The sequence below is a fragment of the Staurois parvus genome, unplaced genomic scaffold, assembly GCF_062004578.1.
Source record: "Staurois parvus isolate SC_StPar_1 unplaced genomic scaffold, SC_StPar_1.0 ptg000458l, whole genome shotgun sequence".
Classification (NCBI taxonomy): Eukaryota; Metazoa; Chordata; class Amphibia; order Anura; family Ranidae; genus Staurois; species Staurois parvus.
Genome location: NW_028318254.1, coordinates 2,219,292 through 3,372,724, shown reverse-complemented (window position 1 = coordinate 3,372,724; position 1,153,433 = coordinate 2,219,292). Strand labels below are relative to the sequence as shown.

The following is a 1,153,433-nucleotide window of genomic DNA, read 5'->3' as shown; positions in this document are numbered from 1 at the left end:
GCATTCAAGATATACAGAATTTAAAGGACAGATAAGTTAAGGGTCCATTCACATCAGAGGATGCACGCAATGCTCTCTATACAGCTCACCTATTGGTATGCATTGTGTAGGGGCAGTGCAATGAGTTGTTTCCTTTTTCTTTTTTTTTTTACTTTATTGAAATGTCACAAAATTACATTTCATTCAGCGCTATTTGTTGTTGCTTGTTGGGATGCATTATAGCACCTTATAATGCATTGTGAAAAAAATGCAACCTGTCCTACTTTTTCCAGCACTGACATATGACATAAGGCCTTGTCTGTGTGTTGGGGCAGAGCTGGGAAATGTTGCCTTGTTTCCCAGGAACTGGTATGAATGAGCCCTATGTGAAAAGTAAATGTAGAACCCTCTAGTTTAGGTAGGATATTTGTGTTTAGTCTGGGAGTGAGTCAGTGAGTACACTTCAGCGTAGGCTGGGTGGCTCTACAGGTCAGGGCTTCTGGAGCCCTCCCACCCTTCTCGAAACTGCTGGTACTAGAAGAGGGGCAGAGGAGGGGAGGATGCCTGGATTTGCATGTTTGAGGGAACCTGCCCGATCCCCAGGCAGGAGGCCTTGCATAGTGGCTAGGACAACCCTTAAAACTGGGAGAGCCTGATCAGCAGGTGTTAGAGTTGGGTGGAAGATGGAGTGAGAAAGGTGCTGTTGGTGTGAAGTCTGGGAGGGGGCCTAAGAGGAGGGAGTCCCGCCTACAGTCTGCTGCTGGACAGAAGGACCACCACTGTCCCCCAGTCTACTTAGGCAAGACAGCATGTCGCAGGGAAGGAGCCAGCCCAGCAAAAGGCCTGAAAGCAGCTTCAACCCATTAAGCTACAGGAACAGGACAGTGTGAGTACTTCTACACCCCCTGGGCCAAAGAAGGGAGATGGCAGTCAGGTGCAATACCCAACTAGTTCTCCCTGGAACTACTAAATTTGTACATCTCTGAAACCCTTGCTCAGGCACACTCTCAAGACAGCTGGATGGATGAGAAGATTTTTATCTGGGATCTGAGGAGGTTCACTAAGGGGATCAAGTGCTCCTTGCAAAGACTGTGTGCTGCTGATTTTTGTCCTTTTTGCTAAGACGTCCTCTAAACTTGTACAGTTCCATTGGGCATCCCATATACCCCTAGACCCCATCCAAGTTAAATCCCCAAATAAAACAATAAAAACTAAGCTCAAGGACTGTTTTACTGACTTTGGATGAAAGTGTGGAAAATACATGTTGCCTGGCTGTGCAGAGCCTACGGGGGCCCAAAAACTCAGCTGCCCTCAAGAGGGTAGTGCTACATAAATGTTTTATTCTCCAGAACAGGGGTATCCAAACTATAGCCCATTGGCCACATTCATCCCACTCTAAGATTTATATCCCATTATTTGTGTCATGCATTTCTATGGTGCAGGCAGGCCATCCACCAGCACCATAAAAACCAATTACACTGACACAAGCCATCATTCATCGCTTTGGTGCTGGTGGCTGACCCAACCGCACCATGGAAATGTATGAAGCTGATGCAGGGCAGCCCCAGCATTTTAAAGAGGACTTGGCTTGTCTTCTCTCCACCCAGACCTGATCTGCCACCCGCCCTGTGCCATAAACACTATGATGAAGATTGTAAGGTAGGCCAGGAGGACTGAGGACACTGATGTAAAGTGGGGCTCTTATGTGCAAGGTGGTCTCTAATCTGAAGTGGGGCTCTGATGTGCAAAGGAGTTTCTAATTTAAAGGGGGGCTCTGATGTGCAAGGGGGTCTTTGATTTGAAGGGGGCTCTGATGTGCAAGGGGGGACTCTGCTTTGAAGAGGGCTCTGTGTGCCCCTGTATTTTCCAACTATATAGTTAAACTGTAAGGAAAGACAGCTGAAGTCCAAGAAAGAATCAGGAAGACAAAAATACATTATATCTCTCTGTATCCCATTTTCTTGTTTACTAGCTTGAAGTTGAGAATATTGCTTATTCTACTCCGGGGACATTGCACAAGACCCATTTTGGCAGATTGGACTAGGCAGTAACACAGCCCAAGGGTACGCAGAAATCAGACAATAAACTAGAGAAGAGGACAAAGCCAGCCAAGTGAGGATGATGCCAAAGGACTGGATAAGAACGGTTGTAGCTCCACCAGACGTTATTGCTATGGGTAGCCAGACCCCAACATCAAAACCAGGGCAACATCAGGGGTCACTGAGAAATCAGGGCAAGTTTGAAAAGGGTTAATATAGGAACACAGTGGCACCTAACACAGTGTGGATCAAGCAGCCCTTTAGGATGATGAGTTTTTGTTGCATTTTTACCATGCTAAAATTGCAATCCTTTTAACTCCTACGGGACTCTTCACACCACTGCTCTGTGGGTGCGGTGTATTTTGAAAAGTCCTGCATGCTGCATCTTTGGTGCAGTTTTCAAAACTGCACCAAAAATGCAGATCCCTGTTGAAATGATTAGAAAATCCATCAAAAACACACCGGCTTTGCATTTTTGGTGTGTGTTTTGAGTCACGTGTCCATGTTTTACAGGTGCATGCCAGGTGACAGTCACCCAGGAAACGAGCCAGAAAACGTGCCAAAACGCATAAGTACTTTTACTGCCTTTTTACAAAAGAACAACGTGAAAGCAGCCTTGGGGCCCTTTCACACTGATGTATTTTTGCTGCATCTTTAACTTTTTTTATTTCTAAAAATGCAAGAAAAATGTCCTGCATACTGCATCTTTTGTGCGCTTCTCAAAACGTCACCAAAACGCAGCTTGCCATTGAATTAATGGAGCACAAGTCAAAAACGCATAAAATATGCAACACATTTTGGTGCTTTTTTGAGTCACATGTTCATGTTTCATAGGTGCATGCCAATCAGAAAAGGTACCGGAAACGCACTGGAAACGGATCAAAAAGGCATATGCATTTTTAGAGCGTTTTCATACCCTCCCTGGCGGTATTCCCGAGTGTAGCTCGGGGTAAATTTTCAGTACCACAAGCGGTAACCCCGAGCTACACTCGGGAATACCATGCGGCGCTGCTCTGCGATCCCTCGGTCACTTACTTTGTCCTGTGCTCCCGCGATGTCCCTCCTGCAGTGTCCCCGGAAATGTAATCCGGCGGATGCCGGCATCTGTCTTCTGGGTTCCATCCCCTGCGAGCGTCGGGACGTATGGGGGACGGAACAGCGGGAAATTTGAAAATGACAAAAAGTGACATTCACTAAAATCACATAGTAAAACGTTACTGTATCAAACCATTTCACATCCTGTGCCCTGCCTGCATTTTTATTGTTCTTTCTGCCTGGATACTGAGAAATGTCCATGGCGTCCAAAAAGCGTCCCTTTAGGACAAAAGCTGTTTTAGACCAGCTAGAGAACAGCAAAAAAATCAGAACCACTTGCAGAATTGAGTGATAATGATTCGTGGGGAAATTCGTCATCAGACACTGAAAACAATTTTGCGACTTTGCTCAGTGATGTGCAAACTTGGCCCTATATTTAAAATTTCAGTGTTTTTGGTTTGATTTTATTATTGAATTAAATTTATTATTATATTATTTTTTTTATGATTATTTATTAAATTATAATTTATGATTTCGTGTTTCAAGTTTTATCATACCCGGGATGTTTACTAGACTCTTTTTCGGACAGATTTCAGTGAGTTATTCCTAAGAATTACAGCCTACAATATAAAACGCCAAATTTCCATGCAAAATAACGGTACCGCTTTCAGCACCAAAAATCTGAAACAATCATACCGCTAGGGAGGTTAAAAGAACAGTGTGAAAGCACTCTTAGGCTCCATGCATACTAGCATTTTTTTTTTAAACCCAAAAATGGATAAAAATTGATGATCGTAGCGTTTTTTAGTAGCATTTTAGTAGTGTTCAGAAGCGTGTAGGAGCATTGGCATTTTTTTATCATTTTTACAGTACATGTAGAGGGAAAAAAAAGCTAGAAAAAAGCTGTTAGGAGCGTTTTAGTAGTGTTTAGCAGTGTTTAGGAGCGGTTAGCGTTTTTTCTGCTGGAACAAAGCTACAAAAAACATTTTTTTTTCTGCTCCTAAATGCTGAAGCTTAAAAACGCTAATAACCTAAAGTAGTGTGCATGGACACATAGGATAATACTATTTAGCTTCTAGGAGCAGAAAAAAATATGCTGATAATAGCTTCTAGGAACTTAAAAAAACGCTAGTGTGCATGGAGCCTTAATAGGAGATCAGACCAGGTGCTGACACCCTCTGACAGTGACCATGCCCCACCAGGAGCAATGCATGACTGAGCCCTGGTTCACACTGATGTGGTGCGGAATTTGCAACATCTTCAGTGCGAATTCCGCACCGCATCAGAATCGCACCCCGTTCATGCGAACTGCTGTGGATGTGTATGTTAAGTTAACAACACCCCGAAAGCGGTCTGCAAAACACGGTGTGATGTGCAAAATCGGATCTCATAGGTGTGAACACCCACACGATCCGATTCTAGTGCGGACCCAAAAAAAGGTCCTGCACCTTTTTGGTGCGGGTCCGGTGCGATTAGAGCCATACAAAATGTATGGCTCCAATCGCAACTCACATAAATTACATGTGATTTGCACAGGAATGCAGTACAGTTCCTGTGCAAATCACATGCGATCTACCACACCGCATATACTGTATGTGAACCCAGGCTTAGAGCATAAACGGAATGCTGATGCACCCGGGCAATGAAGGAAACCACAACAATGACAAGCACTGGCTGAACAGAGCAGAATCGCACCTAATGCATGTTATATGATTTTTTAAAAAATCTAAAACTATAAGAGAAATATGTTTTCTGAGACCTGCAGGGGTGTAAATATTAATATTAATTACAATTTCTTCTCCTTTGTGTTTTCTCTTATCTGGATTCATTGATTTAATTGGCTTCATTTTTTCCATCTTTCTTTTGTGCCTGAAAAAAATTGAAAAAATTGAAAATTAGCAAGAAAACATGCTGGAACAACCGAAGCAACCTCCTGCAATGACTGATTATATTGGAATTGTCAATGTATGGATAATAAATGAGACACGGTGATGCGGTGGGATGATGTAATGTTCTGGGAAAGGGGGGGGTGTTATAATAACAAGTTCCTCATTGCGTTACCCCTTTACCGATGACCTTAAATCCTGTTGGCTTTTGCAGCGTGATGCTAAGCGCCCACTCTGGGAATTCCTAGGAGAAGTCTTTAGCGGATGTACTTAGAAGGTGTTTAATTGCAGCTGCCAAATCAGGGAGAGAAGCTTTAGATTGTATCAACTCCGCAGAGGATTGGTACCCGCTTCAAGGTCGCGTCCCTCTCTTACATAAATAGCAGTGTGCGTTGTATGGAAAGTTTGCTTCTGTATACAACGTACACTCCATAGGCCTCACACCTTTACATGTCTCCGACGTCTCATGTCATTTCATAGGTGTCCATGTGACAACAGCCAAATCAGTCTGCCAAAGCCATATTCATGAAATCTATTATTATTATTATACAGGATTTATATAGCGCCAACAGTTTGCTCAGCGCTGTACAATATAACGGGAGACAATACAGCAACAATACAGTTCAATACAAGAGGGATTTGAGGGCCCTGCTCCTTGGAGCTTACAATCTAGGAGGGAGAAGCTAGTGGTACAAAAAGGTAGTAACTGTGGGGGATGGACTGGTTAGAAGAGTAGAAGATTCCAGTATTAGCTGAGGGCAGGATAGGCTTCCCTGAAGAGATAGGTTTTCAGAGATCGCCTAAAAGTGAGCAGAGTAGGCGATAGTCTGATAAATTGGGGTCGAGAATTCCAGAGGATGGGGAAGCTCTGGAGAAGTCCTGGAGACGAGCATGGGAGGAGGAGACAAGGGAGCTAGAGAGTAGGAGGTTTTGCGAGGAGCGGAGAGTGCGGTTTGGGTGATATTTAGAGACAAGATCGTTGATGTAATTTGGGGCAGAGTTATAAATGGTTTTATACGTTATTGTTAGTGTTTTTAATTTTATCCGTTTGGCAACGGGAAGCTAGTGGAGGGATTGGCAGAGAGGAGTAGAGGACACTGAGTGGAGGGATTGGCAGAGAGGGGTGGAGGACACTGAGTGGATGGATTGGCAGAGAGGGAAGGCAGATACAGAACGGTTAGTAAGGTGGATGAGTCTTGCAGCAGCATTCTTGATAGACTGAAGAGGGGATAGTCTGCGATGAGGTAGGCCAATGAGGAGGGAGTTACAATAGTCAAGGCGAGATATAACAAGGGAGTGAATAAGTTGCTTAGTAGTTTCCGTGGTTAGGAACGGGCGTATCTTGGAGATGTTGCAGAGGTGTAGTCTACAAGATTTGGACAGCGATTGGATTTGGGGGTGAAAGGACAGATAGGAGTCTAGGATTACACCTAGTACCCTGGCATGAGGGAAGGGACTGATGATTGTGTAATTGATCCTGAAGGAGAAGTCGGGGGGGGGGGGGCGCGGGCTGGAGGGAATACTAAGAGCTCAGTTTTGGAAAGATTGAGTTTGAGGAAGTGGAGTGACATCCATGCCGATATGTCACATAGTAGGTTAGTAATGTGAGTGGAGACTGAAGGGGTGAGGTGAGGGGTAGATTTGCGTGTCATCAGCATAGAGATGGTACTTAAAGCCATGGGAGTTTATCAAGTGACCAAGGGAGGAGGTGTAGATGGAGAAGAGAAGGGGTCCAAGGACAGAACCTTGAGGGACCCCTACAGAAAGAGGGAGTGAAGAGGAGGAGGCAGGGTTATAGGTAATGCTGAAGGAGCGCTGCGATAGGTAGGAGGAGAACCAGGAGAGAGCAGAGTCTCTGAGGCCAAGAGAGTGGAGTTTTTTGAGGAGGAGCGGATGGTCAACCGTAGGGGCGGACTGACAACTCATGGGGCCCCCGGGCAATAGGGGATCATGGGGCCCCTGTGTCCTTGCCCAAACTCAAAAAAGCCTATGAAAAAGGTACCAGGGGCATCTTATTGGGCCCCCTACTGACCCCGGGCCCCCGGGCAGTGCCCGGGTTTCCAAATGGTCAGTCCGCCCCTGGTCAACCGTATCAAAAGCCGCAGAGAGGTCAAGTAGTAAGAGTACGGAGTTTTAGCAGTAAAGGGTCAAGAAGGTTGTTGTCGGTGAGGTAGGAGCTCAGGCGATTGCAGACTAAGCGTTCTAGGAGTTTAGAGGTAAGTGGCAGCAGGGAGATGGGTCTTAGGTTGTTCAGGTTGGTGGGGTCCAGGGAGGGCTTTTTAAGTATGGGAGTGATGTGCGCATGCTTTAGAGGGATGTTTGGTTCATCTGGGTCCCTACATTTTGTTAATTCTTCTTTTCCTTATATAATTCCAAACGCCAACCTTCCCTTCAGTTTTGCACAGTTGTACAGGCTCCTCTCCTGGACTGAAATTGTGCACTCTGATGTCATTGCACACTGTGAGCTTCTCACAATGTGCATTAGAAGTTGCAGCATGTCAGAGCCTGGCTGAAGGGCATTACGAACAAATGGCAACTACTCCAACCCATAACTGGCCTTTGCAGCAAGGAGCACATGGAGGAGAGATGAATGTTGAAAAGCAACAAACAAAAATTCCCAGCTCACTTACCAGCCAGCCTGCAACAAACCAAAATGAACCCTGCCTAACAGTTCACATTAAACCCAAGGGGTTTAGTTTGCACACAATTGCAAATACAGTGCCTTGAAAAAGTATTCATACCCTTTGAAATTTTCCACATTTTGTTATGTTACAACCAAAAATGTAAATGCATTTTATTGGGATTTGATGTGATAGACCAACACAAAGTGACACATAATTGTGAAGTGGAAGGCAAATGATAAATGGTTTTCAAAATTGTTTACCAATAAATATCTGAAAAGTGTGGTTGCATTTGTATTCAGTCCCCTTTACTGTGATACCCCTAACTAAAATTTAGTGGAACCAATTGCCTTCAGATATCACCTATTTAGTAAATAGAGCCCACCTGTGTGTAATGTAATCTCAGTATAAATACAGCTGTTCTGTGAAGCCCTCAGAAGTTTGTTAGAGAACATCAGTGAACAAACAGCATCATGAAGGCTAAGGAATACACCAGACAGGTCAGGGATAAAGCTGTGGAGAAATTTAAAGCAGGGTTAGATTATAAATCCATCATTCGAAAATGGAAAAAAGTATGGCACAACTGCAAACCTACCAAGACATGGCCATCCACCTAAACTGACAGGTCAGGCAAGGAGAGCATTAATTAGAGAAGCATCCAAGAGGCCCATGGTAACTCTGAAGTGGGGTGGGCGGGGTGAAACACGTCAAAGGGTGTGGCCGGAGCGACATCTGAGTCCATCTTCATACTAGATTCCACGTGCAGTTAGAGCTTTTCTACACTACACTTGCGAGACCGGATACTATTGTGGATATTGCTCCCCCTTCATACTGGTGAGGTGACTATTGAGTTCCAGCTTGGAACAGCACCACCACACTACACATATCAATTTTCACACCTTTTACCAGATTTTCAATTGGATTAGGTCTGAACTTTGACTGGGCCGTTCTGTTTTTGTAGCTACTGACTTATTTTTTCACAGAGTGACTGGAACTCCACTTTAAGAGGAGTACTGAGACATGTTGCTGTGATGTATTCAGGAAGCTCTGTAGAGCACCCTATCGGCCCTTCCCACCAGCCACAACCTGCCTGCATTACATAGAGAAGCACAGAGACCAAGTGATGACCTCACCAGGTCTAAAATAAGATATGTAATGAAAAGGAAAAGGTTTTATTAAAAAATGTAATTTGCATGTTGATGAGGGATGAATTGAGGAACCAGGGAAAGCAAAATATAAGCAGATTAAACATCAACTTTAATGAGTCTCCTTTTTTTGCTTCATCCTTTGGTCACATCAGCTAAAAAGGAATTGGTTTTGCTACTCAACATGCAATATGTAGAACCTAGAATCCATATAATAATAGCAAGATAGATACATACAGAAGTAGCCTAAAAGTGAGTGGGCAAAGGGAAGGGGGGAGGGGGGGGCAATGAATTTGGAATGCAGCTTCCCCATTGCACAGTATATAGCTGTATGTAGTGTATACATAGATCTATAATTTTGTACTTTATGCAATGGTTTGTACATAGCCCGGGGAGGATTTGATAATCTATTATCTAATGCAGTCATGCAAGCCATCTTTAATTTTGTTGAAAAACAGCAGCAAGAGAAATTTTCCATCTCAGTGACATCAGACAATCTTAATGGGTTGGCTGCATTCTGATTCACAGAACGGTGTTTTGTATTGTTTTCAGGTGACAGGCAGGGGCATATTTACCGCCAGGCAAGCAAGGCGTTTACCTTGGGTAGCATTTTATAAGGGGGGTGCCGCCCCCCCCGGAAGAAGGGACTCACGTGGTAGGTGACAGAAGATGGGAACAGTCAAGGCACTGCTTGATCTCCACCATGGGATCTGAGAGAGGCTGCGGCTACTGGAGGGTGTAGGTAGAGGCCAACTCTCATTACCGCACATGGGTGACACTGGGGATGGCTAGCTGCTTTTTCTCTCTCTCTCTCCCCTTCTTTTTTCTCTAATTTGAGGGGGAGCACCCGATTTTTGTGTTGCCTGGGGCAGCACAAAAACAAAATACACCACTGGTGACAGGTACACTTAACACTGTATATTGCTTGTAGCTGTGATTCACCAGGGGAAGCTGTGCTGCTGGGTCACTGCTGGGAGGAGGGAACCGGGTGAACAGAGCTACTTAGTGACTGCTGGAAAGGGAAGCTGGACGACTTCTGGGTAGGTGGAGCAGGGTTATCTCAGCTAGTGAAATTAAAGTACTCTTTGCTTTACATTTTGAGGATGAATTTTTCCACAGTGCCTACAGTTACTGAGTTCAGTGAGGGTTCGTTTAAAGCTGAACTCTAGGAATTCAGCCCTTTTGAGAAATGTTCTGTATTACTCAGGGTTAACTGATACTTTATTCAAAAAATTAAGTCCTACTAGATCACTTCATGCTGGCCCCTTTTGCAGGTATAGCTATGTAAAACATTAAAAATAAATGCTTATCATCATATGGATTGTGATCCTTTCATGCTTGACCTACTATTACTGCCACATTGGCCCCTGCATGGGCCCATACTGTCATTTTATACTAAATGAACCTGTTTCATTTGCAATTTCAGTGTTACATTTTAAGGTTGTTCTTTATTGAGCTAATTCTGTACAAGAATTTTTTCAATAAAGCTCTTTTGGTACACGAAATATAAGTGCTTATACTGTGTAAAAGCCAATAATACACTGTCTCACCCTCCTTTGCACAAGCTCAGTTTCTCTCTATTGTTCAGCAATGTGCCAAAAATGTAGGGACTGATCTGCTCACAGCTTAAAGATTTACTGCTGCTCTGGGGCTCTGGGCTTCAGCAAAATGGAAGCCTCCGGTAAGAAGAAACAGGAACAATGCTGGAGGCAATTTACAGCACACACTAATTTTGGTAGCATCATTATTAATGTGGAATGTGTGTTACTTTCCACATGGAAGAAAAATATATTTGAAATTTATTTTTAAAATAATCTTCCCAAATATATTGACATATATTTGAAATGTTACAATTTTGTCCATATTCAATATATTTTAAAATATATTTGAATATATATACAGTTGTGTTCAAAATAATAGCAGTCAGACATCACTAACCTGATCAATCACTGTTTTTGGTAGAAATGATATTTCTACATGGCAAATAATTTACTAGCAGGTGTAGTAGAGTAATAGAAATCCAACAGACCCAACAGTCATGACATGCATGCTGCTGATTCTGTGTAATTGAATCACTAATTGAAAGGGGCATGTTCAAAATAATAGCAGTGTGGAGTTCTATTAGTGAGGTCATTCATTCTTTGAAAAACAGGTGGCAATTATTGCCCTTATTTAAGGAAGGAAGGCAGCAAATGTTGTACATGCTGGTTACAGTGGATTTCTCTCTGAAATTCTGAGGAAAATGGGTCGTTCCAGACATTGTTCAGAAGAACAGCATACCTTGATTAAAAAGTTGATTGGAGAGGGGAAAACATATAAAGAAGTGCAGAAAATGATCGGCTGCTCAGCTAAAATGATCGCAAATGCTTTAAAATGGCAACCAAAACCCGAAAGACGTGGAAGAAAGCGAAAAACTACCATTCGAATGGATAGAAGAAAAGCCAAAATGGCAAGGACTCAGCCAACAATCAGCTCCAGGAAGATCAAAGAAGGTCTAAAGTTACCTGTGAGGACTGTTACAATTAGAAGACGCCTATGTGAAGCCAAGCTATCTGCAAGAAGCCCCCGCAAAGTCCCACTGTTGAAAAAAAGACATGTGCTGAAGAGGTTACAATTTGCCAAAGAGCACATTGACTGGCCTAAAGAGAAATGGCGCAACATTTTGTGGACTGATGAAAGTAAGATTGTTCTTTTTAGGTCCGGTGGCCGGAGACAGTTTGTCAGACAACCCCCAAACACTGAATTCAAGCCACAGTACACTGTGAAGACAGTGAAGCATGGTGGTGCAAGCATCATGATATGGGGATGTTTCTCATACTACGGTGTTGGGCCTATTTATCGCATACCAGGGATCATGGATCAGTTTGAATACATCAGAATACTTGAAGAGGCCATGCTGCCTTATGCTGAAGAGAAAATGCCCTTGAAATGGGTGTTCCAACAAGACAACGACCCCAAACACACCAGTAAACGTGCAACATCTTGGTTCCAGACCAACAAGATTGACGTTATGGAGTGGCCAGCCCAATCCCCGGATCTTAATCCAATAGAAAACTTGTGGGGTGACATCAAAAATGCAGTTTCTCAGGCAAAACCAAGAAATAGAGAAGAACTGTGGAATGTAGTCCAATCATCCTGGGCTGGAATACCTGTTCACAGGTGCCAGAAGTTGGTTGACACCATGCAACACAGATGTACAGCAGTTCTCAGAAACAGTGCTTATACAACGAAATATTCATTAAGTGTTTCAAAGGAAAGCAAAATCTTCAAACATTTTTCAGTTTATATAGTGAATGTTTGAGTTTGTAAAGAAGAATACAAACACTGCTATTTTTTTGAACAGTCTAATATTCACTTTTCTTAAATTTTTTTGGAGGAACAACACAAATTTGATATATTTTTCTTCATGTTTTGATTTGGAATAGAATGTGTAGTGTTCCCAATGCATTTGTGTGTATGGAAATAAAAGCTATTAGAAGGATTTTGAGCTTTATTCACTTTTTTCAGCACACTGCTATTATTTTGAACACAACTAGTATATATATATACACACTGCATGTTGAAATGTGTTTTTATTACGTAATATATGAAAAATATTTTTTTTTAAATACATTTCAAATATATTGTATTTCTTTAAAAATACAAATCTACATTTTTGGAATGCATTTACAAATATATGTAAAAATATATGTTAACATGACTTTTTTATATGTTAAAAAAAATCTGAAGAATATATTTTAAAAATATCCATAATAGGAAGCGTATCCAAACAGTGCTTATATCGTCAAGAAAGCTCCAGATAGACGAAGTCCATATGACATCTATCAGAAAGTGACCCCTTTATCTGATAATAACTGCACTGCCAGTCTTCTGAAAATTATAGTGCTTTTTTTCCCCACTACTATTCCTTTATATTGGCTTTTGAAAATTACAAATTCAGCAATTTAGAAATTGGATGAAAGGTTTAGCCCTGTAAAACACTTTTTGATTGATAATTAGGGTATTTTATATACAACTATATAGATCAGACCAAAATGAGAGACAAATGAGGAAGAAGGAGGGACAGAGGGACTTTGTTCCAAATCAGGGACAGTCCCTTGAAATCAGGGACAGTTGGGAGCTATGAAAATATACCTTTTTACAAAAAATAATAAATGCACATTTTTTTGCAGGTAAAAAAAAAGTGCATGTATTATTTTTTTTTGCAGGAGCCTGTAAAGCCTATCAGCGATCAGCAGGTCTCCTGCAGACCTGCCATTATATCTGCTTGCCCCCTTGGGATGTACAGGCAAGCAGATATACTGACAGGAAGATTCAATGAACTATCACGGCGCTTCACAGCACTGTGGTAGTTCATTGAGAACTACAAGCCGACAGCCACAAAGGCTGTTGGGACTTGTAGTTCATTCATTCACAGAACTCTGTGAATAAATGACGCGGCTGTGTGGGTGGAGCCCCGCATGGCTGCATTGATTTAAAAAACTGACATCTAGTATGGGGAACTTCTCGTACAGCTGTCACAGGGAGGGGAGGATCAGGCACCGGCTGCAGCATTGGGAACATGTTTCACCCTAAAAAACAGGTGAAACATGTAACATGTTCCCAAAGGTGAACTTATCCTTTAAAATAGCCAGGGACTCATTAGCAGCCATTAACTCTTGAGGCAATTAACATTTTGGTGAGAAGTATGTAATGCGCAATCCCTTACTTTACCTTTCAGCTAAAATTCCCACTCTTTCCTGCCAAAAAAAAAGAGCTCACCCCCTCCCAAATCTTTGTCCCCCAGCACAAATCCTTTTTTCCCTCTCAAGAACAAATATTCTCCTCCCAGCACAAATCTCCATTTCCCTTCCTCAGCACAAATCCAACTCCACCCCCCAAATCCCCACCTCCCCTCAATTCCCCTTCCCAACATAAATACTCTTCCCCCAATCAGCCCTTCCACCCCTAAATCCTCCTTCCTAGCACAACCCTCATTCCAGTACAAATCCTGCCCCTACCAATTCCTCTCTCTGAGTCCCTCCCAATACACTCCCTTCCAAATTAACCCCCCCCCCCCAGCAAAAATTCTGCGGGCACAATTCCCCCAATCCCCCTTCTAGCACAAATCCTTTCTCCACCTTTAGCACAAATCTTCTTTGACAACCCTCCAAATAACTCCTCCCAGCACAACTCCTCATCCCGGTACAAATCCCCCCAGCACAAATCCTCCTTACCCCAAATCCCCCCTCAACACAAATCCTCTCCCTACTTCTAGCACAAATTTTAACCTCTCTCATCCCAGCACAAACCTTTCTTCTCCCTCTTCAAATCCCCCCAGCACAAATCCTCCTTCCCCTAGTCCCATCTCCTAGCACAAATCCTCTTTGCATTTCTAGCATAACCATCCTAAATTTGGCAGACCTTCCTAAGATTTGAACAAAATCCCATTGTCCCGCAAATCTGGGCTGAGTGCCAGAGCCAGATGCCAGGATAAGTTATGGCACATGGCTCCACTCACCTGCCTGGCAGGGGTGTGCTAGGGTGGGCACCCAGGACACATGCCCAACATCTTTTGTGGGGTGCCCGGGGTCCCAGACGCCATGATGGCAGCTAGCATTTTTTTTAGGGGGGGTCGGAGAATATGTGCTGGGGGGGTGCTTTCTGAGCGGAGAGGACTTGTGCTAGAAAGGGGGGGTTGGAGGAGGTCAGACTTTAAATCCGCCCCCCGCCCCCCTTTTAGCACAAGTTCTCTCCCCTCCCAAAGCACCCCTCAGTGCATATCCTCCCCTTGCAGTCACTGTTTTCTCCTCTCCAGTTACTGTTCCCCCCTTCCCAGTTGCTGCATTCTCCCAATTTGTACAGACCTCAGATCAGGGCAGGATCTGCACAGTGGTGTCCATCCTCCCTGGCTTCTCCTCTGCCAAGTACATGACATCGTCAGAGCCGGGAAGGAGGTGGTCTGCAGTATGTGAGTCCGCTCTGCAGTGAGTGAATTTACAGGAAGCTAGCGGGGAGAAATGCCGGCTGCCATAGAGGGGGGTGAGCATGTGGGGCAAGAGGTGCGAGGTTGCGGCGTCAGGTACCCGCGCTAGTGTGCCCACATAAAAGTGCCCACATTAGAAGGGTTAGTGGAGCTGAGTAATGGGATTTAGACTGCACGTGCAATTTAAATCAAACCCCAGGACAGTCCTGGCGAATCCGGGACAGTTGGGAGTGTAGCACGCCCCCTTAAGGGTTACTCAGTAATTTTTAGGTTTACTATCGATCTGGACCTCTTTCTGAAAGCCCAACCTCTACTGACACCTCTGAACTCTAGTGACCACAATAAGCCACAACTGTAAAATGGACTCACACACAAGGTAGCATAAACCAATAGGAAGTTTATATTAGTATTGAATGTAACTTGGTCAAAAAGAACAGAATAACCTGGGTATACGCAGCAAAGATAAAAACTCTTGTCAATTTTAGGTAAAAGTATCAGCATTCACAGTGAAATACCCATAACTGTTAGTAGGCCTGCTTTCAGAAATAATCCAATGCCTCCAATCTGAAGAGACTATTGAATCCCCAGTGAGCGGAGCGGCTATCAAATAGGTAAGCTCACTGTGGGTCCTCAGAACTAGACGACGGGGATTAAATGTGAAGTAATCAGAGCTCTCATTTATAATTGATCAATGTACCTTTAAGAATATTAAAAATAGTCTTCTGCGTGCATGTTGGGGCCCAGTTGGAATGAAGTTGAAATAGGGTGTAGATAATAGTTCCTCAAAATGGTAGCACAGAAATAGCGAAGAAGATAAGAGGGATTTACACTTTTTCTTCTCCTGGTAGTGAATTAGTGTAGGGTCCCCTTTAAGGCACTAAATAATAGGGCAGACTTGAAGCGGTGAAAGGTAATAAATGTCTTTGGGCAAGGATAACTCTCTCTGACCGTCAAAGGCCGAGGGCAACAGTACTAGGGATCCTGCTCTTTTCTGGGAAAGGGAGCTTGTTATTTCAGTTGCCACTGCTATGTTCTGACATGTATTTGTATGTGCTGCAATCAGCTTGTATAATGCAACAGTGATGTAGAAGTTTCCCAAGAGGGGTGGCTGGGAGGACTAGGCCGCAACTTGAAGCAACTATATGTAATATTCACAACTATATGCAAGTGGATAGCTGGTGTGTTGAAACTAATGAAACTTGATTAGTGGATACTTGGAACTCTCTCACCTGATCAATATGGCTCAGAAGCTTGTAGCAGTCCAGCTTCTTCGGCAGATGAGGCCCCCACACAGACTTTTCAGTTCCAGTCCGGCATCTCGCCTTGTCTCCTGCTAACAGATAGGCTCGCTGGGATAACGTGGCAGGGCGGGTGATCAGCAGGTTCTTTCCTCTCCTTCTTTCTCTCCAACTCCGGCTCCGTGGCCCAGTTCAGCATATCAGCCATCAGCACACTTCTTCCTCTTTTCTCCGCTCTACTTTTCTCCTCCCCCAGTCTCCTGGGCTTTGATATTTTTATACCCACACCCGCACACTACCTGTCCTTGGAAACGCTGTCCCTGAGCGCCCTGCTCACCATTCAAGTCCTGCTGTTCAGCATACAAGTTCCAGAGGGCTGTTCTGCCAATGTGAATGAACCTGAATGGCAGTCCAACTCCATCCAATGTCCATTTTAAAGTACTGCATCTAACACTATTTCAATGGGTCACAGGAGGTATACCTGAAACTCCTCCTCTCAGAATCTCTGTAGTTCAGAAGGCTGGCTCTGTGAAATGTGTGACACAGCAGAGCCTACTCACAAGACATAGTGACCATGAGTCACAGAATCCAAGAAAGTAAATGTGTAGGATCTTCACAAAGTTTACAAATTTCAAGATCATTCAGATTAATAGGAGTAGGCTAGAAATGATTGAAATACAAAGTGGAGATTAATATGAATATGATTTTACATTTTTACCATAGACACTCTTTGATTCTCTTTGCACTTTGAATCTTTGTGTGCAATAATTGTAAAAATCCTGAAGCTGATCATTTTCATCGATGTCAGGACCACAAGGCTGCTTCTGTCTTCTGCAAGTGAATACATGGTATTTCTGAATGTGCATCTGAAATTTGTGTGACCAGAGCACCAGGTGATATAAAATTAGAGGCAGAAAACGACTTCTGCATATATATTGTGATTTCTAAATTTAGATTTTGCTCTAGAATGGTAAAGTATACCCCCTTCAGTCCATTTCTGAAAACAGATTCCTGCAAATTCTTACTGTGCTTTATCCAATCAGTAATCAGCTTCCGGAATCATGCAATGCGATGGCCGATAAAATCTGATTTTTGATTGGCTGATAAAAGAATCTCTGCAGTGCTCATCCTGTGAGAAGCAATCTGCCATCCTCTGTGTATACATTATTCAGCAGATATGAATCGGATGTAACACTATATATGGCTATAATCGTGATATCAACGTTAATAACAGTTTGTGGGACGTCAGCTGTCATTCACAATAATTACCCGTCTGATCGGCCTATTTTGCGTCCTGTGTGGTCGCTCTGTCAGCTCGGATCTGGCGATCATTTGAATGTGAAAGAGACAGACACTCCTTTGAATGCTAAATAGCTTCCTACTAGATGGAAAACTTTGAAGCAGAGAAGGGGAGTTTTGGGATTGTGCGATCAATCGGGGAGATATTGAACCGTAACTGCTTTTTCCTAAATGTTGATCCTCCGACAAGTAGTTCAGTGTAATAGGCGTTAGGGCTCTGTTTACTGTCTGATCCGCAACATGATTCACTGTGACATTATCGAGTAGGTGCCTGTTTGGAAGGGATTTTCTTAATACACATTTCCTGTGAGGGTGATTACCAGGCCGAATGCTAATTACTGATGAAGAAAAACTCAGAATCCCAAATTCATGCTGGAAATGGTGGATCGGCCATGAAGGTTTGAGCGTGGGATTGAAGCGTTTCATGAGGTAGTCTTACAGGGTGTGGAGTCTCCTGTTTTGGTGGAGTCTTACAGGGTGGTGGAGTCTTATGGGGTGGGAAAGTTACATACAAAAGTGGAGTCTCATAGCATGGCAGACTCTCCAGGCGAAGTAGAGTCTTACAGGGCAGTGAAGTGTCATAGGGTGGTGGAGTCTTGCAGGGAGGTAGAGTCTCAGGGGGAAGCAGAGTCTAAGGTGGAAGTGGAGTCTCATGGGATGGTGGAGTCTCACAGGTTGATGGAGTATTTTGGGGGGCAGAGTGACACAAGGCAGTAAAGTCTCATAATGTGGTAGGCTCCTAAGGCTCGCAGGGTGGTGAAGTCTCACTGGGTGGTTGAGCCTCATAGGGAGTTGGAGTGTCACAGGGCCGTGGAGTGTCATTAGGAGGCAGAGTCTCACAGGATCATGGAGTCTCAGGAGAAGGAATCTCACAGGGCAGTGGAGTCTTACGGGGTTGCAGAGTCTTACTGGGTAGTGCAGTCTCGTGGGGAGGTAGAGTCGCATGGTGTGGCAGAGTCTGACAGAGCAATTAAATCTGACAGGTCATAGGACCTGTTAACAGCCTTAGATTTTTTTTCAATGTGAAAAATCTCACTCCGACCTAAACACTCACCCAAACCTGAACCCTTACCCTTCTCTAAGCCCTTACCCAAACCTGAACCCTCAAACCTGACCTAAACCCTCCACAAAACTGAAACCCTGACCTTAATTCTCATGTAAACCTTCACCCAAACCTAAACCCTCAACCTGAACTAAGCCCTCACACAAACCTGAACCCTTACCCTGCTCTAAACCCTCACCCAAACCTGAGAACTCACTCAAACCCGAACCCTCAAACGTGACCTAAACCCTATACCAAACTGAAACCCTGACCCAAACCTAAACCCTCAACCTGAATTAAGCCCTCACACAAACCTGAACCCTTACCCTGCTCTAAACCCTCACCCAAACCTAAGACCTCACTCAAACCTGAACTCTCAAACCTGACCTAAACACGCTACCAAATCACAAATCTCACCCTGACCTTAATCCTCATCTCACATAAACCCTCACCCAAACCTGAACCCTCAACCTGACCTAAACCCTCACACAAACCTGAACCCTCTCCTTGATCTGAACCTTCATCCAACCTAAACCCTCACACTGACCTAAATGCTCACCCTAACCTGGACCTTTCAAACAGTCTTGTTAATACAGACCACTGCAATGTGAGGTTGGGTTGCCACATTTTTTTTGGTAGAAAAATGTATTGTATGTAGCGCTACCCTTGTGAGCATCGCTTGTATTTTTGCCCTGGTTTCCCCTTACTTCGTCCCGCAGCCAGGCACAGTGTTTTTCTTCGGCCAAATACACACACTTCTACTCGTTGTCTTCAATGACCAGTCAAGGGGATATGTTTTTTGAGTTTTATTGTGGAACTGGGAATAGGGATGGGGAATTGTAGTAGTATACTCCAAATTAGAACTATTCAAACTGAGGACATCTGAGCTTAGCTCTTAGTTGAGCAATCTTAAAATCTTGACTGACAGTAGACAGCAGACATCTTTTTAAAGTGTAGTAGCAAGTAGTTTCAGGAGTGAGCAAAGTCCCTTTAACAGTAGCAACACTTGGGCAGGCTCTTCAGAACACTAGCCAGTGTTCCCTTTCCTTTTCAGACCCACGCTGACTAGCAAGCACCAGAGAGGCAGCAATCACACAGAGTCCCCAAGACCCCTCAGTGTCTGTACTTACAAGTCCAAAGACAGAATGGTTGCCTCTTTCCAATCTTCCAAGCGACTCTTTCTCCAGTTATGCCAGACAATCTCTGGCAGACAGCTCCCCGCAGTCAGCGTACTGTAGGACCAGGGTCACTCTTTATAACTTCAGGTCCTCAGGTCGACCCATCTGAGGCCACATGGTAGCCACTGCCAGGTGAGGCAGCCTGCCTCTAGTCTGGCTTGGTGCAATCCACTCCAGGGAAAGACACCAAACCCATGTGCTCACAAAACATAAATACCACTCCCAGCATGTCTTGGAGCCACCATCCTCAGCAATTGGCCAGGGCTGTATTCATATTCATGCTGTTTATCTGTCTAGCTCCTACTCATGTTCTGGAAGGCTCTCACTGCTTTCTGAAGGCGGGCAGAACTCAGACAAACTGAACAGCCCCAGATCATTATGAGCAGACCTGACCAAACAATCACAGCACTCTGAAACACAGCTATACTATTCTAACTATACAAATCCTAGCACCTGACTAAGAGAGTGCTACATGTAAAATATTTCCAAACAAAAATCAGCTACAAACCATAACCCATGGGGGAGACTATACAGAGCATAAAACGTATGAGACTTGCGTTTTATTATTACTTTCTCTCAGGGCTTTTTTTTCTCAGAGAATAGGTGCAGGAACTTCTCCTTTGAGTCACCCCTTGTCTCTTCCCCCTACCCACCTCCAAGCATCATTCCCTTGGTTCCACCCCTACCCACCTCCTAGCGGCACCCCTTTTAGAGAATAATCAAGTATTATTTTGGGGTGCTAAGTAATGTGTATGGGATTTGTTAATGATAACAAGAAAGGCAGTAAAATAGATCCCCTGCAGCCAGCAACAAAAGACCCCCCCAGCAACAATTGATCCACCTACAGCAATAACCCCCCCAGCAACAGTGGACCCCCACAACACTAGACCCCCCTAGCAACAGTGGACCCACAACAATAGACATACCCCCCCGGGAACAATAAGTCCCCCCAGCATCAATGAGCCAACTGTAACAAAATACCCCCCCAGCAACAATAGACCTATGACAGCAGACCTCGCAGCCAGCATCAATAAACCCCCTCCCTCAACAGTCGATCCTTCTCAGCAACAATTGACCCCCCAGCAACATAATACCCATCCCCAGCAACAACAGATCCTCCACCAGCAACAGTAGACCTCGCCAGCAGCAATAGCCCAAGAAAAAATAGATCCCTCCAGCGATAGTAAATCCCCCAGCAGCAGGCATCAATCTCTGCAGCACACCCCAGCACCCTCTGTCATTGCATACTTTCAGTGCTGGAGGTGCCTGAACTGTGTTCCCCCTCGTTCCCGCTGAAAAAAACCCTTGCTTTCCCTAGTGTGATAGTAAACAAGAAGTTTGCAGCTGATTTACAAAACCAATTCATTTCCAGAAGACCTGTGCCACTGCTAAAAAAACAGTATTCTTCGTTTTTTCTTTGTGGTAAGGCTCAGTTTCAGTGGCCATAGCGTCTGCGCCCAGTTTCCCCACCCAACGCCATTAACAGGCTAATAAGAGCAGCAGGAATGGTGAACAGCGGAGTTTATGTTAAACTGACATTCTTAGGGCATAGAAATAACTAGAGTGCATGTCGACCACATTTGGTGCTCAAGAGTAAAACACTTTCTCAGCTCAAGAATCCATTCTTGAAACACATCAGCTGCCATTATATAACTTGTATGAGGGCTGCCCAGCGACACCACTACACCGACACAATTTAGTGTATTCTTACCAGGCTCAACAGTCACTTATCCTGTCCGCCATCGCTTTCACACCTTCCTTGTGGCGTGAATAAAAGTGCTACTGAGAAATAAAAAAGATGGAAAGAGCTGTTAAGGCTGGCTGTGAATGACTGTGTTAAATATTATCTGCAAACATAAATGACCTATGGGGGGCTCATTAACTCCGTCACACCTGGCAACTTTACCCCAAGCTATGGTCACAGGTGTTGGAACTGTGATAAATATTTCTTTGTGTTTTTATTGTTTTCGAAATATATTTATATTGCTTTTCATTACAAGTAGATCCTTCCTTGAGCTCTTTTTCCTTTTGTATTATGAGAAAATATGGGCCAAAATATACAAATCGTTCATTTTTGGTATCTCCGTCTATGTTGTATGATAACTTATTGTGCTTCTTAAAAACAGTAACGGGAAGAACTATCTCACAGTTAAAACTGATCAGATGGTAGGAGAGTGACTACAGAAACAACCTTTATTTACTTAACCACATGTAGCAACCTCCTAGTTAGCCAGGGGGAGCTAGCTAATTATTTTTTGTTAGGAGGCTGAATAGCAGTCAGGAGAAATTACCAGAAGGGTCAAATTTAGGTCAGGGCTCAGAGGCTCTGCAGATCAGTTCCCTGATACCTCCCCCTGATCTAGAGACTTGGAGAAGTCTCTAGAACTCAGTGGGGGAGTGAGGAGGAGCTGGTTTGCACTCTCAGGGGATCTCGGCCAATCCCCACGCAGGAGGCTTGGCATGGGGTCAGGACAGCCCTTAAGAGTGGCTGAGCCTTCCCAGTAGCAGGAGAGTTGATGTGCCATCCTGAAGGAGTTGGACAGCCCGTACAACCTCTATAGGGTTCAGGTATGACCTCATGCTACCAGTAGTGACACTGACCCTAGCCAAATGCAATACTAGTGAAAAACAGTCAGAAAAGATGAGTAGGGAAAAAAATGTCAGTGGTCTCCACCAGTAAAACAGTTCCTATTTTTTGGTCCGACTCATTGTTGCCCATCTAGTGCACACGTTGATAATTTAATTAACACCAAAACATCTGAAACTGATTAATAACTTCCTCTGCTACTTAAATGACCAGATAAATACCCCAGGAGTGTCATTGACTTGATGCTATACCCTGATTAAAAGTGTTCCTTTCATTTTTTTGAGCAGTTTAAATACACTCTTTATTAGGCACACCTGTTCAATTGTTTAAAACACAAATTGCTAATCAGCCAATCACATGGCAGCAACTCAATGTATTTAGGCATCCAGACGTGGTGAAGTTCAAACTGAGCATCAGAATGGGGAAGAAAGGGGATTTAAGTGACTTTGAACGTGGCATGGTTTTTGATGCCAGACGGGCTGGTCTGAGTATTTTGAAAACTGCTGGTCTACTGGGATAGCACAACCATCTCTAGGGTTTACAGAGAACGGTGACAAAAAGATAAAATATCCAGTGAGTGGCAGTTGTGTGTACGAAAATGCCTTGTTGATATCAGAGGTCAGAAGAGAATGGGTAGACTGGTTCGAGATGATAGAAAGGCAACAGTAACTCAAATAACCACTCGTTACAACCAAGGTATGCAGAATACCATCTCCGAATGCACAGCACGTCGAACCTTGAAGCAGATGGGCTACAGCAGCAGAAGACCACACTGGATGCCACTCCTGTCAGCTAAGAACAGGAAATGGAGGTTGCAATTCACACAGGCTCACCAAAATTAGAAAATAGAAGTTTGCAAAAATGTTGCCTGGTCTGATGAGTCTTGATTTCAGCTGCGACATTCAGATGGTAGGGTCAGGTGGTGGTGGTGTAATGGTGTGGGGGATATTTTCTTGGCACACTTTGGGTCCCTTAGTACCAACTGAACATCACTTAAATGCCACAACGTACCTGAGTATTGTTGCTGACCATGTCCATCCCTTTATGACTCCAGTGTCCCCATCTTCTGATGGCTCCTTCCAGCAGTATAATGCACCATGTCACAAAGCTCAAATCATCTCAAACTGGTTTCTTGAACATGACAATGGGTTCACTGTACTCCAATGGTCTCCACAATCACCAGATCTCAATCCAATAGAGCACCTCACCTTTGGGATGTGTAACGGGATATTTGCATCATCGATGTGCAGCAGACAAATCTGCAGCAACTGCGTTATGCTGTCAATATGGACCAAAATCTCTGGAGGAATGTTTCCAACACCTTGTTGAATCTATGCCTTGAAGAATAAGCACACTGACAGGCTATCACGATAGCAGCACCACAGAACAGATATAAAGTGCATCGGCATTATGTGATATCTTTATTAAAACTTTGAACCTAAGAAACTTGGAGTGCCTCTCCAGACAAACATCCTTCAGCTCCTGTGACACCTATTCATGAGTGGGTGCAAATGTTTTACTGGAAAGGAAGAAACACCCCCGCACACTAACCCAGCCCAAAAGGAAAATCAACAAGCTGGCATCAGTCTGAGTCGACCCAAGCCACGCCCTTGATGCATTTTGCCCAGCCCACATGACTTAATCATGATCTCCATAATTAAGCCTTGTGGGCAGGGTGAAATGCATCAAGGGCGTAGCTTGAGTAGAGTCCGGCTGAAGTCATCTTGTTAATTCACCATATGGGCCAGGTTGGTGTGCGGCTGAATTTTCTCCTTTACAGTATATGGCCCTCTTGTCCTGACTTGCAAGCACATTACCTTTAAATAGCCCTCCCTTTGATCAGAAAACTCACATGGGATACACTCCTCTAGTTAGATAAATATATGTGCATGTGCAAATGTCTATTTGACATTAATAAGCAATATTAGCAGATGTCCTTGGAATCCTATATCCATCAAATAGAAATCAAATCATAGAGTTTACCAAATGCTATTCAGTTTGATGGGTATCAACAATATATTCATATTATTCCCACACAGCAGTATCATGGATCATAATTCAAGTAGAAATATATCATATCATACTAACTCTTCAAGAACATAGTGTACTGTCTCCAAATAGTAGCCAGACATATGTATTAGTATATCTCATCAGCCTCATCAACTTTATATTTGCCTTTGCTTATGATCATAATAGTAACCCTGTTTAACCGCTCAGACATGGACCTCCAACATCACTGGGGCCATGTAGAATGGTATCTCCATCTACAATGCCAGTGGAGTAGACTAAGCCCTTGCTGCAGAAAACAAATCGAGCCAACATAACCCAGCCCCACACCAAAGAACATCCTTCATCACTCCACTCCTCCCCAGAAGCCATCGGCAAGATGCCCATACCAACAAAGGAGAAAAACACAAAATACAAATCATACAGTATATGTGTGGACATGCTCCATGTTGAGACCCATTGGGAGATCATACTGTTCAAATTATAGATCTAGTAGGTCTCACCAAGTTGTCTGTGTCCTGAATCTGCATTCCCTATTATAGCTTCAATCCCGAATAGCCAAAGACCTCCTGGACCATTCCCATGTACATGTCTGGAGACCTAAAGATTAGTAACCCCTTTCAAATATCTTTCTTTTATGTTCCCCAAGCCAAACTCTAAGGAGATGAGAGGCATGGCCACCATAAAATAACCTATATAGGAAAATGAACACATACACTTTAAATTGTGCCCTTCAGTTAATAAACTGTATGATAGTGTGGATCCTCCACAGCTTTTTTAAAGATGTCACATATATTGACACGATCCACTCTATATCTATAGCTAACCCTTGGATCCAAAAAAGGACCAAAGGCCTTATTTTTTTGGCTTGCTCTCTAGAGCAGCTAATGGCAATCAGACACCTCAGATTCCATGATATCCTATAAATGACTGCAGGTCTACCAGATAGACATTTACTCAGAACAGGTTCTTCTTTCAAAATGTTCCATTTTTACTCAAAGTTCTTTTGATATAGAACACCATGTTGTTGAGTTTAGTGCAAAATCTGATCTACTTTCTGTCCTGTGTTCCATCATCCTCTTCTTTTATATTACTGAAATCCTCTAACTCGTCATACTTCTGCTTGTATTTTCTATATACTTCTTCAATCCAACCTTTCTCATATGCTTTGTCTTTGGATTTGTTCTTTAAAATTGCACTTTGTTCCTTGCATCTACTTTAGTCTGCAGAACTGTGCTAGAGGTACATAATGTATCCATGGGGGGGTGATGTCCACTAATTGCATGAAAATAACAGTTGCTGATGTAGACTTAAAATGGCTTCTCAAAGCAATTATCCCTTCCTCCTCAAAAGACAACTCTAAATCTAAAATGACTAATCTAGTGGCATCCTCAACATATAGCACTGCAATTTCGAAAGGATTATCTTGACAGTAATCAAAAGGTTTAGATAGAATTTCATTAAAACCTACCCAGAGTATTATTATGTCATCTATTCTGCGTGCATAGTGAACCAGGTTATCCCAAATAGATTATTAATCCAAATATGGCACTGCATACCCCCTAAAGAGGGGCATACCTGACTCCCATAGCTAAACCCCCAATCTGTCTATAATACTGAAACATGTGAAATAGTTATGGCACATAATAAATTCAATAGTGGTCGAGATGGAAGTGGTCTGTTTATAATATATATTGGTCTTTTTAACAAAAAACTATTGTTAGATATTGTTAAATTCAGAAGTGTACAGTGAGGATACATCCAATGAAACCCATTTATACCCACTTACGTATATTGTGACAGAATTGCAAGCATGTGGCCGAGTCTTTAATAATACAGAGCAATTGTATTACAAGAAAGTGTGAACAATGGTCTGTATAACATCCCAAATTACTCATCAGGCTATGAATCCCAACTGTTATGGGTCTTCCTGGAGGGTTCTCTGCTTCTTTGTGCACATTGGAAATAAGATAAAAATGTGATGTCAAGGGAAACAATCTAAACAGAAATTTATATTCCTACCTATTAATTACTTCCCCCATACGTGTCTAGTCTAATAGAGATTTCAAAACTCCCTTGTTTTGTAAGACAGAATTCAGTCTATCACATCTCCAAGGAGTTTTCTGGCTTCTATCAAGTATGTTTCCCTATGTTGAAAAACTAGCCCTCCTTGCTAGTCTATCTACACCTGCATTTTCCATGAGGCCCTGCAAAGCCATTTTTCCTTAGGTCAAATATTGCATTTGATGTTACCCTTCCTTTTACAAATCTGTATGAATGCTGAATAAATAACTTGATAGAAAGTGGAGATAAAATTGCCCATCTGCCCAGTGTGAATAAAGTATTGATTCAGGCCTGAAGTTGCTGTTCATATTTACCATCATATATCTCTGTCAACCAGGGGCAGACCAACAACTCATGGGGCCACCGGGCAATAGGGTCCACACTCAAAAAAAGCCTATAAAAAGGTACCAGGGGCATTTCATGGGGCCCCCTACTGACCCCGGGCCCCATGAGTTCTCGAATGGTCAGTCCGCCCCTGCTGGCAACTCCCCATTGTGAACTTTATACAACAAGACCTTGACATCATCTTTTTTTTTTTTAATCTTTTTCATTCATAGTAAACCTTTAACAATAAATGTATTCAGAAAAATAAACTTATACTGAGTTATAGGGCCATTTCCACTTCAATAAAGCTAGAGACCTTAGGTTGCCTTTTCTGGAGGCAATTCACCCCTAAAAAAGGTAACTGAGGTGATTGTTTTGGTCTGGCTCCCAAAGCTAAGGCTGAACGAGAGAAATCTAGAAAGATTCTATCCTATTCATGCTAAATATTGTGGATGGATCTCCCCTGCTGGCTTTTGCTATCTGCCAATCGCTGCTGTCAGAATACCCTAACAGTGACTGCACCTGAGTGGCTGCTGTCACTGTTTGACTAAGAATTTTCTGCCCGGTTCCATTGACTTTCAGATTGAAGTATGGCAGTGCAAACAGGATCACCCACTGTTGGAATTTTGGCCAGTTCAGTAGGAAATGGAATTAGAGTTGTGTATGACCAGCATACCTGTCCTTACATCCTTCTTGATGACTAGCAATGACTGACCTAGACTTATTGCTAGTCTCAATCTATTGATACCCAATACATCAGGTAGAACCCGCCACGGGAAAAGTGTGACTACATTGGCACCATAGACAGACCCAACTTCTGGTCCCCCAGTCTATGTGAATCCCCTCTCTCATAGGGAGCTTATAGTGTAGGTGTCATGCTTGCCATCAATAGCTGAGGATTGAGAAGAATTAGACATGAGTTGGATGCCAATTTAAAGTTTTGCTAGAACTTTGTAAAAGTTACACTATAATGCCTATAAAGTATTGGGATGCCTGCCTTTATACGCACATGGACTTTAATGGCATCCCAGTCTTAGTCCGGAGGGTTCAATATTGAGTTGGTCCTATAAAAGCTTCGACTCTTCAGGGAAGGCTGTCCACAAGGTTGAGGAGTGTGTCTATGGGAATGTTTGACCATTTTTCCAAAAGCCCATTTGTGAGGTCAGGCACTGATGTCGGATGAGAAGGCCTGGCTCGCAGTCCCCGCTCTAATTCATCCCAAAGGTGTTCTATCGGGTTGGGGTCAGGATTCTGTGCTGGCCAATCAAGTTCCTCCACCCCAAACTCACTCATCCATGTATTCATGGACCTTGCTTTGTGCACCGATTCGCAGTCACGTTGGAACAGGAAGGATCCATCCCAAAATCATTCCCACAAAGTTGAATGCATGAAATTGTTCAAAATGTCTTGGTATGCTGCCACCTTAAGTGTTCCTGTCAATGGAACTAAGGGGCTAAGCCCAACCCTTGAAAATCAACCCCACACCATAATCCCCCCTCCACCAAACTTTACACTTGGCACAATGCAGTCAGGCAAATACCGTTCTTCTGGCAACCGCCAAACCCAGACACATCCATCGAATTGCCAGACAGGGAAGCGCGATTCATCACTCCAGAGAACAAATCTCCACTGCTCTAGAGTCCAGTGGCGTATGCTTCATACCACTGCACCCGTCACTTTGCACTGCACTTGGTGATGTAATGCTTGGATGTAGCTGCTCGCCATGGAAACCCATTCCATGAATCTCTCTACGCACTGTTGTTGTGCTAATTTGAAGGCCACAAAAAGTTTGGAGTTCTTTAGCCATTGGCAACCTCTGCGCACTGTGCACTTCAGCATGCGCTGACCCCGCTCTGTCATTTTACGTGGCCTACCACTTCTCAGATAAGTTGCTGATGTTCCCAGTTGCTTACACTTTGTTATAATACCACTAATAGTTGACCGTAGAATGTTTAGTAGCAAGGAAATTTCACAGATGGACTTATTGCACAGGTGGCAACCTATCATGATACCACGCTTGAATTCACTGAACTCCTGAGAGCGACCCATTCTTTCACAAATGTTGGTAGATGCAGTCTGCATGCCTAGGTGATTGATTTTATACACCTGTGGCCATGGAGGTGATTGGAAAACCTGAATCCAATGATTTGGAGGGGCGTCTCAATACTTTTGGCAATACAGTGTATATAGAACAGTTCATTGGATAGGCATGCTTCAATTTAAAGTGGAGTTCCAGCTGAAAAAAAAAAATCAGCAGCTACAAAATCTGTAGCTGCTGACTTTTAAAATACAGACACTTACCTGTCCCAAGGTCCAGCGGTGTCCTCTATGGCTGGTTTCTTCTCTCCCCGGAGCCGGCATCTTCAGTGTGGGCACCCTGCTGTGACAGCTTGCGGCTCCACAGCCGGGTGCCCACTGCGCATGTGCGAGAAGCTCTGCACTTTGTGAATGGCCCCCTAGTCTTCTGGGACCTGTCATGTGTCCCAGAAGACTATGGGAAGAGAGGGGGGGAGGACAACTTCTGTTTCCGATAGCCTAGGTGATCGCAGCAGGAGTGGGTATCTGTCAAATTCGAGTACCCGCTCCCCAAAGGTGCCAATCCTAATGGGGAGCGGGGGACAAAGGCTTAAAGCAGAACTTCCCATTTTGGGTGGAGCTACACTTTAAGTCGATGGCACAGTCCTTCAGAACCTCCTTAGTCTCTAGCAGGGCAGTTCCTTCACTACATGCATAAAAGTGGCCACCCGCCCAAGTCTATAACTGGCTTATGAAGCAAGGACACATAAACAGGCATCACATAGTGAAAAAAAAAGGGGGAGAGAACAATGTTCTTGGACAACTTGCCAGCCAGCGTGCTACATGCTGGGGTCCAGTGCACTCCTTTGCCTTTAGGAGGGGTGGCTCCCTCAGGTCCACCTGCCCTTGATCTATCCATTAAATGCATGTGCCTCTACTATGGGGACTCATAAATTTTAGAGTTAGGACCACAGATGATCAGGGTGCCGTGTCGTGGCTCTGTGGCTTACGTATGTATTTGCAAATGTGTGCTAACTAAACCCCTGTTATAAACGCATACTGTTAGACAGGTTAATTCGGTTGTTAGCAAGCTGGCTGGCAAGTTGTCCAAGAACATTGTTCTCTCCCCCTTTTTTTCACTATGTGATGTCTGTTTATGTGTCCTTGCTTCATAAGCCAGTTATAGACTTGGGCGGGTGGCCACTTTTATGCATGTTTGAGTTTTTGGTACGTGGGTGCACTAGGGCCCTGGTTGCCATTGTGCTACATGCTGGGGTCCAGTGCACTCCTTTGCCTTTAAGAGGGGTGGCTCCCTCAGGTCCACCTGCCCTTGATCTATCCATTAAATGCATGTGCCTCTACTATGGGGACTCATAAATTTTAGAGTTAGGACCACAGATGATCAGGGTGCCGTGTCGTGGCTCTGTGGCTTACGTATGTATTTGCAAATGTGTGCTAACTAAACCCCTGTTATAAACGCATACTGTTAGACAGGTTAATTCGGTTGTTAGCAAGCTGGCTGGCAAGTTGTCCAAGAACATTGTTCTCTCCCCCTTTTTTTCAGTTCCTTCACTACCCCTACTACTTTCATAGGGCAGTACCACCTCTTCAGGTATTCCCCAGCTGGAGAATACGTCTTGCTAGAAAAGTCACATTTTTGAAGCTGGGCCCCAGGAAATTCCCACGGGCCTACACAGCCAGAGGCTGTTACTTCTTCTTCTTGGACTACAGCACCTCTTCCCTACATACCCACACCACTACCCATATAAAGCCTGTAGGGGTGCCACCTAATGGACAGACAAGGGAATATTCTTCACATTCCTACATACTCACCAGGTGATGGCCCTTATCCCTTCCTATTTGGCAATATGCTATTCTGTTATCACTATGCCTTTGTCATCTATGAACTTTCACTGGTGTCTCCTTACTCATATTCCACGTATTTCTGTTTTTTTTTGCATTACTATATTTATTTTTTATAATGTTGATTCTTTGCCCACATGCCCCATGAAAACTTTATTGCCAAGCTCTCTGTTTCTCTTGATGTTTGTCTTGTATTTTTCTTTTCAATAAGTTATTATTCAAGGAATTTTGCAAAGTACAAAGATAAAAACATTATCAAACAAGTGTCAAAAGATGGATGCACCCTCAAGTATGGTCAGGGGCCAGTTGTCTCAGTCAAGTTACATATAGCCAAAAAAAGAACCAATCCTGACCGGCTGGCCTGGATAAATAGAGCTGTAGCTTACTAAGGGTGTAATGCTCAAGATTTGTGATTACCCAGTTACAATGGACAGAATCAAGTCATGACTGTAGAAGTGTGTGTTATTAAACTGCACATCAAGTGTTGTTCTGGCTATACTGAAAGGTGTGGGTGCTATAATGTCAGGTAATGTTCCCAGTACCTTAAGTAGCGGTGCCTTGCACCCAAATATATGTTAGGTCGGGAAAGGCTCCCCCCTTTGCCATCCATATGAAAATTGTCACGGTCATAAGGAAAATATGAAAAGAAGAAAGTAGTGGGAAGAAAGGAAAAAAGAGACAAAGAATGATGGAGACAGATCCCCTCGACCCAGACATCCAACCCCCAGGGCACCCCGGTTACTAGGGAGCTTGAAAGTATTTGATACAGGGATTCCACACTTTATCAAAACTCTCTTGTTTGTCCCTGAGGATACGTGTCAATTTTTCATTATTCATAATCCAGGATATTTTGTGTTTGACCAACGGAACATTAACCACAGGTAATTTCCATGCTCACGCTATGGTAATTTTAGCTGCTAGAAGAATGAAGAAAATGAGGGTTCAGAGATATTTGGGGATCTCATCCGATGGCTCAGTGAACAACCCTTGTTTTGACGCCTTGTCTTGTATGTTTGTATTTTCTCTGTTCCAACTAGTTTTTCTACCTCTTGTCCCCTCCCTGTTGTTTTCTCTACTATGAATATTACTTTTTCTTTTTGAAATTATCAGATTTCTCTGACTTCTTACTAATGAGATCTGTCTCAAGCATAACCATTTGCTTTTTTTTACTCTTATTTGATTCCCCCAAATGTGGACAGTCTAAAGACAGTGTAAAGGATGAGAGCGCCACAAGTCTATAACTAGTCCAGTATAGATTGTTTAAACTAGATAAAAGATCAGTAGGTAAAGCCCATACTGTCATCATTCTAATATTTGATCATTTGTTCTCAATATCCAGTACTTCCTGCTAATACCACCAGAACAAGCCCTGATGAAAGACAGGTTATGAGCCCCAAAATAATTTGATTTTACTTACTGATCTTTTCTTTAGATTTATAAATCAATTTAAAACATAAAACCTTGTGGTGCACTCATTTATACTTTCTTTGGATTCCTCTGGGGACCCATGGGGTGTCTAGTATTGTAGATTACGGCGCTCCACCAGCACTCATATTGTGCTAAATTTGAGTAAATCAGAGTATTGCATTAGAGTTGTTGGTAAGTTTGCCATTTCTTTGTTGATTATAATTTCTCTCCATTTTCTTGAGAGTAAAATCCATCCATGTATTTGTATTTTCTTGTGAACAGTGAAACCATGTTTGCTGTAAATGTTCATCCCAAAAAATTACGGGGCTTAGTAATTCTCCTACCCTGTGGTACACATTTAACTTCCAAATATTTACGTAACATAATTGCTTCCCACCACTGCGTCATTTCCTTCTCTACAAGCTTTCTCAATTTATAAAAAATAAATGTCATAGATTTACATCTTCCTTGTTCTTCTTAGTCATAGGATGATCAGCTACATTCAAATGTACAAAGGAATCAACACTTGTATTAAAACCTTTTGAAAATCAGATTCTCCTATTAATCCTTTCTTCTATAGAAAGAATCACTGATGTCTTCAATATTGTATCCAATCTCGAACACCTGATTAATAGATTCTTTATCGCAGTGTCTCCCAGACCCCACTCAGCAACCAGCAGACCCAGCCATTAAATAAAATAAAATAGATTGAAACTGTCAGCACCTGAGTGGTGAAGGAATACAATCCTGCTGTTAAAGTACTTCCATCCAGATTTCATTCAAATGTTCCCATAAGAATAGACAATAATATCCATGGCCTTGAAGCTCTAATCAGACTGGGAAATCCTTGCACAACACTGCAGAACAGATAAAAATCACGTAAGCATTGTGTGAAATCTTTAACAAAACTAATATTGCCTATGGATTTTAAAAAGACATTTGAACATATGTACTATATATCTTACTCTAATTTGAGAGGTGTATCTTATGGGTGTTTGGTGCTTGAAAAAGTCAACACTGGAGACCAAATATAACCCACTGAATTTATTTATTAAAACTTAAGTAACCCAATAGACATCAAAAACTAACAAGCCTTATAAAGACTTACACGTAGCTATGAGTATGAGCCAAAAAGCGTTACTTTCTGAAGTGAACTGTGGATTATGTATGGACTCCAGCATTTACTTTTCCAAACATCAAGTGGATGGGGCTAACAGGAGCCTAGCTGGTTGACTTACATTTGCTGCATGGTGATAACAGCCAGGAGGTTGAGCTAAGCTCATTTGCTTAGTGAGACACACAAATGTTTGGTTAAAAAAAAAAAATTGAGGGCTATTTAGTGGTAATGTTTGTGCAAGTTCGGTAGCTGTGAGGAAGATGGTTCACCATCAAAATGTGTAAACCAGGAAGCAGCTGGACATTTTCTTTATCCAGTGGATACAGTGGGTTTCTCCTTGGATGGATTTTATGTTACATGCATTTTAACCAAGAACATCATTTCCTAACAAATCTTTTGGAGATGATATTACACAATGCTGATGCTCTTTCTATCTGTTCTGTAGAGTTGGTTAAAGTGCTACAGGCTTTTGATATCATTGTATATTCTCAGGGGAACCCTCATATGAACTCTGGTTGAAAGAACTTTAATAGCAAGATTGTAGCCCTTCCCTGTGTTCGAGTGCAGCATTTTATATTTGTTTATATTCTGCATATTTGGCAGCCTTCACCCAAAGCAAGGCATAGCCATATTTACAGATCATCCTGCAAGAAAATCTGTAAAAAATTGGCTGATCTGCCAGCCGTCTGGCCTGAAGGAAAGATTGTCCAAATTGGCTTGTTAGGCTGAAATGTGACTTATGACATCAGCCCCTGGTTCACCCTGGGTCACTGATCTTCATTGTATGTCTGGTGGTCATCAAAACATCATCTCTTCTCTGTTCATGGTGTGATCGAGATTGTTCAGCTATCCCAACAGGATGCTGGACTAGTTGGGTGTAGGACCTCTGACCTCTGACATATGGCCTTTTGGTAAGGTTCTCCCCCTCCCATGGGGTCTCCCTTCAGGGGAGCCCCACCTAATATTTGGGTAGGCCTTGCTTTGGTAGAAAGAGATCTGCCTGGTTTTGGCTGGGTGGACAGCGAAGAACTCCATTCCCTGTCAGGAGCTTTGTGCCCTGGGCGATCAGGGCCAGGGTCCTTTATCTACAGAGGAGTACCATGTCTACACACTGTGGGCTTTTTTGTGTGCTTCACTATTATACGTTCACTTAAGTTTTGAGTGTACTCACTGCACCATATAGCTTAAACAAAAGGAAAAAAAAAAACTGAAAACTGGATGTTTGACCACTTTTGGGTTCATTCCCAGATTGGTAGATTTATTATCATCAACTCTGCACAATGGGGCCCCATTCACACTTAAAGATTTGGAATCGTGGGCAGAATCGGTGTGATCACACTAAAATTGCGGCATTACATGCAATGTGTATTTGGGTTCAGTTAATTCTTAATGGCACCCCAAATGTAGTGTGATTTTACTGTGATTCTCACTTGACAAGACATAAAAGTCATGACAAATCGTGTTTTTAAAAATGTAGCTGGCTGAGGGCCACAATTTGGTCCCTGAGCTTCTCTTCCGCAATAAATGCACATAGGGCAGCCTATTCACATGAATGGCCTGCCCTATGTGCGACATGCGGAAATGCTCAAAAAATCAGGAGCAGGAACACATGTTCCAGCTACTCAAACTCTGAAAGGAGCCTGAAGCTCATCACAACGACAACGTGATACAGTTTACATGACACTTTTATACCTATTTATACATAGCACTTCTTGTGATAATTATCTAATTGCCTTTTAATTTGATTAACATCTACAGAAATACAATTTGCAAGTGATATTTTTACACTTGATCAACAGGATGTACACATCACTGTCTTTGTGGTTAGCTATATTTTACAGAAAATCAAAAATAAATCAAAGAACAAGAAAGTAACAGGTTCCTTAAACTACGGTACATAGAACAAATTATGTCATTTTTCTAGCCTATAGAATTTTTTTTGCATCCTAACACCTAAGAGCCCTTTCCACACCAGAGGTGTTTTATGACATTTTCCCACAGAGATCTATCATAGGACTGTGTTTATCTCAGCAGTCTTTCTGTGTATTTAACACAGCAGTCTTTCCCATACAGAGCACACTGTCAGAGTAGCAGAGACGTTATAGCAGTGGTTCTTAACCTTTATTGAGTCAATGACCCATTTATGAATCTGATCAAAGCTTTGAACCCCTCCCCAGACATATTCACATAAACACAACTTTGTGTGCAATGAATACTGTATATGTACTTTATTTTATTGAAAATTGATTATCATTGAAAGTCAAAGAAAAGTAAAATAAAATCCCAAATTTTGTGTTGTCCCCAGAAAAGTAACAAAGGGGAAACCTTTCCCTGGATACACTAGTTCTTGTGACTTGGGGGTCCCCAAGGGATTCCCTTTATTTGCAGGAATTTTCTCTCTCTTCCTGTTTGGCTATGGGACAGGAAGTGAGAGGAAATCTCCTCAATGGGATACAGATGGTGAAAATACACTGAGATGACCCTCCCTTACTCTATCCAAAATTAAAAAAAAGAATTGCCTACAGTTCTACTTAAAATCTACTACTACTACCACAGCTTAGTACTACTCTTAGAAATTGAGAATTAGCATTTCTTATTATGGAGTGGCACAAGATGGCGGTTGTGCAGAGAACAATGATACAACTTTATATGGTAAACCAGGGCCAAGAACAAGTCAAGAGATGCTTAGCAGTTAGCACTATAATTAGTGGCAGAGTGTGTTTTCCTTAATTTCTTTCAATGGGAAACATTGATTGGAGCAAAGGGGAGATCTATATAGTGAATGTAAATGTTAATTTTTATATGGCCCTCACAGAACCCCTTAAACCCCTAAGCGGTCCATGGACCCCAGTTTAAGAACCCCTGCTTTACAGGGAGTCTTCCTAAAGCTGGTCATATACTGATAAAACCGGATGAAGGAGTCCTCCCTTCCCAGACATTGCATTCTGACAGCAGCTCCTGCCATGGTCAGAATAAACTAATCAGCGGCTACAGCCACCGATCTATGGACAATTTTCCAACTTGTCTACTCGACAGAAGTCAATTAAATAATCAACTTATGTCAAGTGGGGGAGCTGTCCCATTGGAATTCATCTAGTCCACCAGAAATTTTGATCAGTGTATGACCAGCTTTTGGGTATTAAACCCAAAAGAAAACATTTATATTGCAGCTTAACAGTTCTTAGATGTGATGGCTACATTCGTTTCCATTTTTAGGCTTTTTTCTTCTTTCATCAGGTGAATTAACAAGCAGATCTACTGTTTTTCAGACGTTCAGGCTGCAGAATGTATCAGTTTACATGGATGAGACAAATATTTACCATTGACAGGGGTGAGTAAAATGATCAGCTTTTATTTTGTAATGTAAAACATCTATCCCAAAAGGAAACAAACTGTTTACTTTAACTGATTATAAAGTGTTATCTGGAGTTTGGCTTCAATTTGTTGTCAAATCTGCTAATACATGTAACACTCCCATCTCCCCAGACTGAAAATGCTGCTGTCTACTATGTCCCATGCTGATTCCTCCAAAGTGGTGTCTCACTAACATCTGAGGTGTGTTACTGGCCAGACCATCAGGTGAAAACAGAGGGAAAAAATCCAAAGAAAAGAAACCCAATGCAGCCAACTCATCTAATGATTAGTAAGCTGCAGTATAATACATTTTTGGGTTTGAGTTTATTACTGCTTTAACCAGCTTTAACCCCTCCTTTAAAAGTGTGTCTTCTACAGGGAAAATCCTCTTGCAGGCAGTCTGTGTCATGCTTACCCCCAACACAGATGATCTGGCGCTATAGCTGGATTTTGTGTTTTTCACCTATAGCAGCCCCCTTTCCCATAAGGCAAATAGGCCTAGTGGTACTCGGTTGCTTCCAAGACTTAAACACAATGCTATAGGCAGGTGCGAACTGAACACAGCAAACAGGTACTTGTGGCTTGCAGACAGGCAGAGAGGTTCAATGACAGTCCAAGTACAAGGCAGGAAAGGTTCAGAATAGCCAGGGTCAAGTCCATAGTCAAAAGGTATGCAGAGTTCTCAAAGGTAGTGGATATCTGATGCAAGGTTGTCAACGAGGGAATCAAAACTAGCAGAGCAGAGCAAACAAACAGGGAGCTTGGAGCACGTGTTATCACAAGCATGAGACTGCAGGCTTGGCTGGCTTAAATCAGTGTTGGCCTCCACCTAGAGACTGGCCACATCAATCACCTTGTAGATGGACAAACAGACAGAAAGGGAGAATGTATCACAACCAAAATCAGGATGCTGGAATGAGACCAGCAGCTGTGATGGAGCAGGAGCGCTACACACTCCTGATAGTCTGACATGATGGCATCACCCAAATAACAGTCCCAGTGACACGCCAATTTCTGTTTTATTGTGGCTCTTTTTCTAGGAACAAAGCAACCTCCCTGTAAGTATAAGATGGAACATAGCACCACCACTATGTCTACTAATAAATTCCTTAAAGTTAACCTTTCACTAACTTTGCAGTCTACATGAATCAATTCCCGACATGTTACAATATACAGCAATAGTATAACTTAAAAAAAAAAACAGTTTTCTTGAGCTCCAGTCAGTGACTTTGTCTAGGCTGAGATGACATTAGTCTGCTGCAGGCAGGAATAAGCATTCCCTCAGTCTATTCTCCTCCAGTGATCAGACTGAAACATTGTAACTTTGTAGCAGATCATATTAGGTGAGAGACATCAGCAGTGGCTAATCTGAATCAGGCATTAAGGAACATAGCCTGTGCAGAACTGGCTCTAGGATATATATGACTATGTCTTCTCTGAGTCGGCATCTCAGTTTAGGAAGTAGATGTTGACCCTGGGTGATGCCTGAACAAAGGTGGCTCCATTCTTCTGAAGAGAAATGCAGAAAGGGTTTTGTTAGTGGGGAGTACTGTGATCTATGTGAGAGGTAATAATTACTTGGATGTGCTACAATGACCCATTACTGAGCATCCCGCACTTCACATGAAAAAATATAGCTGATGTCAGGTCTACTTTAATAGCATGGACCAAATAAAGCATTAGCATGCATAATAGCAGCAGGATAATGATGACCCCGAGAGGCAATAAATACCTGGGAGTGTTACACGGACGCGTTATTGAACATGCTGCACTTAACATAAAACAATATATCGGATGACAGGTCCACTTTGACAATATACCATATAAATTATTATCTTCTTCCACTGCACCAACTAGGTTATAGATGTCGTACCACTTTTATCAGTTAATATAGATGTTAAAATACATCTGAACAATTTATGTTTGCTCTCTGTTTTGTGAAGTGGTGGAAATCTCTAGCTTGGCATACTCCAATCCACCAACCATACACGGGAGACCGTCCAGTTTAAGGTGTTCTGGTGGCTCTTTGGCACTCTGCAAATATTTGCTCTGCGATGAATAATAAATGATTTAGAGAACAGCTCCCCCCACCCCGCTCTCCTGGCTGTATTTCCATCCTCGCTCTGCCGACCATTTCTTAATAAAGCCAATAAACCAGGAGAGGTGAGCTGCCATTCATCATATTAATGGATATACAAAAGGTCAGGAATAATGACCAGCCTGCACCGTTCTCTCAGCACGATTCGCCATTGTCACGCCGCTACTATTGTATCTCGTGAAGTCATTTCAGAGCTGCTATCTCTGTACGTGGATGTGTGTTATGCGATTCCTGATTAATGGCGCTGAGATTCACATGCTGGAGAGCGTTAATTAATTGGCAATTTTCTCTCCAGCAATGAATTCTAGCCTGGTGTGTATTTAAATAACATAGTGTACAGATCAGTAAAGGGAATAAACATTGATACAAAGTAGTAGGGATGAAATGTCCACACTTGGGAAACAGGGGTGCAGTTGGGATTCTGGGGAGGCACATGAAGCTCCTATTGACCTTGCAATGGGCAGTCTGGAACGGAAATACTTAGAAATCCACTATGCCCACACTCTTTTTACAATTCTGTGCAAGCCATTTCATAGGGTCACATGTTCATAGTTAATAATCTTTAACATGATAATGTCATTTCAATCTTCACTTCCAATCTTTTTAAGTCTGAAGCTTATAGGATGACAACACTCTGTTCCTATCTCCCATTTGTGCTCCAGCGTTGTCATCCTACACACAAGCTTCAATTGTAGACTAAAGTGTCCGTTTCAACACACATTATGCAGGAATGGTTTACCGTTGTTACCATCAGGAAACCCACCCTGAGAAATACCATGCAGCCATGAAGTGAATGTAGACAAGAACGGTCTTCAAAGAGCATGCAAATGATCAACAGCACTAAGATGCAACCATGGGTGAAAATTGGATGAAGCAGGATTTTATGAGAAAAAAAAAACAAAAAACATATACAAGGCAGCTGCTTATGATGCATAGTGCATAGTGAAAACTAAATGTCATCTAGTTAGGGTGTACATGTATTTTATATCTAATCTCATTTTTCAGAATCTCTGAGGTGATAAAGTGAGGAATCCAGCACGCCAATCACACAGATTTGGAATTTTCAGCAGTGTCCTTCGTCTTGCTCAGAGATGCAGGATATGAATGTGGGAATGATCTGACAAAGGCCCAGACTACCCTTTGTGCACTTTAGAGATGAAGGAAGATTGACTCCATCTACACAATAGTTTGAGCCATTTCTAGATATTGGCAAGTCTACTTGGGTTGGTTTAGTTTGTGTTTGGGAATTTTTTTTATCTCTAGCATAGACCCTCCGTGTCATCACTGGTTAGCATGGGCTACTTTAAAGCCTGGTCTTCTTCAAAAATCCCCCACAACAAAGTATGGATCTCACTGTTTGGCACTGACAGATAAGAGCCCTGAAGTTTGCCCCACTGGTGATGACAGAATCCATAAGATGTACCCAGGTCAGTGCCAGAACAGTGACAGGATGCAGCAATGTTCAAGAAAGCATAAAAGAAGTGACAGAAACCAGACTGTTCAACTGATGGCCTGCTTGCCCTGAGCAGAAGTTCTTTTTGCTTCTTGGTGACATCAGAGACATACTCAGTTGTGTCCAATAGATAGCATAGATACATCCAGGAAACTGTAGTACTATACAGAAGAGAATGACACCAGCCTGTAAGACGGGGAGCATGTCCGATTACGCCATGTGCACTAGGGGTACCCTGCCCGAAGGCATACTCATCAATGCATGGGACTAGGCAGGAATTGCGGTCATGTGTACAGTCTAACATTAAGGCAGCCTTCTGACTCAGACATGAGCTCCCACTGCATGTAGTAATGAAGCCAAGTTTCTTTATGAAGTGTTGTCCCATACTTCTACACACAATGACTTGTATGTGTTCCATTCAGAGTGATAGTCAGAGCCCACCACCTCCACCAGTCAGCGTACCTGTTACCTCACTCCTAGTAACAGAATGAGATCCCCTGGACACATAGCACAGATCTCACGCATGTCCTGAATTAACTCTTCGTCTTCTGTAACATACCACTAGGCTGAGGGTCTCCATAAAGTTGGTCTGGAGGAGGGAGCCAAAATAGCAACCCCTTTGCTACCGGAGGCTACCTCACCTTACCCAAATACCACTCCTCAACTGGTTGCCTTAATTTTTCCTTCCCCATTGAATCGAGTATATTTCACTCAAATGGTGAAATTTTACCAAACTCTCCCAATTTTAGCTAAGCAAAACTGGACTTTTGACTTACCTGTAAAATCCATTTCCTGGAGTACATCACAGAACACAGCTTAATTATTCCTTACTAACAGGGTTATGCAACCACCTACAGGTAAAAGGATACTGGCAAAAAGAACAAAAAGATAGTTAGTCCCCACCTATATAACCTTTCCCATACTGGATGGTCTTCAGTTTTGAAGCAAGCCATACACCCAAAACAGAGGGGATGGATCTCTATGCCCACTGATGTACAAGAAATGGATTTTACAAGTAAGTCAAAATCCATTTTTTTTTTAATCGTACATCATGGTGCATAGAGAAACTTAAATATTCCTTACTAACAGGGATGTCCTAAATCACTACTCATGAGGGGAGAGACACAACAACCACCAATAGTCCCAACAGAAATCTCATACAACAGCCTGCAAATCACTGCGACCAAAGGTCCCAGCTTTAACATCCACCTGTAAAATCTTGCCCTTCTTTTTAAACCATAAGCATGAGAGACAAGCTGACAAATCCAATGGGAAATAGTAAATTTGGAAGTGGCTTGACCCATTTGGCTCTTTGGCAAGGACAAATAATGTCTGATTGCCTGACTGCACCCATTCAGATACATCCTGATAGCCTGAACCACATCTAAGGTGTGGAGAGCCTGGTCCCCTGGTGATGCCACAGGACCCACTTTTCTCAACAGGGGTCCAGTCTTTACCCTTAATGGTGAGTTGTGCCCCAGAGGGCCTTCATGGACTCAATCTCCCAACTGGAGTTCACTGCACTGGACCTGTATAGCACCCTACCTGAAAACACTTTTGCTTTTCTACTGCACAGAACTCCACATATGCAGGGTCCAGTGCCGATCCGCAACATTACAGGCCATCTCCAAATCTTGGGTACCATTTTTTTGGGTGAGGATAGCCATAGGAATGGATGTTTATACCAACCAGTCTGGTTTTGTTGTGCAGGGAATCACAAAGCAGTGACCATCACCTTTAGACACTGGCAAAAAAACTGAGGACCTTGGGTCTGGGAGGGGTTATAGGAGGCAACTTACTGTCTTTTTGCCAGTGTTCATTTGCCTGTAGGTGGCATATAAACTTGCTAGTGAGAAATAATTAACCGGCTCTGTGTCTCATGAAGTACAATAAAGAAAACTTAATTTTGCTAATCCGTTGTGTATTGTGAGGCATTTTTTATGTGGTGGTTGCTCTTTGAGTTATCTGAGGGTTTTATAAATAAAGACATTGTGGTCTTTGTTCTCATGTTATTTTGGGGCCCAGTAGATCTGCAGCTCTGAAATCAGGAAGAAATATCGGGTTAGGGTGGCGTACTGATTGTGTTTTTGTCAGGGGGGAGAGCAGCTAGTGCAGCCGGCATAATATTCTCCTCTCAAAATTCTCTGCGGTTCACGCTCTGAGGCTTCAGATGTAACATCAGCCTGTTTCTCCTCTCAGGTACGGAATCAGTATTCGATCGCAGTGCCACATTGACAGAGTAATTTACCGGTGCAATTGAGATTATTCCAACACACCAAACTTCTATTCCGCTGCAGCTACAGACGGCGGCCTCTCCACCTCTTCCTTCTGAAATTTTTACATAAGCCCAACTAATCCCTGGACGGAATAGAAATGTAGGAGACAGAGAACAATAGAAATTGTAGCATATGTATACGGCGGGTGCTCCAGGGCCAGGGGCCGAAGTCTGTAGATAGATGGTAGATATACTGCATGCTGACAGGGAAGAATATCACATTCACATTTATACAGCGCCCATTTACCACAGGGACAAACATTTTATGTTTGCCAAACACAGGGCAATTTTCTGGTTGAAACTTAAAATGATCCCTAAACATAACTTGATTTTTTTAGAAACAAATGTTTCTGAACTGCTAAGGCCCCATTTATAAATAAGGCTGCATTCACATTACAGTAGCGCATGAACTCATGAAAAAACATGCGACAAATGCTACAAAATGCACAGCTAAAAGATGCACAAATCTCACATAGTAACTTGATCTTCTTTGCTGCGTTTGTTACATGTAGGGCAGCCCATTAAAATGAATGGGCTGCGCTATGCGTGAAGTGTCTCAATGTGCACAAAAAAATGCACATATGTGCAATACCTGAAGTTGCACAATACAGTGTGGCTAGAGGCTGAAAAACGATCGAAAAATGTATAAAAATGCGCATCCTGTTTTTCTTTTTTCCCTAGTAACTAGCTTTTCATTGGCTAGAAATAATGTAAAAAACCTCAAGCCTTAGATACTCACAAAATGCTCAAAAACAACTGTACAAATGTTCAGAAAAAGCTTGTATATGACAAAATACAATCAGCTAAAGTGTGAATGCGGCCTAAAACTGGTGTAAAATGTATCATGCTGGAACATCATTTACATTTAAAGACATTGGAGCTTGTTAACTGTGTATTATATGTAGCTAGATGTAGCCAGGTGCCAGCTATATCATTATGCCTTTCAGGGGCATTTACAGATGAGACTATGATTAACCCTTTCCCCCCTAATTCCTGGGACTGCTACATCCCTTCAAGTTAGCAGAGCGGATCCAGTTCTTCTGACAGCAGAGGATCTTGCAACCTGTAGTCCTATAGCCAATACATACTGTATTTCTGAGAGCTGGGGAACCAAAAGGTTGCTGGGAGAGCAGATATATATTCTACAGCAAGGATCTTGGTGTGGGATTCAGAGCTGAACACAGAGGGACTGCCGTTCTCCTGCAGAGACAAATTGTTTGCATACTTCTGTGGGATTCTGCACATCAGCACCGCACAGCAGTGACACCGATCACCACTCAGTCAGCACATCAGCTTCTCTACCAGTATTCACTAATATTTATGGTCCCCACCATTGCTAGCAGAAGACAAAAGACACCACCATATCATAAACTTGAAATAAGAACTCCAGGATAAGAAAAAAACAAAAATCACCCATTAGTACACCCCCCTACACAAAACACTAAACAGTTATTACAATTTTGAAAATCCTTACCATTTAGGAAAAAAGTCTAATTTAATTTTCATGACCTCTTCTCTGTAATTCAATTCTTACAAAAAGGAAACCAAAGAGAATTAACAGTTTCATTTGAAAATGAATAGGCTATTTAAAGCAACTACTGGGTGAATCAGAAGATGGATGACATATTTAGAGAAGGTAGGAAATCAGCAACAAGGACATGTAAAGAGGTTTTTGCCCAGAGTTCTGCTTTAAACATCACAGGACTTAAATTGCAATCAGCAGTTAAAGGACCTCTTCTCTTATAAGGCCATTATTATTCCAGTTAGGATACTTATATCTATTTATGTCGTATACTTATACATAATTCTTTGCATCCACCATTGCAGCGCCAGTGGCCTAGAGGGAGCTGATAAGTCAACAAACCTTTTCTTCCCCCTATGTTGGTGTTGCAGTTTAATAGTTGAAGCTTGCTACTCATGACTGTATAATTTATTAAACGTTGCTAACTGATTATTCCTATTTTACAAGTGTTATATTTTTATGTGTTAACTGGGGTTGTATATCCTAAACCCATTATTCTTGTGGTCCACTTTTTTGAAACAAGACTAATATAGAGGTATTACTAAAGAATTGTGTCTTTTGCATTATTATCCTTTACTGTTGAAATATGTCTGCACCCAGAGTGTCAGAGGTGTCGGGAGGCTGGCAGGGTCAGGGCAACCACAGGGGAAAAGCATTATCAAGCGGTCCCTGCAGGGGTATCGCTACATATACATTTTTAAAAGTTTATGCATCATTTGTGATAGTCTAGTAACATGTGGGTAAAGACTGAGCAGGCACTTGAAATCAACAAATAATTCAACATTGTTAGTTATATAGATTTTCCAGGATGGCAAACTCATCAGCAAAATAATCATGTTTTGATTCAGTAGGGGAACTCTCAGCCAGGCCAGCCACAGATCTTTCATTGCATCTGTCAAATATCTAATCGTTTTGAGAAATATTGGAGCTTTTCCTACCTAAGATGACAATTCACTCAGAAATTTCTCCATGAGGTTCAGCTTGCAGGTGTTGGTCAATCCTGATGACACAGTGTGACAACCTGCCAGAAAGAAGCAATTTTCTTCACAGTATTGAGTGAGGAAGGCCAGTTATTACTGAGGCTAGGTATGGACAACTGAATGTTGGGGACCCTGGAGGGTGGGTACAAGATGGACAGTGAAAGCCCAGAGACCCAAAGGGTGAGCAGAGGGCGGACAGTGGCAGAATAGAGAGAACAGAAGGTGGTCACTGGATGGTCAGAGATCTCAACAATGTAGTGAGAAGGTGGGCAGAGGATGGACAGTGAAACGCGGATGACTCCAAAATGCAGGCAGGGTGTTTTAAGGTGAAAGGCCAGAAACCATAGAAGTCAGGCAGAGCATGGATAGTGAAAGGCCAGAGATCTTGTAAGCTGAACAGAACGTGCACAGTGGAAGGAAAAAGATTTAATAGAGTGTGAAGAGAATAAACAGTGGAAGGCAGGAGACCTTGTCAGAGGCTGGAAAGTGGAAAGCAGGAGACACCAATGGCCTGGCAGTAGGTGGACAGTGGCAGACCATAGATCTTGGAAGCTGGGAAGAATGTGCACAATGGAAGATTGGAGACTCCAGAGGGTGTGCAGAGGGTGGACAGTGGAAGCCCGGGATGGATAATGACCATGGCTAGAAATGACACAGGGCGGGCAAGAGTGAGAAAGTGTCAAGGCTGGTGACCCCAGAAACTGGGTGCACAGTGATTGGGAGTTTGTAAATAAGACTCGCTTTCATGCTAGTCATACAGGGACCCTATTAAAGTGGTCTCATATGATATTTTGGCCTTTCTAATGGATAACTTGGATTCTGACAATTTTGCCTGTTTATGAAGCTATTCTGGCCAGTTTTTGATCAAATTTCAATGACAGTGACCCGATGACATCTATTTGGCAAACATTTAAAGACCTCTTGTCTTTTTTTTATCTGTAGATGCTTTATGGCACTCTACGTCTGCCTATTATTTTCAGAAAGAAGTTTTCTTGAGTTGGGATTATATCAGGCTTTCACCATTCTGTCTACCAATTTTTTTCTACTCTTCTACAAAACAGTAAAAAATTCAGAAATTAAACCAATTTTAGCAGAAAAACAGGAGGAAAATCAATAATTCTGCTTTTCTTTATATTTTATACAAATTACAGTAGCTGGACACAGCATGTGCAGCCAATGGGGGTAATGTCCTGTGAGCAGCACTGGTGTAACAGGATTTACAACCTTGTACTAGAGGTTGGGATTGTTCGCTTCACTGAAATCGAATTGGGAAAATTTCAACATTTTGAGAATCTGCTAAATGCATTGGAATTAATGGTAAAATATTAAGATGGTATTCTGTCATTTTAAAGGTTTACAATGACTCCCAACAGTTACAGAAAATCATTTTAACTATCTTGGACCTATTTTTATGTAAAAAATTTCCCCTCCATAGTCAGGCACAGTTAAATATTGGGGGAGCTAACCCTCCCTCATTGTTTATTGACAGAACCACAAAGCAAAGGTAAATTTAAGCTTAAGCTAATTAAAATGAAGCTAATTAAATCATCAGAACTGCATGACCTAAGGAGAGGCTAATTACTTGCATAAATTTCAGGAAAGACCAAATTGCTTTTTTTGGCTAAATCAAGTTTGGAAAAATGACCCATTCATCCTTAACTCTTAGTTCCCAGCATGCATTTCTGTAGCAACCGTTTTCTTCTCATACATGGTCAGAAAGTCTGTGACATATGGTGGTCCTGCAATCATTTTCATGGGTTATGTCAAGCAATAAATAGATTTGCCCTATCAGCATGCTGTCCTCTTTATCCGATATCTGGGAATTCTGCGGCTATGTCCCAGCCGTCAGTGACTTGGTAGTGAGTGGTGTGCCGGCAGTTATTATTACTCCCCAGGATGGCTTTACAGCTGCCGTTCCTTGTCTGGTAATCCTGTTCTATAATTGTACCTCTAAGCTGCCATTATTGGTTAAGCCCGTTAGTTACAGCCTGCAGACTCCGACACAGCGAGAAGATTGAACAGAGCGAGAATGCTGAATTAATGTGATGGGGCATTAAGTGAGTCACTGGACATTGCCCACTGCCCCTCCTCTGGTGCCCAATTGCACTGGATGGACACACCAGCCTTTATCCATAGTCAGTGGTTTCGTATTAGGGCTCTGGTGTGGGCAATGCGTTATATGTGAGCATGGCGGCCTGGATTGGATGGCTCAGCTAGCGACTCTATATATACGCTCTGCAGTCTGGAGAATTAGAACCACTAGGCTCTCTCTGCCGCGAGCTCAGCCTATAATAGGGTATTAATTGTTTGCACTGGGAAGTCAGGGGTAAATAAACAGCCAGAGGAATCAATAATCAGCCAGGTCAGATGAACTTATTTATCGCTCTAGCAGCTGCCGGCAGCAGCCACATAATAGATGTATATGGAGTATTAAAGAGGTTTATTACGTCCTCTGCATGCTGCAGCGAGCTTATTCTGTGTGCGCTGCAGAGCTGCCAGCGGCGTCGCCTCTCCAGCGGGGAGGGGGGGGGGCAACCTCTGTCTGCAGAGCTGACAATGCGATCCCCTCACCGGGGGACACGCAGCACATCTGATCCAGGAAGAGATACAGACACAACACACATACCAGCACAGACAAGGCCACAGGCCGGCTGGAAGGGTTCCAGCTTTTCCTCCATTGCAACATCTATGTGTGTGAGAAGGACAAATTCACATATTTATCGCCAATTCCAGGACAAGAAGCAGCTGTTGTTGTTTGTGCTTCTCACATCGTATGAAAGTCAGGAGATCACTGAATGAGATAGCTCAGATTGGTATTTACAACAATATATATTCAATTACTCTACACAGTTCAGTACCTGACAACCTCACCATCTATGGACACTCATAGACACCTGATCACCCTCCGGCGCCACTCTCGGCCACCCTGTACATAAACATGGCTGCTCAGCTCAGTCCAACATTCAGATTTGTTGCTATAGAGAGGAAAGGGATGAGCTGCTCTGGCGGATACTGTGGGGTGGGGGGTGGCAGCTGTTTCTTGGATCGAGTGTTGGTCAGTATGGCTTCCTCAGACATCAAAGGCCAGTTCAAGGGATTGCCATATTGTCTATGGGTATCTATGACAGATCAATAGTTCTGAGCACTGGGTCAGATCTAAAGTGCTGGCATAGGATAGGGTAGTGTTAGGCGGCTTAGTGTAGCTTTAAGGGTTAGTGATTTAATTAGGTTTAAGGGATTAATAAAGATATTTATGGTTTTCAGGTGAAAACCCGATGAAAAGGTTAAGAATTAGGGTTAGGGTCAGGTTAAGAGCTCACACTATGGAAATTATTTATTTAAAAAATGCTGTATGAGTGCCATAAGCATTTGCACAACCATCAAAAATATTCTCTATATTTTGTATATTTCCTATGATCATCAGCTCCATCTGGTGGCCATAATGCCATATTTTCCTGAAATATCTCAAACAGGAAATCACTGCAATTTGGTCACTAGATGGAGTTGGTGATCATGGGAAATATACATATTAGACAAAATACAGGGACTAATTGTGATGGGTGTGTGAATACTTGTGACATTTCTGCAGCATTGTTTTTTAAATAAAACCATGCAATATGATCTGTCCTAAATACAAATCTATCTCAGAACCCATGGGAGGCCCTGCTACACAGACCAGCCTCTGACCTCTCTAAAGGAGAAAGGAAGTTGGCAGATTTCTTCTTCACTTCTTTGCACCCTTCTTTTCTGTGTCTCTCATACGCTTTTTCTCCTTTTTTACCTGTCTCACCATAAACACTACGTTTGTACATGCTGACAGCTCCTTTTCTCTCCCTTTCAGTTGACTGTTATCCTGTTCTCACACACTGGATCAGTTTTTATGTTTATTGTTCTTATTGGCAACTCATAGTGCTCTTATCTTTATTATACTGCCTTGGTTCAGCATTTCTGTATTGTTCCAGTTATTCTGGTTCACGGCAATGGTATGTAAGCTACTTCTATACCTTTGCCTGTAATGCTCTCTAGTTTCCTTAAATCAGTAAATATTTTTGTAACATATAATAGACCCCTGCATTAAGGCACACCGTGTTGAGGTGGCCTATTTATTCTGTGTAAGGTGCCAGCACACCTTGCGGTACTAAACATTTGGACTTGAGCAGACACAGCCCACAGTGCAAAGATGTGAAGAGGCCCTTAAAGCAGAACTAAGTCCATCTATTTAATGGTTTCAAGAAACAGTTACATTCCCGGCATGCCAGGAATGCCAGCTGTCACATTTGCTTGAGCTGTCAACCAAACTGTCAAACCATCAAATGGTGTGTGCAGGGGCGGACTGACAACTCATGGGGCCCCTGGGCAATAGGGGATCATGGGGCCCGTCTCCTTGCCCAAACGCAAAAAAGCCTATGAAAAAGGTACCAGGGGCATCTCATGGGGCCCCCTACTGACCCCGGGCCCTCGGGCAGTGCCCGAGTTTCCAAATGGTCAGTCCGCCCCTGGGTGTGTGTCATAACTGATCACGTGTGCAGCATGGTGGTAACTGCAGGTCAATAGAGGCTAAGATGGCAGCTTCTTTGGCTCAAAAAGGATGGGAGAGTTTAGTTCCACTTTAAGGTTATAGTGGAACTAAACCCTCCAATACTTTACATCTAAGGAAGCTGCCATCTTAGCCTCTGTTGACCTGCAATTACCATGGTGCTGCACACATAGTTACATAGTTTGTCTGGCTGAAAAAAGTCCATCCAGTTCAACCAAAAAAAAAAAGAAAAGTTATAATCCTATACCCACAGTTGATCCAGAGGAAGGCAAAAAACCCAGAAAAACACGATCCAATTTGCTCCTGCAGGGGATCAAATTCCTTCCTGATCCCCCGAGAGGCAATCAGATATTCCCTGGATCAACTTTACCTATAAATGTTTGTATCCAGTGTGGGAACTAATATCAAATGGTAGAGTTTTTTCAGCACACAGCCACTCGCTTTATTCCTTTTTAAAGGCCTTTTAGCCCAATTTTATTTAAAAGAAAGTTCAATATAACAGGTTTCCCACGCAGGGGTATCCACCATCAATACAAACAAAATATTCAGCCTCCTGGCTCTCTTTATCAGACCTGCTGGTTAGCAGTACTTCTATTTAAATATAAAAACGGAAGAACTTCCTGCGATAAGAATGGGGCCCTATTCACAAAGCTGTTGACACAAACCTCCTTACCAAAATGAGTGAATATACATATATATGCAAGTGCAGCGCTATCCCTAAACTTACTAAATATATTTATACCGTGTAAACTAACTGTTCAAAATATCATAGTGCTCTAAATAAAACACAAAAGTGCTAAATCTCTGTGCAAAATGTGCAATTAAAAAATTCATACAATCCATGTGCTGTCAACTAAAGATAAAGTGCAATTAGTGTCAATCACTAACAAAAATCACTGCACACATCTGTAATAAAAATATAATCCATACGGAAAAAAGTGTCCAAATCCGACATAAAAAACTCTCAGATCTTCATGCATGTGCTCACACGTGTCCACACTGTGTGAATCCAAACAAATAGCTGTAGTGGCCCCTCACCTCCTTGCCAAGACCCCACAGGGTCAGCTCGCTTTAAACCAGGACACCACTCTGATGACTCACCAGGTCCTCCCCCGCCTCTTACACTCTATCAGTAATCTCCTCCTCGGTTCATATATGGACAAAAGAACTCATATAGTGTAATACTGTTTATTCTTCAGATATAGGTACAGAAAAAATTGCCCACTCACATTTAGTTTCTTCTCCTTACACGCCTTCAATACCCCATGCTATGAATCTCCTGCATGGGTATTAGATACAGGGATTTCAAATATGGCCGCCACGCCGGAAATGATGTCACCGCGCTCCCAGAATCCTCCTTGCGTTCTATTTAAATAGGTCTCCCAGACCACTGGCTAGTCCCAGCACACAGCGTTGGACCCATTGAATGCACACAGCGTTCTTCCAAAATATGGCTTTTTGCACACAGCTATCAGCCCCTTGCACACAGCTATCAGCCCCTTGCTGCTCTGGCTTCCACCTCTCCTAGGTGGAGCCCTCCTGACTCCTGGGCAATGACCTCCTGTCTGCCAGGGTGGAGCTCAGAATCATGGTTTGGTCTCTACAAAATGCCTGCACACACCTGTGCAATCAGTGTGCTGGCTGCTTTCAAAACATGGACCCAGGATTGGAGATTTCATTCCTCCCAAATCACTTAGAAATCTCAAGGCCACAGGTCCCAAAACAGGCTTTACAAACCAAAGAGGAAAACTCTTGAGGGAGTCTATTCCACATTTTCACAGATCTTACTGTGAAGAAACCTTTCCATATCTGGAGATTAAATTTCTTTTCCTCCAGACATAAAGAGTGCCCCCTTGTCCTCTGTGATGACCTCAGGGTGAATAGCTCTACACCGAGTTCACTATATGAACCACTGATGTATTCAGGGGTGGACTGACCATTTGGAAACTCGGGCACTGCCCGAGGGCCGGGGTCAGTAGTGGGCCCCATGAGATGCCCCTGGTACCTTTTTCATAGGCTTTTTTGAGTTTGGGCAAGGACACAGGGACCCCATGATCCCCTATTGCCCGGGGGCCCCATGAGTTGTCAGTCTGCCCCTGGATGTATTTATACATGTTGATCATACCCCCCCTTAACTTGTTGCCAACCGCAGATAGCTGAATGATGGCTGCACTGCGGCCGGCCAGTTCTGAGTGGACGTCATATGACGTCCCCCCAGAACGCGCTCTCCTGCGCGCCCCAGGGGGCGCGCACCCGGCGATCTCCGTGATCGCTGTGTCCTACGGACACAGCTGATCACGTGATGTGGTAAAAGGCCAATCACAGCGGCCTTTTACCACCTGATAAGCGGTGTCCAATGACACGCTGATCAGAGGGAAATGCAAGTGCCAGTTCTCGGCTGCACTTTCCTCACGCTGTCAGATCGTGAGGAAAGTACTGCCGAGAACCGGCAGTTGTCAGAGCGGGGATCGGCACCGATCATCAGGGCACTGATGATCAGTGCCCTGATGATCGGTGCCCAGCAGTGCCACCCGCAAGTTCCGCCCACCTGTGCCCTGCAGTGCGCCCACTAGCTCCGCCCACCTGTGCCCAGCAGATCACCCACCTGTGCCCAGCAGTGCACCCACCTGTGCCCAGCAGTGCACCCACCTGTGCCACTCTGCAATTTCACACACCTGTGCCCAGAAGTGCCACCTACCTGTGCCCAGCAGTGCCACCCACCGGTGCCCACCCACCTGTGCCCACCAGTGCCACCCACCTGTGCCCACCCACCAGTGCTGCCCACCAGTGCCACCCACCAGTGCAGCCCAGCAGTGCTGCCACTCAGTGCCACCAGTCAGTGCCCAGCGGTTGTGCCAGTCAGTGCCCAGCAGTGATGCCAGTCAGTGCCGTCTATCAGTACCCATCATCAGTGGCACCTATCAGTGCCGCCTATCAGTGCTGCATATTAGTGCCGCCTATCCGTGACACCTCATTAGTGCTGTCTATCAGTGCCGCCTATTCGTGCCACCTCATTAGTACTGCCTATCAGTGCCCTTTAGTGCTGCCTATCAGTGCCCATCAGTGCCGCCTATCAGTGCCCATCAGTGCTGCCTCATCAACGCACATCAGTGAAGGAGAAAAATTACCTGTTTGAAAAATTTTATAATAGAAACAAAGAAACTTTTTTTTTTTTTCAAATTTTTGGCAATTTTTTATTTATAGCGCAAAAAGTAAAGCGCCCAGTGGCGATTAAATACCACCAAAAGAAAGCTCTATTTGTGAGAAAAAAATGATCAAAATTTCATATGGGTACAATGTTGCATGACCGCGCAATTGTCAATCAAAGTGCGGCAGCGCTGAAAGCTGAAAATTGGCCTGGTAAATAAGGGGGTATAAGTGCCTGGTAGGCAAGTGGTTAATCTCCTCTTCTCAAGAGAGAATAAATTCAGTTCCTCTAATCTTTCCTCATAGCTGAGCTCCTCCATGCCTCGTATCAGTTTGGTTGCCTTTCTCTGTACTTTCTCCAATTCCCCAATGTTCTTTTTGTGAGTTGGTTCCCAAAATTGAACTGCATATTCCAGATGAGGTGTTACTAATGATTTGTACATGATCAGTTATGCCACCAACCATTTGATGGTTTGACAGTTGAGGGCAAAAGCAAATGTGACAGTTATTCCTGAAATTTAACTATTTTGGGAAACAGTTAAATCGATGGGTTTAGTTCCAACTATTGGTGCTATATAAATCCTGTATAATAATGGTTCCATTAAAATGTTGGGGGAGGTTATCACCGGTAATGTTTCAGGGCTGCACAAGACCCTTTTATCAAAGTGACCCTGAAAATGTCAGTTGTGTTTGGTTATGCAGGTAATGCCTTGTCTGCTTGCTATATTGCTGCTGTGGCAAAGCCTCCATGCAGTGCATCCAGCCTCTGATCTTAGGCCTTTGTGGTGGTATATACTGTATGAATTCTGATACACAGCTTATCATTGAAGACATTATTTTAGATGATAGTCATGTAATCAGTGTTCAAGCAGGGACGGGTTAAGTGACAGCAGGGTGCTCTAGCATTGGGAACACTATAAAGTGTACTTATTTTTTCTTTGTAGCCACACACCAATCAGCACCAGTGATAGGAACTAAGGTGCCAAATTAATGTGTCTGTGCTCCTCCACCGCCATTTTACACCTATACCGTGATAAGTGCAGTGCTAAAAGGGGCATTACACTTCTGAAATATGTGTGTGTTTTATATACTTCTTGTTAATTAAGGCAGTGATATTCTAAGGAAAGTTTGGTTCAGAATTTTCCAGGTAGTAGAGAGACCTAAGCACCCCATCATTCTCTGTGATAACCAGTCACCAGTTGGAAATACGTTAGTCCAAATAATTTATATGAAAGATATGAAACATACCATAAGGGCAAAAAGGTGTAAACCCCCTTCCAAAAAATAGATTTAAGGAGTATGCAGTGAAGGGAAGGGTACTGTTAATACTACACCATACTAAGACATTTTAGATCATTGTGCTTGTTGGAATACAGTTGTCATGTATTTTGTTCAACAGCTACATCAGCATTCAGTAGAGATATATTCTTCAACCGGTAGATGGCAGTGTTTATAAGTTTATAGCTGCTTCTATGATTCTATGACTTTTCTCTAAAATGAAGTTTCCTGTTTCCTGGTTGCAGTGAAGGAGAAATGCACATGTGGACTGTGCACTGTCTGTTCTGTAGGGCTATATATAAAATTTCTAACAGTGTGTTTCTAACATTGTGGTAACAGTTTGGGGAAGACCTTTATCTGTTCCAGCGTGACTGTGCCCCTGTGTACAAAGCTATCTGTATAAAGACATGGCTTAACCACTTTGGTGTGAAGAAACTTGAGTGACCTGTAAAGAGCTCTGATCTCAGCCTTACTGAGCGCTTTTGGAATGAAATGAACTCTAATGGTGAGCCAGGTCCTCTCATCCAAAATCAGTACCTGACCTCACAAATGGGCACAAAAACACACTCCAAAATCTTGTGGAAAGCCTTCCCAGAATAGTGAAGGATGTGAAGGTGTTCACAAATATTTAGTCATATAGTGTAGCTCAGAATGCTCAGCAGGCTAGAATTTACAAAATTCTTTGAGGCAGAAATCACCTTCTAATAATCACAGCATGTTTACATATATCCAGTGAAGTGACTGGCCACTGGTGATACACAGAGATGAAATAAATCCTCCTACATTAGTTGTACCTGTTTATCTGGAGTCTTTTCTTTTCATCCGTTCAAAGTCTGGAATTTATAAAGCTTGTCTGAGCTATTAAAAAACCGGGAGTGGAGAGCTAAATTACAGACATACAGACCTCAGTGAAGAGAGCTCTGAGAGCTGCTTGGACACGCCACACACAGGAACAGAGCTGAGGCTGTCAATTACAGGCTCTATGTTGAAGGTCCCTCCCTGTCACCTTTTTTCTGTTGGTGTCAGGAAAACTTGTCAGAAGAGGAAGGAGGCAACAGACAGAAATTACACTTAAGCAGGCCATACTTTAAGCAGTGTTCTTTCCTGCAACCATGGGTTGCAGGAAAGAAAATTGCTTGATTCCCCCATCAACGCATTCAGTGTTCATCGGGGAATCCCTCCCGCTGAGCTTTTGTATTCTGACAGTTGGAGATTTCCCAGCCATCAGTATACAGTACAACCAACTTGCCCATACATGAATCAAAATTTGTAAAAACAAAATTAGCCTAAAAACTTAAATTAGCCCAGCAAAGGTGACAAGCGTGACGAGACTTTCCCTTTTCTGTCAGTTTTTACTTAATGGCCAGCTCCAGGAAACTATAGCCACACTCCAAAGGTTAAAGTATATGTAAACCCTTACAATGTAATATACTCCACTGAGTTTAAAATAGAAATGAAAGGCAAAACATGTGTGTATAGATATAAAAAACATTATAAATATAAGTGATCACATTCCCTCCGTTCTCGGCTGCATAAAGATCTTAGAGAGGTGGGGGAGGAGAAGCAGCAGTACACTAATCTTCCCAGTGATAGACTCTGCAGAGGAGGCATGTCAAGAGAAATCTAATCATTGGAGGAGAGCACACTGAGTTCCCAGCACAGTTAGAACACTGACCATGGTGTGTTCTGCTTAGTGTGGTCAGTTTTTAATAGAAAAGCGGAGGGACTGCAGGAACACTAGGGATTTCAAACAAAGGAAGCAATACAAAGAAAATAGGATACTTTTTCCGACAAGTACATGGTACAGCAGGCACATATAAATGTGAAATGTTGGGTTTACATATTCTTTAACTGCACAGTTTTTCTATGGGAGAGAAGAAGCATCTATACTTACCTAATCCTCCGCTCCTCCAGCAGCTGGTGCTCCCCCATGCTCCAGTGGTGGTCTGTCCCTTGGCTATGGACACTGTACTGGTCTTGATGATTTCAAGGCCTTAGACCTGTGGGACATGGGGGAGAAGACACAGTAGGGACTGTTTTAGTAACGGGAAGGAGCAGAGGATCGGGTCAGCAAATCTGCTTTTCTGAGTCCCCTAGATCTGAATAAGCAATGAACTTTTGCAGTATGGGCTCAGCCCCACTGCAAGGGATAACTGTATAGTTTCCTGGAGTTGGGCATTAAATTTCTTCTTTTCTGTGTTTGGGGCTATCTTCCCCAGCCAGTACTGATGCATTTTCTTAGAGTGTACTGACTGCCCTTCATTGTCTGTCTGTTCCTGCATTTTGGGTCCTTCTGTTCCTTCCTCATATTCTTCCAGTTTTTCTTCCTATATTAGCTCTGATTTCTGATCCCACTCGTCTCTCTTTGTATTCTGTTGCTCCCGGTTATTGCTTTGTTTATTCCCACCTGTCAGCTGTCCAGATCAGTTCTTTTTTTTCTATGTATTAATTCATTTATTAAACTTTTTTCCTTACAAAACCACAGCAAAATAACATTTACATCCAAAATACAACCATTCCCCTAAAATTTTGCAATGCCACCTCAAACCCCCCTAATAATATACCCTGGTCCATATAGCTCTTCCCTTCTCTTTTCTACTTTCCATTCTATACCTATGATCTTTCTCCTCAATCCTCACTTCCAACTCCTTTTTCTTACTATTCTTCCTTTCCCTCCAGCCTTTCTTTTCCCTTCTCCTTATTCATGCTATTGCCTTACAGATCATTCCCTTTATTCTCCTACTTCAAATCAGATCCCTGGGCCTCTCATTACTTCAATATATTTTCCAGATGCCTTGAAGTCATACCATCTTCCCCAATCCTTTCTAAATTTGGTCATATTACCTTTGTTTATATGGTATAGTTCCTCCATCCTATTTATATATTCCACCCTGTCTAACCAGTCGCTAATTGTTGGGGGCTCCTGTGACCACCAAAATTTTGGAATAAGCCCTTTAGCCACTCTGATTAGGTGGTATAATATACTGTTTTTATACTGCTTCACTGTCCAGATCAGTTCTAAACCTTTTTACCCCAGAAGAACCCCTAAAATAATTTTCAGGGCTCAGGGAACCCTTACTAAAACCAGTTAATCAGGGGTCAATGGGGAAAATCAGTAGTCAGTAGCAATAATGCCCCCCCCCTGTACAGTGGTGCTCAAAATGCCACCCTTACAGACAGCTAAAAAGATTATTAGTGTCATGCTCATGTAAGTGACATTGGCTTTGTAACTATATAGGAACCATCACATGAGAGGTCAATCAGTCACAGGTCACAGAACCCCCACCAACCTCTGGAGGAACCCTGGTTAAGAATGTAAATAGTATCTTTTCAATGCTCCCTCATACCCACTAGTAAAAATTAAACACCCAAATCAAGAAAAAAATGTCCACATATAAGTCCAAAATGTATAGAGTCAAAATAAAATAAAATAAAATAAATGTCCAAAAAAAATATTAATGCTTTCCAATAATTAGTGCTTTTCAGACGTTTTAAGAAACAGTCCCCTTTGCCGAATTCCAATCCAGGACCTCAAATTCAGAATACCTCAAAAAAATAAAACTCAATATAGTGTATTATCATTACAATAAAGAAAAACACTCGTGAAGACTAAAAGTGATTCCTCCAGGGCTATCACCCGTGGTGAAGACTAAAAGTGATTCCTCCAGGGCTATCACCCGTGGTGAACAACACTCCAAAAGTGATAAAGTGCAGCACTCCACACTAGTGTTACCATCCAAATGGGCTAATACCATTACCCTCTAAGAAAATATATAGTGTCATCTCTCTTGTGAGAATAAAAACTATTACCCTCTTGCAATGTAGGCCAAGCAAAATTCCTTCCAAACAGACCAGAGTTTACCCTCTTCAGAGGCTTCTATTTTCTCCCAATCCTTCTTCCCAGTTCCTCAAACAGGGGGGCAGATAGTACACAACTCAGTGAAGTATATATAAAAGGATTCACAATTTATTACAATCTTACATTGAAAACGCCAACGTCCATCCTCTCTCACAGTCCATAACTATGAATTCCAGTGTTCAAGATGGCCGTGCCGCTACTTCCGGTTTGAAATCGTATAGACGTGACATTAGGTTCCCTTCTTCCAAGTAGACCACCCCCCATCAGTGCCTCCAGGCAACTAGACCAGTCATAGCCCCCGAACCTCCATAAATGAGATCCTTTGTAAATCCCTCAGGTGCTGTGTATTCTCCCCTCTCCACAACCTCTCATAGGTGAAAACAGCCTGTCGATTCCGAGAACGGACGTTTAAAGTGCCCGCCCCCAACACACCGGCAAAGGGGACTGTTTCTTAAAACGTCTGAAAAGCACTAATTATTGGAAAGCATTAATATTTTTTTTGGACATTTATTTTATTTTATTTTATTTTGACTCTATACATTTTGGACTTATATGTGGACATTTTTTTCTTGATTTGGGTGTTTAATTTTTACTAGTGGGTATGAGGGAGCATTGAAAAGATACTATTTATATTGTGTTTGCACTTTCAAGGGTGAGAGTGATACTTTTCATGAGGGAAATTTAGAGTCTGTATATATATACCTGGTTAAGAATGGTTCCACTAGAAGCTGCAATTGTACCTTTTACTTTATACATTTATAAACTGTAACCCAGTAACTCCCCTATCCTTCTAATAGGGATCGTACGATATCGCTGTGACATCATCACTCACATTTGGACAGTCAACATATCTCCATCGTGTACCCGGAGCAGATCTAGCACTGCAGGGAGCCCCCACCACCACCCGTTCCCCCCTGCAGAGAGCAAAATGTGTTTATCTCAATGCAGACACCATCAAGCCTTTTGTGTAATCACAAAACTCTTTAGCAGGCTGTAATATTCTTATAAAAGGCAGCAGGGGGTATATTACAGTTGTGGCTTCCTCGAGGTATAAACTCATGTGCTGGATAAAATGCCATTTATTTATATGAGACATCTGGATTAGCCTGATATATGGCCAGCGGTGAAATGCTGAGTAGAGGAAGAATGGGGGGGGGGGAGGGGTGAATGGCGTTATCAGCCACTTAGAGATGTGAATAAATGGCCAGATTGCCTCTTCGTCTTCTCTCTGTTCTCCTCCATTCTCCCCAATGTCTCTATTACAATAAGTGAGATATCAGTAACAAAAAACATATCTTCACATTCCACTTATCATCCAGACACTGTATACAATATCTTCCCATTCCATTTATCATTACACTTCATATATAATATCTTCATAATTCACTTATCACCCACACACCATATGTAATATCTTCATATTTAATATATCATTGATCACCATACGTCTATAATATCTTCATATGCTGATGATCATCTGAACACCATATATAATATTGTCATACTCCACTGACCATTCTGACATCATATAAAATATCTTCACTTTCCATTTATTTTCAAACACCATTATAATATCTTCATATTCTGCTGATCATACGGATGGCATATATAATATTGTCATATTACACTTATAATCTGGATATCATATATAAAATCTTCATATTCTGCTGATCATATGGATGGCATATACACTGCTCAAAAATATTAAAGGAACACTTTGAAAACACATCAGATCTCAATGGGGAAAATATCATGCTGGATATCTATACTGATATGGACTGGGTAATGTGTTAGGAATGTAAGAATGCCACATTGTTTGATGGAAATTAAAATTATGAACATAAAGAGGACTGAATTCAAAGACACTCCAAAAATCAAAGTGAAAAAATGATGCAGCAGGCTAGTCCATTTTGCTGAAATTTCATTGCAGCAACTCAAAATGGTCCTCAGTAGTTTGTATGGACCCCACGTGCTTGTATGCATGCCTGACAACATCTGGGCATGCTCCTGAGATGACGGATGGTGTCTTGGGGTATTTCCTCCCAGATCTGGACCAGGGCATCACTGAGCTCCTGGACAGTCTGAGGTGCAACTTGGCGGCGTCGGATAGACCGAAACAGGAAATCACAGAGGTGTTCTATTGGATTTAGGTCAGGCGAGCGTGGGGGCCATTCAATGGTATCAATTCCTTCATACTCCATTAACTGCTTGCATACTCTCGCCACATGCAGCCGGGCATTGTCGTGCATCAGGAGGAACCCAGGACCCACTGCACCAGCGTAGGGTCTGACAATGGGTCCAAGGACTTCATCCCAATACCTAATGGCAGTCAGGGTGCCATTGTCTAGCCTGTAGAGGTCTGTGCGTCCCTCCATGGATATGCCTCCCCAGACCATCACTGACCCACCACCAAAATGGTCATGCTGAATAAAGTTACAGGCAGCATAATGTTCTCCACGGCTTCTCCAGACCCTTTCATGTCTGTCACATGTGCTCAGGGTGAACCTGCTCTCATTTGTGAAAAGCACAGGGCACCAGTGGTGGACCTGCTAATTCTGGTGTTTAATGGCAAATGCCATTCGAGCTCTATGGTGGCGGGCAGTGAGCACAGGGCCCACTAGAGGACGTCAAGCCCTCAGGTTACCCTCATGAAATTTGTTTCCGATTCTTTGGTCAGAGACATTCACACCTGTAGCCTGCTGAAGATCATTTTGTAGGGCTCTGGCAGTGCTCATGCTGTTCTTCCTTGCACATAGGAGAAGATACCAGTCCTGCTAATGGGTTAAGGACCTTCTACAGCCCTGTCCAGTTCTCGTAGAAAAACTGCCTGTCTCCTGGAATATCCTCCATGCTCTTGAGACTGTGCTGGGAGACACAACAAAGCTTCTGGCAATGGCACGTATTGATGTGTCATCCTGGAGGAGTTGGAGTGCCTGTTGCAACCTCTGTAGGGTCCAGGTATCGTCTCATGCTACCAGTAGTGATACTGACCCTAGCCAAATGCAAAACTAGTGAAAAACAGTCAGAAAAAATGAGTAGGGAGAAAAATGTCAGTGGCAAGGCTGGGGATTCCCCCTATAGCAGTGATGGCGAACCCGTGGCACGCGTGCCACAGCCGGCATGCCGAGCCTTATCTGTGGGCACGCCAGGAGAATCCAGCGGCGCGCTGTCTTCCCGGCTGTAGTGTGCGTGACAGCTGGGTCCCAAGTGCGCATGCACAAGAAGCAGTGCTCTTTGTGAATGGTAAGGCAGTACCTGGGACACATGACAGATCCCAGAAGCCGCCGGACCAATCACAAAGTGCAGCGCTTCTCACGCATGCGCACTGGGCATCCGGCTGTCCGACGAGCGCCCACACTGCAGAAGCCGGGAAGACAGCGCGCGGCTGGATAAAGGAACAGGTAAGATAAAAAAAAAACTCTGCGGAAGTAAGAGCGGGTACCTGTCAAATTCAGGTACCCGCTCCCCCTCCCTCCCCAAAGGTCAGCAGTCATCTCTGTACTGTCCGCAGTCTCTGGTCATCCCTGTGCTGTCCGCAGTCTCTGGTCATCCCTGTACTGTGTCCGCAGTCTCTGGTCATCTCCTGTACTGTGTCCGCAGTCTCTGGTCATCTCCTGTACTGTGTCCGCAGTCTCTGGTCATCTCCTGTACTGTGTCCGCAGTCTCTGGTCATCTCCTGTACTGTGTCCGCAGTCTCTGGTCATCCCTGTACTGTGTCCGCAGTCTCTGGTCATCCCTGTACTGTCCGCAGTCTCTGGTCATCCCTGTACTGTCCGCAGTCACTGGTCATCCCTGTACTGTGTCCGCAGTCTCTGGTCATCCCTGTACTGTCCGCAGTCTCTGGTCATCTCCTGTACTTTCCGCAGTCTCTGGTCATCCCTGTACTGTCCGCAGTCACTGGTCATCCCTGTACTGTGTCCGCAGTCTCTGGTCATCTCCTGTACTGTGTCCGCAGTCTATGGTCATCCCTGTACTGTGCGCAGTCTCTGGTCATCCCTGTACTGTGTCCGCAGTCTCTGGTCATCCCTGTACTGTCCGCAGTCTCTGGTCATCTCCTGTACTGTCCGCAGTCTCTGGTCATCTCCTGTACTGTTCGCAGTCTCTGGTCATCTCCTGTACTGTGTCCGCAGTCTCTGGTCATCCCTGTACTGTGTCCGCAGTCTCTGGTCATCTCCTGTACTGTGTCCGCAGTCTCTGGTCATCCGTGTACTGTCCGCAGTCTCTGGTAATCTCCTGTACTGTGTCCGCAGTCTCTGGTCATCCCTGTACTGTGTCCGCAGTCTCTGGTCATCCCTGTACTGTCCGCAGTCTCTGGTCATCCCTGTACTGTGTCTGCAGTCTCTGGTCATCCCTGTACTGTGTCTGCAGTCTCTGGTCATCCCTGTACTGTGTCTGCAGTCTCTGGTCATCCCTGTACTGTGTCTGCAGTCTCTGGTCATCCCTGTACTGTGTCTGCAGTCTCTGGTCATCCCTGTACTGTGTCCGCAGTCTCTGGTCATCCCTGTACTGTGTCCGCAGTCTCTGGTCATCCCTGTACTGTGTCCGCAGTCTCTGGTCATCCCTGTACTGTCCGCAGTCTCTGGTCATCTCCTGTACTGTCCGCAGTCTCTGGTAATCTCCTGTACTGTGTCCGCAGTCTCTGGTCATCCCTGTACTGTGTCCGCAGTCTCTGGTCATCCCTGTACTGTCCGCAGTCTCTGGTCATCCCTGTACTGTGTCTGCAGTCTCTGGTCATCCCTGTACTGTGTCTGCAGTCTCTGGTCATCCCTGTACTGTGTCTGCAGTCTCTGGTCATCCCTGTACTGTCCGCAGTCTCTGGTCATCTCCTGTACTGTGTCCGCAGTCTCTGGTCATCTCCTGTACTGTGTCCGCAGTCTCTGGTCATCTCCTGTACTGTGTCCGCAGTCTCTGGTCATCTCCTGTACTGTGTCCGCAGTCTCTGGTCATCCCTGTACTGTCCGCAGTCTCTGGTCATCCCTGTACTGTCCGCAGTCTCTGGTCATCCCTGTACTGTGTCTGCAGTCTCTGGTCATCCCTGTACTGTGTCCGCAGTCTCTGGTCATCCCTGTACTGTCCGCAGTCTCTGGTCATCCCTGTACTGTCCGCAGTCTCTGGTCATCTCCTGTACTGTGTCCGCAGTCTCTGGTCATCCCTGTACTGTGCCCGCAGTCTCTGGTCATCCCTGTACTGTGTCCGCAGTCTCTGGTCATCCCTGTACTGTGTCCGCAGTCTCTGGTCATCCCTGTACTGTCCGCAGTCTCTGGTCATCCCTGTACTGTCCGCAGTCTCTGGTCATCCCTGTACTGTGTCCGCAGTCTCTGGTCATCCCTGTATTGTGTCCGCAGTCTCTGGTCATCCCTGTACTGTGTCCGCAGTCTCTGGTCATCCCTGTACTGTGTCCGCAGTCTCTGGTCATCCCTGTACTGTGTCCGCAGTCTCTGGTCATCCCTGTACTGTTAATTAGTTTGCACTACTGTACGAGTTGTTTTTTCTAAACCAAAAGCTCGATATTCAGGTTTCATTGCAGTATTGGCACTTTGAAAGAAATAAGTTGGTTTTGGGTTGCAGTTTGGGCACTCGGGCTCAAAAAGGTTCGCCATCACTGCCCTATAGCATTGGATGCAGGACTCCACCAGGGCTGCTCCAGTCCTCCCAGTATTTATGTTGTCTTCATCCACCTAATGGGCACACCTCCCAAGGGATTGGCTGCAGCACAAAACATATTCATGCTATCCATTTGCCTCACTCAACCTCCTATGTTCCAGAAGTCTTCATAAGCCTAGGGAAAGCAAAAAAACAGCCAGCAAAATCCAGAACAGCCAAAATAAATCAACAGCTGATCCAATGGTTACAAAAAAGAACAAAATTTAGCCAACATCCTAGCGGCCTATGTAGGAGGGTGCTACACATAAATAATATCCTCATATTCTTCTGATCATCCGGACACCAAATATAATATATGCATGTTCTGCTAATCATTTGGATACGATATATAATATCTTCATATAACATTTATCATCCGATTCTGTTTAAGGGGCTCAGCTCCATCTTTTATCCATATAGTAAACAATGGGGGAGATTTGCTAAAACTAGAACACTCATAATCTGGTGCAGCTGTACATGGTAGCCAATCAGCTTCTAACTTCAGCTTGTTCTACCAAGCTTTGGCAGTAAAACCTGGAAGCTGATTGGTTTCTATGCAGAATTGCACCAGATTTTTCACACTCCAGTTTTTAATAAATAACCCCCAATGAGTAATTGGAATGCCACCTTATTATTGTCACAATGTCACATTATTATTTACAGTGTTACATGATAATATTAATAAGAAATATGGTTTAGCTGGATGGAAGTAGTTCTGTCATTTATAGTCTGGTATAATAAGACGTTATAGAGAAAATAATGAATAAATACCCACTATAGGAAGTTAGGTTACTAAAGGAAAGTACAGTGTATTCCGGAACTGAATATGTTGAGTTTTTGTTGCAGTTTTTATTTAGGGGTTTAGGTACAGGGAAGGGGGGGGGGGGGTTAGCATTTCACCGTACAAGACAAGGTGAATGAAAAAGCAGCTTAGAGCATTTGCACAAGGCATTTGACTTGCTTCTGAATCTGATGCCCTTATACAGTATAAAAAGTCACAATCAAGAAAAAAAGTTCCAATGTTTCCACTACCCATTCATTTTTAAAAAAAGGTTCTGATGTCATGTGACAATCCATGGTGCCTCTTTGGGGAATAGAGATTGGTGATGGGAAGCTACAGTGTTGGCCATGTAAATGGTCTTGTTGACGACCTTCACATGGTGATATCATGACATGGTTTTAGGACTTTATTAGGGCACCATGATAAACACTTCCAACAGCCAATGGGCAGCATACACATCAGCACGAAGTGATGTGGGCACTGCAAGGAGGACTGCTCCATACTACAGACCAGACAAAAGAAGAATTGTGACCCAGCATGCCATGTGACCATGATTTTAGGTAAATAATTGGGGCTCAGTTGTTTTCTATTTTTTGGCACTGTGTTGAAAATGTAGAGGCCGATCTGCTCACAGTCTAAAGATTTACTGCTGCTTAGGGGCTCTGGGCTTCATTAAAATGGCAGCCTCCAGCAAGAAGAAGCAGGAACAATGCTGGAGGAAATTTACACCACACACTATTTTGGTAGCATAATTATTAATATAGAATGTATTAAGTTTGTATCAAGTTGTTATGGGTAAAGCCACCCCAACTTACTGGTTGAACAATGTAGGAGCAGCAGCCAAACTATGAGGTTGTCCCCCTGCTGTCTCCTCCTGTCAGCAAATTGCTGACCCTGCTCAGTCCCAATCAAAGTCTTGCTTTCAGCAGATTACAGAAAACAGATATAAGATAGACTCAGCTACTTAAAATTTTGCTTTTAAAAATACACTTAATCATTTTTAATGAACATATTACTACTTTAATTGGTACTTTTTATATTTGCCTGGAGTTTACCTTAAATAATCCGTGATGCAATTTATGTCTTAGAAAAAACTTTGTTTTGTAAGATGCTCATTAGAAACATCTTAATCTTTCACATTTACTTTCCTTGTTTGTGATTAAAAGTTTTCCTCCTAATTGACTTCAAAATCTTTAATTCTTATATAACATAATTATATGTCAGTAAAGTTCCATGTGATCACAGTGGCGTAATAAATTAAATTAAATTCCAGTAATGCAAACCTTTATCATCCGAGCCTTCCATAAGGGTGAAGCATGTCTAGAATGCAACATACAAATTATATAGAGGTGTGAATGTCACACATCACACAGTGCTAAATATGAATGATATTTGTCATATAATAATGTAAAACATTTTAAAATATATTTCACATTATTATAATATATTATATGGCATTATCAGACTATCATATTGTAAATTATGTTGTATTCTGCTCACAAAAAAATGTTGTACTTATATGCAGGCAATTTTTTGTGTATACGTGGAAATTCATGCCATCATTTTTTATATACAACGTTCACATTTTTATATTTTTACATATTTGTAATTGTCTTGTAGCTTTGATGAAAGGGAAGTGTATCCCTCCCCCTTCTCCAAAATGCATTGGCTGTCTTGTGAACCATTAAAGTGGTTGTAAACCTTTACATATACCCAGCAGAGTGACTGGTGTCAGGTGACACACAGAGATGACACAAATCCTCCTTCATATGTTGTACCTGTTTATCTACAGCCATCTCTCCTCTACATTCATTAAAAAGTGAAGAATCTACACAGCTTGTCTGAGTTTTCAGAAAAAAGGGGAAGGAGAGATGAAATTACACTCTGCAGAGCTCAGTGAGGGGATGTTAGGGATCCGGGTATGACCAGAAATGTGTGGACTGACACAGGGAAACGCAGACTTCAGGTATAGTGTGAATAAGACAATTTATTAAGACTAAACAAAACATAAACACAGTGCAAGACTAAACAAAAACACAGTGCAAACAAACCAACCCAAACCTCCAACAGATAACAATAGAAACAATACTAAGCGTAGTCGGGCAGGCCGGGTCGGTAGCAAACTGGCAGGCAGGGCACAAGGAGCAGGCGGAAGAGTAGTCAGGAATAGCCGAGGTCAGGATAGGCGGAGTTCATGCAGAGTCAGGGATCGAAGCAGAATCTGGATCAGGCAGAAAGCAGACAGGATGCAGGTACAGGGGCCCATGGGAAACATACACCAAGGCCCTGACCATAGGCCTGGCCATTCCTTAAATACACCTGTTGTAATCAGCTTCAGGTGATGGCTCATTGCAGGAGTGAGCCTCTGGTTGCTGAAAGCACCCGCTGGCCAGCCCTGGTACTGCAGCCCACAAGGCAGGTGAATCCCACCACCACTGGCAAGTCCATTCCTGACAGGGGAGCTCTGAGAGCTGATTGGACAGAAGAGACACATCCTCACTTTACAAAACACACAGGGACAGAGCTGTATGCTGGAGATCCCTCCCTTGTCACCTTTTTACTCTTGGTGTCAGGAAAATGTGTCAGAAGTGACTCATACAGACAGCAGAGGAGCAAAGCAGCAGACAGAAGAGGCACTTAGTGCTCTGGATTGAGACAAGTACACACTAAAGAGGGATTTGGACTGGTGCCTCTTATTTTGGTTTAAGCTCTAAATAATGTTTCTGGGTGCCCATGAGAAAGTAGCCCTGGTTGTATGTGAGCCGCCTAACCTGTGAACATTTGGAATGATGGTCATCCTTCCCCTTACTATTCTGTAGCAATAATTAATGAGGTCCCAGCACCTCATGGATTTATTCCTTTTAATCTTTTAACTAATCACCTATTGCTGAACATTTAAAAAAAATCAAAGCAACCAGTGCAAATTAAAAATGTTTAACCACAAAGCACAACAGTTATTACCTTATATATGCAGCCGCTCTGTGGGCGGGCCTTAATGCAGAGTGACTGCGCATATGTGGGCCTGTTAAAACAACTTACTGTGCTGACAGCACACTCCCTGCACGCTCGCAGCATGGTAGCCGGTGGGGATCTGTAAGCTCCCGATACATAATCAATCACACGACCCGAATGCTGGCCTCTGCTTCCCGGCTGTTAGTATTCTGAAAGGGCCGGGAGGTGGTCGGTGCCAAGGGGTTAAAGTGTAAAGTCTAATTTTTTTTTATCCTAATGCATTAAGGTAAAAAAAAAAAAACATTACCTGTCCTACCCACCCCATGACTTACCTGGCTCTGTCACCGCTCCAGTGCTGTCTCCGCTGTAGCACCGCTCCCCTCACTTCCTGCTTTCACAGGAGACACTAGGCCAGAGGACCTATAGGCTCCTGCTGCTGTCAGACTCCTGGGAGGAGTGATCTGGGGCGTGGCTTACTGGCAATGTGTGTGTCTATGGACACCTACAGCCTGTCTCAGGAGTGCACATTCACAGGTGTCTCCTTAGCACCCAGCTTGCTGAGGAGGCAACTGGAGGAAAGAGAAGATGACAGAGTCACTGGAGGACTGCCAGAAGAGCAGAAAAGTGACCATTTTGTGCGATATCATTTCACAGAGTAGGTACGTGTAGCACTACCCTCTTAGGAGTCGCTAGAAGATTTGGGTCCACCTATAGTCCTGCACAGCCTGACATCACACATCTTCACAAAAGCTTGCATCCAGAGTTATAAATCAGTCCTCGAGCTTTGGCTTTGTTGCTTTATTTAGGGGATTTTGAACTGGGATAGGGTTAGGGGTGTACAGGACGCCCATGGGTACTGATAAACTGAGGACAACTTCCTGGAACTATTTACAAGCCTTCTGTGCAGCGCAGTCTCTGATGGTGAGCTAGCCAGCATCTCCTTAGTGTACCACTCCAGACCCTAGATTAACTACTCCTCTTCACCTAGCAGTCCGGAGGTATCCCTAAACAGGGGATCCAGCTCCTGTCACTTTAAGAGTTGAACAGTCACTGGTAGGTGGCTAATCTGGTCTCCCACCAGAGTGCTCCTTCCCCTATCCACCCAGGGGGTGTAGGTGTACTCACTCAGATCCTCTCCTGTATCACTTGTGGGTTGGTGGCTGCTACCAGGCCTATTAGCTGGGCCTTCCCTGCTATATATGCGGTCCTCTCTCAAGTGAGCTCTGAGTTTTCCCCCTTTCCAGCTCTAGGCCTGCGGGTAGGCCCCATCCCACTGAGCCTTCTTTCAGCCTCCTTCCTTCAGACTCACATCTTCCACCCGAACTCTCCCTCCAACTGTCCTGCCACTGAGCAGGCTCCAACACTCTTAAGGGTGTCCCTCCCCTTGCCAACCTCTTGTTGGGGATTGGCTAGGATCCCTCAAAAGTGCAACAAACCACTCCTCAGATCCACCCACTGCCTTTAGGGTCTTCCTCCAAAAGCCCTAGAGCAGGAGAAAATTCCAGAGGGGCTGGCCTTCTGAGCCTTTCAGCCTGGACCACAATTTGACCATTATCTGGCTATTACACCTGGGCTGCTACTCAGCCCCTGTCTAACCTTTGGAGTCTAGCTCCCCCTAGCTGAACTAGGAGGGTGCTACATAAGTATGACCTCTTTTTTATTTAAAAACACTTTACACAATTCAATAATCATTCCTATCCCAAAGATGTTAGATACTGAAATATATTTTTCCATTTTTCTAAATCCTCTGCAAAGTCTATCCCTCCCATTCTTGGAATACAGAGAGATCAGGATTTAGAGAAGGAATTTCTCAATTCAGGTGATCACAAAGGTGAAAGAACTGAAAAAAGTGAATTATTTCAGAACAAATCTGGTCTCTTAAACTATGAAGTTGTCAGAATAAATCCCCTGTGTACCTGTCAGAACTCCATTCCTCTCTGACTTTATAACATTCCTCTAAAATTCTGTCGCTTTGGCTGCGCGCTCTCTTATCGCCAATCAGCGGGTAATAATTTGCTCCCTAAACATTTGTATTAATGATGGCAATATGAGCCATCCGGGCACACATCACACATTAAACTCGTCTTTCTGATCTAATTAGAGGCTCGTATCTAATAAAAGGATCAGTAAATCCGTCAACGGCACAGCCAGGGCCCGGGATGACTCTGGATGAGTTTGGGAAGCCGGCGGTGGAGAGATGACATAGTTATGAAAGGATGATGAATATTTAATAAATATGTAAATAAAAAGAAATGGTGAAAACACATATTATTCAATTTTCTTTATAAAAGATGAACTGAGGATCATTCAGGGTAAATATATTCACACAACAATCACAATATTCTTAGAGCCCATTTACAGTAGTTCTTTGCAGTGCGTTATGTTGCGCATTTACATGCATTGCATTAGGGCAGCCAAATGAAATAAATGGGCTTCCAATGTACATTAACATGCTGAAAATCAGATTTGAGTCTTTTTATAATGCAATGTACTACAGTGTGTTGGGGCATGCTGCAATGCAAGTGCTTTGAAAATAAATGGTAAAGTAACCCAACAACACATGTTACAATCATGATGTACCAGGACGCAGACGTCTAAATCAGCCCTTAATATTGGCTAATGAATCTGTTTTCAGTATATTACATTTATTCATTTATTTATTACAGTTACTTATGAAGTGCCATCAATTTACACAGTGCTTAATGCAGGCCATAGACGGGTCGAAAATCGGCCAATTTTTCGGGCAAAAAAAAAAAAAATTGGCCGATCTTCGCACCTTTAGTGGGTTAATTGGTCGGCCATTTTTTGGGGTTTTGGCACATTTTTTTTAAAGTTGGAAAAAAATCGGACGATTTTGCCGATCGGCCAATTTTCCAGGCAATGATGGGCAAATCGGCCGATCGTTTTACCGATAAAAAAATCTGTGCATGGGCCGTGACCTGCAAGAAGAAAAAAAAGGAAGAAGAAAAAAGAAGAAGCAGAAAAAAAAGAAGAAGCAGAAAAAAGAAGAAAAAGAAGAAGAAAAAAAGAAAAAGAAGTAAAAGAAGAATTCCAGTCCGCTATTATATTTTATATGAAAAGTATTGCGGTTGCAACAATGTATCTATTTGTATCCGAATAAAACCATCTGTATCCGAAATGGATACAAATGGATACATTATTGCAACTGCAATACTTTTTCATGTCAAATATAATAGCGGAGCTGTCTGCAAGGGACAGAAGTAATCGAATGCAGGGCCGTAGATGGGCCGAAAATCGTCAGTTTTTTTTACCATTGGTGGTAACGTCGGCCTATTGAACGACCAATTTTTTTTTTTTTTTAAAACGGACGGTTTTCGACCCGTCTATGGCCTGCATTACTTACACTATATTGCCGAAGGTATTGGGACACCCCTCCAAATCATTGGATTCAGGTGTTCCAATCACCTCCATGGCCACAGGTGTATAAAATCGAGCACCTAGGCATGCAGACTGCTTCCACAAATGTTTTTGAAAGAATGGGTTGCTCTCAGGACCTCAGTGAATTCAAGTGTGATATCATAATAGGCAGGGCTGGTGCTTCCACTAGGCAAACTAGGCAGCCGCCTAGGGTACACTGCCACTTAGGGGCACTTGGACGCAGCACGGGCCAGCACTCTCTCTGTGTGGGATGCAGCTATATCTTGAATGATCCTCCAGCTGAGAGGAGGGGTGCCAGAGGGGAGGAAGAAAGGACAGAGGAAGATGCCTGGTGTCTGGGGCCAGAGTTGCAGCTGAGCTGCCGCACCTTCCAGTGTTCCTCTCAGACTTAGTCCCTTACTGCACGCCAGATGGTGGCTGCTGATCACTTTTGGAGTTCCAACCCTTCTCTTCCCATTCATCAGTGGAGTCGGAGCTGCACCTGTGGAGGATTTTAATGTCTGACTCCGATGTCTCATGTCTGTGTGAGTATGACCCGGCCATCCATCACATGTGCAATATGTCAGTGAGTGATGACATCATCACGATCCCACACCCTGCTCTTCTAGTGCCTGCTGATCTGAGTTAGTGTTGGCGGTGGTGTGTTGTGTCGGATCTGTCACTGTGTGGGATCGCTCAGTTCAGGTGTTCTCTATGTGTATGTTGGCTGGGCTGCCTGCTGTCACAACTGTTTATCTCCCCCCACTGCAATTCCAGCCTGAGATCTGTCAGAGTGTGCATCCATCCTCCTCCACTCACTGCAACTGTCACCCTGCCACTGCCAGCCAGAGATACAGTCTGTCCATGACACTGATTTTTTCTTTAACATTGGTGCTGGTGGCAACTTATGACACTTATTTTTGCAAATTAAAAGAAACTTAGCAGTTTCATGTTTTGGTGATTTTTTTTCTGCTGTTTTAAAATGTATTTATTTAGTTATCTTTTTTCTTGGGGGGGGGGCACATGTAGCTGGTCTTGCCTAGGGCACAAAATAGTCTAGCACAGGCCCTGGTGATAGGTTGCCACCTGTGCAATAAGTCTATCCATGACATTTCCTTGGTACTAAATATTCCACGCTCAACTGTTAGTGATATTATAACAAAGTGGAAGCAACTGGGAACAACAGCAACTCAGCCACGAAGTGGTAGGCCATGTAAAAAAGACAGAGCGGGGTCAGCGCATGCTAAAGCACATAGTGTTCAGAAGTTGCCAACCGTCTGCAGAGTCAATAGCTAAAGACCTCCAAACTTTGTGTGGCCTTCAGATTAGCACAGCAATAGTGTGTAGAGAGCTTCATGGAATGGGTTTCCATGACCGAGCAGCTGCATCCAAGCCTTACATCACCATGTGCAATGCAAAGCACCAGATGCAGTGGTGTAAAGCACACCGCCACTGGACTCTAGAGCAGTGGAGATGTGTTCTCTGGAGTGACGAATCACGCTTCTCTGTCTGGCAATCCGATGGAAGTGTCTGGGTTTGGTGGTTGCCAGAATGGTACTTGCCTGACTGCATTGTACCAAGTGTAAAGTTTTGTGGAGGAAGGATAATGGTGTGGGGTTGTTTCAGAGGATGGGCATGGCCTCTTAGTTCCAGTGAAGGGAACTCATAAGGCGTCAGCATACCAAGACATTTTGAACAATTTCATGCTCCCAACTATTTAGGAACATGACTGCGCACCAGTACAAAAAGTAAGGTCCTTAAAGACCTGGATGAGCGAGTTTGGTGTGGAGGAACTTGACTGGCCTGCACAGAGTCCTGAACTTAACCTGATAGAACACCTTTGGGATGAATTAGAGCGGAGACTGCGAGCCAGGCCTTCTCGTCCGACATCAGTGCCTGACCTCACAAATGTGCTTCTGGAAGAATGGTCAAACATTCCCATAGACACACTCCTAAACCTTGTGGACAGCCTTCCCAGAAGAGTTGAAGCTGTTATAGCTGCAAAGGGCGGGCCAACTCAATATTGAACCCTACGGACTAAGACTGAGATGCCATTAAAGTTCATGTGCGTGTAAAGACAGGCCGACCAATACTTTTGGCAATATAATGTATACATATACACTCACCGGTCACTGTATTAGGTACACCTGTTCAATTGCTTGGTAACACCGATTGCTTATCAGCCAATCACATGGCAGCAACTCAATGCATTTCGATCTAGACATGGTAAAGATGACTTGCTGAAGTTCAAACGGAGCATCATAATGGTGAAGAAAGGGGATTTAAGTGACTATGAACATGGTTGTTGGTGCTAGACAGACTGGTCTGAGTATTTCAAAAACTGCACAACAATCTCTAGTGTTTACAGAGAATACTTAGAAAAAAAGAAAATATTCAGTGAGCGGCAGTTGTGTGCACGAAAATGCCTTGTTGATGTCAGAGGAGATTGGGAAGACTGGTTTGAGATGACAGAAAGAGAACAGTTCTTGGCACACTTTGTGCCCCTTAGTACCAACTGAGCATCTTTTAAACACCACAGTCTACCTGAGTATTGTTGCTGCCCATGTCCATCCCTTTATGACTACAGTGTACTCATCTTCTGATGGCTCCTTCCAGCAGGATAATGCACCATGTCACAAAGCTCAAATCATCTCAAACTGGTTTCTGAAACATGACAATGTGCTTACTGTACTCCAGTGGCCTCCACAGTCACCAGATCTCAATCCAATAGAGCACCTTTGGGATGTGCTGGAGATTCGCATCATGGATGTGCAGCTGACAAATCTGCAGCAACTGCGTGATGCTATCTTGCCAATATGGATCAAAATCGATGAGAAATGTTTCCAACACCTATGCCACAAACAATTAAAATAGTTCTGAAGGCAAAAGAGGGTCCAACCCGGTACTAGCAAGGTGCACCTAATAAAGTGGCTGGTGAGACATGCTGGTAGATAGATTGACCCTCTAATGTATGTGTATGAGGGAGGGATCATAGATTGTAAACCCCTTGACTGAATATATAATGTATGTTAAAGAATATGTTCACCTCAAAAAAAAGTAATAAATGCACACCTGTTTGCAGGTAAAAAAAATGTGCATTTATTTTTTTTTTCTACTTAGAGCCTGTAAAGCATTGCACCCAAAATCAGTAGATCATGGGTGCCATGTAGGACTCTGGCAGACCTGTAAATGTAATGTCTCCTCGTACATTATACAGACATGCAGATACGCACTGACAGGTAGAGATAAACATTGAGAAAATCAACTATGGCATTGCTCAACAGCGGTGTGGATGTTCATTGAGAATTACAAGCCGACAGATGCAAAAGCTGTCAGCACTTCTAGTTTCCCATTCACAGAACTCTGTGAATGAATGACGAGGACGGATGGGCACATTTAAAAAAAAATAATCACAGCTAATGGGGTAGAGGATCCCCGCTAGCTGTCACTAGATGCAGAGGAGTGGGTGGTGTCTGCAGGAGTGGGAACATGTTACATGAGAAGGAGAGAAGTGCCTCTAAGTCAGTGTTTCTCAACTCCAGTCCTCATGGACCCCCAACAGGTCATGTTTTCAGGATTTCCATTATTTTGCACAGGTGATTTGATCAGTTTCACTGCCTTAGTAATTACCACAGCTGTTTCATCTGAGGGAAATCCTGAAAACATGACCTGTTGGGGGTCCATGAGGACTGGAGTTGAGAAACACTGCTCTAAGTGCAATATGTCACTTTATTAAAGAATATGTGTAGGAACACTCACATAGATAGGATTAATATGGGCATAAAAACCATGGTAAACGGTAGGGTGATCATCAGGGTGAAGAGCCGTCGTCTGCTGCGGTGTGGAGCGGTCAGCTTGCCGCTGGAGCCGAGTAGTAGCAGGAGGAGAGCAGCGGTGAGGCCGGCCGGCGTGCACGTCCTCCCTCTGAGCTTGGTGGAACGGACGCTGGAACGCAGCGGCGGTGTGGCCGTGATGACGTCAGATACCCAGGGTGCACTGTGACGTGTTTCGGAGCATGCTTTGACCTTGGAAGGCGGAAGTGCACTCCTTTCTCAAGCAGGGGGAGATGGAGATGCAAGGGTGGATTTATGAGGAGCAAGGGGCCAATTAATCAATTAACTAGTTAATTAATGTAAGAAATACATCAATGGAAAGAGTACATCAATGGAAAAAGTAATTTGCCACTGTCACAGGGTGAAAAGATGGGGGGAAAAAAAGGGAATTAAAAAGAAAAAAATATTGTGGGATGTAGTGGAAAAATGTATAGAAATTAAAAAATAATAATAAAATATAAATAAATGATAAATAAATAAAATAATGAAAATGGAAAAATGAGAAAATTGGAAGAAATTGGGGATGTGGGGAAAAAAAAAGGATGCAAATTGAAAATTAAAGGATAAAAAATTAATTATGAAGAATAGAAGTTATAAAACGAGGAATTAGACATCAACACTATAATATAAATACCACTTTTAACCCACGCAATCACCATTTTTATTCCAAACTGAGATTTTTTTTTTGTACGTTTTTATAATTTTACATTCAACATCCAATTTTTATTAATATCATTATTTTTTATTTTTAAAACTTCTATTCTTCATATTTAATTTTTTATCCTTTAATCTTCGATTTGCATCCTTACTTAATTCTTTCTCTTTTTTTTTTTCTCAATCCGATTTCATCTATATTGATCTGTAGACATGCTGCCCTTATTTCCTATCATCGTTTATGTATATGTATATATATATGTGTAACTCTTGCATGTATGTATATATGTACACGTATATTATGAATTATTGGTATTGTTATTTGTATGTAACATAATGTTTATATCAATGCCACTATAATTGTCACCATCACAATATTAATTGATTCAGTATTATTCATCACTATTCTTCATACTAGGATACTCAACCATATCTCACCTGTTGCAATTACGCTGTCATACCACTGTATATGTGTATCATCTATTCACCACTGTTACCCATCTTGATATGTCAATGTTGCAGGGTGACCCCCATATTCCAAACTATTTTAATTTTATTTTTATAATTTTTTTTTATTTAAATTTAATTTTAATTAATTTTTTTTATCCATAATTTTTTCACCTTTTTATACTTTCTATAATTTACATCCATCATCCAATTTTTATTATTAACATTATTTTTATTTTAATTTTTATAACTTCTATTCTTCATAATTAATTTTTTATCCTTTAATTTTCGATTTGCATCCTTATAAAAAATTTTTTTTTTTTCCTCACATCCCCAATTTCTTCCAATTTTCTCATTTTTCCATTTTCATTATTTTATTTATTTATCATTTATTTATTTATCTTTTTATTATTATTTTTTCATTTCTATACATTTTTCCACTACATCCCACAATCTTTTTTTCTTGTTAATTCCCTTTTTTTTCCCCATCTTTTCACCCTGTGACAGTGGCAAATTACTTTTTCCATTGATGTACTCTTTCCATTGATGTATTTCTTCCATTAATTAACTAGTTAATTGATTAATTGGCCCCTTGCTCCTCATAAATCCACCCTCGCATCTCCACCTCCCCCTGCTTGAGAAAGTAGCGCACTTCCGCCTTCCACGGCCAGCGCATGCTCCGAAACGCGTCTCAGTACACCCTGGGTATCTGATGTGATCACAGCCATGCCGCCGCTGTGTTCCAGCATACGTTCCACCAAGCTCAGAGGGAGGACGTGCACACCGGCCGGCCTCACCGCTGCTCTCCTCCTGCTACCACGTGGCTCCAGCGGCAAGCTGACCACTCCACACAGCAGCAGATGACGGCTCTTCACCCTGATGATCACCCTACCGTTTACCATGGTTTTTATGCCCATATTAATCCTATCTATGTGAGTGTTCCTACACATATTCTTTAATAAAGTGACATATTGCACTTAGAGGCGCTTCTCTCCTCTCATCCACAGAGTCTGCTACAGCCTATTTAGAAGCTTTGCCCTCAGTGCTACACGGACCACCATTACCCCTTACTATATTACCAAGGACTCTTAGCAGTTATTGCGCTGATACACCCCCCTCATTCCTTCTTACATGTTGCACGCTAAAAATGGGTGGAACACGTAACATGTTCCCAAAGGTGAACTTATCCTTTAAGTACTGCGTAAATTAATAATGGTATAACACTTGTAACTAGAAAAGCTACAATTTCTGGGGAAATTGTGTGAAGTGTTCTTGCCTCCAGCTTTATATTGTGAGAATCACAAGACCCAGACCTACATTTTGATGCATAGTATGTCTCTGAAAAATTAAAAATGAAGGCACAGTCGCAGTTTAGAAATTGCCCTTCTAATTTGAGGTGGCTAGAGTGGAGTTTCAATGAATGTCAATGGGCGGCGTGAGTTGCAAACAAATGGTCATATTGTGAAAACTATCAGGACTATGGCTTAGCTGTGGACATTTTTAGTGGCAGCAGGGATAGCTGAACGTTGTGATATAAGATTTGTGTAGGTGGGCTTGAAAATGAGGGAGTGATGGCAGTTTAGAAATCATGTCCTGATTTTTCAGCTCACACTCTAGTTTTGAACATTCCGCCATTCATTCCTATGGGACCAATTTCACCACATAAACGCCGATATTTCGTGAACCATTCGGCGAAATGTTCCACAAAGTAATAGCACACCAATCGGGAACAATCCGCACGTTTCGGTATGTTACTGTCTATGTAGTGTAAAAACTGGGAGGAGTTAGGGTGGTAAATTTGGCTATAATAATAAGAATATATATGTGAGATAACAGTAAGTGGTCTTGCCATGCAAGAACACTTAATAAGTAAAGCAGCTAAAACACGATTAGACCTTCTGAGGTCCACCCCTCCACCATCTTGTGCCTTGCTCCATGCCATAGGCCACCTCATGACATTCTCAGCCATAGACCTTTTAATCCTGAAGAAGGAATGTCCACAAAATAGTTGTTTTTTACTGCACTTTACTGGTGTTGTTCAAGGAATGGCAAGACAGTCACATCGCTAGGACATTCCAGAGTCACTTGACATATACAGTCAGTCACATAAGGTGGATGGTCCACAGTAGTCCCAAGTGAAAGCAGTTCCTCACAATCATCTCCTTACAGTCTCTCCTCAGCTCAGGGTCATCAGTACTACAGGACTGTGTTCTCTGTAGACACCTCCTAGCTGGTTACAAATCTCCCGGGACTCTCCAGGGAAGCAGCCTCCCTGGCCCCCACCTCCTAAAGGGACAGAATGACTACAGCTTGCTCCTCTTGCATACAGGTCCATTCCACCTGGTATGCTCACAGGTGTGGGGTGTTTGGCTCCCATGCCTCAAGTCTGTGTGTGTCCCTCCGCACCTAACTTATATGTGGGTGCTTTCTCACCCATGACACCACTGTGGGAGGGCTGTACCTACAAGGGAGCTAACACCTGGTGTTGCTAACTGCATATGCCTACAAGAGCATCAAAAATGGGCTTTTCACAATTCAGCACAAACACAGTACAGCAATGAGAACAGTTTCATAGGATTTAAAAGGGGAATAATATTCATGTGCCTATCACTTGCAGTGTAGGAATGGCCCCAATGCAAGGGAGTAAATGTGTTATCCCCAGAGTTCAGCTTTAACCTTTTTGAGTGAGCATAGATCTATGTTTAACCCAAGCATACTGGTGACGGACTCACTACCTCTGCTGGAAGTCTGTTCCAAGCAAGTTAAGGGGAGGAAAGGGCAATGTGGGAAATGAGAGGCTACATAAAAATAATAAGGCAAACAATTGTCTTCAGCAAATGTTATCCTGTCCTTCTCATAACCCGCCGGTGGAAGACCTATTATCTGTGTGGCTTGTGGTAGTTAGTCCCATTCATCTGGACTTGTTCGGTAATGTTAAAGACATTTCATAGGTTATCCGAGCCACTTCTTCAATTCTAATGAATGAGTGGAACATCCATATTATCTGCGTGTCAGGAATTGTGCGTATTGCTCGGCGGTGAACAGACTGACAGCCCTGCAGAGAGACGAAGGCTGGGCCCCGCCGGATCTGCCTGGTCACGGCTCTGGCAATAAGTCTCTGGGCTTCCGTCCTCTGATAATATGTTAATTGCTAATTGCTGATTCTTATCTGCTCTGCGCTCGTTAGGGCGTCAGACCCGTGGCACGACTGGTGCTCGGCGCACACGCAGCCACATTCATTAGCTGAGGGTTAGCCTCTGACCCGCAGGATTGCAAACAATATCTGATTAGGGAAGGAAGCGCTTATACCGACTCGGCGGTTGCGTTTGCAGACCTTTATTTTCACTGGGAATATTTGCACTTTTTTTTCCTTGCTGCTGACAGAGGAGTTAAGTTGTCCTTCATGAACCAGAGGCAGTTTTGCTGCTGCAGCAGAACTACAAGGCCCAGTGGACCCTGGCTTCTGATTTGGGCTTGTTTGTAAGGACTCGGATACACCTGAGATTTTTAATTTGCTAACCTACATGAAATAAATTATTATTATACAGGATTTATATAGCGCCAACAGTTTGCTCAGCGCTTTACAATATAAAGGGAGACAATACAGTAACAATACAGTTCAATACAAGAGGGATAGGAGGGCCCTGCTCCTTGGAGCTTACAATCTAAGAGGGAGGGCTAGTGGTACAAAAGCTAGTAATTGTGGGGGATGGACTGGTAGGAGGAATAGAAGATTCCATTATTAGCTGGGGACAGGATAGGCTTCCCTGAAGAGATTTTCAGAGATCGCCTAAAAATAAGCAGAGTAGGCAATAGTCTGATAAATTGGGGTAGAGAGTTCCAGAGGATGGGGGAAGCTCTGGAGAAGTCCTGGAGACAAGCATGGGAGGAGGAGACAAGGGAGCTAGAGAGTAGGAGGTTGTGGGAGGAAGTGAGAGAACGGTCTGGGTGATATTTGGAGACAAGATTGGTGATGTAATTTTGGGAAGAGTTATAAATGGCTTTATACAGTTGTGACCAAAATTATTCAACCCCCACTGAAATTGAGTGTTTTGGCCAGTTTGACATTGCTTTTGATCATTCAGTCATCTTGCTTACATTTACATTAAAGAGGCACTTGTAGGTCAGACAAATATAACATAACAGTTATAATGAAATAACCACAAATGTCTTTTCTGTGCTCACAGCATTATCAGTTTTATTCAACCCCCAAGTGACATTCAATCTTAGTACTTAGTACAGCATCCTTTTACAGTTATAACAGCTTTTAAACGTGAAGCATAGCTTGACACAAGTGTCTTGCAGCGATCTACGGGTATCTTCGCCCATTCTTCATGGGCAAAGGCCTCCAGTTCAGTCACATTCTTAGGCTTGCGCACTGCAACTGCTTTCTTTAAGTCCCACCAGAGGTTCTCAATCGGATTTAAGTCTGGTGACTGCGATGGCCACTCCAAAATGTTCCAGCCTTTCCTCTGCAACCATGCTCTAGTGGACTTGGAGGTATGCTTGGGATCATTGTCCTGTTGAAAGGTCCAACGTCTCCCAAGCCTCAGGTGTGTGACGGACTGCATCACGTTTCCATCCAATATCTCCTGGTACTGAAGAGAATTCATGGTACCTTGCACACGCTGAAGCTTCCCTGTACCTGCAGAAGCAAAACAGCCCCAAAGCATGATTGACCCTCCACCATGCTTCACAGTAGGCAAGGTGTTCTTTTCATCATAGGCCTTGTTCTTCCTCCTCCAAACATAGCGTTGATCCATGGGCCCAAACAGTTCTAATTTTGTTTCATCAGTCCACAGAACACTATCCCACAACTTTTGTGGTTTGTCCACATGGCTTTTGGCATACTGCAGTCGACTCTTCTTATTCTTTGGAGACAGCAAGGGGGTACGCCTGGGAGTTCTGGCACGGAGGCCTTCATTACGCAGTGTGCGTCTTATTGTCTGGGCTGAAACTTCTGTACCCACATCTGACAAATCTTTTCTCAGTTCCTCAGCAGTCACACGGGGACTTCTCTCCACTCTACGCTTCAGGTAGCGCACAGCAGTCGAAGTCAGCATCTTCTTTCTGCCACGACCAGGTAGCGTTTCAACAGTGCCCTTTGCCTTGAATTTGCGAATGATGCTTCCTAAGGTGTCTCTTGGTATGTTTAACATCTTTGCAATCTTCTTATAGCCATTGCCCTTCCTGTGAAGAGAAATCACCTCTTCTCTTGTCTTCCTGGACCATTCTCTTGCCTTCACCATGTTTGTAACCACACCAGTAAATGTCTAGAAGGAGCTGAGTATCACAGTCATTTTAAAGCTGCCTAATTGGTGCTTATTATGCTTGATTGCTGCTCGGTGACATCCACAGGTGTTTTCAATACCTGATGGAAAGCACCTGTATGAACCTCTGTTCTTCAGAGTGGTAGTCTTTAAGGGGTTGAATAATTGTGGCAATGAAGAAACCACATAAGAACCATTTACTACTGTATTACATAAACAATTGATGTCATTTTAGTTGCATTTGGGTAGTTACAACGTCCTTGTAGGATTTGATTCTGAATACAATTCCAAATGTACACTATAGTCCCTAAACCCCTTTACAGCATTGGGGGTTGAATAATTTTGGTCACAACTGTATGTTATTGTTAATGTTTTCAATTTTATCCATTGGGCAATGGGAAGCCAGTGGAGGGATTGGCAGAGGGGGGCAGATACAGAACAGTTAGTAAGGTGGATGAGTCTGGCAGCAGCATTCATGATAGACTGAAGAGGGGATAGCCTGCGATGAGGTCGGCCAATGAGGAGGGAGTTACAATAGTCAAGGCGAGAGATAACCAGGGAGTGAATAAAGTTGCTTAATGGTTTATTATATTTAAACTCAAGAACAAAAATGTAATGTACTGCAGCTTGCTGGTCCTTGAATGTGGTGGCTGCATTACTGCACAATCAAGCCAGCTCCTTTATTCCAATATTATAGATTGTAAGCTCCATGAGCAGGTCCCTCCTATTCCTTCTGTATTGGACTATGTTGTAACTGTACTGTCTCCCTTTATATTGTACAGGGCTGCACAAACTGTTGAAGCTGTATAATAAAAATAATAATAGTAATAATAAAAAATAATAATTATAAGACAGAAAACATCCACAGCATAACTAGACGAAAGAAGATGTTAACGCGTTTCAAGTTGCTGTACACTTAAACATACCAATTGTGCGGTTATCTTCTGAATTTCCTACGCAGTATTGAGGTGACGAGCCGAACCATCACCTGGACTGATTTGCGGTAGACTAACCAGGAGCCAACCTGGAGCGGTATAACACTTCACATATACTGGTGGCGGCATTAGTTTTCTTTTTTGGGCTAAGAACATTTTATGCAAGTATAGAAATATACTTGTTGGCCCTTCCAGATATTCTTGAAACTTTCTGTATACTGAACTCAGATCTCTGCCAATGTTATCAGCTTTTTCAGCTACCTTCTGTTAACTGCAAAACAATTTACCTAGATGTTATATAGTGTATACAGTATATGGGGGGTGCAATCCAAATCAGCAGAGCAGGCTAAGACAACAACATTCACACATGGAAAATATATTTTAAAAATATTCTTCCCAAATATATTGCCATATATTTGAAATGCTACAATTTTGGCCATATTCAATATATTTCAATAAAAAAAATATATATACAGTTGTGCTCAAAAGTTTACATACCCTGGCAGAAATTGTGAAATTATGGCATTGATATTGAAAATATGACTGATCATGCCAAAAAAATACTCTTTTATTGAAGGATGCTGATCATATGAAGCCATGTATTATCAAATAGTCGTTTGGCTCCTTTTTAAATCATAATGATAACAGAAATCACCCAAATGGCCCGGATCAAAAGTTTACATACCCTGGAATGTTTGCAAGGTGTCACACACGGGTTAAAATGCCAAATAGAGAATAGCATTCATGATAGACTGAAGAGGGGATAACCTGCGATGAGGTAGGCCAATGAGGAGGGAGTTACAATAGTCAAGGCGAGATATAACCAGGGAGTGAATAAAGTTGCTTAATGGTTTATTATATTTAAACTCAAGAACAAAAATGTAATGTACTGCAGCTTGCTGGTCCTTGAATGTGGTGGCTGCATTACTGCACAATAAAGCCAGCTCCTTTATTCCAATATTATAGATTGTAAGCTCCATGAGCATAAATAAATCAATATGTAAATTCAACGTGTATCAAGCTGTGTATACAGTGAAATTGTATAAAACTATATGTCTATATATCTATCTATCTATCTATCTATCTATATATATATATATATATATATATATATACACACACACTAAAGTCCCAATAATTGTGCATACATATGGAAGTTCCAAAAATAAGTGAAAGTTCCAAAAAAATCCCAAAGAAACCATCATCCACATCCAATGTGAATACTAAGTGATACAGTAGTAAATCTCTTTATCCATAGCAATTCTCTCTGCGTAGCTCCAATTAATGCTCCCCCTCCAGAGCCCCATTCACCACAGATAGTTGACCACCTAGAATGGTAGGTCATCGCATAAGATGTTGCAGCGCTCTCCTGCAGAAATGTTGGCTGTCTTTGTGGTCTTGACACCTCTATACGCTGAGCTGATGGCAGACTCCATCGTGGAAACACTTCTAGATCAATCGTTTGCGACAAAACTCCTCCAATTCCTACTCAGAAGGGCTTAATAGCGCTACACTTGTCCTCTGAGTAGGAATTGCTTTGTGCTGGGATTTAAAGTGCCATACACATGGTTTTTATGAAAGTGCAATTGTAAGTGTTTTTTACCTAATAAATACGGTGTTACACTATGGAAGTTTCTCTTTGATGTGTTTAGGGTGGTGGAGGAGTACTGTGGATGTTCTGGAAGAGTTTTGTTGCAAATGATTGGACTAGAGGTGTTTCCACTATGGAGTCTGTCATCAGGGTATAGAGGTGTCAAGACCACAAAGACGGCCAATTTTCCTGCAGGAGAGCGCTGCAACATCTTATGCGATATTTGACCAACCATTCCGGGTTGTAAATTATCTGCGGTGAGTGGGGCTCTGGAGGGGGAGCACTAATTGGAGCACTTCGCAGAGAGAATTGCTATGGATAAGAAGATTTACTACTGTATCACTTAATATTCACATTGGATGTGGATGGGGGTCTGTTTGGGATTTTTTTGGAACTTTCACTTTTTTTGGAACTTTCATATGTTTGCACAATTATTGGGACTTGAATATATATATATAGTTTTATACAATTTCACTGTATACACAGTTTGATGGCATTGTATATGTGCTATTTTTAGCACTATTGTCGTTTAAGCACGTTGAATTAACATATTGGTTTATTTATGATTTAGTCACTGGAGAGGAGGGATATAATTGTCAGCCCACATGGCATTGTAGTATATGCACATATGTAGGGATCTTTTATGTAGTAGGGAGTTCATTTATTTATTTAAAGTATTTTTTGGTAGAGGCAGTGCAGCAATTTTTATGTTTCAACTCAATAAAAGCCTATGTGTCCACAAACACATAGGTTTTTACCAGAGTTTAGGAGTAGCAGAGATTAGGGGCAGTTAAACGTTCCATTCCTGAACGCAGGAGAATCGCGTTCAGGAGAGGAATGTTTTGGCCAAAAAAATGCGAAACGTGGAAAAACACATGTAAACACAGCTAAACACTACTGTATGCCCATTTAGCGCTTGGGCGTTTATTGATGTCACTGGAAAATACTCTGGCCAATCAATTGATTGAACATCCAATCACTAAACATGGTTAAACATGGTTCCGCATTTACATGTGTTTTTGCCACGTTTAGAGAAATGCCCGCGGCGATAAAAGAAGAAAAGAATTAGCGAAGGGCAGGCATGACTAGGCCCAGAGTGGGAAGGAAGACGTGTGAGGGTTAATGATTGTTTAGAGTTGGTAAAGGATAGATGGGGGATCTGGTTGGTAGAGGAGAGTGTAGGTGGGGTCTCCTGCACTTTAGGGTGGGGTGTTCTGGGGAGGGGCGTCAGTTGGGAGCTGGACGTGGGAGAGAGAGCTTAGGAGAGTCAGGCACTGCCCGAGGTCAGTAGGGGGCCCCACGAGATCCCCCGGGTACCCTTTTTTGTAGGCTTTTTGTTTTTTGGCAGGGACACAGGGGATCCATGATCCCTTATTGCCCGGGGGCCCCATGGGTTGTCGGTCCGCCCCTGCCTCCTGCACACTGCTATGCATGGCTTTGCATGGCAGGGCCATGCGAGGGACGGGTAGGCCTGCTGCCTCCAGGGGGAGGGCCTGGCTGCAGAGCCGGGTCTCTGCTTTTCTGCAGGACCCGGGCTCATCATAGTTAGTTGGGCGGGAGCGCCCATGTGCTGGGAGGCCTGCGCCTCGGGAGAGCTTTCCCCCGGTCTCCCCGCAAGCCCCAGGGCTCGGCTCCACGATGGGAGCCCCACTTGGGACCCTCCTGCCCCCGCTGGCAGGGCGCTCTCCTGCCTCTACTCCCGGGGAGGCCGGCGGAGTTCGGGGGGCGGGGTCACTCATGGACGAAGCCCCGCCCCCCGCCCGCACGGCAGTGAGGACGGGATGACAGCGGCTCCTCCGCTGACAAGGCACCTGTCAGGGAGGGTGCCCGGCGGGGGGAGATGTCCTGCTGCTGCCGGGCTGCCTGGTGCTGCGGCCGGCAGGCCCCCTGGCAGCATGGAGCAGCGGCTCCATTAACAAAAAACAAAAAAAATTTTCGTCAGGTGCAGCGCTAGGCGGAGGGCTGGCAAGTGCCCAGGGTCGTCCGGGAGTGTGGCTGGAGCTGGGCGGCAGACCTGCGGGACCCGTGGCTCCTGGGACTGGGAGGCCATCCAGTCATCGAGCGGAGGAGGACCAATCGGAGGGCGAGCTGTCGGAACCCGATCCGGGGGCGACAGCTGGCCGCTCGGCGCCGGTGGATTTTGGACGCGCGGCTGCTGGGACGTCTCCTGGGCAGCCTGGTGAGTTACCGTTTTTTTTTTTTGGGTCTGCTCTCTTCTTTTCAGCTGCTCTCCGGGACCTGTTGGGGGGCGGGCTTCTGCGGTGTCGGGGGGCGGCGTCATCTCGTTGGGTATTGGTGCGGGGGTCTGCGATTTGCGGTCCGGCTGGGGACTTGTTGCGGCGCTTTGCACTGGGCGGTAGTGGGGGCGCTGGGCCTGCTTCTGTGTGATTCCCGCCTGCAGGTGGGGATGTTTGCGGGGGCCTAGGGCAGGATAATGGGGACGCACAGGGCCTGGTGTTTCTGCTTCTCCGGGTTAGGGTCAGGGGTGGTTACGGCGGTGTCCGGTGCTCTGGGCTTAGCGGCCCCATCCACGGTTTTGGGTGAGGGTGCGGGGGGTGCCAGAGCCGGACGGTTTCGCAGTGTGCGTGTGGTTCGAGGGCACGTTGGTGCGCATTGACATTCGGATGTACGAGAGTAGATTGGGTGAGGTGTGTATGTCGAGATCTTCACGCTCTTGATCTTGGAGCGGCAGCCTGTCGATGGGTCGAGGGTTGACGAGGGCAGGCGGGAGGACGCAGAGAAGTGGCGTTCTTTTCGTTTTACCCCGCGTGCTTTTGCTAATTGGTTGCAGGCTTTCGCGTGTGTGGCCAGTGTCATTGGGGAAACGGCCCCTGAGCATTGCTCGGCGCTTTTCTGTTCCCTTGACGCTATTAGCAAGGCTCACTGGGTTTAGGGGGGATCGCAGGGCTACGGTGCGATGAACAGTTTCGGCAGCGTAGGGTGGTTCACCCGTAGTGGCGCTGGGACCGTAAGGTCCGTGGCCTTTGGATGCGGCTTATGACTCCGCAAGGCCCTCTGGTCTGTTTTCGGGGTGGGCTGATGGTTCGTTCTCCCCGGTACAATCGGCCTCAAAGCGTAGGGGTTCTGCTGGTGGTTCCATTGGGGTGCTTGTCGTTTCGGAGGGTCCGGCCGTTTTAAGCACAAATATTCCGGGTGCGGTGACACCCATTCTTTGTGGTGCTGTTTCAAGCGGGGTAGAGGCCTTTCCGAAGAGCATGCGGGTATAAAGGATGACGCCAGGGAGGGTGAAAAGGATGCGGCCGTTCCTAAATAGATACCCTGATCAGGCACCCGCCGTACTGCTGTCGGCAAGGTTTGTTCGGAGGGTTTCCGCATCCCGTGTACTTTGACTTCGATTCCTCCTCTTAGCGCGGAACTCACGGTTGGCCTTGCAGTATGCAGAGGTGGTTTCGGATAAGTTGCATAAGGAAGTGGGGTTAGACCGCATGGGCGGCCCGTTTTCTTTTTCTCTCATGGGGGGTTGTGCCCAAAAAGGAGCCTCATGCGTTTCGGTTAATTCCTCACCTGTCCTTCCTGACAGTGGGGTCAGTGACCGACGCCATCGATACAGAGTCGGGTGCGGTGTATTATACGTCGTTCGAGGCGGCAGTTTTCTGGGTTCGTCGGTATGGGCGCGGTGCGCTCCTGGCGTAATGGGATGTTGAGTCAGCGTTTCGGCTGTGGTGGGTACATCCGGACGGTCTTCGTGTCTTGGGTTGTCGTTGGGAGGGCTCGTTTTCCGTTGTGAAGTGCCTTCCCATGGGGTGTTTTATATCCTGCGCTTTGTTCGAGAAGTTCAGTTCGTGCAGGATGTCTCGGGGGTGACTGCGGTCATCCATTATTTAGATGATTTTCTTTGTGTGAGTCCGCCAGCTTCCGGGGTATGTACAGTTTTTGCTGGCCACTTTGCAACACATTGCACAACGTTTCGTTATTCCGCTGGCGTTGGACAAGACGGAGGGCCCGGCTTCGGTGATTACTTTCCTGGGCATTGTTTGGATTCAGCAGCTGTGGAGTGCCGGCTGCCTGAGGACAAGCTGTTGGCCTTACAAGTTGAGATTCGTGGGGTGCTGGGCAAGCGTAAGTTTCAGCTGCGGGCCTGGCAGTCGTTGTTGGGCAAAGCTTACCTTCGCTTACCGTATACTGCCGATGGGTTGGGTGTTCTGCCGCTGGTTGGCGACGGTGGGGGTACCTCCCCTTTTACATTTTATTCGCTTGACTTGGGAGCATCGGGCGGACTTGCAGATTTGGCTCACCTTTTTGGATTCCTTCAACAGGCGAGCTCTGTGGATGTCTGGCCCTCGGAGCTATTTTGACCTGGATTTGTTCCCGGATGCGGCGGCTTCAGTGGGATATGGGGTCTTTTGCAGGGGTCGGTGGCATGCGGCTCCGTGGCCTGCTTCCTGGCGGGAGGTGGGGGGTTTTTTCTTCGTATCTTGGTGCTGTTGGTATTTTTTCCGGTGGTGCTGGCGGTTGCAGTGTGGGGGGAGGATTTTCGGAAGTAAGGGTTCATTTTCGGTGTAACATTTTGGGGGTGGTTCAGGTCGTCAATTGGGTCTCAGCTTCTTCGCGGCCGGTGGTTGGCCTGCTTCGCCATTTCATGTGGCGTTGCCTGCGGCTGATCATTTTTCTTTGTGCTGTGCGGCTCCCTGGGGTTGAGCACACTCTGGCTGTCGCTTTGTCTCATTTTCAGTGGGACACATTCCGAGGGTTGGCGCTGGGGGAGGAGCACCGCGGGGTTCCTTGTCCCGACTGGCTGTGGGATTTTGCCTTGGGGTCGTTTCAGGCTGGATCCAGTAGTCGGTGAGTGAGGCGACATGGTCTGCATACTCGACTTAAATGGTGTGGGACCCATCGTTGGTATGGTGTGCCCAGGAACATTCCAGTTAACCGAGGTTTAACTGGAAGGTGGTGGTGCTGCACTGCGGACAGTATGGTTGTCTCCGAGCTGGTTTGTTGCGGCTGGAGGCCTAGTGGAATATGGTTGTCCGCAGGTGCATTTTGACTGGTGGGAGTGGTGGACCTGCTGCAGCGGGTCAATATTGATCCGTGGGGGCCTGAGTTGGGTTTCGCTGTGTTGTAATTTTGGCATGGAAATTAGAGCGGGGGGTGTCGGCTGCTGTGTTGGATTGTCGGTTGGCTGGTTTGGCCTTCTTCTTAAGTTGCGGGGGTGTCGGGGTTTTCCAAAAGTCTTTTTGGGTTCGACAGGCCCTTCGGGGTACCCGTAGGGCTCATCGCTGAAGGGATTCACGGCGTCCGGTGTCCGTTGAGTTGTTAGGGTCTTGGTTTGTGCACCTGCGGTCTGTGTGTCTTTCGGGCTTCGAGGTGTTTGTTTCGGGCGGCCTTTGCGGTGGCCTTTTTGGGGCATTGCGTTTTGGTGAGATCGGTAGTCCGTCTCAATCAGTTATTGGGGGAGTTATTGGGGGGTGAGGTCGTGTGCTGGGTTTACTGGGGTGGAGGTGCTCGTCCATCGGTCTGGCACAGACCGATTGGGGCGTGGTGCATGGGTGCGGTTTTTTGCTCTTCCAGCATCTCATGTGTGCCCGGTGGGTGCGGTGCCAGATTTTCTATCCTATCATCCGGTGAGGCAGGGGTCCTTTTTTCCAGCGCACTGAGGGGTCCTCTTATTTCACTTTCACTTTGTGTCAGTTTTCTGACGGTGTTTAACGGCGGCTGGTTGGATGCGTCCTTGTGTGCTTCGCATTTGCTTTGGATGGGGGCTGCTACGGAAGCTGCCGGGTGGGGTTTGTTGGATATGGGTCACACGTATTGGTAGGTGGGATTCACGGAGATTTCGACTGTGCGTTCGTCCGCATCTGTTGGGGGACTGGTGGGGTCTCGTGTTCTGTTGTCATGGCCTGGTGGGAGTGTCGGTCCTGTCTGGGTGATGTATTGTCCTGGGGGCTGAATGGGTGTGCCGGGTATGTTGTGGGGTCGTGTGCTGCAGGAGGGGCAGCGTTTGAATCGACGGGATGGCCCACTGGATGTCCTGGTGCTTCCTGCGGGTGGCAACGATCTGAAGGTCGACAAGGAGGTGGGGCGCTTCTTTATCCGTAATGGGGGGCTGGTGGTCCGGCATCTGGAGCTGGAGGTGGATACTTGGAGGTATCTTTGGAGTGCTGGGGTACATCTGAATGCGGATGGATCGGATTTATGGTCTCTGGGTCTACAGGATGGAGTTCGGAGGGGTTTGTTTGTGGTGTGGCACGCATGGGTAAGGGCTCACCCAACGTGCTGTGGCGGTGGTTGGTCTTTGGAGGCGGTTCTTATCTTGGAGGTACAAAATGGTGTGGGACCCATCGTTGGTATGGTGTGCCCGGGAACATTCCCAGTTAACCGAGGTTTAACTGGAAGGTGGTGGTGCTGCACTGCGGACGGTATGGTTGTCTCCGAGCTGGTTGGTTGCGGCTGGAGGCCTAGTGGAATATGGTTGTCCGCAGGTGCATTTCGGATCGTTTTGGGGGTGCCTTCAAAGACCAACAACAACTCTTTATGTTTTCTGTTATAAGGAATGGTTGATGTGTTTAAACTTAATTTGTTAATAAAAGGCCGTGCTGGCCATTTTACTCCAAAAATTGGTGTTGTGTTTTCTGTAAGTATAGTAAGTAAAGGGGATTGGTATGGAAGGGTAACGGTGGTGTAGTGGGGTCTGGATGAACATATCTCGGGTGCACTAGTCATGGTTTTCTGCTGCCTGGAGAGCTTAACTAGGGGAGTTCATGTGTGCATGAAGTCTAACATTCTTGAAATACCAGCTGTAGAGCCATGAGAACCATGTGCTGGCTCAAGCTCACCTCTTCTAGGTTCCTTATCTTCTCTCAAAGTCGTCCCCCAGCCAATGACTGAAACGTAGATAGTGGATCATGATGGAAAAGCTGTATAGCAGAAAGAACGTGTATCAAGAGACTGCAGATCCACCTAGAAATAAATGTGAGAGCTTTCTGCATTTAGCTATATAAAATGCAGATTAAGGTGGAGTGAGCAAATCTTCTCATTGCTTGTAACATTGTTTAGGACTGGATCAGGCAACAATCTTATCGCTGTGGATATCGATAATAAATCCGATTTTACATTTGTTCTGATCATTATAGTTTTCCTCAAAGATAAGCAGCCATATCCACCTGCACCAGACGGACCTTCCTCCTCCTCTCTCCGTTCAGAAAAACATGTGAGCTCAGAAGATCCAGCTGTGCAGGTTTATGGACTACAGTGCTGCGTCGACAGGTTCATTCTCTGGGCAGCTGTTTCTTGGCAGCATATTCCCATTAAAGTAACAGGAAGGGAAGCTCTGGTGGACACAACACCGCGGTCTCTGTTGCGATCTTCTGCCTTGACCTTCTCACTGAAAAGAAGAATTGGACTCATCAATACTCATTAAAGTAGAGACAAGACGGTCTTTGTTTTAAGAATCGATCTCATATACTGCAAACCCATCTAGCGCCTTTGTTCCCATTAGCTCTTACGGCCGTTCGCATCACAGCCCGAACATTTATATATTAACAGCAGTCAAAAAATGTGATCGCCTATCTGTCCGTGATTGCGGGTGCGGCCTGATTACAGCTCTCCAATATTTGGCGCTGATTGCCTCCGACAGCTAACCATCACCTTTAAAGCAATGCTTGTAACAACTGTAATTTTTTTCTGACTCATTGCAATCATTTATTATTATTTATTTTCCATCTGGAGAGCGGCATGGCCGTGTCTGTTTTCCAGCAAAAGTGACATGTTTAATTGGGTCACCGACGAGGGCGCCTGTCAGACGCTTTTTATTTTATTCCCTGAAAGCAGAAATGCCATTAGGCTGGATTGGATATTTTCATGGTAAATTGATACAGTACAAGGTGAAGTGAAATTGTTCCCACTTACCAGTGAACGATGGGGTGACCTCGGATCGGCGTCCCCGCTATGGAGAGAGAGAGTCCTACTTACTGGTGAATAATGGGGTGACCTCAGATCCAGTGTCCCCGGTACAGCAAGAGAGAAACAACAAAATTCTGCATTTATTCAGAGGGCATGTTGATGGGGTGACCTGGGATCCAATGTTCCCACTACAGAAGAGAAAGGGGTCTATTTGTAAAGGACACAGTTCCACATTTATTCATGGAGAATGTTGATTGGTTGACCTTAGATCCAGCATCTCTGCTATGAAAAGAGAAGACAGATCTATTTATAAAGGATACAGTTCCACATATTCACGGAGAATGTTGGTAGGGTGACCTGGGATCCGGTGTCCCCACTACAGAAGAGAAAAAGGCCTATTTATAAAGGACGCAAATCCACATTTATTCCTGGGAAATGTTGATGGGGTGACCTGGGATCTGGTGTCCTCAATACAGAAAAGAAAGGAGCCTATTGATAAAGGACACAGTTCTGCATTTATTTATAGGGAACGTTGATGGGGTGACCTGGGATCCATTGCTCCCACTACAGAAGAGAAAGGGGCCTATTTATAAATGACGCAGTTCTATTCCTGGGGAATGTTTATTGGGTGACCTTAGATATTTCTTCTCTTTTTGTAGCACAGATGCTGGATCTATTTATAAAGGATGCAGTTCCACATATTCATGGGGTGATTGTAGCCGTATTAGTGCACTTGCAACAGAAACAATTGAGTACTGACGTGACACTTTTTTTATATTTGCACTAACATACAATTTTGAGGACAAGCTTTCGGGGTATGTCCCCTTCTTCAAAAGTCCAGGCAGTACTCCTACACAAAGTTTAAGCAGAATGTTAGAAGAAATGTTGGAAGGGGAGGGAAAAAAAAAACAAAAACAAAAAAAACAGAAAGAAACACACAAACAAATGTACACAGCAATGGTTATAAGACTAGGATTAGACTAGAGATGAGACACAGCAAAAGCAAAGATTGGGGGGGGACAACACTCACAGAGGGGGTCATAAAACTGTTGGATAATGAGTGAGGAATCCCATGACCAAGTTAAGGCTGTTATCTCTTATATCAAATAGAATTATTCTTAGTTCAAAAGTTTTCCTTTCCTGAATAGTTTTGAAGTTTCCTTTAAGAACAAAAATATTGAGGTCTTCCATAGTGTGGCCTGATTGTGCAAAATGGTGTCCGACAGGTGTGCAAAAGTCATCTTCTTTATGTTCCTTGATGGTATGTCTGTGCAAATTCATCCTTGTTTGCAACTATATATTCATGGAGAATGTTGGTAGGGTGACCTGAGATCCGGTGACCCCACTATAGAATAGATAAAGGCCTATTTATAAAGGATGCAGTTTCACGTTTAGTCCTGGGAAATGTTGATGGGGTGACCTGGGATCTGGTGTCCTTAACACAGAAAAGAAAGGAGCCTATTTATAAAGGACACAGTTCTGCAGTTATTTATAGGGAATGTTGATGGGGTGACCTGGGATACAGTATCCCCACTACAGAAGAGAAAGTGGCCTATTTATAAATGATGCAGTTCTGCATTTATTCCTGGGGAATGTTTATTAGGTGACCTTAGATCCAGCATCTGTGCTACAAAAAGAGAAGACAGATCTATTTATAAAGGATGCAGTTTCACATATTCATGGAGAATGTTGGTAGGGTTACCTTGGATCCGGTGTCCCCACTATAGAAGAGAAAAAGGCCTATTTATTAATGATGCAGTTCCACATTTATTCCTGGGAAATGCTGATGGGGTGACCTGGCACCCAGTGTCCCCACTACAGAAAAGAAAGGGGCCTATTTAGAAAGAAAGCAGTTCTGCATTTATTTCTGGGGAATGTTGATGGGGTAACCTGAGATCAGCTGTTCTCAATACAGAAAAGAAAGGGGCCTATTTATAAAGGACACAGTTCTTCATTTATTCCTGGGGAACCTTGATGGGGTGACCTGGGATCCATTATCCCCACTACAGAAGAGAAAGGGGACTATTTATAAAGGATGCAGTTCCTTGTATATATATGGGGAATGTTGATATGATGACCTGGTACCCAGTGCCCCAACTACAAAAGAGAAAGGGGACTATTTATAAAAAGCACATTTCAGCAAAAATCATTGGGAAGGTTGATTGGGTGACCTGGGATCCGGTGTCCTCAATACAGAAAAGAAAGGGTCCTATTTATAAAGGACACATTTCAGCAAAAATCATGGGGAAGGTTGATTGGGTGACCTGGGATCCAGTGTCCTCAATACAGAAAAGAAAGGGGCCTATTTATAAAGGACACATTTCAGCAAAAATCATGGGGAAGGTTGATTAGGTAACCTGGGATCCGGTGTCCCCAATACAGAAGAGAAAGAGGCCTATTTATAAGGGCACAGTTCTGCATGATGGGATGACCTGGGATCCAACGCACCCCGTAACAAACAGAGAGAGAGAAGCCTATTTATAAAGGATGCAATTCCACATTTATTCATAGGGAATGTTGGTGGAGTGACCTGGGATCTCATGTCCTCAATACAAAAGAGAAAGGGGCCTATTTATAAAGGACACAGTTCTGCATTTATTCATTATTATTATTATTATACAGTATTTATATAGCGCTAAAAGGTTTGCTCAGCGCCGTACATTATAGTGGGGGACAGAACATGAGACAGTAACAAAACAAAACATGAGGGATTCAAGGGTCCTGCTCTTTCGAGCTTACAATCTAGGAGGGAGGGGATAGTGGTACAGGAGGAAGTGGCTGTGGGGGATGGAGTGGTAGGAGGAGTGGAGGAGATCGGCTGTTAGGTGAGGGCGGGGTAGGCTTTCCTGAAGAGATGGGTTTTCAGGGTGCGCCTAAAGGTGAGGAGGGTAGGTGACAGTCTGATGGATTGGGATAGTGAGTTCCAGAGGATGGGGGAAGTCCTGGAGAAGTCCTGCAGTTGGGCGTGGGAGGTGGAGACTAGGGAGCAAGAAAGTAGGAGGTCTTGTGAGGAGTGAAGATTACGGGTAGGGTGGTATTTGGGTATCAGGTCAGTGAGGTAGTTTGGGGCAGCATTATGAATGGCTTTGTATGTCTGTGTTAGTAGTTTGAATTTAATGCATTGGGCAATCGGGAGCCAGTGGAGGGAATGACAGAGGGGGGTGGCAGAAGCGGAGCGATTGGTAAGGTGGATGAGTCTAGCCGCTGAGTTCAGGAAAAACTGAAGTGGGGATAGTCTGCGATGAGGTAGACCGGAGAGAAGGGAGTTGCAGTAGTCCAGACGTGAGATAATAAGGGAGTGAATGAGTTGTTTAGTAGTGTCTGGGGTTAGGAACGAACGTATTTTGGAGATATTGCGGAGGTGGAGCCTGCATGAGTTTGCCAACGATTGGAAATGGGGTTGGAAGGACAGGTTTGAGTCTAGAGTGACACCTAGGACTTTGGCTTGTGGGGTGGGACTGATGGTGGCATTGTTGGTCGTGATGGAGAGGGTGGGGGGGGGCACGGGCTGGGGGGAAAATCAAGAGCTTGGTTTTGGAAAGGTTCAATTTGAGGAAATGGAGCGACATCCAGTCTGATATGTCGTTCAGTAGGTGGGTGATACGGGCGGAGACCGAAGGGTGAGGCGAGGGGTGGAGAGGTAAATTTGCGTGTCATCGGCATAGAGGTGATAGTTGAAGCCGTGGGAGTGTATCAGTTTGCCGAGGGAGGAGGTGTAGATGGAGAAGAGAAGGGGCCCGAGGACCGAGCCTTGGGGACCCCAACAGAGAGGGGGAGAGAGGGGAGGTGGCAACGTTATAGGTAACGCTGAAGGAGCATTGGGATAGATAGGAGGAGAGCCAGGAGAGAGCGGAGTCTCTGATGCCGAGGGAGTGTAGTTTGTTAAGCTGGAGGGGGTGGTCGACTGTGTCGAAGGCCGCAGAAAGGTCGAGGAGTAAGAGGACTGAGTAGTGGCCATTAGCTTTGGCGGTTAGCAGGTCATTAGTGATTTTGAGTAGGGTGGTTTCGGTGGAGTGTAGGGGACAGAAGCCAGACTGTAGTGGATCGAGGAGGTTGTTGTCAGTGAGGTGGGCACTTAGGGGATTGTAGACTATTCGCTCAAGGAGCTTGGAAGTAAATGGCAGCAGGGAGATGGGTCTAAGGTTGTTCAGGTCGGTGGGGTCCAGGGAGGGTTTTTTGAGTATGGAGGTGATGTGCGTGTGCTTTAGGGGGGAGGGGAATGCGCCAGTAGAGAGGGAGAGATTGAAGATGTGGGTGAGGGAGCGTAGGATGGAGGAGGAGGGTGACCGGAGGAGTTGTGTGGGGACAGGGTCAAGGGGTGAGGTGGGCTTCTGAGTAGACCTTGGTGACCTCCTCAGTGGTAGCAAGGCTGAAGGAGCGGAGTGTTGGGGAGGTTATATGCGGGACGTTAGGTGTGGTGGGGGGTAGGGAATGTTGACTGGGTGACCTTAGATCTGGCATTTCTGCTACAAAACGAGAAGACAGATCTATTTATAAAGGATGCAGTTCCACATATTCACGGAGAATGTTGGTAGGGTGACCTGGGATCCTGCAGTTCCACATTTATTTATAGGGAATATTGATGGCTAAACTTGGATCCGGCCTCCCAGCTACAGACAAAGAGGGAGGCCTGTTTATAAAGGACACAGTTCCTCATTTATTCATGGGGAATAATGATGGCGTGACCTGACACCCTGTGTACCCATCAAAAAGGAAGAGAGACCTATTTGCCTTTGGATGCAGTTCAGTATTTATTCATGGCGAATGTTGATGGGGTGAGCTGAATTCCAGGTTTCTCATTACAAAACAGAGAGAAAGACGCCTTGTATAAAAAACGCAGTTCTGCATTTATTTTATGTCGAATGTTGATATTGTGACCTGGGATCTTGTGTTCCCACTACAGAGGGAGAGGGGCCTATTTATAAAGGTTGCAGTTCAGTATTTATTTATAGCCATTTTAGGACCAGGAATTTTCTGACACTTTTTGTTTACTTGCAAAATCAGGGGTTTTTTTGCTAGAAAACTACTTAGAACCCCCAAACATTATACATGTTTTTTAAGGCAGAGGCCCTTAGGAATTAAATGGTGTGTGTTACAATTTTATATGTCACAGTGTATTTGTGCAGCGGTTTTTCAAACACAATTTTTTTAAATAAATACACTTTTTTTAATTTAATGCACATACACACAACATAATACCCAATTGTTTAGTAAAATTTAAAAGATGTTAAGCAGAGTAAATACATACCAAATATGTTACACTTTAAAACTGCACACAGCACGGCAACAAACTACTTAAATATATCCATAGGCAACGTTTTAAAAGCCTTTGCAGGTTACCACTTTAGATTTACATAAGAGTGCTGGTGCTAGAATCACTGCCTACGGTCTGACGTTCTCAGGTATTTGGGAATGACTCATGTGTTTGCCTTTGCGTACAAGCACGGGGGGTGCTTTAAATTTTTTTATTTATCACTTTTTATTTTTTTGTTAGAAATATACTTTGTGATAGCAATAGCCAGTGACAGGTACTCTTTATGAAGAGTTTGGGGTTTATTAGACCCTATGGGGTTTATTTACTAAAGCTGGAGAGTCCAAAATCAGACTCACTTCTGCAAAGAAACCAATCAGCTTCCAGGTTTCATTGCCAAAGCTTCATTGAACAAGCTGAGGTTAGAAGCTGATTGGTTTCTATGCAGAAGGGAGTCTGATTTTGGACTCTCCAGCTTTAGTAAATAAACCCCTAGCTGTCTTTTCTCCCCTTAAAAACATCTGGTCACACCAACATCAGTGTGATCAGATACTTTACAAATGTAAAATACCGCCGTTTACATCTGGGTAAACCGGAAGTGATGAATGCTCATCACTTCCGGTTTCCTATAACATAGAGGTGATCAGAGCCATTCCGGTCTCTGACTACCTCTACGGTCAGCCGACGGAACTTACTGCTGGTCGCTTGATGGCTGTGGTAGTTCATTGATTCTTCCTATATGGGTAGAAAGCTTACACTGACAGTCTTAAGGAGACCTGTATGGCATCAGCGATCTGCTGATCACTGGTGTAGTGCTTTCCAAGCTTCAAAAACAAAAATATTAAAATGCACATTTTTATCTAAATTTTTATTTTTTTATTAAAAAATTTGCATTTATTATATTTGTTACATATATCTTTTAAATGCACTTCACAATAAAGGTTCATCAGTGCAATTTTATTCTGTGTGCATTCTTCTATGTGCTTCTTGCAAGAAAACTTGTGTTCTCCCTATACTCCTGCACTCACCAGAGAATACTGGCCCTGTGCTTTTCAGCATATGAGTCAATGACACTTTTGGTTATCACCCTCCCAGGTATTGCCAGTGGTTGTCAGCCTCTCTGTACTCCTGCTCTTCCTCTGATTCTAAATTCAGTCCTCCTGGAATCTTGAAACACTCAAACAGACAATAGAGGAACAAGAGGAGGAGCCGTCATAATGTAGTATAACTTTATTTATTAAGAGAAATTGCCATTGCACTTACAAAAGTGAGAAGTAAAATCGCATGTAAACCGCCTCGGCGTGCGCCGATCACCGAAAGTCCCGCCCAACATGATTTGTTTAACCAATCAGCACCCTCAGTCACAGGGGCTGCTCTTGAGGACACTAATTGGTTACTGTCTGTACTGGCCCCCCTAAACTTTTATGTAGCTGCAGAAGAGTGAAGGTGAATGCTATAGAGTGTAACTTGGGTCTACGGCTGATGACATCGCATCCAAGATGGCAGTCTCAGGGCTTTTGAATGTCTAAACAGAGGAGGCTTTTACAGAGAAATGACATGCATAAAACATATCTAATGCACATATACTGCTCAAAAAAATGAAAGGAACACATATCATGCTGGATATCTATACTGATATGGACTGGGTAATGTGTTAGGAATGTAAAGATGGCCCATCGTTTGATGGAAATGAAAATTATCAACCTTCAGAGGACTGAATTCAAAAACACCCCAAAAATCAAAGTGAAAAAATGATGCAGCAGGCTAGTCCATTTTGCTGAAATTTCATTGCAGCAACTCAAAATGGTCCTCAGTAGTTTGTATGGCCCCCACGTGCTTGTATGCGTGCCTGACAACGTCTGGGCATGCTCCTGAGATGACGGATGGGGGTTTATTTACTAAAGGTGGAGAGTCCAAAATCAGACTCACTTCTGCATAGAAACCAATCAGCTTCCAGGTTTCATTGCCAAAGCTTCATTGAACAAGCTGAGGTTAGAAGCTGATTGGTTTCTATGCAGAAGGGAGTCTGATTTTGGACTCTCCAGCTTTAGTAAATAAACCCCATGGTGTCTTGGGGTATTTCCTCCCAGATCTAGACCAGGGCATCACTGAGCTCCTGGACAGTCTGAGGTGCAACCTGGTGGCGTCGGATAGACATAAACATGATATCCCAGAGGTGTTTTATTTGATTTAGGTCAGGCAAGTGAGGGGGCCATTCAATGGTATCAACTCCTTCATCCTCCAGGAACAGCCTGCATACTCTCGCCACATGAGGCCGGGCATTGTCGTGCACCAGAAGGAACCCAGGACCACTGCACCAGCGTAGGGTCTGACAATGGGTCCAAGGATATGCCTCCCCAGACCATCACTGACCCACCAACAAATTGGTCATGCTGAACGATGTTACAGGCAGCATAACGTTCTCCATGGCTTCTCCAGACCCCTTCAGGTCTGTCACATGTGCTCAGGGTGAACCTGCTCTCATCTGTGAAAAGCACAGGGCACCAGTGGTGGACCTGAAAATTTTGGTGCTCAATGGCAAATTCCAATAGAGCTCTATGGTGCAGGAGCAGTGAGTACAGGGGCCACTAGAGGATAACAGGCCCTCAGGACACACTCATGAAGTTTGTTTCTGATTGACATTCATACCAGTGGCCTGCTGGAGGTCATTTTGTAGGGCCCTGGCAGTGCTCATCCTGTTCCTCCTTGAACAAAGGAGCAGATACCGGTCCTACTGATGGGCCAAAGACCTTCTATGGCCCTGCCCAGCTCTCCTAGAATAACTGCCTGTCTCCTGGAATCTCCTCCATGCTCTTGAGACTGTGCTGGGAGACACAGAAAATCTTCTGGCAATGGCAGGCATTGATGTGCCATCCTGGAGAGGTTGGACTACCTGTGCAACCTCTGTAGCATCCAGGTATCTCCTTCAGATAGCAGTAGTGACACTGAACTTAGCCAATTGCAAAACTAGTAAAAAATAGTCGGAAAAGATGATTAGGGAAAAAGGTCAGTGGCCTCAACCTGTAAAACCATTCCTGTTTTGTGGGTCATCTCATTGTTGCCCATCTAGTGCGCCTATTAATTTCATTAACACCAAAGCAACTGAAACAGATTAACAACCCCCTCTGCTACTTAACTGACCAGATCAATATCCCAGGAGTTTAATTGACTTGATACTATACTCTCATAAAAAGTGTTCCTTTAATTTTTTTGAGCAGTGTATATTCTTATGGGATGTGTGTCATTGAAATAGTACTGTGACAGAGTTTCTCTAAGAAGAGAATAAAAATGGTAGCTCTGTATTTCTCCAATGGCAGTTCTCCTTTATCCATGCACCTCTCTTGGAGGCACTAAGGCATTGTGACTTTTTCCACCCTTTGTTATCATGGTCCTGTTCTCATCCCCCATGCATAGCTCCTGGAATTCAGATATCATTTCTGAGTGGAGATCATTATTCAGTAGCCTCCATATTGGACATATTCGGTACAGACACTGGACGCAATTTATTAGAGTCTGTTTCAGTCCTCAGCAGCTTATAGATAATGAATGATACTGTTCCATTGTCCTGCCTAATGTCAGTTATATCATCCAACAGTATGAATTTGTCTTCTGGCCCCTGAGGGGGTTCCAGGGTCCAGCTACCAATGATGTCATTGTGGAAGAATGTCAAGATTGTTCGAACTATCCCTTACTTATATTTTGTTTGAAGGAATCTAATACTCTAAACAAAAACGAATTGTGCAAATCTTCCACCAGCAGTGGCAGATGGGCCGACATTGCCTACACAGCATACAATCTGAATGGGGGATGGAAGGTTCCAAGGGCATCATGAGGGAGGGTATATGGGAAACCAAATAGGGATTGAGATGACCTTTCCACTGCAGGTCGTTTGGGCCTTTCTATAGATTTCCACACTTCAGTCATGACTGGTGAAATCACATACTGCTTGTAGGGATTGATTCAAGTGATTTCAGCTAAATTGATTTTCCAGCAAATTTACTGATTTCCCGTTATTTATATTTTAAAAATTTTCGTGAAAAAAATAAAAAAATGATGAGGCTAATAAGATGCTGTTTTTTGACACAAGAATACATCCAGGATAGGCAAAAGCAGCTTCTTAAACCTTAGAAGACAGTTAGAAGCCATAGCACCCTGCTATTTATTATTATTATTATTATACAGTATTTATATAGCGCCAACGGTTTGCTCACCGCTGTACATTATAGTGGGAGACAGTACACGAGACAGTACAGTAACAATACAATACATGTGGGGGTCGAGGGCCCTGCTCCTTGGAGCTTACAATCTAGGAGGGAGGGGAAAGTGGTACAGGAGGAAATAGCTGTGGGGGATGGAGTGGTGGGAAGAGCGGAGGAGATCAGCAATTAGGTGAGGGTGGGGTAGGCTTCTCTGAAAAGATGGGTTTTCAGGGTGCGCCTAAAAGTGGGGAGGGAAGGTGACACTCTGATGGATTGGGGTAGTGAGTTCCAGAGGATGAGGGAAGCCCTGGAGAAGTCCTGGAGACGGGCATGGGAGGAGGAGACCAGGGAACTGGAGAGTAGGAGGTCTTGTGAGGAGCGGAGAGTGTGTTTTGGGTGGTAGATGGATATCAGGTCGGTGATGTAGTTTGGGGCAGTGTTATGAACAGCTTTGTACATCAATGTTAATATTTTGAATTTTATGCGTTATGCAAACGGAAGCCAGTGGAGGGATTGGCAGAGGGGGGTAGCGGATACGGAGCGATTGGTAAGGTGGATGAGTCTGGCCGCAGAATTCAGGATAGACTGAAGCGGGGATAGCCTGTGTTGGGGTAGGACGGCGAGGAGGGAGTTACAGTAGTCAAGTCAGGAGATGATAAGGGAGTGAATGAGTTGCTTTGTAGTTTCTGGAGTTAGGAAAGTGCGTATTTTGGAGATGTTGCGGAGGTGGAGTCTGCATGAATTTGTCAGCGATTGGATCAGGGGCTGGAAGGACAGATTGGAGTCTAGAATGACACCTAGTACTCTGGCTTGCGGGGTGGGGCCAATGGTGGCGTTGTTGGCTGTAATGGAGAGGTCGGGGGGGGGGCGCGGGCTGGGGGGAAAACTAGGAGCTCGGTTTTCGCAAGGTTTAATTTGAGGAAGTGGAGTGACATCCAGTCTGATATGTCGTTCAGAAGGCTAGTGATTCTGGCAGAGACTGAAAGAGTGAGGCGAGGGGTAGAGAGATTGATTTGAGTGTCATCGGCATAGAGCTGGTAGTTGAAGCCGTGGGAGTGTATCAGTTGACCAAGGGAAGAGGTGTAGACGGAGAAGAGAAGGAGCCCGAGGACAGAGCTTTGGGGGACCCCAACAGAGAGGGGGAGTGAGGGGGAGGTGGCAGCGTTATAGATAACACTGAAGGAGTGTTGAGATAGATAGGAAGAGAGCCAGGAGAGAGCGGAGTCTCTGAGACCAAAAGAGTATAGTTTTTTGAGGAGGAGGGGGTGGTCGACCGTGTCAAAAGCCGTGGAGAGGTCGAGGAGTAGTAGCACTGAGTAGTGGACATTGGCTTTCGCGGTTAGCAGGTCGTTGGTTAGTTTGAGTAGGGCGGTTTTGGTAGAGTGTAGGGGACGGAAGCCAGATTGTAGGGGATAAAGGAGGTTGTTCTCGGTGAGGTGGGAGCTTAGGCTATTGTAGGCTAAGAGCTCAAGGAGTTTGGATGAAAATGGCAACAGGGAGATGGTTCTAAGGTTGTTTAGGTCGGTGGGATCCAGGGAGGGTTTTTTAAATATGTGCGTGTGCTTCAGGGGGGAGGGGAATGTGCCAGTAGAGAGGGAGAGATTAAAGATGTGAGTGAGGGAGCGTAGGATGAAGGAGGAGGGTAATCGTAGGAGTTGTGTGGGGACAGGGTCAAGGGGGCAGGTGGTAAGGCAAGCTTCGGAGAAGAGCTTAGTGACCTCTTCAGTGGTAGCAGGGTCAAAGGAGTGGAGTGTTGAGGGGGTATTAGTGTGAAGAATGTTGGGTGGGGTGGAGGTCTGGACAGTGGCGAGGTCAGAGGAGAGGAATGTTGAGGGGGTTTTCGTATGAGGGATGCTAGGTGGGGCGGAAGTCTAAACAGTGGTGATGTCCCTGCGAATTGCGTTGATCTTGCTTTGGAAGTGGTTAGCAATCTCGTGGGCGGTGAGTGAGGTACTGGGTGGAGGTGGGGGCGGAAAGAGCAGAGAGTTGAAGGTGGAGAAGAGCCGGCGAGGGCTGGAGGAGAGGGTATTGATGAGGGTTACAAAGTAGGCTTGCTTGGCAGCGTGGAGGGAGGAAGTGTAGGTGAGGATGGCGGATTTATATCGGGTGAACGCTTGTTGGGAACTGGTTTTGCACCATAGTCGCTCTAGCGCCTGAATGCGTCGCTTGAGGTTTATGGTATGGTCATTCTACCAGGGTTGAAGCAGTCGGGGTCTAATGTTTCGTGTGGTTAGGGGTGTTAAGGAGTCAAGAGCGGATGACAGCGAGTTGTTATAGACAGTAGTGGCGAGATCAGGGCAGGACAGGGGAAGGATACTGTCAAAAAGTTGGTCAGCTGCAGAGTGGAAGGGGGTAGGGTCCAGGTTGCGGAGGTTTCGTCTGGTGATGGTTTGACGTTTGGAGGGGTAGGTGTAAGAGGATGAGGAGACGGAGAAGGTGATGAGGTTGTGGTCAGAGAGGGGGAAAGGGGTGTTTGTGAGGTTGTGGGGGGTGCAGAAATGAGAGAAAACAAGGTCCAGAGTGTTCCCGTTGGAGTGGGTGGAGGACTGTATGCACTGTGCAAGTGCAAAAGAAGAGGTTAGGTGGAGGAGTTGGGATGTGGCCGGGCTATTGATGTTGGTAGGGATGTTGAAGTCTCCAAGGATGATGGTGGGCAGCTCGGAGGAGAGAAAGAAGGGTAACCAGGCGGAGAGGTCGTCAAGGAAGCGGGATACGGGTCCAGGGGGCCGATAGATTACTGTGATCATCAGAGGGATTGGAGAGAATAGTCGGATGCAGTGGGCCTGATAAAGGATAAGTTAGGGTGGAACATGTAACATGTTCCCATAGCTGCAGCAGCACCCGCTGCCCCCCCCCCCCCCTCTCTCTGACAGATAGTACTCGGAGTAGTTTCCCCCTACTATCTGTCAGATTTTAAAACAGCGCAGCCGCATCACTCATTCACTGAGTTCTGTGAATGAGTGCCTACAAGTCCCAACAGCCTTAGCAGCTGTTGGTATGTAATTTTCAATGAACTACCACGGTGCTGTGGAGCGCCGCAGTAGTACATTGAAGCTTTCTGTCATCTGCTTGACCATACATCCCATACATCCCGTACAGCAAGTAGACATTCTGACAGGTCTGCAGGAGATCTACTGATTGCTGGTACAATGCTTTCGAGGCTCCCCTGGACAAAAATAATAAATGCACATTTTTTTACCTGCAAAAAAAATGTGCATTTATTATTTTTGCCCAAAAGGTGAACTTATCCTTTAAATTTGAAAATATATTTTACTGTTTGTATTTTCTTTATGTAAAAAAAAAACAATAAAATAAAGTGGTCAATGAAGGCTAAATTTGTGGCAAAAGAACAGATCCAGGATAGGTAAAAGGAGATTCCTTAAATCCTAGGAGACTTTTAGAGGCCATTGCACTCTGGTATTTACATTTTTTTCACTGTCTATATATTCTTTCTGTGAAAAAAAAAAGACCTAAAATAATGAGACTAATGAGAGGCTAATTTTCTGGCAAGAGTACAGCTTAGGAGACAGAGGCCATTGTACCCTTATTTTTGCTTTTCTTTCTTTTTTTTTCCTCCATCTATATTCTCTTTCTATGACATAAACAAAAACCTAAAATAATGAGGCTAACGAGAGGCTATATTTTATTGGCACAAGAACTGGTCCAGGATAGGTGAAGAGCTTCGTTAAACCTAGGAGCCATCCTAAGAGCCATTTAGAGTCAATTGCACTTTGTTATTTACATTTTTTTCTTTTTCTTTTTTTTTTTTCACTGTCGTATTTGTTTTCTGTGAGAGAAAAAAGCTAAAATAATGAAGCTAATGATTGGTTAATTTTTCAGCACAGGTAGAGGACCAGGATCAATGAAAGGAGCTTCCTTCAACCTTAGGAGACAGTTGGAGGCCATTGTAACCTGCTTCTTCCTTTTTTTTTCACTGTCTAGATTTTCTTTTTGTGAAAAAAATTAAATAATGAGACTAATGAGAGGCTGTATTTTATTGGCACAAGAACTGGTCCAGGACAGGTGAAAAGAGCACATATAAACCTCAGAGACATTTACAGGCAATTGCACCTTGGTATTCACATTTATTTATTTATTTTTCTCACTGTCGTATTTTCTTTCTGTGAAAGAAAATAAAAACTAAAATAATCAGGCTAATTTCTCAGCACAAGGTGAGGACCAGGATAAGTGAAAGGTGCTTCCTTAAACTTTAGGAGACAGTTAGAGGTCATTGTATCTAGTTATTTTATTTTATTATTTTCACTATTGTATTTTATTTCTGTGAAAAAAAACTGAGGTTAATGAAGGGCTAATATTTCAGCAAAAGAACAGATAAGAGATAGGTGAAAGAAGGTAGGGGATAGGTGAAGACAGCATTTTTTTTCACTGTCTATATTTTCTTCCTGTGAAAAAAATAAAATAATGAGGCTAATAAGATGCTGTTTTTGTCACAAGATGTCCAGGAAGGTGAAAGCAACTTACTTAAATCTTAGAAGATAGTTAGAAACCATAGCACTCTGCTATTTAAATATTTATTTTTTTCACTGTCTGTATTTTTTTCTGTAAAAAAACAATAAAATAATCAGGCTAATGGAGGGATAATCTTTCAGCAAAAGAACAGATCCAGGACAGGTAAAAGAAGCTTCCTTAAATCCTAGGAGACGTTTAGAGGCCACTGCTCCCTGTTATTTACAATTTTTTCACGGTCTGTATCTTCTTTCTCTGAAACAATTTAGAGGCAATTGCATCCTGTTATTTACATTTTTTTCTCCACTGTCGTATTTTCTTTCTGTGCCAAAAAAACTAAAATAATGAAGCTAATAATATGTTAATTTCCCAGCACAAGGACAGGTCCAGGATAAATGAAAGGAGCTTCCTTAAACCTTAGGAAACAGAGGCCATTGCACCTTGGTATTTTATTTTTTGTTGTATTTTTCTTTTTTTCACTGTTAAACTAATGAGGCTAAGGCTACTTTCACACTGCTCCAGTGCAAAAATGCGGTAAAATGCATATATACATTTTTGCTTGCATTTTTGCCACTTTTCTGGTGTATTTTTCACCTGTGAAAATAGGAAATCTGACTTATAAAATGCACCACGAATGCGTTTTTGATGCAGTTTTGATGCATTTTCCATTCATTTCAATAAGGAAGTGTATTTTTGGTGCATTTTTTCATTGCACCAAAAATAAAGCAAGCGGGATTTTACAAAATGCATGCAACTGATCAGTGTGAATAGTTCCATAGGATTTCAAGGTTATGTGTTTTTCTTTCGCTTTTTTAAACTCAAAAATGGAAGAAGAATGGATCATTGTGAAAGCAGGCTAATGATCTTTCTGCAAAATAACAGATAAGGGATACGTGAAAGAAGGTAAGGGATAAGAAAGGAAATGTTTTCGTTTTCTTTTCTTTCATCTGTGAAAAAAATAAACTAATGAGGCCAAAGAGGGACTCATTTTTCAGATGCAAAAATATGTCCAGGATAGGTGAAAGAAACCTCATTAAAACTCTTAGAAGTCAAAACCTCCAAGAAACACCACTGCATTTGCTGAAATCTCCTGATTTTTGCAGACATTTTGGGCAAATGAATATTCTTAGATTCCCTTCTCCTTATAGGCTGGTAAAACCAGTTAAAGTGCTGCTGGTGAGGCAGTGGATGGAGCTACAAGGGGCCCTGTGAGTACTGAGATGATTGTTAGAGGTGGTCTGTGAAAAAATGGCACCATAGCAAAGAGGACGTGCACAAACAGCAGATAGGACCTGAAGCAGCAATGAGTTTCTGAATTTTCAATTCCTCGTCCAGTGCCTCTGCATTCTACATCCACCGTTGGAGACAGAGTATGGTGAAATAAGGCTTGTGCAGGACAAGTGCTGTGATCGCTCTCCCTACAGGTATAGGCCATTCTGTAGGTGATAGAGGACCCAGGCACTTGACTCACAGCCCCATCATCCCTCACACCCTGGGAAATATTATGATTGTGAAATGGATTGGCTGATTTCCATAAGATGAAAATGTTTGTATGGTTTTCTTTAGGTCTGCATGTTGCCTGTCTTGATGGAAAACAGTTCAGGAGTCCCCCGCCTGGACCATTTCTCTCGGTCGGACGCCGCCGTGTGTTTTTTGTTTGTGTAATTGGCAGGAATATCTCACCGTAGGCCAGGAAAGGACTTAACAGATTCATCACTTCTCCTGTGGATTAACTGTTTTGCATCTACAGTGCTGCTCAAGTTCCATTCCCCACTCTAGGGGCCATCATCCCGTTTTCCTGTATACTTCCCATTGTACAAATGTTATTATATTACATAACACTGTAATTCTGTGTTAGAAACATAGACAGGTGATGTCAGAAAAAAGACCAAGTGGTCCATTGAGTCTGCCCTTTTCTTTATTTATATTTTCTAATTTATATACATTTTTGTATTTTTTTTTTGTTTATTTTTTTTGTTTTTTTGTAAACTTTTGTGTCTGATTAGATCTGTTTGTCGCAAGCATGTTAACCCTCTACCATAGTACAAGGTTAACATGCTTGTACCATTCTCTCTGGGGCGAAATGTTTTTGTTGTCATTCTCCACCGACGAAACATTTCTTTTTTAAGGAAGTTTGAAATCTTTGCTCATTAGTGAAAGTAAGAATTTTGTGCTGGTGTTGTCTCATTTTAATCAACATTGATACTGTCTAGAGAATTTGCTAACTCACGCTTGACTCAGACATGAAGTCTTCCAGTAAACACTCCTGTGTAGTGCAAATTTAATAAACTTTCACAAGCTGTAATTAGTAGATCATCAACCTTTGCAAACACAAAAAAAAGGGACTTAAAGCGATATTAAACCCAAATGCAAACATTTATTATATTGCAGCTTACCAATTCTTAGACATGATGGCCGCATTAGATTTCCTTCATAGGCTTGCTTTCTTCTATTTTCATTTTGTGATCCAGCCAGTAAGTGTGTTGTTTTTCAAGAGAACAAGCTCTCTTGTAGTTAAAGGGATGAGACAGTTCATTTAACACTGACTGGGGTGCTTACAATGATCAGATTTTATTAATTTATGTACAGTAAAACCTTTATCCCAAAAGGAAAAAAAACTATTTGATGATTATCAAGTATTGGCTAGAGTTTAGCTTCAATTTGTTAGTGTGTATAAATCTGCTAGTACTTCTAACACTTCCCTCCCCACAGACTGACAGTGCTGCCATCCAAATGTGCCCCCTGTGCTCATTCATCCTGAGCAGAGGCACTCTAATACAGGATGTATGTTACTGCCCAGATCACCAGAGGGGGGAAAGCCTAAAATAAAACAAAACTAACGCAGCCACCACATCTAATGACTGGTAAGATGCAATATATATTTGGTTTTGGATTTAATACCACTTTAACCTCTTCGCCCGGCCGCATGCAAATGTGTGGCCTCCCGGCGTCTGGGCCTTAAAGCTGAGCGGCCGCACATTTGCGTGCAATTAAGAAACACATATGCGCTGAGAGCGTGCGCCCTGCACGCTCCCAGCACACGTGTCCGGTACTCACAGAAAGGTCCCGATCTCCTCTTTCGAAATGGACCTTTCCCGATCATGTGACCACCATGACAGCGAATCACGGCGGTCACATGACCCTAAAACCCCACCCCGCCTCCCAGCTTCTGAAACCCTTAAAGTGCTGGGAGGCACCGGCGCCAAGGGGTTAAAGGTAAAGCGCAGTCAGATCTGAAAATGAATCAGTGGGTCATGTACTCATGGATGGCCAACAATGGAATGTGTGTATCAAATGAACTCTGATGTGTGGTTTCTGTTCTACTAGGTGCAGATGAACTACATTGGGCAGCTATTCCAGTGCAGTCCTACCACAAGACAAGGTGAAATGCTTTGTCTCCTACCTGGCTGGTTCATTTCAATAAAGTTTATTTAAAAAATGCGGTGCACTGTACTCACCAGTGGATACTTTCTACCATTGGTGTGAACCAGACCTTAAGGCCCAACTAATCAACACAGCAATCTCTAACACTTTCCAGTAGCATGACAATAGTTTTTAGCAGTGCATGCCAGAAGTCTCTAGAAGTTCATTGTAACTTTGCATCTGTCTTTTGCAATACAGTACAAGTTTCTAGCAGTCACATGTGACATTCCAGCAGCCCCTAGCAGTCTCTTGTACCATGGCAACAGTCTATCAGTTTGTTGTAGCACAGCAGCAGTCTTTAGTAGTAAGTACCAATCTTGAGTAGCCTCCTATACCCTGACAACAGCCTCTAATAGTCTACTATATCTAGGCAGCAGTCTATAGCAGTATCTTGTAATGGGTCAACAGTCTCTAACAGTCATTTATAAAATGGTACCAGTCTTAACTGATGAGTATAACTTGACATCAGTCTACAGAACAGCGTTTCTCATGCCACCCTTTAAAAGTATGCAAAATCTCAAGGCACCCCTGATGTAAAGATTACTTACCCTCTATTGGAATCCTGAGCCTGGGACGATGCCCACAACCACCATGATGAAATTTACATCACATCAGAAGCCCCTATTTGCATCAGAGGTCACCCTCTACATCAAAGCCCCCTATCATGTTACAGTACCATCCCATTATGTCATAGCCCTCCAGATCATGTCTGAGTCCCCCACATCACATCAGAGTCTCCCAATCATGTTAGAGTCCCTCATCACATCTGCATTCCCCCCATCACATCATAGTCCCCCCATCACATCAAAGTTCCCCCATCATGTCATAGTCCCCCTCCAATCACATTAGCAGCAACCCCTCATCATAGAAGCCTCACATCACATCAGAAGCCCCTTGCCACCAGAGGTCAGATATATATTAGTGTCCTCCCATCACAGAGTCCCCTCTTCCCATCAGAGCCCTACCTTACTACAGCAGCACAGCAGAAGGCAGGAGGTGAAGAAGGTCTGGATGGAGGTGCACTCCATCCTTTCCTAAAGTGAGTGCCCCACCTCCATGGTGCCATGTCACGGTGTGGTTAGGACACTGTGCAACCTGGCCGCAGAGCTTCATTAGTTTTTATGGAGCTAGTGACCATCCCGCACCATGCCAGTGCATAATGTTGGTCCAGGGCAAGCTAAATCCCATGGTAACACCTCTACAGGGAAACCCAAATGGCACTGTGGTATAGAAATGATGCTATAAAAGTCTCATATTGAATGGCAGCGGTCCCTAGTAGCCTTCTGCAACTTGGTGAGTTTCCTGTCACTTGGTAGCAGTCTCTCTGACACTGACAGTCTCTGCATCTCTATTTTAGCATGGACATTTTATGTAACATTTTGACTCTTTTTACCATTGCTAACAAAGGCAGTCTTCTGTAACATTGCACTGGTAAATGTAGGTTATGTGTGCCTGTGGCATGCAATGATAAATACTACCCCAACCTCTTGGGATGCAGCCAATACTACCGCCATTTGTCCATCTCATCCGGGAAGGTGCCACCACACTGCTTAGGGGTATCATTAGATGTCACAGGTGTGCCCTGTTGGGGGTATGGGGGGGGGGTTCTATGCTCCTGACATTGTTCAATGATGAGGACTCCAGACCCACCAGCGGCTGACAGGTCCCTGTATCTGTTCCTAGTTCTGGGGGTGGAAGTCAGCTGTCTCCTTTGGATCCAGGGTTAATTATTCAGCAGAGCTCAGGAAGCAGCTGGCATGATCATCCAGACATGCAGTAGACACGAATGGCGTGTAACATGCTGTATCGGAGGACGCCTCTGCAATTAGCGTGGTGCTGAAGACACAGGGAGAGCGCAGCAACCTGCATTTCATATCACCACAATATTTCACCTCGGTAACAGGGAGCCGGACCAGATTGCTTCATTTTTCACATATTACAAGTCAAGCGCAAGACACGGTGGGACTGCGCAACAAAAAAAGACACAAATTATTCATCGGACTGCAGAGAAAACAGGAAATATTACCCGTCGTGTGTGCGGGGAACTGTGGATGACATGATATCACTTGTGTGTGGAATGTTGCTTTGACCTTTAACCTAGCAGAGAACCATTGGGGGGGGGGGCTCTTCTGCTATATGTTTGGGGTGTCTCTTGTGTTGTGAAGAAGGGTAGAGTGAGCCCAAATTATTTCCATATCATATGTTGATTGTTATATAGTTAGTCTGGCTGAAAAAAGACAAAAGTCTGAAATCCAATCAAGGACTGAACCAGGGAAAAAAATAGTAAAAAAAAAAAAAATAATGTAATAAAAAAATAGAAATATTTGAAAAAAATAAATATTAAGTTATTTTTATTTATTTTTTTTACATACTGTCACCAGTCAGTGTCCCTGATCACTGCCACACCAGTTATATAATCACGCTGTACTAGACTGGTGACAATATGTAAGAAAAAAAAACAATTGTGATTTTTTTTTTTAACTTCTACATTTTCCCAAAAATTGTAACAAAAGCTTACAACCTCCAAAAACTCACCATGCCTCCTACTAAATACCTGTCTATTTTCCAAAAGTGGGTAATTTGGGGGGAAATGGGATTGGCCGTCAGTACATTGATTGATCAGTTGTCAGATATATTTACCATGGTTTGTGGACTCTATAACTTTCCTACAGACTAAATAATGTACATTAATTTGGGGCATTTTCACCAAAGAAATGTAGCAGAATACATTTTGACTTAAATTTATGAAAACATTTTATTTACTTGCAAAATTTTATAACAAAAACAAAGAAAAAGGAGTTTTTTTTCAAAAGTGTCAGGTTTTTGTGTTTATTTAGCAAAAAATAAAAAACTCAGTGGTGATTAAATACCATCAAAAGAACGCTCTATTTGTGTGAAATTTGTTTATGGGTACAGTGTTGCATGACCGTGCAATTGTCATTCAAAGTGCGGCAACACTGAAAGCTGAAAATTGGCCTGGGCCAATTTTTTGGATGCCAATATTCCCTCCCAGTCTAAGTCTTGGGAGCAGCTCTCACCTTGGAAAATTAGCTCTCTTAAAGTTGAGCAGTTTTATTTTTCCTGTATGTGCTTGATGTGTACAGCAAACAATAAATGAAATCATGTTATGGTCACTGCTACCCAGATGTTCTTTTATATGGACATTTGTAATAAACTCTGCATTGTTTTAGATTATCAGGTCTAGCAGCATCATTCCTAGTTGGGGCCTCTATGAACTGTACCATAAAATTGTCCTGTAGTAGGTTTATAAAATTTTGCCTTTTAACTGTTCCTACAGTACCATTACTCCAGTCAATTTCCAGGTAGTTAAAATCCCCCATTGTTATCACTGTCCCAGCCCTTTCAGTCTGTGCAAGGAGCTGAGTCTCCACCTCCTCATTAACACTGGGAGGCCTATAACAAACTCCAATGAATACATTTGTAGCACCCACCCCCATATACAGTTCCACCCATAATACTTCAGCCTCATCACACTCTCCATCAACTAGGTCCTCTTTCACACTTGCTCTGTGATCACTTCACACATAGAGACAGACACCACCATCTTTCCTATTTACCCTGTCTCTCTGAAAGAGAACATAGCCAGGAATATTAAAAGCCCAGTCATGTGAATAATGAAGCCAAGATTCAACAATACCAATTAAATCATAGTTCTCTTCTCTGCAACAAAGCTTCCAACTCACCTATTTTGCTTGGCAGACTTCTGGCATTGGTGAACAAACACTTTAATCCATTGACACCTAGTGCACACGTTTTGCATATTTTTTATTTTCATACAAATTGTACCAATTCCACTGGTTGTTTGTAACATGGGAACCTTCTTCTCATCTGCCATAGCCCTCCCCCCATCTTTCCCCATTCCACCCACCAAGGACTTACCCCTGTCTGATCTGTCTGCCAAATTATAATATAATTCTCCCTACCCCCTCGATCCTAGTTTAAATACTCCTCCAGCCTCCCCATAAACCTCTCCCCCAGCACAGCAGACCCCCTTCCATTTAGGTGCAGACCATCTCTAGCACATAGATTGCACTCCAATGAAAAGTCAGCCCAGTGCTCTAGAAACCCAAATCCTTCCCTCTTACACCAGGTCTTTAGCCATGCATTTAGTAATTATTATTATTAAACAGGATTTATATAGTGCCAATAGTTTGCTCAGCGTTTTACATTACAATGGGAGACAGTACACGAGACAGTACAGTAACAATACGACTCAATACATGAGAGGTTCGAGGGACCTGCCCCTTGGAGCTTACAATCTAGGAGGGAGGGGATAGTGGTACAGGAGGAAATAACTGTGGGGGATGGAGTGGTAGGAAGAGTGGAGGAGTTCAGTAATTAGCCGAGGGCGGGGTAGGCTTCCCTGAAGAGATAGGTTTTCAGGGTGCGCCTAAAGGTGAGGAGAGTAGGTGATAGTCTGATGGATTGGGGTAGGGAGTTCCAGGGGATGGGGGAAGCCCTGGAGAAGTCCTGGAGGCAGGCATGGGAGGAGGAGACCAAGGAACTAGAGAGTAGGAGGTCTTGTGAGGAGCGGAGAGTACGTTTTGGGTGGTATTTGGATACCAGATCGGCAATGTAGTTTGGGGCAGTATTATGAACAGCTTTGTATGGCAATGTTAGCATTTTGAATTTTATCTGTTGGGCAATCGGAAGCCAGTGGAGTGATTGGCAGAGGGGGGTGGCGGATACGGAGTGGTTTGTGAGGTGGATGAGTCTGGCCGCAGCATTCAAGATGGACTGAAGCGGGGATAGCCTGTGGTGAGATAAGCCAATGAGGAGGGAGTTACAGTAGTCAAGTCGTGAAATAATAAGGGAGTGATAATTAGTTCTCTAATTCCCCCTGTCTTTCCTGAGTTGTGCATGGCACAGGTAATATTTCAGAGAATATCACCTTGGAGGTCCTTCCCTTCAACCTGAAGCCTAGTTCTTTAAATTGATTCTTATAGAGCCTCCACCTTTCATGGATTCTGTCATTGGTTCTAACATGGACCAAGACAGCTAGGTCATGCCCAGCCCTCCCAGTAATTTATCAACCTGGTCCACGACATGCCGAGCCCTGGCACCAGGGAGACAGCAAACCATTCGGTTGAGGTGATCCTGGCAACAAATTTTTATATCAGTCCTTCTGATTATAGAATCCCCTACAACCACCAACTGTCTAGGCCTTCCTGCACTACCCTCACCACCCCTCCCAGATGGACTGCCCTCCTGGCTGTTAGGGATAGCAGTGACATCCAGGGCTGCCACCCCTGACCTTGCCACCCCCACATCTTCAACCAACTTGGAAACTCTGGGTGCACAAACCCAGGGCCAGCCTTCCTTTTCTGTGAGCCCCTACCACTCTCTCTCATTACAGTAACCCATCTTCCTACCTGATAATCCTGATTAGCCCCTCCAGCCTCCAAATCAATCCCATTAGCTACCTTCTCAGAGAGCAGAACACCCCTTTCAAGGTTGTCGGTTCTGCCCAGTGTTGCAACTTGCTCCTCCAGATCTCTAACGTGAGCTTCCAGTAGGGCAACCCGCTCATATCTGTCACAGCGGTATCCATCCTGAAGTTGTTGCTCCATTGCTGCATACATGCGGCACACTGTGCACTGCACAAAACCTTCACCCTGCTAGCACACATATCCCAGTTACAATATTAATATTACTAATAGGAATTGTCAGTTGTCACTTACAGGTTAGTAGACTCCTGTTATAATCTTCTGTTTTCAATTCTGTTTTTTTAACTCCACTTAATCAAATGTCAACTTTGCCAAACGACCAGAAAGCAATATACAGGCAAGCTCAGAATGAGCTCTACAGAAAGTTATATAGTACCTGTAGCATCTGTGACCAATTACCCTGTCCCCTTAATTAGCAGACTGAAGGAAGACAAGGAAAGGAAGAAAAAAATGCTATTTAAAATGCTATATGTTGAAAGAAGAGGAAATGGACCTCAAAGGGCAAATCCTCTGCTCATCAGACAATTCAAGCAATTTTACCTACAGAGACATTTACTATCATAGAACATACTTTTTTCTGGCCTCCGTCATGTGTACCCAAATGTTAGTGTCCCCTCATCCTGGGACTAGTCTCCATACATGAAGCAGACTGGGATAAGGATCCTTGTTCTGAAAAATCTCCAATGAGATTCGACAATGACAGTCACATGGCTTTAAATATCCTTATCCTTGTGTTAAAGTTTTGAGAATTGGGCCTATAAGTTTGTAAAGCAACAAGTGGGCGATTTCACAGAACCTGAGCAACAAAAACAGCAATTTACCTGTCACCAAAATTTAATCTAAATTCATTTCTAATTTTTTCATGTGAAATGCAGGTGAAATCAATGAAAATAAGACTTTTAAAGCTGGGAGATGAATTTGACATCCCAGTGCTGTGTGAGGTGGATTTGTTTATAAATAAAGGATAAATGTGTAGCACTACCCCCTTAGGGGTTGCTGATGAATATGGGTCCCCCTATAGTCATTTAGCATTTCCTACACAAATTTTCATCCGCAGACAGAAATCGTCCTTGAGCATTGGTTTTGTTATTTATTGAGAGGATTAGAACTTGGATAGGGTAAGGGGTGTATAATATCCCCAAGGGACCTGATATCTGAGGACAACTTTCTGAACTATTCACAGCTTCTTTTCTCTGAAACAGTTTCTATTGAAAAGCTAGCCAGTAGCTCCTAGTTGTACCACCCCAGACCCTAGATGAATTCCTCTTCACCCAGCAATGTGGAGACTTTCTTTCTGAGCAGGGGATCTGGCTCCTGTTTCCCCAATTAAGGTGCACAGTCACTAGCAGAAGGCTAATCTGGTTTCCCACCAGAGAGCGCCTTCCCCTATCTGCCCAGGGGTGCAGGTGTACTCACTCAGATCATCTCTTGTACCGCTTGTGGGTTGGCTGCTGCTACCAGGCCTATCAGCTGGGCTGCTCCTTTCTTGGCATGCAGGTGGTCCTCGCTCAGTAGGCCAGTGAGTCCCAAGCTTTCCTCCTTTCCAGCTCCAGGCTCTCAGGCAAGGCCCATCCCACTAGGCCTCCTTTCAGCCTTCCTCCTTCAGCTTCACAGCTTCCTGCCCCACACTCTTCTCCCACCACGCACACCTGCTACTGAGCAGGCTCTTACACTTTTAAGGGAGTCCCGGCCCCTTGCCAAGCCTCCTGTTGGGGATTAGCTGAGGTCCCTCAAGAGTGCAACCAACAACTCCTCTGATCCACCCACAGCCTCCAAGGCCCTTTTCCGAAAGCCTCAGAGCAGGGGGAAATTACAGAGGGGCTGGACTGCAGAGTCTCTCAGTCCTGACCAGAATTTGAACCCTCTGGCTATCTCAGCTGAGCTGCTAACCAGCTCCTCTCTAACCATTAGGTTCTAGCTCCCCCTAGCTAAACTAGGAGGGTGCTACAAATGTTTAAGGAGAAGTAGGGCCAAAGCTATATTGGCCCTACTTCACCAATGGACCACAGGAGTGCACTTAGTTCTGCACTCTTGTGACCCCTTTTCAGCCATTTCAGATGTCACAAAGCCAGTCCAGGCTCTGCAGGGATCCCAACAATAATGTTGGCATCCACTCAGATGCCTGACCGAATGCCACTAACAGCCTGAGCCTGCCACTCCCACCCCTCCACAGCCTGGAGCTCCAGTAGCATTGGAGAAGCAGAGAGCCAGTGACTGTCTCTGCATTTGCAAACTGAATACCGAGAACTGAGAGATCAGTGGTCTTTGATGGTTCAGTTCTCCATTTTAGAGGTGGCAAGGACGGATGTGGTGTTATATTAGCTTTAGCCTTTTCTGGCATGGTTGTTTTCAACATGGAGCTTTTGGAAACAAACATGTATACCAGTATGTAAGGACACACAACATGACACCTACATGACACCTACCTCCAACTCTTAAAGCCCAACTCCAACCAAAGAGCGGGGAGGAGTTACATCTGTCAGGTTCAGGGGAAACATTCCCTAATAATGGCCATACACACTTCAATAATTGATGGCTTTACTTTCCAATTAATCTCTCCAGAATTACTGATCTATAGCCTACAACCCATTCAATCGATATGCCATACATAGGGAATTGGGTTTCAATCTATAGTTTGAGGATACAAGGACAAGTTACTGATTGCTTCTCTGGTTTCACCATGCAATCTCATAAACTGATCAATTGAAATACGATTCATGAGCAATGCATCTCAGTGCTGCCAGTTGATGTAAAATTATTATAATTTACTGCCTTGGCTGATCGACTTAACTTAATGTCAAAGAAAATAGAAGGGATAGGAAGCTGTGCATAGTAAATTGTTTGCCAAGTTGATCAAATTGCACATTGGATAATAGAATCGCAGTATATATGGCCACCATAATAGGGACACATATGGGACTAAAAGTCAAAATCTACAATTCCTTTCACTCTTTCAAACCCGAGTTAAATGTTTTGAGTGGAGCTACCCCCAGTTCACACTGCTGCAACTTTTTGTGCAATTTGCTGTGACTTGTGACACTACATCGATATTACATTGCGACACAGAAAGTCGCATGACAAGTCACAACACATTCATTTCTTAATCGCTGCAACTCAAGTTTCAGCATAAGGAGACTTCCCGCACTACTTTTCTGCATTTCTGGTGTGTCTTGAGTGTCATAGACTGCAATGGTAAAAGCACAAAAGTCACAAGGAGTCCTATCTTTATCTTAAATATTCAACTTTGGCTGTGACATGATCTGACTTCAGAGGGTTTTTGTAATCCATTCCCAGTCCATTTTCTGCTGTGTCACACACTGTATTGTGTTGATTGGCCAAAGTCACATAAACACCAAAGTCGCTTGAAGTTACATCAAGTTGCAAAGTCGCACTGGAAGTTGCACGGCTTTTGGGTTGCAGCATATGAACTGAGCCTTAGGCTTTATTATGACTGAAGAATTAACCTGACCCAACATACATCTTTGCGATTTGGTACACCACAGTAATGTGTAACATGCGTTGACATGTTGCGGTGCTGTTCATATTTAATGGCAGCCCAATGCTCTAAGGCAAGGCAACCCCAACAAACATACAATGAGCTCACCACGACACATAGTAACGCACTACTGTGCGTTGTGGTGCGCTGCATTGGAAAAAATGCTGCAGATCCATTTTTTGGTCTGTTCCCCTGCATTGCCAGCCCATTCTCTGTGGACGGAGCCGTCGCTTTGTGTGCTCTCATGTTCTCTCAGGGAATTTCTGTGGTTTTATCCTTTGACTTTTCAATGAGAATTTCAAGTTCTTATTATGTTACATTTCCCACTTTAATCATTCTTCCTAATGTGACACAAAATCACAATAGAACACAAATCATTTCTCTCCGGCTGCTTTTCAAAGGATGCAAATCCGCCAGGGTAAGTGTGAACGCGAACAGAAATCAATAGCCGCAGAGAAAAATAAAAACACTTTTATCAATAAGACTCCTTCTACTCTGCATTCGCCGCTTCCAATTAACCCTCTCGGCAGCATCATGGTTGCTCACTTCTTGTAGGCTGAATTAAGGTGAACGCAATGAGACGCGCTCTCCGCGGCTTCCATAATGTTATCATAACTTGACGAGCACACAGGTTAGTTCTCTGTGGCCTGAAGGGAGATATTGGCGGAGTGATGGGGATGTGAGACTCCGTTGACCCTTCAAATCAGGCGTTTTCAATCTGCACTCTGTACAAGTCTGGGGAGTTTAGCGGGTTAGAAGGTCCTATTAGACCTGATGGAACATTGAAAGCGTCTGGATAATATCACGCAGGGCTGAAAACTGTTCCAGCCACATGTTTGGGGTTCTGTTTTCCCTGGGGGTGTCCGAGGAAAATGCAGCCGTCTGTGAAATTCAGAATCCTGTGTATGGAACGATACGGCAATGTGAAGAGCCAACAGCAATGTAACATGGAAACTGAATTCATTCAAGTAGATGGAAAGCCTAAAGTCTTGTATATTTATTAACCTCTTGCTGCCCTCATAATGCATATGTGCGGCTGCAAAGTGAGTGGGCTTTAACGCCCATATGCCGCACATACAGGTCTATGGACGGGCAAGGTTTTTGTGCTGAGAGCACACTCACTGCATGCTCCCCGAACAGTGACTGAGCTATCGTAGACAGCCCTTGGCCCGACATGTGACTAATGTGACAGCCAGGAAGGGGAGAATGTCACCAGCACACCGAGACTCACCAATATGGGTACAAAGGTTTTAATGAACGATCACATGTGACATGCCTGATGAAGGGGTCCTGCGAGACTCCAAAATGTTGCCTTGCTGTAAGAATCTGATCGTTCATTAAAACTTTTGGACCCATATTGGTGATCCTCGGTGTGCTGGTGACATCCTACCTTGCTGATTCTGTTCAGTTCCAGCCAACAGTCGTTGCAGCACCCACTTATACATACAGCCATTTTAACACAGGAACGTGTGCGTTTGGATTGTACACGTGTAACGTGACAACCAATGACAGTGGTAAAGGAAAAACCAAATCACAGCACACCAACAAAGCTTGAGTGTGAAACTAATGAAAGCAGCTTCAGCCCAGCTTTATTGAGGCCACATCCAAACGTGTTTCGTCCCGCTCATCTAAATGACTAAGCTCTGCAGGCAGGGTGAACCGTGTCATAGGGTATGACCTTAATGGAGCTGGGCTGAAGCTGCTTTCATTAATTTCATACTCAAGTTTTGTTGGTGCTCGGCAATTTGGTTTTTCCTTTTCCTCTGAGTGTGTACATTGAGCCAGGACGTGTTCTTATCACACTAGCATTATTTTGTGTGAGTCACTGGAGCTATGGATAGGAACCTGCAGCAGCATCTGACGTTTTCTTAGTTTATAGCCAATCACAGTGGTCATGTGATATGAAAGTTCGCCCCCCCATTTAAGACCCATTTAAAGGGATGCCAGGACTGGGCAGGAAGAGTTTATTTGGAGCAGGGATGGGTTATAATCCCTGTCAGCTTATTTTTTGCTGTCTGTGTTCCCATTAGGAGATGTCACTTTACTTCCTCTTCTTCTACTTCCGCAGATGCAACAGGAAGTGAGAGAAATCCCGTCTTACAAAGTTATCACAATAAAGGGTGTCCACACTGGGAAATTGTTGGGAAAATCAGTACTCACAATGTCACAGGATCCTCGGATGCCTCCTTCCAGTATCCCATGAACACTCTTCATTGAGGGAGAGGTGAATGCTTACAAGGCCAGCGGACAGCCAGACTCCTACTAACTTCCACCAGGCACTCTTCAGTGAGCTCTCCAGACCAGGTCCTTAGATGAAAATCTCTTAATTAGCTCTAAAAGAGGATTTTTGAAATAGGCCCACCCAGCTATGCCACAGCTGGGACCTCAATGAACTTGCAACAGCTCCAGCAATCTGCCCAAAGGGGCAGAGCCCTTCCAACTGGGGACTCCTACTGCTGGGCTAGACCCAGGACTTAGAATAGGGCTGCTATAGGCCTCACACTATTTATGTGTTCTTCAGACACATACTGGGCACACCTCCCCGGGGATTGGTTGCAGCACAATAAATATTCATGCTGCTTATTTGCTTTGCTTAACCTCTTATGTTCCAAAAGTCTCCAGAGGACAGGGGAAAGCAATCAAACCTGCAGTCTTTGAAACCCAGAACAGGCAAAAGAAATCAACTGCTCCAATGATGACAGTGGAGCCAAAAAGAACTAAATTTACCCAACATAGCAACTCATCTAGGAGGTGCTACAACTGAAAAAAATGCGAGATGTTTTGTGAATGGTTTGGATGATGAGCAATCGACCCACAGTTATCTCAGTCCCCTTAGGACTGTAAATTTCAGTGCCACAAGTTCAGTGCTTGCAGCTCTGTAAAGGTTTTAAACAATGAAGCAGCCAGACATGGGACAGAAATGCATTAGGCCTCTTTCACAGACAGCAGTAAAAACAACAAGTTAAGCCATGGTTTTACTGGCCCCTGATCACCCACCTACAGCTTACCATACATCTGGCAGGGGCTGCTGAAAATTCAACACAACATGTTGCAAACTTGTTGATTCAAGTCAATGGGGCTGCATGTTGCAAATCAGTGTATTCAAGTCAATGGGGCTGACAATTTGCCCACTTAAGTCACTGGGGCCATGGTGCGACCGTGAGCCAAACCATTGCAGCGTATTAGTTCCATTTAAAAAAATGTTTTTAAATTGTTGTCAAAAACCTGGAAAAGACTGCACTCTGAAAAGCACTCCACCATGGATGGCTTTTCAGAGAATTAACAAGTTCCTGTTATAGGGTGACAACACTGTCCCTGTCTCCTAATTCTTTGTCATATTGCTCTCCCTACAAGGTCACAGCAAGAGCGTCCTGAGGAAGCCTTGAGACAACCATGTCAGGGTCAGATCTTGCCTTTTTATGAACTTTACTAATCTATATCTCATACCAGCCAAGCAAACCACCTTTCGATTTAACTGTGATAAATCCAACCATGGCAGCAACCCATCTTTACAAACGATTCATGCGGGCTCTTAGTCAACATTCATTTAATTACATGGCATGTGGGATTCTGTTGTATCTCACATGGCACTCACACCGTATTGATAACATACTTCTTTTCAGGTGGACTATGATTCATGGCATACTATTTACCTGCCACAGCTGGACTGATGCACTTAGTTAATGTCAGACATCTATGGACACTTTGGTCTTTTCTACTTCATGGGATACTGAGTGCAATATATATTTGCGCAGACACGGCCAGCACATTTCAGCATTTTCTTCTATCCTTTGTGTCTATACTCAATCAAGTGGATGTTTATTTGTCAATTGCCATTCCTGCAAAGACTTAACTGGAATGCACAAATGGACACAGTCACTGCCAGTGGATACTATTTAGCTACTATCAGATCTCTATGGACACAGATATTTTTTAACTCTACACTGTACTTCTCCACTACTTCTATAGTGCTTCACACATTTGTGTAGAAATGGCCAGCAGATTACTGTTGGTTCATTTTTATGGAAAAATCATTCATGTTCAAATACATCTTTAGCCAATGAACTGCCTGTATATACACTGGCAATGAGCTGCTATCCATGCAAAACCATTGAGATAAAGCAACATATTTTTTTTTCACTGGCAGAAATATAATTTGGGTATGTATTTTAATGTTAAGAGGAATACTGTGTGCAAATATAGCACTACCCCTTTGGGGACTGCTGATGAATTTGGGTCCCCCTGTAGTCCCGCCTTTCAGCATTTTCCACACAAGCTTCATCCAGAGACAGAAATCAGTCTTTGAGTGTTTTGTTATTTTATTGAGGGGATTGGATAGGTTAAGGGGTGTATAGGATACCCAAGGGAACCGATATCTGAGGGCCACTTCGTGAACTATGCACAGCTCCTCTCCTTTGATGTGTCGGAGTGCTAGCCAACATCTCCTAGTTGTACCACCCCAGACCCTAGATGAACGCCTTTTACCCCAGAAATCTGGAGACCTTCTTCCTGAGTAGGGGATCTGGCTCCTGTCCCTTTAAATAGGTAACAGTCACTAGTAGGGGGCTAATGTGGTTTCCCAACAGAGTGCTCCTTCCCCTATCTGCCCAGGGGGTGCAGGTGTACCCAGTCAGATCCTCTCCTGTACCGCTTGCTAGTAGGTTGCTGCTACCAGGCCTATCAGCTGGGCTGCTCCTTCCCTGCCATACAGATGGTCCTCTCTTAGGGGGGCCAGAGAGTCCCAATTTTTGTTCCTTTCCAGCTCCAGGCTTGCAGGCAGCCCTCCACCTCCTACAGCCTCAGATCTTCCTCCAACTCATTTGTTCTCCCACCACCACTGTCCTCCCATGGGGAGGAGAGTCGGCCGGAGTAGACAGGGAGGGGATCTCCCGCTGTCACACAGCTTGGAGCTGAAATGCCAGCTGATGTCAAACAAGGTCCCGCCTCCTGGACCAGCTCCTATGATAGATATCACACTGGTCCAATTTCTCAGCATTGGACCAGTGTGCTGTCCATCATAGGATCTGATCCAGGAGGCAGGACCTTGTTTGACAGTGGCCGGTGCAGCATAAAGACTCCGGCATCGCAGCTCCAAATGGTGATAGATCTCCTCTCTGTCTGCTCCGACTGGCTCTCCTCCCCATTCAAACTGGGCTCAGATGCACTGTCATCTTCCCCACAGTTTTGTTTTAATGAATGAGCACTTTTCCGTTTGTGAGTGCCTTATAGTTTTTGTTTAATGCTCTTTTTGAACTGGGTTCTTTATTTTTCACAGCTTGAGGGCCCATTCACACTATGAACCACACAGGAAGTTCTGTACCATGTGATCCAGTTCGGGCAAATGCACTGCAATTCTGACCTGCATTTGGGATGTCCTGAACTTTGTATTAACACCCACTGCAGATCACAGGGCACTGCATTTGGAATGCAGTGTGGGAAACATGCACTGAACACGGGTTTCCCACACCGTGCCCAAAACTACCGCTGAGAGAGTGCCTTGTTCCACTATTCTAGGTTGCATAGGACTGCTTCACAGTTTTAGGGTCTTTCACACTAGTATGCAGTGTGAAAGACCCTGATAAAGGACCGCATTCCAGTTGCACTGCCCTTATTGGGGGGGGGGCTGACACCATATTTTACCACACCAGGTGACACCAACCCTAGTGACACTACTGGTAGCAGGTGATTGGCTGCTCTGGGCAACGGTGACACTTAGACTGGCAGATCCTCCACAACACCCATCCCAGCAATAGGGCTCCAATCTGCAGTGTATGGGGGCACAGAAGGCCAGCTGAGGCTGCTCAATGCAGAGGAAGGTGTCCAGTGATCACTTCTAATCACCAACCAATAACAATGAACCTATAGGAGATCTACTGATCTGGTACTATGCATGCTGAAATGTATTTATGTATTAGTTTTTTATATTTACTGCTTTGCAATGTGTGCAGATCATTGCTTTACCCTACAGGACACTGCCAGTAGGTTACCCTATAGGATGCGCCCAGGTCACCATGACAACCAGAAACCATGTCCTGGTCACCAGGCCCCCACTGGCCCATCCACTGCTGGTGCCAGGTGTGAGCAACTCCCACCACCCGGGCACATAGATCCTTTTCTGATGCCCTCACACCTTCCGTCGCCAGAGGGTGCTGATCACATCCCTTCCCTATACAGGCCAGGAACCTTTATCACTATCTGGTCACATGATACCAGCTTTCCTCCATGTGTGAGCATGCTCCCAACTACTGAGAGGCACGTCAAATATCATGGTATGGGAGATTATATTGGGGGAAAAGGGGTATCCTGTGGTGTCATTTTGGGGCATATACCATGTGGTGTCAGATGGTGTGGGGGATTTCTTGTGACATGGAGATGGGTGTTCTGAGGTGTTTGGGGGGTTGCAGAACTGTATCCTGCGGTGTGACGAGGGAGGGGGGTTGGGTGCTATCCTGTGTTGTCGCAGAGCGGTATTCGCAGGTGTCAGGGGGGTGGGGTGAGGTATCCTGTGGTGTAATGTGATGTCGGGGGGGGCAGAGGGGAGTTATGTGGTGCCACTGAAGTTCAAGGGGCTATCCTGTGGTGTCACAGAGGAGGGGGGTTTCCTGTGGTGTTGGTAGGTCCGTACATGTGGAGGAGTATCCTGTGATGTCAGTGTGGTGCAGAGGGGTATCTTGTGGTGTTAGGGTGGTGCAGAGGAGTGCCATATGGTGTTAGGGGGGGCAGAGGAGTGCCCTATGGTGTTAGGGGGGACAGAGGAGTGACCTGTGGTGTCAGGGGGGTGTGCAGGAATGCCCTGTGGTGTCAGGGGTGTGTGCAGGAGTGCCCTGTGGTGTTGCAGGGGTGCAGAGGGGTATTTTATCAGGGAGATGAGCAGAGTCCAGCCCACACAGCTCTCCATACACCACAACATACACCAAAAAACCCAGCTCCAATAACCCTAAGTGTCAAATCCCCACACCCCGAGAGCCCCCAGATACCACCCAGTGAGAAAGCCATCCCACCCAGTAGCATGCCCGGCTCCAGTCCCCTCCATGTGCAAATCCAAGATCTGCCACTGCCGTCGCCAAAAAGAGAGCCTTGCTAGTAAAAAAAAAATTGGTTCCTAACTTTTTTTAGCTAGCTCCTAGATTCAAAGCAAATTTGTCAAGCCCTGATATATAACGGTTTGCACTGCGCATGCATGAACAATGACGACTTCACTGTACTAATTGGTGGGGGCACTAGATATAGTTGAGTGAGCATGTGTACTGTGTGGGCGTCACATTCAAAATGACCGAGCGAGTAGAGCAACGAGTCTGCATCAAATTTTGGGTTAAGCTAGAATATTCCTCCATGGAATCTATTTGGATGATTCAACAGGACTTCGGGGACAATGCACCAAGTGCAGTGCAAGTAAAGTGTGGCTTCAAAGGTGATCGAGAATCTGTTGAAATCTGCTGAAAGTGATCCACATTCTGGAAGGCCTGCAGCAACCACAATGCCTGAGAATGTTCAACATGTATGACCTGCAATCAAAAAAGATCTTGGACTGGCAGTGGGAGAACTAGAAGCTGATCTGGAGATTCCAAAAATTACTGTGTCTGAGAACTTGACGCAGGATCTCGGCATGAAACCTGTTTTCACCAAATTCAATCTGCCACTTCTGCTACCAGATCAGAAGGAACACTGTGTTGCAGATGCTAATGATTTGAATAAACCCACTACTGATGAACCAGATTTCCTCAGGAGATTAATAACCAAAGATGAATTGTGGGTCTTTGGCTATGATCCGGAAACGCTAGGAGAACTGTGTGAGGGCCCAAGATGTCTACTTTGAAGGGGACTGAGACGTTATTGTCATATGTATATTGTTTCTTGCTTCTTCAATAAATGTCTCTATTTTTAATGTTACATGGCTGGATATTTTCCAGACAGACCGTGTGTGTGTGTATACAATGTGGTAGCAAAAAGTTTCGAGACTAGTTTTGTAAAATGCCAACAGCACAAGGCTGCATGCACAGTCCCAGGGAGCACCGACCTTCATAAGTCAGTGTGCCAAAAGACATCGTCCTGTATACATTGGAGCTGTGCAACTGGTGCTGTTCTGACCACGTGCGTTACCACGTCTATTTGATCACAGACTGCTAGTTAGAACAAAGGACAAACATGAAATTCTGCGTGAAACCCATACAACTAAGTTTCGTCACCGGTAACAATCCTCGATATGAAGGACAAGCCATTCACGGCACGCTGACGGAATTCTTGGCAAACTTTGATGTGGTGTTCCTTCTGCTCCTGGGTCAACAGCCTGGGGACGAACTTGGCAGCAACACCGCGCATGTTGAAATCACACGTGAGGATTGCCTGGACTGTTCCTTATGACACATTGACAATGGCAGCAATGTTGTGGATTGTTCTCCGACAATCATCACGCACAAGTTGCCGAATGGTTTTGACATTTTCGGGGGTTGAGCTAGTTGAAGGTCTTCCTGATCTGTTGTTGTCTTCCAGTGATGTTCTTCCGCACTTGAAGCACACATGCCACTCAAAACACCTCAAACCACTCAAGGTCAATGTTCCCTGTGACTGTGCTGGAAACCTTGTTCTGCCATCTGTTGGTGTGTTACAAAACTAGTCTTGAAACTTTCTGATACCACCTCATATAATGTATATATATTGGTGATCTCACAATATGAAAGAGGAACATCACCCTTTTTATGAAAATTAAAATTTCCAATTCAATGCTGGAGTCCTGCGTTGTCCTGCTAGCATAAAAACGTTCCCCCTGTATGGCTCCTCTCCAGTGCTTCCATTTTGAATTGAGTTTGGGCGCACACACAGGCACACTGAGGGGGCGTTTACCAGATCTTTGGGACCACATCTCCTGTGCGTACATTGAAATGCTGCGGGCCCTGCCAGTGAACTGACGAAGACCCTGTAGTGTTTCTGTGCATGTGCAAGATTTTGTGACATGCTTCCTAAGATGTGTGGCACAGACATCCCAGGAGGCATTTCATTGGATCTCACACGTGCACCGAAATGCAGCTAGGGCTCCTGGAGAGACCTGCACAGTGTCTGCGCATGTGCGTCTGGGTACATCAGACATGAGGATATAAATGTAAGGAAAAAAAAAGGAGGCGGGAGAGAGGACGTTAACAGGGGTGAAGGTCCACTTTAAGATTTCAATCCCTTTTTTTACGTCCTTGGGGTATTTCTATAGCTCGTTCTCATTTGCATAATTGTTACTAATAAAGGTGGAATTATTTCTTTATTGTATTTTTGTTGCGCCCTTATTTGCTCAGATCTCAATTATACTCATTACTGGTAAAATTACATCTACAGTGCCTTAATCAACCATCACAAAGGAGCTGTAAGTCATTTATGTGAAGAGCACTGAAGTGCAGAAAATCACAGGGCTTATTTACACAAAGTATCAATTCCACAGCAGCCAATCAGAGTCCACCATGTACTGCTCCCAGTCCATTGATATGAATTTTGATTGGTTGGTTAGGGTTACTGCACTTTTTCAGGTAATTTCTGCTCTTTGTGCTGCCTTGGGGAATGAGGCATAACAATACCATTTGCATTCTAAAGGTATTACTTTTGATAATGTTCACTGGTGAGATGTCAAGAGGATAGCACATCCTTTGTGTTGCCCTCATAGAGGAGAAATCCATATAACAAATAATATATTCAGAATACCCAAGACTCCCAAGGTGGGCATCTACAGAGCTAGGAACCATGGTGAAGAGGTCTTCCTGGTGGTGTTCCTAAAATGTTTAAGGTCCTCATTCACACCTGTGCAATTTGTTGTGCTTTGGCTGTTGTGCGACAATGCATGACAAGAGGAATCCCATTTTTATCTAGGGGCCTTCTAACCCCTATGCAACAAGCTTCCATGCAACTTGGGAAAAGATGCTGGTACTTCTTTTGGTGCAGTTTTGGCCCTGTAGACTTCAAAGAGTGTGTATAAGAGACTCCACCTATAATTAAAATATCACGTTTAGTGTGTCTGAGCCTTTTAAAATGAATAACAATGTACAAAGCGTAGTAATCAGTCTTTGTTTTAAAGCAATGAAAGGTGAAATTTGTTTGCTGTGATATACAGGATCATTAAATAATCCAGACATGGCTGATTGATACGCTGACCGGTGAGCAGACCTCCCCTCAAGGTAAATCTCCATCAGACAAGGGGGTGACTTCTCTCAAGGGTTAAACAGCAAGATCTTACAGACCTGCCATGGATCACCATGTCTAATGCTGTGTTTCCCTCCGGGGATTCATGATCAATTATCCTCACAGTGAAAATACAAATATCAATATGCTTTTCTGTTCTGCTTTATTTATCCCCGAGAACACAGCCCCAAATTCCACTTCAAAACTCAATTTATACAAATCGAGTTCAAACAACCAGGCACCGCACAAATTGCAATTTATTATCATTAATTCTCATGAAGTCTGAATGAAATAACATATAATACACAGTCATAATGTTAAATTATAGTGGTTGATTGCCGCGGTACAAACACAATCAGGTTTATTGAATAAGGTGAAGACTAATGTGTTCAGTTCAATAAGCCAAACAATCAGAATTCGTCTCCTTCTGTACTGACTGCCTGGAGCCATGAATGTGGTAGGTGTTTGGGAAGGTAGCACTGCCATGATTGCTGACCTGATATATAAAGGACATTTGTTGGGTTTACACATATTGCAAAGATGGCTTTATTGCTTGCCTGCAAGGAGAATGAGGTAATTGGTGGTGAAGGGCAGAAATGGGCACCTGTTGCCTAATCCGGGTTTACACTGCTCTCCCTATGAGGTCTTAGCAAAGAGCACCTCCATAGATGGGACACCGCAGTTGAGTCTAAGAGACATTTGAAGACCAAAGTGACATAGAGAAGCATCTGTAACAGGTAAATGACTATACCTCCCAGTGACATAATTAGACTGCTCTGCAGTCCAATTATTGACGTATACCACTGACATAACACTGCAAATCTTATGTTATTCCACCACCCAGGGTACCCACACAGGGAACCAGGTGACTCTCCAGGGAAATACCTCCTTGCCCACCTCCTGTCATCTACACATCCCCTCTCAAGACACATGAACCTGTGGAGTCAGTAGTGGAACCCTAAACCCTGTTTTTAATTCTTGAGATGTGGCCACCATCCTCATATCTGTGAAATCTACCTATGTCTGCACCTTCCATACAGACACACGTTAGTTGTACTCGACCATCCTGAGATTGCTGAACCACTTTACACACTGACACCACCCACCCCCTGTGATGATACCCCAACCAAATATTTTGGCTGCACCCTTTACAAAGCTCCTTTCTACCCTAGGCACCTACTCTACCCCCATAGACATAGACACATCAAGTGTTTGATGGAATCATTAAACATGTGGCAAGGACCATGGTTCAACACCTGTGTCGATGTTCATATGAAACCCTTTGAATGTTGCAGAACCATGTTACAAGTATAATTACTACTGAAAGTTGTTTTAAAGTCTAGGGAGGAGGGTGCAAAAAAAAAAATCTGCACTGGATGTCAAATACAATGGGCACCATACCACTGCATCCAGGTTTGTTCCTCTCCAGTATGGTTTGCCTGGATTGGTAGGCTGTCCCTGGGGTGGTGAACAATCTCCAAGAGGAGATGGAGGGGTTTGTTGAGCACTTGGCTATCAAAATGTGCCCAGAAGAGCACAAATTCCACCAAACTCTAACACCTATAGGTCTTGTAATTATTAGAAGTGGCTCCCTGGCATAGGGGGATACCCAGGAAGATAACAGTACCCCTCCCTCTTGTCCCTCTGCTCATGGTTGAGGTGGAGCAATGATGACTTTTGCTCTTTTTGATGACTGCCGGATTGCTTCATCCCACAGCTCTTGCATACACAACTGCTGTTTGCCATACTTCCAGAATTTCTCCCATAATCTGAATCACTGGGGATGGATTGTGCGAACCACAGAGGGTCACCATGGGTTTCTATGAACACTCAATAGCAGAATGTTCAATCCTTTTCTGCGACTTCCCACTACATTAGATAAGTCTAGCGTGCTCCACAAACAAAACACATTGCTTGCACTATGGGAAATGTGAACACTCAGCTTCCTCATGACATGTGTACTATGCGTCACACACTACAGAAGATACGAAATTAGGGATAACCACTGGTAACATTTTTTATGAGTATTACTTTTATTACGTCTGGAAACTCTACAGATGGCGCTCCATCTGGACTAAACATCTGCAGCACATTACACCACTGACAAAATTTGGGTCTTGATGTATTTTATATTTTTATTCATTCAACATTAGGAAAGATTGGCAATCCCACTTAACTGTATATTGGGAATTTCTTTAGAAATCAAAAAAATTATGTTTGTCAGGTTGAGACACGTGAATGGCACTTCATCACCGCGTGGTAAGCCGATTACACAAGCAGCCATTATTCAGACACAGGGGAACAACAAGTAAAGGAGGAAGACCTGGATGAACTCCGAATCTCCCTTGGCAAATGACAGCAGCCGACAGGAAAGCAGGGACATTGGACAAGTACACATTCTGTCATGTGTTGCATTTAGTTTATTGTTGAGAGTTTTGCAGTACTCCCGATAAATGGATTTCTACGGACGTTACCGTCGGACGTGAAACTTTTATGCAGGAGCTAGGACAAGAAAAACACATTCAGAGAGCTGCTCTTCCAGCTTGTGACAAAATTCAGAGAATCGGGATGAGTGTGTCATTGTGCCAGGGGTCCCCTGTGTGTGCAGACGCGTTCAGTAACCCCTTCAGGACAGGAGCGGCAAGATGCCATTGGAAGTGCACACCGAGGTTCCTGTCCAGGATTTGTCCAGTTTGTGTTTCTCAAAGCTGGCAGATGCTGGTGTGGTTTCCATGGTGATGTGACCCAAGAAAAGAATTGGGGTTTTGTGGCTGACTTCCCCCCTGGGCTGCCACAGAGGGCCATTGTTCAGCCTGCACTGGCATCCCTTCCAGCTTGCTGATGTTGGGAGGAGATGAGAGATGGGCGCTCGGATTAGACTCTGTGTCCTTCTTCCTTTGCAGCATCTGATGTCATTGTCATAGAATGTCACTAACACTCCACTGACAGCCCCCTCCAGTGATTGCAATCTGCGCTGGCCATGACTAGAGGGCAGACCCAGAGGATTATGGGTCCTGGTACTACATGCCCAACGTGACCTGAAAGCCCAGTGTATGTATTAGCATACTGACATTTCACTCTTCACAGTGCTTTGATAGAATCAGAAACTCGTTGGGAAGAAGGGTGGTCATTATACTTCTGAATATCTCCCAAAGCATTCCATGTCCACTCCGTACAGCCTTATAGATAACAATCATTAACTATCACTATGGATTGCTAAAGAAAAAAGAAGCAGTATGTTACAAGTTTGTGAAAAATAAATTGTGTGATGAGGAAGTACCGATAAAACTGGAACATTTTACAACACAAGATGATTGTCAAGGGAATTTCTCATCTGTGGTCTATTATTTTCTTCTGTTCCCTTTTTTTATATGTTTAGGAAATTTAGTGTTACTGCTCTATAATTACTCGCTCATTTGTAGTGATAGGATCGTTTTTTTTATAGAATTGTAAAGGAAACCTTTTTTTAGTTTTGAATGGAGTAGGGGAGCGTTAAGACTCCCTCCCCCATCAAATCTGTATTGCTGGCAGGAAAAGGGGTATGATTAGATGCCAACCAAAGTCCATCAGGAGTGAACATACTGTGACGTTTGGGGGTTGTTTAAATGTAGCACTCACCAGTTAGTCTAGTCCATGCCAGATATGCCTTTTGAGGGCTTGTTGGCCCACTCTTATTAAAACAAAAGATCACAGCAGTCAGTTTCCCTTAGGGGGTTTCCACCATCAACACAAAATACAGTAATGTTCAACCTCCTGCTGCTCAGGCCTCGTGCCTCAGTCTCCTGACCATCTAACACAACATCCCAGTGCTCGTGCACAAATGCTGAACCTCCATATTGGGCCTATGTCTGCCCTGTCCCAGACAGCACTGTGCAGACATGCACACCTCTGGCTGCTCCCTTGCAACCACATGGACCTCTCGGGAGGGTGGAGGCCAGAACCTTAGTTCTGGTTACCCTAAGAAGGCAGCACAGACTTGTAACATCAGTGTACTGGATGTCTCCAAAACCTGTTCCAGACTGCCTTTTAACACAGTGACAGGGTACCGCACTGTCACAATATATATAGGTATATAGGTGTAGTGATGTATTTAGGTTTTGTGCTGCCCTAGGCAACACAAAAATTGGCGCAGCCCCCCCCCCCCCCACAGAAAGAGCCTGACATTGACCAAAAACACCCCTGCCCTCCACTCGATTCTTCCACTACCATTGCCCCCTATACACCAGCCACCATCCCCCATGGTGAGAGAAAGACACTCAGCTTCACAGCTCTGGACATCCCCAGGATCGAGAGTCGTGCTGTGCATACACCGTATCTCTCGGAACCTACCAGGTCCCCATGCCGCGTGTGTCCCTTCTTCCAAGGGGCTGTGCTGCTCCCCCCCCTGAAAAATCCCGCCCTAGGCAAATGCCTTGTTTGCTTGTGGTAAATACACCACTGTATAGGTGATGATTACAACTGAACATAAAGTGATGGAAAATCCAAAATGTGGAGTTGATACCAGAACAGAAATGGAGAAAAACTCTCCCAATGAGGACACATGTACTGGTGGCAGGGATTTTCCTCCATGTTGTATCTCCAGGATAGGATGTCAATAGATATCTCCACAAAAGGACATATAGTAGATAGCAAACAAAAAAAAAAGCAACAGAGTTTGTAACTACTCCCTACTCTATCCAATATTTAAAGCCTAAGTTTAGTCAATACTTAAAGAAAAAAATAATAAAGATCACAATGGACAGCACCTACAGTCAATGCAAAGGATTTTTTTGTGCTGCTGGCTGCAGTTTTAGTTGCACTCCAAAGTCCTCTCCCCCCTAACATCCCCACCCCTGCAGTCATAAGGGTCTATGAGCAGCCATACTGTGAAAAAAGTACCAGGCTGGAAGTGAGCGAATATAGGAATCTTATCATAAACGCTGCGGTGCCAACAACGTAAAGAATTGAGCTCTGTCATTTCAAAGCCATTGTTTCTCATTTTTAGAGAGTCTTTAATGACTGGCATAGTACCACTGGATTGGCATAAGGCCAATGTGGTTCTAATATTTAAAAAAAGGTCAAAATCTTTAACAAGTAATTATAGACCTGTTAAACTTCTATAGTTGGGAAGATACTGGAGAGCAGGGGCGGACTGACCATTTGGAAACTTGGGCACTGTCCGAGGGCCCGGGGTCAGTAGGGGGCCCCATGAGATACCCCTGGTACCTTTTTCATAGGCTTTTTTGAGCATGGGCAAGGATACAGGGGCCCCATGATCTCCTATTGCCCGGGGGCCCCATGAGTTGTCAGTCCGCCCCTGCTGGAGAGTTTAATAAAAGACCACATGGATGAGTTCTTGCTGGAAAAATATATTTTAAGCAACAGACAGCATGGATACATGAAAGACAGAAGTTGTCAAACAAATCTGATTTCATTTTATGAGGAGGTGAGCAAAACCGTGGACAGAGGGGTGGCGGTGGATGTGGTATACTTGGATTTTGTCCAGACTAACTATGTAACATAGACCTGGTACCTATTTCATAGGCTTTTTTGAGCATGGGCAAGGATACAGGGGCCCCATGATCCCCAATTGCCCAGGGGCCCCATGAGTTGTCAGTCCGCCCCTGCTGGAGAGTTTAATAAAAGACCACATGGATGAGTTCTTGTTGGAAAAAAATATTTTCAGCAACAAACAGCATGGGTACACGAAAGACAGAAGTTGTCAAACAAATTTGATTTAATTTTATGAGGAGGTGAGCAAAACCGTGGACAGAGGGGTGGCGGTGGATGTGGTATACTTGGATTTTGTCCAGACTAACTATGTAACATAGACTGTAATCAATGTTTTTTGGCAGGGGCATTTTTTGGCTGGAAAAAAAACCCAGAACTAGTGGATTTCTAGTGGAGTTTTTTAGCTATAAAAACACTCTAAGGCTGAAAAACGTGGCAAAATGCGGTAAATCACGGCAAAGCAGTGTTTTTGGACTTTTTTTTAGCAAAAATAACCTGCTAAAAAATGTAAACGCAAAAAAAGTGGCAAAACGCCTCTAAATGCTAATGCAAAAACACAAAAAAATGCTGAAAAACTCATGTTTTTTAATGTGACTATACACAGCTACTGTTACCAAAGTCATTAAAACGCCCCGTGTGTATGGAGCCTCGTCATACCTTCATTTAGCAGCTCAGAAGTTTCCAAAACTTTTCCTGTTAGAGAAACTTCTTTTCCTCCTCTGAGTCTGATTAATTCCCCTGAGAAAGCTTATAATCATCATCTGGTGAGTCTGGGCTGGGTGTTTGCTCCTCCATACCCGTGAGGCAGGCAAGACTGGGAAGAAAGGACACCTCTCTGTCTGTGGGACGATTACAGCGCAGATCAGGGACACGGCAAACTCTGCTTCTATGCATGGTGAATAAAGCAAGCCATGCATCACACTGACTCCATTAATGTCATACGAGATGTCAGAGATTTGCTCTCTCCTTCATTAGTGTCGCCGTCTGATGGCAAGATCCTGTTTGTCAAAATTTCTGCCTTCTGCAGTTGTGTTTCAGGTAGATTGGTGGGCAATGGTTCATATCTGATTACTGCACATGTCAGTGTCACATAGAACTGGGGAGGCACCAGAAGCTTCTCTGCTTGGGGGAGATTCAATTTCCTTATGAGAAATAGAGAGACCTGTTCTAACACAACATATTAATGCTCTGTATATACAACAGAAGTGAAACGTGTCAGTGCATACATCAGAGAAGTAAGCTTCATACACACCAGCCCTGTATGTAGAAGGGTTGTAGCATGTACAGTATATGATGTGTCACCTTCCTCTGAGACCTCTCCTGACCGGGTCAATAGGCTGGCAGCACTTTATCAAGCAACACTTCCTAATCTATGCTCTGTTGATTGTAGTACTCCTCTTGCATTTGACATTCTTCCAAAATAAAATAATTTACTCACTAGGGTGGGTTAGCGTACAAGTCTGAACACCTAATATGCGTGTAATGGTATATAAATCCTATATAACAATATAATAATATTCCTTTACATAACATTGTGCCTTCTTATTATAAACATTTTATTCTTACATTGTTAAAAGGAATTTTACCCTCCCAATTTTTTCCCCATACTTACTATTGGTAAACATTGTCTACTGTAATTGCATACTTTACAAGCCCACCAGATCCTGCACTGCCCTCCTCTCACCTCCTGATCTCCTCAAACATTTCCTGCCCAGTGCCGCCATCTGCTTTTTGTCATGGGGAGCCAGCTGTCTCTTCTTGATTCTATTTCCAACCCTCTGATGACACAGCGTCAGAAATCTGGCTCTGTGTCTTTTTACAAACCATTCTATGAATGAAGGATGGTAATGCCTCCTAGGATACTGATGTTTACATATTCCATGGAGCATTATTTTTCTTCCAATCATATGTAGCGCTACCCTCGAATGGGGTTCTGGTAATAGCTGGTTCTTCCCTGATAGTACAGATAGCTGCCCACCACCTCCAGCACCAGTCCACATACTCTGGCTCAAAAAACTCAGTCTAGGGGGTGGCTTTTTGAAATGTATTTCTTGAAAAACTGTAAAAGGAGAGGGGATGGGGCATGGGATACTCCAAGGGATATTCAAAAACAGCAATGAGTGGACAATATTCTCCCTAGTTTTCTACAGAACACAGACAAACAAACAGCTATTTCTTCAGGATAACAAAAGGCAGGAATCTGCAACAAAGTTTGTTAAAGTCCTTGCAATGTACATAGATAACCCAAAGGGGAATGTTTTTTTCTTAACAAAAGTGGAGTACCTCTTTAAATACATTTTAAAACATAAAACCATCACATATCCTGGGATTCTGCAAGAGGAGACTCCTTCCCCATTCCCATAGACCCGGCCCAGATCTTGCTCTAGCACTGTGACTGTTTACATACTATTCTATCAAGTGTAACACCCTCCTAGCGTTGGATGCTAGGTTTAGATTTTGGCTCCTTCTCTAGTCAAGGGAGCAGTGACTGACTGTTTTTGTTTGTTCAGGGTTTCACAGGCTGGGAGTTTGCTTCCCTCTGCCTCTGGCAGAAGCTTCCAGAAAATGGGGAGGGAGATTCAGATGACTAGCCTGAATATTTATCGTGGCTCAGCCAATCCCTGGAGAGGAGTGTTCACCAGGTGGCTGGGGAGGTGATAAATAGTCCAAGACCCTGGAGAGATTGTTCCATCTCCCAAGGAGGGTTTTAAAGCCCTGAGGTGGCCCATGGACTGTGTAGTTGTCAGGGCCGAGGGCTTTGATGTATCTTCTTAGAAACTGGCTGTGGGATTTCACCACAAGGGATCGGGTCTAAAGAAGGATTGTCGCCGTCAGTGGACTTTGTCCAGAGGAAGCTGAAAGGTGCGCAGGACTTGTGAGTAATGACCCTGAATTGGTTCCTGATGATTGTGTGCTTTTGGGATATACGTTTCAGAAGTTTCTTGGACTGAATCATCTCTCACAGGGTCCCAGAGAACTGGCTGTTCCCCTTTCCTTAGCAGAATCCTGGAGAGTGAACCTAGAGGAAAGTAACCTGTTACTCTGCAGCATTCTGGAAATCACACTGGGTACCAATAGCTGTGCAGTGGAGCAAGGTGGCCAGATACCAGGGATAATTGCCTTATGGTCTACAGTTGTGAAGTCTTAGATTGTTCGAATTATTGCTCCCACAGTTTATTTGTTCACACCAAGCTGCTTGCCTATTGCAGATTCAGTCTTCCCAGCCTGGTGCAGGTCTACAATTTTGTTTCTGGTGTCCTTCGACAGCTCTTTGGTCTTCACCATAGTGGAGTTTGGAGTGTGACTGTTTGAGGTTGTGGACAGGTGTCTTTTATACTGATAACAAGTTCAAACAGGTGTCATTGATACAGGTAATGAGTGCAGGACAGAGGAGCCTCTTAAAGAAGGTACAGGTCTGTGAGAGCCAGAAATCTTGCTTGTTTGTAGGTGACCAAATACTTATTTTCCACCATAATTTGCAAATAAATTCTTTCCAAATCAGCCAATGTGATTGTCTGGATTAGTTTTCTCATTTTGTCTCTCATAGTTGAGGTCTACCTATGATGCCAATTACAGGCCTCTCTCATCTTTGTAAGTGGGAGAACTTGCACAATTGGTGGCTGACTAAATACTTTTTTGCCCCACTGTATATCTTAGTGCAAACCAGTGCAGTGTTTCTTAGTGAGCCAATCACACAAACAGGAAATTACATTTCTGAGGGGGGGAGGGGGGCATTCTGTACACCATCTTCCACCTTACAGGGCTGCAGACTGAAAAGGAAAGACCTTTTTTAATATCATTCAATTACATAACGACTGTGTTGCTATTGTATACGCTATATTATTTTTTTTTTATTTGCTATTTTTTTCCACACAAAAGTCGATGTACCCTTTAAAAAATTATTAGCTTTGTTTAAAATGTAGTGAAAAGATCACAATTCTGTAAAATTTGATTTTAGATTAAAGGTTTGCTTTTAAATTGAACTTTACGTAAATGACTAGATTTTGTATTTCTGTCTATGAATTTCTGAGATTTACTGTACACAGTGCAGCCCTGTGGCAGGCCAGGAGACCTGATTTTTCTCTGCTGCAGTTAAGTAACACTTATAGGTCTTGTCCCTCTTCCAGTCTGTGATTGGACAGTGAGAGCATCAGATTGTGGAGCCTGTCTCTCTTTCATTATGGAGCTCACCTCTTTTGCTCTGCTCTCTCCTGCTATCATCATGTTCCTTCAATGAAGCACAAGGAACTGGTTTCTTGTGCTACTTCTCCCTCCCCCAGTCTGAGCTCTGCTATACAGGGATTGCAAGATGTACTTACACTGACTGTATTTAAACATATATTTTGGTGATATAGTAATGACTACATAGTTTCAATAAGAAAATAGCATATAACAAGACACCCACCACCTCCTCTTCCCTGTCCATCCCTATCAAATGTCATTCTATAAATACCGCTGATGAATAGCAAATATCTGCATTCATTACACTCCATAGCTTGTTAATAGTGTATCCAGTGCTACATGTCTGATCTGCTACAGCAATTTTGCATACAGATTTCCCAACATAAATATTACTCCTGTCAGTTAATCACCCAGTTGGATCATCTGTGATCAAAGCAGCATCACTGTACATGCACCAGACAAGATATGTATTGATGATATATCACCCATAGCAAGCTGTATGGTAATATCACAAATGACATCTCTATCTCTCGTTCTCTGATCAACAACAATTAGTGACTCCGGAGCCAAAAGAGTTGCTGTGAGATTGCTTTTGCCTCCACTATAAATAGAAAAATAAAGACGTTTACTTAACCCCTTGACGCCGATCGCACGCAAATATGTGGCCTCTCGGTATCTGGGCCTTGACACCAAGCGGCCACATATTTGTGTGCAATTAAAAAATACATATGTAACACATACATACGCCCTGCGCGCTCCCAGCACATATGTCCGCTACTCCCGGAAAGGTCCCAATCTCCCCTTTCGATCAGAACCTTTTCCGATCATGTGACCGCTGTGACAGCGAATCACAGCGGTCTCATGACCCTAAAACCCTGCCCTGCCTCCCGACTTCTGAAACTCTTAAAGGGAGGCACCGGCACCAAGAGGTTAACCACTTGCCCTTCCTGACCAGGCCATTTTTTGCGGTACAGCGCTGCGTTACTTTAACTGACAATTGCGCGGTCATGCAACGCTGCGCCCAAACTAAATTTACGTCCTTTTTTCCCCACGAATAGCGCTTTCTTTCAGTGGTATATGATCGCCTGTACGTTTTTTATTTTTTGAAAAAAAAAGACCAACAATTTTGAGAAAAAACAATATTTTTGACTTTTTGCTATTAAACATGTCCAGTATAAAAAATAAAATTTCATCATAAATTTAGGCCAAAATTTATTCTGTTACATGTCTTTGCTAAGAAAAATCCCAATACGTGTAAATTAATTGGTTTACGTGAAAATTATAGCGTTTACAAATGGCAGTATATATACTGGGCTTTTTTTGTTACTAGTAATGGCAGCGATCAGCGACTTATAATGGGACTGCGGCAGGCATTTTGACACTGGGGGAAACTGACTTGGTGTCACGGACATCCTCAGTGACACCAATACAGTGATCAGTGCTAATAAAAAGCACTGACACTGTACTAATGGCACTGGGCAGGAAGGGGTTAACATCTGGGGCAATCAAAGGGTTATCTGTGTGCTGTGTGTCGTTTTACGATATGTTCTGTGCAGGGGCGGACTGACAACTCATGGGGCCCCCGGGCAATAGGGGATCATGGGGCCCCTGTGTCCTTGCCCAAACTCAAAAAAGCCTATGAAAAAGGTACCTGGGGCATCTCATGGGGCCCCTTACTGACCCCGGGCCCTCGGGCAGTGCCCGACTTTCCAAATGGTCAGTCCGCCCCTGGTTCTGTGTGTGTGCTTTACTGTAAGTACACTGCTTTGTATGGCTGTGCTGTGCACAGCCATGCAAAGCAGTGTGCAGGAGCTGACAGGGAGGAGAACTCTTTTGTTTACAAACAATTATCGCCCCCTTTGGAGTTCCTCAACAATCACTGGGCGCCGGCGAGTAATCACCGGCCGGGACCCGGTGATTGACAAACATGGCTGCTAATGGAAACGTGGGTAAGGCGCGCCCCCCTACTCTGAGATGCAAAATCACGTATATATTTTGCGCACAGCTGTCACCCTGTACCAGTATTTCTGCTAAAGCGGTTAGTATAGCACCCTCCTAGACAGGTGCTAGGTTAGGAAAGTAGGAGACTTTTTTATTCTCCCAAGAAAATATATTTCAGACCCATCTTTCTTGGTACTGTTGTTTAATTGATGATTTGATCTTTGTGTGGACCAGCCCTGTCCTGGAGATGGAGAAATTTGTTCTGTACTTATATAAAAATCGATTGAACCTGGAGTTCACATATCATTTTCATAGGGAGAGTATAGACTATTTGGGTCTGACTCTTACAGGATGCAAGGAGAGTGGTAATGTTACCACCAGAACTTATAGGAAACAATGTTCTGGTAATTCTTTGTTGCTTGCATCCAGCTGCCATCCTTTGCAGACAATCAAAGCACTACCCATAGGTGAAATTGTCAGAGCAAGAAGAAATTGGATTGGATTGGAAATTGGATCCCAATTGGATTTTCTCAAGGAATGTAGGACTGTTTCTGAGAAATGAAGGGAGCGAGGATATAGTGAATAGCTGATAGATCAAGGAAAAAAGCAGCTATGAAGAGGGATCAAGACAATTTAATCCATAGATCATTAGGTCAATGTAGAACGCGAAGATCTAAACTGAATAACAAGATTCATTTTGTTACCACATACTCTATGCAGTATAACCAGATTGTAGGTATTAGTAAACGCTGCTCATCGATCCTGTATGCAGATAAAACTTTATATGACATTGTGAAACTAGCTTGTAATTTTTCCAGCAGGAAAGCTCCCGCACTAGGTACTATGTTATCACCTAGTTTAGTTAAAGTGGAGTTCCAACTGAAAAAAAAAAATAGGCAGCAGCTACAAAAACTGTAGCTGCTGACTTTTAAAATACAGCCACTTACCTGTCCCTTGGTCCAGCGGTGTCCCCACCACGGCTGGTTTCACCGTCTTCCCTCCCTGGCGCCAGCATCTTCAGTGTGGGCACCCGGCTGTGACAGCTTGCAAAGATGGCAGCCGCTCTATCCGGACTGCTGGAGCGCACGCTGTCCATGGACTGGAAGTGACGTGAGCATGGAGCGTCACTTCCGGTCTGTGGACAGCGTGCACTCCACCATCTTTGACATCTCTTCTAAAGCTACCCCTGCAGCTGCTGGCCGGCACAGCAGCTCCACTGCTTTGAGGAAATGCCCTGCAATTGACGGATTACTTATGAGCCTGTTTATACTGCTACACTAAGCATTTTTAATCGCTTTTATTAAAAATTGATCTAGGAATACTGCACTTAGAAGCGCCTTCCTGTTTCATCTTCTGCTGAAATTTGCTGAAGCTGATGGGGGGGATCTATCTTTGCATATCTGGTCTGAAGAGTTCACCGGAGATATGTTTAGCTGATACTGGAAGGAGGAATTCAACTATCAATAGACATTTGTGAGCAGGGGCGGACTGACCATTTGCAAACTCGGGCACTACCCGAGGGCCCGGGGTCAGTAGGGGGCCCCATGAGATGCCCCTGGTACCTTTTTCATAGGCTTTTTTGAGTTTGGACAAGGACACAGGCGCCATGATCCCCTATTGCCCGGGGGCCCCATGAGTTCTCCCCTGTTTGTGAGTACAGAGCGGTGTGTGAGGTCCCAGTGATTATGCGCTGCTGCTATCCCTTTTATATCAAAGTCAGCCTGTACTAAAAGTGGACATTGTTCATGGTGTCCCTGTGCAGCTCAGCCCATCATTTGCTTCTGCAAGAACTGTGCTAATAATCTGCAGGAGGAAGATAGGTGTCCTCAAGTTGCTACTTAAAGCGGAGCTCCAGTCTCCTAAACAATTTTTTGATAAACGCACCCCTGTGATTCTTAGTACTTGTACTATATTATTTGGTTATTGGCATAACTGTCCTCATACTTGTTACTTGTAAATCTGTAATCTCTTACTTGATCTAGGAAGAAAGCAGAATGTGGGTATCTGAAACCTGCTCCTGTGTACTTCTGGGATTTAATGCAGCTGGCTACCCAGCATGCACCTCCCGATCTCACGCCTGCGCAGTAATGACACTGTCTGGCGCACTTTGCTGATTACAGGTTGTCATAGCAATGGCGGCATTGGCGGAAGTTCCCACCCTGTTGTTATAGCAACCTGTCAATCAACAGAGAACCCGGAATCTCATGATCGTACCCACATTAGATGTCCGAAGACTCCTGGAAATGGGTGAAATAGATATCCCAGGAGTCAACGGGCTGGGCAAATGACGTAGTCACCTAGATGGCCGCAACCAGAAGTAGTTAGGGAAGACTATTTAAAAAAAGGTAGTTTCTCTACAAATTTCACCATTTAAATATAAAAAAGTAAATCACTATGGGTGTACATTACAATGGGGTAATGATGAAAAATGAGTGGAACTCTGGTTTAAACTTACTGGAGAATCGCGCGGTTAACCTACCCCCATCCAAGTTCAATTTTTCAATAAAGCATCAAAAAGGATACCCCTAAACTAATAATTGAGCCAGAAGAGTGTCAGAGACTGTGTGCCTGGCTGCTAATGCACCCATTGAGAAAAACACCTTGTGACCTATACAGCAGGCCCTTTCGGGGGTGAGCGCTACATTAGGTTGATTGACCATTCAGATAATATACCTCATGGCCACATGATAATTATCATATATGTATATCCAAGCTTTCATCTGATCTCCTTGTAATAGTGTGTGCTAGAAGCCACTGTACCATCTGTACTGTCTGTGCTACATCATTTTATACCACCATTGGAGAGCTCAGGAATCCACCTCAGCCTGGGTCGCTGGATACCCTACCCACTTCACCAGTCATGCTGACTGTATCAGGAAAAGTGGACTATGCGGTGGGTCGCTGGATACCCTACCCGCTTCACCAGTCATGCTGACTGCATCAGGAAAAGTGGACTATGCGGTGGGTCGCTGGATACCCTACTCGCTTCACCAGTCATGCTGACTGCATCAGGAGAAGTGGACTATGCGGTGGGTCGCTGGATACCCTACCCGCTTCACCAGTCATGCTGACTGCATCAGGAAAAGTGAACTATGCGGTGGGTCGCTGGATACCCTACTTGCTTCACCAGTCATGCTGACTGCATCAGGAAAAGTGGACTATGCGGTGGGTCGTTGGATACTCTACCTGCTTCACCAGTCATGCTGACTGCATCAGGAAAAGTGGACTATGGTGTGGGTTGCTGGATACCCTACCCGCTTCACCAGTCATTCTGACTGCATCAGGAAAAGTGGACTATGGTGTGGGTTGCTGGATACCCTACCCACTTCACCAGTCATTCTGACTGCATCAAGAAAAGTGGACTATGCAGTGGGTTGCTGGATACCCTACCCGCTTCACCAGTCATTCTGACTGCATCAGGAAAAGTGGACCATGCAGTGACAGGTTTAAAATAAGATTAAATATTTGCATGCAGAGTACAGGAGAAGCTTTATGTTTACAGAGTCCAATTTATTTTTTATGAAGAAAACAAATTCTAATTAATGCATTTCAGAGATCAGAAAGTCATAAGTGTAAAATGTATGATGAAGCATAAATACATATTCATTATCCTTAAAGGATAACTTCACTTTCGTTAAAAAAATTAATAAGCCAAATTTTTGGCATCCCCTGCAATAGAAATTTCATGTTGGTGAAGGGTTACCCACTTCTAAAAAGATACAGAGCCTGCAAATTTCCTCATCAGAACACTGAGATTTCAACAGGTGGGTATAATGAACACAGACCCTCCCTTCCAGGAATCTATCTGCAAAGGACATGGTGATTATTTCTTCAAAACAGAAAAAATTAGAACTCTGCAACAAAGCTTTGTAAAAACCCTTGCAATGTTCATAGATAAACCAGAGAGGATTGTTTTTATGCAACAACAGTGAAGTTAGGCTAAGTTCACACATCTGCAGGTGGGGAATGCGCAAAAAATCACATGTGTTCCCGATCCAAAAAGAAACATACTGCACTTTAGCAGAAGTGTAGGGTCAGCGACTTTTTCCCAACATTTCTGGGGGTAAGGCAGCCTATTGAAATAAATGGGCTAGCTACACACAGAACGCAGTCCTACAAAGATCTAGACGGAGCCTTACACTTTAAAGAAAATGTGAAGCAGCATCCTTACAATAAAAAATCAGCTAAAATGACCATTTGTCAGTCAGCACCATAACAATTGTTTACAAAACAATTATTAAATGGAAGTAAAAATTAAATGAAAATAACACTCGGTTTTAAGGTAGAACTAAACTCTGCAACTGATTTATTTTTTAATAAATGGGCCCCTGGGAGCTTAATGTACTACTACACATTGCATGATAGAACATGAGAGAACATTATGGCAGATGTACCCAGCCAACAAAGCCCTCTAGCGCTAGGCTGGCAGTGCTCTAAGCTGTCACCGGCGCTTCCATCTTATCCCAGTCTTCCTTCTGGGTCCGGTCTATATGGCTGCTCAAATGTCTAGGCCTGCGATGACATCGTTCACATGCATGTGCATGAAAATCACATCATCACAGCACAGAGGAGGTGCCATAAATGTACACTGAGCTGCGCATGCACAGCTTAGTGGTGCCACAGCTGGAGAGGAAGTCAAGGGAAACAAGGTTTCTCTCTGTTTTCTTGAGCTTAATGCAGGCCATACATGGGTCGAATTCCGAACGATTTTTCATCCGAAAATCGAAAACGTTGTTCACTCAGTAATCCGATGGTGCCATCAATGATTTGGAAAATCGGCCGACCAAGTTATAAAGTTCACCCCATATAAGGCCGGCCATACATTGAGTCAAAAATTGGTCGTTTTTCAACATGCCCGATCACGAAAATCGGCCGGTGCCAATGAGCCACTATCAGAGCGAAAATCGGCCGATTATTCTTAGGTTCGATCTTCGGACGAAAAATCGGTCAAATTTCGACCCATGTATAGCTGGCATAAGAGCAGCGCTCTGGTTGGCTATGCTGCATCCAGGTGACCCATGGCAGCCATCTTGGGTCAGCAGAGCCTTTAATAAGTCCCTACGCCCGGATTTTGGCATGCATTTGCAAAGTGACTAGATAGGGAGAGAGAACCCGTCTATCAGGGAAAGTGACTAGTGGCAAGGACTCGCCATTCGGCAAGGAAGTCTCCCTTTTGGGACCCGACTGACCAGGCCGCACTTCGCCCTCTAAGCAGACGCTGTTGGCATATCTTCTCTTGTTGTATCTTGGCATTTGAACTGAACTGTGAGTGTTTCTATAGCGGTGCTCTCTCACCTAGGGTGTTTGTAGTTGGGCATTTTCTTCAATACAAGTTCCACATATTATTGCAAGCAGACTCTGTGTCTTTACTACCGCTGCACCACACTGCACCTCCCCACATGTTAACAGGCAGGAGAAGCATTCATGACAGTGATTATGATTTTTATCAGCATGTTTTTATTTTTTGGGTTCAATTCCACCCTAAAACAAAGTCAGTCTTGGACAGCACAAAATCCATGGGGCTCTATTCTGTACATAATGTGTGTGTGACAACACCCAGAAAATATCAGAAATTGTAATTAACCACTTGCCCTCCAGAGGATTTACCCCCCCCCCCCCCTTCCTGACCAGGTCATGTTTGCCTTACGGTGCTACATTACCTTAACTGACAATTGCGCAGTCATGCAACGTTGCACCCAAATTAAATTTAAGTCCTTTTTTTTCCCCACGAATAGAGCTTTATTTCAATGGTATTTGATCACCTGTGCGCTTTTTCTTTTTGTGCTATAAAAAAAACCATTATTTTTTACTTTTTGCTATTAAACATGTTCAATAAAAAAATGTAAAAAAATCTAATTTCTTCATATATTTAGGCCAAAATGTATTCTGCTCCATGTCTTTACTAAAAAAAAATCCCAATACGTGCAAATTAATTGGTTTACGTAAAAGTTATAGCGTTTACAAATGGCGGTATACAGTATATACTGGGATTTTTTTTTTTTGCTAGTAATGGCGGCAATCAGCGACTTATAGCAAGACTGCGGCGGGCATTCTGACACTGGGGGGAACTGACTTGGTGTCACTTACATTCCCAGTGACACCAATACAGTGATCAGTGCTAATAAAAACCACTGACACTGTACTAATGGCACTGGGCAGGAAGGGGTTAACATGGGGGTGATCAAAGGGTTAACTGTGTGCTGTTTTACTGCAAGCTGGGTGTGTGCTTCACCTTAACCACACTGCTTTGTATGGCTGTGTGCATGAGCTGACAGGGGAGAGAACTGTATTGTTTACTTAGTTCTCTTAGTTCTCTCCCTCCATCGATAATGCAGATATACTGCTATAGGGTGGCAGAGGTGCGCAAAATCATATATATATCCGTGATTTTGCACTCCCGGGTAGGGGGGCGCACGAGAGCAGCACGTGCAGGGGTGGACTGACAACTCATGGGGCCCCCGGGCAATAGGGGATCATGGGGCCCCTGTGTCTTTGCCCAAACTCAAAAAAGCCTATGGAAAAGGTACCAGGGGCATCTCATGGGGCCCCCTACTGACCCCGGGCCCTCGGGGAGTGCCCGAGTTTCCAAATGGTCAGTGCGCTCCTGAGCACATGTGCGCCCTTCCTGCGCCGCTATTCATGGCCTTGGCTGTCAATCACCGGGTGTCCACGAGTAATCATCAGCCAGGATTGACAGCCAAGGCCACGAATAGTGGCGCCCCCTGCCCGCAAATGCAAAATCACGGATATATATGTGATTTTGCAAACCCCTGCTGCCCTGTAGCAGTATATCTGCTATAGGCCGGTGGGAAAGCAGTTAAAGACAAGCCCCCTCAATCCCCCTGCCATGGTATCCCCACTGTTCACTTCCATGGGTACTACCCTTCGACAACCCTGTGCTTTTCAATGTGCTGCTGTGACACATACCAACATGAAAAACAACAGATTTCTGGAGAAGGACTGATATGGCGTACGGGAGGCGTACAACTCACCACTACTGGGAGCCTCGGAGCCGCTCGGCAGCGTTGATAAAACCGTTATTATTTTTATTGATTTATACAGTGCTATCATCTCCTGCGGTGCTGTGCAAATTAATAGATAAAGCCAGGGAGGGTAGTACAGTAATACAAAACACAGCACGTTCCTGTTATACGCTCATACAGTTGTAGAACACATTGGAGCAATAAAAAGAAACCATGGGATGATGATGATTGGGGTGGCAGGGACTGCATGGAACTGTCTTACCAATCCGGAGAGGATTTCTATTTTCTATGTAAAAATGTCAAGAAAACCAAAATGTGTTTCAATTCTGGTCACTTTATATGATAGGCCAGAATAGATTTTGCCTTTAGCTATACTTTAATGCATATGTGCTAACTGTTCCACATTTGCCAGGACAAGCCCACATTTTGGACCTCAGTCCTGATGATGGCCATGGGCCTGGACCTGGGCTATGTCTTGGAATCACAGCGTCAGCCTTACTTAAATTACTGTGCATGCAGGAGCTCAATAAGGCATTTATTACAGTGATTGGAGGCCGGGAGCGTGCGTTCCACACAAAATTAGAGGCAGGGTTTAGGCGGGCCACTCTGGTAAGTAGATCTGGGTGATACGCCTGTTCACTGGGTGGATATGAAGAGGTCTGTGGGCACGGTTAACTGTGCCCAATTGTGTGACCACATTTTTTTTTAAAAGATGTAAAAATAAAAATGACGGTACTTTTCTATGATTACTTTAACCACTTGTCCTCCTGAGGATTTACCCCCCTTCCTGACCAGGCCATTTTTTGTGTTACGGCGCTGCATTACTGACAATTGTGCAGTCATGCAAAGCTGCACGCAAATTAAATTTACGTCTTTTTTTCCCACAAATTGAGCTTTCTTTCGGGGATATTTGATCACCTGTGCATTTTTTTTTTGCACTATAAAAAAATAAAAGACTGAAATTTTTTAGAAAAAAAATATATTTATGACTTTTTGATATTAAACATGTCCAGTAAAAAAATGTTAAATCAAATTTCATCATAAATTTAAACCAAGATGTATTCTGCTACATGTCTTTGCTTAAAAAAAATCTAAATACATGTAAATTAATTGGTTTCTGTGAAAGTTATAGCATTTACAAATGGCAGTATTTATACTGGGATTCTTTTTCTTTTTTTTTTTACTAGTAATGGCGGCGATCAGCTACTTATAGTGGGACTGCAGCAGACATTCTGACACTGAGAGGAACTGGCTTGGTGTCACTTACATCACCAGTGACACCAATACAGTGATTTGTGCTAAAAAAAAAGCACTGACACTGTACTAATGGCACTGGGCAGGAAGGGGTTAACATGAGGGGTGATTAAAGGGTTAACTGAGTGCAGGGAGTGTTTTACTAGGGGGCTGTGTCAGTGTACATTACTGCAATCACATTGCTCTGGATGGCTTCCACTACCACTGCCCCCCATACACTAGCCACCTTCCCCAATGGCGAGAGAGAGAAAGACATTCACTTTCACAGCTCCGGACATCCCCAGGAACAAGAATCGGGCTGTGCATACACCGTCATGAAACCCGCAGTCTCTTTTGGAACCCACCTGCTCCCCATGCCGCATGTGTCCTTTCTTCCATCCCTTCTTCCAAGGGGCAGTGCTGCCCCCCCTGAAAAATGCTGCCCTAGGCAAATGCCTTGTTTGCCTTGTGGTAAATACACCCCTGTGTATACGTGATTTTGCGCACCTGTGCCGTCCTGTAGCAGTATTTCTGCTATAGGGTGGACGGGAAGTGGTTAATGGCAGTTACAAATGTATTGTGCATACAAAATGAATAACAGGCGCATGGTGTATTGTCTTTAACATGGAGCCTGTTTTTAAATTGTAAGATGTGAGTTACTACTTATCTTTTTATTAAATACTTTCACAGTACACAGAGGCGCTGAGTTTCTTTGTTTTCCACAAACGTATTGTGACCCTATGTTAGTTACTCTCCAAGCACCCATCCAGCTCACTCTGGTGACCCACTAATATCAGGTATCAGTACACTCCTAAGCAGCCTATGTATTGGATCAATGGATAGAAAGCTGCCTCAGCCTAGGCTACTTCCAGGCCATGTGCTGACACATTTCTCCCCACTCAGAGGGCTTAGTCATAGAGGTTCTATGACTAAGCCCTGTGGGTGAGATGAAATGCGTCATAGGGCATGGCCTAGGAGGAGCCTAGCCTGAGGCTGCTTTCCATCTATTGATCCAATACATAGGCTGCTTAGAGTGTGGAATCTCCGAGTCCCACTAGTTACAAATGTATATTGGAATGTTTCAGGAGCTTGTAGATCAGGGGGCCCGAGGGCCTTATGTGGCCCTTTGCTTGCCTTTATTTGGCCCTTGATGCACTATTCCTACCATTGATACGAGGCACTATTCCTTACTCTGACACCAAAGATGAAGCACTATTCCTCCCACTGACACCAACAATTGGGTACTATTCCTCCCACTGACACCAGAGATGGGGAATTAATTCTCCCATTGACACCAATGATGGGGCACTATTCCTCCCACTAACACCAATGATGTCATTTTTTTACTGCCACTGACAGCCAAGCCTATGGCATTGTCTACTCCCACCGATGCCAGGGAATTTTCTACTCCCACTGGCCAAAGTCCAGCCCCCCTAAATTTTGAAGGGTAGTAAATGGACCCTTTGTTTCAAAAGTTTGGAGTAGATAATAAAATTATTTTCCTTGATGGAGACATTAGTCTGCCCCACCTGACTTCCTGCTTCCGGGAATCTTCTTTTAGGGCGGGTAATGTACTAAGGAAGAAAATGCGCGGCTTTGCAGCAGTTGCAAAGAGAGGGCAAAGTATCACAAGAGGGACATTATACAGACATTACTGGACAGTGATCATTGCTGGTTTATTGTAACAAGTAATAGAAGAGCAATGTGCCTCCTCGGTGGAAAATAATCCAACCTTTTCAGTTCATGTCCCTTCCAGGCAGGTTTACTAAAAGACTTTTCCATATTAATATCCTGCAAAAGCCTTTCTACTGAAGGAGGCCAATTATTACGATGAAGAAACCTCGCCCGTCTAATCAGACGGTCTTCAGCCATAGACGACCTTTACCTTTCTGAAAAACATTGAACAGCGTTGGGAAAATCACCAACCAATTGTTTTAGAAAGTCCTTGGTGCCTCTCATTCTGTAGATACATTTAAGCCCACATCCACACTAAGGTAGCGCATGAAAGCACAGAAATCACGTGATTTAACACACATTCCTTGTCAATGGCACCTGAAACTTACCAAGCAAAAAGCACATGTGCAAAACCATGCAAAGCCTGAAGCTCAAAAAGGTGCATGGGCTTCTTTGCTGTGTTTGTCACATGTATGGCAGCACATTGAAATGAATGGGCTACACTATGTGAGAAGTGCAACAATGCTCAAAAACATGCAAATGCGCAATGCCCAATGATGCGCTACCCTAGTTCCAATGGAGGCTTAAGCATATCTCAAAGGAAAAAAAATATGCAGCACCTCTTTGCAATACATTCACACTTCAATGTTTATCCATTTAAAGACCCTGCAAATACAGAAGAATACCCGTTGGCCTGCTAGAAATGCACTCTGCTCCTAAGTCCTGTTGTGGGCTGACAACAAACCCCATTTTTATGGACTGAGAGGTGTCATCCCTGCCCAAAGTCTTTTGCTAAACTGCTCAACCACTCCCAATCTCAGATTTCTACAATATAAAAGCTATATATTCCACAGTCCAAGATAAGAACTGGGGGGGGGGGGGGATTAGCATGGTAAGCTCTGAATTTCTAACAAGATAAGCAGATTTAATTTTTTTGCACGTGTTGAATAAATACAGCTTTCTATGGTAAATTTAAAGTGAATGTAAAGGATAAAATTTTATTTTTTAAAAATACCCAACATGTCATACTTACATGCCCTGTGAAATAGTTTTGCACAGAGCAGCCTCAATGCTCTTCTTCTTTGGTCCCCCACCAGAGCTCCATGCGTGCTTGCTCCGGAGCTGTACTCTGTGTGTCCATTGACACACAGAGTGCAGAACAGCCCTATCCCCTGTTCCCTTCTTATTGGCTGTGATCAACAGCAGTGGGAGCCAATGGCTCCCCCTGCTGTCTCTGAGCCAATGAGGACGGAGAAAGCCAAGAGAACCTCTGTTCTCTTGCACAGTGCTGGATCAAGATCGTGCTCAGGTAAGTATAAAGGGGGCTGTCAGGGGAGCTGCACACAGTTTTTTGCCTTAATGCAGAGAATGACAGTAAACCTTCAGAATCAAAAGAGAACAAGTAAGAGAAGATCATTGTTAAACCTCTTTCATGCAGACAGAAAGAGAATGGAAACAAAAGCGGTTTATTTGCATTATTGAAAAAAAAAAAGAAAACTCAGCCAAAAGCAAAAACACAATCATGCTGTGGCAAGATCAACCCCTGAACACCTCAAAGCTGCTGTTCTGCTGCCCTCCAAAAAGCAATTCACTGCAGATCGCTTTTTAGAAGGGGGGTGGTAGAAACTGCCACCTGTATAAAAGAGCAAAGGAGTGGTCTGAATTACAGGAAATTACTACACAGAGGAAATGATTCACACTGGATTACTGCACAGATTTAGAACAAAACCACAAAGCACTCCAAGAATCAGGAATACACAGGCCTCTTGCATTTTGACAATATTTGGTTATCATGGATTATAGAGTTGATTAAACTGGGATTTAATATTTCTTTATAACTGTTATTTATTGATACACCAGATTCCAAATGAGTAGGAACAGCAGCACAGTGGCTAAATGGTTAGCATGTCCGCCCACATGCCCCCCCCCCCATGCCTGTATGGGCCTCCCCCAGGCACCCCAGCGCCCCTCCCCCTAATCCCCAAAAACACACTGGTAGGCCAATTGGCTCCTGTCCAAATTCACCCCAGTATATGAATGTGAGTTAGGGACCTTAGATTGTACACCCCTTGAAGGTTAGGGACTGATGGGAATGTACAATATATGTATGCAAATAAATTGACAGCATTATAGAAGTACCTGAAATAAATAATTTAAACTCAGCTCTCCCCATAGATGAAGGGCACCCTGCGCAATTGCTACACCAGACTCGCAATGGGATTGATGTACCAAAACTGTAGAGTGCAAAATCTGGAGCAGCTGTTCATGGTAGCCAATCAGCTTCTATATTCAGCTTGTTCAATTAAGCTTTGGCAATAAAACCTGGAAGCTGATTGGTTTCTATGCAGAGCTGCATCAGATTTTAGTAAATCAACCCCAATGCATTACATCTAAGGATATCGCCGGAGCTCGGAGCTGCCATATTCCATGTAGCAGGATGCCTGCTATTTTACATCAATCTATGATAAGACTAGGTGGCACCCTAAGTCAACTACAAGAGCAGGGGGATGAGATTGAGAATTTCCAGTATAGATGTAGTACTGTGACTGCAAAGAAGATCAATTAGAATTGTTCTGACAATGTAAAACAAACTTAGATTGACAGGAGAAGGTCCTTTCTATTACAATGAAATTACAATTGTCAATGTATCAATATTTGATAACACTACAATTCTCATTTCATGGCACGTTATTCTGAGTTATTTGAAAGGGTGAGTAGCCCTAATGGAGTCATTTCCGTCCACATGGGGCCCAACTGCTCATTCCTCCTCCCGTAATTGTCCGGTTAATTGAAGTAATCCCGTTATGAAGCAGTATTTGCTCTGTCAGTCAGAATGAAGATTGATAAGTGTTATTGATCATCCGCGCCACTAATCTTCTCCATAGTGTGGCCTCATGTTTGTATTTCCCAGCAGGCCACGGACTGGAGATTTCTTTGCTTCTGAATTCATCTCCAAACCCCAAACTCATCATTGCCTCCCCTCACCCAATATTGGAGAGACAAATCACTATTTGGTGACAGCAGCACAATAACCAAATACAAATGAAACAGCAAATCACATATTCTACATCCCGCAGGTGGAAGTACACTGAATGCACACACATTTACAGGAAGGTCGTCAGAGGGTAGCAGAGGGGTCCACCCCATTTATCTCCAGAAATGTTCTTTTAATTTGGACCTGTCAGTAACTTTACAAGCCTGCATTCCTGACATATCACAATAAACAGCAACATTTTTCAGAAATGATCGACCTTTTATTATTAAAGAGCCATCTGACTTTGTCTAGGCTGAGATGATGTTATCAGTCATCTGCAGGTAGGAAGAAGCATTTCTTCAGTCTCCTGTTCCCTAGTGATCACTCAGACAGTATATTGTAACCTTGTAGCAAATCACAACTGCAGCGGAGACTAATCTGTGTCAGACCTCTATGACTAAGCCCTGGAGGTGGGGAAAAACACATCAGTGGAGGTGGCTGGGAAGGAGTTGAGGCCGTTCCATGCTATCGGGCTATTGGGAGTGCAGTGCTTACACACATTAGTAACTTCTGGATGAGTACTGGTCAGGGGCGAACTGACAACTCATGGGGCCCCGGGCAATAGGGGATCATGGGGCCCCTGTTTCCTTGCCCAAACTCAAAAAAGCATATGAAAAAGGTACCAGGGGCATCTCATGGGGGCCCATACTGACCCCGGGCCCTCGGGCAGTGCCCGGGTTTCCAAATGGTCAGTCCGCCCCTGGTACTGGTTTGGTTCTCCTCTGGTGCACCTGTACTTCAGCAGTTTGAACTACTGTCAAGTGCCCATTGAGGGAATCCCAGCTGTGTGGGAGCCACCTTGCCTTAGCTGTTGAGCTTCTTTGAAGTGTTCCTTTATCTGTCTGCATGGTTATGTTTGAAAGTTCCTAGCACCCCTTTGAACACAGCCAGGGACTGCCCAGGCACCAAGATTTACTTGACTATGTATCTCTGAGCTGGTATCTCTGTCCAAGAAGTAGATAGTGACCTTGGTTGATGCCTAAACAAAGATACCTTCATCCTTCTGGAGAGAAAAGTAGATTAAGACGGGGAGTACTATGATCTGAGAGGTGATAAATACCTGGAAGTGTTACACTGGCATATTACTGAGCATGCTGGACGTCACAGGAAAAATATATAAAATTATGACTTTTGTTGAATTGGAAGGATGTTATCAATTACATTTCTTCTTCTACATTTTTATTGATAAAATACATCTGATTAGATTAAATCCCAGACCCAAGCACTGGGGTCCTTGGTTTGGCTCCTGGACAAGATACTGTCTGCATGGAGTTTGCATGCATGTTGTGTGCTCTGGTTTCCTTCAACACTCCAAAGACATGCTAGCATTTTAATTGGCTCCTGCATAAATTGGCCCTAGTATGTGTATGAATTTATGTGAGATAGGGGCCTTAGATTAGCTCCTCAAGGGCGGGGACTAATGTGAATGATGTTGGAAGTATATAAATGTCTGTAATAAATACATGCAATTAAAACTGTCTTATCAAGTTTGTCAGAGGGGCTATTGGCCAAGGAGGACATCCACCAGTGGGCCCTATATTTTCTCTTCTTCAGGAAGAATTCTCACTAATTGTCTCATCACTCTCTGACCCATATTAAGCATCTCTCCATTCCCCAGCCCGACCATCACATCCAAATCTCAGCCCAACCTCCAGCGCTGCCATTTGTTCCCGTCTAGTTTGCTTCTCATTTTCATCTCGTTCAGAAGCCGGCACATTAATATCATCACGTTCCATCTTCTGATCCGAGTATTTACTGTACTGGCACAGAATATCTTCTCACTGCAGCTGCACAGACAGAAATAGGAACATCCCAACCCAACTATTAATTAGAATGAATTATAATTCCCTTGTAATGATTCCACGTTTATGGGAAGCACGTTAGTTCATCCGATTAAACCCTTGCCAGGTTTTCGAGAGAAGAAACACAAGAAAATGAAGAGAGGTTTTTTTTTCACGCTGCTAGCGTTGGCTACGGATTAGCGTTTAAGAGTCGTATTCCAAACAGGCCCTCCGGACTCATGTTTAGGGGCGACAAGCGGATGTCGCAGTTATCGCACCACAAATGTTTAACAATCCTGAAAAGTTCCTCAAGTGTTGGAGATAAGGATGTGATCACCAGAGGGCACTGAGGGCCAGACGTCACTTCTCCACCACATGATAACCGCCGTCTATTTATCAGCTTCCTCCGTGTAGAAGAAACTCGACTCCATTGCATATTTCCATACTGTGCTCTGTAGATACCCAACGTTCCTCCTTAGTGTGTGACTTTATACCCTCAGATTACATTGAGTATATGACTGAACTATATTTAAGTACTCTCCAATGACACTTACCATTTATTACAGACAATATTGCGTGCTTAAAGCTGAACTCCAGGTATGGAATTTATTACTACAGCTTGGACCATTGTAGGTATACATATTGCGTACATGTAGGACCACCATGGAAGTGGAGAATCACTGTAGTAGTCACCGCTACTCCAGTGATCACTGCTGTCTTCCAGGTCCCATGCCAAGTGACTGCCCTGCTGCTTAGTAACCACAACAGGTCGCTTGCTCAGCAAGGTTGAAATTCACAAAAAAGCCTTGCATTATTCTCAATGATTGGACGAGGTGGACAGATAGGATGGTGACGTCACAGTCTCCATCTCTTCCAATCATACCAAGCCTTGTACAGTTCTGTGAATGACCCCCATGCTGACAAAGTGACCCACTGAAGTTACTATGCAGCAGGGAGGCCACTTAACATGGGACCCAGATGACCACAGTAATCACTGTAGTTGCAGAGATTAATACCATCATTCTCAGCTTCCATGGCAGTTGAAGTGGTTGTAAACCTCAGTCATAAAATATGAACAAAGCATATCCCTCTATAGTGTGTACTTGTCTCAATCCAGAGCACTGAGTGTCATTTCTTTCTGCTGCTTCGTTCCTCTGCTATCAGCATGAATCACTTATATCAAGATTTCCTGACACCAAGAGAAAAATGGTGACGGGAGGGACCTCCAGCAGATTGACAGCCTCAGCTCTGTTCCTGTGTGTTGTGTGAAGGGGGGGGGGGTGTCTCTTCCCTCCAATCAGCTCTCACATGTCTCCTCACTAAGCTCTGCAGAGGGAAACTTCAGCTCTCGCCCCTTTTTCTGAGCTTTCAGGCAAGCTGTAGAAATTCAGCACTTTGAACGGATATAGAGAAGAGAAGACTACAGATAAACAGGTATAACTTATGTAGGAGAATTTGTTTCACCTCTGTGTATCACCTGAGGACAGTCAATTCACTAGGTATGTGTGAGGGTTTACAACATTAAGATACAGTCGTAACTTATGATCGTTATCAATCGCATCTCTGGCTCCACAATATAATTTCATAATCTGGTCAATCAAAATACGATCATGTTCACTTCTGTAAATCAATGAAAACAATTTGTTGCCTTGGCTGATGCACTCAGTTTGAATGAATCTGATCTAAATCAAATCTAAAACAATCAAAGGGTTATAAGATTGCTTGCAAATGCGATTGTTTTGATCGAATCACACATTGTTTGGATAATAAAATTGAAGCATGTATGGCCATCATTACATTGCTCCAAGCTGGTCCAAAAAAATTCATACCTTGAGTTCAGCTTTAAGTGAAACTCAACAGGAAGTCTAACTTTGGCATGGACTTGGGGTTTGATTTCTCTGCCAGATTTTACTTGCGGCCTGTTGGAAAGATGATGCTCTTTACTTGTCCTGGTGACCACACAGGAAGGGAGGAAAAATCTCCCCAACTGGGGCACAGACCAAAGTGCAAGTGTGTTAGTGAGCTCACCCTTACCATTAACCTCTTCCCATTTGGCCATAGTCTATAGACAGCAGACGGTAAGCTTTGCCGATGCGGGCCAACTTACCGGTACCTGTACATTGGCTGTTCCTGCACGGCTCACATATCACGCACCCAGGAGCCCGATGATCAGTATATTGCCCGAACACAGCGGTAATGTGTCCAATCACAGCAATCACATAGTAAACACTAGAAAGTGAAACTAAAGATCGCTTCTCTCTGCTCTCACACTGAGCGATCCTGCAGCCTGTTAGTGTACAGCAGCCTGTCAGACTGCTTGTACACCTACAGACTGCAGTGCCAGACAGCCAGCCAGTGTCACTGATTAATGCCTCTGTGTCACTGATCACTGCCCCGGAGTAGGGACAATAAATAATGCAGCCAGCCCCTGTCACCTGTCCTAGTGCGCACAAATACACCGCCACACACCATACCAGTGTCCTGATCACCAACATACCAGCACCCTGATCACCAGCATACCCAAAACCAACTCCCTGATCACCGCTATACCCCATACCAGCACCCTGATCACCACCATATTCCATACCAGCACCCTGATCACTACCATACCCAAAACCAGCATCTTGATCACCACCATACCCCATACCAGTGTCCTGATCATCACCATACCCAAAACCAACTCCCTGATCACCAAAATACCCCATACCAACTCCCTGATCACCACCATACCCCATACCAACACCTTGATCACCACCATATGCCATACCAGCACCCTGATCACCACCATACCCAAAACCAGCATCTTGACCACCGCCATACCCCATACCAGCGTCCTGATCACCGCCATACCCAATACCAACATTCTGAGAACTGCCATAGCCCATACCAGCATCTTGATCACCGCCATACCCCATACCAGTGTCCTGATCACTGCCATACCCAATATCAACATTCTGAGAACTGCCATGCCCCATACCAGCATCCTGATCACCGTCATACCAGTGTCCTGATCACCACCATACTCCATACCAGTGTTCTGATCACCGCCATACCCCATTCCAGTGTTCTGATCACCGCCATACCCCATACCAGTGTTCTGATCACCGCCATACCCCATACCAGTGTTCTGATCACCGCCATACCCCATACCAGTGTTCTGATCACTGCCATACCCAATTCCAGCATCCTGATCACCGACATACCCCATACCAGCATCCTGATGACTGCCAGACCCCATTCCAGCATCTTGATCACCACCATACCCCATACCAGCATCCTGATGACCGCCATACCTCATGCTAATGTCCTGATCACTGCCATACATCATACCAGTATCCTGCATTTTAGGGTCTCAACTGAATTTTCATATATATATCCCATAGTTTGTAGACTCTATAGCTTTCACACAGACTAAATAATATGCATTCTTTTGGGTTATTTTTACCCCCAAAATGTAGTAGAATACATTTTGGCCTACATTTATAAAGAAACATTTTTTATTTGCAAAATTTTATAACAAAAACTAAGCAAAAAATTATTTTTTTTTCAAAATGTTCAGTCTTTTTTCATTTATATAGCAAAAAATAAAAAAACCCAGTGGTGATCAAATACCACAAAAAGTAAGCTCTATTTATCTAAAAAAAATGGTAAAAGTTTAATATGAGTACAGTGTTGCGTGACTGAGTAATGGTCACGCAACGTGTGATAGTGCTGAAAGCTGAAAATTGGCCTGGACTGGAAGGGGGTGAAAGCTTCCGGACCTGAAGTGGTTAATTGGTTTGTGTGAAAGTTAAAGCATCTACAAACGTTTGTATATTTACTGGAATTTTTATCTATTTTTTTTTCTACACTAATAATGGCAGCAATCAGTGGGACTGTTATTGTGCAGTGGGCAATCTGACACTAACTGATGCTGGGTGGGAACTGACCAAATGACAATTACATCTCCATTGACACTATTACAGCGATCAATGCTAAATATACACTGTCACTATATGAATGACACTGGCTTGGAAGGGGTTAACATTTAGGGGCAGTCAGTGGGTTAACTGCGTGCCTAACAATCTTTACTGTGTGTAAAGAGTGCCGTTTTAATGTGTTGAGTTTTACTCCCTGCTTTGCAGGGAGAAAAAAAACAGCACCTTGCTGCTGTGTGTAGAGAGCCCTGTGTTGCTGTGTGCTCAGCTGATCAGTGGGTTTGGCCATAAATCAATGGCCGAACCCGCAGATCAGCATGTACTGTAGCGGATGCCCCCTACCTGGAAGAGCTGGATCATATACATGTACCTGATCCAGAGCAGTAGGGCCGCCCTGACGCAGTATATCTGCAGTAGACGGTTGGGAAGTAGTTAATATACACTAAATGTAATTTTTTTTTTACCAAAGACATGTAGCAGAATAGATAGTGGCCTACATTTATGAAGATGTTTTATTTTGTAAACTTTTTTATTGGATATGTTTTATGGCAAAAAGTACAAAATATTGTTTTTTTTTCAAGATTTTGGCTCTCTTTTCATTTATATCATAAAAAATTTAAAAAAAAAACCCAGTGGTGATCATTTACCACCAAAAGAAAGCTGTTTGTGTAAAAAAAATGACAATAAATTTTGAATACAGATTTGCATGACCGTGCAATTACCAGTTAAAGTAACGCAGTGCTGAATAGCAAAAAAATGGCGTGGTCATGAAGGGGGTAAAACCTTCCAGAGCTTAAGAGGTTAAAGATAAATTTCCATTTTAATAGCGCTTGTGAATGTTTAACTTCCCTAGTGGTTAATGCAAACAGATACAATGCGACTTCCGCCTTGGTGCTACGGAGCTGACTCACCAGATCTTCTGACCTCAAGTCACAATGATCAATGTTATCACTTGATCCATCAAAACTGATGCAACTTTCAAAATGACATAGTGTGCAGCACAGCATCTAAGCGGCACCACCAACAAAACGCCACCGACAAGTATCAGACCTCTAGTCTCCATCCCACACGATTTGTCCTAATGGATATTATCAGAGATCCCTCATTTTGATCAAGTTTTATTTTTTTATGTGTTTTAATAAACTATAGCTCAGACATTATCGCACTATAAAACAATTTTCTTTTCATGATAACATTGACCATTGTTCCAGTGGAGTGACTTGAGGTCACAGAATTTATTGAGTCATCTGTGTAGCACCGAGGTAGAAGTCACATTGTATCTATTCACAGTTCTCACTGGGGAAGTTTTTTCATCTCAAGCTCTACAGACCTAGAAATTCTACGATTGCAATATCCTTTATATCATCTTTTTATGTTACCAACTCATTTAAGTTTATATTAAAGGGTTAGTTCATCCTTATGAAATAACTGCCTATGGAGAACAAACTGAGGAGCTCTGACTGAGGTTGGATGATGGCTTTGCTATAGGTGTATTTACAGTCCATTTACATACTTCCTAAAGCCTGGCCCAAAAACTCGCAGAAATGGCATAATCCCATCCTGCCTTGTTGCTAGGACGTTGCTAAGACACTCCCAGCTGTTACTGCTCACCCCCACCATCACAGGAGCAAGCTCTCAAAACCTTACACATGTGTGGTCTACAGCATTGCTGGGCTCAGAGCTCCTGCAACGGGGGAGAAGGAGCGCATGCAAGGGGATTTGAAGCGACTGATAGTGTCTTAGAAGCATTCCAGCAACAAGACAGGGGGATGCCATCTCTGGGAGGTACATAATTGGCCTACACCTATAACAAGGACATTTTTTAACTTTCTTTTATCAGCATAGGCAGTTTTTTGTTAAGGGTGAACAAACCCTTTAAAATGGTAGCAAAGCCACTTCTTTGATTTTTACCTATAGGTAAGCGTTATTATAGGCTTACTATAAGTACAGTAAATGTTTCCTAAACGTGAACCGTTTAGGAGATATTTACTTTTTCAGCAGTCGGTGATGTCACTGGTGCATGCGTTCTGAAGAAATGGCATACCTGTTCTGTTCCTTCAGAGCTCATTCATATGGCTGAAACCTGTGAACCCGGAAGGAAGACGGGGTGAAGATGGAAGCGCCATGACCTGTGACAGCAGGCTGCTGGAGGGCTTTCGTTTCAGGTACATCTGTCATAATGTGCTAGTATACAATGCATACTAGCACATTATGACTAAAACCACCCATTTTTTTTCTTCTTCTTAGGTGTGGTTTACTACCGTTTAAGGACTTTATCTGTTTTCATTAACAAGGACTGCTGGTTGGTTGCTTTGAGCAGTTTCACTTTTAGTCCTATGACAAGACTGTTGTGCTAACTAAAGCCTTGTTTTTAACACATACTGTTAGACAGGTTAATTCGGTTTGTTTGCAGGCTGGTTGGCAGGCTGAGCTGGGAATTTTTCTCTTTTGTTGTTTGACAACATGTGCTCCTTGCTGTGAAGGCCAGTTATAGACTGGGGCAAAAGCCATTTTTTGTACTGTTGATTTGTTGGTCGAGGGGGCGCACTGGACACCTTAGCTGCCATTGTGCTACATGCTGGGTGTCCAGTGCTCTCCTATACCAAGGAATGGGCTCCCTCAGGTCCACCTTCCCTTGATCTATCCATTAAATACATGTGCCTCTTCTATAGAGGCTCTCAAAATTTGTAGAGTTAGGAACTACAGAATATCGGGGTGCCGTGAAGAGGCTTTGTAGCTTACGCATGTATTTGCAAATGTGCAGGCTGGTTGGCAAGCTGAGCTGGAAATTTTTCTCTTTTGTTATTTGACATGCGTCGACCTTCCATGTGCTCCTTGCTGTGAAGGCCAGTTACAGACTGGGGCAGTGGCCATTTTTTGTACCATGACAAAACTACCTGTAAGTCTTTCCTTCAATGCCTTGGAAACTCCCCTGAGCATGGGCTCCAGAACACTGTTATAGCGTGTCTGTGCTTGCCACCCATGATGAACCCATTGAACTGTCCCAGTGTTAGGCTGTGCACCCATGATGAACCCAATGAACTGTCCCAGTGCTGGGCTGCGCACCCATGATGAACCCAATGAACTGTCCCAGTGTTGGGCTGTGCACCCATGATGAACCCAATGAACTGTCCCAGTGTTGGGCTGTGCACCCATGATGAACCCAATGAACTGTCCCAGTGCTGGGCTGCGCACCCATGATGAACCCAATGAACTGTCCCAGTGTTAGGCTGTGCACCCATGATGAACCCAATGAACTGTCCCAGTGTTAGGCTGTGCACCCATGATGAACCCAATGAACTGTCCCAGTGCTAGGCTGTGCACCCATGATGAACCCAATGAACTGTCCCAGTGCTAGGCTGTGCACCCATGATGAACCCAATGAACTGTCCCAGTGCTAGGCTGTGCACCCATGATGAACCCAATGAACTGTCCCAGTGCTAGGCTGTGCACCCATGATGAACCCAATTAACTGTCCCAGTGCTAGGCTGTGCACCCATGATGAACCCAATGAACTGTCCCAGTGCTAGGCTGTGCTCACATTCTACTCACTGTGCAGCTGCTGGTGTATAAATCTTATTCTGTCCTCATATGAAGACTGAAAAGCCTCCAGTGAGCTTGAGGCAGCATCAGACTCTACAGAGAATTGTCACTCTCTAATTGATTCAAGGGGCTGTTTGGTCATATCTAGGAAAATATCTTATAGTAAAATCTGCTTTGGCCATAGATTTGTTTCTCCTCCGGACCATCGTGATCAGTAAGTAGAAGATGATGGTGCAAAACGTACTGGATTCATATGTTCATGCTGTCACCCACTGTACCTAGTATTTATGTTTGTTTTTAATTTAAAAGGGTTAATTCACCTTTTCAGAATAAACAAGAAGGTGAACCAACACCTCATAGCCCCCACCCCCTAAGGTCTCAGCTGTACTTACCTCCATGGGTGATGGGCTGTCTTTACTGGGGCAGCAGTCTGGAGATTTGAAATCTACTGTCTTCTTCCCCTTTCCCCAGGCCTTCCGGGACAGATCAGAGTGGTTTTCTGTTCTGGCGCAGACTTCTCTGATCTGTCCTGGAATCCCTGCAAAAAGAAGGAAAAGAATGGGAATGTCAAATACCTGGATCAGTGCATTGGCTGGGTGGACACTGACAGCTCATTATACTTAAAGGTAGGCACAATGGTGGAAACATTGGATACGGGAGCAGCAAGGATTGGTCTATCCGCTTGAAATTTCACATACATTTGAATTCCACCATACTTCCCTGTCTTCAGCCCTCTACACCCATGTGCAGGAGCTTTTGTCATATAAGTACAATGGTGATTAGGCGGGAAGAGGCTTTAGTGAGGAAGTCGCAAAGTTAGTTCACCAATTTCTTTCTGAAAAGGTCAGGGAACTGGAGCAGAGCAGTTAGCAGACTGCTGCTAAACAGTATACACACTTCATTGCACATTATCTCTTACACACCTGCAATAAATCAGTATTGCTGCTTATAATATTAGAATGTCTTGTGTGAAATAAAGGTAGTCGGCTTTAAGACTACAGATAGCAATAACAAATTGGTACCTGAAGGTATTTCATCTCACCCCTTCCTAAAGCAACTCACAGATAGTGCAATTTTCTTTCCTGCAACCACAGGGCTATTGTGTTTTGCCGGAATGGAGTCTTCCCTGCCGGCAGAACACAATGATCACTTCTGGTGGCTATAACCACTGGCAGTAATCACATGCAAAAATCCAACAGGCTGGTTGTACTGAAGTCGATTGATGGATCAGTTTCAGTACAACCTGACCATAGATGACCAGTTAAGATTTGATCCATCTATGGCTGGCTTAAGCTGTCAATACACTGAGCAAATTTTGCTTAGTGGGTGGCCCTGTTAACCCTCTGCTCCCCGACATCCTTTGACTGAGTCATGTGGGAAATTTGTTGGCCAAACAGTGGCTGAATCCAATCAACTGCAGCTGCTGTTCAGGTATTCTGATTGCTGCCACAATTGATCAATGCATGCTGGAGGAATATAGCCTGGATGGGGGAATCTGTTAGATTGTTAGAAATCCAATACTGTATCACCAGCTTTACTCTTTGCTTGGCAAGAAATAGATAGATAGAATAGCAGTGGTAGATTGGACTCTTTATTACAGTCCATAAACAGGACTGCATGATCCTTAAGGCAAGGTTCACATCTATGCACATGTGGTTGATGTCTTTTGCATTTTTTCGTATGTGTTTGATGCTAGGAGGAGGTGTTTGTTGTCATGCAGGAAAACACACCAAAAATGCACGTAAATGCATTTTTCACGTGTGTTTGATGCAATTCCAATGAATTCTATGGAGCTAAAAATGCAACGTGCTGATTGGTTGCAGTGGTGCTGCACAGGCAGGTTGTGTTTCAGACATTTTAGTAAATAAGGTGTAGTCATCAGCGGGTGGGCCCATCCATTAACTGTCACCCCATTCCGTTGCATTCATCGCTGCAGGATGGCGTTTTGTCATTCACTGTCTCTTTTCCATCATTTCTGGTGTCTCTGTTTCCATCCATCTTTTCTATTGTTCTCTCTCGTTAGTTTAATCTGCTAGTAAAGTATGAAAGTCAGATAAGCCGGACGTTGGTGGTTTATTGTGCGATAGATCAGTAGATGCGGCTCTTGCAGATCTTGGCGCTCATAAAGCAGCGGTCTGGCTCATTGCGAATATGCAATTATTGTTACAAATTATCTGAGACTCTTTATCTGTTATCTCCCTCCGATGCTTCATTGTACAGTCATGTTTCTCGTCTTATACGAGTTTTATTCTTGCCATACAATATATTATCCCCCTTATCGCCACACTGCTGCCAACGCCACGCAGCACGCCGCTAATTCCACAAACCGATCCATTCCCCGGCGATGAAAGAGGCTGAACGGATTCCTCATAATAATAAAACAGCGGGTTTGACGGTTTACCATCCGCCGCTCCGCCGGCACCTCGTCCTTTGTCTGCGGTGCAATACAATGAGGATGTCGAAGTTTGGAGCTCTGTCACTCGAATGTTCCATTATTCCGTGACCCTGCGCGAACCTTCCACACCGGCGCCATCCTTTTACGGATTAGTTATCTTATAATGGAGGATGGGGGGGGACAGTAATCATACAAATATAATGGAGGATTATGAGTCAGTAAATGGACTGGAGGATTCCAGAACTGATATTACACAACAGCACAGAGGGGCCCAGATTTGTCAGACAGGGGCCCCTCTTTAGTTATAGCACAGTACTTCTCCTGCAACTTGATTGGGCGATGTTCCCTGGGGGCGTGATTTGGAGTGATTTAAAGGGGTTGCTGGAGTAATGATCGGCGGGTGAGAAGCTCATGTGCTGAGTAATCACAGGACCTTGGATGGTCACCTATTGAATTAGGTGATGTCAAGCTGAATTGTACAGGATCCCTCATGCTTTATATTGTGAACCTTAAGCAACCAAAAAGAAATGTTTTTTTTCCTTTTCTCAGAATTACAGTGGAGAGCGCCATATTTGATACAGATCAGCCCCCTGCTGCAGCCTCTCACCATGCAAAATTGCAGTCTGATCGCTGGGTGAGAGGAGATTGAGGAAATGCTTTCTCCTGCCTGCAGTAGAGTAAGGACATCTTCTCAGACAAAGTCACTGATTGGAGCTCACAGATGGCTTTTTAAATTAAAAGCTGAAGCTTTTCCACAAAAGGACACTGAATATTGTGACATATCAGGAATCTGTTCATGCAAACTTGTAAAGTTACTGACAGGCCCACTTAAAGTGGTTCTAAAGGTAGACGGTTTTTTAACTTCATGCATGAAGGTGAAAAACCTTCTGGGTGCAGTTCACCCCCACATTCCCCCTAATACTCATCTGAGCCCCATCTAGATCCAGTGATGTGCACGAGAGCCTCAGATGTCCCAGGATCTCTCTCCTCATTGGCTGAGACAATTTTACTCTATTCTTTTCTATTCTGTTTTATTCCATTCTTGTCAAAAATTCTAATTTCAGAAGACTGCTATATTCTAACACTTAAGCTGGCCATACAATTTAGAATTTTCTGTACAATTTCCTGTTGATTTACCTTAAACTATGTAGTGCAAGGGCCTGCCTACATATATACAATTCGAAAGTGTTGTTTAGGTTTGACCTCATATCATGTGGTTTTTGGTACATCTAAAGGAAAAGTAAAACTTTGTAAAATGTATGGCCAGTCTAATAAATATAGTCTTTGAAGGAAATCAGCAATATTCAGCAACATGTTTATAGTTCTAATTTGTTTTTTAATTTGATTTTGAATTTGATTTTAGTTCGTTTTTTAATTTGATTCGAATCGATTTGAATTTTGGACCTAATTTTGTTTTGTTTATTTTGGATTCTTTTAAATTCCTTACTATTGTAATTTGGAAATTCAGATACATCTGCATATCCGAATAACGAAAATGTCGTCTGAATTTCGATTTGGAATGAAACGAACTAGACATGTCTAAAAGTGAATATTTGTCACAGAATTCAGAGAAGTAAGTGTGTGGAGATCTTCACAAAGTAAGTTTACAGGCTTCAAGATCATTCAGATTCAGATAGGAGTAGGCTAGAAATAATTGGAATGCAATGTGGAAATGAATATATGATTTTACATTTTTCATAGATATGCGTAAATGAAAGGTGGAATGTATCACACAGCTGAACCTTCTTATTGTGTCAGTGGTGGTGTGTGGATTGCCCCCTCGGCACATATGGACGGGGGGTGAGAGTCGGTGCCCTGCGCTCAGCTAATGATGAAAAGTAAAGCACAGTTGCTGCTTTTTGCTGTGTCTTCATGACTTTGTTCCAACATCCCCGGGGACTGTGTTGTGTGCCGCAGCCTGTGACAATCATATCCCAAAAAGCGTCTCTATTATCATCTGTAAAATGTTTTTTGGAAACAGATTTTTTGTTGGTGTCGTGTGTAAAAATGAGCGTGATTACTGCGTGCACGCAGAGTGCGTCCCAAGGGGTCCAGCGGAGTGATGGGGGGGGTTTGATCAGACTTTAACCTTTTTCCTGCCAACTTACAACTTGCAGTCACATCAGACTTCACAATAAAACCTCTTACCCCCTCGGTCCCTGCAGGAACCTAGTATGTACAGTCTTGAGGGAAGACTTTAATAACATGAAAGGAGTAAATAGTGTTCAGGGGATTCGTATACATCCCAATCTCTGAAAATTAAACTTTTGTCCGAAAATCGATTCGTAACAAAAAGCACATGCCTAATTGCAAACCTGATGGACCGCTTGGTCTTTTTCTGCTGTCACTCTTCTGTTTCTATATGAGCATCCCCGGTACACATCCATGCAGAAGGCTGGTAAGTGGCTTTGCTGCGGCTCAACTGACAGATATACAGCCATAGTCTCTTCACAGTCATGACAACTGCTGTGCTATAAGATTTCCTGGGAAGAAAGCAATTGACACAAAGTGCAGCAGCTAGGGGGGCAGAGCACAAAGTGACAAACTCAAATACAGCTCTCCAATTGCACAATGCACTGGAAGGAGCAAGACACTAATGTCAGCCACCCAGCACAGAGCCCAGCTTTCCAGCACAGAATCTGCCACCCAGAACAAAATCTGCCACCCTGCACAAAGCCCAGCCTCCCAGCACAGAGCCCAGCTTTCTAGCACAGAATCTGCCACCCAGAACAGAGCCCAGCCTCCCAGCACAGAATCTGCTACCCAGAACAAAATCTGCCACCCTGCACAGAGCCCAGCCTCCCAGCACAGAGCCCAGCTTTCTAGCACAGAATCTGCCACCCAGAACAGAATCTGCCACCCAGCACAGGACCCAGCCTCCCAGCACAGAATCTGCCACCCAGAACAGAATCTTTCACCCAGCACAGAGTCTGCCACCCAGCACAGAGCCCAGCCTCCCAGCACAGAGCCCTTCCTCTCAACACAGAGCCCAGCCTTCCAGCACAGAATCTGCCACCCAGCACAGAGCCCAGCCTCCCAGCACAGAATATGCCACCCAGCACAGAGTCCAGCCTCCCAGTGAAGAGCCCAGCCTCCCAGCACAGAATCTGCCACCCAGAACAGAATCTGCCACCCAGCACAGAGTCCAGCCTCCCAGCACAGAATCTGCCACCCAGCACAGAATCTGCCACCCAGCACAGAATCCAGTCTACCAGTGCAGAGCCCAGCCTCCCAGCACAGAATCTGCCATCCAGCACAGCGCCCAGCCTCCCAGCACAGAGTCCAGCCTCCCAGCACAGAATCTGACCACCTAGCACAGAGCCCATTCTCCCAGCACAGAGCCCATTCTCCCAGCACAGAGCCCAGCCTCCCAGCACAGAGCCCAGCCTCCCAGCACAGGGTCCAGCCTCCCAGCACAGAATCTGACCACCCAGCACAGAGTCCTTCCTCCCAGCACAGAGTCCAGCCACCCAGCACAGAGTCCGGCCTCCCAGCACAGAATCCGACCACCCAGCAAAGTGTCCAGCCACCCGGCACAGAGTCCAGCCACCCAGCACAGAGTCCTTCCTCCCAGCACAGAGTCCAGCCTCCCAGCACAGAATCTGACCACCCAGCACAGTGTCCAGCCACCCGGCACAGAGTCCAGCCAACCGGCACAGAGCCCAGCCACCCAGCACAAAGTCCAACCACCCAGCACAGAGTCTAACCACCCGGCAGAGTCAGCCACCCGACACAGAGTCCAGCCTCCCAGCATAGAGTCAGGCCACCTGTCACAAAGTCTGGAAACCCAGCACAGAGTTCAGCCACCAAGTCCAGAGCCCTATCATACAGAAAAGAACCAGCAAACACAAATGCTCCTGCACTTGGGGTTGGACTCAATGCAGGCTACAACCACATTAAGAATGTCCTGGAACATGCACACCTTGCTGCCCTCAAATAGACCGGGGGATCCAAATATACTGAATGAGGAAAGAAAAAACAGAGAGTGCACAGGCCTAGTGCATTACCATAAAAAATGTTTAATAAAAAATAAAGTAGGTGTTGTACTCACAAACAACAATATAGTCAAGGCACATCATAAAGAACAGCTGGGTCAACACCGTGCTGAGTAACAGTCCGCAATAGGGAGTGTATACATCCAATAGGCTGACGCGTTTCGAGGACTTGCCTCTTCCTCAGAGTCTCACCATCAGGCACAGATTCAGACTGCTTGATACAGAGTCTGGCAACCCATCACAGGGTCTGAACACCCGGCACAGAATCTGATAACTCAGCACACAGTCTGGCCACATGGCACAAAGCCCAACCTCCTAGCAGAGAATTTGACCACAGGGCACAGAGTCTGACCACCCAGCACAAAATCCAGCCACCCAACACAAAGTCTAGGCACCCAACACAGAATTTGGCCACCCAGCACACAGTCTGACCACCCAGCACAAAGTCCGGTCACTCAGCAAAGAGTCTGATCAAACAGCACAGTTTCCAGCCATCCAACATAGAGTCCTGCACAAAGTCTGACCATCCTGTACAAAGTCCAGTCATCTGGCCCAGAGTCTGACTGCCTAGCACAGAGTCCCACTACATGCAATAAGTCTGGTCACCAGGCCCAAAATCCAACTGCCCAGCACACAGCCTCTCTGTCCAGCACGGAGGACAAAGTGACAAACTGCAATATGGCCCTCCTGACAGGGATGAGATGGTTGATGGTTGCCCAGGTTTTCCCTCAATTTGTCCCACAGCCAGGTACACATGCACTTGTGCGCGTTGTCTGCAAGAACCAGTCTAGGGGATGTTTGTTTTTGGATTTTATTGTACAACTTGGGATAGGGGATTTAGTAGGATGCTCCAAAATTAGAACTATTCACAACTGAGGACATCTAGCTGATCTCTTAGTTGAGCACTTGTGAAGTCACTTGTGAAGTCTTGACTGATGGTAGATAGCAGATATCTCTTTAACCATTTCAATACCGGGCAATTTTACACCTTCCTGCCCAGGCCAGTTTTCAGGTTTCAGCGCTCTCACACTTTGAATGACAATTGCACGGTCATACAACATTGTACCCAAACTAAAATTTTATCATTTTCTTCACACAACTAGAGCTTTCTTTTGGTGGTATTTAATCACCGCTGGGGTTTTTATTTTTTGCTAAATTAACAAAAAAGTCCGAAAATGTTGAAAAAAAACAAGTTTTTCTTTGTTTCTGTTATAAAAGTTTGCAAATAAATAATAGTTCTTCATAAATTTAGGCCAAGATGTATTCTGCTACATGTCTTTGGTGAAAATAACCCAAATTAAGATGTATTTTTTAGTTTGTAGGAAAGTTATAGAGTTCACAAACTATGGGATATATCTGAATATTGATCAGTCCTGAAGTACTGACAGCCAATCTAATTTCTTGAGATCCAAGAATGTCAGAATAGTACAGATATCCCCCAAATGACCACTTTTTGCAAAGTAGACAGTCCAACGTACTTCATAAGAGGCATGGCAAGTTTTTTGAAGTTGTATTTTTTTTGTCATAAGTTTTCAGGAAAATGAAAAAAATAAAAAAAATTATTTTCACTATTTGTTTTTTACATACTTTCACCAGTGCAGTATAGCGTCATCATATAACTGGCATGGCGGTGAACAGGGACATTGACTGGTGACAGTGTGAAAAAAAAAATATATATATATATATATTTTTTTTTTTATTAAATTTTTTTTCTTTTTTTTAAGATTTGTTTTTCATATTTCACTATGTCCAAAGTAGTACAATGTTACCATAGTAACATTGTACTACTTTGGGGAAGTTATCAGTATTTTTTTTTTTTTTTTTTTTTTTTACACACATTTTGTTTCAAGCAAAGAATTACTTTGCTATAAGCAAGCATTTACCTGAATGACATTGATTCATTCAGGGGTTTTTTTTGTTTTTTTTTGTGCTTAGCTGTGATTTGGCCACAGCTAATCACATGACATGTGCATGTGATTATCTGTGACCACTAGTATACAATGGTTGGCATGAATGAAGCCATCCATTGTATGCAACTGTCATGTGACCTGCTGTGATAGGTCACATGGTGCCAGCAACGGGGGCCGGTACTCAGATCTGTCATCGGCCGTGTACCAGATCGCGCCGCTGCACGGCTCTGCAAGTGCGCGAACTGCGCATGTGCGGGAGGACGCCATATGGCGGCCTCCAGGAAAGCTAATACATTTTTACGGAGATAGGACGGGCGTCAAATGGTTAAAGTTTAGTAACAAGTATTCGTGGAGTGAGCAACGTCCCTTCAGCAGCAATGGCTAGTCAAGCTCTTCAGAACACTAGCCAGTGTTCCCTTTCCTTTTCAGACCCACACAGACTATCAGGCACCAGAGGGGTAGCAAGCCCACAAAGTCCCCAAAATCTCTCAGTGTCTGTACTCACAAGTCCAAGGACAGAATGGTTGCCTCCTTCCAATCTGCCAAGTGACACCCAGCATAGAGTCTGACCATCCAGCACAGAGATGGACCACATGACATATAGTTGCTGACGCCCCTCTTACCTGGGGATACAAAAGGATTGTTAGCCAGAAGAAAATCTGCATGCTGTCTTTATTTCTAGACATTTTAGGCATAACCTGAACTCCAGGCAAATATAAATGCCACAAATGAATGCAGTTCTTTAATACAACATCATTAAATGTGTTTTTGAAACGAAAGCAGTGTGGGCGCCAGAATTTGACTTGATATCAACCTGTTGCAAACCATGTACAGCAGAGCTGAGACTGGGGGACAGAGAAGCAGCACAAGGAGTGATTCAGATGTGCTGCAGTGCAAGGCCCTCGCCGATAGTAGGAGAGAGAAGAGTGACAAAAAGGTGAGCTCATCAGCTTCCAGCTAGAGTGAGGTGTCAAACTGGTGGCCCTCCAGCTGTTGCAAAACTAAAAGTCCCATCATGCCTCTGCCTTTGGGAGTCATGCTTGTAACTGTCAATCTTGCAATGCCTCCTGGGACTTGTAGTTTGGCAACAGCTGGAGTGCCGCCAGTTTCACACCGTTATCTAGACTATCTCCGAAAAAAGGTGAAATTTCTCCTTTAAAGTGCCATCTGTAAGAAACTCCTTCACTCCTATTATTCTGTGATTGGCTGCCTTGTCTACTGTTCTGGGGGATCACAAAACTGTAATAAGAAGAGAAGCTGTAAAATGCGCACAGTAAACCTTAATATTTTTCCAGAGTGAACTTGGCTGGGAGCTACAAAGCCTCCTCCGATTTGGAAGTGGTTACATTGGGAGCTGCCGCCGCGTGTCGCGTTGCTCAATTCCCGCCTCAGACTCCTAATTACATCGCTGATCATTCTCCATCCCGCAGACACAATCTCCATTGTCCCAAACATTGTGATAAATGTATATTTTAATGTATTTATTGTTAACCGATCGATCTGTGAAAAAAGAATCTATTGACTCCGTTTTATGAAGGTCTTTACGGTCTTTCTGCTCCATTAACATAAATGAAAAGCTCTCGGTGGTGTTTGTGCATGTTATTAATGGCTGTCTCTCTGCAAATAAAAAGCAGTACAGCTCCACGATCTATATTAATAAAGCACGGGGTGAGACATACACGACTGCTCAGAATTAAAGTCTATGTAAACCCTGACAATGAACTTCTCTTAATCACTCCCTTTTGTCTGTTAAATTTATCACTGAATGTGTTTTATTATGTTTGTTCAATAAGTGGAAAAACATGTCTGTTGATCCTGCCAGAAATCTTGTGAGCTCTTGTTAATCACACAGGTTCTGAGGCTGATTTAATGCAGATAAGGTACCAAGTAAGTTCTGTTACTGCCTTAATCAGCCACAGAACCTGTGTAATTCAGATGTGTTCGGTTTTAAAGAGATGACATGGCAACCCTACCCCCGACCCCCCCCCCCCCCGGCCTGGGTCCTTCCCTCCAAGCCTGGAACTCTTACCACTGATCCCAGGATCCTTTACTGTCGTTGCAGGGCCCTTTATTACAGTCCTGCAGGGGATCCCTTTTTCAGGAGGGGGGGTAGTGTGACAGAAGAAGGGGACACTGTGACAGAGAGGCAGTGGGACAGGAGTGGGACAGTATGGGGGGGGGGGGCAGTGTCACAGGAGGAGAGCAGTACAAGGGGGGGGGAGTGACAGGAGGGGGGCAGTATTGGGGGGCAGTGTGACAGGAGGGGGACAGTATGATAGGAAGGGGGGTGTGATAAGGGGAGGCAATATGACAGGAGGAGGGCAGTATTGGGGGGGGGGGAGTGTGACTGGGGGGGGCAGTGTGATGGGGGAGGCAGAGTGTCAGGAGGGGGTCAGAATGGGGGGGGACAGTGCGACAGGAGGAGGGCAGTATGAGGGGGGCAGTGTGAAAGCAGTGGGGCAGTATGACATGAGGGGGGGCGTTCTGATGGGGGAGAGGCAGTGTGACAGGAGGAGAGCAGTATGGGGGGGGGGGGCGGAGTGTCAGGAGGGGATCAGTATGAGGGGGTCAGTGTGACAGGAGGGGGGCGGTGTGATGGGGGGAGGCAGTATGACAGGAGGGGGGCGGCGTGATGGGGGGAGGCAGTATGACAGGAGGAGGGCAGTATAAGGGGGGCAGTATGAGGGGGCAGTGTGATAGGAGGGGGGGCAGTGTGACAGGGGGAGGCAGTATGATGGGGGGGCAGTGTAACAGAGGGAGGCACTGTGACAGAAGGGGGGCAGTATGAGGGGGGACAGTGTGACAGGGGGAGGCAGTATGAGGGGGAACAATGTGACAGGAGGGGGCAGTATGAGGGGGGGCAGTGTAACAGAGGGAGGCACTGTGACAAGAGGGAGGCAGTGTGACAGGAGGGGGCAGTATGAGGGGGGACAGTGTGACAGGAGGGGGCAGTATGAGGGGGAACAGTGTGACAGGAGGGGGCAGTATAAGAGGGGGCAGTGTGATAGGAGGGGGGGCAGTGTGACAGGGGGGGGCAGTGTAACAGAGGGAGGCACTGTGACAGGAGGGGGCAGTATGAGGGGGGGCAGTGCAACAGAGGGAGGCACTGTGACAGGAGGAGGCAGTATGAGGGGGGACAGTGTGACAGGAGGGGGCAGTATGAGGGGGGACAGTGTGACGGGGGGCTGTGTGATAGAGGGGGGCACTGTGACAGGAAGGGGAGGCATTGTGACAGGAGGGGACGGTATGAGGGGGGCAGTATAACCACAGGATACCTGGATACACTATTCTGGCAATTGGACTCAGGAATCTGCAATGGCAGACAATGTACAGGCTACCAGGAGGCAGCGGCCGGGGGGGGGGGGGGGCAGGAAGAATTTCTCCTACCTTACCCAGCAGCAGGAGAAGCCTCAAGACAAGAAGCGGGAGCCGGAGTCAGGGGGCGGAGCTGACTGCTTGTCCATTGTGAACATCACATCTTGGCTCATGGCTGTCAGAAACAGGCTGCAGGCTGGATAGGAGGAACAGCAAGGTGGCACATAGAAGAATCGATCTTCTCCATTTTTTTTCTCCTGGGCTTTCAGCGGCTCCAGGAGCCAAGAGGAAACCGGAGGGGATCGCTTCTTTTATATGCCGCCCTGCCACCCCTCCTATCCAGATGTACACAAGTGTTTTAGGGGAGCCTCACGGGCCCCCTGTAGCATGGGGCTAGGTCGCAAATGTGACTCCTGTGACCCCTATAGTTACGCCACTGATACAATTCAATCCAAGGGGGTTCGGAGGTGTTCTGTAGTCCTGTCCTAGTTTGACAACATTGCATCCCCATACAGCAGTGTTTCTCAACTCCAGTCCTCATGGACCCCCAACAGGTTATGTTTTCAGGATTTCCCTCAGATGAAACAGCTGTGGTAATTACTAAGGCAGTGAAACTGATCAAATCACCTGTGCAAAATAATGGAAATCCTGAAAACATGACCTGTTGGGGGTCCATGAGGACTGGAATTGAGAAACACTGCCATACAGTAAGTGAGTGAGCGTTGTCATCCTGAGACAAGAAGTCATACTTACCAGCATTAAAGTTTCGGTCCCTCGGACACAGTTAACCCTGACCACTGTCTACCTCAGCCCCACCTAGTGACCCCGCCCACCTAATGGGGTGGTCCGCCCAAGCCCTGTCTCTAGTTGAGTGGGGGCGGCCTGCTCATAGCCCCTGCTTCCTGTAAAGAATGCCTTATTATTAAGTGACTGCATATGCACAGGGACGCAAATAACGGTGACACTGCGATCTGTCCCAGTGATCACCGGGTCTATCCTAGGACAGTTGTTGCATCACCAGATAGAAATAAAGGGAAAAAAGCCTGAAACAAAGACATGCATCCACCACATCTATAGACTAATAAGCTGCAATATATTACTATTTGGTTTTTGGCTTTATGATACACTTTAATGAGCACCTGTCACCCATACAAAGCAGTGATTGATCTTCTCCGGGGTAGCACCCTCCTAGTGTAGTGTAGGCTGCTAGGTACATTTATCTCTCAGAGGAGCAGGGGTTGAGTGTTTAGAGCTGCTCAGTGTTTCATAGACTGCTGCCTTGTTGCTTCACCCTGTCTACTAGAGGATTGTAGGGTCATAGAGGGGGAAAAGAATAGGGCATGCACCCTTGATATTTATGGATCTCATGCCAATCCCTGGGGAGATGTGCCCAGTAAGTGGAGAGAGAGACCATAAATAGCCTGACTTCTGAACAGGAGGGTGCAGTGTTCCTGGGTCTAGCCCTGCAAGAGGAGACCCCTGTGAGGGTGTTTTTGACCCCTTTTTCAGGGTCCTAGAGTAAGCTTTGAGGAAGTCACCAAGGTCCCAGCTAGGCCTAACTGAGGGAACTATTTGCAGATCTGTGTCCAGGGATCAAGCTGGGTCTGGAGAAGCTCAATGGAGGGAGACAGGAAGAGGTTGGTGGGGAAGAGCCCAGCTGTCCTATGGTGCTGTGAGTCTATATCTCCCTCATTAGAAAGAACCTGGTGGATATCAGCAGGGGGCAACCGATGATCCTGTGGCTATGTGAGTAGATGACCCCAGTGCTAAAGGAATGTGACTGTGTGTAGTCATTAACTCTGGAAGGAGTAGAGCTCACCAACAGCACAAGAGATCCTATGGGACATTCAGCAGTTTGTACAGTGCAGCCAGAAGAGTCCTCGGGGTATCCAGTTCTACAGTTTTGGGGTATCTCATGCTCCCCCTCCCTATTCCAGTTCATTGTTCCCAATAAAAACCGTAAAGAGAAGAAAAAAGAGCCAGTGTAAGAATGAAAAAAATGCTGTGTGCCTGGCTGTGTGTGCTCTAAGTGGGGAAATAGAACTGCATTCACCAGCTGCTCCTATGGAGGTGCGCTACACCAGGAATCCAGATATTGTGGACTATACCAGTATTTCACTAGGCCAGCCTATCAGGTCCTTAGAGACCTTCAGCATCACTCCAGCAGAAGGTTTGGTGTTCCCAGGGTTTGGCTGTGCCTTTGATTCATGGATGGAAGGTGTCTCTGAAGCACAGAACGTGTTGTGTTGTATAAACTAGATTGTATGGAGCACAGTATAACATGTTCATCCTGCTGAGTTTATTCCTCTATGGCTATGCATATGTCCAGAGGCTGCACAGAATCATGTGTCCAGAGGCTGCAGATCCAATTAGAGGCATAGTGAAACCCTGTTAAATATGTCTGCCATTTAATATTTGAAGCTCAGTGGTGGATAGAACGAGTGCCTGGACTGCATGGCATGGTCTGGAGCTGCCTGTAAAGAGGGGGGAGGTATGGCTTCCTCTACGATGCAAGGGAGGCAATAATTAAAGGAACAGAAAAGCAGAACAAGTGGAAGTAGGCTTTACACTTTCTGAACAATTTCCTTTCGGAGAGGAATTATCTTATTTTATCTGTAACATGGCACTAAGTCTTCTCATTCCTTTTACAGGTGTCCTTCCAGCAAAGAACCCATCTTCACTTTAATCGTGTTCTGCCTTCACAAAGGCTCCCGCATGAGCTGTTCAAACATTCCTCCATCTGTTCACCTTCTCGCAACAACATTCTCAAGTCTGGTCTGATTTCCGAAGTCAGTTAGAACAGTCAGGAATCCTGCAGGCGATGATATATGAGAAGGCAACACTGGGTCCCATACAGGACCCAGGGACCCCTTTTGGTAGATGGTAGAGGGGCCACTTTCAGAGTCTACTTCTACATTTTTTACATTTAAATATTTTATTAAATTTTCAGAATATCAAATTTATACAAACAAACCATAAACAAATAAACACATAAAACTACCACAGATTTGATTGTCATAATATAGATTGTTTAACCAAAAGTCCTTAACATTCCCCCCTCCACATTTTTTACAATCTTACTTTTTTTTAATTTTTTACGATCTTACTTTTTTATTGCTTTCATCTATTTACTCATCTGTCTCTATCTACACACGTTTTCCAATTCCTTCCTTCCTTCCCTCCCTCCCTCCTTCCTTCCTTCCTTCCTTCCTTCCTTCCCTCCTTCCTTCCTTCCTTCCCTCTTTCCTTCCTTCCCTCCTTCCTCCCTTCCTTCCTCCCTTCCTTCCTTCCTTCTTTCCTTCCTTTCCTCCTTCCTTCCTTCCCTCCTTCCTTCCTCCCTCCCTTCCTCCCTTCCTCCCTCCCTTCCTTCCTTCCTTCCTTCCTTCCTCCCTCCCTCCCTCCCTCCCTCCCTTCCTCCCTTCCCTCCCTTCCTCCCTTCCCTCCCTTCCCTCCTTCCTTCCTTTCCTACTTCCTTCCTTCCTTCCCTCCTCCTTTCCTCCCTTCCTCCCTTCCTTCCTTCCTTCCTTCCTTCCCTCCTCCCTTCCTCCCTTCCCTCCTTCCTTCCCTCCTTCCTTCCTCCCTCCCTCCCTCCCTTCCTTCCTTCCTTCCTTCCTTCCTTCCTCCCTCCCTTCCTCCCTTCCTTCCTTCCTTCCTTCCTTCCTTCCTTCCTTCCTTCCTTCCTTCCTTCCTTCCTTCCTTCCCTCCTTCCTTCCTCCCTTTCTTCCGTCCCTCCCTTTCTTCCGTCCCTCCTTCCTTCCATCCCTCCTTCCTTCCTTCCTTCCTTAAGCTTTTGTACTGCACAATCTGTCTTTTCTTTTCTATCTAGTCTATCCAGTAAGTACAATATTTCTATCTATCTATCTATCTATCTATCTATCTATTGATTCCTTTTTTTCCTATTTCTTTCTTTCTTGCTTTCTTTTCTTCCATTTTAGCTATCTAGTATTAATGTACTACACATCCTTTCTATCAGTGCCTAAAATATGACACTGACAGAATTCCTATTAATGAAATCTAAGAAGTGAGTTTGTGTTAATCCTGTCCTGTCAGGCTGATTTGAAATTTCAGCCACTGAGCAGGTTATCACATAGGTTTCTTTGTATGCATACTGCATATACTGAGATATCCAGGAAAAATTAATTATTTTTTAAGGGCATAAAAACTCCACACATTCAGCTCAGTGTCGTTTTTGTTTATTCCATAAACGGTTGAACTTTCCTGATGGCTTAATGTATGGTGACATTTTTATCTCCTATCCATGGTGTTGGTGGGGAAGGGGGGAGTCTATCTGCAGTTTGTGCTCTGAGCGTCTGATGTTTGTGTGGCGCCTGCGAGCGCAGTTATGTGTTTGTTAGCATTAGCAATCCTATTTAAGTGGAGTTCATTACTGATGATTATTATAAAGACGCCTCATAAAGTGGGCTTTTATTTGCCATTTAAACATGAAATGCCAGCGATAACCTGGATATTTATTAACTCGCTCCATCGTTGTTTAATTAAAGTTTTAGCACATATTTAGGTATGTTTTTCCGTCCGGCTAAGCGCAGATTATGACTCTTTTCAGCGGCGTTATTATTTACTTTCCATATGATTATTTTATTGTCTGCTCGATTGGCGTGTGTGCACATTCGTGGCGGTTTAATTTGTTTACGGCCAGAGGCCAGACATTAGCGCACGCACTCCATGCCCACAGGCGGCTGTCCGTTTGATGATTCAGGTTTGCAGGTTTGGTACAAGTAAGGCGCTTTTAATTAAAAAAGAAGAGTGTCAGGGCGACCGTCTCCATGATAGACTCGCAGACTGCTAGAGATGAAATGATGAAACTCGCTCCTGCCTCTCAATCAATAGCCGTTATATTTTATTAATTAGTGCAGTCTGCAGCACCGCAGTAGCCGCCCCTTCCTTTGTACATTGCTGGTGGAGCCGATGCCTTCAACCTACCTGCACAAACACCGTCACCGCTGTGCATACCGCCACCATTAACCCCCATTTCATAGAAGCCTCTGCCACAGCTCTGCAGCCAACAGAGGGGTATGTTTAAAGATTGATGATTTGACCAGCAAATATTGCTCCAAATTGTAAAAGATTAACATGGAAAATTCTAATGTTTAAAGGAATGAAAAACATTAACATATGGTGAGGTTAAGAAAAAACTAAAATATCAAGAGAAGAAATAGTTTGAAAATACCATTTCCAGCAAAAACATGGCAAATTATAAACAACACCAAAAGAGTGTAAATGCAGCTCACAACTGTCATTTTATTGTACCCCAAACTCCTCTGTCCCTCTATGACACCCCAGTCCCCTTCTCCCCTCCACTGTACCTTGGTACTCCATCTGTCCCTCTTTTGTACCCCAATTCTCCTTCTGTGCCTTTACTGTAACCAGTCCCCCCTCTGCTCCTCTAATGTACCCCATTCCATCTTCTCTCCCTCTATTGTATCCCAATCCTACTTCTGTGTCTCTTTTATACGACAATTCCCCTCTGTCCCTCTATTGTACCCTAAACTCCTCTGTCCCTTCATGGCATCCCAATCTCCTCTATCCCTCTATGGTACCCCAATCCCCTCTGCCCCTCTATGGTACCCCAATCCCCTCCATCCCTCCTCTATTGTACCTCAATGCTCCTTCCGTCCCTCTTTTGTACACCCGTTGTCTTTCTGTCCTTCCACTGTACCCCATTCTCCCCTCTTTCCCTCTATTGTATGCCAATACTCCCTCTGTCTGTCTTTTGTACCCAAATTCTCTTTATTTGCCTTTATTGTACCCCAATTGCCCCTCTGTTCTTCTAATTTATCTCAATCCCCCCTCTGCCCATCGATTGTATCCCAACCCCCCCCCCCTCTGTCCCTCTATTATACCCCATTCCCACTCTGTCCTACTATTGTACCCCAATCCTCCTTCTGTCCCTTTTTTGTACCTAGTCCCCCCTCTGTCCCTCTATTGTGCCCCAGTCCTCCTTCTATGCTTCTATTGTACCATAATCCCCTCTCTCTCCCTCTAATGTACCCCAATTCTTCCTCATTCCCTTTAAAATACCCCAACACCCCTCTATAATGCCCCAATCTCCCCCTTGTCCCTCTATTGTTCCCCCAATACCCCCTTTACCTATTAATTGCACCCTCACCCTCTAGCGTACCCCTCTGTCCTTCTGTTGTATGCCAGTTCCCTCTTCTGTCACTCTATGGTACCCCAATTCCCCCTCTGTCCTTCTATTGTATGTCATTCCTCCACTGTCCCTCTGTTGTACCCCAATGCCTTTTCTATTCCTCTGTGGTACCCCAATTCTCCCTCTGTCCCTCTCTTAAATCCCAATAATCCCGCCTGTCCATTTATTATACCCTAATCCTCCCACTGTTCCTCTTTTGTACCCCAATTCTCCTTCTATCCTTCTATTTTACCCCAATCCCCCTCTGTCCCTCTATTAAACCCTAATCCCCCCTTTGTCTCTCTAATAAAACCTAATTCCCCTCTGTTCCACTATTGTTCCTTAGTAGCCTTTTACTTTACCCCAATCCCTCCTCTGTGACTCCATTGTACCCTATTCCCCTTTCTTTCTGTTTTACCCCAATCCTCCTATTTTTCTCTATATCACTCAAATCCTCTCTTTGCCCCCCTATTGTACTGTATTGTACTGTACTGTAATCCCCTTTCTAGCCCTTTATTTTACTTAGTGTATCAACACCCTGGTGCAGTGACTTTCCAATCATCCCTCTGTCCTTCTTTCCTATCCCCAATCCCCCCCTGTCTCTCTGTTATATCCCAACCCCCCTGTGTGACTAGGGGGGCACTAGAGTGTAAGTTCCTCTGGTGCAAAGTGATATGGTTCCATTTTATTTATACCAGATTGCAGCCTGTGTTGGCACCATATGACTATGGTAAATAATGCAATAATGGAACTTTTTTTGTTATGTTAGCAGTATCTTGTTGAAGTAATTTTTATTTTGCCTTTTTAAAACCATGTTTCCCATGTTGGCCGTGTTTGGTGTCAATAAACACACAAAAAACATCTTATGAGAAGATTGGTTTTCTGTCTGTAGTAATGGAGATATGCCCCAATGTGACAGTGTTATGTTATTTGAATTTAATTTTTGTGCTGAATGCTGTCCCTCTTCCCATCACAGATAGACATCAGATCATGTGACAAAAACTTTATGTCAAGAAATGACAGCTGTGTGTACATAGCGATTTATAAAGGGAAAATCAGCCAGGATGTGATGGATCTGTGCCTGCTGGCTATTCAGAATCCTATTTTATCTTCCATCGGTTTAGATGAACAGAGGATCCGGTCTGACTGGTTGGCATCAATTTACATAAATGTATGCTTTGCCCATAACTTTGACATTTATTACTGCTAGAAACATCAAAACCAGAAGATGCCCCCTGTATGCATCTGTTGTAAACCCTTATACTGTATATACACTTAGGGAAGTAACAGGCGATACACAGAGATGAAACAAATCCTCCTACATAGGTTGTACGTTTATCTGCAATATTCTCTTCTCTACAGCCATTCAAAGTGCAGAATATATACTGCTTATCTGAGCTTTCAGAAAAGTGGGGGGGGGGGCTGAAATTGTACTCTGCAGAGCTCAGTGAGGAGAACTGAGAGCTAATTGGAGGTAAGAGATACACCCCCCTTTAAACAGTAAACAGGAACAGAGCTGAGGCTGTCAATCACATGGTGTGTGCTGAAGCTCCCTCCCTGTCACCTTTTTTCGCATGGTGTCAGGAAAACCTGTCAGAAGTGACTCATGCAGATAGCAGAGGAAGGAGGCAGCAGATATAAATGGCACTTAAAGTGATGCTAAAGCTTTGTTGTTTTTTTCTATAAAATAACAAACATGTCTTATACTTATCTGCTCTGTGCAGTAGTTTTGCACACAGCTGCCCTGATGCTCTTCTTTTTGGGTCCCCTGCCAGCGTTCTGGCTCCTCCCCCTCGTGCAGTGCCCCCAGAGAAAGCTGCTTGTCTTGGAGGCACCACTGCATGCTCGCATAAGACACATAGAACCGCAGCTCGCCCCTCCCCCCACTCTCTTCTCATTGGCTCACTAGCCGTGATTGACAGCAGGGGGAGCCAAGGGGCTCCCGCTGTTGTCTCAATCAATGAGGAGGGAGAGTCCCCATACAGCCAAGGATATTGTGCATATCGCTAAATCGGAGGGAGCTCAAGTAAGGATTGGGGGGGCTGGGGGGGCACTGCACACAGAAGGTTAGAATTAACATGAAGGGTGAATTTAAACTGACTTGTGCTAAAATGCATGATGAATGGATGTACATATTTATGCATTTTAGTTGCATTTTAAAGCGCGTTGACCTGCATTCATCTGCATTTTAGTGCACTTGCAAAATGCAAGTGAACGCATATAGACACATAATAAACAATTGTTTGTTATGTGTTCTGTTCACACTGCAATGCTACGTTGACTTGTGTTGCCTTAAAATGCAATATGTATGTATCTTAATGCAATGCAAAGCAACGTATTTAGGCATAGGGATAGTGTTAGGATGGGATAGGGTAAGTGTTGGGAGTTAGGGTTGGAGAATTAGAGTTAATGTTGGCGGCTGGGATTTCGGGTTAGTTTTGGGGAATTAGGGATAGTGTTAGGTATAGTACTGGGGGTTAACATTAGTGTTGGGTCAGTTAGGGTCAGTGTGGAGAGTTAGGATTAGTGTTGGGGATTTAGGGTTAGTGCCGGGGATTAGGGTAAGTGTTGGGAGGGGTTAGTATTGGGGTAAGGGATAGTGCTGAGTGTTAGTGTTGAGGGTTAGGATTACTTTTGAGGCTTAGGGTTAGTGCCGGGAGGGGTTGCTATTGGGGTAAATGTTGAGAGTTAGTGCTGATGAATTAGGGTTAGTGCCAGGGATTAGGGCAAGTGTTCAGAGGGGTTAGTATTGGGGTAAGGGTTAACGCTGAGTGTTAATGTCTAGGATTACGTTTGAGGTTTAGGGTTAGTGCCAGGAGGGGTTGCTGTTGGGGTAAGAGTTAGTGTTGAGAGTTAGTGCTGATGAATTAGGGTTAGTGCCAGGGATTAGGGTAAGTGTTGGGAGGGGTTAGTATTGGGGTAAGGGTTAGTTTTGAGTGTTAGTGTTGAGGATTAGGATTACGTTTAAGGTTTAGGGTTAGTGCCGGGAGGGGTTTCTGTTGGGGTAAGTGTTAGTGTTGAGAGTTAGTGCTGATGAATTAGGGTTAGTGCTGGGGATTAGGGTAAGTGTTGGGAGGGGTTAATATTGGGGTAAGGGTTGGTTCTGAGTTTTAGTGTTGAGGATTAGGTTTGAGGTTTAGGGTTAGTGCCAGGACGGGTTGCTGTTGGGGTAAGAGTTAGTGTTGAGAGTTAGTGCTGATGAATTAGGGTTAGTGCCAGGGATTAGGGTAAGTGTTGGGAGGGGTTAGTATTGGGGTAAGGGTTAGTTTTGAGTGTTAGTGTTGAGGATTAGGATTACGTTTAAGGTTTAGGGTTAGTGCCGGGAGGGGTTTCTGTTGGGGTAAGTGTTAGTGTTGAGAGTTAGTGCTGATGAATTAGGGTTAGTGCTGGGGATTAGGGTAAGTGTTGGGAGGGGTTAATATTGGGGTAAGGGTTGGTTCTGAGTTTTAGTGTTGAGGATTAGGTTTGAGGTTTAGGGTTAGTGCCAGGAGGGGTTGCTGTTGGGGTAAGAGTTAGTGTTGAGAGTTAGTGCTGATGAATTAGGGTTAGTGCCAGGGATTAGGGTAAGTGTTGGGAGGGGTTAGTATTGGGGTAAGGGTTAGTTTTGAGTGTTAGTGTTGAGGATTAGGATTACGTTTAAGGTTTAGGGTTAGTGCCGGGAGGGGTTTCTGTTGGGGTAAGTGTTAGTGTTGAGAGTTAGTGCTGATGAATTAGGGTTAGTGCTGGGGATTAGGGTAAGTGTTGGGAGGGGTTAATATTGGGGTAAGGGTTGGTTCTGAGTTTTAGTGTTGAGGATTAGGTTTGAGGTTTAGGGTTAGTGCCAGGAGGGGTTGCTGTTGGGGTAAGAGTTAGTGTTGAGAGTTAGTGCTGATGAATTAGGGTTAGTGCTGGGAATTAGGGTAAGTGTTGGGAGGGGTTAGTATTGGGGTAAGGGTTAGTTTTGAGTGTTAGTGTTGAGGATTAGGATTACGTTTGAGGCTTAGGGTTAGTGCCGGGAGGGGTTTCTGTTGGGGTAAGTGCTAGTGTTGAGAGTTAGTGCTGATGAATTAGGGTTAGTGTTGGGGATTAGGGTAAGTGTTGGAGGTAAGGGATAGTGTAGGAGGGGTTAGTTTTAGGAGAAAAGGTTAGTGTTGAGTGTTAGTGCTAAAGGTTAAGTTACTGTTACGGATTAGAGTTACTGATGGGAGTAGTTATTGTTGGGGGCAAGGGTTATTTTTGAGGTTCAGGGGTAGGCTTGAGAGTGGATAGGGAGAGTGCTGGGGGTTAGGGTTAATATTGGAAGTTAGGGGTTGTGCTAGGGGTTAAAGTTAGAGTTGGGGAATTAGGGTTCATGTTGCAGAATTAGACATAATGTTGGGGTTAGGAGTAGTGTTAAGGGTTAGGGTTTGTAATGAAGGTTGAAGTTAGTGTTAAGGATTTGGTGTTAGGGATTAGGTAAAGTGTTGGGTTTAGGGATAGTGTTGGGAGCAGTTATGGATAGCATTGGTGGTTAAAGTTCATATTAGTGTTGGAAGATATTAAAGTTAGTGTTGGGGGTTAAGTTTATTGTTTGGGATGATTAGGGCTAGTGCTATGTGGTGGGGTTAGAGCTGGGAGTGTAGGAGTAGTATAGGGAGATTCATGTTGGGGGAGAGGTTAATGTTGGGGAAGGGGTTAAGGGGATTGGTGTTCACATTGGGATTAAGAATTAGGATTAGGATTAAGAGTTAGTGTTGAGGAGTGAGTGTTTGGGTATTAGTGTTAAAAGGGAGTGTTGGGTTAGGGTTAATGTTGGGGAGAAAGAATAAAGTTAGTGTTAGGTGAAGGATTGGGTTAACATTGGAGAAAGGATTAGGGTTAGTGCTAATAGAGGGGTTAGAGTTAGTTTTGGGGGAAGAGTTGCTCCTGTGATATTTGTCCTTTTATGTCCTAAATTGTGTAACTGTTGCCTCTGCCAGGCCATAAAGCCATTGGGAGCTGAGATGGAAGCTGACAAAGAATCTTTTCTTTAGTAAAACCATTCTGTGAAATTCTCCTTCGCTGAGAAGAATGTGGCGGAGGGTAAAGTGTTGCTGCGGCAGTGTACAGAGATGGACGATTCAAGGACGATCTGCGCTGTTCTGAGGTTGTTCTGAGGTTCACACAATCAGCTTCTCCCTCTGTCCTTGCAGGATTTGTATCTCCGCTTGTTTAAAGGGTTTGATTTGTACCTCTCTCTATATGCATGAAGTATAATATCTGTGTATTACAGCTAATAGGAGACCCTGACACTTACTCATATTCTCCCACTGCTCTCCCATTGTATTGGCCAGCAAGGGCACATATTTGAAGTCTTAGCTAGCATGCAAGAAATGACGAGAATTTAATGTGAAGAAGAATTACACTTCATTTACAGTTCATTTCAAAATTGAATGTTTATTCTGTAAATAAATAGGCTAAATGTACCTTGCAAGATCTTCCTGGAGTTTTAGATTTAGCACCCATTCCACCCAAAATTGTTATTTCTTTCACAGATATAAAGATCCACCATCATCAGATGTCTCTTGGGCATTCTGGTGGTGGCATTTCTGTGCATATTACACTAGCAGCAGACCCTAGAATAGTTGGTGAGTATGCCTTCATGGGGGCACTGCATGCTGGTTGTATTGTACTATTACTCATGTGGGTTTAGTTTCCCTCGTGGCCGGAGGCTAAACTATTTTACAGAGCCTCACATACAGAAGGATAGCATCCTTTCACCTACCAGTGACACCTGTCCTGGCACTGCTACAGAGTCATCTTGAGGGGAATAGTGTTGAACGCTGATTTCTCTCTACCAGCTCTTCTCACACTTTACGGTTTGTTATGTTCAGCCTGAAGGCAAAGAGGAGAGCCATCACACTTACTCTGCGAGGCCTCGCACACTGTGGTTCCAGGCCAAGTCACTAGGAGGGTTTCGTTCTGCAGAAGGTCCTATGATAGGGACCAAACCACTCGGTAGGATGCGGGACCATCCTACCTATGGAACCTCTGTCACTGGCTTCCTCTCCTAAAATGGCTTCTCCTCCTTCCTATTACTTTATATTCTTCACCACTCAAAAGTTTAAGTAAAGGTTGACACTTCATTCCCAGTGTACATATATACTCACTGGCCACTTTATTAGGTATACCTGGCTAGTACCAGGTTGGATCCCCTTTTCCCTTCAGAACTGCCTTAATTCATCATAACATTCCTCAGATATTTTGGTCCATATTGACATGATAGCATCACACAGTTGCTGCAGATTTGTCAGCTGCACTTCCATTTTGCGAATCTTCTGTTCCACCACATCCCAAAGGTGCTCTATTGGATTGGGATCTGGAGACTGTGGAGGCCACTGGAGTACAGTAAGCTCATTGTCATGTTCCAGAAACCAGTTTGAGATGATTTGAGTTTTATGACATGGTGCATTATCCTGCTGGAAGGAGCCATCAGAAAATGAGTACACTCTAGTCATAAAGGGATGGACATGGTCAGCAACAATATTCAGGTAGGCCGTGGTATTTTAATGATGTTCAGTTGGTACTAAGGGGCCCAAAGTGTGCCAAGAAAATATCCCCCCACACCATTACACCACCACCACTACCAGACTGAACTGTTCATACAAGGCAGGATGGATCCATGCTTTCATGTGGTGTACGCCAAATTCTTACCATACCACCTGAATATCTTGGCTGAAATCAAGACTCATCAGACCAGGTAATGTTTTGCCTGTCTTCTATTATCCAAGTTTTGTGAGCCTGTGCGAATTGTAGGCTCAATTTCCTGTTCTTAGCTGACAGGAGTGGCACCCGGAGTGGTCATCTGCTGGTGTTCGGTGTGTTGTGCGTTCAGAGATGGTATTCTGCATAACTTGGTTATAACCAGTGGTTATTTGAGTTACTGTTGCCTTTTTATCTTCATCATTTTCACCCACACAACTGCCACTCACTGAATATTTTCTCTTTTTTGGACCATTCTCTGTAAACCTTGGAGATAGTTGTGCATGAAAATCTCAGTAGATCAGCAGTTTTTTAAATACTCAGACCAGCCTATCTGGCACCAACAACCACGCCATATTCAAAGTGCCCTTTTTTCCCCATTCTGATGCTCGGTTTGAAGTACAGCAAGTTGTCTTCACAACGTCTAGATGCCTAAATGCATTGAATTGCTGCCATGTGATTGGTTGATTTGTAATTTTTGTTACCAAGCAATTGAACAGGTGTACCTAATAGCTAGGCTGGTGAGTATACATTATAGAAGCACATGTTTTCTTCATCAAGAAAATGAAACCAGACGTTGTCACCTAACCTGAGCTTCTTTTTCTGAAGGATATCACTTGTATATACCGTTCCTTAGTTGTTAATCACAGAACTGTGCAAAATCCTCTAGAAATATGGCAATGTCCATTCCCTATTTTAAGTGCCATGGCTTGCGTGCATTTACCTTTTGGTCTGTTTGCTTCCCAACAAGTGGATACTAAGGATTCAGTCCATTATCTCATATCAGGGTCCCGCTATGGGGTAACCTCACTCTTGGTGCAATGACTACATCTCTACATTTATGGTCTCACTCCCGACTCCCAACAATGTACAAGGTCCAACCTCCTCCTGCATATATCACATCTCAATGGGAAGTTGCACATGTAAGGGGAAGACACCACCGCACACCATTAACCCCCAGGTTACTAAACATTAACCCATTTGTGCCATGTGCCATAACATTTAGGCCTATAAGGAGGGTACCTACAGTATTTGGCTGGATAAGTGTTCTATATCAGGTTTACTGAATAAGCTCTGGTTTCTTCTAAGGAAGTTTTCTTAAACTTGGAAACAGTCTTTAACATTCTCTTGTGGCTTGGAATCAGTAAACTGTCTCTTGTAACAGGGCAGCAGGTTCCAACAGTTTTTTGCAATATGTAACCTCCCTATAATACTGTATAGACTTTTGTAGGGCATTCTTCTCTAACTTGGCAACAGACTTTAGCAGTGTTGTAGCTTTAAAGCAGAAAACAGTCGATTGTAACAGGGCAACATTTTCTAACATTGTCTTGCAATGTGTCTCCCTGTAGCATCACAGTCTCTTGTAAGGCAGCCTTCTTTAACTTGGCAACAGTTTTTAGCAGTCTCTCCTAACCTAGCAGGTGACAGTCTCTTGCAACAGTGCAGCAGTCCCTAACAGTCTCTTGGTATATTCATCTCTTTGTAACATTACAGTTTCTTCTAAGACAGTCTTTTGTAACTTGGCAAATGTCTTTAGCAGTCACTTGTAGCTTGAACGCAGAAAACAGTCTACCGTAACAGGGCAGCAGGTTCTAACAGTGTCTTGCAATATGTGTCTTTCTGTAGTATCACAGTATCTTGTAAGGCAGCCTTCTTTTACTTAGCACCTGTCTTCAGCAGTCTCTGCTAACATGAAAGCAGTTAAGAGTCTCCTGTAAGAGAGCAGCAGTTCCCAATAGTCTCTTGTAATATGCACCTCTCTGTAACATTACAGTCCCGTCTAAGAGAGTCTTCTACAACATGGTAAAAACCTTTCACAGTCTCTTGTAGTTTGAAAGCTGGAAACTGTCTATTGTAACAGGCGAGAAATTTCTAGTGGTAATTTTCAATATACATCTCTCTGTGGCATCACAGTCTCTTGTAAGTGCAGCTGTTCCCAGAAGTCTCATGCAATATGCATCTCTCTTTGTCGTGGAAATCTCTTGTAAGTAACTTATCTCTTCTGTATCTCTTCTGTAACTTGGCAGCAGTCTTCAGAAATCTTCTCTAATGTGGGAGCGGTAAGCGCCTGACATGGCATGACAGTCTTTTGTAAGGGGAGGAAATCTTTTGTAACTTGGAAAATGACTTTAGCAGTCTCCTCTAATCTGGAAGCAGGTAACAGTGCACCAGTTTCTAACAATCTCTTGCAATATACATTTCTCTTTAGCATTACAGTGTCTTGAAAGGCAGTCTCCTGTAATCTGGCAACAGTTTATAGCAGTTTATTCACACCTGGAAGCAGGCAACAGTCTTTTGTAACAGGGCAGCAGTTTCTTGTGATATGCATGCCTCTGTATGACAATCTTTTTAGTTTTTGGCAGATCTCTTCAGCAGTCTCTTCTAACCTGGATGCAGGTAACAGTCTCTTGTAAGAGATTAGACATTTGTAACATAATAATGCATCTCTCTCTAAAATAACAGTTTCTTGTGCCATGCAATGGTCTCTATGGTAGGATTGTGGGTAGGTACTATAGACAGGTATGCATGGTTGTTATCTGTTTACGTAAATAGACCCCTGCAGGTCCCTGCTGGAATAGTGACAACTGACTGCTGCAGATGACACGGTGTTTATGGGATTATAAAGCGGTGTTTCGGCATTGTCTTGTTGCTTGATGAATAGTCGGGTTATTAGTGAATACGGAGAGAAGACAGACGGTGCGGCAATGCAGAGTGTACGTTATAGTGCACTGGAGAATCACACTTTGTAAGAAATGACAATGTGTCACGTACGGGAGTTTAATACTTTTCTCCCGGATAAAACCCGTCACTGTCAGCGCTCCGCGTCCTCCTGAGCCGCGCGTCAGTGATTTATTACATTGTACTAAAGAGCGATAGAACTCAGTGACAGGGCGACACGGCTCGGTGATTTCTGGGGGCGATCCGGAGGGCGATCTGCAGGCCGTACCCCCCGATCTAACGCGCCACTGCAGCCGGATTAACCCCACCTGTGCCACGGCAAGCCAAAGCCAATGCGTTGCCATAGAAACAGAGTGTCAGGGTGGGGTGGCAGCCTGGATGCGTCTCTCTGAAGATCAGATCCCCTCCCTGAACAATTAATTCATCATCAGTTAAATTTTAATGCCAAACAATGATATACACTGAGTGGAGGCGCCAGGCTGCTGAGGTTTTATCTGTGCTGCCTGCCTTACAACACGCTGCCCCACGGGGCTTGTTCTAAAGATGCTCTGCATGCATAATGCGCGGCACGTCCACAATCCACAGCCAGGTTACAGACAGACAATCCAGCAAGTGAGAAAATCTTCCTCAGCTTCTCCAGCATGCCCCCATCCTGATCCTGCTCTGTACGCTGCGTCTTCAATTTCTGCAGGAGGTAGACACCTTGTATCTGATCCACGGTCTATAATACCTCATCCACGGTCTATAATACCTGATGTGTATTTATATAAAGAAGAGTGCCAGAAGAAACAATGGTGGTTATATTCTAAAACTGCAAAATCTGTTGCAGCTCTGCATAGAAACCAATCAGCTTCCAGGTTTTATTGTCAAAGCCTGATTGAACAAGCTGAAGCTAGAAGCTGATTGGCTCCCATGCACAGATGCAACAAATATGCTCATTCTCGGGACTGTCCATCAGAGATCTCCCAAAGGCTGAAAGGTCCTCCAAACGTGAGCAGAAATGGATAACAGACTATAAAGGCAGAAGGAAGCGCTCCCAAGTATACCTGGGGTCTGAAGATCGAGTGATCCTTGTACCAAAGAAAGTCATCCTATACTGCAAGAAAAATAGTTCCAATGTTTATTGATCACTGGTGAATGTAACAAATGGGCGCAGAGTTCCACTCCACAAACAGGCTGAAGCTGTACATCCTTGCCGAAAAAGGCTAAAGACATACCCAACTTGATGGCCAAACAATCTGGGAACCGACATTGCCAAAGAGGGGTTAGGGGATTTGATAAAGAATTTGGCCTCCTTTTTGTTCTCTCCGGCTTCAGACACCTCTGTCCGGCCGGGCGCTTACATCACTTCCAAAGAACGACTTTCTGTGACGTCACATCCGGTTCCTGTACTTCTGCAGCATGGCCATTTTGTTGGTGAGATTTGGTTGTTTTCACTCCCCCCTCTTTGGCACTGGCAGTTCCCAGATAGTTTAGCCATCCAGTTGGGTGTGTCTTTAGCCTTTTTGGGAAAAGATGTACAGCTTCAGCCTGTTTGTGGAGTGGAACTCTGCGCCCATTTGTTACATTCACCAGTGATCAATAAACATTGGAACTATTTTTCTTGCAGTGTAGGATGACAAATCTCCCGCTATGTATCATCTGTACCTGATCCATGGCCTATAATACCTGATGTATATTTTTAGATAGGAGATTACTTGAAGAAACAATGTATCACCAGTACCCAGGGGCGGACTGAAAACTCATGGGGCCCCCGGGCAGTAGAAAATAATGGGGCCCCTGTGTCCTAACCCACACTCAAACCACACCAAAAAAAGCCTATGAAAGGTACCAGGGGCATCTCATGGGGCCCCCTACTGACCCCGGGCCCTCAGGCAGTGCCCTAGTGGCTAAATGGTCAGTCCGCCCCTGCCAGTACCTGATCCTTGACCTGTAATACCTTATCTATGATCTATAATATAGGGGAGTGAACGAGGCAAACAGACTCTGCACTCTGCAAAGGGCGGGAGCAGCCACTCCAGAGCTTAGTAAATGAGGGGACGTTCTGCTGACTTCAATTATCCAATCATGTGCAAGCAAAAATGCAGTTTTTTTATTCTTCCTGCATGTGATTGGGTATCCTTTTCAAAGTGAAGCTTCACCTCATTTACTAAGCACTGGAGCAAATACTTATTTTACACCATAATTTGCAGATAAATTCTTTCCAAATCAGCCAATGTGATTGTCTGGATTTTTTTTCTCATTTTGTCTCTCATAGTTGAGGTCTACCTATGATGCCAGTTACAGGCCTGTCTCATCTTTTTAAGTGGGAGAACTTGCACAATTGGTGGCTGACTAAATACTTTTTTGCCCCACCGTATATTGCTCTGTTAAAGCAGTACCACACTCAAAGGTCAATTGAAGAATTAAGGAGTTTTGAGGAGCTCAGTCTTGAAAGAGACAATTTAGTGGTGTGAACAAAGACAAAGGCAGAAGTGAGACAAAGGCAGAAGCACAGCTCCATGAATCCAGATCTTATCACTCTGTATCTACTAGACCAGGCATGTCCAAAGTCCGGCCCGCGGGCCATTTACGGCCCGGTGGTCGGTTTAATACGGCCCTCCAACAGCCCTCCCTGCTCTGTGTAATGTGGCCCTCCCACGACCCTCCCTTCTATGGCAGACAGTCTTCTGCTTGAGAGCAGAGGGCAGTGCGCATGCCTGACTGCGGCGCGTTCTCCCTGGTCTGTGTAAATGCGGCTGTCACACGCCCCTCCCTTCTGTGGCAGACAGTCTTCTGCTTGAGAGCAGTGCGCATGCGTGACTGTGCCGCACTGGGAGCGACAGAAGGCGGTGACGTCAGGGCCGGGCTTCCAGCGTGAAGTGTGTTTCTCTTCCCCTCCCGGCTGCCGAGCAGAGACTTCAGCTCCAGCTACCTTTTTCACCCTTCACATTAGTGCAGGTAATTTTTTTTTTTTATTTATTTTCAATACATTGTGAAAACTCAGCTGTCAGTTGATCTTAATGTTATGAAATGAAAAGTATGTCGTTTGCAATTAACTTGGCATAAAATAATTTATTTGCATTTAATTGTAATGGTTCAAAGAATGTTCGGAAAAATGTTTGGCCCTCCACCATGTTCACTTCATCCAATCTGGCCTTCTTTGAAAAAAGTTTGGACACCCCTGTACTAGACGCTCCTCAAGATCTTCCAAATCCACACAATCAAGGTCTTCTACACTCAGTCAACAACTAATAAAGGCCCGTGCAGATGCTGAAGCTTCTAAAATTCAGGCAGCTTTCACCCAAAGGAAAGCAGAAATGGAGGCTCAGGCTGCAGAAATAGAGGCTCAGGCCACACAAATGAAAGCAGAAATGGAGGCTCAGGCCATACATAAGAAAGCAGAAATGGAGGCTCAGGCCGCAGAAATGGAGGCTCAGGCCGTTCATAAGAAAGCAGAAATGGAGGCTCAGGCCATACATTAGAAAGCAGAAATGGAGGCTCAGGCTGCAGAAATGGAGGCTCAGGCCGCACAAATGAAAACAGAAATGGAGGCTCAGGCCGTACATAAGAAAGCACAAATGGAGGCTCAGGCCACAGAAATGAGGGCTCAGGCCGCATAAATGGAGGCTCAGGCCGCACATCAGAAAGCAGAGAAAGAAGCTTTAATTTTTTAAAGTATAACGTATCCCTTAAATTATAGGAGCATGTAGAAGAAACATTGTATCACCTATACCTGACCCTGACCTGCAAATTCATGTATAGAAGAGTGCAGAAGGAAACAATATATTGCCTATACCTAATCCATGATCTAAAAGAGCAGTTGCATTTTCATGTGTAGGAAAGTGCAGGAGGAAGCAATATATTACTGTGTACCTGATCTATGATCTCTAATACCTATATATTTATGAATATAACTATATACTGTATATATATTCCAGCAATTACATATATATTCCAATATTCCTGAAATTGGAGAGGTTAATGAGCTGGCTTGCTCTGATGAGGCTATTTCCCTGAAACAAGGCTCCCGGTTGGTGGGAACCCAATGGTACAGGCTTGGAGTGGTTGTAAAGGTAATATGTTTTTTGTACCTTAATGCATTCTCTGCATTAAGGTATATAATATTTAATATCAGCTCCCTCCCTGCCCCCCTACATACTCACCTGACTCCAATCTCTGTCCAGCTCTGTGCATGTCTGCAGCAGCTCTTCTCCCCTCTACCTGCTCTCACAGGCTTGACTGAGAGCAGCAGAAACCATTGGCTCCTGATGCTGTCAGTAAAAACCTGTGAGCAGAGAGCTGGGGAAGGGGGGGGGGGCAAGCCAGGCTGTGTGTCTGAATAGATGCAAACAGCCCGTCTCAGATTCGAGCATGCACGTGTGTCCCTATAGCAAGCGGCTTCCTATGGGGGCACTTGGCAGGGGGGAGGAACTAGGAGCGTCGTCAGGGGACCCCAGAAGAGGAGGATTGGGGGTGCTCTGTGTAAAACCATTGCACAGGGCAGGTAACATGTTTATTATTTTAATGAAAAAAATGTACAGTTTCAGATCACTTTTTGTACACTACAAGTGCCAAACTAAGGGGTGAAGAGGTCCAAAATAACTTTCATTGTTTATAAAAATACACACAGTACATTAAATGGGCTCAATAAAGTAGATTACAAGTATACAAGTAGATCTGCAGCTTGCTGCTTAATGAGAATTCAGCCAGGCAGATTGCACCAGTAATAAAAGCTTGCCAAAATGAAACAATTAATGCCAGTGTACCAGCATAAATTGCTGCAGAAAATGGGCTATATATATTTATAGGAGAGTGCAGGAAGAAGCATCGCCCTGGACCTGGTCCATCCTCTGTAAGAAAGGCTGCATATCCATTGTAAAGTTTCTCATATGCAGATTTTGCAAGTTAACAGCATTTCCTGCTGCAGGCTGACAACATTAGACCTCTGCCTTGCTATGAGCAGAAGTGTTGTCATTCTGTAGGGAGTGCTCCCTCAGGGGATCATAGGGATGCTTGTCTGAGACAGGCAGCCCAATAGCCAGCTGAAGAGCTGAAGGATCTTTCATAGCAGCCAAGCAACAGTAGGTACTATTCCCATATGGAAGAAAAATATATTTGAAATATATTTTAAAAATATTCTTCCCAAATACTACAATTTTGGCCATATTCAATATATTTCAAAATATATTTCAATAAATATAGTAAATATATATATAGCATGTTGAAATGCGTTTTTATTGCAAAATATATGAAAAAATATTTTTAAACATACATTTCAAATATACTGTATGTCTTTAAAAATACATTTTTGGAATGCATTTACAAATATATGTAAAAATATATGTTAAAATTACTTATTTATATGTTTAGAAAAATCTGAAGAATATGTTTAAAATATTTAAAAAATATATTCTCCAGATTTTTTTAACATATAAAAAAGTAATTTTAACATATATTTTTAGATATATTTGTAAATGCTTTCCAAAAATGTAGATTTGTATTTTAAAGACACAGTATATTTGAAATTTATTTTCGTAATAAAAATGCACTTCAACATGCAATATATATATATATATATATATTTAATTTTTTTTGTATTTATTGAAATATATTGAATATGGCCAAAATTGTAGCATTTCAAATATATGTCAATTTATTTGGGAAGAATATTTTTAAAATGTATTTCAAATATATTTTTTTTCCATGTGGGTAAGTCCCTGCCCCCAGGTTTTGGCAAGCATTTTGTGACCTGGATAGGTGAGGGAAAGAGCACCTGTCTGTCAGAGAAAGTGATAGGGGCAATGAGAGATTCCTGATGAGAACAGACAGGCTAAGGACTCGCCATCCTACATTGGAGGCCTCCTCATTGAGACCGGACTGGGCAGGCTGCATTCCGCCCTGTGAAACAGACGCTGTCAGTGCATCTGAACCTGCTGTGTTCTCAAGTCACACAGAACTGTGAGTGTTTTCTGGCATGGCACTCTCCCACTGGGCAGTTTGTTGAGTTGACCATTTCATTTAATACATGTTCTTGTTCCTTTTTTGAAACAGCATTATTCATTTTGAGGCTCCTCTCACACTTGAGTGACACCTGAGTGATGCTGCAGCACTCCTATTTTGGATGTTTTTGTGGAGAATTTTTGGAGCGGCACTAGTCATTTTTAATGAGCTTCCCTCTACTCCAAAAACATGTCAAAGTAGCTCATGTACCAAATTTTGGCTCTGAGCCAGGAGTGTTTGGCGTTGCATGTTTTGCCATGATTTACGTGCGTTTTATTACACAACTGTTACGGTAAAATCACACCACGTTTGGGGTGCCATTAAGAAATAATGGCACCACAAGCGTGTTGTACGTTTTGCTGCAATTCCAGAATCGCAGGCAGAATCATGTGATTCCGCTCATGATTCCAGTACGCTCAGGTGTGACCAGGTGCGGACTGACAACTCATGGGGCCCCCGGGCAATAGGGGATCATGGGGCCCCTGTGTCCTTGCCCAAACTCAAAAAAGCATATGAAAAAGGTACCAGGGGCATCTCATGGGGCCCCCTAATGACCCCGGGCCCTCGGGCAGTGCCCGAGTTTCCAAATGGTCAGTCCGCCCCTGAGTGTGACCTAAACCAGGGTTGCTCCAGACCCCAGACTATTTATGCTCTCCTCCAGCCACCTACTGGGCACAGCTCCCCAGGGATTAGCTGAAGCACAATAAATACACAGGCTGCCTATTTGACTTTCCCAGCCCTCTTTGTTCTGGAAGGCTCTAGAATGCAGAGAGGAGCAATCAAATCTGCAGCCTATGAAATTGAGAACAGTTCAAAGAAATCAATAGCTTCTCCAATGACTACAGAGGAGCCAAAAACCAAATTTGTCGAGCATCCTATACTAGGAAGGCGCTACACCTGTGTCTGATTGAGACTACAAGTCACCAATTCAGCACACATTACACAGTTCACTATTGTCACCATCAGGAAACCCACCCTGAGAAATGCATTGCAGCCAATGCTGGAGTACGAGGAAACATGAATTGGCTGAAAAGAGGCTACAGGATATCAACAGCACTGAGATGTAACAAAGGATGATAAAAAGGTGAAAAATATTTATTGAAGGCAATTGTTTATGATACACAGTGCATACAGCAAACAAAATGTTGCCCAGTTTAGGTGTAATTCCACGAACATGGGTAATGTATAGTACTTGAAGAGTTGAGATTTCTTGTAATGAGAAGTTTGCACTGGACCTGAAATAAGACTTTCCCGATCTCTTGGATATTGTCAGTAATTTTATTGGAGGCAGTTATGGCCGCCAGTCAAGTGAGGTAACACAGTGTGACAGGCCAGCAGTCAGGAATCCGAGTGTTATGTCAATGGTGTTCCATTTCTTCTTCCACCATGATGTCACGTAGCTACACACTTTGGCGGAGATTGGACATTAATATTTGATGAGCTGCGGGTAACACAGAGAGGGCTGCGGTGAGGTGCCTCTACCCCATGTTGATAAAGCAGATACAATTTAGCGCTTTGCAGCACAAGAATCATTAGAAACTTTATTTTCTATTACACCTCGCCTGGATTTATCACACGCAGCAAAGTTAGCGAGCGGCTGGTAAACTGCAGACGAGATTAAATTGGCTGTTAATTATAGAAGTTCTAAAGACCCCGGGCTGTGCACGATGCTCGTTCTCTCATTTAGAGTTTTTTTATTCCATTTTTTTTCCTCTTCAGTGTTTGCAGCCAGCAGATAAGAAGCTGGAGAGGAGTCCTCCATCGCTGAGCCTGCAATCAAAGGACCAACCTGTCACCCTCTGCCCTCTAAACTGGGAAAATGGGGGATGCTAGAGGCTTGCTAGGGTACACAATGTTATATTCATTATTTCAATCAATTTCTGGGGTACAGAATGAAAGAAACATAAATTCAGTCGATAGAAAGATATGTTAATATACGTTTACAAACAAAAGCTAATCATTGGATAATTCCATTTAAATGTATCTAATAAAATCATTATTGCTCTACTGTACTTATTGCCTGCTGTAACACTTACTGCACTCCATTCCTACACATGCCTTCAAACCCTCTGCACTCTTCTTTTGCACATTCTGCTGCTATAGTTTGCACACTTTTCTCTTGCACACTACCTGCTGGCATACCATCAGCATTCTATTCTTACACTTACTACCTGTCACAATATCCTCCACACTTTTTCTGCACTAATTGCCCACCTTCATACCCTCCACATTCCTCCTGCACATACTGAACACAGTTATAGCCTCCATACTCTACTCCTGTACATATTGCCCACCTTCATACCCTCCACATTCCTCCTGCGCATACTGAACACAGTTATATCCTCCACACTTTTTCTGCACTAATTGCCCACCTTCATACCCGCCACATTCCTCCTGCACATACTGAACACAGTTATAGCCTCCATACTCTACTCCTGCACATATTGCCCACCTTCATGCCCTCCACATTTCTCCTGCACATACTGAACAAAGTTATATCCTCCATATTCTACTCCTGCACATATTGCCCACCTTCATACCCTCTACATTCCTCCTGCGTATACTGAACACAGTTATAGCCTCCATACTCTACTCCTGCACATACTGCCCACCTTCATACCTTCCACATTCCTCTTGCGCATATTGAACACAGTCATATCCTCCATACTCTACTCCTACACATACTGCCCACCTTCTTATCCTCCACATTCCTCCTGCGTATACTGAACACAGTTATATCCTCCATACTCTACTCCTGCACATACTGCCCACCTTCATACCTTCCACATTCCTCCTGCGCATACTGAACACAGTTATAGCCTCCATACTTTACTCCTGCACATACTGCCCACCTTCATACCCTCCACATTCCTCCTGCACATACTGAACACAGTTATATTCTCCATACTCTACTCCTGCACATACTGCCCACCTTTATACCTTCCACATTCCTCCTGCACATACTGAACACAGTTATAGCCTCCATACTCTACTCCTGCACATACTGCCCACCTTCATACCCTCCACATTCCTCTTGCACATACTGAACACAGGTATATTCTCCATACTCCACTCCTGCACATACTGCCCACCTTCATACCCTTCACATTCCTCTTGCACATACTGAACACAGTTATATTCTCCATACTCCACTCTTGCACATATTGCCCACCTTGATACCCTCCACATTCCTCTTGCACATAATTAACACTATTGTACCCTCTACACTCCTTTCCTACACATATTGGCTGCCATCATAACCTCATCACTCTTCTCCTTTACAACTGCCTACAAGCAATCCCTCTGCACTCTTCGCAGCCTGTTGATAACCACCCCCCAACTTTCCTGCACACATTGCCCACCTTCATACCCTCTACATTCCTCCTGCACATAATGGACACTGTTTTACAATCCAAACTCCTCTCCTGCACAAACTGTCATCCATCATACCCCCACACTCCTCTACTGAACATGTTGGTTTCCATTATACCCTCCACATCCCTGTGCTGCACATGCCATCGTACCCTCCTCACTCCTCTCCTGCATATACTACCATGTGTCATACTCTCCATGCTCCTCTCCTCTACAACTTATCAACTGGCACACTCTTCACTCTCCTCAACTGCAATTATACTCTATGCCTGCCGTCATACCCTCCGCACTCCACCATTGCACTTACTGCTTGGTGACATTCTCCATATTCTGCTCCTGCAAAAAACTGTCCACAGCTGTACCCTCCACACTCCTCTTCTTTACATACTACCAGCTGTCATACCCTCTGGATAAAAAGCACTAACTCTCCAGCATCTCAAAAGGGGTCAATGCCAGGAAGAAGCCAGGGAATCCAATATGTTGATAGCCTATGGACAAATTCTTAGTGATGCAGCCCTCCTCAGACTGGGAAATCATCAAAACTGGAAAAGAAGCACACAGGTGGCGCAGACACCTAGTGCATTATCCAAGGTTTATTTGAAAAGTAAAAAGAGAAAAAAACATACTCACAAAATGAAGTACATAAAAAAGCCTAAACGCCACAAGGATGGCCCACAATGAAGGCAGAGTGTCTGACTGATGGTATGGTCAGCCTGCTGACGCGTTTCTGGAATGTATCCATTCCTCAGAGCTGAAACTATTTCAGAGAGAAAGTTCTCCCTCTCTGTAACCCCAGAAACCTGAAGCAACAAGGATTTTGTCACTTCTGGTTTCTGCTGTTTGTTCACCTGGCAATTAGCAGCCAGGAAAACAACCGGTCAGACCGATCTGTGTCTGATTGGATACAATGGTAGTCAGAAGAGAGATCCAGCATCTAATATATCCCAGAGCTCTCCATAAAGAGGTCCTATCACGATCCTTGCTTTAACAAGGGATTTTACTTCCACCTGGTAGTACTAGGGTTGTTGGTTTGAATCCCAACCACAGCACCACCTGCCTGGAGTTTGCATGTTCTCCCTGTGCCTGCGTGGGTTTCCTCCGGGTACTCCAGTTTTCTCCCACACTCCAAAGACATGTTGGTAGGTGAATTGGATCCTGTCTAAATTGGCCCTAGTATGTGTATGTATGAATGTAAGTTAAGGACTTTAGATTCTACGCCCCTTAAGGGTTAGGAACTGATGTGAATGTACAACATATATGTAAACGCTGCATAAATTGACAGCACTATATAAGTACCTGTAATAAATAATAATTTTGTTCATCCCTTGAAAATCAATAAAGTTGATCAAAAAATTAAACACAGTGTAAAAAAAAGTTTTAAAATAAAATAAATAATAATAAATAAAAACATAAAGCGGACTCCCCACGCTTATATATGATCATGCGGTGATGGCACCACACTTGTGAGGTATTGTCGCGAACGTCAGAGTGAGAGCAATAATTTTAGCTCCAAACATTCTGTAACTCTAAATCTGTAACCTGCAAAGGCTTTTAACGCATCATCTATCGAGATTTTCAGGTACCATAGTTTGGCACCGTTCCATGGGCATACACAATTTTAAAACGGAGCATATTAGGTATCTATTTACTCACCGTAACATCATTTATATTTTATCAAAAAATAGGTATATAGTGTTTGTGTGAAATACAATTCATTAAAGTGTATTTTTTCCAAAAAAATAGTTTTGAAAAATACCTCTGTGCAAATATTGTGTGAGATAAAGAATTGCAATACCCACCATTTTATTCTCTACGGCCTCTGATAAAAAATATATATATAATGTTTGGGAGTTCTAAGTAATTTTCTTGCGAAAAATAATGATATTTGTATTTTCTCCTGAATCCAGATCCAGTATATTTATATCTGATGGTTAGGGACACATGTGCATGCAGAAACTTAAGCAGAGGTATACTGGAGAAGATGTATATATTGCTCAGACAGCTCACATTCTGGATAAGCAGTACAGGGTCATAGTAAGCAGTAAGGGTGGAGTCACAGCAGGCAGTGCAAGGTCATAGTTTGCAGTAAAGCCTCGTACACATATTCAGTCCTTAGACTGGCTTCTGTTGGAAGGACAGCTGTACACTGGTTCCTGCTGAACAGGCCGACATTCAGACCGCAGGTACCTAGCTTAGGGGTGACAGCTCAGAACTATAGTCAGCAGTAAGGATGGCCATACACACTTAAGCCTGCCATACATACTCTGCTCAAAAAATTAAAGGAACACTTTAAAAATACATCAGATCTCAATGGGGAAAAATATCATGCTGGATATCTATATTGATATGGACTGGGTAATGTGTTAGGAATGTAAGGATGCCCCAACATTTGATGGAAATGAATATTATCAACCTACAGAGGAGTGAATTCAAAGACACCCCGAAAATCAAAGTGAAAAAAATGATGCAGCAGGCTAGTCCTTTTTGCTGAAATTGCTTTGCAGCAACTCAAAATGGTGCTCAGTGGTTCGTATGGCCCCCACATGCTTGTATACATGCCTGACAACATTGGGGCATGCTCCTGATGAGATGGTGTCATGACGTATTTCATCCCAAATCTAGACTAGGGCATCACTGAGCTCCTGGACAGTCTGAGGTGCAACCTAGCGGCGTTGGATGGACCGAAACATGACATGCCAGATATGTGTTCTATTAGATTTAGGTCAGGCAAGCAGGGGGGCATTCAATGGTATCAATTCCCTCATCCTCCAGGAGGAACCCAGGACCCACTGCACCAGTGTCTGACAATGGGTCCAAGGATTTCATTCCAATACCTAACGACAGTTAGGGTGCCGTTGTCTTACCTGTAGAGGTCTGTGCGTCACTCCATGGATATGTCTCCCCAGACCATCACTGACCCACCACCAAAACAGTCATGCTGAACGATGTTACAGGCAGCATAACGTTCTCCACGTCTTCTCCAGACCCTTTGACGTCTGTCACATGTGCTCAGGGTGAACCTGCTCTCATCTTTGAAAAGCACAGGGCTCCAGAGGCAGACCTGCCAATTCTGGTTCTCAGTGGCAAATGCCAATAGTGCTCTATGGTACCGGGCCCACTAGAGGACGTCGGGCCCTCAGGCCACCCTTATGAAATCTGTTTCTGATTGTTTGGTCAGAAACATTCACACCAGTGGCCTGCTGGAGGCCATTTTGTAGGGCTCTGGCGGTGCTCATGCTGTTCCTCCTTGCACAAAGGAGCAGATACCGGTCCTGCTGATGGGTTAAGGACCTTCTACGGCCCTGTTCAGCTCTCTTAGAGTAACCGCCTGTCTCCTGGAATCTCCTCCATGCTCCTTAGACTGTGCTGGGAGACACAGCAAACCTTCTGGCAATGGCACGTATTGATGTGCCATCCTGGAGGAGTTGGACTGCCTTTGCAACCTCTGTAGGGTCCAGGTATCGCCTCATGCTACCAGTAGTGACACTGAACTTAGCCAAATGCAAAACTAGTGAAAAACAGTCAGAAAAGATGAGTAGAAAAAAAAAGTCAGTGGCCTCCACCAGTAAAACCATTACAGTTTTTGGGGTAATCTCATTGTTGCCCATCTAGTGCACCTGTTTTTAATTTCATTAACACCAAAGCAGCTGAAACTTATTAACAACCCCCTCTGCTACTTAATTGACCCGATCAATATCCCAGGAGTTTAATTGACTTAATGCTATACTCTGACCAAAAAGTGTTCCTTTGATTTTTTTGAGCAGTGTAGTTCAGCAGGTTCAGCAGGGACTGGCCAAGATTCGATCCATATATGGGCAGGCTGATTTTACCCAAGTTGATCTATCGATCGACTTGGGTCAATCAGCCTGTCGGATTTTTCTGCATGTGATTACTGCCAGTGACTATAGCTGCTAGCAGTAATCATTGTATTCTGCTGTCCGGGAAGACTTCCTACACCCCCCCATTCCTCGCTGCCGGAATACAATAGCACTGTGGGAGGCATTTCTCCATCAACACTGACTTTTGATGGGGGGAATTGAGTGATCTTCTTTCTATCCACCTGTGGTCTATGGCTTGCCTTAGACCGTGTGGATGGATATATCTCCTGCTGAGCCTATTGTATTATGAAAACTGGCACCCCCGGCTGTCAGAATACTGACTGGATGCAGCTGCTATTTGGCCAACAATCTTCTGCCCAGCTCCTTCAATTTTTTTATTAAATGCTCTTGGGTAGATGGAGGCTGATAGGGCCACCAACTAAGTAAGTTTTGGCTGGTTCATTAGGAAAGAACCAGACAAAATTAGAACACTGCCTGGCTGGTTTAAGGCCACATTCAGGGTTGTAGTCAGCAGCCAGGAAACAGAGGGTGATAGTAAGAAGTAAGGTTGGAGTCAGGGCAGGCAGCATGGGTTCATAGTTAGCAGTCAGGGAAGGCAACACAGAGTCATAGCAGTCAGGGCAGGCAACACAGGACCATAGTCAGCAGTCAGGGCAGGCAACACAGGACCATAGTTAGCAGTCAGGGCAGGCAGCACAGGGTCATAGTTAACAGACAAAGCAGGCATCACAGGGTCATAGTTAGCAGTCAGGGTGGGCAACACAGGGTCATAGTTAGCAGTCAGGGCAGGCAGCACAGGGTCATAGTTAAAGGCAGGGAAAACAAAGTCTCCTAGATTGTAAGCTCGAAAGAGCAGGGCCCTCGAATCCCTCGTGTATTGTATTGTTACTGTCTTGTCTCATGTTCTGCCCCCCTTGCTACTGTACAGCGCTGAGCATACCCTTTGGCGCTATATAAATACTGTATAACAATAATAGCAGTCAGGGCAGACAGCATAGGATCATTATTAGTAATCAGGGCAGGCTGCACAGGGTCATAGTTAAAGGCAGGGAAAACAAAGTCATAACAGGCAGCACAGATTTGTAGTTAGTAGTCAAAGTGGGCAACACAGGACCATAGTAGTCAGGGTGGGCAACACGGGGTCATAGTAGTCCGGGCAGGCAGCATAAGGTCATAATTAGCAGTCCGGGAAAACAGCACAAGTTTGAAGTTGGCAGACAGAATGTGGAGGCAGGCCACTCTGTTCTGTAGTTTGTAGACAAGCCAAAATGTCAGGGCAGGGAGCTTAGAATCAGTAAAAACATCAGAAACAAGCCGGGGGGTAAAGGTTATGATGGGTCATACATTGAAACTTGGGAACACCTGAGTAGCTGAAGACCATCCAATAAAGTCCTCCGTGCCCATATTTTAGTGTGTTAAACAGTGTGCACTTTCTCATATTTCTCCACCCTGGAAGCATCACTTGAGGTCCATATGAGGTCAAAGAGGCTGAGTAAGGGGGACACTTACAGTAGATATATGAACTCCTCAATGCCCTATCTTTGATATTTCACCTATGTTCTATGCGGCACCATATCCCACACCATGCTTGGCGATACTAAAGCTGGTGGAACTCATTCTATTCTGGCTTGGAAGAAAAATACAAAGAAAAAAGAAGATGAAGAGGAGGAGAAGGTATATGTCATATTGATACTAAAAGAGAAGATGGTGCCAGCTACATACATGAAATCTAAGGTACTTCAACCACTGCCAGGCTGCTATGGGGAGTAAATCATGAGCAGGGGTGGACTGACAACTCGTGGGGCCCCCGGGCAATAGGGGATCATGGGGCCCCTGTGTCCTTGCCCAAACTCAAAAAAGCCTATGAAAAAGGTACCAGGGGCATCTCACGGGGCCCCCTACTGACCCCGAGCCCTCGGGCAGTGCCAGAGTCTCCAAATGTTCAGTCCGCCCCTGATCATGAGGCACTATTGCAGGATTCAAGCATCACTCATTTGTGTGAATTTTTTTCCGGCTCCTAAGAGACCCCAAGTAAGAGGACTTATAGACTTCCCCTGTTGTGTGTTTTGTTACTTGATCCATAACAGCAACCATCCCCATTCCTGACTCTGCAGGATCTCAAATTTACCTAGCCATTACAAACAATGCAGTTCCACTCCCAGTAAATCCTAATTATAATTTGCTCTCAGCTGCTATGAGATTTACGTAAGCTTATAATATGGATGACTTTCATTTAGAAAGTGCTTGGCTGTCTCCTGATTAAGGTTAGGTTGACACCCCTGTGCATCAGTGCGGGCCATGATTTGCGTGGGCACAATATCCCATTCATGTGAATGGGCTGCCGTGCCCTGTGACACACAGTAAATAACTCCCTGCACTATTTTTGAAATCGCAGCCTGCACAGGAACCAAGGTTCTCATTACAAGTGCGATTTCCAGTGCAGGCAGCGTGCCATTAGGATTATTGGCAACTGCATTTCTCTGTGTGGGTGTTTGTGGCTGCCTTTATTTGTGCGGGTCCCACATTGGCACCACCAGCACAGATGTGAACCTAGCCTTATTGCTTTGTGAGTCAGGCCTCCCAATGTACATACATGTTCAAAGTCAGAGGGTTTTGAAGCTGTTGGATTGGAATGACAACCACGTAGGCAGGATCAATTGGCCACTTTGCCACTAGGTGGCTCTGTACAGTAGGTAGTGACACTAGATGTTAGGCCCCTTTTAGGTAGAGCCCTACCACAGTGGTGTCAGGGGTGAGTCAGCACCCATATATAAGCTAGGTGGGGAGGGACACACACAGACTTGAGGCATGGGAGCTAAACACCACAAACCTGTGAGCATGTAATCAACACACACACAGGCACTGGACAGGGCAGGGGGCCAGGTGAAGTGAGCCTGTATGTAGAAGGAGTTGGCTGTAGTCATTCTGCCCCTTAAGGAGGTGGAAGCTAGGGCAGTTTGCATAAAGCCATTTAGGCCAGGTTGGAGATCCCTGTATGAAGCTGCTTCCCTGGAGTGTTCCAAGGAGAGGTGTCCTCAAGTAGGAGGTGTCTGCAAAGAGTGATGACTGTTGAGGTGGTACATGTGCTTTCACCTGACTACTGCAGACTGTCCACTATATGTGATTGACTGTGTAATGTCAAGTGACTCCAGGAATGTATGCCCTAGTAAAGTGACTGTTCTGTAACTCCCTGAACAACACCATTAAAGTGCAGTGAATCTATTTGTAGCACCCTCTAGTTTAGGTAAGATTTTTGTCTGTGAGTCAGAGGCTGGCTAGAAGCCTGGGATGAGCCAGCCTGGGAGTGAGGCAGTGAGCTTGCCTCAGGGCAGTCTGGGAGGCTCTACAGGTCAGAGAATCTGGAGCCCTCCCACCTTTCTGGAAAGCTCTGGCACATTCTAGCGGAGGAGGGGAGGAGGCCTGGATTTTCATGTTTAAGGGAACCTGGCCAATCCCCAGGCAGGAGGCCTGGCATGGTGGCTAGGACAATCCTTAAATGTGAGAGCCTGAGCAGCAAGTTAGTTGGAGTCGGGTGGAAGAAGGAGTGAAGGAAGGTGTTGGTGTGTGAATCCCATGAGGGCGCCCTGGCAGAAGGCGGAGGGACCTACAGGCTAAAGCTGGATGGAAGGATCTCCACAGACCTACAGTCTACTAGGAAGGACAGCCTCTCACCAGGGAAGGAGTCAGCCTAGCGTAAGGCCTGAAAGCAGCTGCAACTTATCAAGCTACAGGAAAAGGACAGTGTGAGTACTTCTACACCTCCTGCCCCAAAGAAGGGAGAAGGCAGTCAGTGCTTCTTACTAAAACTTGCTGATTTTTTTGTTCATTTTTGCTAAGAAATTGTGCGGACATTCCTTCTTAGGGATATAAAGGTCTATGGCTAGGAATGCCATGAAGGGGCCTATGGCAAGGAGCTGGGTAGAGGATAGTGGAGATGTTGGCCTCAGCAGTTGGGAACGTGTTTTAGCAGGACTTGGAGTGGGGGTAGGGTCTTGTTCTTGGACGCCAAAATCAGCCAACCAGCTAGGTCACCAAAATTTTAAGAAGGAGGTTCAAAATGGTGGCATCCATATTCCTTTCACAGGTTTCCTTTAATCTGGCAATGTTCAGTAAGTTCTGTGATATCTGACAGGAGGAGGGGTTTGCATTGCACAGAGAGGAGAACTTTGTCCTGGATTTCCCTTCTTGGTGGTGGTAGGTGGGGGACAGTGGTCCTCGTGATAATTCAGGCCCATATTCCACCATGGCTGCCAGGTCTGTGCAAGATGTGGCTGCCTTTGAAGTCGTCGATAATCTTATTCGCAGATTTGTATGCTATTAATTCAGGAAAGGGACACTTAGCTAATAATTCACGGCTGTAAAACTGCAGCAATGAAACTCATCTTTACCCCTAATACACAAGATAAATTTCCCTAAGTGAAAACCTGCTCAGGCTGGAGATTAATGGCGATAAGAGTGCAAGTGAACGGCACGCCGGGCACACCACATTACGGCGAGAAAATAATGAATTTATAAATGAGAGTAAGATGTTTATGTAAGATATTTATGTGTATACAAGCACAGCACCATCGCATTCCACCATATTGGGATCCAATACTCATACGTTGTTATAGCCGGCCCAGCTCACGGTATATATATTGGAAAACCTGTTAGATATTAAATCTGAATCCCAGCTTTCCTTTCAGTCTTGCAGAGTTGTACAGAATCATCTCCTGTAATGAAATAGTTTCATCTGATTTCACTGCACACTGTGAGCTTCTCACAATGTAAATTAGAAGTTGCAGCAAGTCAGATAAAGCCCGCCTCATTTCCTGGCTGGGGAACGTCCAGTATCATCTAGTTCAGGGGTCTCCAAACTTTCTAAACAAAGGGCCAGTGTACTGTCCTTCAGTCTTTAAGGGGGCCAATGGGAATGCAAAATGTCCCAGCATCAGTGGGAGTAAACAATCCCCTATCATTGTGTGACAGTGGGAGGAATCGTGCCTCACTATTGGTGTCATTGGGAGGTATTGTGCCCCATCATTGGTGTCATTAGACCCCATTGTTGGAGTCATTGGGAGGAACTCTGCCCCATCATTTATGTCATTGAGTGGAGTTTGCCTCACAGTTGGTGTCATTAGGAGGAATTATGTCTTTTATTGGTGTCAGTGAATTAAATAGTGTCCCAAGGGCCAGATAAAAGCAAGCAAAGGGCCGCAGATTGGAGACTACTGATCTAGTTCATTCCTCCCCAGCCTGACTGACCCTGGCCCACCCCTTTTATTCATTGGATTTCAGTGCTTTCAATCATGGAGACTGAACATCACATGTGGATGTCACCTAGGAGGGTCTGCATGCAAAAGCAGTCTTCCACTCCTCCAGACTGACTCCCACCAGTCATAGCATTTTGATATTTAGTATCTCCTCTTTTTTCTTCTTTTTTTCATTCTGATACACTGTGAGCATGAAACACGTGAGCCAAAATCCAGACCCTCTGCACATCCCCCCATGATGTGTCCCTGATGCACTTTGTGTCCTCACTGCTATGACCCTCTGATTGTTCTGGAGTTTTGAAATAAAAGTCTTAGTTTATTGAAAGTCTGAATTCTCTAGAGCAGCGGTTCTCAACCTGGGGGTCGCGACCCCTTTGGGGGTCGAACGACACTTTCCCAGGGGTCGCCTAAGACCATCGGAAAACACATATTTCCGATGGCCTTAGGAACCGAGACACCGCTCCTTGATCCGTCTGCAGGTGTGGGCGGGATGACATGCCGTCCCTGTCATCTGGACACACCCCCGGGATCAATCCTTCCTCGTCGGTGATTGGCTGCCGGAACTGTAGCTCAAGAGAGGCACACAGGCGGCCAATCACCGGCGAGGAGGTGGAGCTTGGAAAGGAGGAGCCGAGCGGCACCGCGAAGCACGAGCGAGTGAAGAGGAGGAAAGCGGCCGGAGAAGGAAGCCATCTGACCGGTAAGTGTTTGTACCATGGGAGAGGGAGGGAGCGAGCGAGCCCAGGCTGGAGCAGGGGTCAGCAAGGTAAGTATCATTGGTGTCAGTGGGAGGAATAGTGCCCAATCATTGGTGTCACTATTACCAATGATGGGGCACTATTCCTCCCCCCACTGACACCAACGATGGGGCACTATTCCTCCCACTGACACCAACGATGGGGCACTATTCCTCCCACTGACACCAACGATGGGGCACTATTCCTCCTACTGACACCAACGATGGGGCACTATTCCTCCCACTGACACCAACGATGGGGCACTATACTTCCCTCTGATACCAACGATGGGGCACTATTCCTCCCACTGACACCAATGTTGGGGCACTATTGCTCCCCCTGATGCCAACGATGGGGCACTATTCCTCCCACTGACACCAATGATGGGGGCACTATTCCTCCCACTGATACCAATGATGGGGCACTATTCCTCCCACTAACACCAATGATGGGGCACTATTCCTCCCACTGACACCAATAATGGGGCCGTATTCCCCCCACTGACACCAATGATGGGGCACTATTCCCCCCACTGACACCTATGATGGGGCACTATTCCTACCACTGGCACCAATGATGGGGCACTATTCCTACCACTGACACCAATGATGGGGCACTATTCCTACCACTGATACCAATGATGGGGCACTATTCCTCCCATTGACATCAGTGATGGGGCACTATTCCTCCCACTGACACCAATGATGAGGCACTATTCCTCCCACTGACACCAATGATGGGGCACTATTCCTCCCACTGCAAAATTACAGTTATGAAGTAGCAACGAAAATAATTTTATGGTTGGGGGTCACCACAATATGAGGAACTGTATTAAGGGGTCGCGGCATTAGAAAGGTTGAGAACCACTGCTCTAGAGGCAGAATGTACAATTATTGTCTATTTTCATCTTCTTCATTCCCCGGAATAAAAGGCAGTGTTGTGTAAGGTTGGCATTCCAGTGATTTTATATTGATTTTCAAGGATTTTTTTAAATATGATCCTTACATGCTTCTGTTCTGTAGCTGCTGAGATACGAAGGTCATCCCAGAACACTCTCTTAAATGTTTCACAATGCCTTTATTACTATAAAACTAGCAGCTTCCATGTTGTATGATAAATTCTGAACCCTTAAAGTGGTTGTAGACCCTTACATATACCTAGTGATAGGTAGATAGCGCCTCAGGTGATACAGAGCAGAGAAGAAACAAATCCTCCTACATATGTTGTACCTGTTTATCTGTAACAATTTCTTCTCTACATCTGTTTAAAGTGCAGAATTTACACAGCTTTTCTGAGTTTCCTGAGACGGGGGTGGGGATCTGATGTCACACTGCACAGCTCAGGGAGGAGAGCTGTGTGTAATCTGAGACCTACCTGAGTGAAGGGAATGGACACCCCCCCCTACTCAGTTTCATAGGGAAACATGCACAGCTGAGGCGGTCAATCACAGGCTATGTGCTGGAACTTCCATCCCCTGCTCCCCTAGAGCCCATAGACCTAATGCATACTGTAAGTTTTTAACATGGCTATTAGGGGCATCTGGCAATTTTTTTCCCTGCCTCTAAATGACCCTGCACATTAGCCTATATGTCCATGTACACAGAGGCGTTTAACCCCATTGTGCTGGCGCCGCTTGACCCTTTTAATGTTTTTTAGATGCCAGGATGTGGAGAGGAGTTTGTGATCATGTGACTCCATGACTGGCTGTCACAATGGTCACATGATTGAAAAGCTGCAGATCACAAGTAGAGATCAGGAGCTTTCCAGTAGGCACCAGTAACTGTGCCGGGAACGCACACGGTGCACACTATCAGCACAGTTCTGTTTTTTATGGGAATGCATATCTGCGTTAAGGCTCACCTGCCGAGAGGCCGCGTGTATGCATGCGGCCAGCAGCAAGGAGTTAAGGAAGTTTAGATGCTATATGCTAGTATATGTTTGAATAAACATTTGTACAAAAATTCTCAGTATATTCAATGACTTGACAAATTTAATTAAAATCTACTTAAAAATTTTGTCTTCTTGTAATTTAGAATGAATGGACATTCCCAAAAAAGCCACATACACTGTTAGAAATCAAAAATATTCCATTCTGCTCCTTTAAATTTTCTTATCGCTGCAGTCAAAAACAAACGTCAGAGAGGAGAGGTGAGTGTAATCTGAAACCCGAGTGGAAGGAATGGACACCCCCCCCTACACAATTTCATAGAGAAACGTGCACAGCTGAGGCGTTCAATCACAGGCTGTGTGCTGGAGCTCCCCTCCCCTGCGATTTAATATTACAAAACTAGCAGCCTCAGTGTTGTATGATAAATTCTGAACCCTTAAAGTGGTTGTAAACCCTTACATATACCTAGTGACTAGCCTCAGGTGATATAGAGCAGAGATTAAACAAATCCTTCTACATATTTTATACCTGTTTATCTGCAAAATCTCTTAAACGCCTGTTTAATGTGCAGAATTTACACAGCATTTTTGAGTTTCCTGAGGCATGGGGTGAGGATCTGATGTCACACTGCACAGAATAGGAAGGAGAGCAGAGTGTAATCTGAGACCTGAGTGGAGGGAATGGACACACACACCCCTCTTCTACACAGTTTCATATGGAACCGTGCATAGCTGAGGCGGTCAATCATAGGCTGTGTGCTGGAGCTCCCCTCCCCTGGATGGCCAGCTTTAGTTGCTAAGGATGCAGTTATAAGTGTAGGTAACCTAGGGACAATGTTGGGGATGTCTGTAATTTGACTGCAGGCTCAGTGTTGCCCTCTTAGGAATGCAATGAGCCAATTACAGGAGAAAGAGGATACTGCAAAATACTATTGCCATGGCTACAAGAAAAAGAAATTGGATTTTTTTTTTTGCAGTTTCTATAATATCAGAACTTGCAACAAATCAAAATGGAAAGGTGATGTTTCCATCAGCTACATCAAAATTACAAAACGACTTGAGTAACAATGTTAACATAACTGATTCAGGAGGACAGTGATGATACTGATCACAGACATACTCCTGTTCTATCATCTTATCCGGCCTCAGATGAAGTTTGTGTTTTCTTTCTTCCTCCAGAATCTTCCCCGCTGCTGGGATTTGAGGAATGTTGGAGTGTCAGGTAAGCCGGTGTGCGTATAAATTAGATATTACATTTTCTTTCCTCGTCGCACTCTGGGTATTTATTCTGATATTTCGTAAATAAATATTTCATATGTCTTGGGGCAAATTAAAAAGGTCTTGTTAGCTGCATGTAGAATGGCGTTATCATTTGTCTCTGTGTGAATCCTGTGCGTGTCCAGAGCCTAGAAACATACAGATCTTCTATTAACGTGCAGAGCCATCTCCAGGGAGCGGCGCGGGCTTAATGTGCGTTTCGTCGCTGCCGATGAAAATTCAGGTCTGGAGAAATGACAGAAGGTCAGAGGTTAGGAAGGATTCTCATGCAGAGAGGAATTATAAAGGAAGATCTGTCACCATGTCCAGATATAGAGCCTCTGAAAAATTAAACATAAAGTGTATGTCAGCTCCAACAATACATTGCTCTTCTTTGCTCCCCTTTGGGCTCTTAAATATACAACTGAAAGTGTTTTATTATATCTGTTCAACAAGTGCAAAAAAATAGCTGTTCATCCAGCCAGAAATCTTGCGTGTTGTCTGCTTCTGGATTGTTATCAGTTAGCATTGTTCCCTGCTATCTCGGTGGACTGCAAAACACCTCCCCCTATTGTGAACAGAGAGGAAGGTGTTAGATCCGAACACAGTATATTGTCGTCATAAAGCAGACCATAGATGGATCGAATCTCAGCCAGGTCAGCAGAGCCTGGCCGAGATTCAATCCATCTATGAGCAGGCTGGTTATACTGAAGACAATCCAGCGATCGACTTCAGTACAACCAACCTGTCAGATTTTTTAATGCAATCACTGCCTTCGGCTATAGTCACCAGAAGTGATCATTGTGTTCTACCTGTGGGGAAGGCTCTGTGCCAGCAGAACACAATAGCACTGCGGGAGGTATGCCCCCATTAATACTGATTGTGTTGATTGGAGAATCGAGCATTTATTTTTCCTTCCACCTGTGTTGGAAGGAAGAAAATTGTATAACCTATCGACTGCTTAACACAGTGCTTCTCAAATAGTGGGGCGCCCCCCCCAGGGGGGGCGTGAGGCTCCGCCAAGGGGGGCGCGGCGCGGTGCCGCCGCCGCCGCCCCCCCTTTCGACAGAAGGGACACTAAGTACAGCGGCGGGCAGAGGGCTGCTGTCTCTTACCTGGCTCCCACGATGATCCATCCAGGAAGCGCTGCTCCTTCCGTCACTCCGGCCACTCCCTCACTCCTGCCGCTCGGCTCCGCCTCCTCACCGGTGATTGGCCACCAGAACTGTAGCTCAGGAAAGGTACACAGGCGGCCAATCACGGACGAGGAGGCGGAGCCGAGCGGACCTGCGAAAATCGAGTGAGGGAAAAGCCGGTAAGTGTGCAGTGCAGAGATGCTGCTGCAAAAATACTATTTACAGTCGCGCGGGGGGGGGGCAAAATGTTTTCTTCTTCCTAGGGGGGGCATGACAGAAAATAATTGAGAAGCACTGGCTTAACACATCCTGTCTAGGGTGAAAACACTGCTCAGTACGGTTGTCACCCTAGGGCGAAGTATGTTGGGGCTCATCTCAATCACTTGTGTGGCAGCCCTTGCTTCTGGACTGTTATCAGTTAACACTGTACCCTGCTTTCCTGGTGTACTACAAAACACCTCCCCTTATTATGGAGCAAAGAGGGAGCTGTTAGTTACTAACACAGTGTTATGTAGTCCTAACACACTCCCTGTCCTAGGGTGACAACCCTGCTCAGTATGGTTGTCATCCCAGGACAGCAAGTAAGTTAGGGCTCATTCACATGTGCAGAAGCCCATGCTTCTGGACTGTTATCAGTTGGCAATGTTCCCTGCTATCTCTCTGTACTACAAACACCTCCCGTATTATGGAGTAGAGAAGGAGGTGTTCATTACTGACGCAGTGTTATGTTGTCCTAACGCTCCTTGTCCTAGGGTGACAACATTGCTCAGTACGGTTGTCACCCTAGGATTGGAAGTACATTAGGCTTGTTCACATGTACGGCAGCCCTTGCCACCCCTCTGAAAAGCATTCCATAGTGGTTTCATTTTCAAAGGCGTTTGACAGCCGGGGAGGAAGTGATATATTGCCACCTCACAGCCTGATTTGTAAATCCTGCACTACTGCATTGCATGCAGTTCGTGGGCTTGTTGCTCTGCAACCCCATAGACTTGCTTGGCTCACGTCGGTGGCAGTTACAAATGTGACATGCTGTTTAATTTTTGCTGTGGCATGTGTACAGTTCTAAGAAGCTGCTGAGGTGGGTGGCCAGGGGGCAGTAAAACCAAGGTTCGACTGCCTAATTTTACTGAACCCCCCGGTCGCATATGTAAATGAAACTGTAGTGGCAGAATTACCAGTTTAAAATAAAGGGAAAAAAAGTGTGAAAAAGAAAACGCATGCAACTACAACATCTAAGGGCTGGTAAGCTGCAATACTATCAATTTTTGTTGCTAGTCTTGGATATGTTTAAAAATACAACAGATGTAGAGGTAATCCCTGATGGGATGACATTTAGATAAACAATTGCCAGTTTTTAAATACATTCATTGATTTAGTCTCTTTTTTCCTCCTTTGTCAAATCTCAGTGCTGCTGATCTCTTGCAGCCGCTTCCTGTCTTCATGAACTCCAGTGATGGCTGCATGACATGAAGGGCGGGTTTCCTTGATAGTGACAACAGTGAACCATGTCTGCATATTATCCGTGGAAATGGCCACTTGTAGTTTCCATGGGAAGCCCATGTGATAGGGTGACAATGCAGGAGCACAATTCAGAGACAGGAACAGAGTTGTCACCTTAAAACAGGAAGTGTCTGAACGAGGACTTCCATGGCAGGATCACCTGGGATTAATTTAATGAATGCTAAAAATTTTAAAAAGATTGGCAATGACTAGTAAAATGGCATCAACATATTAAAGTGATTGTAAATGGTCATTTTTTTAAGTAAAATAACAAACCTGTTATACTCACCTGCTCTGTGTAATGGGTTTGCATAGAGCAGCCTCGATCCTCCTCTTCTCAGGTCCCCCAACGCCATTCCTGGCTCCTTTCCCCTCTGAGTGCTGCCACAGCAAGCTTCTTGCTATGGCAACAATAGCGTGTGCTCGCACCTGGGCCGGTTTTGTGTGTCCATTGACACACAGAGTGCTGCTCAGCCTCACCGCCAATCCCTCCTCACTGGCTATGATTGACGGCGGCAGCAGCAGCCAATGGCTTCCACTGCTGTGTCTGAGCCAATGAGAAGGAGAGCTGCTGCTCTCATACACATCACTGGATCAAGATATATCGAGTATAAGGGGGGGGGAGCTACCTGCATACTGAAGGTTTTTACCTGAATACAGAGAATGCATTAAAGTACAAAAAAAAAAAAACCTTCAGCCTTTAGAACCACTTTAAACCACTTGCCCTCCAGAAGACATCCTCAGCAGCCAATAGCAGCCCGTGCGCGCCCCCTGCCTGAAAATGCAAAATCATGCATATTTATGTGATTTCGCACAGCACAGCCACCCTGTAGCAGTACATCTGCTATGTGGCAGCGGGAAAGCGGTTAAAGTGGAACTAAAAGGCAAAACTTTTTCCAGTTCGGATAGAGTCATGTTTTTTGACATTTGTGTCCCATTGGGAAATTTCCCTTCTTTTCCTGTCCTATAGCCTAAACAGGAAGTAAGAGAAAATCCCCCCAAAGTCAGAAAATCTTTGGGTGTTACAGAACTAGTCGGAACCATTGAAAGATTTACCTGCTGTTCCTGTTCTGGTGACAACCCAACATTTGGGATTTTCTTTCTCTTTCACTCTTGGTGATAATGGTAAACAGGACAAATAGAGAGGGGGAATCTCTTTAATGGGGACACAGACAGCAATAAAATCTGTCAGGGGCTCTAGCCCCTCTCCACTATGCCCGAAACTAAAAAACGTTTTGCCTTTAGTTACAATTGAATGATTCAATGTGATCTTTAGTCATTGGGTTTACATCTACTCTAAGAGATGAATGTGGTGATATAGGGGCTTTCAGTGTATGTTCTCATGAAAGTTTGATTTTATTTTCTCTGTTCAGCAGGTAGGGTAGAGCTGGGAATGTCTACAATTCATCCCTTTAATTACTGAACACATCTGAATTCTGCAGGTCATGTGACTGATGAAAACTGGGTACAGCACTGACTGAATCGAACCAACCTCGGATTATGTCCCTAATTAAAGGCAAGAACTGGCAGCCCTGGGGATACCCGCCTGTCACATCGGATTGAAGCGGAGCTTTTCCTGTGGAGTCAGGAACATAGGGGGGCATTTCCAGATGACGCCAACCCACCGCTCACTTCTGCAGATTGTAATCAAAGTGCCACTTTTAATGAGGACTCATGTCATTATATAAGTGAAAAATTCCTTTCCCGATGGGATGAGCCCTAAGGACCCGCAGATCTCCATATTAACGAAATTAAAAGGACAATATTGGATGAAGAAGGGTACACAAAGTAGAAAATAATCACTGAGGGTAGTCATTGGAGGAATCATCACTATTTAATACAAACACTGAAAATACCCGCTGTCCTTTCATACATCAGATTAGTTGCAGTTGCCAAAAAGCATTCGCTGTATTCTCTGACCAATCTTCTACTTCACACCAGCTGCAATTTTTATCAGGCTGTCAAAGGAAGCATATGTAATAATGTACTGGGTAATGGCAAGAGGGAGGAAGCAGAGAACTGGAGTGAGGAATCCAACTTCCAGCCAGCACTGACAGTCTAAAGCTGGCCATGTAGTATGTGATCTTGGGAGATTAGCTCAGGAGTAGTAGCAATTTTATTCTGCCACTCCTTACTTTGTTTTATGGCTTGTTGACCCACTTTGGTTAAAAATGAAAGTAAACTTTCAACAGGAAACTTGTCCACGGAGGGGTTTCCATCATCAAAACAAGTGATGGCCAAGCCACCTGGCTTCCTCCTCAGCAACACCACTGCTCTTTTCACTGGTCCCTGGCATTGGGCTCTCCTGGCTCACTGAGCCTGTAGTTACAGCACCCTAGTGCACAGCCTCGTCCCCTGGTCTCTCAATACAGGATCTCCTGGCACCCCAGGCTTTCTCACTCTCCAGATTCTCTTGGTCCCCAGGACTCTCATAGTCATCTCAGCTATCCCTGTCCTCCAGACTCTTAGCTGTATCAACTCTCCTAATCATATTGTATGGATAAGGAATTTCTCCTCCAGCACTGTTGTCACTGTCAGTGTTGTCACTTGAGTGAGGCACTTCTCCTAACAGGAGTCCACACCTGTTCCCTGACAGGAGTGCGCCTGTCTCCTGGATGGATCCCACACCTGTCTGCTGGATGGAGTCCACACCTGCCTGCTGGGTGGATCCCACACTTATCTCCTGGATGGATCCCACACCTGTCTCTTGGATGGAGTCCACACCTGCCTGTTGTGTGGATCCCACACTTATCTCCTGGATGGATCCCACACCTGTATCCTGGATGAAGCCCACACCTGTCTCCTAGATGGATCCCACACCTGTCTCTTGGATGGAGCCCACACCTGTCTCTTGGATGGAGTCCACACCTGCCTGCTGTGTGGATCCCACACTTATCTCCTGGATGGATCCCACACCTGTATCCTGGATGGAGCCCACACCTGTATCCTGGATGAAGCCCACACCTGTCTCCTGGATGGATCCCACACCTGTCTCTTGGATGGAGCCCACACCTGTCTCTTGGACAGATCCCACACCTGTCTGCTGGACAGATCCCACACCTGTCTGCTGGACAGAGCCCTCACCTGTCTGCTCTATGGAGTCCACACCTGTCTGCTGTATGGAGCCCACACCTGTCTGCTGGATGGAGCCCACACCTGTCTGCTGGATGGAGCCCACACCTGTCTGCTGGATGGAGCCCACACCTGTCTGCTGAATGGAGCCCACACCTGTCTCTTGGATGGAGCCCATACTAGAGGAAGCCTTGAGTTATGGCCAGGCCTCTCTTATCACAAGTGTGCATACCTGTATACTCACACAGCCTGCAGGTCTCCAGTAAGACCTAGACTGGGGATTGGAGGCTTCTTCCCACTCAAAACTCTTTGAAGCCTCCAGGTTCCAGACCTTAATCCAGGATTACAAAACCCCCCAAAAAATGAAAACCCAATCTTCTGCACTCAAATACAACACTCTGGAGCCCATCAAGCTGTATTTTTAAGAACCCTTTGTATCTTTAAGAACCTGTGGCAGGGCCTAGCACTGTTACAAGCAGTAAATGTTTGAAGGAACATTTGTACAAAATTATCAGTCCATTTGATGACTTGACAAATGTCCAAAATTTTCCATCTTGCTCCTTCAAATTTTCTAACCTGCTCATTTTTGTTCAAGTATGTTTGTATTGTGCTCCTTGAAACAACCACACTGTCTTTTTCGAGAGCAGCCTGTATTTCTTCTGAGGTTACCTGTGGGGTTTTCTTTGTATTCCAAACAATTCTTCTGGCAGTTGTGACTGTAATCTTTCGTGGTCTATCAGACCTTGGCTTGGTATTAAGAAATATCCGAATTTTCCACGTGATTGAATAGTACTAACTGGCATATTGAAGACTTTGGACATGTTTTTATATCCTTTTCCATCTTTATAAAGTTCCATTACCGTGTTACGCAGGTCTTTTGACAGTTATTTTCTGCTCCACATGGCACAGTATCTAGCCTGCTCGGTGTATCCATATAAAAGCTAACAAATTCATTAATTGTTTATATACAGACACTAATTGCAATTTAAAAAGCCACAGATGTGGGAAATTAACCTTTAATTGCCATTTTAATCTGTGTGTGTCACCAAGGCCAAACATTCCAGGATGTAGAAACTGTTGATCAGGATCATTTGGGTGATTTCTATTATCATTATGATTTAAAAAGGAGCCAAACAACTATTTGATAATAAATGGCTTCATATGACCACTATCCTTAAATAAAAGTCAGGTTTTTGGCATGATCAGTCATATTTTCAATATGAATGCCAACATTTCACAATTTCTGCCAGGGTAACAGGCAAACTTTTGAGCACAACTGCATGTGGTTAAATGAGATGTGAATACCTTTAATTCTAAGTAGGCTTTCCTATAGTATATACCTTTTCTCATTGGAAATTCTCAATTCTCTCCATTTTTCCCTTCCACTCATTCTCCCCAGAGATGAAGATGACCCCCTTATCCTGATGCAGTCACTTATTTCCAGGAAAGGCACTCTGACATCTAAACTTTCCACGTTAAACTTGTTATAAACTGGAGAAGGAGGCTGCGGAATCCGGCAGTACGATAAAACGCAGTCATTTGGCCGACCTTTAGATTCAGTTTTCTGGGGTGTGTAAGTGGCGTTTTTTCCAGCTGAAGCCATCGATCAGACGTTTCATCCTGCAGCCGCGGCTGTGATTTCAGTCTTGCACAGGTCAATGCTGCGGAGTGACACCGGGCCGGGAATTCAATCTTAGATTCATTGGTTCTATCAGTGATACATTGCGGCACACTTCTGCCTGTTTATACAGCGTTAGCAGAGAGTCAGTGCAATGCCCCGGAACGCACACAGCGCGCACACAACACTCATCCATCAGGACCGCGAGGTACGGGGCTCAGATGGCAGATTTAATGAAAGACGCAGCGCTCTCCTGCCAAGCCGAGCGTCTCTGCCCAGAACTATAAAGACCCAGCGAGTGGCTCTCTCCAAACTTTTGCTGACCTGCAGAGCCGTATGAGAAGACGACTGCGCAGACCCCCATCCTGCCCGCATTGCCGCTTCTCCACCAACGTTTTTACTGTCATATCCATCCAGATAATCTGCTTGAATGTCACACGCTGATTTACAACTTCGCTACACCTGCACGGTCCTCCACACACCTCTAATGCGCCAGAAGCATCAACCCAAAGGATTCAAATTGGCTTTTTATGGCCCTTTTACTTTTTCCCTGTGTCCATCCATTTGAAAGTGGACCTGTAATCACAGTTTGTTCATGTTAAAGCAGTATTACACCCCAAACCAAAAAGCTTACATATCATTAGATGTGGTGGCTGCATTAGTTTTCTTTTTTTGATGCTTTTTCCCCTCGGTTTTCACCTGGTGATCTGGCCAGTAGCACACCTCAAGAATTAGAGCGCCTCTGCTCAGGATGAAGGAGCACAGGAGGCAGATTTGGACATCAGCATTGTCAGTCTGGGAGGGGGGCTGTTAGATGTACTAGCAGATATAGATACACTAACAAACTGAAACCTAACTCCAGCTAGCACTTTATAAGCAGTTAAAGCAAACTGTTTTTTGTCCTTTTGAGATAAAGGTTTTACTCAAATAAATAAAAGCTGATTATTGTAAGCACCCCTGTTAATGGTAAATGGTTTGTTTCTACTTGCTTACTGTTACAATCGCAGGACAGCGTGTTCTGTTGAAAAAAACAGACCTACTAGCAGGATTACCAGGTGAAAATAAAGGAAAGAAAGCCTACAAAATAAAATGAATGGAACCACCACATATGATCTAAGAATTGGTAAGGTGCAACGTAATAATTATTTTATTTTGAGTTTAGACTCTTTTCGCACTGCTGCAACTCCATTGTCATGCAATTTCCAGTGCAACTTGCTTGGGACTTTCATGCCACTTGAGGAGTCTATGGTACTCAAGTCGCATCAAAGTAGTGCAGGAATGTTTTGAAAAGCCATTGTGATTTGAGTTGCATTGATTGGAGCGGTTGCACTTGAAATAAATGGGTTTTCATTTGTCATGGGACTGTATGCAAAGTCGAAGGAGTGTGCACCGGGGCTTAAAGCCAAGGGTAACAAAATAACTGACAGACTTAGCCCTACCCTGACTTCTCTGTGCATAGTTGTTGCTCCAAAGAGGCTCAGGGACCAAATTTTGGCCCCAAGCCAAGAGCGATTTTACACTCATGTTTTGCTGTGAAATGTGCACTGTATTGCCAAAGGTATTGGGACGCCTGCCTTTACACACACATGAACTTTGATGGCATCCCAGTCTTAGTCCGTAGGGTTCAATATTGAGTTGGCCCGCCCTTTGCAGCTATAACAGCTTCAACTCTTCAGGGAAGGCTGTCCACAAGGTTTAGGAGTGTGTCTATGGGAATGTTTGACCATTCTTGCAGAAGCTCATTTGTGAGGTCAGGCACTGATGTCGGACGAGAAGGCCTGGCTTGCAGTCTCCGCTCTAATTCATCCCAAAGATGTTCTATTGGGTTGACTCTGTGCAGGCCAGTCAAGTTCCTCCACCCCAAACTCACTCATCCATGTCTTTATGGACCTTGCTTTGTGCACTGGTGCTCAATCATGTTGGAACAGGAAGGGGCCATCCCCAAACTGTTCCCACAAAGTTGGGAGCATGAAATTGTCCAAAACGTCTTGGTATGCTGACGCCTTAAGAGTTCCCTTCACTGGAACTAAGGGGCCAAGCCCAACCCCTAAAAAACAACCCCACACCATAATCCCCCCTCCACCAAATTTTACACTTGGCACAATGCAGTCAGGCAAGTACCATTCTCCTGACAACCTCCAAACCCAGACACATCCATCGGACTGCCAAACAGAGAAGTATGATTGGTCTGCATCCAACACTTTGCATTGCACTTGGTGATGTAAGGCTTGGATGCAGCTGCTCGGCCATGGAAACCCATTCCATGAAACTCCCTACACACTGTTCTTATGCTAATCTGAAGGCCACAGGAAGTTTGGAGCTCTTTAGCTATTGACTCTGCAGACAGTTGGTGACTTCTGCACACTGTGTGCTTCAGCATGCGCTGACCCCCCTCTGTCATTTTACGTGGCCTACCACTTGGTGGCTGAGTTTCTGTTGTTCCCAGTTGCTTCCACTTTGTTATAATACCACTAACAGTTGATCGTGGAAAATTTCATAACAAGGAAATTTCATGGATGGACTTATTGCACAGGTGGCAACCTATCACGGGACCACGATTGAATTCACTGAGCTCCTGAGAGCGACCCATTCTTTCACAAATGTTTGTAGAAGCAGTCTGCATGTCTAGGTCCTTGATTTTATACACCTGTGGCCATGGAGGTGATTGGAACACCTGAATCCAATGATTTGTTAGGATGTGTTAATACTTTTAGCAATATAGTATATTCATTCAAATCTGTAAAGCTACAGACAGGTCCACTTTAGGATTTTTAATTGTATGAGACCACAATCTGATCTATAGCTAAAAAAAGCAAACCTGTCACATGTCTAAAATTCTCAGACTGCCCGGTTTTGTGACAATGGAGAGATGGGAAGAAGTTTGACACTAATAAACCTGGACAAATACAGATGAGTCTCCATACTGGGCTGCATCTGGGAAATCTAAACAGTAGTAAGACTTTAGAATGTGCGCTCAGCTGCTGGCTGTCATAAATTGGTGTCTGGCAAATAATCTGCTCTGACAAAGGGGAGGAAGGATATATCATATTACATACTTTCTGACTCCAATGTAGCAGTTTTATTCTAAATCTCCGCGCTCAGGATGCATTTGACAGCTCCAAGCTGGGGACTTCACCGGGCCCTATTGGTGTCTGCATTTTACTTTTTAGGTCCCTTCCACTACATTAAAGTGGCTGTAAACCTCTCAAATGAAAAATGAACAAAGCATACCTTTCTATAGTGTGCACCTGCCTCTGTTCAAAACACTTATTTCTGTCTCCTCTGTCCTTCCTCTGCTATCTGAATGAGTCACTTCTGACAGTCTATCTATGCAGACACCAAACAATCATAGAGGCAGCTCTACCCCCCTCCAACACACAGCAGATAATTGACAGGCTCAGCTGTGCATGTTCCCCTATGAGGCTGTGTGGAGAAGTTTGCCTCCTTTCCCTCAACTCAGGTCTCAGGTTACACTCAGCTTTCCTCTTTGTGCTGTGCTGTGCAGTGTGTGACATCAGATCCCCGCCTTCTGCCTTCTGGAGATGAGAAATGCTGTGTAAATTCTGTACTATGATGGGCTGTATAGAATTGACAGCTACAGATGAACAGGTACAACTTATATAGGAGGATTTGTTTCATCTTTATGTATCATCTGAGGTTAGTCACTTCCATGGTTATATGTAAGTGTTTACAACCAATTTAAGGCTGGATTCACACTTCTGCATTGTGGTAACGCACATAACGTGTGTTACTGTGATATGATGTAATTGATTTTGAATGGTACCCCAACACACCTACATTATAGCGCGTCACAGGCCAACGCATGCTAGTGCATTGTGGTGCATTGCTGTACATAAAAGGGTCATGTGTAATTTCATTTTGAAAGGAATGCCCTAAATCACAGTACATTAAAGTGCAACATAACACATGTTAATACACTGCAATAGGGTAAGTGGGCCCTACACATTTCATGGGTTTACTGGAGCTGCCCTCTAGACGGATATTAACCGCAGAACTACTGCTACAGGGCTGCAGGGCTGCGCAAAATCATGTGTATATATATATGTGATTTTGCATTCCTAGGTAGAGGGGGAACACGCACACACTGCCTTACCTGTGCCGCCATTGGAGGCTACAGCTGTTTATCACCAGGTCCCGGCTGGAGATTCTCCGCTGGCATCCGGCGATCACCGAGGAACATTGACAGGGGAGAGGTCTGTATGTAAACAATACAGATCTCTCCCCTGTCAGCACCAGAATGCTACTTTGTATTGCTATGCATAGCAGAACATTACAAAGCAGCATGCTTACACAGTAAAACGCACACAGTTAACTCTTTGCCCCAGATGTTAACCCCTTCCTGCCCAGTGTCATTAGTACAGTGTCAGTGCTTTTTATTAGCACTGATCACTGTATTAGTGTCACTAGAGATGTCAGTGGTAGTTAGTCAGTCCCCCCCCCCAGTGTCAGAATAACTGCCGCAGTCCCGCTATAAGTCTCTGATCGCCGCCATTACTAGTATTAAAAAAAAAAAAATCCCATTATCTATAGGGCTATTTGTAAACGCTATAACTTTCACATAAACCAATTAATTTGCATGGATTGGGATTTTTATTAGCAAAGACATGTCTCAGAATACATTTTGGCCTAAATTTATTACAAAATTCGATTTTTTAAAGTTTTTTACTGGATATGTTTAATAGCAAAATGTCAAAAATATTGTGTTTTTTTTCAAAATTGTCTGTCTTTTTTGTTTAAAGCACAAAAAATTTAAAATGCAGAGGCGATCAAATACCAGCAAAAGAAAGCTCTATTTATGGGAAAAAAAGGACATAAATTGCATTTGGGTGCGGTGTTGCATGACAGCGCAATTGTCAGTTAAAGTAACGCAGTGCCATATCGCAAAAAATGGCCTGGTCAGCAAGGGGGGTAAATCCTCTAAAGGGCAAGTGGTTAATAAAGACAAAAGTAAATGCAGTTGTGTATTCTTTTTAAAATAATTAAATGAACCCAAAATGTGTTTTGATTTTAGCCTCCCTGCCATCTCTTTCTTAGCAGCACGCTGGAAGAGTGAGCAGCCCATCTGGTGTGCTGACAGGAGGAGAGATCAGAGGGATGACTTATCAGTATGTTGTTGCTTCCTTATTGTCCAGTTAGCAGGCTGCAGACAGGGGAGGTAACACCACAGTATTCCTTCATGTTAACAGATACAGTGTTGTCTAAAGGAGGTGTACAAATCCCGGCGATGGCTGGATAGAAGTAAATCATTCCCATTCTATGTATTTAGCTGTTTAAATTGGAGCTCAACAGATTTAAGGGCTCATTCACACAAAGAGATCTTCATTTGACAGGCAGTGAAGAGGGAGTTGCATTGCCCCCTCACCCCCTTGAACCCCACATCCATGTTCTGTGCATGTTTCCCACACCGCATTCAAAACACATTGCAGTTGTGGTGTCAATGTTAAGTACCATGTGATCAGGTTGCAGCGTGTTTCCAAAAGTAGTGCATACACTATGTCTGGTGCGGTGCAGTAGGATTTGAGTCCATTTAAAATGAATGGGATCAAATTGCACTGCACTGAACTGGATGTGATTGCACAGGAATGTGCATCCTGTTCCTGTGAGATTCCTAGTGTGATCAAACCCTAAAACCGCAAGGTTTTATCGCCCCCCGAATTGCTAGTGTGAACTAGCTAGTCACTGGTGTGAAGGAGCCCTATTATTGCTATAGCAATCTGTAGCAAAATATTTTTTTAAATCTCTTCATTGTTTGTAGAAATAAATGTTACATTTCCTATGCTTAAAAAGCAATATTGCTGGGACACAAACAGCGGCTGAAATTGCCGGCTTCCTTCCAAAGATGTTCGCTGCCTAGCAGTCTCAGAATTAACTCCTTTCTAAATTACTGATCAGGAACAAGTGAGCTAAAAACTCATTCTGACTTCACTTGCTGCATGCTTCTTCCTATCCAGAGGCCCAAAAAGAGTTGAGGCCAGAGGCAGCCAGGTACCTGATATTTTTTGGAATGACCTCAGCCAACAGCAGCCTCCTCAATACAGATCTCAATTTATTGTTTCTCTTTCCACATTTTCCAAATAGAAATGAGCTGACTGGCTGTCTTCATTCTGCTGAAAGCCTGGACAGATAACATGAGACAAATCTGTATCATCTCCCTGATTAATTGCCAACATGCTGGAAAAACTCCCCATAGGATCATTTTACTGGGAGGGCCAATCCTTGTCTGGCAAGGTTCTTTCAATTGCATACATTGTTATGACCTCTCAGGAGTAAGGTGATACATTGTCATTGAGTGTTGGGAGAGGGTGGAGCTTTCTTTTTAATGCATTGTCATTGTGTGTTGTGAGGTGGGTGGAGCTTCCTCCTTGATACATTGAGTGTTGAGAGGTGGATGGATCTTCTCTCTTGATAAATTGTAGATGTATGTTGGGAGGTGGATGGACCTTCCCTCTTTATACATTGTAGATGTGTGTTGGGAAGTGGGCTGAGATTCCACCTTGATACATTGTCATTTTATGTTGGGAGGTGGACAGAGCTTCTTCCTTGATACATTGAGTGTTGTAAGGTGGATGGATCTTCCCACCTGATACATTGTAGATGTGTGTTGGGAGGTGGGGTGAGATTCCATCTTGATACATTGTCATTTTTTGTTGGGACGTGGGCAGAGCTTCTGTCTTGATACATTGAGTGTTGAGAAGTGGATGGATCTTCCCACTTGATACATTGTAGATGTATGTTGGGAGGCGGGGTGAGATTCCATCTTGATACATTGTCATTTTATGTTGGGAGGTTGGCAGAGCTTCTTCCTTGGTAAATTGAGTGTTGGGAGGTGGATCGATCTTCCCTCTTGATACATTGTAGATGTATGTTGGGAGGTGGGGTGAGATTCCATCTTGATACATTGTCATTTTATGTTGGGAGGTGGGCAGAGCTTCCTTCTTGATACATTGACTCTGTCTTTATTGACGCTTTTACATTATTGTCAATGAATAGGAGTTCTATGTTCACCCAATGGGGGCAGTATTTGAGTGCTGCCTTTTTTCTTAAAGGGGGCTTCCAGATTGTTAGGCCCCCCCCTGCTTTCAGACCCCCCACAGCCACTGAGCCAGGGTTGTGGGTAAGAGGCCCTTGTCCTCATCAATATGGGGACAAGGTGCATAGCCAGTGCCATGCCTATTGAGGACATATAACTCGGTGCGGTTCCGAGGAGCATGCTCCTGTCCTTCCTTTCCTGACCTGCCAGGCTGCATGCTTGGATAAGGGTCTGGTGTGCAGTTTTGAGGGGCTCTCACATTTATTTTTTGTGCTGGTCTCCCACTAAATTTTATATCAGACCCTTATCTAGGATCATTTTCCTTTGGGATTAATAAAGTATTCTGAATCTGAAGGATAGATATAGATGAATAGAATCCCCAGCTGTTATGTTTACAAGCAGAATGACGCAGCTGTGAGCGAGACTGCTGGGATAAAGTCTGCTGTGGATATTTGAGGGGGCCCTGATGTCGTTTTTTTTTTTGTTTTTATTTTTTTGTGTGGGTCGCCCACTGAAATCTTTCTCAGCCCCTCATCTAGGACAAGAGTCTGATACAGATGAATAGAATCCCCAGCTGCTATGTTTACAAACAGAATGAAGCAGCCAGGAGCTGTCATTTTGCCAGCAAAATAAACAGACTTTTCCCTTTTGTAAATGTCAGTATTGCTGCAGTAGGTTGTATACATTGCGCAGATCCGCCACTTCATGGGCAGGGTCAGGGCATCCCCAGGCAGGTTATTGCATTTGTGTTGCTTCACTCCAACCATTAATAAATCGCCGCTCCCTGCCAAACTGAATATTTGAAAGATTTATTGTTTGATTTGGTCCATGTACTCCAGATTGTTTGGCACCCAAACTTTAGTCCCAATCCCAGGTATGTTCAGCATCATGGGGACAGTATTTTGGAGCCCCCTTATTCCTAAAGGGGATTCCAGCTTCTTTTAAGGCCCCCTGCTTGCAGATCCCCACAACCAACGAGCCAGGGTTGTGTGCAAGAGGCCCTTGTTCTAATTACCATTGGGACAAGAATACATAGCCAGTACCCGGCCTATTGAGGGCATATGACCTGGCATGGTTCAGGGGAGCACATGCTCGTCCCTCCTTTCCTGGCCTGCCAGGCTGCATGCTTGGATAAGGTACGTCCAGCTCATCAATACTGCTACAGGGTGGCATGGGTGCGCAAAATCACCTGTATATATGCATGATCTTGCAGTTCTGGGTAGGGGCGAGCATGTGCCTACCTGCACCGCTATTCGCAACCTTGGCTGATTCCCCGCCAGAACCCGGCAATCTCCAACGGAGGAAAGACCTGTATGCAAACAAAACAGATCTCTCCCCTGTCAGCTCCTGCACACTGCTTTGTATGGCTCTGCATAGCAGAGCTATACAAAGAAGTGTGCTTAAAGTGAAATACACACACAGCCTATATTGTAAAATAGCCCACAGTTAACCCTTTGATTGCCCCACATGTTAACCCCTTCCTGCCCAGTGCCATTAGTACAGTGTTAGTGCTTTGTATTAGCACTGATCACTGTATTGGTGGCACTGGGGATGTCAGTGACACCAAGTCAGTCCCCCCCAGTGGCAGAATGGCCACTGCAGTCCCGCTATAAGTTGCTGATCGCCACCATTACTAGTAAAAAAAAAAAAAGAATTCCAGTATCTATACCGCCATTTGTAAATGCTATAACTTTCACATAAACCAATTAATTTACACGTATTGAGTTTTTTTTAGCAGACATTGAGCAGAATACATATTGGTGTGTAAACAATACAGATCTCTCCCCTGTCAGCACCAGAATGCTACTTTGTATTGCTCTGCTCTGCATAGCAATACAAAGCAGCATGCTTACACAGTAAAACACACACAGCACAGTTAATAAAACAGCACACAGTTATCCCTTTGATCGCCCCAGATGTTAACCCCTTCCTGCCCAGTGCCATTAGTACAGTGTCAGTGCTTTTTATTAGCACTGACACTGTATTAGTGTCACTGGAGATGTCAGTGGTAGTTAGCTAGTTCCCCCCAGTGTCAGAATGCCCGACGCAGTCCCGCTACAAGTCGCTGATCGCCGCCATTACTATTAACAAAAAAAAAAATTCCAGTATGTATACCACCGTGTGTAGGCGCTATAACTTTCATGTAAACCAATTAATTTACGTATTGAGATTTTTTTTTTATAGCAAAGACATGGAGCAGAATACATTTTGGCCTAAATTTATTCCAAAATTTGATTTTTGACATTTTTTACTGGACATGTTTAATAGCAAAAAGTCAAAAATATTTTTTTTCTCAAAATTTATAGCGCAAAAAAATAAGAAACCACACAGGGGATCAAATACCACCGAAAGAAAGCTCAATTTGTGGGAGAGTAAGGATGTAAATTTTATTTGGGTGCAGCGTTGCATGACCGTGCAATTGTCAGTTAAAGTAACGCAGTGCCGTATCGCCAATAATAGCCTGGTCAGGAAGGGGGGGGGGGGTAAATCCTCTTGAGGGCAAGTGTCTAATACACATGTTAATGCTTAAAAAAAATTCAGAGACACCTACAAGTTATGTGTACACCACTGCAGCTTCTGGGTTCCTGCATGCTGCTTCCCCCAACTTCATCCCCAACCTGCTCAGCCAGTAAAGAAAAATCACATGATCTCTTTCGTTTGAACTACATGTCCCATCAGACACTGCGCCAAGCAGTTTAACCACTTCCCGACCGACCGTTGCATATAAACGGCCGGACAGTGGCAGTACAGGGTCGGGTGGCCGTTTATGAACGGCCTCCCCGCACCCTGCTTGTGCGCGCTCCCTGGGAGCGCGCAGCACCGTGATCCGGTGCCCGCTGTGTCCTCCAGACACAGTGAAACACTGATCGTCGGACGGGACCTCTGTACGAGGTCCCGATCATGTGATCACTGATTGGCCAATCAGTGATCACATGCAAAGTAGTAAGCAAGATGTCACTTGTGACATCATTGCTTACTACGTGTGAAATCTGTGAATGATCACAGAGGTCACATGGTACAAGGCTATTCACAACAGCCTTGTACCATGTGACAAGCTGTGACCAATCACAGCTCACTCTGTATTTCTCAATGAGTGCAGGAATGCACACAGAGAGAAAGAGAAATGATTGCTTTTACATCCTATATGGGTGTAAAAGCAATCATTGTAAAAAAAAAAAAAAAAAAATCTTCATCACCCTCCACAAGTAGTACAGTGTCACCATGGTGACACTGTACTGCTAGGGTGACAGTATGTAAAAAAAAAAAAAAAAATAATAATAATAATATAAAAAAATAAAATAAAAATGTAAAAAAAAATGTTTAAAAATTATAATTTTTGGTTATAAACTAATTTGTTTTTGTTTTTTTTTTACTAAAAAGATAACGAAATACATTTTGGCAAAGATTTATGATGAAATATTATTTATTTGCAAAATTTTATAAAAAAAACACTTTTGTTCAAAATTTTTGGACTTTTTCATTTACATAGCAAAAAAAATAAAAATCCCAGCAGTGAATAAATACCACCAAAATAAAGCTTTATCTGTCGCAAAAAAATGGTAAAAAATTAATTTGGGTACAGTGTTGCATGACTGCGCAATTGTCATTCAAAGTGTGATAGCGCTGAAAGCTGAAAATTGCCCTGGTCAGGAAGGGGGTAAAAGTGTCCGGTCTGGAAGTGGTTAAGTACCTGAATTTGATTTGGCATTAGCCTTTTGCGGATCTGTACAGCAGAGCTCAGACTGGGGTTTTATAGAGGACCAAACTAAATAGGTGAAGAGTTGAATTACACATGTCAGTCATCCGAGGTGCAAAAGGGTTTGTAATTCTGCCTAGCCACCTGCATGGGTCACACAGCTCCACCAGACAGCAAGGAGGCTGACACCTCTTTCTCTGCCTGAGTTAAGGAATACAGAGGTGTCACCTCTCCACCTGCAGTCTTCTGATTGGACAATATGGAAGCAGCAACATGCTGATAGATCATCACCTCTTCTCTGTTTGCTCTCCCTCCTGTTATGTGCATTCAGCACAACTAGTGGGCTCCTAGTGCTGCCCCTCCCCTTCCCAGTCTGATTGCTGCTATTGGTGAGAAGTCATCAGCTGATACCAGGACAGATTTCAGGTACTTATACTAGCTGTATGTAAAAATGATCATGTTCAAAGGAACAGGCAACTGCTTTAAAATGGTATTAAACCCAAAAATGTAATATGTATATTGCAGCTTACCAATCATTAGATGTGGTGGCTGCATTAGTTTTTATTTTTCCCCTCTGTTTTTGCCTGATGATCTGACCAGTAACTCACCTCCTGTATATTATTATAGAGTGCCTTCACTCTGGATGAAGGAGCACATGGGGCAGATTTGGACAGTGGTAATATCAGCCTGTGGGGGGAGGGGAAGTAGATGTACTAGCAGATTTTTTTTCCTTTAGGGATAAAAGTTTAACATAAATGAAAGCTGATAATTGTAAGAACCAGGGTCAGTAGTAAATGGTTTGTCTCAACCCTCTAATTCAGGGGTAGGCAACCTTACAGAGGTGAAGATCTACCTGGACAACATGGGAGAAGTCAAAGATCACCGGGCCCAGTGTTGGCCAGTGTCACCTCCTCACACATGATTTAAACCTCTAATTCCTGTACTATCATGTCGCAATCTCAGGCATTGCACAGCAATCATGGGTTTAAATCAGATGGTGGGAGGCAACATATCGCTGACCCACCTAGGGTTGCCAACCTATCCCTTTAAAACCAAACACATATGAATTACGCAGGTTCTGAGGATAATTTCATGCAGATAAGGCACGAAGCAATTTTAATTACCACCTTAATTAGCCGCAGAACCTGTGTAATTAATATGTATTCAGTTTTAAAGGGATGAGGTGGCAACCCTAGACTCACCACCAGTCAAACACACTCAGATCACCTTTCAGAGGAGCAGCAGTGCCTGCTGCACTTGTGAATGAGCCCTTAATTGCATTTGGCAGCAGCACCTTTAGGGCTTGTTCACACGTAAAGTTGGGGGTGTTGTGGTAAAACCCTGCAGTTGAGACACGGTTTTACCACCCCCGATGCCTATCCCCTTTAGCTGCCGAGGCTGCAGCCAAAGGTGTACATATGTTGCAGCAGGAATTAACCACTTGACAACTGGGCTATAACCGAATGACGGCTACAGCGTGGTTGTCCAGTTCTGGGAGGGCATCATATGACGTCCTCCCAGGATGCTCCCTCCTTCGCACATCCAGTGATCTCCATGATCGCTGTGTCCTATGGACACAGCTCATCACGCGATGTGGTAAAAGGCGAATCACAGCGGCCTTTTACCACGTGTTCAGCTGTGTCCAATGAAACAGCAGATCACCGGGTAAATGCAGTTGCCGATTTTTGGCTGCACCTTATACTGCAACAGTGTGAGGAAAGTACTGCCGATAACCGGCCATTGTCAGAAAACAGATTGGTATTGATCATCAGGGAACTGATGATTAGTGCCCACCAGTGCCACCCACAAGTGCCGAGCAGTGCCACCCACAAGTGCCGAGCAGTGCCACCCATCTGTGCCCATCAGTGCCTAGCAGTACCACCCACCTGTGCCCATCAGTGCCCCCCATCAGTGCCCAGCAGTGCCGTCAGTCAGTGCCCATCAGTGCTTCCTATTAGTGCCCATCATTGATGCATATCAGTGTCTCATCATCAGTGCCGCCTATCAGTGCCCATCATTGCTGCCTATTCGTGCCACCTCATCAGTGCCAGCTATCAATGCCCATCAGTGCTGCCTGTCAGTGTCCATCAGTGCTGCCTATCAGTGCAGCCTCATCAATGCGTATCAGTGAAGGAGAAAAATTACCCTTATGCAAAATTTTATAATAGAAACAAAGAAAAACTTTTTTTTAACTTTTTTGCTATTTTTTTGTTTATAGCTCAAAAAATAAAACATGCAGTGAAGATTAAATACCACCAAAAGAAAGCTCTATTTGTGTGAAAAAAAATTATACAAATTTCATTTGGGTGTTGCATGACTGCGCAATTGTCATGCAAAGTGCGACAGCACTGAAAGCTGAAAATCGGCCTGGGCAGGAAGGGGGTATAAGTGCTTAGTAGGCAAGTGGTTAAACCTCCTGTTGCTTTTGGTGGGTGACACTCTGCAAGCACCCTGCAACTGCAGGCTCCTGAGGGCTCCTGCAAGCTGTACAGCACAAGGTTGCAGAGCGGCCTCATTCACTTGAACGGGTCATGCTTGGCATGTGCTACACCCACCAACCATGATAGGGCGTATAACTCAGCTGCAGCTGCGACATGTGTACACCCCCTGGCCACTGCAGCTAAAGGTGGGGGGGGGGGGACACTCTTAACTGTGAGGTTTTACTACCCCCCAAATTGCAAATGTAAATGAACCCTTACCAGGGGCGGACTGACAACTCATGGGGTCCCCGGGCAATAGGGGTTCATGGGGCCCCTGTGTCCTTGCCCAAACTCAAAAAAGCCTATGAAAAAGGTACCAAGGGCATCTCATGGGGCCCCCTACTGACCCCGGGCCCTCGGGCAGTGCCCGAGTTTCCAAATGGTCAGTCCGCCCCTGACCCTTACTGTTCTGAACCCCCTATCAGGCTGCTTTTACACCAATGTGCGGTGGTTTACCTACACCACGGGTGCAGCGCAGTGCATCTGCAACTTTCCTGGGTTAGCTGCTCTTTGCCAAAGACTTCTGTATATATCCTGCAGGTGTGCTGCACTTTCTGCGCTAAATCTTCTAGAGTTTTGGTGCACTTTAAGAAAATGCACCAAATCCACAGGATATAATAAAATTTTATGGCCAAGCACAGCAAACCCGCAGGAAAGCTGGAGGTACACTGCACTGCACCCGTGGTGTGGGTACACTTTACAAGCAGTCCCTCTGCATTGCACTCTGTTTGATGCTCTGGGATGGCGGGCCAGCAAGCACAGACTGCGATCTACTATTAAGCTGGCCGTGATCTACTGGTTGCTGCGCCCTTCTAACTGCTACATCCGCAGTACAATTTGTTCTGTTGAAAACCATCAGACTTACTGGCCGGATCACCAAGTGACAAGGAAAAAAGCCTAAAACAGGAAACGAATGCAGCCACGACATCTAAGAATCAGTGAGCTGCAATCTAATAAATGTTTAATAATGATGTGTATTGATTTCTGCCCTGAGCTCACTGTGGCGGATTCCATATTCCATGCAACAGGCTAGCTGCAAACCAATCTTTTCTGGAAAAAAGCAGAATGCCAACCCTAGGAGCATTCTGGAAAATCTGGATTACACACGGAGTACAGTTGCCATGGTTGCAAGGAAGAGATTTCAGGGTTGTTTTTGCATCTTTTATACATCATTGTGAGCCGCAGATTAAAGTTTGAAAAAAAAAGATTGTACTAACGTTTTAAACGGTTAGTGTAGCAGTTGCAGGTGATATCAGCGATTCTTTCCCAAGAAAAGCCGGAGTTTTCCTTTCATGAAACTTGTTTATGTCTGCGTGCTTTCCCCCGGCAGATAGCGGCTGACATTACACTTTAATCACCTGCAGAGGAGCTCCGACTCCCTCCAAGTCTCATTCTGTGCGGGAGACACGAGTCATGTGATGCGCGGAAATGCGAATCCTGGAGGGTTTATCGCGGCTGAATTAAGCGATGGCGTGACGCAGTCGTGTGCTGCTGGAGGATGACAGGAAGAGGGAAAGGATACAAATAATGATCAGGATTCCTTCATAGGGAGAAGATCTGCGGTGACCCATAGCAATGGAGGGAAGAATGATTGCAGCATATATCACTGCGCTTCATAGGAGAGGGAATACATTAACCACTTCCAGTCCGGACACTTTCACCCCCTTCCCCCCCAGGCCAATTTTCAGCTTTCAGCACTGTCACACTTTGAATGACAATTGCGCGGTCATGCAACACTGTACCCATATGAATTTATTAGCATTTTTTTGAGACAGATAAAACTTTATTTTGGTGCTATTTATTCACCACTGGGGTTTTTATTTTTTTTTTTTTGCTATATAAATGAAAAAGTCCAAACATTTTGAAAAAAAGTGTTTTTCTTCTAAAATTTTGTAAATAAATAATCTTTCTTCATAAATCTTGGCCAAAATTTATTGGTTATCTTTTTAGTAAAAAAAAAATAACCCAAATTAGTTTATAACCCAAAATTATAATTTTTCTAAATATTCTTTTCTTTGTATTATTATTTTTGGTTTTTTTAACATACTGATACCCTAGCAGTACAGAGTCACCATAGTGATACTGTACTACTTCTGGAGGGTGATGAAGATTTTTTTTTCACTGATTGTCACATGGTGCAGGGATGTTGTGAATAGCCTTGTACCATGTGATCTCTGTGATCATTCACAACTTTCACTAGTAGTAAGCAGTGATGTCAGAGTGACATCTTGCTTACTACTTTTCATGTGATCACTGATTGGCCAATCAGTGATCACATGATCGGGACCTCACAAAGAGGTCCCGTACAGTGATCACGCACACAGCCTATGAATGCAGGCGCAGTTTATGAATAGCAACCTGCTCCTGCACTGCTCCCGTCTGGCCGTTTATGTACACGGGCTGGAGGGGAAATGGTTAATGCTGAACTCCTGCCTCGCCTTCATAATTGCACAGTTGTACCGGCTCATCTCCTGGACTGAAATGACCAATTCAATGCATACTGTGGGCTGCTCACAATGTGCATTGGAAGCTGCAGCAAGTCAGACAGAGCTCTCCCTTTTTCCCAGCTGGAGGATCTCCAGCCATTCCTCCCCAGCCTGACTGTTCCTGGCCTGCCCCTTTCATTCATTGGGTTTCAGTTCTGTCATTCATGGAGGCTCAGCATCACAAGTGGGTTTGATTTAGGGCAGTCTGCATGTCTGCATGCAAATACAGCCTGCTTAGGAATGCCCCCCCCCCCCCCGACTGAAATCCACCCATCAAGGTATTTTGATATTTACATAACTCCTCCCAAGAACCAGTGCACCGCTTGTATCAGGGCTGAGGGCTCCTGATAGGAGTACTGAAGCAGGGTGCTGTGGTGGTTTCAGGAAGCTATGTACAGCACCTGTCGGCCCTTCCCAACAGCCACGACCTGAATGCATTGCATAGAGAAGCACAGAGACCAAGTGATGACATCTCTGTGTGTACAATAAGGCATGTAATAGAAGCAAAAAAGTTTTATTAAAAAATATCATTAGCATATTGATGAGGAAGGAGGGGGGACAAGAGAAGGAAATATAAGCTGAGTAAACTTCAGCTTTAAGTTTTTGTTACAGAAAAAAAAGAGTGCTAAAAGTATAGGAAACAAAGTGTTTCTAAAGACATATGTTTTTACCTTTGGAACATGTTACATGTTTCACCCGCCGCCCCCCCTCCCCCTGACAGATAGTATGTAGGAATTTCTCCCCGTACTATCTGTCACATTTGAAAACAGCGTGGCCGTGCGGGGCTCCGCCCACAGAGCTGCGTCACTCATTCGGAGTTCTGTGAATGAATGCCTACAAGTCCCATAGCGGCTGTCGGCTTGTAGTTTTCAGTGACCTACCACCGCACTGTGGAGCCCTGTGGTAGGTCATGGAGGCTTCCTGTCAGAATATCTGCTTGACTGTACATCCCGTACATCTCGTACATCCCGTACATCCCATACATCCCGTATATCTTGTATATCCCGTACATCTCGTACATCCCGTACATCGCGTACATCTTGTATATCCCGTACATCCCGTACATCTCGTACATCCCGTACATCTCGTACATCTCTTATATTCCGTACATCTCGTACATCCCATACATCCCATATATCCCGTACATCTCGTACATCTCTTATATCCCGTACATCTCGTACATCCCGTACATCTCGTACATCTCTTATATCCCGTACATCTCGTACATCCCATACATCCCATATATCCCGTACATCTCGTACATCTCTTATATCCCGTACATCTCGTACATCTCTTATATCCCGTACATCTCGTACATCTCTTATATCCCGTACATCTCGTAAATCTCTTATATCCTGTACATCCCGTACAACTCGTACATCTCTTATATCCCGTACATCCCGTACATCTCGTACATCCCATATATCCCGTACATCCTGTATATCCCGTACATCTCGTACATCCCATATATCTTGTATATCCCGTACATCGCGTACATCTTGTATATCCTGTACATCCCGTACATCTTGTATATCCCATACATCTCGTACATCTTGTATATCTCGTACATCCCGTACATCTCGTACATCTTGTATATCCCATACATCCCATACATCTCATACATCCCGTACACCTTGTATATCCCATACATCCCATACATATCGTACATACCGTACATCACGTACATCTCATACATCCCGTACATATTGTATATCCTGTGCATCTCATACATCTCGTACATCCGCTACATCTCGTAAATCCCGTACATCCCATACATCTCTTACATCCTGTACATCCCATACATCCTGTACAGCAAGTAAATATTCTGACAGGTCTGCAGGAGACCTGCATGGCATCAGTGATCTACTGATCGCTGGTGCAATGGTTTCCAGGCTCCCCTGGACAAAAATAATAAATACATTTTTTTTACCTGCAAAAAAATTTGCATTTATTATTTTTGTCCAAAAGGTGAACTTCTCCTTTAATGTAAATATAAATAAACAGCGCAAATTTAGATTGTTAATCACTCATATAATAAATAAAATAAAATAGGTGCATAGATTAATAGTGCTTATCCTTACTCTTAAACAAAACACCCAAAAGTCCATGTGCTGAAAACACAATTAAATTGTTGAAATAAAAGTGTGAACTTCTTTTCTTCAATCTTTCTTTAAAAATACTTCCACCTTCCACCCGTGCACAAACCAACATCAAATACACTCACCAGAACTTGGTGAGTGAAAAACCTTTAAGGAATTTTAGGGATCCTAAACCCTCTTTGGTGCCACGCTAGGGAAAATCTTCACCATCCGAATAGACTCCACCATTCAACCAAAAGGAAAAAAACTCACATAGCATAATATTGTCACACAATAGTAACTTTTTCAAACGGAGATTAAGGCCACTCACATGTTAAACACTTGATAAAGGCATGTTTATTATATATAATAGGCTTCAGTTCCAGCAAGTATACAAACTTTTCCTTCTAGGGCTCTCACATCCACAATAGAACAAAGCCAGGACTCCTCTTAGACCAAACAGTGAACCAAGATGGCCGCTGGAACGCACCGCTCAGCGTGCGTTCCACTCACCGGAAATGACGTCAGGCGCTCGGAGTGTGGACCGGAAATGCGTCAACGCGTTTCGCCCCTCCCATCGGGCGTTATCAAGACCTCAAGGGGGACCCAGAAGAGGAGGCTCTGTGCAATAGTATTACATAAAGCAGGTAAATATAACACGTTTGTTATTTTAGTAAAATAAAAGCTGAGCCTTTACAATCACTTTAGAACAATGGAATACAAAGCACTTCTCTCTAGTGTGGATCAGCAGTTTCTATCGGGTTGGGTCACACTGGTGGTATGCTGTATGCTTGTTCCAGGCCTGTAGCTTAGCACTGAAGTCAGAGAATCAGTATACAGCCAGGTAACTAGCATTTTCATGCCAGACCATCAGGTTAGCTATCTATGGCCACCCTATTTCCTAACAACAAATGAGATATCAGACAGGTGTCATATGGTCCTTAGCTCCGCCTCCATGCTCCCAGCATAGTGACTTCCTCCTGCCCCCTGTAGGTTGCCCCCATGGTCAATTAATGCAATGCAAGCCTCTCTTCTCTTCATTACAGAACATTGTCACTTTTATTTTTTCCACACTCTTATTTAATAATGGGGAAAGCTGAAAAATCATTTCACAGATGTACATTTTATGAGATTCTTTTTAATATGATTTTACATAATTTAATTTTAAGTGCTTTAAGTGTAACAAGATAATGAATAACTCTAGAAGCGGATGTGAATGTGGAGCAGACACATTACATGTTTCGGGTCCTGGAAAGCAGAGACCTGTGATGATGTGTACCTCTGGAGTCATGCATGGCCCAATGCTGCCACCAGCCACCCCCAACCCACTATTTATTATTAAACTTGCAGTGCCACCACGTGCAGTGCTCATTTAGGGCTAGGGGGCCACAAAAAGCAGTTTTACTTACCTGATCGTCTGGTCCTGTAGGCTCTCTCTTCGCTGTAAGAACATTACCTGCAGCCTCTTCTCCTCTATGCTCCAGCGATTGAATGCCCCTGAATACATTGGATGTAAGGATGCTGGGGGACAGTCCACCACCTCCAAAGTGTAGGGGAGTAAAGGAGGGGAGCTGGGTGCCGGGAAGAGGAAGATCAGGTAATTAAAAGTAATTTTTTTGCCCCCCTCCCCCAAACTTAAACAAGCATTTAACCATTCACAGCAGAGACAGTTTCACTGCAGGGGAAAATGTTTCCTTTCCCCAGAGATGACCAGCACGGGCCAATCACGGTACAATGTAATATCTGCTCTATGCTGCCAGCGAGCTGGAAAATCTGCCCGTTGACTAGGCTGAAAAAATGTGGCAAATCTTCAGCTCTCCATTAGTAATAAAGCGCATCCCCTAAAGAGCTACCAGGGGACAGGATAATTTGGCTGGTTGGTAAGTTGAGCTGGGAATTTTTCTCTGTTGTTGTTTGACATTGGTCCCATTTTCCCCTTAGAGCACACACAGCCAGGCACACAGTATTTCATGCACTCTTCCACTGGCTCCAAAGAACAGTCTAAGGGTATATTTTTGAGTTTTTATTGGGAACAATGAACTTGGATAGGGAGCATGGGATTTCCTGGTAAACTGTAGAACTGAATAACTTGAGGACTCCTCACTTCCAGCTGCACTGCACAAAACAAAATCTATGCCAGTGGTGACCTGTACTGCTTCCAGAGTTACAAGCTACACAGAGTCACTACTCTGGGATGGCAGGGGTCATTTACTTATGCCACAGGATCATCAGTCGCCTTCTGCCAATATCCACCAGACTCTTCCTAGTGAGGGAGATGTAGACTCACACCACCATAGGACAGCTGGACTCTCTCCCACCAACTTCTTCCTGGCTTACTCCATTGAGCTTCTCCAGATCTAACTTGATCCCCAAACTTTAATGGTTCCCCGAGCAGAGCCTAGCTGGGACCTCGGTATCTTCCTAAAAACTTCTAAAGTCCTGCACCAGGAGAGAAGACTGCACACAGGTCTCCTCTTGCAGGACTGGATCCAGGAACACTGCACCTTGCTGCTCAGGCCTCAGTTGATTTATAGGCATTCTCACCGCCTACTGGGCACACCTCCCTAGGGACTGGCAGGAGATCCATAAATATTCAGGCTGCATGTCCTGTTCTTCTTCCCTCTCCTCTAGAAGGAGAAGCAACAGAGCAGCAGCGTGTGAAACGCTTTCAGTAGCGGCTCTAATTAATCAGTCCCTGCTCCTCTGATTACAGTGGAGCCAAACTAAATTTATTTAGCAGCATGCTCTACACTAGGAGGGTGCTGCATCAACAACATGTCTGTCAAACTGGTCTTTCATCTTCTTGTAGATAGTGTTGCTTAGCCGAACAAGTCGGAATTTGGCAAAAACCCAAGCAAGTCTGAACACCATTGGAGTACCTCAATACCGGAATTTGGGTGGGCTGTACTCATCATGCTAGGAAAAGGAGGGAGATGGGTGATAAAGAAGCAAATATTGCCAAGAACCATACAAATCTGCAATCATAATGTATAAAAAACATAATAAGTCCATCAAATGTCCATGAAGTGAACTGTATGTAGGCACCAGTGGCAGCACCCTCCAGAGTGAAGCTGACACTCTGTTAGCTGTATGAAAAAGACCTGGTCTGATGAAGAAGCAGAAGCTTTGAAATGCATTACCGCCCCTTTTACGGAATGACGTCTCCTTGGTGTCATCACTTCACCATCTTTGTGTTCCACGCTGGTTCGTTCGGCTGCTTGCCGCTGCTCCTGTTTGGGACTTGGACAAAGCAAACCATCAGCCGGATCACCCTGAGGACCTTCCAAATAGTTTTACATGCCTATTATACCTATAGTGAGTTTTCAATTTGCTTTATTTTAATAAATGGAACTGTCTCATACTGCGCTTAATCTGTACGCATCACGCTTTCACTGCTGAATGGCAGGTTCTCTGCTGCAACAATACCACTCGTAACCCCAGGTGACATCATTGACCAAATTTCCCGGATATAAATTTTGATTAGTGCAGCCTTGAATCTGTTATTTACTGGCGGGAGTGTTGTGTGAACTGATCATAATGTTGGGCGATCATCGTGATTGCTGTGGAGTAAGGCCCCTTTCATATGACTGCTCTAATCAGGTCTGCCTGTCAGTTTTCATTTGGACCTGATCGGACAGTCCATTCATCTCTACCTCCAATCTGATCTGGTCCACTAAAAATAAGTGGAAGAGGATCCGTTCTCCTCCATGTAGGCAGATCAGAGGTGGTCAGGTGTAAACAGACAGCCAGTCCGTTTACACCCTGCCGCCCATAGAGCAAAGCAGGCTCGGTCTGTGTTTGCTCTGCAGAAACTGAATGGACATGGATGTGTCATCCACCCACTCTGCTCTGATCAGCAGGAGATCCGTGAGCTGATCCCCTGCTGACCGCAACGGAATCTGTCTGAAAGAGGCCCTACTCGCTGGATGCTGTGATTGGCACTGGATTTATATTTCAGGACATTAATAACCTTTTATTTTAAAAGCCAGTAAGTACCTGTTTGTGTTTCATTCTAATAAAAGACTTCTACTGTAATTAGGTTTTTGTGTTTTTTCTTTTAACTCTTTGTGGAAATGGGAAAGATATTTATGTATTTCTGCATTCATTCCCATGGGAGGGGGCGATATCTGGTCACCCCCCTATTATGATGGGGGCTTTCACACTCCCCCCATAAGCCCTGCTCTGTTAACCGCTTCCCATCTGCCCTATTGCAGAAATACTGCTACAGGGCGGCACGGGTGCGCAAAATCATGCGAGCCGCGTACGCCCCCTACTCGTGCCACCATTCATGGCTGTGGCTGTCAGTCATCAGGTCCCAGCCAGTGATTACTCGCTGGCACCCGGTGATTTCTGATTTTCGACAATCTCTGATGGGGAGGAGAACTGTTTTGTTTACTAGCAGTCCTCCTCCCTGTCACTTGGGCACACTACACAGCACAGCATCCACTACACAGCACAGTCATCCAAAGCAGTGTGCTTACAGTGAAGCACACAGACATGCCCCCCTAGTAAAACACTCCCAACACACAGTTAACCCTTTAATTGCCCCTTATGTTAACCCCTTCCTGTCCAGTGCCATTAGTGCAGTGTCAGTGATTTTTGTTGCACTGATCACTGTATTGGTGTCACTGGGGATGTTAGTGATACAAAGTCAGTTCCTCCCCAGTGTCAGAATGCCCGCCGCAGTTGCTGATCGCCGCCATTACTGGTGACAAAAAAACATCAAGTATCTATACCGCCATTTGTAACCGTTATAACTTTCAAGTAAACCAATTCATTTACACGTATTGGGATTTTTGTTAGCAAAGACATATAGCAGAATACACGTTGGCGTAAATTTATGATGAAATGTGATTTTTAACATTTTTATACTGGACATGTTTAATAAAAAGTCAAAAATATTGTTTTTTTTCCTCAAAATGGTCAGCCTTTTTGTTTTCATAGCGCAAAAAAAACGCACAGGTGATAAAAGACCACAGAAAGAAAGCTCAATTAGTGGGAAAAAAGAACGTAAATTTAATTTGGGTGCAGCATTGCATGACCGCGCATTTGTCAGTTAAATTACTTGAGCGCCATATTGCAAAAAATGGCCTGGTCAGGGAGGGGGGGAAATCCTCTGGAGGGCAAGTTATGTGAGGCAAATAAAGGTGTCCTCAGCATTGGGACAAGGGTACTTTTGCAATCCTTTGCCAGCCCCCCTTACAAAGTTCTCCCCCAATGCTAAAAATAATGTGGACCCCCCAGTGCTGATAGGCAGGGGGAGAAGGGGTTCACACTCTCTGTCCTCCTATTTCTGGGCACCCAGGCTGTGTGACTGAATAATGGTCTGATTGGAATATTACAATGACTGTAAAGGTGTATCTTTTTAAATAGCAAACAAGTTATACTTACCTGCTCTGTGTAATGGTTTTGCACAGAGCAGCCCTGATCCTTCCCTTCTGGGGTCCCTTGCCAGCACTCCTGGCTCCTCCTGCCTTCTGAGTACCCCCCCCCCCCACCAGCAAGCTTGGGAGGGAATACTTGTGTGTTCTCAATCCCGAGCCACACTGTGTGTGTCTATTGAAACAGTCAGTGCGGCTTTGCCCTGCCCCCTGCTCCCTTGTCACTGGATTAGATTGACAGCAGCGGGAGCCAATGAGTCCAGTGAGAAAGGAGAAACAGAGGAGCGCCTCTGCTCTCTGGCACAGGGCTAGATTGAGATCAGGCTCAGGTAAGTATTTGGGGGGGAGCTGCATCCAAAAGATTTTTTACATTAAGCCCTCATTCACACCAGTTTGACTTGCCATACGATTTGCCAGTTCCAAATCGCATGACAACTCGCACCCTATTGTCGGCAATGGAAACGTTCAAATCGATGTGACTCCGACTTCCTACTTTGCAGTGCCGCACCGTTTTGAAAACAAAAAGATTCTGCACAATTTTTTGCGAATTCAGGTGCAACTTGCATAGACATCTGTGCATGAAGTCACATAGATGCCAGCCAAGTCGCAACTGAAATCGCACTGACCTGTGACTTTAAAATCATTTGACTTCAAGTGAAGTTGCGCGATTTCAAATTCGGATTCAGTGTGCACCGCAGCTGATGCAGAGAATGCATTAAGATAAAAAAACCTTTAGCCCCGACAACCACTTTAGGTGGAACTCCCACACTGTTTCGTTTTTTTTTTCAATTTGAAATTACTATGCACAGCTGTTGGGGGTTTTCTATATAATTTTGGTGGCAATACTTTGCCGAATTACAGACCAGCCTTGTACTGGTTTATAATTTATCAATGTAAATAGACCCCTGCTGACTTTAAAGAGCTGTGAACATAATTATATGTGCATAATTACCGCTCTCACATATAATTAGGCATGTGCCGCTTTTTGTAGTGCATTTTTTGCACTGAATTCAGTGCAGCCGCACACCGCAGATGTTTGGTTCTGGCTTTTCAGAACTGAATCTGCAATTTTCGGGGAGAATGTAACGTTTTTTCCCCAAACATAAAGCCCTACCTATAGCTCTGCACCTTTGTATATACATTAAATAACCCGCACAATGTCAGGCTGGGAGCTGGGATGTGGGGATAGCCCTGCAGTCTGGCTGTCACCTTCTTACCACTTATTATCGCAGATATCCAGCGTGAGATCATGTATCACTCACATAGACGCAGCCGCCATTTCCCCGTCCGCCGTCCCTCTCTGCACACAGAAACGGAACATCTTCAAAAGAGAGACTTCAGCGAAAGCTTCAAGATGTTTCGCTGCACATCAAGACCAGCAAAGCCGAGAGAAAACGCTTCAGTCTCAGCCCTTCAGGGGAATAAATCACATCAAAATTCTGAATTCTTACGCACTTTCATCACCGTGTAATACAAAGTCACTCCTGGGGCTGGGGGTGCCACCATCAAAAGACTATGCAGCAAAATAATCCTTTAAGAGGAAGATGAGAGCAACAAATCCCCCGATGTCCCTGCTTCACCTCTGCCGTGGCGTTCTTCCACTGGACATCACATCCCTGAGACCATCCAACAGCCAAACGCCACTGGAACTCGAGGTCTCTCTATGGCGGCTCATATGGCAGCTGTGGCCATTGTTCCAGTATTTCCACCTGTTTATAAAGCTGCTCTGAACTGGATTTATATTGGACCTGTCATGAATGCGACATTAAACCCAAAACCTAAAATGCAGTACATTACAGCCTACCGATTAGATGTGGTGACTGCATTAGTTTTCTCTTTAGTCTTTTCCCCTCTGATTTCAGCTGGTTATCCGGCCAGTAACATACCTCCTGTATTAAAGTGCCTCCATTCTGGAAGAGGCACCATTGTGCAGCAGTATTTTCAGTCTGGGGGGAGGGGAGTGTTAGATTTACTAGCAGATGTAGATAAACTAAAAAACTGGGAAAAAAACTCAAACTTAGGCTGGCCCTACACTATACAATTGTCTGTCCAATTTCTGCCCAATTACCTTTAGATTTACCTTCAGCTATGTAGTGCAAAAGCCTGCCTAATTGGATACAAGTGAAAGTGTTGTTAGGTTTAACCTCATATTATATGTTTTTTGGTAAATCTAAACCAAAAATCTCAAGAAAATTGAATAATGTATGGCCAGCCTAATACCTTTTAAGCAGTTGCTGCAACAATATTTTTCCTTTTGGGTTAAAGGTTTTACATAAATAAATCAATAAATGTTGATTATTGTCAGCACCCCTGTCAGTGGTAAATGGGTTATCTCAACCCTCTAAATGTTACATCTACAGGACAGACATAAGCAGGCCATTATGCGATTTTCATGCCTTCCACCATGGGAATCCCACCTCATCCCTTTAAAAGGAAACACATATGAATGACACAGGTTGTGTGGCTAATTGAATGCAGATAAGGCACAATTTTAATTATAATTACCACTTTCGGGCTCTTTCACATGGATGTTTCGATCTGGTCTGTCTGCCCGTTTTTCAGGCGGATCCGTTCGGAACCTCTATTCTCCTCTATAGAGCAGCGGGTGTAAATGGACATGTGTCCATTTACACCCACCAACATCCAATCTGACCCACAAAAAAGGGACTGATAGCCATCCAATTCCCCTTCGGTCCGTCGGATTGGGTCGGATGGAAACAGACATGTGGTCCATTTTCATGCGACCACCCATTGAGGAGAGTGAGCTGCTCTGTGTCCACTGTGCAGCAGTGGAGGGGACACAGACCTGTCATCCACTTGCTCAGCGGGGATCAGCAGAGAGATCCCCTGCTGAGCAAGCAGATCTGCTAAATCAGACACAGTACCTGTGTAATTAATATGCGTTCGGAATGAGGTGGCAACTCTACTCCCACATAGCTATTGTTTTCTTCCGCAAGGGATCCTTTGTGGCTGGCAGAACACAATGATTACTGCTAGCGACTATAGCCACCGGCAGTAATCACATGCAAAAAAAATCTGGCAGACTTGTATCCACGTTGATCGATTGATCAGCATGGGTACAACCAGCCTGCAAAAAGATGGATTGAATCTGGGCTGGTCCCTGCTGAACTGGACAATATCCATCTGTGGCCAACTTTAATGGCAGGATCACCAGGTGAAAATAAAAGAAAGAAAGCCTACAAAAGAAAATGAATGCAACCACCACATCTAAGATTTGGTAATCTGCAATATAATAAATGTTTGCTTTTGAGCTTAATACTACTTTAAAGTGTTACTAAACCCAGGACCCTGCATTCACTATATCTGGTCTCCCCGGACCCTGCATTCACTATATCCGGTCTCCCACAGTACACAGAACATGGAAATGCAATTATTGTAGTAAATATAAACTGCTAAATACCTTTTCTCATCAGCAGTATATAGCAGTCTCGTGACTTCAGCAGAGCACTGGTTAAAGCTTGTAGGAGGAGTTTTCTTTCTGCTCTAGGAGGATGCAAAATCCCTGACCTCTCTCTGGACAGTGCTGATTGGCCCTGTGCTGATCACATGCACTCTCCCAAGAAACAAAAACACCTCTCTAGCAATACACACTAAGCCGAGCATGTGCAGAAGGGCTACAGGTTCAGTCTGTCTTATCAGCGTGGGCATTTGAACAAGAGGAGGGGCAGAGAAGTTATCATCAAACAGCCTTTAGCTTTTTTACACAATGCAGAGGATTAACCCCTTAGGTTCTACAGTGAGTATAACAAGCATTCTTTGCTGCATATACAGACTGATCTTACTGTTGTGGGGTTAGTAACACTTTAAATACACCCTTTCTATGGTGCAGTCGGACCATCAACATCACCATATGACATTATCAACCTACATTATATAGAACTTATTTTCCACCACGCCTAGGTCTCTGGCTACTGGGATCATCAGTGGGGAGGGGGGTTCACATTATTAGAGACTGCAGAGATTCTGCAATGAAGGAAGAGGATCCATACGGTGTAACTAATGTGGCCGCCTTCAAATACATGAAAATACAAAAAATAAGGTTTATAAAACACGTGCCGACAAGATCATTCATATTGTAGAAAATCTTGATTACACGTCAAGCTAAACATGGTGGACCTCTGCAGGTAAAATGTGACTTCATAGTAATGAGAGGCATCCGCACCATGACAGCTGAGAGCTCCCTGAACCCAAGGTGGTGCCCAGCTCTTGGGACTGTCCTGGCTGAGCTGAGGGTGACACTTCTCGACAATGCTGTGCCATGTTGCCAAGTCTCACCTCCATCCTAGCAAGCTCCGCCCTTTTATTACAGAACTGCCACGGGAGTATACATTTCTGCCTCCCATAATTTGGTAGTTTATTTCAAGCAGAACTAATAAATAGAAATAACATGATACAAATAATATATAATATTTGTAATATTTATACAAATAAATAGAAATAACATGATACAAATAATATATAATATTTGTAATATTTATACAAATAAATAGAAATAACATGATACAAATAATATATAATATTTGTAATATTTATACAAATAAATAGAAATAACATGATACAAATAATTAGCCCATTGAGAGATAAAATAACAAAACCAGCATTTACAGCAACGCTCAGCTTCAATCCAGAGACCTATTTTCTGCCAATAGATGTCCTCTGTCTGATAGCTAGCATCATTCAACCAACTTCCTTTGAGCCCAGGTGATCTTGGCGCCACCTCAGTCTGTGACTGGACAATGAAAAGAGAAGTATCACAGTGATGAGCTCATCTCTCTGTCACTCTGCTCTCTCCTACTATTAATATGCTTCTTGTCTGAACATGAACGGATTGGCTCCTCATGCTACTTCTTCCTCTCACACTCCATCCCTGCTGTACAGAACATGCAAGGGGCTCATACCAGGTCAAAGTACATACACTGCTTGTATTTACAAAAATTACATTAAATTATATATTATTGATTACAGATCTGTAATAATGTGTAATAATGTGTGTATTTTATATACCCTTTGAGTTCTGGTTTAAGGAATTTACATTTGAAAGTGTTACTAAACCCTGGGCCATGCATTCATTATATCCGGTATCCCACACTACACACAACATGGAAATGCAATTCTTTTAGTAAATATAAACTGCTAAATACCTTTTCTCATCAGTAGTTGGAGCAGTCTTGTAACTTCTATCAGTGTCCAGCTTAGCACTGGTTAATCTTGTAGGAGTTTCCATTCTCCTCTGACTGTCCTATGAGGCTGCATGACCCCTGACCTTGAGTGTCTGGACAGTGCTGATTGTCTCTGTGCTGATCACATGCACCCTCCCACAGAAAAAAATTTTCTCTAGCAATATATACTAAACTGAGCATGTGCAGAGTGACTCCTAGAGCTCTATACTTTCAACAGATGGAATGCGGACAGTGAAAAAAGGGGAGGCGCAGAGAAGACAGGATATAAAATCCTTTTTACACAATATGGAGAATTACCCCCCTTAGGTTCCACTGTGAGTATAACAAGCTTGATTTACTGCACATCAATCTTACTGTTAATCTTGTAGGAGGAGTTTTAATTCTCCTCTGTCCTGTGAGGCTGCATGACCCCTGACCATTTGTTTGGACAGTGCTGATTGGCCCTGTGCTGATCACATGCACTCTCCCAAATAAAAAAAAATCTCTAGCAATATGTACTAAACTGAGCATGTGCAGAGTGACTGCTAGAGCTCTGTACTGTCAGCAGATGAAATGGGGACAGTGGAAAAAGGGGAGGCGCAGAGAAGACAGGATCAAACAGCCTTTTGACACAGTGCAGAGAATTAACCCCTTAGGTTCCACAGTGAGTATAACAAGCATGCTTTGCTGCATATACAGACTGATCTTACTGTTGTGGGTTTAGTAATACTTTAAGTTAGCAACATTCATCATTCAAGTGACCATTTATTAGGCATTTACAAACAGCTGTAAAGTGTACTGCTTAGTGCTAATATCCCCCATTTGCCCCTATTTATTTATTGATGTATGCTGAGTTTAGTTGAGCTTATAACACACAACCCTTGTATACTGCAGGGAATATATCCATTTAAAACCGCTGTGTGTAAAAGATCCTGTTCCCCCCCAGGCTGTTATTGCAGTTGTAGGTGGAGTTTGCTTGGGGGCTCTATCTACACTACTTTAATATCTCTGGGGGTCTCCAGTCCAGGAGTACATATTTGTTTATTTAGCATTCTACAGCAAAGTCTATAAAAGAATAAAGGCTGCTTCACGCTATGACGTGCTGGGGTACAACAAACAGGTTGCATCAGATAGCCCAATGAAAATGATAGGCTGTGAGCACCAAACACACAAACATTTAGTGCACGCTGCATTTTATTTTTTGCAGCACAGGTGCATCGTTCCCTCCATCACAAGCTCAGTCTGTGGGCAATACTGCGAACACCTGACTGTGACCGAACAACACCCAATACAGTCTCCAGGAGAGTGCAAATAAATGGTATCCATATATTAGCAAAGTACAATGTGATGCAAATTCACTAAAGCTGAGAGCACATCGCAGAGGCCATTGGTGGCCCATTCTGACCATACAGCCCTCACAGGCATAGTCCAGGGACCACAACAGCCGTTCTGAGCCTATAGCCCTCACAGGCATAGTCCAGGGACCACAACAGCCGTTCTGAGCTTACAGCCCTCACAAGCATAGTCCAGGGACCACAACAGCCGTTCTGAGCCTATAGCCCTCACAGGCAAAGTCCAGGGACCACAACAGATGTTCTGAGCTTACAGCCCTCACAGGCATAGACCAGGGACCACCAACAGCCCGTTCTGAGCTTTCAGCCCTCGCAGGCATAATCTAGGGATCACCAACAGCCCATTCTGAGAGCTTTCAGCCCTCACAGGCATAATCTAGGGACCACCAACAGCCCGTTCTGAGTTTACGGCCCTCATAGGCATAGTCCAGGGACCACCAACAGCCCATTCTGAGCTTACGGCCCTCACAGGCATAGTCCAGGGACCACCAACAGCCCATTCTGAGCTTACAGCCCTCACAGGCTTAGTCCAGGGACCACCAATAGCCCGTTCTGAGCTTATGGCCCATTCCGAGCTTACAGCCCTGGCAGGCATAGTCCAGGGACCACAACAGCCATTCTGAGATTACAGCCCTCACAGGCATAGTCCAGGGACCACAACAGCCATTCCGAGTTTACAGCCCTCACAGGCATAGTCCAAGGACCACAAAAGCCATTCTGAGCTTACAGCCCTCACAGGCATAGTCCAGGAACCACAACAGCTCATTCTGAGCTTACAACCCTCACAGGCATAGTCCAGGGACCACCATCAGCCCGTTCTGAGCTTACGGCCCTGACAGGCATAGTCAAGGGACCACCAACAGCCTGTTCTGAGCTTACAGCCCTCACAGGCATAGTCCAGGGACCACCAACAGCCCGTTGTGAGATTACAGCCCTCACAGGCATAGTCCAGGGACCACCAACAGCCCGTTCTGAGATTACAGCAGTCGCAGTCCAAGAGCCACTGGCAGCCAGCTCTGAGGCTAAAGCCCTCAAAGACACAGTTCAGGGGCAACTGACAGCACATTCTGAGCCCTCACAGGTAAAGTCCAGGAATTTTATTAAAATGAATTTTGGACCTGACATGTGAAGGTATAGTTGGCATCAAATCAGTGTGAACACAGTGAGCATTTACCTTCAGCTCCAGTGTGAGAATGTTAAACACAGATCATCTGCTAAGATAAAGAATTGTCATTTCTTGTTTGTTGTTCTTTCTGTTCCTGTTGTTATTATCTGATTATACAAACAATATTTTTGTTGTCAAATGCTAAGTGGAAGAATTTAAAAAAAAAATAATTTGTGAAATAGCTTAACACAGTAGTGATCAACTTCTATGATAAAGGGGACCCAAAGTGTGGCCCCTGACATCATCAAATGGCTGCACATAATATTCAGTGAATGTAAAGCAATGTTACTGCAGGGAATGCAGACAAATCACAGGAGAAGGTTAGTGACGGCAGACATGCTGCAGGAGATGGTCAGAGACTGGGAACATGCTATGGAAGTTGTTGGAGACTGGGGGATATGCTTCAGGGCACAGTCATAGACTGGAAAAAGGTTACATGAGACTGCTAGAGATCACTGCTACTACAGACCTTTTACAAATCAGTGCTTCCACATGTATGCTCCCTGCAGCCCACTTAAAATTTCTTGTGCCACATTTGATATTTCTCTCAGCAAGATCCATTATAAAAGATCAGAGGAACAAAAACATAAAAACAGAAAAGGAATGGACCGCACAGAATACCATTGTGGGGAAGAGACAAACCGAATCATTTAACCAATAGAAGCCAGACTAATAAATAGTTTTCCTCCAATGACCCGATTCAGCATGATTTCTGCAGGGGCTGCGAGAGCCACGCAATGTGTGCCAATGGGTGACATGCTGCCCCTAAGCCTTGTATTGGGCTCCGGAGCAGGGGCGGACTGACAACTCATGGGGCCCCCGGGCAATAGGGGATCATGGGGCCCCTGTGTCTTTGCCCAAACTCATAAAAGCCTATGAAAAAGGTACCAGGGGCATCTCATGGGGCCCTCTACTGACCCTGGGCCCTCGGGCAGTGCCTGAGTTTCCAAATTGTCAGTCCGCCCCTGCTCCGGAGGTATAACAGTCTCCTCTCAGTCAGTATATATGTCTTGGACTGGACATTCCTCAGAATACATTATTCTTGTTTAGTTATCAGTCAGTGTATGTTTGGTTTCTGCTCTGTGTGTCAGTGTTGATGAATGCTGTATGTCAGTATTTGGTGTTTTCTCTGTATGAGTGTTAGTGTTGGTGTATGCTCTGTGTCAGTGTATGCTCTGTGTATTAGTGGTGGTTATGCTCTGTGTATTAGTGGTGGTTATGCTCTGTGTATTAGTGGTGGTTATGCTCTGTGTGTTAATATTGGTGCATGCTCTATGTGTCAGTGTTGATGCATGCTCTATGTGTCAGTGTTGATGCATGCTCTATGTGTCAGTGTTGATGCATGCTCTGTGTCAGTGTTGATGCATGCTCTGTGTCAGTGTTGATGTATACTCTGTCTCAGTGTTGATGTATGCTCTATGTGTCAGTGTTGATGTATGCTCCCTGTGTCAGTGTTGATGTATGCTCTATGTGTCAGTGTTGATGTATGCTCCCTGTGTCAGTGTTGATGTATGCTCTGTGTCAGTGTTGATGTATACTCTATGTGTCAGTGTTGATGTATACTCTTTGTGTCAGTGTTGATGCATGCTCTGTGTCAGTGTTGATGTATGCTTTATGTGTCAGTGTTGATGTATGCTCTATGTGTCAGTGTTGATGCATTCTCTGTGTCAGTGTTGATGTATGCTCTGTGTGTCAGTGTTGATGTATGCTCTGTGTGTCAGTGTTGATGTATGCTCTGTGTCAGTGTTGATGTATGCTCTGTGTGTCAGTGTTGATGTATGCTCTGTGTGTCAGTGTTGATGTATACTTTGTGTCAGTGTTGATGTATGCTCTATGTCTCAGTGTTGATGCGTGCTCTGTGTCAGTGTTGATGCGTGCTCTGTGTCAGTGTTGATGTGTGCTCTGTGTCAGTGTTGATGCATGCTCTATGTGTCAGTGTTGATGCGTGCTCTGTGTCAGTGTTGATGCATGCTCTATGTGTCAGTGTTGATGCATGCTCTGTGTCAGTGTTGATGCATGCTGTATGTGTCAGTGTTGATGCATGCTCTGTGTCAGTGTTGATGCATGCTCTGTGTCAGTGTTGATGCATGCTCTATGTGTCAGTGTTGATGCATGCTCTGTGTCAGTGTTGATGCATGCTCTGTGTCAGTGTTGATGCATGCTCTATGTGTCAGTGTTGATGCATGCTCTGTGTCAGTGTTGATGCATGCTCTATGTGTCAGTGTTGATGCATGCTCTATGTGTCAGTGTTGATGTAAGCTCTGTGTCAGTGTTGATGCATGCTGTGTGTCAGTGTTGATGCATTCTCTATGTGGCAGTGTTGATGTATTCTCTGTGTCAATGTTGATGTATGCTCTATGTGTCAGTGTTGATATATACTCTGTGTCACTGCTGGTGTTTGTTCTGTATCAGTGTTGATGTTTGTTCCGGTTTAGTGTCGATCACTGTTGATGTATATGCTTTGTGTCAGTGTTGAGGTATGCTCTTTGTGTCAGTGTTGAGGTATACTGTTTGTGTCAGTGTTGAGGTATACTCTATGTGTCAGTGTTGAGGTATACTCTTTGTGTCAGTGTTGATGTATGCTCTATGTGTCAGTGTTGATGTATGCTCTATGTGTCAGTGTTGATGTATGCTCTATGTGTCAGTTTTGAGGTATGCTGTTTGTGTCAGTGTTGATGTATGCTCTATGTGTCAGTGTTGAGGTATACTCTATGTGTCAGTGTTGATGTATGCTCTATGTGTCAGTGTTGAGGTATACTCTATGTGTCAGTGTTGATGTATGCTCTATGTGTCAGTGTTGAGGTATGCTGTTTGTGTCAGTGTTGATGTATGCTCTATGTGTCAGTGTTGAGGTATACTCTTTGTGTCAGTGTTAATGTATGCTCTATGTGTCAGTGTTGAGGTATACTCTTTGTGTCAGTGTTGGTGCATGCACTGAATCAGTCAGTGCTACACCTGCAGGTTGGTACCCTCTTCTCTCAGCTGTCACTCTGCTCCTGCTGTGGCCAATAGGAGTGCAGGGGGCGTGGCCGCTGCAGTTGAGGCAGGCAGTGCTGTGATCACATCCATTCTCATCTTCTGCAGCCTCTGCTGGATTATCCGGATCTCTGGCTGTCTGCTGCTCCTGGACATGTTGCTGCACCCGTTCTCCTGGCTCATCCTCAGTGCCATGGCTGCCCTGTGCCTCCTGCAAGGTAGGGAGACCCCCAGCTGCCCCTGCCAGGGGAGTTCTGCTCTGCATGGGGCGATTGCAAGCTCTGCAGCCCACTGTGTCTGCTGTTTACTGTGCTACCTGGAAAGCGGGAGTGTGGGGGGGGGGAGTGGGCACCCCCCCCCCCCCAGTTCTGCAGAACCCTCTTCCCTCCAGCATGTGAGGGGGGCTGGGTAGGGGAGGGGTGATGGCACACATTGACACCCCCTCCTCCCGTGTACTTATTGGTTTTGCTTTCCAGGCTGTGAAGGGTTAAGTGAAGTCTCTGATCAGGTGATCTGTTCTCTGCCCCTGCCGGCACACGACGGGTTAACAGCCTGGCACTCCGCAGTGCCATCATCCTGCCCCGATCTGTGGAGCAGAGGGCGCTACGAACGGGTTAAAGGTCCAGGCTGCTGATGAAAGCCCCCCTTGTACTGAGCTCTGGGGGGGGAGCAGAGTACACACATCGCCCGACAATGACACCTACCTGAGCTGAACCCCAACCGATCGGCTGTGTGCCGGGCTCAGGGAAACCTGTTGTGTTCACAGACCTCTCCTCTGTATACAATGTATCCACCTATCCTTCCTATATACACAATGTATCCTCCCCATATACCCCCGCCATGTATCCTCCCCATATACCCCCACCATGTATCCTCCCCATATACCCCATGTATCCTCCCCATATACACCTACCATGTATCCTCCCCATATACACCATGTATCCTCCCCATATACACCATGTATCCTCCCCATATACACCATGTATCCTCCCCATATACCCCCGCCATGTATCCTCCCCATGTACCCCCACCATGTATCCTCCCCATATACCCCCACCATGTATCCTCCCCATATACCCCCACCATGTATCCTCCCCATATACACCATGTATCCTCCCCATATACCCCCGCCATGTACCCTCCCCATATACCCCCGCCATGTATCCTCCCCATATACCCCCGCCATGTATCCTCCCCATATACACCATGTATCCTCCCCATATACCCCCACCATGTATCCTCCCCATATACACCATGTATCCTCCCCATATACACCCACCATGTATCCTCCCCATATACACCATGTATCCTCCCCATATACACCATGTATCCTTCCCATATACCCCCGCCATGTATCCTCCCCATATACCCCCGCCATGTATCCTCCCCATATACCACTGCCATGTATCCTCCCCATATACCCCATGTATCCTCCCCATATACACCCGCCATGTATCCTCCCCATATACACCCGCCATGTATCCTCCCCATATACCCCCGCCATGTATCCTCCCCATATACCCCCGCCATGTATCCTCCCCATATACCCCCTCCATGTATCCTCCCCATATACCCCCGGCATGTATCCTCCCCATATACCCCCGCCATGTATCCTCGCCATATACCCCTGCCATGTATCCTCCCCATATACCCCATGTATCCTCCCCATATACCCCCGCCATGTATCCTCCCCATATACACCCGCCATGTATCCTCCCCATATACCCCCGCCATGTATCCTCCCCATATACACCCGCCATGTATCCTCCCCATATACACCCGCCATGTATCCTCCCCATATACCCCATGTATCCTCCCCATATACCCCCACCATGTATCCTCCCCATATACACCCGCCATGTATCCTCCCCATATACCCCCGCCATGTATCCTTCCCATATACCCCCGCCATGTATACTCCCCATATACCCCCGTCATGTATCCTCCCCATATACACCCGCCGTGTATCCTCCCCATATACCCCCCCGTGTATCCTCCCCATCTACACCACGTATCCTCCCCATATACACCACGTATAGTCCCCATACACACCTACCATGTATCCTCCCCATATACACCTACCATGTATCCTCCCTATACGCACCTACCATGTATCCTCCCCATACGCACCTACCATGTATCCTCCCCATACGCACCTACCATGTATCCTCCCCATATGCACCTACCATGTATCCTCCCCATATGCACCTACCATGTATCCTCCCCATATACACCTACTGTGTATCCTCCCCATATACACCATGTATCCTCCCCATATACACCATGTATCCTCTCCATATACACCCACCATGTATCCTCCCCATACACACCCACCATGTATCCTCCCCATACACACCCACCATGTATCCTCCCCATACACACCCACCATGTATCCTCCCCATACACACCTACCATGTATCCTCCCCATATACACCTACCATGTATCCTCCCCATATACACCTACCATGTATCCTCCCCATATACACCATGTATCCTTCCCATATACACCTACTGTGTATCCTCCCCATATACACAATGTATCCTCTCCATATACACCCACCATGTATCCTCCCCATATACACCTACCATGTATCCTCCCCATATACACCACGTATCCTCCCCATTTACACCACGTATTCTCCCCATATACACCATGTATCCTCCCCATATACACAATGTATGCTCCCCATATACACCATGTATCCTCCCCATATACACCTACCCAGGGGCAGACTGACAACTCATGGGGCCCCCAGGCAATTGGAAATAATGGGGCCCCTGTGTCCTTGCCCAAACACCTATGAAAAAGGTACCAGGGGCATCTCATGGGGCCCCCTACTGACCCCGGGCAGTGCCCGAGTTTCCAAATGGTCAGTCCGCCCATGCACCTACCGTGTATCCTCCCCATATACACCATGTATCATCCCCATATACACCATGTATCCTCCCCATATACACCTACCATGTATCCTCCCCATATACACCTACCAAGTATCCTCCCCATATACACCATGTATCCTCCCCATATACACCCACTGTGTATCCTCCCCATATACACCTACCGTGTATCCTTCCAATATACACCCGCCATGTATCCTCCCCATATGCACCATGTATCCTCCCCATATACACCTACCATGTATCCTCCTCATATACACCTACCACGTATCCTCCCCATATACACCTACCGCGTATCCTCACCATATACACCTACCGCGTATCCATCCCATATACACCTACCGCGTGTCCATTCATATACACCTACCGCGTATCCTCCCCATATACACCTACTGCGTATCCTCCTCATATACACCTACCATGTATCCTCCCCATATACACCATGTATCCTCCCCATATACACCCACTGTGTATCCTCCCCATATACACCTACCGTGTATCCTTCCAATATACACCCGCCATGTATCCTCCCCATATGCACCATGTATCCTCCCCATATACACCTACCATGTATCCTCCTCATATACACCTACCACGTATCCTCCCCATATACACCTACCGCGTATCCTCACCATATACACCTACCGCGTATCCATCCCATATACACCTACCGCGTGTCCATTCATATACACCTACCGCGTATCCTCCCCATATACACCTACTGCGTATCCTCCTCATATACACCTACCGCGTATCCTCCCCATATACACCTACTGCGTATCCTCCTCATATACACCTGCCGTGTATCCTCCCCATATACACCTACCGCGTATCCATCCATATACACCTACCATCTATCCTCCCCATACACATCTACCACGTATCCTCCCCCATATACACCTACCATGTATCCTCCCCATATACACCTACCGCGTATCCTCCCCATTTACACCTGCCGTGTATCCTCCCCATATACACCTACCGCCTATCCTCCCCATACACATCTACCACATATCCTCCCCCATATACACCTACCACGTATCCATCCATATATACCTGCCACCTATCCTCCCCATATACACATACCACATATCCTCCCCGTGTTCACCTGCCACCTATCCTCCCCGTGTACACCTGCCATGTATCCTCCTCGTGTACACCTTTCTCCTATCCTCCCCGTGTACACCTGCCACCTATCCATCCCATATACACCTGCCACCTATCCTCCCCATATACACCTACCACGTATCCTCCCCATATACACCTACCACCTATCAATCCCATATACAACCAACACGTATCCATCCTATATACACCTACCACATATCCCATATACACCTACCATGTATCCTTCCCATATACACCTAACATGTATCCATCCCATATACACCTACCATGTATCCTTCCCATATAAACCTACCATGTATACTTCCCATATAAACCTACCATGTATCCTCATTTACACCTACCATGTATCGTCCCATATACACCACGTATCCTCCCCATATACACCTACCATGTATCCTTCCCATATAAACCTACCATGTATCCTTCTCATATACACCTACCACGTATCCTTCCCATATACACCTACCACCTATCCTTCCCATATACAGCTACCATGTATCCATCCCATATACACCTAGCACGTATCCTTCCCATATACACCTACCATGTATCCTTCCCATATACACCTACCACCTATCCTTCCCATATACACCTACCATGTATCCATCCCATATACACCTAGCATGTATCCTTCCCATATAAACCTACCATGTATCCTTCTCATATACACCTACCATGTATCCCAGATACACCTACCATGTATCCTTCCCATATACACCTACCACCTATCCATCCCATACACACCTAGCATGTATCCTCCCCATATATACCTACAATGTATCCTTCCCATATACATCTACCACGCATCCTTCCCATATACACTTACCACCTATCCTCTCCATATACACCTACCACCTATCTTTCCCATACACACCTACCACCTATCCATCCCATACACACCTACCACCTATCCTTTCCATATACACCTACCACGTATCCTCCCCTTATACACCTACCACTTATCCTCCCCATATACACCTACCACGTATCCTCCCCATATACACCTACCACGTATCATCCACATATACACCTACCACGTATCCTCCCCATATACACCTACCACCTATCCTCCCCATACACACCACGTATCCTCCCCATACACACCTACAACGTATCCTCCCCATATACACATACCACCTATCCATGCCATACACACCTACCTTGTATCCTTCCCATATACACCTACCACCTATCCATCCCATATACACCTACCACCTATCCATCCCATATACACCTACCACGTATCCTCCCCATATACACGTACCACCAATCCATACCATACACACCTACCATGTATCCTCCCCATATACACCTACCATGTATCCTCCCCATATACACTTACCACCTATCCATCCCATACACACCTACCACGTATCCTCCCCATACACACATACCACCAATCCATACCATACACACCTACCACGTATCCTCCCCATATACACATACCACCTATCCATCCCATATACACCTACCACCTATCCATCCCATGTACACCTACCACGTATCCTCCCCATATACACCTACCACCTATTCAGCCCATGTACACCTACCAGCTATCCATCCCATGTACACCTACCACCTATCCATCCCATATACACCATGTATCCTCCCCATATACACCTATCAAGTATCCGATACACAGAATGTATGCATCCCATATACACCTACAATTATCTCTCTGATATAGCTATACAATGTACCTCTCCAACTCTCATACACTGTATCCCCCCTCCGGTGTACTAATACATTGTATTCATCTGATATACACATCTATCCGTAGTCTGTCCGATTATCTCCACAGCCTGGAGATCGCTCAGATCTGGCAAGTTGCCATTGATGTGATTGGCAGAAGTTTGAGCAGAGGGTACACCCCATCAATTAGCAGTTATATGTTCTATACTTTTATGACACCCCCCCCCCCCCCTTCCCCAACCCCTCCTCCCTGTTATCTCCCTTCCTCCCTACCACCACCACCTTCCCAAGCATCACCCCCCACCCTGGACATCCTTCTACCCCCCTCAAACCCTACTCCAGCCATCCCTTCATACCCTCACCCCCTACTCCAGCCATCCCTTCATACCCTCACCCCCTACTCCAGCCATCCCTTCATGCCCCTCACCCCCTACTCCAGCCATCCCTTCATGCCCCTCACCCCCTACTCCAGCCATCCCTTCATGCCCCTCACCCCCTACTCCAGCCATCCCTTCATGCCCCTCACCCTCTACCTTGGACATCACTCCATCCACTTCATCCCCTACTCCAATCATCCTTTCATTTCCTTCAACCCTCTAACCCAGGCATCCCTCTACCCCCTCACCCTCCTCTACCCCAGACATCCCTCCATCCCCCTACCCCGGGAAGTACTCTATCATCATTCCACAGGTACCCTTCCACCCACCTTACCCCCCCCCCCCCCCCCCAGGCATCCCTCCATTCTCCTGACCCCCCTATACCATAGGCATCCCTCCACCCCCTCACCTCCCAAGCATCCCTCCTTCCCCTCTCCCCCCAGGCATCCCTCCTCCCCCCTTACCTTCCAGGCACCCCTCCATCCTCCTGACCCCCTACCCTGGGTATTGTTCCTCTGGGTCCCAGCCCCCCACCCAGAATCTGCCTCTTATTATTCGCCCCTCGTCCGTGTTCCCCTCACTGGCTCATTACACATCGATCGCTGTTCACACTCCGGGCTCGGATGTCTGTACATTGTGTATTGGCGCAGAATAAGCACAGCTGTGAGTCGGGGAGCCGATGGTGGTGTCGGTGGGGTCGGGTGGCCCAGACCTCCCTCCTCCAACAGTTGTCCAACTAGAGCAGCCAATCAGCAACCTCCTCTCCCTGATCTCCGCTCCGCGCTATGGATGGGCTGTGCGGAGCTCCGCGCGGATCCAGGAGAACCTGTCATGTCCGGGCTCACCCGATCATCATCAGACTGAACATGTGACCTGTCATGTTCACCTTCTTATTTATCTTCATTCAGTGTCAGAGGTCACCTGAAAGCTGACAAGGGTCTGACGTCACACTGCACACTCGGAGGCTGGGAGACAGTGTGACGTCAGGAGGGGAGCTTATCACTCCTTCTGTTTTATGGGTCCTGCTTTGAAACAAATGGAAACACATTAAAATGCACATCAACATGTGATGGCATGTATCTGAACACACATCGGGACACGTGACACGACACACATGATGCACGCGACACATGGACACCAGGGGTGGACTGACAACTCATGGGGCTCCAGGGCAATAGGGGATCATGGGGCCCCTGTGTCCTTGCCCAAACTTAAAAAAGCCTATGAAAAAGGTACCAGGGGCATCTCATGGGGCCCCCTGCTGACCCCGGGCCCTCGGGCAGTGCCCGAGTTTCCAAATGGTCAGTCCGCCCCTGATGGACACAAAGCATAAACGCATATTTAGACATGTGAACACGCATCATGATACATGAACACGTAGATGTGTGTGGATGGACATTAACATGCTAAGTACATTGAAATGTGCATTAAAACAAATACATGGCAATACACATCCACATGCAATCAGATTTTTTTAACTCATTTCCCAGGAAACAGCATCAGACTAAAATAAAGAGACCCCAAAACAGGAAAGGGGGGCTCATCGCTAGACCCTCCCCCCCCCCCCACACTCAGGCTGAAGGGTCGGCCCCAGGTAGAGTACAAAGGGGACAAATGCAGAATTCTCATCATTTCTCATTCCTTTATCCACCCCATCATGACTGGTTCTCTTTCTCAGTGGTTTGTAAATGATAGTCTGTTGGAGGACCCCAGCCAGTGGATGCGGCTCCAGCTCTCTGATTGGATGGAGGGGTGTGGCCTGACCATCAGATGATGTGCCTGGAGTTAGAATTTCCTGCATCCCTTGTCTTATGTCACTCCATCAGGAACTTTGTATGATGTCTGGTCTGCCATCCCTATCCGTGCCGTGCCATGGGTGGAGCCTAATAAATAAGTGGGGGTTGGTCACACATTTCTGCAGTAGCCAATAACAGGCCAAGTTTTCCAGATTCCTTCACACAGATGAAATCCTCAGCGCTCTGATTTTACACTGTTACAGATTATCCTGTCTACGCACGTACCTGGAAGTCTGGAAATCCTGTCCTACCAGGAATCGGCTACCTCTTCTAGACTATGGCACCATGCTAGCAGGTGCAAAATCTTTGCCGACCCCTCCCCCATGCGGGACCCCTCTGCTCATAGAACATATTTTGCTGACCTGACTGTAAAAAGTTGTCATCACGTGTGTATAATCTCATATAGTAAAAGGGAATGATTACTTCTGATGGGGAAATATTTCAGTGACTATACAGGGAAGAGCTGCCCCCTTTCCCTCTGCTGCCTCTAGACATCAGCCTACTCTGCCTAATGGTAAGTCAGGGCCTTCTGGTTTAGAAGTTATAGACTGACATGTGGATGAGAGTTAAGCTGGCCATACACTATACAATCTGATTGTAGACTCTCTGCACAAGTGGAAATCAAGTCAAAAATACTTTCCTCTGTTCCAACAGTCCAATGCCTTCAAGGTCCCTCACCCACTCCGACATCTTCTTCCAGGTGTCGGTCTTTGGCCATCTTGATTGGCTAGCATGGGATGACATCACTCCCACACATGTGCAGGAATGCAGTCAACACCCCACGCAGGCATTGTGCCGGGGTGTAAACTGTGCTGCGCTTTGCTGTTCATTGTATATTATGCAGAGGATTGTGGACAGGCAGGGCTATCACATAAGAGACATTTCCTGCATATTCACATTTCTTTTCAACTTTAGTTCTGCTTTAAAGCTGGCTATACACTATACAATCAGATTGTATTATCTCTGTACAATCTCCTTTTGATCTGATAAATCTATGTAATATAAGAACAGACCTAAATAATGCATTGCATTTAGATCCAGAAGGCAGGCCTTTGCACTACATAGTTGACCGGTCCTTGCAGTGTTCTGTCAGGGATAATAAGGAACCAATGGGAATTGTTCACCGCCTGTGTCTGAGCAGGTGAGCTAACCTGAAATCTCAATTTAACCGCTGCCAATCAGATCACGGAAGGGCACTATAGATGGCACATTGAACACATGTGCACTGGGTGGGAGTGCATTAGCAGGATGGTTACAAGCTGAGTTTTGACTCTACAATGCTTTATCTGTGGGGACTCCCTCCCAGGGCAATGCTGTTACAGAATGTGTGTGCAGCATAGGGTGTAATGTGACCCCTGCAGGCTGCTACGGTGGCCATGCAAGGTGAATATTGCACTACATGCCCTGACCTGTTCAAGTGTCACTTCAAGGGCTGCACACTTGTTCCAGGACAGCGAGTCACCAAGTAGTGAAGTTGCAGGATGAAGATGACGTACAAAGCTTACAGCAGCTCCAAAATTTCTATTCTCACAGGTTACCAGTAAATGTCATCCCTCCCGCTAGCTATGAAAGAGTCTGCACTCTCTGTAGTAAGCGCTTTGCCCCGTGTATGCCATCAGGTAATGCAGTTCCATACATGCCAACTGTCCAGGATTTGGAAGGACAGCCCCACGTTTTGTCCCTCTGTCCCACTGATGCCGAGATCACAGCATTCACCTTGCTTGAGTTACTGCACATGCAGAGTAATTCAAGAAAGTTCATTGTGGGGAATGAGGCAACAAATGGGTGGCCGCTGCATATTTAGAGGTGGGGTCTGGGTGGGACCAGCTTTGAAAGCAGGTATGGTGGGCATTTCATGTGTATTTAGAGGCGGGGTCTGGGTGGGACTAACAATGAAAGCAGGTATGGTGGGCATTTCATGTGTATTTAGAGGCGGGGTCTGGGTGGGACTAACAATGAATGCAGGTATGGTGGGTATTTCATGGGTATTTAGAGGTGGGGTCTGGGTGGGACCATTGTAGAAAGCAGGTATGTTGGGCATTTCATGTGTACTTAGAGGCGGGGTCTGAGTGGGACCAACGTGGACAGCTGGTATGGTGGGCATTTCATGCGTATTTAGAGGCAGGGTCTGGGTGAGACCAGTTTGGAATGCAAGTATGGTGGGCATTTCATGTGTATTTAGACGTGGGGTTTGGGTGGAATCAACGTGGAAAGCTGGTATGGTGGGCATTTCATGCATATTTAGAGGTGGGGTCTGGGTGGGACCAACGTGGAAAGCTGGTATAGTGGGCATTTCATGTGTATTTAGAGGCAGGGTCTGGGTGGAACCAACGTGGAAAGCTTGTATGGTGGGCATTTCATGTGTATTTAGAGGTGGGGGCTGGGTGGGACCAATGTGGAAAGCAGGTATGGTGGGCATTTCATGTGTATTTAGATATAAGGTCTGGGTCGGACTAATTAATAAAGCTGGAGTGATGGGCTGTTCCAGGATATTTGGAGGTGGGAACTTGGTGGGACCAACCTGTAAAGTGGGCATGGTGGACATTTTCCCTAATTTAAGGGGAAGATCTGGTTGAGACAACCCACAAAGCTGGAGTGATATGCGGATTAGGGGTGGAATCTGGATGGGACCAGCCTATAAAGTGTGCTTGGTTTGGGTATGCCCACCCGGAAAGTTGGCAGAGTGGGGTTACCAGTGTCCTGGATTCAGGACTGTAATGTTAGTAAGTATGCAGCTCTGTACCAGTCCAGTGCAAGTGAGGACACACCTTGCCAACATATGAATTGCTCAGCTTCGGATCACATTCAGTCAGAGGCAGGGGCAGACTGACCATTCAGACACTCGGGCACTGCCTGAGGGCCCGGGGTCAGTAGGGGGCCCCATGAGATGCCCCTGGTACCTTTCTTAGGCTTTTTTGGGAGTAGTTTGAGTGTGGGCAAGGACACAGGGGCCCCATGATCCCCTATTGTTCATGGGCCCCATGAGTTGTCAGTCTGCCCCTGGTCAGAGGTTCACCGACAGAGCATGAACACCGAGCTCTGCTGGTCATAGGTGACATTGTAATATGTCCTCCGACCACCAGTGTCCAGGTGAGACAGGTCCTCTTTATTGTGTGCCCTGCGTCATTTCTCAGACTGAGGTTGCTGCTGAGACTGTGATCCCTGTACATCGTACTTTGTATTTACTTTGTTACATTGTTTGGTTGAATAACAACACATTTCCATCAAATTCAATGAATGGCTTCTAGATGAAGAAGAGTACCTGTCACCCCAATGGATGCAAGCTGTCCAGCCTGGGCAGAGCATTGTTGGCGAGCTGTTGGTGACGCATCACATCTCACAGCAAATCAAATGCTTTGTTGAGTGGATGGCGCTGTTCCTGGTCTGGCGTTATGGGTGGAGTCATCAATGTGTCTAGACGGCCTATTAAAGTTCTCAATGAAAGCTTCATAGTATAATCATTGAGACAGCGCATACAGCAAGCTTTACTCTCAGCAACCAATCAGAATTTATCTTTCAAATTTATCAAGAAATCCGATTTGTCATTCTTTGAAATGATCTCACATCTACTCCCCTCTTCTTAGTAACAGTCTACTAACATCAGTGCTGAGAAAAAGGACTGTCCCTTGAAGTCAAGGATCTTTATTGAAGAAAGATTATTCTGGGTCTTTGAGGGCCCCCATCCTCCATTGAGGGCCCCTGTATCACAACTACTGTATGTGTATTTCTCCCCAGTCACCAGATTTGGCTATTTGGATTTCAGTTGTCAGAATACGAAGGAGATTGGTGGCTGAGGCACTACAGACAGTTCTTATTGCGGCATCATTGATGCGTCTAGTCTACAGTCTAAAGCTAACCACACACATTATATTCTGATTGTACACTCGATTTAAGACCCACCAAAAAAGTAGTGCAAGGGCCTGCCTGACTATATACAAACTGATTGTTAGACTAGTTAGATCCTCATATTACATCGTTTTGGTAAATCTAAGGTTGGTTGTACAAAGATTGTATGATGAGATTGTAATGTGTAATGATCCTTAAGCTGGCCATACATTATACAATTTTCTTATTCAATTTCCTTTAGATTTACCTTATGTAGTGCAAGGGCCTGGCTGATTGCATACAAATCCAAAGTGTTTAGGTTTCACCTCATTTTATATGATTTCAAGAAATCTAAAGGAAACTTTTACAATAAAATTGTATAATGTATGACCAGCCTTAGACTGCAGATTGTGCAATCACTTTAAGACTAGGTTCACACCTATGCAGGTTGTGTTTGAGCCATTTCTGCATTGCGTTTTGCTCTTGCGTTTTTGCCACGTTTTGGATGCATTTTGCATGTTTTTTTTTAATTTTTTAAAAATTTTCTTGTTGCCAGGCAGATTTAAACAGCAAAACACATCAAAAACACGGCAAAAACACATAAAAAACGCAACACATGCTTTTCTGCAGCATTTCCATTGAAGTCTATAGGACCAAAAAGGCAACTTTTTGCGTTCAAAAAAGTCCCTGACCCTTTCCAAAAAACGCACCGGGTGAAAACGCTCATATGTGAACCTATCCCATAGGAAATCATGGTAAATGGATTGTTCTGCATTTCTGCAAAACGCTGCGGAAAACGCTTAGGTGTGAACCTCGGGTTAGATCTATCAACAAATATGTAGTGCACAGGCCTGTCTGATTGGTTACAAATTGATTGGATAGTTTAGGTAGGTCCTTATATTACCTAGATTTGGTAGAGCTAAAGTTGATGCGGGGCTCTGCACTACATACTTGTGGGCAGATCTAAAGGAGATTGTGCAATCTGATTGCACAGTGTATTGGCAGCCTAAAGCTGTCCATAGACTGTTTGAATCTCGGCCGGTTGAGCAGGGACTGCCTAAGATTCAAACCATCTATGGGCAGGCTGATTGTACCCAATTCGATGGTTGTACAACTTGGGTACAACCAGCCTGTCGGATTTTGCATGCTACAGCCACTAGCAATAAACGCTGCTTTCTTGGCAGTGATGGCTCCCCCCCTCCCACATCCCAGTTCCCCCTCGCCGGGAGAACACAATAGATCCACGGGAGGGATTCCCCCATCAACACGGATGATGGGGGAACTAAGTGAAAGAAAATCGCATCATCTATGGCCGGCTTTAGGCACACAGCCCCCCGATGTTTTCAGACGTGACGCACAGACATAAACCTGCAATTCAGTTTATTCCACAAGCTCTATCTGTTGCCCCCGGAATGACATTTTGTCGGAGATGACCTCAGGGCTGGATTCTGATTAATATTCTCCTCTGGATCTCTGGCGACTCCCGTCAAATCTTCTCCCGTTTAATGGCTCGTTTGGCTGATTTGTTTGGGTTTTATCGTTGAGTTTTCTCTTGGCTCAGCAAAGCTTGTAAAATGTCCGTTCAGCCGGCCATTAAAAAACACTAATTATCAGACGGCTTCTGCTAAATGAGGGTCGTAGCTGGAGAACTGAATGCAGCAGCCAATCATGTAGCAGCTTTCATTTGTGTTTTTTACTCCACATGCAGGAAAAGGGATGTCTGATTGGTTGGTGTGGATTGGTATATCATTGCTTTCTGCTGTATTGGGGGACGCTGGTCAGTTTGGGGATTTGGGGATTCTGGCACAATGGAGATTGGCATCCACAGCATTTCCTGCCCTTTTATGTTCCCTGCCTTAAATACTATCACTGACCATACACTATGCAATCTGATTGTACAATCTCATTTAAGCTAGGTTCATACCTATGCAGGTTGTGTTTGAGGTGTTTCTGCATTGCATTTTGGCACCTGCGTTTTTTACGCATTTTGTGGGTTTATTTGATTTTCTTTCAATTTTTCTTGTTGCTAGGCAGATTTAAAATGCAAAATGCATCAACAATGCATAAAAAAATGCCCTACATGTGTTTCTGCATCATTTCCATTGAAGTCTATAGAACCAAAAACGCAACTTTTTGCGTTCAAAAAAGTCCCTGACCCTTTCCAAAATACGCACCGGGTGAAAACGTGGAGATGTGAACATGTCCCATAGGAAATCATGGTAAATGGAATGTACTGTGTTTCTGCAAATGCTGCGGAAAACGCTTAGGTGTGAACCTGTAGCTAGATCTGCAAAGAACTATATAGTGCAAGAGCCTGACAGATTGGATGCATATTGATTAAATAGCACAGGTAAGGCCTCATATTACATAGTGTGCGTGAATTGTAAAAAGATTGTATGGTCAGATTGTAACGTTCATGGTGACCATTATGGTGCCCATACAAAAGATGGAAAATTGTTTGAACATCTGTTATCGGGACAGTTTGTTCATTTTTTTGTCCAGGTAATGGACACAAATCGAAAAAGTTTGAAGTAAAAAAATCAAAGGAAAAGTTTGATAGACTTCTGCTGAATGGATGAATTAAAAGGTGAATGTGTTTCTCACCCGTTAAAAATCGAACTGTTCGTACTGCGCATATGTGACAAAGCAAACGAAAAACTGATTCACTGAATGATGTATTGTTGGAAATCCGGTCATTACATGATGGCAATATCGCTTCCTGACGTGTGTTCGTTTTTCAGAAATGCGATTGAACACCGTGTTGACTAGTGTATGGCTAGTATTATCAATAATGAAAGGATGCGCTTAAAATATCAAATAAAGTATCAAATACCAAACAATAAAAAAGTGCAAAAAACTCATAAATGTCCAAAAATTATATATAAAGTGCAACCACCATAAAGTGATATATAATGCTGCAATCTTGGTATAATCACTTGACACTGTGAGGAAATCCACCACCGAATAAATGAAATAAACTCACCAGAGCGATATGCTGAATAAATTATAAATCAGTACAATCGCTATTGCTCTGGGAGCGATGATCTGTTGAGGTTTCCAAAATAAGGGAGCAATACTCTGTAATCAGCAAATCCGTATGGATGAGGGAACTGTGATATCAAATGGACCTCCTCTCTCTCTCTATAAAGGCAATACTCGGGGAATTAAAAAAAAAATATAAAAGTGCAATACGTTCTTAAAAACATCAGCTTTATTAAATGCCAAATGTGAACTCACAAATATGGTGTCTAAAGCTGACACCAGCAATACATGCCACACAAAATCCAAAGGACGAGCCTCACTCACCGACAGTTACAAGGAATGTCCTGAAGTCACATCCATTAAGCCCCTACGCGTTTCGTCATTCGACGTCCTCCGGAGCAGAATGGATTATTCACACCTGAATTTGGTTAAGGGTTGCAGCTGAGTTGGAGATTTCTTTCTTTTTTGGCACTTTTCTTAATTATTATATGGCTAGTATTAGGCTGCATTCACATCTGCACAGCCCTGGGAAAGTTTTGTCTGGAGTATTACAAATAAAGCATGTGACTACTTCAGGCCACGGGCTCATTTACTAACGTACCTTGCACTTGTGGTGCCGTCAGTCGTTAAAGGCCCCCCAAATGCGGCCAGCAGTCGCACATTTTTGCACACGGCAAAACAAGCTACAGAAACACCATAAATAATGTGCAAAGTTCAAAGCCTGGAAAAGGTGAAGGAGCGTCTTTGTCCCATGTAGTGTCAGCCCATTCAAGTCAATGGGCGGCCCTATCCATGTCATGGGAAAGCACGCAAAAAAATGCACATTCATGCGACACGCAGATGGGAATGGGGCCTATGACCTGAGGGTTTTTGGCCTCCTTTGGTTTGTGTATTCTGTGTATCATGGTGGACAGAGAAATTATTTTTTTCCGACACATGATAATGCCCTGATGACTGGCGGTTATGGAAGTAGCTCCATGCGGATTGCGCACACCGCCATTATCTGCCGCCTCTGCCCGCGATCATCATAGAGGAAAATGTAGATTGGTATTCACACCCTAAGGTGGCCAGGTGGTCCTCATGTCCATTCATCTCAGGGTCTTGTTGCTCTAATTTCCTGGACATGTAATCTGCATGTAATTAGAAGTGTGACTGCTCTGTGGGCTCCATTGTATTTTGTGTTCATTTTTCATTATGGGACCCTGACCCATCTAATGCCTCCAAAGAAGACATGCTGAGGACCCCAGCTAAGGAGTACTGAGCCATTTTTTTGTGTTACTTTAACTGACAATTGCACGGTCATGCAACACTGCACCCAAATTAAATTTACATCATTTTTTCCACACAAATAGAGCTTTCTTTCAGTATTTGATCGCCTGTGGGTTTTTTATTTTTTGTGTTATAAACAAAAAAAGACTGACAATTTTGAGAAACAAACTGTACTTTTGACTTTTTGCTATTAAGCATGTCCAATAAAAAATTAAAAAAAATCTATGGTAATTTTGCCATACATATAGGGCAAAATGTATTCTGCTCCATGTCTTTGCTAAAAATATCCCAATACGTGTAAATTAATTGGTTTATGTGAAAGTTATAGCGTTTACAAATGGCGGTATACATACTGGAATTTGTTTTATCTTTTTTTTTGCTAGTAATGGGGGCGATCAGCAACTTATAGCAGGACTACGGGAATTCTGACACTGGGGGAACTGACTTGGTGTCACTGACATCCCTAGTGACACCAATAGTGATCAGTGCTAATAAAAAGTACTGTCACTGTACTAATGGTTGACTGTGTGCTGTGTGTGTTTTACTATGAGGCTGTGTCTGTGCGTTCCACTGTAAGCACACTGCTTTGTATGGTTCTGCTATGCAGAGCCATACAAAGCAGTATGCAGGAGCTGACAGGGGAGAGAACTGTATTGTTTACATACAGTTCTCTCCCCCATTGGTAATACTTGGCGTTCACCGGGTGGCAGTGAGTAATCACCGGCTGGGACCCGGTGATTGACAGCTGAGGTCGCACGCGAGCCATACCAGCAGCCTACCTGGAAATGCAAAATCACGTATGTATACATGATTTTGCGCACCCGTGCCACCCTGTAGCAGTATTTCTGCTATAGAGCAGCAGGACAGCTGGTAAAGCTGGGCTCTGGGATAAGTAAATATTGTCCAAATATTCATCATGTGTACTCTTCCTTCAATCTTGGTTTGCTTTGTGTATTTCTTCCAGATCTGTGTAGTAATCCAATGTGATACTTTTCCTTCCTGTAATAAAGACCGGTCACTGCTGCTCCTTCCCCTTGTGCAGGGTGACTGGTCTTGTCTCCGCCCTCCTCCTTTAGTTATCTGCAGGTGGTCTAGTGGGTGGAGCCTGATGGGCCCCTCCCACAGCTCTGCTCTCTACAAAGACTTTCTGCAGCACAGTGATGATGTCAGTACTGGATATAAAGGTAAGTCCTCGAAACGCCTTAGCCTGTTGGAAGTCCAGGGTTCCCATTGCGGACAGTCATGTAGTGTTGATTGGACAGTGCTGTTCTTTATGATGTGCCTTTGTTGTTTGTGAGTACAATACCTATGTTTATTCCTTTAATAAACGTTTTTCAAGGTAATGCACTAGGCCTCTGTTTGTTTTCTTTATATCCAGTACATTTGGACTTCCCTGGTCCTTTGAGGGCAGCAAGGAGTGCACATTCCAGGACATCCGAGATGTGGTTATAGCCTATGTTGAGTCCATCCCCAAGCGCAGTATTTGGGTTTGCTGTTTATGATGTCACTACTATTTTTACAAGGTAATATCTGGGATTACAGAAGCATTTGGTGCAAACAAAGTGGAATGATATCTTTTGTGGCTATTAAGGAATAATAAGGCAGATATAAAAGGCAATTAATGCAGCTCTGTCATTAATAATACATCATTAAATCATTGTTATGATACAGTTTGATTTGGTATCAGCCTGTTGAATTTCCTATACATCAGTGCTGTGACTGGGGGAGGGAGAAGCAATACAAGAAACCAATCAGATGTCCTGTAGTGCTTATGTGCTCCCAAAAAAGATGCCACTAGGAGGGGAGAGCAGAGAGACAGAGAAATGAGCTCATCAGTCTTCTGCTTCCTCTTCCCTGTCCAGTCCTGGGTGGGGGAAGGGTGAAATCAGGTCTCCTGTCCCCCAGACAGTCCTGTGCTGTGTGGCAGAACTGTGTAAATATTTTGACTGGATGGACAGAAGTAGAAATCCTTTGGCAGGCAAAGCAGCTCCTGTATATGTATTTTAGGTATGTATTTAGCTCTTTCCTTTCAGAACATGGTAGGTATCATCCTCAATCATTATACCTCAGGAAAGGGCCTAATGTCTTCCAAAACTGGACAATGGTAATAGCTCTAGTGAACCAATAAAAGGGGATCACTTCAGCTCCGGGCCAGCTAACTCAGTACAAGACTCTGCTACTGCTGCAGCTCTCAGTCACATACACAGGCAGATCTGATTGGTTTCTGAATCCTCCGAGTGGCACCCCAGGCTGGGGAACCCTGGTACAGCCCCCCACAGCAACGGAGAGAACTGATAAAGAGTCCAAAGGACCTATCACCAGGCCGCTGCACATAGATAAATTTTGTCAAAAAAAGTATTACTAATAGGGTTTATGAAGCCTTCAGGTAATGGGGTAATTTACTAAAGCAGGGGTCTCCAAACTACGGCCCTTGGGCCACATCCAGCCCACAGATAGAGTCAGTAGCAGATTCTCAGACTGAGGGTTCAGGTCAGTTGGTCTTCACTTCTGATGGGGATCCTGATGTAAGGAGGAACACTGAAGGGTACCCTGATGTATGGAGGAACTCGGATAGTGACCCTGATGTGAGGAGGGACTCTGATGTATGGGGGATTTCTGATGGAGACCCTTATGTATGGCTGAACTTTGATGGGGACACCGATGTAAGGGAGAACCCTGATGGTGGCACTGATGTAAGGGGAACACTGATGGGGACCTTGATATATGTCTGAACTCAGATGGGTACCCTGATGTATGGGGGGAACACTGATAGGGGCACTGATGTAAGGGGAACCCTAATGGGGACCTTGATGTATGGCTGAACTTTGATGAGGACCCTGATGTATAGGGGAATGCTGATGGGGACCCTTATGTATGGGAGAACTATGATGGGGACCTTGATGTATGGCTGAACTCTGATAAGGACCCTAATTTATGGAGGAACTCTGATAGAGACCCTGATATAAAGGGTGGGGGCACTGATGGGGACCCTGATGTATGAGGGCACTCTGATTGGGACCCTGATGTAAGGGGGGAATGGTGATGGTGACCCTGATGTAAGGGAGGAGAATGATGGGGTCCCTCTTGTAAGGGAGGGCACTGGTAGGAACCCCAATGTAACAGGGAACACTGATGGGGACCATGATGTAAGGGGGGACACTGATTGGGACCCTGATGTAAGGATGGGATACTGATGGGGACCTTGATGTAAGGGGGGACATTGATTGGGACCCTGATGTAAGGGTGGGACACTGATGGGGACCTTGATGTAAGGGGGAATTCTGATGGGTTCCTGATGTAAGGGAGGACACTGATGGGGACCTTGATGTATGAGGGAACTCTGATAGAGACCCTGATGTATGGGGGAACTCTGATAGGGACCCTGATATATGGGGGAACTCTGATAGGGACCCTGATGTATGGAGGAACTCTGATAGGGACCTTGATGTATGGGGGGAGAATGATGGGGACACTGATGGAGACACTGACTTATGGAGGAACTCTAATGAGGACCTTGATGTAAGAGGGGGCTCTGATGTACTGGTAAGGCTTCTTTTTGAAGGGGGGACTTCTGATATAAAGTTATTTCTTGGCACGTTTATTTGTTCATTTAAAAAGTATTCATCTATTTATTTTGATAATTTATGTCTATTTAGGCGTTATTTGTAAATTAAACGTAGAAGTTTGGAAGCCCCTTTACTAGTGGAATAGAGCAGAAAGGTGAAGCTGCTTTCCCTGGAACCACGTGCACATAAAAGTCCTGTTTATTCAATTTCTCTGGCAGATGATTAGGTAAACACAGCTTCACCTTATCCACAAAGCTAAGTGAACATTCAGGTTGCTATGTGAACAGTCTTTATGCCTTTAGTGATCAACCGACGCAGCAAAGTGGATTGCAAGGCCATATTAGTCAGGTCACCAATGGATTTAGAGAACTCCCTGTCTGTATTCGGATAATTCTCCTCGATAATGTTCTGGTGCTAAAAGCGAAGAATATCTGTTCCTCTTCCATTGTCACATTTCAATCTACAGAATTCTTCAGGGAAAGTAGAGATAAGAGTCTGGATAGAAATCCTGATTGATGACAGAAACATTCCCTAAAGCTGAACTCCAGGGAAAGAATTAATGATCCCTTGCAGTGGGGCTGCTCCCTGCATCACATGCACTAAATACTCATTTAGGTCTAGGGGACCATAAAAAGAACTTATATTCACCCAAGCCTCCGCTCCCATAGGTTCCCTTCTGTCTGTTAGGTTGGTTCCTGCAGCCTCTTCTGCACTAGGCAATAGATCCTCTGATGTCATCGAGACCAGTTCAGAGTCCATAGCCCTGCATTGGACTTGAGGATGCCAAGGAACAGTCTACTGCCTAGAGCTTTGAGGAGTAGAGGAGAGCACTGGCTGCCAGATGAGTGGAGGATCAGGAAAGTAGAACAACTTTTTCCAATCCCTCAGACCGAAATGAGCCTTCAACCTTTGCACTGCAAGGCAGGATTCTCCCATTCTCTGGACAAGGCTACATTCTGCAAGATGCACACCTCCATCTTCCAGTGCTGCCATGGTTACATCCCTTGCTGGCCACTGTTGTCTTCTCCATGGGCTACTTCCAGGTGCCGCATTTTAGCCTCTTGATTGGCTGTCAGGAGATGACATGATCCCACGCATGCACACAGGAGTCAGTCATTCTTCATGCACAGCTCAATATACATTTAATAGAAGACTGAGCAGACAGGTAGTGTGTCATGGACACAGAGGGAGATTTACTAAAACTGGCGAATACAAAAGCTGGTGGAGCTCAACATAGAAACCAGTCAGCTTCCAGGTTTTATTGTCAAAGCTTAACTGACCAAGCTGATGTTAGAAACTGATTGGCTACCATGATTCTGAGTGCTCTAGCATGTCTCTTCTACAATAAAAGGCTGCCTACTCACCATTTTTTAAATTTGATGTGTAATGCCACTTTAAATGCTCTGGATGGCAGCTTTCTACAAGAAAGATAATAGAGGGAACCCCCCTACCCCATATAACACAAAGGGGGTGGCCTGACATGAGAAGACTATATAGAGTAAGTTCCAACTTGGACAAAGTGCTAAGAACAATGATGCCTAGAGTCAGGCCTGGACTGGCCATAGTTCTGGGGCCGGGGGGGGGGGGGCTGGGGCCGGAGGGTCATGTGTATTAAGAGCTGCCTGTTGATGATGGGCAACAAAGTGGGAGGTAAGCGGCGACCGTGGTCTGGACAGGACTAACAAAGCCTGTGGCCGCTGCTCACCTCTCTGTATGTGGCCATGCCTAAAGCAGGGCTGGTGCTAGCAAACTAAGAGGCGTGGAAGAGACGGCTCCAGTGACACATAGGAAGCGCCTTCAGGAGACACCTCTCAGGCTGGCCATAAAGCGCTGAGCAAACTGTTGGCGCTATATAAATCCTGTATAATAATAATAATAATTGGAGATACAGCTGCAATGAAGGGATAATGGTGGGTTCTCTCCCCACACCGGCTGGCACATGTGACAGCTGCACAGGAGAGGAAAGTGACTGCACTGATCCAATGTGTGTTACAGCCAAACAGACCTGCAGTGTGGGGGGAAGGGTGGATTGGGCTGTCTCTTTCCTATATGGAGATGTCTCTTTGCTGAATGGGGATGTCTTTTTGCTGGCTTGGAATGTCTCTTTGCTGAGTTGGACTGTTTCTTTGCTGGATATGGATGTCTCATTGCTGGATTGGGCCATCTCTTTGCTGCATTGGGCTGTCTCTTTGATATATGGAAACGTCTTTTTGCTGGAATGGGATGTCTTATTGCTGGATTGGGCCATCACTTTTCTATATGGGGCTGTCTCTTTGCTGGATTGGGCTGTTTCTTTGTTATATGGGGCTGTCGCTTTGCTATATGGAGATGTCTCTTTACTAGATTGTGATGTCTCTTTGTTGGATTGGGCTGTCTCTTTGCTAGATTGAGCTGTCTCTTTGCTATATGGGGCTGTCCTTTTGGTGGATGGGGATGTCTCTTTGCTGGATTGGCACATCTCTTTGCTATATGTGGCTGTCTCTTTACTGGATTGGACTGTCTCTTTGTTATATGGGGTTGTCTCTTTGCTATATAGAGATGTCTCTTTACTGGATTGTGATGTCTCTTTGCTGGGTTGGCCTGTCTTTTTGCTAGAGTGGGCTGTCTCTTTTCTATATGGGGATGTCTCTTTGCTGGATTGGGCTGTCTCTTTGCTATATGGGGATGTCTTTTTGCCTTATTGGGATGTCTCTTTGCTATATGGGGCTGTCTCTTTGCTGGATTGGGCTGCTTTTTGGGGGGATGGAGATGTCTCTTTGCTGGATTGGGATGTCTCTTTGCTATATGGGGATGTCTTTTTGCTTTATGGGGCTGTCTCTTTGCTAGATTGGGCTGTCTTTTTGGGTGGACGGGGATGTCTCTTTGCTGGATGGAGATGTCTCTTTGCTGGATTGAGATGTCTCTTTGTTAGATCGGGATGTCTCTTTGCTGGATTGGGATGTCTCTTTGGTGGATCGGGATGTCTCTTTGCTGGATTTGGCTGCCTGTTTGCTATATGAGGATGTCTCTTTGCTGGATTGGACTGTCTCCTTGCTGGATGGGGATGTCTCTTTCTTGGTTAGGGTTGTCTCTTTGCTATATGGGGCTGGCTCTTTGCTGCATTGCAATGTCTCTTTGCTGGAGTGGGCTGTCTCTTTGCTGAATACATGGGGATGTCTCTTTGCTGGATTGGGCCATCTCTTTGCTTAATATTTATGGATGTCACTTTGCTGAATATATGGGGATGTCTCTTTGCTTCTCTTTGGCCAAAATATACTGTACTTCCTTACTGTTAAATGTTGAAATGACTGATCACTTGGAATACACTTTTCATTTTCATATATTAATTTGTAAGACTGGTTGCACTGAAGAACTCCTTGGGATGGCCAGTGGATGGATTCAGTGGGATGGCCAGTGGGTGGGCCCTGGGGAATATTGGCAGTCAAGCCTGGGGGGCCCATGCCCAAAGCTATGTAATTTCTGATGGCTACCCTGTGTGTCTCCTTATCCCGGCTCTTCCCCTCCCCTCGCCAACAATATCATTCTATCAGCAGAGCAGGGGGCGAGAGGAGCTAGAGATCTGCACTTAGAACGAGAGTCTTCATTGTAACACACAGGTAATCACCCACTTGTTAATATGATCCAGATCTGCAGCTCCTCCCGCCCCCTGCTTTGCTAATAGGATGATATCAGCATCAGGGAGGGAGACCCTGTATAGGACAAATGGGCTGAATCCTGCCTCTGCCCTGCCGAAGGAAGGACTGTGCAAGGGAGACAGAGAGTAAAACAATGCACTCCGATTACGGATAAAAGGGGGGACTGCAAGGGGCACTGTGATGGGGGGCTGTGATTGCTAGGGGCACTGTAATGTAAATGATATAAAAGAGACTGCACTGTAATCAATACAGTGCCCCTTTACAGTGCAGTCCTCTTTATATCACAGGTGCCCCTTTACATTACAGTTCAGAAGACCGACTCTGTGAATATCCTGTCGCCCCCACGAACGCCAGCTCCTCACTATTCCCCCTACTCCCCCCTTTCCTCCCCCGCTCCATGGAAAAATTGGCTGCTCAGTCTAAAATGCCAGTGCCTATTTTTTGTCACAGTCAGGGCCTGCTTAGAGTCCATAAAGATATTTTACTGTTTCTATAGTTGACAACAAGAACATAGCAACAGACATTTCACAGTCCATATGATATTCAGAAATATTTTAAAGCCCTGATGAAGGAGGAGGTTTGTCCTCCTGGAATGCGTTGGCTACTTTTTGCTCTGATCCTCCTGTCATCTATAGAAGCAATAAAATATCTTTATGAACTGTAAGCATCATTTGTCTTGGCTATTTTTCTAAGTCGGAACAATTCAGACCGCAGACCTTTCCTAGAAGATTGCGCCCGTCCACTACCACCATTAAATATTCCATACTGGAGGAGAAGGAGAAAAGTCAGCACTAAAGTATTAACGCCATGGAGGTGGTTCAACAGTAAACGGAATTATGCATAATTTATACCTGGAAGATTCCTAATGGCTGCAGATCGCCTCACATACATTACAGAACGTGAAAAATGCAAATAAAGCAATTATACACAAAAAGTTTAATAAAAAGCAGAGCGTAGTGTGGGGCCTGGGGTGGCATGTACAATGACTGCTGTATATACATGAATTATTTACGTAGACCAGTCCTAGTGCTCTGTGCAGAACCCCGCCGTACAGTTTTGTTTTTAATTAATGCATTTAAGGTAAATGTAATATAAATTTGTGATTTTATGTATAATTGGCTCATTTGCATTTTTGATGTTCTGTGATTAATGTACAGAGATCGGCAGCTGTTAGAAATCCCCAAGATATAAGTTACAGACAATTATACTATAATAATTCGATGTTCCCTATTGTTCTAATATAAAGGCAGGCGGGGGGCCAATTCAGTGTTTCTTACTGACAGCACTGTCTGTGTCTCCTGATAACCAATCAGACTGCAGCTGGAATCTGACTCCTGAAAGGCAGCCAATAGCATATGTACCTCGGTGTGGGAGTATAACTCAATAGAACAGATATATGTAAGCTCTGACTGCATGAACTCGCTTCGCTCTGTGCACTCTATATCCTACACAATTGTCTTTTTTAAAAAAAAAAATACTTTCACCTTTTTTTCCCACCTTTGCTATATCTCAGTGATGCTGATCTCATTCAACCTCTTTGCAGCCACTTGCTGTCTACATGTACTCCAGTGATGGCTGCCTGATATTCCTCAGGGCATATTTCCTAATGTTGACAACAGTGGACCATGCCTGCAAAATTTGCATTAAAACAGCCATTTGTAGTCACCATTGAAAAGTGATAGAGTGACAACACAGGGGCACAGTTGAGAGACAGGGCAAAGTGTTGTCACCCTATAACAGGAAGTGCCTGAACAAGAACTTTCATGGCAGGATCACCAGGGATTATTTTAATGAAAGCTGCAGATAAAGAGCAGCAAAATTAGTCTGTTTGGTGGTTTTCACAAATGCCTCTCAAAATTGTGTGCATTGCAGCACCCATGCTTGTTCACATGGTTGCGTTAGCCTTGTGTCACCTCAAAATCGACCCAACATGTGTTGTTTGCCAGGTTTTGCCAGTCCCTGAACGCTTCCATTGATGTCAATGTAAACGCACTGCAAATGCATCATAAACACCCCAATGGTATTTACAGGGTGTGTGAGATGCGTTTATGAAACGTTACTAGCCAGGATGACAATACAAAAATCAATACAATAAAAAAACAACACAGAGGGGGCGGCCTGGTGAGCGTTTTTTTAATGCAAGCGGATTAACAGTGCATTATAAACACAATGTTAACGCGTCTTATCGCATTAGGTGTGTTAATGTGCGCTCAGAATTTCTGAATGAGCCAATAAAGAGATTGACAAGGACTTCTGCAATAACATGTTCAAGCTTCTGTGAGATTTTACTGATTGGTTTACATCTACTGAGTGTGAGCTTCATATAGAAATGATATCTGACCGGGAATAACCTTCAGCCTGGGTTCACATATATGCGTTGTGGTATATCGCATGTGATTCGCACAGGAACTGCACCACATTCCTGTGCCAATCACATGTGATTTGTGTGCAGTGTGATTGGAGCCATACATTTTGTATGGATCTAATCGCACCGCACCCGCTCCAAAAAGGCGCAGGACCCTTTTTTTGGTCCGCACTAGAATTGGATCGCATAGATATTCACACCTATGCGATCTGATTCTGCACATCGCACCACGTTTTGGGGACCGATTTCAGGGTGTTAACACACCCACAGCGGTTCTCATGAACGGAGTGAGATTCTGATGCGGTGCGGAATTTGCACTGAAAATGCTGCACATTCTGGGCCGCATCAGTGTGAACCCAGGCTCACACACAGAATTCATCAGTAGGTCAAAAAAACATCATGTTCATCCCTCCACCTCCAGGTGAGGCAAAAAAAACACCCCTCTTGGGGCAACTATGGACAAATGTCCCCCACGGTGTGTGTGAGTGTGTGTGGGGGGGATTAATTACACCCCTCTTGGGGCAACTATGGACAATTGTCCCCCAAGGTGTGTGTGTGGGGGATTAATTACACCCCTCTTGGGGCAACTATGGACAATTGTCCCCCACGGTGTGTGTGTGTGTGTGGGGGGGGGATTAATTACACCCCTCTTGCGGCAACTATGGACAATTGTCCCCCACGTTGTGTGTGTGGGGGGGGGGATTAATTACACCCCTCTTGCGGCAACTATGGACAATTGTCCCCTATGATGTGTGTGTGTGGGGGGGGGATTAATTACACCCCTCTTGGGGCAACTATGGACAATTGTCCCCCACGGTGTGTGTGTGTGGGGGGGGGGATTAATTACACCCCTCTTGGGGCAACTATGGACAATTGTCCCCCACGGTGTGTGTGTGTGTGGGGGGGAATAATTACACCCCTCTTGGGGCAACTATGGACAATTGTGCCCCACGGTGTGTGTGTGTGTGGGGGGGGGATTCATTATTTCCCCGTAAAGAAAGATATTATGATCAAGTCCTATACTATCCCAGCAGAGGGGGGTATAATGGTGGCTTTTTTCCTTATTTGATTGCCATGCATGGAATCTCATGGGAGTGCTCAGTATCTGGGCAGACACGCCCCCTGTGATGTGCCCGGCCCCTGAGGATCAGTATGGCAATAAGGGGAGGGGCAGAATCAAGCTTTGTATTGAAATCACTGTTTGCATATATGGCTCACCCAGGGTACTTCCAAAAGAAGCCGAGTAGTGTAACCGTGAACAACTGGAATGGCTGTGCTCACTTCATAGGTAAAGGCTGATGTCAGACAGGCAATTCTGCTGCTAGAGATACATTGCCAGTGACAGGATCGCTAAAGAGGCTGCCTGTCTGTCCCTAAGGAATCGCTCCCTCTGTAGCCACATGTGGCAAGTTGTCAATGTGTTGCTGGCCGAATGCCACCGCACCTCGATTGCCAGTGATATGAGCAACATCTCACTGCCTCAGCTACAGCAGGAGCCATTCTATAAAGACAGACAGGCAGCCTCTTTAGCAATTCTACCAATTTAGACAGATTACTAGCGGCAGGATCACAAGCAGTGGTCGCCTGTCTGATATCATTCTTATGGTGGCTACACAGTCTTCGATAAAGGATCATTTTATTTTATGATTGATCTCTTATGATAGGAATAATCGATCTATAGTCGTCAACCCATTCGTTCAATATGCTACACGGGATCAATAGTTAGGATATGATCATACCTTGCAATCATAATTTATTGATCACATCCCTGTTTCCACCATGTAATCTCATAATCTGATCGACTGAAATATGATCATATTCATCAACAAAGTATCTTGGTGCTGCCGATTGATGCAAAACGATCAATAATCTTCTGCCCTGGCTGATCGACTCAGTTTGATTAAATCTGTTTCCAACTCAGTCTAAGTCTAGGTTCACAGCTATGCAAGTTGCGTTTGAGCCGTTTCAGCATTGCGTTTTGTAATTTTGTACACTTGCATTTTTTTATTTTTTTTTCTTGTTGCTAGGCAGATTTAAAACGCATCAAAAATGCAGCAAAAATGCAATACATGCTTTTCTGCAGCGTTTCCATTGAAGTCTAAAGGACCAAAAACACAACTTTTTGCGTTCAAAAAAGTCCCTGACCCTTTCAAAAAATGCACGGGGTGAACACGCACAGGTGTGAACATATCCCATAGAAAATCATGTTAAAAGGACTGTACTGCGTTCCTGCAAAACGCAAACCTAGGGTGAATAGATCAAAAGGGAAGTTATGGCTATTCAGTCGGTGGGGATTTGATCGCTTTTGATTGGTTACAAAATTTGAAGTGTGTATGTCCACCATTATATCTTTTTAAGGGAATAGCCATAGTTGACCCTCTTAGGGCCTGTGTTGTCAGGTTTGGACACGTTGATGGCATCAGTTTGAGATGCTTCAGAATTGATTGACCTGCAGTTGGCCTCCTTCTGACTTGCCATTGACCTGCTTCAAGCTGGTTTCGCATTCCCATAGACTTGTACAGGAATGCAAAACCGCCTGCTGCAAATAAAATCCCATTAATGCCGTGACTTCACTACCTGATCATTAAGCCCAGGTTCACACCGCCGCGATTTCAGGTGCGATTTGGGAATTGAAATCGTACCTGAAATCAGATCTAATGAATGTGAATGTGTCTTAACACGCCATTTGCTGCAGCACGATTTCAAAAGTAGTTCTTGTATTACTTTTTCTGCAGTTTGTTGCAATTTCACATATAGACTACAATAGAAATCGCACTGCAAAATTCAATCTTCACAAGGTGCAAACAAATCTTCAGAAAACGCGGTGAAATTGTACAAAAAAACGCACAATTTTAAATGGCATCTAGTGTGAATCAAGCTTAAGCAGTATCAAACCCAAATGTCATATATTGCAACTTGCCAATCATTAGTTGTGGTGGCTGCATTAGTTTTCTTTTTTTTTCTCTCTGTTGGCACTTGGTGATCTGGCCAGTAACACACCTCCTGTATTAGAGTGACTCCACTCTGGATGAAGGAGCAACAGAGACACCTTTGTACAGCAGTATTGTCAGTCTGGGGGGAGAGGAGATGTACTAGCAGATTTAGATACACTAAACCAGGGGTCTGCAACCTTTAAGACATAAAGAGCCACTTGGACCCGTTTCCGAGAGGGAAAAAAAGACTGGGAGCCGCAAAACCATTGCAACATTTAAAACAAATCCGACACTGCATATATTGCAAAAAGTGCTCTGGTCATGAAGGGGGTTTAAGGGCCCAGTAAGCAAAGGGTTAATCAGGGCCACAGTGTATCGTCATAATCACAATCATAGCCTTAGGTCAGTGGTGGGCAACCTTTTTTTTCAACTGAGCCAAATCTCGCCAAAACCACGATTGAAATTTATTTTGAGAGCCACATTTTTAAAACTGAAAATACATCCCCCATATAGTAATTCATCCCCCATAGTAATTCATCCCCCATATAGTAATTTATCCCCCATAGTAATTCATCCCCCATATAGTAATTCATCCCCCATATAGTAATTCATCCCCCATAGTAATTCATCCCCCATATAGTAATTCATCCCCCATAGTAATTCATCCCCCATAGTAATTCATCCCCCACATAGTAATTCATCCCCCATAGTAATTCATCCCCCATATAGTAATTCATCCCCCATATAGTAATACATCCCCCATATAGTAATTCATCCCCCACATAGTAATTCATCCCCCATAGTAATTAATCCCCCATATAGTAATTAATCCCCCATATAGTAATTCATCCCCCATATAGTAATTCATCCCCCATAGTAATTCATCTCCCATATAGTAATTCATCCCCCATAGTAATTCATCCCCCATATAGTAATTCATCCCCCCTATAGTAATTCATACCCCCTATAGTAATTCATTCCCCATATTGTGTCAATTCACTTACCTTTGCTCCGCGCGTTCCTCTCGCCGTGTTCCCGCGCCGTTCCGGTCTTCAGGGCGGACTGTGAGAGGAGAGGAGTTTGTCACGCTGCCCCGCCTACATCCTGACAGCCAATGTTTGCCACGTTCCGCGGGCCGGATTAAAAGGTCTGCCGGGCCGTAGTTTGCCCATTGCTGGGCTAGCTGCAGAGTCCTGACTTTTGGGGCGGCCGCCCGAGAGGAGGGAGGGGAGCGGGCGCCCGGCACACAGAAGAGCCGCAGCAAAGGTGAAAAAGAGCCGCATGCGGCTCTGGAGCCGCGGGTTGCCGACACCCGCACTAAACAAACTGAAGCTGAGGTCAAGCTAACACTTAAGGGCTCATGTACACGGGGCATTTATAAAAATCTTCTCAATGATGGAAACTGACTGCTGGAAAACGTAGGTTAAAAAAACGTCTTTTTATCCGCGTGTATGCGTGTTTGCGGTTAGAAGCGTTTTTAAAAGATAACCTCAGGAGATCCTCCCAAATTCCCAGAATGCACTGAAAAATAGTAAAAAATTAACTATTTCAGACATTTTGAGAAAAATAGAGAGAGCAGAAGCAGAGAGAGCAGTATGTGTTGAGATGACCTGTCTTTTCTGGTTGTATTCACTATGAATCCCATCATGAGCATAATGCGGCACATTCTACCATTGTTTCCTTCACACAGAACCTGGAACTGACTGCGCAGGTGTACCGGGTCCCCTTGAATACATGGAAAACGCTTTGCATGCATTTCTGATGATGAAAAAAGGCTCTGGACAGAATCTGGATATGGAACAGTTAAAAAACGCTTCTAAACGCAAACGCTTATAAACGTGGTTAACTGCATTTACAAGCGTTTGGCGTTTGAAACGCCGGTAAAATATACTCCTGAACACAACTTTGCTGCGTTACAAAAAACGTCTGTAATCTCAACTGCCTGCAAATGACTGTAAACAACATAGTGTACATGGACACATAGGAAAACATTAGGGAGAGTTCAGGGGCTGCTGAAAAAAACGCAGAAAAGCTCCTGAACGTGAGTTTATCAGCGGCAGTGTATATGAGCCCTAAGGCTTCATGCACACGAGCAACTGCTAAACTCGAGTTTGGGAGCTTTTGGCATTTTTTTGCAGAGCTCCTAGACTCAGTTCCATAAAAGTCTATCTGTCCGTGTACACACAGGCATGTAGCAGAGTTTAGGAGCCTCCGCGTTTAGGTGAGGTTGAACCTCCCTCTCCTGAATGCTAAAGAATTGTGTTCAGGATAGGAACGTTTTGACCGCAGACAGCAGGAAAACGTGGTAAAAATGCTGCAACCGTGGTACTGCGTTTTTGCCACAATTTGCGTTTCCCAGCTGCCGGCAGTCAGAGTGAGCGCGTGTACATGAAGCCTTATAAGCAGTTACAGTTTTTTTTTTTTCCCTTTTGGGATTAAGGTTTTACATACTGTACATAAAAGCTGATTGTTGTGAGGACCCCTATCTCAACCCTTTTCCTGCTACATCTTCAGGACAGCTTGTCCTGTTGAAAAAAAACAACAGACTTACTGGCTGGATCCTCAGGTGAAACTAAAGGAAAGAAAGCTTTAAAAAGAAAATGAATGCAGCCATCACATGTAAGAATGGGTAAGGTACAATGTAGTAAATGTTTGCTTTTGGGTTTAATACCACGTGAAGCATGCAGCCAGTGAAGTCCCAACCGGCAGGCTAATTTTAGGAACCTGCTAGGTAGAAAGAAAAGTAAGGACACCGATGAGCATTCCCATCCTTCTCCGCTGACGTTTCCCACTCTTGGGTTGCTGCGGGTTACTGCAGGGGTGTATTTACCACAAGGCAAACAAGGCACTTGCCTATGGCAGCATTTTTCAGGGGGGCAGCACCTCACCGAGAAGAAGTGATGAAAGAGGGGACACGTGCATCATGGGAACCAGGTGGGATCCGAGAGAGGCTGCTTGATGGTGTATGTAGAGCCTGGCTCTTGTTCCCTTCCCAGGGATGTCCGGAGATGTGGAGATGAGTGTCTCTCTATCGCCGGGGGTGGGGGGGTAGTGGAAGATTCTCCCGGGTGGGGAACAGGGGTGTTGTAGGTCAATGTCAGGCTCTCTCCATGGGAGGGGGGGGGGGTTGTGTTGGTCGGTGTCTGTAGGGGCAGCACAGAACCTACATACAGCACTGGGTTACTGTGCAGTGCCGCCATGGACGGAGGTAGAGAGCGCTGACTTGGCGTGCGGAGTTGCTGGGGATTCTGCAGACTGCGCAGTATATCTTCTGGAGTACATTAGGTGAATATATACTGACTCGGCTGTCACTATAACGAGCTGCCAGTAATTTATGGAGTCCATTCATCACTGAACCAAGTCGCTGTGTCATTCACCTTGAGGGGGGGAGGGGACGCGGGTCACCTTGTCTATGGAGCGACCCTTAACCCTTCCATTACCGGCCGGCCTGGCATCGTGATCCGGCTTGGAAGACACGGAGTTAAATGTGAAATATTGACAAACACGTCTGTTCATCTGTGGATGGCATTAAGTGACTGTAGAAGATGAACGCGGCGGAGGGACGCCGTGCCAGACCTGGCAAATGATTCACCGACTATTGACACAAATAACGGCTCAGGAAGCCGGGTCTGTTCCAGGTACGGCGCTCTCCTCTGGCGGATCGGCGTCCTACACGGATTGGACAGCTCTGCGATTGGATGCAGAAGATGGTTCTGGATTGTGCCGGAGGGGTTTGTGATTCATCGCAGTACAAGGGACATTTCTATTGCTTCATATTTGTAGGGATAGTCCGTGTCATACACTGATCCCATCCATGATCCCTACTGTCATCTAAAGGTCATCAGAACAAAGACATTCACATTCCCTTGTCATTGGAAGCATGTTATGCATTCATATTGGATGGTACCCACATTATGCTGCCCATACACTGTGCAATCTGCTTACAATCTTCCCAGGATCTGATAACAACGATGTATTGTAAAGGCCTGTGTGATGGAGAGAGACACAACCTACTGCAGGGAGATCTCCCCATTGTGGGAGGGGCAGAGACGCAACCTACTGCAGGGAGATCTCCCCATTGTGGGAGGGGCAGAGACGCAAACTACTGCGGGGAAAGCTCACCATTGTGGGAGGGGCAGAGACGCAAACTACTGCGGGGAAATCTCCCCATTGTGGGAGGGGCGGAGACGCAAACTACTGCGGGGAAAGCTCACCATTGTGGGAGGGGCGGAGACGCAAACTACTGCAGGGAGATCTCCCCATTGTGGGAGGGGCGGAGACGCAAACTACTGCGGGGAAAGCTCACCATTGTGGGAGGGGCGGAGACGCAAACTACTGCGGGGAAATCTCCCCATTGTGGGAGGGGCGGAGACGCAAACTACTGCGGGGAAAGCTCACCATTGTGGGAGGGGCGGAGACGCAACCTACTGCAGGGAGATCTCCCCATTGTGGGAGGGGCGGAGACGCAAACTACTGCGGGGAAAGCTCACTATTGTGGGAGGGGCAGAGACGCAAACTACTGCGGGGAAATCTCCCCATTGTGGGAGGGGCAGAGACGCAAACTACTGCAGGCAAATCTCCCCATTGTGGGAGGGGCAGAGACACAACCTACTGCGGGGAAATCTCCCCATTGTGGGAGGGGCAGAGACACAAACTACTGCGGGGAACTCTCCCCATTGTGGGAGGGGCAGAGACACAAACTACTGCGGGCAAATCTCCCCATTGTGGGAGGGGCAGAGACACAAACTACTGCAGGGAAATCTCCCCATTGTGGGAGGGGCGGAGAAGCAAACTACTGCGGGGAAATCTCCCCATTGTGGGAGGGGCAGAGACGCAAACTACTGCAGGCAAATCTCCCCATTGTGGGAGGGGCAGAGACGCAACCTACTGCGGGGAAATTCCCCATTGTGGGAGGGGCAGAGACACAAACTACTGCGGGGAACTCTCCCCATTGTGGGAGGGGCAGAGACACAAACTACTGCGGGCAAATCTCCCCATTGTGGGAGGGGCAGAGACACAAACTACTGCAGGGAAATCTCCCCATTGTGGGAGGGGCAGAGACGCAAACTACTGCAGGGAAATGTCCCCATTGTGGGAGGGGCAGAGGCACAAACTACTCCAGGAAAATGTCCCAATTGTGGGAGGGACAGAGACACAAACTATTGCATGGAAATCTCCCCATTGTGGGAGGGGCAGAGACACAAACTACTGCAGGGAACTCTCCCCATTGTGGGAGGGGCAGAAACACAAACTACTGCAGGGAACTCTCCCCATTGTGGGAGGAAATTAGCACGATTGGCACAAATTAGTGGGAGGAAATCTCTCCAATTATGGGAGGAGTGGTGGAGACAGAAGCAGGACAATGATATCTCATTTTTAGACTCTCCAAAACATAAGAGACTATAATTGGTGATTAGCCCAGCAGTTTCCAGGCTCAGCTGAAATATTGTGTCGTGGCAGAGTCGTCCTTAAATGAAATACTAGTAATAGGTAGTTGTAATCCAATTGCGTGTGCTTCATTTCTCGCTATTACTGATGATGATTTTCCAGAATTAGTGGCTGACATGATTTCCATCCAGGATTAGAAAACTTTGCCTGATGTAACACTTGTTGATTGCCTGCCTTTGGTGCGTGTTTGGTCGATTGAGCAGGAGTGAGATAAATTGTCACTGAATGAAGAAGGTCTGATCTTCTCCATTACTGGCTGACCAGGAGCCGAAGGTCTCTGCCATGTCTGACTGCTGGGCCATTATTCTGAATAATACATGAATCTTCCTTCAGCTGTCAATGAGAACTTTCCTACTTTCCCTCACAGTAGAAGTTCATATTTAACAATTGAAATATTTTCCAGGGGCCTGCTGCTGCCCATCATAATAGCAGGGACCCCACATAGTATCAGATAACCCTCATCATATTTTCATTATCTCCATTTATGGTTGGGATTTTTTTTTAATGATACCAAACATCTGATCAAAAAAAAAACTTTTTTATCCTATAAAAAGTATTTTTATTGTACATGAGTTTTAAACTATCACATACAATAGTATAAAAATACAATGACAGACAAAAACACGTCCTGGCTCTGGCCTCACCATACATTTAAACCAGTGATTGTCAACTTATGAGCTAAAGGGGTCCTCAAACACAGCCCTTGACCTTACCAAAGGGTTGCACATAATGTTCAATATATGTAATGCTGTTTGCTCTCACTGATGTCAATTACAGTCAGTGAACCAATCAGGAGAGGGAGGGAGCTGGGCCGAGCCATGCCTCTGTGTGTGAATAGACATGCCTGCTTGGGTGCCCCCATAGCAAGCTGCTTACTATTGGGGCACCTGACAGGAGGTAGGGGCCAGGAGAAGAGAAGCATCCAGGCTGCTTGATGGAAAACCACTGCACAGAGCAGGTAAGTATGGCATGTTTGTATTTTCTTTTTTAAACAAGACTTTAGTATCACTTTAAGGTTTACTTTTTGCCCTCTGTGTTCCATTGGGGAGATTTACCTTGACTTCCTGTCCCATAGCCAAAACAGGAGGTGAGAGGAAATCCCTGCAAATTAAGGGAATCCCTTGGGACTCCCAGGTCATCAGAACTAGTGCCCCCATTGGAAGATTTCCCCTCTATTATTTTTCTGGAGACAACCAACAATGTGGGATTTTCTTTTACTTTCAATGATATTGGTAAAAAGGAAAAATAGAGAGGGTGAATCTCCATAATGGGGTGACAGACAGCAATAAAAGCTGTGTTCTAATCCATCCCCTCTGCATCCAAAACTAAAAAAAAAATGTTTTGCCTTTAAGTTGTATTTTAAATCGTAAAGTTTTTCGTTCTGTAAAAGTAGAAAAAAACATAATTACATGGAGTAGAGCTTTGTCTTGCTTGTAGGGAAAGTTCTCCCTACGCTGATCCTGTCTGACATTGCCATCTTGAATTGAGATCTGGCTCATGCACAGACCAGGGGCGGACTGACCATTTGGAAACTCGGGCACCGCCCGAGGGCCCAGGGTCAGTAGGGGGCCCCATGAGATGCCCCATGGTACCTGTTTCATAGGCTTTTTTGAGTTTGGGCAAGGACACAGGGGCCCCATGATCCCCTATTGCCCGGGGCCCCATGAGTTGTCAGTCCGCCCCTGGCACAGACACACTGTAGGGATCATTTCTAGGTCTACAAGTCCTGGCAGATCCCTACGTTGTGCCTTCACATGTGCCAGACCGCCTGTGCATGCTCAGACAAGCCACGGGCCCCATCAGTAAACTGGCAAAGACCCCATGCTGTGTCTGTGCATGCATGAGATGCCACAAGCTGCCTCCTGGGATGCATGATGTAGATATCCCAGAAGTCAGTTGTGAGACCTCATGCATGCACAGGACCACTGCAAGAGATCCCAGAGTGACCTAGGCGAGAATTAAAGACCTGGACTTTACGGGAGGGAAATAAAATTTGCTTTTTAATATTTTTTTTTCTTGTAGTTGTGTTAGGGAGGTGGGAGGAGGCAGGTAAGAACATTATGAAAAAGGTGAAGTTCAGCTTTAGATAAAAAAAATATAAAAAAAAGAATACAAAGAAAATCAGCATTAGACAAAATGAAAAGATCATTAGAGACTACAATACATTAACTGCTGAATGGTGGGGTATTGAGGGTATCTCATGTGGAAGTATAACTATGATAAGCACTTGTCATTCTATATTGTCTGTGGAAGCATATGTTAGGCCTCCCTTTCTTTTTTTTTCTTTCTTTTTTTGCGTTTTAAATATTTGTTTAATAATACAGCAGCACTCATAAAGTCCCAGATTTCTCTCTTTGGTGTTTTCATATACTGTATTTTAAGGACCTAATGAACAATTAACTTATTTGTCATCAGTAGAATGAGACAAAAGAGTTACACTTAGACTCAGTTCACACTACTTCAATGCAATTTTGCCACAATTTTCCGTGCGAATATGTGGTGCAACTTGGGGGCCAAGTCACACTGTAAATTGCACCAAAGAAGCACAGGAACCATTTCCAAAATTGCATTGTGTATGATGAAAACATACACCATTGAATATAATGTGATTTCCCTTGTCATGCGATTCTGTGTGAAATTGCATCAGAAATCGCAAAGGTGTGAACCACCACTTAATACACATCCCATTATAAATCACAGAAAATGATCAGAGAATGAGATCAAAATATAGAATTTATATAGAACGATTTTTATATTCCATTTTTCCCTTTCTTTCTTCCCATAATGAAGAATCAATACATTTATTTGAACAATTCCTCTATGTTATATGATGATAAATGAAAGCAGAGCTGTCCTATCAGGGGATCTACCCAATCTCCTGACTCCAGACACCAAGATTTTCTGCATCATCAGGGACATGTGAAAGAGCATTGGAGAGATGAGGAGTTCTCCTTAAAATAGAACACAGCACTGATTTGAAGGGTTTCTTTTTCTTTTCATGGTGTCACGCAGGCTAAATGTTAATATGCAGTTACTTTAATGTTTCCCAGTAGGTCCCCTTTAAGTAAGTTAGACGAGATTAGAATTTTTATTGCTGCTTTGATATGTGAAGAACAGAGAGAAGATTTTCACTGTCAGGTATTTAATGAAAATGTGTAATTATGCCGTCTTTAATTGGTATTATATGTAAAATATTTACATCTCTTTGTGGAGAATGGAAATACACAGAATCATTGTGATCACATTACAGAAATAGGAAATGTTCAGTGAAGTGATGGGTGAGAGAGGCAGACAGTGATATGCTGAGCCCAAAAGCTTATATATTAACGAACGTTCAACAAAACTGCAAAAGAGCCAACACATTTTAGGGGTTTAAATGTCTCCTTCTTCTGGGCTTAGATATTGTATGTATGTGGGAGGACCTAAAATGGCAGAATCACAAAAATGAATTATAACAATTCTCAGGAGCAGCATTGCCTGTTTTATGTTATCTTGTTGAACGAACAGCAACCAAAATTTGGGGACTTCTGGTTCATTGGTCTGGCACCAAACTACAAACTGCAGATCACCATGTTTAAAATGGTTGTAAAGGCTGAAGGCATCTTTACACACGTGTAGCACTTGAGCGTTCACTCATTTCAATTAAATGAATATACTGGCCAATAGAATGAATGCCTGCCCAAATGCTTTACATGCCTAAACATGTTTGCAAAACACAGATTTAGGCACAATGTTTATGCTTTTTTTTTCCTGCCAGGAGCAGCCTAACCTGAACCACTGTACCTCATGAACAAATGTGTTTGACCTCCTTTAAACACGATCCATTGATAACTAGAATTCTGTGCCTCAGTTATGCCCGATCCAATTGTATGTTGGGTGTTCGAATACTGGGAAATGTCTAACCATGGGCAAAAATCAGATGATATGATTACGCATTATCATTCCACAGCAGGGGATTTTATGGTGAAGTTGAACAGGGAACACCTACAGGAATAGATCTGGAGACAGTTCAGGGGACTAATCCAGCAACATTTCCAGGGGAAAGATCTGAGGACATCTCCATGGATGTCTCCAAGAATAAAGTAGGGAACAGAATTGATGGCAGATGCAAGAACACTTCCAAAAATGACTGTAGGAACAAATTTGAAAGCATTTCCAGGGACAGATCTAAGGACACCTTCAGTAACAGATTTGGGAAACAATTTGAGGACAGTTCAGGAGACAGATTTGGGGAACCCTTCAGGGATGTCTCCAGGGTCAGATTTAGGGACAAATTTGAGGATATCTTTAGAGACCTCTCCAAGAACAGAGAACTGGGAATTGGCAGTAAATAAGATAAGCAAAACCTCAGTGCAACCTACCAAAAACACTACCAATCTGGCACTATAGCTTATATTTTGTATAGGAAATTACAGGAGACGGACCTGGGGACCCTCCAGGGATATCTTCAGATATATGTACAGATCTGAGGATACCTGCAGGGACATCTCCAGGAACTGAACTTGGGGAAATTTTAATTCACAGCTGCAGAAATGTTCTTATACAGAATAGTCCCTTCTTGTATTCCGCTAATGTTTTCTTAATTTCACTTATTATTGGGCATACAATATACAAATATGGAAGTTGCCATCAATTACTTGTATTTTATGTTGTACGTTATCTGGGCCTGTCATCTTGATCCTTGCTTCTTTCCTTGCTTACTGACCCATTGTAGCAGAATAATCTATGTGGACATTTAATCAATAATCAATGGGGGCAGATCTGTCGTTGGCACCCGGCGTTGTTAGTTACAGTTATAACAGTAATTAGAAAACAAAATAATTATCTGCTTAGCACCAGAAATAAAGATCATTGATGAGTAAAATAAAGAAGTTTCCCTTCACTAAAATCTGATTTTCACCTACATTACAGAAAAGTGTAACCTCAACTTTTCTGTGAAATGTATTGTAGAGAATGGGGGAGGTGAAATAGTGTGTGTATTTTATGGTTTTTAGGAGGTAATGACCTTTAAATAAATCCTGAGGATTAAGGATGCTTCTTTAAATTATTTTCGTGTTTTACTTTTCACTTATTTTTTTTAAGAACATTTAACAAAAGCAATTTTTTAAGTGCACATTGGGTGGCAGCTGCCATTAACATGGCTTAGTTTAGCAACAAAACCACATGGTCCCCATGCTATGGCATGGCAGTCACGACTTTGTTAGAAAACGTAAGGGTAACATTAGTGTTACCGTTAGTTTTAGGGATAGGTATAAGGTTGCTGTTAAGGTTAGGTTTATATTTAATTGTTAGTTTTAAGGTTGGTATTAGAAATTATGTTAGGATTAGGATTAGCTAGTGTTAGGATTAGTTGTTGAATTAATCTTTGCTTTACTGTTAGGGTTAGGTTTACAGTTAGTTTTAGGGTTTTAGAACTCGCACTCTCAGCACATATGTATTTTTTAATTACACACAAATATGTGGCCACTCGGCGTCAAGGCCCAGACACCAACAGGCTGCATATTTGTGTGCGACCGGCATCAAGAGGTTAAGATATGTGATATTGTCTTTATCAGTACTCAGGAAGTAATTTGCATGCTAAATAAAGGTTTTCCTTCCTCTTTCAGGAGGTCTTTCAGCAGCTTAGCAAGAAAATAAGATAAAGATCAATAATGCTGTTATGAGAGAGGTGTCCATCACCTTGACCTGTCCTAGGTCAGATTGTACAGCTGTCTGTCATGTGTGGTGGCTGAAGGTCCAACCAACATTTACTTACCAAATTACTGGGGGTCATAAATCTCCCTATAGTAAAACTGTCCTAAAATCCTTCTTTGTATAGCCCTGGAGGATCGGGGACTGACACCCCCGAAAATCCTCCCTTGTACACCCCTAGAAGATTGGGGATCGGCACTAGTAGCTAGATTAATTCCAGAGGATGGAGTTATAAAAGTTCAAACATAATGTTTTTTAATCATGGGAGATATCGATCGGAGTGGTTTCACCTTTTAATCAATCCACTCTGGGCATGTCGCCATATTTTGATAAAAATAATCCAGCCCAATCTTTTAGAGAAAATTTTCTACTTCATAAAGACTTCAGTTCTGTTTTCCAGTGAAAATACCCCTGATAATTTTGGCCACTGTAAACCTGAAGTGATTAAAGTCTATGTAAACTCAATCACTAAATCCCAGATATACTTTAACATGTAAATGTAATTTCAAAAGCATTTTTTTCTAAATGTTTTTGAATCTGCAGCTTTCTGGGGAACAGGTTTTTTTAAAAAAAAACTATACTGTATTATTTAAAAAAAAATGACAAATGTTTATGGTATAATTAATTTGTTTTAGCATTAAATGACCAATTAGAGTTTACAACCACTTTGTATTATTTCTCTGGAGTAGTTTTTAGCATATTTCATTGTTTTTTTCTACCACTCTGTTTATATTCCTAGCCGTTTCAGTGTAACAATTTCAACTTTAGATTTTTAATGTCACACAAATTGGAAACAAGTGACAAGTTAAATTTATCAGTGAAGGATGTCAAGTGGTGAAACCCAAAGTGGTTAATAAGTGGATATTTACTCTGTATGAGGTGCTGAGCCCTCTAGAGGATGCGTTGTATTGCTGGGCCCTCTGTAAGTGGCCTCTTATTGCTGGGCCCTCTATAAGTAGCCTCGTATTTTTTGGCTATCTCTAAGTGGCCTCTTATTGCTGGACCTACTATAAGTAGCCTTGTACTTTTGGACCAACTATAAGAGACCTTGTATTGCTTGACCCCCTATAAGTGGCCTCTTATTTCTGGGCCCTCTATAAGTAGCCTCGTATTTTTGGGCCATTTATAAGTGGCCTCTTATTGCTGGGCCCTCTATAAGTAGCCTTGTATTTTTGAGCCATCTATAAGTGGCCTTGTATTGCTGGGCCATCTATAAGCAGCCTTGTATTGTTGGGCCACCTTTAAGAGACCTCATATTGCTGAACCCTCTGTAAGAGGCTTAATATTTCTGGGTCCTCTATAAGAGGCCTCATATTGCTGGGTACTGTATAGGTTTTCTGGCATTGCTGGGCCCTCTATAAGGGGCCTTGTGTTGCTGGGCCTTTCATAAGAGGCCATCTGCAAGGCCCTCTATAAAAGGTCTTGTTTTCTTGGATCCTCTATAAGAGGCCTCATGTTCTTAGGTCCTTTGTAAGTGGACTTGGGTCCTATATAAGAGGTTGCATATTGCCAAGGCCTCATATTGCTGGACCCTCTTTTAAGTGGCCTTGTGTGGCTCTTTATAAGAGGCCTCATATTCCTGGGTCCTCGGTAAGTCTCTTTTTGCTGGTACTGTATAAGTAGCCCTGTATTGTTGGGCTGTCTATAAGTGGTCTCGTATTGCTGGGCCCTTTACAATAAGAGGCTTCATATCCTGTGTCCTCTGTAAGAAGTGTTTTATTGCTGGGTCCTCTATAAGAGATCTCCTACTGCTGAGGCCTCATATTGCTGGGTCCTCTATAAGTGGCCTCATATTGCTGGGTCTTCAATAAGTGGTCTCATATTGCTGGGTCCTCTATAAGTGGCCTTATATTGCTGGGTCTTCTATAAGTGGTTTCATATTGCTGGGTCTTCTATAAGTGGTTTCATATTGCTGGGTCTTCTATAAGTGGTTTCATATTGCTGGGTCCTCTATAAGTGGCCTCATATTGCTGGGTCTTATATAAGTGGTCTCATATTGCTGGGTCCTCTATAAGTGGCCTCATACTGCTGGGTCTTTGTAACAAGGTTAGCTCGGCAGCGGGTGTGTGTGACCCCCTGGATGGGTGCACAACACAAAAAGATAGGCACAGCACAACAATAGTGGAGGTGAAAACAAACAGGTGCAATTTATTTACAATATTTACAGAAAAAAATTATAAACCAAAAAGAAACATCAAAATAAATCCTGGCCAACTTGGCTACTTACTGCAACAACAGCTTTTCCCTAGCTACCCACTAGGTACAGCCTGCTGCTATACCTAGTTGCTAGTACTGGGAGGTTAGCCACACAGGCTTTGGTCTCTCTGCACACAGATAACAGGTCAGCTCCCCAGACAGTTCAGGCACAGATCTGGTTCCAGGGTGGAGCCACTCCCTAAGCACTCTGGGAAGCTTTATACAGGTGTTAATGAGCCCACTACCTTCAGCTGGGCTCATTATCTCAGTGCTGAAGGGCTCAGCACTTCCCTCTAGTGGTACAAATCCCCATAAACCCTGAACCTCGGACAAATATATCGTCCATCCAGGACGCAACCAGGTGATTTCACCTGCCTACTGTCACAGTCTTATATAAGTGGTCTCATATTGCTGGGTCCTCTATAAGTGGCCTCATATTGCTGGGTCTTATACAAGTGGTCTCATATTGCTGGGTCTTCTACAAGTGGTTTCATATTGCTGGGTCTTCTATAAGTGGTCTCATATTGCTGGGTCTTCTATAAGTGGTCCTATATTGCTGGGTCATCTATAAGTGGTCTCATATTGCTGGGTCCTCTATAAGTGGCCTCATATTGCTGGGTCTTAGATAAGTGGTCTCATATTGCTGGGTCCTCTATAAGTGGTCTCATATTGCTGGGTCCTCTATAAGTGGCCTCATATTGATGGGTCTTATATAAGTGGCCTCATATTGCTGGGTCTTCTATAAGTGGTTTCATATTGCTGGGTCTTCTATAAGTTTTCTCATATGGCTGGGTCTTATATAAGTGGTATCATATTGCTGGGTCCTCTATAAGTGGTCTCATATTGCTGGGTCCTCTATAAGTGGCCTCATATTGCTGGGTCTTCTATAAGTGGTTTCATATTGCTGGACTCTCTATAAGTGGCCTTGTATTGCTGGGTCCTCTATAAGTGGCCTTGTATTGCTGGGTCCTCTATAGGTAGCCTTGTATTGCTGGGTCCTCTATAAGTGGCCTTGTACTGCTGGGTCCTCTATAAGTGGCCTTGTACTGCTGGGTCCTCTATAAGTGGTTTCATATTGCTGGGTCTTCTATAAGTGGTTTCATATTGCTAGGTCCTCTATAAGTGGCCTCATATTGCTGGGTCTTATATAAGTGGTCTCATATTGCTGGGTCCTCTATAAGTGGCCTCATACTGCTGGGTCTATATAAGTGGTCTCATATTGCTGGGTCCTCTATAAGTGGCCTCATATTGCTGGGTCTTATATAAGTGGTCTCATATTGCTGGGTCTTCTACAAGTGGTTTCATATTGCTGGGTCTTCTATAAGTGGTCTCATATTGCTGGGTCTTCTATAAGTGGTCCTATATTGCTGGGTCATCTATAAGTGGTCTCATATTGCTGGGTCCTCTATAAGTGGCCTCATATTGCTGGGTCTTAGATAAGTGGTCTCATATTGCTGGGTCCTCTATAAGTGGCCTCATATTGCTGGGTCTTATATAAGTGGTCTCATATTGCTGGGTCTTCTATAAGTGGTCTCATATTGCTGGGTCTTCTATAAGTGGTCTCATATTGCTGGGTCATCTATAAGTGGTCTCATATTGCTGGGTCCTCTATAAGTGGCCTCATATTGCTGGGTCTTAGATAAGTGGTCTCATATTGCTGGGTCCTCTATGATTCGTCTCATATTGCTGGGTCCTCTATGATTCGTCTCATATTGCTGGGTCCTCTATAAGTGGCCTCATATTGCTGGGTCTTATATAAGTGGTCTCATATTGCTGGGTCTTCTATAAGTGGTTTCATATTGCTGGGTCTTCTATAAGTTTTCTCATATGGCTGGGTCTTATATATGTGGTCTCATATTGCTGGGTCCTCTATAAGTGGTCTCATATTGCTGGGTCTTCTATAAGTGGTTTCATATTGCTGGACTCTCTATATGTGGCCTTGTATTGCTGGGTCCTCTATAAGTGGCCTTGTATTGCTGGGTCCTCTATAAGTGGCCTTGTATTGCTGGGTCCTCTATAAGTGGCCTTGTATTGCTGGGTCCTCTATAGGTAGCCTTGTATTGCTGGGTCCTCTATAAGTGGCCTTGTACTGCTGGGTCCTCTATAAGTGGCCTTGTACTGCTGGGTCCTCTATAAGTGGCCTTGTACTGCTGGGTCCTCTATAAGTGGCCTTGTATTGCTGGGTCCTCTATAAGTGGCCTTGTATTGCTGGGTCCTCTATACGTGGCCTTGTATTGCTGGGTCCTCTATAAGTGGTCTCATATTGCTGGGTCCTCTAAGTGGCCTCATATTGCTGGGTCTTCTATAAGTGGTTTCATATTGCCGGACTCTCTATAAGTGGCCTTGTATTGCCGGGTCCTTTATAAGTGCCCTTGTATTGCCGGGTCCTCTATAAGTGGCCTTGTATTGCCGGGTCCTCTATAAGTGGCCTTGTATTGCCGTGTCCTCTATAAGTGGCCTTGTATTGCCGGGTCCTCTATAAGTGGCCTTGTATTGCCGGGTCCTCTATAAGTGGCCTTGTATTGCCGGGTCCTCTATAAGTGGCCTTGTATTGCCGTGTCCTCTATAAGTAGCCTTGTATTGCCGGGTCCTCTATAAGTGGCCTTGTATTGCCGGGTCCTCTATAAGTAGCCTTGTATTGCCGGGTCCTCTATAAGTGGCCTTGTATTGCTGCTCTCTGATACTGAACAATATAAGCTCACACAAGGCTCCTATCAGAGCTGCTTTTTCTGGTCATGGACAGCTCGTACTCCTTTAGCATAGGATGGTCTGTCTTCCTTTCAGGTGTTATATTGTTACGTGCGTTGTGTTTTTGCAGCAGCGGCAGTGAAAATACAGACGCTTCACAGGGAGAGAGAAGATAATCAGTGTCAGAGAATGTGACGTCTCTGCACAGATTATAGATCAGCCAGCAGTCTGCGGCTCCAGCCCCAATCTTGTGTAGCGTGGCCTTGGCTTCCTCGTCAAACGCCAACATGAGCCGTGAAAAATCCCTCTCCGATATTCTCTCCATCTGTGCTTCCGAGGCTCTTTTAGGCTGCGTTTCCAACCCGCTGACAGCAGAGCCAAGGTTATACAACATACCATGAAGCTGTAATTGTACGAAGACACGGCAGTGCAGGCTTTCTGGAGCTGTTTATATTAAGAAAAGGAAAGAACTAATTATTGCTCTCCTGCTGGGCTTTATTCCTACAATTATTGCCGATGGACCGCGGCTCTTAAAGCAGCAGTGTCGCTTGTTTTGGAATAACATTGGTGTGTTAGCCAGCTGAACCATGTTAAAGAGCGTTCTCCGTGCTCTGGCTAATTGAAGTTCCATCGGGAGGTTGATTCTCGCCCCCACGGACTCCATTTTTCCTCTGAAAGCTTCTTGTGCCTTGAAAATGTGCAGAAGTTGTGAAAATTAGCGTTGCAGCGAGCAGGGAGGCTGTTTGTGTGAAAGGGCCTTGTCATCGGCTCAGTGGCGCCATGTAATTGCATGTTGGGGTTAATATGTGCAAATCGTATTATTGGCGTTTGAAATTTTCTCGCTGGCTTCCCACAGCAAACAATTCTTCAGCCCCAATTTCATGCCCTGTATTTACCGTCACACTGCTGGGGTAAAATATACATTGTGCAAATGTTCTGCTGTCTCTAATACTGAACAGAAGGAGTTTTATATTTGCCATAAATGAAAAAAAATGCTAGAGCATTGCTGTACTTCAAAATATAATGTAAATAAAAAGGAAACAATACACAAGCACACACACAACTGTGCATATATTTAAATTGTATTACATACATTATATACCATATCTGACCAGCAGGGGGCAGCCACCCATATTGTAAATTGTATACTGTTCTAAAGCCTGCTACATACTTCTAGTCTTTTTTTCGTTCAACCCAGCAGGCTGAACGAAAAAAAAAAATGACAGCTCAGGAGGAGCCGCTATACTAACTATCTGATGCTAATACAGCAATCTACCCCACTGTGCTATTGTGAACACTCCGGTCAGCGCTCTTAGCCAATGGCTGATCAGGAGCCGATCCACAGACCTTTTTTGGTCATGCCACTTCGACAGAAGCCAGCTTCTGGTGGACCGGCTGCCCTACACACGAGTGTTGGCCGGTTTCTGTTGAACCGGCCAATGCTGCCCGGCATTTGGCCCGTGTGTACGCTTAAGGCGTAGTGGTTTATAGCTCATTTAGCAAAAGTGTAATGAGACACAAATCCTTTATTGTTGAAAAAAATAACTGAGAATTAAAGTATAACTAAAGGCAAACCTGTTTTTTAGTTTTGGATAGTGTGTTAGTAAATGTCAGATTTTTGTTTGCTGTCTGTGCCCCCATTAGAGAGATTCAACCTTTCTTTTTGTTACTATTACCACCAAAAGTAAAAGAGAGAAAAACTCAAATTACAGATTACCACCTGCACATATATAGGGGGGAATCTTCCAATGGGGACACTATTCCTGGTGACACCCAGGGATTTCTTCACTTTGCAGGCATTTCTTCTCACTTCCTGTTTTGGCTATTAGAAAGGAAGTGAAGGGAAATCTCCACAATGGGAGACAGATAACAAAAAGAGAAAAAACTGAAAAGGGTCATAACCTTCCCTTACTCTATCCACAATAAAAAAAAAGTGTTGCCTTCAGTTCTAAAATAAAGTTTCCAAGTTGCTATTTTTTTATTTCCAAGCCTGCAGTGCAACTGTTGCAATCAGTGCAATTATTTGATAAGTACATACTCAAGACTAGTGCTACAGGTAGAAAACCTTCCTTGTTTCTTTGTCCAGGCATTCTCCTCTAAACTGCAGCACTGGTGGGTCACTATTATGAGAGTAGAGGGCAGAGTGCCAGCAGCCATGTGGAGATTAAAGCAAACTTCTCATTATATAAAAGCTGTTGCTTTCGGACCTCTTTTTGGAAAAGCTAATTGCCTGGCAGCCTTTAGAGACCTGTATGCAAATTCTGAGCGAAGTTCATTGGCTGCACACTTTTTCTCTATCAGCAAGCCAGAAAATTCTGAAACCAAAGACCACTGAGAATGTAGTATATCAGAAGCTGTTCAGCAATGGCAACTTATACATATACAGGGGCGGACTGACCATTTGGAAACTCGGGCACTGCCCAAGGGCCCGGGGTCAGTAGGGGGCCCCATGAGATGCCCCCGGTACCCTTTTCATAGGCTTTTTTGAGTTTGGGCAAGGACACAGGGGCCCCATTATCCCCTATTACCCGGGGGCCCCATGAATTGTCAGTCCGCCCCTGTATATATATAATATATTTCTTCAATTCCAGTGGCATCCTTGCAGAGATCAGTGAGGGTCTTCTGGGCTTAGTTCTGAAGACCATCATTTAATTTTGTTTTGGTGGATATGTAGTTTCCAGGGTTCTCCTGTTTATAAAGCTGTTCTAAGGGATCCTACGTTTTGTTTTCTCCAATTTTGTCTGCAGTTAATAAAATCCAGGAAAACTATTGTGTGGATAAATCAACTAATTAATACCCACATCCAGTTTTTCCTCTTTTTGCTGATAACATATTCCCACCTCAAAGTGATGTTAGTATTCTCCAAGTTGTACATGTGCTGTGTGTTGTTCACATTGTCTGTGCTCTCCACATTGTCCTTTATGTCCATGTTCTTTGTGTTATCCATATAGTTACATAGTTAGTCTGGCTGAAAAAAGACAGAAGTCCACCCAGTTCAATCATAAAAAAAAAGTTATAATCCTATACCCACAATTGATCCAGAGGAAGGCAAAAAACCCAGTAAAGAAAATTTGCTCCGGCAGGGAAAAAAAAATCCTTCCTGATCCCCCAAGAGGCAATCGGATATTCCCTGGATCAACTTTACTTATAAATGTTAGCATCCAGTTATATTCTGTGTATCTAAGAAAGAATCCAGGACTTTTTTAAAGTAATCCACTGAGCTGGCCAGAACCAACTCTTGAGGGAGTCTATTCCACATTTTCACAGCTCTTACTGTGAAGAAACCTTTCCATGTTTGGGGAATACATTTCTTTTCCTCCAGATGTAAAGAGTGCCCCCTTGTCCTCTGTGATGACCTCAGGGTGAATAGCTCTACACCGAGTTCACTATATGAACCACTGATGTATTTATACATGTTCATCATATCCCCCCTTATGTATTTATACATGGTGATCATATCCCCCCTTAATCTCCTCTTCTCAAGAGAGAATAAATTCAGTTCCTCTAATCTTTCCTCATAGCTGAGCTCCTCCATGCCTCTTATCAGTTTGGTTGCCCTTCTCTGTACTTTCTCCAGTTCCCCAATGTTCTTTTTGTGAATTGGTGCCCAAAACTGAACTGCATATTCCAGATGAGGTATTACTAATGATTTGTACAGGGGGAAACGATATCTCTCTCTCTGGAGTCTATATCTCTTTTAATACAAGAGAGGATTTTGCTCGCTTTAGAAACTGCAGCTTGGCATTGCATGTCATTATTAAGCTTGTGATCTACCAGAACTCCCAGATCCTTCTCCACCATTGATTCCCCCAATTGTACCCCACTAGTATGTATGATGCATGCATATTCGTAGTCCCCACCTTACATTTATCAACATTAAACCTCATTTGCCACATAACTGCCCAATTAAACAGTGCACTGAGGTCAGATTGTAAGTTGAAGACATCTTGTAAGGATGTTATTCCACTGCACAGCTTGGTGTCATCTGCAAAGACTGAAATGGTATTTATAATCCCAGACCCTATATAGTTTATAAATATATTAAAAAGTAAGGGACCCAACACTGAACCTTGGGGTACACCACTGACAACCCTAGACCATTCAGAGTATGAATCATTAACCACTACTCTCTGAATACGATCTTTTAGCCCGTTTTCTATCCATTTACATACAGATTTTTCCAAGCCCGTAGACTTTACCTTACACATTAGCTGTGTGTGGGGAACTGTGTCAAATGCTTTTCCAAAATCCAAGTATACCATGTCCACCGCCACCCCTCTGTCCAAGGTTTTGTTCACCTTCTCATAAAAAGAAATCAGATTTGTTTGGCAACTTCTGTCTTTCATGAATCCATGCTGTCTGTTCCTTAAAAAATTGTTTCCAGCAAGAACTCATCTATGTGGTCTTTTATTAAACTTTCCAGTATCTTCCCAACTATAGAAGTTAAACAGGTCTATAATTACTTGGTAAAGATTTTGATCCCTTTTTAAACATTGGCACCACATTGGCCTTACGCCAATCCAGTGGTACTATGCCAATCCCTAATAATTAGAAACAATGTCTTTGAAATGACAGAGCTCAATTCTTTAAGGACCGGTGGGTGTATGCCATCCGGTCCAGAAGCTTTATTCACCTTTATTCTGTCTAAATATTTCTGGATCATATCAATTGTGAGCAAATGTGGATCATCTGGAGCTGTGTCAATACCATCCTCATTATGGACAAGAGCTCTCCCATGCTCCTTTGTATACACAGAGCTAAAGAAGGTATTTAACAAATTTGCCTTCTCTTTGTCCCCAGTCACCCACTCTAGATTATTTTGTAAAGGGCCTGCATGCTCGGCCTTTTTTACAATTATTATATTTGAAGAATTTTTGTGAGTTTGTCCTGCTATCTTTTGCAATCTGTCGTTCGTTTTCAATTTTTGCGGCCTTGATTTCCTTTTTGCATATTCTGTTATACTCTTTGTAATGTTTAAAAGATTATAGTGTTCCTTCATTTTTATACTTAATAAAAGCTCTTTTCTTATTATCTATAGCTTTTCTAGCTTTGGCCGTAAGCCACATAGGTTTGATTTTTAGCCTTTTAAACTTGTTGCCCATGGGAATATATTTTGCAGTATGTTCACATACAGTCTTTTTGAAGAACTCCCATTTCTGTGTAGTGTTCATCGATGCCAATATTCCCTTCCAGTCAAAGTCTTGGAGAGCAGCTCTCATCCTTGGAAAATTAGCTCTCTTGAGTGTTTTTATTTTTCCCGTATGTGCTCGCTGTTTACAGCTAACAATAAATGAAATCATGTTATGGTCCCTGCTACCCAGATGTTCTTTTATATGGACATTTGTAATAAGCTCTGCATGGTTTGAGATTACCAGGTCCAGCAGAGCATCATTCCTAGTTGGGGCCTCTATGAACTGTACCATAAAATTGTCCTGTAGTAAGTTTATACATTTTTGCCCTTTAACTGTTCCTGCAGTACCATTACTGCAGTCAATTTCTGGGTCTTTAAAATCCCCCATTATTATCACTGTCCCAGCCCTTGCAGCCCTTTCTATCTGTGCAAGGAGCTGAGTCTCCACTTCCTCATTAACACTGGGAGGCCTATAACAAACTCCAATGATTACCTTTGCAGTACGCACCCCCATGTGCAGTTTCACCCATAATACTTCAGTCTCATCACACTCTCCATCAACTAGGTCCTCTTTCACACTCTGAGATCACTTCTCACATAGAGACAGAAACCACCACCTTTCCTTTTTACCCTGTCTCTCTGAAAAAGAACATAGCCATATGCTCCATGATGTCTATGCCCCATGCTGTCTGTGATCCCCAAGTTATCCATATTCCCTGTGTTGCCCATGTTTTATGACTTTTTTGTGCTGTCCATGTTCTTATTCCCTGTGTTGTCCATGTTCTCTGACTTGTTTGTGTTGTCCATGTCCATATTCCCTGTGTTGTCCATGTTCACTGACATGTTTGTGTCATCCATGTCCATATTCCCTGTGTTGCCCATGTTTTATGACTTTTTTGTGCTGTCCATGTTCTTATTCCCTGTGTTGTCCATGTTCTCTGACTTGTTTGTGTTGTCCATGTCCATATTCCCTGTGTTGTCCATGTTCACTGACATGTTTGTGTCATCCATGTCCATATTCCCTGTGTTGTCCATGTTCTCCATATTTTTTTGTGTTGTCCATGTTCTCCACTTTAACCACGTACTTCATGTTGATTGTGTTCCCTGTGCTGTCCATGTTCCCATTTTTCATGTTTCCCGTGTTGTTTTTATTCTTTGTGTTGTCACTGTTCTCCATGTTGTTTGTGCTCTATTTGTTTTCCATGTTTCCCTAGTTGTCCAAATTGTCTGTGTTCTCTGTGCTGTCTATGTTGACTGTGATGTCTCTGTTTTCTGTGTTGTCCGTCTTGTCTGTGGTCCCCTTGTTGGCCATGTTGTCTGTGTTCTTTGTATTGTCTGTGTCCTCCATGTTGTCTGTGTTCTTTGTGTTGTCTGTGTTCTCCATGTTGTTCATGTTCTACATGTTGTCTGCATTCTCTGTATTGTCTGTGCTCCTCCATGTTTTCTGTGATGTCTGTGTTCTTCATGTTGTCTATGTTCTCTGTGATGTCCATGCTCTCCCCTCTTGTCCATGTCCACTGTGATGTCCGTGTTCTCCATGTTCTCTGTAATGTCCATGTTCTCTGTGATGTCTGTGTTCTCCATATTGGCTGTGTTCTCCATATTGGCTGTGTTCTCCATTTTGTCAATGTTCTTCATGTTGTCCATCTTCTTCACGTTGTCTATGTTCTCCATGTTGCCTGTGTTACTGTATCTGTAATAATCATGTTGTCTATGACATCTGTGTTTTCAGTGTTTCCTGTGCTTTCTTTTGTTTGAATGTTTTTTTGCTTTTTCTCAAACTGTGACAGTTCTGGATTTAGTGAATCTAATAATTTTGTGCAAATCATGAATTTTCAAAACACCTGAATTTATGACTCTGTATTTTTCTGGTCTGCTGAGAATTTTATATATGCGAATCCAGCCAACTGGAAGGATTGATAAGAAGAAATCCATCGCACACTGGAGGGATCACTGGTGTCCACATTTACTAAGAAGGATATGTCAATGTCAAGCTTGTAAATATCCTTCCTAGTAAATGAGAACAGCAGTGATCCCTCCAGAACAAGGACAACATGGAAAGCATGGACAACACAGAGGATATGAACAACACAGATTTGTGAGAAGATCTTAAGGAGCTCTAAAATATAAATCAGATATGTTATGTAGCTTTATAAAATAGACCTGCTGCGTATTGAGTATTGAAAAGTTTGGTCTACTCCCTGACCCCAATTGTTGTGGCTCTTTGGACCGGCCACAGAGACAGCAACAGCCACATTGTACATGCAGGGAGGATTTTGTAATGGCGCAGTCAGCGAGGGTCCATGTGACCGGCAGGGCGGCATTCCTGGCTGTATGGAATACTCAGCACCCACTTAGATATTCCTGTTTAATGTATCATACAGGCCTATTACATGCATCATCTCACACAATGTACACACAATACATTATCCTGATAAAGGTCCCGCTCAGCCGGCGCTACATGTGTAATAATTCCCGATTTACAGGAAAACAGTCTGCACAATCTCATCCTTACAAGTGATGTGTAAAATGAAGTATAATTGGGCTCAGCCGTTTATTTCAGCTGAAATCCTCTTCCAGCCATAGCGAGATTTACCGATCTGTTCACGGCAGAATCACCTTTTCGGCTGATCCCTTCACAGCTGCTCCTGTGGTATGCAGACAACTAGCCATTGCATGCAATGCAGTTTGATCCTTCAATGACTCTTTCCCATCTGTATTATGAACAATAGTCTTGACACAGTACAGTGAAAGAGCGCTGTCACCCTAGGACAGGAAATGTGTTATAGGCAGGATCACCAGGTGAGAATAAAGCCTGGAAAGAGAAAACAAAGGCAGCCACCACATTTAATAAGTAGTAATCTTAAATATGTTACATTTTTGCTTTTGGGTTTAGATATGCTTTAAGTACATACATGCTTGGTACTTCCAGATATGTATTACTTTTCACTGAGATCAAGGCATTCCCCCTGACAATACCTTTATCTGATTTTCTCTACAGAAGAACGGAGCCATCTATGTTCAGGCATCATTCAGGGTCACTATCTACTTGCTGGACTGAGATGCTGGCTCAGTGAAGGCACAATTATATAAATCCTTATGCCTCTGCAGTTCTTGGCTCTGTTCGCAAATGTTTAACACAGATCAGCCCCTGCTGCAGCTTTTTACCTTGTGACTTACTACAACGTTACAATGTTGCAGTCTGACCACTGGGATAGGAGACAGGAAATTCTTCCTCCTGCCTGCAGCAGACTGATGGCATCATCTCAGCCTAGGCATAGTTATTAATGGGATCTTAAGGACAACTACCTAATAATAAAGGGTGGAGTTTTTCTAAGAAGTGATACTATTCTGTATATTCAGTGGGTATAGAAAAGAATCACCCCTTTTAACATAATCACATTTTGTTGCTTTGCAGCCTGAAATTAAAGTGACATCAAAGCTTTTTGTTTTCTAAAATAACAAAGATGTCTATACTTACCTGCTCTGTGCAGTGATTTTGCACAGAGCAGCCCCGGTCCTCTTCTTTTTGGGTCCCCTTCGGTGCTCCTGGCTCCTCCTCCTTAAGCATTGCCCCCAGGTAAAATCGCCCACCCTGGGGGTGCTTCTGAATGCTTGTCCCCAAGCTGCAGCTCTATGTATCCATAAGACACATAGAGCCACGGCTTGGCCCCGCTCCCCCTCCTCATTGGCTCACTGGCTGTGATTAACAGCAGAGGTAGCCAATGGGCTCCCATTGCTGTCTCAGAGTCCCCAGACAGCAGAGGCTGTGAAGAACATCGCTGGATCAGAGGGGGCTCATAAAAGGATTGGGGGGGGGGGGGTGGCCCTACACACTGAAGGTTTTTTACTTTCATGCATTGAATGCATGAAGGTAAAAAACCTTGAGCCTTTAGAACCACCTTAAGACAGACACAATTTTTGTTTTATCCAGCTGTATTTAGTAGTGCAACTTATAACATCCAAGTGAAAGCTGTAACACCAACATATTAGAAACATTTTTAAAAAAATCAAAAACTGAATCACTGAGTTGGAAAAAGCCCCCCCTCCTACAAATGACTTGTAAACTCAATCAGGTGTAGCTAATCACCTTCTTAATTGCATACAAAGCCATTTGACTTTTGTCTGTGACCAGCTGTGGTCATTTTGATTAGCTCATTATGAAAAGAGATTTCCTGGAGCATTTCAGTCCCCTTAGTGCAAATGAAGAAAACAATCAAGTATGGGTGGCAAGGAACTGTCAAAGGATCTCCGGGAAAAAGTTGTTGAAATGCACGTCAGAGATGAATGCAAAAAAAGTAAAAGGATTTATCAATGCCTAGAAGCACAGTTAAGTCCATTTTTAAGAAATGGAAGGTATTTGATACAACATAGACCCTCCCTGGATATGCAGCCTCACTCGTGTAAGCGCTGATGCTTCTATGCATCTGCATTTAACCGCACATACACATGCAACATTTTTCCTAAATGCAAAACTTCCACAATCTTGAAAAACACTGTAGGCGCTGTGGATGTAAGTGCTAATGCACAGAAGCACAGAGTAAAGTGACACTAAGTGATATTTTTGTTGTCCAAATAAATATATTCCAAACACATCCACTATTTAAAGGTTTTGTAAAGTCAGGTTCATTTACTGTCTATATAACAAACATGTTATAGTTAGCTGTTCTCTATTCCCTATCCTCCTCTTCTCGGGTCCCTGGCCAGCGCTGCTGGCTTCTCCTCTTCAATCCAGAGGTGTGCTGTCTGCATCTATAGACACAGACAGAGAGGCTCAGCCTCACTCCCTTGTCACAGGATTTGACTGACAGCAGCAGGAACCACCTACCGCTGCTCTCAGCAAAGCCTGTTAGAGCAGGGAGATGAGGAGAGAGCTGTTACAAATGGACACAGCACTGGATCAAGATCAGGCTCAGGTAAGTATAAGGGGAGTGATACACATACTGATTCAATGTTTACCTTAATGAAGGGAAAGCATTAAGGTAAAAAATGTTTAGGCTTTACAAACGCTATAATGGTCCAGTAATTCATTATAAATTAAATTGTTTCTTACTGTGTTTTTTGCCTCCTCATAATGCCCTCTGTGAGCTCCTGAAGCTCTCCTTTTCCCCCTCACTTCTGTTTGTGTGAACAAGCCCTGCTCTATGCACAATACAAATCCTATAGTCTAGCTCAGGAATGAGCAAAAGAGGGTGGCTACATTCCTACATACAGTGGGACCATGGAGAACAAATGTAGCCACCCTCTAACAGGAAGTCAGAGCATAATAAAGAATTTGGAGGAGACTGAGAGCAATAGGTTATTTTCTGGGTTAAGAATACATACTTGAATAGAATTATTATTTTTGAAACCAGTTTAGCATCTGTTTAATTGATCATGTGCAGCTCACCAATTTACATATAAGTTAGTAACATTATATAAACGTTTTTGGCTTTTGTCCAGAATAGGATAAAATGTATAAATAGAGGCCAGGGAGGTATCTCTAACCTTTGAAATGTTCTCTCTATAGTAAGAATTGGTTTGTTTATTGATGGGTTGGCTTCTCCCCGTGGTGCGGGATTGGCTTGGCCGCAACCATTAGTGTGATTATTCTGAGCGTTCCTGGCGTGCGATGTGTCGTAGCAGTTACCTGAGAAATGTTTGCGCTTTTTGCAGGTTAACACGCCACTTATACTGTCTGCTTGGCGGTGAGATTTATGGAGGCCTCAGCTTCCATTGCAGGAATTAGGTTACGGGAAGATTGTTCCCCCGAGGCCTCCGCAGAACGCTGCATCAAATTTAGCGGCGTTCACTTCAAGAGAAGAAAGTCTCCTTCCTGGCAGTGAACAGATTACCTGGCGTCCTGCTTGTTTGTGTTATTCATGGCGATAATTCCTCATTTAGCTAATTCTGCAATGTTCTCATGCGGAAAACTAGTACCGTTTGCTGGTCTGTTTTATACGTCGGACACAAAACCGCCACCAATTCCACAGACAATTGCAGCTGGATGAATGCGTCTCTATAGAGAGTCCTGATCACCATCGCCTGGGAGTTCAGATATATTAAACAAAGCAAAATGGAATGAACAAATTTGTAAAGAGATTAATATAATCACATCAGACTAAAACTGCTGCGGATTGTGGCCTTCCTGGTGCGTAATTCTGCGCCTGGCACAAATAAAACCAGAAGTCAGAATCACTTTCCTGGGGAGTCGTCATGTCATTGGGATAGCTGTGCTACCAAACCTATAAAGGGTTTCCCCCGTAGTTTGTTTCTGCCCCTCCCACAATGGGGAGATTTCCCCGCAGTAGTTTTAGTCTATGCCTCTCCCACAACGGGGAGATCTCCCTGCGGTAGTTTGTGTCTCTGCCTCTCCCACAATGGGGAGATTTCCCTGCAGTAGTTTGTGTCTCTGCCCCTCCCACAACGGGGAGATTTCCCTGCGGTAGTTTGTGTCTCTGCCCCTCCCACAATGGTGAGAACTCCCTGCAGTATTTTTTGTCTCTGCCCCCCCAAAATAGTGAGATCTCCCTGCTGCAGTTTGTGTCTTTGCCCCTCCCACAATGGTGAGATCTCCCTGCTGCAGTTTGTGTCTCTGCCCCTCCCACAATGGTGAGATCTCCCTGCTGCAGTTTGTGTCTTTGCCCCTCCCACAATGGTGAGATCTCCCTTCTGCAGTTTGTGTCTTTGCCCCTCCCACAATGGTGAGATCTCCCTGCTGCAGTTTGTGTCTTTGCCCCTCCCACAATGGGGAGATCTCCCTGCTGCATTTTGTGTCTTTGCCCCTCCCACAATGGTGAGATCTCCCTGCTGCAGTTTGTGTCTTTGCCCCTCCCACAATGGGGAGATTTTTCTGCAATAGTATGTGCCTCTGCCCCTCCCACAATGGGGAAATCTCCCTGCTGCAGTTTGTGTCTTTGCCCCTCCCACAATGGGGAGATATCCCTGCAGCAGTTTGTGTCTTTGCCCCTCCCACAATGGGGAGATCTCCCTGCAGTAGTTTGTGTCTTTGCCCCTCCCACATTGGTGAGATTTTCCTGCAGTAGTAAGTATGTGCCTACTGTAAGTCTAATGCTGACTGGTGAACTACTGAGGATTGAGCGGTTAGCTGGAAGATAAATGTAAAAAGTTAATTCCATGAACTGATCCCGCCTCTTCTGTGACAACTTCTGTTCACAGCCCGGCTACCTAGTAATAGAATGACTCTGCTGGCTGTTCTCCTGCTACCTCTCCCCTGCATAGACATCCTTTATATTGAGATCCATGACAATAAGGATCTGGGCTGGACCAAGGGATAGGCAGAAAAGGCAACTGCCTTAAGCGCTTCTGCAGGAGGGGGAGCAGGAAGTGCAGAATATACATCCTATGCTACAGAAGTAGTTCACAGCTCATGACGGGGATGGGGGTGGGGGGGACTTTGACCTTTTTGCCTTATGTGCTAGAGGGCCTCTAATTGTACCAATCAGTTGAATAGAAAATGTGTGTGGGAGATCTCATCACTTACATCCCTGAACATTATATGAAATATATTGATGACACATTACAGAAATATCAGTTCTGGGTGGAGTTTGCCTTGACCTGCTTTGAACAGTTGCTCCTTGGTGTCTGTGACGTATATATGTGGAGTTCACAACTGCACAGAGGTCACGTCCGCTGGTCACCCATCTTCTGTGTTGATGTTTATTAACAGCAATTGCAACGCTGTAAGGTGACCCTCGGTGTAAATATCATTTGATTTATGGTCTCCTACACATAGACAGTAATTAGCCTGACGGGTATCAGTGCGGGTCACTGCGCACTAATTAGCGGCGAGGCTTGTCAGATGCAGCTTGGGTCAGTGGTTATATGTACGCTCTTAGCGTCAGTAAATTGGCACGTAGATCGCGGTCATCCGCAGAGCATTGCCTGCTGCCATGAGATGCTCTGCACAACTCTTTGACTGCATGTGTTTTATTAGTCATTTTTTATATTGAAAATTAAAAGTGGATTATCCCGCGCCTCTATATGAAAAAAATTGTTAAAAGATGTATATATCAAGTGTTAAAAATGATGTCAAAAGTGACTCTGAAGGATGGTTGCAAACAAAAAATTGTGTTCCCACAACATAAATGGAAATATAGTAGAAAAGATATGCTGTGCCTCCCTTATGTATTTAAAGTGCAAATACCAAGCAAAATGTACTTATATATCAACTTTAAAATAACATATACAACAATTAAAACACATGCAATATCACATAAACCTAAAATATCAACTCCAAAAATGTCCTTTATGTAATGAATGTCTTCAAATATTATCAGCCGTATGGCAAATGTTATATCTGTGAGCTTCTCCAATATTCTTCCTGAGGAAGTCACGTGGATCGTGACGTAAACGCGTTAAGGTACGCACTGACATCATTTCCGGGGGCGCGGTGACGTCATTTCCGGCGTCGGTGCCATTTCTGGAGGGATTGTGGAGCAAGTGGAGCTGTTATGATCCGCCAGGTGGTGCCTCAGGCTGCCAACTGACAGACCTTGCACAGAGCGTGGGGTCTAAGCCCGGGCTGTGCTTTCACCAGGGCCCCTGATGGTGGGGATGGACTTGTAACAGTCCCGGGCCAGGTCACGACCTCTGAGCAGGCCCACCAGTGGCTGAGGAAGCCTCCGGGGACGTATGCAGGTACCGGGAGAGCCAGATGTGAAGAGGATGGCGGCCCCAGCAGGGTGGTAACGGATCGTGGTCCCGTGGGGGTAAGCGAGGTACCGAATCGGCGGGCAAAGAGTAGTCAGGTCACACGCAGGATCAGCAGGGTAAGTCAGTCCGTAGAATGGTCAGGCAAGCCGGGGGTCAGAATAGGAGAAGGCAGAGTAGTCAGGGCAATCCGGGTCAATCACAGGAGAAGGCAGCGTAGTCAGGGCAATCCGGGTCAATCACAGGAGAAGGCAGCGTAGTTAAATAGTGCGCCCTGCACTGTCATTGGCCGGCTAGGACGCGCCCCCGGCTGTCATTGGACGCCTGAGGCGCGCCCGCGGCTCCTACTGCGCATGCGTGGCGTCCTGTCAGCCGCGGCTCGCCAGGACCTAGTGCCTGTGTCCCGGCGTGATCTGCCGCCAGTGCGCATGTGCGGAGACAGACGCCGCGATCCCTGATTCCGGAGCCGCGATCCCTGACAGGAGCTGCATGCATTTCTTAGCATGAGAACCATGGAAACACACCCATGATATGGGAAAAGCTGATCTTTGTCATTTTACATGTGAGTGGGCATTTTATTTATATTTATGTTATTATTAAAACTGGATTACACTATGGAGGATCTTCTTTGTTTTTAATGATATCTTAAACGGTTTTGTGGAATCGAGTACCTAGGAGATAGGAGAAGATATTGGAGGGATCTATCCATACGTTCCATCCTTTGATGATACCTTATTGGGTGTATAAGGTCACCTACATAGCTGTTTGGCCCAGTGGGTCGCATCAAGGAGGTGAGGGGCCATCTTGGCCATCTGTGGATTGACCGCACACTGAGTGGCACTGTGATCACCTCACGGAGTTTTGCTGTGATTTTTCACCATCATTGGCATTTATGGACTGCTGCACATAGTATTCATTTTATGAGCACCTAACACTGAATATTTATTGTGCATTCTATATGTGATATTTCCATTTATCTCATTTGTATTTTAGTATAGGTTGTTAGCGCTGCACTATTTTTTGTATTTTAATATTCTTCCTGTGCTGCACCTCTTGTGCTAAATCCAAATCATGAGTAGTGATTCCCACCACCGTTCACCACTGCGCTCACCTCAACTGATGGACCTGTCACTCCGAAGGTCATGAAGCTCACAATTGTACAATTTACCACCAGACTGATAGAATTTGAAGACATTCATACTTGTAAAGGACACTTTTGGAGTTGATATTTTATGTTTATGTGATAGTGCCTGTTTTTTTTATTTATTATATATTTTATTTTGATGATATATAAGTACATTTTGTATGGTATTTGCACTTTAAATACATAAGAGGGAGGCGCAGCGTATCTTTTATTTAAATTTATTTTATATTGTTTATTTTTCTTTTTTTTTAGGTCCTGTATTTTGTGTGGATAATTATTAATTCTTTAGATTTTCTGTTATCTTTGTCACAAGTTGTTCAATCTCACACCCCACCCTCAACCCTCCTTCATCCTGATTGCCAAAAAATACAAGAGTACCGGTATACAGTATGTAGCGCCCCTGCAGGAGCGGATTGGTATGTTGGGTCCAGTGTTCTCTACCATGACTCTAGAAGCCACTTGCTCCCCACTGACACAGCTGGTTATAGGTTACTCACACCTACATAGCTTAAGTGCTAATATTCTACTGCTCTTTGATAGTGCACAGAAAATAGACCACAGGCAGCTTGAGGATTAATAAGATGAATGTATTATTGAAGGGTAAGCAAATGCAATGCAATACAGAAACAGGACAACAAAATTCATTAGGTTAACTGACGGGAATGTTACCTTCACCTATGGCCACTGATCTACGCTGCAAAAAGGCTAAAACCCACTACACTGGTTCACACAGTATCAGTAAAAATAGTATCAACCATGGAAGCATGAATGAAACCTCATTGTAATTCTTAGCAATTACTAATCAAACAATGTTTCTAAGTGCACTCGACACAGACAGTCCCAATAGCAGGTTGGTATATGCATTCCTAACTAGGGGTACCTCTGGAAGTGTCTACAAAGTACCTGGTGCCTAATTGTCAGTGCTGGCCGGCTTACGGTGGGGCCCTTTTGTGAGGTGATGCACGTGAAGCTGTCTATTTAAGGCTATCTTTATTAGAAGGCTAATGAACTGTTAGGTGAGGATCAGTCTCTATGGCATTAACTGTGGGCAATAAAGGGTAAAGCTTGGTAGTTCAACTCACTACTCCCGGTATACAACAAATTGGGTTCAGTGATCGCAGAAGTCTCAGATCTCACAATCAGGTTCTCTCTGATGTGGTAGCACACAGCAACAGGTCTCCCAAGCTTGGACTTCAAAGCACAGTGACTCTCTCTGTGGCTCAGTCCTTTGCTCTGGTCCCCACAGGCTCTGGCCTAGGAGCAGGCTAGCAGCGCACAGGTCCGCACACACTGGTTTTCCCACACAGTTGCCCAGTGCCCTGCACAGACCCCAGCAGCGTGCTGACCATGCTGTTCTTTCTGGAGCTCTGGTAATTCGCCCAGGAAAAATAGCTGTATTTCTCCTCCTCTGTATCCAGGGAATTGTGTGTTTGTAGTTCTGCAGCCATTAACCTTCATTCACTTGTATTGAGCAGAGCCCCTTTATGGACTACATATCATATTGTGCACTGCTGCACAGCAGGTTCTCTCTCTGATGCTCCAATTGGCTTTATCTCTCCTGCTCTCTGATTGGCTCAAGTTCACTGCCAGGAGAAGGGGGCGGGAACTAGCGGGAATTTGCTCTGCTCACTCAGCAGGGAAGGTAAGGGTGAGAGGCAGCTGCTGCAGCATGGGGAGAGGGAAGTGAAGGGAGAGAGGCACATGCAGGTGGCAGCACACCCAGATACTTTTATAAATGTGTATAACATAAAACTTTGTCCAGATGTGAGTCGATTGCAGCAGCTATGATAAGGCCTCTGAGAAGAGAGAAGTGATATTCCCCCTAACTTTTCCTCTCCAGAGCTCGATTTTTACAGTGTGATACCGCAATAAGAGAGAATTTCCAGAATACTGTATGATATATGTGATATGTGATTTTTTTTTTCTGTAGCATTTACTATTTATTAAATTATATGGATGTTCACGATGAAAGCTGTATGGTTTTGCCTGCTTTGTGGGAGGATGCATGTGTATGTAACACACAACCAAAACTGTTATGTAATCTTCATGTTCGGAGAATTTATTATTTACATTGGCTGTAAATGTAACTTTTTCAAATACGCTATAAATGGTCCCAGTACTGTGACAGGTTCAGCCAACGCTGAGGGCAAGGATGCGGAACTGTGCCTACTCCCCCACTTCTAATGCATGTAGAATGGGTGTACCACCCTACACTCATTCTCTGTCCCGCTTGACCTGTTGCCCACCCCTTGTCCCGGCCCTGAATGGTGCATACAGCGTTGTCTGTATTTATATTCATGCTCTGCTCCGTCTAATTTTAGGCTGCGAAACTGCCAAAGAGAAAGTTCTCACAAAAGCTCACTTATGGGTCCAGGGGTAACATTCATTTATTACAGGGCAATGCGCTGCTGTACAGTGGCATGCAATCCTGTATGGTGCTCTGCAATAAAATGCAGCATGTCTGCATTTTAGTGCAGCTTGTAGCTGTGTTGCAGTGTGGACGGGACAAACAGAAAACAATTGCTTTCTGTGTGCTCTTGCTGTGACTGGCATTTTACACTGCAGTAAATCACCAGTCACCGCACATAGTGTGAATTCGTCCTAAAATAGGATCTTTCTCCCCTTTCCCTATATTTCACATCATCATTCATCTCTGCATGCTGGTGTGAAATCGTCTACTGCATTTTTAAGGGCTCTTAACAATAGCAGATGGGGGGCAGGGGTAAAACCCTGAGGTTGAGCTGCACTTTACCAATCCTTAGATGTGGTGACTGCATTAGTTTTCAATTTTTTAGGCTTTTTTTCCCCTCTGTTTTCACTTGGTGATCTGGCCAGTAACACTCCTCCTGTATTAGAGTGCCTGAACTCTGGATGAAGGCGCATGGGGGGAAACATCAGACAGCAGCATTGTCATTCTGGCGGGAGGGGAGTGTAAGATGGACTAACAGATTTAAATATACTAAGAAAATAAAGACTAACACCAGCTAACACTTTATAAGCAGTAACAGCGACATTTTTTCCTTTTGGCATAGAGGTATTACATGAATAAATAAAAGCTGATCATTGTAAGCACTCCTGTCAGTGGTAAATGGTTTGTCCCATCCCTGTAAACTGATACATCTTGAAGGGAGTTTGATCTTTTGAAAAACAACAGACTTACTGGCAGGATCATCAGATGAAAATAAAGGAACCAAAGCCTAAAAAGGAAAAATAATGCAGCCACCACGTCTAAGAATTGGTACGCTGCAATAAAATAATTGTTTCCTTTGGGGTTTAATACCACTTTACGAAAAAGCCACAAGAATATAGGTAAGTAAGGTTGTTTATTTCCCCCCTAGTGAGGTTTAAATGTTTATAGACCAGGGATGGTGGGGGGTCCTCTTTAATGGAGACTTGTAAAGTTAGTGACAGGTCCACTGTAAGAACACTTCAGTTTTTGTCTTGTGTCTTAGATCTTGGAAGACATTGCACATCATCAGAAGCCGTCATATGTCCGAGCGCTGTCGGGTTCTGATTGTCCTGTCGGCAGATAATTGGGGCTCCAGAATGTGTCAGTCGGCTCCCACCTGCCGGAGATTTTCCTTTTATTTATCTGGCAGACATGGCTAAATTGCCACAACATTTTTATTTTTTTGTATTGAAGTCTGGAGGAGTTTTCTTATAACGCTGACCTGATCGCTGCGCTGCGGATTCCGCCATCGTTCCTTTCCCAGCCGCCAACTTTCCAATCCTTTAGAGCAGAAATAAAAATCTTCTTTTTCTTTTCGCTTTCATGTGAGAAAACATAAAAATCCCACCGCGCGTCTTGGGAGCCGGGGGCCGAAAAACCTTCCAAGTTTCTCTCGGTAATCTGAACTTTCTGTCTCGCTAGAGATTTCGAGAGACATTTAAAAAGCTTTGGAAATTCCCGAGGTGCTCGGTGTATATTGGAATTATGAACACTTCCTGTCAGTGATTGAGCTGTGTGACACATTAATTATATCATATATGGAAACATCAAGCTTTTAGCGGTTCCGCCGGAGTGCCTCTTGTGTTTATTATATTATTAAACATTCAATTAACATTTTATACTCTATGAAATATTAAAGACATAGGTGGCTTCTCCCAGTTGCTTCAGAGGTGGCAATTCTTGGCCTGTAGCTCACTTGCCGCGTGCTGAAAATGTTTCCGGCTACGTGGTTGGGATGTAGCGAGAAAATACATCAGGAAAGGTTGTGCGGCTTCGTTATTTTTAGGAGATGCAGGTTCAAATAAGAAACATTGCCTGGTCATGTGATCGTTCTAATGGGACTTATAAAATCACTCCATTGTTGCGTTCTTATGTGCAGTGCAGGAAGCGAGTGATTATGTGCCAACCAGCACAAACCGAAATAGTGCTTTCACCCCCCCCCCCCCTTTCATACCTGAGCATTTTATCACACAATTGTCAAAGTGCAACAATGCTCAAGATGAAGAACCCCATTATTCTCAATGGGCCTGTTTACATCTGATTGTTGTGTCACTTGTCACCTGAAGCTCCAAAAAGTACATGAGCTCCTTTGGGGCAGAACAGCACGTTTCTGCGGCTTTGATCGGAGCACCTGAAAAACACGTAAGGCCTCATGCACACTGGCCGTTTTTATTGCGGATGTTTTGGGCTTTTGGCGTTTTCTTTTCTACAGTCAGTAAATTCCGCAGCATGTTATCCTATGTGTCCATGCACACATAGGCTTTAACCACTTCCAGTCCGGACACTTTCACCCCCTTCCTGCCCAGGCCAATTTTTAGCTTTCAGCGCTATCACACTTTGAATGACAATTGCGCGGTCATGCAACACTGTACCCATATGATTTTTTTAGCATTTTTTTGAGATAGATAAAACTTTATTTTGGTGGTATTTATTCACCACTGGGATTTTTATTTTTTTGTTATATACCGTATTTTTCGCTCCATAAGATGCACCTGACCATAAGACGCACCTAGGTTTTAGAGGAGGAAAACAAGAAAAAAAAATATTCTGAACCAATGGACTGCAGACACAGTACAGGGGATGACCAGAGACTGCGCACACAATACAGGAGATGACCAGAGACTGCGGACACAGTGCAGGAGATGACCAGAGACTGCGGACACGGTACAGGAGATGACCAGAGACTGCGGACACAGTGCAGGAGATGACCAGAGACTGCGGACACAGTGCAGGGAATGACCAGAGACTGCGGACACAGTACAGGGGATGACCAGAGACTGCGGACACAGTGCAGGAGATGACCAGAGACTGCGGACACAGTGCAGGAGATGACCAGAGACTGCGGACACAGTGCAGGAGATGACCAGAGACTGCAGACACAGTGCAGGAGATGACCAGAGACTGCGGACACAGTGCAGGAGATGACCAGAGACTGCGGACACAGTGCAGGAGATGACCAGAGACTGCGGACACAGTGCAGGAGATGACCAGAGACTGCGGACACAGTGCAGGGAATAACCAGAGACTGCGGACACAGTGCAGGGGATGATCAGAGACTGCGGACACAGTGCAGGAGATGACCAGAGACTGCGGACACAGTGCAGGGAATGACCAGAGACTGCGGACACAGTGCAGGGAATGACCAGAGACTGCAGACAGTGCAGGGCATGACCAGAGATTGCAGACAGTTCAGGGGATGACCAGAGACTGCAGACAGTGCAGGGGATGACCAGAGACTGCAGACAGTGCAGGGGATGACCAGAGACTGCAGACAGTGCAGGGGATGACCAGAGACTGTAGACAGTGCAGGGAATGACCAGAGACTGCTGACCTTTGGGGAGGGAGGGGGAGCAGGTACCTGAATTTGACAGGTACCCGCTCCCACTTCCGCAGAGTTGTCCTTCTCTCTTCTTCCCGGGCCGGCTTCTGTGACAGCCGGGTGCCCAGTGCGCATGTGCGAGGAGCGCTGCGCTTTGTGAATGGCCCGGTGCTTTCTGGGACCTGTCATGTGTCCCAGAAGACACTGGATCATTCACAAAGCGCAGCACATGCGCAGTGGGCACCCGGCTGTCAGAAGCCAGCGCGGGAAGACTGTGCAGCGCTGGAGCGAGGAACAGGTAAGGCCCTGCAGAAGAGAACAGCTGAGCGGCCGGCCCGGTATTCTGACATGGTGGCGGCAGAAATACCGGACCGGCCGCTTTATATTCGCTCCATAAGACGCACTGACATTTTCCCCCCTTTTTTTGGGGGAAAAAAGTGCGTCCTATGGAGCGAAAAATACGGTAAATCAAAAAGTCCAAACATTTTTAAAGAAACTTTTGCAAATAAATAACCTTTCTTCATAAATCTTGGCCAAAATGGATTCAGTTATCATTTTAGTAAAATAAAAAAAACCTAAATTAGTTTATAACCAAAAATGATAATTTTCAAATTTGTTTTTACATTTTATTTTATTTTTTTATATTATTATTTATCTTTTCTTTTTTTTTTTCCTTTTTAACATACCATCACCCTAGCAGTATAGTGTCACCATAGTGACACTGTACTACTTGTGGGGGGTGATGAAATTTTTTTTTTTTTTACACTGATTGCTTTTACACCCATAAAGGCTGTAAAAGCAATCATTTCTCCTTCTCTCTGCAGCCATTGAGAAATACTGTGCAAGCTGTGATTGGTCACAGCTTGTCACATAGTACAAGGCTGTTGTGAATAGCCTTGTACCATGTGACCTCTGTGATCTTTCACAGATTTCACACATAGTAAGCAATGATGTCAGAAGTGACATCTTGTTTACTACTATTCATGTGGCCAATCACTGATCACATGAATCAGGACCTCACTCAGAGGTCCTGTACAGTGATTGGTGTTCCGCTGTGTGCTCCGGACACAGCGGGCACTGGATGGTGATGCCGCATGCTCCCAGGGAGCACGCACAGGCAGTGAATGCGGGGGCTGTTTATAAATGGCAACCCGCTTCGGCACTGCTCCCATCTGTCCGTTTATGTACATGGGCTGGATGGGAAGTGGTTAATCAACATTTTTTGGCTGGAAAAAATCCCCAGAACTAGTGGGTTTCTAGAGTTTTTTTAGATGTGAAAAGGATCTAACGCTGGTAAACACGACAAACCAGCGTTTTGAACTTTTTTTAGCCAAAATTTTATTTTTTTATTTTTTAAAAGCTAAAAAAATGCTATTGCAGAAAAACGTGGCAAAACAAAAAAAATGCTGAAAAACTCACGTTTTAACGCGACTTATACAGCCAAAGCTACTGGCGTTGTTAAAATGCCCAGTGTACGTGAGGACTTAAAGAGGCAGATTTACGCCCGTTTTTTAGTTGCTGCAATTTAACAGTCTATGCCAAAAGTGCTCAATTCTGCTTCTGTTCTACAAGCTGTGCACAAAATTGTGTGAAACGCATACACATATGTACAAAAGAAGCCTCTAAATTGCCTGATTACTCTCACATTAAATGTGCATGGGGGCAGATCCAAACTCCTCCATCCCTCATATTGTTTGATCTATAGATATTTGTCATTATACATACAGTCAGGTCCATAAATATTGGGACATCGACACAATTCTAACATTTTTGGCTCTTTACACCACCACAATGGATTTGAAATGAAACAAACAAGATGTGCTTTAACTGCAGACTATCAGCTTTAATTTGAGGGTATTTACATCCAAATTAGGTGAACGGTGTAGGAATTACAACAATTTGCATATGTGCATCCCACTTATTAAGGGACCAAAAGTAATGGGACAATTGGCTTCTCAGCTGTTCCATGGCCAGGTGTGTGTTATTCCCTCATTATCCCAATTACAATGAGCAGATAAAAGGTCCAGAGTTCATTTCAAGTGTGCTATTTGCATTTGGAATCTGTTGCTGTCAACTCTCAAGATGAGATCCAAAGAGCTCTCACTATCAGTGAAGCAAGCCATCATTAGGCTGAAAAAACAAAACAAACCCATCAGAGAGATAACAAAAACATTAGGCGTGGTCAAAATAACTGTTTGGAACATTCTTAAAAAGAAGGCACGCACCGGGGAGCTCAGCAACACCAAAAGACCCAGAAGACCACGGAAAACAACTGTGGTGGATGACCAAAGAATTCTTTCCCTGGTGAAGAAAACACCCTTCACAACAGTTGGCCAGATCAAGAACACTCTCCAGGTGGTAGGTGTATGTGTGTCAAAGTCAACAATCAAGAGAAGACTTCACCAGAGTGAATACAGAGGGTTCACCACAAGATGGAAACCATTGGTGAGCCTCAAAAACAGGAAGGCCAGATTAGAGTTTGCCAAACGACATCTAAAAAAGCCTTCACAGTTCTGGAACAACATCTTATGGACAGATGAGACCAAGATCAACTTGTACCAGAATGACGGGAAGAGAAGAGTATGGAGAAGGAAAGGAACTGCTCATGATCCTAAGCATACCACCTCATCAGTGAAGCATGGTGGTGGTAGTGTCATGGCTTGGGCATGTATGGCTGCCAATGGAGCTGGTTCTCTTGTATTTATTGATGATGTGACTGTTGACAAAAGCAGCAGGATGAATTCTGAAGTGTTTCGGGCAATATTATCTGCTCATATTCAGCCAAATGCTTCAGAACTCATTGGACGCTTCACAGTGCAGATGGCCAATGACCCAAAACATACTGCAAAAGCAACCAAAGCGTTTTTTAAGGGAAAGAAGTGGAATGTTATGCAATGGCCAAGTCAATCACCTGACCTGAATCCGATTGAGCATGCATTTCACTTGCTGAAAACAAAACTGAAGGGAAAATGCCCCAAGAACAAGCAGGAACTGAAGACAGTTGCAGTAGAGGCCTGGCAGAGCATCACCAGGGATGAAACCCAGCGTCTGGTGATGTCTATGCGTTCCAGACTTCAGGCTGTAATTGACTGCAAAGGATTTGCAACCAAGTATTAAAAAGTGAAAGTTTGATTTATGATTATTATTCTGTCCCATTACTTTTGGTACCTTAACAAGTGGGAGGCACATATGCAAACTGTTTTAATTCCCACACCTTTCACCTGATTTGGATGTAAATACCCTCAAATTAAAGCTGACAGTCTGTAGTTAAAGCACATCTTGTTCGTTTCATTTCAAATCCATTGTGGTGGTGTATAGAGCCAAAAATGTTAGAATTGTGTCGATGTCCCAATATTTATGGACCTGACTGTATGTAGCCAAATGCTGGGCTACAGCAACATGGAGGCGAGGACAATGCTTTATGTTCCACTGCTTTTTACTATAATGATGATATTATGCTGTGTTATCCCCTCCAACCAGCAGGGAGAGAGCAAAACCAAGCCAGCCCATAGACTTCTATGCAGAGCGTTGTGAATCATGGGAGTTGTAGTTTGTGATGGCAGCCATATAATGAGACCAGTGGACTACTACAGTTCCTAAAAGGCACTGACTAGCTGGGGGAGGAGCGAGAGGGCTTTCATTGGATTGCCCGGGAAAATGTTGCTCTCTTGGTGCAGATCTATAGCCAAGGTTGGACTGCTGCCAGGCCAGGGGAAATTGATCGGGAGGCCTAGAAAGAAGGAGAGACATCCTTGCTGCACAATACAGACAACAGTGATTGAGCTACACCATTGCTGCAAAGGAACTGGACTGTCTTCTCACCCACTGTTTCCTACAGCAAGACTTCAGAGGCAACTCAGAGAGAAAGAGATAGAGCGGGCACCCCATTCTACATCAAGCATCTATCTGCATCACAGGAATCGGAGAGATGGCTCATTGTCCAACATTTGAGCTGTCAGGCAGTACCTGAGTTATTTGAGTCGGGACACTGAGCATAGCTCATTGCACCAGTGCCTTACCTACCCTGCAATTAGATCCCTCCCCCCTTCCACAGATCTAGCCTTTGTGCCACATCTACTGCAATTCTATCTCCCCCATATTGCATGCTGGTCTATAGACCTGCCAACAAGTGCACCAATGCTCCATAAAGGGCCCCAACGATAGCTGGCCAAGAAACAGTTTAAAAGACTGCCCCTCCTGTTGAATCACTGTACACGCCCCTCTGGTACCCTTTTCATCACTGCCAATTCCCCACAAACACTGTATGCCATTTAGTTTAGGCCTATCATAACTGCCATTAATGTACTCTGGCAGTATAGTCTGCTACTTGGCAGCTTGAGTTTCATTACTGCCCACTGCTGCACCTAAGGTGGTGTTGGTACTGTTTATACTGATGTGGAAAACAAATGTCATCTTATTTTTAGCCCTCATCACTCATCATTTTGTACATTGAGAGTGTTACTACTATTGGTGACTCTTATGCATGGTTTGTTATCAAATTTTCTTAGCAACAATGTAAAAATTTTGTTTTCACTCATTTGCTTAAAGTGTTACTAAACCCATGACTGTGCATTCACTATATCTGGTCTCCCACAGTACACAGAACATGGAAATGCAATTATTTTAGTAAATATAAACTGCTAAATACCTTTTTTCAACAGCAGTTAGAGCAGTCTTGTGACTTCTATCAGTGTCCAGCCCACCACTAGCTAAAGCTTGTAGGAGGAGCTTTCTTTCTGCCCTGGGAGGATGGAAATCCCCTGACCCTCTGTCTGGACAGTGCTTATTGGTCCTGTGCTGATCACATGCACTCTCCCAAGAACAAAAAAAAAAAAACCTCTAGCAATACACACCAAACTGAGCATGTGCAGAAGAGCTACGGGTTCAGTCTGTATCAGGTGGTCATTTCAACAAGAGGAGGGGCAGAGAAAAAATAATCAAACAGCCTTTTTACACAATGCAGAGCAGTAACTCCTTAGGTTCCACAGTGAGTATAACAAGCATGCTTAACTGCATATACAGACTGATCTTACTGTTGTGGGTTTAGTAATACTTTAATGCCTATTCTTTTGACAACATGTTATTGTTGATTGCCAAGTGCTACTCCCAGTGGGTTTCCTTTGTGTCATTTTATGTTTATTCATGACCCAGCATGTCAGAGGGACTGAGGTTTTTGAAAAGGTTGAGGCAAAGAACAAGGCACCCATTTTATCCAGCGGCTCCTACAGGGGTAGTGCTACACATAAGTAGATGAGGTTTTCTTCATAAAGACCATGTCCCTACACAAGTTCAATACACCACCTCTACCCACCAAGTTGGCTCTGTTCCAGCATTGCAGTTTCTGTATAGGGGTTAAATCTACATTTATTTCTGACTGTAGTGACAAGAATATTTGAAGGGACAAGATGAAAAATTGTTCTTGAACAAGCAAATTTCTCCTTGTGAATGTGGTTTTTGTTCAGAACAAAAATTGTACATATTGTAATGACACCTGTTTAAAATGTCTGGGAGTCCATTTGAATAGCAGCTCTGGATGAGCAAGAGAGAGCAAGAGAACAAGAATGATTTTCAGAATTTTTGTATGAATGTAAATATAACCAGGTATGGCCATCTTTCAGACTGTTCAGCATTCCAGACGTCCTAGAATTTTTGATGCCTATGTTTCCTGTCAAGCACTGTAGCCCCTTCTTCTGACCCCCATGTCACTACAGGATGTAGGAGTCAATGGAAGGAACCTCAGCACATCACAGGGGACACAGGCATCTGACACTCCCAGAAGTGTTGAATGCTAAAAAGTCTTATGGAGGTCACAACGCTAGAAAGAAGACACAAGCCACCAGAGAGGTAAATAATAGCTGTCCTATTGTAGAGGAGTGCCATTTCCCTTTGTTTGTGACCTGGTTGGGTCTCTTTATACCGACTACACAGCAAGACCATACAAGTACCAGGTTGACAGCACTCCAAGCAAATGTCTTTATTCTGTAAAAACCAGGGTAGGAAGCAGATGGAATCTCTAATACATTTCATGCAGAGTCCTCTATGAATAAAAGCAGGTATGTGTGAAATGTGTTGGAGATTATATCTGCCTCCTACCCTGGATTGTGTGGAATAGAGACATTTGCATTGAGAACTTACAGTGCCATTATTCTGATTTTCATATGTCTAAGTAACAAGCTGGATATGTACCCTGGAAACCTTTTTTTCGGGCAAGAGTAAACTGACCTGAAGATGTAATGTTACTTGTTGTATAGTACAGCAAAAAACAAACACCCCACTCCAAAGGAGCAATTCCTTGTACAAGTTAAAGTTGCAAGAAAAAGTATGTGAACCCCTTGGGATCACGTGGAGTTTTGCATGAATTGGGCATAAAATGTGCTCTGAACGTCATCTAAGTCACAACAATAGAAGAACACATCAAAATATAGTAAACTTGATTACCCGCTAATCTAATATAAGTGTATAAACATAAAAGTGTAAACATAAAATTCAAACCCCAAAAGAATATAAACAAAAAACAAAAAAAACCACCCAAAAAATGAAATATAAAATAACAGCAAAAAAAGTCCAAAATAAATAATAATAATACTCTTAGCAATCGAAAACCCTAGTTCATGTTTATTTGTGTGAATATGGTCTATAAAGCTGTTAAATTCTACATCAGTACCCTCCCATACTACCAAGATGTCGTCAATATACCGCCTCCACACCTTCAGGCCTCCCCACTTTCTACCAAAGATTTCCGTATCCTCCCATTTGGCCAGAAAAATATTGGCCAAACTGGGGGCGAATTTCTGAGGGTAACTATGACCTTCCTTTAGTGGTATGCAGTGGATTGACTCCTAAGGCTGAGGGATTTTTCCTTTTTCACGGTTGTGGTGGCACGTTTATTTTTTATGTGCATGAAACACGTGTGGCACGGTTGTTTAGATACCCTTTTTTTTGAAGATATCACACATGTTGAGTTTTTTTCTTTGAGGTATATGAAGATCTGGTTGGAAGTATATCACAAAGATTTTGGAAGATATGAAGAATTAAGATATCACAGATAAAGATTTTGATATAACTATTTGGGACTTTATTTTGGACTTTTTTTGCTGTTATTTTATATTTCATTTTTTGGGTGTTTTTTTTTGTTTTTTGTTTATATTCTTTTGGGGTTTGAATTTCATGTTTACACTTTTATGTTTATACACTTATATTAGATTAGCGGGTAATCAAGTTTACTATATTTTGATGTTATTTATACTTCAGGGGAAGGATTGTGTTGGTAACTTGGTGGGGATTTTATTCTGTGAAAGGATAGTGCTATTTGTTGAATAATAGAAGAACACAGTCTGCTGAACATAATACTACACAAACATTAGATGTTGCCATGGTTTAATTGCACATAACATGTAAACATTCACAGTGCAGGGAGGAAATAGTATGTGAGGCCCTAGCTTAATGACTTCTCCCAGAGCTAATTGGAGCCAGGAGTGAGCCAACCTTGACTCCAATCAGTGTGATGATATTGAATGTGTTGCTGACAGCTGTCCTGCCCTTAAAAAACACACCTGTTTTGGGTTTACTGGTTTCAAGAAGCACTGTCTGATGTGAACCATGCCTCGCAGAAAAGAGCTCTCAGAAGACCTACGATCAAGAATTGTTGATTTGCATGAAGCTGGAAAGGGTTACAAAAGTATCTCCAAAAGCCTTGATGTTCATGTGTCCACGGTAAGACAGACTGTCTACAAATGGAGAAAGTTTAGCACTGTTGCTACTCTCCCTAGGCGTGGTCGTCCTGTAAAAATGACTGCAAGAGCACAGCACAGAATGCTGCATGAGGTAAAGAAGAATCCCAGAGTGTCAGCTAAAGACCTACAGAAATCTCTGGCACATGCTAACATTTTTGATGACACATCTACAATAAGGAAAACATTAAACAAGAATGGAGTACATGGGAGGACACCATGGAAGAAGCCATTGCTGTCCAAAAAGAATATTGCAGCACGTTTGAAGTTTGCAAAAGAGCACCTGGATGGTCCACAGCACTACTGGCAAAATATACTGTGGACAGATGAAACCAAGATTGAGTTGTTTTGGAAGAACACACAACACTATGTGTGGAGAAAAAAAGGCACAGCACACCAACATCAAAACCTCATCCCCACTGTAAAACATGGCAGAGGGAGCATCATGGTTTGGGGCTGCTTTGCTGCCTCAGGGCCTGGACGGATTGTTGTCATTGATGAGAAAATGAATTCCAGAGTTTATCAAGACATTTTGCAGGAAAACGTACGACCATCTGTCCGCCAACTGAAGCTCCGCAGAGGATGGGTGATGCAACAGGACAATGACCCAAAGCATACAAGTAATTCAACAAAACAATGGCTGCAACAGCACAGAATACGCCTTCTGGAGTGGCCCAGTCAGAGTCCTGACCTCAACCCGATTGAAATGCTGTGGCATGACCTTAAGAGAGCGATTCACACCAGACATCCCAAGAATATTGCTACACTGAAACAGTTTTGTGAAGAGGAGTGGTCCAAAATTACTCCAGATCGTTGTGCAGGTCTGATCTGCAACTACAGGAAACGTTTGGTTGAGGTCATTGCTGCCAAAGGAGGTTCAACCAGTTATTAAGTCCAAAGGTTCACATACTTTTTCCTCCCTGCACTGTGAATGTTTACATGTTATGTGCAATTAAACCATGGCAACATCTAATGTTTGTGTAGTATTATGTTCAGCAGACTGTGTTCTTCTATTGTTGTGACTTAGATGACGTTCAGAGCACATTTTATGCCCAATTCATGCAAAACTCCACGTAATCCCAAGGGGTTCACATATTTTTTCTTGCAACTGTAAGGTGGCCAAAATGATGGTTTATTTGATGCATTGTAATCATATCCAATGCATTTCAGGGATTAAATGTATCCCCTTCATCAGGGCTATAAACAATTGATATAGATAGCCATATCAGAACCATACAGTCATGGCCGAAATTGTTGGCACCCTTGATATTTCTCCAGGAAATCATGTATTTCTCACGAAACGTATTGCATTAACACATGTTTTGCTATACACATGTTTATTCCCTTTGTGTGTATTGGGACAAAACAAAAAAAGGGAGGAAAGAAAGCAAATTCGACATAATGTCACACAAACCTCCAAAAATGGGCTGGACAAAAGTATTGGCACCCTTTCACAACTGCGGATAAATAAGAATGTTACAAGCATGTGATGCTCCTGTAAACTCACCTGGGGCAAGTAACAGGTGTGGGCAATATAGAAATCACACCTGAAAGCAGATAAAAAGGAGAGACGTTCACTTAACCTTTGCATTGTGTGTCTGTCTGTGCCACACTAAGCATGGACAACAGAAAGAGGAGACGAGAACTGTCTGAGGACCTGAGAACCAAAATTGTGGCAAAATATCAACAATCTCAAGGTTACAAGTCCATCTCCAGAGAACTAGATTTGCCTTTGTCCACAGTGCGCAACATTATCAAGAAGTTTGCAACCCATGGCACTGTAGCTAATCTCCCTGGTCGTGGACGGATGAGGAAAATTGATGAAAGATTGCAACGCAGAATAGTCCGGATGGTGGATAAGCAGCCCCAAACATGTTCCAAAGACATTCAAGCTGTCCTGCAGGCTCAGGGAGCATCAGTGTCAGCGCGAACTATCCGTCGACATTTAAATGAAATGAAACGCTATGGCAGGAGACCCAGGAGGACCCCACTGCTGACACAGAGACATAAAAAAGCAAGACTACAGTTTGCCAAAATGTACTTGAGTAAGCCAAAAGCCTTCTGGGAAAACGTCTTGTGGACAGATGAGACCAAGATAGAGCTTTTCGGTAAAGCACATCATTCTACTGTTTACCGAAAACGGAATGAGGCCTACAAAGAACAAAACACAGTACCTACGGTAAAATATGGTGGAGGTTCAATGATGTTTTGGGGTTGTTTTGCTGCCTCTGGCACTGGGTGCCTTGACTGTGTGCAAGGCATCATGAAATCTGAGGATTACCAAAGGATTTTGGGTCGCACTGTAGGGCCCAGTGTCAGAAAGCTGGGTTTGCGTCCAAGATCCTGGGTCTTCCAGCAGGACAATGACCCCAAACATACGTCAAAAAGCACTCAGAAATGGATGGCAAAGAAGCGCTGGAGAGTTCTGAAGTGGCCAGCAATGAGCCCAGATCTAAATCCCATTGAACACCTGTGGAGAGATCTTAAAATTGCTGTTGGGAAAAGGTGTCCTTCCAATAAGAGAGACCTGGAGCTGTTTGCAAAGGAAGAGTGGTCCAAAATTCCGGGTGAGAGGTGTCAGAAGCTTATTGATGGTTATAGGAAGCGACTGATTTCAGTTATGTTTTCCAAAGGGTGTGCAACCAAATATTAAGTTAAGGGTGCCAATACTTTTGTCCAGCCCATTTTTGGGGTTTTGTGTGACATTATGTCATATTTGCTTTTCTGCCTCTGTTTTATATTTGTTCCAATACATACAAAGGGAATAAACATGTGTATAGCAAAACATGTGTTAATGCAATACCTTTTTTGTGTGAAATACTTGATTTTCAGGAAAAATATCAAGGGTGCCAACAATTTCGGCCATGACTGTATATCAATCCACTACATATTTTGCTCAGTATCATGTATTATAGTGTGACATGCATACTATTCAGTATAATACATTCAATATTAGGCCCCATGTACACGGGACGTTTCTACACGATGGAAATTGACTGCTGGAAAACGTAGGTTAAAAAATGTCTGTTTTGCTGCATTTGCATACCACGTTTATGCTTGTTTGCATTTAGAGGAGTTTTTTAAAGATAAGCACAGGAGAACCAACCAAATGCCCAGAATGCACTGAAAAGTGGTAAATTATTAACTATTTTAGACTGTTTCAGAGAAATACACACAGTAGAAGCAGAGACAGCAGTATGTGTTGAGATAATTAGGTGTGAGTTGCTCATTAACATTTCTTTTGTTTCCAAGGGTGGGAAAGGTGTCTGCTGGAGTGAGTCATTAAGGTCACCTGGCGGGGGTCTTTGAGGTGTGAATGAGCATTAACATATCTTTTGTTTCCAAGGGTGGGAGAGGTCTGAGGTGTGAATTGGTCATTACAATGTGTCACAAGCTTGGTAGGAACATCCTGTGTTAAGTGTTTTGTCCATCTGAGCACCTTGGCAAACTCTTTGCATGCATTTTTCATGATGAAAAAAGGCTCTGAATAGCATTGGGAACTGGAAGAGTTCAAAAAAATTTAAACCGCAAATGCTTATAAAAGCAATTTGCCGCGTTTACAAGCATTTTGCGCTTGAAACGCTGATAAAATCGAAGTCTGAACGCAAGTTTGTTGTGTTAAAAAAAACGACTGTAAACTCAACTGCCTGTAAACGACTGTAAACGAAGATGTGTACATGGAGACATACAAAACATTAGGGTGAGTTCAGGGGCTGCTGAAAAAAACACTGAACAGCTCCTAAACGTGAGTTTATCAGCTGCAGTGTACATGAGCCCTTATAGATATGTAACTTAACAGAATTAATTTATCCATCTTTTCTTTGGATAAGGATTGCCCCCTGGATTGGAGTAATTTTCTTACTTTTGGCTGTACTATATTTGCTTTTCTCTAAATTTAAAGCCCAACTTTGCCCACAAAAAAACCCTTGCCATGCACCCCTCCCACCTGTGCAAAGGGGTAAATACTAATTAAAGTGGTTGTAAACCCTTACATAATTCCTCCTACGTTAGTTTTACCTGTGTATGTGCAGTCTTCTCTTCTCTACATCCGTTCAAAGTCCAGAGTTCATAAAGCTTGTCTGAGCTTATGGAAAACGGGGTGGAGAGCTGAAATTAAACACTGAAGAGCTCAGTGAGGGGAGCTGAGAGTTGACTGGAGGGAAGGGACATGCCCCCCTCCACTCAGCACACAGGAACAGAGCCCAGGCTGTCAATCACAGGCTATGTGCTGGAGATCCCTCCCCTATCACCTTTCTTCTCTTGGTGTCAGGAAAACCGTCAAAAGTGATCCGTGCTGATAGCAAAGGAAGGAGACAGCAGGCAGAAATGACATCTAGTACTCTTAATTGAGACAAGCACAGACTATTGAGGGATTTGTTTTGTTCATATTTTATGTCTTACAACTACTTTAAGTCTAAGGGGTGGCAGAAGAGACTGTATTGCTTACCTGTCCGCTACAGCTGACTCTGGTGCTGTTCTCCTGTGCTTGAAGCTCCAGTCTGTGGATGAAGCCTCAGCATCATTGTTTGCAGTGCAGGGGTATTAACCCAGTGTTACAATAAATATATAAAGTGCAGCGCTAAATCATTAGAAAGGTATCAAACAAAAATGTTTGTTCAGATAATTCATGTAATAGTGGCCAAATAATAACACAGCTACATCAGATCCAGAAGAACTGGTTGAAGTAATGATAGAAATGCGCACTCACCGGCCGCGCATAGGAAATACACATTGACATGTAATGATCAGCAGGTGCCGTTCTCCTGAAGGATAGGTATCATCTAATGGTGGTGGACTCAACTCAGAGGACCTCTTTAGGATCAGGTTGTATTAACCGGATGACCGTTCCCTCCTCTGGATAATGTATGCAGTGAAGGCTGTGTGTTGATCTAATACCCCCTTAGAGTGGGGTCAGAAAGGGAGTACCAATAGTGTAGTATTTCCAAACTTTTATTGTGGTAATAAAATACAGGTCAGTAAACTATGGCAAAAAGCCAGAAAGTGAATAATAAAAAGTTGTACAGACCTCCAATAAAATGTCCGCCGGACCTCCTCCTGGTCCCGGCGGCAGAAAGGCGTCACAGGCTGTCAGCTCCTCCTAAGGCCTTTCGTGCTAAGGCACATCATCAGAGGGGAGGCTAACCCAGTGTTGTACGTGGTGCAGGAAGGTGTGCGACCACAGTAGGGAGCAGCTTACAGAGGAGGCTACGGTGGGGACCAGTCTCAGTGATTGAGGGAGCCAGCTGGAGCGAGGAGGAAAGCATTGCAACCTTTTTTTGCAGCCCACCAAGACATGAGCATTTGCCCATTTGCACTCTTGCCTGGTCTTTAAAGCCCTTTTTTGGGCCACATCTTGCTAATGAGCAGCCTATACAGTATGATGTGACACACGACCAGGGGCGGACTGACCATTTGGAAACTCGGGCACTGCCTGAGGGCCCGGGGTCAGTAGGGGGCCCCATGAGATGCCCCTGGTACCTTTTTCATAGGCTTTTTTGAGTTTGGGCAAGGACACAGGAGGCCCCATGAGTTGTCAGTCTGCCCCTGCACACGACTCTACCTTTGAAGGATTTATTGCTGATTTTATCCTCCTAGTTTAAGGTTCTGTTCACTCATTTGTGTTTTAACCTTTTCTTTGAAATGTGTTAAAGTACATATGTCTTCAAAGGCAGTGTTATAGGTAGCCTTTTCACAATTGTGTGCTGCAGCAGTTTCTTTAATATATCTCGGATCCATTTTTTTGTGTGCTTTCATACGTTTTGAGGCCCATGGAAGTCAAGCTAATACACGAAAATCCATGTATGATAGTTTCTTGAAAGAGTGTCACCAGTACTCCAGTTAGCTCCTATTAAAGTATTTTTTAATAATCGATGGATTGACTGTAGACAGTAATATCTCTACCCAAAAAAACAACCTTCTCCGACTTGTTTCGCCATTCCTGGCTTGCTCATAAGGATAGGAGAGGTCTTCTCCTGTCCTTCTGAGCAAGCCAGGAATGGTGAAACACGTCAAGGAAGGTTGGTTTTTGGATGTAGACATTACTGTATGCAGTCAATCCATCGATTGTTAAAAAAAAATACTTTAAGAGGCGTTAACTGGAGTGCGGCTGACATTCTATCACATTCTTAATGGAGAGTGGAGATGGTCTATAATGGCCAGCACTCAGGATGTCCATGTATAGGAGAGGCCAGTGTTGAGCGAAGCTATGGTTCTGTGTGTGTTTTCATGATAGTTTCTTGTTAACCAACATGAAAAACGCAAAACTGTCATCGTACTTGGTGATAGCTGTCAGTGTCAGTGGATACAGTATATGGGAATGTCTTATACATTTATTTACTATAGATATTCATATAGTGCCAATAATTTACACAGTGCTTTGCATATTGTACATTCCCATCAGTCCCTGTCCCCAAGGGATGGACGCTTCCAGGGACAAGTCCTGAATTGGGGCTGGCAACTTTGCCTCTTATCGGAGAGGCTGCAACCTCTGGAATAACGAATTGAAGGCTGTCATATATAACACGCATAAAACATCCATCCATCACATGTGCAGGAACTGTGTAGTGTCTGCAATGTAGATTGCTGCATCTGCAGAGATCCCTCAGTGTGACGGATATGAGGATTATTGATGAGCTGGAAAATAATGAGGAGATTCTGGCCAGAGAGGCAGCAGATCAATCACCTTCATAACAAATAACTAACAGCTCACAGACTGCCTGGAGCCCTGCAATGGGTTGGGTACTGCAGGTATCAGGAGGGATAGGACAGCTGGACTGGGAGGAATGGAGAAACTCCCCTGAGACTGGGAAGCAGTCTCTAGCAGTTTCCTGTAATATAAGAGCATTCTTTAACAGTTTCCTACATTATGGTAGACAGCCTCTTGTCTACTGAAACTGGGCAGCTATCTCTCAGTATCATGCTATAAAACACGTCATTCTCATGTACTATAGCAGTAATCTCTAGCAGTTTTCTGTGACATGGCAGCTGTCTTCACTAGTTTCCTGTACCATAGCAGTAGCTTTCTACTAATTTTCAGTATCTTTGCAGTGGTCCCTATCAGTCTTCTGTACCATTAGCAGTATTTTCTATCAGTCTCGTGTACCACATCAGTAGTCTCTATCAGTCTCCTGCACCATAACAGTCATTTCTATCAGTATCCTATACTATAGCAGAAATCAAAATCAGTCTCATGTACCATAACAGTCATTTCTATCAGTATCCTATACTATAGCAGAAATCAAAATCAGTCTCATGTACCATAACAGTCATTTCTATCAGTATCCTGTTCTATAGCAGTTGTCTCTATCAGTCTCCTGTACCATAACAGTAATTCCTATCAGTATCCTATTCTATAGCAGTTGTCTCTATCAGTCTCCTGTACCATAACAGTCATTTCCATCAGTATCCTATACTATAGCAGTAGTCACTATCAGTCTCCTGTACCATTAGCAGTAGTTTCTATCAGTCTTGTGTACCACATCAGTAGTCTCTATCAGTCTCCTGTACCATAACAGTCATTTCTATCAGTATCCTGTACTATAGCAGAAATCAAAATCAGTCTCATGTACCATAACAGTCATTTACATCAGTATCCTGTTCTATAGCAGTTGTCTCTATCAGTCTCCTGTACCATAACAGTCATTTCTATCAGTATCCTATACTATAGCAGTAGTTACTATCAGTCTCCTGTACCATTAGCAGTAGTTGCTATCAGTCTTTTGTACCAGAGCAGCAGTCCCTATCAGTCTCCTATACCATAGCAGTCATTTCTCTCAGTATCCTGTACTATAGCAGTAGTCACTGTCAGTCTCATGTACTATAGCAATAGTCCTCATTAGTGTCCTGTACCACAACAGTAGTCTCTGTCAGTCTCCTGTACCATAGAAAAAGCCTCCATCAGTTTCCTGTACCATAGCAGTAGTCCCTGTTGGTCTCCTGTACTATGGCAATAGTCTCAGTTAGTCTCCTGTACCACAACAGTAGTCACTATCAGTCTCATGTACTATAGAAATAGTCTCTGTCAATCTCCTGTCACATGTCAGTAGTCCCTATCGGTCTCCTGTACGCAGTAGCCCCACATAGTGTGTTGTGTCATAGCAGAGTAGCCTATCTCAGCCTTCTGTACCATAGTAGTAATGTACCATAGCGGTAATCTCTTTCAATCTCCTGCACCATAGCAGTAGTCTTTATCAGTCTCCTGTAATATGGCACAATTTTCTTGCAGGCTGTTGGCTTTATGTAACATCGCAGCAGTCTCTTGTTAAATGGCAACATGTTATTTGTTGCTGGCCAGTGACTCAGAGAGGATTGAAGCCAGGCAGTCAGTATTTTCCAAAGGAGCTCTGCTCTTAGTTTTCTCTTTATGGTGGTGTTGGTGACAGGGATGGTGCACTCTGAACCATCAGATGTTCTGAGGATCTTGGGTTTCATCACCCATCCCATGCCAATTTTGGATGGACATACACAGAAGATTCCCCTCGTATCTTGACATCCAGCATGATTCCTGCCAATTCTGAATGAGCCCAGATCTAGTTTGCTGATCTCATTGATCGTTCTATGTTGTTGCCGCACCTGCCATGTCACTTTGTGGCTTACGCAGTACAGAGGCCACATGTAGCTGTGTACAATTTGTCGATATTATTTATACGGGCTGCGGAAATCTATTTAGGAATCTTATATGGGATTTCAACCCCCACACCCGCTTCCCTCTCTTTCAGTCTTCTGCATATTCCGAGTCGGTTCTGTTGACAGCAGTGTCGAGGCGCTGTGACGGCGAAATCACAGAAGTGTCTTTCAGGCAGAGAGAACGATTCTGAGGATGTTTATTTAAGACCCTCCAAAGCCCTGAAGTGCTGCAGAGCTCTGACACAACACAAGACTGGAGGATTCTGCAAGATGTCAGGAAGATGCTGTAGCACTGCTGTTTCTCCCTCCATGAGATGTAATCCTCTCCCAGAGCCACCTCACAAATGAGAGGAGATGGCCTGTGACAAGAGACGTGAGCGGAGTGAAGAACTGGTGATGGCCATGGTAGGCCACCTCTGCTGAGGTTGCAGAGGACCAAGGCCAGGACATGAAGCTGCCTAGGTCACAGAGGGTCAGAATTATTAGAAGTGAGGGATCCAACTCCCCTACCTGTGAAATATAGAAACACATTCTATATATGCAGCACCTAAAGTGCGTCTAGGACAATCCTGCCTTAGTAAGGTCTATATTCTACATCCGGCTGGTGGGAATGGATGCCCTCTAGTGACCACAGATGATCCTGCAGCCTTTTATTTTTGCATGGTGTCTGTCAGCTAGTGATTCTCATTTCCAGGTTTTAGGCCTCATGCACACTGGACATTTGGCCATCTCCCAAATCCACCTAAACGTGTTACATTCGTTTACAAGCGTCAAGCATTTTTTCTGCCAAAATGCTGTTGCCAGGAGGAAAAGCGCCTAGTTTCCCAAAACTATAAAAGGTTTATATAAAAAGATGCAGTTTAGTATAACTAAATGCAAAACAATGTTTTTTTTTTCATTTTGGGTAGTGTAAGGGAGGATTATAACCCCTGTAATGTTTTTCTATTTTTGCCATCTTTGTCTCATTGGGGACATTTCCATTTACTTCCTGTCCCATATCCAAAACAGGAAGTGAGAGGAAATCCCTCCAAAGTAAGAAATCCCTGGTTGTCATCAGAACTAGTGTCCCCATTGGAAGATTTCCCCTCTATTTCTGTTCTGGGGACAACCCAAAATTTGGGATTTTCTTTCACTTTCATTTGTGGTGATAATGGTGAACAGAATAAATAGAGAGGGTAATCACCCTTATTGGACATAGACAGCAATGACGTGTGTTCTAATCCATCTCCACACCATCCAAGACTAAAAAAATGCCTTTGAGTTATACGTTAAAGTTACAGTATAGTATAGTATAGTATAGAATAAATGTCAACCATTGTTTATAAAGGCCAGTGATGATTGAAACATTTGCGCTCCTTTCCAGGAGAGTGACCTTGCAGTTTGCAGTGAAATGTGCCACATAGACATGTGCAATTCATTTAGTTACAAATCAAAACTCAGACAAAATGTTGGTTATGTAGAGATTTGGATGTATGCAAATTTCTGAATTACAATAGGAACGAATTTCAACAAATCCAAAATATTTATATAAAAACACAGAATTTTTGTTTCATTTGGGTGACATGATGTGATAGTTTGGGCCTTTTGTTACTGTTTGAAGCAACCGAAATAAAGTAACAACATAACAAATGATCCAAATTAATTTGGATTTATTTTGTTTTTACTGTGCATTAACATTTTTTCATTATTATAGAAAATGCACTACATATAAAATGGAAACATATTTCAATAAATACAGTAAGGTATAAAAGTGAAATAAATGTTATTTCCTGCTTATTGTATTTGGGTTAGACGGAGTTGGATCGGTCAGAAACTCTGAATCATAACAAAATGAATCTGAAATTAATTTTTGTTCTATGTAGGAAGGTAAAAAAAACCTTCTGTGTGCAGCAGCCCCCCAGTCTCTCTAATACTTACCTGAGCTCCACCGCGATCCAGCGATTTGCACAAGAGCCTTGGCTCTCCGGGGACTCGTCCTCCTCATTGGCCAATGAGCCAATGAGGCGAGAGAAGGGGTGGGGCCGAGCCAGGGCTCCGTGTATGAATGGATACGCAGAGCAGTGGCTCAGGAGGGAGCCTGCTTGGGTGCCCCCATAGCAAGCTGCTTGCACTAGGGGCACTTGGCAGGAGGGAGGGGGCAGGAGCGTCCACGGGGGACCTGAGGAGCAGAGGCTCGGGGCTGCTCTGTGCAAAACCACTACACCGATCAGGTAAATATGACATGTTTGTTATTTTTTTTTTAAATTGCCTTTAATATCACTTTAACTTAACTAATGAATCCAAAACTAAACACATTTTTTGTCATGCTCATATCTATTGCCATATTTCAGTCTTCATGTGTCCCCTTTAAAGCCCCATCACTGGTAACATTGATTTGCCCATGCACTATTCAGGTGATACAAAATATAACCTTCATCTGCTGCCACTGGTACCATCTTTGCAGCAATGGTGGCAGATGGAGGTTATATGAAGCATTACCAGATTGCCTGGAGCACAGAAAGTCAGTTGCTGACATTTCCACACAAGCTGCTTCATTATATCTGTGTATAATGTGTGCTGATCCTTCACCGGACTAAAATCTACTGAGATCATTCCCAACTAACCCCCCTAGACCATGCAGGTTTTATGTATATATAATAAGGGCTGTTAAATAGAGGGGGTATTGGAAAGTTAGTTTTGATATTTTTCCACATATACCATGGTTAAATCTATGTAACAAGGCAGTATCTGCTCTGTGATTGGCTCCTGCGGTTTTGGGATTCTTATTTTCTCTGCTGAGTTTGGGTGCTCTTTTGGCAGTGACAGAGACATGGCACAGGGCCAGCAGTGACCATTAGCAAGTCTAGAGCAGTGTGACGGTGTAATGCGATGCGCTTTCTTCCTATGCAGCGATAGCTGCTGTGCAGCAGGCAGGTCGGGAGATAACGTCGTATTAGCGGAGTTTCAGAGCTGAGATTGGCGGTAATCGGCTTCCTGTACACTGCCGCAGATTTAGATGCTAATTAAAAGGGTAGTTTACAAGGCAGAGACCTTGGCAAATTGGCAGTTGACATGATGGCATAAAGTAAAAGTAATGTTGGGCCATAAATCCATCATTCTTGGAGCTTGATGTTCCAATTTGCTGGGCTGCTGACACCTTGGTGCCAAAAGGCATCTAAAGCAACTGAGATGAAGATGATTCGAAGTTCTGAATTTCTCCCGGGATTGAGGGAGGAAGACGAGGATGGATACCGGTGATGCCAAGCTGAAGATGGTGGTGGGAGGGGGGATCTGATTATGAGTCTCTCTCAGCACATAAGTCATAAAAGGTGATATAAACAATATACAACGTTGATTGATAATAGATATTGCAGTTTTCATTGGACAAAAAATTTATATGACCATAAAATTTAAGCCATGAAGATAAAATTTATGATACTCCCTTTATAAAGCCCAACTCCAGCTAGGACTTTGCCCTTGGCAAAGTCTTCGGTTGATGAAATTTTTTAAGTTGAATGTGATGCCATTGCGTAATATGCTGCTCTTGAGATCTGAGGACTGGAGTTTTATGATTACTTGTTTGGTGCTCTCTTAAGCACCATTATACGTGAATGCTCTGAGGGGATGTATTTTAACTATTTTAAATAAAGTATCATATTATAAGCGGTCTTTCCTTTTATTGAGGATATATACATGTTAATGGTTCTTTTCAGCTGAACAAGTAAGAGACCATTTGTAACTAAGTTTGTGATGTTGATGATCTAAAATGTGTACCAACACATTCCAGTAAAGGAGAGTTTTGGTTTCACCCGCTGCTGTTTTAGGAATGGGGTTGAAGTTGACCATAGACACTGGATATGTTATTTATATTTTGTTTAGCATGGATACTGAATGAACTTTTGCCCACACTGGATTTTTTTTAAGAATACATTTTTATTAGGTGTAAAAAATACAAGGAGCAAAGTGCATAAGGTGACCACGATTGGCACTCATAGGTACATCACAATGCTACATAAGATTACAGATATTGTTATACAGTTATCCTCTAAACCAGACCTGATAATTAACACTCTGTGAGAGCCAACGGGCCCAACAGTGATGTCAGGAGTGGAAACCAGAGAAAAGATAATAGGACATGAACAGAGGGAAATGAAGGAACACAAATGAAAAAGATGAGGATGTCTGAGACATGGTAGGCTGGTCCCTGAGATGCAATTTGCATTGGAATTCAAGTTGGCTCCAGTTGAAATGGTGATCTATGGTTAGGCATAGAGTCCAGTCTCTCTATGCCTACACATAGAGAATCTATGGGTAGTGTGACAGTGTGGCCATCTGTCACCCAGGATTCTCAACAAGGCAGGTTGAGGGGCTCCAGGGTAAGTGTTTGATACGGAGGAAAGTGGCTTTTCACTTTCCTCTTTTGTTTGTAAGGTCTGTTTTGGGATCTGGAGCCTGGAGATTTCAAAGAGATCTGGGAGGAATGAAATCTCCAATCCTGGGACCAGGTTTTGGGAATGGCCAGGAGACTGATTGCACAGGTGTGTGCAGGCCTTTTCATAGAGTCAGGACCAGGGTTCTGGGCTCCACCCCGGCAGATAGGAGTCAGGAGGGCTCCACCTGGAAGACAGGAGTCAGATGGGCTTCACCTAGGAGAGGTGGAAGCCAAAAGCAGCAAGGGGCTGCTAGAGACTAGCTATGTGCTAGTGGCTAGCTGTGTGCGAAAGCCATATTTTTGAAAGAGTCTGCAGGAGACAGACGTAAGCCTGAAGAGGAAGGCCAGCAGAAGATTGTGTATATCTGAGAGAGCCAGGAGGCTGAATTTTGTTTATGTGGATGATAGATACCCCTGTGTGGGAAACTTCTGATGTTTTGAACTTTCATTTAAATAAAAGTGGGCTAAAAAGGCCCTGAAAAATAAGCGAGTTGCTGTGTGCGTTTAACCAAGCTCTACCATTTGAAGCGAGTTCCCACAGTAGGTATACAGAGACTGGTGGTGTGTCCATAAAGAGAATGCAGAAAGACCATAGCGCATTATACTCCTCTTGTGTGTCATGAAGATATGTTGTCAGATCACATCTCAGTGATCCAGTCCTTAGCTTTAGGGACCTCCAACGTTTGAGGATTATGGTGCGCATGGAGGATATGTAAAAACAAACCAAAGTTTTGGATATCATCGTGTAGGGACCAGGCGGTATGGCCAGTAGAGCTAATTGGGGTATTGTGTTCTAGTAACCAGGTAATAACTTTTGAAAATCTTGTTTCAATGGGGTTTAATGAATGGACAGCTCCACCATTAAAGTGCAGCATTCAGCCCAGTGAGGCATTGCAGTGCCAAAAAGTAGGGAGCGTTGTTGGAAAGATTTTATATAAGGACCCACAACAGATTTGGTTATTTTAAAGCATTTTTACTGAGATACATTTATTAGACTTCGTTTACCTTCAAATTATTTTTTTAATGTTTAATTTGTTTTTAGACTAAAATTTTAATTTAGATCCTGTTCTCGCTGTTATGTTTTATATGCTGTACAATGAAGAATCAAAATGTGTTAAAGGTTACTAATTTATTCTGTGAAGTGCTTTGCTTTGGTGCATTATCTTAGTGGGCAGTGTGTTGCATCATTTAAAACATCCTGCTTGTTGCATCTTTTGTGCATTTTTGAAAGGGAAACACATGGAAAATGCACTGAAAATGCGCATTATAATTAGTGCATTTTCCAAGTTGGGCATCCATATTTCCAGCTAATTCAAACATAACAAACAAAATGGAGACAGGATATGACAAGCATGAAAAGACAGAAAATGCACATACGCAAAATGCACGTAAAATATTTTGCTATGTTGCATTTTAATGCAGTGCTTTAAAAGACACTTTATGCACTTGGAGGAAAAGGCATGCATATTTTTATGCTTTGATTCCGCAAGTAGGGTGCGTTTAGGGTGAGTTGCTGTATCATCTTCACGCTACAGATTTTAATATGTAGATGCAGCAGCTTTAGTTCCAGCACTATATTAGGTCAGTCCGGTAATATCATTTCTGCTTTATTTCTAATCTTGCGTGCAGATTCCATCCTGGGACAGTAATAGGTGACAACCACAATTTGTGTCAGTGAATCCTTTCCTTCTCATTTCTCCCATTTTGCGCACTTTGTGACATTAGCCTGAAAATTGCTGTGTTATTGGCCAGCGCTCAGCTGCGTTCTGCGGTGATGAGGTCTCCCTCCTTCCAATGACCTCTTCTGTGGATGCGGCTTTCACAGCACAGTTATTGTGAGATATTTTGTAGAAATCCATAAACGCAGCATAAATCAGGAGCGAGCGAGCTTTCATCCCGTGTGATCTGTGCCTAGTGATATAATAAAATGAAATCATTGCTCATTACAACACAAGGGAATGGAGGGAAAAGGGATCAGAAAAACACGAGCATTGTACAAATTGCACTGTATAGCACAGACAGGGTGTCTTTGATGCCACGTGTTATTATAACAGTGGCCAGATGTGGATGTGTCATCATAGAACATGGGCTGGGTGAGTGTGTGGCTGTCCGCCGTGCCAGGTGCTGCAGGGTCTGAAATTTACTGCTGCTTTGGAGTCTTGCACACATGCAGCCAGAGAGGGGTAAACACATGTGAACCTTGGTTTTACCTCCCACAACCACCCAGCTAAATTCTAATATTTGGACTTTGCTTTGGAGTCTTGCACACATGCAGCCAGAGAGGGGTAAACACATGTAAACCTTGGTTTTACCTCCCACAACCACCCAGCTAAATTCTAATATTTGGACTTTGCTTTGGAGTCTTGCACACATGCGGCCAGAGAGGGGTAAAAACATCTGAACCTTGGTTTTACCTCCCACAACCACCCAGCTAAATTCTAATATTTGGACTTTGCTTTGGAGTCTTGCACACATGTGGCCAGAGAGGGGTAAAAACATCCGAACCTTGGTTTTACCTCCCACAACCACCCAGCTAAATTCTAATATTTGGACTTTGCTTTGGACTCTTGCACTCATGCAGCCAGAGAGGGGTAAAAACATCCGAACCTTGGTTTTACCTCCCACAACCACCCGGCTAATTTCTAATATTCCAGCCAGATGGGTGGTACACATCCCGTGGCAATTTTCATTGCCTGTCATTAAGGTTAATGTGAGCTTGTCGCAACACCTAGGCAAGCACTTGGCTCATGGTTACAGTGCTGTTATTTAATAAAAAATTTCCCCTTGGGATTTAAGAAATTTAAGCAGACATTCAGGAGGCGAGGGGATCACCTCCTGAATACATGGAAACCGCTGCTCTACTCCCTCTGGAAAACAATAAACTGCAGATTACTTTTCAGAGGGTAGTAGACACTGCCATCCATGTGAAAAGGACCTTAGAGTGCAGATGAGAGCATGAAGACCTGTTAGGTAACAAGGGCAGTCCTCATTTCAGAGCATTCCACCTGGGTAGTCATTGTTGTATGGAACTGTCCCGGGTGCTGAAGGTCCCCAGTTTGGGCTCTGTGTCAGATCAGAGTTTTCATTGCTGAGAAATACAGGCATAAAACATTGTATGATCATGGCAGCCTTTATTTATTGCAGACATTTATATGGTGCTGTCATTTTATGCATCGCTGTACATATTATACATTCACATTAGTATTTGCCTTCAGGGAGCTTACAATATAAGGTTCCTATCTCACATACTAGGGCCAATTAACCTACCAGCATGTCTTCAGAGTGTGGCAGGAAAATCATGCAGAGAGAACATGCAAACTCCATGCAAATGGTGTCCTTGCTGTGTCAGCCTAGTGCAGCAAGGGAGAAGTGCTAACTGGTAAGCCACTGAGCTGCCCCAGCTAATGACATACTGTAGGGGCAGATTCACATGGGAAAGGCCACAGGAAAGTAATGCCATTGCCAAATGCCTAATCTCCTAGATTGTAAGCTCCAAGGAGCAGGGCCCTCGAACCCTTCGTGTATTGAATAGTATTGTTACTGTACTGTCTCCCATTATTATGTACAGCGCTGAGCAAACTGTTGGCGCTATATAAATCCTGTATATTAATAATAATAATAATAATAATAGTCATTGACATAAGAAAACCCTTATTCCAGTCATAGATATACTGGGAGCACCTTAACATTCTCACAATACCCGAACTGCGTCCTTACCATTCATCAATACCCCAACAACCCACTTAAACCAACCTAACTGGATAACATTTCATTTTCTCTGTGTACTTTGTATCATAAACAATCATTTTTTCCTCTTTTGTTGCATCTTAGTGCTGCTTATCTACTGCAGCCTTTTGCAGCCTTTTCCTGTCTATGTGCACTCCAGCAATGGCTGCATGGCATTTCTTAGGTCGGGTTTCCTGATGGTAACAAAAGTGGACCATGTCTGTGTAATGTGGGCTGAAGTAGCCACCTGTTGTCTCCAGTAACAGGGTGACAACACAGGAGCACAACTGGGAGACAGGGACAGGGCATTGTCATTGTATATAACAGGAAGTGCCTGGACAAGGACATTCATTACAGGGTCACCAGGGATTATTTTAATAAAAACTGCAGATTTTAAAATATAGAAAAATTACTTTTAAAATGGCATCAACATATTTTAGATTATATGAGATTTTACCATTTGAGATTACGTCTACTTCAAGGCTAAAAAACACAAACAGTAGATATGCTGGAAAGATAACATCCGCCAATAAAGGTGTGATGACCAAATGAACATATGACAGGCGAGGGGGGTGGGACTGCTCCACAACCCACCCACATGCAGCACAACCCAATGGGATTGATTTACTAAAGGCAAACAGATTGTGCACTTTGCAAGTGGAGTTGCATCCAAACACATGCAAGGAAAATAAAAAAAAAAAACTATTGCACATGATTGTATGATGGAAGTAAGCAGAGCTTCCCCTCATTTGCAAAGTGTGCAACTGCATTTGATCAATGTGATCGTATTTTTATCATAAACATACTGTATCTAACATGTAATATTTGCACGGCCATTAAAGTGTCATGTTCCAGTAAGCTGAAGTGATATTAGGCATACTTAAGCACTTTAAGCATCTGATTTCTTACTGAGTGTGCAGCTTCTTTATCTTTTAATCCTTGCTTATGTTCCAGTTTAAGCTGGAGCCATGACCACTGCACCAGGTTTCCTTTTACAGGGTGGCTCCTTTCCCTTGTAGCAGCCTATGTAGCCACCCTTGCATGCAGGGACTAGAGAATTCTCCCTACACTGTGTGCTCAAATAGAATCACAAAGCCCCATAGCCTAGATTGGCAAGGCACTCCCCTCCTCCTTCCCTCTCCAAGCTAACACACTGGCTCCGGACTGCGCTGTCCACTGTAAATTTATTTGATTTATTCCGGGTACTCATAAAGCACTGTCATTTAAAGTATAACTAAAGGCAAAACGTTTTTTTTTTTTAGTTTTGGATAGAATGGAGAAGGAATAAGAACACCTGTCAGTTTTTATTTGTTCTGTTTACCATTATCAAAGTAAAAGAAAATCCCAAATCTTGGGTTGTTCCCATAAAAGTAATAGAGGGGAAATGGGGACACTAGTTCTGGTAACCTGGGGGGCCCAAGGAATTTCCTTAATTTGCAGGAATTTCCTCTCACTTCCTGTTTTGCAGTAGGACAGGAAGTGAAGGGAAATTTTCACAATGGGACATGGCGACAAAAAATCTGACAGTGGTTATAACCCTCCCTTACTTTATCCAAAATGAAAAATAGTCAACTTTAAGGCAGTAACTTTCATATATACAGTATATATTGTACATTCACATCAGACTCTGACCTCAAGGAGCTTACAGTCTATGGTCCCTAATTCACATTCATACATACACATACTAGGATTAATTTAGACAAGAGCCTATTAACCTACCAGCATATCTTTGGAGTGTGGGAGGAAACTCACACAGGTACGGGAGAACATGCAAAATCCGTGACATGGTTGAAATTAAAATTGATGACCCTAGTGCAGATAGGAGAGAATGCTAATCACAAGCCACTGTGCTGCCCACCACTGTTAACTCATTTTTGTAAAGACCAGAAGTTCAGGGAAGAAGCACCGAGAGAGCAGGAACCAGCAGCATTGAAAGTTGTAAACAGCAAGTACTGGGGTAAGAACTATAACAAATGCTTTACCTTTGAATGTTTATTTTATTGCACTCAATGTGTTAGACTGAAAAAACCTTGAGGGTTTAATATTACTTTAAGGTTCCCTTCCCTTGTCTTCCCAGGTCCCATCATCTCCATCCCCCTGCACACACTCCAGAGGTGGAAGGATTTGGGGTCTCTGGGGTCAAACCGTACAATTCTATTCAGCCTCTCATTCGGAAAGTGATTTGCTGAGCTGCAGACAAGTGATTGAAGTGTGTGTGTCTGTCCTCGGAGGGAGCGTAATTCTCTGTGTCTGCAGAGGTGACACACTCATCTTTTCACTGCAGAGATTTATCTCTCCTACCGCCTGCCCGCCATTTACCTGGCAGGATGGAGTGTGATTGTCTGGCTGGCTGTAGGGGCTGGTTGCTGCAGGCGGCTCTCCAGACTGTCAGTTCTGTAGGTGTTCGGCTGCAAAGCTCCCCTGTCCGCACTCTGATGTTTTGCTCAGTCACTGTCAGGGGGGAATCGGAGCAATCACGGAGCTGGGAGCAGATTGATGGGACGGCAGAGAACTGGGACATTTCTAGAGAGATGGTAATTCCTCTACCAGGGCATCATTTACTAATGTGTCAGCTAATCAGGCTCAGGCCTGCTCTGGGGGGTGGATGTTTAAAGGAGAACTGAAGGCAAATGTTTTTTTTTGTTTTGAACAGAGTACAGGAGGGATTTTTTTGTCATGTATCCCCGCTGGGGAGATTTCCTTTTATATCCTGTCCCATAACCACAAGAAGAAATCCCATGTTGTCACCAAAACTTCTTTAGTGGATATCCCCTCTATTCCTGTGCTGTTGACAACTCAAAATTTGGAATTTTTGTTCACTTTTGGTAGTAATGGTCACCAGGACAAATAGAGGGGGTGAATCTCCCCAACATGGACACAACCAGCAGTAAAAACCTGGCAGGTTAAAAAAAATGTTTTGCCTTTAGTTATACTTTAAAGCGAAAATTTACCCATAACACCTTGATAACAATTAATGAAAACAAAAGAACATACTATATATTCCACATTAATAATTTTGCTACCAAAATTAGTGCATGCTGTAAATTGCCTCCAGCATTGCTCCTGTTTCTTCTTGCTGGAAGCTGCCATTTTGTTGAAGCCCAGAGCAGTCACTTCTTTTTTGGAAACTCTCCCTCTCAAAAACTATGTCATTTTCTGCAATTAAAATGTGTGCATTTCCAGCCTAGATTGTAAGTCTTGGATGAGCTAGAAAGGAAGGCTGACAGAAGCTTTACAGTGCTGATGTTCATTGAGTTGCTGCAGAAAAGAGAGAATATCATGGAGATAAGATAAAACACTCTCCTTGTAAGTTTAAGGCAGCCCATAGATGATTCGATTCTCTTCCCTTCCCCCATGGGTAGAAGGAAAGAAAACTACTTGATTCCACCATCAACACAGTGTTGATGGGGGAATCCTTCCTGCAGAGCTATTGTGTTTTGCTAGCAGGGGGACATGGGGAGCCTTCCTGGCCTGCAGAACACTATAATATAGCCGACAGCAGTAAACGTATGTGAAAAATCTAATAGGCTGGTTGTACCCAAGTTAATCGATGCCTGTCCATAAATGGATCAGGCTCAGCCCTGTCCTGCTGAAGTGGACACATTTTGATCCATGTATGGCCAGCTTAAATTTTTGCTGTCTTCCTGGCAGCAGAGTTTGTCCTATCACCTCTTTTGCTTTCTTTTCCCTCCTACCCAATCTGTCTTCCCGGTGCATTTGTGTCACTCCTGTTGCTTTCTTCCTCATTCAGCAACTGTAAATCTTAAAGCTGTCAGCTGATTGGCTTCTAGTGGCTCTGATTGTAGCCACAGTGCCCAGAACAGAGAGCAACTGAGCATGTGCAGAGCAGTGTGAGACAGTGTATTACTGGATTTTACACAGTATAGACACGTATTTTTAAAGGTTTTCATAGCTATACCTGCAAAAGGGGTCAGCCTGAAGTGATCCATCAGGACTTAATTTTCTGACTAAAGTTCCAATTTAAATACTGTATGATTGGTTGTTTTAGGGTAACACCCATGGTATTTTAAGAGACGCTTTGATGAGAGGGCCTGTTTTAGGGCCCTGTTCCTGCTGGTGCAGGATTTAACCTTTTTGTAGCATCGATGGACCCTACCAATGTGGCTACAATGATGTGTAGGGGGACAGTAAAGGGACTCCATGTAAATAGCTTTTGAAAAATGACCTTGGTGGCTCCTTTAGACTAAAAGATAATAATCTCCATTATTTGATGGTCTATCTCTATTTAGATCCTACATGGCTCCACAGCAATCACATCCTACAACTGTCCCCATGAATGGTCAGCAGGGTATAATAGGGAATAACAGACAATTTCCTTCCTCTGGACACTTGTCATCCTCTCTAGGACATTCAGAGTCAATAGAATGTCTGTTTTTCACCACCATAGACCGAGGCCTAACCATTGATCCTTTTATAGAGAATCTCTATTGTTAATGTATAACTGAAGGCAATTTCTTTTTTAGTTGTGGATAGAGTGGCGAGGGATTAGAGCCCCTGTCAGGTTTTAATTGTTGTTTATGTCCTTGCCAGGTAGATTCACCCTCTGTGTTTGTCCTGTGTGCTGTTATTACCAATGTGAAAGTGAAATAAATTCCCAATATCTGGGTTGTCACCAGACCAAGAGAGGAGAAATCTTTCAATGTGGATACAGATGGCAAAAAATGTCAGGGGATTATAACTGTCTCTTACTCTATCCAAACTTAAAAAAAAGTTTTGTCTTTAGTTCTACTTTAAAGTAAATCTGTCACATATGAAGTAAGATCCCAGCATTGTGGAGAAGACAAAAACAAATCAAAAAATCAATTTTACATTTGGATTTCATGCTGCCGCTTCTATTAAAGTCTCCGACTGCAGCACAACGCACAGTTCCTTCTCTACTCGCCCAGCTCAGGGTTATTTCTCACCATTCCAGAATTCGGCTGTACCATTGTTGCCAGAACTACATCACATAGGGGTCTAATTTTAAAGCAGTGGCTGCAACTCACAACAAACATTCTATTCTATTCTGTCAATTGCTGTCATTTAAAACACATGGATCTGGAAGATTCTCCTGCAGGGAATGCTTGTTGAATGGTTTTCTTTAAAAGCAGCCACAGCCTGACTAAAAAAGCCTGTCCCCTGCCAGCATGCTGCAGTACCCTTTGCTACTGTGTTGAAGCAGTGATCTCTCTGCAGAGGTTTGCCACTCCTCCTGCTTAGTCACAGCTACCCAGTAAGCAAAGCTCATGCTTCCTACTGATTGGTGCACTATAGGTCTGACTCAGCAGGGTGTGTGTCCAACATTGTCTTCCACTGAGTCAGACCTATAGCTCCCTGCTGATTGGAACATCTGGCTCTGACTCAGCAAGAAGAGGGGTGTTGGACCTCTGCAGAGAGACCACTTTTTCCACAAAGAGTAAGACAGAATGGTAGCAAGATACAGACGTTTCTACTCAGATGGTGGCTGCTTTCTATAGAACAATAAATGTGAGACTTTGCATTTCTTTTGTTTAATTCACTTGAAAGGTATGTAGCTAATTTAAACTGAACGTTCAACTGGGATTTAATAAAAAGGTTAAAAAGAAAAATACTCAAATGTTTAAAAAAGGCAGGCTTGATGGTGTATCTATTGAGTGTAAGCAGGAGAGTATTTACTACAAGGCAAACAAGGCATTTGCCTAGGGTGGCATTTTTTTAGATGGGCTGCTTGATGGTGTATGCAGAGCCGAACTGTCGTTCCTGGGGATGGCCAGAGCTGTGAAGGCTCTCCGGGGGAAGGGGGGGTTTGGAGTTGGTCAGTGGCAGGCTCTCTCCACCGAGGAGGGGGGGAATCCAATTTTTGTGTTGCCTAGGGCAGCACAAAACCCAAATACACCACTGAGTCTGAGGGGGAGATAAAGAAGCAGTATTACTCAGTTTATACCCCTCTCCAGCTGACTCTGACTCTGGCCCTCTTCTTCCTGAAGCTCCAGTCTATGGGCAGTTGTTTGGGCTCATCACGCACAAGGCAGGGCTATTAATCCTGCAATGTACATGGTGGGCATGAGTGTGCAACTGGAATGTTGAGCAACTTAGAGGGGATGCAGCACTGAACTGGTCACCCTGCTGGAGTGAGGAATAAGTAAGTATTTCTCCTTATTCATACACCCCTAGGCATGGCAATGTGGGGGACCCACCACTGCAAGGGTATTTTTTCTGTTGTGGGGCTTTATTGGACCATTGTAGGCTTTTTTCTGCTGTGACTTTTACTTTTGTATGTTTTACTTATTTACAGTGTAACTATAGGCAAAACCTTTTTTTTAAATTTTGCATAGTTTAGGGGAGGGTTATAACCTCTGACAGTTTTTTTTTGCCATCTATGTCCCATTAGTGAGATTTCCCTTCACTTCATGTCCCATAGCCAAAAGAGGAAGTGAGAGGGAATCCCTGCAAAGTGAGGGAGTCCTGGTGTGTCAAAAGAGGTAGTGTCCCCATTTGGATATTTCCCCTTTATTAGTGTTCTGATGTCAACCCAAAATTTGGGATTTCTTTTTCAGTTTCCATGATAATGGTAAACAGGACAAATGGGGGCACAGACAGCATAAAGACCTGACAGGGGTTTTAATCCTTCTCCATGCTCTAAATCTGATTGGTTGTTGTAGGGTAACACCCATGGTATTTTAAAAGACACTTTGATAAAGAGGACCTGTTTCATGGCCCTGTTCCTGATGGTGCAGACTTTAAACTCTTTGTAGCACCGATGGACCCTACCAATGTGACTACAATGATCTGTAAAGGAAGAGGGGGCGATAAAGGGACCACAAGTGAACAGCCTTTAAAAAAGAACCTTGATGGTTCTTCTTGACTAGAAGATAAAAATCTCCTTCATTGTCAGGGTATATTTCCATGTAGATTCTATGCAACTTCACCACAATCACCTCCTACAAGTGTTCCCATTAATGGTCAGCAGACAATAGGCTATAGTAGACAACTTTCCCCCTCCAGACACTCGTCTTCCTCTATATTGACTCATTCTAAGTTAATATAACGTGCGTTTCCCAATGCCAAAGTGTGCCCATGGCCTAGACATGGATCCGTGTCTAGAGAATCTCCATAGTTAAAGTATAACTGGACAATTTTTTTTTTTTAGATACACTTTGAACACAAGATGTATGTATAGAGTATACACACATACACTCAATGGCCATTTTATTAGGTACACCTTGCTAGTACCAAGAAAAGATCCCCCACACCATTACACCACCACTACCAGCCTGAGCCATTGATACAAGGCAGGTTATATCCATGCTTTCATGTTGTTTATGCCAACATCTGACCCTACCATCTAAATGTTGCAGCAACCAGTCTGCCCATTCTCCTCTGATCCTCTGACATCTACAAGGCATTTTCTTCCACACAATTGCTGCTCACTGGATATTTTCTCCTTTTAGGACCATTCTCTGTAAACCCTAGAGATGGTTGTGTGTGAAAATCCCAGTAGATCAGCAGTTTTTAAATACTCAGACTAGACTGGCACCAAAAACCATGCCCCATTTAAAGTCACTTAAATCCCCTTCCTTCCCCATTCTGATGCTCGGTTTAAAGTCATCTTCACCACATCTACATGCATATACTGTATGCATTGTGTTGCTGCCATGTGATTGGATGACTAGCAATTTGTGTTACCAAGCAACACAGGCGTACCTAATAAAGTGGCCAGTGAGTGAGAGTATATATATATATATATATATATATATATATATATATATATAAATATAAAATATACACATACAATAATGAGTATAATATAGAAATGTATGGAGTTCTTTGATTAGGGTACAATAGAGAGGATATCTCAGGACTCGGCCCATGCACACACTTTGAGATGTTGTTTTTGCCCTCCTCCCAACACTTTTGTACTCCGTCACCCCCAACAAGTGACCCCGGATGATTTGCGCTCAGCCTGCAGCCAGCAGTAAGTGGCGGCGTCCACACACACCGTAATCGCTGTTGCTGTAATCGCCTCCATTTACATTGTAATGTGGCTCCAGTTGACTCCTTGTAGCGGGATTCAGATGTCACCTCATTGAATGCAATCAGTCACCTCTGCGCTGTACATTCCAAACTCCGCCATCATCACACCATCGCCGACTGCTCCCCTCCGCGGCCTCCTGGAATTGAACAGATTAGCGGCAGTAACGATGTCCTAATGGAGTCTTAGCCACCACTTGTGGCGGGTCAGGACCCCGCGGCCCTCCTCTCTCTTCACGTTTATTTCCCACCTGAATTGCTTATAAATAGAAGACGCAGAATGAATTTTCCAGCATCATTATTATCCCCCTGACATCCATTAGAGCGAGCACAGCACCACACAACCTAATGACAAGAATTTATGTCATTAGCCAGCCGGGAGGGAGGAGGAATAAACATAGGACGCGGGAAAGGCGCACAGGCCGTGTAGGGTGGGGGGGAAGCGATCGGAAGGGGGAGGAATGATATGACCCAATTCACTGCTGCAGACGAGATTTTCACTTTGATTTCGCTTTTCAATTTACCTATTTGTCACCCATAATTACTCTGCGATGTACACACTCCATCCAGGCGCAGAGCGCCGCCGCCACCACCGCACAGCTTGTTAGCGACGCTGTGAAGTGGCAGCTCTGCCAGACGGCGTCTATTTTATTTTCTTATTCCTTGTTTTGGTTTTTCCTGTGCTCGTGTAACCTTCTGTTTTTCATTTCTGTCTCTCTATGCTCCAACACATCTCCGCACCTCTCCCCGCTCGCCGGATGATCTGAGGTGCGCACATCTATTCTGAAGAGAGATGACGCCTTGTCACGGCTTGATGGGAGCATTATGCAGGTTAATAAACAATAATTACACTCAGCAAATATTTCAACTTCTGCGCTCGGATTCTGCCGCAGCAGCTGTCTGCTTCTCCCTGCAGTGTTACACCGTATACCGGTGGAGGGCTTAGGGAAGGCTGCGTGGCGTATGATGTGGGGACCGTGGCGGTAATGGCGTTTATGTCTATATCTCATTGTATATTCTGCTACATTTACAACCAACACAGGAATTAATATGTGTGGACGGTATAGGATTATTATACGTGATGGCAGGAAGCGATTTCGATGTAATGGCGTGCCAGTTGTATCAGATGTCCAATAGCTGAATATGGCGATCCCTCACCACTTTGCATCCTTTTATGTGTCAGCTGATGACAAGAAATAAATTACCTGCATTAAAATTGTTCTAAATTGTATATAAAGACTCCCTGTGTTTTCCCTGTCCAGAAAGGTTCAGTGATGCCAAACCAGAGAAGAAAATGTGAAACCAATGTATGGTCAACTAATATATGCAGGGGAGGGACATGTGGGAGGGGTTCCCCAACATAAACACATAGAGACCTCCTCCAAGGCACTCATAAGCAACCTACCTGCAGTCAGTCACTAACATTACAATAAAATGGAGGTCTCAGCACCATCTAATTATATGTAGATGGTACACACTGTGCCAAAGAGCCTTGGTGCAATGCTTTCTCAATGGGAGTACCAAAATTGGGTATTGACTAACAATAAATTGAGGACAGCTGATATAGAGATTAACCAATTTGGTTTTGAAGCAAGTGTACACCCAATCATTAACATGTCATATAAACTTTTAACATGTTAATGTCATTTTTAAGATATTCATTAAAATGACACCCTGCCTCTTCCTGTAAAGGGTGACAATGCTCAGTCACTTTCTCCCAGTTGTGCTCCAGCTTTCTCACCCCATTACATTGGCTTCTGACGGAGACTACAAGTGCCACACATGACACAGGCTTGGTCCAATGTTGTTGATGCATAGTATCCACTGGTGCTAGGATCTGGTCAGAGCTGATTGAAGGGGGTCATGTATTCTGTGCCAGTGGTACTAGGATCTGGTCAGAGCTGAGTGTTGGGGGTCGTGCTATTCCCAGTCAGTGGTACTAGGATCTGGTCAGAGCTGAGTGTTGGGGGTCATTTTATTCTCTGTCAGTGGTACTAGGATCCGGGCAGAGCTGAGTGTTAGGTGTCAGTTTATTCTAAGCCAGTCGTAGTAGGATGTAGGGAGAGCAGAGTGTTGGGGGTAATGTATTCTGTGCCAGTGGTACTAGGATCTGGTCAGAGCTGAGTGTTGGGGGTCATGTTATTCCCAGTCAGTGGTACTAGGATCTGGTCAGAGCTGAGTGTTGGGGGTCATTTTATTCTCTGTCAGTGGTACTAGGATCCGGGCAGAGCTGAGTGTTAGGTGTCAGTTTATTCTAAGCCAGTCGTAGTAGGATGTAGGGAGAGCAGAGTGTTGGGGGTAATGTATTCTGTGCCAGTGGTACTAGGATCTGGTCAGAGCTGAGTGTTGGGGGTCATTTTATTCTCTGTCAGTGGTACTAGGATCCGGGCAGAGCTGAGTGTTAGGTGTCAGTTTATTCTAAGCCAGTCGTAGTAGGATGTAGGGAGAGCAGAGTGTTGGGGGTAATGTATTCTGTGCCAGTGGTACTAGGATCTGGTCAGAGCTGAGTGTTGGGGGACATTTTATTCCCAGTCAGTGGTACCAGTATCTGGTCAAAGCTGAGTGTTGGGGGTCATTGTATTCCTAGTCAGTGGTATTAGGATTAGGGCAGAGCGCCAGTGATCCTGGGAAATAGAATAAAACTCTCCCAGGATAAATCAGTGTCTCTGCAATATTCACGGGTGATTGCCGCAGCGCCTTCCCAGCTTTTTCCTTTTCCCGTCTCCAGCCACTCTGGAATATGTAAAGAGCCGTATGTGAGCGACGGGGGAATGATTACAATCCACATCTGTAATAATATATGGCGGCCCAGCCAGAGTGTTTGCATCTCCACAGAGAAAATCCACCGCACACATCCAGCAAGTTTATTTTATGTTATCCGCCCGCAATGAAATGACTTTCCGCCGCCAACCGGAATCACCGCCATTTCTATGCAAATTTGGCAGATTGTTTGCTGCATGGTGGAAGTGAGTCCAACACTGTCAGACAGAAACAGAGAATTACACCCGACATACAGGACAAAGGAAGTCGAACTGTGCAGAGTTCATACGTAAAGATTAAGAACAGAAGATTCTGAGAATTACACCCAGCATACAGGACAAGAGAAGTGGAACTGTGCAGAGTCCATACGTACAGAATAAGAACAGATACTAAGAATTAAACCCAGCATACAGGACAAGAGAAGTGGAACTGTGCAGAGTCCATACATACAGAATAAGAACAGATACTGAGAATTACACCCAGAATACAGAACAAGAGAAGCAGAACTGTGCAGAGTCCATATGTACAGAATAAGAACAGATACTAAGAATTACACCCAGCATACAGGACAAGAGAAGTGGAACTGTGCAGAGTCCATACATACAGAATAAGAACAGATACTAAGAATTACACCCAGCATACAGGACAAGAGAAGTGGTACTGTGCAGAGTTTATATGTACAGAATAAGAACAGATACTGAGAATTACACCCAGATTACAGCACAAGAGAAGTGGTACTGTGCAGAGTCCATACATACAGAATAAGAATAGATACTAAGAATTACACACGGCATATAGGACAAGAGAAGTAGAACTATGCAGTCTCTATACATACAGATTAACCCCCCCCCCCATCTATATAACACATATGAATGTCATTTATATGCATTTGAATGAGTACAATTATTCTAATGACTTTATATGAGTATGTGTTTAAACATGTTGAAGGATAAGTTCACCTGTGGAAACCTGTCACATGTTCCACCTGTTTTTAGGGTGGAACATGTAACATGTTCCCAGTGTTGCAGCCATGCTCGATCCCATACGGGCAAGCAGATATACTGACAGGTCTGCAGGAGATCTGCATGGCAGCAGTTATCTGCTGATCGTTGCTGCAATAGTTTACAGGCTCCTGCAGCCAAAAAAAATAAATGCACATATTTTTACCTGCAAAAAAATGTGCATTTATTTTTTTTGTCAAAAAGTGAACTTATCCTTTAACATGTATTTACATGCATGCACACAATCTGCAGATGTATACAGCCCTGGATGCAGCTGTGTCGTAGTTTTAATGTGTGCTATACATTTTCATTTGTAGACACAGCTGTTTGTATGGCCATATGTATATATATTCTATGAGTGTTGCATTTAGATGCATACAAAACTATACACTATACATGGCATTTAAAGCAGAACTTCACCTAAAAGGGTCAATTTCTTTGCATCCTCCCCCTCTCTGCTTTCATAATTGCCACTTTTTGTGGGGGAGCAGGTACTCGGTCTTGACAGGTACGCTGCGGTGATCTGAGCGGAAGTTCTCCCCCCCCACCTTCTTCTCCTGAAGCCTTCTGCGGCACATCACAGGTCCCATAAGACTGTGGAACCATTCCCAAAGCACAGTGTGGCTTGCACATGCACAGTGGGAACCGGTTGTGAAGTTTCCCTGCAGTTTCTTTTACTTAAGTTACCGGCGCCTGGACCTGAAGCCACTGAAGAATCGTCTTGGGTGAGAACAATGCTGGACCCCTGGACAGGTGAGTGTCCTTATATTAAAAGTCAGCAGCTAAAAATTTTCCTGGGGAAGACTGGAGAACTCCTTTAAGACAAGGGTGCATGAACTCATGAAGATCAGTAAAAGGAATTTGACTGATGTGTGCCTCTCTGAATGTAGAGGGCATTAGGTGCCCCCCCAAGTGATGTTTGTTCTCTTTAGTAATATTCGGTCATGTGATGTGCAGTCAGATTGCTGGCTCAGAGATGTAATTGTATTGTGTGTAATGGATATATATTGGGATTGGATCAGCAGCTGGGTAATATTTGGTTTGTGGTTTGTGTTTGGTCTATGAGAGATCCCCATTGCTTCAGTGCAAACCAACACAACGATTTAATGAGTCAGATACCACTACGATATCAAGTTTTCAAAATATACAAACGTAGCATAAACATAAAACCATATGAAAAAATACAAAGTAAGTAAAACAAAGTCCATATAAAAAAGTCCCATCCAAGTATTAGCAAGTGTTGATATATAAAAAGTTAATTCCTTCCTAATAACATAAAGTACCACCACTTGCAACCGTCACCCAAAGTGATAACCGGATACACGCTTACCAGCTCCAAATGACCATCTTACACTAAGAGTGTTTTTACCAGGTGGTGTATATATGTGCGGTGCCCATTGCTCTCGGAACGAAACGCGACGGGCGGAGCTACGCACTGACATAAAATTTGAAGAAGTTGAGGTTGATGCCGGCTTTAGTCTCTGTAGTTACATGCACATGTTGTTTTACTATATAGTAAGTATAGTGATTATATTTTTATTAAATAAAATCATTTTGAAGAAGGTTTTACGCTTCTTTCCTCTTTTTGCCTTGCATGGATTGTTATACTGTGAGGTTTGTTTATACTCTATTGGCGGTGTCCCTGTTTACCACTGAGGCTGCTGTGGGAGTATCTTTGATAATGTAAAATATCATACAAGCCCTATTTGACCACTGTTGTTGTAAGATGGTCATTGAGAGCTGGTAAGCGTGTATCCCATTATCATTTTGTGTGGTGGTTTCAAGGCATGGCACTTTATGTTATTAGGAAGGAATGAACTTTCTATATATTAACACTTTTTATATAGACTTTGTTTCACTTACATTGTTTTTTTAAATATGTTTTTATGTTTATGATATGTTTGTATATTTTGAACTTTTGCAACACTAATTTGAGTGGAGCACAACACATTTTATTTAAGTGTAATTGGTGGAAGGGATATCCTTTTTTTTGTGTTTACTGCCTAACAATTTTTTTTGTTGGGTGTGCACAGTTATTTATATTTCTAAGCATATCCTCCTGCCTGCATGCCTGAGCTAAAGTGGTTGCAAAGCCTAAAGGTTTTTCACCTTAAAGCGGAGTTCCACCTAAAAAAAAAAATAAAAGTTAGCAGCTATAAAAACTGTAGCTGCTGACTTTTAAAATACAGCCACTTACCTGTCCCTCAGTCCAGCGTTGTCTTCACCACAGCTGGTTTCACCGGCCATCTTCTCTCCCTGACGCCAGCATCTTCAGTGTGGGCACCGGGCTGTCACAGCCGTGTGCCCACTGCGCATGCGGACACCGGGGAGGGAGGGAGGACAACTTCCGCTTCCGATCACCTAGGCTCCCCAAAGGTGCCAATGCTTAATGGGGAGTGGGGGACAAAGGCTTAAAGTGGAACTTCCCCTTTTGGGTGGAGCTCCGCTTTAAAGTGTTACTAACCCCAGAACAGTAAAATCAGTCTGTATATGCAGTAACGCATGCTTGTTATACTCACTGTGGAGCCTAAGGGGTTAATCCTTTGCATTGTGTAAAAAGGCTGTTTGATCCTGTTTTCTCTGCCCCTCCTCTTGTTCAAATGTTCATGCCTTATCTCCTGAACCCATAGCCATTCTGCACATGCTCAGTTAAGTGTGTATTGCTAGAGAGGGTTTTTTTTTATCTTGGGAGAGTGCATGTGATCAGCACAGAGCCAATCAGCACTGTCCAGGCAGAAGTCAGGGGTTCTGCATCCTCCTAGAGCAAAAAGAAAACTCCTCCTACAAGCTTTAACCAGTGCTCTGCTGGACACTGATAGAAGACACAAGACTGATCTAACTGTTGAAAAAGTATTTAGCAGTTTATATTTACTAAAATAATTGCATTTCCATGTTCTGTGTACTGTGGGAGACCTGATATAGTGAATGCAGGGTCCTGGATTTAGTTACACTTTAATGTATCCCCTGCATCTCTCTCCCTTCACCCCCTTCTACTTACCTGACTGTACCCATCTGTAGCGGCTCTTCATGGTCTCACAGATTTTGGCAGCACAAGCCATTGGTTCCTGCTGCTGTTAGTCAAATCCTGTTATGAAGAAGTGGGGAAGGGGGGTGGGAGGACCAAGCCGCACTGTGTGCGTGTTTGTATGGATGCAGGTAGCTCAGGATTGAGCCGCAGATGTACCACCATAGGAAGTGGCTTCCTGTGGTGACACTCCAAGAAAAGCAGGAGCCACAAGCGCTGCCTGGGGACCCGAGAAGGGGAGGTTCTATTGCACAGGTAAGTATAACATGGTTGTTATTTTTTTTTTCTTTTTAAACTTTATCTTAAGGGCAGATGGATTCCAGGAAGATAAATGCTACATGAATCATCTGCCCTTATGCAAAATGGCCACGGCCAGAAATGCTAGGGGGGTATTTTTCAAACTGTTTCCTCAACAAAATAAAGCCTGGAGACATGGATGGATGGGCAGGTTTGCTCTGAAAATTAAAAATGAATGAGTTTTCAGTTTGTGGTGCTCAGATAGTTCCGTTCTTCTGTAGCTTCTTTCTTACTTTTTTCAGCTAGGCTGAGTTTTGTTTCCATTTTCTGTTCTCCATAGGTCTCTCCTGAGATCAGGACATTGATTGTTTCTGCCTGGTGAGGCGTTTTCAGTAGTTAGTGTGGGCAGTAACAATGTCTGAGTTATGAATATTGATCCTCTCCAGCCAATCACTGAGGGGTTTATTTAGTGGTGGGGCTGAGGGAAGCTGATAAATGATAAAAGCAACCTTCCAGAGAGTTCTTTTTCTCCTGGAGCCAGAATGGAGAGGATTTAGAGGGGGTCTCCTGTGCTGAGGAGAAGCTGCTACTGCCGGATACGACAAGAAGAACTCTGTGCTCGCAATTCAAGGTACCTGTGACTGCTATCAGGGGGTCAGGCAATACTTGGGGCCCCTTCACACCAGGTGCTGTTATGGCCTAGCCTGTGTTTTCCAGCTCAGGCCTGGCCTGTGTTTTCCCATTCAGGCCTAGCCTGTGTTTTCCCATCCAGGCCCGTTCAGTCCAGCATGCACAGCCCATCACATCACGCCATGCTGCTGCCAATACAACTTTAGTAAATGTCACTTTCAATTAAAGCAGAACTTCAGTTGCCCCACAGGTGGCTCTGCCCCTGACAACGCTATCACAGCGCATGCGCAGATGTGCCGAGAGACCCTCCCCAGCCTTCAGGTCGTATTAGAACTTATCTGCATATGCACAAATTATTTTCTACGCATGCGTAAAGAACAAGGAAGGGGTGGGACTTCCCTGATAGCCATCTTTGCACATGTGCAAGAAACCCTGTGTGTTTGTGGATGGTTGGGGAAACCAGCGCATTCACCGCTGTGCCTCAGGGATCTCACAGGACCCAAAGCCTTGTGGCACATGCGCCACGGCGGGGGCGAAAAATGGTAATTCTTTCCTAGGTGTTGATGGAAGTGTTGCTTTGAATCACAAATAAATGATGTAATTAGAATTGTAAGAGAGGGAGGAGGCAGGGCACCATGACATCACCATTAGGATTAAAGTGTTACTGAACCCACAACAGTAAGATCAGTCTGTATATGCAGTAAAGCATGCTTGTTATACTCACTGTGGAACCTAAGGGGATAATCCTCTGCATTATGTGAAAAGGCTGTTTGATCCTGATTTTTCTGATCCTCCCCTTCTTATATTGTCCCCAATCCATCTGCTGATAGTGCAGAGCTCTAGGAGTCACTCGGCACATGCTCAGTTTAGTGTGTATGGCTAAAAAGGTTTTTTTTTCTTTGGGAGGGTGCACGTGATCAACACAGGGCCAATCAGCACTGTCCAGACAGAGGGTCAGGGGGCATGCAGCCTCAAAGGACAGTCAAAGGAGAATGAAAACTCCTACAAGGTTTAATCAGTGCTCAGCTGGACACTGATTGAAGTCACAAGACTGCTCTAACTGCTGATGAGAAAAAGGTATTTAGTAGTTTATATTTACTAAAGTAATTGCATTTCCATGTAGTGTGTTTTATGGGAGACCAGATATAGTGAATGCAGGGTCCGGGGTTTAGTAACACTTCAATGCATTCCCTGTATCTCACCCCCTTATACTTACCTGACTGTGCCCGTCTGTAGCGGCTCTTGCCGGTCTCACAGATTTTGCTGAGGCACAGAAGTCATTGGTTCCTGCTGCTGTCAGTCAAATCCTGTTATGAAGGAGTGGGGGGTGGGGCCACGCCATGCCACGCTGTGCATGTGTTTCTATGGACGCAGGTAGCTCAGGATTGTGCCTGCAGATGTACTGCTGATGAGAAAAGGTATTTAGCAGTTTATATTTACCAAAGTCATTGCATTTCCATGTTGTGTGTTCTGTGGGAGATCAGATATAGTGAATGCAGGGTACGGGGTTTAGTAACACTTTAATGGCTGGTTCAAACCAGAACAAAGTGAGTGAAAAGTGGGTTCCATGTGTGTTTCCTTCACCGCATGTGTATGCTCTGTCCTTCTGATCTTCATGTAGGTGACAACGTATTGTTAATCCATATATCTATGAATGTTGCGCTCCTATTATCCAACTATATAAAGTGTGTGAAATATACTAATATATATACAAACTGACAAAAAATTTTCAATATATCAATAAAGTGATCATAATAAAAAACAAAAATAAATCTGTTTATCCAAAAAAAGTCCAAATTTGTTATAAAGTGATTAAAACATAATACAGTGACCCCCACTGCATCTGCAGTGCATTTAGAACAGGGTGTGTGAAACGCACACAGAACATGAGGTTTCTGGTATGAACTGGCTCTTAAAGTTCGTACAAAAAAAATGAAAAGCTGGATGTGCCGGGATCAGTACAGTTCCTCCCAGCACACACCAGTGGCGTGCGTTCAACGTGGCTGCTGATGTGAACAAGTGCATAGAGAAAGAGCCATTTGAAACAGTAAATGTATATCAACTTCATTTTCCTAGTCCCTGTTCATGTGGGTGACAGTCTCTACCACCATCTGAAAAGCGATCTACCTCCTAAGGAGATGAAGCAGTGGTTCCAGGTTGTTCAGGTGGTGTATCCTGCTGCTTCCATGTGTGGGGTTTTTTTAAATTTTTTTGCTTTTTTTTTTAAAGATGATATTTGTATTCTGTTAAATATACTTTCAAAAGGTATTTTGTTAAATCTGATATGTTAAAAAAACAACACCTGATCCTGGCAGAAATGTTGTGAGCTGATAAATCCTGTGCTCTCTGCCTATGCTGACTGTTATCAGTTACACTGTTCTAGCCTACCTCTGAGGACTGGTGTAAAAACACAGATCAACTGGCTGCTTTTACCACTTCCCAGATGCCTGTGTTAAAGAGGCCTACGTTTTGGATGGGGTGTTGAAGAGTTAGAACCCCTGCCAGGTGTGTACTGCTGTCTAAGCCCTGGTTCACATATATGCGGCCATGGGGGCCGCGTTTTGTGTGGCCCCGAGAGCCCATTCATTTGAATGGACTCCCATGACACGCAGAAAAGAAGTCCCTGCACTTCTTTGGAAAACGCAGCTCGCATAGGAACCTCGGTTCCTGGTATGGTTGCGTTTTCCAGTGTGGACGGCATGCCATTAGAATTAATGACACCCGCCCGCAGGTCCGCATTCCTCTGTGCGGGTGCATGGATTTTTGTGGGGATCCGCAGCGGCACCACTCGCACAGATGTGAACCTAGCCTTAGGCTCTGTTAGATTTTCCTTCATTCCCTGCCCCATATTAAACACTCTCCAACAGCAACAAACATAGAGATAGAAATCATTTTCTTTACAAGAGTCAGGAAAGGCACAATCCCTTGGCATGTTTTTATTTCTGTCTGTCTCTTTTGCAGAGTTCCCCTCACTTCTTGTCTTGTGAAACATCAGCAGGACAGGAAGTGAGGGGAAATCTCTCCAACAGAGCCCCAGATAAAAGTAATTTGTGGAAATGAAAGTGACTGTCACCCAACTTTCCATTTACCCCACCATAAATCAAGAATTCCACCGTGTGATAGAAAAGTTAGCCTTCTATACTACTTTGAGGGGGTCACCCTTCACAACCTCAAGAGGATTCTCAATTATAATCAGTTGCAGTAAATATCCAAAATGTTTAATCAGCAATATTATCAGACAGATATCTGTGCAATCTGATGGTTCTTCATTCCTGAGATAATTCTGGGTGATAATTTATTTCTCTTTTTCTTTATAAAATTACATTATAAGAGAGCTAAAATTTGCTGAACCTTTCCATCAATTTCTCATATTCCTAGACGCACCAAAATCACAATACAAAACCCCAAAGGAAAAATGTACAATGAACTATTCAGAAATAAACTGAGCTGAAACCAGGTTAATGAGGAATTAACAAGAATCTTTCTCGATAAAGGAATGTATAAAAAATGAAAGTCGGGAAATATATATTAGAGTAATAGAGGAAGACTTTCTACAGAGAACACTGAGCCCATCCCATTAGCCTCTGTCCCAGAGGAGCTTACACTCTAATGTCCTCTCACAGTTACACACTATTATTATTACAATTCATTTATATACTGTAGCTGTGATATAATCTGTAGTGCTGTACAGAGAACCCTGAGCCAGTCTCTGCAGCTGAAGAGCTTACAATCTAATGTCCTACCACAGTCACACACTGTTATTATACATTTTTATCTCTGGCATATTACCATAGTGATGTGCAGAGAACATGCAATAGCCTTTTTCTCAGAATCTTGGGGTATAGGAGATCAGAGGTACTCCTTGATCTGTGAATGACCCTATCTAAACCTGGATCACAGAGCTTGGGTGATGAAATATATATGTGTATAAACACTATTCTACTTTGTTGATAGATGTTCATCTTCTGCTCCTCTGATCAATATTATTTGTATCTGGTTTGAGTGACCCATCTTAGAAGATGGTTGTGACAGTTTGAGATTTGGCAGAACTGTGAGCTTGGAGTCAGAGCCTACAGATGGAGGGTCTGTACTGGTGGGACAGATTGCCCGCAGATGGAGGATGTGCATTGGTGGCATAGATGGCCTGCAGATGGAGGGTCTGCACTGGTGGGACAGATTGCCCGCAGATGGAGGATGTGCATTGGTGGCATAGATGGCCTACAGATGGAGGGTCTGCACTGGTGGGACAGATTGCCCGCAGATGGAGGATGTGCATTGGTGGCATAGATGGCCTGCAGATGGAGGGTCTGCACTGGTGGGACAGATTGCCCGCAGATGGAGGATGTGCATTGGTGGCATAGATGGCCTGCAGATGGAGGGTCTGCACTGGTGGGACAGATTGCCCGCAGATGGAGGATGTGCATTGGTGGGATAGATGGCCTACAGCTGGAGGGTCTGTACAGGTGGGACAGATTGCCCGCAGATGGAGGATGTGCATTGGTGGCATAGATGGCCTACAGATGGAGGGTCTGCACAGGTGGGACAGATTGCCTGCAGATGGAGGATGTGCATTGGTGGGATAGATGGCCTACAGATAGAGGGTCTGCACAGGTGGGACAGATTGCCTGCAGATGGAGGATGTGCATTGGTGGGATAGATGGCCTACAGATAGAGGGTCTGTACAGGTGGGACAGATTGCCTGCAGATGGAGGATGTGCATTGGTGGGATAGATGGCCTACAGATGGAGGGTCTGCACAGGTGGGACAGATTGCCTGCAGATGGAGGATGTGCATTGGTGGCATAGATGGCCTACAGATGGAGGGTCTGCACAGGTGGGACAGATTGCCTGCAGATGGAGGATGTGCATTGGTGGGATAGATGGCCTACAGATAGAGGGTCTGCACAGGTGGGACAGATTGCCTGCAGATGGATGATGTGCATTGGTGGGATAGATGGCCTACAGATAGAGGGTCTGTACAGGTGGGACAGATTGTTCACCAACGGATGGTTTGCACTGGTGGGATGGATTGTCTACAGATGGAGGGTCTGTGCTGGTCAGATGCATTGCCTATGGGCTGGTGGGAAAGATTGGACACAGATTCTCATACACTGTGCAGTGACTGTGAGTCATTAAAATCACCAAGAAATACAGCGTGACAGGAAAATGCATCTACAGGAGACCCCCAACAACTTCCCACCCCAATTGTATGGTTATTGCTAGAGGTGAGAGAATTTATAGAATATCCTCTTGTCATCTTCCTAGTTTTGTCCTACAAGTCTCCTCTCTACCAAACACACAAACCCAGCCTCTGGTACTTGTGCAGTTCTTGGCTGTGTTTACAAATGCTTGACACAAATCATCTCCTACTGCAACCTGTCGCCTTGTGACTTTTTACCAAGTTAGCAGCATGTGGCAGTCTGATCACTGGAGGGGTTGGGGAAGAGGTTGTGTATGAAAACTCCAGTAAGCTTTGTCCTATCTCTGACATGCCATACAGTTGGATGGAGATTGTCATGCGTATGTCCATCTCCTCTATGACTATTATTCCCGCTGGCTCCTCATATGAAGCTTAATATTGATATGTTTTTGCTTTGGATTCTCCTCTTAAAGTGTTTCAGATGTGTTATCAGTTCGTTCCTGTCTTTAAATTACACTTCAGCGTCGAATTTCTCCAGTTCCCTGTAACAAACCCATAAAGAGGCTGCCCTGTGCGGATTGTGTGTCATGTGTTACACACTCCTTCCTAATGTTGCATCTGTAGCCATGTCTGGCGTGTTATAATCTGCCGTGTAAAAATATATAGACACCATTACATTGGATTTGTGAAATAAAGGGAGCTGTGCTATATCCTGTTCATCCGTCTGTCAGGTCTGAGTAGAAACTACCATCACCTGGGTAATACTGGGAAAATATCTCACAATCTGCCTGTGATAGACCACCAATGGTGCCATTTACTGATCAGAACAATTCTCCCAAGGTGGTTGAGAAGCTCTGAAGATATACAAGCTATGTAGATATACACTGTATTGCCAAAAGTATTGGGACGCCTGCCTTTACACGCACATGAACTTTAATGGCATCCCAGTCTTAGTCCTTAGGGTTCAATATTGAGTTGGCCCGCCCTTTGCAGCTATAACAACTTCAACTCTTCTGGGAAGGCTGTCCACAAGGTTTAGGAGGGTGTCTATGGGAAGGTTTGACCATTCTTCCAGAAGCACATTTGTGAGGTCAGGCACTGATGTCAGACGAGAAGGCCTGGAATTCGCTCTAATTCATCCCAAAGGTGTTCTATCAGGTTGAGGTCAGGACTCTGTGCAGGCCAGTCAAGTTCCTCCACCCCAAACTCACTCATCCATGTCTTTATGGACCTTGCTTTGTGCACTGGTGTGCAGTCATGTTGGAACAGGAAGGGGCCATCCCCAAACTGTTCCCACAAAGTTGGGAGCATGAAATTGTCTACAATGTCTTGGTATGCTGACGCCTTAAGAGTTCCCTTCACTGCAACTAAGGGGCCAAGCCCAACCCATGATAAACAACCCCACACCATCAGGGGCGTACTTACCACAAGGCAAACAAGGCATTTGCCTAGGGCGGCATTTTTCATGGGGGCAGCACTGCCGCCCAGAAGAAGGGACACTTGTGGCATGGGGAGCAGGTGGGATCCAAGAGAGGCTGCGGGCTGCTTGACGGTGTATACAGAGCCTGACTCGTACTCAGGGATGTTCGTAGCTGCGAAGGTGAGTGTCTTTCTCTCTAGCGCTGGAGGGGGGGGGGGTTGCCGGTGTATGGGGGGAGGTGGTAGTGGAAGCCATTCTTGGGGGGGGCAGAGGTGTTGCAGGTCAATGTCAGGCTCTCTCTCTGCAGGGAAGGGGGGGGGGACTTTTGTGTTGCCTAGGGCAGCGCAACACCTTAATATGCCACAGCACACCATAATCCCCCCTCCACCAAACCTTACACTTGTTACAATGCAGTCAGGCAAGTACCGTTCTGGCAACCGCCAAACCCAGACGCATCCATCAGATTGCCAGACAGAGAAGCATGATTCGTCACTACAGAAAACACGTCTCCACTGCTCTAGAGTCCAGTGGCAGCGTGCTTTACACCACTGCATCCGGTGCTTTGCATTGCACTTGGTGATGTAAGGCTTGGATGCAGCTGCTCGGCAATGGAAACCCATTCCATGAAGCTCTCTATGCACTGTTGTTGTGCTAATCTGAAGGCCACACAAAGTTTGGAGCTCTTTAGCTATTGACTCTGCAGACAGTTGGTGACTTCTGCGCACTGTGCGCTTCAGCATGCGCTGACCCCACTCTGTCATTTTACATGACCTACCACTTTGTGGCTGAGTTGCTGTTGTTCCCAGTTGCTTCCACTTTGTTATAATCCCACTAACAGTTGACTGTGGAATATTTAGTAACAAGGAAATTTCATGGATGGACTTATTGCACAGGTGGCAACCTATCACGGGACCACGCTTGGAGTCACTGAGCTCCTGAGAGCGACCCATTCTTTCACAAATGTTTGTAGAAGCAGTCTGCATGTCTAGGTGCTTGATTTTATACACCTGTGGCCATAGAGGTGATTGGAACACCTGAATCACATGATGTGGAGGGGTGTCCCAGTACTTTTAGCAATATAGTGTATGTGTGTGTGATATATATATATATATATATATATCTTGAATGTCCCTCTACAGGTAATTTGTGACAAATCCCAATTATGGGCTATAACAGACTGCTGTCTACATTTTAAGGACCAACTGAACTTTAATTTCAAATCAACTCAGTATATTCAGGGAGCATCAAAAGAAAATGTGTGCAGCATGTTTATAATACAAGCACTGCCTGCATACAAATGCCTGTCCCCAGCCAGCATTCTGCAGAGAAGAACCGTTGCTCTCTGTGGAAGCAGCAGTCTCTCTGCACAGGTATGGTTTGCCCCTGCTGAGATATTTCCAATCAGCAGGGAGCTTTGCCAATTAAAGGGCTGGGGGGGGGGGGGTCAGACTCTGCAGAGAGCCCACTGCTTCCATACAGAAATAAAGGGTCCCTTTCTGCAGCATGCCTACAGGGAGGATGTTTTTCTGCTCAGCTTGTGCTTGTTTCATAAAGCACACATGTCCTTTGAATGTATGTAGCTGATGTAAAGTGAAAGGTCAGTTGTGCTTTTCTATGTATGTTCCCTCTTATCAAGTACAGAAAGCTTAATAGCTGACCATAAAAAATTTCCTGCATGCTGGATGATACCGGAGTTCATCAGCTTGCCATTGACTGGAGTTTGTTTCTTTCATAGCTTTAGTAGTACTTTTATACTATGGAATCGATGAGTGTAAGCACAGGTTGTGTTTCTGGACATCTGCAGACCCTCAGAGGCTCTGTCACACTGCCGATGTCGATTGGCATTTTCTAGTTTATTTAATTTTCATGAAAAGCCATGCAGGCAACGCTCAGCTACATCGATGCAGAGCTGATAACGGCTAGAGATTAGTTGATAAACCCCCGCGGATTCCCGTCTTCATCTCACCGGCGTGACATCACCAGATGGGGGCACCCCACAAGGAGGAGCGACAGCGGCCTATCAGAATAACAGAGGTGGCAGCTTGCTAATTTGTGCTTTATACCGGGGCCATAGGCAGCTTTTCTTATTAAACCGTCTGCTACCGTACAACATAACGGCAATGCCATAATCAGATTGAACGCCGCACTGGTTAACCCTTCCTCTGGCGGCGGCGCTGAAGATGTGAGACCAGAGGGTGTGTATCATCCAGAGATATGAATATTACTCTGTGATATGTCTCTCTCCTTCTCCCAAGGGGCAGCAGAATTAATCCAGCGGCATTGCGGGAGACGTTTCCTGTGCTGCATATTGCTCTAGGAATCACGGTGGTGTGAGAGGCGAAGATTAGCCATCCACCGCAGTTATAACGCAGTTGTGGAAAAGTGTGAATAACTCCCGCACGTTGTCGCAGCATCCGGCTGTATTTTCGCCTTATTAAGGTTCATTATTGTGACGTCCACATTATCCTGATTACCCAGAAAATTGGCTGCGATTTGCATGCGAAAGCGTGCTCTGAAAATGCAACTTTCCTCCCAGACTGCAGAAAATGAAAGATTCTCCCTCTTCGGAATTAGAGGATATTACACTTTACGACTCATTCGCCGTCCTGACACTAATGTAAACTCCTGATATACATTAATCGCCCTTTGTAGCCGGAGGCAGAAGAGGAAATCAGACGTTTCCATCCTCATTTCAGATTGGGGAGATGCGCGCTCCGCTGGGAACGCGCAGTGCGCCGCAGATTGTATAAACACATAAACATGCAGATAATTACAATATAAATGGAGTCTCCGCTCTCTGCAATGTACCTGTGATTTATCTACACGCAATGTTAATATGCTGACCCCTGCACGTCAATCTGAGCGGAAAGCGCTGACATCAATGCTAATGGATTAGAGGAGACGATCCTGCAGACGATAATAGATAGAGCATTGTAAGAGGGCAATACACGAGCTTCTTCTCGGTTAGTAACCCATTGCTGACCGGTAGCTGTCTGGACTTATGAGGCCGCAGTGCAGAAAGCTTATAAAGTGTGGCCATCCACCCACCCGTAGATGACAGGCAAAAATGGAGAACAATTATGGCAGAACAATTTATAGGCTGTTTTTTTTATTTTTTTCCAAGCCCAAAATGCGCAAAATCAAAACAAAAATGAACCAAAAAGTGTATGTGAACACACACAAAGTGCACTTAGGGTGTGCATTGGTCCCCTCCCAAAGCGGAAGGACCTTTTCCAGAGCTCACAGGACGCAAAGCTCCTGATGGGGGTAAGGCACACTCAGGTACACCAAAAGGCCTATGCTCAAGACCAGCCAAAACCAACCAACAAGAACTAGGTGGAGGCTCTCCTGAAGAGAGACCACCAAGGCAGGTGAGGACGGTACCTGATGGCCAACAGCCCACTATCCAAGTGAAAAAGGAACACATGTGAGTGCATGGTGACACACACATGGAGAGAAGAAATAAATATGCGAAATTTAAAAGGGTGCCTCTATGGGTGCGGAGGCTAAGCCTTGTGGCCTGGTAACAAAGATTGCGCCAGTCAAAGTAAGACTGCTTTGTTAGCTGATCATTGTCAGGAGACAGTGATCACTACCTGGGAAAATAATACAAACAAAAAAGCCACAACTTAAGGTAGGGTAACCTAAATGTATGCTCTGTCTCACCTATATCAAGGTGTGGGTGCAATACCTAGAATCAACTAACAAAATAATGGATGCTGTATAGGACAGACTGCACAAAGCAGATATTAGTGAAACACCCAAGCACTAGCTGGGAGTCAGTCCCTGATATTCATAAAGACTAGTGTGGACAAATTTTGCGAAAGTATCTCTCATGCATTTTAATAGTGGTGAAGAAGGTGCCAAATGCATCTACCTATCTAGAACTTGAATTTGGCTCATGCCACTTTTAGAATGTTTGTGAGACACTTTCGCAAAATCTGAGCTAGTTTTTCTCTCTGTGCGTCAAAAGAGAATTGGTCATAGCTCCACTTTTGAATTTGACGCATTCAATGTGACACAATGTACAAATAACACATTCAATGCAACACAATGTAAAAGCCGTGCATTTTAGAACTACTTGAATTTGGTGCATTTGCAAAGTGCAGCAAACACTTCATGAATTTGGCACAATACATTAAAGCGGAGTTCCAGCTGAAAAAAAAAAATAAGTCATCAGCTACAAAAACTGTCCTCTGTCCAGCAGTGTCCTCACCACCTCTGGTTTTATCGGCTGTCTTCTCTCCCTGGTGCTGGCCTCTTTAGTGTGGCCACCAGGCTGTGACAGTTAGTGGCTTCACACCAGGTGCCCACTGCGCATGTGCGAGAAGTGCTGCGCTATGTGAATGGCCCCGTAGTCTTCTGGGACCTGTCATGTGTCCCAGAAGACTACGGGGAGGGGGGGGTAGGACAACTTCCACTTTTGATTGCCTAGGCGATTGCAGTGGGAGTGGGTACCTGTCAAATTCAGGTACCCACTCCCCAAAGGTGCCAATCCTTAATGGGGAGTGGGGGACAAAGCATTAAAGTGGAACTTCCCCTTTTGGGTGGAGCTCCGCTTTAACAAGCGGGATTAACACCAGAAAAGTGGTGCAACAGCTGTATTGAATTTCCTCCAGTATGTTTGACTTCCGGGCTCTTTATGTTAACTATTGATGACATTAATGGTATGGTCATATCAAGTATGCCAAGCACATAAACGTGTATGCCTGTTTATACCTTCCCATGTATGCACATGTATACCCTTCCTCAATATACTCATGTGTACCCTTCCCCTATAAGCACACACTGTATGTATCCACTTTCTATATGTAGAGAAACCATCTACACACACATATACACCCCTTCCTCTATACACATGTGTACTATGTGCTGTTGTCATGTTTCACATGACTGTCATATTGACTGTCATATGCCTTTAAATGTTTTCTATATTTTGTCTCTGCTCCTCCCTTTCCTTTGGTTTAGTTAATGTTGTATAGATAGCTCCCCCCCCTTTCCCAGAGATGCATTGCAGCAAGCCTCATGGCATGGAGCAGGAAACATTATGATTTTTTGACCTATAGAATTTCATTGTTGTAAGATTCTCTCAGTTTATGGAATAAACTTTACAAGATCTACAAGATGTCATTCTCATTGAGTCACTGACTGTGGTATCCAACTGAGGTTGAAGTTATCGCTATCTCATCACAACTGTAAGTTACAGAGATCACACTGTCAGTGCTTAGATTGGAGAGACAGAACAGCTGTATACGTTTGTGTACTGTATATTGTGTGTGCTAGGTTCAGGCTGAAGTGGATGCGATTTACATCAGTTTTGATGTGTGATTCAGTAAACAGCTGCAGTGCGATTCACCTGCTGGAATACTAATTCATTTTGCGTGCGATTTTAATGCAGGTTTTCTTGCTCTCTCGTCAGTAACACAGGGAACACTGTTGAAAAGTGCATTGGAATCGCATTACATGTGAACAGATAGGCTTTCCCATGCGGTCTCAATTCAACTCTATGGAGCTTCAAACTGGATTGCACCACTCCAAAGATGCACTGTGTAGATGTGAACACTCTCCACTGGAACTTATTTTATTTCCCATGTTATGGGAATCACTGCAGTTCAAAATGCTTTAAAAAAACCATTCAGTGTGAACTGGGCCTTTAAGTGCGTGTGGAGTGTACCGTGTGTGTTTACTGTGCATGTGCTGTATACTGTATATGCTGTTTACCTTGTGTGTTGTATACTATGCATGTTGAATATTTGTGTATGCCATTTACTGTGTGTGTGCTGTATATGGTGTATGTGTGCTGTAACCATGCATAGGTTATCCTCAGCCATTGGACCATGGTGTCAGATCTTCTCCTTCCTACCTTAGAAATGTTACTGAGGCCTCTGGATGTACAACCCTACGGACAATGTTCATGCTATAGCAATCAGCCATGGTGGATTTTGTGTTGTGAGCAGGATTGATGGATCTTGTTTTATGTTGTCACCTTTTCATAAAACAAACTACATACAGAAAGTGAAGCTGGGTGACAGATTGGGTCAGTGACCTGCCACGGGATGTGTGACAACAATATTTCATGGTAGAAGGATTCTTGGCCTGCAGCATATTTCCCAGGATGGGCTGTGACTAAATCTGAAATAACACAAGTTTATGGAAAAGATGATGTTTTAAGAGTTGGGAAATAATCAGCTAAATTTCTCCACCAACAATCCCTGAGCTCCATCGTGACTTAGACATGGTGGTCTGCACTTATTTCTACACAACACTCACACGGCATCTTTGTCACCAAATACAGGAGATGATGTGGCTGTGAAAGCCTTTCTCCCATTCAGCCATGTACAGAGCATCCAGAAAGTATTCACAGTGCTTAACTTTTGCCACATTTTGTTATGTTACAGCCTTATTCCAAAATGGATTAAATTCATTTTTTTCCTCAACATTCTACAAACAATATCCCATAATGACAACGTGAAAGAAGTTCATTTTGAAATCTTTGCAATTTATTAAAAATAAGAACCGAAAAAAACCCCATGTACATAAATATTCCCAGCGTTTGCTCAATACTTTGTTGAAGCCCCTTTAGCACCAATTACAGCCTCAAGTCGTTTGGAGTATGAAGCTACAAGCTTGGCACACCTATTTTTGGGCAATTTCCCCCATTCTTCTTTGCAGTACCTCTCAAGCTCCATCAGGTTGGATGGGGAGTGTCAGTGCACAGCTATTTTCAGATCTCTCCAGAGATGTTCAATCGGGTTCAAGTCTGGGCTCTGGCTGGGCCACTCCATGACGTTCAGAGTTGGCTCGTAGCCACTCCTTTGTGTGCTTAGGGTTGTTGTCCTGTTGAAAGCAAGACATTATTTAACTCTGGTCAAAGTTGCAGTTTCTTTTTATCTACAGACGCCCCTTAGCTGCATAGGTGTTTTTGGGGGGGTTTTGTTTTGGGAAAGATGAACTAACTCTTTAACTCTGAAGACATGATAAAGCACAGAGGAGGTCTGTTTGTTACTGTTACCTGCAGCCTTAATGTTTACACCAAGGGCTGCTATGTACTGCTTTTAAGAAGGGCCCATTGCATTGACGACAGGCAGTAGTCATGTGTCCATCGCTGGATCCACTGTGGTTAGAATACATCCCGTGTGAAGTGGTGGTACACTCAGTTATAGTGTATCTGAAACCTTCTCTAAAATGCCTGTCAGGTTTTTATTGCTAGGAAGATTCACCATCTCTACTTCCATTATCACTGGAACAGAAATAGTGTCCTGGGGATTTCCAAAATGTTAGCTGTCACCAGAACTGGAGGTAGGGAAAAATGGAGGCACCTGTTTTCATGACTACTGTCTAGGGCTGATGAAACGGGCAATTTTTTTTTTTTTTTTTTTTTTTTAGAGATAACCCACCTGTTTTGTCACAGTGACTTGTTGCTTTGAGAACAATAATGATTTTCTATGAGATCGCTAACAGTGGAATTGTTAAAGTGATTTGTCACTTTAAAAATTCACTCTCACGCTCACTGATCGGGATTCATTAGAATTGCAGTTTGCTGGCAAAAATCGCAAGCGATAATCGCCTTTAATACTTTTCTATGACGTGTTTCAGCATTTGCTATGCTGGCTACAGATCGCTGAAGGAGAGCAATTTGTAGCAGAGCACAACCCAACATTGTAGCAAATCACCAGAGTCTCTAGCGATTCAATCATTATTCAAGACTCTGTAAATTGCTGTTATTGGCGATTTGTAGCAGTGATTATTCTGTATGAAAAAATAGATTTTTGTGTCATCAGCCTAAGAGGGGATTTCCCTCACTTCCTATTGTGTATTCAGGATAGGAAATAAAGGGAAATCTCCCCACTGAGACCTTCTAGGGAGTCTAAATATTCCCAACTCTTAAAAAACAAAGAAAATGTAACTATTTACATTTGACAACCAGAGATAACAATGTAAAATATCTACGTGCAAAGACTATTTCAATTATCACCCTCCAGGAGGGATAAACATGGCCGATCCCTGACCAGTCATCAGAGGCAAAGCTGGAATCTCATCAGCTGTGGTCACCCTAATTCTCTGCCTGCTTCGTATTCTAACATGATCCTACATGGATGATCAACTGATTGATCACATGAACTCTAATGTAAAGAAGCAGAAAATGCTGGGGGACGAAAGTTCAGTGTAGAAAATACCTTTTTTTCCACGAGGGCCATTACCAATAGGGGAAATGCACTTCTGCACTGTGAATTCTAGACAGCCTCCATTGGGAAGTAGACAAGGAATCGTCTTTTCAATCTACCGGTCTGTTCATGTTTCTTTGGCACTCAGTTCGTTGGGATCTGCTACCCCTTGGCTGTGACTTGGGAACATATGGCCCAGCTCTGACCGCTAACCAAACTAGACTCCGCCGCAGCATCCAAGGCTGTACGTCTGTCTCTGTGGATTTGGGTCCACATTGTTTTTTTTACCCCATTCTATGTCACTGCAATGCCGGGTACCTTATTATCCTAAAGTGGACCAGTCACTCATGCAGCGTGCAGGCAGACATTTTGTTCACTCAGCCGATATTTCCCCAGCTGGAGCCTCCCTGATGGATGGTGTGATGAATTGAAGGGAGGAAAATGAATTCTCCACGCAGCAATCCTCCGCTAGATGTGTATTTGTTTCTGTGCAGATTCATCATTTGTAATCACAGTACAATCTCGTCTGTGTACGGCTCTACGTATGACGGAGACATCCGCGGCGATAACGTTCAGGAAGACATTAATGAATAGTACTTATCTGGTCAGAGGCGTGCTAAATTGTCAGCATGTAAAATTAATTTCATAGATCAGCTGCAGACTCTCGCACTTCCAGACAGAACGGGGGAGACGTGCCCACCGTATATTGAATTATGCAACAGTTACCGCCTTCATTAGGAGTGGTGGTGGAGGCTTTCCAATTAATAAGCGATGCCTCAGTGATTCCGCTAATGGCATCCTGGAACTGACCCCCACGCACCAGCTGAACGCACGCAGCTTCAGAAATCGCACACAGTTCAGGGATAATTAAAGAGGAGCCTTTCCGTTGCGTGCCGCAAAACTGCCCGGCCTGGAACTCCGGGACCCGTTAATGATGATGACCATGATTATTAATTATTATTAATCAGGTGTGAAGAAATGATCGCAGTGCTCAGGAGCCTGGGAGTCTGGTATGGCGGCCAGCAGTCGGGAAGTATACGCGTCAATAGTCAACAGAAAAGGCTCATAAAATGGAACAAAAAGACATTTTTTTTTATGGACCATTTACGCCACAAAGCATTGCGCTGCAAAACACGCATTTTTTGTATTCTGTATGAGGCAGCCTGTTCTATAATGATCTGTCAGTGTATCTCTGCGCACAACTAAATTGGTCCTGGGATATTTTCAAGGCGCAGTGCACGGCAGTATGTGTACACTGTGATGGTGGAGGTGTGTTTGGGGCACACTGCAGATATGTGGGGGTGCAACAGACAAATAGTAACACACCTCACATACAGTGTAACGCCCTGTGTCACAATAACATGCATTACGACCCATTCACACTGTCTGCACATTAAACTGGAGCAGATCAGTTTGTGGGCAGCTGTTTGATTTGCCTGCAATGAGCCACAGTGTGGGTTCAATGGGATGAGCGTTTTACCACATAACCGTTCTTTTTTTCTTTTGGCAACTTTATTTGAAGTCTACAAAGTGACAATGTGGGGTTTATTTACTAAAGCTGGAGAGTCCAAAATCAGACTCCCTTCTGCATAGAAACCAATCAGCTTCCAGGTTTCATTGCCAAAGCTTCATTGAACAAGCTGAGGTTAGAAGCTGATTGGTTTCTATGCAGAAGGGAGTCTGATTTTGGACTCTCCAGCTTTAGTAAATAAACCCCTGTATGTCACTGCACAGCAGCACGGTTACCCTGCAGTGACATGTGGTGCCATCCATGCTGAATTTTATCACAGCTCACTGCTCTGCACCTCTATACTGCATTGCAATGTGAACAGGGCACATAGAAAAGAATAGCGGTGATTGCCGTTATTCTAGTGAGGAAAAACTGTTACTGCATTAGTGTGAATGACCACCTAAACATGCAGTGTGATGGCAGTGAGTCCATAAAATGGTTCTTTAGTTAGATGTGCAAAACTTAATTCAGCAGCTACAAAAACTGTGTCTACAGACTTTTAATACACAGATACTCGCCTGTCCAAGAATTCAGTGACATCCTCATCCAAGCCGGTTTCTTAACTGGTCTTTGGTTCCCAATGCCGGTATGTTAACTGTAGGCAACCAGTTGTGACTCCTTGCTTCTCAGCTGGCTGCTTGCTGTATATGCACAAATCGTGCTACTCTTTGTAAATGGTCTAGCAGCCCTTCTGGGACCTGTGACGGGGGAGAACTTCCGCTCGGATCGCTTAAGTGATCCAAGCAGAAGTGGAAGCAGGTACCCCCCCCAAAAAAAAATCAATTCAAATGTGGCAGAAGTGAGGGGGGGGGGGGAGAGCGGAATATCCCCTTTTGGGTAGAGTTCAGCTTTAAGGACAAACTAATTAAACAAATTTCCATACACGTTTTCTGAGTGCCCACACACTCTTTGATCTCCATATGATTGCTCTTGAATGTGTTAGGTTTCACAACCAGATTGTAACATGTTTTTCCAACTATGGATGCCATTTGTAAACTTTAGGCTCACTACCAACTGTTTACATGCCAGCTGCCCTGGATTTGCCAAGACATTCCTGAATCTTAGCCCACCACCTCACCAACGTGTCTGGGGATCACAGTATTAACTTTGAATTGATGCATATTTGCATTCATTGCAAGGATCAGGGCTGTGAGTGGGCAGTCCCTACAGATTGAAAGGAGTGGTTTGAACTGGGCCAACCTGTAAAGTGGGTGTGATGGGCAGTCCTTGCTGAGGGGGTTTCAGGGCAGAATCAAACCATAAAATGGGTGTGATTTTTGTGTGCCTATGTGGAAAGTGGGCAGATGAAATGCAGAACGTGGGCAGGGCATGAAATGGTCACCTGCATTTGTCCAGCCCTGAAGATTTTTATCATTGTTGCTGTTATTAGAATTACCCTAGCTGAGCTAAAACGGACACAGCGATATCCAGCAGACACCGTCATTGTGGTACAGTCAGCCTGATCATTTTACTGACCGATTTCACTCTTACACTTCCTCTGGGTTGGACTGTTTCCTGTCACATGACTCTGTGCTGTGTGTGCTCCCTCTGTCCTTGTGTGGGCTCAGAAATGGGCGGAGTTGGAACCAGGGAACCCATTGGCTGTATTCCATAGCTGCAGTCGTCATTCAGAGGATGAGAATGATGGGACTCTCATGTCCGCCGGGTTAGTTTAAATGCAGAATGTCAAGATTTGGCACTTGTCTTTTTTTATCTTATTTCTTATGATATCCAGTGTTGTCTTCTGTATTTACCCCGCATTGAACATTCATTAACCATCTCCTCTCCCTTCTGCTGGTGTGTTGGGGAGATGATGGCCTGAATCCCATTTCAGGCTGCAGTTGGGAATAAAATCTCCAATCCTCATCTAGCCTGTCAGTTTTAGCCGCGGCGGGGTAGATGTCGGATTAAAATGCCGCAATTAATTGCCGCTTCTACAGATGACCCTTCCTGGGCACGGCGTGGATCACCTGATATATTAGATGGAAGTTCTCAGAGTGAGCTTGTATGGGAATGAGTTTAATGAGGCCCCCGGAGCCTCTGCCAGGGTGAAAGGTTCACGGCTTAATACCCATTTGAAAGGGAAGGATGCTCATTTCTGGTTTCTGCGAATCTTGCGTGGTGGTCTGTCAGAAATTCTATGCTCGGAGGCTATGGAGGAAGAATATAAAGGGAGCCCACACATCTCCAAATCCACATCAGAGGTGTCAGCTCTTATGTATCGTGTGTTTTACTAGCATCTCTGTACAAACATTTCTTGGGATCATGCCGCTGCTCACAGCTTGTCTACAGAAATTGCCAGTTGGATGTCTGATTTCAGAAACGTACATTTCAGTTGCGACATGTGCAGTTAGGTTGAATGGAGCCTCTTCCAGATAAATTGATCCTGTGTCTGTGAATCTGCCACCCGACCCTCTTGGGGGGAACATTTAGAAAAGCTGCCCAAGTTCCTCCCAGATATAGGCAACACTGGCTGCGCTTGAATCCATCCATCCCCCTCCCCATCCCTGTTCAACTGAACATTAATAGGAAAATCTGTGCAGAGTTCAACTTCCTTTTTGAAGTTGCATAATCAACTACAATTGAAAAAAATAAAATAAATTATATACACACACACAGACACACACACATACACACTACATTGCCAAAAGTATTGGTCGGCCTGCCTTTACACGCACATGAACTTTAATGGCTTCCCAGTCTTAGTCCGTAGGGTTCAATATTGAGTTGGCCCCGCCCTTTGCAGCTATAACAGCTTCAACTCTACTGGGAAGGCTGTCAACAAGGTTTAGGAGTGTGTCTATGGGAATGTTTGACCATTCTTCCAGAAGTGCATTTGTGAGGTCAGGCACTGATGTCAGACGAGAAGGCCTGGCTCGCAGTCTCTACTCTAATTCATCCCAAAGGTGTTCTAACGGGTTGAGGTCAGGACTCTGTGCAGGCCAGTCAAGTTCCTCCACCCCAAACTCGCTCATTCATGTCTTTATGGACCTTGCTTTGTGCACTGGTGCGCTGTCATGTTGGAACAGGAAGGGGCCATCTCCAAACTGTTCCCACAAAGTTGGGAGCATGAAATTGTCCAAAATGTCTTGGTATGCTGACGCCTTAAGAATTCCCTTCACTGGAACTATGAGGCCAAGCCCAACCCCTGAAAAACAACCCCACACCATAACCCCATCCTCCACCAAACTATACACTTGGCACAATGCAGTCAGGCAAGTACCGTTCTCCTGGCAACAGCCAAACCCAGATACGTCCATCAGATTGCCAGACATGCACATTTCCACTATGCTCAGGTGTGAATGGAATGTACTTTTAGTAGTGTAGTTTTTAGGCAGCAAGTAGTGTAGTTTTTTTGGCAGCAAGGATGACCAGGGAGGAGAGGTGAGGGTTAAAAAAAACACAGATCCATCAAAGTCACTTAGGAGAGTTTCTTATCAGTAAAGTTGCTTTGAATTTGTTTTGAAGTCGCACCTGGATGCCAGAAGTCATACAGCAAAGTCGCACTGGAAGTTGCTCCAACTTTCCTGTTTTGGGCTAGTGTGAACCAGGGCTAATAGTGAGCTCAATGGTTCTGTCCAGTCATGCTGCCAGGTATTAGTTGGCTCTGTGATAGAAAGGGGTTTCTCATCTGCCCCAGGATAACATGAAAAACCTTCCATCTGAACACTCCTCCGACTGTGACCCCAATTACTAGCTGGGGGAGGAGCCTCTTGTCCTGGAAAAAGTCTACCATTGGATAAACTCAGCAATGAAAATAAATATGACTGTAGAATTGTTTCAGGATTGTATTCATTGCTGCGCTCTCATTCCAAATAACTGCCTTTCCGGAGAATGTTTATTACTGGAGAGAGTCTGTAATTCATGTGATATAAACACAAATGTTCACAGGCTGCACAGCGTCTCATATTACCCAATGTTCCGAAATATTCTTCCAAATCGGTTTTATAAATCTTTATAGCTGCTAACAATCAACAAATTTTGTGTAGAAGGCGTGTATGAATTTTGAATTCCTCCACAATACTATAACCTGGATTTAGTTCAACGGGGAATGAGTGACTAATGCTCATTCATAGGCCAATGAGCAGTCTAGAGGCAGGGTGGTGACACAGGAAGTTGTCACCCTGTAGCTTAATAGGGTATAAATCCCAAGACTGGCTGCACAGGATCAGATGCCATGGCAAGTAGAGCCATTGATTTACATGTGTTTCATATGAAAATTGATGAAGAAAAGATTAGCCCGGCATTAGAAAAGACCTACTGTACTGTGACAAACAAAACTGTGTTCCAACTTCCCACTGTAATAGAAAAAACATTTCCATCAATGTGTCACTGTTACAAAATGAAACAAAAGGGTTGATTTACTAAAACCGGAGCACTCAGAACCTGGTGCAGCTGTGTGCACAGTAACCAATCATTTTCTAACTTCAGCTTGTTCAATTTAGCTTTGATAATACCTGGAAGCTGATTGGTTTCTATGTAGAGCTGCACCAGATTCTGTGTGAGCCAGTTTTAGTAACTCCCCCCAAAGTGTCCATTAATCTTTGCAGTGTCCAGATTAAATTTCCACATAAGCAGAGATTCATTCCAACACGTTAGTCCACTATGTGCAGTAGAATCCAATGTGTACCTTTTCATCAGATCACAAGACTGTACTCACCAGATCTTTATGCCCAACCTGCCGACCTGTGTGTCTGTCTGCAAACAGTCTCCAGTGCTGCCAATTCTGCTCCAGACTGTGGCTCTGCAAATGCGTTTTCGCTTCTATGGCAACTTTTTCAAGCCATGTTTTAGTCACTTCCCAAGAATGACCGGCAGGATCCAAGAACATTGTGCATGCTTTATTTTCTCAATTAGCTGTAATTAAAACTGAATTGCTGTCCCTTCAGTTTTGCAGTTATAAAGGCTCTTCTCCTGTACTGAAATTACTTACTCTGATGTCACTGCCCACTGTGAGCGTCTAGAAGCTGCAGCCAAGCAGATAGAGCCTGCCTAATTTCTTGGCTGGAGCACCTCTAGCATAATCTAGCACTTTCCTCCTCAGCCTGACTGTCCCTGGTTCAGTCCTTGATTGGATTTCAGTTCTTTCAGTGATGGAGGCTCAGCATCAGATGTAGGCATTACCTAGGGTGGTCTACATGCAAATACAGCCTGCCTAGGAACGCTTATGTAGCAATTGTACGTGCAGAGATGGACGCGGTCATCCATCTTGCTTAAGACCCTCCATCTTGTATCTCCCTCCAATCCCCCTCCTCAGGAATGTGGTCTGTGTGTGAATTAAAAAGGCATCAGGCCCGAGCTGGAGAGCTTCATGGTTATAAATCCCAAATTAGCTGGTGCCTGGGTGTCTGTTAGCTTCTCAATCTGAGATATCGTAAAACCATAAACCAGTCCTTCACTGGGCTTCAAAGACATTCCAGCTAGCCGTAAAACAGACCTCACATTTAAAACCCACTTTTCCATATAAATTTATTTCTTAAGGTAGGAAATAATTACATAAACATAAAGCATATATTCGGATAGCTCAGCTCAGTTTAATGCGAGTTGTCTGATATCTTACACCCTTAGTGGAAGTCTACAGGAGAGCAGAAAACCATATAGTTCTAGCTGGAATAGTCAAATATGGCATGTTTGATGTCTAGACATTCAGCAGATGATTCTGCATATTAATCTACCCATGGATAGAATGTTACATGTACCCAGGGAAGGTTATTGCCCTGGTATAACTTGTAAGGGATTTTGGTTCTAACCTGAGTCCCCCGCCTCAAACACCCCTCCCCAAATGAGGTTCTCTGCTGTAAGGAGACACCCTGCTGAGTTCCTAGAAAAAGGCTGTCAGGTTTGGAGTTATAGTTGAGTTGAGTTGAAGAGATCTCCCTTTTAACACCAGGAACCAACTTTGGGAGAAAAAGCACCCTTTTGCTCTGACCCTTGAAGCTGCTTAAACCAAGGCTGACGGCAAGTATTCTACCTCTCTAGCTTTCTTTCTGTTACCTCCCAGTTGTGTTTATTGCTCTCTGTATTTATATATATATATATATAGGCTACATCTTTTTCTGTAAATATTTTTATTGCACCCTTTTGACCTTTTTAGTAATAAATCCTATTATCTGAAAAGTGTTGAACTGTTTCTAAAGCTCTTTAATGCAAACTAAGAATCCCTGTCTCTGAAGAGCGCTACTGTGTGTTGTAAACCTCTATATACCTCTGTCTGCGATGACAGTGGTATACAGACGATTATTCAAACATCATAGTGTTATTGCTATTATTGGCGAGTTTCCTCCTTTTCTCTACAAAAAGGCAGTGGTGGCAGTGTGAAGGGTTAATTGCGTAATTAACCTGAGCCATTAACAAGCGCTCTCAGGCTGCAGGTATATCGATTGTGGTCCATTAGCTGGAAAATCTTTGTGCAGGGTGCAGCTGAGTGTGACATTGTTACGCACGTGACAGCACGGTTTTAGATTGGCTAGTCCTTTGGTCACGAGTTGGTGAGAAGGGCTAGGGTCTGACGCCGCGATCGTCACAGCTTACCCTTCCAGATTGTCATCCACCCATCAAGGCATTTTGATATTTGCACAGCTCCTCCCAAGAGCCAGCCCACTGCTTGCAATAGGACTGAAGGCTTTTGAGAGGAGTACTGAGGCAGGGTGCTGTGATGCTTTCAGGAAGATATGTACAGCACCCAGCTGGCCTTATTCACAAACTTAGCACAGAGTCCCAGTGATGGCATCTGAATTTAAAATACAATATGAAGTGAAAGTGGAGATGTTTTATTATGTTGATGAGGAGGGGAGGAGCCAGGGATGGCAGAATATAATATTAAAGTGGATATAGACAGCGGTGTCCACGATTTACATAAAAAGGCCAAATTTAAGCAGATTTAACTTCAGCATTAAAGCATATTGTGTGTCCACACAGCCCACTACTGCCCTGTTCCTCCTCTCTCCTTAGGGATTCCGGGGATGGTTCATTACAGGTCTGATAAGTCAGCGTTGTGGCTGACCAAAAAGAACCACTCTTATCCATCCGGCATCCCTAGGAAAGAGGAAGAACAGCATGGTTTTCAAACCCCAGGACTGTTGCACCAGGCTGTGTGAACAGTGAAAGTGTATCACCCATGGAGGTTAGTGCAGCAGAGACCAAGGGAGGAGAGTGCGGCTGGGTGTAGGCTGATCACTTTTTTTTCTTTCTGAACCCTTTAATTAAACTTTAGTTTTGGATCCCTGTGCACTATTGCAGTTTTTATTTTCCATCTCTGGAAAACTTGATAAAACAAACCATTTGTTGATTGATGACCACATTTTGGCTGTTAAATCCACTTGCTCTCTGGAAGATTTACCCGCCTTCACGACAGGCCATTTATTGCTATTTGGCGCTGCTCTACTTTATCTGACAATTGTGTGGTCATGCAACATTGTATACAAATGAAATTTGTATCATTTTTTTTTCACATTATAGCTTTCTTTTGGTGGTATTTGATTACCACTGGGTTTTTTCATTTTTTTTTTGCACTATAAATGAAAATAATGAAAATTAAAAAAAATAAGTTTTTTACTTTTTGCTATAAAATATATCCAGTAAAAAAATTAAACAAATAACATTTCTTCATAAATTTAAGCCAAAATGTATTCTGCTACATGTCTTTGGTAAAAAATCCCAATAAGTGTATATTTTTGGTTTGTGTGAAAATTATAGCGTCTACAAACTATAATGTATATACTGGAATTTATTTTTTTATACTAGTAATGGAAGAGATCATCAACTGATAGTATGGCGGGCATTCTTACGCTGGGAGGGAACTGACTAACTGCCACTAACATCTTAAGTGACACTAATACAGTGATCAGTGCTAAGAAAAAGCATTGACACTCTACGAATGACACTGGGCAGGAAAAGGTTAATATCTGGGGCAATTAAAGGGTTAAGTGTGTGTTAGGGAGTGATTTAACTATGTCCTTTTGTTTTGTTTTACTAGGGGATGTGAAAGTTTTTATCTCCCTGCTTTGCATGGAGATAAAAACCAGCGTCCCCGCTGACAGAAGAGAGTTCTGTGTTTACACTCAGATCTCTCTCCTGTCAGTTGTTCTGCCTATCGCCGAGTCACGGTCATGAATTGCTGGCCAGGACCTGGTGATTGACATCTACAGGAGCCAATGACAACGCGGGTAGGACGGCATGCGCGTGCCCCCTACCTGGGAGTGCATGTACATGATCCTGCACAGAGCAGAAAGCAGTACTTTAACAAGTGGTTAGATTGAACCTGCTCCTGGTGTAACAATATTGTATTGCAGTTTCAGCCACTGCAGCATACTGTTCATGACACCATGGACCGGCGGGTGGTGGCGTTAGTTTGCTATAACTAGGTATAAATTGTATATATCTTCACATAGACATTCTTGCTCTTTCTTGCAGAGCAGTGATGATGTGCCAGACTTGGCAAACAGTAAGATTTCAGAAGTTATGTTGATGAGGCAGCACAGTAGCTTAGTGGTTAGCACATCTGCTTTACAGTACTGGGGTCCTTGATTCAAGTTCCGGTCTTGACACACTCCAAAGACATGCTGGTCCGTTAATTGGCCCGAGTATGTGTGTGAGATAGAGACTTTAGATCGAGGGCAGGGACTGATGTGAACATACAGTATGTAAAGAACTGTGTGAATTGTCAACGCAATATAAATGCTTGTAATGACACGTTTCCAATTGGCTATTTTCAACTAAATCATCTCAAGAGGTTAAGTTAAGCCATAGCAACCAGAGTTCATCATTGTGATTGCTCCAACGTACTGTCTGTTTGCCCCCATTTGACACTCATCATTGTTCTGAGCTCTTTTCATTTTCCTTTCAGGGTTGACTTTTCATAGTTTTTTATATTTATTTTTTTATTATTTCTTTCACCGGAGATAGGAGACTGTCGCCTCGTGTTTGAATTTGCATTTGACGGCAGAGTGAATAAGTGAAGGTCACTGCACAGAGATTTCCTCTCTATTCTGTTTTTATAATACAGGTCCTCTTTATCAATCATGCTGTATATAGAGGGCTGTTAGCCTTGCACACCGTATCGTCTGCAGAGAGCGTAGCGCCGTACAATGTAGATAACCGCAATGCAAATGGCTTTATTCATGCCGCGCTCCACTGTCCCTTTCACCTCGTTTTCATTAATAAAGACTGTTTTATCAGCCTGGCTCTTCATGAATAGGGATGAATCGGAGGAAATTTAGGAAGTTTAAAGAGAATCATTAGAAAAATGTGCTTTTCAGAGAATGCTGTGCTCTCCGGCGGTGCTGAGCCGCTCAACAATTACTAAATTTCCTGTAATTCCTAGCTTGGTATAAGCTAATCACAACAGCATCGAGGACCTCAATTTACATGGCGGTCCATAGAGACAAGGAGCTGTTAAAGCAGGACGTGGCGAGTGCGTCCCTGTAGAGACCGCGCCAAGTCATTACTCGACCGTTACTTGGCTGAATGGGATCTTGGCATGTAATCAACCATTGACTGGAGTCCTTCATTCAGGTTTCGCTGTGTCTTCCTTCAGTGCCTCTTAAAAACCCAATTTTCATCCGATCTCACAAACACATTTCAGCTCTCGTATTATCAGTAATGCGCATTACCGCAAAGGATGCCATCAATGAAATGGGGGCTGTCAGAAAATCACTTTGCCAGTTTCTGCAAACCTCAACGCTATCATTTTCAGGGGGAAGCCGAGCACCGGGCGCCGAGCGCCTTTGAAGATCCGACTCTCTTCCTTTTAACAAGCTGCAGAAAGCTATTAGAAGGGAAGAGGGTTCTTCACTGAAATGTCTGCCGTGTAACAAGCAAACATTTATGTATCTGGCAGCCCTGGTAACCGCACTCCTAGATCCCCTCTACAATACCAAAAATGAAGCATCAACACCCATGAGCATACCACGTGGTGCCCATGTTTTGATGCTGTAAGGGGTTCATTATTGGGTCTGCTTGTAGAATTGGGAGACCCCCCACACACACACGCAGGAATGGCAAATTTCTGTACATTCCATTTTCATCATGCCAGGGCTCTTCAAATACACTTCCCAATATTAATAGAAATTAAAAATAATAATAAGGCTGATGGTGTGAATACAGTTTTTGTGGATGTCTTGATTCCGTTGTCAGCTTTACACTTCCTTCAGCCTCTTGTGCTTCTTATCTGGCTTTTGATTGAATTTTTGAATAGGTATTAAGGAGAAGCGATTGTCTTTTCTCACCAAGGCGTCAGATTCTTGTCATTGGTGGTGGCCAGGTCGCACCTATTTTATACATCAGTAGTGACAATCAGCAGTGAGAATGGCACTCATCTGTCACATACAAGTTTAGCAGTAGGGGTATAAAATAAAAAATAAATAACTGTTTTGAGTCAGTTTATTTTAAACATTCTGATGTCTACCAAGATTGTATCTTGGATCTCTTAAGTTAAAAAAGCTGATCGTCCTACAGGTTCAAGTCATAAAGTACTAGTATGCACCTCATACTAGCACATTATGACAGACTTACCTGCAAACAGATCCTACCACCACAGTGCTGTCATGGCTCCCCTGGTGCTTCCATCTTCACCCAGTCTCCCTTTTGGGTTCTGTATCTTCGGCCGTTTGAATGGCTGGGCTGCAGTGACATCACTCCTTCACATGCACAAAGGGGTAACATCACTGCAGCTAACAGAGTGGGCCGTAAATGTGATCCTAAATGAGCATGTGTGGCTCAGATCACATTATCCACTAACCACTTTAAGGACCCATTTGTTCTGCACAATGGTGTACTGCAGTGTTAATCATTCTGAGAGGCACCCCAATGCAGCTTCCCAATGCACCTGTGCTGCAGTACATTTCTGCATGTTTTTGTGCACTGCTGCTGTAAATGCTGCATGCACGATTTTTGTTATGTTGTGGTTCATTCAAATGAATGCCCCAAAGCTGGCCATAGATCGGGGGTCAGCAACAAGTAGATTGCGGTTGGGTGGCTGGTAGATCGCAGTCTGGGCTAGCTGACCCGCCATCCCACATCATCAGATTGCAATGCAGAGGGAATACTTGTAAAGCTGAAGCTGTAGTAGGGAGCAAGAGCCACATAAGCCGATGTTTCCTCTGTAGTGTCGGCTCCTGTCCCATGCGGAATGATACCAACTGCACTCCACCTCTTATCCCGGGTACTAGTCTCCAGAGTGGTGCCAGCAGCAGGAAAGAAGAGATCTTCAGGTCAGTGTGAAGCAATACACTGGGCATAATAGTATAGGGCTGCTTTCACACTGATGTGCTGCGGTTTACCCACACCGCGGGTGCAGTGCAGTGCAGTGTACCTCCACTTTCCTGCGTGCTTGCTGCACTTAGCAATAGACTTCTATTATCTTAAGGGTTTGGTGCACTTGCTGAAAGTGCACCAAAACCCCTGAACGAGGGAATTTTGGTGTAGTTTCATAAAGTGCCCACACCCGCAGGATAAAATAGCAGTCTATGGCAAAGAATGGCTAACCCAGGAAAGTCGCAGATGCACTGCACCCATGGTGCAGATAAATCGCAGCTCATCAGTGTGAAAGCAGCCTTAAAGGGGGCTCAGAACTGTAAGGGTTCATTTACATTTGCAGTTTGGGGGGTGGTAAAACCTCATAGTTAAGACGTATTTTTGTCACATTGCCCCAACTGCACCCCCTTTAGCTGCAGTGGCCAGGTGTGTACATGTCGCAGCTGCAGCAGGAGTTAAAAGCCCTGTCGTGGTTGGTGGGTGTAGCACATGCCAGGCATGACCCCTTCAAGTACCCTGTAACCTTGTGCAGTACAGCAAACAAGGGGTTAAAGCAGGCAGCACTGTTTTGGTTTCTCACCACCTGCTTTAACCCCTTGGACCCCACAGAAGCATGCAGTTGTGGGCGCTTGCAGAGTGGCCCCATTTACTTGAATGGGCTGCAGTTGGAAGTCAGTAGCACCCACCAATAGCAACAGGGGGGTTAATTCCTGCTACGGCATGTGTACACCTTTGGTTACTGCCTCAGCAGCTAAAGGGGCTAGGGTCGGGGGCGGTAAAACCACGACTTAACTCAACTTTTCATGTGAACGTGCCCTAAGGGTGCCGCTGCCAAATGCAACTAAGGGCTCAATCACAAGTGCATTAGGTACTGCTTTGAAAAGCGATCCAAGTGTGTTTGACAGGCGGTAAAGAAGCAATATGTTGCCTCCTCACCGCATGATTTAAACCCATGATTGCCGTGCAATGCACAGGATTGCGACATGGTAGTAAAGTAGTTAGAGGTTTAAATCGTGTGAGGAGGTGGCTCTGGGCCCGGTGATCTTTGACTGCTCCCTTGTTCAGGTAGGTCTCTACCTCTTTAAGGCTGCCTACACCTGCTATAGATGGATTATTTTTTGGGTTGATCAAAAATAAAAAAATGAGCAGATTCCCCCATCAACACAAGTGAGGTAGATGGAGGAATCTTCTCTGCTGTACTATTGTGTTTTTTTGTGTTTTTTTTTTTTTTTTTTTTTTTTAATAGCAGGGACTACCTTGCTGCTATAATACACTGATCAGCTTTGCAGGTGATTACTTGTATACTGATTGAATGAAAATTTTCCCTCATTCCCACTTAAGAGAAGCCAATCATTAGAGCAACTTCTCTGTAGGAATGGCCATAGATGGATCCAAATTTCGCTGGTCCTTGCTGAACCAGCCAATTTTCATTCCATTTATGGCCAGCTTAACACGACACACATTACAGGGGTGTGGACATTTTTGAAAAAACTACTACTAAATCGGTATCTCAATCTACTTGTCCCTTATGACAATCTACTTGTCCTGATAAAAAAAAAATTTTGTAACCAAAACTGTATTTAAATTTGCTTTAAGTAATGTCTAGGCCTAATAAAAACAAAAGGGGCTTTATGGTGACTTAAACGTTTAATATTTTTAATATTGAGCTGTTTCTCCTTTCCTCCCTGCCTGTCTCCAGGACCACACCCGGGAACTAGCAGGGAGGTGAGAGACCTTGCAGTGCAATGAGCACCGATTGGTTGCTTGTCAGGAAAGGGGAGTGTTGGGCTTATTCTTTATCCCTTTTGCTGCCAGAGCTGTTTTTGCATTTTTTACACACGTTTAAAAAAAGATTACACAAAACTCCAAAACATTATATATTTTCTGAAATCAGAGACCCTAGAGAATAAAATAGCTGTAGTTCCAACTTTTTATGTCACACAATGTTATCACAAAGGTTTTTTTGTTTTGTAAAATATAAAAGACGAGGTTGTATTGTGTAAATAGATATCCAACATGCCAAACCTTAAATATGCGCGCGCTGGCAACATAGTAGGCTGTGTGGAAGCAATCTGGAGGGAGCGCTGCCGCCCGAATGCTTCCAACCGACAGTTGGAAGGTAGAAAAAAAAACTCCGTGTCTGACGCCCGGCGTTGGGTGATATGAATTGAACATCCCTGCATTAACACATGAAGCAATGTGTATTGAAACGTGTGTATTCCAGCAGACTGGACTGGTGTGACTGGGGGGTTCATTCCCAGTGCCTTTAGTGTTTTGAACGTGACCGCCACCAACAAGTATGTTATGAGATCACTGTCCTGTCCCTCACTATTGTTATCCTGTAAAGAAGTGAACTTCCAGGAAAACAGGTCAGGAAATATAACAGTGACAATTCTATAACAATTTATTTGATTTATTAAAGTTATTGATATACTGCTGTCAATTTACAGTGTTTTACATATTATACATTCTCATCAGCCTCCACCCTTAAGGAGTTTACACATGAAAGTCCCTATCTCACATGCATACATAAGCCTACTAGGGCCAATATAGACAGGAGCCAATTAGCTCACCAGCATGTCTTTGGAGTGTAGGAGGAAACCGGAGTAACCAGGAGAAACCCATACAAGCACAGGGAGAACATGCAAACTCAATGCAGATAGTTTTCTGTTGGGATTTGAACTGGATGCCCCAATACTAATGGCTTTACATGTGTTAAAAGTGGAAATGACTCACAAACATGAGCTATTTTAGGGGTATATAATAATCATCATATTAATAATAATATTTCAGTAGTAGTGCTACATATACAGTGCCGATCTCATAAACTCTTTGTTAACTGCTTCCCGACCGCCCTATATCAGAAATACTGCTACAGAGTGGCACAGATGTGCAAAATCACGTGTGTATATATATGTGATTTTGCATTTCTGGGTAAGGGGCATGAGCCCTACTCACGCCACCATTCGCTGCCGTGGCTGTCAATCACCGGGTCCTGGCCGGTGATTACTCGTCGATGCCCGGTGATTGCCAAACATCTCCGACGGGGAGGAGAACCGTTTGGAAACAAAACAGTTCTCCATGTCAGCTCTTGCACACTGGTTTGGATGGCTGTGCACAGCACCGCCATGCAAAGTAGTGTGCTTACAGTGACGCACAGAGACACAAGTAAAACATCACACAGTTAACCCTTTGATCGCCCCTCATGTTAACCCTTTCCTGCTCAGTGCTATTAGTACAGCGTCAGGGCTTTTTTTTTTTTTTTAGCACTGATCACTGTATCGGTGTCATTGGGGATGTCAGTGACACCAAGTCAGTTCCCCCCAGTGTCAGAATGCCTGCCACAGTTCCGCTATAAGTCGCTGAACGCCACCATTACTAGTAAAAATAAAATCCCAGTGTATATATACTGCCATTTATAAATGCTATAACTTTAATGTAAACCAATTAATTTACACGTATTGGGATTTTTTTTCGCAAAGACATGCAGCAGAATACATTTTGACCTAAATTTATGATGAAATTTGATTTTTCAAAATTTTTTTACTGGACATGTTTAATAGAAAAAAGTCAAAAATATTGTTTTTTTTTCAAAATTGTTGGTCTTTTTTTTTTTTTTTTTTTATAGCGCAAAAAATAAGAACTGCACAGGCGATCAAATACCACTCAAAGAAAGCTCAATTTGTGTGAAAAAAGGTTGTAAATGTAATTTGGGTGCAGCGTTGCATGACTGTGCAATTGTCAGTTAAAGCAACGCAGGGTCGTTACACAAAAAAATGGCCTGATCAGGAAGGGGGGTAAATACTCAGGAGGACAAGTGGTTAAAATGATTTTACAAACAAAGCAAATGGGCACAAAGGCCTAATGCTTTATCAGCGACACTCTATTACAAAATAAAAGAGCATACACCTACAAAAGCGAATAGTTACCCAACATTGTACATAAGCACAGGAGCCGAAAATGTCTTTCACACATCTAGAGACCTTGTGAATTCTGTTGTGTGAAAGACCTTTATCAGCTCCTGGGTTCATATACAATGTTGGTTTACTCTTTGCATTTGTGACAACTCATAGGGCCCCCCGGGCAATAGGGGATCATGGGGCCCGTGTCCTTGCCCAAACTTTAAAAATCCTATGAAAAAGGTACCAGGGGCATCTCATAGGGCCCCCTACTGACCCCGGGCCCTTGGGCAGTGCCCGAGTTTCCAAATGGTCAGTCCGCCCCTGCACCTGCGACAGTATGGTTTCCTCTAGAATCCTCTAGTGTTATGGTGCCAAGATACCATTTTGATCTGTTAAAATGTTTGGAATATGAGATTGATGTTTTAATAATCCATACCTCCCAACTTTCTGAGATGGAAATGAAGGACACCTATGAGCAAAAGTGTGTAGGCATAGGACACCCCGCCACGTCCCCTTAAAGGAGAATTGTACAAAAATATGATTGGTTAAAGTCACAAATGCTTTTTTTTACCACTACTATTCCTTTATATTGGCTTTTGAAATTTATAAATGGAGCTATCTAGAAATTGTATGAAAGGTTTATCACTGGGAAACACTTTTTGATAGATAAGTAGTGCATTTTGTATACAACTATATAGATCAGACCGAAATGAGGGACAAATGAGGAGGAAGGAGGGGCAGAGGGACTTTGTTCTGATTGAAGGACAGTCATTCAAAATCTGGGACAGTTGGGAGCTATGATAATCTGTTATTAAACTTGTTATAATATGAATTTTTAATGAATTCATGTGACATTTTTGTATTGGTGGTTATGCAATAGATACCAAAAAAGTGCCATTTTCTGCTCATCAGAAAGACGTTTGTAATAGACTTGAGTTTCAGTTTAACGTAGAAGATGCTTTTAGTCAGCTGCAGCCAGGTTGGCATTTTAAAGGCTCACTATCGAATTTAATGACTTGTAATGACTGGCGCAATTGGCAACGTTATCTCATTTGCTTTTAATTCTATTCTTAAACTCCACTGTGAACAGCGATCAATTTCCGAGCTCCAGAGGTGCGATCCTGGGGGTGGTGCCGTACAGCCGCTGAACGTGATGAATTAATTTGTGCCACAGTGTATATTATCAGCAACCGTGTTCTTCCTGTTGTGTAAAGCTTGAGGGGCCACTAGACAGAAATCACAAGTTGCTTTATATAGAAGTGTGTTCAGGAACATTTATAGACAGATAAGGAGACTGAACATGTCACAGCAGCCCGAGATCAATGTTTATGTTGTGGGGATGATATTTATCGATACACAGCTGACATAGTAGGTAATGATATTGTGACACAGCTCACTTCCTGCTCAGTAATCAAAATGCAGCAATGTATTGTGTGCACTGTCATCCTCATCCTGTGTGTGATATTGGACTCTGTTACCCCCATGCTTTGTGTGGACTGTGTTACTCCTTGTCCTGTACTGGTTCCACATTTGGAGGGGAGATAGTAATGGTTGGTCACCTCTTCTGAACAGATTAGCAAACCACCTTCCATCATCTTCCTCATCATGGTGGTTTTCATGTCGTGACTGACCATTGAAAACTGGAACCTGACTAAGCCTCACTGTTACATGAATGTGTCTGTTTGCCTAATGATACTGCCATGTTATCAGCTGACCCATTTACACAGATTTAATCATTGAAGGCTTTTTTTCTCCCCTCCGTTGTGTATATATAAAAAAAATGGAGACACGGGATAGAATTATGGGGCGGAGCAGGTGGGAGTGCTAGTTCTCAATGTATAAATAGATTTCTCACATACAGAAAAGATGTGAAAAAAAACAGACGAGGAAGGAGCACCAGGATGCGTATGGCACACTGTGCCCTGTGACTTTTCTTGTGGGTCGTTTTCAGTTGTCTTGTGTGTACAAGAGGCAAAGGAGGAGATTCAGTTCATATCGCCTGACACCCAGGACATGAACCTTAACCCTGCTATAGGCAAGTAGCAGGGCTCACCTGTCAGGTGGAAGCATTCGGGCGTAATGCAGTGAGATGTGCACTGCATTACATTCTGTGAAGCACAGGGGAGACATGCAGGGTCACCAAAAATCATCACATGGACCCAAGCATATAACCCCCCCCCCCACAATTTTTCAAGGCCCCCCACCCCTACATATGTACGCAGGTACAAACGTAAAAGCGCTGGGGCGCCTACGCATGAAAGGGACGATCGCGATACACATTACATATCGCCGAAGGCCAGAATGAGAGCAATAATTCTAGCACCAGACCTCCTCCGTAAACTGATGACCTACAGTATGAGGTTTTGAAAAAGTCACCTGTAGAAAATATAGGGTTACTAAAGTTTGTTGACATTTCAGGAGCGTGCGCAAATTTTAAGGTTTGACATGTTGGATATCTTCTTACAAAACAATTGGATAATTTATTGCTTTTTGTGCCCTAAAATTAACTTAAGTGTATTTTTTACAGAAATTTTGCATTTCCTAGATCTTTGTGATAATATCGTGTGACATAAAAAATTGGAACTACCACTATTTTACTTGCTAGGGTCTCTGATTTCAGAATATATATAATGTTTTGGAAAAAAAAAAACAGCTCTGGCAGCAAAAGGGATAAAAGATAAGCCCGACAGTCCCCTTTCCTGACGAGCACCCAATTGGTGCTCATTGCACTGCAAGGTCTCTTCCCTACATGCTAGTCCCCGGGTGTGGTGCTGGAGACAGGCAGGGAGGGGAGATGGAGATAAAGAGTGCAATATTAAATGCTTAAGTCACCATAAAGCCCCTTTTTGTTTTTAAAATCCCCAGACATTACTTAAAGCAGATTTAAATATAGTTTTGGTTAAAATATATTTTTTTTTATCAGGACAAGTAGATTGTCATGAGGGACAAGTAGATTGGGACCCTGATTAAGTCCCTGGACAAGTAGTTGTTTAAACAATTTCCACACCCCTGAATGTTCTATTCTGCTCCACTCTCTGCTACTAACTGCTCGAAAAGATGGTGAGAAATGGGAAAAGCTCCAGCCAAGTGAAGGCGTCCTAAATGATTAACCCTAATGATTATTAATATTCTGCTGATTATTAATATGTTTGCTTCTTTATTGCTGGGAGTGCTGATTCTGTGAATAGATCCTATGAATGGCAATGATGAGTGGAAATCCTGAGGTTTTGATTTCACCTGCCAACCTTCTATGGCTTGTGTGACCTCTATGGGAAGTTATCAGGATGAAACCAGAGGATGACATGGACTCTCTGAAATCTGTTGAGCTCTTTGGCTTTAATCAACATTATATAAAAAAAGAGTTTAGCAATCAACAAAACAGAAGAATAGCTACTGTGTTTGATAGAAAAACTAACATTCTATACCATTCTGACATTGAACAATGCTATCTATTATTGACAGTGTCATCTGAGCCAAAAGTGGAAACATCCAATTTGTAAAGGAGCTAGGAATAGACTTTTGAACTTAAACAGATTTGCCATCAAATATATTTTTTATGTGTCAGAGTTACTGGTGTTTATTACCTCTCACAGAGATCACAGTACCCCCCTGTCATTGCCTTCATCTGCTTTTTTCTCCAGGAGGACACTATCTTTGTTCTGGCATCATTCTACTATCTACTTCAGACACGGTACAATAATGTAAATACAGGTACCTGTGCAGTTTGTGGCTGTGTTCACAAATTTCTGCCACAGATCAGCTTGTAACTTGCTACAAATGTACAGTGTTGCAGTCTGATCAATGGGGAAGAGGAGACTGAGAATATACTTCATTCTGCCTGCAGCAGATAAGGAAATGTAAAGTTACTAGAGATCCACAGAGGTATGGAGTCCTGAAGAGCTGAGGTTAAAAAAAAATAAAATTAAATAGGCCTGTTATCTTCCATGGCTGAAGCATGTGTCGGAGACAGATTGACAACTTTTGAGTAAGCTATTTAGTCTCGGGTCACTTGAGAAGAGGTGACCACTCATTATTTATACAGGATTTATATAGCACCAACAGTTTGTGCAGCGCTTTACAGTATAAAGGGGGACAGTACAATAACAATACAGTTCAACACAGAAAGCATAGGAGGGCCTTGCTCATGGAGCTTACAATCTAAAGGAAGGTGAAGGTGGTACAGAAGGTGATAGCTCAATGAATTTGGATGAAAAGCAGCTTAACCTTAAACTGCTTAAGGGTTTTTTTTTTTTTTACTGTCAGAGTGGTTAGAATGTGGAACTCCCTTCCACAGTCGGTGGTTACAGCGGGAAATGTTGCTAATTTCAAAGAAACTCTTAGATGGGCATCTTATTGAACACAATATACAAGGATATGGGAAGTAGTAGAGATATAATACATACAAACACACACCCACACAGGTTGGACTGGATGGACTGGAATTTTTACAACCTTACCAGCTATATATATGTAACTATGTAACATCCGTGTCTAGAAATGCGATGAAAATTAAGATGATGAGGGGGACTTTTCTGACATCATTTTGTTTAAAGTGCACCTGTTATTCAGAAAAAGTGGAGGGGAATTATTCCTCAGACTATTCCATCTCACCCCGTCTGTGACCACATTACTCATATTTCCACCTGTGACACTTTTTGTCAGAAGTAAACTGAAGTCCACAATGGAGATTTCTGCCTGTAAGAAACATTAAACGCAGCACTGGAGATGCCACAGATGTGCATATGAAGGAACGGGCGGATTTGATAATGGCATCATTCAGCATGAATAGTCTTCCTGATTACAATCAGGTGGATTAGTGGTGCTGGAGACATCACACGCTATTACAATCTGTATGCTCTGGAAGCCTTTATTTCACCTTCTCCATATTTTATCTTGCAGCGCTATAAGCGGATGGAATCTCGCTCCAATGTCAGCTGGAATTCATCACTGTGTACAGCTAATAAATATAAATAAACAGCAGCCGTGTTAAAGCGAAGAAGAGGATGCAATATTTGAGTCGGGATTTAGAGGGTTGGAGGGAGAGGAGGAGATGTGTAGATAGAAGTGGCGGAAATTAAGTTATTGGATCCACACAGCAGAAGAAACATTGCCAGGAGTTTACGAGTGAAATATTGGAAGATTCTTGTTTATGTTTAGGTATGTTTCATACGGCGTCAGATAAACTGCAAACAAACTACACTGTCTGTAGTGTGTATAAATGAACGACCACTATTAACGACCAACCAACAGCAGCCGAAAGACATACAGAAACCTGGCAGCTTGCCGAAGGGGACACGTGATCTTTCATCAGCTGCTGGAAGGGGTCATGTGATCTGCCATTAGCTGCTGGAAGGGGTCATGTGATCTGCCATTAGCTGCTGGAAGGGGTCAGGTGATATCTCATCAGCTGCTGCTCTGAAATGGAGAGAGTATAACGGTGATATAAACAGGAGTTTAAAAACTGATAAACTTTAAAACTAAAATACAGTTGACAAAAAATTATTTTTATCTCCCAGGAACAGTAAACTTTCACTGAAGTATATTTCCCAATAAACACAAAGGATATAAATCCACTTTGTGTGCACCAAATGCTTTTGGAAACCAGGTATTACCTTGAAAAAATAGCAGTGACATCAACACTGTGCTGTACATAGCCTGAGCAAAGCTGTGGGAGGTATCCAGAAGGCTCACCCACTACAAACTGACTGCGGAAAACTACAGGAGGGCGCAAATACAAGACCCGTCACCCCTCACAAGGAGAGAGAGCAGTAGTGATGGGTCTTTATTACAGGAAGCTCCTGCAAAGAGGTAAAGTTTCATACTGAATTACAGCACAGATCTGGAAGATATATACAAAGCACACTGAGATTCAGGGAAGAATACATGCCTCTTGTGTTTAGACTATATTTGCTAATCCCAGAGTTTAGCTTTGATATCCGTGACATTTACACAGCCCCTTGGAACTTGGAGGAAACCAGAACAAATTTCATGGAGGAACTAACTCTTCCAGAGAGTGAAAGATTCCTCTTTACCACCTGGGAAAAAAATAGGCCTCGACTACTTAGATGTCCTAAAGACCTCAGGCTAAGGCTCCATTCATGCTAGGGTTTTTGAAATTGCGTGTTCAGGTGCCATTCATTTCAATGGCACCTGAAAATGCTGGGCATTTTTGCGGCAATCGTGACACGTTTTTCCACACTGCAAATGTGCTGTGATAGCGCAATCAAAATTGCGCATCTCTTGATTTCGTCTTTGGAATTGCGGCGCATTTGCCACAAGGAAAAACGTGGTGCGATTGCAGCAAAAATGCCCTGCGTTTCCAGGTGCCACTGAAATGAATGGCACCTGAACATGCGATTACACTTTTACAGCGCGTTTTCAAATTACAGGCAGAATTGTGGCGATTCCCCCTGCAATTTGAAAAACCCTAGTGTGAATGGAGCCTAATGCTCTTGCTTTTCTTCCTTTGTTAGCAGCTGTCACTGTTGTCCCTTAGCTGTTTCTAGATTCTTTGCGTGGGTTACTTCAAATTCAGAATAAGAATTTTATAGTGCCGTGTAGTATTTCTTGAAGGCTTTGTACTGCTCTGCTGCATGAGTACCAGGTGAACTAATCCGCATGAGGTGACCCTGGAAATGCTACAGTTATAGCACTTATGCAGTAGTAAAAGTACAGTTTTCTTCTTAATTCTGACTAATATACACAGATTTATTTAATACAAGGTATTGGCCACTCATATTCTTCAGAACTAACAGCCCCACGGTCTCCAGGACTGGGGGATACATATACCCTGCAGGACTGATGGCCAGCCATACTGTCCAGGACTGGTGAGCACTCATACTCTCCAGGACTGGTGGCCACCCATGCTCCTGGGGATTGGCTATCATCGACACTCTTTAGGACTGTTGGCTGCCCATACTTTTGAGGACTGGCGGCCATACATACTCATGAGGACTCATGGCCTTTTATATTCTTATGGACTTGTGACCACCCATTTCCTCCAAGACTGGCAGCCAACCATACTCTCCAGCACCTGCAACCAACCTTAAACCTGAAGACTGGTGCTGATTCATACTTTCCAGGACTGATGGCTTTCCATGCTCTCCAGGGGAGATGGGCATTCATTCTAAAGGGCCAAACACTGAATTTTCTATATTTTTCAAATCTGACATTTGGCCTACTTCTGGCAGTTTGCTATAAAAGGTTTGAGAAGTTGCTCAGCCACAAGGATCTGAGGTTATAAGAACATTCTTTTTTCTATGTTGGTGGAATAACCGAAGCCTGATTGTAGACGGTATTATAGTTCATGATCATGAACTCAGTGGACACTTCCGAGAATTCCACGGAAAAGCTGAGAGTGGCCAAACGTGCTCATTCTCCTCTAATGGTTTTATAGTGATTGATGAGAACAGAGAATCGGCAGACTGTAATTCTGCCATGGCAGGGAAAGCTGAGGGCCGCGGAAAGAAGGGATGGAGTATACATTAGAAGCTGCGGACGGACAGCTATAAACACGGGACTAAGTGAAATGAAATATAGAGAGCGCTCCAAGAACAGAAGCCCTATGAGGTGAGAGCTGGCGGCACGGGGCGAGGGAGAGTCAGAGAGCGCCCAAGAAGAATAAGGCAGTCGGGTGCCCGCCAGCAGCAGAGAGGCGGAATCATTAATCGCCGGGACCTTACATTAAGCACAAATCAGATTGATGAATGGGGCAGCCCAGACTGTACATCACACAGATTGGCGGAAAGTGAAATCATATAAATCAGTTCGGAAAGTCTTCGCACACCACGCAGTTCTGTCTGAAATAGTCCCGCCTTTAACCCTTTCTCTGTATGCCACATGACACCTAATCATGTGACTCTTAAAGGACTACTTTTAATTTGGAAAAAAAGCTGAGTGTTTAATAGAATAAATTGGAGTTGAATTAATGAAAAATTATTTTGCACTGTATATTATACAACAGGAAACTTTAAAGAAAACCTGACATTTTTCCTCTTCATTTTGAAATCTTGTGAGGGTGGGGAGTACAAAATTGCATTTCTACCATTTTCATTGTTACTCTTAAATCTTAGGTTATTAGATATATTTCAAGCCAACCTCATAAACTAGAATAGAAATCCCTTCCAGCAAACAATTAATTAATGAGGTTCTGGCAGCTGCATGCTATACATTGGCAAAAATGAGCATCTGCACATTTTTCTGCAGTGTAAGAGCACTATGGTGCAGGCGAAAAAGTGGGTGGAGTTTTTAGGCGTTTTTCCACCCCTGTGCAGCTGTGAGTTGGGCTGCTAGTTGGTGCTTCTGACCGAATTCTGCTGGTGGTGTAATTTCATACACGTAATTAACAAAAGTTCTGATTTGTAATTATGTTTAACCAGTTTGAGTTTACCATTCTTTTTTTTGTGTCTTAGAAAATCAATAAAATGATTAGAATGTTTAGAAAATAGTTGAAGGAAGAAAATCTATCTGATTGGCTTTGGCTGGTTCGCAGGCTTGTAGGTCACTGCTTTAATTACATTTGTTGGATTCTGGCCTCATTAGTCGCCATTCAGTCAGTTCAGCCAACATTCTAAAGAGGAATGTTCTCTGGTCATCTGAAAATTTGCCTCTTATAAGAAAATCTGTTTACAATATATTTGCAGTTCCCTGAGTATTACGTGGTATTGCCCCCTTGCAGGATCATGAAAACCTATGATTGTGATTACCACAAATCCTGCAGATTAAAGTGGTTGTTAGCCCTTATATATACCAAATGAAATGACTGGCCTCATGTGATACACAGAGATGGAACAAATCATCCTACATAAGTTATACCTGTTTATCTACAGCAGTCTGTCTCCTACATCCATTCACAATGCAGAATTTACACAGGATCTTTCAGCTATGAAAGTTAAGGGACGGGGAGATGAAGTCAAACTCTGAGGAGAGCTTTGAGAGCTGACTAGAGAGAAGAGACACACCCACCTTCACACAGGAACAGTGTTGAAGCTATCATTCACTGGCTGCACCCTCCCCGTCACCATTTTTCTCTTGGTGTCAGGAAATTTCATCAGAAGTGACTCATGCTGATAGCGGAAGAACGAGGCAGCAGACAGAAATGACACTTAGCGCCCTGGATTGAGACAAGTATGTCTGAGGTTTGCAATCATTTTAACTATTAAATAAAATGAGCAAATTGATCCAAAAAGACAGAAAAACTTGGATAATCTGATCCTTTCAGACCAATATTGATGCCTAGCAGCTCTTGAATACATAGACACAAATTGCAAAGGGAAGCACACGATTCACAATATTGCTCTAAGCGGACTCCATGGGTGCCAGTACAACTCTGGAGCTCAACATACAAAACTTGATAAAGGAGTACCACCGCACACCATCACCCAGCATTTTCCATCAGTTTTTATGAACCAGATGGTTAGGACATGACCTAGCACTGATTCTCTCACTCTGACGTGTTTCAACCACACCTGAACTTCCTTGTAGAGCTATAGGTAATCAGGGTTAACAAATTACATGTTGATAGTGACTAGGGCAAACTACATGACAATCCTGGGGGGGATTAATACATCAAGACTGGATGAGACCGATCAGGTTTGTGCAATTCACCAGGATGGACTGCTGCATTGACTGATATTTAATATTTTATTAATAACAAAATTTTTGGTTTTGGTTTTTTTTTGATCTTCATAAAGAGTGCAATAAACTTAAATTTATTAATCACACATTAAAGTGTATCTATAGCCAAAACAAACATGTGCACTAACACATTGCAGTGCTATTCATTTTCATTTAAATGTGTTTTTTACTAGAACACTTTATTAAAATACAGTGTAATAGAAGGCTTGGTATTCAGCTAGCACACAGCTCACAAGAGAACTGAGTTCAATAACATCGCTCCACATGTACATAGCAGGTGCTATACATTTTTCATGGCATCCCAACATATGACAATGCAGCTCCAACAAACACAAAAAGCGCTATGCATTACTGTGCATTGTATTGCCAAACATGGTTCATATCTGTTTTCTTGGATGTTTTTGTGCTTTGCTTGCCCATTCATTTGAATGTGCTGCTCTAACTCAATGCAAGTTAATTCCTGAAAAACATGTTAATGCCCTTTGTGGAAGGTCTGAATGAGCCCTTATTCCTTTTTGTGTCCCCACTGGAAAGATTCACTCTTTTTTTGTCCTGGTCACCATTTTCATGCAAAGCATTTTTGTGAATGGCAAAGTGAATAACTGCAGGGCTAAAATAAAGTGCATATAAAATATACTGTAAATATCAATTACATAAATTCATGTAACGAATGCCTTAGTGAAAACTAATGAACTTGGCTAACGAAAATACTAAATCGTCACCATATAGTAAAATAATTGTGACATAAACAAAGTGCTCAGTCCACAAAGAATGTCCAAAACGTACTCTTCATATATAGCAGTTCATTTGTGCAGATGATCAACCAGTGAAGTCTCCTTGTGTGAATTCATCACTACAATGCACTCACCAGAAAACCAAAACGTATTGCGTCCAATGTGTGCTAAAACCTCCATGGATCGCTACTCTCCAGGCACCTCTCACAGGCATGGATTGCCCCTCTCCATGCATGGCCACACACAGCCAAATAATCCTATGACACGTAGCTCACCACATTTCATAGTGTAGTATATTTATTAAATATATTAAGAGCCAGATATATTAAGCAAGTAAAAAACAACTGTTTCATGTGGAAAGACATAAACTGCCAGCAGTCAGATTTAGATGGCTGCCACTCCAAACCACGGACATAGCGCCGTGACGTCAGCATGTAAAGCCCCTCCCTACACGTTTTGTGCACCAGTGCCTCCTCAGGGGATATGCTTACCATTAACGTCGTGCGTGGTCTCCTTAAATAGTCTGCGAAGCGTCGCGGGAATTGGCGCACACCATTTTGTTGTGGATCAAAAAAGATTGTGCCACATAACCAGAGTTCAAAGCAAAAGACATTACCCAACTGAGAAAAAACACAGTAATTGGATGGTTATACTTATCCTCTAGATTTCTTCAAGCTCATAAAAATTTATTTAATTTTCATAAGGTGCCAAAAAAGGATAATATATAAAAGATTTTTTTGAAATACCAAATAACAAGCAGGCCATTTAAATAAAAGACCACTCAATCATATACTAGTATTCAAACAATATGACATACATCAAGATATAATTCTGGCAAAGAAAAAGAGACAATAGTAAATATATTAAAAAAATCATAATATATGAAATAATTTTTTTTCAAATGGGAACTAAAAAGTGAAAATAATAAAAAGTATGTATAAAAAACAAAAAAAGACAAAAAGTACATCAATCAACTGTTAATGAAACAATTGATGTCAATATCCACATTGAAACCTAGAGGGGTTAGGGATTGTATTTCCTGGGGGCGAATAATATCAATCCCTGTAAATTTAATGCCAGTAGGATCCCTACGATGCACTCCCTAAAATGCTTTGAAAGAGAATGCTCTTTAAAACCTTTCTTGATATTATACAAATGTTCTCTCAAACGATCCCTCAATCTCCGGGTGGTCCTCCCTATATATTGTCTATTGCAAGGACATTTGAAGAAATACACAACATATTTACTATTCCAGGTGATAAGTGTCAATACAGTAATTCTTACCAGTTGAGTAAGACTTAAATGAGGTAATTCTGTTTCTCCTAGTACCCTCAAAACACATCATGCATTTATTACAGGGAAAAAAACCTTTTAAATCAGTAAACAAGGTTATCTCTTTGGACGGATTAACCACATTGGGGGCCAGCTTGTCTCTCAAAGTAGGTGCCCTGTGGAAAACTATCTCAGGTCTTTCGGGTAACAATCTGGCAAAAATAGGATCCCCTTGTAAAATCCCCCAGTGCTTCCTAATGATGTTCCTAACCTGTAAATATTGGATGGAAAAAGTAGTTATAAAGGGACAGACCATAGGGTCACATGACCAGTCAGGCTATCCCTATCCACAGTGGCTACTTGGTGAATTGCATTATTGAGAATACTTTAATCGTATCCTTTTTCTACAAATCTACTTCTCAAAATCTCTGTTTGCATAATATTCATCTAAATCACAACAGTTCTGCCTCATCCTCACAAATTGGCCTTTAGGTATGTTATTGAGCCATAGGGGGTGATGGCAGCGGTCAATGGGAATATAAGGCTCCATTCACACTTATGCAACTTGTCACACAGCTTTGGGGTCCAAAGTCGCATGGCTATTGGTACCCCCCCATGTTTTCCAAGGGGTACCATTCATATCTCTGCGATTTCAGAGTAGTTCCTGCAGTACTTTGGCCCAACTTTCATGCAACTTGAGTGCTATAGACTGCAATGAAAAAACTTCAAAAGTCGTATGAAAGTCGCAACTGAATGTTATTCATGCAACAGTTGTTCAACAGTTGTCTATTATCATTAATGGAAGCCAAAGTCGTATCCAAGTTGCACCCATCCAAAGTTGCGTTAAAGGTGCACTGCAAAGTCGTGCAACTTTGGAGTCTTACAAGTGTGAATGGAGCCTAACTGTTTTTATCTGTTGGTTTAAAAAAGGATTTAGTAATGCTCTTAGTGCCATCATTAATCAATGTCAAGTCCAAAAAACTAATTTCTTGAAGGCGATAGGCATGTAACAATTTGATATTAAGGTTATTATTGTTCAGATTTACAAAAAAATATTGAGTGACTCGCCTGCTACAGGAGTAAGACGTCATCAATATGCCACTGGTAAAAAGTGGGTTCTGGCCAATCTCGAGAATAAATAACATCCTCTTCCCACCTGGCCATAAACAAATTCACCAAACTGGGAGCAAATCTTCCCTTGTCTGTAAATAGGACTTCTAATTAAACCAGAAATAGTAATGGGTCATAGTGAAGTCGAGAAGTTCTAAAATAAATGATTTTTGGACCTCAGGGATATCATCTGTTTCTTGTAAGTAATACTCCACAGCCTTCATACTATCACCATGGCCATTATTACTATATAAGGCGGCAACATCCGCCGTTACCAAAAAAAGTAGAAGGATTCACTGTGATGTTGCTCACACCCCTTAAAACCTGTTTAGTATCTTTCAGAAAGGAGGGTGTCCCAAAAACCAGCGGTTAAAGAAAGAAATCTATGTACTCTGGAAGAAAGAGAACCAATACCGCTTATTATTGGTCTTCCGGAGGGATGCGATTGATTACTATGGATCTTGGGGAGGGGAGTACATAGATTTCTTTCTTCAACTGCTGGTTTTAGCAAACATTGGACGCAATACTTTTTGGTTTTCTGGTGAGTGCATTGTGGTGGTGGATTCACATAAGGAGACTTCACCAGCTGATCATCTGCACAAATGAACTGCTATATATGAAGAGTTCATTTTGGACATTCTCTGTGGACGGAGCACTTGGTTTATGTAACAATTATTTCACTTTATGGTGGTGATTTAGTGTTTTCATTAGCCAAGTTCATTAGTTTTCACTAAGGCATTCGTTACATGAATTTATGTAATTTATATTTTATATGCACTTTATTTCCAGCGCTGCACTTATTCACTTTATCTGTTACTTGGCTTGTCACCAATTGTTGTGCTAGCTGCTTCTCTCTCTAAGTGCTCACCTTTATTGTTGATTTTTGTGAATGTGTTTTAAAGTTTCTTACTTAGAGATTTTGCCAGTAACAGTGCTGACAACACAAAACCACTTCCTCACAAATGGCAAAGGTTTTGTCAGCCTGTTGGATGTACTCCTTCAGTTGACTTTTGAGCTGCCAGCACTCACAGACCTGATGGCAGTCTAATGGCCAACTAAAGAAGTACCCACAGTAGGCGGACAATCCTGTGGCTAATTGCAAGGCAGTGATTTAGTGTTGTCAGCCTGAACCAGAAACTGTTAGGCTCTCCTATCTGTAAGAAACTTTACCAAAAAATATTTTCTGTATACAGGGAGACATGGTGACAAGCATACTGAAAAATAGAATTCATGTACTTGTTATAGAACAGTATATGTACCCTGGGTTGCAGGACACTGAGTTATTGCTGAAGGCTGGCAGTCAGGGACACTATACAGCAAGCCACACAGCCAATTAGATTCATACTCTTACCCTCCAGCTGCTATTTTGTTTTGCAAATCAGGTGTCTCTGTGTGCTACAGACAGTTCTTATTGCAGACTGTTGGTATGAGGCCCCTCTGGATGTAGGTTAGGGTGTATTGGTACAGAAAGTTTAATTGCTGAATTCTAATATCTCCCACTTTGAAGTGATAATGGGTCTAAGTTGGGGATCAGGGACGTCTGTGCCAAGGTTCTCAATGCCAAACTATTGTTAAGGCCTTAGTTCCAAAATCAGAAAGCTAGGCAGGAAGTATATGGCTGTGTCCTGGCTCCCTCTGCAGCTCCGACAACATGTATTTACAGATACACTGCACTGATTAATAAGCGTGTCTGAAATGGGAAATGTTTGCAGTGACCCATTCAGACTATCCAAATCTCACTTCCAGAGTAGTGTTAAGTCTGGATGCTTGGGGGAACACAGGCATTTCTGATTTTAGATGCTGAGGTTGGTTGATTTCATTTTGATGCACAGTGCTTTTGGCACCAACCATTCTGCATTGATGGGTTCCAATGCTTTAACTGCACAGATTTTCAGCTTGATAGTATGTTCCCTGCATAAATATATGTAATGGTATTTATTGTGGAAATATAATATTTATCACTGTGATGTTATGTCAGTTTTTGGGTGTGATAACTGTAAAACATACAATAAAATCTGCCGCTACAAAAAATGTTTAACAAAAAAAATCCTGATGCTGAAACTGATATTTCATGTAGACCACATGTAACGCCCTCCAAGTTAGCTAGGTTTGTTGTTTTGTTAGAGGCTGAGTAGCAGCCTTGGATGAGTTAGCAAGGGAGCAAGGCAGGCGTTCACCTCAGGACAGGCTGGGAGGCTCTAACAGGTCAGGTCTCCTGGAGCCCTCCCACCTTTCTAGAGAGTGGAGAGCTTTCTTAAACGGGTGGAGGAGGGGAGGAGGCCCAGATCTGCATGTTTGAGGGACCCTGGCCAATCCTCTGGCAGGAGGCTGGGCATGGTGACTGAGGCAACCATCAAATATCACAGAGCGTGGGATGTGCAGGTCTGTGTTGGGTGGAAGGTGGTCTGAGAAGAAGGCTGTAGTGAGGCTTGGCGGGCGGGGGGCAGGTTGGGGAGCCCACCTGCAGACAGGATTCTGGAAGGGAGGATTTCCTCTGTCCCATCGTCTCCTTGGGAGGACAGCCTGTGAAACAGGGAAGGAGCCAGCCCAGCATAAGGCCTGTAGGCAGCCATCAACCCACCAAGCAAACAGGGAAAGACAGAGTGAGTACTCCTACACCCCTGGACCATATTCGGGCAGAGGGCGGTCTGGTGCAGTACCCAACTAGTCTTGATTCAGGACTGTTCTAAATCTACAGCTCTTGGGCCCTCTTGCCCAGGGATTCATCTGGGGTCTGAGGAGGTACACTAAAGAGTTTTGTTTTTTTGCTCTTCAAGGAGAGACTGTTGGGCATCCCATATACCCCTAGCCCCAATCCAAGTTTTAACCCTTTAATAAAAACACATAACTAAGCTCAGCGGCTGTTTACTGACTCTGAATGCAAAGTGTGGAAAATGTGTGTTGCCTGGCTGTGCAGAGCTTTAGGGTGGACCCAAGCTCAGCGACTCCTAAGGGGGTAGTGCTACACACATTATCTATCATTATATCTTGGTGAAATGGTTGGCGCCATATTGTAGTCCAGAGCCAGCCCAGTGCATGTCTCTTTTGTGGGTGGTTAAGCAGGGAAAAGTGGTATTGCTTGATGATATATACTTAAGGAAGAGAACTGTCTAGAATGGAAAATGACTGACAACAAGTGTGTCACTTAATAATGAAGCTGAAGAAGTCTGCTTTTCCGACCTCTAACCCTTATCGTACATATAAGGTATATATGATAGGTGGTGGTTATTACGGTCCGTAGACCTGTCCACCTTTCCACGCCAGAATCTCTCATATCTGTGACAAGTGTTAAACTAGATGATAAAATTTGCCGCTGCTCATTCTTTTCTCCGTCAGTGTGACAGACCGAGACAGCTCAATCTGCCTCTCCAGTATCCCTTATGAAATGCTTAATTGTCATCAGTCTGGCGCAGTCCTGCAGAGGCGGTTGTGGAGGAGAGCAGAATGGTGAGGTGACGCAGCTGACCGCACACAGTCGGGTGAGGTGGCCAGGTTCATAAACTGCTTCTAATCCCAGGGGTGTATTTGGTAAGGCACCCAGCCACCCAATCACAAAACCAGTTAACATGAGAACCTCGAAAGTAAAATGTGAATTGTTGCTTTTGTTTGTAACTTCGCAAACATGATGGGATTTGTTGGCTGTTGGTAGCACAACTATTGTATAAGGAAGTCCCAGCATGTCAGAGCGGTTTGTGTTTTCTCATTTTTATTTACTTGCTGATGTCTTTTTAGCCCTGGTTCAAGTATATGCAAATTGAATGTGTTTTGAACCGCATCTGATTCGCATGACGTGAACCAAAAGGAGCCGGTCCATATATGTCCGGGCTGGTCGCAGTACATTTTCAAAGAGGCTGGTACAATTTTCAGCCCGGTTCAGGTGTGATTTCCTGTGTAACACTGCACATATGTAAACCAAGCTATTGATGTTGACTTTTCATGTATTGAAAATGATTGTAATATGGTAGAATGGTGGGTGGAGCTATGGCGTGTCCTTTGCTTAAACAATCAATGGAAAGACATTTGTCTTTAGATTTTGGTACAAGGCTTTGCTCCACACATGGGTGGATACATGGTTTTCCTCTGATTTCTGTTCTGTTTTCAGTTTATATATGGCATACAGCGGTTTATGGAAACCATTTTTGGCACTTGCTAGGCTGAAAATGGAGCATCTCATTCCATCTCTTCTGGTTTTGCTCAGTCTTTGCACTCATCTGAGATTTATTGAATTGCATCATTCCCACTATGGGAGGCGCTTGGCTAGTCCACCACCCCCTAATCACAGTGCAGTCATTTTAATTATCTCCTTGTTGCTGGGCTGGGATAATTAACAATATTCCATATGACAGGGCGATTACACGCAGAGTTTCTTCTTTGGTGATAGAGTAATTGATGTACGGTCATTTTTTGTGTCATTATCAGGTGCGTCGATTGGTCTGGGATTGTTATGTGTGGTAATGGGGCCACATGGGAGCACTGGGTGATGAGGATTCGGCCTTCAGTGTCACTGGTCTCTTCCTTGTTAGAGGTGGGAGGATTCAGGAGTTCTCTGCTCAGTTCTCCTAGTAACTATGGGCATTTCGCCGTGCTCAGTGTGGTCATGGCGCTTGGTGTATTATCTCCAGTATATACCTGCTGTGTCCTTGCTGTACTCATTGTCAACATGGCAAATATTGAAGGGGACCATATGTCTAAAGAAGTCGATGCTCTAAGCCCCCATCCTCATGCGTGCTTTCAATTGGCGGTGCATGCTTTAGCAAGTTGTAAGTGGTGTTTCAGTTTTGGAAGGGCCCTCTCAATGGTTTTCTTTTTCTATTGGCTTTCTTTAGCTATAAGCTCGCCGTTAACCCCTGAAGTCTGTTGATAGTAGGTAAGGGCTGACCTTTTCTGTTTTTATACTAAACACACATCAGGAAAAAGAAATGACAGCCCATACATTACCCCTCACCTATAGATGCCAGCTGTCCCAGGCTTGGCTCTCTGTCCCTCCAATTCTGTGTCCTGGGCCAAGCCCTGGGATGACAATTGTAACTTTGAGTTACTGCACATACACACTAACTCACAAAAACAAAAAAAACACTCATTGTGGGGTTTAGGGCTTCATGTGGGCATCCTTGCCTATTTAGAGGTGGAGTCATGGTGGAACCAAGACATAAAAGTGAGTATTAACTAAAGCTGGAGAGTGCAATATCTGGTGAAACTCCATAACCTTGGTATGTATTCCCTCACCCCATCCACGCTCACAATATACTCCATCCCCGCCCAGTATCAAAAATGGCATACTGGGCCAAAAAACTAGCTAAAATATTGTCTGATTAATGCATGCAGTGCAAAAGCCTAAATTACTGTTTATAAACCGTACTCATTTCCTCCTTTACATAATATTATGTTTTAGGCATTTGTAGATTAACGATGTGGCAGAAAAGCCACTGTGATTGGTTAACCTATTAACCAGTCACAGATCCCCTGTAATTAGTTTGCCAACATGTAACTGATTAAGGGCTCTTGTCGAAGGGCGTTGTTTTCCTACTTGTGTGCGTTTAAATCAAATGTCAAACACAGGTCATCATAATCCCATTGACTTTAATTGAGCAGTACATACGGCTGTTCAGAGTCTGTGGGCTCAATTCACTAAAGAATATTGCATGTGTTAATTGGATCACGTGACACTTTTTTCCAATTATCTCATGTGATATTCAAAATTTCAATTCATCATCAGTTTATGCAGTATTTACAACACTAGTAAAAAAGGCATGGTAACTATGGCATTAACTGGCATTAACTGACTCTAAAGTCAATTCACTAAACTATATAAATAATTAAATTTTTTGAATAAGTCGTGGTCTAGCCATGCTTTATTCAAGGAATATATTTAGTTAGTGCTGGTTGTTAAAGTGGTTGTAAAGGCTAATTCTATGCATGAAGGTAAAAACACTTGTGTGCAGCAGTGTCCCCGTCCCCCTCAAAACTTGAGCCTCATCATGATCTAGCGATGTGAATGACAGCCTTGGCTATCCCAGGGCTTTGTTTCCTCATTGGGTGAGACAGCAAATGGGTGCCATTGGCTCCTGTTTCTGTCAATCACAGCCAGTCAACCAATGAGGAGAGAGAGGGGATGGGGCCAAGTCACAGCTCCGTGTGTGAATGGACACACGGAGCAGCGGGTGCCCCCATAGCAAGCTGCTTGCTGTTGGGGCACACAACAGATACGAGGAGTCAGGAGAGCCTGCAGGGGACATGAGAAGAGGAGGATCCGGCTCGGCCTGTGCAAAACCACTACACACAGCAGGTAAGTATAGCATGTTTGTTATTTTAGAAAAAAAGAAAAATTAACCTTTAGAATCGCTTTAAAGAGGTGGCATGTGCCGATTTCCTTAACAAACAATAAATAGCTTGTTGTTAATTAGCAGGTGTCCTTAACAACCAGTAAATATCCTGGTTGCTAAGGAGCGGGCAGCTGCTGCGTCCTTTACAACCATGACTCATTCTTCGGGTCTGGTATGGGCTTTAAGGGGAACCACATGCCAACATAAAATTTTTTTTAAAAAATCCCGTTGTCCCCTTCAAATCCATAACCTTATACCCATACAAGCCAGGAAAGGGAAGGGGAGGGGACAATCCAGCCCTCCCTTCCTCCTGAACCATACCAGGCCACATGTTGATGGGTGGTGGTTATGTGGGTCTGCAGCCAGGGGCTTATTGGAATCTGGAAGCCCCCTTTAACAAGGGGGCCCCAGATTCTGGCCCCCCCATGTGAATAACCCCAGATTCCGATAAGCCCCCACCCGCAGATCCCCACAACCACCGACCAGGGTTGTGGGGAGGAGGCTGGGGATGGGGGGAGGGGTTGTTCATGCCCTCCTCCCTTTAATGGGCTGCTGGGATGCAGGCTCAGAAAAGGGTCTGATATGGATTTTGGAGGGGACCCCACATTTTTTTTTCATTTTGGCATGGGGTTCCCCTTGAAATCCATACCAGGGCTTAGTAAGAATTGGGGGGGCCCCCCATGTTGTTTTTTAAAAATTATTTTTAAATATTGGCAGTTTTTTTGCTTACAATCTGTTGTCCTTAACAACTACATCATTTACTGGTTGTTAAGGACGTCGGAGGCTGTCCGCTCCTTAACAACCATGCTTACTGGTTGTTAAGGATGCTGGCTCCCGCCAGCATTAAAATACAGCTAGCTTTCACTACTAAAATACTGCATGACTTCATAAAATAGCTCATGCAGTATTTTAGTAGCTTTTTTTAGTGAATTGCTACAAGGTATTTTACCGCAGTTCTTTGAGCAGTAGATACCTCCTTGTGAATTGAGCCCTGTATTTGACCTGGTTTGCATGTCCTTTTGAGTAGCGTTTGAACTCCAGGCTAAAGGTAGCCTTTTTTTTTTGTCATGCTGTGTTTGAATAGCAAATGAAGCATTAGAACAGAATGCCTTTCGACATGAACCCTAAAGCTGATCAGTAGAGATGAGCGAATCGAACCAGGCGAACCGGAATTCGAGTCGAATTTCGGGAAATATTCGATTCGCGGCGAAACCGAAATTTTGCCTACTTCGGGTGCGCGAATCGAACATTTCCCGATCAGCCGGCAAAAGTGTCCCTGCAGTGAGCTCCGCTATTTCTGACAGTTCTCTGACAGAAGGAACACATGTTTAGCGGTTGAAACATTGTATCTATTAGTTTACATTTAGGATACAGATGTTTCAACCACTGTTCATGTGAAGAAGCTGTGAGAGAACTGTCAGAAATAGAGGAACTCTGCACATACACTTTTTGCCGGCTTGGAATTATTCTTCTTTTCATCCTACTTCTTCTTCTTCTTCATCTTCATCCTCAGAAGAAGAGGATGAGGATGAGGATGAAGAAGAAGAAGAAGAAGTAGGATGAAAAGAAGAATAATTCCAAGCCGGCAAAAAGTGTATGTGCAGAGTTCCTCTATTTCTGACAGTTCTCTCACAGCTTCTTCACATGTACAGCGGTTGAAACATCTGTATCCTAAATGGAAACTAATAGATACAATTTGTATCTATTAGTTTCCATTTAGGATACAGATGTTTCAACCGCTGTACATGTGAAGAAGCTGCGAGAGAACTGTCAGAAATAGAGGAACTCTGCACATACACTTTTTGCCGGCTTGGAATTATTCTTCTTTTCATCCTACTTCTTCTTCTTCTTCTTCTTCTTCATCCTCATCCTCATCCTCTTCTTCTGAGGATGAGGATGAGGATGAAGAAGAAGAAGAAGCAGTAGGATGAAAATAAGAATAATTCCAAGCCGGCAAAAAGTGTATGTGCAGAGTTCCTCTATTCTGCAGATACACTTAGAGGAGCTCTGCACATACACTTTTTGCCTGTTTGGAATTAATCTTATTTTCATCCTACTTCTTCTTCTTCTTCTTCTTCTTCTTTATCCTCATCCTCAGAAGAAGAAGAAGAGGATGAAGAAGAAGAAGAAGAAGAAGAAGAAGTAGGATGAAAATAAGAATAATTGCAAGCCGGCAAAAAGTGTATGTGCAGAGTTCCTCTATTCTGCAGATACACTTAGAGGAGCTCTGCACATACACTTTTTGCCGGCTTGGAATTAATCTTATTTTCATCCTACTTCTTCTTCTTCTTCTTCTTCTTCTTCATCCTCATCCTCATCCTCAGAAGAAGAAGAAGAGGATGAGGATGAAGATGAAGAAGAAGAAGAAGAAGAAGAAGAAGAAGTAGGATGAAAATAAGAATAATTCCAAGCCGGCAAAAAGTGTATGTGCAGAGCTCCTCTAAGTGTATCTGCAGAGCTCCTCTAAGTGTATCTGCAGAATAGAGGAACTCTGCACATACACTTTTTGCCGGAAACCGCTGTATGGAGGGAATGTCCCAGAACTGTCAGAAATAGTCTATTTCTGACAGTTCTGGGACATTCACTCCATACAGCTGTTTCAACCGCTGTATGGAAGGAATGTCATAGAACTGTCAGAAATAGACTATTAATGACAGTTCTGGGACTGTCCTTCCATACAGCGGTTGAAACATTGTATCTATTTGTTTCCATAAATGGATCCATTTATGGAAAGAAATAGATACAATGTTTCAACCGCTGTATGGAAGGACAGTCCCAGAACTGTCATTAATAGTCTATTTCTGACAGTTCTATGACATTCCCTCCATACAGCGGTTGAAACAGCTGTATGGAGTGAATGTCCCAGAACTGTCAGAAATAGACTATTTATGACAGTTCTGGGACATTCACTCCATACAGCGGTTGAAACATTGTATCTATTTTTTTCCATAAATGACATTCTGCAGATACACTTAGAGGAGCGCTGCAGATACACTTTTGCCGGCTTGGAATTATTCTTATTTTCATCCTACTTCTTCTTTTTCTTCTTATGAGGATGAGGATGAAGAAGAAGAAGTAGGATGAAAATAAGATTAATTCCAAGCCGGCAAAAAGTGTATCTGCAGCGCTCCTCTAAGTGTATTTGCAGAATGTCATTTATGGAAAAAAATAGATACAATGTTTCAACCGCTGTATGGAAGGACAGTCCCAGAACTGTCATAAATAGTCTATTTCTGACAGTTCTGGGACATTCACTCCATACAGCTGTTTCAACCGCTGTATGGAGGGAATGTCATAGAACTGTCAGAAATAGACTATTAATGACAGTTCTGGGACTGTCCTTCCATACAGCGGTTGAAACATTGTATGTATTTGTTTCCATAAATGGATCCATTTATGGAAACAAATACATACAATGTTTCAACCGCTGTATGGAAGGACAGTCCCAGAACTGTCATTAATAGTCTATTTCTGACAGTTCTATGACATTCCCTCCATACAGCGGTTGAAACAGCTGTATGGAGTGAATGTCCCAGAACTGTCAGAAATAGACTATTTCTGACAGTTCTGGGACAATCACTCCATACAGCTGTTTCAACCGCTGTATGGAGGGAATGTCATAGAACTGTCAGAAATAGATTATTAATGACAGTTCTGGGACTGTCCTTCCATACAGCGGTTGAAACATTGTATGTATTTGTTTCCATAAATGGATCCATTTATGGAAACAAATACATACAATGTTTCAACCGCTGTATGGAAGGACAGTCCCAGAACTGTCATTAATAGTCTATTTCTGACAGTTCCATGACATTCCCTCCATACAGCGGTTGAAACAGCTGTATGGAGTGAATGTCCCAGAACTGTCAGAAATAGACTATTTCTGACAGTTCTGGGACAATCACTCCATACAGCTGTTTCAACCGCTGTATGGAGGGAATGTCATGGAACTGTCAGAAATAGACTATTAATGACAGTTCTGGGACTGTCCTTCCATACAGCGGTTGAAACATTGTATGTAGTTGTTTCCATAAATGGATCCATTTATGGAAACAAATACATACAATGTTTCAACCGCTGTATGGAAGGACAGTCCCAGAACTGTCAGAAATAGTCTATTTCTGACAGTTCTGGGACATTCACTCCATACAGCTGTTTCAACCGCTGTATGGAGGGAATGTCATAGAACTGTCAGAAATAGACTATTAATGACAGTTCTGGGACTGTCCTTCCATACAGCGGTTGAAACATTGTATGTATTTGTTTCCATAAATGGATCCATTTATGGAAACAAATACATACAATGTTTCAACCGCTGTATGGAAGGACAGTCCCAGAACTGTCATTAATAGTCTATTTCTGACAGTTCCATGACATTCCCTCCATACAGCGGTTGAAACAGCTGTATGGAGTGAATGTCCCAGAACTGTCAGAAATAGACTATTTCTGACAGTTCTGGGACAATCACTCCATACAGCTGTTTCAACCGCTGTATGGAGGGAATGTCATAGAACTGTCAGAAATAGACTATTAATGACAGTTCTGGGACTGTCCTTCCATACAGCGGTTGAAACATTGTATGTATTTGTTTCCATAAATGGATCCATTTATGGAAACAAATACATACAATGTTTCAACCGCTGTATGGAAGGACAGTCCCAGAACTGTCATTAATAGTCTATTTCTGACAGTTCTATGACATTCCCTCCATACAGCGGTTGAAACAGCTGTATGGAGTGAATGTCCCAGAACTGTCAGAAATAGACTATTTATGGCAGTTCTGGGACATTCACTCCATACAGCGGTTGAAACATTGTATCTATTTTTTTCCATAAATGACATTCTGCAAATACACTTAGAGGAGCGCTGCAGATACACTTTTTGCCGGCTTGGAATTAATCTTATTTTCATCCTACTTCTTCTTCTTCATCCTCATCCTCATAAGAAGAAAAAGAAGAAGTAGGATGAAAATAAGAATAATTCCAAGCCGGCAAAAAGTGTATCTGCAGCGCTCCTCTAAGTGTATCTGCAGAATGTCATTTATGGAAAAAAATAGATACAATGTTTCAACCGCTGTATGGAGTGAATGTCCCAGAACTGTCATAAATAGTCTATTTCTGACAGTTCTGGGACATTCACTCCATACAGCTGTTTCAACCGCTGTATGGAGGGAATGTCATGGAACTGTCAGAAATAGACTATTAATGACAGTTCTGGGACTCTGACAGTTCCATGACATTCCCTCCATACAGCGGTTGAAACAGCTGTATGGAGTGAATGTCCCAGAACTGTCAGAAATAGACTATTTCTGACAGTTCTGGGACAATCACTCCATACAGCTGTTTCAACCGCTGTATGGAGGGAATGTCATGGAACTGTCAGAAATAGACTATTAATGACAGTTCTGGGACTGTCCTTCCATACAGCGGTTGAAACATTGTATGTATTTGTTTCCATAAATGGATCCATTTATGGAAACAAATACATACAATGTTTCAACCGCTGTATGGAAGGACAGTCCCAGAACTGTCATAAATAGTCTATTTCTGACAGTTCTGGGACATTCACTCCATACAGCTGTTTCAACCGCTGTATGGAGGGAATGTCATGGAACTGTCAGAAATAGACTATTAATGACAGTTCTGGGACTGTCCTTCCATACAGCGGTTGAAACATTGTATGTATTTGTTTCCATAAATGGATCCATTTATGGAAACAAATACATACAATGTTTCAACCGCTGCATGGAAGGACAGTCCCAGAACTGTCATTAATAGTCTATTTCTGACAGTTCCATGACATTCCCTCCATACAGCGGTTGAAACAGCTGTATGGAGTGAATGTCCCAGAACTGTCAGAAATAGACAGAAACTGTCACAGAACTGTCCTTCTTCTCATCCTTCTCCTTCTTCTCATCCTTCTTCTCATCCTTCTTCTCATCCTTCTTCTCATCCTTCTCCTTCTTCTCATCCTTCTCCTTCTTCTCATCCTTCTCTTTCTCCTTCTTCTCATCCTTCTCCTTCTTCTCATCCTTCTCCTTCTCCTTCTTCTCATCCTTCTCCTTCTCCTTCTTCTCATCCTTCTCCTTCTCCTTCTTCTCATCCTTCTCCTTCTCCTTCTTCTCATCCTTCTCCTTCTCCTTCTTCTCATCCTTCTCCTTCTCCTTCTTCTCATCCTTCTCCTTCTTCTCATCCTTCTCCTTCTCCATCTTCTCATCCTTCTCCTTCTCCTTCTTCTCATCCTTCTCCTTCTCCTTCTTCTCATCCTTCTCCTTCTCCATCTTCTCATCCTTCTCCTTCTCCATCTTCTCATCCTTCTCCTTTTCCTTCTTCTCATCCTTCTCCTTCTGCTTCTCCTTCTCCTTCTCCTTCTTCTCATCCTTCTCCTTCTCCTTCTTCTCATCCTTCTCCTTCTCCATCTTCTCATCCTTCTCCTTCTCCTTCTTCTCATCCTTCTCCTTCTTCTCATCCTTCTCCTTCTCCTTCTTCTCATCCTTCTCCTTCTTCTCATCCTTCTCCTTCTCCTCATCCTTCTCCTTCTCCTTCTTCTCATCCTTCTCCTTCTCCTTCTTCTCATCCTTCTCCTTCTCCTTCTTCTCATCCTTCTCCTTCTCCTTCTTCTCATCCTTCTCCTTCTTCTCATCCTTCTCCTTCTCCTTCTCCTTCTCTTTCCTCATCTCCAAGGGCATTTAAATTAAAGGTACAGTGTTCTGCACTAATTTAAAGGCTCTCTGAAGCCTAGAAACCCTTTTTATAAGTCATCTTCGTAGCGAAGAAATTCGCATCGAATCGAATTTCACACTGGAATTCGCCGAATCAGCCGAATCGAATTTTTGAGAAATTCGCTCATCTCTACTGATCAGTTATTGGTTACAATAAATACTAAAGTTAGAAATGACTGTGTTTTCCCAGTTGTAATGTGTACATGTGGAATGATGTTTCATTAATAGTTTGTAAGGTTGTAAAAATACTCTTTATTTGAATATCACATTTTCAATGATTAATGAAACATGAGGGTGAGGAGGGTGTGCATATGCCAATGTATGGAAAGACTAGAAGAACAAATGCAATAAAAACAAAAAATACATGGAAAGCGGTGATACGATGTCTGACACTACTCTCCCAACTCCATCTTATCTCCTGTGCAGTCCCTCTGTCCATGAATCTTACGGCACTATTTTGGTATACTCAGCGTATCTGCTCCGGAGAATTAGAGGGGCCGTTTAATTTGTGTGCTGGTAGAGGCTCTGTACACATTTAATAATTAAACTCTCTGCATTTCTTGCTTATGTCAAGCAGCCTGGAGCAAGATGAGACCAGAGGATGCGATCACTCAACCCTCCAATCTGATACCACCGTGAAGTGCGGTCATTACAGTTAAAGGCAAAACGCTGTATTTGCTGCTTAACCCCAGCAGTGCTGGTAGCATGGGTCCTTGTATGGAGTGGACTCACAGGGATTATGTCCCCTGTTCATTGTCAGAAAGATAAATGCTTTAGGCCCCATCACACTTAGGGACAGCATAATAGGTGATCTTGAGACATTGTTAGTGTGTTTGTAGGAGTGAAGTGCTATACAGGAGCTTCTTTGGGGTAGGATCACATATTTTTGGCCCCATAGAGTTTTAATATAACACCTTTGTAGTGTTTGTAGCACACAAGCGCCCAACTCTGCCACAAAAGTAGCGTGTATGTTTTCAAGCTTCATGCGCTGAACTGAACACTGAAATGTGAACAGGGAAAACTGAAAAGCATTGGACTGACTTAAGTATTTTGGAACTTTGAGCTTAAGACACCAAAACAGTGAGGGGTCATTGAGGACTAAGGTCCAAAACAGGGCTGCAAAAATAACACCACGATTTCCTGCTGCAACTGTGGAGGTTCCTGCATCTTTCCCTTATGTTTAGCCTTCTCAGAGGCCTATGAAGGAGGATCATCATCACCATCCTTGCATCGCTGTAGTCCTCCCTGTGCTCTGCTTCTGCACTGTGTTTAGGTATTTAATAACTCTCAGAGATCACGGTGCTCCCTCTGACAATGCTTTTATCTGCTTTTCTCTTCAGAAGGACGTGACCATCTTTGTTCAGGTGGCATCCAAGATCACCATCTATTTCCTGGACTGAGACGCCAGCTCAGATGGCACAGTCATGTAAATCCTGGTGCCTGCGCAATTCTTAGCTGTGCTGAGAAATGTCTGACTCAGATCAGCCTCTACCCTTGTTACTTGCTACAAAATTACAAAGTTGCAGTCTGATCACTGGGAGAGAGGAGACTGAGGAAATGTTTGCCATTTTCTACAGCAGATGGATTACATCCTCTCAGCCGAGGCAGTGTCACTGACTGGAGCTCGAGGGTGGCTTTCCAATGGACAAAAATATATAGGTTTTCTCAGAAATATTGCTGCAGCATATTGTGACTTCAGGAATTTATTCATGAACACTTGTGTAGTTACTGACAGGTAAACTTTAAAGTGGTTGTATATGCTCAATGGTTTTTTTAACTTTTACTCAGCCCCCCTTAAAACTTTCCTGAGCCCCATCCCAATCCAGAGATGTGCACGAGAGCCTCGGCTCTCCCGGGTATCTCCCTCCTAGTTGGCTGAGACTGCAGCGGTAGCCATTGATTCCCGTCACTGTCAATCACAACCAGTGGGCCACTGAGTAGAGAGTGTGGGTGGGGCTGAGCTGTGCTCCATGTGTCAATGAACACGCAGAGCAGTGGCTCTGGAGCGAGCCTGTTTGCGTGCTCCCATAGCAAGCTGCTTGCTCTAGAGACACTAGGCAAGAAGGCGGGGCCTGGAGCACTGGCAGGAGAAGCAAAAAACAAGCCCTCCTGAGGATTTACTTCCCTTCCTGACCAGGCCACTTTTTGCGTTACGGCGCTGCGTTACTTTAATTAACAATTGTGCGGTCATGCAAAGCTGCACCCAAATGAAGCTTACGTCCTTTTTTTCCCACGAATTGAGCTTTCTTTTGGTGGTATTTGATCGCCTGTGTGTTTTTTAACCGACAATTTTGAGAAAAAAACTATATTTTTGACTTTTTGCTATTAAACATGTCCAGTAAAAAAATAAAAAAATCTAATTTTGTCATAAATTTATGCCAAAATGTATTCTGCTACATGTCTTTGCTAAAAATAATCCCAAGATGTGTATATTAATTGGTTTACGTGAAAGTTAAAAGTTGAAAGATTTCTAAAATTGGCAATTATATAACCAACAGGTTATAGTTTTTACTAAACTGGAGGTTTTTTTTTAAACATATTGGAATACTGGGCAGGAGTTCCTCTTTATTATAAAGTTGCGTAGGCAGTCAACGGCAGGGCTTTCATATATTCCGGTTGAAGTCCAGTGTGGTATCTTCCAGGGTCTTATCTTTCGACAAAGCTTTTCCAGGAATCTGTTACTTCCAGTTTCCTCATAATAGCTACTAGCTGGAAAATTCTTAGGGTGCAGCAAATTCTCAGAAGTGACACAGAAATCGTTTCTCCAAGGAAAGTCTTGGCAGATGTGGGGAAAAACCATTTGAAATAACCAACTGCAAATAAATACAATGCATGAACAAACTGGACTAGTGGCTTATATGATGAGGTAGAGCCAAGTCCCATCACCCGTAGCAGACAAGTACATTTCACCTTTTCTGGATTGCTGATTGCTATGGGTTACTGAACGTATATCATTAAGAACTTTTGTTTGGATTACTTATGTTATTCTATATAGGTGATTGTAGCGTGAGAGGTTTTTGAGTTATAGGGTTACTGCACCTAGCTTTTGTTTTTTTTTCACCATTGGTGTTTAGGCCGGGAAGAGACAGAGTTAATTCTTTCATCTTCGGTGAAACCTTGAGAGCTTCCCAGCGATATTGCTGGCTCTGCATTTTCTGGCAGAGCATGGGGAAAGGTGTGAAGGGAGAGAGCCGAGGCCCGCTAGAATGACGATATTAAATCAGCAAAGTTCAGTGTGTGTGCAGTCAACTGACAGAAGGCTGTTAGAGCGCCATCAGCAAAATGCAGCCTGGGGGGGTGGGGGTACATTCTCATAAATAACTGATTTGCATGGAAGGTGAATGGTCTGAGCCACTTCACCTGTGCTACAAGGTACTACAATACAGTTATTAGAACTAATATCTCAAAGTTTGATAGATGCTGCAGAGTCAAACCTCTGGCAGTTTTTTTGGTCTCTGTTGGGGTGATCTTTTTACTCCCCAACCTCCAGTTTCTACACTCACTGTATGTTGACTGAGGGAAAATGTATCAGCTGAAATCTGTTTTGTATACTGATTTTGGCATGTTAAAACTTTCTACCCAATTTTTTTCCCCAGAATTCCTTCAGTAATGAACTGCACTATAAATGCCGCATGACGTGAAAAAACGTTGTTTCTTATGGTGCCTGTTCACATCCGGTGCACTGGTGGTGCGGTTTGAAAAAGAGTCATGTCCGATTTGTGAGCAGTACAGTTCGGTTCAGGTGTGGATTACAGGCTATTGACTTTTATGGGAACCGTTCCTAGACCGCATATGTGTGAACAGAATAATCCCGAGAGCTAATCCTGTACTGAACCTGATGTAAACCTGACATGAACCGGTGAACAACTACTGTATCAATCAGCTTCAATCCGCACCGCACGTGTGTGAATCAGCTCTAATTTAGTAACACTGTTCCATTATTTTTAATTTTGAGTTTTTAGAAATGTGAAAAAAATCTTTAGAAATGTGATGCTAGAACCTCCACAGGGCAAAAAAAAGTACTCGTTTACACAATATTTAAAAATGGATGTTTGGACAGTGGCCCGGTGGCAGCACTCATCTCCTTGTTCTCCAGTGCTTGATCGATACCCCCAGTGGTGGTGCTTACCTCCTTCACTCCAGTGCTGAGCTAATGTCCCTAGCAGCATATGTCCCCTGGTCATGTCAGTGTCCCTGGTGATAGCGCTCATGCCCTCCTTCTCCAGTGCAGAGTCAGTGGCTCTGGTGGTAGTAGTCATCTCCTTCTCCAGTATTGGGTCTGGGGCCTTGGTAGTGGCACTTACCTCTCCCCTTTAGTGCAAGCTTAGTGGTCTCAGTGGTTCGTCTCCACTTCTCTGGTGCTAGGTTGATGGCCCTAGTGCCAGTGTTCCTCGCCTCCTTCTCCGATGTTTGGTCAGTTCCCCCGGTGGCGGCACTTGTTTCCTCCCTCCCCAAATTCTAGCTTGGTGGCCTTAGTGGCGTTGATTTTTTTCCTCTATGGTGTTTTATTGGATCAGCGGTGGTTCTGGTTTCTTTCCTCTCAAGTGTTGGATTAGTGGTGGTGCTCATCTCCTTCTCTCATGTTGGCTTAGTGGCCCCATTTGTCGTGCTTGTCTCCTCCTTTCTGATGCTGGTTTGGTGGTCCCAGTGCCACTACTTGTCTCGGCCACTTTCAGAATAGGGTCAATGGCTAGAGTGGTGGCGTACATCTCTTCCCTCTCAAGATCCAGGTCGGTGGCCCACGATGGAGTTGTTTGTCTCCTTCCTATCTGGTGTTAGATCAGTGGCCCACGTGGTGGCGCTTTATTATTATTTTTATTATTCTTATTAATAATAATAATAATAATAATAATAATAATAATACTATACTATAAAGATACCTATATAGCGCCATCAATTCTCCTCTTTCTGGTTCTCGGTCCATGGCCCACTGGTATTGACCATTTCCTTCCTCTTTGGTGTTGGATTTGTAGTGTCATGCATCTCTTTCCTATGGTGCTGGATTGGTGGCAATGCTAGTCTCCTGCTTCTCTTGTGCTGGATTAGTGACTGTGGTTGTTGAGCTTATCCTCTCCTTCTCTGATATTGGGTCAGTGGTTTTGGTAGTTGTGTTTATGGGTTGTGGTGTTAGGTCGGTGTCCCCAGTGGTGGCGCTCATCTCCTCTCTGGTGCTGGTTCAGTGGTTGCCCTTGTCTCCTCCTTCTGGAGCTGAGATGGAGGCACCTGCATTGCTAGTGTCCTTTCTCTCAGGTAATGGACCAGTTGTGGAGCTCATCTCCTTCCTCTCCAGTGCTGGGACATTGGCGCCACTCATCTTCTTCCCCCCCCGGTGCTAGATCTATGCTGATGCTTGTCTCCTTTCTAGTATTGGGTCATTGGCAGTGCTAATCTCCTCCCCCTCTGGTGCTGGGTTGGTGTCAGCTGTCATCTTCCCCTCCTCTGGTGCTGGATGAGTGGCATTGCTCATTTCCTCCTTTTTCGGTGTTGGATTTCTGGCAGTGCTCATCTTCTCCCTCTGCAGTTTTGGTTCTGTGGCAGTACTCATTTCCACTCTCTTCAAGTTTGAGTTGGTGGCGCTCATCTCCTTTCCAGTGTTGGGTCGGTGGCATTGTTTGTATTTTCCCTCTACAATGTTGAGTCAGTGGCCCCAGTGGTAGTGCTCATTTCTTTTTTCTCCATTGCTGATTTGGTGATGGTATTTTTCTCCTCCCCCTCAGGTGTTGGGTGGGTGGCCCAGTGGAGGTACTCATAGCCCTCGAGATAGCTCATAGTTTTCTCATAGCCCTAGTTCTTGTTGTTTGACATCTGCTAGTTTTGTTGTCGATTTTTATTTTCTTCTTCTAATTTATGTTTACTAAAATCACACCTCAGACTGTGGTGTTCACAGTGTAATGGGCTTCATGTATTCTTCCACCTGATTACTGGAAAATCATCCTCAATTATCGTAGTGCAGTGTCTTTCCGCTCTGGTCAGACTCAAGAGGCGTTTGTCTGATTTTAATTTCCCTCTTCTTGGAGGCCTGAACACAAAGGAACCAAGAGCTAAAATTACAGAATTAACTCCACACAAACCTCGTCGCCTTTCTGTCGCATACTAGTGACTTGTAGTTAGTGTTGTACGCTGGTGGTGCTCATAATTGACATTTATGTTAAACACAGAATGCACTGACAAAGCCCAAGTACATACAGTAAATTACCTGGAGGAAATCCCCTATAATCGTAGAACCTCAGACAGTGGCGGTTGGAACTAGAGGTGTCCTTATTAAAAACTGGACTTGGCAGATTCGCAAATTCTGAAGAAGCCTAAGTGATAGTTACTTACCAACGGAGAACGTTGACGTCAATATATACCTATATATAAAGTCCTCACGGTACAGGGTATATCAATTTTCATGGTAGGATTTTTAGCAAGTATGCTCCTCTGAGAGCTGATTCACACATGAAGGCACTGCTCAGAAATCGCACATGACTCTTACAAACCATACTGAGTCCTCACTGCCAGTGCACTGGACATATATGAACAGACACAGCCTGACCCAGCACGACCCAGGCAATGTTCCTCCTGAGGGGCCCAACTTGCGCTCTCAAGCTTTTACACCTGAAGACCTTGCTGTGGCCCTAAAGGGGAATCTCTCCCTGCCTTCAGAGAGCGGATTGCTGACCATTTGGTGAGAATGGCAAAGGACGAAGTAAAGCTGATGAGCCTAAAAGCTGATTACAAGAAAAAGAAAGTTTTACACGGTAAAGCATGGAGCAGCAAGTGGCAGAGTCTGAAGCCAGAGTTAAGTTTTGGAGGATGCCATCAAGAAGCAGCAGAGTTTGGTCAAAGCACTAAATGAAAAGATCGGAGCATTCAAAGAGAAATTCCAGAATAAGGAAAGGTTCAAGAAATTGAAGGAAGACCTCAATCATTGGTAAAGTTTCAGCATCAGTGGTGGCAGTACGATTGGAGAGCGAGGAGAGGGTCCTGGATGCTGCCCCTGCTATCCTATCCACCTCAGGATTTTTTGCACTGGAGGAAATGATGGCCTCTGCCTCACTCCCTCCCCAGCAAGCTGGAGCAACAACACAGGAGGCAGAGGGAAATGGAGGAGGGCTGCTAAAGTTTATTTAACTGGAGTCTCCTTTAAATGAAAGAACCTTTCGGTTTTCAGAGGATGATGGTGAGAACTCTGTACCTGGTCCTGTAAAAAAAAAACCTACTGGAAAGCCATACTTTATTAAAACTGTTAGTATGGAGAGAAGTGTGCTCAGGAGAGTTTTGCAGGGAAAACCTCCAGTCCGGGCCTGGACCAAGTGAAGCTAAAAGGGAGGGCCAGCATGACTGGGGCTAGCAGACGAGGCGAAGACTGGATTTGGGTGGGAGTATAGGAGATGGGGAATGGTTACTCACTTGGAGCAATCGGGCTGGAGGGTGGTCTTGCTAGGGTGAGGAGAGGGGCTGGAATTTGTCGGGGGTTAGTCGGAGCTTGTGCCAGCATGGGTGAGGTTTCTCCTGCTCTCCCTCCCTGGAACTGTTTAGTTGTTTTGCCTTCCTGTTTTGTTTGTATGCTTTGTTTATTGTTTTTGTTCTTTTTGTGTTTGTCCTGTGTTTGTTTTGTGTGGGTTCCTTCTTTTGTTTCTTTTCTTGCTCACCATTTTTGACGCCCTGTGGTGTTGTCTGTTTTTCTGTTTTGTCATGGCAGCCGGCAGGGGTCGCTGGGTCTTTGAAGGTGGTGCTGGAGTGGCAAGTTGGTGGATTATGGGTTGGGCCCATCTTAAGTATGGGTGTCCCTTCCCAATTATAAGGTTGTTGGTAAGGTGGGAGGTCATTGGCTGTATCTGGGACTACGTAACTGTAGTATTATCCCCGAGGCGGTGTGGCAGCGGCTGGGGGCCTTTTCGTTAGGCGTCAGATACAGCCAAGTTATTGATGTGAGTAACAGTGCCTTCGAAGACCTTGGCCGTTTTTTTCACCAAAAAGGAGAGTCGGGTGGTTATTCAGGTGGGGGGAGGTTGAAGGAGGGTGGTTGTTTTTATGGTGTAGGTGGTAAGTACTAGCCTCGATATTCTGCATGTCCCTCAGTCATGTGTTTGCACAGAACTCTGCCGGGAAGATGGCTGCTGTGCCTGCAGGACTGCACTCTGCTGATCCTGGGAATTCTGTGACTGTGGACTGTGCTGGGGGAAGGTTAAGGTGGGAACTGACATTTTTGCTAAACAATCCTTGCTGGTAGCTGCAAGTACAGCAGAAAATGGTGGGAGCTAAAATGTCAGCTGCACTGTGAAAGGTGTTCCTGAAACCCAGGGTAGAGTGACACGGAGAGGGAGACTTTTGCCTAAGAGGAGTATGCTGGGGGAGGAGGAGGGGAAGACAGGAGCATCTGGTGTGCTTGGTTCTGCTGGGAGTAGTAGTGCCACAAGTATAAAAAGAATGTGAATGATTGTAATGCTGGAAAGGGGAATGTATGTGTCGTTGTGGATGGAGTGACTGCTGCTGCTGCAGAGTTGGGGTTCTGAGTCTCCTGCAACCAATGGGCAGGGTGCAGATTTAAGGTCTTAAGCTTCCAATGCTACAAATAAAACCTATGCTGGGGCTCTGGCTGGGAGGAGGGGGGTCACATTAGGCTGTCAGCTCAGGGGGGTGGTCTGCTGCAGGTGTGACATCTGCACACCTTTCTTTCAGGCGGCGGAATGTGGTGCAGCTCAGGTGGGAGGGTGGGGGTGCTCCCCTGATTAGGCGGTTGGTTGTGGACAAGGTTTTGGCAATGGGTTTTAAGGATGATGTCATCTTTGCTTTGATCAGTCTGGTGGGCTCCTATGCGTATTACCTGAGTGGGGGTGCATGATGGGTGCAGATGGCCCTAGTGATTCCTGTGTCAGCTCCTTTGGAGGCCTATCCAGATTGATACTGCTCTGACCTGTTGGACCACTTTCTCACCACATGAGGGCGTAGGATTTCCATCCTTCCCAGTTATTTCCCTGACCAGACCTGAGAGGAGAGGGGGATCTTCAGGATATATATATACACATGCGTATAACCCATGCGCTTTCTGGTTAGTGTGAATTTCTACCATTTGCACTGGGAATCAAGGAGCACTGTTTTCACCGGACTGTGTCTATCATTATTTTTTATAAGAGCGCTGCATTTCTTCTATTTATGCGTATGACCTGTCTTGTGCATCCTGAGTCTTTCAATATTTTCTGGGAGAAGTATGAGCATGTGTATAGGGGTCTGCTGGTGTGGAAAGGACTAGTCTCAAAATGTGTCTGGCTAACTTGGCTGTCTGAGGAGATTTGGGGAGCTACTGACCCCTCTGAAGAAGATTGTGGATGAGAGGGGGATATGGACTGGTGGGTAGGTGGTGCAGATGAGGCTGTATGTTTGTGGGAATGTGGTTCAACTTCTGCCCTCCTCAGCCTTAATTGGGAAGGATAGGATTGTTGTATTCTACCCTGGACAGCCCAAGCTCTGTAATAAGTGTGGTTCTCGGGGGCATTTTGCCGCCTCATGTGTAGAAATAATGTGCTTTCTGTGTCAGGACCTGGGGCATCTGGCTAAGGATTGCAATATCAGATGCAATCTTTGTTATAATGTTGGCCATGCATACAGCCAGTATCATGAAGCTTTACATAACCAGTCAGCTTTGATGGAAGATTTTTTTTCATCAGAACATGGAGGAGGCAGAGGAGAGGGGAGCTGTGCCAGGGGTCCCCAATGTCTGTCCCTGTTGTCTCAGTGGTATCAGTGTCTGATGATCCATCCAATGTTGTCATCTCCTTGTGTTGTGCCCCATGAGTCAGTGGATGTTGTGTCTGATCCTCCTGTGTCAGTCTCCCCAGAGGTAGTGGGCGCTGTGGAGGGAGCTAGACCAGTGTGTATGGTTGCACCAACACCTTCTCCCTGGCATATGAGGATCAGAGGGCGTGAGGCGCCGGGGGTGGAGTGGATGATGGTGGGGGTGATGTGGTGAGAGTGGGGTGGATGATGATGTGGGTGATGGGGGAGGGGCTTTGCAGTCCGGGTTGTCAAGTGATATGGAGTGGTTGGAGGCAAAAAAAGTCTGGGAAGAAGGATGTGTCTGTACCTGAACCTGGGAGGGTGGAGGTATCTAACACATTTGATGTATTATCTGAGGTGGAGGGTGAGGGTTCTTCAGGTGTTGAGTCGGTGGTTTCCATGGAGGAGGGATCACAAAGGACACTGAAGCGTGCAGGGTCACCGAGTAGGGAGGGGGGTAAGCAGGCTAAGAAAGTGTGCCTCAATCATCCTGATGGCAGTTCCTACTCCTTTGAAGGTGGTGACCATTTAATGTCACCAGCATAAAATCAGTAAGTGGCTTTATTTTGCTTAGCAGGTTTGTTGCTGATATTTTCTTTTTGCAAGAGACCAGGTTGTCTAGTTTGGCTGATATTCATGTGGCGAAGGAGTGGAGGCGTGGCCCCTCTTTCTGGTCTGTTATGACCGAGCCTTGCGCTGGAGTTGCAGCACTTTTTTTTTCAGCATGGTAACCTGTCGGTGGATTATTGAGGTAGAAATGGGGAGATGTATGGTCTTAGACATCTCCATGGGGTGAAGGGGGGGGCAGGACCTGCTCTTGATTAACATCTATGGACCCCAGACAATGTGGGACAGGAAATGCCTCTTCATGAAGATCAAGCCTTTTCTTTTTATAGCCCAGGAAGTTGCCTTCGGTGGTGATTTTAACACCGTAACTAGGACTAAAGTCAGGAAAGGTACCGGAGCCAGGCTGGACTGTGATGGCCTTTTTTTAAACAAAATAGCTAGTGAGGCAGGTCAGGTTGATGTGTACATTTATTGCTGCCCAGATGACACAGGATTCACTTTTCAGCAAAGTGCTAGTCAGAGTAGAATACATATGGGTTTTTTTTAAAGGGGAACTCTGCCTTCTTGGCACCAGTGTGTCAGGCTGTGGAGTTTTCTGATCACTGTATTCTGTCTGTGACTCTGAATAGCTCCGATACACCACCTAGGGGGAGGGGTACCTGTAAGCTGAATTTGGCACTCCTGGATGATGAGGTGAGTCAATCCTTGTTTTTTTTTGCAGGCACAGGTATCGATCATGGACTTTTGCAGCAGTAAGTGAGAGTGGTGGGAGCTTACAAAACGAAGGATTGTTGGGTTTTTCAAGGCTATAGGAAGAAAATATCAGCTTGACAGGTATGTCACCTACCAGCGTCTGCGGAGGAAGCTTGATAGGCTTGTCTCGAATAATGGAGATCTGGGGGCGATAATTGAGGTTAAACTCTTGCTCAGGAAGTGTCAATATGACAGGCATGCCTCTTTGGTTCTGGAAAGGGATTATGAGAAATATCATTTGCCCTGACCCTTATCAGAATTGCAAGCAAGGTAGAGCAGTTAAGTCAGTTGTAGGCCTGGTTGACAGTATGGGTTCCCTCACAAAGTCCAAGTCGGGGATCCTGGAAACCGCCAGGTCATATTATGCTGACCTCCTGGGTAGGAGGGTCCTCAATAGGGCGAGCATGTCAGGTTTTCTGGACTCTACTCCAGGACTGGGAAATGACAGTTCTCTTGGGAGTTTGACAGAGAACATCACGACAGATGATGTGGTGAAAGCTATTGATAAGCTTGCCGTTAAGAAGTTGCCTTGGCCAGACGGATTGACAGCCGAGTTTTATAAATCCTTTAAGGTTACTTTGGCCCCATATTTGGTGGAGGTTTTTAATGGCTGTCTGAGAGAGGGTTCGCTCTCTCCCTCCATGCGACAATCTGCAATGATTCTTCTGTCAAAGGGTAAAGACTCTTTGAGAATTGGCGGCCCATCATGAGCAGTTCCTTTTCTTCTCCATACTCTTCCCATCACTCTGGTACAAGTTGATCTTGGTCTCATCTGTCCATAGGATGTTGTTCCAGAACTGTGAAGGCTTTTTTAGATGTCGTTTGGCAAACTCTAATCTGGCCTTCCTGTTTTTGAGGCTCACCAATGGTTTACATCTTGTGGTGAACCCTCTGTATTCACTCTGGTGAAGTCTTCTCTTGATTGTTGAGTCGATTTTGACACACATACACCTACCTCCTGGAGAGTGTTCTTGATCTGGCCAACTGTTGGGATGTGTGTTTTCTTCACCAGGAAAATAATTCTTCTGTCATCCACCACAGTTGTTTTCCGTGGTCTTCCGGGTCTTTTGGTGTTGCTGAGCTCACCGTTGCGTTCCTTCTTTTTAAGAATGTTCCAAACAGTTGTTTTGGCCACGCCTAATGTTTTTGCTATCTCTCTGATGGGTTTGTTTTGTTTTTTCAGCCTAATGATGGCTTGCTTCACTGATAGTGACAGCTCTTTCGATCTCATCTTGAGAGTTGACAGCAACAGATTCCAAATGCAAATAGCACACTTGAAATGAACTCTGGACCTTTTATCTGCTCATTGTAATTGGGATAATGAGGGAATAACACACACCTGGCCATGGAACAGCTGAGAAGCCAATTGTCCCATTACTTTTGGTCCCTTAACAAGTGGGAGGCACATATGCAAACTGTTGTAATTCTTACATCGTTCACCTGATTTGGATGTAAATACCCTCAAATTAAAGCTGACAGTCTGCAGTTAAAGCACATCTTATTTGTTTCATTTCAAATCCATTGTGGTGGTGTATAAAGCCAAAAATGTTAGAATTGTGTTGATGTCCCAATATTTATGGACCTGACTGTAGATGAGTTCTTGCCAGAAAAAAATATTTTAAACAACAGATAGCATGGATTCATGAAAGACAGAATTTGTCAAACAAATCTGATTTCTTTTTATGAGGAGGTGAGCAAAACCTTGGACAAGAGGGGTGGCGGTGGACGTGGTATACTTGGATTTTGCAAAAGCGTTTGACACAGTTCCCCACACATAGCTAATGTGTGAGGTAAAGTCTACGGGCTTGGAAAAATCCGTATGTAAATGGATAGAAAACTGACTAAAAGATCTTATTCAGAGAGTAGTGGTTAATGATTTATACTCTGCATGGTCTAGGGTTGTCAGTGGTGTACCCCAAGGTTCAGTGTTGGGACCCTTACTTTTTAATATATTTATAAACAATATAGGGTCTGGGATTAAAAAATACCATTTCAGTCTTTGCAGATGACACCAAGCTGTGCAGTGGAATAATGTCCTTACAGGATGTCTTTAATTTACAAGCTGACCTCAATGCACTGTTTAATTGGGCAACTATGTGGCAAATAAGGTTTAATGTTGATAAATGTAAGGTTCTGCACTTGGGGGCTAAGAAGATGCATGCATCATACATACTAGGGGGAGCACAACTGGGGGAATCAATGGTAAAGGATCTGGGAGTTCTGGTAGATCACAAGCTTAATAATGGCATGCAATGCCAAGCTGCGGTTTCTAAAGTGAGCAAAATCCTCTCTTGTATTAAGAGGTATAGGCTCCAGAGAGAGAGATGTCATATTACCCCGATACAAATCATTAGTGAAACCTCATCTAGAATATGCAGTTCAGTTTTGGGCACCAATTCACAAAAAGAACATTGGGGAACTGGAGAAAGTACAGAGAAGGGCGACCAAACTGATAAGAGGCATGGAGGAGAAGAAGAGATTAAAGGGGGATATGATCAACATGTATAAATACACCAGTGGTTCATATAGTGAACTCGGTGTAGAGCTATTCACCCTGATGTCATCACAGAGGACAAGGGGGCACACTTTATGTCTGGAGGAAAAGAAATTTAATCTCCAAACACAAAAAGGTTTCTTCACAGTGAGAGCTGTGAAAATGTGGAATAGACTCCCTCAAGAGTTGGTTCTGGCCAGCTCAGTGGCTTGCTTTAAAAAAGGCCTGGATTTTTTCTTAGATACACAGAATATAACTGGAGAAGAAAGAGAAGTGCGCCAGACTAAGTGCAGTATGAATATAAAAGTTTATTGCACACAAGATTATAAAACCTCACAAGACGTGGGTAGATATCAGGCATAACTGGATACTAACATTTATAGGTAAAGTTGATCCAGGGAATATCTGATTGCCTCTCGGGGGATCAGGAAGGATTTTTTTTCCTGCAGGAGCAATTGGATCATGCTTTGCTGGTTTTTTTGCCTTCCTCTGGATCAACTGTGGCTATAGGATTCTAACTTTTTTAATGGTTGAACTGGATGGACTTTTGTCTTTTTTCAGCCAGACTAACTATAACTATGATGTTTTTGAAACATAATTTTGGTAGCATGCTGGCAGAGGAGCCGCCTGGGTGGGTTGGTATTTTTCAGTCCTGGTTTAGGCCTTTTCTGTGGATCTGGAGAATGGTGGGCCAATGAAAAGCCTGAGGGTCCATCTTGGTAAGCTCCTGGCTTATTTTGCTCCGTGCCTTAAAAAAGCTTCTGCAGTTGCGAGTGACGGTGGAGGAAATTACGCCTCTTCCTAGGAAGGCCCTGGAGAGGAGAATTGTTGAATCTGCCTTTAGCGAGCCATTGGCCGTCAGGGATTTCCAAGGCCCTGTTATGAGGGAGGGTCTGCGTTTGATGAATTTGGAGAGAATCCCTTTAAAGTTTTGGGATTTGGCCAGGCAGACTCTATGTGAAGGGCGACCTGAAGCATCACTCTGCAGAGAACCGTGGTTGTCCAAGAGTGGAGTATGGTGGGGTGGAGGAGACGATGGACCATTTCTTGCTTCAGTGCCCCTTCAATATAGAAGTCTACAAATGGGTGGGGGGGGGGGGGGGTGGGGGCTCTGGGTATCCCTTTCCTTTCCGTTTGAGTTATGCAGAATGGTCTTACGGAGCTTTTCAAACTCACCAGGATTTTGATTTTGAGATACTTTTTCTAGTTAGTTTAGTAGTCTGTTACTACACGTGGAATACATAGGGTCAGGTTTCCATTCGCAAAAAAGTCCTTCCAGTCGAATTGGTGGTGCACAACATTCTGGGTGAAGTTGGGAATATTTGGGGTCTTGAGAAGGACAGGTGGTGGCCGGGGGCCTGGAAAAAGACGTGGAGGAATGTCAGGTCCCCGTAACTGCTGTCTGTCAGTCTCTGGGCTGCATGGCTTCTTTTTCTGTTCTTTTATGTCCCCTAGATTTTTGTAAGATCAGATTTTTGAAAAAAGGCTGCATGCATGGGATAAATGTTTAATCGTTTCTTAGACTGAGGGTGTGTTTAGGTGGAGTTAGGGTTTAATGAGATACATTATAAAGATAATAATATTAAAATATGATTAGTTCTGTTTGTTTATCCTGGCAAAAAAGCAGTTTCCTGTTTTCTATGCTGAAGTAAGCTATTTTTGTTTTATATATTTATATATATATATATATATATATATATATATACATTTATTCTATATATTATGCTTGTAAGATTTGTAATAATCAAAAATGTACAATCTAATGTTCTACCATAGTCACTTATTATTATTATACATTTGCATAACTCTGATATATTCAGTAGTGCTGTATGGAAACACTGAGCCAGTCACATCAACTGACAAATGATGGAAAGCCTCGGGCAAGAAGCTGAACATTCAATTCAAGTACAAAATGTCTGTTCCTAGTAAATTCACTTTTTACTGTTATAAGTGCTGCAGAATTCCTATATGACCACAAATGACTTTATTTGTTTTCTTGCATTTTTATCACTTTGTTCTCATTTGGCAGTCTGCTATATATAGGAATTGAGACATTTGTCTAATACTTTTTTATAGGGTTATTAAACTTTGGGCCACTGCTGGAATCTAATGACAGCTTTATTTCTCTGCTTATGTCTCTATAATCACTGCTGCTTTCATTGCTCAGCTGGTTACAGAATTACAAAATTTACAAATCAAGCTATTTTTAGCCTTTTTTTTGTAAAAACAATACTTTCCAGTGTAAGTATTTCTTAGAAAACAGAGAGATGGCTGGAATTTGTATTTATGGGGAAGAAGACAAACATCTAATACCATGTGATAGAGGTAGATAGACATCACACAAATCACACATTTGAATTTGTCATTCCCTCTGTCCCCTTTTGTGATCTCCCCTCTGTGTTGGATTACAACAGTTTTATTGGTTAATATAAATATAATGTTTCTATAAATATTTTGGTGTCAGCCTTTAGGCTCCATGCACACTAGCATAAAAAATGCCATTGCTTTTGGCAGCAAAAAATGCTAATTTTGAGCTTTTTTGTACTAGTGTTTAGGAGTGTTTAGCATTTTTTTCTGCTAGAAAAACTCAAAAATGCAAAACACAAGTGTTTATTTTTTCACTCTAAATGCTGAGCTTAAAAAATGTCTTTAGACTACCTAATGTGCATGGACACATAGGCCAACATTAGTTGCTTCCACAGGCAAAATGGTTAACTTCTCTAGGAGCAGGGATTTTTTTAAGTCAGTGTTTTTAGAGCCCAAGGCTGCATTCACACCTGAGCAGAGCGATTTTCAGGCATTTTTATTTGAGAGTATTTGAGCATTTTAGTGTATTAAAAGCTTCAGGTGTTTTTGTTTAACCAATAAGAAGCACTAGGGGAGGAGAGGTGCAGGAGATTAGGGGTGAAGAGCTGCTGTATAAGCAGAAAATGGGCAACAAAACGCTGTCACCTGGTTTCAGGCTTTTTCCATTGAGAACTATGGGGTCCAGTCTGCCTCCAATCTGCCAAAAGTTGCATTCCAGGCAGAAAAAAGCAGTGTAAGACCTCATGCACACGCATTGTGCTGTTTTTAGATTAGTAATTTACAGCAGAGTTTAGGGCCATAAAAAATGCCCAAACATGAGTTCAGAGGGAAGCATACTGGCAAAATGATACGCATGTGTTTGCTCGCCACTAGAATGAAATTATGCAGACATGTTTATAAATGCCATGAGCGTGAAAATGTGCAAGAATGCATGTAAATACATGCAAAACCAAGGATATTTACGCAGAATTTTCTATAAGGTTTTGCCAGAAAGATCCAGTGCAAATATGATTATTATGCCTGTGTGCATGTAGCCTATTAGTGGAAAAAGTATAATAAAGGAGAGGCCATAACGTTTGCCACCTTTCATGTCTCAATAGCTGAGGTCTCCCTTTCATCAGTATCTTGGCCCTTTGTCTGATGACACCTGATAGAAATGGAAGCCATTGTCTGCTTTCTGGTATCACCACTACCCCTACTGCACAAGTCACGCAATTCCTGCACTCAAATGCTGCTAACATTGTCTGGAGCCTTTAACTTGATTTCCGACCCCCACTTGGAGCCATCATATAGAACAGGAATACTGGACTAGTATAGTTTGATTTCTGTTTGATTTCTCACCACATTTCCAGTCTGTGATATTCCAGATTTATAGAAGATCAAAGGCAGAAGATGACCAAATGGGCCATTAAGTACGCTTTTTTCTTTTCGGCATTTTTTTAATCATATTTTATTGCACGTGGCTCTTCGGGTTCTACACTTTAAGCTTTCTGGGAGAAGACGATCATCCTCTGAGGAATAACATCAATGTAGATATGGGCTCATGGAAGGAATATGGCACATGACATTTGCTAAACTCTTATCTGTAAAAAGCTAGTTTCCTGGCTTTCAGTTCTCATTCAGTAGAATGTGAATTGCACAGGGACAACACACTTTCAGGGTGTCAGCCTCTGTTGCTGTTGGCTGTAATTTCTGGTTTCCAATGCTGCTTCCTGTGTAGCAATCTGCAGATTTGCTGACAAGGCCTCCCCTGTCTCAGGGGTTCCTCTGATGTTCCTGGCGCTCAATATCGTGATCCTGATGAGACTTGTCAGAGCTTTGTGCCGTCCTGTCCTCCCAACGTAGATTCACGGTGGTGACACCAAGATTAAGTGTCCCATCGCCGGCGCTGCTCACATTTCCTTTACACAGATCCATCAAGCATTATTAGGAAACGTGTTCATATTACTTAAGCATTTATGAATCTTTTCAATGCTACATTTACCTTATTAAATATTTTACGGCTGTTGGCGTTCATTGCGGCTTCTACATTGCTAAGAGCTCCGATCTGTCCAGCGCACATTAGTCAGCTGTCGTCCATTGATATATAAGCAATTGTTCTCCAACATGTGTTTCCTTAGTTTGACCTCCGTCTATGGATAATTGGTCAGTGTTAGTGTCGTCTTGTCTTAGCAGGTCATGTAGAGGTCCAGTTCCCAATATGGAAAGTGACGATGGCGTAACAGTTCCTGTATCTCTCTGAAAGTAACAATGCTCATTTGCTTCCAGTTCATGGAGACTGGTGATTCCTTGTATGTGGCCGGGAGCCTTTACACGTATGTAACACTCCCTAAATTCCACGACATTTGCTGTCTCTTTTGCTCATCATCATCTGCTAATAGAGTTCTAGTGATCTTTGAGATGGAGGTTATCTCAGGGCACAGATTTTTAGGTTAGGCCATTTTGTTTGCATTATTGTTCAGAATTCTTAGATTGTTATTCAGGAGCCTCCATTCTTTATAGAGATTAGGAGGTCTCCTGATAGGAGATCACAGCTAGGTGACGTCTTAAAATTGGAAGCTCATGGAGCAATTAGGGAACCATTTTGTGGTGGAGAGTCAGTCGACTCCGTATGCCAGACTTCAGCATATGACCTCTTTAGACCAAAGACTACCTGAGATTTGCACTTGGCTTTGTTGTGGCTTTGAGATCTCATGGCAGGATTTAAAGTGGTTCTAAGGTCACAAGGTTTTATACCTTAATGTGTTACCTGCATTAACGTGTTACTAACCCCACAACAGTAAAATCAGTCTGTATATGCAGTAAAGCATGCATGTTATACTCACTGTGGAACCTAAGGGGTTGATCCTCTGCATTGTGTAAAAAGGCTGTTATGCCGACTTCTCTGATCCTCCCATCCTACCAGTGCCCCCCTCTTATCTCATAAGACATATCGTGTGGAGATACTCTGCACATGCTCAGTTTGGTGTGTATTTCTAGAAAGGTTTTTTTTCTCTTGGGAGAGTACATGTGATCAGCACAGTCAGCACTGTCCTGACAGAGTTCAGGGGTCCTGCATTCTTCTAGAGAAAAATGAAAACTCCTCCTACAAGCTTTAACGTGCTCTGCTGGACACTGATAGAAGTCACAAGACTGCTCTAACTGCTGATGAGAAGAGGTAGCAGTTTATATTTACTAAAATTGCACTTCCATGGTCTGTGTGCTGTGGGAGACCAGATATAGTGAATGCAGGGTCCTGGGTTTAGTAACACTTTAGGAAAAAAAAACTTTCACTTGCTGTTTGCTCCCCACCAGCCCCTAAATTATCTGAGTCCTGTATTGACTCCAACTTGGTCGGAGCCGCACCGATTTCTAAAGTAATGCATACACTACTTTTGTTGCGATTTGCATAGACATCTGTATCAGATGTCTTGCAAATTGCAACTGAAATCGGCAGGTTACCCGATTTTGAAATTATGCGACTTCACTGTAAGTTGCGCAATTTCCAAATCAGCTTTGATGTGACCAGGAGCTTAACCTGTTTTTTTATTTTATACAAAAAAAAAAATTAGACTTTGGAGTCATTTAAAATTGGTCAAAGAAGACATGTACCTATAGATGCAGAAGTAAAGATGGGGCTTTTACTCAGTTTGTTCTTGGACACAGAAGCATAAATACAGATAATGGGGACCTAATAGAAAAATTTTGGTGGGACCCCCCAGGTGATCTTCCCACTATCATAGATATTATTATAAAGTCTGTCTAAATCATAGACCGGTAGCAGAAGAGCTATCAACATTGTCAGGATACTACTAGGGACCAGTGCTGTGAACAAAGGGGGTCATCAGACCATGTAATTACCTATTAACGTTCATCTTCCAGCTAACTGTCCTTAATAGCTTATCTGTATTCTCATCATTGAAAGTAGAACTAAAGGCTAAGCTTTTATTTATATATATATATATATATATATATATATATATATATATAATTTTTTTTTTCATGTTTGGTAGCATAGGACAGGGTAATAATCCGTGGCAGTTTTTTTCCAGTTTTGCCATCTGTGTTCTGTTGGGGAGAGTTCCCTTCACTTCCTGTCCCATAGCCAAAACAGGAAGTGAAAAGAAATCTCTCCTTAGTGAGCGAATCCCTGGATGTCACCAGGGCCACCAGAACTAGTGCGCCCTTTGGAAGATTTCCCCTTTGTTACTGTTTGGGTAACAGCCAAAAATTACAAATAGAGAAGATAAATGTCAGCAATAACAACCTAACAGGTATTCTAATCCCTTTTAAGATCTCAGGGCCTCAGTTCAGACCAATAGACAGGACAGACAGATGCTCAGACTACATCACAAACATTAAACTGTTGTGTTCTAAAATGTCTCATTTCTGTTTCTGAACATTGGAGCATCTAAACCCAAATCTTGATCACCTCTGTATGCAGCACATCATTTGCTAAACTGAGTGTAATGATAATAAATGGTGCTGCCCACATAGGTAACTTTTGCAGCTTCAAGGACTGTATTTGAAAATTTGTTTCCTGATTAAAACATTTTTGAATTGATACAATGAATTAATTTGCTCAAAAGTGCATAATTTGGAGCAGAAAGGTGGAGGCCCAAGCACAAACATCTTGAGACTTCCTTCAGGTTTCTACAATTTGAGGTAGACTATTCCTTTGTGAAAAGAGACTAATACTTCAGTCATTTCCTTCTAAGCACTTACCCAGGTAAGGGTATATCAGAGGATATCTGGGTCTACATGAATTCCCCCTCTCCCCCCTTTTTTTCCCCCTTTCTTCCCCTCACCTCCTGGCCTTCTTTGGTCCCTCAGCTTAAAGCCACTCACCCTCCCCTCTCCTCCTGTATCTTAGACCTTACCTCCCCATTCCTCTCCACAGAGGTTCTCCACGGGTGCATCATTTTAAAAATGTGAACGGTTTTACTGACTTCTGCACGTCATTGTTCCTAGTTTTTTTTCACTATTACGCTGGCCATTGTGCTACGCTCAGTTGAATTTTGTAACTTTTATTACTTTATGCCTTTTGACACATTGTTTGAAGCTGTGTCTGTTTTGTTTATTATGTATATACATTGTAACTAATGTGTATCACAATAAAACAATAAGGTGCTGCAAACACAAAATATGCATTATATAAAATAAACACCAGTGTGAAAGTCCAAGTGACAAGATGTATGACAAATAAAGATTAGTCTATTCTGCACCAGTTCTAAATAAACTTCTCAAGGAAGTTCAGTCTCCATCGTGAACAGAGTGTTCCAGTGCTCAAACACCTCTCCTCAGCAGACTCAAACTCGCCAGACAACACTTTGAAATTACTTTGAACTTCCAAACATTATGTATTTTTAAAGCAGAGGCCCTAGAGAATAATATGGTAGATGGTGCAATTTTTTTATGTCACACAGTATTTGCGCACAGATTTTCCAAACACAAATTTTAGAGAAAAAATATACATTTTTGAATTTTAATGCACAAAAACACAATATTTTGCCAAATTGTTTGATAAAATAAAAAGGATGCTACACTGAGTAAATAGATACCAAACATGACAAGCTTTAAAATTGCACACACCAGTGTAAGGGCGACAAACTACATACATTTTTAATCTCCATAGGCAATGCAACCTCAACCTGACATTCGCGGTGATACCTCACATGCATGGTGCAATCTCTGTTTACACACCGACACAGGACTGAGGCTTGCGCTTGCCTTTACGTGTGCGCATGGGGATGGGGGGCAAGGGGTACATTTGTTTTATTTATTTATTTTTTGCTTTTTTTCATTTTTACACAGTCTTTCATTTTTTTTTAATCAATTTTATTGTTATGACGGAATGTAAATATCCCCTGTGATAGCAATAGGCGGTGACAGGTAATCTTTTCTGAGAAATCTTGGGTCTTTTAGACTCTAGATCACTCCTCTGATCACACCAAGATTGATGTTACCAGATGCTTTCCTAATTTTAAAATGGCGCTGTTTATATCTGGCGAACCCGAAATGATGAAATGCTCGTAGCTTCTTGTTTCTTACACCATAGAGCTCTATGGTGTTAGCTCTATGGTCATGCGGCATTCTTGGGTTCCCTGGTGGGATGGGAGAGCCCAATAAAAAAGCATTGTAAGGCTGCAGGAGGGGGATGTCCGTCTTGCAAAATCAATCCAGAGGCTAATTAGCCGCTAGGATTGTTTTTATATGAAAGCCGACCGCCAGCTGAAAAAAATGATACCAAGATGGTGCTTGTAGCTGCAGGCATCATCCTGGTATAACTACAGTACATTGCTGGTCCTTATATCCATATATCCGTATATGTAACAGCAGAGAATATGGGCAAATGAATTGGGTCTGTGGAGCAAAATGACTGCAATTCATTGTTTTTTGTAATGCCCAATTTGGGGCGGCGGCAATGTACTGTTATTTATAAATTGCTTTGGCCCACAATCAATTGATACAAATCTTCTGTGGAAAATAGTATGTTTTATACTAGTAACAGTTACTGTGACTGTGATAGTATAGCAGCAATCTGACACTAACTGACACTTTTGACACTTTGTTGATCACAGTGATCAGTGCTAAAATATACACTAACACTGTACTAATGACACTGGTTGGGGAGGGGTTAACATCTAGGGGCAATCAAAGGGTTAGCTGTGTGCCTAACAGTGCTTGGTGCATTCACTGTGTGCTGTTTTTACTAAGGGATGAGCTTTGCAGGGAAGCAAAAACTGTTGCATCTCCACTGTCAGGACAGAGCTCTGTGTTGACAATCACAGAGCTCTGTCCTGTCTTCCTCTTCACCGATCAGCGAGTCTTGGCCATCAGTCATTGGCAGGGACTCGCTGATCGGCTGGTGCTGTAACTAATCACAGCACAGCCCCCTACCTGGAGGAGCTGGATCACATATTAGATACGTGATCCAGCGCAGGAGAGTCGCTCTACCACCATACTCCTATGTGAGGCGGTTGGCAAGCTGTTAAATAATGAATATTGAGCAAAAAAACCCCCCAAAACTTCAAACATTTATTCTCATAACAGCCCCTATTTGCTGTGTTGTGCCATAGAAATGCGTAAAGCTACTACTGGAGCCCAGTGACAACATGAAAATGTTTTTCATTTAATATATTGTGAGGCACTAGCTGCCAGGATAGTGCACAGTGTGTCACCTAGGATTCTCACATACAATACACATTGTGAGGGGCTCCAGGGCTTGTCTGTTATGTAGAAAATAATATATTTACACTCTTGGAATCCTAATACATTGGTCTGGTGCCTGAAAGCTTTGCAGCGCTTTGAGTGAGATAAAGCCATCCCTATGTCCTCAAATTAACTGGTAGCCAGATCTATTAGTTTCAGCTGTCTATATGTATGAGCTGACTGATACTCAGGGCTCTCCCTCTTCTTCATATATGTGAGCTGACTGATGCTCAGAGCTCCATCTCCTCCTTTATAAATGAGGGCTGACCTAGGCTCGGGGCTCTCTCTCTCACTCAGCTGTGGGAGCCTGCTGCTGGGTGAAAAAGCTGCTGAAGACTAAAGACTAAAGCAGTACATGTTCTGCCTGTTTGTTTTGGGGAAAGCATTAGGGGGCAACCAGTTTTTTAGGAACTGACCAAAGTATAGTTAGTGTCTCAAATAAATGATTTGTTGTCTTATCTTGTGCATTTTTTTAACATGACCCTGCTGCACTAAAGGCCCCTTTTACACGGGCCAACCCATCAGCAGATTTGCTTGCTCAGAAAGGGAATCTGCTGATCCCCACTGAGCAAGCGGATAACAGGTTCGTGTCATCTCCGCTTATGCAGAGCTGACATATTCGCAGCCCACTCTCTGCTATGGGTGGTCGAATGTAAACAGACCACCTGTCCGTTTACAAGCAACTTCCATCTGTTCTGATCCACTCAGAGGGGAACATTTGTTTTTAGCAGATTGGATATAGGCAAATATAAACGGATACATGTCCATTTACACCCGCCGTTCAATAGAGAATAGAGGTTCTGATCAGGTCTGCCTGAAAAGTGGGCAGTTGGACCTGATCGGAACATCCTTTTGAAAGGTGCCTAACTGTGTTAATTTGCAGCCTTGCTGAATAAAAGCCCGGGAGAGACCATCTTAGATGGTTTGTGGGTGTCCCTGTCTTGTGCATAGTTTACCACTGCTACTGCCAGTTGAGCATTGTCTCCTTAAAATATAAATTGAGTCTGATTTACTAAAGAACTAGAACATGTTCACTTTCACTGTGAATGTTTTCCTTTCAGCTCATTCACTAAAAAAAAAAAATTACAGTTCATTTTTAAAAGTGAAATTGCTCTACTCCTTTAATAAATCAAACCCTGTAAGTAAAATGTATTTTCTGAGATGCTTACAATTTATTCTGAATTTAACACTGACTCTAGACACAGCTGTACACTCAGATTGGTAAACGGGTGACTTATCTGTGGGGGGGGTCACACTATTGGGGAGTGGCCATAATGCTGGTGGGTGGTCACACTGTTGTTGAGTGGTCATGTTGTTGGTGGGTGGTCACACTGTTGTTGGGTGGTCATGTTGTTGGCGGGGGTCACACTGTTGTTGGGTGGTCATGTTGTTGGCGGGTGGTCACACTGTTGTTGGGTGGTCATGTTGTTGGCGGGTGGTCACACTGCTGTTGGGTGGTCATGTTGGCAGGTGGTCACACTGTTGTTGGGTGGTCATGTTGTTGGTGGGTGGTCACACTGTTGTTGGGTGGTCATGTTGTTGGCGGGTGGTCACACTGTTGTTGGGTGGTCATGTTGTTGGCGGGTGGTCACACTGTTGTTGGGTGGTCATGTTGTTGGTGGGTGGTCACACTGTTGTTGGGTGGTCATGTTGTTGGCGGGTGGTCACACTGTTGTTGGGTGGTCATGTTGTTGGCGGGTGGTCACACTGTTGTTGGGTGGTCATGTTGTTGGTTGGTGGTCACACTGTTGTTGAGTGGTCATGTTGTTGGCGGGTGGTCACACTGTTGTTGGGTGGTCATGTTGTTGGGTAGTCATGTTGATGGGAAATCACACTGTGGCTGGATGGTCATATTGTTGTCTTGTGGCCAGACTGTTGACAGATGGTTATATTGTTGATAGGTGGTCACTCTGTTGCTGGATGGTCGTAGTGTGGTCATCACACTTTTAGCACATGATAATGTTGGTGAGGGCTTCATTTCATGTACAAGTCTCTAGTGTTATTATTCCACATATTGTGATAGCACATAAAGTGTACAAAGTATAAATAACAGGGATCAGAAGGCGATCTATGGGTGCCATCAGATTCTCCGCCATCACCTTTGCACCTTTGGCTCTGGTCACTTTGAACATCTCTTCATCTCCTATTCACTGCCCTAAAAAACAGATATAAAAATAGCTAATTGTTTTATAAGGCACTGTGTGTTCTGTCAGCATAGCACACTTGTAACAGAACTATGTTATTGTCGATCATTTATTACTTTGTACATTAGAAAATTCTATTAGAGTAAATTGTGGTGTTGGTAAATTGGTGTTTGCGTCAGCAGTGTGTTATTGTGGAAGGCCGGCCTCCCCTCAATTATAGCATTACATTTGGTAATATTAGGTTTGCTGGCTCCTGCCAGAGCGTTCTGTGAGATAATGTACAAGTTGGCACCATCTAGCGGGTACAGCACCACGTGCTCCCAGGAAGCACTGTAAACGGAGGAGATGCAGTCCTTTCAAGCTGTACAGACTCATTCTCATTGTATCAATGCCTGTGTTCCTTATATACTCTTTGGTCTTTGGGGCCCTCAGTAGACATAAATCCTGAGTGCCCCTTGTATATCACCCCACATATGAGATCCAATAAAAGAAATTCCAAAACACAGCAGCTATAAATCTGATTTTTTTTGTGGTTACGCTTCTCCACTGACTACAACTGTAATGGCAAACTGCATACCATAAATTAAATATACTGTGCTAAACATTACACTTCCCAAACTGCTATACTATGTATGCTGTGTTATACATTACATTCCTCATACTGCTACACTATGCTGTGCTCTGCAGTACATTTCCCAGACTACTGCACACTGTGCTATACATTATATTCCCCATACTGCTGTACTGTGTACACTGTGCTATACATTACATTCACAAGACTGGAGCATTCTTTACATGGTGATATACATTTAATTCCCTGGGCTGCTGTACTATATATCCTGTGTTATACATTACTTTCCCTAGACTGCTGCATTATTTACACTATGCTATACATTACATTTCCCAGACTGTTGCACCTTACACACTGTGCTATACAGTACTTTCCCAGACTCCTGCATTATATACACTGTTATCCATTACATTTCCCAAACTCCTGCATGATGTACACTGTGCTAAATATTACACTCCTCAGACTGGTGCACCCTCTACACTGTGCTATACACTACATTCCAGAGACTACTACTTTATGTGCACTGTGCGATACATCACAATCCCTGCACTATACATGCTGTGCTGTACAATATAATCCCTAGACTGCAGAACTGTATTTCACCCGGTTGAACGAATAAACACACTTAAGCTAGTTTTTTTAAGAACACATCAGAATTTGTGGATTTGGGTCATTCTTTATAAAATGTTGTAACATTGTCCCCACGCATAGTTCACACTATGTGCTGCTCTGCTCTGTGAATATGCAGACGGCAGACGCAATCCCAGGACGGTGATTGAGAACGGGAAATGCTGGGTCAGCAACACGCTAGACAGTAATTTTGGTGTAAAAACCTGTCGGTGCGCTTTTTAGCACTTTGTAACAGCTGCATGAGGCTGGATCTTGTCTGCGATTCGGGAGCAGATATTCCCCGTCTGCTCTGCGTCCCCCCACCGAGTCGTCACACTCCTCTGCCGCAGAAGGCGGATGCTGCATTGTACACAGATGTCATCGTTTCCCCCAAATACAGATAACATCCCCATTAATGACACTGTTTATGCAGAAAGCCACATTACGCCTCTCATTAGTGGCAGAACGGTGTCATTATTATTTATCTGTGGATGGAGTTTTATTATTTAAAAGTTCCTCGGCTTTAGAGTCTCGCCAAGCGCTGTCTCTGAAACGGCAAAACACTTTAAAAACTGCTCACCTTCCCAGCATGCTTTGTGACTGAATGTTTTGTTTAACAAAGAATTTGGTTACAATTCATGATAGATTATCCTACTAAAGGCTTACTGCAGTGCTGCAGCACTGAGGTCACAGTTTGAATCCTGATCAGGACACTATCTGCATGGAGTTTGCATGTTCTTCCTGTGCTTGCATGTGTTTCCTCCCACACGCCAAGGACTTGCGAATAGGTTTCTTGGTTCATGTCAGAATGAGGTCTGGGGTTTGGTATAGGCCGCTTTCACACGGATGTTCCGATTGGGTCCACCTGCCCGTTCAGGTGGAGCCGATTGGAACCTCTGTTCTTCTCTATGGATCAGCGGGTGTAAACGGATATGTGTTCATTTACACCCACCGACATCCAATTCGATCCTCCAAAAAGAGACAGATGATGATCGATTCCCCTTCCATCCATCGGATGGGATGGGATGGCAGTCGGATGGAAACGGACAGGCGGTCCCTTTTCATCCAACTGCCCATAGAAGACAGCGGGCTGTGTCTGTGTCCGCTCTGCAGCAGCGGAGTGGACACGGACCTGTCATCCACTTGCTCAGCAGGGATCAGTGGAGTGATCCCCTGCTCAGCAAGTGGATCCGCTGTGAAAGGAGCCATAAGCTGGTGGTGGCTCATTGGGTGGGATGCGCCTCTGATATCTGTCAAATGCAGCAAACTTTTCTGATGTAGATATGATGACTTAGAGACATATGATGTACAGGTTTCCTCCATTCCACTCCCTCAGTCCTGAAGAGGTTAAAGAACAGTGGCACATGCCATGTATTTATTTGTGTGTCTCTGCTGCTCATAGCTCAGCTCTCTGTTTAATGCAAAGTGGCTGATTCTTGACTGATGGTAATCAAGTGCTGATTGCTCAGCTTGCATGGAAATCTGGGCCAGGCTGGGAAGAGAAGGAATGTCAGGGAATTGTATAATGCAAACCCCAGAGGATTGTGTCTCCCAGCCGGCATTGCCACACTCCTTCACAGTGACACTCCAATCTCCAGTGCCAGGCTGCCATTTATACCCAGGTGGTCAGGAGCTGGCAGGCTTCGCTGTCTGACATTACCAAGAAAATCTACTGTTGTTCATTGTATTTGAAAGCAAAAGCTGCAGCTAATTGTTTTGCCATTCCCAACTTCCAGGCAGCATACCCAAAATTCCTCTTCTGGAAGGACAGCCCCTCTTTGGGACCAAGTTCCTGTCCTTTTTTTTTTAAGTCTGACATACAGAGCTGTATTAAAGTGGAACTTTCCATTATTTCACAAGTTTCTATGAACAATCCCTGGTTTGGGCTGGAGACTGCACTGGACTGACTGGATCAGTCTCTGGTCGTGGGTGCTACCTTTCCGATACGCAAAAAAAAAATAAAATAAAATAAAACATATATATATATATATATATATATATATATATATGCGCACACACACACACATACAGTGCCGTGAAAAAGTATTTATACCCCTTGAAATGTTCTGCATTTTGTCATGTTACTACCAAAAACGTAAATGTATTTTATTGGGATTTTATGCGATAGACCAATGCAAAGTGGCACACATTTGTGAAGTGGAAGGAACATGATAAATGGTTTTCATTTTTTTTTTTTTACAAATACAGTATCTGAAAAGTGTGGTGTGCATTTGTATTTATAGCCCCATTTTACTCTGATACCTCTAACTAAAATCTAGTTGAACCAATTATCTTCAGAAGTCACCTACATACTAAATAGAGTCCACCTGTATGTGATTTAATCTCAGTATAAATACAGCTGTTCTGTGAAGCCCTCAGAGGTTTGTTAGAGAACATTAGTGATCAAACAGCATCACAGGAATAAAGTTGTGGAGAAGTTTAAGGCAGGATTAGGTTATGAATATGAAAGTGTGGCGTGCATTTGTATTCAGCCCCCTTTACTCTGTTACCCCTAACTAAAATCTAGTGGAAACAATTGCCTTCAGAAGTCCCCTAATTAGTAAATAGTCTACCTGTGTGTAATGTAATCTCAGTATAAATACAGCTGTTCTGTGAAGCCTTCAGAGGTTTGTTAGAGAACATTAGTGAACAAACAGCATCATGAAGGCCAAGGAACACACCAGATGGGTCAGGGATAAAGTTGTGGGGAAGTTTAAAACAAGGTTAAGTTATAAAATATCCCAAGCTTTGAAGATCTCACGGGGCATTGTTTAATCCAGTGTTTCTCAGTTCCAGTCCTCATGGACCCCCAACAGGTCATGTTTTCAGGATTTCCATTATTTTGCACAGGTGATTTGATCAGTTTCACTGCCTTAGTAATTACCACAGCTGTTTCATCTGAGGGAAATCCTGAAAACATGACCTGTTGGGGGTCCATGAGGACTGGAGTTGAGAAACACTGGTTTAATCCATCATCCAAAACCGGAAAGAATATGGCACAACTGCAAACCTACCAAGACATGGCCGTCCACCTAAATGGACAGGCTGGGCAAGGAGAGCATTAATCAGAGAAGCAGCCAAGAGACCCATGGTAACTCTGGAGGAGCTGCAGAGATCCACAGCTCAGGTGGGAGAATCTGTTCACTGGACAACTATTAGTGGTGCATTCCACAAATCTGGCCTTTATGGAAGAGTGGCAAGAAGAAAGCCATTGTTGAAAGAAAGCCATATGAAGTCTCATTTGCAGTTTTTGAGAAGCCATACAGGGGACACAGCAAACGTGGTAGAAGGTGCTCTGGTCAGATGAGACCAAAATTTAACTTTTTGGTCTAAAAGCAAAAAGCTATGTGTATGTGTGGCAGAAAGCTAACACTGAACATCACCCTGAACACACCATCCCCACCGTGAAACATAGTGGTGGCAGTATCATGTTGTGGGGATGCTTTTTTTAGAGGGGACAGGAAATCTTGTCAGAGTTGATGGGAAGATGCATGGAACCAAATACAGGACAAACTTAACAGAAAACCTGTTAGTCTGCAAAAGACATGGAACTGGGGTGGAGGTTTCAGCAGGACAACAACCCTAAACATCCAGCCAGAGCTACAATGGAATGGTTTCCGTCAAAGTCCAGACCTAAATCCAATTGAATCTGTGGAAAGACTTGAAAATTGCTGTTCAGATGCTCTTCATCCATTTTGCAAAGAAGAATGGGCAAAATGTCATTCTAAATGTGCAAAGCTGGTAGAGACATACCCAAAAAGACTTGTAGCTGTAATTGCAGCGAAAGGTGGTTCTACAAAGTATTGATTCCGGGGGGCTAAAAACAAATGCACGCCACACTTTTCAGATTTTTATTTGTAAGCAATTGTGAAAACCATTTATCATTTTCCTTCCACTTCACAATTATGTGCCACTTTGTGTTTGTTCATCAACTGTAAATGTATTTTATGTGCCAGACCGAGAATAGCAGATTAACAAATTGTTAAGGGGAGTACTGTGATCTCTGGAGAGGTAATGAATACCTAAAAGTGTTGCATGCACACATTACTCAAAATACATGTACTGAACATGAATAAATATTTGTTTGTAGGCCCACTTTAATACTCTCCTTGGTTAGCAGAAATGTTTTTGGAGGGGTCATAGTGCTCATGATGTAGAGTACTGGATCAATCAGTGTTTGTGGATAAGGAAACACTTCTATTAAAGACTGTAGTGAAGGCTTCCATAGAGGGGTTTTCTTTATCATACCCCAGATGCAAATAGTTCAGTTGCACTTTAAGGAGCACGATATGAAGATACTTGAACACAAAGGAGCTGCATGTTCAAGTAGCCAGGAACAAGCCTTTACTGTGCCAATGCGACAAAAACTCTGGTTACAATATGCCTGACAACACCTTGACACACCTCATCGTGTTTTTTTGTGGCATTGGTGCAGTACAGGCTCTTTTCTGGCAACTCAACCACACAGCTCATTTTCCAAAAACTTGTGGTAAGAAAATAAATTCTTCTATTGACTCAACATGCCTCTCAGCAAATTGTTTGGGGTGTCTACTTTCCAAAAAGGGGTCATTTGGGCAGGGGGGGGGGACATTTTATGCCTAGCATTAGATGTTTATGCCACACATCACTTACTCTTCTAACCACCTGAAGACCAAGCCTTTTCTGACAATTTCTGTTCACATGAAAAAAATCTGTATTTTTTGCTAGGAAATTACTTGGAACCCCCAAACATTATATAGATTTTTTTTTATAGGAGACACCCTAGTGAATAAAATAGTGGGTGCTGCAATTTTTTTATGTCGCATAGTACTCACGCAGCAATTTTTTCAAACGCAAATTTTTTGAAAAAAATACACTTTTTTTACTTTTAATGTACAAAAACACAAATATATTGGCCAATTATTTGGTAAAGTATAAAATACGATGGTATGCTGAGTACATAGATACCAAACATGACATGCTTTAAAACATGCCTTGTGCATTGGCGACAAACTGCATATATTTTTAATATCCATAGGCGAGGCGATGTTTTAAAAGTCTTTACAAGCTACCATTTTAGGTTTACAGAGGAGGTCTATTGCTTTTTATTATTATTTTGATCACTTTTATTGCTATCACAGGGAATGTAAATATCTCCTGTGACTGCAATGGGCATTGACAGGTATTCTTTTTTGAGAAATCTGGGGTCTGTAAGACTCTAGATATCTCCTCTGCCCTTACATCATCTAATCTCACCAAGATCAGTGTGATCAGATGCTTTCCCAATTTACAAATGGCTCTGTTTATATCCTGCTAAACTGAAGTGATGGAATGCTGGTAGCTTCCGATTTCTTAGACTATAGAGATGATTGGCACCATTCCAGTCTCCAGTCAGCTCTATGGTCAGCTGGCAGAAACACCGGCTGCATTTTCAGGTTCCCCCGATGGCACGGGACTGCTCTAGAAGGCTGTGGAAGGCAGCGGGGGAGGGGTGGCATCTTTTCCCGCTGCTTGTAAATGCAATCCTGCAGCTAATTAGCCACTAGGATTGCTTTTACATGAAAGCCGATCGCCGGCTGAAAAAAAGATACCAGGATGATGCTTGTTGGGTATATATGCTATGTTCTTTTTTCTTTTATGCAGCCTGTGGGCTGAATGGAAAAAAAGAAGCAATCTCTGACAGAAAAAGTGTGTGGTATGCCCATCATTAGAATATACCGCCCTGCATCCACCCACTTCAAATGGCGGGCACATACGAAAAAAAAAGAACCTCGGTCAATGTGGATAAAGAAATGTCTGCCCAAACATTTTTTTTAAATATATACTGAAGCATGGGGGCTATCCATCCACTGGCCACCCCAGACCCCCATGCGTCAACATATATGCTCTTTTTTTTTTACTGTGGATGAATCTCATCCAACAGCGATGCACACACTTATGTATATTCTGAGAGCAAGACCCTGCCCTGTTGATGTCAGAATAAACAGGTCATTGCTGCAGCTGAATGGCATTCCTGCAAAGAAAACCGCAATGGTTAACAATAAAACAGTAAATCAATAAAACAACTTTTTTATTGAAATATGTGCTAAACATTTTAAAATATATATTCCAAAGCATAGAGGGCCATCCACCCACTGGCCACCCCAGGCTCTTATGCTTTGGCATATATGCTCTTTTTTAATTGCAGAGTAAAAATCTCATCCAACAGTGCTGCACACACTTATGTATATTCTGAGACCAAGACCCTGTTGCTGTCAGAATAAACAGGTCAGTGCTGCAGCTGAATGGCATTCCTGCAAAGAAAACAGCAATAGTTAACAATAAAACAGTAAAATCGTAACAGTAGAACAGTAACTCGACTTAAAAAAAAACTTTTTTTTTTAACTTGAAGTTAAACAGATTGTAGGGTCTCTCAAAATGCGATAGCCAGTTTCCTAACTGCCTAACATCTTTGAGACCCTGAGCAAATATGTGCCCTGAACTGTTCCATACTGTACCCTATACTAATACTCCACTGTGTGTGGTAGCGACGGAAGCAGTCCTTAGGCAGAGACCAGGTTAGCCAGGACAGGAGGGACAAAAAAAAGCAGACGTCACACCTAATTCCATGTCTGCTACAAACACATCTTTTTTGGGGTGTCCTTTGGGTTGGGGTACCAGGAATGGCATCGGAAAAATGCCTCTCATGCAGCCGGCTAACTGCATCTGGGTTTGGGGGTTTGGGCCATAGCACCTTGTGGATACAAAAGGGCCTTGATGATCTCTTCCTGGAATTTAGGAAGGATCCAGTTGCTTTGTAAAGCCCAAAAGCATTATATAGAGCCAAGTGAAATAAATAGACACTTTTTTGTACCAGCGTCTGGCTTTTCGGGAAAATAAGTACGACTTCATCATCTGGTCGTTGAAGTCCACCCCTGTCAGGGCAGGAGCTGAGGAACGAACAGGCAGGCCTAACAATGTAACGCACTGGCTGACGACAACCACCACCCACAGACCGAAGTCCCTCAGGGCGCGGAGTCTAAGTCCCAGGCTGCCCTTCACCAGGGCCCCTGATGGTGGGGATGGACTTGACGCAGCCAGGAACCAGGACGCGGCCCCCGAGACACCTCAGCTGCGGTAATGGCCGCCGCCAATGGCGTGTAGCTGGTGGAAGAGACAAAAGAGTAGTCAGACAAGCCGGGGTCAACAACAACAGGACAAAACAGTACAGGACAGCAGACGAGAATCACAGGTCACGAGCCGGGTTCAGCAACAGAGGGTCAGATCAAAGGAGAATACAAAGAATAGTCAAGTCACAAGCCGAATGAGATACCAGGAGAGTCACGAGAGTCAGAACAGAGTAATAGCAACACAAAGACACAAGACACAAGTGCAAAGAGCATGTGCGGGCCACAGGCTTATATGTCATCAGCCACACCCCTCTGGGGGATGGACCACAGAAACCTGAAGGCATAAAAGGATTCCCATCATGCACAGCAGAATCCAAGATGGACGCCAGCACATGGAGTAACATAACCTCAGGAAAAAGGTAGGACCTTGACAACCCCTACCATGTTAAGGTTATAGTCGTGGACACACAGGGGCTTCTCAACAACACCAGCTGCTGTGGCCATTTGAATGGTTGTGTCTGCATGAATGGAAGACAGGACGAAAACATCCCGTTTGTCCTTCCACTTCACTGCGAGCAATTTCTCATTTCTCAAGCTGGCTTTTTCTCCCTTTCTAAGACGGGTATTTACAAGCCGTTGGGGAAAGCCCAGGTGATTAGGTCGCACGGTGCCACATGTGCCAATTCCAAGATTGTACAAATGTCTAAATAGTGGCACGCTTGAATAAAAACTGTCCAAGTATAAGTGGTACCCCATATGGAAAAAGGATGACGCCAAGTCCCAAATTATCTTGCCACTGCTCCCCATGTAGTCTGGCCAGCCGGGGAGCTCCATGTGACTATCTTTTCCTTCGTAAATCCAAAACATACTGTATATGTATAGCCTGTTGCCCTCTCACAAGTCTTATACATCTTGACCCCATATCTGGCACGCTTGCTGGGGAGAAATTGTTTGAATGCAAGGCGACCAGAAAAACTAATGAGGGACTCATCAACACAAATGTTTTGCTGTGGAGTATAGACATCTGAAAATTTTTGATTAAGGTGATTCATGAGGGGCCGAATTTTGTGGAGCCAGTCAAATTCAGGGTCACCGTGAGGACTTAAGTGTGTTGTCATTGAAATGCATAAAATGCATTCTATTTTCATATCTATGCCTGGCCATGGCAGCAGAGAACATGGGCATGTGAATCGGGTCTGTGGACGAATACAACCGCAATTATTTTTTTTTAGTAATGTCCATGTTGAGGGTTAGGCCCAAAAAACTTTCAGTTCGGAAACCGTAATAGGTTTCCATGCAGATGGTTTGGCAAGGTTTGAATTTGGGTTGGCTGCGATAAACTATTGTGCATATAAATTGCTTTGATCCACAATCAATGCATACAGATCTTCCGTGAAAAATAGCTCCAAAAAATCAAGAGGAGTAGTTAAATTTGCTGTTTGCACCTGAATTCCAGGTTGGGGAGTGAATGGGGGAAGTACGGGTGCGTCAGAATTTGTGGGCTGCAAGCACATCTGGAAGAACACTAGGGGCTCTGTTTCAATTCTTTGTGGCTGCGGGACACTACTTGTGCTAGCCACTGCACCAGCTTGTACTGCACTTATGGGACTTGCGGGCCGATGGGTGCGCGCCCCCATCCCGTGATCACTGCAGAAGCGCAATTCACGTGTACCGTTGTGTTCAAAATAATAGCAGTGTGTTGAAAAAAGTGAATAAAGCTCAAAATCCTTCTAATAGCTTTTATTTCCATACACACAAATGCATTGGGAACACTACACATTCTATTCCAAATCAAAACATGAAGAAAAATAGATCAAATTTGTGTTGTTCCTCTAAAACAAAATGAAGAAAAGTGAATATTAGACTGTTCAAAAAAAATAGCAGTGTTTGTATTCTTCTTTACAAACTCAAACATTCACTATATAAACTGAAAAATGTTTGAAGATTTTGCTTTCCTTTGAATCACTTAATGAATATTTCGTTGTATAAGCACTGTTTCTGAGAACTGCTGTACATCTGTGTTGCATGGAGTCAACCAACTTCTGGCACCTGTGAACAGGTATTCCAGCCCAGGATGATTGGACTACATTCCACAGTTCTTCTCTATTTCTTGCTTTTGCCTCAGAAACTGCATTTTTGATGTCACCCCACAAGTTTTCTATTGGATTAAGATCCGGGGATTGGGCTGGCCACTCCATAACGTCAATCTTGTTGGTCTGGAACCAAGATGTTGTACGTTTACTGGTGTGTTTGGGGTCGTTAGCTTGTTGGAACACCCATTTCAAGGGCATTTCCTCTTCAGCATAAGGCAGCATGACCTCTTCAAGTATTCTGATGTATTCAAACTGATCCATGATCCCTGGTATGCGATAAATAGGCCCAACACCGTAGTATGAGAAACATCCCCATATCATGATGCTTGCACCACCATGCTTCACTGTCTTCACAGTGTACTGTGGCTTGAATTCAGTGTTTGGGGGTCGTCTGACAAACTGTCTCCGGCCAATAGACCCAAAAAGAACAATCTTACTTTCATCAGTCCACAAAATGTTGCGCCATTTCTCTTTAGGCCAGTCAATGTGCTCTTTGGCAAATTGTAACTTCTTCAGCACATGTCTTTTTTTCAACAGTGGGACTTTGCGGGGGCTTCTTGCAGATAGCTTGGCTTCACATAGGCGTCTTCTAATTGTAACAGTACTCACAGGGAACTTTACACCTTCTTTGATCTTCCTGGAGCTGATTGTTGGCTGAGTCCTTGCCATTTTGGCTATTTTTCTATCCATTCGAATGGTAGTTTTTCGCTTTCTTCCACGTCTTTCAGGTTTTGGTTGCCATTTTAAAGCATTTGCGATCATTTTAGCTGAGCAGCCTATCATTTTCTGCACTTCTTTATATGTTTTCCCCTCTCCAATCAACTTTTTAATCAAGGTACGCTTTTCTTCTGAACAATGTCTGCAATGACCAATTTTCCTCAAAATTTCAGAGATTAAATGCACTGTAACCAGCATGTACAACATTTGCTGCCTTCCTCCTTAAATAAGGGCAATAATTTCCACCTGTTTTTCAAAGAATGATTGACCTCACTAATAGAACTCCACACTGCTATTATTTTGAACATGACCCTTTCAATTAGTGATTCAATTACACAGAATCACCAGCATGCATGTCATGACTGTTGGGTCTGTTAGATTTCTATTACTCTACTATACCTGCTAGTAAATTATTTGCCATGTAGAAATATCATTTCCACCAAAAACAGTGATTGATCAGGTTAGTGATGTCTGACTGCTATTATTTTGAACACAACTGTATATACGTGATTTTGTGCACTCGTGCCGCCCTTTAGCAGTATTACTGTTACAGTACAGACGGGAAGCTGTTAAAGAATAACAGCTTCCTTCAAAACTTTCTCACACAGGCATTTTGCATTATAATAAGAATGTTTATAACAAAAGATTCTGGAAAATGTGTGGGTTTAATTCCTGCAGTGATAGTGTTCAGCATATGAATTCCTTTTTATATTTCACACAACTATATTTCAATTTTTCTCTACATTTACTAGCAGACTAAGCTGTCCAGCAGAAGTGACAGTTAAAGGAGTTGGGACTAACCATATACAGTAACACTACCAGGGATGCTTACAATGGTCAGCTTTTAGCTATACAGTTAAATCCAAAAGAACAAAACCTGTTGCTGTAAGGGCCAGTTCATACCATAATCACACTGTCCACGTTCCCATGCATTTCCTGTGTGTTCACCTGCAGTGTGATTTGGCAGGCCAGTTATTTGAATGAGCTGCAAATCACACCAGACTGCACAAAAAGTAGTGCATGCGCTACTTTTGAAAAACGCACTGTACCAAATCACATGGGACTGCAGTACCATGGGATCTGGTGCATGCAAACACACTGAGTTTGCAATCTGTGTTTGGGGTGGTGCTAACAATGTATTGGCAGTGCGTTTTGAACGTGGTGCAGGAACTGTGAAATGATCCCAATTGATTAAAAAGTGACAACTGGAGTTGTTTGTCTCTTAACGTGCATGTTACCCTAAATAGTTATTTTTCCTCTATGTGTGTTCACATATGTGTATTTTATAAATTGTAGTCCTGATCATTTTCATGTACTTTTTCTCAATTACCTGTTTGATCTTGAGCATACAAAGTGCAAAAGCTGATGTGTCTTAGGCTACGTTCACACTAGCCTTGTGTGCAGGCGGCAGAGAGGCGTTTGGGAAGCGTTTTTACCGCTTCCCAAGCGCCTCTGCCAATTCTGCACATTACAGCACATGGTGCTGTTCTAACGGGAGCGTTTGCGTCGCGTCGCGTTGCGTCGCGGCAAAACAGACGCCTCTGGACGAGTCAGGAGGCTTTGAAGCCTCCTATTCTCGTCTATGGTGCCGCTCCGCAAACGCCCGGCCGGCGTTTGCGGTGCGGTTGTGACGCGGTTGCGGGGCGTTTGCGGAGCGGTAACACCACTCAAACTGCATTATAGGCGTTTGTGGGGCGTTATTAACGCTCGGCAAACGCCTAGCAACGGCCGCTAAACCGCGCATGCAGCGTTTGCAGAGCGTTGGCCGAGCGTTAATAACGCTCCGCAAACGCCGGACCAACGCTTGCCAAACGCTATAGGGGCGTTTGGCAAGCGTTGGCAAAACAGCCTAGTGTGAACGAGCCCTTAGCGTGGTCAGTTTGCATCCTTTAGCTGGCCATTCAGAGCTACATGACACCGTACAGGCACACAGCAGATCTGTATTGTGTAGTTTGTTCAGCTTCCACACCCCCCAACCAATCACAATCTATCTTAGCCTACAGGTAATACATATACAGTATATTATACGGAAGATCAGAAAAACAAACAGTTGTGACAATGCTGTGTCATTTTTTTTATTTTACCCAGAGTTCCACTTTAGTGGTTTTTAGTTTTCATGAACAGGTACATTGCATTCATGTTAAAATCCAGATAATTGAATGTGTTCCAAGAGATGATATTCTGCTACAAGCTGTGTACTCCTCTCCATAACATTACCTCCTCTTTCTAGGGCTTCCACATTGAACATTGCGTCCTTCCTCTTAATATATGTTTTATTTTTTCCCCAAAGATAACGATAATAAGCATCGTAAAAGCGCAGACGTCACTAGAAGACCTTCATGGAGGCTGTGACCAAAAATAGATAGTTTTCCTTATCGCTCAGTGCAGGACGCAATATTCCACGCTTGGTTTTACTACACAGAGATCGGTAGAAACAGATAATAGACCGTCATTAAAGCAACTTTACAAGAGTTTGTATTTTCAATTTACAAGCTGCATTAGGTTGGCCTTTGCCGTATTTACTATGAGTGCGTGTTGGCTGTAAAGGGGGATGAGTGTGATTCATGAAGGTTCCCTGACCGTAATCTTTGTCCTGTACATATCCAGCCCACTGTAGCCCTGGGGTAACATATGGACAGTCTTCACTTCTTGATAAATATTGTTCCTCTGTGGCTGAGCCAAGCTCCCCCCTTCCTTTCCCCAGCGATTTAAAGTTGCTGAACTGCAGAACAGCCAATGGGGAGTAAATAAACAGATGTTGGATCAAAGAGTCTCTGTAGATAGAAATAAAATATTCATATAATTCCTGGGGTCGGTTTGACTGTAAGTCGTGTACACGTTCTATTGTAAATAATTAAGCATGGCTCCCTGTGTGCTTCCTGACCACAACTATACAGTGCAGTTCCCATCGCCCTCCTTCCCAAACTTCCAACGGCACCGTCCGAATGCCAGGATTAGCCCATGGGTCACCTGGGTTGGGAGAAAGATCTGCCGAGTTCTGACAACTATCTCTCACAGCCTATGGGAAAGGCACCTATTTATTTGATTTCATCACTTAATAGAGGAAACATAAAGACCTGTTAATAAGGAACATCGAATTTACTTATTTAGTTCCAAATCTCACTTTTCTCCAGTTTTAATATTGCCATCTCCTGAGCAAATATTAATGTGGTTGTAAATCCTTACATATACCCAGTGAAGTGACTGGCCTCCGGTGATACCCAGAGATGAAACAAATCCTCTTACATAAGTTGTACCTGTTTATCTGAGTCTTTTCTACAGCTGTTCAAACTGCAGAATGCATACAGCTTGTTTAAGCTTTCACAAAGCAGGGGGCGGGGAGCTGAAGTTACACACTGTTGATCTCAGTGAAGAGAGTTGATTGGAGGGAAGGGAGACACCCGCCTTCACACAGTTCACAGGAACAGAGCTGAGGCTGTCAATCATAGCCTGTGTGCTGAAGCTCCTTCCTCATCACCTTTTGATGTCAGGAAAACCTGTCAAAAGTGACTTGAGCTTGGAAAATGAAGAAATTAAAATAAATTTTTTTTTTACATACTGTCACCAGTGCAGCACAGCGTCATAATATTACTGGTGTGGCGGTAATCAGGAATACTGACTGGTGACAGTATGTAACAAAAATTTTACAAATTAAATAATTTTTTATACTTTTTGAAATTTTTTTATTCACAGTTTGTTTTTCTTTTTTTTTACATTTTTTTTACTTACTGTCATCAGAGTAGTTCAGTGTCATCATAGTGACACTGTACTACTCTAGGTGGGGTGATCAAGTTTTTTTTTTTTCACACTGTGATTGCTGTTACAATGATAATCACTGTATCAGTAATTGTTTGAACTGTCATGAATGGCTTTAATTCATGACTCATTGTTTACTATTGTGATGCTGTGATTGGCCACAGCTGTTACAATATACAGGGTGCTGTGATTGGCCCAGGTACCATGTGATCACTGTGACCAATCACGCACAGTAGTAACCACTGCAGATCGCGTTACTGTGTGCCCCAGGGGCGTGCACAGTGCGCATGAGTGGGGAGACATACTAGTACGTTGTGGTAGCTGCTCAAGTCGCCAGCCAGCAGTAAAATTACTGTTGACTGGTTGGCAAATGGTTACCTAGCAGTTTAAGTAGGATTAAGCAGGTTACATTCAGTTTGTAGAGTGAAAATAAATTGTGAAGCGCTTGAATATCATGATATTAAAACATTATTTTTACACTCAAAAATGGTGCTGAATATATACTCTTTGTAAAATGAAATACATGAGAAAAATAATACTACTACACATTAATACCCCCTCCCAGTGAGGAAAATAAAATGGTGCAACAAATTATTTCCAAAATTAATAAATTATCGCACACAGTGAAAAAAAATTATTTAAAGTGCATATACTCAAAATAATCCACAAATCTAAGTGAATATTAAATAAATTGAACCAATGCATAAATCCACTCATAATATATTAATCCACTTATGTTGGTGTCTTATACAAAACAAACAATAAATGAATCATAAGTGAAAAAACAGTCCATGCATGTGAATCTGTGTTTCAACATCAAACGTGTTTTCCACTTCTAGGTGCAAAAAAATTTGAATCCTGCGAATGGCAGCAATGCCTGCTCACCTCCCCTCCTTGACCCACACAGGGCCAACTGGCTATTTCCACCTCAGTGGTATATCCCTCCTGGCAAGCTCCTTATCCTCCTTATTCCATCTCCTTTCTTGTGTCTCCACTCCAAGACATGTAAATGAATGCAGATCTTTCCATAGTGTAGTAATTTTATTAATTAAAAATGTAATCAGTTAAGAGTTACACTCACATTGTCCTCCTTCGATAACAAGCCTTTTTACCACATCCTATGGGTAAAGCTGCATGACACTGGGGAATCCAATATGGCCGCGGCGTCCGGACAAGCGTCACCGGAAATGACGAACCGACGCGTTGCGTCACGTGCGTCGTGACTTCATCAGACTTTCCTCAGGGCTTGTGCTGCTCCATGTGCTAGCATCCATCTTAGCCATCCATCTTAGTGGGGAGACATACTAGTACATTGTGGTAGCTGCTCAAGTCGCCAGCCAGCAGTGAAATTACTGTTGACTGGTTGGCAAATGGTTAACTAGCAGTTTAAGTAGGATTAAGTAGGTTACATTCAGTTTGTGGTGCTCAGATACAGTTGAAGCGGAGTTCTGCTCACCCTGTCAAAAAATAAAAGTCAGCAGCTACAAAAACTGTAGCTGCTGACTGTTAAAAAACAGCCACTTACCTGTCCCTCGGTCCTGCGGTGTGCCCCCTGCAGCCCGTTTCACTGGCCGTCCTGTATTCCTGAAGGCCGGCATCTTAAGTGTGGGCACCCGGTTGTGACGTCTTGCAGCTTCACAGCCGGGTACCCACTGCGCATCCGCGAGTAGTGCTGCACTTCATGAATGGTCCTGTAGTCTTTTGGGACCTGTCACGTGTCCAAAAAGACTACAGGGAGGGAGGGTGGATACCTTCCGTTTCCAATCGCCTAGGCGATCGGACCGGAAGTGGGAGCGGGTACCTGTCAAATTTGGGTACCCCCCCCCCCAAAGGTGACAATCTTTAATGGGGAGCGGGGGAGTAGTCTTTAAAGCAGAACTTCCCATTTTGGGTGGAGCTCCGCTTTAAGTTCTACTTGACACTGTTTATAGAGCTCAGTATTTGAAGGATAAATGTACGCAGAACGTATATGCTGTTGCTCCTCTCTCTCACCACCTACTCTGTTTAGTTGGTAATATATGGATTTCAGTCAGAGTGAGACTCGTTGATAATGGGCCTCCTCTGCTCTCATTCTAATACTCCATCCCACTAGTGTCTCAAGTGCAGCCTGCATTTAATGTTTACCTGTATAGCAAATACTAAATACCAAAAGGATGTTGACTGTTGAAACATAAAATTGACTTTAAACAGTTTTAGTTTTCCTGTAAGAGAAAGATAATTGTAGATGAGGAATTGTAAAGGATTTGGTAGTGGTGAGCTCACCCAGTGACCATTAGTTATTGGTATCATTGAACATTGGTTCCCCATGAGGTTATTGGGGGAGACCCTACATGCACAGATACCCATTTCACAGCTTCAGCTGAAAGCGCTGTGACCTCTGTTCATTCTGGTATGGGTACCTCTGTTATTGGACATTATTATAGGTGGAGCTGGCCATTCTTGGGTACAGTTCTGTCTGGATGTAATTCCTTCATATATTGGGTATTGTCCTGACATATGACATATCAGTCCTTCTTATAACCAGGTTCATGGTGATGCCAGCCTTGCTGAGTATGCCATCCCTCTGTGGCCACGTTGGGCCGTTTGTGTGGTCTCTCAGTGACATGCATAGAATCCAATCCTCTATCTGCAGTGTGTTTCCGCTGAGTGACATTAACTTGTCATGTGCTGCGCTCCTCTCAGATTAAGCCTTGGCAAGCCTTTCTTTAATTTTCTGCCTTTTGCGGCGTTAAGCCATAATCCTATTTGCCATCTCTAAGCTGAGGCGTAACAGGATTCAGTAGCCAGACAAGCAGCTAGCACGGATTAAAGAAAACACAAGCCATATCCTACGATGATGGTGATTAGTGTAATCAAAGCAATGGAAGCCGCCACTACCACAGCGCCCCCACTAGGGGAGTGCAATAATGTTCACTAAGCCGCTCAAGTAGGGTAGGCTTTCATGTTTTAGAGCATTCACCAACACTTCAAAGTGAGTATATGTTTTCTTTATGGTAGCATTTTTAAAACTTTGGTAGTGCTTGTAAATTGTTTACAAATAGTTTGAGGTAAATTGTCTGATATGATAGCAATGCAGATAGTCTGGAATACAGCAGGAAGTCAGCCAGGAGGGTTTACCAGCATACTGTAAAATTTCTTCAGTTACGCTGACTTCTCCAGGCTGGTATCCACCCAGAGGCATTTTGCTCTTTCCACAACTCCTCCCAAGAGCCTTCACACTGCTTGCATCAGAGCTGAGGACTCTTGAGAGTAGTACTGAAGCAGGAAGATATGATGACTTCTGTAAGCTATGTACAGCACCCTTCCTGCCACTCCCACCAGACATTATTTGCCTGCATTGCATAGAGAAGTACAGAGGCCCAGTGACCACTGGGTATAAAATGTAATGTAATGAAAAGATTTTTTTAAAATAACATATTGATGAGGGGGTGGAGGACCAGTGAAGGCAAAATATAAAGCAGATTAAACTTTATCTTTGCCAAAACACTACAGTCCACTCCAAAAACCTCTAAAAAAGTGGTAAAAAAACATCCTTACTTTCCACACAAGACAGGAGGCAATATGACCCTTTCAAGTGGGATCCTGGAAACACTATTTATCCCAAATCTTTTGAGAATATGCTTGTTCACTGTGCTGGATTTTTGAGATTCTTAAAGTTCCCCAGAAACTTATTGAAAATATTGTGACATAACCCTTCCCTGTGTGGGAGTGGCGTGAGGAGTAGGAGGTGGTACCGTTTCTCCATTTTGTAATTATTCTGATTGCAGTGTTTTGGCATGGGAGGGCAAGATTTTATAGGCGGACCCAGCATTTGGGTGCATGGCCTGCTTTAAGGGTTCATGTTTCAGAGATGTCATCCTCATCTTTCCCCTACTGCCGAGGTATTCACTGATTTAAACATGTACTAAGGCCAGGCGTTCATTAGTATTATGCTGGTTTTATATTTATAATTTTTGTAATTAAGACTGGATGAGAAAGTCAACTCCAGAGCTTGTACCTTTAAAAGATATCCAGCGGTGACAGTTTCCTAGTTTGTTTTCAGACAGATTCACTTTGAAGTGGATCCAGCATCAGATGTCATTTTCATGTTGTGTCAGTGTGAACCTTCCTTATATTTATTACATCTCACAAAGATCACAGTACTCCCCCGATGATGCCTTAATCTGCTTTTCTTTCCAAAAGGATGGTGCCATCTTTGTTCAGGCATCACACAGGGTCACCACCTCTTTCCTGGACTGAGATGACAGCTCAGAAATAATGCAATTATTGAAGTCCTGGTGCCTCCACAGTTACATATTTGATAAGGTGTCCATCCAGTTCACCTGTGTATGTGTGTATGTTACTACCACTTTTCTGTATCCCTGTACATTGTGTTCACTAAGAAACACATCTAAACTTTTCTTTTTTAATTTATCTATACTGCCCACTGACACCACCAACTGTGGAGTTGCACATTCCTACTGATCTAACAGTAAAAAACCCTTTGCTCATTTTTAGATTGAACCGCTTTGTTCAACTTCATTGTGTGGTCCTGTGTTTTCTTTAGAGACTTGAGATCTAAGATTAAATAGTTTCCTCCCAATGACAGTCTTATTCAAGGATTCGTATATTGTGATCATTTTCCCTCTGAAACGTCTCCTCTCCCAGGAGCATAGGTTTGTTTGTTGTCGGTCCTCATAACTGAGGTCCTAAAAAAGACTCACGTATTTGTCCTAAATACACTGGTGCAGAGCAAGGGACAATAAATGCATGCTGATGCTAAAGTCCAGAAAAACCTACAATTTTGGTTTGATCATTACCCTGCCCAGTCCACTCTCTGTGTACGTCTAGAATGTGCACTCATGGGTGTCACCATAGGACCCCGCTGGGACAAAGTGATATCTGACCACAGGAAAGCGGGCGCAGTAAATATAAGACCAAATGAGAAGGACAATAGCAAACCTGTGAGTGAAAGACAAGCAGGAGCCAATGTAAATCTGGGCCGCTGCTTCAGGAAATTTAGAGTTTAATGTCATTATAATGAGAAAAGGTGGAGCTTTCCTGAAATGTGATCTCGTTGCTGTTTAATAAGACAAGTCAGGAATATATGCATGCAAACTAATAAAATTAATGACAGGTCCACTTTGTCTTGTTTTTAGTAAAAAATTTGTGATTGGTGGATTTTCGTTCTAATATTACCATTTCCTTTTGGATTGCTCCCATTGCATTGCTTTGCTGTAAAAAAACATAAAATGTAATCAAATTAACAAAGTGCTGCATGCCATAATCTTTTATTACACTTACCAAACAATGACATGCAGATTCTTGCTACTTATGCTGCAGATTTTTTCTTGATAATTATTGATAATTACATAAAATATTTCTGCTATAATCTGTCTGGTCTACATCCAGATAGCTGAGGTGTGATCTTTAGAAATGGGAGATATTTATCGCCCTGGATTGGAGTACTGGGAAGCTGGAGGTTCTGCTCTGCTAGAAGTAATAAAATCTGGAGAGGAACGGCAAAGTTTGGGCAGCACCTACTATATGAAGAATGATCCGGTTGTGCATGTACATGCTTTTTTCTGCCTCATCCTATTCCAGGCAGCCGGTGGAGGGAAAATAACCCAATTTCAAATAAATTAAACCCAAACAAAAGCTTTTCAGTGAGCCGCCTGCAGTCCTTCCTGGAGAAATAACACAATTCCTGCACACGGAGCTCCATACATATCCCTGGAGAGGGGAAACTCTCTGCTCACCGGCTTAGTTGAAATTTGGAGAGTTGCCGCGGGCTTAGGAAAAAACTATTTCACTAACAGTTGCCATTGGCGGCATCTACCAGGCAGTGGCGGGAGATATAATATGTTATAGAGATCATTAATCTCTGGGGTAAATGCAGCTGAGATGCTTATCATGGCTAAATAGACTCAATCAGTGTGAAAAGTGCAGCAACATTTCACTCATCTCCACTGATCCAATGCCAGTATACCGAAACCTTGTTGCTATGGGTTACTGCTATTAGCCTCCATTTGTATGAGGCATAACTGAACACATGATATAAGCTGCGCTCTGACAGTGGCTATTGTATGCTGTTGCTGGAGCTGGTGATTTGATCCGCCCCTCATTTCTGCAACATGAACAAAGCAATAAGACACCACAAAGCAACAATGCCATACAAAGAATTTTTTAGGGGTAATCACTAATTTACCTGTTGTTTTTAAGCTATATTCTAGTTGGCATTTAGATATAATTGTCTTGTGATTTGTTGTACCATGGTGTCAGGGACCCCAGGCTTTACCGCGGTGTGTGGGTCTGCGCATGCGTGGTATGCTGTGGCTCACTAGCGTGCGGGCACCAGGACCTGGGCGCCCGTGACGGCAACGGCGGTTGCGCATGCGCACTCGCGCCTGGCATCAATGAGTGCACAGGGCGCACTATTTAAACAGACTCTGGCAATACTCAAATTACTGTATGGTCTTTCCTGCTTTTCCTGTATCCTGTGTTCCTGAGAGATTGCCTTGTTGCCGACCCTGCCTGACCCTGATTCGTTGACTGTCTCCTGCTCTGATCCCTGGCTTGTCTGACCATTCTTCTGTCTAATCCTGTACGTTTGATCTCCTGTTACCGAACCTGGCCTGTGACCCATTTATCCTTCTGCCTGCTGCTTGTACCGTCCTGCCTCCACCGTTACCGACCTGGCCTGTATGCCTTAGCTCACTCTGCCTCCTCACATCAGGCTCTCACCTGCTACGTACCACCGGCAAGTGCTTCTACCACAGCTGGTTGCACCCAGGGGCCGCAACCTGGTTTCGACCTGCTCCAAGTCCATTCCCACCATCAGGGGCTCTGGTGAACAAGCAGGTCATTGCTTAGATTCCGTGCCTTGGGGAATCCTGGTCTGTGGAGCGCTAGAGGCTACCGCCGGTTGGTCCTTAACACATGGGCTGCAGATGATTATGCTTTAACAGTGTCGGTAACACTAGATGTCGCTGCAGTGAGTTGCTCAGTTTACCCCACTGCGCACTCCATGTATTCGAACGGCAAGTGGCCACCAATCAATATGGTGGCAACACTCTGGAATTAGTATATATATTTGCAATGTGTCAGGATCTCCTGTAGCCCATCCCTGACTGTCATCTGTGATGAAATGTGTAGGATGGGGCCGACAGGAGTGACATCATCACGCACGTGGGATTGATTGATGGCTGGATTTGATGCTATTAGCCCATAAGAATGCCACACTGATACATGCCTTGATGCCTGTTAGACTTTTTATGCTGTGAGTGTGCACTTTACTTTCATAAATAAAGCAATCCATACAGTTTTACACTTTCTATCCTACCTTTTGAGTGATGTTGCTGCTGCCTGTCCTGCACTTGAGTTTGTGGAGAAGATCTATATGTCAGTTTAAGGTTTAACCCCTCAAGTGCTACAGTGCCTTGAAAAAGTGTTCATACCCCTTGAATTTTCCACATTTTGTCATGTTGCAACCAAAAACGTAAATGTATTTTATTGGGATTTTATGTGATAGACCAACACAAAGTGGCACATAATTGTGAAGTGGAAGGAAAACGATAAATGGTTTCCAAAATTGCTTAGATAACAAAATCTGAAAAGTGTGGCCTGCATTTCTATTCAGTCAATTCTTTGTAGAACCACCTTTCGCTGCAATTACAGCTGCAAGTCTTTTTGGGGAAGTCTCTACCAGCTTTGCATATCTTGAGAGTGAAATTTTTGCCCATTCTTCTTTGCAAAATAGCTCAAGCTCTGTTAGATTGGATAGAGAGCGTCTGTGAACAGCACACAGATTGCCACAGATTCTCAATTGAATTTAGGTATGGACTTTGACTGGGCCATTCTAACACATGAATATGCTTTGATCTAAACCATTCCATTGTATCTCTGGCTGTATGTTTAGGGTCGTTATCCTGCTGGAAGGGGAACCTCCATCCCAGCCTCAAGTCTTTTGCAGACTCTTAACAGGTATTCTTCTATGATTGCCCTGTATTTGGCTCCATCCATCTTCCCATCAACTCTGACCAGCTTCCCTGTCCCTGCTGAAGAAAAGCATCCCCACAACATGATGCTGCCGCCACCATGTTTCACGGTGGGGATGGTGTGTTCAGGGTGATGTGCAGTGTTAGTTTTCTGCCACACATAACATTTTGCTTTTAGGCCAAAAAGTTCAATTTTGGTCTCATCTGACCAGAGCACCTTCTTCCACATGTTTGCTGTATCCCCCTCATAGCTTCTCGCAAGCTGCAAATGGGACTAATTATGGCTTTCTTTCAACAATGGCTTTCTTCTTGCCAGTAGTCCATAAAGGCCAGATTTGTGGAGTGCACGACTAATAGTTGTCCTGTGGACAGATTCTCACAGCTGAGCTGTGGATCTCTGCAGTTCCTCAAGAATTACCATGGGCCTCTTGGCTGCTTATCTGATTAATGCTCTCCTTGCCTGGGCCTGTTAGTTTACATGGATGGCCATGTCTTGGTAGGTTTGCAGTTGTGCCATACTGTTTCCATTTTCGGATGATGGATTGAACAGTGCACCGTGAAATGTTCAAAGCTTGGAATATTTTTTGTATAATCTAACCCTGTTTTAAACTTCTCCACAACTTTATCCCTGCCCTGTCTGGTGTGTTCCTTGGCCTTCATGATGCTGTTTGTTCACTAATGTTCTCTAACAAACCTCTGAGGGCTTCACAGAACAGCTGTATTTATACTGAGAATAAATTACACACAGGTGGACTCTATTTAATAATTAGGTGAAATGGTTCCACTAGATTTTAGTTCACAGTATCGGATGCTGAATGCAAATGCACGCCACACTTTTCATATTCATATTTATTTGTAAAATATTTTGAAAACCATTTATCATTTTCTTGCCACTTTATAATTATGTGCCACTTTGTGTTGGTCTATCACATAAAAACCAATAAAATACATTTACTTTTTGGGTTTTTTGGTTGTAACATGACAAAATGTGGAAAATTTCAAGGGGATATGAATACTTTTTGAAGTCACTGTATATGATCATTTACTGCATGTAATGGTCATAGGGTTTCGGTAAGCAGATGATGTGTGTCTTTTGGTTTTGGGTGCAAGGATACGTTCTGAACACTTGGATCTTTTGCTTTGGAGTTATTGGAGGAACTCTGTTCACCATTATTCATCATTCGCAGACTTTGTTGGCTTTTTTTTATATGAATCAGCGGACATTTATAGTTTAATTTCATTTGGGTTAATTTCTTTTTTCACATTTTGCACTTAAGTGGATATTTTGGAATCCTGCTTCAAGATTACTGTACTTTTTACCAATTTATCAATTATTTTATGTCATTGTATTCTCTATTTTAGCACTGCACATTTTTGCACATACACAAATGATTGATGATTTTTAAACTGAATGGATTATTTTACAAGGTGAGGATTCACATATACTTTAACTGTGACATGGTATCAACCTCCTGCAATCCTTAAACAGTAGAGGGAGAAGCGGCACAAGGAGCCAATCAGTTGTTATGCACCACTTATGTGCTAACAGGAAACCTTTTGATAGGAGGAGAAAGCAGAGTGACAGAGAAATGAGCTCATCTGTCTGCTGCTTCTCCTATACTGTCCAATCGGGCCGGGGAGAGACAAGACCTGTTAGTGTAATTAAACTTTAGCAGAGAAATATCAGGTATCCTGTTCTACAAGACAGAACTGAGCTGTGTGACAGAGTTGTTTAAATCTCAGGTCTGGATGAACAGAAATACAAATCCTTTGGCAAGAAAAATTTTCTGTTTTATGTATTTCATCTGTGTAATTAGCTGTTTGTCTGGTTACTAGATCAGCATTATAATGTCATACTATATTTACACTGGGCACCACCATTTTTTGTAAGTGAGTAAAGTGTGGTATCCAGTGCTCCTGAACCTGCAGAAGACAAGAGTAACACTGATTGCTCTACAACACTGTGATCGGCCTTCACCTGTGACAGGTCCTCTTCATCTCTTACAAGCCTCTCCAAAAGCTGCTGCATTGCATGTGAGATTTCATTTCCACGTACAGCCATAAAATCTGCGCCATTTGCTGATTGCCGGTTCATGAGGTTAATTTCTAGCCGTGAGTCAATATATGATAATTTCAGACGATGTTTCTGTCCTGGAGAATTGAGATAAAATAAGGAAATGTTAGATTTATGTGCGACATGAAGAGCAGTATGAAGATGAGATGGAATTCTTGTCTTTCTATGAGCTAGGCTCGCGCCCTCCTGTTCCCTAAATTATATTTCTGACTCTTCCCAAATCGCCATCTGACACGGCAGGACGGAGAGAACGATGTTTCATTTCTGCTTTGGTGTCAAGAGACACGGGATGAAAATGTCTTTCTTGTGACATCGGTTTAATCTTACATTTTTCTGCCTTGCAGCTTTTTTTTTCTGGGATGAAGATTCACTTTGGTGGATGCAGAATTTATGCTGGCTCTCCGCGTTGTTGCATCTTAGTAATTTATTGTATAGGACATCGGGTTATGTCATTGTGGAGGCTCCGACTGTATAAGTAAACAGCACGTGTTGCCCTAAGTGAGCGCAGGCCATTCGATTAGCTAACGGTTTAAATTGGTTGGGCGCTGTAGGTTAAAGGCATTATCGGCAATTGGGGTTAATGTTAAATCTCTGGAAGAATTAGTAGACGACCTCTTCATTCAGTTGGGCCGTTGGCGGGGGCCTGTGCACTCTCTGGGGAGCTGGCTGGCAGAGGCGGTGGGGAGAGATTGCTGACTCTAGCCCGGGTGAATCACTCTCCAGCACCACAGATCAATAGATATTACTGCGTGTTAAAGTGCAGATTGGATCTTCGTCTTCCTGTGAACAGACCACAGCCGGTACAATTATCGCGCTCAATGCCAGAAAGCTGTCATCCGCATGGGGGTGACCGACAGAGGGCACACTGCAGATGGCGGAACTCCTCGCTTGATTTTATTGGAAGGGTGTTTAATGCCATTAGACTGTCATGGGTCAGCGCGATGTGGAGGAGGGGGGTGCCGCACAGGGTCCACCTTCTGTGAGTAATTGAACCGCCCAGCCAATTGTTATTCAATTCACAGGGATGTCAAGCTGCTTTGTCAATGCTGTAGTAAGAGAGTTAAGGTTTGTGTCATCAGCCTTCTCTCATTTCATTCCTGTATTGCAGAAGACAGAGGGTTCTTCTTCTACCCGGGTTGTAAAGTGCATGAACCGTGGTCAAGCTAATAACTGACAAGGATGAGGAGCATGCAGTATTCCACAGTAAGAGCTCACCAATGAGTGACTGCAGCTTCAATAAAACAACCATCTAGTTTTTGCTATGAAGGAAAGGAAATAAAACCAGAAGAAATGTGTAAAATACAGAAATCTGTTCCAACCAATCAAAAGGCATCTTTAATGCGTCGGATTTTAGAAGCTCTGTGGCCCTCTCACAGTGATAACTGTTCCGGGCATCCCATCATGCTCTGGCCCTGGTAGAGACTTGAAATTGGACTTTTCATGAGGATTTTAATCTCCATGTCATAGAATTGAAAATGTTATTGAAAAAATAAAAACTGGAACCAAATATATTAAATTTGAACAGGAAACAAATATAATAAATAAGATGAAGCAAAAAGGGGACAAAGTATTGGGCCCCTTCCTGACAAATTGTTTTACATATCTCTCTTCTGCATTGTCCCAGGCAGAGCATTATGTGAACTGAAGCCATAATACCAGTATTACAGGTAAGCAAGCATCTCCCTGTACAGGGAGTCATACAGGTACTCGAGTGGATGCGATCGTTAAATAACCCATAAAGAAGGCTGGTGGAGGAAGAGCTGAGATTGGTGGTTATGTTTCCCATACATCAGCGTAGAGCATTGGCAGAACAATATAAGTTTACTACGCGTTAAAATAACCAGGATTTGCAGCACATGATTAAAGTGCTGGGTGAGATATCTGCAGAGATTTCTATATTCATTGCCTGAGTAGTCATTTTGTCACTCCAAAAATTGGAGAGTTTTAAGACAAAAGGATTTACCAAACAATTGTTCAGAAACAGATACAGATACTTTCTTACGATTGAATTGTCATTAGAACTCCCTTCTTGCCCTTAGTGTTTTGTGATTGGCCATGCTTGCTGTTAGGAAGTGAGGACAACCAATCAGGACACATAGCAGGGGTTTTGGTATTTGCACAGCAGGAAATGGCAGGTGGATTGTGTTCAATTTGATAAAAAAAATGTGAATTTTGTACAGAAATGCCCAGTATTGAGCCCTAGTAATCTCCCATTTGTAGTTTATATAACTTGATATGGCTGCTTCTTGTTGCCCAGTTCAGTGGCAGACTGGCTGTACCCCATTTCCACGCTGATCCTGAACAGATTCTTGATAGATTTGTTTTTTTTAATGTTTCTGGATAATGGGTTGGGATAGAGGGATGAATTCTGTAGTATGCAAGAGCCAATTATATTTCAAAGCAGGATGGATCTAATCAGAACTTGAGCAAGATTAGAGTTCAGCAACATCATTATCTGATGACCTCATCCAGTGGCATCATTACTTGCTCTCTGACGTCCGGTCCACTTGTAGGCAGGTTGCCTACAGTAGTTAGGTAGCAGTGGCTGACCCAGGCAGGGGAAGGGATTAAATTGTTCTGCTTTGTTTCCTGGGCTTTTGGGACCCAGCCTTCCTGTTTTGTGATGCATATATAAGGAGGGAAGGCTGGGTACTAGGGGCTTCTCTTTCTCGGACCTGCCCGTCAAGATGCTTTGACACCATTCTACGGAGCGGCGCTGCTGGGCCCTACCATCCACCTAAAGGCAGCATGAACTTCTATTAGCTTATGGACTCCCACCTGTGTAAGGTATGCCTGGGCAGCCACAAGTCAGAATAGTTAGTACTGGACTGTGATTTGCACTCTGAATTGTAATGCTGCAGAAATATTCAGTAAAGTTTGTTAACTGTTTCCTGGGCCTGAGTGCATGACGGTTAATGGCAACTAAATGAACTTGGGTCAGTTAAAGAACATTGGTGTATGAAGCAAGACCATTACATGGGGTTGACTCAGCATCCAGATGGAAGGAAATAAATAATTCCCAAAGGTAACCAAGGACTAGCGTGGAGTGCAGCTTGTTGTGAAGCATGGTACCTGAATGAGGTGAGCTGTTCTCCGTTAGCAAGGGTTCGGTGTATTGACTTCCTCCCCAGCAGCTATTTTCCCATAGCAACCGGGACTGAACCAGCATTACAGAGACCCCCTGTCGAGCCGCATGGCACAGGGAGTGAGCTGGAAGAGGTACGCTGGAAGGGTGGAGTGGGCATAGGCGCAGCGGTGCCCCTCCTAAATGCTACCGTTCAGTCAAGGGGTGCAGTGATGTGGGACAACATATACATTTATTGCACTCGGTGCTTGGCTCATCTCTAAGTCTGGGTGCTGCCTTAAGGTTGATTTCATCTGAACACAAGCCTCCTCGTCCCAGGGTATTGATGAGCCTGTGCATGTAAAGGTAACCCATGTGTGACCCCGCCCACTGCCTGGCATAGCCAATAAATTCTGTGGGCATAGAGTTAGAAAAACTGGCCCCAGTGCACACACTCTGTATAACATGGAATAAGACCCCTACCGTGTGAATTATCTGCGCTACAGAGGGAGCATTTCTAGCCATATGTCTTTCCATCGTGGGGCTCTGCTGGAAATTGGGGACATTGGCAAACGATGAGCAGACTCCCTGTAGACTCCGCGGAGATCCTCCTCCTCTTTTTCTGTTCTATATCGAATTCAGCAGACTTGTGATGTTTATCTATCTGCAGTATTCAGTGTTTATCTTTCCATTCTTCGGTTTTGCAGGCCCTGATCCCTCTAATACTCAGATATTTCCACAGCTGACTGTGTGTTCCTCTGTTCATTCTACATCTCCAGCTGATCGTTTCCTTCCAGAATGGAGAATGGAATGGAATGAAAAAGGCTGAATCGGAGCCCACCCTGAACTGGGGCCACAGGGGGGGTATCAGGGAGGCAATTCTGAGTCCGAAATGTCAGTAACTCCTTATCTGTAATTGGCTGAAAGTGCAGACAGACGCTAATCCCTCCAGAGCTTGCTCCCTCCTCCATCCTGAGCTGCCTCATATCCCGGCTTTTAATTAACAGCCAGGCGGATTCAATGTTATAAGATCTGTTAACCCTGCGCCACCTGGAGATCCTGGCAGCACTCTATCTGATTAAATCTTCGGGTGCGTTAACATTGCATACTATGAAGGCAGTTACAGTTAAATGCCTGCTGGGCTATGTAGTTTTACAGTGGCTGAAGGTGCACAGGTTGCCAAAGGGTGTCCACAGGGAGATTTGTCTTACTCTGGGTGATATATCTGTTCTCTGCCCACAACTGTCACTTCATTGTAACAATGATGGAAAGCCAAAATTTCCTATCTATCGCCTTCATTTAGGGCAGGTCTTCCATAAAAGTATGCTGTCATTTTTAGAAAGAATACTGACTATATGATTTGTTAATAACTCGGGGGATAAGTTATATTTTTGCTGGCCAGGCTGGTAAAATACTGGCCAAATGGGAAGGGAGATGAATCGCACATCCTGAAAACTCCAGAAAAAACCTGCAGATATCTACAGAAGACTTCAAGCACAGTATAGTAATGAGATGCTCAGCCACAGTGAGACCTTTTGAATGGTGTAAATGTTTCAAAGATGGATGTACGTCTGTCAGTGACGATCCCGACCGTGGTGGTTCCAAGCTCACAGCAGTCATTCCTCTGAACAGTCAGCACATGCAATGCCTGACCCTGGATAATCAACGAATTGGAATCACAATAATACCTGTTGTGAAACTGAAGTGACAAATCTTTCTGTGGGAATGGTGAACACAATCATTCATGAATGACCTAGGATGGACTGGGACAAGTGTGTAAATGTAGCAGGGGGATATGTCGAAAAACAAATGCAGTTTACACTTATTGAAATTTGTTCTTTTATTATATAAACTCAAAAGTCCCGGTGTGTCTTGAACTCCCCTCAAATTTGGGGTTTTCATAGTTACTTTAGACAGAGGCACTTTGCAGTGATATAGGGATTGTATTAGTACTTTGTTAGGTAATGATGGGATATCATGGGAAATGTCCCAGCTAGATACTTCGAGATACTGTGTATTTCAAATGTGTATACTGTGACATGCTTGTTACCTTGTGACCTGCTTGTTATCCTCAGATATTCAAAGTTACCGAACTAGTTCAGTTGGATTTAACTATTACTAGTGATACCATTATTACATTTTATTCTAGTATTTATGAACAATGACACATAAGTAGTGAAATCATTTTCAGATGCATTTATTTAATACAAATGATGTTATGTCTCCTTCCTGTAAATGAATTCAATGGTTTTAGACATTAGGTCATGATGACCTGAATACATTTTACCGTGTTATTTAACCTGAATTACATTGTGCTTTATGCAATGAGCACCAAATTAGATCTTTTCTTCTGGCCCTCATGAAGGAGACCTTTTGTGTTCAGAACATGGATTGAATGAACCAGACTATTGAGTGTCACTTATCTTTACGTTATTGTGATTTGGTGCTCTGTACATGTCCTTTTTATAGTAGTTGTACCATGATATGGATACATGAAAACCTTCATGGACTTCTCTCCTTACAGGAACAACATTTTTTTCCTCTGCAAACCTTCATTGCACTTGTGTGTGTGTTTATTTATCCTGACATTACAAAGGATCTCCGTAGCCTCTCGCTACAATGTGTCTTATTAGATGCAGTATGCAGCATTTTCTGATTGTTAGATACTAACAAACACTTGCAGCTGCCAACAAATATTCTCCTTTAATGCAGTGCTTGCTAAGCTTTTATTAGATTATTAAAAAACTGCTTTTAAATGTGTGCGAGGCATTTGAAACATATATTGAAAGTTTTTGGTTTTATCTCCAGCTCTTCTTGTGAGCATTTTCCTGTATCAGCTGCTCTTCAGTATCAGATTAGCTACTTCTGATCATACACAGTCCTGCTCCCTAGGAAAAGGTGGTATAGTGGGTGCTATGTGCCCTCTGATCATACACAGCCCTTATCCACTGGAAAAGGAGGTATAGTGGGTGATTTGTGCACCCTATACACAGTACTGCTCCCTGGGAAGAGGAGGTATAGCAGGTGCTGTATGCCCTTTGATCATACACAGTACTTCTCCCTTGGAAGAGGTGGTATAGCAGTGCTGTGTGTCCGGTGATCATACTGGGAAGAGGAGACACAGAGGGTACAGTGTGCCCTCTGATCATGCACAGTATTTCTCCACAGGAAACGTAGGTATAGCAGGTGCTGTGTGTCCAATGCTCATACACAGTATGTAAGTATAGTAGGTGCTTTGAGCCCTCTGATCATACACAGTAATTCTCCCTGGGAAGAGGACATACTGTATAGGGGGGTGTGGTGTTCCCACTGATCATACACAGTCCAATTCCCTGGGAAAAGGAGGTATAGTATGTGCTGTATGCCCACAAATCATACAGTCCTTCTCCCTGGGAAGAGGAGGTATAGTGGATGCTGCATGCCCACCGATCATACACAGTCCTTCTCCCTGAGAAGAGGAGGTGTAGTGGGTGCTGTGTGCCAGCCTAGTACTTCCAAACCTCCATCTGGCACTATAAATGTTTAAAGTGTACATACAGTAAAGTTAATTTTTTGGGATAAAATGGTAAAACCCAATTGCACGGACTTGGGGCTGCTGGAGAACCGTTGCCAAGAGAACTCTGTGCGTTTTTTTGCGTTTTCAAGTTATCCAGAAGGTGCTGGTCACTAGTTGACTTTTATGTTCATCCAGACTTTCATCTAGCTTGGGCATTCCATCGGTGCTTCACTGGATCCTAGCCACAAGGAACTGTATAGCGGTTATGGGCAGTATGAATACCCAAAAGAACTATCATTGCAACATATGGCTTCCTATGCATATTGTATTCCTATGTGGGTGCCAGACTGTTTGAGGTGGGAATGGTCTGTGATACTGTGATTAGCTCTTACCTGATGGTTCTCTGTATAGATACAGTGTGTTTCTCTAATAAAGCAGGCATTCCTGTTTACTCCAAAAACTGGTGTTGTCTAGTTCTTTGGGGTAGCTACAGCTATAGTCACTTGCCTCATTTTCCAGAGCTTGGGAAGTAGCTTCTTGGCGGAGATACCCAGTCAGGGTGTCCGGAGTCCATCACACCTATTAGGTGACATCTGTGTCCTCTTTTTTTCTGTCCTGTAGGACAAAAAGTAAGATATCCCACCTAAACAATTACACACATTTTTCCTGGTGATAGTTGTCTCTAGGACAGGTGTGCCCACTGGAAGACTACCTCTCCCCTCCTTCTAGTTGATTTTAATTTTTGCTTGTGTGTGAGTTTTTAAATAAACATATAGTGAAATTTTATATTCTATTGCCGCTAAGCAGACTCGTGGCCACAAAAACCTTAAAGCCCAAGTCTGGACAAATAAACAAAATTACCCCTTGTAGTGTTGCTGTGCCTGCATTGCAAGAGGTAATTGCTTGTTTATGTCTAGGGCAGCCATTCTCAACCTTTTTAACATGGAGGAACCTTTGAAAGAACGTTCCTGTCTCAGAGAACCCCTGCTAACCATTGCTATAGATATAGCTCCTGATGTATTTGTGTGCTGGTCACTGGGAAGAATACCCCTTAGATGTGTGGTCAATCTTTCCCTTACAGGTGGCTAAAGAGATCATTGTTGTTACTTATCTGAGAGTCAAACTGCTCACTGCTCAAGGAACCCTTAGCAACCTCTGGAGGAACCCTAGGGTTCCATGGAACCCGTTTTGAGACATGCCGATCTAGGGGAACAATAAAAGGAAATATGCTTACCTGATCCTCCGCTCCTCCCCACAGCTAGACTGGCCCCCAAGGCTTCTTCACCCCTGTGCTCCAACATTCTAGGACCCTAACTTCATAAAAACCACAGCAGGGTCAATAGACCAGCTCTGGATGTGAGGACACTGAGGGACAGTCCACCACTGGATCATGGGTAGTGCCTTCTGCCATGGGAGTGAAGGACCAAGTAGGTAAAACTGTTTCTCCTCTCCCTTGGACAAAACAAGCTATTTACCTTTTTTGTGCCTGGAGATGGGCTTTTATGGACTTGCAATGTTGAAGCTAAGAGGGTTTCAATTAATACTTTGGTTATATCCCTATAGCAGTATTCTACATTCGTGATGATTGATCTGTCGAAAAATTAATTCTTCCTGTATGACATTTAATTTCTGTTTTCTGTGTTCTTCCTACTTACATGTGGTGGATAATTATCCAATCTGGTTATTGCCTGGCATTAGACAGACCACTCCAAAGTGATATACATATAAACTGTTCTATAGAAGTTTCATCCATTTGTTTGACACAGATTCAGGTACTGCAAATATCCAATACTGGAATAATTCTTGTGATATTGCTCCAACTAATTTCCTATGTAACAGTTTAAAAAGTATACATGTTTTTGAATGATTATGCATTGTGAAAATATGCTTCATACATGAGCATAATTTGTGGTTCTAATACTGTATGTGGATTTTTAAAATGTTTAATTATTTTAGAACATTGCAGGCCATTGGTAAATACTGTACCTTTGTGCATAACAATTAGTTGTTGTGGTAGCATAAGTTTTTTCTGTGAGATTTCTGGCAGGATCGACAGATTGTTTGAACCTATCAGACATATATAACTAAACACATTTGATGGTATATTTATCAGTCCTAAAGGGACCTAATAAGAACAGTTTATTGTTAGGGTTTATATGTACTATAAAAAGCCAAGTGCTAGAAAATGCTGGAGGTGTCTGACAAAAGTTAAATCGATGGATCACAAAAACAACCATACACTGATGTCAGCATTTTCATGAAAACGTTACTGTTCTGGATGTGCACACAGGAAGCCTTACCTGATGCATTTTACCGATGACCGACATGTAAACCTATCGGGGGGGGGGGGGGGGTTGGGTCCCAGCCAAAACTTTCAGTGTGCTCATCTGGAACAATAAAGTTTAATGAAAATGCTGACATCAGTGTGCAGGTTGTCTTTGTGAATCATGCTTCCAAGGCACCTTCTCCCCTTGGACACTGGCATGCTATGTAAACTTCTGAGCAGAAATTTTTTCTGCCTAAGCCGGTTCACACATGTGCGTTGCAGATTGAAGCTCAGGTTTCACAGCTAATTGATACAGTAGTTGTTCACAGGTTCAGGTCAGGTTTACATCAGGTTCAGGACAGGATTAGATCACAGGATCTTATCCTGTTCGCACATATGTGGTCTAGAAACGGTTCCCATAGAAGTCAATAGCCTGTAAAACGCACCTGAACCTGAAGCCACTGCTCAGAAGTCGGACATGACTCTTTTTAAAACCGCACTGAATTGGCACTGAATCTGCACTGGCCATGCACCGGACATTTGAGAACAGGCACCATAGGAATCAATGTTGTTTCACATGTTATGCAGATTGGATGCGGTTCAAACCACATCCAATCTGCATATATGTGAATGGGCACTAAAAGTTAGAATTTGGACATACCCAGGTGCCTGTGTGTATGTTAGGACCCTGAGCTGTACTTCTGCTGTGTGCAATGTGAAATAAATATCATATCACACTTCTGCTATTGTTCATTTGGAAATTGTGCACACAAGTATCAATTAGAATGGTGAGCTGGGATAGATGGTGTCAGATCTCTCTGGCTGCATGGCGGTAAAGCTAAGGAAGAGACTATTATTTAGTGTTATGAAAACAGATTAACGCTGGCGATGTGGATAATGAACCTCAAAGCTTGTTAATCATCAGCTCGCTCTTTATTTGTGGGTAACATTTCCAGACAAGGGTTAGATATGCCGGTGTAATCGATATTGAATAAATGGAGTGCGTCAGTCCCCAATGAGGGCCAACGGTTCACAGATTACTCCAGTGGAGTTTATTTGCTGCCAGATGATCGCTTTTCTGTTCTTAGAAACTCCTCTGAACTGTTCCTGAGGATCCATATTTGGGGAGATAGTGAAATACAGACAAATATCTTCACTTTGTATAGCTTGTGTATGCAAGTAATACTGAATACTTCAGCTTATCCTCCTATTTTATTCCACCAAGTGCTTCATGTCCAGAAGCTGTGGCATATGCTGCTAGCCCAGTAACCATTGAGAGAGCCTCGGTGTTCAATAGCCTTGGCCTGGTTAGATTTGGGATGGTAGGTCTCATGGGTAGAGCTCAGTGTGAAATGAGAAGTCAGCACAAAGGAGGAGTTTGCTGCAAAATGAAGAGACTTGCAGGCACTCGACAAATAGGATTTGCGTGAAAACATAACTGGTTCCCTTTAATTGTTTAAGTGTTTTGGCGAATAGATTCAGTTCCAGGATTGGTCAGCATCTGAAGGAATTATATAAATTAATGACAACAGGCTGTCGGGTTTTGTAGGGGCTAGCCACCATATATTGTGCAGGCAGTGAGATCACACAGCAGGTTAGGTCACAAATAGCTTTTTTGTGTTTTTAGGATCAGAAAGTATAACCTGCATTTCCATCTTGATATGACATGAGCAGGAATAAAACGTATCACAAAATAAATCTTGGCCTGCCCAGCTTTAACTAAACCTCAAACTTCCCTATCTAGCAGAGAAACAGAACTTGTACCCAGCTTCCCTCCCACAAAAAAGGAAACAAAAAAAACAGCAGTTTTTTTCTTGCAAAGCTGCTGCCACACTGTTAGAAATCAAAATTATTATTCGGCACTTATATTGATGGCAAGCTTGCAAAATATTTGGTTTTTATGATTAATCATACTTAATGTTAATATGTGTGAATGGTCTTTTGACAAATGGTATTACAATTCTTCAGACATAACTGGGACAGTAAATATGGGTAAGTTAGCTGAGACCAGCTAAACCAGCTGAAGGCTGAGTATACTATATTTAGGTATAGCTGGTTAAAAGTCTCTGGTAGTAAAATGTCAAAGGTATTAGGAGGACTCATTATAGATTTACTATTACATTATGTATTTTAATAGTAGCTGTGTGTATTTAGTATACGTTTCTAATATTGATACCTATATAGATTAGTGATTATACATTGATATGTTGTAAAGATATGTTTTTACGTTATATTCGGTATTATGTACATCAGCATACATATGTTCCTGTCCATCTAAAACATTATGTGAGTGTCGTCCCCTCCCTTCTATGACATACAAGGTATTAAGAATCTCTTGCTCATTCTGCATAAAACTCATTCTGCATAAAACTCATTCTGCATAAAAGGTCCAGAAGGGACAGTGGAGGGAGCTCACACACACGCTAATACTGACACTTTGACACACACGCATACACACGTATGAGAAGCTGGAACAGGTGCTTACTGAAGACAAGATCATCACTTCCGTCTATTTCCGTCTTCTTCAAAAAGACATGAGAAGGACAAGGACATGGAGAACTGCACATGGCCAGGATAGTCATGACAAATAATGGTGACTTATCTTTAAACTTTTGCTTGATATTTCTACAGTAGTTTTATCTACATGGAACTGTTCATGATACGCTTTACATTGTTATTTTACACCATTGTGTGATAGAATAAAATCACACTTCATTTTTTATTTCGATAGCTCTTTCATTCATAATCGCCTCAAGACACTAGAAGAAGTATTATATGTGTCTAAAATCCAACACATACAGTGAGTCTCCACTGGGCAACATGCTCTGGGTTTCCCCAAGGTTGTGAGACTTTGATTACCCTTGGTTTTCTAAGTGCACATGGCATCCCTTCCCAACCAAACTGGTCTTCCCAGGGATGCTGGCAAATATGAAGTATACCCCTCCCACGATCCTCACAGCACATCTCTCATTATATATTCCTTGTGCTGTAGAAGTAGAGGTGGTCAGTAAGTCATGGTTGTGATATGTAATATTCTGAATAATGAACTCAGCTGGGTTGCTGAGGGCTACTGTACTCCGCGTGGCGCTCTCTGATAGTAAATAAAGATCTCCGCACTGTTTTTCCCTCTTAATAATAATAATGGTTTTCTGTGATGCTGTGAACAGCGACCCGTTGCCAAGTTCTCAGGTCACACAGCCGGTCGCAGTGGCACTCTGCTTTTTCATTATCCAGCAAATTTCAGCAAGCGAAGGACTCTGATTAATATATATGAGCTGGAGAGGATAAAATCCAAGATGATGAACCCCTGGCACTTTATAAAGCAGAGACATCTCATTTCTATTTCATATCCACTAATCCGGCGTAGGGCTCAGGCCCACAAACTAGCTGCATAACTTCAGAAGTACTTTATATTGCCATTGTGCTCAAAATTCAAATAAAAGTGGATCTTGGCTGCTAGCATCTTCTACCAACATCTCCACCCCTCACTATAGAAATTATAAGAGGAGGTCTCACTGAAGAATTCATATAGATAAATGATACTACTAGGGGAACTATGGGACCAGGAACTGTGGTGAGGTGTGCACAGGATATTCCAGATTAAACACATAACAAACACATATCAGACATGTGTGATATATATATATTAAGTGCATCTAAAGCCCAGTTGACATTTCAGTCTAAATCGGCCAAATATAATTCAGATGCATCAAAACAAGAGGTATGAAAAGGACAGCTCACTGTTTCAAAAAAGAAGCCACAGCCTGAGTAGAAAAGCCTGTCCCCTGCCAGCATGCTGCAGTGAAGGACCCCTGCACTTTGTGTGGAAGTGGTGATCTTTCTGCAAAGGCGACATACCTCCTGCTGTATCAGAGTTAGAAGTACCAAATTAGCAAAGCTCGTGCTCTGATGATTGGTGCACTATAGTTCTGACACAGAAGGGGGTGTATTAGGCCTCTGCAGAGAGACCATTGCTTCCACACAGACAGTAGGGGTCTTTCTCTGAAGCCCAGACTTGGGGGGGGGGGGGTGGTGAAGAGACCCCAGGAGCACTGTAGTAGGTGGAGGTTTGCAGCATATGGGAAGGCCTCAGAGACAGACCCCAGCAACAATCTGAAAACATTGCATTATAGTTTTTTTCATAGGGGTGCAAGCCACCCGGGCAATATGTCCGGCACAGAGCCAAGATTTCTAGCTCTGTATTGCTAATCTCTTAAGTTATTAAAGCTGCATATCCCACGATGATTGATTGCGGAGGCCATGCCGGCGAGTTGTAAATATGTATAAGTCAGAGGCAGTAATTGTTATTTTACATAAATACACAGCTAATTCACTCTCGTCGCATTGTTTGTTGATTAAACAAGGACACAGAAGATCTAATTGATGTTATGGTTTTTATTACACTCAAACAATCATCTATTCAGAACAGAATCATTCGCACTTTTATTTAATAATTTCCTTGCTCTACATCGGAAATTGCTCCCTTCCAGACTAATGCTCAGAGCTCTGGGCTTGGTTGGAGCCATTGGGGGTCACTGCCTGTGTGTTGGAATGTCAGGGATTGGATAGGCTGGTTTCTTTGGTGTAAGTGGGATGATTGGCTGGTCTGCCGTCTTACCTCACATGATGGCCTGAGGTGTGATCCCAGGCCTTAAAGGATGGGATGTTTTCAGTCAGAAGAAATTGTTCAAACCAGCTCTGATATGAATAGTAGATGTTACATAGGAGACTGCAAACCATTCTCCTGTGTGTCAGGGATGCTGCAGAGATTGGGTACAGGAGATTTCATGGAAACAGGAAATGAGACTTTGGCATATGTGAAGGAGGATTGTCCTTCTATTTCTCAATCATTTAATGTGCAGTTCTAACAGATATCTTGTAGATCGTAATTGATCTGTATGTGAAATAATTGCATTGATATTCCAATATCTTGTGCACACAAACATTTTCAGCTGGAAAATAACATTTACCCAAATTCCTATCAGCTTGGCGTGACAATACAATATGTAACCATAGTCATCAGAGCATAGTCTGTCCATATTGCTGAGCAGGGGTCTCCAAATTACGACCGGGCGGCCGTTGGCCACATCTGGCCAGCTAGGGTCTGTGGTGTATCTTCAATGTGCAATGATTGAAGATCGGGCTCAGCAGAGGATGCCTATGGTCTATGTGTCTGATGTCAGGGGGAACCCTGATGAAGACCCTGATAAAAAGGGGACTCTGAGGGGGATTTTCTTTTTGGCCTACAAATATTTGCAAAATATATCATGTGCTGATGTGCCCCTTGTACGGAAAACTTTGGAGTGCAGTGCTCTAGAGTAGCAATACTCCAGGGCAGAGCGCCATTATTCAAGGTATCAGTACATTGGGGGGTGTAGCTTTTTTTATTAAGAGTACCAATAAACTGGGATGGAGTTTAATTTTTCCAAGGACTGATAGCTTAGTGGTGGAGCTTCATTATTCACAGTACCAGAACACCAGGGCAGAGCTTAAGTGGAACTCAACTGTATCTGAGCATCACAAACTGAAAACACTATTTGATAAATTTTTAGTATTCACAGCAAACTCACCCATCCATCTATGTCTCATTCAGGGGCGGACTGACCATTTGGAAACTCAGGCACTGCCCGAGGGCCCAGGGTCAGTAGGGGGCCCCATGAGATGCCCCTGGTACCTTTTTTATAGGCTTTTTTGAGTTTGGGCAAGGACACAGGGGCCCCATGATCCCCTATTTCCCGGGGGCCCCATGAGTTGTCAGTCCACCCCTGGTCTCATTGCTTTAATTTGTTGAAAATTCACCCCCTAGCATTTCTAGCCACAACCATCGTGAGTAATGGCAGATTATTCATGTAGCATTTACTTCCTGGAATCCATCTGCCCTTCACTTAGGCATGCAAGCTGGGCAGTTGTCTTAGCTGAGAAAACTCCTCCCCTCCTCCAGATGAGAGGAATAAAATAGGCCATAAAGACTCCTTGCATGTCTGACATCATTTTAGCCTAGGCCAGAAACCAGAAAGCAACTGAAGAAATGTGGAAAAAAGTGAATACAATATACTTTCCTATCTGTTTACTAATGCTGGTAGCATAAATTAAAAAAAAATAGTTAAAGTTGATTGAGAGAGTTTAGTTCCGCTTTAATATTCAGACTATTGATACACTGGGGGTGGAACACCATTATCCAGAGTACCATTACACAGGGAGCACACATTCATTATTCCCCAGGCTGTGTCAGGCAACTTCCATTGAATTTCCAGTGGAATCCATTGTTTCTTTTTTTTTGTTAAATCTGTGATATTGGTGAATCCACTGTGCAGTGATAAAGAAAAAACGGATGTATCGCTGGTAACTATCCTGTTGCTTCAGGGTCACATGTGGCCCTTGGCTACAGCTGTTCTCATCAGGGGCCTTTGAGAACAGCTGCTGTAATAAAGACCCCACATATTATGAAGATTTGTTATTTATTTGATGTCATTTCATGTCTTAATTATTTATGAAGACATTGAGCATCATTCGTTGACACCAACAGAGAAGAGACAGCAATCCCTTGCTTGTTTGTTTTTGCTTTAATGAAGTATATTTTTACCCAGTGTGTGACTAGCTGGATCCCATGTGGGAGTCTCTTGTGTGTTTATTTTCATCTGGAAGTAAAATGTCACAGAAGCATTGTCTGCCAGGAGGGGTAGGGGATTTTTTGCTGGGAGGGATCGTCTGCCAAAGGAAAAATTGTCTTTTGAAAAGGAGATATTTTGCTGAGGGGGATTTGTTTGCTGGGGGGTGCTTAGTTTTCTGAACACAAGATCTTAAACTATAAAATCATTAAGAAGTTACAGGTAGTACGTGTTGGGTGTAGAATGAGGCTGGCCATACATTATACTTTTTTTTTTTTTTCATTCAACCAGCGGGTTGAATGAAAAAAAAATGTACTGATTCATCCATCCACAAATTCAAGGTGGACGGAGGAATCAGTCCTGCTCAGTCATGTTCTCCCAGTGGGGAGCCTTCCTTGCCATCAGAACACAATGATCAGCTCGGGAAAAACCTGACAGGGTGCCCCCATACATGGATCGAAATTCAATTGATCCCTGCTGAACGGGCTGCATTTCTATCCATGCGTGGCCAGCTTTAAGAGATGTGAGATGTTTATATGCAATTATATTCATTTTTATCCTGAGAATTTTTGTTAGACTTTTTATTTCAGTCTGACAGTTTTGTATGTACTCTTCCAGAAATGATAACATTGTTCATTCCCTGAATGGTCCTTTATGCTCTGTTTTTCATCGTGTTCCCATCAGGTATACTGTATGTTATCAGAAGATTTGTTGGATGTCTGTTCTGCACAGAGCTTAATATTAAGGTCTTTTTACCTTCCTTTTAAGGCTGTTTCTCCTTACAATATTATGGTGACAATGTGTTGTATCCACCTAAGTCACACTGTATCATTCTATCTCCTTGTTCAACGCTTGTTCCCAAAAGAGTTGAAGTTTCCAATATGCAGGTTTGTTGGGTTGATAAGGTGTCCTTGAAAGACCCCCTTTACCCAACAGAAAGGGCACCACAGCTGACCGTCAACATCAGTATTGTAATGTGTATGGAAAACAAAGATTGCAAAGCTACGGAAGTTATTTATGAGCTGTGCCAAATACTAAAACCAAATGTTCATGATTTTGTGAGGCATTTACGGCCCCCAACATACAGTATATTAACAGTCAACAATGTTTCTGACCCGTTGGCATATCACAGTACATTTATGTTAATATACATATGTTCATATGTTGTGATGTATTTAGTTGGTCAAACATGGGTCAAGTGAGTTTTTGGTGTGTTGAACCTCATTAAGGGTCCCTAGGAAATTAATGCATGGACATAAAGCAAAAATTAATGCGTGGACCCTTTTCCTGTAATGGTGCTGGACAGGGGTCCCTGGGATGTGACTGCTGTGGTGACACACAATGGACATATCCTCTAGACCAGGGGTGTCAAACTAGTGGCCCTCCAGCTGTTTTGAAACTACAAGTCCCATCATGCCTCTACCTTTGGGAGTCATGCTTCTAACTGTCAGCCTTACAATGCCTCATGAGACTTGTAGTTTGGCAACAGCTGGAGGGACGCCAGTTTGACACCCCTGCTCTAAACCTATAGTGCACAGCTATTGGTGCAGCTCACAGCCACTTATCATAATAGAGGAGTCTTCATGTATGGAATTTTCTGTTAATGTATAGAATTATGTGGTTGGGTCACTATGAAGTGTTAATAGAATGATGTGGTGGGGTCACCATTCGGGTCTAACAGAATTATGTGTTGGGGTCACCATAAGGGGGTAATAGTGATGTGGTGGAATGGATGAAAGAAGATTATAGTATTAGGGTGCCGCGCTCTAATATTGTATAAACCTGATTATTATATATAAATAATAAGATTAATAAACCTGGTGATTAAGTTCTTCATGATCATTATTAGACATGTGCATAAAATATCAAAGCGTGGTAACCAGTGAATAATCATTCAATTATAAATACTGTGAAATAAAAATCCAAAAAAAAATATATATAAAATGTCCAATAAATATAAGTCAAAATAAATAGAGAAAATACTGTGTAAAACAAAAAATTAAAAAAAAGGTCTCCAATTGATGTGAAAAAAATGAATCCAAATGATAGTGAAAAAAATGATAAAATGTTATTGGAAGCCGGATACTTGGTGACGTCACTGCCCCTCCCCAACGCGTATCGCTACAGGGACTCATAGCTTCATCTGGGGGATCTAGTCCCTGTAGCGATACGCGTTGGGGAGGGGCAGTGATGTCACCAAGTATCCAGCTTTCAGACACGGCGAGTACTGACAGTGTGTGCAAGCACACTGAAGATGTTGATTATAACCGCATACAGCGGTATTCATACAAAAGCGCTAATTGTTTTTAATCATGTGAGTGCAATATGGGCACATAATAAATTACAGTTTTTTTTATCAAAGATAAGACACTATGTATTTTCTCTTTTCTCTCTGGTTACTATGAGGATTTATAGAAAACTGGATTGAGGAGACTGAGAAGGGAGTGATGTGCACGTCTATACGATCAACAGCTGATTGCATTACAGAGGATCACATTGCAGCATATATCCATCTTTAGGCTGATTAGAAGGAGAGTATATTGCCTTTTGGAATATTCACAGGATTTTCCATACATATTTCCAATAACATTTTATAATTTTTTTCACATCAATTGGAGACTTTTTTTTATAACATTTTTTGTTTTCCACAGTATTTTCTCTATTTATTTTGACTTATATTTATTGGACATTTTATATATTTTTTTTGGATTTTTATTTCACAGTATTTATAATTGAATGATTATTCACTGGTTACCACGCTTTGAAATTTTATGCACATGTCTAATAATGATCTTGAAGAATTTAATCACCAGGTTTATTAATCTTATTATTTATATATAATAATCAGGTTTATACAATATTAGAGCGCGGCACCCTAATACTATAATCTTTGTCCCTTAACTGCACATATATATGAGGATTTGAAAGGGAGCCTGCGATCTATTAACATTTTAATATAGAATACAAACTCCAGTGGCTCACAAGTGACTCTATATCCAATGGATGAAAGAAGAGTTTGCCTAGAATATTGTGGAGGGATCACTGTCACAGGGGATGTACTGAATGATGTTACTGGGTCACCATCACAGGGGGTATATAGAATAATATGATGGGGTTACCATCAGAGGGGGAGGTGTAGAATGATGTGGTGGGGTTACCATCAGAGGGGGAGGTATAGAATGATGTGGTAGGGTTACCATCAGAGAGTGTTTATAAAATGAGGTGTCACCATCAGAGGGGATATATACTGTATAATTATGTAGTGGGGGTCACCGTCAAACGGGGTGTATAGAATAATGCAGAGGGGTCACCATCCGAGGGGATGTATTGAATGAGGATATAGAGTCACCATCACAGGGGGTAAATAGAAATTGGTGGGGTTAGGGTATGTGTATAGAATGATGTGGATGGGTCACCACCAGAAGCGATATACAGTATACTGTAGAATTATGTGGTGGGGTCACTGTCAAAGGGGGGTGTATAAAATAATGCAGAGGGGACACCATCAGAGGGGGTTTATAGAATGATGTGGTTGGGGATGAACAGAATGTGGCAGGGTCACCATCACAAGTGATGTTTCCAAAAAATGTGAAGGGGTTACCGACAGGAGGGGGGAATAGGGTCAACATCAGAGTGGGTGTATAGAATGTGGCAGGGTCCCCATCGCATTAGGTGTTTAGAATAGTGTGGAGAGGCCACCATCAGAGAGGGAGAGAGGGTGAATACGCTAGGCCTGCATTACCTACTCAGTCTATCCTCTGTAAAATGGTGGTTTGGTTTCTGCGCCCCCCACCCCCACATGGCTTTGCTGTTTAGTTTTCTGGTTGCATATAATGTATTTTCCATGTCATAATGTGGCGGCTGGGGGCCCTGATGGAAAGGTCTGGATGGAGTGTGGGGCAGTGTGAGCCGCTCTCTGTTCCTGCTCTGCATATCGGAGCCAATTCCACCACATCCCGCTTTCCCCGGGTCCCTGCACAGCTCAGGAAGGAATTGTTATTTATGATAATTGCCACTAATTGCTGTAGATTAGTGATTACAGTGAGCGATGGCATCTGATTACTCGTTAGAGCATAAAGCCAGACAATCAATTTCTGTCACCACCTCCCTCCCATCTTCTACGCCGTCATGTATAGCTGGGAACAGAGCCGGATTCCAAGGATGGTTTATATGAAGCTCAGCCTGTCCCACGCTGTGATGTGAGGGGCCTCATCCTGTACTGTACTGAGGCTGAAAGACAAGTGGGCACAGTTCTGTAACATTCATTGTCTGTAAGGTGATAGAACTTCCAACTGTCCACCTTCCAGCCCAGTACAGAGGCCTCCGTATGATGTTTACCGCAGAGGACTTAATGTGTACCTGTCATATATATTATTTCATCATAAATGCCACAATAAGTAATGTCAGTGTAACACATCCAGGTATTTATTACCTCTCACAGAGATCACAGTACTCCCCCTGACAATGCATTCGTCCACTTTCCTCTCCAGAACGACAATGCCATCTTTATTTAGGCATCATTCAAGTTCACCATCTACTTCATTGACTGAGAAGCGGGCTCAAAGGTGACTGGATTATATGAATCTTGGTGCCTGTGTCATTCTTGGTTATGTTCACAAGTTTCCAGAAATCAGCCCTTACTACAGCCTCTCACTTTGTGATCTATTACAAAGTTTTGTCCTTGCAGTCTGATCACTGGGTGAGAGGAGACTGAGGAAATGTCATCATTCTGCTGCAGGCAAGAGGAAGCATCTCAACAAAATCACTGACTGGAGCTTACTAATAAATGGTGGAGCTTTTCTGTTAATGGATCCAGTTGTAATTTATTGTAACATGTCAGGGATTTATTGAGATACTGACAGGTCCACTTCAGCACAAAGGAGTGCCAGCACTGATTTTTATTTACTGATATCATCAACGTTCAGCTGGCCAGAAATACAGACAGCTCAAACTCCGTACAAACACTTTGTCACGATAACATCAGTCTGACCGCAGTGTCTGATCCGCAGCGCTGATACCGTGTAAGTAACGTTTTAGTAATTATGTAATTAGTCTTCTGGTGTCACAGAAGCATTGCTGGAACTGCAGTACTCTGCCCGTCATTCAAACGTCCGTCCAATGCTTGGCAGGCAAACACAATATAAATATTCCAGACTCATTCAGATTAATAAATGCTCACTGCACTGTGATTGGCTGCTACTCAGATGCATGAAGAATAAATTTGTTTCATGGACATTTATTTTAACTGACTTCATAGAACACTCTAATTAGTCATCATTTTTTATGGACTGTCATTCGATTTCTGAAGGGTTGGCAGCCATGATAACTGTCCCAGGGCCCTTGAGGTTTGGGGGGACCCAACATGACTGTCCCTCCTCTTTTTTTTTTTTTTTTCCCCAGCCGCAGGCTGACACTGAATTATCTAAAGGACTCGTTCACACAGAGCGTAAAATATTGTACGCCCGTGCAGGGCTGAGTATACCTGCATAGGGATGCACAAATGTTCAATGCATCCACATGCAGGCAATCCCTTTCTTGTCTATTGGGACACAGTGGCTGTGTGGTTGAAATCTGTATGAGTGTGTCCCCGAACTCACCCTGCGTGTGTTCCTGGGACACATGCCTGTATGCACCCGCACCCACATGGGTGTCATATTGAGACACAGCAGCTGTGTCCCAACAGACATCAATGGGACTGCCTGCACGGGAATGCAAGAAACATCTGTGCATTGCCATGGGGGTAAACATGGCCCTGCATGGGCATACAGTATTGTGCTCCCTCCCTGAACAAGGCCAAAGAGAAAAGCTGTATATGTCTTCTCTTCGTTAAACGTCATTTATTCTGTGTTCTCATTAGCTGTATAAGATATGAAAAGCCCTGAGATCCCCTTCACCCCACCACCCAGGATCTCTGCTTTAATGTGCATGTCTGATTAGAACATTGCTACAACAGAAGTATGACTCCTTCACCCTCCACAGGGGAATTTTCATCTAATATGTGTGAGAATTCCTATCCGTATAGCGCAGGCCTGTGTGTTTTAATGTGTTGCATGCTGCAGTTTTATTACACTTACTGTACCTATAAGTGCTATAGGGACATATCATTTTAGTGGATAGATGTATTTTAACTCACATAGTGAAGCATTTGCATGATTTATAGTCTTGTTTTTTTCACTCTAAAAACATACAAAAATACTCATAAAAAGCACACCCCGGTTTTGAAAAACTCAGATAAGCAGTGATGTTACCCATAGTGAACGCTTATGGCAAATTTTTAAGAGATGTTGTCAGATGACATGAACATTTATTTCAGAGGTTGGAAAACTTAGTGCCACATCTGGATTTGTTACCTTTACTTCGCTGCGTCAGGGGAATTTATGAAACAAAACATCCAGAGAGCGCAGAAATGAAGTGATTGCCCACATGCATTTTACACACTGCAGTGGTCCGTGGGTGTTAGCAAATCACTAGAGATGAGCGAAGAAATGAAAAATTCGATTCGGCTGATTCGGCGAATTCCAGTGTGAAATTCGATTCGATGCGAATTTCTCCGCTACGAAGATGACTTATTTAAAGGGTTTCTAGGCTTCAGAGAGCCTTTAAATTAGTGCAGAACACTGTACCTTTAATTTAAATGCCCTTGGAGATGAGGAAGGAGAAGGAGAAGGAGAAGGATGAGAAGAAGGAGAAGGAGAAGGATGAGAAGAAGGAGAAGGAGAAGGGTGAGAAGAAGGAGAAGGATGAGAAGAAGGAGAAGGATGAGAAGAAGGAGAAGGAGAAGGATGAGAAGAAGGAGAAGGAGAAGGATGAGAAGAAGGAGAAGGAGAAGGATGAGAAGAAGGAGAAGAAGGAGAAGGATGAGAAGGAGAAGGATGAGAAGGAGAAGGATGAGAAGAAGAAGGCTGAGAATAAGGAGAAGGATGAGAAGAAGGAGAAGGAGAAGGATGAGAAGAAGGAGAAGGATGAGGAGAAGGAGAAGGATGAGAAGAAAGAGAAGGATGAGAAGGAGAAGGATGAGAAGAAGAAGGATGAGAAGAAGAAGGATGAGAAGAAGGAAAAGGATGAGAAGAAGAAGGATGAGAAGAAGGAGAAGGATGAGAAGAAGGAGAATGATGAGAAGAAGGAGAAGGATGATAAGAAGGACAAGGAAGAGAAGAAGGAGAAGGAGAAGGATGAGAAGAAGGAGAAGGATGAGAAGAAGGAGAAGGATGAGAAGAAGGAGAAGGATGAGAAGAAGGAGAAGGATGAGAAGAAGGAGAAGGAGAAGGATGAGAAGAAGGAGAAGGATGAGAAGAAGAAGGATGAGAAGAAGGATGAGAAGAAGGAGGAGAAGGATGAGAAGAAGAAGGATGAGAAGAAGGAGAAGGATGAGAAGAAGGAGAAGGAAGAGAAGAAGGAGAAGGAGAAGGATGAGAAGGAGAAGGATGAGAAGAAGGAGAAGGATGAGAAGAAGGAGAAGGAGAAGGATGAGAAGAAGGAGAAGGATGAGAAGAAGAAGGATGAGAAGAAGGATGAGAAGGATGAGAAGAAGGAGAAGGATGAGAAGAAGGAGAATGATGAGAAGAAGGAGAAGAAGGAGAAGGATGAGAAGAAGGAGAAGGATGAGAAGAAGGAGAAGGATGAGAAGAAGGAGAAGGATGAGAAGAAGGAGAAGGAGAAGGATGAGAAGAAAAAGGATGAGGAGAAGGAGAAGGATGAGAAGAAGGAGAAGGAGAAGGATGAGAAGAAGGAGAAGGATGAGAAGAAGGAGAAGGATGAGAAGAAGGAGAAGGAGAAGGATGAGAAGAAGGAGAAGGAGAAGGATGAGAAGAAGGAGAAGGAGAAGGATGAGAAGAAGGAGAAGGATGAGAAGAAGGAGAAGGATGAGAAGGAGAAGGATGAGAAGGAGAAGGATGAGAAGAAGAAGGCTGAGAATAAGGAGAAGGATGAGAAGAAGGAGAAGGATGAGAAGAAGGAGAAGGATGAGAAGAAGGAGAAGGAGAAGGATGAGAAGAAAGAGAAGGATGAGAAGGAGAAGGATGAGAAGAAGAAGGATGAGAAGAAGAAGGATGAGAAGAAGGAAAAGGATGAGAAGAAGAAGGATGAGAAGAAGAAGAAGGATGAGAAGAAGGAGAATGATGAGAAGAAGGAGAAGGATGATAAGAAGGAGAAGGAAGAGAAGAAGGAGAAGGAGAAGGATGAGAAGAAGGAGAAGGATGAGAAGAAGGAGAAGGATGAGAAGAAGGAGAAGGATGAGAAGAAGGAGAAGGATGAGAAGAAGGAGAAGGAGAAGGATGAGAAGAAAAAGGATGAGGAGAAGGAGAAGGATGAGAAGAAGGAGAAGGAGAAGGATGAGAAGAAGGAGAAGGATGAGAAGAAGGAGAAGGATGAGAAGAAGGAGAAGGAGAAGGATGAGAAGAAGGAGAAGGAGAAGGATGAGAAGAAGGAGAAGGAGAAGGATGAGAAGAAGGAGAAGGATGAGAAGAAGGAGAAGGATGAGAAGGAGAAGGATGAGAAGGAGAAGGATGAGAAGAAGAAGGCTGAGAATAAGGAGAAGGATGAGAAGAAGGAGAAGGAGAAGGATGAGAAGAAGGAGAAGGATGAGAAGAAGGAGAAGGAGAAGGATGAGAAGAAAGAGAAGGATGAGAAGGAGAAGGATGAGAAGAAGAAGGATGAGAAGAAGAAGGATGAGAAGAAGGAAAAGGATGAGAAGAAGAAGGATGAGAAGAAGGAGAAGGATGAGAAGAAGGAGAATGATGAGAAGAAGGAGAAGGATGATAAGAAGGAGAAGGAAGAGAAGAAGGAGAAGGAGAAGGATGAGAAGAAGGAGAAGGATGAGAAGAAGGAGAAGGATGAGAAGAAGGAGAAGGATGAGAAGAAGGAGAAGGATGAGAAGAAGGAGAAGGAGAAGGATGAGAAGAAGGAGAAGGATGAGAAGAAGAAGGATGAGAAGAAGGATGAGAAGAAGGAGGAGAAGGATGAGAAGAAGAAGGATGAGAAGAAGGAGAAGGATGAGAAGAAGGAGAAGGAAGAGAAGAAGGAGAAGGAGAAGGATGAGAAGGAGAAGGATGAGAAGAAGGAGAAGGATGAGAAGAAGGAGAAGGATGAGAAGAAGGAGAAGGAGAAGGATGAGAAGAAGGAGAAGGATGAGAAGAAGAAGGATGAGAAGAAGGATGAGAAGGATGAGAAGAAGGAGAAGGATGAGAAGAAGGAGAATGATGAGAAGAAGGAGAAGAAGGAGAAGGATGAGAAGAAGGAGAAGGATGAGAAGAAGGAGAAGGATGAGAAGAAGGAGAAGGATGAGAAGAAGGAGAAGGAGAAGGATGAGAAGAAAAAGGATGAGGAGAAGGAGAAGGATGAGAAGAAGGAGAAGGATGAGAAGGAGAAGGAGAAGGATGAGAAGAAGGAGAAGGAGAAGGATGAGAAGAAGGAGAAGGATGAGAAGAAGGAGAAGGATGAGAAGGAGAAGGAGAAGGATGAGAAGGAGAAGGATGAGAAGAAGGAGAAGGAGAAGGATGAGAAGAAGGAGAAGGAGAAGGATGAGAAGAAGGAGAAGGATGAGAAGAAGGATGAGCAGAAGGAGAAGGATGAGAAGAAGGAGAAGGATGAGAAGAAGGAGAAGGATGAGAAGAAGGATGAGAAGAAGGATGAGAAGAAGGAGAAGGATGAGAAGAAGGACAGTTCTGTGACAGTTTCTGTCTATTTCTGACAGTTCTGGGACATTCACTCCATACAGCGGTTTCAACCGCTGTATGGAGGGAATGTCATAGAACTGTCAGAAATAGACTATTAATGACAGTTCTGGGACTGTCCTTCCATGCAGCGGTTGAAACATTGTATGTATTTGTTTCCATAAATGGATCCATTTATGGAAACAAATACATACAATGTTTCAACCGCTGCATGGAAGGACAGTCCCAGAACTGTCATTAATAGTCTATTTCTGACAGTTCCATGACATTCCCTCCATACAGCGGTTAAAACAGCTGTATGCAGTGAATGTCCCAGAACTGTCATAAATAGTCTATTTCTGATAGATCTGGGACATTCACTCCATACAGCTGTTTTAACCGCTGTATGGAGGGAATGTCATGGAACTGTCAGAAATAGACTATTAATGACAGTTCTGGGACTGTCCTTCCATGCAGCGGTTGAAACATTGTATGTATTTGTTTCCATAAATGGATCCATTTATGGAAACAAATACATACAATGTTTCAACCGCTGCATGGAAGGACAGTCCCAGAACTGTCATTAATAGTCTATTTCTGACAGTTCCATGACATTCCCTCCATACAGCGGTTAAAACAGCTGTATGCAGTGAATGTCCCAGAACTGTCATAAATAGTCTATTTCTGACAGTTCTGGGACATTCACTCCATACAGCGGTTTCCGGCAAAAAGTGTATGTGCAGAGTTCCTCTATTCTGCAGATACACTTAGAGGAGCTCTGCAGATACACTTAGAGGAGCTCTGCACATACACTTTTTTCCGGTTTGGAATTATTCTTATTTTCATCCTACTTCTTCTTCTTCTTCTTCATCCTCATCCTCATCCTCTTCTTCTTCTGAGGATGAGGATGAAGAAGAAGAAGAAGAAGAAGAAGAAGTAGGATGAAAATAAGATTAATTCCAAGCCGGCAAAAAGTGTATGTGCAGAGCTCCTCTAAGTGTATCTGCAGAGCTCCTCTAAGTGTATCTGCAGAATAGAGGAACTCTGCACATACACTTTTTGCCGGCTTGGAATTATTCTTCTTTTCATCCTACTTCTTCTTCTTCTTCTTCTTCATCCTCATCCTCAGAAGAAGAGGATGAGGATGAGGATGAGGATGAGGAAGAAGAAGAAGAATGAAAAGAAGAATAATTCCAAGCCGGCAAAAAGTGTATGTGCAGAGTTCCTCTATTTCTGACAGTTCTCTCACAGCTTCTTCACATGTACAGCGGTTGAAATATCTGTATCCTAAATGGAAACTAATAGATACAAATTGTATCTATTAGTTTCCATTTAGGATACAGATGTTTCAACCGCTGTACATGTGAAGAAGCTGTGAGAGAACTGTCAGAAATAGAGGAACTCTGCACATACACTTTTTGCCGGCTTGGAATTATTCTTCTTTTCATCCTACTTCTTCTTCTTCTTCTTCTTCTTCTTCTTCTTCTTCATCCTCATCCTCATCCTCTTCTTCTGAGGATGAAGAAGAAGAAGAAGTAGGATGAAAAGAAGAATAATTCCAAGCCGGCAAAAAGTGTATGTGCAGAGTTCCTCTATTTCTGACAGTTCTCTCACAACTTCTTCACATGTACAGTGGTTGAAACATCTGTATCCTAAATGTAAACTAATAGATACAATGTTTCAACCGCTAAACATGTGTTCCTTCTGTCAGAGAACTGTCAGAAATAGCGGAGCTCACTGCAGGGACACTTTTGCCGGCTGATCGGGAAATGTTCGATTCGCGCACCCGAAGTAGGCAAAATTTCGGTTTCGACACGAATCGAATATTTCCTGAAATTCGACTCGAATTCCGGTTCGCCTAGTTCGATTCGCTCATCTCTACAAATCACCAGTATATCTGTATAATATGTGGTGGTGTCAAAAAGTTTAGAGACTAGCTCTGTCTTCATCTTCGGGAAGAGGGCGAAGTCCGCATGAGCCAAATCTGGTGAGTAGGGTGGGTGCGGAAATGACATTGCAGCTTGGGGACAAACTTGGCAGCAACACGGTGCATCAATCTCTTGTCAGTATTGCCTGGATTGTTCCTTATGACATACTGACAATGGCAGCAATGTTGTGGATTGTTCTCTATCATCTTGCACAAGTTGCAAAATGGTTTCTACATTTCGACATTTTTGGGGGTTTAGCTCGTTGAAGGTCTTCCTGATCTCTCATCGTCTTCCAGTGATATTTTTCCTCTCTTGAAGCGCGCATACCACTCAAAACAACTCATACGACTCATTGCGGCATTGCCATAAACTTTCCCAAGTTATGTTAAACGTCTGTGGCAGATTTCACGTTTGCTCCTTGTTCTAACTTGCTGTCCATGATGAAATAGTAGACGTGGTAATGCAGGTGGTCAGAATAGCACCAGTTGCATAGCTCCCTGATGTACACAGGACAATGTCTTTTGGCACACTGATTTATGAAGGTCAGAGCTCCCTGTGACTGTGCGTGCAGCCTTGTGCTGCCATCTGTTGGCGTGTTACAAAACGAGTCTTGAAACGTTTTGATACCCCCTCGTATCAAAACGAGAGATGACCTCGGGTGTGTTCAGAAACCCCCAATAGCTATCCCGCTAAGAAGATGTCACTGAGGGCAGCCAATCATAAGTGGCAGAAGCATTCCACACCCCACAGCCACATGTTTACAAGGGGTGTGTATATGTGCAGCTGCAAGGCAGGGAATTCCCCCGCCACTTATGAATGGTTGTCCACAGTGACTGCTTCTTGGCAGGATAGCTCACACGGTTTTGTACAAACATACCTGAACCCATCCCTGATCAGGAGTTGTCTTTTAATCTTGTTATCAGTAGCAACCAATTAGGTGACCTTTCATTTTATGAAAACATGAAGCATAGGTATAGCTAGTAGTGGTTAGTCATATTCAGCTGGATTTGTTCTGTAGTGTTGAATATGATGCATAGATTATCCAAGCCACATCTTCAGCTCTGACAAGTGTCTGTATAATTCCTCAGTATATCTATCCACATGGGTAGCACAGAATTCAATCACCATAGAATGTGTAGACAGTGATTGTCCAAGAACAGGATGGGAGGTGTGAAAGTTGTGGAACCACCCTGTTTTGGTTACATAATGTCTGGAAATCTGCATAGGTGTTAATCCTTTGGAGTAATATAGTCGTCATGTATGTAGCTGTTATATGCAGTGCAGTGAGGAATGCAACTACTTGTTCATGAGGAGACAAAACAACCTCTCAAATAACAAATGGCCCAACATAGGAAGGCAGATTCTCCAGGTCAGGAGTCTTCCCACACCTTAACGAATTCCCAACCACGCTATAGCCAAAAGACGGCTAAAGCGCGGTTGACTAGTTCAAGGAGGGCATCCATGGACTTTCTCTCAGAACCACTGTGATCGTTGTGTTTTTTGGACACAACTGATCACATTTCCAGGTAAAGAGACAATCAGAGCCACATTTTACCATGTAATCAGCTGTATCCAACCACAGCTGGTCTCAGTGTAAATAGGAAATGATAGTTATTGGCAGTGCTTTCCTCATGCTTTCAGCGCGTGAGGAGAGGAGAGCCAGTAAGCAGCATTTCTCAGTGGGGATGTCTACACTGATCATCAGGGCACTGATCATCAGTTCCCTGATGATCAGTGTAGTCCCATCAGTGCTTTGTATCAGTGCCCATTAGTGCTGGCTATCAGTGCTCATCAGTGATGCCTATCAGTGCCACTTATCAATGCTCATCAGTGCCGCATATCGGTTGAGCCTCATCAGTGCTTCCTCTTCAGTGTCCATCAGTGCAGCCTATCAGTGCCCATCGGTGCAGCCTCATCAGCACACATCAGTGAAGGCAAAACATCATTTATTTACAAAACTTTATAACAGAAACTAAGAAAAACTTTTTTTTTCAAAATGTTTGGTCTTTTTTAGTTTGTCTAGCAAAAAATAACCCCAGTGGTGATTAAATACCACTAAAAGAAAGCTGTATTTGTTTCCAAAAATTGATAAAAATGTAGTTTGGGTACAGTGTTGCATGACCACACAATTGTCATTCAAAGTGCAATAGCGCTGAAAGCTGAGAATTGGCCTGGGCAGGAAGGGGGTAAAAGTGCCCAGAAGGCAAGTGGTTAAAGATGAATTTCCTAAAGCACATGTCCACTTTTGCAGTAAAATTTGAGAATCCCCACTATACGTTTCGAATGTGTTTCCATTTACACAGCATGCCTAAAAGAAATGTTTTTGAAAATATTTGTATACCTTTTAAATACCTTTTTGATGTTCTTCAGGAGGAGGTGTCATGGCTGATTACAAAGTTGAGCTTGTCCCAAGTATGACTTTGTAACATATGATGCAAGAAGCCCAGCCTCCACACTTTAACCACGTGCCCTCCAGAGGATTTACCCCCCTTCCTGACCAGGCCTTTTTTTGTGATACGGCGCTGCGTTACTTTAACTGACGATTGTGCGGTCATGCAGCGCTGTACATGACCGACAATTTTGAAAACCACCCTGATATTTTTGACTTTTTGCTATAAAACACATCTAGTAAAAACATTTAAACTATCAAATTTCCTCATAAATTTAGGCCAAAATGTTTTCTGCTACATGTCTTTGCTAAAAAAAATCCCAGTACATGTAAACTGGTTTATGTGGAAGTTATAGTGTCTACAAATGGCGGTATATATACACTGGAATTTTTATTTTAATTTTTTCATACTAGTAATGGCGGCGATCAGCGACTTATAGCAGGACTGCGAAGGGCATTCTGACACTGGGTGGGAACTGACTGCCACTGACATCCCAATGACCCTAATACAGTAATCGGGACTAATGACACTGGGCAGGAAGGGGTTAACATCTGGGGTGATCAAAGGGTTAACAGTGACAAGTACACACTAGAGATGGCTGTGCTTCATTCATATTTCATGTCTGAGATTTACAACCATTGTAACCTTTTCTTAGGACATATAGTGTTGAAATCTTGCCACAATTGATAATGAAGATCTGCCTCCACAATACAGACAGGGTTAATTATGGCAGACACTGCTGCCCAGCCCCCTCAGAAGTCCTGATGCACAGGAGTCATTTTGATAATGCTGGGAACGTTAGCAGCGTAAATTCACGTTTAAAAACTTTTTCAGCTTTTTTTTGCGGTTTTGCATTAGCGTTTGGCGGCGTTTTTCTGTGTTTGCGTTTTTTTGGGTTTTTTTTTACTAAACAAAACAATTTTTTTTGGTTAAAAAAAAGTCCAAAAATGCCGGTTTGTGGCGTTTTACCGCGTTTTTCAGCATTAGTGTGTTTTTACAGCTATAAAATCTCTTCTAGAAGCCCACTAGTCCTGGGTTTTTTTTGCAGCCAAAAAACGTTGATTACAGTCTGTGTGCATGGACACATAGGATAACATGCTGGGGGGTTTACTAGCTGTAGAAAAAACATCAAAAGCCAAAAACAGCCGCTGTAAAAACGTCCGGTGTGCATGAGGATGAAAAAAAAAAAACTACCTAGCATTTGTACTTGCTGGAGGGTCCAAAATAGAACAATAGAACATCTAAAAAAAATGCTATGTGAATGAGGACATGTAACAAATATAAGGTAGGTGTAACCCAATTTGACTGCAAAAGTGGAAATGTGCTTTAAGGCTACAGGGCATTCCCTGCCCCGCAACCATATACAGGTGCATCTCAATAAACTAGAATATTATCAAAAACTTATTTATTTCAGTAATTCAATTATATAGATTTATTACACACAGATTGATATATTTCAAGCATTTTTTTTCTTTCAATTTTGGTAATTATATTTTACAGCTTATGAAAATCCATGATTCAGTATCCCAGAAAATTAGAATATTACATAAAAAAGATTTTTAATACAGAAATTTTGGCTTACTGAAAAGTATGTCCATGTACAGTATAGTATGCAGCCAATACTTGGTCGGGGCTCCTATTGCATGAATTACTGCATGAATGCGGAATGGCATGGAGGTGATCAGCCTGTGGCACTGCTGAGGTGTTATGGAAGCCCAGGTTGCTTTGATAGCAGTGTTCAGTTCATCTGCATTGTTAGGTCTGGTGTCTCTCATCTTCCTCTTGACAATACCCCACGGATTCTCTATGGGGTTTAGGTCAGGTGAGTTTGCTGGCCAATCAAGCATAGTGATACCATGATCATTAAACCAAGTATTGGTACTTTTGGCAGTGTGGGCAGGTGCCAAGTCCTGCTTGAAAATGTGGAGCTTGTCAATGGCTGTCTTCTGGACAACTGTCAAGCAGGGTGGATTTGATTTAAATCAAACTGCTTTAAATCACGATTTAAATCACTAGTCAGTAAGGCTTGATTTAAATCCTAGTTTTCTACATAAAGACTAATTCTTGCTGGTATAACTTTAATATGCAAGTAGATGAAGATTTTTAGAATAACAACTTTTCATATTAGTTTTTTTTATCCCCAGTTTAATAGGTTAATCATTCATATTTGGACAACTTTTCTGTTGTACTTAGGAAGGAGAAAAATAATCATTACCTTAATAATAACAATTTAAATAGATTTATTCAACTGAAACAATAACATTCCAGCATATGTGATTTGCTTAAACAAACATCCATGTTTGTTAACTAATTTGGCTAAACAAAATATATAGATTTTAAGAAACTTAGACTGTCAGCCCCTTCCTCCTCACACTTAGTTTCACTTTCTTCTTGTGCAGATCTATTCCACTCCAAACAATCAGAAAAATATTGTTTCTATTCTATTCGCTGAACTTCTTGAAACTTAGCACTGAAGGGGTTGATTCTGTATTCATAGGTTTGTAGAAGTTAGGATTAAGGTCTTTTTCTTAACTCTGTTCATGTTATAACATTTTTGCTGTGAAGAAGAGGCATGTGATCTCCGCTGAGTCAAATTCAGTTTTGAGAACTGCAAAAGTAAACCAAGCATCTGTGATAATATCTTGTAGGCAGAGAAACTGCCCAATGATCTTACAAAATCCTCTGGAAGAGCATGACATTGTGAATGGATTCATGGAATTTATTTACCAAAACAATTAAACATATACAGCCTTATTCTACATAATTAAAAAACTAATCTTTATTTCATGATGGAATAACCTTTGGATGATAATATATTTTCCTCAAAAAGCATTTTATTTAAAAAAATGTGATTTAAATAAAAAAAATCCGATTTAAATAAAAAAAATCTGATTTTTTTTATTTTTTTTTTAAAAATCATTGATTTTTATCCACCCTGCTGTCAAGTCAGCAGTCTTCCACATGATTGTGTAATCTACTGAACCAGACTGAGAGACCATTTAAAAGCTCAGGAAACCTTTACAGGTGTTTTGAATTAATTCTCTGATTAGAGTGGGACACCATAATGCAGGCCATACATGTGTTGAATTCCGTATGAATTTTTTTTAGAAAATATGAATATCTGTGCGTTTTGTAATCCGATGGCGCCACCATTGATTTTGAGGTTCGACCAACCAAGCCTTTAATTTCACCTCATGTTGATACCGAAAATAATTTTCCTGTCCAAGAATTTTCTTTTCTTTCCAGGTCACAGCTCATGCTCATTTCTTTTTCATTTACGTTTCTCGCACGATTCTTCCATCATTGAGTAGCAATTTGTTTGTTTTTCAAAAACTTTCCAACATACCCAATCCCTCAATTTCGATGGCCGCCCAAAAATTGGACGTTGCTGTGGCCCACTAATGGTACAAAATTCGAACTAAAATTGTTAGAAAAGATTTTCAAAAGAAAATTCTTTCGGAATTCGACCCATGTATTGCCGGCTTAAGTCTACAATACTGAACTTTTTCACAATATTCTAATTTTCTGAGATACTGAATTTTAGGTTTTTGCTAGCTATAAGCCACAATCATCAAAATTAAAAGAATGAAATGCTTGAAATATATCATTCTGTGTGTAATTAATTTATATAATATGAGTTTCACTTTTTGAACTGAATTACTGAGATAAATTAATTTTTTGATGATATTCTAATGTATTGAGATGCACCTGTATAACAGTGGGGCAAGGATGCTATTGATGTCATTGACGTAACATGGGCATATGGCCGTGTATGGTCAATGACATTGTCCAACTATGGCCATGTGGGTCATATGAGATCAATGTCACCAATTATCTCCTGTCCTTTATGTGCAGCTTCAAAGTGGAGAATTCCTTGTCTGCAGCTGATTGGACCTGCTGAACCTTAGCTCATCACTACTCCTGAGCTGCTTCAAGCTGTCACTACTATTTACTTGCATGAAGTAAAGCAGTTCTGTAGGGAACAAAAGTGTGTACACAAGTCTTTTGTTATTTGTCACATTAAAAGATTCAGAAGAAAAAATATACCCATTTCAAAATCACATAAAACATGGTCACAATTCCCAGTCCCTCAAACCACCCCTCAACATACTGGATCATGGGGTGCTTCTTCCTGCATGTGGCTCTGCCTGCACAGCCATGTCATCCATTTACAGAGATTTGTGAATGGGATGGCTACAAATCACTTCTGCCACTGCAGCAAAGGGACTCTCGAATCATGCCAGCAGCAGGGCTTGGTGATGTCAACACAAGAGTCCTGCTCAGGGGTGGACTGATCATTTGGAAACTCGGGCACTGCCCGAGGGCCCGGGGTCAGTAGGGGACCCCATGAGATGCCCCTGGTACCTTTTTCATAGGCTTTTTTGAGTTTGGGCAAGGACACAGGGGCCCCATGATCCCCTATTGCCCGGGGGCCCCATGAGTTGTCAGTCCACCCCTTGTCCTGCTCCCCCTTTCCTAACAATGGTAGCTTTCCAATCTTCTAATGTAAGCACAAAGCAGAATCACAGGAAGAGGGAAGAGCTGAGTATGAGATCTGACTTGAAGGCCATCACTATTTCATTTATGAACTTTCAGAATGAATTGTGTCAAAGTTCACACAGCTATAGTTGTCAGTGAGGGCTTGTTTTATATCTTCGTTACTCCTTGTTTGCAATATGTAAATATTTGAATGTCCATAGCCTTTCCATAGTTCTACTTTAAACCAAAATACATATTATTTCCACTTAATTAACATAAGATATAAATGGACTGCCTAATGTAACATGTCGCAATGCACCTCAATGACAAAAATGCATTGCCTCTTCCCATTTATTTCCATAGTGATCAGTGCAACATAGCTGACCCATGTTTGGCCAACAGAGCACTCCACAATGTATTTATTTATTTTTATTTATTTCATGTACTTACTGTATATAGCGACATCAGCTTATGCAGCACTTTTACATATATGTTGTACATTCACAACAGTCCCTAACCCTCAAGGGGCGTACAATCTAAAGTCCCTAATTTACATTCATACATACAAGGGCTAATTTAGACAGGATCCAATTAACCTACCAGCATGTCTTTGGAGTGTGGGAGGAATACGGAGTACCCGGAGGAAACCCACACAGGCACAGGGAGAACATGCAAACTCCAGGCAGGTTGTAACATGGTTGGGATTCTAACCAACAACCCCAGTACTGCCAGGCGGAAGCCTGTTCAGAGCAATGACAGGCTGACAGGATCCAAAGCTATCTACGTCTATTTACATGTATCTGTACATTGAGAAATGACTTGCAGTTTGGGGGAGATGATCAATCATGGATGCAGACAGATTAATTTTAGGACTGATCAGCTGTCCCTAACTGCTGGTAACTGCTAAATGTGTGGATACATGCAAACAGTTGCAGATAGGGCAGCACAGTGGCTAAATGGTTAGCACTTCCGCCTGGCAGTACTAGGGTCGTTGGTTCGAATCCCAGCCGTGGCACCACCTGCCTGGAGTTTGTATGTTCTCCCTGTGCCTGCGTGGGTTTCCTCTGGTTTCCTTCCACACTCCAAAGACATGCTGGTAGGTTAATTGGCTCCTGTCTAAATTGGCCCTAGTATGTGTATGAATGTGAGTTAGGGACCTTAGATTGTACATCCCTTCAGGGTTAGGGACTGATGTGAATGTACAATATATATGTAAAGCGCTGCGTAAATTGATGGTGCTATATAAGTACCTGAAATAAATAATAAATAGCCGTGGCTCCTGTCAGCCTGCCATTGCTTTGTACAGGTTTCTCAGCCACAGTTGTTCCTGTAATTCCTGATTCATACCCCTGTGATTCCTACAGCAGGAATACATTTGGTTCTTGTCTCAGGAATTTGCTGTCTATCTCTAATCATGAGCTGTGAGTGACCTTTCAGAAATGAAGTAGATGACCCTCGTATGCATGTGTAATGCCAACATGACTCAAAGTGCACACATGTTTAGGTGTAAGCCCAGGCTTAAGTCCGTTTTCTCACCTTTATCTGCTCAGACATTGATCTCCTGGAGCTTCGGTCAGGCATATATATGTTTATTTGGCTACATTTAGGAAGAGCTGCTTCCTCGGGAATGCTGCTTTTCTTTGTTCCAAGAAGTATCTTTCCAAGCTCATTGAATTAGGGCCCAGCGTTTCCTAATGCAATCCCGATTATCTCAGACTAGCAGCGTATTTATTTGGACAAGGCGCTATCGATTGATTATCACTGCGAATATTGATGGTGTTAATGTTCTCTCTATCAGTCCTAAAGCTGGTGAAGCTTTTATAAACAGGAGAGGAAGACAAACAAATTGGAAACAGAAGCGCCTTCACATGCTGAGAGACAATGAATCAAATTGCTTCTTTTAATAGGCATTTATGGCACAAACATGTTTTGTCAGCGGTTTGTAGTCTCATTCAGCCTGCTGAGTCTTCTAGAACAGCATCTCCACCTGTATGAGTGTTTATGTGCTGAATGTCATTGTCTATATCCCATAATCCTTTGCCAGGGATGAGATTCTAGCGAGATCCTGATTGCAGGATGCAGTTATAGGCCTCCATCATTGACGTCTCGTTAGTTAACCTCTGCGGTAGCCACTGCATCGGGGTATGTGGTCCCTGGCAACGCAGAGGGCTTAGCCGATGCCCCTGGCTCATTGGTCAGATGCCGGTTTGGTCCTAAATTCTCCTCATTGCTTCTGGTGCTTTTGCTGTAATGTGTCTGCAGTGGGTTGTGGGCGCCCGGGAGTGGAAAGGTTAAACTATAAAGTGTAGATCTAAGGAGAGCGGAGAGAGATTTCCTGCCTGCGGCTCTGCCAGGCTTTGTAGCATATAAATTGTCGAGGATTAGAAAGGCTGCCAGTTATTCTGCGAACAGTAAATTTATCCAGCAACAGCGCAGACCCCCCTTCCCCAGCACGAAACAGCACAGGGCTCTGCTAATGGAAGAATCGCAGCTCCTATTTTAATACACAAGACATGTACAGGGTGGAGAGCAGCAATTACCAGCTCTGCATAGGATGAGACTCCCAATGTGCGCACATGGCTCCCTATTAACCTCCCTTGTATAGCAGGCCGTGGGGCATGTCGGGGCAGCTTGTATCTGGGGGCCCGCAGCTGGGGTTGCCTGAGGGCCATTTGGCTGCCTTACACCTGGAAGATGATGTATTATTGGATGTGTTATTCTTATGTGCACCGTGAGTGTTTTTGGTGCATTTTTAGGACTCCATTAGTGACTGGAAACAAAAATTTGTATCTGTAAAGAAAAAAGTTGTGTGTGGCCTCTGCGTGCCTTAAAGTGATACTTAACATGTACTGTTTAAAGTGGTAGTAAATTCGTTGGGAAAAAAACATTTTCCTGCTGCAAGATAAAGGCATCATCTTGTAGTATGTATGACATACTAGCACATTGTGAAAGACTTACCTTAGAACGAAGCCCTCCAGAGGAGCACTGTCATCGCTGACAGGGCTTCCTTCTTCACCTGGTCTTCCTTCCTTCTGGGTTCCTGGGCTGCAGCTGTTTGAATGGCCAAGCCACAGATGAGGTCAGTCCCACGCATGCATGCGGGAGTTTTGGCCATGGCACACAGCTCTGAAGGAATGGCACGTGTGAGCTGCTCCTTCAGAGTACATGCACCGGTGATGTCACCGGCTGCTGCTCTGTAGAATATCTCCAAAACGGTGAACGTTTAGAAGATATTAATTTTACCTACCTTTTAGGTAAAAATACTAAAGAAGAGTTTACTACCACTTTACGCTCCATTCACACTTGTGCAACTTCAAAATCGTGCGATTTTCACTGTGACTTTACAGTGCGACTTGATGTGGCCTTGATGCGACCTTGGATGAGTGTGACTTTGGTTTTGACCAAGTATGATTGTTTCTGCTGTACAAAGTCGCACACAAGTTGCATGTACAACATTCAGGTGTGATTTTCATGCGACTTTGGAGGGTTTATATTGAAGTCTATGGCCCTCAAGTCACATGAAAGTCGGACCAAAGCAGTGCAGGAACTTCTTTAACCGCCTCCCGCCCGCCATATAAGGAAATGACGGGCGCTCGGCAGTTCTCTCGTTCTGGGAGGACGTCATTCAAAGTGAGACAGCGCTGAAAGCTGAAAATTGGTCTGGGCAGGAAGGGGGTATAAGTGCCCTATAGGCAAGTGGTTAAAGTAGCTGCGACTTGAAGTCACACAGATATGAGTGATACCCAGTGGGAAACATGGGGTGCGACTTGTCTTGCGTCGTTGGACCCCAAAGTCGTACGACAAGTCGCACAAGTGTGAATTTTCTCTTAATTGATATTCTCCTTTCTCTTTCTGTATGTGAATGAGGGCACTTTAATTATTTTAATTTAAAGAAATCATCTAAGTACCTTTTTCCTAATCAATATACAGCAGGACCCAGCTCTTTCCCAGCCTGTCTTCAGGGAAACAAAAATAGGAGGAGCGTCTTATCCTCTGCTGCTGGTCACATGTTCAAAATGAAAAAAACAACATTTGGGATACAGAGCAAAAAGAAATATTTAATATCAATAAACTGTTAAATCATCATACAATATATATAGCTGAAATCAAATATTTTTAATTTTTGGCAATGACACAGTGTGGGTGGATTTCTGCCCACCACAGGCTGTCACACCTCTCCAGCCTGTGTCTTAGAATAATAGGGAGGTGAAGCCTCCATCAATCAAGATGTAATATCCCCCCCCCCATTGTGTTTAGGTGGTTAGTAAGCATAGGAGGAGGGAGAAAGTGGGCTGTCATTTACTACTGTGTGTGTATATACCCACATGTTTGACTCTATAGTCACATGGGCTGCTCAGATGTGATAGGGAGGATATGCTCAGCATAGAAACTCACTGAAAACTGAGCATGTGCACTAGCTGCCACCACTGCTCTGCAAAATCCCCAACTTCATTGGGGACATGTAGAGGAAGGGGTGACAGAGAACAGCAGGATCAACCAGGTTTTTTTGCAGAATACAGAAAAATAATATCATAGTGACTGAGTATGTATAGCATGTAATACATCATTTACTAGTAGTTTTTTATGATGTGGGTTTAATGACACTTTAAAGTGTCTGAAAATGCTATCTGTCTGGAATTCTGAATTAAACAAGTCATTTAAATCTCTGGGTAAGGAGAGTTAAACCCTTGCTGTCTGTCATCAGATGAGGCTGGACCTGCAATTATTACATGATCAGTGTAACAAGAAAAGCTGCATCCACAGCATCCAAGACAGTAGAGGGACATTTATTAAAGTGATTGTAAAGCTTGAAATTTATTTTCATTAAAATATTTAACATATTATACTTACCTGCTCTGTGCAATCTTTTTGCACAGAGCAGCCCCGATCCTCCTCTTGGGTCCTCCGCCGGTGCTCCTGGCTCCTCCTTCACCCCGCGCAGAGTGTCCCCAAAGGAATCCACTTCCTATGGGGGCACTTGTGCATACTTGATCCCAAGTCGGGCTGTTTGTGTCTATTTAGGCACAGTGTGGCCTGGCTCCATCCCCTGATTTCTGCTTACAGGTATGGACTGACAGCAGTAGGAGCCAATGACTCCCGCTGCTGTCAACCAAGCCTGTGAGACAAGAAAGCAGGGAGAAGAGCTGCTGCAGGTGTGCAGTATTTGGGGGAGGGGCTTCAGGGGAACTACTACTGAAAGTTTTTTCACCTTAATGCAGAGAATACATTGGGGTACAAAAGTTTTACAACTACAACTGTCGCGAACGTGCGCACTAGAGGCAGGACACAGCCTCCATTTTTTTAAGAATCTCCATTTTCTCCCCTCATTCTTTCCCCCCTCCCTCTCTGAGAGTCACAGTGACATATGGCAGTGTGTGTGTTAAGTGTCACAGGCAGAGCACAGCAGGGAACCCCAGAGCTATAAAACATTTCTGAGAGAAATGCCGGGTTCTCTACCAGAGCTGTACAATTTAGCACCTCATAAAAAGATAACGCAGCCTTCCCAGGAGTTCAAAAGACATTCCAAGGAAGCATACCAGATAACCTTTTTAAAAATCCATTTTTCCCCTATGTCTCATATCTTGGAATATGAGAGACTTACATAAAAACCAGGCATACTGTCAGATTGGCCAAGAGGAGGCGAACAGTTTGATAGGTCACTCGTCTGGTCTCAAATACATAGGAAAGCCGAAAAGTAGATCCCATGAACCGTTCAGTGTATAATTTCATATTTCATATCTAATCAATCCTCACACGTGTCTGCATTATAATCTACCCGCGGGTGGAGTGTCACTTGTGCATAGGAAAAGTTATGAACCAAAATATGAACTACACAAGATTTTGGTTCTAGTTTAGGTCTACGCCCAGACCTCCACGCCCTAAACGGGGTATTCGTCCTTGACTTCAGAGACACCTCCTGCTGGGGAACTACAAAATGGGCTGTCAGGCCTAAGAGAGTTAAGTTGAAGAATTCTCCCATTGACCATCAAAACAGAGGGAGATCAAAGCACCCTTCTGCTCTGAAACTTGATCTGCTAACCCAGGACTTTGGCAAGTACTTTAACCCCTTGGCCTCCTTTCTATTATCTCTTTGCTGTGCTGTTGTTCTCTGTATATTTATACAGTTGTGTCCAAAATTATTCAACCCCCACTGAAATTGAGTGTTTTGGCCAGTTTGACATTGCTTTTGATCATTCAGTCATCTTGCTTACATTTACATTAAAGAGGCACTTGTAGGTCAGACAAATATAACATAACAGTTATAATGAAATAACCACAAATGTCTTTTCTGTGCTCACAGCATTATCAGTTTTATTCAACCCCCAAGTGACATTCAATCTTAGTACTTAGTACAGCATCCTTTTACAGTTATAACAGCTTTTAAACGTGAAGCATAGCTTGACACAAGTGTCTTGCAGCGATCTACGGGTATCTTCGCCCATTCTTCATGGGCAAAGGCCTCCAGTTCAGTCACATTCTTAGGCTTGCGCACTGCAACTGCTTTCTTTAAGTCCCACCAGAGGTTCTCAATCGGATTTAAGTCTGGTGACTGCGATGGCCACTCCAAAATGTTCCAGCCTTTCCTCTGCAACCATGCTCTAGTGGACTTGGAGGTATGCTTGGGATCATTGTCCTGTTGAAAGGTCCAACGTCTCCCAAGCCTCAGGTGTGTGACGGACTGCATCACGTTTCCATCCAATATCTCCTGGTACTGAAGAGAATTCATGGTACCTTGCACACGCTGAAGCTTCCCTGTACCTGCAGAAGCAAAACAGCCCCAAAGCATGATTGACCCTCCACCATGCTTCACAGTAGGCAAGGTGTTCTTTTCATCATAGGCCTTGTTCTTCCTCCTCCAAACATAGCGTTGATCCATGGGCCCAAACAGTTCTAATTTTGTTTCATCAGTCCACAGAACACTATCCCACAACTTTTGTGGTTTGTCCACATGGCTTTTGGCATACTGCAGTCGACTCTTCTTATTCTTTGGAGACAGCAAGGGGGTACGCCTGGGAGTTCTGGCACGGAGGCCTTCATTACGCAGTGTGCGTCTTATTGTCTGGGCTGAAACTTCTGTACCCACATCTGACAAATCTTTTCTCAGTTCCTCAGCAGTCACACGGGGACTTCTCTCCACTCTACGCTTCAGGTAGCGCACAGCAGTCGAAGTCAGCATCTTCTTTCTGCCACGACCAGGTAGCGTTTCAACAGTGCCCTTTGCCTTGAATTTGCGAATGATGCTTCCTAAGGTGTCTCTTGGTATGTTTAACATCTTTGCAATCTTCTTATAGCCATTGCCCTTCCTGTGAAGAGAAATCACCTCTTCTCTTGTCTTCCTGGACCATTCTCTTGCCTTCACCATGTTTGTAACCACACCAGTAAATGTCTAGAAGGAGCTGAGTATCACAGTCATTTTAAAGCTGCCTAATTGGTGCTTATTATGCTTGATTGCTGCTCGGTGACATCCACAGGTGTTTTCAATACCTGATGGAAAGCACCTGTATGAACCTCTGTTCTTCAGAGTGGTAGTCTTTAAGGGGTTGAATAATTGTGGCAATGAAGAAACCACATAAGAACCATTTACTACTGTATTACATAAACAATTGATGTCATTTTAGTTGCATTTGGGTAGTTACAACGTCCTTGTAGGATTTGATTCTGAATACAATTCCAAATGTACACTATAGTCCCTAAACCCCTTTACAGCATTGGGGGTTGAATAATTTTGGACACAACTGTATATATATTGGTTACATCTTTGTTCTGTAAATATTTTATTGCACCCCCTTTTGACTTCTCAGTAATAAATCTTCCCTTCTGAAAGTGTTGAACTGCTTCTATAGCTCTTAATTGCAATTTACGAATTCCTGCCTCTAAAGAGAACGCTACTGTGTTTGTTTAACCCTCTGTATAACCAACCTGTGGTGACCGTGTTATGCGGACGATTACCTCAACCATTATAGTGTTATTGCGGATATCGCCGAGTTTCCTCCGCCGAGGTGGTGGCAGTGTGAAGGGTTAATTGCGTAATTAACCTGACCCAGTAACAATCGCTCAGGCTGCCGGTACATCAATTGTGGTCCAATTAGCTGGAAAATCGTTGTGCAGGGTGCATCTGGGTGTGGCATTGTTACGCACGTGACATCACGGTTTTAGATTGGCTAGTCCTTCGGTCACGAGTTTGGTGAGAAGGGCTGGGGTCTGACACTGCGGTCGTCACATATTGGTGACAGCGATTGTGGGTTTGTCATATATTGGTGGCAGTGATCCTGCGTCCGTCACAACAACCACTTTAACTACTTGCAAACCACGCTAAAGGAGAATGATGGCTACAGCATGGTTGTCCAGTTCAGGGAGGACGCCACCCAGAACGCGCCCTCTTACGCACTCCCAGTGGCATGCACACGGTGCTCTCTGTGATCGCTGTGTCCTACGGACACAGCTGATCACATGAGGTAAAAGGCCAATCACAGCGGCCTTTTACTACGTGATAAGCTGTGTTCAATGACACAGCAGACCACGGAGTAAATACAGTTGCCAGTTATCAGCTGCACTTTCCTCACAAAGGAAAGTACTGCCGATAACTGGCAAATGACAGAGAACATCTTTACTATATCAGTGCCCAACAGTGCACCCACCAGTGCCACCCATCAGTACCCATCAGTGCCGCCAGTCAGCGCCGCCCATCAGTGCCGCCCATCAGTGTCGCCCATCAGTGCCCATCATTGCTGCATATCAGTGCAGCATCATTAGTGCCTCCTCATTAATGCCCACCAGTGCAGCCTATCAGTGCTGCCTATCCATGCTACTTCATCACTGCCCATCAGTGCTGCCTATCAGTGCAGCCTCATCAACGCACATCAGTGAATGAGAAAAATTACCTGTTTGCAAAATTTTATGACAGGAGCAAAGTACCTTTTTTTCCCCAATTTTTTGCTCTTCGTTTATAGTGCAAAAAATGAAATGCCCAGTGGTGATTAAATGCCACAAAAAGAAAGCTTTATTTGTGTGAAAACAATGATAAAAATTTCATATGGGTACAGTGTTGCATGACCGCGCAATTGTCACTCAAAGTGCTACAGCACTGAAAGCTGAAAATTGGCCTGGGCAGGAAGGGGGTAAAAGTGCATGGTAGGCAAGTGGTTAAGCAAATTAGTAAAAACATTAAATGCCAATCAGACTTTGAGGCATTTAGCAAACTGGTACTCAGAATGTACTGAAGCTAGAAAAAACAGCCAGGCAAGTAGCATTTTCAGAAGACAGTTAACCACTTGCCTACCAGGCACTTATACCCCCTTCCTTACCAGGCCAATTTTCAGCTTTCAGCGCTGCCGCACTTTGATTGACAATTGCGCGGTCATGCAACATTGTACCCATATGAAATTTTGATCATTTTTTTCTCACAAATAGAGCTTTCTTTTGGTGGTATTTAATCGCCACTGGGCGCTTTACTTTTTGCGCTATAAATTAAAAAAAGTGCAAAAAATTTGAAAAAAAAAAAAAAGTTTATTTGTTTCTTTTATAAAATTTTTCAAACAGGTATTTTTTCTCCTTCACTGATTTGCGTTGATGAGGCGGCACTGATGGGCACTGATAGGCGGCACTGATGGGCACTGATAGGCAGCACTAAAGGGCACTGATAGGCAGTACTAATGAGGTGGCACGGATAGGCGGCACTGATAGACAGCACTAATTAGGGGTCACGGATTGGCGGCACTGATATGCAGCACTGATAGGCGGCACTGATAGGTGACAGTGATGATGGGTACTGATAGACGGCACTGACTGGCATCACTTCTGGGCACTGACTGGCGGCACTGACTGGCACAACCCCTGGGCACTGACTGGTGGCACTGACTGGCAGCACTGGTGGGTGGCACTGGTGGGTGGCACTGGTGGACAGCACTGGTGGGTGGGCACAGGTGGGTGGCACTGGTGGGCACAGGTGGGTGGCGCTGGTGGGCACAGGTGGGTGGGCACAGGTGGGTGGCACTGCTGGGGACATGTAGGTGGCACTGCTGGGCACAGGTAGGTGGCACTGCAGAGTGGCACAGGTGGGGGCACTGCTGGGCACAGGTGGGGGCACTGCTGGGCACAGGTGGGGGCACTGCTGGGAATGGGTGGGCGGGGCTAGTGGGCGCACAGCTGATCGGAACTTGCGGGGGTCACTGCTGGGCACCGATCATCAGGGCACTGATCATCAGTGCCCTGATGATCGGTGCCGATCCCCGCTCTGACAACTGCCGGTTCTCGGCAGTACTTTCCTCACGATCTGACAGCGTGAGGAAAGTGCAGCCGAGAACCGGCACTTGCATTTTCCTGTGATCAGCGTGTCATTGGACACCGCTGATCACGTGGTAAAAGGCCGGTGGGATCGGCCTTTCACCACATCTCGTGATCAGCTGTGTCCGTAGGACACAGCGATCACGGAGATCGCCGGGTGCGCGCCCCCTGGGGCGCGCAGGAGAGCGCGTTCTGGGAGGACGTCATATGACGTCCACTCAGAACTGGCCGGCCGCGGTGAAGCCGTCATTCGGCTATGCGCGGTCGGCAAGTGGTTAATTGTTCGCTCCTTCCTCTCACAGAATTGCATTTACCACATATTATACCCAGTAGGTACCAAAAAGCTGAGACCATAATGTTGCGTCACTGCCCCCTAATGGATCCTGCAAAGGATAATGTAGGGGGAGCAGAGTTAAGCTCACAGCAGCACCCCTGGTAGGACACAATGTCAGGATTATGTCCCTACTGCCATAGTACACACACAATGGAGAATGGATGCATCTCTTAGTCACTGGTCACACAGCTGCAATTTAAAATCGCAGGATTTGTGTGCAATTTTAGCGCAATTTCAGGTGCCATTTCTGGAGATTTTATTGCTACTTGTGAAGATTTTCAACGATTTCTTGCAATTTGCAGTGCGATTTCCATTGTATTCTATGTATGTGAAATCGCAATGAAACTGCAGCAAAAGTAATGCAAGAACTACTTTAGAAATCGGCTGCCGCAAATCGCACGTGTTAAGACACTGACATTGACATTCATTAGATGCTATTTCAATTTGCAAATCGCACCGGTGTGACTGAGCACTTACTCTACACAAATTTAAAATGAAGGTTCGACTTTAACTCATACTGTATGCATATTATAAAAATACTTTTTATATATAAAGAGTTTTCAAGTAAAAACGTTTACAAAGTACTACAGAACAAAAAGGAACACACGTGATAAACATCTCACACATAACACATAATAGAACAAATCCATTAAAAGCAGCTCTGCATAGAACATTTCTGGATTCTTTTTTAATGTGTATCAAGAGCTCTAATCTCCCTGGACGAGAACACGGGACTAAAAGCAAAAAGTCGACTCTCCACTCCGATCTACCAAGAAAGTACTTTACATGCTTTTCATATGTAATAAAGGAAGAAAAAAATAAAAATCCATTCTGAACGGCTAATGGCCAATACATGAATTAATGTGTTTCATGATGGTGGGTCTTTAGAGTGTAAGCTCTTCTGGTGCAGAGACTGATGTGATTAGCTCAGTGTTCTCTCTACACCACTGAAAATTATTTTAGAGCTGTGTAAATGCATAATAATAATAATGTGTGATTGGAGTGGGACTTTAGAGTGTAAGCTCTTCTGGTGCAGAGACTGGTGTGAATACTTCAGAGTTCTCTGTACAGCACTGCAGAATGTCACAGCTATACAAATGTATAACAGTGTATGACTGGGGGGGGGGGGGGGGCATAAGACTGTAAGCTATTGTGAGACAAATTTGAATGGCTCTGAGTTCTCCTTACAGCACTGTGGAATATCTCAGATCTATACAAATAGTGCATATAATAACCGTGTGTGACTGTAGTTGGACATTAGAGTGTAAGCTCCTCTGGTGACTGGTTCAAGTGCAAACAAATATATAAAATAATAAATGAACTGTGCAATTTTGAATATAAAGTACATCTCATTCTAGCTGTTAGTCCTCAGGGAATAATTTTGCAGGGTATTTATATAAAGGGATGTATTAAAAACGATGAAGAAAACAGCCGTCGTGTTGCACTGGAGTGATTGGAATGGCGGAGGGGATGGCGGCTTTGTGCTGCAATGTGCGGAGTTTCCTCCAGCTAGTGACTGGCTCATTCTGTGCCTAGCGAAGCAGAGCGCTGACACCGGAGGGAGGGGAGTCTGCAATGGAACAAGACAAGATGCAGTTACAAGTGGCAGAATCCTCTCTGTCTGCAATTATAATGCAATTTTAAACAAGGCTGAGCTACGCTGGGACTCCGGGCTGAGTGACAGGCTGCCGCAGAGCCGAGGAGGACGACGCATTCTGGATGATTCCCTGACCCGAGCTTACACGGAATCAGCCTGGCCACACACAGGAAAATAAACTGATTGCATGAATAAAATATATTTCTCCTGTTTATGGGAATGTTTTCTCCTTGAGGTGCTGAAAATTGTAACAGAATATATTCTGGAGACTTGTTCCAGCCATTATGTGATATGAGGACTTTACTGAGGGTTTTTTAGTCTCTTTAAAACTGATGCAAGTCCAATCACTAAAATATAATTTAAGCATTAACATTTTTATATAATTTTTAGTATTTTTAAAGCTGTAGGTTTCATTAAAAATTCCTGGTGATCCAGCCATGAAGGCCCCAGTTCAGGCACTTTCTGTTACAGGATGACAACACTGTCTCCCATTTGTACTCCTATCCTGTTACATATACTTCTAACAGATACTATACCCATTACACAGATGTGATTCACTGTTGTCACCATCAGGAAATCCACCCTGGTGGGGAAATGTCATGCAGCCATCTTTGGAATGTATATAGATAGGAAGTGGTTAAAAAAGGGCACTCCAGAGAGCTCTGGAGGGGCAGAGTGGAGATCGGTGACTGACCATCACTGCCCTCAGTTCCGTAAAGACAGAGAGCTGACCTGAACTTTTTTTTTCGGAAAAAGTGAAATTTTCAAAACTGAAAAAGAAATTCAGTGTGTAGTAGTGTTACAAATTGAAAGCCATTTTGTTACACTGGGAAAGTGAAATGCAGCGTATATAAAAGTATTATGCTTGAAATAAAAGCACAGCTTATTTAGTAATTAAACTAAGCTTGCTTTTTAAAATTAATAAATTACTCTAAAAGAGACTTGCTCAAGGAATGTCTGATTGCCAATCATTATGTTTCTATGGTCTCCTCCTCCCACGCCCGACTGCAGAACTTCTCCAGGACTTCCCCCATCCTCTGGAACTCACTACCCCAATCCATCAGACTGTCACCTACCCTCCTCACCTTTAGGTGTACCCTGAAAACCCATCTCTTTAGGGAAGCCTACCCCACCCTCACCTAACAACAGATCTCCTCCACTCCTCCTACCACTCCATCCCCCACAGCCACTTCCTCCTGTACCACTATCCCCTCCCTCCTAGATAGTAAGCTTGAAATAGCAGGGCCCTCGAACCCCTCGTGTATTGTATTGTTACTGTATTGTCTCATGTTCTGTCCCCCACTATAATGTACAGCGCTGAGCAAACCTTTTGGCACTATATAAATACTGTATAATAATAATAATAATTATGGTGGACATATTCATTTAAAAGCTTCCTGCCAATATGCATTTTCAGCTCTTGACAATGCTGGTCCTGAAGCATGTGTCACTCTTGCAAGAGCCTGATCAATGTTATCCTGATTTTCAGGTGTCATTTTATCTATAAACAAAGGTATGGTATATTTTTGGGAGGCCATGGTTTACAACACTTCCTTACTTGAAAATGCTGCTGGTGAAGAAACACTTTGGGATGACCCAGAAGCAGCAGAAAGAGTGTTTCTGGAATGAGAACTCTGGAGGAAAAACTGCTTGCTCTTTCATTGTGATCCTCATAATTTAATTCCATAAAGTATTTTTTGATGTCTGGAATGCAAGGATGTTTTTTGTCATCCTTGTAGCATTTGGCAAAGATTATTTCCTCTCACAATATTTGCAGATTGCAGTCTTGTCCTCAGCAGAATTGCACTGTGGAAATGTTTCCAAACTCTAGATGTTGGTCTCACCATTTTACTGAGAGGTGGAAAAGAAAAAAAAACGTACTGAGCAGATTATAGGTAAACATTATGCTGTGATTATTATTATTATATTATTATTATACAGTATTTATAAAGCGCCAATAGTTCGCTCAGCGCTGTACATTACAAAGGGGGACAGAACATGTGACAGAACAATACCAATACAATGCAAAACATGAGGGGATCGAGGGCCCTGCTCCTTGGAGCTTACAATCTAGGAGGGAGGGGATGGTGGCACAGGAGGAGATAGCTGTGGGGGATGGAGTGGTAGGAGGAGTGGAGGAGGTCGATCAAGTTAGCAGGGGGTAGGGTAGGCTTCCCTGAAGAGGTGGGTTTTCAGGGTGCGCCTAAAGGAGAGGAGAGTAGGTGATAATCTGATGGATTGGGGCAGGGAGTTCCAGAGGATGGGTGACACCCTGGAGAAGTCCAGGAGGCGGGCATGGGAGGAGGAGACCAGGGAACTAGAGAGAAGGAGGTCTTGTGAAGAGCGGAGTGTGCATGCTGGGCGGTACTTGGATATTAGGTCAGTGATGTAGTTCGGGGCAGTATGGTGGACGGCTTTGTACGTCAGCGTTAGGATTTTGAATTTGATCCGTTGCGCAATCGGAAGCCAGTGGAGGGATTGGCAGAGGGGGGTGGCGGAAACGGAGCTGTTGGAAAGGTGAATGAGTCTGGCAGCCGTATTCAGGATCGACTGAAGCGGGGATAGCCAGCAGCGAGGCAGGCCAGTGAGGAGGGAGTTGCAGTAGTTGAGTCGTGATATGATGAGGGAGTGGATGAGCTGTTTAGTGGTTTCTGGGGTTAGGAACGTGCGTATTTTGGCGATGTTTCGGAGGTGGAGTCTGCACGAGTTTGTTAAAGATTGGACTTGGGGCTGGAAGGATAGGTTGGAGTCCAGAATGACACCAAGTACTCTGGCCTGCAGGGCGGGCTTGATATTGGCGTTGTTGGATGTGATGGAGAAGTCAATGGGGGGTGTGGGGTCTGATGGTAGAGAACATTAATAGGAATTGTTTAAAGGTCTAACAAGCAGGGCCCTCTGTTTCCTCTTGTACCAAATTGTATTGTAACTGTAATGCCTACATTCATTTTGTAAAGCACTGCACAAACTATATACTGTAAATCCTGTATAATAATAATAAAAGGTTATAAAGAGAAACTAATTTGTCAGACAAATGTTCCCTCTTACCTGTCAATCAAGATCTGAGAAGAAGACAAACTACTTTAAAACTTTACGTAGTCTCAGAAATTTCTCATTAAGGTAATCCTGTTATATAGTTTGAATACCATGTTATACATATAATATTTATCATTGTAAAATACCATATTCCACAGTCCTTTTTTTAAAAAAGTTTTTCTGAAAAGAAAAAAAAGTTTTGGAAAATAATGGAAAAAAATTTCCAGTTATTACATTTTTTTTCCCCAGGCTTTCCCATCTCTATTTTGGAGGAGCAGGGCAGTCATAGCCACCTAATCTAAATCACTCCATGGCCATTTCAATAAAGGTGCATATTCCCTGACTCACAAAGACAGGACGGCTGAAAAGACTCTTGCTGGTAATGGGGTCTGGGCTGTGAGGCCATTAAGGTTTTATATTTCACCACTTTCTGCCCAGGAAGTTGGAGGACTCTTTTTCTAAATAAGAGGAATTCTCTTTCAATATATGCAAATTCATTTGTAAAGTAGAAATCAAAACAAAAATTTTCTCCCAGAAGTCCTCTTAAACATTTAGTCCTCTCACAATCTGACAGTTTGGGATAGAAAACTGCTTCTTGTTTTAGGTGGAGCCGCTATGTCTACCTGTGACCCAAGTGGTACTTATATTCTAAAGCTGCCTTGTTTGCAGCAGTGATGTACTGACTATAACTGAATATTGCCTCTTTCAGTCACTACCGGAGCTGCCACTTAGCCAAGATTGGCCGGCAGAGAAGTTCTCCAGGACATTTAAGACAAAGTGTTTGAGGCTTTTCGATTGTCGCATCTCTTGCTGGAGATCAGAAGTGCTTATCTCCCTGTGAAGTTTCTCTGAACACTGGGCAGGAATCTTAAAAAAGAAAATAATTCAGGTTTACAGCTTACTGAGTACCGAAATGGCCTTCTTTCTCCAAATCAAGAGCTGTCAATGATAAACAGAGCTGCAAGGGAGGGACTCAGAGAATGGCAGTATGTGGGCTCACATGGAGGACTCCAACTGAATTCACACTGAAGGCTCTCCTACACGTCAAACCAGACCCAACACACAGCTAGAGCCGCATCCACGGAGGGTAGAAGATGAAGCAAGCTGTGATTTATCTTGTCGGTATTGCCACTAACAACATCACAACCCCGGGAGAGAGATGAGACACTGCCGCAGGGAACCCCTCTATTTCCAACTGAGGGCAGGCGATAATTCCCGTTAGGCACAATACATGGCTCACGACATATACAGGGCCAACATTGAGGGAATACAATAAGGAAACATCATGAAGACAAACTCAGCTTGAAATAAAACTCTTTTAAAATGATTGTAAACCCTCGCCTAGTAAAGAAACCCATTCAGTTAAAATAGAAATGAAAGGCAAAATGTGTATAGATATTAAAAAAAAGGAAGAAAAAATCTTTAGAACTTTTTTTTAAAAGTGATCACATACTCTCTGTTCTCAGCTTCCCAAATAGCTCAGAGAATTGGTGATGGAGAAACAGCAGTACACTGGTCTTCCCATTGAGTGTCTGTGCAGTGTGGGTAGGTCAGCAGAAGTCTGATCATTGGAGCAGAGCAGGCTGAGTTCCCAGCATAGCTAGAGAACTGACCAGTGTGTTCTCCTGCCTAGTGTGGTCAGTTTTAATAGGAAAGCAGAGGGACTGGTTGGAACACCAGGGATTTCACACAAAGGAAGCAATATAAAGAGAACAGGATACTTTTTCATACAAGTACACGGTACTGCAGGCACATATCAGGAATATGAAATGCTGGGTTTACATATTGTTTAAGAACACAAGATCTGTCTAGCTATTCACATGATGCCAGACGCTGTCACTTGTGAAGTGAGCTGACATTTAAAGTGTCATGATTAGTGTATACATGATCATTATTGTTGCAGTGTAACACTTCCAGGTATTTATTACCTCTCACAGAGATCACAGAATGTCCCCTGACAATGCTTTCACCAACTTTTCTCTCCAGAAGGACACCACAATCTGTGTTCAGGCATCACCATCTATTTCTGGTGCTTGTGTGATTCTGGGCTATGTCTGTCACAAATCAGCCCCTGCTGCAGCCTCTTACCTTGCGACTTGCTACAAAGTTACAATGATGCAGTCTGTTCACTGGAGTAGAGGAGAAAATGATCTCTTCACCTGAAGAAGACACGTTTTCTCAGCCTAAGCAAAGTCACTGACCTCCTTCTCTGCACCGCTTCTTTTCACTGCCCGACTGGTTGAAGCTCCCTGAAACCATTGTGTGGTCATGCATTATACTTGACGATATCAGGGGCTCATCTACACCCAGGGGCGGAATGACAACTCATGGGGCCCCCGGGCAATAGGGGATCATGGGGCCCCTGTGTCCTTGCCCAAACAAAAAAGCCTATGAAAAAGGTACCAGGAGCATCTCATGGGGCCCCCTAATGACCCCAGGCCCTCGGGCAGTTCCTGAGTTTCCAAATGGTCAGTCTGCCCCTATCTACACCCCATGAGCATTGGAAAGGAGCTAATGCTCAGGGAGCAAGGAACAGGGCAAGTATTGTGCTTAGACCCTAGAAAAAGGACAGTTTTCAGTGAAAGGGGGCACTGCAAGGTGGAATCTTAAAGATACCCAGTATTCAGCTTTAAAGAGCTATTAAGGGCAATTTTTTTGTTTTAAAATAACAAACATGTTTTCCTTCCTTCCTCCTTGCAACGGTTTTGCACAGAGCAGCCCCGATCCTCCTCTTCACTGGTCCACCGCCATCGCTCCTGGCCTCTCCCTCATGCTGAGTGCCCCCAGAGCAAGCAGTTTGCTATGGGGGCACCCAAGCAGGCTTACTCCCGAGCCGCTGTTCTGCGTGCTAATTCACACACAGATCTCAACCCTCATTGGCTCATTGGCTGTGATTGACAGCAGCAGGAACCAATGGCTCATCCAATGAGGAGGGAGAGTCCCTGGACAACGAAGGCTCTCGTGCACATTGCTGGATCTCAGTGGGGCTCAGGTAAGTATTAGGGGGGCTGGGGGGACTCCTGCACGCAGAAAGTTTTTAACTTCATGCATAGAATGCATGGAGGTAAAAAACCTTGAGACTTTACAACCACTTTAAGGGCTCATTCACACAGGCATATATACCTACTCTTGCTCCCAGATGGTGGTAGAGACATCCAGTGTAAAAACTGTATGTAATGGTGCGTAAACTATTTGAGTTTTATGCACGTATATGCCTGTACAGTGTCTAGACGCTTATAACTCTTCATCCAATATAATACATTTAGGTGTGTACCCATATGTCTACATTTATACATCTTTAGTATTGCAGATATATAAGAAACACCACATGGATATGAAAGTTGGGTGCACAGGAGCCCCAAATGATAAAAGCAAAGTTTGAAGAAATTACACTGTTGCTGTATATTGTGACATGTCAGAAATGTATTCAGGCAGGCTTGTACAGTTACTTGTCACAGGCTGTATTCATTTATGAAGAGAGGAGGAAGACACACAAGTGTCTGTTATTTTACTGCCTAAATCCAGATATAGATTTGGGTGTCAGGCAGATTCAGCACCATGGACAAGGACCAGGAATGAAAACTTCTAGTTTAAGGATCCCAGTGCTGACTGTTCATATTGTGATCATGATGTCAGGGACCTGAATGACCGGCATACAGCCAATCACCATATGGATTCTGGTGAGGGAAAAGAATTAAAGCAGAACTTAACTGTATCCAAGCACTACAAACTGAAAGTGCTCTTTAATTCATTGTTAAAGTTTAAAGCAAACTCACTCATCCATTCATGTCTTCGTTCTTTATTTTGTTGAAAAAAAAAAAGCACAGCATTTCTAGCTGTGGCCACCTTGAGTAAGGGCAGATGATTCATGTAGCAATTACTTCTGGGAATCCTCCTGCTCTTTGCTCAGTCATGCAGGCGGGAAGGTGTGGATAGCTGAGAGAGCCCCTCCTCCAGATGAAAGAATAAAATGCCCATGAATTCCTCTTGGATGTATGACATCATATTGGCCTAGACCAGAAACCAGGAAGCAACTGAAGAAATGTAAAACAAAAGATGTTTAAACAAATAAATGTAATATACCTTCCTATCCATTTACTAATGCTAGCAGTATAAGGATTAAAACAGTTCATGTTCATATTGATTGAGAGAGGTTTTGTGCTTTAAACCTAAAAACAATAGTGGTAAGATCCTTCTATATGGGAGATATTGTACTTTGTCATCAATCTCTCTGTTTCTCTCTGCCTATCCCTTCTGTAAACCCCATCACTGTCTTCCACTAGCCCAAAGTATGAAATCCAAAATACAGGACACAACATACAAAGCCGTCTACAACACTGTCCCCAGCTACATCACTAACCTTGTCTCCAGATATCACAGCAGCTATTACCTTTTGTACCACCTCCCCTTCCCTTTAGATTGCAAGCTCCATGAGCAGGGCCTTCCTATTTCTTCTGTATTGAATAGTATTGCAATTGTATTAATTCCATTTATACTGTAAAGCGTTGTGCTAACTGTTGGCGCTATATAAATCCTGTAATATAATAATACACATACTGTAGGTACCATTAGACCCCCAGCTAGTTCATATCTTGCCTTGATTAAGCCGTGCTAAGCTTTGGCACATTATGGTAGTATTGGAGCTTGCTCATCCATCCTGCCTTTCACACATTCCTGTTGCCCCATCTGGATCAAAGTTTACCTAGCATATGTGCATTACAATGAGCAACTTGATAAATCTCTGATCAATAATATAAATCAGGGGTGATCAATAGGAGAAATCTTTGGGTTCATTGTGCAGTGGCCATTGGATGAGAATTCATGTATCTACCATATGGGTATGTAGCATGATAGTTTTAGTTGCTGCCCATTGTGCAGTTTGAAGAAAAGGCCATGTTTTGGAGGTGTGGTCAGATTTCCAGCACTGATAGTGATTATCTTTGGCTACATTTACATCATTTGGGTTTTCAGCTTTTTGTGAGACAATTTCTGCCCTGTCCGAAGATTTGATAAATTAGTCATTCCCAGTGATTTTGTTGGAGTTTGTATAAATGTTGAGCTCCATTGAAGGCGATGTCCCCTTTCTTAAGCCAGATGACACCCTGCTTCCCCTGGGGATGCATTGTGCCTCACAATCATGCCATGTGTTTGCTGGGGGTGATCGCTAGGACTGGGGGGTGTGGGGAGAGCCACTTTTTCTATCAGGCACATAGAAGGATTACAAAGTGCAGTCCATGTTGGCGTGTTGATCGGCTTCAGAATAACACAATATGAATAATACAGGAGACTGGTGAAAAATTTAGCAGCTGGAAGTGCTTGAGAATGTAGCGGACGCGTTATGCTGACTGCTGGAGAGAAGTGATTACAATGGGCATTATTGGCCTGTCTGCAGGAAAATGTGTTATTAAGTGTGTAGCAGCATGGTGTTCTACACATATATCATGAGCGTGCATGGCAACGGCGGCCCGGGGTAATGGAGCCGTCTGTTCCTCTGCGGCAGGCGAAGAACCTCTGCAATCTTTGCAGGATCAAATACCTTTCATCGTGCTCTTCTCCTGCAGGCCTGGATCAGCCGGTCCAGGTGAGGCCTGAGGGATCATGTTTTACATCAGTGGAAAGATTCCTGGCAAATCTGAGACTATACAATGCAGCTAGTGATCATTTCTTGCCCCATTCAGGCGTTTGCTTTCCTCTCTTGTACTGCTAAAGAACATGGCAGCCGTCACCAATCAAACACACACATACAGTGGGTATAGAAAAGAATCACCCCCCTTTAAAATAATCACATTTTGTTGCTTTACAGCCTGAAATGAAGACAGACACCGTTTTTGTTTTATCCAGCTGTATTTACTCAGTGCAACTTATAACATACAGGTGAAAGATATTACACCAACATGTCAAAAAAAAAAAATCAAAAACAGAATCACTGAGTTGGAAAAAGGATCACGCCCTTCTGTCAGTATTTCTTTGAACCAGCTTTTGCTTTAATTCCAGCCTTTAGTCTGTTGGGATAGGTCTTTACTAACTTTGCACATTTAGACTTTGCAATATTTTCCCACTCTTCTTTGCAGAACTGCTCAAGTTCAGGCAAATTAGATGGTGACCGTTTGTGGACTGCAATCTTCAAGTCATTCCACAGATTTTCAATGGGGTTTAAGTCTGGGCCCTGACTAGGCCATGCAAGAAAATGTCACCCTTCTCTCCTCCAACCACTGAGTGCTCATTTTTTCTTTGTGCTTTGGGTCATTGTAATGTTGGAAGGTAAACCTTCTTCCCATTCACAACTTTCTGGCAGATTTTCCTAACAAATTTGACGTTATTTTTGCCCCATCCATTTTTCCTTCTATCCTGACAAGTGCTCCAATCCTTGCCCCCCCCCATAACAGGATATTACCACCTCCATGCTTTACTGTAGGAATGGTGTTATGTGGATGGTGAGCTGTATTGGATTTCCTCCAGACATATAGTTTAGTGTTGAGGCCAAATAAGTCAATTTTAGTCTCATCTGACTACAACACCTTTTTCCATGTGGCCTCAGAATCTTCAAGGTACGTCAAGTCATGACTACATGTGGCCTTTCTTGAGGAGTAGCTTTTCTCTTGCAACCCTCCCATACAAGCCACATTTGTAGAGAATGTGTGATACTGTAGTCACATGTACACAATGACCACTCTTTGAAGCTGCTGTAGGCCTCTTGGGAGCCTCTCTGACCAGTTTCTTCCTGACTCTTTCATCCAGTTTGGACCGATCCTGATCCACGGAGGGTCTGTATTGTACCAAATACCTCCCACTCCTTAATAAGACTTCTCTTGACTTGTGCCACAATTGTATCCTGCAGATCTTTTGACAGTGCCTTGCCACCCATAGTTGATTGATTGCTTCAGGTGCACTACTAGGGACTGAAATGCTCCAGGAAAGCTCTTTTCATGCTGAACTAATCCAAATGACCACAAGTGATCACAGTTGAAAGGCAAATGGCTTTGTGTGCCATTGAGAAGGTGATTAGCTACACCTGATTCAGTCATTTTAGGAGGGGGGTGATCCTTTTTCCAACTCAGTGATTCAGTTTTTGTTTTTTTTTTTCTGACAGAATGGTGTTATACCTTTCACTTGGATGGTATACGTTGCACTGAGTGAATACAGCTGGATAGAACAAAAACTGTCTGTGTTAATTTCAGGTTGCAAAGTAACAAAATGTGATTTTAAAGGGGGTGATTCTTTTCTATACACACTGTATCTATATGATCATTCTATGTGACTAAACTATAGATGAGTTGCCAGATAGGCCAGAACTTAATGGGATTTGGCTGGGCTGAATTTTAGGTCCAGACCTTTTGGTGGGTGGAGGTGCAGCTCGGCAAAACCCCAATTAGTTTGGATGTTTACAGAACCTCCGAACAAGCAAAATTCAGTCTGAATCTGGATTTTATTTTTTAGTAAAGGACTTGTGAAAAGGTCTGTCTTTATTTACTATTTACACTGGGGTGGGGGAATGCAGTACTCCATGCGTTTTTTGGGGGAAGGCCCTTAACAACCGTACATACCAGACCCTCATCAAGGATAAGAGGCTGGTACTTATTTCTAGGGGGAACCTAATGCTTTTTTTTTTTTTTTTTTTAGAAAAGGGATCCTCCATGTCTACATGTCCACATCTATATCACAGGTGTCAAACACAAGGCCTGTGGGCCAAATCTGGCCATTTCATGTGGCCCGTGCACCTCTCCTGCAGGTACCCCCCGCCCCCACCTTTTCTCAGCAGTTGGCAGCAGAGAGAAGAATAGAACTCTGCCAAATCCTGCACCTTTCAGTGCAGCTGCAGCACCCCCTCATCTCTGCCTTCCCTGGTCTCAGCATTCAGCAGACTCTGGTAAATGACTCCACTCCTCCTCTGGTCCTCCTCCAGACCCTGAACTTTCTGCTTTCCAGCTCTGCCCCCAAAGGGGGTGCACGGTGATGTTAGGGAGGGTGTGGAATTCTTGACATCTGATGCAATTGGTGGTGGGATGCTCTGGACATCTAGTCTTACAGATACAACCGGCCTTTTGAGGGCAACTATAATACTGATACGGCCCACAATGAAATGGAGTTTGACACCCCTGATCTATATCATATTCTCATACAGGATAAGGGTCTGGTATATATGAACCTGGCTGCTTTTGTTTACAAACAAAATGAAGCAGCCAGGATCTGTCAATCACTAACAATTTAACCACTCGACCTGAAAAGGTTTTACCCTTTTTCATTAAATTGTTTTCTATTCATTACTGCGCTACTTTAACTGGCAATTGTGCGCTCACATAACACTACCCATATTACATTTTTTATCTTTTTGTCACACAAATAGAGCTTTCTTTTGGTGGTATTAGATCTCCACTGGGTTTTTTTATTTTTTATAATATAAACGGAAAAAGATACATTTTTGGGAAAAAAGGATATTTTCTACTTTCTGTTATAAGAAATATAAAAAAAAAATAATTTCTTCATAAATGTAGGCCAAAATGTTTTCAGCTACATGTGTTTGGTAAAACAAATTCTAATAAGTGTATATTTATTTGGTTTGTGCGACAGTTATAGCGTGTACAAATGATGGTATATATGACGCTATACTGGTAATGATGGTGATCAGCAACTTATAGTGGGACTGTCATAGTGTGGTGGATAATCTGGCACTAGCTGACTCTCTTTGGGAGGTACGGTAACTGACGCTGACATCAGTAGTGACACTAATACAGTGATCAGTGCTAATACTGTACACTGTCACTGTAATTATGACACTGGCTAGGGGCAATTAAAGGGTTAAATGTGTCATATGTATAATAGATGCTGCTTTTACTTTACTATCTGGCTGTTTTTTCTCCCTGCTTTTCAGAGAGAAGAAACAGCCAGTTTGCTGTTACCTGTACACAGAGTTCTGTGTTTTTGTAAACACAGAACAGTGTGTGTGATTGGACACAGGCTATCAGCTGACTTCATCCAAAATCATTGGCTGAAATCAACTGCCAAACTTGTACTGTGTCCAGTCACAGCATGGGTCAGCAGTGGGCACGCAGACAGGCAACGTGCAGGTACGTGATTGTGTCTCTACCTGCAGCCCGCTTGCAGTATATTTATTGTGAGCGGTTGACACGTGGTTAAATATTTTTTTTTTCTTTGTAAGAAAAAAATTTACACCAGAATGTTGTGTGGGAAACTCGTGTTCTGTACGCGTTTTTCTGCACCATGTTCAAAATGTGGTCTGTTGCAGGTGTCAATGTAATCCTAATGACGCCCCAAACTCAGAAAGCAAACGCAATGCATTTGCCTGCACCGGATGCGTACCATGTAATCCAGTTGCACTGCCTTCCTAAAAGTAGTGCTTGTATTCATTTTGGTGAGGTTCAGTGCAATTTCAGTCCATTCAAATGGAAGGGCTGAAAATCACACCATATTGAATCGCACAGGAACACGTTCCTATACAGTCATTCACCTTTCCAACCGCTCCGTTTCCGCCACACCCCTCTGCCAATCCCTCCACTGGCTTTCGATTGCGCAACGGATCAAATTCAAAATCCTAACGCTAACGTACAAAGCTGTCCACCATACTGCCCCGAACTACATCACTGACCTAATATCCAAGTACCGCCCAGCACGCACACTCCGCTCCTCACAAGACCTCCTTCTCTCTAGTTCCCTGGTCTCCTCCTCCCATGCCCGCCTCCAGGACTTCTCCAGGTTGTCACCCATCCTCTGGAACTCCCTGCCCAACCCATCAGATTATCACCTACTCTCCTCTCCTTTAGGCGCTACCCTGAAAACCCACCTCTTCAGGGAAGTCTACCCCACCCCCTGCTAACTTGCCAACCTCCTCCACTCTTCCTACCACTCCATCCCCCACAGCTTTCTCCTCCTGTGCCACCATCCCCTCCCTCCTAGATTGTAAGCTCGAAAGAGCAGGGCCCTCGATCCCCTCATGTTTTGCATTGTATTGGTATTGTTCTGTCACATGTTCTGTCCCCCTTTGTATTGTACAGCGCTGAGCGAACTATTGGCGCTTTATAAGTACTGTAAAATAATAATAATAATGTACAGTGTAGGTGTGAACTGGCTGTAAAGTCAATATTGCTGTAGTAGGTTGTATACATCGCACAGATGTACCAGGAACACAACAGCCAGTCAGCAGTCAGTTTGCTCTGTTTTATACCTGTTGGCATTTTTAGACAGGAAGTCAGCTCAGTGTGTGAACAGGTAACCCTCCAGCCCCCCAGGACTGGGACACATTATTGTCATCTTTAACATTTCTATACCAAATGCCATTACCATCTGTGGGCGCAGAGAGCGCTAGTCATAAAATATGTGTAAATGATCAGGAAATTAATCATCCCTGATGGCAGTGTCATTTTCTTATGTAAATAGGAAACTTCCTATCTCCCGGTGAAAAATAACCGACTCTCTCACTAAATACCTATTTTGCCCAGAACTCTCTGAAAAGCTCCACTTTTAATGCACTAAAGAGATATTAGTTAGAGTGCCTCACATTCCATCCGCTCATTTTGTGATGAAATTTACATTAATATGTTCTTTCACCACTGTGCGCTGGGTGATGTGCTGCTTTGTTTAAATTAACATAATCACTTTTATTACGGAGTATAGACCAATTCTCTCTGCTTTATGGTTTCTGCTGGAAACAGATAACTTCCCAGCATACCGTTCTCTGTTATACCCAATTAATGTTCTCCATAATAGGAGAAGCACAGGTACGTGTGCTCTGCATCAGGGGTACTGAATTAAAACTCATGGAGGTCCGACCACTAACATTCTTTTCCAACAGAGGTCCAAACCGCATTATTTTCCCCCCAGCCCTCTCCTACTGTATATCACAATCCCTATACTTCAGTGTCCGCAGTCGTCACCCCTACCCACCCCTTTACTGTACACCCCATTATTTTCAGCAATCCTCAGTCTGCCCCCTTCACATCCCCCAACAAAACTGCCCACCCTTTACATCTCCCTCCCCACATCATTGCCCCCCTACATCTCTCCCACAGCCCCATCCCCCTCACATCACAAATCCCCCACCCCAATAGTAGTGTTCTATGCTCGTTTCACATCAAACCCCCCCCCCCCCCCACACACACACACACACAGCACTGCCCCTTTCACACACCCCCTGTAGTATACTCTGCCCTCCTCAGATCAACCTCACCCACCACTTCACATCTTTACCCCACAGTACTTTACTCTGCCCCTTCACATCCCCCCACCACAACACTACCATCCCTTAACACCTCCCCCTCCACAGTATTGCCCCCCTCCTCGCATCACAAATGCACTGCCCCCCTTTACATCACCCCTTCGCAGCACTGCCCTATTTACCTCACCCCCCCCTCACATGCACACAGCACTGCCCCTCTTCGCATTTTGCCCCCCCCCCTTTACATCACACACAGCCAGGGTAATGTCCCTGGCCCCCCTTCACTCTCTTACCTTAGAGTGGAGAGCGGGAGGCGGAGCATTTCTGGATCGGGTGTGGGGAAGCACAGCACATCATTGAACAGAGCTGCTTCTTTCCCCCCATCCTCCACCACTGTTATAACAGCAGAGCAGACAACAGGAGACCAGGGGCGGACTGACCATTTGGAAACTCAGGCACTGCCCGAGGACCCAGGGTCAGTAGGGGGCCCCATGAGATGCACCTGGTACCTTTTTCATAGGCTTTTTTGAGTTTGGGCAAGGACACAGGGGCCCCATGATCCCCTATTGCTTGGGGGCCCAAGGAGTTGTCAGTCCGCCTCTGCAGGAGACAGAACACTTCTGGAGCGAGTGTGGAATAACAGCACAGCATTGAACACATCACGGGAGTGGGAGCTTTCCTAACATTTCTGATTCGAGTGTGGAATAACAGCACAGTATTGAACAGAGAGCGGGAGCTCTCATAACATTTCTGGAGTGAGTGTGGAATAATAGCACAGTATTGAACAGAGAGCGGGAACGGGAGCTCTCATAACATTTCTGGATCGGATGCGGGAAGCACAGCACAGCATTGAATAGAGCAGGGGAGCTGAATGGGTTAACTTTTTGCATTGCCCAGCAGGTGATTGGCTGCCGGGATTGCCCTACTTCCAACCAGCGGCTGGTTAATTTAAAAAGTACTCCGGCAGCTCCCCTGCTGTATTCAATGCTGTGCTGTGCTTCCCGCATCCGATCCAGAAATGTTATGAGAGTTCCCGCTCCCACGCTCTGTTCAATACTGTGCTATTATTGCACACTCACTCCAGAAATGTTATGAGAGCGCCCGTTCCCGCTCTCTGTTCAATACTGTGCTGTTATTCCACACTCACTCCAGAAATGTTATGAGAGTTCCCACTCTCTGTTCAATACTGTGCTATTATTCCACACTCACTCCAGAAATGTTATGAGAGCGCCCGTTCCCGCTCTCTGTTCAATACTGTGCTATTATTCCACACTCACTCCAGAAATGTTATGAGAGCGCCCGTTCCCGCTCTCTGTTCAATACTGTGCTATTATTCCACACTCACTCCAGAAATGTTATGAGAGCGCCCGCTCCCGCTCTCTGTTCAATACTGTGCTGTTATTCCACACTCACTCCAGAAATGTTATGAGAGCGCCCGCTCCCGCTCTCTGTTCAATACTGTGCTGTTATTCCACACTCACTCCAGAAATGTTATGAGAGCGCCCGCTCCCGCTCTCTGTTCAATACTGTGCTGTTATTCCACACTCACTCCAGAAATGTTATGAGAGCGCCCGTTCCCGCTCTCTGTTCAATACTGTGCTATTATTCCACACTCACTCCAGAAATGTTATGAGAGCGCCCGTTCCCGCTCTCTGTTCAATACTGTGCTGTTATTCCACACTCGCTCCAGAAATGTTTTGCCTCCTGCTGTCTGCTCTGCTGTTATAACAGCGGTGGAGGATGGGAAGAAAGAAGCGGCTCCTAAATGGTGTGACCGGGTTCGGATGAAACAGTGGCTAGGTCCGCATCCGGACTGCTGTCCGCCATTTAGTGATGCCTACTCTACCCCATCCATGCTGCCACCTCAGCCTACACTCCTTGCTCTAACTTTCCTTAAACTTCCTCTCCTGAAATACTCCGACCTGCTGGAGGACTCTGATCCTTCCTCCAGATCTCCTCTCCTGAAATAATCTGCACTGCTGGATGACTCTGCTCCTTCCTTTACCTAACGGTCCTCTTTTGAGATTCTATGCACTTCTGAAGGACTCTGCTCCTGCCTTTATATAACCGAAAAGCTTTGACATTAAATAGAAGTCCCATAACATTAGTGTACATGACTGCCCTCTCTGGGCTGGCATCTCATTCCAGGGAGTACATGGTGAACCTGGGTGATGGCTGAACAAAGATGGCACAAAAAAGGAGATGGAGGCATTGTCAGGAGAGGAGTACTGTGATCTCTCCGAGAGGTAATAAATGCCTTGAAAGTTATACTGACACATTACTGAGCATTCTGCACTTCAAATGAAATACATCAGATGACAATTTTAATGACCTCTATAATGTTCCTGGTGTAATGGCAGCTTGTTGTCCAGGGTTGGGTTAATGATGAAGACAGTTGTGTGTGTGTGTGTAGATGATTGATGCTTTGTACAGTTCCCTATAGATTGGGATTCCCACCCCACCCCCTCCTTGTTGTGGAAATAAAGTGCTCTTGCTGTTCTTCAGCTCTGATAAATAGATCTTTTTAAAAAAAGTGTTTTCCTTGCTTTGCACTCACCCTTAGAGCTTATTAGGAGATAAGGCAGCCGGCTGTGGTCTCTGGGGTCCCGGGGAGGCAGCGGGGTCAGACCACAATCAAGTTTAGGATCCACTCTAAAGTGATGTCCACAGATGAGCGTCTGTATTACAGGTATCATGGCCTCCCGATCAGAGCCCTGCAGAAGTATGAATTCAGAAAAACCGCTAGTGCCATCCCAGTTACAGACCAGACAATTGGTATGATCACCTCCTGATTGAAGCTCTGCAGATGATTGATTATCAGGGAAAAAGTTAGGAAAGCCGCCATGATCATCCCCATTACACACACTAGATGACTGATTTCATATCCTGATCGGATCTCTGCGGATATCCCATTATCAGATATGAATTTAGGAAAACTGACAGGGATGTCCCCATTACACAGACCAGACAATGGCTATTCTCTTCAGATTGGAGCTCTGCCAGTATCTGATTATTGGATATAAATTCTAGAAAACCACCAGGGCCGTCCCAGTTACACAGACTATGCGATCATTGTCTCCTGAATGGAGCCCTGCAGATATTATCGGATATGAATTCAGAAAAACCGCCAGAGTTGTCCCCATTTACACATACTAGATGACTGATCTCTCTTCATAGGAGCCCTGTGGATAGCCAGTTATTGGATATGAATTCCGAAAAATGTCTGTATTATTTGTATCATGGCCTCCTGAGCAGAGCCCTGCAGATGTATGAATTAAAAAAATCTGCCAGGACTGCCCCATTACATAGATCAGACGTTTGGTATTATCCCCTGACCAGAGCTCTGCAGGCATCTGATTATCAGATGTGAATTCAGGAAAACCGCCAGGGCTGTCCCAGCTACACAGATCAGATGATTAGTATCATCTTCCCCTGATCAGAGCGCTACAGGCGTCTGATTATTGGATATGAATTTAGAAAAACTGCCAGGCCGCCCCTGTTACACAGACCATACAATCAGCATTGTCTCCTGATTGGAGCTCTGTGAATATTCAGTTATTGGATATGAATTCAGGAGAACCGCCAGGGCTGTTCCTGTTATACACATCAGCGGCCTTCATCCAGTTTTTATTGATGCCTGAATCATATTTCCTCTTTTGTTTTTCTTTCCTCAAACTGTCACCAAGCTGTGAAATTAGTGCAATCTCCTGCTGACTGATATTAATACCCCAGATAACACTCTGACCCCGACTTCGAATAAATATCCGCCAGCATCCAGAAAGTGTAAAGACACTTGCCTTTTACCATCCGCACGATTCAGCTTGCTTTTTTGCTACATTGAATCCTACGGACTCCAAATTATTGTACTGTTTAAAGTGTAACTCCATCTTCTGCAGCTTGGTGTTTATCCAGGTTAAGTAGGGGCCCATCAATCTTCTGACAATGTGCAGTAGTTTTTGTGTTGAACAGGGCTCTCCAAACTTTCAAAACAGAAGACCAGTTTACTGTCCTTCAGACTTTAGGGGGGCCAGCTGGAATAGAATTTTTTTCTGGCATCAGCTGCAATAAACCGTGCCCCATTTGTGGTGTTAGGGGGAGGAATAGTGCCCATTGTTGGTGTCAGTGGGAGAAATATCTCCTTATTGGTTGTGTCAGCTGGAAGAATAGGGTTTCATATTAGTGGGATGAATAGTGCCCTAAGGGCCTCAGATAAAGGCAATCAAAGGGCCACAATTTGGAGACCCCTTGTCTAGAAGAAGCAAATCAACACTTTCAGGTAAATTGGGTCAATTTCCAATGAAAAATTCCTTCCCAGGCCTTTCACAGAAGAGCAGTTCTGGGTCTGAGGATTCCCACAATATTGTATCTGTGGATACATTTAGATGTGAGCTCATCATCCACTGCCTCTTAGAAATCCTGTTTTTATTTTTTGTGATTCTTGAGGTGTTTTTCCTGTTCCCACCCACTGATTTCAAATGGAGATCTTCCCATGCTTCAGCAAAGCTCTTTTTGTTCCTGATTCAGATCTGCTCGGCTATGACAAGTTGATCAGGATTGGAGTGACCAAACACTGCTTCTAATGTTAAGCCCGGGTTCACACTGATGCGGTGCAGCATATCGCATGTGATTTGCACAGGTACTGTACCGCATTCCTGTGCAAATCACATGTGAATTCTGTGCGATGCGATTTGAGCCATACATTTTGTATGGCTCAAATTGCACCGCATCCGCACCAAAAAGGTGCAGGACCCTTTTTTTGGTCCGTACTAGAATAGGATCGCATGGGTATTCACACCTATGCGATCCAATTCTGCACATCGCACCGCATTTTGTGCACCTTATTTGTAATTCAACACAACTTGCATTACTGTGCATGCAAGTACATTGCCATGGAGCATTCAAAATGAATGTCACCAAAAAGCAGCACGGCAGGCAGTGTGTGTTTTGCTACATATTACAGCAAATCGAACGTGTGAACGGTCCCTACGGTCTTCTACCAGTGTTGAACTGTCAGGAGTGCTGAGCCCTTTCAATGCAAATGATTTTACCATTAGTTTGCAGCTAAATTAATTTATTCTTTGCTGAAATGTTGCTAAAATTACCTCCTTACTTTGCCATGCTGCACTGCCAGATGATATTGGCAAAACAAAAGTACCCCATTTTATGTGAAATTTTGGCAATGGGAAAACTCTAATTTCCGCTCATTTACTGTATACTTACAGTAGAATTAAGGGCAAATTTTTTTTTCTCCATTTAGGTTAGAGCAAGGGAGGGTTATCACTGTCAGGTTTTTTTTTTTCTCACCATCTGTGTCCCATTTCAAAGATTTCCCTTCACTTCCTGTCCCATACCCAAGCAGGAAGTGAGGAGGAAATCCCTGCAAATGAAGAGAGTCCCTTGGGGACCCCCAGGTCAGCAGAACCAGTGTCCCCATTGGAAGATTTTTCCTCTATTACTTTTCTGGTAACAGTCCAAAATTTGGGATTTTCTTTACTTTTAAGGATAACAGTAAACAGGACAAATAGAAAGGGTGAATCTCCAAAACTGGGACACAGGCAGCAATAAAAACCTGACAGCTATGCGAATTCCTCTCCACTCTACAAAAAACTAAAAAAATGTTGTCTTTAGATTTACTTTAAAAACAGCATTTTTTTCCATGTCAAAAGCCACATCGCCCCCTTCTTATTGGAGGATTTACACCCCCATCCAGTAGTTCTCCTATCTAATTTTCTGGGTTGAGTATCAAAGTGTTTTTTCCCTCATTTTTATTTATTTGTTTTCCTGTTTCCCTCCTCCTGTGACGGAAATTATCAATAAGCACTTATTAAATAAAATGTGTTCAGGACACGCCGGCGTCTAATTAAAAAACACACAGCGGTAAATATCACGCCATCTAAATATACACTTTTGCTTTGGTGTGATAAGGTGACTTTCTTTAATTGGGGAGTAAACACGGCTCAGGGCTGGCAGAAGGTTTAATTAGCCGGGATGGTGGGGGAAGGGCGCTCTCCTCCTGGATGAAGGTGTTTAATACAATATTAAGTCGCTCCCCGGCTTTCTTCAAGTCTGTTTTACAGCTGGAAATTTCCAGAACATGTCGACGTGTAAAATGTTGTGGAATGTTCTGCAGAGACTTCCATGCTCTCATGGGGAGGGCAATGGGTAAAATGTGGGGGTAATGCAGATTCTCAGGAGCCCCGAGCAGCATTCTATTAGGAACATGCTTAATACTAATTCTAATCTATAAGTCTAGGTCCACACCCATTCAGGTTGTGTTTCATGCACTTCTGCATTGTGTTTTGCATTTTTGCACTTGCCTTATTGATATGTTTTTGACACGATTTTGATGCATTTTGCGGTTTTTTCTTTTTCTTGTTGCTAGGCAGATTTTAAATGCAAAACACATAAAAAAAAGTGGCAAAAATGCAATACATGCTTCCCATAGACGTCTATAGAACCAAAAACACAACACTTGCATTCAAAAAAGTCCCTGACCATTTACAAAAAACATACTGGGTGAAAACGCACCGGTGTGAACATGTCCCATAGGCAATCATGTTAAATGGACTGTACTGCGTTTCTGCAAAACGCTGCAGAAAAAGCTTACGTGTGAACCTAGAGTTAAGAATACTTCCCATATACAGATACAGGTGAAACTCGAAAAATTAGAATATCGTACAAAAGTTCATTTATTTCAGTAATGCAACTTGAAAGGTGAAACTAATATATGAGATAGACTCATTACATGCAAAGCAAGATAGTTCAAGCCGTGGTTTGTCATAATTGCGATGATTATGGCTTACAGCTCATGAAAACCCCAAATCCACAATCTCAGAAAATTAGAATATTACATGCAATCAATAAGGATAGAACAATATTGGACCTCTGAAAAGTATAAGCATGCATATGTACTCAGTACTTGTTTTGGGCCTCTTTTGCAGCAATTACTGCCTCAATGCGGCGTGGCATGGAAGCTATCAGCCTGTGGCACTTGCTGAGGTGTTATGGAAGACCAGGATGCTTCAATAGCGGCCTTCAGCTCTTCTGCATTGTTCGGTCTCATGTCTCTTATCTTTCTCTTGGCAATGCCCCATAGATTCTCTATGGGGTTCAGCTCAGGTGAATTTGTTGGCCAATCAAGCACAGTAATCCCACGGTCATTGAACCAGGTTTTGGTGCTTTTGGCAGTGTGGGCAGGTGCCAAGTCCTGCTGGAAAATGAAGTCAGCATCCCCATAAAGCTCGTCTGCGGAAGGAAGCATGAATTTCTCCAAAATCTCCTGGTAGATGGCTGCGTTGACCCTGGACTTAATGAAGCACAGTGGACCAACACCAGCAGATGACATGGCTCCCCAAATCAACACAGACTTCACACTGGAAACTTCACACTGGACTTCAAGCATCTTGCAGTTTGTGCCTCTACATTCTTCCTCCATACTCTGGGTCCTTGGTTTCCAAATGAGATGCAAGAGTTGCTCTCATCAGAAAAGAGGACTTTGGGCAACTGAACAACAGACCAGGTCTGTTTTTCTTTAGCCCAGGTAAGACGCTTCTGATGTTGTTTGTTGTACAGGAGCGGCTTGACAAGAGGAATACGACATTTGAAGTCCATGTCCAGGATCCGTCTGTCTGTGGTGGCTCTTGATGCACTGACTCCAGCCTCAGTCCACTCCTTGTGAAAGTCCCCAACACTTTTGAATGGCCTTTTCCTGACAATCCTCTCCAGGCTGCGGTCATCCCTGCTGCTTGTGCACCTTTTTCTTCCACACTTTTCCCTTCCACATAACTTTCTATTAATGTGCTTTGATACAGCACTTTGGGAACATCCAACTTCTTTTGCAATTACCTTTTGAGGCTTTCCCTCCTTATGGAGGGTGTCAATGATGGTTTTTCGCACAACTGTCAGGTCAGCAGTTTTTCCCATGATTGTGATTCCTACTGAACCAGACTGAGAGACCATTTAAAGGCTCAGGAACCCTTTGCAGGTGTTATGGCTTAATTAGCTGATTAGAGTGGGACACTTTGAGCCGAGAATATTGCACCTTTTCACAATATTCAAATTTTCTGATATTGTGGATTTGGGGTTTTCATGAGCTGTAAGCCATAATCATCACAATTATGACAAATCACGGCTTGAACTATCTTGTTTTGCATGTAATGAGTCTCTCATATATTAGTTTCACCTTTTAAGTTGCATTACTGAAATAAATGAACTTTTGCAGGATATTCTATTTTTTTCAGTTTCACCTGTATAGGCCTTATGCACACTGGACATTTTTAACCTGGCTGTTATGGATGTCTGCCATTTTATTTTATCTCTAAATGCCCCTGCCTGTTATCCTATGTTTCCATGCACACATAAGCGTTCAGAGGAGTTTAGAAGCAGCAAAACCCCACTGCCAGTGCATCCAGGAGTTTTGGCAGAAAAAACTCATCTAAATGCATTAATGCTAGACACATTTAGCTCTAGAATGTTAATTCATTTCAATGGCCAGAATAAATTATTATTCTGGCCAATGAAATTAATTAATGCCCAAGTGTATGATGTGCCTAAACACATTACATGTCACATTAAACTTTGCAAGCCTCAGGTGTTTTTTCGTTGAACGTTGTTGCCAGGAGGAAAGGCATCTAGGAGACATTACCAAAATGTACTGTGTGCTTAAGGCCATACCTGTGACCTTGGCAGCACACAGGCAACATGTGCTGGGTGTTCAGTAGTATCCCATGAAGGGACAGAATCTTTCTGATGAAGAAAAGATTGTTAATTGGTCAGATTGGTTGTTAATGCCCAACTGCCATCTGTGGTCTGGAGGAAAAGAAAGAGAGCTTATTGTCTGCAATCATTTATTGTTCTTCCAACGCAATCAAATTTTCCTTTCCTTTATCCTCCTTGCTTGTCCTTCTGTTTGGTCCAATTAACAGACCTGTATTAAACAAAAAAAATACTATTAAAGTGGACCTATGATTGGATATATTTTTTCATGTGATGTACAGCATGCACAGTTATGTGTCGGTGTAACGTTGCCCATACATTAGTTAGTTTTTCTTGTTCAACCAGCAAGTTGAACAAGAAACATTAACCCATTTCCCCCAGTCCCATGAGACTTCCCTGCTGTTAGAATACGCAGATTGGTGCTCCAGTGCTGATCAAGCAGCTAAGATCCAACAGGGCAGTTGAACAGAACAGAAGTTGATTGGTCATGGATTTGAATTCAGCTGGTTCATTATGGCCGAATTTCAATCCATGTATGGCCGAATTTCAATCCATGTATGGCCAGACCAACTCTCTCAGGTATTTATTACGTCAGAATACAGTCACTCCCCTAAATCCATCATATAGCCTCAGATATGTCACATTGCGTCAAGTCTGTCACACTGCATTAGGTCCGTCATACAGTACTATGTTCATCACGTTCCTCAGGTCCATCACACTGTGCCACATCTTTCATACTAAATTAGGTCTTTCACACTGCCCCATTTCCATCATGCTGCACGAGCCCGTCATACAGCACTGCACCACAACTATCACATTGCATCAGGTCCATCACAGTGTGCCATGTCAATCATGCTGCATCAGATCTGTCATGCTGGGCCAGGTCAATCACATTGTGCCACATCTACCACACGGCATTAGGTCTGTCACAATGCATAGGGTCAATCACATTGCGCCACATCCATCACACTGCATCAGGTCAATCACATTGTGCCACATCCATCACACTGCATCAGGTCAATCACATTGCGCCACATCCATCACACTGCATCAGGTCAATCACATTGCACCACATCAGTAACACCGCATCAGGTTCATCACACTGCACCACATCTGTCACATTGCATCAGGTACATCACACTGTGTCACGTTTGTCACATTGCATCAGGTCCATCACACTGCACCACATCTGTCACACCACATCAGGTTCATCACAATGCACCACATCTGTCACATTGCATCAGGTACATCACACTGTGTCACGTTTGTCACATTGCATCAGGTCCATCACACTGCACCACATCTGTCACACCACATCAGGTTCATCACACTGCACCACATCTGTCACATTGCATCAGGTCCATCGCACTGTGCCACGTTTGTTACATTGCATCAGGTCCATCACACTGCACCACATCTGTCACATTGCATCAGGCCCATCACACTGCACCACATCTGTCACATTGCATCAGGCCCATCACACTGCACCACATGTGTCACATTGCATCAGGTCCATCACACTGCACCACATCTGTCACACCACATCAGGTTCATCACACTGCACCACATCTGTCACATTGCATCAGCTCCATCACACTGTGCCACATCTGTCACATTGCATCAGGCCCATCACACTGCACCACATGTGTCACATTGCATCAGGCCCATCACACTGCACCACATCTGTCACATTGCATCAGGCCCATCACACTGCACCACATGTGTCACATTGCATCAGGCCCATCACACTGCACCACATCTGTCACATTGCATCAGGCCCATCACACTGCACCACATCTGTCACATTGCATCAGGTCCATCACACTGCACCACATGTGTCACATTGCATCAGGTCCATCACACTGCACCACATCTGTCACATTGCATCAGGCCCATCACACTGCACCACATCTGTCACATTGCATCAGGTCCATCACACTGCACCACGTTGTCACATTGCATCAGGTCCATCACACTGCACCACGTTGTCACATTGCATCAGGCCCATCACACTGCACCACATCTGTCACATTGCATCAGGTCCATCACACTGCACCACGTTGTCACATTGCATTATGTCTGGGTTACTGTGTTGTATATGGAATTGAAGGAAGGTGGCTGCCATCTCTGTCTTGTTTCTGAAAATGTTTGTTTGGCAGCCCCACACATCCAAAGGTGTTCATAGTTTGAGTCATTGATGTAAAAAAAAAAAAAAAAAGCCATGCAGATCTGAACTTCTGACTTTAAATTCAGATGTCGCTTAGATTCAAAAAGTTATTCATCCAGAGACAGCTAGGTGGATAGATATCTAGGAGACCGGTAGTGGCAACCCCCAGTACGGCAGTATGTCTCAGTACAGGGAAATCACAGCAAACCTTTACTGATTCCCATTCCACGTTATATTTTCCTGATGCTCATTCTTTGTGTGATTTTTACATGCCTGTGGTGCAGGGGTGGACTGACCATTTGGAAACTTGGGTCAGTAGGGGGCCCCATGAGATGCCCCTGGTACCTCTTTCATAGGCTTTTTTGAGTTTTGGAAGGACACAGAGGCCCCATGATCCCCTATTGCCCGGGGGCCCCATGAGTTGTCAGTTCGCCCCTGCTGCGGTGCTATATTTCTTATATTTCAGTTATATTCATGGAGTTATCCTCTAGTGGTCATCAGACTGTGCTCTGGGTGTGTCACCCTGCTGAAAACCAGATGAGATAAGATCTTATCTATACTCCTGCTTATAACACTCATGGCACCTTAATGTGTACCTGGAGCGTACTGCGTGGTCCCTCAGTCAGTCCTATTTCATGTTATTTTCGCATGCTTAGTTGCCATAAATGCCAACGATCCTGGATTTTCCAGGACAATCCTGCATCTTAGACCTCAGTCACAATGATAATGTGTTCCGGCAATGACCTGGGATCACAGTGTCACCCATACGCCAACCTGATCAAGCATTCATTATGGTTAATAGGGACTGGGAGGGGGCAAATCCTGCATAATTAGAGACAAGGTTTGGGTGGGCCTTTTTGGTAAGTGGGTGGGGTCTGAGTGGACTGTGGGAGGGGTTAACTGTGTCTCGGGGACTGAAATATTACATTGCAGCTTGGAGAGTTGGGTCCCTCAGTACTGTTAGCAGTCAGTGTGAACAGGTTGGAGATTTGTGCTGAGTGGAAGGAACAATAAAGTACAACCACTGTGAGAGGAAAACAGACCCTATGTAAGTGATGACTGTTTGACTTCCTGTGTAGAGATAATTACACAATGTGCCAGTAAACACGGGGTAAACACGTGAAGTGACACGGATAAGATGATTGATCTTCCCATGTAAAGAACTCCAGAAATGCAGAGGATTCCCAGCAGTGACTCTGATTGGTGTGATGTCAGATTCTATATGGTGGAGATATTAATGCCATGTACAGCAGTAAGGGGAAATTCTATACAAACATCCCCTGTGTCTACATACATGTGACATGCACAGCTTTATGGGAGCACTCTACACAAACATCCCCCCATGTCTACATACATGTGATATGTATAGCATTATGGGAGCACACTACACAAACATCCCCCCATGTCTACATACATGTGATATGTATAGCATTATGGGAGCACGCTACACAAACATCCCCCTGTGTCTACATACATGTGATATGTATAGCATTATGGGAGCACACTACACAAACATCCCCCCATGTGTGCATACATGTGATATGTATAGCATTATGGAAGCACGCTACACAAACATCCCCCTGTGTCTACATACATGTGATATGTATAGCATTATGGGAAGACACTACACAAACATCCCCCCGTGTCTACATACATGTGATATGTATAGCATTATAGGAGGGTGCTACACAAACATCCCCCCGTGTCTACATACATGTGATATGTATAGGATTATGGCAGGACGCTACACAAGCATCCCCCCATGTCTACATACATGTGATATGTATAGCATTATGGGAGGACACTACACAAACATCACTCAGTACAGGGGGCCTCTACTGAGACCTCTTCTTGTGTTTACATACGTGTGACATGTACAGCAGTATGGAGAGTCTCTACAGAAACACCCCCCTGTGTCTACATACACTTGACAAGTGCAGCAGTATAGGGTGGGGGGGATTCTACATAAACCTCACTCCCATATCTACATTTATATGACATATACAGCAGCATATGGCTAAACATCACCTCCCCCTCCACGTCTTGTATATATGTGACATGTACAACAGTATGGGGGGGATTCTACACAAACACCCCCTTTGTGTCTACATACATGTGACATATACTGCAGTGTTGGGGACTTTACACAAGCATCACTCCTATGTCTACATACATGTGACATATACTGCAGTGCAGGGGGACTTTACACAAGCATCACTCCTATGTCTACATACATGTGACATATACTGCAGTGCAGGGGGACTTTACACAAGCATCACTCCTGTGTCTACATACATGTGACATGTACAGCAGTACTGGGGACTTTACACAAGCATCACTCCTGTGTCTACATACATGTGACATGTACAGCAGTGCAGGGGACTTTACACAAGCATCACTCCTGTGTCTACATACATGTGACATGTACAGCAGTGCAGGGGACTTTACACAAGCATCACTCCTGTGTCTACACACATGTGACATGTACAGCAGTGCAGGGGGACGTTACACAAGCATCACTCCTGTGTCTACATACATGTGACATGTACATCAGTGCAGGGGGACTTTGTACAAGCATGACTCCTGTGGCTACACACGTGACATGTACAGCAGTGCAGGGGGACTGTGTACAAGCATCACTTCTATGTCTACATACATGTGACATGTACAGCAGTACAGGGGGACTTTACACAAGCATCACTCCTGTGTCTACACACATGTGACATGTACAGCAGTGCAGGGGGACGTTACACAAGCATCACTCCTATGTCTACACACATGTGACATGTACAGCAGTATGTGAGATCCTACAGAAACATCCCTCCTATAGGGTGTTATAGGGTGACAGTGCTCTGACCCTGTCTGACAATAGGTTTGCTGTCATCACCCTGTTACACGTATGGCACACTAAAGTATATGTGAAGCTTGCTGCAATGGTATCTCAGTGAGTTTTCTTGTGTATATAGTTCAGTATAGTGCGGCCCCCTCCTAGGATGTGTATAGTCTAGTTCAGTATAGTGCGGCCCCCTCCTAGGATGTGTATAGTCTAGTTCAGTATAGTGCGGCCCCCTCCTAGGATGTGTATAGTCTAGTTCAGTATAGCGCGGCCCCCTCCTAGGATGTGTATAGTCTAGTTCAGTATAGCGCGGCCCCCTCCTAGGATGTATATAGTCTAGTTTAGTATAGTGCGGCCCCCTCCTAGGATGTGTATAGTCTAGTTCAGTATAGCGCGGCCCCCTCCTAGGATGTATATAGTCTAGTTCAGTATAGTGCGGCCCCCTCCTAGGATGTGTATAGTCTAGTTCAGTATAGTGCGGCCCCCTCCTAGGATGTGTATAGTCTAGTTCAGTATAGTGCGGCCCCCTCCTAGGATGTGTATAGTCTAGTTCAGTGTAGTGCGGCCCCCTCCTAGGCTGTATATAGTCTAGTTCAGTATAGTGCGGCCCCCTCCTAGGATGTATATAGTATAGTGCGGCCCCCTCCTAGGATGTGTATAGTCTAGTTCAGTATAGCGCGGCCCCCTTCTAGGATGTATATAGTCTAGTTCAGTATAGTGCGCCCCCCCTAGGATGTGTATAGTCTAGTTCAGTATAGTGCGGCCCCCTCCTAGGATGTGTATAGTCTAGTTCAGTATAGTGCGTCCCCCTCCTAGGATGTATATAGTCTAGTTCAGTATAGCGCGGCCCCCTCCTAGGATGTATATAGTCTAGTTCAGTATAGCGCGGCCCCCTCCTAGGATGTATATAGTCTAGTTCAGTATAGTACGGCCCCCTCCTAGGATGTATACAGTCTAGTTCAGTGTAGTGCGGCCCCCTCCTTGGATGTATATAGTCTAGTTCATTATAGTGCGGCCCCCTCCTAGGATGTATATAGTCTAGTTCAGTATAGTATATAGTCTAGTTCAGTATAGTGCGGCCCCCTCCTAGGATGTGTATAGTCTAGTTCAGTATAGCGCGGCCCCCTCCTAGGCTGTATATAGTCTAGTTCAGTATAGCGCGGCCCCCTCCTAGGATGTATATAGTCTAGTTCAGTATAGTGCGGCCCCCTCCTAGGATGTGTATAGTCTAGTTCAGTATAGTGCGGCCCCCTCCTAGGATGTGTATAGTCTAGTTCAGTATAGTGCTGCCCCCTCCTAGGATGTGTATAGTCTAGTTCAGTATAGTGCGGCCCCCTCCTAGGATGTGTATAGTCTAGTTCAGTATAGTGCGGCCCCCTCCTAGGATGTGTATAGTCTAGTTCAGTATAGTGCGGCCCCCTCCTAGGATGTGTATAGTATAGTTCAGTATAGCGCGGCCCCCTTCAGGATGTGTATAGTCTAGTTTAGTATAGTGCGGCCCCCTCCTAGGATGTGTAAAGTCTAGTTCAGTATAGTGCGGCCCCCTCCTAGGATATGTATAGTATAGTTCAGTATAGCGCGGCCCCTCCTAGGATGTGTATAGTATAGTTCAGTATAGTGTGGCCCCCTCCTAGGATGTGTATAATCTAGTTCAGTATAGTGTTGGCCCCTCCTAGGATGTATATAGTCTAGTTCAGTATAGTGCGGCCCCCTCCTAGGACGTGTATAATCTAGTTCAGTATAGTGTGGCCCCCTCCTAGGATGTATATAGTCTAGTTCAGTATAGTGCGGCCCCCTCCTAGGATGTGTATAGTATAGTTCAGTATAGCGTGGCCCCCTTCAGGATGTGTATAGTCTAGTTTAGTATAGTGCGGCCCCCTCCTAGGATGTGTAAAGTCTAGTTCAGTATAGTGCGGCCCCCTCCTAGGATATGTATAGTATAGTTCAGTATAGCGCGGCCCCTCCTAGGATGTGTATAGTATAGTTCAGTATAGTGTGGCCCCCTCCTAGGATGTGTATAATCTAGTTCAGTATAGTGTGGCCCCCTCCTAGGATGTATATAGTCTAGTTCAGTATAGTGCGGCCCCCTCCTAGGATGTGTATAGTATAGTTCAGTATAGCGCGGCCCCCTCCTAGGATGTGTATAGTCTAGTTTAGTATAGTGCGGCCCCCTCCTAGGATGTATATAGTCTAGTTCAGTATAGCGTGGCCCCCTCCTAGGATGTATATAGTCTAGTTCAGTATAGTGCGGCCCCCTCCTAGGCTGTATATAGTCTAGTTCAGTATAGTGCGGCCCCCTCCTAGGAAGTATATAGTATAGTGCGGCCCCCTCCTAGGATGTGTATAGTCTAGTTCAGTATAGCGCGGCCCCCTCCTAGGATGTGTATAGTCTAGTTCAGTATAGCGCGGCCCCCTTCTAGGATGTATATAGTCTAGTTCAGTATAGTGCGCCCCCCCCCTAGGATGTGTATAGTCTAGTTCAGTATAGTGCGGCCCCCTCCTATGATGTGTATAGTCTAGTTCAGTATAGTGCGTCCCCCTCCTAGGATGTATATAGTCTAGTTCAGTATAGTGAGGCCCCCTCCTAGGATGTATATAGTCTAGTTCAGTATAGTGCGGCCCCCTCCTAGGATGTATATAGTCTAGTTCAGTATAGCGCGGCCCCCTCCTAGGATGTATATAGTCTAGTTCAGTATAGCGCGGCCCCCTCCTAGGATGTATATAGTCTAGTTCAGTATAGTGCGGCCCCCTCCTAGGATGTGTATAGTCTAGTTCAGTATAGTGCGGTCCCCTCCTAGGATGTATATAGTCTAGTTCAGTATAGCACGGCCCCCTCCTAGGATGTATATAGTCTAGTTCAGTATAGTGTGGCCCCCTCCTAGGATGTATATAGTCTAGTTCAGTGTAGTGCGGCCCCCTCCTTGGATGTATATAGTCTAGTTCATTATAGTGCGGCCCCCTCCTAGGATGTATATAGTCTAGTTCAGTATAGCGCGGACCCCTCCTAGGCTGTATATAGTCTAGTTCAGTATAGCGCGGACCCCTCCTAGGATGTATATAGTCTAGTTCAGTATAGTGCGGCCCCCTCCTAGGATGTATATAGTCTAGTTCAGTATAGCGCGGACCCCTCCTAGGATGTATATAGTCTAGTTCAGTATAGTGCGGCCCCCTCCTAGGCTGTATATAGTCTAGTTCAGTATAGCGTGGCCCCCTCCTAGGATGTATATAGTCTAGTTCAGTATAGCGCGGACCCCTCCTAGGCTGTATATAGTCTAGTTCAGTATAGCGTGGCCCCCTCCTAGGATGTATATTGTCTAGTTCAGTATAGTGCGGCCCCCTCCTAGGATGTATATTGTCTAGTTCAGTATAGTGCGGCCCCCTCCTAGGATGTATATAGTCTAGTTCAGTATAGTGCTGCCCCCTCCTAGGATGTATATAGTCTAGTTCAGTATAGCGCGGCCCCCTCCTAGGATGTGTATAGTCTAGTTCAGTATAGTGCGGCCCCCTCCTAGGATGTGTATAGTCTAGTTCAGTATAGCGCGGCCCCCTCCTAGGATGTGTATAGTCTAGTTCAGTATAGTGCCCCCCCCGCTGAACAGGAGACTGATAGACAAAACACAGCGGCTTCTCTGCTACAATTGTTTAGTGCGACATCCTGTGTGGCTCACAGTGCTGCTGCTGTGATTGGCTCCTCTGTATCCAGGCGACCTTGGAAGGTTCTGGGTGAACAGGGGTGACCCTTGCAGATCAGCATCATGAATATAGATGCTGTTCCAGCCAATTACAGGGAATGGTGCCCCTGAGCATTCTGGGTAATAGTATTTATATTCAGTGAGCACGTGATCTGGGTTCTTTTTTCTCTTTCTCTGAGAAGGGAGTTGCAGCCGGCTTCTTCCCTGGCTAATGCCGCCAGGAGGCCACAGGTGGGCGACCCAAGGGCCCGAATGCTGAAACCCAGGGTACTTCTGAGAGCTGACTGAGGGGGGTGTCTACAGATCCTGTCTGGTATCATGGAGGAAGATGACCTGCAGCAAGGGCCTTGTGAGTGCTGACTGTTCTACATGGATGCTGGGACTTGTGCTGTTTAACCCCTTCAGGACCTGTATAGTCAGCTGGTGGGTGTAAGCTAGAGGGGACACCGGCTGGTGCCCAGAAGAGCAACTGTCCACCAAGTTCTACATTTCTACAGAGGGACCTTCTTCCATTCTTTGTACAGTCTGCTACACAAATCTATTTAGAGAAGCTGTCCTCAAGTGTGCATAGCTCAATTCGGAGTATCCCACCAGATCCCTTCCCTATTCCAGTTCTAAAACAAGATAAAAACAACAAAAAAACTACAACCCCTAGGCTGATCATTGGAGTAACATGCGGAGGTTGTGTGCATCTGACTATAGAAAATGCTGTGTACTTGGCTGCAGGGGGAAGATCCAGGGAAAAGCCTGGGCAAGATACAAGTGGCTCCTACGGGGGTAGCACTACACATACTTCATTGCCATAGATACTAACTGTCCTGGATTTGCCGAGACAGTCCTGCATCTTAGACCTCATTCCCAATGATGTTGTGTTCTGGGCAATGTCCCGGGATCACAGTGTTACCCTTTTTCCAACCTAAGTAGGCATTCATTATGATTTTTATGTGCTGTGAGTAGTCAAATCCTGCATAATTAGAGACAGGGTTTGGGTGGGTCACTCTGGTAAGTGGATGGGGCCTGAGTGGATTGTGGGTGGGGTTAACTGTGTCCCAGGGACCAGGACTGAAATATTACATTGCAACTGGATGAATTGGGGGCCTCTAAAGTTGGCCATACATGGATCAAAATGTTGCCGGTTCAGCATGAACTGGATGAATTTTGATCATATATGGGTTAGCTGGTTTCACAATCACTGTGAGATTGTTCTGAACGATCAGCCACCAGTTATAGCTGGCTCCTCCCACTGAATGTGTGGATGGGGTAATTGTAATGAAAAAAATGAATCATGTATGACCTTCCTAAGTGTTAAGTCAGTGTGGGCAGTGTGGAATTTTGTGCTGAGAGGAAGGAACAATGAAGTACAGCCACTGTGAAGGGAAAGCAGAGCCTTTGTATGTAATGACCGTTTGTTCGACCACCTGTGTACAGAGATAATTTGTTAGAGATTCTGTATATAGCCCGACAGAACAGGCAGTGCACATGTGTTTATCTGCTGCTTCACTGCAAACATGGAACAGGAACTTTATTATAGAGAAAAGACATAGAGTACAACCATAGATGCCGCTACAAACTTACAAACACTGCCATCTACTGGTTGAAGAATATATCTCTACTGTACACTGACACTGATGTACAGTAGTTGTTGTACAAAAATACATGAACATTATATTGAAACAGAATTACACATGGATAGAAGCACATAATAAGATTGACTTTCTCATTTCTGATGGAGAGTACAGGTGGCAGTTTTAACATACATTACATGTATAACACAGACATGGTCCACTATTATCACCATCAGGAAACTCAATCTGAGAAATGCCATGCAGTTATCTCTGGAGTGCATGTAGACATAAAGTGGCTGTACAGAGGCTGCAGGAGATCAGCAGCTCTGAAAAGGAACAAGAGATGAAAAATAGGATTCTATTTAAATTAATGGGGATTACTGATAATATTCAGTGCACAACACAATTCAAATACCATCCAGTTATGGTATACATCTATATTCAATGTGACAAACGTAGCTTTAATCATAGAGAGCAACAGATGAATTTCTCTTTGAGCGCTCCTTGGTGTGTGGTGAGGGGGGTCCCACTGGGGGGTCAATTGGGCATCTTATCAGTATGCACTGACCAATAGAAACACAAAGACTGCGCTCCCTGTGGCATTTAGAGTTGTACATGAAGCCACTAACCCCTCCCAGCTTGTGCTGGCACACAAGAAGCTTCAAGAACACCCCAGGCCCCATGACCCCCCCTACACACACACACACACTGCAGGACACATTGTAATTTTCTATTTACTCCCATTGTGTCCTTTGTGGAAGATTTCATGTGTAAAAGTCAGCTACGATTAAGCATAAATTAGGAGTAATGGCAGCAGCGGCGGCGGTGGTGCTGCACCGAGTGCTTTGCTTTAACTCACTTGATTGACTCTGTAATAGAATGCAGTGAAACTAAGTCTGATGGTGTGATTATCCGGCCTGAAGCCGCTGCGTAGGTGTCCGCCACATCTCTGCCGAGCTGCGCACGGTTCAAGTCATTTTCTTTATAGCCAGTTATCAGTTTTTTCTCTTTAATTTTCTACAGCAGCTGACGACAGAGCAATAGTCTGCACTCGTGTCTTCCTTGAGACGCTCTGCACGCCTCTCACAAGTAGGCCCCTCAATAGATTGACGCGCGGCGGGGTTGTCTGTGAAGCGGCTCAGAGAATAATTGCCCCCTGAGAGCCTCCAGAACAAAAAAATATAAAAAGCTCTGTGATTAAAAAGTTTGCTGCCGAAGTGGGAAAAGGACACTTTGATATTGATATGTATTTTCATCCTGTACGATATCCTTCATCTGTCCTTTCTGAATCTTTCTGCCTTTCTTCTCAGTGCTGTGTAAGGGGTACAAAAAGGTATTCTGCCCCGGGAAGGACCCCAAGCAGAGGCAGGCGGAGAGCTGCCATCAGAAGGATTAAAATATTCAGCCCACAAAGTCTGAAATTAAAAACTTGCAGAGTTTTTGTAACAGTAACAACATGTTTTCCTTTCTCACTGCCCTTTCCCATCTACCTATCTACTTCCCTTATTTCCCTTCTTCATTCACCTCTTTTTTTCCCTTCCCTATCTACCCCCATCATTTCCCTTCCATATCTATCCCCATCATTTCCCTTCCATATCTATCCCCACTCATTTCTTTTCCCCGTCTAACACCGTCATTTACATTTCTTAATGGTCTTCCCTATCTATCCCTTCCATAACCCCTCCCCATATAGCTATCTACACCCATCATTTTGTCTTCCCCATCTACCAATTTACACCCTTAATTTCCCTTTACCATCTACAACATGTACCTTTCTACTCCGATCATTTCCCTTCCTGAATTTCCTTCCCCATCTACTCCCACAATTTGTTTCCCCCAGTTACCTATCTGTCCCAGTCACTTTCCCTTCCCCATCTACTCCAATCATTTCACTTCCTCATTTACCCGCATCATTTCACTTCCCCATCTACTCCCATCATTTCACTTCCCCATCTACTCCTCACTTCCCCATCTACTCGCATCATTTCACTTCCCCATCTACTCGCATCATTTCCCTTCCTCTTCTATTCCCATCATTTTCCTTCCCCATATACTCCCATCATTTCCCTTCCTCTTCTATTCCCATCATTTCCCTTCCCCATATACTCCCATCATTTCCCTTCCCCATATACTCCCATCATTTCCCTTCCCCATCTACCTATCTACCCTCATCAGTTCCATCCCCCTATACACCCTATATCATTTCCCTTCCCAGTCTACCCCATAATTTCCTTTCTTAATGTCCTTCCCCATCTACTTCATTATTTCCTTGCGCATGTACCCATCTGTCCCAGTCACTTCTCTTCCCCATCTACTCCCATTATTTTCCTTCCCTATCTACTCCCATCATTCCATCCCCCTATCTATCCCCATCATTTCACTTCAGTATCGATCCCCACCTTTTTTACCCTTCTACCACCATCGTTTACATTCCTTAATGACCTTCCCTACCTATCCCTTTAATAGTGCTTCCCCATGTACCTATCTACACCCTTCATTTATCTTTCCCATCTACTGAGCTACACCCATAATTAATCTTTTACCAACTACAACCTGAACATATCTACCCCCCATCATTTCCCTTCCTAAATGCCCTTCCCCTTCTACTCCCACATTTTGCTTCCTATCTGTCCCATTCACTTCCCTTCCCCATTTATTCCCATAATTTCCCATCCCTATCTACTCCCATCTTTTCCCTTCCCCATGTACTCTTATAATTTCCCTTCCCCATCTACCTATCTACCCCCATTATTTCTATTCCCCTATCTACCCCTATGATTTTTCCTTTCCAATCTACCCAATAATTTTCAATTCTTAATGTTCTTCCCCATCTTCGCCATCATTTCCTTTCCCATGTACCTACGGTATCTACACCCATCATTTCCCTTCCTCATCCACCTCATTCTGTCTTTCCCCTCTGTACCTTATTGTTTCTGTTCCTAAGGTGTCCTTTAATTTCCTTTCCCCATCTCTCCTCCTCATCCCCCCCCCCCCAATGGATATTTTGGGGTTCACTTTATTACATATGGTGATATTTTCTGTTATTTAACAACTAATGAAAGATCGATAAAAATGAAATAGTGCCACTGATATGTTGCTACTGCTTTATATAGTTGGAGTTACCTCTGCATTGTAAGTCTTCCTAAGGATAGACCTGGACGCTGAATAATGGGGGCAATGTCCCCATCTGGTGTCACCTCACTGCCAGAAGTGAATCGTTGAGGGATGTGGAGTCCCAGGCCTTCCTTCATAATGGCGCCTCTTATTGAGTGTTTGCAGGCATGCATAACTCACATGGGATGTGCAAAATTAGGCCTCTTAAACATGAATGTAATAATTTACTGATGTTTATATGTAGGGTCGTGCTGGCAGAAAAATCCTGAGTAAAAAACACAAGTTATGTTCCTTAAAGACCCTAAAGTGATATTAAAGACTATTTATTTATTTCAGGTACATATATAGTGCCATCAATTTACACAGCGCTTTACATATATATTGTACATTCATGTCAGTCCTTAACCGTCAAGGGGCGTAAAATCTAAAGATTAAAAAAAATTGTTATACTAACCTGCCCTGTACCAGTGGTTTTCTCAGAGCAGCCCCAAGCCTCCTCTTCTCAGGTCCCTCGCCGGCGTTCCTGGTCCCTCCCTCCTGCCTAGTGCTCCCCAGCAAGCAGCTTGCTATGGGGGTACCCAAGCAGGCTCGCTCCCGAGCCACGGCTCTGTGTGTCCATTCACACACAGAGCCGTTGCTCTGCCCCACCCCCTTTCTCCTCATTGGTTCACTGGCTGTGTTTGACAGCAGCAGGTGTTAGACACAGAAAGTTTTTTTACCTTCATGCATAAAAACATGAGCCTTTACAACCACTTTAAGTACAGGCTTGTAAATGACATGCATATCCTTAGTCCTCTTTTGGCTGCCAGTGTTTATGTATATATGCTCATATACTGTGTCAAAAAAGCAAACCGCAATTTCCAGCTCACTTGCCAGCCTGCAACAAACTGATTTAACCTTGTCTAACAGTTCACGTTAAAATTAAGGGGTTTCGTTTGCACACATTTGCAAACATATGCATAAGCTGCAGCGGCGCCCTCACAGCACCCAGAGTACTGGAGTCCTACTTCTGTAATTTTGAGAGCCTCCCAAGTTGGAGCACTTGTATAATAATGGATACATTTAAGTGCAGGTAAGCCTTGAGGGAGCCCACCCATCCTTAACCACTTGCCAACCGCGCTATAGCCGAATGACGGCTACAGCACTGTTGTCCAGTTCTGGGAGGGCGTCATATGATGTCCTCCCAATACGCACCTTCCTGCGTGCCCCCCCGGCTATCTCCATGATTGCTGTGTCCAATGGACACAGCTGATCACGTGATGAGGTAAAAGGCCAATCACAGCGGCCTTTAAGCACATGATCACCTGTGTCCAATGACACAGCAGATCACTGGGTAAATGCAGTTGCCGGTTGTCGGCTGCACTTTCCTCACACTGTCACAGCATGAGGAAAGTACTGCCGGTGAGCGGCAATTGTCAGAAAACAGATCATCAGGGTACTGATGGTCAGTTACCAGCAGTGTCACCCAGCAGTGCCACCCACAAGTGTCACAGTGCCACCAACCTGTGCCCAGCAGTGCCCCCCATCAATGCCAACCATCAGGGCCGCCCAGCAGTGCCATCCATCAGTGCCGCCAGTCAGTGCCCAGCAGTGCCGTCAGTCAGTGACACCCATCAGTTCTGCCCATCAGTGCCGCCTGTCAGTGCCCATCAGTGCCACCTATCCTTTACCACCTCATCAGTGCTGCCTATCAGTGCTGCCTATCAGTGCAGCCTCATCAATGCACATCAGTGAAGGAGAAAAATTACCTGTTTGCAAAATTTTATAATAGAAACAAAGAAAAAGATCTTTCACATTTTTTGCTTTTTTTGTTTATAGCGCAAAAAATAAAACACTCAGTGGCGATTAAATATCACCAAAAGAAAGCTCTATTTGTGTGAAAAAAATGATAAAAATTTCATATGGGTACAATGTTGCATGACTGCACTATTGTCATTCAAAATGCAACAGTGCTGAAAGCTGAAAATTGGTCTGGTAAAGAAGGGGGTATAAGTGTCCGCTGAGCAAGTGGTTAAAGGTACAGGGACGCGCTGGACACCCAGCAATGCATCTGCACTCAGATCCGTAAAAACAAAAAAATACTATACGGCTACATGCAATTTTTGGGGGGCCTTTTCAGGGCTGCGAAAGGAGAAGGGGGGGCAGGGGGTATTTAATAGTTTTATGATTTATTAGGAATTGCACTATTTATCATGATACATTTTAAAGCTTGCCTGGAGTTTTGTTATAACAGAATGTAAAATCTTCTGTCTCATTAGTGGAAGGGAATGGGATTCATTTCACACTTTTCAGGATATGAAAGCGTTTGTCTTTTCTCTCTAGTAATTCATGTTTCTCTTTGCTCCTAGGTAAGTGCTGAGCTCCATTTCATCGCTGCTTTTCATGTGTCCGCGGGGGGTGAGACTGGCAGAGAGGGCTATGTACAAAGCTGGGCCATGAAAGAGTATCTCTGCCCTGGAGAGGAAACAGGGTGCAGCGTGCTTGCAGGTATATACGTGTGTGTGTGTGTATGTATGTACATACTGTATGTGTGTATGTATGTGTGTTTATACATTTGTGTATGTGTGTACATGTGTTGTATATGTGTGGGCGTGCATATATATGTGTGTAAATGTGGCATGTGTGTTTTTCTATATTTATGTGCGTGTGCGCACATGTATGTGAGTGTATAAATAATATATATTTATATATATACAGTATAATTTGTGTGCTGATGTCCCAGTCCCACACGCATTCGCATCAGTGCAGATTAAAATCTTTTGCTGTGTTTTAACAATAGCAATCAATCTTAACCCACACTCCATATAGAGCAATCAGAATATTGATAACTGTTATATTGTATCAGTCTCATATCAAACTCTGTTATAAAATAACACATACAAATATATTAAATCCAACTCTGTTACATTATATTATACACTATTACAGCATATTAGACCGTGTAAAATTATGCAGTATTGTACCATATTCTATAAGATCTTGTAACTTTATTTTATACCTTGTTATACTATATCCGACCTTGGTACATTGTATCAGATGCTGTTATACAATATCAGACCTTGTTACTTTAAATCATACACTGTTATATTATACCAGACTATGTAACATTTATATCAGATCTTGCTATATTCTATCCAACCTTGTTATATCAGACACCATTATATTATCAGACCTTGTAAAATTGTATCAAACATGATTGATACATTGTATCAGATGCTATTATACAGCATCAGACCTTGTTACTTTAAATCATACACTACTATATTATTCCAGACTATGTAACATTATATCAGATCTTGCTATATTCTATCCAACCTTGTTATATCAGACACTATTATATTATCAGACCTAGTTACATTGTATCAGACACGATTATATAAGACCTGGTTATGATGTCAGACCTTGTTAAATCATATAAGACACTCTTATATCAGACTTGTTAAACTATTCCACTATATTATATTATATTATATTATATCAGACCTGTCCCTTGTGACACCATTGACCCCACCACCCGCTTGTTCACTAAAGTGGTGGGGGGAAGCTGCATGTCAGTTGGTGGGAGGGCCAAGCGCCTGGAGTGGCAGATTTTTATTTTAGGTTTTGGCGGTGAGCGGCATTTGTTGTGATTGACGATGGATCTACATTGGGGTTTTTTTTTAAATAAAGGACTTGTTTGGGGCAGGTGGTTGAGGTGACAATATGTAAAAAAATGTAAAACATTGTTTTCTCAATTTCTTAATTTTCCCATAAATTATGACAAAAAAAATCACAACTTCGAAAAACTCGCCATTTCTCTTACTCAATACCTTGGATTGTCTACTTTACTTTCCACAAAGGGATCATTTGGGGGATATTTGTACAGTCCTGACATTTTTGGGCCTCAAGAAATGAGATCAGTACATGAGGATTGATTGATTTTCAGATATACAGACACCATAGTTTGTGGACTATCCTACAGACTAAATAATAAACACTGATTTGAGTTATTTTCATCAAAGAAATGTAGCAGAATACGTTTTGGCCTAAATTTATGAAGAACAATTATTTATCTGCAAAATTTTATAACAGAAAGAAAAACACTTTTTTTCCTAAATTTCGGTCTTTGTTTATATAGAAAAAAATAAAAACCCAGTGGTGGTTAAATACCACCAAAAGAAAACTGTGTGAAAAAAAGTATACAAATTTCATATGGGTACAGTGTTGCATTGTCATTCAAGGTGCGACAGCGCGGAAAACTGAAAATTGGCCTGGGCAGGAAGAGGGTGAAAGTGCCCAGTATTGAAGTGGTTAAATTGTGGACTGAGGCCCCCAACATCCATACCAGATCTGGGGGCCTGGTACGGATTGGGGGAAGGAAGGAACGCAGATTGTTTTTTTTTTTTTGTTTTCTAATTTTTGGCCCTTTTGTTTATATTTTTCTGTCAGTGGGGAATCCCTTCTGACAGCAGATTAGTAACTGGCTGTTAAGGACACTGAGGGTGCGGGCTCCTTAACCAGCTATTCTCTGGTTGTTAAGGATGCCACCGGTTGCTGGCTCCTTAACAATCAGCTAGTACTCACTAAATAGCGTGTGGCTAGACCACAACTTATTTAACCGCTTCCCTACCACCCTATAGCAGAACTAATAGATACACAGCAGTATGCTTCCCAAGTAAAACAGCACACATTTGCCATTTAGACAGGATGATGCGGTATTTACCATGCGTTTTCTTATTTTTGCGGTAAATGCTGCCTAAACCTGTAGTGAATTGACATTTTTCATATCACATGAGAAATTTGGGTTAAATGTGTCCCATGACCCAAATATCTCATGCAGTATCCTTTTGTGAATTGGCCTCCTAGTGTGTTATTTGTTCCACCTATTGTGCCCAATCTGACACCATGACACATTTTTCTGTATATAGATCATTCTGGGAGGAGGGGACAGATTTGGAGGTTCCTGAGAGGTTGTAGAAGGTACTCCCAACAGATGAAGCACTGGCACTCTAGAGCAGACGGGCACTTCCAGTTTTTCTCCATCTCCTGTCTGAATTTGCCATTCTCCATATCCCTTTATTTCTGCTCTGTTTTATGCCGCCGCCCAGGATTAAGCGCACAGTTTCAACTGCCGAAAGGCGACTGGCATCTCCGTATTTCTAATTACAGCATGATTAACCAATTAAATTCATCGTCATTATCCCTAATTATCATTATTAATTGCCCTGTCTGATTTAAATATGCAGTTATTCTAAATATCACATTTGGTGTTAATGTTTTATGGAAACAAGTTGTCCTCTCCACACTCCAGGGACTTCTGTCATACAGCTATAGGGCCCCAAACAATCCCTCCCATAATTCATCTATCTATTCTATCACTGTGTTCACTGGGGGGAGATTACTGCAGTTGACCTGCCCATGGAGGATTGGGGAATTACTGTAGGTGACTTGTGGAGGGGGATTGGGGTATTGCTGTAGAAGATCTGCGGAGGAATTACAGTAGTTGACCTGTGGAAGGGGATGGGGGTATTGCTGTAGGAGATCTGTGGAGGAATTACAATAGTTGACCTGTGGAAGGGGATGGGGGTATTACTGTAGGAGATCTGCAGAGGAATTACAAGGTGACCTGATGAAGGAGATGGGGGTATTGCTGTAGGAGATCTGCGGAGGAGTTACAGTAGTTGACCTGTGGAAGGGGATGGGGGTATTGCTGTAGGAGATCTGCGGAGGAATTACAATAGTTGACCTGTGGAAGGGGATGGCGGTACTGCTGTAGGAGATCTGCGGACGAATTACAGTAGTTGACCTGTGGAAGGGGATGGGGGTATTGCTGTAGGAGATCTGTGGAGGAATTACAGTAGTTGACCTGTGGAAGGGGATGGGGGTATTGCTGTAGGAGATCTGTGGAGGAGTTACAGTAGTTGACCCGTGGAAAGGGATGGGGGTATTGCTGTAGGAGATCTGTGGAGGAGTTACAGTAGTTGACCTGTGGAAGGGGATGGGGGTATTGCTGTAGGAGATCTGCGGACGAATTACAGTAGTTGACCTGTGGAAGGGGATGGGGGTATTGCTGTAGGAGATCTGTGGAGGAATTACAGTAGTTGACCTGTGGAAGGGGATGGGGGTATTGCTGTAGGAGATCTGTGGAGGAATTACAATAGTTGACCTGTGGAAGGGGATGGGGGTATTGCTGTAGGAGATCTGTGGAGGAATTACAATAGTTGACCTGTGGAAGGGGATGGGGGTATTGCTGTAGGAGATCTGCGGAGGAATTACAAGGTGACCTGATGAAGGAGATGGGGGTATTGCTGTAGGAGATCTGCGGAGGAGTTACAGTAGTTGACCTGTGGAAGGGGATGGGGGTATTACTGTAGGAGATCTGCGGAGGAATTACAATAGTTGACCTGTGGAAGGGGATGGGGGTATTGCTGTAGGAGATCTGTGGAGGAATTACAGTAGTTGACCTGTGGAAGGGGATGGGGGTATTGCTGTAGGAGATCTGTGGAGGAGTTACAGTAGTTGACCCGTGGAAAGGGATGGGGGTATTGCTGTAGGAGATCTGTGGAGGAATTACAGTAGTTGACCTGTGGAAGGGGATGGGGGTATTGCTGTAGGAGATCTGTGGAGGAGTTACAGTAGTTGACCCGTGGAAAGGGATGGGGGTATTGCTGTAGGAGATCTGTGGAGGAGTTACAGTAGTTGACCTGTGGAAGGGGATGGGGGTATTGCTGTAGGAGATCTGCGGACGAATTACAGTAGTTGACCTGTGGAAGGGGATGGGGGTATTGCTGTAGGAGATCTGTGGAGGAATTACAGTAGTTGACCTGTGGAAGGGGATGGGGGTATTGCTGTAGGAGATCTGTGGAGGAATTACAATAGTTGACCTGTGGAAGGGGATGGGGGTATTGCTGTAGGAGATCTGTGGAGGAATTACAATAGTTGACCTGTGGAAGGGGATGGGGGTATTGCTGTAGGAGATCTGCGGAGGAATTACAAGGTGACCTGATGAAGGAGATGGGGGTATTGCTGTAGGAGATCTGCGGAGGAGTTACAGTAGTTGACCTGTGGAAGGGGATGGGGGTATTACTGTAGGAGATCTGCGGAGGAATTACAATAGTTGACCTGTGGAAGGGGATGGGGGTATTGCTGTAGGAGATCTGCAGACGAATTACAGTAGTTGACCTGTGGAAGGGGATGGGGGTATTTCTGTAGGAGATCTGTGGAGGAGTTACAGTAGTTGACCCGTGGAAGGGGATGGGGGTATTGCTGTAGGAGATCTGCGGAGGAGTTACAGTAGTTGACCCGTGGAAGGGGATGGGGCTATTGCTGTAGGAGATCTGTGGAGGAATTACAAAGTGACCTTATGAAGGGGATGGGGGTATTGCTGTAGGAGATATGTGGAGGAATTACAGCAGTTGACCTGTGGAAGGGGATGGGGGTATTGCTGTAGGAGATCTGTGGAGGAGTTACAGTAGTTGACCTGTGGAAGGGGATGGGGATATTGCTGTAGGAGATCTGCGGACGAATTACAGTAGTTGTCCTGTGGAAGGGGATGGGGATATTGCTGCAGGAGATCTGCGGACGAATTACAGTAGCTGACCTGTGGAAGGGGATGGGGGTATTTCTGTAGGAGATCTGCAGAGGAATTATAGTAGTTGACCTGTGGAAGGGGATGGGGGTTTTGCTGTAGGAGATCTGCGGACGAATTACAGTAGTTGACCTGTGGAAGGGGATGGGGGTATTGCTGTAGGAGATCTGTGGAGGAATTACAAAGTGACCTTATGAAGGGGATGGGGGTATTGCTGTAGGAGATATGTGGAGGAATTACAGTAGTTGACCTGCGGAAGGGGATGGGGGTATTGGTGTAGGAGATATGTGGAGGAATTACAGTAGTTTACCTGTGGAAGGGGATGGCAGTACTACTGTAGGAGACCTTCAGAGGAATTACAGTAGGTGACCTGTGGAAGAGGATGGCGGTACTGCTGTAGGAGACCTGTGGGTGGCAGCGGGGAAATTTCTGCAGACCTGCGGATGTAATGGGGGAATTATTGAAGGAGACCTATGGATGGGGATTGGGGAGTTTTTGCAAGTGACCTGCAGATGGGAATAATGAGATTACTGGAGGAGACATGGGGATAAACTGCAAGTGACCTGAGGATGGGGATAGGGGAATTGTTGCAGGTGAGCTGAAGATAGGAATATGGAAATTACTGCATGAGACCAGAAGATGGGGGTGACAGAATTACTGCATTGATCTGTGGATGGGGATGTGGGAGAGGGATCAGATCTCTTTTGTGAGTACATTGAGCTATTATAAAGCTGTGTTGTGATTGGACTAAACCTAAATGGGGCTGGGGTGAGCAAGCGGTATACACATTCCGATACATCTTATCCCTTGAGGACTTTATGAATTCCCTCTAATTTGATGAGTTTATAATTAATGTATGCTTTTGTAATGTATTCATCTATGTTCTTTCTCCAACATACAATCATGTATCAATCAGTGGGTGACAATTAGTAATCAGTGTACCCCTGAGGTCCTGTCAGGGAGGATGTGTATTAATTCATTAAGTGGTTTTATAGAATACAAAAGGATCTATTATTACACTGCAGTGAATGTATGGAATGTAACAGATTTATGTATCTATTGTCCTTATTAACCATTGAGCTTCCATATTGTTCTGTTAATGTGTGGTGGTTTTCCAGCAGTGCCCTTTGGGTTGACCTTGTTTGTGTGTGCTAAGGGTGAGCTCTGTCATGGAGGGACAATAGGGGGTTCAGGTTGCATAGTCAGAGGTGAGTACACCAGGGATGGATGAGAAGGGGGGAGGACGCCACCTAGTGTCCAGACTCATTTATCACACACAGGACGGTGTAGCTCAGAGTGCTACAAACCCAGCTCAGGTTCTGCCATTAAATATTTCACCCATTACAGACTGTCATTTCACTTAGGTTTGATTTTAGTCATTTTTGGGCTACACACAGGAAATTAAACAAATAACATGCAGAAATATTTGAAAAGCATAATAAATAAAAATAGAAATAAAAATATATCTATCTGGTGGCTTGTTGCAGATATCTGAGAATGACTGACGGATATGAGACAGTCTGATATGAGGTCATAATGCCACATTGTGCCTTCACTGTGCACACTGCCGCCTCCTGCAGCTGCGATTCATTAAGTTGCACTAGAACTCTTACTTGGCTATGAATATGAAAAGAGAATTGCAGAACTTTCAAATTACAGTCTAATACAATTAAACATTTTCTAACATCTAAAACTGTTGTCATGCCATTTTTAAGACTGGATCATTTAGGAGCACACATTGAGATGTCTCTACTGACCATCCTAAACTTAGATTGTAGTTTGATATAAGACTTGATCCCCAGAGAAATGTGTGTTCTAAGTGTGAGATCTATCTCCTCACTAATGACACCTGACTCCACCTGACCCTCCGTCCATAGACCCCAATATAATCGTCATCTTCCCACCGATTTCCTTTCAGTCGGGGGGTGAAACCGACTCGAATATCTCTAAAGAACTTTTTTTTCCCACTATTCTCCCCTGTGTTCTGCCACTCCGGCTAATGAGACTAGGAAGCAATTAGTGCACAATGAATGTAAATGAAGCTCTCTGCCTGCATGCTGATAGCAAGGCCCAGTGTCAAACCACTCCAATCGGCGGCAAAGAAAATAAGAAAACTCCCTTTCTTGTGCCTGTTAATCCCGCTGCTGCCACTCCAGGAAACAGAGCAAGATGGAGGCAAGAGCACCACAGCCGCACAACTCCAGGACAAAATGGAATTTCATCTTTGAAAATGAAAACGAACAGCTAATCTCTCTCCCCTCCCAGCTGTCCTGTGTGCCCGCGCGTTGATCTGCACCTGTCCGGCCTTCACATCATATTGTCAGAAAATAAAATGATTGGGCTTCTGTCTGCTCAGCAGTGTGCACATCTCAGGCACTGTCCCTAGAAGCAAACTCTGAAGGGTCTGGGATGTCACCAGGGCTAGGCCTAGGGGAAGGCAGAAGAGGTGGCTGCCTAAGGCACTTTAGCAGGGAGTGGGGGGGGGGGGACAAAGAGCGCAGGACCTGCAACTCATGCTGCTGAAGTAGTTCATAGCTCAAGGTGGGATAGGGCACACATTGGCCTTTTCACCTTGTGTGCTAAAGGACTTTGTCCAGGCACTGGATGACACCTCTGGCTCAATTGCTGCAGCTGAACTGCAAGTCCCAGCTTGCCCTGCAAACTATCATAGCCTCACTCTTTTGAAATGTGTATAAAATAGCATGACATCATTTAAATGCAGTAAATGTCTCTGGCAGAGCGAGTTATTTCATTTGTCTGGAGAAAGGGCTTCTGTTTTACGTAGAGTGCAGCTCAGTGTCAGATTCCAGGACAGCAGAAACTGTTCCTTCAGCTGCATGGTAGAAGTGTATGGCTGAAAACAGATGAGCTAAGGAAAAAGATAAAGGTAATATAGAAAGAGCAAGAAGAGCTTGTGCAGAATAAACTTGTATTTGTGACAAAAATAGGGAGTAAATGCCAGGAGGAATCCTAAAATGACATATACAGCACATGCTTTCAACATCAGGCAGCAGGTATTCACAAAAACCTAGAGAAGAGAGAAACAAGTGTGTCTAAAGTGTATGAATAACCACGGAATGACACTTAATTTGCTGTGTGTATGGTCATTTTTTTCTTTTTCTAATATAATTTTCACCTTTTTTTTCATCCTTTGTTACAATTCATTGCTATTGATTTCTTGCAGTTACCTCCTGGCTGCATGGCATTTCTCAGGGTAAGTTTCCTGATGGTGACAACAGAGGACCATGTCTGTGTAATGTGTGTTCAAATAGCCACTTTTAGTCTTAATTGGCAGCCTGTATTAAAGGATGACCACACAGGACACAGATGGTTGTCACCCTATAACAGGAAGTACCTGAACAAGGACCTTTAGGGCAGGATCACCAGGGATTATTGTAACCCATTAATGTCAAAGGCATTGTTTAATCTTAATGCCTGATGCGTTCATGAGCTTTGCGGTTATGTGATCACTGTAAGCGGCGTTCACATTGATCAGGAGCCTGTCCTACTGGCTCCTGTTTGTTGCTGTCAGTGACAGTGCATATTGCAGAGGGCACATGATTGAATGTGTCCTGAAAGGAAGGAGCACTGCATATGTGTGACAGCACAAAACGGGCCAACTTCATGCTGCCACCTGTATGCATAGGGGCTTAATGAAAGCTGCAGATTTAATATGATTGAAAATTACTTTTGAAATTACATTAAAGTGTTAGAGCTAATACAAGATTTTAGTGATTGGGATTACAGCATCTTTAAATTGCAGAAAGTTTGAGAAGTTTTCTGACTTTTAAATATGCATAGTCCATAAGATTGGCGCTCCAAAGCTGCAGAGTTTTTCTGTCGGGATGATACGCACTGCAGATTGTTTTACCAAATACTAGAAGTTTATTAATTTGGGGCTGTCATTTTCTCACCCTCCTGTTAACCCCTTAATTCTTGTCAGGGTGAAAGGTAACATCATCAGTGTAATAAATCCGCAGCCCCACGTGGTGTTTCCCCTATTCGCAGAGCAGCCATCTGTGCGGCAGCCATTTAGACTGTGAATTAATACTCAGGATCGGGGCATCTTAGAGCTAATGGGAAATTTACTCAAATTGGCAAATTATAAACACTTTAGAACAGTTGTGTGTTTTTTTCCTTTAGCTTTTAATATGCAGATTTATGCTAATTTTACAGCTTTCAAATGTGGCTCAACGACCTTCGGAATCACATATCTGTGCTCAGTACTTGCGAGAATTCTGTCTTTGATTTCCATCGGCCAGGCTTGTGTCTGTGGCAGTTTGGAGTTGGTGGTTTGTTCTGGCTTTAGGCCGACCTTTGATACTTTGCCTTCTCTATTTCCTCACCAGAGGTTTATGCCAGAAACTGCCATGTGTTCCTTTGTTTTTCTGAAAATCTGTCCTGTTCTGTGTAAAGCTCTGACTGATCCCACCATCCTGTCTATCCTCTGTCTCCTCCAGTCTGAATAGCTATCCTCCATAGTCTGCCCAAAATTCATCAACAGTGACCAAACGCAACACAAATTCTTGATATGAGACTCTTTAGTGGGAGACTGCAGAAAAATAGATTTCAGATACAACAAAGTGTAAAGCGTAATAGAATTACAGCTTCAGTTGGAGAATTGCAGAGATCACCATCTTAATTTCTAATCGCTCACATTTTAGAACCAGACTCAAAAGTTTTTTTCATATACTAGATGGACAAAATGTTTGTGAACGCCTGACCATCATGTTTCTATGATCTTGCTGGACCTCCCATTCCACAACTATGGTTATTAATATGGAGTTGCCCCACTTTAGTGTTAGAACAGCCTCCACTCTTCTAGGAAGTATTCGGAGAGTTTCTGTGGGAATCATTGCCAGTTTGTGAGGTCAGGAACTGATGTTGTATAAGAAGACTTGGCTCACAATCAGCATTCCAATTCATCCCAGAGGATTGAAGTATTTGCCATTCAGGTTCCTCCACACTAAACTAAGCAAACCATGTCTTTATGGAACTGCCATTTCCAGTCATGCTGGTCCAGAAGACGGCCCTCCTCAAACTATAGCTACAAGGTTGGAACAGCACAATTGTCTAGAGCAGGGTTTCTCAACTGGGGTTCCATGGAACACTAGGGTTCCTCCAGAGGTTAAAAAAAGGGGGGGGGGGGGAATGTGAAAAGGGATTCACAAGAAAAGTGGTTACAGCATGAACAGAAAGTGATACCCAGAAATTTCTGAAAACATTATGCATACAATGCATGTATAGACATTTAGGTAAATACCTCAGTTAGCCATCACCACAAGATGAGACAACACAAGAAAGTATGACCTAAAACCAAAATTAGTTAAAAGCAAGACGTCATGACCGGTCATGAATATCTAAATAGTGCTGTAAATGTAATGACACTTGGTCTAGTACATGAGCAGCACTGGCACACAGGTAACAGCACCATGTAGGGGATGTATTAAAAAAATTGTACCATAGTAGGCTATACATCAAACATGCAATACTTTATATATTGGTACCAGTTAAAGATGGGTTCAGGAACCCGATACCATGCAGAGAACATCCAATTCAGGGCAATACTCAATGAGGGACATATGCAATAAAAAGTAAATCTGCTTATGTAAGCACACTGTGTGTAAAACACACTGAAACAATTAGTTCCTCCAGAGGTTGTTATGGGTTCCTTTATGAGCAATTTCCGCCTGTTGGATATGTTCCCACTGATGCCATTGATCTTTTTAGCGATCTGTAAGGCTGTAATCATCTCAATGACCACAAGTGTAAGGCGCAATCTTCCACTGGCCATCACACCAATGTATCATGAGTTGTAGATATAGTGATTTTTGGTAGGGGTTCCCTGAGACCTGAAAAGTTATTCCAAGGGTTCCTCTGTGTTGAAAAGGTTGAGAATAGCTGGCCTAAAGAATCTTTGTATGCTGTACCATTACCAGTTCCCTTCCCTGGAAAGTTCACATACTTATGGTCATATGGTGTGTATCAGCTTTGTCCTCTTTGTATCATATAATAAAACAGGAAAACTGTTCCCAAATATCCATCTGCAGAAGAACGTCACCAGCACACCCCTTTATCAGGCAAGTGACGGGGTCCTGCAAGGCTCCGAAAATGTTGCTCTTGATGTAACCATGTGATCGCTGAATAAAGCTTTGGACCTACACTGGAGATCCATGCTGTGTTTGTGACAATCTTGTACTTTAACCAGTACAACTTGTAATTTAAAAAGCGCAATCAGTGCTCAAGTCCACAGTGAATAATCCATAGAGTTCACAAAGCAGGTGAATGGATGGCTGGAAAGGTGGATGGGAGAAACACACTCTGTCTGCCACTGCCTAGTCAGTTGATCTGGGTAATCCCTGATGAGCATACAAAGGAAACAGAGCAGGGCACCAGATTAGTGTACAATTAAAAACAACACTTTAATTCTATTTCTCACTTACTGTACATTTGAAAGACCTGTAGACTGCTCCAGGTGTCAGAGAGTTGGTGCGATATACAGTTCACCGCAATCTGGATGAACTGATAGGACTGCAGGGCACAAGGAGGGACCTGCTCCAAGATGGTATATTGGCTGCGTCTCTCCTCTCATTCACGGCACTAACAGGAAGACAGATAGGAGATCGCAACAGGCTGTGGGGGGTGCAGACCACAATGAGTTGCTGAGGTCATGCCTACTTTTTGAAGCTCAAGTACTTGGAAAAGGAGGCAGGACTTTGGAAACACGTTGCGGTCCAACTCCCCCACAGCCCCCCACAGCCTGTCATGTTCTCCAGGTCTTTCAGATGTAAGTGAGAAACTGAATTAAAGTGTTTTTAACCGTACACTTATCTAGTGCCCTGCTCTTTCCTTTGTACGTTCTTCTGCTTTGACTGTCTGGTTTCAGTATGGTTGCTACAGTACAGCACCTGCTTACATACACAGCCATTTTTCCACGAACATGTGCATTGGGATTGTACATTGGTAACAAAAATCCATCTGGTGTATTTAATTTCTTCCTATTTATTTTGTTGGAGAAAAGAGCAAAAATGATCAAACATACAAATGAAACCCATAAAAAGTCCCAAATATTCAGATTGTATTAAGAGGTCCTGTCACATCAGTGCTAGTGGTCACGAGGAGCTGAAATCCCGCTCTAGTAGTAGCACCTTGTGGATGACATGCTTTCTGTTGTCCTAGCAGTGTGGTTGTCACCGGTTGCCATGGGTGACTCTTTTTCCCAGAAAAATACTGAAAGTCTCTAAGAAGTTGGAATTGTTTTACAAAGCAGTTACTCAGATTGTCCCACTGACATTATCTGTGCAGAAACTAAAGAATGAACAGGAGATTCTGGTAGGTTAATGTGATAATGGTCTCCCTTTCTTGTTCTGATACTTGGATAAATAGAGCTTCATTCCTCCCTTCCATGATGTATCTCATCTCCTCGGAGCTTTTATCTCCCATCTTTCCATCTCCGTCCGGATCTGCCATCTGTCTCGCCATGCCGTTCCCAGTGTCATTTCCAGCCAATGCTAATCATCCTTGTTCTTCCAAACTGGTCTTTGGCAGAGGGACAGGGGCTGGCTTCCATGGCTGCCCCCCTCCCCTGGTGGTCTCTGTGCCCTTCCCCCAATGCTGCATTACTGTCTAACCATGCGTGGCCTATGGGTAGAGCAGCATCCAACCTTCTCCATTATACACAGCTGTGCCCGTGGATGGTGCACCGCCACCTCCTGAATCCCCCACCAGGCCCTGCGGATCTGAAAATCCTACTTATGGTGTGTACACCGTACATCAACAAGCAGCGCTAACAAGGCCGAAAGTCGCCTGGAACCAAAGCAGTGTTCGTTCCCAGCTGTGTCGTATTGCAGTCTGTGCCCAGGAAAATCTCTGTGATGCTTATTTATTCCTGACCGAGAGAAGCGCCACTACACTCGTCTGTCGCGCGTTGTTCTCAGAATTGGCCGCGGGGGCTCATTAGTCTGTGATGTGCTTTCCCGGCCTCCCTCCTGCCTGGCAGCTCAGGGGAGTCGTTGTGCTGACTTATTAGCCGCACAGAGCAGAGGATGCTCGTATAATGGACTATCCACCAGACCGGGTGGGTACAGAGGGCTATCTGAAGGGGACCTGTCACCTCACAGCTGGGGGTCACATGTCATTGAAGGCTGAATCCTAGTATTGTCAGATTCCTTTGTGCTCTGCTAATTTTCCTCCTTCATTCTGAGATCTTTCCCATATTCCCACATTTTGGGGCAGACACTATTGAAGTCACACAGCTAGTCAAAGTGGACCTGTCTTTAAAACTACCTGAATTACCAGATTCCATTATTCAGTTTAATTAAAAAATTAAGTCCCTATTTTCTGTCATAAATACCATACCTGCCCTGAGCTCAGCCAGGTCCAGGTAAAGAACATATGGTGACTGGCTAGTGGTTATTTTATGTCATTAAAGCCTGCAGAGTCTGTTCTTTTTAGTCAGAAAAGGTATGATTGGTCAGGCACAACCATACAGGCATATGTACATATGTAATTACACTGTTTACAGACAGGATTTTAGAACACTAACCCACTAGTAAGATTGAATTTAGACCGATCTGCTTTTTTTCTTAAAATCAAATAATTAAGAAAGGATTTTCTACTTCCACAGATTAAAAATATTGAAGGATTTATGTTTTCTTGTTATCACTGATTGTAACTTCTTCCTTCCCCCATATCCTCATCCTGCATATCCTGGCTCATTCCCAATGTCTAGCCTTATCCTATGTACCTACCCTTACCCTTCAGGAACAAAATTGTTGGATTAGAATGAGTTCAGCAAAGGGCAGCAAAATTAATAAGGGCAGAGGACTGCAGCTACGAGGATCAATTAGATAGATTACAGCTATTCACTCTGAAGAAGAGGCGCTTAAGAGGGAGTATGATTACAATGTACAAATATATCAACCGTGGCTTCAGTAACTGTAATGCACCGCTTACTCTAAGGTCCCTGACGAGGACACTTGGCCACAATTTGATGTTAGAGGAAAGAAGGTTTAAGTGTAAATTGTGCAAAGGGTTCTTTACTCCTAGAGCAGTAAAAATGTGAAACTCCCTCCCCCAGGATGTGGTACTAGCAAACAGTGTCAACAATTTCAAAGAACCTCCAGAAGCAGAATATACAGGGTTATGGGAATTGTTAGAGAATAAAAATCTCATGCACATAGGTTGACTTTTTTTCAACCTTTTAAGCCATGTAAATGTGTAAGATGCTATCCTATATATGCCCCTCATTCCGCATATTCCCCCTTATCTTCCTCACCAGATCCATCATCCCCATCTAGTATACCTTTTATCCTGCAAATCCCCTCTCTCCCAGTCCCTCCTATTCATTTTACCCCCCTTAATTCTACATATCTCTCTTCATCCTTCATATCCCCTCTCATCGTTCACATCATTGCTCATATCCCTTCTCATCCTTCATATCAACTCTCATACACAGCATAACTTCCCTCATCTTTCATAGTTCCTCTCATCCCTCATATCCCCTCATCCTTCATATTCCTCTCATTTCTCAAATCCCCTCATTCTTTATATTTCCTCCCATCCCTCATATTCCCTCATCTTTCATATTCCCTCTAATCCCTCATATCCCCTCATCCTTCATATATCCTCTCATCCCTCATATCCCCTCATCCTTCATATATCCTCTCGTCCCTCATATCCCCTCATCCTTCATATATCCTCTCATCCCTCATATCCCCTCATCCTTCATATATCCTCTCGTCCCTCATATCCCCTCATCCTTCATATATCCTCTCATCCCTCATATCCCCTCATCCTTCATATATCCTCTCATCCCTCATATCCCCTAATCCTTCATATTTCCTCTTATCCCTCATATCCCCTCATCCTTCATATTTCCTCTCATCCCTCTATTCATTCCTCATATTCCCTCATCTTTCATATTTCCTTTCATCCCTCATATCCCTTCATCTTTCATATTTCCTCTCATCACTCATATTCCCTCATCCTTCATATTTCCTCTCATCCCTCATATTCCCTCATCCTTCATATTTCATCTCATCCCTCATATTTCCTCATCCTTCATATATACTCTCATTCCTCATATGCCTTCATCTTTCATATTTCCCCTCATCCCTTCATCCTTCATATATCCTCTCAACCCTCATATCCCCTCATCCTTCATATATCCTCTCATCCCTCATATCCCCTCATCGTTCATATTTCCTCTCATCCCTCATATCCCCTCATCCTTCATATTCCCTCTCATCCCTCCTCTCATCCTTCATATCCCCTCATCCTTCATATTTCCTCTCATTCCTCATATTACCTCATCTTTCATATATCCTCTCATCCCTCATATTCCCTCATCTTTCATATATCCTTTCATCCCTCATATCCCTTCATCTTTCATATTTCCTCTCATCCCTCATATTACTTTATTCTTCATTTCCCTCTTCACTCTCCATATACCCTCCTCATACTTCATATCCCTCTCATCCTCTATATCCCCTCTCATTTTTTATATCCCCTCTCATCCTTCATACCTCCCTCATCTTTCATATCCTTTCTCATCCAGGTTCCAGGTGAACCTTCAGAGCTGCTACAGACTTGTCCAGCAGGTGTCACCCTCACACCGCACATTGCACCTGCCAGGAAGCTCATTATCTGCTGCAATCTTCATGCATCGCAGTATGAGGTTAGACTCACAGCTGTCATCAGTTTGATAAACCAAAGCTGCAGATTTCTGCACTAAATGAATGTTTAAGGCCTGTGAAAATCCCGCTGAGTAGAGGAGTTTTCATAAACTGCTGGGAAAGTAAGACGTTTGGGGAACAGAAATTCCTCTGAGCGGATTCGACTGATAGAAACTTACCGGTCTGCTTTTCCCTCATTCACCATCTTTGTCCTCTGGAATAAACTGTCAGGTTTGGCTGGAGATCAGAGAGGTGGTCTGTCTGTGAGAGGGGGTTCACTTATAGGAGTGACAACAGGCCAAATACACGAACCTACTGTTGGTAAAGACTAGAGCTGTATATCTGAATATGGCGTATATAGTCACCACAAACCTATATAGCCTTTATGGTGAAGCAAATGAATGCAGTTTGCTTACATACAGTGCCTTGACAAAATGTGGCAAATTCCAAGGGGTATGAATACTTTATCATGTTGCAACCAAAAATGTAAATGTATTTTATTGGGATTTTATGTGATGGACCAACACAAAATGGCACATACTTGTCAAGTGGAAGGAAAATGATAAATGATTTTCAAATTTTTTCAAATTTTTTTACAAATAAATATCTGAAAAGTGTGGCATGCGTTTGTATTCATCCTCTCTGAGTCAATACTTTGTAGAACCACCTTTTTCTGCAATTACAGCTGCAAGTCTTTTTGGGGATGTCTACCAGCTTTGCACATCTAGAGAGTTAAATGTTTGCCCATTCTTGTTTGCAAAATAGCTTCAGCTTTGTCAGATTGAATGGAGAACATCTGAGAATAGCAATTGTCAAGTCTTGCCACAGATTCTCAATTGGATTTAGGTCTGAGCTTTGATTGGGCCATTCGAACACATGAAAATGCTTTGATCTAAACCATTCCATTGTAGCTCTGGCTGTATGTTTAGGGTCGTTGTCCTGCTGGAAGGGGAACCTCCACCCCGGACTCAAATCTTTTGCAGACTCTAACAGCCCTGTATTTGGCTCCATCCATCTTCCCATCAACTCTGACCAACTCCCCTATCCCTGCAGAAGAAAAGCATTCCCACAACATGATGCTGCCACCACCATGTTTCACAGTGGGGATGGTGTGTTCAGGGTGATGTGCAGTGTTAGTTTTCTTCCACACATAGTATTTTGCTTTTAGGATAAAAAGATAAATTTTTGTCTCATCTGGCCAGAGCACCTTCTTCCACATGTTTTCTGTGTCCCCCACATGGCTTCTCACAAACTGCAAATGGAACTTCTTGTGGCTTTCTTTCAACAATGGCTTTCTTCTTGCCACTCTTTCATAAAGGCCAGATTTGTGGAGTGCACGACTAATAGTTGTTCAGTGGACAGATTCTCCCACCTGAGCTGTGGATCTGTGCAGCTCTTCCAGAGTTACCATGGGCCTCTCCTTGCCCGGCCTGTCATTTTAGGTGGACGGCCATGTCTTGGTAGGTTTGTAGGTGTGCCATACTCTTTCCATTTTTGGATGATGGATTGAACAGTGTTCTGTGAGATGTTCAAAGCTGACCTGTCTGGTGTGTTCCTTGGACTTCATGATGCTGTTTGTTCACTAATGTTCTCTAACAAACCTCTGGGGGCTTCACAGAACAGCTGTATTTATACTGAGATTAAATTGCACACAATTCACTAATTAGGTGACTTCTGAAGGCAATAGGTTCCACTAGGTTTTAGTTAGGGATAACAGAGTAAAGGGGGCTGAATACAAATGCACGCCACACTTTTCAGATATTTATTTGTAAAAAAATTTGAAAACCATTTATCATTTTCCTTCCATTTCACAATTATGTGCCACTTTGTGTTGGTCTATCACATTAAATCCCAATAAAATATTTTTTGTTGTAACATGACAAAATGTGGTCAATTTCTAGGGGTATGAATATTTTTCAAGGCACTCTAGGCCCAAAGATTGGCACAGAAATAACAGGGTGCATGTATCCTCCTTCCACTCCAGGTTACTGTCCTTATGACACTTCTTTATATGGCATGCTGTGTTCATGTGTTGCTTCTATTCCCCTGTGTTTGTGTTAAATGGCATTACAGCTGGTGGCTGGATGAGCCCAGTAACTATAAATATCCTAAATGGACACTGATGAGCAAAATACTTATCTCTGCCTATAGTCTTAACTATGAACATTATAGTAAATCATTTATTCCTGCCTCATTGATTTACAAAACAATAAAATAAAGGTGACACTCTACAAAGACTGTAGAGTAGACAAAATAAGGAGCATGCTTGTATCTTCACTGAGGTCTTCCATCCCAGTCTGCTGCCAGAGCCCAAAGAAAGATCCAGTACTTCCAGATATTAGATGATATATGGACCTCCTCCCCAAATCCTACCTCGTATACACTGTAACAGCCAATCACTGGACCCAAGTGCTGTCACATGGGGGGTGGAACTTGCTTAGAGCTGTGACTGGATACTCATACAGGAACTGCCGAAGGCGCAGGCAGCAGGTCAGATGGCTGGGAATGGAGGAGGGGGGGGGGGGGTCAGTAGCAGAAGACTTAGTCTCCTTGTGCTGTTTTTCAGCCTCTGCATTCGTTTACTATATATGCAGTGTAGTGTTGCTTTAAAAAGTTGGTGCAATTAAAGGGGATATTTGAGTTTTTGATGGATCCGCCACTATCCCCCACCACCTTCATATATCTCCTGGGATTCTGCAGCAGTAAGACCTCTGTGCCTACCAATAGTTATAATGCGGGCATCTCATTCTTCATGCTGAGTTCATCCTTCTTTTTATTTCAGCATAGGTAGTGAGACTCTATGGCACTGTAAGAAGGCTTTGTAGTAAGCTTGATGTTGTGAAAAAAGATATCAAATCTTCATAAATGATCTTCTGGGTCATGTTCACCTATGAGTTCCCATATTATGTTATGTGTAAAGTCTGTCATCTACAAGACGTAAGTATCACTTGGTGATAGGGACGATTGTGGTGAACTTGCTGAATTTACAGATTTTACATTTGTCAAAATATATTGGAAATTACTTCAGGATACTTGCTCTGAAGAAAATAATAATCGTGTCTTCACTTTTAGACAGAGTCATGTTTCGTCAAGCTGCCACTCCTTCTCTTTTTACTCAATTTCACCTGAAAAATAATTTTCTTAAACTTATAAAATAATGATATACATAGAATACCCTTTGCCTCTCGTGGTTTGGCTGTGCTAAGGATGAATTTTCTCCCCTGACTTTTATGTTATGCATGCAATCCCAATAAGGCTTTCTCCTCGCACCGTTACATCTTTAGCTAGACTCTTTACCTCTTCCATTTGGAAATATGCAGTCCCTCTCATTACCTTTCTCTTCTAACTTTACCCAAGCACAAGAGTGGCATTGGGCTTTCTGATATTAAGCGATGTTATTGGGAGCATCTTCTTACTTGGGTGGGGGACTGAAATTTGCATGCAGTCCCGAAGGATTGGGTGCCTTCTACACATGGTTCCATGGCTTAATCCACAGTCAGCCCCAAAAAACTATATTGTACACCTGCTTATGAAAGCCACCGTTTACAGCTTCCTTCAGCTTGTCCTCCTTCTTGACAGTATCAGGTCTCTTGATTCCCCTGCAACCAAATCCAGATTTCCCCTTGGGTTTGTCCCCATACTTTCTTACCCTAGGTTCACACCTAAGCATTTTCTGCAGCGTTTTGCAAAAACGCAATACTATCCATTTAACATGATTTCCTATGGGACAGGTTCACATCTCTGCGTTTTCACCCGGTGCGCTTTTTGGAAAGGGTCAGGGACTTTGTTGAATGCTAAAATGTTGCGTTTTTGGTTCTATAGACTTTAATGGGAATGCTGCAGAAAAGCATGTATTGTGTTTTTGCTGCATTTTTGCTGCATTTTGCGTTAAAGATCTGCCTAGCAACTAGAAATTTTTTTTTTAAAAAACCTGCAAAAACTCAACGCAAAACGCAATGCAGAAATGCATCAAACACAACCTGCATAGGTGTGAACCTAGCCTAATGAGTTGAATTCCAAACAAATTTTCTTTAGAAAATCAGAAATTTAGTGCGTTTTATAATCCGACGGTGCCACCATTGAGTTTGAAATTCGACCAACCAAGTCTTTCATTTCACTAGAAAAGAATTTTCGTGGCCAAGAATTTTCTTTTCTTTCCAGGTCACAGCTCATACTCATTTCTTTTTCGATTACATTTTTTTCACGATTCTCCCATCATTGATTAGAAATTTGTTTGTTTTTAAAAAAAATTTCCAACATGCCCAATCACTCAAATTTGATGGTCGCTCGAAAATTGGCACTTTCTGTGGCCCACTAATGGTGGGAAATTTGTTCGAAAATTCTTAGAAAAGATTTTCGAAAGAAAATTATTTTGGAATTCAACCCATGTATGGCCGGCATTAGAGAGCACTGGACACATTCCTCAGTGGTTGCTAGACACTTCTTTAAAAAAGTTTCTTTAAGACTGCCTAGTCAATCTCATGCTGAACCATTCCCCATGTCGTCTTATCTTCAGGCATTTTTTAAATCAGCCTTACCTTAGACATATGCAGTAGGGGACAGCCAACACTGTTTGAGCACCTCTATTGTTTGGATATCCCACCTTATTTCCAGTTTATACTTACTTGAGTCCAGACCTCCAAGTTAATACAGAAGCTGCTTGCAAGGCATGGGAAAAAGCCCTAGGCCTTAAACTCTGACTGCGAATTCATAAATACAACCATTCATAAGTGTACTTTAAGTGTCAATGTCCAAGAAAACTGATTTACGGCATATATGGTGACACTGTGCTATACTTTAGCAATACTAGTCGCATGTACATCAAATCATCAGCAGTATTTGCATACATGCTTGATTACTCTCCTTCCCAATATTTTTCCATCATACATCCCTACCTAGAAAATTCTACATGAATACCCTAGCCATGCATATTGGCATTGAGGCTAGGACGTTTATCCCTACATGCTAGAGAAGACAAGTTTATACAATTTGATTGAGTCAGAGATGGAGAATCTTATCCACACTTTCCAAGACAGGCTGACCAAGCAAACTATGCCTATAAATAATCTTCTGTATCCACACATGTTATGTCACATTCGTGTGTACACTCCTCTGAAAATTGAGCCATTTCAACACCAGTTTGCATTTTAGGTTGCTAACTACAGTCCTGGTCAGTTCTGGAGACCCTTGCGTCTCAGAGGGCAGTGGAAGAGAAGAATGAAGACCTATGGGGGACTCCCATGGAGCTCCTCCACCTTCCATATGTTTATTGCTTTGACTCTGCCCTTTTTATTCTTTTAAATTTTTCGCTTCCCGTACCCTTTATTCCTCCCTTCTCTTTGCTCACTTGCCCCATTTATTCATACCCTATCCTCTCTGTCCCTATTCTGGAGTCTAGCTTACGTATTCCCTCTATTTACACACAAACACATCACAATTAATACATTATGGCAGTAACAAGGCTGATGTTTAACTTCTAGTCTTTGACCTCCTGAGGGCTGCTTGGACCATTTTGAAATGCGAATAGAAAGACCATTACCTTAACCTTACCATGGCTCAGGATTCCTTAGGGGACTACTCCCTAACTGCACCCGTTCCCCTTCATGATTTCTTTACATTTCTGTTTGCTCATACTTTCATTGTGCCTTTTATTCAGTTATTTTTATTTCTATGTTCAATTCCCGTTTTAAACTCTGAACATTTTAATCCAGTTGCTGGACCGAATTTGAAGATGTTCAATAAAAATTGTCAAAAATAATTTTTTTCCTTTAACTGAGAAAAATAATAACTTCTGCAACCCCAAGAATCCATTCAAGTCCATTGCCTCATTAAAAAGCTGCCAAAAACACCTTTATTCCCCCTTGACTCCAACACATTTCACCGAAGTGAAGACGTTCTCTGAAATCTGATTTTTGCCCAAAAAAGTGAAAACTCTCATTTCCCCTCGTCCCTCCTCAGTTGGTTGTGAATTTGTAAAGTCAATGTTCATTGCCCTGGCTGTATTATCTTTAATTATTTTTTTATACACGTTTGGGGAACATTTATGGGTTTTGTTGAATTTGTTTCCCCTCCCCAGTGAGTTTCCATTCCTTCCTTATAGAAGTATCTTCCCTAAATAGACTTGTAATATGCCACTGATGAAGGTCCTTCGGCTCTTGTCCTTCTGGTCAGCAGAATATCAGGATTTTTGGGATCCTGGAGCAGCAACAGACCAGCTAATGGCAGATTTGATTTGGGGTGGCTCAGGTGGATTGTGGAGGATCTGCCATCATAAGGGTCATCACTCTGACAAGACTGTCACTGCAGTATAGTGACACCGATCCAGATCAGTCCGCTCACCTAATTCTTTCTCCAGAGAGATGCCGTGGCCCCCGTGTTCCTTTATCCTTCCCCTCTATAGATGGTCTTATTGCCACCGTGTGCACCTTTATCTGGGGCCACCGAGCCGTGACAGAAATCTTCTCTGCTGTCAGACACCAATACAAACAGCTGATTCTCCCATCACTGCAGAACACAGCCAGGATGCCGATACAGAAATTGAGTGTTTGGCAGAATGAATAAAAGTGATAATTAATATTTTTATACTGGGTTACATACAGAAACATTTTGACATCACTTTTATTATTAATCTTTTTTACAAATTTTGATTGAGTAAAAGTAGCTGTTAAAAAATGTCACCTCATAGGAATAAAGACACAAATCGTCTAATAGCAACAATGATACATCACCTCTGATAGGAACAAATGATATAGAACATCTGATAGGAACAACAATACAGAACATCTGATAGGAACAATGATACAGAATATTTGATAACAATGCGCATGATGTCTGATAGGAACAATGATACATAGAGAACTGTGAGAAGGCTGTGACTCTAAAGACGCTTCAAGATATTAAATCATCTGTACAATCTGTTCTGTAAAACAATAATCTCTTTTAATAATTCTCTGTGTCTATTAAGGCAGCCATATTTTGTCATTACATACCCAGCTCCTGTTTTCTGCTTTGCAGCACTACACTTCTTCTCCTTACAGTAGAATTTTGAGTCAGGCAACTCACTGAAAACAATACCCTCCCTGTGCAGGCAATCTCTTATCTTAGCTGGTGCAAAAATAAACCAGTCATTAAAAATAAACAGAGATGCTGTCATTGGTGACCTGTGTCTTAAATGCTGGTTGCCTTGCTGTTATACTGATCCTACGGGTTCAGTACTTTCAGTCAGTGAACCAGAACAAAGGTGCAACTCAAGTCAATTCGAAATTCTCACCCGTATACTTTCTGTGGTTCACTATCTCAAAGTAGGGAAACCAGAGGGTCAGCATGACAGCCAGGGAACTAGCATGTTCATTAATACAGTAACAAGATGAAGTGTCGGTATGTGAAAGTGAAAACAACCGTAAACACTGCAAAAACCTACAGATGTGCTGTACTTCCCCCTTTAAAATCTGGGTAGTGTATTTTTACTGTTTTTTTTTGTTTGGTTATCAGTTTTGAGTCATAAGACCTGAATGAAAGCTCTGTACAGGGAGGGTGAGCTCATTTCTTTAGTCTTTAGACAGGACTGCTGATCATCATAGGCTCTGCACAGGGAGAGCTGAGCTCATTTCAGCAGTTGTTAAGCAGGGGTGCTGATCACCATAGACTCTACAGGGAGAGCTGAGCTTATTTCAGCAGTCGTTAAGCAGGGGTGCTGATCATCATAGGTTCTACGCAGGGAGAGCTGACCTAAATTCAGCAGTCATTAAGAAGGGGTTTTGATCACCATAGACTGTACAGAGAGAGCTGAGGTCATTTCAGCAGTCATTAAGCAGGGGTGCTGATCACCATAGACTGTACAGGAAGAGCTGAGCTCATTTCAGCAGTCACTAAGCAGGGGTGCTAATCACCATAGACTCTGTGCAGGGAGAGCTGAGCTCATTTCAGCAGTCATTAAGCAGGGGTGCTGATCACCATAGACTGTACAGGAAGAGCTGAGCTCTTTTCAGCAGTTGTGAAGCGGGGCGCTGGTCACCATAGGTTCTGGGCAGGGAGAGCTGACCTAACTTCAGCAGTCATTAAGAAGGGGTTTTAATCACCATAGACTGTACAGGGAGAGCTGAGCTAATTTCAGCAGTCATTAAGCAGGGGTTCTAATCACCGTAGACTGTGCAGAGAGAGCTGAGCTCATTATAGCAGTCATAAAGAAGGGGTGCTAATAACCATAGACTGTGCAGAGAGAGCTGAGCTCATTATAGCAGTCATAAAGAAGGGGTGCTAATCACCATAGACTGTGCAGGGAGAGCTGTGCTCTTTTCAGCAGTCGTTAAGCAGGGGGTGCTGATCACCATAGACTGTACAGGGAGAGCTGAGCTCTTTTCAGCAGTGTTAAGCAGGGGTACTGATCACCATAGGTTCTGCGCAGGGAGAGCTGAGCTCATGTCAGCAGTCATTAAGCAGGGGCGCTAATCACATGTGCTGGTGACCTGATTGGAAGCTTATACACACCTGTATATGAAATTCTCTCACCACAGTCTGGCACAGCGAGCCCCTATAATATATATATATTCCCACAAAGACACTTTGAAGTACAAGTTACAATGACTTGGCATGTGACTTGCTGAAAAAAAGCTTGTCTCATTTCCCCGTTATCAGTTCTTTGGGATCTTATACTAGTGAGATGGTTTGTTACAAATCAGCAAAGACATTTCTGGATATGTCTCTCCATAGGGTTTCAGGAAATGTGACATCCTTGGCGTGAACGCTGGTGGTAGAAGCTGATCACAGCTACTTGTTGGTTGTGTTTTTATAGAGCGAGCAGTTATGAGGGATTTAGAGAATATGAAATGTAATCTGCAGGGTCTCTGCATCATATATTATCACCGACACATTGCGCCTGACGCTAGCTGCCATTGCCACTCCACCGTCAGTCTGTAGACAGTTCGGATTATTGATCACTGCAGATTTAATCATTACAGTAACCGTGTCACTTATTCGCTGCCAGTCACCTCTGTGTGCTGTGAAATGGATTGCAGCTCATTTGTCGGGCGGACTCCGGCGGCTGTTCCTGCAAAGTCACCTGTAACCCTTTCATGGACTCTTTCATTATTAGGAGGGGGGGTCCAAGTGTGGCAACGGTGGACTAGGACCGCTTTGTGAGCTGTAATATCATCCGATAACACGGGATAGTCATCTTCTTCCTCATCTGTCCCCTGACCAAGCATAGTTGGCAGATCTGTCACTGAGAGCAGAGGGCAGGGCCATGTGTCCATCCGAATTCCTATTCTCTTTTCATGAAAGAATGGGTCAGCTGTTGACAGTGGTGCGACTATGTCACTTCGGACAATCACTGCATGTGATACTGATCTTATCCAACACATAGTGACACTCACCATCACTCTCTATTGTTATTGCTTATTGTTATCCTGTGTAATACCAAACACAATAACTACCAGGAGGCCAAGGGGTGGCCAGAGATTGTGCCAGGAGATAGATGGGCAACTGAATTCTGCATCACGGAGTCTCAAGATTGCATCCCACCTGTATCTGAATTTCAATCAAGTGCTAATTAATACTCGTGAGCTAATATGGTGAATTTAAAAAAAATATATAAAAAAATTATAAAAATATCCATTCTGGCTATGCGTGATTGGTTCTTGTCCTCGGTGCCTGCTTTGTGCTTTCATGGACCTGAAGACAAGATATTTGCCTCTGTGATGGGTATGTGACAAATGCTTTTGGCATGACTGGGAATCCTCATAGGCAAAGGGGAGGTGGTGGCGGCATTCATCCACTGGGTGTCACTGCGGACCCGTCTGGTTTAGGCTGCGGTGCTGACAGTGAGTCAAGTCGGGTTATGGGGTAGAAGTCATGGAGATTCAGGTTCAGCAGATGGAAATCATCTATCTCTGCTCTCTAGTTTTCACATTTCTGGGACATCATTTCCTGGTGTGCCATGAAGGGCCCCACTACCCCTCTACTTACATCAGACTTTGGCCGGCCACACAGACTGATCATTTCTTCCAGACTTGATCTTACAGATTTTCCGATAACCGTGCAGATATGCCCAATCCATCATACAAACCAGACCTCACACTGACTGGATTCTGCTTATCTGACAGATCAGATATGAAATAAAGTGATCCATATGTGAGATTGAAATGCTGCTGAGATTTGCAATGGTGGAGATTTTCATATTGGAACTAGACTGTTAGGGCTCATTCACACTATCAGCTGGGGGGGGGGGGGGGGGGGGTGGTAAAACCCAGTGGTTGAGCTGTGCTTTTACCCACCCCAACTGCTACCCCCTTTATCTGCAGATGCAATAGCCGAGGTGTAAACATTCTGCAGCAGGATTATCCCCCTTGCTCTTCAAAGACCAAAGCTAGCCCTTTTCTCTGCAGCTGGGGCTCAGACAAAGCAGCTACCAAGCTCTTGAGTGTGCTCCACCAGACCCCACCCACCCTTACATTCCCTGCTGTACTTCTGCAGGCCGGGCTGGTAGGGCTCAGCCAGGTGTTATGTTCACATTCGCTTTTAAGGATGTTATTAAATACAGATCCATTTGGGGTCTTTTCTGGTGTTTTTTGGATTTTTTCAATCATAGTCTAACCATAGACGGTCAGATATTTTGTCCCTCCTTTCTCAGATATGATCTGAACACTAAACTGCAGATGTAGAGATTTTCCAGCATGCTGGGACAGATGTGGGATAGATTTTTGTAGTTTGTAATGTTGTTGGTAAAAATCAGATGGTGGTCACATGACATGTGTTGTACTAAACTGATGATTGGCAGCTGAGGCTCATTTGATTGCCATTAAGGTCTGATGATCAGGTGATCCCTGCATGGTTCACTTATCCACACAGACTTCAATCAGATCCTCACCTAAACGTGCCAGATCCTAAACTCATGGACACCTAGACTTTTATGGAGTTGAGTTTAGGAGCTTTTGTAAAAAAATGCCAAAAGCTCCTAAACTCGAGTTTAGGAGCAGCTCTTGTACATGAAGCCTTCTAGAGCCCACCTCATGTCTTGGCTGGAGGACACCCAGCTTCTTCTAGCTTTTTCCTCCCAGAATGACTGTCCCTGCCCCACTTCTGTTTTTATTAATTGTATTTCCGTTCTATCAATCATGGAGACTCAGCATCACATGTAAGTGTTATCTGTCTGCATGTAAATATGGCGTGCCTAGGAACACCCACTCCTCCAGACTGACACCCATTAACTGAGCCATTTTGATATTTGTACAACGGCTCCCAATGTCCACTTCTTAAATAATGGCAGAAGACTCTGAGAGGAAAACAGAGATGGAGTGCTGTGATGTTTTCAGGAAGCTATGTATGTATCAACCTGCTGGTCCCTCCCACCAACAATCTGCCTGCATTGCATAGAAAAACACAGAGACCTAGTGGTCTAAAATAAAGTATGTAATGAAAACGGGTTTTGTTTTTAATAATGTCAACAATATGTTGATAAGGGGAGAAGAACCAGAGAAAGCAAAATTCAGTAATGGGGATGATGGGATTGCAGATGGTAAATCATACACTTCTCTTCCTCTTGTTTAGTTTGCTGATAAGGAAGCTTCTTGTGTAAATATAGCAGGGTGATAGTGCAAAGTGCAGTGTGGTGCGCTGGGGGGGGGGATATCTGCCTCCTGTACACGCACGCGGTTTACAAATCGTCAACATGATGCTTGAAATGATTCTTTTCATCCAGTCAGAAGGAGGCGATATTGTTCCCGGTCGGCGGTGCCGGCACAATGGGATCCTTTTGGGGATTGTTATGTGCGCTGCAGTGCGCCGTTATGTAAAGGAACAGGAGGGCAGAAAGATAAAATCACAGCAGGGGGCGACAGTGCTGAGAGAAGACCAAAGAAAAAATTGTCAGACACACAGGAATAAGTCTTATCATCTGCAGCCATAAAAAAACTGCTTCTATCCCCTGTGCTCAGTGTCTGATCCAAACACTTCACAGATAAATAGTGACAGCAAACAAGATCAACTAACCCACCATCACAGCGCCATCCACAACTACTTACTGTTCTTATTATAGTTGTGTTTCAAAACAAGCCATAAAAAAACCCTTCATATAATTGTATATAGAGCAGCACAGAGTATTTCAGGAGAGGAAAGCTAGAGGAAGGAGCTAGCTCTCCAGAAGCACAAAGCATTTTAGGACAGGAAATATAGAAAGAAGGAGCTGAGTCTTCTAGCAATGCAGAGTCCTTCAGTAGAGCCAAGTATTTCAGGAGAGGAGAGTTCGATGGAGTGAGGAGCTGAGTCCGTCAGTAGAGCCAAGTATTTCAGGAGAGGAGAGTTTGCTGGAGTGAGGAGCTGAGTCCTTCAGTAGAGCCAAGTATTTCAGGAGAGGAGAGTTAAATAGAGGAAGGAGCAGAGTCCTCTAGCAGTTCAAAGGATTTCAGGTGAGAAAAGTTAGAGGAAGGAGCAGACTCATCCAACAATGTTGAGTAGTGCAGGAGAAGAGAGTTAAATAGAGGAAGTAGCAGAGTTCTCCTGTAGTGCGGAGTATTTCAGGAGATGAGAAAGAGGAAGGAACATAGTCCTCCAGAAGTGCAGAGTATTTAAGGAGAGGAGACTTAGATAAAGGACTAAAGTCTTCAGAAATGCAGAATATTTCAGGAGAGGAGAGTTAGAGGAAGGAGTATTTCAAGAGAGAAGAGTTAGATAGAGCAAGGAGCAGAGTCAGCCAGCGTAGCAGGGTATTTCAGGAGAGGAGAGTTAAATAGGGGAAGGAACAGAGTCCACCAGCAGTGCAAAGTATTTCAGAAGAGGAGACTTAGATATAGACCTCTGATGAGGTGGACATACTGGAAGAGATATGAGTCCTGTGTTGCTCTGCTTTTCTGTATTGTGATTTTGATGATTCTGTTTATAGATGAAACTTAATAGAAAGATTTTTTTTTTGGTTTAGTTGCATTCATTTTTTCTTTATTTTTCTGGGTTTTTCATCAGTTCTTTTATATCATCTCAAGTTGTTTATTTCTCCTCTTCTTCGTTATGACTCAGAATGCCTGATAGAATTTTTTTCCGATATTCGGAGTGGAACTAAGCTGTGCCGTCTCCACGGCAACAAATGTAAACGGCACAAAGCCCAATGCCGCCGCGGAAATGGGAGACGGGGATTTGTCTTGTTGTCTGTGCAGGAAAAACAGAATATTTTATGATTTGATTCTCTGTGCACCGAACTACAGAGGCTGCATCCCAGCGGCTGGCACTGCGGGGCGATTCTGTCAGCAGAGATGAGAGACCCCCCGGGGGGATTCTTTTCCTCCACTCCTCTGGGTACTCGTCAATTCCTCCACTGATCCCCTCTCTACCTGAGCAGATTCCTTTTCTCTTCCACATTTTGTGTTTCATTGTCTGCTGTCCTCACAAGCCATCTAGTATAAGCGCAGTGCCGCCAATGAGATCTTAAAGAGCCCTTCCCGCACACCGAGACCTGGCCACAGATATGAGCAGAGGCCTTAGCAAAGGTGGACATAGAAATACTGACTTTTTATATTTCAATATTGTGTATGACAGATTCACTAACCTATAACTTTGCCTTGCTCAAAGATTTCACCACATTCACCAACTTTCTGCCTGTTCTTGCTCTGAAGATCTCACTGGGAATTTACTCCACCATAAAGCATGTCTTATACCTTGTTTTCAGTGGAAGTTGTGGAAGAGACTTAGTTTTTTTGGTCAGTTATTTGTGGCTGTTTTACCAGAAGATGATGTGTATCTTCCTCCAGCATCCTTTTCAGCTCTCTACAGGGCTAAATGTGTGACAAATCCTCATTACAGGGCTCACCTGACTTGAAACTGTATTGGGAGGCTTCTGTAACACATAGGGCTCTGTGCTTTTTGAGTGTGGCTGGATGTTAGTGTCAGAGGTGACACAAGTATGTATTATAATTGGTGTTCTTGCATGAAAAGTGAATTGATCTGGATCCTGATGAACAGGACACAAGGTGGCTCTTAGGCTAGAGTTAACACCAGACGTTAGTGAATCCTTGAAAAATAATGCCCTTAGTTGTATGCATTAGGATTGTCAATAAATTAATTCTACATGACTGAAATAAAATGTAAAGGCCTGCTTTACTGGTTATGACCAAAAGCCAACCCTTTTCAGGGTTACACACACTTCTTCAGGGCTGGTATTACAGATGCATTTTATCAAATGTAGTATTACATTCTTGAGTCCTGTTCTGCAAGAGATGAAACCTCTGTACCCTTTAAGATACATGTATAGATGACTTTCCCTGAAAAAGAGGAAATGTGCTATCCCAGAAACGTGTTGACTTGTCTCATACCTAGTAAACTGGACTTTTACATTTGATTTCAGTAGTTGGAGATCTTCTGTTGACATTCTTTACACTAACATTTATGGACTGCATATACTGGCTACATAAGGACTAGTCAGTAACTGGAGAACCATAAGCAAGGCTTGGAATCCCAGACTATGTGGGGGCAAATAGAGGAGCGCAGGTTCTGCTAATTCCAATGAGGTTGAGTTGGCCCTTAAAGATATGTTCCAATGAAGTTCCTCCTCCTCCGTTCGTGGAGTGCTTTCCGTTGATGGGAGTTGTGGTGCGGTTTGCATGGGTGGAGGGGGGGGGGGGGGCAGGCCTAGTTGAAACTCTGGATGAGAGCCTCTGACAGGTCCAGTGCTTATATTAAATATCCACAGCAATGGAATATTATCAGTGTGGGCATATGGGAGGCTGGTTCACGGGAGTTTGGTTTTGACTGAGACATTATCCACCAGCACAAAAGACACTTCTCATTGAAAGCAAGTACTGCTCCTCGTGCTTATTAAAAAACAAAAACCTAAACATACACTTTAAAATATATGTAAACCTTAAAAGTAAACTTGCTGAACTCTTCAACCAAAAAAATAGATATGTTCCAATGTCCCTCGATGGTTGGTGGAAAACAGTGAGGAATCGGATAAGGTTTGTTACCCCTGTGAGGGGTACAGCCATAAACTGGGCAGCAGGTCCCAGGGAGCCTTTTTATGTTTTCATCATAGGAGGAGAGACATGCGCTGCACACCAATTTGCCAACAGACCTAGACTGGATTGTGTGTAGTGTACACATAGTACCAAGGTTGAGTAGTAAGGCTCTCTCTAAAGGGGACATCATAGTTTTCTCCCATCAGAGAGCTATGGAGGATTGATTTTGTCTAGAATGGCTGATGTACTCAGGTATGGTTCAGGTTGGCACTGGTTTACACAGTTCCAGTAAAGTTATTATTTGGATTTGTACTATAATGTGTTTGTGGCTGGTGCCCCTTTTACTGACATGTTACAGAAATCAGGACAGAAATGTGCAGGGTTAATAAATCCGCTAATATTCTACAGTTACCCTGGGGTCAGATGTGGCCGGGGTGTCCTTCCACTAGCCTCATTACAAGGCAGACGGCCTACTGAGCTACACTTGTCAGCTGGCGGGGAGCAGGCAAAGTGCGCCCCCACCTCCTCCCCAATGTTCCCACCAGCAGTGAGCAGTTTAGAAGTTAGAGCAGAGAAAGCGTCTGTGCGTTGCATGCAGCGCCCCGCTGTGCGCTCAGTGCTGCGCGTCGTCCTGCATAACCAGATCCAGGCCAGCACCAGGAGTAAATAAGAGCAGCGTCATCCCCCTGCTGTTCACTTTTCATTCTGCTGAAAGGTCTTTCTACACATTCCAGATCTATCGCAACAGCTTTGCACACAAAAGAATTCTACGCTTAGTTTTCTCTAAATTATCTGCCGTTCTGCTGGCAGGAAAGCATCCAGCTGACAAACCGACCGTCTGACATGCTAAACGGTCACCATAGTTCATATGTGGGAGAAAACATGCCATTGAAGTAGATGTAAGCCCTAAGTGGATGATGTTTAATTTCTTTAAACAGTGTGGAGTACAGTATAAAACAGTGAGTGTTCCATTCACCATACCTTCACCGCAGGTGAATCTTCCTAGTGAATGTGTTTAAATGACAATAAGGGCTCGTGCACACTGCAGCTCAAAAACTCCTGTTTTATAGGCTTGCGTATTCGGTGCTGACATCACTTCCACCTAGGACCTGGACCCACCAGGAAGTGCTGAAAGACACCAGCACAGCCAAGGGCCGTATCTGGAATCTACTATCAGCGGGACTAGCGGGATCAGACCGGCACCACTGCAGCGGTGTTTACAGATATAAAAGCGCTTGCATCTTCCAATTTTTTTTGGGATGGTTTTGCATGCTCCGAAATGCGGCACATTGCAATGTGGATTCTGGTGATGTCACCATGCCGATGTTGCGCCCCACGGACCCACAGCGAGTGACCTGCCGGCTTCCATCTTCCTCCTGTGATAGGATCAGCGCTTTTTGGAGTCTCCTTGCAGCATCCCGATCTGCTCGGCTTCCCAGATCACAGATGACCCTGTATATTACCTTTTACACATGAGTGCCCTTGCCCTTGAATCACCAGAGGTTATTTTACTGAAAACTGCAGATTTAAGAAAATGTAAAAGATTACTTTTAAAATAGTGTTAACATGTTAAATCTTATATGATATTTCAGAATTTAGGTTTACATCTACTATGTAGATGAATAATTATTATATATACTTACATTATACATTTTTCAATTGTAAACACGTGTGTGTGTGTGTGTGTGTGTGTGTGTGTGTGTGTGTGTGTGTATATAAATTATATATGTACTATAAAAGCTATAACTGCCTCTATACCATTATTATTATTAATCAGCACAGTATGAGGTCCTTCCCACCAAGGCAAAGTGTCATTCAGTACTGAAGTACCAACACTGGGTCTGTACTTCCTGGAGCCGACAAGCTCACCAGGAATGACTTTGTATTTTTTAATCTTTGTGTTTCTTATGTCATCAGGCGACAGCGTTCCATATGGAGGATGATTACAGATCAGGTACTCATACAGGAAGTATAATATTATGGTCCGGGCTCTCTGAATCCTGGCCTTGTCCTTTTGGCACTCGTCACCTTGTTGAGCTTCATGTAAGGAAGATAGTTCAGTGTAGGAATGGAGCCACTTTGTCCAGTGAATTACGGGAACCCTGAAAGGAAAGATTCATTTTCCCCTGATGAGATGTACAATGCAGGTCAGGCTGTCAGAGCTGAGAGGACACGAAAGTTATTCTCCGTTCAGGTGACATTTGTGGCGGTCGGTCAGGATGGTGACTGAATGTTGGCGCAGAGTGGCAGCTGTCATTTCAGTAGGCGCCGTGCACCCTGCGGTTAATTCCTGATGTATCATCTGCCTTTCATCTTTCTTGCTGGCGGCACAGAGCGCAGAGGCCGCTATAGTGGAGACTTTATTATACACGTACTTCTATGGAATATTAAGGCTGGCGAGGCATCATGTGAGTGTAGTGTGTTGTGACCTCATTAGATGCAGGCGGAGGGTCCCAGGTGTCGTGGAAACACTATTAGTTTTGTAGTGGATTTGTCTCCTCTCTCTCCATGTACATTACATGCTGTGGCTTCTTCTCAAATTTCTCATTTTCCGCTTTGTCGGCTGAGTCTCCCGGGATCACAGCTGGGGTAATGCTGCAGAACTGGCTGTGTCCTTCTCACAGCCAGAGCCCGGGAGACGGCGTGTTGTAGACGCAATGCGCTCAGCGATGGTGACTGGAGCACTTTCTAAAGGCCAGGGGAAACTTTATACAAGGAGGAATCACACAGGACTGATCACACTTAGTGGTGTGAAACTCCTCACTAAAGAAATAATTCCAATAGACATGAAAGAAACCAGTGCTGCCACAGACAAAAACAATAAGATTTTCTCCAGGATTCAATAGCAAATGTCACTGTTCTCTACCAAGATTAGATTTCCCCCAATTGTTTATTTCAGTGATTGTCATCCATTTTCAAAAGAGATTTGTATAACATTCAACAAGTTAAAAAATTCATCAAACAACATTTGCTCAACATTTGTTCTTTAATAGGAAAATGTATTTACTGTACTATTCATTTTGTTCTGACATTCTCCACATTAAACTAGGGAATGTTTTAAAAATGGTGCAATGTCTATTTTAAGTGCTTCCTTTATTTATTGCAGGTATTTATAAGAACTGACAACTTACACAGTGTTTTACATACAGTACATTCACATCAGTCCTTGTCCTCAAATTGTTTACAATCCAATACAACCTCACATTTATTCACACACATATTAGGGCCAATTTAGACATGAGCCATTTAACCTGCCAGCTCTTTGGAGTGTGGGAGGAAACCATTGTACCATGGGAAACACAAGCAGATGCAACCTCCATGCAGATAGTGTCCTTGGGAGAATTTGAACTGGGGACCCCAGTGCTGTAAGACAGAAGTGCTAACCACTAAGCCTTGTCCATTATTCTGCCAGCTTTCACTATACATGATGCAGAAACTATACAGTATTTTATACTCAGTTTCAGTACCATGGACAGCAAGCATACGCTTATAATTGAATGGGCTCTTGTTATTACCAAGACTTACTCAAGATTCCAACAAAGATTCACCCAAAGGGAAAAATACATGCTATTTACCATGACAAGATTCTATCTAACAAGGGACACCTAGCAAATGCCGCATAACACGCAGAGCGAATCTTACAAGAAAATCCCATGCAATCACTCTATTTGTCAGTCAGCAGGAAAATGTACATTTTTTCACTAGGTGAATTTCACTGGTGAATCATAGAGAATTATGCCCCAAAGTGTAGAGTATCAATTGTTAAAACATTTGACCTTATATAAATTGTTTACAGAGGTGATACATCATCCCAGTTCTAGAACATTCCATAAATGTTTTGGGAAAATATCTTTGTCCCTCCTGTTATGGGCAGTGTGAGAGGCAGGTTGTTTTTTTTTTCAGATTCCGTTATTTGTTTCTTGCCTGAGGTCACAAACTGAACCAATGCAATATCTTTATCCCAGAGTGCTGTAAGATGCATGGACGTTGAGGATGTTGTGAGTGTTGCAAGCTTTGGTCTAAAGATTTCCAAAGATACAGCCTGCTAATTGGCTAAAATCCTACGTACAGCTGGTCATCTCTTCTCCAAAAACATGAACATCTGTCTCCGTCGAACATTCATATTTGTAGAAATGGAAGGATGCTGTAGTTGCAGCTTAACACAGAAGGGGAATATCAGTAATTTTGTCCAGCTACCTCACCTGCGCAATCAGTTGTTCCCCCTGAGGATGGTTTACTGTGCTCATATACTGTAAGTGATTCCATATAGTCTGGCTGTAAATTCCTGGCATCTCTTGTCCCTCACTCATGCCCTGGTCTTCTTCACCTTACAGCCATGAGGTCCCAGTGACACCACAGACACATTTCAGTCATCTCTGATATTCCTCAGTACACAGATGAACCCATAGACATTCCAAATCTGCATCATACATTAACCATCTGAACAAGGTAGTGGGTGCCATGGGTTGTCAATGTATACATATTGCAACTACGCGTTGATAGGCAGCATTCCCTCTGTCCTTACACTATACACCCCTGACAAAGCAGAAATTATTATATGATCATTTTTTATCATGGAAAATGCCAATATGTCAAGTCTCTTTGGAGTTACCTTTTAAGCTATAAGGAAAACCATTTTATGCAGAGAAGATCCTGGAGGTCAGATTGAATTGGGGGGAGGGTCTTCCTCACCCTCCACTACCACAGTGTTGTATATGTGGTAGTCACATGACCATCCTAACCCAGTGTGCCATGGATCCCACGGGTGGATTGTAACACAGACGAAGCAGGAAAATTATGTAAATTCAATTGATGGAAAATGCAGCAAATTGTATCAATTTATCATTGGTGACATTTTTTGCAGTGTGATAAATTGGTGCTCATTAAACACCTGACCTGCCCCGATCTCTTCTCACCTGACACGTCTCCTGGCCCAAGATTGCGTCTGTGCACATTGTTATGTGGCGGGTCTCTACCTGATGCCTCTCCAATGAAAACAGCTTGTTTTTCTGGAATCTGAAGACTACTTAGTCAGTTTTTATTGGAACATTTGCCTGGAAGTCATCTTGCTATTCCAAATATTAATATATATATATAATATATATATATTACACACATTATATACACACCACTGTACAAACGTTTTAGGCAGGTGTGAAAAATGCTGTAAATTAATAATGCTTTTAGTGTTAAGTTTATTTTTATCAATCAACAAAATGAAAGAAGATGAACACGAGAAATCCAAATCAAATAAATATTTGGTGTGACCACCTTTTGCCTTCAAAACAGCATCATCGATTTTTCTATGTACACTTACACACAGTTTTTTTAAGGAACTTGGCAGGTAGGTTGTCCCATACATCTTGGAGAATTAACAGATCTTCTGTGGGTGTAGGCTGTCTCAAATCCTTCTGTTTCTTCATATAATCATAGACAGACTCAATGTTGAGATCAGGGCACTGTGGGAGTCAAACCGTCACTTCAGGGACTCCTTGTTCTTCTTTATGCGGAAGATAGTTCTTAAAGTGGATCTCCACCCAAAAGGGGAAGCTCTGTTTGTCTGCCTCCCCCCTCCACTACTACATTTGGCACTTTTTTTGCGGGGAGTGGGTACCTGGTTTTCAGCCCCCAGTCTTCTGGGACACTTTACAGGTCCCAGAAGACTGCAGGACTAATCTCAAGGTGCAGTACGTGCGCAGTAGGAAACGGCTGTGAAGGCTTCCACTTCCAGTTTCCCACACCTGTAATGCCGGCGCCGGGAACCCGGAGACTAGTGAAGAAGTTATGCGCTGATGGCCCTGCTGGACATCTTCCAATGTTGAAGGGAGGTAAGCACACCTGCCTAAAACTTTCCTGTGCCAGTAATAGGATGATTCCGAATTTAATGGCTGATGGCTTATTTTCAAGGCTGCCACCTCAAACATTTATCAGAAGTGCTTGGTGTGGCAGAGATGCTGAGGATGCCAAAATGTCACCACTTTCTCTGGTCATCCAGGCCTCTACACTACACTACCGCCATCACCCAGGGCACACATACAGCGTATTTGTCAGGGTGTCGTGAGTCACACCATCTCCCAGAGTCAAAAACATTTGTTATGGTTACTTCTGGGGAAATATGAATGAAAGGAGCAGATAATTTGTCCTGAGGAAATAGGTGGAACTGTTGAATTTCCATGGAAAAAAAATGGCCACAAATGTTTTAGTATTGATAAACGTGTTGATCTATATCTGATTTGATAGTGACATGATTCTGCTGTGTGTACCATTGCTGCTTCTATGCAGAAGGCTCATGTATGGTGCAGAGAGATTAGAGAGACTTGGGATCTATCACCAGAACCACTTATGTCTCATGGCAGATGGTGGGGTGCTCAATGGGCAGGAATAGGCAATGAACACTCCACAAGGGGTGAGGTAGTGGTGAAATAACCCCTCCATGCACCGTGTATCCAGCCCTCGTACCTGCACAGAGGCCTATTTTTTCAGCTTTGTGTAGAAATGAGAATGAATCCGGCATTAGGCTGAACTCCAGGGAGTTGCAGTGACAGATGGAGCATCGCCAGACTCTGAGAATGGAGAAGAATTTGATTATTTAATAAATGCCACCCTGTCTGTCAGGGGGCTGCCAAATTTAAGTTTGTATGTCAGTGTTTATAGAAATGTCTTCAAGAATGGAACATCCCATCTCATGTGCTGCAGTTGGCAGCTGTCCAGAGGAGACACCAGAGAGTCCTATGATCAGATTACCCTGGTCACGTGACTGAGGCAGGTTGGGTGGGAATTGAGGATCTGGTTGTCACAGGTAATATTACATCATCAACATTATTAGGAAACCAGACTGTTATAGCTCTGCGCTTCTCAGTTGTACACAACAGGTGGAGCGCAACGCTTTGAGAAATAAGGCTTTAAAATTACCAACAGTCTAACCATAGCCATAGAATACCTTGTGACTGCCACGGGGCCCAGAGCTGTCTGTCCACAAAGTGATTTAAACAAAAATTACAGCTTTTGGCATATTTACAGTGCTTTGAACAAGTATTCATACCCCTTGAAATTTTCCACATTTTGTCATGTTACAACCAAAAATGTGTTCTACAAAGTATTGACAGATATTTATTTGTAAAAAATGTTGAAAACCATTAATCATTATCCTTCCACTTCATAATTATGTGCCACTTTGTGTTGGTCTATCACATAAAATCCCAATAAAATACATTTACATTTTTAGTTGTAACATGATAAAATGTGGAAAATTTCAAGGGGTATGAATACTTTCAAGGCACTGTAAATAAAATGAATGTTTAAAAAGTTTAGGAACCTCTATATACCTGCTTTTGATTGATTGATGACTCTCCCACCCCCCTTCTTATAGGGTTCCCTTCTGCCTGGTAATTCCATTTTTGTAACAGTACAGTAAAAAAATTGCAGCATAATAAAGGCTGATATTGAGTTTCCTTCCAGCCAATTAGATTGCTTCCAATCTGAGGGTTTCCTAAGAGGCTGGCCACCTTAGTGCTCAGTAATTGATACCCATGACTGCCAAACAGGCTGAGCTGTATTTAGGCATCTAGACTTGGTGAAGATGACTTGCTGAAGTTCAAACCGAGCCTCAGAATGGGAAAGAAAGGGGATTTAAGTAACTTTGAACGTGGCATGGTTGTTGGTGCCAGATAGGTTGGTCTGAGTATTTCAGAAATTGCTGATCTACTGGGATTTTCACACACAACCATCTCAAAGGTTTACAAAGAATGGTCTGGAAAAAGAGTGGCAGTTGTGTGAAAATGCCTTGTTGATGTCAGAGGAGAATGGGCATTCAATTTCACATGGTAGGGTCAGAATTTGGCGTAAGCAACATGAAAGCATGAATCCATCCTACCTTGTATCAACGGTTGAGGCTGGTGGTGGTGTAATGATGTGGGGGATATTTTCTTTGCACTAGCAAGGTGTACCTAATAAAGTGACGGGTGAGTGTACGTGTAGGTGCTCAGGCGTAGCTCAGTCCCTCCCTTGCTCCCTTGTGGGTGGACACTCTTCCTGTACCTGTTCCTCAGTGATCTTCCAGACTCAGGCCTTAGCAGGATGCACACAGCAGCACATACAGAGGCACTGGAGTTGAAACAGGCAGGCTTATTGATGCCACAGTCTGAGGTATTGCTGGCAGTCAGATAGCAAATCCGTCTAACCACTGCTGACCTCTTCGCATACATTAGCACAACACTGTCAGATTTATTAGAAGCCATTGGCACATTTTTTGGGTTTAGAAAACTCCTGGTAGAAACAGTCTGGCTGGGGGCACTGCAGGATGATGGGCATTGATTGGGAAATTTGGGGACTAGACTCTCTGAAGAAATGGCAAGTGCTTAGTGTGTTATATAGGCAAAGTATAACCCATGCCCTTTTCTAAGCTTTTCAGCAAGGTTTAAAAAACAAAAAACATATAGAACATTAATTATTCACTTAAATTCACTATCTGGTCCCTCTCCAGTGCTGTTTCTGGGTGCTGTGGACCAGCAATTCAGTGCTGTAGATGTGCCCACGCTGGCCCGTCCCCAACAGTTTCCTTGCATTGACATATTTGTCTGCAGACTTTCTTCTAGATCCTGAAATAGACCCTGGTCCTGGACCTCCAATAGGAAGTGGGTGGTAACGGGGACACCCAAAGGACCCTGCTTCCTGTGCACAAAAGAGAGGCTTGATATTGAAACATAATGTGACCACAGAGGAATTTTGGTATGTTTTGGGTTTTTTTTTATACCTATAATTGGTTGGATAGGTGAGGGGAGGGGGAAGAGGAGCAGCTTTGAGCAATTTATACATAAAAGCTGATTTTTACTTTCCAAAGTGTTGAGAAAATAAATGTTAGTAGTGTAGAATAGCTGTGTGATATACAGTATAGCAGTGTAATATAATGTAGGCTGTGTATAATGGTCAACATATGATGTTATGTAGTCATATTTTTTGTACAGTGTAAGGTTTAAAAATGGGGGATGGTATAATACCAGGGACCAGGCAGTACAGGCAACACTTCAAAAGGGACACATGAGAGTAAGATGGAGATATGCAGATGTGTATTGTGTGCTCTGCATTATTGGTTCATTGCCCATTGCTAAAACAAGCAATGAGGTGCTATTCATAATGAATGGCAATACAACAGACTGTGCTAAACAAGTTGCAGTAACATCCTTTTTTTCATGCGTTTTTGTACTACACCAATGTGAAGTGGGCCTAACAGATGAAGGCATGTTATTTTTGCAGGAAGATCACACGTCTTAAAATAAGCCAAACCAACTAAGACCGGTATTTTTTGCTGGAAAGCTACAGTACAGCTAGGCAATGAACATACTGAAATGAATAACTACTACTCTTAACTTTTGGCAGGTTGCTGACTTTCAGGTGACTCTTGATAGACGACTCTCGGCAGGCAAACCGGCAATCACAGTGGTTGACTGTTGGCAGACAACTTTCAACAGATGACCCCTGCTAGAGGACTTTTGGTAAGGGAATCCCCGTGGTTGACTCCTTTCAAATGACTCCTAGCAGAGGATTCTTAGGAGGCAACTCTTGATAAGGGACTCACGGTGGTCAACTGTCATCGGGGGATTCCTAGTAAAACTCATTGGTTTTGGCTCTTGTCTGGTGATTTTCAGCAGCAGAATTAAGTTGGTCAACCCTCAGCTGGGAATCTCATCAGACACTCATCAGGAGACTCGTGGTCAGCTCTCAGCAGGAGAGAAGACATTTGGAAGAAAACTCTCAATAGGAGACTCACACTAGTTCACTCTCAATCAAACACTTTTGGATCAAAATTCTGGGCAGGTGATTCTAGGAAGTGGGCACACTGTGGTTGACTCCCTTCGTGGGTGACTTTCAGCAGAACATTCTCAGTAGGCAACTGTTGGTAGTGCATTCATTCGGGTTAACTCTCAACACGTGACTCTTGGCAGGGGACTTTCAGTAGAAGACTCTCAGTGGTTGACTTTCAGAAGGTCTGAACAGGACTGGCTGCCCTCACGTTTACTTTTTTATGTAGACTGCTGACCGAAAATATAAATATATATGCAGCAGGTAAGTATTGAACACGTCACCATTTTTCTCAGTAAATATATTTCTAAAGCTGCTACTGAGATGAAATTTTCACCACATGTCGGTAACAACCCATGCAATCCATACATACAAAGAAACCAAAACAAAAATGTTCAGAAATGAAATTGTGTAGTAAAATAGACTGACACCAGGAAAAAGTATTGTACACACGAAGAAAGGGAGATGCAAAAAAAGCGTGGAAAGCCAAGACACCAGCTGAAATCTATCAGTAATTAGAAAGTAATCCTGCCCCTTGTCAGTGCAAATTAATATCAGCTGGTTCAGTCTCCATGGATGACCTATAAAAAGGTGTCTCATTACCAAGGTGTCACACAAAAAACATCTCATGATGGGTAAAAGCAAAAAGCTCTCTCAAGACCTTCACAACCTTATTGTTGCAAAACATATGGATGGCATTGGTTACAGAAGAATTTCTAAAATTCTGAATGTTCCAGTGAGCACTGTTGGAGCCATACATTATTTCACCATAAACCAGCCATGACCAGGTGCTCCACGCAAGATTTATGACAAAGGAGTAAAAAGAATTATCAGAAGAGTTGTCCAAGAGCCAAGGACTACTTGTGGAGAGCTTCAGAAAGACCTGTAATTATCAGGTACAATTGTTTCAAAGAAAACAATAAGTAATGCACTCAACTGCCATGGCCTGTATATGCACACTCACCATGCAAGACTCCATTGCTGAAGAAAAAGCATGCTGAAGCTTGTTTAAAGTTTGCTGCACAATATTTAGGCAAGCCTGTGAAATACTGGGAGAATATAGTTTGGTCAGATGAGACCAAATTGAACTCTTTGGATGCCATAATACACCCCATATTTGGAGGTCCAATGGCACTGTAAATCACCTAAAAAACACCATGCCAACAGTGAAGTTTGTAGGTGGGAACGTCATGGCGTTGGGGCTGTTTTTCAGAATACTGTACTAGAAAACTTTATATCATTGAAGGAAGGATGAATGGAAAAATGTGCCGAGACATTCTTGTGAAAAATCTGCTGCCATCTACCAGGATGATGAAGATGAAATGAGGGTAGACATTTCAGCAAGACAGTGATCCCAAACACAAAGCCAAGGAAACTCTCAATTGAAAAGAAAAAAAAGCTGATAGAATGGCCCAGCCAATCACCTAACTTGAATCCACTAGAAAATCTATGGAAAAAAACAAAGATCAGAGTTCATAGAAGAGGCCTACAAAACCTTCAACAGTTGAAGACTGTGTGGAAGAATGTGCCAAAATCACACCTGAGCAATGCATGCAACTAGTTTCTCCATACAGGAGGCGTCTTGAAACTGTCATTACCAACAAAGGATTTTGTACGAAGTATTAAATAAATTTCAGTTAGCGTGTTCAATACTTTTTCCCCGTGTCATTCCATTTTATTACACATAACTTAATATCTGAACCTATTTGTTTTGATTTCTTTGTATGTATGGACTGCATGGGCTGTTACTGACATGTGGTGAAAATTTCATGTCAATAGCACCTTAAGAAATATATTTACCTAGAAAAATGGTGATGTGTTCAATACTTGTTTTACACGCTGTATATTTTTTTTTTTGGGGGGGGGGGACATGGCAGCAGGCCCCAGTCTGGGTCACCCGATATAGAATTATGGACGCCCCAATTTCTCAGAGATTCAGATCCTCTCCTCCCGGGGCCCCTCCTTGCGCTCCTCTTATTTATTCCTGTCACACGTGCCGCCTTCACCTCCCGCTTATCTCTTATTAGATTTGCACCCTGGGAGCACAGCAAGGCGCATTAAGCGGACTGCGCGGCTGCCCTGGGGAGGGAGGAGATGGATAGACGTGCCAGCTATTGTCTCCTCAATGGATTTGCTATTTTATTCCCTTTAAACATTTTCCATTTGCAATGAACTGAGCATTTTATCTGCGAATACATCTCGGTGCCAGTAATATCACTAGATCAAATCACCGACAAATCCGTCTCCTGTCTGTGCCGAGCCTCAATTTTCTCTTCTTTTCTTCTGCGGCCTCCTGTGCCTGGCTGCCTGTTCGCTCGAACAGGATGATTTTACCGCCATCCATCTTCCATGGAGTGGACAGAGTCCCCATTAATCTGACTTGCGACTCCCCCAAATCCCATTTAGTGGTTTATTACATTATGAGCTCTGTAAAGAGGGATTTTTACCTGGCTCAAAAATTAAATAAAGAGGTGAGGGGCATTGTATTCCAGTGACTCCTGTGTATTACAATATCCATGTTCGAGGGGATGATACAAAAACTGACAGGTACAATGAAGGAAAGCAAATTTTCTGAGCCCAGTGCATTTTTTCTTCACTGATGATCCAAACCAATTTGAAGCTGAAATGTAATCTGCTTATATTTTTCCTTCCCTGGCTCCTCCTTTATCCACATCAACATAATAGAATTTTAGAATAAATCATTTTCATTACTTTATTTCAGGCCAGTGATGTCATCACTGGGTCTCTGTGCTTCTCTGTTTAATGCAGGCAGATTATAGCTGGTGGAAGGGGTCAGCAGGGTGCTGTATAAAACTTCCTGAGAATATTGCTGCACCCTAGCTCAGTACTCCTCTACCTGGCCTATTGATAATGGATGCACATCAATTTGAGCCACCTAACACTGTTAACAATCCTCTTTACAACAGAAGGTAAGGAGATAGAGCAAATCATTTGAAAATAAGCTGAGCGTGCCACTCACTGTCTAGATAGAAGATTTCATCATATTCAATGTTTTATATTTATATTGTTTTTTTAACTTTAACCAAGCAAAAGACAAAATACCTATATACAGTCAGGTCCATAAATATTGGGACATCGACACAATTCTAACATTTTTGGCTCTATACACCACCACAATGTATTTCAAATGAAACAAACAAGATGTGCTTTAACTGCAGACTGTCAGCTTTAATTTGAGGGTATTTACATCCAAATCAGGTGAATGGTGTAGGAATTACAACAGTTTGCATATGTGCCTCCCACTTGTTAAGGGACCAAAAGTAATGGGACAATTGGCTTCTCAGCTGTTCCATGGCCAGGTGTGTGTTATTTCCTCATTATCCCAATTACAATGAGCAGATAAAAGGTCCAGAGTTCATTTCAAGTGTGCTATTTGCATTTGGAATCTATTGCTGTCAACTCTCAAGATGAGATCCAAAGAGCTGTCACTATCAGTGAAGCAAGCCATCATTAGGCTGAAAAAACAAAACAAACCCATCAGAGAGATAGCAAAAACATTAGGCGTGGCCAAAACAACTGTTTGGAACATTCTTAAAAAGAAGGAACGCACCGGTGAGCTCAGCAACACCAAAAGACCCGGAAGACCACGGAAAACAACTGTGGTGGATGACCGAAGAATTCTTTTCCTGGTGAACAAAACGCCCTTCACAACAGTTGGCCAGATCAAGAACACTCTCCAGGAGGTCGGTGTATGTGTGTCAAAGTCAAAAATCAAGAGAAAAGACTTCACCAGAGTGAATACAGAGGGTTCACCACAAGATGTAAACCATTGGTGAGCCTCAAAAACAGGAAGGCCAGATTAGAGTTTGCCAAACGACATCTAAAAAAGCCTTCACAGTTCTGGAACAACATCCTATGGACAGATGAGACCAAGATCAACTTGTATCAGAGTGATGGGAAGAGAAGAGTATGGAGAAGGAAAGGAACTGCTCATGATCCTAAGCATACCACCTCATCAGTGAAGCATGGTGGTGGTAGTGTCATGGCGTGGGCATGTATGGCTGCCAATGGAACTGGTTCTCTTGTATTTATTGATGATGTGACTGCTGACAAAAGCAGCAGGATGAATTCTGAAGTGTTTCGGGAATATTATCTGCTCATATTCAGCCAAATGCTTCACAACTCATTGGACGCCGCTTCACAGTGCAGATGGACAATGACCCAAAGCATACTGCAAAAGCAACCAAAGAGTTCTTTAAGGGAAAGAAGTGGAATGTTATGCAATGGCCAAGTCAATCACCTGACCTGAATCCGATTGAGCATGCATTTCACTTGCTGAAGACAAAACTGAAGGGAAAATGCCCCAAGAACAAGCAGGAAATGAAGACAGTTGCAGTAGAGGCCTGGCAGAGCATCAGCAGGGATGAAACCCAGCATCTGGTGATGTCTATGCATTCCCGACTTCAGGCTGTAATTGACTGCAAAGGATTTGCAACCAAGTATTAAACAGTGAAAGTTTGATTTATGATTATTATTCTGTCCCATTACTTTTGGTCCCTTAACAAGTGGGAGGCACATATGCAAACTGTTGTAATTCCTACACCGTTCACCTGATTTGGATGTAAATACCCTCAAGTTAAAGCTGACAGTCTGCAGTTAAAGCACATCTTGGTTGTTTCATTTCAAATCCATTGTGGTGGTGTATAGAGCCAAAAATGTTAGAATTGTGTCGATGTCCCAATATTTATGGACCTGACTGTATAAGGCCTCATTCACACCAGTGTTCCAATCTGTACACCCATACAAAAGGCCATCTTTACCTATGAGGGATGCACAGGTGAGTGGGACTGATGCATGGTTCAGAACGAATACAGCCAGCATGTTTGCACAGATGTAGTCGGGGATATGCTTGGAGATCCGTGCAGCTGCCTGGCTGTCATTGATTTGAACTGGCTTCCTGCATGTGGTCACACAGAACACTTGTGCATCCTGCGTGGGTGAAGACGATCCTTCACACAGGTGTACAGATCGGTGTGTTTATGTGATTGAGGCCCAAAACTATACCTTTCCCTTCATGGTGTTTATTGAACCCATCACATCTCCATACAGCTAACATTATCATAACTGGATAATATGTGGATGTAATTTATATATATATATGGTTATACAATAATATAGTACAAACTTATCAACGTGTTTCCATAGTCAGCACAGAGCTTAAATGCATAATAATAATAAAGTGGAACTTTACCCATAACAACTTGATAAAAAAATAATGTCCTTTAGCAAGGAACATGCATTCCACATTAATAATGTTGCTACCAAAATTAGTGTGTGCTGTAAATTGCCTCCAGCATTGTTCCTGTTTCTTCTTGCCAGAGGCTGCCATTTTGCTGAAGCCCAGAGCCCCTGAGCAGCAGTAAATCTTCAGGCTGTCAACAGATCGGCCTCTATTGGCTCTGATTTTATGCACAGTGCCAAAAAATGGAGAGCAACTGAGCATGTGCAGATCAGGGTGAGACTGTGTATTACTGGATTTTAAACAGTATAGGCACTTATTTGTAAAGTTTTCCATAGCTATACCTGCAGAATGGGCCAGCCTGAAGTGATCTAGCAGGACTTAATTTTCTGACTAAAGTTCCACTTCAAACGGTTATCATGTTTCCAAAAACAGATGAGTGCTTAGAATTTGTGTCACATTCAGAGACAAAACTCCAAACCCTGGAAATGTGGAGGGTCAGATCTGATTTATGGCAAGTTAGATTGGGTTGTATGGTTGATAATTCAGCTCTCAGATTTTTGTCTGTCCAGTCTGTGATTGTAGCATTGGTGAGTCTGACAGTCTGGCCTAGAGCTGTGTTACTGTTAACTACTAAGAGATCATCAAACACTAATGAGTAAAATAAAACAATAGCAGACAACCCAGCCAAGGTGAAGTGGTGATCGTCTCTTGGCAGTGTTTCCTTCACATGTTCTCGATGTGTTCACGGTAAAATGATCCTTCTGTTAGTGGAGGATTCATTTCCTGCCCGTGAGAATTATGGCGTCGGGTTAGATCAGGGTTTAGTTTTCTTGCAGCTGTTCGGTAATTACACTGTACATCAAATCAAGGCCTGAGTATCCGTCGGCTGCCGTGCTGACAGCGCTGTCTCTGCCGAATGAGCAGAGATTATTCGGCGTGGAGGACAGCAGACTCAGTTGCTCATCTCTTGTTTGCAAACAATCAGACACTGTCACTGAGATTTTATAGCTGAAAATTGTTCCATATCTGGCAGTGCTTCGTCCTCTCTGTACCCTGCACCACTTCTACTCAGCGACAAGACTTTCATTACCAGCTGCCAGCATGAACATAGACAGCCTAACAGCATAATCGCTCCTACTCGTTGCCCACTATGGGGCCAATGTTTAAAAATCAGAAAATAATTGTTTTGCTGCATAGTCTAATCTGGATTTCCTCCAGTCCATCAGAACAAATAAACAGTATGTTAAAGCTAACTACAAATTTCCCTTATTGGCTCCTGTTTATCATCTATATTGCAGAAATTTGAGAGTGGGAGTGATTCAGTAGTTAAGCAAAAGACAACTGGGCATGGCTGACACCACCCAGTCTACAAAAACCTGAGTGATGTCAGCCCACAATGGGACTTGGGAACTGATGCATTTGTGACAGATCAACGGGTATTTTTCTCTACTTGCAGGGTCTTTAAAGGGATAAAACATGGGAAATGTGCATGTATTGCAGGATATACTGCATGTTTGTTTTTTTTTGCCTTGATATATGCTTTGTATGTCAAGATGGAAAAAATGTTGAAAAAAAAATGACAAATGACACTTTCTTCCTCTGGACTCACTCCATTAAAATTTGTGGACGGCTCCAGATCAAGGCTGATTGGGATCAGAATTATTGGTGACCTTTTCTTTTTAACCTCCTTAGAGGTATTCCCGAGTGTAGCTCGCGGTAAAATTTCTATACCAAGAGCGGTAACCCCGAGCTACACTCGGGCTTACCATGCGGCGTTGCTCAGGGGGTCCCTGCAGCACTTACCTTGTCCTTCGCTCCCGCGATGTGTCCCCTGCAGCGTCCCTGGCCATCTCCTCCGGCCGATGCTGGCATCCGGCTTCTGTGTTCCGGTCCCTGTGACGTCGGGACGTATGGGCGCAGGAACCGGTGGGAAATTTGAAATTTTAAAAAAATTTCATTTTTGCTGTCATTGCTTTTTCAATGCATTTCACATATATTTGGTCCCTACTGCTTTGTCCTGTGCCCTGCCTGCATTTTGAATGTTCTTTCTGCCTGGAAACTTAGAAAAGTCCATGGCGTCCAAAAAGCGTCCCTTTACGTCAAAAGCGGTTTTAGAACAGCGATAGTAAATCAGAACCACTTGCAGAATTGAGTGATAATGATTCGTGGGGAAATTCGTCATCAGACACTGAAAACGATTTTGCGACTTTGCTCAGCGATGTGCGAATTTGCCTCTGTATTTCAAATTTCAGTGTTTTTAATTTTGATTATATTATTGAATTAAATTTATTATTATATTATTATTTTTTATGATTATTTATTAAATTATAATTTATGATTTCGTGTTTCAAATTTTATCATATCCGGAATGTTTAATAGACTCTTGTTCACACAGATTTCAGTGAGTTATTCCTAAAAATTACAGCCTACAATAAAAAACTACATATTTCCATACAAAAAAATGGTACCGCTTTCAGCACAAAAAATCGGAAAGAATCATACCGCCAAGGAGGTTAAAATAGATGTTGCCGGGTCATCCACCGAGTCATTGTCACCAACTTCACTACCCAGACCAGTTTTAAAAACAGGCAGCAGTGACAAGACATTTACCAGGATAAAATGGCAGATTTGGGAGTTATCTATTCGATCACCTGTGCTGGGTTGGAGAGTTGCAGAGCTCACATAGTGTTAGATCTAGGTCTGGTTGTGTCTGTATTTAGGTTGGCTCCAGCAGCCGATCTTCCAGTTTGGCAATCTTTTTCTTTCTGAGGTTAAGCTGCTGGCACAGGCAGCCACCCCCCTCTTCTGCATGCATCATCAATGGTACATATTTCTCAGTAAATATGAGATTATTAGTGTGTTCGGGGAGATTTTCCCCATCGTTAGCAGCAGAAACCAGGGTATTCATTATAGCCTGTGAGTTCTCAGCATTGCCATCCCAGCCGCACTTCATTAGCTTAGATTATAGGCAGAAATGGCAGGTCCCCCAGGCCGGGGGCACACAGTCCTGGGATGTGCTATTTCTGCTGCGTCTGCCATACTGCAGAGAAGAGCGTAAGCTCTTGGGAGCAGGCAGAACGCACTCCCTGCAGCCGGCTAATGAGCACTTATTAAAAGTGAGATACATTAACTCCTTCCTGGCCGCAGTGCCCTTCACTCCCCACTATCCTGGAATGAGGCTTTCATGCAGCGTTGTGTCCAAAGGAACCTACCTTATTTCATCCTTTCTTTAGAAAGACCCTTCTTGATTTTCAGGCTTAGTTGTTATGCTGCAAATCTTTGGTGATACTTCTGAGCCATTTTTATACAGAGTTTAAATGTCTGACACCATGACATAAAAAATGTTGGAAGTTAGGTCAGAAATGGTGCAGTAACAGCCAAATTCATGACATGACTGACACATGTACCAGCCTGTAACATTGTAGTATCACTGATCCTAGGGCACTCTATTCTTGGGTTGTGTATTGCGCTCTGTCAGTGAGGCACCAGTATAGTCTGTCTGTCTGTTCTTCATCCTGGGGACCCAATAATCACTTAGGTATGTATGGACCCTCCTGGGCACCATCTGTGGTAAATGCTGAGGGTTCTCACTTATTGCTCCCCCCTAAACACACTCACATTGTGCAATAATGACATTGGTGGGGCATTAATGTACTGTATATACAGCATGTCCGCTGTATACATGGCTTTTCTGTTTGTGTTGTACAAGTAGAGAGGAGGGCTGTAGGCAGATAGAAGGGGCCACAAATGGCTAGGAGGTGTTGTTGTAAGTACTGCAGGCAAGGTAAATGGTCTGTAGGTAAGTAGGAGGGGTTACAGGTGGATTGGAGGGACTGAAGTAGGTACTGCAGTCAGGCCAGGTCTGTAGGTAAGTAGGAACGACTACAGATAGAAAGAATGGGCTGTAAGATTAACTGCAGACAAATGGATAGGAGGAACTCCAAGTGGCACATTCAGGAAGGTATGAAAAGACCTATTTTATTTTGGATGGATCAGACCCTCTGTCAGGTTTGTATTGGTGTTTGTATCCCCACAGGTGAGATTCACCCTCTTGATTTGCTCTGGTGAATGTAGTCATTGAGATAGAAAGTGATGGGAAATCTAAATTGTTTCAGTTGTCACCAGAAGAGAAGGGGAGAAGAAATGTTCCAGTGACAACTGTCTATATGGGGATTTCCCTTCACTTTGGTCCATATGTTATCTCTTCCACTTGTGTTTCTGGGACAAGGAATGAAGGAAAATCTCTTCAGCGGTTCATATATGGCAAATAAAAAAAATCACAGGGGTTTAACCTGTCCTCTGACTCTATTCAAAACTAAAAAGAAAAGTTTAGGCTATATATAAGAAATTGTCTGACCAGGATGGAATTTTTTCTATAATAATTATCTGGATTCCAATGATTTTTGTATGCTTAGTTTAGCGTTAGTGTGACTTTTTTTTTACTTTTATTTGAATTCTTTTGCCATGCTTAAATTGTCCCTTTTAGTGTTCAGTTTGGCTCTCAGGTGATTGATTTAGACTTCTGATCATTGGTCTGGGCCTATAGGTCTCGGTAGGCCACCATTTCCTTGTACCACATGGCGATGCTGATCCAGGACATCATTGTTCCTAAAACATTGCATGCGGCACCCCCCTGTGAGCTGTTAATATGGCAATTCACACAGAATAGTGTCTTATGGATGCTAATTGGACTGACTGGCTCCTGAATGTTTTGTACAGGAGTTGAGTGGTGGCAGCGGGCGAACACACGGCCGTCGTTCAGAACTGCATCGGTTTTGCTAGCAGTCCTCATACTTGTCACCTCGGCAGCAGATGTAAAGCTCCAACTTTTCCGGGAAGTCAGACTCTGGCCGCCTCGGGCTGTCTATAAGAATATCATTTCCCAGAGGTGGAGGCAGCGCTCTGGGCGATGAAGATAAAGCTGACAGCAATGGATCGGGGTGCTGGAAAGATGCTTTTTGCACATTTCTGCTCCACATGAGTGTGTGGTTCCAGCGCTCACCCTGGATACGTTGTCACCCTTGCAGGGCTTCATGGCGTGCCATCCACACATGACAGGCGCCTGGCTCCAGGCTGGGGTGACTCAGAGGATTAAGCAGTTTTATGTATTATTCACAGCTTTAAAAGTTTCCAGCCTTCTCAGCTTCTGACAGCGTGCTCTCCCATCTGACGTGACGAACAGCCATTGCCTGCGGTGTCACCCCGCCGTGTAATGAGCCGCTATCTCAATGCTCTCTGGCACAGACTGCGCTCTGGGAATCTGGAGTTTCTCCACAATGTGCGCGCTCAGCAGTGGTAGCTTAAAACATTCCGGCCAATCAGGGCTTTTAATTTCCAAACTTGCACTACTCAAAGTGAGAATACAACATGGATGCTTTTTCATCATGACACATATTTGCTAAATATCTGTTCTGAATCTGTCATTCTGCTACCATTGTTTAGGAATTGATCCTGAAAATGTCTGTAAACCCCCAAAAATCTATTTTTCAGTATGTTTGGTATCCTGTCTCACTGTGCACATGTTTCTTGAGCAAATAATTTTTCACAGATCTGCTGCAAAGTTTCTTACCTAGAGATCCTGCCAGTACTTCCTGTTGAAAGCTGACAACACTAAGCCACTGCCTCCCAATTATCAGCAGCGTAGTCAGCCTGCCATTTGTGCTGCTTTAGTGTCTATCAGATCTATTAGAAAGCAGTTCCATGGCCAACTGAAGGTGCTCAGGTTGACAACGCTTTTGCTAATTGTAAGAAAGTGGCCTAATGTTGTCAACCTGAACACAAAGGGCTGTTACTGACAGGATCTATGAATAAGAAACTTTGCAACAGATACAAAAAAAAATTTGCTAAAAAAAAATTGTATAAAGTAAGACATGATGTCAAACATGCTAAAAATAGGTTTGGTATATTATAAATACTATATTAGTACTCCATGAGATAAGTGGCAGAGGACCCTTGATGCTTCTGCCATGGGGCCCCATCATACAAAGTTAGGGTTTACCTTACAGCGGGGTAGTAGATAATGTTGCTACCCCAGAGGTTTGCCTACCCTCCTATGTCTTGTCTCTTATTACATTAGCAGAGTATTAGTTGGCTGTGACCTTTCCTCCTCCCGTCACTCCCCGCAGCTCTCTCTCTTCCCTCCATGTAGTCGGATTGAGCTGCAGGCAGTTAATTTGGAGTTGGTGGGCTGTGACAGGCAGTTAGGGTAATAGTTTATTGGTTGTGGATGCTGTGATGGATCTCAGTGCGGCGATAGAGCTTTATCATGGAGCAGAAGATGCTCTGATCTGCCGTCATCTCTCTGTCCTTCACTTCGAGGACGTCCAGCCAGCAGGAACGCAAACACTACGAGAAGCGAGGAGGGGAGGCCGCGGGGCAGCATCCCATCATGGCAGAACTACGGATAATTAAATCGAGTATTGGCGCACTTGTAAAAAATATATTTCACCAAGACTAATGCGAGAAATGACATTGCAACTGCTGTATGGATCTAACCGCTGACAATTCCATTAATTTGGGGTGAGACAGAGCTCATTTCAGGGACTCTCGTTGATAAAGTCATTGTGTGTCTCTGCCTGCAGCCCCTGATCCTTTCCGCCCGCTCTCCCTCCTCTGCCTGGGCCTGCAGACCGCCAACCGCTGGAGTACAGAGAACAAGAAATGTTTTAGTTTCTCGAGAAAGCAATGAAAGAACCTCGATAAATAACACTTCATAGGCTGCAGGAAAAGCACTTTGCACCTTCAGCACATAATGAGACATAATAAAACACCATTTATAATGAAGCGCCCCTGTGTGAACAGACCTCAGTTTTAGCTGATTGTGCTGCAGAGCGTTTGGAGGCCCTTTCATAAGTGAAGTGAAGTCCTCATTCTCATGTAGCCCAAATACCACATACACCGTTCTGCAGAAATGCAGAAATCCCCCCCTTGCCTCTGTGTTACAGCCTGTCACTGGCTGGTCACTGAACACTCATAGGAGACTCACATATGTATCCTACAATTCAGATATCAGGAGGATGAACTTATCACAGAACACAAGGCAGAATGTGGGGTGTCACTAGTGGGGGTGCATTGCATCTTGGGCTCATGAGGTTGGGGTTAAACTATAATGCCCCTTTTTCATGGCTATGTGTTCCCATCACATCCTTACACAGTAGATAATATAAAATATGCATTTTCATGTTATCTTTTATTACCCCTTAATTTACCCTTTTAGCAGGGGCTGATCTGTGTCAGACATTTGTGAACAGTGCCAAGACCTGCATAGGTGCCAGCTTTTGCATGGTAATGTCATCTGAGCTGGCACCTCAGTCCAGGAAGTATACTAGATGATGCCTAAACAAAAATGGCACCATCCTTCTGGAAAGAAAAGCAGAAGGAGGTATTGTCACTGTGATCTCTGTGAGAGACAATAAATACATGGAAGTGTTAACACAATAACATTACTCAACATATTGCTCTTCAACTTAAATATTCTTTATGATGACAGGCCCACTTTAAAATGCTTGGTGAGGATCTAATGAGGAGGGAGATCAAGGTAAGATCTTAGTCATGGAGGGGGCTCTCCAATATGGGTGAGGCTAGATCTGATTGACATGGTGGGAGGGCGCCTCTCCAGTACCAGCGAGGTGGAACCTGAGTTATGGGAAGGGGAATTCTCTCTGATGATGATGTGGGTTCTGAGTGTTGTGGGAAGGGGGTTTCTGATACATGGCAGGTGTTATCTGAGTAATGGGGGGGGGTCTCTCTGATATGAGTGAAGGGAGATCTTGGTGATAGGGAGAGGGCTCTCAGACATGGTTGAAGTGGGATCTGAGCGATGGGGAGAAGGGGGCTCTCCCATACGAGCGATGGGGAGGTAGTCTCTCCGACATGAGTGAGTGATAAGGAGGGGGCACAGTTGCTGGGGAAGTAATGTTGTCGCTTCGTAATTATTTCTCCTGTTGGACAGCTTATTAACTCGGGCAGAAAATTAATTGGCCTAATTAGAAGAATTCATTGGCGTTGGCAGTTGGTGGGGGCTGTGATGTAGCTGAATATTTAACTACAACTCCAGTCATCCTCCTTTGTACAATCGGGTAATGTAGGACCTACTGCACGAGGGCACTAGTGACCCTCAGAACCTTAAAGGGACAGTATGCTTCAGATACTCATTACTTTGTGTAGAAGAGCTGCTAATTCAAAAATCTGCATGACATCCTGACCAAGGGCATTAAATGCTGGTCTGATCTCCACAATTCCAATGCCCAACAATCGATGTGTGACCACAGATTTTTATACTGACAGAGCGTCAGGGAGGGTGGTTAGGTACCCAACAGTGGGAGACAGTAGAGACAACAAAAAACTACACCCCATGTGTGAATGGCATATTTATGACACAACAGCAATGACAATTGAAACTTCAGTATTAAACCCAAAGCAAACATGTATTATATTGCACCTTACCAATTCTTAGATGTGATGGCTGCATTAGTTTTATTTTAGACTTTCTTTCCTTTATTTTCACCTAATGATATGGCCAGTAAATCTGTTGTCTCCTCCCAGTGAGGAGAGAGAGAGAGAGCATAGAGAGCCACTGCTCTTGGGCACAGTGCTGGATCAAGAGTGAACTCAGGTAAGTATATTTTTAAAATAATAAAGGGGTGCCTTGCATGCTACATATCCCAGGAGGCATAGCCCTTGATTGAGAAAGGAGGGGGGGGTCTGTCTAGAGCCGTGTCATTGGGAAGCGCACCAGCTGAACCCAGAAGAGCTAGCATGTCTCATAATGACGTCACAAGCAGTAAGGCGGCATGGGACTGAGGGGTGGCAGAACACAAGTGGATCTCAGTGGGACAACACTGGATCCTCTGGTTGGGTGAGTATCTGAAATGTGAACAACACACCAGCCAGTAATAACATCTGATCCAAAATTTGTACAATGCCTCCTCATCTGATCAACGTCCAGTATTCTTTTGTAAGTGGTAAAGTGACCTATACTACAACCTACAGAGCCATGCTCAGCACTTCTTACATCTTACAGATAACACAACAACCCTTAGTGTGAAAATCAAACATCCACATTCTTGCCAATAACTGTCACACATGAGTACAAATTTGAAAACTAAGGAGCTACGTCTCCTAACCATTGGCCAATAGGAGCTTTGCTTTTATGTACTCCAGGTTTAAAGATGGTGGGCACAGATACATCACACCTCCCTCTGGCTCCCAATCATTTTAAAGAAGGGTGGGCTCAATCATTGTGAGTGTCAGGTGGAGGATATGGGCCAGTTTGCATATTACTAGCCATCTCATCTATAGACACTGTTATAGATGGAATTATGGTATCTCTGCCATCAGAGTCTAGAGAAACGCAAAGTTCTTATATTATAAAGAATGAAGACTGGATATCTGTTTAGAGTCTGTCTGGTCATTTGTTTGGTGATTTGAGTTCCCAGGGGGGAGAGATTTGGGTGGAGGCCCCTGAACTCCTCCGGGGAGTCTAAATTGGGACTTGTTCTCCTGTCCAGAAGTTGGAGAGTGACTGCGGCTCGTCGATCCTCCACGCACTCATTAATGAGGCTGAGAAGTGTCACTTACACCAGGGTTTTATGTGCAGCAGTGACATTTTGAAATATTTATGAAGTCGGGATATTTTAAACAGGGAATCGTTTGACCTTTTAGGGGAAAAACAAAGAATTATTTTAGGAATATATTTGGCTGCGATAAATATGTATTTGGTGAATTCTGGGACACAGTGTCTCAGCTTGCATTGATCGTCGCCTGTTCTGCAGCTCATTTGCTGCGATCCATGTAATGATGGTCAGTCGCTGAGGACATCGGCAGGGGATGATGAGGGTATGGGGTCGCATCATGATAGGTTACAATACATAATGGGGATTATAATGGGGGTGATAACAGGGATGCATGAAGAGAATAACTGATGTGCTGATGACTGTATAATCTTAAAGAAGCACCTAATTAAAGAATAATATACAGTAATTGTCTAATAAAATCATGTGTATATATATATATGTATATATATATATATATATATATATATATATATATATAAAATAAGTGATAATATATAAGGAATAATACATCCCAAATATAAATTAAATAAATATGAGATGCGAACTTAGCACCAATAAATATAATTCATATAATACAAGAGGGATAATATAAGATTAAAATAAGAACCTAACTGAAATCACTAATATAAGCAAGAATGTATGAAATATAATGTAAGAAGTCCAGTATAAGCACATAATATAAAGTAAATAGAATTACCTATTATCAGCACCAATGTAATTAATATAATATCTAATTAAAATCTAATATAAGACTGATATAATCAACTAATATAAGCAGTGAGCACGAATATTTTAATTAGAATATAAGAATAATATATTTTAAAATTAAATATAGTTACTCTACTATGAAGTTCTTTTTAAACATTTAAAACAAGGTTGACATAAGTGCCAAATATAAAAAAGCTGTAAAGTATATTGCATATAAATTATGACCATATAGAAATATAAATTTTATTCAAAGATATATATATATATATATATATATATATGTAAATATGGATATATATACAGTAAGAGCAGGTATATGATGAGGGGGTGACTGGGATGAATGTATAAACCCAGCATATATGTGTGTGGAGATGTGGTGGAAGAGTGCCCAGGAAAAATGTATATTGTCAGCATGTATAGGTGTGTGTACATTATGGAGGGGTGCCCTGGATCAATGTATATAACCAGCATCTATAGCAGTGGTCTCCAAACTGTGGCCCGGGGCCCGAACATGGCCCTTTGCTTGCCTTTTTCTGGCTCTTGAGGCACTATTCCAGCAACTGATACCAATGATGGTGCACCATTCCCCCTACTGACACAATCAATGGGGCATTATTTCTACCAATAAAACCAATGACAGGCCACTGATCCCAGGGCATATTCTATTCCCACTAGCCATAGTCCGGCCCCCCTAAAGCCTGAAGGACAGTAAACTGGCCCCATGCTTAGAAAGTATGGAGACCCCTGACTTATAGGAACAATTAAGTGGTGGAGGGGTACCTAGGATCAATGTACACAACCAGTATATACTGTATAGGAACAGGTACGTGGTGAAGGGGTGCCTAGGAAGAATGTACATAACCAGTATATACTGTATAGGAGCAGGTACGTGGTGAAGGGGGCCTAGGATCAATGTATATAACCTGCATGTATATACTATATGTGGGTACATGGTGGAGGGGAGGTGCCTAGGATCAATGTATTAAACCAGCATCTATAGGAGTGGGTATGTGATGGAGCTTTACATGGACCTCATTATATGATTGTGGATTATGTGTAGCCACTAGCTGTACATACATCACTTGATCTTGATGGGCTCCCACCATCCCACCTGGAATGTTACATTGTTTTATATTCTGGTATATACTCTAATCCCTAATAATATATCAGGCAGGTCCACTTTTTGTCCATCATTCATCGTGTAATTTCTCCACACTGCTCTAATTTCACACCAGGTGGTCCTAGAATCCCCCCAAAGTTTTTGCCTTCTAATCAGCAGACAGTGGTGAAAGCTGAAGAGTAAGGTGACTATTTTGTGTGGACAAGGGTTGGACAGCCCTCATGTGGCATGTCAGTCCTGCAGTATTAAGACACAACAGATCTCAGTTGCTGTTTAAAGAAAAGATTAGCAGGTGAAGACAGACATCCCTGGTTGTCGGTTCTAGAAGGGTATTAGTCAGTGTCGGAGTTTATTATTCCGACATTTGATGACTGGCACAAGCATAATTACAATCCTTCTCCAGGATCCAGCCAGCTCCTCACAGGCCCACTGCTGCCATTGCATATTATAATGCTGTTAGTGTTTGTTTTCAGCTCGAGCTGCACACTAAATTAGATCTCCACATTTTTATATTTTCAATTAAATCTTTTAGCTGCAGTCAATTTGCCCAAGACTCCGACTTACTCGTTAATGAGCAGACAAACTCCCTGCTGGCCAGGCTGAGGTGTCATTTATTAATACAACTTGCAGAGGTTCTGTGCAGTCCTGTGTGGGAGATCCAGCTGTGTCTTCGCACCTCTCCCACTGCCCCAGGACCTGGGACAGAGCCAAAGCAGCACAAGGTGCGACCACAACATCTTTCTGGAACTCTGAAAACTTTTTTGAAATACATTGTGTGTTGTAGAGAGAAACTGAGCTCCATCCATTATTCTATCAGTTCTTTGGACACCTACCTCTGCAGGATTCTTTGTTAGGGCTATGGAGACTTGTCCTCACTGGCCCCAGAGAGTGTTTTTGTGTAGTGAGCTTGATATTTGGGCAATGTTACCATTTCCCATGGGGTCAGAATTGGGCAGTTATCTGCCTTCACTGGTTCTGTGCATTGGGTGGTTATCTGCCAATGCTGGCATGCAGTATTCTGACCTTGAAGGCTCAAGGGATGGCATTAGTAAATGTTACCTGCCTTTTGTGAGCTCCTGGATTGGAGTTGTGAAACATAATGTGCTGTGTTTGACCTCTGTGTCTACATTGGGTGTATTTATCTGCCATAAATGGCTCTTAGGTTGAAGCTGGGTCAATGACAAGCTCTCACTGGTCCCTGGGTTAGAGTTGGGTACAGCTATCCGCCCTTGCTGGCTCCTGGGCTGGAGAGAAATTCAATTGCTTGCCCTTGCTGGTCTTTCTACCAAATTGTATTCAGCTGTTTTCTCTCACTGGGCCTTGGGTTGACATTGGGTATAGATACCTGCTGATGTTGGCACCTAGGTCATAACTTGGTAAATTACCTATCCTGGCTGGATTCTGGGTGGAGTTGGGTACAGTTACCTGCCCTCATCGGTTCTGTGTTGGAAATACAGCTGATTCTGTGCCTTTGGAGCTGATTCTTCTGAGGCGTTATGGCTTTGCTATTTCTCCTTGCCGGTTTCTGGAAATGATTGGGGTGCAGTCAGAAGTGTTAGCCTTAGCCTCAAGCCTTAGTTAATTGGGTCCAGGTACAATATGACATCACTGCAGCCCGGAGTGGTGATGCCAGGATGTAATCATCCTTATCTCAGGTGAATTTGGAAGCTTCCCACGTTTTTCTTGTTTTCCATTGAGAGAGCGGGAATAATGTGCAGCCTTCCCAGGTTTCTGTGATGGCACAGTACGGGTCACAGCCAAATCCATCTTTATCTCTGCAGTTTTCTATTTTCAATTAAGCCTTTTGGCTGAAGACAGTTTGTCCAAGTCTCCGGCTTACAGAGCTCATTTGCAGACGAGCTCCCTGCTGGCCGGGCAGTGGTGTGTTCGGTAGTTAGCGCTGGTTGACGTCTCTTGGGGGAGATCAGGATACGGTTTTCTCTCCTCTCTGTCTCCCACGTTGATGTAAAGCCTCCATTTTCCTCTATGTAGAATTGTATTCCTTGTCCTCTCCAGCAGCGCAGTGTGCCGTCGCTTCTACTCACAGAAAAACTCCTCTCAGCCAACAGCTAATTGACACCACACAGGCGATCAATGCCGTATAGAAAGCAATTAAGAACTCTGCCAACTTGCTCTGGGAGGAGAGAGCCGATACATCTGTAGTGGCAGCGGGAGCCTTCTTGGATTCAGGGCTGGGGAGAGGACGGCAAGGTCACAGGCGGGGGCCTTTAGCTGCGGCCTTCTCAGGGGGACATTTCCTCTGCTAATTGGGGTTCTGTGTTCTAAATGTAAGCTGTGATATCTGGACAGAGAATGTGCAGCTGCAGGGTGTCGAGTGCCAGGTTGCTGTGTCTCTCTGCTCAGACCAGAACGGATGGGGCAATGCTGTTGACTGCTACTAATGCATATTATAATTAAAGGGTCAGTCAGCCCAAATCAGATATCTTAGCTTCGAGTAGATGCTGGTTGCCTTACTCACTCTATGGGTGGCTCAGTCTGCCTGAGTGGGGGAATTTCTAAAATTTACCTCCATCACCTCAGTAGGTCATAATTCAGAGACATACAGTATGTTGTCAATTTTCCCCGTTGTCACTTGCTAATCACACACTGAATTCCTACAGAAGAATTTCTCTCTCCTTTTGTTTTAGGTATTTGTGTCTTTAAATTGATGTAAACCTAATCAGTAAAATCTCATAGAAGCTCTAATCTGTTAACCACTTGAGCTCCTGAAGATTTACCCCCCCTTAATGACCAGGCCTTTTTTTGCTGTTTGGCGCTGCACTAATTCAAATGATAATTGCGCGGTCATGCAATGCTGCACCCAAACGAAATTTACGTCCTTTTTTTTACACAAATAGAGCTTTCTTTTGATGGTATTTTATCATCTGTGCGCTTTTTATTTTTTGCGCTATAAACAAAAAAACACATTTTTAAAAAAAAAACAATAAAGCGCAAACTGGCGCTATCTGGGAGGGGCGCTAACACTATCGGAAGTCGCCAGCGACACTGATACAGTGATCAGTAAAAATCGATTCACTGATCAGTGACACTGGTGACAGGGCAGTGAAGGGGTTAACTGGGGGGGGGGGCGATCAGGGGGTTAAATGTGACCTAGGTGTGTTCTAACTGTAAATGTGTAGTGTTTTACTCACTTTTACTGTTTCTTCTTCTCTGTCTGGAACGGAATGTGTCCAGGCAGAGAAGAATGACATCATATCCTGTCCTGTGTAAACTTCAACACAGGACAGGATAGGACAGGGACCGATCATCTGATTTCAGCCAGACATCACTGGCTGAAATCTAATGATTGATCCCTCCGGGATCGAATGGTGTCACCCGCGGGTCGGCGGGAGCGCGCGCGCACGCCCCCTGCCGGCGAAAACGTTGGGAGCGCGGAACCCGTTTTAAAACATGGCCGCCCTGCACACGTATATATACAGTGGCAGGGCGGCAAGAGGTTAATGTAAATTCAAAAGTCATTTTCAATATTCCTAAATCTGCAGATTTCCTTAACATAATCCCCGGTGATCACCATTTAGGGCGTGTTGGGCTGCCCTGCCGCTTCCCCTCCCTCTCTCACAAATGGAATAGGTACAGTACATATACATACATATTATCTTGTGCTGCAAAGCAGCGCTTCCTGAACTGTCGCCTAGGTGAGAATGTCTCCCCGCCCTGTGCATGTGCGAAGATTTGCTGCTGTGCTCAGATACTGAGAGAGCCCCGTCTTTGCGTTTGTGCAGTCATGTAGACTGGCTTTGCCAGGACCCAAAGCCTGGGAAAAGCTTGTAGATACATCTGCGCATGCGCTATAATGATGGCACCCAAGGGGGGGGGCAGAGCCACTTGAGAGGCAGACTTTGCCTCTGGCGAAGCTACGCTTTAACCTTTGTGTCCTCACAAGCATTTGTTTAGATCCTGTATACTTTGCTGAATACCAGACTATGCGGCCTCCCACAATAGCCAGACTGGGTATAAAAGTCTCACTTAGCCTTCTGACACTGATGAGTGTATTTAGAGCTTCAGAAAGTCTGGAAAAGGGAGAATGACTTATACATCCAATCCTGTGCAGTCCACAATCATTAAACCCTCTGTAAAAGCTTGTTGGTGTGTTAGAGATTCTGTACATAGCCCTATAGAACAGACTGTGCACAGTCCAATTGTTTATCTGCTGCTTCACTGCTAACAGGTAACAGATTTATAGAGCCGAGATCTGAAATGGGACTAATATAAGGAGTAGTTGTTGAGTGGGAGTGTTGGGATACAGTGTTCATGTATTTTTCAACAGCTTTTTCAGTACATCGGTGTCAGTGTTCAGTAGAGATCTATTCTTTAACCAGTAGGTGGCAGTGTTTATAAGTTTTTAGCTGCATCTTTGACTATACTCTGTCTTCTTCCTGAATAAAGTTCCTGTTTCCTGTTTGAAGAGAAGCAGTAGATAAACATGTGGACTGTGCACTGTCTGTTCTGTAGGGCTATATACAGAATCTCTATCATGGTACAAAACATTTCTTTTCCATCAATCATGCTAATTTTAAGATAAGATACGGGGGAATTATTACTATTTAAGTTGTTATATGGTGCTGCTGGTTCTGGTAGTCATAGAGAATAGAGTTTGGACTTGAAGAACAGGGCCACTACTCATACTGCTGAATCCATAACTCATAATTAGACACAGTAATGAGGTTTTAAAGATTATTATCAAAATCCTACATGAACTAATTAGGTAATAGGAGCTGTAAGCCCCTTCCAGCCAATTGCATAATCTGAGTGGGCAGTGACTCACTTTGATTTCTAAGGTATAACAATGGAGATCTGAAATCAAATGTGGATCATATCTGAGGGTCCCCATCGATGTGGGGGTACAGTCTGTTTTCCATTCAACCCCAGGAGCAGGAGAAACACCCTTTTCTGTTTCATCCAGTATATTTTAATACAGTTCTCTTGGTCATGTCTCACTCTTTTAACCTCTGAGTTTTAATTTTTATTACAGGTATTTGTATAGCATTGACAGTTGATTTAGCTATTTTACACATTAAAATCAGTCCCTGCCCTGAAGGTGCTTACAATCTAAGGTTCCTACCTCACATACATACACATACTGGGGCCAGTTTAGACAGGAGGCAATTAAAGTGGTTCTAAAGGCCTTCCGTGCCTTCTGTGCACAGCTCACCCCCCCCCCATACTTAGCCCAATCTTGATCCAGCAATGTGCCTTAGAGCAGAGACTTTCCCAGTTCTCTCCCTCTTCAGGGGATCAGAGACAGCAGTGGGAGCCATTGGCTCCGGTTGCTGTCAATCACAGCCTGTGAGGAGTTGGTGGGGCTGATCCGTGTTCTGTGTCTATGGACACATAGAGCAGGGCTCAGGAGAGAGCATGCATGAGTGCCCCCTTAGTAAGTGGCTAGCTATGGGGGCACTCAGTGGGGGGGAAGGGGGATGCCAGGAGTGCCAGCGGGGAACCCAAGAAGAAGAAGAAGTTCAGGGCTGCTCTGTGTTAAACCATTGCTCAGAGTAAGTAGGTATGAAATGTTATTTAAACAAAAATCCTTATAGTATCACTTTAACCTTCCATGCCTCTACAGTGTGGGAAGTAACCAGAGTACCAGGAGGAAACCCACCAAAGTGCAGGGAGAATGCGCAAACTCCATGCAGCTAGTGTGCTGTTTTAGCCCGAGATCCGTAGTACTGCAAAGCATAAATGCAAGCTACGAAGCCATCATGCTGCCCCAAATTTGTTGCAACTTTCTGTACATTGTCTATGTACTGGCTGCCTAGAAATATTCAATAGAAAAATAATTTGTTCATTGATTGCCCCAAATAACCCTCAAATCTGAAGAAACGGTAGTGTGACAGTTGTGTGTAGTTATGTTGTAACATCATTCAGTTCAGTGGATGGCCTGGTTTACATCTATGCATTTTCAGTTTTACAGAAACACACCACAGTCCATTTCCTATGGTTTCCTATGGGTCACGTTCACATCTGTGCATTTTCCACCAGTGTGTTTTTTGTAAAAGGTTAGGGGCGTTTCCCATAGCAGGTTGCATTTTTGGGTCTATAGACTTCAATGGAAACACATCAAAATTGCACTGCTTGCGTTTTTGATGCGTTTCTGCTTGTTTTTTCCCGAAAGACGGCAGACACCTCCCAGAGACGCAAAACACATTAAAAAGGCATCAAAAACATGTAAAAAATGCACTGGGAAAACATATCAACTGCAACCTGCAATAGGTGTGAACCAGGCCTGAACCAAGTCACTGCTAGTCTGAGTGAGATTGTATTGTGTGGCTGCACTCACGTGTTCCTTGTATTTTAGTGCTAGGCTGACAGAGAAGTAGATGGCCAGTCTTAACTACATGCAGATTGGTATCATAGGCAGGGACACATCTCATTGTCAGACAGGGATCGGTGTGTCTGTGTACGTGACTGCATAGGGATTCCAGATCACTTGCAGAATCCCAGAAGCATGGAATGACCTAGCAGTCAGGTAGCCCTTAGTGCACACCAGATTACAGGCAAGATTTGCATCTGCCAGTGTGTATCCAGCCAGCTAGATTATGAGTAAGTCTCCCTCTAGTGGTGGCTGGCAGTGAGGGACTGATTGAGTTTTCATGCTCTACAAGCGGTACTGCCTTCGTTAGCTAATGTGTTAAAACTAAATAAATCCTGTGTAATAATAATAATAATAATAATAAAAACTGATAGTGAGAGCAGTGCGTGTGTTCTTTGAAGCTTGTCTGCTGGAGAGAAAAGTGTACTGACTAGAGATATTAATTTTAGAAAATGACAATGATGCACAGTGCACAGTGGAAACAAAATATCATCCACATACACCACCAATTCAGAATGGCAGTAGCTGACAAACATTTGCTGCAGCAGATCTGATGGACTTTAAAGAGGAACTCTAAAAATTTGGTGTAGTTTTACTTTTCAAAGTTTTTATCAAAGTCAAACTGTCAATTTAACTACCTCCCTTGTGTCATGTTTCCACCATTTGCTCAGTTTCTCCCTCTCTGCTTTGCTATATAGTCTATTTTCAGAGTTTAGCGATTGTCATCATTGCAGCTAGAAGGACGAAACATATCAGTCTGAAGGATTGAAGCATATTGATGTGTATTCCATGTAGGTACAATCACTGTCACCCCTCTAAGAAATATTCTGTTATTTTAGAGCCGCAAAAAGCCTGTGCCATTGCTGCACCTGATTGGTGCCCCGAACTCGCAGTGCCGCGTGTAGCAGCCACGCTCAATGCTGACACCCCCATCTGTGGGAGTGCCAGCAGTGTGATATGATATCTTCTGTCTTGCGACTGGTATGGTATCGCCAGTGCCTTCCGGGCACATTGCTATTAGACTGGTCTGTTTCTTGACAGATTTGTAGGCTTCGCTGCTGGTACTAATGAGCTTTTTACACACGTGTCTGCCTCTGGCAATTTTCTATTCTTTGTATGCAAATATGCTTTGACTTTATGTGTGAGACCAACCCACCAAGCAGCAAAGCAGAGTGGTACACAATCAATGCAGGGCAGACACTGCCAAGGGTACCAGGTAATACATGGTGGTACCTAACTGTACCTGACTATATCTGGCTATACATGGCTGTACCTGAAGATACCTCGCTTTAACGGATTATACCTGACTTAACTGGCTGTACTTAGCCTTATCTGGTTGTATCTGGCTGTACTTAGCTGTATCTGGTTGTATCTGGCTGTACTTAGCTATATCTGGTTGTATCTGGCTGTACTTGGCTATATCTGGTTGTACCTGGCTGTACTTGGCTATATCTGGTTGTATCTGGCTGTACTTAGCTATATCTGGTTGTACCTGGCTGTACTTGGCTATATCTGGTTGTACCTGGCTGTACTTGGCTATATCTGGTTGTACCTGGCTGTACTTGGCTATATCTGGTTGTACCTGGCTGTACTTGGCTATATCTGGTTGTATCTGGCTGTACTTGGCTATATCTGGTTGTATCTGGCTGTACTTAGCTATATCTGGTTGTATCTGGCTGTACTTAGCTATATCTGGTTGTACCTGGCTGTACATGGCTATATCTGGTTGTACCTGACTGTACTTAGCTATATCTGGTTGTACCTGGCTGTACATGGCTATATCTGGTTGTACCTGGCTGTACTTGGCTATATCTGGTTGTTTCTGGCTGTACTTAGCTATATCTGGTTGTATCTGGCTGTAGGTAGCTATATCTGGTTGTATCTGGATGTACTTAGCTATATCTGGTTGTATCTGGCTGCACTTAGCTATATCTGGTTGAACCTGGATGTACTTGGCTATATCCAGTTGTATCTGGCTGTACTTGGTTATCTCTGGTTGTACCGGGCTGTGCATGGCTATATCTGGTTGTATCTGGCTGTACTTAGCTATATCTGGTTGTACCTGGCTGTACTTAGCTATACAGTATCTGGTTGTACCTGGCTGTACTTAGCTATATCTGATTGTACCTGGCTGTACATGGCTATATCTGGTTGTATCTGGCTGTACTTAGCTATATCTGGTTGTATCTGGCTGTACTTAGCTATATCTGGCTGTACTTAGCTACTGTATATCTGGTTGTACCTGGCTGTACATGGCTATACCTTGCTGTACCTGGATATATGTGATTAAAGCTGTCAGTATTTGACTATGGCTGTGCCTGGCTTTACCCTGCTGTACCCAGCTATAACAGTTATACTTGGCTATACCTGTTTATAGCGAGATCTAATTGGCTGTACTTGGCTATGCCATGCTGTGTCTAGCTATACCTGGCTGTCCTTGGCTGTACCTATCTATACATGGTTATCCCTGGCTATACCTCACTGTACCTAACTATACCTGGTTATACCTGGCTGCACTTGACTAAACTTGACTGCACATAACCATGCCTAGTTGTTCCTTGCTTTACCTGACTACAGTATATCTTGATGTTCTTTGCTATACCTTTTTGTACCTAGCTGTACTTGTCTATACCTGGCTATCTAGCATTAACTGGCTATACTGTACTTGGCTGTACCTGGGTATACCTCGTTGTGCCTGGCTATATATAGTTGTACATGTCTTGTTGTACCTGGCTATGTCTGTCCATATCTGCTTGTATCTTGTTGTACCTGGCTATGTCTGTCCATATCTGCCTGTATCTTGTTGTACCTGGCTATGTCTGTCCATATCTGCCTGTATCTTGTTGTACCTGGCTATGTCTGTCCATATCTGCCTGTATCTTGTTGTACCTGGCTATGTCTGTCCATATCTGATTGTATCTTGTTGTACCTGGCTATGTCTATCCATATCTGCTTGTATCTTGTTGTACCTGGCTACGTCTGTCCATATCTGATTGTATCTTGTTGTACCTGGCTACGTCTGTCCATATCTGATTGTATCTTGTTGTACCTGGCTACGTCTGTCCATATCTGCTTGTATCTTGTTGCACCTGGCTACGTCTGTCCATATCTGCCTGTATCTTGTTGTACCTGGCTACGTCTGTCCATATCTGCCTGTATCTTGTTGTACCTGGCTACGTCTGTCCATATCTGCCTGTATCTTGTTGTACCTGGCTATGTCTGTCCATATCTGCCTGTATCTTGTTGTACCTGGCTATGTCTGTCCATATCTGATTGTATCTTGTTGTACCTGGCTATGTCTGTCCATATCTGCCTGTATCTTGTTGTACCTGGCTATGTCTGTCCATATCTGATTGTATCTTGTTGTACCTGGCTATGTCTGTCCATATCTGATTGTATCTTGTTGTACCTGGCTATGTCTGTCCATATCTGCTTGTATCTTGTTGTACCTGGCTACGTCTGTCCATATCTGATTGTATCTTGTTGTACCTGGCTACGTCTGTCCATATCTGCTTGTATCTTGTTGTACCTGGCTACTAGAGATGAGCGAAGTATTCAAAAATTCGATTCGGCTGATTCGGCGAATTCGAGGAATAAATTCGATTCGAGGCGAATATATTCGCTGCGAATTTAACTTATAAAAAGGGTGTTTCTAGGCTTCAGAGAGCCTTTATATTAGTGCAGAACACTGTACCTTTAATTTAAATGCCCTTGGAGTCTGCTGGGGAAGAGAAATAATACTGTCAGTCAGTATGACATGCAGATGAGTGCCGTCGATCTTAGAATCACCGCACACTTCACTCATTTGGGCAGTCACGGGGCCAAAACCAGAGTGTGGAGCCACAGTGTGGCGGTGGAGGCAGCAGCAATGGGAGGCCATACAGCACCCTATGACAAAATGGAACCCACCAGCAGTGTGAGGAGACCTGAAAGTGGCACATGGCAGAGTGTGGCGATGGAGACAGCAGCAATGGGAGGCCGTACAGGGACCCATGAGACACTCTGGACCTGGCAGCAGCATGAGGAGGCGGTACAGGGGCCCATGACAGATTACGGGCCTGGCAGCAGCATGAGGAGTCGGTACGGGGGCCCATGGCAGATTACGGGCCTGGCAGCAGCAATGGGAGGCCCGTAATCTGCCAGCACCCTATGACAAAATGGAACCCACCAGCAGTGTGAGGAGACCTGAAAGTGGCACATGGCAGAGTGTGGCGATGGAGACAGCAGCAATGGGAGGCCGTACAGGGACCCATGACAGATTACGGGCCTGGCAGCAGCATGAGGAGGCGGTACAGGGGCCCATGACAGATTACGGGCCTGGCAGCAGCAATGGGAGGCCCGTAATCTGCCAGCACCCTATGACAAAATGGAACCCACCAGCAGTGTGAGGAGACCTGAAAGTGGCACATGGCAGAGTGTGGCGATGGAGACATGGGCCCCCTGGCCACGCTTGACTTTCTGGCCACATAGTCGACATACGGCTACGTTTACTTCCTCGGGCGGCTGGACGAAAAATTGCCACACCGCCGAGTAGGAAACTTTGCCCCCGCTACTCCTCACTGGCTGACTGCTACTTCCTCCGTGCACACCGGCACCACTACTGGCCGTGGTGGTAGGCTGCAGTGGAGCTGGTGCTCTACTCCGTGGCCGTTTGCCTCCACTGACACTGCTGCGACCTTGCTGCCTCCTGGGCAATCCACCGACTGTTTTGCTCGCTGCCAAGTTGGCACCCTCTTCTCCTGATGATGCGGAAGCAATAGCCTGATGACGACGAGGCTGCCAAGTGCGATCAGCCTCATCATCATCAATTAGGGTCTCCGCCTCACTACTAGCCCCCTCGGCTGCGTGTGGGTCAGGAGACAGACCTGTCTCTAGACCGGCTACCGAGCCACTCTCCTCGCCAGTACTTCTTCGCCTGGCTGCTGAAGAGGCGGATGTCTCCCCCCGTTCCTGACCGCCCTCTGTTAGCTCTTCCTCACTGTACAGTGGGGCTGAGCCCACAGCATGCGATACTTCGCTTGGTGAGGGAACACCAAAGGACAGGGGCAGGTAGAGGACACGTGATTTCAGTGGGCTTGCTCCCGGGCCATGCCAACTAACGGTTGTGTCTGACGTACCCACCGACCGTTGGCTGTAGGTGTCAGAGGTGACCTGGGAAGAGGAAGACGACCGAGCCAACCAATCGATGACGGCAGGGTTGTCGGTGGAGACACGACCGCTGGATGACACCGGGAGCACTGGCCTCTGGCTGCGACTAGTGCTGCCTCGACCCCTTCCTCTGCTGCCACGTCTGCTCGCTCCTGATACATTGCCTCCTCTGCCACTCCTCTGCGTGTTGTCTGACATACTCTTTAATTCAACGATTCTGTGTCCCTGAGTAACGATTCTGTGTCCCTGAGTAACAATTCTGTGTCTGTCCCTGAGTAACAATTCTGTGTCCCTCAGTAACAATTCTGTGTCCCTGAGTAACAATTCTGTGTCTGTCCCTGAGTAACAATTCTGTGTCCCTCAGTAACAATTCTGTGTCCCTCAGTAACAATTCTGTGTCCCTCAGTAACAATTCTGTGTCTGTCCCTGAGTAACAATTCTGTGTCCATGAGTAACAGTTCTGTGTCCCTGAGTAACAATTCTGTGTCCCTGAGTAACAGTTCTGTGTCCCTGAGTAACAATTCTGTGTCCCTGAGTAACAATTCTGTGTCCCTGAGTAACAATTCTGTGTCCCTCAGTAACAATTCTGTGTCCCTCAGTAACAATTCTTTGTCCCTCAGTAACAATTCTGTGTCCCTCAGTAACAATTCTGTGTCTGTCCCTGAGTAACAATTATGTGTCCCTGAGTAACAGTTCTGTGTCCCTGAGTAACAATTCTGTGTCCCTGAGTAACAATTCTGTGTCCCTGAGTAACAATTCTGTGTCCCTCAGTAACAATTCTGTGTCCCTCAGTAACAATTCTGTGTCTGTCCCTGAGTAACAATTCTGTGTCTGTCCCTGAGTAACAATTCTGTGTCCCTCAGTAACAATTTTGTGTCCCTCAGTAACAATTCTGTGTCTGTCCCTCAGTAACAATTCTGTGTCCCTGAGTAACAATTCTGTGTCCCTGAGTAACAGTTCTGTGTCCCTGAGTAACAGTTCTGTGTCCCTGAGTAACAATTCTGTGTCCCTCAGTAACAATTCTGTGTCCCTCAGTAACAATTCTGTGTCCCTCAGTAACAATTCTTTGTCCCTCAGTAACAATTCTGTGTCCCTCAGTAACAATTCTGTGTCTGTCCCTGAGTAACAATTCTGTGTCCCTGAGTAACAGTTCTGTGTCCCTGAGTAACAGTTCTGTGTCCCTGAGTAACAATTCTGTGTCCCTGAGTAACAATTCTGTGTCCCTCAGTAACAATTCTGTGTCCCTCAGTAACAATTCTGTGTCTGTCCCTGAGTAACAATTCTGTGTCCCTCAGTAACAATTCTGTGTCCCTCAGTAACAATTCTGTGTCTGTCCCTGAGTAACAATTCTGTGTCCCTCAGTAACAATTCTGTGTCCCTCAGTAACAATTCTGTGTCTGTCCCTGAGTAACAATTCTGTGTCCCTGAGTAACAGTTCTGTGTCCCTAAGTAACAATTCTGTGTCCCTGAGTAACAATTCTGTGTCCCTCAGTAACAATTCTGTGTCTGTCCCTGAGTAACAATTCTGTGTCCCTGAGTAACAGTTCTGTGTCCCTGAGTAAGAATTCTGTGTCCCTGAGTAACAATTCTGTGTCCCTCAGTAACAATTCTGTGTCCCTCAGTAACAATTCTGTGTCTGTCCCTGAGTAACAATTCTGTGTCCCTGAGTAACAGTTCTGTGTCCCTAAGTAACAATTCTGTGTCCCTGAGTAACAATTCTGTGTCCCTCAGTAACAATTCTGTGTCTGTCCCTGAGTAACAATTCTGTGTCCCTGAGTAACAGTTCTGTGTCCCTGAGTAAGAATTCTGTGTCCCTGAGTAACAATTCTGTGTCCCTCAGTAACAATTCTGTGTCCCTCAGTAACAATTCTGTGTCTGTCCCTGAGTAACAATTCTGTGTCCCTGAGTAACAGTTCTGTGTCCCTGAGTAACAGTTCTGTGTCCCTCAGTAACAATTCTGTGTCCCTCAGTAACAATTCCGTGTCCCTCAGTAACAATTCTGTGTCCCTCAGTAACAATTCTTTGTCCCTCAGTAACAATTCTGTGTCCCTCAGTAACAATTCTGTGTCTGTCCCTGAGTAACAATTCTGTGTCCCTGAGTAACAGTTCTGTGTCCCTGAGTAACAATTCTGTGTCCCTCAGTAACAATTCTGTGTCCCTCAGTAACAATTCTGTGTCTGTCCCTGAGTAACAATTCTGTGTCCCTGAGTAACAGTTCTGTGTCCCTAAGTAACAATTCTGTGTCCCTGAGTAACAATTCTGTGTCCCTCAGTAACAATTCTGTGTCTGTCCCTGAGTAACAATTCTGTGTCCCTGAGTAACAGTTCTGTGTCCCTGAGTAAGAATTCTGTGTCCCTGAGTAACAATTCTGTGTCCCTCAGTAACAATTCTGTGTCCCTCAGTAACAATTCTGTGTCTGTCCCTGAGTAACAATTCTGTGTCCCTGAGTAACAGTTCTGTGTCCCTGAGTAACAGTTCTGTGTCCCTCAGTAACAATTCCGTGTCCCTCAGTAACAATTCCGTGTCCCTCAGTAACAATTCTGTGTCCCTCAGTAACAATTCTGTGTCCCTCAGTAACAATTCTGTGTCTGTCCCTGAGTAACAGTTCTGTGTCCCTGAGTAAGAATTCTGTGTCCCTGAGTAACAATTCTGTGTCCCTAAGTAACGATTCTGTGGCCCTAAAGTCTCTTTGGCCCTAACTCTGTCCCTAATACAGAGAGGTCTGTCTCTCTTGAATGACCGGAGGCTAATGGAGAATTGTAAGATGGCCGCAATTTATAGCTCGACCATTACACAGTGCTGGCTGGCTGGCTGCTGATTGGCTAATGCGATCACATGTCATGAATGAATGCATTATGGGTCAGCGCGCCTTGTCTGCGCGCCTTCCCAGAGATCCCCGCTCCGTCACCACACATGTCGCCGCCATTTTTGGAAAATTTCGATTCGCGCATCCGAAGTCTGCTAATTTTCAGATTCGGCGCGAATCGAATTTTTCCTAATCTTCGAAACGAATTCCACTTCGCCAAGTTCGATTCGCTCATCTCTACTGGCTACGTCTGTCCATATCTGCCTGTATCTTGTTTTACCTGGCTATGTCTGTCCATATCTGCCTGTATCTTGTTGTACCTGGCTATGTCTGTCCATATCTGCCTGTATCTTGTTGTACCTGGCTATGTCTGTCCATATCTGCCTGTATCTTGTTGTACCTGGCTATGTCTGTCCATATCTGATTGTATCTTGTTGTACCTGGTTATTCTTGACTATACCTGGCTGCACAATACATAAGAGACTCTTACTAACACCTTATCCTTCAAAAATGAATGCTTGCTAGCACAGATATATCTGAACAATTCAAAATATAAAATGAGGATTCCGCCTGTATTTTAACCCTTTGGGGGATGAAACCGCTTCATGACCTTATATATTGGTTAGGATCCTTGACAAGAGGTGAGAGTTTCAGTTAGAGAATGGAACACCAGGGAGAATTGAGGGTTAACTGGAATTTGAAACATTGTGTTTAGAAGTGTTTTTTAAAGATAACCTCAGGAGACCTTCCAATATGCCCAGAATGCACTGAAAAACAGAAAAAAATGAACTATTTCAGACATTTTGAGAGAAACCGAGAGGATTATGTGTTGAGATTTCCTGTCTTTTCCGATTTTATTCACTATGGATCCCATCATGAGCATAATACGGCACGTTCTACCATTTTTTCCTTCACGCAAAACCTGGATCTAACTGCATTGGTGTACCGGGTCCATTTGAATACATGGAAAACACTTTGCATGCATTTCTGATGATGAAAAAGGCTCTGGACAGCATCTGGACATGGAACAGTTAAAAAACATGCTTATAAATGCAAACGCTTACAAACGCGGTTAGCCACGTTTACAAGCATTTGGCGTTTGAAACGCTGATAAAATCTACTCCTGAATGGAAGTTTGGTGAGTTCAAAAAAAAAAAAACGAATCTGACTGTAAACGACATAGTGTACATGGACACATAGGAAAACATTAGGGAGAGTTCAGAGACTGCTAAAAAACAACACCTAAAAGCTCCTGAACGTGAGTTTATCAGCTGCAGTGTATATGAGCCCTACCTGCTTGTGCCTCTCCTTGAATCTTTGTCACATGAGTGATGGGCCAGTCCAGAGCAGTCCCTACTAGAGGGATTCCTATGAGATGTGCAGAGAGAGCAGATGCTGCAGGCTCATTCATTGATGTGGTCACACTGTTCATTTGCTGGCTGTGACATAAAGCTTTAGAGTGTAAGCTCTTGGCAACAGAATACAGCATAGCACAGTGCACTCTGAATGGAGTCATGCACTTTTCAGATCAGGATTGTATAATGTCACTGAGGTATGAGGTGTAAAGTGCCTCACAAGGTGTATCCAGCTCCAGAAGAATATTGATTTAGATCATACAATATTTATTTGTGCCCAGGTCACAGCTATTTCCACACATCTACTGACGGTCATTTTGTCATTGTTGGTTCTCTACGGCAGTCTCTGAACAATTTCTGCAGCCTCCCCCCCCCCCCCCCCCCCCCCCACAACACAGATCTTTTTTTATTTTGTTTTAATCCTAGTTTGTATTTTGCCATTACTTTCCTACCCCTTCTAAAATGTGCTTTTTTTTTCTAAACAGTAGCTCAAGTTAAAGCTTGCAGTTGAGATAAGAGCCTTGGGCTATATGAATCTGTACTGTAACCCTCCTTGAATTGCACAGAGGGGTGGAGTTGGGAATACCCAGCCTACATCTTCACAAGACTCAGGATCCGGTAACTTCTGAACACCAGTTTTAGGAATGGAGAGATTTCAGCAGTAGGCTTTTGTTTTATTTTGATAAAGCCTGTCTGGTTTTCTCTTTGCATTTTAAATGCTTTATTTTCATTTGGGTGGAGTGTACATATAAAAGCATCGTTCTTTATTCCGCTCTCGGCCAATCAGAGAAGGAAGTTCTGGTGGCTGGCGATATCCTCATTCGACTAGTTTGATATTTTATCCTCCCTCCTGTTTTCCTTCAGTTGGAGGTCTAGCCCCCACCCATAACTGAATCCTACAAAATGTCAGTAGAGTGTAAAGCCCTTGTTGTTTACCTGATGTACTTAAATGTAAGTGGCCGCCTTATCTCAATCTCAGCTAATTCTCTGAGATGCAAGAAAAAGGGAAGCTGTTTCCATGGAAACCTTGGACCCTCCTTGAGTACCAGCGTGTAGGTCATTCCAATGTTTAAAGGGGAAAAAACTGAAATGGCTCAGAAATGTCAGAGACGACAGTCGTAATGTAGAAATCATTTGTTTGTTGGAGATGTGTGACGGCAATGGAATGACAAGCTGTGGACGCTTGTCGTGTGTGTGGCCTTGTGAGAGGTAAAGGGACACAACAGTACAATATAATGATACAGGATACAATAGTTGGTCAGTGTATACGCCATAAAATATCACACACTGGATGATATTCTAAAGCTGAATTCCAGGCAAATATAAATTATCAAGATAATGCAACTCTGTAATCATTAATGCAATACACATAGGTATCTGAATGTGAGCTGGTATCAGCCTCCTGCGTTCTTGTGCAGCAGAGCTCAGACTGCAGAGTGAGAATGCCACACAATGAGCCAGTGAGGGGCAGAGAGCCTGCTGCAGTCACAGCAGTGTTGTAATCCATCTCTTCCCCTGATATACAATATGTCACAATCCTAACCTAGAAAACCCCACAGTATGTAATCTTTGGATTCCAGTAAAAGTGTTACAATATTTAGTGCTGTCATTCATTGTTCAAAATTGGTAATGGAATATTTGCAAACTTTTAGGTTATTTCTGCCAAAAAAAGTGCATATATATGTTAAAAGTAAATGCCAGCTAATATTGTAGCTGTGCGGTGCTGTGTGTAGCATTAGAGAACATTACAGGCCAGGCTGTCCCAAGGAAAGGGCAGAAGGGAGAGCTGCAAGGAAGTGGAGAAATGAGCTGCACAGAATGGGAACTCCAGGGAAGGGGTGATATAGGCTGCAGGGAAGGGGGAGATCTGCTGCTGTGTTGTGTGTAGAAGACTATCTCTGGTGTTTGTCCTTTCCTTTCCCTGAAGATCGGCAGGGATGTTGGTCAGTTTGATACATCTGCCACCAATGTTTGATAGCATTTGTAGACAATTATGTATCAGCCATCAGGCAGGTGGTTTGGCTGAAAAATTCCCGAGTGTTCCAGTGGAGCTAATGGGGGACAGCAGGAGAAAGGTGAAGTGTACCACTGACAATTTGTTTGATTGTATGTACAAATCACTGCGTGAATTTTAAAATGGGCCTTCATCCTTCAAATGATGAAATACACGTGACAATGTGTTGATGGTACAAGCACAAGATGTTTTTTTCAGATCACCCAGAGTTCAGTGACAAGGTGCATATGACCTGCTGTTCTCCTTCTGACCTGCTTTAAGTAGGTTTCACACTTTCATATGTAGCGCTACCCCCAGAGGGGCCGCAGTAGATTCTTTCCCAAATAGTGCAGAGGCAGCCAGGCACACAGCAACAACAGTCTATTTACTCCGGCTTATTGATCAATCTAGAGGTTGTCTTATGAAAGTTGATTGGCTTCTAGAACTTGGGAGAGGATTGTGGGCAGAGGACACTTCCCTCGCAGTAGCACTAGCACTATTTTAGGTAGGCTGGAACAGTCCATGGTTCATAGCTGGGGACCATAAAGCAAAAAAGAGGCTCTACTCACAGGATCCCGATAATCAGTCCATTGGTGCAGAGTCCTGCAATGTAGTCTAGCATTCAATCCAAAGGGCACCAGGGGCAAATAGCCCCTCTCCTTGCAGCTCACAGATCCATCTCCACAGGGGAAAAAGACATTCTCTTCAGGGCTCCCAACTATTTAACAGCAGCCCAATCTCTTGGCTAAGCCCTGCTAAATATTCAAGCTGGACATTTGAATTCTCCCTCCTTAAGTTCTAGAAGCTTCTTCCAGAGGCAGGAGGAAGTAATCAAACTCTCAGCATGTGAATCTCTCAAGAGACCAGACCAAACAATTGCTACTTCTGTGATTATAGCAGTAAACTAAATTTACCTAGCAGCTAAACTAGGAGGGTACTACACATAGATTTGTATTGGAATACTGGAGCAACTTGAAATGAACAAAAGTCTTTCAACACAGACCTTTATAGTTTTGCTTGGATTTTCTAATAACTGGCAATACCTCACCACAACCATCCATTATTACGTTATTATACATATGTAGTGCTACTCCCACAGGAGCCAGTGAGTTTGATTGGGTCCCCCTAAGCTCTGCAGGGCCAGGCAAAATGCATTTTTATGTGTTTTCTCTTTTAGGAAGCACTGATGTCCCCTTGATGTACCTCCTCAGACCTCAGATGAATCCTTCCTCTTCACCCAGCTGCACTGAGTGTATCCCTGGGCAAGGGATCCCAAGAGCTGACAATTAAGTCCTGGATGAAAACTGGTTGGATCTTGCACCTGACCACCCTCTTACTTTATCTGGCCCAGGGGGTGTAGAAGTACTCACACTGTCCTGACCCATTGGCTTGATGGGTTGCAGCTGCTTTCAGGCCTTATGCTGGACTGACTCCTTCCCGGCTAACAGGTTGTCCTCCATAGGAGACTTTGGGCAGTGGCGATCCTATTGCAAATCTGGGCCTTCTCCCCTCCTCCGCCCCTCTTCCAGAAAGTTACAGCAGTTTCTGGAAGGGTGGGAGGGCTCCGGAAGCCCTGACCTGTAGAGCCTCTCAGCCTGTCCTGAGCTGAACTCACCACCTTCCTCCCAGGCTGCTACCCAGCCTCTGACTAGAAAAAAACAAAGCCTATCACTAGAGGGCGCTACTCACACACACACACACACACACACACACACACATATATATATATATATATATATATATATATATAGCTCTGACACAATTTCGCAGTGCTGTATAGAGAACACTGGGCCAGTTACATCAGTCTCTGCAGCAGAGGAGCTTACACTCTAATGTTCCACCACAGTCACTCACTATTATTATTATGAAGCATTTATATAGCACTGACATATTATGCAGAAAATACTGAGCATGTAATTTCAGTCCTTGCACCAGAGGAGCTTACACTCTAATGTCCCCACCACAGTTGCTTACCATTATTTTTGTACATTTATGTAGCTCTGACATATATCACAGAGCTGTTCAGAGAGCAGTGAGCCAGTCACATCAGCCTCGGCACTAGAGAAGCTTACACTCTAATGTCCCCACTACAGTACACAGAATCTTATTCAGAAGGTAGTTGAGCTATCAATATGTTTTTGGATCATGGGGAAAGTACATACTGAATAATGGCAGCAATGTTACCGTGGACCTGGTGCTGCAAGGCCAGGGCGGTATAAGATGTATGGTGTACATGCAATGGCATAAAGGACAGGTTACACAATAACACAGAAGAGGAATATGAAATGTTTCCATTTATTATTCTCTTTCCATTTGTGACTTTCCATAAAAGACACAATAATTGTTTTGTTGAATCTCCCCTCCCCTGCCCAGCGCTATACAGAATCTGGTTGCTCTCAGATCTGATCTTGTCAGACGATTCCTGAGAACTCTAACTGATATTCTGGTAAATGTGCACGGCAAGATTATTAATTGCTATGGTGGTGAGTGTTGAGTGGCAGCTGTATAACCTTCCTAGTACATGTTTTTCTAGAAGAGCCTCACTCAGCGAATGGAAGATAAGCGTCTTGTTTTTTTCCACTCCATGCTGAGCTTTGTATCCATTAAGACTCGGCACTTGTGTGCGGGCTTGCTGCTTCAACGACTGTCATGGTTGTTATTTTAGCCACGATTGTACCAGTTACTTAGAAACCAATTCAATAAATGATTTAATGCCTCCGTCCTGGTTTGGTTGTGGCAGAGCCGTGCAGCCGAGCGGTGCAATTTACTGCGTTCAGCTGTGCCAAGTCTGCTTACTGGGACTCAACTTAAGTTTTGGGTTTCTATTTTTTTTATTTATATGTTGAGTTAATATATCTCAGCTGGAGCTTTTTTCACAAGCTCCTCCTACCTGCTGAAAACACCAATTTATTCTTCTTCTTAGGACCACTTTGGGTTGGGGCTGGTGATATCTGATTGTAAAATGTAAAACTGTCTGTGGGATTCATGTGAGATTTAATCCAGTCACCAAATCTGAGATTACAATTGTATGAGCTGAATGTATTGTTGGCTCAGCATGGATTGTATGATGCATTATGATTGTACAATTCTGTACTCTGTCCTCAGTACAACCTTTATGTATGGGAATCTTTATCGCATAGGTATTGGATTGCAAAATTGTGTGGTGTCGCTGTGGTAAAGGGTGGAGAAAGATAGCACCTGGTAATTAGTAAAGTAAGGCAGTGGTAATGGGTGACACAAAGCAGTGATAATAAGTGGCACAATATAGTGAAAGTGGTAATCTGTGGAGCAAGTTGGTGGCAGCTCCAATGGGTGGCATAAGATAGTGGCAGTGGGTGGCATACAATATTGGCAGTGGTAATGGAGGTGCAAGATGTTGGTGGTGGTGAAAGAAGGAGCAATATGGCACCTGTAGCAGTGTGTGCAATAAGATGGCAATAGTAGTGGGTACAGTAGGCTGGCAGCAGTAACAGTGGGTGCAGTGTAGCATGGCAGCAGTACCACCGAGTGCCAGTAAGATAATGGTTGCAGTAATGGGTGGCACAAGATGGTGACTATGGGTGGCACAAGATGGTGACTGTGGGTGTAGTAATATGGCAGCAGTGATAGAGCAGAACAGATTTAAAGGGAACTACTGAAATATTAGGCTGGGGTGGTTGGTAGTGGTAGGCTTCTGTCTCTGTAGGGTGCCACAGAGAGATATTAGATGGTATAAACAATCGAACGATTGGTCATTGTTGTGAGGATGGATGAGGCTGGGAATGATAATTCTGCCTTGAGAACATCTTCTGCAGAAATAACTTTGTGTTTGTGTCCCATCTGAACACTTGTCCCATCTTTACTCATACATGAGTGGCCAGTAAAGAGATTGTATGATGTATAGTCAGATTGGAAGCAGAAATATTCTAGGTTGGGCTGAGGTGGATGCAGAGACAAGTCTCTGACAGATGAAGTCTGGAGTCCCTCCTGCACCCATTACCGCTCCGTTCACACTCTGCTCTGTCAGTGTTTATAAACTCCGGGCTGTGATCACACATCATGCACAAATCCCGACACACAAGTGGCTTTTCCTGACAATATTTGGGGTGGAAGGCGAGATTGATTTCCTCTCCCTTCTAAATTGCTTATTGGATTATTGATTTCGGTTTTAGCGCCGGTTCCTGCAGCCTTTTTGTTCAGCTGTGAAATGTGGAGAGGTGGCTGACTTTCCCATTATCCGTGAAGCTCCGCCGTCCCCCTCCATCCCCGACTTCCACCGCAATTATAAATCTGTCTGGCAGAGGCAGCCAATCAGAACGCTGCACCAGTGCCTGGAAACTTTTCTATTTCTCTAGGAAAGTGGCCTTCTGCTCCACTGCACACCTCTACCTGGACACACTCATTTCTCTTATGCCCTCCCCTGAACACAGTCCACCTCCAGTTCACGTTTTTGTCCCACAAACCCTCCTGCAACCCCTAAACCCCTGTGTTCCTCTTCTCCGACTCCCATGTAAGCAGGGTAATCGGTCTTGTTGCTCAGGGACTCTGGCCGATCCAATCCTCTGTATGCTGAAAAGCATATAGGTAAAACTTGGCTGCAGTTTGGGGAGGCATGGCTGAAAAGAAGACAGATGATAGAAATCACTTGTTGAAGTAAAAGCTGCAGGAGAACATCTTGGTGAAAGTCAGAGACCCATTTTCCAGGCAGGTGCTGGGTCACAATCTCCTCTGCACTGTCTCAAAGGCTCATTTCACACAATTAAGTTTGCTTTTTGTCATTTTGCAGTGCTTTTCGCAGTTCGTTTTGCGGTTTTGTATTGTTGATGCATTTTGTTCATCTTCTCTATTGAACGATATTGTAGCAAAAATGCTGCTTTGAAAAAGGTCCCCGACCCTTTCCAAAAACACATATATGTGAATATGTTCCATAGGAAAGCATGTTAAATGGACTGTAGTGTGTTTATGCAAAAAGCACTAAAAAAACGCATTGGTGTGAATGGAGCCTTAGAGATCAGATGGGGAATTTCAGACACAAAGTCTTAGCAAAGTGTAAAATGATTAGCTTCCATTGGGGCCTTTGAACATCATCTTTTATGGAATACCTTGCTGAACTGTACTATAGTAATACATCCAGTGTTTATACATTGGTCTTTCAATGGTTTTTGTTTCCCATAATGTCACAAAATATAAAGGAGCAGCTACCATTCACGCCCCAGCCCCCTATTGCCCAGACTGAAATGACTCTGGGTCACATCTGAGAGTTTCCTGTTGAAGTACTGTCCGTGCTATGTGTGCATACACAATACATTTTTAATCAGCTGATAATGTATGCGTCTGATCGATAACGATGTACCAGAGCGCATTGTCCTATGTCACTCATTTTCTTTCTAATGGCGGAAGCTGATTATTTTCATGTACAGACATCATGTAAAAAGGAACCTAGATTTGGCGCCAGCACTGAGTATTAGAGAGCAGAACCAGGCAGAAAATCAATTAGAAAACTTTTGAAGCTGTTCAGGAAATCCTTCAATGGTTTACTGTGAATTGTGTGATCTGTGTTTGCCTGGCTCATCATACTGAAGCCAGTATTTCTACATGGAGCTTCAGCCACCTATTACATGATTCTGTGGTGCAACCTCCTTCTTGTGATCCAGAGAGTGAGGGTGGAGCTGGAACCAGGGAACACACACTGGCTACATTTACACATGGAAGGATGAGCAGATAGAGGCGGGGTTACATTTATTAACATTCTACAGGCAGAGCCCTGCCATCCTCTTATTTTTAGTTTCAATCTTTACAGAACAGAATTTCCTGCTTAGTATGAAACCGTCTTCTCCAATTGCCTTTGTGCAGTATTTTGTTTTATACCCTGAATATTATTGGTGGTAAATGGGCACACTGAAGTTATCCTGTCATTTGAGGTTTGGTTCCACTCCTGCTATCTGCACTGAGAAAACTCAACGATTACCAGAGATGTGCAGAGCAGTGTCAAAGCAAGTCTTCCTGTCCTCATGCTGCAGATGTGTCCAGCTATTAACAATGGTACAGCATCTGGTAATAACCAATAAAACGATTGCCCAGGGCCTGGCCTCCCATTGTACAGATGTTTATCATTACTAACTTGGGTTGCACAAGTATTAAACTTGGGTTATTATGTAACTGTGATGTTTGATCTGAGTGTAATACATGCCCTATGTGTATATTTATCTAACATAAAAACTCTGCTGTGTATCTGTAGTATAATCCTGGGATTGATGGAATGGGTTATATGATACATACAGCTACATCAGGTTTGTTGACATTTGTCACCTCAGTGTTGTCTCTGAAAATCTGTGTCCTTTGGGCAACCCTAATATGTTACATTGGCTATGAGTTCTTTCACATTTTATTTCTGAACTCAGAGTGCTGACCAGAGTCTGATGTCACGCTTACCCCTAACGCAGGTGGTCCAACACTATAGCTGGCTTTTGTGTTATTCACCTATAGCAACTCCCTTTCTCATAAGGCAAGCAGGCCTAGTAGTACACAATGCTATAGTGCCTGGCTACCACGCCGGGACAGGTGCGAACTGAGCACAACAAACAGGTACTTGTGGTTGGCAGACAGGCAAAGTGTACCTGGACAGTCCAGGTACAAGCCAGGCAAAGTTCAGAATAGTCCAGGAAAAATTCATAGTCAAGTCAGGCAGAGTTCAAAAGGTTGTTGATATCTGATCCAATGTCATCAACGAGGAAATCCAAACTAGCAGGGCAGACAAACTGGGAACTTGGAGCACATGTTACAAAAGCAATATTACAAGCTTGGGACTGCAGGCTGGGCTGGCTTAAGTCAGGTCTGGTCTCCACCCAGAGACTGGCCACATCAATCACCTTGCAGGTGGACAGATGGAGAATGTATCACAGCCAAAACCAGGATTCTGGAATGAGATCAGCAGCTGTGATGAAGCAGGAGCTCTACATGCTACTGATATCTGAATATTACATAAAGTCTAACAGGCCCACATGACATTATGGGCAGTTATTGCCCTATTATATTTATATATTGCAACTTTCTGAATTTGGAAGCTACCCTGGTTCCTATGGGCACAGTTTCTTGGTCTTCAGGGGTCCATTGCTAAGTGTTCAGGTCTTCTGGTGGCCTGTTCTCTGTTTCCTGTTCTCCTGAAGTCCTGTACTAAGTCTCCTGTTCTCTGGGGTCGTGTCCTCCATTTCCTGGTTCTCAGGGGTTGTGTGCTCCATTTCCTGGTCTTCTGGTGGCTCGGGTTTTGACTTTTAGGCATCTTAGAGTCTGGCCCTCTGGTTGCCTTGCACTCTTTTTCTCAGTCTTTTGGGGTCCTGAGTGCTGCTCCCTGGTCTCCTAGTTGCCCAGAGCTAGGTTTGTTAGTCTCCTAAGTTCAATGAACTTCATTTTCTTTGGTCCCTCAGCTTGGTTTCCTGACCCTCTAGTTGCACTAAGCTTACTTTATTTGTCTCCCTGATTTCCTAGTTGGTAATGGTCAGTTTTGTTGTCTCCTACATTAGTGGTCTCTAGATCTGAGATTTCTTGGCTTGAAGGTGAAGAATGGTAGCCATGTATTTTCTCTTTTTTTTTTTTTTTTTTTTTTTTGCAGTTTGCTGTATGGCAGGTCTTCCTTCTCCTGTGTCTCTGAGCTCAGAGGAGAATAATTCATTCAGAAAGGGATTTCACTTGTTTAATTTCAATCTTGTAACATATCTCTTTCATATCCCCAAGCGGCCATCCGACCTTCTAAAGAGGGATCACATGTCACGGGGAATCAGCTAACGGCTAGAGAAATAGAGAAGACAATTTGGGGATGGATATTAATAGCAATATTAAATATTTATCTGACCTTGTTTCATATAGAGTCTGGTTAAAACAGGTTAGGAAGCCGATTTCATGGTCTTGTCCAGGATTTTTCTAGCCTGCTTTTTCAGGGCTTAATGCTGATCTCAAATAAGCACTAAAGATAAAACTACATTAGTGTTCGATAATGAGCTTATGGAGGTGGCGGAACTTGATTAAACCTGAGAGATGAAGGCCATCTCTTTCATTAGGAAGTGTTTGCCAAGGATGGAGCTTAGCTCACTTCTGTTAAACGCCCGAGTGACAGTCACACAGTGACGAGGACCACTTCCAGCCTGACGGATCTTCATTGACTTCTGTCAAATAGTAAACACCAAGCTTCGGATGAAAGGCAACAAATCTCATCATCCGTTTTCATTTTGCCTCCTCTAGTTAGTGCATGTGTCTGTTTTCCCAACATGTTGTAAATGTCTGCAGACAATATTGACTATTCAATGCTGAGGAGTTAACTCTTAGTCATTGGTGATACTCCACATGGCCTCATTGCACAATGGAAATGTGCTAAATATTTATCTACTGCCCTGATTGTTTTGGGGTTTTTTTCACACCTTTACACTGGGTAGATTACTTGCCCTGCAGGGTTTTTTTTCCTTTTGTGCCCCCCTGATGTACTTCTTGTCAAGCTACCAAGAGTGAGAAGTTGCTGTTTTTTTATTTTTGCTATCTCTCTTTGTTACTGGATATTCTTCTGGCCTGGGATGCCCAATAGGCCATGTTTTGTAACCACTCACTTCTCATATACCTTAATAAAGAGAAGCTACTAAAAAATATTGTTTATCTACTGTATGGTTATTTCACACAAGGAAAGAAAGAGTAATCCAGAGAAGGAACTAGATGGACAAATACAAGAACCCCAAGCATCAAATCCATCCACCCAACTGCACTGACTTTCTGAAGGCAGAATTCTGCTATGAAAAAAACAATCCTTGTGTTTAGGCAGGTTCAAGGTATCTGAATTTGCTACCATTTTAGCACTGTCTACAAGTATATTTTTTATATATTATAGAGAGTGTTGCATGAAAATATTATTGCAAAACCAATATCAGGGCCAGAATTAATAGATATCTTGTAGTTTGGGTTTGAGTACAGTACCTATTTGCCCATTCTTCTTTGCAAAATAGCTCAAGCTCTGTCAGATTGGATGGAGAGTGTCTGTGAACAGCAATTTTCAAGTCCACAGATTTTCAATTGGATTTAGGTCTAGACATATAGACTGGGCAATTTTAACACAATATGCTTTGATCTAAACCATTCCATTGTAGCTCTGGTTGTATGTTTAGGGTTGTTGTCCTGCTGGAAGGTGAACCTCTGCTCCAGTTTCAAGACTTTTGCAGACTAACAGGTTTTCTTCCAAGATTGCTGTGCACCATCCATCTTCACTTCAACTTTGACCAGCTTCCCTGTCCCTGCTGAAGAAAAGCATCCCCACAGGATGATGCTATTACCACCATGTTTCACGGTGGGGATGATGTGTTCAGGGTGATGTGCAGTGTTAGTTTTCCGCCACACATAGTGTTTTGCTTTGAGGCCAAAAAGTTCAATTTTGGTCTCATCTGATCATAGCACCTTCTTCCACATGTTTGCTGTGTCCCCCACATGGCTTCTCGCAAACTGCAAATGGGACTTTTTATGGCTTTCTTTCAACAATTCCTTTTTTCTTGCCACACTTCTCTGATTAATGCTCTCCTTGCCCGCTCTGTCCATTTAGGTGGACATCCATGTCTTGGTAGGTTTGCGGTTGTGCCATACTCTTTCCATTTTTGGATGATGGATTGAACAGTGCTCTGTGAGATGTTCAAAGCTTGGGATATTTTTTTATTACCTAACCCTACTTTAAACTTCACCACAACTTTATCCCTGACCTGTCCACTGTGTTCCTTGGCTTTCATGATGCTGTTTGGTCACTGGTGTTCTCTAACAAACCTCTGAGGGCTTCACAGATCATTTGTATTTATAATGAGATTAAATTACACACAGGTGAATGCTATTTACTAATCAGGTGACTTCTGAAGGCTATTGGTTCCACTAGATTTTAGTTAGGGGTATCAGAGTAAAGGGGGCTGAATACATGCCACACTTTTCAGATATTTATTTGTAAAAAATTTTGAAATCCATTTATCATTTTCCTTTCACTTTACAATTATGTGCCACTTTGTGTTGGTCTATCACATAAAATCACAATAAAATACATATATGTTTTTGGTTGTAACATGACAAAATGTGGAAAATTTCAAGGGGTATGAATACTTTTTCAAGGCACTGTATATGACTGCAAACTATGTATAGAGCTGAATCAGTATACCACCCATGAGTTCCGTCAACCAGCAGAATCATGACAACAATACTGGGTAATAGATTGATAGCCTTTACGCAGATCAAATGAGGGAAAATTCAGTTAAAAGACTTTTCTCGAAGCTCTATCGGGCAATTTCAATACCATTTCCTTTCATTTGATCGAAAACACCATTTAATGTCTTCAAATGCTTTGAGTTATCAACACCAATTGAAATTGTAAGTTAAATAATAGTCTGATTGCCACATGTATGGCCAACTGAAGTGAAAAGAAATCTCTCCAATAGCGACACAGGCAACACACTTTTGGTAGATTAGGGGAGGCCTCCCCCCTGTCCCAGATGGGTCCTAGAAAGAAATAATAAATTAAAAAGGAATTGAAGCTCATCACTAATATCCCTTAAAAAAAAAAAAAAAAGCTGGAGTTAGACTTTAAAGCTCTGAATACACCTACCCCCCCCCCCAGGAAAGTTTTTATCACCTTCAAGGTGTCCCAGAAGAATTGCCTGCTTTAGTCATCAAAATGTTCCTTGCACATATTGGCGATGTTGTCCCGCTCTCTTCCACCTCCCATTCTCCTATCTCAGGAATCATTAAGCTCGGAGACAGTTTTAGAAAATGGGCAGAAATTTTGGTTGTGTGTGGAAGCACTGCATGTCCTGGCAATATACAGAATACGTGTTGAACGGTGACTATTTTCTGTCCCGCTCCTGCGCTGCAAAGATTAGTTTGTGCTCCCCAAATATCCTCACCAAGCTTTGAAATGTATCAACTTTTTGCAGCAGTCAGAATGAATTTTTCGTAATAAATTTTTTCCCTGACCCGCCATCTGTTGTGTCGCTCGCAATGAAGTGTATGATTTAAAAAAACGGAAGGAGATTAGTGGAAATGAAAGTATAGATTGTGGATTATGGCGAGGAGGAGAAAAAATAGGAACAAGACTTAGAGAAATGATTAGAGAAATATTCTCTCTGCTTTCCTGGCATATTGCTGTGATAATGCAGAATAAATACCCTGAAAATCTCTGCATTATTGGAACAAGAATCTTCAGGTCAGTTTAATCTCACTAAGCAGAATTTAGCGTAGATGCAGCACATTGGAATGTATGGCGAGTCCCAGCGCTGAGGTCCATCCACCAGGAAATTGCTCACTTCCTATTATATAAAACCTATTGGGTTATGCACATTGTTGGGTCTGGTTTTTATTTCCCTAAAAATCTGTATTGTTACTCCAAATTAAAATGTATAGAAGTAATCAAAGGTTTCAGGAAAAGTCCTGAACCCGGCTGTCCTTTTAGTCTTTGTTTCTCACCTACACTGATGTTTAGTGCTTTCTGAATTCAGACAAAATGAATGAATATGTGCACCCCACTAGTGGTTCTAATGTCCATAAATATCTATTTTATCATAGGGATCCATAGTAAAGAGACAGCATGTTTTGTGACTAAAACCACCCCCTCATCAGGACCTTCAATGCTATATAAGATGTTTAAAATGGCATTGTGAAAAGAGATTAAAATAGCCGTCTTCCACTAAGTGAAGCCTTTCCACTAACAAATATTTAACTTAAGGTCCAGTTCACACCACATACAGTGCGGGGTTTTTTTCTTCCTCAAAAAAGCATGGGAAGTAGGTTAAGTGGTTTCCAATGGCATAGTTCACACCAGTGCAGTCAGTTCCAGTGCATTCCAGTTCCAGAAAAAAAAGTAGAACATGCTGCATTTTTCCTGCACTAGACTGTACTGGAATGTGGTAAAACGCATAAAAAAAGCATTTTACCGCATTCCATGGTGTGGAATGATCCTAAATATTTATTATCCTAACCAAGCCAAGGGAGGTGCGATGTTAGCCCTCTGAAAGGTGTTGTCTCTTCGCTTTGCTCACTATAATGGAATAAATGTTTGGGGCTCTAGAACCATTCACACAGGGCTCTTATTTACTCATTATTGCTTCAAAGCATAAAGTGAGAAGCCGAGCTAATAGCAAAACAAATATTCTGTGAAACAGCTGCAAGCATGCTAGGCAAGGTCCTTGCCCTTTGAGAATGTCATTTTTGATAAAACTAGTCAGGGCGGAGCTACGCTAATGTCATCACACACTGGACAAGTTCTTGACCAATTTGTCTATACAGCGCTGTTTCATCTCCTGATCATGTGAGTGCAATTTTAGTTTTTTAATAAAATTCCTGCTAGATCTACAGTATGTGGAGCATGGGTCTCCATCTCTCTTTTTCCTGACTATGGTTGCATGGGGGACTTGGAGCGAGACGAGATTGCTGTCGGTGCCATTTGTGAGGAATTGCGGAGTGCTATTTGGGCCACATTTGTATATAGTGGAGTGTCTTGAAGTGAATCTGTGTCCAGCCTGCAACCAGTGGGTGGTTCCTGAAGAGGGCCATTGTGGTGGATCTGCGTAATAACATACGCTATACATGGCCTTTCTATAATCTGGAGGTCATGCAGTTCTGTGAGCCTCACATGACATATCTGTGGTGGAGGTTGACTCACTGGCGTGGGAAACACTTTATTGCCTTCAAATGGTCTTCTGCAATTATTTGTGGACATTTTATACGTTGTTGTCTGTGATTTGTATTGTGGACTTTCTTTACACTGATATTGAACACAGTGGTGTTTTTCTAAATTTATTAAGCACAGCAGATGATTACTTGACTTTACCCAGGACACCCCACTAAGCAGCTTTGTGCCTGAAAACAGCCAAACTGGATCAATGAACTCACCTAACCCATTCAGCATACTTGAACTAAAGTAAGTCAAGCAACTGTCTTCCACCATATGCAATGTTTTCTGGATTGTTAGTACTGAAGACATTCAATGATCCCTCTATACATGGCTTTAAATGCTGAAACACTTCTGGGAACTTTTCTGAAATTTTTTGTCTAAAGCCAGGGACTCTTGTTCCACATGCCAAAATCCAGCCTGGGCCGGTTTGAGCACGTCTGTGATTGGTTGTTTTAGAACTTCACAATGTACTTAACTCTTACCTTGTAAAACAAACCATTCAGTTTAAAACAGAAATGCAAGGCAAAGGTTGATTTACTAAAGTCAAATAGACTGTTCACTCTGCAAAGTACAGTTGCACTCTGCAAGAGCAGTTGCTCCAAAGCTTAGTAAATGAGCAGTAAATAAGCTCTGCTGACTTTCATCATCCAATCATGTGCAAGTTTTTTTTCCCTGCATATAATTGGGTATTCTTTGCAAAGTGAAGCTCTACTTTATTTACTAAGCTCTGGCGCAATAGCACGTGCAAAGTGTACAGACTATTTGCCTTTAGTAAATCAACCCATAGTATTTGTATTTTATTAATGATATTAAATTAACCTTAATTTACTATTATTATAAATTATATTTAAAATATATGTGTAAATTACATTAAAATATGAAATTATAATATTTTAAAAAAACATACTTTTTTTTTAAAATAAGTGACCATATGACCTCTGTTCTCAGTTGCATTAGGGGCTTAGAGAGGTGGGGATGGATACGCCTTGTGATAATGGGAGGGGGCTTGGCAGTATCCGATTAAACGGAGTACAGATACAATCCCGTGTAAAATGCAGAGACAGGAATATACTGTGAGGAGTTGGGCAAAGTGGTGTGTCAACTAAAGGCAGAGAAACAGCAGTACAGTGATTTTCCCAGTGAAGAGCTGTGCATCCGGGTTTGTGAGCACAAGTCTGACCATTGGAGTACAGGCAGGCTGTGCTTCTAAAAAGCAAATTGCCCACACTGGGTGGATGTGCTTCCATGTCCTGGTGTGGTTGGTTTGAAATAGGAAAGCAGATGGACTAACAGGATCACCAGGTATTTTCACACAAAGGAAGCAATACAAAGAGAACAGGAGATGTTTTTAATACAAATACATGGCAACATAGACACAAATCAGAATTATGAAATGTTGGGGTAGAATACACTTCAAAGCTGAATTCCATATATGTGTTATGTCTATACCGGACTTTATAAATTTATAGTATTTTTCATTGTTTTGCCCACCCCTACAGCGCTGCACTGTTTATCCTTTATTACTTGTTGAAAAGGTTTGTGGTTCCTTTTTGGTGCATTTGGCTGCTACTGTAAGCGCTCGCTAGGTCCCTACCTTCTCCATTGAAGCTGAATTCCAGCTTTCATTGAAAGTGGTAGTAAACACTGCTGGGACACTTGTACCTATAGGTAAGTTTATAATAAAGCTTACCTGTAGGTAAAATGAATATCTCCTAAACATTCACCAATTAGGTGATATTAACTGGTTTTGCAACACCGCAAATGCGCTCAGAGCTCTGCTGTGGCCAGGATTCTGTGCACATGCATGGGAGTGACGTCATCATGGCTCGGCCATTCAAGCAGCCAGAACCCGTGAACCCGGAAGGAAGTCCGGGTGAAGATGGAAGCCCTGTGAGTGGTGGAGGGCTAAGTTTAAGGGTAAGTCTTTCATAATGTGCTAGTATGTGATGTACAATAGCAAATTATGCCTTTACCTTACAGGGAGAAAGTTATAATTTTTCGTGTGTGTGAGTTATTGCCCAATTTCACTACCGCTTTAAGTCTTTCAGAGCTGTACAGGCTCTGCTTCTGTACTGAGATTGTACTGGGTCCCTCCACCCAAAAGTGTTGTTTCAGTTCTTGACAGATGTTGGTAACTCCCCTAATGGTTCCTGGGTCTTCCTGCCTGTCATGAGGCCTTCATCTCCCTGGAGTAACAAAGCCAAGAACTACGGTCTTTAAAGCTTTGAGAGAGAAGCAAGATGGTGACTCCACTGGACTCATCCAAAACTGAAATATCATTTTTGGATGGACTGGTTTTGGTTATCTTTGTGTAATTGTGTAATGACGGATGTTTCAACAGATGGCTCACAAAATGAGAGACTGAAGTCAGAGGGGATGGAGGTTAAGAAATGTCTTGTGACCACCCTTGCTGTGTCATCAGACAGTCCCTCAGCCAATCACACAGTCACCTGGACTGCAGCATTTGTGTTTGCGAAGTAATGTGAATTGTAGCTGGTCCATTGTGCATGGAGTTGCCATAGTCACTTCTCACTGAGGCTTTTCTTCTCTGCTTTTCTTTATTAACAATTTATAACGATACATTGAAAAGGGTTACACATAAATAAAACACACTGTGTCTTCTCCCTTCAAAATATCGAAACAGAACACATACCGACATTATCTTGCTTATAAATACTGAAGGGGAGAACAAGGTTCTAAGAACGTGTTTATTTTTTAGGTTCTGTATACAGTCCTTCTGGAGCACACTCATTGGACGCACCCAGGAATGCATTTCAGTCTATCTAAATCTACATTTTTATGTCTTTTTATATCCTTTTTTCCACTGGCTGTACATTTATGTGTGACAGTACAGAGTGGGCCTTATTTAGTGCTGCCATCACTGTAATGATGATCAATCGGGAACCGGTAGTACAGGCTCCCAATCACGTGATCATTGTGGCAGCTACTCACTGTGATTGCTTGGTAGGTTGGACCTTGAAACATCTTCCATGTACCATTTTACGCACTATTGTTTCTGGGCCCTACTATGGTTAGAAACATAATAATGTTCAAGTTTTATTTTCTGAAGTCCTCATTAGATTTCCTTTCACTTCCAGTGACAGTGATACCTAAACAAATGTGAATTACTCTTCGCTTTCTCTTTTGTGACAGTGATCACTAGGACAATAGAAGGGGGAATTTGTTTTTTATATACAACCCTTTTTCCCAGGTCTCTTCGCTCACGTGATAAGCAGGGTTGCCTTCCTTTTTTTTTTTTCCAAAAAGAACAAAGTTTATTGAAAACAAGATACAAATTAACACACGAAAATGTACAGATGAAGTGTACATAAGACATGTAACAAAGCATATATCACGCAGAGGCAAATGAGGTCCAACGCAAGACCAATCAGAGAACTAGGCCACGACAGGGTTGTGCCTGTAATATTCAGGTATGCTGATCCAGTGCTAGAAATATGGAGACATCTGGCCTCCTACCATAGTGTCTTGAGGTAAGAATCTGTAGAGGGGAGAAGAGTAAATACGATACCTAGGTAAGAGTCAATACTATAGATTGTGATGATGGAGTTGTCCAAACGCAAATGTAGGAGTAAATTGTCGTGAGGACCGCTAATGAAGTAAGGGAGATGATGCCGACAGCGTACACAGTATTCTACTAGTGGGATTGTCCGAAACGTGTGTGAGCATACGAGAGGAAAAAAAGAGAGAAGGCGAGAAAGAAGGAAAAATAATTAAAAAAAAAAAAGGGGGGGGGGGTAAGGGAAGCACATGGGGAAGGTAAAGTAAGGGAGGGGATGACCGCCAAAAATATCTAATCCGCAATATAAACAGTAGCGGGAGTGGGTGGAATCTAAGCTATCATCTGCGTCAAGAGAATGTGGGTGGAACGCAGGAAGGAATATGATGACACCCATCAGGTCAAATGCAACTGAATAACACCATCAGGAAGTCAAAGTCAGGTTCAGACAGATTGGTCCATGAGGGATCGATACTCCAGGGTAGTCCGAAAGTGGGTCCAGCAGGCCCATATATGGGAGAATTTTGTAGAAGTGTCGAGTGCAGTCGCAACCAGTTCTTCCATGTCCGCCGTTTTACCCACTCGGGTGATCCAATCATGTATAGAGGGAGAGCGTGTGGAGCCCCACAGAACCGGAATACAGAGTCTGGCTGCGTTGACCATGTGCATGGCCAATGATTTAAAGTACTGAGCCCTGGGAAGGGAAGAATGATGGAGGAGGAATTGAGCCGGAGAGAAAGCTAAGGGTAAGGTAGTTATAGACACTACTAACCTATGGACCTCCTGCCAAAATGGTTGAAGAATCGCGCAAGACCACCATATGTGAAGAAAGGACCCGTCAGAGGTCCCGCATCTCCAGCAGCTGTTGGGAAAGGTGGGGTTAAAACGATGAATTCTCAAGGGAGTTCGGTGTCATCTAGAGGCTATTTTGTAGCTGTTTTCTTGTGTCGAGACATTGAGGGAACATTTGCCTTCCTTTTTATTCATAAAGTGGTGTTAACTGATGCAGAGAGTAGCAAAGATGCACTGTTATCAGCACTGTTCTCTGTAACATTGTACTGCAGAGCACCATGATGGCATATTTCCGGGTGGGGGGGGGAGGGGTTAGATACTTGACACCCTAGGCTCACAGGAAGTGGGAGATATGATACTGGGTGTCATTCAGGCTGGAAGATCACAGTGGGCTGTAGGATGCTCCAGACAGGCGAATACTGTAGTAAAATATTTTTTTTTTATATTATCTTGTGTTGTGCAATTCTTACCTTTTTTCCCCTTAACTGGAGTTGGGCTTTATTGATGTTCTATTTATACAGGTCAATGATGCACTTATCCAGAGAGGCAGCTTCCCATGATTGCACACAGCTTCCTGATAGAGTGTAGCATTGTGTCACATTTGTGGGACCTAGAGCTGATGTTCCACACTGATGAACAGTGGAATGGACTTCTAGTGGATACAGAGAACATTGTGTATTCAGGCCCCTCCTCCTCAGGCATGCCAGCAACAGTTTAAACAGCCCCCAATGAAATTACCATGACAGGTCACATGACAAGCTGTGGAACAACAATTTTAAGAGATATGCCAGAGGGCTAAAAACAATAACAACAAAGAGGAGCAAACAAGAACAGTAGTGGTGAGACAAAATGTGTCAGCTTAGTACTGAGGGCCTTAGGTAAGGTAAATTGAGGTACGGAGTGATTATTTTTAATGACAGTTTATTGCTGATGCTGCCTCCATCACCCACTGGAAATTCATCATGTTGACTCTGTCTTCCTTTCTGCAATTTAAGGCTTTTCTCTTCTTTATTTCTGAGGGCTGAAAAGTGCCTCCTAATAGCAACAAACCACGGGTAATAAAAAGCTTTTAGTCCCCTGATTTCACCTGGTGGACTGAACACAGGCTCAGAGTTCTCAGATTAAATAAAAGTTTACACCACAGAACAGCCAGAAAAGTCTTCTCACCCTAGAAAACTGGTTTCTGCTCCACTTGGAACATCCTTCACGTGCCTGCAATCAACTCCTCTCTGCAACCTCCAACTTACTGCAATAGAAAGTTCGAGTTAAAAAGATGGAAGTCAATTACATTCAACCAAACAACAAAGTGATTTACAATTTAAAACCTGAATGCACAGAGCCCCCTAAGGATGGCAGATCAACCTTTATAAAGTGTGATCCAATTTGCTGTACTAGGGAGAAAATTTTAATAATCATATGTGCATTTACAAATACATCCAGCTTTTCTGAAGCTAGAACTAGCTCCTGTGGCAGTCCATTCCACATTTTTAGACAGCTTACTGTAAAGAAGCCCTTTCATGAGACAGGATTAAACCTTTTTTTCCCTCCAGATTCATATAGTGCCCCTTGTCACTTGCAATTATCTTACTGATCAAATTTCACTATATGGACCATTCATATATTTATGCATTGAGATTATATATGTCCTTAATTATCTCTTCTCAGAGAACACATTCTGTTTAAGCTAATCTTTCCTCATAGCCGAGCTCCTCCATGCTCATCAGTATGGTCTCCCTTCTTTTCACTCTTGCAGTTAATGTCAGGACATGTGTTAGGACCTGGGTCACCTGCTGGTGGCACTGTTGTTCCTGGAGCCTGGTATCTCCCAGCAGCCAACTTAGTCTAGTAATTTTTGCACTTGACACTGACTACTGGAAGGTATTTAAGCCCACCCTTGATTGAAGATCAGTGCTTTTACCTGTGAGTCCTGTCCCTGCCTGACCATGTACCTTGTATCCCGTGACCTGATCCCAGTACCCTGCTCCCTATATCCAGTACCCTGTATCTTGCTCTCCTCCCCTTGTATCCTGTCCCAGTTCTGATCCTGCCCTGTTCATGTGAGCTCCCTCCATTTTCTACATAGCGTTTGTCAGATTGTTCTGGGTTTGCTGCACTATCATGTTTATTTTTCATTTTTATAGTGTTTATGGTTTGTTGGTGTTGGAAAGGTGTTATTTATGTTAAACATTTGAGCTCCAGAAGGTTTTACTCTCTCCATGACCAGGGCAATTTGTTTGCTATTCAGCACAGTTCTACTTTAATTGGCATGTATCACTGTACCCAGCCAAAATTTATATAATTGTTTTCACACAAATAGAGCTTTTTTAGGGGGTATGTGATCATCACTAGGGTTTTCTATTTTTTTTCATATAAATAAAAAAAAGAACATTTTGAAACCCCCCCCCCCCTATATTTTCTACTTTCTGTTATAAAACATATATATTTTCTACTTTCTGTTATTAAAAAAATCAAATTTCTTCATAAATTTAGGCCATAATGTATTCTGCTACATGTCTTTGGTAAAATAAATAAACAAAATAAAAATAAATCCCAATAAGTGTATATTATTGGTTTGAGTGAAAGTGTCTACAAACTATGGTATATGCAAAAAATAGTTATGGCGCAGAAGTGAGGGTAGACATAAATTCAGAGAAACACTGATTTTTTTTCTCAAACTATGGTGTATATATATTTGAAAATTGATCAGTCCTGATATACTGATGGTCGATTTAATTTCTTGAGACCCTAAAATGCCAGCACAGTATAAATATCCCTCAAATGACCCCCTTTTTGGAAATTAGTCAGTCAGAGGTATTCAGTAATGGGCATGGGGAGTTTTTTTGAAATTGTAATTTTTTGTATGCTTATAACAGTGAAGTTCACTGCAAAATAGTTTAACATTGGGTTAACATTCATGACCCCTTAGTTGTTGACATAGTCCAGAGATAAAGTGCAGCACAACCTCCTATGTGATTACTATGTATGTGCTCCATCAAATAATGTGTGACCTGTTCACTAGAAAACAAACAAAAAAAAAAACATTTTTTTTTATACAATAAATGTATCCACTTGTTTGTGTATATATCTTGTGTTCACTATGTTATCTCTTGCCACTGATATATAGAAATGAACAATCTACCAGCATAGAGTGAAATTGAAAACAATTTCATATAATGACACTAACAATTGCTACATCGTCCACGTGTATCAAGTGGGATCATATGGATATATGCATCAACCATAAATAAGATGAATAAATCCAGTCTACCAACATAAATAAAGTGAAGTCATATACTTACACTAACAATTGCTGAATCGCCCAAAATCGTTTGTTTTTGGATGAACAAGTCACATATTATTTGATATAGCACATACATAATAATCATATAGGTGGTAACGCTGCGCTTTATTTTTGTATTGTATCAGTTGATGTGGGAACATATGTCAGTGTCACAGCTGCAACAGGGAGAGGCATACAGTGTATTTGCATTTTTTTAACACTTTTATGCACAATTAGCGTGGAGGAAACACTCTTGTAATAGTACCATTAGTTGATGACATGCTGTGATTGGCTACAACTAATCACATGGTATAGGAAGTCAGGTGCCATACCATGTGATAGCTTTTAGCCAATCACAGCTTCACAAAACTAAGCAAGCAGTCATGGAAACCATTCATGAGTGTTTGTTTACATTGTAATCATTACGACCAAACATGTAAGTGATCCAGCCTGCTTGTGCCACCCGCATGCAGTAAATGTACTACAGATGGGCAGCAACCACTTCAATACCGGGCACTTTTACCCCCTTCCTGCCCAGGCCAATTTTCAGCTTTTAGCGCTCTCACTGTTTGAATGACATTTGCGCGGTCATGCAACACTGTACCCAAACTAAATTATAATTTTTTTCACATAACTAGAGCTTTCTTTTGGTGGTATTTAATCACCACTGGGTTTTTACAATTTTGTTAAACAAACATTTTGTTATTGGCCGGGCGGTGACTGGTTAAAGCAAAGTTCCACCGAAAAGTGGAAGCTCCACCTATCTGCTTCCTCCCCCCCTCCGCTGACACATTTGGCACCTTTTGGGGGCTAGGGGGCAGCGGATACCAGGTTTTGATAGGTACCTGCTCCCACTTCCAGCTCAGTTCACCCCCCCGCAGCCTTCTGGGAAACACGACAGGTCTCAGAGGACTGAGGCCCATGCACACAGCGCAGCACGCTTTCCGCATGTGCTTTAGGGAACGGCTAGGAAGCTTGAAGGCTTCACCGCTGGTTTCCCTTAGTCAAGATGGCGGCGCCACAACCCCACAGCTGATTGAAGAATTGGCTCGGGGTGAGGACACTGCTGGGTGCCTGGACAGGTAAGTACCCTAATATTAAAAGTCAATAGCTACAGTATTTGTAGCTGTTGACTTTTATTTATTTAATTTTTTTTTTGGGGGGGGGTGACTCTGCTTTAACCTCCCTGGCAGTATTCCCGAGTGTAGCTCGGGGTAAAGTTTCAGTACCACAAGTGGTAACCCCGAGCTACACTCAGGGCTTACCATGCGGCGCTGCTCCGCGATCCCTCGATCACTTACCTTGTCCTGCGCACCCGCGATGTCCCTCCTGCAGTGTCCCCGGCAATGTAATCCGGCGGATGCCGGCATCTGTCATCTGGGTTCCATCCCCTGCGAGCATCGGGACGTATGGGGGACGGAACAGCGGGAAATTTGAAAATGACAAAAAGTGACATTCACTAAAATCACATAGTAAAACATTACTGTATCAAACCATTTCACATACATTTTGTCCCGAGTGCTTTGTCCTGTGCCCTGCCTGCATTTTTACTGTTCTTTCTACCTGGAAACTGAGAAACGTCCATGGCGTCCAAAAAACGTCCCTTTTAGGTCAAAAGCAGTTTTAGACCAGCTAGAGAACAGCGATAGTAAATTAGAACCACTTGCAGAATTGAGTGATAATGATTCGTGGGGAAATTCGTCATCAGACACTGAAAACGATTCTGTGACTTTGCTCAGTGATGTGCGAACTTGGTGCTATAATTCAAATTTCAGTGTTTTTGGTTTGATTATATTATTGAAATAAATGTAATATGATTATATTTTACATTTTTATGATTATTTATTAAATTATAATTTATGATTTCGTGTTTCAAGTTTTATCATACCCGGGATGTTTACTAGACTCTTTTTCGGACAGATTTCAGTTAGTTATTCCTAAAAATTACAGGCCTACAATAAAAAAAATACATATGTCCATGCAAAAATATTTACCGCTTTGAGCACAGAAATATGGACATAATCAGACCGCTAGGGAGGTTAATGTGTAGAGATGTAATATTTTTTTTTTTTTTTTGTAATGTTGTAGATTGTTTTGTTCAGCTGAGCTTTGTGTTGTTCTATCTTGGCATGTTCTATCTTTATCACATGCTGTGTATCACTCAGCTGGATGTTTTAGAGACATGATTCTATGGGAAGGATGTTTAATACCTGGCCAGTCAGCAGTCTTTGCTGTTGCAGGGCTGCTGGTGCACATTGGGAGTGTTACTAAATACCCAAGGAACTTTCTGGAACATTGTCTTCCCTCCTAAGATTTTGCCTTGTGAGGATGCAGTTGTAACATCTTGTCTGGTTCCTGGGCCTTAGGATCCAGAGTGCTGCAAGTATGTACCATCCTGGGACATCCCATTGAAGATACTGACTGCCTTGAAGTGCTATTGTTGGACCTAAAGGAAGCAGACTGCAATTATCTCACACATGGAGGTGGTAAATGACGAGTGAAAGGTCAGTAGAAGAACATTTCCATGTCTTGAAAAGAGTGAGATACCACTAGAAACTCATTTGTCAAGGAGCCAAATTCTAGGGATAGATGTCTAGTCAGTGCAACCCTGGGAGAGAGGAACTCAGAGAGTTAAAATACATTCAGAAGACCACAGACTGCGTTCTATGTAGCAGCGTTCAGGTGTGATGTGTTTCCTCCAAATAAAACTACAAAAAAAACCCTAACTAAAGTGACTGGTGACCATCATTCTGAACACCCTGGGACAAGATTCACTCACTGAGATAAATGTGTCAATGTCCAAAGCATCTGTAAAAGCGCTTAAGACATTGACAATGTAATCACTGGAGATCAATATGTAGTGATAACTTGTTTTTATGTGTTATTTTATAATTTCTAGCCCCAAAAAAGAAGGGGTTTTTGGGCTCTCAAAATGAGGTGTTGCACTTAAAGATTTAGTTGATTAAACAATTTTGGACTTCAACCCCTTGGCGTGCTACTCATATATTTTTTTTCTTTTTTTCTCCAATTCCATCCTGAATTGACCTCAGAAGCCCTTTGGCACACAGGAGCTGCCTTACGAGCATTAGGTCTCAAATGCACACGAATGCATTGAGGCACATGGAGTAAATTTCGGGCCTATTTCCAGACCTGGTATAGGCAGCTGCAGCATACAGCTGCCCATAGTAATGAATGGCTATGTGTGGGAATACACCATGCTTGTGTAAGTTTGCACATACGCATGGGCATAGATGGGCAAAACACGCAAAGACCATGTACCAAGATTTACACTTCTGTGTGATTTTACACAAGCACAGCATATAACTGCGTACAGCTAGCTTATAGCCATCCATTACTATGGGTGCTTATACTTTGCAGCCATCTCTCCCTATGCCACAATTTATGTTGAATGTCTTAATGCATCTTGCGTGAGGCCCTAAAATGCTGCACATTACCAACTCTACGTCTCGTCACTGTGGAGGTGATTCCAGGGTCCCAGCATAATCTGTCTGCTTCTCCTTATTCCCCACTGTCAGTCTATCTTCAGCTCAGCTTATTGTAATGAGAAACATTTCTTAGACATACAGAGCCAGATTTCCATTGCTGTGCTTGGTGTTCATATACTGGTCCTGACCCAGATCAGGATATTGTGACAATGTATAAACAATCTTAAAATAATGTATTCTGGCTCTTTTTCCTCTGATTATTGGAAGAAAATGTGCATGAAAAAACTATACAGGTAAAGCAGCCCCTTTCTCTCCACTTAATCTTTCCACATGCTAAATGTGGACCTGCTGTGATGGTAAACACTGCTTAAGTCTCCACAGAGTAGTTAATTCAACCCCCTCAAAGGTCCGACATTCTTGGTACCAATATTCTGTATACCTCAGAATAGAGAACCCTGTCTACAGAATGTCTTTAAATACTGTCACTATCATACTCAATGATCAATAACTACAGCTGGAGCATACTCCCCATAAAGTGCATTTTTATTTGTACACAATTTAAAATCACATGTTGTGGTGCATTAAAACATACAATGCGGTTGAATACATCTCATAGCCTCTTACATCCATCAATTACAGTAAAACTGCCATAAAACACATTTATTTATTTAATATATATTATTCATCGCCTCTAATGGAGCCAGCCTTTGGCCAAATAGGTGCCAAAGAAGCACGCACCACTTAACCCTCCTCCAAAGTATCACAGCCGATATTCTCTTTGTATTTCCAAGGTCATTCTAGGCAATGAGTAGGCGGTGGGGTCTTGGTAGGACCAACCTGTAAAGTGGGCTTGATGGGAAGTTCCCACATATTTAGAGGCGGTGTCTGAGTGGGACCAGCCCGTAAAGTGTATGTGATTCGGGCACAGCCACCTGGGAAATGGGCAATGAAATGTGGACTGTAGGTAGGGTTACAGGGTCCCTGTATCCGGGACCAGGATTATTTTAATAAAAGCTTCAGTTCAAAAAGATAGAAAATTCATTTTGAAATGGCATTCACGCTCCTATAAGTGTTTGATGATTGGATTTATATTGACTTTAATACACATCTTTTATATTGACTTTTATACACATCACCCGAGTGCAGAGAACACATTATGGTACAGAGGTGGCAGCTCCAAGGTTTACTCATACTCTTTATATTATGCACATTTAGGCCCTGCCCTCCACATGCCTTGACACTCATTTATTCCACATTGCAGAGGGCCCAGTAGGGCCCCAGGTAACCAAGGCCTGATGCATCATATTTGTAGCCCTATTTTGAGGGGTTATTACAAGTGGCCCTCCCCAAACAGGATATTGCTCCAAACCTGTAGACAAATAAGAGAACAAGATCATTTCCAAAGTGGAAGAGTGGGTTTGATAATAAACTTGTCAGTGCCTCCACCCAGAACAGGGCCTCTATGAAGAAAGGGGATCCCCTTTAATGGGAATTAAACAGTAATCTAATCAAAGTAATTGGGAGCAGATGAACTACTGCAAACAGCATATCCCATTAAATAAAATTATATAAATGCACAACAGTATAGAAATAATACAAGCTTTATATAAGAAAAGAATAATAATAGTATATGCATCCAGTGTACAAACAGGTATTATCAGCAAAGGGCCCAATAAGAGTCACACGTACGTACAGTGCACATATACCTGGGCATATATAATTATTATTAGAAATACATCCAATGTTGCAACAAAGTCCAGTTGCAGAGGCCCCTGAGGAAGTTCATGATACAGCATTCGTCTTAGTGTTGGAGACCTGAAGACAAGATCTGAGGTGATGGAGAGACCCTCCTGCTGTTGTCCAACCAGTCTGGAACACAGCTTCTCACACACAAACTGTGTTGTGGCATTCATACTCGGAGTCAGCCTATTTACTCTGCGCTTTAGTCTATAGTAGTTTTTAATCTGAGATGCAACTGGACCTCTAACTACCAAAAGTGGCCGTCGTATGCCTGACCTAGCTCAAGCCTATGCTGGTTATTGAGCCCTAAACTAAAACTAGCTGTATATTCCTATAGTAGAAGGGACAGGAGTTGCATGTTAATTCTATTACAATAAACAGGTTCACCTATCAATATACAGGAAGGTGACCACTACACACATACAGTAGCACAGACCTAGCTATCTGGCACTGTACATGTGAGAACAGTTGAACAGAGATACTCTGTCTGCCACAAGGATTCTGACACACACACACACACACACACACACACACACACACACACACACCTATGGGAAGAACAGTGAAACTATTAGAAGATAAAAATGCTTACATAATAGTTTCTGCTTCTGGTCTGGGTGAAATTCAACAGCAACAACCGTTAGTGTGTTTGTGTTTACCTCCTGCAAACTCCCCTTTATACAACATCACAGTCCTCCAACGGGGGATTCTGACCCAACTAGCAGGGACAGGAAGTACCTATCTTTAACCAATTATTGCTTTAGTAATTAACAAACAAAAATTATTTACAACTTCAGACAGTAGAGGGCAACAGATCTCTACATACTGTATATAGTGATGCTTCTGACAGACAGTGCTTACTATTTTACTGAATACTAGTTAAAAGTAAAACTCCTAAATGTTTTTTTGTTGCGTTTCTGATTTGTCAGTAAATGGTTGGATTTGTGTCCCTATCAGTCACGGTTCAGGTGATGATATGGCAGCCAGGGAGGTAATTGTCTTTTCTGGGCCGATCAAATATCAAAGTGTTTTATTCCAGCCGTCTGTGGTGGCCCCGGGAACCAGTAATGTAGTGCAGCTGTCACCTCAATATAAATGCCGGTCACTCGCCCGCTGAGGTGAGAAAACAATTATTCTAAGTACAATAAACGCAGTTCTGGAAATTGTCTCTCCCCGATAAACGGACTGCAGTCAGTAGTTAGAAATGTATGCAAAACACCCAAATCAACCGACCCAGGACTTGTCATCTCCATCCGCCTCTGGAAATGTGCTGCATTAACAAAGTTCAAGTCCCGCTTGTTGCTTCCAGCAGAGAGAAACACGGCAAATGAGGAAATGTCTGTGATTGGCCACTGATTACCTGCAGCACCTGGAGTGCCAATGACTTGAGAGTGGCAGGTGGGGTTCAGGGGATCGTCTTACCTGCATATTAAGCTAATGCAGAATTGTAAATAGATTCTAAGCAGTTTTGCATTGGAAACCCAAGAAAAAGTTTTAAACTAGGGACCTTTTTAATGATGTTCTCCAGAGACATACACAGGTGACTATGCAGTGCTGTGAGGTCCGTTTACCAGTCCACCCACAGCTGTTCTCTGCTTTCACAATTCCATTCTTACCATCAGCTGGAACTTCTGCTGATTGTAGACTAAGGTGTCCTTTTATGAAACAGATCAGCAGCGATCCTAAGGATCGTTGCTGATCTCAGATCATTAGTGGTTTAGGAAACAGAGATGATCAGCGGAGAACATCTCAGCACACAGACTGCCAGTGTATGAAGGAGCGATGTCAGCCCTTCACTGGCGATCTGTGTGAAAATTCTCCCTCCAGATTCTCCAGCCCAGAGGTGGAGAATCGGGGGAGCCGCAAACGAAGCAGCGGTAACTTATCGCTGGTTAGTAAGTTGTGTGTTTGACTGATCTCTTTCTGTAATCTCGCAAGATTACAGTAATAGCAGCCGTTTTCTAGCGTTCAAAGCATTTGTAGATCCCTTCTCTCATTCAGAGAAGCGATCTACACCGCTTCATAAACAGGCATTCACAGGAGAACCTGCTCCTCTGAGAATGCCAGAGAACTGAGCAGCGGTCATTTACTGCTGCATGATATAAGGACACTTTAATCAATTGTAACTGACCACACGTTACAATCTGATTGTACAGTTTTCTTTAGATTTACCAATAACTATGTTTGTAAGGCTGTCCATATATTATACAATTTTCTTTAGAAAATTGCTTTAGATTTACCAAAAACCATATCATATGAGGTCAAACCTAAACAACACTTTCAGTTGTATCCAATTAAGCAGGCCCTTGCACTACATAATTGAAGGTAAATCTAAAGGAATTTGGGCAGAAATTGAACAGAAAATTGTATAGTGTATGGCCAGCCTAAGTATCTCTCTGACTGGGCACAAAATGAACTGAAATGTCATAATTGTTGGCAAAATGAGGAGCCATTGTGTGAAATTGGCTGAAAGGCTTGTGTGTTAAATGAGCAGATGTCTGGAATGGTACTCCGGGAGGGGTCACTGTGTAAAATGGGTCAATGTCTAGAACGGTTTTCCAGGAGGGACCTCTATATGAAATTGGTTTATGTCCTGATTGGTTCTCCAGGAGGGCCGCTATGTGAGATGGGTGAGTGACTGGAATGGTTCTACAGAAGGGGACGTGGTGTGAAATGGGCCAATGTCTGAAATGGATCTCCAGCAGGGCCACTGCATGAAATAGGCTGATGGTTCACTAGGGGGACTGCTGTGTGAAATGGACCAGTCTAGCATGGACCTCCAGGAGGATTGCTGTGTGAAATGGGCAAGTCTAGCATGGATCTCCAGGAGGATTGCTGTGTGAAATGGGCAAGTCTAGCATGGACCTCCAGGAGGATTGCTGTGTGAAATGGGCAAGTCTAGCATGGACCTCCAGGAGGATTGCTGTGTGAAATGGGCAAGTCTAGCATGGATCTCCAGGAGGATTGCTGTGTGAAATGGGCAAGTCTAGCATGGACCTCCAGGAGGATTGCTGTGTGAAATGGGCAAGTCTAGCATGGATCTCCAGGAGGATTGCTGTGTGAAATGGGCAAGTCTAGCATGGATCTCCAGGAGGATTGCTGTGTGAAATGGGCAAGTCTAGCGTAGTTCTCCAGGAGGATTGCTGTGTGAAATGGGCAAGTCTAGCATAGTTCTCCAGGAGGATTGCTGTGTGAAATGGGCAAGTCTAGCATAGTTCTCCAGGAGAGTGGCTGTATGATATTGACTAATGTCTAGAATTGGTTCCAAAAGAGGGTGCTGTGTGAAATGGTCTGATATTGGGAATGGTTCTCCAGAAGAGGGCACTGTGTGAAATGGGCTGATGTCTGGAATTAAGCTGTCATTACGATTTCCAGTTCAGATATTTAAAAATGAAATTAGGCTGCAATCACAGATGACACACATCACTGGCAAGGATGATTATTTGGCGATAAATAGGTTATCATCTCACACACAGAGTGCTTTCAGCTCAGCCATCAAACACACCGCCTGTCACACACACTATTTTATGTCCAAACCTGGTATGACATCCCATCTGATGTACTGTTGTTTGTGATATTCTGGTCTGGGAGTGAGGGGGATGTCAACAATTTCCACTGTCCACCATAAACATGGAACAACCAATCGGGGTAACTTTTATTGGGCAGTAATGGAAAAAAGGTGATCTGACTGATATGTGCCAAATATGCCATGCCGCTTTGATTGTATCTTTTTAGAGTAGATGTAACCCCCAGTTATGTACACTGTATATTATAAACAGTTGCCTTGTTTTTAAAGAGTTACTAAACCCAGGACCCTGCAATCACTGTATCCGGTCTCCCACAGTAGACAGAACATGGAAGTGAAATTATTATAGTAAATATAAACTGCTAAATACCTTTTCTCATCAGCATTTAGAGCAGTCTTGTGACTTCTATCAGTGTCCAGCCTAGCACTGGTTAAAGCTTGTAGGAAGAGTTTTCATTTTGCTCTAGGAGGATGCAGAACCCCTGACCTCTGTCTGGACGATGCTGATTGGCCATGTGCTGATCACATGCACTCTCCCAAGAAAAAAAAATCCTCTCTAGCAGTACACACCAAACTGAGTATGAGCAGAATGACTCCACAGATATGTCTTATCAAGAGATAAGAGGGGAGCACTGGAAGAAGGGGAGAATCAGAGAAGTCAGAATCAAACAGCGTTTTTACACAATTCAGAGGATTAACCCTTTAGTTTCCACAGTGAGTATAACAAGCACGCTTTACTGCATATACAGACTGATTTTACTGTTGTGGGTTTAGTAACACTTTAAATAAAACTTTGTTTTCATACCTCTTTCCTTCTTTGTTACATTTCAGCAATGCTGATCTCCCGAAGCCTCTTTGCAGCCACTGCCTGTTTACAAGTACTCCAACAATGTCTGCATTGCATTCAGGGCAAGTTTCTGGATTGTGATGACAGTGGATCATTCCTATGCATTTCTATGCAATATGTGTTGAAATGGTCACTTTATCTCCATGGGAAGCCCATGTGATAGGGTGACAATACAAGGGCAATAGGGAGAAAGGGACAGAGTGTTTTACAGGGAGTGCTTAGCAGATCAGGAGTGATTACTAATTAGAACATTGAAATTGACTTTTGAAATTAGCATGTTAAAGCTTCTATACAACTTTACTGGTCTGGTTTCCATACACTTTAAAAACATATCTATAGTCAAAATTTAAAATCGCATATTAATTTTCACAATGTTTTTTAATTATTTCTAGCCTACTAAATCTGAAACATCTTTAAGTTTGTAACCTTGCTTTTGTGAATATGCACTACTGTGTCACAGAGCCTGCATTCTAAAAGGGAGCCAAGAGGAAGTTTCAGGAGGTGGAATCGTGCAATTGTTGCTTGCAGGCAAAAAGGTACTATAGGATATGTAGTCCTTAGACGTTGAAAGTAAACAGCAGAGGAGAAGCTGCAAAACATGCAGGAAATCCAGGAGGGTCATGCAACCATGGCCAGCAGACAGACAGCACTCACAACATGAAAGTAAACAGATTAAAAATAGCAATCTTTTAATCATACTGTTTAGGGCACAGGTAAAGTATTCATAGACTCTGGGTTATAGGCTTGTGCCTTCAGGTGATTGGACACCATCAAAGATTTTGAGGTCAAGCCCCCTGGGAGGCCTCCTTTAATTCCACTACCCCACTACATGAGCCCTTTTTTGCTAGTGTCCTAAGGTGATTGATCTCTTCTCCTTCACAGAGAAATCCCTTTTAGCTAAACCAATTTTTTTTTTCTTTATTATTATATCTTTAAATTCTTCAATCAACTTCTCACTGCCTTCTAATGCCACAAATAGGAACAGTGCATTTGGATCGGTGTAAGCTCCATAAACCTTGGGAGTCGTACCCAGATCCCGCACTGTGGGAACATCCTATAATGTTGCTTGTATCCTACATGGAGGCTCGCCTTGCAATACATTTAGTCAGCTGCAGCGTACTTTACAGGTCTAGGGCTGTGGTCCATTCCTATGCATCCATTCCCAGCAAAGAGACATCCCATTCAGCAAAGAAACTTCCTGTTCAGCATAGACACAGCCTGTCCAGCAAAGAGACAGCCCCTCCAGCAAAGAGCCCGCCCAGCAAAGTGACAGCCCGCCCAGCAAAGAGCCCATTCAGCAAAGAGACGGCCCATTCAGCAAAGAGACAATCCAATCAAGGAAAGTCACAGCTCAACCAGCAAAGAGACATCCTGCCCAGCAAAGAGACAGCTCATCCACCGCCACTACAGAGCTGCCACAGTGTGCCGTCCGGTGAAGGAGAGAGGCCGCCATTGTCCCTTCAGTGCTTGTCACTGGAGCCTTCTTTGCTGCTCCTCCTGTCAGCCCTGCTTTAGGCATAGCCGCATCGTGGGAGGTGAGCGGCTGTGCTAGCCGTGTCCAGACCGTGGTCACCGCTTCCCTCCCGCTGTGTTGCTCGGTCATCCACAGGCCACTCTTCTTAAGCCCAACGGCCCTGGCCCACCAGACAAATGCCCAGTGTGCCCTCTGGCCAGTCCTGGTCTGCTTGAAACTTCTAAGCAGACAATCCCTGGCCTCTTCTCAATAGGCAAGATCTTTTATCTATAGGCCCTTTATTCTATCCAGCTTCACAGTCTCAGGCTTTAACAACATAATTATAAAAGCCCAGGTCTTAAAAGATAGAGGGGTCTCTGAGTCTGTTGTTCCTTCATTGCTAAAAGCCAGAAAAGCAAGGAAGATCTACTACTGTACCTGGAAATTATTCTTTGCCTGGTGTAAACACAGGCAGTTCAATCCAAAAGAATACTCTGTGCCTCTCATTTTGGCCTTCTACAGCCTTGACCAGAACTTGGCCTTCAAGGGTTAGTTGACCTTTCCAGAAAAATTGAAATGGTTAACTAACGCCCTATACCCTCCCCCCAGTCCCCACCATACTTACCTCTGTGGGTGATGAGCTGTCACTGTGCTTGAAGCCAATGCAGCAGTCCAAAGATTTTAAATCCCTGCTCCCTTCTCTCCTTTCTTTCTGCAAGGCTTCTGAGACCAATCACAATGATTCTCTGTGACGGCGCTGACCAATTAAAATTGCTCTGATCCATCCCCTGACTACTACACCAGCCACGTGGATACTGACAGCTCATCACCCACATAGGTTCTCTTTCAAAGACCTCTGCCTTCACTCTTCCTTTCCTTCAAGGTGTATGTCATATTACACTTCTTTCTTTAGATCTCAGCTTGGTTCACCCTACCCTAAAGAAATAACCCTTTGAACCCATCACAGATATTCCCTGAGAAGATATTTCCTGTAAAATAGCCTTTTAGGTTGCTATTATATTTGGTCAAACGTGCATCTCTGATATGGTGGTCTTCTCCTGTAAGAAACCATTCTTCATATCTCACACAGATCAGGTTGTCTTATATCCAAGATCATCCTTTTTCCCTTAGCTGGCATCAGTCATCCACTTCAGTGAAGACGTACTCCTACCATCCTTCAGCAATGCCCTTAAGGAAATTTCTTTGTCGTCTGGACATAGTTAGCACCATTGGAACCTACCTCCAAAGCTATAGCTTCAATCAGACAGACAGAATCCCGTTATTGTCTTGTTATCAAGACCTCCCAAAGAGACACCCTACTGCAAAGTCCACCATTGTGAGATGGTTTAGAAATTTGGAGAAACTGCTAAGAATCTTAGTAAATTGGTGATGTTCTCTGCAAGTTAGACTGATGTGTATCATTCCCACTCATTCTGGGAAAGAGCATCAAAGAATGGTTTAATGGTGGAATCAATATTTCCCATATGGAAATTTCCAACAGTCTGAGTGTGTGGAAAGGAACTCTGCTAGGAACCGAGCTTCCCTCTTCGGGCACCAACATCCTTCTGTCCCTGTCCCCTGTTCCTACACCAAAAGGTACCTTATCACATGGTGGTGAGTGCAGAAAAATGCAAAATGGTGCACATTGATGATTCCCCTTTAATTGGATGGCTAGACTCCACCGCACTGCCATCATGGCACACTGCCGGCGTGGTAATAGGCAGCCATCATGATAAGCAACTTTTGATATACAGCCTCTGCTCTCTCTGCACTTCTCACTCTAAATTAAAATTTCCTGTAGACGGGAATCTCAGCTCTGAATTTATGATGCGGCAATAAAATGTCGCTCATGTTGCCTTGTCATCGGCACAGATCTGGGAATCGCTGCTCTCCAAGGCCCCCGCTAACAGGATTCAGACAGCAAGCTGATTGGAATGGCTCGCGCTTTCTCGGCAGTGGCTGAAGACACTGCAGCTTTCTCTGGTATGGTGCAAAGCACAAAACTCTGCTGTAAGAGCCCCAGAAGAATGTCTGTTCACTTATGACAGATTCAAGTGTCGCCATAATGGTGGAAATGTCAGATTAAGCTTCATTCCTCTCACCAGTGAAATCCAAAGAATTCCTCTATTGAGAGCCTGCCATCGTTGGCTTCCTTCTGAAAATGCCAGTCCCCTTGCGGTCTCTAGCTTCAGTATTATCTGAATCACTAAGCTGAAACAAACATGCAGTTATTGATGTCTGCAACCTGAAGCCATTGGACTCGCATGACAGACAGAGACGCGTTGGAGCAGGGAATGGTTGGGTTCACCCATTTGGAGGTGCTCTTCCCAGTATTGGAAAAAGTCAGGTGAATTCAGTAGAGGCTTAAAGACCAGTTTTATGGTGGTATCTTCTTTAAAGCAGTAGTAAAGCCCACTTTTTGATTAATACCTACAGGTAAACCTGTAATAAGGATTACCCTTAAGTACAGTAAATATCTCCTAAAAATGCACTGTTTAAGAGATATTTACTTTACTAGCAGCTGGTGACGTCACTAGCACATGACAACTGTGCTCTGAATGGACAGTGCCATCCATTTAGAGCTCTCTGCCACTGCTATGACTCCTGTGCTCTTGTACGGGGGTGATGTCATCACGACCCAGCTATTCAAACAGCCGAAGCCTTCAAACCAGAAAGGAAGACCGGGTGAAGATGGAAGTCCGCACCGCTGGAGGGCTTTGTTTTAAGGTAAGTCGGTCATAATGTGCTAGTATGAGATGCATACTAGCACTTTATGACATTATCCTGCAGGGGCGCAATTTTTGTTTTACTACCACTTTAACTACCTGCACCTAATTCACACAGGTATTTTGTGCCAGTGTCGGTAACATTACCAATACATGCTGCAAATTCAGGTAGTTCTAATTACCACTGCTTTAGGAACCCTTCACTATGGCGGTGACAGGTTCTTAAAGGATTGCCACCAATTCTCAGATTAGGAAAGTAGTGATAATTAGAACCATGTCTGAGGTGGTGTGTGGAGGTACCCCAGTGCTCAGAGTGAGGCATATCTGTGCTGGGAAGCTGCAGCATCCCACAGTACTGGATCCACAGCCCCATTTAGCGTCTTTGGTTGGGATATTTCCCGGCTGAAAGTTAAATGTAAATAAAAGGGGCGTGGATACTGGTGATGTCATTACCCAAATATGGCAATGCCCACATTTGAGAAATGACTTGTCACTGGGTGGGTGGAGTCTGATGGGAACTAAGGCAAATTCTCCTTCAGGTCCGTTTACCTTTGCTTAATAATCCATAGCAGATTCAAAAGCTGATATTGGACTGAATAGTGGCTATAGATCTGCCCACTGCCATGCGCAGGGAAGGAGCGTACTGAGAAAAGTATGGAAACTCTGACCTTAATGCGGCACTAACAGATTCATGTGCCTGTCAGCAGGGGCGGACTGACCATTTGAGAACTTGGGCACTGCCCGAGGGCCCGGGATCATTAGGGGGCCCTATAAAATGCCCCTGGTACCTTTTTATAGGCTTTTTTGGGTGTGTTTTGAGTGTGGGCAAGGACACAAGGGCCCCATGATTCCCAATTGCCCGGGGGCCCCATGAGTTGTCAGTCCGCCCCTGCCTGTCAGGTACATGAATGGGGCACATTCACCAACACTTTTAGTGCTATGCCCAAACATAGCTCCAAAAGGTGTCTAAGACATCCTTATGACATCCTTTATGAATCTTGCATCCAAAATGAACTAAATATTTTGCCAGCAATGAAAATTGGACTCAATTTTATTCAAATTAAAATCTAAAACCATTTTGCCTGGAGTTGAGGTTTTATATGAAGGATTTTTAGGGCAGAAAGTATTTTATGGGATCTTTCCATCATCGGGGGGGGATGTGTTGGATATGGACTGTACTGGCATAAAATTTGCAATAAAGTGACCCTAGGAAATGTCTTTTATTTGTGTGACAAACCAGTGGTACATTATGAGGAAACTTGGCACATAATGCTTTTCTGTAACATTTTGACATCTCGGTGAATTTCTTCTGTCATCCAGCATGTGATGCTGCAGTACAACAGACCACTGTGTGCGTACCAGAGACAGCAACAGGTTAACAGGGTGAAATATTGTCCTTTTCTGAGCACTGTCACCCCCCAAGTCTTAGAAGACCCCCCCCCATACTCCTCCTTCCCCCTTTGTCTTCCTAGTGTGAGATGAGCAGGATTAAGGCTGACCTATAATTGTCACATTTCAGAGAAATACCCAGCTCAGGCCCATTAGTCTCTAGCAATGTTCCCTCTTGTCAGAACATCAAGTGCTGCAGACCTTTATCCTGGCACTACGTGAGCGCCACTCGCCAAAACAAGAGAGAAAATGAAAGATTTAGCTGGATTTAGAAGGCGCGATTAAACCTCTTAAGAATCACATCAAAGAAAGCAGCGATAAATAGCTTCCCTGCAGAGGACGCACGCTGTGGCCAACAGGTCGCCGCACTGAGAAATGGACGCTTTATCACACGCACATTACTCCCAATTGTCGCTGAGATTGCTCTGGAGAGGGAAGGGTTACATTATAACCAGGAAATGCTTAGAGCTGAATTCCAGGCAGGTATTAAAGAGAAAATAGTGTAGCTCTGTAATTATTAATACATCTTTTTTTTAAAGCAGTAATAAACCCAAAATCTAAATTATATTATATTGCAGCTTACCAGTCATTAGATGTGGCTGGATCAGTTTTCTTTACTTAGGCTTTTCTCCCTCTGTTTTCACCGGGCCAGTAACATACCTCCTGTAGTAGCGAGACACTACTCTGGAGGAATAAGCACAGGACACAGCAGATATTAGCATTGTCAGTCTAGGGGGGAGGGTAGTGTTAAATGTTTTAGCAGATTTGAATACAATAACAAAGTCAAACTCCGGCTCACACTTTATAATCAGTTACAGTAAACTGTTTTTGTTTTTTTTCCTTTTCGGATAAGCAGCATAAAAATCTGAATGTAACCTGGTATCAAGCTCTTGCTGTCTCTGTACAGCCGAGTTCAGACTGGGGGAGGTAGAAGCAGCACATGGAGCCAGGTAGGTGTGCTGCAGTGCAGTGTGCATGCTGATAGTAGGAAAAAGCAGAGTGACAGAGATAAGCTCATCATTCTGCTGCTTCTGCTTTCACTGGTTGGGGGAGGAACAATACTTGTAAGGGCTCATGTACACTGCAGCTGATAAATTCACGTTCAGGAGCTTTTCACATCGTCGTTTACAGGCAGTTGAGTTTACAGTCGTTTTTTTGAACACACCAAACTTGCTTTCAGGAGTAGATTTATTAGCGTTTCAAACGCCAAACGCTTGTAAACAGGTGCAAATGTGGTTAACAGTGTTTATAAGCGTTTGCGTTTTGAAGCGTTTTTTAACTGTTCCATATCAAAGTGCTGTCCAGAGCCTTTTTTCATCATCAGAAATGCATGCAAAGCGTTTTCCATGTATTCAAATGGACCTAGTACACCAGTGCAGTTAGATCCAGGTTTGCTTGAAGGAAAAAATGGTAGAACATGCCGCATTATGCTCATGATGGGATCCATAGTGAATACAACCAGAAAAGACAGGTCATCTCAACACATACTGCTCTCTCTGCTTCTGTTCTCTCTATTTCTCTCAAAATGTCTGAAACAGTGTGACCACAGCAATGAATGAGCCTGCAGCATCTGCTCTCTCTGCACATCTCATAGGAAGCCCTCTAGTAGGGACTGCTCTGGACTGGCCCATCACTCATGTGACAAAGATTCAAGGAGAGGCACAAGCAGGTAGGGCTCATATACACTGCAGCTGATAAACTCACGTTCAGGAGCTTTGAGGTGTTGTTTTTCAGCAGTCCCTGAACTCTCCCTAATGTTTTTCTACGTGTCCATGTACACTATGTCGTTTACAGTTGTTTACAGGCAGATGAGTTTACAATCTTTTTTTTTTTTTTTTTGAACACACCAAACTTCCATTCAGGAGTAGATTTTATCAGCGTTTCAAATGCCAAATGCTTGTAAACAAGGCTAACTGCGTTTATAAGCGTTTGCATTTATAAGCGGTTTTTTTTAACTGTTCCATATCCAGATTCTGTCCAGAGCCTTATTTCATCATCAGAAATGCATGCAAAGTGTTTTCCATGTATTCAAATCAATCCGGTACACCAGTGCAGTTAGATCCAGGTTTTGCGTGAAGGAAACAATGGTAGAATGTGCCACATTATGCTCATGATGGGATCCATAGTGACTACAACCAGAAAAGACAGGAAATCTCAACACATAATCCTCTCTCGGTTTCTCTCAAAATGTCTGAAATAGTTAGTTATTTTTTTACTGTTTTTCAGTGCATTCTGGGCATTTTGGAAGGTCTCCTGAGGTTATCTTTAAAAAACGCTTCTAAACGCGGTATGCAAACGCGGCTAAATAGACGTTTTTTAACCTACGTGTTCCAGCAGTCAGTTTCCATCGTTCAGAAGTGTTTTTCAAACATCCTGTGTACATGAGCCTAAGTGTTACTGAACTGAAACGGGGAAAGAACTGATCTCCTCCCCTGCCAGACAGGATTTTGCTGTATGGCGGAGGTGTGCAAATCTCAGGACTAAATAGACAGAATTGTCAACGCTTTGGAAGATAAAACAGCTACCTTATATATATTTCATTTGTATAATTAGCTGTTTGCCTGAAGTTCAGGCGTAAAAACAAAAATCACAATTTGCAGCCAGAGTTTTGGGTCTTATAAAATTTGCAATTCAATAAATGCATTCAGCACTTCATTAAAGCCCTGCATAGGGCTGATGGAAAGAAGAGCAAATAAATAATGTGCGATTTACAGAACTTGCCATTCCCATAATGTTGGCAAAATGTTATAACTTCCCTTCAATGTGTGCAGAGACTTGTTAGCGGATGAGAATTTGCACTTCATATTCTAAAAAAAACACAGCAATCTTTTCAGTGATGGAAACTTGCTGCATCTGTTTACATTTTTCACTAACAGCCAAGCGCCGTTTGCATAAAGTTTGCTGCTTTGCATTTTCTCCTTATGTTGCTGTGAGTTTTCCTGCACCTGAGTGTATCAGAATCAATAATTCATGTCTTGTGGATAGAAACAAAATCCTAAAAAAAAGTGTGTGCACGATTAACATGAACACTGTGCACCCAATCACAGCAGCCTGGTTAGACATCTATTGATATATTATCAGTGAACTGATTGGCTGATTGGCTGCAGGCTGGATGAAAGGAGGACACAGACATAACTTGTCCATGTATATTAAAGCGGTATTAAACCCAAAACCAAAAATGTAATATATTGCAGCTTACCAATTATTAGATGTGGTGGCTGCATTAGTTTTCTTTTCTTTGTCTTTTTCACTCTGTTTTCACTTGGTGATATGGCCAGAAGCACACCTCGAGTATTAGTGAGACTCAACTCTGGAGGAATGAGAACAGGAGGCACAGCAGACAGCTGCATTGTCGGTCGGGGGGGGGGGTGTTAAATATTTTAGCAGATTTAGATATACTAACTAACTGAAGCCAAATTCAAGATCAAACTTTATAATTAGTTACAGTAGTTTATTTTCCTTTTGGGATAAAGGTTTTGCATAAATAAGTAAGTTTATCATTTTAACCACCCCACCCCTGCCAGTGTTAAGTGGTTTGTCTCATCCATGTAAACTGATACTCTGTTGGAGAGCTTGAACTTCTAAAACACAACATACTTGCTGGCTGGATCACCAGATGAAAATAGAAGAAATCCTGAAAACATATCTAATGCAGCCATCACATCTAAGAATTGGTAAGCTGCAGTATAATAAGTGTTGGCTCTTGAGTTTACTACTGCTTTAAAGTATACTGTATCTAAAGTTAAAACTTTTTTTGTTCATTTTGAATGGCGTAGGTGAGAGTTAAAACACAATGTGGGTTTATATATATATATATTTTTTAAATCTGAATCCAATTGTAGAGATTTCCATTCACTTCCTGTTTTATAGACGCAACAGGAAATTAGGTAAATCCCCTCTTAGGCCAGATTAGCACCTGTGCGTGTTTTTATGCGTTTTGCAAGAACGCAGTGCAAGCCATTTATCATGAATCACGCTCACATCTATGCGTTTTTTACGGGCATGGTTTTTGGAAAGGGCCAGGGACTTCTTTTCACACAGCAGTTTGACATTTTAGTCCAATAGACTTCAATGGAACCACATATATAATGCACGTGCTGCATTTTGCTTGTGTTTTTTATGCATTTCAAGTTTTTAATCTGCCCAGCAACAAGTTAGTCCAAAAAATAAAATATATAAATTGTGCCGCGCTCCTGTGTATAAATAATTACAATATTCACTATTTCAAATGACAATCCAGAGAAAAAAAAATATGAAAAAATAATAAAATGATATGTATACATTATATCTAGTGTATAAAATACAATTATCTTCTGCTTATAACATCATAAATAAATACCGCATACTGTGCTGGTGACAATAGTAAATAGTGATCGTGATAAAAACAATATATATGAAAAAGTGCTCATAGACAGTCCTCTTTCAATTTAAATTATGATGGTGCAATGCCGCTCCCATAATCCACGTACAGTGTGATTTTATTATGCGCTCACCTCAGGTTTTGCCTTATAAAAAGGCAAAACTAGCTTTTTGTCCTTATAGGACTGCTGGGATGATCCTCCTGCTTAGGATATTCCTGATGGCAAATGAGATGATTATGCTCGATCTTAATCCACCTGGGATCTCTGGAGTGATCTCTTAAGATCGAGCATAATCATCTCATTTGCCATCAGGAATATCCTAAGCAGGAGGATCATCCCAGCAGTCCTATAAGGACAAAAAGCTAGTTTTGCCTTTTTATAAGGCAAAACCTGAGGTGAGCGCATAATAAAATCACACTGCACGTGGATTATGGGAGCGGCATTGCACCATCATAATTTAAATTGAAAGAGGACTGTCTATGAGCACTTTTTCATATATATTGTTTTTATCACGATCACTATTTACTATTGTCACCAGCACAGTATGCGGTATTTATTTATGATGTTATAAGCAGAAGATAATTGTATTTTATACACTAGATATAATGTGTGTATATATATATCATTTTATTAGTTTTTCATATTTTTCTCTGGATTGTCATTTGAAATAGTGAATATTGTAATTATTTATACACAGGAGCGCGGCACAATTTATATATTTAATTTTCGCACAGAACACTGTCTAATGAGTAGGTGTGAGTGCCAGCGAACCACAGGTGTATCATATATTGTGTTTTGTTTGTCAAATTAATTAATGGTAATAGTTTAGACAAACACCATAGTAGCTCACAAGTACACTTATTTATTTTGTTAGTCCAAAAAATAAACGCGTCAAAAACGTGGCAAAAACGCATATGCAAAAAGCACTGCAGAAAAGGATCAAATGCAAACTGCATAGGCATGAACCTAGCCTTAGACAGTTGTCACCAGAAGAATTGTCCCTTTTGAAAGTGTTTCCTTTAATGTGGCAATATGATCATTCAGTCGATTGTTAGATGCAACTAAAATGATCAAACTGAATTGTTATCATAAATCACAGACCTTTAACTTCGATGCTGGCAAGTTGTTTGGCCGTCATGGAATTTTGCTGATCATTTTGATCAATCGAATGAATATCTGTGTGTGTGTCAGACAGGTGAATGAAATACAGATCATTTCAATATTATGTTCAATTGACCATTTCTAATAGATTGTATTTTTTATCATATTTTCATGAGTCCGGCAACTCACACAATGGTGGGCAGTGATGTATTGGTGTTGCACTGCTTGAATCTGCTGTCACACACTAAGGAACAGATCATCACTCACTATGAAGGGTTCACTAAAATGGACAATTGGGAACCAGCAAAGTTTTCCAGTACTGGAAATTCTCTGCGCCTGAGGACAATGTGTTTAGTTCTTTGAAGGTTCAAAGAACCTTCTATCTCTCTGGATTATTGACAGCAGTGTTCGTATCATTTAGCAAGTGCTGTGCTTGTCCGCCATTGTGAATGACCCCTCATTGTGTAGACAGACATTGCGGTGAAGAATGGACATAGTCTGAAGATTTTGGAATCCCTGTGATGTGGAGAGAATAAAGTCATGGTCACAATTGCTCCTTATTTGAGTGGAATGTCATTGTTGTGATATAATGGACAGAGTGGGGTCAGCGGGATGTGAGTCATTTTCCTCCTATTACCGCGGGAAGATGGAATCGCTGACTCCCTTCTGATCTGTAAATGAGCCATAAACTGATTACCGGACCCCACAACAGTCATTATTCCTTACCATGACAGAATCCTTGACAATAGCCACAGGCTGGATGAGTGTGTGGGCCCTGGGGCCCCTCTAAGACCAGAGAGGGAAATTGACAGGTTATGTCTTCTGTGTTGATATATGGAACTGCCACACTGCCATCATCTTCTATTCTGCTGTGACTGTACTTGTCACAATCGTTTCCTCTCATTGAATGAACTAATTGTCATCAGAGCAGGGGGGACCCAGAATCCCTTGCTGCAGAATTGGAAATCTCAGAGGAAGACAGAGTACAGGTGGATACTGACAGAGTATAGGTGGATTACAGAAAGAGTACAGATGGAGCATAGGCAAAGTACAGACAGAGTGCAGGAGGAGTAAAGGAAGATTGCAAAAGGAGACTCGGTCTATCTGCTCCCAAACAAAATGTACAGTTCAGTTGTAGGCTGACTCTGCCTTTAAAGATGATGGGAGACACAGAACACTGGTTGGTAATCCACCGACTGCTGGTCTTCACCACGTACTTGGTGAAGATTCTTGGTGGGATTGGGCGAGGGGAACACACACACATGTGGGAAGGGAGACAACTCCTTGATGTGGGAGTGTGGTTGGCAGCACTGTGTGTTTCTCTGTGTGGGAAGAATAAAGTCTGTTTTATTGTCATTAAATCTTAATATTGGCTAAAACACAAATGTGCAAATGATGCTGACAGTGTTTGTAGATAAATACTTGGCGATGCAATGAAAATTAGGGCTGTGCGAAAATATGGGGTATTGAAACAGAACTTCACTGTCTCAGTTAACACTAACTGTTTTTAATCATTATGCTGCTAGCATTAGTAAATAAAGAGGAAGGTATACTTGTGTTCATTTTTTTTTTAACATTTCTTTAGTCACTTTCTGGTTTCCAGGCCTAGGCAAATGATGTCATACATTCCAAGAGTCTTCAGGAGGGGAGAAGGAGTTTTCTCCGCTAAGCATACCCCACTGTCTGCATGTCTGAGCTAAAGACAGATGGATTCCAGGAAGTAAATGCTACTTGAATAATCTGCCCTTACTCAAGATGGCCAGAGACAGAAATGCTAAGTAGTGTTTTTCAAAGTGATTTCTCAAAAAAAATGCATGGATGGATGGGGGAGTTTGCTTTGAATATTAAAAATTAATTAAATAGTGTTTTTGGTTTGTGTGTTCAGATGCAGTGTAATTCCACTATAAGGTGGTTTCTGGTGGTAGTTAGGTGACCAGTGGGCTGTAATTTTCTCCTGAGAGTAACAGAAGCTCCTTAACCAATTGTGAATCTGTTTTCAGTTCTTGGTCATAAAGCAGTTCTTTGTTAGCCGAGAACATGAAGTTAGACATTGAAAAGACCATGGTGTATTGTCACAACTGCCCATTTCTTGCCCAAATTTTCAAGAAATGCTTTGTTGTCCTTGGCATGTCAAGATTACCATATTTTATATATATATATATTGTCAAGTCATAACTATTTGGAGGACTATAATTGAAGCCCAAGTGAATCTGTTGCTAACAAGCCACAATGCTATTATCTCCATATTTAGCTGCTGTTAAACCCTTGAAAGAGAAACAGAATTCTGGAAGCTGTGCCCCGGATGATGTCCATTAGAGATGAGTAAACCTGGCTAGGTTTGGTTTGAGTTGGGTTCGCCAAACCTAGCTGAAAGTCTGTGAACCTGGAACTTAATATGGAACCCCATTTAGGAGTCTTTGGGAGGGGATGATAGCTATTTTTTTCAGACTCTTTTTTTTGCAACCTCTTGCTGACCATCAACGTAGAAAAACATCCTGTCAGCAAGTGGTTTTTTCAAGCTCATGAATGCTGAAGAGCATAGGCTTGAATCCCAACCTTAACCTTGCCCCCTAAAGGAAAACACAGCTTTATTTAAATTCGAACACAGACCATTTCCAAATAAACAATTTTAACCAGTGCCAGTCACAGTTGTACTGTGAGCACATTTTAACATTAGGTTAAACAAGTCTAAAGGGTCCTGTCCTTACCAAAATCTGCTGAAGAAGCTGTGACATACCAAGAATAGGGTGAGAGGGTATGCAACTCTTCCAGACGCAGTTCTTCAAATGTCAAGATTTTACCTCAGAACAACCTTATAAGTGAGTTCTGGCCCCACCTCTTCACCTCATGCCACCTGACCAATTGTTTCAGCCAATTGACATAGCGCGCGTAACCATGTCCAGCTCCTAGCTGAGACCCCATCAGTCAAAGCTCCCTTTCCCTATGAGGGTCAAGGAGCCCTCATGACTGCTGAGGAGCATAGGCTTGAATCCCAACTGATACTACCTTAACCTTGTCCCATATAAGAGAACACACATAGAGCAATTAAGTTGGAAAAGGGCAAGGCCACATCTTTATTTAAATTCAAACACAGACCATTTCCAAGTAAACAATTTTAACCAGTGCCAGTCACAGTTGTACTGTGAGAATATTTTGACATTAGGTTAAACCAGTCTGAAGGGGCCTGTCCTTATGTAATTGCTGGACGGACATTAGACCAATTTCAACTTCCAATCAAGGGCATAGCCCATTACGGCAACTTTTATAGCTGTCAAGGTCCAAAATCTGCAACCCGCATGTCAGTGGTTAACAGATGAGCGCCCCACCGCAGTCAGTGCCCGTTCACACCATTCTGAATGCCCAGATAAAACATATCAAGGCCAAATTAATTCAGGTGAATGCCATTTAGCCTCAGCAAATCATGGTTCACACACTCCAAATCTCTGTGGCAAACCACAATTCCTCCTATTCTCCAAACAAATTTGAACATTTGAGCATTAACTTTCCAATGAAACCGTTCCAAACATGGGCCCACACCAATCGAGGAACAATCTTGGACCACACAAAGTTACTAATAACTGCATACCAATGGGCGATGTCCTTTTTTGATGGCAGAAATTAAATCTACTGAACGGGAGTAACCCACGTCCCCCCCCCCCAGCATGAAGGACCAAAATAATGGGGCTGGAAACATGGGAGCGGAGCCGTATGCATTCTGGTAGTATTTGTGACCAGCATAAACCTTGCAACCCATGCCAACGGAGACTTCACAATATGAAAAGAATGCATCGAAAATTCACTTGGGGGAAGGCAAAAACAAAAGACCTGCAAAAATTGGAACCAACTCAAGGAGGAGGAATTCGTGTGAACAAGGAAAGTTGAAGACACAGGGTGAATCACCAATAAACAAGAGGCCAGCAAAATGGGGCAAAATTAACCTCCATGCGTATACAACACTACCCATTTACCCTTTCCATGTTTGTTCGTTTTGGAATTTTGCAATAAGACACAATTCCCAGAGAGCATCACTCAGATCTGATACCACCAGTAGATCTTCGAGATTTGGAAGCCAATTTCTCAATACAGAAGGCACCAAAGAATGCCAGGAAAAAAGCTAGCTTGAAAAGGAGGGTCTCAAAATCTGAAAAACAAACCACAGGCAGACGTGAGAGAATGTCAACGAGCATCTGGAGTGAAATTGGACGTCAGGAATCAAGAGCATGTGTCATACGCTTCCAGTCATGTAATACCCGTCGCACTGGAAATTCTGTTGTGACATCCTCCCAGCCAAGCAGCCTAAACCAGAAGGATAAGGCGGACAATGTCAAGCCTACCATGGAACCAGACAAGCCCTTCTGGATCAAATACACTAGATTGGAAAATAGGGCAAGACGTCGATCATGGTGGGATGTAATAAAGAACTCACTGTGAGATACCTGAACCCATTCGCCCAAGACCCTGCAGTATGACACCCACGTGCTTGAGGAGAGCGAAGCCCGCAGGAGGTCGTCGTCGAAAATGAGGTTCCACAAATAGGTTGGACAAAGAAGGCTCCCAGGGATGGCAACGGAACCAGGCAGCAAAAGCACTCGAGCTGGGAGTGAGAGAGGGCATCAGCAATGTCGTTAGAAACTCCAGCGACATGCTTAGTCGTAAACCATATATTTAACTTCAAACATCTAAGTACAAGAAAACCCAGCAAACACGCAACCGGAGGGAATTTAGCAGATAGTCTGTTAATCACCTGCACCACACTCATATTATCAGACCAAAAGACCACCCGTCAGTTGCACAATCTCTCACCCCATAGCTCAATGGCCACTATGATCAGGAAAAGCTCCAGTAAGGTGAGATTGCGCAACAGGTCCAAGCTGGCACGAGGCAGGTCAATGCTCAGCGAACCATTTTCCATGAAAGAAAGCACCAAAACCACAGGAGCCTGCACTTCCTCCAATTGCCAGCAGGAGCGACCATTATACGACTGGAAAAAGGATAACCAAACTTCCAAGTCATCTCGCATAGGCCTGGTTATGTGAACATAGTGATAGGAGGCAGCCACTCCCTTCATAGACCAGGACAGTCACCTACAAAAGGCCCTTCCCATAGGAATGAACCGGCAAGCAAAAACTAGATATCCTAAAAGTAAGCTGTTTCAATTGGAGTTTCTTAGCCCCTTTCGCTAAGCGAACAAGGGAAAGAAGCCTGGCCAATTTATAACTGTGCAATTTAAAAAACATCTTTAACGTATCGATTTCTATGCCCAAGAAAGACAGAACAGTCACGGGGTCTTCGGTCTTGTTGGCTGACAGTGGAATGCCGAGCCGCTCACAGGTATCCTGAAAGGCAGCAAAGAGCTGCTGACATTGGTTACTGCCAGCCGGGCCTACAGACAAGAAGTCATCCAAATAATGCAATATGGAGTGCATGCAAGAAGATTGGCAAACCACCCATTCAATGAAGCTGCTGAAGAGTTCGAAATAGTAGCAAGAGATTACACAGCCTATGGGGAGGCACATGTCAAAATAGTAGCTTTCTTGAAAGTGGCAGCCCAGCAGGTGAAAACAGTCCGGATGCATGGGAAGGAGGTGAAAGGCGACTCAACATCTGCCTTAGCCAGGATGGCTGATCAGCTCGCAGATCTAACCAAATACAGGGTTCTATCGAAAGAGACATAATGAACCCGTGATTCTTTTTTGTCAAGGACATCGTTCACTGAAGAGCCAGAAGAATAGGAAAGATGATATTTATTTATTTATTTATTTCAGGTACTTATGTAGCGCTGTCAATTTACGCAGCGCTTTACACATATATCTTGTACATTCACATTAGTCCCTAACCCTCAAGGGGTGTACAATCTAAGGTCCCTAACTTACATTCATACATACACATATTAGGGCCAATTTAGACAGGATCCAATTAACCTACCATCATGTCTTTGGAGTGTGGGAGGAAACCGGAGTACCCACACAGGCACAGGGAGAACATACAAACTTCAGGCAGGTGATGTTGTGGCTGGGATTCGAACCAACGACCCTAGTACTGCCAGGCGATAGTGCTAACCATTTAGCCACTGTGCTGCTATGAGGCAGAACTTGCCTTTCTTGGGGACCACACCAAGAGGTGAGACCCTCAAGTTATGGAAAGGGGGGGAATCAAAGAGGCCAGCCATGCACCCTAATTCCAATTCCTTCCAGATCTTTTCAGCCACAACAGATTCAAATTGAACAGCGGACTTAAAATTTAATGCCATGGTAGGCTTATTGGAGGGAGAAAAGGGTATCCAGAAACCACGGTCAAAATCATCTTCCAAAATTAAAGCCTCCCTATTGAGGAAGTATTTGTCTAGCCAGTGAAACATCCTTGGGATGTCCACTGGCGTCCTCCGACTTAGCAAGGTTGGCCTTGTTTCCAGGCTTGGTAGGTGGATGTTTTCCCTTCCTGCAGCATTGGGTGGCTGGAAGAGTGCCACCGCAAAACGAACATTCCTGTTTAAAGCGGCACGCTGTGTACCATTTACAGTGGCTCTCATTAAACAACCTAAAGACACCTTTTTTGGGGGCAGTCAACCCCCCGATTTGGAGAGTGCTGGCTGTTGACTGAAAGGACGTCGGCTTATGCGGACACATGAGTAATAGCCACAGGCTCCCGACCTGACAGTTAATTCGAAATTCCTTACGCGGTACCATTCGTTGGCGAAACTGGGTATCATAATTAAACGAGCACTGGCCTCCATAATCTTTATAAGCGCCCCAGATAAGATCTAGGTAGAAAAAAAGAGAGCCGGACTCGCTTCAGGGAATCTTTCACAAATTACCACAGCATTTACACAGAAACCTAGCAGCCAGTTCCCAAAGATCCTGGGAAGCTGCTTTGGCTTATCATTCTGACCGTTTACATTGATACGCTGTGGTTTGTCCACAGTCTCCTGACCGGGAGGCACCAGCGCGAGAAAATCCACAAATTCACAATGGCAAATTTTATCTTTCATACCAGATGGCAGGTGCATGCCGATAGGTGACACCGCCCACAGGGGACCTCCAAGGACTGGCCGTGGATGCTGTGGACACAGCTGTGGGACAAAAGCGATTAATGACATCAAATACATGGTCTTCTGGCGCTGGAGCCGAAACAGGAGCATCGCAAAACCTACCCAAGATCAGACCAGAGTCATACTCACTAATATTAGGCGGCAGAGCAGGGGAAGCATGGACATCACCCGATACAGGAAGCCGGGCTGCATAAACAATATTGTCATTAGGAGGAGCTGGCAGGCACTCAAGGCATCCAGCTGTAGCAGGAACAGGATGGTGTGAAGAAGTATCCAGGGATGGAGGACCAACCACCGGCACTGATGAGCCCAGGTGGCAGCAAGCAGAGCAAGAACATATAGAGTCCATCGCAAGAGCCCCGTGGTTGGAAGGAGCAAGAGTCTGTGCAGGAGCAATATCTACAAGGTGGCATACAGGCTGAGCATTTGAATTTCCCATCCAGTCATGACACTGAGGAGGAGGTGCAGAGAGAGCAGGCAGGGTTGATTTGACTGGAGCCGCCATCACCCTTTTGGGATGACAGAGGTACTGAGACACAGGGCAGTGACAGAGAGCAACAGCGCTGTGCTCCAGTGAAGAGACAGCATCCACAGCTGAAGCAGGGGGAGCGGGTAAGATGTTAGCGGCGGCAGTGGCAATGACAGATCCAGCAGCTGTCATCCCGCAGGGCGCATGAAGCTGGACAGCAGTGGCAGGTGTCAGAGATCCTGAGGTGGCGGCTGGCGGGTCCAGTGCGGCGATCCAAGCGGCTCTGGGACTCCTGGAGCAAGGAGAGCAAGTGCTGACGGGGAGTGCCGAAGTCTGAGCCATGTTGAACCCGCTTGGCGGCGGTGGGAAGATAACCAGGAGGCCGGGGCAGATGGAGAGCCAGCACCAGCGGTGCCAGTGGCCTCTGAAGGAGGGCTACCACTGCCCTCACCATGGGAAACCTGGGCAGGACTAGGGCTCAAGCGGGAAGGAGGGCGAGAGCGCCTGCTGACCCTAGAAGTCATGGGCATATCAGCAGGGCTCTCAGTCCTGGTGGCGGCTGAAGGAGAGGTCAGTCCTGAGGACAGGAGGGGTAAAAGTCAATCAGCCTGACCTTGTTCCAGGAGTTCCTGGACCCTAGAAAGGAGAAATTCAGTGTCCATGATGGAGAACAGATGAGAATCCAGCTCTTTCAGACGCAGTTCTTCCAATGTCAAGATTGTATCTCAGAACAACCTTATAAGTGAGTTCAGGCCCCACCCCATCACCTCATGCCATCTGACCAATAGTCTTTGGCCAATTTGCACGCGTAACCACACCCAACTCAGCCATGCTCCCATCAGTCAGGGCTCCCTTTCCCTATGAGGGCCAAGGAGCCCTCATTGATGCAGCTTGTATTATTTTTTACAGATGGCAATTGACTGTTCAGTAACAGTGATCTGGGTGGCCCTACGGCTGCCTGATCACTTTTAGAGTAATGAAAAGGACCGAAACCTTCCATGCTGCCTTTCCCCCAGGAAGCCCAGGACCACAGTAAATGGCTGGGATTGCTAGATAAAGGGGAGAAAAAGTAACATCTGCTCCCCATCTCTTCTGTGACTAATGCAGCCTGAAGTGATGACAATGATCTCTTCACTTCCAGTTTCAAAGCTGTCATTCTTTAGTTGCTACAGCCAGGAAAGCAGCTAGTCAAGCGCAATCACTGTTTGATTAGTTGCATTGGAGGGAGGAGAGACATTGGCGGTCTTTGTAACAGGTCAACACCCAGTGTCTTCAGAAAGAGTACCTGTCACCTGCTCAAAGATGGGGGCTTGTTAGCCCCCTTGTGATAGCAATAAAACTAAATGAAAAAAATAGTAAAAGTATTTGAAAAAAATTATTTTAATAACATAATTAGAAATAAAAAAACACCTCCATCCTTCTCTGCATACACACAAATGCGCACATAGGTCCTACATATGAATTTAAACAGAGCAATAATTCTAGGGCCATCGTTCATGATTAACTCCGCTATGATAGCCTGTACAGGTTTTTTATGTGTCACCTATGAAAAATGTTAGGTACTGTAGTTTGTCACCATTTCACAGTGTGTCTTGACATGTTTGGTATCTATTTATTTAACACAACCTCATCTTTTATATTTTACCAAAAATTGAGTATTGCGTTTGTGTGAACTAAAATGCATTTTAGTTTATTTTTTCCTGAAAACTTGATAAATGACTGCACAAATATTATGTAAAATAAAAAATTCCAGTAGCTTTCATTTTATTCTCTAGAGCCTTTGTGTTCAGAAAATATATTTTTTTAGTGTGTGAAAAATTAAAAATTGCTTAAATAAAGGCCCGGTTTCTAATTATGCTCATTACTGTAATTGGTCAATTACATCAACCACATTACAGCCCCAACCCCCACCTCCTCTTGTGGCATCAGAAGTGGGGGTGTAGGCTTGGCCTTCTCATCTTGCAAAGTATTTCTTCCCCCCATGTTGAAATGCATACAGTCTGGTGTGGATCAGAAAGGGGGTGTACATACTTCTTGCATTGCTCCTGTGGTCCAGTTCTCATGTTCACATGCCCATTTGTAGGTTCTTTTGGTTTTGAACACAGGTGAGCATGGGTACCTTGACTGGTTTACGACTACGCAGCCCTATACGCAACAAACGATGCCCTGTGTGTTCTGATAATATTCTATCACAACCAGCATTAACTTTTCAAGCAATCTGAGATACAGTAGCTCTTCTAATGGATTGAACTACACAGGTCAGCCTTCGCTCCCCATGTGCATCAGTGAGCCTTGGCTGTACATGACTCTTTTGCCAGTTCACTGGAGATGGCCTTGAGGGTGTCACTGAGCTCCCAGCCGTCAATACACAATCTTCTTAGGTATTGGGTTAATTTTCCATGCTGTCCTTGACAGTCAAAAATATGAATGATAAATATCCTCCTGCTTCTCAGAAACCTCAGATGACTTGGTAGTTGAGTTCTGTGCTCTGAAACGCCTTTAACATCTGATCATCAAAATTTAAAGTGTTTAAAGCGTCTTTAGCGCAACTTTTTGTCACTCAACATGGCTCTCCTCAGACTGCATCTTTTTGCATCTCTGTTTCCACCATACTAGCATTGTGTGTGTTCATTCCTCTGGGTGTTTCCAGCGTAACAGTGAGACATCTGCTAGACATAAATCTGTTTTTATTTTTAACCGCTGATCTGTAAATTCTTCTATTATTTCCTAACTTGCTAAAACGCCTGTAAGAATGTGTGCCAAAACCAGCTGCGGCTCACACCGGGGCAGATAATGGAGTCCGCAGAGATGGTGCAGGTCCCACTCACATCGCCAACTTTCCTGGCGCACATTCTTGGCCCACACCCAGGAATAGCGACATAGCAGAATTTTTTCCTAGAAAATAAACATCACTTTCCATGCACAGCCACCCCCAGTCCATCTTCCCCGACTCCCGCAGAGAGCAGAGAAATAATATGACGATTTACTGTGTCCAAGCCTAATTCATCCTCAATCTCCAGTAACTTCTACAGATGGCCGGAGACGATTCTCGTGTGGTGAGCGGTAATTGCTTCGCACACCTCCGCTACTGAACGCGGGATACAGCAAAACGCTCTTCAGTATGCAGATTTGGTGACCTTGACAGACATTTCAGAGGGAATACAAACTGACGGGAAAAAAAGTCAACTGCGTTTATTTAGTAGCATAACTAGCAGTGAGTGGAATGTGATAACCTATAGCAACCTGTCAATGGACACTGCCATTAGGATGCTGAAAGATGATTCTGATTGCTATGGGTTACTGTATTCTGATTTTTGTGTTGAAAAGCCAGTGTTGCAGTAACATTTACATTTTTTTTTATCATGTTTAGGCTCCATGCACACTAGTGTTTTTTTTAAGCTCCTAGAAGCTGTTATTAGCCTTTTTGTTTCTGCTCCTAGAATCTAAATAGTGTTATCCTATGTGTCCATACACACTGCTTTAAGCTATTAGCGTTTTTTGAGCTTCAGTGTCTAGGAGTAGAAAAAAATTGTTTTTGTAGAGTTTTTTGGAGCGTTTTTCCAGGCATGAAAAAAATGCTAAACACTCCTAAACACTACTAAAACGCTCCTAACAGTTTTTTTTCTAGCTTTTTTTTCTACATATACTGTACAAATGCTAATAAAATGCTGATGCTCCTTAACTCTTATAAATGCTACTGAAAATGCTGTTGCCAGCTTTTTTTATCCAGCCTTTTTTCCAGCATTTTTTTTTTTAAGCTTAAAAAGTGCTTCCTTGCATGGAGCTTTAGTAATTTATTGATAAAATGGTTGCATGGTAATATTTAACCTTTTAGTGTTTGCAGTGGAGCCCTGAATGATGTGGAGGAGAAGCCTCTTCTTCCCAATGGACATCAATGGTGATGTCTGGTAGAAGGCTCTCAGACGGTGCTGGTAGTGGTATAATAAATATGTTCTTGTAAAATAAATATTGTGTGTAAATAATATACAAATGCTTTAAAACAGCTCTTAAGCCAAGAAGTTTTTTTACTTTTAATGTATTACCTGCATTAAGGTAAAAAAACCTTCCACTAGCCGTTCCCCCCACCCCCTTCCTAAACACTTACCCGAGTTCTGTATGGATCCAGCTCTGTGCCCGTCTGCAGCAGCACTGGTCTTTCTCTCTGCTCTCACAGGCACAGAGGCAGCAGTGGGACCTATTTGCTCTTGCTGCTGTCAATAAAATCCTGTGAGGAGGAGCAGGGGGTGGGGCCAAGCCACACTGTGTGTTTGTGGACACGCACAGCCCAACTTGGGAGTGTGTCCGCACATATGCCCCCATAGCAAGCAGCTTGCTATTGGGACGCACAGAAAAGAGGAGGAGTGGAGAGTGGAGGACCACTTATCTCGCAATGTGATGCCCGCTGAGATCACTGGTCCTCTGTGATGCTGTCGTGCCCTTCTGGATCCTGAGATGACCCTGCCTCTGGACTTCCAATAGGGAGTGTCGAGTCATGAAATAAAATACTGTTTCCAAAAAAATACATCCAGGTCATGTGGCAATTGTTTCTTGCTCCACACTGCACTGTGCAATAGGTGGGTGGTGCAAGCAGGGAATCTCTGACAGGTTCTGCAGACATCGCTGCAGGACGTTTTCTCTTTTTTTCCAGTGGGCATCCAGTGCTGATTGCCACTGTTGTGGTCACATGGATGTCAATAACAAAGTTAGAACCGCCCTGCAAGATAATGAAAAACGTTATGTAGTGCAGCAAGTGAATAGCTGCACTACAGAGAATGGGCGTGCACACTGTGAGCATGCACAGTGCAAGTGCAACACAGCAGCCAGATGATTCTCTGCTTTGGCATTGCCACTATGGCAGGAATGTCCATGGAAATGGCAGGATCAACCAGATATTTACCAAAAATGAAATAATAAAGGATGAAATGTGGAGGAGATACTGTAATTGTAAACAAATAGACACACTAAATTTTTTGTGTCTAATGACATTTTTAGTTCAAATTGTTGAAATGGGAATAATTTTAGCACAAGGTATGTAGTAAAAATAAACTGCCCAAACACCCCGCCGTGAATCAGGCCATGATAATGCCTGTAGCTTGCATTACTTTCTATCATATTTTAACATGGCAGTTCTTCATTGTAACATGGCAATCTCTTGTAATGTAGCATCCCTCTCTTATAACATAGCAGTGCTCTTTGTAATGTGGCAGCACTCTTGTAACGGGGCGGTACTATCTTGTGACGTGGCAATGCTCTAATCATGGATTATCAGTATAGGTAGTGTCTTCAGAAACAATGGCTGAGATCTCTAGTGCAGGGTTGCCCTTTAGATGGACATAGAACTCTGACTGTTTCTCTTCCTCCTGCTCCAGGTCTTTCTGGAATAGTCATTTTCACTGCTGGAACCAATAATATTAATATTCACTCACGCCTACACAAGGGAAACGGTGGCTTCATGTGGAGGTACAAGAGGGGTTAGTACGCTATTAACTCTGGCAGAAAAAATGAAATTCCAGAGATGTAAATTATAGAGAAGATTTAATATGAATATGCCCCAAGTGGGGTAATAGCTTTAATATATGGTCAGGATAAGAGCAGGGACCCATTTAAGGGTCACCTGGATGGAACATACAAAGAATAAAAGGCCTTGTAAAAAGATTTGCTAACAAAATGTCACCACGTGGGTGAGGGGGAGAAAACCCTTTGATTTTAACCCATTTACAGGTAGTTGCTGCCGAGGAACAACAGGTCCCAGCATCCCCCACAAGCCATTTGGTTTGTCCTCTTGGCCCAGAGAAGTCCCCTTGGCAGGGATGGGGGGGTAATACTGACCAAACTCCAATAAAACATGTGGGCGGGGCCTACTGTACCCTGCAGATGGGAGTACCTTTCATGTGTGTGCATGCTCATCAATGCCTGGGGACCAGTCAGGGCTGCATTCTTGTGAAACTCAACATTATGGTGGTACCCCGACTTATAGGTGAGCTGTACACTGTGTGCAGTAGTTAAATGTACAGAGTCTCTCTGTAAAAAAGCTGTCCCATTTTACTACACACCTTCCTCACTGTACACTGCTTTTAGGAGGGACAACGCTGTGCCCATGCCCTCTCTACCAGTTCAGCATGCCTCTGTCACCTCACTCCCAGTAACAGATTGTAGGGCTGTGGATAAGGGGGTACCACCAATCCTCCTGTATAGAGCCCAGGCCAGCAGAGGGGCCCAGGCAGCTGGGTGAATCGGATGTGGGCAGAGAGGGTGATTAGCACGGTGTGTGGGTATGGGGGGTGCAATTACTGGAACCGCTCCCCTGTATGGATCTCCCTGCAGCAGATGAAAGCTGGCTTCTTCTCCTTTCTCTCCTGCTGGCTTTCAGCTGCTGCAGAGAGAGAGCAATACAAGGGATAATTTCCAGTAATTACACGTCCCTCCCCCCGTCACACCCATCACCCTCCCTGTACACCATACAATTCCCGCTGCTGCCCAGGCTCTCCTGTGTGCCCCCACCTTTGCAGTGGTGCTGGCTTCTCTCCTCCCATTCCCACCGTCAGCTGCAAGCACACAATAGGATCCTTCAGGATGGAGAATGGGGGAAGAGTCCGGTAAATGTCACATTTGCCAGCCCCCGGGTTTTTCTTGAATGAACACAATGAGTGATCGGCACCAATCACTAACTGCATTTATTCATAACTGAAGCATATTAAACTTTGTCTTCTTTGGGGAGCCCTGTCAGGTTGGCTGTATGGGGCCCCGTGGTTTCTAACAGCAGCCCTGCCCACTGTGCACATAGCGCAGACCTCATGTGTGCACAAAATTAACTCCTCCTCTCCCGTACCATGCAGCCAGATTCATGGGTTCACCCCAGTTATTTTGGGGAACCAACCGCTAGGAAGGGAGTCAGAACACCGACCCCCTCGCTACCGAAGGACCTGTCACTGAAGCCAGGTACCATGCTTTGACTGGCTGCTATTCATTCTCACCAGTTCATGGTTACTCACTCTTCTGCGAGGTAACCCTTTGTAGTGGCGTACAATTGTACCCTACATGTGCTTTACAGGCCCTGTTCTTCTCATACACCAGAAACTATCATGCACCCTTTTTAACTTCAGACCAGTCTTAGGAACAGTTTAATGAAATTTACTGGAAATTTCGTGGCAGTACAAACACAAGTGCAATGCAGTTTAAACCTTAACTATGTTGTGGCTACCCAGGTGGCACCCGAAAAGGCGCAAGTCCATACATGGTGCCATCCAATTCTGGTGGTCTCCCTTTGGGACATCAGATCCTTGTCGAATTACATGATGCAGCAGCCCTACTCCAGCAATCCCATGGGTTAGCTTTTCTCCCTCCGAGTCCTGCTTTCCCCTGTTTATATTTTGACTGGGAAAGAAGGCAGGGCCCGAAAAGCCCAGGAACCCGGTATCTCTTTAACCCCTTCCCAACCTGGACAGACTAAGCAGCTTAACACATAACATCCCCCTTGTAGGCACCGGCCTACAAACCGACTAGAGGATGGCACCAGAGATCTTCCAGTCTTTAACTGGACCCTGCTCTCTTATCTGCTGTGGATCATTTCCCTCCTATATATCTTACTTTATATGTGTGTAAATCTCTAATTTTCACGATTGCTCTTGTTTACGAATTCTGTAAGTTATATGTCCCTGGGATGGATGAGGGCCCTTCGCTAGGAGGCATCCCCTCCTTGCCTCTGTGTGTCCTCCAAGGGAAGGCAGCACAGTCCACATCCCCCCATACCTATGTGTCTCCAGTAGGAGGGGAAGACAGCACAGCCCTCCACCCCCTCACACCCCTGTGTCTCTGCTTGGTGAGGAGAGCAGCACAACCAGAGTCCCCTTTTCCGGTTCTGTTTGTGCCTCACAGGGTGTTATTAGCACTTCTTTGTTCCGTTTTGTGAGCGATAGAAGCCCTCTGTGAGCCGGCCAAGCGAACGATTGTCGCATCTCGCACTTTTCTGATTAACTAAGAGGAAATTGCAGCTTGTCGGCAGCCCGCTGAGAGGGATAATAACATGAGAGTTTGCTCTGGAGTAAAGTGGGTCCTTTCAACTACAACAGGCTGGCAGTCTGCCTCCCCCCACACTCCTCTTCTACCCGCTCATTCAGCCAGCTCAAGTCAATTGTTTCCTCTTTTGCTTTTCTGGAATGCGTGACTCGCACACATTCTAGTAAACAGTATGTAGTGCATGGCCGACAATGCCTTCAAGAATACAGAATATGGAACCAATCCTGATCTGCTTCATACTTACTGGCATCTTATCTGCACTGTAATCTCCATCTCTCTCTGTCATTTCCCTCTCACTCTCTCCCCCTTCATCCGTCTTTCTTTTTCTCATTGCCCTCTCTCTCAACCTATTTTTTATCTCTTTCTTCCCCTCTCTCTACATCTTCTTTTGTTGTCCTCTTTTCCCCCTCCTCTACCCCTCTGCTTCTCCCTCTCTTCCTCTTCTCATTCTCTCTCCCTCTCCAGCTTCTCTTTCTGCCCCCATTCTCTCTCCTCTTCTCTCTCTCTCCTCTTTTCTCTCTCTCCTCTTTTCTCTCTCTCCTCTTTTCTCTCTCTCTCCTCTTTTCTCTCTCTCCCCTCTTCTATCTATCCCTCTCTCTTCTTTCCCTCCCTCTCTCTTCTCTCTCTCCCTCTCTCTATCTTCTCTCTCTCTCCTTTTCTTTCTCTCTCCTCTTTTTTCTCTTTTCTCTCCTCTTCTCTCTCTCCTCTTCTCTTTTCCACCCCCCCTCTCTCTTTCCTCTTCTCTCTCTCCTCTTCTCTCTACTACCTCCAACTCTCTCTCTCCCTGATTCTTTCTCTCCCTCCCTTTACCCCTCCCCCAACTCTGTCTCCCTCCCTACCCCCCCCCCCCATCTCTGTCTCCTTCCCTACCCCCCATCATTGTCTCCCTCCCTCTCTTTTTCTCTCTCTCTCCCTCTTTTTTTTTTTTCTCTTCACAGTCTGGGCCGCGTCCACCTCTTCTCCTCACTGCATGCGATTTTCTTTGAGTTGTCGGCTTTGGCGTGACTCCAAGCGAGAATCATTTTCTTTTTCTTCACCTTCTCTGTCTTGGCGGCTCCACATTGCTCCGGCGGCGGCGTTTTCAGTCACGCAATATTCATCTCTTTTCTGCCGCTCACAGTCAGCTCAAACGTTGCTGTTCTCCTCCTCAAAGAAAAATGAAAAAAGAGTTCAGATAAATGTCAGGATGGAGGGTGAAATTATGGCACTCACACTTTCTACGTGACTTACCAGAGACTTGTCCCATACATGGTCAGGATAACACATACTTGTAAACCCTTCATATATGACAATCTTGGAGTGGGGTCCACAATGGGACCATTATACAATTTGTTCCGTTTTCAGCCACAATTGCCTGTTCACGCCTTGCACTGTCACTCTACATGGAAGCTGTGTATTATTTTTTTTCCTGTTCAGTCAGATAAAAAAAAAAGATTCACACAACCGAAACAATTCAGTAAACGGACCTACAATGACAGCTGGAAACCAGCACATCACACATGTAACAGTAGTACACAAATGTGTCTGCCTTGTCCAAGTAATATTCTGTTTAATCTGAATGGCAATTGTGGTCACATCCAATCAAACACCACAAAACAGATCTCCTTATCATCAAACGTCTTATTTAGAAATAGGAATGGGGAAACTTATGTTTGCTCCATTTGCAGTGCAGGGCATAAACCCTTTAAATAAGGTCACCATATAGTGCTTAGGGCATAACAGTGGTGCTCTGTGTCAGTGGTACAATGTCATTGCGGTGTAAGATATTCTTCCTATCCCATTTTGTACTGTTTACCTGCAATAATTCTGTATATTACATCCTTGTCTCTAGTGTGTGCGTGCTCGCGCTGATCCCCTCCCACTATCATACAATGTGTCACACGCATCTCTGCACCCCAGGAGTGAGATTATGGGAGACCAATCCTGCTTGCCCTTCTCATCACAGCTCATCTACTCTGGTTTCAATTGCCAGCATGTTATTTCTGCATTTACAGAAATTAAAATGTTACATCACAGCATGTTATATTATTAGAAGGGTTATAAGAAGCAGAAGACTATGAATGAGTCAACTTAAAACACAGTGTACACCTATGGCAGGTGACTGCAATTACGGAGGACCCGTAGTGTTGGAGAAGACAATCTGCAGTACAGTAGGCAGGCTCTGCCCATGCTTTTTTGTGTTTTTTTTTTTTTTTTTTTTTTTAAATATGGAGATTTTAATGTATTTAAAAGGGTGGAATTATACTTTTTCCAGCATCAAATTATCTACCATATCATCACCCTCCATCCACTTTGCCAGCACTGTACAGAGGTATGGTTCTGGAACCATTTTGGTGTCACGGTCATGAAGTGCTGAGTAAGAGCTGAATGTGTCCCACTTTAATCTCCTACAACCTAACCTCCTAGTGCTGACATGCTGACAATAGGCCTTATTGGGAAAACAAACGGTCGTTGCTGACCTCCTGAAAATGCTATTTGCCTGGCTGCTAAGTTGATCCTCCAGTTTCCAGTCGTACTGACACAAAACAAGTATTCAACCGAGGAAGGCCGAGTGGGTGAGGACTCCCAATCCATCTTCTTCTTGTGAGTCAGGCACTCAGCTTGGTGTGGAGATGGTTGGTAAAGGGAGGCCACATATTCCTCTCTGGATATGCATTCCCTGAAGCAAACTTCTTCTATGTTGATCTGCTACTTATGTTTAAGGTTTTCTCATTCACCACTTTTAACTTTGGCATAAAACAGGCTGAATACAGTTTCAGGGACATTTTTAAGGAATATTTTTGTCATGGGAATTGTCTGTATTTTGAGAATGAAACATTCCTTTCCTTTTAATGGAAAACATGATTTGATAGGTTTTCAATTTCTAGGGGAAAATGATGAAAAGTCCTCAATTGCCACCATTTGATGGGTGGAAAAGTCCCTTTGGAACTCCACCCCAACCTCCATCCCAACTCCAACGCGTTTTACCAGCTTAAAACTCTCACATAGCAATAAAAACTTTTTTTCATTTAACCTTTCATGCTTTTTAAAAGGGAGAAAACTGAAGTGGGAAAAGGCTTGAATTGTACTGCAGTGAGAGAAATGATTTTATCAATCTCATAAATAGAGCCCCTTTTGTTACAGAGCAGTCACTTGATGGCCACCATTGTAAGTCCCAGTATGACAGAATCTTCCCCTCTCAAGTTGGGATAAGTCAGGCTTCTATCTAGCACAGATGGTCTGAAACTGCCACGATTCAGAGGACATGTCGGTTACTGGCAGACTACGGTTCATACGTGTACTAAACGAGGACAGAAATACATTCTGTGTATTGACAGATGCAAAACTCATTATTTTGTGTCAAAATGCACAAAGAGAAAGTGTTCCATCACAATCCATATTGTGGGTTCACATTCTTCTAAGATTGTTCTCAAGAATTAGGGCAGCTGACAAAATCCCACCATCCACACACAGCAGCAACACAGGAGAGACAGAGAGGGCAAAAGCAAAGAGAAAAGTGACAATATTATATAACCTTTTATACATATGGATAGTGAGTTGCTTCTGGTACAGAATAGAAGCTATTATAAAAGATGCCTGAAATATCCAGAAGATCAGAAAGGGCTTCAGTGGTTAATGTGTCCCCTTGTTCAATGTCATCACTGCTTTCTAATATAATAGCGTATCAGAGGCTCAGGGGGAAGTGAGACTGCAGGCAGGTCCGCACACTGCGTGGCAGAAGCAGATTGTTCCTAACGGTTAAGCCAGCTTGTCGGTCACTCTGGTTCAATGATTGCAGATCAGGGAAGACGTGGAAGGCCTCTGGGTGCTTTGATCCAGGTAGCTCCTTGTTCCCAGGGGCTTTACAGGCATTAAATTAATTAAGTTTCATGTAGTCTCAGCTTGGTGTATGGGAATACAATATGAAAGCCTATTCTGTCTCAACAAGTCTTTCTGCGTGACTCCTACGTAGATTCCCCTCTCAATATAACTAGACAGGCTATCAATTGGGGGCCAAAAGGCCCAACAAAAGAATGTGCAGTATATTGGAACTTTAAAAAAAATGAATTTACAGTAATGTCATCGCATCCCGCTCAAATCAAGAAAATTAAAGATTTATTCCTCATTAACCGATTATGATTAGTTCAGATTGTTCTTTTATATTCAAACTGTCCATGCAGAGCTGCTGGTTTATAGCCCAGATACACCCTAAACATAGAGCTATTCATCCAACTGTACATGCAGAATCACTGGTTTATAGTTTAGATATAGCCTAAATATGGAGACATTTATGCAACAGAACATCCAGAACTGCTGCTTTATTGCACAAATACAGCCTAAATATGGGGTCATTTATCCACCAGTACATCCAGAGTCACTGGTTTACAGCTCAGATACAGCCTAAATATACAGCCATTTATCCAACTGTCCTAGAACCTTTAGTTTATAGCTCAGATACAGCCTAAAGATAGTTTTTACCTAAAAGTGATGCTACTTCAGGGATATGACTCCTCGTCAGTGGAATTCAAGATATGGAAACAGACTTCTACAGATTAGTCCTGGAGGATCTGTGAAACAGAACCATCTGGGATAGAGCAAGCTGTCTGCAGTCTCTAGCAGCCTGAAAATGAGCAAAACCATTCTGGGTACTCTAGCAGAGGACCATAATGGTCATCTGCTCTACATTATCAAGGTTAATATTGGGACATGGGATAGTGTATAAAGGATGGCCTGCAGGGTGATGATGACATCCAATTAGACTTCAATTCCGTAGTCATAGATAGTCCATGTCAGACTCTGGCTGCTAAGAAGAACAAGAATTGTTTTCCTCTGTGTGACCTCAGATGATCCTTTACTTGTTTATGTTCGGTAGATGGAAGTGGTTGGTGTGTCAGGTTCCTAGAGCCTCTTGTGTTGACCGATGCTGCTCTGAGGGCTCAAAGCTCTGTGGTTTCAGTAAAAACCTGTGCAGGGATCCTGTTGAGAAGCCAAAGGCTCACTAAGTGATTGTGGGGCTCTGTCTGGACCACACGTTTTGGTATTGGCTCCTGCTCCTGCTGTGGTTCTCCTGCTGCCCCTGCTCAGTTTGTTGCCTTCAGGACATTCATGAAGCATTATAATGGAAATGTTACATCTGGCAGTGCGCTCTTGTACACTTGGGGCTTTTTGTATTTGCGCTCTCGTCACCTGGTTGTGCTTTTATATTTCAGCAGCTTTTTGTTGACTTGTCACAGTTTCTTGCGTCTGTTCTCGGTCTCTCATCTCTGGAATCACAGATGCTTTCACGTGAATGAATGCGCTCTAAATGAAATAGAAGAGGGCAGCAAAGTGGAGAACCATCCAATAATAAAGCTGAACGGCGGCAAATGAATTATGGAAGACGGAGCCGCAATTGCTTGACTGTCAAACACTATTAGAGACTGGCTCTGCTGGCGATACAAATGTTTACACGCCACACATATTTATTTTTCTGGAAGGCACAGAGAGGTGGCAGCGCTGTCTACTCTGATCACCTGATAAGTGGTGTAGAATGGCATGGAGATTTTCGGAGATAGGAGGCGATATCCAGTGCCGTGTATAGATCTGCAGGAATTAGGATATAAAGGAGGAGATATACAGTGCCTTGAAAAAGTATTCATATTCCTTGAAATTTTCCACATTTTGTCAAGTTACAGCCAAAAACGCAAATGTATTTTATTGGGCTTTTATGTGATAAACCAACACAAAGTGGCCCATAATTGTGAAGTGGAAGGAAATTGATAATGGTTTTAAAAAATTTTTTTTCAAACAAATTTGTGAAAAGTGTGGCATGCATTTGTATTCAGCCCCCCGGAGTCAATACTTTGTAGAACTACCTTTTGCTGCAATTACAGCTCCAAGTCTTTTTGGGGATGTCTCTACCAGCTTTGCACAGCTAGAGAGTGAAATTTTGTGCCCATTATTCTTTGCAAAATAGCTCAAGCTCTGCAGATTGGATTCTCAATTGGATTTAGGTCTGGACTTTGGGCCATTCTTACACATGAATATGCTTTGGTCTAAACCATTCCATTGTAGCTCTGGCTGTATGTTTAGGGTCGTTGTCCTGCTGGAAGGTGAACCCCTGGCCCACTCAAGTATTTTGCAGACTCTAACAGGTTTTCTTCCTGTATTTGCCCTGTATTTGACACCATCCATCTTCCCATTAACTTTGACCAGCTTCCCTATCCCTGCTGAAGAAAGCACCCCACAACATGATGCTGCCACCACCATGTTTCACGGTGGGGATGGTGTTTTCAGGGTGATGTGCAGTGTTAGTTTTCCGCCACACATAGTGTTTTCCTTTAGGCTAAAAAGTTAAATTTTGGTCTCAGCTGACCAGAGCACCTTCTTTCATATGTTTGCTGTGTCCCCCACATGGCTTCTCGCAAACTGCAACTGGGACTTCTTATGGCTTTCTTTCAACAATGGTTTTCTTCTTGCCACTCTTCCTTAAAGGCCAGATTTGTGGAGTGCACGGCTAATATTTGTCCTGTGGACAGATTCTCCCACCTGAGCTGTGGATCTGTGTAGCTTCTCAAGAGTTACCATGGGCCTCTTGGCTGCTTCTCTGATTAATGCTCTCCTTGCCTGGCTTGTCAGTTTAGGTGGACGGCCATGTCTTGGTATGTTTGCAATTGTGCCATACTCTTTCCACTTTCGGATGATGGATTGAACAGTGCTCCGTGAGATGTTCAAAGCTTGGGTGATTTTTTTTATAACCTAACCTTGCTTTAAACTTCTCCAGAACTTTATCCCTGACTCTCTGGTGTGTTCCTTGGCCTTCATGATGCTGTTTGTTCACTAATGTTCTCTAACAAACCTCCGAGGGCTTCACAGAACATTTGTATTTATACTGAGACTAAATTACACACAGGTGGACTCTATTTACTAATTTGGTGACTTCTGAAGGCAATTGGTTCCACTAAATTTTATTTAGGGGTATCAGAGCAAAGGGGGCTGAATACAAATGCAGGGCACACTTTTCACATATTTATTTGTAAAAAAAAATGTGAAAACCATTATAATTTTGCTTCCACTTCACAATTATGTGCCACTTTGTGTTGGTCTATCACATGAAATCCCAATAAAATACATTTATATTTTTTGTTGTAACATTACAAAATGTGGAACATTTCAAGGGGTATGAATACTGTTTCAAGGCACTGTATCATTTTGTGTTTAAAGTGTTACTAAACCCACAACAGTAAAATCAGTCTGTATATGCAGTAAAGCATGCTTGTTATACTCATTGTGGAACCTAAGGGGTTAATCCTTTGCATTGTGTAAAAGGCTGTTAGATCCTGTCTTCTCTGTTCCTCCCCTTTTTCAAGCGACCACCACTTATCTCCAGACTGAACTGTAGGCATGCAAATGCTCAATTTGGTGTATATTGCTAGAGAGGTTTTTTGTTTCTTGGGAGAGTGCATGTGATCAGCACAGGGCCAACCGGCTCTGTCCAGAGAAGAGGTCAGGGGATTTCCATCCTCCTAGAAATAAAATTCCTCCTACAAGCTTTAGCTAGTGCTGGGCTGGACACAGAAGTCACAAGACTGCTCTAACTGTTGATGAAAAAAGGTATGTAGCAGTTTATGTTTACTAAAATAATTGCACTTCCATGTTCTGTGTACTGTGGGAGACCGGATATAGTGGATGCAGGGTCCAGGGTTTAGTAACACTTTAAGGTCTGTCCTCCAACCAATCCATCACACAGCAGATAAAGGTAGTAGGGTGAAAGCAAGATAGTGTAGTAGATAATCTCATGTACCTCCTGTATGGCTACATCCCAAACAGCCTTTGTGTTCCTTCATTAACCAATCAAATCCCATCCTTCGCGAGTTTACTCACATTGAAGGTGGTCTCCTTTTCTAGGATAAAATTCCAGTCTAGTCATCTCTTTTTCTCTCCTATTAATAACATTGACTACAACTCTCATTTCCACCAGTAAGGTCGGTAAAATACCTTTAAGTTCTGCAGCCAATCTAGTAACGGTCGAGCCATGAGGACGCCACATGGTCCTGTCAAAGATAAAAATCATGTGATAAAAATGCATTTTATCTTACTGCGAGCAAGGATTTCCCATCCTGTGGAAAAAAGCCAAATAAAGCTACAGATTATACCAACTCACAAAACAACTTTTAAATTAAAAAATAATGGATAAGAGGTTGAAGAAATAAAAATTAAACAGCAGGTTTTACTGACCTATAAAAAAAAATACACTCAATAGGCTGGGAAGTACCAGTGGACTGTACCACCTGTTTAGCCATCAGTTCAGAGGGGTCTATGGCTCTTAGTACAGAGGGATTTATGAATGTTAACCCAGAGGGCTGTGTGAATGTCGATACATAGAGATGTATGGTTTTTGGCTATCAGGTCAAAGGCTTGTATGGTTGTTAGTACAGAAGGTGTGTGGATTTTAGTATAGAGGAGTGTTTGGATGTCAATACAGAGGGGTATTTCTATGTCAGTACAGAGGGGTGTTTGGATGTCAGTGCAGAGGGGTGTTTGGATGTCGATACAGAGGGGTGTATGGATGTCGATACAGAGGGGTGTATGGATGTTGTTCTAGAGGAATGGATGCACATCAGTCTAGAGGGTTGTATGACTGTTGTTTCAGAGGGGTGTAAGCAGGTTGAAATGCTGGGTGAGATAACTGGCTGCCTTAGTTGGGAGGGAAGGGTTAATGCAGTTTCCCGCTCTTTTCTGGGCTCTGCCTCTCTACCTGTACTGTAAATAAAAAGGGGAAGGGCATTGATGAGTCCAGTAAAGGTACCCCATGTGCGTGATGAGGGACCCCGCCCAAGGTGCCTAGCCCAGAAGCACCCACTCCAGGGTTGTCCTCTTATGTGACTCACACTTGGTGTCCAAAGAGGAGGGGAACATGGGAAACCCCCCCCCCCCCCGTTTCTTACAAAGGTGTATGGCTGTTGGTTCAGATGGTCTATGGCTGTCGGTCTATAGGAATGTATAGTTGTTGATACACATGGGAGTATGGCTGTCAGTTCAGAAGGAGCACAGACAAGGAGAAAAAGACGGATAAAAACATTTCAAGAGAGATCCTTTTAGCATTCAGTTCTACTTGTGAAAAGTTTAGCAAAAAGTGTAGTGAGTGTACACTAACATTTATAAGGGTGCTGGATACCCATCCTAGGATTATGCAGCCTATTTTAGCATGTGTTGAGAATATGACTGTCTCTATGCAAAGTGTGATGCTTGTCTGGGTTTTCCAGAGATTCTTGCACCGCACTAGGCTGCAATCAGATCCAGTAAAAGCTAAAAGGAAAAGAACAGTGAGCGCTGGTCCTAAACATCAGCTAAGCACTCTAAGCAACCGATATACAGTATACTTATATAGAATAAAAATAAAAAACAGTGCAGCGCTGAAGGTAATAATGATAAATCAGAAATAAGTCCACTGCAAGTCCAGTTCATAGAAACATGTCAGGTGACAAGTAGAAATTCAATGTTGGTGATCTGTGAGGAAGTGGCTGAAAAATGTACTCACCAGAAGAAGATAAATATAAGCAATATACAGTCAGGTCCATAAATATTGGGACATCGACACAATTCTAACATTTTTGGCTCTATACACCACCACAGTGGATTTGAAATGAAACGAACAAGATGTGCTTTAACTGCAGACTGTCAGCTTTACTTTGAGGGTATTTACATCCAAATCAGGTAAACAGTGTAGGAATTACAACAGTTTGCATATATGCATCCCACTTGTTAAGGGACCAAAAGTAATGGGACAATTGGCTTCTCAGCTGTTCCATGGCCAGGTGTGTGTTATTCCCTCATTATCCCAATTACATTGAGCAAATAAAAGGTCCAGAGTTCATTTCAAGTGTGCTATTTGCATTTGGAATCTGTTGCTGTCAACTCTCAAGATGAGATCCAAAGAGCTGTCACTATCAGTGAAGCAAGCCATCATTAGGCTGAAAAAACAGAACAAACCCATCAGAGAGATAGCAAAAATATTAGGCGTGGCCAAAACAACTGTTTGGAACATTCTTAAATAGAAGGAACGCACCAGTGAGCTCAGCAACACCAAAAGACCCGGAAGACCACGGAAAACAATTATGGTGGTTGACCAAAGAATTCTTTCCCTGGTGAAGAAAACACCCTTCACAACAGTTGGCCAGATCAAGAACACTCTCCAGGAGGTAGGTGTACGTGTGTCAAAGTCAATAATCAAGAGAAGCTGTCAGGGATCCCGGGTCCTCGGCGGTGCGCGCATGCGCAGACGGCCGATCCGTCCCGGCCGGCGATCGCAGCGGCGGCCGCGCATGCGCAGTAGCGATCGCGGCCGCACCAATGGGAGAACAGGGCGCTCTATTTAAAGCTGCCCTGTGCATCTCCAGGTTGCCGCAAGGTCTTGTTCCTGTCCTGTAAGTACGCTTCCTAGTTGCCAAACTCTGCCTGTTCTGACTTATGCTGACCCTCTCCTGCTCTGACCCCGGCTCGTCCCTGACCACTGATTTCCATTGACTTTATTGTGGAACTTCCACCCTCTCAGGACCAAACAGCAATCTTCGTGATTGTAGACCGCCTGTCTAAGATGGCCCATTTTGTACCTCTAAAGGACACCCCTACGGCCCTTGAGACAGCACGTGTGTTTATTAAAGAAGTGGTAAGACTCCACGGAATTCCCAGGGATATTGTATCTGACAGAGGGGTTCAGTTTACATCCAGGTTCTGGAAAGCTTTATGTGATACCCTGGGAATCAAGCTGTCATTCTCCTCTGCTTACCACCCACAGACCAATGGCCAGACGGAGCGTACAAACCAGACCCTAGAACAGTACCTCAGGTGCTATACCACCTTCCTCCAAGATGACTGGTTTACTCTCCTGCCACTTGCGGAATTCGCATATAACAATGCGAGTCACTCGGCTACTAGACAGTCCCCGTTTTTCGCAAACTACGGGTTCCACCCTGTATTCCTGCCCGATCTGATCCCGGAGGTCGCAGTCCCGGCCACGCAGGATATGTTGAACTTTTTGTCAACCAATAGCAAGGTATTGCAGGAAGCAATGGCAAAGGCCCAGGGTGACAATAAGAGGGCATTTGATAAGAAGAGAAGGGGGGAATTGAGTTTGCAGCCAGAGGACCAGGTTTGGTTGTCCACCGCAAATTTGAAAATGCCCTGCCCTTCGAAGAAACTGGCTCCCAAATTCTTGGGGCCCTTTCGTGTAAAACGTAAGATCAACGAGGTGGCATACGAGCTTGCACTGCCCGAGTCTATGAAGGTTCATTCGGTCTTCCACGTGTCCCTGTTGAAACCAGCAACTCCAGATCCCTTCCCGGATCGAAGGTCTAAACCACCGGAGGCAGTAGATGTGGATGGGGAGGAGGAGTTTGAAGTTGAAGCTATCTTAGATTGTAGGAAGAGGGGAGGCCGAACTCAGTTTCTGGTTAAATGGAAAGGATATGGGGCGGAGGAAAATTCATGGGAGCCGGCCCAAAATGTGCACGGCCCAAGACTTGTGCGGGAATTTTTTCAGACCCAGCCGTCCGGTAGGGGTCGGTTGGGCATCCGGAGGTTGCCCGTAGGGGGGGGCAATGTCAGGGATCCCGGGTCCTCGGTGGTGCGCGCATGCGCAGACGGCCGATCCGTCCCGGCCGGCGATCGTGGCGGCGGCCTCGCATGCGCAGTAGCGATCGCGGCCGCACCAATGGGAGAACAGCGCTCTATTTAAAGCTGCCCTGTGCATCTCCAGGTTGCCGCAAGGTCTTGTTCCTGTCCTGTAAGTACACTTCCTAGTTGCCAAACCCTGCCTGTTCTGACTTATGCTGACCCTCTCCTGCTCTGACCCCGGCTCGTCCCTGACCATCCTTCTGCCTGACCCTCTGTACCGCGCTGCCCGCTACCTGCTGATCCTGGCTTGTGACCCCGACCATTCTCCGCTTACTCCCCCTGTACCACGCTGCCCGCACGATACCGACCCGGCTAGTCTGACCTCGCTCACTCCTAGCTGTCACCCATCCATCCCGCTCGGATCGGGATCTGTCATCCGTCCATCCCGCTCGGGTCGGAATCTGCCATCCCATCCATCCGCTCGGATCGGACCCGTCGTCCCCTTCGCAGCAGGCTCATCCCGGGCACATACCCTCAGCGGGACCCCTCTACCACCGCCGGGGGTGCCCAGGGGCGCGACCTGGTTCAAGTCTTGCACCAAGTCCATCCCCACCATCAGGGGCCCTGGTGAAAAGGCAGACTGGGACTTAGACTCCGCGTCCTGGGAAACCCCGTGCTGTGGACCACTAGAGATCCCGTTGGGCGGAGCCTGACAGAAGCCTTCACCAGAGTGAATACAGAGGGTTCACCACAAGATGTAAACCATTGGTGAGCCTCAAAAACAGGAAGGCCAGATTAGAGTTTGCCAAACGACATCTAAAAAAGCCTTCACAGTTCTGGAACAACATCCTATGGACAGATGAGACCAAGATCAACTTGTACCAGAGTGATGGGAAGAGAAGAGTATGGAGAAGGAAAGGAACTGCTCATGATCCTAAGCATACCACTTCATCAGTGAAGCATGGTGGTGTTAGTGTCATGGCGTGGGCATGTATGGCTGCCAATGGAACTGGTTCTCTTGTATTTATTGATGATGTGACTGCTGACAAAAGCAGCAGGATGAATTCTGACATGTTTCGGGCAATATTATCTGCTCATATTCAGCCAAATGCTTCAGAACTCATTGGACGCCGCTTCACAGTGCAGATGGACAATGACCCAAACCATACTCCAAAAGCAACCAAAGAGTTCTTTAAGGGAAAGAAGTGGAATGTTATGCAATGGCCAAGTCAATCACCTGACCTGAATCTGATTGAGCATGCATTTCACTTGCTGAAGACAAAACTGAAGGGAAAATGCCCCAAGAACAAGCAGGAACTGAAGACATTTGCAGTAGAGGCCTGGCAGAGCATCACCAGGGATGAAACCCAGCGTCTGGTAATGTCTAGGCGTTCCAGACTTCAGGTTGTAATTGACTGCAAAGGATTTGCAACCAAGTATTAAAAAGTGAAAGTTTGATTTATGATTATTATTCTGTCCCATTACTTTTGGTCCCTTAACAAGTGGGAGGCACATATGCAAACTGTTGTAATTCCTACACCGTTCACCTGTTTGGATGTAAATACCCTCAAATTAAAGCTGATAGTCTGCAGTTAAAGCACATCTTCTTTGTTTCTTTTCAAATCCATTGTGGTGGTGTATAGAGCCAAAAATGTTAGAATTGTGTCGATGTCCCAATATTTATGGACCTGACTGTATATCAAAAGCCCATGGATCCTCAATCCAGAAGGAACAAAGCTGGTCTGGTCACAGAAAGTGGGTCCCTCCTTTATGGATGCAGCAACAGATCTTTCTCCTCCCAGTTTGGTATTGGATTCCAAAGTCAGGGTTCTGCAAACAAAGTGCTCCTCAAAGGAAGTTAGGGAAGGACGCCCATAGTGTAGTAAGTTATGTAAAAACAGCTTTATTAGAGGAAACAAAAAGCATCTATTTCAAAATTGGCAGGTATCATCAAGATGTGTCAGCAAGACAACTAACCCTGACACTATGAATGATGGCCGCCAAGCTTCCACGTGGCTCCGGCGGCGTAGCGTCTCGACGTCCAGGCTCCTCATCACTTCCAGTTTTTGACCTTACACATTGGGAGGAACAACAGCATTTCTTCTCACTGTATCCCAGGAACTAGATGCTGCCGGTCGCATCCTTATTGGGCTCTCCAATTGCACAGGAGACCCGCTTCTGCTGTTTGTTAAAGTAATCCAGCTTCTTCTTAGCTGCTAGGATTACTTTTACATTGAAGGGAATCGCCAGTTTTAACAAATAACTCAATCATTGCTGCAGCGATGACCAAGATATCACCCTTCCAATGTTTTAATATTGCACAATATTTATGCAGATGTTTACACTGAAAATAATTTTAGTGCAAACAAAAACAATAATATTTTTGGTAAAATATAAAAGATATGGTTGCGTCAAGTAAATAGATTCCAAACGTCAAATCTTAGAACTGTGCATGCCCAAGGAATCACAAAGAACGTCGGTACCCAAAATTCTCCGCAGGTGACACTTTAAAAGCCTTTACAGGTAATATGGTGAACATGTTACATTCGCAACGATACCTTACCTGTGACACAATTAATGGTTTACACACAAGTACTTGCCCTACATTGCACTTTTTGTGTGCAGGGAAGCTGTACATTGTGTAAAATTAATTTTATTTATTATTTTCCCATTATTTTTTTTTACACATTTTAAGTTTATTTTTAATCCCTTTTTGCTATCACAAGTGAGCTAAAAAGCGTGAGCTCACAAGCCCACTATGTGATAGCATGGGCAGGTGACAGGTCTTCTTTATGGAACAATGGGGGTCTAATATACCTGATGTATGGACATCAGCTTAGAAGGGTGCACAGCTGTCAGTCCAGAGGGGTGTATGGCTGTTGGTTCAGAGGGATGTATTGCTTTGAGTTTAGAGGGTGTATAGATGTAGGTTCAGAAGGGTGTATGGCTACCAGTACAGAGAGGTGTACTGTTGTTGGTCTAATGTGGTTTGGGCTGTCAGTCCATAGGAGTATATGGCAGTTGGTGCAGGGGGGATGTATGGCTGTTAGTTCAGAGGGGTGTATAGCTGTTGGTCCAGACAGATATATACTAGATGTTGGTCCTGATTCAGATGATAGGTTTGATGATGGTGTTAGAAGCTCATTGCACCAAAAAAGGAGACATAGAAATCTTTTTCTAATATAGATGCAGCTCTCTGTCAGTTGATGTACCCCAGGGGACCCCCTGGAGTAGTCTGAACAGTAGAAGAATGATAAAAGAGCTTCTAGTATGGTATTAGTTGACTAAGTGTTTATTGAACAGGGGGCACATTAATAACAAATGCTCTTTATTCGGCCTGAGATCTCTGTGGCGTCCTATGTTCGGACACATGCTGGTGCACACAGCCCACTTATATTCAATGTTATCATGATTGCACAGTCATCCATGGCTGCCATGCACACATGTGCAAACATGGGACGCCATCGAGGCTTCAGCCCTTATGTCATCACTGTCTTCCTCCAGATCCTCATCTTAGTATAAAGCAGGGGCCTCCAAACTTTCTAAATAAGGGGTTAGTTTACTGTCTTTCAAACTTTAGGGGGACTGAACTGTGGGCATTGGGAGTTGAAAAATTGCTGACGTCAGTGGGGAAAAAATGCTCCATTGTTGGTGTTAGTGGGAAGAATTGTGCCCCATCATTGGTTTCATTGCGCCCCATTGATGGTGTCATTAGGATAAATTGGACCCTATCATTGGTGTCAGTGGGAGGAATTGTGCCCCATCATTGGTATCATTGGGCCTCATTGTTGGTATCAGTGGATGAATTAGTGCCCAAAGGGCCGGATAAAAGCAAGCAAAGAGCCGCATCTGGCCCCCGGGCCACAGGATTCCACTGGTATAAAGTGTCTAGTACACACAGTGGAACCAGATGTATTATAGAGTATATAGTCATCTAGTTGTGACATTGCAAACCCCATTCTGTGACTTTTATACCTTTATGGGGCCACTCCAAACTATGGATGGAAGGAAAAGGATCACCCCATCAGCAAGTGAGAAGAGGGGAGCATGAGTCTAAGCGATGGCCAAAGCCGCCAGGCGGCTAAGGCCATTCCTTAACATTGGACTCCTGGGGTCGGTTGAGCAGCATCTATGCCTTCACTCATTCTGTGACTTTTTATGTGACTGATCCAAAATGGTGGCTTTTAGTTTTTTAGACTGGGGAGGTACCTTTTGGGTTCATGTTCTGATGATTTGGTAAATAGATCAGGCTTCAGTGGCCTCTCTGGCAGTGAAGGTGTTACACGGCATGTGTTTTGTCTAATGTACCTGAATATTAACTGCAGACTGTGTTTAGAATAGTCAATTTCATGGTGAAATGACTTCTTAATAATATATTTAGCACCCAGGAGAAGCCACTGCGCCATCTGGAAAGGACTGTGGGATTCTGGGAGAGAGAACGCGCCTGCCAATCCCCTATTTTATTTAGTGTGTGGAGGAAGAATCAGAGGCACATCAGGGAGGACAAAATTCTGCATACCTGTCACTGCTATGTGCACTGCATGGAATAATAAGGTTATCATCTGAGCCTCCTGCATAACAACCAAGATCATTAAAATACAGTATAGTGCAGGGAAGTGATACTGTGCAATATCTATACATACAGAATAAGAACAGATACTGAGAATTACACACAGCATACAGGACAAGAGGAGCGGTACTGTGCAGAGTCCATTTATAAAGAATAAGAACCGATACTGAGAATTATACCTGTAATAGAGGACAAGAGAAGTGGTACTGTGCAGAGTCCATACATACATAATTAGAATAGACTCAGAAAAAATGCACACAGAGCAAGAGAAGTGCTATATTATAAAGTTGTAGTAAAATGGATGGAGGGCTGTGGTGTCTGCAGGTGACAGTGGTGTGGATCTTATGATAATTTTCTTCTCTGCAAAGGCAAGTATTTGAATCTTAGGATGTCCAGAAGCTCAGTTGTGAATTTCAGTGGTTTCCAGTTACTGATATAAGTTGTTCCATTCTGCACTTTGATCTGTCAGATGACAGTGTGGACAAACAAGGTCTAATGGTGGTCAGTCATTGGTGGCCTTGGATGTATGCAGCAGCCCCTCCAGGGTAGAGGTGAAGGGGTGCCATGTACAATGATAATCAGGAGATACTCTTTGTGGAGTATGCCGTTAACTATTGGGGAAATGACTTTAACCTATGTTGTAAAAGTATAGATGGGTGACATCACTATTAGGAGGCATATCAGGACTGTACTGATTCCTCTACAGTACAGGACTCATTTGCCAGGACTGGACAAAGAGGTGTAGACATAATAGGTGGACACCTTGGATGCTTTAGCAGGAGGGGGTACAAAAAAGTCAGGACCTGCAACCTACAGGTTGTAGCTGAGGTAATTTACAGCTAATAAGGAATGGGGGGGGTTGTATTTTGGCCTGGTACCCCCATTACATCCTCACCAGCAATTTATGCTCATTGGTGGTGCTAATTGTTACAGCTTCGTGGAGTGGACCAGTCCTAAGCTAATGATACCATTCCTCTTTCAGGATGATGTTGGCTGTTGACATTTTTATCCATGAAAATCCACAACGTCTGCCAAATTATTCTCTGTGTTAAATGTTTCATTTCACCCCAGTAAAGTTCTCAAAATTCAGTCAATTCTCATAGATGGCGGCATCCATTATCCCTCAGAATCGTGCAGAGCTCTCAGTACATTAGCGGATGACCTCACCATAAACCTGTCCATCACATCTGCAGATATGTCCTCAATCTTGAAAATTCTCATTAAGTCGGAGGAGGGTGTTGCATGACAAAATGCTGGGGCTTTATTGAAATTCCGATAGCCATTGCTGAGTGTGGCGGTGCTGGTGGTGAGCAGTAATGGTGGTGATAAAGTTTTACCTTTGTAATGGACAGTTTATACAGGAGGCAGAGGATGGGCAGCCAGACAGGTAATAAATCTGTCATGTCTCCGGCTTGTACATTCCTCCTCATTAACGGCAGCACATCGGAGGTCCTCAGGGCAGACAAAATATTCCCCAATACCTGCCTGCAAAGGGAATCAGATTAAAAGCCAATAATTTAATAAAGACAGAAGTGTCTGGTGGTGTGAGTTCAGCTTTCTGTGTAGCAACTGGTTATTATTATCACTGCTGAGAGCAAGCTGATCTGGGGATACCCCAGAATGCCATGAATGGTTTTCAGCTGCCTCATGAGAATTAGGATCTCATATCTGGTATGGCTTCTTTAAAGGCAGGGGGGGAGGTGGATGATATCTAGGAAATCTGTTTATACATTATATTTTAAACGTAGGTACTCGTATAGATTGTAGTAGGACCAGACAATACAGAGCAGCTGAGACCTCTGCTTTTATTAAAGCCGTACAAGAAGATTTTTTTTTAGCCCCCAAATGCTGTCTAGCTGGACTAATAAAGTCTTTTTGAATATTTTATGATATGCCCCTCCTAAATGATTGCTATAGGCAGCATAGGTTTTATTTTTTGCATACAGTACATGGTGTGATACTCATGATGATGCCAGCATCACTGGATTGGGTTGGAAGGGTTTATATAGAAATGAAATATGAGCTGTAAACACCATCATGCTGTGTGGTCACACTGTGTGACCGAATCCTTATGTATTCACATTGGCTGTGCGCTTGTAGTGTGGCTGGGTCATTTTGTGTTTGTATTAGCTCTGCAGAGTTAGTGAAAGGTATTAATTGCTCGTTTTTTGTTTGTTTTTTCTTGTACCAAAAAATGTATTGAAAAGTATGTCACATACAGAAGTTAGGTTTAATGTATACAGAGTAGATCAAATAAAACTCTAAATGGAAAAATGCTACAATATACCCATGTAGGGGTTGTATGGATCATATAGATGCACAGGTGAACATGTAACATGAAAGTGTGCATGACGAAGATTTGTCCAGATCAGATGGAGATTAAGGTGAACATGAAATGCAAGGGGTTGTGCAACATCCCATTGTTTACAGCCATAGATCGTGTGCATCAAGTAGTCAAAAAGCAGCAATGTGGATCATAGAAGAGGCTCACATGGCCATAGGTTTTAGTAACCTGTGAACAAGGAAAAAGAAGTGGTGAAGGGACTCCGGAACAGAGGAGGATGAGAATATTGTTCTAAATCGCATACAGCTCAGTGCCTTGGTGCTCATCAATGTGGCCATGTAGTGCTGGTGTCCCAGTCTCTGTACCTGCTACGGATATGGAGAAGTTGGGTAGACATAAAAAAGGCTTATATGACAAAGGAAAAAAAATAAAAAGAGGTGCTGGATACAAGTTTTCAATAGGTGAGTCAATTTTTCACCAGGAACAATGGCTTTGGTTCGGAAACTCCAGAAATTGAGGGTCCCCCTTGGGGATAGGACTTCCCCATAATTGAGATTCCACATGTGAAAAGTCCAATGAAAGCATCAAGACAAATATCCAAGGGTCCAAATCCATTTAATGGTAAAAATGATTTACTGCAATAGCAAGACAAAACACTTTGGGGGTCAGGCAAACACATCATTCAAGTTTAAAAACACAGCCAATGTACAGTTCCGGCCAGTTTATTCGGTACATCTGTTCAATTGCTTGGTAACACAAATTGCTAATCAGCCAATCTCATGGCAGCAACTCAATGCAGTTAGGCATCTAGGCGTGGTGAAGATGACTTGCTGAAGTTCAAACCAAGCATCAGAACGCTGAAGAAAGAGGATTTAAGTGACTTTGAACGTGGCATGGTTGTTGGTGCCAGAAGGGTTGGTCTGAGTATTTCGTAAACTGCTGATCTGCTGGGAACCATCTCTAGGGTTTACAAAGAATGGCATGCAAAAGATAAAGTATTCAGTGAGCAGCAGTTGTGTGGATGAAAATGCCTTGTTGATGTAAGAGGAGAAGGGGCAGACTGGTTCAGCTGCGACATTCACATGCTAGGGTCAGAATTTGGCATAAACAACATGAAAGCATGGATCCATCCTGCCTTGTATCAACGTTGAAGCTGGTGCTGGTGGTGTAATGGTGTGGGGGGGAGATATTTTCTTGGCACTAGCAAGGTGTACCTAATAAAGTTGCCAGTGAGTGTATTTTGTTTTTCAGCCGAGAAGATGGGGATGTTTGTCTGAACCCCAAAACGCAATGGATATTTTGTCTTGTGATTTAATTTTACCATGAAAAAATTTTGTGCACTTTGATGTACGTTCTGACTCTGTTGTTGGACTTTTTACACATAACATTGTAAGGCCTCGTTAACATAGGTGTGTTTGGGAAAGGCACTCCCACTTATTTTAGTTGGAACACAGCGGTTGCACAGACACAGCCACTGCTGTTTGACGGCCGTGTGGGTGGGCGACCCCAAAAGCAGGCAGTGTGCATTCAGGGCCAGGCACCCGCATCCACACATCTGTCAAATTTGGAGCACCCGTTGTGTCCATGCAGTCACTAGATCCCAATTTGCTTGAGTGGGACTGCCTGCACAGGAATTCATGCAACACCTGTGCAGGCAAACATGGCTGTTGCACAGGCTATAGTGTGAGAATGAGGCCTTCAGGCTGCTCTTTGGGTATGATAGTTGTTTGTGAATATTTCTGGATAGAAATAAGGGACCTTACACTGCTTACTTGATAAAAATAGTGCAGACTTTGGGTTGCCATCCTGATCCTTGTCTTCACTATCTTACTAGTGATTGACTGGGGGAACAAGCAAACAGGATGGGGGACTTTACTGGCTACACACTTGTTCCAGGGTAGTAACTCACTAGGTATTGAAGTCAAAGGAAGGATGGAAACACTGATACCTGACAAGTCATTTTTCTGTCCTGAGATGTTCTCTTTAAATCAATGAAATGAAATAGGAGCTCTGTGAGAGTCAGTGACAACTTAGATTCTTTGTATAAATGTGAATCTCCCCAGTTGCTGGCTCCACCATTTTGCTGGCCATCTATATTGGCAGACGTCATGATCGGGTGAGGCAGGTCATTGCAGAGTAGACAAGAATGACCCTTATAAAGGTTTGGTGTCTGCTGGTGACTAATCAGCCTGTTGTGGAGCTAAAAGTCCCAGCATTCCCACAGTGAGTGAGTGTGAGTCTGCAATTCCTTCTGCAGTATGTATGTCATCTGGCCAGACGTCTGTCACTTCTCCGCTTCTCTAATTGATCAAAGAATCTCTGTTTCCTTTGTTGCGGCATCAAACATAACTCTAATTAATTTATTATCTACCATAAGGGAAGCAGATGGTTCTCCGCTGTCTGCGCTCTCTGGTGGTCCAGGTAAAGTATTGGGGTGAATATTTGGGTGAGAATTTTCCTTTTCCGTATCTCCAATGTGGAATGAGAGACCAAATTGGGTGTGTGGTGCACACTGCTCCTCCATCTATACATTCTTCCATAGATCCCTCCTCCCATCCTTCCATTCATCAGTCTGTGCCTCCATCCTTCCCTTTACTCGCCTCTCCGTCCATCCATCCACTGTCCATCCGTCTCTCCATTCACCCATTTATTATTTGTATGTTGCAAATTCTCACCAGCTTCTGTACATTTGCTAAAATTTAATAACATAAATGCTATAATGAAAGTTTTTCAAGACTTATATTCATATGATCAGTACTTGGGAGAAGGATCACTGTACCATTAGTGTACCTCTGGATGTTCAGCTGAATAAAAGAATGATGAAATCAGCCAACCTGCCTACGCTTAACCATTTCCATACCGGGCACTTTTACCCCCTTCCTGCCCAGGCCAATTTTCAGGTTTCAGCGCTATCACACTTTGAATGACAATTGCACGGTCATACAACATTATACCCAAATTAAAATTTTATCATTTTCTTCACCCAACTAGAGCTTTCTTTTGGTGGTATTTAATCACTGCCAGGGTTTTTATTTTTTGCTAAATTAACGAAAAAACACTGAAAATTTTGAAAAAAAACCCACATTTTTCTTTGTTTCTGTTATAAAAGTTTGCAAATAAATAATTGTTCTTCATAAATTTAGGCCAAGATGTATTCTGCTACATGTCTTTGGTGAAAATAACCCAAATTAGGATGTATTATTTACTCTGTAGGAAAGTTATAGAGTTCACAAACTATGGTATAGATCTGAATATTGATCAATCCTGAAGTACTGACAGCCAATCTAATTTCTTGAGGTCCAAGAATGTCAGAACAGTGCAGATATCACCCAAATGACCCCTTTTTGCAAAGTAGACATTCCAACGTACTTCATAAGAGGCATGGCAAGTTTTTTGAAGTTGTATTTTTTTTTGTCATAATTTTTCGGAAAATGAAAAAATTTTAAAAATAATTTTCACTATTTTATTTTTACGTATTGTCACCAGTGCAGTACAGCGTTATCATATAACTGGCATGGCGGTGATCAGGAACACTGACTGGTGACAGTATGGAAACTTTCTTTTTTTTTTTTTTTAATTTAAAATTTTTTATTACATTTTTTTTCTTTTTTTTAAGATTTGTTTTTCATATTCCACTATGTCCAAAGTAGTACAATGTTACCATAGTAACATTGTACTACTTTGGGGAAGTGATCAGTATTTTATTTTTTTTTACACAATTTGCTTATAGCAAAGAATTACTTTGCTATAAGCAAGCATTTACCTGAATTACATCGATTCATTCAGGGTTTTTTTTTTGTGCTTAGCTGTGATTTGGCCACAGCTAATCTCATGACTTGTGCATGTGATCTCTGTGACCATTCACAGCTACACACTAGTATACAATGGATGGCATGAATGAAGCCATCCATTGTATGCAACTGTCATGTGACCTGCTGTGATTGGTCACAGCAGGTCACATGCTACCGGCAACGGGGGCCGGTACTCAGATCTGTCATCGGCCGTGTCCGAGGTACACGGCCGATGACAGATCGCACCACTGCGCGGCTCTGCAAGCGTGAAAACTGCGCATGCCCGGGAGGACGCCATATGGCGTCCAGCCGGAAATCTGCAGCATTTTTCTGGCCGCCAAATGGCTATAGGCCGGGCGTCTATTGGTTAAAGAACTCATATGAGCGATACCCTCAGATTGGAATGCTTTATTTTTATCAACACAAGGACTGCCCAAATATATTTGAAAAGTTATGGGTCTAATGGCTAGATAGCACTGGTTGTGCCCGGCATATTTAATCTTGAGTAGACTATTTGTACTAGAGGTGTGTAAAGTCAGTTCCCTTCTCTATACGAGTTTGCCTGTAGTACTGCCCACAATATGGTAACTTCGTGTCTATTTCCGTGTATGCCATGTCGCTTTAGCAAGCTAACAATGGTTCTCTACTACAAGCATGCACGCTACTCAACTGTGAGCCAGAACAGATGGCAAGATCCGTGTACTCTGGGGTGCTCGTCCAGTCGCAGCTGTGATATGTGAACAGAAGAAATCCGGATGGCCACACTCCTGATAATAGATCCAAAACACCTTTGTTTGACCAAACCATAGAATGCACACAGATGCAAGCAGCCTCTACCCTCCCCTGCTTGTACATCTGTGTGTATTCTATGGTTTGGTCAAACAAAGGTGTTTTGGATCTATTATCGAGTGTGCAGCCATCTGGATTTCTTGTGCTTACAATGGTTTTCTACTTTTGGATGCATCATACTTTGTACTGGTTTATTGTTTGTTTGTTTTTTTAATTTTAGACAGCATTAGAAGATACATGACAATGGTACATGGGATAACAGCTTGGGCTATGACAAAATAAGGATTCTAAGTCTAGCACAGGATGTAGAAGGACAAGCAATTTGAAACTTCGAAAGTGAGGTTCATGGCTAAGGCACAATGGCAGAAGAGGAGAAGTGGAGAGGAGCAAAAGAAGCCAGGGATGAGGCTAAGAGAGGCAAGGGGAAACAAAGATGAAGAGAGGATGCCTGCCTGGTAAAGAGAAGGAGAGGGAAAGAAAAAGGAGGAGGGAAGATTGGTTGGAAAATAACATCACATGGGGTAGTCATGAGTAATGTCACACCGAAAGCAGAGATCTACCTATGCCTATGTCAGCGTTGTAAGATAACCAGAGGTCCCAGACCTACATGAACTTGTCGTGTGAATATACAAGTATAGAAGTGTCAATGAGGGAAAACAGGCTCTCTAATCAGAGAGTATACCCTTGTCCAAAATCAAGTCGCTTTGGGGCATGACCACTAGATTTGGAAGAAAGTGCCGTATTCCCTACAGCTGAAAGCACATTCCAGAGGCAGCAGGCACAAATCTCAGTCTGGGGTCATGTACCAATGTAATAGTACTTTATAGGTGTTTTCTTGGATTAAAATATTACAAGAGCATTTGGAAGTAGAAAGCCAGATTTTGTGCTTTGTGGCTGCATCTGAGGGAGTAGCGGTCTTTTTCTCATTTTTCAACATAGACAAGTTGGCAAGAAGAAAGAGAATTGAGAAGAGAGGAGTAAAAGTCAGAGAACAGTCCTTTCAGATTGGGGTCTTTGTGCCAATGGTTTTAAAATGCCGTGAGACGTTTAGGGGGCCCATAATGGCATCTGAGGGGGCTTTGAACATGGTGACTGATTTGAGTATAATGGAAAGCCTGGGTGGTGGTTTTCCTTTTTCTGACTGTATACTCTGGAATATGTAATGGATATGTTTTCAATAAAACATTTCTGATTAAAAAAAAAAGGATGACACTTTAAGTGCAGTGACCTGGAAGACATTACAGGGGATGCCATATTTTATTCTACAGGCTGCCTGTAATTTGAATTCAAGCTTGTACAGTCTTTTATGAGAGGCCGTGAACCACGTACATAAGGCAGGGGATGAGGATTATGGTAAAATGTAACTCTGCGGCTTGTCAGATTACAGTTTTCAGTTCTGTAGTTCTGCGTTATTATGTTGATGTCTCTTCTCCATGTTGGGGCTTCTCTTATGTGTTTGCCATCGCTATTCCTCTTTCAGATGGGAATGAGTTAAACCCTCGGTACATTCACACACATACACCCCCCTCATTACTTTTGGCTCTGTCTATTGATTTTCCTTTTTTAAGGGTTTGAAAGAAAACTAAAATAAAAGTACTAAAATAATCAGCCCTAAAGAGGAAGTCTGTTGCGCAGTGTAAAACTGCCTTCGTAAAATTTTAATTACACAGTGAGGAATAGAAAATCATTTACAACAGAAAATATTCAGCTGCAGAGACCTCAGGCAGTGCAAAGAGACGGCGCTTGTAAAATTCATTGCTGCTCGCGAATAAACACACATGATGTCTGTGCACAGGGAGTGCGGGGCCCAACCGAAAGGGTGGAGGGGGGGATGATTTAGAAATCTGGACAAAAATATCTCCAAAAGGTCTAGGCGGATATTTCACCATTTTATGGTGCATTTTGCAGATTTTGAGATTCTGCTGGTCATAAATCTGCAGCAGACTCCACATTTCATAATGTCCTCCAACATCTGATTTGTAGATATCTCATCAATTTGTAAAGATATCAGACTTCTTATTTGTAGGTGACTTTAATGTTCCTGGGGGGGAGTAGAATTGAGTTTTCACTTTGCCAAAATCTAGTGGCAATCGGCAGACAAGATGCATTGGAGTCAATAAGAAAGGCAAAATGAAGATAGTTTTGGTGGGTTTTAAGGGTGTGATGGGCTTTAACCCCCTTCCCACTGGATTCTGTCTAAATTGGCCTTAGTAGACAGGAGCAGAGGTTAAGACCTTAAAGTGTAAGCTCTTTGAGCGCAGGGACTGATATGAATATAAATTATTTGCAAAGCACCGTGTAAATAGTTGGAGGCTCCTTTCACCTGTTCTGGACCTGTTCTTGTTCCAAAAGACATTCCAGTTGGTAAAAAGGAATACGAATTAGCCCAAACACCAATCCTAAAACTGGCCATACACTGTAAGATTTCTTAGTAGTAATTTCTGTAAACAATTACTTGATTCCTCCATCTGTGTTAAAGAGAGTGGATGGACTAATCTCTTCTGCCGGCTATTGTTTATACAGCACCTATGGCTGTCAGAATACCCGAAAGGTGGCTGCACATGTGCTGTTCAGCCAACAATTTTCCACCCAGCTCTTTCAATTTTCAGATTGGAGAATGCTGGGCAAAAGGATGCCGTTAGAGCCCACCATGTCTGAAAATTCCCTGTGTATGGCCAGTTTAACCACTTGCTGTCCAAAGGATTTACCCCCCTTTCTGACCAGACCATTTTGTGCGATACAACATTGCATTAATTTAACTGACAATTGCACGGTCATGCAACGCTGTACATAAATGAAATTTATGCAATGTGTTTCCCACAAATAGAGCTTTCTTTCGCTGGTATTTGATCATCTCTGCGTTTTTAATTTTTTGCGCTATAAACAAAAAAATGCCAAAAATGTTGAAAAAAAAATATTTCTGACTGGTATAAAACATATTCAATAAAAAAAGTAAACATTTTTTAATTAATTCATAAATTTAGGTCAAAATGTATTCTGCTACATGTCTTTGCTAAAAAAAAGTCCCAATACGTGTAAATTGGTTTACGTGAAAGTTATAGCGTCTACAAATGGTGGTATATATACTGGAATTTGTATTTTTTTTCTATACTAGTAATGGCGGTGATCAGCGACTTATAGCGGCATTCAGAGACTGGGTGGGAACTAACGGCCACGACTTCTCCAGTGACGCTAATACAGTGATCAGTGCTCATAAAAGCACACACATTGTACTAATGACACAGGGCAGGAAAGGGTTATCATCTGGGGCTATCAAAGGGTTGACTGTGTGTTGTGTTGTGCTTACACTGTGTACTGTGTGCTGTTTTACTAGGGAGACATGCTGCTTTCTCTCTCTCGTTGCTGTGCAGAGAGAGAGAAAGCAGCATGTCCATGCTGACAGGGAGAGATCTGTGTTTACACACAGATCTCTCCCCTCTCAGCTTTAGCGGCGATTACCGACTGCTGGCCAATAATTGCCAGCCAGGACCCAGTCATTGACATCCGCTGCAACCAATGGTAGCACGGGTAGGACCCCCTACCCGAAACTGCAAAATTATGTATATAAAAGTATATATAAATATATATATATATATATATATACATGATTTTGCGCAGAGTGGCTGCCCTGTAGCAGTATATCTGCTGTAGGGCAGTAGGCAAGTGATTAACGATATCTCTAATGTTGTCACTAACCCCATTGCTTGTCAACAGTCATGTCTTTACTATAGTATATCAGATGTGACATGGAGATCACACGGCTTGGTCTGAAACCAGTTAGGTTTTTCTTTTGTTTCTGAGAAATTTTGCCTAAGCAGTTCGCATGGTGACATTTTTTGTTTATGTTCAACAAAATTTTGGTGTAATTTCACTTCAAAGTAAATTTCAGCAAAATCCCTCTGCTTATCCCTAACCACTAGTTTACCATGAGATTGAGATTAAATCCAGAAAAATATTAGTCATTGGGTTGTGAGATGTATGGGGGTCTTTACACAACACCCACCAGGGGGCTGTTAAAAGAGCTCTACAGACCTAACTGGCTGCTATAGTACAACTAAATCATACTGTAGTTATATTGAATTATCAATAAATACTGCATCATTGGTGCCACACCACAATAAAAACATGGATATACACTGCTCAAAAAAATTAAAAGAACACTTTGAAAACACATAAGATCTCAATGGGGAAAAATATCATGCTGGACATCTATACTGATATAGACTGGGTAATGTGTTAGGAACGTAAGGATGCCCCATCGTTTGATGGAAATGAAAATGATCAACATACAGAGGACTGAATTCATAGACACCTCGAAAATCAAATTGTAAAAATTATGCAGTAGGCTAGTCCATTTTGCTGAAATTTCATTGCAGCCACTCAAAATGGTACTCAGTAGTTTGTTTGGCCCCCATGTGCTTGTATGCGTGCCTGATGAGACTACGGATGGTGTCCTGGAGTATTTCCTCCCAGATCTGGACCAGGGCATCACTGAGCTCCTGGACAGTCTGAGGTGCAACCTGGCACATGATATCCCAGAGGTGTTCTATCGGATTTAGGTCAGGCGAGCATGGGGGCCATTCAGTGGTATCTATTTCTTCATCCTCCAGGAACTGCCTGCATACCCTTGCCACGTGAGGCCAGGCATTGTCGTGCACCAGGAGGAACCCAGGACCCACTGCACCAGTGTAGGGTCTGTCAATGGGTCCAAGGATTTCATCCCGATACCTAATGGCAGTCAGGGTGCCATTGTCTATCCTGTAGATTTCTGTGCGTCCCTCCATGGATATGCCTCCACAGACCATCACTGACCCACCACGAAAACTGTCATGCTGAACGATGTTACAGGCAGCATAATGTTCTCCGTGGCTTCTTCAGACCCTTTCACGTCTGTCACATTTGTTCAGGGTGAATCTGCTCTCATCTGTGAAATGCACAGGGCGCCAGTGGTGGACATGCCAATTCTGGTGTAAAATGGCACATGCCAATGAAGCTCTATGGTGCCGGGCAGTGAGCACAGGGCCCACTAGAGGATGTCGGGCCCTCAGGCCACCCTCTTGAAGTCTGTTTCTGATTGTTTGGTCAGAGAAATTCACACCAGTGGCTTACTGGAGGTCATTTTTTAGAGCTCTGGCATTTTTCATCCTGTTCCTCCTTGCACAAAGGAGCAGATACCGGTCCTGCTGATGGGTTAAGGACCTTCTACAGCCCTGTCCAGCTCTCCTAGAATAACTGCCTGTCTCCTGGAATATCCTCCATGCTCTTGAGACTGTGCTGAGAGACACTGCAAACCTTCTGGCAATGGCACGTATTGATGTGCCGTCCTGGAGGAGTTGGACTGCCTGTGCAACCTCTGTAGTGTCCAGGTATCACCTCATGCTACCAGTAGTGCCATTGCCCATAGCAAAATGCAAAACTAGTGAAAAACAGTCAGAAGAAATAAGTAGGGTAAAAAAATGTCAGTGGCCTCCACCTGTAAAACCATTCTTGTTTTGGGGGTCATCTCATTGTTGCCCATCTAGTGCACCTGTTGTTAATTTTATTAACACCAAAGCAGCTAAAACTGATTAACAACCCCCTTTACTACTTAACTGACCAGATCAATATCCCAGGAGTTTAATTGACTTGATGCTAAACGCTGATTAAAAAGTGTTTAATTTTTTTTTAGCAGTGTAAGTACAGTGCCTGTGTGTGATGGTAAGATGTTAAAAAAAAAACTATGCTGAACTCTATATATACAATGAGCTATCTGGGAAAAAAACATTAGCTTGGAGCCCCATGATTCTTTATGCAGCATGTGTCATATAAACCCTAAGCAATGCTAGAGTCCTACTACCAGCCTCACCTTATCCCCATACCCGCACCTCCACACTGATTTCCAGTGGTCTTAAAACCAGGTGGACGAGGCAATGTACACCTGTGTCCACCCCATGGAAAATGGGTTGTCTGTCTTTTAGAAAGCAAGCAAGTTTTCATGTTTACAGCCCCTCCCCACTTCAGATTTACAGTTAGAACTACAGATTTAACCAGTTAAACTAAAGTTTAAACTGTAAACATGAAGAAGTATTGGAGTCCCACTGGCAGCCTCACCCCTATCCTGCTGGTGATTCCAGGGAGGAATGTTATACTATCACAGACAAAATCTTTTCAGGTGTGGGTGGAGTGGGAAAAGGTTTAGTTCTTCTGTTAATTTTTTACTACTGTCTCTGACCCCACCAGGGATCTTCTGCACATACTATGCAATCACCAGGGCAAGGATCTGGCAGAAGAGCTCACCCTTAATCTTTTCTTCAGTGTCATGTTGCATTGCCTTTTGATTGCTTGCTTGTTTGGTTCAGAGATCCCCTTTCAAAATTATGTCTGCATCAGTTGATGGTCCTGTATGCTGGAAATTATATGTACACTGTGTGCAGTTCTCTAATTTTGTGGTCAGAGTACAGATGTAAAGTATTTTCTTTTTTCAACCAGCGGTTTTAACAAGAAAAAGTGACTCAGTTTCCCCATCATCACATTCATTGTGGATGGGTGAATCCTCTCAGCTGAGCTATTGTGTTCTGACAGTGGGAAGACCACCCCCCCCCCTTCTCCCCTGAACAGGCCAAATTTTGATCTACATATCTCCACCTCAACACTTTGTGCTCCAGTGAGGTGTCGGTGGTATAAATGCTGCATTTCCTCCCTTCTTCACCTTGCCCGCCTTATTTCTACTCCTTCCATATTCAGGATGTGAAAGATGGCCTCAGCCTGGTAGCGAACAGCGAATGAGATGCGGGGAATAAACCTCACCGTGTTCCTGCGCATTTGCTCCTGTAAACTCACTTGTAGCGTAATATCTTAATTTGCTTTCTGCCGGATTCATTGCACATGGCGAATCGCTGCTTGCATGTGAAAGAAGCGCGCCTCATGCATATCTAAGTGCTGCCATACTTACTGCCTGGAGACAAAGCTTTCTAACCTTGATTCAATCAAAAGGAGGTTATCGCTGTTACATCCGCATAACATGAACGTGGCGCTCTAGGGATTCACAATCTTCGTATTGTTTTATGACCAAAATTTTTATTGGAACAGGAATATGGGGATGAACTTGACTGCCAACTGTGTTTCTGCCTGCATTTTATCCCTGCTCACTGTAGATGTGACGATTGTCTCTAGTGTGATGAAACGACATGCGTCAGTCACAATCAGATGCCAGACATGTCTCTATCCACAGAAAACAAAGAATAAGTAATGGAATATGGGGAAGCCTTCCTGGGTCTGGATTTGGGTCCATCACACCCAGTACTGCAGATAATGAAAGATCATGTTAAATTTAAAGTCTGGCAGTGACGTCATCATGACCTCAGAGGACGCTGTGAAATGGAAGCTGCTGACACTCCGATTGGCTGGCCGGGAATCCAGTGTTACCTCAAGTGTAAAATGATAAAAGTATAATCATAGCTTTGAACTAACAGGCATTTCTCTGGCTTGTTCACTCGGTGAGGATCAACCTATCCTGACGGAGTGGGATTTTCCATTATGAGGGGGGATATGAAATAGATAATGGTACACCAGTGTTGGTTGCAGCTGCAGGGTCAACCCTGTGTGTGGACCATGTTATCAGCGAGGCCCCCAATTCAAAGTCTTCATAAGATTGATGAATAGAATCTGAAAGGCTGAGACAGCCAATCTAAACAAGACTATGGGAGAATAAACAAGTCTAAAGCTCCTTGAAAATGAGACAACCGATTTGTATCCCACTGATCACTTCAACAGGTAAGGCCTCATTCACACTGGACATTTGGCCATCTCTCCTAGACACCTTTTCTCCTGGAAGCAGCATCTTGCATTAAAAAAATGCTTGTAAAAGCATGTAACATGTTCAGGTATATCAAGCACTTGGCTGTTAATAATTTATTCTGGCCACTGAAATGAATTAGCGTTCAACAGTAAACGTGCCTAGCTTTAACACGTTTAGATGCCTTTAGGCATGTCAATAAAATATTTTATATTTTCTGCCAAAACGTTGCTGCTCCTAGATGTGCTGGCAGTGGGCTTTGTCTGTCTCTAAATGCCCCTGCCTCTAAACTCCTCTAAATACCTGTGTGCATGGACACATATGCTAACATGCAGGGGCAGAAAAAAAAACTAAATTCCACACTCCCCTAACAGCAGTGTTAAAAACATCCAGTGTGCATGAGGCCTAAAAGTGGAAAACTGACAGACAAGTTGGGTCAGGAGGGGGCATGGAGCTAGGAGTCACCTAGATTGAAAAAGAAAAGAGATATTATAGCATTAGCTTTGCAAATCTACTCCTAAAACATGGGTGCCATCTGCCCACTGGGATAGGAGGAGTTGCATAAAAGTGTGGGAGAAAGCAGAGGGATGGAAGGATTGAATCCTGGAGATGGTCAGATGAAAATGCATTAATTATAGTAGAAGTTGGTATCTAATGCATTTTGTGGGTTTCAAATTTCTCAAGGCTAATAAGTGTGAGAATACAGAAAGGAAGAATACACTAAACACAACCCAGTCTGACTGACATCAACACACAGAGCCTTTAAAGCTGACAATACAACAATGACATTTAGACAGCTGCCTCTCCCAAAATCAAACTGGTTGGAAATTAACAAATCACCTTCTTTAAAAAGATTTCACCAAAAGTGCCTCAAATCAGCTTTGATTTGCTTTTATTTTTTTTTTACTGTTTTATCACACTACACTCATAGTACCCCATCTGAGGCTCTTGTAATCTGCACTGAAATTGGGCAAGACTCAGAACAAGAAAGGAAATGGGCAGAAATAATTTTTTTGGCTCATAAATCTTCACTTAGAATTCCAAAAACAAGCAGTCCATTCTCTTGCACCTGGCGGGTTCCCAAACACCAATTATATGTCAATCCAAATAAAAGGAATGAGGCACAGGTGCTCTTGCTCTTTCTTTATTTAATCTTGCATGTTTTGCATGATTAAATAAAGAAAGAGCAAAAGTACCTGTGCCTCGTTTCTTCTGCTTGGATTTATATATAATGACTATATTTAATGAGAGAGTATCTGATGGAAGAATAAGTGGTAATTTTTGGAGTTGGATGAAATTTGGCCTCCCAGAGTGTCCTCATCCGCCTTGTCTTTGTCCTCTGTTGATGACTGACAAATACCCCATTGTTCTCCATGAAAATGTCACCAGACACAGTTGTCTATTTTATGGTCAATCCCTTGTTTGGCTGCCATGGATAAAGCTTGTCATTTGCCACATAAACAGACAGCTGTGACCTCACTGCTCTGCAATGGAAATGATCTAATGGGATTACCGAGTGTTGTGTCTCTGCTCATCATCTGACACCGAGCGTCTTTGAAAATGGCTGCCCAGGGGATCACTTCAAAACACATGTTCTCAGAGCTCCTTTTAATGGCTCCACCTCTTTAATAAGAGAACCCAGAGGAGCCATCCTACACTAGGGTGGAGGTCTGCCATCCAATAATGATTGCTCTACTTAGTGGGTGCTCCATAACTGAAACTTTTTACTTTTCCTGAAAAGATTTTCTGGCTGTTGGAGCTTCTATAATGTTCTGTCAGAGGATGAGATGTCACGTATTATATATAGATGGTCTTTAGCATCCACCAATGACTAAGGGAGGAGATTCTCCTGTCACTCTTGGGTGTCATAAGCTTCAGGAAGCCACAAATTCTTTTCACAATTCAACTCCATCATTGGCATCTATCAGTCAGCCCCACCCATATGGCAAATGCCCCTTTTGCACCCTTTGCCATGACTGGTCTTGGATGGGTCTATGTCATTGGTGACTCTCAAAATAAGTCCAAAGCTGCCAACTGGAGCAATGTTACATTTAAAGGATTATTCCATTATTTTACCTAATGATCGGAAAGGTTAGATAGTATCAGTACAGGAAGCTAAAATAGATTCCAAGTATCAGTAAAATGAAATTTCATCTCATTCATATCACTTGGACATCTAATGGGGAAACCTGACAGACATTCTAAGCCTTTATTCCTATAGCCAAAGATGACAAATTTCTGTGCAGTGTTACCCTTTGTAAGAGGACTTTATGCCTTTTCAGGAAAGAGGAGATGGAGGTTGGATGGGGGCATTTTTGTTAACATTGCCCTTTAAAGAGAATTATGAGGCAGATTTTTTTGACCTACCTTAGAATAATGCTAGGTTTCTGAGTTCATGAGGTGGAATCTGTGGCTTCAATACTTTTACCAGGAACAAGTATGCAGCTAGTGAAGTCAGAGCTCAGGAACAGTGGAAAATGTAGCACTATATACAAGGTGTATGGAGAGAACTCTGATACTAACATTAAAGTTATGGTGAGGAAATATCACTGTTTGAGTTCATAGGAGAAACAGGATCTACATGGACACTAATAAATGTAAAAATACCATTTCCAGGGGAAGTTGCCCCTTTAAGAAGCCCTATGCAGTTCTACCAGCAGAAGCTCAGAATCCTCATACAGATCTGTTGCGGGAGGAACTGAGATTACCAGTCAGATCTACATCTCCATTGATGTCACAGCAGTGGAAAGGCTTTGAGAGTCCCACGAGGGACAGAATATGCTGGACAGATGATTGGCCGCCAGACTTTGAAGCCTTTTCCAGCTTTGGAGATGTTGGGAAGAGGGGATTGTACGGGTGGAGAATTTTGTCTTCCAGTAACACTTCAGAGCAGAGCGGAGATGACGATCAAACCGTATATTTACCTTTCATGTGTGTCTGTGAACTGCTCAGCTGCTGATCTGTGTCCCGCAAGGGGGGTAATTGCAAAAAGCAACTATAATCCCCAAACACAGGGGTGGGGGGACAGGAGCTGTCCAGTGCTGAATGATAAACCATACAAATCCCTGCAGAAGTGATTTATTATAAAATAGAAGTACCGTTCAGGAGTAATAGGGCCTCTGCTACTCACAACCGATACTTAAAGAGTAACTCTAGCTTTGGAGCTCACCTTCTGGGTGATCTATGTACATTGCAAGGATTTTAACAAACTGATCACATGACAAATTAAAAGGCCAATCACAGAGTCCTTTTACCACGTAATCAGCTGTGTCCAATGACACAGCTGATCACAAAGTAAATACAGTTGGCGGTTATTGGCAGCACTTTCCTCACGTTGTCACAGCATGAGGAAATTACTGCTAATAACTGGCAAGTGTCATAGAGGACATCTGCATTGATAATCAGGGCAGCCCAAAAGTGCCCAGCAGTGGGGCCCAGCAATGCCGCTCATGAGTGTCCAGCAGTGCCACCTATCAGTGCCCATCGTTGTTGCCTATCAGTGCTTCATATCAGTTCAGAATTATCAGTGCCTCCTCATCAATTCACACTAGTGCCGCCTCATCAGTGCAGCCTATCAGTGCTGCCTGTCAGTGCAGTCTCATCAATGCATATGAGTGAAGGATAAAATGTACCTGTTTGCAAATTTTTATAATAGAAACAAAGAAAAACTTTTTTTTTTTAATTTTTTGCTCTTTTTTCATTTATAGAGCAAAAAATAAATACCCCAGTGGCTTTTAAATATTACCAAAAGAAAGCTCTATTTGTGTGAAAAAAAGAGAAATATTTCATATGGGTACAGTGTTGCATGACTACACAATTGTCATTCAAAGTGCAACAGCACCGAAAGCTGAAAATTGGTCTGGCAGGAAGGGGGTAAAACTGCCCGGTAGGCAAGTGGTTAAGCATAGGAGGAACATAGAGGACATGGCAGGATATCGCAGAGACAAGACAGCATTTGAGATTCATCAGTGATGGAGGACCAGGCACTGTTTGACAGAGGCTTTACAACTATCAGTGGTGGTACCCCCTATCGCCCCCAGCCCGTATTACTGACAGTGCCATAGTGATGACTCACAGCTGTACACCCCCCACCTCCTCTGTATTTCACCCATAGATGCTAAATGACCCCACACTGAGTGTGAAGTTTCCCTTATACGTTGGATTTGCCCATGGGAGGAGGTTATTGGTGATGTGACTCTTCACTGCGTGTCTGGAGTTCCCTCCATACATGGGATTTGCACTGGTGGTGGATTATTGGTCCTGTGACCCCTTGTTGTGTGTGTGGAATTCTCCTCATACATGGGACTTGCCCTGGCAGGAGGTTATTGGCACTTGACCATAATGTTTGAATTGCTGCTGTACATTCTGTTCTTGACCAAGAGCCCAGACAGCCATTCATATTTATCTGTGGCTGCTGCAGATAAGTCAGACAAAGCCAGATTATCCCTCTAAAGTGACCTTTGCAGAATACTACTATTGTGTAATGTGAAGCTGATAATTCTTTCATGAGCCGGAGGGTCCCCATCAGTCAGGCAGGCACAATCACTGTTATCCATCGCTGATGGATTGAATGGCAAGAGCCAGATGGCGCTGGAACACACTATGACATCACATATGACATCACTGCAGTTCTGCTTAGGAAATGATATCTCAGATGGTGAGACGAGAAGCAATGACAACCCCGCAGTGTATGTATGGATGTCATGCTTATCCTCACATATTCCACCAGCAGCAGCATAACCTCACGGGGGTGGGGGGAAGAGAAACCACATAGACAATTTGTAAATTACTTGTTAATGATTTCATTGTTGACCATTAAAATAGTTCATTCCAGCTGGTCTACCTAGGTCTGATGAGTTTGGAGTAGGAATATTGCCTCGGAGGTCCCTTTCTGACTCTACATACTGCTTCACAGTTCTTATCTTGTGTTCCCAATAAATGATCCAGATTAGTTTCCATGTGATGATGTAGAATTCAGAGACCCCCTGTGGGTGGTGGAGTGCCTCCTCATCCTCCTGGCTGGCGTTCTGTGGCGGAAGACAGCTGTGTGATGTGAAGCAGCGGTCTCGTCGTTACCTGTCTGCTGAAGATAAACAGTGCGGACGTACATCGGTTTAATTAAGTGTAATGTTAATTAAATGGGGATGCAGTCTGCGGCGTGCAGTTTACGAGTTTGCTGTGCGCATTGTTCTACATAATTAATGTTTTCAGACAGTTATGAGTTTGTGTAAAGCGGACGGAGGGTAGGAGGATGCCACTATGTGTGCTGACACTCATTGTCTGTGAGTTTGTGATGTCATCCGGCCTGGCAGCCATCTTGTATTCCTTCCAGCACGAGCTGTTCTTAGTTCATAGTACGGTCTAATGAGCAGGGCCCTCTGTTTCTTCTTGTACCAAATTGTATTGTAACTGTAATGTCAACCTTCATTTTGTAAAGTGCTGCACAAACTGTTGGCGCTATATAAATCCTGTATAATAATAATATTAATAGTAAGGATGGCCGAAATCCTCTCCATACAGGAAGGTGGCGGCCAGCATTCCTGAACTCCTTCACTGTCATACTGATCCTTTCACTTCAATACTATCTGAATCACTGACCTGGGACAAATATAGAGATCAGAAGAGTTAGAAATCCTTATCTCCATTCTTGTTCTGGGTCTGTGACTCATTGAACCAAAAGGATCACCATGACAACATTTTCAGAAGCATCCCCCATGTTTATCTCAGAAAAATTTTCCTTTAATCCAGAGCCAATGTTTTTCTGAACTCTGATTATTCTAAGTTCCTGAGTGGTTGTTGTAGTCCATTCTGTGGTTGGATTCATCAGTGCATCCACTGTAATTCCCTTGGTGTGTAGTCCACTGTAATTCCCTTGGTGTGTAGTCTACTGTAATTCCCTTGGTGTGTAGTCCACTGTAATTCCCTTGGGGTGTTGTCAGGGATCTCCTCGATCCCCGCCGCGTTGGGCCCGGCGCAGGCGCACTGCTCCACCCAGTACACGGGCACTAGGTCCGGGCCGGCCGCGGCGTTCGAGTTTGCGCATGCGCAGTAGAAGCCGCGGCCGCCCGCTGGGCACCAATGGCAGCGCAGGGCGGGATATTTAAAGGTCCCTGAGCTGTCATTTCGTTGCCTTCTGGTCTTACCTGCTTCCTGTGTTCCTGTACCTGTGCCTAGTAAGTTATTGACCCGGATTACTCTTGACCTTGCTGATTTCTCCTGCCCAGACCCTTGCTTGCCTGACCTCTCTCCCTGGATGCCCCTTATTAGATCTGACCTCCTGTTGCTGACCTGGCGTGTGACCCGACGATTCTCTGCCTGCTCCCTTGTACCTTACCGTCCTCTACATTACCGACTCGGCCTGTCTGACTACGCACTTGCTCAGCCATCCATCCCATCGGGGTCACCCGACCTCCTCACATCTGGCTCTCCCTGGTTGGAACCCCTGGCGAACACCACTACCACTGACAGGTGTGCTCAGTAGAGGCGACCTGGTCTCGGGGTACTACAAGTCCATCCCCACCATCAGGGGCCCTGGTGAACAAGTACCCTGGGGCTTAGACTCCGCACTCTGGGCACGCCTGACCAGTGGAGTGCTAGTGGTGCCGCTCGGCGGTCCCTCACAGTACCAGAAGGCCATGACTGAGCCTCGAGGAGGACTCTCCCCGTTGGACGAGGTTTGCAGGCACCTGGCTACCCTGACGCAAGCTGTAAACACATTACAGGACAGATGTCTGCAGATCGAAAATCGGTTTCAGGCCTGCACCATATCTGTTCCTGTTTCACAGGCCCCGGCTCCTGTACCACCGGTCGCAGCAGCCCACGAGCCGGCCCCTGGGCCTCCCACATCACTCCCTATGGCGGAACCCCGAGTACCCTTACCCGAGCGCTTCCATGGGGATCGCACACGCTTTCGGTCATTCCGTGACTCCTGTCTGCTCTATTTTGAACTACAGCCACGGACCTTTTTGACAGAATCAGTGAAAGTGGGGTTTGTTGTCTCCCTGTTGCAGGGTGAACCCCAAGACTGGGCCCACCGACTAAGGGGAAACAATGACCCTCACCTGGTTACGGTCGACAGCTTCTTTAACGCTATGGCCATCCTATATGATGACCCACAACGGGCAGCCTCGGCCGAGGCCACACTATGCGCACTCCGACAAGGTCGGCGGGCGGCTGAGGAATACGCCTCTGACTTTAGGCGCTGGATGGGTGACACTCGTTGGAACGAGTTCGCACTTTTGCACCAGTTTCGTATGAGCCTATCAGAGGCTCTGAAAGACGAGCTCGCCCGGGTGGAGGTGCCCGAGACATTAGAGGACTTGATTGCACTCACCATCAAAATTGACCGTAGACTACGGGAGCGCAGATTGGAGAGGTCTGGTCAGGGTCGCGGAAATCCCGGGGGGTCATTTCAGGGATCCAGTCAACATACTAGGCCAAGCATCCAGAACCTGCCGTTTGAAGATGCTCCCGAACCCATGCAGCTAGGCCTGGCTCGGCCTAAACTATCGCCTGAGGAACGCCAGCGCAGACGCTCCCAGAATCTGTGCCTGTACTGCGGCGAAGCTGGTCACATGGTGCGTTCCTGCCCGCAGAAACTGAGTAAGTTCACCTCATCTTCATTATCTGTTGGCAATATGAATCCGTCCCAGTACTTAGTTGTTCCCCTCTCCTTTCAGCTTTCAGAAAGGACCGTGGAGGTGACGGCCATAGTTGATTCGGGGGCATGCAGCTGTTTTGTGGATATCAATTTTGCTCACCAGCAGGGTATTCCCCTCCGCCCAAAGGAGAAGGGGTTTCACATCTTTTTGGCTGATGGTTCCCGGATAAAGTCAGGAGTAGTTAACCAGGAGACCCCTTCCATTGTGACTTCCATTGCCGGTCAGCACCGGGAACTCCTCCGCCTGGATGCTATTGCATCACCCCTTTTCCCAGTCATTCTGGGGCTCCCTTGGTTGCGGGCCCATAACCCCCAAATTGACTGGGAGACTGGGGTTGTCTCGTTCCCTTCCCCATATTGTCGGGAACTGTGTCGAACTTCGGGCCCGGAGGTCCCCCAGGTCCTCCTGTGCTCTGAAGGGGATGACAGCCTAAAACAAGTGATTCCTGCAGCCTACCATAAGTTTCTTGATGTGTTCAGTGAACGGGGAGCAGATGCTCTACCCCCCCACCGCCCATATGACTGTCCTATTGATCTGTTGCCCGGTTCTGAAATTCCGTTCGGGCGAATTTTTCCCCTTTCTGAGCTAGAATTAGGGGCCCTGAAGGACTATATTGAGGATAGCCTCCGAAAGGGATTCATCCGTCCCTCCACTTCCCCAGCAGGTGCAGGGATCTTCTTTGTAGAAAAGAAGGACAAGACTTTGAGGCCATGCATTGACTATCGGGAGCTGAATAGGGTCACCATTAAAAATCGTTACCCATTACCACTGGTACCTGAATTATTCCAGAGCCTAAAAGCTGCAGTAGTGTTTACCAAGTTGGACTTAAGGGGAGCCTACAATTTGGTTCGCATAAGGGAGGGGGATGAGTGGAAGACGGCCTTCCGCACCCGTTTCGGCCATTTTGAATACCTAGTCATGCCTTTCGGGTTGTGCAATGCGCCAGCCACCTTCCAGCACTTTGTAAACGACATCTTTAGGGACTTCCTGGACATCTTTGTCATCGTCTACTTAGACGACATTTTGATTTTTTCATCCTCCCTGGGGGAGCACAGGGTACATGTAACAAAGGTGTTGGGGCGGTTGCGGCAGCACGGGTTGTACGCTAAAGCAGAGAAATGCTGCTTTGAGCAGGCTAGCGTTACATTTCTGGGTCTGATTATCTCCACCACGGGGGTCGCGATGGACCCTCAGAAGGTCTCAGCGATCCTAGATTGGCCTGAACCCACGGACAGGAAAGGTGTCCAACGTTTTATTGGGTTCGCAAATTTCTACCGGAAGTTCATCAAGAACTTCTCGGGTCTGGTCTCCCCCATCACTCAGTTAACCAAGCTTGGGACGCGATTCAGATGGACGCCCGAGGCACAGGAAGCTTTTGAAGCACTAAAAAGGCTATTTACCTCGGCACCCATTCTGGGTCATCCCGACGCCTCCCTGCCCTACATCTTAGAAGTAGATGCATCTGAAAACGCGGTTGGCTCCATCCTTTCCCAGCGGAAGGGCGCCAAGGAATTACTTCACCCAGTAGCATTCTTTTCACGGAAACTTACCCCTGCGGAGAGGAACTATGACATTGGGGATCGCGAGCTACTGGCTATCAAAACCGCCTTAGAAGAATGGAGGTACCTGCTGGAAGGTGCCTCCCATCCCATCCTGATATTCACGGACCACAAGAACCTGGAATATCTAAGGACGGCCAAACGTCTACGCCCACGACAAGCAAGATGGGCATTGTTTTTCTCGAGGTTCCAGTTCCACATCACATACAGGCCCGGCTCGAAAAACACGAAGCCTGACGCGTTGTCGCGCATGTACGAGGACACCAAGGAGATTCCAGTGCCCGACACTATTCTTCCTGCAGGAAATTTCTTGGCCCTTCAGACAAACCTTCGCTCCGAGATCCTGAGAGCGTCCACAGCAATGTCCACCCCCGATGGGGCCCCCCTCCAGAACAAGGAGGGACTCCTATGGAGGGAGGACCGGATTGTGGTGCCGGAGGATGCCCGAACCTTAGTCTTGGGACATTGCCATGACCATCCACTGGCAGGACATTTCGGGCCCGTCAAGACCCTGGAACTTCTCCGACGTTCCTTCTGGTGGCCGGACATGGCCAAGGATTGTAAGAACTACGTGGGCTCCTGTGCCATCTGCCAGCGGAACAAGCCTTCAAGAAATAAGGCGTGGGGCCTGCTACGTCCATTGCCCATCCCTGAACGGCCCTGGCAGAAAATCTCCATGGACTTCATAGTCGAGCTTCCACCTTCACTGGACCACACAGCAATTCTCGTGGTCGTGGACCGCTTGTCCAAGATGGCCCATTTCATCCCTTTACGGAAGACTCCATCAGCAGCCGAGACGGCGCAAGTCTTTATTCGAGAGATCGTTAGACTGCATGGGGTTCCCGAAGACATTGTCTCGGACCGAGGGGTGCAGTTTACCTCGCGGTTTTGGAGGGCATTGTGCAAGGCCCTGGATATCAAGCTGTCCCTTTCCTCGGCATTTCACCCTCAGACCAATGGCCAGACCGAAAGGACCAATCAGACCCTGGAGCAATACCTTCGATGCTACACATCATTCTCTCAGGATGACTGGGTGCCACTCCTCCCTTTGGCAGAATTCGCGTACAACAACGCTTGCCATTCAGCAACTGGGCAGTCCCCGTTCTTCGCCAACTATGGGTTTCATCCTGTCTTCCTCCCGGACTTGGTCCCGGAATGCCCGATTCCAGCGACACAGGATGCACTGACCTTCTTCACCTCCAACAATAGGAAACTACAGGAAGCCATCCGTCAAGCCCAAGAAGACTACAAGAGGGCTTTTAATAGGAAGCGAAGAGGGGATCTGGTGTTGCAGCCCGGAGAGAAGGTTTGGCTGGCTACGTCAAACTTGAGGATGCTCTGCCCGTCAAAGAAGTTGGGACCTAAATTTATAGACCCTTTTTGCATCAAACGGATGGTCAATGAGGTGGCCTATGAACTTGTTCTCCCTGAGACACTCAAGATCCACCCGGTCTTCCACGTGTCCCTGTTGAAACCAGTAGTCCCTGATGCCTTCCCGGAACGGGAATCCAGGCCCCCGGAGGCTGTAACGGTTGAAGAGGAAGAAGAATTCGAGGTGGAGGCAATCTTGAAGTGCCGACGAAGGGGGGGCCAGACCCAATTTCTCATCAAGTGGAAGGGCTACGGCCCTGAGGACAATTCGTGGGAACCAGCCCATAATGTCCATGCACCTAGGCTTGTCCGGGGGTTTCTTTGTGATCACCCGTGGTGGAGAGATCGGGTGGGCATCCGGAGGTTGCCCGTAGGGGGGGGCAATGTCAGGGATCTCCTCGATCCCCGCCGCGTTGGGCCCGGCGCAGGCGCACTGCTCCACCCAGTACACGGGCACTAGGTCCGGGCCGGCCGCGGCGTTCGAGTTCGCGTATGCGCAGTAGAAGCCGCGGCCGCCCGCTGGGCACCAATGGCAGCGCAGGGCGGGATATTTAAAGGTCCCTGAGCTGTCATTTCGTTGCCTTCTGGTCTTACCTGCTTCCTGTGTTCCTGTACCTGTGCCTAGTAAGTTATTGACCCGGATTACTCTTGACCTTGCTGATTTCTCCTGCCCAGACCCTTGCTTGCCTGACCTCTCTCCCTGGATGCCCCTTATTAGATCTGACCTCCTGTTGCTGACCTGGCGTGTGACCCGACGATTCTCTGCCTGCTCCCTTGTACCTTACCGTCCTCTACATTACCGACTCGGCCTGTCTGACTACGCACTTGCTCAGCCATCCATCCATCCATCCCATCGGGGTCACCCGACCTCCTCACATCTGGCTCTCCCTGGTTGGAACCCCTGGCAAACACCACTAACACTGACAGGTGTGCTCAGTAGAGGCGACCTGGTCTCGGGGTACTACAAGTCCATCCCCACCATCAGGGGCCCTGGTGAACAAGTACCCTGGGGCTTAGACTCCGCACTCTGGGCACGCCTGACCAGTGGAGTGCTAGTGGTGCTGCTCGGCGGTCCCTCACAGGTGTAGTCCACTGTAATTCCCTTGGTGTGTAGTCCACTGTAATTCCCTTGGGGTGTAGTCCACTGTAATTCCCTTGGGGTGTAGTCCACTGTAATTCCCTTGGGGTGTAGTCCACTCTAATTCCCTTGGTGTGTAGTCCACTCTAATTCCCTTGGGGTGTAGTCCACTGTAATTCCCTTGGGGTGTAGTCCACTGTAATTCCCTTGGGGTGTAGTCCACTGTAATTCCCTTGGGGTGTAGTCCACTGTAATTCCCTTGGAGTGTAGTCCACTGTAATTCCCTTAGTGTGTGGGTGGGGCTGCCTCATCCTGCATTTGGGCGTACCTTTTTGCATGTGCGTGTGTGGTCATCAATGCCCTGGATCAGGCGGGACCATGTTCATATGGGAATCAGCATTATGGTGGTACCCCAACTTAGAGAGGAGACGTACATTGTGTGTAGTAGTAGACTATACAGCGTCCCTCTATGAAGCATGTTGTTCTGTGTTACTACATACCTTGCCTGTGAGTTGTTGTATTTAGGAGGGACACCGCTGAGCCTGTGCCCTCTCCACCCGTCCAGAGTAACTCACTCCCTGTGACAGAATGGGTTCCCTCCATGCACATAGCACAAACCTCATTCGTGCACTTGATGAACTCTGCTGCTCTCTTGTACCATGTGGCCAGGTTGTAGGTCTTCATAACACGGGTTTGGTATCGATACTTTCAGGGAACTGACTGCTGGAGAGAGAGAGCACTGACCCCCTCACTACCCATAGCCATGCCAGGTTCCACGCTTCATGATAGGCTGCTAGACACCATCCTATAGTCCGTGGTTACCCATGGCAACTGTATCTTCCTCCACTTCTTCTGCCAAGTTAACCTTTTGTAGTGGCCTTTCTTTCATACCGCCTGTGTGTTATACAGGCCCTGTTCTTTCATACGCCAGAAACCGTCATGCATCCCTTTGAATAATTTCAGACCAGGCTCAAAACAATTAACAGCTTTACTGAAGATTCAGCAACACAATTGAACAGGGCAGAACACATGAAACCAGTTCACATGAGTCCAGCCCTAAGTAACTAATGCAGGCGCCAGGTTCATGCCTTCCAAGAAAGCAAAGTCCATTTAGCAGGGTCCCAGCAGGGTGACCCAGAAGGGGGCCATGTGCTCCAGCAAAGCTTACATGTTGCAGCAGTCCTTCCTATGAAATCTCATGTGGAAGAATGAGAGCTCTGAGCCCTCCACTTGTATTTAAGTGGCTTACAGTAGGGGATAGACCCAGAAAGCTTGGGAAAAGAGTCTAGACACATTTAACCCCTTCCCATCCCAGGCAGCCTCCAACTGGCTGTATAACTACACAATGCAGTGAATACAACAGCAGAGATACATACAATGATAGCCCACAAGCACTTGCCAGAAAGTGACAACAGAGAGAACAGCTTTCCTAGGTAGGGGGCTTCTGGCTACATGCAGCTGTACAAGGTGTCAGATGCCATGGTGTGAGCAGTGTCCTGCATCGTCTACCAAATGAAGCTCATCAGTCATGGTATGTGGCTGTGCTGCATAGACCACACCATCTGCCTGGACCACATCAAACATAACATTTCCAAAATACATATTTCAGTCACTTACAGATATATTTTGGAGAATTTTCTATTTTAAATTAATATAATGTGACCTTGTGTTGGAAAAAAACCCAAAACTTACCATAGAGTTTCCTGGCCTCAGACATTTCCTAAACCGTTAGCAACTAAATATTGGATTGGTGGGTGGATGGATTGATCAATAGGTGGGGGGTGGCTAGATGGAGAGAGGGATAGATAGATAGATGGAGGGATAGAGGGGGATAGATAGGTGGGGAATAGATGGAAAGGGATGAATGGATGGAGGGATAGATAATTTAAGGGATGGATGGATTGAGGAATGGAGTGGGGTTAATGAGTGGAGGGAGGGGCAAGGGTTGATAGAGGGAGGAAAGAAAGGATACATGAATGAAGAGATGGATGGAGGGAGGAAAGGAAGGATAAATGAATGGAGGGAGATGGACAAAGGGGATGAATGAAGGGAGGGATGTAGGGGTGGATGGATGGATTGATATAGATATGTTCATAAAATGAAGTGTACGTGGTGTTATCTCCATATGTAGACAATGTGCGTGTTGTGTATGCACACACTGATTGTTCAATACAGTCTGTATATTTGTCCGGTCAGCAGGCAGCAGGTGATGAATGGTGAGGGCCGCTGGTAATGTGCTGGGCTGTTAGAAGATGGAAGGGAAATACAGATCTTATTTCTTGCTGAGCTCTGGGACGGCGGCACCCCGGGGAAGGAGATTGTAAACTAAGAACAAAATGTTCCATTTGTCTAAACATCTCCAAAACACGCAGTGCATCCGCCGCGCTCTGCTGACACAGGGCTTACTGAGAGCAGCAAATTACTGCAGGGTGTTTAACCCCTGAGGAGCTAGCTCTTTGTATGACACAACTGCAGCTATCCTATGGCACAGGAGGTCAGGGTCCCCATTTAAGGAACCTTCTACCACAATTAAGGCTGACCCTCCCACTACTTAAAACTGCTTCTCCTACAACATTGGCTGCTCCTCCCAGAGTTGGGGCTGAACCTCCCCCTGTTAGGTTTGCCCCACCCTCAATTAGGACTGACCTTCGGAAATGTATGACTGCCCCTCCCCCATTGTACAAGATAAAACAAATTGTTTCAGCTGCCACGTTGTGTCTGGGAACCCCCCATATAGCAAAATATCCCTAAACCTATTTGTGTTAAAAACTGAATTTGTTGTCAGAATTTAATCGCTTTACTGCTAAGCATAGTGTAGATGCTGATAATTTATGGGACACTATTTATGGTTCGAGCTCTTTCACTGTAGCTGTAACATGAGCAAAATCTGTGCAAGAAAGAATGTAGTCCAGCCTCTTAGGATTGTGAAAGACCCATGGCACCTGTAGAGGAGAGGAATACGACAGTGCGATCAATTTGTACTAACAGTGGAAGGGACTTAGAGGGACAATAAAACCTGAGCTTACTCACAGTGTACACAGCACACACAGGACACAGTCCTTTTACCCAATAAATATTTTTTTAATTGCTGTGTCACAAGCAAGAGTTTAAGAGACAGGGCCAGGAATGCATAACACACAGAGTTCAGGTGTCAGGAAAGTGTAATGCAGAGTGCTGGGGTCAGGAGTGTGAATTGCACAGAGTGCTATGGGCACAGAGAGTATATAATGCACACATATCGCAGGGCTCCGGGGCTTGTAAAGCACAGAGCACATGGCTCAGGGAATGCATAATGTACACAGTGCAGGCTCCGGGGTGCGTAACACAGACCATAGGGTCAGGAGTGGTAATCGCACAGAGTGCAGAGGTCAGGAGTGTGTAGCTCATAGAAAACGGGTCAGGAGTGCATAAGGCAGAGGGTGCAGGGGCTAGGAGTGTTAATGCACAGACTGCAGAGTTCAGAAGTCTTTAATGCACAGGACACTGTTCAGAGTATAAAAAAATGACCCCCCTCTCCCAGTACAATCTCCTCTCCAAATGCCTATATCCCCCACAGTACAGATCTACTCCAACAGCCCTTATTCCCCCAATATAGTTAACCCCGCTCCCACACCCTAATCCCCCAAAGCACAGACCCCCCTCTCAATCCACCATCTTAGTAGAGATTTCTTTGGCTATACAGACCAGCCTAACCCCTAGGTACAGGCCCCTTCCCCTGTATGGACCCCTTCCCCCCTCCCGCAGGGACACCTCCAAGTGCAGATTTCTCTCCTTCCTTAAACTGCAGTGGAAGTTAGGAGTGAGGGGAAGTCTTCCCCTATGGTTGTGTCATGTGATCAGAGCCAAGGAGTAGCCTTCCTCAGCTCTGAACTACTGCTGTCAGACGGGCGGAAGCAGCGCTGCAATGCAAATGCCATGAACACTGCAGCTCTGTGAACACTAAAGTCAATTTCAGGGAGTTGCTGCGCCCTTGGGACACCCCACAATTCAGGGCATGTGTCCTGGATCCCTGCTGCTATTGATGTCTCTGTTTTTGTCTATCTATCTATCTATCTATCTATCTATCAAACTTTCCTGGCCCTGCGGATCTCGTTGTTTCACCCCAACAAGTCCTAGCATGTAGTACAACAAATCAATGGTGGACTCTAGGACCCGTTGGCACTCTTCTCCCTCAGAATAGGCAGACACAGTCGGACACGGCCGTTTCCCGTGAAATAGGACTCAGCAGCCATTTTCAATTACAGGTTTGTTTTTTAGCTACTTCAGGATATGCTCCATATTAATTCAGTTTTATTATGGACACAAAAGGAGCAATAAAACTCAAACAGGGCTTGCAGTCAGCGGCGAAGAGGAATTTATTCCACACTATAAAATCCCAAAACTCCTCATAGGTTTTTATAAATGACTCAGTGGCAGCGCAGCCCTGTGTCACCAGCCTCACTGCAGAGAGAGGAAAGGACAGCACTTTGCTCAGGGTAACCAGCCAGGGTGCTGTGTGTGGGAGGAGCCAGGTACAAATATTCCCAACCCTCAGAAAGAGAAAAGGAAAGCACTTCAGCCATCACATGTGGGAGAACTGGGTACAAATGTTCACCAGTGTTCAGCCTGGCGGCAGCAAGGTGGCTCTTATGAGTACTGTATATGTTTTAAACACTGTAATACAAAGTCTCATCGCTGCATATTATAAGAGATATGTGACACCGGGTATTTGTGTACAATGCTGTCCTACCTTAATTCATGGGAGCACCAGCAATGGGAGTACCAATACTGGGTAGCAATGAATTAAGAGAGCAGCTTCTCTGGAGGTCATTGCAAACCTTTATAAAGTTACAGCAACACATCTAGACTTGCCAAGGGCAGCTAAAGACCTGCTGTGTACAAAACTGCATTACCCACAAAGCAACCTGGAAGGAGCCTATGACCCTGTGGGTGTCCAGGATGACCAGCTATAACCTACATGCTCCTGCAGTAAACCAGGGGAATAACTCTATTAGTCAAAACTATGCACTTGCCCATCACTTCTCAAGGTAGGATGTATTGTCGGCAGTTTAAGTCTGAAGGGGCCAGTACAGACAATGCAGATATTGGACTTCTTTGGGCCTATAGCAATCTTTATCAATGCCAGTTAGAGATGGAGGAGGCAAAGCTGCTACCTTACCAACAGCCCCATTCTGCCTTAACCCTTCTGTACCAAACTCAGCAAGGGAGACATAGGTACAGCTGGTAGATCACTCCTTAGCAGTCACATGAAGGTTTTACTGCAATAGGGGCCTACAGAATTACAGAGCTATCCAGGAGTCTCCTTCTTTGTACCCTGACCATCCCACAGCTCAACAGATCCTCATTTTTCTCTGCATGTGCGGATAGCAGGTTCAAAACCCCACAACGCCATGCCTCAGGTCCACTCCATCATAGACCCCTCATATGATCAGGACTCCATCACAAGACCTAGTATTCTATTTTTGGTTGCAGGCTATGGTTCCAACAATCTCGCCATGCAACTAGGGCCCATGCAATATGGGGGCACAGGTCTTCTAAAGCATGTTCCATTTGTGAGGTACATGTCAGGATGGTAGACCTGTTTCCACTAAGCACGACCAACGCCTGACCCAACCAGGTTTACACTGTCTTCCTTACACTATGGATCCTAGTATATTATTAGTTGCACATATCTTTACATGTTTCCACTTAGGTATTCAGGCATCCGCTTAAAAAAACATATCTCCAGCCAGAAGCAAATGTCTTCTTTTACTCAGCAATTAAATAGTACAATTTTCAAACATTCTCTGGTATCAGTTCATGGCCTTATTCCCTTGGGCTCAGTGCCGATTATTAGGGTCAGTGCTGAGTTTCAGTGTTTCCAAAGCATGGGAAGCCCATATGGAGGAACCAGGTACGGTTCCACTAGTCCACTCCTGCATATTCCTTCTCTAGATGCTCTTACACAGAGGTGGCCAGGAGGATATGAAAGCAGGTAGCTGAGCTGCCGATTTACTGCCCCCTGGTCACCCATTGGAATTCTCAAATTACAGCTTGGCAGCGCTTTGCATGCTTTTCTTCACAGCCGCTGCAATTTTAATTTGGGCTGCTGAGTTTGACAGGTGGCGTGACCTGTCAAACTCACCTATTGAAATCAATGGGACTGCAGCAAAACCATGAGCCAAACCCTTTACATCGTGGGACTATGTCACAACTGCAAGTCAAGTTGCCGATCAGCAATTTAAGAAAAAAAAAAACAAAGCGGGCATCAGGAGGCAGCAGTTGCACCTCCTAAATGACTTCCAGATGCTGCTATATGGCCCTCTAAAGAGAGATCTGCAGTGGTTCACTTTTCAGAGGATGGTAAACCTATCGCCTGTTAGAAATAGTACTAAGATTCTTCCTCGGACTCCACGCACCCAGCATGTGCTGTTCTTCCAGAAGGTTAGGATTACCAGGTCACTTCCTCTAAGGAAGGGTCCAAACTAAGGAGGTATGTTAACCCCTTCCAACAAGCTGATCAATGTATAAGTAAGTTAGTGAAGAGGGGGATTCATATTGGACACAAATACATTGCTGTATACAGTGTCTTACAACATTGGTGCTCCCTAGATTTGAGTAGGGCCTTAATGTAAAGAAGCACCATGGTGTGTATTATAAGGCATGCAATTGAGACCTTTGCATGTATTACAATGTGCGGGCCCTATTACTGGATGGTAGGGCTGAGTGCCAGGGAAATGTTTGCACACAGGGTGTCACTAGTCCCTGTCACCAGGAGATGGCAGTGTACACAGGTATCTTCACCCCATCTTTGCTCTGTAGTATATGCTGGTGTAATTCTGGATCTGTATTGCAGAAGGGGACCGGGTGTGAACACTCTGTACACCATTGTCTGCCAGACTCCTGTATACTTATTATTCACCCCCTCTAAATTCTGCCATGAATCTGTGCTTTATCCTGGCAGGCTGGAAGCCTGCGGAATGCTATAGTTTAATAAATAAGAGATAATTATTATAATCAGAATAAACAGAGCCTTTGTCTCGGAGTGTCTGCTCCACCAACATCAAGGTTGTAAACATTAATGTTCACAGGCACCGCTGTTCAGCTTTTATGTGTCTTACAATAGCTGCAGCAGCTGAGAGGTGCCTCGTTAACAGCCCGTGTTTTTCCTGAGCTTCCTGCGCTCCATTATTTCTTACAGTCCCCTGTTTCAGACGAGGAGCTTACACTCTACAGGACTTCAGTGAGATCAGTGGTCACCTCCAATACAAACACTGCTGGCTGTCTTTGTGATTTTTATTGAATGGAGGGAATGTGAATTACTGGAGTAGAAATGGTATCTGTTGCAATTTTGTCTTGCCAAACAGCAGCAGCTGAAAAATGTAGGCTAGCAGGAAATGGGATGTCATGTGGCTGTTTTTCGGTGACCCCTGCAGGGAATACACTGCTATTAATCACTATGTTGGAGTTTTCATTGGGAAAGGTTAGATGAGGGGGATTGGGTGAGGTCTGAAGGGGGTGGAGTTTGTACAAGTAAGTGTTCTCAGTCGGTGAATCTGTGTTTTCAGGTTGATACCACCATCCAGGAAAAAGCGGAGGCTCTTCCTTCTCATCCTATCTGCGTTGTTAAAGGGGCCTCCCCAGCATGGAGCTGGTTAATCGGGGGCGGTCTATGCCAGAGCCACCTTTCCTCCCACGAGGAATTATTCCCTATAAGCAGTAGGTTCCACTGGATATTCTGTACAGTGATCAGGATCAGGGACATGTTCGTTTTGTGCCCATGGACATGTTTTTTACATGATGGAGATTTCCAACATCTCTCAGAATTGTTTCATGTGGTGAGTGTCCATCCCAGGATAACCCCCTCCCCCACATCCTCTCCCTGCCATTCATTGCTTTGGCTAGAATGAGTCAGTGCTGTGAATTCAGACATTCACTGTCTCTCTACACACTGCATTATGTTCTTCTGACTCATCTCAGTTGGGCATTTCCTTTATGTGCACTTTATACTGAGATGTGTTATGTGCTGCCTTGTTTCATTGATAAGTTAGAGCCTGACCAATAACCTGCTAGAATTTCTCTCCTATCCTTTAACCATTTGACTATCGGACACTTTTACCCCCTTCCAGCCCAGGCCAATTTTCACCACTGCACCCAAACAAAATTTGTATAATTTTTTTAAGACAGATAGAGCTGTCTTTTGGTGGATTTAGTCACCACTGTTTTTTTGTATTCCTAAACAAAAAAAAAAAAACAAAAACGTTTTTCTTAGTTTCTGTTATAAAGTTTTGTAAATAAGTAATTTTTCTCCTTCACTGATGTGCGCTGATGAGACTGCACTGATAGGCTGCACTGATGGGCACTGATGGGCAGCCCTGATAGCACTGATAAGGTGACACCAATGGTTACGTACAGGCATCATTAATGTGCACTGAAAGGCAGCACTGATGAGCACTGATAGTTGGCACTGACTGGCACTAATAGATGGCATTGACTTACACTAATAGATGGCACCGATTGACACTGATAGGTGGCACTGATGGGTATTGATAGCACTGATGAGGAGGCACTGATAGGTGGCACTGATGGGCATTGACAGGCATCACTGATGGGCAGTGAAAGGCAGCACTGATATGAGGCACTGATGGGCACTAATATGTCGCACTGATAGGTGGCAATGATGGGCACTGATAGGCTGCACTGATGGGTGCTGATTAATACTGATAGTTGAAAAGGGCTGGTCTGTTGTCTACATAATGTCTTTTGTATTGTGTTGCAGTTCCTTGTGCCACTCAGTAGCCTTGAGCTGTACAATATGCCTTGTAGCATAAAGCAGTCTCTTGTTTGTTGTCGTTTGTTGGCTTTTGTACCTTGTAGTAATCTTTTGTAACATAACAAGAGACAGCTGCACTTGTGCTGTGCAGCCACCTCTCTTACAACTCATTAGCACAAGAAATTGTGGCATAGGAAATGAGATTAGGGATGCACCGATATATAGGTGACCAAAACATATCAGCCGAAAATATTTTTATTGACAAAATGCTGATAATGGTGTTGATACATTCAAGGCTGCGTCTCATAGACTTTCATGCAGAAACGCCCCATAGGGACTTCAGTGCAAAATCGTGTCTCATAAACTTACTTGCAAAGTCGTGTCCTCATTGATTTTAATGCAAAAACGTGCCCTAGTGACTTCAATGCAAAATCGCGTCTCATAGACTTTCATGCAAAGACGTGTCCCTATTGACTAATGCAAAAACATCCCCTAGTGACTTCAATGCAAAATCAAATCTCATAGACTCTCATGCAAAAACGCCCCCTAGTGACTTCAATGTAAAATTGCTAGCCGCATTAATTTAATTAAATAAAAAAAATAAACTAAAAAACTGTCCGTTTCGGTTTTCTGCCGAGTGCATCCTGAATCTTTTTTTTCATTTTTTTTTTGTTTTGTTTCGGTACCAGCATTTTTATTTTGATGCACCACTACATGATAATGTTGTATGTCAGGAGGCTGTTGTGCCATGAAGTATTCTCTGATACCATGCAGAGGTCTCCTAAACCATAAGGTAACCTTTTACTATGCAGACGTTTCTTGTAACATGCAGCAGTGTCCTGTACTATGCAGTATTTTATACAACATAGAACTTCCTGATAACATTTGGTGGTCTCAGTACCATACTGCAGTCTCCTGTAACATAATAGCAGGTTCCCGTTGGGTTTCAGGGATATGTCAAGTGCTGGTGTACAGAAACAGACTTGTACAGGTCTCTACTTTGGTTTGCTTAACTGTGTATTTGATTGTCATCTTTCCCTGAAGTGAGGCATCACAGAACAATATCTTTGAATGTTTATACGAGGAGAATAGATGAAAGTGGATTTTCTCTCCTTGCTCTCAGAGATTTTCAAGGATAAAGCCATATAATGGAACAATAATCGGTGCTGAACGTTCGGATTGTATGCAGCCGTCACATGTGAATTCTCTGTGTCGTGTGCTATAATCCTGATATTGTGCGGAACAGACTCCATGTTTATTTACATTGCTAAAACCCCAATAATCCCCCTTCTATTCTCTCTGTATTTACAAAGACTTGTCAGTGAGATGTGTATGGTGAGAGATAACAGCAGCATGATGTTAATAGAGAATTATTATGTACTTATTTCTTGTCACCAAGACTCATTCAATAGAACAGGGTGAGTCACAAACCCCATCACCACATATAGTTGGATCCACCATCATAGTGGCCATCCTAATGTGAGGAGCTTATCCCAGTGCACAGGGGAGAATCATAGACCCTGGTAATGAGTAGAGTTGGATCAACCCAGGCGGGGGCCATCTTCATCCACATGAGGAGCTTATCACAGCACACACAGACAGAGGCTAGCAGTGTACAGTGCAAGGTCTACACTCTGATTTACTTCTAATACCGTCCTGTAATGCCCTTAGTGTATACTGCACCCTGGTTTTATTACCTGCAATGTATCCTGCACCCTGACTTCAATACCAGTAGTGTATCCTATACCCCAAGTTTAATACCCATACTATATTCTGCACCCTGACTTCAATAGCCTTAGTGTATCCTGCATACTAGTTGTATTACCTGCAATGTATCCTGCATCCTGACTTCAATGCCAGTAGTGTATCCTATATCCCAGGTTTAATACCCATACTATATTCTGCACCCTGACTTCAATAGCCTTAGTGTATCCTGCATACTAGTTGTATTACTTGCAATGTATCCTGCATCCTGACTTCAATGCCAGTAGTGTATCTTATACCCCAAGTTTAATACCCATACTATATTCTGCACCCTGACTTTAATGCCCTTAGTGTATCCTGCATCCTAGTTGAATTACCTGCAATGTATCCTGCATCCTGACTTCAATGCCAGTAGTGTATCTTATACCCCAGTTAGTAAAAAGAATATGCAAGCACACATAAGAAAAAATAGCCGCTAAGCACTCAAGGTAACCAAAAAACCTTAATCAGACAAGATAAAAATAATGTGCAGTGCTAAAATAAATAGGTACATGTAAAAAATGATCAAAATGCATCGATCATAAATATATATATATCTTATACCCCAATTTTAATACCTGTACTGTATCCTGTACCCTAACTTTATCACCCCAGTGATAAAGTTGCACTGTTATTTTACAACCTGCAATGTATCCCGCACTCTGACTGCTATACCTGTAGTGTATCCTGCACCCAACATAAGTTCCTGCAGTACATTTTGTACCTTTGTACACTCATCTGTTTTGGCAGCCATCAGATTTGGTAGCTGGCCCTATCTATGTCTGGATGAATGGATATTCCTGCAGGTTGCAACATGGACAGACGGATGTGTTTTGTGTCTGCCATTTTGTGACTCTGCACTTTCAAACACTACCTTTATTGAGGAAGCTTGATTCATCACACTGAGGAGGCGGGAGGGGAAGATAACCGCCAATGGCAGCATCCAGAGTCTGCGCATGTTACTGCAGATTTTTGCAGGTGTGGAGCTCATGGAGCTTTGTACCTGTGTAAGGCTTTGTGTCCAAATGAAAAAATACACTTCATGATTATCACCCATCACTTCTGAATGATATTTGCAGGCTTGGATCACACAGCAGAATCGGGGGTTGACAGGTGAGATACTGTAGATATACAGGAAATATTTAATAAAGTAATTATATTAAAGTGGACCTGTCACTTTGACCTACAACAAAAATGACAGGTGCCGCTCAAGGCTCCACCAGGTCCTCTTGCATGATAAACCGCTAGGAGTGCTGACAGGGACAGAGCTTGTCCCAGCTCAAAACATCCAGTAGGGAAAGGAAAGTCCTAAAAGTTGCACATTACAGCAAACCCTTTAAGGAGGTGTAGGACAACCCTGTCCCAGGCTCCAACCAGGCCACGCCCCCCATGTGTTTCACTCCACTCCCAGTGCTTACTCATGGGGATATGTTTCCCATGTATTCCCATGTATAGGAAGCAATAAATACATACATCAATGGCTGCCATTCAATTAAGACTGGGTTTACATTACTGGGAGGAGGGGGAGAGGGAGACCTTTGAGTAAAGGTCTCACCCCTTATTGATGGATTTTACTGGTGCCACACCCCTTATTAACAAATGTCCCTGGATGACATGACTAGCATAGTTGACATAATTTCTTCAAGATCATTCATCGATCTTTTCTATGACATGTTTCGCAGGACAATAGCCTACTTCCTCAGGGAGATAGAACATATAATGTTATATGTTATGTTATACCTCCCTGAGAAAGCGATCTATTGTCCTGCCTAACATGTCGGAGAAAAGTTCGATGAAAGATCTTAAAGAAATTATATCAACTATGCTAATCATGTCATCCAGGGATATTCTCTGCAATGTTATGTAATAAGCCTGTTATTGTACACACGCTATACATGTCTTTTAATATGAGCTATGTGAATGCTCAAAACCCTTACCACAACTATGGTTTTAACATTGTTCAATAAAGCTTTAACTTTTGATATTTTGAGTATCGATCTTCTTTTTGGTGTGGTGCCTCTTAAAGCCCCATTAGTTTTTCCTAGTTAGGGTTTTTATGTTTTTCAGTGCCTGTGTTTACACTAATGCAGTGCGGGAAATGCTGTGAATCCTGTGCATTTACCGCACTGCATTGCAGTTGCATTGTGTTCATGCGATTTGGTGTGGGTGTCAATGTTAACCATTAGCCGCCCGGCCAATGGCCGTTTGGCGGCTTTAGATGTGCTTCTCCACTCCGGGTGCACGCCATTTGGCGTGCTCCCGCACATGCGCCGTTTGCGCTAATGCAGAGCGGCGCAGCAGTGCGATCTGTCACCGGCCGTGCACCTGGGACACGGCCGATGACAGATCCGAGTACCGGCTCCCGTTGCTGGTACCATGTGACCTGCTGTGACCAATCACAGCAGGTCACATGACAGTTGTATACAATGGATGGCTTCATTCATGATGCCATCCATTGTATACTAGTGCCTAGCTGTGAATGGTCACAGCTAATCACATGCACATGTCATGTGATTAGCTGTGACCAAATCACAGCTAAGCACAAAAAAAAAAAAAAAAAAAAAAAAAAAGCTGAATGAATCGATTTCATTCAGGCAAATGCTTGCTTATAGCAAAGCCATTCTTTGCTATTAGCAAATTGTGTAAAAAAAAAAAAAAAAAAAAATACTGATCACTTCCCCAAAGTAGTACACTGTTACTATGGTAACATTGTACTACTTTGGTCATAGTAAAATATGAAAAAAAAAATCTTAAAAAAAATAAAAAAAATGTAATAAAAAATTAAATATAATAAAAAATAAATAAAAAAAAAAATATATATATTTTTTTTTCATACTGTCACCAGTCAGTGTCCCTGTTCACCACCATGCCAGTTATATGATGATGCTGTACTGCACTGGTGACAGTATGTAAAAAAAAAAAAAATAGTGAAAATAATTTTTTTAATTTTTTCATTTTCCGAAAAATTATGACAAAAAAATACAACTTCAAAAAACTCGCCATGCCTCTTATGAAGTACGTCGGACTGTCTACTCTGCAAAAAGGGGTCATTCGGGGGATATCTGTACTATTCTGACATTCTTGGACCTCAAGAAATTAGACTGGCCGTCAGTACTTCAGGATTGATCAATATTCAGATCTATACCATAGTTTGTGAACTCTACAAACTAAAAAATACATCCTAATTTGGGTTATTTTCACCAAAGACATGTAGCAGAATACATCTCGGCCTAAATTTATGAAGAACAATTATTTATTTGTAAACTTTTATAACAGAAACAAAGAAAAATGTGTTTTTTTTTCAAACTTTTTGGTCTTTTTTTGTTAATTTAGCAAAAAATAAAAACCCCAGCGGTGATTAAATACCACCAAAAGAAAGCTCTAGTTGTGTGAAGAAAATGATAAAATTTTAGTTTGGGTACAATGTCGTATGACCGCGCAATTGTCATTCAAAATGTGAGAGCGCTGAAACCTGAAAAATGGCCTGGGCAGGAAGGTGTAAAATTGCACGGTATTGAAACGGTTAAATTAATGACACCCCGAAACAGATTGCAAAACACGGTGCGATTGCCAGAAATTACATCACATTGGTGAGAACACCCATGCGATGCAATTCACGTCTGGGTAAAAAAAGGTTTTTTTTGCTATTTGAGCCATACAAAATGTATGGCTCAAATCACACTGCACAGAGATTGCATGTAATTCCCACAAGAATGTGTTGTGATTCCTGTGCAAATTACATGCAGTGTTTCGCTCCGCATTAGTGTGAACCCAGGATAAATTAAACAAAATTTGTAACAGGAGAATGTTTACCTTGTTGTGGGATAACAGAGCAAGAAGAATAATATACTGTAAATGCAAAGGATTATGTACAAAATACACCAGTATTGAAAGACCAATAGTGGCAGCCGAAAAAATGAAAAATAAAAAAGTGCGTTAAAAAGGAAGAAAAACAAGACAAAAAGCAGCTCAAAAGCCAAAACTGAGAAAACATTGCCTAAAGCATGGAATAAGGGGTCTGAAAAAACTAGAAACATCTTTATTGACCACCATATTAAAAGCAACAAATCTGAGGTTAAACTTCACCCTATAAAATCACACTCTGATATGATGAGATGTGTAACTTACATGCATAATAATTTCACATAAGGGTGAAAACAAAGTCTACAGGTAGAACAATTTAAAAGCAACTATAGAGAAAAAAATATCTAAGACATTCCATGCTAGTCTGTAAAAAAAAAAAGAAAGAAAGAAAAAGCTAATGGGGTTTATTCTATCTCCATCACAAGCAGGGTGATCAATCCTTTCAACAATTGGGACCCCAGTTTTTATTTTCCTTTTTCGGGCTCCATCCTCTGATATCCGTTTGCCGCCATTGGTCTTTCAGTTCTGTTTTTTTGTTTTTTTAACATTATTCTTTGCATTAGTATTACTCTTCTTGCTCTGTTATCCCAGTACAAGGCAAACATTCACCTGATACACATTTTCTTTAATTTAATTGAATGGCAGACAATGATGCATGTATTTATACCTCTCTATACATGGGATCTCTATCCCCATGACTAAGCTCCAGGGGTGTTGGGGGCGTGGCCTAGTTGTAGCCCGGGCTGAGGCTGTCATACGCCTCCTCACAGGGTTTGCTGTGATGTGCGACTTTTAGGCTTTCTTTTCCCTATTGGACCTGTCACTTATTGTATTGTACACATCTGCATATATATGATCCTGATGTGCTTACATTTGTATGTAGGGGTGGAGGCTCAAATTATTTTTTTGGGGGGTTTAAATGCTTGGGAGTAACTTTTCACACTTGTTTTTGGTTCACTGAACTATATTTTTCATCATATGGGGACAAAAAGTCCCCTATGAGTCTTTTTTTAGGTGACAGATTCCCTTTAAGAAAGCATCAAGGGTTTTTTAGATCTCTGATGTCTCACTTGCCCTCTATTATAGCTAGCACAGATCACATTCCACTATCGCCTTCACCACACTGCCTAGGGAAAGTGACAGCAGGACCTAGAAATGTTCTTAGTAGAAAGGGGAGATCATGAATGGACATTTCACCTGCAATGGGTGTGCAGAGAACAGGAATCATGGCTGGTGTACAGTTGGGGAGGATGATTGACTGTTTCCAGGGTGAGTAGAAGGCAGCTGTACAGCATCTAACATCCTTCCATCTGACAGCCAACAGTCAGATTTACACACATTACTGGCTGCTATAGCAGCTGGAGGTGTGTTTACACACACACACACACACACACACACCTGCCAACATGTGGCAAATGTGAGTGCCAGCGAAATGGTTGAAGTGGACCTGTCAGTAGATATATTACTGACATTTCACAAAATACAGCAACAGGATATTTTTTTTTAGACAAATTCCAATTTTTATCATTATATTGTCATCCTTGTGCTTCAGTCAGTGACTTTGCCCGGGCTGAGATGTTGTCATTAGTCTGCTGCAGACAGGAGGAAGTATTTCTTCAGTTTCCTGCCCCCCCCCCCCCCCCCCCCCCCCCCCGTGGTCAGAATACAACATTGTAACCTTAAAGCAAGTCACAAAGTTAGAAGCTGCAGACGGGGCTGATTTATGCTATACATTTGTGAACACAGCCAAGATGTGCACAGGCTCCAGGATTTGCATGATTGTGTCATCTCTGCCAGCATCTCGGTCCAGGAAGTAGATGATGACCTTGGATGGACCCTGGACATAAAGATAAATGTAAATAGCTCAGTAAAACATTATATAAGACCAGCTTTTACTGCTATATTCAGCTTCAATCTCAAGATTTCTAGCGCAATACTTTTTTCTGCTACTAGATGCCCTCAGGATGATGGTCAGCATCATGTAACACACTTCCTCTGAGCCTCTGAGCCCACCTTGTGCCACAGTATGTAAATGGCCAGTGAAAAACAAAGCAGCACAGTGATGTGCTCTTCTCTCTGTCACTCTGTTCTCTTCCAATATCAGCATGCTTCTTGTCAGCGCATGAACTGATTATCTCCTTGTGCAGCTTCTTCTTCTCACACTCCAGCTCTGATGTACGGGGATTGCAGAAGGTTGATGCCAGATCACATTCTTGTACTTACACTGCTTGTATTAAAAAAAAAAAGATGCGCCAATGATTACAGCACTGCATAATGTGTGTCTTCTCATTATGCTGAACATGTCAAGGTGTAGGAGTGCCACCACGTGAAAGGTCTGGAAGGATGTATCTGACTCTCCGAATGCACTTGGTAACGAATGCAAACTGTCTGGAGTTCAGCTTTAAAATTAACCTGTAACCAGGTTATGGATCTTGAGGTATTTACATATTCTTAGCAAGCAGTAAAAGTACTTAAAAGTAACAGTAAACAAGTCTTTACTAGCCTGTAGTTGAAGGTACTGTGGGTTAAATCATCCTCAATGATCACAGCAGAGACTAATTTTGGGTTATAGTCTGCTTCCAAACAGCTCAAAGCACCTGCTGTTTGTTTTAGTTAGAAGACTGTTAGGCTGTCAAGTGCCTGAAGGGAGAGGAAATAAGGGGAGGTGAGCTGTGATTTTATTTCCTCTATTGTGTGAGGATACATTTCTCCACACTGCCTACAGTTTCAGAGGTCAGTGGGAGCTTGTATTATAGCCTTTCTACTTCTTAAGAATATGTAAAATACCTCAGTGCCCATTAGCCTGGCCACAGGTTCACTATAACCTGAAAATATATATACTGTAAACAGGGTTTGAAATTTCCACTCGCCTGCTTGCCGATGGCGAGTGGAAATTATGGTTGGGGCGAGTGTGTCCCCCAGGGCCGTCTTGCTGAGCAGGCTTGGAGCTCAGGCCGAATCTGTCATTGGCACTGGGAGCCGTCAGACTGCTCAATAGCTGAGCACAGTGAAATCAAAGCAAGGAGTGTGTGCTGTGCGGTCTGCCTCCTCCTAGAGTGCAGTACCCGGCTCTGTGAGTGAACAACGAAGTACTGCAACTTTTTATGGGTGTGTGTGCGCGTGTGAGTGCGTGTGTACATGTGTGTGTATTTGTGTGTGTCTGTGTATGCATGTACAATTGTACATGTGTCTGTGTGTATGTACATGTGTGTATCTGTACATGTGTCTGCGTGTATGTACTTGTGTGTGTGTACATGTGTCTGTGTGTGTGTTTGTGTGTATGTACATGTATCTGTGTGTACATGTGTCTGTGTTTGTATGTACATGTGTCTGTGCATGTGTATTTATGTGTATGTACATGTATCTGTGTGTATGCGTTTCTGTATGTGCCTGTGTGTGTATACATGTGTCTGTATGTGTGTGCATGTGTACATGTGTCTCTTTGCGTGTGTGTACATGTTTCAGTGTGTGTATGTACATGTCTGTGTGTGTGTGTACAGGTGTCTCTGTTTGTGTGTGTTTGTTGGTGGCGAGTAACTCTAAGGCCTGGCTAGTAGCTCAGGACATGAAATTTGAAGCCCCCTGTAAATATATGATGCTAGGACTGCTTTAAGAGACTGTCTACTACAAGTTTTGACGTTAATGCCCTTCTGATAACAAGGGTAAGTATTTCCTTTAGTTGGATCTCTACGTTGTATTCCAGCTCTGTATACCTAACATTGTAGGACTCTTGTTTACGCCATAGTGCTTTCTGCTCAGCCTGGAAATGTACTTAGCGGAAATGATTGACAGCTCTGACAGCCCAGCAGCCAGTTGTGTGTGTGCTAATTTTATCCACTGTTTAGTGTGTGCGGCACAATTCCCTGAAGCCTGAAACCAAAGCCGTATTCCCCAGGCTGCTATAGTGTATTATCAGCCCTCTGTTTACAGCTAAACATACATGATTGCATTGTGTGGCTCATTTTTCTTACCTGTCGGAGTGTGGCCCATCTTGGGGCCGCTGGGTAATGAACAGCTGGTACCTAAACTTGTAAACTTGCATTGAGCATAATCTGATAAAAGTCGGAGACTCTGGACTTAATTATTTAAGGGAAACATACGAGGTGATGCTGCTCTATGTATTTTTTAATGCCTGCATTTCCATCAAAAGTTTAATGGGCAGCACAATGAGGAGAAAATCCTGCAAATTGGTCTCCTTGTTCCTCATGTCCAGATCAGATGCCACAAACATTACAAGCAATATCAGGATGAAATATTTACACCATCGGCATTGTGCAGAACTCGTAGCAAGAGGGAGGACTACCGTATCTATCCGTTGTCTGACTTTACAAACCAAAGGGGTGGTCTGCAGAGAATGTAGGCGATGCCCTGCAGAGAGATATAACATCAATGCTAGCCTGCAGAGGCCTATTCATGCTTTGCATTTGTGATCAGTTTATTTTATGTGAAAATGCAGAAGCTAAAGTAGAGAAATTCATAAAACCTAAAGCCTAAAAATGCCTTTTGCTGCATTTTCTATATGGGGATTGCTGCTTTTATGTGAATTAAGACTTAACATTGGAAGGAGAATTGATTTTTCGTTTGTTACACTTTGCCCTTTTTAACTGCTGCTTTGTCCCCTACTGGATGTTCTTCTTCCACAATCCAAGAAAAACACATATTGTAGCAGATCTGCACCCAAGAGGGCATCATGTTGGTAGAAGTGAGTTCTGGAGCTTGTGGAATCACAGTTTGGATGCCTCTGGAAAATAAGGAGGGGCCAAACTGGACTGAGTAGTATAGTTTGGGAGGTCTGTATAATAAGGTGGGAATTGACTGAATTAGGTGATTCTGTAAATTGAGGGTTCTCTGGGTGGTTTTTGTAGGATAAAGATGGGCTTGGATGTAATGGGTGGTGGTATCATTTGTGAGTCTCTGAAGAATAAGGAAGGAGCTGGGCCAGATAAATTGATATTATAATTTTGGGTCTCTAAAGAATAAGGAGGGACTAGATTGGATGATGATATAAGTTTTGGGGTCTCTGTAGTATATTGAGGGGTTGAGTTAGATGGGTGGTTGTAGAATTTGTAAAATAAAGAGGGGCTGGGACAAATTGGGTGATGGTATAATTTGGGAGTTCTGTAGGATAAAAATGAGCTTCGCTAGTGTGGGCCATAGTATCTTTTGGGATCTTTTGTAGGTTAAGGAATAGCTGGGTCAGATTTGGTGATGATATCATATGAGGACTCTCTGTAAGATAAGGAGGGGGCTGGACAACATTGGGTGATTGGTATAATTTGGTGAGTCTTTGTACAGAAAAGAGGGATGGGACCAGATTGGGTGATGGTATAATATGGAGGTTCCTATAGGATAAGGAGACAGCAGAGCCACATTAGTAATGGTATATTTTGTGAGGTTCGTTTAGGACAAAGAGGGGATGGGTCAGATTGGGTGATGGTATAATTTGGGCTGTTGTAAGATAAAGAGGGGGGTGGGTTTAATTGGGTGATGGTAAAATGTGAGGAAATCTCTTTAGGAAAAGAAGGGGGATAGGCCTGATATCTTTAGGAGAAGTAAGAAGACTATGAATTGGATTGGTAGCACAATACAATAGGGGGCTGTGCAGGAGAAAAAAGAGGAACCCTGGGCTGGTTGGGGTGCAGAAGCAGAGCAGGGAAAAGGTTAGTGCGGCCTTCTAGGATTCCGCCTGTAGAAGACAGATTTACAGCCGCTAGTAAAAGAGAGCAGGTTACCGCTTCAGCAATTTCTCAGCATTTTACGAGCTGCACCATAAAGAAAGTTTGTGCACTGCAGGTTTTTATCGCCGGAACAGCTGGAGCTGCTACATTAACGTCTCGTGTCTGACCCGGGAATAGGAGAACGTGGGGAAGAGGTCACCAACAACTCATGTGCAGACACCTGACACACTGCCGTATATGCTGTGCCACCGCCTGCACGATGCACTGCTGTCGTCTCACAACTCCATTAATTACTTCTGAAATAGGATGATTCCCGGTTATAATTATTTTCTCTTCACTAAAACAAAGCGCCATAGAATAAATATCTTAAATTGTGTGGAATAAATATTATTTTCTACACAAAATTACCTAAATGCACCTCCCTCTTGTGTTCACATAAATTATCCTAAATAATTCCGCTGATATAGTTGGAGATGATTATTTTAAAATCTTTTTTTTTTCCAGATTTTAAATTGTTAGTTGGAAACTTGTTTCCATTATGTGAAATTCATTAATGTGATCTCCAGATGCCATCTTGTCATCTTTTTAACTCTTTTCTTATCCCGCTGCAATTGGAGGTTTTCCCACTGTCAGCTTTTAGTATGCAGTGGCTAGACATTAACCAGACATTGCACTTCTGCTAATAGTCAGTGATCAGAGAATGCCCCACCCCTCAGAATGTGTGTTCAGTGTGAATTTAACAATTTGTCAGTTTAGGATGATGATCCTTAGCCATCAATTCTTCACATATTAAATTAAAGCTGAACACACAAACACACAATCATTTATTTAAATTTATTCCTTAATGGCCACAAAGAATATAAAGCCACTTTGTGTGCACCAAATGCCTTTAAAAACCCAGAGATGACCCTGTAAAAGCAGCAGTGACATCATCACTGTGCTGTACTTAGCCTGTGCGGAGAGCAGAACAGTGGGAGGGACCCAGCAGACCCCATCCACTACAGGCTGCCGGCAGAAAGCTACAGAAGGGGGTGGATACAAGACCCGTGACCCTGCACATGGAGAGAGAGCATCAGTGACTGGTCTTTATTACAGGCCATTTAACACCAGAATGTAGTGCTCTAAACTGTGTTCCATGCACATTTCCCACATTGCATTCAAAATGCATTGTGTTTGTGCTCTGCAGTAGGTGTCAGTGCAATTCTAATGACACTCCAAACACAGTTTATAAATGCAGTGTTTGCCTGCACCAGATCACGTGGTACCATGTGATCCAGTTGCTCTGCATTTTAGTGGTAGTGCAGGAACTAATTTTGTCTACAGGAAGCTCCTGCAAAGAGGTAAAGTCTCACACTGGATTACTGCACAGATCTGGAAGAAATACCCAAAATAAATAAATAAATAATTAAATACCAAGATTAAAAAAAGAATAAACCTGATGAATATATTTAGACATACACTATATTGCCAAAAATATTGGGACACCTCTCCAAATCATTGGATCCAGGTCTTCCAATCACCTCCATGGCCACAGGTGTGTAAAATCAAGCACCTAGGCATGCAGACTGCTTCTACAAACATTTGTGAAAGAATGGGTCGCTCAGGAGCTCAGTGAATTCAAGCGCGGTACCATGATAGGTTGCCACCTGTGCAATAATTTCCTTGCTACTCAATATTCCATGGTCAACTGTTAGTGGTATTATAACAAAGTGGAAGCAACTGGGAACAACAGCAACTCAGCCACCAAGTGGTAGGGAACTCTTAAGGCGTCAGCATACCAAGACATTTTGGACAATTTCATGCTCCCAACTTTGTGGGAACAGTTTGGGGATGGCCCCTTCCTGTTCCAACATGACTGTGAGCCAGGCCTTCTCGTCCGACATCAGTGCCTGACCTCACAAATGCACTTCTGGAAGAATGGTCAAACCTTCCCATAGACACCCTCCTAAACCTTGTAGACGGCCTTCCCAGAAAAGTTGAAGCTGTTATAGCTGCAAAGGGCGGGCAACTCAATATTGAATTCTACGGACTAAGACTTGGATGCCATTAAAGTTCATGTGCGTGTAAAGGCCGGCCGACCGACCAATACTTTTGGCAATATAGTGTATTTGTTTATATCGGAATGCATCTTTTAACACTCCGCTCCTCACCACTGTGATCTGTTTCTTTTCTCAGGTGACATAGGATTGAGCCAGTGGAGATTTCAGGTTCTATCACGTTGTTTCCTCCTAGTTGGAAAGTTGTTTTTTTTTTTTTATCGGGAACTTTCCAACTTTTGCACATCCTTAGCATCTTCGCATCATGTTGTGACACTTGTGGTGACATTGTAGCAGCAATTTGTCACCTATGCGGCAGTCAGAGATGGAATGGCGATAATTAATAGATAATTTATGTGCAGAATGAAATGAGGAAAAACATATAGCCGTTATCCACACGAGCCAAAGACGGGAAATGTTTATATCTGCCGTGAATTAATCTTTGTAAAGTCGTCAGCTCCATCAATATTTCATTAAAAGTATCAATCATCTATATAGTGTGCAGAATGACTCTAATAATAAAAATAATACTAGGCTGTATATTTCCTGTTGTACTGTTTTATAGGTAGCGCTGATCAGCGGCAATAGTTACACTGCATCTGATGATGCTTGCTCTTCCCACAATCCCCTGCTACTGGAAAATGGCCCTTGGTACTGCATAATTACCTATCTTGCTGGAGGATAAAGCTGCCCAAGCATCATGGCTACCCCCCCCCCCACACACACACACACACACACACTTCCCCATACTCCACTTTTATTGGAAATGTGATGCTGTATTACCCGAATATAATGATCGTACAGTAAATAATAGAACAGATTATAACACCAATGAAGAATCAGTTTTATCCTCCTGGGTCATGTGACCACACTGCACAGCGCCATGTTTTCTCGGTGCCTCACTTTCAACTGGGCCCTGATAGCAGGGGATTAAGGCAGAAAGAAGGAAAAAAACTTTTATTTATCCCCTGTTATATCTAAAACTATTAAAAACATTATTTTTTCTTTAGATATATTTACAATTATGTGACAACAGTCTCTGACCTGATTGCAGTCTTTAATTTGCTTGTAAAATGAATGCAGTCTCTGCCCTATCTCCTCTAGCATGGCAGCATTTGTCTAGCAGTCTCCTGTAATTTAGTAGGCAGTTTGTAGCAGTTTCTAATAGTAACTATGCAACTCAGTGATTTAACTCAGCAGGAGTCTCCCAGTCCGCTATGGATTGACAACCTGATCACATTTTCTAAGTTTGCTGTAACACGGTTTATGAAGATCCTTCACACTCCATCCTACCCTGTCATCACACACATTTTCCTGCAAATGAAGATTTTAGTTTGCGCTTGAAATCCTCATTTGCATATTTCAGTGTTCCAGCTCGGAAAAGCATTATAAGTCTTGCAAACAGTGGGGAGAATACTGGTTGAATCCAGACACATCTTTCTGCCAAAAGGTTTTTTTTTATTTTTCATATATGCCCATTATTCTATCAGTCCCTTGTACCGTAGCAGCAAAAGTCTAAAACACGACAGTCTCTGTTAATAGTGGTAAGAATAGGCTATTGGTTGAGTTGTGTTTACAATCTCAGTGGGTCAAGGTGGTTTTTGGTGCCATGTTGATTGCACATGGGGTAGCAGATTGCATTTGGGCGTACAGACAAAGTCTGCTTTCCAGATGCATACAGATCTGAATTTAAATCCTCCGAGTCTTCTTGATAAAATTAAATAAATAAAAAAACATTATATGCTGAGATCATCTACATATCGCAGATCCAGATATGGCAGAATCCCCACCAGGGTTCAGCCACTGGGGTCCTGGAATGTTGGATAATGAGGCGCAGCTTGGGGATTCTGGCCTTATTTTAGAATCCAGCCAGTTAATAAATCTATAGATGACAGTGCTGTCATCTGCCACATGTCCCCTTCTTGTCCTCTTTCCCTGCTTCGGCAGTTCTGAATACCTAAATTGAGATGTTTATCCTTAAATATCTCTCAGTATGGGTGGAGGAAGATGAGTGGCGCTGAGATAAGGCTCATTGCGACTCCCCTATCTCCACTCATTACTTGCCACTCACCTCCGCTTCCCGCCAGCTCTCTCCCGCTTCATATCTATTTTACATGGAGAAATTATAATACAAACACAAACAAAGATGCCATAAACAGGCAGATATTAGGCTCCGAGCACGGGAGCAGATAAGACGCTTCTGACAGCCTGCGAGGACCTTTCCGCTACAATTTAGTGTGACATTTCCTTCTGGCATTTCAAATATATCTGAATTTATACACATTCCTGTCTGCCAGTCAAAGTCTGCGAAGGAGGGCACAAATTGGCAGCGTTGGAGTCTGAAAATGGCGGATGACGTGGTGTTTATTGTGCATTTCTCTGCTTGTTATTCTCTACATCTCGATGGGAGAAAATTGTTTTATAATGAGTTGCAAAAGATTCAAATCTGCGTTGCTTGAATGTAAATGATTTGTCTATAATCCCTCTTCAGTCAGCTGCATTGTGTCGTTTCATATCTCCTCCGCCTGTAAAATTAGAGTGTGCTGTCTAGTGTGGACGAGCAACGCACAGTGACTGGCGCCACGTGAGGTTGTTCATATCTTCATGGTCGTCCTTTTCTTCAGTCTGTCGTCAGTTTTTAATCCTTCTCTTCTTCAGGAACTAGATACAGTATTAGCTTTTAGTTTTTGCTCACAATAGTGATGGTCTAATGGCTGGGACTTTATATAAATTGGATATCATCTCATGGCTGAACAAAGATGGTGCCTTCCTTATCACAAAGAGTACAGTGTGCATGTATCTAGTAGCAGAGTTAATAGAAGTTAAACTCACTAGGGGAGATTTACTAAAACTGAAGCACTCAGAATTTGGTGCAGCTGCTCATGGTAGCCAGTCAGCTTCTAACTTTAGCTTGTTTAATTAAAGGATAAGTTCACCTTTAAAAAAATAAATAGATGCAGTTTTTTGCAGGTAAAAACATAAGAGCCTGTAAAGCACTGCACCCATGATCAGCAGATCCGGGTGTAATATCAGGCTCTTGCAGACTGTCAGTACATTGTCTGCCCGTACTTCCGATATAGGAAGGCAGTTACTGAAGTCCAGAAAGCTCAATGGACTACGAGAGCGCTCACCAGTGCCTCACAGTTCATTGAGAACTACAGTCTGTCAGCTGCAATGGCTGATGGTACTTGTAGGCATTCATCCGTGGAACCCTGCATGGCTGTGCTGTTTTCAAATTGTGAAAGCAGGTAGAGGGAGAACTTCCCCCATCTAAGTTCCCCATGTTGCATATTAAATATGGGTGTAACATGTTTAGAAAGCTGAACTTATCCTTTAAGCTTTATTATTATTATTATTATTATTATTATTATGCAGTATTTATATAGCGCCAAAGGGTCTGCTCAGCGCTGTAGCTTTGACAATAAAACCTGGAAGCTGATTGGTTTCTATGCAGAGCTGCACCAGATTTTGCATGCTCGTTTTAGTAAATCAACCCCACTGCATCTCTGTACTACTTGATCATAAAATTGAAACTGTATTTATAGCGACTCTGAAAGATACAGACAGAAGGTTTCTATCAGTTCCACTTATGTTGTAGTTCATGGAAAATCATTGTTTCCTATTGGCAGAGCTCAGCATAATGTTCGGTTATGCACACAATGAGTGGTAAGCAGGCAGTTGCTCATTTACAGTACAGTGATGGAATAATCTGTTCTCTGGGTGCAGCCTTAGCATATGCACATTATGTTGAGTGACACATAAGGGTCTGTCCTGGATGTATGGAATGCTGACTTCAAGGCCACAAATAATCAGAACCTCCTGTTATTATTTAGTCTGTATTTGGCACCCTGCATAACGGTGTCTCCACCTATGTTAATATGGGAGCACACTGGCCAGTGCTCCAGGCAGACATTATTCCAGGATAATCTTCATGTCTGTTGGTCAAACAGAGGACTTCTCGTTTTGTTCTGTTCTTTCATAACTGGCTGCTTTTTTCCACTTTTACTCCTTTTTTAATATCCTCAAATTTGTGATGGTGAAGCGTTGGCGCCGCACACAATATTGCTTGTTGTCTTGTTGGCAGGAGAGCGCCGCAGCCTTCTACACTGTTTATTCTGTAAGATGGAAAAATAACATTTCACCTGATATCTCCAGCAGAAAGAAATGACTTTGGCTGCGCGTGTCCTGCAGGTTCGCTGTGCACTTTATAGCGGCTGGAGATGTTTCTTACAGTCCATGTCTGACCTCAAATGACATGCCATTACCTGCGCTACCCTTCCTGTGGGCTTCACATTGTTGCTGTTCTTAAAATGTCTCCCGTGGTAGCCTGTGTCCATTGTGTCTCTTGTGTCTTGTCTGTGTTAGTCTTCTGTCAATGCTACATGGTTTTTTGCTTCTCAGTGGTTTTTGGTTGAAAAGATTTCTGGATCAAGTCTCAATTTTTAATGGCTATAAAAGTAATACACCACTCATAGCAACCACCAACCCCAGTGACAGGAATAAAGGCCTCTACACACAGTCTGACCAGCCAAATGAAGATCGTTTAAATGATGACAGATCCATAGCTCTAGTACTTCACACTGATTGTCATGTATGTCCTGCAGGAGACCCTCCTGTAGTATAGGGTAGCCCTTGCAGACTGATCCTTTTTTGATGGTGGATGTGCCAGGTGATTGTAGGTCTGGCAGTGTGTGGTGGAGTCCAATCACAGCATTCACCATCACTGGAATGCACAGCTGCACATACAGGGCACTTGGGCACATGAACAGCAGCATTATGTGATGAGCATTCTGCTCCATCCTCACCCTCTGGATAGTCACTCAATGTTATACTTTTTTGGGTTCCAAGAACCATATCTGCACATTCTGTCCTTCACTGTAAGGTGTAATTAAGTGGCAGACAAGGTTGTCCTTACTAAAAAAACTCTTAGTGTACTTGCTATAGTGCAGCTTGTAGGTCCTCAGGATTTTAAAAGAAGCAAACCTTTTTCTATTCTGTGCAGACACAAAATGGAAAGGGCTCTCTGTTTGTTAGGATCACCCCTCCAATTAGATAGAATGCCTGCCCACCTGAAAAGTTTGTCCCCCTCAACCTAAGAATGCCCTTCTCCACCTGGTAATGCCACATCCTACCACCCATCTGCCTAGTAATGCCTTCCCACCTGGTAAGGAACCCCATCAACCTGGTGAGGCCGTCCCCTCCCTCGTCTTTCTCCTGGGAGCTCTGTGAAAGGCCAACATGAAATATTGGATCTGCTTTTCCTTCTAAATCTTCCCTGGCTCCATTTTTCTTTCCTTTAGCACTCACAGAATAAATGGGATGTGTAATCAGAGACTGTAAAGTGGAGATTTATAAGCCACTCTTGGAGATATTTAATAACTCACATGTAGTTTATTGCACTTTTCTGTAATGTGGCGTTGTGGGATAAGAGAGAATTGCGCTCTCTGAATCGGGCTGAGCTGCTGGCTTTTATGCTGGATCTCAGACTTTCCTGCTTATATATCCCTCTCAAAGAGACAATTGACTTCCAATGTCTCTTCCAGTGTGAGACTCCTGAAGGTGGGCTGGCATTCCTAAAGAGAGGCAGGAGAGGCTGAAACTGCTGAGGATAAGTTGGGACCTTGAGGAAATGCTTGGACACCCCCAAGGAGAGGTTGGGACTCCCTGAGGAGAAGCAGAGATCCCCAAGCTTTTTTATAATAAGAGCTGGGTAATCAGAAAAAGCAGAGTGTAACAGCCAATTAGAATTCTCAAAGGACTTTTGTCCTTTTTTCAACCTATATAAGAATGAAATGGTGAACAGGAATTCATCTCTACTTGTCTCCTGTATAGTGCTTTGTACAAACAGGTGTCAGATGTGATAATATATCCAGACCTCTGGATACCCTTTGTCCATTTTTCATCCCTCCACAGGTGAGGTGTCTTTTGGGAGAGCTGTGCCAGTGATGCTATCCATCTTGCAGTGCATATTCCACACTTCTTCTTCACTGGTGGCTGTTATGTGGCCTAGGAAACCCACAAAGCTCTCTTTCAATTGGAACTAAACCCATCAATTTAACATTCTGGGAATACTGTCACATTTGCTTGTGCTGTCAACCAAACTGTCAAGCCATCAAATGGCTGTGGTCATAACTAATCACATGTGCCACACCATGGCAGTTTCAGATCCAACAGAGACTAAGGCTTGGTTCACATCTATGAGAGTGGTTCCTGTTGCGGGTCCACACCTGCTGCTGCAGTCGCAACCACCCACACAGAAAAACTCAGAAGATGTGTGTGGATGCCATTAATCTTAATGGCAAACCGCACTCACTGGAAATCGCTACTGCACTGGGAACCGCACTGTACTTGCCGTTTCCGTGCGGACTGCCATTCCAGAAATGGTGCAGGGACCTTTTCCCTGCATTTCAGGAGGCACTGCAGCCCATTCAAATGAATGGTCTGCTGTGTACGCGCTAAACACAGCTTGCAGAGCTGCATCAATGTGAATCTAGCATAAGATGGCAGCTTCCTTGGCTGCAAAGGATAGGAGGGTTTAGTTCCACTTTAAGATGCCTGTGTATAGCAGGTGTACATGTCTGAAGTGAAAAGATTCTTTGCTTCTACCCACCCAGATCCCCTCTTTTCTGCTTCACAAGCTGGACGGCACAATGAAGGCTCTTGTGCTCACTAGTATCACACTAACTCCATCCCAGGTGACACTGAAATGTGGTCTTGTAATTTGTTCAGTTTTGGCAATGCTGATCAGGCCCTTACTTTCCAAAGAATTTTTTGTAAGAAGGGACAGTGTATTCATTAAAGTGCACCTGAACTCAAAAAGTGAGAATTTGCTGTGTTATAGGGAATCTCTAGGATTACATTTTGTCTAAGTAATACCCTGAAAATTATAAATGGTGTCTTAACTTCCTTCTGATAAATAGCAGGGCACTCCCTGTGCCTCAGCACTCTTGTTCTGTAGCCTCATAACTGTGTATCTGCAGTGTGAGATGGTCTAAATAGACGATTAAATTTTTTTGTGCAATAAGCAGGTTGAATGAATTGAATTCCCTCATCCACACTTTTGAGGTGAATGGGGGAATCACTCCAGCTGAGATATTGTGTTCTGACAGTGGGAAGACTCCTCCATCGTCAGAATACACCGATCAGCACTGCTGGCTTGGCGCCATTTTTCCGACAGGTTGGTTGTACAGAAGTTTTTAGGTAGAGTGACTTCTGTGCTACCACTGTCCTCCCCATATATGGATTGAAATTTGGCTACTACCTGCTGAACTGGATGAATTTTGATCCATGTATGGCCGGCTTAAGGTACTGGCAGTGACTGCTGGTATCACCAGATTTGGTGATGTCGCTATTGTGCTGCTCGCTGTTCTCCATGCTGGAGAAGAAGCTGTACCTGAGGACCTGCAGTGCAAGAGTCAACCTGCTTCAGTTTCACCTATTCTGTGGAGCTGTATTTCCTGCACCTCTATCATTACCCCAACAGTCATGCGATCACCAGACATCAGGAAGGGCGGCTCTAACATGAGAAAGCAAAAGACCTGCCTCTACAAAGTTAGCTGCTCACACAGTGTTGAACAAGTCCTGGTAAGTCATTTTGCCTTTTGTGTGCACAGCTTCTACAGTACAGTTCTTTAACTTTGAATCTTTTATCTGTCTTGTTGTGCTTGCACTGGCTTTTGAAATATCTGTAGTGTTTTGTTTTGATGGCATAAAGGCCATTGTCCTTTACAATCTGAACGCTTGCCACTGGGCACTTCAGTAGCCTCTACATATTGGACACTTCAAAAGCCTCTACAGGTGTGACAAGACGATCAAAAACTCAAGAACTCCCCCAAGAAAGGATATCTTTGAGTGGGGTATTTGTATTTCAACCAGTAGATAGGGGAGAGAGTTACACAGCTGCTGATTTCAGCCATCAGCGCTGGTTTGGCAAATAAGTAGCTATAAAGGGCTGGAGCTGCGAGGCTGGACGCTTCCATAGAATGTAATGACATTCTTTGCCATATCACATGATGGTTGGGAGTATTGTTTAATGAGGTTGTGCTATTGCCAGTCTTGCTGAACAAGGAATCAGTCTGTATTACAAGAGTAGTTAGCGGTTCCAGGTCAGCAAGGCACAACACTTAAAGCCAAATACGAAGTGACCAGCGGCTGTCAGACACGCTCTGTGCCAGGTGAGGCATTAACAGCCACCTCCTGGGACTCCACCGTCAGCCGCTTATGCAGAGAGAGGGTTTTATGCTCCGCTAAGTGATGGCTGTTCTGAGGGTCTAGCACAATACACAGAGTGGCTGGGTGGGCAATAAAAGGGGGTGGGGGGTTAGGAGCATTCCAGCTCCTTCTCAGATTACGGTAACAATGTAATAACCCCGAACTGCTCTATATACGCTGAGTGTCGGAAAATTCCACCTCGAGACAAAAAGCCACATAAATTAGCCTTAATACATGTTAATTCCGTCTATACGGCTCACTCCAGGGAGAGGTTTGGAGAGGATCCAGCGGCATTAGGCAAGATATTGAGGGAAGATGAGACATTTCAGAGCTCGGATCAGGTTCAGATCTGGGATAATAAAGAATATGAAAGCGCTTCAATATAATATTGGAAAAAAATGCTCTCTCTCATTAACGCAATGCTTTGGCTGCTGCATGTACCGCTCACTTTATCCGCTGCCTCTGAATTCCTGCTGTGCCTTTCACTGCAGCTCAGAAGGGATGTCAGGAGAGCTGAGGAAAAATTGTTCCCCCCCACACAGAACTTACTGTTTTAGATGTGACTGATGTGTGTACAGCGAGTCTATTCATTCGTGATTTTTATGATGCATCTGACCTAAGATCAAACAAGGCCGGACAGAATGTATGTTATGTCGTATGATGTGAAGTCTCTAGCTAACACCTTGTATTAAATTGTTTAGAGAAAATAATTTGTGCACAGCTGAACAGAAGTGGGTCTTGCCTTCAGAAGAGTCACCATTGCCAGGCTGATCTTCTTAGTGCTCTGAGCGATAGCACAATAAAACCTTATAAATATAGCCAGACACTTCACCAATCAGATGCATTTGTGTTTAAAACCCATGTTCCTTATTAGTTTTCAAGGTACAAAAGAGAAGAGTAAAACTTAAATATGCACTGTAAAATGTTATAATTGTAATTAGAAGTGAACCTGTGGCCAGGCTATGGATGTTAAATATTCCTAAATATTACCAAGCAGTAAATGAGCTTGAAAACAAGCTTACTGACCTCAGTAGCTGAATGCACTGTGGAGCTATTTATCCTCATAATTCAGAGAGGACATACTTTTATCTTCATTTTCTTTCAGCAGATAATTCTTTTTTCTCCTCCCAATGACTCAGCAGCTCATCTCCCTTTGCACCCTCCGCCAAGCAGCGATTTACCAGCTCAGCCTTCCTTGCTCCTCCTCCCAACAATGAGTCTGCAGTTCAGTTTACCTTGCTCACCCTCCTGGTAATGACTTAAAAGCTAATTTTCCCTTGCTCCCCCCAACCATTAGTGACATAGCAGCTTAGTTCACCCTGAAACTCCACCCACCAGTGATTGCAGGACTGCAGCTGGCATCCCACTCTTCCAGCCTCCCACCCTCCCCTAACCCAGCAGCTCAGCTCATACTCTTCCTCCCAGCAGTGACTCAGCAGCTCAGTTCACTCTGCTTCCTCCCATTAGTGACTCTGAAGCACAGCTCACTCTGCTCTCTGCTCTCCACAGCTCAGTTCCCCCTCCCAACCTTCTAATCTCTAATGTAAACACAGAACAGGCACTCCTGGAGGGAAAGTAGAGTAGAGTGAGCTTAGCTGCCAACATGAAGTGGAAGTCCAGGGTCGATCTAACTGTGCTTAAATCTGCTCCCACCCTCCCTAATACCCATGCTAACTACCCTGTAGAAGGAAGATGCCTAAGCTTATCTATTGTAAGGGACGCTCTGGTCCGGGCACATGATTGGTTTCAAGGGAGAGGAGGGACAGCCATCAATGGATGGTCCATAGTAAGCCAATGGGTGATGTTACCGCCCAAGTATTTCAGCCATTATCAGCAATCTTTCCTGTACCCTGAAGCCAGCCGCTGGGGAAATCATGTGACTGGACCATAGCACCCTCAGAATAGGTAAGTATATGCATCTTCCTTGTACGGGGTAGTTAGCATAGGATTTAGTAGGGGGCTGATTTAAGCTTCCTTGACTTCCACTTTAAACAACCTTAGTGTGAACTTGGACCAGAGAGGGGTGTCCTGAAGCAGAAATAATTGTGTATTACCAGAGAGAAGGTGTATGACTAGAGAGAGGAGTGTCGGAGCAGGTCTGTTTCTTAGTTCTGATTACTGAGTGCACTGTGTCCAACTCTGAGTCCTGTCGGACTGCACGGTCCTATTTAGACCTCTGGCAACTATAAGTAAGATTGCAATGAGAATATCTAAAAACTGACTGCAAAGTTGGGATTTAACATTGCAAGTAAATTGTGATTTCTTCTTGCTAAATGTGCTTGAGAAGGGAATCCAGTGATTTTATTGGCTGTTGCCTTTTACGCATCCTGTCACCTCTGCCAAGAGGCATTGTCACCTGCACCTATGTGAGAGTTTTTCTTACTTTGTGCGGTATCTGTGAGTCACATAATTACCCTAGTGTGAATGTAGATGCTTCACATTTCTTCCGTCTAAGCCGACAGTAATGGTTTCTCTCTGCTTTGTATCGGCGATGTTGGCGGGATTCTGATAAGCGTTTCCGTTCGGCAGATGGAGGAAAGGGCGCTATGTGTTTATACTTTGTCCCTGAACCCGCTCTGCAATTATTGATGCACAAGGCAGAACAGCGATTGTTAACTCCTTCATCAATGTGTGCCTGCTGCTTTCTCGTACATAAATAAGCTATGCTGACAAATGTATTCATTTTATTCCACATGGTAGAGTACAGCAGTAGTCCATAGCAACTATCATCTTAAAGACCTTCAAGCTTTTTATGGGAAAATGAAAAAAGTGTATTACCTGGATACATTTCTGCCCCCTCTTTGAGCTTACAGCAGCCCCACATGATGAGAGGTGGTCACACAGCCCAAGTATCAAGTGACAAGAGGGTGCAGTCCTACACAGACCTAGCTGGCAGGTGTGCAGCCAATGGCTACAATGGCGTTTATAGACCTCAGATTGCTGCTTCTAAATGTAACACACAGCAAAAGTGTTTCTTGAAAACCAGGACTGGGCCAAGGGGTAGGCAGAAGAGGCAAACACCTTGGGCGCTTTAGCGGGGGGGGGGGGGGGGAACTAATAATCGAATCTGCAACCCATGCTGCAAAAGTAATTCACAGCTTAAGGGTGGTAGGTGGGGGTGGGGTCACATTTTGGCCTTTTCTCCTTGGGTGCTTAAAGTCCTTGAGGGACGTTTATTAAGAATGTTCCATTCACCGTGTCTTTTATTTGGTCACAATGTAAAATTCTAGTGTATATTGCAACAAATTAGCATTGTAATGATAGTGACCTTCATTACATATACAAAAAATGTTGCAATTTTGTGACTAACAAAGCTCATTGTTGCAACTGCCTCTGCATACAGGATTTTGCATCAAGAAGCATTCTAGTATCCATAATGTGGGCCTGCCATGAGCCTGGACTGGAACCTGGCAGCATCAAATGTAACCTGGTAAGATCAAAGAATAAATGGTGAGTGTAAGACTAAAAGGAAAAAGGAAAGCAGCTAACACAACGTGGTAAACCCTCCATCTCCACCAAAACAAAACACTATAATATCAATGTACAGCGCTGCACATTGATATCATAGTAACCTGGTAAGTGCCTGCATAACAGCCTTTATAGGAGCTCCCACTGGAGGATGTTCCTGAGTCTACAAGGCATGCTCACCGGAACCCCCCAGAATCCGGTATCAGGTGAGCCCCCAATAGAGCCTGCCAGTAGTTCTCAGGCCGCCTGAATTCTCCCTCTAACTCCGCATTAGTCCACAAAGAGATTATTTTGCCAATAAATGCTTTATTCATCTTACGAGACAAATATATATTTTTATAATATAGAATATAATAACATTTTATAAAATTTATTCATGTAAGCAAAATGAATAAGTCTGAGTTGAAAAGTATACTATCAAAGCCACCTCTAAGATTTGCGACTGAGTTGCTGATATTTCTGTTGCAGCAGGCCTACAGCAAATATTATGCTAAAATAACTGCTGTATTCACAATGTAGTCACAAACAGTCGCAAAAGGTAAAAAGCCACATTGCTGTCAATAATGCTGCAGTACAATGAAGATTTGATTCTGCGACAAATGGCACTAGTCAGAGATTGCGACAGGTTGAAAAGTTGTGCACATGCGTTAATAAATACCCCCCCTCGTCCTGGCACTGCTGGAAAGCTGCGAGGAGTAATCTTGTAGCTGGAGCCACTTTTTTTCACATCAATCTGTGTGATTTATTTGTGTATCTTGGGGACTTAATTCACAGTTTGTGTCTCTGATATTTAATGTACAGGGATTGGCTGGCTCACCATAGTCCGGGTAGCGTGAGGTGCTGCAGATGCCGCCGCTGCTCCGGTGGCGTTCAGCCGTGAGCTCTGCCAAGTGATTATCTATTAATTGTGACAAGAGTAAGCATAATAAAGCGAATTAGTCTTGTCACTTATCACCCGTTAGTCAATGTCAGTCTCGGTGACTTCATTCGGAAAGGTTAAGCGTCGTCTTCATGAAAGGAATCTGATATGAGACACGGCAATATAACGGGAGGCGGCGGGACTCACAGTAAATTATCTGAATATTTCATGCTTCTCTTCTCTATTAACTGGAGGATGTTGAGGCAAAAAGGGCAGAATATGAGGCTTCCCAACACAGCCTGTGTCACCCACAATTATGGTCCCATCTGTCTGCTGTGTTTACCTTCTGTTATCACTGCAAATACCTGTCTGAGAAGCTAGAGATGGAAGCTGCTGCTCTGCCTCCTGGATGGATGGCATTCTAGTTTTGGGGCAGAGACATCTGAAGAGGCATTGAAGTTGAATTATGTCAGCATCCCTGCCTGGAACTGGTAAGAAGCCAATGACATGGGGGATGTGAACTTCTACCCATGGTGTTTAACACAGGTGTTTTGCTGTACAACAGATTTGTGCACATCCCATTCACCGGAAAGCAGCGCGCTCAACGCACTCTAGAGAAACAGCATGGCTTCACACTGGCAGATTTGTTTGGCTTGGCCAATTCAACATAAGTAGAAACAACTCTCTACTGGCCTTCAGGAGTGAACTTGATGGGAAACCACAACACTGAGAAACTACTCTGGCCCAGTCCTCCCATCATGTCCACTCTGGCAGCTGGTGGTAGGAGCAGGAGCGGACTGACCATTTGGAAACTCGGGCACTGCCCGGGGTCAGTAGGGAGCCCCATGAGATGTCCCTGGTACCTTCTTCATAGGCTTTTTTGAGTTTGGACAAGGGCACAGGGGCCCCATGATCCCCTATTGCCTGGGGGCCCCATGAGTTGTCAGTCTGCCCCTGGATAGAAGCCAGTTCCCCCAGCATTGCAGTTCCCCATCAGGTCTGCTCCTGACAGCCAGTGGAAAGCCAATCCTGTATGTGTAGAATTTGATTGGCCAAGTCATCACACTAAGCCCGATAGGCTCTCGCACTAACTAAATAGCCCTCAACATTGCAAATGAATGAATTACTTGCAGCTGTTTACACATTGTGCATTCAGTGGCAAAATAGGTTCTGGACCGATGTGCAAATATCAGTAGTCATAATACACAGAAAGATGCCCCTGTGCTCCTTTATCCAGAGTGGGGGCAGTCTAATACAGAAGGTTTTTTTACTTACCAGGTGAATACAGAGGGTAAAAAGAAAACTAATGCAAAATAGGTAAGCTGCATTTTCATACATTTTTGGTTTTATGTTTAATACCACTATATAGATCAATAAGTGTTTCTTTTTTTGATCAAGCGCTCCTTTTGCAATTTATATTCATGATGCCCCCAATATACAGCAGCCCTGGAGGGACAAACTGTTCCAGGCTAACAGAAAGGCAGCAATAAGATGGCAGCTACGTAGGTGTTGTGTGCTATCATTTTTTTGTGATAAATATATTGAAAAGCTCAGATTTTCTTTCAGAGTAGACATGGAGGTGTTGTAGAAGGCTTTCTTAAATTAGATTTCAGCCCAGTCACTGAAATCTTGTTAACGTAATTTTCAAAATAATATTTTAATCTTTTTAAATCTGCAGCTTTTATTAAAATGGTCTTTGGTGATTGTGCCATGAACATCCTTGTTCAGGCTCTTCCTGTTAAAGGGTGACAACACACTTTCCATGTCCCCTTATTATGCTCTGATGTTGTCATGCTGTTACATGTCCTTCCTATGGTGACTGTAAGTGGCTATTTCAGCACACAGGCATGGTTCACCCTGAGAAATTCCATGCAGCCAAATCTGGAATATGTGCATGTACACAGGTAGTTGCTGCAAAAAACTGCAGTAAAAAAATCATTTAAAAAACGTCCACCCTCCACTTAGGGTTTACATTTAGTTTAATATGAACATTTTTATTTGTTTACCATAGGAAAATCATTTCCCTTTTTTAAGTGATATTTTCCTCCTTTTATCTAGCTGTATTGTCTGAAATCACACTCTCATATCGTCTCTGGCCTACTGGGATATTATTGCTAGAGGTAATTGTTGAGTATATGTCAATGATGGGGTTAACCTGGCAGCAGCAACATTTCAGTATTAATAAGATGGTGATGGCGAGGAGCGCACATTCCGAGACATTAACAAGGAGTATTAATGGCTAGATAAGCACTTCTGCACTGTGCGCGAGTGAACTGCTACCATGTTTATCCGCCATTAATAAGCTTTCAATAAGCCAGCACTATTTATGTTCCATAAATAACCTCTTATATTTCTATGTGCTCATTTATTTCCAACCTGTCAGTGTGGCGCTGGGGATGCTTTTCATCTCTTTAAAGTGACATGACGATTCTGCAAGCTGGAGGGGAGGGCCGTATGGCTGGGGACTGGCAAGAACCGGGGACCCTTTATAGACAGGGAAGAGAAGGGGGCGTATCGGGGAGCTATAGGTCTGCCTTTGCTTCTCTGATAACTGTGACCTGACTTGTCCCAGGGCCAAGCTGTGCTAATTGCAGAGTTCAGAAATACAGCCCACCAGCCTTACATACACGGCAGAGGAAAACCTCCAAATATGTTTTTTTTTAATTACTATTATTTATTTGAACTAAACAAACTGTTTTAAAGGTAGTAGATTAATCTGCTTCCGTCTGAGCCTTTTGGAGATACCAATCTTGTTACGGACCGCAGAACCCTTCTGAACAGCCATATCCAGTTTTCAGATAATTTCTTCTGTAATAAAGTAAACCAAGCCGAATACTTCACGTGGTATCTCAGCAGAAATCAAGACAGTGATCCTCTAGTTCTTATTTTATGGGATTCCAATGATGTCAGTTGTAATCCCAGAGCTGGATCTACGAGGAAAACAGCTTCATGAAATGTTTGGGGCGTATTCAGAAAGCAGTAATGTGATTTTCACCAGACATTTACTGCAGCTGAATCAATCACTGTAATTTAAAGCGCATGCATCCGGAAAATACACCTGCAGTGAATGTTCAGTGAATGTCATATTCACTGCTTTATAACTGTCCTTTTTATCCAGACTAGTCCCAGTTCTGACACTATGGGGGAGATTTACTAAAACTGGAGAGTGCAAAATCTGGTGCAGCTCTGTATAGAAACCAATCAGCTTCCAGGTTTTATTGTCAAAGCTAAATTGAACAAGCTGAAGTAACAAGCTGATTGGCTCCCATGCACAGCTGCACAACGTTCTGCACTCTCCAGTTTTATTAAATCAACCCCAATGTCACTGAAATCAGAACCAACTTCTCGACCAGATTATTCCATAACTTCTGTTTGTAATATTGTGCATACACAGATTCCTTACATGATACATATGGTCTTATTACAACAACAGCCTTATGTTACCTAAATCTGACTACAGAAATGACATAAAATGATGCAGAATGCATGGTTGGGATTTGCCAGCTTTGTCAATTTTGTGTATTTGTAGATCAAACCTGAAAACTTCAAAAGAGATATAAGAAAACAAAATGCCAATCTAATCTAAGATATACATAGAAAAGAAGATAATATAGCGGTATATATACATGTAGATATAAACATCTAGAACAGGAGCCAGGAAGAGGGGGATGGGTTAAGATCTGGGGAGACAGAGGGAGATTTTGAGAGTTAGAGGGATGCTTGGGGGAATAAAGGGAAATTTAAGAGGGGGATAGGGAGAGATCTGGTTGGACAGGGAGAAATGTTCATGATTGGGGGGAGATTTAGGAAGGATGGGGATAGATCTGGGAGAGAATTGAGGAAATCAGTAGAGATTTAGGGGGATTGGGGATATTGTGATATAGTGGGGGATTTGTCCAAAATAAGGAGAGATTGAGAAAATTGCAGGACATATTGGAGGGGGGGGGGGGGAGATTGGAGGGATTTGGGGTGAGTAGGAAGAGATCTGAGAGAATAGAGAGATTTGTGGGAATAAGGAGAAAATGTATATGAATAGGGAGGATTAGAGGGATGAGGGTAACTATAGAAGAATAGCAGAAGATTTGGGAGGATAGTAGAAAAACGTAAGAAGGTTGCAAGGGGTGGAGGCAGGAAGAGGAGTACGGAGATATGTGGGAACAGAGAATAATTCAGGGGAATAGAGGAAAGAGGGGAACATTTAGGGGAATACTAGAAGATGTGGGAAGATAGTAGAAGGTTCAAGAGGTAATCATACAAGATTGGGGGTAGGATGTGAGCTGAGGGACGCGAAAGCGTTTTGGGGGAAATATGAAAAGATCTGTGGAAAAGATTATGGGGTAGGGAGAGATGTGGGGGGGGGGGGGGTAGTGGGGATTTGGGGAAACCATGGGAAGATCTGGGGGGATCGGAGAAGAAGAGGCTTGGAGAAGATTTGGGAGGGCTGTGGGGTAGTAGGGGAAGATTCGGAGGGACATGTGCTCTATTAGAGGATAAAAGGATTATTGTGGCTCTGATTCTATATTTGCAGATTCCAGACTGATAACAAGTATTTATGCTGAGCACAATACACAGCTGTTAACTCCTCGTGTACCAAAGTCCAGGGTGGCCTCCAATGATTAAAATTCCTGGTGTCACTTTTCACAGCCAGTAAGGACACTGCTTCCTGTCCTTAGCCTTCACCCCTGTCTTTGCTCCAATGGAATCTGCATAACCAATTATGATGCTGAAAGTGCTGTAACCACTAGCAACTGGTGCTTATTACTCAAAGGCCATTCAGATTGGTTGCTACGGGTTACCATCCATCTTCATTATCCCTTGAGTTGCTTTGTGGCTGTCTCTGAAATCAGGGAACTGTCTGCAGACTTAGCGAGGATGAGATGTAATCCGACAGCTGAGATAATACAAGTTGCATTCATTATTGCAGTATATGCCGTACTGCATGCTCAGTGCCTAGCCGGGTAGGACATTCAGTGTATTACTTATATATTTTCTAGCGCTTTCTTTTTTGGGGTTGGTTTTCCCGCATTATTCATCCTTATATGTGACAATGGTGATGAAACATCCAGCAGTCAGGCCTAGGTCTTCTTGCGTCCAGTGTGTGCGCAGCGTGTTGTAGTTGGCCACCTGATTGGTGTTTCACTGGCCTGACCAGTACAAATTGGACATATTGCCAATGTTATTAATAGGAAAGAGTTCATATTTTTCGATATAAGAGTTCATAAAGTCAATATTTTTCCCCGTAAAAAGTGGCAGCCTTAGCTGTGTGGCATTATGTGCCCATATCCAGACACTGAGCACGGCCCGCAGGAATAAACTTCCAGCATCATCGTACACAAATCACTGCACAAGTGTGTAAGATTCAGGGGTGCAAACACAATACCACAAGTGTGACTGATGCTGCAGAACCTCTTGGATTGGAGTGAAATGACAAGGGCCTGGTAGGAGTGTGTGGAGCAGCCCAGCGAAGACCCCCCGTGTGCCAGGTGCGGAGTGAGCGTGGTGGGACAGCTGCTGCCCCAGTGCTATGCTGTCTGTGAGCTCAGTGGCAGCTTCTCTGGTGTTGGCTGCAGCTTCTCTGATGTACAGCTTCTGTGATGGTTGCTGGCTGAGTGCAGTCGGAGATGGTGCAGCTGGGATTGTGCTGCACTAATGATGTCTGGGCTGCCGGTGACATGTGGCAGTGCTGGGAGCTGCTAATGTGGCTGAGGGAAGCTGAGCCTGGTGCCTTGTGTGAGAGTGCTGGGAGATGCTGGTGTGTCTGATGGGAGTGGTGGTCCTCTGATGCGGTCTAGATGGGAGAGCCGGTGGCAGAGTGGATCCTAAGCTCCTCTGCTCCTGTGAAGCTGTCTGGTCCAGGCTGCAGGTGAGCGGAGGGAGGAGGAGGAGGAGATGTGATGGAGGGAGGATGGAAGGAGGAGAGAGGGAGGGAGGCAGCCGATCGCAGACTGTATCACGCACAGTCCTCTCTCCTCTATACACAGTGCCAGGCTGTGTGCCCTGTGCTGGTGCCAGGCTATGGACATGTAGCAGAAGGGGGGCAGCCAGTCAGTCAGTGTCTGCACTCTCTGTGCTCTCACCATGGGGGTCGCCCCCTGCTGGAGGTGGCTACTTGCCCTGGGTCTCAGGCTGTTGTTTCTTGTGCCCGCAGGAGTGCCAGTCCGCAGCGGGGATGCTGGATTTTCCAAAGCCATGGACAACGTCACGGTGCGGCAAGGAGAGAGCGCCATCCTCAGGTAGGACCCTCTCATTTCCTTGAATAATATGATTGCTGTTCACAGTACATTATTGTATGTATGATGTATATGGGGAGATTGGGACACTGGGGTACTGAGGTTTAGCTGAAAGTTGCTCAGCTAAGGGGATTTTGTAGAAGTTCAGGTGAGGTGTCACCTGTCCTCTGCCAGCTGTACATGCAGTATACATGAGGCATATTACCTGTGTGATGTGTCACCTGTCCTCTGCCAGCTGTACATGCAGTGTACATGAGGCATGTTACCTGTGTGATGTGTCACCTGTCCTCTGCCAGCTGTACATGCAGTGTACATGAGGCATGTTACCTGTGTGATGTGTCACCTGTCCTCTGCCAGCTGTACATGCAGTATACATGAGGCATATTACCTGTGTGAGGTGTCACCTGTCCTCTGCCAGCTGTACATGCAGTGTACATGAGGCATATTACCTGTGTGATGTGTCACCTGTCCTCTGCCAGCTGTACATGCAGTGTACATGAGGCATGTTACCTGTGTGATGTGTCACCTGTCCTCTGCCAGCTGTACATGCAGTATACATGAGGCATATTACCTGTGTGATGTGTCACCTGTCCTCTGCCAGCTGTACATGCAGTGTACATGAGGCATATTACCTGTGTGATGTGTCACCTGTCCTCTGCCAGCTGTACATGCAGTATACATGAGGCATATTACCTGTGTGATGTGTCACCTGTCCTCTGCCAGCTGTACATGCAGTGTACATGAGGCATATTACCTGTGTGATGTGTCACCTGTCCTCTGCCAGCTGTAAATGCAGTGTACATGAGGCATTATACCTGTGTGATGTGTCACCTGTCCTCATCCCCTCTGCCAGCTCTGCACACAGGGCATATTACATGTGCCATGCTGCTGCTGTGCTGTAATAAGCCACAGCTACAAGTTACTCTTTTCCTGGGGCTACTTAACATGTAATTTGCCCCATCTGTGTGTGGTGGCCTGTGTGTCACCTGTATATTACATGGGCTGCGCATTGCTTAATGTATATTATGTCTTCCTCATGGGGCAGAATGCAGTGCACATAAAAGTTATCTCCTGGGGCAATACAGAACCCCTCCCCATGCTAAAACCTGTCTGATGCCAGCTGTCCTTATATCCGGTGCATCCCCTGTACATGGAGCCGGAACTGGATGTATAGATGGTGGAAGAATCCACCTGGACAGAATATGTCCATGTATCTATACCTGTGTGTGTATCTTCTGTGCTTTGAGAATGTGGAATATATAGGAAAACTTCACCAAGAAATACCGGTGTGTTCCTTGAGAGCTGCCATACCTTGTATATAGGAATGTGCCCATGAAGATACCAGTGTGGCACAACGTAAAATAAATGTGTATATGTGTTTACGTCATTATGTATCAATTGTTAGAGCTATCACTTTCAAATTATGTGTCTCGTATAGAAAGATCTATCTATCTATCTATCTATCTATCTATCTATCTATCTATCTATCTCAATCTTGTATCCCATGCTCTTTTTTCTCTCTATCTTTTTCTGTCTCTCTCTATTACTCCTTTATCTCTCTCCTTCTATCCTGTATCTTTCTTCTATCTCTTCCTCTTCGTTTCATGTCGCTCTCTCCATCTTTCTCCATCTCCTATCTCTGTCTCGTATTTCTGTCTTCTCTCTCTCTCTATTTCATATCTCTTCCTCCCCAGTCATATCCCGGTCTGTGTCTCTCGGATAATCGTTGTGCTTTTCTCTTCTTCCATAAGGCTCACATCTATATATAGAGATCAGCCTCACATTATGGAGTGGAGAGCCCGTTCCATCGTCATGCTGTTGCTGCCTCTTCTGTCCCTTTCCCGGCTGTTACTGGAGCTTGTTCCTCCCCGGAATAATGACCCTTTTCCCTCATTAATTACCCTTCCCCTCTTTGGAATGGGATGAATGGCAGATGTGAAGTGTCAGCCTCTGGGGTCAGCGGCTGTGCTCTGTAATGAGGACGTTCCGCCGGGGCCATCGTGTAATTGTGCTTGTAACCTTTCCTGCACAATACAGATGATTGGAGACCGGCTTGTTCTATTTACACTTCAATGAACAGTGCTGCAGAACAAATAGCCAAGTTTGCTGTGCTGCAGGCCAGCTTTGTGTGTATCTGGTAACTGCGATGTATGAAGATTTACGGGGATATATATGGGACTGAAGGGGATGCATAGGAAAGTATGTATGAAACTGTACAGGGATGTATGGGAGTGTAAAGAGATGCATTGGACCGTGAGGAATGTGTAGGGATGTACATGATGTAAAGGGATGTATGGGATTTAACAGGGATATAAAGAGATGCATAGGAATGTAGAGAGATGTAGAGGAGTGTATGGGACTGTAGGGGATGAGCAAGGATATATGGGGATCTACAGATATGTATAGGGATGTAAATGGTTGTATGGGACTGAATCGGGAAGTATGGGACTTTATAGGAGGTATGGATCCGTATGATATGTATGAAGATGTCTGTGGCTTTATAGGATGTAAATGAATTTATAGGATTGTACACAAATGTATGGCGATGTATAGGAATGTATGAAGATGTACAGGGATGTATACTGATTTACAGATGTGACTGTAGGGGATGTATGGGATTTATAGGGACATATGAAACTGTATAGGGATGTATGGGAATATATTGGGATGTATAAGGGTATATGGGACTTTACAGGAATGTATGGGAATGTATAGAGATGTATGTTAATGCATGGCACTGTACAGGGATCTATGGTGATGTATGGGATATATCGGGATGCTTAGGAGTATATAGGACTGTAGGGGATGTATTGGGGATTTTCCAGGAATGTATGGAGATGTCTTGGGATGTATGGGGTTTATAGGGTATGCACAGGTATGAGGATGGTGCGTTCTCTTTTTCCTCTGCAGTCACACCTGCTGTAAACATCAGTTTTGAGCTGTCTGTACTGTCAGCTGCCTGATCTGCCTTTAGCCCCGACTTGGCCTTTGTCATTGCTGGTGTTTATTGACAGCAGGCTGTGGGGTTTCATCTATACAGAGTCGGAAAGGCGGGAAAATTCAAATGTTTTATAGAAAGAGAAATGAGGGGATGTATTTCACCTTGATATCATGGTGGGAATTCTGGGATTGTGTCCCTCTGTGCTGCAGACTTTTCAGTACTTTATGAAGTATCTGCTAACTTCTAGTCCATAATGATGTATGCCAAAGTTACCACTCCCATTGCAATGTGATCATGTAATCTGCTTTAAATCTACTGACAACGATGTAAAGCAAGGGGCCTACCTGATTGGATACTAATGGATTTGGAATTGAATTTGAATTGAATAGTTTAGATAGATCCTCATCTCAAATAGTTTTTGTAGATTGTACAGAGATTGTACAATTAAGTTGTAATGTGATGAGCTTTATTTTTCCTACCTAGAAGATAAGAAGGTTGCTGTTTTCCCAACCACTTGGAACAGAGCCCCCCTTTATATATAGGTCAGGATTTTGCTGGCATTCCCTCTATTCCTACCAACAGCTGATGTTGTCAAGTAAAGTACTGAAACTACAAGCTGATTGCAGTTATAGAATGGGCTAGTGTTTTCTTTACTCACCGTGTCTGACAAGTAGTCTCAAATCTGCACACAAAAGTTCTCCAAGGTAACGTGAAGTCGGCAGCCAGGTGAGTATTAATAAAATCAATCTTTATTCAGTCTAAAGGAGTACATACGTTCCAAAATAGAGCCAACTGACATGTTTCAGCCCATAAGGTTCTTTGAATTGAATAAAGATTGATTTTATTAATACTCACCTGGTTGCAGACTTCACCTTACCTTGGAGAACAGCTGATGTTGACCAGGCTTTGGCCTCAACATCCCATGAGATTTTTTAATCACTCCTAAGCACAGGATGGACCTCACTTAAACACATTTATTTCGGTTTACTGAAACATTTGTCATCAAATTGATGCCAAGTTATTTGCCATCAGAACTCTCCATAGTGGTTTCAGATAAGATCATTGGTAGGAACTAAACGTAAGAATGCTGATTGTGCCATCACCGCTGCATCCTGCGTCCTGGTTGCATCATCACTGACAGCAAAGGAGCACAATAAATATGTATGATTGCGGCACTGTTTGATCACATGTTAACATGTATGAGATAATATTAAAAACACATGTAACACCTTACTGACCACTGCCCTACTCACACTCCCCATACAGCAAATTTAACCTCCTCCAGGAAGAAACTGAGTTTCATGGTAATGGAAATTGCACATTCTGCCACAGCCATAGGGCTCAGTTGTAGCTGAGGATAGTTTTCACATTAGTCATCACAAGTATGACAAAGAGGTAAAGAATACAAAGAAAATGATACATATAATTCCACTTTTAAATGATATGGTTCTTTTTTTTAACTAAAAAAGAATGGACCTCTGTTCTCCAGTAGTACTCCATCTAGAATTCCATAAATTCTTCCACATTCTCTTTGGATTTTACTGCATTTTTTTTATCACTGAAAGACTTTATTTTTTTAAAGTGTCAAATTTTATAACTTAAAGTGTTACGAAACCCAGGACTCTACATTCACTATAGATCCATTATCTCCTGCGCTCAAGGACTCAGATCAAACAGGCGTTAGTGACATCTTCCTCTACATTCACTATATCTGGTCTCCCGCAGTACACAATTATGGAAATGCAATTATTTTAGTAAATATAAACTGTTAAATACCTTTTCTCAGCAGCAAATAGGGTAGTCTTATGGCATCTATCAGAGTCCAGCAGAGCACTGATTAAATCTTGTAGGAGGAGTTTTCATTCTCCCCTGATTGTCCTACGAGACTGCAGGACCCCTGACCCTCTGTCTGGACAGTTCTGATCACATGCAGTCTCCCAAGAAAAAAGCTATCTAGCAATACACACCTAACTGAGCATGTGCAGCTTGCCCCCAAGACTCTGTACTATCAGGAGATGGAATGGGGGCAGTAGAAGAAGGGGAGGATCAGAGAAGACAGGATCAAATCCTTTTTACACAATGCGGAGGATTAACCCCTTAGGTTCCACAGTGAGTATAACAAGCATGCTTTACTGCATGTAGAGACTGATTTTACTGTTGTGGGTTTAGTAACACTTTAATAAAGTTACTTTCACAGCAGAATGTACAAGCATACATGCCAGTTGTTAGTAATCACATCTGGTATGGTCACTAATATAGCTTCAGTATAACGAAAAGAAAAAGCATACAAAATTCAATGGTTCCAAATTAAATGTATACATTGGTAGAGCTTTAGATATTCCTGTCTCCATCTGGATGTTAATGTTATACTTGTCTGTGACGACTATTAGGTTTGCTATAGACATAATTAATGGATATTAAAATGAAATATGTAATCATTAATATATATTAAACCATTAGAGAAGAAACTTCTATGACAATGCATTGTGTTCACACCGTACAGCAGTGGTGCACAAGCCATCTGTTCTATTGCTGCCAAAACACTCCTATTTACCATACCATTTTCAATTTCAAATATAAGTTTTAAATGTGCTTGTCCCTTAAGGGCAGAAAATGTATCTCATCTGGGCCATCTTTTTGTTCCCAGGCTGCAGCATTGTTTCTCTTAGCGGCAATGAAACAGTGTGTGAGAAATTTCTGAAAGTTATAAGGACAATATTCAACACTAAGATGGAGTAGGACCAAGGCTGGGTCTGGCTGGATTTGCCGTTGTGGGACCAAGGAAATGAGAGAAGGGGGCTATCTTTACATAGGACCACCAGATTTTAAAAAGAGTGTCCAGGTGGCCACATTCTCTTCAGTACAAGGAGGAATAATTGAAGATCTTTGCTAGTTTTTGCAGAGTGAAATACCAGCAGTGGAGTAATTTAAGGGAGGACTCACAATTCATTATACATCTAGATGGTTGTAAAAGCGAGAATGTGACCTGCCACCACTGTATTTTCGATAATGTCTGAGCTAAGTCTGTTTTTCAAAGAATCATAGTATAGATTTTACCCAGTTGCAAAGGTTGGGTTAAAATACAGTAGAAAACAATTATGCCCTTTTAGTGTTTGAGTTGTACTTTGTAGTAGGAGATAATGCCTTTTAGCTGCAAGTTCTTTTCCATCAATATTGAATGCAGGATATACTGGAGGCAGAGATATTTGTATAAGTATTGGGAAGGTGTTACTTCTGATGGAAATGTTTGAAAAGACCTTATCAGGTTTTCACCATATAGCTGTTCAGTAGATTTTATTGTATTTCTTTTATCTATTGTAAAAAAACTCTTCTCTATGAAAAAAATAAAAATAAAAACCAGCTAGCTGGAGGACCAAGTCATTCAGCATAGGGCATGTCAAAGCGCTAAGCAAACTGTTGGCACTATATAAATCCTGTATAATAATAATAAATGTTAACTGCTTTAAAACATCAGACTGAACTTTGTTCACAGTTGCTTCACTTGCAATACTTGATCTTAATTAATGTACATGTCAGCAATGTGTTAGAGCAAATGATCATAACTGATTAAAATCTCTATTACTTAGAAGTGTACCAATTATTTCACCTGTAATTGAGTGAGGGAACAAAAAAATATGCGGTCTAAACCCTGGGGACATCTTTGAAATTGCTGGTGTTTCTAGGTTCAGGATTGTAAGCAGTGTATTAATTCTGAAGAGAGATATGTGTTGGATCAGGTGTTTGTAGATCTGGAGACAGAAACAATTGATTACCTTCCATGATACTTTTTTTATTTGCAGTCACATACAATTTCTCAGGACAAGCTTTCGGGCTGTACCCCCTTCTTCAAGGTCTAAACTGTACTGCTTGGACCTTGAAGAAGGGGTTACACCTCAAAAGCTTGTCCTGAGAAATTGTATTTTCGTGCAAATACAAAAAGTATCACTGATGGTACTCGATTGTTTCTGTTGCAAGTGCACTAATACAGCTTCAATCACTTCAAGTGAGGCCTGGAGAAAGATGTGTGTTGTAGCTCAGGGTAGAAAAGTGTGTTGAGTTCAGGGAGTGTAGGTCTGGTGGGAGATGTTTTGTCAGGTGTTTGTAGGTCTGGAGATACAGTAAATGTGTGTTGGGTCAGGTGTTTGTAGAGATGGGGTTTGTTGAGTCAGGTGTTTGTGGGTCTGAGGAAGAATATGGATTTAAGTCTGGGAAAAGATATGTGTTTTGTCAGGAGAAAGATGTGTGTTGTGTTAGGTGTTTGTCAGGACAGAGATGTATGTTGGATCAGGTGTGTGTTGGTCTAGACAGAGATGTATGTTGAGTCAGACGTTTGTGGCTCTGAAAAGAGATATGTGTTGGTTCAGGTGTTTGTGTGTGTAGACAGAGATGTGTGGATATGTCTGGGGAGAAATGTGTTGGGTCAGGTGTTTGTATGTCTGGGGAGAAATGTGTTGGGTCAGATGTTTGTATGTCTGGGGAGAAATGTGTTGGGTCGGGTGTTTTTATGTCTGGGGAGAAATGTGTTGGGTCAGGTGTTTGTATGTCTTGGGAGAAATGTGCTGGGTCGTGTGTTTGTATGTCTTGGGAGAAATGTGCTGGGTCGGGTGTTTGTATGTCTTGGGAGAAATGTGCTGGGTCGTGTGTTTGTATGTCTTGGGAGAAATGTGTTGGGTCAGATGTTTGTATGTCTGGGGAGAAATGTGTTGGGTCGGGTGTTTTTATGTCTGGGGAGAAATGTGTTGGGTCAGGTGTTTGTATGTCTTGGGAGAAATGTGCTGGGTCGGGTGTTTGTATGTCTTGGGAGAAATGTGCTGGGTCGGGTGTTTGTATGTCTTGGGAGAAATGTGCTGGGTCGTGTGTTTGTATGTCTTGGGAGAAATGTGTTGGGTCGGGTGTTTGTATGTCTGGGGAGAAATATGCTGGGTCAGGTGTTTGTATGTCTGGGGAGAAATGTGGTAGGTCAGGTCAGGTGTTTGTGTGTTTGGGGAGAAGTGTGTTGGGTCAGGTGATTGTAAGTCTGCGGACAGATGTGTTGGGTCAAGTGTCTGTATGTCTTGGGAGAAATGTATTAGGTCAGGTGTTTGTATGTCTGGGGAGAAATGTGTTGGGTCAGGGGTTTGAATGTCTTGGAAGTAATGTGTTGGATCAGGTGTTTGTATGTCTTGGGAGAAATGTGTTGGGTCAGGGGTTTGTGTGTTTGTGGAGAAGTGTGCTGGGTCAAGTGATTGTATGTCTGCGGACAGATGTGTTGGGTCAAGTGTCTGTATGTCTTGGGAGAAATGTCAGGTGTTTGTATGTCTGGGGGGAAATGTATTAGGTCAGGTGTTTATATGTCTGGGGGGAAATGTGTTGGGTCAGGTGTTTGAATGCCTGAGGCGAAATGTGTTGGGTCAGGTGTTTGAATGTCTTGGGAGAAATGTGTTGGGTCAGGTGTTTGAATGTCTTGGGAGAAATGTGTTGGGTCAGGTGTTTGTATGTCTGAGGCGAAATGTGTTGGGTCAGGTGTTTGTATGTCTGTGAAGAAATTTTGGGTCAGGTGACTGTATGTCTGCGGAGAGATGTGTTGGGTCAGGTGTTTGTATGTCTGGGGAGAAATGTGTTGGGTCAGGTGTTTGTGTCTTGAGAGAAATGTGTTGGATCATGTGCTTGTGTGTCTGGGGAGATATGTGTTGGGGCAGGTGTTTGTGGGTCTCTGGAGAGGTGTGTTGGGTCAAGTGTTTGTATGGCTGGGGAGAGATGTGTGTTGAGTCAGGTATTGCTCTGTAATATAATGAAAGATGCTACCTGGATACCCGTCCCAGTCTGTTATCAGTATTAACACTCCATGTCTTTAACTAATAGGAATGTAGAAACCTTTCAGTGTTCATTAAAACACATTTTTAAGGATCTATTGATGAAACTAATCTTGTAAGTATGTTTTTCATGTTTTACTTACCTGTATTATATTTATAATTGCAGGTATATATGCACATGGAGGTGTACATGTTTACTTATACATACTTAGGTTCTGCTTTCTGCTTTGCAGCATTACACTGCTTGTACTTGACTGATCATCCTCAAAATCAATGTCTTTGAATCAGAGGACACATTGAAAATAATGTTCTTCTTGTGGGGCCAATATTTTATCTAAGCAGCTGCTAAGACGGAGAATTTGCACTGAGCCAGGGAAAAGTAATTCTAGCCTATGATCTACAAATATCTGTATTTAATACAATAAGAGATATAGAAGAACGCATGTGTACAATCTTAAGCCTCAGAAGCAAGGCAATGTGCTTTCAGGTACTTTAAGGCTGCTTAGGGAGTTGTGCTAAGCCTTTGTATTCATACTAACTTGTATAGGGAAAAAAGCAGCTCAGATGCCAAAATATCCTCCCTAACCCGCCCTGCCTTGAGCCCCTTAAACAGTAACTTGCTAAAAATACATTGTACTTTCCCCTTGGTAACCCCTCGAGTTCTGCTGCATCATTCTTACAGGGAGATGCCACCACCAGAGTCCCTTTGAGGGGAATGGGGGGGCTGTATGTAATTGCTTTATTTATTATAGGAATTTAAAATCATAAATGTAAACATACAATTTTAAAAATATATATTGTTTTATTGGATAATTATATGGTAAAGAGCTGAGCAAACTGTTGGCGCTATATAAATCCTTTGTAATAATAATATAATAATAAATATAGAAAAAAAATCTGTTAATAGTTATGTCTTTCTGAGTCAGCAGGTGGTGTTTTAGCCTCTCAGTTTGTTGTAAAGCAAGATGTTAATAGAGCTCACTAGCTTAAGCTCAAAGTAATATACGCAAGCAAATAACTTGTCTCTATCCCTTAAAGGAAAAGTTCACCATTAGGAGCATGTGTTGTGAATAAATGAACTACAAGTACTGACAACCTTGCGCTGATGGCTTGTAGTTCTCAATGAACTACCAGGGTGTTGTTTAGTGCTCTAGGTAGCTCATTGATTCTTCTTGACCTGTGTGTAGCTGCCTGCCTCTATGACCCTAGACATAAAGAGGTATAGGCAGACAGAGGCATGGACAGACAGCTTACACTTACAGTGTTCAGGAACCCTGCATTGCACCTGTGATCTGCTGATCGTAGGTGCAATGCTTTCCAGGCTCCTAAAAAAACAATTAGTAAATGCACACTGTTTTGCCTGCAAAAAAATATGCGTTTATTATTTTTTACAAGGTGAACCTACCCTTTAAAACAGAAAAAATCAGCTGCACTCCATTTAGCTCTTCTTGAGGTATTTTTAATGATCAGTGCTTTGACTGCATAGAGTGAAGTCTCCAACCCAAAACCAAAACCTTCCTTGACACATTTCACCACTCCTGGCTTGCCACATGAGGCCGGGCATTGTCGTGTACCAGGAGGAATCCAGGACCCACTGCACCAGCGTAGGGTCTGACAATGGGTCCAAGGATTTCATCCCAATACCTAATGGCAGTCAGGGCGCCATTGTCTAGCCTGTAGAGGTCTGTGTGTCTCTCCATGGACATGCCTCCCCAGACCATCACTGACCCACCACCAAAACAGTCATGCTGAACAATGTTACAGGCAGCATAACATTCTCCACGGCTTCTCCAGACCCTTTCATGTCTGTCACATGTGCTCAGGGTGAACCTGCTCTCATCTGTGAAAAGCATAGGGCGCCAGTGGTGGACCTGCCAATTCTGGTTACATAGTTACATATTTAGTCTGGCTGCAAAAAGACAAAGTCCATCCAGTTCAACCATAAAAAAAAAAAGTTATAATCCTACACCCACAGTTGATCCAGAGGAAGGCAAAAAACCCAGCAAAGCATGATCCAATTTGCTCCTGCAGGGGAAAAAATTCCTTCCTGATTCCCCGAGAGGCAATTGGATATTCCCTGGAACCTTACCTATAAATGTTAGTATCCAGTTATATTCTGTGTATCCAAGAAATAATCAAGGCCTTTTTTAAAGCAATCCACTGAGCTGGCCAGAACCAACTCTTAAGGGAGTCTATTCCACATTTCCACAGCTCTTACTGTGAATAAACCTTTCTGTATTAGGAGATTACATTTCTTTTCCTTCAGATGTAAAGAGCGCCCCCTTATCCTCTGTGATGACCTCAAGGTGAATAACGCTACACCAAGTTCACTATATGAACCACTGATGTATTATACATGTTGATCATATCCCCCCTTAATGTCCTCTTCTCAAGAGAGAATAAATTCAGTTCCTCTAATCTTTCCTCATAGCTGAGCTCCTCCATGCTTCTTATCCATTTGATTACCCTTCTCTGTACTTTCTCCAGTTCCCCAATGTTCTTCAAGTGAATTGGTGCCTAAAACTGAACTGCATATTCCAGATGAGGTATCACTAATGATATGTACTGGGGTAAATCTCTCCCCGGAGTCTATACCTCTTTTAATACAAGAGAGGATTTTGCTCGCTTTAGAAACCGCACCTTGGCATTGCATGCCATTATTAAGCTTGTGATCTACCAGAACTCCCAGATCCTTCTCCACCATTGATTCCCCCAGTTGTACCCCCCGTAGTATGTATGATGCATGTATATTCTTAGCCTCCAAGTGTATAACCTTACATTTATCAACATTAAACCTCATTTGCCACGCAGTTGCCCAGTTAAACAGTGCATTGAGGTCAGATTGTAAATTGGAGACATCCTGCGAGGCCGTTATTCCACTGCACAGCTTGGTGTCATCTACAAAGATTGAAATAGGATTTTTAATCCCAGACCCTATATAGTTTATAAATATATTAAAAAGTAAGGGTCCCAACACTGAACCTTGGGGTACACCACTGACAACCCTAGACCATTCAGAGTATGAATCATTAACCACTACTCTCTGAATACCATCTTTTAGCCAGTTTTCTATCCATTTACATACAGATTTTTCCAAGCCCGTAGACTTTACCTTACACATTCGCTGTGTGTGGGGAACTGTGTCAAATACTTTTGCAAAATCCAAGTATACGACGTCCACTGCCACTCCTCTGTCCAAGTATACCACGTCCACCGCCACCCCTCTGTCCAAGTATACCACATCCACCGCCACCCCTCTGTCAAAGTATATCACGTCCGCCACCGCCCCTCTGTTCAAGTATACCACGTCCACCGCCACCCCTCTGTCCAAGTATACCACGTCCACCGCCGCTCCTCTGTCCAAGGTTTTGCTCACCTCCTTATAAAAAGAAATCAGATTTGTTTGACAACTTCTGTCTTTCATGAACCCATGCTGTCTTTTGCTTAAAATATTTTTTTCCAGCAAAAACTCATCTATGTGATCTTTTAATAAACTCTCCAGTATCTTCCCAACGATAAAAGTTAAACTAACAAGTCTATAATTACTTGGTAAAGATTTTTATCCCTTTTTAAATATAGGCACCACATTGGCCTTACACCAATCCAGTGGTACTATGCCAGTCATTAAAGAGTCCCTAAAAATTAGAAACAATGGCTTTGAAATGACAGAGCTCAATTCTTTAAGGACCTGTGGGTGTATGCTATCTGGTCCAGGTGCTTTATTCACCTTTATTCTATCTAAATATTTCTGGATCATATAAATTGTGAGCCAATGTGGATCATCTGGGGCTGTGTCAATACCATCCTCATTATGGACAAGAGCTCCCCCATGCTCCTTTGTATACACAGAGCTGAAGAAGGTATTTAATAAATGAATGCCTTCTCTTTGTCCCTATTAATATATTTGAAGAATTTTTTGGGGTTTGTACTGCTATCTTTTGCAATCTGCAAATGCCAATTGAGCTCTATGGTGCCGGGCAGTGAGCACAGGGCCCACTAGAGGATGTTGGCCCCTCAGGCCACCCTGCTTTTCTGATTGTTTGGTAAGCAACATTCACACCAGTGGCCTGCTGGAGGTCATTTTGTAGGGCTCTGACAGTGTTCATCCTGTTCCTCCTTTCACAAAGGCGCAAATACCGGTCCTGCTGTTGGGTTAGGGACCTTCTACGGCCCTGTCCAGCTCTCCTAGAGTAACTGCCTGTCTCCTGGAATCTCCTCCATGCTCTTGAGACTGTGCTGGGAGATACAGCAAACTTTCTGGAAATGTCACGTATTGATGTGCCATCCTGGAGGAGTTCGACTGCCTGTGCAACCTCTGTAGGGTCCAGGTATCACCTCATGCTACCAGTAGTGCCACTGACCCTAGCCAAATGCAAAACTAGTGAAAAACAGTCAGAAAAGATGAGTAGGGAAAATAATGTAAAACCATTGATGTTTTGGGGTAATCTCATTGTTGCCCATCTAGTGCACCTGTTTTTAATTTCATTAACACCAAAGCAGCTGACACTGATTAACAACCCCCTCTGCTACTTACCTGACCAGATCAATATCCCAGGAGTTTAATTGACTTGATGCTATACTCTGTGTGTGAAAGAGAGAAAGAAGAGTTATAAGAAATTGATATTAACTATCCGGTTCATTTCTAAAGGTTAAAAAAGCACAGATGCTTCCTGATCATAGCAATTTCACTTTACAGCTATGAGAGCAGATCGCCTGGCCCATGAGTTTTGTTCAGTTGGTGCTGGAGAAGACTTATGACGCCATTCTTGGTGGGAGGATCAGGTGGTCCTGTTGCTCTGGGGTAGTAGGTGAGATGCAGTGCCAGGCGGAGTCCGCTATGTCTAGACACATACAGACATTGCAGTCATTGTCTTTCTCTCCAGATAGTCTTGTGTGCAGTGTGGCGGCCATTCAGCGCACTCCAGTATTATACACAGAATAATAGTCATCTTTATGTGTTACTCTGAGGGATGAGGATCTAACAGGCGACATTCTTTGGTGGTGCAGGATTGCACCTTTGTATCAGGATGTGTGGAGATGCCATTTCTCTTCACAGTGACTGGGATGGCAGCTGGCACAGCGGTCACCTGCGGAGAGATAATAGCTATGTATCTCTGTGTTGTATTCTGTATTAAACACACAGACTGACACAGAGTCTCATATGTGTATAAAGGCAGCAGACCTGGAGGTGGAGTCCTCCCATTGTCATTGCCTTGTGTCATACCAATATTTCTGTACAATTCTAGCTTTATTGAGTGTTCAAATCAAATTTAGGGATTATAGTATTCTGATTGATGCTCCTGTTTGCAGAATTGAAAAGAGAATATTTCTATGCTACAGGAGACGCTCGCCCAAAACTGAGATTCCTTCTCGTGCATTACCACTTGCCTATGGATGCAATTTTTTCCTTTTGGGTCACACGCCCTGGAATCACAAAAAACGATGGTACCCAAAATTCTCCATAGTCAACACTTTAAAAGCCTTTACAGGCCATCAGTTTATAGCTGAGCATGAACTATGGCCCTAGAAATATTACTCTCACTGTTAAATTTGCGATGATACCTCACCTGTGTGGCGTAATTGATTTATATATACAGCACATGTGCTTGCCCTAAGCTGCACTTTTTATGGGATTGTGTGCAGGGTTGCTTACATTTTTTTAATATCAATTTTTTTTTTTTTTACTCTTTTAAAAGTTTTTTTTTACTTTATTGCTATCACAAGAGGGCTGGCAAACCCCTTATTTGGTAGCATGGGCAGGTGACCAGAACTCTTTATTAGACCTCTTTTTTCCTTTGCCCTCTAATGTAACTACTCAGACTGCTGGCTCTTAAAGCCGGTACCAAGCTCACAGCTGCAGCATCTATGAACTTGATTGAACCACTTGTCTACCATTCCATTTATGAACATACCTTGGCAGACAAGCAGTTACACCGACCTGTTCTGGTACTCTGTCCTTTGTGGCAAAATCTCAAACACTTGAGTTCCCAGCTCCACCCATCCACTGCACTTTGTAAAACTCATAGGGCCCATTCACACCAGAAACTGCACATAACTGCACATTTTGTGCAGAACTTTGTGTTGCATCAAATGGAAAGATGTCTTATAATCTGTTTTCTCTGTTTTAGAAGAAAAACTTGCCCCCAGCTAGCATGGCATGCTGCAGAATGAGGACACTTGCTCTATGTGTGGAAGCAGTGGTCTCTCTGCAGAAGTCCAAAACCCTCTGCCAGGAGCTGTCGAATTAGGGGGAACATGAGCTTTGCTGACTGAAGAGTTGTAGCTGTGAGTCAGCAGGGGGTGTGTCAGAAGTTTGCAGAGAGACCACTGCTTCCACATAAAGAGCAAGAATATTTCTAATTTTAGGCAGCATACAAGCAGACGACCGTTCTCCCCACACGTTTTTTTTTACAAATCCTCTTACTGGTGATTCTCATCCGCAACAGAATTGCGAGTGTAGCATAGACTTTATATGGTTTGAGCCCTTCTTGTAACCATCACTCTTCCTGGACAGCTTGGCTGGATTGACAGGTAATAAAACTGAATTGCAGGATTGGGTCAGGAAAACGAAAAACACTGTGTTAATGCCAGTGACAGACTGCAGCGCATATCTCGTTTTTATTTTGCTCATTGTTACACTTTATGTGAGATATCAGGTATAGGTGGACTTCATTCCATAGACTTGTTTGCTTTTGTTGGTACTAGGTGTAGCAAGAGCTTCAGTCTCATCTGAGGGTGTTAGAGATTCTGTATATAGCCCTACAGAACAGACAGTGCACAGTCCATATGTGGTCAGGCACCGCTTCTCTGCAAACAGGAAACAGGAACTTTATTCAGGAAGAAGACGTAGAGTATAGTCATAGATGCAGCAACAAACATAAACACTGCACTGTACTCCAACAGAGGGATTAAACTGGGGGGGAGCCTTTTTAGTACGGTTTTTTCCTTTGTTGTAGCACCGTCGTATACCGCAGTGTATACAAGATGACAGACCCGCAGTGGAAATAGTTGGTGTACGATGGAAGACGATGAGCCAGACATGCAGAATGTGATGCTCACATGCACTCACCAGTGGTAATGAGACTTGATACACAGCTGTTCCATATCTACTGATGGAATTAATGTGCCTAGCAGGAAACAAGTTGAACTGTCATTTTAGATCCTAAAGGATCAATCAGTATATTGCAGTATTTCTCCAGGATTGCAGGATTGAAATGGCTTTGACTGACAAGGTCGCAGACTGAGGTTAAAGTGTCAGCCTCGATGACAAGCCACATTCTGGAATTATGGGGGTCCTGAATTGGGAAAAATCCCTTAATGACTGTTGGTGTCTAACAAAGTTCTCTTCTGTCTATTATGTCAAACGGACCAAATGAAATATTTCCGTCACTTTGTAGTATCTGTAGAAAGAGGCAGCATGGGAGATGGTCAGCTTCTTCCGACCCCAGACGGAGGTCAGCATGTGTGGGGATCAGGCACAGATAGAAGCTGCTCAGTGTGTATTTTGCAGTGTTGTAGTTCTGTGAAATGACAGAAGTTCTGTGTCTGAATTTCGTATTGTTGGTAAATTTCCTGTGAAGATGCAGATTTGTCTCCTGATTGAAGATGTCCGTCTCCACCACTAATGATCACATCCCGCGTCTTTCCTCTCTTGAGCCCTGGGCCTATTATCCAGCCTTGTATGTACCTGTCTGTCTGTGGCGGCACCTTTAGTACTTCGAGTCGGTCCCTCGCTGCGGCATCTCATTGTAGTCGAACTTTCCATTTTACGTTGACGTCTCTGTTCTTGATGCCTCTTTAGAGAGCATTTCCTTCTTTTCTACCTCTTTGTCTCTCTTCTCTGTGTTCATTTCTCCACTGCCCAGCATCCTCCGGCTCCCTTTCTTCATGGAGCCGTCTCTTCCTTTGTGTCCTCAATGCCATCGGCTTCCTTTCTTCTGCTTGTTGCGGCTCTGAGTCTTCCTGCTGGTCATTCTGTGCTCTCTGTACTCAGCCCATTAATATGTCCCTTGATTGATGACATTCACCCTTAAAGCTGAACTCCAGCCTTCAGCCCAGTCTTGTACAGTTGTACAGGCTCCTCCCCTGTACTATAATTGCCTTCTCGGATTTCACTTCATGCTTCTCACAATGTGCATTAGAAACTGTAGCAAGTTAGATTGTGTCTTTCATTTCCTGGCTGGAGTACACCCAGGATCATTTAGTCCTTTCCTCCCCAGTCTTACTGATCCTGACATGTCCCTTACATTCAATGGATTTCATTTTTTTCATTCATGGGGCATACCATCACATGTGGGTGTCTGCATGCAAAGAAGTGCCCCCTCCCCCAAAACACCCATCAAGGCCTTTTTGATATTTGCCTAACTCTTCCCAACATCTCTTGCTTTGTTTGCATCAGAGCTGATGGATCCTGAAAGGATTACAAAGGCCATGTGCTGTAATGTTTTCAGGAAACTATTTACAGCCATGCTACCATGATCTGAGAAAAACAGAGACCCAGTGATATCGTCACTATCTGTAAAATAAGATATATAATGAAGTTGGAAAATGTTTTATTTAATAATTCCACTAGCATGTTGATGAGTGAGTAAAGGAGGAATCCGTTAAGGCAAAATATAAAAAGATGAAACTTCAGTTTTAGGAAAGGTTATTAGTTACTATAAGGAACCCACAAAGCTAACGCTTCAGATAACACATTGTAACCCCAAGCAGGGCTCTTACAAGGACCCTTTGCTGCTGAAAAGGGATGAGCTAATTTGAGAGCCTTCGTGTTTCAGAAATGTCAGTAAAATAGATATTTTGTTATCCAAGTCATGGGGGTTATTTACTAAAACTGGAGGGTGCAATTACTGGTGCAGCTGTGCACCATGCAGTTCAACCCCAGTGTATTAATCCTTTCTCTATGCTGTATGTGCTGAGCACTCTGTATCTATTATTGAAAAAGTTTAATAGACTTTGTTTAAAAAAAACAGCAAATCCACACAAATTAAGTCAGTAAACAAGCAGTAATGCTTTCCAGCAAACACTACAGGTGTGTATGACTTCTGTGCAATCCACTGTACCCAGGTTCCAGAGAGCTCCTCATGTGTAGTGGGTACAGTGGATATAAAAAGTCTACACACCCAAGTAAAAATGTCAGGTTTCTGTGATGTAAAAAAATGAGACACAGATAAATAATTTCAGAACTTTTTCCACCTTTAATGTGACTATAAACTGTACAACTCAATTGAAAAAACAAACTGAAATCTTTTAGGGGGGAGTAAACATAGAAAACTAAAATAATGTGGTTGCATAAGTGTGCACACCCTCTTGTAACTTGGGATGTAGCTGTGTTCAGAATTAAGTAATCACATTCAAAATCATGTTAAATAGGAGTCAGTACACACTTGCCATCATTTAAAGTGCCTCTGATTAACCCCAAATAAAGTTCAGTTGTTCTAGTAGGTCTTTCCTGACATTTTCTTAGTCGCATTCTAAAGCCATGGTCCGCAGAGAGCTTCCAAAGCATCAGAGGGGTCTCATTGTTAAAAGATATCAGTCAGGAGAAGGGTACAAAAGAATTTTCAAGGCATTAGATATACCTTGGAACACAGTGAAGACAGTCATCTTCACTGTGTTCACAATGGAGAAAATATGGCACAACAGTAACATTACCAAGAACTGGACATCCCTCCAAAATTGATGAAAAGACGAGAAGAAAACTGGTCTGGGAGGCTGCCTAGAAGCCTACTGCAACATTAAAGGAGATGCAGGAATATCTGGCAAGCACTGGCTGTTTGGTCCATGGGCTATGGGGTAGAGTGGTAAGACGGAAGCCTTTTCTTACAAAGAAAAACATCCAAGCCCGGATAAATTTTGCAAAAACACATCTGAAGTCTTCCAAAAGCAAGTGGGAAAATGTTATGGTCTGATGAAACCAAGGCTGAACCTTTTGGCCATAATTCCAAAAGGTATGTTTGGTGCAAAAACACTGCCATCACCAAAAGAACACCATACCCACAGTGAAGCATGGTGGTGGCAGTATCATGCTTTGGGGCTGTTTTTCTTCAGCTGGAACTGGGGCCTTAGTCAAGGCAGAGGGAATTATGAACAGTTCCAAATACCAGTAAATATTGGCACAAAACCATCAGGCTTCTGCTAGAAAGCTGAACATGAAGAGGAAGTTCATCTTTCAGCATGACAGCGACCCAAAGCATACATCCAAATCAGCAAAGGAATAGCTTCACCAGAAGAATATTAAAGTTTTGGAATGGCCCAGCCAGAGCCCAGACCTGGATCCAATCGGAAATATGTGGGGTGAGCTGAAGAAGACTGTGCACAGGAGATGCCCTCGCAATCAGACAGATTTGGAGTGCTTTGGCAAGGAAGAGTGGGCAAATATTGCCAAGTCAAGATGTGCCATGCTGATAGACTCATACCCAAACAGACTGAGTGCTGGAATCAAATCAAAAGGTGCTTCAACAAAGTTTTAGTTTAAGGGTGTGCACACTTATGCAACCATATTATTTAATTTTTTTATTTTTACTTCCCTCCACCTAAAAGATTTCCGTTTGTTGTACAGTTTATAGGTTACATTAAAGGTGGAAAAAGTTCTGAAATGATTTATCTTCGTCTTATTTTTACATCACAGAAACCTGACATTTTAACATGGGTGTGTAGACTTTTTATATCCACTGTATGTCTGCATTCTGAAGCCTGTACCATGTAACTTTCTTCTTCTCTATGTAGTGTGTTACCACTCGGATTCAGACTTCCAGGCAGGTTTGAATACGATTGGTACCTGGGAGAAAGTTTAGTTCTGATACTTTGATACATACGATTTTCTGTGTGAATAATTGATGTCCTCAACTGGAAGTTTGTTTGTAAATATGAAGGATTAATTTCAGCTCTCCCTGGAGTGTCCCTTTTAATCCTAAGACCTCATTTCTCTGTATGAGATGTGGAAGACAGGTATCAGTCAGACAATTTATTTTCATAATAATTCAGATTTATGGGTTGCTATAATTTTGGTTTGGGTCTCATATGTGGACATAATAAAACGGGATGGCAGTTTGCTTGTTGTGACAGCAGGAATTGGATGCTGCTGGCTGACAGGAATATGTGAATAGATTCCAACCTCTGCATCATGCAAATTAGAAGACCAGATGACAACGAGTGACACCATAATGGAGGGAGCTGATATTGTCCATCAAATCTGACAGGTTGCGACAAAGCGCCATTCCATGGATAGGATGAGGAGAGGGTGAGGACAAGGAGAGTGAGGACTGGGAGAGGAGAGGACTAGGAGAGGGTGAAGCTGAAGACTGAATGGGGACTGGGTAAGGAGAGGGTGGGGAAGGGATGAGGAGAGGACAATAAGTGAATGAGGAGAGGGTAAGAAGGGTCCAAGGATGAGCCTAGGATGAGAATGAGCTGAGGAGAGGACAAGGTGGGGGCACAGAGAGGATGAAGGGTGAGGAGAGGATGAGGTGAGGGCTAGGGTAAGGAGAGAATGAGAAGAGGATGAGTAAGCAGTGGGAGTAGTGCACAGGGAGAGGAGGTGAGGGTGAGGAGAGTGAGGACTAGGAAAAAAGAGGATTAGGAGAGGGTGAAGACAAAGAGTGAATGGGGACTGGGTAAGGAGAGGATATTGAGAAGGTGTGGAGAGGACAAGAAGTGGGCCAGGAAAGGACCAGAAGTGAATTAGGAGAGGGTCAGAAGGGTCTAAGGATGAGCAGAAGATGACAATAGGCTGAGGAGAGGACCAGGTGAGGGCAAAGAGAGGATTAAGGGGGACTGCGAGGAAAGGGTGAAGAGAAGATGAGGTGAGGGCTAGGATAAGGAGAGAATGAGAAGATGAAGAGAGGTGAGGTGATGATGAGAGTAAGCAGTAGGTGCAGTGCACAGGGAGAGGAGGAGAGGGTGAGAAGATGATGAGTTAGGGACAAGGAGAGAATGAGGAGAGGAGAAGGGGAGGAAAGGGCAAGGGAAGAATGAAAAGAGGGCAAGGAGAGGATGGAGAAATAAGGAAGAAAGGGCCAGAGGAGGAGTCCAAGAGAAGAGGAGGAGACGTTGAGGAGAGATCAAAAAGAACTGGTGAGAATTGGTAGGGTGAGGACTGGGTGAGGGGATAATTAGGAGAGGATGAGAATGGAAATTGAATGAGGATTGCGTAAGGGAAGGATGTGGAGAGTGTGAGGACAGGTCCACAAGCGAATTAGGAGAGAGTAAAGAAGGTTAAAGGATGAGGAGAGGGTGAGAATAGGCTGAGGAGAGGACTCGGTGAGGGCAAGGAAAGGATGAAGGGAGGATGAGGAGAGAGTGAAGAGAAGATACGGTGAGGGCAAAGATAAGGAGAGAGTGAGAAGAGAATGGGGAGTGGATGAGAGTAAGCAGAGAAAGTAGTGGACAGGGAGAGGATGAGAAAAGGAGGAGAGAATGAAGAGTGGGCAAAAAGAGGATGAGAAGAAGACCGAGAGAGAGAGGATGAAAAGAGGTCAAGGAGTAGATAAGTCAAGGAGAATGAAAGGGCCAGGAGAGAAGTGGATGAGAAGTGGTCAAGAAATGAAGAGGATGGGTTGAGGACAAGGAGAAGAGGATGAGAAGCTGAGGAGAGAGCAAGGAGAACTGGTGAGGAAGAGACGATAACGACTGGGTGAGGATAGGGTTAGGAGCGGTTAAAAAGTGAATGAGGACTGGGTAAGGAGATAATGTGGAGAGTGTAAGGAGAGGACCAAAAGAGAATTAACAGAGGGTAAGGAGGGTCCAAAGATGAGGAAAGGGTGAGAATAGACTGAGGAGAGGACCAGGTGAGAGCAAAGAGGGGGTGAGGGGAGGATGATAATGTGAAGAGAAGATGAGGTGAGGGCCAGGATACAGAGAGGATGAGGTGAGCATGAGATTAAGCAGAGGAAGTAGTGAACAAGGAGGAGGAGAGGGTGAGAAGAGGATGTGTTAAAGTGACACTAAATCTTCTGTTTTTTTTTTTTTTTTTTTTTTAAATAACATACTTGTCTATACTTACCTGCTCTGTGCAGTGGTTTTGCACAGACCAGCCCAGAATCTCTTCTTTTTGGGTCACCCCAGGGATATGCTCAAGGTGCTGAAGCCAGGAGCGTATGATCTGAAAAATATCAGAGTATTATTGTTTTATGAAGTGTTTCTTTTTTATACTGGTCATGCTGTGTTCATCCTTCTACCTCACTGCTAGTTTACCATACACTGGCTGTATGATTGAAAACAATAGTCTTTGCAGTGCCTTTTGATGTGAAACATCCACAGTGCACTGGGTAGCCAGGGACCATATTATCTTTGCCTTACATGTAGTTTACATGTGGCAAACTGGGAGGAGTAGATGTGTTTGCAGAGCAAACAAGGGGACCTTATTGCTCAAATCATAATGTGATTAGGTAATGGTTACATGTTAACTACTGACTGATGTGAAGCATGAATTTTACTGACCGATACACTTTGAAGAAAAGACAAAACAAAAACCTTTTAAGAACAGAATCCCTTTAAATGGCCCAATTTACCTGCAGAGCTGAGTGTCGTGCTGGCTGTATTCCTGGAGGCACCTGCGACGTGACAAATGCTGCTTACTGAAGCGTTTCACTGGATGTCAGTAGATGTTAATCTTCTCTGCAAGCCCCCAGATTTCCCTGACTGGCTCCTGAATGTCGTGTTATTTTGTACGCCCCCGACCTATCCATACTTGGCTCTGTTGGACGGCACGCTCTGGTGTCATGCTGACTTCTGCTCTTAACTCATTTGGGGATGTTGTCACTTCCTTAGTAAGAAAGACATTTGTTGGAAAAACCATTAAAATGAAGAAGCCTCAGTGGACAGTTTATTGGAGGTTTAAGGTCACCTCCGACTTTCGAGACAAGAGTTCTCAATGGTCGGCTTTGTGTCAGTGTAGGCTCAGACGTTCTTTATAAATGTAGAATATCCGATAATTTACCCAGTGGGCTGAGAATTCAGAGAATGTTACATGTTTATATAAGAGCTCCAGTAATTATAGAGGATCAGGTGTATGTGCGCCATGAAACGCTTTGTGACCAAAATATCTCTAACAGAGAAAAAAAGAAGCAGAAATATGGAAGGGAAATTTTCTTCCTATTCACAGTTCTCTGTCTCTTTATATCCACACACTTACCTTATTATTCACCCAAAAATCTTTGAGGTCCCACTCACCCCTCACTTTGTTATAGCATGTTAAAACTCATGCTTCAGTACACTTTAAAGCCACAATAATAATAATAAAATATATAATAAAAATGTACAGAAACGGGCATGGAAACGTGATAACATGCCAAACATGCAGTGCATTGCAGATGTGTTTATATGTGCGTTGTAGTGTGAATGGACCTTTCATGTTCCAAAAAATGCAGAATTCTTTCCCTTGTATGTGTCTCCTTTAATTGTATTAGATTGAACCCATCGGTTGTCACTGCAGAGATGGAGATGTGTCAGAACGAGGCAGGAGCCAAATATTCTGGGACAGACCATGTCAATGCTGCCAACATTGTGAAGACAATATACAGATTGGTAGCTGGAGCGGATCACTGTTGTTGCCTCATATCAGTTGACATTTACTAATCTTTCCCTTTCCAACATCCAATTGACTCCTAAACGATGCGAGAATCTTCTCCCATAAAAGAGCATTTTATTTCACCATCTATAAATGAGTGATGACTACGCCGTATTGAACTGCGGTGTTATTGGGTCTTCCCGTCTATTTACCACAGAGGAAATTTATTCTGGGTTTTCTCTGCAGAGATTATCCTGTGTTCTTATTACTAGGTAATTGCTAATTGATGGCATATTTGGCTGCGCGATGTTACTCTGCGGGTAGAGGCAATTGTGTACACATACTGGAGGTAGGAGAGGCTTGGCTTTTCTTATAGCAGCTTCTTATGACTGGGTGTTTGGGGTGAGACCTGACAGTCAAACTAACTCATTCCTCATCATCACTCCCCCTTCTTCATCCTTATCCAAAGGTTACATAGGCACTGTTCAGTAGCTTAGTGAGTCCAGTAGGCTGGATTCACATCTTTACATTTTTGCTTGAAGTGCTTTTCATTGAAATCAATGTAAATGCATCAAAACACATCGTAGTACATTAAGATGTACGTCAACATGCATCATGTCACACAACGGTGTGTTATGATGCAGGTAAACACATCATGACATATGTTATGATGCCTGTAGATATTTTAAAAAAATGCATTTAAGATGTACCACCCTTCTAGTGTAGTGTAGACTGCTAGGTAAATTTAGTTAGCTCCTTTGTAATCGGAGGAGGAGGTGTTGATTGGTCAGGTCTGCTCAGTGTTTCAAAGGCTGCTGCTTTGTTGCTTTACCCTGTTCTTTAGAGGATTCTAGCATTATAGTGGGAGGAAAAACAAAGTAGGCAGCCTGAATATTTATGGGAGCCAATTCCTAGGAAGGTGTGTCCAATAGGTGGTGGAAGAGCCCATACATAAACTGGGGCCCGAGCAGCAAGGGGACAGTGTTCCTGGGTCCATTCCCACAGGTGGAGACCCCTGCGACAGGGCTCTGCCCCCCTGATGCAGAGTCCTGGAGGAAGTCTTGAGGAAGACACTGAGGTCCCAGCTAGGCTTAGCTGGGGGTCTATTAGCAAATCTGCATCTTTGGATCAAGTTGGGTCTGGAGAAGCTCAATGGAGAGAGCCAGGAGGAAGTTGGTGGGAGAGAGTCCAGCTGTTCTATGGTGCTCTGAGTCTACATCTCCCTCACTAGGAATAGCCTGGTGGATATTGGCAGGAGGCAACTGATGATCCTGTGGCTATGTCAGTAGATAACCCCCAGTGCTGGATGAATAGTGACTGTGTAGCTTTTACTGGAAGGAGTAGAGGTCACTCACAACATAAGAGATCCTGTGGGACATTCAGTAGTTTGTGTTTTGCAATCAGCTGTTCAGTGCAGTCAGAAATTGAGGAGTCCTGAAGTTACCCAGTTCTAAAGTTTTGGGGTATCCAATGCTCCCACCCCCATACCAGTTCATTGTCCCCAATAAAAAAAGAAAACCCTAAAAAGAATCTCTATGCTGTTTTCTGAGCCAGTGGAAGAATGAAGAAAATACTGTGTGGCAGACTTTGTGTGCTTTGAGTTGGGAAATAGGACAGTATTCACCAAGGGATCTTTTGGGGGTGCACTACAACAACACACATTAACACTCCTTAACATGCACTTTGATGCGTTTCAATTTATTTGAATGAAAAAACTTATTGGGAGATAACACATGGGTGTAATCCAGATCTCACACGATCAGTTTGTTTGTATCACAGTTTTTTAGTTGCAGACATATTTTTTTTACAGTTTCACTGGAGCTCCGCTTTAATGAAAGAAAAAAAAAGAAACAGCGAATATATAAAATAATATTAGTCAGGTTCTAATGTTTTTTTGAGGGGAAGAGGTGTTTACAACCACTTTAGTGGTGGAACAGAACCTAAAGGGTAATTGCTCTTCTCCAAAGACTTGAGTAGGAGTTTGGTTGGTCAACAGTCTGCCGAACAATCTTCTAATGACAATTTCTCCCATTCCTGTATACCGTGATCTCCGCCAGTAACACAAAGGATGGGTCTTTGCACTGAAAGATGTTTTCAGTCTGAGATTTAACCACTTGCTTCCCAAGCCTATTCTGACAATTCTCGTGGTATATTTTTCAAACAAATTTTTCAATTTTTTTGGAGAAAAAATACACATCTATGAATTTAAAGTGGTAATAAAGCTTACCTGTAGGTAAAAAGAATATCTTCTAAACATGCACTGTTTAGGATATATTCGTGTTTTTCTTACAGCAGCGCATGCGTTCTGAAGGAACGGCATACCCGTGTCATTCCTTCAGAGCACTGTGCCATGTCCCAAGACTCCCGTGCGCATGCGCGGAAGTGATGTCAGCCAGGTTAGCCAGCCAGATGGCCAGAGCTCGTGAACCCAGAAGGAAGACCAGGTGAAGATGGAGGCCTCTACAGAGGTGACATTGTGCCCTTGGAGGGCTTTGTTTTAAGGTGTTTTTTTTTTTTAAGGTCTTTTTTTTTTAGACACGGTTTTATACCGCTTTAATGCACAAAAGCACAGAAACACAATACCCAATTGTTTGCTAAAATATAAAGGATATTATGCTGAGTAAATAGGTATCTAACATATAGATGAGATATAGAGATGTTCAGGGATGTTCCGGTCCTCGGTCATCTCTATGGTCAACCGACAGAACCACTGGCTTCAGTCCCGGGCTCCCCAGTGGGACAGGAGAGCCTAGGAAGGTGGCAGGGAACCCCTCCTGCATCTGTAAAAGCAATCCAGTGGCTAATTAGCCACTCAGAAAGTTTTTACTTTATTCAGCATTGCTGGCTGAAAAGACTGATAATGGTGTCATGGCTACAGCTCTTGCCATGGCCCCGGTATAACCACTCAAACTCAAGGACATAGAGATATGTCCTTGGATGCCTGTATATCCCTAAACAGGAGGACACAGGGCATTAAAACCTTTGTGCTACTCAGATTTAACTGCTGGATGGCCATCATCTCCTTAGAATCAACAGCTATTATTATTATACATGATTTATATAACGCCAACAGTTTGCTCAGCGCGTTGTAAAGGAATATATAAAGGAAGACAAAACAACAACAATACAGTTCAATACAAGAGGGTTAGGAGGGCCCTGCTCCTTGGAGCCCACAATCTAGGAGGGAGGGGCTGGTGGCACAAAAGGTAAAAACTGTGGGGGATGGACTGGTAGGAGGAATAGAAGATTCTATTATTAAATGAAGGCAGGATAGGCTTCCCTGAAGAGAGAGGTTTTCAGAGATCGCCTAAAAGTGGGCAGAGTAGGTAATAGTCTGATAGATTGGGGTAGAGAGTTCTAGAGGATGGGGAGGCTCTGGAGAAGTCCTGGAGAAGAGCATGGGAGGAGGAGACAAGGGAGCTGGAGAGAGCAGGAAGTCGTAGGAGGAGAGGACGGTTTGGGTGATATTTGGAGACAAGATTGGTGATGTAATTTGGGGCAGAGTTATAAATGGTTTTATATGTTATTGTTAATGTTTTGAATTTAATCGTTGGGCAATGGGAAGACAGTGGAGGGATTGGCAGAGAGGGATGGCAGATATGGAGCGGTTAGTAAGGTGTAGGAGTCTGGCAGCAGCATTCATGATGGACTGAGGAGGGGATAGCCTGCGATGAGGTAGGCCAATGAGGAAGGAGTTACAATAGTCAAGGCGAGAGATAACCAGGGAGTAAATAAGTTGCCTAATAGTTTCAGAGGTTAAGAACGGGTGTATCTTGGAGATGTTGTGGAGTTGAAGTCAGGGGAGGGGGCGGGCTGGAGGGAATAGTATGAGCTCATCTTTAGAAAGATTGAGTTTGAGGAAGTGGAGTGACATCCATGCCGATATGTCACTCTAGGTTAGTAATGCGAGAGGAGACTGAAAGGGGTGAGGGGAGGAGTAGAAATATAGATTTGTGTGTCATCAGCATAGAGATGGTACTTAAAGCCATGGGAGTTTATCAAGTGACCAAGGGAGGAAGTGTAGATGGATAAGAGGAGGAGTCCAAGGACAGAACCTTGAGGGACCCCTACAGTCAACAATATCAAAAGCCATAGAGAGGTCAAGTAGTAAGAGTATAGAGTAGTGACCATTGGTTTTAGCAGTTAGTAAATCATTAGTGAGTTTTAATAGGACAGTTTCAGTGAAGTATAGTGAGTGAAAGCCAGACTGTAAAGGGACAGGAAGGTTGTTGTCAGTGAGGTAGGAGCTCAGGCGATCGTAGACTAAGCATTCTAAGAGTTTAGTGGTAAATGGGAGCAGGGAGATGGATCTTAAGTTGTTCAGGTTGTTGGGGTCCAGCAAGTGCTTTTTAAGTATGGGAGTGATGTGTGCATGCTTTAGAGGGGAGAGGATGGCACCATTAGAGAGGGAGAGATTGAAGATGTGAATGAGAGAGCATAGGATAGAAGAATACGGTGACCGTAGTAGTTGTCAGGGGACAGGATCCAGGGGGCATGTGGTGAGATGGGCTTCTGAGAAAACTTTAGTGACTTCTTCAGTAGTAGCAAGGTCAAAAGAGGAAAGTGTTAAGGGAGGTTTATTATAAGGTATGCTAAGTGAGATAGACGTCTGTGCAGTGGAAATGCCCCGACCAATTGCATCAATCTTGTTTTTGAAATGATTTGCAATCTCGTAAGTATTGAGTGAGGTATTGGGTGGAGGTGAAGAAAGTAGAGAGTTAAAAGTAGAGAAGAGACGATGAGGTCTGGATGACAAGGTATTAATAAGAGTGACAAAGTAGGCTTGTTTGGCAGCATGGAGGGAGGAATTGTATGTTAAGAAAGCAGATTTATATAGGGTGAATGCTTGCTGAGATTTGGTTTTACGGCACAATTGCTCCAGTGCACAACTTTGTCGCTCAAGATTTCTGGTGTCGTCAGTCTGCCACGGTTGTAATGGTTGGGGCCTGATACGTGTGTAGTTAGAAGAGCAAGTGAGTCTAGTGTGGATTCACCTTTTCAACCACTCCGTTTCCGCCACCCCTCTCTGCCAATCCCTCCACTGGCTTGCGATTGCGCAACGGATAAAATTCAAAATTCTAACACTGACGTACAAAGCCGTCCACCATACTGCCCCGAACTACATCACCGACCTATGATCCAAGTACCACCCAGCACGCACACTCCGCTCCTCACAAGACCTCTTTCTCTCTAGTTCCCTGGTCTCTTCCTCCCATGCCCGCCTCTCCAGGACTTCTCCAGGGTGTCACCCATCCTCTGGAACTCCCTGCCCCAACCCATCAGATTATCACCTACTCTTCTCTCCTTTAGGCGCACCCTGCAAACCCACCTCTTCAGGGAAGCCTACCCCTACCCCACCCCCTGCTAACTTGCTGACCTCCTCCACTCTTCCTACCACTCCATCCCCCACAGCTTTCTCCTCCTGTACCACCTCCCCTCCCTCCTAGATTGTAAGCTCGAAAGAGTAGGGCCCTCGATCCCCTCATGTTTTGCATTGTATTGTTATTGTTCTGTCCCCCTTTGTATTGTTCAGCGCTGAGAGAACTATTGACGCTTTATAAATACTGTATAATAATAATAATAATAATAACTGTTGTAGACAGCAGTGGCCTGGTCAGGGCAGGACAGGGGAGAGATTCTGTCATAGAGGCGGTCAGTTGCAAGTGGAAAAGAGAAGGGTTTAAGTTGTGAAGGTTTCTGCGGGTAATTGTTTGCTGCTTGGAGGGATAAGTGTTTGAAGACGAGGACACTGAAGGTGATGAGATTGTGATCAGAGAGAGGAAAGGGGGTGTTTGTGTGGTTGTAGGGAATACAAAGATGGGAGAAAACAAGGTCTAATGTATTATGAGAAGAGGAGATATGTAGCATACATCAGTTACTTAACCCAAAGCTGCAAGTTTGGTTTTTGGACACTAGAGATTCCAGCTACTTAACAGTTTCAGCCATTTCAGGGGTAAGCCCTGTGCTCCAAGTTCCCAATTCCACACACCTGTCAGGAACATTATGAGGGGTTCCCACTCTCCCTATTTTTTTGTTCTTCTATAATGGAGAGTGCAGGTGGGTGAAGACTCTCAAAACTCCAAGGTATGTGTTAGCAGAACCATTTTTGTTTGTGTTGATACTTTATTCAAGTTTAGAAAACATATAGGGGTTTACTAAAGCTGGAGAGTGCAAAATCAGACTCATTTCTAAATAGAAACCAATCAGCTTCCAGGTTTTATTGGCAAAGCTTACTTGAACAAGCTGAGGTTAGAAGCTGATTGGTTTCTGTGCAGAAGTGAGCCTGATTTTGCACTCTCCAGCTTTAGTAAATAAACCCCATTGCATCTTGGCTCATGGCTCTGTACAAGGTCATCTGCCAGGGACTAAAAGCATAAAACATACAACAGGAATGCCAGATGAAATGGTGAAGAAGTGCATATTGCTTCAGTTGTTGTCATGTGATCACATAAAACATCCAACTTGTTTCAGGGGCCAGCAATGCTCTCCTTTCAAGGCTCAGTAAAGTTTAACGAGGCTTGCATGGACTTAGTAAAATGAATAATCAGAACTTTAGTTTGCTGGTAAATGAGAAGAGGAGATATGCAGCATACATCAGTCTAAGCAGAAACAGTGACGAAACAAATCTGTCAGAAGCTTGCTCAGCACCTGACCATATCCAGGGACAGGTAGACATGTTTGTTTTGGGTGGTGTGCCTTCTTCTTCTCTTTCACTGCACTCAGGTTTGTGGCTCATCCTTATTTTTCTTTAAATCTTGCTCACAATTTGAGGTGCCCATCATGTGACATTGGCAGAATGAGAGACCTTTCACAACTGTGCCGTGTGTTATCTCTGCATTTGATATGAACGATGTCAGCACAAAAGGTAACAAGGCATTATGACACAGATGGATGTGACTCTATTGTGTCACCGATGATTGTATCGGAAATACAGCGGGAACATTCCTTATCTGCCTCTGCTATGAAAATATTGCTCTTTAATGCATTCATATCAAAATTAAAAGCAGATGTCAGCGCAGAGCATGTTGTCTTCATACATTACCAGAAAGTGTCAAAACCAATGTAATGTCGTTGGTAAATGACGCTGGAAGATGTCAGATGAATTACATTTGTCTTGCTTTCAGTAGCCTTCCCTCTGTCCACTCCCGACTCCTCACCTTAAAACCATTGTACAGCTATAAATTTCTCAAAGTTTTGTTGCTTTGAATGGATGCAGAAGACAATGCTCACCAGACAGATACAGACTGTCCCACATACATACGCAGTATGCTCTATTCTGCATCAATTGTGGGCTATTGGTTATGTTTTAAAGCTGAGCTCCACCCGAACCACTAAAATACACAGTTAAAATACACACATAGGGACTCTATCCCTTAGAACAGCTTTGTCATCTCCAGGGTGCTGATTGGACAATAAAGGAGCCGCAGCACACTAATGAGGTCCCCAATGTGCACTCTCCTCCTCTCAGGGGGCTCTCATATGCAGTGCAAAAGGTTTCATGGGGTCATAGTGCTACCCTCCTTTTCCCTGTGCAGGGATTTACAGTAAGATAACATGAAGATAGATTAAATTACGTCTACTAACTAAATTTAAAAATCAATTTAAAGATTCTTTTTAATGAACATATAACTGGATTAGATTGTGTTTTTTTTGCAATTGTCTGCAGTTCAGCTGTGAAAATTTAATTCCTTGTATTGTGTTTAAGTATATTTGTATAATTGGACAGCTGTATTTTTTGTATAATTGGACAGCTGTATTTGCTCTTTGCATTGGGGGCTGTGATTTCTGTTTGGTAGTGCTGACTGAGTGAAAACAAATAGACTTTACAATCTCTAATGGCCTGAAACCACCATTGTGCTCCACTTAGTCAGATACCACGCAATCTGGTCTGTCTTGGCTTTGCTTACATAAGGGATCCCAGGAACAGCAGTTTTTAATTTAATTTATGGCAAAAAAATAGTGCTGTACTCAAAATTATTATATAGTTTGGTAAACGCTGAAGTGTCTTAATGCTTCATGTGGTATGTAAATGACCTCTGCAGAGATCACTAGTATTGTTCTACCATTCTGTCTGGCTTACAGTGCCCCCTTTCCTGCCTGGCTCTACACTTCCCCATTTCTTCTTGGCTATAGACTTCCTTTCTATCATTTGCCACTAAACTATCCCCGTCCTGCTTTTTTTCACCACTTTCCTGTGTCCACTCTCCTGATTGGCCCTACACTTCCTATTTCCCACTTCCTATATCCTGGCTTTCTCCACACTTTCTGACTTCACCTCCCTTTTTCTTTCGCCTACTTCATCTCATCTATCTGGCACTACGCATACTTCTTCTGCCTATCTCTTTGCCTGGACCCTACACATCCCTACGTACACTCATTTGCCTTCTTCCCCCTGGCCCTACAAACCCCTCTGCTGCCTGGATCTACACTTCCCCTCTCCTGCCTCCCTTCCACTTCCATTCTCATGCCTGGTCCTAAACTACCCCTCTCCCACATCTTTCTCTCACCCGCCTACAAACCCCTCTGCTGCTTGGTCCAATATGTCCCCTCTCCTGTATGGTCCTACACTTTCCCCTCCTGCCTGACCTTGCACTTTCCCTCTTCTGCCTGACCTTACACTTCCCCTGACCTGCCTTGCCCTGTACTTCCCCTCTGTTGCCTGGTCCAACACTTCCCCCTCTCCTACCCAGCCTAACACTTCTCTCCTGACCAGCTCTCTTTTTCCCACTCTGCAAGTCCTACACCTCCTCTCTCCTGCCTAGTCCTACACCTCCTCTCTCCTGCCTAGTCCTACACCTCCCCTCTTCTGCCTAGTCCTACACCTCCTCTCTCCTGCCTAGTCCTACACCTCCCCTCTTCTGCCTAGTCCTACACCTCCTCTCTCCTGCCTAGTCCTACACCTCCTCTCTCCTGCCTAGTCCTACACCTCCTCTCTCCTGCCTAGTCCTACACCTCCTCTCTCCTGCCTAGTCCTACACCTCCCCTCGTCTGCCTAGTCCTACACCTCCTCTCTTCTGCCTAGTCCTACACCTCCTCTCTCCTGCCTAGTCCTACACCTCCTCTCTTCTGCCTAGTCCTACACCTCCTCTCTCCTGCCTAGTCCTACACCTCCCCTCTTCTGCCTAGTCCTACACCTCCTCTCTCCTGCCTAGTCCTACACCTCCTCTCTCCTGCCTAGTCCTACACCTCCTCTCTCCTGCCTAGTCCTACACCTCCTCTCTTCTGCCTAGTCCTACACCTCCTCTCTCCTGCCTAGTCCTACACCTCCCCTCTTCTGCCTAGTCCTACACCTCCCCTCTTCTGCCTAGTCCTACACCTCCTCTCTCCTGCCTACTCCTACACCTCCTCTCTCCTGCCTAGTCCTACACCTCCTCTCTCCTGCCTAGTCCTACACCTCCCTTCTTCTGCCTGGCCCTAGACTTTTCCTCTATCACCTCTCTTCTCCTCTTCTGCCCCTTTCCCCATTTCTTCTCTGCTGCCTGGTCTTACACTTCCCCTCCCCTGCCTCTCTTCCGCTTCCCCTCTTCCTCTGAGGATAACCTGTGAACACAGTGAAGAACAGATGGAATAAGACAAATATAGTTTGGGGAAATCAGTTCTCCTGCACTCAGCAGTGATCTGTATGAAGTGTGTGTGCCTTCCGCAGCCATTTCTCAGTGCACAATCGTTTTCTGGGGAGAGATTGATGGTCCATCATGGCAGGAAGACACAGGGCATCGGAGGAGAGAAGAAGACATCATTACTGTCAGGAGAGAGAGGGGCAGCTGGAGACGAGACAGTTGGGGAGAGATGGGGAGATTTGGGGGGCTCCGAGCTCTGTCTGGGTTAATATTGCAGCTGCTTTTATTTAGGCTGTGGAAATAGAAAAGTCTGATCTTATTTATAGTGTGGAGAAAAATTGCTTGCTCACCCAAAAAAATAATTTTGCTTCAGCCGGAAGGCAGAGCGGGCCGAGCTGCGAGTAAATCTGCAGAGTGTTGATGTACTAGCGGAATAATTGGAAATTCCACAGTCCAAAACTGTGAACAGCACCGGTGTCCTGTACATCATTATTGTGTCACTGGTCGCAGATAACCTGGTGAGGTGGCGACTTGTATCTCGTCTGGGTTTATTTGGAGGTGCTGCGTACGCGGTGGTCTCCCTGCTGCTCTTCTATGCATAGAAATGTCACGCTTTATCAGTGAAAGCATCGCTTTTCCCGCAGGTGAGCCCGCTGCCCGGCTCCATGTCCTTTCTATTTTACGCTTTTTAAATTGCTTCTCACCAATCTGGTTTATGCCTCTTTGGCTGGCTCGGCTGCTGCGCAGTATATGTTAATAAAAATAATAATAAAAATCATGATTCTTCTCATGCGCTGCCTGTACGTAGATACAGGGATGTCTTTTCACTATTTCAGCCTCTATATTGGGACATAAAGCTGCTGATTAACAGATTGCAGCTGTGACTGGCCTCTCTCCTTCATAAATACTAATCACATTGTAATATAATACAGTTCTGTCACCTATGTGTGCAGTGACATCTCGTACCATGTCCGAGCAGCCAATGAGTGAGCTTTGCCAGAGTGGGACGCCGATAGCCAGTGACAGGCAGTGGCCGCAGAGTGCCAGACGCAGCCTGTCTCCTCCTTTCCATGCCGCGGACAGTGACTGCAAGTGACGGGTCAGCAGATGGCGCGAGCTGGCGCTGGGATGACCCCAGCTTGGCACTCAACAGCAACATATTGGGGATGAATTAAATAATGAAGGATGATGGGGAGGAATCTGTTTTCTGTCTGCAAAGCGGACATCACACTGCACATGATGTACGGGTGGGCAGGGGTGTCAGCCAACATCTTACCCATCATTGTCCTTCCTTCATCAGTTCAGAATGTTTTCATTGTATGCCCTCTCTGCAGGGGCCTGTCCACAAAAGACAGAATATTGCTTTTATTCTGTAAAATATATCCTATAGATCATCTCAGAGTCTTCTGCCAATTTATAAAGCTGCTCTGAGACATTTTTACACATACTCACATACACTTGTATTTTGATCAAGGTTAAAAAAAGCACAGCCAAAGAGACTGTGCCGGTCTAGAGACCAGAGTCATACCTGCATGTGATAGGACCTGATGGCAAAACAATTAAACTGTATATTCCAACGTGATATTTGGATTCCTCTGTGTGCTTTGTATCATAATCGTGTTTTTATAGAATCCTTGTTTTCCCTTTTTTATATCCTTTGTTTCTTTTCATGGCTGCTGGTCTCCTGTAGCCTCTTTGCTGCCATTTCCTACCCACATGCACACCAGCCATGGCTGCATGACATTTCTCAGGGTGGGTTTGCTGATGGTGATGTGAACTGTGCACATCTATTGTGTGTCTTCATAGCTACTTGTAGTCTCCACCAGGAATGAATTTGCTAAAGAGACAACACCCTATAACACTTAATAAGGACCATCATGGCAGGATCACCAGCAAGTATTGTAATGAGAGCTGTAGACTAAAGCCCCATACACACAGGCCGAGTATTGGCTGGTTCAACAGAAATCGCCTGACATTCAGCCCATGTGTACACCAATCTGTCCGACAGAAGCCAGCCGAATGGCTTCTATCAAATGGGCATGCTGGAAAACCAGCATCTGATCAACATCCAACCAGTGCTGGAGGCATATGGCTTCAAGTGCTGACCGGTGTGTTCTGGCAGTCCCCAGGACAGAACACAGCTGCGAGATCGCTGTACTTACATTGCATACATTCCTCCGGGTACTCCGGTTTCCTCCTACACTCCAAAGACATGTTGGTAGGTGAATTGGCTTCTGTCTAAATTGTCCCTAGTATGTGTATGTATGAATGTAAGTTAGGGACCTTAGATTGTACACCCCTTGAGGGTTAGGGACTGATGTGAATGTACAATATATATGTGAAGCGCTGCGTAAATTGATGGCGCTATATAAGTACCTGAAATAAATAAAAATAAAAAAATAGTTATTACAGAGAGCTCCTCCTGAGCTCTTCATTTTTTTTTTCTGTTCTCAGCCCGCTGGCTTGAGTAAAAATAAACTGATGTGTGTACCCAGCGTTAAAGTATACGTAAACCTTCACTTTACAAATCAACCTGTTCAGCTTATAATAGAAATGAAAGGCAAAACTTTTGTGTATAGATATAATAAATTATAAATCCCCCCCCCCTCCCCAATTTTTTTTTCTAAGTGATCACATACCCTCTGTTCTCAGCTGCATAGGTGACTCAGGGAGGAGAAACAGCAGTACACTGATCTTGCCAGTGAAAGACTGTGCAGAGGAGCATGTCAGGACAAGTCTGGTTATTTGGATTAGCTCCCTCACAGCCAGAAAACTGACCATGTTCTCTTCTCCTGCCCAGTATATTCAGTTTTTAATAGGAAAGCAGACGGACTGGCAGGAGCACAAGGGATTTCACACAAAGGAAGCAATGCAAAGAGAACAGGATCCTTTTTTTCATACAAGTACATGGTACAGCAGGCTCACATCAGGAATATGAAATGTTGGGTTTGCATATTTTTTTTTAAAACATTGAAAATTACTTTAGCAATAATATGCTAAAGTTTATATGAAATTTTATAGTTTGGGTTTTACATCTATGTTTATACAGTATACCTTCATGTTAAAAATGTGTACCAAATGCTGTAGTTACTTGTATGACTCCGTGTGTAGCCAGACAGCTCTGGGCTTCCTGTGCCCCTGGGTCTCATGCAGTTGCCGTCTGCTATGGGTATAGGTATGCCCCTGAAACCTTTTTCACAGAAATATTTGCTGGTAATGTCTCTTCCCTGAACTGGGTGTATGCTGGTCTTTATAAAGGTAGAAAGACTGAAACTGATTAAGGTGAATATTTTGTTTCCTCGCTGTTTTTTTCCTGAGTATATTTTCAGCATTTTGTATGCATTACTTCTGCATCACTGCTTCTGCTGTTCTTTTTATAAATTGGAAAGAATAGGGAGAGATTTGGTGGGTACATTGAGACAAAAATCACAATTTTACAGGAGTTTGCACATTGTCTGCCGGTTATATAGTCTTTCAGAATTACACAACTATTAAAATCAGAGCAGCAACCAACCACTCAAGTCTTTTCTCATTGCTACAAACAATAGGCTGAAAGGCCAGCATCTTCTACCAGAGATTGTATTGCTGCTTTCTCTACACCCAAAACTACCTGCACTTGCCAATAAATAAAATATATATTTATACCAAAAATAAGTGTGAATGTTGCAGGTACCACTGTCTTGTGTTCCCACACCCAAATGTATAATACGAAATCAAGTTCAGTGCACAAAACACAAATATAAATATACATGTGCAAAAATGCAGTTCATTTAAATATCGTATGGCATAAATAAATAAACTGTGATCAATAGATGAAAAATACATAAATGAAATGAGTACAAATTTGTGACCCACTCCAAAATGGAAACAAAAAATGTCCTTATATATATGTCTGTCCAAATCTTCTTATATAATGTGCTTCAAAAAACTGTGCGTGTTCATCATGCGTGCTTCAGTATAACATGCGAATGTGTTACACTGCTGTGTGCCACCACCTCTCTCTGCTACCACTTACCTCAAAACTTGACCCGCACAAAGGTAAGGTCAAGACACGCTTTCCCAGCAACCTGGGTCAAAACTCTCCACAACCAACCAGGAAGGTAAGACACAGATCTGTCATTAACTTGCTATCTCAGGATCCAGCCTGTTCAGCAGAAAAGAAGAAAGACATGACCTCTCATGGTGCAGTACAGACATACTGTTTTATTAGCCCAAAAGAATACCATACTACTCACATTAACCACTTGACCTCCAGAGGATTTACCCCCCTTAATGACCAGGCCTCTTTTTGCTACTTGGCGCTGCACTAATTCAACTGATAATTGCGCGGTCATGCAATGCTGCATCTAAACGAAATTTACGTCCTTTTTTTCACACAAATAGAGCTTTCTTTCGGTGTAATTTGATCACCTGTGCGCTTTTTATTTTTCACGCTATAAACAAAAAAACGCCAAAAATTTTGAAGAAAAACAATATTTTTTATTTTCAGCTATAAAAAATATATAGTAAACTCAAAGTTGGTTATAAATTTAGGCCAAAATGTATTCTGCTACATGTTTTTGGTAAAAAAATCCCAATAACTGTATATTGATTGCTTTGTGTGGAAGTTATAGCGTCTACAAACTATGGTATAGATACTGCAATTTACGCCATTTTTCTGCTATACAGCGCTGTGCTAGTTTAACGGACAATTGCGCGGTCATGCAATATGGTACATAAATTAAATTTACATCCTTTTTTTCCCCACAAATTGAGCTTTCTTTCGGTGGTATTTGATTGCCTGTGCGGTTTTTATTTTTTGCGCTATAAAAAAAAAAGTCTGACAATTTTTAGGAAAAAAAACAATATTTTGGACTTTTTGCTATAAAACATGTCCAGTAAAAAAAAAAATGCAAAAATCAAATTTAGTCATAAATTTCTGCCAAAATGCATTCTGCGACATGTCTTTGCTAAAAAAAACCCAATACGTGTAAATTAATTGGTTTACGTGAAAGTTATAGCGTTTACAAGTGGCGGGAAAGATACTGGGATTTTTAGGGTTTTTTTTATACTAATAATGGCGGTGATCAGCGAATTATGGCGGCGATCAGGGACTTATGGCAGCAACCAGCGACTTATGGCGGGACTGTGGGACTGCGGGGGACATTCTGTCATTGGGGGGTACTGACTTGGGGTCACTGACATCCCCAAAAACACTAATACAGTGATCAGTGCAAAAAAAAAAAACTGACACTGTACTAATGGCAATGGGAGGAAGGGGTTAACTTTATTTAGCAGGGAAGGGTTATAGGCGTGAGGGGAGTGTTTTACTAGGGGGCGGGGGTGTGTACTGGGCGGAACAAGGCTGATTGAGAAAGAGAAACTGTTCTTTCTCGATCAGCTCATCCTCGAGCTGACAGAGAGGTGACAGACAGCACAGCTACTGCAGCTGTGCACTCTGTCACCGTTTACCACCGATCGCCGGGACATAGCCGCTAACGAGCGGCTGTGACCCGGCAACTGACATCTGCGGCGGTGATCCACAGGACAAATAGGGCGGCAGCGCGCCTCACGCGCGCCCCCTATTTGTTTACAAAACACACGTTTTAAAACGTGGTTTTGCCTGTGAGTGCTGCCCTGCCACCGTATATGTACAGTGGCTGGGCGGCATGCGGTTAAGTGCACTATAAATCCAGTGCACACGATGAATCGCCTTTTTACACACATTGCCACCTTAAGGATAAACATCAATTCAGAATGACATGTAAAATGGCCGACCTTGGACTTCTGGCGTGATGACGTCACATAGCCCTGCTGATGCATTTCATTACGTGATGCATGATATACGCACAGGAAAATACTCAAAAGCCTTTTTTCATTGCTCCATCCAATGAGCCAGCGTCTTCTACCAGCGATTGTATTGCTGCTTTCTCTATATATGTGTCTAGTCTCCTCTTCATAATTATCATTACCAAGATAGTATCTTATTGGTAGAAAAAGGTGAATCGCTTTGTAGGATAAGGGATTTCACGTTATCACTCACTATAGATGTCCCTTCAGCCACCCAAACACAGGCAAGGAATCAACATTGTTATAGCTGTATTAGGCCTTTGATGTTTATCTTATATGTCCAACAGCTTTCTCTGCTGCAATTTACTTTAAATAAGCCTTGATGCCCAGCCATGAGAAGCGGATGAAAGTAATCTGCCAGTAAATTGTGCTCTTGGCATGGTGAGGATACTCAGAGATGACAGAAAGGAAAATGCTATTGTGAGTCAATTCACTAAGATGTCTGAAGAATTGTAAATGTGTCTTTTTTTAGCTCACAATAATGCCTCATTAAAATGTTCCGCTCACACATATACACACACGATGGGGTGAGCAGATATTATTTTTCTCATAAAATGTTTGTTTATCCTCTGGAAGCTTCTATTTCTATTCTTTATCTCCCAAGTCGTTATTTTATCTCCACTCTGGAGCAGCTCCATTTCCTGCAATCCAAACAGAATCTTACAGATTGTGAAAGTAAACACAGAAATCTCCAAAATTACCTTTAATATAATGCATGTGCGTTTAGCTGAATTTAGCTGATCTGTCTGATAAATATTTTTTTTTTGTAAAAATATGAGTACAAGGCAGTGATGGAAATACAGCACACTTTAGTGATTGTCACATGCTGTATACTGATAATTCATACTATTGTTACATTGTCTCAGAGAACAATGTCTGCACAGAACGTTGTATTTTCTGGATCCCATCTCGTCTTTTTGCTGTTTCTATGCAAGGACTAATAAACCTCACCACAGACATGAGACGATCGCAGCCCTGAAAACAACCATATATCTGTGGACATACAGTGACCTTAGCCAACCCCTTACCAACCTACAGTGAAGGAAATAAGTATTTGATCCCCTGCTGATTTTTAATGTTTGCCCACTCACAAAGAAATGATCAGACTGAAAATCAAATGTTAGGTGTATTGTAACACTGAAAGACAGAATAGCAATAAAAAATTCAAAATAAATTATGCACTGATTTGCACGTTCATGAGGGAAATAAGTATTTGATCCCCTTCACAAAACATGACTTAATACTTGCTGGCAAATATGTTGGCAATCACAGAGGTCAGACACTTCCTGTAGTTGGCCACCAGGTTTGCACACATCTCAGGAGGGATTTTGGCCCACTCCTCTTGGCAGATCCTCTCCAAGTCATTAACGTTTGGTGGCTGCCATTTGGCAACTCGAACTTTCAGCTCCCTCCACAGATTTTCAATCGGATTAAGGTCTGGAGATTGGCTAGGCCACTCCAGAACCTTAATGTGCTTCTTCTTGAGCTACTCCTTTGGTGCCTTGGCCGTGTGTTTTGGGTCATTGTCATGCTGGAACACCCATCCACGACCCATTTTCAATGCCCTGGCTGAGGGAAGAAGGTTCTTGCCCAAGATTTGATGGTACATTGCCCCATCCATCGTCCCTTTGATGCAGTGCAATTGCCCTGTCCCCTTAGCAGAAAAACACCCCAAAGCAGAATTTTTCCACCACCATGTTTGACAGTTGGGATGGTGTTCTTGGGGTCATAGGCAGCATTCCTCCTCCTCCAAACACGGCGAGCTGAGTTCATGCCAAAGAGCTCGATTTTGGTCTCATCTGACCACAGAACTTTCAACCAGTTCTCCTCTGCATCATTCAGATGTTCAGTGGCAAACTACAGAAGAGCCTGGACATGTGCTTTCTTGAGCAGAGGGACCTTGCGGGCACTGCAGGATTTCAATCCTTGTCGGCGTACTGTGTTACCAATTGTTTTCTTGGTGACTGTGGTCCCAGCTGCCTGGAGATCATTGACAAGATCCTCACGTGTAGTTCTGGGATGATTCCTCACTGTTCTCATGATCATTGACACTCCACGAGGTGAGATCTTGCATGGTGCACCAGACCTACAGAGACTGACAGTTGTTTTGTGTTTCTTCCGTTTGCGAATGATTGTACCAACTGTTGTTGTCATCTTCTCACCAAGCTGCTTGGCAATAGTTTTGTAGTCCAGCAAGCCTTGTGTAGGTCTACGATCTTGTCCCTGACATCCTTGGACAGCTCTTTGGTCTTTTGCCATGGTGGAGAATTTGGAATCTGATTGTTTGATTGCTCCTGTGGACAGGTGTCTTTTATACAGGTAACAAAATGAGATTAGCAGCACTCCCTTTAAGAGACTGCTTCTAATCTCACCTTGTTACCTGTGTGAAAGACATCTGGTAGCCAGAAATCCTGCTGAATGATAGGGGATCAAATACCGTATTTTTCGCTCCGTAAGACGCACTTTTTTCCCCCCAAAAAAGGGGGGAAAATGTCAGTGCGTCTTATGGAGCGAATATAAAGCGGCCGGTCCGGTATTTTTGTGGCCACCATGTCAGAATATCGGGCCGGCCGCTCAGCTGTTGTCTCCTGCAGGGCCTTACCTGTTCCTCGCTCCAGCGCTGCACAGTCTTCCCGCGCTGGCTTCTGTGACAGCCGGGTGCCCACTGCGCATGTGCTGCGCTTTGTGAATGATCCGGTGTCTTCTGGGACACATGAAAGGTCCCAGAAGGCGCCGGGCCATTCACAAAGCACAGCGCTTCTCGCACATGCGCAGTAAGCAACCGGCTGTCACAGAAGCCGGCCCAGGAAGAAGAGAGAAGGACAACTCCGCGGAAGTGGGAGCGGATACCTGTCAAATTCAGGTACCCGCTCCCCCTCCCTCCCCAAAGGTCAGCAGTCTCCGGTCATTCCCTTCACTGTCTGCAGTCTCTGGTCATTCCCTGCACTGTCCGCAGTCTCTTGTCATTCCCTGCACTGTCCGCAGTCTCTGGTCATTCCCTGCACTGTCCGCAGTCTCTGGTCATTCCCTGCACTGTCCGCAGTCTCTGGTCATCCCCTGCACTGTCCGCAGTCTCTGGTCATCTGCTGCACTGTGTCCGCAGTCTCTGGTCATTCCCTGTACTGTGTCCGCAGTCTCTGGTCATCTCCTGTACTGTGTCCGCAGTCTCTGGTCATCCCCTGCACTGTGTCCGCAGTCTCTGGTCATCTCCTGCACTGTGTCCGCAGTCTCTGGTCATCCCCTGCACTGTGTCCGCAGTCTCTGGTCATCACCTGCACTGTGTCCGCAGTCTCTGGTCATCTCCTGCACTGTGTCCGCAGTCTCTGGTCATCCCCTGCACTGTGTCCGCAGTCTCTGGTCATCCCCTGCACTGTGTCCGCAGTCTCTGGTCATCCCCTGCACTGTGTCCACAGTCTCTGGTCATCCCCTGCACTGTGTCCGCAGTCTCTGGTCATCCCCTGCACTGTGTCCGCAGTCTCTGGTCATCTCCTGCACTGTGTCCGCAGTCTCTGGTCATCTCCTGCACTGTGTCCGCAGTCTCTGGTCATCCCCTGCACTGTGTCCGCAGTCTCTGGTCATCTCCTGCACTGTGTCCGCAGTCTCTGGTCATCCCCTGCACTGTGTCCGCAGTCTCTGGTCATCTCCTGCACTGTGTCCGCAGTCTCTGGTCATCTCCTGCACTGTGTCCGCAGTCTCTGGTCATCTCCTGCACTGTGTCCGCAGTCTCTGGTCATCTCCTGCACTGTGTCCGCAGTCTCTGGTCATCTCCTGCACTGTGTCCGCAGTCTCTGGTCATCTCCTGTACTGTGTCCGCAGTCTCTGGTCATCCCCTGTACTGTGTCTGCAGTCCATTGGTTCAGAATATTTTTTTTTCTTGTTTTTCACCTCTAAAACCTAGGTGCGTCTTATGGTCAGGTGCGTCTTATGGAGCGAAAAATACGGTACTTATTTCCCTCATGAACATGCAAATCCGTGCATCATTTGTTAGACATGCATTTCTTTAGAATTTTTGGTTGCTATTCTGTCTCTGTGTTACAATACACCTACCATTTGATTTTTAGACTGATAATTTATTTGAGTGGGCAAACTTTCAAAATCAGCAAGGGATCAAATACTTACTTATTTCCTTCACTGTATATTGATGAAAACCAGCAATCATCTAACAGCAATTTTATTGGACCATCGCTGTTTTTTCACTAACAGGGAATACTTCTGGTGCCTGGGGTTCCCACTGAGCCCCAGGTTAGCGACTCCCGCACAGCTGCTTTAGTACTACCACTACCAGGCAATCTTGCAATTTTCTGTCAAAACCATGGGTCCTGTCACCCACAGCACTGCCGAGTCACCTACATAGTAATTTTGTCCTCATAGCGACGTCACTATCTGAGCATTCCTTGGGCAAAGAAAGCTCTCGCAGCATCTTCCTTCTCATATGACTGGGAAGCCTGGAAAGACCCAGGAAAGTAGTAAGTGATACTGCATATTCTGAGTTTTAATGTAGATGTTACTGCAGGAGAGAGAAACTGTGATTTGAGGGTTGGCCAAGTGAGTACTCTGTACGCTGTGTTTTATGTTACATACCTATGACGGCGGTATTCTCGGCTGCACATGAAATAATCCTGACCACTGTCTTCTGTACATTGTGCTGTACATTACATACTCCTGGCCACTGTTTTATGTACACTGTGATGTACCTTACATAATCCTGACCACTGTGCACTATGCTGGATGTCCTCGACCTCTCCGTGGCTTTCGACACAGTTGACCGCCCCCTCCTCCTCAAAAAACTACACTCCCTTGGCCTCAGAGACTCCGCTCTCTCCTGGCTCTCGTCCTACCTATCACAACGCTCCTTCAGCGTTACCTATAACGCTACCACCTCCCCCTCTCTGTTGGGGTCCCTCAAGGCTCTGTCCTCGGGCTCCTTCTCTTCTCCATCTACACCTCCTCCCTTGGCCAACTCATACACTCTTACGGCTTCAACTAACACCTCTATGTCCACGACACACAAATCTATCTCTCGACACCTCACTCCCACAGTCTCCGCCCAAATCACAAGCCTACTGAACAACATATCAGATTGGATGTCGCTCCACTTCCTTAAACTGAATCTCTCCAAAACTGAGCTCCTAGTCTTCCCCCCAGCCCGCACACCACCCCCTACTGACTTCTCCGTCACGTCCAAAAATGCCACCATCAGGCCCACCCCGCAGGCCAGAGTACTTGGTGTCATTCTTGACTCCAATCTATCCTTCCAGCCCCAAGTCCAATCACTAACAAACTCATGCAGACTCCACCTCCGAAACATCACCAAAATACGCACGTTCCTAACCCCAGAAACCACTAAGCAGCTCATCCACTCCCTCATCATATCACAACTCGATTACTGCAACTCCCTCCTCACTGGCCTGCCTCGCCACAGGCTATCCCCGCTTCAGTCGATCCTGAATACGGCAGCCAGACTCATCCTTACCACATTACCAACCGCTCCATTTCCGCCACCCCCCTCTGCCAATCCCTCCACTAGCTTCCGATTGCCCAATGGATCAAATTCAAAATCCTAACACTGACGTACAAAGCTGTCCATCATACTGCCCCAAACTACATCCCCGACCTAATATCCAAATACCACCCAAAATGCACTCTCCGCTCCTCACAAGACCTCCTTCTCTCTAGTTCCCTGGTCTTCTCCTCCCATGCCCGCCTCCAGGACTTCTCCAGGGCGTCACCCATCCTTTGGAACTCCCTACCCCAATCCATCAGACTATCACACACTCTCCTCTCCTTCAGGCGCACCCTGAAAACCCACCTCTTCAGGGAAGCCTACCCCACCCCCTGCTAATTGCCGACCTCCTCCACTCTTCCTACCACTCCATCCCCCACAGCTTTTCCTCCTGTACCACTATCCCCTCCCTCCTAGATTGTAAGCTCCAAGGAGCAGGGCCCTTGAACCCCTCGTGTATCGCATTGAATTGTTATTGTACTGTCGCATGTATTGTCTCCCATTGTAATGTACAGCGCTGAGCGAACTGTTGACGCTTTATAAATACTGTATAATAATAATAACGTAATATACTCCTGAACACTGTGCTCTGTATGCTGCGTTGTGTGTTACATACTCTATACTCTCTGGTGTACTGTACATTGCATACTCCTCACTGCTGTATGCTCTTATGTACATTACATACTCATAACCCCTGTATTCCATAAGCTGTGCTGTACAATATATACTCATGAACACTGTACTCTGTATGTTGTACTGTATGTTACATACTCCTGACTGATTTACTCTTTCTGCTATATATTGCATACTCCTGACTGCTGTACTCTTTATGCTGTGCTGTACATTAAATACTTCTGGCCACTTTCCTGTGTATGCTGTGCTATTTATTAAATACTCCTGACAGTTGTACTTTGGTTTATACTTTGGTGTACTTTACATACTGCTGACTACTGTACTCTTTATGCTATGCTGTAGATTACATATTGGTGACCAATGTTCTCTGTATGCTGTGCTGTACGTTACACACTACTGACTGCTGTTCTGTGTATGCTGTGCTTTATTTCATATACTTCTGATGACTGTTCTCTGTATACTGTGCTGTATGATGCATACTCCTGATGGCTGTTCCTTGAACACGGTGCTATACGCTACATACGCCTGACTCCTGTTCTATGAATGATGTGCTGTAAGTTACAGATTCTTGACTGTTGTACTTGTGTGCTGTGCTAAACATTACATGCTCCTGACCATTGTACTCCTACTGCCAGTTATTCATGGTTTTACATCCTGGAAGTTGGTGGAGGGGCTCCTAGGCCCTTGTCATAGAAAACTGTGAGGTACCCAGTTTGTGTTCGCTGATTCATTTCCGGGTCTTCCTGGGTTTTCCTGCAAATCTGCCTTTTTAGTATTGTTGTCATCAGATCATTGTAAACCCAAAGTTGCAGCTTCATTAGACAGAACCACCAAATATGTTCCACAATCACACTAATCACAGCCAGCTCTATGCTGGAAGATATTTCCCCATTCTTATGGTGTGAGGTGCCATTAAATGAGCACTTTCCTTGTGAGCTTTTCAGCGGTTTCCCCTTATCAGCTGATCACGTTTTGTCTTTATTACTCTTTCCAGACTAATGCAAAGTAATATTTTGTTGCTTCTGGTGCAGTTTACCCATCATGAGGCAGATGAAGCCTTGAGAATGTGGACGTTCTATCAGTGTTATTGTAATACTGGAGGCGGTGGGAACGTTATTTGTATATATCCATTGTGTATACGGGATACATCTGCAGTCCACCGCCTGTTAATGACAAATATCGCCAAGGATCATTATTGGAGGTATTGGTTTTATGGATTTTATTGCAACTCTTGCCTGTTTATTAGTTTTGGCTCTATTATTTATCTGTTGGCATTTTGTTTTTGCCTTGCTCCCGCAGACTGCTGCTATCTTATTACTGAGCGCTTGTGTTGAGTTGCAGAATGTGCGCAGGTCGGTAATGGAACAATCCGGCAGAACATAAGCTTCTCCTTCAGCGGAGCGCTTGGATTTGTGGACATAATCCCTTTTCTGATTGCTGTATTCCTGACCTAAATGAAAATTTAGCTCGGTCCTGCTCTAGCAGCTGCTCTGAGCATTACCATCTAGCACAGGAATGGTACGATGGATCTGCCTGGCTTTCAGTGCTGGCAATACCACCATCATGTGTATCAACCGTCAGCCACACAAATTCTATGGCGGATAATTGTGGCACATTCGGTTTGCCCCCCCGGACACATGGCTTGTGAGCACCACTCCACTTTTCTTACATATGTGATCCTTTATATTAGGTTCATGAAATTTTTACCCTTTATGGGCTCTCTTTATCCCCAATGCATAGACAGGCTTGAAATTCCCTCTGTGTTTTTCCAAGGAAATGTTTTTATTGCTGCGTGGAATGGTGGGTCAGCACTGTAAGCTGGCAGTAGGATTTAGTCTTTTAGTGAACATATTTCCGAGCCCTTATTCCATAGTTGCTTTTTTTGTGCTCACATAATACTCATCACATGAAATGACGTCTCCTCTGAGTCGGCAGGCCTCTCGGGCTCTTGGCTGGCGCAGATGAGGAACATCCTGAGTTTTGCCCTGCGTTTGGTGGGGGTGTTGAGTTCCCAGAACCATTTCATTATATTCTTCTTCCCATTTTACAACCCATTAAATCTTGGCATCCAAACCAGAGCTGTTACATTGTTCACCCGCAGCCAGAAAATCACAGCGTTCTGCCGCTCCCTTCGGCATCATAAACATGTTTTTCTTAGTTTGGCTCTGACTCCATCCAGAAATGTGTGGACACCGCCTTGTGAGCCAGCACCGCCAAGGAGAATCAGAGAGTGCCATTTTATTTCAGCACTCCTCATCAGAAGCCTCAAAGATTATATCCCTGCAATGGGATAATGTGCGGGCACGGCACAGCCAAGATGGCTTTTTGTACAAGGGTTAGGAGAAGGAAAATGATGGGAACAGATGAGAAGCCAGATGATTATTAGATAATCCTCCTTCTGGACCCTGATACCCCCAGGGAGGGATTAGAGTGAGAAGGTACCTGGCGGCTGCAGCACCTTCTGCCGTCACTCCTTGAACTCACCGTCTGCTCCAGTGCTGCCAAGATACAATATGTTACAGAGCTGGATGTCCAGGGGTTAAAGAAAAGGCCGGATGGTTTATATAGTCATCAGAAGCTCTTTAATTACCTGTTCAGTGATCTGATTATCTCCAGACGGAGTATTGTGTATCTCCTCTGAGGCTGTGACTGCTGAACATTTGTGTTTATTAGTGAACGAGGCGAGGATCGGAGGCCAGAAATTAATGATATACTTCCATTAATACAACACCTTTGGCTCTCAGAGCAGTGAGGATGTGCAAAGCACAATAATCAGGAGCAGCCAATGAGATGCCCGTGCACTATAAGATCAGGTACAAGGCTGCAGTTGGTTGTGATCAGCCTGTTGTCTTCAATTGACAACATCCTTGTGGTACAAACATACAAAAAACATCCTAAATGGTAGTAAACCCTTACATATACCCAGTGAAGTGACTATCCTCGGGTGCCACACAAAGATTAAACAAATCTTCCTACATGAATTGTACTTGTCGATCTGCAGTCTTCTCTTCTGTACAGCCACTCAAAGTGCAGAATTTATACAGCTTGTGTGAGCTTCAAGAAAGCAGGGAGCGGAGAGCTGAAATTAAACACTGCAGAGCTCAGTGAGGAGAGCTCTGAGAGCTGATTGGTGAAAAGGTACACCCCCTCCACACAGCTCACAATCAGAACTGAGCCTGTCAATCTGCTTGAGCTCCCTCACCTGTCCCCATCTTTCTCTTGGTGTTATAGAAACTCTTCAGAAGCGATCCATGCTGATATCAGAGGGATGAAGCGGCAGACAGAAATGATACTTAGTGCTCTGGATTGAGAAAAGTACACACTATAGAGGGATAGGCTTTGTTCATATTTCATGTCTGAGGTTTACAACTGCTTTTAAATACTTTCATAGCACAGTGTCAGAGGACCTTGTTGCTCTTCAGGCCTCTCTATAACAAATTTACTATATAGGACAGTCAGTCAATATTAAAGCAGTGAAATCCCCTTCTGTTATAAAACTACGAACATGTCGGCAGCGCATTTGCACTTTGCTCCTGTCTGTGGTGTAGACGAGCACAACATATCTATTGTTTGCTATTAGTAATTCTCATGGTGTTTATGATAATAAAGACCCCTCTGACTTTGGGCCTTCCTTGCTACACAGTAAAACAAAATGTCTCCATTCCTATTCCTCAAAATATATTAGAAACATTTATTTTCAGGAAGGTGTAGCTCTCTTTCTAATCTTTTCCATTTTTTCTAGTGAGATTTACAAAAATATCACATTATCAAATATCAAGATTTGGGAATTAGCAATACATCTATTAGAAACACTTGTTCTACCAGCCCTTTCTAGTAAAGAGTATAGACCTTTTTGTCAGCTCTCAGTTCTGTTATCCCGATATTTGACTGCAGATTTAACATGGTTTGATATCAAACTTTGTGCTCAATTTACTAAGGCACGTTATTTTTCAGCCAATGAGAGCTGAAAGTAACAGTCATGTGGTTGAAAGAAAATGTTACATTTCTAGCTTAATGAACTGAGAGTTTTTTTCTTTAGACTAAAGACTCTTTGTAGCCCCTCAGTGCTGACTTTGCTGAGTCTCTTGAGGTGTGGATTCTGGTTAGCCAAGGCAAGAGGAAACACTAGAACCATAATTTGAAACTATAACCTTGTGAAGTCCTAGTATGGACAATGAATAACATGAAATATACTCTTTCCATCTGAACACAGGGTTGTTTTAGCATCAGTGAATGGCCAGACACTGCCAAAGAGATCATCAATGCATTGCTTTGACACAAGTTGTAGATATGTTGCACTGTGTTGTGTTTTTGGAAGAATGGTGTAGACTTAAAGGTAGCAAGCAGCTCAATGCTTCAAGTTCTACTAAATACCAAGACTTTCCTTCAATCCATAGATGTTGCCATTTCAGCAAAAAAAGCACCTGGAGCCCAAAACTACATTAAATACATAAACAGAACAAACATAGTTCAGACATATACAAAACACACTTAGTACATACACACACAGAACATACACAATACATACATGCATATTTATGGGAAATATCACTCAGCCAACCCTTAACAGAATTGCAAACAAGATAGAGCAGTTAAGTCAGTTGTAGGCCTGGTTGATAATACGGGTTCCCTTACGAAGTCCAAATTAGGGATCCTGGAAACCGCCAGGTCATATTATGCTGACCTCCTGGATAGGAGGGATCTTGATCGGGCAGGCATGCCAAGTTTTCCGTGCTCTACTCCAGGACTGGGAAATGGCAGTTCTCTTGCAAGTTTGACAGAGGACATCATGGCAGATGAGGTGGTTAAAGCTATTAATAAGCTTGCCATTAAGAAATCGCCTGGGCCTTGTGGATTGGATTCCGAGTTTTATAAGCACTTTAACCCCTTCACGCCTAAGGGTAAAACAAATCTAAATGCCTAAGCACTATTTTGCAATGTTGACATGTGTTAGTAATACTGTCCATATCATCACAACTACTTTGTACATCCAGGTGAATTATACCGCGTTTTTTTTCAGGACAAATTGGGCTTTTATTTGGTGGTAAATGGTAATGGATAGCTCCTGATTTTTTTTATTATCAAAGGAAAACTGGCAGAAAATGGTAAAAAAAAAATCATTTTTTTTATTTAGCTGTGTTTTTCTTGTTACTACCATAACCTATCACCAAAGAAGAACTCAAAATAAATTCTCCAGCTCTTGACGATCGCAGCAATACCATATATGTGTATGCTATTTGCTGGTTGTACCCGTAGTTGTTTGTTTTTGTCTTTTTTTTTACCTAAAACACACTGACACCAATTTTTTTTTAAATCTTGACCTTTGGCCCTGACCTTTTGACCTTGACCTTTGACCCTGACCTTGACCCAAACAATAACCCTGGCACTGAACTAGATCAAACCTAGATTTAGGTTTTTTCTTTATTTTATTTTTTAATATTTATTTATCTTTCTTTTTTTTTTTTTTTACAAACTTTTTTTTCCCTCTATGCCAGGAGTTAGAGAGATACAATGTATCTCTCTTCTCCATTCATAGAGAGAGAAAAAAACAAGGGGGCCAAGCTGCACAGTGATTAATCACTGTGACAGCCAATCAGAGGCTATCAGAGCGATCATGTGACCCGGAATCGGGAGTGACCCGGGGCTCTCAGTGACACCGTGGTCTTTGTGCTGGGAGCGCGCAGTGTGGTGCGCTCCCAGCACAAAGACAGGTACGCAAATATGCGGCCCCACGGAAAAAAGCCCAGTTCTGTGAGGCCGCATATTTGTGTGACGTCGGCGTCAAGGGGTTAAGGTTACTCTGGCCCCATATTTGGTGGAGATTTTTAATGGCTGTCTGAAATAGGATTCTCTTTCTCCCTACATGTGATAATCTGCAGTGATTCTTTTGTCAAATGGTAAAGATTCTTCAAAAATTGAGAATTCGTTGCCCATTAGCCTTCTCAGTGTTGATAGGAAGATACTGGCAAATATTATTTTGTGGCGTTTATTGTCTGTCGCAAGTAATTTACTTTCTCTCACCATCAGCACTGTTCGGTTCAGGGTAGAAACACTTTTTCAGTGATGTTAGCTGTCCAGGAGGCCCTGAAACGGTGCAGGGCTGCAGGCTGGGGGAAGTTCCTGCTGGCATTGGATCAGGCTAAAGCTTTTGATTGAGTCAATCATGAGTACCTATGACTGCTTCTTGGCAAGTATGGCCTGGAGGGGCATTTGTCGATTGGTTGAAGACCTTATACAGGGGTCATGCTTGGGAATGGTTGGATCGGACAACCCTTTGGGGTTGACTCAAGTGTGTGTCGGGTGTCCTCTGCATGTTCTGCTATACCCGTTCACATTCAATTTCTTCATTGGGAGGTTAGAGAGCGGACTGTTGTGTGGGGTTCCTTTGGGCATACTTGGTGAGTTTCCTCTGAGGGTCATAGCCTATACTGATGACGTGTCTGTTTACATCTCTGAGACAGAGGAGGCGGAGGAGGTGGTCTCAGTGGTGGAACAGTAAGCTGAGGTGTCCGGCTCAAAGACCAATCAGGATAAGAGTGAAGTTTTCTCGGTTGGAAAGGAAGGCAAAGACTTTGAGCTACCGGACGCCTTCCCAGATCCCTGGCAGGAAATTAATGTTTTAGGCATCAGATTTGGTTCTGGAAATTACAACCTTGAAAACTGGGTAAGCAGGCTACAAGATGCCGATGGCAAGGTTGCCAGCTGGAAGGATTGGAAACACTCTTACAGGGAAAGGATTGAGTTGATTAAAACTTACCCTATCCCAGTATTTCTGTATGTCATCTTTGCCTGTGTTTTGCCAGTGTCTTCTCTATGTGAGGATCTACAGCTGTTTCTTCCAGCTGTTAAGGGGGAACAGACAGTAACCTACCTTCCCAGGGGGATGGGTGGCCTAGTATGGTCAACCCTGTGGTTTTCTTTTCTCTGATGTTTTTGAAACATAATTTTGGTAACTTACTGGCAGAGGAACCCCCTTTGTGAGTTGGTATTTTTCAGTCCTGGTTTAGGCCTTTCTGCAGAGCTGGGAGAATGATGGGCCAGTAAAAAGCCTGAGGGTCTGACATCGCAAGCTCCCGGCTTATGCTGCCCTGTGCTTGAAAATGCTTCTGCAGTGCGAGTGCCCGCAGAGTAAATGAAGTCTCTTCCTAGAAAGGCCCTGGAGAGGAGGGTTCTTGAATCTGCTTTTAGCAAGCCACTGGCCTTGAGGGGTTGCCCAGGCCCTGTTATGAGGGAGGGTCTGCGTTTGATGAATCTGGAGAGAATCCCTTTCAAGTTTCGGAATTTTGCATGGCAGACTCCATGTGAACGGCATCCCCTGTGGAGATCCGTGGTTGTCCAAGAGTGGAGTGTGGTGGGGTGGAGGAGACAATGGACTATTTCTTGCTTCAGTGCCCCTTCAATATAGACGTCTATAAGCGGGTGCTCTGGGTATCTCTTTCCTTTCCTGCTTGAGTTATGCGGAGTGGGCTTACGGAGCCTTTCAAACTCTCTGGGACTTTGATTTTGAGATACTTTTTCTAGTTAGTTTAGTAGCCCCTTACTACATGTGGAATGCACAGTGTCAGGTTTCCTCTCAGAAAAAAGTACTTCCTGTCGAGATGATGGTGCACAACATTCTGGGTGAGGTTGGGAAGATTCGGGGTCTTGAGAAGACCGGGGGCCCGGACAAAGGCGTGGAGGAATGTCAGGTCCCTGTAGTTGCTGTCTGCCAGTCTCTGGGTGTGCGAATGTTCTTTCTGTCCTTTTCATGTCTCCTAGATTTTTATAAGATCGGATTTTTTTAAAAAGGCTGCATGCATGGGTTCAATGTTTAATCCTTTCTTAGCCAGAGGGTTTGTTAAGGTGGAGGTAGGGTTTATTCAGGTGCATTATAATGATAATAATAATATTAAAATACATTTTGGTTTTTATATTTAGTTCTGTATGTTTTTTCCTAGCAAAAAAGCAGTTTCTCATTTTCTCTGCTGAAGTAACCTATTTTTTGTAAAATATAAATAAATATATTTCTATTTATTCTGTAAATATGTAAATGTTTTTATTTTGTTTTTTGTAAGAATTAATAAACAAAAATTTACACAGTACATACATATAGAACAAGCATAGTACTCACATAAAGTGCACATAGTACAGACATACACAGAACACACTCATAGTACAGACATACACAGAACACACATAGTACAGACATACACATAACACACACATAGTACAGACATACACAGAACACACTCAAAGTACAGACATACACAGAACACACTCATAGTACAGACATACACAGAACACACTCATAGTACAGACATACACATAACACACTCATAGTACAGACATACACATAACACACTCATAGTACAGACATACACAGAACACACTCATAGTACAGACATACACAGAACACACTCATAGTACAGACATACACAGAACACACTCATAGTACAGACATACACAGAACACACTCATAGTACAGACATACACAGAACACACTACTAGTACAGACATACACAGAACACACTACTAGTACAGACATACACAGAACACACTACTAGTACAGACATACACAGAACACACTCACAGTACAGACATACACAGAACACACTCACAGTACAGACATACACAAAACACACATAGTACAGACATACACAGAACACACTCATAGTACAGACATACACAGAACACACTCATAGTACAGACATACACAGAACACACATAGTACAGACATACACAGAACACACTCATAGTACAGACATACACAGAACACACTCATAGTACAGACATACACAGAACACACATAGTACAAACATACACAGAACACACACATAGTACATACATACACAGAACACACTCATAGTAAAGACATGCACAGAACACATTCCTAGTACAGACATGCACAGAACACTCACATAGTACAAACATACATAGAACACACATAGTACAGACATACACAGAACACACTCATAGTACACACTTACACAGAACACACTCATAGTACACACTTACACAGAACACATTCCTAGTACAAATATACATAGAACATAAGAACATACACGGAGGCGGAGGTTCACTAAAACTGGTGCAGCTCTGCATAGAGACCAATCAGCTTCCAGGTTTTCTTGACAAAGCCTAATTAAACAAGCTGAAGTTAGAAGCTGATTGACTACCATACACAGCTGTACCAGATTCTGAGTGCACTAATTTAATAGATCTACCCCATAGTATAGACATACGCAAAACACACACAGAACACTTTCATAGTACATACACACACATTGTACAGATATACACAGCAGGTCTCGCACAGTACTGACATACACATATAATACATACATGCACAAAACACACATAGAAATGCACACGCATCTCACCAAATAACATCTACATGCGTGACTGCACTTTGAAAACCCAAAAGAGTTAAATGTTTACACATTATATAAATGAGCCCTGAGAATACAATCCACTTTCCTAAAATACCAATAAAAAAGATGTCAGGAAATAACTTTCTATACTGCTGAACCACAACTCTTATTTCTACACGAACATAAAACAATTATGAATTAATAAACCATAGAAATTAATCATTTTAATGATAGAACTGAAAAATGAATACCATATTGAATGTAGAGAAAAAGAAAGAGGCAACTTCCATGGACGGACAGTCAAATTCTATGCTAAACTGGAGTCTTCCACATCCTATGCTAATTAAAACAAAAGGCAAACATTTATTATATTGTAACTTACCAATTCTTAGATGTGATGGTTGCATTAGTTTTTTTTTTAATCTTTCTTCTTTTTTCATCTGGTGATCCAGTCAGTAAATCTTTAGTCTCTCAAAAGAACGAGCTCTCCAGCAAAATATATCAGTTACAGTGGCGTGACAAACCATGTAACAGTGGCAGGGGTGTTTACAACGATCAACCTTTATTTATACAGTATATGTAAAACCTTTATCTCAAAAGGAAAAAAAAACTGTTTGCTATAATGGCTTATAAAGTGTTAGCTGAAGTTTGGCTTCAATTTGTTATTGTATTTAAATTTGCTAATACATTTAACACTCCCCTTCCCCAACACTGACAATGCTGATGTGCAAAGGTGCCCCCTGTGCTCCTTCATCCAGAGTGGGGGCACTCTAATACAGGAGGTTTGTTGCTGTCCAGATCAGGTGAAAACAGGGGGGATTAAAAACCTAAAAGAAAAGAAATCAACTGCAGCCACCGCATTTAATGAAATTCACATTTGCTGCGTATTTGTCACATAAGGTAACAAATGTTACCTGAGATGTATAAATATAATTATAACAAATAAGTTCCTCTTCATGTACTATGTGTGAGTGTGGGGTGAGGCTGTGGTTATGACGAGCTCATCCACCACTGTAAATGTGTGCAATTCCTGGCTTTCCTTGTCAAGGTGGAGGAGGGAGCAGTCAGCCTGCCTCCTCCAGGACCATGGACAGCGCTGTCACTGTTCTGGGGACTCTGCAGCCACTGGCCGCCTGTTCTCCATCTGACAGAAAACTGCTCAATAAAAAATTGCTGTTCTATGAAAAAGTGTAAAATCAGGATCACTTTTGCATAGAAACTATTCAGCTTCCAGGTTTTATTGCCATAGCTTAATTGAACAAGTTGAGGTTAGAAGGTGTTTAGTTTCTATGCAGAAGTGAGCCTGATTCTGCACGCTCCAGCTTTAGTAAATAAACCCCTAATTGTCTTTTAGTTGATTCAGAAACATATTCTGTAGGAATGAGGGGGGCATATGAGATAAAAGGAGGCAAAGTGGCAAACTTTCGCTTTAGCCAAATACAGTTTTGTGAGTGCAATACAACAGGTCAGGTACAATCCAGAAAATTTCAAAGGCTAAGGCTCCATTCACATCTGAGCGTAGTGGTTTTCTGCATTTTTGCACATTTTTATAAAGCGTTTTTAGCCCTTTTTTGAGCTTTGCCGTTTTTCATTAACCAATAGAGAAAAATGGGCTGCCGAGTCCCTAACGACCCATGAGTAATCAGCTGTCAGCGGGGTTCCCCACTGACAGCTGAATGGAAAAAAAAAAAGCTGGCAATTACAAAACAATACAAAAAATGATGTAGGCCCCCCCCCTCCATCTATTCCAAGCCCTTTGGTCTGGTTAGGGTTTTAAGGAGAACCCCCACGCCATTTTTTTGCAGTCCCCCCAAAATCCATACCAGACCCTTATCTGAACATGCAGCCCGGCAGGTCAGGTAAGGGGGGGGGGGGTGAGTGAGCGCCCCCCCCTCCTAAACCATACCAGGCCACATTTACTCAACATGGGTGGCACGGCCCCCCCACAAAGCACCTTGTCCCTATGTTGATGGGGACAAGAGCCTCTTCCCCACAACCCTGGGCTGTGGTTGTGGAGGTCTTATCGTAATCTGGAAACCCCAGATTCCGCCCCCCTCCCCGTGTGCAAAAAAAAAAGAGGCTCTGCTCCCGACACTAGCTCCCGGCCGTCTGACTGCTCTGCTAGCTTGACAGTTGAATATATAAAGATCGGGGCCATCACGTATATGACCCTGCCCCCGTGTGACATCATTGGCCCAGCAAGCGCTGATAGATGATGTCACATGGGGGCGGGGTCACACGGGTGATGTCACCGGGTTGCCCCTGCCCCCTACATATTTAAGAGCTATCAAGGCAGCATAGAGTCAGACGGCCGGAGCCAGCATCGGGAGCGGAGCTTTTTTTTTTTTTTTTGGGTGGTGGCGGCGGGCATCATGATTGACATTGGATCTACTTCGGGGGACATTCTTCTTTTTCCTTCTTTTAATAAAGGACTTGTCAAAGACTGTCTCCTGTCTTTTTTTCATACTACAGTTTTTTTTGTGAATGGGTAGTGGTACCATGTATTGCATACTCATTCACATGGGGGGGGGGGCCGGGATCTGGGGGCCCCTTGCTAAAGGGGAGCTTCCAGATTCCGATAAGCCTTCCGCCCGCAGACTCGCACAACCACAGCCCAGGGTTGTGGAGAAGAGGCTCTTGTCCCCATCAACTTGGGGATGAGGTGCTTTGGGGGGGCTCACCCTTGGCCCCAAAGCACCCCCCACATGTTGAGGGCACGTGGCCTGGTATGGTTCAGGGAGGGGGCGTGCACTCGCTCGTCCCCACGCCATTTTGTTTTTTTTTTGGAGTGGGGGTTCCCCTCAAATCCAAGCCATACCCAAGGGCTTGGTACGGATGGAGGGCGAGATCCCACACCGGTTTTTAAATTATTTTTTAATTGCCGGCAATTCTTTCTTTTACATTCAGCTGTCGGTGAGGAACTCCGCTGACAGGTGAAACATTAACGCATGGTTTTCAGTACTAAAATAACGATGACTTGATAAAATAGCTAATGTGGTATTTTAGTAGCGTTTTTTAGTGAATTCAAAGGTTTTTTTTTTTAAATGCTATGTGGTATCCTACTGCATATTTGGATGTGGTAAGATACCGCTTAGTGAATTGTGCCCGATATCATCTATTGCATCATTTGTTGCTAGGTAAACTTGCCAAAAAAGTGCAAATCTGCCCAATTTGAGCTACAAAAGTAGCTCCAAAACTTTTTTGAGCTTCAGGCGTTCTGCTTCAGGTGACCTGGAGTGGAGATGTGAACCATCTCCATAGTGAAATATTGATTTTTTTTTCCCCCATGAACGTTTTGGAGTTTTAAGCTTTGCGTTACAAAACACTCAGGTGTGAATACAGCCTAAGTGTAGACAAAACCTGTCCGCCATGGAGTTATCCTCATTTTTCTGGAACTTTGTTCCTGAGCAGTGAAATGAAGATATTGATTCTGATTGTTTTGTGGTGTTAACATATTGAATAACCCTCCACTTCAGTGTATATACTGTATGATTGTAACTTACTGATTGTTCTTTGGATGCAGATCTGCTCTCTTCATCATTAAAAAAGAAGAAAATATACACGGGTTAATGGAAACACCACATGATTTGCAGGCGTGGCGACATATTTCACGTTGAAAGTTGTAAAATTCTTTTGCTTCCGCTATGTGATGAGACACCTAGCTAACAGGAGGGAAGCCTTACTTTCATCATTCACTGCGTGCGCTACTAGTAATAGTCATGTCAGAGCTTACTGAGCTTCAAAGAGGGCAAATTGTTGGTGCCACTTTGCTGGTGCCTGTGCGACTGAAGTTGCCTATTTGCTTGCCGTGTCGTGAGGTACAGTATCAAAGGTTATGATGACATACAGTTTCCGGGAAAACATCGCCTGATAAGCATAAGTGTGGTCAACGCGGTCAGCTGACTGAAAGAGACAAAAGGACATTATACATGATTGTGACCTGGAATAGAAAAACAGCTGCTGCAAAAGTGACTGCAGAGCTCAATCTCAGTCTTCAAGGGACTCAGTCTTCAAGGGACTAAGATTGAGCTGCGCACGCAGCGAATGATGAAAGCGAGCCTTTACACCTGTTAGCTAGGTGTCTCATCACAAAGTGGAAGCAAAAGAATGAGACATCACTTCTGCTTTCAACACAAAGCTTGTCTCTATCACACCTGCGTATTATGGAATGGTTCCATTTTTTAGTCTAACCTCTGCAGCTGTGCTACATGTGGTCCAAAATATTCTACCAAGTATTCTTAGTAGGTTCTATTAAGTATTCTTAGTGTAATTTTGTCCTTGAACAAGATTGCAAATCTGCCCGAACACTTGCAGCTTCTTTGACAGCACAAGGCTGTGGAGAAACTTGTAAAACAAAAGGGGAGAGAGGAAGCACACATATCTGGTGCAATAAAACACTAGATAGAGCAATTATACCTTGCAAGGCACAATTGTTCTACCTACACTCACCGGCCACTTTATTAGGTACACCTTGTTAGTACCAGGATGGACCCCCTTTGCCTTCAGAACTGCCTCAACTCTTCGTGGCATAGATTCAACAAGGTGCTGGAAACATTCCTCAGAGATTTTGGTCCATATTAACACGAGTTACTGTTGCCTCTCTATTATCTTGAACCAGTCTGTCCATTCTCCTCTGACCTCTGACATCAACAAGGCATTTTCATCCACACAACTGCCACTCACTGGATATATTCTCTTTTTAAGACCATTCTCTGTAAACCCTAGAGATGGTTGTGTGTGAAAATCCCAGTAGATCAATTTTTGAAATACTCAGACCAGCCCGTCTGGCACCAACAACCATGCCACATTTAGGCTCCATGCACACTGGGCGTTTTAATTACGCTGGTGTTAAAAACTTGAGTTTTTCAGCATTTTTATGCATTAGTGTTTAGCGGCTTTTTGCCACGTTTTTCGCATTTGCGGTTTTTAGCGTTTTTCAGCGTTAGAGTGTTTTTACAGCTAAAAAACTCCTCTAGAAACCCATTACGTTGATTACAGTCTATGTGTGCATGGACATGTAGGATAACATGCTGGGGAGTTTACTGGCTGTAGAAAAAAATGCCAAAAGCCAAAAACAGTCGCTGTAAAAACGCCTAATATGCATGAAGACTTAAAGTCACTTACAGTCAGGTCCATAAATATTGGGACATCGACACAATTCTAACATTTTTGGCTCTATACACCACCACAATGGATTTGAAATGAAACAAACAAGATGTGCTTTAACTGCAGACTGTCAGCTTTAATTTGAGGGTATTTACATCCAAATCAGGTGAACGGTGTAGGAATTACAACAGTTTGCATATGTGCCTCCATCTTGTTAAGGGACCAAAAGTAATGGGACAGAATAATCATAAATCAAACTTTCACTTTTTCATACTTGGTTGCAAATCCTTTGCAGTCAATTACAGCCTGAAGTGTGGAACGCCTAGACATCACCAGACGCTGGGTTTCATCCCTGGTGATGCTCTGCCAGGCCTCTACTGCAACTGTCTTCAGTTCCTGCTTGTTCTTGGGGCATTTTCCCTTCAGTTTTGTCTTCAGCAAGTGAAATGCATGCTCAGTCGGATTCAGGTCAGGTGATTGACTTGGCCATTGCATAACATTCCACTTCTTTCCCTTAAAAAAACTCTTTGGTTGCTTTTGCAGTCTGCTTTGGGTCATTGGGTCACTAATTTCAAAATTGGCTTTGATGTGACCGGGGGGGGCTTATTGTCAGAGCTTAATTGAATTGAACAAGCTCAAGTTAGAAGCTGATTGGCTACCATGAACAGCTGCACCAGATTTAGCACTCCAGTTTTAGCAAATCATCCCCACTGTTCTGCACCTTTCCAAAAACCACATTGCAGAAAACTGCGTAGATGTGAACAGGACCCATAGGAAATAATGTTAAATGGATTGTAGTGCATTTCTGCACTTTTGCAAGTGCACCAAAAACGCATAGATGTGAACATAGTCTGAAATTTGATTGCTGGATGTTTCTGCCAGCTCAAAGCATATATCAGAGCCAGATAGAGTGCACTAAACTGAACGGCTCAATCCACGTAGCACTTTTTCCAGCGATGGTCATATGCTGCACTGCGCCAATATGAACATGTCCCACAGGGGTGAAGGCAGAAGTTTCACTTTCCACAAACACCTCTACAGACCATATAGCAGGAAGATACACAGTATTTGGGTTTATTTATTAAACTGCGAAGTGCAAAATCTGGTGCAGCTATGCATTGTAGCTTCTATCTTCAGCTTGTTCAATGAAGCTTTGACTAACAAATCTGGAAGTTGATTGGTTCCTGTGCAGAGCTGCACCAGATTTTGCATTCGCCAGTTTTAGTAAGTCAACCCCATTATGTCAGTGAGGCATCATGTGATCGGACTCTGTGTTTTATTGAGGGGCACATTGCATGATGTACTGTGTATAAAACAATCCTGCTTTTGTCTTCTGTATGGACATACCAGTACAGAAACTCTGAGCTGCAGTGTGGTATGAGGCTTCAGAGGTGAGCGCGACCGTCATTCTGTCTTCCTAAATCTCAGCAGCAAAGTGTTCCGACATCAAAGCGGATGAAGGGTTAATAATTAATGCACAACTGCCATTTCTACGCTCTGCTGGAATACATTTGGTGCTCCCAGAGTGCACTAAACATTTTAAACGCATCAAGATGATAATGATAATTTAATGCTGCATTTCCCATATGATGTATCATGTGAATTCATTAAATATTGTTTGAGTTCCGCATTATTTCTGCTGAACGGCGGAGGATGTAATTTGTAGCGATTAAAGCTGCTAGAGCATTTTCTGTAATCGCTGCTTGATGTAAATACTCACAGACACTTGCACAAGTATGAACTCCAACTGCGGCCTGTTGCCAGTACAGCTTCTTCTACCATTGTGGACCCCCAAAATGAGGCAGGACGTTCGTGCATGCGTAAAATATGAGACACGCTGAATTCCCATCCATCTGCCAATAATAGCATGGTAGTTGTTTTAAAGGGAAACTGGGACCAGATATAATCATGAAAAATTAGAATCCGTTAGTGATTTATTTTATTTATTTATTTAATTTATCAAACAAACCAACATGGTTGGTAATTCTGAATAAGTTGAAACAGTAATGATGAATTTGCAACTCGGTTCTTTTGGGGTAGAATAGTTTCCTTTGCACCATACTGAATGCATATGCTGCACACTCAGTGTTGTCTGTGGTGAATGGATAGGCTGTATTCTTAGTGTTGTCCCTGGTGAAAGGATAGGCTATATTCTCAGTGTTGTCTCTGGGGAATGGATAGGCTGTATTCTCAGCGTTGTCTGTGGTGAATGGATAGGCTGTATTCTCAATGTTGTCCCTGGGGAAAGGATAGGCTGTATTCTCAGTGTTGTCTGTGGTGAATGGATAGGCTGTATTCTCAGTGTTGTCTGTGGTGAATGGATAGGCTGTATTCTCAGTGTTGTCTCTGGGGAATGGATAGGCTGTATTCTCAGTGTTGTCTGTGGTGAATGGATAGGCTGTATTCTCAGTGTTGTCTGTGGTGAATGGATAGTCTGTATTCTCAGTGTTGTCTCTGGGGAATGGATAGTCTGTATTCTCAGTGTTGTCTCTGGGGAATGGATAGGCTGTATTCTCAGTGTTGTCTGTGGTGAATGGATAGGCTGTATTCTCAATGTTGTCCCTGGGGAAAGGATAGGCTGTATTCTCAGTGTTGTCTGTGGTGAATGGATAGGCTGTATTCTCAGTGTTGTCTCTGGGGAATGGATAAGCTGTATTCTCAGTGTTGTCTCTGGGGAATGGATAGGCTGTATTCTCAGTGTTGTCTCTGGGGAATGGATAGTCTGTATTCTCAGTGTTGTCTCTGGGGAATGGATAGGCTGTATTCTCAGTGTTGTCTCTGGGGAATGGATAGGCTGTATTCTCAGTGTTGTCTCTGGGGAATGGATAGTCTGTATTCTCAGTGTTGTCTCTGGTGAATGGATAAGCTGTATTCTCAGTGTTGTCTGTGGTGAATGGATAAGCTGTATTCTCAGTGTTGTCTGTGGTGAATGGATAGGCTGCATTCTCAGTGTTGTCTCTGGGGAATGGATAGTCTGTATTCTCAGTGTTGTTCCTGGGGAATGGATAGGATGTATTCTCAGTGTTGTCTGTGGTGAATGGATAGGCTGTATTCTCAGTGTTGTTCCTGGGGAATGGATAGGATGTATTCTCAGTGTTGTCTCTACTGAATGGATAGGATGTATTCTCATTCTGTCTCTAGTGAATGGATAGGCTGTATTCCCAGTGTTGTCTCTGGGGAATGGATAGGATGTATTCTCAGTGCTGTCCCTGGGAAATGGATAGGATGTATTCTCAGTGTTTTCTCTGGGGAATGGATAGGATGTATTCTTATTCTGTCACTGGTGAATGGATAGGCTCTATTCTCAGTGGTGTCTCTGGTGAATGGATAGGCTGTATTCTCAATGTTGTTGGGGGTATAAGGATAGGCTGTATTCTCAGTGTTGTTGAGGTGAATAGATAGGTGTATTCCCAGTATTGTTGGGGTGAATGGATAGGCTGTATTCTCAGTGTCGTTGGGGTGAATGGATAGGCTATATTAGTGTTGTCTCGGGTGAATGGATAGGCTGTATTCTCATTCTGTCTCTAGTGAATGGATAGGCTGTATTCTCATTATGTCTCTAGTGAATGGATAGGCTGTATTCTCATTCTGTCTCTCGTGAATGGATAGGCTGTATTCTCATTCTGTCTCTCGTGAATGGATAGGCTGTATTCTCATTCTGTCTCTCTAGTGAATGGATAGGCTGTATTCTCATTCGGTCTCTAGTGAATGGATAGGCTGTATTCTCATTCTGTCTCTCGTGAATGGATAGGCTGTATTCTTAATACCGTTAATTAATGGGGTATATAATTTCACCACATAATATGAACTGTTTTGTTTTTCCATCCGTTTGCATTTCTTTCTGCTTTTTCTCTCCCGGGACTCCACATTTCTGGTGAACCAAGTAATTAGAGCATTTTATTTCTGAATTCACACCAATATGTGTTCCATCTCACTCTTCTAACCAGCTTAATCAGGTTATTACGTTCTTGATAAAGTTATTCTCTACAATGAGATTTCAGCCCCAGTGTCTCTGGTAATTGTTTTGCACTGAGAAGTTTCCACGTGAAAAATTACTTTGGTTTGTTTCATGAAAAGTGAAGGGATTGCAGAATTTTCTCCCTGATGAAGATTCCGCGGGGATCTGACGTGCTGATTTTTCTATATTGAGTTACTATAATAAGCTAAATCTCTGAGCTCCCACTGCCTGGCAGCTCTTCCGGGCGTAGAAGCTGGGTTCTGGGGAAGGATTCTGGGCTGATTTCATGGTTTATATTGTGCTTAGAGTCAGCCTACAGCCAGATGGTCAACAAGCCTGCTGTATCTCAACCTTTCATGTAATTCTGCTGACACAGCAACTCAATCTCTCCCCTAAACTCCAAATTGTAAGGCAGGACAAAGGGGTCAATGTTATAAATAATATTTATTGTCTGTGATGGTACCTTGTGTTTTTTTAGGCTCAATTTACAACCTTCTTATAGCAGTCAGTAGAATGAGTCAGTATACTGCTATAGCTATGAAGGAGACATTGAGGGAAATGTACTAAGACTGGAGCCACCAAAATCTGAAGAAACTGTGCATGACAACCAATCAGCTTCTAGCTGTCATTTTCAAAGTTCAGCTGAACATCCTGAAGCTAGAAGCTGGATGATTACTATTCACAGCTGCTCCATATTCTGTATGCGTCTGTTCTGATAAATTCCGTGCTATGTACCCTTCTCACAACAGACAACTCTGATAGCCTGTTTTCAGTATTGTTTGAATATGGATTCAGCAGTTTTGCATTGGTTATGCTTGAAGGGACTACACCCTCTGGGTTTATGGTTTCATAATATGTAACCTCCCACTTTTGTTCCAGTGTGTTGATGGGGCCACAATTGGTTCAGAGAGAAGGTGAAGCTGGACCCTTTCAAACAACCTTCACAGGCTCAGATTCAGGGTCATTCAGGGATCAAGTAGTGAGGTAACATTAAGATTTAGCCACCACTGCAGCCAAAAGAGGAATTAGGAATGAACAATGGAGCCAATCCGCCGCAGTCAGTTTAGATGCAGGTATTCTATGTTCTGTCAGAGATTGGGGTCTTTGGGAATTTGGGTGGTGAAGCAATGAACTCCAGGCTAGGTGGATTTTCTGAATAAATCAAATCATTGCTGAAGTAATGAATCCCTAACAGGGTCTCTGGGAGAATCAGATTGCACAAAGTGCAAAAATGAGAGCATAAGCATCCATCAAAATATGAATTTTGGATCTATCTAGAGCTGACAACCAATAAGGAAAATAGGAATGAGATAAATTGGAATAATGTAGACTGTTGGAGTTTCTTTGGCTCTGCCTTATAACATCATCTGAGCCACAGAGGAATGGAAAGGTTACATTATATGTACAGAGATTTCCCAGAATCCTTTTGCCTCCATATCAGGACTGTCACCTCTGTGTTTTCTGGAAGGTTTGCATTGTGTCCTTGAGATGGGTCAGGAGATGTAAAAGCCATAGTTGGAGCCCAGTTACATCCGTTGTGATGGTGGTCTGTTATCCATATATCATGCTCCAGCCAGGGAGGGCTCTTGATTGCAAAGCATTTGGAAATAAAATCGATAGAATCTGCAGATCGTACTGCAAGGATAAATCAAAGAGTAATCATCAAGTCACCCCTTCGTCAGGAGAGCCATGAAACTTTTATTCCTCTTGATGTTGATTTCAGGATGTGGTTTTCTAATGGAAGATTAGCCTAGGTATAGCTGATTGGCTGATGGTGGGTGGTCATATTTCTGTCTGCTTCCATGTGGACAAAGTGCCCTTTACTTTGTGTGCCTTACTCCTTCTATATTGTACCAGGTGGAGGAGCACATTATGAGAAAATAAAACTCTGTAAGTTGCAGAAGGCATATGTGAGGTGCAGATTCCATCCATAAAGCTATGTTCGATGGAGTACAACTCCGTACAGCCAGGTTCAGCGGTGTTCAAAGCTCATGTATAGGACAGAGGATCAGGAGACCACCTGGTCAGTTTCAATGTAAATGTTATGTCCAACTAGAATGTGCAGTTACATGTTATGTACAATGAAGTGTGAGGAATGATGTTTGTGACCAATCGTCCCTTTGTGATACCATTTTGCTCTTTCTGTTTCAGTTTTCTTCCCTTTGTAAAGCTGGACATGTTTCACAGACATTCTACACTGTTTGTTTAGGGTGATGTGACCTGGTAATCATTCACCTCTAATAGGGTTTATACTGTATTGTTGTATTGTAGGGTTTGTTGTGGGTGGGGAAAACCTGGTGCCAGGCTGTCTGGTGGGGGTGGGGTGAAGTTGTATATACTGAACTGTGTTTAATAAAGAGTCATTCATTTTCACCCTACACAAAGTTCAGACTCCTGGTTTGGGAGAGCAGGGAAGGGAGTGTTTTGAGCTATATTACCTGCCTTGGCAGAGCACTGGAAGCCTCATTGGAAAAGGGGACCATTGGCTGAGACGCACTGCTCCACACAAGGAAGCCCAGGCGGAACCGTTCCGCCACAATGTTCCTTTTCAATGTCTTCATCCATCTCACGCTCTTGTCTGAAAATTGTTCACTTTCACAATGCAAGAGTATGATTGGACGTTGTATTATATTGGCCCTGACTTTTCCCAGGCCGTCATTATCATCCTAGCTTCACTACTTAGCAAGTCACTGGCACAAATATGCAGGATGAGAATGCAGACTTCAGTTTGGTGTTATAACAAATTCCCTTTATCACAGTCCTGCCCATGAGGAGCAATTGATGGCTCTGCTATGACAGGTTCCCTTATTCCCAACCCATTAGCAACAATCAATGGCTCTGGTAAAACCGATTCCCTTTGCTTCTCATGGGTTGAGCTATGATAATCAATGGCTTTACTTTGACAGGTCCCCTTTATCACAGCCCTGCCCATTAGCAATTGATGGCTCTGCTAGGACAGGATCCCTTTCTTGCAGCCCTGCCCATGAGAAGTATCGATAGCGCTACTATGAATCTTGAGGCTTCGATGTATGCAGTGTGATGAGAGGTCACTGTTACCGCACAGAAGAAAACAATTCGAATGACTTTTGTCATTTGATGGCATTCATAGCTTTTTCTTCTGGCCCTTCCTCATAATGACCGGCCAAGGTCTGCACATTGCAGGTTGTGTTAAACCATTTTGGTTTATTATGAAATGAGTTTACATCATTTTACTCACTACTATAAAAACCACTACATGTCAAAGAATCCTGAATTCAGATCTGGAATACTACAATTATAGAAGAATGATAGGCTGGACATAGGAGCTGACCATCTACAAGGGATGATGGGGAAGGTGCAACATAAAAATATAATATGTGCTGTACATAGTACATGTGTGTGCCCAGTAGCTAGATTTATACTTCCCACACTCTACACCATGGCGTATGTTATAAAATCCAGCAGTAGGTAGCATGTTGGTGAATGAGGTGAAGCTATATTTGTGTGATCAGGGAAATCAATTAGATATGAACTCAGATCATATTTTGTTGAGAAGAAGTTCTGGATATGGAGGCTATGTAATTAGTCTGTTGAAGAAGAGGATTCCAGGGCAAGGATGCAGCACGGGAGGAATCTTGATTTATATCCAGGGGTAACCAGGGAAGAGGACAGAGGCTGTTCCTGTCAGTTGGGTTGATTTGCCAAAATCAAACAGGCTGTTCATTTTGCATACTATCCCTTAGCTTATTGAATGTGCTGACTTCCAAGATCCAGTCATAGGTAAGCAATAGTACTGTTTTTTTCCTTGCCTATGGTTGGGTATTCTTTTCAAAGTGAATTTTCACCACATTCACTAAGCTAAGGGAAAGTTCCCTTGCAAAGTGAACAGCCTATCTGTAATTAGTAGACTGACCCCATTATGTCGTTTTGTTCATTCCACCTGCAGATTCTGAAGCCTTTGATGAGATAGTTTGCTGTGTTATATATTAGAAGCCCCAGCAACATCTCTGGAAAGAGAGAGCAGCACTTCACCCCTGGCATGTGACTAGGCCTCCATGCAGGCTGCTAACAATGGTGGAGGTGTTTGTTGGAACAGCCCTTGGGGTAAGGATTGGTGCACCCAGTGGACGGCTATTTCAGGCGTTCATTTAAGGAAAGTCTGTGTGCTGCCGGTTTGTCTGAAATGAATAAAGCCAATTCTCAGCAAGATAAATGGCACTTCAGCAAATGCCAGGCCCATCTGTAACAGCTGGAAGTAGCATCATCTTCCCTTTGCGCTCAGAAAGGTTATGTCAGCGCTACATTTTGGGAGAAATGCCACAAATAGGTGCGCTCGTCGTGTTATTTCTGGCTGAAGTTCTAAAATGTTTTATTCAGGTCTGAGAGATGTCCTTATCTCCGCTGTGTATTCCGTCCCCCCATTGCTCTGCGCAGCGTTCCGCATTGGGCACTCAGCGCTCTGCGGTGAAAGTGCATTAGCGGAGTTGGTTTCCTGTCATTTTGCAGTGTGGATGTCATTTGTCAGAAATACCTGAAATTATAGAAACAGTTCATATTTGGTAAGCCATTTCCAATGAGATGAAATTGAAGATTCTGATATTGGTAATTGTTTTTCGTCGGATCAGCTTGTTCGTGGAAGTATTATCTTTCCTAGGGTGGTGGGGCAGCGATAGCGACGTCCATTAGTTAGATGTCATTGGAGAGAGGGAGTCATCTATCTGTAATGTAATCCCACTCTTATCCCACAGACACCCTTCGCATGTCTGGAATCATCGTATCTCATACCAGGTTACATGAGGCTCAGCTGATTGTTAATATTACACATTATGGAGACGATTTGCTGCAAGAAATAATCACTTCCCTCCTCATGTTTTACTGCATGAAAATCTATGTGCTGTATTGTTTATGTGCTGTACTGTGTACTCCCTCGACACCACATCAATGACAATCATTGTTCCTGATTGGATGATTACATTGGTCATGGCTACTAAAACTGAAAAACTCATTTGTGCGAACTTTCTTGGATGCTGGCCTCAATCTCTGCCGCTATTAAAGCAGAACTCCGGCAATTAAACAAAATCTGTCCTTGCTGCGAGCCTCTCCCACACTTTAAGGGTTAAATGCTTTTTATGTCTAAGGGTTAGAGGAAGAGATTGTATTACTTTCTACTAACTAACCCCTCTCCAGGCCTGCTCCAGTGCTGTCCTCTTCACCCCGGTGTTATGATGTAGACCAGAGTTATTGATCCTGCATTGTACGTGAACAGGGGTGAGCATACAGCTGTGGCTGTGAGCAGCTTAAAGCAGAGGCAGTAAAGCCTGGTCACACAGATAGTGAACCTGCTGGAGCGCTGAATGAGGTAAGTATTTCTCTAGATTTCGTTACCCCCAGACATAACCAGTATTTAACCCTTGGAGTTCAGGAGGGTTGCACTGCAAAGGGTATTTATTTGTTGTGTCTGGAGTTAGACTTTAAACCTGCTGAAAAGTAGTGCAGGCAGAATGTGTAAAAGTGATTACATTACTAGCATCTGTTCCTGAAATTATTTATGGAAAATATTTTCTGTTAATATATTGAATTACCTTTTAACATTTGAGTGTATCTACAAATGACACTTTTTTTTCTTTTTTTAGTTTTTGAATAGAGTGATAGGATCCCCTGTTAGACTTCTTGCTCCCAGTGTCCCTGTTTATAAAATGAATTCTATCTATCTTGCATAGTAACTACTGTGTCTATAACTGAAATGAAGGAAAATCCAAAATTGTGTAATCTAGAGAGCATTATTGGAGTAAAAAGAGGGTCAGAGGAAGGATTGGGGCACAATAGATCAACAGTGGATGGAATGGAATATAATAGAGAGGCAGAGGGGGAATTTGGATACAATAGAGAGATGGGAGAGGGAACAGTAGAGGGTTAATAGAACAGCAGAGGGGTGATTGGGGTAGAATAAAGGTATGAGGGGTACAATACAGAGACAGAGGAGGGATTGGGGTACAATAGATTCACAGAGGAAGGACTGGAATATAATAGACAGAGAGGGGATTGGAGTACAATAGAGAGAGGGAGGATTGGAGTACAATAAGGGATGGGGGGGATTGGGGTACAATAGATTGACAGAGGACAGATTTGGAGTATAATAGACAGAGAGGGATTGGGATGCATTCGTTTGTCTTGGGTAGTATTTTTCAGGGGGAAAGCTCTGCCCCCAGGAGGAAGGGACACTACCAGCACTGGCGTAGCATTAGGGGTCACAATGGCAACCCTGCCCGTGCTCCAGGGGGACCTGTTTGTATCACAGGATGTGTCTACACTAGCCGAGGAACTCTGCTGTCAGTGCTGCTGCTCACTCTGCTCTCTGGGTGTCCACACACCACTTTGAGTTTGGACCTTATGGTAGCAGCCACGTCATTTGGCTTCATCCCACCTGAGAGCAGCAAAGGAAGTAGGGTGCAGACGATTGGAGAAGGTATCAGTGGTATTGGAACTAGTGTGTGTTCTTGAGTGCTGGAACAGCTGTTCAGGAGGGGGTTCAGTGGTGGAATAGGAGGAGTGCAGAGCTTGAACAGGTGATCAGGAGGGTGTGCAGTGGTTGACCAGGTTCTCAGGAAGGGGTACTGAACCGGATCAGAAGGAGGTGCAGTGGTGAAACAGGAGGGGGGTAGAGAGGTGGAAAAGGAGGGGGTGCAGTGGTGGAAAAGGTGCTCAGGAGGGGGTGCAGTGGTGGAACAGGAGGGAGGTGAAAAGGTGGAAAAGGAGGGGATGCAGTGGTGGAACCGGTTCTTAGGAGGAAGTGCAGTGGTGAAACAGCTGCTCAGGAGGGGGTGAAGTAGTGGGACTGCTGCTCAGGAGGGGGTGCAGAAGTGAAACACGTGCTCAGGAGGGGGTGCAGTGGTGGAACAGGTGCTCAGGACGGAGTGAAGTAGTGGACCAGCTGCTCAGAAGGGGGTGCAGAGGTTGAGAAGGTGCTCAGGAGCATGTGCAGAGGTGGAACAGGTGTTCAGGAGAGGGTGCAGACGTGGAACAGGTGCTCAGGAGGGTGCAAAGGTGGATCAGGTGCTCAGAAGGGGGTGCAGAGATGGTGAAGGTGTTCAGGAGGGGGTGTAGAGGTGGACCAAGTGCTCAGGAAGGGGTGCAGAGGTAGACCAGGTGCTCAGGAGGGGGTGCAGAGGTGGAGCAGGTGCTCAGGGGGGGTGCAGAGGTGGAGCAGGTGCTCAGGAGGGGGTGCAGAGGTGGACCAGGTGCTCAGAAGGGGGTGCAGAGGTGGAGCAGGTGCTCAGGAGGGGGTGAAGAGGTCGACCAAGTGCTCAGGAGGGGGTCCAGGTGCTCAGAAAAGGGTGCTGAGGTGGAGCAGGTACTCAGGAGGGAGTGCAGTGGTTGAACAGGTATTCAGGAAGGGATGCAGTGGTGGAACAGGTACTCAGGAGGGGGTGCAGATGGTGGTGAAAGTGCTCAGAAGGGGGTGTAGAGTTGGAACTGGTGCCCAGAAGGGGGTGCAGTGGTGGACCAGGTGCTCAGAAGGGGGTGTAGAGATGGAGAATGTGCTCAGGAGGAGGTGTAGAGGTGGGACAGGTGCTTAGGAGGTTGTGCATAAGATGAATAGATGCTTAGAAGGGGGTACAGAGGTGGAGGAGATGCTCAGGAGGGGATGTAGAGGTTGAACAGGTGTTTAGAAGGGGGTGCAGAGGTGGTGAAGGTGCTCAGGAGGGGATGTAGAGGTGGAACAGGTGCTCAGGAGGAGGTGCAATGGTGGAGAAGGTGCTCAGAAAGGGGTGCAGAGGTGGAGCAGATGCTCAGGAGAGGGTGCAGTGGTGGAGCAGGTGCTCAGAAGGGGGTTTAGAGGTGGAGCAGGTGCTCAGGAGGGGGTGCAGAGGTAGAATAGATGTTCAGGAGGGGTGCAGAGGTGGAACAGGTACTCAGGAGGGGGTGCAGAGGTAGAATAGATGTTCAAGAGGGGTGCAGAGGTGGAACAAGTGCTCAGGAGGGGGTGCAGAGGTGGAAAAGGGGAGAGGGTGCAGTGGTGGAACAGGTGCTCAGGAGACAGTGGAGTGGTGGAACCTGAGGGGGTGGATTTTAAACATGAAGGGGTGGTAAAAACGTAGATAGGGGGTGCCCAATTTTAGTCTTGCCTAGGATAGCACAAAACCAAAATACACCACTGGTTGCAAGAAAAAAGCCACTCCTCAAGAAAGGACACATGCAGTGGCGACTAAGCTTTGCCAAAACACACCTTGAAGATTCTGAGGCCACATGGAAAAAGATGTTATGGTCAGCTGGGACTAAAATTGAATTCTTTGGCCTCAACAAAAAACAATATGTCTGGTGGAAATCCAATACAGCTCACCATCCAGATAACACCATTCCTACAGTAAAGCATGGAGGTGGTAATATCCTGTTATGGGGGGTTTCTCTACAGCAGGGACTGGAGCACTTGTCAGGATAGAAGGAAAAATGGGTGGGGCAAAATAATGTCAGGTTCTTGAGGAAAATCTGCTGCCAGATAGTTGTGAATGGGAAGGTGGTTTACCTTCCAACATGACCATGACCCAAAGCATGCAGCAAAAATGAGCACACAGTGGTTGGAGGAGAAAAAGGTGAATGTCCTTGCATGGCCTAGTCAGAACCCAGACTTAAACCCCATTGAAAATCTGTGGAATGACTGCAGTCCACAAATGGTCACCATATTGAACTGAACGTGAACAGTTCTGCAAAGGAGAGCGGGCAAATATTGCAGAGTTTAGATTTGCAAAGTAGAGACATATCCCAACAGACTAAAGGCTGGAATGAAAGCAAAAACTGGTTCAACAAAATACTGACACAAGGGGGCGATCCTTTTTCCAACTCAGTGATTCTGTTTTTTTTATTTTTTAAACTTTTTTCTGGCATGTTGGTGTTATTTCTTTCACTTGGATGTTATACGTTGCACTTAAATAGTAAATACAGCTGGATAAAACAAAAACTGTGTCTGCCTTCATTTCAGGCTGCAAAGCAACACAATGTGATTATTTTACAGGGGGTGATTCTTTTCTATACCCACTGTATATTAGAGGGAAAGTGGAGGAGTTGTGTTACAAAAGGGGGACATAAGGAGGCATGGGGTAGACTAGAGTGGTAGAGGAGAAGGTGATCAGGCTTCCATAGAGGAACAGAGTGGCTATGGGGTGCAGTAGAGGGACAGATGAGGTTGGACAGTTTGTATCATTGGTGGAGGGGAATAGTCTCTAGTTATGGACAGAGTTTAATGCAGGCCATAGACGGGGACAAAACCGGCCGTTTTAAAAAAAAAAAAAAACGAAAAATCGGTCGTTCAATAGGCCGACGTTACTACCAACAGTAAAAAAAATCGGCTGATTTTCTTTCCGTCTACGGCCGGCATTTAATTACTTCTGTCCCTGCAGAGAGCCCCGCTATTATATTTGACATTAAAAAGTATTGTGGTTGCAACAATGTATCTATTTGTATCCATTTCAGATACAGATGGTTTTTTCGGATACAAATAGATATATTGTTGCAACCACAATACTTTTTAATGTCAAATATAATAGCGGACTGGAATTATTCTTCTTTCTCTTTCTCTTCTTCTTTCTCTTCTTCTTCTTCTTTCTCTTCTTCTACTTCTTCCTCTTCTTCTTCTTCTTCCTCTTCTTGCAGGTCACAGCTCATGCGCAGATTTTTTATCAGTAAAAAGATCGGCCGATTTGCCCATCATTGCCGCGAAAATCGGCCGATCGGCAAAATCGGCCGATTTTTTTCCAGCTTTACCGATGAAAAAAATCTGACAAAATCCAGAAAAACGGCCGACCAATTAACCTATTAACGGTGCGAAAATCAGCTGATTTTTTTTTTCGGCCGAAAAATCGTCCGATTTTCGACCCATCTATGGCCTGCATTAGTTTCTGGCAATATCTGTCAGTGTAGAATAATCATGTCAGTTGTAGTTAATTGATTGGACATCTGTGTGTTCACCTTCCTGTCTCTCTGCTCCGGATTGTCTCTGTTGATGTTGGAAAATACACAATGGCATCCAGCAGGACCCGGCTGTGTTTGCTGTGGAGATTTGTGGTTTTCTTATTAGATTTGAGCAATGTTTGAGGCTGGCTGCCTATGAGCGCTCACATGGCGATGATCCATTGACAGTCTGCAGCACAGTCATTGACTTCTCCTCTTCCACTCAGATTTAACCCATTAGTGCCCTTTTCTTTGCTTAGGGCTTACCAGAGGGTTTACAGGAGGCCTCCGCACCCATGCTTGTCTATTCTCGCCATTGCTGTGAATACAAAGGAGTTGCAGTAGATGGGCTGAACTGTATTTGTTTGTTTCACTTCCTTAAGCAGAAAAGTTAAAAAATTTTTACTAAGTTTTAATGGATGGGTGACCTCGGCCTGTCCTCGCTACAGTCGCTGGTGCTGCCAGGCTGGAGAGAGCAGGGGGCTCGGCGGAATCAGTGCCGCCTCAGTATAATGCCTTATCTCCAGCGATTAGGACAGTTTTATGTCATACGGTAGTCTGAGCGCTCTCATCAATAATACATGATGGACATTTAACTGTAAACAATGTTTATTTAATGGACGTTTCTGCTGCCAAGATATTTCTGTCAGGACTGTTACCGGAGCTCAGTTCTGCTGAGATGCAGATGTATACCTGCCTGTATGTCTGTCTATATATCGGTCCGTATATGTCTTTCCATCTGTATATCCATAGTTTGGTCCAACTGGTGTTGATTTACTAAAATTGGAGAGTGCAAAATTTTGTGTAGCTGTGCATGGCAGCCAATCGGCATCAAAATTCAGCTTGTTCATATATGTTTGTCCATCATTCATATGTCTGTTCATGGTATATCTGTTTGTATGTCTATAGGTTGGTCCTTATATGTCTGTCCTTTGTCTGCCTCTGTAGTCTGTCCATGTACAGTATGTTTGCCCACAGTCTTTACATATATAGATATAGATATATATATTTATATATATACAGTGTGTATATATATATATATATATATATATATATATATATATATATATATATGATATATAAGATATACATAAGATTGGGTTCTTGATGCATAGGGGGAGAAAGTGAGATGGTGTTAAAGGAACGGCGATGAAATGTCATTATATGGAGGGGTAATTTGGTGTAATGTAGAGGGAGGGCCCTTGATGAGGACAGGGAGGAGGTCAGTTGGTTCTACAGGGAGAGTTAAGTTGGTTTTATATAGAGGGTATGTGGAAGGGATTATACTGTGGATTACAGAAGGTCATTAATGAATATATAGATTGTTTTGCATGTGGTGTTTTATTTGGAGGTTGGGTGGGGTTATATGTTATGTGGAGGGGATTCAATGGCTTTCTAAGGGGATAGTTGATGTTATATGAAGAGTGAGGGTGATGTGCTGTTAAAGGACCCTTGATAAGAATGTGGAGGGGCTAGATGGTTTTATTGGGAAAGAGTGGGTGTTACATGGAGGGAAGCTGGTGATATGTTGTTAAAAGGAGGGGATTTGATGGTTTTGTTGGAGGCATAGTTTCTGTATGGAAGAAGAGAGGTGACATTTTGTTTTAAGGATGATGAAGGATGTGGAGGTGATTTGATGGTGTTATGGGGGTTGTTGGGGTTATATGGAGTGTGGGAGGTGCTTTTTAATATACAGAGGGCCTTTGATGGTGCTCTATCCTGATATTTGCTGATTGCCATGTAATGAGAAATTACTGAGCTCTATCAGGAGATTTTCTGTTTGCTTTGTAATGGTGTGTTACTGTACGATTCCTAGTGTGAATGGGCCCTAAGCTCTATCAGGAGATTCACCAATCACCTTGTAATGAGGAATTATTGAGCACTATCAGGAGATTCACCAGCCACCATGTGAGAAATTATTAAGCTTCATCTGTAGATTCGCTGTGAAATGGGGTAATTTAGTCCTTTCAACAGATTTGCTGTTTGCCATGTTGAGAGGAACTATTGAGCTCTGGAGGTTGACTGGTCACTGTGTAATGAGGAATTATTGAGCTTTCTCAGATTTGCCACTTGCCCTGTAATGAGGAATGATTGAGCTCTATCAGGAGTATGACGGATCGCCATGTACTGAGGAATTATTGAGCTCTATCAGGAGATTCGCCACTTGCTTTGTAACAAAGCATTGTTGAGCTTTAGCATGAGATTCACCAGTTATCGTGAAATGTGAACTTATTGAGCTCTTTCAGCAGATTCACCAGTTGCTGTGTAATGAAGAATGAATAAGCTCTATCAGGAGATTCACTGGTTGCTGTGTAATAAGGAATGGATGAGCCCTATCTGGAGATTCCTCAATCACCATGAAATGAGGACAGATTACACTCTTTCAAATTTACTGGTTGCCCTGTAATGAGGAATGATTAAGCTCAGCTAGGAGATTGGCTGGTTGCTGTGTAATAAGAAACGATTGAGCTCTACCAAGAGATTTTCTGTTCGCCATATAATGGGGAATTATTGAGTTCTATCAGGAGATTCACCGGTCATTCTGTAAGCTCTTATAGAAGACTGCTAGTTGCTGTGAATGAGGAATTATTGAGCTCTGTCTGGAGATTCGCCAGTCATTCAGTAAGCTCTTATAGGAGACTGTTGGTTGCTGTGAATGAGGAATTATTGAGCTCTGTCAGGAGATTCACTGTTTGCTGTGTAATTAGGAATTATTGAGCTCTATCTGGAGATTCATTCATTGGCGATGTAATGGGAAATTATTGAGTTCTATCAGCATATTGGTTTTCATATGATGAATAATCTATTAGGAGATTCGTCTGTTGCCATGTAATGAGAAATAATTGAGTTCTGTCCAGTCGTGTAATGGGGAATTATTGCACTCTGTCAGGAGATTCACTGGTTCCCATGTAATAAGAATTATTGGGCTCTATCAGGAAAATTGCTAGTTGCCATATATTGATTAATTATTGAGCTCCATCAGGAGATTCACTGGTCGCTGTCTAATGAGGAATGATTAAGCTACTACTCTGTTTCCCCCGCAAAATAAGACCTACCCTGAAAATAAGACCTAGTACTACTTTTGGGAATTGTTAAAATATAAGACCTACCCTGAAAATAAGACATAGTTGTGATCAGGGCTTTTTTTCAGCCAAAACGTGGCGGAATACTGTTGTGCCACCTCCGGCACTGGCCCTGTGCACACCAATATCTACGGTCTCTTATAAACAAAGAAACGCAGCTTTTGTGCTTGCAAGTGACAATCCCTCTTGTAAGTGACAGCACCATCCAGTCCCACAGAACTTCCCTACTTTTGTACTCACTGTGGGACAGGGAAGGAACAGATATCTGCGGGTGCAGTATGCAGTGTGTTTAGGGACGGGGCATCTTATCCTGCGGCCTAATGCATGGAAGCCGATGCCCCAGGGGTGATCACCGGCCAGTGGGGAAGAGACGGAGCAGTGAGTAAGTGCACTTGGTGCACAGTGTGGAAAGATAGGACCTAAAACGGAAGCTACTATAGAGAGGGGCTGGCTGCTGACAGCTGTGTTTTGTAAAGCTAGCTATGGTTAATATGAGGGAAGTGGAGGAAGATGGGGGGGATGTGGAAAGGTTAGCTGCAGTCAGATGTTGTAGAGGTATATTTACAGATGAGTTGAAGACATGGTGCATAGGTGAGCTGCGGCTGGGGGGGTGTAGAGGTGAGCTGAGTTGCAACCCACCTCTGCAAACCCAAGGCTACAGCTCGGCTCTGCACCTCCTGTCCTAAGCTTGCCCCTGTAGCCCCAGTTACAGCTCACCTCTGCATCCCCTGTCCACAACTCACCCCTGCACCCTGTCTGTGGCTCATCTCTGCACCCTGTTTGAGACTCGCCTGTCAATTCACCTCTGCAACACCTGACTGCAGCTCACAACTGTCATCAGCCAACCCTCTCTATAGTAACCCTCATCCACAACTGCCTGCAGCTCACCTCTGCACTCCCTGTCCAAACTGTGCAAAAAAATAAGACCTACCCTGAAAATAAGACCTAGTGTGTTTTATTGAGCCAAAAAAAATATAAGACAGTGTCTTATTTTCAGGGAAACACGGTATAGGAGACTCACTGGTTGCTCTGAATGAGGAATATTGGGCTTTATCTGGAGATTCAACTGGTGGCCATGTCATGGGAAATTATTGAGCTCTATCAGGAGATTGGTTGGTCTCTCTGTGATGACTAATCATTGCGCTCTATTAAGAGATGCTTCTGTTGCCGTGTAATGAGAAATGAATGAGCTCTATCAGATTGGCCAGTGGCAATGTAACAAGGGATTATTGTGCTCTATCAGGAGATTGGCCAGTCCTCGTGTAATGAGAAATTGTTGCACTCTGTTGGGAGATTCACCAGTTGCCATGTAGTAAGGATGTTTGAGCGCTATCAGGAAATTGTTGGCTGCCATGTAATGAGGCATTATTGAACTCTGTCAGGAGATTTACCGATTTGCCATATAAGAAGGAGCTCTATCAGGAGATTCACCCGTTGCCATGTAATAAGGAGCTCTATCAGGAGTTTCACCCATTGCCATGTAATAAGGATATATATCAGGAGATTCACCCGTTGCCATGTAATAAGGAGCTCTATCAGGAGATTCACCCGTTGCCATGTATTAAGGAGCTCTATGAGGACATTCACCGGTTGCCATGTAATAAGGAGCTCTATCAGGAGATTCACTGGTTGCCATGTAATAAGGAGCTCTATCAGGATATTCACCTGTTGCCATGTAATAAGGAGCTCTATCAAGATATTCACCCGTTGCCATGTAATAAGGAACTCTATCAGGAGATTCACCCGTTGCCATGTATTAAGGAGCTCTATGAGGACATTCACCGGTTGCCATGTAATAAGGAGCTCTATCAGGAGATTCACCCATTGCCATGTAATAAGGAGCTCTATCAGGAGATTCACCCATTGCCATGTAATAAGGAGCTCTATGAGGACATTCACCGGTTGCCATGTAATAAGGAGCTCTATCAGGAGATTCACCCATTGCCATGTAATAAGGATATCTATCAGGAGATTCACCCGTTGCCATGTAATAAGGAGCTCTATCAGGAGATTCACCCGTTGCCATGTATTAAGGAGCTCTATGAGGACATTCACCGGTTGCCATGTAATAAGGAGCTCTATCAGGAGATTCACTGGTTGCCATGTAATAAGGAGCTCTATCAGGAGATTCACCCATTGCCATGTAATAAGGAGCTCTAGGAGGACATTCACCGGTTGCCATGTAATAAGGAGCTCTATGAGGACATTCACTGGTTGCCATGTAATAAGGAGCTCTATCAGGATATTCACCCGTTGCCATGTAATAAGGAGCTCTATGAGGACATTCACCGGTTGCCATGTAATAAGGAGCTCTATCAGGATATTCACCCGTTGCCATGTAATAAGGAGCTCTATGAGGACATTCACCGGTTGCCATGTAATAAGGAGCTCTATCAGGAGATTCACCTGTTGCCATGTAATGAGGAATTATTAAATTCTATCAGAAGATTCGCTGGCCGTTATGTAATGAGGAGGGGAGTGGCTGCACTACAGGAATTATATCTTAATTGTGTCAGAAGTTTTTGCTCAGTTAATTAATTTCTGCAGAGGCGTTGGTGAAGGAGCGGCAGACGATCCATCGCTCCCCCAACGTCTGACATGTCGCTGGCTTCCTAATAGATAGGGAGACCCCAGAGACATTTTTTTTTAAATGGCAATTAGTTGTTGTGCTGCTGGGAGGAAGGGGACATTGAGAGTCTCTAGTGGCTGCCCCAGGGTATAGGTGGCAGCATTAATGCTAAACTGCTCAGTGGCAGCGCATCCGGACAGCTCTGCTGGGTCATTCTGGCTATGAAATACTCCAGCTGCAATGCAGAGAGCTGCTGTATTTACCATCAGACACTGGCATTGTGTGCCGGGAGGGAGCTGTCTGCAGGTAACTTGTGCCTGGTACTAGTACACAGTACCACAATGCCAGTCATGCCAGGTGAGGCCAGATGTAATCTCCATCCACACTAGGGTCCCCTCTAACAGGTCATAGATCTTACACCCCACACGGATTACCATCATTTGAAGTGCTCTCACCCTGAAGAGAGTGTGATCTTCCCAGGAAAGGGTTAAGCGGGGGCTCTGCTGCTTTTATTCCTTGTGGAGGTGCAGAGGAGGAGATTTCTCTGCTTTTCACAGATCTGTTGCTGTCAGTCTATACAAAGGTCATGCGTGAGCCAAGAGACTGCAAGCTGTGTCACTATTAGTCTCCTCAGATTGTAACCGAAACACCCGCTACCCGCTCAGGTAACAAACCATCAGAGCAAGAAAACTGGCTGAGGGTGGCTGGGCAAAGCTGGGGCAGTTACAGTAAGCCGATGGCATGCAAGTACTGCAGCCAACCAGGCCGGACTAACCAATCTCAGCAATGAGGTACATCTAGCCCAGTTCTGGGGATCAAATGGAGGGTTGGGACAAGGTTGTGCAGAGAGGACATCGATGTGAAAGAATCTATTATTATTGCTATTTTACACATTGATCCTCTCAGGCTCCTGCAGTCTGGTCCAGTATATACCATACCCACCCCACCCTGAGGAAAATGTCACCAGTTCTTCTTCTACAAGCAGAGATGGTTCCTTTGTGGCCCCACAGAGGCACTTGTACCAAGGGCTATCTTTGTATTTGCCCCAGCAGCAGTATTTCTCCCCTATTTGTGTCTGAAAGCCAGTGTGACGTGACACTGTTTCCACATTGTAATTCATTTGCTCCAGCCAGGGTATTTCTTGCTCATCTGTATTTAAAAGTCAGTGTTATGTGACACTCTCTAATGAATTTGCCCCAGCCAGGGTATTTCTCTCTTCTCTAAGTCAGACAGCCAGTGACATTCTCTCCACGCTGTAATGAATTTGCCCCGGTCAGGGTATGTGTGCTGCAGCCATTGTGATATGACACATTGCAGTGCTGGAGGGAATTTGCTGACTTTTTAATGACTGTGCCAGTAAATATTGTCACTAAACACTTATTGAGCTGCGCTGCGTTCAGACTGTAATTACTATAAATAATGTTTACATTTATCCGAAGAGGAAAATCTGCTGATAATAGCATACCACAGGATACAGAGGCCACACGCTAAGCCTGCATCATTGTATGGAACCGTAGGATCCTACAACTCTGTCCACACTGAACTGCAGCCTTGTGTTACTCCTGTGTGTCCCTCACTGACAAGTGTCCCCAATACATCATCTCTAGGCCCTGTACACAGTTCGCTGGGGCTCTGTTACCCCTGTGCGTCCATCACTGATAAGTGTCCCCAGTACATCATATCTAGGCCCTGTACACAGTGCACTGGGGCTTTGTTACCCCTGTGCGTCCATCACTGATAAGTGTCCCCAGTACATCATATCTAGGCCCTGTACACAGTGCCCTGTGGCTCTGGTACCCCGTGTGTCCTTCACTGATAAGTGTCCCCAGTACATCATATCTAGGCCCTGTACACAGTGCCCTGTGGCTCTGGTACCCCGTGTGTCCTTCACTGATAAGTGTCATATCTATGCCCTGTACAGCCTGTGCTGGGGCTCTGTTACCCCTGTGTGTCACTTTCTTAGGCACATTTGTGTAAACTTCAACACCAAGATCAGGCTTTTTTTTCAACCATGTGACTGTCATTTTCAAATCTCATTGGACTCCGCTAGAAATAACTGTCACTTTTTAAAAAAATAAAGATTCTTATCCTAGTGTGTTAGCGTAAAGAATTGAACCTATTGCCAAGTGTTCACTAAAAAGGAAATGGACAAGAAACACAACAAATATAACAAAATTGTGTTTCCCACCCAACAATGTTCATTTTTGTGTTCTGTTCTCAATCTACTTTCAGTCTTTCTTTCTGGGTCCTCTGGTGCCGCATGTGCTACAAACCAAAAAATAGGATTACAGTGCTGTCAGGAGACCTGCATGATGCTGCTGATGACTTTCTGTGATATAATCGCCACAAACAAGAGAAGATTGATGCTACCCAGATGTTGAACCTTGTAACAATTTGGCATTTATTCCTGAGAAATAAGTTCCATATGTAATCTGGTTCGGTATCAGCATCATAACAGGCTTTAAATGTATAGAACGTGCCTCATGTGTTGCCCTCACTGGGGGCAGCCAGGGTGGCAGACTGCATCCGGTGTGTAATATGGCGTATCTAATTGGGAATCAGTCTACTTTGTCGTCCCTGGCACGGAGCTGCGGTCTGCCTTCCATATCTATTTTCCGCTCCCGCGCTCTACTGGGAAGGTCTCTTTCTGCCTTTTCCGGAGGGATGCAGCTAAGTCATAGCTGATCTCTGGAGTTGTATAAGGAAATAAACCCTAATGGGTCACAGAATGTCCATTGTCTTACATCTACCATGCATTGGAGGGGGGAGGTGAGAAGATGACATATAACAACATTCCCATGTCCTGGCTCCAAACTCCTGGAGGCACACAGAGGAGGCTGATATCTGGAGTTACATGGGGAAATAAACTCTGGTGGGTCACAGAGTTCATAGTGTACCCTTTCTATCCTGCATGGGAAGGTTATCATATTTTGCCATTACTGCATCCTGGCTCCACACAGTGCTCAACATTTTATGTCTGCATTTACAGCTCAGATGTGGAGGAATTGTGTTAGACAACATAAAGTCCCCAAATGCAGATTTATGACAGTCATTTCACAAGCTCTGCTGGCTGCGGCATCTTACTGTGACAAGTTTATGTGCCATCCATGGGGGTTGGCGTGGTACTAGGTTTGGGGTCAGGACTGCTGATAATTTGTTATTTAAAATAAGATGTTATTTGGGGGGACAAAAAATGATAGAGAGTCTCCCTGCTTCTGGAGATGAGGTGTGGTACCGTAGAGCAGTATATGTTCTTATTGTACATTCTGCTCCATGGTCATGTCTGTCCTTCGGATCTGGACTCATGTACAGTATGCATAGATAAACCAGCTAAAGAGCAAGCTGGCCAAGCAGTCAGATGTCTTCAAGTGTAGGAGAACCTATAGATTCCTGTGGATATCAGTTTAGGCCTCAAGATGGCTGCCTCTATCTGATATATCGTCATAGACATGGCATATCTTGGGGGTTTGGGGTCATGTCAGGGTCTGTGCCCCAAATCTGAGTCATTGCTTCATACAAAGAACTGCACCCCCATTCCCCTGCATTCATTATGAGGAACACTGCTAATTTGCCCCTTATTACCATATAGATGGCGAATGTTACCTGTATTGGATAATTGGATCTGCTGACATAGCGTGTCTCTGCTTGTGAAGTGCAGCTTCAGCTTTGGTGGTTATCTGCCTTCTTTTTTCCAGGCATTAGAGACCAAAGGTTGGTACTGAAAAAGTTGGGAGGTGTTTAAAGAACACATGTGGAGATGTCAGGAAGTACTCCACCCTAAATAGTAAAGGGTAAAAAACACTATTTCTGTATTCTGAATTTAAGAAGTAAACACAAGGTTTTTTTGGGGGGGGCTGAAAAATGCATGCTATGTGCTAAACTGTCCATAAAAGTGAGAGATGGCAGCTCCTCCCAAAAAAGTGTGAGAGGTGGCAGCTCCTCCCAAATCTGAACAAATAATTCTTTAGTGGTGGAGAAGGTGACTGACAGCATCCAGATGGAGGTGATCACAGGAGGCATTCTGTTATTGGTGGTGAGGAGGAAATTGTGAGCATAGAGTTTCTGTTATCACCACTCATGCCATGTGATGGCGAGTGTGGTGAGGATGGAGATGATGATGCAGCATTGGATGGGGATAGTTTTGTATCCATCCACATCTCATGGATGTCATTGGTAGTTATTGTAAGGTTCTAAGCTGACAGCAGGAGATTGTACCTAACACCACCTCCCTATCCTCACATTGTTCTTAGGTCAGAGGTCATTCAGTGGTGCAGACGCATTGGCTGCAGTTTGCTCTCATGCTGCGTTGCACCCCCCCGGCTCGCCGTTTATCCGTCCGACTCTCTGAGCGGCTTTGGGAAGCGTCTGAGCTGTAAAGGGTCATAAAGCTGCAGCACGGCTCATAAAGCTCCGCGCCGCCCGACGCCCTGCAGTCTATTTTAGCTGCCCAGGAGTTTTCATTTTGCGGCTTTTTATGCGACCTCGTAAAAACGTCGTTGGTGCTGCTCACTGATTGGCTCGGTGGGATGGCTGCAGTTAGAGTTACAGCCTCTGACAAATTGTTCCGGCCTGAAGTCGATAGAAATTCAGCTGAATCTCCTCCACCCCTCCCATGTGTGACTTCTTCCCATCCTCCATCTTCCTCCTCCTGTCCTCCACCCTTCTCTGTCTGCCTGAAATCTTCTCCACCCTGCACTGCCTGAGCCCTCTCCGGAAGCCTTACTTACTTAACCCCTTCATGGCCGTGGAGAGTTGTCTTTCTGGCTGCAATGGGTATTCTCAAATAAAAAGAAAAGGTGTTTCATCTCAAACCACAGTGTTTATCACAGTGCGGCTCTCTTCCTTCCACCCAACCCTAATCCATATCTTCCTCTCTCTCTGCCTCTCCTGTCTCTCACCCCAATCTTTCCTTTCTCCCTCTCCTCTCTCATTCCCTCCTTCCCCACATCTTTTCTCTCTCTCTCTACCTCTCCCCTATCTCTCTTTCTCTGTCCCTCTCCCTTTTTTATTTCTCCTCTCCCTTTCCTCTCTAAAATTCAAATTCAGATATGCTTTATAGGCAGGACTATATACATTTCAACATGTCCAAAGCAACTGAAGAGTTATGGGTTGAATAGAGTAGAGGGACTGGAAGTAGTATGCCGTAGAACAATAATAGGGGTACAGAATTATATAAAGGGGATAGGAAGTCACTCCAGGAATGTTATCAGGTTACACTATAACTAAAAGCAAACATTTTTTCTTTAGTTCTAGATAGGGTGCAGAGGAATTAGAACCCCTGTTGGGTTTTGTATTGCTGTCTGTGTCACCATTAGGGAGATTCACCCTCTCTATTTGTCCTGTGTACCACAACCACCAAGAGTGAAAGAGAGTCACAAATTTTGGGTTGTTACCAGATCAGGAATAGAAGGGAAATGATTGATTGGGACATGCGTTCTGGTGACAACCATGGATTCCCTTAAGCTGGGTTGAACGAAAGAAAATGACTCGAATGCCTCATCCACACACAGAGATTTCCCCTGCCTCAGAATACATTCATCGGCATTGCTGATCAAGAGAAAAATTTCTAACAGGCTGGTTGTACACAAGTTGATCGATTTAGATTGATTTGTGTACAACCAGCCTGTCCATACATGGATCAAAATTTGGCCGATTCCAACTGCATCGGATGATTTTGGATCCATGTATGACCGGCTTTCCTCTCAATTCTTGTTTTGGCTATGGGACAAGAAAAGAAGGGAAGTCTTTCCTTTGGGACACAGATGGCAAAAAATATTGACAGAGGTTATTCCTCTCCCTTACTCTATCCAAAATGGAAAAAAAGAAAGTTTTGCCTTTAGCTCTACTTTAAAGTGGTACTTCACCCTAAAGGGCAAGTTATGCTTTGTGTTATTCCCTCCTCCTCTACTACATTTGGCACTTCATAAATTCTTTTTGGGGGGGATAGGCTTTGATAGGTACCAGCTCCCACTTCGCCTAGACGATCCAAGCGGAAGTTCAATTCAAAGGTCCCAGAAGGCTGCGGGACCAGTCACAAAATATAGCTCAGCTTGCGCATGCGCATTGGGATGCTGGCTGTGAAGCCACAAGGAGTCAGTCAGCTTTCCACAGTGACCATGCCAGCATCGGGCACCCAAAGATCGGAGAAAAACTGGCCCGGGTGAGCACAGCGCTGAATCCCTGGACATGTATGTGACCTTTTTATTAAAAGTTAGCAGCTACAGTGTTTGTAGCTGCTGACGTTTCATTTTTTTCTTTCTAGGGTGAAGATCCTCTTTAAGGAATAATATAAAGGGGATAGGGGATTAAGTCCAGGGGATTTAAGTTTACAATTATACATGTTCCTCTCAGGCTGTGATATGCTGTAACATTGTGCAGTTATTTTCATAATTGGCTCCGCTTTTTCCCATAAAACATGGAGTTTCCTTTTCTCCTATAGAAGTGAAGTCCAGGATGAGAGTGGAGAGTCTCTGCAAGTTAGTTTCCCTTACTTCCGGGCACCCATTTTAGGAAGTGAGTTTCATTCTGCAGGACTCCCCGGTCACACAGCTGGCACATTCTACCATCCTTGGGCTTGTAAGTCTGCCTGTGTCCCCCTGATTTGATTTCCAGACTCTCTTCCTAGGAGATAGGTGAGGGGTGATGTAGTCACAGTGGGAAATTAGCGAGGGGCACTATAATCATACTGGGAGATCGGACAGGGTTGCTGTGATCTTATTGAGAGATCAGAGAGGGACCCTGTGAAAGTCATAAGAGATAAGTGAGGAGAGCGCTATATTCTTTGTGGGATTACAGAGAGGAGCGCTGTGATTGTGGTGGGAAATTAGTGAGGGGCACACTGTGTTTGTGATGGGAGATTGATAAGTAGCGTACTGTATCCATAGGGGAAAATCAGAGTGGGCTGCATTCTGTTTGTAGTGGGTGTTTTGAGAGGGGTGTCCTGTATATTTCAAATTCATATGTCCAAAAGGACAAAAAGAAAATAAATGGAACTTTTATATGTGTATAAATGTGCAAATAAATTGAATACAATGCACTTAAAGTGTTAGTAAACGTTTGCAAAAAAATTCTCCCTGCAAGTTAAAGTGGTAGTAAAGTCCTTTTGTTTATTTATGCCTACAGGTAGGTCTATAATAAGGCTTACCTAAAGGTACGGTAAATATCTGCTAAACGGGCACCATTTAGGAGACAATTACTTGTATAGCAGCCATTGACATCACTGGCGCATGCGCACGCGCACTGCACTCTCAATGGAAAGGATGCCGACCATTAAGAAAGCTGTGTCGCAGCTGTGACTCCCATGCACATGCAAGCGGCTGGAGTCCACGAGCCTGGAAGGAAGACCGGGTAAAGATGGAAGCCCTGTCAGTGGTTACGGTGTGCTTCTGGGGGGCTTTCTTTTAAGGTAAGTGTTTCATATTGTGCTAGTATGTGATGCTTGCTAGCACATTGTGCTCTTAACGTGCAGGGTGAAGATTTGTTTTGGTTTTTTTGCGGTTTGCTACCACTTTAAGGGATGAAAGACTTACCTTAAAATAAAGGCCTCAGCAGCGTGCTGTCACTGCTGACCGGGCTTCCATCTTCACCCAGTCTTCCTTCTGGGTTCGCAGGTTCCAGCCATTTGAATGGCAGAGCCGTAATGAAGTCACTGCCACACATGGGAGTTACGGCCTCAGTGCAGAGCAGTGGCGGGACGGCATGAGTATCAGAAAGAGGTGCATTCTGTTGTAGTGAAAGATTGGCAAGGGACATGAAAAGTTTATAGTTGGAGATCAGAGAGGGGAAAGGAGTGATACTGTGTAGCATCTATACATACAGAATAGGAAAAGATACTGAGAATCACAATTGTGCTGCTCGTTTATGATATCAGTTTGTTGTGTCATAAGAATGCAGTAGAGAGTAATTCATGAATAATATGCCCCCTGTAACACACTTAGTGGGGTATTAAAGAGGCCCTGTCACCAGATCATTCATTCCATCAACATTCTTCCCATAAGATTATAGGGATTTAATGCAGGGAGGTTGGAGGAGCTGGACCAGCACAGAGTAATTAGACACTCCTGGGAGAGGAGAGGGCCTTGCAGGGGAGGGAGGGGGATTGACTAGTCTTTTTTTTTTTAAGCAAGTTTAAAGGCACCTTGCATGTGAATAGAAAGAAATGGAAAGGGAAAATTTTTCAAGTAAACATTAAAATACTTGATTTTTCTATGCTTTTGCCTGAAATGTTTTAAGTTGGTAACAGGGTCTCTTTAAAGACCTATTTTCAATGTTAAATGCAGCATGCCAAGAAATGTGTAACTTGTCCAGGTATTTATTACCTCACAGAGATCACAGTACTCCCCCTGTCCATGCCTTCATCTGATATTCTCCAGAAAAATGGCACCATCTTTGATCAGCAATCATCCAAGGTCACCATCTACAAATGTCTGGCACAGGTCATCCCCTGCTGCAGCTTCTTACCTTGTGACGTGCTAATAACTTACAAGGTTGCATTCTGATCATTGGCAAGGAAGAGACTAAGGAAATGCTTCCTCCTGCCTGCAGCAGACAGATGGCATCATCTTAGTTTAGTCAGAGTCACTGACAGAAATTCAAGGATTACTTTTTAATAATAAAGGTGAAGCATTCCTGAAAAAAATGATACTGTTCCTGTATACTGAGAATGTATTATGCTGATTTGATCCTCAGAATCCCACATTTTGTTTTGATGAGAGAGCAGGTTTTACTTTTCTGACCCTTCACATTATACAGTTTCTTCATACATGATGAGTGAGCTCAGTATATTATTGGGTGCCAGCCTTCTATACTATAACATTGGTTCTGATTGGGAGTAACATTTACTGAATGGTGTGTGGAATTGGTTTCTTATCTGCCTGTCTGTGGCTATCTTTGGCTCCTTGTGGAGTGACTCTTCTGGATCTTCAGCCTCTTCTCAGTGTAAACCAATCATGCACAATGGTGACATTTGTGCTGTTTTTGTGCTGTATATGCAGAGGCAGATGCAGTGAAATCTCTCACAAATAACATGCGGGCGAAGAGGACAAGAGCGACAGGCAGGCAGATTGTAATTTAAATGAACATTACGGCTCGCCTTGTACAAGGACGGGAAAGAAAACGGCGACTCCATCAACTTGAAACGTGAAAATAAATCAGTGGCGATGTAACAACTCTTATCTATTGTTATAATCCTCTTACGGCCACGATGATGGCGGCACAGATCTGATTTCCCAGCTTTATTTCCAAAATAATAAACTGCTCAAAACTGTTTTCCAGCTATGAACCGCATTGTAAAGCAGAAAAGCCATTGAGTTGTCGCCGAGATTAAAGTGTGTCTTGAAAACGGTGCAATTTTCATCCTGATGAGATAAACACGAAGACAAAAACATTTGTGATATTTGGCTGTGATTGTTGAAAGGCTTCTGCCGGACTTTATGTTCAAGGGTAGAGAAAAGGGAGATTGGAAAGGGGCTCTATGATTGTAATAAGGAATTGGAGAGGAGCACACTATATTAATAGTGGGAGATCAGAAAGGGGCGTTGTGACTGTAGTGAGAGATCAGCAAGGGGCGTTGTGACTGTAGTGAGAGATCAGCAAGGGGCGTTGTGACTGTAGTGAGAGATCGGCAAGGGGCACTATGATTGAAGTGAGAGATCAGCGAAGGGGGCACTGTGATTGTAGTGAGAGAACGGCACGGGGCGCTATGATTGAGGCGAAATATAAGCGAGGGGCAGTGTGATTGTAGTGAGAGAACGGCGAAGGGGGTGCTGTGATTGTAGTGAGATATCGGTGAGGAGCTTTGTGACTGTAGTGAGATATCTGAGGGGGTACTGTGATTGTAGTGAGATATCTGAGGGTGGTACTGTGATTGTAGTGAGAGATTGGAGAGGAACTCTGTGATTGTAGTGAGATATCTGGGGGGGGGGGGGTACTGTGATTGTAGTGAGATATCTGAGGGTGGTACTGTGATTGTAGTGAGAGATTGGAGAGGAACTCTGTGATTGTAGTGAGATATCGGGGGGGGGGGGGGGGTGGTGGTACTGTGATTGTAGTGAGATATCTGGGGGGGGGGGGTACTGTGACTGTAGTGAGATATCTGAGGGTGGTACTGTGATTGTAGTGAGAGATTGGAGAGGAGCTCTGTGATTGTAGTGAGATATCTGGGGGGGGGGGGGTACTGTGATTGTAGTGAGATATCTGAGGGTGGTACTGTGATTGTAGTGAGAGATTGGAGAGGAGCTCTGTGATTGTAGTGAGATATCTGGGGGGGGGGGGTACTGTGATTGTAGTGAGATAACTGAGGGTGGTACTGTGATTGTAGTGAGATATCTGAGGGTGGTACTGTGATTGTAGTGAGATATCTGAGGGTGGTACTGTGACTGTAGTGAGATATCTGAGGGGAGTACTGTGATTGTAGTGAGATATCTGAGGGTGGTACTGTGACTGTAGTGAGATATCTGAGGGGAGTACTGTGATTGTAGTGAGATATCTGAGGGTGGTACTGTGATTGTAGTGAGAGATTGGAGAGGAGCTCTGTGATTGTAGTGAGATATCTGAGGGTGGTACTGTGATTGTAGTGAGATAACTGAGGGTGGTACTGTGATTGTAGTGAGATATCTGAGGGTGGTACTGTGATTGTAGTGAGAGATCAACAAGGGGCGCTGTGATTGTAATGAGAGATCGGAGAGGGGCTCTGTGATTGTAGTGAGATATCTGAGGGTGGTACTCTGATTGTAGTGAGAGATTGGAGAGGAGCTCTGTGATTGTAGTGAGATATCTGGGGGGGGGGGTGGTACTGTGATTGTAGTGAGATATCTGGGGGGGGGGGTACTGTGACTGTAGTGAGATATCTGAGGGGAGTACTGTGATGGTAGTGAGATATCTGAGGGTGGTACTGTGATTGTAGTGAGAGATTGGAGAGGATCTCTGTGATTGTAGTGAGATATCTGGGGGGGGGGGGTACTGTGATTGTAGTGAGATATCTGAGGGTGGTACTGTGATTGTAGTGAGAGATTGGAGAGGAGCTCTGTGATTATAGTGAGATATCTGGGGGGGGGGGGGTACTGTGATTGTAGTGAGATAACTGAGGGTGGTACTGTGATTGTAGTGAGATAACTGAGGGTGGTACTGTGATTGTAGTGAGATAACTGAGGGTGGTACTGTGACTGTAGTGAGATATCTGAGGGTGGTACTGTGACTGTAGTGAGATATCTGAGGGGAGTACTGTGACTGTAGTGAGATATCTGAGGGTGGTACTGTGACTGTAGTGAGATATCTGAGGGTGGTACTGTGACTGTAGTGAGATATCTGAGGGGAGTACTGTGATTGTAGTGAGATATCTGAGGGTGGTACTGTGATTGTAGTGAGAGATTGGAGAGGAGCTCTGTGATTGTAGTGAGATATCTGAGGGTGGTACTGTGATTGTAGTGAGATAACTGAGGGTGGTACTGTGATTGTAGTGAGATATCTGAGGGTGGTACTGTGATTGTAGTGAGAGATCAACAAGGGGCGCTGTGATTGTAATGAGAGATCGGAGAGGGGCTCTGTGATTGTAGTGAGATATCTGAGAGGGGCACTGCAATTGGAATGAGAGATCAACAAGGGGCGCTGTGATTGTAGTGAGAAATCGGAGGGGGGTGCTGTGATCGTAGTAAGGAATTGGAGAATAGTGCACTATATTCATAGTTGGAGGTCAGAGAGGAGCGCTGTGACCCTAGTGAGAGTTTAGCAAGGGGCTTTATCATTGAAGTGAGAGATCAGAAAGGGGCGCTATGATTGTAATGAGAGATTGGAGAGGAGCACTGTGATTGTAGTAAGAGATCATTGAGGGGTGCTGTGATTGTAGTAAGAGATCAGTGAGGGGCGCTGTGATTGTAATGAGAGATTGGAGAGGAGCACTGTGATTGTAGTAAGAGATCATTGAGGGGTGCTGTGATTGTAGTAAGAGATCAGTGAGGGGCGCTGTGATTGTAGTGAGAGGTTGAAGGGGGTGCTGTGATTGTAGTAAGGGATTGGAGAAGAGCAATACAATATTGTAGTGGGAGATTGGCAAGGGGTGCTGTAATTGTAGTGGGAGATCAGAGAGAGGCATTATGATCATAGTGGGGGATCAGTGAGGGGTGCTGTGATCATAGTGGGAGATCATAAAGGAGCAATGTGATCATACTGGGTGATTGAAGAGGGGCATTGTGATTATAGTGGGAGATCAGAGAAGGGTGCAGTGAGAGTAGCAGAAGATCAGAGAGAGGTACACTATATTCATAGGGAGAAATAAGAGAGGTGTGGGAGATCAGAGAGGTGTGTACTGTGATAGTAGTGGGAGATTGGAGAGGGGTGCACCGTGTTCGTAGTGGGATACTAAAATGGAGCATGTTGTAATCACAGTAGGAGATCGGAAAGTGGTGCATTCTGTTTACAGTGGGAGATTAGAGAAGGTGCACATATTGGAAAAGTGAAGAGGGGCCGCTGTGTTCATGGTGAATCGGAGAGGTGTGTATTCTGTTGGTAGTGGGTGATTGTAGAAGGGCGCACTGTATTTGTAGTTGGAAATTAGAGAGGGCCTGTTGTGCTTGTAGTTGGAGATCGGAGACGGGTGCTCTGTTTTTGTATAGGAATCAGAGAGGATCAGAGAGGGGCATGCTGTGTTCATAGTGGAAAATTGAGTAGGGCCACACTCTGTTCATTGTGGGATTAGGTTTAAAGTGCTGACAGATAAAATCTTTAGTTTTTGTGAATTTAGGTGTTGTGGGAGGGCCTTTTGCTTCCCATTGGTCTGGCTAGCCAGCCGAATTTCCGTTATGAGATATTTATGATGGTAATCACTTGCCCCTTTATTTCCTAAAACTTAGGATGCCGTTTCAGGTCACCAGCTCAGACTCTGGTGACTCGCAGTCATGGGTACAGATATGGAAAGAGTCCGTCATGGCTATATGTGCACACTGTGAGATAAAAAAGCCAAAACGCCGTACACTGATGAAGCTCAAGTATAGGACCAATGAAAACAGCTTCAATCTGGCTCCATTCAGGCCACACCCCTGATGCAGTTTTCCCTGCCCACAGAGCTTAGTCATGGAAGCCATGACTAAGCCCTGTGGGTGGGGTGAAATGCATTGGGGGTGTGGCCTGGATGAAGCCGAGCTGAACCCGTTTTTTGATTGGTCTTACACTTGGGCTTTGTTGGTGTGCATTGTTTTAGCTTCTTTAGCACAGTGTCCACAAATGTGTACACATATTGAAAAAGAAAAAGGAGATATGAGCAGTTTACAATGAGCAGAAAAATGAAAGTCAGTGCCAGGTTTGTGCCACTGAACACAATGAAATTGTGTCTCTTGAGTAACAAATCAGCCACATAAGGAAACATCATTGTAAATTGCTGTAGTCGACTGTTCCACATTTTTGCAGCTCTTACTGTGAAGAAGCCTTTCCATATGTAACTTTGCACCAAGATCACTGTGAGAGAGATTTACTTAAACTGGAGCACTGTGCAGGGCACAGCCAATCAGCTTCTAATGCCATCTTGTTTAATTAAGCTGTGACAATAAAAGCTGGAAGTTTGGTTTCTATGCAGAGCTGCACCAGATGTTGCACGCTCCAGTTTTAGTAAATACCCTCTATGGACCATTTATGTCCATATTATACAAAATACATTATACTTCTTATATTAAGTATTATACAATGTGTACATTGTAATCATAGTCCCATTAAATGCCACTTCTCAGGGGAGAATACTTTCAGTTCAGTTATTCTTCACTCATAGCTGAACTCCTCCATACCTCGTACCAGTTTGATTGCTCTTCTCTGCACTTTCTCCAGTTCCCCAATGTTCTTTTTGTGAAGAAATGCCCAAAGCTAAACTGCGTATTCCAGTTGAGGCCTTGCTAATACTTTTACAGTAGCAGATGATGTCCCCTTCCCTCTCTGGGGTCTACACCTCTTTCATACGGGAAGAGTATCTTGCTTGCTGTAGAAGCAGATTGAGTTTTCGTATTATCTACAAGAACGCCCAGATGATTCTCCATCACCGTTTCACCCAGTTTAACTCCCCTGTCCCTCCTGTGTGTGATTCCTGGGGAGAGCTAGATATGGTGGGAAGTTTTGCACACAGATGAATGAAGTAGGGATGAGCTCAGATCACAGGCCGGTCTGAAGAGGTTAGCGCTCGCAGAGTGTTTAAAGGTTTAGAGATGATGTGAGCATCCTGTGTCATGAGGGAAAGTTTTTCACAGCAGGATGCAGCACGGGAGAAACCCTAGATGCCTCAGAGTAGAACTTATAAAAGGGAATCAGAGTATGTGTGAAGGATGTAGGCACTATATGGAGAGGATCAAGAAATAATAGGTTATGAACCGCTGTTAAAATGGATGGTGTATGGAACTCACAGAATAGGTTGGGGGAGGTAAGTAATGAAAAAAGGTTGCAATGGGGAGAGTTCATAGAGGAGAAAGCAGCAAATAAACTTTACATTCTTCCATAGTTACATACAGTACTGTTTGGACCAAGAAGGCGTGCAAAGTCCGAGGTTAGGTTCACACTAGCCTATGCTGTGAAAGGTTATCTGTGGTGGATCATTTTTCAGAGTGCAGCTAAACAGCTGTCAGGTGTTCAGTAGGCAATCCTGAATGCCTGTTTTTTTCTGACGTGGCAGAATGTTAGTTTTTAATGGGGTAATTGCCCTATTGATTTGAATGGCCAAGTTTGACAAGGAGTGGCGCCTGTCAACTCAGCATATCATGTTAAATTTGCAGCAGTTGCAATGCAAAGTATTGTTTAGCCTTTACGTGCGAGGCTAGAGGGTTGGTAAAACCGTGGCTCAGCCACCTTTTTTTCACCTTCTCCCCCAGCCACCCATGTAAAAGAAGCCCTACAATTCTTTTTTTTTTTTAAGCTACTAAAGCCTGTCTGCCTGTCCAGTGAAGAACCCTTGCTCAGTATAGAAGTAGTGGTTCCTCTGCAGAGGTCTGACATTAATAAAGAAAGTATGAGGCATTTCAGAATCCCTCTCGACCTTTCATACAAGTGCTGCAATATTTCAGCAATTTATTAGTCACATATTAAGCAGGACAATGTCTCAGAGCTCTACCTGGCTCCTTCCTTAGGCAAAAAGTGACTAAATCTAAACAATTCAATATCCATTTAATAGTGCCAGAAGCCAGTGAATCCCCACTCCAAACACAGGTGCTCCAAAACGCTACAATGCTTTATGATGTGACTAATAAATTGTTGATTATTGAACATATGATGTGATCTGCCCTGCTAGAGATAGAACTCCCCAATCAGCAGGGGACATAAGTTTCACAAGCAGCAAGCATTTTTCACTGCAGCTCAAGTACAGCTACCCCTGTAGCATGGAGACTAGTGAGCATCACCAAATCTCACTCTGAATCTGGTCACACTAGCCTGACACTAGTCAGAAGTAGAAGTGCCTAGGATCACACACTACAGATATACACCTATGACGATACCGAACAAGAGTGCCTAGGCACAAGAAGTACACTGCTATTTTCAGAGGAATCCAAGAGAAGAGGTCAATTTTACAGGGTACTGCTTAGGCACGATTACCATTTCTAAATGTTCCTTATAAGACAGAACCTCCATGCCCTGCTAGTTCCTATCTTCCTATCATTACTATGGATCTAGAGCATTGAGTATCAAAACTGCATATTGTTGAGATCACATGCCTCATTGAACATGCAGCAGCATTTATTTTTATACGTTTCAATCCGAATAGCTGAACTATGTAGTGAGCAGAGGGCAGCAAACAATCAGAGAACAACAGACCGCACATGTCTGGCTCTAGAATTAGGATGTGGAAGTGATCATGTAGCTAACATACATTATATTGCCAAAAGGAATTGGACTCCTGCCTTTACATGCACAAGAACTTTAATGGCATCCTAGTCTTAGGCTGGCCATACATTATACCATTTTCTTGAGATTTTTGGTTTAGATTTACCAAAAATCATATAATAGGAGGTCAAACCTAACAACAATTTCAATTGTATCCAATTAGGAGGGCCCTTGCACTACATAGTTGAAGGTAAATCTAACAGAAAATGGGTAGAAATTGGACAGCAAATTGTATAGTGTATGGCCAGCCTTAGTCCGAAGGGTTCAATATTGAGTTGGCCCGCCCTTTGCAGCTATAACAGCTTCAACTCTTCTGGGAAGGCCGTCCACAAGGTTTAGGAGGGTGTCTATGGGAATGTTTCACCATTTTTTCACGAACTCATTTGTGAGGTCAGGCACTGATGTCGGAGGAGAAGGCCTGGCTCGCAATCTCCACTCTAATTCATTCCAAAGGGTTAAGGTCAGGACTCTGTGCAGGCCAATCAAGTTCCTCCACCCCAAACTCGCTCTTCCATGTCTTTATGGACCTTGCTTTGTGCACTGGAGCGCAGTCATGTTGGAACAGGAAGGGGCCATCCCCAAACTGTTCCCACAAAGTTGGGAGCATGAAATTGTCCAAAATGTATTGGTATGCTGACACCTTCAGAGTTCCCTTTACTGGAACTAAGGGGCCAAGCCCAACCCCTGAAAAACAACCCCACACCATAATCCCCCCTCCACCAAACTTTACACTTGGCACAATGCAGTCAGGCAAGTACCATTCTCTTGGCAACCGCCAAACCCAGATGCATCCATCGGATTGCCAGACAGAGAAGCCTGATTTATCACTCCAGAGAACAAGCCTCCACTGCTCTAGAGACCAGTGGCGACATGCTTTACACCACTGCAACCGACACTTTGCATTGCACTTGATGATGTAAGGCTTGGATGCAGCTGCTCAGCCATGGAAACCCATTCCATGAAGCTCTCTACACACTGTTGTTGTGCTACCAGAAAGCCACATGAAGTTTGGAGGTCTTTAGCTATTGACTCTGCAGACAGTTGGTGACTTCTGCACACTGTGCACTTCAGCATGCACTGACCCTGCTCTGTCATTTTACATGGCCTACCACTTCGTCGCTGAGTTGCTGTTGTTCCCAGTTGCTTCCACTTTGTTATAGCACCACTTACAGTTGACTGTGGAATATTTAGTAACAAGGAAATTTCATGGATGGGCTTATTGCACAGGTGGCAAACTATCACGGTACCACACTTGAATTCACTGAGCTCCTGAGAGCGACCCATTCTTTCACAAATGTTTGTAGAAGCAGTCTGCATGCCTAGGTGCTTGATTGTATACACCTGTGGCCATGGAGGTGATTGGAACACCTGAATCCAATGATTTGGAGGGGTGTCCGAATATTTTTGGCAATATAGTGTACTTGTCTAATCTGCCGATCCTCCCAGCGCCGGACCAGCCCCTGCCACTCCTGCCCCCCCATGCTAATGGTCTTATGCGTAGACTGTTCCTGATGTCACCACACCCATAGCCTGGCTCTGAATGTGAGGACGGCAGGAACAGCCCACTGCTGGACATGAGGGAATGCCGTTTTCCAGAGGATCGAAGGATCAGGTAAGTATAGTATAAAGGGATGGAATTTACAGAAGCGAAGATATTGTGAAAGAAATACAAGAAACCACTATCTACTACAGTCTATAGAACCCATTGTAATCATGTGTCACAAGTGCTAATAATGAACATATCAAATTTTCTAGGGGTGACACCAAAGGCCCGCCAGCACAGTGCATTTCCTATTGGGAGATGACAGGACAAATGTTTACTCACGCGGCACCTAAGCCACTTCCTTGTCTCCCAGAATTCTGCATGAAGATTATCCTCCATTGTTGGAGGATTCACAACAGCCACGCGCTGTAAATCCAAAATGTCATTTTATCCTTGAAGATTGTCTTTGTCTCTGCTTCTATTCTGTTCTGAGGAAATGTTGACAGAGTTCCCGAATCACCGCTCATCTGTCTAGATTGGAGTGCAGGGGAGACCAGTGGGTGCAACATATTATTACAGCTGGGAAAAATGTATGCTTTATTTATGCTATTGCATTGCAGTCATACAGTTTGTGTTGCTGCGTTGGGGGTCTAATTTTGAATGGCACCCTAGTGCACTAAGGCAAAACACATACATTATGCAATGCATGGTAGTGCATTGAGGTGACAAAAACAGTGCATGTCCATTTTTTGGCACATTAGGGAAAATTCCTTTTTTTAAAATGTGCTGCCATACTGCAATGCATGTTACTGCACAGCATAACGTGGGCCCGTAGGGTTGGTTCACACTTTTGCACTGAAGGAACCCTTGTTGCAACATGTGAAAATGCAAGTGTTACATGTTGGGTTGCTGTGGCGACATATAGCATCACAACACAACTTGCCAACACATGTGCGTTCTCTTCTCACCACAATGCATTGTGGTGCGCTTTTTTTTGCTTTTTATTGACAGTTGATGTCCTTGGCTGCCCTAACACAACCCACCTTAACACGCAAAGTAACACACATCTACGCACTTTTTATTAATGCAAAATAAAAGAGTCAACCCAGAGTAATCATGTAGAATCAGCATGTAAACATCAATTTTGTGCAATCATTGACGGCAATACTTCTGGTTACACACTGCTATTTACACGTCGGCCCTGAGCAGCGGTGGTGTTCAATAGGGTCCATATATGCTGTATGGTGTACGCATGTAAACATTAGCACAAACGTTTACATCTGTATAATGTACAATACAGACCAATATATGGCGTCATATTTTCCTTTTTTGCTGAACTGACTGCAACAATGCTTTGTCAGGTGCAGCTGTGTGAATAGGATCATAGACTTCTGTACTGCTGTGTACAAAATTAAGCACTGTAAATATTTGTATGCAGCATTTTTGACAACCATGTGAACAATCTCTTACACTCCACAGAGGGTTCAGGGCCTGTTCACACCAGCGTGTTGCAGAAAATGCACACGTTTCACTGCATTTTACTGAAATATGCAGCAACACATACACACAAATGAGGTGTTAAAGTGTTATTCATTTTAAATGGCACCACAATGCACCTAGGCAACACACAGCAATGCACTTGTAATTGTAGTGCACCACAGCAGAATGTGTATGAACTAACTGTGCATTAAATAAAATATGGTACATGTCTGCTTTTATGTGCATTGTGGTGCCCTGGCAGCTAATGCAGAATGAATAGGCTTCCTTCTCCACACTAAAGCTGGTTATACACTAGTGGAGCTTCGAACGCACATTCATATGAAAATTCCTAGTACATTTGATGACTAGATGAATGTTGTTCAAAAGTACTTTAAAATTTCAGCTTTTAACATTTGATTTTGGACTTCCCCAATGAAACCACATTCACTGTTAGAAATTAAGTTTGTTAGAAAGTCAAACGAAGCTTCTCAAAATGAAAGGATTGAACACAATTCTACTAGTGTATGGTCAGCTTCAAAGAATAAGTTCACCTTTTAAAAAAAAGATAACAAATGCCCATTTTTTTGCAGGTATAAAAATAGCAATTATTTTTTTATAAGGAGTCTGCAGAGCATTGCACCCACGGCCAGCAGATCACTTGTGTAATCTCAGGCTCCTGCAGACTCTCAGCATAGCTGTGTGCCTGTACCTTGTATGGGCAGGCAGTTATCTGAGAGCAGGAAGATCAATGGACTACAAAAGCACTCACCATCTCCCTTGCAGTTCATTGAGAACTACAAGCCATCAATAGCAGTAGCAGAGGGTAGTTGTATTTTTTATTCACATAACTCTGTGATTGAATGATGTGGCCATGTGGGAAGATCCCCGCACAGCTGTGTTATTTTCAAATTGTGACAGTGGGAGTGGGGAGAAAATCCCCAACCCGCTGCCAAAGGGGAGAGGTTGCAGATGCTGGAACATGATATATATTCCATCCTAAAAACATGTGGATCATGTAACATGTTTTGAAGGTGAGTTTATCTTTAAAACTCCATCTATCTGCTCACATCTCTGTGCTGCATTTTTAAAAAGTCCTGCTCGCTGCATCTTTGGTGCCCTGTTTGAAAAACATACCAAAAACACACTTTCCATTATGGTCAATGACATACCAAAAGCATATCACACAGTTTTTAAGTGCATTTTTTGAGTCACATGTCAATTTTTCACAGGAGACCAGGAATGAAAACACATGCGAAATGCATGTACACGTATTATGCATTACATTAACATTTAAAGAATAATAAAAAAAAACAGTAGAAGAAGGTGCAGAATGTAAACTGCAGGAGCACTGTGCAAGAGACATCATGAATACAGCACCACAGACATGTTCTGCTATAGAACCATTTACCAGGGACGTGATGAATACAGCACCAGGGACATGTTCTGCTATAGAACCATCTACCAGGGACATGGTGAATACAGCACCAGGGACATGTTCTTCCATAGAACCATCTACCAGGGACATGGTGAATACAGCACCACGGACATGTTCTTCTATAGAACCATCTACCAGGGACATGTTCTGATATAGAACCATCTACCAGGAACATGATGAATACAGCACCAGGAACATGTTCTGCTATAGACCAGTGATGGCGAACCTATGGCACGCGTGCCAGAGCTGGCACGCAGAGCCAGCTCAGTGGACACGCCAGGAAGAAGAGGATGATGAGCGCACACGGACCGGCCATCCAGATCTCGTCCACACTGGACCCCCATCAAACTACATTTCCCACATGTCTCTGGGGCCAGGGTGGGCGTGGATGAGAGGAAACGGCTCCAATGCGGCTCTGGCACCAGGGGTGATGTACCCGGGGATGGGCGCGGAAGAGAGGAAGAGGCTCCCACACTGCTCCGGGGCCAGGGGCAACGTGTTCAGCATGAATGGGAATGAGCTGCTGGGTTGGAAGCCACACCGACGCTGCCAGAGGTGAGATTAACTGCTTGCAGTGTCATCCATCAGTGCCCAGCAGTGTCGCCTGTCAGTGCCCAGCAGTGTCACCCATCAGTGCTGCCCATCAGTGCCACCCATCAATGATGCCCAGCAGTGCCATCCATCAGTGCCCAGCAGTGTCGCCTGTCAGTGCTGCCCAGCAGTGCCACCTGTCAGTGCTGCCCAGCAGTGCCACATGTCAGTGCCCAGCAGTATCGCCCATCAGTGCTGCCCATCAGTGCCACCCATCAATGATGCCCAGCAGTGCCATCCATCAGTGCCCAGCAGTGTCACCCATCAGTGCCCAGCAGTGTCGCCTGTCAGTGCTGCCCAGCAGTGCCACCTGTCAGTGCTGCCCAGCAGTGCCACCTGTCAGTGCCCAGCAGTGTCGCCCATCAGTGCTGCCCATCAGTGCCACCCATCGATGATGCCCAGCAGTGTCCAGCAGTGTCATCCATCAGTGCCCAGCAGTGCCACCTGTCAGTGCTGCCCAGCAGTGCCACCTGTCAGTGCCCAGCAGTGTCGCCCATCAGTGCTGCCCATCAGTGCCACCCATCAATGATGCCCAGCAGTGCCACCGATCAGTGCGTCCAGGTAGGCAAGTGGTTAATTGCAGTGTTGGCACTTTGAAATAAAAAAGTTGGTTTGTGTTGCAGTTTTGGGCACTCGGGCTCAAAAAGGTTCGCCATCACTGCTATAGACCATTTACCAGGGACATGATGAATACAGCGCCACAGACATGTTCTGATATAGAACCATCTACCAGGGACATGATGAGTACAGCAGTAGGGACATGTTCTGATATGGAACCATCTACCAGGGACATGATGAATACAGCACCAGGGACATGTTCTGCTATAGAACCATCTACCAGGGACATGGTGAATACAGCACCACAAACATGTTCTGTTATAGAACCATCTACCAGGGACATGATGAATACAGCACCTGGGACATGTTCTGCTATAGAACCATCTACCAGGGACATGGTGAATACAGCACCACAAACATGTTCTGCTATAGAACCATCTACCAGGGACATGATGAATACAGCACCAGGGACATGTTCTGCTATAGAACCATCTATCAGGGACATGATGAATACAGCACCAGGGACATGTTCTGCTATAGAACCATCTACCAGGGACATGATGAATACAGCACCAGGGACAGATGCACTAGAACCTTCTACCATGAACATGCTATCCTAAACATTGGAGGTATTGTGCCTTGGGCGTGCTGTGAATTAGAAATCGCTGTGCTAAAATAGAAAATATTGTGCCTGGAAAATTCTATGAACTCTGACCCTTTGTCAGGGACATGCTATGCTAAAAATACGAAGTAATGTTCTAGGGCAGGGGTCTCCAGACTTTCTAAACAAAGAACCAGTTTACTGTCCTTCAGACGTCAGCGTGGCTGCTCTGTGGGCAGCGGGAGTAAGAAAATCCCCTATCATCAGTGGAAGTAGACAATGTCCCAGGCTTGGTGGTCAGTGGGAGTAAAAAAAATTGCAAAGCACCTATGGTCAGTAGGAGGAGGCATAGTGCCCTATTGTTGATGTCACTGGGATAAATGGTGCCCCGTTGATGTCAGTGGAAGAAGTAGTGGACTATGATTCTCTGTCAGGAACATGCTATCCTAAATATAATAAGCATCGTGCTTGGTACATACTGTGAACTAAGACCCACTGTCAGGGACATTCTATGCTTCAATTAGGAAGTACTGTGCAGGGACATACTGGGTTGAATTTACTAAAACTGGAGAGTGCAAACTGGTGCAGCTCTGTATAGAATCAAGTCCGCTTCTAACTTCAGCTTGTTCAATTAAACTTTGACAAAAAAACAAAACAAAACTGGCAGCTGATTGGTTTCCATGCAGAGCTGCACCAGAGTTTGCACTCTCCAGCTTTGATAAATCACCCCACTGTTAACTGGAATCCCAGGTCATGGACATGCTATTCCAAAAATAGTAAGTATTGTTCTGGGGAAATTCTGCAAACTAGGACCCTCTGCTTTGGATATTCTCAACATAGGAAGTATTGTTCTCAGTCTTTGCTGCAAACTGGGACCTTCTTCAAGTAAATTTTAAGTTAGTAGAATACTCTTTTAAGGACACGCAGAGCTTTTTTAAATTTATCATGCTGAGAAAATTGGGTACTTGCCAGGGACATTCTGAAGACATGGAGCACTTTAACATAATGACCGATTATGTTCTGGCATATCAACGCAAGTGACATCTGACCTATGGGTACTTCCTGACAGTCCTGTCATCTGCTCCCATGTTTTCTTGATGTCATATCTGGATAGACAAAGTCCTATATTTTTTCCTGCCAGCTGATGAAGAATGAAGTGCAAGCAAGAGATACAGCAGTATATACTATGTATATTGAAAATAATTGTGTTGCACCATCAGGAAAACTTCTAATCTAATATATAGTGTATAACAAACAAATAAAAAAATAAACTAATACAAATGAAATATCAAAGTCCACCAAAAGTGTGCAAAATCTTCATGCAGCAGCTGTGCACCAACCACCAAGTGATTATATTGCTGCTTACCAAATCCTTAGATCTTACAACTTCAGAGGTGTAAATCAGGCTTTAAAAGATGACAAATCCCGCATGGATGGATGGATGCATGACTCCAGCTCTCTTCCTCTCACACCTCAGCAAGCCTCAAGCCTCACTCTCTCATGAATACCATGCATTCAAACGTGATCACTGGATCACTCACATATACCAGACTCAACAGCAAAAGCACATACCAAGGAAAGAGCAAGGAAATCCCATACTAAAGTGCCTTATAAAAACATTTATTAATATACAAAGTGGGTGCTCACAAAACAGATAGTATGACAAGCATATCACACAGCTCCAAGTGGGTGTGATGACATCACTGCCCAATTCTGCCCTATGCACATTTTGTCCTTTCATCCATCGAGACATCTTCCAAGGGGCAACAGAGTAGAATATATATATATATATATATATATATATATATATATATATATATACACACACAAAGTACAAAGGGGTTACAGCACAGAGCATAATAATTTTAAAGAATAATCCAGTATCCTTGCTGTTTTGATTACTGACCTGCATTATGCAGTAGAAATGGAGTTATGTTTGTGTCCAGGTTCTAAATGGCTTCTATATGAGGAAAACGTATGATATACCAAAGAGGTACATAATAACCTAAATTCCTCCAGGGGTGATGTGCAGGCCATGGCAGAAGTGCCTTGTCTGTATCTTTAAATACCTCTTCCATACGCCTCCATTTCCCCAGCAGAACAAAACGGGTTATACAGGGTACCCCCCCAGACTTGTCCCCTCTTGTTACTAGGAGGCATCTCCTGGCTTTGGTGACTTCGCCCCTAGCTTATGTTTTTCTTACATTCCAGACACCATTATATTTGGTGATAGGTTAACATATTATAATTGATGACTTATTAAAACATTTTTTTACTCCCTCCCTCCCTTCAATGCATGAAATTTCCAAGCTGATGAAAAAACATTTTCTGCCTTTATCCATCGCTCCAACCTTTTCCGTCACTATCTCCCGCCAACATGTCCCCGATGAATATTAATACAAATGAAACAATTGACATTTACGTGTTTCACTTCATTGTTTTTTTTTCCTCCTCTGTTTAAATGTCTAAACAACGTTTAATTGAGATTGTTCTTCAGCATCCTGAGCGTGGCGCTGATTGGAGTGCCGGCATGGGAAGTAGCGCTGCGTGGGTACATTAAAGAAGTGTTTTCTATAAACAGTGTGTTTTTTCCCCGCCAGAGTAAACAGCTCTAATGTTATAGTCTCCGCTTGCGTGACTTCATTTTTCATGTATATTCCTTTCGCTCGGCATTAGGATCCGTACAAATCAATTAAAGTGCCTTAATCTCATCTGTTTATTGACGGCGGAACTGCGCTCTGAGCCTGGGGGACGTTTATCACCAGGCCGCAATTTGCTGCCACTTCATCTGCTACACAACTTTCATTTGTTCCCATAAACGTTGCAGCTCCGAGGCCTTCTCATTGGTTGGAACATTCTAAGAGTTAACACAGAATCTTTCAGTTATAAAGGGTAACTCTGCTTTTTCTGTGAGCCTTCTATGATATTTCCCCCCTATAGTTTGCCAACTTTGCTTCCTGCTTGTCATTTTACTTCCATTTCTGGGATTCTAACACATTATTTATACAGAATACACTGTGACATTATCACATCGGCTCCCTGCAAGATTTAGGTTGGAGTAAGTGATATACTAAATATTACAATGTATTGAACTAGAGAGAATGTGAGAGACAGTGCGGAGTGGCCTTCATTGTAATTTTGTGCGGTCCACTGGCAGAACAATTGTCACATGTTGTCCTCAGGCGATGTCCTTCTTTCCCATGTCGTTATTTATAGCCATGTCAGAAGGATCCGCTGCGGCTCTGAATCTGCAACCCCCTGCCGGGACTGAAATTACCTCTAATGGTTGGTTGACGCTGTGCTTTATGGCAGCCATTTTGTTCCCCAACAGAGGTGCAATCGTCTAGCGGTAAATGTCACAGCAGAACTTGCCAAATGATTGTGATAAATGTTCAAACTTTGTGCAGTGCATGTTGATGTGAGTTCTATTAACTGTGTGTGTCATGTTGTGTGTCTCCATGTATGACAGTATTATATATATATTCCGATACTCATTCACTTATGGTTGGAATAGTAGGACTCTATAATAGAATATATAGGGGACAGAGCAGGGACCTCCAGCTTGGCAGGAAGTGTCAGGAGGGAGATGTGTCTTCAGAACTTGTATGTGAGAGGGGAGTGTGGAAACAATGATTACAGCCATCTTGTTTCCTTCCTGGGGGATCAATGGAGACCAAAGAGATTTCTTCTGCTGGGAGCTTGCAGACATCCTCTGGGCTGACAGGCAAGATGCCTGCATATGTAAAAAAGGCACGTGCTTGTGATCCCTCTGCCCCTGCTGAGGGCAAAAGTGCTGAAGCCATTCAGGGGAGAGTGGTGGCTGGGATTAAGATCCTGAATAAAGAGGGCAGGTGTCAGACAGCATTCCCATTTTTGGCCACCCTGACATTGACCAAACAACCCCAGTCTACATGTTACGAACGTCGAGAATTCTAACTGATTTTGTTGACACCTTTCTATAATCTCTCAACCTGACCTCAAGGTCTAGAGGTGGAACACTCTCATTATGAAGAATGATGGTGTTTTTTTTTATTATCAATCACTGTGAAACAGTAACTGGTGCCAGACCTCCCCATTTGGGTCTTGGACCTGTACGGAGCATCATATTATTCCCAGAACAGGTCAAGACCCTCAAGCCTAGAGAAGCGCATGGTAAACTTCTAGCTCCCAGCCACATGAATGAGGGAATTTAGGTAATTTGGGCGCAAACCCATCCCCAAGATCAGGTCAATCAACTCATGTCTTGCTAGAGAGACTGCTCCACCTCCCTATTAAGCATGACCACATTGCACCTTTGCCCCCCAGCAGAAACACAAGACCCAATTCTGGGGGGCTTGGAGTTGTAGCTTATGAAGGCAAAGTCTGTTTGGAGGAGGAATCCCTATTTAAATGCATCCATGGCTTCTGACATTGCTAGAGGCACAGCCTACCACCTGAGTGAATGTAAACATGTCAGGGCCATTTCTCCGCACCCAATCTCATTTTGTCAGCCAGTAATTTATTAATATGGACTGGAACTGAGTTGGCAGGGTTTTCTTTCACATTATGTTGGCAGAATTGTTATAAGTCACACAGGAATGAAATCTCCCATCAGGTGCAGTCCCAATGGTAGTTGCTCCCATGGTGGATGCTTCTATACCACCAGCAATCTGATGCTGCACCAGAGAGTCAAAATCAGAAGCTGTGGCTGGGCAAGCAGTTTTGGATATAGCAGGAAAATTGGACTTGTCAAATGAGGGTTAATGAGTTCTGCAATATTAGATGGCACAAAAACATGTTTAGTCACTGTCTGGGACTTGGCAGGCTTTTCCATATCAGTCACATTATTAGGTAGTCCCCATCCGCAAATACCAGCTGCCCCCCATAATGGTGATTCCATTGAGTGGAGGACATTTAGGATGATACTTGATCCCTGTAAAAGAGACTTTTCATCTAACAATGAGTGGGCAGGGGATCAGGAATCCATCTTTACCATTCTTTAAAACTGATGATCATTCTGAATTTTTTCTGTGACTGGTCCATTTCTCCCTTCCACTACAGTCACAGTTGATTCATTTTGGTTCATGGAGCCACGATTTCAGCTAAGCTTCTGTTCTTGCTATTTTACCAATCACTGCACCTCAGCTTTATGCTGAGTCCAACTGGTAGATACGAGGAAAGTTCTTATGAGCTGGATCTTTAGCACAGATTTTCATGACTCACTGGCTTTAAGACCAGAATGCCCAGGTCCAATTTTGAGGGAGGGGTTGACCTGATAAAGACATACCTCATTTTGTTCTTTTTGTATGTCAGCTTTGTCTGCCTCTTCATCCTATGCTCTATAGTGTGTTCTTTCAAAAGCTGTGGGGGAACAGACTGAACTATATCAAGAGGAATGTCACCTATCTGTCCAGGAGACGAGCTTTGCTTAGGTATGATCAACCCAATTCTTTTCACTACTAAAGATGGCCATGTGAAGAACCGTAGGGGTCATCATGATCAACTCCTAGCCTATGTTGCTGTTTTCCTGAAGTTGCTGCAGCAGCAGTGACTGTCAGCTGAAGATCTCAGGTCAATTCTGAGGAATGTTCTTATGAACCAGATCTGGCCTGGTTGTGCTTCCACAGAAAGCTGTGTGTTAGGGACAATTTTAAATTCTGTAGTGAGATGGAATGTTTGGAGCATTCAATGCTGAAGTGTTTTTTAGTCCTTCCTTTCCAGGGGTGATGGTGCAGTCCATTCTGCATGAGATGGGGAAGATTCTGGTTCTTGAGACAAATGGGGGCAGGGGGCTTGGTTGTAAGCATGGAGGGATATTAGCCGCTTCCATACAGGGCACTTTTACCACCTTCCTGCCCAGGCCATTTTTCAGGTTTCAGCGCTATCACACTTTAAATGACAATTGCGCGGTCATGCAACACTGTACCCAAACTAAAATTTTTATCATTTTCTTCACACAACTAGAGCTTTCTTTTGGTGGTATTTAATCACCACTGGGTTTTTATTTTTTGCTAAATTAACAAAAGAAGACCAAAAAATGTGGAAAAAAAACACGTTTTTCTTTTGTTTCTGTTATAAAAGTTTGCAAATAAATAATTGTTCTTCATAAATTTAGGCCAAGATGTATTCTGCTACATGTCCTTGGAGTTCACAAACTATGGTGTGTATCTGAAAATTGATCAATCCTGAAGTACTGACGGCCAATCTAATTTCTTGAGGTCCAAGAATGTCAGAACAGTACAGATATCCCCCAAATGACCACTTTTTGCAAAGTAGACAGTCTGACGTACTTCATAAGAGGCATGGCGAGTTTTTGTAAGTTGTATTTTTTTTCCCATAATTTTTTGGAAAATGAAAAAATTAAAAAAAATATTTTCACTAATTTTTTTACATACTGTCACCAGTGCAGTACAGTGTCATCATATAACTGGCATGGCGGTGATAAGGGGCACTGACTGGTGACAGTATGAAAAAAAAATTGATAATTTTTTTTAACCTCCCTGGCGGTATGATTATTTCAGATTTTTGGTGCTGAAAGCGGTACCATTATTTTGCATGGAAATTTGGCGTTTTATATTGTAGGCTGTAATTCTTAGGAATAACTCACTGAAATCTGTCCGAACAAGAGTCTAGTAAACATCCTGGGTATGATAAAACTTGAAACACGAAATCAAAAATTATAATTTAATAAATAATCATAAAAAAATAATATAATAATAAATTTAATTCAATAATAAAAATCAGACCAAAAACACTGAAATTTGAAATATAGCACCAAGTTCGCACATCGCTGAGCAAAGTCGCAAAATTGTTTTCAGTGTCTGATGACGAATTTCCCAACGAATCATTATCACTCAATTCTGCAAGTGGTTCTGATTTACTATTGCTGTTCTCTAGCTGGTCTAAAACCGCTTTTGACCTAAAGGAACGCTTTTTGGACACCATGGACGTTTCTCAGTTTCCAGGTAGAAAGAACAGTAATTTTCTATTACATTTTTTTCTCTTTTTGTAAGATTTTTTTTTATATTTCACTATGACCAAAGTAGTATAATGTTACAATAGTACCATTGTACTACTTTGGGGAAGTGATCAGTATTTTTTTTTTTACACAATTTGCTTATAGCAAAGTATTACTTTGCTATAAGCAAGCATTTACTTGAATGACATCGATTCATTCAGGGGTTTTTTTTGTGCTTAGCTGTGATTTGCCCACGGCTAATCACATGACACGGCTGAACTGTGATTGGCCCAGCTTGTGCATGTGATCGCTGTGACCATTCACAGCTAGACACACTTGTATACAATGTATGGCATGAAAGGAAGCCATCCATTGTATACAACTGTCATGTGATCTGCTGTGATTGCTCACAGCAGGTCACATGGTACCGGCAACGGAGCCGGTACACAGATCTGTCATCGGCCGTGTCTGAGGTACATGGCCGGTGACAGATCGTGCTGCACAGCGGCCCTGTAGGCAGGCGCACTGCGCTTGCCTGAAAGGATGCCATATGGCGTCCACCCGGAGGGACGAAGTGTTTTGCCGGCCGCCTTTGTGCTATTGGCCGGGTGGGAAACAGTTAAAGGGTAACTACACTTTTGTCGGAAAAAATAGCAAATTAAAAAAAAAATAAATATATAGCATATACAATTGTGACAGAAGTCATATTGTATTTGAATGTTATTAAAAATTATCTTTCCTTTTCAATCTACAGCGCTGTCATTTTCTGTAAAATGCAATGCAATATGGCAACCTGGAGGTGTTCTGTGCTCAGAATGTGGACAGAAAGCCCCTCAGAAACATAATTTCCTGCTTGTGTGATTGGCTTACTGATTTTCCCAGAAATCTGCACTGAGATACAAATCAGTTTTCAGGCATCCCCTGAAACAAAATGTAATTTTTGGTTATTTACTCCGAATAGGCAATCATGTATAAAGAGATGCAGACCCTGCCATTTTCCTCATTAGAGCCCTGCAGGTGCAGCAGCTGATTGATGAATATGAACCCACTCCCATTAGATTGCACATGGACACAGACAAACAACTCTTTCTTCAGAATAGGAATCTGCAACAAACTGTGTTAAAATCTTTGCAATGTACATAGATTACCCAGTGGAGAAAGTTTATTTTTTTTTCCTCAACAAAAGGGGAGTTACTCTTTAAGCCTCTGTGACTTTCAGGAGTGGGAGTGTGGCTGTCTATCTCATGTCACCCTGTTTTTTTTTCTTTCAGTTTTCAATGGACACATCCATAGGTGAATGAGTTGCCTAATGAGTTTTTGCAGTATTAGCTGTTTTTGATGTGGTTATATAGTTCTGAATGGCTGTGTGCAGGGTTGTGCCTTTTAATCCTTCTGTTGCACAATGAAAATAATTGAAGATTCTGCAGAATTAGCCAGCAACTCAGAGTATTTCAGGAGAGGAGAGTTAGAGGGAGAGCCATCCAGCAGTGCAGAATATTTCAGGAGAGGAGAGTTAGAGGAAGAGGGACAGCCATCCAGCAGTGCAGAGTATTTCAGGAGAGGAGAGTTAGAGGAAGAGGGACAGCCATCCAGCAGTGCAGAATATTTCAGGAGAGGAGAGTTAGAGGAAGAGGGACAGCCATCCAGCAGTGCAGAGTATTTCAGGAGAGGAGAGTTAGAGGAAGAGGGACAGCCATCCAGCAGTGCAGAATATTTCAGGAGAGGAGAGTTAGAGGAAGAGGGACAGCCATCCAGCAGTGCAGAGTATTTCAGGAGAGGAGAGTTAGAGGAAGAGGGACAGCCATCCAGCAGTGCAGAATATTTCAGGAGAGGAGAGTTAGAGGAAGAGGGACAGCCATCCTGCAGTGCAGAATATTTCAGGAGAGGAGAGTTACAGGAAGAGGGACAGCCATCCAGCAGTGCAGAGTATTTCAGGAGAGGAGAGTTAGAGGAAGAGGGACAGCCATCCAGCAGTGCAGAATATTTCAGGAGAGGAGAGTTAGAAGAAGACTAACATCCATCCAGCAGTGCTTCAGGAGAGTTAGAGGAAGAGGGAGAGCCATCCAGCAGTGCAGAGTATTTCAGGAGAGGAGAGTTAGAGGAAGATGGACATCCATCCAGCAGTGCAGAGTATTTCAGGAGAGGAGAGGAAGAGGGACATCCATCCAGCAGTGCAGAGTATTTCAGGAGAGGAGAGGAAGAGGGAGAGCCATCCAGCAGTGCAGAGTATTTCAGGTGAGAAGAGCTAGGGCCTATTCACACCAGATGTGGTGTGGTTACCGTTGCAGTTTTTTCCAGCACAGCTCCAGTGCATAGACAAAGCAAAATGCCTTGCTTTCTGGGGTGTCAGTTCACACCACAACATTGTATGCAGTGCTGTTTTAGTGCCGTACTGGTTTGAAACACAAACTCACTGCATCACAATGCTGCCACAGTGGATAGAACTCTAATGAAAAGTCATTTGTGATATTGAATAAAGTTCTGTGAAAAAAAAAACAGTGCAATACGTCAGCACACAAAAAGCTCTGAATTTGGCGCAGTTTCCTGGTGTGACCAAGCCCAAAGATAGATGAAGGAGCTGAGTGCAGAGTATCTCAGGGGAAGAAATTAATGGCTTGTTTACACCTGTGTTGCTCTTTGAAGAGCGATCCATGTTGCATTGCTTTTAAAGAGCAGAGTAGGCATGGCTGTCAGGCATTCAGGTGGCAATACTGGGCCTTTTGGAGGGGAATACTGTGCCGTAACCACAAGTTTAGCGCATGGTACGCAATTGCAGCATGGCTTCATTCACTTGAATGGGTAATGTTGGGTAGCAGTACTGCCCCTACACTTGCAGAGCAGCAAAGCATTGTGACTGTGGCATGTGTACAGCTCAGCTGACTATTTTTACTAAGGTTTAGACAGGAGCAGAGTCCTCCAGCAGTGCAGAATTTAGTATGATTCCACTTTCTTGTCACACATAGATTGTTACTATTAATTAATTATGACATTTCTTAATGACAGTAGATTTTCCCTTCATGGGGCTCCGGATTCAGTTCAGAACTCCATACGCTGCTTATCTGGCAAACCTTACAACTTCCTGATTTGATGGTTAAATCTCTCTTTCCTCATTAACCTCTGAGCCCAATAACATGCAGTTTGTGTTTCTCATTCCTAGTGCCAGGAAACATTTTTCCTTGTTATATGGTCATCTTTGAGCCTGTTATGATCGGAAATTTTTATTCTAGTGGTAGAGAGTCGCTTGCTGGCTCATATTCATCTGATTTCACAGACGTGAGCAGTGATCTCCTCACTGTAATATCGCTCTATGGATTCACTGTGATTTTCCTGATTCTGCCGACATTTTCCCTATTAATACTCCGGGAAGAGTGCGGCTGAGGGAGGCATTAATCATCAAAACGTAACGATGAAATATCATTTCCATTCACTTGTTATCGGGAACTTTCGCCAAGCTTAATTTAAACTATCTGCAGCCCATTCCTTTTCCCCACCGGGCTGTTGTATCAATTTATACAGTTTAATTATTTTATATGGAGGTATATTTCACTCTGTGCACCTCGCGGTGGGGAAATACTTTATATGATAGAGAACATTGGTGCAGCAGCAGAATTGAAGGGCCGGGAACTGATGGCAAAAGCTTTTCTGAGCAACTCCTGAGGAAAAAAAATATATGTGAGCAGCTGTGACCCTATGTAGTGTCATTTCTTACAATATTAACTTCCATTTTAAAGTGCAACTCTAAATAAACAAATGAAATGCATTTAGTGCCTGGCAATTTGTTTGTATTTCCATTTAGCCAGTTCTTTGATTTACAGAGTCTTGCCATACTGAATAGTCAAGTAATGAGAGGGTGAAACAACTTTTCAAAACTTGCAACTTCAAAGTTTCCACAGTCCCTACGCACCTCCAGATACCCTCTGAGGTTTATATATACCGTACTCGACCCTCTAGTAAGCTCCTAAACACGTCCGTCCAGCCTCCAGTGCCTGAACTGAATGACAGCACCTTGTATCACATTGCAGAACCTGTCACTATCAACCTGATTTCTGGTGACCAGGGAAGGTAATGTAAAAATTGATTTTAGGTAATTCTATGAGCAGGAAGTGAAGAAGTGGGAATGCACAAAGCAGTGAATACGCCACAGAGGTTCTTACCCTTAACCTCTCTATCCAAAACAAAGAGGAAATAGGCCAAAGTTTCCCTTTAAAGTGAACCTGTGTGCAGACTATGCATATTAAATTACTAACGGAGATCTATGGTCACAGCATACACTCTCATTTTATAACATTAGCATGGTAATAGCAATAGAAATAATAGTTATTTTTGACAATCCAATCTAAGCTTCATTGAAAAATCTCTCCTTTCATGTTGTGAGTTCTGCCTGTCTGCTGACCATCTATTTCAACAACTTCCTGCAGTTACTGCTTGCTTTGCAGCTTCTCTTCTGCTCAATCCCTTGGAGTACTTTCCATTTCTAAGGATTACATATCCCATGGTACTTTGCTGCCTGCAATCAACGATAATGTGCTCTGGTTCCTGCATTGACTCTGAATCTCCTCTCAGAACCGCTATTGTTCAAAAGGCAGGCTCTGTGAAATGTCTGACACAGCAGTCCCTACTCCCAGGGCATAGTGACTGTGTCACAGATTTTATGGAAGTGAATGTGTAGGGATCTTCACAAAGCACTCTGTGCAGGCTTTATATTTGAAAGCCGGAGGATGTATCAGTGGACTTCGAGAGCGCTAATCAGTGGCTGTGCAGCCCATTGAAACTACAAGTCAGTCTGTTGTGATGGAAAATGGTACCTGTAGTGTATTCATTCACAGGTATCTGTGAATGAATGATGCAGCTGAATGACGCAGCTCTGCACAACCGCGCTGTTTTTAAAAGTAGCGTCAGGTGCGAGGAGGAGAACTTCCGCCCGCTGTCACAGAAATGGGGGGGAGGGGATTGGGGAAAGAGGGGCATGGGTGTACTTTAAGTATTGCTCATACTGTAGGAAATTGTAAGGTAAATATTGATTTTCAGGGTTATTTATCTACTGACTAAGTCCTTGTTCACATTTGTTGTTGGAAGATGGTAAAACCCCCACAGCTGAGACATGCTTTTACTACTTCCCCCAACCACTACCCCCTTTAGCTACAGAGGCAGTGGCTGAACGCAGATCACTTTTCAGAGAGCAAAGGCGGTGTGTAAATGTTGGATGTAAAAAAATGTAAAGAATTTATCAACAAATTGAATTACTGTGTTTATGGAAAATTGTGTAAATGAATTGTATTTGATTCTGGAGATTATAAAGCTTAGTCATCGCTCTCTAGGAACTCTGTGTATTAAGTTCAAGTGGGTTATCCTTTCTCCTCTTGTTGGTTGGTGGGGGAGAATGGTGGCCATGCTGTTCTACAATTTGAAGTTTATGTTGGTGCCACAGATGGAAGCACTTTTCAGGAAAAAAAGGTGGTCTCAGTATCACTGTGGTGGGTATGTTTCTTGCCTCTTTCTGATTGTGTTCTGCAGATCATTATGGTTTTGTTGAATTCTGATGGTTTGGGAGGTTGTTGTATATATGAGGCAGATGTTGTGTTTTCTTCTGGTTGTACCCCAGAAATATCGTCCCTGAACTCACCTCTCTGGAGCAGTTCCAGTGATCTGCAGCACATCACACCGACTATCCAAGGGTGATGGCAAAGCTGCTGTGTTCTCCATGCTGCAATCATGCGGCTGGTTCAGGCGGGCACGCTACTGGGCACACAGACACACAAAGACAATTTGTAGTTTAGCAGCTGTGAAATTAACCAGATGGGGCTACACTGGCCAGAAGACGAGCCGGGTGATTGGAGGGCGGTCTGTGCTGCCAAACAAAAATTAATTGTTTTTACAGACAACAGCCCAAAAAATTACAGATAGCTCAACACTTTTACAGACACATCGCCATAACATTGCCAAATGGCAGCAGTGATGCCAGGCTGTGACATCTCAAAATGCTCCAGAAATGTTCTAGCAATGATAGTATACTTCTATAGATTGTGTGTGATGGGAACTGTGCTTGAGACATTGTTGACACAATGTTTAGAGCTGCCTTGCACCTAGTGATCTCTGCAACCAATACTTAGATGTGTGTGTGTGTGATAGATAGATAGATAGATAGATAGACAGATAGACTTTAAACTTTTTCCTTCCCAGGCTGTGTGCCGTCTGTCTCTCTTCTTTAAGGGACAGTGGGGCTTTACCTGTACCCAGTTCTGGGACAAGGTCATCTAGCACCCAGGGTGAAGAAGCCAAACAGCACCCCCCCCCCCAAAGGTATGAGAATTATGTGTCAGCAAAAATCCCCTCCTCCCAAAAATTCAAGCACTTCCCCTCCATAGTTTCTGGTACATTTCCATAATTTTTTGGTTTTTGACACCTTGACACCTTAACCCTCTTGTGGTTCTTATTGACATATTAAATAGGTGGCACACAGTCTATGCATCCTCATTAAAGTTAACAATCCCCCTCGGTAATAATAGTAGGTACTGATCATTGTGTGGAGACTGGAGGTTGTAGATATTGCCATTAGGCAATCACCTAGGTTGATACCTAGGAGGTTAGCGCTCGGTTTTCCCCCTGGTGTTATACAAGGTTGGCACCATTATGATATAGTCCTAGTGCATGGGCTGACCCCATGATGATATATCAAGGTGGTCCGTTAAAGAGCGAACCTCCAGGTGAGGTAATACGTAGGGTTAATTATATGTAATGAGATAAATGGCTCTTTCAATAATTTTATATTTACGGGCAAGCTCTGTAGTCTAATATTATGTTAGGTTAATAGATTCTAATAGGTCCATAGTACGTTTAATTGTTGTCCCTGGGTATTATAGTTGGGGTATACCTCATGTGTCCACATATGTATGACTATTTCTGTCCATTGATAATTTAGGATGTAATACATTGCTTAGGTCCATTGGGAGTTTGCAATAATTTATAACAGCACTAGAGGGCATTGTGGTTTCCGCTGCCATTAACCCTAATATATGTGGATTTTATGATATATTCGCTCCATATAGAACAGGGGTGTCCAAACTTTTTTCAAAGAGGGCCAGATTGGATGATGTGAACATGGTGGAGGGCCAAACATTTTTCCGAACATTTTTTTAACCTTTACAATTAAATGCAAATAAATTATTTTATGCCAAGTTAATTGCAAACGACATACTTTTCATTTCATAACATTAAGATCAACTGACAGCTGAGTTTTCACAATGTATTGAAAATAAATTTTAAAAAAACGTACCTGCACTAATGTGAAGGGTGAAAAAGGTAGCTGGAGCTGAAGTCTCTGCTCGGCAGCCGGGAGGGGAAGAGAAACACACTTCACGCTGGAAGCCCGGCCCTGGCGTCACCGCCCTCTGTCGCTCCCAGTGCGGCGCAGTCACGCATGCGCACTGCTCTCAAGCAGAAGACTGTCTGCCACAGAAGGGAGGGCCGTGCGACAGCCGCATTTACACAGACCAGGGAGAACGTGCCGCAGTCAGGCATGCGCACTGCCCTCTGCTCTCAAGCAGAAGACTGTCTGCCATAGAAGGGAGGGCCGTGGGAGGGCCACATTACACAGAGCAGGGAGGGTTGTTGGAGGGCCGTATTAAACCGACCCCCGGGCCATAAATGGCCCGTGGGCCGGACTTTGGACATGCCTGATATAGAATGTCCCCATAATACTATTCTTGCATATATTGTAGTTGTTGCATTTTTGTATGTAGTTATTGTTATTTGCATTTGGTTATCACCATTAGGGCTGTATATAGAAGCAAACACAGGAGTGCCCTCTTCCAGGATGGCGACAGCCACCCACGATAGGGCGGAAGGAGAGTATTTAAGTGGCTGCTGGTCTGAGGAGCACATCCTTTGATAAAGTCGGAAGTGACAAAACACATCAGGACGTGACATCAGACATAGACCGGAAGTTGCGGTGTGGCCATCTTGGACGAAGCCATCTGTCTCTCTTCTTTAAGGGAGGGCAAGGCTTCACCTGTACCCAGTGTTGGGACAAGGTCATCTAGCGCCCAGGTTGACGAAGCCAAACAGTGCCCCCACCCAATGTATGAGCATTATGTCTCAGCAAAAATCCCCTTCTTCTTCTCCCCCAAAAATTCAAGCACTATAGGGGGCTGTAGAGGGCTAAAGGATCTCAGCGTTGGGCCCTGCACTAGAAATTCCACTGGCTGTCAGATTGTCACTGTGCAGTGTTTGCTTACCTGCCCCCTACCCATGTTCTTTGCTGGAAGGAGATGGGGGAAGATAAACACTGCACAGTGGCGATCTGGTAGTCCCAATCCAGGAGAGCTGCAGTGGCAGGAGGAGGAGCTGGAGGGTAGAGGGAGCTCAACCTGTCCCTCCTTCCAGCTCTCTCCTCCTCCTCCAGATCTGGTATGTCTCCACCAGTGTTCAGCTGACAGGGGTAGTGAAGCTGGCATCACTACTCCTGTCAGCTTGTAGGTAGGAACACTCCACGCAGTGCCCCCCCTCCCACCTCACATGATACCACCTTGCCCAGGGCAGCCGCCCCTCCTGCCCACCCCTTGTCCCAGCCCTGCCTGTTTCAATTTATATACCGGTTCCCCCCAGTGGATGTGGTGGACTGCAGAATGCAGAAGTCCCTGCTTAAAGTGTAGTTCCACCCAAAAGTGGAAGCTCCGCTTACCTGCATCCTCCCCCCTCCACTGCCACATTTTGCACCTTTTGGGGGAGAGTGGGTACCTGGTTTTGACAGGTACCCACTCCCGACTCTCACTTTGCCACGGCAAACTGAGCTGAAATTTTGGCCCATCCTCCTTCCCCTGAGCACTTTGGGACATTTCACAGGTCCCAGAGGACTGCAGCCCATTCACAGAGCACAGCACGATTTGTGCAAGCACAGCAGGAAACTGGCAGTGAAGCTTTGTGGCTTCACAGCCGGTTTCCCTTAGGCAAGATGGCGGTGCCACCCCCCGGCAGCCGATTGAAGAATCGGCTCACGGTGAGGACACCGCTGGATCCCTGGACAAGTATGTGCCATAATATTAAAAGACAGCAGCTACAGTATTTGTAGCTGCTGACTTTTAATTTTTGGGAGGGGGGGTGGGACTCCTCTTTAAATCTCGGTGGGAAAGAGAAGCAACAAGGGCCCCGGGTCTTGGCCTTCCTCCTTTTTATATCACAGGTGGGCTAGCTGAAGCCCAAAAAAGCCTGCAAACTGGACCTAGACAGATTAACACTTTCCCCACCCAGCCTGGGCTCATGAAGTGGAACTCAACCTGCTTACAGTGAGAATGTTTTCTGTGTCTTCATTGATACTTTAGAAACCCCCTTCCACCTTCACCGCCACCACCTATCCTGGCATATATAACCTTTACACACCTGCCGATTCAATTCTTCAGGTCCGTGGTTTGCATTTCCTGCATCACGGTGACATTACTGGTGTTGTTATCTGTTGTTTAGTCATACAGTTGCAAGAAAAAGTATGTGAACCCCTTGGGATTACGTGGAGTTTTGAATGAATTGGGCATAAAATGTGCTCTGAACGTCATCTAAGTCACAACAATAGAAGAACACAGTCTGCTGAACATAATACTACACAAACATTAGATGTTGCCATGGTTTAATTGCACATAACATGTAAACATTCACAGTGCAGGGAGGAAAAAGTATGTGAACCTTTGGACTTAATAACTGGTTGACCCTCCTTTGGCAGCAATAACCTCAACCAAACGTTTCCTGTAGTTGCAGATCAGACCTGCACAACGATCTGGAGTAATTTTGGACCACTCCTCTTCACAAAACTGTTTCAGTGTAGCAATATTCTTGGGATGTCTGTTGTGAATCGCTCTCTTAAGGTCATGCCACAGCATTTCAATCGGGTTGAGGTCAGGACTCTGACTGGGCCACTCCAGAAGGCGTATTCTGTGCTGTTGCAGCCATTGTTTTGTTGAATTACTTGTATGCTTTGGTTCATTGTCCTGTTGCATCACCCATCCTCTGCGGAGCTTCAGTTGGCGGACAGATGGTCGTACGTTTTCCTGCAAAATGTCTTGATAAACTCTGGAATTCATTTTCCCATCAATGACAACAATCCGTCCAGGCCCTGAGGCAGCAAAGCAGCCCCAAACCATGATGCTCCCTCCGCCATGTTTTACAGTGGGGATGAGGTTTTGATGTTGGTGTGCTGTGCCTTTTTTTCTCCACACATAGTGTTGTGTGTTCTTCCCAAACAACTCAATCTTGGTTTCATCTGTCCACAGTATATTTTGCCAGTAGTGCTGTGGAACATCCAGGTGCTCTTTTGCAAACTTCAAACGTGCTGCAATATTCTTTTTGGACAGCAATGGCTTCCTCCGTGATGTCCTCCCATGTACTCCATTCTTGTTTAATGTTTTCCTTATTGTAGATGTGTCAACAAAAATGTTAGCATGTGCCAGAGATTTCTGTAGGTCTTTAGCTGACACTCTAGGATTCTTCTTTACCTCATGCAGCATTCTGCGCTGTGCTCTTGCAGTCATTTTTACAGGACGACCACGCCTAGGGAGAGTAGCAACAGTGCTTAACTTTCTCCATTTGTAGACAGTCTGTCTTACCGTGGACACATGAACATCAAGGCTTTTGGAGATACTTTTGTAACCCTTTCCAGCTTCATGCAAGTCAACAATTCTTGATCGTAGGTCTTCTGAGAGCTCTTTTCTGCGAGGCATGGTTCACATCAGACAGTGCTTCTTGAAACCAGTAAACCCAAAACAGGTGTGTGTTTTTTAAGGGCAGGACAGCTGTCAGCAACACATCCAATATCATCACACTGATTGGAGTCAAGGTTGGCTCACTCCTGGCTCCAATTAGCTCTGGGAGAAGTCATTAAGCTAGGGCCTCACATACTTTTTCCTCCCTGCACTGTGAATGTTTACATGTTATGTGCAATTAAACCATGGAAACATCTAATGTTTGTGTAGTATTATGTTCAGCAGACTGTGTTCTTCTATTGTTGTGACTTAGATGATGTTCAGAGCACATTTTATGCCCAATTCATGCAAAACTCCAAGTAATTCCAAGGGGTTCACATACTTTTTCTTGCAACTGTATTACTTTGTGTTTCCCCATTTGGGGTTTTTCTTCAATACTCTGGACCTACAGTACTTCTGAGAACCTAAAGCAAGCAGAGTGCCCCAGTTACACAACACTGTCGTGTGCTGTTATTGGCTACTTATTGCCAAAAAACATACTTGTTTAAAGTCGATGTACTGCAAAGTGATCCCAGTATGTTTCTCGCAGTGAATTCTCCAGTCCAGAGAATGACAGAGGAGCCCTGCTGGGGATGGTGTTAAAACAGGTCAACAAGGCAAAAGGAACAATCACAAATCTATAGCGTGTGAAAAAATGGAAATACTTATAATGCGTTTTGCAGCACTCTCACCACGTCTTCAGGCACAGTGTCTATAGACTAATGGAATGTAAAATATGCAGCAAAAATGTGCACAAATATGCCAGCATGTATCATGACTGGAGACACAGTGAGGGCTATTTACTAAAACTGGAGCATGCAAAATCTGGTGCAGCTCTGCATAGAAACCAATCAGATTCCAGGTTTTTATTGCCAAAGCTTAATTGAACAAGCTGAAGTTAGAAGCTGATTGGCTACCATGCACAGCTGCACCAGATTCTGAGTGCTCCAGTTTTAGTAAATCTACCTCTAGTATAAAGTGTCTTCATAGTATTCTTGTTTTGTTTGCCTTGTTGATCTCTATTATCACAGACTTCCAGCAGTGTCTCTGCTCTTTTATATTGTGTACCTCCTCCAGTCTATACCACCAATAATTGTTCAGCTTTTATGGGTGTTTTCCATCAGACACAGAGGGGGAGATTTACTAAAACTGGAGCACTCAGAATCTGGTGCAGCTGCGCATGGCAGCCAATCAGCTTCTAACTTCAGCTTGTTCATTTACGCACTCACAATAAGCCCCCATGCACTTAGGACATTTTGATAACACTGGTAATGTTAGCTGTGTAAAGTCATGTTAAAAACATGAGTTTTTCAGCTTTTTTTTAGCGTTTTTGCATTAGCATTTAGCGGCATTTTTCCACATTTGCATCCAGTGTGCATGAGGACTAAAACCTGGACGTTGAGCTGCACAGAATGCCCATCCACAGATTCTCGATTGTTGTGTTCTGGGTGGAGGCAGCTGTTTTATACACACATATCATTTCTGGCTGCACACCTCACAGCCGGGGTTAAGGAAAAAAGTAATCTTCAGTTGCCGGAAAACAGACTCTTACGCTGTCCTTTTCCCTTTTTCTTGCATTCCCTGTGGTTTGATTTTTTTCAGAAAAATCCACAGGCTCATATTTTATATTTATCTTTTGTGATTTGCTAAACTTTATTTAACTGTCAATGCTGAGCTGCGACACTTTTGTCGTTGAATCGTCTACATCACCGTTGTGTTAATCGTCTTTCCATCGAAGTGCGGGAACATTCCAAGGCAGACATGTGAGCCCCAGGCAGAGCAACAGTCATTAAATATCTGGCCAAACTCCAGCACACCGCCCTGATGGAAGATATGGAGAAGACCCCTCATTATATTCCGCCTGGTATCCGGCCGGCGTCCTTTCGGAATGCTTCTTGCTGTGCGTCTCTCCTGTCACAGAAATAAGTGTTACACTTAGCAGCCATCCTGGCGCTTTGATCCGGCAGTCAGAGAAGTCCTGCCGAGCTTTATGCGTTCTGTTCCTCCACTATTAATAGGGAGCGCAGCCAAAATCTTGTAATTGGCTTGTTCTAAATATAAACGGCGTGCGCTATGGAGATCGTCACCACAATTTACAATGCTTCAGGCCTGAAATGAATTTGTAGCTACATGATGGTGTCGGAGGGCCAAACCTTGTGATGAAAAACATTTCCTACCAGAGAGATCCATTAGAGTCGTCTCCCCCCGGGAACTGAATACCGAATGTTCTCTTCCCAGTCAGAAAGGGACTCAAATGATGGCTTAATGGTGAATAATCACTTTAATTAGATTTTTGTGTATCTGCTAATAAACGTGCATTCTTTTTCTTCCTAAAAATAACAGTAATTGAGAGTCGGATATTGTTCCTGAATTCTTTATAGCCGCAAAGTTCACAACCCCAAACTTAGTTGGGAAATATTTGGAGCTGAAACACCATCTGACGACATTTTTAAATATGGGAAATGGGAAAGTGCACCTGTCATACAGCTTTGTATACAGTACCTGGCTGTAATTCTTGGGATGAGTCACAGGCATAGATGGAAATTTGCAGCTGCAGTAGGATGGTGTTCAGAGATCCTATTTGTTTCCAGTAAATGGGTTGTAAACACACTATATATTCATATACACCCAGATGTAAATACAAAGTGCATCAGTTTACTGGTTAGATGAGGATACATGTCTGTGCTAAGTTTCAGTGTTCAGATTAATGTTACACACTAATTCTAAATGAGTGACTCTAGAGCTGTTTAAACAGTACTAAACCCAAATCAAACATTTATTATATTGCAGCTTACCAATTCTTAGATGTGATGGTTGTGCAGTTTCATTTCTTAGGCTTTCTTTTTTCTTCTCATCTGGTGATTCAGCAGGTAAGTCTTCTGGTCTGCTGTTTTGCAGAAGTTCACGCTCTCCAGCAGACTGTATCAGTTTACATGGATGAGGCAGTGGATTACCACTGACAGGGGTGATTAAAATGATCAGCTTTTATTTATTTATGTAAAACCTTTATCCCAAAAGGAAAAAAAACAGTTTGCTGTAACTGATAATAAGGTGTGAGCTGGAGTTTGGCTTCTTGTTATTGCCTTCAAATTTGCTAATACATTTAATACTCCCATCCTCCCAGACTGACAATGCTGCTGTCTGCTATGCCCCCTGGGCTCATTCATCCAGAGTTGTGTCTAACTAATACCGGAAGTGTGTAACTGACAGATCACCAGGTGAAAACAGAGGGAAATAAGCCAAAGAAAATAAAACTAATGCAGCCATCACGATTCATAAGCTGTAATATTTTACATTATTGGTTTTAATAACGCTTTAACTAGCATGTGCATAGTCACGGAGTCTGTGTGGGGTTTTGCTATAATTAAAAGATGTAAACGGAAGGCTAATTTTTCCACTGTTGGTTGCTCAACAATGTGCAAACAAAAGACCTGCTTTTATTCTGTCCTTGCACATGTACGATCAGCTGATGTGTGCAAAGTGAACATGCGCTACTCCTTTAGTAAGTCATTGGCTGTTTCCTTCGGCTCTTTGTCACATTGCTATGGCTGTTCATGTCCTGGTATGAGAACAGAGGTGGCTATAATCTCAACCTAATAGAACTGTTTTGTTTGGCAGGAGCTTTGTTATAAGGAACAATAGTAAGTAAGTAGTAATCCAGAGCAACCAGATTCTGTCCAGTTTAGTGAAGATGATTGGCTGCACCAACATCATAATGACAGAAACGGTTCTATGAACTCAATCCTGAACTTCTCTGTTTCCTTCATGCGCCTCCAACCTCCTCTGCCTGCCCTTTATTGCTCCGAGGGAAATTCCATGTTTTATTCACATTTGTGTCTGAAAAATCATGAAACGTGAAGCGGGTTTTATAGGAGAAAGAATACATTATGAGTTCATGTCTAAAAGTAGATGGTGGAGGATGACGCTCTACTGGGGACTGTGATATCTAGGGATGGAGCATTCTGTGAGATGAGTGGATGCTAAAATACTAACTGGGCACCCTGGGTTGTCGGCCTTCTGCGCAAGGTGGTTTTTAAAGTGTCACCACACCCAAAAGTGATGCTTCAGTGACTGGCTTAGGAATAACAGTTTTAAGTGGAGACCACTTTAATTGATACATTGGAAGGACACAAAAGTAGAAAAATGGTGCAGTTATAAAACAATTCCACCAAGATTGACTATGTGAAGATAGATCTGCCAGTGCCAAATTGTCCCTGTTTGCTGTGGTCCCTGCTATCCAGGTTATTAGATCTCTGATGTTTGAAGTGTCTCCCATCAGGATGGTCTTAGCAGAAAGAGCTGAGCAAGCAACATCATGGAGAAATTAGCATCATTTATGACACTGAGGAGCCATCCAGGCACAAGGTTGTGCTCCGTGGATGCAGAATCCCCAATCTCCCGCCACATATAGAATACAGCAAATGGTTTCCATACATTCCTCCATCCTGTGTGACTTCCCTCTTCTATGCTGCCGATTTCTTCATCTCATAAATTAATTATTGGCACGCCTGGGCTAACTTCGCACACGCAGCCTGCAGAGTCTTTCAACTCTTATTTGTCTAATTGAATTTCTTTTGTTAGAAGTGCGATGAGCAGCAAGAGCTGGATCGCTCCTCCAGGAGAGCCAGCTTAACCCATTTAATGCCCATCAGCAGGGGCAGAACCTAATTGGGGTCTGGGCTGGGATCTCACAATCATATGTGGAAAAAACTTCTGCTGACAACCCCACTTATAAGATTTGTCCTAAGGGAGGTTTGGACATTTGGGGTTTTGTGGCTCCCAATATGACTGTCAGAGTGTAAGAGCTGTGATGGCAATCTGTGGTGGGACGAGGGCTTTTATCAACCTGGGTGCAGAAGAGGAGAGTACACTAGGTAACCCAGCAGGAGAAATTGAGGGGCTATTTAGGGGCTGCACTGGCTGGACTGGATATTGGTAATAAATACAAAGTATATGGCGAGCGCGGAAAGTTAAAAGCCGCTAGCACAAAAGGCAACAAAGCCCACAAAACATATACAATAAAGTGCAGCGCTAAACCTTAAATGTCATCATTAAGTATAAAGTGAACAATTGTGAACACCTAATAGCAAAACATGTGGAACAGTATAAGTGTGATACATAAATGTCCATCCCGTATTCAAGTGGAGCATACAGAGTGTCCGTGGTACTACAAGGCACAGCAATACCAGCGTTGAATTATCAAAACAGTGCGCATAATTCAGTGAAGGAATCCACCACCTCTAATGGATATGCACTCGCCAGAAAGCTACTGGTAAGTAGCATTAATGTTGATCACATAGATGGAGATCTCAATGACCCATAAAACGCAGACTGGACTTCTCCACCAAACACTAATAGAACTGCAAACCGAAAGAGGAATTCCTCCTAAAGAGAATTGCTCACCACAGGAGCCCAAAATTCAGTATATAGTGTAGCATTTATTAAAACGAACATAAAAAACAATCCATATGGATAAATGTATAAGCATGTACAAAACATATACCAAGATGGCCACCGCTCTGAGCTCTGGAGGCGCGACGCCAGCAAGTAAGGCGCCACCCAGGGTGGAGCCTTCTGTGCTGATGTCATGCCACCGCGGCCGGAGGAGAGGAGAGAAATGGACACTGGAAGGCCACACAGTTAGATTAGCTAATGACTTGATGCCAGCACAGCCTCACTTTGTTACATTGTGACAGCTCTACATTCTTCTCTACATCATTCTGGAGCGTCCGGATTGGTGAAGATGTGTAACATGTAAGGTTTACTAAGATGAACAGGCTGCTGCAAGTTGGCAGTTAAGACTGCCTCTGTTTAATCAGCTGTACACAGCATCTCCTGCCCCCAGCTGTAGTGTCAGCTGTGATCTTTCACTGTTTGTGTTTAGACATTTCCAGCAGTTTTCTGTTTGCTGGCTGTCATTGGAATAGGCTGTCTCATTACAGAATCGGATGTTACATTTCTGAACTGATAATACTGTACGAATGCCAGATCTGTATTCTCTGTAATCTGCTTTGTTGGTTTTTTTCTCATATTGCTGGATTTTTACTTGCAAATAACAGCACATGGATGGACTGAATTTTGTGTCATGCCTTCATCTGCATAGAGGCTGTGACCAGCACTGTGGTGATATCAGTGATATGCCTGCTGTCCATGGTGCTGAAATCCTATACGGAGACTGTGACCACCACTGTGGTGATATGAGTGATATGCCTGCTGTCCACGGTACTGAAATCCTATACGGAGACTGTGACCACCACTGTAGTGATATGAGTGATATGCCTGCTGTCTATGGTGCTGAAATCCTATAAAGAGACTGTGACCACCACTGTGGTGATATCAGTGATATGCCTGCTGTCCACGGTACTGAAATCCTATACGGAGACTGTGACCACCACTGTGGCGATATCAGTGATATGCCTGCTGTCCACGGTACTGAAATCCTATAAAGAGACTGTGACCACCACTGTGGTGATATCAGTGATATGCCTGCTGTCCACGGTGCTTAAATCTTAGACGGAGACTGTGACCACCACTGTAGTGATATCAGTGATATGCCTGCTGCCCATGCTGCTGAAATCCTATACGGAGACTGTGACCACCACTGTGGTGATATGAGTGATATGCCTGCTGTCCATGGTACTGAAATCTTAGACGGAGACTGTGACCACCACTGTAGTGATATCAGTGATATGCCTGCTGTCCATGCTGCTGAAATCCTATACGGAGACTGTGACCACCACTGTGGTGATATGAGTGATATGCCTACTGTCCACGGTGCTGAAATCCTATACGGAGACTGTGAGCACCACTGTGGCGATATCAGTGATATGCCTGCTGTCCACGGTGCTGAAATCCTATAAAGAGACTGTGACCACCACTGTGGTGATATCAGTGATATGCCTGCTGTCCACGGTGCTGAAATCCTATACGGAGACTGTGACCACCACTGTGGTGATATCAGTGATATGCCTGCTGTCCATGGTACTGAAATCCTCTACAGAGACTGTGACCACCACTGTGGTGATATCAGTGATATGCCTGCTGTCCATGGTACTGAAATCCATTACAGAGACTGTGACCACCACTGTGGTGATATCAGTGATATGCCTGCTGTCCATGGTGCTGAAATCCTATACGGAGACTGTGACCACCACTGTGGTGATATCAGTGATATGCCTGCTGTCCATGGTGCTGAAATCCTATACGGAGACTGTGACCACCACTGTGGTGATATCAGTGATATGCCTGCTGTCCATGGTGCTGAAATCTTATACGGAGACTGTGACCACCACTGTGGTGATATCAGTGATATGCCTGCTGTCCATGGTGCTGAAATCCTCTACAGAGACTGTGACCACCACTGTGGTGATATCAGTGATATGCCTGCTGTCCATGGTGCTGAAATCCTATACAGAGACTGTGACCACCACTGTGGTGATATCAGTGATATGTCTGCTGTCCATGGTGCTGAAATCCTCTACAGAGACTGTGACCACCACTGTGGTGATATCAGTGATATGCCTGCTGTCCACGGTGCTGAAATCCTATACAGAGTCTGTGACCACTGCAATGATAGCTGTGAGTTGTCTGCTGTCCATGACGCTGAAATCCTGTTCAGAGACTGTGGCCACCACTGCAGTGATATCATGAATTGTCCACTGTCTGTGATGCAGACATCTTATACAGAGACTTTGAACTCCATTGTGCTGATGTCAGTGAATTGTCTGCTACTGCTGAAATCTATACAGAGACTTTGACCACCAATGAGTTGATATCAGTGAATTGCTTGCTGTCCGTGGTGCTGGAATCCATACAAAGAGTGTGACCAGCAGTGCAGTGATATCAATGAATTGTCTATTGTCTGTGGTGCTGAAATCCTAAACAGAGACTGTGACCACCACCGTGGTAATTATATGTGATAGGTACATAGTAATAGAAATCCAGTGTTCTTCCTTTCGGATACAGGAAACCCCAATACAGTGAGACAATTTACTGAATAACTCTTGGGACTGTGTTCAATGTAATCTTTCACTCAAGTACATGCGAAGTTCCTTGCGCTTTTTAAAAGTTCCATTCACATGCTTGGATGATTGAAAGAAGCAGAACTTAACCAAGCTTTGTAAAATCTGCCTCAGTCAGTCTTATGGCAGAAGGCAGAGCAAGGAGACATTATTATTCTTATCAATTTACATATCACCATTACTTTCCATGGTGCAGTACAAAGTAAGAACAGCTAGAAGCATCTCCTTTATATGTATTTGTACAATTCTGTGCCCTTTTGCATTGACAGTGCTGTCAGTTTAACATAGGGAGCCCACCAACTGAAGTGAGCAAAGTGAATACCTCATCAATGAGCAGCAGCTACTTCACTATCCAGTCATGGACAGGGGGCGAGACCATGACCCAAGTATATTATTTTAACTGCAGATAAAAAAGTGAGGTAAGGGACCTGGCAGTGCTGTCTGGCAGGGTTTAGCTAATCTCCAGACTGGCTGAACAGAATTAATTTTAGCAGGTGAACCAGCTCCAATATATGTATATCAGCTACCTGCCTGAAGTTCTGCTTCAAGTGGTGATGATCCCTCCATCTGCACTTTCCTTCACCCACTTTTCTGATCATTTTGTGAATTTTATCGGAGGAATTTCACATTTAGCTGATGACAAGTGACGCGAAGGAGGATAAATTGGCCGGCAGATTGTAATAAGCCAGGAAGCGCACATCGCATCAGAGGGATCATTTGTGAAATGACGGATTTAATGAAATCTTGCGATGGAAATGAATTGCAGCTCCAAGGCTGATAAATGGTGAGCAGATTATGTGTTTGTAGAGCTGATGGTTGTCGTCTGTGCTACAACAGAGAATCTCTGCAAATTGTACAATCAGAATTTTGTCTGTTAGGGGATTGGTCACTTTCATTGTCTCGGGGGGTAGACAGACCAGGCTGGATTGGTGAAGATTGCCTATTATATTGTAGAGGCTCTATGCATAACTTGTCTGTGGCTGGTCTTTATTTGAGAGCTCAGGAGACCCCATTCTTGGCTGGAGTGTTGCCAGTATGGCACAGTGAGGCAAGTGGGGAGCAGTGCATTGAAGTGCAGAGTGATGCTTTTGCTGTGTAGACACAGCCTATAGTGTGTATATATTTCTGGCTGAGCTGGCCAGGAATGCCAATGTGTGTAGTTAAGGTCTCCACCTAGATACAGTATGTAACGGCTCTGAAGGCATATGGCTTCCATAATGACACCATCACATATACCAGAAGATGAACTGTGCTCCTTAAAGGATCAGTCCACCCATAGCTGTTATTTACCTCTAGAATCCACCCTCCACATAGTCTCTTCTATTTTTCAAGGACTCTATCAATATCTTCTTGCAGCTTCCGGGTCTTCACACCTCTTGGGTTCACACCATCCCTGCTTGGTTTATATCAGATATGGTTAAAGAACTCCCTGGGCTGGGTGAGAGCACCGCCAGAAACTACAGAGGGGCCTTGCAAAGGGCAGAGTGCTCAGCCCACCTAAATACAAACACTGTTGGGTCTGTTGGGTGGGTGGTCTTTTTTTATGTAATTGGAAAGAACGGCGATATAATGCATTTTGTCAGGATTTATCCTGCAGTTGTCCTGCCTGTGTAATCCTTACCTCCTTGCTGCAATGCTTCTCCTAGTCCTCTGATTTCTTTCACACGTGTTGAGCGAACATCACAGCGAAGGAAATAAGTATTTGATCCCCTGCTGATTTTGAATTTTTGCCCACTCACAAAGAAATGATCAGTCTAAACATTGAATGTTCGGTGTATTGTAACACAGAGACAGAATAGCAACAAAAAAATCAAAAAATGCATTTCTAACAAGTTATGCACTGATTTGCATATTCATGAGGGAAATAAGTATTTGATCCCCTTCACAAACCATGACTTAGTACTTGGTGGCAAATCCCTTGCTTATTGGCAATCACAGAGGTCAGATGTTCCTGTAGTTGGCCACCAGGTTTGCACACATCTCAGGAGGGATTTTGGCCCACTCTTGGCAGATCCTCTCCAAGTCATTAAGGTTTGGTGGCTGACATTTGGCAACTTGAACTTTCAGCTCCCTCCACAGATTTTCAATTGGATTAAGATCTGGAGCCTGGCTAGGCCACTCCAAGACCTTAATGTGCCTTTTCTTGAGCCACTTTGTTGCCTTGGCTGTGTGTTTTGGGTCATTGTCATGCTGGAACACCCATCCACGACCCATTTTCAATGCCCTGGCTGAGGGAAGAAGGTTCTCACCCAAGATTTGACGGTACATTGCCCCGTCCATCGTCCCTTTGATGTGGTGCAGTTGTCCTGTCCCCTTAGCAGAAAAACACCCCCAAAGCAGAATATTTCCACCACCATGTTCGACAGTTGGGATGGTGTTCTTGGGGTCATAGGCAGCATTCCTCCTCCAAACACAGCGAGTTGAGTTGATGCCAAAGAGCTCGATTTTGGTCTCATCTGACCACAACACTTTCAATCAGTCCTCCTCTGCATCATTCAGATGTTCAGTGGCAAACTTCAGACGGGCCTGTACTTGTGCTTTCTTGAGCAGAGGGACCTTTCGGGCACTGCAGGATTTCAATCCTGGTCGGCGTAGTGTGTTACCAATTGTTTTCTTGGTGACTGTGGTCCCAGCTGCCTGGAGATCATTGACAAGATCCTCACGTGTAGTTCTGGGATGATTCCTCACTGTTCTCATGATCATTGACACTTCACGAGGTGAGATCTTGCATGGTTCACCAGACCTAGGGAGACTGACAGTTGTTTTGTGCTTCTTCCATTTGCGAATGATTGCACCAACTGTTGTCACTTTCTCACCAAGCTGCTTGGCTATAGTTTGGTAGCCCAGTCTAGCCTTGCGTAGGTCTACAATATTGTCCCTGACATCCTTGGACAGCTCATTGGTCTTTGCCATGGTGGAGAGTTTGGAATCTGATTGTTTGATTGCTCCTGTGGATAGGTGTCTTTTATAAAGGTAACAAAATGAGATTAGCAGCACTCCCTTTAAGAGACTGCTTCTAATCTCAGCTTGCTACCTATATGAAAGACACCTGGTAGTCAGAAATCCTGCTGAATGATAGGGGATCAAATACTTATTTCCCTTTTGAATTTTTTGTTGCTATTCTGTCTCTCTGTATTACAATACACCTACCATTCGATTTTTAGACTGATCAGTTCTTTGTGAGTGGGCAAATATTCGAAATTAGCAGGGGATCAAATACTTATTTCTTTCACTGTACAAGTTCTCAATGCAGCCCACATTGCCTGAGCAACTTCACAGTTCTCTGAGCTCCCATCTGCTTACTATTTCATGTATCCTTTGTCTGACTACCCATGTACGAATCCCAGCTTAGTCTACCATCTGTGCATGCTTGCCACTCGCCCTGATCTCGGTTTGTTTCCTGGTTTTCCTTCAGTCTCCTGCCATTGCACTCTGCATGCACTAGTAGTCTCCGCATTCTCAGCTGGGCATACCTGGGGGCCACGACCTGGTTCTAGCTTGCTGCAAATCTATCCCCACCATCAGGTGTCCTGGTGAAGAATCAGGCTGGAGCTTAGACTCCATGCCCTGGAGATCCCCGAATTGGTTAACTACAAGGGCTCACTATCATAGACTCCTAAAACATGTTGTAGTTCGGGAAGCAATCAGACCAATATAGCTTTATACAACACCATTGCTAGGGGTGGATTCATTGTGTAGCTGGCCATTGGAGTGACTACTGTAAAGATATAGCTATAGGCAGAGTCATCTCGACAATTGCTTGTATCACCAGAAAACCTTGAAGAGTCTGTTCTGTTCACCTTATTGTAGATGGGTCCCCCCTCCTCCTTCGCCATGTGGTGTACAATTCGCGCTGTAATAGTTAAGCGCTTTATTTTATTACAATGTGTCTTAATGCAGAAAGTCATTTTCTTGACATTGCAGAGTGTTATATTACTGCATAGAAAGGGCCTCTTTACATCAGAATGTTTATTAAGGCTTGCAAAATTCCAGTACACCAGTACACTGATCGCTTAGATATGACATCTGAATGTGGGCTGAAAGGGGAAATAAATACCATTTTATGTACCGCAAAGAAGAATGGTCCCCATTTTGGAAAGTCGTTTGTTTTTTGTGTTCTGTTGTCATGCATTATTCCACCATATGCTGTAGTGATGGGGGACAAAAAGGCACATAAGACCCCAGTATAGGCACAGGAGGCCCCTGAATAGATATATGGGGCTCCAGGTAGGCTTACTTACAAGTGTAACACAAAAGCTGTGTCTTTTGTAGAGATTTCACTCCAGCCTACAAAAGACACAGCCTTTGCATAATTGACTTGCTATTTGTAATATTTACTTGTTATTTGTAACTTGTGATATTTACTTTCTGTTAATCAATTCTGTGGAGTTTGGTGTTTGGGATCCTGTCACAGGAGGTGGAGTGTTTTCAGATACGTTAAGGCTGAATCATACGTAATAATAATAGTGAAAAACAAAGACATGTTCATCCCCTTATCTCACTTGGCAAAAGCTACACTATATTGACAAAAGTATTGGGATGCCTGCTTTTACACGCAAATGAACTTTAATGGCATCCCAGTCTTAGTCCGTAGGGTTCAATATTGAGTTGGCCCGCCCTTTGCAGCTATAACAGCTTCAACTCTTCTGGGAAGGCTGTCCACAAGGTTTAGGAGTGTGTCTATGGGAATGTTTGACCATTCTTCCAGAAGTGCATTTGTGAGGTCAGGCACTGATGTCTAAAGAGAAGGCCTGGCTCGCAGTCTCCACTCTAATTCATCCCAAAGGTGTTCTATCGGGTTGAGGTCAAGACTCATCAAGTTCCTCCACCCCAAACTTGCTCATCCATGTCTTTATGGACCTTGCTTTGTGCACTGGTGCACAGTCATGTTGGAACAGGAAGGGGCCATCCCCAAACTGTTCCCATAAAGCTGGGAGCATGAAATTGTCCGAAATGTATTGGTATGCTGACACCTTAAGAGTTCCCTTCACTGGAACTAAGGGGCCAAGCCCAACCCCTGAAAAACAGCCCTACACCATAATCCCCCATCCACCCAACTTTACACTTGGCACAATGCAGTCAGGCAAGTACCGTTCTCTTGGCAACCGCCAAACCCAGACATGCCCATCAGATTGCCAGAGAGAGAAGTGTGAATCATCACTCTAGAGAACACGTGTCCACTGCTCCAGTGGCGGCGTGCTTTACACCATGACATCCGACGCTTTGCATTGCACTTAGTGTTGTAAGGCTTGCTAATCTGAAGGCCACACAAGGTTTGGAGGTTTTTAGTTATTGACTCTGCAGACAGTTGGCCACTTCTTATTGCACAGGTGGCAACCTATCACGGTACCACGCTTGAATTCACTGAGCTCCTGAGAGCGACCCATTCTTTCACAAATGTGTGTAGAAGCAATCTGCATGCCTAGGTGCTTGATTTTATACACCTGTGGCCATGGAGGTGATTGGAACACCTGAATCCAATGATTTGATGGGGTGTCCCAATACTTTTGGCAATATAGTGTAGGTCCACCCTGACTTAACAATTCAGTTTTGGGTGGATGCAGACAGGTAACCAATGATGGGTTAAATCTCTGCATTTATTCCAATCATGGGGGGAAGGGGTACCCCCCATTTATTTTACACAAGTACAGAGATGCAACAGAAAGAATGTGGCCCCTTTCTTTCGAATAGCTGCTGTTCGGGTGGTGAAGAAAAAGTGTGTTGACAGGGATAAGTGGAAGGTCAATAAATGAATTAGCTCCACCACATTTATGAGTTTTGAGTACATCTCTAACATGTTACATTCAATACACATGGATTTTGTACTAGGATGCTCCCTCCAAGATCCCAGAAAATTCACCTGATCCACCATTACTCCCAAACATCCACCCATCACTGAGCTTTTCTTCTGAGCCATAATATCTCTACACCCAGCAAATTCATAACTCCTGATCCACATACTTGATTCAAGCCAGAGGACTGGTATGACATCCTGGCAGCTAGCATCCAGGAGCAGCCAGGGGAGAATTAATAGTGGCAACTTCCTTTTCTTTTTCCTGACAGGTTTTCTTTTAAATCCTTTGTTGTGTTGCATCATTCCAGTCCTTTTCCTCCTTCAGGTTGGACACATGGTACTCCACAAACTTCTTTTTGGGAAGCTGGCAGGTTTCCCTTTCTGCTGTGATTCTGAAGGAGCCCCCAGGGATGAGATATGAGTAAGGAATCTGCAGGATAATGATGTTTTCATATTTCTCTCCAGGGATCTCGTCTGCGCAGTCTTCATCTTCTGACTACGTTAATCATTGTGATGTGTCTGAGCAGAGCTGCAATGTGATTGACATGTGTCTAACAGAGTGACGGCTTCTACAGGGGCCCTCCTTACATCTCTATAAGACAGCCAGAGTCTGCCTGTACAATACAATGCAATAACAATGTCCTAATAGGGACGCAAGGAGGATTCCTGGGGTCTGGAAGAAAAGGGGGGAGGTCACTCAGAAACCTGTGAACAAAACAAAACACAGTGTCCTAATACTGAGACAAATAGGTATTCCCGGTGGCCCAAGAGAGAAGTGAAGCACTCCGAGACCTGTGTACAGGACAACACAGTGACCCAGTGTCCTAATACAATGCTGAGAGGCATTCCTCAGGGGGGTCACCTTAAGACCTGTGTAAAATACAGTGACAGTGTCCAAAAATTGGGTGAGGTAGAATTCCTGGGGACCAGTAGAGGAAACAAGCCTCAAGAAAGTCAGAGTAAAGTCAGAAGTCATTGTTCTGGGTTACGTCATTCAAGGTCTGAAGCCAGGGGAACAGTGTGACAGCCTAGCATGCAGCATTTTCAGCAAGAGGTTATCCTCCATGTTTGTGAAACATCATTGTGGCCAAGCTCAGGGTTGGTTTCTCTCAGTGAGCCTTTCCTTTTCCATCAGATGACAGCGTGCTCTCTCTTGTTGGATCAGACACACAGCAGTCAGTTCACAGTCTGGGTCATTGTAGTGACACAAAAATGGATGAAGTTTGTCCATCAGGAAGCAGTAAATAGCAGCATCTCATCACGCCGTATCTCCAGCTCTCTGCTCACATAAATTGCTGTTTAGAAGCTCATATACTCAATGCGTCTATTAATGTCAATTTAACGCCAAAACCTCCGGCCTTGGGCCTTGATAAATGGCATCTGGAGTAATAAGTGGCAGCACTGTCAGACACATTGAGAGAAGCCGAAATATCCTCTGCTGAGAAGGTGCCTGATGATGCATCGCTGTGGTGGTCCATTTCGGGTGAAACCTCAGCACCTGCACCCTTCTTACAGTGTAAATAAAGCTACATGCACATGACTGTAATGAAATTGCTGATCATGTATGCAGAGTCTTGATGGCAGAAAGATCCTTCGTTAAAAAAACACATGTCCTGTAAAGTGCTTGTGTTTACACACATACAGTACATTCACATAAAGACCTGTATTGTGCTGTAAACACGTGGAATTTCCCTTCCTTCCTTTCGCTTAAAGTTTACTAATTTCCAAAATATTTGTTAAAATAGAAAAGTCTGTGTCCAAGGTCAGTAAATTCATATATGCATGTAAACGTGTACATGCATCTGCGTATTTACTCACTGACCTTGATTTTCCGGATCTGAATGCAGTGTTTTGCTGGCCTTTATGCTCTGTGCGCATTGGCCTAAAGTAAACAATAGAACTGCATTCAGATCCATTGATCCATTAAAAAAAAGAAAAACACAGAACTAATAAAAATGCTGCTTTTTTTGTGTCAGTGTGTAGCTGTGAGTCCTAATGGTTACAGCTGCACACATATCACCATTAAACAAAAGAGGCTTCATAATACTATTCCTTCTTGGACCATAGCCCTTCCAACAAGACCACAACTCCAACTCCCCCCTTCCTGTTGTCTCCTATTTCCCCTGTGATTCCAGGTAAGGGTGGAAATCTCCATGTACACCTTTTTTACTTTAGATTTCAGCTTAATAGAGTGGGCGAAGCCAATCAGATTTCAGCTTGTTAGAGTGGGCGAAGCTAATCAGATTTCAGCTTGTTGGAGTGGGTAAAGATACATGTTTAATTTCTTCACTGAATGGACAGACAGATGATTGTACAGCTGGACAGATGTGGGGTCAAGTTTGCGGATGCAAAAACGTCTTGACATTAAGATCCGTCGGTGCTACAAAAGCGCAATATGCCCGTGATTATTAAGTGAATTCCTCGCTGTGACGCATTTCCTCCTCCGCCAGACTCTATTGTGTCTCAGCTGCAGAAGTAGAAGGATCATTCCTGTACAATAGAGCTCATTAGTGCTGACAATCATAAGGACCCAGCTGCAGCTATCACTAATCCACACCAACCAATCAAAAATCATCTGAAAATTTCTCTGAAGCACCTAATTGGTGGAATGTAGTTGCTATGGGTCACCAACATAAAGTAAACTGACATGGAGTTTGTTCATTATGCTTTGTGTATGTTTGTGTACAGATATTCTAACATGTATTCTGCTTGGCATGCTCTGTGGTCTCTGTATCTCTCTTGTTGGGGAGGATGTGTGGGGATCATCCAATGTTTTCTGCTTCCCAGGAGGCCCTCTATTGTAGTAAAATTGTCCAGTCTTTCGGGACAGTAAGGGTTAAATGAAGTTGCTGTTAGAGTTGCTACACCCTGGCAGTGCCAAGCAGAGGATGGTGCCCGGCGCTCAACGGGTTGATCCAGCTGAATTCCTTTCCTCTCTCTTCGTCTTCTCTTCCCGTCTTTTCTTCCTGTTTCCATGGAGACAACAGAAGGAGAAAAAAGTAGAAATAGGAAGAAAAAAAGAGAGCGTGTGACAGAATGTGGAGAGTGCGCCAGCACAGACAGCGGCCTGCGAATCGGGATGACGCCATTATTAGAGAATTAATTACAGAGCGGAAAGGCCAGGTCTCTCTCAGATGGGCCAGAGAGTCCAAAAACAGCATCAATTAATGGAACTGCCAAACATGTTGAATACAACATTTCTTATCTAAGAGTACTGGGGTCCTGGGTGGACCTCAACATCCCCACAAACACTCAAAGCCCAGGGACTCCAACATCTCCACAGACATGCAGAGGCCAGGGTGCACCCCAACATCCCCACAAACACTCAAAGCCCAGGGTGGACCTCAACATCCCCATAAACACTTGGGGCTCAGGATGGACATCAACATCCCCACAGATACTCGGAGCCCAGGGTGGACCCCAACATCCTCCAAACATTTGAAGAACTGGGTGGACCTCAACATCCCCACAAACCATCTGGCCCCATGGTGCACCCCAACATGCTCAACACACTAGGGGTCCAGGGTGGACCCCAACATCCCACCAAACACTCAGGGCCCAGGGTGGACGCCAACATTCCCACAGACTCTTGGGCCCCAGGGTGGACTCCAACATCCCCACAAACACTCGGAAACCAGGCTGGAACTGAACATCCCCACAAACAGTTGGGCCCATGGTGGACCCCACAAACACTCAGGTCCCAGTGTAGACGGACCCCACAGACACTTGGGTGCCAAGATGGACCTTAACATTTCCACATACCTACAAACACTCAGGGGCAAGGGTGGACCTTAGCATCTCCACAAACACCTCTCATTATGAATACACACAAATATTGACTAGGGGAGAACTTTCACGTCCATAATTCCTTTCTTTGTGCTCTGTTATTACTCTGTACTCCCAAATATTCCATCGCCTTCACTTTCTCTCATTTTCTTTGTGCCCTAAATTGTTACTCTGTACCCCAATTGTTCCAACATTATTTTTTTCTACCCCCAATTATCCTTAAAATTACTCTAAATCTCAATTATAACTGATACCCCTAATTTGTACTACTCTGTTCTCCAGTTATAACCCAGTTATTACTTGTACCCCATGTTTTTTGCTAAGTACCCCTATTTAGGTGAGTGTTCAGACAGCCATATGTATAAATTCGCTCAAGGTGGTCAAAAGTCAAATGTAAATTTTCAGCAGCATGAAATGTACAGAGAAAAGCAGAATAGAAGAGGCTTCAGTACACGGCTGGTTAAGTGACACCTATTCATACCTCTTCCTTTAGGCTCCATACACAGGATTATTGTTAAATATCAAACGTTTAGTGTATGCACCAACAACTAGCCGCAGCAGAGTATGTCCATTTGTAGCACGGATTGGTGACGGTGCAATTGCTTTTCTTAAACATGCAACATTAGGAAAATCCTTGAACTAAAGTACACTGACAATAATAGAAATAACAGGCACGAGTGCTACCTGAGCACTTGTTAGGAGGACTTTACATCAGAGAGGTGTTTATATGTATGGCTCTATCTGTGATTGGCGCACATGTAATGCCCAGTAAGGGGTGACTGCAGAAGATGTGCTATAGGTTTTTAAGAGAACCTGAAAAGGTTTCTGAACATCATTTCGTTCTCTGACACCAAGAAATGACTAGAAGATTAACAATTGGTGGTAAATAGAATAGAGCGTAGTTGGGGGAAGGGTCACTAGAGAGTTTTGTCCTCTGACCCATGCCTAACAGTTTCTATCTCCACCACAGTACTTTGGAAGCTGTTTGGGTTATAGGCCTCTCCTGAAGAATGGGGAAGTGAGATGTGGGTGAAGATGTGGTATTGTATTTGTGTAGGAAGGAGACGAGTCCCCGAGGATGGAAGGTTCTCTCCTTCGGTTATTTATTTACAAAGCAGCAAACCAGCAATTTATTGGGCAGAGTATTCCATCCGGTGGAGAGGTGAAGACAAAATAATAAGAGAAAATCGATATGTGTGACTCACTATGCTGCTGAGACTCGCATGGCTGTTATAGTGCGGAGCGGCTGATGCCTGTCACTATAATGACTGTGCTACTTCCACGGTGTCCATCTGAGAGTGCCTGGAGGACTGGACCTGTAGCTTTGTGTGTCATGTCACAATGTAAAAAAGACACCAAATCTGATTCATCTAATTACATCCAAAAGACATCCAACAAGTGAGAGCATGGGGGGGACTGTATAAAGTGGAGTGGTATTGTCTCCTATCCTATACTATGACTATCCTGGGCAGTGTTGGTATTTCAGGGCATAATACCATAGCTTACATTCTGATGTCCAACCATAGTGGTTTTATAGCTCTGATATAGAGGATGATTTACTATAACTGGAGTGCAAAATCTGGTGCAGCTCTGCATAGAAACCAATCAGCTTCCAGGTGTTACTGTCAAAGCTTAACAAATCAATCTCATAGTATTCCAAAATGGTGTACAGAGAACACTGAGCCAATTACATCAATCTCTGCATCTGAGGAGCTTAAATTTTGTTATATCCCTACTACAGTTACACATTATTATTATTATTATTATTATAGTAACACAGTCATATAGCTCTGATATACTCCATAATGTTGTAAGTGTAAAAGAACACTGAGCCATTAAAGCGTAACTTCCCCCAAAACAGGAAATTCCACTTTTCCGCCCCCCCCCCCCCCCCAACACTTTTGGGAAGCAGTACTCCCGCCCTTGCCCAAAGCTTTCTGTGGCACATCACAGGTCCCAGAAAGCTGCAGGACTATTCACAAAGAACAGCTTCTCATTCATGTGCTGTAGGAAGCCGGTTGTGAACACACTTCCTGTTGGGATGATATTGCACAACATCCTAGGTGAAGTTGGGAAAATTGAGAGTCTTGAGAAGGACAGGTTGTGGTGGGAGGCCTGGGAAAAGGTATGGAAGAATGTCAGGTCTATGTAGCTGTTGTCTGTCAGTCTCTGGGTGTGTAGCTTTTCTTTCTGTCCTTTCACATCCCTAGATTTTGGTAAGATCAGTTGTTTGGAAAAAGGCTGCATGCATGGGTTTAATATTACTTAGCTTGGGCCTGTGTTGTTGAGGTACTTTGAAAAAACAGTAATAATAATATTGATGATAATAATAATGATAATTTGATGTTTTTACATATAGTCCTTTTTTTGGGGGGGGGGGCGGAAAATGTGGTTTCTTTTCTGGTTTTTTTTTTTATATCTGATGCTGAAGTAAGCCTTTTTTGTTTAATTAAGAATAAACGGTATATATATTGTGGGGATCGCTCAGGTGGGGGATCACCTTCCCTGGGAAAAAGGTAGTCCAGGTCTTTCTTAAGAATCTGACTTGTAGCCAGGTTTAAAAGGTTGCATGCATCATAAACAAAACAGAACAGAAAAATAAACCCTCACCATCCAGGCACTAACTAAACAGAGGAGATTCCTATCTCACAGGTGAAGGGCTTCTCCCTGTCACCAACAGAACAAACCTTTTCCTTTCTTGTACAAAGCAAACTTTCATCCACAGCTCTCTCAAGTATGGCTTCCTGAGTTCCAGGCCAAGAGCAACTTCTTGCTTCAGTCCTGCTTTATTTATACCACCTACTGGTGGTCATCAGTGGACCACAAAATCCGGTCCGGTACCAACTCTGCCAAAGTAGCCTGGAAAACCCGGACTGGACTCCACCATAGTCTTCTAGACATAAACGCATGCGAGGTGACACATGGCATCCATCAATCACCTCGCCTTTCATAATGTCACTATATATATATATATATATATATATATTTAATTTCCTTGTACATATGTAAATATGGTTTTATTAAAGCGATTGTAAAGGAGAAAATTTAAAAAATAAACATAAAAGATAAACATCTCTATACTTACCTGCTCTGAGCGGCTCCAGATCTCCTCTTCTCGGGTCCTCTGCTGGTGCTCTTGGCTCCACCTCTGTCCAGTGCCCCCATGGGAAGCCACTTCCCATGGGAGTACTTGGGCAGGCTCGTTCCTGAGTCATTGACGCAGACAGTGGGACTCGGCATTGCCCCCGATCCCTTGTTACTGGCATCAGTTGACAGCAGTGGAAGCCAATGGCTCCCAGTGCCCCAGCCAAGCTGTGAAACACGGAAGTGAGGGAAGAGAAAACTGTAGATGTGCAGAGCACTGGATCAAATGAGGGCTCAGGTAAGTAAAAGAGGAAGGGAGGTGTGAGGGGCCAAAATCGATGCCTAGGATTGCATTAACTAAAAATGTTTAGGCCTTAGAGCTGTGAGCTTGTAAGAGTTAAAAAAAAAAAAAAAAATTTGCAATTACACAGATTTAGGTGGAAGACAAATAACCTTCCAGTATGGTTTTGGATTGTGGGAGGAGGTTGAAACATTTTGAAGGGTCCTGATGGAAGATGGGCATTTCCTGGTAGTAGTCTGTATGCATCTGATCAGTGATTAGGTTATTTCCATGATAGCGCTTCCTCACAAGGTAGTGTCCTTATGGTAGGATTATGTTCTGCCATTCGCAGAGCCCCCAACATCTTTGTTTGTCAGTTTACCTCTCCTTTGTATTGCCTCTGGTGCCTCATCTGGGAATATTCCCTGCAGGGGACTTTATATTGTTCATTTAACTTATAAAAGCAATCTGCAGGCAGAATATTTTTTACATACATTGAGAATGCCAGCTTTTGTTCCTCTTCTACCTCACAGAGGATTCGGTGGGGACAGGGTAGGAAAGAAGCGCTCAAGGGATGAATATCACACTCAGCCTAACAGTAGGGAAAAGGTTTCAGAGCGCATGTGCATTACCTGCGTCTCTCCTGTAACCCTCCATCCTGAGGTCCACAGACACAATATCCCTTCAGTCCTCTATAGGTCTTTGCTGACTCTGATTCTCCTTTCATTTTACAGACAAGACTGACTGTCCTGTGCAATATAAACATTTGCAGCAGATGGAATATGGGAAAGGAGGCAATGTACAAATTACAGGAGGATGTTTTCATCTTTTAGGCTTATTCACTAAGAAAGCAAAGTACAATAACCTATTTCTACCAGATTACTGCAGCCAGCAATGTGCATGAGAGCCACATCTCTCCCAGGTTTCTCTCTCACGTAGAGGGAGCCATTGGCTCCTGCTGCTCTCAATCACATTCAATGAGCCAGTAAGGAGAGCGCAAAAGGTGGGGCCAAGCCATGCTCTGTGTGTGAATAGACAATGTCCATTCACAGGAGTGTGGCTTGTGAGGGAGCTTGCTCAAGTGCCTCCATAGCAAGAGGCTTGCTATTGGGGGTACTAGGAGGGTGGGAGGAGCCACGGCCGCTGGCGGGGGACTCAAAAAGGACTGCTTTGTGCAAAACCATTGCACGGAGCAGGTAAGTGTGACATGTTTGTCATCATTTAAAATACTGTGTCCATTTCTGGAAATCTCACTTGCAAAAAGATGTTGATAAGATAGAACAAATCCAGAAACGGGTAACAGAAATGGTGAAGGGTCTGAGGGATAAAACCTATCAGGAGAGACTTCAGGAACTTAATATGTACAGTCTGAAGGAAAGAAGGGAAAGGGGAGATATGACTGAAACCTTTAAATACGTGAAAGGGGTGAATAGGGTTCAGGAGGGCGGTATTTTCAATATGAAACCAAGATCAAGAACACGGTCTGGTCTGGAGTCTGGTTGAAATAAGACAAAAGTCCATTCAGTTCAACCATAAAAAAAAGTTATATCCTACACCCACAGGAAGGCAAAAAGAGGAAGAGGAAGACACAAAAACCAGCACAACATGATCCAATTTGCTCCTGCAGGTAGATTTATATTTACAGCTAACAATAAATGAAATCATGTTATGGTCACTACTACCCAGATGTTCTTTTATATGAACATTTGTAATAAGCTCTTCATGGTTTAAGATTACCAGGTCCAGCAGAGCATCATTCCTAGTTGGGGCCTCTATGAAGTGTACCATAAAATTGTCCTGTAGTAAGTTTATACATTTTTGCCCTTTAACTGTTCCTGCAGTACCATTACTCCAGTCAATTTCTGGGTAGTTAAAATCCCCCATTATTATCACTGTCCCAGCCCTTGCAGCCCTTTCGATCTTTGCAAGGAGTTAAGTCTCCACATCCTCATTAACACTGGGAGGCCTATAGCAACTCCAATGAATACCTTTGTAGTACGCATCCCCATGTGCAGTTCCTCCCATAAAAGTTCAGCCTCATCACACTCTCCATCAACTAGGTCCTCTTTCACACTTGAGATCACTTCTCACATAGAGTCAGACACCACCATCTTTCCTATTTACCCTGTCTCTCCGAAATAGAACATAGCCAGGAATATTAATGGCCCAGTCATGTGAAGAATGAAGCCAAGTTTCAGCAATACTGTCATGGATCCCACCCACACGCATACGCTCACAGCAACTAGCTAACCGAGGCGTGCACGTCCGGCCGTGACTTGGGGTAAGAGGGAATAAGGGGAGAACTTACTTTGAATCTATATACGTATATATGACTGGCCGTGATATACTTTCACAGTCCGCACTACCTCTGGCCACCACTAGAGGGAGACTCCAATCCAGCTGGCTGACCACACACACAGGCAGATACTAATCTTATATACAATCTGGTGCACACTAAGGGTTGAGGAGCAGCCCAGCAATCGGCACACCCTTCTAGAATTCCTCCAGCTATCCTACAAGCTAGAACCCCGGTGTTAATCACTCTTCCACTGTCCAAACACCCTCACACCAGACACACCACAAATGGTAGCTTGCCACCACCCAACAGTTTTATCCGCAGACTGGCCTGCTGGGCCACCACACAGACACCGATCTCCGTCTGGCAGATCTGTTACCTTTACCATCTGCATGCAATTTGCCAACACGCAGTGCAATTGCATACAGATTGGCAATGAACTTGACTGAGCATATAAAGACACTGCCATACAATACAATACAATGTCTCTGGAGATATGAGCCCAAGCTTAAGTACCCAGAAGTCACTTATTAATTTTATGATTTAATATCCCGAAAGTGGGCAGTGCATAAATATGTACAGAGTATAAAAAGTTACAGAAAGTACAAAAAATACAAGAAAACACACAATTGGCTATTGACCATAAAATAACAGGGAATAAAAACAGAAATACAACTTTTACCAACAGTTATCCTGCGACAGGAGCAAGTCAGAGAAAGTCAGCAATCCGCCAGTCAATAGAACAGGCCCCATATGAATCACACCGTCCATATCTCAGGTCCTCAATTTATGGGAATATGGACGTAGGCTGGACATTAGCCCTTGGCCAATCAACTCTGGGGGTGTTCCTGTACCAGCCCACAGAAATGCCCAAAGTCGATTGGACCAGGAACGGTTTGAATCACCAAGTCAGGGATTGAATTCCCGACACCAGCGCATCAGTCTGATTGCGACAGTACCAATCACTGTTCAGCTGTCGCAATCAGGCGCCATATAACCGTTTTCTGCGTTTCTCTGGGATTCTACAGAGGCTACAAATACAGTTTTACATGCAGATGTAGCCTACAGTGTGTCCAATCAGAAAGAAGCATTTTCATCTCTCTGCAACTAAAGTTTTAGCTTTTATGAGAGATGAAATATATTCCTTTGATCTGTGTATATACGTCAAAGCTCCCAGACACATCGGAACCACCTCTGGTCTCCCACTGTGTCATGTAGCCAAACTGTCTAGAGCCTTTTCCTTACAGATTTTCAGAAGGTGAGAAATCTTATTGGCATCCAGGTGTCACTTCCAGTCTAGAGGATGCTCTGTCCCTTCAGATGTAATTGGTGACCATATGTCTCTAACTTAATTCTGAATACATCTTATATTATTATAACATGGACTGAAGATAAACCTACATTGTCATATTTCTACAGATCACATCTCACCTACTCAAATTTTACATGTACGTTACAAATACCAATTAAATCATAGTTCTGCTCATGCACCAAAGCTTCCAACTCACCTATTATGCTTGGCAGACTGCTTGGCATTGGTGAACACTTTAATTCATTGACACCTTGTGCACGCCTCTTTTGCTTGTTTTTTTTTTTATACAAATGGTACCAATTCCAATGGTTTTTTGTAATATGGGAACCTTCTTATCTGCCATAGTGCTCCCCCCATCTTTCCCCATTCCACCCACCAAGGACTGACCCCTGTTTGATCTGTCTGCCCCATTATAATCTAATTCTCCCTTCCCCCTCAGTCCTAGTTTAAATACTTCTCCATAAAACTCTCCCCCCTTCCATTTAGGTGCAAACCATCTCTAACATATAGGTTGCACTCCAATGAAAAGCCAGCCCAGCGCTTTAGAAACCCAAATCCTTCCCTCTTACACCAGGTCTTCAGCCATGCATTGAGTTCTCTAATCTCCCCGTCTTTCCTGAGTTGCGCATGGCACTGGTAATATTTCAGAGAATATCACCTTGGAGGTCCTTCCCTTCAACTTGCAGCCTAGTTCTTTGAATTGATTCTTAAGGAGCCTCCACCTTCCATGTATTCTATCATTGGTTCCAACATGGACCAAGACAGCTGGGTCATGCCCAGCCCCTCCCAGTAATTCATCAACCTGGTCCACCACATTTCGAACCCTGACACCAGGGAGACAGCAAACCATTGGGTTGAGGTGAACCTGGTGAAAAATTATTCTATCAGTCCTTCTGGTTATAGAATTCCCTACTACCACCAACTGTAACCATAGGTGGGAAATAGAGATGAGCTTAATCTTGGTTGTTTGGACGAACGCCTGAACATGTACACATTTGATGAGAGACAAATGGTGGTATTACTATTGTGATTTTACATTACGGCTTCCCACTGTCGATGGTTGTTAAGTAGGGGTGGGTGCAGGCACTGCTGAGTCTTTAAGTAGTAGTGTCACCGGCTCAATTCGCCAGGAGTCACTAGCCATATAAGCAAAGGGCGGGTATGATTTAAAGAGAAAAAATGGTGTGGGTGTTCCCTCCATATTTCATGCCTAGCCTTTCAGGTCTGGTATCAATTATAAGGAGGGACCAGTTCTGAAAAAAGAAAATAGGGCCTCCACAAATGCACAAAATACCTTTATCCGAGCAGCCAGCCTGGTAGGCCAGTCAAGGGGGGGGGGGGGGGGTGAGCGTGTGCCCCCTTCCCTTTTCTGAACCATACCAGACCAGATGCCTGATGGAAGGCACAATGTGCTTTGCTGGAGGAATCTCCCCCTGGCAGTGCCCCCCCCCCTATGTTGAGGACATGTGGCTTTGTATAGTTTTAGAAGGGAGGGAGCATGCTTGTAACCCCCTTTTCCTGGCCTGCCAGACTGCATCCCTCCTGCTGTTTTTGTTTTTTTCTGTAGGATCCTCCCTACAAATTCATACCAGATCCAAATAGCCTGCTATGAATTTGGAAGGTGGGGGGAAGCATGTCATTATTTTCCGTTTTTTTTGTGTGTGGGAGGTCTCCCCTTAATGTCTGTATCAGACCCTCATCTAGGATAATGTTCTGATATAGATGAAGGGAATCCCCAACCACTTTGTTTACAAACAGAACTAAATGGCTGGGAGCTGTTGTTTTGCCAGCAATTTAAACACACTTCTTCCTTTGCAAATGCCAGTTTTTCTGCAGTAGATTGTATACATCACACTGATGCATCACTACACAGGCAGGGTCAGGGCATCCTCCACACATGTTATTGAACGCAATTGTGCATTTGTAATGCTTCACTTTTAAGAATTAAACAAAATGCTGCTCCCTGCCAAACTGAAGAGCAGTGCCCAGCCCCCATGCCATTTATTTGACAGTCCCTAGCACATTAGCTCAGAAATGGCCATTACTGTTTAACAATTTTCTCCATTTGATTTCAATGGGGTTTGGATTCAGCAGTTGAATTGTAGCCATGTTTGCTGAGCCTGCCCCAAACCAAACCTAGGTACATTCAGCTCATGACTAGGGGGGACAATTGAAAAACACCAAAATCTATGCTGAACACACAGGGCTATTTTAGAACTGGAGGGAAGAAAACCCACATACATCTGCATTTCACATAAATATAAATTCTGATTGGCTGTTGAGGTAACACTAACTTTTATCATTCCTGACCCCACCGGAATCACATTTTATCCTATAACGACAAAGTGCCTAGCAGGGTGACACATAATTCTGTGCTGATAGTATGGATACAGAAATATTGTCCATTATCTAATAAGGTCATCTGTCCATCCGACTGGCCTTGTATAAAGTTTATCTGTATTAACTCGCAGAATGTTCAAGGTGGATAGAAAATCTCTCCTTGGTTCGTCCATTTCAGGGCAGAACATCATATTTATGGAGATAATCTTGGTGGAGGTGACATTAGACCATCATAGGAAACCTCTGGAAACATCTCCTGATTTATAACAGTTTATGGCTTCCTGTGTTTTGGGGGGAGCACAGCTGGCACTCCTTGTGTGAAGTGAAGGTGGGAGTTGCGGCAGTTTTTGTATCAGCAGGTTTTGGAGTTTGTCAGCTGTTCACCTTCTGGATAATTAGGTGCCATTTCGATAGTCTTTTCTGCCATAAGAAAAAGGTAAACATCTCACAACCTGAGGGCATATCAGGGCAAGAGAGAGTGTACAACCCTCTGGAGGAAAACCACGTTCGTTTCTGGAGACATGCAATTTCCACCCATTGAAGAAAGTCCACGATGTGAGAACCGCTGACTGCAGAGTCCTCTGAGGGATGAAATGCTGCTGGTTTTTCTGCCGTCACTAATGAAATGATGAATTTTCAGAATTTACCACCATTCCCCATCAGGCCAACACATGGTTTCTCTTCTGTATCTAACGTGTTTCGCTGCTTTATTTCCCATATTAGCGGCTTGTCTTTATCTTCTTCTCACCTTTTTGCTATTCTGGTTCTGTATTTCAGCGTGATGAAATTTGCATTGCTCTTGTAATGCTTCTTGTACATGAAAGCCCAACATAAACAGAATATAATTACCCTGAAAAGCATCAGTGTGGCTTTGTGGGGAATTGTATTGTGGAGGAATCTCATTTCATCCAGTGAGTAGAGACCATAAATATTTCTGCACTGTGCAAGTGTTTAGATCCTTACAACAGAAACCAGATCCCTCCAGAGAGTGCGGATCCCCAGGAGATCCACTCTGCGGTCTGGACACAGAGGGAGAAAGAACTCAACTGGTGAATATCTAGGACTTATTTCTCCTTTTGAAGAGATGTATCTGTGTTTATATCTTGGGGAACGTTGCATCTCTCTCCTTTTTGGTACTTTGCTTTCAAGTGAAGTCACTTATGAGTCTCCAAGCGTAGCTGGAAGGTCCAGTAAGCAGAAACAGACCTATATTTTGATTATTTATTGATAGGTGCAAAATCCTCTTCTTTCTATTTGAGGTTGTCTCTGGAAATCTTATTGGCTCAATAGTAAGATCTACACTTCTGATTGGATGTCTCATCTAAAAAGCATCTCAGATAGCCAGTTACAAGGGAACATCATGGGTACATGGGCATCCAGAGTGTGTCCCTAGGAGGTGCATCTGTTCCCAGACCCCTGAAGTCAAAGGACACCCTCTCAGCAGTGTGCTCTCATTGCAGCATTGTTCAACTTCATCTCTCTCTCCTCTGTTTTCAATCCAAATGATAGGGCTTAATAATTTTTACCCTATTAGTGATATCTGGTGTGTATGAGGGGACTGTGGAGTTTATTTACTAAAGCTGGTTCACTCAGAATCTTGTGCACTTCTGTATGGAAACCAATCAGCTTACAGGTTTTATTGCAAAATCTTAATTGAACAAGCTGAGGTTAGAAGCTGATTGGCTACCATGCACAGGTGCACAAGATTCTGAGGAAACCAGCTTTAGTAAATAAACCCCACTATGTCTGCTCCAGGGCTCTGCAGTTCTTAGCTCTGGAGGCTGATTGATGTAGTGCATCTGTTTTCTGCTGTAAATGAGCTCTAAGCTGGAAATGTTGGCAGCTGAGTGGAGACTGATCACAGGTCGAAATTACAGATCTCACACAGACGCATTATATGTTCTGTCTGCGGAATCTACATGGATGTAATTGTTTTCCTATGATATCTGTCTATCCCGATTCCGTACTGCTGAATTCTCATTTGGGAAGCGAAATGGCTTAGTGATTAGAACATCTGACCTTGTTGGAGTGGAGTCCTTGCTTTGAATCCTGTCCAAGACACTAGTGTAGCTCCGCAGAGAAACCAATCGGCTTCCATTTTTTTTTGTCAAAGCTTAAATGAACAAGCTGAAGTAGAAGCTGATTGGCTACCATGCACAGCTTCACCAGATTATGTGCTCTCTAGTTTTAGTAAATCAACCCCCTGTCTGCATGGAGTTTGCATGTTCTCTCTGTGTTTGTGTGTGTGGGGTTGCTCGAGGTATTCCAATTTCCTCCCACAGTACAAAGACAATGTAGTAAGATAATTGGCTGCTGTAAAAAGTGGCCCTGGTGTGCATATTAGGTAGGGACCTTATATTATAAGCACCCTGAAGCTGGGACTGCTGTGAATGTACATTATTTATAAAGCACTGTATTAATTGCTAGTGTTATATAAATGCACAAGGTGCAGGTCCTCCTCCCTTTAGGTCGACATGAGCTGTATGCCTCTGCATTCAACTCTCTATATACAGAGGGACCCACCAGCCTATTCCCTCCCATGAAGGGTTAGCTAGGTTCATTTCAGCCTGGATTCCATGTTGTGTAAATTTGAAAGCGGTTCAGCAGTGGCCGTGTCTCTTAATGTCGTTTTCCAGCATTTTAGCTTTCCTTTTGCTTTGCTCCCAAAGGGACTGAAAATACTTGACTGTTCCACAATAGAAGAAAGGATGAAATAACAGAGACTAAACATCAGATTGGAAATATAAATTTGTATGAATAGTGTAGAACGGAGAGTGGGAGCTGAGTGGCTGACTGATGACAGGCCTCCATCAAACATCTTAATAGACGAGTGCGCCAAGGCTGGCTACGTCAAGTTCAAGAGCATGGCAACAGTGCAGGTAGAAGTGCGCCTGCCACAAGCACGTACCATGAGTATGATAGCAGGCGGAGGACTGCATGGCCAGATCTGTAACCCAGCAGAGGTCCATTATCGAATGTTAGTTTCTTTGGTTATTTTACTGTCATCATATTGTGCACACAGGACCCGCATGAGCTCAGATTGTGCTCATTCCTTTCCTGGATAGATCAGAAGAGGCACTCATCATTAACTGTTTGTTAACATTGCAGTGAATGCAGCCTGTAGCTAGGAAACCATTATAATTCTTACAGCAGAAAATCCAATCACTAAAATCTCATGTAAGCTTTTTATAAATCTTCTTGAACTCCATTGTTAAACACTAGTAAAATATCTGCAATAAAGCAGCTGTCCTAACAAAAAAAAAGTGTATACATGACCAAATAAGAACTAGAGGCTTTAACATGCTATTATAATATCAAAAGTAATTTTCAATCTTCTTAAAGAATATGTTACCCCAACATTTCATACTCCTGGTATATGTCCGTTGTACTATGTACTTGTATGAAAAAGTATCCTGTTCTCTTTGTATTGTTGCCTTTGTGTGGAATACCTGGTGTTCCTGACAGTCCCTCTGTTTTCCTATTTCAGACTGACCACACTACACATAGAGGCACATCCATGGCTGCAGGGGCAGTTTTCTGGCTGTGCCAGGAGAACAGCCTGCCTGTCCTCCAGTGGCCAAGACGTGTGCTGACATGCCTTCCACATAACCATTAACCCAGAAGATCAGTGAACTGCTATTTCTCCACCACTATTTCTTCAAGTCCTTATGCATCTGGGAACAGAGATTTTGTGATCGCCTAAAAAAAAAAATTATACCTTTTTTTTCTTTTTTGAAGTACATACACAAATGCTTTGGTTTCTATTTTAAATTGAATAGGCTGTTTTACAAGGTCAGGGTTTACATATACTTTTAATCTGAAGCTTTCATTAATATAATCTCCGGTGATCCTGCCATGAAGGCCCTTGTTCGGGCGTTTCCTGTTATACAATGACAATACTCTTTCCCTATTTCCCAGTTTTTCTCCTGCATTGTCACTCTTTCACATGGGCTTCCGATGGGGATATTTCAACACATAGTACACAATCATGAGCAACTAGTGCATCACCTGGCAGCCTGCCCTGAGAAATGCCATGCAACCATCGCTGGAGTGCATGTAGACAGGCAGTAGCTGCAGGAGGTCAGCATCACTGAGATGTAACAGTGGATGAGTGCACACACAAAACTAAATGTCATCCAATTTCAGTTTACATCTACTTTCATGCAGTGAGGTCATGTTTCCTGGACAGTAAGTCATTCATGTGCCAGAAAATATACCCCACCCCCTCACTAATGCAGATTTTACTAGAATTGACAAGCATTCCAATAATGTGTGGTATGTGTATGTTGCAATGTGATGTCATTCATTTACAAGGCATACACAGCCAAAAATAACATACAATGGACATGTGTTTTGTTTCATTACATTGCACAAAAATTGCTGCATTGAGTCCACTTGAAACCAATGGGCCGGCTCATATTTGCATGCATATCAGCGTGCCTTAAAATGCATGTGCATAGGTGTGAATGGACCCTAATGTTAAAATAGTTCTTGAGAGTAAAGCTCAACAGGAGGTACACACTAGAGGTCTTCCTCTGCTCCTTGTGAGTGTCTTTTGTTGCTGTATTTTAAGAGGGTATGGAGGTCACTCCCAGGCATTCTGCTCTGTGTATTGCTTTAAAGATTTTGTTGATACTCCCTTATATTAGTGTAGGGCCCACTGTACCAGCCTCTTTCAACCAGGATAAATGTTACCTCTGACACCAATGATCTTTTCAGCTGTCCCCTTTGTCCATTGACCACCAATGTAAGTGCCTGTCCCTCCTAACCACCAATGTAAGGGGGCCTGTATTCCACTGACCACTAAAGTAAAGGGCCATATTACAGTAACCACCAATAAAAGGGAGCTCCTACTCCACTGACTACTAATGTAAGGGGGGGGGGGTCCTCTGCATTGACCATCACTGTATTCCCCCCTTCTCCAGTGACCACCATTGTAAAGTTCCCATATTCATGGACCACCAATGTAAGGGGGCCTGTATTCCACTGACCACAAAAGTAAGAGGCCATATTACAGTAAGCACCAATAAAAGGGAGCTCCTACTCCACTGACTACTAATGTAAGGGGGGGGGGGGTCCTCTGCATTGACCATCACTGTATCCCCCCCTTCTCCAGTGACTACCATTGTAAAGTTCTCATAGCCATGGACCACCAATGTAAGTGGGCTCTTCTTCATTGACCACCAATGTAAGAGGCCTTTCTCTACTGACCACCAATGTAAGGGGCCCTTTTTTCACTGACCACCAATGTAAGAGGCCCTTCTCAACTGACCACCAATGAAGGGGCCCTTCTCCACTGACCACCAAAATAAGGGGCCCTTTTTTCACTGACAACCAATGTAAGGGGCCCTTCTGTACTGACAACTAATGTATAGGGCACTACACTGACCAATAAAGGACAGTCATAACCTCCAGTGTAAAGGAGGCACTTTTTTACTGGCCTACAATGTAAGAAAACATTACAGTTTTTCCTGAGTTTTTTTCTAGTTATTATTATTACAGAAAATAATGTTGTCACATAGAGCAGCCCTGGGTGTGAAATATGCTACATACACCACAAAAGGGCTGCACTGTACAGAGGGACAGTGGTGTGGTGTGCTGCCTTCACATATACTGTACTTGTAATCTCAGCAGCTGAGACCTCTGCTTTTATTAAATATTGGCTGCAGAGTTTATTAAGATCCCCCGGCTCCTGACTGAGTGGAATGAGTTGCCCCACCCTCACATACTTCCCTGGATGCGTTATGTCCCCGGCCTCTTTCAGCAGTGATCTGGGGGCCCTCCACTTTCTTCCTGCATCAGATGGTAGCAGTGCGTTGCAGTTGTTCTGTAGTTACTGCATAGCTGCCATTCATCACAGCTCCATTACACGATGCTGCGCGATGCATCACTTTCCGGTCCATTAGACAAGCAGATTATTGTTCTGTTTCCGCATCTCCCTCCACAGCCTCTCTGGGCTGAATGTCCTCCCGCCCGGGCCTGCCAGAAAAACTCTGCCGAGACTTGCAATCGTTAAATGAGCACATCGAGGAATCCGCCCTTCAATTGCAAACTATTTGGTCACAATTGATCTGTGGCGTCTCCGCTCATAATAAAACCATTGCGGTGTCTTTTAAAGGGGAACTCTCACTCTGCAGAAATCATTTAACCAACCAGAGAGTAATAAGTATATGGCTGCTCTGCCACTATTAATTGAAAATTGTCTTACTGAAGGCCAGATTCTCCACCTTAATGTGCCAAACATTGCTGTATTTACTCCACTCTAAATCTGAGTTTCCAGTGGACAGGAAGTAAGCTGCGCTCTGGGAATTGCCTTCCCAACACTACACCACCTTCTTTGTTGTTATTAGGTTACAGTGCACATAACCTGGTGTGCCAGATCATCAGCAGTTCATAAAGGATCCAATTCCAAAATAATCTGTCAGCCATACTGGCACTTGTAGTTCAAGTGGAGATGGGGGTGCCCTGGGCAGGCTGGGAGATGTAATTCAATAAGAGATGGGGAGCCCTGGGCAGGCTGGGAGATGTAGTTTAATAAGAGATGGGGTTCCTTGAGCAGGCTGAGAGATGTAGTTCAATAAGAGATGGGGAGCCCTGGGCAGGCTGGGAGATGTAGTTCAATAAGAGATGGGGTGACCTGAGCAGGCTGGGAGGTGTAGTTCAATAAGAGATGGGGAGCCCTGGGAAGGCTGGGAGATATAGTTCAATAAGAGATGGGGAGCCCTGGGCAGGCTGGGAGATGTAGTTCAATAAGAGATGGGGTTCCTTGAGCAGGCTGGGAGGTGTAGTTCAGTTGGAGATGGGGGTGCCCTGGGCATGCTGGGAGTTCAGTTGGAAATGGAGTTTCTGGGCTTGCTGGGAGATGTAGTCTTGCAGATTTAAGCGGCATTCTTTGTTCCCCAGAAGTCACCAGTCATGTGGTGCATCTTTCACGCTGCTGGGTTTGTCAGTACTTGTAGTTCTCCAGTGATCTTGTGGTCTCTCTCATCCTTTGTCTCCTGCCAGTGTATTGTGGGGGACGGATGCAGCCCTGGGAGGGGAAGGGGTTAGACAGGCTCTGTGCCAAGCGCTTCTTAAAATATTTTCCGGGAAGGTGGAGGCAGCTATTGGTATGCATTAGACGAACATCAATGGAAATTAACATGTAATTGCTTCAAATGAAGTAAGTGAGAGGAGGTAATCTGTTCTTAAATTGGATTCACAGACTTTTTGTAGAAACCATAATGCTGCCGGAACATGAAATATTATTCCACCCTTCCTGTGCCAGTCCCATCCCCCTTCATAGGGTCCACTCTACCACACTGTCACCCGCAATGGAGTGGTCATAATAAGGGCCCTCCTGGGTGCTGATGATGGTGAAGGGGTTAATGTCACTAGACGGGGTGCGGTGCTGCATACAAGAATATCCTTCATTTCACAGTCATTAGAAGATTTAATTCCTCTTGCCATTATTTCTGCAGATTTAATACAAATCTCTATTATGTCTTCGGAAAGAGTGACCTCACCTGGACAAGAGGGTCACGGCGCCTACGGCGGCAGCTATTGGGCTGTAAACTCCCTCAGCCTGAGGTTAAAGCTGAATGCCAGACAAACACACAAATAAAATACATATGTGGAATCTGTTCCAGCTCCAAGGAATCTGGATTTGTGGCTATCCAGTCCTGAGATTTACACAGCTCTTCCACACAGCACAACCCTGTCTGGCAGAGGAGGAGACCGTATTTTTTCAGGTCTGCAGTTCAGTAACACTTACAAGTCTTGTCCCTCCCCCAGCATGCGATTGGACAGTGAAAAAGAAGCTGTGGACCAGTCATCCCTTTTGTCACTCTGCTCTTTCCTCCTATCAGTATGTTTCTTGTTGGCACCTGATCACTGCAGCACAACTGATTGGCTCCTTGCGCAGCTTCTTGCTCATTCAGAGTTCTGCTGTACAGCAACTATAAGAGGCTGATACTAGGTCGGATTCAGGTACATTGCTTTGGGCAGTGTTTGGAAAGCTTTATTAACATGAGGCAAGCAGCTTTTCTCTACACCCGTGTGAAGGAGGCCTGAGGATGTATGATTATATTAGAACTACAAGTCCCAGCACTACTAACAGACTCCACAATACCACAAATGCCTGGCAAAATGGTGTCTTGTCAGGCTTTTATTAATTGTGCTATTTTAATTAATAGTATGGAATTGCATGTTTGCAGGTGAGTGGGCAATCCATTTCCTGGTAATTTCCCCTGTGTCCTCAGAAGCGGGAAGTCCCCAGGGATTATGGGGATGTATATTATATCGAGCTGTGGCCTACATATGAGCCCAGCGCTCTGTAAGATGGAGAATGCATTGTCACACTTGCATCGCCATTTGGTGCAATAATATCTGCAGATAAACAACAAGAATAATTACCTGTAATATGCCTCTATTAGGCAACAATGGAAGATAAAAACTATCCCGTTTCTTACCACGTGCTGAATGTTGTTACCGCACAAACCACTGAATACAGATTTCCCTGGAGAGCAAAGATATCAGAACACACAGGACTCTTTAGTGCCTTTGCACACAGGTATGTTTGGTGTTGAATTGTGCTGTCAGACCTCCACATTCAACATATCCATGAAGCTGGTCACGGACTCAGAAATAAATAAAAACAGGGGATTAACATGACAGCCAGGCAAATAGCGTCTTCAAGTAGAGCAGAAATCCAAACAAATGGCCATATGAAATGCAAGATGTGGGGGTACGAGGGGGTAAGGGTGGAGGTAGGTATGGGGGGAAAAGGATACATCTTTGCACTACTTCCGTTTTCCAATAACCTAGAAAAACAGCAAATATATTAAAATATTAAAGTGGTTGTACAGATTCCCCAGGAGGATCCCTGACCTGTGGATATAGTTCTATTTCAGATCCTGTACTTGGATCAGTTCTCCATCTGTATCTGATGTCACCTATAGAGCTGTGGGTACGGATTTCCCAGGAGGATCCCAGATCTGTGGATGTAGTTCTATATCAAATCCTGAATCTTGCTCAGTTCTCAATCTGCATCTGGTGTCAATTATAGAGCTGTGGGTACAGATTCCCCAGGAGGATCCCAGACCTGTGGCTGTAGTTCTGTATCCGATCCTGTACTTGGATCAGTTTTACATCTGTAACTGGTGTCACCTATAGAGCTGTGGGTACAGATTCCCCAGGAGGATCCCAGACCTGTGGATGTGTTTCTATATTAGGTCCTGTACCTAGATCAGTTTTACATCTGTATCTGGTGTCACCTATAGAGCTGTGGGTACAGATTCCCCAGGAGGATCCCAGACCTGTGGCTGTAGTTCTGTATCCAATCCTGTACTTGGATCAGTTTTACATCTGCATCTGGTGTCACCTATAGAGCTGTGGGTACAGATTCCCCTGGAGGATCCCAGACCTGTGGATGTGTTTCTATATCAGGTCCTGTACCTAGACCAGTTTTACATCTGTATCTGTTGTCACTTATAGAGCTGTGGGTACAGATTCCCCAGGAGGATCTCAGACCTGTGGATGTAGTTCTCTATCAGATCCTGGATCAGTTTTACATCTGTATCTGGTGTCACCTATAGATCTGTGGGTACAGATTCCCCAGGAGGATCCCAGATCTGTGGCTGTAGTTCTCTATCAGATCCTGGATCAGTTTTACATCTGTATCTGGTGTCACCTATAGATCTGTGGGTACAGATTCCCCAGGAGGATCCCAGATCTGTGGCTGTAGTTCTCTATCAGATCCTGGATAAGTTTTACATCTGTATCTGTTGTCACCTATAGAGCTGTGGGTACAGATTCCCCAGGAGGATCCCAGACCTGTGGCTGTAGTTCTCTATCAGATCCTGGATCAGTTTTACATCTGTATCTGGTGTCACCTATAGAGCTGTGGGTACAGATTCCCCAAGAGGATCCCAGATCTGTGGCTGTAGTTCTCTATCAGATCCTGGATCAGTTTTACATCTGTATCTGGCATACGTGTCACTCTGCTAGCAAGTTTCTATTATGATAACTGCTTTGTATTTTTCGCCTATTTGCGACCTTTCAGAAGATTCTCCTCTCTGCTGGAATTGGCTGGCAGCGCTCAGATAAACGTCTTTTTAGTTATTAATTTTGGAGAGCCCCCCCTCCTCCCTCTGCAGCGCGGCAGAAAATACTAGATAATGTCCTGCTAATTTTGGGGGAGGTCACCGCCTGTGAATGGTGCCCTTTATGTGCCGCTTTGTGCCACGGCGGTGAAAACTGCACAGATGCAGGCCTCTTTGATGGAGTATTGTTTCAGGGTTTAATAGTTATGCAAATGAGAAGGGGGGGCTGGCATCGAGCGGGCGATGGGGAGTCTGTATTCCCTTCTCTTATTTTCCTGACAAATACAAGCTGAGTCTGTTTTGTTTACTGACATCTTTCCAGAAGGGGAGATTATCTGAAGCCTTCAGTCTGTGTCCCGGGGGGTCGCAGTGGAGATGATACCGCCGTTTACTGTCTGCATGGTATTAGCAATCACAGCTACCTCATCTCTGATAATTAGGAGATGGTCCGGCCGCAGAATTCCTCCAGGGAGTCGCTGGGAAAACATTGTGCTGAGACTGGCACCTGGGCTACCTGTCTGCCCGCTGGCACCGTACGGGCACAAACAGAGCCTGTCCAGGTGGCAGATAATGAACTAGTCACAATGCCATCCACATACTGAGACTTTTTGGATAGGACAAATATTCAATAAGGAGGCAGCATAGTGGCACCTACTCACACCTCTGCATGTTTCATGAGCTGCTTTTTGATGCGGTTTATATGCGGTACCGCTCTTCCCTGTGGGTGTAGCACTTGCTGGAAATGCACCAAAAATTCAGCAAGTGGGATTGGAATCACAGACATAAAAATGGACCCTAAAGAGTCAGATTTTTCCTGTGCTGATTGTGGTGGAGCAGGATCCAAATTTCTGAGGTTTATTAAAGACGAAAAGTGTGTTGCATGTGTAAGTGAGAAAGATATAGGTATCAAAGTCACATAGACTGTATGTGTCCAGCATGCTGAAAAATGCTATAATGTTCCTCATAAGGATATGAAGGATATAGGCATCAAAGTTAGGCATTCTGGGGTGGAGGGGTTTGTATATTTAGTGTGTCAAAGAACAAGTATTCAGAGTTGTGGAGGTCCAGGCTAATGAGTATTAAAACAGCGATAACCAAGTCGTATACACTGTGTGCCCAGCATGCTGAAAAATGCTATACTGTTCCTCATAAGAGTGATTGGCCATAAAGAGACATTGTTTATTTACAACTCACCTGTTCCCAGTCATCCAGCTTGAATAATTGTTACTAATGTGTAATGATTGTAAGCACGTCATTTTAGTTTGTGATAAACGCTCATTCTGCAGCCTCATTTGCAATAGAATTCAGTATTTATTGTATTATGTTCTATTATACTATTAGACTATATATTATTACAGTGAGTGCTAATATATTACACAATTTTATATTGTCCATTACTATATAATGTATTATGCTGAATGTCATTATTGTATAGTCTACTATTATAAAAGTACACCGAACAGACATAACTTTATGACCACCCTCCTAATATTTTTAGATTTTGCCACCAAAACAGCCCTTACCCATTGAGGCATGGACACCACTAGACCTCTGAAGGTATGCTGTGGTATCTGGCACCGAACTGTCAGTAGCAGATCCTAAGTACTGTAGGTTGCAAGGTGTTCCTGTTCATTGTGTTCCTCAAACCATTCTTGAACCATTTTTGCAGTGTGGAAGGGTGCATTATCCTGCTGAAGGAAGCCACTGCCATCAGAGAATACTGTTTCCATGATGGGGTGTACTTGGTCAGCAATAATGTTTAGGTAGGTGGTATGTGTCAAGTAACGTCCATATGAATAGCAGGATCCAAGGTTCCCATCAGAACATTGTCCAAAGCATCACACTGTCTCCGCTGGCTTTCCTTCTTCCCAGAGTGCATCCTAGTGCCATCTCTTCCCCAGGTAAGCGAAACACACGCACTCGCCCATCCACATGATGTAAAAGAAAATGATTAATCGGACCAGGCCACTTTCTGCCATTGCTCTGTGGCCCAGTTCTGAGGCTCATGTGCCCATTGTAGGCGCTTCTTGTCCATGGACAGCATGGGGACCATGACCGGTCTGAGGCTACACAGCCACATACACAACACACTGTGATGTCCTTTTTTTCTGCTTTAAATACATCAATTTCTGGGACAAGAAGTTTACATGCTGCCTAATATATCCTACCAAGTTTCAGATGCCAACAAGATAATCAATGTTATTTACTTAAAATGGAACTGTACCCTAAAGGAAATGTTCCTCTGCATATCCCCCCAATCCCCCCCCCACCTTCCACTTTTGGAATTTTTTTGTTGGGGTGGGGGGTCAGGTACTTGGTTTTGACAAGTACCCGATCCCACTTCTAGTGTGACAGTCATGTATATTCCACCAGAAGTTTGCCTTTAGCTGCTTACTTTTCATTTTTCTCAGACTGAAGCTCCTCTTTAACCTGTCAGTGGTCATAATGTTATGGATGACTGGATATTACTATGCTGTGTGTGTACTATTATGTTTTCTACTATCATATCATTTATAATGACACTTAATGCACTTGTATCCTTTTATCATGTATCACTATTCTGAGTGCTCCCATGTCACATTGTCCATTATTGTATCACCTATTATTATGTTGTGTGATATTATCCCCTGCTGTTACTTCTATCCCGCACTATTGTACACCTGCCGTGTTATAGGATTATTCTGCCGACCATTGTGTAGCAGCTCATTATCAGATGGAATTTCTGCATACATTTCTGATTTTCAAATCTTCCACGTGTCACAGGCTTGTCCCTGACTGCGCTCTGTTATGTTTCCTTTACATTATGTTGTACTATGCTGCACAATGTGTGTGCTTTACAATTCCTCGCGGGACTGGGACAAGGTTGGCTCCCAGCAGCTCTTTATTACACAATTTCATTTCTGCTTTTGGACTTGATGGAAACTTTGATATTTGGGGAGAAATGTTTCAGCACAGATTTAGGGCAATGAGTGGGACAAACATGGCCTTAACCAGGGGTGTGGACATTTTTTTTTAAAACTACTTGTCCAAAGACTAAATCCGGGTTCAATCTACTTGTCCCACATGACAATCTACTTGTCCTGATAAAAAAAACAAAAAAAAAAACAGTTTTTGCTAGGATGGAAAACATGAAGGATTGATATTTTTTAATTAGGCAGAGGTGCTTTTAGGACTGGCTGGGGCTTTTAAAAACGAAAGGGGCTGTATGGCGACTTTAACCCTAAATAAAATTATATATATATGCGTTTTATTTTTTATTTTTGTAAGCAGAAGCCCTAGAGAATAGGGTTTTTGCAGTTTTTCAAACGCAATTTTTTTGGTGGACAAAATACACTTTTTAAGATTTTAACCACTTAAATTTTTACCAGGCATTTTCCCCCTTCCTGCCCAGGCCAATTTTCAGATTTCAATGCTCTCACACTTTGACAATTGTTCGGTCATTCAACGCTGTACTCAAACTAAATTTTTATCATTTTGTTCACAAAACTAGAGCTTTCTTTTGGTGGTATTTTTGTTTACAATTGTCATGTGACCTTCTGTGATTGGTCACAGCAGGTCATATGGTATTGGCTATGGGCCGGTACACAGATTCTGTCATCGGCTGTGTCCGAGGTACGATCCGCTGACAGATCTCACCACAGCTCAGATCTCACCGTCATATGACGCCCACTCGGATCACAAGAGTCCCACTCTGCCGTTATTCTGCTATTGACAGGAACGGGAACAGGTTAATGCAAAAAAACACAATACTAAACCCAATTTGTTTGTAATATATTAACCACTTTCCGCCTGCCCTATAGCTGAAATACTGCTACAGGGCAGCACGGGTGTACAAAATCACATATATATATATATATATATACACGCGATTTCACATTTCTGGGTAGGGGCGCACGCCCAACCAGCGCTGACATTCGTGGCCACAGCTGTCAGTCACTGGGACCCAGCCAGTGATTACTCGCCGGCGTCTGATGATTTCCGACACTCTCCGACGGGGAGATGGGTTTACTAACAGTTCTCCTCCCTGTCAGCTCGGGCATACTGCTTTGGATGGCTGTGCACAGCTATCCAAAGCAGTGTGCTTACAGGTAAGCACATGAACGCAGCCCCCTAGTAAAACACTCCCTGCACACAGTTAACCCTTTGATTGCCCCTCATGTTAACCCCTTCCTGCCCAGTTTCAGTACAGTGTCAGTAATTTATTTTAGCACTGATCACTGTATTGGTGTCACTGGGAATGTCAGTGACACCAAGTCAGTTCCTCCCAATGTCAAAATGTCCGCCACAGTTCCGCTATAAGTTGTTGATTGCCACCATTACTAGTAAAAAATAAAATAAAAATGCCAGTATATATATCTCCATTTGTAAACGCTATAACTTTCACGTAAACCAATTAATTTACACATATTGGTATTTTTTATTTTTAGCAGACATGTAGCAGAATGCATTTTGGCGTACATTTATAACGAAATTAGTTTTTTTTAAATTTTTTTACTGGACATGTTTAATAGCAAAAAGTAAAACATATAGTTTTTTTTCCTCAAAATTGTTGGTCTTTTTTATTTTTATAGAGAAAAAAAATAAAAAACCGCACAGGCAATCAAATACCACAGAAAGAAAGCTCTATTCATGGGGAAAAAAGGATGTAAATTTCATTTGGGTGCAGCGTTGCATGACCGCACAATTGTCAGTTAAAGTAACGCAGAGCCGTTAGGCAAAAAATTGCCTGGTAATGAAGGGGGTAAATCCTCAGGACGGTAAGTGGTTAAAATATGATGTTATGCTGAGTAAATAGATAACAAATGTCATGCTGTAGATTGCACACGCCTGTGCAGCGGCAACAAACAACGTACATTTTACTATCCATAGGTGCCGCTTTAAAAGCCTTTACAGGTTACCACCTTAGAATTACAGAGGTGTTCTGGTGCTAGAATTACTGCCCATGATCTGACATTCTCGATGATGCATCACATGTGTGGGTCGATTGCTGTTTGCATGTTTGCAGGACTGACGCATGTGTTTGTCTTTGCACGCGGGGACGGGGGTACTTTAAAAATTCTTTAATTATTTTAACACTGTCGCTTTAATTTTTTTTCTTTTGTGATCACTTTTATTGTTGTCACATGGAATGTAAACATTCCTTGTAACAGCAATAGGCAGTGACAGTGACACTTTATCGAGAGATCTGGGGTCGATCAGACCCCAGATTCCTCTTCTGCCCTTTAAAAGCATCATTTGATCACACAAGATCAGTGTGATCAAATGCTTTCCATTTTTAAAAATGGTGCCATTTACATCCAAGGAAATGGATGTATGCTCATCGCTTCCTGTTTCCTATATCATAGAGGTGGACAGAGCGGTTCCAGTTTTTATCCGCCTTTATGATCAGCCGGCAGAAGTGCCAGATGGTCGATCCGGTGTCCTGATGCAACGGGATAGCCCATGGAAGGGGGGGATGTCCCCTCCCACTGCTTGTAAAAGCGATTCAGCGACTTCTTTTACAAGAGAGCCACGCGTTGGCTCTAATTCCTGCTGCTTGCCCGCAGCAGAGCTAAATATACAGAAAAACCTTCTGCACATCCCTGCTTAACATATTTATATTAATGTGACAAAAAGAATTTAGGTTTTCATAAAATTTGTTATTTTCTATGAAACAGAGGTCTCCCTGGGAAGCTATGAAATCCTGTTCAGAATCACAGTACCACCTCCAATACTGCCATGTCTCTCAGTGGTCTCCTGCACTGGCGATTTGTGATGTGGAGTTGGAAGCCAATCGGCTCTACACATTATTTTGCCTTCACAGTTGGGAATGGGGGTGTTGGTGGCCAAGGTCAGGACAAATGCTAAAAGCTCCATCTAAAACATGTGTGAATTATGCCTTGCAGTTTTTGAAAGGAGCCTCTGTTTGTTGCTTTAGGGCAGGAGTCTCCAAACTCTCTAAACAAATGACCCGTTTACTATCCTTCAGACGTTTAGGGGCTGAACTGTTGCCACTGGAAATGCCCTGGTGTCAATAGGAGTAAATCATACCCCCGCATTGGTATTAGTGGGGGGGGGGGGAGAATATTGCCCCATTGTTGGTATCATGGGAAGGAATATTGCCCCATCATTGGTGTCAGTGGGAGGAATAGTGCCCCATTGTTGGTATCATGGGAAGGAATATTGCCCCATCATTGGTGTCAGTGGGAGGAATAGTGCCCTGCCATTGGTATTAGTGGGAGGAATAATGTCTCATCATTGGTATTAGTCGGAGGAATAGTGCCCTGTCATTGGTATTAGTGGGAGGAATAGTGCCCCATCATTGGTATTAGTAGGAGGAATAATGTCTCATCATTGGTATTAGTGGGAGGAATAGTGCCCGGTCATTGGTGTCAGTGGGAGGAATAGTGCCCCATCATTGGTATCAGTGGGAGGAATAGTGCCCCATCATTGGTATCAGTGGGAGGAATAATGTCTCATCATTGGTATTAGTGGGAGGAATAGTGCCCGGTCATTGGTGTCAGTGGGAGGAATAATGTCTCATCATTGGTATTAGTGGGAGGAATAGTGCCCGGTCATTGGTGTCAGTGGGAGGAATGGTGTCCTGTCATTGGTATTAGTGGGGAGAATAGTGCGCTATCATTATTATCAGTGGAAGGAATAGTGCCCCTTAATTGGTGCCAGTGGGTGGAATAGTGTCCCGTCATTATCAGTGGAAGGAATAGTGCCCCATAATTGGTGCCAGTCGGAGGAATAGTGTCCCGTCATTAGTATTAGTGGCAGGAATAGTGTCCCATCATTGGTGTCAGTGGGAGGAATAGTGTCCCGTCATTATCAGTGGAAGGAATAGTGCCCCATAATTGGTGCCAGTCGGAGGAATAGTGTCCCGTCATTAGTATTAGTGGCAGGAATAGTGTCCCATCATTGGTGTCAGTGGGAGGAATAGTGTCCCGTCATTATCAGTGGAAGGAATAGTGCCCCATAATTGGTGCCAGTCGGAGGAATAGTGTCCCGTCATTAGTATTAGTGGCAGGAATAGTGTCCCATCATTGGTGTCAGTGGGAGGAATAGTGCCCCATCATTGGTGTCAGTGGGAGGAATAGTGCCTTGTATCAGTAGGAGGAATAGTGCCCCAAGGGCTGGAAAAGGGAAGCAAAGGACCACATCTGGCCTCCGGGCGACAGTTTGGAGACCACAGCTTTAGGGCACATAACTCACAGTTCATAATACTTTCAGAAAATGGAGACCGTTGCTGCATTTGTTCCAATCTCAAAAAGGAGGGGCCATGGTAATTTGGGGGGTATTGGGAGCCTTCACTGCATTTTGTTCCAGACAGTCGTCTCTATTATGATGGTATGTGGGGGGGGGCAACAGTACATTCTGTTCTAAGCAATTATCTTCATAATGAGTATGCAGGGGATATTGGGAGCCTTCACTACATGTTTTGGATGATTGTCTCCAAAATGGGGGTCTGTGGTATTTGAAGGGGTGGGGGGTGTTATTGATTTGTCTGTATAAGGTGGGTCTGAAGTGTATGGGGGTAGTGATTGTCTTTACAATGGGGTCTGGTATGTGGGGGGATATTTATTGCGTGTATAATGGGAGTCTGTAGTATGTTGAGGGCATTGTGTGTGGGGTATTGAGTGTCTTTATAATGTAGGTCTGTGGTATGTAGCCAGTATTGGTGCTATACAGTTAAGCCCAATGTGGGTGAAAGGTGTCAGAGGGGCATGGATTTGGGCTGACGCCTGTCTTTCATTTACCTTACACTTTAGTTGAATACAGTGTGGACTGGTACCTGTATGCTATACAGTATTGGATGAATGTCTGAGCTTTTATCTCTGGTAAGAAACTTCTCCTTTAGCACAGCTCCTCGCACACACAATCTGGGGATATACAGTCATGGCCGAAATTGTTGGCACCCTTGATATTTTTCCTGAAAATCAAGTATTTCACACAAAAGGTATTGCATTAACACATGTTTTGCTATACACATGTTTATTCCCTTTGTATGTATTGGAACAAATATAAAACAGAGGCAGAAAAGCAAATATGACATAATGTCACACAAAACCCCAAAAATGGGCTGGACAAAAGTATTGGCACCCTTAACTTAATATTTGGTTGCACACCCTTTGGAAAACATAACTGAAATCAGTCGCTTCCTATAACCATCAATAAGCTTCTGACACCTCTCACCCGGAATTTTGGACCACTCTTCCTTTGCAAACAGCTCCAGGTCTCTCTTATTGGAAGGACACCTTTTCCCAACAGCAATTTTAAGATCTCTCCACAGGTGTTCAATGGGATTTAGATCTGGGCTCATTGCTGGCCACTTCAGAACTCTCCAGCGCTTCTTTGCCATCCATTTCTGAGTGCTTTTTGACGTATGTTTGGGGTCATTGTCCTGCTGGAAGACCCAGGATCTTGGACGCAAACCCAGCTTTCTGACACTGGGCCCTACAGTGCGACCCAAAATCCTTTGGTAATCCTCAGATTTCATGATGCCTTGCACACAGTCAAGGCACCCAGTGCCAGAGGCAGCAAAACAACCCCAAAACATCATTGAACCTCCACCATATTTTACCGTAGGTACTGTGTTTTGTTCTTTGTAGGCCTCATTCCGTTTTCGGTAAACAGTAGAATGATGTGCTTTACCGAAAAGCTCTATCTTGGTCTCATCTGTCCACAAGACGTTTTCCCAGAAGGCTTTTGGCTTACTCAAGTACATTTTGGCAAACTGTAGTCTTGCTTTTTTATGTCTCTGTGTCAGCAGTGGGGTCCTCCTGGGTCTCCTGCCATAGCGTTTCATTTCATTTAAATGTCGACGGATAGTTCGCGCTGACACTGATGCTCCCTGAGCCTGCAGGACAGCTTGAATGTCTTTGGAACATGTTTGGGGCTGCTTATCCACCATCCGGACTATTCTGCGTTGCAATCTTTCATCAATTTTCCTCATCCGTCCACGACCAGGGAGATTAGCTACAGTGCCATGGGTTGCAAACTTCTTGATAATGTTGCGCACTGTGGATAAAGGCAAATCTAGTTCTCTGGAGATGGACTTGTAACCTTGAGATTGTTGATATTTTGCCACAATTTTGGTTCTCAGGTCCTCAGACAGTTCTCGTCTCCTCTTTCTGTTGTCCATGCTTAGTGTGGCACAGACAGACACACAATGCAAAGGTTAAGTGAACGTCTCTCCTTTTTATCTGCTTTCAGGTGTGATTTCTATATTGCCCACACCTGTTACTTGCCCCAGGTGAGTTTACAGGAGCATCACATGCTTGTAACATTCTTATTTATCCGCAGTTGTGAAAGGGTGCCAATACTTTTGTCCAGCCCATTTTTGGAGGTTTGTGTGACATTATGTCGAATTTGCTTTCTTTCCTCCCTTTTTTTGTTTTGTCCCAATACACACAAAGGGAATAAACATGTGTATAGCAAAACATGTGTTAATGCAATACGTTTCGTGAGAAATACATGATTTCCTGGAGAAATATCAAGGGTGCCAACAATTTCGGCCATGACTGTATCTGATAAATGTTTGTCTTCCATTAGAAGTTTTTAATTCTATGAGCTCGGATTTCTGAGGTCCCCGGCGATATGATTACTTGGACGTCAATTCATTAAAGATGGAGGTGATTTGATGAATTAGGAGATGGAGCAGCTGCCGAGTAAAGTGAATCAGATTTAGAAAATCCCTTTTGCTCAAATGGAATCTTCCTGAATAGGAATCGGCCATTAAATGTCTTTTACAAAAATCCAGCAAGCTCTGACAGAGAGAAAAGCCTGAGATAGGGAATTCATTGGTAGAATGTCATTAAGCGGCTCTCTGTCTTCCCTACCTGACACAGCGCAGATTGTGGAACATTTTGGCCACTTTGCAGAGGTAAATTCTCTGAGAATGAGCCAAAAACGCTGACAGCGCTGAAAATTCACAGCCAAATAGCGCAGGAAAAGAGCATTTTATGTTGACGTGCTGGAGATGAAATGGCAGCTTGTTCAGGTCAGTTAAGAAATGATCATTATTTGGTCAGTGGCCTGATGTAAAGGAGGCAAACCTTTAGATTGATATGTAAGCAAGGCATTAAAGGGGAACCCCAAGAAACAAAATCTAATAAATTAGTAAGCAAATGTTTCCCTTAACCTGTACGCTTGCTTCTTCCATTGCCATTGCCTCTGTATCCCCTTTCATCCAACAGTGCAGTAGACTGGGGGTATATCCTAGTGTGGGGTAAGGAGAGGCATCATTTTGGAGAGGCCCTGTCTGTAGAGGATGGATAAGGGGGAGCACATATTTTCATCACTGGCTCTGTGGAGGAAGTCTGTATATCTTTTTCCGTCTCACTGCCCCACCAGACACATTTCTGCCCCCACAGAAGGAGTTTGAAAGGTGGGAATTGATTTTATATCAGGAAATATTCATTCTGAGAATTCTGCCATTCAGTGTGGTGCCCACTTAGGAGCTGGAGGATAGGCACTCCTCAAGGCAGAGTTTTCATTTTATTTTACAAATGTCTTTTAGTACAGTATACTGTACATTATTTTTACCATTTATTGAAGGAAAATCTAGGGCTGAAAATGGACTCCATGGTGCAGTAGAGCTGGAAATGGAACCAGGATCGTTGTAGGGCTAGAAATAGGCCCCGGCATGCTGTAGGCCCCTGAACCCGCTGCAGATTCTGACGTGCATCCCCCTCCCTTGTATTCGGCTGACGTTCTGCTCCAGCCATCACAGACGCATCTCTGTGAAATAATCGCTGTAGTGTTTACATCTCTCTTCACCTGGCTGTCACTCTTCTCCCTGCAGACTCCGCTCTTCTATGAATTTTTCATCTCTTGCTGGTGTCAATCATCTGGGAGGACAAGTGCCGCTCTGTCACTCTTTTCCTGAATTTTATTCTCCATGTGGTCTCATTCCTGCGCTCCTCCATCCGTCTGTCTGTTCTGTCTCTCATCTCCAGATAATTGTATTATAGTTCTCATAGAACAGATAATTGGCTCTGAATATAACAGGGAATGTTCTGAATAAATCCCTATTTGTCAGGGATCCCGGCAGGCGGTCTTCCCCTTTTCGTGGTCAGCTTACACACCAGCTTGTTGATTGCCTGGCTTCCCCACATGAGGGATTGACAGAGGGCAGATTAAACAGCCAAGCTCCCTATAGACTGCACATAGCACTGACCTGTCATAGAACAGTGGGGGATCGGCTAAACACTTGCAGCACTTGGTAGGGTACGCCTCTGTGTAAACCCGCTGCACTGTGTTTGGCTCAATCTTTAATATTGTACAACAATTTCACTACGTGAAACTTTGAACAGTCTTCAGGAAACAATTACTTTTTGGGTTCAGTATATGATGAAGAAAAAGTATTTTGTGGTTGGAGGTGTCAGCAGTACAGGAATCAGAAACTGGCGATTTCTGTGACTGTCAGTGGCACTGTGTGTGCTGCCTGTTGCAACCAATTAGATTTATCATTTGATTTTCCAGCCCACCCTCAAACATAAAGGGGAGAATGTGGCTGCTTTAGGCAGCACAGGCAGTTTATTTTAATTTTTAGAGATGAGAGAGGAAGGTCAGTGTGCTGGCAACTCTCTTTTGATATCATGTAACTGCCAGCAGTTTGTAGATGAATGTGTACCAAAGTTAGTTACATTGTGATTTGTGTAACAGTTTGTGCTGTTCCATGTCTCCTCTGTTGATGTGTCGGAGGAACAGCATAGTGTGATTGATGTGTTTTGTGGCTTGACTCAGCCATTTGTCCTGTGATTTGTCTATGGGAAGGATTCTCCATCTTCCATTCTCACTCATTCTCCGTTCTCTCTCCGCAGGTGCGCGGTGGACAATCGAGTGACGCGGGTGGCCTGGCTGAACCGCAGTACCATCTTATACACCGGCAATGACAAGTGGTCCATAGACCCCCGTGTGGTTCTGATAGCCAACACCAAGACCCAGTACAGCATCGAAATCCAAAACGTGGACATCTATGACGAGGGACCATACACTTGCTCCGTCCAAACAGACAATCACCCCAAAACCTCCCGTGTACACCTCATCGTACAAGGTAAGCTGGTCTGCTCTTCTGATGTTGCACGGTTGGTGACCTTGGTTGCTGGTGGTGGGCCTGAGGTTTGGGATTTTTCTGTGCTTTGAGCCACAGGGACAGGTTTAACACTTAAAGGCGTTGATTTGCCAAAACTGGAAACTGCAAAACCTGGTGCAGCTGTACATGGGCCTTATTTCTGATGCATACCCACCCTTGCAAAATCTGTGAAATCTAGTCTGATATGTTTCAGTTATACCTTATCAGTGAACCCTTTTTTTGCTGTGCTATTAAACATCTAATTATGTTGTATTCTGCAAGGAAATGTTGGGGTTGATATACCAAAGGAATATAGACTGTGCACTTTTGCAAAAGCAGTTGTTCCAGAGCTTAGTACATGAGCAGAAGCTCTGCTGACTTCTACCATCCAATCACGTGCAGGCAAAAATCCTGTTTTTTTTTGTTTTTTTAATTTTCCTTGCACGTGATGGGGTATTCTTTGCAAAGTAAAGTATTACTTTAATCACTAAGCTCTGCAACAACTTCACTCTGCAAGGTACAGTCTATTTGCATTTAAAATCAACCCCTTTGTTTCCACATATTACATACTGGGCAGATCCTCTGTCTGGCTAGTTCTACACTGCACAATTATGGGGTTGATCTACTAAAGGCAAATAGACTGTGCACTTTGCTCCAGAGCTTAGTAAATTAAGTAAAGCTTCACTTTGCAAAGAATATCCAATCGTATGCAAGGAAAATTATAAAAAAATACAGCATTTTGCTATGATGCACATGATTAGAAGATGGAAGTCAGCAGAGCTTCTGCTCATTTACTAAGCTCTGGAGCAGCTGCTCTTGCAAAGTGCACAGTCTATAGTATTCACCTTTAGTAAATCAACCCCACTATATACATGAGACAAGGATTTATCTGCAATAGGCATCAATGAGGGAGTGGGTGGGTATGGCAACATGCAATGTCAGTGCCAATTTAAGCACTGATAGAGTGGTGTCTTGAAGATGTGAACCTGAGCTCCCAAAATGTTGGTAGGAATCTGCTCTTTGAGGTTTATGGTACCAAGTGTCAAGCTGCATTCCTTCTGTAATGCACTAGGGGTCTGGTGATGGACGGTACTGTTTCTCCGTCCTCGATGATCCATTATGAAGAAGTGTCACCTTGTGCCGTGATGGCAGCAGTGAGATACGATGTCCTCCGCTCCAGATGATTATAGTGGTGTGTCACACAATCAGCCCTCAATGACTCTTGATTTATCTAAGGGGTCAGGAAATGTGGCGGACCTCCTCGTTCTCACTCTCTGCTGCCTGCCTAATGTAAACCTCTTTGGTCTGTGACAAAGTCTGCAATAGACTTACGACACACATGGATAGGTTAGGCAGAGAGCAGTATTAATAATGTACAGCAGCAACTTGTCTCAATTTATGTGACACCTCTAGGACCTAATATCCTGAGGGATAAGACCCCTGGCTATTATTGACAACATGGCAACAGTCCTTTTAAGTTTGCTAAATGAGTAACAAAGAAAAGACCTGTGTGAGAAGTCTCTGATGGGAGCTGCTGTGCCTATATCTTGTTCTCCATACTAGGTAATGGCTTATGACATAAAAGGATGACCTTCATTGTTCCAGAACACATATACTACCATTGAGCCCAGAATGACTGACCTCCCCAAGGTCATTATACACTAACAGCGGATATGGGCTGCCTGCTGGAATCTTACAGTAGTTGGACTGCATTGGGCTCCACACTATAAACTTCCACCTGGCTGCTGGTGTTCTGGGAACATCAAGTGCTGAGGTATGTGAACATACAGGCCAAATTGTTACAACTATACCCATTGTAAGTATTATGCTGTTCTTGATATAGAGGAGGATCCAATGACAAGAGCTGTACTAATGAGTAGCTAATTGGGGCTTACCATGCCCAATGTCAGTGTTTTCTGCAATTCCCAGACTGATCTCGCTGGTTTGAACAGCTCTGAATGGCAATATTTGGGATTGGCCGGTTATATTTTGGGGTGGGGGTGGAGGGAATTTGAGGGCTTTCTTAGGGAACTGTGTGGGGGTGGTGTGGTTACCCTATTGATCTGCCCGTTTTTTCCAGCAGTGGTACACCTAGTTGGTCTTAGCTTGATGATGTCATTAGTCTGGCCACAGTACCTGTGGATCTGCGTAGTCATTATGTCCTGGGTCCTGTGACCCTGTGCATATCTCTTGGATGGTTTATGTCCCCTTTAGAAGATGCTAAGTTCAGTAGAGCTGCAAATTGGGCTGGGCATACATGGATCAGTTTTTTTTTTTTTGATCACTCAGCTGACTGAGCACATGGGAGGTGGGTAGAAGAATCCTCTTCTCAGTGTTATTGTATTCTGACTGCAGAGACGACTCCTGCTGTCAGATTACACTGATTAGTGCTGCAGCCAATTGTCTGCAGCTCTGATCGAGGCAAAATTCTCCAGCAAGCTGGTTTGAGAGAAGTCGATCGACTTCTCTGGAATGGGAACAGCCATAGATGGATCAAAATTTGTCTGGTCCCTAATGAACAGGACAAATTATGATTCATCTATGACCAGCTTTAGACAACCCTGAGAATTAATTAGTCTTCTTTAACTACCAGACAGTCACAAAGCTGCCTACTAATTACAATGGCTATCTGTAACTGACCATGTGCTAATTAGGTGACCAGCTAGTTTCTGAGTTATCATAAAGGCTGTGACAATGGAATGCGTGGAATGACAAGATAGATGATGACATTTGTCCCGACACCTCACAGTGCCATTATTTGGGAAACCACATTTAGGGCCCATTCAGACTAATAAATAGACTGCAGCAAATCACAACAAATGTGTTTTAGGATTAAAATATGTATTGCCTTGGTACCCCATTCAACATGCTGCCCCCAGCACAGCACACCTTAACAGATGAATACCGCCTGTTAACATGCAGTGCACTGCTATGCACTGCATACATGTAAACGGACCTTTCAAAATAACAATCTGACCATTGTTTGGTTGGCCACGTAGATGGTTCAAATCTCAGCTGGTTCAGCAGGGACTGAATGAGATTCGAACGATATTATGGGCAGGCTGATTGTATCCAATTTGATTGTTGTATGACTTGGGTACAACCAGCCTGTTGGATTTTTCATGCAATTATTGCAGGCAGCTATAGCCACCAGCAATAATCACTGTGTTCTCCTGGCAGGGTCGGCTCTTCCCCCTGTGCCTCCCAGCTGGAAGAACAGAATAGCTCTGTGTAACAAACTAGCTCACCCGAGTTGGAGCGGAGTTCTCCTTCAACCTCTCTATATTTGAGGTATTCCTCGAATCATTCCTCACATCCCCCCTGCATTCCTGTGAGGAGGTTATCTCCTGACAGATGGTGTGGGACAACCAGGCTAAGACATCTGAGATTGGAGCCAGGCCGTCTGCTGAAGTGTAACTTTTGTCACCCAAAACTATGTAAGCCCACTCATTATCAAACTGACCAGAGTAATTGCACATTCCTCAGGTCAACTGTATGGTTCATATCATGGGATATGAAGCTGGTAGTTAGTTTAGTTCCCCAATGACCACTCCCAAAACGTGTAGTCAGAGCCCCCTCCCCTTTGAGAGGGACTTCTAAGAAGAGACAAGTGAGTTAGAGTTTGACACACACAGAGATCTCCCAGCAACATCGTAACAAAAGGAGATCAAGAAATCCCCCTGCTCTACAACTTGGATCTGCAAACCCAGGCATATGGGCAAGTCACTTAACCCTGTAATCTTCTTCCTAATTATCTCTTTGCTGTGTCTTTATATACATATATATATATTTTTGTGACATCTCTTTGTAAATATTTTATCGCACCTGTTTTGACCCTTTTAGTAATAAATCTTCTTTCTGAAAGTGTTAAACTGTTTCTAAGCGCTTACTTGCAATTCACGAATCCCTGCCTTTGAAGAGACGCTACTGTTTGGTATATCTCTGTATAGCAGGTCCGCGGGCCGTGCTATATAGATCAATATTTCAATCATTATAGTGTATATTTGATAACGGGAGTTTCCCAGTCTCCGACAAAAGTGGTGGTGGAAGTAGAGGGTTAGTTGCGTAATTAACCCGACCCAGTAACAAGCGCATTTAGGCTGCAGGCACCGATTGTAGTCCATTAGCTGGGCAATCGCTGTGCTGGGTGCAGCTGAGTGTGGCCTTGTTACGCGCGTCACACCGTGGTTTTAGATCGGCTGGTCCTTCGGTCACGAGTTTGGTGAGAAGGTCTGGGGTCTGACGCCGTGGGCATGACTTATTATTGTTAGTCGTGGTCGTGCAATTGTCGCATGTTGGTGGCGGCGACCGTGGATCCGTGACACCCTGTGGGAGGGATTCCCCCATCAACATTGACTGTGTTGACAGGGCAATCAAGCAACTTTCTTTTATGTAACCAACGGTTGCATGAAAAAAAAAATATTGCATCATCTATGGCCGGCTTTAGTGAGACAACAGACCAGAACAAGGCTGACCATACATTATACAATTTTCTTGTATAATTTTCCTTTAGATTTACCAAAACCTATAAAATGAGGTCAAACCAAAACTTTCAATTTGTATCCAATCAGGCAGGCCCTTGCACTACATACTTCAAAGTAAATCTAAAGGAAATTGTTCAAATAAATAGTTTAATGTATGGCCAGCTTTAAATCTGGCCAGCCAGTTGGGGAACTTGCATTTTGAATTATGGATGTGATTGTGTGTCTGTCGTTCCCAATAATTCTGTGTGTGTGTGTAATAATCCCAGCGACAAACGTCAGTTCATCTTTTAGAGACCCCCAGGTTTTATATTGGCAGGATTTTCAGGGATAACAATTTGTGCCTTATATGTCCCCAGGACCCCCTGTGCACCTTATGTGACCCCATTAATCCCTCTGTGCACCCAAGTGTTATCCTTTGTGTTCCTTCTGTGACCTCTAGTGCCCCCTCTGTGACTTCTTGTTAACCCTTTGTGATCCCCAGTACTCCCTGGGTGACTCCTGGTGTGCCCCACTGTATATTCCTATGGGGATAAACAATGAACGATGGCTGCCGCTTTTGTTGCATATTAATCTTATAAGCGACTCTTCCTCAATGAAAGGAGTCAGATACTTCATATAAAGTATTGTCCATGCCGGTGGGGGGGGGGTCACATGGAGTAATGCTAGCCGTCTCCTTTCTGTTTATCCCCCCATATCTGCTTGCTTGATTGTGCTGCTTCTTCTAATCAGCTTGGTCTTTGTTAGCTGGAAATAAGTTTCCTCTCCATCCAGAGCAGCGCTAATCTCCAGCTCCGCGGCCATTGTTTGCAGCTTAATTACCTGGTCATAGTAGCTTTGCATGGAAGCTGTGGAGGTGGAAGGGGGAGGGAGGCGGACGCTGGCGATTTGGGGCGACAGCGAGAGCCGCATTGATTTTGGCTGCAGCATGGCCCACGTAGATAAGGGAAAGTTCTGGGGGAATTTTTCTGCGTCCTGCAGAGCTGCCATTTCCTCCGCTGTGTAAAGATTTAATCTTCTCTTTTCTTTTGCAAAGCGAGCTAATAGATTCTATAAAGGGAGCAGACGCACACAGGCAGCATGGATGTGAGGAGCCTGAAGAGTGCAATGAGCACACAACACCTGATCATATGTGTGCCTGTGGCCATCTCTGGAGGATGCAGAATACATAACATTGCTGCATGTATGATCCCCTTCTATAGCCTGACACTGTTTCAGGCCACACAGACCTAAGCCAGATGCCACTAGGCTGGCATTGCCACAATATCACCATAACCACTAAGGTATATCAGGCAATATATGTGTGGATTGATAAAATTTGAGAACCGATGGCATGAAAATCACAATTCATTTCAATCTGATTAGTTGCAACTGAATTATTGCACTTTCCTTTTGTAGCATCACAATTGACAATTTTTCAAATTATTCCCTGGAGACCCCAAAGAAAGGAGAATGGAAATAAATCAGTTTATAAGCAGCGAGAGAGGAGTGGAGAATCTGGGAGGGAATATACACTAAACAGGAATTGCCCAGCACTCAGTCCTGATAGCCAGCACAAGCAATCTGTTGGTCTGCTGATTTTGTGCTCACATACCTATCTCACTGTATGGAAATTCATTCAGCAGTGGCCTTTTTTGTTTGTGTGCAGCACACAGGGGGCTCTTCAGCTGCTGCTAATCCCTCATGCATTGCTCCCTCCAGTGCTGCTCACATAAAAACCCCAGGCATTCGATCTGAAACAAACAAATCAGAGTTCAGTTTCGTTGGCTTCATAATTAGTTGAGATCATATGACTGAATGTCAAAGTTTTTGGTCAAATGACCAGCACTGAAAGTAGTCTGGAGCAGCATTTTCTCCAGGAAAGGTTAGAATTGTGCACTCGCAGATATTTTTTATATTGGGCAGCACAGTGGCTAAATGGTTAGCACTTCTGCCTGGCAGAACTAGAGTTGTTGGTTCGAATCCCAACCACAGCACCACCTGCCTGGGGTTTGCATGTTCTCCCTGTGCCTGCGTGGGTTTCCTCAAAAGAAATGCCGGTAGGTGAATAGGATCTTGTCTAAATTGGCCCTAGTATGTGTATGTATGAATGTGAGTTAGGGACCTTAGATTGTACGCCCCTTGAGGGTTAGGGACTGATGTGAATGTACAATATATATGTAAAGTGCTGCATAAATTGACCTGAAATAAATACATCCAATCCAGATAGACCACGTAGATTTTTGTTGGCATCTGAGTACAGGTCCACCTTATGTTAGAGCAGTGGTCCTCAACCTGTGGGTCACGATCCTTTTGGGGGTCGAACAACCCTTTCACAGGGGTCGCTTAAGAACATCGGAAAACACATTTCCAATGTGTAAAGAGCAGCTACTGTGTAGAAAGCAGCTACTGTGTTGAAAGCAGCTACTGTGTTGAAAGCAGCAGTATTGGAGATAAAACGACACTTCATGAATTATAATTACTGGATAAATAATTTTATGGTTGGGGGTCACCACAACATGAGGAACTGTATTAAAGGGTTGCGGCATTAGGAAGGTTGAGAACCACTGTGTTAGAGGAAGGTGGGAGTAATGCTAATTGTATGTGTATTTGGAAAAACCAGAGGCTGCCATTGTGGACTCCTTTTTGTCTGTCATGTTGATGATCCAATATTCTTGGTATCACTGACCTAGAATGCATAGTTCTGACTTTACTTTGACTATGCTGTCTGTATACCTGCATGTGACACAGTGAAGATTGATGCTAGACAGCCATGCAAGTAGCATCTTCAGAGGACCAGCAGCGGAAGCCCCACACATTTTCTGTGAATGACAGTTACCATGTGGTATAATAGGAGATGTTTTTCGCTAGCATCCCCCCCCCCAGGGACTGAAGGTCACTTCTATGCTCTGCCCCTATGGCTGCACCTCAGATCTGCCATTGTCACAGATGGTTCAGTTAAGGACTCCCTTAGTGGTCACTGTGGCAGTCTCCCCGGTGAGCGCTAAAATGTTCACTGTGGATGAAAAAGCCCAACTTGAAGCAAAGATGACCCCTCTCCTGGCCCTAATCCGCCTCCAAACAGGCAGATTTCATAAATAACAGTCACTGCGCTGAACGCGCCAGCACGACAATTAACTGGCCTATAAAAATAATGATGGCGCTTTGTTTAAGTGGCCAGCGTTCAGCAGTGCCAGCTCGGCGCACCACTGTTTCGTTAACCCTCACTGCTCGCTCGGCGCTTTTTGTTTCATACTAGTGATTGCCATCTTTCCATTGTATATCTATTTCTTTCTCATTAATTTCACGGACAAAAGATGAACAAGGAAAAAGGCGGGTGGCTGAGACTGTGAAATGCACAACGCCATTCTGCACGGCTTGCTTTATAGAGCTTGTGAGGTTCTGTGGGGGAGGTCACGGTGTGCTGTGTCTTCCTTTATCTGACTCCCTGTTTGCCCTCCGTCCTTCATTCTCTTCTCTCTGACCCTCCACAGTGTGCTCAGCGTCCTAGCCTTCTCACAACGCCTTTTAGGCCTGCTAACGATTGTCAGGGATTCATGAGCTGCCAGGTGAGTGACAAGAATCAGAGCCCGCGGGTGCTCAGGACGCCATGCCAGCTGCTCTGAAGAACTTATACATAAGCAAATAAGCCGTATCGAGAAATTCGATGCATAATACATAAAGTGCTGTGAAGGCAAGCAGCAGCCAACCCTTCCAATTTCACTCTGTGTGTCTTCAGAAATATAGGCAATGTACACATGTCCTTGCAAAAAATGGGCCACCTGGGTGGGGGACACAATTGATCAGTGTGAACATTAATTCCTGATCAGCACTCCTTTCCGATGGACAGTGAGATGGGTATTCAGAAGCAGATATTACAGTGTTGTCTGTTGGATTCAATTCTTCCTGGATTTCTCTAATTTGCATCTAGATCTTGTGGACAGCAATCTAATTGGTTGACATATAACGCTGGTCCTGCCTCTTAAACCTGTCATACATGTATCAATATGATTGTACAATCTTTTAGGATATACCAACAGTAATGTAGATTTACAGCTGGACCTAATACATTGTGATATAAGGGATTGTTAGCTTAGTGGTGGAAGAATTTGTAAGTGAGAAGCGTGCCAGTCCGAACTTTATTTTAGGACTTGCAGGCTGACAATAAACTAAAAGTTCATAGCCTAGCAACGTCGTGAAAATACCAAGTCACCTGGCTGTCTTCAGCAGCACCACTGCTCTTGTCAGGATCCTTCAGACCCGGCTCTCCTGGCTCACTCAGCTTTCAGTTACAGCTCTGCACTGCATGGGCCACTCCTTGCCTCCTGCTAGGCCTGGACTCTCTGAGTCTGAGAGTTAGGCAGCCCATAATTGTATCAGTTTTTTCATTCAATCAGTGGGTTGAAAGGAAAAAAACTGACTTGATTTCGATATGGACGCACTTGATGTGGCTGGGTAGTCTTCCCTGCTAAGCTATTGAAGTCACCCCACCGTCAGAATACACTGATCAGTGTTGCAGGCTATAGCCTACAGTGCTGATTGAGTGAGGAAAATCTGCCAGGGTGGTTTTACAGAAGTCGATCGGTAGATCAAGTTCTGTACAACCTTCCTGCCCATACATGGATCAAAATTTATCTGGTTCCTGCTGAAATTTCGATCCATCTATGGTCTGTATTACAGATTCCCTCAGTTCCCTGGACTCACCTAGCCTTATTAGTCTCCGAGGCTTAGTATTAGTCCCTCAGACTAACATAGCCACTTCAATTCTCTCAGCTTGATGGACAAGGAATCTCTATACCATGAAGTGCTGTCTCTCGAGTAGAGGACCTCTTCCTCCAGACAAGGTCACACACCAGTCTTCAAGCACACCCTCCTCCTGGCCGGAGCCCTTACCTTTATCCAAGGCTTGCGTATAATGAGTGTGCACACCTGTATACCTGAACACTCACACAACCTATAGGTCTCCTGTAAAACCAGAACACAGGATTGAAGATTTCATCCCACCCAAGACTCTTTGAAGCCTTCAAACTCCAGACCTCGATCCGGGATTACAAAACCCAGAGAAAGCTGTAAACCGTTTTCTCTGCTCACAATAAACACATCGGAGCCCTGAAATCTGCATTAGTACAAACCCTGTGTCATTCCTATATCCATTTTCACAGTGGCAAGGCTTCACACTGTCACAATAGATGGGATTGTTTAGACAGGACCTCACACTTCATACTTTTTTGGTAAAAAAAATAAAGCAGAATACAAAAAGAATATAATCAGTGTTTACCGTAGGTCAGATTGCACAATTTACTGGGCTGAATCGTTTGTGTTTAGAGCTCACAGATCTAATTATAGTGATAAAGGTGGATGAAACTCTGTAAATATTGATTGGATGAGACGTGAGCTTCCTCATCAGATCTAAGGAGACTGAATTGTGTGGTATGACTGTACAATCATTTGTCAGTGAGTCAGATTGTACAATCAAATCGTCTGTGGGTGGCAGTTTGAGAATATATTTCATACAGCTACTGCTATACTGTGTGTGACATCTCCCTGAAATAGGACACAGTTGAAACGCGTAACAATGGCATTATAAAAATAGATTGCACTGTGTATGGCTGACCTTACTCACAGCAGTTGTGGCAGATTCAGTGCATTCTGTGAACAGTTTTCCATCACTCCTTACTTACAGAGGAACTTTTATTGTACACAAATTACATTTTAAGATATTGATTGTTTTGCTGTTAAGGTGGTTAAATTTTCATTGATCAGAGCTGTTATATGAGGAGACCTGAGTCGTGTATATAACCCGGCCTCATATCCCAGACCTGGTTCCATAATCCCAACCAAGCGTCATACACCCAGTACTGTACACAGTGCTATACATTAGACCTGTTACCATGTACCCAGTACTATACCCTGGCTAAGTGCTGTACGCTAGACCTGTTACCATGTACCCAGTACTATACCCTGGCTAAGTGCTGTACGCTAGACCTGTTACCATGTACCCAGTACTATACCCTGGCTAAGTGCTGTACGCTAGACCTGTTACCATGTACCCAGTACTTTATTCCTGACCTGGTGCCATAAAACCGAACCAGTACCATACAACCAATGCCATACTCCTGACTTGGTGCCATATAGCCAACCCAGTTCCATACCCCTCTTGATTCCACACCCTCCTACGATTGTGTGCCATATACCCTACTCAGTAATATATAACCAGTACCGCACCTGTGAACCCTTGTCACATATCTGACCCAGTACCATACACCAAGTACTGCACCCCTGACCTGGTGCCATATTCTGTACCCCAATCCAGCACCAGGTTCGAAAAGGCTGAGTGCATGACACTGAGTGTATGGCCCTGGATTGGGTCTTCATTGGTAGGTCTAGTGTATGGTGTGGGGTCCTGCACCAGAATTACTAGTGCCGAAAACCCTAGCTGGTGCTGTACATTCAGTGTCATATGCTCAACCCATTTCAATTTCCCCTCCTGGATACTGAATATCCAGCCCTGTGTTATGGCTAGAGGGAAGAAAGTTTGTACGGTGAAAAAAATGTCAGTGTGAAGTACAATGGGATACAGTCTTAAGTAGAACATCTATTTTCAGCTTCCTGTGCCTTTGTGCACACACACTATGAAAGGCAGCTTCTGATTGGTTGATGGGTGGAGTTGTATAAATGGTTCACTTCTTGAAGCACCCTCAATTGCTCATCTGCTATCTTGCGAGTGGAGAAGGGAAAAGCTTTGGTGTTTGTATACCCCTGATGTGGTACCATATACCTGATTCAGAGTATACACCATTACTGTACCCCAGACCCTATTTCATATACTTAGCCCAGTACTATACCCCCATTACCGTTCCCCTGATGCAATGTCATTGACCCAACCCAGTGCCATACACCCAGTGCCATACCCCAACGCAGTTTCATATACTTCACACAGTGCCAAACACACAGTATTGTATCTCTGACAGGGTGCCATATACCCGACTCAGTACCATACAACTAATACTGCAGCCTTGACCCAGTTTCATATACCCAACTCAGTAACATATACCCAGTACTATACCCCAGTTGTGGTTTCATATGCCCAGCTCAGAACTATACACTCACTGATGTATCCTTCATTATATGCCATTGACTCAATGCAGTACCTTATGGTAGCAGCCACGTCATTTGGCTCCACCCCACCTGGAAGCAACAAAGGACGTAGCATGCAGGCGGGTGAAAAAGGCATCAGAGGATTTGGAACTGGTGTGTGTTCCTAAGTGCTGGAACAGCTGTTCAGGAGGGGGTGCAGTGGTGGAATAGGAGGAGTTTAATGCTGGAACAGGTGATCAGGAGGGTGTGCAGTGATGGACCAGGTGCTCAGGAGGAGGTACTGAGGTGGACCAGGTGCTAAGAAGGGGGTGCAGTGGTGAAACAGGAGGGGGTGCAGAGGTGAAACGGTGCTCAGGAGGGGGTGCAGTGGTGGAACAGGTACTTGGGAGGGGGTGCAGTAGAGGAACAGGTGCTCAGGAGGGGGCGCAATAGTGGAACAGGTGCTCAGGTGGGGGTGCAGTAGTGAAACAGGAGGGGGTGCAGTGGTGGAACAGGTGCTCAGGAGGGTGTGCAGTAGGGGAACAGGTGCTCAGGAGGGGATGCAATAGTGGAACAGGTGCTCAGGTGGGGGTGCAGTAGTGAAACAGGAGGGGGTGCAGTGGTGGAACAGGTGCTCAGGAGGGGGTGCAGTAGTGGAACAGGTGCTCAGGAGGGGGTGCAGTGGTGGAACAGGTGCTCAAGAGGGGGTGCAGTAGTGGAACAGGTGCTCAGGAGGGGGTGCAGTGGTGGAACAGGTGCTCAGGCGGGGGTGCAGTAGTGAAACAGGAGGGGGTGCAGTTGTGGAACAGGTGCTCAGGAGGGGGTGCAGAGGTGAAACAGGTGCTCAGGAGGGGGTGCAGTGGTGGAACAGGTGCTCAGGAGGGGGTGCAGTGGTGGAACAGGTGCTCAGGAGGGCGTGCAGTAGAGGAACAGGTGCTCAGGTGGGGGTACAGAGGTGAAACAGGTGCTCAGGAGGTGGTGCAACAGCTGCTCAGGAGGTGGTGCAGTGGTGGAACAGCTGCTCAGAAGGGGGTGCAGAGGTGAAACAGGTGCTCAGGTGGGGGTGCAGAGGTGGAACAGGTGCTCAGGTGGGGGTGAAGAGGTGGAACAGGTGCTCAGGTGGGGGTGCAGAGGTGGAACAGGTGCTCAGGTGGGGGTGCAGAGGTGGAACAGGTGCTCAGGTGGGGGTACAGAGGTGAAACAGGTGCTCAGGAGGTGGTGCAACAGCTGCTCAGGAGGTGGTGCAGTGGTGGAACAGCTGCTCAGAAGGGGGTGCAGAGGTGAAACAGGTGCTCAGGTGGGGGTGCAGAGGTGGAACAGGTGCTCAGGTGGGGGTGAAGAGGTGGAACAGGTGCTCAGGTGGGGGTGCAGAGGTGGAACAGGTGCTCAGGTGGGGGTGCAGAGGTGGAACAGGTGCTCAGATGGGGGTGCAGAGGTGAAGCAGGTGCTCAGGAGGGGATGCAGAGGTAAAACAGGTGCTCAGGCGAGGGTGCAGAGGTAAAATAGATACTCAGGCGGGGGGTGCAGAGGTGGAACAGGTGATCAGGTGGGGGGCAGATGTGGAACAGGTGCTCAGGTGGGGGTGCAGAGGTGAAGCAGGTGCTCAGGAGGGGGTGCAGAGGTAAAACAGGTGCTCAGGAGGGGGTGCAGAGGTAAAAAAAAGGTGCTCAGGAGGGGGTGCAGTGGTGGAAAAGCTGCTCAGGAGGGGGTGCAGTAGTAGAACAGGTGCTCAGGTGGGGAAGCAGAGGTGGACCAGGTGCTCTGGAGGGGGTGCAGCGGTGGAACAGGAGGGGGTGCAGTTGTGGAACAGGTGCTCTGGAGGGTTGCAGGGGTGGGACAATTTAAATGGGGAGCATCTAATTTTAGTCTTCCCTAGGGCAGCACAAAATGAAAATATACCACTACCCCTAACCCAGTACCCAACACCCAGTGCCATACCCCTGACCCGTATCATATACCCAATCCAGTACCATACACCCAGTACTGTGTTCCTGAACAAGTTTCATATTCCTGACTCGGTACCATACACCAGTACTGTATCCCTGACAGGGTGCCATATACCTGACTTAGTACCATACAACCAGTACTTTGCCCATGACACAATGTACTCTTGAATAGGTTTCATATATTGTACATTACCCAGTACTGTACCCCTGACCCGGTGCCATATATGCAATCCATTATCATACTTCCAGCAATGTAACCTTAACATTGCCACATACCTAACCCAGTACCATAAATGTAAACCTTTACCCCTGTGCCCTATTCTTGACCCAGTGCCATATTCCCACACCATACTCTGATCAGTGCTATATACCTGTTTTCACACAGTCCATGCCACACTCCTGACCTGGTTCCATATACCCGATCCAGATCCAGGATGGAACCCACAACACTGGACATATGCCACTGGAATAAGTATACGGTGGTAGGTCTGCTGAAACACCTTATACCAGTCCTTTGTTACCTGCAGCAACTATTCTCTCTTCTCCGCTCTTGATGTCAAGTTAATCCCTTTGTAATTGATTTGCTTTAACTGTCCCAAGTTAATTTACGTGCCATTAACCATCATCCACCCCTTTAAATAACTTCAGACCAGGTTCAGGAAAATGGTTTAGCAAACTTTACAGAACTTCAAAGCACTAGAACATAACTTCAAAATTACAGTGCAGTGCATAGTGTCTCTAGCTATCTACTCTGTTCTGTGGCTGCCCAGGCATACCTTGTACAGGCGAGAGTCCATGACTGGTGGAAGTCCTTAGCTTGGCAGTCTCCAGAAGGCTGGCATCTTCGGGAAGACTGCAGGGCCCAGCAGTCCCCCTCCACAGTACGGCGTCACAGCATTTCAGCACTGGGACTGGGCAAAAGGCCACAGTAAGAACACTTATGCATTGAAATAATGTAGGTGTGAAGCACAATGGGATGCAGTCTTAACTAATCTGATTTCAGCATCCTGTAGTTTTTTGTCCACAGAATATAAAACACATCTTCTGATTGGTTGCTGGGTGGAGTGGTATAAATGGTTCAGTTCTTGGAGCGTCCTCCATTGCCTGATGGTTGTCTGGCAACCCCAGCACATTCAGAGTCGGTGGTCTGTGGACTAGGCAAATGAGCGAGCTTTCGTATACCCTTTGTTGAGTCGCCAACATAACAGTGACACCAATGATGAGGCTATCCTCACAGACAGGGCCTCTTTTCACAACTCTCCTCCATACAGGATTGCTGTCGGTGGCCAGCCTGATGTCTTGGATTGGCAAGATTATCTCTGAGGACATAGGCACCTTCCATTTGCTGCAGCTTGGAGAGGTGGTGGTGACCTCCATCACAGATTTGTAAGATCTTCATGAGTGCTTGGGCAAATAAGCACACCACTGATTGGTTGCTATGGGTTATCGCACTGGATACAGAGCTGTCTGTCAGAAGGAGTCATGTGCTATCGCTCCACTGGGAGCAAGGACTGAAGGTGAGCTGATGATACACAGATATTTGTGTCACAGGTTATCACCTCCCCCGATGCAGCGTGCTGAAACTTGCTCTTTATTTAACACCTCTCAGCTGTATCTGTTGGGTTGCCGGATGACGCACAGCGATGCGCCCGTGTAACATTGATAATTGAAGAGTTCCCATTGAACGTGGCGGCATTAGATGCACATTGTCGGATTCTACAGATCTGGGAAAACATGAAAAGCACGGCGGATTTCTGTGTAAATGAATTGGGCATAAATTTGGCGTGGGCTGTGCAGCGATGTCGCTCCTGCACCCTCTCTAATTACTCCAGCTGTTTCTGTTTCATCTCCCGCGCCTAACGTCAATAAAGTCTGCGAGCAGATGGTTTGCTATTGATTATCTCAGCTGTATGCGCTGCGTGCCAACCACAGAACACAGCACTGCTGGATGACAGACATGGCGCCGGCTGAAGGTGACCTGGCCCCAGGCTTGTCTAGCGGTCTGCGGCCATACAGGTAACATCAAATCATCTGGATTTCTGAAATGCCCTTTACTTCTCTCCCCCTTCAAAAGGCAAAAAACCTTTTGTCAATCCAGCCAGAGCACTTCCCTGATATCTGCCTTTATACTGGTTACACACACACATCGGCTGAAAGCTGAGATGAGGCTTGCAGTGAGAATGGCTGACAGACCAGAAAGATAATTTTTTAGGCAGACGTACTGCAGGGAGGGAGCTCATATTGCCACTGGGGTTGTGATGTATATAGAAAAGGGCAGCAGCAGAGTAGTCTAAAGAGCTGCAGACTGTGAAAGGTGGTGCCCCCTTTTACTCCAGCTGGTAATTCCCCCCCCCCCCTTCCCCAGCAGGCTTAGAGCCATGCATTTCTGCTACTAAACAGCATTGTGGTCCTCTTTTTTTTTTTTTTTTTTTTTTTTATACACAACAGAGCTTTCTTGAAAACTAATATCCTTGAAGGTGGATAGTCCTGCTGTTGATTTCATCATAGCAGCAGTTCAGCATTGATGCTGATTGCACCAATGACTTAGATGACCAGCAGAGGGCACCACAATGTATGATATCATATCTAATGATAAAATACGTACAATACATTATCTGCTCATGCTGAGCCCTTGCCATTTTAATTTTCTCCTCTCATCAGATCTGTACAGTTTTTTGAAGCTGTTTTGAGATTTCGTTCTCCTTTTGTCTCTTGACAGCAATTAAGATTTTTATCCTGGTTTTTCTCGTTTTCCATTGTGTGTTGCGACAGCTTCTGGCGTACACGTGAAATGTGGAGAGAGAACGGCCGTACAAAGTGTATTTTAGGAATAATTAGGACTCTGACATTTTGGGTAGGAAGATTAGACGCGGAGTGCTTCTCTCCTGAATTCGTCCCTTGGGTACTCAGCGAGCGCGGAGAACGCCGGCTGAGAGAGACGTCTCTCCTCCACGGGAGCGCAGCGCCATTCTCAGCCCTGAAAGGAAGCCGATATCTCTGTCCTGCAGGAGGTTCCGGGGTAATGGTCAGTGCTCTCTCTGTCATAGATAATTCTTCCTGTCCCACCAGCTGCTGCCCTTATCTATAATATAATCAGTGAATTTCCGATAACCTCTCCGCTCCACCACCGAGTTCTCAGGAAATATTTCCTCCTGCTTTTGCTGGTCAGAGCCCGGAGTGCAATCACCTTCCATTGTTTCCTTATACTCATTGGGGAAGATGTACTAAAACTGGAGCACTCAGAATCTGGTGCAGCTGTGCATGGTAACCAATCGGCTTCTAACTTCAGCTTGTTCAGTTAAGCTTTGACAATAATACCTGGAAGCTGATTGGTTTCTATGCAGAGCATTCTTCAGTTCGCCTGAAAGTAATTTTTATATGACAATGACTTTCTGTTCCATTTTTGTTTTCAGTTTAACTTCCTATTATACACATTTGTAAATGAGCCTCTGTCATTGTTGTGAGGTGGAAATCATTGATGTACACAATAACTCCAAGGATCCCCTCCCTTCCTCCCAGGTAGTCACCCCAACATGTCAGAGGACAGTTTTCCCCTCTTGTCTATTCCCCTTGTAGGCCTTTCTCCATCATCAAGTTCTTCTATTGCACCTCTGGAGACCAGAAACAGGACACTCCTCTTTTTATAATTTTACAGTGACTTGTGAAAAGGTGTCATCTTCATCCACAGATCAGCACGGGGTCCCTGCTTGGTGTGCAGATTGTCATGTACAATACTAATATGCAAGTAGGGGAATTCAGTAAATCCATACTGACACTTTTCTGGTACTATGGCCCTTTAACATGGCCTACATCAGATTTAAGAACCCCTGCCTCCTGTTTCATTAACTTTACCAACATGAGAGGCATATTCAAGCAGTTAATAAAAGTGACACGTTTACAAAGTGGTGCTATTAATGCACCAGATTAAAAAATAATGACCTCCAGTTCATAGATAATGAAATTGGAGGTAGTTAAGACCAACTGTAAGTTGGCATACAGAGACAGGCAGTGTGCCTGTCCCTGTATGCAGTGTAGTAGAGTGGCATATATGCCTCTGCTAACCACTCCCTGTCATTGGTTGTTAAGAACACTGTTGGATTCACAGCTGACAGCCTCCTAGCGACCAGTGATGCTGAAGTGGGCGGTGTCTAAAGGGAAAGTTAGGGTACTAGTTTCCCATCAGGTCTTCTTCCCTTGTGATGGACAAGCAGTGGGCAGATTCTATAGCCAATGGCAGACTGTCTATCGGCTAAAAATCTGCCCACTGCTTGCTGTCAATCACAAGAGGAGTGGACCTGATGGGGTCTATTGTCTGTGAATCAACATCAGGCACCACCCACCCAGATTTAAAACTTCCTGCCAATGTGCTGTCTGTATGACAGCTGCAGTGGCAGAAGGAAGCTTAGCTGCACTGAGGGTGGGGTGTCTGAACACTCTGCACTGTATGAACACTCTGCACTGTATGAACACTCTGCACTGTATGAACGCTCTGCACTGTATGGACGCTCTGCACTGTATGGACTCTCTGGTCTCCGTGTGCCTCCATTCATGACATGTGGAAGCTTCTCAGGCTTCTAAATAGTGTGGTAGACTCTATGAATTCTTCACAATAACTTATAGTAATTTCTGCTCACCCTCCAGCAATCTCAAGGGCAAGATTGTCCCTGGCCTGTGTCTGGAGGAGAACACTCTTCACATAGCACCCTAGTTGTATCCCCACCCCAGAGCACAGCTCCTCCTTCTGATTGCTTTTGAAGATCTCCGCCTCCACCCAGCATCCAGTGTTCAACATGTCCAAATGTTAACATTAAACATTTAACCAGCCTCTCTGACTGGTGGATATACTATAATTGCCTTCCAGTTGCACCATTATAGAACCCACATACATGGTGAGCCTTATCCAGCTTAACATGTCTGATAACAGACCAGCAGGCTGTATTGTATAGTCAATAATGATGATGGTGGATCAGCTCCCTCTGTGGGAATAGTTGGGGGGATCAGCTCCCTCTCTGAAGATAGTTGGGGGGATCAGCTGCCTTTGTGAGGATAGTTAGGGGATCAGCTCCTTCTGTGAGGATAGTTGGGGGAATCAGATCCCTCTGTGAGAAAAGTTGGGGGATCAACTCCCTCTGTGAGGATAGTTGGTGGATCAGCTCCCTCTGTGAGAATAGTTGGGGGATCAGCTCCCTCTGAGAATAGTTGGGGGATTAGCTCCCTATGTGAGGATAGTTGGGGGGATCGGCTCCCTCTGTGAGGATAGTTGGGGGATCAGCTCACTCTGTGAGGATAGTTGGGGGATTAGCTCCCTCTGTGAGGATAGTTGGGGGATTAGCTCACTCTGTGAGGATAGTTGGGGGATCAGCTCCCTCTGTGAGGATAGTTGGGGGATTAGCTCCCTTTGTGAGGATAGTTGGGGGATTAGCTCCCTCTGTGAGATAGTTGGGGGATCGGCTCCCTCTGTGAGAATAGTTGGGAGGATCAGCTCCCTCTCAGAATAGTTGGGGGATCAGCTCCCTCTGTGAGGATAGCTGGGATATCGGCTCCCTTTGAGAATAGTTGGGGGATCAGCTCCCTCTGAGAATAGCTGGGGTATTGGCTCCCTCTGTGAGAATAGTTGGGGGTTCGGCTCCCTCTGTGAGGATAGTTAGGGGATCAGCTCCCTCTGTGAGGATAGTTGGGAGGATTGACTCCCTCTGAGAATAGTTGGGGGATCAGCTCCCTCTGTGAGGATAGCTGGGGGATCGGCTCCCTCTCAGAATAGTTGGGGGATCGGCTCCCTTTGAGAATAGTTGGGGGATTGGCTCCCTCTGTGAGGATAGTTGGGGGATCGGCTCCCTCTATGAGGATAGTTGGGGGATCGGCTCCCTCTGTGAGGATAGTTGGGGGATCGGCTCCCTCTGTGAGGATAGCTGGGGGATCGGCTCCCTCTGTGAGGATAGTTGGGGGATCGGCTCCCTCTGTGAGGATAGTGGGGGGGGGGATCGGCTCCCTCTGTGAGGATAGTTGGGGGGGGGGGGGATCAGCTCCCTCTGTGAGGATAGTTGGGTGGGGATCGGCTCCCTTTGTGAGGATAGTTGGGGGGGATCGGCTCCCTCTGTGAGGATAGTTGGGGGGGGGGGATCGGCTCCCTCTGTAAGGATAGTTGGGGTGGATCGGCTCCCTCTGTAAGGATAGTTGGGGGGGATCGGCTCCCTCTGTGAGGATAGTTGGTGGATCGGCTCCCTCTGTGAGGATAGTTGGGGGATCAGCTCACTCTGTGAGGATAGTTGGGGGATCGGCTCCCTCTGTGAGGATAGTTGGGGGATCGGCTCACTCTGTGAGGATAGTTGGTGGATCGGCTCACTCTGTGAGGATAGTTGGGGGATCGGCTCCCTCTGTGAGGATAGTTGGGGGATCAGCTCACTCTGTGAGGATAGTTGGTGGATCGGCTCCCTCTGTGAGGATAGTTGGGGGATCGGCTCCCTCTGTGAGGATAGTTGGGGGGGATCAGCTCCCTCTGTGAGGATAGTTGGGGGGGATCAGCTCCCTCTGTGAGGATAGTTGGGGGGGATCAGCTCCCTCTGTGAGGATAGTTGGGGGATTAGCTCCCTCTGTGAGGATAGTTGGGGGGGGGGGGTCGGCTCCCTCTATGAGGACAGTTGGGGAATTACCTCCCTCTGTGAGGATAGTTGGGGGATGAGAATAGTTGGGGGTTCAGCTCCCTCTGTGAGGATAGTTTGGGGATCAGCTCCCTCTGTGAGGATAGTTGGGGGATTAGCTCCTTCTGTAAGAAAGAAGGGGGATCCACTTGCTCTGTATTGTCCGGTTTCTTTCCTCCAGTGCTCATTCATTACCTGTACATATCACTGTCATCAGACTCAGTTCTGTGTATTGGCTGTACGCAGTTCAATATGTTATCCACCTTTCCTGATATCAGAATAGCGTGGTGTCTCCTTTCTATGTAATGACCGCTAGCCGCGAGGGATTATCGGATCCGTCATATGAGAATCTGCTGACTGCACTCTGTCTCATTTTTCTCTTAATGTTTTTATTCAGTGTACAATGTAATAATATACCAAATCATTAACTGTGATCTCCATAAACTACTTAATCATCCGCTGTCCTGACTGATACACACTGTACATATGTCAGCGCCCAGCCATTGTTCGCTTAGTGATGACTTGTCAATACTGGTAACAATGTCGCTTGGATTGTATAAAATGACTATGAATTATCAATTATTTTCAGAAACGACCTAAAATAAAATTCTCATCCTGGGAAGAATATATTCACCTATGCACAGCTCACTTCCTGTTAGTAATCCTAGCGAAGGCCTCCTGCAATGTATCTGCCTCTGTACTTATAGATCAGCGAATGGGGATATATCATGCATATAAAAGGCAACTTCTAACTCTTTTTTTTTTTTTTTTTTCCCCTGAAATACCAAAACAACTTTGAGCATGCCTTTCTACAAAAGAACCCCGAATCACGTCAACAAATATCAGTGAACGTTCCTGAGAAATCTTACATTGTATTACCGTGTTGTGTGTAGCCTGCTATCAACCATTTTAGGCTAAGCTAGGCTCAGCATTGGCTTCCCAAATGTCTCTTAGGGCTCTTTCACATTCATATTGAAAATAGGCGGTTGGGTCACATTTTTACCTCTTCCTGAGCTCCTGTTGATGGCACCCAAGATTAATAAAATGGTGAGCAGATGTAACATTGGCATTGCCTCGCACCTCGGTAAGACAAAAATATTGCTGTCTGCAGAGTTCAGCAGGCATTGATGCTTTGTAATTTCCTCCAATAATCTCTACTGTAACCTGAAAGGTACCATAAGCGTGCGATAAATGCACTGCAAACACACCTGTGTGCAAAGTGTCGAAAGTGATCATTTCCCATTTTAGCCTTGTAAAAAATTTAAAAAAAAACACACATCTCACAGGATGTTCGAGGAGCATTGCTTGACACAAATTGAATAGCTGTGCAGGATGTACAAAACACTGATTTATGCTATAGGTGCGTTAATGCATGTTAAAAGCTGACTTAGAATTCAGCACCTTTGTGAACGATCCCAAAGGGCACGTTCACACTAGCTTTAGTCTCTGAAGAGCACTGTTTTCAGAACACTGTTCAGAGAGCATTTATCACCTCCAGCTGCTGCCTCAGCAGTTAAAGCAGATAGCAGTTGGGGGGCAGTAAAAGCAGGGCTCAAACATGGTTTTATCACCCCCCCCCCCAACTGCTAGTGTGAAGGTGCCCTTAATGGGATTACTAAAGCGACTCTCACATATTGGTAGCTCTGTGTATTTCTGTAAGCATGTAACAGGTCTTACCTTGTATTCCAACCTTCTCCGGTCAACAGGACTGAGTGGTATAAGCAGCACAGTGGCTAAGTGGTTAGCACTTCTGCCTAGCACCACTACGGTGGTCAATTTGAATTTCAACCATGACACTACCTGCATGGAGTTGGCATGTTCTCTCTGTGCCTACGCAGGTTTCCTCCTACCCTCTAAAGGCATGTCCGTTGATTAATTGGCTGCTGTCTAAATTGATCCTAGTATGTGAAAGTGAGCTAGGGAACACGGATTTTAAAGTAGAGCTATAGGCAAAACTTTTTTTTTTTCTACTTTTAGATAGAGTAATGGGAGGGTTATAACCCCTGTCATATTTTGTTTTGCCATCTGTGTCCCATTGCAGAAATATCCCTTCACGTCCCGTCCCATTGCCAAAACAGTAGTTGAGAGGAAATCCCTGCAAATTAAGGGAATTCCTTGGGGACCCCCAGGTCACCAGAACTAGTGTCTCCATTGGAAGATTTCCCCTCTATTAGTTTTTACTGGGGACAACCCCAAAATTTGGGATTTTCTTTTACTTTCACTTCCAATGATAATGGTAAATCGAGAAGGTGAATCTCCCTAACAATGGACACAGACAGCAATACAAACTGCCAAGTGATCTAATACACCTCCACTGTATCCAAAACCCCCAAAACAGTATTACCTTTAGTCAGGGGCATATCTACCGCGAGGCAAACAAGGCGTTTGCCTAGGGCGGCAATTTTTAGGGGCGGCACCGCCCCCGGAAGAAGGGACCTTGAGAGCAGTGGCGGACAGAGCCATGCAGGGCCGCCAGCAGAGGAGTACCTTTGGTTCTCTTGCAGTGGCCCGGAGGACAGCAGGAGGTCAGTTCCAGAGCGATGCTCCTGTACCTCTCCCTCCAGCAGCTGACGAGCCGGGACCAGGGGACAGCCTGGAGCAGGGAGAGGAGAGGATCCGAAGGAGGTGAGCTGTGCTGTGGTCTGCGGAATCTCCCTGTCTCCCTCCCTGCACTGACAGATTGTATTGGAACTGTACACACCTTCCCTCCCTCCTCCTTCCTGCTACACGGAGATCAGCAGCACTTGGAGAAGGGGTGTGTGTGTGTGCAGCCCCATAGATGTGAGAAACCGAGAGGGAAGAGAGGAGGGGAGAGAGAGAGAATAAAGGGAGAGGGGGGGGGGGGAGAAGAGAGAGAGGGAAGATAGAGAGGAGAGAGAGAGAAAGAAGGAATGAAGAGAGAGAGAGGGAATGAAGAGAGAGAGAGGGGTGAAGAGAGAGGGAATGAAGAGAGAGAGAGGGGTGAAGAGAGAGGGAATGAAGAGAGAGAAAGAGGGGGAAGAGCAAGAGAGGGGGGAAGAGAGAGAGGGGGAAGAGAGGGGGGAGAGAGGGGAGAGAGAAAGAGAAGAGAGAGGGGGTAAGAGAGAGGGGGGGAGAGAGAGAAATGGAGGGAAGAGGGAGAGGGGGGAGGAGAGAGAGAGAAAAGAGAAAGAGGGAAGACAGAGAGAGGGAAGAGAGAGAGATGAGGAGAGAAAGATGGAAGAGAGAGCGAAGGAGGAGAGGGGGAAAGAGAGAGGGGGGGGGCGAGAGAGAGGAGAGAGAGGGAAGAGAGAGAGAATCATATATATATATATACACACACACATACATACACACTTATTGACTCTCTCGCTCTCTCCTTGGGGGGGGGGGGGGGTGCAAATTTTGGTGTTGCCTAGGGCAGCACAAAGTCTAAATACATCACTGCCTTTAGTAAAACTTTAAACTCCCTGAGGGCAGGGACTAATGTGAATGCACAATATATGTGTAAATTGACAGTGCTATATAAGTACCTGTAATAACCAAATAGGATAAGTATGGACCGATTCCGTTTGCTGAAACAGCTATCTACTGCACAACCTGCCATTTAAGCTCAGTATTTTGCTGTGCGTGGGCCAACACCCATTTCTTGTTCATGTTTTTGTTTCTTAGCCCCAGTCCATGTTAGCTCCTGCATTCCTGCCATTTCCTACCATGCTCTCGTGTTAACCTCAGGTCAGCTGTCATCTACATAGGTATGCCTGAGGACAACCTGGTACACCCTTCAGTAAAGTCATTACTGCTTGAGGGGTGCTGTGGTGTGGATATGGGTGGGTGTGTCTTTAAAGTGATTGTAAACCCTTATATATATATATCCAGTTGACACACATCCTCCTACATAAGTTCTACCTTTTTACCTGCAATGTTCTCTTCTCTACATCTGTTCAGGGTGAAAAATTTATAAAGCTTGTCTGAGCTTTCGAAACACAGGAGGCGGAGAGCTGAAGTTACGCTCTGCAGATCTGGGTGAGGGGAACTCTGAGAGCTGATTGGAGCAAAGGGACACACCCCGTTCACATGGCATACAGGGACAGAGCTGAGGCTGTCAATCACAGGTTGTGTGCTGGAGCTCATTCCCCGTCACCATTTTTCTCTTGGTGTCAGGAAAACTTGTCAGAAGTCACTCATACAGATAACAGAGGAATGAGGCAGCAGACAAAAATTATACTTAGTGCTTTTTACTGAGAGAAGTACACACTATAGAGCAGTGTTTCTCAACCTTTTTTTCAGTCAAGGCACCTTTTAAAATGATGGACAGTCCCGAGGCACCCTTTTAAATTATTGATAGTCTTGAGGCACCCCATTCTAAAATGTGAAAGACTATTCTAATCGTTTTAAATAACGCAGCAACATCCACACATGTAGGACACCCAACATTAGAGGTGATTTATTCTTCTAAAGCAGTGGTTCTCAACCTTCCTAATGCCGTGACCCTTTAATACAGTTCCTCATGTTGTGATGACCCCCAACCATAAAATTATTTACCCAGTAATTATAATTCATGAAGTGTCGTTTTACCTCCAATACTGCTGCTTTCAACACAGCAGCTGCTTTTAACAGAGTATCTGCTTTCAACACCGCAGCTGCTTTCTACACAGTAGCTGCTCTTTACACATCGGAAATATGTGTTTTCTGATGGTCTTAGGGGACCCTTGTGAAAGGGTCGTTCGACCCCCAAATTGGTCGCGACCCACAGGTTGAGAACCACTGTTCTAAAGAAAATACACTTTTGCACACTGGTACTGACTAGTATTCCAATGTTTTTCTCCATCACTGAGCTAATGTGACCCCAGCACTGATGGACTGGGGCAGGAGAAGGTCAAACTAGGATACTGTGCAGGCAGATGATATCCTCCTTATCAACTGATGACCTCATTGGTTTTCAGGATGCCGGCGGCTAGAGGGTTGTAATGGTACACAATGAAGACCTGTGGCTTTGTGTAACTAAAAGGCAGGCTTGTTCCACCCAATGGCTTGTAAACAAGTTTTGGGCAATTTTTAGACATTTTGCCAAGGCACCCCTGAAGAAACCTCAAGGCACCCTGGTTGAGAGGCTGCTATAGAGGGATAGGCTTTGTTTGTTTCATGTCACTGCAAAACGCAGGTCGGGTATAGTTATACTGCCCCTTATGAGTCTCAATATGTCACACAAATATAAATATAGTTCACAATCTCCCAGTGAGTTAGGTGAGGTGAAGGATCAGATGGATCCCTGTTGACACGTAGTGAAAATCAAAAGGCATACCCAGAGCATACCCCCTATGAGTAAGTGCGGTTGCACGAAACGCGTCAGGGAGGAACTGCGGCACAGTGACGTTTACCACCGCCGGCACCACTGGGGTCCCGGCGGTCAACTTTCTTGTCTGGTCAGTACTGTTTTTACCATACCCTTCTTTGCTGAAATAAACGCACGCATGTTTAAGCGGTATCACGCTATTCTGGCCTCCTTGTTTCTTTTTGGGGCTCTCTGGTGAGCTTCCAATTACCGGCAGAATAAAGTGGAATAGGGGACAGAGCCATGCATGACAGCAGAGGGTCTACTACGCAGAGTTTGACCAGATCTTGTCCTTGATGAATCCTGGAACCATACCTTAAGAGGGGTTATTTCTTACATGCGCATATTAGTTGTGCATCTGGTGAGTGCACAATCTTTTATCAGTTTTGGATATCACCACATATCACCTTTTGATTTTCACTACGTGTCAACAGGGATCCATCTGATCCTTCACCTCACCTAACTCACTGGGAGATTGTGAACTATATTTGTGTGACATATTGAGACTCATAAGGGGCAGTATAACTATACCCGACCTGCGTTTTGCAGTGACATATTCTTGCACTTTGATATTTTTGCATGTTTTAATGTACAAGCGCTGCACTTTCTTTATATGTGAATCTTTGGAGGTTTTTTTGGTGCCTTTTGTGTTCAGCGGCTTCGTTTTTTAGTGCTCACTTATACCCATTGTTACAGCATTTGTTTGTTTCATGTCTGAGGTTTACAACCACATTAAGTTCTGCTCCGCAACCATCTTAAAGGCTCACAGATCTCTAAAGTGTATAAAGCATATAGGACTCACTATCCATTATTGATAGTGGCATCCCCTTTGCTGAGAGGGACAAGTTCTTTTGGGTGTGGAAAAGGTTCTGATTGGGTGACACTGGGCTTCAGAGTGGGGCTTTAGTTCTGTGGGTCAGGAAGGAGGACATATATTTTGTGAAGGATGCACTCGGAGATGCTTGTAGGCTTATTACACTTCTGTTCAGGTTAGTCGGAGGCAGGGGCGGATGGACCATTTGGAAACTGGGGCACTGCCCGAGGGCCCAGGGTCAGTAGGGGGCCCAATAAGATGCCCCTGGTACCTTTTTCATAGGCTTTTTTGAGTTTGGGCAAGGACACAGAGGCCCCATGATCCCCTATTGCCCGGGGGCCCCATGAGTTGTCAGTCCGCCCCTGGTCGGAGGATCCCTCTTCAGTTGGTATGAGTGTCACTTGTGGGATAAGCGTGTAGCACACTATTAGGAAGGTCACTTGAAGGAATTGTTCTCCTGTATGGTTGGTTCCTGGAGCTTTCTAAGGTGCAAGTACCAGATTTTATCACATCTATCTGGAGCAGCATGAGGGTTATCTGGCATAGCAGTGTCCATGTCTCCTGTCTCTGGTCAGAAAGTGGGGCAGTCGGTGACATACAGGTAGAAGTCACACCCTGTGCTGGACTTGCAGAGAGAACATTGTGCCCTGGTCATGCTGTGTCGTGACGCGCAGGCCCATCTGGATGTTGAACATTTATTATAAGGAGTGTATGCGGACGGTGAAGCATGAACGGGGTTAACAGTAGACTGGATGTGCAGTTACAAAACGCCATGTCACTTTGTGCTGAGCCCGGCTGTTCTGAACCCACATGGGACAGCGGCTGCCCATGAAAAATAGCCGGCAAGTTTGTGGTGAACTGCTGACGCCGTGGAATGTGACTCAGACATGCGTTTCCCACGTGCCCTTCTCCTCTTCCCTCTGCGGAGGTCCTGAGGGAGCGGAGGACGGAACAGCGAGAGTCTCTGCCCATCTGCCGGTGGACTCCTGGGAGTATCGGCTGAGTGGCGCTGGGGTCTGTGCCGTAGTCACAAGGTGTGAGATTGCCTGTGGCACCTGTTCTGCCTTCCCACCATCAGAGGCAGGCAGACTCCATTTTACAAAGCTCTGACCTTAAAAAGCGCCGTTCCTGTGTGTGCTGTTTATGACAATTCATTCCCTCTCCATCCCCTGAGACTTCCACAGCGGCTGCTGAATTCACAACTTTTTTATTCTGGACTATTTTAAAATGTCCTTTTCCATAAATTGCAGCTATGAAGGACGTATGATGATGCCGTCGCCAGAATATACAGCGAGCAAAGTCAGGAAGAGAAGTTTGTGCTGAGCGCCGATCTCACTGGTGGCGGTGCCATCTGCGGAGATTTCCTTCCGGTGCCAGAAGTTGGTCATGACTCCTCCTGTGGAAAGAATTATAGGAGAAATGCAGGGAAGGATCTTCAGTTCAGGAGTGGACAGGCTGCTTTTTCACTTACCTGGGAGGATTCTGATCCTCTGAGGGGATTTCGGCGATGCCCGCTCTGAGCATTAACACACATCAGACCGCACTGTCATCACATTCTGAAAAATGTACCAAAAGGTGAAGGCAGATCACATGACTCTTTCCATTATTACTGTGTGTCTTCCAGCAGCAGCAAGGTAGCAGTTTAAATGCATTACAAGCTTCAGAATAGTTTTTTACCTTCAAACTTACCAGGAAATGAGAAATAGTTGACATAAAATACTCTTCCTATGTTCGGCAAGGAACTATCTGGTCCAATTTTTTGCAGCCTACCTATGACACACAAAACGTCAGATGATCAGTTTTTCTATGTGATGGCAAAGCTTGCCAACACATAGAAAACCTCCAGCTATGGTGGCAGTGTATACTAGAGAGATCATTTCCAACCTAATAAAGAGTTGGAAGTGGCAATCATTTTAGGAATGATGATTTCTAGTTGGGACAGTGCTTTCCTGAGAATCACTGGTGAGTAGCAGCCTTGTGGAAATCATCATTCCTAAAATGATTGCCACTTCCAACTCTTTATTAGGTTGGAAATGATCTCTCCAGTATACATTGCCACCATAGCTGGAGGTTTTCTATGTGTTGGCAAGTTTTGCTTTTTGAGAATGGGTGTTAAATCGTATATATGAACGAGATGCTAATTATTGGAGGTAGAAATAGTGGGAAGTCAGCCAGTACCAGCTTTGTGTTGTTACAGCCTTGCGGCATTCAGCGATATCCCTTTTTGTGTAATTAGAGTGGAAGCCGATTATCCAGCATTTCATGTCTGTTCTAGATCAAACTATAGTTTTCATTGCAGGTGGAGCTTGTTGGATCTCTTCTCAGACATTGTCTGTTTTTTTTCTTGCCGGGTAAAGTTCTGGCTGATTCTGCATCTTATGTCTATGGCATTAAACGTATATTAGGCAAAATTCATGGTGCAACACAGTAAATAACCTGCCTGTGATCACACTGGAGACAAAGCACCATCATACGCTGTGACAGTGAAATTTTAGTTTTGCTGTGAAATAATTCATAAATGTATGGTGGCGTTGCAAATGAAGCTCACATTTTGACTCATTTTGGGATACTTTCCATCTTCCCCGCTTTAATATGGACACAAAGCGATCAATAAACAGCTGACGCTGCAGCCACTCCGCTCAGATTTGAAGAATTTATATTGTGCTGTAAAAGCAAATCAGAAACGTCTCGCCGCTTTTCAAATGATTGAGGGCAGATTGAAGACGGCCTGATTCAGCTCAATGACACCTCGGAGGAGACATTCCTGGAAGATCAGGGATGCTGATAATTATTCTTTTTTGGCGACCATTTCCTGCCATTTAAAACCCCACCTCTGACACCCATGAAACCCTCAAACTCTGAGCTCTTCCACTGGGGTGCCCATATAAATGCCAAGAGGTCACTTTTCGGTATGGAGGAGAGATGTGGATATACATGGCTCCAACCTTCTAAATAAAAAAATTCTATTTCTGTGCAAGGCAAATTATTTGATGTCAGTTTGCAAGAAACCATTAAGGCCCTGCAGAGACCACCTATAATGGGCTTGAATGGGATTTCTGGACAGGAAATGTGCTGTGTGCAAGGAAATGGCTCCCCAAAGACTCAAAGTTCATCTTAAGACATTTGTTAGGCTCTGTGTACGTATTTTCTATTAACAGAGTGCCAATTAACCGCTTCCTGGCCGTCCTATAACAGAACTACTGCTACAGGGCTGCGCAAAATCATGTGTACATATACATGATTTTGTATTTCCAGGTAGGGGGCGTGCGCGCTGCCCTGCCCGCGGTGCCAGCTCCAGCTGTTGATCACCGGGTCCCGGCTGGAGATTCTTCGCCGGCGATCGCAGAGGAACAGTAACAGAGTAGAGGTCTGTATGTAAACAATACAGATTTCTCCCCTGTCAGCTCCAGCACGCTGCTTTGTATTGCTCTGCATAGCAGAGCAATACAAAGCAGTGTGCTTCCACAGTAAAGCACACACAGTAAAACAGCACACAGTTAACCCTTTGATCGCCCCAGATGGTAACCCCTTCCATTTTATTTTTATTAGCACTGATCACTGTATTAGTGTCACTGGGAAGGATGTCAGTGGTAGTTAGTCAGTTCCCACCCAGTGTCAGAAGCTATAAGTTGATGATTGCCACCATTACTAGTATGTATATATATATATATATATGTGTGTATATATATATATATATATATATATATATATATATATATATATACAGTCAGGTCCATAAATATTGGGACATCAACACAATTCTAACATTTTTTGCTCTATACACCACCACAATGGATTTGAAATGAAACAAACAAGATGTGCTTTAACTACAGATTGTCAGCTTTAATTTGAGGGTATTTACATCCAAATCAGGTGAACGGTGTAGGAATTACAACAGTTTGCATATGTGCCTCCCACTTGATAAGGGACCAAAAGTAATGGGACAATTGGCTTCTCAGCTGTTCCATGGCCAGGTGGGTGTTATTCCCTCATTATCCCAATTACAATGAGCAGATAAAAGGTCCAGAGTTCATTTCAAGTGTGCTATTTGCATTTGGAATCTGTTGCTGTCAACTCTCAAGATGAGATCCAAAGAGCTGTCACTATCAGTGAAGCAAGCCATCATTAGGCTGAAAAAACAAAACAAACCCATCAGAGAAATAGCATAAACATTAGGCGTGGCCAAAACAACTATTTGGAACATTCTTAAAAAGAAGGAACACACCGGTGAGCTCAGCAACACCAAAAGACCTGGAAGACCACGGAAAACAACTGTGGTGGATAACCGAAGAATTCTTTCCCTGGTGAAGAAAACACCCTTCACAACAGTTGAGCAGATCAAGAACACTCTCCAGGAGGTAGGTGTATGTGTGTCAAAGTCAACAATCAAGAGAAGACTTCACCAGAGTGAATACAGAGGGTTCACCACAAGATGTAAACCATTGGTGAGCCTCAAAAACAGGAAGGCCAGATTAGAGTTTGCCAAACAACATCTAAAAAAGCCTTCACAGTTCTGGAACAACATCCTATGGACAGATGAGACCAAGATCAACTTGTACCAGAGTGATGGGAAGAGAAGAGTATAGAGAAGGAAAGGAACTGCTCATGATCCTGAGCATACCACCTCATCAGTGAAGCATGGTGGTGGTAGTGTCATGCCGTGGGCATGTATGACTGCCAAAGGAACTGGTTCTCTTGTATTTATTGATGATGTGACTGCTGACAAAAGCAGCAGGATGAATTCTGAAGTGTTTCGGGCAATATTATCTGCTCATATTCAGCCAAATGCTTCACAACCCATTGGACGCCGCTTCACAGTGCAGATGGACAATGACCCAAAGCATATTGCAAAAGCAACCAAAGAGTTTTTTAAGGGAAAGAAGTGGAATGTTATGCAATGGCCAAGTCAATCACCTGACCTGAATCCGATTGAGCATGCATTTCACTTGCTGAAGACAAAACTGAAGGGAAAATGCCCCAAGAACAAGCAGGAACTGAAGGCAGTTGCAGTAGAGGCCTGGCAGAGCATCACCAGGGATGAAACCCAGCGTCTGGTGATGTCTATGCGTTCCAGACTTCAGGCTGTAATTGACGGCAAAGGATTTGCAACCAAGTATTAAAAAGTGAAAGTTTGATTTATGATTATTATTCTGTCCCATTACTTTTGGTCCCTTAAGAAGTGGGAGGCACATATGCAAACTGTTGTAATTCCTACACCGTTCACCTGATTTGGATGTAAATACCCTCAAATTAAAGCTGAGAGTCTGCAGTTAAAGCACATCTTGTTTGTTTCATTTTAAATCCATTGTGGTGGTGTATAGAGCCAAAAATGTTAGAATTGTGTTGATGTCCCAATATTTATGGACCTGACTGTATATACTGCCATTTGTAGACGGTATAACTTTCACATAAACCAATTAATTTACATGTATTGGGATTTGTTTTAGCAAAGACATGTAGCAGAATACATTTTGGCCTAAATTTGTAACCAAATTTGATTTTTAAAATTTTTTTTGGATATGTTTTATAGCAAAAAGTCAAAAATATAGTTTTTTTCCAAAATTGTCTTTTTTGTTTATAGCACAAAAATTAGAAACTACACAGGCGATCAAATACCACCGAAAGAAAGCCATTTGTGGGAAAAAAAGGACATTAAATTGAATTTGGGTGCAACGTTGCATGAACTCGCAAATGTTCAGTTAAAGTAACACAGTGCCGTATCGCACAAAATGGCCTGGTCAGGAAGGGGGGTAAATCCTCTGGAGGGCAAGTGGTAAAAGAACACATGAAAAACAAAAACTGCAACAGCCTATTCACTACTTAGGGGGTGTGGTTTAATTTTTTAGCTGATTTACGTATTAGCAGCCTCTCCAAGCTTTAGACACAATATTCTTCATAGGAAATAGAGACCTAATCAGTTTGCCGCTAGAAATGACAAAAACGTTTTGGTTAGAGCTTTCATTTCTGAGATTATTTAACAAAGTTATTGCAAAATGTCTAATCCTAATCAATCATCTATCGCACCTTTTAGTTTTGGCTTTGATAAATATGCAGATACAGCTCCTATCTGAATCTGAGGACACCCTTGAAATCCCATGGCACAGAATACTCACAGGCCTGCTCTGGAGCTCTGAAAAAGCTGTGCAGTAACAGACTTCTTCCCAAAGACTCAAAGAAGCAATTGAGCAGTTTATTTAAAGCTGAAGGTAAAAATCTTCCCTGGCAGTGGAGCTGCCATCATACTGCAAAGATTAAATTCTGGTTTAGGCCTAGGAGATATGGAAAAGAAGTTTTACTTTTACATGATCCTCCACTCCTGCAGCCTTCCCCCCTACACTGCTAGACCAGTTCTCGAGCCTTTTTTCTTAATGCCCTGGCAGTCCTCTGATGTCATCAAATACAATGAAGAGCCCATAGCTGTGCGATGAATGTAGGGATTCCTGAGGACAGTCCACTGCCAGAGCATAGGGGAGTAGAGGAAATTTCTGAAAATAAAATTGCTGTTTCTGCTCCCCCTAGACCTGAACAAGTATAAATTGCTTGAGAACCTCCCACAAGGGAGGATTTTTGCTATCCCCAGAGTTAGGCTTTAGGATACTGACGTCTGTGCTGGTTGCAAGCTGCCAGCACTGAAACTAAGTTGTCACCAACAGCTTCTGGGTTCATACTAAAGAGCAGGAGCCAGGAGGACAGTCTCCCAAACACATGATCACTGTCATAGCCTATGATTGGCAGTAAAACCCAACCTCTTTACTCTTTTTCTCCTTCTGAAATGTCAAAATGACATAGATCAGGGTCGGTTAAAAAAAAAAGCATTTTGTCAAAGTTTTTATTGTTTTGTGACCCTACCATGGGTACAAACAACAAATAATATAAACATATATAGTATCTTCATGAATGTCAGCATAAGACATTTTATTTAGGGTTTTTCTGGTGGTGTGTCATAATATTGGCAAGAAATATACAGTTAAGGGGTTAATGCTGAAATTTAATCTGCCTATATTTTGCCTTCCCTGGTTCTTCCCTCACCCCTCAGCAACACGTTAATTATAATTGATAAGAAAACCTAATATTTTCATTACATACCCTATTTTAGATGTAATGATGTCATCACTGGGCCTCTGTGCTTCTCTGTGCAATGCAGACAGATCGAAGCTGATGGGAGGGGCAGGCAGGAGTGCTGTAAATAGCTTTCTAAAAACATCACATAATCATGCCTCAGTTCTTCTCCCAAGAGCCCTCAGTCATGATATAATCAGAGGGCAGGCTTTTAGGAGAAGTTATGCAAATATTAAAATTGCTTGCTGGGTGGATGTCAGCCTGGAGAAGTAGGTGTTTCTAGGCAGGCAGTATTTTGTATTTTTAACTCCTAAAGTTGAGCCTCCATGATTGAAAGAACTGAAATACAGTAAATGAAAGGGACAGACCAGGGATGGTTAGGCTGGGGAGGAAAGTACTTGATGATGCAGGATATCCTCCACCCAGGAAATGAGGCAGGCTCCATCTGACTAGTCTAGAATGCACATTATGGGAAGCTCAAAGTCAGCAGTGAAATCAGAGTAAGCAATTTCAATACATGAGAGGAGCCAATACAACTGTGTAAGACTGAAGGGAAGGCTGGAATTTAGATTTAATCATACATTACCAGCAGCTAATTGGATGAAATCAGCAGTCTCCTGTAGTACAGGAGACTTCTTTGTGGAGACCATGTGGCACTGTACATTGCAGCAGTCAGCTCCCATCCGTCCTCTTTGGCAGACTCGGGAAGAGGTTCTAGCTTCAGTGTTGTCCTCTAGGAACTGTACAAGTGGAAATCTGACCAGCAGAAAAGAATTAAACAGGACATTTCTTCCAAGTTAGCTCTCTCGCAGACCTTTTTCTTCCCTGCTTGCTCATGTCATTCTTACTGCAGGCTGACACATGTGTTTCTCCATTCAGTAGCTGTCCTATAGAGGTGAATTGTGGTGGCCATTTTGAGATAGTTTGAAGTCTATTGAACTCAATTGCTGGCAAGCTGTTTAGGAACAAATTGGCCTCTAATGGCAGAGAGACATTCTGTGTGAAGTGATGAACAATTTAGTCACATGACAGGTGAACATGCCGGCTCTACAAAGTAACAATTGTGCTGTACATTAACATAAAAGGTAACATAGCAAATGACTCTGAAGTAGCTATGCTGGAATATTTTTTCCAACGTAATCTTGATATGAAGAAAATAAAATGTAACACCAAGGCTACACCGTCCAGTATATCTTTATTGGAAGTTCTCCTTTGTGATACTCCTACTTCCAACCTTGTTCAAAGATTTATAATATCTTATTAAATCTAACCGAAATGAACACTCAACTTATTCCAAAGTAGAAGCAGAAAAAGGATTCCTCTAGAATATTAAGATATACACGACTCCAGGAACTGCAATATAAGATAATGAATAGGTTGCATATTATTCAGCTGATAATGAAAAATAAAATCCAGAAGAATTGTCTACGTTGGAGGAGTCTAACACATGCATATGGATGATGTGCCCTCAAATGCTCCAGTTTTGGAATGATGTCACAAATGTGTTCAAGATGCTTAAAGGATGAGTTCACCCTTTGACAAAAAATAATAAATGCACATTTTTTTGGAGGTAAAAAAAGTGCATTTTTTTTTTTTTTTATGCAGGAGCCTGTAAAGCATTGCACCAGTGATCAGCAGGTTGCTGGTGCCATACAGGTCTCCTGCAGGCCTGTCAGTATATCTGCTTGTCTGTATGAGATGGGGGGGGGGGTCGGGCAGTGGCTGCAGCAGTGGGAACATGTTCCATGTTTCCAAAGGTGAAATTATCCTTTAACCCCTTTCCAATTGCCGCCTCCACTTTGTGTCTTTATGTGGATGCTGGAGGTGTTTGCTTGGCTTTCAGATCATGTGATCGTTGTGGCTCTCACAGTCATCACGTGATTGAGAGCCTGTCCTACCAGCATCCAGTTGTTGCTCAGTGACCAGGAGCTGTTGTAGGGCTGCCACCACATCCCTTTTAAACTGAACACACATTAATTACACAGGTTCTGTGGCTGATTAAGGTGGTAATTAAACCCACTTAGTGCCTTATCTGCATGAAATTAGCCTCAGAACCTGCGTAATTAATGTGTTTTAAAGGGATGAGGTGGCAACCCTAAGCTGTTGGTGACAGTGTGGTCACAGTGCTGTGGGTATATGATTGAGAAGCTCCAAACAAACTGATAGCGAATTCACTTTTTCAGTGATGAATGTGATATTCGGGTCAAATGAGTAACATGATCCAAATATTGTGTAGTGCTACCCTTGTGGGGCCGCTCTGTAGTGGGTAGCCCTAAGCCTCTTTCTGCATAGTCAAGCAACAGACTTGCATCTCACACAGACTTGCATCCAAAGACAATGACCAGTCCATAGGTTTGGTTTTGTTGTGTTATTAAGGGGAAATTAACTTGGATAGGGAAAAGGGGATTATGAGCTGCCCAGTTTGGCTTGAATCAACCCTTCCTTCTTATGTACAAAGGCAGATGCTGAAATGTTCTTTTCCTGAAAGTTATTAGTCGTTGCGAATCAGTAGCAGCTGCCCTTAATGGGCGAGGAACTAGCATACCCTCAAAAATCAGCTTACTTCACATAGCTACATGCAGATATGTCTTCTCTCCATCTGTAGAGCTACTCCCAGCTCCACAGCCTGCAAACACTACCAGCCCTCCTGGCTGCTCGGAAGATCTCCCGGTACAAGAAAAAAGGATTGAGTCCAGTGCTGTCCTTAGACTGCCGCACGTAGCAAGCTTTCTCTCTCCTTGTAGATCCGAAAGAGTGCTGCTGTACTCACAGTGTCCCCTTTGCTCCCTGCAGATCTCGATCCCATTCATGCCCCACTGCTGAATGTATCCTCTCTAGCCCAGCCTGGAGGCTTCCCTCCCACCCAGACCTAGGGCATCCCTCCCAGCCTCCTCAGCATTCTATCTGTTAGGAATGGACTGGCCAGCAATGGTGGGACTCACCTGCCTTTTGATCTGCAGTACCAGGGCTGGCCAGCGGGTGCTCCCAGCAATCAGAGACTCAACCTTTCAGCCAGCTAACACCTGGAACTGATGATGCTGGGGTATTTAAGGGATGGCCAGACCCACAGACTCTGCCTTGGTGTTGTGTTTGTCCTGGGCCCTGTATCTGTCCTGCATCCTGTTTCTGGCCCTCTGCCTGACCCTCTGTACTACGCTGCTTGTTACCTGTTTTGATCTCTGGCTTGTGACCCTGACCATCCCTCTGCCTGACCCTCTGTACTACGCTGCTTGCTACCTGCTGAACCTGGCCTGTGACCCCGACCATTCTCTGCTTGCTCCCCCTGTACCTACCTGCCCAATTGATATTGACCCGGCCTGCCTGACGACGCTTGCTTGTATGTACTGTTATCTGTGGGTGGTTTGGTTTGTTTGCACTGTATTATGTTTAGTATTGCACTGCGTTTATGTTTGTATGGTTAGTGTTAATAAATTGTATTGTTTATCACATATCTGAAGTCTGCGTTTCCCTGCATCAGTCACACACCTCTGGTCATACCTGGGAGCCCTGACATTACACCAAGGCCAATCCTGACCAGAAGTGGCTGCACAGGGAAGCCATCTTGGCTTGTTGATGGGAAGGATGGATCTTGATGAGGTTGAATATTTATATCTGCTAGTGTTTGATGACAGGGAGTATGCTTATCAAACTCTGAAGGAGTATACCCGGGATGAACTGCTAGAATGTATACGGCTCGCTCATGTTCTAGTAGATCAGGGCACAGAGTTCTCTGAGGTGCAGCCTTTGATTGAGGTTTGTGCTGAGTTGGTTTCATCTGGTTCCCCCGAATGCAGGGATGAATTTTTGCCACCATTTAGTGCAGACCAGGTAGAGTCCCTGGTGTGGTTATTAGAGGATGATGTGGGTTACTTTCTGGAGCGTTATTCCACATGTTCACCACAGACACTAAGAGATTGTATAAACGCAGTACAGTCATTGACCAGACAGGCTTTGTGTAAGCTCAGCTTTGTTCAACCCCTACTGCAGACATGGACAGACTTGTTGCACCCAGCCTCAGTCAGCTTACAAAGACCCAGTCCTGCTTCTAATCTATTTCCTCAAAACTCTATTCCTGCATTCCCAACAGCTCCTCCTGCCCTGCTATCTACCGCATGTCAGTCCCCTGTTCCCACTCGCTGCACCTATCCTGCCTTTAACCCTGTAAAAGAGCCCTCTGTAGCAACCACTCCCTCTCCTGTTCCATCCTCCAGTTCTTCTCTGTCTCCAGCTGCTCCATTCGTTTGCAGACCTGCGTTTACTCGCAGTGCTCCAGTAGTTAAAACCAGAAAAAAGCGAAAATTCTTTCCAACCAATACCATCCTGCCAGTATCCAAACCAGTGAGCCTGCCTTCCGTGGTTCAGCCTGAAGCCTCTACTCAGCCTGAAGCCTCTACTCAGCCTGATGCCTCTACTCAGCCTGATGCCTCTACTCAGCCTGAAGCCTCTACTCAGCCTGAAGCCTCTACTCAGCCTGAAGCCTCTACTCAGCCTGAAGCCTCTACTCAGCCTGAAGCCTCTACTCAGCCTGATGCCTCTCTTCAGCCTGATGCCTCTCTTCAGCCTGATGCCTGTATGCAGCCTGATGCCTCTCTTCGGCCTGATGCCTCTCTTCGGCCTGATGCCTCTCTTCGGCCTGAAGCCTCTACTCGGCCTGATGCCTCTACTCGGCCTGAAGCCTCTACTCGGCCTGATGCCTCTACTCGGCCTGATGCCTCTACTCGGCCTGAAGCCTCTACTCGGCCTGATGCCTCTACTCGGCCTGAAGCCTCTACTCAGCCGGACGCCGGCATTCAGCCTGATGCCTCTACCCAGCATGATGAACTGATCCAGCCTGACGATCCTATTAGGCCAGTTGACTCGATGCCCGCTGTTGATCCAGATGATCCGGTACCTGATCCGGTGCCCGCTGTCGAGCCAAATGACCTGATGCCTGGTGACCCAGTGCCCGCTGTCATACCTGGTGACCCGATGCCCGCTGTCGAGCCAGACAATCCGGTACCTGATGACCCGGTGCTCACTGTCGTGCCTGTTGACTCGGAGCCCACTGCCTTGCCAGATGACGCGGTGCCCACTGTCGAGCCAAATGACCTGATGCCTGGTGACCCGATGCCCGCTGTCCAGCCAGACGATCCAATGTCTGACCCAGTGCCAGCGGTCATCCCAGTTGACTCGGAGCCCACGGTTGTGCCTGGTGACTCGGTGCCCGCCGCCCCGCCTGGGGGCCTGAGACCTGTCGCTCCGCCTGGGGGTCCGGCGCCCGCCGCTCCGCTTGAGGGCCCGAGACCTGTCGCTCCTCCTGGGGGTCCGGCGCCCGCCGCTCCGCCTGAGGGCCCGAGACCTGTCGCTCCGCCTGGGGGTCCGGCGCCCGCCGCTCCGCCTGAGGGCCCGAGACCTGTCGCTCCGCCTGGGGGTCCGGCGCCCGCCGCTCCGCCTGAGGGCCCGAGACCTGTCGCTCCACCTGGGGGTCCGGCGCCCGCCGCTCCGCCTGAGGGCCCGAGACCTGTCGCTCCATCTGGGGGTCCGGCGCCCACCGCTCCGCCTGAGGGCCCGAGACCTGTCGCTCCTCCTGGGGGTCCGGCGCCCGCCGCTCCGCCTGAGGGCCCGAGACCTGTCGCTCCATCTGGGGGTCCGGCGCCCGCCGCTCCGCCTGAGGGCCCGAGACCTGTCGCTCCGCCTGGGGGTCCGGCGCCCGCCGCTCCGCCTGGGGGCACAATGCCTGTCGCCCCGCCTGGGGGCACGATGCCTGTCGCCCCGCCTGGGGGCCCGGCGCCCGCCGCCCTGCCTGGGGGCCCGACGCCGGTCGCCCCGCCCGGGGGCCTGGTGCCTGCTGCTCCGCCCGGGGGCCCGGTGCCTGCTGCTCCGACCGGAGGCCCGATGCCTGCTGCCCCGCCCGGGGGCCCGGTGCCTGCTGCCCCGCCCGGGGGCCCGGTGCCTGCTGCCCCGCCCGGGGGCCCCGTGCCTGCTGCCCCGCCCGGGGGCCCGGTGCCTGCTGCCCCGCCCGGAGGGCCGGTCGCCCCGCCCGGAGGCCCGGTGCCTGCTGCTCCGCCCGGGGGCCCGGTGCCTGCTGCTCCGCCCGGGGGCCCGGTGCCTGCTGCTCCGCCCGGGGGCCCGGTGCCTGCTGCTCCGCCCGGGGGCCCAGTGCCTGCTGCTTCGCCTGGTAATCCGATGTGCCTCTGCCCGGAGTCCTGCCCGATGTGCCTCTGCCCGGAGTCCTGCCCGATGTGCCTCTGCCCGGAGTCCTGCCCGATGTGCCTCTGCCCGGAGTCCTGCCCGATGTGCCTCTGCCCGGAGTCCTGCCCGATGTGCCTCTGCCCGGAGTCCTGCCCGATGTGCCTCTGCCCGATGTGCCTCTGCCCGGTGTGCCTCTGCCCGGTGTGCCTCTGCTCGATGTGCCTCTGCCCGGAGTCCAGCCCGGTGTGCCGCTGCCCGGAGTCCAGCCCGGTGTGCCGCTGCCCGGAGTCCTGCCCGGTGTGCCAGTCTTTGATATCCCGCCAGTTACCAGACCCGGGCGGTGGAACATTTTGCCCAGCTAGGACTGTTTGGAGTGTCCTGAGGCCGCTCCTTGGGGGGGGGGGGGGTACTGTTAGGAATGGACTGGCCAGCAATGGTGGGACTCACCTGCCTTTTGATCTGCAGTACCAGGGCTGGCCAGCGGGTGCTCCCAGCAATCAGAGACTCAACCTTTCAGCCAGCTAACACCTGGAACTGATGATGCTGGGGTATTTAAGGGATGGCCAGACCCACAGACTCTGCCTTGGTGTTGTGTTTGTCCTGGGCCCTGTATCTGTCCTGCATCCTGTTTCTGGCCCTCTGCCTGACCCTCTGTACTACGCTGCTTGTTACCTGTTTTGATCTCTGGCTTGTGACCCTGACCATCCCTCTGCCTGACCCTCTGTACTACGCTGCTTGCTACCTGCTGAACCTGGCCTGTGACCCCGACCATTCTCTGCTTGCTCCCCCTGTACCTACCTGCCCAATTGATATTGACCCGGCCTGCCTGACGACGCTTGCTTGTATGTACTGTTATCTGTGGGTGGTTTGGTTTGTTTGCACTGTATTATGTTTAGTATTGCACTGCGTTTATGTTTGTATGGTTAGTGTTAATAAATTGTATTGTTTATCACATATCTGAAGTCTGCGTTTCCCTGCATCAGTCACACACCTCTGGTCATACCTGGGAGCCCTGACACTATCTTCCATCCAACTCCTCTGTCAGCCTGACTCCCCACTCCACCACTGTACCAGGGCCTTCAAACCTGGGATTAGTCAGGCTCCCATGAACATGCGGATTAGGTCTCCACTCCTTCCTGTTTACCAACTTTTGGAAGGTTCTATGGTTCTCTAGAGTCAGGAGGAGGCGACAGAGCCACAACTTGTTGAGTTATCCAGCTGACCTGCAATAACCGATCTCAGACTCACACTAACAATGATTTTACCTACAATTCACTACGCTATTCTAGTAGCACACTAGAGGGTACTACACTCCACCCCCCCCCCCACCCAAAACAGCAATGTCCCAATTGGCTGGAAAAATGTACAAAAGAATAACTCAAAGCAAGGGCATCCAATAAGGAAACAAATGGAGGTGAAAAGGGTACAAACTTGGAAGGGGATATGTACAAATAAATATTCAATATCAAACATAGAAATATGCACAAGAATATATGTTTCCTTCTCAGGATTTAAATAAAGACATACTGTATGTACAGCTCCTTGCAACCAGCAAATTATCAAACTAGAACATATATACATCCTGCAGCTAGCAAATATACTTTAAGTCCATATAGCTATCAGTGGCACTATAATGGCACAGCTCCCTGCAGCTAGCAATTACGTTAAATTATATATACACTGCTCAAAAAAATTAAAGGAACACTTTTTAATCAGAGTATAGCATCAAGTCAATGAAACTCCTGGGATATTGATCTGGTCAGTTAAGTAGCAGAGGGGGTTGTTAATCAATCTCAGCTGCTTCGGCGTTAATAAAATTAACAACAGGTGCACTAGATGGGCAACAATGAGACGACCCCCAAAACTGGAATGGTTTTACAGGTGGAGGCAACATTTTTTTCCCTACTACTCCTTTCTGACTGTTTTTCACTAGTTTTGCATTTGGCCTACGGTGTCACTACTGGTAGCATGAGGCGATAACTGGACCCTACAGAGGTTGCACAGGCAGTCCAACTCATCCAGGATGGTTCATCAATACCTGCCATTGCCAGAAGATTTGCTGTGTCTTCCAGCACAGTCTCAAGAACATGGAGGAGATTCCAGGAGACAGACAGTTACTCTAGGAGAGCTGGGCAGGGCCGTAGAAAGTCCTTAACCCATCAGCAGGACCAGTATCTGCTCCTTTGTGCAGGGAGGAACAGGATGAGCACTGCCAGTGCCCTACAAATGACCTTCAGCAGATTACTGGTATGAATGTCTCTGACCAAACAATCAGAAACAGACTTCATGAGGGTGGCCTGAGGGCCCGACATCCTCTAGTGGGCCCTGTGCTCACGGCCCGGCACCACAGAGCTGGATTGGCATTTGCCATTGAACATCAGAAATGGCAGGTCCGCCACTGGCGCCCTGTGGTTTCCACAGTAGAGAGCAGGTTCACCCTGAGCAAATGTGACAGACCTGAAAGGGTCTGGAGAAGCCGAGGAGAACATTATGCTGTCTGTAACATTGTTCAGCATGACCGTTTTAGTGGTGGGTCAGTGATGGTCTGGGGGGGCATATCCATGGAAGGATGCACAGATCTCTACAGGCCAGACAAAGGCACCCTGACTGCCATTAGGTATCAGGATTAAATCTTTGGACCCATTGTCAGACTCTACGCTGGTGCTTTTGCTGTGCTTCTTCTTGAGCCACTCCTTTGTTGCCTTGGCAGTATGTTTTAGACCATTGTCATGCTGGAAGGAAGACTCATCCATGACCCATCTTCAGTGTTCTGGCTGAGGAAATAAAGTTCTCAACAAGATTTTACAATACATGGCCCTGTTCACTGGCCCCTCAATGTGGCAAAGTCAGCCTGTACCTTTATCAGAGAAAGAGTCCCAAAACATAATGTTTCCACCTCTGTGCTTGACTGTAGGGATGGTGTTCTTAGCGTCATAGGCGAGTTGAGTCGAATTAGTGCCAAAGAGCTCAATTTTGTCTCATCTGACCACAGCACTTTCTCCAAATCCTTATCTGAATCATTTAGATGTTCACTGGCAAACTTCAGACCGTGTTGTACATGTGCCTTCTTGAAGAGAGGGACCTTGCGGGTGCTGCAGGATTTCAATCCATGGGGACATATTGTATCACCAATGGTTTGTTTAGTTATTGTGGTCCCAACTGCCTTGACATCACTCACAAGCTCATCCCGTGTAGTTCTGGGCTGATCCTTTACTTTTCTCATGGTCAGACTTATCCCATGAGGCGAAATCTTGCATGGAGCTCCAGACCGAGGGCAATTAATGGTTATTCTTTATTTATTCTATTTGCGAATATTCACGCCAACAGTTGTCTCCTTACCAAGCTTCTTACTGATGGTCTTGTAGCCCATTCCAGCCTCGTGCAGGTCTACAGTCTTGTCCCTGATGTCCTTTGACAGCACTTTGGTCTTGCCCATGGTGGTGCCGAAGAAAGATTCTGTGGACAGGTGTCTTGTATACACATAACAACAAGTTATCATTAGGAGCACCTTCTTAAATTGACAGGACTAATCTGTGTACCACATGAACACATAGCCAGTCTGTGGGAGCCAGAATTATTGTTGGTTGGTAGGGGATCAAATACTTATTTTACTCACTGAAGTGCAACTCAAATTATAACATTTGTATCATGTGTTATTTCTGGATTTTTGGTTGATATTCTGTGTCTATCATTTAAAATACTCCTATGATAGAAATTATAGACCCTTAATCTTTTTGTAAGTGGGCAAATTTACAAAATCTGCAGGGGATGAAATTATTTTCCTCACTGTATTAACAATAGGCAAAATATACACACATTTTTTTTTTGTTTTAGATGGAGCACCTCCCCACTAAAGAGAAGCCCTCCAGCAAACTGTAAAAACCATTAGCAAAAGATTACAAAGTCCCAAATTTGACAGCTGTCCATGATGAACTTGCAAAAGGGGAGGAGATACACAATCCTCACACTAGCTAAACTATCTACACAGTCTGTTAGTGGGGGGTTATAATCCTGTTAACAGAGAACGTTTACACACAAGAGTCTCTGAAGGAGGAGCCCCTCCATAGCATCAGTCTCTTTAATAATGTCCTGGACCTTACCACCAAATCTCTCCCACAATATCAGAAATGGTGGGTGGCATGCTTTGGATCAGCAGCTCAGCAAAGAACGGGTTTTCCCAAATTCTTTCACCAGTACAGTTCAGGGCTAGGTAGCCTGGTGACTTCTCTCTCCTAGGGAACAACATGAATAGAACCAACCACACATGCTTCTGGTCACGACTCCTTCTTCAGGGTCAGGACCGCAGCTATCATCCGGCCTCTCCCACAAGAGTAGTTATGGATACCTGACTGATTGTACGATTGCACACCACACACCTCTTGTCTTCCTTTGGCCAACCGAGACTCCTCCTTCCCCTCCACACACAGTCCTGAGCGCCGATCCACCGAATAGATGACCGGAGGCAGGTCGCTAAGTACCTGTCTCATTAGTGGCTCGTCACAGTGCCCACACCTCAGTCAGGCTATGATCACTGCAGTGGGTCTCTGGCAGTCAAGACATAGCAAGCATAGTCGAGGGCGAATCCTCCACCGGTTTTCCAAGTGCACACCGGTATCCACCATCTGATGGACCATACCGATGCTCCTCTCTTTGACCTTCTCACCACGCTGGGTATACTGGACAAACTTTAAGGCGCGGCCACACCCCTCACTCAGACTTGTTGGCGCCAGTGGCACTGTTTTGCAGGACTTTTCATGCGCTTGTGTTAACCCTTGCTCAGCCGAGCAGGCGTGTACTCACTGGGTTGCTGGCTCAAGAAGCACTGTTTCCTAGCAGAAACACAAGAACAGGCAACTGGTTTTTGCAGAATTTGTCTCAGCATGATACTCGACCTCAGCCATAGTTGGATGCCTGGGCATTTGTAATCCACATTGAGACTCTGACCCATTTTAGTTGCCATGGGCAACAATGCACATAGTTGAAAAGCAGCACTTACCCTGTCACTGTTGAGCAGCTGAAGGGTATTTGTAATCCACATAAAGGCGATGGCCCATGTTGGTTGCTACAGGCAACAGCATGCAAGATAATAGAACAGTCCCTCGCTCCTGCCACCGGTGGAGCAGCAGGATGTGCATGCGGTAATGCGTCATGATTGCTACGGGTAACGACATGCAGGACAGCGATCCCAGCCTCACTGACATAGGAACATTGATTGTTGATGCAGTCTTTAATTCCAGCCACCTGTTGGATAGTGGGAAGACTCTTGTACAGGCCCAATATGGTTGCTACGGGCAACAGCATATTAAACAGCATTTCCATAGCACAGTTCCAGCAGTGCAGCACAACTCCACTTCCACGCTTGGTTCCTGCGATTTCTCAGCAGCACATAACTTTTTGGGATTGATGGTTACTATGTGCAACAGCCATGCAGGTTGCTATAGGTCTATCCCAGTCAAGAGCCTCAAATGTAGCACTACCGTCATAGGAGCCACTGTGTAATGGGTACCCCTAAACCTCTCTCCACACAGCCAGGCAACAGGTATTTCTCACACAGGCTTGTATCCAAGGACAATGATCAGTCCATGGGCCTAGTTTTGTTGTTTTATTGGGGAAAATCAACTTGGATAAGGAAAAGGGGATTATGGAATGCCATGTTTAGCTTGAATCAATGGAAGGGGGACACTTCCTCCTTATGTACAAAGGCAGATCCTGGACTGTTCTTTTCCTGAAAGCCGTCAGTCATTTTGGATCAGTAGCAGCTGCCCTTAATGGGCAGGGAACTAGCAGCCCCTCAAAGATCAGCTTACTTCTCATAGCTACATGCAGAGATGTCTTTGTAAGCCATGTACCGGGGTGGGCTCCCCAGGATACAGTGAAGTCACGAAAGGAGGAAAGCAACCCCAACACCAGCTTTTGCCACAACAGAATTTTACTTAGATGTGGCAAATAAACACAACCAGAAATGCTGGAAACATACAATAAATTTACATACACCCAGCCCAAAGGCTGAGACCCTTGTGCTGCACAGCACGGCGTCTTCTGATGGATGAAGGTAGAAAGTGAAGTAATTTACCTACTGGCGGGCACAAATAAGCTGCCACACCTTACCTATTATTACCCTAAAAGAGCAGGAATCAGCGTATGGGTGTACGGTATGGGCTAGCCTGCGGTGCAGCACAACAGCTTACAATCTTACACAAATCTACAGTATTCCCTCTCCGATAACTGGTCTTGTTGCATGTGCCTGAGTATTCCTTCTGAGCAAAACACCAGTCTGGCTTGAGTTTGTAGGATTTTATCAGCTCTCCAATGTGAAATGTCACTTTAAGTTGTGGAGTCCTTCCAATGATCAGTAACAACACTTGTGGCCTGACACAAACAGAAACCCTAACTAACTATAGGCCTGGACTCAGTCTCAAGGCGCCAACACTGAAATGAGGTTACAAAATGAGGTTACGAAATGAGGCACGATCTTACTGACCTGGGTCTGCTTTGCATCCGCTGGTGACTCTGAATAGAACAAATGTCTCTCCAACAAGCATGCGGTCTCGCCGTATATGTTGCTTAGTTCCTCTGCTCTCATCAGCATTCCTGGCAGCAATCTCATCAGCTTCCTAGCAGCAATCTCATCAGCTTCACTTAGCTGCAGCTCTGGTTACGGAGGGACGCTTTCACACCTGGATGTCATCAGATTCTCCGCTCACAGGGCCCCGTATTCACCATGCTCCAAAACATGGCTTCCCTCTCTCCTTCCTGTTCTCTCCAACTCTGTGTACAAAAAAACCCCACCTCTTCATGAATATACAAATATCTATGCAGTCTGTGGCTGTGTTAGAAAAACAGTGACATCTTGTGGCTAAACCACAGAATGTCAGTCAAAACATTAATTTACTTCCACACAAACAGTGTTCAAACAATGAGAGCTGTTTCCCTATCTCACATCTTCTCTCCATCTGTAGAGATACTCCCAGCTCCACACCCTGCAAACAGCAGCCCTCCTTGCTTCTCAGAAAGATCTCCTGGGACAAGGATAAAGGATTGAGCCCAGCGCTGTCCTTAGAAAGCTTGCTATGTGTGGCAGTCTCCCTTTGTAGACCCAAAAGAGTGCTACTGTACTCACACTGTCCTCTTTGATCCCTGCTGCTCCAGGTCTCAATCCCATTCACTCCCCACTGCTGAATGTATCCTCCCAAGCCAGCCCGAGCCCAGCCTGAAGGCTGCCCCCCCCCCCAGACCAAGGGGGCACCTACCAGGCACTGATAGTCTCCTCAGAACTCCATCTTTCACCCGACTCCTCTGTCAGTCTGATTCCCTAGTATTTATGGGCCAGTGCACCACTCTACCATGGCCTCCAAACCTGCGATTGACACTGGATTCCCATGAACATGCAGATTAGGTCTCCACCCGTTCCTGCTTACCAACTTCTGGAAGGTTCTATGGTCCTCCAGAGTCAGGAGGAGGTGATAGAGCCACAGCCTTTTGTGTCATCAAGCTGACCTGCAATAACCCAACATCAATCTAAGACTCACACAATTACCATGAGTCCTACACAATGATTTTACCTGGAGGGTGCTACAGTTGCATGCGATATTGTTTAGTGAATTGAGCTCAGGATGTCTCCACTCTAAATGGATGAGCAATGGAGACACCTTTGGACAGGAGATTTGTTAGTCTGGGGGAAGGGTAGTGTTAAATGTACTAGCAGATTTAGATGGGCTTGACTAACAAATCAAAGCCAAACTCCAGCTAACACTTTTTAAGCAGTTACAGCAACAGTTTTTTTTTCCTTTTGCGATAAAAGTTTTAGATAAATAAAAGCTGACCATTGTAATCACCCCTGTCAGTGATGGTTTTTCTCAGTACTCTAATTGCTGCTCTTTCTGGGCAGCTTGGCTTTGGTTTGTTAGAGGAAACTAAAAAACAGACTTACTGGCCAGATCACCAGGTTAAAATAAAGCAAAAGCCTAAAATAGAAGAAAGAAAACCAAGGCAGCCACCTAAGAGTGGGTGAGCTGAAACATATTAAATTTCTATTTTGGCGTTTATTACCAATTTAATTATTATTAGAAAGGAATTTTTCTTTCCTTCTATCAGTCTAACAAAAATATAGTCCATCAAAACAACAAATGATGTAATCACATCTATCAAAAGCCAAAAAGTTACCACATCCACACCTCCTTTTACAACTACTTACTGTTGTACACTCACTTATGCCTCCCAAGCAGCTCATGCTAAGTGTATATACTATGCGAAACAAGGAAACTGAAAAATAGGCTGAATTATACTCACAAACACTATGCCACTATACCAAAATGTCTTTATTATAATAAAGAAAAAGTATTACAGTCCATTCAAAAAAGCAGTACTGTTGTAATTCTATTTACCCCTGCTTGGTGTATAGTTCATGTCTCTTGTGTCCACATGATCCACACATCACAACCTTTCCTCAGGAATCACGGGGATCACTTCATAATTGGGTACACCGGGGACACTGTCTCGTGCTGCCATGTACAACATGGCAAGGGACTGCCAAATGGCACAGTTGCATAGGCTTATTTCACTTATGTAAAGCCACATCAGGATAACTATTTCTGACACGGGACTGTGAGAGTTGAAACACTTCCGGTCTCAAATTTAAATCCCTGAGTTGGAAATAAGGGGTTGAAAGTCCCAGAAGAAATTTAAAATATGGGATTTTAAGGGATATATGGGCAAGTTCACAATAGAATGCGTGCCTTCCTGTGAGGTCCAACGCTTTCTGGTTTTCACAGCCCATTCATTTCAATGTGCTGTCAAACATACCAAAATGCGAAAAAAGTAGTGCAAGCTACTGTACTATGGTACTATGAGGTTTGGTGGCTGCAAATGCGGCGCTGTTTGCGAGATGCGTTGGAGGTGCCCTTAACAATCATTGGCACCTGCGTGTGTCTTGCAAGGACCGCGCACATTAATGCGTGATGCGGAAAAGCACGTACGGAACGTTCCTTTCTGACATTGCATTCTAGCATGAACCAGCCCTAAGTGTAAGGGTACTCTGAAATCTGAGTGCTGCTTTTAAAGACAGATCTGTATTTGTATTGTTTTAGGGAAAAAAGTGATCTAAAAATTTGTATATAATAGTGTTTGTGAATTCAGTTTAGCCAATTTTTAAATTGTTTTATTTCAGAATCTCTCAACTAAATCTTCATAATGACAAAAGCTTAACATCAAAACATTGAAAATCAGATGAAATTTCTCTAGCAGTGAAAAAAAAAACCTTCTAAAACTTTATCTGTCTTGAAATGCAATATTTTACACTTAAAATGGATTGCATCTCAGAAAGTGAATATTTGCTGTCTTATAAAAAACATCTAAAAATGTTCATTTTGCTTAAGCATTACCCTGAAACTGCTACATTTTTGTCTTAAAATCCTCCAGAAAAATAGCCGTCTACTTTCTGTTCTGTAGCCTCATAGCTGTCAGGAATCAGCAGCAGGGATAGCCAGATCTACGTGGCTACACTCAGGAAACTGGAACCAGACTGTGTATGGTTTAAGGGCTAGTTCACATTAGATGCAGTCCAGTGCGTTTTTTTCTGCATCAAAAAGGTATGCGCAGTGTTTTTCGTGTATTCTAATGGCCATAGTTCCTACCAGTGCAGTCAGTTCCAGCCAGTTTCCAGTGCAGAAAAAAAGTAGAACATGCTGCAACATTTCTGCACAGAACTCTTGTGGAACATGGCAAACTGCGTCAAAACTGCACTGGAATGGAGTGTGTTGTGAACTGTAAGCAAAAACATATCTGGAATAGATCCGGAGTGTGATTTTTGTGATGAGAAATGGAGAAGTGAGATTTATTTACAGTGAAGCAAAATCCATCCACACACTAGCACACAGCAAACATAAAAATATAAATGAACCAAAACCCAGTGACAGAATACTTGACTGATAAACCAAACAAACAGCCCGACTAAAAGCTAACTATATACAATATAGGCAAAATGGGGAGCACAAAAGATAGCAGAAAGGGAAGAACAGGCAGTAGATGGGAAAGAGGAACAAAACTGGGAAATGGAACAAGGGTGAGCCGGAACAAGGCACAGGGTACAAGGCAGAAGCAAGACCAGGATAAATAGCAACACAATCTTGCAGCAGGAAAACACTGGAGCGAGGGGGACTAATAGGAGAGGACCTAAATACACTCCCAGCAGCCAGCATTAGACGGAAACTGATTACTGGGATCTGCTGGCTGCTAGGAGACACCTACTGGTGTACATTAGAGTTACAACCCTCTGCCCAGGGGAAGCACAGTGCTACCAGCAGGTGATCCAGGTCCTGACAATAGCTATGTACCTGCAGTGTTGGATCATCTAAGGCACTGCTACCTCTCACTGCTGGTCTCTTGGAATGAGACTTGGTGATGTTGCTGCTATTCTGCTCACTGTTCATGCTGTGGAGAGAAGACTGTAGCTGAAGACCTGCAGATCAAGAATGCCCCTGCTTCTCCTTTATTCAATCTGTATATCTGTGCTTCCTCCACCTTTTACCATTACCCCAACAGCCATCAGATCACCAGTCACCAGAAAAAAATGATGTCTTTAATGCATATTGAATGGTGGCCTTATGTATACTTTTTGCATTTGTATTGCTCCTTTCCTTCCATAACTGTGTATTTGTAATGCTACACTCTTGAAAACCAATAAATATTTCAATCCTGAGACATCTTTGTGCATTTTGAGGCATGTTTGGAAATCATTTCTATAAATTAGGTTGTAATCCAGGTTTAGTGTCCCTTCAATATAGAATGTGTTGCAGAGCACATTGTGTGCAGGCGATTATATCCTGCGATCAGCTACACAATTTATACCCAGGAATCTCCAGTTAAATGTTGTGATTGTGTGTCGATTTCTCCCTGCTGGCGGTTGAGTAAACAGCTGGGGGATTTATAACAGGGGATGTTGTGTGAATGAATCACACTTGTACTTGCTACATTGTATTCTCGCTAATGAAAAGAGCGGAACGCTTTGAATTGCCACCTTGTATAATCAGCTGCAGACAAGGAACGACGTCGCCAACACATTAATAAAATCTGTGTTTGCTGTAATTTACAGTCTATTGAATGACTAACCTTTCCTAGTTGCTGCATTAGTGCTGTGATTTTGCTTTTATTCCGCAGTGGCTACAAGTGTTGTCGCGTCACTAGAAAACGCCGGCGTGTTGTGCTCACACAATAGGGGGATTCTGCGTTGGCATAACTGACAAGCGCTGTGGTGTGACTGTCACCAGTGAAATACTAATAATAAGCTCATGTAACTAATTGCAGTGCACTAACATTAAAACAAAAACTGGGAAAACAGAACAATTACCAGGATGGTAAGTTACTACTAATTACAGTATAAATATGAAGGATTTATCGCACTGACAGCCGACAGAGCTTCTACTCACACACGACACTAATCATCATACCATGAAACTGCACCGGGGTGCCAGGCACAATTAAAAAGAAATAGCCCAAACATTCTCTCTTATCAGCAGATGGTGAAAACTACCAAATGAAAAGATAGAAGAAAGTACAGCATGTGTAAGGCCTCCGTCCCTCTGCATTGGATTGGACAATTATTGGTGCCGGCAGAAGGAAACACTTCCCTTTTGTTATCTGTAATGTGATTAATATGCAGAACAAAAACAGCCTTATGTTGCCAGCAATTGTTTGAGACCGCTGCCTTGTAATAGGAGACAACATCCATGCAACAGGAAACTGATAGACGTCTGTCATTTAACAGGAGACTTCCAGAGACTGTGCCAGGTAATAGGAGTCTGCTGCCATGTAACAGGTGGGTGCCAGACTCTTTTAGGGCTCATGTACACTGCAGCTGATAAACTCACGTTTAGGAGCTGTTCAGCGTTTTTTTTCAGCAGCCCCTGAAGTCTCCCTAATGTTTTCCTATGTGTCCATGTACACATCTTCGTTTACAGTCGTTTACAGGCATTTGAGTATACAATAGTTTTTTTGAACGCAGAAAACTTGCATTCAGCAGTCAATTTTATCAGCGTTTCAAATGCAAAACGCGGCTAAACGTTGCAAAACGCTTTTATAATTTTTTTATAACTGCTGTCCAGAACCTTTTTTCATCATGAAAAATTTATGCAAAGCGTTTTCAAGGTACTCAAATGGACAAAACACTGAACACAGGATGTTCTTACCAAGCTTGTCACACATTGTAATAACCAATTCACACCTGAGACCTCTCCCACCCTTGAACACAAAAGATATGTTAATGACCATTCACACCTCAAATGCCTCATGAAGACCCCCTGCCAGGTGACCTTAATGACTCACTCCAGCAGACACCTTTCCCATCCCTTGGAAACAAAAGAAATGTTAATGAGCAACTCACACCTAAGCTAATCTCAACACATACTGCTATCTCTGCTTCTACTCTCTGTATTTCTCTGAAACAGTCTGAAATAGTTAATAATTTCCCAGTTTTCAGTGCATTCTGGGCATTTGGGAGGTTCTCCTGTGCTTATCTTTAAAAAAAACTCTTCTAATTGCAAACGCATATAAATGCGTTATGCAAACGCAGCTAACCAGACTTTTTTTAACCTACGTTTTCCAGCAGTCAGTTTCCATCATTCAGAAGTGTCCCATGTACATGGGGCCTTATGCAACAAGAGACTGCCAGAGACTGTGCCATATGAAAAGAGAGATCTGCAGTGTTAGGCTCCATGCACAGTGGGCATTTTACTAACGCTGGTAACGTTAGCTGTGTAAAGTCACCTCAAAAACATGAGTTTGTCAGCGTTTTTTTAGCGTTTTTGTATTAGCTTTTAGCTGTGGTTTTTTTGCATTTGCGTTTTTAGAGGTTTTTTTGACCCCCCAAATGTTTTCAGGGTCAAAAAACACCCAAAAACGCTGGTTTGCCAGGATGTACCGCGCTTTGATGCGTATTTCAGAGTTAGAGCATTTTTACATTAAAAAACTCCTAGAAACCCACTAGTCCTGGAATTTTTTTCCAGCCAAAAAAGTTGATTACAGTCTGTGTGTGCATTGGATAACATGCTGGATGGTTTACTGACTGTAGAAAAAAACGTCAAAAGCCAAAAACAGTGGCTGTAAAAATGTCCAGTGTGCATGAGGACTTAAAAAAGACCAATGGAGACTGTGCCTACATCGGAAAAGACTGCTAGATACTGCATTCCTGTTACAGCAGGCTGGATGAGACTGCTATTACATTACAGACAATGCTGCCATGTCAGTGGAGACTAGGTTTGTTTCTTACAAGCTATCTTGCGCTACAACCTTCACCTAACCCTAAGCAGCTGATATTTGAAGTGGGAAAAAAAATCTCTCAACAAAATGTGTATTTCTGAAGGATGCCACACTCTGTGAGTGGCGAGAGTTTGTACTACAACAGACCTTGAGGAATGGGTCCTGCGGTCACTAGAGCAGAGTTTCTCAACCAGGGTTCCATGGAACCCTAGTGTTCCTCCAGAGGTTGCTAGGGGTTCCTTGCGCAATATTCACCTCTCAGATAAGTTCCCGATGACACCATTGATATTTTTACCTATCTTTAAGGGGTAATTCTTCTCAATGACCAAAAATGTAAGAAACATTCTTCCCACTGACCATCACACAAATGTAATGAGCTATATATAGATAGTCATTTTAAGCAGGAGTTCCCTGAGACCAAAAAGTAATTTCAAGGGTTCCTTTGTATTGAAAAGGTTGAGAAAGGCTGCACTAGAGGATGTGCCTGATTGTTTTTCAATACATGTGTGTGTATGTGTAACTTTTATCTTTAGAATAAAGATGTTGGATATTATGGAGAGCACTATGGTTTCCTTTTTATCTTTTTTGAGTTTATCATCATGCTGGGAGATCTCTGCATCCAGTGAGCGGACTTTGTCTGTAGACAAATGGCTTTTTTTATTTCTTTATTTAATACACTGCGCACTTACAAAACAGTCACAAAGTCAGAAATGCTTATAGCATAGTAAAGCTGGATACACAGGGGTCGAAAATCATCTGAAAATGTGCAGTTTGTCAGGAACCTGCCAACTTTCAGCCTGTGTGTGCAGCTTTCTTTTCTACAGAAGACAGTCTTACAACCAGCTTCTGTCGAATGGGCATGCTGGAAAACCATCATCAGACCTGCATCCGATCAGCGCTGGTAGCCAATGACAGCCGAATGGCAGTCCCCCTGTCAAAACACAAAGGCACAGCGGGGAAGATTGCTGCACTTACATCGCTTGTGTTTGTACAGCTTTCTCTGTTTTTTTAGTTCAGCCCGCTGGGTTGAACGAAAAAGAACTTCTGTGTGCCCAGCTTAAGGGCTCATGTACACTGCAGCTCCTAAACTGACGTTCAGGAGCTGTTCAGCGTTTTTTTAGCAGCCCCTAAACTCTCCCTAATGTTTTCCTATTTGTCCATGTACACTTTCGTTTACAGTCGTTTTTTTTTATCGCACCAAACTTGCGTTCAGTAGATTTTACCGGCATTTCAAATACCAAACACTTGTAAACGCAGTTAACCGCGTTTAGAAGAGTTTTTAACTGTTCCATGTCCAGATGCTGTCCAGAGCCTTTTTTCATCATCAGAAATGCATGCAAAGCATTTTTCATGTATTCAAATAGACCCAGTACACCTGCGCAGTCAGTTCCAGGTTTCGTGTGAAGGAAAAAATGGTAGAATGTGGCGCATTATGCTCATGCTGGGATCCATAGTGAATACAACCAGAAAAGACAGGAAATCTCAACACATCCTGCTCTCTCTGCTTCTGCTCTCTCTATTCCTCTCAAAATGTTGAAATTGTTAATTTTTTAGTATTTTTCAGTGCATTCTGGGCATTTTAGGTTATCCCTCTGAGGTTATCTTTTAAAAACACTTCTAAACTCAAACACACATAAAGGAGCATAAACGCAGTATGCAAATGCGGCTAAACTGACATTTTTAACCTACGTTTTCCAGCAGTCAGTTTCCATCGTTTAGAAGAGTTTTCGGCACACCCCGTGTACACGAGCCCTAACAAGTTCACATTATTGTCTCAAGTCACATTGACATATACAGGAGTAGTGTCCTCCTGGAAAGGACAATATAAACAATAACAATACACAATCCCTTCCCTGGCTTTAAAGGTGACATGCTCTGCATGACCTTTTTAATTTAAAGGTCTCTTTAAGAAGGCGAGGATGTGCCCACCATGGAAGATGGAGGTCACAAGTGTTTTGGTATCAGTGTATATTTATGTCTTCACATATTTCACAAGGATATTAGAAGATGCAATCTGTGGACACTATTATTTGTTTGCAATATATTGCCTTCAAGTTATTGATTCTCAATATTCACGTTTGGTGATTTGTTATGTTTTTTGATTTTTATACTAACGTGAAACACAATTTGTTGATTTATTTAATTTATGTAGTATACAGTATGTTATGTACTATTGCAGTTGGTGATATACAGTAGGTGCATGGGTATACAGTATATGATTTTATGCACTAGATAAAACTGATTTATTTGCATTTAATGTGGTATATTTTATAAGCACACATTCTCATGTTTGTTACAGGAGACTGAAAGAGACTGCTACCATGTTACAGGACAGCACTGCCAGATTATAAGAGGATGTCATGTTAGTGGCTTCTGGCATGTTACACAAGACTATTATTGCTGCCAAGTTACATGCCATTTAGTAACATGACTAACCTTACGAGATCTTATGATCATCCAGCATATATGATGGTTTTAAAGAGAATCATGTGATTGGCCATTTATAGATGCCAGATAAACAGGAGAAAGTTCAGAAAGTACAGAGTGGGTGTCGTGTAGATAATCATAGGGTCCTCCTATGCTGCCCATACTCATACACACCAACTCTGTTGCTAACAATAAAATCATGGGGTTCCTGAACTGTTCCCTCCAGGTCTCACCATTCAGTAAAGTTCCATCCCCACCTCTGCATCTGTCAGCTGAGGAGTCCAAAAGCAGCAGCTACTACCTGAGGCTTCTAACACAGGTTTTCTGATCCATGAGAGATTTCCCTCAGCATAATCCAGTCTGTCCTTTTGTTTGTGTTGTATGTCATATACGGTGAAAATATTTCTATTGGCAAAACAACCAATAAGATTACACCATTCGTTATGCAACTTGTGCTACAGACAAAGTGGTGAGATCTGATTGTAGCTATGAGCAGAGGGATGACTTTACATTGATAAGTCTCAGCAAGTTTCCTCATTTTAGCTGCACTGTCCTTGTCAGTGGCTCTGTACTGTGTATCACCGTGCACCCTGTGTTTGGGGTCCTGTGTGGCTGTTTGAGGCCTTTCTTGTGTCTCCTGCTTCTCAGCAAATGTTTTTTGGTAGTATACACTATACATATTGATTGATTAATTAACATTGCTAATCATATGGAGTTAAGCGCAAGAGTTCCCCCTTACATCAGAATCTACAGCGTTCCCCCTTTGCATTTGATTCTGCAGAGTTCCCCCCTTACATCTGAAGCTGCAGAGTTCCCCCCCCTTACATCTGAAGCCGCAGAGTTCCCCCCCTTACAGCTGAAGCCGCAGAGTCCCCCCCCCCTTATATCTTAAGGTGCAGAGTTTCCCCCCTTACCTCTGAAGGCGCAGAGTTCCCCCCCCTTACCTCTGAAGGCGCAGATTTCCCCCCCTTACCTCTGAAGGCGCAGAGTCCCCCCCTTACCTCTGAAGGCGCAGAGTCCCCCCTTACCTCTGAAGGCGCAGAGTCCCCCCTTACCTCTGAAGGCGCAGAGTCCCCCCCTTACCTCTGAAGGCGCAGAGTCCCCCCCTTACCTCTGAAGGCGCAGAGTCCCCCCCTTACCTCTGATGGCGCAGAGTCCCCCCCTTACCTCTGATGGCGCAGAGTCCCCCCTTCCACTGTAAGGGGGACTCTGCAGACTCTGATGTAAGGATGGGGACTCTGATGTAAGGGTTAACACTGCAGACTCTGGTGTAAAGGGGAACTCTGATGTAAGGGGGTCTCTGGGAACCAGAGCCCCCACTTATATCATAGTTCCCAGCATCCTCTTTAAGAAGGGTTCCCAGATCCCCCTTACATCAGAGTCTGCAGAGTTCCCCTTTACATCAGAGTCTGCAGAGATCCATTTTTACACCTGAGTCTGCAGACTTTCCACTTACAGTGTAAGGGGGAGCTCTGTGGACTCTAATGTAAAAGGGAACCCTGATGTCAGGTGTGCTCTTGTGCTCTTATATCAGGGGGCTCTGATGTAAGGGGGAACGCTGTGGACTTTAGTGTAAATGGGAACTCTGACGTAAGGGGGTCTCACACATCCCCTTACATCAGACCCCTTTACATCAGTCTGTAGAGCACACCATACATCTGAGATAGTGGATGGATGGTGAGCTCACTCACCCAGGGTGGAGGCTCAGCCATTGGCACCATATGCTGTGGTTGCCTGCCGCTGAGCTTCAAACTTTCTCTCCACTCATCCCCTTTCTGAGGCACAGCACTGCTGGGATTGGAGTGTGGGCAGGCAGAACAGGAGGAGAGAAGCAAGAAGAGGAGGAGCAGATCCAGCTCCTCTCCTATTCATGCAGGAAGGGGGGGGGGGGTAATGGAACTGTGCTGGGTCTGGGACAGAAAATCTGCAGTTCTTGTTAATCTTGACATCTGTAGGGAGCTATATCAAACCTCCTTCCTTGTTCCCCCACCCCTGGTCATTCCCTGCTTCTACCTTTGTCCTTACACTCCCCTTCTCCAATCCCTGCTAATCTCTCTCTGTCCATGCTGCCCGCTCTCTCTTCTTTCTTCCCCCTACATCTCTGCTCCACTCTGTTTCCACTCCACCCTCTTCATCTTCGTTCTCCTCCCATCCTTACTCCCTTTCTTTATCTTCATTCTCCTCTCTCAGTCCCCAATTCTCCCTCCTTGTCCTCCACCCCCCCCCCCTACATCCCACTCCCTTCTAGCCATCTGTATACCCTATCCCTGCTCTTACTGTACGTCATCACTCCCCCCTCCATCCTCTGTCCTTGCCTGCACCTCACCCTTTTTTCTCTGTCCTCATTTTCCCCTCTGCATCCCCAATCCCCCCTACCATCTCCACTCTTCCCTTTGTATCCCTGCTCCCCCTCCATCCCCATTCACCCTTCTCTGTCCCGTTCCCTGTTCTCCATCCCTCCCCTCTCCCCTGTCTCCATTCTCCCCTCTCCATCCCTGGTACCCTCTCTGCTTGCTCATTCTTCTTTTCCCAGTCCTCCTTTGTTTTCCAATTCTGCCTGCTCTATCCTCAGTCACCCCTCTACATCCATCCTATCCCCTCTCTCTCTCTGTTCCCCCCTTTCTGTCCCTCGTCCTACCATTCATTATGCCTTTTGTTTGCGGGCTCTCTGTGGCGTATTGTTCTCATCCGTGATAGTGTATGTGAATTATTATCTGCTGTGTGCATTAGACAGAGATGGATAAAAAAGTCCATTTGTAGACGAATCACGATGCTCTGCGCTCCCACCTGTCGGAATTTCTATTTATTCTACATGGAAAATATGGCATATTGTTCAATCAGCATATGATGGGTGGTCAGGATAGATCATGTCCATCGATGGGTCACCCATCCTCCACCATGTCTTTTACAGAGGACCTGTCAGTGTATGTACAGCCACACAATTCTCTGACATCCTGCCCTATATATGTAAATGTTATATTATGTGTTGCAGAAAATCAAACTTCAAGCAAACTTATCAATCAATCCACATCATTCTTCTACTAGCTTTCAGTAAATTATCACAGAACATGGCATGCTGGTACTTGTCTTTTTTAGCATTGGTGAAGCGCCATATTTTAGACGTCTGTGTATTTCAGCAGTTATACTGTAACAGTCATTGACTGATAATGATGTATTGATGGTTGTAGGATGGGCTATAGGTGACTTTGGATCATTTCTTATCCATCCATTCTGATTATCGTTGGCTCAAAATGTCATTCCTCTTTGTGTCTTTCAGTTCCCCCTCGGATAGTGGAAATCTCTTCCAACATTGCCGTCAATGAGGGAAATAATGTCAGTCTGAGCTGTATTGCCACCGGAAGGCCGGAGCCAGTAGTGACCTGGAGATATCTGTCCCCTAAAGGTAAGTGACTGCTGGATACCCCACGCCATCTGCTATGTACATGTTGGTGTTGAGAGTGTACTTGATGCACTAGAGCTCAGAATTGTCTGTACTGCTGTACTTGTGGTTCTGAATTACCTCCTGGTTCTGTTTCCTTTCACTACTGGACCTGTTGATGTCATGTGACTAGGGAAAGTCGAAGTAGTTTGTCACTCCTGCAGGGTGTTTACATTGGCATAGTGTTAAACGGGTATCCATATGTGCCAACAAGTCTGTGCTGGAAATGCAGATTTAGCGTGGTCTGCATGCTCAGGCATGTGACTTGTAGCTGTTTTGTGGGTTTTAAGTCATTCTTTCACTTCTAATGTTTTGCTTTTATGTATAAAGAAAAAACTATTTTGTTATTGCTGAGTTTGTGGAATAAATCACTTTTCCTTCATCCATTTCTCTGAGCCAGATATTGTGTGACACACAAACTGCAGGAATATCAATTTGTGTAGAATGCACTACAGAGGGAACCACCTGCAACTACAGGAAAGCTTGGAGCAGTGAACGTGGGAGCATGGAACTCCTTGGAGAAGAATTTTTATCACCAACTAAGGTGCAGGATACAGCCGTCCTTCAGCCTCAACCAGCCGACTGACTGGGCCTCAGCCACCTTTCCTGTATCAGTAATGTTCACACTGCGCTCTTCATCGTTATTTCTTCACTCAGTAGAAGGAACTTTATTTTCATGGTTTATATATTATGCAGAGGAACATTCTGTGTTTTCTGCTCTGGGCGATGATAGCCGTCCAGCAGTCGGTCGGACTGTATTTATAACGAGAAGCTGTTTGGCTCGACGCACTTCACCCTGTGCTCTTCTCATGTGTTTGTGGACTTGTGGTCAGCAGTGATAAAGCCCTATGGTGTAAATTCAGCTAATCTATGCACTAATTTCTAGGTCTAAGTCCCTGATATAGATGGGCCCTGCTATGTTCTGCAATTTCCTGGGCTTAGGACATCTTTTTATGTTTGCAGGCTGGAAATGGCACTAAATGATTTTTTCAGATTTGTATCCACCTATAGCATTTCCAGTTTATTTTCAGTATCTCTGCGTATTTTCCATGTATTGTGACACTTTACTGATCATACTGACCAATAATGTCACTGCCGGTACATCAGAGAGCATGCTGGGACTTGTGGCTAGAAGGCCACACACTGCTTTTCCTCCACATAAAATTCTCTTTGCTACCTCTATATAAGAAAGGGAATGTAGATCCATGTTCCACCATATTAAGGTAGAGCTCGTTTCTCTCACCCCCTCCAGCCTGTGTGGATGTTTCATATCTGAGAATTTGGGACTCTGCAAACCCTCAATAATACATTGAGGAGAATGAAAAATTCATGGCATTTCTCCCGGCTGTTTACGCTTCTGTCCATCTCATGTCTGCACTTCTCTTCACAGCGCTCTGAATGCAGCACTACACCTTCCATGGACAACATCAAAGTGGTCTGAGTCTCCTCGTGGGCGGAGACAGACCTGCAATTCTTCATATTCGCTGTGTGACTCCTGAGTAGGAAGTCTGCAATGTGATTCCCACCCTACATACCAAAATATTAAAAGAAAAAATCAGTTTGCTTCTTCCTACCTTAGGAATACTGTTATCTTTTCCACCATGAAATACATACCGTATGCTACTATCATCATATCTGACATCCCTGAAATACTCTGCGTTGATGGAGAACGCAGCACGTTCCTCCTTCCTTTTTCAGCAATGACAGCTCCCATATTTTTGTCCGTACAAGTCTTCTTTGAGGCTGCAGTAAGAAGATTTTTGTTAATAAGGACCTTTCACTGTACCAGGACCCAGCTGTTCCTATATGGGAGCACACAAGAACATGCACACTAATGTGTAGATAGGAGAGTGGGTTGATCAGCATTGTACACTCACTGTGGTTATATGGTTACATGTTACTGACCCCGATAGCTATGTGAAAGTAAGGGGTCCGTTTGACAATGATTTACTGACACAAGAGCATTGCTGAAACGTTCCTGTGCTGTCTAAATCTGCCCAAGAGGGTAGCCTGATAGCTAGGTAGGGCACTATCCTGCTACTGGAGGGGGAAAAAAACTTAAAACCAGCCAGAATAAATAAATTTTCTAAGAGAGGCAGAAATCCCTTTGTTCATTAAGGGGTTAACTTTTAATAGGCGGGAAATAGAGGCTAACATTGCTGACCACTTCTTGCCTATCGTGCTGATCCTATTTCTCTAGTACTTTGAGTCACTGACTAAGGCTGGCCATACATTATACCATTTTCTTGTACAATTTTCCTTTACATTCACCAAAACCATATAATACGAGGTCAAACCTAAACACTATCAATTTGTATGCAGTCAGGCAGGCCCTTGCACTACATAGTTTAAGGTGAATCTAAAGGAAATTGAACAAGAAAATTGTATATAGCCTGGGCAGCTTTATAGGAGGTAGGTGGATACGTAAACCTTCCTGATCTGTAAATGAGTCAGAAAGTACTGAAGCAAAAATTTCTCTCATAGCCAAGTAACTATAATTCTGTAAAATAGCAGGGCCTTTAACGCTCTCTTGAGAGGTTTTTTTCACATAGCTTGCCTCATGTGGAAAGCGATGGTTGGCTGTTTTTATCACAATCAGCACATGAACTGTAAGATTCAACCAGACAATTTAGTCATTACAGTTGCTGCAAAATTCAATACTTAACGTTGTTGGCAGATACTGTGCTAGTCCAAAAATCTTTTTCACGTGATTGGTTTCACTATTCTGTGCACAGCTACAATCAGATCTGTGTCTGAAACTGGCCCATATATGACAGCCAATCATGGCTGAGTTTTGTGATGTGCAGTCCATCTCTGATGATTGGAGCCCAGTGACTGATCCCAGTTCTTCCCCAACCATTATCTGTAGAAGCCCCTTGTGTGTCTGATGCTCCGTCTACTTTTACTCTCACCACCCTCGGATTCTCATAGTCTGATCTTCCCGCTTGTTTAACTGTCTGCTGTGTCACGGCGCTCACCCTCTCCTCTCATTATTTTCCCCCTGGAAGCACTGAGCCGCCTCTCGACCCTGACACCTCCATATCTTCCTGCTTCTGAAAATTGTCTTTTTTTCATGCAAAGTGAATGGTTGGCCCCCACTGTGATAATGTTTTGCAAGACATGTATGCACTGTGAGTTATCGGAGGTGTCGGAAGGCATTTTTTTTCTATTCCAGGCAGAAAAGGCACACTTTGTCTTATGTGTACTCATAGCAGATATGGTGATTCTTTCAGTCAGCGGAAGTCAGAAAATCTCGGTGTATGTACAATGCGCCATCACAAGCGACAATGCAGAGCTGAAAAAAGTTGAATGCAGAATTTACTAAGGTGTGAGATGTGTGTAAAATAAAATCTCTCTCCATGATGACAAAGTAGACTATGGCAATGGTCTCCAAACTGCGGCCCTGGGGCAGGTGGAGCCCTCTGCTTTCTTTTATCCGGACCTTGGGGCACTGTTCCGTCCACTGACACCAACCATGGAGCATAATTCCCACTAGAGCATAATTCCTCCCATTGACTCCAACAAGGGGCACAATTATTCTCAATGACACCAACAAAGGGACACAATTCCTCCCAGTGACACCAATCATGGAACAATATTCCTCCCACTAACACCAAAGATGGGGCATTGTTTGCTCCCACTTATGTCAGGACATTTTCTGCTTGCTCCCACTGACCACAGTCCAGCCCCCCAAAATTCTGACAGACTTTAAACTGGCCCTGTGTTTAGAAAGTTTGGAGACTAACGTGACATGTAGCCTTCCATGGCATATAAAACCACACACGCTGCCCTTTATGACATTCAGAATGCAGCCAGAAGATGTGCAAAACAAGCAATGGGCAGATCACAGCATCAAGCAAGAAGACCAGAGGACTAGGATGTAGGCAGACACAGTACTTATTAGGGAGTCCAGTGGACTAGGATATAGGCAGAGCACAGCACTTATCAGGGAGACCAGTGGACTAGGATGTAGGCAGAGCACAGCCCTTATCAGGGAGACCAGTGGACTAGGATGTCGGCAGAACACAGTACTTATCAGGGAGACTGGTGGACTAGGAAATAGACAGAGCACAGTACTTATCAGGGAGACCAGTGGACTAGGATGTCGGCAGAGCACAGTACTTATCAGGGAGACTGGTGGACTAGGAAATAGGCAGAGCACAGTACTTATCAGGGAGACCAGTGGACTAGGAAATAGGCAGAGCACAGCACTTATCAGGGAGACTAGTGGACTAGGATGTTGGCAGAGCACAGCACTTATCAGGGAGACTAGTGGACTAAGATATAGGCAGAGCACAGTACTTATCAGGGAGACCGGTGGACTAAGATATAGGCAGAGCACAGTACGTATCAGGTAGACTAGTGGACTAAGATATAAGCAGAGCACAGCACTTATCAGGGAGACTAGTGGACTAGGATGTTGGCAGAGCGCTGCATTTAGGAAGACAAGAGGAGCAGAATGTGAGTAGAGAGCAGCACCCATTGGGGAAACTAGTGGACCAGGCCACAAGCAGAATGCAGCACCAAGCAGAGAAAGTGGTGGACTAGGATGCGGGTGTAGAGCACATTAACCAACCAAAAGCATAGAGCACTAGGATATGGGCAGAGTGCAGCACCCAGCAGAGGAGACTGGCCATACAGGACGTGAGCAGACCACAACACCCAGCAGGGAGACTGGCTGACTGGGGTGTGGGAAGAGTACAGCACCCAGCAGAGAGAAGGGTGGACTAGGCCACAGGTAGAGTGCAGAACCTAGCGCAGTGATTGGTGGATGATTTATCTCCATGTGTAGTTGTGCTCAGATCTGAAGTCTATAATCCCCAGGCCCAGTGCCGGATTACCAAATAGGCAGAGTAGGCACAAGCCTAAGGGCCCGGCGACAACAGATCAAAATAATAATGATTTGATCTTGAAAGGAAATTACAATGAAGCTTTCTTAAATTGTTTACAAAAGATAGAAAAACTGAATTAATTCAAAGAAACAAGTACTTTACATTAAAGACTCTATAGAGAAAATACTGCATTAATGTAATGTACATAAACCAGAGACATCAGGTTCACATTACAGTTTTTCTGTTAAAAGCTCATCTTCTTTCGGCTGTCATTTTGTAAAATATTTTGGTACTGATGTACAGCAGTGATAGTCATCTCTATCTAGCGGGCGACGTGTGTGCTACATGGCTCAATGTTATCCCACTAGACCACAATTGAAACCTCCAGAAACCTGTGAGGAGCGCTCCAAGGTTTTGACTTCCTAGGGGCCTCCACAGAGTTTAAAGTGGAACTTCACTCTCTCAATCAACTTTTTAATCCTTATGCAGCTAGCATCAGTACATGGATAGGAAAGTATATCATATGTACATGTTTTACACTTTTTTTGTTCAGTTACTTCCTGATTTCCATGCCTAGGTCAAAAATGTCATACATCCTAGCAGTCTTCAGGAGAGTCAGGAGGGTTCTCAGCTCAGCCAATGCCTGAGCTAAGGGCAGATGGGCTCCAGAAAGTAAATGCTACATGAATCATCTGCCCTTACTCCACTGACCACTGCCAGAAATGCTAGGGGGTGAAATCAAAGAGATTTCTCAGCAAAATAAAGCATTTAGACATGGATAGATGGGTGAATTTGATTTGAATATTAACAATGAATAAAATAGCATTTTTGGTTTGTGGTGCTCAGATGCAGTGCAGTTCCACTTTAATCCGGCACTTCCCGGGCTGGCATTGTTGAAAAGGTCAGTTTTATCATTAGCTTCCTTCTCTGCAGATGTTTTTGAGGCAACACAATAAATTATGATCCTTTTATGTCAGCAGATCACTGGAAAGCCCCAGGATAATCTGATTATCTTGATGAGTCTATAGTGCGACAGACAACTTTTTTGTAATTCCTTTCAGCATAAAAATATACAGCTGTAATCTGATTGGTTGTTGGAAAGCACATACTGTGTTCCTTGTGTGAGTGCATCAATCTCCCATCGGTCACGGTGTATATCAGCTGTTTTCTGCTGGAACTTGATGTACATTGATGGCGCAGTCTGTGCTGGTCCCTGCGGGGATCTATCTGCCGTCTTGCAGCTATTTTGGTCAGAATGGAGCTCTTGTTGGTTATTTTTAGAACATTGATCTCTGTATTATTTACATGGCTCCTCTTCCTCCTGGTGCTGAGCTCTCTGTAGTTATCACCTTTTCAGCCTCTACAGACATAGCTACGGGCTTGCGGGCAACGTTTGCGCAGGCAGGACAGCCCATTCATTTGAATGGGTTGCTGTGCATGCATTTCAAGTAGGACAAAGGTCCCTACAGCATTTTGAAACTGCAAAGGCCGGAAAATTGCATGGTGCTGTTGCACCATGCAATTTCCCTGCGATTCCCGTACCCGCAACCATCCGCAATAGTGTGAACCTAGCCTGGATTTCATTTTTTCCTCTCCTTTGTATGAATTCTGCCCCTGAGACTATCTAAATTCTGATCTTTATAGTGCCATGTCCCGTACAGAGGTTGAGTCCTCATCTGACGTAGCCGATGATGTCAGGATATCATCTGGACAGGAAGTGAGGTAAAATTTCCACAATAGGGAAAGAAACAGCAGTGAAACTCAACACCGCTCATTATTTTCCGTACAAATGCTGAGAACATGTTGGGGGAGTGGGATTATATAGGATTATCTAATCACTGGATGAGACAGTGGATTTATAATTCCATCTTCACTGTCTTGACTGATTGCTGAACCAGAATTGCAGGTGACCTGCCAGCCAGGCAACCAGAACTTGCATCATTGGTGGCCACCCAATGGCCAAAGGGGAATGACTATTATTACCAAGAACCAGTGAAGATGGAGGCAGTGGGGAATGAAGTGTGAGCCTGGATCGGTCAGTGTTGGAGAATAGCACTCTCATGCGTAAAGCAGGAATTGGATGAATTTCAATCATTAGGTGGCTGTCCCTGCTCAACAAAAGTTGATCATTTGATCGACTTCTGTAAAAAGAACATGTTAGAAAACATTTTGATGCGGCTGCAGCCACTGATCAGTGTATCTTTACAGCAGTGAGTTCTGCTGTCAAAATACAATGTCTTGGCGGGGGGGGGGGGGGGGTTCCTTCATCCAACCCGGTAGCTGAATGAAAAAAAAAGAACGTCCATGGGCAGCTTTAGTGTGTCACTATGTGTATTATTATGGCAAGAGCTTCCTCCCACCCAGCCAACTTTAGTTCCACATAACAGCACTCAGTGCAAATCTGCAGCCTCTACAGCAAGCAAGATAAAAAGTATAAAGGAGGTAGAGACTCCAAAGAGAGAGAGAGCATGAGACATCATTTGCCCTTTACAAAGCATTGTAGACTTCATCTGGAATATGCAGTTCAGTTTTGGGCTCCATTTCACAAAAAAAGGTTGTTGGGGAACAGGAAAGTTTGCGAAAAAGGGTATCCAAACTAATAAGGGGCATTGGGACACAGAATTGACACGAAGCTTCCACAAGGCTACTTGGGGCTTCAGCAGAAGAGCTTGAGGAGTGTAGTTATCACCAGGGGTGGGGCACCATCAAGAGAACCAGTTATTTTACTCTGAATGGGCAAAGTAGCAGGTTTACTTCAATGCTCCTCAATACAAGTCTGGCAAGGCTGATGGAAAACAGTATATTCAGTATGTATATCTAGGTTTATTTGATCTGTTTTAAAGCAATGGCTTTAAGTGCACTGTCTGATACAGGGCCAGGCACTACAGGAAGAATCTGAAATATAACAAGGAACATATGAATCAGGCAGCATTTGAAATGTGAGGGTCACATCAGAAAAGACTTAGAATATGATCGGAGAATGTGACTCGCTGGAAGTAAATGGTATCATTTCTTATTAAATGAAGTATTGCTTATAACCAGATCACATGACTAACAGCTCCCAGTGTTGTCTGTTTATTGAGGAGAAGCAAGGCACTCTCTGATGGAGGTCACCCCATATCCTCCATGTACAGGGCTGGCGTGGGTGGTTCTCGGCTTGGTCAGATGGGCTGTTGTCCTCTTCGCTTGTCGATACAAACAAGTCTGCAGATGGCACTTTGGTGGTCAGACTTCTGTTGATTTGAAAGTTATCACAGCTACACACTGCCAATCATGAAAGTTGGCAAGTGTGAAATACAAAATAACAAGAGAGACTTTTAACCTCAAGCATCGTCACACTTTGTTCTCCGAAATTGCGTTGATTAGCTCTGGAGATATGTACAGAAAGGACATTGTTTTCCTCTCCTGACAATGGGGAAAAATATAGCAAGTTTTATCTGCATTGTGTCCAGGTTCTTCCATGGCAGTGATAAGAGATGCTGCCACTAAGAGGACCTTCATCTTCTTCCTAGATCCACAGAGTGCTCTCAGAGTTCAGGAGATAAAAAATCAAAAAGATACTTCCACATATTGTTAGATTTTACAATGCACTGATTTTAACAGTTGGCTGAGCAGCATCACCTGGCCATCTGTACTGCCAGACTCGAGGAGCAATGCATATGGTAAATCATGCAGCTGCTAGGAGTTCAGGTTCAGTCAAAGCATGTGGCTGCATGAGGTGGCTGCATACGTTTTCTTTTTTTAAAGGGTTTTTTTTTTCTTTATTTTTACCTAGTGATCCTGTCATAACGCAGTTCCTGTCTCTTGGTGCACATAGTGTTCTATTTCTATGAAAGGACCAACAGTTGCCACCTAGGCTGGAGTTGAAACGTCTTCCACTCTTCATCTCCATTACATTGGAGTGGAGAGTTTAGTCTTTTACAGAAACAAGGTAAGGTTGTTTGTGGTTTCCGTTCAGCTCACAGGAAGTTATGGGGACACTGCATTTCTGGCAGGATCAACTGGTATTTTCTGTACTTTAAAATACTGTACTTTAAAATGTGCTCTTAGCCTGAAAAAAGAAAATGTATGCAGTCGCCACACCTGAGGACTAGCAAACTGCAATATAATACATTTTTGTTATTGAGTTTAGTTATCTTTTCAGTTCGCCTTTATCTGTATTTACAGATTCTAGGAAACAACGGTCTGTGCTCCTGAGTGAGCCAGAGCCTTCTTAGATCTCAGAATTATGTGATTTTGGTGCAGGGCCAACGTACCATGAGTGTAGGATGAGGTGAGCGCCCAACACTGGTGAGAGATCAGTGATTGTGGGGGGGGGATTAGTGTGCAGAATATTTTTTGCCTTGCTAAACGCATTGCAGGGTTTTTATTTATTCATGCATTGCTTATGGGTGAGTCTTCTTCCTCAGGTCATATGATTCTGTGCAAGTTCCTCTTCCTTCTCAGATTGATTAGCAAGTAACTTACTTCATCCTGAACTAGATGTAATTCATCATTTTCCGGGGAGGTAAGCTGCAGAAGAAACTGACAGAATTGTTTTTGCTACATTGTTTTTACTTGCAATCTGTCTGCTTTTTAGTACCTTTTTCATTGTTACAACTTTCTCTGTGAATTAGCTGAAATATAGCAGTTAGATGGGGTAAAGCACAATACATTTTTCTCTCTAATTTTTATAAGGAAGCCTGATGAAGAGAGCAATGAAGGGAATGATGGAGGAAGCAGTAAAGGGAGCAATGGAAGGGAGCACTGGAGGGAGCAATGCTGGGAGCAGTGGAGGAAGTTAGAGGGGCAGTGAAGAGAGCAATGTAGAAAGTGATGAAGGAAGATATGAAAAAGCAATTCAGAGAGAGCTGGGAGGAGCAATGGGTGGAATTTTTAAGGTCAAAATGAAAAGAGTGGTGTAGGGAGCAATGGGAAGAGCAATGAAGGAAATTATGGAGGGAGCCGTAAAGGGTGAGTTATGGAGGGAACAGTGGAAGGAGCGGTGAAGAGAGAGATGTAAGGAGCCATAAAGAAAGCAGTGGGAGGAATGGAGGAGGAACCAACGGAGAGAACAATGAAAAAAGCAATGGAGGACAAATTGAAGTAGAAAGTGGTGAAGGGATCGAATGAGGGATTAGTATAGTAAGTGGTGAAAGCAGTGATGGAGGGGATGGTAAAGGGAACGAGAAAAGGAGTTATGAAGTCAGTGATAGAAGGCGCAATGAAGGGTGTGGTGAATCAAATGATGGAAAGTACTGAAGGTAGTTATGGGGGGAGTGATGGAGGAAACAGAGAAGAAAAAGATGGAAGGGGAAGTGAATGTAGTTATGGAGTAAGTATTAAAAGAAGTGATCGAGCAAACCTAGATGGTAATTATAGATGGTATGGTGAAGGGTGCAATGGAAGGAGTGGTAAAGGGAGCAATGGACAGAATGGAGAAGGGGGAAATGAAGGGCGCGGTGAAGGGAGTGATGGAAGGAGTAGTAAAGGTAGCTATGGAGGGAATAGTGAATGGAACTTTGGAGCAGCGAAGGTAGTTATGGAGGAAGTCATAAAGGAAGCTATAGAGGGAGCAGTGAAGGTAATTATAGATGGAGCAATGCAGTGAAGGGAGCAATAGAAGGAACGGTGAAGGGTGTGGTGAATAGAAAGATGGAGGGAGTGGTGAGGGGAGCAAATGAGGGAGCAGTGAAGAGAGTGATGTAATGTAATGATTGTGGGAGCAATGAAAGGAGCAGTTAAGGTAGTTATGGGGGGGGGGGGGTGAAAGGAGTGGTGGAAAGAGTAGTTAAGGTTGTTATGGATGGAGTGGTGAAGAATGTGATGAAAGTAGAAGGAAAGGGAGCTATGAAGCAGGAGCAATGAAGATATTTATGGAGGCAGCAGTGAATGGAATGATGGACAGAGCAGTAAGAGAGTGATATGAAAGATTGGTAAAGGGTATGATGGAGGGAGTGGTAAAAGGAGCATTGATATAATGGTGCTGTGAAGGGAGCGATGGAATAAGCAGTGAAGGAGAGCAATGGATGGCATAGTGAAAGGATAGACTGAGAGAGTAGTGAACGGAGAAATGGAAAGAGCAGTGAGAGGAATGGAGCTATGAAGGTTGTTATGGAGGGAGTGGAAAAGGGTGTGATTGAAGGGGTGATGAAGAATGCAATGAAAATAGCTGTGAAAGGAGCTATGGAAGTAATGGTGAGAGTAGTGAAGGGAGTTATGTATAGGTAGTTAGGTAGTTATGAATAGGGTAGTGAAGAATTCAGTGAAAAGAGCAGTGAAATAAGTGAAGTGAGCAATTAAAAGGGTTGTTATGAATGGGCTGGTGAGGAATGGAAGGGGCAGTGCAGGTAGTTATGGAGGCAGCAGTAAAGGGAGTGGTGGAGAGAGCGGTGAATGAAGAATTGGAAGGAGCAATGAAGGGAACAATGGAGAGAGTGTGAAAGGAGTAATGAAGGTAGTTGTGATGGCACTGTAAAGGGTTTGATGTGTGGAGTGAAGGTAGCAATGAAGAGAGCAGTGAAGGAGATTGATAGTAGTTATGGAGGGAGAAGTGAATGCAGTGATAGGGGGAGCAGTGAAGAGAACTGTGGCATGAGAGAGATGAAGGTTGTTATGGAGAGAGTTGTAAAGAGAGCAATGGGGGGGGCCTTAAGGTAATTATAGATAGAGCGATGGTGGGTGCAATGGAAGATGTAGTGAAGGGATTAATAAAGAAGCAGTGAGCAGTAAAGGATGGACTGGGAGCAATGGAAGGAGCTGTGAATGAAGCAATAGATGGAGTAATGAAGGCTGTGGTGAAGGGAGTGAATGAGGGAGCAGTGAATGAAGCGCTAAAAGCAACAGTGAAAGCCGGAAGTTATGGATAGGTAGTTATAGATGCTGGGTGAAGGATGCAATGAATAGAGTAGTGAAGAGATAGATCGAGGGAACATTGAAGGGCGCAAGGTTATAAACACCCAATTTTAAGCTGTTCCTTTAAGGCACAAATGGCAACCACTCTTCTTTTATACAAATACACACTTCTCTCTTACGTCCGTCTGTTCCTACACATTCTTCTCTTCTGTTTTTTCCCTTACCTTTCCTTTCTTCGCTTCCCCCTTCTCCCTCCCATTTTTTTCCTTCCTTCCTTCCTTCCTTCCTTCCTTCCTTCCTTCCTTCCTTCCTTCCTCTTGCACTTCTTCCACATGGTTGGGTCTCTTTCAGGATATTGGGGTAATTGCTTTCTCAAACAGAGAGAAGCATTGCTGAAATGACATCTTTTGTTTTCTGTCTGAGGAGATGGATTCTGATTGATATGAAGTGTGTACAAACCCGGTATATGAGACATTTCCCTGTTTTTGCCATTGTGCATGGTGTGGTATTGTATCTCTGACATGTTACCTGTTTCTTAGTTAGATCTGGTCTCTGGCTCTGCACAGGGCTGACTGTACATCACATGACCCTCTATATTCCTTCCGTAGTATGTCTCACTTCCTCTTCACTGTATGAATTTCTCTTCACAGATCAGTGACCAGATTGCACTGTTTTTACCTCCTCGTGTGCATGGATCGGGGTGATGTCATTTACTGAAAGGGTTAAAGAACTTCACAGCTCCATTGTCATGGTTACACAAGGCCTAGAACTGGTCAGTTGAGTTGCCATAGTTACCCATCTCCTGGCACTGCATATTTAGTCCCATAGAGTTGCCATGGTTACAGTTGGCCAGTGTTACAAAGTAACAGGTAATTACTGCACAGGGGTAACAAATTGAGAAGAAAGAAAGACTATGGAATGCATTCTTTGTGCTGGCAGGTGATCTCTACATGAGTTTTCCACCTACCTGGCATAGAGGGCTGAGTGTGATCAGGTACAGGGTGATACAGTGAGAGGAAGTTGGCTGGTAGTTTGGGAAAGTTGTTATCTCACTGCTCTGCCTACATCAGGATTCCTGGAGGGTGAGGTCAGTGTGTGATGGCAGTGTACCTGTGCAGGATTCCCAGAGGGCGGAGGTTTCACAGTTCTGTGATTGCAGTGGCCTGATTTGATTATTGAAATTCTCTATATACTTAATGGAAAGTGGCTCCGGGCAATTCTTCCATTCTTTCCAACAAATTTCTACTAAGGTGACTGTAGTGCTACCCCTGAAAAAGTCACTGGATTAGGGGTCTATTTCCTCCTTACAGCACCGACACCAAGGCAAACTCTATTCTCACACACTTCAAGATGGCTCAAGAAAACAGCCTTGGGGTTTTTATTTTTGTTTGATTTGAGAAAGTTGAACTTGGATGGGGAACGGGTGTGCATGGGATACCCCAAACTGGAGAAACACTACTACAGGATGCAAGCTGTATTGCACGGCTGTGGAAGTAGTAGTGCAGAACAAAAAGGAATAACCGTTCCAAAAAAGTTGTATTAACGACACAGCACCTGGCTGTATTGCACGGCATCTGGCTGCTCTAGTCCCAAGGTTGGAGAATTAGTGCACCCTGTCCCAGACAAGTGAGATCCACTTTCCTCTCCCTCCCTTAGGGGTGATGGCTACTTTATACTCACTCAGTCCTTTTGGAAATTCCCAGGATCCAGAATAGTTTCTGTCTTGGCCTTTGCTGGATAGGCTTCTTCTGGCTTGGCTGTGGGTTTTAGCTGAGACCTAAGCTGGGTGAATTTCAAGAGCTCTCCTGTTCCTCTTCTGTCACTCTTCCTTCCTCTCCTCTCTGCTCCCAGGTCAGAGTCCCATCACATGGGTCCCTCCAGATGACTGAACCCTGGACTCTTCTCAGACTGCCAGACTTCAGCTTATTTATGGGTCGCTTCCCCACCTCTGGGCCCACCTTCCCAGGGATTGTGGAAGTCCCAGGAATATTGAAGCTGCACCCTCTGTACCTCTGCCCACTATGTTCTGGAAACATCCAGTGAGTTTCAGAAATCAGTGGGAGGTAATAGAGCCACTGCCTGTGAAGTACTGCACAGCCTTCTAAACAATTAACTCCCGCTCCTCTGCCTACAGAGTTGCTACACTATATTTGCCTACACTCTAGCATTCTAGGGGGTGCTACATGACAATAACTCTCTAAAATCTGTTTTGTATGCTTTCACCGCTAAGAACATCTATCACTTGCTTAATTCAATTTAAACTGAGTGCAATCTGTTATGTTCAGTTGTTGGACCCTGGGGAGGGAGATACCCTTTAAGCAGCAAAATGATTTTAAATTTGTAGTCATTTTTTAATTTTGCTTTTTTCTGTCACTGTCCACATTGCACTACTGTGTTCACTATTATGTCCCAACATTCCATTTAATGGAAAGCTCTGTCCGGATTTAGAACAAGCTGAAAAGATTTTACTGACTTCTGTAAAGATCCCAAAGTACAAGGTAGTTTATAGACAGGGGCGTGTGATCTCTCATCAGCTGCCAAATGGAGCACCCAACCAGAGTCTTGAAATCTTTACAGCAGCTATAAAAGGATAAGAGATCTGGCATTATTCTCTATTCTCAGGATCTACCCCCAGATCTCGCTGTCAGGCAACCATGATACACATATAGTGATACTGGGTCATGGGTCTGGGTCATGTTCTAGTCTAGTTCTAGTGCTTGGAGCTGTGCTATGAGTGCTCATTATTACCCCCCTCTGCAGAAGTCCTAAACCAGTGGTGGTTAGCCTGCATGATTTAGGGGATTTAAGTTGGACCCCTGACATCACCAAAGGACCCCACCTGATTTCCAATGATTGCAATGCTGCAAAAAGATGCCAGAGACTGTAGACAAACAATAGCAGATATTGCCAAAAATGTAAACTGCTCTATGGCTCTACACAACCAAAACAAAAACAATAATTACTGGTGAAGCTGTTCAAGAGTGTAACACTGATACTAAACAAAAATGTATTTAAATACAGCGCTCAACAGTGACTTAATCAACAGTGTCTTTCCAAATGTCCAAGTGAACCTTCAAATAAAAACTTTCAATTCATAATATGCGTGCATGTTCTTCTCAAAGTGCACTCTGCCCAAAAAGCTTGATAAAGTGGCAAGTGCGTTTTAAAAAGTACTCTTGAAAGGTGCTCTTTTTATAGTGACCCCCTTAGTGACCACACTCACCAGATTTGATAGATCCTTTGCTTTCGCAATAGAGTCAGACTACGCTTTATCTGGTGGTGGATATTTCTTTTCTTTTGCCGTCCTGCCACTTATCAATCCTTCCCTCCAGATATATTCTTAACATTGGATGTCCTAGTCACCTTTTGTGCCAGACAGATCATCTTTGTGTAGGAAATTTCCTACACAAAGATGACCTATCTGGCACAGAAGGTGACTGCAAAACTCTGGTTCTCCGGCTCATCCTTTGGCTGACGGGCACATCACTAGGAAAATGTTTTTTGAAAACAAGGATTCAGAAAGCGATGTAATACCGAATGTAGACAGAGAGCAGAGGGAACAAGATCATTTTACCAGTACAAATCTCCAGGATTCTTTTAGCAAGTATTACTCTATGAGGGCATTCTCTCTCCTTTTGGTTGCTATGAGTGTGCAGGACATCCAATGTTAAGAATATGGCTGGAAGGTAGAATTGATAAGCGGAAGGAAAGAAATATCCACCAGATAAGCATAGTCTGACTCTATTGCAAAAGCAAGTATTATATCGCTTTCTGGATACTTTTTTTTTTAACACTTATGCAACATTTGGTATTCCTGTCAACAAGATCCAGTATTTAAGATCACAGGAAAAAAATCATGAAAGGGAAAAATGATGCACATAATAGTATAAGTAAGATGGTGTGAAATAAATAAACCAAACCTTTTAACTACTAGGAGCCAGTCTAAAAAATCAGTTTTCCTTCACTGGACCGAGTAATCACCCAGTTTACAAGGTCCCATGGGGGCAAACAACAAGTATCAAAGTGCTACAGTTGGGCACCAGAGTCCTAAACAGCTTGGCTCACCCTGATCACTAGAGGATCAGATCTGCCAGGCTGTCTACAAGGATTGGATTTACCGGTACATATTGCATGTACCAGAGTACTCTCACTGTCCTCTGTTTTTCTTCTGATTCCCTGACTCTGGTGAATAGAATCAGACCCTTGGTGACTGAGCCATTCTGTTCATCATTTCTTTTATGTTCAAACTCTCATGCACTCGCCACCATTGCAGGATTGATCCCCTTTGGTATAACTGATGTGATACAGAATTCAGAAAATATTTGGTGTAGTTGGAGCAACACAAATCCTCTATTCTCAATGGCAGTAATAAAAGGGCACTGAATTGTACATCAGCAATATTGGTGACTTGCTTAGGGGATTTCTACCACCTTTTTTTCATCATACACCAAATCAGTTTCTCATTGCTCCCGGCTGGGTGGGACTGTCAGGCTTATTCAACAGACACTGTAAAGTGCAGCTACCCTTAGCAGCCAATCAGTCCAGTTTACAAAAAAATATTCTAGTGGTTCTAATTGGTTGCTTTTGGTTCCTGCTAGGTTTGCCACCTCATCCCTTTAAAACTGAACACATTAATTACACAGGTTCTGTGGCTGATTAAGGTCTTAATTAAACTCGCTTAGTGTCTTATCTGCATTAAATTAGCCCCAGAACCTGCGTAATTATTGTGTTCGGTTTTAAAGGGATGAGGGAGCAACCCTAGTTCTGTGCCTTCTGCTCTTCCCTTTGTCTGCAGATGTTGCATCACAGTACAACTACCCTTAGCAGCCAATCGGAGTCCAGTTTACAAAAAAAATAATGGTTCTAATTGGTTGCATTTGGTTCATGTAGCTTCTGCTCTTCTTTTGTCTGTGTGTGATGCATCACAGGGTCTCCTACAAACACTATATACAGGTGAAACTCGAAAAATTAGAATATCATGCAAAAGTTCATTTATTTCAGTAATGCAACTTAAAAGGTGAAACTAATATATGAGATAGACTCATTACATGCAAAGCAAGATAGTTCAAGCCGTGATTTGTCATAATTGTGATGATTATGGCTTACAGCTCATGAAAACCCCAAATCCACAATCTCAGAAAATTAGAATATTGTGAAAAGGTGCAATATTCTCGGCTCAAAGTGTCCCACTCTAATCAGCTAATTAAGCCATAACACCTGCAAAGGGTTCCGGAGCCTTTACATGGTATCTCAGTCTGGTTCAGTAGGAATCACAATCATGGGAAAGACTGCTGACCTGACAGTTGTGCAGAAAACCATAATTGACACCCTCCATAAGGAGGGAAAGCCTCAAAAGGTAATTGCAAAAGAAGTTGGATGTTCCCAAAGTGCTGTATCAAAGCACATTAATAGAAAGTTATGTGGAAGGGAAAAGTGTAGAAGAAAAAGCACAAGCAGCAGGGATGACCGCAGCCTGGAGAGGATTGTCAGGAAAAGGCCATTCAAAAGTGTTGGGGACTTTCACAAGGAGTGGACTGAGGCTGGACATGGGCTTCAAATGTCGTATTCCTCTTGACAAGCCGCTCCTGAACAACAAACAACGTCAGAAGCGTCTTACCTGGGCTAAAGAAAAACAGACCTTGTCTGTTGCTCAGTGGTCCAAAGTCCTCTTTTCTGATGAGAGCAACTATTGCATCTCATTTGGAAACCAAGGACCCAGAGTATGGAGGAAGACTGGAGAGGCACACACTGCAAGATGCTTGAAGTCCAGTGTGAAGTTTCCACAGTCTGTGTTGATTTGGGGAGCCATGTCATCTGCTGGTGTTGTCCACTGTGCTTCATTAAGTCCAGGGTCAACGCAGCCGTCTACCAGGAGATTTTGGAGCACTTCATGCTTCCTTCCGCAGACAAGCTTTATGGGGATGCTGACTTCATTTTCCAGCAGGACTTGGCACCTGCCCACACTGCCAAAAGCACCACAACCTGGTTCAATGACTGTGGGATTACTGTGCTTGATTGGCCAGCAAACTCGCCTGACCTGAACCCCATAGAGAATCTATGGGGCATTGCCAAGGGAATGATGAGAGACATGAGACCGAACAATGCAGAAGAGCTGAAGGCCGCTATTGAAGCATCCTGGTCTTCCATAACACCTCAGCAGTGCCACAGGCTGATAGCTTCCATGCCATGCCGCATTGAGGCAGTAATTGCTGCAAACGGGGCCCAAACCAAGTACTGAGTACATATGCATGCTTATACTTTTCAGAGGTCCGATATTGTTCTATGTACAATCCTTGTTTTATTGATTGCATGTAATATTCTAATTTTCTGAGATAGTGGATTTGGGGTTTTCATGAGCTGTAAGCCATAATCATCACAATTATGACTCACAGCTTGAACTATCTTGCTTTGCATGTAATGAGTCTCTCTCATATATTAGTTTCACCTTTTAAGTTGCATTACTGAAATAAATGAACTTTTGCACGATATTCAAATTTTTCGAGTTTCACCTGTATAGTCTATTGGTAGATAATCAACAAAAATAAGTAGCGAAGTCCAAATCTGTATTGTTAGATGCAGACATCTTTCAGCATGCTGGAAAACGTCTGTAGCTCATTGCTTTGGAAGAAAAGCTAATAAGCGGAAGATAGCGTTCTCTTGGCATGTGTTGTATGTAAGTGAATTCTGATCAATTGAAAGGGCCTTAAATTGGATCTTTCATTTCTATTCAGTTCAGATCTGCGTGTTTATGGTGCTTGGCCGCGTCCTTGGAGCCCCATTTGTCACTATTGCTCCCTTTTCTGAAGAGATTTAGCTGTGTCTCTGGCACAGAAAGCAGTTTTTTCTTGTTGTGGAAGATACAAAAGTTCCCGATGCCGAGTTTTTCCAAAAGACATTTCTTCCTTTGCAGAATGTGCAGTAATTACAGCATTCCACACACACCACCCCAGTCCCGGCCTCTTTATCACTCCGCAAACAGCGCACAGAAAGGAATGAAGTGGAGACGCTCTTGTTGGTTATTAATGTGCTTTAAAGGCCAATCCAGAATCTACATTTACACAGGAGCCGATAAGCACTGATATCGCCTGCCAGGAGAAAAAGCCTATTAGGAGTTCCTGGCGGAGACGGAATCCGGGCGCTGTTCTGTATTGTAATTATGAATTTCCAGAGAACAATGAACATGCTGTCTGCTCCGGCATACGAAGGGTTACTTGTAATTATGTGGGAATTACATGTCTCTGAGGTGTCGGGTTATTTCTAGGTGAGCACCACGGGACTCATATTAATAGCTAATTGCTATAGGCTGGCGTCTTGTCAATCATTTAAAGCAATATTCTCCGCAAAGATTGCAGAGGGGACGAGTCTATTTTTAATTGGCGGCCAAATTTGTGTGACACGGAGAGCATAATTAATTTTTTAATACAGATTTAATCTTCTATTGCTATATCAAATTAGCTGTGAAAGGCTTGTTAGCATATAAATGACTATTATTCTATTACCTTCGCTCCTCAAATGAAAAAGAGTTAATTTAACTCTGGCCAGACGGCGCCTCTGATATTAACCTGCGCTCGGCACAGTATGCTTACCTACTAGCGACAGAACAGGCACCATACACATGCATTTCTTCACTCAGTAATGCTGGCTTGGGTAGGTTCAGGCCTAATTAGGTGATCCTATGCCCACAATAATGCCTTCATCTTCCCTGTCCCTCTTGTGCTCAGAATGGTCCCTTCATCGTCCCCATCCCTCCTGTTCCCAGAATAAACCCCTCCCTTAAATACACAACCTCAAATTCATGCTGGAAGCTGCCTGATTTAAAAAATGGTCAGGCATCTTTGTATGTGTGCACATCCTTGTATACAGGATATATTCTGTGTATGTATATAGTTCTGTGTTCATATATTTTCCACCAAGTGACAACGGATAGACAGTGACAGAATTACAAAAGTAATGGAAGACACCACTTATGACACAGTAAAAGAGTTATTTGGCCCTGGAGCTTGCAATCTATCCATTTTAGGTTCTGAAAGTGTTACTAAACTCACAACAGTAAAATCAGTCTGTACATGCAGTAATGCATGCTTGTTATACTTACTGTGGAATCTAAGGGGTTAATCCTCCGCATTGTGTAAAAAGGCTGTTTGATCCTGTCTTCTCTGATTCCCCCTCCCCTTCTTATACTGTCCCCAATCCATCTGTTGATAGTATAGAGTTCTAGGAGTCAATCTACACATGCTCAGTTTAGTGTGTATGGCTAGAGAGTTTTTTTGTCTTTGGGAGGGTGCATGTGATCAGCACAGGGCCAATCAGCACTGTCCAGACAGAGGGTCAGAGGTTATGCAGCCTCATAGGACAGTCAGAGGAGAATGAAAACACCTCCTACAAGATTAACCAGTACTCAGCTGGACACTGATAGAAGTCACAAGACTGCTATATACTGCTGATGAGAACATTTATTTATCAGTTTATATTTACTAAAATTATTGCATTTCCAAGTTCTGTGTACTGTGGGAGACTAGATATAGTGAATGCAGGGTCCTGGGTTTAGTAACTCTTTAACCTCAAATTTTAGTTGCGCATTTTTTTTCTGGAAATAACATATACATCTCCTGGTGGGCACTGTGGGACCTGGCCTCATTCTAGTCCCAGATCAGAGGATGTATCATTTAACTGAAGGTCCTCACAGCCATTAGATGAAATGTGTGAAATAAGACCATACTGCTCATGTCCCCAGCTGATAGACATTATACCACTGAAAACACACTAGGTTATGGTAGGGTTTCAATAAAATGGGGATGCCAAAGTGAAACAAGGAAACTTTAAGAAATGGTCAGCTATGCTAGTCACCCTCCTAATGTTGTGAACAACAATGCAGGAGGGATTGTGTGCCTCACACCTGGCATTAGGCAGGTGCTTCCTCCTAATATAATCTGAGAGGTGCTTCCTCCTAATATAATCTGAGAGTGATGACCACATGGCACTTATCACACAGATACCTCCAGTGAGAATAAGGCTCTAATGATACTTGTGAGCAGTTATAATGAAGTAAATGACACTCCAGGCCGCAGTAGCCACCTCCCAGATTGCCCATATATCAGCCCTGTACTCTCAGTCTGTCCCCGCCGTCCGTTTCTCACTGCAGTAGAGGACTGCAGGGACTATGCGTGGCACCGGGAGTACACTGGAGGCTGTTCTGCAGTTCCCGAAATCACTGGATGAGTTATAGTGAGTCTATGCAAAGTGTCACCAGACGAGGTCGTTACGCTGTAAAGTGGCTCCGGGCTCTTCATTGGGGCCTCTTAAGCATCTGACTAATTTACGGGAGAGAAAATGAGAATAAACTGGCAATTGGCTGCATTCAGCATGTGCATTGTGGGATAATTATTATGGCTGAGCCCCATTTAACATGCCCCCAACAAAACGGCTCCCAAGACACCCATCTCTCGCCCATCTAATGTGCTCCAAAATCCGTCATTAATGGATAAACAGCTTGGCTGACATTATAGCTTCATAGAGCAATTAGCAATATTTGGGCACTTGATAAAAGCATTTCCATCTCCTCCTATATGAGGGCCTAGGGAGTAATATAGAGCATTAAGAATAATATAGAACAAGGCATAATAAGTATATAATATAGAATAAGGCATAATATAGAGTGGAATATATAATAGAAAGAGGTGTAATATAGAGCAATATATCATTTAGAATAAGGTGTAATATAAAGCATGTTATAATATAGAGGAATAATATAGTGCACTATATAATGTAGGCCGAGGTGCTATATCAAGCGGTAGATAATATAAAACAAGGTGTAATATAGAGTAGTATATAATATAGAACAAGGAGTAATGTAGAGTGGTATATAATATAGATCAAGGTGTAATGTAGAGTAGTATATAATATAGATCAAGGAGTAATGTAGAGTAGTATATAATATAGAACAAGGAGTAATGTAGAGTAGTATATAATATAGAACAAGGAGTAATGTAGAGTAGTATATAATATAGATCAAGGAGTAATGTAGAGTAGTATATAATATAGAACAAGGAGTAATGTAGAGTAGTATATAATATAGAACAAGGAGTAATGTAGAGTAGTATATAATATAGAACAAGGAGTAATGTAGAGTGGTATATAATATAGAACAAGGAGTAATGTAGAGTAGTATATAATATAGAACAAGGAGTAATGTAGAGTGGTATATAATATAGTTGGAATTGTAATATAGAGCTGTATACTGATCAGCCATAATCTCATTACCACTCACCATAACCCATCGAACCATGTACTCCACCAGACCACTAGAAGGTATACTGTGGTATCTGGCACCTGTCAGTTGCAAATCCTTTCAGTTAGGGCTGAAACAACTAATGGACGTAATCAATAATGTTTGATTATAAAAATAATTGTCAACTATTTTCATTATCGATTAGTGGGTCAGCCAATTGGTTTGCCTGCTTACAGAATGCAATATTTGTTTACATGTCAGTAAATGCCTGAGAACTTATGAATGTGTGAGGAACAATGCCTCATGGGACATGTAGTTCTGGGCAGGAGAATGAAGCGATGTAATGGCTCTGTGCAGGAAGATCAGCATCTGAACCCAGAGAGGCTGGAGGCTGATGGACTGGAGGTAAATTAAGGCATTACAATTAAATTTAAAAGCTTACCAGTAATGTGTATCTTATTTAAAAATGGTTACAGGCGTACCTCGGTTTACGAATGCCTCGGTTAATGTTATTTTCAGTTTACGTGTGAAAATCCATTGAAAATAATGGCTCGGTTTACAAATTTATTTTGCAATCCGAACGGATTAATTGGTTTTCAGTGCATTTACAATTTTTTTTTTTAATCATGTCGCTGTACAGTACTATGCCTTTAAAGTGCACTTCATAAAGAGTTTTCAACAGATAAGACTTTTTTTTTACTTATTTCTGACCTCCAGAATGGATTAATTGATTTTCTATGCATTTACAATTTTTTTTTTAATCATTTCCCTTTATGCCTTTAAAGTGCACTTTATAAAGAGTTTTGAACAGACAAAACTTTTTTTGACTTTTTTCTGACCTCTGGAACGGATTAATTGGTTTTCATTGCATTTACAATTTAATTTTTAATCATGTCCCTGTACAGTATTTATGCCTTTTAAAGTGCACTTCATAAAGAGTTTTGAACAGATAAGACTTTTTTTTTTTCTGACCTCCAGAACGTATTAATTGGAGGTCAGAAATTAATTCAAACAAATTAAATTAAGAAACCGAGGTACTTCTGTATATTCAAAAAAGTCTCAGCCTTTAGTATTACTTTAATATTAAAAGATTTATATCCACCCCCCCCCGTCTTTCATGTAACTTCATGTCTGACTCTCAGTTAAAATACCCTGTATATCTTATTTTTGGGTACATTTATTGTTCTGTATATTACTACTTTCACTGCATCACAGTATAAATGAACCCCTTATAGTAGTGAATTTCTGCAGCTGAATTCTGCTATAAAGGGCTCATTTTTGTTTTTTAACCCCATCATGACAGGTGATACAAAAAGCATGGTGCTGCTACGAAGTATGTTAGTGACAGCAGGCGCAGGTAGATTATGTCAGGCTACCTGTCTACGACAAGGGACTCTGTCATGCATAATATTACATTAGAGTCCTGTCCAGAAATCGGCAAAACAAGTGTTTTAGGCCTTTTTAATTTGTTTTCATTTAATTAAAATTTTGATCTCTGAGCCTGACAGTTAGTACCAGATTCAGCCTCTATATGTTTATGTTTATATATCTCCTCTGTTATTCTGAGAGTAAATAAAATATTTGGCTATCTAACTTTATAGCTGTTTATTATTAATTCTATATATTATATATATATACAGTTGTGTTCAAAATAATAGCAGTGTGTTGAAAAAAGTGAACAAAGCTCAAAATCCTTCTAATATCTTTTATTTCCATACAAACAAATGCATTGGGAACACTACAAATTCTATTCTAAATCAAAACATGAAGAAAAATATATCAACTTTGTGTTGTTCCTCTAAAAAAAATTGAAGAAAAGTGAATATTAGACTTCAAAAAAATAGCAGTGTTTGTATTCTTCTTTACAAACTCAAACATTCATTATATAAACTGAAAAATGTTTGAAGATTTTGCTTTCCTTTGAATCACTTAATGAATATTTAGTTGTATAAGCACTGTTTCTGAGAACTGCTGTACATCTGTGTTGCATGGAGTCAACCAACTTCTGGCACCTGTGATCAGGTATTCCAGCCCAGGATGATTGGACTACATTCCACAGTTCTTCTCTATTTCTTGGTTTTGCCTGAGAAACTGCATTTTTGATGTCACCCCACAAGTTTCTATTGGATTAAGATCCGGGGATTGGGCTGGCCACTCTATAATGTCAATCTTGTTGGTCTGGAACCAAGATGTTGCACGTTTACTGATGTGTTTGGGGTCGTTATCTTGTTGGAATACCCATTTCAAGGGCATTTCCTCTTCAGCATAAGGCAGCATGACCTCTTCAAGTATTCTGATGTATTCAAACTGATCCATGATCCCTGGTATGCGATAAATAGGCCCAACACCATAGTATGAGAAACATCCCCATATCATGATGCTTGCGCAACCATGCTTCACTGTCTTCACAGTGTACTGTGGCTTGAATTCAGTGCTTGGGGGTCGTCTGACAAACTGTCTCCGGCCACTAGACCCAAAAAGAACAATCTTACATTCATCAGTCCACAAAATGTTGCGCCATTTCTCTGTAGGCCAGTCAATGTGCTCTTTTGCAAATTGTAACCTCTTCAGCACATGTCTTTTTTCATCAGTGGGACTTTGCGGGGGCTTCTTGCAGATAGCTTGGCTTCACATAGGCGTCTTCTAATTGTAACAGTACTCACAGGGAAATTTATACCTTCTTTGATCTTCCTGGAGCTGATTGTTGGCTGAGTCCTTGCCATTTGGGCTATTCTTCTATCCATTCGAATGGTAGTTTTTCGCTTTCTTCCACGTCTTTCAGGTTTTGGTTGCCATTTTAAAGCATTTGCAATCATTTTAGCTGAGCAAACTATCATTTTCTGCACTTCTATATATGTTTTCCCCTCTCCAATCAACTTTGTAATCAAGGTATGCTGTTCTTCTGAACAATGTCTGGAATGACCCATTTTCCTCAAAATTTCAGAGAGAAATGCACTGTAACCAGCATGTACAACATTTGCTGCCTTCCTTCCTTAAATAAGGGCAATAATTGCCACCTGTTTTTCAAAGAATGAATGACCTCACTAATAGAACTCCACACTGCTATTATTGTGAACATGCCCCTTTCAATTAGTGATTCAATTACACAGAATCAGCAGCATGCATGTCATGACTGTTGGGTCTGTTGGATTTCTATTACTCTACTACACCTGCTAGTAAATAATTTGCCATGTAGAAATATAATTTCTACCAAAAACAGTGATTGATCAGGTTAGCGATGTCTGACTGCTATTATTTTGAACACAACTGTGTATATATATATATATATATATATATATATATATATATATATATATGAATAATTTGTTTTTTTTCTTTACATATTAACTAAATTATACACACATCTGTGATTTTTGTTTTGTATACAGTTTTTTTTGTTTTGTATACAGTGTGTAATGTTCATATCAAGTTTACGTTTTTTATTCTTCAGCATGTGTAAAGCACTGTTTGTTCATTAAATTATTATAAATAAAAAAAGATTGCTTATTGATCTTTTTAACCAAATTATCCAAACAATAATCAGCCAACTAAATGAGTATAAAAAAATTGTTCGTTGCAGCCCTACTTCAAGTCCTGTAAGTTGCGAGGTGTTGTATCCATGGATCTAGTTTTTTCAGCACATCCTACAGATGTTTGATTGGATTGAGATCTGGAGAACTTATCCTTGTAATCCTCAAACCATTCTTTAATTCATCAGACCATGCCACCTTCTATCATTGCTTTGTGGTCCAGTTCTGATTCTCACATGCCCATTGTAGGCACCTTTGGTTGTGAACACGGGTCAGCATGGGCATCCTGACCATTCTGCAGCAATGTAGCGCCATACACAAAAAAAAACTGTGATGTTCTGACACATTTCTATCAGAAGCAGCATTAATTTTTTGCAGCATTTTGAGCTACAGTAGCATACTGGATTAGACCACACGGGCCAGCCTTTGCTCCCAATGTGCATCAGTGAGCCTTGGCTGTCCATGATTCTGTTGTCGGTTTGCTGGTTTTCCTTCTTTGGACCACTTTTGGTAGGTTCTAACCACTACAGACCGGAAACATCCCACAAGATCTGCAGTTTTGGAGGTTCTCTGTCCCAGTCATCTAGCCAGAACAATCTGGTATTCAAATCCTGACACTTGCCCATTTTTGCTGCTTTCAATACATCAACTTCAGGGGCAACATATTCACTTGCTACCTACTATATTTCACCCATTTTCAGATGATAAGCTATGTTATTCACGTTACGTCGGTGGTCATGATGTTATGGTTGATCGGTGTATATAATAAAGAATGAGGCGTAATTTAATGCTGTATATATGATAGAACTAGATGTAATAGAGAGCAATTAATCCTATAGAACAAGGTGCCACTTAGAGTGGTGTATAATATAGAATGAGGTTTAATATAGAGCAATAAATAATATAGAATGAGAAATAATATGGGTGCATTGAGTAGTGCAGCCCAGTATTAAAGAAAAAGCACAATATAGAGCAGTAATGGCGAACCTTTTTGAGCCCGAGTGCCCAAACTGCAACCCAAAACCAACTTATTTCTTTCAAAGTGCCAACACTGCAATGAAACCTGAATATCGAGCTTTTGGTTTAGAAAAAACAACTCGTACAGTAGTGCAAACTAATTAACAGTACAGGGATGACCAGAGACTGCAGACACAGTACAGGGATGACCAGAGACTGCGGACACAGTACAGGAGATGACCAGAGACTGCGGACACAGTACAGGAGATGACCAGAGACTGCGGACACAGTACAGGAGATGACCAGAGACTGCGGACACAGTACAGGAGATGACTAGAGACTGCGGACACAGTACAGGAGATGACCAGAGACTGCGGACACAGTACAGGGATGCCCAGAGACTGCGGACACGGTACAGGGATGACCAGAGACTGAGGACACAGTACAGGGATGACCAGAGACTGCGGACAGTACAGGAGATGACCAGAGACTGCGGACAGTACAGGAGATGACCAGAGACTGCGGACACAGTACAGGAGATGACCAGAGACTGCAGACACAGTACAGGAGATGACCAGAGACTGCGGACACAGTACAGGGATGACCAGAGACTGCGGACACAGTACAGGAGATGACCAGAGACTGCGGAAAGTACAGGAGATGACCAGAGACTGCAGACACAGTACAGGGATGACCAGAGACTGCAGACACAGTACAGGGATGACCAGAGACTGCGGACAGTACAGGAGATGACCAGAGACTGCGGACAGTACAGGAGATGACCAGAGACTGCGGACACAGTACAGGAGATGACCAGAGACTGCGGACACAGTACAGGAGATGACCAGAGACTGCGGACACAGTACAGGGATGACCAGAGACTGCGGACACAGTACAGGAGATGACCAGAGACTGCGGACACAGTACAGGGATGACCAGTGACTGCGGACAGTACAGGGATGACCAGAGACTGCAGACACAGTACAGGGATGACCAGAGACTGCGGACACAGTACAGGAGATGACCAGAGACTGCGGACACAGTACAGGGATGACCAGTGACTGCGGACAGTACAGGGATGACCAGAGACTGCGGAAAGTACAGGAGATGACCAGAGACTGCAGACACAGTACAGGGATGACCAGAGACTGCAGACACAGTACAGGGATGACCAGAGACTGCAGACACAGTACAGGGATGACCAGAGACTGCGGACACAGTACAGGGATGCCCAGAGACTGCGGACACGGTACAGGGATGACCAGAGACTGCGGACACGGTACAGGAGATGACCAGAGACTGCGGACACAGTACAGGGATGACCAGAGACTGCAGACACAGTACAGGGATGACCAGAGACTGCGGACAGTACAGGAGATGACCAGAGACTGCGGACAGTACAGGAGATGACCAGAGACTGCGGACATAGTACAGGAGATGACCAGAGACTGCGGACACAGTACAGGAGATGACCAGAGACTGCGGACACAGTACAGGGATGACCAGAGACTGCGGACACAGTACAGGGATGACCAGAGACTGCGGACACAGTACAGGAGATGACCAGAGACTGCGGACAGTACAGGGATGACCAGAGACTGCAGACACAGTACAGGGATGACCAGAGACTGCAGACACAGTACAGGAGATGACCAGAGACTGCAGACACAGTACAGGAGATGACCAGAGACTGCGGACACAGTACAGGGATGACCAGAGACTGCGGACACAGTACAGGAGATGACCAGAGACTGCGGACACAGTACAGGAGATGACTAGAGACTGCGGACACAGTACAGGAGATGACCAGAGACTGCGGACACAGTACAGGGATGCCCAGAGACTGCGGACACGGTACAGGGATGACCAGAGACTGCGGACAGTACAGGAGATGACCAGAGACTGCGGACAGTACAGGAGATGACCAGAGACTGCGGACACAGTACAGGAGATGACCAGAGACTGCGGACACAGTACAGGAGATGACCAGAGACTGCGGACACAGTACAGGGATGACCAGAGACTGCGGACACAGTACAGGAGATGACCAGAGACTGCGGACACAGTACAGGGATGACCAGTGACTGCGGACAGTACAGGGATGACCAGAGACTGCGGAAAGTACAGGAGATGACCAGAGACTGCAGACACAGTACAGGGATGACCAGAGACTGCAGACACAGTACAGGGATGACCAGAGACTGCAGACACAGTACAGGGATGACCAGAGACTGCGGACACGGTACAGGGATGCCCAGAGACTGCGGACACGGTACAGGAGATGACCAGAGACTGCGGACACGGTACAGGGATGACCAGAGACTGCGGACACAGTACAGGGATGACCAGAGACTGCGGACAGTACAGGAGATGACCAGAGACTGCGGACAGTACAGGAGATGACCAGAGACTGCGGACACAGTACAGGAGATGACCAGAGACTGCGGACACAGTACAGGGATGACCAGAGACTGCGGACACAGTACAGGAGATGACCAGAGACTGCGGAAAGTACAGGAGATGACCAGAGACTGCAGACACAGTACAGGGATGACCAGAGACTGCAGACACAGTACAGGGATGACCAGAGACTGCGGACAGTACAGGAGATGACCAGAGACTGCGGACAGTACAGGAGATGACCAGAGACTGCGGACACAGTACAGGAGATGACCAGAGACTGCGGACACAGTACAGGAGATGACCAGAGACTGCGGACACAGTACAGGGATGACCAGAGACTGCGGACACAGTACAGGAGATGACCAGAGACTGCGGACACAGTACAGGGATGACCAGTGACTGCGGACAGTACAGGGATGACCAGAGACTGCAGACACAGTACAGGGATGACCAGAGACTGCGGACACAGTACAGGAGATGACCAGAGACTGCAGACACAGTACAGGGATGACCAGTGACTGCGGACAGTACAGGGATGACCAGAAACTGCGGAAAGTACAGGAGATGACCAGAGACTGCAGACACAGTACAGGGATGACCAGAGACTGCAGACACAGTACAGGGATGACCAGAGACTGCAGACACAGTACAGGGATGACCAGAGACTGCGGACACAGTACAGGGATGCCCAGAGACTGCGGACACGGTACAGGGATGACCAGAGACTGCGGACACGGTACAGGAGATGACCAGAGACTGCGGACACAGTACAGGGATGACCAGAGACTGCAGACACAGTACAGGGATGACCAGAGACTGCGGACAGTACAGGAGATGACCAGAGACTGCGGACAGTACAGGAGATGACCAGAGACTGCGGACATAGTACAGGAGATGACCAGAGACTGCGGACACAGTACAGGAGATGACCAGAGACTGCGGACACAGTACAGGGATGACCAGAGACTGCGGACACAGTACAGGGATGACCAGAGACTGCGGACACAGTACAGGAGATGACCAGAGACTGCGGACAGTACAGGGATGACCAGAGACTGCAGACACAGTACAGGGATGACCAGAGACTGCAGACACAGTACAGGAGATGACCAGAGACTGCAGACACAGTACAGGAGATGACCAGAGACTGCGGACACAGTACAGGGATGACCAGAGACTGCGGACACAGTACAGGAGATGACCAGAGACTGCGGACAGTACAGGAGATGACCAGAGACTGCAGACACAGTACAGGGATGACCAGAGACTGCAGACACAGTACAGGAGATGACCAGAGACTGCAGACACAGTACAGGAGATGACCAGAGACTGCAGACACAGTACAGGGATGACCAGAGACTGCGGACACAGTACAGGAGATGACCAGAGACTGCGGACACAGTACAGGGATGACCAGAGACTGCGGACACAGTACAGGGATGACCAGAGACTGCGGACAGTACAGGAGATGACCAGAGACTGCGGACACAGTACAGGAGATGACCAGAGACTGCGAACAGTACAGAAGATGACCAGAGACTGCGTACAGTACAGGGATGACCAGAGACTGCGGACACAGTACAGGAGATGACCAGAGACTGCGGACATAGTACAGGAGATGACCAGAGACTGCGGACACAGTACAGGAGATGACCAGAGACTGCGAACAGTACAGAAGATGACCAGAGACTGCGGACAGTACAGGAGATGACCAGAGACTGCGGACAGTACAGGGATGACCAGTGACTGCGGACACAGTACAGGAGATGACCAGAGACTGCGGACACAGTACAGGGATGACCAGAGACTGCGGACAGCACAGGGATGACCAGAGACTGCGGACACAGTACAGGGATGACTGCTGACCTTTGGGGAGGGAGGGGGAGCGGGTACCTGAATTTGACAGGTACCCGCTCTTACTTCCGCAGAGTTTTTTTTTTATCTTACCTGTTCCTTTATCCAGCCGCGCGCTGTCTTCCCGGCTTCTGTAGTGTGGGCGCTCGTCGGACAGCCGGATGCCCAGTGCGCATTCGCGAGAAGCGCTGCGCTTTGTGATTGGTCCGGCGGCTTTTGGGATCTGTCATGTGTCCCAGGTACCGCCTTACCATTCACAAAGAGCACTGCTTCTTGTGCATGCGCACTTGGGACCCGGCTGTCACGCACACTACAGCCGGGAAGACAGCGCGCCGCTGGATTATCCTGGCGTGCCCACAGATAAGGCTCGGCGTGCCGGCTGTGGCACGCGTGCCACGGGTTCGCCATCACTGATATAGAGCATTATATATAATACAGAATGAAGTGTATTATAAAGAGGTATATAATATAGAGCAGTATATAATAAAGAATTAGGCACAATAAAAAGCAGTGTATAATATAGAATGAGGCATTTTATTGAGCAATATATAACACAGAACAAGTCAAAATACTAAGCTTTTTACAGGGGTTAGACAAAAAAAATTAAAACACTACATAATTTACAGGTGTGAAAGTGATGACATGCTTCACGTTGGAAGCGGAAGTGATGTAACATACTTTTGCTTCCGCTGTGTGATGAGACACCTAGATAACAGGTGGGAAGCCACACTTTAGTCATTCACTGTGTGCACTGCTGGTAATAGGGAGTCAGGTCAGAGCTCATTGAGCTTCAAAGAGGGCAAATTGTTGGTGCCCGCTTAGCTGGTGCCTCTGTGACTGAAGTTGCCAATTTATTTGCTGTGTCGCAAGGTACGGTATCAAAGGTTATGACGATGTATACAGTTTCCTGGGTAAATGTCTGATAAACATAAGCACAGTCAACATGGTCAGCTGACCGAAAGTGACAAAAGGACATTGTACAGGATTGTGACCAGGAATAAGAAAAAAACTGCTGCAAAAGTGACTGCAGAGCTCAACCTCAGTCTTCACGGGACTCAGTCTTCACGGGACTGAGATTGAGCTCTGCAGTCACTTTTGCAGAAGTTGTTTTCTTATTCCGGGTCACAATCCTGCACAATGTTGTTTTGTCTCTTTTAGTCAGTTGACCATGTCGACCACGCTAATGCTTAGATGACGTTATCCTAGAAACTGTATATGCCGTCATAACTTTTGAAACTGTACCTCGAACACCGCAAATAAACTTCAGTCACAAAGGCACCAGCTAAGCAGCACCAACAATTTGCCTTCTGAAGCTCCATAAGCTCTGACTTGACTCCGAATTACTAGCAGTGCAAGCAGTGAATGATGAAAGTGAGGCTTTCCATCTGTTAGCTAGGTGTCTCATCACACAGCAAAAGCAAAAGAATGTTACAGCTTTCAATGTGAAACATGTTGTCACTTTCACACCTGCAAATCATAGTGTTTCCATTTTTTGGGCACTTGATGAAAGCATTTCCATCTGCTTCTATATGACGGCCTGGGGAATAATATGGAGCATTAGATATTATTTATTTATTTATTTCAGGTACTTATATAGCGCTGTCAATTTACGCAGCGCTTTACACATATATATTGTACATTCACATCAGTCCCTAACCCTCAAGGAGTGTACAATCTAAGGTCCCTAACTCACATTCATACATACACATACTAGGGCCAATTTAGACAGGATCCAATTAACCTACCAGCATGTCGTTGAAGTGTGGGAGGAAACCGGAGTACCCGGAGGAAACCCACACAGCCACAGGGAGAACATGCAAACTCCAGACAGGTGGTGCCGTGGCTGGGATTCATACCAACAACCCTAGTACTGCCAGGCGGAAGTGCTAACCATTTAGCCACTGTGCTGCCCTAATTATAGAACAAGATGTAATTATGACTGATATACAGTACTCTCTAGTATAAAACAAGACATGATATAAAGTGGAATTTATTATAGTAAGAGGTGTATTATAATGATGTTTAGAATTTAGAACAAGGCATAATATATAGCATTATATAAGATAGAGCAAGGCATAATATATAGCATTATATAAGATAGAACTAGGCATAATATAGAGTGGTATACTGTATAATATAGGATGACGTGTAATATAGAGTGGTATATCATATAAAACTAAGTATAATATAGTGTGGTATATATAATATAGAATGAGGTGTAATACACAGTGCTAAAAATATAGAACAAGGTGAAATATAGAACTGTATATAACATAGAAGGAAGCATAACATAGAGCTGTACATAATTTAGAACAAAGTGTAATACAGAGCTGTATAAAATATGGAGTGAGGTGTGATATAGAATGGCATATAATGTACTGTAGATCTGTATATATTATGGAACAAGGAATAACATAAAGCTGTGCATAATATAGAACACAATGAGGTGTATGGGAGGGATTGTTATTTGGGGATTTCTTTAGTCAACACTGTGAGCGTAAACTACAGACAGCCAGAATGTGATCATTACAGCGTTGAGCATACCCTTTGGTGCTATATAAATACTGTATAATAATAATAATAATTACAGTTCTGATGACAGGACCACCTAATGTAAGGTCTAATGCATTCCCCCAATTGCCTGCTCCCAGCTACAGTATACTGCCCCTCTTTCATCTCTTACCCCCATTTGTCCCTGCTCCCTCTTTTCTCTCCCTAGTTGCTTCCACCTGTCTCTACTTTCCCTCTCTACTTCTGCTGTCTCTTTGTTTGTTAACCCTTTTTTCTACAGTGTTACTTTCATCTGTTTCTGCTGACCCTCATTTGCTCAATCCCCCCCATAACTGCACCTATTCTCTCTCTGTTGCCTCTCTGTGCTTCTGTGCTTTCCCTTTCTATCTTTTTGCCCTCCCTTCCATCCCTGCTACCCTTCTGGTCTCTATTGCCCCCTCTGTCTGCTGCCTCTCTTCTCTCGCTGCCCCCGACTCTCAGTGTTTTGTTACATAACAGTGTTGTCTGATTTTTATTATTTTCCCCCTCAATATCAGGTGCTGTAAATATTTCCGACTCAGTCTCGCAATCTTTCAGAAATAAATAAGACTTGAGCAGTTGTTTATCATATTTTAATAATGTATATACTGGAGGAAGAATGTATTCAGCCTGCTGCAGTCAGACGGATTATAATTATCATCTTATTTTAGCTTTTTCAGCAACTTTAGGTTAAACAGTGTGAATAACCCAGAGACCCAGATAGACCACTTCACTATGAGGAGCACTGACCACACCTTTCTGTCACCAGGGTGTCGGATATGCTGGCCAGTCTCAAAAACCTCATTCACACTCACTGTCAGAACTGTGGCCACAACCCCTCCATGTCTTGGTTACTTTTCTGCTGGACCTTAGTCACTCCTCCTCAAATTCTTTGTCACTTCCCCTTGAAACCCTAGTCACCTCAGTCACTCCTCCTTGGAGCCTCAGCTGCCTCCCTATATATTCCTTGATGACTTTTCCCTCAGAACGTCAATCACTCTCCCTCTGAACCTCAGTCACTGCTCCTCAGAATCTCAGCTTTTTCCCTATAAATACCTTGATGAATTTTTCCACCAAAACCTCTTTCACTTCCCCCTCAGAACCTAAGTCACTCTCCCTTTGAACCTCATTCATGCCTCCTGAGAACCCCCTTTGTTCCCTATGAGAACCATGATGACGTCTTCTTATGAACCAGTTACTACCTGTCTAGAACCTCAGTCACTCTCCCTCAGAGCCTCAGTCACTCCTCCTCCTCAGAACCTCCTTCACTCTGCTATCAGAACCTTGATGATGGCCTCCTCAAAACCTCTTTCAATTCCCACTGAACCTCAGTTGCTCTCCCTCTGAACCTCAGTCGCTCTCCCTCTGAACCTCAGTCACTGTCCCTCTGAACCTCATTCAGACCGGCTTCACATATGTGCAGGGCTGGTTTCAGTGCGATTTTTTTCCAAGGAGACTGGTGCGATTTCGTTCAAACAGTTCAGGTGCGATTCAGGTGCTAATTTTTAAAGTGTATGACACTTAAAATCTCACCTGAACCTGGACTGAAATTTGTGCCTGACTCTTTTTAAAAACACACTGCAGCCGGCCCACACACATATGAACCAGCTTCAAAGAAAGCCAGTTTGGTTAACTTGTCATGCTAATCGGATGCAGTTCAAAAGCATCCAATTCGCATATATGTGAACTGGGGCTTACTTTTCCTCCGAACCTCTGTCGCTCCTCCTTTGAACTTCATCTGCTTCCCTATACAAACCTTTTGACTTTTCCGTCTGAACCTCAGTGACTCTCCGTCTGAACCTCAGTCACTCTCCGTCTGAACCTCAGTGACTCTCCGTCTGAACCTCAGTGACTCTCCGTCTGAACCTCAGTGACTCTCCGTCTGAACCTCAGACGGTCTTCCTTTGAACCTCAGACGGTCTTCCTCTGAACCTCAGACGGTCTCCCTCTGAACCTCAGTCGGTCTCCCTCTGAACCTCAGTCGGTCTCCCTCTGAACCTCAGTCGGTCTCCCTCTGAACCTCAGTCGGTCTCCCTCTGAACCTCAGTCAGTCTCCCTCTGAACCTCAGACGGTCTCCCTCTGAACCTCAGACGGTCTCCCTCTGAACCTCAGACGGTCTCCCTCTGAACCTCAGACGGTCTTCCTTCTGAACCTCAGACGGTCTTCCTTCTGAACCTCAGTCGGTCTCCCTCTGAACCTTAGTCGGTCTCCCTCTGAACCTCAGTCGGTCTCCCTCTGAACCTCAGTCGGTCTCCCTCTGAACCTCAGTCGGTCTCCCTCTGAACCTCAGTCGGTCTCCCTCTGAACCTCAGTCGGTCTCCCTCTGAACCTCAGTCGGTCTCCCTCTGAACCTCAGTCGGTCTCCCTCTGAACCTCAGACGGTCTCCCTCTGAACCTCAGACGGTCTTCCTTCTGAACCTCAGTCGGTCTCCCTCTGAACCTCAGACGGTCTCCCTCTGAACCTCTTCTATTCCCCTATCAGAGTCTGACTTCCCCCTCCGAATCTCTGGCAAGCCACCAATGCACCAAACACTGGACTATAAATATCCATGTGGGAGTTCAGTATTGTTGTTTAAATTTCTGCTGAAAGTTTCATTGGTCTGTATGGGTTTTTTTTTAGCGAGGAGAATGGGAGGTAGTGAAAAAAGGGGGTTAGATAATGAGTTGGTAACCCCACCCCCGGGCATTCAGGAAATGCTGGCACTTTCTGACAGGGCCGAATCTCATATTCCTCATAAATCCAATAATTTGCCAACGCAGGCTGAATATATCAAAGTGCCGCCTGGAAATGGATTCACTATTTATCCACAAAGACAAAATATGATTAGCAGTATATAAATTAAAGCAGAAAGAAAACAATTAAGCCCTTAGATTCTCTATAAATAATTAGTGCTTTCATTACATGCCAGACATGAAGGGTTTGGCGTTATCTGAGGAATGGAGGGAAAATCCTGTTTATACAGAGAGAAAGAAGGCGGTACATAGTGACATGTGTACAGGTCGCCTTTGAAACGGATACATTGTTAATGAAGTGCTTAGTCTTTTGGTCTAATTGCTGCAAGCTGAAGGGCTTTCTGAGTGACATCAGAGCAGAATGAGGATCTTGAGCCACTGGCTTACAAGGGCTGAATTGTATAGAAGTGTTTGAAGTTTTTGATAGAAATATTTATATTTAATCTGTTCTTCAGCCTTCTGCTCTGACCGCACTCTGCTCCTTGCATTCATCATTAGCCACCATGCATGCATCGCACTATATGTCTCACTATTAACATTCCCTCGTCTGGCGTTTTGCCTCTACGCTGGGCTCTTGGCGGCCCCAGAAGCCATTTTACTCCATTATGCTGTTTATCTGCTTTGTCCTAGTTCTGGGACATTTCTATTTATGAAGCGCCGGAGAGATCAGCGTACAATGTTATTTGCTGTAATCATATTTTTTGTCAATAAAAGTCTCTGTAATGGGCGACAGGGACAAAAAAAATGCTGTTATTAAGTGGAAGCGGAGGAAGAATTCAGTTTGGACTGGTGACAGTTATGGAGTGCTGACAGATTTCCTCCTCTAGAGTCACCTCAGGTAGACAGTAATGTCTCCTCCTCAGATCCATCTTACTTCCCCGGAAATTAGTCGGTGAAATGCTAATGGTCTCCAGGAAATACTGCAGCTGTGTTAAAGTCAGTAAGTTCATATAACCAGCTGTGTAAGTTCTATAACACAGGATAGATTTGGGGACAGTAGAGGGATGGAGGGGCTATTGACACATAATAGAGGGGTGGAGGAGTGTATGGTAGAGGGACAAAGGGGGAATTGGGGCAGAGTGGGTTGGAGGGTCATTGCACTAAGGCTACGTTCACACTAGTTTTGTTAGCAGGCTTTAGACAGGCATTTGGGAAGTGTTTTTAATGCTCCTCAAATGCCTATGAAAATTCTACACATGGCAGCATGCAGTGCTGTTCACACTGAAGTGTTAGCGTCGTGGCAAAATTGACGCTTCATGTCCAGTCAGGAGGAGTTGAAGCCTCCCAATCAAGTCTATGGTGACGCTCCTCAAACCTGGCAAGTGTTTGTGGGTGGTTTGCGAGGCGGTTGCGTAGTGTTCATACCATTAAACTTCATTATAGGCATTTGTGGTGCGGTTTTAACGCTTGACAAATGCCTCAAAAATGCGCATATGGCGTTTGGGGAGCGTTTGAGGAGCATTAAAAAATGCTTCCCAAACACCTAACGCCTGTCAAACGCTATAGGGGCGCTTGGCAAGAGTTAGAATATAGTCAAGTATGAACGAGCCCTAAGAGAGAGACAGAAGAGGATGGGGGGGGGGGGTCGTGTATGGTACAGGGACAAAGGAGGCATGGGTGAAAAGAAGAGGAATAGTGGAATGTCTTGGGGGTACAATGTGTTGAGGTAAAGCAGTCACAGAGAGGATAATGGGACACCATAGACAGATGGAAGGGGTTTGGTGCATGGTAAAGGGACAGGAGAGTTACTGGGACATCGTAGAGGGATGGCAGGGGGTGTTGAGACACAATAAAGGAATGAAGAGGTTATTGGGGCACAATAGCGAGCCATGAGGGAATAGTTTGTGACATGATAGAGGGACAGAGAGGGTATGGTGACAGAGAAGAGGGACAAAGGTGGGGATTGTGGCACAGTAGACACAATAAGAATATTGGAGCATGTTGAGGCACAATAGAGGTGTAATTTTGGGCATGTTAGACTGACAGTGGAGGGTGCTGAGACATGACAAAGGGACAGAGAGGGAGTTGGGGCTTATTAGAGGGGTGGAATAGGTACGGAGTCATAGTAAAATAATGGGGACTATTGGGGCACAGTACAGGAATGGAATAGCTATTGGAGCATGGTAGAGTACTGGAGGATGTAATAGGGCATGGCAGAGGGATGATGGAGCACAGTTAGAAGACAGAGGGGGTGTCGTGACTTTGCAGGGGTGAATATTAGACACAGCAGGGAGATAGAAGAATTGTTGGGACATGTCATAGGGACAATTAGGACATGGCAGAGGAAAGGAGAGGTATATTAGAGTACAATGGGGGGGGGGCAGAATGGATTCTGGGGCATATTCTAGCACAGCAGAGAGGGTGTTTAGGGATAAAGAGAATGGATGGAACACAGCAGAAGGACAGTGGGGTGTTGGGACATGCCAGGGGGACAGAGAGTAATATTGGAGCACAGCAGGGGACAGAGGGATTTTGGGGCATGGCAGAGGTGCAAAGGGGCATATTGAAACACAGCAGGAAGACGAAGGAGGTGATGGGGCATGACAAAGATATGATGGGGAAGACTAGCGCATGGCAGAGAGACAGAGGGGGATGTTAGAGCATAGCAGGGGGGTGAAGGGGATGTTGAGGCATTTTAGAGGGGACGAGGGGCATATCGGGACACAGCAATGGGATGAAGGGGGTTTTGGGGCATGGCAGGTGAACATAGAAGGTGTTGGGGAACCAGCAGGCATTGGAGGGGGTGTTGGGAATGATAGAGAGATAAAGGGGGTGTTTTGAGATGAAAAGGGTTTTTAGGCTTGGCAGAGACACAAAGGAGGTGCTCAGAAATGGAGGGCGTGTCGGGGCATGGCAGTAAGACAAAGAGGGTGTTGGGGGGCCAAGGGGGTGTAGGACATGGCAGGTGAATAGAGGGGATTGTTTGGGCATAGCAGAGGCCCGTTTCAGAGTTGTGTCCCCTTTGGGCACACAGGTTGCCAGTTTGCTGTATTCTTTGCAGTATAAAACTGATTCATTGTGCAGAGTTTGGTGACAAATACCCAGAATGTGATTTATTTAATAGGATTTCCACTGACTTTCTCCAGGACTTTATCTTTTCTTTGGGATTTTCTGTGACTGTAGGATTACACGCTGCCTTTCATAGTTCAAATCCTCATCTGTGAGGACAAGAAGCAAGCGCTGGAAGGTTTCATTTCATTACAGTGAGTGCTCGGATATTTTCAGGGGAGATCTGGAGGGCGAATGTATACTGTGCAATGAAAGTACTTTCATTATAATGGGAGAATGACTGTTGTGTGGTCCAGTGCTGGACACCCTGAGAAATGCTGGGGCTTTGCCCACCCTCTTCCTATCTTTGACTGAGTACAGCCTTTTGTGTTAATGAGAGTTCAGTGAGACCATGCTGAGAAGTGGCCGGGCACGGAAACAGAAATTCACATCCCTGCATGTGTGGATGTCAGAGGAAATAGAACACTTTAAAAGCTTCCCACGCCTGAGGAAAATGGCTGCAGTTTATGTAAAATGACAATGTGATCCATGATTGTCTTCCACAAATAGTTCTTAGCTCAGTTTATATTTGATGCAAAGTACACGGACTGAGTAAATGGTTTACAAAGCTTGCTAGAGGAGACTCTCTTAAGAAAAGATTAAGGGGGGATATGATCAACATGTATAAATACATCAGTGGTTCATATAGTGAACTCGGTGTAGAGCTATTCACCCTGAGGTCATCACAGAGGACAAGGGGGCACTCTTTACGTCTGGAGGAAAATAAATTTAATCACCAAGTAAGAGCTGTGAAAATGTGGAATAGACTCCCTCAAGAGTTGGTTCTGACCAGCTCAGTGGATTGCTTCACAAAAGGCCTGGATTATTCCTTGGATACACAGAATATAACTGGATACTAACATTTATAGGTAAAGTTGATCCAGGGAATATCCGATTGCCTCTCGGGGGATCAGGAAGGAATCTTTATATAACGTTTGGATTATGTGATGAGGTAGTCACATGATCCACTGTGTGTGAGGGCATCTGGATGATGTCAGACTTCTCAGGGGCTCAGTGTGCAGGGTACTAACAGTACATTAGAGGGTCATGTCCCGTGGACGGTGACTACAGAGATATTCTACATTGTAGCTGCGTTCACATTGGTGACTACAGGGATGTTGTATATTGTAGCTGCGTTCACATTGGTGACTACAGAGATATTCTACATTGTAGCTGCGTTCACATTGGTGACTACAGAGATGTTCTACACTGTAGCTGCGTTCACATTGGTGACTACAGAGATGTTCTACACTGTAGCTGCGTTCACATTGGTGAATACAGAGATATTCTACATTGTAGCTACGTTCACTTTGGTGACTACAGAGATATTCTACATTGTAGCTGCGTTCACATTGGTGACTACAGAGATGTTGTACATTGTAGCTGCGATCACATTGGTGACTACAGAGATGTTGTACATTGTAGCTGCGATCACATTGGTGACTACAGGGATGTTGAATATTGTAGCTGCATTCACTTTGGTGACTACAGGGATGTTGAATATTGTAGCTGCATTCACATTGGTGACTGCAGGGATGTTCTACATTGTAGCTGCTTTCACATTGGTGAATACAGAGATGTTATACATTGTAACTGCGTTCACATTGGTGACTACAGAGATGTTCTACATTGTAGCTGTGTTTACATTGGTGACTACAGAGATATTCTACATTGTAGCTGCTTTCACATTGGTGAATACAGAGATGTTCTACATTGTAACTGCGTTCACATTGGTGACTACAGGGATGTTCTACATTGTAGCTGCGTTCACATTGGTGAATACAGAGATGTTATACATTGTAGCTGCCTTCACATTGGTGAATACAGAGATATTATACATTGTAGCTGCATTCACATTGGTGAATACAGAGATGGTATACATTGTAGCTGCATTCACATTGGTGAATACAGAGATGGTATACATTGTAGCTGCGTTTACATTGCTGAATACAGAGATGTTCTACATTGTAGCTGCATTCACATTGGTGAATACAGAGATGTTATACATTGTAGCTGCATTCACATTGGTGACTGCAGGGATGTTATACATTGTAGCTGCATTCACATTGGTGAATACAGAGATGTTATACATTGTAGCTGCATTCACATTGGTGAATACAGAGCAGTTATAGCTTGTAACTGCGTTCACATTGGTGAATACAGAGATGTTCTACATTGTAGCTGTGTTTATATTGGTGAATACAGAGATGTTCTACATTGTAGCTGCGTTTACATTGGTGAATACAGAGATGTTCTACATTGTAGCTGCCTTCACATTGGTGAATACAGGGATGTTATACATTGTAGCTGCCTTCACATTGGTGAATACAGGGATGTTATACATTGTAGCTGCGTTCACATTGGTGACTACAGGGATGTTGAATATTGTAGCTGCATTCACTTTGGTGACTAAAGGGATGTTGTATATTGTAGCTGCATTCACATTGGTGACTACAGAGATATTCTACATTGTAGCTGCGTTCACATTGGTGACTACAGGGATGTTGAATATTGTAGCTGCATTCACATTGGTGACTACAGGGATGTTCTACATTGTAGCTGCTTTCACATTGGTGAATACAGAGATGTTATACATTGTAGCTGCCTTCACATTGGTGAATACAGAGATATTATACATTGTAGCTGTGATCACATTGGTGAATACAGAGATGGTATACATTGTAGCTGCGTTTACATTGGTGAATACAGAGATGTTCTACATTGTAGCTGCGTTTACATTGGTGAATACAGAGATGTTGTACATTGTAGCTGCGTTTACATTGGTGAATACAGAGATGTTATACATTGTAGCTGCATTCACATTGGTGAATACAGAGATGTTATACATTGTAGCTGCATTCACATTGGTGAATACAGAGATGTTATACATTGTAGCTGCATTCACATTGGTGAATACAGGGATGTTATACATTGTAGCTGCGTTTACATTGGTGAATACAGAACTGTTATAGCTTGTAACTGCGTTCACATTGGTGAATACAGAGATGTTGTACATTGTAGCTGCGTTCACATTGGTGAATACAGAGATGTTGTACATTGTAGCTGCGTTCACATTGGTGAATACAGAGATGTTGTACATTGTAGCTGCGTTTACATTGGTGAATACAGAGATGTTGTACATTGTAGCTGCGTTTACATTGGTGAATACAGAGATGTTATACATTGTAGCTGCCTTCACATTGGTGAATACAGAGATGTTGTACATTGTAGCTGTGATCACATTGGTGAATACAGAGATGTTGTACATTGTAGCTGTGATCACATTGGTGAATACAGAGATGTTGTACATTGTAGCTGTGATCACATTGGTGAATACAGAGATGTTGTACATTGTAGCTGTGATCACATTGGTGAATACAGAGATGTTGTACATTGTAGCTGCGTTTACATTGGTGAATACAGAGATGTTATACATTGTAGCTGTGATCACATTGGTGAATACAGAGATGTTGTACATTGTAGCTGCGTTTACATTCCCGTGACTCTGATGCTTTCTCACAGTATCTTAGGTGGAGGATATCCATGCAATCTGTACACATTCATTGATTGTACACAGAGTTTTCTTGTAGTTTGCTTGTGAAGTTTAGTTTTCTCCTGTCCTATTTCTTTGTCCTCTGCAAGATATTGTGGAAGCGCAGAGTGTAATGACCTCTATTAAGTGGAATTATTGGTTGGCACTGGTAGATTTATTATGTGTTAAGATGTGAAGTCATTTGTAGATTAGTCCCCTCCTGCAGTGCTGTTATTGTGAATCATTTCTCCCCATCCGTATGTCTAAGGCAGGAAAACCAAGGCAGTGGGCAGGCGTACCATGATATCAGTCCTGCCTGCAGGTACAGGAGAGAATGTGAAGATGGGAGAAGACGTCACCGACCGCTCAGGAATATTCTGGAAAAAATATTATTACTGTCCAATAAGAATGAAATAAGGATTTTTTCCTGCATGTAATTAAGTCAATTGGTAATATCACATGTAAACATGAAGAGCACCGCCAGAATGTTAGGGGGCCGCTGTCAAAGAACGCTAAGGCCTAAAGTATGTCCCCCAGACCTACATAAGGGTACCACTTACTGTACACACAATACATTTTATATAATCAATGAGGTGTTACTTAAAGTATAAGTAAAGGCAAAACAGTTTTTTCAGTTTTGGATAGAGTGCAGAGGGATTAGAACGCTTGTCAGTTTTTATGGTCTGTGCCCCCATTGTGGAGATTCACCCTCTCTACTTGTCCTGTTTACCATTATCATTGAAATTGAAAGTAAAAGAAAATCTTACATTTTGGGTTGTCCCTAGAAAAGTAATAGAGGGGAAATCTTCCCATGGGGACACTAGTTCTGGTGACACGGGGGTCCGCAAGGAATTCTCGTAATTTGCAGGGATTTACTATCACTTCCTGTTTGGTTATGGGACAGGAATTGAATGGAAATCTCTGCAAAGGGACACATATGGCAACAAAAAAATCCAACGGGTTATAACCCACCCTTTCTGTATCCAAGATGGATAAAATTTGGCTGGTGTGCTTTTGTTTTGAGGCTATGTCTCATAAAACATTGAACTGTCATCTTTTTTTTCCTGTCAATTGTCCATTAATAAAAACACATTTTGGGTGGACTTGGGTTGGGTTGAACTCTCCAGAGAAGGGAAAGATATTACAACCACTAGCTTGCTTCCTTTCCCACCTGTGGGGTGCTCGGTGGGGTTTTTTTGGAGACCATTCATGCACATCATTTAGGGTGGAGGTACCATGCCAGAGCTCTGGAGGGCAGTGCGAAGACTGTAGTGAAAGACAAAATATCTTTAGGAAGGGCTTCTGATCAATGCACGAGGCCACGGTCCCATCATCAGAACATGTATGCTGATATGTTGTATAATGAGTTTTGTGAGAGCTTTGTGCTGTAATCATTGCATGAGCGTTTCTGCCTGAAAAAATGGTGCCGTTCACTGATGGGGCACTAGGATCTTGCCAAGGACATTGCGATTCTCCTGGCTGCCTTGCTAGCAGTGTTGGTTTGGCACAGCCTGCTCAGACTTTTCTCCGGCAGTGAAATATTTCTCCATGAATCAAGCAGAAGGATGGGGTCTGGATGTCGCACAGAGGCCAGTTGGAGTGTCTTGTTTTCTTCTCAGGTTCCGCTCTCTCTGCTGCCGCTTTTGATGCGTGTTGTTCTGTTTTTAACAATTTATGAAATAAACATGTATTTTTAATGAGAGCGTTTGATTGCATGCCTCCGGTGGCTGTGAAAGATAGATGACTCTATTTAGTAGGCAGTTCTGTAAATCACATAATTAATTCCTTGTATTAGAGAGAAAAGCGACACATTAAGTTTCAGGTGTGAGATTTCATGGCTGTGGTTGTAGCAGTGTCATCTGGTTCCAGGCGCAGATGTGACACGCTGACATCAATGTGACATATTGTAGATTTAGCATTGCAGGAAATTAATACACATGGCCCTTTATTTACCTTGTAGGTGTTATGTACTATTTTTACTAAATGTTTCACATGCTGATTGTTACTTTTTAATGTAAAAAAATTATGTTCAGAATGTGGGGAGAAATGGAGGAAGTTTTATTTTCCATGAGGTGGTTGTTTAAACTCGAACATGCTGTTCACACTAACCGCTTTTATGAGGGGATCAGCTATATAGTGTAATTGAGAAGTTTGTTTACTAACTCCCTCCATAGTGTGACTTATATGCAGCTCTTTTCCACACTCGTCTGGTGGGCAGAAGGAAAATCAAGCAGCAGCCTCTGTCTACTTCTCCTCTCCCCATTCGTTTTGTACTGCACACCTACAGCAAGAACAAATCAAAATCCAGGATTCTGCAGTTCACGTTTGATAGAGCTCCATCCTGTAGCTACATCTATGAAATGGCTTGTAACTGGCAGTAATTCTGGAGGGGGGCATCAGTGGATGAGGCCTGATGTGTCTGTTATAATGGGGTGATTGCCCTGCTGTGCACAGTGGTTAAGAAGAGGGGATGCATCTGCTCTTAGGGGCTAGTAGGGATGCTGTTGTCATTGCAATGACTGTTGTGGGTGTAGTGTTTTAAGATCACTACTAAACCCAGTCAGTTTGAGGTTGCAGTTTGTGCTGCACAAAGCCCTGCACTGACAGTACGTAGAGCTAATCTTCACACATATCTCCTTTTCAGCATAGTGACCTCTCTTCAATGGATCACATGAAGCAGAGTCTAGAAGACAAGAGCTTCTTTGGAGTGAACAGTAGGATCTGCACTGATAAGTAACCTGAGCAGAAAGGGCAGTCAGGGCCAGATTTCTGCCTAGCCGACACAGTCCATGTAAAGGACTACTCAGGGCCAGGTTGTGTAGCTGGTACCCGGTCCAGATGCCAAAAAACAGCTTTGCAGGGACAAACCCATTGTGGCTCAACTCCATACCACCAGCATTATTTCAAGTTCCAGCACTTTTCTGGCCCATAAGCCTGATAAGGAGTACACTTCACTTTACACCTTTTAAGTCCTCACTTCCCTGATGGTGGTTCCAGATCTGTTCCATGGGCAAGCCCTGTGCCACGTCTGAGGAATGCAAAACAGTGGCTCAGACATCCTAGCAAGTGTATTCGTGGAACTTGCTCCATGCTACAGCTAGGGACACCAGGTCATTAGATTACATCCATTCCTGACCCAAGTCGGCTGTTATGACATTCCCAGGTGTAGGCTGTGTTCACATCCTCCTTGAGGCCTCGTCCAGTACCCCGGTTGTGTGACACATTAATGAGGCAATGTGTATTTTTTAAAATATATTTACTGAAAAATTCTTCAAATATATTAATAGTAAAAAGGTCCGGTCTGAGCATGTAGGCCCTTTACAAAATAATCTACAGTGGGTGACTGGGGACAAAAAGAAGGCAAATTTATTAAATACCTTCTTCAGCTCCGTGTATACAAAGAAGCATGGGGGAGCTCTTGCCCATAATGGGCATGGTATTGACACAGCTCCAGATGATCCACATTGGCTCACAATTTATATGATCCAGAAATATTTAGACAGAATACAGGTGAATAAAACACCTGGACCAGATGGCATACACCCACGGGTCCTTAAAGAATTGAGCTCTGTCATTTCAAAGCCATTGGTTCTCATTTTTAGGGACTCTTTAAAGACTGGCATAGTACCACTGGATTGGTGTAAGGCCAATGTGGTGCCTATATTTAAAAAGGGATCAAAATCCTTACCATGTAATTATAGACTTGTTAGTTTAACTTCTATAGTTGGGAAGATACTGGAGAGTTTAATAAAAGACCACATAGATGAGTTCTTGCTGGAAAAAAAATATTTTAAGCAACAGACCGCATGGATTCATGAAAGACAGAAGTTGTCAAACAAATCTGAATTCTTTTTATGAGAAGGTGAACAAAACCTTGGACAGAGGGGAGGCGGTGGACATGATATACTTGGATTTTGCAAAAGCGTTTGACACAGTTCCCCACACACAGATATTATGTAAGGTAAAATCTACCAGCTTGGAAAAATCCATATCCATAAATGGATAGAAAACTGACTAAAAGATCGTATTCAGAGAGTAGTGGTTAATGATTCATACTCTGTATGGTCTAGGGTTGTCAGTGGTGTACCCCAAGGTTCAGTGTTGGGACCCTTACTTTTAATATATTTATAAACAATATAGGGTCTTGGATTAAAAATCCCATTTCAGTCTTTGCAGATGACACCAAGCTGTGCAGTGGAATAACGTCCTTACAGGATGTCTCCAATTTACAAGCCGACCTCAATGCACTGTTTAATTGGGCAACTATGTGGCAACTGAGGTTAATGTTGATAAATGTAAGGTTATACACTTGGGGGCTAAGAATATGCATGCATCATATATACTAGGGGGGGTACAACTGGGGGAATCAATGGTGGAGAAGGATCTGGGAGTTCTGGTAGATCACAAGCTTAATAATGACATGCAATGCCAAGCTGCGGTTTCTAAAGCGAGCAAAATCCTCTCTTGTATTAAAAGAGGTATAGACTCCAGAGAGAGAGATATCATTTTACCCCGGTACAAATCATTAGTAAGACCTCATCTAAAACATGCAGTTCAGTTTTGAGCACCAATTTACAAAAAGAACATTGAGGAACTAGGGAAAGTGCAGTGAGGGGCAACCAAAGGCATGGAGGAGCTCAGCTATGAGGAAAGAGTAGAGGAACTGAATTTATTCTCTCTTTAGAAGAGGAAATTAAGGGGGGATATGATCAACATGTATAAATACATCAGTGGTTCATATAGTGAACTCAGTGTAGAGTTAAAAAAGACTAGATCCTCCTGTGCTCTTATGTAGGGCAGAAACAATGTATAAATATATAATATAAATAAAATAAATAAATTAAAAAATTAATAAGACAGCAGCTAGCATCCTTTCCTATACCATATAGGTCTAAAATTATAAACACATAAAAATGATGCAGCGCTAATCCACATATAAAGAACAGTATACTGTATGAAACAGGTATATAGATCTAAATAAGATCAACTGATAATCACACAACATACGTGCCCCCAATCCACATAGGGATTATATAAAATCGTGATCCCCAGGCATCCTATAAGGGACACGCTGAAAAAACAAATGTGAGTCCCTGCTATGAGATCAGAAACAAGCACCATGTGAAACACATATTAAACATATAGTGTAAAAGAAGTCCATAAATGGTGTGGTGATCTTCTTATACATGCATGATGTGGATATCCAAGCACCCTCCTTGTGAACCCAAAGGTATGGCTGTAATGGCCTCTCACCTCCACATCATGACCCTGCAGGGCCACAAAGCAAATAAACCTCTCCTCTGGATCCTCAAGATACCCCTTTAATAACCAGACGATGTCACAGGTAATAGGTCATCATCACTCCACCGGACCATTCACCAGGCAGCTTAGCACTCATATAGGTACCATAGATCATATGCCTATAGAACAGAGAGAGAACACAATCTCATAGTGTAATACTGTTTAATGGCATATAATAAAGAAGCAGAAGTGCATTCACATAAATGTAACTTGAGTATATCAAGGTAGAATCCAATGAGCAAGGTATACAGCTGTAGTCAGGATACAATCCAATGTGTAAGGTATACTGCATGAAGAGAAAGCGCTGATGGAATTCGAAAATGGCACCACTACACCATTTATGGACTTCTTTTACACTATATATGTTTAATATGTGTTTTTCACATAATGCTTGTTTCTGATCTCATAGCAGGGACTCACATTTGTTTTTTCAGCGTGTCCCTTATAGGACACCTGGGGATCACGATTTATTATAATCCCTATGTGGATTGGGGGCACGTATGTTATGTGATTATCAGTTGATCTTATTTAGATCTATATACCTATTTCATACAGTATATTGTTCTTTATATGTGGATTAGCGCTGCATCATTTTTATGTGTTCAGTGTAGAGTTATTCACCCTGAGGTCATCACAGAGGACAAGGGGGCACTCTTTACTTCTGGAGGAAAAGAGATTTAATCTCCAAATACAGAAAAGTTTCTTCACAGTAAGAGCTGTGAAAATGTAGAATAGTGTCCCTCAAGAGTTGGTTCTTGCCAGCTCAGCGGATTGTTTTAAAAAAAGTCCTGGATTCTTTCCTAAATACACAGAATATAGCTGGATACTAACATTTATAGGTAAAGTTGATCCAGGGAATATCCGATTGCCTCTCGGGAGATGAAGAAGGAATTTTTCCCCTGCAGGAGCAAACTGGATCATGCTTTGCTGGGTTTTTTTGCCTTCCTCTGGATCAACTGTGGGTATAGGATTATAACTTTTTTCTTTTTTATAGTTGAACTGGATGGTCTTTTGTCGTTTTTCAGTCATACTATGTAACTATGTAAAAATTATTGGTACAGTACAAGTCTACAACACTGGACTCCACATCGTTGGCATAAATATAAACAATTTTAGCATGAGAAGTCCCAATTCCAAATATCGGCATTGCTAATGGCTTCTGTTTATGATAGAAAAGGTGTGTGGTCAGAGCATAACAAAGGAATCCACTTGGTGGCATCATCCCAAAAAGTAATACAACAAAAAGAACCACACCTATAACCAGATGAGGATATCCCATTGGGAAGTGCCTAACTATGGAAGACATCTATGTCGTATAAGAAATTTATTTTCTTTATAAAATCGTGTTTATTAACTTATCCAATTAAAAGAGAGTCATCTCTCATCAAAACATATAACATCTAAATCCAGTTGTATTAATATGTATTCTGTGCTATAAAAGCTAATGAGGGGTTACCGCTGTGTTACAAGCTATGTATTGCTCCCATTAGACTGACGCTCACCTGTTTTCCAGCAGTGGTGTCTAATCTCTTGTAGTTTTGCTGGACAGCTCCAAAGGCCCATAACAAAGTGAAGGGGTACCACTTGCTTGGTCATCTTTCCCCACCATGAAGAGGTATGGCTGAGTCTGATCTTCATCATGTGATGCAAACACTTGCGATGTGCTGGGATATGAGGAGGGGAGCACATGACATGACACTGGTATTCAGGAGGGACCCTTGCTTGTATTCCTAATGCTGTCCACTGTCTTTATGTACAATTTCCTCCATGAGACTGTGATACATATGGTTCACAATAGATGCAAATCAGCAGTGAATGCCTTCAAGCATCAGCAACTAATCAAATTTAATGTCCTGCAGTCAGGTGAATGAGAGATGAGTTCTGGTTGCTGTGGGTTACTGAGCTATGAGTGGTCAAGATTGTGAACAGTCCATTTCAGATCTCTCTGTACTTGGTCAGCCTCATCTGTAGCAGACAACAACTTATAGCATAACCTTTTGAAGGACAGATGGCAGCATGCATCCAAAGGGAAGGTTGTCTTGTTAAAAAGCACTGCTCTGGTGCCTGAACATATTTTGATTGCTGGCTGTTGGGTCTCAACACATGAAATATTAAGCACCCCTCATTCTGTATTAGAATTTCAGTATTTTTAGTCACGAGGCTTCTGTCTGTGTGAAGTGTTAAATGTAAATTATAAGAGCGACATGTGATTCTAGATGAGGGCTCTGCGCCTGGTGGTAGCTCAGATTTCCACAGCATATCGTGGTCTGTTTATTGGAAAACTTTACAGCCGCTTATTGTTATGAATGATGTAAGTTGCTGCAGTTAATATATTATTTATCATTACAAACAAGCTACTCGTCAAAGCCAGGAAAGATGAGGCACAATTCTTACCTGCACTGTCCCTTTGTGTCCCAGTCCATCATAGTGTGAAGAGAATTTAGGTCAGAAAATGTATTGAGATTCAGTGTATTTTCCTCCTTAGAGATGGGTAGGGATGTGCGGTCATTGTGTCCCCTCTGCTGAATCTACCCTTGTCTTCTCTTCTTGTAACAAGAGGTTACTGTCCTCTTGGGTCTGTTCTACCCACTTAGTATGAAAGTGCGCACCCTAGCTTATATATAAGGAAGGAATTATTAGGACGGGGTCTGTAGGTACCAGAAAAAGTGAATATGCAGTAGTGTGCTGTTGCAGAAGGAATTTCTCATTTTGAGGAACGAACATGGCAGGACCTAAGACCCTTGAAACATGGAAGCATTTGTGGCATGGTATTGATATGGAGCACTGCTGTGCCCCATCTTGGAACCTATCCTCGGGACAGACTGTAGATGGAGTTTCCATCTTAAGTCTGGACTGTTACCCTGTGAAGGAATATTGTATTGCAACATGGTTGTAAGAATACCAAATGGCAGGCTGATTCAATTGAATTGTAAACTAATTTTGCAAGTGGTGTGTTACTTTGAATATTGTTCAGTGAAGAGTTGGAAAAACCAGAGACCTTGCTTCCATTTAATGCATGTGGAAGACAGTGGCATAAGAAGTGGGCATAATTGCTAAATGACTCAAGACAGTCAGACAACAGCAGTGAGTCGTACAATATGGAACCCCTAAGTAGAATATGGTTCAGCATAGGAGTGGTGGTTGCCAGTTAAGGTGGGTCAGTTGTCGGCAGTGACCTGGTTGGTTTCTCCTGTGCATCAGCCGTATTGCTTGGGCATCCGTGTAGCATGGACCCCCAGTATGAGACGTGACTGCTTGGGAGCTGAGCTTGTAACCACGTAATGGCAGAGGCCTCTGAGGTAACATATTGAGTACTCCTATCTAGACCAAGTGCCTAACAAGTGAAATAGTGAGTCTGGGCTGTGGAACTGGTGGGACTGGCATGGGGCTTCGGCCTTCTGTCCCTGAAAAACTGCAAAAATGTGAGTCCCCTTTAGTTCCAGGAATTGGCTTAACAATTCAAATCCTAGGGAACCCCCTAATATACACTGTCCACCCTCATGGGTGTGTACTCCTGTACTCCCTCCAATCTTCACACCCTGGTGGATGTGCTGTCATTTTATATCTGATGGATCATTCACCCTGTAAGATGTTCAGTCACTGCATTCACTGGCTCCATCCACCCTGGAGAATGTGTGGTCATTACATCCCCACTGATCTTTTAACCCTGGCAGATGTAGATTCATTGTAATACCTCTTCTGCATCCACCCTGACATATGTGCTTTCACTGTATCTCCTCTGCTTCATCCTCTCTGTCAGATGTGCTGTCATTCCATCTCCTGTACCATCCACCCTGGCCGTTGTGTAGTCATTATGTCCTCTTTGCTCTACTCACCCTGTCAAATGTGTGGTCATTATGTCCATTTTGCTCCACCACTCCTGACAGATGTGTTGTCATTGCGATGTCTCTGCTGTGTCCACCCTAGAGGTTGTACAGTCATTGTGTCCCCTCTGCTCCATCTATTCTGCGGATGTGCGGCCATTGTGGTCCCTTTGCTCCATCCACCCTGACTAACGTGTAGTCATTATATTCCTCTTTCTCCATCCAACTTGGCAGACGTGTTTTCATTCCATCTCCTCTGTTCCATCTACCCTGATACATATGTGATTATTGTGTCTTCTTTGCTGTATCCACCCTGATGGATATGCTGTCATTGCATTACCTCAGCTCAATATGCAGTTACACACCTCGCTCCCCTCCTGAAGTTCTACATTTCAGTAAGTTTTCTATGTTAGTTCTGACATTTTCTGCTGTAGTGCCCTCTGCTCTTTTTCAGATAGTTTGTTTCAAGGAAGCCAACAGAAACAAAAGAGCTACCACCCCAGGGCTGTCATCTGATTTTTCATTCACCTTATCAAGAGTGACTCTGGAAGAAGTATGCAGCCAGCAAAGGCGGAAAAGCCTGAACTCCCTCCCTGCATACTTCTAGGTTTATGAAACACACAGTAGTGAAGCCAGGGAAAAGGAATAACCGTTCTGGAGCCTGTGCCCTTATAACTTCTCAACAGTGGAAGATGCCATATTTTTCTCCTGGCAGGCAAACTGTAAATATGTTTTTGTGATCAGAGCACAGTGTACAGTGGAAGATGTCCAATCTGGACAATGTGCACCCCTATTATTGTTTCTGCAATAGCTGGAATATGTCATGTGAAATAAAAGGGACCAGGTGACTTCCAATGAAAGAAATGTAAAAGACCAATAAATCTAAACAAACATTTTGAATGAAGAGAAGATCTCCTAATGCCAATTCTGACTTCATTTGGAAAATGGAAATCTCTATTTGGGTCATTGTATGAGCTCCCATTGTAGGGAGAGGATGGAGAGGAAGTCAATTGTATCCCCTCAATTTCCCAATCTCAGTGTGACTGTCTTTATTCCTGAGCATCTCTTGAAATGTGTATCTTATTTCTCATTCTATCACCATTATATGAACTGTCACTCTATTGCTGTGTGTGAGGCCATGGGGCTGTCAGGTGGGTGACAGTTTCAGTATAAATAGCAGACCTACAATGGGGAATAATGACACTGAATTATCTTCTGGGTGAGGCTGTGTCCACTATATGTAATGTAGATTATTGTTGAGTATTAATAAATCTCTCTGTGTATAACCATGTGATGGTGAATTTTCTGCGGTGAAAGTCCCGGTGTGGCAAGTGGTGTAAGTTGCAGGTTCCCCCTCCAGCTATTCACAGTCACTCCAGCATTCTCTATAGCTGCTTTTCTGTTTCTGGGTGACCTTGCTGGAGACAGAAGACTTATTACCCTTAATCACTTCATTCTATAAATCGATGAGGCCTCTGCGACTCATATATTATATGCACCCTACAGCACTGCGCTGACAACTTCTCCCCGCGATAACTCCATTGACTAACTTGCTGCACTTCATACACCCCAGGCCATATTCATCAATTTGTCTGCAAGAAGACCTGTCTGTGTTCCCTAGAGCAGGCAATCATCTGTATTCTTCCAAAGCTGCTCATAACGTATAATCCACTATTATGACAGTCCAGCTGATTTAAATAATGAAAGACTGGAGAGGGGTTCTTTCTTGTTGGGGGATATATCTGGGATACAGAAGTTGGAGGGTAATATATACCAGACCTGAACACCCCACTCATCTGAGTGTTGCTTGGAGTGCACAGCCATTTGCTGGGTAAAATTCATTAACGGGTCCAGTCCAGCCACCATTCTTCCAAGATTTTATCTTTCAGCCATCCTGAATTCACTCAAAGTATTGTGGTGTCTGGCGATGCTTTGCAGACAGATATACAGTAGCATCAGCATACAATTAGGCCCTGTGTGTGCTTTCCCTTAATAATCACCTCACATTTCTGATTGGGGAGATGCTACCATTCCACTTTTTAAAAAACACTTTACCACCCTGGATTCCTGTTATTGCTACAAAAGTCTGTTTTTTTTAGGTTAGTGTTAATTAGAATGACCTCTGTTCAGCCAGTAGCCATTTTGTAAAACTGGCAAAAATGCTTGTTAGTCAGTTGTTTCTTTTATTGCTACTCTGCCAGTTATTATACAGATCTCCCCAAAATTTCCTCCCATGGCTCCTTGTGTTGGTTAATCTGATAGGTAGTGCACAGACCTCCTGCAAAAATGTCCCCCTATGGCTCATTGTATGGGGCAGTCTGTCAGTATACAGACCTTGCCCAGAAATGTTCTCCCATGGCTCCTTGTATTAGATATTCATCCAGTTGATTTATCTACTCCTCAGAAATGTCCTGCTATGGATTTTTGTATTGGGTAATCTGCTGGCTAGTGTACACACCCTTCAGAAATTTTCTCCTATGGCTCCTTGTATTGGGTAATCTGCAAGTTATTGTACAGACTTCTCCCTTGGTTCCTTGTATTGGGTAATCTGCTGATTGGTGTACAAACCCCCCACAAATGTCCTCCTTTGACTCCATGTATTGGGTAATCTGCCAGTTGATGTTCAGACCTTTGCCAGAAATGTCCTCCCATCCTTCTTGTATGGGGCAGTCTGCTGGCTGGTGTATAGAGCTCTCTTTGGTGTGCAGCTCCTTTTTTTTTTTTTTAATGTAGCGCTTTCGTAGCTAAGCTGCTAGGTACATTTATTTTTTGGTTCCACTGTAGTAATTGGAGGAGTGATTGATTGTTTTGGTATGCTCAGGGTTTCCTGAGCTGAGAGTTTGATTGCTTACTCCTGCTCCTGGAAGAAGCTTTCAGGGCAGGGGCAGACTGACAACTCATGGGGCCCCCGGGCAATAGGGGATCATGGGGCCCCTGTGTCCTTGCCCACACTCAAAAAAGCATATAAAAAAGGTACCAGGGGCATTTCATAGGGCCCCCTACTGACCCCGAGCCCTCGGGCAGTGCCAGAGTGCTCAAATGGTCAGTCTGTCCCTGTTTCATGGCATAGGGAGGGAGATTCAAAGGCTGGAGAAAGATTGCCTTAGGGCAGTGTTTCTCAACTCCAGTCCTCATGGACCCCCAACAGGTCATGTTTTCAGGATTTCCATTATTTTGCACAGGTGATTTGATTACTTTCACTGCCTTAGTAATTACCACAGCTGTTTCATCTGAGGGAAATCCTGAAAACATGGACCTGTTGGGGGTCCATGAGGACTGGAGTTGAGAAACACTGCCTTAGGGTTACATTTGCTGGAGAGCACAGTTCCCACCCAGTGTCAGAATGCCTGCCTCAGTCCTGCTATAAGTCGCTGATCGTGGCCATTACTAGTATAAAAAACATTAAAATTCCAGTATATATACCGCTCAATTAATATACACTTATTGGGATTTTTTTTAGCAAAGACATGTAGCAGAATACATTTTGGCCTAAATTTATGAAAAAAAAATATTTTTAAATTTTTTTTTATTGGATATGTTTTATAGCAAAAAGTTAAAAAAAACTGTCGGTCTTTTTTTGTTTATAGTGCAAAAAATAAAAAATGCAGATCAAATACCACCAAAAGAAAGCTCTATTTGTGGGAAAAAAGGACATACATTTGGTTGCAGCATTTCATGACAGCACAATTATCAGTTAAAGTAACACAGTGCCGTATCGCAAAAAATGACCTGCTCAGGAAAGGGGGTAAATCTTGTAGAGGACAAGTGGTTAAGCATTAATATTCTGCTGCTCTATGATAGTACACAGAAAATAGACCAAAAGCAACTTGAGAATTAAAGCAGAACTGCACTGCATCTGAGCAGCATAAACCAAAAACACGATTTAATTTGTGTTTAATATTCAAAGCAAACTCCCCCATCCATCCATGTCTCCATGCTTTATGTTGCTGAGAAATAACTTAACACCCTTCTAGCATTGCTGGCTGCGGCCATCCAAAGTAAGGGCAGATGAATTTACTTCCTGGAATCTAGAATCCATTTTCCCTTTCTTTAGGCATGCAGGTAGGTGTGCGCGCTTAGCTGAGAAATCCCCTCCTCCCCTCCTGAAGACTCCTGGGATGTAGGACATAATTTGTCTAGGCATGGAAACCAGAAATTAACTGATAAAATGTAAAAAAAAAAAAGTTTAAAACAAGTAAAAATAACATATCTTTCTATCTATTTACTAATATTAGCAGCATAAGGATTAAAAATTGTCAGTGTTGATTGAGAGAGTGAAGTACCACTTTAAAAAGATGAATGTATTATTGAAGCCAAATGCAATACATAAAACAAATAACAGGGCAACAGAATACGTTAGAATAACTGGCGGACAGGTTAGCCTCACCTATGGCCATTAAGTTATGCCTCAGTAAGGCTAAGACCCATTACTCTAGTGCACACAGTATCAGTATGAATGGCATACAATAAACTCCACTAAATTCTTAGCAACAGCTACTCAAACAATGTTCCTGGATGCATTCTGCACACACAGCCCCAAAAGCAGGTGGGTATATGTGTTGCTGTCAAAGGGGTGGTGTCTAAAGTACCTGGTGCCTAATTGTCAAGGTTAACCGACTATCATTGGGGCCCTTTTGTAAGGTGGTGCACATGTAGCTGTCTCTTTAATGCTGTTAGCAAACGATGGCTAATGGGCTGTTCGGTAAGGATCTGTCTCTATTACATTAACTGTGGGTGATAAGGGATTAAACTCTGTAGCTCTGATTACAAAACCTGTCATGCAATAAGTCCAGTGCCATACGTTTGGCATTCAGTCTGAGGTGGCCGCACACAACCACAGATCTCTCCGGCCCGGGTTCCAAGTCATAGCAACTCTCTGTAGCTCAGTCTCTCTCTCTGGTCCTCATAGGCTCTGTCCTTGGTGTAGGCAAGTACAGCACAGATCTGCTCACACTGGTTTCCACACTCTGTCTGCCTAAGCTCCGTTAATTTGCTGAGGAAAACACTATATCTCTCCTACTCCTACTATGTGTGGGTCTGTCATTCTGCAGCCAATAGCCTCCATTCACTTGTATTGAGTGGCTCCCCTTTCAGGATTACATATCCCACGATCCTTAGTGACTGTTCCACAATTGCCCCCTGATTGGATCTGATCTGCCATTGCCAAAAGGGAGGGGTGAGTGGGGGATCTTTACACAGAGCCGTTTTTTCTCCCCATGCAGCGATGGGAGGAAAGTAAGAGATGAGAGGCCAGCTGAAGTACACATAGCCCAGTGCCTCTCTGGACTGGCTACATAGGGAGGGGGTGAGCAGGCAGTGGACACACACAGAGCTGATGAGCCCCTGGCTACAAAATCTTGAGGAGCTGGTTGTGGCACTTCACCCTACAAAGTCTGGTCTAGAAAAGGATTGCCTGGCTCATCTAGAAGTGTCTAGTGGAAGCTGGAAGGTGTGCAGCTGTCCTGAGACTTCTGAGTACTGATCCTGAACAGTTATCCCAGGTAACTATGTGCTTTTGTGAAGTGCCAGAGGTAGCTATGGACTGAGACAGCTCTCGTAGGGTCTCAGAGTACTGGCCATTCCATGTGCCTTCATCAGAGTCCGTGTACGGGGCTTAGAGAGATGTATCCCCCTGTTACTGTGCAATGTTAAGTCTCATGCACACTGTGAAGGTCAGAAACATTTTTTTTCCTCTACAGGAGTTTTCATCATCAAACACGGTAAAAGGCATGGTTTGGCATGCACGTTAATGAGCAATCTGCGTCTGGCGTTCATTCTGCCCATTAGAGTGCATTAATGTGGGAACATGTGTTAACGCACATATCGTTAATGCACGTTTTTTCACCTTTGGGGTTTTTTATGCTCAAAAACTCTTCTGCTGCATACACAAGTAATGCTTTTTTTTTCCGCCTGTAAAGTCCCCTGCCACTAAACTCTGGAAAACTCCTGTAGTGTGCATGGACTCATTGGCAAACACAGCCCTAACCCCTCTCCTGTTATAGTTCTTTAATAATTATTATACAGGATTTATATACACCAACAGTTTGCTCAGCGCTTTACAATATAACAGGAGACAATACAGCAACAATACAGTTCAATACAAAAGGGATAGGAGAGCCCTGCTCCTTGGAGCTTACAATCTAAGAGGGAGGGGCTAGTGGTACAAAAGGTAATAACTGTGGGGGATGGACTGGTAGGAGGAATAGAAGATTCCATTATTAGCTGAGGGCAGGATAGGCTTCCCTGAAGAGATAGGTTTTCAGAGATCGCCTAAAATATGAGCAGAGTAGGCGATTGTCTGATAAATTGGGGTAGAGAGTTCCAGAGCATCGGGGAAGCTCTGGAGATGAGCATGGGAAAAGGAGACAAGGGAGCTAGAGAGTAGGAGGTCGTGCGAAAAGCGGAGAGTACTGTTTGGGTGATATTTGGAGACAAGATTGGTGTTGTAATTTGGGGCAGAGTTATAAAAGGCTTTATATGTTGTTAATGTTTTGAATTGTATCCGTTGGGCAATGGGAAGCCAGTGGAGGGATTGGCAGAGAGGGGGGGCAGATATGGAATGGTTAGCAAGGTGGCTGAGTCTGGCAGCAGCATTCATGATAGACTGAAGAGGGGATAGCCTGCGATTAGGTAGGCCAATGAGGAAGGAGTTACAATAGTCAAGGCGAGAGATAACCAGGGAGTGAATAAGTTGCTTAGTAGTTTCAGAGATTTAGAACGGGCGTATCTTGGAGATGTTGTGGAGGTGAAGTCTACAAGATTTGGATAGTGATTGGATTTGGGGCTGAAAGCTTTAAGCAATAAATATTAAAAAGACATCGCGTAGACCGAGTTACTGGAACCAGTGTGCATGAACTAGTGCTTGTGGGGATAGGCAGCATCTGTACTAATTGGGAAGACCCAGCTATTACCAGCGGCACCTACAGGAGTAGCGCTAAAAAACGTTTCTCATCTACAGTATACATAGTAGAGATGGAGCCCCAAATGCGCTCATTAATAATGTATATTTGTGTAGAGTAACGCAGAAAGGTGTTGGAGAACGCTCAGGTAATCAGATGTTGCCGCTATCATTGCCTGAGTCGTCTCTTTGGGGGGAACAATGTGTAATTTGGCGGAGATGCTTCCAGGAAGATTACAGTTATCATGGTTTGATCAGCGATGGCTCTCATCTCGCTCTGAAGGTTACACTTCCCCTCAGAACCGGCTTCCATGAACATCCAGCCGCGCTTTGCATATTTCATCTCGCAAGACGAGGCTGACGTGTCGAGCTTTGATGATTTATTTACAAAACTTGTGATGTTTATAGAGGCCACTTCCTGCTGAGTGTTCAGCCTGGAGCCGTAGTGTCACATTGTGTTATTACTGTTCATCAGTGCTGGCTGCTAGTAGAACATTGGCCGTATCAGCCACACATTGTCCACAGCTGGTCAGAACCCTGAGTGTCTATACATATACTTTATACTGTGTTACAAGATGATTTCCTGCAGTGTTTACCCTAGAAACAAGTGCCATATTGTATGATGTGCTACTAACCTTTAACCAAACCCGAGATCACCCGTGTATGGCAGCACTGTGTTCTGTATAGAAAGAAAACAGAGGGCGCACGGGCCTAGTGCATTACCTAAAAAACATTGATTAAAGCAATAAAAATAGATATTATACTCACAAAGGACAAACCTAGGGCTCTGAGGAAGAGGCAGGTCTTCGAAACGCGTTAGCCTCTTGGAAGTTCAGGGTTCCCATTGAGGACAGACACGTAGTGTGGATTGGACAGAGCTGTTCTTTCATTATGTTCCTTTGACAAAATTGTTGTTTGTGAGTACAATACCTATTTTTATTGCTTTTAATAAATGTTTTTTAGGTAATGCACTAGGCCGGTGTGCCCTCTGTTTCTTTTATTTCTATCCAGTACATTTGGACTTCCCTGGTCCTCTTGACGGCAGCAAGGAGTTCACATTCCAGGACATCCGAGATGTGACCATAGCCTTTCTTGAGTCCATTCCCAAGCGCAGGAGTATTTGGGTCTGCTGTTTTAGCACTGTGTTCTGTACCTGATTTATATCATTATTTATATACAGTATGTATTACTGAAATGTGACATTATGGTTTTACTGCTTATAACCATGTATGTTTTGCTTGATTTACTTTTTTTTTAATTTTATTTATTTGTACTTTCTTATATACAGTTGTGTTCAAAATAATAGCAGTCAGAGATCACTAACCTGATCAATCACTGTTTTTGGTAGAAATGATATTTCTACATGGCAAATAATTTACTAGCAGGTGTAGTAGAGTAATAGAAATCCAACAGACCCAACAGTCATGACATGCATGCTGCTGATTCTGTGTCATTGAATCACTAATTGAAAGGGGCATGTTCAAAATAATAGCAGTGTGGAGTTCTATTAGTGAGGTCATTCATTCTTTGAAAAACAGCTGGCAATTATTGCCCTTATTTAAGGAAGGAAGGAAGGCAGCAAATGTTGTACATGCTGGTTACAATGCATTTCTCTCTGAAATTCTGAGGAAAATGGGTAGTTCCGGACATTGTTCAGAAGAACAGCGTACCTTGATTAAAAAGTTGATTGGAGAGGGGAAAACATATAAAGAAGTGCAGAAAATGATAGGCTGCTCAGCTAAAATGCTTTAAAATGGCAACCAAAACCTGAAAGACGTGGAAGAAAGCAAAAAACTACCATTCGAATGGATAGAAGAATAGCCAAAATGGCAAGGACTCAGCCAACAATCATCTCCAGGAAGATCAAAGAAGGTGTAAAGTTACCTGTGAGTACTGTTACAATTAGAAGACGCCTATGTGAAGCCAAGCTATCTGCAAGAAGCCCCCGCAAAGTCCCACTGTTGAAAAAAAGACGTGCTGAAGAGGTTACAATTTGCCAAAGAGCACATTGACTGGCCTAAAGAGAAATGATGAAAGTAAGATTGTTCTTTTTGGGTCTAGTGGGCGGAGACAGTTTGTCAGACGACCCCCAAACACTGAATTCAAGCCACAGTACACTGTGAAGACAGTGAAGCATGGTGGTGTAAGCATCATGATATGGGGATGTTTCCCATACTACGGTGTTGGGCCTATTTATCACATACCAGGGATCATGGATCCGTTTGAATACATCAGAATACTTGAAGAGGTCATGCTGCCTTATGCTGAAGAGGAAATGCCCTTGAAATGGGTGTTCCAACAAAACAACGACCCCAAACACACCAGTAAACGTGCAACATCTTGGTTCCACACCAACGAGATTGACGTTATGGAGTGGCCAGCCCAATCCCCGGATCTTAATCCAATAGAAAACTTGTGGGGTGACATCAAAAATGCAGTTTCTGAGGCAAAACCAAGAAATAGAGAAGAACTGTGGAATGTAGTCCAATCATCCTGGGCTGGAATACCTGTTCACAGATGCCAGAAGTTGGGTGACTCCATGCAACACAGATGTACAGCAGTTCTCAGAAACAGTGCTTATACAACTAAATATTCATTAAGTGATTCAAAGGAAAGCAAAATCTTCAAACATTTTTCAGTTTATATAGTGAATGTTTGAGTTTTAAAGAAGAATACAAACACTGCTATTTTTTTTTTTGAACAGTCTAATATTCACTTTTCTTCAATTTTTTTTAGAGGAACAACACAAATTTGATATATTTTTCTTCATGTTTTGATTTGGAATAGAATGTGTAGTGTTCTCAATGCATTTGTGTGTATGGAAATAAAAGCTATTAGAAGGATTTTGAGCTTTATTCCCTTTTTTCAACACACTGCTATTATTTTGAACACAACTGTATCACCCATTGCTGAAATACTAGACTGTAAAGCCTTGTGTTGGACCTGAGTCAGTGGGGGAATAATAAGTCCCCAATGTGTTGGATCGGAGTCAGTGGGGGAATAATAAGTCCCCAATGTGTTGGATCGGAGTCAGTGGGGGAATAACAAGTTCCTAACCTAAAGGAAATTCTGCTAGTGTGTATGATACATCTTTAAATGGGTCTGTGCCATATAACTACAGTGATCTTCTTGTGTATCGATGACACGACAAAAGAGAAGTGTGGGTTTTGAAAAAAACAAACACACATATTCACCTAGGTGATTGCGTCATTGATCCAATGCTGCATCTGTTCCCTGTAACCTCTACACCAAGAACTGAGAGATCAAAGAACCCTAGCAGCTCAGTTCTCAGTCTTCAGTGAGCAGAGAGCTGGTAACTGTCAGTCACTGACTCTCTGCTCTGCTCTTTCAGTCCTCCTTGAAAGCTGGGCTGTGGAGGACGCGGGAGCTGTCACCTGCTGAGAGGCTGAGCCAGCTGCTGGTCAGGTGTCTGGGTGGATCCTGACATTAAAGTCAGGATCTCCCCATAGTGTGGACTGGCTGAGTGACATCAGCCGATAGGGGACTTTAGCTCACTGTTGGCTGAATATAGATCACAGGAGTGCAAAACTAAGTGCACTCCTGTGACCTGCAGAAGTAAGGCCAAAAGAGCTTTGGCCCTACTTCTTTAAGGCTAGGTTCACACTAGTGTAGCTGCCACTTGATCTTATTTTCAGTGCAGTTTGTAGTGTGTTTTGATGCGTTTTTCATGCTTTGTGTGTTTTTTTTGTAGCAGAAGGATACTATATTTTATATACAAAACTCCATCAAAACACATGTACAGTTGCAAGAAAAAGTATGTGAACCCCTTGAGATTACGTGGAGTTTTGCATGAATTGGGCATAAAATGTGCTCTGAACGTCATCTAAGTCACAATAATAGAAGAACACAGTCTGCTGAACATAATACTACACAAACATTAGATGTTGCCATGGTTTAATTGCACATAACATGTAAACATTCACAGTGCAGGGAGGAAAAAGTATGTGAACCTTTGGACTTAATAACTGGTTTACCCTCCTTTGGCAGCAATAACCTCAACCAAACGTTTCCTGTAGTTGCAGATCAGACCTGCACAACGATCTGGAGTAATTTTGGACCACTCCTCTTCACAAAACTGTTTCAGTGTAGCAATATTCTTGGGATGCCTGGTGTGAATCGCTCTCTTAATGTCACGCCACAGCATTTCAATGGGGTTGAGGTCAGGACTCTGACTGGGCCACTCCAGAAGGCGTATTCTCTGCTGTTGCAGCCATTGTTTTGTTGAATTACTTGTATGCTTTGGGTCATTGTCCTGTTGCATCACCCATCCTCTGCGGAGCTTCAGTTGGTGCACAGATGGTCATACGTTTTCCTGCAAAATGTCTTGATAAACTCTGGAATTCATTTTCCCATCAATGACAACAATCCGTCCAGACCCTGAGGCAGCAAAGCAGCCCCAAACCATGATGCTCCCTCCGCCATGTTTTACAGTGGGGATGAGGTTTTGATGTTGGTGTGCTGTGCCATTTTTTCTCCACACATAGTGTTGTGTGTTCTTCCCAAACAACTCAATCTTGGTTTCATCTGTCCACAGTATATTTTGCCAGTAGTGCTGTGGAACATCCAGGTACTCTTTTGCAAACTTCAAACGTGCTGCAATATTCTTTTTGGACAGCAATGGCTTCCTCTGTGGTGTCCTCCCATGTACTCCATTCTTGTTTAATGTTTTCCTTATTGTAGATGTGTCAACAAAAATGTTAGCATGTGCCAGAGATTTCTGTAGGTCTTTAGCTGACACTCTGGGATTCTTCTTTACCTCATGCAGCATTCTGCGCTATGCTCTTGCAGTCATTTTTACAGGACGACCACGCCTAGGGAGAGTAGCAACAGTGCTAAACTTTCTCCATTTGTAGACAGTCTGTCTTACCGTGGACACATGAACATCAAGACTTTTGGAGATACTTTTGTAACCCTTTCCAGCTTCATGCAGCTTCATGCAAGTCAACAATTCTTGATCGTAGGTCTTCTGAGAGCTCTTTTCTGCGAGGCATGGTTCACATCAGACAGTGCTTCTTGAAACCAGTAAACCCAAAACAGGTGTGTGCTTTTTAAGGGCAGGACAGCTGTCAGCAACACATTCAATATCATCACACTGATTGGAGTCAAGGTTGGCTCACTCCTGGCTCCAATTAGCTCTGGGAGAAGTCATTAAACTAGGGCCTCACATACTTTTTCCTCCCTGCACTGTGAATGTTTACATGTTATGTGCAATTAAACCATGGCAACATCTAATGTGTGTGTAGTATTATGTTCAGCAGACTGTTCTTCTATTGTTGTGACTTATGCAGGCCATAGATGGGTCGAAAATCGGCCGATTTTTCGGCCGAAAATAAAATCGGCCGATTTTCGGATCGTTAGTGGGCGATTTGGTCGGCCGTTTTTCAGTATTTTGGCCGTTTTTTTTTTCGGTAAAGTTGGAAAAAAATCGGCCGATTTTGCCGATCGGCCGATTTTCGCGGCAATTAGTGGGCAAATCGGCCGATTTTTTACCGATAAAAAATCTGCGCATGAGCAGTGACCTGCAAGAGGAAGACAAAAAGAAGAAAAAGAAGAAGAGGAAGACGATGAAGAAGAGGATGAAGAAGAAGAAGAGGAAGAAGAAGAGGATGAAGAAGAAGAGGATGAGGATGAAGAAGAAGAAGAAGAGGATGAAGAAGAGGATGAGGATGAAGAAGAGGATGAGGATGAGGATGATGAAGAAGAAGAGGATGATGAAGAAGAAGAGGATGAGGAAGAAGAAGAGGATGAGGATGAAGAAGAAGATGAAGAAGAGGATGAGGATGAAGAAGAAGAAGAGGATGATGATGAAGAAGAAGAGGATGAGGATGAAGAAGAGGATGAGGATGAAGAAGAAAAAGAAGAGGAGGATGAAGAAGAAGAAGAGGATGAGGATGATGCAGAAGAAGAAGAGGATGAGGATGCAGAAGAAGAAGAGGATGAGGATGATGAAGAAGAGGATGAGGATGAAGAAGAAGAGGATGAGGATGAAGAAGAGGATGAAGAAGAAGAAGAAGAAGAAGAAGAGGATGAAGAAGAAGAAGAAGAGGATGAGGATGAAGAAGAAGAAGAGGATGAGGATGAAGAAGAAGAAGAAGAAGAAGTAGGATGAAAATAAGAAGAATTCCAGTCCAGCAAAAAGTGTCCCTGCAGAGAGCTCCGCTATTTCTGACAGTTCCTTGACATTTACAGCGGTTGAAACATTGTATCTATTTGTTTCCGAATAAAAACATCTGTATCCTAAATGGAAACAAATAGATACATTGTTGCAACTTCTATAAATGTCAAGGAACTGTCAGAGAACTGTCAAAGAAATAGCAGAGCTCTCTGCAGGGACACTTTTTGCCGGCTCTAGACGGGTAGAAAATCGGCCGATTTTTTTTACCATTGATGGTAACGTCGGCCACTTGAACAACCGATTTTTCGTTTTTTAAAAGAAAAATCTGCAGTTTTTCTCCCCATCTATGGCCTGCATTAGATGACGTTCAGAGCACATTTTATGCCCAATTCATGCAAAACTCCACGTAATCCCAAGGGATTTTACACACGTTTCTAGTGCGTTTCTGTTGAAGTTTGTGGGGCAAAAATCATGCTGCAACTGCCCCAAAGTAGCATATGTACCTTTTCCAAAAACTTGCTGTGCAGCGCTGGATTGATGAGATCAAGCACCATTGACAATAATGTGATTTTCATTGTCTTTCAAATCTTTGCAACTGAAGTTTCTAACTGATCAGATTACAAGTATTTAAGTGAAGCATTAACACAAGTTGCTGCTTGTAACACATTTTGAGAGCCTGGGTAAGTTTAGCAGAAGGGATGGCACATCAATACGCTTTGCTTTTATTTATCCCTGTCACTGAGGTATAGTTTACATTGTATACTGATCACCGGGATGCTCTTTACATTATATACTGATCACTAAGCTGCACTTTTCATTATATACTGATCACCGAGGGGCCTTCTGCATTCTGTACTGATCACATCATCCTCCCTGCATTGTATACTAATCACCAGGATTCTATCTTCATTTTATACTGATTACTAGGGTGTTCTGTAGATTGTATACTGAATACCAGGATGTTCTGTACACTGTTTACTAATCATTGGGGCACTCTCTACATTATATGATTACCTGGGTTTCTTCTACTTGTACACTGATCACTGGTATGTTCTCTGCATTGTACATTGATCTTTGAGTGTTTTCTATATTGTGTTCTGATTGACATGGTGCCCTCTGCATTGTACCCTGATTACTGGGGTGCTCTGTACATCATATATTGATCACCAGGGTACTCGCTGCCTTTTTGATCACTGGGGTATTCTCTACATTTAATACTGATTACCTCTCTATACATTGTTTATTTACCACTGCGGTGCTGTCAACACTGTATTCTGATCACCAGTGTGCTCTCTGTATTGTGTACTGATTACTGTGGTGTTCTCTACATTGTATACAGATCACTGTGATGCTTTATATTTTGTATGTTGATCCTTGCATTGTAAACTTATCAAAGGTGTGAATTCACCAATGTACACTAATCTGTGGGGTGTCCTTTACATTGCATGCTAATTGTATATTTATTTCATTGAGCTCTCTATAGTAAGCCGAGCATTGGGGTGCTCTATACATTGTATAGTCATCATCACTCTCTGTACTCATCATTGGGGTGCTCTCTATATTCTGTACCAATCACCAGGATGTTTTCTATATTGCATACCACTCACCTGTGTGTTCTATACATCAGCATTTTTCAGCCAGGGTGCCCTGGGGTGACTTCAGGTTTCTTCAGGTGTGCCTTGACAAAATGCCTAAAAGTTGCCCAAAAATTGTATGCAAGCCAGAGGGTGGATGAAGCCTGTCATTTAGTTACACAAAGTTACATAAATCCCCTCTAATGTTGGGTTTTCTGCATGTGTGGATGTTGCGGCTTTATGTAAAACTTTTAGTTTAGCTTTTACATTTTAGAATGGGGTGCCCTAAGACAATTTTAAAGGGTGCCTTAACTTAAAAAGAAAATATTGAGAACCACTGCTCAAAAATCTATACCAATCACTGGGGTGTTCTCTACATTGTATATTGTTTACAGCTGTGTGCTTTACAATGTATTCCCATCACTGAGATATTCTCAACATACTGTATATACTGATCACCAGGGTGCTCTCTGCATTGTACACAGATTTCTGGGGTGCTCTCTGCATTGTATACCAATCACCAGTGTGCTCTCTGCTCTATACCAATCATCGGGGTGCTCTCTGCATTGTATCCCAATCATAGGGGTGCTCTCTGCATTGTATAGTAATCACTGCGGAGCCCTCAACATTGTATACTGATCACTGGGGTACTCTTTACATTTTATACTGATCACCAAGGTGCTCTCTGTATTGTGTGCTCATCGTCAGTGTGCTCTTTATATTATTTACCGATCATTGGTGTGTTCTCTGCATTGTATACTGATCATTGGGGTGTTCTCTGCATTGTATACTGATCATTGGGGTGTTCTCTGCACTATATATATAGTTGTGGTGTGCTCTCTGCATTGTATACTGATCATTGGGGTGTTCTCTGCATTGTATACTGATCATTGGGGTGTTCTCTGCACTATATATATAGTTGTGGTGTGCTCTCTGTATTGTATAGTGATCATTGGGGTGTTCTCTGCATTGTATACTGATCATTGGGGTGTTCTCTGCACTATATATATAGTTGTGGTGTGCTCTCTGTATTGTATAGTGATCATTGGGGTGTTCTCTGCATTGTATACTGATCATTGGGGAGCTCTCTGCATTGTATACTGATCATTGGGGTGTTCTCTGCATTGTATACTGATCATTGGGGTGTTCTCTGCACTATATATATAGTTGTGGTGTGCTCTCTGTATTGTATAGTGATCATTGGGGTGTTCTCTGCATTGTATACTGATCATTGGGGAGCTCTCTGCATTGTATACTGATCATTGGGGTGTTCTCTGCATTGTATACTGATCATTGGGGTGTTCTCTGCACTATATATATAGTTGTGGTGTGCTCTCTGCATTGTATACTGATTATTGGGGTGTTCTCTGCACTATATATATAGTTGTGGTGTGTTCTCTGCATTGTATACTGATCATTGGGGTGTTCTTTGCACTATATATATAGTTGTGGTGTGCTCTCTGCATTGTATACTGATCATTGGGGTGTTCTCTGCATTGTATACTGATCATTGGGGTGTTCTCTGCACTATATATATAGTTGTGGTGTGCTCTCTGCATTGTATACTGATCATTGGGGTGTTCTCTGCATTGTATACTGATCATTGGGGTGTTCTCTGCATTGTATACTGATCATTGGGGTGTTCTCTGCACTATATATATAGTTGTGGTGTGCTCTCTGCATTGTATACTGATCATTGGGGTGTTCTCTGCACTATATATATATATATATATATATATATATATATATATATATATATATAATCTATAGAATCATATAATCACAAGGGTTCATATACAATATCCATTGTATATGGATTATGAGGGTTCTGTCTGTTCTCCTTTATGGAGGTGGCTTAGGTTCAGTGACTTGGTTGGTTGTTAGCATTGATGCTGCATTCAAGCATTTCAGCAATATAGCTGAGTCATATAAATATGCTATGTGCTCAGAGTTTCTCTATTTCCTTCCCACCACTAACCTCTGACATATTGGTATAGGGTGGAGGCCTTCCTTTCTAGGGTACCTTGAGTCAAGACTGGAATTAAAAGAATATTTTTTTCTCCCCACCAGGCATGAACTGCCATTTTGATATTCTGTGTGACTGTCCATTAACCCCTTAAACCTTCACCATCTATTCTGTGACCCACTGAATGTTGAACATATTGCTACCCTCAGAGTGCAATTAACCCCTTCGGTCTTGAAGATTGAGCGTTGAGGAGGTTAATGAAGCAGAATAAGTATTTTATGGCATTTTCATCCATAGCGTCGCTGTGAAAGACAATTTTCATTTCTGGATGACTGTGCTCCACCTGCCGTGAAATGTCCTTCTAGCTGTGCATACTAATTGAATGCACTGCCTCGGGCCCAGGTGTATTGCGTCCTCTGACAGCTTTGTGATGGCACGAGGGCACTTGGAGTGTCCCTGACATACATGTTCTGTGTCACATGCCATATGATGCAAGTTGAAGCTTCATGTACATCCATTTTATTGTTCTAGTTCATTATTTTTACTCCTGCTCTCGCTGGTGCAATCCTCATAACCATTATTGGGCCCCACAGTGCAATGGGGACAGATTCATGAAGGAGCCTTGTTCTGGTGTATTCAGGTACCATAGGGGGCAGTCACACAGTAGATGAGATGTGTGTATTTTTCAAGCTGGTAGATGTTTAGTATATATTAAAGTTTGCGCACTATAAACTCAAGACTTTGTCATCAGGGCAGATGAGATCAAACAAGAACAACCAAGTTTGTGTATTGCTGTACACATGAGCGCTCACTGAAGCTCTTCCAGAAAGGACAAAATCGGAAGGCAGCTCTGGTTCATATCAGTGGTCTGAATGGACCTGCTGATGATGGGACCAGCATGGCAGGGCTATCAACAACATTATACTTAAAAGAAATCAGAACACAAATCTACATATAATAACTCACTTGTTAATGACTATAGACTACAAACCTCTTCTGTCTGAAATAAAAACTTACAGGCATTATAAAATAAAAAATGGTAATGTCTATCTTTCAATAAAGGGGCAGAAGGGGAAATTAACCTAACTCAGAAAATAAATCATTAGAAATTGATCTGTAAAATAGACCCCCACTCAAGACCACCAAGCTACTGGCTACTGATTGATGTGGACACCACACAGGCTCCCTCTGGTGTCTGCACTGTACAGCACAGGTGTTTTCAGTGAGACTGGGCTCTGTGGCCTTCAGGTGGGCACAGCAAGGCTTCCCTTTCCGTTTCCATGAGTCAAAGTAATGAGTAACTCTTGTGGGACACTCACATTACAGCACATGGCAAACCTTAGACACAAGAAGGTGAGGTCTGTGGGCTCTGCCAGTGCTCAGGTTGCAAAAGGCAGGTGGGAATACTGGAAGTACCTCTATGAGCTCAGTCAGCAGTAGTCCTCTTCCTGGCTCTCAGAGTTCCAGTCAGCTTACAGTTTTGCCTTTACTTTGTCTAGGGCACTTTTACATAATTTGTGTATAAGGAGAAATTCTCTGCTACCAAGTCTGTCATGGAGCAGTTGTCAGATATCCAAGCTGATAGGAGGCATAAAGGCCACAAGCACTCCTGTTTGTCTTCTTTGCCAAATTTTTCTTGTGAATTTCCTCTATCTTCCTTGCAGGCCTCAGAGAAAGAGGAGGAATTGGTAGAGGCAGCATTATCCCCTTCAGCTTAATCCTCAGAAGAGGATGTCCAGTCTACTGGCATATCTCCAGCCTCAAATCTACTGTTGGGATCTTCACTGATGTGGTGTGCCAACTTTTAAATATACAGAAACAAGATTCAACCTTGCCCAAAATCACCATTGGTTTAGGGTATTGGAGAGCTTCTAAACTTCGTAAGATCTTTTCCACTTTATTCTCATACACAGGAGGTCCTTTAGCAAGACTGGGAATATTCAGAGAAGAGCTTTGTTCCTACGAGGCCATTTGTGCAGCACCCCATGGAGGAGGAATTGATAATAGATTGTATTGCCTCATACCTGAACAATTTCCTGACAGCTGCTGTGGATGAGGGTTCGGTGTTTAACAACCCTTTGGACATGAGGTTTAAAGCCCTCTTTAAGGTGTCTTTTTTCCTAGTTGGAATGGCTGCCTGACACTGTGATGGGGGTCTGCCAGGCTGTTTTGGTCTGGGCTTAGTGCATTACTAAGGATCCTAGGGTCCTTGGGTTGGGTTCCTTTGAACTTTTTTAGCACCTGGAGCTCTTTCTGTTGACCCTACCCTTGGCTAGGAGAATATTTTTGGCAGCTTTCCCAGTTGGGCCTCTTATCAGTGCACATGAGGCATATCTTGTGACTCAAGCATTGTTTGGCAGAGTTTTTATGCAAGGAACAGCTTGTTGGATGCCTTTTGAGTGTGAATGTTTGTTCAGAAATACCTTTATTCAAACATTTACTGGGGGCAAGAGTATCATATAGCCACTGAAGAAGATAATGAAGATGGCAGGAGCTAAGTCTTTTGTCAGAAGCAAGAAGAGCTCTCTTAATCATCAGAGATTGGGCTCCAAGCCCAAATCCAGCAGTAGTTCTGTAAGAGCTGGGCTCACAATTCTTTAGTGTGGGGGGCAAATCCTTTTCCCAGTGAAAGGGCAGGTGAAAAGCAGATCTTTTGGCTGTTGTGGAGATGCTTCTCTCTCAGGGGGTCATTACTCCTGTTCTAGAAGGGGAAAGGTTCCACTTTTTTTACTCCAGCCTGTTTATTGTTGCCAAGCCAAATGGGGGGGGGGGGGGGTAAGTTGCATTTTGCATCTGAAGGCCCTTTTTTTCCAGGGAATTTCCTTGCCACTGTGGACGTGAAGGATGATTATATGCATATTTCTATTTTTCCGTCCCCCAGTTCTATCTGCAGTCTGCAGTGGGCGAGTACTATTTTGATTTTGTAGCTCTAACCTTCCACAGCGCACTGGACTTTCACCAAATTATCAGCCCTGGTTCTGGCTGAACTGTTTATTGCCAGGGATTCTAAGACTTTCTCAGTGGATGCCCTGAGGACTCCGCGGTATCTGCGGAGTTTGATTTACCCCTCTCTCTCACACTTTCCTTGCTTCCATTGCAGGATAGACCTGGGGCATTCCTATGATTCTCACTGCACCGAATTGGCCCAGGAGGATGTGATACTAAGTCATAGTCAAGCTCCGGACAGACACTCTGTGGGCCTTCCTGGATTTTTCAGACCTGCTGTCTCAAGGGCCCATACACCATCCTGCTTCATGGCAGGTTTTGACAGCACAATTATGAAGCCCAGCTTCTGAAGAACAGGGGTCTTTTGAATTTGGTCATCCCTACCCCTTTGAAAGCTGACAGCCTTATCTTGTAAGGAGCCTAGTAACACAAGAATAAGGATGTATTGAGTCCTTTTACCCATGGTGGTTTCCTCCTTTTCACCTAACAAGTTCTCTTTCCATTGTTAGGATGAAGTGTGAGTCTGCCTCTTGTCTAAAGCCTCCATTTGTCAATCTGTCTCCCTGTTTGTCCTGCCTGAGGGCTTTCGTAAGGAGTTGTCAGCTGTCCAGAAGACTATAAGGCCAGGGGGCCCAATCATAATGGCTTTTTACTGTATATCCCAACAGCATTTTACATTATATGCAGGATAAATGTGCGTTGCCATCACTTTATTTGCTGTATAAGCCCTTTTAGATAACATCTTAATATATCAGTATACTGTATACAGGCAACATTCAAGGATCAGTCTGATAGCTGCATGGGAAGGGGGGTGGTTGTCAGGGGTTTTGGTGGACCAATAAGGTGCCACATGATATAATTAGGGTCCCTCAAGAATATCTGTTTTGTCCACCTAACCTGTTTGGATAAACAGGTGATTCGTACAGCCTTTGCCCAGTCCAGTAGGGGTTAAGCACAGAATGGCAGAAGCAGCATAAGTGTAATTCTCAGACAGAGAAAATGTTATTTTACTTCCCCGATCTTTTTATAGCTTGAGAACATCTTCTACTTCCCGCTTCTAACCTAGAATTACCCTGACAGCTAAAAGAAGGGGGGCTGTTTAAACCCTTCCAATACCAAAAGAAAAGCAGGACCTACTAACCCCTTCCCGTCCAATACCAAGGGAAGACCAGAGCCCACTAACCCTTTCTCTTCCAGTACCAGCTGGAAGCGCAGGCCCTAAGAACCCCTTCCCTTCTAGTACTGTAGGGAGGCAGCAGTTTCCTAATCCCTTCCCTTCCAGTACCAGGAGAAGACCAGGACCTAATAACCCCTGCCAGTACCAGGGGGAGGCCACAGCTTCCTAATTCCTTCCGTTTCTGTTCCAGGGCCCAATAACTGGACCTGTGAAGTGTCCCAGAAGACTGTGGGGGAATAAGGAGGGGGCTGAACATCTGGCTCTGTTCACCGCTGAAGTAAATTGAGCCGGAAGTGGGAGTGAGTACCTGTTGAAACCAGGTACCCGCTCCCCCCCCCCCCCAAAAAAAAAAATTGCATGCCAAATGTGGCAGGGGATGAGTACTTAAAGTGAAACTTCCCCTCTTTGATGGAACTCTGCTTCAAAGTGCACCTCAACTATGCAAGCTCTGGCCAATAAGGAGATAAAGCAGAGGACAAATACTCACCAGTACTGTCTATGGTCTTTCTGTAGCGGATCATTTCCCCAATGATGACTAAACATGCCTTGTTATGCACTGTGACTCTAGGTAGAGTTGGCCATCTTGGCGTAGACTGTGCTTTGCTTCCTCATGTCAGAGCTGCCCCCTGATGACTTGTATGGTAACAGTGGAGATGGAGGTAGCACAGATCCACAGAATGATTGAAGCAAAAGCAGAAAGATCCTTCACCTACAGGTCCTTGGGTACGGCTTCCACTGTAACAAGGAGAACAATGGGTAATGCAGTCTATAGCTGGGTCGCAAATCGGCCGATTTTTCAGACAAAAAAAAAATCAGCCGATTTTCGCACCGTTAGTGGGTTAATTGGTCGGCCATTTGTTGGGGTTTTGGCACATTTCTTTTATTGGTAAAGTTGGAAAATTTGCGGCCGATTTTGACGATCGGCCGATTTGCCCGGCAATGATTTGCAAATCGGCCAATCGTTTTACCGATAAAAAATCTGCACATGAGCCGTGACCTGGAAGAAGAAAAAGAAGAAGAATTCCAGTCCGCTATTATATTTTATATGAAAAGTCTTGCGGTTGCAACAATGTATCTATTTGTATCCGAATAAAAACATCTGTACCTGAAATGGATACAACTGGATACATAGTTGCAACCGCAAGACTTTTTCATGTAAAATATAATAGTGGAGCTCTCTGCAAGGGAAAGAAGTGAAAATTCCGGCTGTAGATGGGACGAAAATTGGCCAATTTTTTTACCGTTGGTGGTAACGTCGGCTGATTGAACGACCCAATTTTTCTTTTTTTGTTTTTTTTTTTAAAATGGACGATTTTCGACCCGTCTATGGCCTGTATTACACAGTAATGACATTACCAAATCTCACTCCATATCTGATCTCAGTAGTCACATGCAGCAATGCCTTAGGTGATCTCACACTTCAGATATAACGCTATGATATAGAACAGGAGAGCCAAGGCATAGGAAATTCTCTGCTCTTTTCAGGGGGAATTCAAGAAAAACTTTTTTTTTATCATGACTTGGTACAATTAACATTTCTGGATGTTCCCTACAACATAGAACATTTTCAGTTTTTCAGTTCAGGTCTGCTTTGACTCCTTTGTTTCTTATTTGACTACAGACCAGTGTCTTTTTTTGCCTTTGCTTTTGTTACAATGTTGGGTTACATGTTCCCCATACATTCCATCCTGTATGAATCCTATAGCAGCTCATGTCTGTCTTTCAATAATTGCTTTTTAGAGACACCAGTAGCATCAGAGGGCCAGTTACCATGTGAACCTATTGTAGTTTTTATTGTAAGAACCATAAATAAGTAAATATTTGATGTGTGTCCATTTATTGGCAGCACCACATAATTGTGTGTACATTTCATCAAGCAGTGTCCTAATGTTTTAAAGACCAAAGTACTTGTTTATGTCTGCTTAACATATGAAATATAATATCCAGTATAACTTTAGCAAGAAGAACTCCACCCTAAGCCTGCCACTAGTACCACATGATATATCTCTGGTTGAGAACCTATGGAATGGAATATAGCAGAGTGGCATGAAACTAGGGAAAGGAAGGGGGGGGGGTTACTAAAACTGGAACATGAAAAATCTGGTGCAGCTCTGCATAGGAACCAATCAGCTTCCAGGTTTTCTTGTCAAAGTGTAATTGAACAAATGAAGGTAGAAGCTGATTGGCTACACTGCACAGCTGCACCAGCTTGTGAGTGCACCAGTTTTAGTAAATCTCCCCCATTGCATCTTACATTTGACAAGTTGTGGAACGTGTTTGTTTGACAGTTATGTGTTGGGTGCCTTGGATCTCTGTATATTGTTTGGCATGTAAATACTCTGGATCACATATGTTCTTCTCTTCTAGCACATGGCTTCATGAGTGAAGATGAGTACTTGGAAATTACAGGAATCACACGGGAACAGTCTGGGCTATATGAATGCAGTGCGGCCAATGATGTATCTTCTCCAGATGTCCGAAGGGTTAAAGTCACAGTGAACTGTAAGTGAAATTACTGACTCATGCAGGAAAGGCATGCAGAGCTGTAGTTAAATATTTAGGATGAGCTCATAAAGAGATAAGCCTAGAAGGCTGCCAGCCTTATCTCAGTAAACACACTGAGTCGCCATTGAATAATCAATAGAAGGACTGCTGTAATTTTCCCATCTCCTCTTTTTATTGGGTCAGAGGCAGTTAGTTTTCTGATGTTCATTATTCATGGATTCTCCAGTAGGTTAAATGGGGAATGACCCCAATTTTATGTCTGGATGAAGAGGAAAAACTCTTTAGGGGTGCAGTTGCCTTCCTCAGGATCCAGTCTTATTCAGGGTTTTGCTGCCTTCATAATCTCAGCTGGGGGTGTGCACTGATAGTACCTGGGTGTGTAACATAATAATGAGAGGGGAAAGCTTTCAAGGGATGAGTTTGTCTTGTTGCATGTCTAGTGTTCTGTGTTAGTAAAGCACCTTGGCAGTATGGAAAGCCAGAATGTGATGTAACGGTATCTGGTCCTGGCACTGACAGGGAGAGAAAGAACTGCTTTTCCTGGTGTAACAGGTACATTTGTCTTGAGGAAGATGTCAGTTATTCTTTGTGTTGCCACAAATAAAGGAGATAAAACCATTTGCTTCAGTACAACATTAATGAGTTCATAGAGTAGACTGACAGACAGCTCTTGGTGACTGGGACTTATACTGTGTATCCAAAGAGTCTGAAACAAGTACTGAATGTGCTGCCCATATCATCCATTCAGATCTTCTTTAAAACATCTGCTGAAAAGTATTCCCTTGTGTCATTACAAAATACATCCTGACAGTAGTGGTAAGGGGAGAATAGACTGTTCTTGACGGTGGTAATGTGAGAGTTCTCTGTTCTGTGTGCATAGGGAGAGTAGGGTGTCCTCAGCAGAGGTATGATGAATGTGCGTTGTTCTTGGTTATGGTACAAGGGGGGTGGAGTGTTCTCAGTGGGGGGTACAAGGAGTGTGGACTGTTCTCAGTGGTGTTACAAGGAGAGAAGACTGTTCTCAGTGGTGGTACAGGGTGATAGTACGAGGAGGGTGGTGTGTTTGCAGCTATGGTAGAAATGGGGAAAATGGGCAGTTTATGGTGGTGCTATGGGGACACTGGACTGTTCTCAATGATGGTATAAAGGTAGTGTGAGTTGTTCTCAGTAGTTATAAATGTAGTAGAAATGTGGATGTACCAATCAGGGACTTGTTTAGAACGACACTTGTGGGTTGTGTTTTCTTGCCAGGACTCTTCAGGTGATTATCTGAGCTGCAAACCTGTACATTTAGCTTTAAAGATAAGATTAGAGTTTGGAAAAGGAAAGTAAGGATTGACTGTGATTCTTCCATGAAAACTCTTCTAAGATTTTTCAAACAGAACCAGTAACACAAGATGAGATTTTGGGGAATGTGATTTTTGCACGATGCACCTTTTTAGTGATTCTCTAACAGAAAAGAGATAAGTGCTGTACATAATTGACAGAAGAATGACAATATAGCCCTGCACATGGCTGCACTTTGAGATCATAGTCTACATGCCGCCAGGGACTGGCACAAGCTTATCTGCCGCTTTTAAGAGTTATATACCAGACATTAGAGGTGTGATGTGTTAGAATGCAGATCAGGAATTTTGCTACTTTCTGCATGTTAATTGTGTTCAGGCTCCACTAGCTTGCATTACCAGCATATTAAGGTATTCCGTGTTAATCTTTTGTCTGTTATTGCCCATGTTTCAGATGTCTTGTTAGTATGCCTGTACGGCATTTTGACAAGCAGCTCTTCATGTACTGCGTATATTAGCATATTGATTGTGTATCATCAGCACGCATCTACCTCGTAGATTCTGCGCTCACACGATTTGTACACCCATGATGTTTAAAAGTTGTGACACATATAAGGCACCATATGTTTTTTATGTAGTTTAGTTAACAATATATAATTTTACTTAAGGTGAAACAAATTATATATATATATATATATATATATATATAAAAACTGATGGATTGTATACTTGTGGAGAACATTAAACAATATATTTCAGGTAATGGTATATACACTATATTGCCAAAAGTATTGGGACATCCCTCCAAATCATTAGATTCAGGTGTTCCAATCACCTCCATGGTCACAGGTGTATAAAATCAAACACCTAGGCATGCAGACTGCTTCTACAAACATTTGTAAAAGAAGATTTGTCAGAAGTGACATCTTGCTTACTACTCTGCATGTGATCACTGATTGGCCAATCAGTGATCACATGATCGGGACCTCACATAGAAGTCCCGTACAATAATCGGTGTTCCACTGTGTCCGGAAGACACAGCAGGCACCAGATCGTAGTACTGCACAGTCCCAGCGAGCATGCACAAGCAGGGGGCAGGGATGCCATTTATAAACGGCCACCCACCCCTGCACTGCTCCCGTCCGGCCGTTTATATACATGGGCCGGACAGGAAGTGGTTAAGGACCCATAGGTGCTTATCCATTGCGGGATCTATATCATTTTACTTTAGGTTAAACAGATTATATAGAAAAAAACAATTATTGATGGATTGTATACTTAGTGCAGAACATTAAGCAATATATTCCAAGTGATCTTACATATGTTCTTATACACACATCATATAATTAAGGACCCATAGATGCTTATCCATTGCAGGATCTATGCTTATCAGGCAAGTCTTCTGCATATCCAAGATAGGCCATAGCCTAGGGCGGCAGGGCTCCCAGGGCAGCACATAGCTTTCCACATATCAATTTTCTGACATTTTCATGTGTAAGACCTGACAGTTGGCCTAGGAAGGCAGAAATGATATATCCAGCCCCAGTGCTTACTACTTTCTTACAGTGCATGTGATGTGCTACATCTATATTTTTAGAAACCCCAGCCACATTCCTCTCTGCAAGAGAGCTGAATTTAGTTTTTGCTTGCATAAATACATGAAAATGTGTGTCAACAGAACTACAAAACCTGAATGTGTTTAACAGTCTAGGAAATCCAGAAAGCATCGAACAATCCATCCTTATATGTTCCCCGGAGTTTTCTGCTGTCTGTTGTTTGACGCTGCGTGTCCTTACAGACCCCCCATACATTTTGGATGCTCGGAATATCGGGGTTCCTTTGGGCCATCAAGGTATCTTGCAGTGTGATGCTTTGGCTGTTCCAGCAGCAGACTTCTTCTGGTACAAGGAAGATAAAAGGTACTATGTCACATTCCAAACAACTAGCCTCTTGTTTGCTACTTTAAACCCTACTGAGGATGTTATACCAAGTAGATGGCAGGAGGCATGCAGAAGGGATCAGGACACCCATAAGTGGAAGCTATTAAGAATAGCTAGATACATATTGAGGAGGCTAATGAAGGGAATCAGATATTCATGGGCAGGCGCTATCAAGAGGAGTCAGAACTCATGGATGGGGACTTGTGAGGAGGTCAGACACTAATGGGTGGGGACTAACAAGGGGAGACTGATGCCCTTGAATAGTGTCTTCTGGGGGGGGAGTCAGACACTTATAGGTGGGGTCTGCCAAGGAGAACCATATACCCTAGGGCTGGGAACTACTAAGGGCAACCAGATACCTATTAGTGGGGGTCTACCAAAGGAACCATATAGTAATGGGCAGAAGTTACTGAGATATCAGGTACTCATGGACAGGATCTACTGAGGGAAACCAGATACTCAAGGGTGAGGACTACCAAGAAAAGTCAGACACACTTAAGGGAGGTTGCTGAGGAAAGCTAAATACCCATAACAGGTAGGGGACAAACATATTGGAGCCAGGTATCCATGAATAAAAACTGCATAGTGAAGCACACTAACCATATATAGGGGTAAAGGGGAGAACACAACACCCATGGACAGGGGGAAACAAGGATTTAGAGGTTGGTTGGATATCCACAAGCACAGGTGCCGAAGGGAATATGAAACCCATAAGCGGGGCATGGCATGGTGGATTACAAAGGGTACTTAGATACGCAGGCTTAGAAAGGCATAGTTCAGAAAGCTCTCGTTCTGTTCTGAATTAATGAAAGGAGATAACAGATAGCTTTCGGTATGTTTCTGTTCTTTGCACGTGATCGCTTCACAGTTATAGATCCCTTCAAGTAGTCGATAGGCTGTCATTTCTGTATGATTATCATGAATGTCTGTTTTATGTCTGGCAGGTTGAGTGAGTCACGGAAGGGTATGAAGGTGGAGAATCGGGAAACTTATTCACGTGTCACTTTCTTTAATGTATCTGAGCAAGATTACGGCAACTATACATGTGTAGCCATGAACCGATTGGGTCACAGCAACGCCAGCGTCATCTTGTTCGGTGAGTGTGTAAGAAAAGGTCACACTAGTCAGACACAGAAACACACTAGGCCTCTTCCATCTTCCACTGCCCATTTTGGTATACTCTATATCCATTCATTGCTATTGAATGCAGTTTTCTACCCATACAGCCATCTCTTCCAGTCATGTCTCACACTGATCAGCGTTACAAAAACCCTTTAAAACCTGTAAGCAATTCTATAAATGAGACAGTGACCATCTTATATTGTCTTCAGCCACGCTCCACTGTACGCTAATCCCACACTGACAGGCTCGTCTGCACACACACACAGGCCTCTATACATAGGAATCCCACTTCTATAGGTCTGGTCAAGCCTCACTGCCTTGTCATTTGGGGGAAATGTGAATGGATGAAAGAGGTTTGTCAGGCAGAGCTGTGGACAATGAAGGCTAATTTATTTGTGGGTGCTGAGGCTTAAACATAGAGCTCGGCTCATGTCGGATATTTACAATCCCCAGAGATTCTCCGACCTAGAGCCAAAATAGACAATTTTATACATTGACACACAGGTTTATGTTACTTGTTTATCTTTGTAATGATCAATCCCTGATGACATTTGTATAAACTCACTTTGTCTACATCATCAGTCCATCTGTAGCCTCCAATCATTCGCACCTCTCTCCACTGCCGACTGTGTGTGAACTGCAGAGAGTTCAGTATGATTGGCGATCATCATTAGTACAAAGACAGGCGAGTTCCATGATTTTACAGTGTGCGCTGTTCTCTGGCAGCCCAAGGGATTTTAGGGTAGGGCCCGTGTGTGTGTATGTGTATATAAATACAGTATATATTATTTAATTTGATGATTGGAATTGTTTTTGCTCAGATTTCAGCTGGGGTTTAGTGGAGGTTTCGTATTTTGACATCTGTTTTCAAATGCTGCCATATGAATTGGTATGTCGGGCGTTTGTTCATAACCACAGTGGCCCCCCTCAGCTTTTTTTCCTGGAGCTGGTGAATAAAGACGTTGAGAACCAAGAAGACCTATCCAGGTGTCCCCACTATGACTTTACCTCCCTTGGTGCCCTTTGTGGTCCTCTGTCATATCTCTTTTATAAGAAGTTGCTAAGAGGCTTCCATGAGTAGAATGCAGCTATCTTTAGTGGTCGTTAGTGGAGTTTTTGAGAAATAGAGGATTCCAAAAAGAGGGAAAGCCTTGGGTAATGAAGGAGCAATGGGTGGTGGTGATGGTCTCTGTACATTTGGAAGGTCTTTGCTTTTTCATTATCTGTTACAGCATCTTCATGTCACAGGGTAGACAATTTCCGCAAACCATATCCAAGGGATCATCACATTTTGCTGCAAGTTCATATCTAACTGAAGCTATGATATGAAGTCACCTGCTACAAGCTTTTTTTTGTAATGTTTTATCCTTAAACTATTTTTTATACCTATGTTTTGTTATATTTTAAAATCACTTTGTTTTGATTTAGTCTTGAATTCTGTTGTGTAAAGTCGACCCTTTTATTTTCCCCACCCTGTATCTCCTGCCACTTGTAGAGATATTACAGCCTACCAGCTCACCCTTACTGCAAGGTCAGTACAGAGTTGCTGTGTCTGTCCATCTGATGTCCCCACCGTATGTCCTCCCCTGTGTAGGCCCATGTGTGCTGTCTGTGCCACAGCCTCCCAGAATGCTTTGCTCTAACCTGTGTGTATAATGAGCTTTTACTCTGAAAGGTTAATTTGATGTGTTGGAGACCAGTAATTTATTGAAACCTTTTGTTGTCTGTATGACCAGTCTCACAAAGCCCCCCAACCTGATTGTATGGTGTACTGTTTGAGTTGATCCTCTGTAGCTATTATTGTAGTTGTGTGGCCAGTCAGTCCATATTGTGTTCCCTGTCTCGTCATTATCCTCCTATACTGCAAAAAAAAAAACAGTCCTTTATCTGTATGTTCCTTCTCTTTTATGTTTTCTTTATTGTTTTTATTCCTTCCATCACTTTTTGTTTCTTTAGCTCTTTTCTCTCACTTTTATTTTGTATTGCTGTATGACTCACAATTCAGGGTTTCCTTTTTGTACTGGTTGAAGAATGTCAGTTTTTGAGGAGGCTACAGGAGATGGATCTTTACAGATTATAAAAAGGATGAAGATAAAGACCAGTACAGACCTGTGTGTCCCTTCCCTGGAAGATTCTGGGAAATGTGGCTCATTTCAGCATGAAGAATCTAGAAATTAATATGGGGGATGTTTGTGTTGTGTACAGGGGAAGAATAATCTGGATCCTCCCCGTCACAACATGCATGTGTTGTTATTAATAGACCCACGACTTACCCCCACCCCCCCACCCCCGCTTGGGTTGTTAACGTGGAATGTAGCTGTAATTGTATCCACAGTGGCCATTCACATCAGCCCATTCTTTTTTTTTTTTTTTTTCATTCGCTGTGTCAATCTAGATGTGGGTTTTACAACTATGTTCTTATGGACCAGGATCATACCTGAGTTTTCTTCTTGCTGAAATAATGTAAAGGTTATTTTAGTCAGTGCAGTTATCATAATGCTACAATCTGGTCCTTTGTGCAGCCTCAGAGAGCTCCATACACCTAGAGCAAGGAGCTGGCTTTACCTGAGTATAGTGTTAGTGAATGAGGCTGTCAGGATTCCCTATCCAAAGTCGCTGCACACTTGACATTTCATACTGGATGGATGAGTTCATGTGCAACCGTGGAGCTTATATATAAACGGTGGAACAAAGTGTCCATGTCTCAGATGGCCACCAGTCAAATGCTGGTTGGTTTGTAAAAGACAATGAGGGTACTCTCCATCACAACTTTATATTTCAGCCCTAGTTATTAAACGGTATGAAATAAGAACTGTCAGGTTCAAACTTAGAAAATTCAAGCGAGCGCTCATAAAAACCAGCAGCTAGAACACTCAAAGGAATCACAATGACCTCACAAGACAAACCATAAAATATAGTGCAGCGCTGAAAATAAATAAATTGTAGTTCAATAAATGTTCATAGGAATCTTGTGCAGAATCATGAAAAGCTATCTCCTAAGATACACTGATGGCAAAAATCATATAGCAGAAATGCGCACTCGCCGACGGTGAGTTTCCAATAGACCCACCAGATTCATGCTTTGCAAAAATCATATAGCAGAAATGCGCACTCGCCGACGGTGAGTTTCCAATAGACCCACCAGATTCATGCTTTGCAAAAATCATATAGCAGAAATGCGAACTCGCCGACGGTGAGTTTCTAATAGATCCACCAGATTCATGCTTTGCAAAAATCATTTAGCAGAAATGCGCACTCGCCTAATGTGCGGTCGGTGAGTGCGCATTTCTGCTATATGATTTTTGCCATCAGTGTATCTTAGGAGAGGAAGCTTTTCATGATTCTGCACAAGATTCCTATGAACATTTATTGAACTACAATTTATTTATTTTCAGCGCTGCACTATATTTTATGGTTTGTCAGATTCAAACTTGCCCAGGAAAATGACAGCAGTCAAAGCATGAATCTGATTGGTCGCCATGAAATATTACAGACAGATCCAGTGCTTTCTTATCTAAGCCCCCGTTCACACCAAGTTGACTTGTCATGCGATTTGACAGTTCAAAATTCCTGAGAAGTTGCACCCTGTGATCTGCAATGGAACTGTGCTAATTGATGCAACTTTTTCAGAGTCAAACCAATTTGAAGAGTAGTTCCTGCACTACTTTTACTGATTTCTGGTGCGACTTGCATTGACATCTGTGCATGAAGTCTCACAATTTCAAAGTCATATTCAGTGTGAATCTGGGCTTAGTCTCTGATATAGGGATTCACCGTATTGCACCAGAGCAACCATCTGAATCTTTCCAGGCAGAATTAACACAATCTTTTCTTATTTCAGACACTTTACTGTGGCTGAATGTGTTTTGCACATCCACTCCACATGGGAATAGTTTGATCAAGCAGTTTCATATACTGTGGTGAGACATTTCCATTGCTATTCATTAACGCCCTCTCTACGGAAGAACATTATGTTGTCAGGCTCACCATCTCCTGGTATCGATGCTGAAGGGGGTGCCGTACTGAGGCACATAAGGTCTTTTCAGCAGTGATAAGAAGTGTAGATTGAAAATGTAGAAAGGTGAAGGCTGATCTTGCTTGTGTATATAGAATTGAGAAGTCCATATAGAAGACAAAGGGTACAGTGATGGTGCTCCATTGTGGGTTTGGGGCAGGCTGAATTCCTGTCGTCCTCAGGGGTGGAGTCAATATTAATATAGCTCTAGTGTCACGCTGATTTATTTCTATACCCAAGCGTATTTGCTCTCTTCCCTAATCAAGAATTGTTTTTAATTTTTAGAAGAGACCACAGCTGCCTTGACCCCCTTTAAAGGTTAGTATTGCTGAATGCTCAGCCCCCCCCTCTTCTTTTGGGCTTCCTGCATAGCTTCTCTTTCACCTCCTGCGCAGTATGACCTGCTTCAGCTACACCATAATTCTATTCTATTACCCTCCGTCTGGAGCTTCTGGGTAACGGTGGTAATCACTGATAGAATATATCATGTGCTGCTGTCTTATCTCTAAATTATTATGCAGTACGTTGACCCTTCCTTAGTAGAATTCAGTCCTTTGAAAGTCCAGTTATCTATATTTGGGTAGAAAACCAGGCCTGTTTCTGAATGATGGTGCTTCCTCTCATGGCAGAGTTGTCCTGTTTGGTTCATGGTATAACAGTTTGTGCATGTGCTGCCAATCTCTTGCATGATCTTAGTCAGCTGGCTGATTGTTTGAGAAAGCATGGTGTATGAAATCTCCAAACCTCTGTTTATATATTTAGATCTATCACTTCTAACAGTCTCTCTATTCCATGCTGTCCATGCTCCCTTTCCCTGACACACTATGCTTTTCACACATTGGAGGCCTGGGGTCTTCTTGCACATAGCCAGCTGCGTCTTCGCCACTTTATGCCGTCTGTCACTTGTATCTGCTTGGATGCTCTAAAAACACACACACCCAATATAATGTGTGAGCCAGACATGAGTCTTCTCCTTCCCTATATACTTCTCTATATACTGTATATGTGTGCGTGTATTATTGTTCCCCAAAGATTATATTATTATTGTGAACCTCTAATCCCCCCTCCACCACTACCCCTTCATACACTGTTCTGTTAATATTAATCTCTGAACCTGCCCTCTACCAATTCTCATACATGTTATTAATAATGTGAACCTTAGACCCCTCCTATGTATTATATTACGGACCTCTGACCCCCCCTTCCCCCATCACAATATAATATTATTATTGTAAGCTCTAAGCCCTACATTATATTATTAGGCCTTGTTCACATGGTCATACTTAAATTTATTTATTTATTTCAGGTACTTATATTTTGCTGTCAATTTGCGCAGCGCTTTACATATACAGTGGGGATCAAAAGTTTGGGCACCCCAGCTAAAAATTTGTAATAATGTGCATATAGAAGCCAAAGAAAGACGAAAAAATCTCCAAAAGGCATCAAATTACAGATTAGACATTCTTATAATATGTCAACAAAAGTTAGATTTTATTTCCATCATTTACACTTTCAAAATAACAGAAAACAAAAAAATGGCGTCTGCAAAAGTTTGGGCACCCTGCAGAATTTATAGCTTGCACTGCCCCCTTTGCAAAGCTGAGATCTGCCAGTGTCATGGATTGTTCTCAATCATCGTCTGGGAAGACCAGGTGATGTCAATCTCAAAGGTTTTAAATGCCCAGACTCATCTGACCTTGCCCCAACAATCAGCACCATGGGTTCTTCTAAGCAGTGGTCTAGAAAACTGAAACTGAAAATAGTTGACGCTCACAAAGCTGGAGAAGGCTATAAGAAGATAGCAAAGCGTTTTCAGATGTCAATATCCTCTGTTCGGAATGTAATTAAGAAATGGCAGTCATCAGGAACAGTGGAAGTTAAAGCAAGATCTGGAAGACCAGGAAAAATATCAGACAGAACAGCTCTCAGGATTGTGAGAAAAACAATTCAAAACCCACGTTTGACTGCACGATCCCTCCAGAAAGATCTGGCAGACACTGGAGTTGTGGTACACTATTCCACTATAAAGAGATACTTGTACAAATATGGTCTTCATGGAAGAGTCATCAGAAGAAAACCTCTTCTACGTCCTCACCACAAAAATCATCGTTTGAACTTTGCAAATGAACATATAGACAAGCCTGATGCATTTTGGAAACAAGTTCTGTGGACTGATGAGGTTAAAATTGAACTTTTTGGCCGGAATGAGCAAAGGTACGTTTGGAGAAGAAGGGGCACAGAATTGAATGAAAAGAACCTCTGTCCAACTGTTAAGCATGGGGTTGGATCAATCATGCTTTGGGGTTGTGTTGCAGCCAGTGGCACAGGGAACATCTCACGAGTAGAAGGAAAAATGGATTCAATACAATTTCAGCAAATTTTGGATGGTAACTTGATGCCATCTGTAAAAAAGCTGAAGTTAAAGAGACGATGGCTTCTACAAATGGATAATGATCCTAAACACACCTCGAAATCCACGGGGGATTACATCAAGAGGCGTAAACTGAAGGTTTTGCCATGGGCTTCACAATCTCCTGACCTCAACACAATTGAAAATCTATGGATAGACCTTAAAAGAGCAGTGCGTGACAGACAGCCCAGAAATCTCAAAGAACTGGAAGACTTTTGTAAGGAAGAATGGGCAAAGATACCTCAAACAAGAATTGAAAGACTCTTGGCTGGCTACAAAAAGCGTTTACAAGCTGTGATACTTGCCAAAGGGGGCATTACAAGATATTAATTCTGCAGGGTGCCCAAACTTTTGCAGACGCCATTTTTTTGTTTTCTGTTATTTTGAAAGTGTAAATGATGGAAATAAAATCTAACTTTTGTTGACATATTATAAGAATGTCTAATCTGTAATTTGATGCCTTTTGGAGATTTTTCCATCTTTCCTTGGCTTCTTTATGCACATTAATACAAATTTCTAGCTGGGGTGCCCAAACTTTCGATCCCCACTGTATATTGTACATTCACATCAGTCCCTAACCCTCAAGGAGTGTACAATCTAAGGTCTCTAACTTACATTCATACATACTGTTATGATCCGCCAGGTGGTGCCTCAGGCTGCCCACTTGACAGACCTACCCAGAGCGTGGAGTCTAAGCCCCGGTCTGTGCTTTCACCAGGGCCCCTGATGGTGGGGATGGACTTGTAACAGACCAGGGCCAGGTCACGACCTCCGAGCAGGCCCGCCAGTGGCAGAGGGAGCCTCCGGGGATGTATGCAGGTACCGGGAGAGCCAGATGTGAGGACGGCGGGACCTAGCAGGATGGTCACGAGCCGTGGTCCCGTGGGGTAGCGAGGTACCGAATCAGCAGGCGAAGAGTAGTCAGGTCACACGCAGGGTCAGCAGGATAAGTCAGTCCGCTGAATGGTCAAACAAGCTGGGGGTCAGGAAAGGAGAAGGCAGCGTAGTCAGGGCAATCCGGGTCAAATCACAGGAGAAGGCAGCGTAGTCGGGGCAATCAGGGTCACTAATCAGGTACAGGAACTTCAGGATCACAGATAGACTTTGCGGCAATCTGTGACAGTGCAGGGCATCTTTAAATAGTGCGCCCTGCACTGTCATTGGCCGGCCAGGACACACCCTCGGGCTGTCATTGGCCGCCCAAAGGCACGCCCGCGGCTCCTACTGCGCATGCGCGGCCTGTCAGCCGCGGCCCGCCGGGACCTAGTGCCTGTGTCCCGGCGTGAGCTGTCGCAAGTGCGCGTGCGCCGGGAGAGGCGCCGTGATCCCTGACACATACTAGGACCAATTTAGACAGGATCCAATTCACCTACCAGCATGTCTTTGGAGTGTGGGAGGAAACCGGAGTACCTGGAGAAAACCCACGCAGGCACAGGGAGAATATGCAAATTCCAGGCAGGTGGTGCCGTGGCTGGGATTCGAACCAATGACCCGAGTACTGCCAGGCTGAAGTGCTAACCATTTAGCCACTGTGCTGCCCAATGTACATCTGTGCTAAGGGCTGTATTTACCTGCATGGGATGCATAGGTGTTTTGTGCATCCACATGCAGGCAGAGCCATTCATTTCTTTTGGGCTGCAGCGGCTGAACGGACACAGCCACTTGTCACGTTTTGACAGACATGCAAGTACAAAGACAAGTCCCTGATTGCAGATAGTGTGCGTTTGGGGACACGCATGTGCACCTGCTCAGCTGCAAATTGGGACCAGTAGCTGTGTCCATGCAACCACTTGTCTTAATAAACAATAAAGAATAGGGCTACCTGCGCGCGGATGCACAGAACACATGTGCATCTCATGTGGACGGCCCTTCCCATGGATATATGCTATGTGAACAAGGCCTTATTGTGAACCTATGACCCCCATACACCATACTATTATTGTAGACCTTTGAAGTAAACCTATCTCCCCCCAATATTTGTACTTTTTTTTTTTGTGAACCTCTGATCTCCCCACCCACCTTGTATATTATATTATCATTGTAAACCTCTAAGCCCTACATTATATTATCATTGTGAACCTCTGACTTCCCCATCCCCCTATCCTTATATTACTGTTGTGAACCTCTGATCTCTACCGGTTTATTATATATTTTTATTATAAACCTTCCCCCCCCATAAACTTTATATTGTTGTCAATCTCTGATCCCCCTCCATACATCCTATTTTTATGGTGAATGTACAAACTGTAGCCTCACACCATGGCTAAGAGGCCCAGATACAACATTATTCCAATAAAAGTCAGAGGGCAGATCAAATCCAGCTGCTGAAAAGGCAAGTGTTTGTAACCACACTGAAAGGAATAACATTAAAGACCCAGCTCACTTCTAGTCTGTTTGCATTTGCAGTCCATTTCTCATCGTGTTTAATCAAGCCCTGATGAAGGGGGCATTTTTGGACCCTCAAAATGTGTTGGATATTCTTTGGATTTTCCCCCTGACTATTACTGGAATAAAGTTGTATCTGGACCTTTTAGCTGTAATATGACGCTTCGGATTCCATTTTTGCTACAATACACTACAAGCCAAGGAGGCCGTGGCAATCCTCTGGGGTGTAGAAGCCGTCTGCCCTGAAACTAAATTATTTACATCAACATCAATACTTTAAGATAGCAAAATCAAAGATATAACCTTACAGGTTCAGCTCTATATTTTGATTTTTTTTCAACTGTACATTACTTTGTCATTGTGAGCCCTCCAACCTCTATAAATTATACATGTATTATACAGGGGGGGAAATAATTATTTGATCCACTGCAGATTTTGTAAGTTTTGTCCACTTACTAAGAAATTAAGGGTCTATAAGTTTTATTATGGGTGTATTTTAAATGAAATTGTTTTATGAGTTATGTTTTATAGCATAAAAAAAGTGATTTTGCCTCAAAATTTTTGTTTTTTTTCATTTATAGTTCAAACAATAAAAAACCCAGTGGTGATCAAATACCACCAAAGAAAAGCTCTATTTATGTGAAAAAATTTATGTAAATGTATTTTTTGTACAGTGTTGCATGACTGTGCAATTGTCAGTTACAGTAGCGAAGTGCGGCATAGCAAAAAATTACCTGATCATGAAGGGGGGTAAATCTTCTGGAGGGCAATTGGTTATTATTTTAAAGTAAGGAAGGGTCAGTGATGGGGGAGAAAAATAATTATTTGATCCCCTGCAGATTTTGTACGTTTGCCCACTTACAAAGAAATTAAGGGTCTATAATTTTTATCATAGGTTTATTTTAAATGATAGAGACAGAATATCAACCAAAAATCCAGAAAAAACACATGATACAAATGTTATAAATTGCAATTCAGTGACTAAAATAAATATTTGATCCCCTACCAACCACCAATGATTCTGGCTCCCACAGACTGTCTATGTGGTACACAGATTAGTCCTGTCAATTTAAGAAGGTGCTCCTAACCACAACTCGTTATGTGTATCAATGCACACATAGACTTTTAGAAGCTAGGCGCGTTTAACACTTGAGAATTAATTTATCAGTGGCCAGAATAAATTATTATTCTGGTCAATTAAATTAACGCTCAAGTGTTTGACGCCTGTAAACGTGCCTAAATGCTTGTAAAAGAGTTAAGACACTTTGACAAGTGCCAGGTGTTTTTTCTGCCAAAACGCTGCTGCCAAGAGGAGGAGTATTTTTAAAACATCCTGTGTGCATGAGGCCTAATACAGTGATCAGTACTAATAAAATGCACTGTACTAATGACACTGGGCAGGAAGGAGTTATTATCTGGGGCAATCAAAGGGTTAACTGCGTGCCTTCCTACACTATGTGTAATATGGTGATTGTGTGCTGTTTTGCCAGGGGATGTATGGATAAAAAAAAAGAAGTAGCGTATTATTCGTTAAAAAAACAATTATAAGTAAAAAAAAGTCCATAACAAAATGTAAAAAATCCTTCACCAATAAAGAAAGTCCTTGTGTAACAGCAAAGTGTCAGTGGTTTTTTCACCTTGCAAGTTAGAATCTGGGTCATTTTTGTACGGAGAGCACTATATTCTTTATTTTTCTTTGCATGTACCTGTCAATAGTCCTTCACCATTAAGTTAGAATCTTGTGCAGTCTTTCTTAATCTTCCATTCCTTTTTTAGTTATCACTCCCATCCTTTTTTAGTTATCACTCCCACACCCATGGTGTATATTCTCACCATTACAATTAGACCCCAATCTTAATCATGGTCACACGGGCACAATTCCACCAATCCCAGGGGATATCTCAAGCACTCCAATTCCTTCTTCTCCTGCTTCTGCTGCAGCATCAAGCTCACAAATACAGTGCCTTGAAAAAGTATTCATACCCCTTGAAATTTTCCACATTTTGTCATGTTACAACCAAAAACGTAAATGTATTTTATTGGGATTTTATGTGATAGACCAACACAAAGTGGCACATAATTGTGAAGTGGAAGGAAAATGATAAATGGTTTTCATATTTTTTTACAAATACAGTATCTGAAAAGTGTGGCGTGCATTTGTATTTATAGCCCCATTTTACTCTGATACCCCTAACTAAAATCTAGTTGAACCAATTATCTTCAGAAGTCACCTACATAGTAAATAGAGTCCAACTGTATGTGATTTAATCTCAGTATAAATACAGCTGTTCTGTGAAGCCCTCAGAGGTTTGTTAGAGAACATTAGTGATCAAACAGCATCACAGGAATAAAGTTGTGGAGAAGTTTAAGGCAGGATTAGGTTATAAAAAAATATTCCAAGCTTTGAACATCTCACGGAGCACTGTTCAATCCAGCATCCAAAAATGGAAAGAGTATGGCACAACTGCAAACCTACCAAGACATGGCCGTCCACCTAAACGGACAGGCTGGGCAAGGAGAGCATTAATTAGAGAAGCAGCCAAGAGGCCCATGGTAATTCTGGAGGAGCAGCAGAGATCCACAGGTCAGCTCAGGACAACTATTAGTCGTGCACTTCACAAATCTGGTCTTTATGGAAGAGTGGGAAGAAGAAAGCCATTGTTGGAAGAAAGCCATAAGAAGTCCCGTTTACAAGAAACCATGTGGGGAACACAGCAAACATGTCGAAGAAGGTGCTCTGGTCAGATGAGATGAAAATTTAACGTTTTGGCCTAAAAGCAAAATGCTATGTGTGGCGGAAAATTAACACTGCACATCACCCTGAACATATCGTGTTGTGGGGATGCTTTTCTTCAGCAGGGACAGGAAAACTGGTCAGAGTTGATGTGAAGATTGTTGTAGCCAAATACAGGGCGATCTTATAAGAAAACCTGTTAGCAATCACCTCATAATCCCCTTCTTTCCTATCTCCGTAACCTGGCCTTTCCCCCAGCCTGAACTTCACCGCATGCCTTTAATCGCTGGTCTGCGGCTGACCTTACCCAGACCCACCACTTTGTGCTCAGGAACAAATTTAGATCCGTTCCTTCTTTATGCGAATCCCATGACCTCCCGTCCTCTGAACTATTTCGGTATTTGCAATTGAAGCATTTCTACGCTCCATATACTGTGGCTGCCAACCCAGTATACACTTTATCCCCTTTCGAACGAGCATGTCACAAAGACCCTCATCGATGGGGTCTCATATCATACCTATACTCCCTCTTCACATCCTCGACAACAACATCATTACCCTCATACACGTATAAATGGGAAGCAGACCTGGGCCGACAAATCGACCCTTCAGATTGGGGCCTCATTTGGTCCAATACCAAGGAGTCGTTGCAAAATATAGTAGCCCTGGACACCAATTACAAAGTTCTGATCTGCTGGTACCTGGTCCCAGCTAGAATTGCGAAAAATTACCCTTCGGCTTGTTTCAGAGGCTGCGCTGACCTGGGCACATTTTGTCACATATGGTGGGATTGCCCAATTGTCCAAGCTTTCTGGGCGGAAATCTTTAGGATGCTATCTGCACTTAGTACTATAACCCTTCTACCAAACCCTTTGGTTGCATTACTCAACATGCGACCGCCGGATGTAACAAAAGCACAGTTCAAATTTATCTTACAAATCACCACGGCAGCGAAACAGGTTATCGCTAAATCTTGGAAATCCCCCTCGCTAAGCACCACTGCTGTTAAAAATAAGATCACTCAGTCTATGATCCACGCAAAAATAGAAGCCACTATCTTAGATTCCATCCTCAAATTTAAAATGATTTGGAACCCCTGGGTAGACTGTTTCCTCCCGCCCAATTTTGACGTCTCGCTTCTTGACCCGTGATTTACGCTTCCAGCTACACTGGTACCACTCCCCACTAATATTTTGTTCCCCTTTCCTCTCTTAATCGTGGAGTCACTCACCTTTCCTTGTTACTTCCCTTTCCCCTCCCCCATTTCCTTATTTTCTATGGGGCTTCAGTTACCAGATGTTGTTATTCATATTATTGTTCTTGACACCTAATTTTGTCCCTTTGGGAAATTTTCATTGTACAAATGCTGTATACTTCTGATGTCCCATGCATCCTTTCCTGTTAAATCAATAAAATGTTTGAACAAGAAAACCTGTTAGAGTCTGCAAAAGACTTGAGCCTGGGGTGGAGTTTCACCTTCCAGCATGACAACAACCCAAAACATACAGCCAGAGGTACAATGGAATGGTTTAGATCAAAGCATATTCATGTGTTAGAATGGCCCTGTCAAAGTCCAGACCTAAATCCAATTGAAAATCTGTGGCAATCTGTGTGCTGTTCACAGACGCTCTCCATCCAATCTGACAGAGTTTGATCTATTTTGCAAAGAAGAATGGGCAAAAATGTCCTCTAGATGTGCAAAGCTGGTAGAGACATCCCCAAAAAGACTTGAAGCTGTAATTGCAATGAAAAGTGGTTCTGCAAATTATTAACTTACGGGGGGGCTGAATACAAATGCACTCCACACTTTTCACATATTTATTTGTAAACAAAAATTGACAATCATTGTCATTTTCCTTCCACTTCACAATTATGTCCTACTTTGTGTTGGTCTATCACATAAAATCCCAATAAAATACATTTATGTTTTTGGTTGTAACATGACAAAATGTGGAAAATTTCAAAGGGTATGAATACTTTTTTAAGGCACTGTATTTGTGAGCATGAAGCTGCAGCAGAAGGAGGAGGAGAAGAAGGAATTGGAGTGCTTGAGATATCCCCTGGGATTGGTGGAATTGTGCCTGTGTGACCATGATTAAGATTGGGGTCTAATTGTAATGGTGAGAATATATATTGCACCCGGGGATGGGAGTGATAACTAAAAAAGGAATGGAAGATTAAGAAAGACTGCACAAGATTCTAACTTAATGGTGAAGGACTATTGACACCTTGATGTGGAAAAAAACTTTACTTATTAGTGAAGTTATTAGTGAAGTCCATTTTGTTTATGGACTTTTTTTATTTGTTTTTTTCAATGAATACTGTGCTACATCTTTTTTTATATATCTATACATGTATGGTGTGGTGAAGAGCACTATTGATATTTAGCAGCATTCTCGTTTTATGAATTTTGGTTTGGTTTCACTTGTTTATGGCATTACTGCGCTACTTTTTCAGTCTCACATTACTAGAGGATGTGAATGTTTTTGTCTCTCTGCAAAACAGGAATACAAAAACTGTCATATCCCCACTGTCGACAGAGAGATCAGTATTGTTTACCAATACAGATCTTGCTTCTGTTGTTAGCTCTGATGATTGGCGGGTCCCAGCTGTGAATCACTGGCCGGGACCCACTGATTGGCATGTCAGGGAGCTAGTGAAAGCACATTGGGGCAGGTGCACGTGCCCCCTACCCCGAAGAGCAAAATCACAGATATATACATGATTTTTGCACAGCTGGCACGCACTGTAGCAGTAAAGCTAAAGTACGTGGTCAGCAACTGGTTATACTATATTATTGTGAATGTCTGACCCCCGCCTTACATTATACTATTTTATATGTTATTATTGTGTACCTCTGAACCCACCCCCATGCATTATATTATTATTGGGAACTTTCCCCTGTACATTATATTGTCTTTGTGAGCTTCCCACCCCCATCCCTTCCTGTACATCTCCCATAGACTATATTATCATTTTGAGCCTCTAATTACCCCCCCCCCAATACATTATATGATTAGATATTATTATTGTGAACCTCTGCCCCCCGTACATTATATTATTACTGTGAATCTCTCTCTAGTGTTGCAATGCAGCTTGGTCCTCCCAACATGGATAAAACAAACAAATAATAATAAATAGGCAGCTGAGACTTTGAGTTAAATAATGTCATTACCAGCTACAAACTTCTCAGTGTTGGTGTGACCCGCCCCTGCCCCTCAATAGAAATCATCACAGCTTAATCAACTCAGGAAATGTCATTTAGCAATCAGGTACTCGATGTTCATTAAATAGTATAATGAGGGAGCCCAGCTATTGGACCTCTGACCTGCATGAAATCTGCAGCTTTGCCTCTTTTGTACGCAAATAACATGTCATGTCACCAGTCAAACGATGAACTGCTCGAACTTCCTGGGCTGAGGACATAGGCTGAGATTAGATCTGTCAGTGCATAGATCACCAGAATCTTCTCATACCAGATTATCACAGAGAAGGTGAATTTGTAATATATTCTGTACGTTCACATAAAATGGAAGATGGCTTGCTGGAATGGGTGAACTGTGCTAAACTACAAAGCATTTTGGCAAATCTTTGGGTGTCCTGAAGACACTCATTGACATTTCCTGGTTGGCAATTCTGTGGTGTTATTTTCTCACCCAATGCTGAAATGTATCCACATTGCCAGTGTTGGAGAGAAACTCCAGATGTGCAATTTTCTGACCATTCCTTCTGAAAATGCTGGTTGCTTGGCAGATCTTTAGACTTTAGTACTTTCACTTACTTGATATAAATATGTTGATGTTCAAACTCCTTATCTGCAAACTCGTTCCATGTCAGATTAAGTACTGGAGTCAAAGAGTTCGCTTATCAAGCAGCTATAAAATAACCAGCTGTGAATGATTTTATTTCAAAGGTTTAACTTGGTAGATTCTGGACACATGATCTGTCTGTGGTCTCTGATGTTTTGTCATGGCGTTCACTTAGGGAGGCGAATTTGGCATTTGGAGGCCTGCTTTCATTGCATTCAGAATTGTGTTGAGCATCATCTCTGGGGTATACTATGCAATAATGTGCAGCAACTGATCAGCAGTGACCTCTAGACTGAGCTGTATACTTTTGCATGTAATCCTATTGGTTTTTACTACATAAATCTCCAACGCACATTCCTGAATGAGTAGAGAAGAAGATTAGTCACTGATAACAAAGCAGATGGACACCACATTGAGGCCAGACACCATATTTGACCGGTTGTAACAATGAATACACCTTTATCCCAGCAAGATTTAGATGACTTGTAGGAAAATTTCATAAACTACAGTGGAGGATGTTAGTGTGGAAAGTGGAAAGGAAAAACTGCATTGATTTTTCTCTACTAGTTTATCGTGTGGTAGATATTTCCATTATGTTCAGTTCATGATGCAGGAAATGTGTGAAACAATTGCTTTATGGTGTTTTATAGTCACAAGTCAGTCCAGTGACACAGTGGAGGAGATTTGCTAAAACTGGAGCATGCAAAATCTGGTGAAGCTCTGAATAGGAACCAATCAGATTCCAGATTTTATTGTCAAAGCTTAATTGAACAAGCCGAAGTTAGAAGCTGATTGGTTGCCATTCAAAGCTGCAGCAGAGTGCTCCAGTTTTAGTTAATCTATCCCATTGTATTTATTGTATTCTATAACATAGTTATGTATTTGGGTCCTTTTCTATAGGCTCCATTCTCTGAATATTAGAGGGTTATACACTTCTCTGTTCTCCTCTGATGAGCTCTAACATAGATGAAATATGTTGCATGTGCTGCAGAGAGGAGAACACTGACTGGAAGGGTTGAACTCTTCCCAGGGCTATCACTACCTGATAGGGGCATAAGAGGAGAAGTAACATGGAGCGCCTAAGAAAGGTTAGTGAGCCAATCTGATATATGAAAAATCTGTTTTGATTTCTACTTTTAATTTAAAATGCTGACCCGTTTAAGGTTGTATTTTCATATCTCCTTCATCAGGGCTACAGGCAGAGAATAAAACATAATAGAAAGTATCACAGCATTGGGGGACAATTGTTGTCCTGTGACCAGGCTGTCCCCTGTTATATTTCGGATCATCGTGTCCACTGTGCTACTCTGTAATCATTATGTTTCATTCTGTCTCTAACAACGGAGAAGGAAAACTTTACACAGATAAAAACCTCTGTTAATTATATACAGTATATACCAAATTGGCTTGCTTCCTTCTCTCTGGTTTTCTAATTTGTCCTTCTTCTATGATTGCACCCAAGCTTCTCCAAGCCTAGCGAGGGCTCCTATGGTTCTTAAAGATTTATTCATGTATGGAACTTCACGATGCTCCAATTCACTTTTCCTTTATATCCAACACCTACTGTTCCAAATTGTCTGGTCAAATGTTAGGGGATGTCCATATACTTATACAGGCTGAAAACTGTATTTTTTGCATTTTACAAAAAAAATCAGAGGTTTCATTACAGAACACCAAAAACAGTACAATTTGCACTGTATTATAATAGTGATATGTAGAGAAATAGCATGCGAGCGCTATCTGAAACTACAGAGAATAGCCGCTAGAACACCAAAAAGGTAACCAAGGACAAACCTTCCAATCAGTTTATATAAAGAAAAGGTGCAGCGCTAGATGTAAATATAACTAAACATAATGAAACAACATGATAAATGGACATGAAGAAGACATATAATAACAATAAAATCGAGTGTAAATTGGTGAATTACACTGAGTGAGGGGAACCAATAGATCCAATTGAAGTGCGTGAAGCGGAAATCCGGTGTATCACACAGTGGATGTGGGTATAAAAAATGCGCACTCACCAGAAGTGCGTCAAAAATGCGCATATAAGGTATCCTCTCTCATCAGGTAGTGGTCAACTACTGCCAGAACAGGGTCAGAGTAATGCACCATCCAATCTCATCCAGGGTAGGTACTCCAATAAGGCCTTAACACTGTGTCACCGTCTGTGGTCCCTCTAAACCTGTTTCTCAGGCTCCATCCTCCTCAGCCACACCCAGAGAACACACCACTCCCGCCATTATCACTTTCCTGCCCGCTTTTCAAAACGACTTCTGGGACTTCCTGCCCAGAGAAACCAGTTTAGAGGGACCACAGGATACCTTATATGCGCATTTTTGACGCACTTCTGGTGAGTACGCATTTTTTATACCCACATCCACTGTGTGATACACCGGATTTGCGTTTCACGCACTTCAATTGGATCTATTGGTTCCCCATGTGGGCGTTTGAATCATTTCAGTGTAATTCACCAATTTACACTCGATTTTATTGTTATTATATGTCTTCTTCATATCCATTTATCATGTTGTTTCATTATGTTTAGTTATATTTACATCTAGCGCTGCACCTTTTCTTTATATATATAATATAGTGATAGACAACAAATATGTGAAGTGCAGACATAGAAATATTCTGGATTATGGGGTAAGATAGGTTGATAGGTTTTAGTATCTAGCTTCCATCCTTGCACCTTGTATGGTGGATGCACTACATTGTCCTTTCTGCTGGAGACATTCTGATATTGATGTGTGTGTGCCCCCTTCGAACAAGACTTTGGTGGTGATTGGTCAGAAGTAGCCCTGAGGACCTTAGGTGGTTTTTCTCTGCTTTAGTTTAAATGTTGTTGACTAGTTTATATGGTTTTAACAATGAAGTCATACAGTGTATGTTCTTGTTCTTGTTGTGACTTGACATTGTGGATAATTTTATTGATTGGGATAAATAGTCCTGTAGTGACTTTATAAAATACATTCAACTCACATTTCCATGACTCCGTTACGTAAGAAATATTTTGTTCTTCTACATTTCACCTGTCAGTCATACTGATCCTGCAAAATCTTCATTTCATGCCTGCAAGAATAATATTGTCTGTATGTCAACCCAAGTCCTGCATTCATTGACATGTAACCTCACCAGTCTTGTGCCGTCTTCCTGCACCCTTTAATTCTGTGTCCTCATTTCTCAGGCAAACACTTTTTATATGCCAGCTGAGTATCAATATGCGCACACCTTTCTGATGATCAGGATTCAGATTGTAAGATCGACTCAGGTGTTCCTGGATGCATACTGGAATTTTGCCCTAGGTTCCGGATGTCTTTAACGACACCTCTATTCCCACTGCCACAGTATCTGTGATATACATGAAGTAGCTGTTGTCACGTAATGTGTGTCTGATGGTTCAACGTGGCAACGTTGGAATCGTCTGCAGAGGATGGAGCATTTATGTAGAAGTTATCATGTGTACACATCAGTATTTGAATCGCTCCACTGATTAGCATTAGACTATTTTAGAAGAAATGTCTTGGATATATATCAGGTGCCTGTGCTCAGCTGTAATCAGAGGCTTTTTTACAGTCTCTTAGCCAATCCTGCAACGCTTTTGTTATGAAGTGATAATTAGGACACTTTTTTTTCCACTTTCTTGAATCTGTGCCATTTTTCTGTCATTTTCAAATTATTTTTCTGTTTCTTTTCTGTTTCATTTAACACTAGATCTGTCAAAGGGCAGCAAACTGGAGTTCCCATGTTATCACTTGATTTCTCACATGATTTCTCTTTGATTCATATTAATGTTCTTTCTCTTTCTGCATGCTGCTTTGACTGCCTTTGCTTTTATCTGTATTTCCTGATGACTCTAAGCCTTCACTGGTGTCTAAAGTTTTACTTTCTTTCTCTCTTTCTAGGCCCAGGAGCCGTCCACGATGGAAACAGCGGCTCACCTCCGTGTCTTCTCTGCGCACCTCTCTTGCTTCTCTTCTTCCTGCTTCCTCTCTCTCTGCTCCTTTCATCTGCTCAGTTCTGACACATGCAAGCATCAGCACCCATCCTCTTAAGAAGGAAACAACAATCTTAAAGTAAAACAAATGTAATTAAAAGAATTTACAAAATCTGATGTCGAAAAATTTATGGAGTATTAAAAATAAGCAAAAAAACTCAACAAAAAAACACAACTGCAACAGATTGTTAAAAAAAGGATCATGAAAAGGGAAAACACCACATGCTGCACCTTCTGTGTGAAGGGACTCTTGCAGAAAATGGCCAGGTTGAACGGAGGGCGGAGCCAAGGACTGAGCTGCGCCGGTTGACTTGCCAAAAGCCGACGCTTATAAAACAAAACATGTGACTTTGTTCTGTTCATCGCAAATTATCACAAGGAAATCGCACAATCTGATTGAGACATGGACAGTGTCAATCCATTTCATCAAATCCGCTTTATTACCCTTGGACTGCTGGGTGACCCTCATTTTCGACACCCTTACTGCAACCACGACACCTGCAGACAATAGCTCAAGTCGAATTATTTGCTGGGAATCCAGCAGAGCAATACTTACCCTTTGCAGTGCTGGGGGGAGACATAGCAACAAGATATATTTCTCTCTGGTGTGACTGCGACTTTCTGAGCTGTCACCTGCAGGTCTTTTTTTGGGGCTGAGGGGGTTCCATTTCCTTTGCTGGACTGTGTTGATTATTAGCGTGGAATGTGTGCCGTCATGTGCTAGGATGCTGCTTAGGAAATGTGGTATCTGATGGGGGTTTCCTTCATGTACATGTGCTGGAAGAGGTGGAAAATGGGAGATTTGTGTATTGTTGGAGCTTCTCAGTTACTCCAAGAACATCTCTTGTAAAGAACAGACCATCTGTGATTGTTAGGTGAGCCCTGCCTCTCTCACTCTTCAGACAGACTAGAATCCACTGATTATGTTGACAACGCTGGTAAGATCGTAATGGGGAGGACAGGCTGCTGTCTGAAATAATGGGAGTAATGGGCTGACTGCAATTATGTCCACAACTGAATGTAAATTAAGGTTCCTTCTAAAAAAAAAAAAAAAAAAATGGAAATGGCTAGATAGCTAGAACAAGAATATGCATGAACCCAGACCCAAAGTGACATGGCAATGTGTGGGGTGAAAAGCAGCATCCAGTGTGATGACATCAGTTATATTAAATGTTTCACGATGCTTGGGATCAGTGTTTGACACTAGTGTGACTTTGCAGTGACTGCCATCTACAGAAATAAGCACATGCAGTCAGTTGTTTACACCAGCACAGTTTACCCATGTATGACATTTGGCGTAGTGAGCGGTAGAGTAAGCTTGGCTGTTAAGGAGGTGCTTCTGTGTATTAGGTCAACTTATCCACAAAGATACTTCCTAGATGAGGATCTGGTGTAAACAGTCTGGCATGTTAAACATAGTTGTTCATACATTGGGTATATGTATCAGTGCTGTACAAATATTCTGCACACAATATCATTTATGTCTGAGTGTTTTAAAATGAATGTCATGTGCAAAGCTCCATGTGTATGTTTAATTTCAAACAACAATGCTGTGTAGAGTTGCCCTGTCTTAATGTTCTTTCCTGAGCAGAGTCATATTGGCATGATTAAACGGTTGTTGTGTTTTAATAGAGGCGTCCCTGAAGATATGACCACAGTGCAGATATTCTGTTCCCGACAATCAGTATAAATGTCCACGCTCTTTGTATTTCAGCTACAAGAATTTTGAATTGTTCAAACGTACACTAAGAACAAGGAACAAATTGTTTGTTCATTTTCTGCCTCATGTAGTTAATAATCTGACAACTTGCCGGTGCTGTACGGTCATTGATACATATACCAACATACATGGAAGGGCACCATTATAAAAGGTTCTTTGCATTTTACCTTGAGGCACCTGTAGGAGCATTGAGCATCTTCTTACCTTGGGGTGGGAAAAGTGTCTGAAGAAAGAACAATTCTTGCTGCCCATAACAAAAAATCAGCATTCTCTTTTAGTGTTTCTGATGCAGTAAAGGAGATTGGCTGCCCTCCACAGTATGAATACTTCTGTCTTCTGACATTTACAATATGACTTGGAGTGATAGCATTACCCAAATGCCCCTTTTCTGTGATGTCCATGGACAAATGCCAGGATGTGCCACTAGACACAAGGACAGCATGGTGTCATCTTTTTTTTGGAGGGAGGGGGGTGTCATCTGCTGTGTACTTGGTGTATGAAGAATTTCCTGATTGTGGAGCACTTGAGTAGGAATGAGTATGATGTGTAAGTAATATGCACAGAGTAATTATTAATTACTTATAACCCTTAAGCATTAGGACGTAGCTGTACTTTCTTACTGAAATGACGACCAATAGGCCATTTCCACCTGTAATCTTCAAGAACCCTGCCAGCGCTCATATGGGTCACAGTGCCTGCTGTAGAAATTATTGTACATGTGTGTAAATTATATGTTGATTAAATATTTTGTTTAACCCCTGAGAGTACTGTAAGGAGCAGCAGGTGGACTAAATTGTGAACAGTTGCCTCCAGCCTTGCCAGGAATGTTTGGTCAGGATACAGTGAGAGTTAGGTGTGGTGGGCTGGCACAGGTAGATATCATTATCCAACAACTATTAGAAACTTTTGTCACCAGGAAGGGTGAGTAACGGCTATGGTGGACCACCAGGTCCCTTTCCCCATCCAACACTTAATCTATGAATGAATTTTGTATCTGTATTAATAAATCTGGAGTGGAAGAATATGATGTGTCCTGTTTCTTTTTTCTGAGACTGAAATTCAGTTCGGGCCCATAAAAATTGCATGTAAAAAAACATGTACAGTGGGGAAAATAATTATTTGATCCCCCTGAAGATTGTGTAAGTTTTCCCACTTACAAAGAAATTAAGGGTCTATAATTTTATTATAGGTATATTTTAAATGATAGAGACAGAATATCAACCAGAAATCCAGAAAAAAACGCATCATACAAATGTTTTACTCATTGAGCTGTAAGTCAATTTATAAGTATTTGATCCCCTACCAACCAACACTAATTCTGGATCCCACAGACTGGCTATGTGCTCATGTGGTACACAGATTAATTCTGTCAATTTGAGAAGGTGCTCCTATTGACAACTTGTTATGTGTATAAAAGACACGTGTCCACAGAATCTCATTCTTCTTCACCATCATGGGCAAGACGAAAGAACTGTCAAAGGACATCAGAAACAAGATTGTAGACCTGCACAAGGCTGGAATGGGCTACTAGACCATCAGCAAGAACCTTGGTTGAGAAGGAGACAACTGGTGGAGCAATTTTTTGCAAATAGAAGAAATACAAAATAATCATCAATCGCCCTCGGTCTGGAGCTCCATGCAAGATTTCACCTCATGGGATAAGGATGATCATGAGAAATGTGAAGGATCAGCCCTGAACTACGTGGGAGGAGCTTGTGGATGATCTCAAGGCAGTTGGGACTATAGTTACCAAACAAATTACTGGTAACACAATACGCCACCATGTATTGAAATCTTGCAGCACCCACAAGGTCCCCATCCTCAAGAAGGCACATGTACGGGCCCATCTGAAGTTTGCCAGTGAACATCTAAATGATTTAGATAAGAATTGGGAGAAAACGCTGTCGTCAGATGAGACCAAAATTGAGCTCTTTGGCATTAACTCGACACACCGTGTTTGGAGGAAGAAAACTGCTGACTATGACCCTAAGAACACCATCCCTACAGTCAAGCACGGAGGTGGAAACATTATTCCTTGGGGCTGTTTCTCTGCTAAAGCAGCTGGCCAACTTTGCTGCATTGAGGGGCCAATGAACTGGGCCATGTATTTTAAATTCTTGGATTAGAACCTTGTTCCCTAAGCCAGAACACTGAAGATGGGTCGTGGATGGGTCTTCCAACATGACAATGACTCAAAACATACCACCAAGGCAACAAAGAAGTGGCTCAAGAAGAATCACATTAAGGTCATGGAGTGGCCTAGCCAATCTCCAGACCTTAATCCTATAGAAAATTTATGGAGGGAGCTGAAACTTTGAGTTGCCAAACGACAGCCAAGGAACTTCAAGGATTTAGAGAAGATCTGCAAAGAAGAGTGGACCAAAATCCCTCCTGAGATGTGTGCAAACCTGGTAACCAGTTACAAGAAATGTCTTACCTCTGTGCTTCCAAACAAGCCTTTCTCCACCATGTACTAAGTCATGTTATGCTTGGGGATCAAATACTTATTTTACTCCTTGAACTGCAACTCGATTTATAACATTTTTATCGTGTTTTTTTCTGGATTTTTGGTTGATATTCTGTCTCTTTCAAAATACACCTATAAAAAAAATTATAGACCCTTCATTTCATTGTAAGTGGGCAAACCTACAATATCTGCAGGGGATCAAATAATAATTTTCTTCACTGTATTTCACAGACAGCTCAGTGTACATATCATATCTCACTATTGTTTTAGAAAGTTTCCATATTGGTTTCCTGTATTTATTATCTGGTAGACAGTTATGTCAGGTAAGTGTAATTTTTTGTTACCCTTTATGGACCTGGATACCATTCTTTGAAGAACAGAGAGGTGCCCCCACAGTCCACCATTTCTATTAACACCATTTACTGAATGGTAGAACTTATGCAATTACAAACAGCTAGAAAAACTTTAGACATAACAGTGATACTCACACTTCTGTGAGTGTCTGATTGAAGTAGCCATTCTCTTATTCATATGCACCACCTGCATTGACCCAGAGCTAGTACAATATAGGGCATACATGTTTACAATGATGTTTTGTATCATAGCAGTGACTGTTTCATTTATTTTAAGTAGGCTGTACACCGTTTTATTTTGATTCAAAGTGTGGAATATTAAAGGACCAGGTAAGCGAGCAGACACCCTTCTCCGAAACCAATCAGGCAGCGTATTCTAGCAATAGAGATTGTGCAGGGAGGAGGTCATTGGGGAAACCTTGATGGTTTGGACATTCACAATGTATCTTGTGGTTTGAGGCTATATAATAGTTTTGAAAAGTGAATGCAGCTGGAAAATCCTTATTTCTTATATAGCTGTCTAAATGCTAACACATCTCACACCACTACAGACTATTTTTCTCTGTTAAACTGGCCATGCACAGAGCACATTTTGGGCAGTTTCTGAAGAACCCAATGAAATTTGCTCAATGAGTGGTCCTGTCAGCTTCCTCCTGCTCAACATTCCTTGACTGAAAAATCAAAGAAGCCTGGAGGAAAATTGTCACCTGAACATCGACTGCATCTAGTCAGGTACAGCCACTGTTCAGGTATTTTGACAGCCAGAGGGACTGGGAAATTTATCCATGCACGCTGTGTACCATGAATGGAATAATGGGCTTACATTTTTTTCTTACTGGAATGACGACCAATAGGCCTATAGACTTAACAGAAAAAAACCCCCTATGTTTATATGATTTGCTTTAGTTCTGCGTATTACAGCTTTTGGGTCTGGGTTTTACAATTCTTCATATTGTTTCTTTTGAAACCTATCAATTTTCATAAAATTTGCAATAATGTCTTAGCTTGGCCTCATATTCCTCTGCAGAGATATAAGTCCTAAAAAGGGTAAGGTAGTAATTTCTGCATCTCACAGTGGTTAAAGTGGTTGTAAACCTCAGACATGAAATATGAACCAAGCATAGCCCTCTATGGTATGCACTTGTGACAGTTAAGAGCAGTAAGCGCCATTCCGGTCTGCTGCTGCTTTCCTCTGTTATCTGCATGAGTGACTTCTGACAGGTTTTCCTGATACCAAGAGAAAAGGGTGATGGGGAAGAACGCCTAGCAGATTGTAACAGCCTCAGCTCTGTTCCTGTGAGCTGTATGGAGGAGTGTCTCCCTTCCCTCCAATCTGCTGTCAGAGCTCTCCTCACTGAGCTCTGCAGAGTGGGATTTCGGCTCTCCACCCCTTTTTTCTGAACTTTCAGACAAGCTTTATAAATGCAACACTTTGGATGTAGAGAGAAGACTGCAAACAAATCCTCCTACACAAGTTGTACCTGTTTATTACAGGTACAACTTATGTAGGAGGATTTGTTTCATCTTTATTTTCATCTCTGTGTATCACTTCACTGGGTATATGTAAGGGTTTACAACCACTTTAAAGAAAGGATTTGTATGTGGTCTGAATGGTGTGACCATGGCTTTGATTTACCACTGATTCTGAATAGGTAGTCATTTAAGAAAGAATCCTTTAATATCAAAGATATTGTGGAATTGAGGAAACCTAGAAAGAAGCTTTGAATGTCTTCAATGTATATTGCAGTATTAATTAGGAATTCCAGAATGTCCGGGTTTCCAGGATTAAAAGTATATTTTTATTTCAGCAATATCAACAGGTAAATGTCAAGAATGTTAGTTATTTTAAAGATGCTAAGAATTTACAGAGAGAAGGATTTACAGGATTGTGGGGAGAGAAGTAGAAAAGAAGGATTGGGCAGAGAGGAAACAAAGGATGGGATTGGGAAGAAAGGAAAGTGAAGGAGAAAGGATGGGGTAAGGAGAAGAGGGAAGCAAGTATAGGATGGGGCAGAGAGAAGAGACATGCACAGAAGGGATAGAGCAGAGAGGAAAGGTAAGAAAGGATGGGATGGCAAAGAAAAAAGAGGAGAGAATGGGATTGGGCATAGAAGAGAGGGAAGGATGGACAAAATAGGGTAGGAAGGAGAGGAAAGGAAGGATAGGGCAGAAAGGAGATTTAGAGAAAAAAACGGAAGAGTAGATAGGATAGGGCAAAGATAAGACAAAGAGAAGAAAGGATGGAGTAGGGAAGGATGGGATTAGGCAGAGAGGAGGGGAAAGGATTGATAGGATAGAGTAGAGGGAATGAATGACAGTGTGAGGATAGAAAAGGAAGGATGGGTGGGGTATAGAGAAAGGGTGGGGTGCAAATAAGAGGGAAAGACAGGTTAGGACAGAGATGGAAGGTAGAATGAGATGGAACAGGGAAAAGAGAAAAAGAAAGATTGGATGGGGTAAAAGAGGAGAGGGAAGGAAGAACAGGGTGGGGCAGGGGGTAGAGTGAAGGAAGGACTGGATTGAACAGAGTAGATGGGAGAAAGGATGTAATAAGGAAGAAAGGAGACTAAAGGAATGATAGGATTGTGCAAAGAGCAGATGGAAAGTAGAATGGGATGGACAACGTGAAAAGGGAAAGAAGGACGAGATGGGGCAAAGAAGAGTGGAAAGGAAGGACAAGATGGGCAGATGGAAGAAAGTTTGGGAACAGGTAGAGAGAGGAGAAGGAAAGAAAGAAGGGCTGGATGTGGCAGACAGGAGACTGAAGGAAGGACAAGGTGAATCAGAAGGGAGAGGGAAGAACAGATGGGATGGGGCAAAGATGAAAGCAAATGATGGACAGGTGGGGCAGAGAAGAGGGTGAAGGGAGGATGTGGCAGAGAGTGTAGGTAATTAAAAGCAGGGTAGGGCAAAGGCAGAATGAAGAAAAGATGAGATGGGGCAAAGGAAAGGAAGGAAGAGATGGTGCAGAGGAGGTGGATGGAAGGATGAGATAAGGCAGATAGAAGAGGAAACGAAGAATGGACTAGAGCAGAAAACACAAGCAGGAATATTTAAAACAGCCCTAGTGGCACTTTTCTGGTGTTCCCTTTAAAAACTACCTACCACTAATTCAGTCAAGCGTCAGTAACATTATTTAAATGTGAGGCAAATGCAGGTAGTTCTTACTACCGCGCCTTTTTAATAATTTGTCATTATGACAGATTCTTAAAGAATTACCATCAGTTCTCAAATTATAAAATTGGTGGTGATTAAGACCAACTCTGAGCTGGCATACAGAGGTTCTCCAGTACTCAGAGCACGCTCTGCATGTGCTGTGAAGCTGTCATACATGTGATAGCTTTCTGCACCATGCTCTATCCTCGACCCCATTTAGCTGTCAGCTGAGAGACTGCCAAAAACTAAATGTAAATGGGTACAGGTGATGTCATTACCCAAATTCTGAGAAATGCCCATATTTGGGAAATCACTGGGTAGGCGGAGTCTGATGGAAAACTGAGTGACTAGTTCCTCATCAGGTCTGCTTTACTTTTGATTGACAGTGCATGACAGTGGACGGATTCAAAAGCCACGATTGGACTGAATATCAGGTTCTGCCCACTCCAGTACAAAATTTCTCAACCATGCACCTGTCAGTGTGATGAGCGCAGTGACTGGGGAGAGCGGAATCAAGTGCACTGAAAAAAAGAGTGTTTAGTGTGGACACTCCTTTCTCAGTATTGACACGGACAAATTCATGTATCTGTCTGGGGTGCAACACCAACACTTTTGGTTCAGCGCCCCAATGGAATTCCAAAGGGTGTCTTTGACTGACATTGTTTGAATTTCCCTGAAGTTTTCCTGGCTGTGTCTTAAGCAACTACTGAGATTTTTAGTGCGTTTGTATAAAACAGGGGGCTCTGGCTGGCCATCCTTCTATGCTATGTTAGATATTGGGGCCTCTGAGTCTTTGCTTTGAAGGTCTTTGTATAACATGAAATATAAAAGAATACAGAACAGTCCTGAAAAAAAGATAATCCTCTGTTTTATCACAGTATCTCTTCAGAGAGATTAAGGCACATAACAAACATAGATATCTTTGACAATAGACTGATGCACATAATAGGGTATAAAACATTCTAAAGTGAGAAAAAGATCCAAAAGAAAGCTATGCAAATATGAGGTTTCTGCATAATTAAACCCTTTCAAGATAATGGACGCATTAGCTGTTAGTTATCAGTGTCATAATTTACGCTAGAGAATCCCTTACAAATGTCAGCCCCAAACAAGTGAGCAATGGTGGAAGAAAGATAAGAAAAATACAATAAACAAGAACTTACTAATGTGTGACCCCAGACTCAAACCAAGCTAGTTATAGTTCTCAGAAGCTTAAAAACCGCGTTCTTTGCTTGTTTTGGCTGGAATAGGTAGAAGTTATAAATCCTGTCAGTTTTTTCCCCCTATTTAGGGATAATTTTCTTTACTTCCTGTCTTTGTGATAATGTCACTGTGCCAGGAATTGAAGGGACATCTCCAGTGGGGGACACAGACAACAATATAAACTTAAATGGTAAAGCCCTCCCCATCCTAGAAATAAAAAGTATTATTATTACCCTTGTGTACACACTAAAGAGATTTGCCCTCATTTCCTGTCCTGTGGATAATGATGTCACTAGGACAGAAAGAAGCAGATCTCCAGAACCGGTACACAGGCAGCAGAAAAAAAACATTGAATCTTCTAACCATTCCATACTGTATCCAAAACCAACAAAAACTAAGTTTGGGCTAGAGATACATTTTAGATGAAATTTTTCAAATGAACACTAAGATTTGAAATTATGTATTGATTATGAGAAGTTAAAGCACCCAGAATCTATTCATTACTTACTGTACATATCTGTCTGGCTGCTATCAGAGTTCACATCTCTGTAGACTAGCAAAACATTTCCTGTACCAGTTATGAGTGTTGCTAGTTCTGGATTGAGGTTTCACAAATATTCATATTCCTCCTGAGATTGTTCTGGGTACAAAAACCTGGATAATTTTCAAACATTTACATTCCTATAAATGATATATTATAATGCTCCAATATGGTCTCATTCCCTCCAACAGAGAATAAATCTCATACATTTTATAAGGGGTTGGGTACCAGTTTTTGAATAATCTCCAAGTAGTTGGGGCAATAAAAGGATTAGTATGTGGCCTGAACAGAGTGTGATCATGGTTCTTATTTACGAAGTTCGAGTTGGCACTACTGAAAGGGTAGTATACTGTTTACAATATTGGGAAATAAAGCATTTATTAAGGAAAATAAAGTTGGGAATATTCTTATTTATAGCTGAACTCCAAGGCAGTCTGTTTAAACAAAGATTACATTTGATTACATTTAAAATGTTCTTAGTTATGTTAAATCACATAATTCTGATATCAAGAAAATGACATAATTTTGTTATCACAAAGTATACATTCAAGATCATATATATTGTTTTCCATATTCCTGGAACTGTCTATTTTGGTCCGAAAGTCCTATGTGGGCAGAGAAATGTCTCTCAAGCTTTATCTTAACTCTTTGGAAATTATTTTCAAGAGTCAGTAACCCAAATGATATTGCCGCCATAAAAGATCTGGAAGTAATGTCTGGCAACATTAAAGACTACAAGTTTTATTTTGTCAAATTTACTTTGTGAAAGCCTTCCAAAATTTGCAATCCATCCCTCCACCTCTTCATTGGTTTATTATGAATTTCAGCTTGTTCTCTTGCTTGCCAAAATGTAAGGGCTTATTCCATTACAAAGCATATAGTGGGAAGATATACAGTGGGGCAAAAAAGTATTTAGTCAGCCACCAATTGTGCAAGTTCTCCCACTTAAAAAGATGAGAGAGGCCTGTAATTGGCATCATAGGTAGACCTCAACTATGAGAGACAAATGAGAAAAAAATTCCAGACAATCACATTGGCTGATTTGGAAAGAATTTATTTGCATATTATGGTGGAAAATAAGTATTTGGTCACCTACAAACAAGCAAGATTTCTGGCTCTCACAGACCTGTACCTTCTTCTTTAAGAGGATCCTCTGTCCTGCACTCATTACCTGTATCAATGGCACCTATTTGAACTTGTTATCAGTATAAAAGACACCTGTCCACAACCTCAAACAGTCACACTCCAAACTCCACTATGGTGAAGACCAATGAGCTGTCAAAGGACACCAGAAACAAAATTGTAGACCTGCACCAGGCTGGGAAGACTGAATCTGCAATAGGCAAGCAGCTTGGTGTGAACAAATCAACTGTGGGAGCAATAATTAGAAAATGGAAGACATACAAGACCACTGATAATCTCCCTCGATCTGGGGCTCCACGCAAGACCTCACCCCGTGGGGTCAAAATGATCACAAGAACGGTGAGCAAAAATCCTAGTGACCTAGTGAATGACCTGCAGAGAGCTGGGACCAACGTAACAAAAGCTACCATCAGTAACACACTACGCCGCCAGGGACGCAGATCCTGCAGTGCCAGACGTGTCCCCCTGCTTAAGCCAGTACATGTCTGAAGTTTGCTAGAGAGCATTTGGATGATCCAGAAGAAGATTGGGAGAATGTCATATGGTCAGATAAAACCAAAATAGAACTGTTTGGTAGAAACACAACTCGTCGTGTTTGGAGGAGAGAGAATGCTGAGTTGCATCCAAAGAACACCATACCTACGGTGAAGCATGGGGGTGGCAACATCATGCTTTGGGGCTGTTTCTCCGCAAAGGGACCAGGACAACTGATCCATGTACAGGACAGAATGAATGGGGCCATGTATCGTGAGATTTTGAGTGCAAACCTCCTTCCATCAGCAAGGGCATTTAAGATGAAACGTGGCTGGGTCTTCCAACATGACAATGATCCCAAACATACTGCCCGGGCAACGAAGGAGTGGCATTTCAAGGTCCTGGAGTGGCCTAGCCAGTCTCCAGATCTCAACCCCATAGAAAACCTTTGGAGGGAGTTGAAAGTCTGTGTTGCCCAGCGACAGCCCCAAAACATCACTACTCTAGAGGAGATCTGCATGGAGGAATGGGCCAACATACCAGCAACAGTGTGTGCCAACCTTGTGAAGACTTACAGGAAACGTTTGACCTCTGTCATTGCCAACAAAGGATATATAACAAAGTATTGAGATGAACTTTTGATATTGACCAAATACTTATTTTCCACCATAATTTGCAAATAAATTCTTTCCAAATCAGCCAATGTGATTGTCTGGATTTTTTTTCTCATTTTGTCTCTCATAGTTGAGGTCCACCTATGATGCCAATTACAGGCCTCTCTCATCTTTTTAAGTGGGAGAACTTGCACAATTGGTGGCTGACTAAATACTTTTTTGCCCCACTGTATGATATGTTTAAAAAAATAATAACTTTTTCAGAAAGGTTAACATTTTTAAGGGCACAGGCCTCTTGGCCTGTAATGGTTTAGCTAAATTTGTTATAAATTAGTGTATATATTGAGAAGGTGAAGGGTATAAGTGGTGGAATCATAGTGCTCAGTTAGTGAGTCCACCCTGTGTTTAGTCCTTTTTAGTAATAAACTAAATACCTTCATAAATATTCACAAAGTGCCAACTGGAATAACCATGCTCCACCAGCAAACTCCACAAAAGTGACTTTCTGTGCTCTTCCTCTGTATGTGCACTCACTCAGATGTGATGGAATTATGACTATTGTGAGGAATGGAATCTCAGTAGCGGGTTGTGCTTGACCCTCTGGATGAGTCAGAGCATGGTGAAAGAGGCTCGACAGCAGGATCATGGAAGAAGTTGTGCTTTATTTACAAGGTCAGTGACCACAAAGTGCACATATCCAAAACAGCAAAAAAACACAAACAGAAAATAAAGCCTTGCCACATTGGGCATCTAACTTCAAACACAGGATCCTATCTACTTGTCTGGATACAGCCTACTGCTGCTCAGACACATGGCATTCACACAGAGTATCTCAAAATTCATAGTCACACAGACTTAATCTCACCAAACTATTGCTTGGTTGCTCCCCAGTCCGTCCTGCACAGAAATCTGGTTCCAGGTTGGAGCATTCCCCCTAAGCAGCCTGGGAACCTGCTACAGCTGAGCTAATTAACCCATCAGTGAGCCAAATAGGCTCACTACACAACACAAAAGGAAAAACAGTTCGTGTAGAGCATGAATCTGGGACAAATATACAGTCAGGTCCATAAATATTGGGACATCAACACAATTCTAACATTTTTGGCTCTTTACACCACCACAATGGATTTGAAATGAAACGAACAAGATGTGCTTTAACTGCAGACTGTCAGCTTTAATTTGAGGGTATTTACATCCAAATCAGGTGAACGGTGTAGGAATTACAACAGTTTGCATATGTGCCTTCCACTTGTTAAGGGACCAAAAGTAATGGGACATAATAATAATCATAAATCAAACTTTCACTTTTTAATACTTGGTTGCAAATCCTTTGCAGTCAATTACAGCCTGAAGTCTGGAAGGCATAGACATCACCAGACGCTGGGTTTCATCCCTGGTGATGCTCTGCCAGGCCTCTACTGCAACTGTCTTCAGTTCCTGCTTGTTCTTGGGGCATTTTCCCTTCAGTTTTGTCTTCAGCAAGTGAAATGCATGCTCAATCGGATTCAGGTCAGGTGATTGACTTGGCCATTGCATAACATTCCACTTCTTTCCCTTAAAAAACTCTTCGGTTGCTTTTGCAGTATGCTTTGGGTCATTGTCCATCTGCACTGTGAAGCGGCGTCCAATGAGTTGTGAAGCATTTGACTGAATATGAGCAGATAATATTGCCCCAAACACTTCAGAATTCATCCTGCTGCTTTTGTTAGCAGTCACATCATCAATAAATACAAGAGAACCAGTTCCATTGGCAGCCATACATGCCCACGCCATGACACTACCACCACCATGCTTCACTGATGAGGTGGTATGCTTAGGATCATGAGCAGTTCCTTTCCTTCTCCATACTCTTCTCTTCCCATCACTCTGGTACAAGTTGATCTTGGTCTCATCTGTCCATAGGATGTTATTCCAGAACTGTGAAGGCTTTTTTAGATGTCGTTTGGCAAACTCTAATCTGGCCTTCCTGTTTTTGAGGCTCACCAATGGTTTACATCTTGTGGTGAACCCTCTGTATTCATTCTGGTGAAGTTTTCTCTTGATTGTTGACTTTGACACACATACACCTACCTCCTGGAGAGTGTTCTTCATCTGGCCAACTATTGTGAAGGGTGTTTTCTTCACCAGGGAAAGAATTCTTCGGTCATCCACCACAGTTGTTTTCCGTGGTCTTCCGGGTCTTTTGGTGTTGCTGAGCTCAGCGGTGCGTTCCTTCTTTTTAAGAATGTTCCAAACAGTTGTTTTGGCCATGCCTAATTTTTTTTCTATCTCTCTGATGGGTTTGTTTTGTTTTTTCAGCCTAATGATGGCTTGCTTCACTGATAGTGACAGCTCTTTGGATCTCATCTTGAGAGTTGACAGCAACAGATTCCAAATGCAAGTAGCACACTTGAAATGAACTCTGGACCTTTTATCTGCTCATTGTAATTGGGATAATGAGGGAATAACACACACCTGGCCATGGAACAGCTGAGAAGCCAATTGTCCCATTACTTTTGGTCCCTTAACAAGTGGGAGGCACATATGCAAACTGTTGTAATTCCTACACTGTTCACCTGATTTGGATGTAAATACCCTCAAATTAAAGCTGACAGTCTGCAGTTAAAGCACATCTTGTTTGTTTCATTTCAAATCTATTGTGGTGGTGTATAGAGCCAAACATGTTAGAATTGTGTCGATGTCCCAATATTTATGGACCTGACTGTACCTCCCATCCTGGACACATCCCCTAGTTCTGCCTGGCTTTATCTTTCTCTCTGTATATATGTATATATATATATATATATTCATATTCTGTCCCAATCCATAGCTGTTTAGTCCCTGGAGATTAACAATCGCTCTCTCCTTATTTACCGAGACTCTCACAAGAACATAATTAAAGGGATACTTCCATGGTGTAGTGAAGATTTAATGAAGATTAAAAAACACAATAATTACAAAAACTCACATATTCTTGTGCACTTCCTGGCACCTAGTAATCTTGCACTGTCACTGAAGAAACACCACTCCACCCGCTTGACACTGGATGCGAGCGTGTTTTACACTGAGTGGAAATTACTCAATTGTCACTTCCACTCAGTGGGGTTTATTTACTAAAGCTGGTTCACTCAGAATGTTGTGCACTTCTGCATAGAAACCAATCAGCTTACAGGTTTTATTGCTAAAGCTTAATTCAAGCAAGCTGAGGATAGATTATTATTATTTTATTATTATACAGTATTTATAAAGCGCCAATAGTTCACTCAGCGCTGTACATTACAAAGGGGGACAGAACATGTGACGGACAATACCAATACAATGCAAAACATGAGGGGATCGAGGGCCCTGCTCTTTCGAGCTTACAATCTAGGAGGGAGGGGATGGTGGCACAGGAGGAGATAGCTGTGGGGGATGGAGTGGTAGGAAGAGTGGAGGAGGTCAGCAAGTTAGCAGGGGGTGAGGTAGGCTTCCCTGAAGAGATGGGTTTTCAGGGTGCGCCTAAAGGAGAGGAGAGTAGGTGATAATCTGATGGGTTGGGGCAGGGAGTTCCAGAGGATGGGTGACACCCTGGAGAAGTCCTGGAGGCGGGCATGGGAGGAGGAGACCAGGGAGCTAGAGAGAAGGAGGTCTTGTGAGGAGCGGAGTGTGCGTGCTGGGCGGTACTTGGATATTAGGTCGGTGATGTAGTTTGGGGCAGTATGGTGGACAGCTTTGTACGTCAGTGTTAGGATTTTAAATTTGATCCGTTGCGCAATCGGAAGCCAGTGGAGGGATTGGCAGAGGGGGGTGGCGGAAACGGAGCGTTTGGAAAGGTGAATGAGTCTGGCAGCCGTATTCAGGATCGACTGAAGCGGGGATAGCCAGCGGCGAGGCAGGCCAGTGAGGAGGGAGTTGCAGTAGTCGAGTCGTGATATGATGAGGGAGTGGATGAGCTGTTTAGTGGTTTCTGGGGTTAGGAACGTGCGGATTTTGGCGATGTTGCGGAGGTGGAGTCTGCACGAGTTTGTTAAAGATTGGACTTGGGGCTGGAAGGATAGGTTGGAGTCCAGAATGACACCAAGTACTCTGGCCTGCAGAGCGGGTTTGATATTGGCGTTGTTGGATGTGATGTAGAAGTCAATGGGGGGTGGGGTTCGGGCTGGGGGGAAGACAAGGAGCTCGGTTTTGGAGAGATTCAGTTTAAGGAAGTGGAGCGACATCCATTCTGATATGTCGCTCAGTAGGTGTGTGATTTGGGCAGAGACCGAGGGGGTGAGGTGGGGGGTTGAGAGATAGATTTGTGTGTCGTCGGCATAGAGGTGGTAGTTGAAGCCGTGAGAGTGTATGAGTTGGCCAAGGGAGGAGGTGTAGATGGAGAAGAGAAGGGGCCCAAGGACAGAGCCTTGAGGGACCCCAACAGAGAGGGGGAGTGAGGGGGAGGTGGTAGCATTATAGGTAACGCTGAAAGAGCGTTGTGACAGGTAGGATGAGAGCCAGGAGAGAGCAGAATCTCTGAGGCCGAGGGAGTGTAGTATTTTGAGGAGGAGGGGGTGGTCAACTGTGTCGAAGGCCGCAGAGAGGTCAAGGAGTAGGAGCACTGAATAGTGGTCATTAGCTTTGGCGGTTAGAAGGTCGTTGGAGAGTTTGAGTAAGGAGGTTTCGGTGGAGTGTAGGGGGCGGAAGCCAGACTGTAGGGGATCGAGGAGGTTGTTGTCGTTGAGGTGAGAGCATAGGCAGGTGTAGACGAGGCGCTCGAGGAGTTTAGATGTAAGTGGGAGCAGGGAGATGGGTCTGAGGTTGTTCGGGTCATTGGGGTCCAGGGAGGGCTTTTTAAGTATGGGGGTGATGTGTGCATGCTTCAGTGGGGAGGGGAAAGTGCCAGAGGAGAGGGAGAGATTAAAGATGTGGGTGAGGGAGCGTAGGATGGAGGGGGAGGGAGGTCGTAGGAATTGTGAGGGGATAGGGTCGAGGGGGCAGGTGGTGAGGCGGGCATCAGAGAGGATCTTGGAGACTTCCTCGATGGTAGTAAGGTCAAAGGTGCAGAGTGTTGGGGGAGCTTCAGTATGAGGAATGTAGGGTGGGGTGGGAGAGGAGGTCAGAGCAGTGGTGAGGCCGTGGGAGAGGGGTGAAGAGGGGGTAGCTAAGTGAGGGGGAAGGGGGTTGGAGGGAGTTTGAGCAGCGACGAAGTCCCTGCGGGTAATGTCGAGGGGGAGGGGGGATGATGGGGTAGCTGTGTGAGAGGGGACGGGTTGAGAGGGCGTGTGAGTTGCGGCAATGTCCTTGCGAATTGTGTCAATCTTGTTTTTGAAGTGATTGGCAATATCAAGGGCGGTAAGTGAGGTGCTGGGTGGAGGTGGGGGTGGAGAGAGTAGAGAGTTGAAGGTGGAGAAGAGTCGGCGAGGATTGGAGGAGAGGGCCTTGATGAGGGTCAGGAAGTAGGCTTGTTTGGCTGCGTGGAGGGAGGAGGTGTAGGTGCGGAAGGCAGATTTGTAGCAGGTGAAAGCTTGTTGGGATTTTGTTTTGCGCCATAGTCGCTCCAGGGCACGACTGCGTCGTTTGAGGGTTTTGGTGTGATCAGTCTGCCAGGGCTGGAGCGGTCGGAGTCTGATGTTGCGTGTGGTTAAAGGCGCTAGTGAGTCAAGGGCTGCTGACAGCGCGTTGTTGTAGGCAATCATAGCCAAGTCGGGGCAGGACAGGGGGAGGATGCGGTCGTGGAGTTGAGCAGCTGCAGAGTGGAGGGGGGCAGGGTTAAGGTTGCGGAGGTTACGGCTGGTAGTAGTGTGACATTTGGAGGGGTAGGTGTTGGAGGACGAGGAGATAGAGAAGGTGATCAGGTTGTGGTCAGAGAGAGGGAAGGGGGTGTTAGTGAGGTTGTGGGGAGCGCAGCGGTTGGAGAAGACAAGATCAAGGATATTACCGTCGGAGTGGGTGGTGGATTGTATGCACTGTGCAAGTGCAAAGGAGGAGGTTAAGTGGAGGAGACGGGCTGTGTCCGGGTTGTCAAGGTTGACAGGGATGTTGAAATCCCCAAGAATGATGGTGGGTAGCTCAGAGGAGAGGAAGAAGGGTAGCCAGGAGGAGAAGTCTTCCAGGAAGCGGGGTATGGATCCAGGAGGCCGGTATATCACAGAAATCTTCAGGGGGGTTGGGGAGAAAAGTCGGACGCAGTGGGCCTCGAAGGAGGAGAAGGATAGGGAGGGGGGGTTTGGGAGGACTCGGAAGGTGCTCTGCGGTGACAGGAGCAGACCAACCCCAACACCTTTACGACCGTTAGGTCTGGGTGAGTGGGTCCAGGTGAGACCTCCATAGGAGAGTGCAGCAGGGGAGGTAGAGTCAGTGGGCTGGATCCAGGTTTCCGTGATCGCCAGGAGGTTGAGGGAGCGGGAAACAAAGAGGTCGTGGATGGCGGTAAGCTTGTTGCACACCGATCGGGCGTTCAGGAGTGCACATGAAAACGGGGGGGAGATTTTAGGGAGCAGGGGGACAGATACTAGGTTGCGGTAGGACAAGGAGGCGGGAGGGTGTTGTGCGGGTGAGGGAGGTGGTGGAGGGCCAGGATTTGGGGAGATGTCTCCCGCGGCTAGGAGGAGGAGAAGGGTGAGAAAGGTGGCATGGGAGCGGGATGTGCAGGAGCGTGAGAAACTCCTAGTGGAGGTGTTGGGGTCAGTGGGAGAGCGGAATAATAGGAGGAGGTGGTGGGTGCCATAGAGGGGCGAAGGAAGCAGTGAGGACACAATATACAAATGTTTAGGAGGAGCAGAGGGATATAGTGAATGGATTTTGGGAATGGAGGAGAGGAAAATGAGGAGTAGAAGAGGCATTTTGGGGGTGATGAGGACAGTAGTAGGGAGATGAAAGCAATGAGGGGGAGATGTGCAAATTTTGGGGTGGAGCAGAGGGGTAAAGAAGTGAGATCTTGGGAACAGAGGATAGTAGTATGAAGAGGAGTGTATTATATAAAGGTACACAGAGTGGGACTCAGGCATGTAAGAGATGTTTCCCGGGGTGTTTGCTTGCAGTCTGTCCAGCGTGCAGTAGAGTTTCTTGCTGTTGTTGTGTCTTTCTCCTGCTTTAGTTCAACTGCTGTGTTTAACTGCTTCGCACTCTTTTGAAGCCGCACTCCGTCAGAAGCAGCACCCCCATCAGACTGTGCCCCCCATAGATGTTGTTTGGCTACCATGCACAAGTGCACAAGATTCTGAGTGAACCAGCTTTAGTAAATATGACAAAGTAAACCAATAAATGGTGAAGCGCTGATCGATGAGCTGCGCAATGAGAAGGCGCGGGAGAGGGCTACGGCTGGGGCACTGACACGACCAGGACCGGCTGGGTTTTTAAGGTTATTAAACCCATGGTAACCCTAGAAACAGTCGTGTAAAAGAAAAATATGTTGGATTACATCCAGAAGCTTCAGTAGGAGATGCAATGGCTATGTTTCAGCATGGGAGAATCATCCTCTAGGAAGAAGATCCTGTCACCTATTGCGCTATCCTGAGGAAGCCACGTGATGATCGTGGTGTAACGCGTACAGCGTGCGCGGTGACGTATTTCCGGTAGAAGCGGAGACGCACTTCCGGTTCCTGTTTGACGCCATCTTGGTACACCCGAATCCCCTAGTACACCCATATGGGACATGGGAACTACTGAACTGTGAAGGAATATATGTGAGTGTCCATTTCATTTGGCGTTTTTTGATCATTAAAACGTTATTGCACTTTGGAGGTCTTCTCTGTTTGCTCCTTCATACATGCCTGAGTCCGATTGTGTGGAAGGGTATTTTGAGGTGTGCTGATGTTGGAGTGGAGTTCTATTGGAACCAGTGGAGCCGGTGGAGCCAGATTGTGAGACACCTTCTGGTGTGGGATATCAAAAAGTGTTGTGGCCCTGAGGGGTCGATGCTAGGAGGTGAGGAGGCACTCTAGCCACTTTGGGATAAGTTACACTAGAGTGTCACCAAGAGCACAAAGCAAGTGTGGAATGAAGATTGAAGCACTCTATGTTTGATTGAGCACAGTTGTTATTTGCACAGAACTTTATTTTCAGAAGATTGCTTTACATTAATTTGTTTATATTGCATTTGAGCACTGATCACTTTATAATCTAAGTGTGGATATCACTTATATTTACACTACACTAACCTGGTGGGCCTAATTGGTTGGCAGACCAGGCATCTGGTTGTACACAGTGTATTGTGGGTTTGTAAATTGAGCACGTGTCACTTATATATCATTTGTTGGAGTCACTTATGTATGATATTTCCTATTATCACTGTATAATAATTTATATATTTATATAATTTTTGAATATTAATATTATTTTTATTAAATTAATTATGAATGTGGATTTTGGTTTTTTAATATTTTGCACAATTTATTTATATTTATTTTTATCTAATTGTGTTATTACATTTGTTTAGCGCTTCACCATTTCTTGGTTTACTTTGTCATATCCTGAGATATAGGGAATAGGTGATAGCAGCTGACACATCTAATAGGGGCACGTAAGTTGACCGCAGGAGGATTTTCCCATTTCTTGATAGCTTTAGTAAATAAACCCCACTATAATGCATGCTTATACCCAGTGTGAAGCAGGTGGAGCGGCATTCCTTTGAATGAAAGAAAGAAAGCTTAAAAAAGGAAAGTAATGCAGCCACCACATCTAAGAAATAGTAAACTGCAATATAATGTTTGGGTTGAATACCACTTTTTTTTTAATTCTTTATTTATGAAGTTCACATACAGTAAAAAGTGACCAGAAGTAACATTCACCAGCATACAGAGAAAACTGGTACATACTATCAAACCAAGTTTGAGATGGGCACATAGAACCTGTAGGGGTTCATCAAGTTTGTATGTGAGAATAACATATCATGGGCAAATAACACAGCACATGAGAGGCATCAAAAAGGACAAGAACAAAGCATTGGGTCACATAAATAACCTCCTAGGAAAGAGGAAGAGTATGCTAGAGCACAGAGAGCACAGTCCAACTGTATAGTTACAAATATGTGAACGGTAATATAGAGAGAATCAATCTGACATAGCAAGTACTGTGCCAGTATCAGAAAAACATGATAAAATGGGGGGGGGACCCCGCTATAGAATACCGTAGAGGCTGGAACCAAAAGTTAAAAAAAAAGGTAGAACAGCGTAGAAAAAGTTAAGCGAAAGAGGATGGGAGCAGAGGAAGAGAAGGGGTAAAGTATGGGAGAAGCTGAGCAAGAGCCGTAAGGATTTGTATCCCCTCCCGGGGTGAGAAATTAAGGCATGTAGAGGTGAGACATTCAGTGGGGATTAGTAAATTCGGTCACGTAAGCCTCCGTAAATACAAAGTATTGCCATGGGCGCCAGGTGTCCCGAAATATCTCCTCCTTATTATACAGGGTGGCTGTGAGATCCTCTATGTCCCTAAGCTCTTTCACCTTCGAGAATCACAATGAGAGGGTAGGAGGGTGGTCATCTTTCCACCGTAAAGGTATACAAGCCTTGGCTGCGTTAAGCAGCTGAATAGTGAGAGAAGCCTTATATTTTTTTGAAGATGCAACAGGCAGCCCACCGGAGCATCACGCAGGTCTACAGCAGTAAGATGTTTGATAATATCAATCACTCCACTCCAAAAGGGCTGGGGCCTTGGGCACTGCCAGAAGGCATGGTGGAAAGACCCTCCAACTGCTCCACAGTGCCAACATACATCAGGAAACCGCAACGAAATACGGTGAAGCATAGATGGCACCCGGTACCAACGCATGAGGAGCTTATAATTGGTCTCCTGTACTTTGGTGGCCAAAGAAGACATATGGGCAAAGTGAAAGATCTTTCCCGTTGTGACAAGGTGAAGGAGAGACTGTGGTGAATAGGTTAACCCTTGTGACAAAGAGCTTCAAATCAGTCAACTTTCGAGAAATACCTGGAGTACAGGATAGGGAACATAGGTAGGAGCGGAGCTGAAGACCTCTCCAGAAACACAATGTGGGATCCACCAGATGAGTAAAATCATTAGCAGAAAGAGCCCCAGTGGGGGTGAGAAAGTCCACTAAATGGGAGTAGCCAGCAGTAGCAAGACAAGCAAATTGAAGGTCCTCTTGTCCTGGAGGAAAATCAGGGTTACCCTGAATGGGAACCAGAGGAGCACGCGCCAGAGATATAGACGCATTGCAGAATGCTTCTCAGGCAACTACAAGAGTGGCACCAAGAGTTGGGTGTGCAACTAGGTAAGAAGGCAAGGGGCCTCGCAGCCACGGCCAACTCAGGGCTGTGCTCCCAGAGTCCTCCAACTCCATGGCCGCACAGTGCTTGGCATCCCCATGGCAGTGCCAATCAGCAAGATGTGCAAGGTGAGCGGCTCTGTAATAGGAGGGAATATCCAGCAGACCCACCCCTCCACATGACTTAGGCAGGGTCAGGACACGGAAAGCCAAACGTGGCCCCCCATGGGACCAAATATAGGTGAGGAATAAGGCAGTAGCCTTCTGAAAGAAGGACGTGGGAAGCCTGATGGGGAGGGCTTGTACTAGGTATAGTATATGTGGCAGTACTGTAATCTTTAGTGTACTACATCGACCAAACCATGTCAGCGTAAGGGATTGCCATCGTAGAAGGTCTTCTTTAAGATGGATAAGCAGAGGGATGAAATTCACCTCATAAAGGTGAGCAGGATCTGGCGTAATATTAGTACCCAGGTACCTGATTGAGTCTGTGGCCCAACAGAGAGAGAAAGAATACCGAAGGCAATTGAGGACTGTGGGTTCGGTGGAATTATTCAGTGACAAAGACTTTGTGAGATTGATTTTGAAGTAAGAGAGGCTACCAGAGACCCGAAGCACCTGCAAAAGGTTGGGCAGTGAGATAAGGGTGTTGGTAAGAAAGAAGATAAGATCGTCCGCGAACTCGGCCACTTTATGTTCCCCAGATGGTTTACGGAAACCAGAGATGTTACAATCTGCTCGGATCATAGATAGAAGAGGCTCCAGCTTCAAAATAAAAATCAAAGGGGAGAGAGGGCATCCCTGATGCATTCCATTGTTGCTAGGAAAAAAGGCAGATCTAGTTTCATTAACTCTGACAGATGCTAAGGGTTGGGAGTATAAAGAGGTAATGTAGTGAAACATGGATGTACCAATACCAATGTGGGTCAAAGTTGCGTGCATGAACTACTAGTTTACCCAGTCAAATGCCTTCTCTGCATCGGTAGAAAGCAAAATAAGTGGAGTTGAAGCAGTTCTATCAGCATGAACTATGTTAAGAACACTTAGGGTTTGTTTCCATGGTTCCCAAAGCGGAAGGAAGCCTGCCTGGTGCCTGTGGATGAGGTTCTGGATGTAAGGCAACAGCCTTTTGGCCAATATTTTTGCAGTTTCAAGTCAGTATTCAAAAGTGCGATAAGGCGGTAGCTACTGCAATGTGATGGGTCTTTCTCTTCCTTTGGTATCAGGGAGAAGTAGGCCCTGAGAGCATCCGGAGGTATAGGCTGTCCCTTCGCCAGGGAGTTGTATGCCACCACCATATGGGGGGAAAGGAGGTCAAAGAAGGTCTCATAATACAAGGCCGTCAGGCCACCTGGACCTGGAGCTTTCTTGGGTTTGGAGAGGGAAAGCGCCACCCCCAGTTCCTCTACTGAGATAGGGGCTTCCAATTCCTGACGAGTGGAGGGGGAAGAGTGGGCATACCAGACGCAGATATATACAAATGTGTACTTGCTGCATATCTTGTGGAACCTCCCGTGCACCTTCCGAGGAAATACTATACCGTTTCTGGAAAAACGTAAAAAATTCCCTGGCCATAGAGTCCAAGGTGAAAAGTTTCTGTCTGGTGGCTGACTTAATTTGAGATATGTAGGCACGAGGGCGAATTCCACGAAGAGCCCAGGCTAGAAGGGTACCCAGTTTTTTTGAATACTCATACTTGGTATGGTGGGACCAAGCCAATTTTTGTTTAACCTTGTGAAAGAGAAGAGAATTCAATTCCTTCAAAATATCCTGATAGGTCGCCCTGGCACTGCTGGCCTTATGAGCGGGCCAATAGATTGTCAATTTGGGAGGAGCATTCTTTTATAAGTTTGGTTGCAATCACCATCAGAGTACCCTGGAGAACAGGCTTATGGGCCTCCCAAAGCATGTAGGGGTTGGCTACTGAGTAGGCGTTCAGGGAGAAATACTCTCTAATAGTGTTCCAGCATTGCCTTAATCTCAGGGGACTTAAGTAGGGCTTCATTTAGACACCAGGAAGGAGGAATACGGAAAGCAGGCCCTATCTGCAACACTAGGAATACAGGGGTGTGGTCCAAAAAAGTTATGTTGCCGATACGCATCGACTGAACGCTGGGAAGATCTTTTTGTTGGACAAAAAGGTAGTCTAATTGAGAGTACGTTTGATTGACTGCAGAGTAGTAAGAATAGCCCTTCAAAGTGGGGTGGTATATACGCCAGGGGTCAACCAGATGTAGCAAATGGAGTTCGGCTTTTAGTCATTTAAGGCAGAAAAAGGAGAGATGAGTGGAGCCTATGGAGACATCCAGGAGTGGTTCCAGCATGAAGTTGAGGTCACCACCAAAAATCAAGAAGCCCTCCATAAAGTCTAGCAGCATCGGGAGCAACCCCCTCAAGAAGGGCAAATGGTTTGCATTGGGAAGTAGACATTAGCAAAGGTCACTGTAAAGTGGCCAATCTTACCCTTGACAAGCAGGTAAAGACCCAACAGGTCCTGTCGCACCGCTGAGAGAGACCAAGGGATTGTTTTAGCTAATAAAATACTAACCCCTTTCAATTTGGAGATGGGAGATGGACTGTGGTATACCATCGGAAAGCACGATTAAAGAGCCTAGGGACATGGTTAACCTCAAAATGGGTTTCCTGTATAAATGCCACCTGTGTCTTACTTTTTTTTCAAGTCCAGAAGTCTGGAACGCTTCTCCGGGACAGTCAGGCCCGTGAAACACCAGTAAGGGAGATATAGTGAGCAGAAGAGTAGATAGAAGAGATTAGTATGGAGGGAGAGAAGAGGGTGGGAAAAGGGAGAGAGAGGGAGAAAAGGGAGAGGGGTGGAGGTGATAGGGTTGGAAAAAAGGGAATGAGGAAAAAACGTAAACAGACCAAAGAGAGAAAAAGAAGGGTGTAGGGAGGGGTTTCCCAGGGGCTAAAGAAATGTATATAGACTATATAGAAAATGCCAGGGAGAAAAAGGAAGGGAGAAAAGGGGGGGATAGAAGGAGTGGGAGAATGAGAGTAGCAGACTAATAGTGGCAGTGAGAAGCGTCCGGCTGGAGAGCCCCATGACCCCCCAAAGGCAAGCAGCGAAGGTGAAACAAAGCCAGGCGTAGGTCAGGGATCAAGGCGATCATAGTCACGAGACCCCCCAGCCGGGCTCCACCCACCGAAAATAAGCAAAGATATAAAAAAAAATCTGCATCCACCTTATTAACAATAAAATAAATAAACAATAAACTACAATAGCCAGTGTATGACTGTCAGGGAGGGCTCAATTATATGAGACCATCCTGCCAGATGTAGTCTTAGAAGGCACTGCACGATAGGCAGAGGGCAAGACAAGGGCCCGGTCCAAACGTGTATCGACCCCCATGCAACCAACTGCCTAAATGAGTTATGGTCCCTGCGTGGAAAGGGTAGGCAAATTCTAAAACCAATGGTCAAATTACCAGCCATATTCACAGAAAAGAGAGGTAGGCCCCCACTCACGAACAGGAACCAGGAGTAGAGTTCACATGAAGCAGTCCTTGGGGGTCCTGAGGCCACAGATGTCATTATCAATCCTCTGTGATGGACGGGGAATGTCTGGGTGGTCACGGCTCAGAGCTCTTGAGTGGTTGCGGGCGTGGAGGTGGTAGACTTGAGGATGAGGCCCACAGAAGCGGATCCAATCAATTTGGAACTTCCACTGCAGGAAGCAGAAGAGAAGACGGTTATAAGCAGAGGAGAAGACGGTTGTAGGTGGAGGAGTAGAAGGTTATGAGTAGAGATAGTAACATTTATGGGGGGGGGAGGGCGTGTAGTTTTAAGAGGGGAAGGTGAAGATTATAAGTGAGGATGGTGAAAGTTTTAAGCCAAGGAAGTAAAGGTTTTAGCAGAGGAGATGAAGGTTATATGTGGAAGAGATAAAAATAAGTATAGGAGATGAAGATTATAAATGGAGGGGATGAAGGTAGTATGTGATAGAGATGAAGGTTCTAAGTGAAGTAGGAGGTGAAGGTTATCAGCGAAGCAGATGAAGGGTTTAGCTAGATGAGTGAATGGTCCTAAGTGGAGGAGGTGAAAGTTATAGGCGAAATAGCTGAAGATTGTGATTAAAGAACATGAAGGTTATACACGGAGGAGGTGAAGGGTATAGCTGGAGGAGTCTAAAGTTATAAGTAGAGGAAGTGAAGATTGTAAGCAAAGGAGGTGAAGGTTATAAGGTAGAAGGAGGTTGACATTATAAGTGGAAAAAGTGAAGTCTATAAGCAGAAGAGGTGAAGGTTATGTGTAAAGGAGGTAGAAGTTACATGTGGAGTTGATGAAGATTATAAGAGGAGGAGCAAGTGAAGGTTATAAGTGGAAGAATGAAAATTGTAAGTGGACAAGGTGAAGATTGTAGTTGGAGGAGATGAAGGTTATAAGTAGAGGAGGAGGTGGAGGTTATAGGTGGAAGACATGAAAGTTGTAAGTGGAGGAAGTGAAGGTTACAAGTGGAGGATGAGGTCATAAGTGGAAGAGTGAAGCCTATGTGTGGTGGCTGTTGAAGGACCTGGATTGGGACCTGCTGATTATATACACTTTATACCACTATTATTACCACTACTTGAGACACTTATTTTTAGACCCTTGGAGGATCTACCATATATATATATATATATATATATATATATATATATATTTATTATTTATATTCCGGATTTAATTTTGTTCATTTAGTTATATAGTGCTACACCATTTTTTTTATCATTATTTATTGGTTCACCTATAGGTATAGGATAGGGTGTCAGCTGCTTATTACATATAGGTTTCCTATTAGCGCGGGGGGATTATTATATTATAAGTGGAGGATGTCAATGCTATAGGTGGTGAAGTCAAAGTTTATGAGTGGAGGAGGTAAAGGATATAAGCGGAGGAGGAGGTAAAGTTTACAAGTGGAGGAGGTGAAGGTTATGTGTGGGAGAAGATTATAAGTACAGAAGGTCAAAATTATAATAGGTTTATAATTTTGTTTAAACTGTAAGTGACATGATACAGTCAAAAGAGAGAATAGGTTTTAATATTTTTTTGCTAAGCAGTATAAACATTTTTTATCATTCAGGGAAAGGTTAATTCAAATATACAGAGACTATGTCCAAAAGGTTAATTAACACCCCAGCCCAGCAGGAATTGTTTAGCCCCCATGGGGTTGATTTACTAAAGCTAGAAAGTCAAAATCTGGTGCAGCTCTGTATAGAAACCAATCAGCTTCCAGGTTTATTTTTCAAAGCTTAACTGAACAATCTAAAGTTGAAAGTTGATTGGCTACCATGCACAGCTGCATCAGAGTTTGTACTCTCCAGTTTTATAAAATCAACTCTCTTCATTAAATCCATGTCCCATGGTTGTCTATGACAAGCAGAGCGCTAGGCAGCTTCGTAGCGTCGTTCATCCATCCATCCATGAATTTAAAGGCGAGCAGTGCAGTGCATCACCAGGGAAGGATTTTTAATATTTAATATATATGTGTAACTTTCTACTTATTTATTTTTCATTTGCACACTTCTGATGGTTCATATGATTTTATGATTGTCACTAGTTTCAATGGTTTTATTTATACATATATATTTATATATGTGTTTATAGATCTTTTGTGTTTACTTATACTATGTCAATTGCCCCTTTGACTCCTCCACCTGCATAGGGGAGTGTCCAGGACGGCCCGTGTGACCTTTTGGTTCAACTCGTAGTGAGCATATAAAAGAGGGAGCAAACATTTGGTCAGTTGGCTCTGAGGAAGAGGCAAGTCCTCGAAACGCATCAGCCTATTGGATGTCTACACTCCCTATTGCGGACTGTTACTCAGCACGGTGTTGACCCAGCTGTTCTTTATGATGTGCCTTGACTATATTGTCATTTGTGAGTACAACACTTACTTTATTTTTTATTAAACATTTTTTATGGTAATGCACTAGGCCTGTGCGCCCTCTGTTTTTTCTTTCCTCATTCAGTATATTTGGGTTCCCCCGGTCTATTTGAGGGCAGCAAGGTGTGCATGTTCCAGGACATTCTTAATGTGGTTGTAGCCTGCATCGAGTCCAATGCAGGAGCATTTGTGTTTGTTAATAAATCAACCCCAGTGTGTTCTGCCAGGAAAATCCAGCCAAAGTGTCTGCTTCCCAAAATTGGGAGACTAATGTGAAATCCTCCCCCAGCCCCAAGAGCATGTGTAGTTCTGTCTTAGAAAGAAAATCTTAAAATGGGTAAAATCTTATAGCATCCATCCTATGCAGCAATCATGAAACTGTAAAAGCATGTTGTCGCAAAGACGAGCTGTGTGCAATAAAACATTATAGTTTTATGATAAAATACGGGGAGCAGGGGCGGACTGACAACTCATGGGGCCCCCGGGCAATAGGGGATCATGGGGCCCCTGTGTCCTTGCCCAAACTCATGGGGCAACTCATGGGGCATCTCATGGGGCCCCCTTACTGACCCTGGGCCCTCGGGTGGTGTCCGAGCTTCCAAATGGTCAGTCTGCCCCTGATGGGGAGTTAATAACATTTGGGTACTTTTCTGATGCTGCTGGTTGTGGTAAGGGTAGAGTAACAGAGTTGAATTCTACACAAATCAGAACTGCTGAGACTGTTGCTCTTCTTTTCTGATAGTTCTGATCATAGCAAAAAACGTTTATGAGGTTTTGAAAATTGTTATCATTGAAGTCTCACTTGAGTTATTTAGATAAATAGGCAGCGGCCAACCTCTTCCATCCAATTGTCTAGTCTGTTTGGGGGAAAACTCACTTTTGATCTGTAGGGTATAACAAGGAAGGTCAGAGAACAACTCCTTGTCATACCTGATAAGTACTATTAATTCTGTGGGGTTTTAGTCCACATTCCCTATCCCAGTCTAGAATCAGGAGAAAGTCATTTTATCTTTAAGTTTATGCCTTTTGTTGTATTTTGTTTGCTTGTGTGCATGTCTCACTGTTTTGACTTTTGATTTTTGTACTTGTTTTGTAATCTATAGCCCTTTTTATATGAACTGCCAGTTTATGGATACTTAATATAAAATTAGGTTGTTTTTTATTGCATTAAAGAATGCACAAATCTGAAAAGACTGATGTGTGAGTAGTCATATTGTATTATCAGCGCCCAAATACATCTCATTTCCACACAGAGATCTATGCATCTGATGCATGTGTGGACAGTGGAAAAAGTGGCCATCTTTCACACAGCCATAGAATTCCAGCTCACAGGATAGTATGGGGAAATCACTTAGGCTGCCACACAACCATTAGGCTTGTTCACACTTGCTTTTATCTCTGAAGAGCGATCCATGTTCGGATCTCTCTGCAAAGAACATTTGACAAGCCATGAGGAGGCATTGTATTGCCTCCTCAAAGCCTGCTTTAAATTAGAAGTCCTGTCAAATACTATCTAAGCTTAAATCTGCTCCCACCCCCATTATAAGTCCCATACTAACTACTCTGTAAAGGAAAGAGTTCTATGCTTACCTATTCTGAAGGCACTCTGATCCAGTCACATGATCTCCCAAGCGGTTGGCTTCAGTGAAGAGAAGAGATCCCTGACAATGGCTGCAATACCTATGCGGTGACGTCACTCATAGCCCTATTCTGGGGCATCCTTTTTTGGCTATCCCTCCTCTACACTGAAGCCAGTGCTGGGGGCTGATCATGTGATCGAACCAGAGTGCCCTCAGAAGAGGTAAGTATAGACATCTCTCCTGTGCAGGGTAGTTAGAATAGGGCTTAGACTGTGGGGTGGGGGCAGGTTTAAGCTTAGATAGTATTTGTCTGGACTTCTACTTTAATGCCTTAAAAGCATGCTCTAGTGAGCCACAGCCATGTGCGTTTACAGACCTGCCTCATTCACATGAAGGAGTCACTCTCGGCAGGTGCTACACCCACCGAAAGCAGAATGGGGTATAATTTCTACCACATTGCGATCAGGACATGTGTACATCCCCAACTGCTGTCTTTGCAGCTAAAGGGGGATCAGTTGGGGAAGGTGGTGGTGGTAAAAACATGACTGAATTGCAGGGTTTTACCACCCCTCAGCTGCTCATGTGAATGACCCCTTAGAGCACAAGATTGTATGCAAGATTTTGGTCTACCTGTGTGTGCCTAGCCAGCAAAATGTGGGCGTTGTGAACAGCAATATTGCATGTTGATGGTGAATTCACACTGACTTGCATTAAAATGCATGTACCTTTCCATGTATTTTAGTCACTTTTTAATGTGCGTTGACTTGAATTGTTGCATGTTTCGACATGTGTTGATCAGTTTGTTAGCGCACGTTAAAATGCACTGCATTTTGTAAGATTTCCTTAGACATCACATCCTGTGGGTGACAAAATAAATCTCAAAGCAAACTTTTATTTCTTTACCTGCCTTGCATTGTTATAGAGAGCACTGTGCGTGGTTTGTTTGCTAAGGAGCGGACTGTGTCAAATGTATGTGTTAGCCACTATCAACTGGGAAATCTTTACACCCTGACTAGGGGATCCCCAATTTTTTCAGGTGACACAGGAAATTTTGTTCTCTTCCACAACCACACAGAACATGTGTGCAAAAGAGATTGGATTGGACACTGGCAAAAACTTTGCTGGCATAGACGTACTCCTATAACCCCTCCACATTCCATGATTCCTCTTTTTTTCCTTTGCTAATGTCCTTAGGTGATGGACTCATTCTCTCTTATAGAGAAGTTTTCTATGTTTGATTTAAGTTTGTTTATGTTTGGATTCTTCCAGCAACTCTTCACTGTCTTCTACTATAACAACAGAAGCAGCACATGCAGATAAACTCATTAATGCCTTGGGAAATGTACTCAGACCCCATGCTGTGGGAATGGCCTGTAATGTTGCTTTGGGCACTGGATCCTTCTCAGTATAGTTAACACTATGGTGCTATCAGGGGCAGACTGGGCCAAGGGGTGGAGGGGCAAACTGATAAGCTGCACTGATGGGCACTGATGAAGCTGCACTGATAGATACTAATAAGCTGCACTGATGGGGCTGCACTGATGATTAGTGCTCTGATTGTCAGTGTAAATGTGTGCTGTCACAGGATTGACAGTTATTGGCTTTCCTTTCCCCACACAGTGAAAGTGCATGAAGAAAGGAAATGCTGTAAATCAGCATTTGTTTACATGGAATCAGCTGTGATTGGACATAGCTGACCACATGGTAAAGGGCCACTGTGATTGGCCCATTACCTCATTCTGTGGTCAGCTGTATCCAAAGGACTCAGTGATCACAGAGTGAGCCCGATGCGCGCCCCATGGCATTCGGGGGGGGGGGGGGGGTTCTTGTAGGACATCAATAGACCCCCTTCCAGAACTAGACAATCGTGCTGAATTTTGGCTATAGCGTGGTCGGCAAGTGGTTAATGACACATCTATTAGTCCCCTAATGTCCATTCAGCCCTCCATTGGTGCTAGAGGAGCACAGATTGCACTCCATTTACTTCTTCTATAGAAACAGCAGTCAGGGAAAGTGACACCTGAAACTGTTTTACACATCTGCTCCATGCGCTTTGCAGTTAGGGGAGATCAGTGAAAAAATGTTTACTAGTCTCCCTCCCCTCCATCTGGTGACACCTACTATGGGGTCCCTGGAAGGCAGGTGGAACAGTGGAGCCTGCTAAGCATCGCAGGAGGTGCACACATCCAGGGGTCAGTGAAATCAATGGGCTGCTGTAGCAGCCGAGAGTGTGTGTAAGCCCCCGCCAGCAACATAAGACATGCGACGGTGGCAGTAAAAGTGTTATAATAAGCTGTGTTTACTCTTCCACGTCCAGCCCTGCAATCAGCTATTGCTGCAACTTCTGTTTTGTAAAACTGCAGCTAATTGAAATAGGACAATGAACAACCAACAAGATCCTGTTTTCCAAGACTAGCAGTACACTTAGAAAATTGCCTTATGCCTTTCTTTTCTGTGTCATGACACAAATTTCCAGAATGGCTCTCATTTCTGTCTATAAGCGCAGAATTTTATGGCTAAAAGCCTGGCCAGCTGAAGCTGCCTGTAAAAGACGCCTCACTTAAATGCCTCTGGTGGTGCACTTGACAAGCTCATAAGAGGTCACAGGAGGAAAAATCCTTCTTCCATAATGGAAGGCTCAAGAAACCCCCTCCTCAGGGACTTGTACCTCCTCAAAACAGAGCATCCTACAACTCACCCAAGAGTCAAAAATGCAGCCCTTTCTTTTGGTGAAACACTTGGAACCGAGTCCACCAATTCTATGCCAAAGCCTTCTTCACAATGAAGGGTCACCATCTGTTTTAAGAGTAGGTGGACATCTGTTGAAGTTTACAATCTCTTGTTCTCACTGTTTTCTTCTCTCAAACCAGTCAAAATCTGACTAAAGACAGATTTTTTAAACCACTCTGAGCCATTCTTTTGTACTGGGTGGTTGTGTGGTTATTTCAGTCCCTCTGGATGACAGGTTCAAAAGGCTTCAATTCAAACCTGTTCACAGTACCAAAAGCCAATGAAGGTATTAATCCTGTTTTGGACCTAAAATCCCTAAACAAATACCTTTTGTGTTCTAAAGCTTTACATGGAATCTGCAAGGTCAGTAATTGCCCCTCTGAGACAAGGGGAATATCTGAAAACATTCAACAATGTACCCCTGCTCGCCCTTTTCTGAACTCCAGGACATCCAGGTCACAGGGTACCTAGTTGACCTTCATTTGAAAGATTCATACCCCTCAATATTACACTATATTGCCAAAAGTATTGAGACACCCCTCCAAATCATTGGATTCAGGTGTTCCAATCACTTCCATGGCCACAGGTGTATAAAATCAAGCGCCTAGGCATGCAGACTGCTTCTACAAACGTTTGTGAAAGAATGGGTCGCTCTCATGAGCTCAGTGAATTCAAGCGTGGTACCGTAATAGGTTGCCACCTGTGCAATAAGTCCATCCATGAAATATCCTTTATACTAAATATTCTACGGTCAACTGTATGTGGTATTGTAACAAAGTAGAAGCATCTGGGAACAGCAGCAACTCAGCCAAGAAGTGGTAGGCCATGTAAAATGACAGAGCGGGGTCAGCACATGCTGAAGCGCACAGTGTGCAGAAGTCACCAACTGTCTGCAGAGTCAATAGCTAAAGACCTCCAAACTTTGTGTGGCCTTCAGATTAGCACAACAGTGCATAGAGAGCTTCATGGAATGGGTTTTCATGGCCGAGCAGCTGCATCCGAGCCTTACATCACCAAGTGCAATGCAAATTGTCGGATGCAGTAGTATAAAGCACACTGCCACTGGACTCTAGAGCAGTGGAGACATGTTCTTTAGAGAGATGCTTTTCTTTCTGGCAGTCCAATGGACGTGTCTGGGTTTGGCGGTTGCCAGGAGAACGGTACTTGCCTTATTGTGAACAGTGTAAATTTTGGTGGATGGAGGATTATGGTGTGGGGTTGTTTTTCAGGGGTTGGGCTTGACCCCTCAGTTCTAGTGAAGGGAACTCTTAAGGTGTCAGCATACCAAGACATTTTGGATGATGTCGTGCTCCCAATTTTGTGGGAACAGTTTGGGGATGGCTTCTTCCTGCTCCAACATGACTGTGTACCAGTGCACAAAGCAAGATCCATAAATAATGGATAAGCGAGTATGGGGTGGAGGAACTTGACTGGCCTGTACACAGTTCTGGCCTTAACCCTATAGAATACCTTTAGGATGAATTAGAGAGGAGACTGTGAGCCAGGCCTTCTCGACCGACATCAGTGCCTGACCTCACAAATGTGTTTCTGGAAGACTGATCAAACATTCCCATAGACACATTCCTAACCCTGATGGACAGCCTTCCCAGAAGAGTTGAAGCTGTTATGCATAGGGTGGCCCAACTCAATATTGAACCCTATGGACTAAGATCGGGATGCCATTAAAGTTCATGAGCGTGTAAAGGCAGGCGTCCCAATACTTTTGGCAATATAGTGTATCTGAAAACAACCAAACAACTATCCAGATTCCTTAGGCCTTTGGCTGGGTAAGTAACTTTAAAACTTTTGCTCTCCGGTATTTATTTATGCAGCAAACAAGCTTGCCTCCCTAAGATCACATGTTCAGATCAAAAAGACATCCCTTAGTGAGATTCTCCATGACAGTCCTGGGCATTATGGTCGCCTCATTAAAGGAAGTTCCTTTCATTCAGTTCAACTCAACGCCGCTTCAACACACCATTCTCTTGGCTTGGAACAAGCACATTCCTTTTCATGATCAGACCTGCCTGGGTCTATCTGGCAGCCACAGCCTTTGTCCGGAAAACAGACTTTCTGTTGCTGACAGTGTCTCGTAAAGGACACCCTGCTTCTATTCTATTCTACTGTATATGTGCACTATTACTAGGTAGATAAGAGAACTCATTGCAAGGGCCTATGCTCTTATAAAGGTGACTACAGTAACTTTATATCCTTACTTCTCCTCCTGGTTGCAGCTTCCTGGACATTCCAGATTCAAGCATCTGTTGCCCAGCTTTGTAAGACTGCCGCCTGGTTTTGGGTTCATAGTTTCTCCAACTTTTACCTGGTGCATATCCAGGCCTCTGCAAATGCAGCATTCAGTCAAAAGGTTCTTTCAGCTGCATTTGGGCCTGTTGGCACGGTTCTGTTTGACTTGGTCTTGCCCACCCCTGTTTTTTAGTGCTTGGGGATGTCACAGGGTCTATAAATATCCAGCCTGTGTCCTGTACTGTACAATTAGGTTAAAATAAATTTTGACTGACCTGTATATTCCATATCCTGAAGTGCAGTACAGGACACAGGCCACCCTCCACCCTGTTCCTGTGTTACTATGCATCACTTGAAAGTTTGCCAGTCTTTAGTCGGCTAAAGGCATCAGCCTATAACCCAGGGTCTTTGAATAGTCAGCTGGTGCCATGTACTGTATTTAAAGTTATGGAATTTTCAGGTAAGTCAAAATTCCTTTTTTTATGTATCAAGTAAATATTAATTAAACTATACAGGAGCAGTGTCCAAAAGGTTAAAACACACCCTGAGTATCCATGTTAGTGTTATGATGTGAAAAAGAGGCCAAATGCTTACTGTGTGTGACCTACACATCAGGGATTCATTCGGCCCCGTGGAGGAGATTTACTAAAACTGGAGCATGCAAAATTTGGTGCAGCTTTGCATTGAAACCAATCAGCTTTCAGGCTTTATTGTCAAAGCCTAATTGAACAGGTTTAAATTAGAAGCTGATTGGCTACCATGCACAGCTGCACCAGATTCTGGTGCTCAGTTTTAGTAAATCTACTTCTGTGTTTTCTCTCTGAAAACTCTTATTTTGGGATCCATAACTTATAACTGGAAACAATTCTAAGGTTTTGAAGATTGATACAGTGCATCCAGATTCACAATATTCACAGCACTTAACTTTTGCCACATTTTGTTATGTTACAGCCGTATTCCAAAATGGATTAAATTAATTTTTTTCCTCAACATTCTACAAACAAAACCCCATAATGACAATGTGAAAGAAGTTCGTTTTGAAATCTTTGCAATTTATTAAAAATAAAAAAACACATGTACATAAATATTCCCAGCCTTTGCCATGACACTCAAAATTGAGCTCTGGTGCATCCTGTTCCCACTGATCATCCTTGAGATGTTTCCACAACTCGATTGGAGTCCACTTGTGGGAAATTCAGTTGTTTGCACATGATTAGGAAAGGCATAAACCTGTCTATATAAGGTCCCACAGTAAACAGTCCATGTCAGAGCACAAACCAAGCCAAGCAGTCCAAGGAATTGTCCGTAGACCTCCGAGGATTGTATCAAGGCACAGAAAATTTTCCTGAATGCACTGTATTATTATCCTGCTTGATTTAATTAGATAAATAGGCAATTGCCAGTCTTTTCCATCCAATTGGCTAGTCTGAGTGAGTGGCAACTCACTTTGGACCTATAAAGCAAAGCAAAACCGCTCATACCTGAGCGGTACCATTGATATTGTGGGGGTATGGTCCACGTATTTCATCCAACTCTGGAGGTCAGAGAAAGTCAGTCAGTTTTTCTGTAAGGCCTCTTTCACACAGGCGACCAGGGGCAGTAAAACAGGCCGTTTAGCTATGGTTTCACTACCTCCTCAACCACTTATCAAAAACCTACCATACAGCTGGAGGGAGCTTTACACACTTTCTGACTTCAGAAAATATAATTTAGCTTTTTGATTTAAAGGAAAAGTACAGACAAAACTCGTATGGCTGTACTTTTCCTGTGGATCATAGGAGTGCAGTTTGTTCTGCACCCCTGTGACCCATTTTCAGCTGACAGCAGGCTAAAGTCCACTGTCGGCTGATGTCACTCAGCTGGGCCAGGCTGGGGGAAGATCCCAACCATATGATTGGGATCCACCCAGGAGCTTGAACCATCAGCTGGCTCAGTCTCTGAGCGAGACGCTGAGAACCTGAGCCAGCTGCTCCCTCCCCCTCCACAGCCCAGCACTCCAGTGAACATTGGGGGGGGGGGGGGGAGAGCTGAGCGATCAGCGGTGTTTGTTTGCTCAGTTCTCACCCTTAGAGTCATTGGAGGACATATGCAGCATCAGATCAATGCTTCATCCACCTTGGTAAGTATGATTTAAAAAAAAAAAAAATCCCATACTTCCCTCTTAACAGGCAGCACTGTTTGTCAAACTCGTTCATTTAAGTCAATGTGGCTGCAATGCAGGTGCAAGTGAAGTAGTTGGCTCTTGGTTGTGGCATTGTTGTGGTTTGTTTCATTACAAATTGCTGTTTAGCAAAAAAAGAAAGAAAAACAGATATTAAGGAGGTGGCAGGATTACTTGCTACTTAACTGCTCTCTGAAAAGTGATCGGCCACTGCCTCAATGTGAACTTTGCCTGAGCTCATCCCTCTTATATTATACTGTTTTATATGCATGTCCCACTGTGTTAACTTCTGGTTTTGTTGTTTTTTTGTAACTTTCTTTAACCTTTTTCTGTGCACTGCCAATTTAGGAATAAATATTAAAACAAATAAGCTGATTGCTTTAAAGAACCAAAAAATATAAAAAGACTGTTGTGTGTGATTACATTGTGTCACCAGAGTGTAAATTATTACTAATCTGCATGAAAGTGCATCATGTGGCTGCACCTTCATGAAAGAGAACGACCAATCTGATTTCATGGAGATTAGTTCAAGTGTGTGGAAGATATTGTATCTCCTATAGACTAATGCAGGCCATAGATGGGTCGTTTATCGGATTTTCGTCCGCACGAAAAATCTGCCGATATTCACGCTGTTAGTGGGGCAGCCGTTTTTCACAGATCTTCACATTTATTTTTATTGGTCATGCTGGACGTTTTTCGTGGACTTTGGTGGCAGCATCGGCAACGTGGCCGACCGATTTCTCGTTTATCAGCCGAAGGCCCGTCTATGGCCTGCCTTAAGGCTAGTACAGACGATCAGAAAATTGTACGAAAAACACTGCATTCGAAGCGATCGTACAATACTCTGATTGTTAGTGCACAGTTTTCGTCCAAAATGATTAGAAGGGACAAGCATGAACATTTTTTTTGTACGATAACAGATTGTATGATTTTCGTTTAATCAGTACTGTTTTCGTCCAAACATACAATACATTACATCAATTTCACATTTCTATTCTCTCGTATAAGAATTTTTGTAACTTTAGTAACCTCTTCACTTTCAATATGAGACAAGCATGCAAAAAAAACGAACAATCATTCATCAAATTTTCTCATCATGTGGATGAGGCTATAGGCTGCCACAACAGATTATTTGCCAGATCTACATCTGCCTGTGTGTGTTCTGCAAGCAGGATTTGGATGAATTGCCCTCCAGTGCCAACCAGCAGAACTTTAGGGGGTGTGCGTGTATGTAGAATGACTGAGTGTACAGTATGAACATGGAAAGGATGAGACTCTACATATATACATAACGTGATCAAAAATAATGTTCTTTAGCAAGGAACATACATTCCACATTAATAATGATGCTACCAAAATGAGTGTGTGCTATGAATTGCCTCCAGCATTGCTCCTGTTTCATCTTGCTGGAGGCTACCATTTTGTTGAAGCTCAGAGCTCCTGGACAGCAGTGAATCAAAAAGTGTAACTAAACCCAATGATTTTACAGTTACAGTCACATTTCTGGAATGCTGGGATTGCTAACTGTCACATTTGCTTGTGTCCTTAACCAAATTGTCAAACCATGAATTGGCTGGTGTCATAACTGATCACATGTCCAGCACCATGGCAGATGGCAGCTTTCTTGTCTGTAAAGGATAGGAGGGTTTAATTCTGCTTTAATGTTGTCAGCAGATCAGCCTCTACAAATTCAGCAGTACCTAAAAATTCAGAGCAACTGTGCATGCACAGAGCTGGCGAGACAGAATTATTGCTGGATTTTATACAGTATAGACACTTATTTGTAATGTCTTCCGTAGCTATACCTGCAGAAGGGGCCAGCCTGAAGTGATTTAGCAGGACTTAATTTTCTGACTAAAGTTCCACTTTAATCAGCTGTAGGGAAATGAGCTGAATAAAGTCCATGTGTGATTGGAGGTTAAAGAGGAACTAAACCCATTGATTTAACAGTTTCACAAAACTGCCAGAAATGTAACTGTCACATTTACTTGTGCTCACAACCAAGCTGTCAAACCATCAAATGGCTGGTGTCATAACTGATCACATGTGCAGCACCATGGTAGTTGAAGATAAAACAGAGGCTAAGATGGCAGTTTCCTTGGCTGAAAACGAAGCTTATAGTTCTGCTTTAACAGCCGAGTATATTTACTAGATGTGTCAAGAGCATGGTTTCCATCAAACCTATAATTTGTGGGTAGTGGCAGCTTAGATATTAGTGTATATGTCATTGTGTGTTGCTATGTTTCCTGCTGATATGTAATGATAATTGATCAATTTGATGGCCAATTCCCTAGAGTTAGCGTCGGAAGGTGAAAACTCGTGTATCTTGCCTCTCTCTTGTCCCTCGTACGACTTCAGTATCTCCAGTGTGTCACATGGTTCTGGTGACAACTGTTTAAAATGACATCTTTGGAAAGATTTCCTCTTCCTTCATGTTGTGGCTGTGGAACCAGGGGTGTATTTACCACAAGGCAAACAAGGCATTTGCCAAGGGCAGCACATTCCAGGGGGCAGCACTGCCCCCTGGAAGAAGGGACACCTGCGGCATGGGGATCAGGTGAGAGTCGAGAGAGGCTGCGGACTGCTTGATGGTGTATGCAGAACCCAACTCTCGTTCTCAGGGATGTCCTGAGCTGTGAAGGTGAGTGACTCTCCAGGGCGGGGGGGGGGGATGTGTGTTAGTGTAAGGCTCTCTTGGGTGGGGGGGCAGGGGTGTTGTTTGTCAATGTTAGGCTCTCTCTGCGGGGGGGGGTCTGATTTTTGTGTTGCCTAGGACAGCGCAAAATCTAAATACACCACTGTGTGGAACGGATATGAACCTTCCCTACACAGTCCAAAGCTAAAAGAAAAATGTTTTTAACTTTCGATACTTTAAGATCAAACAAAATTTCATATGACATTTAAAGGAGAGAGTTCAAATGAAAATGAAGGATTAGAAAGCAAAATGGAGCCTGAATTTCCTCCGATTTCCCCTCTTCCGATTTACTGAACAGTGAAATTGTTTTTTTCAATAGTCTTTGTCTTCATGAAGGCATTCAGCTCTATCAAGTACAGAAATGCCCCATGCTCCAATCAGAATCCACAGGTAACCAAAAGTAAGAAGTCCTCTGAAAAGTGATTCAAAAGGCCCTGTCAGCAACATATAATATGCTGGTAAAAATGCAGAGAAATTAAGTATTTTAAATGTGTAGGTTCAGGATTTTTCATTCAACTCAAATATTTTTATTCACTATTATTGTTCCTTGTGAACTTTCTAGCAAATTTGGCATCTTCAGGATGTGTGAATTGGAGCCCAACAGCAGTCTCAGGGCTTTTGGATCTGTACACGTCAATCCATTTTTGGAAGTTTATTGGCAGGATCAGCATTCTATGGGGTTGATTTACAAAAGGCATATAGACTGTTCACTTTGCAAAGGAAGTAAAGCAAACAATTATTTTTTTACTTTCCTTGCATGTGATTGAGTATATTTTGCAAAGTGAAAGTTCACCGCATTCACTAAGCTCAAGGTAAAATTAACCCCCCTTTGTCTAGTCAGCTTGTAAGTTAGAAAAATCATTCATGGCTTTTTTTTTTAACACTAATTACTTTTGTATTAGACTTTCAGTTAAGTTGGACCTCTTAGTAACTTTTCAAGTCTTAACTAAATTCCTTACAAATCATTGGATGATGCCATTGGTCTGCTGCAACAAGGAGACAGCATTTTCTCAGTCTACTGCACCTGATTGATCAAAGTGCAACATGGTAACTGTTGGAAAGGCTGCAGCAGTGACTGATCTGTGTCAGACATTTGTGAACACAGCTATGAACATCACAGGCATCGGGATTTATATAACTGTTATCGCTGAGCCTGCCGAATAGACGATGACCCTAAAATGATGGCTGAGCAAAGATGGCTCCATCCTTTCAGAGAGAAAAGCAGAAGCATACATTGCCCTAGATGAGTAGAGCCAGAACAGCCTCACCTTATTCACTAAACTAATCCAAACCAAAAGCAATAATGCATGTATTTTCCCCAAATTAAGAAAATATTTACTTTGCATAGTGAACATGTATATTCCTTTAGTAAATTAACCCTTCTAATTCACACACATGGATTTAACATAATGTAAATCTATATGATGGGGATCTAGTTTGATTCATATTCCGATCATTTTCTCATAAAAACATTTGGCTTCCACAAATAAAGAACGCATGCAACGAATATAGAATGACTTGTCTCTGGAATCTTTACTTAATATCTGCATGCGGTGACTGTTTTCTGCTCTTTTCCTGGAAACGCTCCATTATCACCATTCAGAAGCTGCAATTTTTGAAGGAAAAGAAAACTGTGTGATCAGTTTTGTGAATTGACTTTTAAATATAAAATCAATATTTTAATGTGTCTGTGGTAAATTCAGCTGATCCGTGCGGTAAAACTTTAAGTAAATTAAAAACCTCATTTTCAGCTGTAATAATTAGCAGATAATGCCATGTAATCAAAAGAGAGCATGTTATCCTGCACTGAACTGACTTTAATGCCATTAACAGAGTATTGGTCCAAAGACTGACTCTAACAGTAAACCTAATGTGAATCCTCAAAGTAATAGTCGAAAGACTGACCCCGGGGGGTGACCCTAATGTGAAGATACAGAGTATTGACCCACAAAGCCACCTTACAGTGCCACTTTATCTAGATAGCCTCCACTTGGAAGCAGGAACGGGAAGCGCGTATTTGGGAGCTCAGTTCCCAACTGGCAGCAGCAGACACTGCTTGGAAATCATCACCCTCAGTGGTGACATGAAGGGACCGAGACATGATTGTAACGGAGCTTGATCTTCTGGCCTCTGATCAGACTAAAAAAGCCCTTCGGTGGGCCAAACATAAATTCTATTCCAGTGCGAATAAACTGGGCGCACTGATGATCAAGTGATAGAACTCGGTTGGCCAAGCTCACAAGCCCAACTGCCTCCAATCCAACAGCATTGGATCCAACCAAAATCACAGCGTCTTTTGCGACCTTCCTGTCCACTCTTTACAGCAAGCCAGTTCCATTTCCCACTGACCTGGCTGATGCCTTCTTTTGGGACCTCCGGCTTCCCACGTTGTCCGAAGCAGCCCGAGAATCGTTGAATGCATGTATCACTGAAACAGAAGTGGCCTTAGCCATTAAATCGATACGCCCCTCGATGGCCTCAGAGACGGACGGCTTCACTGACCTTTATTACCGCAGGTTTTGTCAGCTTCTGGCTCTTCATTTGAACGGCCTACTTCAATAGCGTGCAGCAGGGTGCACTTCCTTCCCTAAGGGCATGCATCTCCATGATCCCAAACACACCTGAGGAAGCCCAGGATCCCCAAGGCTTTAGACCGATTTCCCTCCTTAATGAGGATATGAAATTTCTGGGAAAGATCCTATCTACCTGTATCAATAAATATTTACGACACTTAATCCACAAGGACCAGGTTGATTTTATTCCTGGTCGCCAGGCGGGTGACAATATTTGCAAAGCAATCTATCTCACCACTCTGCTTAACCAGCGGAAGATCCCTGGGTCCCTCCTCTCATTGCATATTTATAGGCCTTCAACACCCTCTCATGGGATTATCTCCGCTACACTTTGCAACGATGGGGCTTCGGAGACTCTATTCTAGCATGGCTTTCTGCTCCATATTCTAATTCCACGGAAACTGTCTGCTATGCGGGCTACTTCTGTGCTTCCTTCCCAGTTTTCTGTGGAACACGACAAGGCTGCCCCCTGTCCCCAACCCTTTTCATCTTAGCTTTGGAACCCTTAGCCATTGCCTTCTGCACCAACCCAAACATCACTGGGATCCCTCATGCTGGCGAATCATATAAGATCAGCTAGTTTGCGGACGATGGGCTCCTGACCTTCACCAGTCCCATCACCAAACTGCCTAACCTTCAAAGTCTCTTGTCCCACTTTGCTGCCATCTCTGGCCTTCAGATTAACCCCCATAAGTCGACTGCTGTGAACATTCCTCTTCCGGACCTAGTAGTATCTAACCTCCAAGCATCCTTCTCCTACCGTTGGACGAGCTCCTCTCTAGATTACCTAGTGATCAATCTGATGCCCTCCTACTTATCTCTGTTCACGGTCAATTACTATCCTCTTTTGAGCACTATCACCACTTTTATGGAGTCCTGGCGCTTTCCCTCTCTGTCCTGAATTGGCTGAATCTATGCAGTCAAGATGACCATTCTTCCCAAATGTTTATATTTTCGGACCTTGCCAATTCGGCTCCCCTCTTTCTTCCAATGACTTCTCCAGAACAGGATCCTCTCCTTTATTTGGGCTTACCAATGCCCCAGGGTAGTGCACTTGGTCCTTTATACCCACAGGCTGAGAGGAGGCCTGGATGTTCCAAACATTTCTAAATATTATATGGCGGCACAAATCTCTCAGCTCATTATGCTTCACTCCACTTCGGATGTCCTTCTCCGGGTGCTGTTGGAGATCACCAACTGCACACCCATTCCGCCCTCAGCCCTCCTATGGCTTCCATGCAATTTGCGCCCTCGGCCCCTGAGCCCTTTCGTCCCATAGCTTGCACATTTGGGACTCCATCCGATACTCTGGCATCCTTATGTCCCCATCTCTGCCCCTGCTCCCGCTGTTGTATAATCCTCTCTCCCCCCCCCCCAAGATTAGAACAACCCCAGGCCTTTTCATGGTGGCCCACGCATAGGTTCACTTCTTGGGATCCTGCCATTTTCCATCCTGGTCCTCACTGCGAGAATCGTATGATGCAGCCCCAGCTGAATTTTTCCACTATATGCAACTTCGCTACTGAATTCTTGCTCAGCGATGCAATGCCTCTTTTTAGTTCCAGAAAACAGCTTTTGAACACATTTGCCTCCACTGTCCTAGTGCACGTGGTACTATATCCAAGCTTTACTCTTCCTTGAACTTGGGCGGTCGGCCAACGTCCCTTCCTTATGTAACCCGGTGGAAACGCGATGTAGCAGCCCTTATGGACCTAGAGGACTGGAACAAAGCCTGGTCCAGCGTGGCTAGATGTTCCTTCAACATGGCTACTATAAAGTCATCCTCCACTGATACTGGGTGCCAACTCGTATAGCTCACTTGAACCCATCTTATAATTATAGGTGCTATTGGGGCTGTGGTCAGCGCAGAGTCTAATTTTGCCTTTTGTTGACCCTCTTCTGAGTGCCCTTTCACAAAGATGCTAATCAAGCACTCCAACACGGTCCAATCTCGGGACTCTTCTCCTATCAGCAGAAATTGGCCACGTACCTGTTCATAGCTGCCAAGCGGGCCATATCCAGTGCTTGGAAAAAACCCTGTCTGGTTCGTGGAAGTGAGGAACATTATGACTACTGATGACTACTACCTAATGGTCCATGAGAAAATGACTAGCATTCTCAATGACACTCATTCCAAATTCCTGAAGGTTTGGGACCCTTGGTGGTCATATGCCCTTCCGACTCTGCCCCTAACTAGTATGAGTGCCCCTAGTCACTCTGCCTCTTGCTAACATGCAGGTTTCTTTCTCTTTCTTTCTTTTCCTTCCTGGCTCTTGTCCTTTTCCCTCTTCCGTACTGCTTTCTTTTTTTCTCAGGGCTTTCCCTGCCTTTCTCCTTTACCTCTCACCTTCCCCCCTCCCTCCCCTGACATTTACATCCCCCAGAGTTTTTGGTTTGGGCCTTTTAGGTCCCCCATTTGGGACTATGCCAGTCCAGTTGGTCGAGTTGGTCAGTTTGTTACATCTTAAAAGCATAAATTTTACTATTGTAGTTGTATTTGCACATTTTCCCAGCGTGGGAAACCAGGTCTTTGTGCACTCTTTGCTTGCATTGTATTTCAATACAAATTATTGTACCAGAAGTTACAGAGTATTAGTCCAAAAACTGACTCTGTGGGTGACCCTAATATGAAGCTACAAAGTAATGGTCCAAAGATTGACACCAGAGGTGATCCCAATATGAAGTTACAGAGTACTGGTCCAAAGAATGATCCCAGGGGGGACCCTAAGGTGAAGCTACAAAGCATTGGTCCAAAAACTGACCCTGGCAGTAACACTAATGTGAAGCTATAAAGTAATGGTCCAAAGACTGACCACCCCAGGGGTGACCCTAATGTATAACTACAGAGTATTGTTCCAGAGTCCGACCCTTGGGGTCTCCTAATGTGAAGCTGCAAAGTAATGGTGCAAACCCTGCCCCAAAGGGATGACCCTAGTGTATAACTAGAGTATTGGTCCAGAGTTTGACCCTGGGAGTGTCCTAACGTGAAGCTGCAAAGTAATGGTTCAAAGACTGACCCCCCAGGGGTGACCATAATGTGAAGCTACAGAGTATTGGTGGTAGTGGTGGGGGACAACGTTGTCACGCTAGGACAGGACTACAGAAACATCCCTTCCTGTTCTCTTCTTCGTAACATAGGGGGATGTGTTCTGTAGTCCACGGAAAGAGCTGAGAACAATGTAACTGATAAGAGTGCAGTGCAGACAGACAGTAATGGAAGTTGTCAGCTCACAAGATTTCTGACAAGATCAACAGGTATATTTTTGCAATTATCAAACAGATATAACATGTCATCTGTGGTATAACAAAAAGAGAGCAGTTTATTGTTAGGGTTTACATACACCTATAGCCATCCAAATATTGCATTTGAAGGCAACAGCCCTAAAGTGGGTGTGTAGATTGTCCCTGATCTGACTGGAGTGGGTGTGTAGGATTGTCCCTGGTCTGACTGGAGTGGGGGTGTAGATTGTCCCTGGTCTGACTGGAGTGGGGGTGTAAATTGTCCCTGGTCTGACTGGAGTGGGGTTGTAGATTGTCCCTGATCTGACTGGAGTGGGGATGTAGATTGTCCCTGGTCTGACTGGAGTGGAGGTGTAGATTGTCCATGATCTGACTGGAGTGGGGGTGTAGATTGTCCCTGGTCTGACTGGAGTGGGGGTGTAGATTGTCCCTGGTCTGACTGGAGTGGGGGTGTAGATTGTCCCTGGTCTGACTGGAGTGGGGGTGTAGATTGTCCCTGGTCTGACTGGAGTGGGGGTGTAGATTGTCCCTGCTTATAAATTGATCAAGATTATTAAAATCTTTAATAAAATGACTGCCATGGTAACATTGTGATAGCTACAAGCAATGGATTTCTGGGAATATCCACACCTTTCTTTAAAAAAGGGATGAACTATGAAAAACAAATTTCAGTTTCAACCCTTTGTACATTGCCTCCAGCAGTCAGATGCAGTGCTGCTGCCATCTAGTGTATCTGTGAAGAATTGCAGCACACATACTGATAGACCAATACAGTCCTTGTCCAGAGAGGGACCATGTCAGGTTTATTCTTTGGCTGCAGTGGATTGCAGTGAACTTTTTTTTTTGGGGGGGATGGAGTTGGGAAAATTCACTGTTGGGCTTTTATTTCTGTGACTCTACTGGGGTAATTAGCTTTCTGTTATTGTCCCTTGGACACCCATGAAAGGAGTGCAGGCTGCGAGTGTCATCAGGACACACACAGACAGCAATACACCATTGTTAATAATCTTACTCTTCCTCACTGTGCTAAAAATGTATTTCTCTTATGTTCATTGACGGACACAGACTCTTCTTTTTCCATTACCAAGCTGGGTTTTATAGCCCCACCTACAGGAGCAGGGGTGGACTGACAACTCATGGGACCCCTTGGCAATAGGGGATCATGGGGTCCCTGTGTCCTTGCCCAAACTCAAAAAATCCTATGAAAAAGGTACTAGGGGCATCTCATTAGGCCCCCTACTGACCCCGGGCCCTAGGGCAGTGCCCGAGTTTCCAAATGGTCAGTCCGCCCCTGTACAGGAGTAGGACACTAGGCAGAAAAAGCTTCGGCACCTCCTATGGGCAGTCTTCTCTGGACATAAAACCCCCTCTCTGCTATAGGCCTACAGTCATTTCTGCCTAGTGCCACAGGAGTATGGACATCATTTTTAATGCTGGGACGTATGGTTCTATAGCTTTTTAATTTTTTCCTGAGATTTTTTTTCCTGCCGAGACCTTTTATGAACAGTCAGACTGGACGATGGGCTGGATAATTTATATCCAGTAGTCACCCAAGTCTGACCAGCGAGCGCATGCAGACCATTAACTCTGTGGATTGGTAGTGCTGTGGCAAGTTCTGTGGCTCAAGTTGGATCAGTTGCCCAGACCTCCAAATATGCTTGGCGGAGTTGTCCTTCCAAGGAAACTGGCTGTTTTTGGCTACACTGGACAATATTGTCAGGAACCTTACGGTGGCAAGGGTACCTTTCTGTCTCACTCCAAGAAGGGATAAGTCCCACGTAGAAGAATGGGAATGACTTTCACAGTGCATAAGCAGATTTTTCGCTCCCCCGGGTCCCTATGGGCAGTCCTCACTGGGTATAAAGCTCCCTCTTTGCTATAGGCCTCCAGTCAATTACTTGCAGTGTCAAAGGAGAAAACGCCACAGAGAGGTGGGTGCTGTGTCCGTCAATTAACTCAGAGAAAGGGATTTTACGGTGAGTAACAGAAAATCCCATTTCTCTTATGTTCATTGATGGACACAGCCTCTTCTTCTTTATACATGACCAAACTGGGATGTCCCCAAGCAGTGCCATAATGAGGGGTGGGCGCACCAACTAATGGAGAAGAAACCCAGGGCACACCTCAACACTCTGAACTACCCCAAGGGATGTCCAGGAATTCTAAACAACCACTTGCAAAACTTTGTGACCAAAACCATCATCGGAAGATGCTAACACCTCAATTTTATAGAAATTAGGAAATGCGCCCACAGAAGACCAGGTAGTCTCTTGCAAACAGATGCCTGATGTCGGAATGCCCTTGAGGTGGATTGCGCCGAAAAAGGTAAGGAAGGGTTGCGCGGCTTAATGGCATATGTCTGAACAATCATCAGCTGAATCCAACCGGAAATGGTGGCAGAAGAAGCTGCCAAGCCTTTCTTTTGGACCGTCTGTGAGCACATGGAGAGAATCGGACCGCCAAAAGGCAGCCATCAAAGCCATCCTACTCCTGTAGGTGGTGCTATCAAACCCAGCTTGGTCATGGATACAGAAGAAGAGGCTTTGTCTGTCAATGAACTCAGAGAAAGGGATTTTACAGTGAGTAACAAAAAATCCAATTTTTTGCTTGTGCCTGTGATTCCATTGACTTCTTGTTAATGTAAATTTGTCCAAGTTAGGCACACGCAGCAATAATAACCCAATAGAGGTCCTAGCCCTCCTCCCACTTCATCAATACAAATTAAAAAAAATGCTTTGGCTGGAGTTGGTCTTTAAGTTAAATTGAGTGAACTTCAGATTTTAGTGTGGTTGCAGTGTTTGCTGGACAGTCTTAGCAGCTTAATGATCTCCTTACTGCAAGGAAATGCACTTTCATTTCTCAAGGACAATCTAAATTTTGTATCCTTATCTAATGTGGTATTTCCCGTTATGTAGATTTTGCCACTTTATTGCAATAATTGCGCTTGTTTGCTGTACATATGAAGACAGTCTGGGCTGATTCTCTGCATCCTATATAAATTGACATTTTTTTGACTTTTCAATAGAGCACCAGAGCTGGTTGAGTACAATGGCGATCTACAGAATAAGCCCCCATAACATACAATCCACCAGGGATCTACATTATAGCCTCCATATAATCTGCAGTTCGCTACTGCATTGTTAAAGAATCCTTCTGCCATCATCTGGAGCTGGTTGAGTCCCCTAAAGAATCTACTCCATGGGACATCCTATAATTTGCAGTCCACCATAGCATTTTGAAATATTCTCTCTGCCGCCAACTGGAGAGGTGATAATATCAATGGTTGTAGGGAAAATCATTGATAAACACTCTTCCTCTTCTACCCTCTTTAATGTAATTTAGACACTTCAGTTCTCTTTTTTGGAAAATGTATCTAACCATTTCACTTCATCCATTTCTCATTACTTCAATATTATCCTAACTGAAAACCAAGCTCCCCGCTGTCCTCCATAATACCAAAGACCATGGTCCCAGCTGTCCTCCATAGACCAGGGCCTAGCCATATTGCTTTCCACCAGACCAATGTCCCAACCATCCTTCAAACCAAGGTCACAGCTTCAATTCTCAATGTTACTGAAGACCAAGGTCCTTGCCATCCTCCATTTCTCCATAGACTGAGGTTCCAGGCATCCTCTGTTCCTCTAGGCCAAAGTCCATCCTATATTCTTTGATACCAAGGTTCCAGCCATCTTGCAGCTCTCCAGCCATTCCTCCAGCATCTTTACCTCCACAATCCAAATCATTCCAGCATGGTAGGGACAGTCTTCAATTAAGTTCCTCATCCTCCTTCCACAGACCTGAAAGTGTTTCTTTATTCTAAATCTGAAGATGAGAGGATGCTATATCTAATTCTGTATGTAAAATTTTACATTCAGCAGCTCAAAGCTTAAAGTGTATCTGGGACCAACATTTTTTTGTTTTTTTGGTGAAGGGTTAGACACTGTCAGGTTGATATTGCTTTCTCTGTCTCCACAGATCCTCCATATTTGTCCTGATGTCACCAAGACTGAAGGAAATGGAAAATTTTAAATTTTGAGTTGTCACCAGAACAGGAATAGAGGGGAAACATTTGGATGGGGGCACCTGTGATAGTGACAACTATCTAAAAGGAGATTTGCTGAATTCCTGTTGTGTCTACAGGATGGAAAATGAAGAAAATTGATATGGAATATAGACAACAAAAAAAACGCACCATCAGTTTTAACCTTCCCCTACTCCATCCAAAATGAAAAAAAAAATGGCTTTAGATACACTTTAAAAATCCCATTTTTACTGATGGTTGAATGTTTTTATGCAGCATTCCTCGCCACCACCAGATGGCAACCTCAGATAAGATTTGGCAGGTTGGAGAAGTTGGAGGTTTCCTACAGTAACCTATATAACATTTTACTCTCCTTGCTTTATCCAAATCTGGTGCTGTCAATGAGCCTTGTAAACTGCTCTACTCTGAGATCTCTATGCCATCACTCTGCCTCATCCATTGAGAACTGTTTATGCTTTTTTATATATTATTCTAAATATGCAATAATAATAGAAGATAATCAAATTTTCATTTGGTTTGTCTGCACCAAATCCAAAAAAAGCAAATATGGCAAACTTTCGGATCTGTTTGAAGATAGAAAATTATGGAAAGGTGCTCATGGGCAGGGAAATATGCAAACCAGTACAAAGGGGTCCCCAACTAGCTAGCTTGAAAGTGTGCTGAAGACTTCTTTTGTACCGTTTTGTATATTGCCCTGCCCATGTGCATTTTGCCCTTTTTTCTAGTTTCAAACAGATCAAGGCAGCTGCCTTATTTGTCTATCTATAAAACTAACAAAAAAAGGAGGAATAGTGCACAGCATGATAAGGGAGTGTAGTGTACAAAATCAGTCAAAAGTGAGCATAACTAGATCTAAGGGACTTGACTAAAAACATCCAGAAATAGTGACAGAATTACACCCTGCATACAAGACAAGAGAAGTGGAAATGTGCATTGTTGTTATATACAGAATAGCAGAAGAAAATGAAAATTTTACCCAGCATACATGACAAGAGTAGTGGCACTGTGCAGTTGCCCATACTTTTTTAGTAATAAATGCTTTAGATGGGGGCGTGGTCAAGGCATGGCGCTGAAAGCACACTTTCATCAAAGCTCTGCAGGGATCGGGGTGCCAGATAGCCAGCCTAGCCATCTATATCAGCGGTTTCTCTATGCCCAAGGAGCGGAAACACTCTGCAATAGCTGGGGAGTGCAAGGGACTCTGGATTTGATCCTATTTCCTGTGGCAAGCACTCGATCCCTGTCCCGCAGCCTAATCCAAGATGGCGCCGATCCGGACCGGTGCCTTGTGTCCCACATTGGATAAGAAATCAAAGCCAGTTAACTCATGGGCCTCTGTGACGGATGTGTCCATACCCCACCCAGACTCCCCTATACTCTCACCTGGCTGCTTCTCCTAGACCGGATACCCGCCAGGGTGATAATATACAGGACTTGTTAGCTTTATTGCCTACAAAACAAGATATTCATGACATGGCCGCTTCAATTGTAAATGCTCTATCCAAAGAACTTCAGGACCTTAAGCAGCAAACTGACTCTGTCACTGAGAGAGTTATCCCACTGGAAACTTCTGCAACCAACAGGGATACTAGGATTTCTGCTATAGAACAGTCACAGGAGATGTTTTGCCGCAACCTAATTCAAATGTACCTCCGTGCTGATGATGGAGAGAATAGGAGCCGTAGAAATAACTTGCTCTTGAGGGGTATTCTGGAGTCAACAATGGGCAGTGAATTGTGCACCACGGTGGTTGCGATTTTAAATCTAATGCTGAGTAAGCCCCCAACTGCTCAGCTAGAGCTGGACCAGGTACATCGAATTCTAGGAACTCGCCCATGGGTCCCTCCTGCCACCTCATCAGAGTCTCCCCCTCCACCTAGAGATGTTCTTTGTAGAGTGCACTCTTATTCTATTAAGGAAGAAGTGCTGCGCCAGGCCTGGGAAAAGGAGTCCCATAGACTTTGATGGGGCAACCATCAGGATCTATCCAGATGTTTTCAGACAAACCCGTAGGATGAGAGCTCTACTGCGCCCGATTTTAGAAGTGATCAGAGAAGCAGATGCCTCTTATAGCTGGGGCCACCCATTCCACCTGATTGAATGGCAACAGGGCTCCTCTTTTTACCTACATACCCCTTAACAACTGCTGGCTCTTTTCGGATTTCTGGAAAAATCATCCATCAAGGAACCTAACTGGTTGGACTCTCTTCTTCACACTGAGCAGATGGATTAGCCCATCCCCAGGCCACAATGGATCCGCAGACCGCGTTCCTGCTCTTCCAACCACGAGACACTCAGATCTACCCCGCATCATCAGAGGATTGAACATCCACTCATGACTAATTGGCATCTTCACATTCACCCCCTCCCCCCCCTTTATTTTCTGTTTGTGTATTGGGAGGCAGTCTCATTTTGCTCAGTGACAGTCACCTTGGTAAATGCCACTTGTTGTTTGTGTTGTGGGCTGGCGTGTGGGGGCCCCTCGTCCCACGAGTCTCCCTGTTTGTCGGGGTGTTGGGGGAGCTTCATGGGGGTTGTGGCAGGTGGAGATCTGGCCTGACTTTTCTCTGCCTGCCTGTCCCTGGTTCACCTGTTCTTTGTTCGTGCAGGGGCCATGGGGTGGGGAGTTCTCCATGACATGATGCCGGGGGGGGTGGAATACTGGGGTGACATGCTTGCTCTCCCTTTGAATTAGGGACTTTGCTGATCCTATCATTGTAATTATCGTTTTAGATAGGTATTGGTTGGTTTTTGTATTGAGCTAGGCTTTCTGTGTTACGTGGGCTTCTAAGCTCCTTTTGAGTCTGGGGGAAGTGCCCGCGATTGTGGAGGGTCTGCTGACCTGAACCCTCGTTGTTCGTTGGAATCACTCCCCTGGGCTCCCAGGATCACGTTTTACATGTGATAGATAAATGCTGATGTTGGACAGTTTGCCTACTCTGATCTCTGGCTCCCATCCCATGCATCTCCTCTGCTTCCTACGCTAAGTCCTACTACAACCCCCACTAGGCCTAACCCTATCCGTACTACACTCAACACGATATAGGGGATCCTGTATAAGCAGTCATTTAACTTTTAGCTTCCAGCGGCCTGTCCGTACTGGCCACTTTTCTCTTAGTCCATCTACTTTTCCTCCCCCCATATAACTTGTTCTTACCCCTCTTTTCCGCTCTACTTTTTTTCCTTCCTTCTCTCTACTTTCCCACCGCCTATCTTTTTTCCTTCTCTCCCCTCCGGGACCGGTATTCCTCTCCAGCGTCTCCTACACCAATTTCTATTAAGTCTCCTACATGCCTTACGTCCCTGAATGTTATGGGACTGAGCACCCCAGAAAAACATTCCACACTTCTGGCTGACCTTAAAAAGCTCAACATCCATATAGCCTTTTTGCAAGAAACCCACTTTCGGCAGGACAAGATCCCAAAGCTTACTAATAGGGGTTTCCCATGGGTTTATCACTGCCCCTCTCCACTTTCGAAGTCCAAGGATGTTAGTATTTTGGTGGCCAAATCAGTTCAATGGACATTTAGGGACCTACATATTGATCCTTTGGGTTGGTATATAATGCTTAAGTGAGACGTGCGGTCTACCACAGTGACCATGGTTAATGTCTATTTTCCAAATACTAGCGAGCTCAGTTTTCTTCGATCCCTGATGCCGATTTTATTAATTTTTTCAAAGGACACTCTCCTGATGGAGGGGATTTCAACTACTGCCTGGAACACCTGCTGGATGTCTCCAGAGGCGCTTCCCATTTATTGTGCTCATACCTCAAAAAGTTGAACACGGAGCTTCAATTGCTTAACTTGGTAGACCCCTGGAGGATAAAGCACCCTAGAGAGAGGGCTTATTCTTATTACTCCTCCGTTCACCAATCCTACTCCAGAACTGACTTTTTTCTTGTCCAACATAAGGATCTTTCCAAAGTAGTATCCTTGCAGATAGGCACCATCTCCGAGCCCACCAACTTGGAGGCTCAATGATTCCTTACTCCAGCTTCCAGAGATACAATCGGAGGTGGACAGGCTCCTACAGACATACTTCAATGAAAATGTGGGTTCTTTTCCCAACCCCTTGATGATTTAGGAGGCGAACAAATGTGTGGTTCGGGGATCCCTGATCTGAATTGTCTCGGAGCAAAAAACGGAAAAATCCAGGCTTGTGGACCAGTTGATGGCTTGAGTTCGTTCTCTCCCTACACAAGGCCTATTTGGCCACCTCACATCTGGCTGACCTGACTGAGGCTAGGGAAGAGTTGAATAACTTACTACAGTATATCAGAAAATGATGCGGTGATTGGCGTGGGCCAAATGTTCCTTATATGAATATTCCAATGAACCAGGCTCCATGTTAGCTAAAGTCCTGCGGAGGCTTCTCACTATCATATTACTAAACCTTCTCGGCAAGACTGACACTGCATTTTTTGACAGCTTAAAATTCCCTGATAAGCGAGGGTTCCATGCCCGTCGACTCGCTTCAAGCCTACATTTCACTTATTCCTAAAGAGGGCCAGTGCGGGAACTATAGACCTATAGCCCTGCTAAATGTGGACCTGAAACTTTTCTTGAAAATTCTAGTAAACTGATTGATTCCGTACATCCCGATTTTGATTAATTTAGACCAAGCTGGCTTTGTACCATCTTATGAAGCTCAAGATAACACAACTAGGGTGTTAAACCTAATTCACGTAGCACGATCCTCTAAGCGACCCTTTCATTGCTCTCCATGGATGCAGAGAAGGCATTTGACAGGATGGCCTGGCATTTTATGCAGGCCACCCTGCAACACATAAGCTTGGGACCCCACCTGTTAGGGTTGATCCTCTCTATACTCACCTCTTTCGGCACCAGTAAGGGTAAATGAGACTAGGTCAGAGTACTTCAAGATTACAAATGGTACAAGACAGGGCTGTCCTCTATCTCCGATAATTTTTATTCTCACCCTGGAGCCCTTTTTCTGCTCAGTCAGAAGGAACCCGGATATTGCTGGATACCACAAACCCTCGGGACATCACAAACTCACCACTGTCACAGACAACCTGATTTTTTTTTGTTACTCGCCCTAATACGACCCTGCCTTCCATTCTTCAGGAACTGCACATTTATGGTGAGCTATGTGGAAGCAGACTCAACCCCGACTAGGTCAATTTGATATTCCAAAGTCAATGATATTCTTCATTCTAAGACCTGACGGCTAGCCTACATAATAAGGAAGCCTTCAGGGAAAGGTGGACACCCTGGAGACATTTTTACTGTACAGATACCTACTTTCATGGTCATGTCACAAGCTGACCCTGTCCCACCTTAAAGTTCCCCTGTGGGGGGCCTATATTTGTGTCCTTGAAGACCGGATCTGAGGATATCCTCCGGAGTGTGACTTGCCTTTCCTACCCTTTACCCCCCCCCTTTTTTTTTTCTTTCTTTTCTTCTCTCCTTCCCTCCTCTTCCACCTCCGTTAATCTACCCCCGATTTTCCTTCTCTCATACTCTTGACTACATTTATTTTCCTTGTTTTTAGTTACTTAGATCATTATTGCTGTCTCGCCACAGTAGGTATCCAGTGTTATGATGCTAAGCAGTGTCTGTTTCACCAAGGAATTCAGGTAGCTATCTATGTCTAAGCTATAAATAGAATGGTATAGCAGAATGTTTTATTATATTCATTCAACTTGGAACATCTAATTGAAGTATGTCAGTTTTATGATTCCATGTGATGCGATCTTCCTGTTGGCTCGTGTTTAGCGAAAATTGGAAATGTGTTGTATTTATCAAATCTATTTTTCTGTATTACTCACTGATGTATACATTAACATTTGTAAGGAAGTATCCAGCAAAAATAAAGAATTTAAAAAAAATAAAATGCTTTAGATAATCAAGTTTTTTTGCACAGTAATTATTACACAGGAATATGCCTTTGCAGACATGTAGTGAAGTTTCCTACAGTATCGTTTTGGGGCAGTCATATTCTTACACTAGAACATTTTATTTGCTCCTGCCAGATGAAGAAGCAGAATAGGACGTTTTCAGCCAGATATGGGGAAAGTGAAATCTTGAATGGAGTGTTTCATATATATATATAGTGTATAGAGGAGGAGAGGAACCACTAGAGAGCATGCTGTTGCTCTTGGTCTCCACTCTCTCCACCATCTTGCAGTGGCCTGGAATGTCTGCCATGCTGCTATTTGGGCTTCAGCCAAATGGGATTTAAGAATCATACAGGCAATGAAGAATTGCTACACAGAAACTCATTGAGGAAACCCACAAGTGTTTTTTTCATTTATTCCAGCTTTCTTAAATTACCAATTGTATTAATTTAGGGTTGGATGGAAGGGTTAGAGTACTTCTGGTAGTCAAATAGTACATTTTATAGGAGTCTATACATCAGAACAACAAAAAGAGACAATAGAGGAAAATCAAGGGACAGAGGTATTGGGGTCCAAGTGAGGGACAGTTGGGAGCTGGTAATATGAAAGTAGAACTAAAGGCAAAACATTTGTTACATTTTTAATAGAGTAAGGGAGGGTTTAAATGCGTGCAAGGTTTATTTTCCGTTCCTTTGTCCCATTGGGCATAATTCTCTTCACTTGCCATCTCACAGCCAAAACAGAGTGAAAATCCCTGTAAAATTAGGGAATCTTCAGATGTCACCAGGGTGCACAGAACTGTAGTATAAGCAGGTGCTTCAAAGGGGTTTCCTGCATTGTGTCTTTTTTTTATAATGTATGTATTTAACTATTGTGGTTTTGATTGCTTCATTTGTACTTCTTTGTAAAACTGTTTCCTATGTGAGTTAACTGCACTGTTTAGTTGTGTTTGCCCTGTTGAGGTGGTACTTCCTGTGATGTAAGGGTTAACACTGTTGGTCAGTTTTCCCTGGAGTTTGTGCTGGGGCAAACACATGAAAAGGGAGGGAACCACCATATGGGGGTGCTACAGTAAATAAGACAGAGGTACGGTTCTAGGTCTCCCCACAAAAAGAACAGAATGCTGCTAAAGATGTGAACTACTCCTTGCATTTAAGCACCCCCTGTGGGAACACAGTTGGAGCTCCAGGGATACAGACTTATACCACTGCTATATGGACTTTGAGACTTAAGGACTTTCTTACTTTATAAGGTATGACTACCTCATGAATATTTAAGGGCAGGCCCAGACTGGGGCAATAAATAGGCCCGGGCATTTTAGACTGAATGCAAGGGCATTCACGGGGGCAGTTGGTGACAGAATATTCAGGGATTCGGTCTTCCACACTGTAATAAAAAGGAGACTGCACTGTAATGGGGCAATGTATTGATTACAGTGCCCCTTTACAACGCAGTCCCTTTATATCACAGTGCCCCTAGAAATCTAACCACAGTGCCCCGTATATATTCAAAGAGATGGCCCAATCCAGCAAAGAGACATCCTTATCCAGCAAAGAGACATCCCCATTCAGCAAAGAGATTCCCAATCCCCATCCAGCAAATAGACATCCCCAATTCACAAAGAGACGGGATGTCTATTTGCTGGATGGGGATGTCCCTTCTTGGACTGGGCTATCTCGTTGCTGGATTGGAATGTCTGTTTGCTGGACATAACTGAGCAAAGAGACAGCCCAGTCCAGCAAGGAGACATCCCCATCCAGCAAGGAGACAGCCCTTCCAGCAAAGAAACAGCTCAACCAGCAAAAAGACAGCTCGTCCAGCAAAGAGACAGCTCGTCCAGCAAAGAGACAGCCCATCTAGCAAAGAGAAAGCCCAATCCACCGTAGAGTTCACTACAGTTGATGGAGGGGGCACATGACACTGCTTTAGGGGACACAGGACACTGCTGTGGGGAGGGGGAAGAGAATGCTACCGTGTGGGGGGGTAGAGGACACTATTGTGTGTGGGGGGAGGGGTGGCAGAGCACACCACTATGGGGGGGCAGAGGGCACTACAGTGGATGGAGGGGGCACAGGACACTGCTTTTGGGAGCACAGGACATCAATGTGGGGAGGGGGAAGAGGATGCTACAGTGTGGGTAGAGAACACTACTGTGTATGTGTGTGGGGGGGGGGCAGAATACACTACTGTGTAGGGGAGGCAGAGGGGCAGATAACACTACAGTGGTGGGTACAGTATACTACTGGGGGGTAATGATGTGAAAGGGGGCAGAGGACAACACTGGGGGGGGGGGTAGACAATACTACTATGGGGGTGGGACAGTGGTTTGAAGCGGTGCCCATCCCCCCTCTAAGCACCCCATCTGCTCCAGCTAAGCACCAGGACCCTCAATTTTCCCCCACTAAGCACCTAAAGTACCCCCATCTGTTCCAGCTAAGCACCAGTGCCCCCTTGTCCCCCCACTGAGCATCAGCCCCCCCCCTCCCCTGACTAGGCACCCATCCTCCCCTTTGTCCTCCCACTGAGCTAGAATACCCCCCATCTTCCCCCACTGAGCATCAGTGCCCCCCTTGTCTCCCCACTAAGTACATGTGCCACCCTTGTCTTCCCACTGAGCACTAGTGTCCCCATCTCCCTCCACTGAGCACCAGTGCCCCCCATCTCCCCCAACAGAGCACCGGTTCTCCTCTTCTTCCTCTACTGAGCTCCAGTGCCAACCTCCCCCTCTGAATGACAATGCTTCCAATCTTCCCCCTAAACACCAGGACCCCCCATATATCCTGCACTGAGCACCAGACCACCTCCCCCACTCACTGGCAGTGCCCCAAATGTGCCCTCATTAAGCACTAAGACCCGCCATCTTTCCCCACTAAACACTAGGACCCCCCATCTCTCCCCAATAAGCACCAGGACCCCCCATCTCCCCCCACTAAGCACCAGGACTTCCCATCTCCCTCCACTAAGTACCAGGACCCCCTGTCTTCCCCCCACTAAACACCAGAACCCCTAATTGCCCTGACTGAGCACCAGGAACCTCCATCTACCCATAAGCACCAGTGCCCCCGTTTGTCTCTCGCTGAGCACCAGCTCCACCCATCTCCTCCCTCTGAGCACCAGTGCCCCCCCTGAGTTCCCTCCACTGAGCACAGGTGTGCCCTTATCTCCCTACTGAACACCAGTTCCCCCCATCTCCCCCCACTGACCACCAATGCCCCCTTTTCTCCTCACTGAACACCTGTACCCCTGTTGTTCCTCCACTGAGCACCAGTACTGTCTTTGTCCCTCCACTAAGTACCAGTGCCACCCTTGTCCCTCTACCATGCACCAGTACTCTGTCTCCCCACTGAGCACATTGCTCCTTTTCACCCCACTGAGCACCAGTGCTCCCTTGTTCCCCCACTGAGTACCAACACTCCCCTTGTCCCCAAACTGAGCACCAGTACTCTTTGTCCCCCCAATGAGCACAGTGCCCCCTCTCCCCCCACTGAGCACCATTACCCCCCACTGAGCACCAGTGCCCCCCTCAGTACCACTTACGGTGTGCATTCACAGCTGAAGCATAGTCAACTGTTTACTATGCTTTAATTTGTGAATGAAGAGGAAGCTGCTCAGCACACAGCACTACCCCTTCATTCACTGTCCTGTGCAGTTGAGGCTGCAGAGAAAGGAACTGGGGAATCTGTCCTCAGTCCCTTTCTCTGTCTCAAAAGTGAGACATCAGGTATTTGTTTAGACCCCTGATATTTCACCAAAGCCCCCCCCCCCCCAACAGGGCTCATAAAAAATTGTACAAAATAATAAGAAAGAAAAATAAAACTACTGACACTGTCCACTGCCCTACTGACACCAACCTCTGCCCTACTGACGCCATCCTTTATGGGGAGGGGGGGTGCTGAACTAAGTTTTTGCCCCAGGTGAAGGAATGTCTAGCTTCACCACCATCGTCAACTCCCAGCAATCCTCAGTTTATTTTTGCTAATGTCCTTAGTTAATGGATGACCTCTCTTTACAGAGAGAAGGTTACTTAAAATGTGGCTTCTCCCCCATCCCCAAAGATGCCCCTAATTGCATCTACAGCCAGATGTAACTTCAGGGCATTGCCCCTTTCTATGTGGGTGTCTTGAGTTCCTTAGGCCAGGAGCAATGGGTCACAGGACTGCTTTAACACATTTTGCCATAGCCATGGATAATGTACAACACTTTCCTCATAGCTGAGGAAATTTTTGCTGAATTATCCCATGACACATTTGGGAGTGAAATTACTCTTGTGTGCACTGGCCCGCACTTGTAGGTGGTTCCATGGTCCTCCTCAATGTCCACTGTGCCATCTTGAGCACATGCTCTACTACAGACATGCTCTACTACTTCAACTCCTACTCCAGTCTTCACCAGGTTATCCTGCAGCCTTCAGTCCTGAGATACAGAATAGCTGAACCCCTTCTGCTCTGCAGCAACCAGTTGTGAGTACCACTCAGGGGTTGCCCTCGCCCTCATGGTGGACCTCAGACACAAGGGAATGAAGAAATGTAGGGTTCCTCTGAGAACTCTGGTATTTTGGAGCTTACTCTCCACACATGGAGTCTCTCCTTATCACCTTGTGTACCCCCCATTTCTCCCAGCAGACTTGAAAGTTTGTACACTGATAGAGACTGAAAGATGTATAAGGAGCAAGTGCTGCCAGTCTGCATCCCCTGCTGAGTTGCTGTCGGACTTGTCCATTAAGGTTCTGGCGGACAGAGTACACTCCTGTTTGAAGTTAGAGCTGTCCCCACCATCTAGACCTAAGGTAATCAGAATGGAACTTCCAAATCCACTTGCCAAATCGAAGAAACCTACTAGGTTCTTTTCGATTTTTTTGGTTCAGCCACTAGTACAGGATGCTCTGTATAAACAGTGGCCACGACCAGACAAAGTTTATACTCCTACCAAGAGTAGCCTTACAGCAACTTTACTCTTTAGGAATTGTTGTACCTTAAATCTCTAGATTTTTAAACACATGTAGAATGTTTTATGATGGCAGGCCCTTTGAGGCACCACATAGTTACAACTTTTTTTCTTAAAGTACAAATCAGCTTTATTCACATAATGCTCATAAAAACAATTACAATTAAAGGATTTTTAGATTTAAAAAAGTACAAAAACAATACTAATAACATTGACCCCAAGGTTCATTTTCTCCTATAGCGGTTGTGATAGGCCATATGGCTCAATGCATTTCTCGAGATTCAAAATGTTCCGCTTCTTCAGGAGCTAGATAAGACAGATCAGTCTAAAGATATTTTTAAAAATTGCTTAAAAAGCAGACATTTATCACAGGATGCCCAGGTTTCACCCCTCACCTTTAAAACTGATGGATAACAATAATGTAGGTTACCCAGCAGCAGCCCAGGTAGGGACTGATAGAAGGGGGGGGCTACAAACAGCACCCCCTGGCACAATGTACACACCAGAAAACACCATGGACACATTCAGCAATTACAAATATTATTGAAGTATATTGACGGATCTCTGAATGAGAAATGCATAGAAAATTAAATATAAAAGGAGACATAATATCAAGGAAATTCGTAATAATCCGTTTCATTATTACTGCTATTGGAATATATTCAATAATAAGAGTAACTGTCAAACTAGTATTTATATCTCTCATTATTGATGTATAAACAAAGAAATTCAGTAAGATGTTACCTTGATGGTCAGCTTTGAATGTCTCTCAAATTAGATTATAAAGCAGTTTATTAGATATAATATATTAGCTGGTGTAATATTCATTATGCACCCCACAGGGTTAAAATCCAGTGCTAGAAAAATTACAAAGCAATGTTCCTTTCAGAAGTTGAAATACCCATGAAGAAAATTATTAGGGGAATCAAAAAGTTCCCATAAGTGTCCATAATGACAATTAAAGTAATTTATCTCATACCTCTTTAAGGAAACAAGGGCCGCATATCCTCCATAGTTTCTAAGCAGATGTATAGTGCTGTGTCCAGGGTGCTGTCAGAAGTCCACCATGTTTCATTGGGTTTCCCTCCTCCCCTTACATAGCCCCCAAATTGTCCACGCCAGTCCTGGTGGCAATTACCAGTGTCGAGACAAACAAAAATGGCACCTCAAGAACAAACCACTCTTGAGCGCATGCAAGCTAAGTTGGTATCCGAGCAGTGTGTAACATCATGATACAATTGTGTCTGATGTCACTGTGGCCCTGTGTGCACACACCAGCGAGAGTCTGTTCATGTGCACAATGCCGCCCAAGCTTTAACCCAAGGGGGGAATAGCAATCCCAGAGCAGCCAATCTGATAAGGAAGAAACTGACCAACGGGTCCCATCCCCATGTCAAGAAGCATCACAATGAAGATAGCTCCGGCAATGATTTCAGAGGTTTTATTGCAACCTTTACAGTTCCTACAGAGGTGTCCACCCAATGCTAGACCTGAAGATTCTAAAACCTTTTTTGCGGGTCCAAACGTTCTGCATGGAATCTGCCCAGTCTGTATATGCATTGCTCACTACCAGTCTGTGACTCCTCCCTCTGTCTTGTCCATAGCCCAGGATGTCAGGATCCAGATCTGAACCCAGGACCTCGTTGTGTATGTCAGTGACTCTTCTTGCCTTGGCACTTGAGATACTGGACAGCTCCCTACCTGATTCCTTGGACAACCTTACTTCCTTGTTTCTGGTGAAGCTTGAACTCCTTGCTCCTCCCATGAACTTCCTATTTAAAGCGGAGCTCTACCCAAAAGGGGAAGTTCCGCTTTAAGGACTGCTCCTTCGCTCTCTATTAAGGATTGGCACCTTTGGGGGGAAGGGGGAGCGGGTACCTGAATTTGACAGGTTACTGCTCCCACTTCTGGTCCGATCGCCTAGGAAGCAGGAGGTGTCCTTCCTCCCTCCCTCCCTTCCTGTAGTCTTTTGGGAAGACTACGGGACCATTCATGAAGCGCAGCACTACTCGTGCATGCGCAGTGGGTACCCAGCTGTAAAGCCGCAAGCTGTCACAGCCAGGTGCCCACACTGAAGGTGCCGGCCTCCTGGAATACACGATGGCCGGTGAAACGGGACACACCGCGGGACCAAGAGACAGGTAAGTGGCTGTTGTTTAAAAGTCAGCAGTTACAGTTTTTGTAGCTGCTGACTTTTATTTTTTGACAGGGTGAGTGGAACTCCGCTTTAAGCCATGTCATTGCACTTCCTATTTGCCAGATTATTGTGCTCTTCTCAAGCCAATATCTTGCTCCTTGTACTCCTGCTGCCATTCGTATCTTCTCTACCACCCATTACCAAACTTTGGCTTGTTCCTCAACTATGCTTTCGCTTGATTGAAACCTGCCACCACTTGTTATCGACCTTTGGCCTGTTTACTGATTATGTTTCTGCTTGATCCCTATTTGCTACATCTGTTATCGGGCCCTGGCTTGCTCACCTTCTGGTGGGGTGATCCTGAGGACTACAACATGGCACTGACACACTGCAAAACCCAACACTGCATTTATCCTGTTGGTTTCATATGTGAGCCTTTGCACTGCTATTGCTACTGGCCTCCAAGCCTGACCCCTGACTGTGACTGAATAATCTGGCCACAACCATGGAGGTCACTAAAGCAGCTGCTGTGGCTTCTTTCAGGCAGCAAATTGCAGAGCTGCTAGAGTTTGGGGTTACCCACGAAGACATTTGTTCCAAACTGGTGAGTGTGATGAAAGGACAGCAAGAAGAAATCTATATTTTGTGGAGACAACTGCTGGATGTATGATCCTGAGGTAATGCTAATGCACATATGCCTCTACCACTCAAGTTCAATGGAGACTGAAATCATTACCTTGGTTTCCTTATTCATTGTTGCATATATTTCCAGTTGCAACCTTCTGTATTTATGTCTGAGAAAAATAAGGTATTGTCATCAACATCCTGAGGAAGCCCTAGCCTCCCCTTAAGTAGAACAAGACAATGTAATGCATGTTGATGCTAATAAAAGATCCATTTCTACTCAGGAGAAAAAGAAAAGATATTCAGGGAACTTATGTCTATATTGTGGGGACTCTGGCCATTACGCAGTTAATTGTCACGACAAAGTTAACAGAACAATTGCTGCAACTGATATTATAGTGCCTGAACAAATACATTTCATTACTGAGTCTGTCTCACTATTGATTCATGAAGAGAATAGTTAATTCTCCACTATCTAATTGTGTCATCCCTATTAAACTTATAAGTGAGGGCCATGAAATTCGTTACTCTGCTATTCTATTGTGGCTGGGGGGAACTTTATGGATACAGAATTAACCCAAAACAATATTATTCAATTGAGAAATAAACCTGCCCCTATTGATATGGAGAAGGCTGATGGTTCTCCTTAATTTTCAGGGCCTTACCCATGAAACTGTTCCTCTTGAACTCCAATTTGGGTCAACCATCATGAAACTCTCAGCTTTCAGCTGAGTTTGTCACCCACTTCCTCTCATCCTGGGTGTTCCTTTATTTTTTACCTGTAATCCCTCCATCAACTGAGGAGCACATACTATAAATTAAATGTGATATGTAGAGTACCCTGTCAAACAAGTTCTTCACTGATCAAGGAATTACAAGTTGATGTAGTAACTACCCAGTTGTATTACAACCTGACTCCACAGTACCACAAGTTCCAGGACATTCATGATATCAGTTACTTCCTCATCTCCCATACAGTTGTCCCATTGAACCAGGGCTTTTGGTTGCATTTATTCTCTTTTAGAATCTAAATTAAATGTGCCCAGGGAGTGGCTTCATGAGAATTTAAAGGGCTTTATCAGACACTCAGTGGAGTGGATTTACTAAAACACTCAGAATCTGGTGCAGTTGTACATGGTAGCCAGTCTGCTTCTAACCTCAGCTTGTTCAATTAAGCTTTGACAACAAAAACTGGAAGCTAATTAGTTTCTATGCCGAGCTGCACCAGATCTTGCACTCTCAAGTTTTAGTAAAACAACCCCAACAGTTCCTTCAAGGAACCTCTTTGTTGAAATAAAAAGGCTCCACCTTGCGTCCATGCATTGATTACAAGGATTTGAATAAAATCACTATTAACCACTTCTAGCCTGGCCTGTAATAATATGACAGCCGAGCGGGATTGCTGCCATCCTGGTTGGACGTCATATAATGTCCTTCTTAGGATCGTGCCTCACGTGCACTGCGCTATGGCGGGGTCTGTTACCCACTGTGTCTACCATACACAGCGGTTGACTGCTGCCAGTACTATGTAATCGCTGTGATTAATCACAGCAGATCACATGGCAATTGTAAACAATGAATGGCTACCATTCATAGTTATTCATTGAGTAATATTGTATTGATCTCTGTGATTGGTCACAGTGATCACATGGTACAGATAGGGCCAGTCACAGTGGATCTTTGCCATGTGATAGCTGTGGCCAATCACAGCTTCACAATATTAAATGCTGAATAAATGGATTTGATTCATAAAAAATAGTTGCTTATAAAAGTGATTATCGCTGTTATAAGCAATCGTAGTGTTTTAAAAAAAACAGTACAGTGTTACTATGGTAATACTGTATTGCTCTGGTCACAGTATGTAAAAAAAAACAAACATAAAAAAACCTCTAAAAAAATGTATTTATTTTTTACATACTGTCACCAGTCAGTGTCCCTGATAATCACTACACCAGCTATATGATGACCCTGTACTGCACTGGTGGCAATATGTAGAAAAAAAATGTGAATTTTTTTTTTTGTAATTTCTTAATTTTCCAAAAAATTGTAACAAAAAATTACAACTGACTATGCCTCTTACTAAATATCTTGGACTGTCTACTTTCCAAAAAGGGGTCATTTGTAAGGTATTTGTTGTGTCCTGGCATTTTCAGGCCTCAAGAAATGAGACTGACAGTCCGTACAAGGACTGGTCAATTTTCAAATCTTTATACTATAGTTTAACTTTATAACTTTCATACAGAATAAATAGTATACACTGATTTGGGATATTTTTACCAAATAAATGTAGCAGAATACATTTATGAAGAAAGATTATTTATTTGCAAAATTTTGTAACCGAAACAAAAATGCGTTTTACATAACATGTAAACATTCACAGTGCAGGAGGAAAAAGTATGTGAACCTTTGGACTTAATAACTGGTTGACCCTCCTTTGGCAGCAATAACCTCAACCAAACATTTCCTGTAGTTGCAGATCAGACCTGCACAACGATCTGGAGTAATTTTGGACCACTCCTCTTCACAAAACTGTTTCAGTGTAGCAATATTCTTGGGATGTCTGGTGTGAATCGCTCTCTTAAGGTCATGCCACAGCATTTCAATTGGGTTGAGGTCAGGACTCTGACTGAGCCACTCCAGAAGGCGTATTCTGTGCGGTTGCAGCCATTGTTTTGTTGAATTACTTGTATGCTTTGGGTCATTGTCCTGTTGCGTCACCCATCCTCTACGGAGCTTCAGTTGGCGGACAGATGGTCGTACTTTTTCCTGCAAAATGTCTAGATAAAGTCTGGAATTCATTTTCCCATCAATGACAACAATCCGTCCAGGCCCTGAGGCAGCAAAGCAGCCCCAAACCATGATGCTTCCTCCGCCATGTTTTACAGTGGGGATGAGGTTTTGATGTTGGTGTGCTG

The 1,153,433-nt window shown here is 43.7% G+C and overlaps 1 protein-coding gene and 1 long non-coding RNA gene across 8 annotated transcripts; one reads left to right on the top strand and one right to left on the bottom strand.

The window, feature by feature from the left end:
- Window positions 1-251,597: 251,597 nt before the first annotated feature.
- NTM (neurotrimin) lies at window positions 251,598-1,090,707 on the top strand. Of its 7 annotated transcripts, none has more exons than XM_089688899.1 (10): window positions 251,598-251,753; window positions 763,336-763,420; window positions 930,631-930,863; window positions 989,295-989,420; window positions 1,064,127-1,064,261; window positions 1,067,349-1,067,469; window positions 1,068,435-1,068,586; window positions 1,070,108-1,070,143; window positions 1,072,913-1,072,945; window positions 1,087,874-1,090,707. In XM_089688899.1, the coding sequence occupies exons 1-10, from the start codon at window positions 251,690-251,692 to the stop codon at window positions 1,087,990-1,087,992; spliced, it is 1,104 nt and encodes a 367-aa protein (XP_089545025.1). In that variant the 5' UTR covers window positions 251,598-251,689; the 3' UTR covers window positions 1,087,993-1,090,707. The 7 variants fall into 7 exon arrangements, with proteins under 7 accessions (XP_089545025.1, XP_089545026.1, XP_089545030.1 ...); XM_089688900.1 differs by lacking the exon at window positions 251,598-251,753 and adding an exon at window positions 548,967-549,033; XM_089688904.1 differs by lacking the exon at window positions 251,598-251,753 and adding an exon at window positions 763,032-763,050.
- Window positions 369,912-372,294, bottom strand: LOC149452865 (uncharacterized). Its single transcript, XR_016314821.1, has 2 exons — window positions 371,611-372,294; window positions 369,912-370,270 (listed from the first exon to the last, which is right to left on the bottom strand). It is a non-coding gene; the product is annotated as an uncharacterized LOC149452865 (long non-coding RNA).
- Window positions 1,090,708-1,153,433: the final 62,726 nt, after the last annotated feature.

Excerpts from the sequence above, each read along its gene's own strand:
- NTM (XM_089688898.1), top strand. The coding sequence starts at position 763,266 with ATGGGGGTCGCCCCCTGCTGGAGGTGGCTACTTGCCCTGGGTCTCAGG. Across the intron at positions 763,421-930,630 it reads GGAGAGAGCGCCATCCTCAG|GTGCGCGGTGGACAATCGAG; the intron begins GTAGGACCCTCT and ends CTCTCTCCGCAG. Across the intron at positions 1,067,470-1,068,434 it reads TGGTACAAGGAAGATAAAAG|GTTGAGTGAGTCACGGAAGG; the intron begins GTACTATGTCAC and ends TATGTCTGGCAG.